The following is a 958,698-nucleotide window of genomic DNA, read 5'->3' as shown; positions in this document are numbered from 1 at the left end:
GTGGCCTTAATTACTACATATTTGCTTATTTGATTACTGTCTCTCTTTGCCTGCCAACCATCGTGTTCAGTTCTCACCTGACATATGGCAGGTCTGAAATAAATATCTGTTGAATGAGTGAATGCTGTCTCCCCTCAAAACTTCAGGAACAGAGGCAGGTCACTGTTTGTTTCCTAACTCGTTGAAATATCGAGCCATTTGCTGTGGCCCCTAATGAGTCCAGCCAACTCTGGGGCTCCCTGACACAGATGCAGGAATTCCTTATTACACTGCAGAAACATTGTTTTTTTTAATTTGGGGGTTTTTTTGTGGGGGGAGGTAATTAGGTTTATATATGTATGTATGCACATATTTATTTATTTAATGGAGGTACTGGGGATTGAACCCAGGACCTCGTGCATGCTAAGCATGTACTCTACTACTGAGCTATACCCTCCCTGCTACAGAAACACTTTACGTCCAGACTTTTGTAGGATTTCTTTGTTTCTTCTTCTTTTTTTTTTTTTAATATCCTACATACCAGGTCCATTAGCTCAAGTTGTTACAAAAGCTGGAAAATCTGAATTAAGTAGCACACATGAACAAAACATTTTTCGGGAAGGGAAAACTAAATCTTGCCTCAAATAAGAAATTCCTTGCCCTAAGTATCAAAGTCTCTTAAAAAAAAATATGGCTAGCATTGTTTCTCCAACAGAAAACTAAATTCACTTCTGCAGCCTCCTCATTTTCCGTGACGTAAGATGACTTCTTTCTGACACACCTCAGTAGCCAGTCTCACCTCACCTCTTCTTCTCTTTGATTTGGGTCTTTTCCCTTAAGTCTAGAAAAGTGATCTGAACATAGCCCTTTCCGCTTGCATTCCTCCCTTATTCTGCCCGTCCACTCACTTTTGCCCCTTTGTCATCCCGGGGACATTCTGGCCACACTGAGCAGCCCTCTCCACCTCTGCCCATCTCTTCTCCTGAATGCCATCCTGGTGTTCCTTGGAACTATGGACTTCTTTTGAATGCCAAATACCAAGCTGCTTCTGAAAAGGAGACCCAGGCTTCTAGGTAACACCTGCAGCTGGGTTTCCAGGGAAGGCAAACTCCTTCCCTTCTCCCAGAAGCCTTTGCTCTGGAGGACATTGTCCGTGGAGCATCAGGGCCATGTGGGGTCATTTAAAGACATTCAGGAAGAGGGGCTAAGAAGTCTGATTTTCTGAAGGTGTTTTTACTAGGGAAGAACTCAATGTCATCCATCGATTATTGATGAGATTCTAGAAAGGTTTCTCAAAGTTTCTTTTAGCCACTCAGGATGCAATTGCTGAAGCCTTAGAGGGCACACAGGAGAGCAGACAGAGGATGCTGATGGGGTGGGCAGCCCTGCAGTGGCCCTGCCCCGAGGATGCCCCAGCCTAATGCACGAGGCAGCGGCGAGCAGCAGGGCCTGGCCCACCAGACCCCCTGTGATGGAAGCGAGGATTGTCCTTGCACAGGTCAGAGGCGTTACCAGTTATGCTGAGTTCCAGCCACTTACACCGCCCAGTCGCCCACAGACAGAAACCCGGCGTGCTGTTAGCTTGTCCTGAAACGTGTCAAATGTTTTCTCTGATTCAACCAACGTTTGCTGAAAATGCTAGCACGTTCCCCAACTAATGAGTTATAATTCACTCAAGGTCACAAGTGTGGCTTCGTGCAGAAGGGATTGCGAGCCTCGTGTAAATGGGACCATATCTCAAAATAACTAAAGGGATGGTATAGGACGTGGTGGCGTGGTGAGCGTCCCAGGGACTGTTTTAGGCAAATTGGAGCTGACCGTGTGGGTTTCAGTTCCTCTATCTAAACAAGGAAAGCCCTGACAAAAGCGGGTACGGGTGCTAATCCTCGCCTCCTGCCCAGGCTGTCCAGTCCCCGGAATGGTCCGCAGTGAAGGTGAGGTCACCGCCGCATTACAGCTAACGGGAGCTGGCTGTCATCTTTGTTACAGCAACTCCCTGACGTGCGGGAGATCTCATCCAATGGGCAAAAACCAAGGTTATAAGAAATGAAGAATGCCACTTTTATTTCGTAAGATAACAAATCATCACAGTTAAGTAGTATTCTGTCTTCTAAATGGTTCTCCAGGACAGGAATGCATCAAAAAGTGGAAGAATCACCAGAATATGTTGCCACAGCTATTTTAGATTTCAAAAGCTACTCTCTGATAAGCCACTGATTTTATATTCGTTGCTCATATCTCAAAGGGATGTACTTATACGTTATCCAATCCATTTTTCCCAAATGTGTATGAAAGAAGGAGGGGGTTTATTAATTCCATTTCACAGAGCAAAAGCTTGAGACGTGACAACTGTTCTCATATATTTTCCATATGGGAGAATTATGTTTTCATTTTGTTTTAATTGAGGTATACTTTTAATTGAGGTAAAAATGCCTTTATCTCACAGATAGTTGAGTTTTGATAAATGTATTTACTTGTATGAAAACCACCAAACTCAAGATGTAAAACATTTCGATCCAACCAATAAGGTATATTGTGCTCCTGTTCCAGTCAATGTCCCACCCTCAACGTCCCCCCCCATACCATCTAAGGCAACCTCTGTTCTGATTTCTTTCACCAGATTAGTTTTGTGTGTTTTTGAATTAAATGGAATCACATACGATGCACTTTTTTGTGTGTCTTGCTTCTTTCCCTCAACATAATGTCTGTGAGATTCATCCATGTCTTTGCCTGTATTAGTAGTCCATCCCTTTTCACTGCTGAATACTATTCCATTGGGTGGATGTACCACAATCATTTCTCCATTCTCCTGTTGATGGCCACTTGGATTGTTTTACCTTTTGGCTATTATAAATACAGCTGCTATTAACATCCTGGTACAAGTTGTTCTGTGCCATATGCTTTCATTTCTCTTAGATAAATACATAGGATCAAATTGCTGGGTCATGGGGGAAATGTATAAATTAATTTTATTAAAAAATGCTAGTTTTCCAAAGTGGTTGTACCATTTTTATCTCGCTAGCAATGTAAAATCGTTCCCATTTCTCTGTATTCTCACCAACATTTGATATTGTCAGTGATGTTAATTTTAGCTGTCTTAGTGGTGAGTGATACTTTAAACTGGTATCTCAATGTGGTTTTAATCTTTGCTTCTCTAATGGCTAATGATGTTGGATAACTTTGAATGTGCTTATTAGTCACTTTTTAATCTTCTTTTGAAAAGTATTTGTTCTAAAGGGTGAAATGGTTAACCTTTAATACACAATCCAGAGAATAATCACTTGTCTATTTTAGAACAAGTTCCTGTTAATGTCAGGTAATTCTATAAGGAAAGGTAAGTTCTAATCATTCTTTCTGCAGGTAGGCTGGTCATTTTTACCCTTATAGTCAAAGCTTCAATATTCCCTAATAAAGTTCCAGAATTCTTGACTGTGCCGTACTGGCAATGCAAACACAATGCCCTGCAGGTTGCATTTAGAGGCCTTGGTCACATAACTCCCTTCTTGTCCATGGGACTTTCCACACCTCACCTCTAAGGCATCCTTGGTGACCCTGACAGTTTTTACCCAGTGGCGCACACCTGGGGTCCAACAACCTGTAAAACAGGCTTCCCCACAGCAGGAGATTTCAGCCTGGCATCTAGCAATCAGATGATGCCTGTGGATCCTGTCTCAGGAGAGTGTTTTTACATGTCCACAATAAAATACATAGAATTACAAGGTAATTGGATATTGAAATAGCTTTATCAAAATATAAAAATCAAAGCGGTAATAAGATCATATACATGTCTCCAGTGGGGGAGTCTCCTTAATGCTGTAATTTTGAAACAGTGACAAGCATAAACAATTTTATAAACTGTCTGCACCGATTGTACTGTGATATGAAATAACTGATTTCTCATGATGACACGGTCATGGGTATGGCGGCACGCATAGTTGAAAGGAATGCTAATTCTGGGTCAAAGATTAGTGAAAATAGAGCATTCCCCCAACCCCTATAAATTCATGGCTTCTGCTGTGAATTGTGTCTCACACAAAGTTCAAAAGATTAAAGCCTAACTCCCAATATGACTGTATTTGGGATATAGAGCTTTTAAGAAGTGATTAATGTTAAATGAGTTTCTAAATCCTAATCCAATAGGATTAGTGGCCTTGTAACCAGAGGAAGAGAAATAGATATTTCTCTCTATTCTTTCTCTCTCTCTCTCTCTCTCTCTCTCTCTCTTTCTCTCTCGATTGTGTGTGCTTTTCCCATCTCTCCTTATGCAAACAAATCAAGGGAAGGCCATGTGAGGACACAGAAGGCAGCCATCAGCAGACCAGGGAGAGAGCTCTCATCACAACCCTACTCAACCAGCACCTCATCTTAGACTTCTCAGCCTCCAAACCTGTGAGAAATAAATTTCTGTTGTTTAAGCCCCTCATCTGTGGAATTTTGTCGTGTGTCCCGAGCAGACTAGGACAGGTAAGGTGGACTAAGATGGTCTAAGATAGGCCTTACCTCCACCACCAGATCTAAAACTAGACTCAAGTCCCAGCAAGCTTCTAACCGTGAGGTACAAGGTGTGACCCATGAGAAAGGGAACCACATTCCAAAAGAACTACCTGAGCTTTCTGATGCACACAGAAGTCTGGGGAACACGTGTGAAAATGGAGACTAAACGTGGAGGGTAATGGTGGAAGGGACATAAAGTTAGGTCAGGATCAATTTGCTGACACGGGCTCACTAAGCAGAGGTCCCGCGTTGGTACTGCAGCTCAGGGAGTCAGCAAGGGCTCTGACTGGTCGGTTGTTCGCTGAATCATCCAGCAAAAGGTGAGTTTTGATAAATGTATTCACTTGTATGAAAACCATCCCCAATGAGTGAATTGGGGATGCAGGGCCTGCCTTGGTTTCAGGGAGATGGAGGGATTCAGATGCTTTGGGAGGCTGGAAGGTTAGAGTGGATATGTCATATGAGATCTGCTTACCCACAGTGGGGAGGGTCCAGAAGACACATCTTTACCACAACTCTGAGAAGTTAATTTGAGAGGAGCCAAAGCAGCACCCAACCACCAATGGCAATGTGGGCGTGGTTACCGTAAGGGACAGCAAAGTCAAAGCAGTAGCCAAAATAGCGTGACTCATGCAGACCTATGGTGTCAGCTGATTGATCATGGCTGTTCCTAGAAGTGAAATAAATGGGAAGCCTACTAAATTCTTACCGAGCAGAAGAGTTTCAGTTCAAGTGAACCGAAGTCTATCCCAAATCATAAAACAGAAAACCGTACCCTTCAATCAATTCCCAGACTTGAGCCAGTTTATAGACCCAGAACTCCTTGAATGAAGGGGAGGCCAGATTCCCTTGAAGAAGGACCCTAGTATATTACCAGAAATTTAAACTGTTACTCTTTCTCCCAGCCGTCCCCAAGGGGACTCATGAATGGCCTTTTAACAGGGTAACTATACATTGGCAATAATTAGATGTCTCGGGAACTACCGGACACTCGCTCTGAACTGACACTAATTCCAGGAGACCCAAAATGTCACTGTGGTCCCCCAGTCAGAGCATGGGCTTACGGAAGTCAGGTGATCAGTGGAGATTTATCTCAGGTCCATCGCATAGTGGGCCTGGTGGTTCTCTAAACTCATTCTGTGGTTATTCCCCTGGTTCTGGAATGCATAATTGGAACAGAAATGCTTAGCCACATACCTGGCAGAATCTTCCCATTGGTCCCCCGAACTTGTGGCATGAGGCCCATTATGGTGGGAAAGCCAAGTCGAAGCCACTTGAACTGCCTTTAACTAGGAAAACAGCAAACCAAACACAGTGCTGCACCCCTGGGGAGACTGTAAGGAGTGGTGCCGTCATCCAGGACCTGAAAGACACAAGGGTGATGACTCCTACCGCGTCCCCATTCAGCTCTCCTATCCGGCCTGTGCAGAAGACGGGTGGATCCCGGAGAATGACGGTGGATTATCATATACTTAACCAGGCGGGGACTTCCACTGCAGTGCTGGACCAGACGTGGTTTTATTGCTTGAGCAAATTAACACATCCCCTGCTACTGGTATGTGGCTATTGGCCAAATGCCTTTTGCTCCATCTCTGTCAATAAGACCAACCAGAAGCAGTTTGTTTTCAGCTGGCAAGGCCAGAAATCTTCTGTCACTGTCCTAGCTCAGGGGTAGATCAGCTCTCAAGCCCTTTGTCATCATTTAGTCTGCCTGGATCCTTGCTGCCTTCTCCTCCACAGTACGGTGGTCCATTACATGGATGATCTTATGCTGATTGGGCCAAGTGAGCAGGAAGTAGCATCCACTCTAGACATATTGGTAAGATATTTATATGTTAGAGGGTGGGGAATTCACTGAGGACTTCCACCTCAGTGGAATTTCTAGGGGACCAACATGGAGCATGTTGAGATACCCCTTCTAAGGTAAGGGATAAGTGGCTGCATATATCCAGAATAGAGATACAGTGCTTCCTGAGTGTCTTTGGATTTTGGAGGCAACATATTCCTCATCTGGATGTGTTACTCCAGCCTGTTTACTGACAGACCCAAAACCCTTCTAGTTTTGGGCAAAGCCCAGAACTGCTCTCCCATCGGGGCCATATCCAGCGGAGCCTGAGCTGGCAGTGGCAGATAAGGATGCTGCCTGAAGCCTTTGGCTGGCTCCTACGGGTGAATCGCAGCACAGGCCCTTAGGATTTGGGAGCAAAGCCCTACTCTCTTTTTGTGAAACGGGTGCTGGGCCTCTACTGGGCCTTAGTAGAGACTGAAGGTTTAACCATGGGTCACCAACTGGACCTGGGCTGTGTCTCACGTACGGGTGTCATCTGACCCACTAAGCCATACATTTGGACATGCACAGCAACACTCCATCATCAAATGGAAGTGTTATGTGCATGACTGGGTCCAAGCAGGCCCTGAAGGCAGAAGTAAGTTACATCGGGAAGTGGCCCAAATACCTGTGGCCCCCACTCCTGCCTTCTCTCTCCCAGCCCACACCTAGGGCCTCTTGGGGAGTTCCCTAAATCAACGGACAGAGAAAGAGAAGACTCAGGCCTGGTCGATAGACGACTCTGTACAGTATGCAGGCAAGTCACCACTGAAAAGAGGCCAGCTCCAGCACTACATCTCCTTTCCAGGCCATCTCTGAAGGAGAGGGGTGAAGGGGAGTCCTCCAGTAGTCAGACCTTAACAGGTTGTTCTCTTTGCTTGAAAGGAGAAATGGCTCGGTGTGTGATGATATTCTGATTCGTGAGCTGTGGCCCATGGTTTGGCAGGGTGATCAGAACTTGGAAGAACCATGATTGAGAAACTGGTGACAAGGGAATTTGGAGAAAAGTATGTGGATGCATCTCTCCTAATGGGCAGAAATTGTGAAGATCTTTGTGTCCCACGTGAATGCTCAGCAAAAGGTGACTTCGGCAGAGGAGGATTTTAATAATCAAGTGGATAATATGACCAGTCAACCTCTTTCCCTAGCCAATGAGCCTGTGAACAAAGTGGCCATGGTGGCAGGGATGGAGGCTATTCCTGGGCTCAGGAACATGGACTTCTATTCAGCAAGGCCAACCTGGCCGAGTGCCCTACTGGCCAGCAGCCAGTCCCAGCACTGGGTTCCTGATATGATGTCATCCTCTGGGGTGGGCAGCCAGCTATCTGGTGGCAGGTTGATTACATTGGGCTGCTTCCATTCACGGAAGGGACAGCATTTTGGTCTTCCTGGAATAGACACCTACTGTGGATACAGGTTTGCCATCCCTGCATGCAATGCTTTTACTAAAGCTGGCGTCCATGGAGGTGCAGAACGCCTTACCCACCATCATGGGATTCCACACAGCGCTGCTTCTGTTCAAGGACCTCACTTCACAGCCAGTGAAGTACAGCTGTGGGCCCGTCCTCATGGAATTCACTGGTATTACCGTGTTCCCTACCATCCAGAGTAGCTGGCTTGATAGGATGGTGGAGGGCCTTTGGAACACTCAGTTACAGCTCCAACTAGGTGACGGTACTTTGCAGGGCTGAGACAAGGTCCTCCAGGAGGCTATGTATGATCTGAATCAAGGTCCAGTATACGATGCTGTTCCCCCAATACCCAGGATTCAAGCGTCCAGGAATCAGGGGGTGGAAATGGGAGCAGAACAACTCATTGTATCCTTGTGACCACCTAGTAAAACTTTTTCTTCCTGTTCTCACCTTATGCTCTACTGGATTAGTGGTCTTAATTCCAGAAGGGGAAATGCCTCCACCAGGAAATACAACGATTCCAGTGAGCTGGGAGCTAAGACTGCCAGTAGCCACTTTGGATTCCTCATAGCCTAAGTCAACAAAGAGAGGAATTATGGTGCTGGTTGGGGTGATCAGTCCTCACCACCAGAGAGAAACTGGACTGTGACTCCACAATGGAGGTAAGGAAGAGCATGTGTGGAGGACAAGGGTACCTTAGGGTGTCCTGTGACTCAGGTCAATAGGAAATTACAACAACCCAATCAAGGAAAAACTAGTAATGGCTTAGACATTTCAGGAATGAAGGTTTGGGTCACCCCTCCGGGTGAAGAACTGTGACCAGTTGAGGTCTTGCTGAAGGCAAAGGGAGTACAAATGGATAGTGGAAGAAAGGAGTTACAAATGCTGGCTGTGGATGACCACGTGGCCAGTTACAGAAATGAGGATGTAATTATCATGGGCACTTTGTCCGTATTTGCTTATGAATACTTGCGTGTGTGTGTGCGTGTGTGTGTGTGTGTGTGTGTGTGGTGTGCATAAAATATCTCTGTTTTTTTTCCCCTCGCTTACTCCCTTATGTATTGACTTTATATCATAGCATTTAAGGATTGTTGATTTTACAACACAGTATTTAAGATACAGGATATCTAGGAGAATAGTATCACCCAAGAATCTCATCTCCTCTTTGGGGGAAGGGATTTAGTGCATTTTTGGTTGTATCAGGATAGGGGTGTCATGTTAGGCAGAATTATGACTACGTTATTCTCTTTTTTTTTTTTTTTGGAGATTAAGTACAGTTTGAGGAGACGTGTAGGCGTGCCAAGTTAACAAGGAGTGGGCTTGTGAAGGTTAATTTTTGGTGTCAACTTGACTGGACCATGGAGTACCTGGACATTTGGTCAAACGCTCTGAGTATGCCTGTGGCAAGGGTGCTTTGGGATGATATTAACAGGTGAATTAATGCACATTAGCCTCCCTAACGTGGGTGGCCTTCATCCCAGCAGCTGAAGGTCTGAAAAGAGCATAAAGGCTGATCGTCCCAGGAGTACGGGGGAGCTCTTCCTGCCCGAGTACCTTCTAACTGGTCTTTCCCTGCCTTTGGACTCCAACTGAAACACTGGCTCCCTTGGGCCTAAGGCCTGTCAGCTTTTGCACTGGACCTTATGTCATCAGCTCTCTGGTTCCCAGCCCTGTTTTTTAGGTCTTCTGAGTTGTACTGAACTCTCCACCTCCATAATCACCTCCACTCCATAAGCCAATTCCTTATAATAAATCTCTTTCTGTGTATATACATCCTGTTGGTTCTGTTTTTCTGGAGAACCTTTAATAAAGCATTCCCAAAGTCTGTCCACAAACCCAAGAGGTCTGTGGAATTCAGATTAAGAAGACCTGCACTTTTCATGCTCAGGATTCACCCACAAGGCATGGAATATACAGACAAATCTGGTCACAAATCTTCAAAGACCAATACTATCTGACTGTCATCTTATTTAGCTACAAAGCCGTCACAAACTTTCCAGTCTTACACTCTTGCCTCATATTCCAGGAAGCACTCCTGGCCCGTTGCACACATTCCGGGTCAAGGCTGCATGACCCCATGCCCCCGAGGCTCGGCTCTGCTAGACAGATGCTTGTGATGCTACAAACCTGCAAGAGAGACTGGCTTTAGGGACCATAATTCCCTGGGCTGCTGCTTTTGCAGCCCTTCTCCTTGACCCAGCTGAATGCCTCCAGCCTCCCTCAGTTCACCAGTCGTCATCTCAAGTATTGGGAAAGAGGACAGAGTCTTGAGCAAATGGCAATGATGCAACATTGCCATGACTCTAATTGCTGCCTGGAATTGTGGAGTTATTGCTCGATAATCTGATTTCTGGACTGAGGTGCTTCTTGATTTTTTTTTTTTTTTTGAATCATGTGACTGGGACATGAGGGAGAAATGACACTGGTTAAAATTTTCTTGAGACTGTTGCAGAATTTTTCTTCATTGAACCTGTAAACAGTAAAATAGAGATAAAGCAGAAGAGGGGAAGAAAATTTGCTTTCTATTTCCTTATCCTGATTTGTACATGACCATCCATGGATCCTCCTCATATGAACCGAGTACCCACTGTGGATCATTACGGAGGGTATGAAACTGTTTTATAACATTAAAGACAAAAGCAACAACTCTTATAATGAATTGATTTTCTACCATAGAGAATGCCCCATAAAAATGTGTATCTGTAAATTCTCAACTAATGCATGCAGCGTTGGCTAATATTAGTAAGGAGGGGAAGATTCACACTGTCTGGGAGAGTCTGAGCTGGCTTAGAGTTTTCAGAGGGCAATTTGTAAATATCTGTAAAATCTGGGGGGCATATTCATTGAGGTAGTAAGTTTCCCAAGAAGCTCAAGGAATAACCACACAGATGTACAAGAATATTTGTACAACATTGTCCACTTTTATCATAGGAAAAAAAATTAATCCAAAGACAGGCCAAATGTCCACCAAGAGATATGTCTCATGTAGGATTTTATGTAACCATTAAAAAGAATGACAGAGAAAATTACACAGTTTAATTTATTCTTTCCTTAGGCGGATAAATTACACAGAAAGAAGATTGAGAAGCACTGTACAGAGTACTTAGTTTTGATTTCCAATAATTCCTCTGCTACTTCAAATAAAGATTTGGTGTCTAAAATCACTTCAACTTCTGTCCTGTTAGGTGAAAGAGAGCAGCCATCCTCACTCCTCAAGCAAAGCAATTCCTCTCTTTAAATATAAACCCAGAAGAGAAGTGTTGTTTGTCCACCCATCCATGTGCAGAAATCGGGAGTCAGCTGTTAGGCACACGTGAGCACTGTCTTGGTCTGTTCTGGCTGCTGCGATGCAGAGAACCACAGACTGGGTGACTTGTAAACAGCAGAAATCTATTTCTCACCGTTCCGGAGGCTGCAAGTCCAAGATCAGGACGCCAGCAAATTCAGAGTCTGATGAGGGCCCATTTCCTGATTCACAGATGGCCATCTTTTCTCGCTGTCTTCACGTGGCAGAGGAGGCAAGGGAGCTGCCGGGCATCTCTTTCACAAGGGCACTAATCCCATACATTAGGGGTCCACCCTCATGACCTAATCACCTCCCAAAGACCCACCTCCTAATACCATCACCTCAGGGGTCAGGATTTCAGTACCTGATTGGGGCGGGAGTGTGGACATAAACATTCAGTCTACAGCAAACACGCAGTGCTCCTCTGCTCTCCATCCACCCCAGTGCAGCATCAGTCACCACCCTCTTTATGTATTTTTTGCGAACTCGCCAAGTGCCAGTGCCAATGCTTCCTATGGATTAGCACATCTTACCTCTCAAAAACAAGTTTCTTCTCATTTCTGTTTTATAGAATAAGAAAACTGGAGCTCAGAGAGGCTCAGTACCATGTTCGAAGTTCCTACACTGGAAAGGAGGCATTCTGCTCCCAGAATCTGCACACTCACCTCCACTCGGCTTCCCTGACCTACCTGGGAAAACACCCGTGGACCTAGGTTTGAGTTTGTGATGATCCCGTCACTGTTTGTGTCACCCAGCTGGTCAAAAGCTCTCAGAAAGAAATTTACTAACTTAAAGCCAGTACAGATCCCGGTGTCCAGGGAGAAACTTACACTCTGGAAAACTGGAGCTCATTTTTTTTTTAAGGAAATAATTTCTTCAGGATATGAAATGATACCCACCGCCACCCAGGATCCTGACAGTGCACTGCAGCTCCCAAAGCACTGACTAAATACAGGCAGGGCTTTACATCCCTACCAAGGGAAGCTTGCTCCTGGAAATATTTCACTGTTCCCGTAGCAGATCGCACTTTCCAGAGATCCATATCAGTGTTTCCAATTCTATGTGCTCTTTTCACCAAATGACCTTGGCATTCCGTCCATTGCATGATGGGGTCTATAGCCCCTCGTCTCGAACCTGGTGGACTCTGGTGATGGCCCCAGCCAGTATGGGGGATATCCTGTGATGTGACTTGTGAAGCTGGAGCATAAAAATGCCACATGCTTCCCCCTTGCTGTGTGGGGACCTGTGCTCTTGGAACTCACCTGCTAGATGGATTCTCACTCAGAAGTATTCATTCATTCCCTACTTTCCTTGCATGAGCTTGTTCCCTGCTTAGTGGGCACTGAGTTTGGCTGTGTGATTTGCTTTGACCAATGTGAACGGGACAGTGTGTCAGTTCTGACCCCAGACCTTAGGAAGCCATCTGCGTTTTTGCTCACCCTCTTGCCACAGGAGGAACATGACTTGGCTAGCTGAAGGAGGATGAGAGAGATGCCTGGAGCAGAGCCAGCTGAACCCTTCCTAGATCAGAAAACCTCCGACTGCACCATGGACCTGTGAGAAATAGTGAATGATTGCCCTTTTCAGGCAGACTTCGTTGTGCTGGGTTACACAGACATCATTAACCAACACAGGGATTTGGGATGTTGTAGCCCTGCTGACATGACAAGCCCAGCAAAAAGGCACTGGTCTCATAGCTGAAAGTTATCTGAACTCTGGCTTTATTTAGAATAAAGGGGAAACAAGAAAGATCTCACTTAGCATTTTACCACATCAAGTTGTAATTGTATATCTAAATAGTGAAAAAAGGCTCAAATATTCTTATAGAATGTGAACTTACATGTGCAGAGATAACCTAGTGAGTCTGTGAGGTTGATGACTTTGTATGAGCAGCCAAAAACAAATACATAAAGCGTGAATGAAACACGTGACAATGAAGCCTGAAAATTGGATTTTGTTGGAACAGTAGTCTACTGGCTCCATGACCCCAGTGCATTTTCTGTTAGAAAACTTTGTTAAATGTTGGCACGAAGCCCCGAAAGTTTTTGCATTGCTTCCAATAAAGCGAAGTGACTTGTTAGTGTCGCCTGAAAAAAAATGCACAACGTGAGAGTTGTGAGTTGTTTTGTTCGGGGATCTGACTAAGGAATAGAGACTGAGAAATAGCCTCTCAGTAGCTCTAAGGGGGCTGCTCTGAGGAGGTAAGGGAAGGGCCATGCTATGAATATTTCAGCTAGGAAATGCATATGGCCAAACACACAGCACACATCTTGGTAAAAAACCACTGCTAATCAATCACAAAGAACAGATATCCCAAGTTAATGATTGTAGTGCTTTTCTATATATGGGAAGATGCAAGAATATGGGGTCATTGAAGTGGGGGTGGGTATAGCTCAGTGGTAGAGTGCATGCTTAGCATGCATGAGGTCCTGGGTTCAATCCCCAGTGCCTCCATTAAATAAATAAATAAACTCAATTACCTCTCCACCAAAACAAACAAACAAACAAAAGAATCCGGGGTCGTTGACATTTTTTTCTGAGATATGCATCTTAACAATCTAGGGGCCCATTTATCCAAAGCACAGCACAGACCTCCTCATCCTGTATTTTCCCTCCTGCGTTGCCCTCAGGATACATTGTGGTTGGGCGACTGCAGTGATGAATGATGACATTCTTTGTTCTTCTTTTTTTTTTTTTTTTTTTTTTTCTGTTCACACTAGTAAAGCAGCTGGGTGTACATTTTTAAAATAACTGCTAATGCGTTTCCATGCAACCCGCGTGCTGTGACTAAATGCAAAGAGCAAAGAACTGCAGAGGGACAGATACAGCCCCTTTACAGCAGAAACCATCACAGTGGACACTCGTTCTGAGAAGCTCTTCAAAGTAGCCACAACTATGATGTTAAGAGAGAAAGAAGAAGATGCTCTGCTGCTTTTGTCTATCAGGTGGCACTGCTGAACATTAAGTATCCTTGGCACATAGTATAATGAGCCAATTTCAGCAGGGGGGCCCTCCATGGAACACTCGCAATGACAGTGGTCATTTTTGTGTGACACTGAATTAGCTCCCGGAGAAGTGCTTGCGCACTTATCTTCACCAAGGAGGATATGCAGATGGCAAATAAGCACATGAACAGACGTTCCACACCATTAGCCATTAGGGAAATGCAAATTAAAGCCATGATGATACATCACTACGCACTATTAGACTGGCTAAAATGAAAAGTAGTAACGGCACCAAATGCTGGGAGGGACATGGAGAGGCTGGTGACAATGTAAAATGGTGCAGCTTTGAAATACAGTTTAGCAATTTCTTTTCTTCCCAGTTTTACTGAGATATAATTGACACATAACATTGTCTTAGTTTAAGGTATACAGCATATTGATTTGATAAATACATATATTGCAAAATGATTACCACAATAAGTTGAGTTATCATGTATCACCTCATATAGTTGTAACTTTTTTCTTATGTTGAGCATGTAAGATTTATTCTCTTAGCAACTTTCAAATATACAGTACAGTATAAAAACTTATATTCACATGTCATCTTGTATACAGATGTTCACAGCAGCTTTACAAATAGCCGAAAACTGAAAACGATCTAAGTGTTTTTTAACAGGTGAATGGTTAAACAAACTATGGTATATCCATACCAAGGAATACTACTTAGCAAAAAAAAAAGGAACAAGTTATTAATATACATAACAATTTAGATGGATTGCAAGGGAATTTTGATGAGTGGAAAAAAAGCAAATTCCAAGAGGATATATACTGTATGATTTTATTTCTAGAAAATTCTTAAAATGACAAAACTATAGAAATGCAGAACAAAATTAGTGGTGTCCAGAGGTTACAAGGGGCAATGGAGGACAGGAAGAGATGTGGGAGGGAGGCGGTGTGGTTATAAAAAGGAAGTGGGAGGGCTCTTTGCAGTGATGAAATTGTTCTATATCTTAGCTGTGGGCATGATTAGATGAACTTACACATGTGATAGAATTGTGTAGAACTATACACACACATACAGACAAATGAGTGTATGTAGAAATGGTGAAATCCGAATAAGATCAATGGTCTGTCAATTTCCTGGTAGCAAAATTGTACTACAGTTATACCAGATGTCACCATTGGGGGAAACTGCATAGAAGGTACGTGGAATTTCTCTGTGTTGTTTCTTTTGAAGGCATGTAAATCTATAGTTATCTCAAAGCAAAAGTTCAATTTGAAAAAAGCTCATGTGGGTGGGAGGCGATAGCTCAGTGGTAGAGCATGCACTTAGCATGAATGAGGTCCTGGGTTCCATCCCCAGTGCCTCTATTTAAAGAAAGAGAGAAATAAACAAACAAATAAAGAAATAAATAACCCCCTCTCTCCCCCCTAAAAAAGCAAAACAAAACGAAACCAAAAAAACTCATCTGTATGTCGGGAAGGTAAAGAAGACTTCTCCGATGAACAACGGCTCTTTCTTACCCACCAGGATCCATTTCCTCCTATCTTGGTAGGAGCAATCTGATGTCCCCTTCCCCATTGTGTGCAGTCTTGGTGGGGCTGTGCCCAAGGTCCGACACCCTCCTCTAGACAAGGGATGAAATATTGCCTTCCAGGGTTTTGAATCTTGAGCAGAGGATTGCAAGGGATGCAAGAAGCAGCTGAACATTTTCATCCCAGCAGCTGAGCCCTGACAACACCACTGAATAGTTTCTGCTGCTTAGATGTCAGCGTTGCCCTGGATTCTGGTTGTTTCAATCCTAATCATTGTTTCTCCAGCCTTGCCATCAACTCTGTGAACATCCTGATTTCTTCCCCCAAACTTCACTTCTGAAAAACAAATTCAGTGGATTTGGGTTATCTGTCATTTGCTATTCAAAGAGATCTTACAGCCACTGGAGCTATTAATTACTGAGATTTCTAGTCTGTTTCTAATTCTGTACATAGATTAAATCAGAATGCTTCAACTCCAATACTAGACCACTGGGAAGGGCGGCAAGTGTTCAGAGGCTCTCTCAAATAGTAGTCACTCCGAAAAGTAAATGCAGCGATATATTTAAATTACTAACAATACTTAACAAACCGTAAGTTGTTGACAAATGCTACCAAGATGAAGATGATAATGAAAATGATGATTTCCTGGATTGTAGAATATCTGAATTGAAAGTCTTGTAAACAGAAAGAAGAAAGAATCTTGCTCATCCAGTTATACAAAGGGTTAAATCGGTCACCTACCGACAGTGCACCCTGAGGGGAATTCCAGAAGGAAAAATACCAAAAGAAGTAGTCTGCATTTTGGAAATGTGGCTCCTAAATCGTCAAGATGCGTATCTAAGGAAGAATTTCAATAATCCTAGATTCTTTCCATACATTTAAGAAGCACTAAAATCATTAACTTGAAGTATCTGTTTTTTAAGATTAGCAGTAACCTTTTACCAAAAGTGATGCTTGACTACCTGTATTTCCCAACCAAAAAAGCTACCTGAGAGGCTGTCTCCTAGGCTATGGTTGTCAGTAAGGTCTTCCCACGCAACTGAAAACTCTTACATTGCGTGTGTGTGTGTTTCAGTTGATAGTTTCAGGTAATTGCTCTTGTTGCTGATAAAGTGAAGCTAAGTAAAGGGATTACTTTAATTAGTAGATGATACACGTGTAATGTTCAGGTCATTTGAATGCAGATAATAATAGTGATAACATGTTAGAAGTGTTTTTTCTTCTCAATAATTTAAAGACATTTCCCAAACTTGTTTGACTTAATTCATTTCTGAAGTGCTTTCTTCACATATAGTACAGGAGAAAATTTCACCTGCCCTGGTTGAATGATCACAGATTACTAGTTTGGGGGGAAAAAAATAGAAAAAATGTAGACATAAATGTGACTATTTCAGCTTCATTTCCTCGTTTTTAAAATGATCAGAATAAGAGCAATTTTATGAACGGATGGACTTTGCAGATCAGAAAAATGTTAAAATCTAAGGCAATTGGAAGTCATCATTTAGTCTGCTGCCCACATTTTCCATGCAGCACGCAATCTTACTTGTTAAGCACCCACCGACCCAGTCATTGGGATAGTGGGTTCGATGGTGCATTAGACATAAACATGACTTTGAGGAGTTTAGCCTAACAAAGACTGCCCCAAAATTCTAAATCACTGTAGCAGGCACTCTGAGAGCTTTGAGTTCCACGGGCTGTGAGTGCAGAATGGAAATCCATTTACCGGCATTTGTTAGGGGGCTTGAGGGAAGAGCATGATTTCACCAGACATTTAAATAGGCAGAATGGGAAAAGGATAAATTTTATGTTATATGTAGTTTACCACAATTTTTAAAAAGAGAGTGAAGAGTCAACTGACAGAGTAGGAAAAAATATTTGCAAGTCATAGCTCATAAGTGTATAGTATCCAGAATATATAAAGAACTCTTACAACACAACAGTAAATGGATAAGTAACCCAAGTTAAAAATGAGCAAATGATTTGAATAGACATTGCTCCAAAGAATGTATACACGTGGCCAGTAAGCACATGAAAAGATATTCAACTTCATCATTCATTAGGGAAATGCAAACCGAAACCACAAGGCATCACTTCTACCTATTAGCATGGATACCATTTCAAAATGGACAAGATGTCTTAGAGAGGATGTGGAGAAATTAGAACTCTCATATGTTGCTGGTGGGGAAACAAAATGATGTAGCCACTGTGGCAAATAGTCTGATATTTCCTAAGAAAATTATACATACTAATTCCCATGTACGTACCCAGGAGAAATAAAAAACATACCTTCATGTGAAAACTTGTACACAAATGATCATAGCAGCATTATTCAAAAAAGTGAAAAAAACCCCACAAACGTCCATCAATTGATGAATGAATTAGAAAAATACGGTGTGTTCGTACACTGAAATATTACTCGGCCATAAAGAGGAATGAAGTACTGATCCATCCTATAATATAAATAAACCTCGAGCACCTTCTGCTAAGTGAAAGAAGCCAGGCACAAAAGGTCACATATTTCATGATTCCATTTCTATGAAACGTCCAGAACAGACCAATCCACGGAGCCACAATGCAGACCGTGGGAACTGGAGTTGGAGGCAATCAGGACTAACTGAGGCTAATGAGAATGAGGTTTCTTTTCAGAGTGATGGGAATATTCTGGAATTAGATGGTCGTCATGGTTGCCTACAGAGTGAATATAATATAAACCACTAAAATATTCACTTTCAAATGGATTTTATGTTAAAATAAGGCTCTCTCTCTCTCTAAGAAAGAAATGGGAAATAAGTAAAAATCAATTCCTGTATCGTTATGACAGGTATTCAAGACAAAGATCTCTGTGTGGTTAAGAGCATCAGCTGTACAGGTACCTGCCGGGGGGGTTGTCCCACAGGAAAGGCATCTCCACCTGTGAGTAGCCGGTGCTCCTGGGAATTACAGCATGATTAGGAAAGATTCCTGCAATGATGATGATGAAGAAAGAGTCTAATCGCTAAATAACACAGATGCCGGGCAACGTTCTGAGCTTTTTGTACACACTCATCATTGACTCTTCACAACAAACTTGAAGGTGCATCCGAATCACCCGGGGCGGGGTGGTGGGGGCATGAGAGGGCTTATGACAGCTCAGATTGCTGATCTCCATTCCCCGAGTGTCTGATTCTGCCGGTCTGCGATGGGGTTCTAGCATTTGCTTTCCTAACAAGTTCCTCGGTGGTGCAGACGCAACCAGTCAGGAGACCCACTTGGAGCCCCAGGAGATGGGTGTTACTTTATGCCCCATTTTACAAATGAAGATGGTCATGGCAGTGGGGTACACAAAGTCAAGGATGGTGCCACATTCCTCTCGAAGGTGAAGAAATAACCTAAAGCTGCTTCAGACTGGCAGAGCTTAGAAAGGGAAGCTGAGCGTTGGAGACTTTGCCCTCGTCCCTCACCCCCAGCCCCCATCACTCCTTTGGCAAACTGGATTCTGGGTGCCAGAGGGCACCAGAAGAATGGAGCGTGAGCACTGAGGACATCGGAGATAAGGAACCAAAGCTCCCCTGGGCCAGGCTCTGGACTTCGATGCGGATGCCGCCTTACCTGGTGTCACCCTGAAAGAAGGAAAAGACAGGTGAGCCACACAGAAGACATGCTGCCTGCACTGGGCTGGGCCCCTTCCCACCCCAGTGGCTTCCCCTAGGGTGTTTTGCCTGGTGCCTCCTGGGTGTTTTGTTTTCTTCCTTGATCATTTGTCAGAAACAAAAGGTCTACATCTTACCTAGGATCAATTCATTGTCAGATTTTTAAGCCTGCCTCTGATGACAATGCTTCAATGACTCATGATTTTGAGAAGCTCAGGTTTTAAAAAAGGGGGGGTTCATTCATTCAATTCTAAAGACACACATAAAATATTCCTTTAAAAAAATTCGAGGCCACATAAAGGAAATAGAAGAATATAATCAAGCATCCCCGATTCCCTAATGATCACCTCAAAAACCAAAACCAACGATATCTTCTCAATAGAAACTTTGGACATTTTACTGAGTTACTGACTCTATTCTGTCGGTCTATGTATTTTCTTGTGTCCTGTGTGTCCCCCTCAAACCCTGGTGGTTGTTGCCTCCCTCTTTTGGTTTCATCATCCTCCAAGCAGACCTGTAGCTATGGTCTCAAGCACATCTAAACTTTATCCTCAAATCCACACAATCCATGAGGAACACAGCTTCTATTTTTGAGAACTAACTTGCGCTCTGAATAAGGAATCTGAGCTTTCTTGGGGATCACTGCTAAGACGGCCAGATGAAGTAGCACAGAAGAGTTCAGTACAGAACACACAGTTCTGGCTGGAGGAAGCAACTACCGCTTCTTTTAAATGCATTTTGGTGTTAACAACACCCTGTGCCCCGGTGGTGTTCTTGAACTCTAGGAGAAGTCAAGCAATGGTAGACTGCGCAGGTTAGATTTGCAGAAGCGACACTCTGGCAACCAAAGGAGAGTTTATGGGTTATAGACTTGGGGGTAGGGATGGGGAGCGTGGGCAGAAGTGCCACGAGGTCAGTTCCCTTGTCACCTAGTGCTCCAAGATCCTTGCCAGCATTTCATTGACATATCTCTATCATACTCTATGCCCATTTGCTGTAGAATCAAGATGATCATGGGAATCTCGGATTTGCAAATGCAAAATCTGAGACTCAGAAAACTGTTAGGAAAGGGACATTAGATTGCTTCTACAAAAATGCTCAAAGTACGCCAAGCAAAGGACAATGAGCACAAGGTCAGAGCTTAACTAATTCCTGTTGATTGATGTACTTAATGAATTGGCTGTCTAACCCTACAGGGAAAGCAAAGTTTCAGCAGCTCAGAAAAGTACGTGATTTCATAACTGACTTCATATGAACATCAACAGCCCATTGTCATAAACAGGTTCTTTTCCATAAAATTGTTTAAGTGATAATAAACCACTTTACAAATGGACAGTTGTCTGGATAATGTTTCCTAAGAGTAATCCTAGGCTCATTGAATTTAAACTAATTGGAGGGGGCTGTTACATTGGGGAGAGGCATTAAGTGGTCTCGGGGTCTTGAATACTGTCTTACGAGATTTGTTCATTCTCCTACAGTTTAAAACTCCCAGAGATGGGGCAAAGAATTGCATCCTGTTTCACTAGTGAGTGAAAAGAAATCTAGACAGGTGCACACAAGAATATACTTTCACAGACGCGGCCTTTTAAATAGGAATCAGGAAGTTCTGCCAACTGCATTTTATCAAAGGCAGAGCTAAGGATTGGTTGCTTGATTAAAATGGGACCATTTTAATAACGAGCACTCATCTAAGTTATCTGGCAAAAAAGTGGAGAAGGAAGAGTAGGCAGAAGAACAAAATGGTTAGGCATTGCTGTCTTCCTGTAAATTAAAGTAGAAACCTTTCAATTAAAAGTCATGGAAGCCAGTGTCTTAAATCTCAAGAAAAGCACGTTGGACACTAAGGAAGAGGTAATAACCCACAATGCAGAGAGAGAGCAGCTTCTACCTTCCACCTTTCCTTTTTCTTTTTTCTTTTACCAAGTGTTTCTGTAAATAACGCGTTTGGGTTGGTTTTGAGAAAAGCTTGAGGCGCGAAGGCCCCCTGACTGGGGAAGACAGGCGAGAGGCCTTACAAAACTCCACGCCTTCTCCTGAGAGCGGTCCAATCGGTCCCCTTTCCCTCCGGGCATCCGGGCCGGGACCAGCGCGTCGCGGGTGTTGAGGAATTGCCCTTCCGCTCGGCTTCTCCGCAAACCCAGCGGGCATCACCCTCCGCCCGGGAGCCAGCGCGTCTGCCCGCGGGCCCCGCGTTCCTCCACCCGCCCCACCTCCGCTGTGGGAGCAACGGGCACCACTAGACAGGATTAGACAGTGCTCAGCCCTCCCGGAGATTTTCACCAAAAACGCTAGGACTAGAGGATGCGCGGGGTTACGGTGAAATTCCACTTGGGCCTCCCAGTGAGCTTTTCGTGAACCACCCGAGTGCATGAATTAGTTGCGTCAGGGGAGCCGTCGGACTTCCCCCTCCCCCTCCCCCCCAGCGCTGACGGGGGCCCCCCCGCTCGCAGCCCTCCGACCCCCTGAGGCTGGCACCGGGGCAAGTTGGGACCAGACTTGTCACGCGCCGGGAGTCCCAACACTCAGGGGCCCCGCCCACAGGCATCTCAGCCAATCGGGGCGCTGGCTGGCCGGGGGGCGGGGCCGGCCGAGCGGACTCCCAGAGCCTTAAATGGGGAGGCCGTGGGCCCCCAGCGCTGTCTCGGACGTCCCGGGATCCGCGGCTGTTAGCAGTGCCTGCACCGCTGCGCCCGCTACAGGTAAGCGCCCCGGGCCGGGCCCTGGCGCGGCGGGGCCATCTGGGAACCAGCCGGAGCGCTAGCCTTGGGAGTCGAGGGCCTGGGGGGCTTGGGAAAGAGGCGTTCCTGGAAGGCGCGGACCAGACACAGCAGGACCCGCGACTCCCAGTGCCGCGTCAACATCCTCTGGGAGCAGCCGGCGTGCGCCGGGGGGGGGGGGGAGGGGGGGGAGGGGCGGGAAGCGGGGCGGCACGCCCCCTGGCCTGGCCCCGCGCGGAAAAGGCGGTGCTCTGGGCAGTTTTTCTCCACCCACATCCTTAGCCTTCTACAACCCTTGTCATAAATACTTAGGAGTATACATTCAATGTTTTTACTCCACCACAGTGTATAACATCTCATTAAAAAGTAAGACGGATTTTCAGAAAGATCGATCCAATTAGATACTCATTTGTTTTTCCTACCTAGGTTTTTGAAACATGAATCCTTCAGTGTTCCTGATTGCCCTTTGCTTGGGAATAGCCTCAGCTATTCCAAAACATGATGACCGATTAAATGCACAGTGGCAACAGTGGAAGGCAACGCACAGAAAACTATATGGCCCGGTTGGTAACATCTGAAACTCTCCATCTGAAACCCCTGCAAAGAATGATCCATGCTCTTGGGAGTTTACAGCAGAGAGTAGCTTCTTGAGGCTGGCTCTTACCAAGGCAATAACTTCGTTGTACCCGTTACTAAGTACAGTATGGGCGTGCGTCCCTGTTGTGTGAGCGCTGGAGAACAGCTCCTGGGAGTAGAAAGTAGATCAGACCATGCTTTCTCTTCCTTTCTGTTTGCAAATCCACTTGGTGAAGGTGAGTTGGTTTTAAGTAGAAATAAAGAGGCTAGGTTACATGTTTGCCTTTAGAATGAAGAACAATGGAGGAGAGCAGTGTGGGAGAAGAATATGAAAATCATTGAACTGCACAATCGAGAATACAGACAAAGGAAACATAGCTTCACCATGGCAATGAATGCATTTGGTGACATGGTGAGTGTGGCATGAGTTGCTTAACTTTTTGTGTCTCCTCTCCTAAGTACTTCAAATCTCTCACTTTTCAACATTCTGTTTCCTTTTCCTTGAAGACCAGGAGAGAATTCAGACAGGCGATGAATAGCTTTCAAAACAAGAAGAGCAAGATGGGGAAAATGTTCCCAGTAGCTGTCGATGCTTCCATCCCTGCTTCTTTGGATTGGAGAGAGAAGGGCTATGTAACTCCTGTGAAGAACCAGGTATGATAGTATTCAGCAGATCTCTCACCAAGAGTAAAGCCATGTAGGAATTGTCATCCTTGCTCCGGCAGACTGTGGAACCGAATGCAGGTCACTAGTTGTTTGTTTGTTTTACTTTTTCTCCTTTTATTGTAGTATAGTCAGTTACAATGTGTCAATTTCTGGTGTATAGCATAATGTTTCAGTCATACATATACATACATAGATTCCTTTTCGTATTCTTTTTCATTATAGCTACTACAAGATATTGAATATAGTTCCCTGTGCCATATAGCAGAAACTTGTTTATCTGCAGTTTGCTAGTTTTTAAGCATTTTCAGAAATACGGGCTATTGTCAAAGTCTTGCTATTTGTTTTGTAGACTAAAAGCTTTAAAATTTTGTTTTCAGGGTCCGTGTGGTTCTTGTTGGGCTTTTAGTGCCACTGGTGCCCTTGAAGGCCAGATGTTCCGGAAAACTGGCAAACTTGTTTCACTGAGTGAGCAGAATCTGGTGGACTGCTCTTGGCCTCAAGGCAATGAGGGCTGCAACGGTGGCCTAATGGATTATGCCTTCCAGTATGTTAAGGACAACGGAGGCCTGGACTCAGAGAAATCCTATCCATATTCTGGAAAGGTAAATGGAGCTCCTTATTCTTGTTATCAAAGTTGAATGCTTTTGGGGAAAACAGATTCCATGTTTAGAATTCACATTTTAGATCGTAGAATCTGTACCTGCACACTGTCAGAACTGTCGTTAAATATGTTAGCAGCATACAGTTGTCTGTTTAGATAGTTACCATAAAGCTCTTAATATTTCTATATATGTAGAAATATACATACATCCTGTATAAGTACAAATTTCTCCAGAGTCAAGTTTCTTACAGACAAGTAGACTCCTTGACAAGACACCAGCTAACTTTTCCCATTTCAAAACAACCGATAGCATTTCATCTCCTGGGATGCTTTATAATGAACTTGACTTGGAAATCATTAAGCTGCAAAACGGTCTGGAACTTATGTACCCCAGGAGGGGGATGGTATTAATCAAGGCTCTTCCCCTTTACCTTTGAAAGGATGAAACCTGCCATTACAGACCCCAGGATTCTGCTGCCAACGACACTGGATTCATGGACATCCCTAAGGAGGAGAAGGCCCTATTGAACGCAGTAGCAAGTGTGGGGCCCATCTCTGTTGGTATAGATGCAAGCCTTACCTCTTTCCAGTTCTATAAAAAAGGTAAACATTTGTTCATGTGGAAATTTAGGCAGAAAAATTGGAGAACCACCATGACATACAGCAAAGACTGACTCTTTGCTGTGTAGAATTCAGTGTACAGTTTTGGGGTGTGTAGATTTAACATAGTTGTTCGTTCTGTGTATGTGGTATTTGTGGTATTTGTGCCTGGTGTGTCCATTTGACATTCCTTAAACCACATCCCCATGATTTTAGGCACTTTGTAAATATATCTAAATAGCCACTTAATTTGATTCATATAACTTAATATACTTTTTTCCAGTTGTTAGACCTTTAAAATTTTCCAAAGAATTTTGGTTTTGTTTTTGTGTTTGGTTTTTTCTCTTTTTTTTGGAGGGCGGTGGTAATTAGGTTCATTTATTTTTTTAATGAAGGTACCAGAGATTGAACCCAGGACCTTGTGCATGCTAAACACATACTCTGCCAATGAGCTATGCCGTCCCCTACTGAAGAATTTTATAACTGTAATTAAAACTGGGAAGAACTTCTTGGCTCAAGTCATTTTGCGTTCTGTGCTGTTTCCTTAGACGACATCCTAAAAGTAAAATGACAAGGCTTTAAGGAGCAGTTTTTTATGCCTCTTAACAAGCTGATGACAAAGGAGATTGTGCCACGTTGTATTTCTGCTAGTATTAGGTGAAGGCCTAAATCCCTGGCCTAGATAAAAAAGATCTTGTTTTTAAATCTTATCTGGATTTATGTCATTTAGCGGAATTTGGGGGTGCCTCCCTTATCCTGGTTTGATAGGCTGGGTTACTGTCACGTGTCTCTTGGAGGTCCTCACCCCAACATTGAATTACATTCCTAGGTATTTATTACGATCCAGACTGCAGCACTGAAAACCTAGATCATGGCGTTCTGCTGGTGGGCTACGGCTTTGAAGGACAAGGCACAAATAATGATAAATATTGGCTCGTCAAGAACAGGTATGAAATGCCCAAAATACTTATATTTGAGATGGAAAAGGACATCAGTGTTTGGATACAGGTCTTCACACCCTTAAGCACACTTCTGAAGTCTCTGCCTGACTCAGGGCGAACACAGACGTGTTCATGTTTGGCTGTGACACTGAGACGCTGTCTGGAGCTTGCCTCGGGTATCAAGGTAGTTTGGATACCAATGCATTTCTAAATTTGAAAATGTTCTTAATTCTGAGCCACATCTGGCCCCAAGAGTTTCCGTTTTCTGTGTCTAATTTTACAGTTCTGTGAAAGGTTTGGGGATAGACGTTATTTGCACGTTCAGAACTCAACCATGAGCAAGAACAGCTGTCTTTCTTGCTTCTTTCTGAATCTGTCTTGGCCTCTGGTGCACTGTTTAAGTCTCCGATGCTGTGACTGGTAAAGATAAATGTGTTTGATTCTTTGTATAAAATGGAAAACCCTCTCTTCTTTCAGCTGGGGTGAAGGCTGGGGCATGAAGGGCTACATAAAGATGGCCAAAGACCGAAACAACCACTGTGGCATTGCCTCCGCGGCCAGTTTTCCTACAGTCTGACCCTCAAGGACTGGATGAGAACAGAGTACCCAGAGAAAGGACGTTACCTTAAAACTGACCAGACCTTATTGTGTGAAATACTTGAATTATTGAAGATCCAAGCTGTGACTTGAGTCCTGTGACATTTTCCAAAATGGTGAACTGTGACCACTTTAATTACTGCTGTAAATAGGTTTGTATGATCGACTTCCCTAATAAATTTTTAATGTTCATGTTTTAAAAGGATGTATGAAGTTTTACTTTTTAAAATAAAACTTAATTTCAGAGTAGAGGTGGGGCTTTTTTCTGTATTTAACACCGTAAGTTAAATAGAGTAAAAAGTATAATTGGGCTCTGAAGACATGACTGACGGGCCAGTGGTCCAATAGGAGAGTGCCTGGGTGGCCTTCTGGTTCTTCTAGCTATAAAGATGCACATCTCATGTCAGCTGCCCTTTGGCTGTGTCTGATCCAACCCTTGAATGGAGCAAAATTTGACAAACAATCTAAAGGACAGAGCTAAATTATTTTAATAAAGAAAAAAGATTCACATTTCAGAAAAGTGAGCATACGTACATATGACTTCCAAATGAGAAAAGGGTGTTCGAGATCATGATCATTTGACCCACAGTGGTTGCAACCCAGCGGAGTTTCAGGATGAATGTCACAGAGCCAGTTTCTAGCATCTGTTAGTGAAGACCCTGGGCTACTTTGCAGTCGAGGAAAGGCAAGAATGTTTGTCTTTCTGTCCGTAAGGGATGAAGGATCAGCTCCTAGACTTCAGGCTGGGCTTCAAAAATAGTCTTGTGGTCTCACAGGTGGACAATAGGGGAAAGCATCAAAAGTGAGAGTCTGACGCCTAATGTATACCTAGCTACAGAATTTCTGAACTTATTAAAAAAAAAAAAAAAAAAACCAAAAACCTCCCAGCATTCTGTAGGCTAAGAAAGTGCAGAGTTTCATTCGCTCTCTTTGGATTTAAAATTCTCATTTTCCTACTCAAGGAAATAAAGAGTAAGTGGAAGTTTTTAGTTAATAGACCCTGTAACTCCTCACGAGGAAATGAGGTGGAGGACAACTCGGGTCTCAGCCCACAAGGCCTCCAGCAGCCTCTGGTCAAGTCCATCTGTACTGGACCACGTGCCATGCTGGACCCTCAATGTCACCTTCCCTCATAAGTGCTTCCATTTCCAACTTTTTGACCTAAAGTGAGAAATGTGTTTGGAGTGAAATCCTATGGGTTTTGTGATAGTACTGTCACGTGTAGCCACAGGAAGATTTGGGAGGCTCCCGGTCTGAATCCTTTCTGCTGGCTGGGACCAATGTTGAAACAACCCAAATTGATGTAACACCCTCTGTGTCCCCATCATCGCCTTGTGGATGAGACATTCCCAACCCTGAGAAGGAACAGGGAGGTGGTTGAGAACACTAGAAGGAAGAGAAATCTGACATGGACCCAGAGGGAGACAATCACTAACACAGGATAAAAGGCTGGGGTCTGAGCAGAGACTTCCCGGACCGGAACCCGTTAAAGACTGCATTTAGAGAAAAGTGGGAAGTGGCTGAGCTGGAGTGTGGGAGATGAGGCTGGGTCCACACGTGGGCTTTTAGGACCCAGGGGAACCATCGAGGGATGCAGTGAAAAGACTGTCCTGGTTATTACTACAAAACAAACTACCGGGAAACAGCAGTTTGAAAAAAAACCATCTTTCCCACTTCCTGACTGAGCTTCACTGCGTTGTGCTCCTTTGGAAGTCTTCCACGTGTGCTGGAGTCATCTGTGGTTCTGACGGGGCTGACGTCCAGGCAGGGTCACTCACATGGCTATGCTCAGTGCTGGTGTGGGCTGGGCCTTCGGCCCTGACTGCTGACCACAGTAACTACATGGGCCCTCCATGGCCTGGGCTCCCATAGCATGAAGGCTGGCTCTGCTGGGGATGTCCCAAGAGAACCTGCCTGAATGTCCAACGAGGAACTGCAGGACTTCTAAGGACCCGGTCATAGTCCCCAGTGAAAGCTCTTGCTGCTGCCTTATGGCTGGAGCATGTCAGCAGGGACGCTCAGGTTCCAGGGGAGGGGCTGACTGTCCGCCTCCTGATGGGGAAAGACAAGGTCACTTAGCAGAAGGGCATGTGGGGTGGAAGATATGGTGGTGGCCATCTTTCGGTCCCTGAAGGTCCATTAGAAAAGACCCCTTAGTGACTGTCACCTGGTGTCACCATGACAGGCTAGCTCACACTGCTGTCCACGCAACCCTGGAAGTACAGCCCAAGACTCTAAAGATCCAAGTGTGTCTTGTCCATCAGCAAACAAACAAAACCCTTCTTCACCCCAGGTTATTCTGGTTACTGCATCACGTTCCTCCTTCTGGTTACAGCTAACCCTCTTGAATAGCTTGTCTGTATTTGCTAGCCTCCACGTCCTCACCTCTATTCACATCCAAACTCAGGCTCCATCCTTAAAACAAGGCTTTCCTTCCAGGCCCTCCCAAATGATCTCATCTAGTCTAATTACTTCAGGTACCACCCCCGTGCTGACAACTTCCAGCCCCTCTCCTAAATTCCCAACCCATGGATGCAACGGTCCACTCGGTAACCCAACCCAGCTAACCCACAGACACTGCACATCTGAATGTACAGAGCTGAACTCATCCTTTTTCCCCAGAACCAGGCCATCTCCAAGTGTTCCTGGCTTTGGGAGGCACGTCCATCCACGTCCTCCATCCCTCTCCTCTCGCGTTCTCTGACATCTGCCATCAGTCACTGAAACATCGTGAACATCCCTCAGACGCCTGCAGTTCTATCCTCCATGCTGATCACCATCACCACCATCAATTTTTCACCAAGATGATGGCATCAACCTTCTTAACTGTGACCTAAGAAGCCTCTAATCTGACTACTTCAAATCCATTCTCCATGTTGCAGGTAACACTTACTAAAAGGCATTTTGGTTGTGTTCTTCCATTGCGTACAACTCATCAGTGGCTCCCTTTGCCCTCAGGATAAATTCCTAACTCCTTAACCAGCTCCAAACCTCTTGCCCGAATTGGGCCTTGCTTGCCCCTCCAGCCTCATCTCCCACTGCCCCTCCTCACACTCTGCCCCTCAGCCACACCGAATTACCAGTTGTGCCCCCAACAAACCAAACTCTACCCAATTTTCAAATCTGTGCTCATCTGTTCCCTCCGCCTCTAGTGCACATCCCCCTCAGTTGCCTTCTCTGTCCCCTAACCTTCTCCTGACTAGCTTCTAGTCCCACCTTCAGGCCTCAGTTCAAATGTCATTTCCACTGGGAGGCCTTGCCTGACCCCCTCAATGCCAGAAGGGCAGCTCCTCCAGAGGGCTCCAAAGCAAACACTGGAACTTATCCCCAGAGCACTTACCCTAGTAATTGGCAGTTACATGTGGGTCCCACCCACCCGGCCTGAGCTCTGGGAGGAGGGGAGGGGGCAGGAGCCTATCTGTCTACTTCATGGCTGAATCCTGGTTTGCTTGTGTGTGTGTGAGACAGAGAGAGAGAGAGAGGTGAAGGGAAGCCAGTGAAGAGATGGATGCAATGAGGACCCTGGGGAAGGAGGGACGGATGATGACAGAAGTAGGTCTTGGCAGACTGCACAGAGGAAGTAGCCACTAGTGAAAGACGGAGGACCGGATCGTGTAGTTTTTTGAGCTTTTTTTTTTTAATTTTATGAAAATGGGACCACGTTATATCGATTTGCAAAATGCCTTTTTCATCTACCATTATAGCTAGGTCATCTTTCCTCATTTGTACTTCAGATTGTGATGGTTACTTTTATGTATCAACTTGGCAAGGCTATGGTGCCCAGTTCTTTGGTCAAACGCTAGTCTGGAGGTTTGCTGTGAAGTTACAGTGTAGACGGGATTAACGTTTACAATCTGTTAACTTTAAGACGATTTCCCTTGATAATGTGAGTGGGCCTGAGGGGGAGGAAAGCATCTCCTCTAGCCCCTTAGGGTCTCTAGCCTGGCCTCAGAATGAAACTGACCTAAGACAGATTTAACAGGTGGAAAGCAGACAGGCCTTACTAAATTTTACATGTGTGTGGGGGCCTTCCCAAGAGAATGAAGCTCCAAGGAAGTGACTGGAGCTGCAGTCTTGTATCCCTTTTAAGCAAAAAAATGATAAATATGTGATGAAATAGCAAGACAAAGGGATTTGGCCCAAGGGCAGTCATTGTGGGGAAGGGACTAGGGGCTGGATGAGGGGGCAGGGGTGCAAACTTAGTGGAAGATCAGGGTTATTTTAGTTAGTATGTTTGAACAGATCCATCTCAGTGTTGACTCCCACTCTCTGGTGACAAGCAAGTTCTCTTCTGGTACAGAGAGAGCACATCTCCCATGGGAAATTTAATGACCTGCTTTTAGGTAAAAGGCGCAGATCAGAAAGCCCATCATGGATCTGTTTCTCCCACTTTTCCTCCATAGTATTGTCATTTTTAATCTCTTCCTCACCAAAAAAAAAAGTAGGTGATTAGATTTCATTCCATGAAAGTGAAGCCAGAGAGTAAAGAATTTAATGGCCATAAGATTTCTAATTCAAAACCTATTGGCAATAAGACCAAAACGTCTATGAAATTAAGCCTGCTATTTAAATATGCAAAATATACACATATATAAAAATGTGTATTAAATACACGTATCTATTTTGTAAGTTAGGAAATTAACCACTATAGGATTGAGACACTAGGTTCAAATTTTAAGCCAACCAAGACAAATTCTTAAGTGCTCTCTGTACTTTCGGCCCACATCCAGATAGCTGCTGATCACTTGGGCAGATAGACTTAGAATTACAACACTCCTCGCCCCTATTCATGACAGAAGACAAATCAAAGTTGTTCTTTTCACATGCGGGTTTTATTTTTAGCCCTTTGCACTGACCGCAGGCTCCCCTCTGGCTTCCTCGCCCGCGGAGAGCAGTTTGCTGCTGCTCTTCCGGCCGTGATTCGGTGAATTTTCCTTCTGTTTCTCACCAACAGTTTCCACTTATCGTTCACTTAGGGTCCTTAACAAGGTACAGGACAAAGAGAAGAGGGCTGGCGGGCTCAGACTCACTACCTGCCTGCCTGGTTCTTCTGGACACAGGTGAGATATTCCTGCACGTCATCCGGGGACCCCAGGATGAGGGGGACTCGCTGGTGAATGGCCTCCGGCTTCACGTCGAGCACGGGCTGGGTGCCGGTGGTGGCCAAGCCTCCAGCCTGCTCGATGATGTAGGCCACGGGATTGCACTCGTACAGGAGCCGCAGCTGCGGGGAAACAGAGTCAGGGGACAAGGGTTGCCAGGGGCCAGAACTCCCGAGCCATGCCCCTAAAGTTCCACGAGTAATTCCAACTGTTGAACTTCTGTCTCGCTGAGATGCCTGAGAACATTTGCGCATCTCAGCGGAGGCGGCTGCCTGAGACCTGGACCCTCCGGCAGGTTCCTGAGACCTGGACCCTCCGGGAGGCTGGGTGCATCAGCTGATAGCTCATCACATATGCCTTCGGGGGCACCTCCGATCAGTGTCTACCTGTCTCGTGACCTTTGTGCTTATGAGAGACGTGCCTCTTCATTTAGGAGTATGAAACCTAGGTACTCATTTCTTCTGTTCAGTCTTTTTTGTTGTTGTTGTCGTCGGGGGGGGGGGAGGTAATTAGGTTTATTTATTTTATTTATTTTAATGGAGGTACTGGGGATTGAACCCAGGACTTCATGCATGCTAAGCATGTGCTCCGCCACTTGATCTATACCCTACCCCCTTAGGTACTCATTTCTTGTTGGTTCAGCAGTGAGGCAGACTGATTCTGATAGTTTAAATAAATTAAATACACACACACACACACACACACACACAGCTTTCTTGCATAAAGCTTGTCTTGGAGCCAAGGTTTGCTCTGACCTTAAGATGCCATCATTGTAGTCAACTCATCTTAAAACACAATGCCCAGACATTCATGGTGCCTTGGCCTGCAGGCCATGCGATCTCTCTGCTCCCTCAACCCCGCTCCCGAAATTAAAATCTATATCACTCTACAGAGACAAGAAGAGGATACACACCTCACCCCCAACACACACACACACACACACACACAGAAATATGGTCACAGAGACCATGAGAGCTAAAACATGCAGATCAGAAACCATTGTGGAGGGAGGGAATAGCTCAGTGGTAGAGTGCGTGCTTAGCACACACAAGGTCCTAGGTTCAATTCCTAGTACCTCCATTAAAAAAAAAAAGTGGAACATTATATCTTAAAAAAAAAAAGTACACACCTTAATTAAAAGTACTTAAAAAAGGAAAAAGAAACCAGTGCTTTCAATATGGATGGTGGTTATGGTGCTATGAATATAAATGGATCTGTGCATGCAATTACACATGCTTGTGGAAATGTTTCTGTAACTATGTGTGGATACCTTCTGACTCATTTTAAATAATTTTAATAATTAGTAATAATTAGTCTTAATGTTCTGCCTGTTGGAACTGAGTAGGTGGCAAGAGTGGTTCCATTTAAGAATCTCCACATCTTCTGTTTGATCTCACTTAATGCTTCGTAACACTTTTCTTCCCTCCAGCACCTCCCGTGCAGACTTTTCTGTGATTCTTAGTTCAACAGACTAATATACATGCGCCAAACACTCACAGGAAGAGAACTGCCTGATACCCCAATCCTCATGTTAAAAATCTGCTCTCTGGTCTCCTGTGCGATGTCCGATTCCCTATCGTGGCTTTGAATCTGGCATTCCTGTAATTCAAAACCCCCAGGCTGAGAGACATACATGCGTGCGGCTAGTTGCTGGTGCATCAGAGAATACAGATCTTTGTCCTGATTTGTCTTCTCACCTAGATTTCTGTGACTGGCTGAAAACCAGACAGCCTTCGGTGGCAGGGTCTGCTCAAGTTAGACGCATTAGGATCATAGCATCCCCAGCTGATAATACAAGAATTTTTGGTTTTGTGTCCTACAGTTGCAGAGAGATCTTCCAAGAGCTACATTTTCAGAAATACTGAATGAGATCTGAGCAGAAATTCTTAGTCTGGACTTCGAGAACACTCTAGGGAATTCTTGGGGAGACCTCAGGTCATCATCAACCCCTGAAAACATGTGTAATGCGTATGTTTATGTGTCATTTTCTTCTGGGAAGTGAGTCTGTAAGTTTCGTTAGATTCTCAGAAGCATCTCTGATCCAAAATCAGAGTTGGTGCCGAAGCTAAAAGACAGACCCAACAGGTGGAAAGGGGGAGATGAACACGGCTGACTCGGAATGAGTAACAAGCATGAGGCCCGCGGAAGTGAAGGCCGGTGACAGTCACCAATAACAACAGCGCCAGCCTGCTTCTCCAGGCCTTCATCACAGCCTCAGAATTCACTCAGAGGACAGCAACCTCGTTTGTCTTCCCCCTGCCCACTCAGACATGCCAAGGTCAGGGCAGTAGCCCAAAAAATGAGCTGTGAAGAGAAAAGGCGCTCTGACCGGCTCTCTGAGTGGACTCAGCCAGCAGATCAAGGAGGATTACCTTGCCCTTCGGACTCTTCTGGTTGGCGGGGTACAGGAAGATCCCGCCGTAGACCAGGGTGCGGTGCACATCGGCCACCATGGAGCCCACGTACCTGGCCGCGTAGGGAGCGCTGCCGTCCTAGGAGGCAGAGAGGGGAGAGACAAGATGCAGTGAGTTCAGCAATTGGCGGGCACCGGCTTCAGGTCCCACGTGCAGCCGGTGGGGCCGCTGCATTCCAGGACTTCTTCCTCCCCCCACTAGCTTAGAACTGAAAACATTGCATAACTGGGCGTTGCACTCATTAGGAGCCTCTGGACCTCAACCAGCGACTGGCCTCATTAAACGCAGGACCACTTAGAGTGAGAGACAGTATTGAGCAGCTACCAAAGAGGAAAAAAGGAAGTAAAGACAGACAACAGCTGATTGGCACCTGCTCAAAGCTCCTCGAGGCATGGCTCCCACAGCTCAGAGCACTTTTCAGCTTTCTGAACACCAGACCTCCTTGAATAATGGTATTTGCCCCCAGTGTAAGCAGTGTTTATCCACCGGCCAAATTCTTCTGAACGGCTTTAGAAATCATTCAAAGAAATAAAACAACCGACTCGTTAAACCTTACTTTCATTAGTCATGTGATGAAAAGGATATTTGTCCAGAGAGAAATAAGTCACAACTCATGATTTTCCTCAAAGTAGGGCATGTCAGGTAAGGCACGACGATCTGATTAAAGCACTCCTTTGGGCAGGTTTGCTTTTTGCCCAGTGACCCACCTGAGATTTCTTTGTCTAATCAAATAATTCTCTGACAGTGCAAGGAAACACAGACATTTCTCAGGGCAGCTCTCCAATGTTCTGTGTGGCGTCAGCTGTAATACAGTGCACTGATGTTTATAAGCATCTATATGCCAGGCCCTCCATCAGTTTGTGATGTCCTTGGGGGAAAGATTATCTGATTGATGTTGGCATTCCTTGGGCCCAGCCTGGTGGGAGACATAAAATAGGTCCTGGAAAAATACTTACTGAATTGGATTTACGTGAGATTTTTCAAAAGCACTACTCAGGTTGTTACCTTAAAAATTGCATGGGAGATTTTGCACGCCTCCCATATTTTATTCCCACAATGATGTTAAGTGTATAAAAACACCTTTAGAGGCAGTTAAGAGATTCCTCAGTAGATAAGAGAATGGAGATCTGAATTAGACCAATGGCTGCAGGGATGAGGGAAAAGGACTTCCTCAAGAGATATTTAGGAAATAGAGTTGGTAACACCCAGTGAATGGTTAGACATGGGCATAAGAAAGAAGTAACCCTCTCAGCTCACCCCCCGAATCTTGTTGGGGATGAGTATGAGGGTAGAGGCAACATGGGTCAAGAGAAAAACAAAAAACAAAAAACAGCAGGCCAGGTGGATGGAAAACCAGACCCAAGGCCAAGGAAGACAAAGTTTCATGAAGGAAGCAGTAAACAGCTTGAAATGCCACGGAGAGGTCAGGAAAGATAAGGTGGAAACATGACCGTTGGATTTGGCCACACTTCCAGAGTGGATTATTATAAAGGGCAGACGGTGGAGCAAAGAGGGTTAAAGAGGAAACGAAAGGAAAGAAAAACTTTTGAAAAATGGAAACATCCTTCTCACTTCTGGGTATTCATCCAAAAGAACTGGAAGCAGAATCTCAAAGAGAGACCTGCACACCCATGTTCATCGCAGCATAATTCACAATAGCCAACAAGTGGAAGCAACTTAAGTGTCCACTGACAGGTGGTATATACACACAGTGGAATATTATTCAGACTTTAGAAAGAAGGAAATTCTGTTACTTGCTACAACATGGATGAACTTTGAGGACAGGGTGCTAAGTGAAACAAGCCGATCACAAAAAAGACAAATATTACATGAGCCCACTCATACAGAGTATCTAAGAAGTCAAACAGACACACACAAAGCAGAATGTGGTTACTGGGGGGAGGGGAAATTGGGGAGTTTTAAAAAAAAAAATCATTAACCTTTTTTTTTTGAGGGGGTGGGTAATTAGGCTTATTTGTTTATTTATTACCAGAGGTACTGGGGATTGAATCCAGGACCTCACGCATGCTAAACATACAATCTACCACTGAGCTACACCCTCCCCCTACCCAGAGGTTTTTAAAATACTTTTTCAAGAGGAAGAAGTAGAGATAGTGTGTAAAAACAATTCATTCAAGAGAACGTGGCTGAGTGTAGGAGAAAGCGGTTAACTACGGTGATACAGGGGAGAAGGGAGGGTTGCTTGTTTCCTGACTGTTCATGAGAGGCACGTAAGTGTATTTGTAAGCCAAGGAAAGGAGACAAAAGGGCAGGATGAGATAGAAAATACGGGGAAGGGATGTTAAAAATTTGAGAGTAGTCCATCCTTATCCCATTGGTTTGGCTCTCTCCTGATCATCAAGAAAATTCTCATGTATGTATTTGGTTCCAGACTTCTGATCCACTGCACTATTTGTGTACCAAGACTGTGATGTTGTTAATTATTGAGGCTTTATAATATATTTTCATATCTGGTAGCAACACTACGTTCACCTTTTTAAGATTTTCTTCCACTGACTATTCTTGTTTGTTCATTTTTTCATATAAACTTTAGAATCAGTTTATCTAGTCCAAAAAAATTTTTTTACGGTATTTTTTATTGAGAAGAATTAACTTTTAATTGGTCAATTCGATTCACACAGTTTCTTCCCTTTCTTTCCAAAACTAAACTACATTTCAAACTTTTAAAGGAATCTTAATAGCAGGCAACTAACAATGAAGAAAGGTGACTGAGATTGGAGGTATAAAAACAGATGTCAGAGAAGAAGAAAGATTCAAGACAGTGGCAGTGATGGGGGTCAGTAATTTCGAACGCGCAGACTGAATGAATGCTACATAGACACGGACTAGGGAAGAACTTCATATGAGATCTGTTCCTGTAGCTCTGACCCTGGGCTCTGTTTCCTGTGCTGACTCATGCCGGTTCTGCAACTTTTATAAAAGAATGTTGCCGAGAGCCTGAAATAGACAGGACAGCCCATTCTCAAGGCTCTGACCATTAAGGGTATAACTCCTTCCTATTCATATAGAGATAAAATGTTGCAGAACAGAGAATAACATTTGTCTTGTTGGAGGTTTACAAGAGCATTGTGACCAGACCTACATGGACAGCTGCAAGAACAAAGGATTTCAACACGAAGCAGCTCACAACACTCAGCCACGTCCCCTCCCCCTTTTTAGTAGAAATTGAGCCTGAATTTTGACTTGGGGAAGATGGTCCTACAGGACATTAATCTGCCATCTTCTTGGTCTGTCGGCTCTCCAAATAACGTCATTATTCCTTGCCCAACACCTCATCTCCCGATTTATTGGCCTGTTGTGCAGCAAGCAGAGCGAGTTTGGGCTCGGTAAGAGACAGAAAAATTTCAGTGGACTAGACAAGAACAGTTCCCATGGTGTCATAGGAGCAAAGGCCCATTTTCAGAGGGCTGAGGAAGGACTGGGAAAAGAGGAAATGGAGACAGAATGAACCCTGTGTCTATGTGTGTGTGTGCTCAGTGCAGTGTGATGGACAGGGAATGGGCACTGGATGGCAGCTTTCAGATGAGGTGGGAGGGCGAGTTTCAAGATGAAAAAAAATGTATTTTCATAGGCTGAAAGGAAAATAACCAATAGAGAGCAAGAATGAAGACACAGGAGAAGGAAGATGGAGCAAGGATGAAGAAGTGGGGCTGAGAGCACAGGTAAGAGGATGAACCTTGAATTGGAGGTCATTTTTAAAAAGAAAGATGTCGTGTGTTTGGAGATGTGGGAGGGAGAGCTGGGGGAGTCTGTTTTCCCATTAGGTAGGACCAAGGTCAAATACCAGATGCCGAGGGGCACTAACAGGCCAGTAAAAATAGTGACTGCATTTGCAGTGCCACCATTTGCTTGGTTAGACTCCTCCACGTGTGTATCAGAGTAGAGGGTCAACTGGAGAGTGACTCAGGTGAGGGGAATGTAGAAGGATCAGGAGGCGAGGGAGCAGAGGATGCAGGTGGAGGAGAAGCTGGTGCCATCAACCATCAGATCTAGGCTGTTGGGGTGGTCAGTGGGGTCAGGAGAGGAACAAAGGACAGGGACAAGAGGACACGGACAACACGCAGGGACTAAGAGGAAGAGTCAAGGGAACTGTGAGCTCCAAATCAAAGCTGGGGACATGGCAGTGTGTCACAGATTGAGTGTTTGTGCCCCCCTCCCCCAAATTCATACACTGAAATAGCCTAACTTTAATGTGATGGCATTAGAAGGTAGGACCTCTGGGCAGGGTTAGGTCATGAGGGTGGTGTCCTCATGAATGGGATTACTGCTCTTATTAAAAAAAAGCCTCAGAGAGTTCCCTTACCCCTTCTACCTTGTGAGGTTTCAGTGTAAAGATATCCCAGGAAGTGGGCCCTCACTAGACACCAAATCTGCCGGCACCCTCAACTTGGACTTCCAGCCTCCAGACCATGAGAAATAAACTTCTGTTGTTTAAAAGCTGCCGGTCTATGCTAGTCCATTATCGCAGCCTAAATGGACATAGATATGGCATAAGAAATATGGAAGAATGGGGGGCCGTTTGAGGAATAAACATGAGCATTTACAGTTTCATGAGTGTGGCAATTCCTAAGACCCACAACCTAGGATTTAGCTATGGGACCAGCTAGATGGGTTGAAATGGAGATGACTATATCTAGGGTTAAGCTATTGAATGGACTCGTGCTCCTTGAAATCATCCAGATGTTGGCAGAAGTCAGAGAAGAGAAAGATCTGAGAGTCACATTTCGTAGCTTTGATGAGGTCAGGAAGGAGCCACATAACATAGTGTTTTTCAAACTTCTTAAACATGGAAACGCAACTACAGTTTATACTGAAACAACTTTTTCCTCTAAAATCACCCTCATTTCAACTAAAGGTAGCCAAATGAAGACTAATTCGATTGTGAAATAAGCTTAGTTTTATTAAAGTTGGCCTGATTGTTTACGTAAGTCCAGCACGAACAGCAATTGACCACACAGGTTCTCTTAAATCTGCTTCGCTGGAACTTTCATAAAAAATCTCCACACTGAACTTTAAAATGCCTCTCAAGACCACAAAGCCACGCCAAAGACTTGCCATCTGATTCGCTTCCAGTACCTATAGAGTGGGGTGAGTGCCTCTCTTTTTGAGGTCCCCAGAGTACCCCAAGGTTCTTGCGCCTGCCAGGCGGTGACGTCCCTTCCTCACCCGGCAAGGCTGCTGGCAACCCTGTAAGTAAGGTACTAGGTTGTTTTTTCCAACGGGCTTTATGGCTCCATAAGTCAACCTTAGTTCCTTAAGGCTGTCTGGTAACATCTGATTCCGCGCATGTGTAGACAGAAAAAAATGTCACCTGCCATTTCACTAAAAGAAGAGTGTTGCCTGCTATCAAGCCGTCAGCCACCGCAGCTTCCCTGTAACATGCTGGGCCCTCAGGAAATTCAGGATGGAGGAAAACAGAGTCCCGGCCCTCCAGAGGTAAGATGCGTATCCAAGGAATGCTTTGAATGAACCCAGACTAAAAAAAATGTAAAAAAAAAAAAAAAAAAAAGTCCCTAAAGTCGTTAACTTGAGATGTCCGTTTTTCTGTGTGTGATTAACTGTAATCTTCTGATATTGAATACAAGGTTAGGTGTTTCTTCCCCCCCAGCAAAAAATCCTAGCTCGCCTCTTACTTCTTTGGAACAGTTCCTCAGGGCTCTCTGAGAGGCTGCCTTCCTGGGCTATAGCTCTCAGGAATGTCCTCGAATAAAACATAATTCTCAACTTTAAAATAAAAAAAGAAATGCATTTGTGCACTCAAAACACACACACATGACTGAAATAAAACAAGAATTTTGCAAAAATGATTCTTTCATTTACTAATTTCTATTTTATTCTATTCATTCCATTCTGTTCTGCTCTTTTTTATTTTTTTAAGCACCTTTATTGTGGGATGGTTCCTGTACAGAAAACTGCACATTGTTCTGTTCATCTAAAAAATAAACGCTGGCCACAACTCCTTGCACTGATCGCATCACCCACGAACGGGTCACACAGCAGCTCTGGGCTCTGGATCCAGATGGCCTAGATTTTAATCCTGCCTCGATCAGTTATTAATAGGGTCGCCTTAGATAAGTTAACTTGATCGTTCTGGGCCTCAGTTTCCTCATCTGTAAGATGGGGATTATGGCATTAACACTTGTCTTGTAGGTCTATCGGAGAACTGAATGAGTTAGTACACGGAAGGAACCTGGAACAGTGCCTGACACGTTGAACACTAGCTGCTCTCACCCTGACCCAGTAGAAGGGTGCCGGCAGGGGGAGGGGCGGCTGCTGCTGTCAGGGGACAGAGATGGCAGAGGAGGACGGCTCTTCCCACAATGGCGGCAGGGAAAGAGAAGTGCCCGAGTCACCTCCCATCTCCCGGGGGTTGTGGCAGGTGGGAGAGTGGCCACCGAACGCGGAGGTCCTGCAGGGAAGCAGAGGGCCTCCAGGAGGCTCAGAAGCGGGAGCAGCAGGTCCCGCTCACCCTGGAGAGCTTCTGAGGGCAAAACTACAGGAGAGCAAGGAGACTTCTTTTTCAAAACAGAATGATCTATCTCCTTTCCTTTTTTTTAGGTGCAAAAGTAAATATTTCTTTTAAATGGAAGAAGAAATCACCACATATTACAAATTTCTAAAAGCTGACTAACATATACTAAACACCGTAAAATCCAGACCAAGAATATACGATTTTTACTAATGAACTATTTGCTGTATTTCTTTCCCTCTACAGCTTCTTGATTGCATGCTCTTCCACTGCCTCTTCAAACGACAAGGGCTTTGTAAGAATTCCTATGAGGAGAATTGGGAAGCCCTGGCTTCAGTAACACGTGATCATTGCACACATTCACACGAGACGAGAAAGTGGAGAGCCCTCTGACCTCAACTTCCAGAAACCACTATTAACAAGATGCTATATTTTTAAAGACATTTGACGGATATATACATACTATATATATGTGTGCAAAAAATACATTCACATAGACATGTTTTTATATATGAGACTATTTTCGTTCTGCACTCTCTCTCTTTCACTGTATATTTTGTGGATGCTTCCCCGCCAATATACAGAGAAGGACTTACCGTTCTAATGGATGGAACAAGATTTCACTCGAATATCGTAGTTGCCTCACAGTATATTAACCAACCCTTCCTGACGAATGTGTCACTTGTTCCCTTGTTGTTATAAACAATGCTGCAGCCACATATCCTTGTTCATTTCTCTCCTTTTTTTTTAATTTGACCTATCAGTTCCTTAAGATCCGTTCCTGGCCTGGTTTTCTGTTTGGGGGTTCACGCTTGTATATATGTCCTTGGGTAGAAAGACTGGTTACCTGTTGTCAGTCGTATGTGCAGTGATTACTTTTCTCTCGGTTTGCTACTTCTCCCTTAAAAACGTCCGTCATGTGTTTGGCACAGGAGTTTGGTTTTTCAGTGGTAAAATAAATGTCTTCCTTTCTGGGTTCTGGAGGGGGCACTTTTTAGCTTCGAATGGGAACTGCTGTGAAATCAGCTCCAAGATTGGGAACTTGCAAATAATTTTGACTTTATCAACCTCACAATTCATATCCTGTTATTAACATTTAACGGGTTTGTGCATGACGGCAAAGGAGAGAGGCAGGAAACTGCACTTCTAAGAATTTTGCTTAAAAAACAAACAGAAGAAAGACAGAAGAAAACTCCCTAAAGCTTCCGTTCGCAGCAGCAGAGACGGGTCCCAGCATCCTGCTGACTGAGCGCCCTGGTCCTGTGGACTCCTGGCCGCTTTCCCCCAAGAGCTCATGATGAGCGTCCAGGGACAGCCAGGCTGGCTCACCCCACCACTGCCCTTCCACCCACGTCCACTGCAGGTCGGACTTCACACTCTTGACCTGGAAATGCTTTGACTCTGTTCCCACACTTGTCTTAAAAGCGCTCTTTGTTTGGCAGACATACCGACTGGATTGTTTGGTCTGTATTAACAGCCACATGAAGTCCAGGACTCGGTGATCACATTGAGAGCTAAAGACTTTCCTAAAACTTGGAGTGAACACCAGGCGCCGATATTAGAGCGTATGAACGAGACTTTCCGCCTAAACATGACTGAGTGACCAGAATCTACACAGGTGGTCACTCAGCAAAAAAAGTGACAGCACAGAGGCACTGGCCTGAAACTCTGGATTTTGAAAAATGGGTCCCTGCCTTCTCCATTAACAATTTCTTCCGGAAAAACTCAACTGGGGAGTATGGTCCTTAGGAGATAAATTTCAAGTATGAAAGATACCAATTGCTAATGAAAGGGTCTGCCATTGTCATAAGGGGCAAAGCCATAGACAGGGAGACCCACGCCTTTACGCCAGGCCCCCGCAGCCGTCCCCGCAGCAGGAGCCCATTGGGACAGCATTCCCCCTGCTCCTGCCTTCGGCTTCCTTCACTCACCTCAGGAAACTTCTTTTTCTGCACATATTCTGTGGTGGCGGCGTCAAAATACTTGGCGTAGCCCTCATTGAGGCTGTAAATCTTTCCTTTCTTTTTAATCTTCACATCTTTTTCCACCAGGATAAATTCACCAAGAGCCTAGAAAGGTGAAGAGAAACACCGGGAGGAAGAGAGACCCCTGGAAACGAGCCAACAGCACACACCCCAACCATCGGAGAACCACGGAAGACGCTGGAGGAGCCCCCAGGGGTTGGCCAGGTCCTCCTGCAGCCCGGCCCGGGATGGTTTTAGGAGTTATAGGAAGGACAGGGACAACGTTTAATAGCGGGTTGTATGTACCTTTTTGAATGAATGTTTTGTTTTTCTAGGATATGTGCCCAGGAACGGATCTGCTGGGCCATGTGGTGGTTGCGTTTTGGGTTTTTGAGAAACCTCCATATTATTTTCCATGGTGGCTGCACCTATTTGCATTCCCACCAACAGTGCACAAGGGTTCCCTTTTCTCCACATCCTTGCCAACATTTGTTATTTGTGTTCTTTTTGATGATGGCCATGCTGACAGGTGTGAGATGATAGCTCATTGTGATTCTGATTTGCATTTCCCTGATATTAGTGATGTTGAGCAACTTTCCACGTTCCTGTTGGCCACCTGCATTTACTCTCTTGGAAAAATGTTTAGTTCTTCTGCCCATATTTTAAATGAGTTGTTTGGTTGGTTGGTTGCTTTTTAATTGAAGTACAGTTGACTTTAAATGTTCTACTAGTAAACACACACACACACACACAAAATGAAGATAACTGAATAAAGTATGAACTTCAGTTAATAATAACGCCTGAACATTGGCTCGTTAGCTATGATACATGTACCACAGTAATGCAAGATGTTAATAATAGGAAACTAAGGTTTATGGAGATGCTACAGTATCTTTGCAATTTTTCTGTAAACCTAAAACTGTTCCAAAAATAAAGTTTGTTATCAATTAAAAAAAAAAAAGAAAGAAAAAGAAAGGGCAGGGACAACATGGAGCCAGCACAGGCAGCTCAAGCAGTAATACAACAGGAGATAAAATAATTCAAAGGAAAAAGAGCGGCAGTTTCCTTTGTCACTTGCACTGAGTGTGGCTACTCATTTATAAGGAACCTGGCTGTATTTCTCCCCCAAGTTCTCATCCCGGGTTAATTCCTAGAGTTTCCAGGAAGATTTGGGCCATCAGCGAGAGGAAGTTACACAGAGGGGATTTGCCATAAGGTGGGGATGCAGTTCGACCACTGATCTGTGGTCCAGTCATTGTGTTTATCTTAGTGACTCAGTCATGGAAACCGTTCAGAGTTCCTTGCATCCCAGCTGCTCCTACGTGGGGCAAAGAGGAAAGCCCTTCGTTCAGAAACTGTATTCACTCATCCTGAGGAATAGTTGATAAAGTTTTCTTTTAAATCCTCAGAATTATTAACAAAAGTGTGCCCAGTCTCCCTGCAGCCACCGTGGCCACTCTGTGCAGGACACCCCGCAGGTACCACTGCATCTGAGTGTCGGTGGCACCTTCCCTGCGGATGCCATCGGCTGGCTGCAGCTTCATGTAGAAAGCCTGGGTGTCTCTCTACGTCACCAGGAAGGAAATCAGGGCCTGGGAGTCAAATCAGGTTTCGTTAAACTTTGAAGACTGAGAAAGTAAAAATCCCCCAAGGTGACAGCTCACAGCAAGAAGGTTCTTAATAAATGTTGACAACACTCCCATAAAGAGACAAGGCCACGCTGATTGTGTCTGAAATGACAGTAACAAGGATACTCAGCTGTAAAAATAACAAAGCAAACCCCCTAAAACAAAAACAAAAGCAAAACAAAACAAAAATCTAAGCATTCCTTTCTTCTTTTGCCCATGAGTGATGACTGCCTCTTACCAGTGAATCTCTACCCTCAACTTTAATCTTCCCACCTCCTAGATAAAACTGAGATACACAATCGTTAATTGTGCCCACTTCTGGACAACACCCAATCCAGAACTGACCCTCTGTTTCTCAAATCCTCCTTAGGATCATCCAGCCCACATGCTATACATACGCCCAGGCCAGCTCCCATTCAGCACGAAGCCTCACGCTTCCTCCAGAGGGCGCTCTCCCTCGCTGAGTAAACCCGACTTCTTTTTGTTACCGGCAAGTTCTTGATGGTCTCAGGATCATGAGCTTTAAAACCGGCTCTGCACGTTTGTTGCTTCAGAGCAGCCCAGCATGGAGTTCCACTTCCTAAGAGCACCCTCACTTCCTTTGAATAATTAACTCTTCTCATTGGATGCCAGTCTAGAATGGCTCTGAGCTGGGTGTCTAGCCCAAGGTCAGGCACTTGAGTCGGCTTGGCAAATTAAATGCTCCTCCCTGGCGTTTGAAACCTGAGCAAGAGACACCGCATCAGAGACGGTGTCCAGACCAGCCTGGCCCTGCCCCCTGGCCTGGGTCTTTCCCATTAACGCAGTAACATCCTTCACTTATTTCAGCCAGGATCCTTTTCTCTTCTGCTCATCAGCAAAGACCCAGAGAGACACACAGCTGTTGTCTAAATAATGTCATGCACTTGTTTATCCACCCTGGATTGCCTCGGTTGATATGGCTGATCCTGCAGGACCCCTCAAGTGCCCTCGCTTGGACAGGGACCCCTCAAGTGCCCTCGCTTGGACAGAGGTCCTTAAATGTTTTTAGATGATGCTGTTGGATCCCCAAACTAGACTTTCTGGCCCCCAAAGCAAGTATTAGGAATGACCAAGAAATTACCCCAGGGGACAGGAATTAAGGCACAGAGGCCGGTGGAGTCCCCAGTGCTGATGCTGCTAGACTGGGCACCTACTGGGTCGAGCATGAAGAGGTCCACTCCTTGCCCCGTGGAAAGAGCCACCAGGGTGGCACTTCCGTACAGCGCATAGCCCGCAGCCACGATGTTTCGACCCGGCTGCAGGGCATCCTTCTCAGAAGGCTCGTCCTCCGAGGTCTGCAGAAGAAAAAAGAGAAATGTTACTGCTCTGGAGAGAACCCTTTGCCAGAGGCCTGAGCTTCAGATCTTCCTGAACCGACAAAAGATGTGCAGTTCTCAGAATGTCAAGCTGCAGCAAATGCATCCGGAGGACACAAGTTGCCATCTTAATAAACGGTTCTAACTGAGCCATTGCAAAGGCCGTTCTTGGACCTCCCTGTTTTCTGAGCATATTTGTCTCCATCCTGCCAAGAACGGCACCTCAAGGTATGAAAATCACAGCCCCTCTTAAAAATCATAAGCCACACTCCTTAACCATCATAACAGCCAAGATCAGTGAGCTCCAATTCCGTGCTGTATCTCATTCTATGTGCTCAACAGTCCTCTGGGGTAGAGGCTTTGATCTCCACAGATCAGATGAAGAATTCAGAGACTGAGCGATTATATAACTCACCCAACATCAAGGGGACCTGGAGTCAACCGAGCCATCCGGGCCCGGAGCTTGTCACCATGCCTGCCTCTTGAAGGCCTCGCCCCTCCCTGTCGCCACCCCCAGGGCCCAAGTCAGCATTTGGGACATTTTCTCGAGGAAGCCTCTCTCTTTGGCTAGCAACACTGACAGTGGGGATCCAGAGAGACAGGACAAGGCAGGCACCCTGAGGAAGGGACAGCAAATGTTCCCGATGGAGGGGCAGAGCTGCAGCTGAGATTCAATTTCTTTTCTTTTTTTTTTTTTTAGATTTAAAAAAATTTCTTTTTTTTTAATGCTTTTTGCTTTATTTATTTAATTTTTTTAAGGAAGGAGGTAATTAGGTTTTTATTTATCTTTTAAAGGAGGTACTGGGGATCGAACCCAGGACCTTATGCATGTGAGGCACACACTCTACCACTGAGCTGTACCCTTCCCCCCTGAGGTTCGACTTCATAGCCTACTTTTCCTGGTATCTCTTGAAGGTCTCCTCCCTGCGTACCTCCTTGTGCTCTAAAAGGCTAAGAATCAAGTCTTAGGAGTTTGGAAAACTGGAGAGCAAACTTCCCGCCTCTACTGGAAGGAGCCAAGTGGGTGGGGCAAGGGGAGGCAGGGGCACCGTCACTGGGCATGCTCAGTTCTTTCTCTACCTGCACTGGGATTCTGACCACACAGCAAACCCTTGCGGGGTGGGTCGGGGGCGACTGTTGCACGCCCACTCGGGCTCTGGTTCTGTATCTTTAACATCCTTATGGATGGCAGACATGAGAGGAGCTCTGAAGGAAAAGTGAATGGGCAGACTTTAATCGACTATTTTCAAATCAGAAGACCCAGAGAGCTTCAACTTCACAGACTAGGGCAAAGGAATATGACCCAGGTGACCAGTTGAGACTCCAAAGTCACTTCCCAAAGCCCACCACACCCAAAGCTTGTGGTGCTCACTGAGCACGGGATAAATTAAAAATGGCTGGCCTTGCTGCTTCTGAGTCATTCAGCCAGCTCAGATATTCAGTTAGATGCTTTAGTCTCTCTAGACACCAACCAGTTTTTGGCTAAAGGACAAGTCTGGAAGTACTACGTAGAGATTTCCTGATGAGCAGAAAATTCCAGAGGATTGGAACGTGAAGGAGGTGGAAGTTATACCTTTAAAATGAGGAGGACCCACTTGGTTCATAGGAAACAGAACAACAATATTGAGCAATGTTACGCACCCGTTGGGAATATGTCCACCCTGCTAATTTACTTTCCTGAGGAATTACTTTTAAGGGTAAAACAATAATTTGTATTTACATGGGACTTTATATCTTTCAAAGTACTGTCAGGGAGGAAGAACCTTTCCTCTACCCTTTTGGGCTCTTCTGGCTCCTCTAAGAATTAGATTGACATGACACAGATTATCAGGAGAAAAAAATGACTGAGGCTCTTATCTTAAATACCATAGTCGGCTAAAGACACACACACAAAATGCTTGGGGTAGGGGCTTGGGATTTCAAAGGGGGAGGAAAGCAATTCACACGGAGATGGAAAAGAAAATGTTTGATAAACAAAGGTTTTCGGGACCTTGCAGAGAAGGTGGGACATAGAGAGGAATTTTAACAAACAGACTTTGTGGTTAAGTATGGTGACCTCTCCGTTCCTGGAACAGGTCCTCTACCTACATTCTTTTAGGCAATTATGGGGAAGGTCAAAGATTCTTTGTGAGTCTTTTGGGCCTTAAAAATAATCAGCCTAAATTAATCCTCATGCCAAAGAGACACTTTTTGGGGTGGCAAATTTTGCCCCCCTTTGGTACTTTCATGTTATGTTATTTGTGAAACAACGGAGAGGCTCTCGTTATAACCCTCATTTGAAAGAGAAGGGATGGAGGTCTCAGAAAGGTACGCGGCATCTTGAAACCAGCGAGTGATAAAGCTGATGCTGGACCCAAGCCTTTTTTGATGCGAAGCCAGCGTCCTTCTCCACACCACACGGAATACGGGGCCAAGTTTGCTTTCTGCTAGTAACACTGTAACGACTTTATTTTTAAACCAAATCTTAACTCTTCTTTAAAAATGGCACATTCCCTTTAATGTTTTCATCATTTTCATGTTTCCCCAGGGCTATGAAAATCAAATAAACAAATAAATATAAAAATGGCATGCTTCCTTTAATATTTTCCCTATTTCTACAATCTTGCATTCTTTGTAATACTTGTCGGGCCAACTGGTGGTACTTCAAAGTCCAACGACCCCCATTCCTGGCCTCTCAATTGTCTCCCTGCGATCCCTCAGCAGATAAAGTACATTCTCCACTGGGCGTGTTTGCCCTGACAAACTAATAGCCCCAGGTAACGCCTAATCTCACAATAACTCAGGCTGGCTTGTTTCAGCCCACCTGATCAGTCATAAACCCCATCGCCCCTTCGCTGACCCTAAACTTCTCACTCACCTACAACCAGAGACGTGTGCATAAGCCGATCAGGCAGCCTGTGACCCAACCTTATAAAAGACCCCAACAACTGGCCCTCGGGGCTCATGAAGACACCTCTCGTCTGTGTGACTGTTGTCTATGGCAGCGTACTGCCAATAAACTCCTTTTCTAGTCTCATACTTATATCTGGTAAATCCTTTTACCAATCCGAGCGTCACCCTGTCATCAACTGGCTGCCCCAATGTGGCCCACAGCAATACTTTTTTTTTCTTTCACAATGAATTACATTTTCATCGAACCTGCACATGTGTTCAATAAATTGGCTTTATTTCCAGATTCCCAGGTCACACACGGATTCTGAGAAGCAGGTCTAGAGCAGTGATTCTCAAAGCGGACCAGCGGCAGCATCTTCACCTGGGATCTTGTTGGAAATGCAAATTCTTGGGCCCCGCCCCAGGCCTACAGAATCCAGAGCTCTGGGGCTTCCAGAATCAGCTTTCCACACTACAGTCCGGGAACCACTGCGCTACACCATGATCTGTTAAGAATCTTTAGAAAAGTGGACGTCAAGGGCAGTTTGAGGATTTTGATTAAAATCTTTAGTCTTCTGCATTGGAGCTTCTGACACACCTCCATCTACCATCAAAACGATCACATTTTCTGTGTGTGTAACCAGAGTTCCGTTCTCTGACTTCTCCCAGACTGGAGCCTCTCCTTTCTCTGAGCTGAGATCCTGCAGCCTCCATTGGGCATCACACCCTCTCCTTGGTCTTCCGGACCCTGTGCTGGGGCTTGAAAAGAACTCCTCCTCCCGCCTTGGTGCCTCTGGCTTTGAGTTACACATAGACCTCACTGGCCTTGAAGCATATCTATTTTCACCAGCATGCTAGGAGAGTATAATGCGTGGGCACCCCAAATTTAATCAATCTCTGTCACTTAAAGTTTAGGTTTTTCCCTAAATTTTAAAATTAATTAATTAATCTATAAATTTATTTAATGGAGGTACTGGGGATTGAACCCAGGACCTCATGCATGCTAAGCACGCACCCTACCACTGAGCTATACCCCCCCAATTTCCATTTTGTATAATTCACAAAGTAAATTTTTTTAATCTTTCTTGATCATTGTTAGTTCTTATTTTTTAAGTAGCCTGTTTCATGTCATTGTTTATTTTCCTATCAGGGTATTCATCTTCTCATTGTTGATTATAATAGCTTTTTACATATGAAAGCTATAAATGCCTTACATGTGTTACAAATATTTTCCTCAATTATTATCTGCCTTTTAATTTGATTCAGTAAGATTTGAGATGCATAAAGAAGGAACAGAGGTGCCTTGAGAGGTCGCCTGGAACTGAACACCAGGTCTGGCATTCGTGTTTCATCCAGACTTTCAAAACAAAGCCCCCATCCATCCTCTCACTTACCCTCCCACCAACAGCCGTAAAGAAGGTGCGGGGAGAATGACCGGTTTGGGTCTCTGGTGAGGAGCCCGAGGTTCATGACTTACCTGCTGAGGCATGTCTGGTTAGTGGGAGGAGAAAGGTGAGACCTCCAGACTCATGACTCCCATCTCAGGAGCCTTCCAGAAACCACCAGAGGAAGGAGGTGTCAAAGAGCAGGCTGTCTACTCACCTTCCTGTAGATGGCAAATATGGTTCCGATGGAAGCCAGGCAGTCGATGTTGGAGGATCCATCCAGCGGGTCAAAGCAGACCACGTATTTCCCCTGTGTGCACAGAGGCAGAACCACCTGATCAGGTCACCTTCCCATCAAAACCCTTTAGGGAAGCGGCCGTGTGTGGCAGATAACACCACATCAAAAGCCATTTAGAGCCAAGGGATATCCTCACCAAAAAGCACAGTTACTTAAGGAGGGCAGTGTATCAGCATACATGAATTGTGCAGCCCAGAGCCTACCTGCCCATAAACAGATGAGCTGACACCTCCACGCAGCGATGGAGGTCCCTCCCACCTCCAAGTGGCTCTCCTCCCACCCGTCCTCCCCTCCGACCTAGGCACCACTGGGGACCTGACTTAGAGCTGCTGGGAGTGTGACAGGAAGCAAATGTGAAATTAACACCTTGCAGAAGCTGAAAATGAACTTGGACAAGTCTACCCACATTCACAGGGAGGTGGGTTATTGATTTAGTGACCATTCTTTCTCAGCCTCTCCTCAGAAGGCTTTTTTTTTTTCATTTTGGCACATTTTTACCAAAAGAAAATCTCAGAACAATGTCCCAGGGCCTCTGGGTCTGTCTTACTAGGATAGCTGGTACGTTTAAACACCTCAGGAGAATAGAAATACTCTTCTGGAGTGCATCCACCCTACCTTTCCCACCCGAAGACCAGAAGACCGAGCAGGCGGGGTCTTGAGATACCATGTCCCTTGGGCCCACCCACGCTGCTGTCACAGGGCAACGCTCAGTGGAAAGAAACCACCAGACATTTTTACAGGCGTCCTATGTCCAAGGTTCTGTGAGAGCCTTAGTGATGGGAGACTGGGGTCTCCTGGCTAATTAAATCCTGGTAATAAAACATCAGGTAAAATGCAAGTCATTTCTTCCACCGTGGAAACTACTTTCCCCTGACTTTCCACTGAGTAATGCTAGGGCTTGAAAGAAAGCTTGAGTTTTCTTTTTCTCCCCCCCCCCACCCCCTTACTCAACAGGAGGTGGGATGGGGGTTGTAGAATAATCCATAAATTTGGAGATTCCTGATTCTCCCTGTGGATAATCCAGTCTAGCCTTTTCCTTCATGCACGCATTCATTTAACAGATATTTGCTGACCACCAAGCATACACTGGAAAACGTTCAGGAGCTGGTGCAGGAGCAAGCGTGGAGTATTCGAGAACTAGCGCCAAAACCTGTGGCGTCAGGCCAACTGGGAAAGAAAATGTGACATTAGATTGGAGAGAGAATTGAGGGTCCTATCAGTGGAAACCGAACATTGAAAAGAATAGGTAGGACTTAGCTTCCATTATGTGAGACAACAAGAATGCACAGTCCCTGGCATACAGTCAGTGCTTAATAAATTCAACTTTACTTCTTCTGTTCTTTCAGCTAATCGTCAAGAAATGGCACCTAGTCCCTGAACTCACTGTATAAAACAAGGGCAAACAGCCCTGGCATTGATTTGGTATTACTGTATCACAGCTGAACATGGGCTGAATTTCTTTGGTCACCTGCTTTTTTTCTAATAAACTGTGAAACACAGTGAACATAGACCCTCCCCAGTCATGCCCGCACTAACCAAGTTTACCACTGTATTAAGGGAAGAGCAAGGATCTTAATGATTTCTTTTCTGTTTTAGTGTAACAGTTTGTCAGGCATGAAGAAGGAAGTCTCCGCTGAACCCACACCCCCTTGGGGAAGGGGCTGGGAGTGCGAGTGCGGGCGGGAGGAGGCTGTGGAGTGCTGCTCTTCCCAGGAGCCCTGCTTTTTACTGGACTTGATTTTCAAGCCCTCTAAAATGCCAGGACATGCTACCAGTACAGTCAGCGAAAACCCATGATGAACCCCATCTGCTGAGCAGATTCGGTAGATCACTGTGATTTATTTCCTGAATGAGTCACTGCCCTTTTACGGAGTCTTTTTGAATAGACAGCATGAGACTTATAGCGAAAGAAGTCTGTAATCCATGGTTTCCGGAAAATAAAAATGAAGCAATGGAGGAAAATCCCAGAAACTAAAAGCAAGCAAGGCAACTAAAGACCACCTCCCCAGTCCAGGGGGTGGGGTATAGCTCAGTGGTAGAGAGCATGCACGAGGTCCTGGATTCAATTCCAGTACCTCCATTTAAAAAAAAAAAAAAAATCCAAAGGGGGGAAAAAAAAAAGAAACAAAACGTCCCACCCAGTAGCGCCCTCTACTGGTGAATAGAGGAACTTCAGCCCGGCTCCCGCACGCACCCTCTTCTCCTTGGAGGTGATAATCGCGTCTTTATTCTCTTCGGAGACCAGGACGCAGGTGCCGTAGGAGGACTGGAGCATGTTGATCACCAGGGAATTGGATAACACGTCCAGCTTCTTCACCTCATCCCCCGTCACGTTCACGCTTCCCGCGATTCCGTACCTAAGAAGACAAAAGGCTGGAGGAAATCACCAAGGGAGCCCCGACCCCAGCGAAGAAGCCGGGTCGCCAAGACCTCGCCTGTGGGTCCCTCTTTCCCTTCGTGGCTCCGGAGGCTCCAAGTGTAAATACGACCAAGTACGTCCTGTCTCACCCTTGCTTCCTTTACACCTCGGGGATACTGTCATGGTCCTCATCATCCCAGTAACACTAACCAGAATTCAGTCTTGCCAACCTACAGCCCTGCCGCCTGGCACTGGGAGACGGAGACAGAGAAAGTTCATTAAGTCAGACACATCGCCATAATGAGTAACTCCAGAAAGTAAATTCCATGGCTTTCCAGCCCCGGAAATCCTAGTATTTGTTGATTATCTTCAAATAGTAGCCTGCTGGGCTGAACCAAAAATTGCCCCGCTGTAGCTTGAGGTTACTTGAATAAGAAGAAGACTGGGGGACAAGCTTAACCAAGACATCCTCTGGAACCCAGCAGGCACACACCAGCCTTACACAGACCCCAGGGTTGGCTGTTCCCCAACCCCCATGCTCTTCTCTCCAGAGCCACGTGGCTCTCACCCTCCTCAAGCCTTTTTTGCATTCCAACAGCTGCAAAGGTCCTGTGGCCACCGGCCCCCAGCAAGCTGCTTCTCTCCTTCCCACCTTCACTCATGGCATCCCCCCTGCGGGTGAGCTTTCTACCCACTGGTAGCTTTCTCCTCCTAGCCTTCCTTCGAGAAGCTTCCCAGGTCCCACCACACACTAGGGACACCCCTCTCATCCTTTCCACAGTGGCTCACAGTCTGTTCATGCGAATGTCTTTCCTCCTGGATTATCCGCTCACCAAAGGCGAGAAATCTGGCTCACTGTGTTTGTTCCCACAGTGCTCAGACGCTCAATGGATGTTCACTGAATATAATTCCCTTCCTCTCCTTTTTGTTAATGCCATTTATTTGCCAAAGGACTCCTCAGGTGGTTCTAAACAGGTAGCCTGGGTTGAGATCCCCTGACTGACCCTAAGCTGGGAGACAACTCATTTCCCACCCTTTTCCCTGACTGCCAGCCTCTCCCCTCCCCCACAGGCCTCCTGCATCACTTGATGTCTGATGTGATGAGATCTACCTTGGAAAACAATAGTTGGTAGTCTGGCCTCAAAGATTGGACCTTCTGGCTGGGGTGGGGGGTGGGAATAGCTCAGTGGTACATTGCTTGCTTGCTTAGCATGCACAAAGTCCTGGGTTCAATCCCCAGTACCTCCATTAAACAAAAAATGGATTGTACCTTTTGGTTCAAAATAAAAGCAAACAAACACAACAGCAACAACAAAACTGGGTTATTCTGCATCAGACTTTAAAGGGCCCACTAATGCAATCTTCATGTTTAATGTGGAATCTTGATGCAGCTGCCATTGGAGAATGAAGAGCTGGGGTCCCCAAAGCCTGTGGGTGGCAGAGCTGAGAGCTAGGCTCTGTCCTGTGCTTTGCAAACTCCTCCCCCCAACACCACCCGAATCCCACTCTTACCCTACCCTTCAACCCACCCTCTACACCCTCCCTCCAGGAGCTGGGCATCCCGCTGTGTCTCTCCCCTCCCACCATCAATACCCCTCCTTCCAGAAAGAATGTGATCTCATTCACAATGAGATCAAATTGCCTGACAATTGCTCCAAGTTAGATCAGGGGCGGAAAATTGTTTTAGAACTCGAAAGACAGTATCTTTTCCTATTTTAACTAGTATTAAAGCCTTCCTGACAATTTTTAAACTGGATATTCTGCCATTTTGGCATTAGAAAGCCATAGAGAGGACTGTAGGCGCAGCATTCTAGCATTCCCTTCTTCCTACAGCGAGGAGCAGAGGAAAAAAGAAGAAAAATATGAGACTTTCTGATCAGTATTGCATTTATTGAGCATGTGCCTAAAAATGTCTTCCCAAAAAGAGGAAGCAAAGGAATGAAGGGCTTGAGGTTCCCTAAATGGCAAAGTGGCAGGAATATGTGAAAGTCATGAACAGAACTGCACTGGGACAGAGTGTAAACTTTTAGCTCTCTGGGATGCAATTCCAGGGTCCTCTTAAAATAACCTCAGCATCTTATCAGAAAGAAGGGATTTCCAGCCAATGGATTTCTCCCGCTGTTACTTTCAGTACCTGTTAACGGAGGCACCAAGGAAAAGATGCCGCCTGAATTGGCACAATATGCGCAGACCGAGGACCCCTTGCTTCAGCCTCCGAGAAAACGAGGAATCCTGACGTCTTGTTTCCACGGGTTGTGCCTGCCACCTCGTGGTCAGTCCGTGGCATCGACCAGTTAGCCAGCAAATTTCCCCAGGTCCAGGCTTGGAACCATGGTCATAAGGAGCATTTACTGAGCATTTATTGTGGGGCTGGCACTGTCTAAATCATCATCACATGGACTCACTAAGCCTTACAACAACCCTACGAGTGAGGAGCTGTTAGTATCCAATCCGTTTTGCAAATGGGGAAACAGGTCCTAGCGAGAGTAGATCATTGCCCGTGATCACAAGGCACAAAATAGTCAGAGGAGCACTTTAATTATCCAGTCCCTGAGTCCACTTCCTCTGGACTCTCCATGGCCGCAAAGTCAGAGTTCTGCAGCAAGCAGCACAACCCCACCACAGCAGCCTCTGCCTAGACGAGCCTCCTGCCCCAGGGAGCCCGTGAAGGTGGGTGAACAGCACAGAGAGGTCAGCACGCGGTCCAGGAAACTGCTGTCCGCGTAGCAGCGCTCACCGCCTGGCAGGAGCGGAACAGAGGCAAACGGCTGTGCCTCACGTTCATGCAGGTTCTTAAAGGCAGAGTTGGCCGTGATTGCCAAATGAGGGCTAACACAGTTACAGCCATACACGGAGGGGAAAACCCATCGCAAGGCTCCTGTAACTTGGGGTCCGTTCCTGGGTCACAAAACTGGATATAAGCCAATTCTGTAATTATCGCTTTTTTTGTGTGTTCAAAGTACTAAGTTGTTAAGAATAAATATTTTAAATTATTAGACTTTGTCATTTCTTTATTTTTGGAATAATAATAATAATAATAATAATAATAATAATAATAATAATAATAATAATAATAATAATAATAATAATAATAATAATAGTGGGTCTCTTCAACTTCTGAGAGGACCTCCACTGCAATTGCTCCCAGGACAATGGAAGCCCAAAGAAGGACTGTTTTTTTCACCAGGCTTAAACTGGACCCTTGGCTGTGAGGATCAGCAGCTGTAGCATGAACTTGGCCTCCTTCTGTGCTTGGATAAAGCACGGGGAAAACACAGCAGCAGGACTCTCTGCAGCCCCTCCTCCCAGCTTCCTGCACACCATGTGGAGAGAAAGTTAAGGGACAGAGAAGAAATGAAAATTTGTTTTCAAAGCAAAAGACTCCTTTTGATGGTGAGAAAGGAGATGGAGGACAGATCCTGGGAAGTTACTTGGTAAGTGATTTCTAGCTCCTAAATGCTACCGGCAAAGGTCATGACAATAAAATGCTCGTATCTGCGAAGGGCAGAAAGAGTTGTCTCAAGTCCCCTGGCGGTGTCTTTGTGCCAGTGAGACTGCAAACACAAGTCAGGAGAACTTGGGCTGGGTTCTAAAGGAACAAGCCCCCAGCTTGTCAATACCATACATGGCAACTGGAAAATTATGTGTTTTTGTCTCCATAGCGTTTCCTTTCTTGAAAGAAGTCCAAGGCCCCTTTATCAAAGCACAGGCGACAGACACTTTAAATGCAGCTCCCCTCCAGGGCACACAGGCTAGTAGCCTCTGACCGGGTTTGGGGCCCAGGCCCCCCTGCCCACCCCCACCTGGCCCCGGGGTCCCTGCGCCGCGGGGTGGGACTCACAGGTGGGCCAGGCCGGCCTTGCGCACCGCCGAGGAGATGGCTTTGATGGCCGTCAGCATGGAGTTGAGCAGCTGCGTGAGCTCCCCGGTCCCTTTGGCCTGACGACCCTTTTCCATCACGTAGCGGGTCAGGGTGAGCATGTCCGTTTCGAAGGGGCTTCTGTCCCCCATGGCGGCGGGTACTTTTTCAAATCTTTGTCTCCCCGCAGAAGAAAGCCTTATCTCTAAGGGCTGGTCAGTGGCTCCGCGGTGTCAGAGCTGATTAGATCTGCCCTGGCCGTGCCAGGACCTTTAAGGGAAAGAGCCCAACCCACGTGGCTGAGATAACTCGGCGAGCCCTCAAGGAAATCTCTCTGGCTCGGCTCATCTGAAGGCTTCCAAGGCACCATAAGCAAGCTCTAAATAGAACCGGGCAGCCCAGAAACACAGACCTACTTTCTCTTGATGAACCTTTTTCTTTAAAGAGTCTGCGAAGCAACAGTTTAGTAACAGATAGATGAGAAGTTCAGCCAGTGAAAAAATGATCCGTTAAGACCCTCTTATTCAAGGACTCAAAAGGATTCTTCACATATATCTACTGCGGAGGACCTGCCCCTTGCCCTGTAGGAGGTGGATTGGCAGATACCTTATCTGGGGAAAAGGTCACATGCAATCCTGGGACCTCTTGGCCAGGGTTCTTTCATATGTTTGAAAGGATGCTTTTTGTTTCTAAAAAGTATATATTACTGGATTGATAGCCATAATAGATATTCAAATCTGGAAGAAAAAAGATTATATTTCTAGCACAGTGCCTAGCTAGGCACTGGGGTTATTTTTTAAATTTCTCTAGTTTTGCATTTTATAACAAAAATAATACTTGCCAATTGAAAAGGGGACACTGCAAAGTATATAAAGAAAAAGTGAAAATTCTCAGCACCAGCCCAGTGCCCAACCCACTCCCTAGAAATGACTGCATCAGAGCTGGGGGTGGGGGGGTGGGGTCATTGGTAATAGGCACCTCCGGGGGTGGGGGTTTGTGTAGGGTGGTCCAGGCACCTTCTCTAGGGGCAGACAGACCTGGCTCTGAGTCCCAAAAATCCACTGCCAGTTGTACGATTTGGAAAAGTTCCCAAAGGCTTTGTTTCCCTACTTGCAAATGGCAGTAACAGTAAAACATCTACCTTATAGAGTAGTCAGAGGATTAAAGTGGTAAGACGTGCCTGTCACACAGTCGGTGCTCAATACTTGTTAGTCGTTATTACCCTCCTAATTTTTTTATGTATATGTAACTATTATGAATACATATATAATTCTGTTTTACAAAGGAGGACAATATGCACATTGTTCTGCAATTTAATCTTTTCCTTTGACAATTATTTCAATCAGAATGTGTTTAGCTGCAAGTAATAGAAAACTTAGAGTGATTTAATTATGCGAGGGTTTATTTTTCTCATATTTTCTCCAAGGAAGATGCTGACATTCATTTAGCCATTCAAAGTTTCCATTAGGACCCTCTCTCTGTCTTTTCTCCTTAATCCTTGGTCAGCTCGCTTTTGTCTCCAAGATTATCATCTCGTGGGCACAAAATGGCTGCCACAGCTCTAAACATCACACTGAAGATCCAAAGAGGGAAGAAGGGCAGCTCCAACCACATCAGTTCCCTTTTATTAGGAAAGAAATAATTCCCCGGAAACATTACCTAGACTCCCAAGAAGACTTCCACCTTTGGAGCACTGGCCAGGCTCATATCATAAGGTGATTCTTTGCTACAGGAGTTGGGCACTAGTATTGAATCAACCAATCTAAAGCATCTGCCACAGCAAAACGCCTTGGAGATACATTCATGTCGATACATAGAAACATACTGCGTTCCAATGTGTGGCCAGTTAGATTTTGCCAGGCTTCAAACAACGCTGCACCAAGCTCCCTTGTCTTTGTGCGTGTGCTTATGTGAGGGCTTCAGTAAGATCCAGCTCTAGGAGAGGAATTGCTATGAGCATTTTAATTTTGCCATGACCAGGATCTAAACCAGAAAACAAACGAAACCCCCCCCCCCTCAAAAAACCTCCCCTTTTCTTCCCTAAGAGCTTCTGGGAATTGTGAGGACTGCAGAATGGAACTTTCTTTGTTCTTGATGTGTCATGGTGCCATCAACAAGTAACCAAGTCTCGTCTTTCACATGGGAGATCAACCAAGATTCTTCAGACGTAATTGTAGAAAGAGCAGTGGCCGGATATTAGGTGTCCTGGGCCAGTAAATGGCTGCAAGATGGTGAGGCTGGCTTGGTTGGTTGGTTTCCAAGTTTCCTTTAAAGTCAAATGTTGTCATCTGATTAAGAGGGTTTCCCCTGTGATGGTACAAAACAAGGCTACTCAAGGCCAGTTGTCACATCTTCCCTAGAGGAATGAATGTGTGTATATTCGCACAAAGACCCATTCATGAATATTTACAGCAGCTCCATTTATAATTGTCAGAACCTGCAAACACCCAGATAATCTTCAACGGTGAATGGGGAAACAAACTGTGGTAGATCCAGAAAATAGGACACTATTCGACAATAAAAAGGAGCGAACTGTTGTTACATGTGGCACTGGGACAAATCTCAAAGGCATTATACTGGGTGAAAGAAGCCAGTCTTAAAAGATTATATGCCAGAGGGGTAGGGTGGGGTGTTATAGCTCAGTGGTAGAGTGTGTGCTTAGCATGCACAAGGTCGTGGGTTCAATCCCCAGCACCTCTATTAATTAAAAAAAAAAAAACCTGTCTGCTGTGTGATTTCATTTATATGATATTCTCAAAAGACAGAATTATAGACCTAGAGAACAACTCCATGGTTGCCCAGGCATAGGGCTGTGGGAAGAGAACAGGACAAAGGAATTTTTTGCCAGATTCTGCTGTTCTGTATCCTGATTTGTTATTGCGAATAATGCTACCATGTGCATAGTAGGCCAGATGTATGTTCAAGTCCCTACTCTCAGTTCTTTGGGGGGACATACCCAGAAGTAGAATGCCTGGATCATATAGTAATTCTGTGTTTAACTTCCTGAGGAATCACTGTGCCATTTTCCACAGTGGCTGCACGGTTTTCTGTTCCCACTAGCAGTGCACAGCGGTCCCAATGTCTCCACATCGCTGCCAACAGCTGTTATTTTCTGGTTTTTTTTTTTCTTTTGATAACAGCCATCCTAATGGGTATGAAATGGTATCTCAGTGTGGCTTTGATTAGCTTTTCCCTAATGATTGGTGATGTTGAGCATTTTTCATGTGTTTATTGGCCTTTTTAGTTCCTTTCTGTTATGTTTTCTACAAGTAACAGTTCATAAGAGATTGGAAGAGAAACAAACAAACAGACTAGTGCCTCAGCACAACTGCCCAGGGAAGCCCTGGTACCCAGCGCGCTGTGGATGTTAAGAATGAGCACGACTCGGTAATCTGGGGATCAGGATGAGGTATTGGCTGGTGTTGTTTATAAACAGTCCACCAGTCCCTCCATAACGGGATCCGAGGGAGGGGCTCCTGTTTCTGCCACCGTCCAGCCCAGGCTGACAGCGGGCGCAGCAACCCCACCCCTTGGCAGCTGCATTTAAATGTCAGAAGTTCGAGTTACCCAGTGGTCTAAAATTGCAGCTGATGACCTTTTGGCAAATGCCAAAGTTCTTTCAGGGCACAAAACAGGGTGGAAACTTATAGAGCAGCTGTGGTGAAAACCCGGAGAAAGGCAGATGAGCATCCAGCTCGCGTTTATTTCAGTGCCGAGGACACACTGGTGACCGCAAAGCCGTCTCTGGCCTTGCTTTGCTTGGCAAAAGATGCTCACAGACCTGAGACTAAATAAATAAGGACAAGGAGACCCTCCTAGTGGCCGAGACCATGCTGCTCACGCCTCAGGGCCCTCGGCCCAGAGACAGGGGTCTGGAATATGACTCTAGAGGACCATTCTTTGTTACCAAAACTCTGCTAAGACACAACATATGGTTTGGTTTGGTTTGAAGTTTTCAATCGAAAAAGGTTTTATTATAAGAAACAATGCCATCAGGTAAAAATGCAAAAAATTACAAGATCATGGCAAAATGTTTTAAAATATCTACACATTTGCCCCCGCAGGACTGCAGGACTTAACCTCATACCCGAGCACTGAACACTGAATGCCATTCTAAACGTCTCCGCCTGGGGACTCTGGCCCCTTGCAGATCACAACTTCCTTTTCTCATGCGCCAATGAAATCAGCTTGATCCTTAAGCAACAGCTTTGCAGGGTAACACCAGACAAAGATGGAAAATAAAGAGCACAATTTCTACTTTCCTGTAACATGGTTACGCCAAGTCTAGTGTTGAGTGTATAAAAATACATACGAGAGTGCTGTATGCAGTCTTCAAATGCAAAAACCAAGTTAAAGCGGGACTGACATGTGTTGGACTTATATTTTTAATTCTTTGGTACCCATTGCACCTTTTACTGTTAGTCTCATCATCCTATGCTTTTTTAAAAAGAGTTTTTAAGACTTTATTTTTTAGAGTAATTTAGGTTGACAACAAAATTGAGAGGAGATACAGAGATTCCTCCGGTACCCACACGTGCGCAGTCTCCCTGTTATCAACATCACTCACTGGAATGGTACATTTTAAACAAAGAATGTGCCTACATTAACACATCATTATCACCCTAAGTCTGTAGTTTACCTTAAGGCTCCCTCTCGGTGCTGTACATCCTGTGGGTTTGGGCATTTTGTTAGCTCTGATTTAATTTTTGTGCTTAGCATGCATGAGGTCCTGGGTTCAATCCTCAATACCCTCATTAAAAAAAAAAATTTGTTAAGATATGTTTTATGGCTCAGAACGTGGTCTATATTGGTGAATGTTCCATGTAAATTTGAGAAAAATGTGTATTCTGCTATTTATTGTGTGAATTAGTCTCTAGATGTCAATTATATCTTGCTGATGAGTGGTGGTGTTAAATTCAACTATGTGCTTACTGGTTTCCATCTGTTGGATCTGTCCTTTTCTGAGAGAAGAGAGTGGAAATCTCCAACCACGATAGTGAATTCATCTCCTTACAGTTTCTCCTCATGCAGTTTGATGCTCTGTTGTTAAGTGTGTTCACTATAATGTCTTCTTGGAGAACTGACTCCTTTATTACTATATACTGAGTTTCTTTATCCCCAATAACTTTCCCTGCTATGAAGTCTGCTCTAAAATTAATAATAGCTACTCCTGTTTTCTTTTCATTAGTGTTAGTGTATTTTTCTCCATCCATTTACTTTTACCCTATATGTGTCTTTCCATTTAAAGTGGGTTTCTAATGGACAGCACAGAGTTGAGTCATGCTTTCATCCACTCTTTTAACTGGTGCGTTCAAGCTTTCAAAGTGATTATTGATCTAGTTGGATTAATAGCAAATAGTAACCACACTTGTTACTCTTTTCTATTCGTTGTCCTTGTTCTATGTTCCCACTGTTGATTTCCACTCTTTTTCTGCCTTTTGTGATTTAATCGATCATTTTATATAATCATTTTCTCTCCTTTCTTTTTTATTCTCTCATTTTTTCTTTTTTCTTTTTTTTTTCAGTTTTTTTCCCCCCTGGGGGGAGGAGGGAGGTAATTAGGTTTATTTATTTATTCACGTTTAGAGGAGGTACTGGGGATTGAACCCAAGACCTCATGCGTGCTAAGCACGTGCTCTACCACTGAGCTGTACCCTCCCCTTTCTCTCCTTTCTTAACATATCAGTTATACTTTTTTTTTAAACATTTTTTTTATCAAGTTATAGTCATTCTACAATGTTGTGTCAAATTCCAGTGTAGAGCACAATTTTTCAGTTATACATGAACATACATACATTGTCACATTCTCTTTCACTGTGAGCTACCACAAAATCCTGTATATATTTCCCTGTGCTACACAGTACAATCTTGTTGATCTGTTCTACATCTTGAAATCCCAGTCTGTCCCTTCCCACCCCCCCGCCCCCTTGGCAAGCACAAGTTTGTATTCTGTGTCTATGAGTCTGTTTCTGTTTTGTATTTATGTTTTTGGTCTTTTTTAGATTCCACATATGAGCGATCTCATATGGTATCTTTTTTTTTTTTTTTAACCTTTTTTATGGCTTATTTCCTCTTCTGGCTTCTTTCATGGTTTTTATTTTATGTTTGATTTTCTGTAGTTTGCTGATGTTATGGTTAGGCGTGGTGGTTTGGGGGTTTTTTTGTTGTTGTTTTGTTTTTTGTTGTTGTTGTTGTTGTTGTTGTTGTTGTTTGGCATTTATCCTGCTGGGTATTCTCTGAACTTCCGGGTCTGTGGATTGATGTCTGACATTAATTTCAAGGAAATTCTCGGTCATTATTATTTCAAATATTTCTTCTGTTTCTTCCTCTTTCTTCCTCCCTTGGTGTTCCCATTATGCATGTCACACCTTTTGGACCACCGTCCTTGGAAACTCTATTCTTTTTTATCCCAGTCTTCGTTCTCTTTGCTTTTCAAGAATTCTATTGATATATTCTATAGCTCAGAGACTCTTTGCTCAGCCATGTCCATCAATGCCCATCAAAAGCATTCTTCATTTCTGTTACAGTGTGTTGGGTTTTTTTAATCTCTAGTATTTCCTTCTGGTTCTTAGGATTTCCATTGTCTCTATTTGCATTGCCCATCTGTTCTTGCATACTGTCTATCAGTTAGAGTCTTCATCATATTAATCATAATTGCTTTAAGTTCCTAGGCTGGTAATTTTTACATCCCTGCCATGTCTGATCCTGATGCTTGCTTTTTCTCTTCAAACTGTGGGGGATTTTTTTGCCTTTTTGTATGCCTCATAATTTTTTTCCTGATAACTGGGCGTGATGTACTGGATAAAAGGAACTGCTCTAAATGGGCTTTTAGTAATGTGGAGGTGAGGTGTGAGGGGAGGAGAAGTATTCTGCAGTCCTATGATCAGGTCTCAGTACTTAGTGAGCCTGTGTTTCTGGAATGTGAACTTCACAAGTGTTTCTCAGTTCTTTTCTCCCCTCTTAGATGGGACAGGGTGGCTAAAGTTGGCTGGAGTTGGGTGTTTCCCTTCCCCAAGTCAGTGGGACTGATAATCCCTTATTGGGTTGGCTCTGGTTAGTTTCCTCTGAGTGCAAGACTTGTTAAGAAGAACAGAGTGCTCTGGTGTATTTCAAAATGCTTCCTTCCCTGCCCCCCCCCCAACAGAAGTCCAGTATTTTCTCTGATATCCACCGTGGGACCCTGGTCAAGCTCCTAGATGTAAAACTCACAATATTGTGGGGGACCCCCTATGGCTAGGTCACCCTGGAGTTTTTAACTCTCAAAGTTGTCCACATTGAGCTTCCAGCAAGTTGTCAGTTACAGTTCAGGTTTTACCAGCCAGCACCGGTTCCTGAGGCAGCTTCCCTTCATGAGTCTCTGCTCTGGTGAGATGTAACTGCCTGTGTTCCTTGTCTGTCTCTCCAATCTTGGGGGCAGTGGTTTACCCTGTGTCCTCCCTTCTCTTATGGACCCAAGAAGAGTCTTTGACTTTTCAGTCTTTATAGCTCTTTATTTGTAGTTAGGATGGAGCAGTGACTTCCAAGCTCCTTACACGCAGAACCAGCCCAACATAATAAGCTTTTTCATGTAAACTCAACATCCCTGTGCGTAGCATGGCAGACATCTTTAAGGTGTCTGCTCAGTCCATGATCCCGTCTTGGAGAAAAGTGCACCCTGCCCATAAGGGGAAGACTCAAGGCATGTTTGCTTGTGTGACCCTGTCTCTGGCTGCAGTTGATTGCATTAGAGGCAGACATTTGACATAATGAGAGCCAATCAGATTTTCTATTCTAGGAACTTATCTTGAGACACAGAGACACCAGTGAGTTGGATGATGAAGCTGGAACTAAGAAGGAGATGGCTTTGATGGGGGTAGAAGCTCCAGGTGAGCAAGACTGGTTCCCAAAATCCCCATCCTGGACCCAAGGGAAGGGCATCCAAGGGTCTCCAAGGATCATCAGAGGAGAATCACTATTTGTGCTCCTGTTTCTCGGGGTCTGTCTATGTCTTTCTTTCTCAGAGAAAGAGGTCAAGAGGTCATAAATGGGTACCACCGCCACTAACTGACCACTCCTCCATTCCCCAGGGGGGCATAAACAGTCTTGCTCACGATGACTCAGCACACCCAGACCTGAACAGACAACACAAAGGAGAAGCGATATGTTAACTCTGAGTTTAGAGGCCAGACTGCCTGGGTTTGTATCCCAGCTCTGTTGCTCATTGGCTGGAGACCTTGGACAGATTACCTCACCTATCTGTCCTCCATTTCGTCATCTGAGTAATGGGTTATTCATAGCACCTAACTCATAAGGTCATTGTGAAGATTAAATGAGTGATCTAATGTTACATGCATTAGCTGTGATTGTTACTATTACTATTACTTGACACAAAGCAATGAAGACTTTTTTTTTTTAGAAAAAGAAAGGGTGTATTTATTTCTCCTCTATCCACTCAAAATATATCTTGACCATCAGTGGCATTGTTGAGACAGCGTTCTGGTTAAGCAGCACAAGGCATTACACAGCCAGCATTTGACCGTGAAAATATCCACCCTTTTTATTTCTATCTCTAGGAATGTTTGATGCACAGTCAGAACAGGGTAACACTGTGTGAGCTAAAAGTTCCAGATAAAAAGCAATTCTGTTTGGGGTGAGCAAGGCCAGCCTCTTCATTTGGTAGCATGCTTCTTGTATATCTCCAGGAACTCAGTCACGTCTTCAGGAGACCCCAGGATGATTGGCGCCCTCTGGTGGATGTCAGTGGGAACGATGTCCAACACGGCTTCCTTCCCCGTCGTGGCCAGCCCTCCGGCCTTCTCCATGACGTAGGCCATTGGGTTGCACTCATACAGTAGCCTCAGCTGGAAGACAAGAGCAGCATCCTCACACCAGCACACAGGACACAGAAAAGAGAGCTGTTCCATAGCAAAGAGCGCAGAGCTGATCCAAGGTAACAGACAATTTCCCTTTCCTTCCATGAGGCTGTAAAAGCTCCGCCACAAGGCTGCATCGAACACCAAAAGATTAATTTAACCATTTGGGTAAATGAAGCCATTCATCCAGCCGGAGCCAGCCACAGATTGCCTGATGCGAATGTGAGGCAGACCACCTGGACTCCGGACCGAATGACGTTTTGGCAGAACCGATGGTTCCCTTCTCCTTAGGGCACAGACACTGGACCTCATGAGTGACTCTCTGTGTGTTTTGGATGGAGCTTTGCCTATTCGGAAAGCCTTTCAGAGTCCATGGTAGTGTCTGGCTGCAGACATCTGGAAAGCAGACTGGCTCCTCCAAACAGTACAATATTGTTTGTAACTCCGTACACATTCCTTTTACAATCCTCCTAAGGCTTGAGGGTTGGGATTTAGCATGTTATACATCTTGGCGTTTACTTTTAAATACTAACTTTTTTTATTGTATGCATTTTCATACAGTCTGCCTACTGAGTAGACAACTTTTTGCAGGTGTTTCCTGACTCTATTTCCATACAGCTGTCATGGCAAGATTTACGAAACTGAAAAAAAAAGGGGGGGGGGATTGGGAGGAACCTCAGTATTTGTGTTAAGGAACAATTTTTTTGAGGTGCTAGAGAGAAGTGCTATCAAGCAAGCTAATCACATAGGTTGGGATGCCTCAAGTTGCAATGGCAGGAGTGGCATTTTAAGTAAATAAGAACATCTTCAGTGCACTGGACGCCACGTGCCATGAACAGAGATGTGACCATTCCGAAATAAATCAATTTCAAACTGTCTTAAGGGGATTATTGTTCCTAGTCCTTCTCTCAGATTAAAAAAATAAGACAATCTACTCATTGGGGAAAATGAAGGAGTAGTGTAGAAAAAAAGTGGGGTGTCCCTTAGCCGGCATAAGCAAGTGCACCCCACTCCATGATTCACGGGAACGCGGCGGGCATGAGACCAGGGCATCACTGATAGTTTACCTGAAAGCTCTAGGTTTCCCCCAGAGGTTCTTTCCTTCCCTAGAAAGGTATCATTTTCCAAGCAGCAAATGTCAGCTCACTAGTTGTTTCAATTTTATGCCTTTTGAAAGCAATCAAAGAAAACCTCTGTTTGGAGTACATCTGTGATTTGCTGCCTTAGTAATGAGGCTGGACAATTTCATTTCACTTTATGAATGGAGTTCATTTTGCCCAAGCCAAACCACGTATTCACTGGAAGCACCAAGCACTTTCAGTCCCCTCTGATCGTAACACTGTGACTTATCTGGAGCAGTGGAAGGGCTCTCAAGAGACCATTTTTTAAGCTGATTTCACCTGGCTTTGTAACCAGGACAGCCTTTAATCTAGATAAGACTGTGCCCCAGACATCCTTGGCACCCTCCTGCGGAGAGCAACCACTATCACGACCTTTCTTTCTTCCTGAGTCAGACCCCCTAGGCTGCAAATGAAATCCACTGCTTCTCAACCACTCTTTGGGGGATTTACTCACCTTCCCATTGGGGCTCTTCTTGTTGGCAGGGTACAGGAAGATCCCTCCGTAGACCAGGGTGCGGTGCACATCGGCCACCATGGAGCCCACGTACCTGGCCCCATAGGGGGCTGAGTTGTCCTGCATGGCGAAGAGCAGCAACAGTTAGGGTTGCAGAAAAGAAAGGGCGTTTTCTTTGTATCCTCTTCGCGTATTTGAGTCAACAATCAAACAGAGCACCTTCGAGGCTTGTCTTTGGGGCTGTGCTAGGCAATGTGATGAAAATCCTGTTCCCAAGAAGCAGAAAATGGAACGGAGGCAGCCTCTTAGACGTCTTACAGAAGCTCAGATCACCCGAGGAGGCCCCAGGAACGGTGTGATGGATTCTGTCTGGGGGGTTGGGGTAGGCATTCAGCAGGACCTCGCAGGATGAGAAGGTCTTTGCTGAACTAAGCAGCTGAGCAAGGGTGGAGTTTTCATCTCGCAGGAGCAGAAGCTACCCACCCCCCATCCCGGCAAAGGTTGGGCAGCAGAGAGAAGCACTGCCATCTGCCTCGGGCCTGGGGAGGAGCCTGGTGCCCTAGGCTAAGCACAGGGCTGGGGCAGGAGGGGATCTTGGGTAAAGCTGCAGGGCAGATCATAAAGCTGGAGAAAGGGACTGGGGCCAGTTTGGAAGACCCTGGATGTTACACTAACAACATTTGGGCTTCCTCTTCAGAATCCAGCAGCTTTCAAAGGTGTTTAAGCAAGGGTAGGAAAAAATTGGATATTCCCACATAGAACCAGCTCTATTGTGAATGAAAAATATTGCCAGTCAATAAACAAAGGATGCTGTGGCCATCAAGTCATCAGCTGCTACCGCCACCCTGGACAGTGAGAGGAGGGAAATCAGGATGCAGACAAGCAGGCAGCCTGGCCTCTGCAGCCACCACCAGCGGTGCCCCTTGAGGGAGCTCAGGATGGGAAAGAACAAGATACTGGCCCTAGATAGCCAGGTGCATATCAAAGGAATGATTTCAATGGGCCCAGACCTTTGTACCTTCCCATACATAGAAAAGCGCTAAATTCCTTAAATTCGAATATCTGGTTTTCTTTAATTAACAGTAATCTTTTGATGTTCTGACTACCTGCTATTTGTGGCAAAACTCCTATATATCCTAGCCCCTTCCCTTCCTCTTTGGAACAGTCTCTTAGAGCAATTTGAGAGGCCGCTTCCCAGGCTGGAGTCCTCAGAAAGTCCACTGAATAAAACATAACTCTCAACTTACAGGTTGTGCATTTTTTAGTCATCACTACAAACAGCCATTTTTTCTCCTGTTCAGTGATTTGTAACCTCTTTAGAGAGAGAGCACGATGGACACTCTCAATCTTGAGACAACCGATAGGAATCCGTCAGATGCCATGAGGCAGGGTCTGGGGATGCAAGAACTAAGTTTTGTACCAACTGGGATCAGGGACCCCAGGAGTGAAACATGTCCTATTGCCATGAACTCATTCACCTGGCTGACTTTGCTGTCCTGACTTTCTTCTGCCAAAGGAAAGTGGCAAGGGGGTTGATGTCTCAGGGCAGGGGTTCCGGTCCCCAGCACCTGGGTGGGAACTTAACTATGGGGTCAGTGCACAGTGGACTCCAAGCCACTTCCCACTGCCACCTTTGGGCTCCAGGGTAAGTCACGAATCACGAATCACACGTTTCTGCACATCTCAGGGGCCCCTGGGAGCCCTCACTTACTGGGGGGAACTTCTTCCTCTGGACGTACTCGGTGACGGCGGGCTCGAAGTCCTTGGCGTAGCCCTCATTCAGGCTGTAGATGCTCCCTTTCTTCTTGATCTTCACATCCCTGTCCACCAAGATGAACTCTCCAATGGCCTGTGAGACAGGAAGGAAAGGTGCAGAGGCGATGAGATACCTCCTCCAGGCCTGGGGTCGGGGTGGGGGGGTGACGGGCTGGGTCGGGGTCGGGGTCGGGGTCGGGAGTGAGGCACAAAGCCTGAGGTCACGCCTGTGCTTCAGCACAAAGAGCTTGCTTTTCGTTTTGCATTTTTTCAACCGAGGTGTAATTGACATGAAACATTTTGTTCATCTCAGGTGTACAACATAGTGATTCAATATTTGTGTATGTTGTGAAATGATTACCCGCAAGGGAATATCTCCTTGGCTGGGACACCCCTGCCTCGGGAAAAAAGTGTTTTTTGGTGCAGATGGGAGCTAGGATATCAGCTGGGTTACACCCAAGTGTTCATGGCTGCTCTCAGCTTTTCATTTTCTATTTCTGTCTTGATGTCATTTTCCCTTTTGTGCGTTGCCATAGAAAAGAGCAGAACCCTGAGTTTCGAGTCACAGCCTATGTAACTTCCGGTGCCTTTGCTCACTGATCTGCAGAGAGTTTCTCAGAACCCAACCTCTTACAAATTCTCAGGGCTAAACTGATGCCTTTAGGGCATAGGTCCTTCAAAGGAGACTCGAATCTGGGAGGATGGTGTCACAGAACTCCTCCAGCTCTGGACTGAGGGTTGTTTGGGGCTCCCCTCTGATATTAGAGTGATTGAGGCTCTGCCCATCTGGGGAGGGAGGCTGCTCCAAGAGGCGAGAGTGAAGAGGAAGGGAACATCTCCCCAGCCATTTACTCCCAGAGCAAAGATTGGTCCCTGCCAATATGGAGCCTGTCGGAACTAGAAAGGAAGGGAGGGAGGGAGAGAGCAGGGTAGGGAGGGGAAAGAGACTAGAATTAACAGTGGTCACTGAAAGGCATCATTATGAGTGATTCTTTTTTTTTTTTTCTTATTTTTTTGGTAGAAGTCTGGAAAATGAAGGCATCACGCAACAGGTGCCCATGAAGCCATGCTTTGCAGACGCCCTGCCCTCCTACTTGGCCAGAGCATCCCAGCCGTGAAGAAGGAAGTCTCCTCATGTAGAGACAAGAGACTGAAAAGCTTTTTGAAAGTAGCACATAAAGCTGTTGTGCTCTTTTCAGCAGAAACTGTCAGCCTGTCCTCCCAGCGAAGCAAAATGAAAAGAAAGCGCTAAGCTGGTCCAAGGTTCGTCCCCCCACCCCCCGCCCCTGCAGGCATGGGGAGCAGAGGGCTCATGAGATCTGGGGAGGGCGGTGGCCAGCGGGGGAGGATTGCCAACGGCCTGCACGGTCCTTCCAAACACTGAGTGGCTATTCTGTGAGGAGGGCAAAAGGCTATCAAACATAGAAACTTACTCCCGGAGACACGGTCTGCAATCTAGAAACAGAAGAAGAGATTTAATGTTTCCTACATGTCTATCAACCCAAAGCTATTAGAGAAGCCACCAGAATAATGTCTGGGGAAGCGGTCAATGCCAGACCAGAGGATAAATCTGCAAACGTCAGTGATTCCAGAAACTGTACCCTGGGCTCAGCATGAACTTCGCTCTGGTTCTGCCATGATTTTCCCCTGAAATCACCTCCTTCAGAGGCTTAAACTAATGCTGCTTCCCTGCCCTTGTTTATTTATTGAGCACTGATACTTCCAAGGAGGCAAAGTCCAGTTGTGTAAGAGTGCAGGGGACCAAGGCAGCCTACGTCCTGATTTATACAACCTGCCACCTACAAACCCCAAGGTCTCACCGCCAGCAACCTGCCTCTCATAGGATTCCAGCGGCTGCTTGTCCTTGGCGTTCAGTTTGTCAGCAAAAAGCACCGAATAAACAAAGTGTTTTATTAATGTCATCTGAGGCCATTTCTAAACCTGAAAGGTATTTACAAACCCAATTCTTTTTCCCTTGGGACACTGGACCAAAGGCATAAGGTACGTGCTGACCTAGTGAAGACAGTTCCATGGCGTCCACATTCAGTGCTGGGTTTCATTGGGCTAAATATTTAATGAAATTTCTTTGCTCATTTTATGTGCTCTGTTGCAACTGTTCTCTAACAGAATAAATAAATAACTCCAGTCAATAGATGTGTAGAAGAAATGACCCACAAATTAAAACTGTTAATGAGGATTTTTTTCATGGTACCTTGGGCTCCTCTCCATAAGGGAGCTTTCCTCTGCAAGGCAGACTCAGGAATTATCTTCACTTTCTTCTTTATTTTCACTTCCTTGAGTTTATCAGAGCTTTATCAAAACCGCAAGGGTTCACTGCAGGTTTGCGTGCATGTGCATAACATCAAAGAAACTGGGGAGCTAATTGTGGAGCAACGATGCTGTCCACTGCTTCAGCTGGGACCCCCGTTCACCTCTGGAGAGTCATGGATACAGTGGGTGGCAAACAGACCATCTCTGGGCCCGCTCTGGCCCACACATGTGTTTTGGTTGGCTAGCACAGTGTTTTACAAATCCAGAAACATTACATTTTCTGCAAATCCAGTTCTTAAAACATTGGCAGCCTTGGCGAGATTGAGCCACTCTTCCTGAGGAGTAACAACAAAGGACTGCTCCTGGTCCCCCAGCCCCGCCATTGCCCCAGACGTCCCTCCCCAGCACACGTCACTCAGTTGTGTGGCCTGTTGGCCTGGTCCAGGGAGCATTTCAGTCAGGAGTAATGTCCTTTCTGAAGAATTCATCTCGGAACAAAGACTCCCCCTTTATGCTCTGGACAGACATCATTTCTCACCTTGATGATCTTCTCATAATATACACATCGTCCCTGCATCTCCCTTTCCCCCTTCCCCACCCCGTCATCTCTGTCCCTCCGTGGGCCTCATCTGCCACCTCTAGGTGCCCCCCCCGCACCCCACTCATACACACAACGGACACTCACTCACAGCCACCAGCCGAGCACCTAACCTCCCACGGGGCCTCTCACCGGGTCCAGCATGAAGCAGTTGACCCCGTTCACCATGGCCAGGACCAGCATGGTGGCACTGCCGTAGAGCGCGTAGCCAGCGGCCACCAGGTTCCGGCCTGGCTGCAGGGCATCCTTCTCAGATGGCTCATCAGTCGAATTCTAGGACAAGGAAGAAAACAAAACACGTTTTTGTTTTGCTTTGTTTTGTGGTTCTTTTTTCCAGTTCATCCTTTAGCAAGATGCATTATCAAGGGATTCCCCTAATGAAATAGGGCATTTTCCCAGAGGGCCGTCCTCCACACATCAGTGACACCCTGATTATACTAGCACAGCGGCCTTCCCACCAAACCCCAAATTTCCTGCGTCTGGATCCTTCTTTCCAATCAGGGCTCTCCCCCCATTTTATTAATTCGATATTCCCTCATTTCTCCATTATCACTTTCCAAAAAGAGCATGCCGCCTTGCCAGCTCGCACTAATTTGATCTCATTACAGGCATCAGTGTCTTTCCCCTGCCTACTCCATCTTTATTTAAACAAATTAAAACTGGGCTGCAGGGCTATGAGTCTGCTGAGGAAATCAATTTCACGAGCTCTTGCCGGTTGCCGCACACACTCCTGTGAGCAGCGTGGTCCACGCCCACACATCAAAGAGAGTCACAGAAATACGGGAACTGAGAATATCTCCTCAGCGTCCTTACGGTGTAGGGCAAATGCTTTCCATTTTTTTGACCATGACCCACAGTAAAAAAAATACACTTTACATCACAAACCAGTACCAACACACACACACGTGCACACACAACGACAAGAATTTAAGAAAACAATACTTAGACTTAGAACATGACATGTACTCCAATCTTTTCTATGTTTTTCACTTAAAACCCAGCCTATTGGATCATGTGACTCACTAAGGAAGGGAACAACACAAGGGCATAGCTCTAATCAATGATCACTAACTGATAATTATCTTCTTTGTTAACACTTGACAATTCTATGGTCCTCAAAACAGCTCCAAACAAATCTTTCAACTTGAAGCCTCTCTATTTGAATTTACACAGAATTGAAAATGGGCAATTTCTGCTAATGTCATATGTTCCTTCCCCCACCAGAGATTCTGGGGCTGAGGAGTAAGTGAAGCCATCTGTATCATCACACTGGACACTGGTCATCTCAGCAAAAACATTCCTGGTAATTTCTTGCTATAACTTTTGAAAGTGTGGTCCAGAGACCGTGCACACTGGAGTCACCTAAGATGCCTATTTAAAGGGCAATTCTGGGGCTGCAGCCTCGACTTACTGATTCAGACTTTCTAAGATGGCCCCGGGAATCTGCATTTTACCATGAACCATAGGTGACTCTTGTACTGACGTTTAAGAGCTACTTACGTAAAAGGAAATGTCATATAAAAAAAAAAAATTTCTCTCCTTTTTTTTTCTCTTTATCTCCAATCCCTGTGTTTAATAGTTTTCATCTAGGTGGTTGGTTGATTGGGTTGGGTCAAATTATTTGATTTAGTTTGGTTTGAATTCACAGGGTCGTGTGTTACAGCTAAACACAGACCAAATACACTAGCGAAAGGGTGAGTTGCTGTCTCAAACTCCAAGGTTTGCCAGTGTCCAACCTTGAAAAAGGAATCAGCTTCCTTCAAAGCCAGTGAAATAGTGGGGGGGAGACAGTCAGGCCTCTGACTTCATAACCACTTAGCACTGCAAGTGAAGCACAAAATAAGACAAAGGTAATAGGTAATAAGACAAATAAATTGACTGGAAGCCACCAGAGGCGTGGGGCAGTCAGCTCTCCACCAAGAAAAGTCTCCCAGAGATTCACCTTGCCTAGAACCATCCATGTCTGCCTGTGGCACAAGAGGGAACAGTCTTCACAAGAGTGAAAAACTGTCACCAAGTAGCCTCAGCCTCCAGCGTCCTCGTGTGGAATAAGAAATGGTGACACTATCTGTGATCCTCATAGATAGACAGAACAATTCCATCTAATCTGGGATTTGGAAGAGTTCTTTTCTAGCCCGATCCCCTTCCTAATGCGTGAATTCCCTTCTCCAAACTCCCAGCAATGAATGCCTTTGTTCCAAGGGAATCCATTACATTCTCACACAGACACTCACAGACCAACGCATGTAAGTGTTTGGCTAAATTAGAAAGCCTTTGGACCCTGCCTTGCTCTGCCTATCCTAGGCCACCACCTGCTGTAGGTATTGTCTTTTTCAATCCATGTCCTTCCATAAGGAGTATGGAAGACGCCATGGATTCTGGAGACTGGAGGTGGTGAAGGACAATGTCGGGCAGAAGTAGGGGGTGCTGTCATGCCATCAGATCTGAGGTCTTCCCTCAGAGGGGCAGCTGACCCTCCTTAGAAGGTCTCACAGGGCATCTGTCAGAGTCTTCAGTAACACAGCCACTATTGTCCACTTACTGTTGCACCAGGCAACAGTGGGCAAGAATTGCATATCAGAGGAGGCCCCCGCTCTTAAGGAGTTTATAAACTGCAGTGAACAGGGTTTGATTTTGCTGGCCAGCACCCGTTACCCTTCTGCTGGTAATTGCACCATAATCTTCCTTAAGAGACTGCCTCCTTTGCCCTCAGCTCCAGGGGTGGGCACATGACCCTGTCCTGGCCAATCAGATCACTGCATGCCTCAAGCCACAGTGATTGGTTGAGAGATGGGTACATGACCTAAGCCTAGCCAATTAGAGCCAGTGAGATGATACTCCTGTTGGAATTGTTAGAAAAGAGGCTTGCATCTTCTACTTGAGTTGCTGAAAGGAATGGATGTGGTCCCAGACCTACCCACAGCCACTTTGCCACCAGAGAAGAGGGAGCAATAGAGAGGGAGAGGAAGTGTGTCTTGTTTATGTGGTCAGAGTCTTTAAATGCAGCTGTCCCTGAAGCAGCCCTACCCACTGGGATTTCTAGTTATGTGAACCAATCATTTTCCTTTCCCTTCTTTCCTTCTTTCCTTCTTTCCTTCCTTCCTTCCTTCCTTCCTTCCTTCCTTCCTTCCTTCCTTCCTTCCTTCCTTCCAAGTTAGTGTGAGTTATGATACTGTCTGTTGAATCTTAATACACAAAACAAGGCAATCAATGTTAGTAGCTACCATTTATTGAGCATTTTTTATATGCCAGGCACTCTTTTCAATGTGTTATGCTGAATTTTCAGTATCTCCCCTTTGTGGATAAGAAAGCGAGAGACAGAGAGGACACCTTGCCCAAGGTCCCACAGAGCTGGTAAGTGTCAACGTAGGGAAGCTACAATCCATATGGGTATTATCACGGCTCCCTCTGCCCAGTTAAGAGAAGTGGATTGGATTCTGAAGCTGCTGGAGCACTTTTGAAGCCCTGCTTTTAGCTGTGGGGACTGGATATTTTTAAAGGACGTTGCAAATTAGAATGTATCCAGTAGAGGGTGATCACACTGGAGAGAGGACTAAAAATCATCTCACATGAAAGATGTTTAACTTAAAAAGAATCTTATTTTCTGATGCTCTAAAAGGCCAAATGAGCAATAAGGAGACAGATTTTGACTCAACATTTGGAACACTTTAACCATGATGATCAATCAACATATCGGGAGAATTCTACGTTTCTGGATGTCTCCAGCCCCAGAGGCTGGGTGACCCTTTCAGAGGTGCTGTGGCAGGAACTTCGTGGAACATAGGACCACATGCCCTAAGGGATCTTGTTGGAACCTATTTCCAGGCAACACGGGGGCAAGCCCAGAGCACTGTTGGCAGTTTCCCGTTACTGACTGATGCTGTGCCACTGAGTGGGTGCGCCAGGGAGCTGAATTCCAGCCCAGAAGCATCGCCGCAGGATGCAGGAAAGGTCTCCTTTAAAGCATCAGCCATTTCAATATTTATGCCCCTTAAGCACTCAAGTGGTTTCAAACAATCAATAAGGCTTTCAAAGACTGAAATGACTTAAAGGCAGTGTCACACTCATCATCTCTTTAAGTCTTTTAAGAGTCACTTCAGGTTTATTAATAAGAGAGTGGGTTCATTATTGAATCTTTGTAGCATTCGTAATTCAAGCTGCTGTTGCAAGCTGGTTTGACTTTTTTAGTTGATAGCCGGTGTCTCTCAGTTTTCTAGGTTTTTTTTTTTTTTAAATTCACCTTAAAAATATTTGGGGGGGGGGTTGATGTGGAAACTGGGGCTGGCAAACATTAGTGCTGCTTCAGCTTTGGTTGAGTCATTAACCAAAGGTCTTCTTCTGCATGAAGAATTGTGCTCCAAGCCTCTCTTGCTATGCTACATAGACCTGACTTCTGCAGGTAGAATTACAGCCTCTGCATCTGTAGCAGGAAGGGGATGGATGTTTCACGGTATGACTTGGAAAATGGATTCATTGCTGCCTCTGCCTTTCTGATAGGAGTATTCGAACCTTCTGTTACTCATATTGATCTGCCTCTCAGCCAAGACAAAAGCAAAATACATTCCAATGATGAAAGAGAACAGTCCCGTGGTGGTCCTGCTTTCCATGTTTGAAAGGAGATTATGCAATGCAATGCTAGACAACAAGTCACTTTGAAAAATAAAACACAAATTGCGGTCTCGCTTCTTAAGTTATGGTCTCTGTATCCCGGAACAGGAGAGTTGGAGGAACCTCGAGGGTCAGCTGAACCAGCCGCCTCGTCCATTAAGATGAAGGAAAGGGCTCAGCCTCAAAGGCGTCTGTGAGGTTTCATTTAAAAAATAAATAAGAAGGCTGAGGCCAAGACGACATATTTTAGATTTCATCATGTTTTATGATGCGCCCAGGGGGATGCATTCTGTTTTTAACTTGTCTGTATATTTGAATGCTCTTCCATCACACCCACCCCATCCCCCCCGCCCCCCCGCCGCCCCCCACACACTTAAAGTAAAAGAAGGAAAGAGAGACTTTGGAGGTAGAGTTACCTGCCCAGGTCACACAGGTGGAAGAGACTCAGGGCAAGAGTCTGGATTCCCAAGCTGCACCAGTGTGCTTTCTATAAATTACAACAGCAAACTCTTTCCAGAAACCATCAGATAGTAAATATTCTAGGCTTTACCGTCATGCAGTTTCTATCACAGCCACTTAACCCTGCCTGGGCAGGGGGAAATCAGCCAAAGGCAACGAGTAAACAAGTGAGTTGACTATAAGCCATTAAAACTTTATTTATGGACAGTGAAAATTAAATCGCACATAAATGGCATGGATCATGAACCATACTCTTTAGATTTTCTTTTAAAGCCATTCAAAAATGCAAAAGAGTTTTCTTTTTGGCCCGCAGGCCGTAAAAATATCAGGCAATGGGCTGGATTTGGCTCAGGGAAATCACAGTTTACAGACCCCTGATTTAGAGGATTTAAAGGACAGTTTTGATATAAATGATCTCTATCGGTGTCACACTCACAATTCTCAGTTCACATAGTTATCATCGCTGTAGGTACCCTACACTGTCTCTTTCATTTTTTAATTTCATTTTCTATCGTGAAAGAAAGAAAGATACAGTTATAAGAGTGAAATATCCTTTGTCTTTCCACCCACCTTTTACTGCATTTTCTTCTAACACCTTAACGGATTTTCACTGTGCAGTTAGTGTTAGGAAAGTCAGAACTTGAAATATAAGCCTATTTCAAGCTTCACAGAGTTCCATGATGTGCCTTCTGGCTGTGCCGCCAATAGCAAAACAGGGCTGACTGTTCAACCTTAACTCTCCTTTTAATCCCAAACCAGGAGCTTGCTACATTACATCTTACCTTTCTGTAGATGCCAAAAATGGTTCCAATGGACACAAGGCAGTCGATGTTGGAAGAGCCGTCAAGGGGATCGAAACAGACCACATATTTACCCTGAGCAGAGAAAAGGACATACAACTCTGCATTAGAAATGAATGCAGTATAATGAAATAGAGAGTATACACTAAGAAGCCAAAAAAGGGAATCTAGGGGAAAGTTCAAGAAATGTGAGTCTCTAAAAAAAAGATTAAATTAAATTAAAAAAAAAAGAAATGTGAGTCTCATTTATATAGTCAGAGAAGATAGGAGGTGGGATATAGAATAAAAACAACATATACATTTGATATACATACATCAAAAGATCACTAGGCAGGGAAAACACAACTTAGACGAGGGGGTATAGATGAACATGAGGAATACGGATAAAGTTACATCATTGATTTGGATGAATTGTAATTTTGGTGTCAGTTTCCTGGCAGCCAAAGGAAGAAGAGAACACCATTAGTCACTTAATTCTCTTTATTCATAAGGGAAAAACATATTTTGGTGAGACAAAGACAACATTGAGATCTATAAGAAAATTCTCATGCAGATTTTTTTTCTAATTAAAATAAAATTTTATTTGTATGTTTTTAAACAGAGGTACTGGGGATTGAACCCAGGACCTCATGCGTGGTAAGCACGCGCTCTACCACTGAGCTACACCCTCCCACCTCATGAAGTCTTATAGATGACACGCGGGGTTGCAGTGCAGAGTTCTCAGCCATGTCCCTACTGTAATTCCCAAAGGAAACAACCCTCAGCTGTACTGGGACAACCAGAGACTCATTCTTTGGACCGGATTTTCAGCAGGAGAAACTGTCGCCTGGGAAACGGAAACATGCTTATCAGTGAAGGCACACTGCACGCAGAGGAGTTGGGCTGACTGACAGAGAATATTAAACAGCAAATTCAATCCACATGCCTATGACCGCCAAGTACCTTCAGAAGCCCCGCAGAGAACATGGACTTTGAATCTGACGGGTAGTAGTATTTCAGGAATGACGTAAAACAAGTTAATCGGATGTGGCTCCCCATCTCGCTTATAAAGATCAGAGGGTATCAGGCAGCCTCTTTAAATTCATCATCCGACTGCTTTTTTCTCATTCTACTCCTTCATGTTCCCAATTCATCTCAAACAGGAAAAGATAGAAGCCCATATAACTGCACTTCTCATCTCAAGAGGGTTTGTTTATTATTATTAAGATTGTTGTTCTATAAAAGCTGGATATACTCTTTCATCCACTTTTTCAGCCGTAATTTTTTGCTGAGCTCCAGCAATGCATGTATTGTGCCAGAAGCTGGGATACAGAGAAGACTGCAATTCTTTCTCTGCCCTCAAGAGCAATCAGATTGATGGGATTCCAATGCGTGAAACGATGCTAGGAATTGGGAGCAGGTGAGATTGGCGGGAGAGTTGGTTGTGGAGGTGGGGAATAGGGTGGATAGAGATGAAACAAGTGGAGTAGTTAACAAAAGTCAGACTCTGAAGCCTTGAACATGACAGTGAAAAGTTACATGTGGAGATGAGTGTATCTGAGTCTCCCCCATAGATGAGGACACTGTGCTGGTTGCGTGAACAGGGGAGAACAGTCTGAGGTATAGCAGTGAGTTGGAATCTGTGAAATGATGACTGATGGTTCAGGAGGGACCTAGGGAGAGTCCCAGGAAGCTTGCTTGGCTGCACAGGTGGCATCATTTACGAAGCTCAGGTGGGGCGGGGAATGGCGACATTAAAACCATCAACAGTGGGGGAGCAGACCCACCCTTTTCTCAGGTTCTACTATTATGGCGTTTTTATCTTCTTCCGTCACAAGAACACAAGTGGCAAAAGAGGACTTTAGCACATTGATAACCAGGTCATTGGAGAGGACATCCAGCTTCTTCACTTGGTCACCCGTCACATTGGTAGAGCCAGCAATGCCATAGCTGGAGGGAAGAAAAGCCATAAAAATATAAGCCGTGATCACTGGGATGTATCGATGCACCTGCAAACCCACTGAAAGAGAGCGTTGGGTAGAACTTAGAAGAAACGAAAGTAGACACATAGTTTGGAGAAACAAAACAAGAATGGTTATCCCTCTGATTGGAAATATTGTCATTCACCTGTCCCGTATCTGTCACGGTAGCCAGCACACCTCTGTGGTTAAATCCATGTATCTAAACCTTTTTTTTTTTTCCATTATAGCCCCTAAGGAGGCTTTTTTTCCTCCTAACACACTCCCCCATGAAATTTTAATATTACAGATAGAGTGTATAGCTGTTAGTGCATTATATGTACATATGTTTTATATAGAAAAAGACTGATTTTTTCACCTCCCCCAAGAACTAATTTTTACCCCCGAATGCCTAAGGCATAATGAGTCAGTTTGGAGGCACAGTAAGCAAGGACACCCGGGTGGGAGGGAGCCTAGGATGGGGACCAAGTCAGAGGAATCTATGGTTTTATCAATGAAAAGAACCTAAAAGACAAGAAATAATGACAGATCCCAGCACTTCATTTTATAGGGAAGGAAGCTCACTCCAAGACACCACCGGGCTTCTCCAAACTGGAGGGCAGAGCAGAGGTGAGAAACCCACTCTGACTCCGGGCCAGGCCTCTCCTGGGGACACCCCACCGCGCTGGCAGGAGTCCTAGAGGCGGGAGGGAGCGGGAAGTCTGCAATCTGCACTTTATTTTCAAGGGACCTGCAAGTCGGTAACTGTGGAATTCCCAGAATCCAAGTGGCTTGTCCAAAAGGGGGCTTAGTTTGTGAGAATGAGGAAAGAGGAGGGTTGTCATAGCCTGGGATTGAGCAGAAACACAGAAAGGAGGGGAAATATTTTGGAGGAAGGATGCACAGAACAAGATAAGAGACTGGATGTGGGAGGGGAAGGAGTGGGAGCCTTGAAGACAGCGCCCAACAGCTAAGAGTGGGTGATAAGGGGGCGCCATTGCCCGCTCGGCTGAGACTGCTAGGAGCACCTGCCTGGGGATGGACCCGTGGCTTCAGCTCTTGAAAATGCATTTTCTCTAAACATAATTTGCGTGTCTCTGGCTGGACAAAACTGAGCCAACACCAGAAACTGTCCAAACCCAAGTGACTCACCTGGCCTGACTCTAGGAGGTAATTCCCGTTACCTCATAAAGCCCATTTTCTCAACTTTTTTCCCCCCAGGCCCCCTTTTTTTTTTTGGAAATCAATTTTATATGACCAGAAATAGACCATCTAGAAATATTTCAGTTTATTTAAATTGTTAAGTGGAATATGAAACCGAATTTGTAACTAGTACCTAGAGAATGGACCTGTTTAGTGTTTAATGAGAACAGCTTCTACAGGGGGTCCCCAGAGATTTACAGAAAAAGGGGCAAAGCCCTAATATTAAGCAGATAAAACTCATGTTTGAAACAGGTTATACAGAAATTGATTTATACTCCGTTTCCCTTTTCTTTGATATTTAGAAAATGTAGATTTAACAAAAGGCGGCCTTTCTATATACAGTGCCGATTATAATGATGAAAACAACAAACTGTCGGTCTGTTATCCTAAAATCTCAGTGTTTAGCTCTCGAACCTAAAAGTCACTCAATTGAAAAAGGAGTAAGAGGGTTAAAAATAAAAAAGCTACTGCCACGTGCCAGATAGTGATGCTAACCTGAGATTTCCACCACTCGTCACTACTAATTCAAGAGGGGTGGCAGTGTGGATGGAGAAGAAACCCGGGCTCGCCCCTCAGCCCTGCAAGCCCCTGCTCTCCCCCAGCCCTCCCCTCTGCCTGTGCCCGTGGAGGGCAACGATGCCTCCAGGGCTGCTGGAGGACGACACGCTTATCCCGCGTCTGCAAAGGGTTTGGCACAGCCCTTGGTGCTGAGTGTTAACTCCCTCATTTGCTCCCTGAGGGGAGCTCTCATTAGGGGGCTGCACACATGTGAGAGGGGAGGGGCTCCCCAGCTCCCTGAGGCTTCACCCACCATCACGTTGGCATGGCTGTTCAGGCTTTAGCGATCAGTTCTAAGGTCTTTCCACACCTTGGAGTGCAGAGAAGGCCACTGGCACGGTCCCCAGAGGGGCTGGCCTATGGGGATAGCTCCAGGGAGGCCTGGGAGGCTGGGGCAGGTGGTCAGGGCACCTGGGGCAGGCAGGGGAAAGGCCTACTTTGCACTTGGTTCCATTTTCCACCTGCTTAAGTATCTCACTCAGCAAGATGGCTGAGGAGCTATCAGGCCATAGTCTCTCTTGCTCAGAAGCTTCCTAGAGGCCTGTGTGAGTGTTCATTTGTTCCACAAATATCTACTGTGCCCACTGGACTGTCTGGAGAACTGAGATCACAGTGCCAAGCAAGACAGATGAGACCCCAGCCCTCATGGAATTTCTAGCCTAGTGAGTGAAGCAAACAAGAAAAACACGTGCTTTTGAATGAATAGGATAATATCCGACACTGACAGGTGCTTTCATACAAGACACAAGATGCAGGGTGGACGGCAGGGCAAGGGTTTAGACCATCAGGTCAAGGAGGTCTCACTGCAGAAAAGCTGTTCCAGCTGAAGGATAATTTGAATGTTTTTAGTAAGAAAGGGAAGGTATGAAAGAGCGCTCAAAGAGCCCAAAAAAGCCAGCCAGTAATAATCATAAAGAACAGCTCCGGGTCAGTGACTTATTCAAAGAAACAAGGAGCCTACTTTTTACATATTTCCACATGGGAAGGGGTACTCTGTGCACATTCATATAAGCAACTTTTTAAACCTCAAAGCCTTTTTTTCCATGATGCCTAGATCCAGGGAGCTCTGAAATGCAGAAAGAGGAGACCCAGAGGAAAGGCTGGCTCTGGTTTGCGGTGCTCCTGGGCCATCCCCACCGGCCAAGGACAGACAGGACCCCCTGTGACTGTGTCACAGTGCGCCTCCCCCAACTTTGTTTAGTGAGACTGAATGGAAGAGTTCCTGATGTACTGGACTGCATTTTCTTTTTTTTTTTTTAATGCTAATAGTTGCAATTTTTAATTTTAAGTTCCTTCATAATATTAAATTAAAAAAATTTAGTTGTGGTAAAATATACAACATAAAATTTACAATTTTAATTGTACAGCTCAGTAGCGTCAAGTATTTACGTTGTTGGGCAACCAGTCTCCAAAACTAAAACTCTATACCCGTTAAATACCAACCCTCCATTTCTTCCCCTGGCAGCCATCATTCTACTCTGTTTCTATGAATTTGACGGAACTCAAAGACTGCATTTTTCTGAGCTTGCAGACTCAGTAACTGGCCAAATAGAACCGAGAAACAACTCTTGTAGCCCCAGATCACGCCATGGGCCACCAGAGGATACAACCAGAGTCAGGGCAGCTGGCTTGTCCACCAGAACCACCAGCCAGTTCCTCACTGCTGTTCCAGGGTTCTAAGGTGCTTCCTGCCCTTGGGCCGCAGAAAGCACAGACTTGTCTGCGATGGGAGTCAGGTAGGGCCATATAACAGCCGCAGGATGAATACTGTAGGGGACACTCCCCACATCAGAACAGAGTGGCCATCTTCACGGCCAGGCCCTCGCAGACCACTGGGACTTCCATCTCTCCACTGCCCTGCAGGGTTGGATGGTCACCCCACCTTCCTTCTCTTTAACTCCATTGAAGGTCCCTTCTCTGTTCTAACCAGAAGGACCCTTCCCCAACTACCCTCCAGTTGCTTGTGAAGCATAAAAAATGGAGTTAGATTACTCTGGTCCCCTTGAAATCAAAATTAAGGCGCTCGGTAAACTTTCCTAGGACACCTTGTGGGCGGGCTTCCTTTGGTGAGATCTGATGTTGGGAAAGTCTTTGAAAGCCCAGGAAAGTGATTCGAAGGTAGAAGCAGCATTCAGGAGGATGAATTCCCAGCCTGCCAGGTCGACAGTGGGATTATCTGAGTTTATCCCACGTCACCGTAGATTCTGCACATTGCATCTTAGCTCATGAAGCTTGCTGCGACTGGGAGGGTTCCTCACACGGCCCTGAGTTATCCTGCTCAGGGAAGATGAAGCAGGACAAGGCAGTCAGGTTTCTCTTAAGACGCCTCAAGGCGAGGGGCGCTCGGGAGGGCAGCAAGGCACGCCCAAGGGAACCCAGCCACAGAAGGGGGCCGGGAAGCTCAGTTGTAGAGTGAATGCTTAGCACTCACTTCCCAGGTTCGATTCCCAGGACCTCCACTAAAACAAACAAACAAACAAACAAACAAATAATAGATAAGCCTAATCAACCCCTCTCCACTCCCCCCAAAAAAGGAGGGAAAATGATTTTCACAGGGACCTATATTTGATATCCTATAGTAACCTATAATGAAAAAGGGTATGAAAATGAATACATGTATGTATATGTACGACTAAAACATTATACAGTGCACCAGAAATTGATACAACATTGTAAACTGACTATACTTCAATAATAATAATAAAAAAAAAAAAGCCAGAAGCAGGCAAGGCTTGCATTCTTGACAGAGGGAAAAAGCCTTAAGAAATATCTGGGAGGAACTGATTAGATGAAGAACACAGAATGTTTATTTTCTTTCGTAAGTTTTCAGAAACACCCTTGGAAACAATACATTTCTGCATTCTGACCAGTCATTGTTCTTGAAAGTTCCCAAAGGTTTGGGGAACAAGTGTTTTCACTAGGTGGGTGGATGTCCACGCAGAGGGGCGGGGCCTGGCTCCCCGGTTGGCCCGCACCTTTGCTCGGCAGGCTGAACTGAGTCTGGAAAAAATGAATCAACTGTGTTCCCCCCACCAGAGCTCTGGGCAGACTCTAGGAGAGCCCAGCCTGGTTTGGAAGGAGCTCCTGTGCCGGCCCTTGTGAACAAGACAGGATGGGCTCACCCATCCTCAGTGGGACTTGAGCAACCTTTATCCCACCACGTCTGACTCTTTTCTTAGGTTACTTTCCAATTTGCCACTCCCTGGGGTCAGAATCAGGCGGCAAATGAGGCTGCAGGGATATGGGGAAATCTTAATATAACCCTGTTTAAAAGAGCCTTGCAGGGGCCAACTGTGCCTTACGGTCAGTGGAGAGAGAGAAGCAAGCTGAACGGGTGAAGCAATGGGTTGATCTGAGCCCCTCCCCTCCCCCACCCAGAAAAGGAGTCAGGAGCATTTGGACACTTGTCATTCAGCGGCAGGGACATCAGTTTTGACTGAGCCCATCGCTTGTTATGCTGCAGAAGCTTTTCCTAAATGGAAGTTACCACAGAGACGAGAGGCAACACCATGGGCTTTGCTCCTTGGGCTGGGATCTAGACCACAGGGATTCAAATCCCAGCTCCGCCACCAGCTAAGCAAGCCTGAGCAAGTCACTTAGCATCTCCGATCTTTGGTAAAATGGGAATTTAGTATATTTATGTCATAGTATGTAGAGACAGGGAGTAAATGAGCGGACGGAGGTAAAGGGCTTAGAACAGACACTGGCACGAAGGAAGAGAGCAAGAAAGAATGTCATTCTGTTCCCATCCCTAACTCCCCTCAGCACCGATACAACCACGCTGAGAAGCAAAGTGGGTCCCGACAGAACACAGCACCGGAGAGAGCTGGGTTCAGTTTTTGCCTTTCTCTCTTAGTGATTCTATGGCTTCCATCAAGTTGTCTCCAACTCTCTGATTGTTGGCTTCCAGGCTTTGCAGGGATGAGGGCTAACCCACGTGCTGCACCTGGTTCCCAGCAGCCACTGGTGGCCACCGTTGTTCTTAATGGAGCCCCACAGGCGACCGCTAAGTGCAGGTTGGCTGGTGAGCGGGTTTGGCGGGGGCGGGGGCGGGAGCGGGGAATGACCTCTAAACCGGTTTCGCAGGCAGCTTCTGGGAAGACAGCCAGCGCAGAACCATGTCACAGGTAACTGACAACAAAAGCAAGCGCTCAAAGTTTGCACTGGACTAAAGTTCCACTGGGAATATGATTTTATATGAGACGCTTGTGAAATGTCCCTTCAGTTTTATTCAAATAAGTTTGCTCTGCCACCCAAGAAACTGGGGGTGAGGGGACAACAGCCTGTTAGGGTTTAAGCCCCTGTGACTGTTCCTTTTTAAACCCCCAGAGACACAAAAATTCTCTTTCTGGAGTTTGGAGAGAAAAGTCGTTTAGAGGCTGCTGTCTGTAATATCTCTTCTTTTGCTTTTACCGTAAGCCTCACTGAAAATTTGAAAAAGCTATGTCATTTTAATTCAAATGACAGGAAACTCCTCAGAAGGATAGTTAATCTGGCCAGTATCTTATAATCCTTAGAAATTTGGATTAAAAATTAACATGGTCTTTAAAATCTTCATAAGGTTTCTGGAGCCATTTCACAGCATCAAGTCTGTGATTTATGACTGTCAAGGGAAAGCCTCCTTTAGCTGTATTTCTGAAGCACAGACCTACACACAAGGCCTGGAGCCAGGGCCGCATTTTGGGAAGAACTTTCCATGACTTCCTCTACTTGCTAACTGACTTCAGATCTTTTCCTCCGACCTCAGCAGGACAGCACGAAGCGGGCAGCACCTCAGCGAGCATGCACAGGGACCAAGGGGGAGAGTTCGTTTTCAGAAGAGAAAGGGAGGCAGATAAGATTGTTATTTAATCCTCATCACTCAAGTTGAAGGTAACACAGACTTGTTATTCATTGATTCTGAGGTAAATGACCAACCATTTACCAAGTCCAAAACGTCCAAGGGTCAGATCAGAAATAGTCTGCCCTCCGTATCCTTGGGTTTTGCATCTGCAAATTTTGACCTGCTGTTAGTTGAATCTGTGGATAGAAGGGGCAGCCTGCACTCCACCATTTTATATGACAGACTTGAGCATCCATGGATTTTGGTATCCGCAGGGGTCCTGGAACCAATCCTTGGTTTAGACAGATGGATGACCGCATGCTGAAAAGGGCCAACCAGAGCAGCTTTCAAACGCCACAAACCCCAAACTTGGCTTGAGCTCATGCCAGCCAAAAATGTGCAAATAGGATGGCGTGTGGCTGGCTGTGCTTCTGGTGTGGAAAGGAGGTTTTTGGTAATATGGAGAGGATAATTCAAGAAATAGAACATACATCTGATGGTTTCCCAAAGTTCAATGTCATAAACTCTGCCAGTTTGAAGGTAAACTTGAGCATGTATTCACTGACTTGTAATTCCAAAATTAAAATTTAAGTTAATTTTTTTTCCATCAAGCAACAGAGACAACTCCGTATTTAAGCGCAACTTTTCTGCACACGATCTGAGCATGTTGGGGAAAGTTTCCCCTAACCAATACAAGGGTGCAAAGTCCTCTTAACAGATAACGTTCTAGCCTGGAATATATCGCTGCTGATACACATGTGGGCAACTACTAAGGAATGAAAAGCAGAATGTAGAAAGATCAGTTCATAAAAAACAAAACAAAATAAAAACAAAACCAAACCAAAACAAAACAAAAAACCCCTTCAGCCTAGAAAAACAGTGACGATGGAACCAGTTTTATGAACTCAGTTCATCCTGAAACAACTCTTTGAGGTTTAAAAAAATCGTTGTCTCTGGAAAGAAAAAATAAATTAAAAAAATTTTAAAGACAAAAAATTATGAAAAAAATATGAAAAAGAATCTTATAAGTGGGGAAACTGAGGCTCAGAGATGTTACGACAATTGCCCAAATCTTCACAGAAATTAAATGGCAAAGACAGGCATTTGAGCCCAGATCCATTTCTCTCCAAACCGTGCTCTCAAAGCCTTGCACGTTCCTGTTCTGCTAAACCGGGCCCTGATTTTCTTCTTCTCTTCCTCTCTGCCTCAGGGTGAATGTGCCAGAATCCAGTGGCCTATGCTTTAGTCAGCAGTTCACGCCCAAATTCCAGACTATCGTGTCCGACTGCAGGCTGGACATCTCCGACTGCATGGTCCTCTCACATCTCAGGTTCAACATCTCCAGAATGTCAGAATCATCTTCCTACTCTTCCCCGCCTCTAAAACCCAGCTCCTCCTTTGGAATTCTGGTTTTGTTGTTTTGTTTTGTAACGATGCAGCCTTGCTCTCAGTAGCTGGGACCCCTCTTTGAGAACCTCCCTCCCTGTCCTTCTCATCCAATTCTGACTCAGATTTCTCCCAGGTCCCCTTCCTCCTCCCCTCTAGTCCTCTAGCCCTGGATGCTGCTTGACTCACCTCTTCCCTTCTCCATTGGTTCTCCACGTTGTCTTAGCTTTCCCTCTTTTAACTCTATACTCACAGCCATACCTGCCCCAGATTAATCCCAGCCACGCCACTGCCCCACTCAAAAGCCTGTACCTCTCCTCTTTGCTTACCACCTAAAATACAAGGTATTCACTCTTGCCATTTGATGTTCCCCCAATGAACCCACAGTTTAACATTCACAAATGCCTCCCACCCCATTACATTACATGAAGTACTCCAGGCTTCAGTCAAATAGAATGAGCAACTTTTCCAGAAACATCTTCCCGCCTCGTACCTTTCCTCACATGACAGTCCAGCCTAAAATGCTCTCCAGCCATCAGGCCTTATGACCATCTTTTCCCGCCCTTTGCAAATGCCCGTCTTGATGCTCCACGGTCCTTTGCTTCCACATGGCATTTCTGGCACCTCTAGGAAAGCATCTTTCAGAATCTCTATTATTTTATGATTCTACACTTGTAATATTTTTCCTACAGCATCAGCTCTGTCATTCTCATCTCACATTCTCTTCTAGAACTACAGAGAGAGAAAGAGGGAGAAAGAAAGAACTTTCCAGGCTCTACGCTTAAACTCCTGATCAGATGCGTCCCTGCTGAGGACTCATGGCTGAGCTCCATAAACTGGTTCTGTGAGATTCCGGCAAATCTGCAGGCATGTCGTCCCTCCAGCTAGATGTCCTTCTTAGGGCAAGACTTTAGCACTAACAAGTTATTTGCAGGCACGCTGGCCTTTTCATCCAGGATATCAAAGCCGATGATGATGAGTGTAATTTGGAGGCCTAAGCTGAGATCTTGTCTTACTGCCCAACTACATATGATTCTGAGACTCTCAAATGCTTACTTTCCCACAGGTGTACGTAAGGGTCCAGGGTCTAGTCCTCCTCTGTCACCACCCCCATGACAACATATCCACACCCTCTTCACAGGCACAATGCTTGTTTGAAACAGTCAAAGGCCAGTGACTTGCCCAAACATACAGGAAATGTCAAACAGCTCCTGATACCTCCATGCAGGGGAACACTCCACAGCAGTTAAAAAGGAGGAGGTGGATTTACACACCCCGACACTGAAGGATGTTCATTATGTGCTGTTGAATAATGGAAGCAAACTGCAGAATATGTTAAGTGTGATCCCATTTTGTTTGCTATTTATAAACAGTCATATGCAAGTATGTATCCATGTATAAATTTATATGACTATAAAGAAATACCCAGTAAAACAACCAGTAAAGTATGAGTAGTGGATACCCCAGGGAGTGGATGGAGGTGGGTTTCACTTTTCCCTTTGTTCTTCTGAGTGGTTTGAATTTTTGTCAAGTGCAACTTATTAAGGAATTTATAATTATAGCAACAACAATATTTTTTAGCCTGGTATTTACAGGTACCTAATGTAAATATATACATAATTTATAATGGCCAAAATGAGGACCCTTTGTCCAGATCCCACTACTAAAATCCCACTACCTAAGGTCCCACTCTCTGAAGTAATTAAAAGATAGGAAAGATACACTGCAAAGTAGATCTTGTGTTTCCAAGTCTCTTTGGGGTTGTAAAAGATGCTGACGTATTTTTAAAATAGCATAAGAAATGACTAGCACTCTTTTTTTTTTAAGCCCCCTGGTCTTAAAGGCAGGTGAAGCTGTGAGGATACTTACTGTAAATTAAATTTGAAATAAGGTTTAATTGTGCATGTTTCCTAAAGCAAAGGCTCCTGAGAAATGTATTAAGGGGGGCTGTAGGTGAAATAGTAATGGAGTCACCCCCTTTCTAACATACCTGTCCCGATCCCTCATCCAGAAAATGTGATCACACATTCCGTCCTTAAGAGTTAGTGCTACCGAGTCATACTGTGGGACCAAAGGCGAACAGCTTAGCAGAAAAGGAATCCAGGTTGCAGGGGTTATATTTTTTCAGATCAACTATGATCTGAACATGCACAATTTTCCTAGCGTTCCTAAGTGTGGGAAATGTTAGGAAGGAGTGTGGGCAATTTGAAAACCCAGTGAGGGTCAGTCTAAACACAAGATACTTGTGCACCCAGAATAAACCAAAGGGTGTTTGTGCTATTTACAAAAAGCCTCACAAGAAGGTGTCTTTTGAATCCCCATGTCCCGGGATTCCTGTGCTACAGAGAATGGGATCTGTGGACCAGAAGCCTCAGCCCCACCTACCACAGAAGAGCTTCTTAGAAATGCAGACTCTCAGGCCCCGCCCCAGACCTACCGCAGCCCTTTGGCAGGAGCATTACTGCCCCTGAGAGCTCTGGATTCCTCCCAGCCTGCCCCCCGGGTTCGCACACTCCTATCAGGATTTGTTCAGGGTCAAGGAGACACTAAATTAGAAATCTGACTTGGGATCCCAGTTCCAAAGGGAGTGAAGGAGGTCAAAGAAGTAAAAGTGAAAGGAAAGCATTTTTCTGTACGAGGCCAGGATGGCTACGGTGGCAGGCCAGGTGCGCACCCCGCCAGCCAGTTTCACCGGGAGGAGGCGGAGAGGAGTGCCAAGGCTGCTGGATGGCAGGTGTGGACTGTGAGCCAGGCCCCCAGAGGGGCACCCGCAAGCTTAAGGGAGAGGGTACTAGGGCTTAAATGTGGCTGCGAGCGTCTGCAGAGGGGCTACCAGAGAGAGAGGGTCCCAGCTGTCAGACAGACAGGCTGACAGCAGGAGAGCTAGAGGACCAGGCATCCGACTGCCCGGCAGATCCCCAGCCAGAGAGAGAGGATGCGGCAGGGGGCCGGAGGCCTGACTCACAGGTGTGCGATGCCCGCCTTGCGCACGGCCGTGGAGATGGCTTTGACCGCGGTGCAGAGCGAGTTGAGCAGCTGGGTCATCTCGCCCGTGCCACGGGCCTTCCTGCCCTCCTCCATGACGAAGCGGGTCAGGGTGACGATATTCGTGTCGAAGGCCGCCTGGTCCGTCATGCTGGGGCCGGGCCGGGGCGCGCTGGGCGGCAGGTGCGGGCGGCGGGACGCGGCAGAACGCGGCTGGAGGACGGACGCACGGACGGCCGCCGAGTGCCAGCACCGCTCGGAGTGGGCCCGGTCCCAACCCGGGTGTCCGGGGACGCCTATAGCCTACAGGGGCAGGCCACCGCCTCCCGCCCCCGGGAACACCCCCGCGCCCCGGCCCCCGCCCCTCCGGCCGCCGCCCCGCCCGCTCCCACCCTGCCCCCCACCCCCGGCCATGCCCCCGCCGACGTGCGGGATCCTCCTCCGGCCTCCGGGCTGCCCCCACCCCCGCGGCCGCCGCCACCTCCACTTCCTCCGCTGTCGCCGCGCCACGCCTCCGCCCCGGCCGCGCACGGCCACGGGCATTGCGGTGCGCTGCTCTGGGCCAGCAGCATGGTCTCGCTCAGTCCCCACAACGACCCTGCCACCAAGATGCAGTCACGATTTCCCCTCCGAAGATTTAAAACGGAAGTTCGGGAGGTTAAGCAAAGTGCAGCGCAGCCAGTGAGCGGACGGGCGCTCCAGCCCCGCTCCTCCCGGGTTCAGGCTCGCGGCTCTAACCGCCGCGGTTCCCTCCGCACTGTGGCCGCCTGCCATCTGCTCCCTGCCCTCTGTCCGTCCCTGCTTGGCCTGCCACCTGCCTCTTCTGACCAACTTCAGGAGACTCGGATTTCCCTGTTCCTCACCTGAGGGCCCATTTTTTGAGATCCTTAACTCAGGCCTCTTCTCAAGATTCCTATAAATTGAGTTACTGGGGACCTTTGTTTCCAATACCTGCGTTTTGCAGAGGAAATAGTCACAGACACAGGGAAGTGTGTCCTGGGTGCCCCACTTGAGGGCAGAGGCTCCGCAGCCCACTCCTGATTGCTTTATAGGCACCTGGCTGCTGTCCTAAGGCAATTCATACTCGGATTCACGGAACTTTTATTGAGCACCTACTGTTCACAGAACATTTATTGAGCACCTGCTGTTAGCGAGACAGGGCTTTGAGAGCTATCTTCCTGTCTCCTTACTTGTCACAAGTAACAAATGCTTCTGCTTTAATCAAAAGTACTTGGTGTGTTCGTTGGCTAAACACCCCTAGAGAAGGACCCACTGAGTCCAGTAGCAATTTCTGGCGGCTCTGGTGGGACATGTGCCCTGACCAGGGGCAAGGGGAGTGGGCCACACTGGAGTGAAGAGGGCTTATTTCCTTCTGGCGTTGGTCAGGTTGTCCTGGTTCTCTTGGTCGCATGCCGTTCTGCTTGGTGTCTACCACCCAAGTGTGGACGAAGGGGCCACTGGACTTCAGAGGGTTAGAAAAATTCAGAACTGATAATAAATGCAAATATCAGTCTCACTTTTGACTAAAGTAGAATCTGAGAAGCACTCAACTGGCCTTGGGTCTCTGGTTTCACTCTAGGTTTGAGTCCCCAGGTTCTGGTTTCTATAACTCTGGAAGTCTGTGTTCCTCCTGGTAAGGAGCCAGAGACCTCTGTGGACGTGAACTTCGTTCCTACCATTCTGGGGAGGCTGCATCCCTTCTGGTGGAAAACTAGAGGCCTCTGGGTTCAGAAGATATGTTTTCTGTGACTGGGGGAGGTTGAGTTCCTTTTTAATAAGAAACGAGATCTCTGGGTGCAAGGAACAGAGGTCTGGAAAGGGTCCCTGAAATCACTTTTCAGAGTGGCGGAAACTGACTGTCAGACGTGGGTTGGCATCCCGAGGCTTTGGTCTCTGGTCTGGTTTCACCCTGGATTCAAGTCCCAGGGTTCTGGTTTATGTTTGAGCCTTATTTGTCTGGTCTGTCTATGTATGATTGTCTTATCTGTTAAAAAAAAAGTTAGCTGTTGAAACTGAGTTCCTTGGCAACTGTAGAAAAACTACGTTCAGGCTCAGGAGGAGCAAACTCCGGTACCTATAACTTACATTAGTTGGCCCTTGAGAATGGCTGTCTCCTTGTGGTATATCAGGATGAGAAATGCCATTTCTTTCCCCAACTGTAGTCCACTGGGATGATTTTAAAACTGGAAATCTTTTAGGTATCAACCCTTGACCAAAAACAGATGATTTGTCTTGGTAATGTTGCCTGGCCCCAAATATTCATTAGAAGATCAAGACAAGTGGCCAGAAAATGAGTCCCTAAGTTATAACACCATCCTGCAATTGGATTTGCTTTACTGCAAAAGCTTAGAAAAATGGGATGAGATCACATATGTACCGTGCCTTTGGTGCTTTACCAAAATAAGGTGTTGCAGCAATACCAAACTCAGCCCAGTCACCAGATCTGGAGACCAGCTGTGGAAGTGGTGCCCACCGTGACAGACAAGACAGGGCCGGCCTGAGCATCATGGAAGTCTTCTCCTTAAGGAGATGAAGGCTGCTGGTCAGAGACCAGGAAACAGGGGAAAAGTCAGAAACATTAAACAGGAGGCAAATGAAAAAACGTCAGCATCTCAGAAAAGATTAGAGAATGCCTCTGAGAGTACACAACTCTTAATTCAGATGCTCCTGAGGGCCTCTCAGTGGTTGCGCTCTATACCTCAGAGGGCCCTCGACATTTGAAGGAAGCTGCAGAAAGTAGCAGTGGGTCCAAATACCCCAACTTCTCAGTTGGTGGGTATTGCTTTGGGGATGTTCAGTAACTGAGATATGGCTGAGGAAGAAAAGGAGGACAAGAAACAAAGAGATGGGCTGCTCCTTCCTGTCTATTGGCCTCCAGTGCATGTCAGGTAACCCATGGGCCCCTGGTGGACCAACAGGGGTGAGTAACCCCAACCCTCCACCAAGGACCAAGGTGCAGCCCTCGGTGAAGCTGGGGCCCAATCGGTGTGCTTTCTGCAAGGAGGGAGGACATTAGACTTGGGATTGTCTTGACAGTCCTCAGAGAAGGAGGGCTACAGAACTCCCATGATGCCCACGATGCCCACGATGCCACATGCAGAAGAGGCCTCACTAGGCCTAGGGGCCCCCAAGTCGGGATATAATCCCAAGCTCCCCAGAGGAGCCCCGGGTTGCCTTAGAAGTGGAAGAGGAGAAAGGAGAATCTTTAATAGATACTGGAGTCACTTGCTCAGTCTTGACCACTCTGAAAGGAAGACTGTCCAAACGGGAGTGTGCTAAGAAAGGGGCACCAGGCAGATCTAATAGGAGGCTCTTTTTAGAACCATCAGCATGGAAACCAGGACCATCCACGCTGTCGTGCTCCTTCCTGTATGTCCTGAGTGTCCATCCGTCTGTTAGGACGGGACCTGCTCTCGAAATTTAAAGTCTGTGTAAGTGTTGAACTGATGGATGGGCATATCTCTCAGGAGTGGGAAATACAGCTTTTACTAGCCCTGGGAGAGGACAAAGGAGAACCTGAAAACTTATGGGCTCAAGGTCTGGCAGGAAGAGCTAAAAGTGGTCCCACTTCAGACCTTAGGGCCCCTTCAGAGACCAGTTGCCTATTTCCAAGCAATTGGACTCTGTTGCAAACAGATGGCCTCCAGGCCTTAGGGCCTAGTTAAGGAATTTCTTAAACCTAGGGAGTTTCCTCAAAAGTTTTTGTAAATGGCTTATCAAGATAAACAGATATTCAGAACCTCATTGGATTTTTTTTGTTTGTTTGTTTTTTTGCCTTCTCTCCTAAGCTAAATGAGGGAAAGAAAAACATTGCAACATGGGTGGATGGGTATGTCAGTCCTTAAATATCATTGAGGTGGCTTCCCGACTCTTTGAGGGGTTAAAAATAGCTCCCTGTGTTTTATAAATCTAGTCTTTACAGGACCACAGGTGTGGCTCCGGAAGCAATCCAAAGCCCGCCAATCTTTTTTACCATTCCCCAAACCTCCCCTGTTTATCTCTAGAAGCTTATAAGTATTGAGAAAAAAATTTTTCTGGTCTTAAGGTGACAGAAGTTTCTCCTCGGAGGCACCTGCATTGCTCCTCCTAGGCCTTCTCCAGGTACTCTTGTCTAAGCCATCTTTGTAAAACTACAAATTTCAGGAAGGTAACCCTTATCAAAAGAAAAAAGAAGAGGTGGGGGTAGGTAATTTGGAACTGGACTCATCTAGGACAAATGCAATCCTTAAGTGTCTCCTCTGTAAATATTAGTAAAAAGTTGATATTCTAAACCGATGACCTGGATATGTTCCATCTGCCAGAAACCTAGTTTGAATCCAACCTCTTTTGTGACTGATGGTTTTGGACTGTTGTACCTGATTCAGGGCTGACCCGTGTGTCAAATGCCGCAGGTGGGCCCAGCAAGACAAGAGCTGAACACTGACTGCTGGATTCAATCGTGGGGACCTGGACGCCGATGCCTGTGCCCAGGCCATCAGGTGGGGGCGCGCTGCACGAGGCATGGTGGTGGTCCCACCAGGAAAGATGGTCACTGTCTCCCTGTGTAGCCTGAGGGGGCACTGATACCACCGCAGACCGCAGGGAGAGCAGACCCTCTGAGGGCCCGCTTAACTCTTTGCTCGTTGGGCAACTTGGCAGGAGAAACACTGCAGAGGGTCAAAAGTGGGGTGGAAGTGGAGAAGGCCTCGGAAGAGAAGTATTTCCTTACATATAAAGTTTTAAGTGTAATGACTGATATTTCTGATCTGGCAACCAGTTACAGCAGCTCTGTTCAAGAGTTTGCCCCCTTACGTGTCAGACGTCAGTCCTGCGGGATCTCAGATTTGCTAGGACTGGAAAGCCAGCTAATCCAGCTCAGTCGTCCTGAAGTTTAATCCCTGGTTATAGGTAAAGAGCTCAGGATTGGGGTTGGGCAGGCCTGCTGCATTCCCAGCTCCAGCTCTCATCAGCCTGGAGACCTCGGCCAGTTACCCAGTTTATCTCAGTTTATTTATCTGTAAAATGGGATGGTTGTTCTAGCTGGCATGAGCACATGTTGGTAGAGTGCTCAGCTCCCAGCCAGACACAGAGGACACACTCAGTACCCTGCAGAGACCTGTCTAGCTCAGCTACTGATGCCTGTCACCCACAATGATGGGAAGCCCACCACTTGCAAGGCAAACCATCCCCCTTAAGAACGGGCCACTTTGCATGGTGGTCAAGTGCACAGACTTTGGAGCTAGATGGCCGGGGTCTGAGCCCCAGTCTTACCCCTTACTGGTGGTATAGGCCTTTGCAAGTTACTGACCTCACTGAGCAACATTTTGTTCATCTATAAATTGGGAGCAATGACTGTGGCCACTTTATAAGATTATACAGTGATGCAGGTATAGTGTTTAAGAACCGTGCTCAGCCTGTAGTCAGTACTTTCTATGTAAGTGTTTCCTTCATTATACAGATAGTGACATAATGTTACAGAACTCAGCAAGCCAATAATCGAGAGACGAGCGTTGGTTGGAAAGGAATAAAATTTGCTTTATTCAGGAGGCCAGTAACCTGGGGAGAAGGAGGGCTCATGTCCATAAACCAACTCTGAAGATTCTGCTTGACCATGAAAGTTTTTAAAGGGAGAATCATTTGTGGGGAACAGGGGAGGTCAGAGTCTTTGTCATCTCCCACGGTGTGCAGACTTTCTCCTGATTGGTTGGTGGGGAGGTAATGGCGGTGTTCCGGGAATCCTGTGCTCAGCTTGAAGTTGCCAGCCTCCACCTGGGTGGGGGCCTCGGTTCCTGCAGAAGAACTCAGAGATATTGTTATGCACACTCCTTGAGGAGGAACCAGGACTCTGCTTTATTGCTGCACAATTGCTTCCTGATGTTCCTCCCTTGTCTCTGCCTTCCCTCTTCCCTGATTAGCAACTGATTGAATCTGTCCTTTGGAACTCAGGGAAGGTCAAGGAGGCTGAATGAAGCCTATTTTCCTACAAACAAGAAATATTCCTACAAACAAGGGGACACGGAAAGGATTTGTACCTGGGAGGGCCGCTCAGGGTTCTACTCTGTTTGAACAACTGTTGTTTTCATCTGATCAGAAGAAAGTTCCCTTGTCATCAAAAGGGAGCTGAAAGGACATGGGAACGGAGACTTAAGACTATACTTGCCTGGGGGGAGGGTGTAGCTCAGTGGTAGAGTGCGTGCTTAGCATGCATGGGTCCTGGGTTCAATCCCCAGTACCTCCATTAAAATAAATACATAAATAAATAAACCTAATTACCTCCGCCCCCCCCCACCCCCGCCAAAGTCTGTAGACTGTCCTTGCCTGTTGCGCAGTTATGTCCCCTCTACCATGTTGGTGACTGTGACTAGCTCTTTTCTGGGTCAAGATGCATAAACCCATCACCTGGGGTTAACCAGAGTCTGAGAAAGGTGCACGTTCGGAGGATGGTGGGCACCCCCACACGTGGGATTTCTCCCTCGTGCCTCCACCTAACCCCCTGGCAGAGCTGCTCCTTACTGGCTGCAATGGTTTCTCCTCCTCTCCCACCACAAACACACTCCACACTCGCAGGTTTGAGCAGTGCGTGTGACAGTGCCAACTTAGTTACAGCTCTAAGTCCTGTGAAGAAAGAGCAATCACCCATTTCCTCACCCGGCTCCAGCCCCAGGAGGTCAGCTCGGCTTTGTGTCAGAGGCAGGAAGTTGAGAAGAACAGCCTGGATGATCACTCACCTCTGCAACCACCCACCCCCTGAACCCAGTGCACTTCTGCTGGCTTCCCCCACACCCCAGGGCGGCCAGTGCAACAGGGGAAAAAATACCAAGTGGTGCTGATGAGAGAGGGATTGCAGCAGCGTGACCCCTCCTTAGGTGAGTCCTCCTGACTCCTGTGACCTCCGTGGCCTCACACAGGTAACGGAGACAGGACCTGTAATCTCTGAAGCAACAGAAACTAAAGAGCCAGACTATGGAGCACTTGCTAAATGCCCAGCACTTGCAGACGCAACCTCTCATCAACCCGGCTCCCCTGTGAGGTGGCTTCTCCTCAGACTCCTGTTACCCTCAAAGGGAAAGGGAAAAAGACCCCAGTTCTTGTCTTACCTGAAAGAGAAGAATTCAGACAGGAGACGAAAGCATTGTGTAGTGAAAAGGTTTTAAAGGTTTTATTAGCAAAGGGAAAGTACACCGCCAAGAACGGGAGGCAGGCTGAGCCAGGGGCAGATAGCGGTGGTCTTTGTTTGGTCCCCTGTCTTATACCCTCGCTTAGAGGTGATCTCTTGATTGATGGACGGCTCTTGCCCCTGGAGTGCTTAGTCATGCTCAGCCCCTTTGCGTATGTCCTTGCCCAGGATGCACACAGAAAACCCATTAGTGGGGTTGCCTAAAACGCAATATTAATTATATTACAATGAGCATTGTGGGTCATGTCCGGTTAGGTCCTTGTCACTACCGCACAAGCTGCCGCCGTTGGGTTCTAACTGGTTTCTTGCGGGCACTCATTTAGAGGAAGTAAAGCCCCTTTATGCTGAAGGCAGGCATACCCCACCATCTTCTAGACCATCTTCCCTCTCCTCCACCTTATCTGCCCAGTACTCGCACTTATCTAACTACCTAACCCTCCTATCTTCCCAGATAAGGGAACTGAGGCTTCTCATGTGGCCATGCAGAAAGAAGCAGGGCAAGACTCAAACCCTGGTCTAACTGATTCCAAACCCCACCTTCCCACTGGCCTGCTGGTTCCCTGCTAAGTGACAGTTGCCTCAGTGGTGAGACTCTAAGCCGGCCAACTACAGCTTCAAAAATCTGCTCTACTAAATGCCCACCCATTAGCTCTAGACCTATTTCTTAGGCCTATGCTTATACATTTGTTCATTCAACAAACAAGTTCTTGTGCACCTGCTGCGTGCCAAAACTGTACCACAGTCTGGCGTCACAGTGGTGAGCCAGACAGACCCATCTCTGCCCATATGATGCTTACATTCTTTGTGGGAAAGGCAGTCAGAAAACTGGATCACAGAGGAAACAATGATATAAAGCCATTTCAGGGAGCAAAGAGTGCTATGAAGCAGGGCAATGGGCGTAGAGACTAATCACAGGGAGACTTTTTTTAAGGAAACTACCTTCAGTTCAAGACTGAACAAAAGGAATGGGGTAAATGAAGAGCTTATGGGAAAACACATGGAAGAACAAGCAAAGAGGGCAGCAGGTGTAAAGGTCCTGAGGTAGAAATGGGCTGGTGTATTCAAGGAACAGCAAGAAGAAGGCTGGTGCAGCTAGAAGGGGTGGGGGTGGGACTGAGGAAGAGCCACAGGAGATAAGGTTGCAAAGGAAAGCAATGGGTGGGTGATGAAAGGCCTAAGAATGAACTCTAGGGGTCAAGGCGGAAGCGAGGAGACCAGCAGAGTGAGTCTGAACCAGCCTCTACTTAATTGCCTGTCAAATGAATGAAGACTGCTGTCATATTCCTCATAAATCTTTACTTCTCCACTAAATATTTTCAGTTCCTTCAACAGTTCCTCAAATTTTCAGTTTCTTCAACTGTTCCTTCTACAGCAAGGTTCTGACAATCTTCCAGTCTTGCCTTGGAACCACTGACTTCCTGAAGCTCCGTCCCACATCTATTTCTGTGATTCCTCTTCTCCGTCTGCTCCACCCACTGGCCATTCTCCTACCTAAAATCTGGCTTTCTTTTCCTACCCCTGCTGATGATAAACAGGCTGATTATTGCAGCAGCAGACTTAGGGTGGAGGAGGAAGCTGAGTCACAGTGCAGTTGCAAGAAAGGGCTCAGCCAGCCCTGGGGGGACCTCTGAGGCTGGGATGACTCTTCAGAGTTGTCCTGAGCTGGGGCAAGGGGACCAAACTTCTGTCCCCATGTCAACCTGCCATTGGCTAGAGGATGCTGGGAAGGGGCCTGATGTGGCTCTTTTCTACCCAGGCAATAGTCCCCGGAGCTGGAGAGCAAGTTCTTTGTCCTCAGTGAGGAGCTGGGTGGCACATCACAGCATCCACTGTAATGACCAAAGCAGACCAGGAACTGGGGCGAGGCCAGGGTCTCTCTCTGCATCTCTAAACTTTCCTCTCCTCTGGGTGTCATCACTCAGACACTCTCTCCCCTTGAAATAGCATGTATGGCCACAGGCATTTCCAGACCTATGTCCTACCAGCCCAGATTTTCCCCCTAGTTCCACCAAAAACCCAATGTTGAACTCTTATCTGTTGGCCCAGATAAGTGCCCATTCCTCGGCCAGTGATTGTCATCATAGGGATAATACTGGATCTGCTTTAATTTACCAAAAAAAAAATGTAAGTAATTATAAACATTAGCACATTGTTACACAGGATCAGTGAAATCAGGAATAAAAGCACAGCACCTGGAAATTAATGGGATGCTCCATTTACTGCTATTGCTAGGATTTAAATGGTATCAAGGGTTGGTATCCAGGATGGAACATTCTGGAGCCAAAAGGAACATGAACTAGCTTGAACGAGTAAGCTGAAGTTGCATCTGAGGGACAGGGAGTCAACCAGGCTGACGACGTGGCGGGTTTTGATGGCAGAAGAATAGGCAGCAAGCGTGGAGAGTAGGTTGGCTAAGACTATAGAGGGTTTGAACGTGAGAGTAGGAGTGTGAACCTAGTTATGAAGGCCATTGCCAGTCCAGGTGGGGTCTGGTCTGCAGGGTTTGACACCTGTACATGAGAAGTATAGAGATCGAGGGTAAAAAGTTATAGCAATTTGACAGAAGAAATGTATGTCTGTTGAATTTATAATAAAAAATTGGGACCTGTATTTTATGTCTCTTTAATCTCATTTTTCTTGAAATTCATTTTTATTGTAACCTACAAAAGCAGTGACCCGTGATGGATTGAAAAAACTTTTTAGATTAAGTCTTTCACCACTGCTAGTTTGAGAAGCACCACGGAGGACAGCAGAAGACTATCAAAGTTTTGTGATAAATGACATGTTACAGGATTCTGCTTCTCCTAGAGGTAGATTAAACACTTGGGGTAGATTGAAGGAGAGAGAAAATGGAAGAAGAGACGCCACGTGGGAGGCTCCCAGGCCCGTCTAGGTGGGAATCAACATAGGTCACTGAGAGAAGTGATCTTGAGAAGGAAGGAACCCAGGTCTCCTTTCACTACCAGGGTCCTGACCACATCAGGGCTTCCACGTGTGAGGGGACTTGTAAGGGATTAGGTACATAGGCGCGGAGCTACTCAGAGCCCCCCACACTTCAGACACCATATGGAATAAATCTGGGACTCTGAGCACCGTATTTGGGCAAGATGACACTGCCACCTTTCTGATCACGCAGACCCGTAATCTCGGGGTAACCTTGGCCCTGCTGCATTCCTGCTGCTAATCATGGCACTGCCGGGCCCCCCGCATCCAAAAGGCCACGTTCCTTCTGCTTCTGAAACAGCCCTTCCATCTTCTCCCTTCTTGCCAGTCCCCGTCCCGTCATCCTCTCGTTTTCCATCTCTGCCCTTAATGCTCTGTTGGTCTTGTAGGCACTCAGATCTTGTCACTCACTCACTCTAAAACCTCTCAGGGCTCCCCATGATCTGGGGGGAGGAAACCAACTCCTGAGCAGGACATTTAAGACCATCACTGCACGTCACCAACCCCACTCCTGAACTCCCCCTTCTCCCTCTCCTGTGCTCCAGCTGCCCCGCTCGCTGTTCCAAAACAGCCCCTTGCACTTCTGTTTGCCTTTCTTCCCACAGCTCACTCTGTGACCATGAATTTGTACCTGCTGAAGTTGGCATACTCTCCAAGAACACTGCCTGAGCCAAAGGCTGAGTAGGGAAGTCCTAAGGGTTTCACTCTTGGGCTCGGCGCTTGTCTGTGACTCAGCTTGTGATGCCTTCATCATTTGAGCAGAAAATAGGCGTAATGAAGCATCCGTAGGCTGGTTTCCTGCATGTGTCCTCGCTGCCTGTCATCTAACTCAATCCCTATGACAGTCTCCTGAGGTTTTTAGCTCCATTTACATACAGGTTTACTCCGGTGCCTAATGCCACACAGTCGTAAGTAGCCAAGTGGGGATTTGAACCCAAGCACTAAACATACTGCTTCTTCATCATAGGATGAGATTGAGAAAGAGACCACTCAGATTCCAGGCCCCGCTCTGCTAGAAACCAGCTCATTTTAGGACTGTCACTTAATCTCTTTGGGCTGAGCTTCCTCATTTGTAAAATAAGGAGGTGAAACTAAATGTTTTTGCAAAATTCCTTCCTTCTCTTACATTCTTTGAGTAATAATAGTAGCTAATGTTTGTTGAGTGCTTATGATACACCTAGCATTGTGCTCAGTGTGGTTTTAAATGAATTATCTCGTTTAATCCCACACACCTTTAGGAGTAAATGCGGCTATGATTCCCCTTTGACACACGAGGAAACTGTGGTTTGGAGACATTAAGCAGCTCTCCCAAGGTCACACAGCTAAGAAGCAGGGAAACCAGGTTCTAACACAGAGACGTGGACGTGGGAGTCCGTGCTTTCAGCCTGCCTGGTTTCCAGGATCTCCGGGTCCAGGTCTTGTGTGAGCCCGAGCTCTCTCCTGCCTCAAGTCTGGGTCACCTGCTGTTTCCTTGCCTCAGACAGTCCACCCTCTTCCTCAGCTCGCTTGTGCCTGGCAATTCTTGGCCACCAGGCAGGTCTCTGAGGTCCTTGGGGCTGGGTCAGCTACCCTCCTGTGAGCCCTCACCGCCCTTTGGACCTCCTCCATCATCTGCTTCTTCCAGTGCTCTGTACCTTCCTGGGGGCTTTTCCACCCTCCACCCTGGGCTCTATGCTCCAAGCAGGGCAGGAACTGCCCTAGCTTCCCCAGGATGTAGAACAACGCGCTGCGCTGTGAAAGGACGATGCTTTCGCTTAGAGAGGCACTTGCTGAGGTGTCAAAGCAGAATGCTGCTTCACCTCCGCTGGTTCTAACTGGTGGAAGTGACCCAGGAAGCTAGACCCACTGCAGAAGTCACTGCAGACTCTTTTGTGACCGATCAACAAGGGACTTTTTCTAAGCCATCCTCTCCAGGGTGCATGCTGTCAATCCTTAGTTAGCATAGTCACCAGAAAACCCATTTTTCCTAATTCCTTAAACAGAAACTCTGAGTTTTCTCCTTCCAGAAAACATGTCTGAATTTCTTCACAAGGCTGGCATGTGAATAAACTCAGAATTATTATTATTAGTAGTAGTAGCAACAGTATATTTATGTATGGCTCTGCATCTGATGGTCTTTGTATTATTCTTTGACAGCACATAGTAGGTACAAATATTGGTTGAGTGTCATAAATGCAAATAACTGTGGCACCAGGTGAGGGATGATATGGACAGGGATGCCTCAGGAACCAGAAAGGACGAATCACCTCTCCCGGAGATAACTGGGGAAGTGGTCACAGAGGAAGGGAGGGGTGAACTCGGGTTAGGGTGTCATCCTCTACTTTGTCCGAATCCACCCACCTCTGTGTTCCAGCCTTCCTTTTCCAGCATAGATCTCATGAGGCATCATTTCAATCACATCCTTGGCAATACTCTCAACTCCTTGCCCTCATGTCTTTCCATCACCTCCACTAGGATAAACCCAGACGTCCGCTCTCTCCACTGGGCACTCTGCTGGAGAAAGTCTTACCCACTGGCTCACCAGAGATTCAGAAAGCCATACTTTGCCCTCCACACTGTTTCTCCAATCAGTTCACTCACCTATTCTGAAGCCTCCAGCCCCTCAACTCCAACTTCACTGATTAAATAAAAGCTTCAGGTAGGAGCTCTTCAACTTCCGCCTAAGTGAGAAATCTAACGCCATCTGCTTCCAGTCTGATCCCCCCTCCCCTCTCCAAAAGCCAATCCTGCATCTGAGCCTTGGAGCCCATCCACTTGCCTTCCCAGCAAACCACATCCTACTGTTTACCTGTCTCCTTCTTCCATATTCAACTACCTCCTCTCAAACGGATCTGTCTCCTTATCAGTGAAAGATGTTTAAATCCCTCACATCTTAAAAGAAAAACAAATCTTTCCTTTGACCCTCTTACTCCTCTCTGGCTACATTTCACAGTCAAATAGCTTGAGAAAAATGAAAAAGGGTCAATGAGTATAAAAACTTGTTCCATTTCCATGCCCTGTTGTGGATTGGCTTTGGCCTCATTTGCCCTTTGATAGACCTCTTGCCAGGGTCACTGATGACTTCTGTGTTGCTAAACCCACAGACAGTTCTCGGTTCTCCTCTTGACTTCTCAGGAACATCAGACATTGTCGACTGCTCCCTTTTACTTGCAACACCCCCTTGTTTCGTTTGTCACACTCCCTCCTGCTTTGTCTTTCACTCCTCTGGAGGTCTTCATGGACCCTCTCAGTAGGAGTCTCCCACCTGTTTTCCCATCTGTTTTAATCACCATCTGTTTTCTAATGGCTGCTGAACTCCAATCTCCATCCCAGATTGCCTCTTGGAATCCAGATTCCTATATCCAATTGCTCCATGTTTTCAAAAAGACTATATTTTTTAGAGTAGTTTAAGCTTCACAACAAAATTGAGAGGAAGGTGTAGAGATTTTCCATACGTCCCCTGCCCCACACACGCATAGCCTCCTCCGTTATCAACATCACTCATTAGAGTGCTACCTTTGTTTTCTTTCATTTAATTTTTTTTCTTATTTGTTTTAGAGGGGTACATTTGTTGTTGAGGATGAACCTACCTTGATACATCACCACTCAAAGTCCATAGTTCACATTAGGATTCACTCTTGGTGTTGTACATTCTATGGGTTTGGACAAATGTATAATGATGTAAATTCATCATTATAATATTATACAGAATATTCTCACTACCCTAAAAATCCTCTGTATTCTGCCTATTTATCCCTCCCACCACCTCACCACGGACAACCACTGATCTTTTTATTGTCTTCATAGTTTTGCCTTTTCCCAAATGTCTTATAGTTGGAATCCTACACTATGTGGCTTTTTCAGATTTGTTTCTTTCACTTACTAATATGCATTCAAGTTTTCTCCATGTCTCTTCACGGCTTGACAGCTCTTTTCTTTTTAGTGCTGAATAATAGCCTATTGTCTGGAAGCACCACAGTTTATTTAACCATTCACCTGCTGAAGGACATCTTGGTGGTTTTCAAGTTTTGACAATTATGAATAAAGCTGCTATAAACATCCTTCTGCAGGTTTTTGTAAGGACATAATTTTCAACTCCTTTAAGTAAATACGAAGGATTGTGATTGCTGGATTATATGGTAAGGGTATGTTTAGTTTTGTATGAAACCACCAAACTACCTTCCCAGAGAGGCTGTACCATCTTGCATTCCCACCAGCAATGTATGAGAGTTTCTGTTGCTTCACATCCTCACCAGTATTTGGTTCTTGACTTCTCCATCTAGATGCCCAAAAAAGCACGTCAAACTCAAGACTGTGCTCGTGGGGGTCTTCCTACACCCTCCACACCAAACCAAGTCTTCATCCAATATTTCATCCTTTGAGTGATAACGTGACCTACCAGACAGAAACCTAGAGTTCTTCTTTGATACCCTCCTCCCTCATCCTCTATATTCAACCCATCCCAAACTTTCCTGTTCATTTTGTCTTCTTAATGTCTTCTGGATTGGGCCAGTCCTCTTCAGCTCCACTGATACCACTTCAGCCCAGGCTATCATCTTTCACTCAGACTATGGCAGAAGGCCCCTAACTGGTCTTCTCATATCTGCCGTATCCTCTTTGTTGCAGCCAGAATGATGTTTTCAATACCTTGAAGTTACCATGAAACCCCATTTTTAAAATATGCCAATGGCTTTGTTTGTTTGTTTTAAATAAAGACCAAAAGGTTAACCCTGGCTTACAGAACCTGGGTCATCTAGTCCCCACCCACCTTTCCGCTGTCATCTCCCATATTCCACCACTAGCCCCTCCTGCCCTCTATCTAGTCCAGACAAATGGTACACCCTCCCTCCACAGGGCCTTTTTATGTGGGATTGCTTCCGAGTGGGACCCTCTTCTCCACCTGCTTTTGGTCTGGCCCAGTCCTACTCATCTTTTATCTCAGCCTACATCACTATATCATGTCATCAGCAAAGCATTCCCTGACATTAGCCCAGGCTTTTTTTTTTTTAAGATAAAAAGTTTTTTATTTAATTAAGTTTAGTTGATTTACAATGTTGTGTTGGTTTCAGGTGTACAGGAAAGTGATTATATATACATTCCTTTTCAGATTCTTTTCCATTATAGGTTATTACAAGATATTAAGTATAGTTGCCTGTGCTATACAGTAAGTCCTAGATCCTGGGGCTAAATAATAAAAATAAATATTGATGTCTCCAAACACAGTGGTAGTAAACGGCAGGTTATTTGAATGAGCGGTGCCGGCTGTTCATTTCCTAATGAAATGGGCTTTAAGATTCTCCAAACACTCAGAAAGTCAAGGTAATCAACAGCTCTCCCAGGCCAAGCTGGTTTGGGAGATCTTCCGCCCCAGTTTGTCTTGTAAAATACTTTATTCACATGCTGCAAGGGACACTACATCCATGTCCCAATGGTTCTAATGGAAATGAACAAACAATCTAGTTGAGCAAGTAATCAAAGAACAATAACAATTGTTCTGGTGATAAAGCCCCCCAGTTAGCAATTACTTAGCACTTAAAGTCACTTCATTTGGAAAATTTTGCCTTTGAGAAAGGCCGAGGTTCTCTTTCAGAGGCCAATTAGATTAAATTAGGAGTGACACATTAGCTGGGGAGACTTAATTCATTTTGGGTTATTTGCAGCTTTAATTATAATTCAGATACAGCCAGAGCCATCATTTGGAACAGTTTCTTGCCTCAGTGCACACTGGAGGTGGTTGGGTCCCTGGGAGATGCTCCTGCTGGTGTGCGCGGCCAGCCAAGTGACCCAAGGCTGCTTCGCCACCAGGTCCTGCTCTAGACCCATTCTCTCTGATGCTATGGAGAGTCACAGGAAGCGAGGACTCCTAATAAGACCTTTGTTTTGCAAAAGCAGCTTTGTTGAGGTATAATTAACAGATGATAAATTGCATATATTTAAAATATGCCATTTGATAAGCTTTGACATGTGATATACCTAGGGAAGTAAGTTCACAATCAAAACAACAAACATATTGCTGCCCCCCCCAATTTCCTCATGCCATTTACAAGCTCTCCCCCCAACCTCCTCCCCGCACCCCACCTCCCGCCCGCACACTGGGGAGCACTCACATGCATTCAGGAAGTCTCTGGTCTGCTTTTCGTCTTTATAGACTAATTAATTTTTATTGTCTAGTATTTCACGTAAATGGAATCATACAACATGCCTTCTTGTTTTGTTCTTTCACACAACATAATTATTTTGAGATTTGTCTACATCGTTGTTGGTATCAATAACCTCTTTTTATTGCTAAGTAGCACTCCATTGTACGGATATACTGCAAACTACTTAGCTGTTGAGCAGTGTGGGCTGTTCCCAGTTTGGGGTTGTTACAAATAAAGGTGCTACAAACATTTGTGTGCATGTATATCTTCATTCCTCTCGGAAAAATACCTAGGGGTGGAATGGCAGGATCATATGGTAGGTGCATGGTTAATTTTTCAGAAATCCCTGAACTGTTTTTCAAAGCCACTGTACCATTTTATGTCCCCATCAGAAATGTATGACAGTCACAGTTGTTGATTTCATCCTCACTGGCCTTTGGTATGGTTGGTTAGTCATTTTAATTTTAGCCATTCTATATGTGTGTATTCGTATCTTGTTGTAATTTTAACTTGCGTGTCTGTAATGACAAGTGATGTTGAGCATCTTCATTCGCTTCTTTGCCAGCTGAATGTCTTTCTCAGTAAAGTATCTCTTCAAATCTTTTGCCAACTTTTAAAATTGGGTTGGTTGTTTTCTCACTGAATTTTGAAAGTTTTTTACACATTTCACATACAAATCTTTTATCCAATGTATAATTTGCAAATATTTTTTCCCAGATTGTGGTTGTCTTTTCCTTCTCTTAATGGCGTCTTTTGAAGAGCTGAAGTTTTTGATTTTGATGAAGTCCTATTATCAATTTTATGTTTTATGGATTGTATTTTGGTGTCATAGCTAAAAAAATCTTTAACTAGCTCAAGCTCACAAAATTTTCTTCTGTGTTTTCTTCTAGAAGTTCTACAGTTTGCCTTTAGGTCTATGATACATTTTGGATTAATTTTTACAAGACATGGATCCAAGGTCAGTTTTTTTACCTACAGACACCCAATTGTCCAGCACCATTCTGTCTCCACTGAACTGCCTTTGCAGCTTTGTCAAAAACCAGTTTCCCATGTGTGTGTGCGCTTAATTTCTGGACTCATTCTGTTCCATTGATGGATTTGTTTATCTTATATCAATACCATATATTTTGATATTTGTAGCTTAAAATTTTTAAAATTGAAGCATAGTTGATTTACAATGTTAGTTTTGGGTGTACAGCAAAGTGATTCAGTTCTACATATACATACATACATATTTTCTCTTTCTAGATTCTTTTCCATTATATGTTATTACAAGAAATTGAATGTAATTCTCTGTGCTGTACAGTAGGTCCTTGTTGTTTATCTATTTTATATATAGTAATGTGTGTCTGCTAATCCCCCATCCCTAGTTTATCCCTCCCCACCATTTCCCCCTTTGGTAACCATAGTTTGTTTTCTACGTCCGTGAGCCTGTTTTTGGCTTGTAAATACAATTTGTACCTTTTTTTTTTTTTTTTAAGATTCCACATATAAGTGATATCATGTGATATTTGGCTTTCTCTGTCTGACTTACTTCACTCAATATGATAATCTCTAGGTCCATGTATGCTGTTGTAAATGGCATTATTTTATTCTTTTTTATGGCTAAGTTATATATAACTTAGCCATTATACACACACACACACACAAAACTTCTTTATTCTGTCCTCTGGATATGTGGTATGGTTCCTATATAGTAAACTACACATATTTCAGATGTACAATTTGATGAATTTTGATAGATGTACACACCCATGAAACCACCACCACAGTCAAGACAGCTAACATTTCCATCCCTCCCCAAGAGGTGCAATTTTCAAATTCCCAATTTATCCCTTCCCACCCCGTTTAACCCCTGGTAACCATAAGTTTGTTCTCTATGTCTGTAAGTCTGTTTCTGCTTTATCGATAAGTTCATTTGTGTCTCAAGGGGTATTCTTATCCACTTGTGAGAGGAAGTCAAATTGTAAGATTGTAGGGTCACCCAGGGTAACTTCCCTTCATGTCTCCACCACCTGAGCTTTATCTTAAAGGAAGTGTGAGTTAGTTATTGTATCATTTTACCATGGAATTATTTATTTAAGTATTTATTTATTTTAGTGGAGGTACTGGGGATTGAACCTCAGACTTTATGCATGTTAAGCACGCACTCTACCACTGAGCTCTTACTGCCCCGCACCATGGAATTATAAAACCATAGGGTTGGCAAAGGCCTCAAGAGAGCATCAAGTCCCTCCTGCAGGCTTCCAGGCAGGTCCATACCTAAGTCATCTGAGAGAGAGAAAATCTGAGCCACATGTCAATGCGGACCCGGAGGCCCAGTTTCCCGTCTTCCCCGGTGAGATGAAGACACTCGCCACCACTCTGGTGAGAGGTCTGAAATAATTCTGGGGTTCCAAAGAAATAAAAAACCGACAAGAAAAACAAGAAACCGAGAAAAACCGTAGGTGCCTTTGGATGCTCAGAATCTAGTCTCCCTAAACCTTCCCCTCTGGCTACTCAAATCTGTTATTTTTCTTCCCCATAAAATGCATCAAGTCCAGTCCACAAATGTTTATGGAGCTCCTAGTAAATGCATGAGGGGAGTTACTGAGACCTAAGACAGGGTCCTAAGATGGAAAATTCGGCCTCTTAACAACCAGGAGATACTTTCAGCATGGAAAAGTGATGGCTGTAGATTGCTGAGTGGAAACAGTGATGCCCTATCTGATACTACTTTGTGTAAAACAAAAGAATAGAGAGGGGATTGGAATCACCTTCAGGTTACAGGTTTAAGTGAAAAAAGCTGAACAAGAATACGTACAGCATTCTTCCATTTGTGTTTAAAAACCAGAGTGGATGAGTGATTGGAAAATCCTATCACAGAGCTTCTAGTTTAATCACTTGCTATTATAAGAAAAGGCAAAATAATAAGGAGAAAGCGAAAAATAAAATGAAATAAGGAAGCCTGTCTGGGGCATGGCAGGAGGGGGAAGAAACACTGGGAAAAAAATCTGCCAAGAGCACATCATCCTGGTCTCTCTCGTTTTCAAATAGCCTCCCAGTAGCTCTGCTGTCTCAGTCCCGCATCGACAACGGCCGGTAATGGGAATGGATTAGGGCAATAGCATTCTGAGGAATCCACCCGGCTTTCAAATGCGGTTCCATTACAGGATTACAGGGCGCCTCCAGGTCCAATACCCGCATCTGGAGGATGGGGTCGTGGCCCAGGGAGCACAGGCAGGAGGATCAAGGAGCCGGGTGGTTCAGGCTCTGGGCAGCAGATACCATTCTCTTCTTCCAAAGAACCACAGAGCCTTTTAAAAAGCAAATGGAATAAAGACGTGAGTGAGACATTCCCCCTCCCTGACATACACAGATCAGGGAGAAAGAAAGTAGAAAGCAGGTGAATGGCCCAAGCAAAGGCAGTCACATGAAAACCATCAACATTTCAGAGTTAATTACACACCACTCTTGGAGAAATGAGAGATAAGAAGCCAGAAAAATACTAATTTAGTGAAGGTTGAACAAACAATTCTTTTCCCAGTGGCAAAGAGGCGGAGAAGCCAGGATCTTTAAACACTGGCAATTATGCAGATGGCAGAGAGAATAAAGACTAAATTTCACTGGCGATGCAAGCCCACATAAGGGAGAGTATTAGGGAGACAAAAAGCGGTCTGAAGTGTTTACAGTTTTGAGCGTGCCAACAGCTCAGCAAGCATTTAGAACGCATTATCTCAGCTGTGAAAAATTACCCTTGGAAATCAAGGAAATTAATCAAGAAGTTAAATATTTATTAAAAACAAGCTTAGAGATTATAGGAGAAAGGTCGAGCCTGAAGTCACCGAAAGCTGAAGCAGCCTATTTCCGCACTGCGGCGTGGGCGGTGCTTGATCGCGAGCACAAGGTCCAGATGTCAGGGTTGCTCCTGGAGGCCCTGTGGGTCCCGGGGACCTTGGGTCTGCACACGGGGAAATAGCTGTTGATGTCAGCTATTCTTGCGAAAAGCTGATGATGCAACAACCATCGTACAGCCTGATACCCCGACCCTTTTGTGACGCTGGGACTCGGGGAAGGGAAGCCAGCATTTGTTTGCAGCCATGTAACTGCTGGGTTGGGGTACTAGGCAACATTTAAAATTAAACCCAGCCCAAGTCTTTCAGCAACCAGGTGAATAGAGCCTTGGCTATGGATGGCAGTCTTGCCTCCCCTCACTCCATTTGTCATAAATGTCCAGCAAACAGGAAAGATTTTTTTCTTTTTTAACAGACAAGGACATCTCTGACCCGCTTCTTAGCACAGCACCGAAAACAAGGGATGTTGCAGGGACGTGCACAGGGACACTTTGAGGGGGGAGGTGAGGAAGAGGGTTTGTCCTGATGTCTCATGAGTTTGCACCGCACACCTCTCTGTGTGTGAGGTCTTTTCACACCAGGAGTGACATCCAGTAAATGTCAAAGCCTGATGAATCTTCGCCAAAACATGGATGGCACAGAATTCTTATGTAGGCAAGAGGGAGGGGAAAAAAAAAAATAAACTTCCTGTCCTCCGACCTTGGTCTGGCTTACCTTTCATGAGTACCTATTACCTATTCCTTTCCCTAGAACTCTATGAACTAAGACATATATAAAAATTTTACATGACCAAATTTTCACCAGGAAAGGAAATGCAATTTTAAAGAAGAAAGCAAGCCATGCCCTTAGCATTCTTTAGTTACGTTAGAATTTACAGCCTCAATGTCCCAATCTCTCATGTGGGTGCTGTTTTGAGAGATGAAGGTTATGAGCCCTTGAATCAAAAAGTCTAGGTTGAAATACCAGCTTTGACAATTACTAGTTGTGTACCATTGTGCAAGATGCTTAATCTCACTAAATCTCAGTTTCATCATCTGTAAACTGGAAACTGTCTCTACCTCATGGGAACATTCAACCCATTAATGCATATGAGATAGAACACATTTAGCACGGTGGTTGGAGTGTAGAAAGATCTCAGTAAATAGCAGCTATTACTACTCTTAAAATAAGCTAGAATTTTGAAATAATTTTTTTTCTCCAAATGATTAATTTCAAATCTTTGTACAGGCTTTAATATGAACCAACTTCTGGGCCAAATGTGCAATATGTAAGCTGTCCTGTGGCAAAATAAGAAAGTACTCAACATTAGAAATGTTGCGTGCAAATGTTCAGAAAAAAATTAAAATTTTCCTATGCCCCAGTAATTCTTGCTGAGTCAGGTGTGTTTGTTATTTCAGCAAACACTCCTATCTCAAATTGAATGAAGTCTCTGACGTTTTCTCTGATACCTAGAGTTCTGAGGTATGACAATCTTTATATTCCAATATCCCCACAGTTCCAGGAAGTTTGAGTGATGACATAATATGAATTCCCAAATAAGAGTATGTTGTGAAAAACGTTTGTGTTTCAAACACTGTGCATTAGTATTCAGAGAGAGGGAAAAAATGGCTCTTCACAGAGCTCTCCTTCCTAATGTAATTTATTGTAAATTTATGCCTTGCACTTAAGAGAGTGAATGTATCCGTCAGAGTTCAGTGGCAGAAAGTAGAAATGCCTCCAGGCACTTTAAGCAAAAAGAGATTTAATACTGTGAGTTATATGCTTACAATATCATCAGAAGGGTTGGAGGAACAGCCCGCCAGGAGCCGCAGCCTCAGAAAGATGGAGAATCAAGAAATTGCTCAGGAACTATTGCCCTGGGGAGTGCCTTTGATACAAGTGGGGGATCAGAAAGCCTCGTGATCTCGGCTGTTCCCTCCGAGCCACGTCTCTTGTCCTAGATCTTTGCTGGCAAAAACAAGTATCCTACCTGCCTCTTGACCCCCCCCCCCCCCGGGCAGCTGTGCTGTGGACACATCACCTCCGTTGCAGAGTTTGCCAGCAGAAAGAACAGAAAGATACCGTGTGCTAATCCACCTTCAGACATCTCGGGAGTGCGCCTAATCCAAGTAACCCAAATCTCAGCCAGAACCCAACGGCAGGGCAGTCTGGGAAGGAGGTTTCTCATGTATGGAGCAGGAGCAGGAAGGCATGCTAGAAGGAGCTGGAAACGGATGTTGAGTACCAGACCATTCTAGCATCACGTGCGGCAGGGAGCAGGGCTGGGCTCCGGAAACTAAAGAACCGAATATGAACTTAGCCCCTTGCTAGTAGCTGCCTGATCCCAGTAAAAGCTCTTGGTTCCTTCACATGTGAAACAAGGAGGTTGGACTACACCCTTTCTAGGGCGCTTGTCAGTCTTGAAACAAAGATTCACTTCTGCACAAAGCGTGAGGAGAGAGCAGCCTCCTTCCCCTCACCTCCCTAGTGTAGCATTGCTTTGTCTTGGTGGTCACTGTCCTTTTTTGGACAGCTTATACTAGTAGCAGCTGGGTCTCAGCTGTTTTCTATTTATAGTGAAACAGACAGGACCCTGTGCAGCCTTCCACACACCCTCTGCCGCAGCTCCTGTCTGAAGTACCCAGGTAAGAGTATCTTGTGTATATTGCCTGAGGTTTTCAGATGCTAAAAATCACCACCGAAGGGAAGAAATTAACTAAAAACCACTATCCAAAGGCAGAAATTAACTACTTGATGATCGAGAGCACATGGCCCCCAGACCTTCAGGTGCCTTGGGGTTGAGAGTGTTGACCGCCCTGTTACCTCAACATCAACCAACCAGAGAGTTGTGCACAGTGGATCATGTAACCCTGCGACCCACCCCCTGCCCCACCCCTGGCCTTTAAATATGCTTTGCTGAAACTCTTCAGAAAGTTCGTGGTTTTCTAGGGCATGAGCCACCCTGCCCTCCTTGCTCAGCCCTGCAATAAATCTTTCTCTGGTCCAAACTCCGACGTTTCAGTTTGTTTGGCCTCAGGGTTCAGTGCGCACATGAACTTGGTATCAACAGGACTCCCCTAGGTGCCCTCCCATCCCTCCCACCTTGGAACTTTAAGATACATTGGAAGTAGCTGCGGTTAGATGTAGGAATAGGGCAGGGAAAAAGTTGGCAGAGCTGAAGTCTCTGAACCCACATCTGTGTTTCCAAGAGTCCCTGGACAGGCTCTGCTGTCGTCCAGTCTTCCTTGAGCCACTCTGTGGGCATACTGAGCTGAAAAACGTGTTTCATGGCTTATAGGTGCTGCATTGGACTCAAACACACACCCTAAGGAAATCCTTAAGGGCCTCTTAGAGCAGTGCTTCTCAGAGTTTGATGTGCACACTGATCCCCTGGGATCTTGTTTCAAATGCCGATCCTGAGTCAGTGGATCTGAGCTGGGATCTGAAATTCCGTGTGTCTGACAAACTCAGGTGCTAGATTTGCATTCACCACTCCCACCCCAGCCTCACCCCCAAGTGAATTGAATTAATGCAGATATGTGTTAGAATGTCATAAATTGAGGATTCCAGTCCTGAAGGGGATTTGTGTGTGTCTGCGTGTGGTTTTCCAGTGAATATTCAGTACAAATCTGGCATAAATGCTCAGAGGCACATACCCCAAGGGGGCCTAGTCTGCACTGTTTCCCTCCTTCCTGTATCACCCCTATTTCCTTGCCCACTCCTTCTGAAGCTAGCTGTCTGGATTTGGGCCTCAGTTTCCCCATCTGTAAAGTGGGGCTAGATATATACTGATGGTACTGGCTAAAACATAAGTGAGAAACAGCATGCCAAGAGCCCTTGCTGTATCACTGGAAGCTCTGAGATGTTACTTGTCTCCTCATCCTTGGTTATTGTTGTCATTGCCTCAGTCCCATTTCACCTTGGAACCTCCCTTCTGTCAGGTATAAAGAGATCACTCAGATCGCTTCCCATTTCCATGGCATGGAAAGTCTGCCATTCACTCTTCAGTGATAAGGGGGCATGTTGAATGGTATAAGATAGATAATTTTAAAAGTTTGCAAATATTTATAGTAAAGGGATACCCGTGAATTTTTAGAACTGCTTGGTGTAGTAAGTCATGGTAAGAAAAGCAGAAAAAAGTAATAGGAAAAAATTGAGCGAATGCTCAAAAAAGTAGACATAAGTTAAGAATGACGATGTTAATGGCAGCTTTGTATATAGTGTCGAAGAAATTGGAAACAACCTAAATGCCCAGCATTGTAGATACAGGTATGTGAAGCGCAGCATGTCTATACACAGAATATCGTGTAGCTTTTAATGCTTTGTTAAGATTTTTAGTGGCGTAAAAAATGCTTATGACATGATGTTTAAAGTAAAAGGAAATCTGGTTACAAACTGATGTATATCAAATTAAAACACACAGGGAAGAAAAAAGCAGGAAGGAAACATGCTACAGTAAAGAACAGTGGTTGCGTCTGACTTTGTTTTGTGTTTCTTCATACCTTCTGTACTTTGCAAGCTCTTTTTTTGGGGGGGGGGTAATTAGGTTTTACTTATGTATTTATTTTTAGAGGAGGTACTGGGGATTGAACCATTGCATTTATGGCCAATTGAGTTTCAACTAGTGACAGTTCAATTCAAATAGGAAAGAGCAGTCTTTTCAACAAATGATGCTCGGGCAACCAGATATCTACTCGTAAACAGATGAAGCTGGACCCTTACCCCACAGCACATACAAAAACATTCAAAATGGATCAAACACCTAAATAGAAGAGCTTAAAAACTGTAAGATTTTCAGAAAATATAGCTGTAAATCATCATGATTTTAAATTAGGCCAAAATACACCAAAATACAATTTTTTTTAAGAAAAGATAAATTAGACTGCATCAAAATTTTAAAACTTTTTTTGCTGTAAAGGACATTATTTAAAAAGTGAAAAGACAATGCACAGAATGGGAGGAAATATTTGCAAGTCATGTATCTGATAAAGGAGTTGTATCAAGAGTTTTTAAGAACGCTTACAACACAGCAGTAAAAAGGGAAATAACCCCAATTTAAAAAAAATAGGCAAAAGAGTTGAAAGACATTTCACCAAAGAAGATATACAAATGGCCAATGAGCACAAGAAAAGATGCTCAACGTCATTACTCGGTAGAGAAACGGCAAATCAAGCCACAACGAAATACCACTTCACACATATTAGGATAATGATAGCTTAAAAATAAAACAGACTGACAATAATAAGTGTTGACAAGGATGTGGAGAAATTGGAACCCTCATGCACTACTGGTGGGTATGTAAAGTGGTGCAGCTACCTTTGAAAACAGTATGGCAGTTACTCAAAAAGTTAAACAGAGTTACCACATGATACAGTAATTCCACCCCCAGGTAGATAGCCAAGAGAACTGAGAACATATGTCTGCCCAAAAACTGGTTCACAAATACTCACTGTAGCGTTATTCTAAAGAGCCAAAGAGTGCTGGAGAGGAGGAAGAAATTTTCCTCTGCCCTTCCAGGTTGAGAACACAACACAAGTTAATGGGAGAAAAATCAAAAGTTTAATGGCATGTATACACGAGAGAGACCCAGGAAAACTGAGTAGCTCCCCCAGGTGGCTGAAACTCTCACCTTAAATACCATCTTTAACTAGAGACAGAAGAAGATGTTGAGGGTAAGGGTTTGGGACTTCAGAGGGGAGGAAGGCAATGCACATGGAGTTGGAAAAGCAAATATTTGGTAAACAAATGTTGGCAGGGCCATGTGGAGACAATGTGACATCGAGGGGACTCTGATCTCTGTTTCCCCTACCACACCCTGTTCACAGTCATTGCAGATCTCTCTGGTGATAACTGTAACAGTCCCTTTATCTATAATCTTCTGGCAGTTGGGGGAAGGTCAAAGATTCTTTCTGAATCTTTTGAGCCTTGATTGTTTTCAGCTAGAAATAATTCACATGCCAGAGACATTTGGGGTGGTATATTTTGTTCCCCTCCAGTGCAAACAATCCAAATGCCCATGAGCTGGAACACGGTTAAACAAATGTGATACATTTACACAATCAAGTATTATTCAGCAATAAAAAGATATGAAGTACTGATTCAAGCAACCATATGAGGAAAGCTTGAAAACACTGTGTTAAGTGGAATAAGCCAGTCACAGAAGGGCACATATTGTATGATTCCGTTTAAATGAAGTTTCCTCTGGATAAAGAAGTTGTGGTGTATTTATAGAATGGAATACTACTCAGCCATAAAAAGAATAAAATAATGCCATTTGCAGCAACATGGATGAAACTGGAAAATGTCATTCTAAGTAAAATAAGCCAGAAAGAGAAAGAAAAATACCACATGATGTCACTTTTATATGGAATCTAAAAAAAAAAAAGAAAAAGAAAAAGAAAAATGAGCCTATTTACAAAACAGTAAGAGACTCACAGACATAGAAAACAAACTTATGGTTAGCAGGAGGGGAGGGGGTGGCAAGGGATAAATTGGGAGTTTGAAATTTGCAGATACTAATATCTATAAAATAGATAAACAACAAGTTTATACTGTACAGCACAGGGAGCCATATTCAATATCTTGTAGTAACCTATGGTGAAGAATATGAGAATGAATGTATGTATGTTCCTATGTGACTGAACTATTATGCTGTACGCCAGAAACTGACACAACATTGTAAACTGACTATACTTCAATAAAAATATATTTTTTTTAAAAAGTGTCCTGAATAGGCAAATCCATAGAGACAGAAAGTAGATTAAGAGTTGCCAGGTACCAAGGGTAGAAGGAATGGAGTGACTGCTAATGGTATGGGATTTCTCTTTGGGGTGAGGAAATGTTCAGGAATTACATATTGGTAATAGTAGCCAACTTTGTGAATATACTAAAAAAAAACCCATGAATTGTACACTTTAACAGGTGAATTTTATTGTACGTGAATCATATTTCAATTATTCTTCCAAAAACAGTTCTCAAATTAACCACTGAGAGCAAATAAATCACAAAAGCCAAAAAATTAATCATGTTGTATTTCTTGCAGACCTGAGTTTGTAGCCTGAATACTATGCTGGCTACAACTCTATTCCATATCTGTCTGCTCTGGTGCATCCTCTCACTTTTAAACTTGCTCTCTCAATGGTCTTAGCAGCCCTGTGCCTCCTCAGGTTTGGGCTGGGCATTGACCACTCTCTCATCACCCACCTCCATCCCTGGGGTTCCCAAGACTGTGCCAAAAGCACTTTTGGGGGTGCCATATGCCTTTGTCTTCCCACCATTCTGAACTCTGTGTATCGTGGTATTTTATACAAATGTAGACTTTCTAGTTTTAACCCTCTTTCTGACAAAGAACAGCCTTGTACTTGCTTATCTCTCTGCTGCTGATTCCTACATCTGTATTTCCATGCTTGGCCTTGAGGTCTTTAACTGCCCTCAGGGGCATTCACAGTTATTCTACTGAAACCAAGCAGGACCCTGTGGGGTCCTCTCTGGTACAAATCCTTTTCGTGTCCCCCGTTTCTTGTTTGTAGGAAATAGGCTTCATTCAGCCTCCTTGACCTTCCCTGAGTCCCAAAGGGCAGATTCAAACAGTTGCTAATCAGGGAAGGGAAGGAAGGCAGAAACAAGGGAGGAATAGTCAAGAAAAAATAGTGCCTGGGGCAGGGTCCTGGTTCCTCCTCAAGGAATATACATAAGAATATCTTCAAGTTCTTCTGCAGGAACTAAGGCTCCTACCCAGGTGGAGGATGGTAACTTCAGGCTGAGCACAAGATTTCTGGGACGCCACCCTGTTACCTCACCACCAACCAGTCAGAAGAAAGTCCTCACCCAAGGGAAGTTAATAAAGCCTCTGACCCCTTCCCAAATAATTAACATCCCTTTCTCCCTTTAAAAACTTTCATGGTCAAGTAAAATCTTTGGAGTTGGTTTTGGGACATGAGTCCACCTTCTCCCTAGGTTGCTGGCTTCCTGAATAAAGCAAACTTTTCTTTCCAACCAACACTCATCTCTTGAGTATTGGCTTTCAAGTGGTGAGCAGCCAAACCTGAGTTGGGTAACAACTAGACTATAAGCCAGAGGACTGGAACTCATCCGTCCTTTTATCCTTTCTGCCTCACACATTACCCCATAAGGCAATGCATGTAAGACTCCTCATAGTCTGACCTGAACTCTTGTCCTGGGTTCAAATCCATACCATCTAGTAACTAACACTTTGCCCTTGGGCCAGCCACTCGGCCTCTCCAAATTCTGTTTCTACCTCTGAAAAATGAGATGATAAGAAGGCCTATTTTGCGGGGCTATTGGGAGAATTAAATGAGAATAATTTTGAAGGGCTTAGCACAACCAAATGGACTGTAGCACTCGATAAATCGTTGCTATTTTTATTTCCCACTCTGCCCCCTGACGATGGTGTGCACATTTCCCTCTATACCTTTATTTATAACTTCCCCCAGCCTAGAATATCAGCTCCCTTCAGCTCCTTCTCTCCAGCCAAGCCCCTTCCATCCTTTAAAATCTGCCTCGAGTCCACATCTCCATTGATTTGTCCAATCTGTGGGGTCCTCTCTCTCTCTCTTAAATTTGGAGTTAGCTGTCTTTATAACTCAGTGGTCCAGAATCTCATACTGCCTTATAACATCCTTCTCACTACGGTATTAGTTGTCACAAAATTTCAACTGAATTGTAGAACGCTCAAGTAATAGGCAATGCTTGCTTATTACTATCCATAGTCCTACCCCAAATCTTAAGGTGTATTTGCTGAATGAAAAAGCATGTCCTTAATGAACTCAGCAGAGAGTTAAGGTATTCAGTTGTATGCTATGTAAAGAAGTTAACAAGCAACACGAGAATATCGATCTTTAAATGTCTTGACTTCAGTGTTTACTTTGGCTGTGTTAGCACAGGATCTGTTTTCAGCGGGGCTTGGAATATTTTTTCTAAGCGTGAGTTTCTTGGCTGAAATGCGGTGAGGTTGCCACTCTGTAGTGAAACCTGTAACTATGCCATTCAAAATAGGTGAATTCTGGGTGGGGAAATCGAGCCAGCTCTGAGAATTTTGATTTTCTTACCTCCCAGATTTAAAGGAGCAACTCTTGCCCCAGTGAGACAACAGATGGAGGTAAACTTTTGCTCTTGGGCAACATGATATCTATTTTACCAAAAATAAAAATTAAAAAAAGAGGCAGGAACAGGGTAAAATAAATGATTTACAGCATTCTCTGAATTCCTGGAACAATGTTGAAATAGACATTTTCCCAAGGAAGCCATTATAAGCTATTGTGTTTGGCGATGGCACAGCAGGACTTTTCCATCCAAAGTTATTTGATTTTTGCTTTTTATTATTCCTGCTGAAACATTTTTGAACCCTATCCTTTCCCTCTGCTTTCATGAATACGGTCAAAAAAGCTGCGCATCGGTGTTGGACCAGGTGCCAAGTCTGTCGCCACACCCAGCCGTCTCCACTGTTCCTTTGCGGCTGGCCGATTGCAAGTTCCTCGTCATTTCATAGATGAATAGGAACTCTGGTCAATGGCTGAGCACCTAGGAGTGCTGTCATTTATTTTAGCAATCATTTATCTGAATACTGGCAGTTGCTAAAGTTCTAAATTTATTAGCCTGTTTAATCCTCAGAACACCTCATAAGGAGGTCGTATAATTGTCTTCATTTGACCAAGGACAAAAATGAGACTTAGAAGGTGCCAAGGGGCTAGATGGCGAACCCAGAGTGACAGGCATTTGGCCACCTTGGGGTGCACATTGACCACCGGGATACGGGATTCGGGAAGGAGTTGGACAGATGGATTTCCCCCTCTCTCATGGAGTTGTAACCCTTCCGGAATAGTCTCCCCTGGGAAGTGGACAGTGTGTCGTTTGCAGGCCAGGGTACTTAAGAGCTGGTGTGCCTCCTCCGTCTCTTCCCGTGCTGCAGTGGTCCAGCCCGCTGCACAGTCAGCTGTTTCTCTTTGTGGCTCACAGTGATGCCGCGGCCAGTGCGGTGCCACATCACGTTGATTTGCATGTGTTCTTGTTCCACAGGCCCCTTTCCCCTCACCCTCACGGCCCTCGGTTTGCATCTCCCAAATAAATTATCAGCACGTTATTCCTCGTCTCAGACTCTGCTTTCTTTCTTTTTCTTTTCTTTCTTTCTTCCTTTTCCTTTCTTTCTTTCTTTAACATTTTTATAAATTGAAGTACAGCTGATTTACAATGTTGTGTTAGTTTCTGGTGCACAGCATAGTGATTCAGTTATTTATATATATATATATATATAATATATATATATTCTTTTTCAGATTCTTTTTCATTACAGGTTACTACAAGCCATTGAGTATATTTCCCTGTGCCATACAGTAGGACCTTGTTGTTTATCTATTCTGTACATAGTAGTTTGGATCTGCCAGGCTCCGCTCTCTTGAGGACCTGGGTTAAGACAATTATTTTATATTCCCAGTTTATGAAATTGGGTTACTGGTTTTAAAATGGCTCACTGAGGCATGAAAAGAATCACGAGCTTGGTAACAGAAGTCACAACTCAGAAAAGCATTCCACATGTAAGCACTGGGTAGGAATTGCCTGTCTATGTGGAATATGAGTCCATGTGGATCAAACAAGTGATCATTTCACCCAAGAAACAGAAAAAGAAAAGTCAAATTGAACCTATACTGTCTTCTATGAAACTTCATCAAATTCTCGCTTTATTTTCACGCAAAACATCCTGAGCTCTCTAGTCGAACGACTAAGTTTTTCTAAGACAAGTACAAGATAATGTTTTGCAATATTCAGTTGTGTCGCTAAGGCCAAAGAAGAGACCTAAACCATAGAGATATTATTCAAACTCCTACTCCTTTCAGTAAAAACAAGTAGTTTACCTTGCTGCCAGGAATCTCATGAAATCAGTCTGAAATTTATAAATATCATGCCAGGAGAAAAAGCAGAGTAATTTATTTACAAAATTCCTGTATAAAACACCTTTGAACATCACATATGAGAAGTCAGTGGCATAAGATGTGGCAAAGCCATTGCTATCACATGTGTTTGAGAAGACGGTTTACTTTGTAGCTGGATAAAAACGTCCACGTGCAAAGTATGAATCACCTTTTGGCCTGTGTAAATTCAAGCCAGGCTGGACTACACAGAACAACAAACCAACCCTGAAACTGTGCCTTTATAAAGTCTGATGCATCTGAGCGACCCCCTTCTGTATTGTCGCTGTGCCGTGAGGAACAAGGGTCTTCCAGGATCACTGCGGCATGGGAAGAGATGGGGGAGCTCCAAAATACCTTGGGCTGGAAATGACACACTGGAAACATCGGGAGGAAACGGTGTGGGGACAACACACCATGACCTCTGCCATAGTATGTGTATGAGGGAGAAGAATGAATGACTTTGTCATTGTTGGTTACCAGTGAGAACCCATGCTGTGGGAAAATCATGTGTGTGGGTGTTTGGTTAAAGAATCTGGGAGCCGCGACATGAACTGAAAAAGCTGTCATGGGGTCGTTGCTGATGAGGTGGGGCGTTGCCAGGGGAAGCGAAGAGGCTGCATGTAAATGTTGACTTACTCTCAGGGTTATCCCTAGAGAACAGCCCGTGGTCAACGGCATGCTTCTGATCCTGAGTCAGTATTTAAGAAAAGCACCTGTAATCCAAATGCACGTACTGGGGAAAAAAAAAAAAGTTGTGGCAAGAAGTGACAGTAAACATGAGACACTGCTTCTCCAGAATGAATTGTAGCAGCTGTCAAGGTAAAGAATGCTCACATGAGGTTTTGAAGAGAAGAAGGATAATTTTAGTAAAGATTATTTCTGTGATTTTAGAAAGCTTGTTCAAGTGACATCTGGCAGTGCCATTTTCAGTATCTTGAAATACCCGAATCAATCACTTCAGACCCAAACGGCAACAATTCTTAGCATTGGGAAGAGGCTCTCTGGACTTCGTAAGATGATAAAGCTGTGTTGCAAGTGCCTCAGTCCCTGAGAGCTGGACTCTTCCCAACTCTCAGTTATTTCCTTCGCTCGTTGGTGAAAAAGACTAATGGCATACTGTTGGGTGTACATGAAAACTCCAGTCCAAATGTTGCAACAGAACATGAAGGAATTATTTCCAGGGATAAGTGCACCCCAAAGGATGGATTAGGCACCCATTCATTCATCACTATGTCCCGGGCTGGAACATTCCCTCTCTCAGCTTTTAGGTGGGACAAGCTCACCCACATCACAATTGCCGAAAGCTGGGAGCATCTTACAGAGAAACTGCCCTGTAATCTCTGAACGGGTTTGACAAAGTCACCAAATACTTGCCATTCGCAATGACCCGTGCCTTTGAGGTAGGAAGTTCTAATTCACTAGGAATAAGGAATAAGGAAAAAAAACAAAACAAAACAAATGGGGAGCCTCACCTATGCATCAATCCATTTACTTTCTAGCCTGATATACATATATGTATTTGGTGAAATATTACAAAACTATTATCCCTGTTAATAATGTGAAATGTATTATTTAAAAGGTTAACAAATATTTTCATTTGAAATTGTGATGAACCTTTTAAGTTTTCCTGACATTGCCTGAGTGTGAACCATGCACCACAAATTGGCTCGTAAGTGAAAAAAATGTCTGAGAACACCCTTCGCGGCTCTTTTGAACAGTCCTTGGAGAGTCAGTCACGTTGAGGAGCTTGTCTTCTGGCTTTGACTAGTTTCCAGGCCCTGGGGAGGCTGGGCCAGGGGTGGGGGGGTCCTGGAACTTAGATGGTCCTTCAGCCCCTTGTGGTCCCTTTATCTGCTTTGAGTTCACTTTGTCTCCTGGTCTGCAGGTCAGAGCAGAAATATCCAAACACTTAGGGTCCAGAATCTGAATTTCCATCCAAATGTGAAGCGGAGAGTCATTAATTAAACGCCTGGCAGCTATCAGCCAGCAGAAAAGGTCTCTACTCAATGACTGAGCCCGGAAGCAGGGGAGGCAGGAAGGACTTGCTGGTGATGCAGGCTGTCTAACATCCTGGCGTTTCTCTCTCTCTGTTTTCTGTCTGTAACTCTCCATAAGAAATAGGTTTTCTAATACAGCCCAATACGTACATACATACATGTAACAGAAGCAAGAGTTCCCCCAAATCATTACTACCCCCCACTTTGAAACACACTCAGAGAACTCCTCTTCTCTTACTTTCCATTCTTATTTCCATTCTTTTCTCTTATTTTCCACTTGTCCTAGTCTATTTCATTGTTTAAAATATTGCTCAGATGGAGAACAGATCAAAGATTTCCAGGGATTATGAACAGGGGAGGGGATGGCTGCAAAGGAGTGGCATGAGCATTCGTGGTGAGGGAGAGTTCCCTATCTTGACTGCAGTGGTGGTGGTTATACAAATCTATACGTGCGACAGAACTGTGCAGCCACAATGGGGTACACCCACAGAGTGGTGAAGTCTGAGTGAGGTTAGCAATCTGTAGCAGTCAATGCATTATGCGAATGTATTATTAAATGGTTCATTTCCTGCTTTGGATAAAGTTCTAGTTATGTAAGATGCTGGGTACATGGGGCCTCTCTGAACTACTTTTGTAACTTCTTGTGCATCTCCAGTTATTCCAAAACCAAAGGTTTAAAAAATGTTGCTCAAGACCCATCAAGTTGATATCATAAGGTCGCAACCAATAATTGAAAAACTAAGCCCTATTTTTCCAAGGGTGGACGTTGGATTAACAGGCAGCTGTGGCTACGTGCGCTGATTTGTCTGAAGAGGTAGGGCCATCAGCCTGGAAATCTACAACTTGAACTCCCATTAGCCACCCAACGCCAGGGACTACATTGAGTAGACAGACTCGTTTCATTTTGTTTGCAAGTCATCCTCTAAATGCCCCTCCCTATCCCACATCCCATTAAAAAAAAAAAAAAGATAATTGCTCCTCATTCTATCACTGAGATATCAGAGCCTTGGATCTCAAAGCCCCTGCCTCGCTCACCACGCTTGCTAAGAATGCAGATTCCCGGCACACACTGGGGATTAATTAATTAGACTTTTTCCGAAGTAAGGTTCAGAAACATGCATTTTTTAAAATTAACTTATTTAATTTTTTCCTTCCAATTTTAATTGAGATATAATTGACATACAGCACAGTGTAAGGTATAGACGTAATTGTTTGACTTACATCATGGAATGATTACCACAGTTATTTCAGTGAACATCCATTGTCTCATGTAGCTACAAAAGAAAAAGAAAAAGGTTTTTTTCCTTGTGATGAGAACTCTCAGGATTTGCTTTCTTAACAGCTTTCACACGCAACACACAACAGTGTTAGTTAGTACGTATATTGCATGAGGGTGGTCAAAAGGGCCACACTTCCAGTTACAAGATAAATAAGTAATAGGAGATGTTATGTGCAACATGACTAATATAATTAACAAAAATATGCATTTTAAACAAGCTCCCCAGAGATTTTTATGCACACCAAATTATTGGCAGGCTTGGAGAAATTTGCTAAAACTGAATATGTGAATACTGCTATGAACACTGGAAGTGAATTTGAGTTTAAAAGTTCCTCTGCTGTGGAAAGAGGAAATCTGAGACTAGTTTGCTTTCCAACCTGTACGTTCCGTAAGCAATAAAGTTTTCAGTGTTGACACAAGCCACATTTCCTGCCTTTTGGAACGAAAACATTCCTGTAGTGACTCAGTTTCTCCAAGTGTGGGGATAAAAATTCCAGTGATCTCCTTAAATCATAGTGCTTCCGCAAACAATGGCCATTTGTGCTCAGATGGAAGTAATTTCATTAGCATAAGTGGATGCATATTTTATAAACACGGGCGCATGTGTTTCATATTCTACTTATATTTATTTACACATTCTGTAAACACATGTATACACAGAGCCACATGGACGTTTTTAGAGGAGCGCGTGGACCATTCTGCACATGTAAATACAGCCGCTGATGCCTCAGGGTCTTTGTTCTCGGTTACCACCTTTCCTCAGGTACACATGAGCCCTGCAGCAAGTCAGCCTCTGGAATTTTCTCAACATTCTCCCTCCCCTCCTAATGTCCTGGCCTCTTGAGCTTTATTGGAAAACGAATGCATCCTAATGTGGTGATGATTTCTAATAACACATCTCTAAATCCCCAATACCCAATCTTAATGAAGAGACATTTAATCAGGTTGACGAGGGGCTCCTTTCTGCAAGTAGACCTTACAGGTCCCTTTTATTAACACCAAAGGTCTTGGACATACTTGGAGTTAAGCTGGGATAAACCTAGTCCTGTAGAATCAGGCTTGCACAGAGCTGGGAGGGGGTGGGAACCGCAAAGGGAGCGACAGGTTTTCTTAGGTTTTAAAATAATCTCTCTCTTCTGAGCCTCTCCCATGACACCAAGACAGGCCCAAATATTATCTGTTGCATGAAAAACAGCAAGTTAACTGCAACCCAGTATCTTCTGAGCTAAATTCAATTTTTTTAAAACTAAGTACTAAATTATAACGTGAGAGAGAAAAGAATGTTAGGTAGAAATTGTCATCCCCAAAGTTCTCTTGATTTAAGCAGTGTGTTTTGGTCCAGAGATTGTGTCCCTTTTTTCCGCTCTCTTTAAATTTGTTCAACATTATTATTATTTTTTCTTCTGATAGTGAAATAGCTGTCTCCTGCGAGGACTTACCTTGCTCCAGGCATATGCTAAATAAACTCCTTATGTTGATCCTTTCAAAAGGCCTGTGGAGTCAGTATTCTTGTCTTTACAGATGAGAAAATGGATGCTCAGAGAGTCGGTAGCTTGTTCAAGGTTAAACAGCTCATTAGTGTCTGAATTGACGTCTGAACCCAACGCCCAGGTGCTGGGTTGGAATAGGGTCCCCCCACATTCCTGTACTTCTCAGAACCTCAGGATGTGACTTTATTTGGAAATAGGATCACCGCAAATTTAATTTATTAAAATGAGGTCGTATCAGGGTGGACACCTAATCCAATATGATTGGTGTCCTTAGAAGAGAAGAGACTTGGAAGCACGGAGGAAATGCCACGTGAAGGGGCAGAGGCTGGGATGATGACGGTTGCCCGTGACACCAGAAGCTGAGAGAAAGTCCTGGAACAGGTTCTCCCCTAGAGCCTGCAGAGAGAGCATGGCCCTGCTGACACCTCACTTCCAGACTTCTGGCCTCCAGAGCTTTGAGACAGTAGATTTCCGTTGTTATAAGTCACCCACTGTAGGGCACTTGGTTACCACAACCCTCGCAAACTAACATGGCCCACGATATATCCTATAAATTATTTGCTGTAGAAATGTGAGAAAACAAAGAAGAGAATCTACAAAGTGCCCATGATCCCATATTCCAGAGCTGGTCACTGTGGATCATATATTTTCAAGTTTTCTTCACTTCCTCCCCCCTGCCATTCCATCCATTTCCACCCTTTAAAAATAGTAGCAACTCTCTTGTGTTTTTCTTCTCTTTTGTTGTTTGATCAGCTGTACTCTATGAGATGAGCTATTGAGACAGCGAGAACAGCTGTAAACCACAGCACCCTCTATATTTTATCATCATTAAGATCACTGTCGTTTCAACTCTTTGGAACAATTCCAGTTGAGATGGTAAGTGGGCCCCTCTTTGATTTGGAACATTGGCACTTAAAGTGGGACAGCTGGCTATGGGGGAGATCCCCAGAAGATGGCAGTGTGGATCATGAAACCTCGCCATCCACATGGACACCGCCTGGGAATCCTTCTGGTACAGTGGCTTGTGCTGGGCTCAGGGACCTTTGTGAAGGATCCTGGAAGCAGCAGTCAGACCACTAACTAGCCTGAGAGGCTGACTTGGAGTGAATATTTTCCAACTTTGCAAGGTTTTTTCTTTTTGTTAAAGAGAGAAAGATTTGAAGTGCAACTCTAAGCCCTTCACTTGAAAATACTTGCAGTTCAGACACTGGAGATTTTTGTCCCTGGTATTTCGCCATATCAACTGTCATCTGTATATTCTGTCCCCTACTGATCTGATGGTATAAGGCAGGCCTCTCAGTTCCAGGAGATACAGATTGTGGATAATCTATAGAATGGAAAGAATGAAATGGAGGGAGCTCAGAAAGAGCAAGGAAACACAACATCAGAACAATACTTCTTCAGTGCTTACTAGCTGTGTGATCCTGGGGTACTCACTTAAACTCTCTGAGCCTAGGGATCCTCATTTCTTCTGTTTTTCTTTTTTTTCATGTGCATAATGTCTGCGATACTGATTCTGCACTGTCATAGCATAGCTCAAATGAGTAAATGGTAATTAAAACTATAAAACATTATGTTACTATCAATTATTTTCCTAAGTCTGGTCTAGCAGTGATTCTCAAACATTATCTTGGATCAGAATTGCCTGGAGGGCTTATTAAATCATGGTTTGCTGGGCCTCACTCCAGAGTTTCTGGTTCAGTAAGTCTGGAGTAGGCCAGAGAATTTGCAGCCCAAATAAATTCCCAGGAGATGCTGGCGCAGCTTCCAAGGAGGACACTCGGAGAGCCAATGGCTAGAGCAGGGTCGGGGAATCTGGTCCTTCTGAGACCTCCTACATTCCTTGGAACTTCCAAGAAATTTTTTCTTTTTTTAATTTTAAAGTAAAATTAAGGATTTTTTTTTCAAAAAATTAGGAAATGCTGTCCTAGTCTTTATCCTGTGTATGTGTGTGCTCAATGCCTAGATGTAGCCAAATACGTAGCTAAATTATGGATCATGTCATTTCCAGTGGGTGTGTAGTTTGCAGGAGTGAATGTTTTCTGCCTTATGAATATATTTCCCCCTATTTATTGGGTTATTTCTTTCTTACCATATATCTTTCTCTCTACCACCCCAAATATAATGATCAGGGAGTCTTGTTCACTTTCCTACACCCCAAGAATGGTGGCTGGCAAATAAAAGGCAGACAAACATTTCATTGAGTGAATGGATAAATGCCAATAGTATCCTGCCTTTCCCAACCACTTATGATTCCACAAAGCTCTTTTGAGCCTACTTGGCACCTTCCACCATGACTATGAGGACTGTTGCATTGTTTAAGCAAAACATATACCACAATGAACTACAAAACTCAGGTATTTGAGGAGAGTCCCCCCCCCAATACTTGGTCATGTCTTAAACCAATCCAAATGCACATAATTCAATCAGAAGTTGACCAATGTCAATGAACATGGAATTATAGAACCAAAAAAGTTAGCGCTGAGAAGGGCCAAGAGAGTCTCTAACTCCCAGTGCTTTACAGATGAGGAATTAGAAGGCCCCCCTCTCAGAGTTGGCCGAGGCGCAGGTGACCAGCGAGGGCTGGGGTCTCCCCTCCTAGGCCAGAGTTCCTGCCTAGGGGTTCTCTCCGACACCCTGGGGAGTGACCCCCGTGATGACACCCTCTGAGTGACTGCATGTGGACAAAATGCAAGCAGGCATGGGTGAGGCCTGGTGAGGGGCTCCCATCTTGCGCAGAAGCCTTTCACTTTGCTGACCGCTGAATAACACAGCCTGCATTCTGCACAGTTAGATGTTTCGGTTCCCACGTGGAACTCGTGGTGGGGTTGACTGTATTTAGATTTCACCCATGCTCCTACAACTTCTATGCTTGACACGTCCAGAGGTCAAGACTGTGTACTACTCTCACTGATGCTAGAACTTGGGCTTTGGGGGGGTTGGAATGAAAGCACTCAGAAGGTTAGAAAAGTTGGCTCAAGATAATGATTCAGGGTCTGCATTGAGAGAGTTAATAGGCTGGGAAGATGGCAAAGTCAGGCTCAGGGAAACCAGAAGCTCAGAGAAGGTATATTGAAGAAAACAGAAATGGACACCGAAATAAATGCTCCCAAAGTCCATGAGGTGAGAAAAGCAGGATGAACAGAATTAGCATGCACTGGACGTGGACAGCATTGCAGGCGGGAGCCGAGTGCTTCACCTTCAGGACTATTTAATTCCGCACCAGCCTGCAGTGTATATGCTAGGCTGAACCACACACAATTATCATTTTTATAAGTCAGAATGGTTGACTAGCAGCAGTTATCATTTGGCTCAAACTAAAAATTATGATTCCCATTTTATAGATAAAGAATTTGAGTGTCAGGGTGGATAAATAACCTGCCATCAGTCATCTGGCTAAAAAAAAATCACGGAGCGGATTATTTTGAACCCAAATCTGGCCGATGCCAAAGCGCATTCTCTTCCCATTATACTATGGGGCTAGAAAGAAGGTTAAGCTTAGGAAAAGCCATAAGCAATCACACTGTTTGTATTGTCCTGGTCAACATTCCTTTTAATAACTTCTAATTCTTTACTCTTCCTCTCTGGTCATAAATAATGCACTTTGAGAGAGCTGCAAGTACTATCTTGAAGGAGGGCTAAGTACTGAAAGAACCACAAATGGCTGTTTTCAGGTTATCAAATTTTAATAACATAATTTTGTTGCAATCCTGCCTCTGACCTTTTGAAGAGAATGTTCCAAGAACTCATTATGTGATTATAAAATAAGATTCTTTATAGTGATGAACAAAAGGCAGTCTCTCCTTGTGGAAACACACAGGATCCCCTAAATTTTCAAAAAAATCCTAAGCAGGCAGCAATGCTTCCTCAAGCGAGAGGAGATAAAGCACAAAATAATTATAAGTGGGGAACCCAACAAAACATGATCAGAATTAATCTGGAACATATTCATGACACCCCCAATAATATCACAGAACAATATGAGTCTTAATGTTTGGTGACTCTCAAGTGACAGTGATCGGAAGGACTTCCACACACAACCAAGCTGAATATTTGGGGTTTCCACTTCTTTTGTGTTCTGGTATTGTTGTTGAAAGTTTTCCTTTATCATGAGTTACTTAATCTTAAGTGCGCCCACTTCCATGGCACCTAGTCAACGCTTAATAAATACGGAAAAAGTAAGTGATATCGAAAGACCAAATTCTTTGTATCATTTTATAGGACAGTTGGGCAACTGCTGTGCGGAGCTGAAACTAAAGCGGTATTTAGACATTTTCCTGGCTGCTCACACTGGACATCTTACCATGAAATTTCTGTGATCTGACACTGATTGGTAGATGATGTATGAACAGAACAGAAGCAGCTTTGTAGTTCATGAGATTTTGACTCTACAGCATTAAGAGGGGTGAAAACATGAGTACGTCAGTTTAGATCTTTCTCATCTACACACGGTGGATGGGAAATACTGCTATTTCCACAGTACAAACAGCCACTCTCTGATAATTCACTTCTTCCAATTGTGACAAGGTGTAGGTGCACAAGAGGCTGTTTAAACTGATAAAGAATGGGGGTAAACTGATTACAAATGGGATTTCTCTTGTCCAACTTCATTTCACAAAGGACCTTGATTAGCATCAAATGCACATGATGCTTCACGATATCTGTGATGCTCAGATGAGAAACTTGAGATAGAAATTTGTTTCCCAGAATCGCCTCCCTGTGTGGTTCCAGGTTAGAGGAATTTGCATGAGGAAGTGAAGCAACAGCCATGGCTTGAATGGTCATCGCAGTAAGACTCAGTGGCAGACGTTCCCAGAGGTGCTGGAGGCTTCCAGCTTGCTCTGACTCCTGTGATAGGTGTCTTGATCTTCTTGACTTCTGGTCCATCACCAGATGCCAGACCGTGGATCCCCAAAGGCAACAGTGTTTCACTTTAAAGTGCTTCTTGGTGATCCCACCTCAGGCACTGGATGTGCTCGGCTTCCAGGATTGTCTGGAAGCTGAGTCCTCTGATCTCCCATCCTCCTTTGAAGTCTTTTCCCCCAGCACCTCCTGCCATGGTGTAAGGTCTACTTTTTGTAATTGATCCCACCTTCCATAACTCATAGTGATTCCGCCTTCCCGGTTGCGCCCTGACAAAGTGGTAACAATTTAATTTGTAATAGCTTTGTTGTTCTGAAATTTAATACTACATACTTATGATTTTAAAAGTCGAGCAATAAAGTGCAAGGAAGAAAGCGGAAAAAAAAAATCACTTACTCAGCCTCACTAACCAGAAATAGATTTAGTACTAATTTTCTACAAATTTATCTTTGGGGTTCAGGGCACATTAAAGCCATTCACAGAAAGGAGGAGAAAATGGTTGTAATGGAGCTGAGTAAATAATTAAATTTTATACCACTGCCACCCGGGGCTCTATTTGTGGATTAATTTTGATTCAAAAATGGGTATGTTTAATTCCCATCTGCAAACCTGATTCATAAGCATATGTATTAAAGAAAACTTTAAGTGGCTTTTCTTTCTCGTTTTAGTTAGGGTCCATGTAAAATACTTTTGCTCCAGTTTTAATCAGAAATACAAATATCTCCCTTCCTCCACCAAAAGAAGCCCAATAAAGAGTAATTTGTGGCCTGCTCCATTTTTAACTTGAGTATCATTGCATTTTTTCCCAGAAGAGCAATCTCCTGGGAGAAGAGTCAGGCTACTTTGGGTAAGATATCATAGCAACAGCTTAAACTGAGAAAGGATTGTGGAAATACATCTTCCTAAATTTTCCAAACCCAGACTTGTGCTCCATTCATGCTTTTAACCATGGAAGACCCAAACACTGCATAAGAAATTGACATCTTTTTTTTTTTCTCTTCAAAAGCACGTTTCAAGATTCCCCTCCTGAAAACATATTGGAAGAGCAGAGTTTTTGCCCTGTGCCCTTTGCCAGAGATAGATTCCCCAGACCTTCCAACCCTACGAACCCTCCACCGTGCACCACGGGCTGGATCAACAGAGCTGCGGTGAGCCGTGGTTGCTGGACAAATGGCCAGGTTCACCCACTAGCTCAGGCCTCCCTCCTGCACGCCAGCCTCCTGAAACAAAGGATTCGAGGCTGTGCCGCAGCAAAAAGTGTCAAGTCGCTGTAGCACTTGAATTACTCAAATAGCTGAAAGCTCAAATATTGGATCTGCAAAAGCCAGGAGTGATGCAGTGATGCAGATGCATTTGACTTCCGGTCCGAAGATCTGAAGTTCATCTCTAGCTCTGACACTCAGGTGGTCGTGGGCAAATTACCCAAACTCTCTGTCATGTAGGCTGGCAATGAAAACGACATAATGTCTGCGAAAACGTTTTGTGAATTATACAGTACCTATGAATGTACTGTACCATGGCAATCTGAGTGACTGCTCTGATAAGTGACTGTCTTCACTCCAAAGCATCTCCCAAAATTTCCACAAGTTCTCGGGGCCCCTTCCTCCCGACGTCACACCTGGCTCCATCCTTCGGCCTCCTCTGAATCCCATTTCTGTATCATCTCAGGTTCTCTGCTTGGGGTCCTTTCTCCATCATATGTCAACCCAGATGTGGAATTCGGGCTCTTTCCTCATTTTCCCCCAAAACTTCACACAAGGCCTGTGCTGGTAGCAGATTTAACTAATGTTTTTAGATGATAGAGTGGGTTTACATGGCACAAACTCCAAATACCATAAAACTGGGTCTGAGACTCACCTGCTCTGAAAAGCCTTTGGCCGCTCTAAGCACTCACTGCCCTGAGCGAAGGCCCCCCCACCCCGTCGCTCTCTTTGAACTATTTCCTTCCCAGAACCAACAATGCCTACTCTCTCCCTTCGCCCTTGCTACACCCCCGTCTAACAACAGGCCTCACCTTGCGTATTTAAAAGCTGTCCCCGCACTCTGTCCAAGCAAGGTGTTAACTCCAGGCGTCTCCCATCTTCATCCCCTCATCTTTGCAGGGGAAAGGAGTGATATAGAAATTTTATTTCTCTTGGACTACTAATTGTGTCACCATTACCACCCTATCCTAGAAGACAGAGGCAGCTATAGACCATTTGTGTTTAATAACGATTTTTGGAACAATTCATTCATCCAAGTATCAACATCCTTCAGTGTGCCAGGTCCTTTTCTGGATGCTGAGACAAAAATCCTACTGTTGTGGTGCTCACATTCTAGTAGAAGGAAACAGACCATAAACAGATGCATAATTAAAATGAATGTATGTCAGAGAGGGATAAATAGAGAGAGAGAAAACAGGTTAGGGCAGTAGGGGGAAATGGTAGCAGGGAGGTAGCTTGCAATTTTAAATTGTCAAGGAAGGCCTCTTTGAAAAGGGGCCAAGTGAACAAAGACTTGCAACATGCCTGGGAGTGGATCCTGTGACTGTGAGGGGAGATGTTGCGGGCAGAGGAAACAGCCTGTGCAAGGGCCCTGAGGCAGGGTGCTTGCGCATCTGTGTTCTATCTGTAGGAAAGATCAGATTTCACCCTTAGCTTAGCTCAATGTTAAGAGTTCCTTTAAGGTCCCAGAAGTTCCTTACATTTATCCTTATCTTACTTTTGTATTTCTTGTTGGTTCTACCTCCTTAATAAATCTTGAATCTCTCCCTTCCTCTCCATCATTGCACTCCTTTGTGCATTCATGAATTTTTCCCCTGGATTACAGATGCAGCTTCTTAACTGGAGAGTCCGGCCCCCTTCAGCTTTAATTTGTTATTCAAATCCAAACACATCGCTCTATTGTGTTAAATAGTTCAACCTCCTCAGCATGGCTGTAGCAAAGGCTGTCAGTGCCCCACTCATATCCCGCAGCCCTGGCTGCTCCAGGCTATGCCCACCGCATCCCATTGGAAGGACCCGCTACTCTTCATTTGACGGATTTCTCTTAGTTGTGAGCAATGGGCCATAAGTGCCAGGAATTTAATACTCCCAGGGAGTGGCCCTCCGCCAGCGATGGATAGGAATTGAAGGATAAATTCTCCATCCTCCTGGCCCCAGGGGCAGTCGGGTGGGGAGAAAGAGAGAGAATAACTTTGAAGTATTTTCCATACTATCTCCCAAATGTTCTCATGGGACTGACTCCAATTGCCCACAGTAGCAATCACTCCATAACGCACATTATTTTGGCTTCCTTTCCTTCTCTGTCTTACTTCCCCAGCCTCCACCAATTCTTCCTAGAATCGTCCCCGAGATAAGCTACTTGTACGTAAATCTTTGTGTTTTGGGTTATTGTTGTAGGTTGAATTGTGATTCCCCCGCCCCAACACAAACACAAAGCTATGCTGAATTCCTAATCCCCGGGTACCTGTGCAGGTGACCTTACCTTGAAAGGTCTTTTTAAAAAATTATTATTATTGAGTATAGTCAGTTACAATGTGTCAATTTCTGGTGCACAGCATAATGTTTCAGTCATACATAGACACACACATATTCTTTTTCAAAAAAGGTTACTACAAGAGATTGAATAGAGTTCCCTGTGCTACACAGAAGAATAGAAAGATCTTTACAGAAGTAATTAAGTTAAGATGAGGTCACGCTCTGTTGGGGTGGGCCCTAATTCAACATGACTTGTGTTCTTATAAGAAGAGGAGAGACACAGGGGGGAGAATGCCACGTGAAGACAGAGACACACAGGGGAGTGTCAGGTGACGACAGAGGCAGAGGCTGGAGTGATGTGTCTGTAAGCCAAGGATTCCAATGATTGCCAGCAACACCAAAAGCCAAGAGAAAAGCAAGGAACAGATTCTCCCCTAGAGCCTTCAGAGAGAGCACGACCCTGCCAACACCTGGGTTTTGGACTTCTGGCCTCTGGAACTGCACGACAATCAATTTTCTGTAGTTTCAAGCCACCCAGTTTGTGGTACTTCATGACGGCGGCTCTAGGAAACTAACCAGTTATCTGTCGCTATGAATACCAGCTGCCTCAAAACTTAGTGACCTGAACAACAACCATTCTCTGATCTCACAACTTTCGGGGTCAGGAATTTGGGCAGGGTTCCACAGGGCACATCTTCTGTCCCAAATGGTGTCAACTGAGGTTACTCATGGGTATGCAGCTGACACCCGGGAAAGTCCAGAGTATCCAAGACAGCTTGGTTCACGTGCCTGGTGCTCCGGCAGGGATTTCAGGGATGGCTAAGAGGCTGGGCTCAGCCGGGGCTGTTGTCCAGGGCCTCCACGTGGTCTTTCTAACGTGGCAGTGTCCGGGTCATCAGCATTCTCACGTGGCAGGCCAGGGCTCCCTGAGAGAGGGTGTTCCAAGAGACCCAGGCAGAAGCTGCAAGGCTGCTTCTTTTTGTGTGTGTCTGTGTGTGTGTATATATATATATATTTATTGATGTATAGTCAGTTTACAATGTTGTGTCACATTCTGGTGTACAGCATAATGCTTCAGTCATACATGAACATACATGTATTCATTTTTATATTCTTTTTCATCGTAAGTTACTACAAGATATTGAATATAGTTTCCTGTGCTGTACAGTGTAAACTTGTTGTTTATCTATTTTATATATATTAGTATCTGCAAACCTCGAACTCCCAGTTTATCTCTGGGCTCAAGCCCTCCGTCGGGCACTTACTATCATGTGACCTTGAACGATTTCATCTCTTGCAGAAGGCCCTGCAGGAGAGTCTACCAACAGTGGAGGCTTCACTTCTGAGGGGATGCGGCAGGGCTGGGGATCCTGGCTAACCTCCTATGTTCCAGGGCCAAAGAGGGGAGCAGCAGAGGAAAGGAACATGCTTAGAGGACGAGACCTCCAGGGAACAGACTGTGAGCTCAAGCCCACCCCACCTGCACATTTACGGATGTGCGATGCTGGGCGCATGATAAAGTGATGGGCCCCAAGCCGATGTAGAAACAGCAGCTCAACCAGAGGACCCAGCATCCCATTCCACATCAGTGCCCATCGTCCGCCTTGGCTCCTCTGACTTGGTAATTAACCAGCACCCAAGCCCCATTGTCCAGGGATACAGTAAACACAAGGGTTCTCACAGGGTCTGTAGTGTGCTCCTGAGGGCATTGGAAAATGCACAAAGGTGTCTCTGGTCAGCCCGGTCACTTTTAGGGAAGGGCATTTGTCGAATGGGACACGTTCTGCAATTCATGGAACAGACATGTACAATGAAGATGTGTCCTGACCAAATGCCATCAGTGTCCCATTGAGAAACCCTGTGACTGGTGTCCCTGGGACATCCTCATTACCTTTAACTCTGATGCACCTCACCTTCCTCGTCTAACCTCTAAAGTGCTTGCAAGAATCCAGAGATATGCATACGAAAGTCTTGTGTAGACCAGAACATTTTATAAATACGTCATTGTCCTCAGGGGGCCTCAGTGTGACATCCTTTTAAAAGAATAAATGAGATATAACTTACATGCAGTGAAGTGCACAAATCTTAAGGTGCAGCTCAGTGACTTTTCCGTATGTGCACACACCTAACTACCACCCAACTCGAGATATAAGATGTTCCCATCAGCTCAGAAAATTCCCTCATGCCCCTTTCTAGTCAATAACCGCTCCCTAGAGGGAGCCACTCTTCTGAACTCTCCATGGATTCCTTTTACCTATTCCTTAACTGCATATAAGTGGAATCCGGTGGGAGGTGCTCTTTTGTCTCTTCTTTTGAGATTCAGCCATTTGTTAACCTGTATCAGTGGTTCCTCTCACACTTCTAGCAGAAGTAACATAGAATCACTCCATCCCTAGCCTGAGTTCAGATCCTGCACTTTCCCAGCCTCACTCCCATGCTTGGGGAATTATAAAGTCAAGCAGCTTTCAGCGGCATTGAGTTAGGACCAGACTGCCATCCCTAACAAGGACAAGGTCTTCGATGGGAAAGGGTTCTGTTAGCTCAACACTGACTAATCGACCTATCTGGTCTTCAAATCAAGACTCTGCTTGTTTCATATTTAACTGTTTTATTTACACAGATGTAGGCAAGACAGACGACCGCTCTCAACTTGTGAGCGTGGCGCTTTAAGACAGAAAAGTACACACTCTGCAAACAAGACGTGAGGAACGGAGTGGAAAACTCCACTGAGTGCTTTCCTGGCTCCTTGCCATTCCGTAAATACTTAACGATATATATTTTTTAAAGCCAACTTTTCTCACATTTAGGCCAGTTTTTCTTTTGCTAATAGTCTTTTCTTGACTCCAGTCCAAAACAGATTGAGAATCGAGAAAGATATATTCTATCTGCAGCTTTATTTCACCAATAGTCTGTTCAATTTCCACTAACAGCAATCATTTATTGATCTTTAAATATTAATGTTGAAGCTAAATAACACAAGACAAATGCAACATTCAGAGCCCACATGGAGGAAGATTTCCTGTGGAGGGGCAGGAGAGGTGGGGTTTCTTCAGACTGGTCGTTTTGGTCTGGTGATGCCCGTTGTTGGAGGGGATGTGCCCACAAGGAAATGAATGAGCTCAGTGAACTCACAGGGAACAGGGTCTGTCACCAATCTGTGGGTCTAGTATGTGGTTAGGTGAGCGTCTGACATGTTTCTGTAGCTATCAGTGATGCTACGTTAGATTAAACCCAGACCCCCTTAGACGCTGAAAAGATTCTCAGCAAGACATGACCGTATATCTCCCCTCTTCTTGTCACTGACATCATGGCACCTTAATCAGCATCCCCAGTGTTAGCCTTTGGATTTCCTAGCGCTCTGTCCCAGAGCTCGCCCCAGTAGGGCTCTTAGATTAATTGTCTCAGGAGATGATTAGGGAGGGCATTATTGCCACCCTGAAGGGCTTAAGAGGTTAAATGAATCCTTCAAGTGATGCAGTTAGTAAGCACAGGAGGCCCTGCCTCTCGTCCTCTTCTCCCTCAGTTCACACAGGATGCTGTCCCAAGAAAAGCTGCAGAACAAGCCCTTCAGAAGATGTTATCAGGGTTAATAATGCACCCCAATGTTCACAGCAGCACTATATACAATACCCAAGACATGGAAACAGCCTAAATGTCCATCGACAGATGACTGGATAAAGAAACTGTGGTATATTTATACAATGGAATACTACTCAGCCATAAAAAAGAATAAAATAATGCCACTTGCAGCAACATGGATGGACCTGGAGATTGCCATTCTAAGAGAAGTAAGCCAGAAAGAGAAAGAAAAATACCACACGGTATGACATATGTGGAATCTGAAAAAAGAAAAAAGACACTAATGAACTTATCTACAAAACAGAAATGGACTCACAGACATAGTAAACAAACTTGTGGGTACCAGGGAGAAAGAGGGTAGGGAAGGATAAACTGGGAGTTTAAAATTTGCAAATATTAACTACTATATATAAAATAGATAAACAACAGGTTTCTTCTGTATAGCACAGGGAACTATATTCAATTCTTGTAGTAACCTATAAAGAAAAAGAATATGAAAACAAATACATGTATGTATACATATGACTGAAACATTATGCTGTACACCAGAAGTTGACACAACATTGTAAACTGACTATACTTCAATTAAAAAACAAAGTTAGTTGAAAGGCAGAGGCCCCATTTTAAAATTAAGTCTTGTCCATAGAATCAGAATAAAGTTGTTTCATTTGTCCCAGCGAACTGACTAAAAACAATCAGGTATTAGGGCTTACTGTCTGTCTTCCCTCTGCCCTCTCCCCATCAGGGTAAAAGCTCGGTGAGGGCGGTGACTCTGCTCAGTTCACCACTGTATCGCTGGTGCCCAGCCAGGGCCTGACACACAGCAAGTAGTCTATAAATACCCGTTGGACGGGTGAGGGGATGACGGAACGAGGGGAGGAAGGAGAGGATAAGGCTCAGAGAGGTTGAAGTGCCTTGCCCAAGGCCACATAACCACAGTGACCTTGATATTCAAGAGGGGTGATCATAAACCCCACCGCTTTGTCCAGCCTTTTCACTTTCTCTGCATTTCCACTGGCAGCATTCACTGTCTTGATGGGGGCTGGGGAGTGAGAGAGGACAGAAGCTGCCATTTTTCTAGACAAACACTTAAAAGAAAAAAAAAAACTTTTATTTTTGTTTGTTTTTTGTGAGGGGAGGTAATTAGGTTCATTTATTTTTTTTAACGGAGGGACTAGGGATTGGACCCAGGACCTCGTGCATGCTAAGCATGCACTCTACCCCTGAGCTGTACCCTCCTTGCTAGACAAACACTTGTAACAAGTCATCAGAGTTACCGCACATCCTGCCTGAGGAAGCGGGCAGTAAAGTCGCTTCGGGGGTGGATGCTGGTGACTAGCTGGGCCCACCAACCAGCAAGTAACTTGCTGACTTACCGCGTATGATGCAAACCCACAGACCACAACACATCAGAGGCCTTGGCCAGGCTGTGAGTGTTCTAACTCCACAGATATCACAGGTTTGAGCAGTTAGTCACTCTGAGGGCCTTCGGTCCAATCTCCTTTTTTTTTTTTTTAAATTGTATCACCTCATATTCTTATGTCTCATGAGACCTGCCCATCGAAAAGTTAGAGTTGATGGTCAATGCTCTTTTTCTTCAGACTTAGCGTGTACTAAAGAAATATATCTGCTCATGCATATGCAAATAATTGATTTAAAGCCTAGCTGACTTGTAAGAAAATTCTTGAGTCACATCTTGGTGTTCTAGGACTTCAATATTTCTCAGTGCAAAAATCAAACGCCTACTCAGATACACCAAACAGAGACTTGGCTGCTTTTGAAGCATCTATTTACTCAGAAGAATAAAACCCCCACTTAGGGGAAAATGTGCCTTATTCTGGCTGATGTTCCAAATGCTTCTTTGCTTAAAGATTACTCCAGAGGGATGCCAACAGAGACAATGCAGCTTTATAGTGAGGGGTGGAGCCAATCCAACTCAAAACTACATATTTGTTTCACCAAATTATAAGGCTCACAGCAAGAGGGAGGAACCAATACAGAGAGAAAGTGCTTATGCTTTCTGGAAAGACTGAGATGCCAAGATGGTGACGGCACCAGAAAGCATACCTTAATGCCTTTTAAAAAATGTATGTGTGTAGCTTTCTTTCTCCCTCCAGCCTGTGTTCTCAAGAGAGAGCGCAAATGCCTGGCTTCGCAACGTTTTCCACCAGCAGAAAAATTATAGTAACCAACCGCACCTGAAAGCTCATAATTTTCCTAGCCAGCCATCTTTAGGTTTAGTCTTCTCATTGCATTAAAAAAAAAAAAAAGGAGGCTAATTAAGGCAACTGTGGCTAGAGCAAGCCAACTTGGATTTTTCTTGTAGTTTTCCCTTCATCTCACAGAGTGACGTCATTAAATGTTCAGGCTATGAAATGCTAAAGACAGCCTGTTTCCACTGCACTGTGGGTCATGCTGGCATGCCAGGGAAACATACCCCAGAATGTCATAAAGCTTTAAAGAGTTCCAATAAAGCCTATGTGGAGGCCAAGCAGAATATGGGCCTTTACCTCGCTTTGTAAACAGACTCCATGAAGCCAGAGGGAACGTAGGTGGGGAAGTGGTCCAGGAAATTATGGAGTAGACACAGGGCCAGTCTGCAGGTTTTGGGGTCTGGGGCCTCTTGAGGTGGCTGGTCATCACACAGAGGCTTTACGCAGAACTGGGAACTGGGACCACCAAATCACACACCTTGGCAGATAGATTTGACCCCAGGCAGCTCTTGAGTTAGAGGGTTGTATTATATGGCCCCCTGATACCTGCTTATAATTAAATGAACTCCAGTGGATTTTCATAACAGAGATGTATTAGTCAAATCGGTTTACTTCATTTGTTTCCATGAGCCCTGTAATTTAAAGAGTTAAGACTTAGGCCATCGTCCATTAACCAAGTTTGTTTCATATAGATGGTGTTCTTAAAATAGAGTAGCCCCATTTTATTACTGAGTGAAAATTGTTTAGCCAGACTCCTCTGGTTTTACTGTTCTCATGTGTCTATGTAGCATTGGAGTCCTTAACCTTAACCAGACATAGCTATTTGTGTTGGTGTTGATCGAAAAATCTGACTGTAACTAACTATCCAGCATGTGTTAGTAATACCTACTGTGTGTAGGGCATGGTTCTAGGTGCGAGGAGATAGACCTTGTTCGGGAAGCTGTAATATCTGCTCTCAAAAAGATTAGCTAAACACATGTTAAAACGACTAACATAATACAGCCTCTGAAAAGGGCAAAGAAAATATAGCAGTTTAAGTAACAAGACCAAGCGAGGTAAGTGTAGCCTGGGAAGATCAAGGGCGATGTTAAATGTAAGGGCAGTGTCCTTTAAAGAGGGCAAAGCCGTGAGAAGGAACACGACAGGTGGGAACTGTTATAAGACTGGTTTGACCAGAACAAAATGGTTGGCTGTGTTCCACTTGTGGACTATCTCAAATGCTGAGCTAAGAAATTTAAGTTTGTTTTTATAGACAATGGGAAGATATAGAGGGTTCTTAACAGAGGACATATCATTTGGAAGTATTTTATCATGAGCAATGGAGAAGCCAACTCGACCTGGTTTAAATGGAAATGTTCACAGGTAACACTGGCCTCAGGTAAGCCTTGATCTAGCAGTCCCAACAAGGACACCATGGGCTGGTTCTTCTCTGTCTCTGCTTCATTCTCAGATACCATATTGTCCCTCCTATCCATCCCCTCCTCCTCATAGGTAGTAGCTCCAGGCTCTCCCCTTGTGGCAGCAAAATTGGCTGCAGCAACTCCATACCTCAGATCTCCTCCCCCTCCTTCCAGAGAAAGAATGAGCATCTTCTCTGGTAGCACCTGTGGAAGAAAGAGGAAGCTTGTCTTTCTTAGAGACCTCAAGTGTCTCCTTGTGTCTGGATAGATCTGATCTGGTTACCGACTTGTCTGGGAACCCGTGGAGGAACTGAGTAGGTAAATGGGAAAAGCTGATTGCATTAAGCCAACCAGCATTCATGCCTAGAGTGGGAGATGGAGTCAACCCCTTCCAAGCCTCAGGGCTGAGAATGAGGAGGGGTTCCCCGAAGGGATCTCCAAATACTGTTAAGAAGGGAGACTGGCCATTGAGTGGCCAAAAAGTGACAAATGTCCACTAGAAGGAAAAACATGACAAAAGAAGGGTTACGTGATAGTCAAAACCAGTTTATCAAGCTATGAAACTGAAGAGATGTGAGCTAACTACCTAGCTGTCTCAGCCACCTCCACCTGGCCCTGGGTGCACACGCCTCGCCCCTCTTACTTTAGCAGGTCTTAGAAAGATGCCATCTTGCTCCAAGTAGACCCAAGGGTGATTTCTCAAATGGAACGAATACTTAAATTTATATGTGGAAATAAAGGGGTTATGTTTTTAGAGACGCCAGCATTTTTAAGAAATCACATCCATAGGTTTATTCTGCACAATGACCAGCCAAGAGGAGGCAGTGGGCGTTCAGAATTCATGAAAAAATGTGGTCAGCCTTGAAAACTGCCTTTTTTTTTTTTTTGTATGAGTGTTCCTTTTTTCTTAAAAACTTGGGCTCTACCCTTTGGCCCTCACAAAAGCAAATTTTGACACTGACTTCAATGGGAAGAAGGAAGCCACACATTTTCAATAGAAAGGCTTTTTTTTTTTTTTTTTTTTGTCTGGCTCCGGTCACTGAGGGCCAGAACCCATTGTGAACTACAAAGCTGTCTTTGCACAAATTGGGAGCACACCAACCAGGCCTCGCTAGCCAGGCCTCCGCAGCTGTTTTGCTTTCTTCAATGAAGTCACAACTGTCGTGGCCACCACAGTTCAATGCCACGGCAACAATTGTGAGGGCTTAGTGTCTGAATTGCTTAAAGTTCCTAAGGCTTGGGAAGAGGGAGACAGGTGTCCCCAGCCTGGCTTCCTACATCAGGAGGTTCACAGTCTCCCCTACCCTTAATTCTCTGTCGCCTTTGTAAATGAATACGGCCAGGGATGGAGTAAAACCAAGCGAAGATGGAAGGAAACCCTTGAATGAGGAGGCTTGGCTGGAAGAAAGACAGTGAATTCAAAAGGAGACGATTTGACAGTGACTAGAGACGTGACCCTTATAAAGTGCATCTGAGCTTGGCATGATGCTCTAACCCTAAGAAGGACTCCTTCATGTTTGGAAGGCTTTTCGTTCACATGAGCCAGTTGGGACATAACAGTGCTTGATTGGGAAGGAAAATGCAAGTTCAAGTCAGAAAAAAAATAAAAGAGCCAAGCAGAAGTCTTCCACTCCCAGCCTGTGTTTATTTGTACTCCACGAACAGCTGGACTGACAGGGATTTACTCTTATCCTCTCTGGCAGTGAACTTGCTCAAAATGAGGAATGTTGATTTGCTGCTAAAACTGAAGGCTCCAGGTTTAAAAAAAAAAAAATCATCTGCCCCGCGCAGATGGCACACCCTTCTCAAATGCAGCCGCTGATAAATGAAGATAATATCGCATGTCTGAAAAAAATCTAATACAGATGGAAAGTGAAGAGAAGTGAAAAATGATAAATTGCTTCTTGCCAAAGGGAGAGAGAGGAGGGGAACCGGAGAGAGGGGATGTGCCAGGAGGACTGGGTTGGGGGAGAGAGGTGATGGCATGTTTTCTCCATATGTAACTGGTACTTAGGGCAGTGCAGTGCGCCCACCCTCTGCGCAGTTGAAAATTAGCATATAATTTATAGTCAGCCCGCTATATGTAGTGCACACAGATCCTCGGTGTCTGGGTTCATCCAACCTCGAGCTGCATAGTACTGTAGTACTTACTATTGGAAAAAAATCCACACATAAGTGGAACCAGGCGGTTCAAACCTGTGCTGTGTAAGAGTCAACTGTACTAAGGGTCCTGGCACTTGAAGCTGGTGAATGCTGTTTCCACTGCCGATGCTGTGAAGGAAGTGATCTTGGACGTCTTTTCCTTTCTTCCCTCTCTTCCCCCAATTCCTGCTTCTAAAATAGCTCTTTGCCGAGTCGTTTCTAAGGCCCTCGTCTCACAAAATTACTGTAAACAAGTCTAATTCGATTTTCTGAAAGCTCACCAAATAATACTGAGAATTTTGCTCACGTTTGCCTAAAGATAACAGTAGGACCACATCTTTGTCCCACAATAGTACCATCCCTTTATTGATGTTTTTTTAATCAAAGTAATCTGTGCACATAATTTTAAGTCAAGCAGAGAAGCTCCTGATGAAATCAGTTACCTTCACCTCTGCTCTCTCTACTCCGTTCTATCACTACAAAAAAAATAAAATAAGATTTCTGTGTTTAGTTCTCCCGGTGGTTTCCAGCTCATCTCTGTATTTTATGCTTGTTTCTCAATTTCTTGACTTACTTCTGGACTATTTACTAACTCCGGTAAGAAAGATGTTTTAGTTTACGTTTGTCTGTCCCATCGCTTCCTCCCACTTCTTCTCATGCTCGAGAGTTAGATGCTAATTCTTAGCTCTTCTATGAGTGATCTTTGTAACTATAAGCAATATCCTATATGCAAATAGTATTATAATATAATAAATAATATACTTGGGTCTCTCGTTTCTCTTCCAGCAACTCTCCTCATTATAAGATGAAGATGTCGCCTGACTGGGGCTTGTCTCCTCCTTCCTCCCTCACTCCCTAGTCCCCACTTTCTGTGGGTAAAGCCCTTACCACTATATCATTAATATGCTGCCTAAACCTCAACCAAATCTTCTGTGCTTTGTCTGCGGAAATTAACTCTAAAAGTGGAAATCCAATACACAGAGGCAATGTAACCACACTGCTACTCTTGGTCACTGCCAAAGGGAGGTGTTCCTCTCCAAATTCAACTACATTATCAAATACCAGCCTACAGAAGCACCTATCTGAGAGACTTAATCATAACACAGGGTTTTAGATAACATCCTAGTCATTTCCTCCGCCTAAGAGGTTTAAGATATAACCTCTTTCAACCTTGCTGCTTCAATCATCATATTTGCATAAATTAGTGCCTTTTCTTCTGTGAAACAAGATGTTTCTTCACAGCCTCTTTTGATGCAGGGAACAAAGGGCTGAACTATAAATGCACAGAACTGTGTAGCAGTCAAATGCCCCATTTTGATTGTTAATGGTTTAGAAGTGTATTAATCAACCTTTAATGGTGCCACTCAAATGGTTTTCTAAATATATGCACAACTCAAACACACCTCTTTCCGGTCATGGAGGTCGGAATGTGACTAGGGTTAAAGGAATAGATTTGCTTTTTGAAATAGAAGTTGGGAAAATTTCCATTGTAACCAGATATTTCTTGATAATGGATAGAAAACAATCCTCAGTTATTACTTAAAGCTTAAAGTAAGTACAGCAGTGTAGCAGGACTGAAATTTTTCTCAGTAGCTACTAAGACAGCCGCTGTCCCAGTTTGCCTGGAACTTCCCCAGTTTTCGCACTGGAAGTCTCACATCCGAGGAAACCCCTCAATCCTGGACAGATCTCAGATGGCTGATCATGTTATGTCTGGTCACAGTGATGACAGTCATATTGTTTGCGATCATCATGGGCCAGGTGCAGTCCTGAGTGATATAGTTTTAAAAGTTAATCTTCACAGTAGCCACAGAAAGGTATTACTATCCTCATCTTAGAGATGAGAAAATTAACGCTTGACAAATTTAAATGACTTCCCCAAGTTCACATACCCAATAGGCGGCTGAGCTAAGATTCAAACTCAGGTCATCTGACTCCATACTTGCTCCTGTATTAAAACAAATTCCACTGCATTTTAGATTAGGGTTGTCAGAGAAAATACAGGGCACCCCGTCAAATTTAAATTTCGGGTAAGCAACTGATCATTTTTCAGTGTATGTCTTAGTTGCGTGGGACATCTGATACTAAAAAATCACTTGCTGTTTATCTGACATTCAAATTTAACTTGACAGCTTGTATTTTTGTTTGCTAAATCTGACAGCCCTAATTCGGAGCAATCACCTTTTCCAGTAAAAACAAAACTTTATTGATGTTTCATGTGACCTAGTATATTCATGGGCTGGTGAAATCTAGGGAAACTCAGGTTTCAAATTAAAGAAAGTTGAATAAATTAGAGCAAAAATGCACCCATGTGTTGCTTTATTTGAGAAACCTGATTGATCGAAATAGCCTCCCTTTGCAATAGTCTCATAATTATGATATGTTTGACTATGAGAGTCAAATGAAAGTATGGGGACTTCTACTCATTCATTCATTTATTCCCTGTGTATTGAGGACCTACTGTATGTTCCAGGCACTACTCCAGATATTGGGTGGCAGCCAAACAAAGCAAAGTCCTAGCCCTCATAGAGCTTTTATTCTCTGGGGGGAAATGGGCACTAAATAGATAAACTAGCAAGTAATATGGTTTCTGGCAGCGGCCAAAGCTATGCAAGAAAATATAGCAAGGTAAGGGGACAAAATGAAGGGAGGTGTACTTGAGATAGATATAGTTAAGGGAAGGTATTCGGTGAAGAATAAAATCTCGAGCGAAGGGAGCAAAGCCGTACGTGTATCTGGGAGGAAAGATGGTAGGCAGAGGGAACAGCAGGTGCACAGGCCCAGAGGTGAGAGCCAGCAGGGCATGTCAGGGGCACAGCACAGAGGCTGGAGGCTACTGAGTAAATGGTACAGTGGGAGGCAGTGAGGCTAGAGAGAAAGAGGCAGGGGTTAGTCACTTAGGGCCAGCTGGCCCTCATCAGAACCTTAGATTTTATTCTAAGTGTGAAGGATGATACATGATCAGATTTATGCTTCAAAGGCTCACCCTAGGTGCCATGGAAACAGATAATGCTGCGGAAGTGAAGGACTGAGATGCTAGGGGCCGTAGACGGAAGCAGTAGAGAAGCGGAGTTATATTTGGGATATATTCAGATTGCGTGGCCCAGGCAAACGGGACATTTACAGTCATCACACGTGACTCAGGTGAATCTTCAAGGTTAAGGAGCACCATTTAAATTATGATCAGCCATTTGGACCCTTAGTTATGTGCCTCTCCAAGTGGGTGCACTTTGTAATCACCCAGGGGACTTAAAAAACACTGACACTTCTGTCCTGCCCTCAGAGATTCCAGGAGCACAAGCCTGGACACTGGGATTTTAAAAATCTCTTTGGATGATTCTTATGCATAGCCGAGTTAAACATTTCTGATCTAGAGAACAGTGGGAACCCTGGGCTGTGAGATAGCTGACGTTTCAGGGCATGAGGTAGGAAAGGAACAAGAGCAGATAAAATGGGATCCAAGAATTCATTGACAATGCTTTGCTTTGAAAATAAATTCTCTTACAAACACTCAAAGATGGCCATAGACATGTCCGAATGCGTCTGGTTCTAGAGTAAAGTGTCCTGCATGACTACCTACTTTGGGGCTGTCATGGTCTGCCCCTGGTTATGCTTCCCTCTCCCATATGCGCTCAGAAGAAGAACTGGTCATGAGTAATTATGTCGCCGTATTGCTGCCTACCCCCAAAGCCTGCACGGCCACGGTGGTGAACTTGAGAGTGTGGTCTCCTTCACCAATTTTTACTTAGACCAATTCAATTTCCAGGGGACCTGAAACTCTTGGAGATTGCAGGATAAATCGGGAGGCGACCAGACAGTGATTGTCTTGTGCACCCTTCCAGGGAAAGCATATGGTGACCATTCTCCTACGCTCTCAGGAGCAGCTCTGAAATTCCCTTGCCATTGATGGGAAAACTCAAACAAAAATCAAAGTAATACTCAGTGTCACTTAGTGAATTAGTGATGGAGACAGGAACAGAATCCAGACTTTCTAACTTGGGGATCCCCTGCTTTTAAGTCTAAATGGTGCTTTTTATTTTAATCCAGCTGTGCTGAGTTAATAAGACTTTGACAAGATCCAGCCCTGTGTTCTGCAGAGTTAACGTATTTGATATTTACCTCGGCTATTTGTTGTCTGTTTAATAAGTTTTGTTTGTCTTCCCAGATGCACATTATTTGGCAGTGTATAATCACATACAATTGTTTATACCATTTACCGTTTGCTTTCAAGTCTCGCCAAGAAGGACTTGGTGTAAACTAGCTGTCTGCAGCAGCCACACTAAGCCTTTGAAAGGGTCTAATCGGGCCTATGTAAATAAACAAAATGATATGGAAAATAACTCCATGTAAGTATACTGCACTGCTGGCCAGCTGGTAAATATGCAGGCCATCTCCTGTGGAAGAGAATAGGATTAAATCTTACTCAGGACAGGGTAGTCCATATAATGATTATGGAGAGCTATTTAAGTTTTAATTTAGAGCCCCATCTGAACCCTAAACACACACACACACACACACACACACACACACACACAATCCTTTCAGTGGCAATAAATTTCAATCATGTGGTTAGTAAAGCTTCATTCTGGCTTTTATTTTCAGAGAAAATTGGTCAGTAAAGCAAATTTCATATCTGCTCATTAGAAGGCTAACGGGCAGGTCATGATAACGGAGGGAACCACAGATGGATCGACCGTCTTCTAAACTAATAAAGGAGATCAGCAAAAATTCACCAACTAAATGCGTGGGCATATGAAAGAAACTGGAGCATGAGGGAAGCAGCATCTTTCTAAAATCTTCAGCCCAATCAATCCCTCGTTTTAAAATAACTCAACTCTTAGCTCTTCCTTGTGGGGGTTGCAGGGGTTCTGCGGCATAATCTTCGTGTATGAAAACAATACAGTCTAACACAGCAGTTTTAGGACTGACTGAGAGTATTAATAATCCCTAGGGTAAAAAGTGAATTTGGGGGAGAGGGTATATAGAGCTCAGTGGCAGAGCGCATGCTTAGCATGCACAAGGTTCTAGGTTCAATCCCCAGCACCTCTGTTAAAAAATAAATAAAAATAAATAAACCTAAGTACCCCTCCCAAAATAAACCAACCAACCCAACCGCAAAACAGTGAATTTTACATTCATTTCTTCAATAACTGTTCATGCGTGTCAGGCACTGTGCTAGGAGTCATAGGCCAGGGCAGGAGATTTGCAGATATGGAAGGCCTCGTCTTTGCTCTCAAAGAATGAGTAATTTAAGAGATATTGTCATCTTTGTGCCTTTGTCCATGCTGCTTTCTCCAGTGAAAAGCCCTCCTCTGCTACTTCGGGATAGGCACACATCCTTTAGCACCCTCTCCAGCTGCTAGTTCTGCCTTGTGTCCTTATTTGTGGCTAATTCCTTCGGCTTGGTATCACATGTACTTGGATATAAACCTGCACATTCCACAGCGCCTCGAAGGCAAAGGTGTTGATCTTTGTATCCTGGGCTTAGCAAGATAGGTATTCAGTAAATATCTATTGGATCAATGACTGAATGAACAATAGTAATATTACTTTGAAACAATGGCAAGCTATTTTAATACCCGATTGGGCTGTTTCAATTTACCTCCTCTGAAGTGGTACCAGAAGGGTATTTAAACTTGTCCACGTTGTTTAATTAATGCCAGAAAGGTTTGTGTTGGCTAAGATCCTGGGAGAGCATTTCTGTTTCATCTAGCAAATTTTATTTAAAATGCCTTTTTTGGGAATTATCGTTGATTTTGGAGTGTGTGATGAGGGTATTGTGGTTACGTTTAAAAGGAAGAGTCCTTGTATGTCAGAAATACATACTGAAATATTTAGAGATGAAATTAGATGATGTCTGGACTTTGCTTCACAATAACTGGGGAGGGATAAAGAATAAGAATTGAGACAAAGAAAAACCAGCCTTGAGTTGATTGTTGTTGGGGTGATGGCTACATGGAGATTCGTTAAACTATTCCCTTTAGTTTGGCAATGTTTAAAATTTTCCATAATACTTTAATTTTTTTTACATTTACAAGAGAGGAAAATCTGGCATAGCGTCACAACTGGACAATAAATGTGAAGTCATACACCTACGTTTCCTTGCTGCAAATGCCCACAACCCTGCACATTTTGGATGAAGTAAATAGTGACAGAAATGTACACTTGCTTCATTTCTGAACACTCTCTTTCTTAGCTCTCAGAAATTGTTATCCTTCTGGGGGCCAAGATTCATTTTCAAGGGTTGCAACTTGACCATTTCCTATTATAAGTGCATGTGCTATAACTGTTTATGGCAAGCTCAGAGGACTAGAGCAGACAAAGGGGGAAAAATACTGTGACACCAGATCTCACCTCAGAAATACCTTAAGATCAACCCTGGGCCACCTCAACCCAGGCTGAATAAATGAAAAAATCTCCCATCTCCCACCCCTACTGTGTTCCATTCTAGCAAGTTTCATGAATCATGGATCTCTTGGAGTTGTCAGATAAAATGCAAGAAGCCAAGTTAAATTTGAATTTCAGATAAATGACAAAAAATACTTTAGATAAGTATGTCTCAAATACTTCATGGGGCATATTTATTTTTATTTGCTAAATCTGGCACCCTTATTTTTGGGACTATGTGGTGCTTATAATTCCAACAGTTAGATTAGTTGATTAATTAGTTAAAGACTGTTTTCCATATATTGAGTTGGTTTAGTTATCCTGAAAAGCCTTTTTCAGCTCTGTCCTTCACTAGAATGTGGAATTAAAAATGACCTAGCTTTATTCGAAACACCAAACTCGGTATAGAATACCTGTTTTTTTGAATTTAATTGATTTTTATTTTACGCAAAATTAACATACTCATTGCTAAAAAACATCAAATAATACTAAAAGGCTGATAATGAAAAAGAGCTGGCTTCTGCCACAGCCTCTCACAAATCCTAGATCTATTCACTTGTTAGAGCCAATAATTAAGTAAAGGCCACCAACCCTGTAGCTACCTTTGTATCACTAAAATGTAGTCTTATACTGTTATTTCTTGAGTTATCAGTTTTTGATATATAACATTTCTTTTGATAGATGGAAATTTAGGTTTTTCCCACTATTCTCATGCTCTCTCTAGTTTTATTATTACTTTTAATGGAATCAATACTCAAGCGCTTGCATCATCATGACCGTTGCTATGGACTGAATTGCATCCCCCCAAAATCATATGTTAAAACGCTAACTCTCAATTTGATGGTATTTGAAATGGGACCTTTGGGAAGTAACTAGGTTTGCCTGAAGTCATGAGGCTGGGGCCCCCATGATGGGATTAGTGCTCTTATAAGAAAAGGGAGAGGCCAGAGTTCTCTTCCTTGCGTTTCTCTATGTGAGGACACAGTGAGAAAAGAGCTGTCTACAAGCCAGGAAGAGAGTCCTCACCAGGAACAATCTGTTGGCACTTTGATCTTAGATGCACCAGCCTCCAGAACTGTTGCTTAAACCACCCAGTAGCATCTGAGCAGACTAATACAACTGTACATATCATCACTGCAGAGCCAAGTAGTATACTATGATTGCAGTAACTTTTTATTATTTTTTTTTAGAGTTAAGAATTTCCTTGTTTTTCACTTGCATATCATTAATTATTTGAAAAAAATGATTACAGTGCAATTCAAAGTATGTCTCCAAAGACCAACAATATCAACATTACCTAGGAACTTAGTTAAAATGCTGGAACAATTGGATATCTACATGCAAAAAAATTCAAATTTCAATTCACAGCTCATACCCTTCACAAAAATTAACTTCAAGTATATCATAGACCCAAATGTAAACCCTAAAACTATAAAGCTTCCAGAAGAAGTCTTTGGAGAAAATCTTTGTGACCATGGATTAAACAAAGATTTCTTAGATACAACCTCAAAAAAATGAGCCATAAAAGAAAAAAATTGACCAATTGGACTTTACCAAAATTAAGAACTTATGCCATTTGAAAAATATTTTAAAATAATGGAATATGAGTCACGTATTTGAGAAATGTTTTCAAAGCATACATGTGATAAAGACTTATGTACAGAATATATAAAAATTTATCAAAACAGTAATAAGAAAACAACCAAATAGAAAATGGGCAAAAGACTGCAACAGACACTTCACCAGTGAAGATATACGGATAGCAAATAAGCATATGAAAAGATGTTCAATGTCATTAGTCATTAAGGACATGCAAATTTAGATCACAACATGATGCTACTACTAATATACTAAAATGGCTAAAATTAGAAGGACTAACCATACCAAATGTTGGCAAAGATGTGGAGGAACTGGAACTCTTATGCATGTTGGTGGTGTTTAAAATGATATAACTACTTTGGACAATAGTTTGGTGATTTATTAAAAAATTAAACATATGATCCTGGCATTCCATTCCTAGATATTTACCCAAGAGAAAAGAAAGCGTATGTCCGCATGAAGACGTGCACATGAATTTTTGTAACAACCTCATTTGTAGTAGCCCAGACTGGAAACAATTCAAATGTTTATCAACAGGTGAATGGATAAACAAATGGTGGTATATCCATACAGTGGAATTCTCCTGAGCAGTGAAAAGGAATGAACTACTGATACACACCACAACATAGGTGAATCACAAAATAATTATGTGATCAAAGAAGCCAGGGCAAGAAAGAGTACATATTGTAGGATTCCACTTAAATGAAATTCTGAAAAATGCACACTAATCTATAGTGACAGAAAAAAGATCAGTGATTGCCTATGGAAGGGGAGGAGTGTCAGAGAAGGATTACAAAGGACAAGAAAAAAGTTTCTGAGGTGATGTTAGGATGTCACAGGTGTACATAAAGTCAAAAAATGCCCATTATTGTACTTCAAATAGGTGCAGCCTATTGTATGTCAATTATCCCTTGATAAATCTGTTAAAAAATAGTGGTTGACAATCATGATGTCATAAGAGTTGAGGGGAAAGGTGGGGGGCTCTTCTCCTGTGCATCTTCACAAGGGAGAGGCAATTTTTCTGTGACTATTTGAAGCATGATGATATTGTCAAAAAATAAAATAAAATACCAAAACAAGTTTATGGAAAGGACAATATAAGTTGAGAAATGTTAGTTGCTGATTTCTTTGGTCTGCAACAATGTGAAAATTGCAATTGTAAACTGACTATAACTCAATTAAAAAAAAAACAACCAATGTAAAAATTGCAAATGTTTCAACAAGATAGAAAAATAATGCTGCCAGCTATTGGTGTGTTCGGTTGGAGGCGAGAGTCTTGCTGCCTGTCTAGGTCCTGCTCCACTCCTCCTTTCATATTAATTTGTTGGTGTATGTTGTCACCTACATAGTTTTTGATTGCCCAGTAGTTTTTCATTCTTCTTCAGTTGTTTTGAAATTCAAACCATGATCAGATATATTTTCTTTCTTGGAAACATTCATCAGTGATTGTAATGTCAACAGAGAACTCTTCACAGTCTCTCAATGCTTCTACTTCCCAAGCGTCTGCATGAATTATCACTGTCTGTCTTCTTTCCTATCGTTACCTCTTGCCTCAAATGTTTTGACCTATCTAGGAGAGGTTAGGTAGATTGGTTCCAAACCACTGAACCTGCGACTTTGGGCCTTTGTCTCACCCCACCTTTCATGCTATGCTTTGGTCATGACTCCGGAATATCTAGTTTAACCCTAAGTCTGTTGCAGTATAAAATGACTGCAGAAAAAAAATCTCCTCAGCATGATTACAAGTAATCCAGGTATCACGGGACACTAAACATTCCAAAGACACTCTTACCGTTGCTATTTTGGGGCAGTTTGAGGTGACAGGTTTTCCTCCACTTCTGGGTGCCTCAAAAAACCTGCCTCACGTCCAGAGAATTCCAAAGAGTTGAACTCCTTGGCTTGCATGTTAACTCCTCAGGACCCCAGGACCTCAGCACACTGGGAATGGTGACAATATGCTGGGACATTCTAGAGTGCCATGTGTTTGTACACAGAATTACACAAATACTCTTCTAATTAAAGCCATAGGGCTTATTTTAACAAAGCTCTGAAATCAGGGGAAATCCAGGACTGGAATAGTCAAAATGTCTTCAATCAACTGTGAAGTCAATTCTACTGCTTTCTAGAAGCTGGCATGGCTAATGCCAAGCCATCTGGTGTTTCCTCTTAGGACAGCTAGAAAAGTAAAGTAGATTTGCAAACCTTATGAAAGATTCATGTAGGATTCTCCATCATGTCACTGGACTTACACTTTTAGAAAAGCCACGAAATGTAGGCTATTTTTAAAGATTAGAGTTCATGCTCAAAATAGAATTTGAGGCATAAAGTCCATTCATGACAAGTTTGCCAATATATGGCCTTTTAAGCAGAAAATGTGAAATAAAAGATGGTGAAATTATTTATGACTGTAGCTAGAGATTTGGCAAGCTTTACTTCGTATCTTGATAAATCATCCAAACACTGCACAGCATTTGTGTTCAACTGAGATAGAACTAGAATTAATAGGGTAATGTCGTCCAAGAGTGTATATTATTAATTCTTAATAGCATGACATTACTTTTCCTGATGGAGACATTTAATATCCTGGAATCAGTGTGTAGAGTAATATATGAGAAAGTAAGTGCCATTGCTCTATCATACCCCGTACAGGGCCACCTACATACACAATTGTCATCTTTCTCTTTCCATCACTTATTCATTTCCCTCTTTGCAGTTGTTACATTCAGCCTAAAGTAATGGACAAAATAGGTGTCATAAATGGCTCCTTTGTACCCACTGGTCCAGGGCCAGGTACCCATTAAATGCTCATCAGATTGATCTAATCACAAAGGAATTTTTGGGAAATTCTCCAACCACTATTGAGAGACGCAGTAGACTATGTTGGTTAAGAGCTGTCTTCGTTTGGTTTCCCCCCCAAAGCAGACCCTGAGACAAGGATTTAGCTGTAAGCGATTTATATAGAATTTGATCCCAGGAAGCACCGAGGGAGAGTTAGGGAAGGGATTTAGGGAAGGAGGGGAGCCAGTAAGTAAATTAATAATCAAGTGACTTCTGTGGGCAGCTGAGACACATTTCTCTGAGAGACTTTGCGGAGCATACTTCAGAATCATTTGAGTGAGGGGCAAAGAACCTGGGTTCTTTTTTTCCCAACTCCTGTCTTCATTGACTGTCCCTTCTGTGAGGTTGAATTCCTGTACACAGGTCCTGTACACAGGGGCCAGAGAAGGCCCTCATGCAGACATACGGAAAAGCCCACGGGCATGTTGGGAAAATAGCTGTAGGTGACCTTCAGGTGAACATGGAGGGGGACATGGAGGGATCTGCAGGTGGCCCCCAGGTGGGCCGAGGGGATGTAGGTGGGGCACTAACCACACCTGTTACAAGAACTTTGGTCACATTGGTTCAAATCCTCACTCTGAAACTTGTTGGCTGCTGGGTCTTGGACAAGTTAGTTAATTTCTCTGTGTTTTGATTTCTTCCTGTGGGAGGATGATAATAACAGCACACACATAGTGATGGTTCCAGATCCAGGGGTGCTGGGAAGGAGTGCTTAAGACTTATCTAGAAGTTGCATTTCCATAGTTAGCACCCTGTTCTTTTTGTCTGGTAAGACTGCATGTTTATTTGGGGTGGCTGATGGAGCGTACAGGGTTGCTAAACTTCCTCTAAGCTAGCTCAATGCGGCTGCCATTGTACATACCTTACAGAACTGCTATAAAGGTAAAATGTAACGCAAATGTGATTGCATCACTCCCCTGCCTTAAAATTATTCAGTGGTTTCCCATTGCTCTCAGGAAAAAGACCACAATTTTTTAACACAAGGTACAAGACCCTGTGAACCTGCCCCCCACCATCACTCCAACCTTCTCTCCTACTTTGCTCTTCCTCTCTTCCGTAAGTTCCTTGGGTGTACTATGTATCCGTCTGCCACAGGATCTTTGCATACACTGTTACTTCTGGAATTTTCCTTGGCCCTCATGTCCGTAGGCTAACCTGACCTACCACCACTGGAATCTCCCGCCTTTAGGGTAAGGCTCCCATTCGTCTCCCTGCTTGGGCCAGCTCTGCCTGCACTCCACTACTACCCCCACTCTCCCATCACCCACTATCCTCCCGATATGGCAGGGAGTTAATTCCCAGGTGCCTTAAGCATCAGCATCCCAACACAAAAGCCATCCCCAGGCTAGGGAGGTAAAACACAGAACACAAAGACTTCTGGAGACGGGAAAAGACAACTCTTCCTCATTCACTCCTATGGTCCTAAGAACAAATCATAAATTCATATGCTGCCATAATTATCTCATCGAAAGTCATTCCATTTCATATCCATGTGCATTCATTACTAACGTAGGAAAAGTTGTTTAATGCTTAAAATTCCTCCTATATATGTTTTATCTTTGCAAAATATTACAATACTTCCCCTCAGTGAAAACCTTTACAGTTCTTTGACCATGGGGCTTTTCTGAGTAATTTCAATTAATGAAACTATTTGCTAATGTCTGTTCTTCTTTCAATTCATCTAGAAAAAAAATTGTTGAACATTGGTTTCTCTGAATGATGGAAATAAATACTGATGGAAAACAGGAGACGTGGCTGATACAATGTTTTTTATGTGTGTTCAAAAGAATCTCCCTAGAGCCTCTGCAGTGAGAGATTAAGTAACTTGTCCAAGACCTTCTTGCTTCCTGCTAAAACTCAGTTGGCAATAAGGAGCCACATGATTTTTTAAAAAATATATAAACACTGTTGATCAAAAAGTTGAGGAATATCCATGGTGTTCCACATGCAACTTTATCACAGGGCTCCTTCGTTGGACAAGGCTAAAGGTAGATATAGAAAGAGAATGGTTACGATTTTCCTCAACTGACTCTATCTTTTCAGTCCTTGGGAATAAAAAAAAAAAAAGCTTTCCCTCAAATTGTGTTTTATTAGCTTAAAGGAGACTGGAGTTCATGAGAAAGAACATCAAAATCACCCAGACTGTATAACAATCTTGATGGATCTCGGTGATGGAATTAATCAGATTAGTTTTCTGGCAACAGTAGTAAAATAGCGCTCAGAGCAAGAAACTTTACTGAAACAATTTTGCTGTAGTCATTCTTACGCCAAACATCACAGCTATTCACAGCCAAGGGGTATGCAGGCATTTAACTTGGGATCTCATCCGGTACTCTGCAGATTTTAATTAAGCTTTCCAGGGATGCCGAAGTAGGTAGGAGGGAGCAATACTGTCAAGCTGCCAAGATTTATCTTTGTCCTCTGTGTAAGCCAACATCCTCATGTTGCCATATGATAGGACAACATGTACCCAGAGCCAGATGTCTAGAAATTTCTCATGATTAGCATAGGAATTTGCTTCACCTGCTGGGTGAAGTATTTTCACACTCCCGGCAATAAAATATTAGATTTGGGACTCACCCTCTCCCACCCACTTCCACAGAAGTTTACTCAGCAGCCTTGTTTGTTTGTTTATTGAAGTATAGTCAGTTACAATGTGTCAATTTCTGGTATATAGTATAATGTTTCAGTCATACATATTCAAACATTTATTCCTTTCCATATTCTTTTTCACTACAGGCCACAGCAAGATATTGAATATAGTTCCCTGTGCTATACAGTAGGACCTTGTTGTTTATCTATTTTGTATATAGTAGTTAGTATCTGCAAATCTCAAACTTCCAGTTTATCCCTTCCCACCCCCTTTCCCCTTAGTAACCGTAAATTTGTTTACTATGTCTGTGAGTTTATTTCTGTTTTGTAGATGAGTTCATTAGTGTCTTCTTTTTTCTTTTCTTTTCTTTAAGATTACACATATGAGTGATATCATGTGGTATTTTTCTTTCTCTTTCTGGCTTACTTCACTTAGAATGACATTCTCCAGGTCCACCCATGTTGCTGCAAATGGCATTATTTTATTCTTTTTTATGGCTGAGTAGTATTCCACTGTATAAACATACCACAGTTTCTTTATCCAGTCATCTGTTGATGGACATTTAGGTTGCTTCCATGTCTTGGCTATTGCAAATAGTGCTGCTATGAACATTGAGGGGTATGTATCTTTTTATATACTTGAGGGAACTTTGAATTAGAGTTCCCTCCAGATACATGACCAGGGATTGCTGGATCATAGGCTAAATCTATTTTTAGTGTTTTGAGGAATCTCCATACTGTTTTCCATAATGGCTGCACCAAGCTGCATTCCCATCAGCAGTGTAGGAGGGCTCCCTTTCCTCCACGCCCTCTCCAACAGTTATCATTTGTGAACTTTTTAATGATCAGCCTTGTTTGTATTATGTAACTTGCCTGCTGGTTGGAGCTGACTGGATTAGGGGTGGACGATTGTCCTAAAATTGTCTTAATCATATTCCTTCTCTTAGTAATTTGGAATTGGAATTAAGAGATCAGGTATCTCTTAGAACGAAGAAATATAAACTTTGGTATTGTGGGATGACCATCTCAGTCCATTGCCTGGCTGGAAAGTGGATCTAGGAAGAGAGAAGATAGTGAAAAAGAAGTGCTTGAAAACAAAAGAGAGTAGGGAGAAGAAGAGAGAGTTCTCCAGGCTTCTCATGCGTCCTCTGACCCAGCTGCATTCCTGCCCTTGGGTTCTGAGTCACTACTGTATTTTTACAATAAATTCCCTTACTGATACTTGAAACCAGAGTCCCAGCTAGTACAAGCATTCAGCCAGTGGTAACCGTCTGTCGAGAGATAAGAGATTAGTGTTTACCAACCCTTTTATGGAAGTGTTTGTGTTTTAAGTGGGTTTTAAAATCAGAATCTTTAAAACATTGTTATAACTGGCAGTGATGGAGTTAGAAAAATTCAGTGATTTGAAAGCCCTTCAATCAAGCTGAATCCCACAAATTCTTAGGAATATATCTCTCTAGGTTGGAATAAATTACAAGTTTTTGCTATTGCTTTAAAAATCATTGTTTTTGTAACCCAATCAAAACAAGCAGTAGCCCTAAACAGACATTTCCTCAATGAAGACATATGGATGGTCAATAGACACATGAAAGAATGCTCAATATTGCTAATTATCAGAGAAATGAATATCAAATCTACAATGAGGTATCATCTCACACTGGTCAGAATGGCCATTATTAAAAAGTCTACAAATGATAACTGCTGGAGAGGATGTGGAGAAAAGGGAACACTCCTACACTGCTGGTGGGAAATGCAGTTTGGTGTAGCCATGATGGAAAACAGTATGGAGATTCCTCAAAAAACTAAAAATAGACTTAGCCTATGACCCAGCAATCCTGCTCCTGGCCATATATCTGGAGGGAGCTCTAATTTGAAAAGACACCTGCACCCCAATGTTCATAGCAGCACTATTTACAATAGCTAACACATGAGAACAACCTAAATGTCCACCGATAGATGATTAGATAAAGAAGATGTGGTACACACACACACACACACACAGCGGGATACTACTCAGCCATAAAAAAGACTAAAATAATGCCATTTGCATTATTTAACATGGATGAACCTGGCAATGGGCTGATGGAGGGGTAAATTGGGAGTTGGGGATTTGCAGATACTAATTACTATGTATAAAATTGATAAACAACAAGGACCTATTGTTATAGCACAGGGAACTATCTATCTTCAATATCTTATAATAACCTATAATGAAAAAGAATATGAAAAGGAATATATATATATGTGTGTATAGATAGATAGATAGATAGATAACTGAATCACTATGCTGTACACCAGAAACTAACACCACATTGTAAATTGACTATACTTTAATTAAAAAAAAAAATGAAATAGTGGGTAAATGGACTCCAATTCTGGCTGTTTCCAACACTGTCACTGGTGATCAGTGCAACTTGCTTCCATCCACATTAACATGATTGGCAGGAGGGGTTCTCCTGTGAGATGACTGGTTGGGTTGTCAGGACCCAGTCCCTCGCGAGGGGGCCTCACGAGGGGGCCCACCAGACAGATTTGCTGGTGTCTTTCCAAAGTTATGCCGTTGCGTTTGTGCTTGGGTGAAGTATTGCTTGTACTGTGTTGGGTCAGTGTCTGGCTGCAGACAGACTATGCTTCCTCTCAGCCCCACTCACAGAGAATGTTTATCTTTTCATGGGCCTGCCTTCCTGCTTCCCAGAAATACGGGCACACAAGTCATCGAAGAGTCTTATCTTTCATTCACCTGTTCTGTCAATAAATAAATAAATATGCTCTGGGCACATTCTTGAGGCCAGTATCACTGAGTGTTGAGACCAGAGGCCCACGTTAGCCTGAGGCTGGAAATCCGCTCGGCCTTTCCCGTTCTGCCAGCAAGCGTAAGCATCCTAGGGCTGTCCCAGGCCATCTCCCTTTGGCCTCTTCTGTTGTACCTTGTCTTCAGCTTTCTTGGTTTCTCAATATTCCACTCCCCTACCCAATTTTATCCCTATTTCTTGGTCTGTCGTTTCTTGCCATAGTGGCTTTACTGTTTGGAACCCAGCCAGGACACAAGTCCAGGGCTCTGGCGTCTAATGTAATAAACCGCTTTTTTCTCTGGAGTAGCCTGGAAGTTCTTTGATGTCAGAGATATATATTTTTCTTTTTTGGATCCTCAGAGCCCCAGAATATATCTAATACATGGCAGAGCTCAGGAAATGTTGCTGAAAGGAAACAAATGAATGCAGCTACATGACACGTTCAGTTAGCAGGAATGTATATCAGTGCTAAGCCTCACACGCCCCCTCTGCCACTGAATGCGCTTCCCCATTAGGGAAGGGAAGGGCGACCAGAGATGCTGCAGCGGGAGTCTCTTTCCTAGAAGTCAGGCACTCTGGGCCATCCACGGCTGAGCCACTTAAGTGTTTACTTTCATTGGAATCCTTTGTAAACCGTTGTCTGCTTCTCCAGTAAAAATGAGTATTCCACCGTGAATGCCACTCTCTTTCTAGGAACCACCAGACTTCACCCTCTTTGGGAACTGTACCTTGATTCCTCCCTGTGCCTCTTATTTTTCATTTCTAGTTCAAAGAGCATCATTTCCCGACTCGTGACCTTGGAAGCAATCCTGTCCCTTCAAGCCACAGACCGTCCTCTCTGTTTACTTCTGGCATCAGCCACCAGTGCTCTCTGCAGTGGTAGGACGTGGGGCCCGGCCTGCTCTATGGCTATATATTAAATCTACAGTAATCGCTCCAACTCACATTGACCAAGTCACTGAAATGACTTGCAGCTCCTGGCTGTCAGGCCAGTCATTTTATGCCACTTTCATTTCCCAACCATCCCACTCTAATACGATTTTTCTCCTGGAAACCTGAAAATATTTCAAATCCTGCATTTATATTTTGACACATTCATCCCACCTGTCTCTCATCAACCCACAATGAGTTTTAGAGAGCTTTTTTTTTTTTTTTTTGCTCCAGCTTCTGCCTTAGGAGACGAGGACATGCTAATTGGAGCTGGGTTTATCATGCACGCTCCCCTTGGTGTGACATGTGGGTGGACGATGGTGACATTAGATGGGCCAGAGACATGGCAGGCAGGCTTTAGGCTAATTTCCTTATTCTTATGGGAACTCTATTAAGAGCTTACAGGCTCATATAACTATATTTGGTATTTAAGTGAAGTTAGAAAAGAAGAAATTCTATAAGAAGAAAATCCATAAAATCATTTAGTGATGCTCTCTCAATATGCAGATGAGAACAATGCAAGCTCAGTGAAGTTGAGTGAGTTGCTGGGCTCAGGTAGATAGTGCCAGAATCAGGAATAATTACGGATTTTCCTTTAGTGAATGGGGATTTAGTGGACCACTAATACCCAGAAATCCTGGGGCTTCTTTTAACAAGGCAAAGCACCGCTATATCTTCTGCTGAACACAAAGGCTCATTTCCTTTCTGTGAACTCTTTACAGTTGAGCCTAGAACAGCAGGAATGGCATACCAAAAACTGGACTGGTATTAGAGCTACGCAAAAAGGCTGTTGAAAAGATAGTTGAAATCCAGTGGACAGGCGAGGAAATCGCATAGAAGGGTTTCTTTAGCACATTCCAAAGAGAAAGGTGGGAGCAGCAACGGAAGCAAGAAGAGCAGGAGTAACAGCAGAAGCAGCAGCCGTGAATTCTGCTTAAGCATGGAAAATGAGGCTTTATGGAGAAGAGTGAAGAGGGAGCTCTGCAACACGGAAAATGCAGGGTTTCTTCCTTTTCCTTTTTAAGTTACAAACAACAAAAATTAATTGCAAGCAGCAACAACAGCACAACCCGTACTAAAGGCTAAAACCAGATGCAGGATTGTTTACTAAGAGACCGGAGAAGATGTCAGGGCTGATCAGCAGGTCAACAGCGTCAGCAGTGACTCAGGCTCCTACCCTCTGTCTCCCCCTCCTTCCTCAGCAGGTTGACTTTTCATCGTGATACTTACCACCTATGATCAAGATGGCTGCTGGGAGCGCCGAGCATCTTTTCCCTTTATGTAGGCATCACAAGTAATAAAGAAAGGAACGGTACCAAGCAGCTAGCTCTCCTTTTATGACTGTCTTTTTATAAGGAGGTAAAATCTGTCCCAGGTGCTCTTAGCAGCCTACTCGTCCATCTGATTGCCCAGACTGGGCAACAAAGCCACTCTTGGCTGTAAGGAAAGCTGGGACCATGAATAAGGGGCAGAAGGGAACGGGGTTCCGTAGCTGGCTTAGATTTCTAATCTTTCATCCATTGGGGTGGTGGAGGGACCTACCTTCTCTGAGGTCAATGGATTTTCTTCCACAAAATCGGGTTCTGTTAGTAGGGGAAAGGTGGGGTATTAGGTAGGCTAAAACAAGCAAGCCCATAAACATGAAGTACTTGCTTTATAAAGAAACTGAATTTAGGTGTTACTGCCTTTAGACCATATCTCTTACAGGTCTCTGTTTTCTGGTCTCCATGGTTTGGGGTAACTGAAATGAGCTTGCATTTCCTCCAAGAGGCTTTTTCTTGTTGCTGTTCAGGTCTGCATGAGATCTGAAAATGCCTTATCTGTGTATTTTTCTTTTGAATCCTAGTCCTTATCTCCTAGTTAGGCATGGTGGAAGAAAAACAGACCCCAAATAAAGTGACTTAATGAAGAAAGTGGCTTATTTCTCTTGGTATAAGTGCAGAGGTAGATAGTTCAGAGGTGGGATAGTGGCTCTGCCTACAAAATCCTCAGGGATACAGATTCCTTCTATCTTGTTGCTTTCTCACAAGTCTCTGAAGGTTGAGTTATAACCCAAGGTGGCTACACTCAGAATAGCCAACACATCTGCATTCCAGTCAACAGGAAGGAGGCCGGGAAGAAGAAATAACTCATATCCTGCATTATAGTTACTCTTACTGCCAATTAACCAGCCCTTAGTCACAGGGCCGTATCTAGCTGCAAGGGATCCTGAAAAATACTGTCTTTATTGTGAGTGGCCATGTGTCCAGCTAAGAGACGATATTCTGTTATCTAAAATGTGAGGGATTCTATTTCTGTGAAGAAACAAGAGACTGGATACTGAGGGACAGTTAAGTGTCTCTGTCTTCCCTCTGCTATTGAACTCTGTCCATCTGAGCTAAGTCAGAAATCCTTTTGAAACTAAATCCAATGCACAAAATCTCAGTGGGGATATGAACAGATTTCATGGAGCTGATAGCATCAGAGGGGAAAATGGTCATTAATAAAAAGCATACCTGAAACCAAGCTGTATGTACTCCAATTATGCAGACCTCAGGGAAATACAGCTGCTTGTGGCATGAATAAAGACTCATAAATATGAGATTTAGAACTGAAAGATTATAAAGATTTTCAGGAGCTATTGGATGAATACAAGATGCTAACTCTGTCACTTTGATTCTGTGAAGCATTGATTTTGTGTATATTAACATGAATATTTAAATCAAAATTATACTTACATCAATAATTTTCATCGAAAAAGTATCTTCTACAAAACCATTTTTTAAATGGATCATGGCAACATTACAAATAAAAGTTCCTGAACACTCTTAGACCCAATCAAAACACTTTTCTTTTGTGAGAAGTTTATGAGAAATTTCTTGAGAGACTTTTGAGATTTAGCTTTAAGAAGTAATACGCAAAGTAAGGTGAGCCAAAGCAGGGCTAGGGGTAGATTTTCCCTTTAGTTTGCTGGCCTGGGTATTTCACATTTACAAGCTGATGGATTCTTTTCCATCTAAAGATAAAAACTGTATTTAAAAATATCTGAAGACTGAAGCTACGAAAGCAGAGCTAGAGACAGAGAGTAAAAACAGGCAGTGAGTTTTGATTCCTTAAATTTTCATTTTAACCTATTTTTCTATGAAGAGTGAAAGTTTGCTGACATTAAACAACTCTTGTTTGAAAATGAAACATTTATGACATGGCCGTATTTATGTATCAGGAGTATAAAATGACTTAAGGTTTACCTTTTTCTATATATTTTGAGATGTAAGAAACTGACATTAAAATATCAGGATTTTTAAAAAATCTTCAAATTAAAACCAAAGCAATTCCTCTTAGGAAAGATGGCACTTATATAAGTATACTTTTAACTGTTGTGCAAAGAACCTTCACAGAACACACACTGTATTTAACATAAACCAGAGTCAAGTCTTAGAAACTGAGATTTTAAAAAATTACATTTTTTCATAATAATTTACTTTGTAAAATCTAACTTCTCCCACATAACCATGAGAAATCGGTAGGAAGAAGGAAAGGCGATGGAAGGGGATCTTCTTTATTCTTAAGAGTACAAACATAACAATATGAAGTGTCAGCAGAAGCATGGTCATGATTGGTACTGTATGAATGACTCAGAAAAGCAAGAGAGCTCATACCAAGTGGTTTGTTGTCGTGGCTCTAGTTACTTGTTTTAACTGCCATATACCGAGTTTTAAGTGCACACTTCTCTAGTTTTCCGAGTTCTTCTTACCCTGACTCATCAAAATGAGAAAAACCCCTGCATCTAAACCAACTTTTTATAACTTGTTAATATCAGAAATGACCATACTCTTGACTCCAATCCAAGTTTTAAAATTCTATTTGAAATCTTTAACATAAAACAGAGTATTTTCTGGAGCAAATTTCATTATGCCAACTTAATGCCATGATCAATTTTATTTTATAGGGAAACTGTCTTGTTTTTCTGTTTCTACTGAAATCATTTTCACTGGACTCAGTTCCAGTTCTTTTACATGTAGACTTTACTCTGAAGTTACAATTCAATATTATTTTTTCTCTTCATGAAAAATAATAGTCATTAGATCTTCTGACATCATGAACTTTCTTTAGTGGCTAATTAACCAAGGCCAATTTAATTTTTCTGCAGAAAATTTGTAGATCTAAATTTTGACAAGAATATTTGATTTTTACATCAACTTATAATAAATGACAAATTTTACCATATATGTTTTCTCCAGTTAACAATCAGTAGTTCTTTTTCAGTGAGTGTTTATTCCATAATCAATCTGTGTCCAGCTTTAGTCCATGTTAATTTCATTTTGTATTGATTTTATTTAATTGATTTTAATCAATTCCAGTTTTCCCTGTCAACCTGATCACAATATCCTTGCTATTAAAATAGCCAGGCTAAAAGAACACACACACACAAAATTATAGGCTACTACTCTGACAAGTTTGACGGCTTTCTGAAATGGAATTTTACAATGGAACAGATCCTAGGAATCTTCACATAGTTCAGTCCTTTCATTAAACAAATGAAAAAACTGAGGGGTAGAGAGATCAAGTGACTTGCCCAGAGACAAATAAAGAAGGCTTGAGGAAAAGTAGAGATGAGTTAGGATGGAGGTGATGGGCAGATGTGATAAATATCGAGGAGATCAAGATGAGGACATGTTTGATTGGCCAGCGGGGTGGAAGAGAGGAGAAGTCTAGGATAACCCTGGATTTCAGGCTTGGGTGACTGGGTGCATATCGGTGTTGCTGACTGAGACAAAGAATAGTTGAGTAGGTTAGGTTTGGGGATGAGGGTAGATAATGAGTTCAGTTTTAAATGTCAAGTTTGGGATGCCAACTGGACATCTCAGTGGAACCTGAGTACTTCAGCAACAAATTTTCAAAAGGTCTGGGTTGTGAGATAGACTTGGGAATTATCAGCTTACAGATGATAGTCACATGAGAGTCGACAAAAATCACCATCCTGGGAAAATATTCATCAAGGGGGCAAAGCTGTAGCTTGTGGGCCTCATCTGGCCTATAGGTGCATTTTGTTTGGTCCAAAATAAAAGTTCAAACAAAATTCAACTTAGTGACCAACATTTGAAATTTCAGCGATTTCATGTATCTGTGTATTGATTTCTCTTTTAAAATGGGGGGATCTGACATCACTAGAGAAAATTCCCGGTTGGCAAAAAACTCAGGTACCAGTGCTGAGTAGGAACCATGAATTCCAGTTCTCCTTTGTGTTCACTGCCTCAGCACTGTAGCTTTCTGTGTTTGCAGATTCTGATGGAGCATAACGAGATCAAGGGGTAAAGAGTTCAGGAAAAGGAAAAGAAAGAGGATCCCCTTGACTGAAACTGAGGGGAGATGGTCAGAAAAGTAAGAGGAGAACGAAGAGGGCTTGGTAACAAAGAAGCAAAGGGGTCAGGGTTCAAAGGAGGAGGAGTAAGCAAATCTTGTGAAGAATTAGAAATTGTCTTAGCTGTATTATCCAGCTATTGGCTTAAGCCCAAAGTTTCGGAGTCATTATTGACAACTTTCTTTTCCTTATGGCCTTATCTAATCTATCTCCAAGTCTGTCATATCTATGTCCAAATTATTTCTCAAGTTTGTTCATTTCTCTCCATTATTTCTTACTTGACTGTTGCAAAGGCAATTGTTCTCTCTGCATCCTTTCTTGCCTCCAAATTGTTTATTGTTATACACATCTTATAAAAACAGATCCTGTTACTCTTACACTTAAAACTCGTCACCGGCTGCCCATTACACTTAAAATAAAATCGATTCCCCTTACCATGACCCAGAAAGGCTCTGCAAGATCAGGATTCTCCTTGCCTTGTTGATCTCATCTTCTACGCTTCCTCTAGCTTACTTTCTCAAGGGCACCACCAGGTTGTTCCCTCCCCATAGTTTTCAAACACATTGGTCCTTCTCTTACTTGCTCTTCCTCCAGATCTTCACAGAGCTGGCTTCTTCCTTTCTCAATTTAATAAGCCTCTTCATAGGGCACTTCCTTGACATCTCACATTAAAGGGGCATCCTCCTTCCTTCAGTTTCTGAGCAATGTGTTCTTTTCCTTCCACGCACTGAAGATCTCTACCAATGCAAATGGGTGTACCTTAGATATTGGGGTAGGGATCCCCATGGCAATAAAGCAAATATTGTAATAAAGTAATTCACACTTTTTTTGGCTTTTCAGTGCATATAAAAGTTATGTTTACACTATATTGTAGTCTATTAAGTGTGCAATAGTATCATATCTAAAAAATATACATACCTTAATTAAAAATACTTTACTGCTAAAAAAAAATGCTAACCATTATCTGACAATGGTAGGGTTATCACAAACTTTCAATTTGTAAACATCGCCGTATCTGTGATGGGCAATAAAACGATGTATGCCTGAAATGTTTGTTGAGTTACTCAAAGTTTGCTTTCTTAATGGAAGTAACCTCCATGAAGGTAGGTAGCATGTTTCCTCATGGCTGTATCCCAGATTTTGTAACAAGTGCTTGCCTGGGATTTAGTAGGACTTTTAATCAAGTGTGATGGAATGAATATGTAACACTCATATACAGTAGAGGCAGAGAAAAATAAGGAATAAAAAGTGTGTGTCTGTATTACAATAACTTTTTTTATTTAAGTGCCTGTAACGTTTTGCAATTAGGAACAGGTGGGTAAGGGGGCAACTCCACAAAATCTAAACCAAGCCTTTCGCGCCTTCCCAAGCCCTTGGCAGCTGCGCGGCTGCGCAGACCTCCATTCACCGCCCCGCCCCCGCTTTTTCCAAGGGGGCGGGGCCAGGCGGACTGCGGCCCAGGCGCGCAAGGATGACGTCACTAGGCGCGTGCCGGGTAGCCCGTGGGAACACCTATTCTGAGGAAGTGGAGACCCGTGGGCAGGCGGCTGAGACAGGTAACCCACGCGCTCCTTGTTGTGTCCCTGTCTTCTTCTCCAACAGCACTGGGATGGCGGTGGGCTTAGCAGCGTCCCGTTTTAAAGGCGACCGGGAGCCCGCCGCTGCCCTCATCTGTCTTGGTCAGCGGGGTCCCCATTCCTTCTCAGTCCTTCCAAACTCCTGAGGCTGAACCCGTTCTGGGGACTGGGCTGAGCGGCCACTTTCTCGGCCTCCGCTTTCGGGGTGGTGATGGGCTCTGAAGCTCCTCTCCCCCGTCGTACAGACCTTTCCTCAGATTGCGGTTGCCGCCTCCTTGCTCTCTTGCCTCCAGGCCCACTTCACCCGCTTCTTTTCTCTCCGCTCCAAGCTCCGTAGGGCTCATCTCCAGTCATGTTTAAGGAGACAGAACGGTTTCCGACTCTTCATTTCTACTTGCAGTGACATCCAGCCACCTCCCGTCCCTAACCCCCCCCCCCCCCCCGCGACGACCCTTACTGAGAACACCAAGTTTTGAGTTTTTGTGTCCCTGAAGAGCATTTGTTCTGTCAGTCTGGAGTTTTGTTCATTAAAGCATGCATTTGTTGGGTAAGGGGATGGTGCAGTAATGTGAAAATCTATTTTGATAATAATGATCCACATGGCATCCAATCAGCTGTTGAGGTTGATGAAACAGTTACAGCATTTCATTAAAATACTCCTGTTCCTGTATTTCTTTTTCAAGTAATGATGACAGTTATCCATCAAAGGTAGCCATAATGAAAAAGAATATGAAAAGGAATATATATATATGTATGTATATGTATGACTAAAACATTATGCTGTACACCAGAAATTGATGCAACATTGTAAACTGACCACAATTTAAAAAAAGAAGGTAGCCATCGAAATAAATAAGCAGCAGAACTCCACTAGGAATGTCTAGCCTGCCAAAAAATAATTGGATTCATATTCTTGATAAAGGAATTACAAAACCAACCAAAATAGATATGGGAGAAGAAGCAGGATTCTGAAATTTTTGATCTCATTGATGGTTTGGTTTTGTATTTTCTTGCACTTTTAGTACGTTTTATTTTTGAATAGGGCTTGTGGTGCTTAATAGAATTCTGAGAACCCTGTGAATGACTTGGTAATTGTTAAGATTAGGTTGTTATATTTGGGGGACAAAGTAGAAAAAGGTTAGGGAATAATAGTAGCCACTCACTATTGACCATTTGCTATATCCCAAGGACTGTGTTCAACATTTTGCATGTTTTCTCCTTACCTCACACAAGGACCTTGTGAGTTAGGAATTAGCATCCTCGGTTTACAGAAAAGGAAACTTTGGCTCAGTTATGTAAAATTAACTTGCCAAAAATTCTTAGTAACTAAACGGTGGAGACAAGCTTGAAGTTCAGGTCTATGAATTGAAACCTATGCTTTTTATGTTTGCAATGTTTAACTAGCTTATGGCCAACACTTTAAAAATATCCTTCTCTGTTAATGTAGTTCTGTATGTGTTCTCCAGGTTTACTTTTTTCTTAAGCATATATCAAAGTCTCAAAGAAACATAAACTGTTTAGCCTTACCTTTAAAACTTCCTAATTTTAACATAGTCCCCAAATTGTCAGTTGTATGTTCAAATTGACAAGATAATTGAGCTTCTGAAGGTCTTCTAAAGATCTTTAGGCTATATCAGATGCATTTTCTTACTTTGCTCCCAAATGCTTTTTAATTTTTAGGAACTTACTGAAATCTTTTCTTGGGAAGGGTGAACTGAATACATACTCAATTCACCACTTAGAACCTGATGTTGGGAATATATTTTAAACCTTCTTGAGATGGATTTGAAAGCCATTTAGTGAGAAGGGGCACCCATTTGTAGTATGTAAATTCTGGACCTACCTCTGACTGGAGAAGTCTGTGTTATATATTTATGCCCATGAAGGACCAGAATGTAAATATTGAGATATATATGTGTTTCTCATATTTCTAGACAATCTTTGAGTTTATACCTGACCTAATTGTGCCTCCAGTTGCTGTAGTCCTTGCTGGTTTCATCTGTACAGCTGTAGCCCTGTGATAATCATCAAATAAATCACTAAATGGAGGGAGCTTGTCTTGATTTCCAGCTAAAGGAAGTGTAGTTCCCTTAGACAGGAACAGACGAACCTCTTATCCTTCCTACAGCTTTCCTGCTGTAGGAAGTATACTTTCAGAGTAGGAAGTGGGGGCTTAAGGGTCAGAAAGAGGCCAGGAATTGGGGGATGGATAGGAAGGGTTTTTATCCCTGGAGCTGCCAAGAAAGGACAAGCTTATTGCTCAACTACAAGTTTTGAGTGATGGGAACTTCCTCAAGATACTGAGCAGCAAGGGTACCTACCCAAGAAGCCCTGCAAGAAATGGTTAGAGCACTTGCCAGATAAAATCTTTTTTTTTTTTAAGCCATCATTGAACCCAGGGGAGGAGACCAGAGTTAGATTAAGCCAGTGGTTCTCAAGTCTGATCTCAGGACCAGCAGCATCAGTATCACTGGGAACTTGTAAATGCAAGCAGTAGTCGGTGGTTTAACAGGATCTTCATGCATGTCAAGTTTGAAAACCACTGGCCCAGGAAATTCACAGAGGTTGAGAACCACTTTGCCTAATTGTGGTGGCAAAGTCACAAGGTTGAGAAAGAATGAATGAAAACTTCATTGCATGCTGAAACATCCTGTGATCGTTATGTAAGGATGGCATTCCTCTTACAGAGTAAGCTGTGTTTCAAGTTGAATGACAGGAAAGATACTGGTGTCTTCACTATAGATCCAAGTAACAAATACACTTGTCTTATAGGTAGAGAATACTGTCTCTGCTCATGGCTGCAGCTTGCACTGCAATCTCAATTCTGCCAGACTGTAGTAGATGAGCTTTTCACCTTGCCTCCTTTTCCATTTAACATATTTATTCCTTGGTTCCTATATTTTATTTATTTATTTATTTATTTATTTATTTATTTATTTATTTATTTATTTATTTATTTATATTTTATGCAATGACTTGTGAGAATCCTGTTTTCATGGTTTTGTGAGAGCAAGAGTTGGTTCAAATAGCTAAGTGGTTCAGAAGTGTTAGGGTACATAAGAATTACCTAGATATCTTACTTCACATGTGGAATATTGTCCCCCATCCCTGGCGATTTAGATTTAATTGATCTGACATAGTGCCTAAGAATGTGTATTTTTAACACGCACCACTCCCACCAGCCTGCCCCTCCTCATTGGATTCTAGTGCGTGTGATTCTCAGTCCACATTTTGAGAAACACTGTGGTAGATCTTTGACAAGAGGTGTGATTTATCTGGCTAGAAAACAAACGTTTTCATGAGTTTCTGAGGATATTTACAGATATGAATCCGAATTGGTAGCTGAAGCTACTTGAATGTTTAATGTTCACTGGAAATTGATTCATGGGATAAAATTCTTTGAGAAATCATAAGTACTCTTCTTGGGTTAAAAATGCCCCTGAAGACCACTTTGACAGTGTAATATTATAACACAAAACCAATCAGACTTAGAGACTTTATAGTTCTATAGTTAATATTTTCTGAATAATCTTTAGGAAACCTACCTTTACAGTTATGGGGCTACATATTAAAGCTTCACACAGTCAAAGAATAAATTAACTTGAGAAAATACCGTGAAAGTATATCTTTTCATTGTCTCCACACCACGTGCTAGAAGTCTTAAAGGCATCAGGAGTGTTAAGAAAATAATATGTCAGTGATCCTGTAGGCTGGTACCCTAAGGCAGTGGTCAGTGGCAGTAGATTTATCTAACATGATTTATGATTTTTTTCCTCCACAGAATTATTTTAAAAAGTTGTTATATCTACTTTCAAGAAAAAATGATTAATGAAAAAGAATGGGACAGGAAGTTTGTTTGTTTTTTCTATTTGAAGAGAGCCTTCAGTTACTATCTTTCTGTAAAACTCATTATTCCCAGATTCAGTCAGGTCTTCTTAAATTGATAAGAACATAATGGCATGTTCTTGTTTTACCTACTTAGGATGGATAACTACCAACGAGGTGGTTGTTCCTTTTGCAGTGGGAAAAGGGAGTGATGAGGGTGATTAAATATTCCAGTGTCTTTAATGTGAGTTTTTTTGAGGAGGGGTTATATGATGACATCCCCCATCAGGAATGGGGATAAGCTCCTCTTAGGAAGCTGTTTCAAACCATCCATGGCCCTAATATTTCAGAATGGGATCTAACCCATGTTTCCTTTAGATAGGAGGAAAAGGTGCAGTAGAGCCCAGACTCCCCCCCCACCCCCCGCCCTGAAGTCACTGCGTTAGTAGTGGGCCCCTCTGCAGGCTTTTAGGACTGGTGTCGACAGGAAGCAGGCAGCATCAGTAAAAAGCCCTGCTCCAGCTGATCATCAGACAGTTGCCTCTCTGCCAAGCTCAGCTCTGTCTGACAAGCCGAACTGGCAGTGGCACCTGGACTGTGTCACACTCTATGGAAGAACTTGTAGGGAAGACCTGACATCCCTCTTCTTTCAGCTGCTTCCTCCGCGGAGGCCTCCTACCTGCCACTGCCCCCTGCCATTCACTCTAACACTGTTTTCAAATACTTTTTCTTGGCTAAGTGCCAGCCCTGTGTCTCCCACTGAACATGTACCTTGCTTTATGGAAAAGAGCAGTCCTAAATTTTGCTGAAAAGTCATTTTCTGGACATTCTAATTTCCCTGTCACTTTTTAAAGTGTAGCTATGTCACCAGGCTAAACTGACTTTTTAAAACCAGTGTTTTCTTGAGTTGTATACAAGATGATTTAAAGTGGTACATGTATAAGCATATTTTGAATGTTAATATATAGTGGAAAAATGTGAATTAGCACTTCAAACCCATGATTTCATGGATATTATAAAAGGTGAGTCAGTGGTGAAGTGGATTGAAGAAAAATACTTAATAAATAATAGCATGTTGTGAGGATGGTAAAAATACTAAGATGGTACATACATAACTGAAGCTTGGGAAGTACTGTGTTAAACAAATACTCAAGGCTAACGCTTTTTGAAACAGTCTTTCAAATAATATATAAAGTAAATTCTAAGATTGAAATGCTATGCCGTGTGGGAAGGAGATGAGTACTTAGCATACCATAGTTCTCCAACTGCAAGTTCCTCTTGAAATTAATATGTATCTTTTTAAAATAGTTCCTTCAAAACACTAAACTTATAATAATTATTGCTAATATAATTACATGTTTTTATTGAGTCTTTTGTTCTAAATTATATAGGATTTTCTATCTTTTGTAGGACACTTATGAGAAAACCACTGAAAAACCTTGTTTAAATGGTTTTCTTTTCTCTTCCCCCCACTTTTAAAAATAATAGCTTTATTGAGATGTAATTCACATGTCATAAAATTCAGCCTTAAAAAGGATATAGTTCAGTGTTTTTAGCATATTCACAGAGTTGTGTGCACATTACCACAGTTTCATTTTAGAATATTGTCATTACTCCAGAAGAATCCCTTTATCCGTTAGTAGTCGCTCCCCATTTCCACCTTTCCCTGGCCCTGGCAGCCACTAATCTACCTTCTCTCCCTGTGGATTTACCTATTTGTACATTTCATATAAATAGAATTATATGATGTATGGCCTTTTGTGTCTTCCTTCACTTAGCATAATTTTTTCAAGCTTCATCCATATTTGGTATGTATCAGTATGTCATTCCTTTTTATGGCTGAGTAATATTCCTTTGTCTGGATATACTGTATTTTGTTTTTCCATTCATCACTTGATGCACATTTGGATTGTTTGGCTGTTTTATTTTTAAACAATATTAAAAATACCTGGGGCTTTTGAAAGAGTTGCTGGATGACTGCATGTGTGTTCTAGAGGGGATTCATGCAGTGAGGGAAACTGGATTTCTAGTCCCTTATGATCATGGATCTTAGGAGTCTGTGTCTGTCATCTCTTTATCCTAGTAAAATATATTCTCCCAGGAGCTGGAGCAGTGACTTTTTCTCCACAGCAGAACAGTGATTGTTACTAAACTACTTGCACGTCATTTCTTTAAGGATGAAATTTCAAAAATAGCTTCTATTAAAAACAGTGTTTTTCAACATTTCTAGAAGAGGAGATCTTACTGAGAAAGCTGATGTTTTTCTCTATATTTTCTTTCCTAATTTCTTTATTTTTATTCTGCTGAACTCTGTAACCCAACTCTATTAATCTAGATCCTATTTCTAGTATGTGAATATTTATAGACATAATAAATTCTATTCCTTCTCCTAATAGAGTTTTAAAAGTTTTGTTACCTTTTATCATAGCATAACAAAAGTTCCTGTGTGGTCTGATAATGCTTTCATCTTTAAATGTTAAATATTAAGCCAGTTCTTTTTATTTTTAAAGGCTGTATTAGTTGAATTATATCCACAAAAGTGTTCAATAGTTATTTATCTTGGGTCTGTGGCATGCAAAACACTTCATGGAGTAATAGCCTTTCCTTTTGCATCTGCTATAGTCATACCTTATTTCAAGAGTTGTACTCAAATTCTGCTTTGAGGACCGTGAGTAAACTGGAGTGTGACATGGGTTTATGAGGATTTTAGAAACTGTCGTGTGAGAATCAGGTGAAAAAACTGATGTTTGGTTTTTGAAGAGAAGATTTAGGCAGTGTCATGGCAGCCCTCCCAGCCATTCAGAGCTCGTCTATAGAAGTCTTGTTCTTCTGGGGAGTGATGGGGAGAAATTTGAGTGAAAGTAGTATATTTCAACAAGGCTGGTACTCCTGCCAGCTTAGAAGTAGACCTAAAACGTGAGTTTGTGTTCTAATTTTCCATCCTTGTATACATTTCCACCACCTTCCAATTCTTAGAATATCTAGGTCAGTGTCTCATGGTAAGAATGGTTTCTGGATAGCATGTCGCCTATTCAGGGACATATAGAATGTTACATAATTGCATCAGCATTAATACATGATTTTAGCTTGACCAAATAGAATGTAAACATGTAAAATGTTTGGTATTTTGCAGTTTTAGGTACTTAAGTTTTATTACATCAGAATTAAAATACACCTTTCATTTGGTGTGTATGTGTAAGATTTTGTCACTCCTTAAAATGCAGGACCTGTGATATTGTATAAATCACAGGACCTATGACAGTATAAATTGCCTTGCCAATAAGCAGCAGAATATGGTGTTTTCTGAGTGGTGGAAAGACTGGTAATGGATATCAATGTTTGGGAATACGGGGGTAGTTTTTGATGTGTTTCAGTGTTGCCTGTCTCTTTCAACTTATAGGTTTAGGATCTAATGCCCTTTTTTTTTTTTTAATATACTTTTATTGAAGTATAGTCAGTTTACAATGTTGTGTCAATGTCTGGTGTACAGCCCAATACTTCAGTTACATAGGAACATACATATATTCGTTCTCATATTCTTTTAACCATAAGTTACTACAATATATTGAATATAGTTCCCTGTGCTGTAGAGTATAAACTTGTTGTAATGCACTTTCTGTGCTTTAAATGGGCATTTTTGATCTAGGCTTGGACTGTGCTTCAGGCAATAAAGTATAGTTTTAAGAGTCCAGAATCTGAAGTCAGACCATGTGAATCCAAATTCCAACTCTGCCATCTAATAACTGTGAACTTAGGGAAGTGTCTTAACCTCTCTGGGCCTGAATTTGCTCATCTGTAGAGTGGAGATGAAAGACCTGCCTCTTCAGGTAGTGAGGAGTAAATGCACTAATGTGCTCACGGTGCCTAGCGATCTCTTAGCAATCTCATAGCAAGGAGTTGTGAGACGCAGTAGCTAATTGTTAAAGCTACGGTACAAAGATCAAATCCCGTCTCAAAGATTTCTGACTAGTCTGGGGGAGTTCTAAACTGACCGAATCCCCGAGCGATCAACATGTTCTAGGGATGTTTTGGTGAATGGGGTTCTCCTGGACTGCCGTAGTCTGGATCTGTTCCCCACCTGGTTTCCTGAACCTCTGAAACGTGGAGCGTTTGTGGGGTGGGAGTTCTCTGGCATTTTCTCAGAGGAGAATGGCTGAATGTGCAGATGTCCCATAGGAACATGGAACATCAGAGCACCGTGGAAAATTGCACCACCTTATGCTGTAGGAGAAAAGAGAACCTTTGTCTCAAGGGAGGGATAGAAAAGGACAAGAAAGATTTTAAATTGATGGGGAGACAAAATGGGCTATATCTAAATATCCATGAGTATCATAAAATTACTCAATTTTACATGATTGATGTATCCATTCAGCAAGTGTCTATTAAGCATTCATTCACACTGGTTAGCTTTATCTAGGAGAGAGAATGTTAGGAAGCCCTTGGATTTCATTACCAAGGCTGCTTCTTAAATCCAGGCTGCTCTTTTCCTGGTGGCAGGCTACAGGGGCTCATCCTGGTTTTCTCTCTTCTCAGAACTGCCTCCACCTACCCCTCTCCTGGGATTTTGGTTTTCCTGAGACTGTCTGCAGATTGGCCACACTTTCCTTAGCTTTTACCTTTTCCTTGTTGCTTCTGAGATTAGGGATTTTCGTGCTAATCCTTATGGAAAAAAATAGAAAAAGAGAAACAAAGGGAGGGTTATTTAAAGATTTGATGTTTTAACAATTACAATGACCGATTCAGTGCTACGATCGTAAACCAAAAGTGGAACTGGAAGACAAGGTGAGCTTCTGTGTTCTTGATGCTAAGCAGGGCACTCAGTAAACCTATTCTGTCCTATGTACTGCTTCTCTCTCTCCTCTGTGCCCACTGAAAATCTTTCTTCCTAGCACTGATGGAGATCGAACCCTCCCTGGTCTCAAGTGTTCAGTTCACATTCCCAAGGACCTCCAGATATGATGATACTCTTTTTTTTTTTTAATAGTTGTCATTCCTCTGTTTATTGCATTTCCCTCCCCCCCTCATCCCCAACCCCTCATGGTTATTTCTCTGAGATCCATCCCTGTCTTACCATGCAAATCCCTCCTTTTTACTCTGTTTTAAAGTATACCCAGAATTTTGTTTTAATCATGTATAAGATGACAGACATAGAAACTACCTTTAAAAGAAAAGTGTATTTACAGTTCCCAAGAAGAGGGGGCCTGCCATGCAGGGCCACACATGGAGGCACTAGGGTTGGTCAGGAGAGTGAGGGGAAACCACGGGCATGAGCCTTCATTGTGGCACCTGGGGAAAGGCAGGGCAGGGCATGGCCAGCAGACAGGGTTGGCTAGTTTGGATCATTTTAGAGGGCTCTGGGCAATAAGGGTGGTCCCTGGTTGTCTGGTATCTCGCCTTGGGTGATTTAGAATAGAGGGAATATTGACTTGGTGTGGGAGAGTTAGGTAAAGGAGGTGGCTGGGGGTGTGGACTCTGGATTGGTTGGTTTGCGTATTAGCTAGCCCCAGAAGGGATTGTCTCTCCAGGATCAGCAGGGCCCCGAGGTCTCAAAGTGTATAAAGTGCAGAAAATCAAAAACATGACTAATACATACCCTTTGCAGTAGAACCGTGCTTATCACGGAGTGGTTCTTTTGGGGGCATTTTCTTATTGAATGATACAAAGAATGGTAAAGTAGCTCCCTGTACCCCAAGAGTTTACAGTCTAGCTCAGTAGATAAAGCCTGTACATGTGAAACAGTGACTAGTCATGCAAGGTGTATTGAAGAGCAATGGTGCAGAACCCAGATAACCACTGGTGAGTGGCAAACTGAGGGTGGTTAAAGCGGAAACATGGGAAACTGCATATCTCAGCAGACTCAAACGGGAAAATCTAAGGTGGGGCGTTACTGGGGTCAAGCATTGATGCGGTAGGTGTGGTCAGAGTTAAATAAGCAGGGACTCAGAACCCTAGTGACAGTATCAATGAAATGGCTTGGAATTGTGACTATGGATTCAGCCTCGGAAATTCAGCCCCTTACTCTGATCAATGCTCAGTAAATATGAGTATTGAGTAATTAAGTAATGTGGGGATGAATGGAGTTGGGGGTTGCTTAATCCCCAGTCATGATTAAAAGAAGAATAAAAATATAGTGCAAGATGGACTTAGGATAAAATTATTTAATTCAACATATCTAATATTTGGAAACACAATCCTTATTCATCAAAAATGTGAAAATAATTAAAGTGTGAAGTTTTAGGTGCATTAAACATTGTAAAATTTGAAAAATGCCACAAAACTCCTACCTGTCAAAGTCATCTCTTACTCCTCTCTCATTTTCATTGAACTCTTTCTTTTAAATATTCGAATGGGGCAAGAGCTGGGCAGAGACTACTGTCTATTGTTTGCGCCTACTCCTCCCTTCCCTGAATTATTCTGCCTTCAGGGTTCTGAACCCAGCCTTCAGGAGTCCCCTCACCCTAGCTGTTATCTGTGATGGACCTCTGTTTTGTTTTCCTAATGACATTGATACAAGGTGGCATGTTTCTCTGTAGGATTGCCCTACAGCAGAGGCCATGGTTACATGGTGATTAAAAACAGTCTGGTCCGACTGCTTGAGTTCTGCTTGGTAATCTTGGCCACTTAGCCTTTCTGAGCATAATTTCCCTCAAAGGGAATAATAAGAATGAAAAAGATTACAAGAGAGTAGGAGAGTGGCAGATACCTAGAAAGCACTCAATAAATACCAATAATTTCTTCTTCTAAGTAGATCCTCTCGAATAGATGTTTTCAGTGCTTTTTGCTAGTTTCAAGTTTTCACAAATGCACTTTAAAAAACAAACTGACAAGTAAACTTATTTGTGCCTGTATAATGGAAAGTTGTCTGGATATGCAAAAATCTTGTTCCCTGAGCAAGATGACAAAGGCCAAGGGAGGAGGGAAGGGTAAAGGATTACAGGAGGACACAGTCCAACTTGATAGCAGAGGTGTCTCTGCCACAGGCCATGCTCTAACCCTTTCATTCTTCATTGTCTTCTATGTTTTTACCAGTTTTGACACAGAAAGGCTATTTTCTAATTTTAAAATGTAGACATTTGATCAAACAAGTCAGTGTTGATTAAGACCCATCTCCTGAGGAGGAATCAGATGTTGAAGTTCAGGAGGTGAAGAAGCTTTCCATGCCTTCCCTGGCCAACCTCCCTGGGCAACTGGACTTCTTGAGGGAGGAGTTGAGGAGTGAACTCTCCTTTTCTTTGTAACTGTAATGAGTTCTCCCAGGAATCCTTTTCCGATCATTCCACTATAATTTAGCTTAAGTGGCACTTTTAAGAAAACTGAAACAAGCTCTACTTTGCAGGCAAGCAGCAATCAAAGGGATAAATTCTTTCCTCTTTGAAAATGGAGTGAAATCACTTCCAATATGATCTTTGCAACCCAATGCCTGCTGGTAATGTGAGCATAAACACATTAGGCACCAAAGAGGAATGGCATCTGGATGCTAAGATGTGATCAGAATAGCCAGAGTAAACACAGGCTGCCGTCAGGGAAGCTGAATTCCATCATACCACATCATGCTGAAGCATAATTCAGTGTAGTCATAGACTGATGTGAGTAAAATCAGTTTTTGTTTTTAGTGTTCACATTTTAGACCTCTCTCCCCCTCCCCCCTTGACTGGTTGGTTATAATATATACATCAAGCCACAGCTGACAGTGATTTACTCTCTTTATCCGGGGAAAGGTCTTTGACTCTGATTCTGACTTGGCTTCACTGCATTGATCTTCATCACAAGCACTTTTTGTAATTCCCACAACAACATTAACTCCAGTTGTTGTTGTGTGGGGTTTTTTTGTTTTTTGGATATACATATCACAATAGGGTCTTTCATTACATGATCACAAATTATATGCAGTCACTCTAATATGCTTCATGAAAGCAGTAAATTTAAAGAAAAGAGAGACTATTTGAAACTTGAGACCAGAGAGCACAGTTTATCTTATTTACAGTTTGGCTTAAAGATTGGTATTTAAGTTAATATCATACCACATGTGGTAATCCTGCAAAGTGCTACATATTTTTATTTATAGTTAAGGGAATAAAGCAAAATCCCCTTTTCATTATGTTATCTTGCATTATTTACTCAGTGATAAACGACGTTGCCTCACGGGTATGAGTTTTGCAATGAAAGACCCTATTGTAGCATATATTTATATGGGGGAAGGGGTAGGTTGTTAGAGTTATGGTTCCAGAGGGAATTTAAACTCTGAATATCCTGGTACTTGTTCAGTTAAAACATATAGCTTAATGTTGTTTTAACACTGTATTTTTAGTTGAAGTAAAAAAATAAATAAATAAAAAGGAATGAACAAAGGGAGAAAGCTTAAAGTTGAAATGCTTGAAACTAAATAAAGTGACTGAAGGCATACCAGCATATCCCGAACTCAAAGATGAAACCCGTACCAGAAATAATGGTGATCCTTTGACTGGCTTGCTTCTGCTATTTAAAAATTACTTCAACTTTAAAGTTTATTAACTGTTTAAGGGCAAATGATTTCTATTAAAGTGGGGACATAGAAAAGTGAGGAGCTGAAAGAAAAGTTCTGAGGGACCGGAGAGTTTAATAGCTGCTCAAACCTTTGAGTAGAAAACCTGTTCCATGCTGTTTAAGTTTGTCTAATATTCATAAAAATTTATACTGAAGAAGGATAGAGCTAGATATTTTGGAGGGAGAGTTAGTCTTTTAGAATGTATTTGTTTTGAAATAGAATTTTTTAAGACAAATGAGAGGAAATACCAATTTAAAATAAAATAGAAATTAGTTCAAGCTTCACTCATTCAGAATTTTGAGTAATTTAACCAGAAATGGGCTGTGATTTTGCTAAGTATGAAAGAAAGATTTCCTAAAAAATTGTAAAATAAGAAGGGAAGGATGTAGCTCAGTGATAGAGTGCATGCTTAGCATGCATGAGGTTCTAGGTTCAATCCCCAGTACCTCTATTTAAATAAATAAGTAAATAAATAGATAAAATAAATAAACCTAATCCCTCCCCAAAGATTATAAAATAAGATAATATTTAGGACTAATATATTTGGGGCTTCCCCCTACCCCCCACCAATTCACTGAGCATTTAAAAGGTATCACTCCATTGTTTTCTGGGCCTCCATTGTTTCTGATGAGAAGTCAAGTGACATTCTGATGAGACGTCAGCAGTCATTTGTGTTATTATCATCCTGCGTGTAATGTCATTTTGTTCTGGATACTTTCAACTTTTTTGTTTGTTTTCAGCAATTTGATTATGATGTGCCTAGATGTGGTTTCCTTTGCATTTATCCTATTTGGGCTTTTTCAGATTCTTGAATCTTTAGATTTATATCACTCAGCAAATTTGGACAATTTTAACTATTCTAAATATAAATGGTTTCTTTTAGAACACTTTTAGATTTACTAAAAAAGTTGCAAAGATAGTATAGAATGAGAATATGCATATCACCCAGCTTCCCCTAATGGTATACATAATATATACATAATAATCATGGTATATTTGTTAAACTATAGAAGTAACATTGGTACAATGCTATTACCCACAAGTAATTTTACAGTTTTTCTATTAATGTTCTCCCCGCCTCCCCTGTTTCAGGATCCAGTCTAGGATACCACATTACATTTTATTTTCATATCCCCAAGCCTCCTCCAATCTGTCACAGTTTTAAAGATTTTACTTGCTTTCCTTTCCATGCCTTGATATTTTTGAAGAGTACTAATCAAGTATTTTTTAGAATGTCCTTCAATGTGGAGTTTGTCTGGGGTTTCTTATGATTAGACTGAGATTATGGATTTTGGGGAGAATTCTGCAGAGGTAAAGTACCCTTCTTATCAAATCAAATCAGGCAATAATGATATTGATATGACTTATGACTGGTGATATTAAACTTGATAATGTGGTTAAGTTTATGTCTGCAGGTTTCTCTGCTGTAAACTTAGTATTTTTCCTTTTCCATTCTCTATTCTTTGGAAGCAAGTCAGTAAATACAGTTTATACTCAAGGGGAGGGAAATTAAGTTCTGCCTCTTGGGAGAGATAATTCCTACATCTAATATTTGAAATTCTTTTGTAAGGAAGTTGTATCTATCCCACTGCCCCCTTGCCTATTTATTAATCTTTTGTTTATATTAGAATAGAGTTATAGGTACTTATTTTATTCTTTGGGTTCTAATCCAATACTATCATTATTTATTTTCTTGCTCAGGTTGTTCCAGCTTTGGCCCTTGGAAACTCAGATGGTTCCTGTGTCCTTTTGAGATGCCCCTTCCTCCTCCTCTTCCTCCTCCTTTTTTTTAAACATCCTTACTTTCTGGGCCTGTATGATGCTCCAGGCTCATCTTGTATTTTCCCTACCCCAGTCCTAGAATCAGCCCTTTCTCCGAGGAGGCCTGGTTCCTATTATTGGAAAAAGTATTTAGAAACCATGATCTGGGTGTTGGTTGTTCTCACCTTACACTATTTTTTATTGAAATAAAATTAATATATAACATTACAGTTGCTCCTTAAAGAACATGAGTTTGAACTGTGCAGATTGAACATGCAGATTTTTTTCAATAAATATGTACCACAGTGCTACATGATCTGCAGTTGGTTGGATCTGCTGATGCAGAACCATGGATACCGAGTGCTGTATTTTCATGGATTTTCATGGATTTTCAACTGCACAGGGGGTTGGCGCCCCAACCCTGCTTTGTTCAAGGATCAACTGTTTCTTAATTTCAGGTGTACAATATAATAATTTGATATTTGTATACATTACAAAGTGATCATCGCAATAAGTCTAGTTACCATCTGTCACTATACAGTTGGCCCCCTTCACCCTTTTTGTCCACCCCAACACACTTCCTCACTGATAACCTGCCAGTCTGTTTTCTGTATCTTTTAGTTTAGTTTATATTTGTTTTGTTTTTAAGATTCCACAAATAAGTGAAATTATACAGTATTGGTCTTTCAGTGACTGACTTACGTTACTTAGCATAATACCTTCAGGGTCCATCCATGTTGTCAAAAATGACAAGATTTCCTTCTTTGTTTATGGCTGAGTAGCATTACATTGTGTATGTATATGTGTATATATATATCCTCTTTATACATTTATCCATCAGTGGATACTTAAGATTGTTTCCATATCTTGGCTAATGTATATAGTGCTGCAAGGAACATAGTGGGTGAATATATCTTTTCAAATTAGTGTTTTCATTTCCTTTGGATAAGCACGCAGAAGTGGAATTGCTGGATCATATGGTAGTTCTATTTTTAATGTTTTCAGGAACCTCCGTACTGTTTTCCATAGTGGTTGTGCTAATTTACATTCCCACCAACAGTGTAGGAAGGTTCCCATCTCTCTACAACCTCTCCAACATTTGTTATTTATTTTCTTTTTTGATAATAGCCATTCTGACAGGTGTAGACCAGCTCATTGTGGTTTTGATTTGAATTTCCCTGATGATTAGTGATGTTGAGCATCTTTTCATGTGCCTGTTGGCTATCTGTATGTCTACTTTGGAAAAATGTCTATTCAGATGCTCTAGCCAATTTTTAGTCAAAACTTTTTGGTTGTTACTGAGTTGGATGAGTTCTTCATATATTTTGAATACTAGCCCTTTATTGGATGTATGATTAGCAAATAACTTCTCCCACTCCGTAGGTTGCTGTTTTGTTTTGCTGATGGTTTCCTTCTCTGTGTGGAGCTTTTTAGTTTGGTATAGTCCTATTTGTTTATTTTTGCTTTTGTCACCAGTATCTTTGGAGTAAGATTCAAAAAAATATTACTTAAAGCGATGTTAAAGATCATACCACCTATGTTTTCTTTTAGGAGTTTTATCATTTCTCACTTTACATTCAAGTCTTTAATCTGTTTTGAGTTAGTTTTTGTGTATGATGTAAGTTAGTGGTCCAGTTTCATTCTTTTGCATGTGGATGTCCAGTTTTCCTAACACCAGTTATTGAAAAATGTTTTCAGTACTTTTATATTGTATGTATGTTGTATATTCTTCTTTGTCAAAAGTTAATTGGCCATATATGTGTGGATTTATTTCTGGGCTCTCTATCCTGTTCCTTTGGTCTATGTGTCTGTTTTTATGCCAGTGTCATACTATTTTGATTACTGTAGCTTTGTAGTGTAGTTTGAAATCAGGGAGTGTGCTACCTCCAGTCTTTTTCTTTTTTCTCAAGATTGCTTTAGCTATTCAGGGCATTTTGTGGTTTCATACAAAGTTTAGAATTATTTACTCTAATTTTGTGAAAAATGTAATTTTGATAGAGATTGCAGTAAATTTGTAGCTTGCTTTGGGTGGTATGCACATTTTAATAATATTATTTATTCTTCTCCATGAGCTTGGAATATCTTTCCATTTGTTTGTGTTGTCTTCAATTTCTTTCATCAGTGTGGTATAGTTTTCATTGTATAGGTTTTTTACCTCCTTGGTTAAAATTTATTTTGAGTTTTTTTTTTTTTCTTTTTGATGCAGTTGTAATGGGATTGTTTTCTTAACTTCTCTTTCTGATAGTTTGTTATTACTATATAGAAATGCAACAGATTTCTGTGTATTGATTTTGTATCCTGCAGCTTTATTGAATTCATTTATTAGTTCGAAGAGTTTTTGGTGGAGTCTTTTGGGTTTTCTCTATATTAAGTATGTCATCTGGAAATAATAACAGTTTTCCTTCTTCCTTTCTTATTTGGATACATTTTATTGCTTTTTCTTACCTAAATACCATGGCTAGAACTTCCAATACTAGGTTGAACTAAAGTAGCAAGAGTAGACATCCTTGTATTGTATTGTTCCTGATCTTTGAGGAAAAGCTTTTAGCATTTCATTGTTAAGTATGATGATAACTGTGATTTTGTCATATATGGCCTTTATCATGTTGAAGTATGTTCTCTCTATCTCTATTTTGTTGAGAGTGTTATCATAAATGGATGTTAAATTTTGTCAGATGCTTTTTCTGTATTTTTTTAGGTGAATGTTGAATTTTTATATTTCATTTTGTTAATGTGGTGTATCACTTTGATTTGTGGATATTGAACCATCCTTGGATCTCTGGAATAAATCCCATTTGATCATGGTGTATGATTCCTTTTAATGTATTGTTGGATTTCGGTTGCTACTATTTTGTTGGGGGTTTTGCTTCTATGTTCATCAGGGATATTGGCTTGTAACTTTTCTTTTTCTGTGGTGTCCTTGTCTGGTTTTGGTATTAGGGTGATGCTGGCATCATAAAATGAACTTGGAAGTGTTCCCTCCTCTTCAGTTTTTTGGAACAGTTTGAGAAGGATATGATTAAATCTTCTTTGAATGTTTGGTAGAATTCACCATTGAAGCCATCTGGTCCTGGACTTTCATTTGTTGGGAGGTTTTTGATTACTGATTCAATCGCCTTACCTATATTAAATTAGTCTGCTCACATTTCGTATTTCTTCATGAGTTAGTGTTGGAAGATTGTTTGTTTCTAGGAATTTATCTATTTTTTCTAAGGTGTCCAGTTTGTTGGCATATAATTGTTCATAGTAGTCTCTTATGATCCTTTTTATTTCTTTGATATCAGTTATAACTTCTCTCTATATGAATATTTTCAAGTTCATTTATTCTGTTTTATAGTCTCTATTCTGCTATTAAACTCCAGTGAATTTTTGTATTTTTTTTAGTAATTTATATTTCTCTGATGAGTTTTCCTTGTAGTTCATTTATTACAGCATTTATGTCCTTAATTTTAATACTAATAGCTGCTTTCAGATTCTTGTCTGATAATACTAATATTTGGGTCCACCTAAGTTGGTTTCCCTTCATTGCTTTTTCTTTGAATATGGACCATGTTTTCTTGTTTCTTTTTATGTCTAATGATTTAGGATTTTATCTTGGACATTGTGTTGATATTTTATAGAAACTCTGGATTCCTTATGGTCCTCTGAGCAGATTAATGTTTTGTTTCAGCAGGCAATTAACTTGATTGAACTCAGGCTTCCAACTTTACCTTCCCTGCAATGGACAGCAGCAGAAATCTCAATTCAGTTCATTTAGCCATAGTGAACTGTTTGGTTTGCCCCTATCATGCAGGGGTTCAAGGGTTAATTAGAAAATTGGGCAGTTTTTATGTAGAATATTGGGTTCTCACCCTTTCTGAAGTTTTCCTTCTTTAGTTTACAGCTGCTGAGTCAGTTCTGAACTCGGCTCTCTGATTCCTCAGCCAGTAAGACTGCTGGCTATAAAATTCAGATTTCAGTCTGAATTTTATAGCTCTTCTGCAGAGCACCTACCAGGGCCTACCCTCAGATGAAAAACAACAAAACCGAAAACTCAGTGCCATTCTCTTCTCCTAGGTGTCAGCTTCCTACAGTTTCTGTCAGCTTTTTGCTCATTCTCATGTGCCTTTGGATTTTTTTTGTCGTTGTCTAGAGTTTATAATTGCTGACCACTGGGAGGATTGGTCTGATGTAAGCTACTCCACTATTACCAGAAGTGACACTCCCTTTCACGTAAGAGGAATAATAATATTAGTTAAATAATCAAACAAACAAATATAAAGCTAAAACTGTATTGTGCTGTGAAGAAGTGCACAGTGGCATAAAACCTAATAGTAGGGGATTTTTACTTAATCTGTGAGGTCAGGAAAGTTTTCCTTGAGGACACGGTGGGGAGAGTAAAGAGTTACTAGACAAAGAAAATTGAAGATGATTGCACATATTTGTTGAATGAGTGAATGAATAATATAATCCAGCTTTCTCTGCATCTTGGCTTCTTTCTTTGCACATATTCTTATCCTCTCAATCTTCAATCATCTCTCCAGCCTTCTGTGATGATGGACAGTCTCCATAGCTGTGGTGCCTATAATGTCATTCAGTGAAGCGTGTCCTTCATGAAAACTTCTTGAGCCAAGGCACTTATGGGTATCAACTGTTTAAGTAGCATAGCAGAGTCCATGGTCTTCTGTTCCGTATGACTGACTGAGTTAAAAGGAAATCCCTTTCCAAATTCAAGCATTTAGAAATGCTGGGTAAAATATAGCCATAAAGAGCTATCCTAGTTGAGCAAAATGTAGAGGGAATGTAAAGTCAGTAAGATAAATAGCTTAACCTGAGAGTCTCTCACAAAGGAATATATAGGCCTTATATATAAATATAGGCCTTAATAGCTGGGCGTAGGGGTAGGGGTAAGGGGAGACCAGATCTCTACCAAGAAAGGGATACCCAACCATGGACCTAGTACATAGGGAGAACTAAAAACTGAGTTATCTGCATAAAGCCAGAAGCCATGAGGGAGTGATCCCTCTGTTCAATGGAGAAAGAAAATCCCATTACATTGTCCAATAGGGAGGCAAGGAAATCTGTTGTCTGCTCAGGGCTATACAGGGAAAGAATTCCTGAGCCCTCAGACTGAAGGAGCACACTGAATCTTGAGCAAGCCAAATAAAAATAAATCCACATTTAGGCACATTTAGTGACACAGTAGAAGCTCAAAGATAATGAAAGAATATGAAAGCTACCAGGGAGAAAAAACAGATACGTATCAAGAAATGCAGATTAATTACAAACTTCTTGTCAACAAAAAAAGATGTCAGAATATAGCAGAGTAATACATTCAAAGTGCTAAGTGAAAGTAACTGCCAGCCTAAAAATCTACACTTTGGTGATCATTTAATAGTGAAGATATATAAAAGATATCTTCAGACATACAAGTATTGAAAGAAGTTACTACTCCTAGACTCCTGAAAGAATGACTAAAGGTATACTTAAGTAAAAAGGAAATTTCAGCAGATTTTACTTTCCAAAAATGATTGTAACAGTATTTACCATCTCATATGCTTTTCACCTGTGTGACCTAATCACTCCCCCATCAAGAGATGAAGTTGAATCCCCTCTTGAATCTTGACTGGCCATATGACTCTTTTCTGAAACCAGTAGCATGTGGTGGAAGTGATACCACTTTGACTTTCCAGGCTAGATCAGAAAAGGTCATTCAGTTTTCAACTCGTTCTTTGGACACTTGCTCTGGAGGCCGCCCGCTGCCGTATAAGCTGTCTGACTAATCTGAGATCTCCATGTTAGAGAGGCTTTGTGTAGCCACTCCGATCATCAGACCCATCGACAAGCCCATTCTCCAGCTAAGTACCATGGAGTGTCATAGTCAAATTCAGAAGATTCAGAATAATGGCCCATCTCAGTGTTACCCAAGTTCCCGACCTAATATATATAAGGTGTATCTATATTACATATAATATGTAATACATATATTTTATATTCATAAAGAATATAATAAAATGGTTGCTGTTTGAAGCCACAGAATTTTGGGTTAATTTGTATAGCAGTAGTAACTGGAATAAAACTGAATCCTGAAAGAAAGAGTGGAGTATATGAATCCATCATGAGTAAGGACATTTGTGAATAAGTAAATTTTGACTTTTTTTTCCTAAGTTGGATGAGAATTGTTAAAACAATATGATACTAAGATAGTAGCAACAATAATATGGAAGCTGGTATAGAGCAGGGAAGATGAAAGACTGATGATAAAATTTTCTAGGATCCTTGTGTTTTTCAGAGATTGACTTTAGGTGTGTTCAAGAAAAGAAATAGATTGTATAACCTATGAAACAGTAGAGGGGAAAAAAGAATTCAGAGAAATTCAACAACAAGCAGAAAAGTAAAAGCTAAGAAGCAAAGAAAATCATGGTAAATAGAAAACACAAAGTGAGTTGACTGAGATCAGTGCTGTTATAATAAATGTAAATAAATTAACTTCAGTTATTTAAAGTGATTATATATTTTTTAAATGCAGTCAAATGTTGCTTTAAAATGATACCCAAAGCAGAATAACCCAGAGCAGTCAAAAATAAAAATAAAGGATGGAGGAGATACATCATTACATCAAGAAAAAACTAACCAAAAGAAAGCAAATGTGACAATATTAATGTCTGACAAAATGGAATTCTATGTATTTTATCCAGGAAACACTTGCAGATGAGTACCAGGAGACATGTACAAGGATGTTCACTGCAACATTGTAATAATGAAAATTTTCAAAGAATGTAAATATCTTTCAGTAGGGAAGTATATGGCTAAATTGTGGAATATTCATATAGGGATACTAAACAGCAGTTAAAAGAAACAAGCTAGATCTGTTTGCATCTACATGGCTATATTTCAAACCACTGAGCGAAAGAAATAAGTTACAGAATAATATGTTAGTGTGACATTTCTAAACATAATACATTTACACTTCTAAGATTCCTTCTAATTCTGAAATTATCGAATTTCACATCAGTAAGCTATGTTCCTATGACTCAGTGCATTTGAGTGTTGGAGGAGCTGTGCCCAGAAACAGTATATACTTCAGTAACTTAATGACTGGCTTTCATCAAGAACAGTCACTGTATCCTAAAGAATGAACACACTTGGAATAGTAGAAAGCTGTCTTCCTCTGAACAAGTAATCTGTGGAATTAAGTATTTGTAACTATTCCCAGTATGCTCAATATTATATAATAAGCATATATGCAAAAATCTCTCCTTTCCCCCTGAGTTGCTTATAAGAAAAGAAATGTTTCAGAAAGAGGCACAGGTGTATTCTGAGAAGCAGCAGTGAGAGCTGTCTTGAGGAAGATGTTTAAGCAATAACTTTCTTGTAGAACCTGTGTAAGCCAGAATCCGTGTTCTGTAAATAACTAGATGTTGAAATCACCAATGCCCTCAGATGTCAAATTCCACAGATATTTATTGAGAACCTACTGTGTACAGGGCACTCTACGTAACATGGTCATGAACACAGAGATCAGTCAAGAGTCCCAAGTTCTTTATAGACTTCTGGAAGATGGAAGTAAGTATAAAATGAAACAGGATAAGTTAAGGGCCATGAGATGATACAAAGAGCTTGAAAGGAGAATATAATTATTATCTTTGGAGGGTTGCAGAATGGCTCTACAGAGGTGGTTGAGCACACTTGCAAGTGTGCTGATTTCTGTTTGGGTGATTAAAAGTGGCAGAGCAGTTTCTTTGCTGTGCCATAGCTGTTTAGTGTGTGAGCCTCTCCCACTTACTACCCCCACCACCTTTCTTAAGAAAAATATTGCTGTACATTAAATCTTTTGAAGCCTGTAATGGTGTTTCTGAGACAATCACTTAAGCATTTAAAATGCACACCACACAGTACACTTACTTTAGAGACAGCAGTGGTTAGCCACTGGAAACTAACCATTGGGTTTGATAAAGGAGGGGAGTTTTATATGTTATGGCTTATGACAGAGAATGGAAAAATGCTTTAGTGAGATGGGCTGGCATTTTAAATCGGAACACAGTAGAAATGTGGTTACTATTTGCTGAGAGAGGCCTTTCAAGGAGGCGTTTGCAACCACAGCCAGTTCAGTTCTTCCCTCAACGAGGGACTGTGACCCTGATTGATGTCAGTGAGAGTTATGTACTTACAGAGAAAGGGGAGTCAGATCATCCATGAATTCAAGGCAAGTAGGAAACAGCTATAATAAGCAAAAAGTTATAATAGACTTACAGTTTATACCTAACTTGGGTTAGAAACTGTGCAAAGGTGACAGTGATCTTCTGAATCTTCTGGGCTGGCTTAAAAATTCTCCTTTTCTCCCCAAAGCTGTTACGCTATGAATTGATTCTAGTCCACACAACTAAAAGAAGATACAAAAAGGTAGAGTGAGGATACGGAAGAGAGTCTTAGAAGGAAACATTTGATGTATAACTTGGACAATATGAGGGAAATGGTCTTGAGAGCTGGAGGATGCGAATGCCAAGGGAAAGTACCAGCGAGTGGAAAAGCATCAGAAATTGACCTTGAGCAAATTGCTTTACCTCTCTGGGCCTCATTGTCCTCTCTTGTAAAACTAGAGCACGGGACTGAGTGAGTCCTGAGGAAGTTTTCAGCTCCAGAATTTGGTGAGGTAGACTAGTTAGAAAGTGCAGTGGGGCCAAATGTAGTTCTTGCTTGTTTTTATTTTCTTTGCAGTTTCATTGAGATAAAACTGAAATACAGTGTTCTGATAGTTTAAGGTGTACAACATAATGCTTATATATATATATATATATATATACACACACACATACACACGTAATGCTTTAATATATAGTATATATATTTAATATACATTTAATATTAATATATATTTAATATATATAATTGATTTATACATATCAATTGCAGTGTTTGTTTTTAAAGATAGCAGCCTTAGGGGTGTTTCAAACATTGGGAATCGGATGGAGACTTGGAGAAGGACAAAGTGTTGGCAAGAAAAAAAATGTCAGATGGAACAAGATTCCAAATTAGTGTGAGCATATGGTGTTGGGGGGAATGCGTCCTTCCCATTTCTGATGTTTCCTTTCTTGTGGAGGAGCTTAATCACTGTAAAACTCCTGATCATTTTACTTCTTCTCACATAAGGGAGGTGGAGTGATTTATTCTGGTAAATTTGGAAAGAAGAAACGGGGTGTGTGCTCTGCTTGCTCAGGTCCTCCCTTTTGCTTTTGGGCAGCAGCCCTGACCACAGAGGGCTATTCTCCTTACTTCTCCAGGCACTAAGTCTTACCTGTGGAGGGGACCTCCTCTTCTGGGAGCTCTGACCTGATCCAGTATTGCCTGTGACCCTGTGGGTAAATCTGTCTAATATGGGGATTTTGTTTTCAGGTACCTTTGGCTGCCACACTAAGCCATGTTCTCCAATTTGGCCTTCATCAATGATAATCGTGATATTTTGGTCTCCCTCTGCCCTATCTTCATCTTATTTCTCAGTATCTTCAGAACTTGGATGGGCAAGAACAGTGCTGTTTATTTGGCTCTTCCAGACCCCAAAAGGGGTGCAGGGAGAAGGAATTGGCTTTAACAAGAAGGAATTCTTGTTTCCTCTGAATGAGGAGAAGGCACTAGTTGTGAAGAACTAGAGATCCTTGAGGTATGATGGAGTTCCAGAGATTCAAAGTCATCTCAGTCAAGTAGGAGGCCAAATAATCAGCTGAAATGAGTCATCAGGCATGGAATTGGAAAGTTAAAAGAGGAAAAGATTTAGAATTGCTTCTATGTGGAGTTTACTCAAGAATCTACTGAAGGATGTTTAGGGGTGGGGCCAAGTTGGCGGAGTAGAAAGACCCTGAGCTCACCTCCACTCATGATCACACCAAAATTACAACTGTCTGCAGAACAATGATGGATGAAAAAGACTGGAACCTACCAGAAAAGATTCTCTATTACTAAAGACATAAAGAAGGAACAAGGAGACTGGCAAGTGGGGAGGACTCACTGTATTATCACATCCAGCACCCCTGTGTGAGCAACCCATGAACTGGAGAATAAGTTATTGCAGAAGTTCTCCCACAGGAGTGAGAATTCTAAGCGCTGTGTTGGGGTCCCCAGCCTGGGGGTCCTGTACTGGGAAGATGAGCCCCCAGAGCATTTGGCTTTGAAGACTAGTAGGGCTTAATTTCAGGAGCCCCAAAGGACTGGGGGAAATAGAGATCACTCTTAAAGAGTGCCCTCAAAATCTCACATGCTCCAGGACCCAGAGCAAAAGCAGTAATTTGATAGGAGCTCTGGGCAGATCTATCTGCTGGTCTTGGAGAGTCTCCCAGAGAGGTGACAGGTAGGGGATGGCTGCAGCTCACCCTGGGGGCAAAGACACTGGCGGCAGCCATTCTGGGGAAGCTCCTTCTACACGGGGGCTGGCAGTGCCATCGTGGAACACGCCCGCTACCTCATTAGCTCCAGTTAGGCTAGTGCCAGGATGCCTCAGGCCATGCAGCTAACTAGGCAGGCACACAGCCCCAGCCCTCAGCAGACAGGCTGCCTAAAGACTTCCTGTGCCCACAGCTGCCTCTCAACATGGCTCTAGACACGGCCTCACCCAATAGAGGGTCAAGACCCAGCTCCACCCAGCTCCACCCACCATTGGGCATCAGCCCTACCCTTCCGGAAGCCTGCTCTACCCTAACTGGGCCAGCCTCATCCACCAGGGGGCAGACACCAGATGCATGTAAACCACAGTTCTGCAGCCTGCCAGTCTGCCCACAGTAGGCCAGACCCTACTCTGAGACCAGCGGGGGCTCAGCTCTGCACACTAGCAGGTGAACACAGTTTTGGAATACCCCAGACACTGTACCCAACTGTGTCAGCAACTAACCCCCCTACCCACCATCTCTGGGATTCCTGGGCCCTGCAGCCCGAGTCTGGGACCTGGCTCTGTCAGCCAGTAGTCTGGCACTAACCCCAGGACCTGGCTTCACTCTCCATTGGGCAGGCAACAGCCCTGGAGTCTTATGAACCATGACTTTACCCACCAGTGAGCCAGCACTAGCCCTGGGGTACTCTGGGGAACCAGAAGCAGTCAGCTGGCTCGTGACTAGTCCCCGCCAACCAGCAGCCAGCAGCCTCTGCACAAGGCATGGCCTGGTAACCAACTGAACTAGGGGCCACCCAAGCCTACCAGACCTCCCACATGGCATGCCACAACAGAAGGACCTCTGTAGCCCTCATAGGGGAACATCTAGAGCATATAGCTTGGGTGACTAGAAGGGAGTGTGCTGCTGGGATGCATAGGGCATCCCCTACAGAAGGCCACTTCTCCAGGGTTGAGAAATGTAACTAACCTACTGGATACATAAAATACAAACTGCAACTTAGGCAAAAGGAGACAGAAGAGGAACATGTTCCAGGTGAAGGAATAAGATAAAATCCCAAAGAACTAAGTGAAGTGGAGATAGACAGTCTACCTGAGAAAGAGTGCAGGGTAATGATAGTAAAAATGATCAAAGAACTTCAGAGAAAAATGAATGCACAGAGTGAGAAGTTAGAAATTTTTAACAAAGGGTTAGGAAATATAAAGAACAGAGATGAAGAATACAATAACAGAAATGAAAAATACCCTAGAAGGAATCAACAGTAGACTAAATGATACAGGGGAAATGGATCAGCAAGCTGCAAGACAGAGTAGTATAAATCACTGATGCTGAACAGAAAAAAAGGAAAAAGAATGAAGAGAAATGAGGACAGTTTAAGAGACCTGTGGGACAGCATCAAGTGTGCTAATATTAACATATGGTGTCCCAGAGGGAGAAGAGAGAGAAAGGGGCTGAGAATATATCTGAAGACGTAATAGCTGAGAATTTTCCTAACCTGAGAAAGGAAGCAGTCACCAGGTCCAGGAAGTGCAGAAAATCCTGTATAAGATTGACCCAAAGAGGAACACACCCAAGACACATTGTAATTAAAATGACAAAAATTAAAGAGAGACTGCTAAAAAGCAGCAAGGGAAAACAACAAATAACACACATGGGAACTCCCATAAGGCTGTCAGCTGATTTTTCAGTGGAGACTGCAGGCCGGAAGGGAGTGGCATGATGTATCTAAAGTGGTAAAAGGGAAGAACCTACAACCAAGAATACTCTATGCAGCAAAGCTCTTGTTCGGGTTTGGTGGAGAGATTAAAAGCTTTACGGACAAGCAAAAGCTAAAAGAGTTCATTCAGCATCACCAAAACAGCTTTACAACAAATGTTAAAGGAACTTCTCTAGGTGAAAACGAAAAGGCAAAAAATACAGAAACAAGTAAAATTACAAAATGGAAAAGCTCATCAGTACAGGCAAACATACGGTAAAGGTAGGAAATCATCCATGCAGAGCTAGTAGGGCGGTTAAAAGACAAAAGTAGTAAAATCATCTGTATCCACAATAAGCTTTTAAGAGATTAGATATAGAATATGAAATCAAAACAATTAGATACAGAATATGAAATCAAAAACAGTAATTGTGAGGGGAATAGAGTACAAATGCAAGGTTTGTTAAAATGCATTTAAAATTATGAAATCAGCAACTGAAAACAGTCATAGATAGAAAGATAGATTGCTATATAAAAGCCTCATGGAAACCACAAACCAAAAGTCTATAATAGATATACATACAAAAAGGAAAAAGGAATCCAAACATAAGACAAAAGATAGTCATTAAATCACAAGAGACGAGAGCAAAAGAGGAAGAAAGGGAGGTGGGGGAAAGACACACAAAAACAACCCCCAACAGTTAATGACATGGCAGTAAGAACACACGCATGTCTATACACTGACAATGAAGTATCAGGAAGAGAAACTAAGGAAACAATCCCATTTATCATCTCGTTAAAGAGAGTAAAATACATAGGAGTAAACCTGCCTAAAGATGTAAATGACCTGTATTTGAAAAACTGTAAGACGTTGATGAAGGAAATTAAAGATGGCACAAACAGATGGAAAGATACACTCTGTTCTTGGATTGGAAGAAATAATATTGTTAAAATGACCATACTACCTAAGGCAATCTACAGGTTCAATGCAATCCCTATCAAGATACCAATAAATTTTTCACAGAACTGGAACAAAAAATGTTAATGTTTGTATGGAAACACAAAAGACCCTGAAGAGCCAAAATAATCTTGAGAAAGAAGAACACAGCTGGAGGATCATGCTCCCTAACTTCAGACTATACTACAAAGCTACAGTAATCAAAACAGTATGGTAATAACACAAAAATAGACCAGATCAGTGGAGAATAGAAGGCTCAGAAGTAAACCCACACATCTATGGTCAATTAATCTATGACAAAAAAGGCAAAAGTATACAATGGGGAAACAAGTGGTGCTGGGAAAACTGGACAGCTACATGTAAAGGAAGGAAATTAGAACATTCTGTAACACCATACAGAAAAATAAGCTCAAAATGGATTAAAGACCTAAATGCAAGACTGGAAACCATAAAGCTCCTAGAGTAAAACACAGGCAGAACACTCTTTGACATAAATTGTAGCAATATTTTTTTTGGATCTGTCTCTAACATAGAGGACATAAAAGCAAAAATAAACAAATGGGACCTTAAAAAGATTTTGCACAGCAAAGAAAATCATTGACAAAGTGAAAAGACAGCCTACAATGGAAGAACATATTTGCAAGTGATATGACTGATAAGGGGTTAATATTCAACATATATAAATAGCTCATACAACTCAACATAAAAAAAAAACCTGATTTTAATATAAGAGCAGAAGACCTTAATAGACATTTAAAGGCACATAAAAAGATGTTCAACATAACTAATCATTAGGGAAATGCAAATCAAAGCCACAATGAAATACCATCTCACACCTATCAGAATGGCTATCACCAAAAAGAACACAAATAAAAAATATTAGTGACTATGAGAAGAAAAGAGAACCTTTGTACACTGTTGGTGGGAATGTGGAAAACAGTATGGAAATTTCTTAAACAATTAAAAATAGAATTACCATATAACCCAGCAATTCCACTTGGATATATATCTATATATCTATATCTATATCTATATCTATATCTATATCTATATCTATATCTATATCTATATCTATACAAAAAAATGAAAACGCTAATTTGAAAAGATACATGAACCCCAGTATTCATAGCAGCATTACTTAACAGTTGCTAAAATACAGAAGTAACCTGTGTCCATCAATAGATGAGTGGATAAAGAAGATGTGGTATATATACATACAATGCAATACTACTCAGCCATAAAAAAGGGTGAAAATTTGCCATTTGCAGCAATATGGATGGACTTGGAGGGTATTAAGTGAAATAAGTCAGAGAAAGACAAATACTGAATGATACCATATATATGGAATATAAAAAATATTAAAAATGAGTGAATATAAGAAGAAAGAAGCAGACTCAGATATAGAGAACAAACTAGTGGTTACCAGTGGGGAGGGGAAATGTAGGGGTAGGTAATTAAGAGGTACAAACTATTCTGTATAAAATAAGCTACAATGATACATTTTACAATACAGGGAATATTGCCATTATTATATAATAACTCTAAATGGAGTATAACCTTTAAAAATTGTTAATCACTATATTGTACACCTCTTACTTAAATAATATTGTGTATCAGTTATACTTCAATTTTAAAAAAGAGAACCTACTGAAGGGGGCCAAAGAATTTTCATTTAGGTTTACAAATAAAGTCTCATTAACTGGCTTGGATGGCCAGGGCTCTAAGGCAGCTTCATTCCTTGCCACCAGGAACAAAAATGGAGAAAACTGGTTTATGGAATATATTTCATCCTTATATTACCTTTCACGAGTAGATAAAGGCATCTATTAGGGTTAGACAATAATTAGTTATATCTATATTGTTACAAATGTAAACTATTCTTTTTCAAATGTAATAGTTGAGACAGCCACAAAGTTTACCCTTGTTCCAGTTGATTCTGATTCTTCTCTTGACTCTGTGTGTGTGTCCAGTTTTTGTAAATTACACAAGTTTTTTTTTTTTTTTTAAGTGCCCAATCAACACAGTACTGCATGATAGCTTTCCCAAACACCAGCAGGGTGAAGTTTTAGCATTCATTGTTTCTCCTTACATATAGCCAATAGCTTTATTGAAGGTTATTATTCATTACATGACAAGTTCAACTGCTCTCATACAGAAAAAGAGAATACCCTGGCTTACTCCCTTTGTCCATTGACTTCTTTTTTTTTTCTTAATAAGTAGGCTGAGTATTTTTCTTGTTTCTTTTTATTAATAGCTCTGGAGGTCTTAATCAACCTTAAAAATTCTGCCTGAAAGATGCTTGCAAGAATCTTTTTTTACCTAATTATTTACCCAAGACCTACATTCCAGTCTTCTACTAGAGAAGTTGAACTACATTTTATTGTTTAAATACAAATATTGTGGGGGGTTTTTTTTTCCTATTAACTTTTATAAGGCCAAAGGGAGTGCCAGCTTCTCTGTAAAGTCATCTCAGACTCTTCTTTGCATCCCCACTACCTCTCAATTCCTATTATTCTTAAAGACATAGTGTATATTACCACATACAGTTTGGTGGGGCTAGGGGAGGGAGAGCAGAGGGCAGAGAAGGATTTTGGGAAGCAGTTGCACTTGAACTGAGTGTGGAAGAACAGAATTTGGCAGGTGGTTGGGGAAGGTGCGAGCCAGGAGCAGTCCAGATTTGGAACACCGTTTAGTCCAAAAAGCCTGGAGGTGCAGAGTCAGGTCATCTTTAGGGAGCAGTGTGTTCAGCAAGCCCTTTGTCTAGGGGACAAGGATTCATTCAAAGGGCATGTGGCCTCCATGACTGGGAAAATAGCATGAAACCAAATTGTACAGTGCCGCAGGGAAGCCAGCATTTTTTTTTTTTCCGAGGTTAGGTTAGATTTTTATGGGGAAGTAGTCTGTGGAGGTATAGGAAATGAAAACTCAATAGATTTGGTTGCTAGAATGAGAACCTAGAAGGAAAGGAAATAAGAGTCTAGTGGATTGGCAGGTAAAGTCAGAAGAAAAATGAGGAGGAGTTAAACAGAAAGAGAGAGGGCTCCATTTTACTTGAAATTAAGTAATGTTGTACTTGATAAAAATACCTCTTGATATTTAGAAATACAAAAATGATTTAAAATATATCTGCTTAGCCAGAGTGTTTATTTCTTTTCCCCTGCCATTTTTGTTTTCATTTTTGATTAAAAAAAAAAAAAAACAAAACAGCATATGCTGGAAGAAATTAGGTACACGACAGGGACTGAGAAAATTTCAAGAAATTTTTCTTCTAGCTAGATTGCTGTTATAAAATAAGACTACATTTTGATTCAGAACTTTTATGAAGTACTTGGACATTTTATTACAACATCTGTTTCTACGTTTTAATTTCTCTCCTTCCTTTTATAGGTATTTGCATACTTCTTTTTTTTTCAAATGAGAAGACCTTTTTGTTTGCCACAAGAAGGCCATTATCCAGAATGTTAATGGGTTTTCAGCTATTAAGATGTAATGATATACCTTGAGTATTTAACTATAAATTTGAAAAATCTCCATGAACAATCTCAAAGGAATACTTAGAATGCACTCCTGGTAAATTGGCTCATTTTCCTGTAATTTACTGGAAGTGCTGATATGAGAGCAGTCCTAATGTGAAAAGTACATTAATCCCTGGAGTTACATTGTATGTATTAAATTATTACTCTCAAAGAATAAAACGTATGAGGCCATTTAGCCTTCATTCACATTTGTTACTTAGAATCACAGTAGAGAAGCAATCACTTATCTTTTGATGCACAAAATTAGAAACGATACATTTAATATCTTTTAAAACAAGAGGCATAGTGATGCTCAGTTACACTTTTGCCTAACAATTGCCTTTTTCCAAAACAAAGACTGTTCTAGTTGGGAGCATGATTCTTCTGGTTTTGTGGGGGTCCCTTTTATGCCATTGATAACTGAAATATTTTTAGAAACCCGTAATGCAGCTTTCTTTGATGTCAGTCAAAAAGCTTAGTCGGCCTTCTAGCCATGAGCTTCTGCTACGTTGGGAGATTACTGAAGGAGGTAGCCAACTCGCAGGCGCAGTGGTTACAGGAGCATGGGGGTCTAATTTGGAATTCTGTCTAATTGTGTTTTTCTTCTTTACCAGGGCACTGAAAGTTGTGGAACCATAATTTGTGACATGATGTGCTTTTTGGTAAGCAGACATTTATGATTCCAGAAGATTGGGACTAACAGGAGGAAGCCCCTTCTGAGATTTTTAACAAAGTTCTCAAACAGCAACCTACACCATGGACATGAAGCTGGACCCTTCCCGAGATGACCTGCCTCTCCTGGCCAACACCAGCCACATACTTGTGAAGCACTATGTACTGGATTTGGATGTGGATTTCGAAAGTCAGGTCATTGAGGGCACCATTGTGCTTTTCTTTGAGCCTGGAAACAGATTCGAGAAAGAAGGTGGTTCCACTGAGGAAACGTGCCAATCAGAGGCTAACGAAGCCTGCAAATTTAGGATGCCTGAACCCTGCCATATTCCTGTGACAGATACAAGGACCTTCTCATCTAAAGTGGGATGTCATGATTTTGTAATCTGTGGTAAAGGTGAAAAAGATACTTCTGGTAAAGATGGTAACCATGACAACCGGGAGCAGGCTTCTGGGATTTCTAGCTCAGAGTACTGCTGTGACACGGGGAATGCTGGGAGTGAGGATTTTTTGCTAGTGTTGGACTGCTGTGATTTATCTGTGGTAAAGGTTGAGGAGGTGGATGTTGCTGCTGTGCCAGGTATTGAAAAATTTACAAGGCCTCCCAAGCTCAGGAATCAGATTGTACGTGAACTTGTGGCTCTGCCTGCAGATCGTTGGAGGGAGCAGTTAGACTGCTACGCTCGCTGCAGCCAGGCTCCTGGCTGTGGGGAGCTCCTGTTTGACACTGACACTTGGAGCTTACAGATCAGGAAGACAGGGGCTCAGACAGCTACTGACTTTCCTCACGCCATAAGGATACGGTACAGGACCAAACCCCAGGGGCGATCAGTTACGTGGACCTCAGACCAGAGTGGCAGGTAGGTTATCTGGGCACTCCGCAGCCCCCTGCCCGTTCATCTCACACACTGGGAGGTGAACCTCTGCAAGGATGCGCCGCTTTACTCTGTGGCATTATCCATCTGGCCTTAAATCCTTTGACCCACAGTGAAGCAGGTAAATTCCCAGGCGTGCTGAACTCTGTTAATAGGATTACTTCCCTTAAGTCAGGATGAAAAGATTACTTTGTTAAGTCCCCATATTTCTGAGTTAGGAGACTGAAAGTCAGGCTTAATGATTAAGTCCTGAGCGTAGCTCTCCATTGCAGTCTCTGCTGGCGACTTCCAGTGCTGTAGATGCAAGTGATATGTGTCTTTGAGCAAATACCTTCTCCAGGTTCCTTCACATCCCCAGAGGGAGTAGATAGCCGCCAAGTTGGGCTGGTCTGCAGCCTGGCAAAGTGCTTCCAAATAAAGCCAGCTCTGCTTTGTGGCTCTTACTGTCCCTGTCTCCCTGGACTCTTTGTCAGATGTCATATAATGTGAACCCCCAAAGCGAGGGAAAGATCTGTTTCTGAGGAGTGCAGCAGTCAGTCCTGCTGAGTCCACACTTGCTTCTTTGGCCATGATTCCGGATATTTGACACCAGGGAGACTCCTGGTTTTTTGTCGGGGGGGGGGGGAATGGATGAGGCATTGATTTCAGGGGCTGTGTTTAGGCAGCCATTTGATCTTTCCTTTTGCCCTTCCCCCAGCAGTTCAGGGTTTTTAGGATTTGAGAATTTTCGAATACAAACTTTATTGATTCCTCTTTATTTTACTATTTCTTTGTGCTAATGTACTGCAAATCAATATGATAATTACTGCAGAGCTTGGCTGAAGGAACGTTCATCTCTGTGAGCTTGTTTTGAATAGCATTGGATTCCCTTAATGGAGGCGGTGGTCTCAGTAAATTACTTACATCTCTCCTCCAACCTACCCTCCAAAAAACCTTTTAGATTTTTTTTTTTTTAACATCACTTCAACTTTGAGTCCTCATTAGCCTGTTCCTTGCCTCTCATCTTACCTCCTGCCCTGGTCTCCCTCCCCATTCGGAATGAGTTCACTTCCTGTCTTATTTCTGCTAGTCTGAGGCAGCCTTTGAGAAATTGGAGGGTTGGTGCAAATTTACATCAGTACAAAAGCATAGTGATTTATTTATAGAATGACTTATTGGATATTCTTGGGAGACTATGAGGGAAAGAAACAGGTGTTCTTATTGTATTTTGAGATTTTTTTTGTGGAAATTATTAAAGATGGGCTTTTCAATAAGATTTAACCATATACTGTCTCTGAGAACTTAACTAGGAAATTGTAGTTTTTATACTCCCAGATATTTCATTTTTGAATTAGAATAATGGGGAAGAAGAAACTATTGACAGTATTTAGAAGAAATACTCATTAATGGCCTCAAACATGGCTTTCTGCTAAGTGCTCACTGCGGAGAAAGACTGGACTTGTGAATTACATTGCATGTAAAGTATCGAGTAGAAATGAATTATGGATAAATGCTGGTTTCCTTAAACTCAAAAGGCCCTTGGGCACATTTTGCTGCTGCAAAGGTTGACTTGAATTTACCTTTGATATCTTCTTTTCTGATAATTTAGTAAAGTGCATGATCACAGCAGGATCTTAAACTGTATCCTTGGAGGTTTGTGATTGTGTGTTAGTAAATCAACGGCATTGCTGCAGTCTTACAAGGATAATAAATGTTTTTTAAAAATCCTCGAAAGATGTTTTTTCTCCCTTTTTTTCTTTTTTCGGGGGAACTTTATTATAGTCAAGATAATCTTCCATGAATGGCTACCAGATCTCTGTAAATTCTTCCACGTGCTTAAGAATAACTCTAGGTATATACTGGTAACTGGTAACTGTAAGGACTTTAAAATGCCCAAGGGTCCCTGATTGCTAGACATAGATAATTCCTTAGTGATATGAATAAATAGTGATCATCAGGGTTATAATGCTTTATGAATATAATTGTGTGAAAATATAAAATTTCACAATTGTGTGAAAAAATGTAACTGGGTAGAGCTTATTTCTTCTAAGGCATAGAGTCTACATTTATTAAAACTGAAATAGTTGTTACATTTTTACCCTTGAATGGCAGAATACCTACTATAAATTCTTGGTCTGAATGAGAAACATTTATTCTCATTTTACAAGTAGGAAAATTGAATAAAGTTACTGAAAGCGCCTAGAAAAATCCATGTCTTAATTGTGAAAGGGAGCTATGTTTCTTACTTTTGATTTTTACCATGTCCCTTACTGTATGCAAAGATTTTAATATATTTTAAAAGAAAATGAATTATATTAGCTTTCAATAAATTTCTATTTTTAAGCAGATCCTAGACAAATCAAAGAAAAGCTCTAAACTGGTACCTTTCTTTTCAAGTTCCGTCAGTGGCTTCCCCCCTTCCCACTTTCAACCTGCCCCTTATTGAGAGTAAAACTTAAGTTATTTTGTTTGACAATAGAGAAATAACCACTTAAGAGGTCAGAGGATCCCAGAATGGAATACAAAATGTGACAAAACAATCCAGCTACATTAAAAATGTATGAAAACCTCATAGAAGGGAGTAGGGGTGGAAAGGTGCTAACTAAGTAACTTTGGAAATGAGTTGAATCTGTAAGACTAGAGGCAAAAGAAACTGTACATGAGTACTGTACTGTAGTTGATAAAGTTGTTTCCCATAGGGGTGTGGGTTGACAATTCTGGTACCACTATACATGTATGCTGGAATGAAGCAATTTAGTACATGGACGGCAGGTGATGGGAGCCAGCTTTCTCACTGTTGAAGTGGTAGATTACAGATAAGCAAGGGGAAGAGCCTAGAATGATCCATGTGGAAATGGATTAGGACTGGAGACATCACTGTGAATTCATGTTTAGCATAATATGGATACAGATGGTTGCATATAGAAAGAATTATAGATCTGGGTGCTTGCAAGGGTTAGCATACGTATATGTGTGTTTCCTTGTTTGTCAGCTGAGTGAGTTTGGAAGCAGTGAGTACACCCTAGTGTGCAAGATGATCCTGGAGCATTTCTAGTGCCAGAAAATAAGGAAATGCTCAAACAACAGCAACAAGAACTGGCAGTTGCTGGTGTGTGTCAAAGGTCAAGGAGCTGTCTGAAAGAACACCTAGTGGCCAAGGCTGAGCAACAAAATAAAGAAAACAGGTTTGGATGATAACCCAAGTATAAAATAAATATCCATGAGTCCACTAATGCAAAAAAAATTGACTTAAATAAACAAATGGGGGAGAATGGCCAAAGCCATGGTGCAGAAGTTGTCCAAGTTGTATAGATACTCCACCCTCAAGGAGGTAGAGCAAAACTCCTCGCTCCTTAAGTGTGAACTACACACATGACTTCCTTCGCCAAAGAGGACAGAATGGAAAAGGGGAAAAAGAGTAAATTTTCATTGGAGTAACCTGACAAACATGACCACAGCAAGGAGATCAAAGTTAACATTAACAGCGGATGAGTCACATTGGTTGTATTTAGCCTTAGTAATATGTGATGAAAATGGGATCTTTGAGATCTTCCTCCCCAAAACCCATAACCCCAATCTAGCCAAGAGAAAAACATCAGATAAATCAGACTTTCAACAAAGTATCTCTCAAGGTCAACATAAATAATGTCTTAAGAAACTGTCTTAGTCAAGAGAAGCCTAAGGAGACATGATGATTAAAATTGAAGTAATATCCTGGGATAGAAAAGGAACATTAGAGGAAAACCAAGGAAATCTGAGTAAAATCTGGACGTTAGTTAATAATAATGTATCATCTGTGACAAATATGACTTACTAATGTAAGTTGTTAATAATAGGGGAAACTGGGTACGGGATATATGGTAACTCTCTGTGTATAATCTTTGTACTTTTAAAAATAAATCTAAGACTGATAAAAAAAATTCATTAAAAAACTAAACATCAGATTTGAACAGAAACCATCTTTCCATTCTGAAATCCCCCTTTCGTAAGGGCTGTCATCCCACTTTTACCAAGTAGCAGTATTCTCTGGGCGAGAACTGAAGATATATTTGCAGCTATAAAAGAATATTTCTTTCAATCATTGTCAATAGTTTCTCCTTCCTCATTATTATTCCAGTTCTAAAATGAAATATCTGGAAATACAAAAACTACATTTTTCCACTTTGGTTTAGCCATCGTGGGGCTGTGGCAACTCTTGAAACTAAATGCTCTTTCTTGCCTCCATCATTCAGATACTGGATTTCAGGTGACATTTTAAAATGATGACACACACACATGGGTAACAATATGATACATACTTCTTGGGAAAAGCTGTTTACTTTTGGGTGGTGTGTGAGTGTGTGTGACCTTTAAAAATATTTTGATGAGAACTGGGACAGTCAAGAATGTGTAACAGGTTTCTTGCTAACCTAGACAGAAAGGGGACTTAATGTCTTTTTGATTCTAGAGCTTAACATACTTTAAGGAAAAAAAAGATGGAAATCCTTATTCAAAGTTTATATACTTTCTGCATTTTCCTGCATTTTTACATTCCACTGAATAAAATGTTATTTAAAACCAAAGCATTCTCTCTGGTAACCCATTCCCATTGCCATTTGGATCTTTTTTTTTTTTTTTTTTCCTTTACTTTTTTCTGGAACAGGGTGGTAATTAGGTTTGTTTGTTTGTTTAATGGAGGTACTGGGGATTGAACCCAGGACCTCATGCATGCTAGGCATTTACTCTACCACTGAGCTATACCCTCCCCAGTCCTGGATCTTTATAATAGTTTTAGAACCAACCAAGTGGACTAGGAGATCTTGCTTAAGCTGGTGACATCACTGAACATAAGTTGAATGGAGGGGAAATTCAGTTAAATATAGGAAACTTATTTTAAAAACTGCAATTATTTGGATCGTTGTTAAAGATAAGGAAACTGACTAAGAAAATACATTATAATTTAAGGTAATTTTAAAATTTAAAATTTCTTAAGTCACTCTGATGTTTCTTTGTTTTAGACAAAGCCAGAATGAAGTTGGCAAAATACTAAGGGAACGATTTTTTAAAATTATATTTATTGTTCAGCTGTTGGACAAAGGAAGGTAGACTTTCGGAGTATTTTCAGTTTGACATCAAAACCAGATGTTAAAACATGTTCTCCTCGCCCACCCCTGCCAGTAAAATAGTGTCATTGTTTTATATCTTACTATAAAGTTTTAAAATTAAGAGAATGGGCAGAAGAGCTTTGAGAAGAGATTTCAGGTCTAAAAGGAACATTTCTATAATAAATTCAGTCTCCCCCTCCCCCACCCTACTTGCTTTCAAAAACCAATATAATATTCATGACAACTGAAAAAGAAATACACGTTAATTCTGTAATATCGTTGTGGAGCTGCAAAGGAGGATTTCATAATCCCGAACTTGAACATGTGTGTTCTTTTTTCGCTTCTTTCTCCCCTTGCCGCACATACTAGATTGTCTCAGTCTCTCAGAATCCCCGTTGAGTCATAGGAGAAAAGACAATGATGGACTGTCGTAATTTAAACAAGTGGCCAAAATGACCAATCAAACAACAACAAAAGCCCATGAATAACCAGACATCAACAGAAAATAACAAATCAAAATGACCTATAACCAGCATGATGTGTTGAAAAGAATCTAGGAGGTTGAGCCAAGAGACTAGGGTCCTCATCAGAGCTGTGCTGCCAACGAGCTGTGTGACTTCAAATAAGTCATTTTACATCTCTGGAGCTTAATTTCCTCATGTGTGAAATGAAAATGTTCCATGAGAGGCTCTCCAAATGTTTTCCACACATAAAATCCTATACTCACAGGAGACTTCCAGGTTAGAAATACTGTCTTTGCCTTTACAGAGAGCTTACTGGTTTTGTACCCAAAGCACCTCTGTTGAAAAAGAGGTGAGTTTCTGGCTCAAAGCCACTTTCAGTCCAGTCCGTTTTGATTGTACACAAAATCTACCCAAGTCAGAGCATCATTCTCCTTAGACTTGCCATACGTGTTCATTATGATTGAGGAGTCCTGGTTTTGGTAATTGTGCCATGAAGAAGAATGATAATAAAGGGGTGTGTGTGTGTGTGTGTGTGTGTGTGTGTGTGTGTGTGTGTGTGTGTGTGTTTGTGTGTGTGTGTGTGTTTGTAGGGGGGGAGAGAGAGTCGTGGTTGACACTTCCTGTTTTAGTAGTCTGGCCCTTGGTGTTTGTGGCATAAGTTAGCGAGAGGGTTGCTTACCTACAATGGAGACTGTAACTTAGGTTTAATGAGAACATGGCGTCATAAAAAAACCTGGGTGCAGGAAGGAGGAGAGATGGGAAGGAATTAGAGGAGGTCTGAAGACTTTGGAACTCTGGGAAGCTTATAAAATAAGCTGACTGACCTACGGAACTGTGACATCTGTGGCCCCTTGGCCTCCAGTGACCAGATCAGTGCCTCGATGTGGCGAACACCCCGCCAGACCACATTCACAGCAGCTGCGGGCCCGTCCCCTCTTCCCTGCCTCTGTTGAAGCAGCCCTGTCTCCGGTTGTTGGACTGTGATAAGCATGTCTCTGAGAATGGGTGATTTTTATGGAAAGTAGTAAAACTTGAAACCTTTTTTTAAACTAAAAATAAGCCCCTTTCACTCCGACTGCAAAAAGACAAAGGCATATAGTAGTCAGCTAAAAAGAAAGAAAAATACATGGTTTGAATCAGCTCCCTACAAATTTTCCTTTATAGTTGGCTCCTGCTTAAGAAGCCGAGTGAGCACGGTGGCTCAGCTGACGTCTTGGTCTGTTCAGGCCACTATACGAAAATACCACAGACTGAATGGCTTATAAACAACAGAAATTTATTTCTCACAGTTCCGGAGGCTAGAAGTCTGAGGTCGCAGTGCCAGCATGGTCGGGTTCTGGCAGAGGCCCTCCTGTGTTGCAGACTGCCGGCTTCTGGCTGTGTTCACACATGGTGGAAGGGCTCGGAAGCTGTCGGCCTCGTTTACAAGGGCATTAATCTTATTCGTGAAGGCTCTGCCCTCATGACCTAAGTACCTCCCAAAGACTCCACCTCCTAATACTGTTACCGAGTCCAAACTCGTTCTGCTCGCCGCACGACAGGCCAATAAATCGGGAGACGAGGTGTTGAGCAAGGAATAGCAACTTTATTCGGAAAGCTGGCAGACCGAGAGGATGGCAGACTAAATGTCTTGGAGAACCATCCTCCTCAAGTTAGAATTCAGGCTCCTTTTATATTAAAAGGGGGAGGGGTGTGGTTGGTTGTTGCCAACTTCTTGGTGTAGGAATTCTTTGTTCTTGTAGCTGTCAGGTCATAGTGCCCCCGTAAAACCTCCAACAAAACAAATGTCACCGTCCATTCTGCAACTTGTCATCTCCATACCAGTGCAAAAGTGCCAAGATCCCTGAAGTTCAGAGCCCCAAGAACAGGCTCTCCTGTATATCTCAGGCTAAAGGCAACACTCTTTTACAAAAAGTACAGAGCCACCAAGACTAAGCCTAGAAAACAGGGCACAGGGTTAAAGCCAAAGAAACAGATCTAATATGGAGTCACATTTGTTCTTTTCTGTTACAATACCATCACACGAGCATTAGGATTTCAACGTATGAATTTGGAGGGACACATTCAGACCCTAGCAGTGTAGTGTATCTCATCCTTGGCTGACTACTCCATGAACACACAAACATGGAACAAGAAGCTAATGTAACTGTCGTTCTGACAGGTTCTTCCTCAATTTAGAAGTTCTTTAATGGCAGCAAGCCATGGGCCTGCCTCTCCCTTGCTGTCTTACCCTGTTTCCTTTCTGATTTTCAGTGGCCTCCTCCCATTCCCATTCCTGCGCAGTTAATCTGGGCTCACCAATGAGTCTCCCATGTGGGTGGGTGTCCCAGGGCGTGTGGGGCAAGCCCTGGTGTGAGAGCGTTTTCCTTTGTGTGTTGGAAGGAATTATTCAGTCTGGAAATAAGTTATAAACATCAGAGAATTGCAGGCTGGCGCCTAAGCATCTATCCCATCAGCATCTGAGCAACATGGCTGAGGTGCAAGGCTGTGCGTGTTGAATAAACACAGCTGCATTTGTTTCAGTGATTACACATCCAGATAACTGCAGAGCATGTTTATAAATGCACACAGATTTCCCTCCCCATCTTGGGACCAGGGGGAATGTGTGCATGTTAGGAGTCACCACTTAGTATGATTTTCAAGACTCCGTGAGCACCTCCTGTTCACCCATTCTCCGCTTTCTGTCAGCTGCCCCAGATTCCACCACCAGACCTTTATCCAGGTGTTAAAGCTTTCATCCCTGTTAAAAGGTAGTTACTTAACTTTAAATCGTGTTAGACACTTGCACCGTGACATGTTACACACATAAGGATCTCGGATTGTAAAAGCTCAAAAGGCCATTGGCCATAAAGTCCCTGGCACTTGGTTTGGGGAGGGTGGAATGAAGCTGCTGCTGAGAAAGAAGAAAAGGCCAAGAAAGGAGTAGGCTCGGAGCACAAAGAGAATCTGCGTTTTCAAGAAAATTTGCCTGGGATTGTTTTCCTATCTATGAAAACATTCCAGTAAGAAAGTGATTGCGTCTCATAGCAGACATGGGTGTATTTCTGGGTGTGCCTCTTATTATTTATTTATTTAATTTTTTATGTTTGAATAAAATAAATGTTTTTATTTTTGGACATTTCCTTGGAGTCCTTGTCCATAGGCAAATATTTTGTGAAGTGTGATTTTAATGGTAATAATTAGGTTTCACTTTGTAATCATACTGCTCATTTTGCCAGCATTTACTGAGTCTCTGTTACATACATAGCATCAACTAAGATGAAGAGAAATGCGTTACATCTCCGCGTAATTCCACTTAAGCAGGAAGAAAGATACAGAGGCAAACCACGTGTGTGTCTTTTGGCAACTCTTGTTGATGCATTTTTCACTTGATTGTTTCTCTGGTGCTAGATTCAAAGCTTAACCTCCTTGGAATATTTTATTTGCATAGAATCCCAGTTGACTTGGCTCTGTCAGACATTCTTTTTTTTTTTTTTAACACCTGTATTGTGGTGTGATTCCTGTACAGTAAACTACACATATTTCAGATGTACAATTTGATGAATTCCGGTTGATGTATACACCCATGAAACCACCACCACAGTCAAGACAGCTAGCATTTCCAACACTCCCCAAGAGGTGCGAATTTCAAATTCCCGACTTATCTCTTCCCACCCCCTTTTTAGGCAGATGGCTTATCTCTACTTTCAGAGTTACAGCTGGAGACCAAGCGGAAAGCTAGAAAGAAAATACATAGACTTTAGCAGAAAGGAGGCCCCAGCCGGGTAAAGAGAAGGGGAGAAAAAGAGGCTCGTGGGGACAGTGGGGAGGGTGGAGGTGAGAGCTTTCTAGGGGCCTGACCAGGTAACTGATCCCCTTGGTGAGAGACTTCAGGTGCCGAGGCAGAAAGAGCCTTTGAGAGGATGATGGGGGATCAGGACCAAACTCTAGAACAAAACACCTAGAACTAGACTATTTAGAGTGGGAAACAATAGAGAATTGGGGAGGAAATGATGGTGATACCATGCTTTTTCCTCAGTGGAAGGTTTCCCTCCTCACCTCCCTATTTGTGTGTGGTACTCAGACTCAGATCTGCTTACAGCATCAATACTTACTACATAAAATCACTTTTAAATTTTCAAGCTAGGTCTGATTTCAGACACTCAGTCCCATTGTTGGACACCATACTGTCTGTGGTTAGGAAGTCAAGGTCTCTGTGTCCATACAAGTGTCCTCGGCCATATGGTAAGTAAAGCCCTTTATATACAAATCAAACAGGTAGCAACTCTCCTTCTCTTCAAGGTCCCTCACTGTGACCTTGCTAGCCATCCCAAATTTCTTCTCGTAGTTAATAGCTTCATGATCCATCTTATCACTTGAGCCAAAAACCTCAGAAAATTCTGTTATTTATCTATTGCTTCATAACAAATTACCCCCAAACTTAACAGCTTAAAACAACAAAACTTATCTCACACAGTTCCTGAGGGTCAGGAATCCAGGAGCAGCTTAACTGGGTTGTTCTTGCTCAGGATCTCTTACAGCCTTGCAGGCAACTGTCTGCCGGGGCCACAGGCATCTCAAGGCTTGGCTGGAGCCAGAAGATCTTCTTTCAAAGTCACATGCAAGGCTGTTGACAGGCCACAAGTCCTCACTGACCAGAGGCCTCCATTCCTACCACGTGGGCTCCTCCATAGGCTGCCTGAGTGTCCTCATGACAGGGCAGCCGGAGACCCCCACAGAGCAAGTGACAAGGCAGAGAGAGAGAGGAGAACCCCTAAAATGAAAGCCACAGATTTTTCAATAATCTCATCTCAGAAGTGACTTATCCTGTTGGTCACACAGACCAACCCCGATGCAGTGTGGGAGGGGACTACACAGGGGTGTCAATACCAGGGTCGGGGGTCTTTGGGGTCCATCTTGCAAGCTGGCTGACCCAGCGAGGTCTTCCTTTCCTTTTCCCTCTCCTTCAGCAGATCACTACATCCTTCTGATCCTTCCTCTGCAGTGTTTCTCACATATGACCTCACCTCAAATCTGATTTTTTCTCTTGGAAAGAGGTGTGGAGGCTGATGGAGGAAGCCTTGGGGACCACGTACCTAACGGCACAGGTGGAATGGATAATAATATGCCCACATGGCCTCAAACCCAACTTTACAGGGAGAAGGAGAGCAAACATCTTGGCAAGCCAGTCTTTTGGGGAGGATTTGTTCCCTTTGCAGGGAAGGATGCCCTGTAACACCAGTGTCATCCTAGGGAAATGAGGTGCTGCATGCAAAGGCAAGAGAGCACAGATACTTTCAGACGTGGCCTAAGCACCCTAAGACTTAAGACCATAATATGGGTCAGCTCCCCTTCAAAAGAGGCAGAGAAAGTCTTAGGAGATCTCTAGGCAGGGGCCTCCCATTTCCCTTTAAGCATCACAAATAGATTTAACTCCATAAGTCTCCTTAGATTTGAAGTGGGTTCCTAGAGCTGATGAACTGAGAAAAATTATGAGTTCATCCTGCTCCAGTGAGAAAGAAAGCCTTGGTTCTCCACGCCTGCCATTTTCAGAGGAAGAGGAGTTACACCTGTCATTTGACCAGTGGCAAAAAACTCTGTCTACACTGACGATACTTTTCTTCTGTGAACCCTTCCCTAAGATGGGCCTTTTGGGGGGGAAAAAAAAAGCAGGTGGGATTTTGAGAACTAGCTTGCCTTGACCTCACCTACCTGAGCTGCTGAAGCGTCACTCCCACCAGACACCCACCACCAGCAGCCCCCTGGGAGGAGGTGCTTGAGGGGACCTCCTCTGTAGGTTCTCAAACCTGAGGCTGGACAGTTAACTAAGGTTAAGTCGGTTAACCAAGGATCCGAGGGGAGCAGGGTGGGAGCACAACTCTCATTGAAATTGATGAGAGATTCTGGGCTATCTATCGAAAATTTATCTTTATTCTTGGATCTATGATTCTGGAACACAGAATTATATGTTTACGGACCAGAACAAAGAATAGAAGTCACCTATCCTCATTTTGCATGGGACTCAGAAAAGTCAAAGGAAAATTTTCCAAAGCCATTTAATAAGTTGGTAACCCAGCCAGACTAGTCTTGAATTTCTAACCTTTTTTTCCCTGCCTCATGTCAAACCTCTGTGGTATCATAACCTAAACACTTCTAGGATATACAGACTGCAGCCGCCTGTTTGCTCTAAGGTCCATTTTCTGCTCTGATTGTGATCATCTCTGAATGACAAGGAAAACTCGTCTCCAGGGCTCCCTTGTCTTCCGGCCTCTTGCCAGGTTTGGCCAGTGCGAGGCACTGGTAGAACATTTGAGAGCAGGAGTTGGTGAGAAACCAGGTGTTTCCTCTCCTCTCTCTGCTGCTTTTGGCATTTCCAGCAATGACTGAGTCTCCTCCAGTCCCAGCACCCATCGTGACTCTGGCTTCTGCCAAATGACCTCTGCTGCTGTAACCCTGTAACACCCAGTGACGCCAGCTCCTCCAAACCAAGTCACAGCTACTTCCCACTGCAGCTGATCTCTGCCTGCCTCACTGTCCCGTCTGGTTCCTCAGCTCTTCAATTACTTATGTAACCAATTCCCTGTATTAAATTACCGTGTTTATTAAGACCTAGACTGGTTTCTCTTTTCCTTCCTAGACCCTGCTGATGGAGTAGGACCATCATTCTGTGTCACTGCACATTGCAAGAACACAATAAATGCTCAGTCATAACAATGTTAACTAAAAAGGAAAACCAGTTTATGCAAGAGAGGTTGTGCTCTGCTCTATTATTTACGCTGTAAATCAAGCTGATTAAAACTATATCATATTTGTCATAACTCTTGAAAAGCAGAAAGTGGAGACATTTTCCTAAGACATCTTCCTGAGCATCAATCTGTGCCTTCTACTCTGTGGTGTCAAAAGAATAGCTTTCTTTGATCTCATAGGTTTTTTTTTCCATCTCTGTTGGTGACTTAATCCTGGAAGGGATTGTTCTTGGTACGGGTGGGTTTGTATTTTTTTTAACTATAGCAGAATGAGCCCTAACGTCATGCCATTGGCTTCCCACACTTGCTTTGGTAACAACTGTACACTTGGCCTCCCGTCAAGCCTGGTTGTTGTGACCTGCGGTCCTGTTTATATGCCAACCCCTGTTCTTGGCCTTCACACAAGGATCCCCACAAGGGTTCCATTTGAGATGGTGGTTTCCAAGATCGAGGGTATCTGCCTGCCAGCACTGGATCTGAGACCACCAGCTTGTTTTTCCAAGCATTAATGTCTTAGTGATCTCTAAACCTGTATTCTTCTTCAGAATATTTTCCAAAAGGTTTGTGAGAATGTCTCTAAGACTTTTTTTCTTCTGAAGTCCTAAGGGCCTAAGGGGAGGGGCAAGGGTAATATAAATGTTAACTTGGCAGACTAGTATTTAAAACTTTATTAAAAAAATTTTTCCCCCTTTTTAAAAAAAAGCAACTCTCTTTACATATTAGATTAATTTATTTGGGAGAAATTACCACTTGACCATTCACATAGCCAGCCCTTGGCAGTTTCAGTTCAAGATGCTTTGAAACCAGTCAACTACAAAGCCTCAGATGTTTGCTCTTTAAAAGCTCAACTTAACCTTCACTACCATGGTGGTGAGAAAACTGACAACTCATTTTAAGATTCTTGTCCTTTGTTTTCTTTGTCTTCCTTCTGCAGGCCATGTGTTTATACTATGGGATCTCCCATAAACAACAGGGCCCTTTTTCCATGCCAGGAGCCACCCGTTGCCATGTCAACATGGCAGGCTACAGTTCGAGCAGCTGCATCTTTTGTTGTTTTAATGAGTGGAGAAAATTCTGCCAAGCCAACACAGCTTCGGGAAGGTACTGTCCATGTGTTCTGTGCTTCTTTATGTATTGCACACATGCTGGACCCAGGAACCCAATACCCAGGGTTTTCTCAACTTTAAAAGAGCTCCTTTATTAGTCGGGTTGGACTGAACATACTATAAAAACATCCTGCCAGAGAAAACAGCAGGGGGTGGGGAGGGGCACTTGGGAGCCAAGGCGTGGCGTGTGGGGCTCTTCATGCCAGTTATCAATTGCTGGATTATTTTGGCAGTTGCTTTCACCTGATGGTTTGTGGGCTCCAAGTGGGTGGTCTTGGTTGAAGACTTTCTAGGCAGGCAAGTGTGTCATGGAAACACCATTACAGCTGAGTTGTTTGTGGTTTGGTCATGGAGCCTGTACAGGGTTAGTCATTATGCTGAGCGACAGTGCCCCTGTGGTGGGCCCATTGGAGTTGCCCTGGTGTTGCATCTGCTCTGTACGCTATTTGGTCATGAAGTTCTGAACCAGCGGTGTGTGAGAACATGGAGGGCAAACGCTAACGCATCATCAAAGTTTTGTCTGCCAATTTCTTGCTTATTGCAGTAATTAACTCTTACAGTCAAGATCCTGAGCATGTTGATGCCAGGTAAAATTTTTATAATTGTAGTATTTCCTAATTTAAAATTTGGTGTCTCCTTCCACTACTTATTGTAGAAACATTGCAGAAAAGTAAATTATTAAATTTAATTAAAAATTAAATAATTGTCAAGAAAATGGTTGCTAACATCTTGTTGCATTTCCCTCCAGTATTTAAAATCTCTCTACATAGTACTGATTATCAGTTCCAAGTTGTCATCATAGCATGTAATAGTTTTGTACTCTGATTTTTTTCACTTATAGTATATATCTTGCATGTTTTTCAGGTCATTAAGTATTTTTCAAAAATATGACTTTAATGTCTCCATGATTTTTACTGTATGAACATACCAGATTTTATTTATAATTTTCAGATTATTAGACATTTTTATTGTTTCCAGTGTTTTTTTTTTCTTATTATAAATAAAGCTGCACTAAATTCCTGAGGAGCTGGTTTGTATAAAATTAGAATTATTGAGTCAAAAGTTTTGAATGTATTGAAGGCTGTTGGTACACATCTCAGGTTGTTTTCCAGAAAGGCTGTACCAGTTTACACAGCCATTAGTAGTGATGAGATTCCCTTTTCCCTGAAGTTTCATCCATCTGATAGGCAAGAGAAGGCCTCTCTTTAATTTGGATTACTTTGATTATTCATGAGGTTTCATGTGTCCTTATATGTTTCTTAACTGTTTTCATTTCCTATATGTTCATTTCCTTTGACCATTTTTATATTGAAGCCTTAGAGAGGTTTCCAAAAGTTTGTTTTGTCTTCTAATTTGATTGGCTCTGTAAAAAAGAAAGATATTGGCGCTTCCAGATTGGTGAACACGTGGAGATGTGTGCCTGGTGAGGGCATGGAAGCTTGGTGCCCCTTCCCGCTTACCTTGCCCTGTGTATTTCTTTCATCTGGCTGTTCCTGAGATGACTGTGCACTTTTCATCAAACCCAGCAGAAAAGTATGCAGGTCTGTTCTTTTGGGTCTTCACTTCCTTATGGAGGCCTTCGTGTCACATAAGACTTACATTAAATAACTCTGTGAGCTATTCTCCTGTTTAAATGAAATAAAGAGATTAAACTCCTATTTATGAAAAGTATTTTTCTCAGTTTTTAGTATACCTTTTAATCTGATGTAACATTTCTGATCTATAGGAGATTTTAATTTTTATATATTCAATTCTGTTAGATTTCTCCTGGAAAGTCTTTCTTTGCTCTAAGATTCACCTGTTTTGTTCTAATATTTTTATTTAATTAAAATTTTTTTTTTGTAATTTAACTCAATCTGTTTGTAGTTTATTCTGGTCAGGGTTATGAAATGAGGACTAAACATTTTTGTTTTCAAGTAGGAAACCAATTATCCAAGATCGTTTCTGGTATTTTTTTCTGATTTGTGATGTCTCCTTCATCCTAAACTAGATGTACATGTACTAAAGTCTTCAGTGAGTGTTCACTTGATTTTCAAAGTCGAAACAAAATAAATAATACACTTTAAAATTTCGTTTTTAAAAATAAGTCACATTTACCTGGTTCATTTACAAATCAGCAAGGGACAAAACCATTTATAATGTCTCCTTTTTACTCCTAATTCGCAGCTACCCAATAACACTTCCCCAGTGCAACCAGGTCACTGGTTTTCATTGTATAGTATATTTTCCCCTCTTTTATTGCACAAATCATAGCATGCTATACACATTTTTGTACTGTGCTTCCCCCTTTAGCATAAATTTATCTTATAAGCTCATATCTAACCATAAAGAGCTTCTTCATTATCCTTATGACTACAGAGTATTCCAGAAATAGATGTTTCACAATTTAGTTAACCAATAGCTCTTGATTCACTGTGTATCAAATAAAGAATTTAATGGGCATTGACTTCTATCTTCTTCCCTCACCCACGTTCTCCAGTTTTAATTAGTGCAATTTGGGGTTTGAGACTCATATTATCACTGTATTTTATTTTTGTATTCTATCTTCTCTTCTAGGAATTACAATTATTGTTTTACATTTTCATCCAGTTCCAAATTATATTTGCAATAAATATTTCGACTTTCTTTACTCTTGAACTCTTAAGTTTGAATCATCTCTTAGTCAGCTGGGAAATGGCTTCAGTATTTTTTTTTCTAAAAGGGTAGACATGTGGTATATTTTCTGAGCCCTCCCACATGTAGGTGGACTTTCTGTTGTGTTCACTTATGAACAATCCTTGACTAGGTATAAAATTCTTAGGACCTCTTTTCCCTCTTAAATGCCTGTAAATGTTTTCATTATCATATCTTACTTCATATTTCTGAGGAGAAATCTGATACCATTTAAAAAAATTCTTTGAAAGTAATCTGATTTTCTTGCCTACAGGCTCACAGGATTTTTAAAATTGATTTATGTGATTCAAAACTTTCTAGAATAAAGCTAGTTTTGGGTACCTTTGTTTTTAATCAAGTTAATAACAGTATAATTTACGTATAATAAAACGCACCCAGTTTAAGTCAATGCCATTTGACAAATACATACACTTATGTAATTAATCAGCACCCTATGAAGATATAGAACATTTCCATTACTCTGGAAATTCTCTTGTGCCTTTGCCATCTTCCTTAAGTGATTCTCCCTAACCCAACTCTGGTCAACCACTAATCTGAGTTCCATATCTATAAATTGGTTTCACTGCTCCTAAAAATTCATATAAATGAAGTCATTCATGTGTACTCTTTGTGTCTGGCTTCCTTGCTCAGCATGTCTGTGAGATGCATCCATACTGTTGTGGATGTCAATAATTTATTCTTTTTTAAAAAGTTAACAAATAGCAGTCTGTTATATAACTAAACTACAGTTTATTTACCAACTCACTTATTGATGGATATTTGAATTTTTGAGGGGGCATTATGAAAAATATGCTGTGAACGTAAGCCTTTTTGTGGACAAAGGTTTTGATTTCTCTTGGGTAAATACCCAAGAGTGGAATTGTTGGATCATATAAGTGTATTTTAACTTTGTGTCTGCCAAACTGGTTCCAAAGTGATTCAATCATTTTGTGTTCCAGCAGCAGTGTGTGAGAGTCCAGTAGCTGTGCATCCCTGCAAACACTTGATGTTGTCAGTCCTTTTAATTTTAGCCCTCCAAGTGGAGTGAAATAGTGTCTTGTTGTGGTTTTAATTTTCATTTCTCTGATGACTAACGATGGTGAGCAACTTTTCATGCACTTAGTGTACATTCTTATATCTGTCTTTGAAAAGCATCTCTTCATTTGCCCATCTATTTAATATGGGTTTTTTTGGGTTGTTTTATTATTAGATTGTAAGAATACTTTATATACTCTAGATTCTAGCCTTTTGTCTGATACATGTATCTCAAGTATATTCTCCCAGACTGCATGGCTTGCCTTTTCATTTTTTATTTACACTCATACCACTGATTTTCCATAGAGACATTTTGTTCTTTAGTAATTCCATTACAGATTTAAACTGTTATTGTAACAATCCTTGCAGTCCTTCCTTATCTTTTTTAGTTTGTTACTTTGTTGTCTTTTGATCTCAGTCTGTTACACTATTTCAGCCTGGTATCTTCTCATGGCTTTTTACCATTTTTTCATAGAAGTTATATCTTCTCATTTCATAATGGGAATGCCAGTTCTCTAAACTGGTTTTGGTTTTTGTAGTAAATTCATTTCTGAGGCTTGTTCTTCCTCTGAGTCCTCAGAGCAATATGCTCTTTTATCTTTATTCTCATGACTCATTGTGCTCATGACTTTCCTCTCTGGTGTGTTTCAACAGACAGGATGACTTCTCTGCATTTCCCTTCGCTCCATTCACTGTCCACTTGTGTGCTGTCTGGAATCCCATCTCTGTTCAACACATGAGAGGTTACTGATGCACACGGCTTCTCTACCCAGGTTCTAGTGTCTTGTGAATTTTCTAGTGAAGTTCTTTGGAACTCACACAGGGTCTTTTTCTCCTCCCCTGCTTGTTTCCCCAACATGCTGAATTGACTGAATACATGAAATGCTGCGATCTTGAGCAGGCACTGATACTGGACTCCTCCAGCCTTCATTTCTGGTTTACTTGTAATGATAACTACACCTCGCAAGATGTGGTGTGGCTCTCCCTTCCCCCACCTCACCAAGCCTACATACTTCCTCATTCATGGTTTAGCCCCACAGTTCAGATGTAAAAGCTGGTATTTGGCAGTGTTTCTCAAACTTGAGCATTCTTTTTCTTTTTAGAGGGGGAAAAAAAAATCTCATGATTCACCAGGGTTGACTTAAGTTATCTGTATTAGAATGATAGTTTAAAAACTATAAATGTATGCTTATAACCCTTACACATCTATAACACCAATATAAAAGTGTAAATTAAACACAGACCAAATGATTAAATCAATAAAACTCAAACGAGCAACTTCAACCCAATGTAAAGATGATTATTTTGCTGAAATGAAACTGCCCCTTCCAGCATGAATATGGTACTGACAGCTCCATGAAGGTTCTTTTTTTTTTTTTTTTTTAACATTTTTTCTTATTGAGTTCTAGTCATTTTACAATGTTGTGTCAAATTCCAGTGTAGAGCACAATTTTTCAGTTATACATGAACATACATATATTCGTCACATTTTTTTCACTGTAATCTACCACAAGATCTTGTATATATTTCCCTGTGCTATACAGTATAATCTTGTTTATCTAGTCTACATTTTGAAATCCCAGTCTGTCCCTTTCCACCCCCCGCCCCCTTGGCAACCACAAGTTTGTATTCTGTGTCTGTGAGCTGCTTCTGTTTTGTATTTATGTTTTGTTTTTTGTTTTTTAGATTCCACATATGAGTGATCTCATATGTTATTTTTCTTTCTCTTTCTGGCTTACTTCACTTAGCATGACATTCTCCAGGGACATCCATGTTGCTACAAATGGCGTTATGTTGTCGGTTTTTATGGCTGAATAGTATTCCATTGTATAAATATACCACATCTTCTTTATCCAGTCATCTGCTGATGGACATTTAGGCTGTTTCCATGTCTTGGCTATTGTAAATAGTGCTGCTATGAACATTGGCGTGCAGGTGTCATTTTGAAGTAGGGTTCCTTCTGGATATATGCCTAGGAGTGGGATTCCTGGGTCATATGGTAAGTCTAGTCCTAGTCTTTTGAGGAATCTCCATACTGTTTTCCACAGTGGCTGCACCAAACTGCATTCCCACCAGCAGTTAAGGAGGGTTCCCTTTTCTCCACAGCCTCTCCAGCATTTGTCATTTGTGGACTTTTGAATGAGGGCCATTCTGACTGGTGTGAGGTGATACCTCATTGTAGTTTTGATTTGCATTTCTCTGATAATTAGTGATAGTGAGCATTTTTTCATGTGCCTGTTGATCATTTGTATGTCTTCCTTGGAGAATTGCTTGTTTAGGTCTTCTGCCCATTTTTGGATTCGGTTGCATGTTTTTTTCTTACTAAGTCGTATGAGCTGCTTATATATTCTGCAGATCAAGCCTTTGTCAGTTTCATTTGCAAAAATGTTCTCCCATTCTGTAGGTTGTCGTTTTGTTTTACTTGGGGTTTCCTTTGCTGTGCAGAAGCTTGTAAGTTTCATTAGGTCCCATTTATTTATTCTTGCTTTTATTTCTATTGCTTGGGTAGACTGCCCTAGGAGAACATTTTTGAGATATATGTTAGATAATGTTTTGCCTATATTTTCTCCATGAAGGTTCTTTTGAGATTGTTGTGCCTGTTTTCTGTGTGAGCCACGCGATGATCTTAGTCTCCACCACTTCTCTTCCATGTGCTGTAAAGCTTTTGCTTACACAGCATGCTGTGATATCATTTAGCTTTGACTCACCAAAAGCATCCTTTTTTTTGTTCTTTTCTCATTATCTCTCAATAATTAAAGCAGGGCTATGTGTCCCTGTGCAATCATATACACTCCTGCAGATGTGAACTCTGAAATTGTTTGGCAGTCCTCATTTATGTATATGGATAATCTAGCCTGCTGGCCAAATCCAGCCCACTGCCTGTGTTTGTAAATAAAGTTTTATTGGAATACGGCCGTTGTCTGTGGCTGCTTTGCTGCGGCAATGGCAGAGTTGAACATTTGCAACAGACTGTATAGCCTGCAAATCTAAAATAATTACTAAGTGGCCCTTTACAGAAAAAAGTCTTCCGACCCCTTCAGTATCTGTCTGTCTGTCGCTATCTATCTATTTGAAAACTGTCATCAAATATTAGAACAAGAATTGACTTTGAAATTTTCATGGAAAACGTTCATACCTCTGAGAATATATCTGTAGATTTTTCCCCCCAGAATTACCAATTCAGGGCATAATTATAAAAAAGTAGATGCTAGTTGGGATTTGCTTATATGCAACTTACGCCTTATATGATATCACAGAGCAGCCTTCACCAGTTCAGACGGAGAGAGGCCCAAGCTAGGCAAGCAGAGAGGACTTCGGGCCAAACGCAGCATCCCTGCGGCAGCCCACAGCTGGGGTTCATCGAGGACAACCAGGCGAGAGTACTAACAGCGCTCTTTGCCAGACCCAAAATGGCTGTTCTGTGGGTGGAATAATGCCTCCAAATGTGTCTGCACTCCTTAGAGGAAAAGGGTATGTGGATGCAAGATGCTGCCGCTTCCTTTCCAAGTCATGTTTCCTGGATTGGTAGATCGGCGGTCTCCTAGGACCTCCACCCTGCCGTGCACAAGGCCCTTTAACACGATGAGCTAGCCTCGAAAGCACGAGAGCCGCAAAACCCAACCCGCAAAGTCAAAGTTTCCATCGGAGCGACACGTCAGCCTGATTAGTGCATTTGCCAGGCACCAGCTGACTTCCCGAAAGAAGCAAAGCACCTGGGAGCAGCGTAATGTAATGAGGCAGATAACAGTGACAGGAATGACAGGAGCCTTTGGGCAGGGGACGGAAATCAGCAGACGGACCTCCCAGCTCTTGCCGCATGAGGGAAATCATTGCTCCCGGCTATGTTTTAAAAGAAGGCTAATGGTTTAGACTGTAGTGTGATGACCATCGTAAGAATTTAAGTAGCTGAGACATCACCATCCTTTTTTTCAACAATGCTAAGTCAAGGCCATAGATTTAGACTGACATATTTGGCTCCTTTATTATTTAACTTCCTCGGCATAATGTCCTTTGGGCAGACAGAAATGTTAGCCTGTGTGTTGTTGTCAGCCTGTATTCCCTGACAGGATGTAGCTAAACTATTAGACACAGAGACCCAGTGTCCAGTGTTTAGTATATAATAGGTACATAATATCTATTTGTTGAATAAATGTGTTCTGTGCAATCAGACAGAAGTAACATGCTCATGGAAGAAGCACGTGAAATCACTACTGATAGTGACAAAAGTGATTTCAGGGTCATTCCTTTAGTTTTGCTTCTGATTGGAGTTTATGCCTTTTCTCCAGGCTCAATCGATTTTAAAAGGAAAAAGAAAATGGTGTAGTACATTCTTATTTCCTCTGTTTGGTAACTTTTTGTTTGTTTGTTTTTGTAGAGTCTAATTTAGTATCTACTTCCTAGAAAACTAAAACGTTCCACTTATATTTTTCCTGGGAAGCCTCAAGTAAATGAACAAGACTGACTAATTTAAGCTCCTTCCAAATGTAGGAGAAAAAGCACATGGACAAGTGAAAGGTGTTGAACTATATGTGCCCATGAAAAGGATCTGATTTCATTTTTCTGTGCAAGAGACTGTAGACATTACTTCATCCTGGGCAGAATGCTACTCTCTGGCCTGCCCAGTAGACCAGCTCTCTGACACTCTCCTGATTTTGTGTGGGAAATTCCAGGGAAAAGCCAAGATTTCAGGGTCCAGACCCTCCTGCGTGCAATTGAAGGCCAGCTTTTCTTCCCTCTTGATGACTCAAAATGAGCAATACTATTTAGACCGCTCCCACAGTATGCAACCAGGAATCACGTATAAGGAAATGGTAAATTAAAAGACATTTAGGAGTGGTTATGATTAAGTGTTTTCACAAAGAAAGAAGGCAACGTAGAGAAAGGTCCTTGTTTCTCGAACTGAGGAACTTTATTCTGGGCTGGTACACACACGTGTATTTCAAGGGGCAGGAATCCAGAGTGAATGCATTCATCTTTTCTCTTTAGAAAGCTGCTGGTGACCGAAGACCGTCCCGCTCTGTTACATCCCTCGTAAGGTTTCACATACTGCCTTGACTTTCTAAATCTTTGTCAGTTCATTCTTTTGTTTGTGATTTACTTTTGACTAGTCCTTGCTTGCCCTCCCAGCGTTGCTCTTACCACGTTTGACATACAGGGAAGCCATCACGATTCCTCTTGGATAATGATGATTCTGGCAGGCACGTGCATACCAGTTCTTGTTGCTAAAGATTTTTGTCTTAGGCTTGATATTCATGAATTTTCTCACGTGAGTAAAGTGCTGAAGCATACTTGTGACCATCTGGCACGGAATGATCTGGTGTCCAGTTTGCTGATCCATTTGGTATTTAAGTTTTACGGGAACTAGATTTTCCGCAGCATAGATCAGAATGCGGGTGAGGCTTGGTCTCACAAGCCTGGGACGTGTTCCTTTCGCTATTCCATTAGCCGCAAGGAGGTGCTTGTGTTCTGGGTTCAGCAGGTGGCGCTCTTCTACCTGGTTCACAAGCGTGATCTTGAAGGTCATTCTCTCATGGGTCTCCTATGCTGTAGGCGGTACCATGTTGCTGGGAAGGAAACCCAAAGCCTTGCCGGGTGGCATCAGTGCTTGAGGAGCGGTGGCACGATCTGGCACCTGGCCCCCGTCAGGCAGGGCTGGCGCATACCAGCCCGGGGCGTCTTACTGTCTCCTTTGTTCCGGTGCCAGTTCCCGCCCTTGAGCAACAGCGGCAAAGAACTAATGAAAGACAGTCACGCCATGGGTATTCAGGAGGGTGGCACTAGCTCATAAAACCAGAACGTGTAGACTCAGCATCCAGAAAGTCGTGAAAGAAAAAAAGCTGGGGTTTGCTGAAAGACCCAAACACTCGAGAAAGAAGCCAAGAGGGGAAGAGCAACCGAAACTGGGCGCTATTCCTACCTTTTTATGTATCTGTTACATTTATTATAAGAAATATGTTAAAAAATATAATATATACATTATATATAGTGTGTCTATATACACCTATAAATTCATATTCCTATACATACTGTTAAGCCTTTTAAATTTGTCATACAAAGGTGTTCCAAAATAATGGAGTAGCTTAACATATGGACTAGTTTGGGCAGGAATTTTTGAAATTAAGAGTAGTGGCTAGAGAAAGAAACAAACTTGTGGTAGGAAAGAATCAGGTGCTACAGAAGAATTGAGTAAAGAAATATGATATGTAAATAAAAGCATGTATCAATTTGATGTTTCCAAATGCTTCATGGTATTTGCCTAAACTACAGTGGAGAAGTTTAAAAGATAAAACAGATGCTTTTAATAGGAAGGATTTAAGCACCTGTTTTAATTTTCATTGAAACAATAACTCTTTAAAAGCAAGAAATTGTGTAAGATGCTTAACTTTGCAGAGATAAATCATCTGCTTTTGCCTTTGTGGAAACAGAGTGTTTGCCTGGTGTGGCTGTGCCTCTGGTGTGTGCTGAGTGAGTTTATCCAAGACTCCCCTAAGAATAGGACAATGATGTTCCATTAATTTTGTACTTAATTTACTATTAGTAGGCATGATTGATGTGTAAAAATAACTACAGTATCTTGATATTTTTCTCTTAAAATTTTTTCTTTTTGTAAAAATGATTTTCTCAAATAATTAGCAAGGTTTTTCCACAGGTTTAGCATACAAGGTTCTCTTTCCTCCTATAAATGGGCTACTCTCACATTCTTCCTTTTTTTCTCTCCACTTTTCCTCCCTTTAAAGATAGAATCTTCAAAACTACTCATAGGACAGTTTTTTAAAATAGTATATGAAGAAAATAATTAAAGTAATTGTTTTAACACTCTCTAGTTATAAGTATTTGCAACATTTGCAATCTAAAAAGTTACCCATTTCAAATCCTTATCATACCTACAAAAAACCCAGGCAGTCAGTCACCTTTAAGGAAAACTTTAGCCCTGTTTCGGAGATGAAAGTGTCTATTTGGATCTTACAGCAGCTGCTCTCGTATTTATGAGAACAATCTGTGATACAGCTGTCTTACTAGTGAGACAATTAAAGGGTAAGAATTTTCTCCCCCAAGTAAGTTCCAGTTTGAGAAGGTGGCGCGGAGGCTTTCGGGAAGTTTTCGAGGAGGCCCAGGAGGGAGGCGAGCCGGGTGGCTGCTCGAGCCTGCACACTTAGGGAGCGCCACTTCCTGGGGCCCCTTCCTACCGCCCCCCTCCCCGTGCGCCTTGCTAATGAATCCCGGCCTGGCCATGAAATCAGCCAGTGCTGTGATGGGCTCCTGGACCCTGCAGAGGAAAAACTCTGGGTTAATTCAAGTACAGCGTGTTCTCTTTGTTTTGCAGCTGGTGTAGCGAGGGAGTCTAGGGCAAGTGGATTGAATCAAAAAGCAAAATGAAGGCATTCACTGTCTATTTCACCGAGGATGGCTCATTTAAAGTAAACACTATTTAAATAGTCTCCAAATGGCCCATTCTATATGAAGTCATACAGGATGCCCCCTTTGGGCTGTCATTCTCCTTTAAATGGATTGCTTTGTGTGCACAGTGTTTTAATGCCATTCAACCTGAAACCCCATATGTGGGCCTCATCAGGCCACAGGCTTCAGTGCACATGTGGCAGCCATACCTTCGGCATTCTTTGTCTCTGCCTCCAGAAAGTCAGCCCAAGCAACAGGGGGAGGCAGCTGTAAAGATGACAGCAGTTAACATTTCTTCAGCACTTACTATGTGCCAGTTTCGCTATGCCTGGTGATTTCTCTATGTATTATCTGTCTTAATCCTCACATAATCCTATGAGGTAGAGACTATGATTATGCCCGTGTTATAGATGAGGAAACTGATGCATGGAGAGATTAAGCGATGTGCTCAAACTGGTAAATGTGAATCAGGGAATTGAACCCTAGCAATCAGATTCCAGAGCTGGAACTCAATCAATGGGCATATTCAAAAGGAACAAACTCCCGTCAGTTTTCCTTGCAAGGTAGGCTTATCCCAAACAATAGATAATCCAGACATCAGTTTCTCTTTGTCTTTGGAATTGTGCTCTGCTTTCTGGGGCAGTGTTCCCACCTTGTTCTTTGCACTTTTTTTTGACAGTCTGGTTTGAAGACGAGGTTAGGTATTCCCTGAGCAGCTACCTCCCTATGGCAGTGGGCAGTGTTCAGGCAAGACTGGGCTCAGTGGAATAATCCATGAACAGACAACCCAAAAGAGAATTCCCTACCAAGTGAGGAGACTAGACACGGCCTCATAGTAATGAGGTAGTGAGGGGGCCCCCCAGAGCCCTGGAAACATTCAATTGTCTCAGCACGGGCTCCAGATTTACCCAGGGTCGGGCAGGAAGGCCATGACTGGACCTTTGAGAAGCTTCTGAGAAGAGTCCAACTGGGGTCTTCAGGAAGGGAGCTCCTGGCCAGTTCTTAATGTGGCCCAGCCTAGTGATATGCCCCTGTTAACTGTCACTTGGCAGTCTAGAAAACTTGTTTTGCTTTAAAAGCTTGAAGTATTAAACAGTGCCTTCCAAATGAGCTCCAAGAAGTAGAAGAATCTTAAAAAAATAAAAAGCCTAGAAGCTGTAGAGGAGAAAATCATCTGGAACATTTAAAATATGGGTTAGGGGATATTTTCAATGCATTTCCCCCAAATCCTTTTCTATTGTTTAACTTCCCAGGAAGACTGTGCAGGGAGCATGGCAATTGTAAACTATGGTTGTTGGACTTGACTTGGCTTCCGTTTTCACCTTTGCTATCTCACTCCCAAACTCAAGCATTCTGACTGTTTTTTTATTCGTTGCTAATCTCATTCCAGTCCCCTGCCACGTTGCTTTGTCGCTTTGTGGCTCCCAGTGCCAGCCCCACATCACCTTGAGGGTACAGACGTTCTGATAAAGGCGCTGAGGGGGCTCTCCGTGCGGATTCTCCACAACCTGGAGCAGGAGTCTAACAGACACCTCTGAGAACATCAGCAGTGTTCTCTCTTGAAAGCAGTTTCAGTCCCTGCTGTTTCCACAAGTCTCATCTTGCCCATGTGCTAGATGGATGGTACAAGACCCAGAGGGGCAGCAAAAAATCAGCTGAAAAGTTCAATGCAGAACATGAGGAGAAAGCCTATTGTGCATAATGTTTCATTCTTTTGTTCCCCAAGCTTTATGATTAACATGTAACATTTTGTAAGTTCAAGGTGTTCACTGTGATAATTTGATATGTGTATATATTGTGAAATGAGTACCTCCTAAGGCTAGTTAACACATCCATCACCTCATATAGTTACTTAATTTTGTTGTGTGGTGGGGAGGGCTTTTAAGGTCTACTCTCTTAGCAACTTTCAAATACACGGTATTGTTGACTGTAGTCACCATGCTATACATTACATCCTCAGAACTTATTCATCTTATAACTGGCGGCTTGTACCCTTTGAAACCTTCACCCATTTCCCCCCAACTGCCCCCTACCCACCACCCCTGTCAGCTACCAATCTACTTTCTATTTCTATGTATTTTTTTTTTAAGATTCCACATATAAGTGAGATCATGCTGTATTTGTTTCTGTCTGACTTATTTTACTTGGTATAATGCCCTCAAGTTACATCCATGTTGTTGCAAATGGCAGGATTTCCTTCTTTTTAATGGCTGAATAATATTCCTCTGTGTCCATCTGTCTGTATGTGTGTGTGTGTATCACATTTTCTCTGTCCGTTCATCTGTCGTTGGGGGCTAAGGCTGTTTCCATGTTTTGGCTATTATGAATAATTCTGCAGTGAACATGGGGTGCAGACATCTTTGAAGTAGTGATTTCATTTCCTTCAAGTATATATCCAGAGGTGGAATTGCTTGATCATATGTAGTTCTATTTAAAAAAAAAATTTTAGGAACCTCCGTAATGTTTTCCATAGTGGCTGCACAAATTTACCTTCCCATCAACAGTACACAGGGATTCCCTTTTTCTCCACATCCTCACCAGCACTTATCTCTTGGCTTTTTGATAATAGTCATTCTAATAGGTGAGGTGATAGGTCATTGTGGTTTTGATCTGTGTTTCCCTGATAATTAGAGATGTTGAATACCTTTTCATGTGCCTGTTGGCCATTTGAGTATCTCCTTTAGAGAAATATCTACATGTCATTCAATAAGATGCTTGATTGTTCAGGGTCAATCTTCCTACTATGACAGATAAGGATTTAGCTCTCTTCCCCTCCCACCCCAAAACCTCATCTTCCCAATGTAATTAATATCATAACTTTGATTAGATCAATGGCTTCCATTTATATTATTGTCTCTTTGTTATTAAGAACTGAGTCTTGTAGTGAAATTTTGATTACATTATTATTTCTGTACACCATGTGAGTTTTTCATGGAGTTAATAATTGTCCTATTGTTTGCTCTTCTCGTTTGCGTGGTTTTACATGTTATTTACCAGCCCCAGACTTTTTGAAAGTTGCTTAAATCTTTGAAGATGCTCAGGTCCATCAAGCTTTCCCTCAATTTCATCTCCCTGAGGCAGTCCGTCTGGGGCCCTATAGCCTGCCCTGCAGGGCGTGGGTCACCCTCTCTGGTGGGCGCACAGCTGGCTCCTGGGACGGCCCTTCCCTGTCATTCTCTGGGTGCCCTTTGTGTCTCTCTTGCATTGGACCGTCTGTCTTCCTCTTACTTGGTTTACTGCCTCCTTTTGAAGCATATCTTATACACTCTAGTAGCTTCCAGAGAATAGGATGTGTGGGAGGTGAATTCGTTTTTGAAACTTTGCATGTCTGAAAGTGTCCCTATTGTGTATAATTTTTGTCTTCTCTCTCTTTTTGGAAGCTTGTAGGAGCTTGTCTTTATCCCCAGGATTCTAAATCTCACAATGATGTGTCATGATTTGGGTGATTTATACCCAGTGTCCTGGGTATTGTGTGCCCTTTCAGTCTGGAAACTCATGGTCCCTTAAATTTGGGGAAATTTTCTTGAATTGTTTAACTGACAGTTTTCGCCCTTCTGTTTTCTCTGTTGTCTTTTCCTGGGGCTTCTGTTGCTTGGACATTGAGCCTCATGAACTGGGCTTCTATTTTTCCTTCATCTTTTTGGCTTTTTTTCTTTTCTTTCTTTCTTTCTTTCCTTCTTGGGAGATTTCCTCAGCCTTATATTCCATCTTGCTCCTGTTAGTGAGTTTTTCTTTTCTTCTATCATGTTTTTAATTCTCTTTACTTTGGAATGCTCTTTTTAAATCTTACACTGTTCTTGTTTCAACACTGCAATAAATTCTCTTAACTCTTGGTGTGTATCTGTTTGGTGTTTTCTGAAGTTTTCTTCTCCTTGTATGGTCACTGTCCTCCAAGTTGCTTGTTTCTGTTTGTTTTGGTCTCTTTTGAGTTTTGCATTAGGGGCTTTCTAAAGATGCCTGGAGGTCCTTAATTGTCTGTAGGCATTTAGGAGTAAGGGAATAAAGTGCCAGTTGGAACTCTGAGTGAATGCATAGGGCTTGCCAACTGTTAAGTTTCATCATAGGCTGATCGTAGTGTATTTCCAATGTCAGTATCCTTAGCTGTCTTCTCCTGGGGTGGTCAGCTTTTTTTCATTCTTCTGTCTGGAGGGTAAAAGCCTGGTTGTCAGTGTTCTGGGAGCCCAATAAGGGAGGATGGCTGGCGGTCTTAGCATCTGATATGCATATGTTCATTTAATCTGATTTATTTGCCTTCAACTGTGCTATTCTCCCCTAGAGGTCCTCTCTTTTATTCTCTAGAAAATAAGCCTCCAGTTATTTGCTGGTCTCTGTGGGAAGTGGTTGGAAAGCCCCAGTGTGGGGAGTAGGGGAGGCCCTCTGGGGATCTAAGCCCTTCTTAGTCATTCAGCCAGTCCTGCTTAGTTTGGTACCTCTTCTACCTCCAGCCTTTTTGGGGCTTCTTAGGGGTACAATGAGGTCTTCTCTTTCTCACTGCTCACTTAGGGTTCTGCTCTGCCGCGTCAGTCGCTGCTTTTCCGTCTCTGTTCTAGCTCCCAGTATTTCGCAGTTATTATCTCTTATTTTATTCTCCCTGTTCTTTTTGGTTTATACCTTTAAAAAATTCCTTTTACTGTCCTTTAATTGGGTTTTGGGAGAAAGCAATTTAGGTCTTTACCCATTCTTTAAATAGGATTATGTTTTCTTGCTTATTGAGTTGTGTGAGTTTCTTATATATTTTGGATCTTAAGTGCTTATTAGATATGTGTTCAATCTTACATTTTTACCTGAAAGCCTCACTGTTGCTGTCTATTTACTGAACTCCCAAGGGTCTAAAGTTTTTATTGGTTTATGTATTTATTTATTTACATTTATTTTAATGGAGGTACTGGGGATTGAACCCAGGACCTCACGCACCATCCCACTGAGCTGTATCCTCCCCGCTGAAGTTTTTAAAAGGAAAGTTCAGTGACCGATGGTAAACACTCCAAGACATGTTATAGAGAAAGAAAGACCAGACCACAGCCCTTTGATGAACAGAGTCTCGTTATTAGAGATTTCTCTTTTAAGCCAAGGCAATTCAGAGGATTTAGTTCCTTAATCACACTTGCTGTCCTCTTCTTCCATCTCCATCTCCCCTCAACTAGTGCCAGCTCTCACTGTGTTGTCCAGTCCAAACTGAAGTTATTCATGGGGCAACCATGGGGAGGCATGAGGTTGCAGAGAATGAGGCAGTTTGGGAAGACAGAAGAATGAGGGAGGTGGGCCAGTGAGGCAGCATGTCACGTCAGATCCATGTCAGGCTTTTATCAAGAATGCTAGGACTGGCTCTACCTTCTTCCTGGCTTGGGATCACAGCAGCGATTCTCTCTAAAGTTCTGGTTTTCCTTCAAGCCCAGTAGAAGGAAGCCAAGCACATCACCAGACTGTCTCCAGCATCACTGGATTTGATTGTCTCTTTAAAGAGGAGCATGCCTTCAGCTTCTTAGTCAGCTATGGAGAAAGTGACCTCAGGAGTGTCCATTCTGATTCCAGAAGCAGCAGCAAACTTACCAGCCACTTGGAGAGAATGGTACCTCTGTGATGGGTTTCCAGCAGCATGCCCTTCTTCAAGTGTCTCCTCTAATGACTTCCAAACTTAAGATCATAGCATATTTATTCAAACCTGACATCATATTTATTCTTGGCTTAAGTTTAAGTCTTTGTTTCCTATTGAAAATTTTGTTTTTCATTAGAGGAGTTCTATAATACATTTCGGATCTAAGTTGGTAGAATTTCAGAGGTTAATGAATAATGACCCCTTCTAACCTTCCTAGTTCAGAATTAGTTGAGAGATAGAAAGCTAAGCATAAGGGGGGCGGGGGTCAAAATCTAATCTATTATTGATTTTTATGGGTAAAGCTCTTTGTTCTGCTGGCCAATATAGGCATGTTGATATTTCGACCCTGAATCTGACTTCTTCTTCACTCACTGATCGAATTGGACAAACATAGGCTACTCCGTAAGTAGCTCCTCCAGAGGAGTCAGAAGGGGCTGAGAGAGAGGCTGGCGTGGTACCCTAGCGGAAGTCCTCCCCATGGGAACATGAGGGGTGGAGGACTGTGTTCATAATGTGAGGTGATGCCGGCTGCCCTGAAGATGCAAAATCAATTTATAGCAGATGCTCAGAAAAAATACTTTGTTAAATCATGTTGAATGACACATTCAGATTTCAGTAACATTAAAATCATTTTCCCATCTTAGAAGAAAGGAAGCATGGTGTTATGAGTTATCAGTTATTTGTTCCTTTGGGAAAACTCTTCTCCACAGCTTGGACTAAATGGAGACACACCTTTGACTGTGGTAGGGAGCCCCAGCTACAAATTCCAGTCCTGTTACAAACCAGCTGGGAGTGCTTGGCTCCACTGAACCTCTCTAGGCCTGTTTTTCATCTGCTTAATGAGGAATGGGGACCACCCCTGGTACATTTACAGATAAAAAGGATGAAGGATAAGACCTGAACTTCCACAGATAAGTCGTTTCAGGGTTGGGACTAAAAGCCAGCTACTTTCTTTCCTTAGTCTCACTGTTTTTATTTTATTTTTTTAACTATATCCATTTTGGATTGACTTGAATTGAATTTAGATAAAGTAGTTTAGCAGCACAGAAGTAATCATTCATTTGTTCATTCACTCATTCATTCATTCATTTAACAGAGCATCTTTTTTTTCTTTTTTTTTTAAATGCCAAGTACTGTGCTAGGAAATAGGATAAGACATGTTCTTGACTCCATAGCAGCAGTCTGTGCCCTTATGTGTTTGTGGCTATTAGTGACCACTTCAACCACCACCCTTTATTTATAGCTTCACTTGAAAGGCTTCAAACTGATCCCTGGAAGAGGTCCAGACCTCTTGGATCTGCTCTGAATTCATCGTCTCTCTTCTGCTTTCCCTGAGACCTCGAGCAGTGCCCCTTCAGTTGACATGACCCACCTCCAAGAATTAGCTCATACCAACTTAGCACACAAGCTCTTCAAGTGCCTGAAGAGAAATGAGAGAGTAAGGTCCGAAACCATACATTGGCCTCATTATATTTTTCTCCTCCTGTTTCCAGGATGCTCAAGCTGGCATTACTACGTAACCATGCCGATGCCAGCCTCCACCTTCACAATTGCAGTGGGGTCCTGGACAGAAATGAAGCCAGAGACCTGCTCATCAAATGATCTGGCAACAGAGAGATCCTTCTCACCTTCCGAGGCTGATTTCAGGTCTGTATTTGGGAACTTGCTGAAAAACAAACACTTGAGGGAGCAGTATGATGCATTTATTCCAAGCACTGGGAATGTGAGTCATCCCTGCTGAGAAACTAAACCAAAATATGATTAATCAAAGCAGGAAAAGCCCTCCTGGGAGGGAAAGAAGAGAGTCAAGAGGCAGAAATGTGGGCATGTTGTTTATGCAGATAGAAAGAGAAAAGAAAAGAAATATGCATGACATCCTCTGTGGAGACAGGTGAAATACTTTTATGCATTTGGTCAAGTCAACAGAACCCTCAGGTTCAATACTTTCTCTGCTCCTACGCCTTTTGACTTTGGCTTTCAGTGCTTATTTGTTCAAAAATACAACTTAATAAAAAGAAGTTGCTTGTCTGGTGAGTTGCTCTGCGGCCACTCTGCTCTTTTGGCTCCAGTGACTGCTGTTGGCAGTGCATTTGGAGGGGCAGCCCCCCCTCAGTGGGGGGAGTCAGCCTCCTTAGGAGCACACGACACAGGGGAGCTGTCAGGAGGCCACTGGATTCTGAGAATCTTGCTGGGTCAGGGCTCTGTCAACTCCAGTAGCAATTTCTTCTTTTTCAGGGTAGATCAGAGAAAATCAGTTTAAGGTTTTTAAAAGTTAGTATTGGCTTTTGAATGTTCACTTACAGCCTCCCCGGACGTTCAACTATTCCTAGTTTTCAGAGCCGCAAGGGGGGAGAGTGCATTTAAGAGGCGCAGAAGTGCGCTAACTGCATTGCTGCTTCATGCTTGACTCCAGGACTTTGACACCCACCTCAGTTTACAGAAAGTCACTGGGTCGGTGCCTTGTGGTGGGGAACACCCAGAGCAATGGTACAGATGCCTAGTTCATCCTTGAAAACCAACTAAGGTACGCTCTTAGTGCAGACTCCTTTTGTGTTGGCTTTATTTTGCTATGTGCTGTCACTCTGACCACAGTGACAACAGTGGTTGGTTATCCTTAGGAGATGAAGCCATTGAGGCCTCTCGTAACATAGGCACGTCTCACTGCCTGCATTTGCTTTTCACAAGCAGGGAGGTAATTTCTACTTCCTGCTCAGAACTTGCCCTATTTTGGACTATTTGCCCTGAGCTATACAGAGGATCCTAGGTTGCATGTTGGATTTTATTTACGCACTCTTGAGGGAAGAAGAGGATTGTGGACATTAGTGGCATATGTTACTTTCACGGGAGAACATTTAATTGCTTGTGAGATGCTCTGGCCCTCTCTTCCCCGGCACCGAGATCACAGAGTAGGCCTCCTTTTACAGTTGCAGGCAGCCCAGATTTCTGAGGAGGGGAGGGCAGGTGCCCTGGAGAGTCACTTGGATCCACTGTGGGCTGGATATGTGTGAGAAATACACCTTTTTGTGTTAAGCCCCTGAGACCCGGATTATTTATTACTGCAGCATATCCTAGCCTACGCTGAATTGATACAGAAGCCATTGGATGTCTGCCATCAGGGAAAGTCTTGATCTAAATGTGATCTTAGTCCTGAGTGATAAGCTTCTAAGATAGACAGGTTTTATTATCTCCATTTTTCAGGTAAAGATACTGACACTTCAGGCAGCCTCTCAGTCCTTTTCCTACCCCTACTGAGCTCAGATACCTGGATTCACACCTGGGTTTGACCTTCTAGAGACGTGGCTTAGAATCTTGCCTGGGGACTTTTCAAAACTATATGTAGCATCCACGCCTCACCTGGAGTCTGATGTACCTTCTCACCTGAGAGTCAGCGCCGTGATTGAGCGGCCGGTATCGACTGGAGTGTGTGTCACGTGGGCACAGGAAACGGAAGTTGTGATCTCGGCCTTTGAGGCTGAAGGTGCCATTCCTGCCGACTGGGTATGTGCATCTGGGCAAGCCGTATCCCCCTGTTCTGTAGGATAAAGGCTCTGTTTGAGGTTCTCAGGTTCTTTGTGGTAAAGGGGCACTGAGCTCTTCTTTGGCACCCTCAGGGCTGATGGAGTGTTAGGGGAGGTGTGCATGGAAAAATGTGTGCCTTAGGAAGGCCAGGAGAAGGCAAAGGCAGAAATCGGTTATTTGTCCCTCTCGCCATATTCCCGGAGATACGAGGAGGGGAGGGGGCAGGGGCCATTCCTCGTGTGCTCTGTGTGCTGCCCAGGAATAACTGCATTGGCTTTTCCCTTTTCCCGTATCCATGATTGTGAAGGGAGAAGGATCTGGCCAGATCAAGTGGGGATTCTGGGCAGAGATGGTGTCTGAAATTCCTGTTGAGGTTTAGGGGAAGGGGTAAATCTGACTCCTCTTTTGGTCTTCTGAGTTCAATTTGAGAAACCAGTTGAGAAACTGACAGGAGAGCAAAATAAAAGTTTTATTATTGACAGAAGCTGGACTGAGGGAATGCTCAGGTGCACAGTTGCAAAGGGCTTTCTAATGTTTCATTTCCAAATTGAACAGACTTACCCACCCAGTTACCGACCAAGCTGGACCTCCGCCAGCCTCCACAACACAGATGCACACAGGCTGCCTAACAGCCAAAAAGTAAGCCCTCTGTGGGCAAGCCAGTTAAGAAAGAGAAAGCCCAGAGTAGCAAGCCAATCCGCTTGGTGGTGGAGAGAGGTCAAAGTGCCACTCCAGGGAAGCACGTCCTTGAATGGCCACGTGAGGCGGGGCCTGGGGGATGGGGTCCTTCCCACACTCCCTTCCATGTCTGACATGCTATGACTAAGTTTTCCCTTCATTTATCACTGTGCTTGTCCATCAGAAATGTACTGCTGATAAAATAATAGCTTACATTTGCTTAATCCTTCCTGGCTGCGTGCTTCCTGTGTGCTGTCTTTAGTCATCAGAGGGTGGCTTTGTGCTTTTAGCCATTAAATCTTTGGCTCCATGCTAAGGTTGCCAACAAAGGTGCTCTGAGGTGCCAACTGCAGTGGTGTTTTTGGTTATGTTCACATCTGGTCCCCTTGCCTCCCCCAACCCCCCCACCCCAACACCAACCCTTTTCTACTTCAAACCTTCCTGAGACCACCAGTTCAATTCATGTACATGTAGCTTTTACAGGGGCCTTGTAATACCACAGGCTTGCATTTGCCTGAAGTGTTCATCTGGGTCCCAGAAATTTGGCCAGAGTATTGGTCACTAAACTTTTGATCAGTGTCCATGTGAGTTAAATTATGGGCAGAGCAGTCCCTCTTCCCGCGCCAGTTCCACACACGCTCTAGCCCATTCCGGGTGAGCGTGCTAGTAAATATGTCAGCAGAAAGGCACTTAGGTAAACTTCTGAAAGTTTATCACTTTTATTTGTCTGCAGTATGACCTTCTCCAGCCACAGGGGAATCTTTGTATTATGTTTAACCTCTCAAGGCCTTTGTAAAAGTGTTGTCTTCATTTGGGGGCTGTCCAGTTTACAGAAACTTGGAAAAGGCCAGAGGACTCAGCAAAAAAATGATGAAAAGCACGGAAAGCAGGCACCCTGAAGAAGAAAAGGCATTGAGGCTGCTCATCCTAAAGAAGGGGAGGACTGGTGGGGGAAGAGGTCTTCTTTAGAGCTGTGAAGTGGATGAAAATTTCCCTTGCGGACTTTGGAGGATGAGCCCTGTTTCTAGTTCTTTGAGACTCTAGAAAAGAAGGAATGATACATATAAATCATGGGGAAAATGCCAATTTCCAGCACACCCGTCAGTGTGAGGGAAGCCTTTCCTCACCTTCCTGGCCTGGTTTAATTTCTCCAGCCCTTGCTCCCCCAGGGGTTTTTGGCTTTCTGTCTCTGATTGCACATATCTGCTTTTGCTTGGCAGTATACTGAGTGCCCCCCAAGAAAACACATCCAGCTTCCAGACACTACCACATCCTTGTGTTTCTCGACATCATTGTCAACAATTCATTGGAGGCTGGTGGTGGCATTTTGAACACTTGTGATTTTTACAGTAAGCAGGCGTCTACTCTGCTTGCTAAACTATGTTAATAAATTGTGGAAACTGTGTCACTGTCCTTTTCAGAATTTAAAATTTTTTTCTCCCGAGGAAACTGTAAGCTCCTCAAAGGTAGGGTTGGAGATTCATTCATATGTGTGTACACTGCAGCACCCTGTGAGGTGCCTGTAATGCCAGAAACAGTTACACTAAGTTGTCAGGTTGAACTGAGGGAGGGGCTGTGAGCAAAGACTTCGCATTCCCAACGGAGACTTCTCTAGTGACTCCTTTGGAACCTGTGACAGGGAAACATTTGTGGCAGATGGTTCCAGGACAGCCCCTTCTTGAAACAAGAGGATGGCTGAAGGGGAACCCCTTGACAATTTTCAATTTTCTGATTCTGAGTGAAACATGGTCACTCTTACTCCTTAGAAAGAACTCCTGCTCAATAATTTCAGCCCAGCAATTGTGTAAGAGGGAACGAATGATCTGGTTCCCGTCCTTTACCAGCCTAACAGATATGTCACCAGTCTTTCCCACTCTTGACAATATCGATGGGCAACAACTCCGAGGAAGAGCAGGAAGCCAGAGAACCACAGAGCAGCAGACCTCAGCTTCGAGAAGAATCCAGCATCCCAAGTTGCTCAGGAAGCATAATGAAGTCTGTGCAGAAGGAGGGGCAGCAGGGGGGAGCCTGTGATGACTCACGATGTGGTGAAAAGACCAGTTCTTACTCCTTAGGAATGTCCTGTGGACTCATTGAGATAATGCGTATGAAGTGTTCAGAATGGTGCTTGGCACACAGTAAAAGTTCAGTAGCAGTTGTGTTGGGTTATTATTATTATTCTTATTATCATTAGTGCTACAGATTATTTATTAATTAACTGTGGACTTCGGCTGATAATAATGTGCCCATGTTGGTTGACCGATTGTACCAAATAAGCCACACTGATGAGGGATGTTGAGGGCAGGGGAGTATATGTGTGTGGGAAGGGAGGGCTATGTGCCAACTCTCTGTATTTGCTGCTCAATTCTGCTGTGAACCTGAAACTGCTCTAAAAGAATAAAGTCTATTAATTTAAAAAAATCAAATACTATTGATACCATTTCCTATTAAAATATTTAATTGGATTATGAGTCTGGGCAGAAGGAATAGGTATTTACAAATTCTTGATTTGCTGATGATGTTGTGAGGTTATTGGAGCAGGCACATATAGAAAGAGGAATAACTGGAGGTTAGTGTGGAAGGAAGATATAGCACCTTTGAGTTAATGCTAGTGCCGTGAAAGACTGCTTATGACTTTAGGAAAGTACGATACTGCCTCACCACTTCAGGACCATGGCTATTGCGTGAAGAGGAACTCATGAGGTGGGTCGTCATAGAATCATAGTGCCAGAAGGAACCTTAGAAACCATTTTAGGGTTTTTGTTTGTTTGTTTTTAATTAAAGTATAATTGACATACAGCAAAACGCCCAGATCTTAAGTGTTTGGCTTGATGAAGTTTTGATGGTTGTATACACCCTAAACCAGGTAAGAGGGTGTCCCGTCACCCCAACACATTCCCTCAAACCCCTTTCCACCCAGCTCCCCCCCTCCCCCAGCAGGCACTGCTGTGAGACCACGTTACAGATGAGGAAAAAGAGGCCCCAGACGCTGAGTTGCTTGCCTCAGGTCACAGTTAGGCCATCTGAGCAGCCTCTGAATCCTAGGTTCCCTGATCTCCCTGTAGGAACCCATGTGTGGCTTCCCTGGTGCCATTTCCATTTTAATTGAGAGCCTTAGTGGTCACACTTAGCCTGATTATAGCTGCATTGCCTTGAAGTCCTGCATTTTCTCCCAGGCTTCAGTTGTGACCAACAGTGCTAATTCCCACAACTGGAACAGCCTTCGTCTCCCCGGCTAGTGCCGTTCGCCTCCAGAGGGAATTTAACTCACCTTCCCTTTTGAACAAAGTGGCTTTTGGGGGTGTATCTTTGGCTACCCCAAGCTGTTCTCAAACCTTTTGGGTTCTTGGCTGCAAGAAATAGTCTTGCCCCATGGTATATTTCCACGCAGGCCAGTGGAATGCCTCTTTGAAAAATGGTGCTTCGATAGATAGCATTTACACTTACATCCCAACTTCGTCCTGAAGATGCTCTGCATGGCGATCTGTCATTTAATGTGCTCCGATAGCTTTTCAACAGAGAGCGCAAGCTTAAATTACAATAGCACATTATATACCTACGTAAATACATTAGGGAAAGGGATTGTGGTGGTTAGTCCAATAAATGACTTTTTCCACTTCACAAAATCTTTGATTGGATTGATGCACCAGCACAGTACTGGGCATTGGGTGGACAATTGCGGCCTTTTCAGTTAAATGTTTACCAACAGGCTCCTTAACTCTCTTTCTCCATAAAACACGGTTATCAGTCCAGGGACTTCGGCTAGCATCTAACGTCAGCAATGATATTCCTCCTGTCACTTTATCCTGGCAGACGTGTTTAGGGGTCTCCACCCACTTTTCTTCCCCTAAACTGTGGTGAAATGCCAGTGGGGCTGGAAGCTGTATTCTGTGTACCAGGCTGGTGGAGGGTGAGGCTTATCTCCACAGCTGCGTGGATCTCCTTGGGCAGTGCTGGCCTTGGGTGGGTGAAAGACACTTCAGAAATCTGGAGAGGAATTATTGTTGCAGTCTGCCCATATTGGGGCAGGCTGGCCTTTTAAGGTTTTTCAGTGTTCGTTATGAATCTGGTAAGTGCCTATAGTTAGAATTACAATTTGTAAATTAAAATTAGGGGGATTTTCCATTCTGTTTGAATAAAGGATGTGTTAACAGGTGAAAAAAATAGAGTTTTCTTTGATGTTGGTTTCTTTGGGTAGCTCAGTTCTCTTGAGGCCTCTGAGTCAGGTTCTAGGAATTTTTTCAGCTCCACCTTTGACAGAGTAACTGGCAGTAGTCAAATGGTGTGGGCTGGGCTCTGATCTGTTTCCTTAAAAGGTTAATTCAGTTAAATTTGTATTGAAAGTGGATGGGGGAAAATATTGTATCCAAGTGCTTCTGTATTCCTTAACAGCACAATGCTGAACGGCCTTTGTAAAGAACACCGAGGTTACTTTTCAGTAAAACAGATTGAGTTCTTTTGAAAAGTTGGAACCTGTATTGTCATTTGGTTCACATGACTCATCACTGAGTCCACATCTTTTATTCTAGGACATTTCAGAATGGAATTCTTTAATTTGGTTGCACTGTCCCTTCTTTTCCGAGTTACAAACTGTCCCTGAATTGGAGATTTTTTTTCAACGGAGCATTGGAAATGCACATCTCTGAGGGCAGGAATTGCTTTTTATTGTGATGGGGGTTGTTTTGTTGTTTTGGGTCTTGGAGGTTTTCGCCCCCTGTTTATTCTAAAACAAGATATTACCACTTTCACTTAGGTTAGAAGATAGTCAATTCAGAATTGGTAAGTATTTTGAAAGGTAATTTTTTACTACCATACAGAAGCGGACAAGCCTAGGTCTCAAATGGACTCCTTTGCTTTTAAGTCGATCAGACCCACTGCGTCTTAGAAGTTGTCTCTATCCGTGAGAGTTCCTCATCTCCGTGGCAAGAAGAATAAAACTGATTTACCATAAAGCACATCTGTTTATTTTGCATTGTTCCCAGGTACGCTGGCATTTGTGGTCACATGGAATACCCGTGCCGCTTCCAGAATGCTTCTGCCACCACCCAGGAGATCATCCCTCATCGGGTCTTTGCCCCGCTGTGCCTCCAGGGTGCCTGCCAGGAGACCCTCCTGCCGCTGGTCCCTGCTTGCCTCGCGGCCGCGCACTCCGTCCTGGGAACACACCCGTTCTCCAGGCTGGATGTACTCATCGTCCCTGCCAACTTTCCAAGCCTGGGGATGGCCAGGTACGTTGTTCCGCTGTGGCACCTGGAGGGCATGCTTTGGAAATTCTTTGCTGATTTCTTGCTTTCCCAAAGCTCTGTCAGCGCTGTCACTTGATTAGGTGGGAAGGGCCAGGATTGCTCATGCTTGGACATGTCTCATTGCTGCCTTGAGGGACAGCGTGTGTGCACTCCACCACGTGTGAGCCTTTGGCTGTCATAGGCTCAATTCAATTGCCCTGAAAATAGAAAGCGCCCATCATTGCTGGGATTGAGAACGCACTGTGCCCCTAGAGTGATGTATGTTGGATGGTGGCTGATCAGCGGCTGGTTAGCTTAGGTGGTAAGAGTGTGATGCTTATGGGCCCAAGGTCAGAGTGCTGGGCAGGGTAACACAACGTGGTTCTGAGGCACAGGCTGCTCGCGTAATCCTGACCAGCTGTCTCATCCATTCTCCCCACTGGTCACAAGGGCAACAACTTGAGAGCGCCTGTGTCAGAGAGACTATGGATGGATCAGCGTAAATCTATCACCACTGCTGGAAAAACAGCTCAAAGCAGATGGCTCGCTAGGGGGAGTTGGGGGTGGGGGTCACTTGTCTGGTTACTATTTTTTAATATAATAAATGTATTATTCTTATTGTTGTCTCCATTCAGCTCCTATAGAAACTCAGGTCCTGCAAGTTGGCCTTTTCCGTGTATGTTATTTATGCCTAAAATTCATTCATTAACGCCACTGTTCATTCAGTAAGAGGTAGCTCGTTCCGCTCGGCGTTTTACCTGGTTATGCACTCAGGATTTTACTTGCTTCTATTTCTGTTTGAAAACCTTAATCATTAACAGTGAATGTGCTTGACTAAGGATGGGAAAAATAAGCTCATCAAAACATGTGACTTTAAGTTTTTCCCTATTAGTCAAGGAAATTCCTGCTGCCAGTTAATTTCCATGCTTTTGAGCAGCTGTCATTTGTGGTGTTTTCCCTGAAAGCTGCACACATTCTTAGTAAAACCCATGAGTAGAAAAGAACTGACCAGAACATTTGCTTTTGATCTTTACTACATACGTATACTTTTTAAAAGCTGGCTGGCTGGTCTTAATCCTTGAGGAGGTCTGAGAAGGTCATTTAGACCGATTTTTATCCTATGGTCATAAAGACAATGGGAATGTAAAAACTCAGATAATTATATGTATTTGGTGATGTGCATCATGTAATTGTCTTGACTGTCTATATATAGAATTTGTCTTAACAAGGGGGCTTCTTTGGTCCCTTTGAAGAGTCTGCTGGACTTAATTTGAGCAGAATTATTGGCGAAGGAAGGGCTGTTCGTTAAATGTTTCTCATTTGTATACCGTTTGGAGGGGCCGTGTTTATTTGGGAGTTTTTAGCACTTTATGAGAGTTGCAGTTTTTCGGGGCATGTCTGCTCACAGTTCCAAGTTCTGACCTGAGGGAACCAGAAGCAGATCATCTTTCATGCAGAGAAACGTACTTATTTTCTATAGCTCCTTCCTGACACCAGTCTGCCAAAATCAGAATTTGTTGCCCTGAAGGCTGGTCTGTAAAGCGTCCTTTTTAGGTTTGCGTGCCTGAGCAGGTAGGCCGTGTGTTTGCTGCTTTTTGAGATATTTAAATTGATTTAAACATGCTTAACTCTGGTTTTTTTTTTTTTTTTTTAAGTAATAAGCCTAAGTACCCTACAGCCAAATAGTACTGGGCACAAATGTCAAAAAATGTGATGGTGATAATAACTTAGCAACAACAAGACTGCTTTTATGCTTGAAAACAGGAGAACCGTACATTTAAAAATTCGTGGCTGGTTGTCAAATACCATTTTCCCCCCCCTTCTTTTTAGACTGTGGAAATAGTCTGTCCTGGTCTAGATGTTTTCCTGGGCTGAGTTACTGTTCCCTGTATTTGAACAGTGGAGCAGGGATTGTGGCGTCTTCCACTGCCAGCTGGGGGCGGGGAGACACTCTGTTTTTCCTAACTCCGACCTAAATTGATTCCACTTGCTTGGCTTGACTCTCTCGGGATCCCAACACCTTGAGCCACATGTGACTGAGCGGGGTTTATGACTCGGCTGGCTCCTGGGGCCCTGTTGCCTTATTTATGGTCAAGGCTTTGCTTGGGGCTCTATAAAGCAAATGAGGGCAAAAATGGCAGTCTTGTAGGTCAATTTTTTACCCTAAACAGGAATAGAAAAATCCCAAGTCTAGTAGGAGCTGTTCAAAAATTCCTCCACACTGAAACTATCCATTGCCTATTCGTTGTTGTAATGCACTAGAGATCAAAGGATTTCTTGGTAAATTAAATGTTTTTTTCCTGAGTCCATATTTTATAAACATGTATGTAAGATCATAAATTCCATACCTCTGGACTTCTTTTGTGACTAGGTCTTAATCATAATGAATAACATTTTATACCAATTTAGTGTTCCTTTTTTGTAGATGACATTAAACATTCCCACATGAACTCAAATGGGTAGATTATTAATAACCATTTTAAGGAGTTTAAAATATTCTGGGATGATATCCATAATGATTTCACTGTATTTTAAATATTACATATCATAGTTCGTATGAATAATCTTAAAACTCTCCTCTGAGTCTGTTTTTGAGCCTGATTCTGATATTTCAGTAAAGTGAGAAAAAAACACATTTGTACAATTTGAATGTATAATGGTGACAAATCAATTTATAAGGCTGTAAATACACAACATTTTAGAACTTGGGGTGCTTTTCAAACATAGCAGTAACTAGAACATTTATCAATACTGCACTTCATGATTTTTGTCACCTTTAATATAATAGGAGTTACTACTTCCCACCCCCTGCCCCCTTTTCTGAATCACCATTCCAGGGGGGAGATACTTTCATTCCAAGCTGATTTTGAGCAAAATGACTAGTTTGCCTCTAAGACACTATCGACAGTTCCATCCCCATCCTTCTCTCATTCAGTAAGTGTGGGCTTTCTGTTTTTGTTTCACTTTGCTTTTGCCTTCCATGAATCTGCCATCTGAGGAGCCACAGAGTGTACCTTTCTGGGATTGAGCTCTCTGGTGTCTACACGCAGATAAGAATGCATTTTAAATGACTCTCCAATGTATAGAACAGCTCTCTTCCTTCGTGTTGGTGTAATTAACATTCCGCCATTTTCATTGTGTCCTCCTGTTTTCTCAGACGTCCCAGCCAGGGGTTGACTAGTGAGTCTGATTTCCTAGGTATTAAGAAATACATGAAAGGAGTTCACCATCATGTTTACTACTCTTTGTTCTAATAATAATAATGTTAATGGAATAATATCCTGGAACCAGATTTACGACAGTTGCCTCAAAATTAACACCTCAGTCTTACCTCTGTATGTTTATAGTAAATGCTTTGCATCACCATTTGTCTTTCAGCAGTTCACAATTACATGTCACGGGGCATAATTAGCTTGGCAGAACTACCTTGCTGACAGCCAAATACTTTCTTTTTTTTTTTTTTTTCCTCTTCTATTTAAATTTGAAGAACCTCCTGCAAATCATTTCAGAAGGGCTTTAAGTTTAAAGCACCATAAAATTGCTGTGTCTTCTGTAGTTGTGCTTCCCGAAACTCTACCATTCACATATAGCCTCACCCCCTGTCCCTCGTGGGAAATTGAAAAAAAAAAAGGCAGCAGTGTGGTTGATAATAGGTGACGAATTCTGCTTTGACCTTTTCCCCAGTGGTTCTTTACCAGATTGTATTGTCTTGTTCATCTGTTCATTGTCTGTTTATTTATTCACTTATTCATTCTTAAAAATAAATCTCTATTAAGCACGTACTGTGTGCCAGGTAGGATTTAAGATGCCAAGACACAGGGGTGAACAAGACTGCTGAGACCTCTGTCCTCATGGAACTTACATTCTAGCCAGGGAGAACAGACATAAAACAAATACATAAAAACAGATGATTAAGATGTTAACTATGAGGAAAACAGAGTGAAGGTGGTGGCAGAGTGACTGGGGACCAGTAGCATCGTTAGGGTGAGGAGGGAAAGGCTTCTTTAGAGTGACATTTGCAGAAAGGCTGAAGCGGCAAGGGAGCCAGCCTGGTGATAATCTGGTGGAAAAGCATCTCAGGCTGAGGGAAGTTCAAGTCCAGAGGCCCTAAGGCGGGAACCACTGCAATGGACTAGAGAAGCAGAAAGAAGGCCAGTGTGGCTGGAGGGCAGTGAGCTTTGAGAATGGTTTTCCTTAACTCATTTTGGGCACCAGGAAATGACTGATGGTCCACGCAGTCCGGTGTATGCAATGAGAGTTGCAAGAGAGGTCAGATCTTTTCTCAGTTTTCTGGGGACCAGCGGTACATATCCATCTTGTGACCGGCTGGTGGGAACCTGACTTGGCTTAGCATCTGCTGTCCTTGAGGAGAATTCTCCACTGAGGGGGCATCAGAGCACTGGGCGCCCAGACTGGCAACTCCCTGTGTGGAGAAGGGAGACGGGTCAGATTACTACGAATTCTTCCCCCGTGGCTGCTGATTGAGCCCTTGTAAGCTTTTTTGACACAACAGGTCACAGGGAGGGAGGCATCGCTTGTACGTTTGCTCATCCTAATTTTTAAGTTTTTCAAAGATTGAACAAAAATAGGACTGATAAGTAAAGCGTACAGAGAAATAATGATCAATTACTGAAATACCTTCAACGTAATTTACAGCAGAGAAAAACCGTGAAACTCCCTATTACACGTGGCTCGTTCTTAAAAGATTTGATTGTGCAATAAAAGGCTCTCTGAATGCTCATACTAGTCCCTGACTGTTGCGCGCCCAGTTTTCTTAAGTACCTCAATTTGCGAATAAACGGTGTGCACATACATGCCCAAGAATGAGCGTAACTGGCTCCCTCTCCGCTCCCTCCTCTTGGGGGTAGACAGGGTGTTGTCCTGTTTATTCCTACCTCCCAGCCAATGTGCAGTAGGATCAGCAAAACATAACGTGCTTGCACAAAGGGCCTGTTGTTTTCAGCCTTCTAGTTGTGCTCCTTTCTGCCGGGGAAGGAAGCAGTCATAAATTTCTGTCATTATCTTAAGTAGCAAGGTTTCACGGCTTTGGGAATTCTGCGTTACTCGTTCTTTGTGAGCTTCCACTTGAATTTCTGGATCCCCTAAACCCCAAACTGCCAGACTTTTAAGCAGTCCTCCTTCAAATTTCAGGGGCTGTGACCCCTGGATTTCAAGGCAAGGCAGGATGCAACCGTAGTGATTCTTTCCTTGAGGAAACTGATTTTGAGCTGGAAATCAGTGCACCTTTCGATTCGCCAAGGCTGTCAGCTCCTCTGCTCTTCTTGATGTGCTGTGGATGTTGAGGGTCTGCGTGAGAGTTTTATTTCTGTGTTGTTGTTGTTTGTTTTCCAGACTTAAATAAATTCGCAAATTTCCTTTGGCATGGGCTGTTTTAAGAAATATTTTGAAGGAGGATTTCATTCCCCCATTTCCCAGTATAACTCTTTTCTGCTTTTATGAACACGTGGGTGTGAATGATAGAAAGCAGCTCATACCTTGTTTTTTTCCTGTAAAATGTTAATCCTTTGTTTACTGGCGTCCCTGCCGTTGCTGTAGTGCTGAGGAAGTAGAATGTGTGGTGAGTAGCAGTTCCCAGGTCCACCCGAGGTGGCTTACGCCCCCTCAGGTGCATCCCCTTTGTTGCCTTCCTTGTGCTCATTTCTCCACTGTTTTCTATTTCTCTTCTTCTTCCTGAGAAATTGACTTGACTTGATTTTCATTCTCTCTTATAGAAAGGGGCTTTCCCCTTCCAATCTCTTCTGGTTCTTTCATCTTTCCTTCTCGAAATAGAAACTAGTATTCGTTAGGGGATGCTCTTCTGGGACTCCGGAAGCCCTGGGCTGTGGTGATTTGATCAGCTTTGGTGACCCCCGTTTGTACTGAGCAAGGCGGTAGAGAGAGGTGTGCGAATGCTCTGTGGACTCTTTACAGGGCAGATGCAGGAGAGTCACTGATGTCCCCAGGCCACTTAGAGCTGGGAGGTCAGAGACAGAAGTAAAAGGGCCTCATCCTGGGATGGCTTTCAGAGCCTGGGGTTCAGACTTAGGAAAGACTTACTGTAACCCTCTCCAAGGTGTATATATTTGCTTCAAGATCTCCCTGTGGAAGCCGTGGTGGCAGGGGTCTCCTGGAAGATCAGCGTTCACTCTGGGCTGGTTGTGAAGCAGCTGTAGGATCTGGGTACCAGGCCAGTTCCTGGATCACCTGTGTATGTTGGGCCCAGTTCCCCTCTCTCTCTGGAAGAAAGGCAGGCAGAGTGAACGCACAGATTTTGGCTTAGCCAGAATCTTCTTGCCGTCACACAGCTGTGCTGCATGTCAGATCCAGAAGTAGCGTTTTATCATCATTATGCCACGATTCCTCACCCTCTGAAAGATTACGCTTAAGTGTTTTGTTTTCTTTGAACTGTTCTCCACACGCACAGACTGACAGTCCTACCTTTAGAGAGCACTGCTGGGGCCATCCTTCAAGAGAAGTTGTCAGGCCTTTGAAAGGCCTTGCTGAAGCAATCATCCCTCCACCGACATTGGTAATCTCTCTCTATTGATGTCGTCAGAGGCCCCTAATCTCTTCCAGCCCTTGCGCCTCAGCTGGCCAGTCGGCACTACCTTCCATTTTTCCATTGCAAAAAAAGGCTTGTGTCTTTTCCTTCTCTCATTTATTTCTCTGTAGAGATATCATTCCTGAATAGAGCATAGGACCTGGGGTGAAAAAGAACAATGGAATTGAATGCACAAAGTTGTCTGAGTTGGAATATCCCCAGTCTTGTGGGTTCTCCCTGCTAGGACCGCTATACAGAGTGAGCAAATGCTGCTGGCTTCTGGGCCGTGTTATGTCTGTATGCGGGCACGGATCTGTGTGTGTATTTCTTTTAAGGCTAGGCTCCTTTTGGGTAAAACACCAACTCCAGAAGTAGTTCTCAAGCAAGGCACGATGTATGACTAGGTCTGCTTGGAGGGAACATGCCCCTGTTGTATTACAGCCAATAAGCAGCTGGAACCACCGACATCTGAGCTACCGAGACCTGTTTGCATAAAGTAGATAAGAAGCTGCCTTGCTGCTTTACCCGACCCCTAACATGTAATTGGAAGAGTATCCCGGCTACCTGTTCTTATAAAGAAGCCTTAACTTTAAAAGGCCAAAGATGTGAGGAAATGCTCCTTTAAAAGTGGATCACTTCTTTAAAAATTGATTACTTTGTACGCTGTATGGGTACGTTGCAAATGTCCACCCTGATTTAACCCCAGGAGTGGAGCTTGAAGTAGAATATGTTATATTTCTTAGTTAACTAACCATGCTCTTTATAGAAGTGACTCCTCAGAAAGTCTAGACATTGTTCTGGGAAGACAGAACGCCAAATCTGCCCTTCACGGTCCCAGTGAACTTGCTGAAAATAACCACCTCCCCTTTCACTATGAAATGGCAATCTTGGGATCCCATTTCAGAAGAGTGTGGATGATACTTGGGCTCCCCGGCCAAAACTTAGGATGGACAAGGAGGCAGGGGGTGCTCTTGTGAGCCTGAAGACCACCACCCCGCCTTTGGTCCTTAGAGGCCAGCTTGCTGAGATATGGGGACTGTGGCTGGAGGATCCTAGTTTTTGAGTTGATCTCCTCTAAGGAGACCCTGAGAACCTTCTTGGAGAGTAAGTCAGCTGCACTTTCTGGCTTTTATCCTACGTGTGCAATTTTTGAACATCCTATTGAAAGCTGGCAGTTGGAAAGTGATGGAAAGGCAAAGCCAAGAATTCATTCAGCAGACACGTATCAATGGACAGGTGTGATAAATACTGATGATTCTCTGGCTACGAGGAAATGTGAGACCTTTAGCTGAAATCAGATCCTTTCTACATTGGTTCCAAGGAAGACTAGTTTTGTGGAATGTGAATGATGTGGGAAAAGGAACTGTGGGTTAATTAGTTTAGGAAATGAACAGATTACACAAAGTTAAAAGGGAGTCTTTACTGGAGGGCTCCTAAGAAAGCCTTGAATATCCTTATTATCCTGATTTAATACCCCATGCCTCTTGAACACAGGACCAGGGTATATAGTATTCCCCTAAATGTTGTGCCCAGGGGTCCCCCTTCACAGTGTGCATTTTGTGTGGCCGTTGTGGTCTCAGGAAAACCACCTCCTCAAAATACACTTTGGGAAATGACTCTTGGAGAAGAAATATCTTCAGTCCCTCGCACAGCTGGCTGCAGAATTCAACTTTGATTCTGTCAGTGGTGGTGAAGGACTTGCCATGTGTCAGGCAGCGGGCAAGGGCCTTGCTGAATGTCAGTGAGGAAGATGGGCTCGCCATTTAGTGCAGGAGGCCTGACACATTTCCAATTATCCATCGATTTAAAAAAAAATTTATTGTTTGCTTTTTTGTTTTGGGGGAGGTAATTAGGTTTATTTATTTACGTATTTATTTTAATGGAGGTCCTGGGGATTGAACCCAGCACCTTGTGCATGCTAAGCACACGCTCACCACTGAGCTGTCCCCTCCCTATACATGGAGTTTTGAACAGTCACCCCTCCCATATATTTATATTTAGTTATAAGTTGTATACATTTAGTAGAGTGTTAATATATTAGGTATACTATAAAATACATGCAAAAATAGAAATTAAAAAGAATGGGAAAAAAGATAGTTTTTTCAGTCTGGGCCCCACCACAGAGACTCTGATTCAGTGAGTTTGAGGTGCTGTCTTGGCACCTGGAATGTGAACACGTCCGCCCGGGCGATTCTGCCGCAGGTGTTATTTTGTGGGGATCATGCGGGCAGGTGTCTCTGGACAGGTGAGCGGGAAGCTTTCACAGACTCTGCACCCTGCCATCTTCTCTCGGGTGGGAATGTCAGGCTGAGGGAGGAGGAAGGTAGGGAAGCTCCTTGGTGATGCTCGCTGCTTCTCTGTTACTTGTAAGGATGATGTGTCCCCGGGGCTGGGCCTAGTGACAGGCTGGAATCCTGGGCAAGTCACCAGGTCCCTGGATTGTGTTTTCATCCGTGGAAGGTTGATGCACGCAGGGCAGGACTTTACTCCCTGGCCTACTTTTCTTCTCTGGAAAAGTAAGGGGCTGATTTTGAATTGCCTGCAGAGTGTCTTAGAGCCCGAACGTTCTTTGATTTGATTAGGTTTGAGTTTTATTTTGAACAGGAGTGGGGGTGATCCCATTTCATTCAGTAATTTACATCCATGTATATTTTCTTTTTGATCTAAGAACTAGTTAGATCATAAGCCTGTGATTTTCTTGTACTCAGGCACCTGGGCAGCAGTAGGCATTTAAATTTTAGGCCCGCAAGCAGAAGGCTCAGAAGGGACCTCTCTTACTCCTAGTTAATTGCAAAATAAACAGATCTCAAGGGCAGGGGCCCCTTCGTTTCATAATCGCCGCCTCTGCTCTGTGCACCATCAATGCAAAACAGCATTTCCAAATACTGCATGAGGAGCGTGCTCCATCATCGAACAAGGCTTTTTGCCTTCAGCCCGGCAACTGACCGCTCAGACCCCCTCCCCTCGTCCCCTCAGAGTTAGCAGCTAACTTGTTCCCCCCACCCCTTGTTTTTAGCCTCCAGATATCTCCATTTGCAAGCTAATAAGTTGCACGTACATATGTTTGAACAGTTGTCAGGCTTGTCTGCTGCTCAAACTGTGCTTTGGTTTAAAACAAACAACAACAGAGAACCCGGGGGTGGGTGGGGGGATGGATGAAGACATTTCAGTTGTACCTGCAGGTGGTGTTGTTTTGACCTTGACAGTCGGCTTTAAACGACCTGTCAAGCACCTTTGTGTGCTTCTGGGCACACCCACCTGGAAGATATTATATCCCCTCAGCTTTCTGTGCCCCAGCAGGCAGGCACCAGGTCCCTGGATTTTGTTTTCATCCATGGAAGGTTAATACATGCAGGGCAGGACTTTGCTGAGAGGGGCCCAGCTACAAATGCTGTTTTCATTTAATTCTGATTTCTCTTCTCCCTTAGCCTAACCCTCCTCGCCCCTAGGCTTCCCCCCTCCACCCTCTGCAGACCCCCTCCACCCCAATCAGCCTTCTCTGCTCTTTCCCCCCCCTCTGCTTGGCTTCAAACCATTTCTTCCTGGCTTTGAAATCTCCTTGCAGAGCTGCAAGCAATCAGGAGATTATGGACCCCAGAACTCAGCAGGGCACACTGCCTGGTAGGGGGCTCGGGCCCTAGTCCCCAGGCCACTGCAGGAAATGGGACCCAGAAAGCCTGCCAGCCTTCGCCACCCTGGCCGCTTTGCTGTTTTGGTAACCAGATCCCCTGGGTGAGGGGAGGGGTTACTTCCTCAACTTAAGTGCTGTCTGGGGAGACAGACTTCTTCAGAAATGATTCTGACCTTCCCCATGGGGTTCAGGGTCATCTCTGTTGAATCTGTTTGAATTTTGTCTTTTTAAACTTTGAGTCTCTCCCCTGCCTTCTGAAGCCATACAAACTGGTGTCCGGAAGCTGGGGTGAGGAGACTGAAAGGACAGATAAGAGAAGCCCCTTGGATTCAGCCTCCATGCTTGGCTAGTTTCAAGTTACCTGAGGCTGCAGATGATGGCTCCTTATTCAGGGAACCCCTCTTCCTTAGCTTCCATGGCTAAGGCCCCAAGCTGTTGAAGGCAATCTACACTGTATTTCTAAAGGCAGGGATGAGTGAGAGGGGGGGTGCTTGTTCTCAAGACCAAACAAATGCACATCTTCTCATTCTGTAATACTTCCTCCAACGTATGAAAGGAAATAGGCCCAGATCCAGAAACTTACCTTTCTGATGCTGCCACCACCAGGAGCATGTCCCTCCGTTCAGTCATTTACAGAGGTACCTGGAGGAGATAGTCTCTGCTGTTCCCCTAGATTCCTCCATGATCTATGAGATCGGACTTGGGATCTGGGTGGAGGATCAGTGCTAGTCAACCCGTCCTCAGACCCCAGGAACCTCCCAAGCCATGGCGGTTCATCATACTGTCTCCTTCCGGGCTGCAGACTACTTATGTTTCATACCCTCTGCCCCAGGGGCACCTCTGTATCAGAATCTTACTGCGTAACTTTGGGCACAAGTCCTGCCCTGGGATTTCCCGGTTGACATTGTTGCAGCAAAGTGTGTTACAGCTCGGTGTTACAGCTCAGTTGTGAAAGCAACCTGGATCTGGGCAAGAGACCAAGCAGCACTCGGAAAGTTGGAGAACTCAGGTTTATTACGCCTGCGGCCCCAAAGGAGTTAATACTCCAAACTCTGGACCCCGTCTGTAGGTTTACACAGGCTTTTATAGGCTGCCAGTCTATACTTTGCAGCATCAGATGCAAATAAGGTGTAACAAAGGTGACTAATTAGGAATGAGCTTTGTAGAAATGGACTAATCAGGATTGATAGAAATGGACCAATCAGGAGTGAGCTCCATGCAAATGAGGCACTACAAATGGACCAATCAAGAGTTAGCTCAGGGAACCAACAGACTCTTAGGGGTAAGTTCCGCTTTCCTAGAAGTAAGGTATTTCAGAGTAAAAAAGTGAGACAATGCCACTGGGCCAGGGAACTGAATGATGCTGGCAGGAGAGTAGTGGCCCTGCCTGCGGGTCCTGCCATCTTTTTCATAGGGCTTCCCACCTCAGCATGAAGATTAGAGGAGTCTGAGACATATGTGCATGAGAGTGACTGGACTATGTTTCCCATGACCAGGGACCCTGGTCTCAGAGAATGTAAGAGAAGCAGAAATATGAGTGAGAAGTGGCAGTCATTCGTGTGTCCCTGCCCTTACCGTGGGTCTGTGGTCCTTTTATTTGGCCCAAGCTAGCTGAGCTGGGTTTCTGTCATTTACAACCTAGGGCCCTGACTAATTTATAAGGGCTACTTCTTTGCTGCTACAAACAAAAGCATCTTTAGACCTTAGGACTGAAAAAAGGAGTCAAAGCTTGAGCAACTCTGGATCCTTTCCCTTCCAGCCTTCAGATTCTTTAACGATGATACCACCAAACTCTTTGTTGCTGGTAGAGTGTCTCCATGTATATATGTTTGTGAAGATCAAATGAGAGAATATATATAGAGAAAGAGTGTGGAGTTCTCTCTCTCTCTCTCTCTATGTATATATATATTTTCTCATTTGATCCTCGCAAAAAAGCTCTCATTCCCCTTCCATGGCCCAGCTGTCACAGATTCCCCACAGCTTCCCTCAAGACCAGCCCTGCTGGGGCGGCTCTCCCCAGCCTGTCTGAGACCTGGCATTCCTGTTACTGAGCGAGGCCTCTCTGCCCAGCCCCTCCCATGATTTGCCTACTTTCTGCTCAGCCCAGCAGTTTATCTTGTGAGGTGATGAGTCCCAGCAGGTGCTGACAGCGGGGATTAGGGCCTAGGCTTCTGTGACTCTTGGCCTCCGAGGCTCAGGGCAAGTGGCTCCTAATGATGGGTTGTTTGCTTGAGCTGAATGGTGCAAAGCTATAGGCCCATGCATGGGTTGTGAGCTAAGCAAGAGCAAGCCCCAGGCAACCAAGTACACTTAATACCTTCTCAATGCATTTATTTTTCCTTGGTTAGCCTTTTGAACTGCCATGCTCTGTTACTGCTTGCTTCTTCCGACCCTTAGGACGCCATGTGAGATGGTGGAAGGAGAGCCCTGACTTTGAGTCAGAAAGACGAGGTGCCAGTGTGACTGTGCCACCGACTGCCACAAAACCTAGCCCACTTACTCGTTTGTGAAATTCCTGCTCACTTCCAGGACTCTTGTGCACATTAGATAAGATCATGGGTAAAATGCCTGTTACATCGTAGGCTCTTGGCAAATATTGGTCCCTTGTTTCAGCAGGCTTGGAAAACCTTGGTAGTTTTCTGGATCAAAAAAAAAAAAAAAAAAAAAGTTAAGATTTGTTGCTTATTAGTGTGCCTCGGAGACTTTAAGGTCCCTACCAACCCAGGATGTCCGAGACTCTCTGAAATCATAGCTGCAGGAAGAAGATAAAAGTAGGTATGATAAGTTACCATAGTCGTATGGAAACATGAAAGGTTTTCTTCAAAGAGTTACTGAGTCCAGATTACTCAAATAGTACAAACGGGATTTCTCAGTTCACTGAAGGAGCATTTTAGAGTAGTACCTACATTCACCTACCTTCTTGTTAGGTCTTCCTTCAAGGATGTAGCTTGAATTTTAGTAGTTTAAATATACATACTAACTTTTCTCCCCTCACCCGAAGAAAGTTGAAGAAAGCAGCAGAGTAAAACCACTGGACATTTTTGGTTTAGGTCAAATGCGTTTCTTAGTTCACTTTGCATATCTAATAACGAATTAAAAGAAATTCTGCTCTTCTGGGGATTTGGGATCCCACCTGAATTCAACTGAACTAAGCTCCGCTGGGGCTTTGCGTCCACCAGTTGGACAAAGCTCTGCGTCCCTGACCTCTTTTCCCATCACTTTTGGACCAGAGATCAAGCCCTATCCATTCCTGAAGCAGCTGTCTCTGATCTGTCTCTGGTCTGTTCTTGGTATCAGAGGCATTATCTGACCTGTGCTTGAAAGGACCACATGATGGAAACTTCCAAAAGAACTCTCTATTGCCACATCTGCTGCTTCCAAATGGAGCCAGAGAGGCTTAGAGTCAGAAATAAGGCCAGAGCGGAGTGGGTGAACAGCAGCAGGGCGGGGTGACCTGTGACGCTCCCCTTTGAATACCAGCCCTGCTCTATTGCCTTTCCAAGGTCCCTCTCCCAGAAGCACACACAGCATTTTGTAAATAGCGCTGCCTCTGTTGGTGGAGATAATCCTGTCAACCAGATTGGGAATGGCTGAAGACACTTTTCCAAAGGAGTCAACCTGAAAAGGCCTTTGAATAGGAAGTTTCTTCAGTGAAATTGTTTTCTATTTTCGTTCCCCACCTCTGTTCCCATCTACCCCTTTCCTCTCATTCTTATTATCAGCTTTTTGTATAACCTTCTGTGTCTTGTTTAAAAAAAAAAATTCAACTGAGTACATTTGAAGATCTAATTGGCTTTATTCAGTGATTCATGAATCAGGCAGCATCCTACCTAGCAAGCAGAAAGGTGCTCTGGGGAGCTGTACAAAATGGGAGATTTTTAAAGGCAGAAAGTGGGTGGGACTAGTAAGTCAAAAACAACAAATAGATGTATGTATATATGCATGACTGGGACATTGTGCTCTACACCAGAAATTGGCACATCGTAACTGATTTCAATTTTTAAAATTTAAACAATTATAAAAAAATTTTTTTAAAGGAAAATAAAGAAAGGGTTGTTTCAGGCAAAGTCACTTTCCTTTGGAGGAAGTGGGGCCTCTGTCATGCAGATTACCTCACTAATGTTGATCAGGAAATTCCAGCTTGGTTGAGAATTCCACTCCTGGGAGAGGCTGAAACTGCAGTTAGGTTTGATGTTAAGTTTTGGTTTGCTAATGAGGGACTTAGCACAAGTGACTCCATTTTGGGCCTGTTTCTTTTCTTTCTTTCTTTTTTTTTTTTTTTTTTTTTTAGCAGTCTCTTCATGCGGATACATTAATGAATGGCCAATAAAACTATATAGATTATTATCCCTCCTCCTTTCTCTTATGCAAAAGGAGGCAGAGCACACATTCTGCTTCTGCTCTGCTTTTATTACTTCACATTGTATCCTGGATTTCTTTCTATTATTAGCCCTTAGAGAGTTTTCTCATTTTTTTAAATTTAGCTGCATGGTATTCTATTCTATGGATTTTCTCAGATTCTTTTTTCAGGTTAGGGATCTTTGAGTTTTTCTCAGTGTTTCACTGTTGTAAATATGCTACACTGAGCATTTGGTGCATTTTAAAGAGTCAGTAAATTGCACAAAGACTCTGTTACTCTGTTAATATACCTGCCATCTTGTGGGCAGTAAGGATGTGCCTGCATCTTATTTATCCCCTGCTAGTGCTATGACTACAGATGGAACCACGTGAAATTTCTGTTTGGGGAAATTTCCCAAGCAATCGAATATCAGCACTTTTTTGCGTGGCTCACTAAGACTTAAAGGAACCAGTAAAGCAAGGATGAAAATAAGATGAATAAACCTAACGTATCATTGTGAAGCTCTTGCTTATTTAGGCCCAAGTCCTCATCTAATAAACCAGGTAGAAGCCATGATGTTCCCCTTTTCCGTAGTTCTGTAATGATCTTATTCTTCAGATTTCATTAATTTTAGCAGCTGTAAAAGTGTGTGCATCCTCGCCTTGTAATCTTGAAAGTTTAAAGAGAGCTTCTTTTTAAGAAATGAACCCGTATATTTTATCTTTCTAAAGAGCATTAAGAAGTGCCATTTATCTTTCTGGTTAAGGGAACTGGATATTATTTACACAATCTGAGCTGTTGGTTTTATTTATTTGGGTTGCGCCCTGGTGTTGAGTGAGTGGTACTAGCTGGTCCGGGGACCTGCAGCTGGGCTTCTAGGAACAGAGCGTTTACTGCAGACGTGGGCAGGCAAGAGGCTGTGCTGAGCTCAGACCGAAAGGCCAGCCACCGGTCTTGTAAAATAATGCCTCTGTGTAGGTTTTAAATCAGAAGATTTGAAGGAGGAAAAGGGAAAATATTCTTTAACCACACTGAGAGACAAATGAAGGGGCAGGCCAATGCTATCTCTTTTTTAAATAGGACCATGTTGAGAAGACAGAAATTTGTAATGGTTTTAATCTTCAGACTTAGGCAGAAGGCCAAGCATGACCTGAATACAGAAAACAGAGTAACATGTCAGAAGGAGAAATGGAAAGTAGTGGGTTATGGAAACAACCAAACTTGTTCCAGTTTCCAGGCTCTTCCAGGAACTGGTTGAATTGTGGCAGAACAGCTGGAATGTTTTTTAAGGCTCAGCTGAATATCCATATGCCACCCCCCACATAATTCTAGAGCATTTCACCCAAAACTCAATTTTTCAATAGTAGGCAGGGCCTAGCCCGCTACTCCATTATGGTTTCACGTTGGCCAGAATAATCTAATTTTTTTTCAGGAACATCAGTGGGAGGCAAGCAAGGGACATGATTTATCTCAACCCTAATAAGGCATGACACTAAGGAACAAATTTGGAAAATGTTTTACCAGCATGGCAAATTATTTTTTTAAATCTCTAAAGGGCAACCACTTTAGTGGATATAAAATTAATATAAACCATAGACCTCTGCCTATGTGTGTGCAAACACACACCACAAACATTCAGCCTGTTGACCTCCCTGGCAGTTATTTCCTGTAGACACACACACAGAATACAGTGGTCGCCACACTGGTTTGGCAGGACAGTCCTCACTGAGCGGGGACAGACAAAGAGAACCATCACGGAAGGGCTGAGAGCCTCAGTGCAGTGACTGGAGCTGCTGGTCATTTGTGTCACCACCCCCACCCACCCCGGCAGGACCCTGGACACCTTTAGGGATGTGATGATCTTGTTAGATGCTGAAGCAGCAGCTGGAGGGTCATTTTTCTTGTACTTTCAAATGGATGCCTGATCTGATGGGATAAAGACTTGTGCTTGTCTGGTCTCTAAGGCCATGGGAAACAACTCTTCTTAAGAAAATCCTGAGGAAGTCCTTTTTTATAGCTAACCCTCGCTCCGCTTGCTGCAACCACACACGTTCCCTTACAGCCTACCTGATTCCAGCAGCAGAGGAGCTGGTCACCCCATCCTGAATAAGGAGCCGCTTTATGGCTTATTTGCTTTGTTACTAAACCTTCCAGCTTTTGCTTTTCTAAACTAGATAATCCCAACAATTTTGGGTTCCTTTTCATAGTTTCTATTTTCCTTTTCTTTAACCGTCTCATTTGCTTTCTTCTGGATCACCTTCTAGTTCTCTTCATTACTCAGAAGTTGAAAAGTCTAAAAGCAGGCACAGGAAGCTGCCAAGGTGTCTCCATGGTGAACATAGGACCCAGTGACGGAGCTCTTAACTCCAGGCCCAGCATCGTGCTGAGGACCACTCACTTTAAGCCTTACAGCCTCCACGGGGTCGAGGCGATTATTACTGGTGTTTTGTAGATGAGGAAACTGAGAAAAGTCGTTCTCTGTCTTTCCCATCACTCAAGTGACAGCTGAAACTCAACCCCTGTCTCTGACTGTGGAGCCGGCAATCTGAACCTTTTCTCCCAGGTGCCATGATTTCATTCACCAATCCCGGCATCTTATATTTAACTCTAATAACTGTGCTGGGCAGCTGGCTCGCTTTCCACTTATATCATTATAGCTCCCTTTTACTACTTTATTAACACCTGGTTCGTCATCCCTTACTTCAGACTGGTCTGCATGTATTCCTGGAAATTCATTTTATTTAAACACTCTTCCAAGTTCCTTGATTCCCACTGGATTCTAATTCAGCCTTTCCCTTCAGGAGGCTGTTAACCCCTCTAAGCTTGATCCCCTGGAGGATCTAATGAGGGTTCTTAACTGCTGAGCCCCCTAGGGAGTCTTGGGTATCCAGTGTCCTCTCCTGTGTTGTTCCCTGCACTTACCCTGGCCCTCCCCGGGCTTCCATGGCAGACTGAACAGAAGTGGGTGCAGAGTGAGCAACGGTGTTGGCCGAACAGTGGCAGTGAATTTTTAAGTACTACCTATTCAAATCTGGAGCGTTCACCAGGATGTCACAACTTCAGAAAGGAGGGAAATCGAACTTGGATTTTGCTTCAAGGCCAGGGTTATTGTGTACTCATTTCTCTTACTGAGAATCTGGGGCACTGCCAAGATGCCCGTTTGTGGAAGCCATGCCTTTGAAATGAAAAAACACTATCTGTGAAAAATATTCACCTGACGTGGAATGGTATTGCAGCCAGCATACTACACAATACCACGCATGCAGATGACACTCGGTTACTATTTATAAAGTGAAGGAAAGAACTCACGTAGGAGTCGCAGTGGTGATGAAAGTAATTTTACTTTTTGTCAGGGATGTCTGGTTGTGACTTCCCCAGTGTATGGACAGCAGTTTATACAGGGGAGGGTAAGACCGGAATCACCATTACAGTTATCCCTGAAATTAAAGTAAAAAATATGCTCTCATGACCTAGTTTTTAGGAATTACAACAACAACAAAATCAATGTTCCAGAATGTCTTCAAACCCCTAAAAAGAGGATTTCAGGAGCCTTTGGTCTTTAGCATTTCTTCGTTTCACCCCTTTTCTGGTTTCTTGCCTAGAGCTGTTTAAATCAGCCAGGGATGGTCTCCTGCAAATCCTTTGTGATTATACCCATCATTACAAGTGTAGCTTGCTGTCTGCTGTATTTAAGGACTCAGAGGTATTTGGAAACACTGCGGGGAATAGTTCCTAACTTTCAGGCAGAACCAGGAAAGAAATATCTTCTACCTCTACAGTGATGCTCTCCTAACCACTTGTCAATTTCAGCTCAAAACAGGATCTTGAGTCCAGAATATTTTTTTCTGGTTGCTGCGTAGCTCAGTTAATCTGTAAACCGCAGGAGTGTGTTACTGAGCGCCTTCACAGAAGGGTGGAACCAGAGCTCAAGGCTGAGCGAGAAAATGGTTCCTTATTTACAGCACAAGGGATTGAGACCCTTGAGGCTTGAATTCCGTGTCTCCTCGAGGGAATTATGGACGCATTCCTTGGTCTTGATGGTGGAAAGAATTAAGTAGAGAAAACCACCATTCTTTTACATTTCAATTTTGCTCTCTAGTTTTTGTAATACCCTTCTCAGGCCTTGAAAATACAAGTGCTTCCCATTTGGTAAGCTATTTTTTTCCCCTTTTCCATTTGGCAACAGCATTTTCCTGTGTTTTCAATGGCACCGAAATTAACATAGCTGTTTTTATTTAACAGGAACAACTTCAAGTTTTATATTACACGCCCAGCCAAAGAATCTTTGATTTTTGCCCTGGTGTTTCCCAAGATGTTAGCCTAGCTTTGAAAACAGAGCTGTTTAACTGCTGTTGCAAAGACAGCAGGGGGAGCATGGCAGATTGGGGGGGGGGGGCAGACTGAGAGAATGGAGGAGATGAGGGAAACTGGCCTCCCCCGAGTTACTATTTTTAAAGTTTGCTTGCCTACTGAATAGCTCAATTTACGGATCCTACTGGATATGGTTTGACCTTCCCCACTTTTCTTTCCTGTTGAAAGCGTGATGGATGCGTTGGTGGGAGACAAACCATTTGTTCTGTAGTTTTAGCCACGTGCACGCTCCCTTATGAGCAGCAGACCCTCCACTCCCCTCAGTATGGGATACCCACATTATCAAAGGCATCCCGGGGGAGGTCTCCAAGCCCAGATTTCTTAGGAGGTGGGATCTCAGATCCCAATTAGAGACACTCCAGGAAACACACATCTTTATTTGTTAAACAAATAGTCTTATGTGAGCCTTGGCAAGGACACACACTTATTTTAAATAAATGAAGTAAACATTAACGTGCAGGGGAGTGCCTTCGTATGCAGACTGTAACTTTGAAGCCCAGTTTTAAGGTTTTAAGTTGGAACATGCCGCACTTCCCTGCCCCCCCCCCTTGGCTTGGGTTCTAGAAAATGTTGTTTCCTCATTTAGTAATTGGAGAGTTAATGGGGTTCTTTGTGATGCTACTGTAGAAGAGAGACTGGGTTTTATTCGATTCCGGGACTGTAATTAAAGCGGCGCCCATCGGCGTGGTTAGAGTTAAGATTGCTTTAGCTTTTCCAATATAAACTCATATTCAGGGGTTTATAACCAGCTATAAAAATTTGCTTGTAGCTACAGACCTGGCATTTTCAGTGTCACCCTAGGAATAACCTCTACTTTAAGAAAAAAGTCTTTAAAAGGATAATTAAAAATTCAGTTTAGCTGTTTATTAAGTTACAAGGATGCAAGGAAATAAAAATAGCTTTTTTTTTTTTTAGCAAAAAGTTGTGACCTATTTTTTTTTTAATGTGGATAGGGTTGCTACGTATTTTTTATGTCTTCAAAGGAAAATACAGCCAAATCTCTGTGAAAGGTATTTTAAAAGGATATTGTTTCAGTTTTCCTTGTGGTGACAGCCAGGGCGTTAGTAAATGCCCCCTTGTTCTCCCAAGAAATGAGCCTCCCATAGGAATCCTGGCAAAGCTGTTTTGTCAGTGGGCTTCAAGTTCATTGTAACAAAACTCCTGGCAAAGGGGCGCACATCAGCCTCTTCCTGGCAGATGGAAATACGGCCAGCCCTTCCGGTTATGCGGCCGTGGCTGCTCACTTACTCCACTCAGCCCTAACTCTGGGCTCTGCATGTTGGGACACAGTGCGTGGGACACAGGTGCAAAGCCGTGTTAGAAACCCACTCGGGGGCTGGTGAGCCTTCTCCCAGCCCTTGCTTTGCGTCCTGTTGTGGGACAAGGAGGGCTCGTGTCGCGGGTGGTAAAAGAATTTACCAAAGGCAAGGGATGAGAATAGAAAAGGAGTTTATTAGGTTACACTGTGTGCATGACAGACGAGAGGCGCCTGTGGGAGGTTACTGAGGTCTTTTGTTAGGGAGGGTTACATCCGGTACTGCACACGTTTTTGAATGGTTGTAGGGGAGGTAAGACGTTTAGGGTCCGTGAAGGGGCGGTGGGGTTTATGACTGATCAGCCAGCCTGAGCTCTTGCGGGATGAGGTATTACCTAAGGGCTACTTGTTTGTCAGGGCAAACATGCCCAGTGAAGAATGTACTTTATGTGTCGAGGGATGCAGGCAGACATCTGAGGGCCCAGGAATGGGGGTCGTTGGACTTGGAAGGATGCCAGTCGGCCTCACATGTCCCAGAAGGGTAGGGAAGGGGAAGAGGGAATTTTCCTCTCCAGGAGTCTCTCTTCAACTTAGTGGCATTTGTTGTAGCAAGTGGCGTTAGGGGGGGCCATTTTTGTACATGCTGAGTGATGGTTGTGGCACAGTTTGCCCAGGTGATTCAAAAGTTCTCCCAACAGAACCACCATTAATGCTTCATGCTGGCCGTTCCTTTTCTAGCAGCGAGGGTCTTGATTGATGCCGTGTGATGGTGATGATGGTAGTGCTGGCTGTGATGTGGGGAGGAGCAAAGGTATCATTGATCATGGTGATGGTGCTGCTAACGTTACTAGTGGAGGTGGCGAAGGCCACGGTGGTTGTCAGTGGCAACAGCCACAGTGGAAATGGGGGAAGTAGCAGTGGTGATGGGTAGAGATGGTGGTGCTGGCAGCACTGGGTCTATAGACTCTGCCTGCAGAAGCCATTCTTCATCTTGGGAATCTGCTTGGTGCCTTTACCTACTACACCATACACCCAGTGGACCTAACAACGGGCTTTTGGTAGACCTTGCCTTCCATTGAACAGTGAGATTGGTGTATGGGAGACATTTTTCAGAGGCAGGTCTCCATTTTAGAGCCAGAGAACAGCCCATCTGCTTTTCTATGGCTTCCAGTTTAGGATCAAGGAACATGGTGACCTGAAGGTCTGGAACCAGAGCTATTAGTGGAGAGTGGGACATAGCCAGTATTTCTGCCAAAACTGAACGGCTTCTGTGTCCTAGGAACCATGCCCTGTGCTTTACAAACACGATTATCTATAAATCCTTTCAACAGCTCTGTAAAGTAGGTTTTTAGTATTTTGGTTTTACAGATTTAAGAAAGTGAGGTTTGCCTCATAGGTAGCAAAACTAGGATTTGAAAACCATGGTCTGTGTGACCCCCCAAGCCCTTTACTTCTTCCTCCATTGCAGCCACCAGAGAGCTAGTTCAGCCCTCCTAGAACATTCTAGAATGTTTCTCATCTTTGCTTAGGTAAGGGTATGAGAAGAAATTCGTAAGAGAATATTCTATATTTGGTTCTCTTCTCTAACTTAGCATGAGGGCAGAGAATGTCTTTTCTCCCTACGTATTTCCTTACGCTCATAGTGTACTCAGATGACCCTTTTAAAATTCATATGGGAACTGTTTGGAGGCTCTTCCCGTATGTTTTCAAGGCTGGAACTGTGGAGTGATCTTTTCCTGACCTGGCTGGTCTTTGGCCAAATAGGACATTGAGCAAGCCAGAACCCAGGCCCCAACAGAAAAAAGCAAATAGAGATAAATATTTATCTTCATCCCAGTGGGATCCCTAGGTTTTCAGGATCAAAAGCCTACTTTGTGTGTGTGTCTGTTCGTGAGCCTTGCATAAGTATACGGAAGCAGGCAACTGGCAGTGTAGTAGAGACAACGTGGTACCCAGGTTCTTTAACTCTCAAACAGATTCCCTGGTGATGTTGGAAAAAAAAGAAAGAAAGAGAGAAAGAGAGAAAGAGAGAAAGAGAAAGAAAGAAAGAAAGAAAGAAAGAAAGAAAGAAAGAAAGAAAGAAAGAAAGAAAGAAAGAAAGAAAGAAAGAAAGAAAGAAAGAAAGAAAGAAAGAAAGAAAGAAAGAGAGAGAAAGAAAGAAAGAGAGAAAGAAAGAAAGAAAAAAAGAAAGAAAGAAAGGAAAGAAAGAAAGAAAGAGAGAAAGAGAGAGAAAGAAAGAAAGAGAGAGAAAGAAAGAAAGAAAGAAAGAAAGAAAGAAAGAGAGAAAGAGAGAGAAAGAAAGAAAGAGAGAGAAAGAAAGAAAGAAAGAAAGAAAGAAAGAAAGAAAGAAAGAAAGAAAGAAAGGAAGGAAAGAAAGAAAGGAAAGAAAGGAAAGAAAGAGCAAAACAAAAAACCAGAATCCCATTTAATAAAATAAAAATTTAAATGGCATTCCCTAAGCACAGAATAAGAAAAAGAAGGAGAAACAGAGTGGGAACAAGAAAAAATGGAAGAAGATGAGAAGTCAAAAAGAAAGGACCAGAGACAGATAGCAAGAAAAAGAGGGATGGGGAGCAATGGTTCTAGATTTGGTGCAGAGGAACAGTTCTATAGGAAGCATGGAGGCGGACACTGTGACAGACATTTATTCTTCTGTGCTGTGCTTTGTTGCCTCACTTTCTTGGTAGTGTCCTTTGTTGTTGTTTTTTTTTTTTTTTTTTTCTTGGTAGTGTCCTTTGAAGTACAAAAGTTATTTTTGATGAGGTCTAATTTATCTGTTTTTTCTTTGGTTGCTTGTGCTTTTGGTGTCATATCTAAGAATACATTGCCTGATCCAAGGTCATGAAGGCGTAGACCTATGTTTTCTTCTGAGAGTTTTATAGTGTTAGCTCTTGTATTTAGTTTTTAATCCATTTTCAGTTGATTTTTGTTTACAATATGAGAACTTTATCCTTTTGCATGTAGATATGTAGTTGCCTCAGATTTTTATTTGTTAATTCAACAAATATGTATGATGTATACCTTGTGTGCCAGGCCCTGTGTTGGAGTTCAGGGATAAAACTGTCAACGAAGTAGTGGTATCAGAGTTTTTCAGTAGCTGGGGACAAAAAAAGCAATTCAAGAAATGTGGTATATATGCATGACAGGGACATTATGCTGTACACCAGAAATTGACACATTGTAACTGACTATAGTTCAATTAAAAGAAAAAAAAGAAATTTGGGAGATAAGGTAGACTTTTAGAGAATTTAGATTTTTGAACAGAGTTTTTTTTTTTAAAGTATAATACAAGAAAACCTGCATTAGAATTACCTGGATTGTTAAGAAAACAAACAGACTAAATATATATATAAATATAACAATTCTTCTGTAACTCAAGTGGAAGAATCACTGCTTTATTTATTGAAAGCTAACTAGGCCCAGTTATTATTTCCTCTTAGGTTGTTACCAAATATCTGAATATCATGGATTTACAGTTTTTGACATGAAAAAAGGCAGACTTTTCTGTGGCCTTATTTTGAGACGCAAAGAAGTGAGGCCATTGTCTGACCACATACCAGACTGCAGTTGTGGAAGTCATTCTTCCAAAAGCCTATTGATGAAGAAATGTTTTAGATGGGAAACATGATATATCTCTGGAAAGAGAAGTAAGAAACTACTCCCCAATCCGAAATTGGATGCGCTTCACATAACAGGCTGTACCCATGATGCCAGGGCACTGGGCAGAGTTTCCCTGAGCAGCCGGCTGCAGCTGCTCTTTCTACCAAAACTCTTCTCTCTTCCGTAAAAACCCCTACAAAACATCTGTGTGAATACCCGCTACTCGCCCTGGCCACTTGGCAGATGGTGACTGGCCCGAGGGAGACTCAGTCTTCCCCTTACACCCAGATTTCCTTTGCTGTTCATTCCCTCAATGGAGAGGGAACAAAATGCCTTGATGCTAGCTCTCCCTTGGCATCTGGGGCATTTGGTGGTTTGGATACCACCTGACTTCATGACTGCAGGTGGCACAGGGGAGTTCAGTAAAGGGGAAACACAATGACACATTCACACACGTCTCTTCATTCTGCACAATCTTGAAGGTTAACGTGTGCGTGTGACAACAGTGTTAGGAATGTGACTGCATGAACCACATCAAGTGTTTGACTTTTTAAATGGGAAATGAATGACTTCAAACATGTGCATTGACTGGATATAAGACTGCTTTTGTACATTTCCTAAGGAACAGAAGGAGGAAAGATGATGATCATTAAAAGTGTTATGTTGAGTCCTAGAGGAAAACATGAATGAATTTCTTTTTAACCTGAAAGTGGAAAAAAAACATCCTGGTTCCAAAATCCAGAATCAATAAAACAAAAGACTGAGAAATTAAACCACATGAAAACAAAATACATTTGCATGTTTAAAAAAAAAAAGCAAAGCAAATGACTCATTGGGAAAAAATATCTGTAGCTATGCCACGGAGAAATAAATAATGAACTTCTAAAAACAGAATAGAAAAAAACCCACAATGATACAAAATGAGCTAGAGATATAAACAAACAGCTTACAGAAAAGAAATGCAAATATCTCTGAAACCTGTAAGAAGATGCTCAACTTTGCTCATTGTAGGAGAAATGCAAATTAAAACTGCACCGGGATGTCATTTCTTACCTATTAGATTGGCAAAGAGCTAAGAATTTGACAACATACTTTGTTGGGGGAGCTCAGGGAAACAGGCAGTTTACTTTTCTGACAGAAATGCAAAATAGTTTAACCTCCATAGAGGGGAACTGACAATGTCTAGCAAAATTAGATATGTCTGTGATTCAACAGTCCAACTTTTAAGAAATTATACAAAAGATGCACTGGCAAAAATATGAAAATGTCTGTGCATATGGTTATTTATTGGCACAGCAGAAGACTGAAAACAACCCAAATGCCCATCAGTTTGGACCTGTTTAAAGAAACTGTGGTACAGTCCACACAAGGGAGCACCATATGGCTATAAAAAGGAATGAGGACTGTCTCTAAAGCCATACAGTAATCTTTTGGTATATTGTTAAGTGGAAAGAGCAAGGTGGAGAATGTGTGTATGGTATGATAAATATCAATTCTATTGACTTTTAACAACAATAATGGAAATATAAGTGATACTTTTAAAAAAGTGGTTATTGACAGTAGAAGGAAGAGCGCAGGGTGGCAGGGACAAGGACAGGAGCTAGACTTCTACTTGCTTTGTAGATTTGACTTTGGAACCAAGTAAATACTGTGTCTAATAATAAAACTAGTTATTTTTAAGCAATCTCTAAAACTTTAAAAGCAAAGCAAAACAAGTGAAATTATCTATGTTTTTGGATTGGTAGTGTAACTACACACAATAATTATTCCAAGTGACTTTAAAGTATAGTAATTTAATTGTGTCCTCTTCTGGTCTATGTAACTTGATTTGTGGTGGATGGTGTTGTTTCCTGAAACTGTTGTCTGTTGTAGAGTAAAGGATATGAGTAATGTTGGTGTCTTTGATAACTTTGATTTAAGACATGGGAGAAAGAAGATTCAGATGTAAAATTGATCAGGTTAAGTAAAAACTTTATGTCATGAATTTGAATTGGAAGTGTTTGTATGAACTCATCATGAGAAAAAAAAAATTTCTTAGCTCTGTCAATTAAAAGGCTGAGGAATAGAGACCGACCCTGTAGCAGTGAGCGTCCCTAATATACAGTTTATGGATTCTAAGTACCTTCTCTTGTTTACAAGAGCTGGAATTCTTTATAGAAATGATTGTTTCCTAATTGGGGGCAGGACATGTATAACATGTGCCTGGGGCTTCTTGTCATGCCACAAAGCGAAGAAACTATCAAAGACTACTAGAGATATCACCGCGAGATTCAGGAACCAAACTGAAGAGGTTCCCACCTGTCCCAGTGGGAACATCAACAGGGTAATAACTGCAATCGTTTAAAACACAGCGAACATATTTAAACACCCAAGTTCATAATAATAAAAATAAACTCACACTACTGATTCCTTTTTTAAGGATGCCAGAGAATTAACTCATTTTGAATATAGATAAAGAAAAAGAATTGAGCATTTATCCTGTCTTTATTGCATACACTGCATCTCAGCATAATCAAATTGTTGAGAAAGTGAGTTTTTCTCTATAGCAGAATTTCAGCAATAAATTAAGGAGTAATGGTTTCCTTTGCTGTGCAAAAGCTTTTAAGTTTAATTAGGTCCCATTTGTTTATTTCTACTTTTATTTCTTTTGCTGTAGGAGACAGATCCAAAAAATACTGCTATAATTTATGTCAAAGAGTGTTCTACCTAAGTTCTCTTCTAAGAGTTTTATGGTTTTGGGCCTTACATTTAGCTCTTTAATCTATTTTGAGTTTATTTTTGTATATGGTGTGAGGAAATATTCTAATCTCATTGTTTAAATCAACAAAATGAAAAGACAACTGACAGAATGGGAGAAAATATTTGCAAATGATATGACTAAAATGGGTTAATGTCCAAAATATACAAACAGCTCATATAACTCAATATTAAAAAAACAAACTTATCAAAAAATGAGCGGAAGACCTGAATAGACATTTTCCAAAGAATATATACAGATGGATAACAGGCACATGAAAAAATGCTCAACGTCACTAATTATTAGAGAAATACAAGTCAAAACTACAATGAAGTATCACCTGACACCAGTCAGAATGGCCAACATCAAAAAGTCTACAAATAATAAATGCTAGAGAGGGTGTGGAAGAAAAGGAGCCCTCCTGCACTGCTGGTGGGAATGTAAATTGGTGCAGCCAGTATGGAGGTTCCTTAAAAAACTAAACATAGACTTAACATATAATCCAGCAATTCCACTCCTGGTCATATATCTGGAGAAAACTCTAACTCGAAAAGATACATGCACCCCAGTATTCATAGCAGCACTGTTTACAGTAGCCAGACATGGAAGAAACCTAAATGTCCATCGACAGATGAATGGATAAAGAAGATGTGGACTACTACTCAGCTATTGAAAAGAATGAAATAAGGCCATTTGCAGCAACCTGGATGGAACCAGAGATATCATATTAAGTCAGACAGAGAAAGACAAATATCATATGATACTGCATGTATGTGGAATCTAAAAAAATGATACAAATGAACTTATTTACAAAACAGAAGTAGACTCAGAGACATAGAGAACAAACTTACAGTTACCAAAGGGGAAGGAGCAGGAAGGGATAAATTAGGAGTTTGGGATTAGCAGATATAAACTACTGTATATAAAGAAGACAACCTTGTTGGAACAAGGACCTACTGTATAGCATAGGGAACTATATTCAGTATCTTGTAATATCCTATAATAGAAAAAGAATCTGAAGAAGATAGATTTATATATGTATAACTGAATCACTTTGCTATTCACCTGACAGTAACACAACATTGTAGATCAACTATACTTTTTTTAAAGTGAAAAAGTCACCTGATTTATGCAAAAGCAGAAAATAAACTATTCAATATTTTAGTCAAAAATAAAAACTCCAAGTAGAATGTACTACTGTTTACAACCCCTAGTAAATTAATGAATCTAGGCGATGATCATTTGTGCCTTCTCATGGGGGTATACAACACACCTCCAGTGAAATATTCCTGCCAGCTGAAAGCAGCCTGAATTTGATCAAGCCTGTAGATCTGATCACCAATTACAGGAAATACAGATGACAGAGTAACAATTTAAATGACACCACAGGAATACAATAAGCAAAGTTTAGGCATCTTAAACTCTTATAAGACAAGCATCCTGGTTTATTCAATAAATAAATTGCAAGGAGAGAGAGAAGGAGAGAGAGAGAAGAGGAGCTGAAAGAAACTTAGAGAAATACCAACGAATTCCAACATATGGACCTTATTTGGATTCCAGTTTGGGCAAACCTGCTGTAAACAAACATCAGACAATCAAGGAGATTTGAAAACTGACTGGATAATTGATATTAAGGAATTGTTACAATATTTAAGGTATAATAATGGTATTGCTGTTTTGTTTTAAAAAGAGTCCTTTTAGAGCTACATAGTGAAATACTTATTTGACAGATATAAGATGTACATCATGAAACAGTTAAAACATGATATTCTGAACAGCGTAAGAGAATATATTGAATTATTCTTGTCTGTTTACTTGATTCTTTCCTCACTAGTCCGGAAATCTCTGTGCAATTACCCTTTATTTTCATTTCTATATCCCCAGTGCCTACCAGTAACTCTTTGTAGAATGAATATTGAGTCACATTTAGGATGAAAGTGTATGATATTGGCATGTATGGCAAATATTCTAGATCTATAGGCAGTGAGAGAGGAGATCTTGGTCACATACAATTATCAAGGAATGCAGAAGGATACGAAACGTTTTAAGAATGGTAGGAAGAGCATCTCAAGATAAGGAAAATGGCATGAGTGGTGTGACAGGACAGCGGTGATTAGTGATGTCCTCAGGAAATGGGGGCAGAGGTTGAGGCTGATCTAGCTGAACCAGAAAGCTGTTGGATTTAAACACTTTGATGTCAGATTGAGAAATTTATACTTGATATGATGGACAGCGAGGAATCATTATAAATTCTTGAGAAAGAAAGAGGCATAATACAGGATAGGGAGTCTAGAAGTAGACTCATACATATATGGTCAATTCATTTTCAGCAGAGATGCCGAGTTAGTTTATGGTGGGGCAAGAACAGTCTTTTCAACAAATAGTTCTGGAACAACTAGATAGCCGTATTACAAGTGAATATTGACTCTCACCTTATGTAATACACAAAAGTTTACTGAAAATTGATTGTAAGCTGAAAGTAAAAGGTAACATAAAACTGTAAGAAAGCACAACAGAAAAATCTTCAGAACCTTAGGATAAGAAAAGATTTCTTACGATGCAAAATACAAGAATCATAGAAGAAAAACACTGGCAAATTGGACTTCATCAATATTTTAAATTTCTGCTATTTGGAAGACATAGTTAAGAAATTGAAAAGGCAAGCCAACAGATTGGGAGAAAATATTCACAATATATGTATCTGACAAAAGACTTTTATCCATAATAAACAAATAACTCTTACAAGCCAATAATAAGCAGACAACCCAGTAAACAACTGATGAAAGATTTTTTAGGTTCACTATGTTGTATATCTGAAACTAATAGAGTATTATAAATCAACTATATTTTAATTTTAAAGAAAGCTTCTTTAACAGATACTTTAGAAAAGTAGAAATAGAGATTGTTAACTAACACTTGAAAAGGTGTCCAATGTTATTGGTGATCAGAGAAATGCAAATTGAGCCTCAGCAACACCTCAGTTGATCTTTCCGCACTAGAATGGATAAAATTTAAAAGACTGGCTGACAGTATCCAGTGTTAACAAGGATGTGGAGCAACTGAAGCACTTACACATTTCTGGTGGGAATGCAAAATGGTACAAATGCTGTGGAAAACAGTCCTGCAATTTATAAGTTAAGCATACACTTACCAAATGACTTAACAATTTCACTTCTAAGTCATTCCCCATGGGAAATTAAAGCTAAATTAAAGCTGTGTGTGTGTCCACTCGAAGACTTATACACCAATGTTCATTGCCACTTAAACTGGAAACAGCCAAATGTCCACCATTAGGTGAATGGATAAACAAACTGGTCTGTTCGTACCCTCCATCTGGTAGAATCCTGCTCACCATGACAGGAGACCCTGGAGATATTGTGGGTGTGGTTCCAGACCACTGCAATAAAAGCAAATATCACAATAAAGCAAGTCACACGAATTTTTTGGTTTCCCAGTACATATAAAAATTAGGTTTACACTATATTGTACTCTATTCAGTGTATAATAGCATTATATCTTTTAAAAAAAAAGTGCATACCTTAATTTAAAAATGCTTTATTGCTAAAAAATGCTAGCCATTATCTGACAATGAAGGGTTGCCACAAACCTTCAATTTGTTTAAAAAAAAAACAAAAACAAAACACAAAAAAACAAACAAAAAACCCCCAATACCCACAAAGCACAATAAAGTGAAGTGCAATAAAATGAGATCTGCCTGTAAAAAGAAGTGGTACACCTAGCCTCACAGTTGAATTTCAAAAGCATTATGCTACAAGAAGCCAGAAATGAAAGAGTGCACATGATATAATTCCATTCGTATGAAACCCTAGAAAAGATCAATCTTTAGTGACATACCGCTGATCAGATCAGCCGGGATGGGGCACAAGTGGCAAGATGGAAAATTTTCTACATTTTGACTGTTGTGGTGGTTACTTGGGTGTACGTATTTTTTAAAACTCACCAAAATATATTCTTTAAACTAGTGCATGTTACGGTACATAAATGAGGGAGCAGAATACATTAGATGGACAAGAGTCCCAGCTAGGGGAATGCCACCATAGGACATACAGGAGTGATTTCTCCTCCCAGCAATATAGACTTTAACTCTTTACTAAGAGTTGCTGTAGTCAGGGTTTTGCTTTGGCTCAACTGTTTCCTGCTCTGTGATCACCCTTGGTCTGTTCCTTTCTAACCCTGATCACTGTTTTCCTTCAGTCTGTACATCACTAGAAACAACCAAGGCACTAGGGAGATTTTGGTGATTGATGGAAGAAGGTATGAAAAACTTCCTATCATCAACTAAGCCTTTTTTCCTCCTTTAAAGTAAGTCTCCCTTGCTGTCACGGTCTCTAACTTGGTTTCCTACATTTCCCAGTGACTTAAGTTAGAGGTTCAAGACTTCTCTGGGAAATGCATTGAGACTCTTGTTTACATTGTAAGTTTGCTCTATTTCTCTTTAAACCAGACAAGAGCAAAGACTGTAACACAAAGTTTACAGGTGAGTGCTTGAAGTTATTTTCCTTTTGGCTTCAGTTGAAATAGTATCTATGTAAAATTCCAAGGAGTAGGTGAGTGAACAGCAGGCCAAGGCAATTCTTTCTTTATGGCTACTCCCAGTGTCTCTTCCAGGCAGGGAGTTCAAAGGCTCCTTTGATCAACTGATTGATGTTTCGGTGGGGTTTTTTCCCTCAATTCTTCTACCATTCTTTGTCTATCTCTTTTCCCTCAGAAAATCAGTCAGTCCCAGAACAGGGATCTTGAGGTCAGAGATGTAGTAGTGCAGGACCAGGGTGTAGAACTGGGTGTGTTTACAGGAGAAAGAGCCTTGATGAGATTGTGTGCGTTTGGTTAACTTTTCTTCCCGCTAGCTTGATGTGTGCGTGTGTGTATACACTTGCACAAATGCACATAGGCACACAGACCTTTTTCAAGGAAAATGTAATTGTTATATAACATAAGACAAGCACAGAAATTCATATACAGGTTTTTGTGTGAACACTGGTTTTCATTTCTCTGTGCTAATTATCTAAGAGGATTGCTGGGTCATGTGTTAAGTATATGTTTAATTTTATTTAAAAAAAATCTTCCTGATTATTTTGCAAAGTGGCTTTTTTCCAATATTACATTGTGATAAATGATAAACAAGACAGCTCTTGCTCTGCATCCTGGGAAACATGTGATATTGTCAGTTTTTAAAATTTTAGTTCTATTAGCATGTAGTGGTTTAACCTCATTTCATTTCTCTAAAGTTCATGATGTTAAATCTTTTTTCATATGCCTATTTTCTTTGGTGTAGCATCTATTTAGATATTTTGCCCATTATTAATTGGGTTGTTTGTTTTCTTACTATTGAGTTTTGAATGTTTGTTATTTAGTTTGGATAGTTATTTATCAGATATGTGATTTGCAAATATTTTCTCCCAGTCTGTAGCTTATCTTTTAATTCAACAGTATCTTTCACAGAACAAATGATTTTAATTTTGATGGTGTACAATTTATCAATTGTTTTCTTTTATAGATTTTGTTTTTGATGTCATGTCTAAGACTCCTTTGCTGAGTTCCAGGTTATGGAGATTATTTATGGTTTTTTTTAAGTTATAATTTTATGCTTTATATTTTGATCTAAGATTAATTTGAGATAAGTTTTTGATTAAATGTGAGGTTTAGATCAAGGTTCAGTTTTTTATCTTTGTATGTCCAATGATGTTTTAACATTATTTGTTGTAATACTACTGTTTTTTCATTGAATTGCCTTTGCACCTTTGCCAAAAATTAGTGTGGGTTTATTTGTGGACTTTCTAATATTTTCCATTGATCTATGTGTGTCTCTTTTCTCTAATAGTCTCTCCTGTCTTGATTACTGAAAATTTATAAGAATTCTTAAAATTAGATGGTATGCTTTAATGAAAAATAATATGAAAATAAATATATGTATTTATATGCATGACCGGGACATTGTGCTGTATACCAGAAATTGACACATTATAATTGACTGTACTTCAATTTTAAAAAGTAGGTGGTATGATTCCTTCAGCTTTCTTTTGTAAAAAATTGTTTTGGCTAGTCTAGTTCTTTTACCTTTCTGTATAAATTTTAGAATTATCTATATCTACAAAAAAAATGCTGGGAATTGGATCATATTTTCATTAAATCTAGAGATAAATTTGGAAAGAGTTGATCTTTACTGTGAGTCCTTTCTTTGAGTTTTCCAATCCATGAACATGGTACATCTCTCCATTTTTTTATGTCTTTGATTTCTTTCATCAGTGTTTTGTAATTTGCAGTATAAAAACCCTATACATGTCTTATTAGATAAGGACCTAATTGTTTCACTTTTTTGGAGTTATTATAACTGGTATTCTGTTTAAATTTTGGTTTCCGGTTTTCATAGCTAGTATATAGACATATGATTCATTTTTGTGGGTTGACTTTCTATGTTATGATCTTATTTCTTATTTCTTACTTCTAGGAGTCAACAAATGGGACAGTTTTATTTCCTTTTTTCTAATTTGTATGGCTTTTCTTTCTTTTTGTTGCCTTATTGCACTCTTAGGACTTCCAGAATGATATTGAATAGGAGTGGTAAAAGTAGACATCCTTGCCTTGTTCTTGATCTTAAGGAAAAAGCATTCAATCTTTCACCATTAGGGATGATGTTAGATGTAGCTTTCTGTGTCACTTCCAGGATGAGTACACTCTCTTCTATTCCTAGTTTACTGAGAAGTTTTAATATGAATGGATGTTAGACTTTGTCAGATGCTTTTTCTGTATAAATTGGTATGATTATGTGGGTTTTCTTTTTTAGATTGTCAGTATGATGAATTACATTGATTCATTTTCAAACACTGACTCAAATTTGCATTTCCAGGATAAACCATGTTTGGTTTTGGTGTATTATTCTTTTTATATATTGCTGGGTTCAATTTGCTAATATTTTGTTCAGAATTTTTGTTTCTATGTTTATGATGGATATTGGCCTACAGGTTTTTTTTGGTTTTTTTTTTTTTTACAGTTTTCTTTTTTTGTACTGTCTCTGACTTTGATATTAGGGTAAGTCTGGCTTCATAAACTGAGTTGGCAAGTATTACATCCTCTTCTGTTTTCTGGAAGAGATTGTATAGAATTGGTGTTATGTATTGTTTAAATGTGTGGTAGAAATCACCAGTGAAACCATCTGGGCCTGGAGAATTTCCTTATCAGAAGGTTTCTAACTACAAATTCAATTTCATTAAAGTTGTAGTACTTTTAAGGTTATCTGTTTCATCTTGGCTGAGTTTTGGTAGTGTGTAGTTTTCATGCAATTGTTTTCTTTTACCTAAGTTGTTGGATTTACATGCACAGAGTTTTTTTATCATATTACCTTATTATCCTTGTAATTGTCTTTGGAGTCTGAAGAGATGATTTCATTCCAGATATTGGTAATTTGCTTCTTTTCTTTGTTTGTCATATGGCTACAGGTTTCCAAGAATCAACTTTTGGTTTCTTTGATTTTTCTCTGTTGTCTGTTTTTTCTGTTGAGAATTTAATAGATTTCTGCTCTTATTTTTATTATTTACTTCCTCTGCTTACTTTGGATTTATTTTGCTCTTCTTTTTTTTTTTTCCCCTAGTTTCTTAAGGTAAAAGCTTAGCTTATTGATTTGAGACCTTTCTTATATAAGCATTTAATAGCATAAATTTCCCTTTAGCAGTATTTTAGCTGTATTCCATACATCTTGCTATATATATATTTTTTCATTTTTGTTCACTTCAGTATTTTCTAATGACTTCCTCTTTGACCAAGGAATTGTTTAGAAGTATGCTATTTGATGTCCAATTGTTTTGAGATTCTCCTATTATCTTTCTATTGTTGACTTCCAGTTAATTCTGCTATTGTCAGAGATCACATCTTTTGTCGTATCAGTTCTTTTTTTTAAGGTTTTTAATCTCATCAGACAATGTTATATTTACTTTCAATTATTAAACATATTTTTAAGAATTCAATGATGGAAGGTCAAACTACTATATTTACACAGATATGTAACCTTTCTCTTGCTCTTCCTTCATTCCTGATGTTCCAGGTTTCCTTCTGGTTTTATTTTCCCTGTGTTTGAAGAATTTCCTTTAGCAATTGTTTTAGAGCAGATCTTCTGACAAGAAATTATCTTAATTTACTTTCATTTGAGAATGTCATTTTACCTTCATTCTTGAAGGATATTTTGACATAGAATTCTGGGTAGATGGTTCTTTTCTTTTAACACTTTAAAAATGTTATTACTTTCTTCTGTCTTCCATAGTTTCTGATGAGAATTACACAATCATTCAAATCATTATTTCCTTTATAAGTGATTTCTCTGGCTACTTTCAGTTTTTTGTCTTTAGTTTTTATTTTCTTTTGATTTGTCTTAGAATTGATTTCTATTTTGTTTAAGCTTTGCTCATCTTTTTGAATCTGTAGGTTTATGTCTTTTGGCAAATTTGTGGAGTTGTCAGACATTATATCTTCAAATATTATTTCTACACTATGGTTTTCCTCTTCTCTCTGGAACTTTTTTTAAAATTGAAGTATAGTTGATTTACAATATTATGTTAGTTTCAGATACAGTGGGGTTTTTTTTTTTTACAGATTATATTCCATTATAGGTTATTACAAGATAGTGAATGTAATTCCTTGTACTATACAGTAAATCTTTGTTATTTATCTATTTTATGTGTAGTAGTTTGTTTCTGTTAATTCCATACTCCTAATTTGCCCCTCCCCCTCCTTTGATAATCATAATTTTGTTTTCTATGTCTGTAATTCTGTTTCTATTTTGTATATAGATTCATTTGTATTAGTTTTTTTTATTTGCCACATATAAGTGATATAGTGTTTGTCTTTCTCTGTCTGACTTGTTTCACTAAGTGTAATATTCTCTAGGTCTATTCATGTTGCTACTAATGGCAATATTTCATTCTTTTAATGGCTGAGTAGTAATCCTCTCTGAGACTTTCATGAAACAAATATTAACCCTTTTAGTGGCTACAGGTACCTTAGGCTTTGAACATTGAAATAATTTTTTTTTCTCTCTGTTATTCAGCTTGCATTCTATCACTGTATCTTCAAGTTTACTTCTAATCCACTATTAAAGCTATCTGATGAACTAGGGTTTGGTTTTTTTTTTTTTTGATTCATTTATTTATTTGCTTTTTATTGAAGTATAGTCAGTTTACAATGTTGTGTCAATTTGTGGTGTACAGCATAATGTTTTATTTATATATATATATGCATACATATATTCCTTTTCCTATTTTTTTTCATTATAGGGTACTACAAGATATTGAATATAGTTTCCTGTGCTATACAGTAGGAACTTATTTATGAACTGTTTTGTTTTTAAATATTTGTTATTATGCTTTTCAGTTTTAAAATTTTCATTTGGTTCTCTTTTATATCTTCTATTTCTTTCTCTTTTAAAGTGGGTTATAATTGACATGTAACATTGTATTAATTTCAGACATATGACATAATGATTAGATATCTCTGAAATGATCACCATGATGAGTCTAGTGAACATCCCTCATTACACATAGTTACTATTTTTTTGTGATAAGAACTTCTGAGATCTCTCTTAGCAACTTCCAAATATACAACACAGTATTATTAACTATAGTCGCTATGCTGAACATTACATCCTAGGATTTACTTATTTTATAACTGGAAGTTTGTACTTTTTGACTTTCTTCACTCCCCACCTCTGGCAACTGTCAGCTTATTCTCTGTGTCTATGAGTTTTTTTTTTCCCCAAGATTCCATATATAAGTGAGATTTTAAGTTTGTCTTTTTGTCTTTGTCTGACTTAGCATAATGGCCTCAAGTTCCATCCATATTGTTGCAAATGGCAGGATTTCCCTTTTTCATAGCTGAATAATATTTCATTGTGGTGTGTGTGACTGTGTCACATTTTCTCTATTTATTCATCCATCGATGGACACTTAATGTTGTTTCCATAATTTGCCTATTGTAAATAATGCTACACATGACTTCTTTATTTGCTGAGAATTTCTACTTTTTTAATTCATTTAAAGAGCATTCACTCGTACTTCTTTGAGCATTTTTATAATAACTATTTGAAAGTTTTTACTGGGTAATTTCAACATTTCTGTCATCTCCACATTGTTATCTGTTAACTGTCTTTTCCCAGGTGAAGAGATTTTCTTGATTCTTCATATGCAAAGTAATTTTGGATTGTATCTTGGACATTTTGAATATTATGAGATTTGGAGTCTTGTTTAAATCTATGGATAATGTTGATTTCTTTTTTTAGAGCAGATAATTGATGCAGTTGTGTTTAGCTAGAAGTTCTGACCAGCCTTGTATAGGTTACGTTCTCAATATCTGCTCTGTTGTAAAAGTCTTTGCAGTGCTCTTTGGATCTGCCCCTCATGCATACCACCCGGTGGGAAGTAGGAGATGGTCTTTCCTTTAGAGCAGTTCTCAAAGTCTTTGGTATGCTGTTTATGATCAGATCCCCACATGCACAGCTTGGGAGTAAGCTTAGGAGTTCATAAACAGTATTTTGGGGTCCTGAGCCCCTTCCTCTCTGCATTCTCCCTGGTACTTTCTGGTTCCCTGGGCCTCCTTTTTTTGGTCTTCTGGCCAGAAAGCTGGGCCTTTAGTTACCCCTCTCCATCACAAACTGCCCACGACTCTGCCCTTGTTCCAGGACCAAGTAGCAAGTGTAGTGACATTAAAAAAAAAAAAAAAAAAAGGCAATGGGTATTTTCCCCAGTCTCTTGGGATCACAGCTTCTCCAAAAGTAAAGTTCCCACCGTCCATTTTAGGTGCTTTCCATCCCAAAGTCTCTACTGCCTGTCACCACAGCCACTTTGGAATTTTGGATTGCCTGGAGCTATGGTGTGAGCAAACAGAGGAAAGAAAAGAAGAGGAAGTAGGGGATTTCTTTCCCTGTCTCTCCACCCTCTACTCTGAGCTTCAGGTGTTCTTTCTTTCCATCCTGTTCCCCCTTCGAATTAGAGGGTTTCTCCTGAAGCTCTCTCTGTCCTTGCCTTGGTGTGTATCATTGGTTTTCAGATTGCATTGAATTTAGTCTGGGGAATGCTGCAGGGTAAAAAACAAAGAACAAAAAAACAGGTATTTCCCCACTGGTTCAATAGTGTTTTGAATTCTGGTTTTCATGCACAAATCTCCAGCTACAATGTATTTTTCAGAGTCTTCCGGTAGTTGTTCCATGCATTCTGTCAGTGTTTTGGATTTGAATTCATTGGGAGAGAGAGGGTGAAGTGAGCTTATTCATAACATTTTACTTGAAACTGGAACTCCCTTGGACCTACATTCTTTTAATTAACATTTGGGAACCCTGCATGAGCCAAGAGTTTTCCTCATAGGATTTTGTGGTACTATTTTTTTTTGTAGTCTGCATTATATTCAAACTAATAAGAGCTATTGAAATGGATTGTGGTAGTAGTAGTTTAGAAAATAAAAACTTATTAATCCATTTTTATTTACCAAAACTGAATAAAATTCAAAAATATTTTCATACTATAACTGGAATGTTTATCTTACATGGAAGCAATAATAGTTGAGAAGAAACCAACATACAAGAAAATGTTGAATTCTTCAGAAATTCCATGCTTACCCTCTAAAACCTTACTCACATGTCAGGAAACTTATTGTATTGTTTGAAGGCTGTGGGGTGCCAAGTCCTATGGTTTTTCAGTCTCTGTTGGCAGATGGGGTTGACTGTGTCACCACTGCTTTATTTAATGTGGCCTTTGTGGGGTGCGACAAGTGTGGGGGCACAGTGCCTGGGAAGCCACGTCCCCGACCCTGTGACACCACGTCTCTTCAGAGAGGCCAGAGGCCAGGGCACTCGCACCAGTTTTCTTCTCAGGCCAGCTTCTCAAGAAGCTCCAGAGTGCAGCCTGAAAATAGTGGAGGCCCCCCTGCCACACCGGGGCCGAGGTGAGCAGGCACAGACTCGGCCATCTCTTTAACAGCTGTCACCTTCCTCCCCCCGCCCCCTTCCATCTTCTTCTACCATCTGTGCAGTGACTTCAGACACTAACCTCCAAGTCAGCCTGAACTCTTGCTGACCTCACATTTGCTACACCTAAACATCTAAAAACAAGCACTGCCCATTTTTCCTCCAAAGCATCTTTGAAATCGGCCCTCTCCTCTCCCTTCTGCAGGTGCTTCCTGACTAGAGCCCCTGTCATCTCAGTTGGGCTTTTGAGGAAGCCTCCGCCTGGGCTTGTGCCTCTGACGCTGCGCCCCTCAGGTTCATTCTCCACACTGCTGTTAGAATCGTCCTTCTAAAATGCAAACCTGAGGCGAAGAAGGTACAGCTCAGTGGTAGAGCGCGTGCTTAGCATGCACAAGGTCCTGGGTTCAATCCCCAGTGTCTCCATTTAAAAAATAAACAAACAAACAAATAAATAAATAAATAAATAAATAAATAAAATGCAAACCTGGTTATTCAGCCTGCCTGAAGAGCAGCTGGGATTGACTGCTTATCCCCTTAGCATATCACCCAGAGCCCTTCGCTACCTGCCTCTGCCCGGGGAGCAGCACAGCACTCAGCAGAACCCTGGATCTCTACTGTCCAGAGTCCTTCACAGTCCGAGGTTCTTGCGCCTCTGCACCTTTGCACCTCTTGTTCCTTTGCCTAACTTGCCCTCCCTGTTTTCCCCACTCTACTCCCTTGCTGCCTGGCAAGCTTCTACTCATCCTTGAAAACCCATTTCAGGACTTTCATCCTCAGTGATCCATCTTTGATCCCCCAGCGTGGGTTCATTTCAGCTTTCCCCTTTCCCATTGTACATTCCATGTGCTTTTGTTATTACTCTCTTCCTGCCTCTCATGATGGTCTCTGTCTGTCTCTCAGTTCTCACGGAGCTCACGGTCTACCGTGTCTTATTCATGCTTATGTCTCCGGTGCCTGGCACAGTGTCTGGCATCTAGAAGAGGCTCAGCAAGTAGGAACGGATGGTTAGTTTGTTATCATCATTCTGACTCCTTCAGCCTACTGGGTAGGTTGGGTACCAGGCATAGAATGCCCATGAGCCTGTGAAATCATGTTTTTTTTTAAATGAAAATTACAGACAAAACTCATTCATTTTGACCAGGACTCTCTTTTTGTCTTGTCCTGTATTACTGTAATGATTATGGCTCTTCAACACTCTTTTCTCTTAGTTTTTTTCTCTTATAACCTGAACCATACTATTTGCACTTGGCTTTTTGTTTCCCTCCAGTGTACCTTTTTGTCTTTTTATATATGTCTCAGTGTTATTTTTTTCAATTGCTGTTATCTCACTGCTGGGATCTATGCTATGGGAAACATGTATGCTATGAAAATAATGCTTGGATAAACCTAGGTGCAGTGGTTGCTTCATCTGACTGTGTCTGGGCTGTTTATTTTTCTCCATGGCATTGCTCAGTCATACCTAGCATATTATTTAAATCCAGAAACACATGGTCAACAGCCGCTTTGTGCCAGAAACCCTTAGCACTAGGTATAGAAGATAAATCCAAAATCTCTGCCCTGGAAGAGCTTCTTGTCTCAGGGGACACATGAGCCTGCTCTGAGGGCTACCTGTGAGGCCAAAGCAGGCCAGGTTGGGGCTGCCTATGGGAGTGGAGTTCAGGTGAGACAGTAGGAAGCCTATTAGGCCAGGGCATAAGTTACCTGAACCAGTCCATGTGGAAATTTAAAAAAAAAAAAAAAAGTGTCCACTTCAGGAAAAAGTGAAGAAGCCTAAGAATTTAACCATTCACTCAGTGCCAGTGAACAAATATTTACTGAGCACTCGCTGTGTGCCAAGTACTATTCCAGGTGCTCCAAACAAAGTCCATTCCATCATGGAGCTTATGTTCTGGGCGGGGGATGTAATAAACAAACAAGTGAATATGTAATGTGTAGTCAGGTAATGAAAGTGCTGAGAGTAAGAAAACTTGCAATTTTTTGTGGTGAGTTCAGGTGGGGCTTTCTGATCATGTGATATCTGAACATAGACCTGGATGAAGCGAGGGAGAAGACCAGGCAAGGCAGAGCCACTTAGGTTGGAATATACTCAGCAAGTTGAAAGAAGGCCAGGCTGTGGTGTTGAATGAACAACAGAAAGTGACAGGAAGTGCTTGCTGCTGGAGAAGTTGCTGAGGACCCAGTTTTGTTAGGCCTTCTCGGTCTTTTATTCTGAGTCATATGCGGGAACCACCTGAAGGTTTTGTGTAATGAGTAACATAACTTGATTTATGCCTTGAAAATGTGACTCTGGATGGATGCCTGATATTTGGGGTTGGAGATAGGGGCAGGTGAGAGCAGAAGCAAGAATACAAATTAGAAAGCTGATAGAGAAATCTATGTGAGAGATAGTGGTACCTGGGTCTAGGATGGTACTGAAGTAAGACATGTTTGAATTTGGGATATTTTGAAGATAGAGTTGATGAGATTTTGGAGTGGATTGTACATAAGATGTGAGAGAAAGTGGTGTCAGGGACCACTTCAAGATTTAGGATCTGAACAAAATGGTAGTGCTATTTTATTGAGATAGAAACAGCAGGGAGAGAGTAAGATTGTGGAGGGAAACCAAGATTGGCTTTAAATTTGCTGAGCTTGAAATGCCTAAGTGGAAATGTAGCTGGGATTCAACAGGAAGCTCACACCTGGAGATGTAAATTTGGAGGGGGTCTTTAGGATACACATGGTACTTAAAGTCATAGGGCCGAGGAGCACATCATGGAAGGAGGCAGAAAGAGAAGAGAAGAGGTGTGAGGACTGAGGTGTGGTGGCCAAGTGTGTTGGCCCCTGGAAGTGAAATATATCTGACCTGAGTTTGGAGTATGGGATTTGGTCCAGTGGAGGTCACTGATGACCTTAAAAAGAGCAACGGTGATAGAATGGTGGGAAAGAAAGCTTAACTGGAGTGAATTAAGGAGAGAATGGTAGCGGGGCAAGAAAGTTGGGATATATCTGGTACAGGAAGCTGTTTGAAGGAGTCCTACTGTGAAGGAGAGCAGAGAAATAGAGAAGTTGCTGCATAAGGATGTGAGGTTAAGTGAGGATGTCTTAAGGACAGACTACATCAGAGCACATGTGTATGCTGATGAGAATGATCTGAGGGAAGAGGAGGAAATTGATGAGAAGGGAGGGACTAAGAGGACCGGTGATGATGGTACAGCCATATGCATCACTGTGGCAAGAGGAAGGGGTTCTAGAAGAAGAGCAGAGTGGGTCTTCGATGGGCACACAGGTGGTTCCCCCACCATCAGAGAAGGGGGCCACATATGGAGGTGGGTGCAGGTGGGGTGGTAGATTTGGGAGTGGAAGAGTTAGGGAATTCCGTGTTGATTGCTTCCGTTTCCTGCAGACACCATGGTCAGAGGCTGTTGCCATGGACCAGGTGACATCTCTCTTTGGTTCTTCATACTGTCGATTTCTTGTTAACACCTACCTTTTTGAAATTGAACAGATTATAGAAGATTGAAGAAAATGAAATTCATTCAAGAAGTAATGAAGCAGAACTATGTTATTAGCTGCAGGCGAGTAGCTGATTTCCTTAATAGGTTGAATCATTCATGGGGTGGGAGATTGGGGCCTTCGTGTGCGGTTAACAGAGGAAACAGATATGAGTGGGAGAAAATTTGAGTTATGTTGGAACCAGAACAATCTCATTAGTTACTCTTAATATCCTTAGACATTCTGTAGGGACAGTTGATATCCTTTAACAGATGAAGAACGAGAGCCCAGGGTGTTTCAGCAACTGCCCACAGCACCCAGCAAATTAATGAGAGATCCAGAATTCAAATGGTGTCCTTGAACTTCCAGTTCTTTGCTAGGTGCCTGGACTGATGCAAAGTGGTAAATCTCGACTCTGAACCACCTGTGGAATTGGGGACATATGGCTTAGTCTTTAACGTCCAGGCTTCAACCACTTCACGTAATTTCTACAATTTAAAAGTGGGGATTTCTTGGCTCCCGGCTCCAGGGGAAATGTAATACTGCAATTAGTCATTGAGTTCCCACTTTAAGGCCATTTGCGGGGGAGAGCGTCTAAGCAGCATGTATTTGTTTAATGAGGGTTAATGAGTAAAACATGGAGCCTGACTCCCCGATGGCTGGAACTGCTGAGCTTCCTCCCTTTTGTGACTGCGTCACCAAGTAAATAACAATGGGACACACACACACACACACACACACAATTACAGTAAGCGTGAACACTGAATGTAAGATGCAACTTGATTTCAGCAATGTTAAAATAGTGATAGGAGTGATAGGAAAGGGAGAAGACATAGCTGAGAACTAGAAATTAGGCTGGTCAAATTCATTTGACATTATACTGTGGAAAAGTTTATACTTAAAGACAAACCTATACTTTGTTTGTGGTTAGTTTTTAAGAATATTTTACTGATAAACCTGACTCCATAGAGTGGTTTTCAGATTAAATGAGATAAGGCATGCATGGCATTTATAGCAGTCTCCAGCACATAGTAAAGGCTCAACAAATATTCATTGTAAATGACAATAATTATTATTATATTTCTCTTAATATATTTTCCAGGGAGCAATAGGTTTTTTGAAGTATTTGCAATTGTGATTGCTTTTAGTCTGTAACATCTTTTTGCTAGCAATAAGAAGAAATGGTTTTTTAAATTCAATTATTAATATGCAGAAAAACCAATGAACTTCTTGAGTGCCTTATGGAGCATGACACTGCTCAGTGCTAATCAGAGAGAACCCTTCTCCCCTACCAGTCTGGTCCCTGCTTCTTAGCTGTTATAACCTGTGACAGACTCTGTGGAGATGACCACTGAGCCCTAATATGTGCCAGAGTCTATTGTAAGCACTGTAGATTTAATCTCAGCAACCCTCAGAGTTAGAAACTCTTATGATTCCTTTTTTTCAGAAAGAAGAAAGCTGAAGCTCACAGAACCAATTAGTAATTAGTGCAGTGGGATTTGAACCCATTGCCTGGGTCCAGAGTGCATGCTCTTAACCACTATGCTCTACAGCCTGTTTCTAATATGATATAAACTGAAGCTGATCCTATTTGTTGCCTGCTCACAGCCTAGTCCCACTTTCTACCTTGCTGGAAGAGCCTTGATTTTGTTTGATGGCTTACTCGTCCCTATATGTCTCAGAGAAGAGGAATCCTGTCCACGTTTCCATTAGTTAATCTTGGCTCATCTAAGTCCATCGTGGTGTCCCACTTCCCCTTGCCAAGAACCTGGTTAAGCAAGGGTATTTGATAATTCTGGCTGAGGGAATATGCGGGGTAACTTTCCAAGGGCTTCTGAGAAAGTTTCCTTCACTGAGAGACACAGACACATAAGGAAGGACACCTCTCTTCTTTCCCTGATCTTACTGCATCTGGATGTGATGCCTACCATGTGGCCACCGTCTTGCACCATGCAGCCTAAAGAGGAAGCCAACGCCCAGAATGAGGCACAGCAAGGAAAATGGCAGAGCAGCAGAGCAGGACCTGACGTTCTGTGTCTGGAGGTGGTCAGCCCCTCCACTTCTTGTTACATGAGAGAGTAGGACCCGTCATTGTGTAGGCCAGTTTGAATTGGGCTTTCTGTTACTGGTAGTTAAAAATATTCTAATTTGGAGCATCCTCACAGTTGTGCTTTGGCATGCTGGTGTTTTGCAGATGTGTTCCAGATACATATCTCAGATATAGATGCCCTCAGCTCTCAAGTAGCCAGGAGGGACCAGGGGTAACCAGAGTCCCAGGCCTGTTATCTCTAGCCACAAGTAGCTTTGCTGTTTATTCCAGAGAGTTTAGATATTTTCTATGCATATCATGACATTCAAAAGGTTGGGAGGATGAAAAGATGCTCCACATCATATGCCATCAGGGAAATGCATGCAAATTAAAACAACAATGAGGTACCACTATACATCTATTAGATTGGCCAAAATCCAGAACATTCACAATGCTAAGTGCTGGTGCGGATGTGGAGAAACAGGAACTCTCACTCATTGCTGGTGCGAATGATACAGCCACTTTGCAAGACAGTTTGGTGGTTTTTTTAAATAAAACTAAACATACTCTTACCATATGATCCAGCAGTCACTCTCTGTGATATTTACCCAAAGAAATTGACAGCTTACATCCACACAAAAACCTGCTTTGGTTATTTATAGCAGCTTTATTCATAACTGCCAAAACTTGGAAGCAACCAAAATGTCCTTCAGTAGGTGAGTGGATAAATAAGTTGTGGTACATCCAGACAATAAAATGTTATTCAACATTAAAAAGAAATGAACTATCAAGCCATGAAAAGACAGGGAGGAACTTTAAATGCATGTTACTGAGTAAAAGAAAGGAATCGGAAAAAGCTACATACTGTATGACTTCAACTACCTGGCATACCTTGGAGATACTGCAGATTTAGTTCCAGAGCACTGCAATAAAGTGAATATCACAATAAAATGAGTCACACGAATATTTTGATTTCCTATATGAAAATTATGTTTATACTAAAATGGAGTCTGGTAAGTGTGCAATGGCATTCTGCCTAAAAAAAAAGGTACCTACTTTAATTAAAAAATACTTTATTGCTGAAAAATGCTAACCATCATCTGACAATGCACAAACCTTTAATTTATTAAAAAAAATTATCTGGCATGTGCAATAAAATGAAGCTCAATAAAATGAGGTATGCCTGTATATGACATTCTGGAAAAAGCAGAATTCTGAAGGCAGTGAAAAGATCAGTGGTTGCCAGGGGTCAAGAGGGTGAGGAAATATACATAGGCAGAGCACAGAGGATTTTTAGGGCAGTGAAATTACTGTGTGTGATACTGTCATGGTGAATACATGTCATTATTCTTTGTCCAAGTTCATAGGAGGTACACCGCCAAGAGTGAATTTTGATGTGAACTACGGACTTTGGGAGATAATGATGTATTTACGTAGACTCATCAGTTGTAACAAATGTACCACTGCGGTGTGGGGGAGGTTGATTGTGGGGGAGGCTGTGCACGTGTAGGGGCAGGAGGTATATAGAGAATCTCTGTACCTTCTGTTCAGTCTTGCTCTGGACCTAAAACTTCTCTTAAAAATAAAGTCTATTAAAAAAAACAAAGTAAGCTCATAAAAAAATACAAGTAAGATGAAAATATACCTGTGGCTGTGACAACTAAATATATTGATTAAAAAAAAGATTGGCAAACACTATTCTAACTGGATCAAAAACACGTAATAGAAAAGTTCAATGTCAGTGTGTGTCAATAATAAAAATATTTAATAAAAATATTCAAAAGGGTGAATGTATGTTTCTAAGAAAACATCTGTTGCCCCATTCGCTTTGGGCCAGGTGACCCTCAAGAATCTGTTCAAGTACAATTTCCTCAGAGAAGACTTTCCCAGCTTCATAGGTCGTTAATTGCTCCCTCCTCTGTGTCCTATAGAAGATTTTTAATATTTCTATTATAGCACCTACATCACTGTGATTTAAAGATTGGCTTTTCAGGTTTATCTCTGCTAGTGGACTGTAAGTGACTGTTGAGCGAAAAAAGTTCCTTGTTGAGAAGCTTGTCAGGAAGCTCAGAACCAAGCTCGATAGCGGTACCTACATTAACCTAGATGTGGTGGTCGTAGAGCGATACTGCAGTCTTAAGAGTATTGATTTTCAATCTTGGCTGATTTTTAGCAACACTCACACCATCCTGAGAGGTAATGATTGATTTAGTGTGGGGTGCAGCCTGGATGTTGATATTTTGAAGGCCCCAGTGGATTCCAGAGTGCAGTGAAGTTGAAAACCATAGCCCTGGAGGGAGAGAGTAAGACAGCCCAAGGGCAAGGTGATGAAGACTGTTTTGAGAACTGTGATGACAGTAGATGTAAAAGGCACCGGCATCAGTAGATCCTCTAGATCCAGAGAAGCCACCAGGGAGCTTGTCACAGTAGCCCTGATGAGAGAGAATGATATCAGCAGGTGGGTGAGGTCAGCAGGCATAATAACTGAGGGGCTTCTATGGCAGGTACCTTATGGCAGGGATTCTCATACCGCTTAAACTTTAGAACCACTGGGGAAGCTTTAAAAAAAAAAAATCCCAGAGATTCTGATTAAATTGGTAATTTGTAAGTTTTAAAAAGCTCTCCAGGTAATCCTAATGAATTGCCAAGGTTGAGAACTACTGCCTTATAAGAATAGCAGTAAAATTTGACCCTACTTTAATATTAGAAATCGAACAGAGATTATCCCAAGCTTCCTGACTTGAGATGTTGAGAAGTTTGCATAGACCAGGGGTGGTGAGAGGGCGGCTGGATGTTGGGCATAGAGTAAGGAATGAGAGAAGACGAGGCTCAGTTTGTGTTGACAGTGGAGTCTGAAATTCATGACAGTTATTTGACCGAGTGCCACACAAACCCAAGTGAAGCTGGAGAGCTAAGAGCAACTTCTCAGTGTGGCCCCAGTGGATTTCCTCTTACCTCGCCCCCTGCTGTCAGGTGGGGTGGCAGCTTCGGAGAATAGGTCATTGAAGTCATTTTATTCACATACATTTTACTAATTAGAAATAACATTAATATTAATTATTATTTTCACAGTAATCCTGTTCTTAATAATCCTTATACTCTGAAAGATTGTGTTTGTGCTAGAAAGACCATCAGTCACTTTGTCTTGCCTACTGTTTGGTCAGCTCAGTGAAGTTCATCTCAGCTGACATATTTTTACATTATCTGCTATTGTTGTTCCCATACATTTTAATTTTTTTTATTGTTATTAGATGACAATTTTAAAAATGGCTCAATGCTGAAGGGCAAAAGCAGAATGAATGAGTCAGGTAAATACTAGCACTCGTAGTAATCTTAGAACTGTAAACAGTGAACAGGATACCAGCACAAAGATAGGATATGTATTTGTAAGCTGATGGGACAAATAACTACTTGAGTAGGATGATTTAAAATAAGCAGCCCGAAAAGGAAGAAAGAATAATGGCAGATATCTGAAATTAGATTTTATTGAACCGGTAGTCCATTCAACCCCATTTCACTGTGTCCTTTTTTCAAATAAGTGGCATGAAGTCATTGAAGCTTTTCTGTTACTTTTAAACACAATAGCGGTAAATCTATTAAGTTTTTCCAGAACATATCCAAAATGGTGCTTTCCAAAATGAGATTGGGGTGGGTATAGCTCAGAGGTAGAGTCCATGCTTAGCATGCATGGGGGTCTAGGTTCAATCCCCAGTACCTCCATTTAAAAAAACTAAAAAAACCCACAACCACCCCCCCAAACCAAACCAAAACAAACAAAGAAACAAACAAATAAATAAATAAGATTGATGAATTCTGTAATGAAATCCAGGAAGTTAAAATGACTGAGACAACTTGGAGTGCTATACGCCACATAGAGAAAACCAGGCACGGGTCACACTATGTTGAAAAGCTCATTCAGATTGTCTCCAAAGTAAATGACAAGTGTAATTCTCAGAGAAAGCTGAATATCAGGGCATTTGGCAAAATTCTTTTTATCAAATGGGTATTGCAGTATGGATTTTTCAAGTATGCGAAAGCAGTTACTATCGTGTGTACATGCTAACGGATCTCATACTTCACATTTGGGCAAAACCATTGATGTGAGATTATGAATCTAATCTTGGCCTTTGTGCAGTACTTACATGAAAGAATTACTTGATGAGTTTTTGTTCAGTGGAAACCCTTGTCATAGAGAAGCATGTTTTGTTTTGGTTTGGTTAATGATTATATTGTGAGCCATGAAAGAGAGTGAAAAAGGTAAGTTGCAATCAGTAATGACAGGTCAGGAAGGAGACAGAACATGAATAAAAGAACTTGCACTAGAATGTGAATGACAACATTATTTTATTCTCAGAGAACAGTTGGTGATCGGCACTGTGCCTCTTAATCTTGATTGTGGTTGAAAGAAATAGTGAAAAGTATATCAGTTTCTCACTGAAATGAAAAAAATGAGCAGCAAGTAGCATAGTGGAGGCGAAGGTGCCTCACTAGAGATTTTGGAACATGCTATGAGTTAAAAATATGTCTTTGTGACTCTGATTAGTGTCTCTAAGGGCCTTTTCTATTATTAAGGTGGCTTTTTCAAGTGATGTGCTATTTATCAAAGATATTTAATGCTTATGTACAAGAAATTCTGTTATCTTGTGGGTCTGTGAGGACAGAGACCCTGTCTTGTTTCTTACTGCATACCTTGTGCCAAGTGGTGTCTACGGGAGGTTAGTAGATGTTTACGGAATGAATGGATCTTCAGTTATTAGTCAGAGAAAGAACTGGTGGTAATATAGGTTATGTTTTTAAACCACATCCAAATGCTGCAACATGCTTGCCAAATGCAACCAAAAAGTAGTTAGACATCTGTTTGTTGCTTTAACCCTAATGGAACATTCAGCCCCGTCTTCCAGCTCTTGAATCTAATGTGCTCGTCAGTTTTTGTTTGCCAGCACTGAAAGAGGGCCTTGGTGAGAAAGCATCCCATAGTTTCTAGGATTATGTTGAATGCGAACATCCAGATACTGACAGACCCGCTAAATGCTTGTAGCCCTTTCTAACAATCTCTACATGTAAGGAGTTTAGTTTAGTAGAAATAAAAAGTAAGAAAAGAAGCTACCTAGAAGACAGCTCAAACTATTTGTCACTATATGTTTAGTATAGTGTCATTATAGATATGATATCAGATATACATTAGCTAAATACTATAAACCATATCATCCCTTTCGCTGATACAAACTCATTTAAAATAGTAATTTTGTAATATCATATTTTAATGTGCCATTTAAAAATTATGAGGAACCTTATTTTTAATTTGCCGAGAACTCGTGGTTGGCATGTGGGTCAAATGCCCACTAGGTCTGATAAATAATAGCATAGAGGTAGACAAAATACATTTGCAAATTATTCTTATAAAAACTACATGATACAAAGCCACAGGTGTCCTCTTCTTGGATTCTGAGGTGAGACTCAAAGAATACATGACGAAAAGAGGTGGTGTACTTCTGCCGTCAGACGTGCATGAGTCGCCACTGAAGAAGCATTAGAAGAAGAAGCTGGCAAAGGGATATATACGTGGGGTTCATGCCTGAGGGTTACTCACATCCTGAGCTGTGTCTATCAAAGGCCAGGAAGCAAGCTCTCGCTGGGGGACCAACACCCCTGGGCACCAGCTGGGGGCTGGGGGTACAGCATCAGAGAGCTTAAAGCCCCTGAGCATGGTGGCTGGGCACGTGCCGCACCGGGTGCATGTGGCGTAGGCCCCCTACCCACGGACCCGCGTGCACACACACACTCACCCCACACCTGCGCTCAGCAAAGGTGCAGTGTCAACAGAATCTGCGGTCTTCAGGGTGACTGGTAATGACTCAGCTGTAGAAGTGGAGTAGTCTGAATGAAAACAAGTTATTTGACTAAGTAGCTGTCCACCACCAAGGAGGTTAAGGGGAGGCAAAGGGCAAAGCAGGGGTGCTACATCTCTTTGAATGTCCTACTGAAAACAATTGGTAAAAAGCAATCAGATTGAAATACCTCATTAAAGAATAAATTAACAGTCTTAAAACTGATTTGCCTCTAAGAAATAAAAGGTCATCTGTCATGATTTAAGCTGGTAGACACATCTCTAAATTCTGAAATAAACGTGGAGAGGCAGAGCACCCAGAGTGCTAGAGGAGGGTCCTGCTGACCAGAGGATGCATCCCAGCCTGGCCACTTGACAGCTGCTTTTCCTTGGGAAAGGGACCTAATCCGTGTTGGCCTCGGTTTCTCATCTATAAAATGAGACAGTTGAGCTAAATTCTCCAAAGATCTTTCCTACTCCCTAAATATTATGACAAGTGAAGTGCTTTTAAATATTTTTAACTGCTTCCTGATTATATACTGGACTGTCTGAGAAGCATCTTTGCTCAGAAGATTTTCTTACATTGAAATATCCTCTCCTTACTGCCTGGCCTCTGTCAAGACTTAGCAGCCCTGAGTTACCTCACCGAATTCCCTCAACCGTATTTTCTCTCTCCTTCCTATCGTCTAGAGTTCTCTTTATGTGCTCTTATGGCAGCTCTTATGATAGCCATTTCTTCAATCAGATTTTAACTGCTGTGAATTCATCTCATGGATGTTCATCTCCAAGTGAAGAGCCATATTGACAACAGCTTTGAAAATTTCCGATTTCCTCTGGCAAGATTAATTTCCAGCAACTTAATTTCCTTTTCCCATCTGGAAGCTCTGAAAAGAATAATAGCAAGATGGCTGCTCTGGCAAGAGGGCCAGTACCCTGGTCCTCTGGGTGGGAGTATTGAAAGTATGTTAAAATGCATTTCTTCACGGTATGTCTCACCTCATAAATATTATTTGGCTTCTTATGATGTTAAAATAAGTCATTGAAAACTTACATTTCTTAGGATCTTGTCTTACAAAATTATAGATTGTCTTCAAGCAGAGTATGTCATCACTCTGCCAAATCCAAATCCTTAACACATGGGGCAAAACTATGACCCAAAGGTAGGCTGAAAGATGAACTTGAAAGTCCAAGGCCTTTAATTTCATGGAATATGATTCTTTAGCTATTTGAAAGCAGTTGTTTATCTATTATAAATTATTTACTGTATTGTATAAGTGAAAACAGAAGATCCCTGTTGATCCAAAAAACATTTAGGGGGCAATATTAAGGCATTGTTTACTTGGGTTTGGACATAAGTCCTCAGCTTTGAAGCATTTTTACCCTTGGGGGTTAGTTTTTTCTTTTGTTGTCTCCTTCCACATTGTTAATTCTTGACTGGGGGAATGTATAGTAGATGGTGCAGAGAATGGAGGCACCATGTTTATCGTGGTGAACAGTGCATGGCACGGTGCGGGTGGGGGACTTGGGGAGGGAGTAAAACTCTTCCAGATATAACCACTGTGTGGTAGCAGAATAATGTGTTGGGCTCTGTACTAGTTTCCTACATCTGCTGTGACAAATTACCACAAACTTGTTGGCTTAAAACAGTGGAAATTGATTCTCTCACTGTTCTGGATGCCGGAAGTCTGAAATCAGAGAGAGTGGGCTGAAATCAAGGTGTTGGCAGGGCTCTCCTGAGGCTATAGGAGACAGTCTGTTCCTTGCCTCTTCCAGCTTGTGTTGGTGGCTGACATTCCTTGACTTGTGGCTGCATCACTCCAGCCTTCAAGGCCAGCAACTTCAACCCCTCTCTGCTCTGTTCCCATATTCCCATTTCTTCCGTGTGTCAAATCTCCCTCTGCCTCTCTCTTCTAAGGACATTTGTGATTGCATTTAGGGCCTGAGTGGATAATCCAGGCTTATCTCCTCATCTCAGGATCCTTAACTTAATCACCTCTAATAAGGTCTTCCTTTCTTCCTTATTTATTTATTTATTGCCATTTAAGGTAACATTCTCAGGTTTCAGGAATTAGGATGCAGCTGTCTTTTGGGGGGAGCATTTTTCAGCCTATCACAGACTCCATCTGTTCCAAATGAAATCAACTAAACTTCATGGCTCCTGTATCTTCCATATCTCCTATATCTTCTTTCTCTCCTGATGTATTCTGATAAGAGTATAAATATATTAATTCAACATATATTTATTTAGGACCTGCTATGTGCCTACCACTAAATTCTGTAGCTGCAGTGATCAATGAATAGATATGGTCTCTGTCCTCACAGGGTTTTTAGTCTTGTTGGAGAAGTAGATGTTTAAAACATACTCTTAAAAATATAATACCACAAACTGTTAAATGTTATGCAGAACAAATGGCTCCTGATAAGGACCTAGGGACAGCCCCTGTGAGGAAGTAATGTTCAAGCTGAGACCTGAAGGGCGATGAGAAGTGAGCCAGGCTGGGAGTAGAAAGAAGGGTATTTCATGCAGAGGGACAGCCTATGGTTGCAAAGAAATTGGAATTTCGGAGGAACTGAAGGAAGGGTTGGTAGGACTTAGGGAGCTGTGGGAAGAGTAGGGTGAGGCGAGACTGGAGATGCCATCAGGGGTCAGACTGGGCAGGGCCTTAGAGAAATCTGAGCTTCATCCTAGGTGTACTGGGAAGACCATGGGTTTAAGGCAGTGACCTGGTGGGAGTAGGGGTGAGCGTGACACAGTCTGGTTTGTGTTTTTACAGAATTTCTGTGGCTTCTGGTTGGAGAATGGATTGACAGGGACAGGAGTGGTGGCAGTGGGATGGTGAGATCAGAGGTTTGGCCATAGTCCAGGCAAGAGGCGAAGGTGGCTTGGTACACAGTGGAAATAATGATGGTGGAGAAAATTGGAAATTCAAGATCTGCTCTAGAGAAATGACAGAACTTGAAAGTTTTATGTGGGGGAGTTGTAAGGAAGAGGGAGGTGTCAAGGATGACTCCCAAGTTCCTGGCATCAGTGGCTAGGTGGGTGGGGGTGCCACTGATGAACGTGGGAGGACAGGAGGAACAAATTTGGAGAAAAGATCCTGAGTTCTAGTTTGTATATGTTAACCTTTAAGATGTCACTTGGCCCAGTGCCTGGCACGGAGCACACCATAAATAGTAGCTTCTGTTTCAGTCATTTTGAAATCATAACTGGCCTCTGAGTCAGTACACTTAAGTTCTAGCTCTGACTAGGCCACTTCAGATAACTAAACCTCTCTGGGCATTGGTGTCCTCATCTATATATAAATAGGAGGCAGTTGAACTGGATGCGTTTTGTGCTTCCTTTCAGCTTTAACATGCCTGCAATGCTATGAAATTCTTTGGTCTTGACCACCTGGAATGCCACTCTGGCCAGCTGGGTCCGCTTCAGAGAGGCTGATGAACTAGAACTCTGCATATGGGCGGCAGTTTCTGGTGGAGGCTGACGCAGAGGGAGCTCTGGCCAAGGCAAACTGTGGCTCGCGAGAAGGCCTCATGACGAAGGGGAAGGATGTGGTTTGAGCAGAGCAGCAGCTGCTGCTGTCACTGATTAAGCATGAGATTCGCCAGACTTCAGTGGAGATTGCAACCCAGGGTGGCTGTCTATTAATTGGCAAATTAGTGTGATTTGGAGAGGTGGTGATGGGCCGAGAATAGGAGGAGGAGAGAAAGTCATATTTTCTTCTCTCGTGTGCTGTCCTCTGCTGTTAGCATAGAGTCATTGTGGGAGCCAGAGTGGGCATCATGGGCAGAGCGTCTTGAGTCCCACTGCCTTCATTTACAAAGAAACCAAGGTCAACCACAGCTTCCACGGTGGTGGAGCCGAACTGAGTCACCTCAAGTCTCCTCCCACCTGGTCCGTGCTTCCCTGCGCCACCAGGCTGCCTGGGATGGTTCCTGGGGACCATTCTAGGCCCAGTTTTGGAAAAGGGGTCAAGTTTGGTCTCATTAGCCTTCGAGCAGACCCCAGAGAGATTATCCACACCTCCTAGCCCCCAGATAGAAAAGCACTTCATGTAATGTGTTACACTTTGGGCCCCCTCTTCAGTCAGCCCATTTGTAGTCACCAGTAGACCTGGCAGGGCCTTGATCCTGTAGGGATTTTACTGACCTCCCCGGGGCTCCTCAGTGGCCAGAGCAGGGCTTGCTCTTCCAAAACAGGTTCTGCGATTGAAGGCTGGGCCGGAGACTTCCGTTAGATTAGACAGTGCCCTTCTTTTCCTCAAAGGTGCTGGTTGATTTAAGAAAAAGCAAACCAAAAAAACAAACCAAAACTGAACAATGGCTTTGTTTATGAGAAGTAGCCGAAAGGGAACTTATTAGGAAAGTTGCTGCTTCATCCTGTGATTGTGGTTAGCTTGTGAGTAATCGAATTCCCTGGCTGCTGCTTTGGAAGCGATGACTGGTCAGTCTGTGGCTTTACTGTTATTTCAGCAACATTGGAGGCAGAGCGCGCTACCTCTCCCTGACAGTTTGATTTAAAACACCTCATCGGAGGATGTCAGCAAGACCTGCTGGGTAGGGAGCACATTTCTCTAGTCTCACGACTGGGCTGAGGTCTGAGCAGGGTCTCTAAAGAAAAGCCAGGGTCTTGGGCCCAAGGCCGACTACGTAGGCCCCGGGGGAGTCATAAGCAACATTGGGTGTGTATTACGTGCAGGATAGGGAGAATCTGGAGCAGAGATTCATCTCCTAAACATGGGGTGATCGATGAGGTAAGCCATGCTTTACAAGGACCCTCCTCAAGGCCAAGAGACCACATTCTGAGAAAAGGGAAGGCCACACATCTGGTCGACCTCCTTCCAGTCTCCTCGAACATGCTGTGTTCATTACTGAAGCCGTGGTTTCCCTGCTGTTGAGCCCCACCCTGGGGACACCCAGCCAGTTTCCGAGGCCTCTCCAGGTTCCGCCTCTCCTGCAAAGCTCACCTCAAGGGCCAGCACCTCACAGGAACCTTCCCTGAGAACCCCAGTCCTCACTGGCCCTTTGGTTTCTGACTTCCTTCCATCACTGCCATCTCATAGCACAGTTTCGCTCTTTGTTCCCTGCTGCCGTGTGCTGTTTCCTTGTTGTTTCCTCTGGGTGGGTGTGTTAGGGAGGAGAGCGTTGGCAGTTCACGCATGTTCTTTTTCACTGGCTAAATCACTAACTTTTTAAGGATAAAAACCCAGCCTTGAATCTCTTTATATTCTCTTGTAGTATCAGATTTAATTCTGAGGACAAAATATGTCCTCACAAATACAGCTGTCCATCCGTATCTCTGGATTTGGAGGGCCAACCATACTACACCAGTTTATATAGGGGACTTGAGCATCCCTGGATTTTGGTATCCATGAGCATCGTAGAACCAGTTGCCCCCAGATACTGAGGGATGATTGTACTTGCGTACTCATTGGGAGGAGTTCTCAGTATGTTTATCAAATAATAGATTTCAAAAGGGCATACATAAAGTCTATCTGTACCTGTTTTTTAGATTATTTTCAAAATCATATCACTGTTTGATTTGGCTACATGTGACAGGAAACTCAAAATAATAATGACTTGATTATGATAGAAGTTTATTTCTTTCTCCATGTAAAAAGAAGGCAGAAATAGAGTCCAGGGTGAAGTCAGACTCCACAGGGCAGGAACCCAGCCTTCTCTCTTGCTGCCCTGCCATCCTAACATATGATTTTCATTCTCAAGTTCATCCTAAATTCTCAAGGTCAACTCATTGTCCACAATGACTGTTTGAGCTCCAGCCATTACACACACATTCTAGGCAGCAAGAAGGATAGAGGAAGGAAGAAAAAGGGGCAAAGGAGCACCTCACACCAGCTGCCTTTCAAGGAGCTTTCCCAGAAGCTGCTGTGGAATGCTTTTGTTTATGTCTCTTGTTAGTTCATACCTAGTACACCTAGCTGCAAGGGAAGCTGGAAAATGTAGTCTTTATTCCAGGTGATCATTTGTTTAGTGGAAACTTAGGGATACTAAGGAAAAAGGGAAAGCAGCCAGAGACTCCAACACAGAGGATCAGTTGGATAAAATGAGGTACATTGAAATAACTGAGTTTTTTTGGGTTTCCCTCATCAAACCATTCATGAATTTTTCAATGAGTCACTCTTTGCACCTATTATGTGCCTGATACTATGCCAAATGTTAAAGCAGAGAACAGGACAGATGTGATCTTTACTCTCAGAAAGCTTACAATTCAAGTGAGGGAGACAACAATAAACAGCAGAACAAACAAGTGAGTAAGATAATGTGGGCTAATATTGAGTACTAAAAGGAAAATACCATCACAGGGCCTCAGTTGGTTTCAAGAGCTATCCATCTATTGAATATACTTAGAGTTGTTTATTACATGAGTGAAACATTCAGTCTTCTTCAAAGCTATTTTGGTTTCTCTTTTGAATTGTGCCTGTAAATCTCTATGAGCTTTTTAGGGGGCAAACTGCGTTAAAAATTGCTTTGCTGGACCATTTATAAGAGGATTTATTTAGACTGGAAAGTTTTAAGCTGACATTTCTAAAAAGTTTATATCTGGGGTATGTTTATATTAATTAAGGTTTTATTTATATAGTATAAATGCACATTTTCAGGAGCCATTTATCAAAACATGTAAAGACCATTAAGAAAAGTGTTGTCAGTAGTAGAAGAGACTTCTAATGGTATGTGTTTAATAAAGCTGCATAATTTATAAAATACTCTGAAAAATGTTAATGTTTTATACACTTTTCCCAAGGGAGGAATTTTTATTTCTCTACATCTCGCACACAATGGTATGATTCAGGTTTTAAAATTTTATAACAGATTGCCATTAGAGTCAGATATGTCTTTGCCAAGGAGTTTTTTTTTTTAAGTAAAAAAAACAAAAAACAAATCAAAGAGCCATCAGTGACACTTGTGTGGCTTTGATTTGATGTGCTTTGTAGCAATCCAAGATGATTCTGGAATCTTGTAGTAAAATTGCTTTGAGAGAAAGATATATTATGAAACTTTCATCTTCTGACTCTTTCATTAACCCATGCTTTGAGTAACTTTCTAGTTTCTGATACTAATTTTCAGCTATTTTGATCCATGGCTTATTATCTCTTAATTATGGTGAAGACCACAATCTGAAGAAGAAAGAGAAAATCCATGTTGTTTAGAGTATCTTTAAATAAGAAGTCCTGGAGAACAGTTCTTGATTTTACATGTAGAAACGTTAATCTACAGCCATAAACTGTGCACGGACGACATGTTTAAAACAAACCAGAACTTAGGGAAAAACAGGAAATTTGACCAAACAGCTCTTCCTAGTAACAGGTTTTGTGTGTCTTTGTTAAGATCATCACAGCTTGTTTTAATTCTTTTTCAGCTTCCTTTCCAAAATTTGACGTTGTATTTCTTTGCAGTTTTATATACAGCTTTCATTGGATAAGCACTTTCCACTTCAGACTGGATTCTCGTAATAGAGGAATCACAAATGAAAGGAATCTATAAAGACACTGTAATGCTGCAAATTGGTCCATAGGCAGATTGGTGTTCTAAGCTGCTAATTATTGAGTCTTGCTAGGATAGTGCTTAAACAGCCTTCCAGCCCAACTCTTAATTGGTAACGTTATCTGGCATTTTGTGGAATGAGAATACATTTTGCTTACCGTTCTTAGGCTTATTCTTATGTTCTTAATTTTAAACTTGACCCTTTGTTGTCATCGTCGTGCAAGAAACCGTTCCCATTTAATCTGGGACAGCTGCATATGTTTAGATACTATATGCATACGTTCTCACAGAAATCTGACCTAAAACAGACAGATGTTTGAACTCCTATGTAAAAATCTATTCTAAACATTCTGGGCTACTGCTAGACAGGAATGCCAAACATTTCCAGCCACAAATTATACTTGATAATAACCACCTTGATAGCAGAAAGCAGCAGATCCCCAGTTCCATTACATGATCTGGAGGAAGATAGCAGGTCTTTGGCATTTTAGCATAGATTTGCTATGTATGCAGATGATTAAGGCCAGTGCAAATTGCACCATTGTGAAAATTAGAAAATACTAAGTCATATACAGAAGTTCTCTGAGCACACAAATTTGTTTTCTTCTCCATGTGCCCGGACCATAGCAAAAGAATTGCTAACTGTGAGGCAGGAAGAAGCCAAAAACCGGGCAGGCTGAGTACACAAAAAGCCATATGGCTGAAGGAAATGGACACACGCTTCCTTTTAAAGTTTCTGAAATCAACATATTCCTCAAGAACCATTTAAACAAGCTCACCAGCATGTTTCATTTTATGAAATGTGCGGCATGCTGGTTATGAAATGGGAACCTTGAAATGTGATACATCCATCTTAACCAGCTCAGGGTTTTATTCAATTCTTCAAGCTTTAATCCTATTAACTCTGGTGCACAAAGGAAATGCAGGACTCCTCTCTGATGATTCTGCCCAGGCCTCATGGCATTTGTAAACTAAGTCTTGAATTTTGCAAATGAAGCTTATTGGTTGATTAAAAATATAACAAGCATCAGCGAAGCCACTTTTCAAAAAGAATATTTCAAATTGCTTACTTTAAGAAAAGCCTTTAGAAGAGATTAATGACTTCAATCGGTTTTTAGAATTTAAGGTGTTTTTTTTTTTAAGCAACTCACTTGAATATGCAGATTTTTGGTGTGAAGCACATCAAATATATGGCTTTTGAAAACCAATTCTTTGGTTTTACAAATAAAATTCGTTGGTTGATTAAAAATAGAAGCAGCATTAATGTTAACCATGTTCAAAAGGACTTTTTGGACTGCTTAGGTAAGGGGTTTTGAACGGCCTAATGAGTCACAATCAGTTTATGAAATGTGAAGATTTTTTTAAAGCAACTTTACTTAAATAAGTCAGAATTTTAATGTGAAATGCATCAAACTCATTTCTGGCCATATGTCCTCTGAACTTGGATCTAGCCCAGCAAAGTACCAAGATCTGATTATAATGCTATTGAGAGTTAATCTCATTGTAGTGAGCATGAGCTAATAACACATTAGTCCATATTATATTATCTACTTTTCAGTCTGCAGCCTGCTGTTTTGATTAAATTTAGTTCCTACCATTCAAATTTGAAACAGCAAAGTCTTCCTATTCCGACCTATCAAGTCGATAAAGCCTTTCTCTAAAATTTTGAATTATTTAAGATCTCCATTATGTACAAAACTTTATCCAATGTAAAATTTTCCCTCTAGTGTAAAATCAGAGAGGATATTTGCACCCACCCATTTCTGTTCAGAAATACTTGCTATTTACAGGTGGCAAGCTGTCATTAGCACAGCCTGCCCTATGCTGTGGTGGCCTGGAATGTCTAGTCCCTTCAGTTTATATAACAGTTTCACTGGGGTGTTTGCTTTCAGAGGTCACTTCAATGTCAACCTCAGCAGTCCACACATAAGTCTGCCTGTTCCATGGGGCTGGCGAAGGAAAAGAAAATATTTTATCCAGGGCATCCTCCCTGCTTTTTTTTCTTAGCCCCAATTCTTTGAATATACATTAAAAGAGTGATAAAATTCACCTCTGATTCTAAAGAAAGGGTTTATTTTTCTATCTATCTAGTTTCCTATTCTGTTTGACTCTTTTCTTGCCATGGGAGGCACCTGGCCTTTTAATCAGAACGGGTGAATGCTCCCCTCACCGCCACCTTGGCCCGAAGTAAGGAATGACACTAAGTCGGTACCCCTTACCATCCTCACCAGAGTCTTCCCAGCTCTGAGGGGGTCTGTTCTGACTCAAAACATCAAGGAACATTTTCTCGATGAATGAACCTTGCTCCTTACGTGCTCATGCGTTGGCTTCCCTGGAGCTGGGTAATTTAAGCCAGTTGCCTTTCATTTCAACCATGTCAAAGTATCAAATAAAGCTATAACATCAGACCAGCCAGGAAAATGAGAGGCTGGACAGTAACATGTTTATAATATAAATCCTTCCTGTTTTCTCAACCCTTGCCCCATGGCTGTTTTACATTCTGACAGTCAGAAGACTGGAGATTTGCCTACAGACAGTGGCCACTAATTTAAGGATTTGTTGGTTATTTATTAAGGAAAATTGCAAAGCTCAAGTAAACGAGCCCGCTGCTGGTAAAACAGTGGACCACAATTAGTACTTCCCAAGATCCATTAGCCTTAATTATTATATAACAACCAGGAAAGGCAGGCCTTAGGTCACTCATTTCCCAGGAAAGCAGTTTAGAGGCTGCAGATTACTTCTTTCCAGGTCCAGATAGCCCAGATGTGCCTCAATTCACCAGTGTGGGGAGGACAATTAGTCGGGACCAAGAGTACCTGTGAGTCCCTTGATCTTGAGGAATGGCTTTCTGACCTTGGAGAAAATCTGTTTGAAAACGTTGATTTTTTTTTTCATTTGTTATAGTTACACATCACATGTCTCTTAAGCTTTTGAGCCATTTGAGGAATGTTTGTGAAGTGCTTTAAGTATGATAAATAAAGGGTGAAACCAGTTCCTAACTGGGAATTTGAGAAGGCGCCCTAGGGGGTTACCCATATCCCACAACGAGGCTTCTATGCTCCCCTGTGTTGAGTGAACACTGCTCAGCACACACACACACACACACACACACACACACACACACACACACACACACACACACACTTGTGCTCTTTCTCACAAAGGTGTTCAGGGTACCTTCACCAAGAAGTGTAACCATATCTACCTATTCATATTTGGGGAAAAGGTGGTTTCAGGAGAGAATGTAATTAACATCGCCAAATAACAGTAGGAAGTATATATCCCAATTGGAGTTCTTTCTTCTCTTCAAAATGGCACAGATTCAGCCATTTTTCTTTCTCTCAAAGCATGTATTCGAAACTTACACTGTTCAGGAGATGCACCTAAATACAAATACTGTCAATTAATTGAATACTCATTTCAACTGTTAGAAGCCATGCTTCCTTTGGGAGAGAACTTGGTAGTTAAATATTCTCTGGACTGGCTGCATAATTGGTGGGGCTCAGTGCAAAATGGGAATGTGGGACCCCCAGTTCAAAGGCAGACAAAAAGATACAGAGAGAATTTTTTTCTTTCTTCCTCAGTCTCTCTCTCAACTTGTTTTGGTGTGTTTTATTTACCATTTGTCATTTTTAAGTGAAGAAAAAATTTTAAAATTAAATTATTAGCATGAAGTTTACAACTCAGCTAGCTGTACATTACGAAAGCCAATCTTAAGTGCAAATGTGAAAACATTTAACTTGTCTGCAGAGTCATTGAAATGAGACACTTCTTCATAGCTTGTACATAGATGTATCCTTTTTTTCTGATCTGTACAGTGGAAAGGCTACACAAAAGGAACTCACTGTTTTCCCCTCACTTCTTGATACGTGCCCATTCTGCCAGCACTTTTGACTTTTGTCTTACTGATGAGTAAAGAAAAACCAAAAGGAAATGAACTACAGGCTGCCCTATCTTTCCTTTTCCTTCATGCCATCATTTTCAGCATGAGTGGTTAGCCAGTACAGAGAAGTAACAGGAATAAGAAATAATGTGAGTGGGGAGGGTATAGCTCAGTGGTAGAGCACATGCTTAGCATGCACAAGGTACTGGGTTCAATCCCCAGTGCCTCCACTAAAAATAAATAAATAAACCTAATTACCTCCCCCCAAAAAGTAAAATAAAATAAAGGGATTGTCTCAGTCCCTTTAAAATAAAAAAAAATTAAAATTAAAATTCAAAAAAAATAGATTTCCTTAGTTGTTAGTGTTTCTTAGAACACTTTTGCCTTCTTTCTGCATTCAAAGAAAATTCTGGTTCAAATGGAAAGCAGAGCCCCTCGACTGCTCAGCCATCCCACTTACTCAGTCTTGGACATGACACAGCTACCTTGTACTCGATTTAAGTCTCCCTGAACGTCCCACCCATTGTGGGTCCACCAGAGTTCTTTGTGCACAGGTGTTGCAACTGCTGTATGTGGGCGGAGTGGCAAGAAACAGGGGCAGACACACGTCATGCACGTAGCTCCTCTGCTCATGCCCATACTCCACTGTTCCATCAGTCCTCACACAATTTCAAAGACAACACTATTAAGAATTTCAAGACAGCGACATGAAACCAAGCACGGTGAACACTTATGTGACTACATGGGTCACATGCTCGTGAGCACTGCTGTACCTCGAGCTGTAGGGCTTCATGCTTCACCTTCCTCATCCAGTTTTACCTGCTGGGAAGGTCTTGAGAGCAGGAATGAGCCAGAGGCGTCCACCCTGACCCAGGTTGCCTTTGCTAGATCCCCCAGCCCCTATCGAAGAGTGGTCTCAAGTGGGCCTTTCTCCCCTTTAGCTCAGCTCCCTCTTACCTAGCCCTCTCCTAAGCTCTCCCCACTCAGTCCAGTGAGATGAAAATAAGGGTTGCTGGGATCCATTTTATTATTACTAACAGCGCAAACAGACTTGACTTCTTTCTCATCTGTCAACAATTTTCAGCCATAGAACTGTTTTTCTTTATTGTTTATATTTTTAGTATGAAATGTCACAGAAAAATGGAAGGATTTAGAGAATTACATGTTATCTGGGTACCTGTCATCCAATTGACACCCAAAGCGTTATGAATACAATGGAAGTTTCCTCTGTCACCGTCCCCAATTTCATTTGTCTTCCTGCCCCTCCCTCCAGTAACTACTATTATCTTTTATTCTCTTGCATATCTTTATTATTTTACTTTGTATGTATGTACTCTTAAAACATGTATTTGTATAGCTTGTCATTTTTTTAAAACTTAATTTGAACGGTAACATTCAGCACATATCCAGCAGCTTGTTTTTAACTCTCAACTATATGTTTTGGAAATTTGTCTGTGTTGTCGTGGCAGTAGCCTTTGTGTCCAGCTTAATTTTACGTTTTCAAAGCTCCAAGTTTTTGATCTTGTAGAGCATTATTTTTTTGTTTTTGTTTTTGTTTTAATTTTTTATTGAAGTATAGTCAGTTACAATGTGTCAGTTTCTGGTGTTCAGCATGTTTGTCATGCATATACAGATGTATATTCCTTTTCGTATTCTTTTCCTGTATGGGTTACTACAAGATATTGAATATAGTTTCCTGTGCTATACAGAAGAAATCTGGGTTTTTATCTGTTTTACATATAGCGGTTAATATTTGCAAATCTCAAATTCCCAATCTATTCCTTCCCACCCCTTTCCCCCCTGGTAACCGTCAGTTTGTTTATTGTAGAGCATTGTTGATTGTTAACGAATGTCCTCTTTCTAGCTTGGGTGGGGTGATTAGCCTCTGAGGCTTTATTTAACTGAAAATTTGTTTGGAGACTTGAGTCATCAACCCTTATCTGTTTCATTGGGTTTCCATTCAGCCATTGTCTGGGCAAAATATGTGTTGGAAAAGCTTACTAGTGTCTCTTGGCAATCGTTTGCTGTGGGATGGCACAGCCACGTAGAATGAAATGGGTAATTCTGGTTTTGTTTTTTCTTTTCTGGTTACACCATTTACCTTCAAATTAGATTAAATCCATATAAAATGCTGCATGTAGAGACGTAGAATCCAAGCCAGATACGGCTTATTTTACCCAGAGCAGAATGCATGATTATTCAGCTGTAGAAATGTCATCTGGGGACAGCCTATCTGCTGTGAATATCTCTCCACAGATTACTTTTTATATAATGATTGCCCAATCCCATTATATGTATTGCTTTTTAGAGTCACCCTTTGATATGAGTGACATGATCAAATTGATTCCTCTAATAGGAAAGATGAGGCAAGATAAGGGCAGTTGGCACTTGGGCAGGAGAAGGGATTAAGGCCATGAATTTTTTTTTTTTTTAAGGGAGAAGGAATGATCAAAACATGATTTTTTTTTTAAAGGAGGAGAGTACAGAGAATTGATAATAATCCCTTCCTTTTCTAGAATACCAATCCCACGCTCAGCACATGCCAAGTGCTTTACGTACATTCAAATCCCAGTCAGTCCTCACAACAACCCTGCAAAATAGATGTTTGTTTTATCATTTTGTAGTTGAGAAAAGTTCAAAGACATTAAGACAGTTCTCTCAAGGTCCCAGAATTGGCAGTGGGAGGGCTGAGACTGGACCCCCGTGTGGCCACAGAGACAGGGTTCTTTACACACTCCAGTAACCCAGGCTTGCTGATGGCACAGTTAACCGCAGCCCCACCTTGCTTTAGGCAGGAATCATCACTGATCCTGGCCCAGGGTGACGACTGCATGCATGCTGTGACTTCTGTGACTAGGGAATCTATAAACTGGATGTGGGTCAGCTCAGTGGGAAAAGAAGTAGAATGTTAGTGGTTATGCGGTTTCTAAGGAAGAGCCAAAAAAACTAAAAAGTCACCATGATTTGGGTTTTTACAGACCTGCCTTTGGCCTCAAAGGATCACTGCCCTCCTTGAGGTCTGTCTGTGGCTGGCTGGCCTTCTGAAGGGTGGTCGGGCCATCACCCGACCCACTGGGCTAGGCCAGAGTCCACTCCTCCAGGAGCTAAGTAGTGTCCTTTCTCAGTGCACGTGGTCAGTCATTCCGCTTTCTCTCCATCCCTCCCTTTACCTTCCCCACCTCGTCTTCTGAAACATGGGCGTAACTCCCAATTCCATTCTCGAAAAAGGTCTGTGCCCTGGAGTGCATTCTGATGCCGCGCCCTGACACCATGTTTTTGAGCCTGTGTCAGCAGCCTTTCTGCTCACTCTCATTGTAGTCCTTTCCTATGACCTTGATCCATCTTGCTCTCTAGCGCTGCTCGCTTAACCATAGGCACAGGTGATGCCTCGACTCAGGTGATCACTTTATCGTCCGGCCTTGGCTGCTCTTCAGCCTTTCTGTTTTAAGTGTGTCCTTTATTTATCATCAACCCAGGAACCTCTTTGGGTTGATGGCATAATTTTTAGGCTTCCTGACATCTGAATGCAGCACATACACACCCTCCTTAATGCTGGCTGATTTTAATCTTCTCAGCCACAATAAATCTGACACATACCTCAAGCCAATGGCATGCTTGCCTTGATATTTTGATCCATTTTCCTTTACCACAGAGATTGCTTGATTTCAGAAAATAGCTCTGGCCGTCTACTGTTTTTACTGACATTGGAGTGTCAGGTTGGCATTCCAGCACACTTGAATTTCTGCAACCTTTTATTAACCCAGATTTAAACTCCAGATTTAAAAGCGTTTTACCTATCTGATATTTGCTGGTGCTGAAGATCAGTTAGGTTTTTTTTCCTGGTCTTGTATCTCATAGAGTCATAAGAAATATGACAGGTAGAAGACTTTTCCTACCAGTTTTTCATTGGTCAGTCAGATATCTATAGGAAGTAAATGGTTCTGGTGACAATAAAAGTAGTACCTAGAATTTCCATTTCACTTTTCTTCTTTTCTTTGGGTCTCATTTGGATGACATTTCTCTGGATATTTGAATGAGTGATCCACCAAGTGGGCCATGTGTTTAAAATAGATTTATGGCAGGGTGAAAATCACAGCTCCTGGTAAAGATCTAAATGACGATACTACTCATTCTTTAGTCTTGTTTTTGTTTTGCTTATTTGGTTTTTAAAGGTCATTCCTCCAGCTCTCTTATTTAACAGAGAAGGAAACTGAAGCCAAGAAAGATTGACCTACTCATGGTTACTCAGATAATTTATGGCAGAAACGGTCTCAAACCCACAGCTCATATACTCAGAACCTCTAGGAAGAATTTTGAAATCTTCCACATAATACTGGGTCACTAACTGATAGAGCAACAGAAATGCCTCTTTGAGGCAAAAGTTCTATATTCCATTAGTTTTCGCTTCTTATACCTGTGTGTCTCCTATATCCTCGAGTGCTAGACCTTAAATATCTAAAACTCATTTAACCTCAGATCCTATTATCCCCAAGTGAGACTTTACCTTATTTCCATGAGATATGTCCACCATCCTGCTCAAACAGTAACTATATGTTAAGTTTATAGGTATGTTTTTCAAGACTTAGATATAATGTTCCATGTCCTTGAATAACTGCCCACTCAATTGGAAAGAAAAGACATGAAAGATTAGCAAACAGCAGTAAAGTGCTAATTGTGTGGTACCAATCATCGGTGTCACAGAACTTCAAGGGAAATAAAAATCACTAGAAGCTGGAGCAACCCAGGGAGCCTTCCAGAGGGGCTTCTCACTTGCAACATGGTTCTGGTTTTTCACAGGGAGGTTGAGTAGCAAGACGGGAGGATTTGTCAAAGAGGTACCCAGAGGCCAGGAGAGGCAATAAGAACAGGAAATACATCCAGGGGCAGTGAGTTATAACACAAATAAATAAAGGAGAATAGCAGAGGTATAGATAATCCGAAGAAAAACCAACAAGGAAAGGGTGGGAAAAGGAAACGGGGGGCGGGGGAAATGAGGAGGGAAAAAAGATGAAAATGATTCACCTAATTAATGGGTGGGAATGCTGGCTGATGGTTTCCAAGAGCAGTACTTCTAGTCCAATTATCTGTCAAAGTCGCTTTGGCTTGGCGGCCCAAGGAAACTTAGGGGAAAACTCCCTGCTAAAATTCTTGAATGCTTTCCCCAAGCCTCTACTTTGATTTCTCTTATTTGAAAGAACATGAAAGAAAGCGTTATACCTTTTGACCAAGAAAATAATTTTAAAGCTCTGATTCTAGAATTTTTTGGAATTCACATATGTGAGGTGTGGTCTTTATCACATCACTTTGGGAAGCACCTGACATCTTTGGGGTCAAACTTAATAAATGACAGTTGTCTGGGTGGTTAGGAGATGACGCTGAAAAGGAGCTCAGACTTGGGCCAAGTTAAAGAAGGAACCAAGAGGGGAAATCACTGCTCTGCATTTCACTTTGTGCTCTCTCTGTGTCTGGTTTGTTCACAAGAATTCAGCCACCTGGAGAATCTGAGCAGTTATCTGTGGACCATAAGGGAAAAAAATTCATTTTCTTTTCTATTTATTCTACTCGCATATTTAATACATATTTATTGACTTAATAAATAGTGAGAAAATGTTTAGTGTAATTGTTTCCAAACAACTTCTTTGAAACAGTAGTATCTTACTCTCTGTTTCATCAGCATGCTAGAAAAAGCTTTAGGTAGTATATGACATATTCCCAACGTAACTCAGTCTGGTCACAGCCACAGTGCTCAGTGAAGTGAGAAGATTCTGTGTCCTGCTCTCAGTGGAGGATGAGTAAACTGTGAGTTGACTTACTACCTTCCTTCTTGTGTGGAATCCAGCTTCTCTTCAAAAAAGAAGGACTAGGCATGTAAAGAGTATGAAAGAATTATATTTTGTTTTGTGACCATGGGAAACCAGGTAGAAAACAGTAAAAATGGTGACTAGAAATTTTCTTGTTATAGTTCATTAAATATGATTGTAAAAAAATTTTTTACTGTGTTTAAATACAGTTCTCCAATATCCAGCACTACCTTGTGCATTCTGAAAGGCATTGCTCAGCTACCTCCTCCCTTTTTCGATCCCAGAAAAGTACTGATGATTTACTGTTCTTCTACGAGAATATCCTAACTTCTGGTGGTTTTTATTTTTTAAAAAATTGGTTACAAACAGCAACCAAAAGAACATTCCTTTAAAAAAAAAATAACCAGAGGAAAATTGAGTTATTTTTATAATGATAATATTTTATACAGATCTGTGGTCATTCATCTAAGAACTTTCAAGCACTTTTCAAATGTTGACTCATCAATCCATGGCGCACTTAGAAGATGGGGCAGGAATTCTGCTTCTGTTTGATTTCAAAGAGCTCCCTGTGTCCTAAGGTCCAAAGATATGTGGACCCGCTTTTTTTCTTTCTTTCTTTTTTTCTACATCTTTCTCCTTTTTCTATTTTTCTTTCTTTCTTTCTTTTCTTTTTTCTTTGTTAAAGGCCGGAAGAAATATGGCTTGGTCCCAACCCACTAGGAACTCAGTGTGATGAGGGAAGAAGCCATGGAAAAGCTCTTCAAATTCCCAAGGACACATGCTACAACTTAAAAACCAGAGGCGGAAATCTCTACATATTTTGAAGGGTCCAGAAAGGCATTCAGAAGACTCTTGAGCCCTAAATTGTTCCAAGATACAGAAGGCAGACTTGCTTTGCTGAACTGACATTTTAATCAGTATTTTTCTTCATTTTTAAAAGAGTAACTATGTTATTTATAATATTTCTGCCAAAGGTGAATTTATGCCTTTCACCTGTGTAGAGAAAGAGGCTCAAAGATGGGATCTTGGCTGAAGAATTAATCTGTAAATATTTCCCAAGCCAAGGACTGGAAAATAGTCTGCCAGTAATTAGAAGTTCTATGAAGTATCCATTAAGATTTTGTTAATTAATAGTCTCAAGATTTAGCCTTTGTTGTCTCACTGATCTCCTTTGGTAGGCACAGTTCAGTGGCCTTTCTTCCCGCCCTTCAAGTTGTTAAAGTGAAGAGCTATGCTGGAGGATATTTTTCAACTCAAGAGCCATCTTTTCTCACCCACATACTTTTTAGTTACTCTATTTCCAGTTCAAGAACGGTGCGAAAACCCTGTTAATGAGTATGAGAATAATAAAGTTAGAGGGGTAAGATACTTCAAAGTATCAGAAAGAGGTTTCTTTCATCTATCTATCTGAAACAGTTTGAGATGATAGCAGAAGACCGTTTAAAATGTTAAACATGAGTTAAGGGCCAAGACAGAGATCAGAGACATACTAAAGACCATGTGGAGGCAGTGAGAGAGGAGACCCCATAGAATGATGGCATTGTGGGGCCCCGTCCCAGATGGAGGTTCTGAAAGCTGGGACCTCGGGCAGACTTCCGGTCACTTCATTCCTCAGGACTGCCCTCCGAGATGGAGTCACTTCATGGAGTGTCTCCACTTTGGAATTTCATGAGGGGAATCCCTGGCTCCTGCTCATCTGCTTCGGAATGCAAAGAGTGGCCTGGATCTTCCCTGTGGGTCTCTGTCTTTGTCAGGCACCACGCAGACCACAAGTCTAGGGAAGAGTCTTTCTCCTCTTGGTCCAGAGAGAGATGGGGAGAGGAAGCAACCATGGAATACCTTTTAATAATGCTGTTTACTTCCTCCTTTGGCTCAGATTGCCCCAAACATTAGCAGGTAAAATTGTTAATGAAAAACAATTAAGCATGCTTAAGTGAGGCTTTGAAATCCAAACCCAAGATAACTGTTCCACCAGCTATAGAATGAAAGTATAAGGAATCAGTGTGGTACCTCAGCTCAACTGCTAGGAAAGCCAAAGATGAGATTCTGTTGGCCAGTGCGGACTTTCTGACTGAACACATATTTAGGCTAACTTAGAGTTATCACAAAATATGAAACACATGTTACCAATCCTCAATGAATGAGAGTCATGGAGGCTGTCTAGCACAGAGCACAGATGCTGGAGTTGGGACTGCAGGGAGCCAACCCCAGCCCTGCCACTTGCTAGCTGTGTGATCCTGGGGAAGTTACTTAACATCCATACACTGCAGTTTCCTCACCTGAAAAGTGGGAGCAAGATTGCTGTGGTAGACATCTCACAGGGTTGTTACGATGAAAGGAGTTAATGCATGGATAGCTCTGAAGTCAGAGGCTGGCACAGAGTGGATGCTGTATTAATATTTGCTGTAATGGTGATGATGATGACGATGATGTTGTACTGAAAAATGAAAGTATTTTGGATTAGTTATCTACTGACATTAAGATGATTAAAGGGGAAAAGCACGGAGGGGTACACATAGGAAGTTTTCATGAGAGGGGCCTGGTTGTGGCTAACATCACTCCTACTCACATTCCATTGGCTATGTAACTCAGTCACATGGCCACACCTAACTGCAAAGGCAGCTGGAAAATACAGCCTAACACAACGAGTCCGGCAACAGGAGGAGAAAGTGGATTTTGTTGAGCAAAACTCTCCATTACAACCCTAAAACCCATCAGTAATCTCCTAGCTGTTTCTTTCAAGAGATCAGGGGGATAAAATACATGTGAGTGATCCTGTTTTTGCTAACTGAACATTTACTATGTGGCCTGAAAAAATTTTTTTTCTGATATGTGAAAGCTTTCTATATGAAAAGTCTCACAAAATCATAAACATTAAATTAATTTGGTTGTGTATTTATCGAGTTACTTTTATTTAAAAGGATATCATTGTGGGAAATCAGGACAGCCAGAAGATCTGAAACACATTCTCTGTTCAGCAACAAACAACTGACCCATCATTATGAAATCCACATTTACTCTATTGGCTGGGCAGCCAGGGTCAGTGTCAGTACAACCTGAGGTTAGTACAGTTGAAACTCAAAAGTGTTGCTGAAAATTAAAACCACAAAGCACTGGGGGAAATTGAGAGGTCTGGATGGAATGCAAGGGTCAGAGCAATAGAAGATTGTCTGATGAAAAAGCCACCCCAAAGGAGAGGTAGAAGTAATGTGCATTTGACAGGTGGTGGGCAATGGAATTTCCTTGGCACTTTTTAAAGTACACAAATAAAATACAGCCAAGAGCCAGATGTGCTTTGCTGGGTGTGTAAACACTTCTGAGAAGATGTCTACAAACTGAATTTGTAAAAATCCAATTTTAATGCTTTAGAGTAGAAACCTATGTAACTGAGCCCTACAGAAAAGACTAAAATTCCATTATATTTGTGTGGTCTGTAAGGATTTACTAATTTTCTTGATGTAAATTAGCCTACCAGTTCATGTTACTAATTTAAGAAAGCAAACTTGTGATAATTTTAAAAAATCCAGAGTAGACATTTTTTTCTTTTCAAATGTTCTATAATAAATGTACTACTTTTAGAATTAAGAAAAATAAAAAGAAGATGATATCATGTAAAATTTTTCTCAGGAAATGGATTTAGGCTGATTTCCTATAGTTGAATTGTGCTTGGTTGTGGGACAGTGGAGACAGTTTTACACAGGGTTTATATAACATTTTAAACTGAGTTCCTAAGTCTAAAATTCCAATAGTTGCAATTATCTTTAAAACCCCTTATTGTAGAATAGACTACACTGTATAGCACAGGGAAATATACACAAAATGTTATGATAACTCACAGAGAAAAAAATGTGACAATGAGTGTGTATATGTCCATGAATAACTGAAAAATTGTGCTGAACACTGGAATTTGACACAACATTGTAAAATGATTATAAATCAATAAAAAATGTAAAAAAAAAAACCCTTAAAGCACTCACAAAATGTACTGTATGTGGATTTATTTATATAAATCTATTGTGTAATATGCAAATGTAACAGATTAATGTATAGTCATTGGTGAAATATACATGCAAATGTCTCATGGTACTACTTAAATTATCAGTCTCTTCTTTTTTTTATCACGAGTGGGTATGGTTTAATCCATGTAAGTTAAATCCACACAAGATGAAATTCCATGGTATGGAAGATCAAGCACTGGACCTGATTGAGTTGGAAGTCTTGGCATTTATGATCTTGGGCAAGTCATTTGATCTTTCCAGGCCTTTCCTCTGTTGCCTCTAAGATGAGGCTTATTACTACTTGCTTCATAAGTTGTATTGAAGATCAAATGAAATGATGTAACCTCGAATGTGCTAGACATACCAAGAATTCCCCACTAGATTGAGAGGGTCAGGAGGGCAGGCACCATGGCAGTCTTATTGCTTTTGAATTTTCATGAGTGTCTGCTGGAAGTTACATTGGATGACCAAAGCAGTGAGGTAGCTCAGTCCTAAGTTTCCTACCCTAGGGGCAAACACTCTCATGTGGACCTATGCACAGGGCTGTTAATGTAACCGAAGTAATGAAGGCAAAGTTTGCTCTTTTCTTGAACTTCAGCCTGTACTGACTGAAGCTACGCTGTGCATGTTTAAGGGAAATAAGCCGATGGAGAAATCCAGTGTAAACACTGGAAATTTCCCTCATTAGGCAATGAGCAGTGGGTTTTATTGGGAACGGATTTGTCATGCTGTAAATTTTCTAATTATAAGACCATTGCTTGCTTTAACTGACTATTGAAAATATCTCTGTTTACCCAACTTTCACCTTCTTTCTAATATTATATCTTAGAAAGAGCATTATTTTAATTACAGTAGCACATAACTAATTTAATGACAAAGAAAGGAGTAAAAATGAAAATGAACAAGAAAATCTGTCCATAACATCTGAAGTGACGTGTCATTCAATTAGAATTTTATTCCCTTTCTCCATAAAATGAGACTTTAAACATTTTTGGCTGTAGTGCTCATATGATGTGAATCCATCATAGAATAAATTGAGACCATGCATGTGTGTGTATATGTGTGTTCACTTTTTATTTCAAAATAATTAGAGTCCCAGGAGGTTGCAAAGAAATGTACAGAGAGGTCCCATGTGCCCATCATCCAGCCTCCCCTAATGTTAACATCTTGCATAATTATAATATGATGTCAAAACCAGGAAATTGACATTGGTACCATTGACAGAGCTTTTTCAGTTTTCACCAGTTATACATGCATTCATTTCTGTGTGTGTGTGTATGTGTATGTAGCTCAATGCAATTTTATCACGTGTGTATCATGGTACACTACATGTAACCAGCACCACGATCAAGATACTTAAGTATACCGTCACCACAGGGTTCCCTCACACTACCCCTTTACAGTTATACCCACCCCTGCCCCCATCCTGAACCTCTGGCAACTTACTAATCTGTTCTCTTTTCCTGTAATTATGTTATTTCACAAATGTTTTAGAAATTGTATTGTAAAACATGTATCCTTTTGAAATTAGTTTTTTACACTCAACATAATTTCCTTGAGGTTCATCCAAGTTGTTGTGTGTATCAGTAGTTTGTTCCTTTTTATGGTTGAGTAGAATTCCATGGTATGGATATACCGCAGTTTGTTTAACCATTCACCACTGAAGGACATTTGGATAGTTTCCACTATTTGGCTATTACAAATAAAACTGAAGTGAACATTCATGTCAAGTTTCTGTATGAAAATAAGTTTTCATTTCTCTGGATAAATGTACAAGGAAGTGTAATTGCTAGATTATATGATAAGTCCATTTTTAGTTTTAAAAGGAACTGCCAAACTAGTTCCCAGAGAGGCTGTACCATTTTACATTCCTGCCAGCAATGTATAAGTGATCAGATTTTTCCACATTGTCTTCAACATTGAGTATTATCAGTGTTTTTCTGTTTTAGCCCATCGGATAGATATGTAGTTATATTGCATTGTGGTTTTAATTTGCATTTCTCTGATGCTTAAGGATATTTTTTCATATGCTTGTTTGCCATCTGTATATCCTCTTCAGTGAGATGTCTGTGCATGTCTTTTGCCCATTTTCTAGTTGGATTATTTGATTTTTATGTTGTGTTTTGACCACTTTCAGTTTCATTGATTTATGATCTTATCTTTGATTTTTTTTTCTTTCTGCTTGTAATGAGTTTACTTTGCTCTTCTTTTTCTAGTTTCTTGAGGTAGGAGTTTAGATCATTGATTTGAGATCTTTCCTCTTTTCTAATGCAAACAGTGTTATAAATTTACCTCAGCTGCATCCCACAAACTTTGATATAGTAATTTTCACTCAGTTCTTCTTATTTTTTAAAATTTCCTTTGAGACTTACTTTTTTTTTTACTGTGGATTATTTAGAAGGATGGTGTATAATTTCTAAGTGTTTGGAGATTTTTCTCTTATAAATTTCTAGTTTTATTCCGTTATGGTCAGAGGATATACTCTGTATGATTTCAGTTCTTCTAAATGTGTTAATATTTGTTTTGTGACTCAGGATCCATTGTGGTAAATGTTCCATGGGTGCTTGAAAAGAGTATGAATTCTGCTTTTATTAGGTGAAATGTTCTATAAATGTCAGATTAGATCGTGTTGATGGTACTGTTCAGTTTTTCTAGATCCTTGCTGATTTTCTAACTGGTAGTTCTATCAATTACTGAAAGTGGGATGTTCAAGTAACCAACTACAATTGTGGATTTGCCTATTTATCCTTTGTCAGATTTTGCTTCATGTGCTTTTAAGTTTAAGCTCTGTTGTTTGGTGCATACACATTTAAGATGGCTATAGCTTCTTGGTAAAGTAAAACTCTTTGTCCCTTGTATTTTTCTTTGCTCTGAAGTCTACTTTATTTGATATTAATATAGTCACCCCTGCTTTTTAAATTCATGTTTGCATGATGTATCTTTTTTGTACTCTTACTTTCAACTTACCAATGTTATATTTAAAGTGAGTTTTTGTAAACAGCTGCTTTTGTAATTGAGTTGTGTTTTTGTCTTTTAATTGGTGTGTTTAGACCACTTACAGCTAATATAATTATTGACAAGTCAGAACTTAAATCTGAAATTTTATTTGTTTTGTTTATTCCTCTTTGTCATTCTTCTGTATTTTTCTTTCCATTTTGATTATTTATAATGTTTTTGAGTATATCTTTTTTCTGTGCTTCTTTCCTTTAAAAGTGTCCCAACCTTCTGTTACAATTTTCTTTTTGTTACAAGAGTTTCCTTTAGCCATCATTTAAGAGTAGATCTGCTAGCAACAAATTCTCTTAATTTTTCTTCACCTGAGACTGTCTTTGTATTCTCTTTACTCTCCTGAAAGAGAGTTTCTCTGTTAATAGTGAATAGGATTCAGAGTTGACATCCCTTTCAACACTTGAAAAATATTGTGCCTCTTCCTTTTGGTCTCCATGTTTCCAGATGAAAAAACCACTGTCATTTGAATTGGTCCCTTTATAGATAATGTAACATTCCTTTCTGACTGTTTTCAAGACTTTCTTCTCCTTGATTTTTAGAAGTTTAATTATGATGGATCTTAGTGTGGATTTCTTTGGATATTTCCTATTTGGGATTTGCTCAACTTCTTGAAACTGTAGGTTTATATCTTTTCCCAAATTTGGGGAGTGTTCAGTAATGATTTCTTTGAATATTTTTTCAGTCTACACTCTTCCTCCTTTCCTTCTGAGATTTTGATTATGTAAATGCTAGATCTTTTGTTATTTTGCCACAGAGCTCTGATACTCTGTTTATTTTTTCCAGTGTATTTTCTTGCTGTTGTTTAAATTGAGTTAAGTTTATTGATCTGCCTTCAAGTTCACTGGTTCTGTTCTGCAATATCTGTACTCTACTTATCAAGTCCATCCTCTGAGTTTTTATTTTAATTATTGTATTTTTCAGCTCTATAATTTCCATTTGGGTCTCTTGTATAACTTCTTTTTCTTTGCCCCAATTTTCTAATTTGTTTAAAGATAATTTTAATTGATTGTTTAAGCATTTTTTGATGACAGCTGCTTTAAAGTATTTGTGAAGTAATTCCAGTATCTGATTCTTCTTGAAATTGGCTCTTCTGAAGGATAATTAATGATTCAACCTTAAAATTTTTGAAGCCAGTGGTGAACTGATTGAACTAAAACTGTGACAAAACCAAGCCACAGTTTGATTACAGATTATTTTGGCTTGGTCTGACAAAGGGAGGTGCATGCCTTTTCCTGGGGTAAATATTATCTGCTTTAGTCTTTCCTTTTACCCTCAGCTGAGAACACAGAAAAATAAAAATGAAAGAAAGAAAGAAAAGTGAAGAAATAGGAACGGTGAACTGAAATCGAGAAAAAAATCAGTCACTAGAAGCAGACCACAGAAAACCCAGATGTTGAAATTAGCAGACAAGGACTTTAAAATAACTATGATAAGTATATTAAAGATCTAATAGAAAAAGTAGACAATAGGTGGAGGTTATCAGGGGGGAAAGGGAAACTCTAAGAAAGAACTAAATGGAAAGTCCAAAAAATAATTAAATGACACATTTATATAATGGGATGAAGAACAGACTAGACACAGAGAAGAAAGGATCAGTGAACTTGAAGACAAGTTAATAGAATTTATCTGAACTAAAATGAAGCATATCTATCTGAAATAAAATAAAGATGAACAGAAAAAAAGGACAAAAATACTGACCAGAGCATCTTAGAACTATGGGATGTTATCAAGTGGTCTGACATATAAGTAGTTGTGGTCCCAGAAGGAGAAGAGAGAGAATGCAGAAACAAAATATTTGAAAAGATAATGGCCAAGAATTTTGCAAAATTTGTCAAAGAAATTGACCCCACAAATCTAAGATACTCAGCAAACCCCAAGCAGGATAACAAAAATAAACAAAACCCAAGTATGTCATATCAGATGCTAAATATCAAAGATAAATTAAAAAATCTAAAATGCAGCCAAATTAAAGACACATTACATTCAGGGGAACAACATTAGAAATGATGGCAGACATCTCCTCAGAAACAGTGGAAGCTGAACACCGGTTGCTATTGCCATAGGATGACAAATAGATCACTGCAGCCGAGTATGGTATCTAGAAATTGACCCCCACACACATGGTCAATTGGTTTTTCACACAGATTTCAAGGGAAATCAGTGGGGGAAATGGGACTGAAAAAACTATGAAAAAACTGAGAAACTATGAAAAAAACTATGAAAGCAAGTGAACCTTAATCCCTACCTTACGTCATAATAATTTGAGACGAATTGTAGATCTAGACATGAAAACGAGAACTGTAACTCTTCTAGGAGAAAATATAAAATGTTTTCATGTGTACTTTGGAGTACACATAGATTTCTTAGGACATAAAAAGCACTAACCATAAATGATAAGGTTAATAAATTTAAAAGTTCTGATTATAAATTTTGACAAGTGAATAGGTTAACCATCGACTGGGACAAAATACTCGCATTATCAAGGGCTTATATTTAGAATGCATAAAAGAGACTACCCAATCTAAGATATGGTAAAAGGCTTGGCTAATCACCTCACACACATGTGAAGAAAGACTTACAAATGGTCGATAAGTACTTGAAAAGGTATACAAAATCGTCAGTCATTAGGAAAATGCAAATATTCAAACCGCTTTGAGATACCATCTATACCTGCAGGAATGGCTAATGGGTGGATAAATGAGCGAAAATAAAATAAATATTTCATTTTACCAAATGTTAACAAGTATTTGGAGCATCTGGAGCTCTCATCTGTTGCTGGTGGAAGTGTGAAGTGATACAGGCACTTTGAAAACCTTTTTGTAGTTTCTTATAAAGTTAAAAATACACTTACCATGTGACCTAGCAATCTCACTTTGAAGAATTTATCCAAAAGAAATTATCCACAAAAAGACCTGTACAAAAATGCGTGTGGCAGGCTAATTCTTAATATCCCAGAACTGGAAGCAAACCCAAATGCCTACTAACGGGAGAATAAAGCAATTGTGGTGTATTTGTGTAATGAAATACTACCCAACAATAAAAAGGAATAAACTACTTAGTGATACAGGAACATAGATGTCAAAAACATTGTGTTGAACGAAAGAAGCCAAGTACAAAAGAATACATACTATATGATTAATTTATATGAAATTCAAGAATAGGCAAAATTCATCTATGTACTAGAAGTCAGAAAAGTAGTTGTCTTTGCGGTGGGGATAGGGGTTGACTGGAATAAGGCATGAAGAAACTTTCTGGTTAATGGAAAAATTCTATATCTTGATTTCAGTGGTGGTTACTTGTGCGCATTCAAGTGTCAAAACCCCTTAAGATCTGTTGATTCTATCGTAGGTAAAATTTAATTCAATTTAAAAAAACTTTGCCAGGTACCTCTGGTGTCAGAGAGACCTGAGTTCTGGATCTCAACTTCACTATTTACTAGCAGCGCTACCGTGGGCAAGGTATTTAACCTCTCTGAGCCTTGGTTCACTCATCTCAAAAATGACGATCAGGGTAATAGCTACCCCATAGGGATGTACTGTATCTGGCATGTGATAAACATTCATTAAGTGTTAACCATTATTATCATTGTCCCTTTTTTCCCACTTCAGTTGAAGAAACTGAGAATGGTTAAGTAATTCGCCCAAGGACACTGGTAGTACATTGCAGAGGTAGAAAATGAATCTGGTTTCACTCCAGAGCAGTTCTGAAGGCTGCTGTTTCTAATGAATTTAAGTCCTATATTAAATTGTTTTTGGTAAGCACGTGGAGAATTACTTGTGATTGATTGGTTGGCTGGCTGGTTGGTTGGTTAATTAAGCCAATACAAAGACATGGCTGGTAGTTAATCGATCTTGTAATATCGAACTGTATGGGAGGAAGAGTAATCTGGCAGTGTTGTATAGGATAAATTGTGTCATAAAGAAAATGTTTAGTTATTAGGCAATTAGAATGCATGGTCCTAAGGGGATGCTACAAGCCTCCGTAGGGTGGCAACAATAGGAAAAGAAAGGAAAGAATGGGTTTCAGGTGCTGGATAGGTAGATCCTTGATGACTTGACAGCTGATTGAATTGGGAGTTCAGGAGAGGGTGGGCCCAAAGACGACTCTGAGGAGAATGGCAGGGCCGTTAATACAAGTAGGAATGTCAGGGAAAGGAGTTGGTTGTGGAGTCAGCCGGGAGGGGAGTCAAAATATGCGTTTAAGTAGATTGAATGTTAACAACCAGCACAACACCCAGAAGTGCAGTTCTGACAGATGGTTGTATCTAGCTCCGCGGGAGAGGTGGGCCTGGAGGGGCAGATCTGAGACACATGTTAGTGACAGTTGACATTCTGAGTAAGAAGAGCAAGAAAGAGAAGTGAGAGCTGATGATGGCCGCACTTACGGGTGGAGGGAAAAGGAGCCGTGGAGCAGGGCAGCTGCCTACTTCTGTGTAGAGTGACAGTGCAGTGGGCCAGCTCGATGTAGGCTGCACGCTACTTTCTTAATATGATTGCCTCTCTCTTTCCACTGTAGAATCAGATGTATGACAAAACCCATTGTACTTCTTAAGCTCTGAAGGGGCTTAGGGTGGCCTTTTAGAAAACTGAGGCCCAGAGATGTGCAATTACATAGCTCAAGTCACAAGACCGTGATGCGGTAGAATGTCAACCAAGGCATTAGTCTCTCTTAACTTTTTTCTTGTGGATACAATGGCATTATGAGACACTCTTCTGAGTACATTATAAGGAAGAACATATGATAGTCTCAAGGAGCTTACAGTTTTACTAGGAAGACAAGAGACCCATAAGACAGCAAGATAACAGTGCAAGGCCCTTAGACCACATGCCAACATGGGTCTAGTCAATGAAAGTCACAAGAGTAGAGGAGGAAGAAAGTCAATGAACTCAGTCTGATTTCAAGGATGAGTCAGGACTTCAGCCTTAAAAAAGTGAGTGTAAAATGAGCACATGAGGAGACATTTAAGAAAAAAGAAGAGCGTAAATGAGGATTTTAAGAACCTACATACAAAGTCCTGTTTTAACTTTTTCATCGACCCGTTTTACTATAGACTATGAAGCAAATGGCTGAAGAGGCTATCAGTCTTGTGCTGATGTGAGGAGAGGCTGTACAGAGCCAGCTGAGCCTTGAAAAATACATTCATTGAACAGAGGCAGCATTTGCTCATTCATTTGTTCATCGGCCACTTTAGTGAACAGCAGTTGTGCGCCAAGCACAGTACCAGGTATGAGAGATACAACCGTGAATAACATAGGTCTCCTGCTCTTAAGAAAACAGGAATGCAGAAACAACTTTACAGGTTTCTTAGAAAGAAAAATATAAATTGTTTAATTGCTTTCAAAAATACAGTTCATGGAACATTTATAGAAATTAATCATATCTGAGGATCTTCTAAAAATGTCACTCAGTTCCTCGAAAGTAGAAATAAGACTATCCGTGATCCTAGTGCAATACAATAATAAAGTTAAGAAATAATAAAAGGGAAACAATAACCCACCCTCCTCCCCCAAAATCTCTTCTCTCTTAACCTTTGTGTTAAAGGAGAAATTGAACCTAAATTGCAGCATATCTAGAAAAAAACATAAATGAGAACCCCGTGCAGCTCAGCCCATGGATGACACTAAAATTGTTCTTAATGGAAAGTTCATGGCCCAACATCGCTTCTCAAGAGGGTAGAAAACAGTGAGGAAATTAACCTAAAGAACATAGAAGAGGTAGAAATTAAAGTAAACGTGACAGAAAACATGAAAAAGAAAGCTGGAATTGATAATCCAAAAGTTGACTTTCTGCCAAAACCAATTAAACAGAGATGACACTGGCTAGCTTAATTAAAAGAGGGAAGGGAAGAACTCACTAATATAGAAGACTAGAAATGAAAAATGGCAAACAACTACAGATGCGGAGGAAATTAAAAGAATCATAAATAGTACTTTGTGAACTTTTCAGCAAATAATTTTTTTTTGGAGGGAGAGGGGAGGTAATTAGATGTATGTATGTATGTATGTATGTATGTATGTATGTATTTTACAAGATAAGCTTATAGACTCCTGTAATGCTAGAAAGTTAAGTCCTAAAAGCAACAAAACCCCTGACAATGACGTTGACATGTCAAAGGGATGCGGGAGCCAACTAGAAGAGTTCCCAATGGCCAAACCTGGAACAGTCTGAGCAATAAACAACTAATGCAGTATTAGGTTATAACCCAAAGTATAAAACAAATACCTAGGAATTTATACTGTTATAAATAAATGATTGAATAAATAAAGAAATATGCTGAATTCCAAGTACTCCAATGTAGAGACTCTCCTGCTTGAGATGGATCATAACGGCACACACTTTAAGTGTGGGCTGTGCAGAATGACTTCCTTCTAAAGGGAAAGGGAGAAAAAGAGTAACTTTACAGCAGAGAACCTGACAAACACTACTGCCACCTCAGCCCCATGGTCAAGGTCGACATCAACAGTAATAAGCCATGTGGGTAGCATGTCCTTTGATGTGATGTGATGAGAATGGCCCTTTATGTCTGTGGTCTTCCTCCCCAAAACCTGTAGCCCCTGTCTAACTATGAGGAAAACACCACACAAACCCAAATGGAAAGCCATTCTGTAAAACACCTGGCCAGTGGTTGGCAAATCTTTCGAGTTCATCGAAAACAAGGAATATCTGAGAAACTGTCACAACAAAGAGGAGGCTGAGACATGAGACTAAATATAATATGGTTCTGGATAGGATTCTGGGACAGAAAAGGGACAGTTGGTCAAAACTAAGGAAATCTGAATACACTATGGACTTTAACAATGTATTAATATTGGTTCATTGTGTTACTAGTATGGTAACTTTTGACAAAGTATCATAACTAATGGAAGATATTAACAATAGGGGAAACTGGATGTGGGATACACTACCTTCACAACTTTTTCATAAATCTAAAACTATTCTAAAGTAAAAGGTTTATTTAAATTGAAAAGAATCAAAATTTGAATGTAAAATATAAGTTATATAGACTGGCCTCAATGTATTTCCCACATCATAAACTTATAAATACATATTTTAGTAAAATTTTTAAAAAAGAAAGAAAAAAGATATTAAAGGTCACCTGAAAAAAATAAATGTGAGAACAAATGGAAAAAAAAAATCCAAAGATTACTAAAGGGTTCTAGTTCTATTGAACATTATAAATGTTACAAAGATATATTAGAATAATTTTTTATTAGAAAGGAACTAAGCACTTGAAAAGTGACAGAATAGAATTCAGAAATGGATTCAGATGCCTTTAGGATTATTTTACATGATAAAGGTGGCACTTCACATCAGTGAGGAAATGGCTTAATCAATAAGTATTATTGAAGCAATTGATACGCAGTTTGGAAATTCAGCTGCACGCCAGTTTTTTTTTCCACAAAAATTCAGATCAAACATTAAATGTTAAAAAAATCAAACCATAGTATTAAACAAACATGAATAAATTCATTTATATTCTTAAAATGTAGGATACCTTTTATAGTCAGATAATAAAACCCAAAGCCATAAAAAGAAATGGTAATAAACATGTTCACATCAAAATTTTAAACTTCTTTGTTAAAGAAATACCGCAAACAAGATGAAAAGAAATAAAACAAATGGAAAAGAGAGAGAATATTTACAACACACAACAAATATGGAGCTAAATTAATTATTTTATAAAGTGTTCTAACAAATTTTTTAAAAATCTCTCCTCAAAATGAAAATTTAATATAACCCAAAAGAAAAGTGGGCGTTCTCACATTTTTGGTGCGTGTGTGGGAGAACTTTTTTGAGGCAATTTGGCAATATTCACCAAAGTTTCAAAAGCAGAGCACAGTCTCTTTGACTCAGCACTTCCCACTATGAGGAATTTCACCAAAGTAGAGGTGGGTAACTGGGCAAGGATGTTCACTTCAGCATTGTTGGTAAAAGGAAAGCTCTGGAAACCTCCTGTATCTGTTACCAAGGGCCAGTAGAAATTCATTCTGCTGCAATCCACCTTTCAGTGATTTCTTTCAAAGGAATGAGCAACGTGGGGGAGAAGCTCTAAGATACAGTTATCAACTTAAGAAGAAAGATGCAGTGTCCATCATGCATTTGTCCTATAGACCTGAAGTTACTTTCTAGAAAGATTCATAGTAAACTTTTAACAGTATTAATCTTGGAGAAGAAAGACTTGAAGTGGAGGACTGATGAGAAGAGAATTTTCGTCTTCATGTGCTAATTTTTTACACGAAGACTCTTTTACTACGTACATGTTACTTTATTAATCATTACGATTATAACAACAGAAGATCGGAACAAAGGACAGACAACCTTTGCAACAAGCATTACAAAATTTGAAGACTTTTCATTGCTTCAATCCCAGATTACTGGCTCTCTAACTAGAATTAACATACTGAGTTAAAGTAAATTTAACCAAAAGCAGAGACTTGGCCCTTTCGTCTGTGTTGCCTTTTTTCCTCAACAAATACATAGATTCCATTGAACTTTTGGAAATACTGAACATAGTTCATGGATTCCCATGGATTTAGAGGACTTGAAGGGACCAGGGGAACGCAGGTCAGGAACCTGTCATAATAAGAAGAGCACTGGATGGGGAGTTAGGGCATGAGTGCCACTGCTAACAACTTGCTTGCTGTGGGACTTGAGCAAGTCCCTCACCTCTTTTGAGCCTGAGTTTTCTTCTCTATGAAATGAAACAACTGGGTCAAAACTGGTGGCAAAGACCCTTCTAGCTGTCAGATTCTGTGATTTATGAACATTCTACTCCGTAAACTTTTAATGCCACCAAAGCGATTGTGAGGACCATCGTAGCCAGCTAATGTAAACATTTTCCTTCAAATTGCACTTTTAAGGTCCGAAACAGTATTATCGCCAGGTCCTAATGAGACGGTTCTTCACCCACCATAGGGTGAGCGCAGAGCTGCTTTTTGTCACCACTTCTAAGCCTTTCAGGTCTTCTCTGTGCTGCTCTCTCTCTCAGGAGAATCTCTTACGTTATTATCATCTTCTTCCCCATTTCTCAAGGCTCTTGCCCACATTGCATTAGGAAGGTGTTTTATAGTCGTAGGGTGGAAGAGATCACGGAAAACAATCATCTCCGGAATAGTAGTCAATACGAATAACTCTGTGAAACGTTTTTCTCTGCATATCTGTATCTTAGTAAACTTTCAGGTTTCCCCCTAACGAGGAGAGTGGGGAGTGTAGATAATCCAAATGTCATCTATATTTGTCTTTGGAGTGTATTTCCTTCTTAGCTTTAAATTCTAGCTGTATCTGAGATTCTGGGAACTGAGTTTAGACAAAGTCACGAAGTTTGCAGTGAGGATATATCTGACTCACGAGTAGAGTGGGACACTTTCCCATGTTTTGGACCTTGCCCAAGTCTTTCGTACAATGACCATGCTTGGATTAGCCCACTTTCTCTCAGATTTTGGCAAAACTGACCTTTGCAGTGTTCTCTTGTTCAGGAGATGGTTACCATTTGGGTTTCTATTGCTAATTCATGCAAAGTTGAACAAATAGTATGAAACATCACTTCAGTAAGTGGTTAGGTGGGAGACATTATCAAAACAATCAAGTGGAATATGGTACTCCTGTCAATAAACAGGAAATCAAAATTTCATAATCTTCCCTGTCTTGTGTAGAGTTGGCATATTTGTGGCACCTTCCACCTTTTAATGAGGGATGATAAAGAAGAGAGAATTCAGATTTGGTCAGATTACAGAACAGTTGATTGCTTCCGTCTCTGTGCCCCATACCCCTCAATACATTCTTTCACTGTAGCAAGTTTAATAACCTAACCTAGTATTAAGCAGTATACTATACAATAGTCAATGTTTTATTTTTTATTTTAAAAAATGAGATATAATTGACATGTAACATTATATTAATTTCAGGTGTACAGGAAAGTGAATGGTTGTATGTGTATACAGTATTTATGGAATGATCGCTGCAGTAAGTTTAGTTAACATCTGTCACCACACACAGTTACATTTTTTTCTTGTGGTGAGAACTTTTAAGATTTACTCTCACCACAGCTCTGAAATACACAATACAGTGTTATTAACTGTAGTCACCATGCTGTACATTTCATCTCTAGGACTTATTTTATTACTGGAAGCTTGTACCTTTCTATCCACTGCACCCATTTTTGTCCACCCACCACCCTCTTCCTCTGACAGCCACCAATCTGTTCTCTGTATGTATGAGTTCAGGTTTTTTTAGAGTGCACATATAAGTGAGATCATACAATATTTGTCTTTCTCTGTCTGGCTTATTTCACTTAGCACGATGTCCTCATGATCCATTCATGTTGTTGCAAATGGCACATTCTGTCTTTCTATGGCTGAATAATATTCCATTGAGTATACATACCATATGTTCTTTATCCATCCATCCATCAGTGGTCAGTTAGGTTGTTTCTGTGTCTTGGCTAATATAGATAATGCTGTAGTGAACATGGGAGTGCAGATATCTTTTTGAGTTAGTGTTTTTATTTCCTCTGGATAAATACCCAAAATGGGATTGCTGGATCATATGTAGTTCTATTTTTAATTTTGGGGGGAACCTCCATGCTGTTTTCTGTAGTGGCTGTGCAAATTTACATTCCCACCAACCATGCAAAAGGGTTCCCTTTTCTCTACATTTTCTACATTCTCACCAATACTTGTTATCTCTTGTCTTTTTAATAACAGCCACACTAATGGGTGTGAGGTGATACCCTGTGGGTTTGGTTTGCATTTCCCTGATGATTAGTGATGTTTGAGCACCTTTTCATCTATCTATTGACCGTCTGTATGTCTTCTTTGGAAAAATGTCTATTCAGATCCTCAGCCCATTTTTCAATCAGATTGTTTTTCTAATCAGATTTGTTTTCTTAATCTTTTTTTGCTGTTGGATTGTATGAACACATTTTATATTTTAGACATTAACTCCTTATCAATCATATGATTTGCAAATATTTTCTCTCATTCGGTAGGCTGCCTTTTTTGTTTTGTGGATGATTCCTTTACTTTGCAGAAGCTTTTTAGTTTGATGTAGTTCCACTTGTTTATTTTTGCTTTTGTTGTCTTTGCTCTTGGTGTCAAATCGAGAAAATCATCACCAAGACTGATGTCAAGGAGCTTACTGCCTATGTTTTCTTCTAGGAGTTTTATGGTTTTAGATCTTACACTAGAGTCTTTAATCCATTTTGAGTTAATGTTTTGTATAGTGTAAGATAGTGATCCAGTTTCCTTTTTTTGGATGTAGCTATCCAGTTTTCTCAACAACATTTATTGAACAGACTGTCCTTTCCCGATTGTATATTCTTGGCTCCTTTATTGTAAGTTAATTGGCTGTCTGTACCAGGCTCTCTATTCTATTCCATTGATCTATGTGTTTGTTTTGATGCCAGTACCATGCTGTTTTGATTACTATAGCTTAGGAACATAGTTTGAAATCAGGAAGCATGATGTCTCCAGCTTTGTTTTTCCTTTTCAAGATTGCTGCGACTATTCAGGGTCTTTAGTGTTTTCATACAAATTTTGGGATTGTTTGTTTTTATTTCTGTGAAAAATGCTATTGGAACTTTGATAGGGATTACATTGTTTCTGTGGATCACTTTGGGTAGTATGAATATTTTAACAATATTAATTCTTCCAATCCATGAGCATGTGTTTCTGTTTATTTGTCTTCTTCAATTTCTTTCATCAGTGTCTTACAGTTTTAAGTATAGAGATCTTTCATCTCCTAAATTTATTCATAGACTTTTTCTTATTCAGTTGTAAATGGAATTGCTTTCTTAATTTCTCTTCCTGATAGTTCATTATTAATATATAGAAATGCAGCTGATTTTTGAATATTGATTTTTGTGCCTTGCAACTTTACTGAATTCATTTATTAGTTCTAATGGATTTTTTGTTAGAGTCCTTAGGGTTTTTTTATATATAATATCATGTCATCTGCAAATAATGACAGTTTTACTTCTTCCTTTCTAATTTGGGTCACTTTTTTACTTTTTCTTGCCTAATTGCTGAGGCTAGGAGTTCCAATTCTCTGTTGAATAAAAGTGGTGATAATGGACATCCTCGTCTTTTTCCTGACCTTAGAGGAGGTTTTCAGCTTCTCACTATAGAGTATGAGGTTATCTCTTCATATATGAACTTTATTATGTTGAGGGAATAGTGAATTTTTAAAAGGCAGGACAGGCCCCGTAATATTCATCCTTAAACCCCCTCCACTTGGCCCAATGTCCCACACTGTTCATCTGATAGTTGTTAAATGTGGGGTTTATCTCCTGAATGTGGGATTAGCTTTGAGTTCTTAGGATTACCCCCTGCTTCTCAGTGTCCTGCACTCCTTTTGCTGCCCACGAGGGGAAAGGAAAACAAAAGAAAAACTACTTTCTTCAAACACTTTCACTTACAATGCATATGCTTCTAAAACTTTAATGTACATTTGAATCAACAGAGAAGCTTGTTAAAATGCAGATTCTGATTGGCAATTCTGAGATGGGGCCAAGAGTCTTCATTTCTAATAAATAAGCTCCCACGAGATGCTTATGGTCTTGGTCCCAGACCACAGTTTGAGTACTGAGAACTTAGAGCTGACTTATGTGTGCTATTGACAGAGTGTTTACATAGAAAAGACACGTTTTAGCTTCCCAGTGATCTGTCATTTAATATTTCTTGCACCATATATATGGAAAGGGGTGAAGAAGGGTTAATAGGGTTCAGTGTAAATGATGCTCACTGATGAGAAAGAAAATGATGAAGGTGGCTGGACCTTACCTTGTGTGCTGTGCTTCAGCTCAGCAAACAGATCCAGAGTTGGGGTAGGGGCAGCTGCTAAAACGTAGGTTACTGTGGCGGTGAAACACATCATCTGTTTAATGTCTCCCCCCAACAGCACATCCCCATTTACGACTGGAAGCATAGGAATCGTAGGAATATTGTTTCCAATAGAAATTACAAGGACAGCATTTTAGACAGGCAAGTGGCAACTGCCCAACTGGGAATTTACCAGCTTATCAGCCATGTGATTTATGTGCCTTATCTTCTACAAAGATGTCTTTTACCTCTTTTACCACAATTTAGGTACATTTTCTGGCCCTCAGTTTTCCATTATTTTCTTAGAAATATATTTTGCATGTATGTCATTTAAAGAGGAAACTTGGAAGCTCATCTTTATCTTCCTGTGATGATTTTTTTTTGAGTTTCAGTTTCCTTGCAGCAGCTCTGCTTCTTGTTTCTGTTTTAAAGGTTGTAAGAAGGTGCAGCCCCCACCTTCTTCCCTCAGCACCAGGGAAACAGTAGCAAATGGATCTGTGGTGTACACAGCACATACCAGCCTCACCTTCTGTTTATAGTAATTGAATTGATTGAAGATACATGGAAATCCAAACTAGTTACACTTTTAAAAATATCACTAAAAACTTTTGATTGCTATTTGATGCCCTCTGACTGCACACCGTAATTACTCAATTTAATCTTTTTTTTTTGTCTGAAATGTTGAATCTTCAGTTGAGCTGTTGATAAGCCCAACTTAATTAATCTCTCCAAAAGTAAAGGAGGTGAAATCAAATGATCTGAGAGAAATGTGGCCAAGACATTACGTATCAAAAATGTCCCTGGCACTGGAAATCCTTCTATCTTTCCTGCAAAGCCGTTGCGATGCTCATTTTAGCTATGGGAAACTGAGACCCAGAGGGGTAGAGAGCTTGGCTCAAAGTCACCCTTGAGTCATGCACTGGAGCCAGGATTTGAACTCAAGTTTGTCTGGCCTCAAAGCCTATGCCAGACCCACTAGGTCTCTGACAATGTGCTTTGAGTTCTCTAGGGCACTGGGTGCCATTTGAAACTGTTGTGTGTGTGTGTTTTGTTTTTTTTTTAATCACAGTGAAACATTATTCAGAGACTCTCCTCTCACACTGCAGGTGGAGTCCTATGCCTCAACATCCCCCACCCTCTTGTTTCCTGCAGGCTTTTTTTTTTTTAAATGTCTGCTATCATGTAGAATGTGACCGTCCCAGTAAAAATAGCCTTTTTATCATGATCAACCATAAAAATCAGGAAGACCCTCTCATTTTGTATTTCTTTCATACCATTATGAATTTTATTTTCCTATTTCCGGTCAAGATAGCAGAGTGGTAGGACCACGAGCTTGCCTCTTCTTGTGACTACAACGAAACTACAACTTAATGCTAAACAACCATCAAAAAAGGACTGGAACCTAGCAAATAAGATCTTCTGCAATTGGAAACATAAAGAGGGAACCACAGCAGGACAGTAGGAGGGACAGGCTCACAATATAATTGGGCCCCATACCCCTCGGGAGGGTGACCCACAAGCTGAAGATTTGTTAAGTTGCAGAGGCCCTCCCACAGGAGTGAGAGCTCTAAGCCCCATGTCAGACTCCCCAGTTCGGGTCCTGGCATTGGGAAGAGAAAGAGACCCCAGAATATCTGGTTTTGAAGGCCGGGGGGCTGGACTCTGGAAGCCTCATGGGACTGAGGGAAACGGAGACTCCAGTCGTGGCATACGGAAACTCACATGCACCAGGTCCAAGGGCAGAGGCAGTGATTTCATAGGAACCTGGGCCAGACCTGCCTGCTGGATTTGGAGGGTCTCCTGGGGATGTGGGGGACAGCTGCAGCTCGCTCAGGGGACATAAAAGCTGGTGGCAGACATTCCAGAAGTGTTAATCTACATGAGCTTTCCTGGAGGCTGACATCCGGATTGGATCATTAACATCAAGACCTCGCCCCACCCAGCAGTCTGCAGGGAAGCCTCAGGCCAAACAGCATACAGGTGGAAACACAGCCGCACCCATCAGCAGACTTCCTAAGCCACAGAGGCCTCTAGGCACAGCCCTACCCACCCACCAGAGGTCCAGGACCAAGCTTCACCCAGCAGTGGGCAGGCACTGGCCCCTCCTGCCAGGAAACCTGCATAAGCCTCTAGTCCAGCCTCATCCACCAGGGGCAGGTACTAGAAATAAGAAAACAATAATCCCAAAGCCTGTGGAAGGAATCCACAAACACACAGAAAGATAGGTGATATGAGGCGGCAAAGGAATAACTCCCAGGCCAAGACACAAGATAAAGCCCAGAAGAAGAAATAAGTGATGAGGAGATAGGTAATTTATCTGAGAAAGAGTTTAAAGTAATGATGGCCAAGATGTTCAGAGAACTCAAGAGGAGCATAGATGCACAGAGTGAAGTTTTTAGCAAAGAGTTGGAAAATCTAAAGAATACCCAAAAGGAGTTAAAGAATAAAATCACTGAGATGAATAACACACTAGAAGGAACCAAAAGTAGACTAAATGAGGCAGAAGAACAGATCAGTGAGCTACAAGACAGATTAGTGGAAATCACTACTTCAGAACAGAAAAAAGAAAAAAAGAATAAAAAGAAATGAGGATAGTTTAAGAGAACTCTGGGACAACATGAAGAGCTCTAATATTCGCATTATAGGGTCCCAGAAAGAGAAGAGAGAGAGAAAGGACTTGAGAAAATTTTTGGAGAGATAATAACCGAAAAATTCTCCAACTTGGGAAAGGAAACAGTCACCCGAGTCCTGGAAGCATAGAGCGTACCACACAGAATCAACCCAAAGAGGAGCACACCAAGGCACATAGTCATCAAATTGACAACAATTAAAGATAAGGAGAAAATATGAAAATTAGCAGGAGAAAATCAACGAATAACATACAAGAGAACTCCCATAAGGTTATCAGCTGATTTTTCAGCAGAAACTCTACAGGCCAGAAGGGAGTGGCACGATATATTTAAAGTGATGCAAGGGGGAAACTTACAACCAAGAATACTCTATACAGCAAGGCTCTCGTTCAAACTTGGTGGAGAAATCAAAAGTTTCACAGATAAACAAAAGCTAAAATATTTCAGCACCACCAAACCAGCTTTACAACAAATGTTAAATGACCTTCTCTAGTCATCAAACCATAAGAGAACAAAAAGAAAAAAAAAAGAGAGATGTACAAAAGATTGCTTTGGCTGTTTGGGGTCTTTTGTGGTTCCTATATCGTGGAATTGTTTGTTCTAGTTCTGTGAGGAATGTCACTAGTATTTTGATGAGGGTTGCATTGGATCTGTGAGCTGCTTTGGGTAGTGTGGCCATTTTGACAGTGTTGATTCTTCCAATCCAAGAGCATAAGAAATCTTTCCATTTCTTTGTGTCATTTCAGTTTTCAGAGTATAGGTAACTTTCTTGGTTAAGTTTATTTCTAGGTATTTTGTTGTTTTTGAGGTAATGGAAATGTTTCTGCCAGTTATAAAATTCTGGTTTTTGAAATGAAAAAAAAAAAAAGTGAATGAAGGGCCTCAAATGGCAAAATATCCTTTCTTATGGGTGAGTTGTATTATATTACACATATATATATATGCTGCATCTCCATGATCTGTTCAACTATTGACGTGCACTTAGGATGCTTCCATATCTTGGCAATTATAAATAATGTTGTTAATAGCAGGGTGTATGTATCTTTTTGAGTGAATTCTTATTTTGTGGTTGGCTTTATTCCTTTGATAACTATGTAAATTTAAAAAGCTAAATCTCTAAACGTTCTTTAAAACAATAACAGTACATATATGTAAATTAAAAGATATATGTGCAGTAAAAAAAAGAAAAAAGATCTATCAAGCCATGAAAGACACAGAAGAAACTTGAAAAGACATATTACTAAATGAAAGAAGCCAGTCTGAAAAGGCTTCAAACTGTATGATTCCAACCAAATGACATTCTGGAAAAGGCACAGCTACAGAAACAATAAAAAGATTGTGGTTTCCAAGGGGTTGGGGAGAGGGAGGGAGGGAGGGATGAAGAGACGGAGCACAAGGGATTTTTAGGGCAATGAAATTATTCTGTATGATACTATAGTGGCGAGTGGCTACATGTCATTATGCATTTGTCAAAACCCATAGGATGTACAACATCAAGAGTGAACCCTAATGTAAACTATGAAAGAAAAAAAGAAAAGAACTAATTCCTGAGTCAAACTAGTGCTACAGGGTTTGGAAGAAAAGTGGAAACCATCAGTGAAGTCACAGAAGGAAAAGGCCAGTGAGTTATAAAAAACCAGAAACCAACAGCAAAAACAATTATAAAAATGGTAGAATGTATTGAACTGCAGTCTATATCATGGAAGCATTTCAAAGAGAAAGAGAGGCTGTGTCGAATGAAGCCGATAAAGAAAAGTGTGGATTGAGAAATCTTTTTTTTCCTGTGATAGAATTGTTCTAAAATGGGATTGTGAGGGAGACACAACTCTGCACATTTACACACACACAAACCAAAGAATTCTGTATTTAAATGAGTGAATTTATGGCATGTAAATTATACCTCAAGAAATCTTTTTCAAAATGAAGGCGTATTTAGCACATATCTACTCAGCAGAGCTGCTCCCAGGTATTCGTCTCACAGGGTAAATGAGAACAGATATTTACAAAAAAGATGCATCTGTATATATACAAAAATATTTATTCATAATAACCCACACTTGAACTAACCCAAATGTCCATTATTAAGAGAATGGATTAATATTTTGTGATATGATCTTACAAGGTCAAATTATTCAGCCCTACAAACAGAAAGAATGGCATATTCAAATGAAAACATGTAGCTCTAAAAACATTACTTAGAAACAAGAGACAGACATCAAAGTATACACTGTGATTTTTTTCATTTTTATCAAGTTCAACTACCATCGAACTGATAGATATATGTTGAGAGAGTGTATGTATTTCAACTGAAATGTGACAGAGGGCATATATTCTGTGTTAATGGATGTGATTCAGGCATATGGTTCATGCACTGACTTCTCCGATACTGTTGAGGGTTAGGAATTTGAAAGATTTGTGAAATCATAAACTTTACATTGACACATTTCACTATATTTTTATTGTATACAGATATAAACACAAAAAGAAAGAGGTCAGAAAAAATTACCATTAGGCAAGAAAGGAGAAAATGACATTTTGGTTACAACCCTCTCCTCTGACAACCCCCCCCCCCCACCACACTGACCGGATGACTGACCAATCCGGGATGTCAGTTGCTGGCTGGGTTCCAGGTGGAATGTTGGGGTGTCCGCTGGGGCTTGTTGTGGCTGGTGGCTCCACAGTAACTGGGCAGAGCCCTGCAGTTGGTCAGTGCCATGGAGGGGCTGCTGTCCTCCATGGAGCTTGGCTTTGGGCTGATCCTTAGGAAGCTGAGTGCAGTCCTGATTCTTCTCCTGCCCGATGGCCTGTGTCAGTTCATGTTCCAGAGCCTCCACGGGGATACAGTGTTGAGTCTGCCTGTCCTCACCTTGTTGGTGGGCGTGTTATTTATTTTCAGACTTATTCAGTCTGTTAAAAGTCAACTTACTGGAAGACATGAAAAGCAACTGGCAAAAACATTGGCTGCAAAAATCGAACAGAAGTGCCACCTCATCGACAAGATTTATATGGCTAAAAAGGAGTGTGCCAAGATGGAGACAACTGTAAAGAAGGCCAGGCTGCCAGAGAAGGAGCCAGTGAATATACCCAGCCTCGCCAACGCTTACACAAAGTTGATGATGGTCAACCTGAATTTGAGGAAGGAAATCGATTTTCTCATCCAAGAACTGAAGCAAGAGAGATGCCTGCAGTCCATACGAGAAGAGATGGTGGAGATGCTAAAGGTGCTCAAGTCCCTGGAGGAGGTCACGAGAATCAGCACATCACAAGGGGCTTTTACCAACCAGCCAGGGGACCGAGCACCAAGTCCTGATGGTCCCTTTCCCAGGAGTGGGAGCTCGTATTAAAGCCGTGCTGCTCCCTCCCCTCCACTCAGGCCTCCCAAGCAGCCAGGCTGCATTCGCTCACTCAGTCAGATCTCCACCTGAGCTGCACTGAGGCCAGTGGTTGGAGGGCAATCCCCTCCTTTGGACCAGAGTTCCTCCAACTTTACCAGTGAGCACAGCAGTGAACTCCTACATGGTCAACATCTCTCATCTAAAATATATCGGAATTCCCAGAACACACCACGAAGCATGGGGCTTTTTTAACATTCAGCAAATGTTTGGATTATCTCTTATTAGTTGTGAAAGAAATGTTGTAATTGAGACTGATCTTCTACTTAGTTTGTACCTGTATTAAACTTCATTTCTCAAGTTTGGGTAACTTTTATGTAACAGCAATGTAAGTGAAGTGTACATATGGTTATTCTGTGTACAAATATTGCATTATAATTTGAAAATGTATGCAGTTTATCAATATAAACTTTTAGATGGCCATAGCATTTATTTCTAGAGTTTAATTCTGAAGTCATAAGTTTAAGTTAAAGAGCCTTTTTTAACCTGAGTATGTATATTTTAAAAAAAATAGGTGAACTTTTTAAAGTAGAAGTTAAATTGTACTGTTAGAAGAAAGTTTTATCATTTAATTTTTATGTTCTGCTATAACAATATCCATAATAAAAACATAAATTTGATAAATTTTAAAAAAAGAATTTCATTTTCCTCTAATTGGTCTTGTTGGACTGAGTTTTAAGGTCTTCTCTAGGACTTCAATTTTATTTCTCGAGTTTCTTTTCTCATCTACCTGAAACCCATCTATTTGGGTTATACCAAATATATTTTTGGTAAATGTGTATTTCTCTTTATTAGAAATAGTTGTCTTCATAGAATTTCTAGTAGTTTGGAAGAAGGTGAATGTGCTAGAATCACAGCCTGTGTGTCAGCTGCACTATTAGCATTCTAGCTAAGGGGAGTTTATTGTTCCAGTTTTAGTCATTGTAACACAGTCCTGTTTAATACTGCATGATCCGTGGGTTGCCATAAACTTGGTACAAATTGGAGTGCTGATATAACGTGAAATGAAGCGTCTTGTCTGAATGTTGCTTTTGTTTTGCATTTAACAAATTAGTATGTTGACATTTGTCACTGGTGGATTTCATTATTTGCTGAAAGGGTTTTAAGGGGTTTGACAGCATGAATGGTTTGTCCTACAGACTTTTGAGAATTGATAAAAGCATCTTTGTTCTTTGTACAAAAGCACCACAGATATCTTATTGATGGACACACAAAAAGGGATGGCTTGTGTAGCTGCAACATAAAATAAACCAAGAAAATAATTTTTGAGTTGCTACTTCTGCTTTTATGTGATTTCTTCCTCTCTTCCTTTTTTTTTCCTGATTAAAGAGTGTGTTTCATTCATCTCAGTAACACGCTCAAGAGCAATCAATGATCTTTTAGTAAACTTAAAATATTGGTTCCTCTATACTCCATTTACATATTTAAGAAAAGTGGTTTTAAAACATTATAAAAGCAGTTATTGTGTAGGGATTGCACTGAATAACTGTCCTGAATCCCCAGATAACAGAGACGGAAGACGGGCGAGTCAGCCTGTGGATCAAGAAATGAAGAGTTGCATATAGACAAGAAACGAAGATAAAAATTTGATTTAAAATGCTAGTTTAATCAAAAGAGTAAAAATGCATGTTCTCCTGTCATTGCTTTTCTGTAGTTATATTTAGGGGAGCAGCCTTGTCACTCAAATGTACCTTCCCTGGGCATACCATTGGGCCTTGTTGGAAAGCGACTCACCTCACACTTTTGCCCCAAGGCTTTTAAAACCCGTCATAAAACACACACATACACATTCACACACACACTCTCTTTCCGTAAAAGCCATGATAGAAAGCTACAAACAATGAAATCTATCAATGATCAGATAATAACACCCATCACTAACAACTGCCAACACTCAGACTAAAGCAGTCAGTGTGTGGAGCCATCCATCACGCCTGTCATTTTGGCGGCGGCCAGTGCGGAGCAGGGCCTGGAGGGGGAGGGGCTGCAGAGGCCAGAGGTGAGCAGAACATAAACCAGGAGGGTGCCATCCAGACCCAACCCGAAGTTTCTACGTGACAACACAGGTACTAAGAGAAGAGAAGCGAACGACTCGACAAAGAATTTCATTTATGGAACGCCCCCCCCCCCACCATAGACTGTGATCTCCATGAGACCCCAGTCCCTGTCCCTTTTGTTTTTTAATGTATCCCATGCACCAAGCACAGGCAGTTAGTAGACACTCAGTAAATATTTGCCAAATGAATGGATAGTTGGGTCAACATCAGCGTCTGCCTTTCTGTGTCCTGTTCATCCAACCCGGTCTTGGACCAAGAGTTTCTACTCCCTGAATGAAATCACTTTGTGAACCAGGAGCCAGAGCTGGTCCCACTGTGCGTGCGTTCAGAGTGGTATTAGAAAGGAGAGCCGCATAGGCCTGCTGCTCCAGCTCAGTCTTTTCCACATTGTGAGCCTGCGTTTCCTCACCTGAAGGGAAAAGAATCCACAACCCTCACAAAGCTGTCGACGTGCAGTAACAAAGAGGAAGAAAAGATGGATGCGAAGGGACTTCAAAAATTATAAGGCTGTTACTCTTCACTTTATTAATTAAGGGGTTTTTCTTCTGGGACGTCGCTGATGGAAGAGTTAATTTACTACGGAAAAGAATAAATAATAAATGCATAATAATAATATAATAAATAATGAGTGACAGTGGTATTTTAATACCAGGCTTGATTGATTTCCCAAAGACACAGGGAAGAGCTGAGCCTGCAGCCATGTGTGGAGGTGTGGACAGCCCTGCTTTGTGACATCTGCGTACGGCTTCTCAGTTGTCCCTCGGCTGTCACTGCGTAGTCCCTTCTGTAGAGGAAAGGACTGAAGAACTGAGAGATCCAGTGGTTGAGCCCGGCCTGGGCAGTGGGGCTCCCCAGAGTGCCAGGGTGCAGGGTCCCCTGCAAAGTGTGCTCAACCCTACACATCCTCTCCTGAGCTGTTTCTCAGGCAAGATCTCTGGCCTCAGGGAGTCAGTGGGACGGGGCAGTTCAGCCACCCCTGAACTTCTGCCAAAGCAACCTCTCTGTAAACTGAATGCAAGGTACCTCCTCTGAGCAGCTCTCTGGAAGTGAAGGTGACATCAAATGACCATCAAGTGCCTTTCCAGCTCTAAGATACTTTGCACTTCAGGTTTCTTCCTTTCCAGCTTAGGGAAATTATTTTCCCCACTTTTCCTGAGAGGGGAAGTAGAAGACCCCGGGCCGTCTGTGACAGCTGCCAACGCGGCTGTCTCTTAATGGAAAGTCAGCTTCCTTCTGAGGTTGCTTAACATAGCAGAAGCTTCTCCAGAACAGAGAAGCCCAATGTTTCCCTTTAGCTTTTTGACGTCATTCGCCCGTGGGTGGGTTCCCGTCGGCCGCCTCTTCAACCACACTAGATTTTATTGCATGGATCTGAAAAACACACGTCGGTGTGGCTGGCCACCTAAAGAAGCAGCTGAGCCCAGGAGCCCTGCCGCTAAGCTGTGGCCAGGAGAGCCAGTTTCGGTCCAGCCTCGGACGGTGCCAGGATCCCATCTCCAGGAGTAAATTAGCCGTCCTCCCCCTCCCAGCCTCCCGCCAATAAAAGCGGAATGTTCACTTTACACTATCTCATGAGGGATTTGAAGAATCAATTCTGAACACAGACTTGAAAGCACTTAGCTGTCTGAGAGAGAACGTAAGAGGGAGGGACGGACATTGGTGGCGTGTTTACTGTGCGCTGGGTACGGGGGTGGGCACTTGACTTTCATTCTTTATTTAACTCAGCTGTATAATCATCAGACACAAATTGTCAAACAGTAGGTTTTTCAGGCCACTAAGACCCCACAGCTTATTGAGAAGACAATGGACGAGCAGAGAGAGAGAGAAGGGGAAAGCAGACCTACCCCCGGAGAGCTGAATGTCTTTAGCATTCTTAACACCATCCCCGCAAAGTTTAAAACCCTGATTGCAATGCACAAATACGAGGCATTGGAAGTACATCCATTAACGCAAGTATTTTGCCCTCTGGTTGCTTTCGCATGTCAAAGAATTCAGCTGAGTGATTGCAAATCTAACTGCTGATAAATAACAAGAGATGTTAATCTGACTCCAGTATTTTCCTTCCTAAGTTAAAAATAATGGTGCCAACCCTCCTGGTACGTGTTTAGGTGATTGGTCTCATTATGTGTAATAGGTGGTAAATTCAGGAGAACCGAACTTGGTCGCCAAAATAAGCAACATTGCCCATGACATTATGGAATAAAAACACACACTCGTCTTGGTCTCGGCTGCTTTGAGGCTTCCATCGCCTGGTAACGTGAGCTGTGCTCACGGTGAGGCGCATGTGTGGAAATCACGCCACACAAAAACTGTGACTCAGGTCTGTTCTCAGAAGAACTGAGGTAATGGCTATTAATATTTTATTTCATACATTATAGTGTTTGCAGAGGCAAACACTGTAGTTAAGGTTACATGCACTGACCCTCCAGCCTAACCCAGTTTTCCTTTAGGCCAGACTTTCTTTCCACAGATGTGTTCAACCCAAAGGTGTATTTTCAGAGCCTTAAAAAAGTAGATGAAAGAACAAGAAAGAAAATCTGAAAACCATTCGATAAATCATTATAGTTACACGACTGAAAAATATGGTGCTTGTTATCCTTGGAAAAGAGTCAGACATGTTTCCCTTCTCGTTTGTGGTTATTTTCCTCCCAAGTGAAACTGGTGAACAACCGACTGAGGTTGAAACTTTCCTGAAAGGTAGCCCTTTGTCAGCAGAAGAAAGGCCAAGTCTTCCCCAGGGAAGCATCTTAGCAGCTGCTGGTCTGTGGCATCAGGGCCATCTCAGATGTGTTTTATGAAAGTGGCCACAGAGGGTGGTGTACACAGGTGTCTGCCCTCAGTTGCCGTGAGCTTCTAGCTCTGAATGAGTCATCAGTTTCAGGCCAGGGGCCTCCTTTGGTTCTGCAGAGACGAGGATCTTGTAAGACAGTTCGCCGTCTTGCAGACTTCGGGCCGGCGTGACTCAGCTGTGGCGCGCGGGCCGCTCCCACCGTGTGGCATGAGAGTGCTGCCTCTCTGCACCTTTGTCTTCTTGTACGTCAGATGGGGCGGGGCAGGCCTCTATGATCCCTTTTGGATTGAGTGCCCAGGGATTCCTGAAGCAGTCTCCCCCCTTCCCCAACTTTACTGTCAGCTCATCTCTCCACCCCAGACCACATCCCGCCCGTGAGCCAGACTCTGTGCCGGCCTTTGGATCTGCGTGCCCCTGCCCCAGATTGGCTCATCTCTCTGCTCCAGCCCCGCCCAACCCCAGCCCCTTACGGACCGATTTCTTACCCCACTGGTGCTCCCTGTACTCTCACCCTTCCTCCTCAACCTTAGTCCTCCATCAAAATGAGCCTGTGCTCTTTCCCAGAGCCCTTCCCGGCGGCTGGAACCGAATATGGCCTGCGTGCTCACCTTGGGGGTAGTGGCTGTGAAGCTGTGCCTTCTCCCACTGGGCCCTGGGGCCACGTGGTGCCTTCATCCACCAGGCGTGACTCCATTAGGGGAGGCGCAGGCATCTGCGGCAGGCTGGCCGGCTGAGATCACGCCGTCCAGCTGGGACACCAGCTCTGCTACAGTGATGCCCCAGCCTCGCTCCCCCTGGCTCGCAGGTGTGGGCGTGGGGCTTGTGTGTAGCACACCAGCGGCAGATCCCCTCAGCCTCCCTCAGGGCTCGGGGGTGACTGCTGGTCCCGTCTCCCCGCTCCAACCACTCCTGCTTCTGCTGTTGACTTGAGATTTCTCGTATATAAGCCCTTAGGCACCCAGCTTCCCGCTGAGCCAGCGAAGGACAGAGGTGGCACTGATCTTGGGCGCTGACAGGGTCCAGCTCTCTCTGAGGACAGCACAGTGTCGTTTGCCAGGGACCCATCATCTATGCTTTTCCACAATGGGATGCAGTGGCTTTTCTAACTTTGTTGCTTGAAAAGTATGAGAATTTCCTTAAATCGCGTGGCAACGCTTGACTTTTCTGCCAAGAAGGGTCTTGGGTCGGGGAGGGAGAGTCCGTAAAATAAGCCATGTGAAGCTGCTGATTTCAGAAGCTTGAAAGCGGTCAGGTACCAGCAATTTCACATGGTTCATCCTGAAAGTTGAGAAGATGGCAGGTCAAGGCCTTGTCCTGATGTGTCATTTGCCTAGAATATTATGTTACAGAAGAACATCAGTATTCGATTTCAAAGAATATAATTGTAGGCACTGTCATTACCACTACTACTTGTCACCTTAGAAACAATTGACAGAGAAAGAGGGACCACTAAACCACCCCTGGGAGCCGAGAGCCTCAGCCCCGGCCCCTGGTCTCCCACCTGTGCGTCTAGTTATTCAGAATTGCTCTCCTGTTACCCCCATGGTTGTCTTGTTTGGGCCAGCGTGGTTAGTTTCAGAGATAAGGGATCTTGGGTGATCAGTGGCCTCAGACGAGGTAGCTGCCGCGGCTTCATTTTTCATTTTCAAGATGTCACGGCAATCAGAAAGCCATTTGCTAATAAAACGGGTGGGATTCATTGCCGAGTGTGTTCCCATCCATGCTGTCACTGCCTCACCCAGATTTCTCAGAGCAGGCGCTGGCTCCGTGTCGTAGCCGAATGATGTCATCTCAGTTGTAACGTAATTTTCCAGCTGGCCAGGATGGAAAAGGGGTTTATTATTGTGGCATGTTTTCCACCGTGTCTGAAAGAAAATGAAGCAGACACGGATATATGACAGCATCAGTTCTGTTTTTACAGGTGGGTCTCGAGTATACAAGGTGCCTTTCACTTGCAGTAGAAATGTGACTCTATGGCAAAAGCACATTAAGAAAAAAACTTTTCCTCAAGAGATTTAAAATATATATGTAATTAGTGTTGGGAGCTGGCCTGGAGTACATTTACCTAGAAGGACTAGGGGCAGACTGCCCAGTCTCTGGTCTCATTTCTGCCCCTATTGACAAGACTATGGGTTAATCTTTGCCTAGATTTTTCCAAGGAGAAAATGGAGACCTCCCAAGATATTTGTATCTATGTTTGTGTGTTTGGTTTTAGCTTTTCATTGAAGTACGATACTTGCAGAAAAGTGAACCTCATAAGTGTACAGCTCATCAAATGCTCACAAACTGAACACACCTCTATAACTAGCACCCTGATCAAGAAACCAAATGTGAGCAATGCCCCAGAAGACCCTGGTGGCCTCTTCCAGTCACCTCCCGCCTGACACACACAAGGATCAGTGTCCTGACTTCTAATAGCATAGATTTTTGCCCAGTGCCACCCATATCAGACTTCTGACCTGCAGACCTGTAAAATGATAAATCTGTGTTCTATTAAGCCACTAAATTTGTGGTTATTTGTTACAGCAGCAGCAGCAGACTGATACAGTGATGCAGCTGGCAGGTGGGAGAGCCGCAAGTCAAAGCCAGAGCTTTGTCCCCATAGCCCGAGTTCTTAAAAACCACCATAACATATAGGACTGCCTTTAGCTTTTTAGTACGTTTTTGGTCTTCTGTGGAGGATAAGAAGGTAAAATAAAAGTCCAATGTCAGCCAGCATCAGGCTAAGTTGGGAACAGTTAGGGTGTGTCTTTGAAGTATGCTGACCTGCCCATCCCACAGTCCCCATGTTCAGAATGCCTCCTGTCTAGAAAAATGTAATATGGTATGTTACTGACACTTCAGTGTGAATTATTTTACTGTATTAGCCCTTCCTAAAGTATTTGCATTCTAAAAGACTCAAGAAATGGCTCTCTAATATTTACGAAAAAGAGGGCTACCCTAGGGTACTGCCGCCAACCTTGTTGGTTGAGGAACCCAGCACCCCATAAGCACCCCCCTTCTTCCTGCCTGCCTCTATCATGGAGTCAGAAGAAGCCGAAGACCCTCGTTCCCATGCAGCCTTATAGGCTGGATAACTAACGAGTGGAAATCTGTTACGGGCTTTCCAGAAGTTTTGCTTTCCTGGTGAAAGTTTTGCTTTTCCCGTTGCTGGCACAGCTCCCCTCTGCTGCCTCTGCTCCTTTTCCCCTTTGTTGAATATGAAAGTGATGCCTGGAGCTGTGGGGGTCAGCTGTGGCCAGGAGGTAACAAGCACGAAGAGGAAAGTGAACATGGTGAGGGTGGCAGAGGGGGCAGGTAGACCTAGAGCTCTGACCACATTGCTGGGTCACTGAGCCAACCCCAGCAGCCGTCCTCCTCCAGGCGTCTTGTTGCAGGAAAGAAAACACCTCCTGTGTCTGCTGGTGTTAGCTGTCTTTTCTGGTACTTGCAGCTGAGTATATTCCAAATGGGCTGAGATGCCTTTCAGATCACAAGAGGGCAACTACCCAGGAATGGGGACACGGGCACTAAGAATTATTTATTATTTAGAAGGAGAGAAATTCCTGTGATCCCCCCTCCGCCCCCACTTTCCCCATGGTGAGCACCTCCAAGGGAACCATTCCAGAAAAATGGATTTAACTGTAGATCTCCAGTAAACCTGATGCATTCCATTTGGAGGGAAGAAGTGGAGAGCTTGTAATTTTAAATGCAAAGGTTAGTTAAAGCCTGGAGACTTTGGAGAGCAAACCCTTTTATTTTGTTTATTTTTGTTGCTGGTGAGGTTTATTACCTTTTAAAGGGAAATGCTGTTAAGTTCAGTACCTCTGAGAATGACCATCTGTCCCAGACCTTCTAGGACCACCCTGGAAAATATGAGGCATGCTGTCCCTTTATCTCCTCAAGCAGGCCGCGTGGGTCTATTTGTAGAGTCACAAACTGAGATTCGGAAATATGGCTATTGTTCTTAAAAGCTCAGTTATTTATGAAGACCCCAAAGCCAGGTGATCCCTTATCCTTAATGGCACTTGCTGATGTGAATGGGTACTTTCAAAAATTCAGAGAGACATTTACTTTATAAGCAACCGCTAAGAAGATCTCTGACTGGATAAAGATAACTCCAGCAGGCTAGTCCTTTTAACAAAGGTGGTGATATATATTGTGGCAGCTGAATGGTCCTTTACAGCCTGGGGAGAACAATCAGGGAATTCATTCATTTAATTCATGAATTTTCCTTCTATTTACACTTTAAACAAACATGCCAGTTGTTTGCTTAGCTGACAAGCTCTGCCTTCATTATGAGCCATTAGTGGCTAGTCATAATTGAAACTGTGTTTGGAGTTAAAAAATACAATTAACCTAATTAATTCCACTCTTAGTAATATGGAATTTCTAGTGACTGACTTGAACTGGGCTGAAGTTTGTGTCTTTGCCCTCTCCGCCAGGCAAGAGTTCACTGAACCGTTTTATGGCCGTAGATTGATAGTAAAATTTTTCATAGGAAAAGCTAAACAAGAGGTGAAATCCACATGCTTGTAAGAAGTCAGGCAGCAAATATAAATAAGTGTCTGGGCAGAGCATCCTGTAAGAAATACTTGGTCCTCTCTGCGTACTTTTTTTTTAAATGGGAGTACTGGGGGGTTTAATGGGAGTACCAGGACCTCGTGCGTGCTAAGTACCAGCTATACCACTGAGCTGTCCCACCCACCCTCCTCTGCTTACTTTTGATGGAGACGTGGATAGAAAGGATATTTCATTGTTCTCTAAATCCTGCTATAAGAAAGGAGTGGAGTGAAGCACATATGTGGTTATAAATGACAGTGGAGTCAGCCAGTGGCGGGGAGGCTGAGAGGAGTGATGAGGAGCTGGGGTGCCAGAACCCCCTCTGAAAGATTCAGTTGCTATTCAACTGCAGTCACTACATAGGAATGTGGGCCTCGTGTGATTGGATCTTTCAAATTTTAAATAAAATGAGAAAATCTGGATTTCTAGGTGAAATCTTCCCATTTATAAATTTTGGCAGCGGATTTTTTTCTTTTTTTTGAGTTAATGCTGTGCAGCTTCTGCAGTGTTGATCAGTGGCTCTCGAGTGTGGTCCCTAGATCAACAACGTCATTGTCACCTGGAAACATCATAGCAAATGCAGATTCTGAGGCCCTGCCCAGACCTGTGAATCAGACTCTTTGGAGGTGTGGGTTCATCGTTCTGTTTTAACAAGCCCTCCAGGTAGGGGTGCCATGTTTAGCCATATTGCATGGGACATATGCTGAAAAAATCGTTCGTTGTTTATCTGGAATCCCGACTTAACTGACTGTCTTGTATTTATCTAGCAACCCTATCCCTGGGTGATTCTGAAACACGCTGATGTCGATCAAGCAAAACATGCAAACGAGCCAGGCTGCCTGTATTTGAATCAGCTTTAACACATACTGACCGTGGGGTCTCGGACAGGCGGTGTAACTGCTCTGTGCCTTAGTTTACTTAAATGGGGATAAAATATCCCCCTGCCAGCGCTGTTGTTAGAACTGAATGAGTTAGAACTGTGCCGGGGAGCGAGAAAGCCATGTCTGCGAGTTTACCATCATCCGTATTTTATTTTTCCCTTCTTTTTTCTCCACTACCATCATCCCAACTGTCAGGGAATACTTGAACTCCGCTTCCTTCAATCTCTCGTCCTAGATCTAACTTTGATTTCGGTATAGAACTGATTCTGGCACTTTACGTCCTATGGTAACTCTCTCTGGTGCTTGTTCTACCCAGAGTATCTCCTGCTTTGAAAGCGAGTTGACAGTGTGGCCATCTGGCTGGGGAAACTGCTTCCTACTCTCATCCTGTCAGTGTGCAGGGCCCCGCTGGGACCAGCCTTTCTGCTTCGTGTGTGCCTTCCCCAGCCCCCAGCCCAGCACTTGAACATTTCTGACTCCACCTTGAGATTTCAGATTCCCAGATTGCCTGATGGAGATGTGGGTACTTGCTCTGAGTTGTGGAAGTTACTGATGGCCCCCTCACCAATTAAATTTCCGAGTACAATTTGGGAAATCCCCACAGTTTCTTTCTATAGACGAGGAACAAGGGGAGACTTGATTTGTGGGTCCCGAGAGCGCCTGCACTATATTTCAAAGGAAACTCGTAACCACACCGCCCTTACTGAGCATGGTACGAGCTGCCCGAACGTGTCCCTTCACGAAGCAGCTTTCCAAGCTCCCGGGCCACAAATGACTGACTTGTACACACAGCGAAAACCAACTGGATGAGCTATTATGGTTCTCAGTTGCACCATTTTGTTGCTGTTCTGGGAACGAAACAAAATACATCATTTTATTAAATAAAGATTTCCCCTGTATCGCAGTAGAGGTTAATTTTATTAGCTCCCTTTATGGGAACAAACATCAGCACCCCGGTTGGGGAGGATGGGAGTAGGGGAGAGGGAGCGGAGAGAATCGCATTTTGTCATCCATGTGCGCCAGTGGAGGCTGCCAACATGTTTTAATTGGTAATTACTTACCAGAAGAGTGCTCCAGATCCTGCAGAAAATGCACAGCTCTCGGTTCAAAACTAATTTAGAGATGATTCAAAGGACATCTTCAGCTACAACAAATACTGTTCATATAGTTTGGGTATGGGTGTGTGCCTGGTGTCCAAAACACCCGAGTGTTCAGTAACTCCAACAACAGAAAGTTAATTCTTTGTTCTCATCTATGACAATCCAGAAACCCCTTAGGTTGAAAATGTACCTTAAGATTCAGAAAGAAAGGAGTCCAAATCTCTTTAGAAAATTCAAATACTGGTTTTTGTCTTTGATTCTTTAGCTTGAAAACCAGAGGCATCCACTTGCAGCATTATTTCTTTCATCAAAAATGTTTTATTAGTGTAGAAAAGTTATTTATGATGTAAATGATATGCACATAGCTTGCACATGTATTTTAACTTGATACTTGCAGCTTTCTTTAGCTTTTTAGCTGAGCATCACCACGAGATGCCAGCCCCCGCCACCTTCCTCAGGTAGGTGGCCCGAGTTAGGTGCAGCAGCTCCTAATGGCTGAGTGCTAGTGCTGCCTCCTCTCGGCTCGAGGGCCAGGTCTCGGAAAGCAGCTCTGGGGACGATGCCCGCACGCAGAAGTCAAGTGTCTGCTGCTCTGCTCATGACTCAGCTGAGCAACCCACCAAAGGCGCTCTCTGCTCTCTAGAGTCAAAGGTGGTCTCTGTGTTTTCAAGAGTCAGAGTGATCTCCGTGTTTTGTCATAGCCATGCCATTATTTTTCCTGTTAGCAGTGGGCCAGGGCCAACACTAAACAAAATAATGAAGCTGGCAAAAATGTTTTGGTGTCCCCACTGCCACCCCTTTTCCCTCCTCGTGCCTCTAGGAGCCCCCCCTCCTCCCAGCTGTCAGCCTTTCCCTGTTTCATGAGCACCCACACGGAACCCTGGTGGGATCTGAGCACGACACCTCAGTGTGCAATGAAGCCCTGTGCTGCTGCTTCTAAGAGAACTGCCTTCAACCAGAGATGAGAAACTTGTAGCCCCTGCCTGTAAGCTGTCTGTAAGCATGTTTGCTTTGGCATAGTGCTTTTTAAAGGGTTGGTTTTTTTTTAATGGATGTGCTGGGAATTGAACTCAGGACCTCGTGCATGCTAAGCATGCGCTCTACCGCTGAGCTATTTCCCTCCGTGCAACTTCTCCCTATTATTTTCTGCTTTCTTCCTGTGGTTACCTGTTTCCCTATATTGTTACCACTCTCCTCATCTCGTTATTTACTTCCTTCATCTTGTGATCCACTCCACCTCCTGTCTACTTCCTGCCTTTAGTTATCTGCTTTCCTCCTTTTATCTGTTTCCCACCTCCCATTCTCTGCTTCCCCATCTCCTTGTCTACTTCCTTCATCTCATTATCTACCTCCCTCATCTTTTTATCTGCTTCTTTCATCACTTATCCACTTCCCTCATTGTGTTATCTTCTTGGCTCCTATAGCCCTTTGAGTTTGTCATCTGCTTTAAACCATCTCTTCCTGAAAAAAAAATTGGAGGATTTTTAAGGCAGTGACGCTACTCTGTATGATACCGTCATGGTGAATACATGTCATTATACATGTGTCCAAACCCATCGAGTGGAATGCACCAGGAGTGAGCCCTGATGTAACTACGGACCCTGGGTGATGCTGCATCAGCGCGGATCCATCCTTTGTGGTACCGAATGCACGGTTCTGACGGGGAATGTTGATAGTGGGAAAGCTGTGCGTGTGTGGAGGCAGGGGCATGTGGGAAAGCTCTGTACTTTCTGCTCAATTTTACTGTGAACCTAAAACTGCTCTAAAATATAATGTCTATTTAGGAAAAAGAAAAGTCAGGCTTTAGTGAAAGGGAGTGGGAGGTAGAGGGTGGGGAGGGGCAGCAGGCAGTCTGGCATGTTGCCCTTCCCAGGTTCCTGGAATCGTACACTAGGGACTGCCCTCAGCACCCTGGCGTCTGCTTGTCTAATTGTCCCCTTGCAGTTGCCCATGAGGGACCTGGTAAAGGATGGGATCAGGAAGATCCGGGTGTTGCGTTCAGGAATTTAGCCTCTTCGTGGGCACCAGCCGTGGAGTAGTGATGCTCCACTTGCTTCCGCTCCCCCCCGTCACCACTGCCTGTGCTTCCTTCCCTACCCTCCTGCTCACCAGGAAGAGGCTGAAGCTTTGATCAGATTGCTGATCACAAAGGTCTGGTAACCTCCGCCAGTTCTAGCTGTGATATAGATTTATGGAACAGAGGTCTCAGGGCATGGCTGGTGGCTCCCCTTGGGTGGACTCTGACGCTGGAGCTCCAGGGAGAGCAGTGAGCATTGTACCACTGGGCTTGAGCTGGCACAGAGGGATGGGGCCCTGAAGTCACAGGTCTAAACCCAGTGACCCTGGGCAGACTGGATAAGGCCTCAGGGTCAAGACTCTGAGTAGACATACCAGCTCCATGACTTACCAGCTGTGTCCCCTTGAGCTAATCATTTACCTCTCTGTGCCTCACTCTTATCATCTGTAAAACGGGGGTGATTATAAAATCTATCTCCTGAGGTCGTAGGGTAGATTAAATGAGATGATGTAGATAAAATACAACACCTAGCACGTAGCAGACACTCAGGCAACGTGAGTCTTTAGAAGGATCTGTTTCTGGTGGAAGTCTCTGGAATGTCACCCTGGGGCTTCCCCTCAGTCACTGTCTGCTTTAGTCCTGTTGGCAGTGTTCTTTTAGACTAAGTGAGTAGATATTTTATTGCCAATTTGCCATTTGGAATTTTTAAAAGAAAACATATAATAACTAGTATTTGCCCCTTCTCTCAAACCTAAATCCCTATGCTGATCAGATATTGTAGGTTTTCTTCAAGTTTTTAGACCTGGTTTCCACCACAGGCTACTGAAATTCCCATATGCCCATATCTCCTAAGGCTCCAGTTTAAGACTATACTGTGTGGCCACAGCAGGATGCCCGATGGAGCAGAGAGAATTACTAGTCCCCACTGAGCAGTCTCAGTGCCAGAGAAGAGCTGGGGCCCTCCAGGTCATCTGGGGTCCCTTTGCCTTTGGGACAAAAGTCACATCCCCTATGTTAGATTGCATCCCGGAGTGGGACTAAGGGATTTCATGGGAGAGACGAAGGTGCTGGGGCTGAGCATTTGATTGGTAAAGTGAGGTACTGGCACCTTACAGAGGGAGAGAAAGCATGTTCTGAGCCTCAAGATGGCTAACTAGGATTTGTCCTCCCTTTCAGCTATCCAAATTAAGTGTGCAAGTAGTTAAGTCACGCCAGCAAATGTCGCTCTCAGGTGATCATGAGACCCTCGGAACTACCCAGATTGCCTTTGGGAGGAGAGGAGCCAGAGTGTCCCTCTTTCTCGGCTCTTCTTTCCTCCCTCTACTGGGATATTGGGCTCCACACGTTGAGATTGAGAAAAACTTATCACCCAAAAGACGTTCAAGCTTGATGAATATAAGTCTGTTTTCTGGACGCTCATCCCAAGGATCTGAGTAAAAAGTGAATCTGCTCCCTCCCCCTGAGGGGAGTTGGGATCTGCTCCAGGATAATGGAGGAGTGGCCGGGGGCTCTTCTTGTCCTTCACCAAAAGCAGTTTCCTGTCCTCTTGGTCTTGCCCGCCCGCAGCCAGCTCTGACCCGCTGGGGCAGTAGGTCAGGGCTGGAGCCGCTGAGGATGCAGCCCTCCCTGCTGCGCAGCAAGATGGGCCGCGCTGGCCACGTCTCCTTGGACAAAGCAGAAATAAATCACACACCAGCCTCTGCTTAAGATCTGATGAAATTCTCCATTTCCGCTCCAAATTGAATTCCTCCCAGAGGATTGGAGCAGCTCCTGAGAGTAATGAAGGCACTCCTTCCTCCTCTGCTGGAAGCATGTTTTAAATTAACGGACACAGCCTTCTAATCTGGATGGGGAGGTAGCTTTTAGGAACAGTCTTGAGAAACTGTTTTCAGACCAGAAATGATATTTTTAATCTTGAGGGGCAGGGTGGCAGACATATGATACCACGTGGCCTTTGTCGGGAGGCAGCCCTGCTGGTGGTCTCCTGGGAAACAATGAGAACACGTGTCCTGCTGTCCCTCTGCCCGCCCCCCTGCGCTGCCCTGCTGGCCTCCTAGACCCCTTGTAGCAAAAGAGAATTGAAGTTTTTTGAGAGCTGAAAATACTACTTTCCTGCCCATCTCTTCTCTGGGAAAAATGATCAATTCTGTGATTTAAAAAAAATTTTTTTTGCTTTAGGATGAAGATGTCATTGAGGTGATTATCCTCCATCCTCTGTAATGATGATGAATAAACAGTTTGGCGTTTGTAGAGGCAGTTGTCCCAGGCCCTTTCAGGGGCGGGGGGAAGAAAAAAGAAACCCCGTTTTCAAATGGGTCTTGTCAGAGTGAAGACTGATGACCTGCTGGCTGATTGGGACCATGAATAAGATTCTGAGAAGTCAGAATATGTGAGGAGCCCAGGGGTGAAACTTGTCAGTCAAGGTTAAGGTAGACGGAAATTCTGAACAGCCATTCTGTTTGGAAGGCGGGCATGAAGCATGATGATCTATTGGTAGAGGAATATTTAATATTGCTCCTTGAAGTGAGTTTAAGAGCATGATACCCTTCCTCATTCGCTGTTGGAAAAAAGCAGTTGAAAAATTCTACTTAACATGAGAAATCCTGACATTCAGTTCAAAAGGAGAGGAGGAAATTCTCATTGAAAGAAAATTCTATTGGTCGTTTTATGTCAGAATTTTGTTTGCAACCCTTGAGAAAGGTTATCAAAATCTCACTCTATGTTTTTCATTTAGTTTAAGAAAGAAGCTATTTCCCTCATAGGGAGATATGATCCCAGGGTAGCCCACAGGTAAAAGCCAGCCTTAGATGGCAACCTCTGCTGCAGGAGGGTATGGGGTCTGGTTCTCGACTGGAAAATTGCTTTTCAGGGAGAAGGTCATGTTTTCCACTGATAACAGGGTCATTTATATCAAGTAAAACGCCCATCCTTCCGATTCCAGAGGAAGTTTAAGCTTTGCAGCCTTTCTCAGAGGACAGTAGGAAATACACTTCTCCGTGGTTAGGAAGAAAGGATTGAGGATGGACAGTGGGAATTTAGGCACAATTCCAGTAATGCCAGGGTCTGTCCTGAACCCATCCAAGGCCAGGCTGGTGTCTTCAAAGTACTGGCAGGTGGAGAAGGAGTTCTGCTGAGACAACAAAGGCTGTTGAAGGGGAAAAAATTACAGGGCAGGAGAACGAAGTGCCACCCCCACACGGCTGCTTTTGTGCATTCCATCAGGCCCTCGCAGACAGCCTTTGAAATTTGCATAAACGGGGCCGGGCCGGATTCCACACTGGGACAAAGCAGCGAGCGGGCGCGGTGGACAGGGCAGGCTTTTTCTTCACGGGTTGCTGCGATTTCATTTCGCAGTTGTCAGCTTGTGTCCCCTTCCTGGGCCGAGGGAACAGCCCCGCTGTCTCTGTAACCACGCATGCACTGTCTGGGTCTCTGGAAAGCAGACCTTTCCAATGCAGGCTTGTCTTTGAGCCTGTTTACAAAGCCTGAAGTTACTTCTGTTTTGTTTTAGCCAAAAGGGTGAAGTGCTGCCAGCAGTATGTCTGGAATGTTATTTACTTGGTACATTTCTGTGGCTTTTCTTTGTAGCGCTGCACATGCCAGAGCAAAGGGTCATTTACTTGAAAATGCCAGGTTTCGCAGTTTGTCTTCTCCATGGGATGACTCTCTCAGTAAGAGGACATTTAGCTCCTGTGCCTCTCGGTTCCCTCCCTCCCTCCCTTCCTCCCTTCCTTCCTTCCTTTTTTTTTTTTTTTTTTTTTCCAAGTTAGTGTCTGAACTACGGTTGGTGCCAGCTGTGTTGCACCCCTGTGTCCTAAATGCCCCAGCGACACTTTTAATTCCTGGGTTTTCTGGTAAACTCCGCCGAGAGCCTAGCAGACACTTTCTCATTTGTGTGCCTGCCCTGTTATTATTTCACATGAAAGCTGTCTACTTTGGCACGCACGGCTCCTGTGATTTCACTTGAGCTCTCGGAACTGAATGGGCCTTGTTGTGCAAGGGAAATACAGGTGGGGTTTTCTCTACTGGTGGCTGTGGTGGAGGACAAGGCTGCAAGCAGTCCTGGCTTGTGCAGAGCCCACACGATGGCAAATGAAGGGCTTTTGAAGGAAGGAACCAGTGTTTATACAGTTTCTTAATATGGAAGCTTTCACACTGCCTTTGTTCAACTGATGGAGGAGAGATTTTTTTTTTTAAGAGCAAATTCTCATTCATAAGACTGTAAACACGTCCTGGATAAATGAGAAATACCGAAGGTGGAAGCACAGGAGATGTTCCATTTGCCTCTTCGCTCATCAACCTCCCTTCCTCCCATTTCATAAGTGCAATTCTAATCATAGTATTTGGGGTTTTAAAACAGGGTATGGAAAATGAGATTAGCTAAATCTCCCTGGCTGGTGCCAGCCCTGAGACCATGTGCACACCTGGGAGGGTTAACTCTCTTCTCTGTCTCTCTGCTAATTTCATGTCATGTGAACGTATAAGCATCCACAGATAGCAGAGGATGCCTTTGGAAATCTGTGCCTTCAGGGGCTCAGCCTTTATCAGAGTGTCTTGGATACCTCACCCATCCACGGCCTCTGTGAGTCTGTCCCCTCCGTAGCCAGCCCCAGTCTGAAATAGAACGTGTTGGGCTCCATTCTTCTCGGCTTCTCCCGTCCTTCTGCATGACTTCTCACTTTGTTTGTCAGCTGCTCGGATTTTTGGCTGAAGGGTCTTCTTTGATCACTGTCCTGACAGCATGGGCTTCACATTCTCACACCTGCTCTTCTTTTACAGTCCAGATTGCCGAGTAAATGCTTCCATTGCCTTGTAATTTCTCCAGTGTAAAACCTTGGTGCAGGTTACTTATTACAGGTAATAGCTGTTTGATGACGGGGACAACTGCTTGGCAGAAATGGCAACCTGAACCACTGCCAGAAACGTAAACTGCCACTTTATTTATTTCTAGAAGCGTCTAAGCTGCAAGCCTGCCGGTCATGATCTAGCATGCATGCGGTAATAACAGGCTCCCCAGGCTGAGAAAGCCGCCCCAGGGGGCAGCCACGAGGATGGGTCCTAACAAGACTCCGTGTGTTTTCTCCCCCATTATCCACAGCCCACACATCATCTTCCTCTCTCAGAGCACCTTGCCTGGAAGGAGCCATCTCTGTGGGACCCGTCTCTGCCATGAGATTGCTCACGCCTGGTTTGGCCTGGCTCTCGGGGCCCGTGACTGGACGGAGGAGTGGCTGAGTGAAGGGTTCGCCACTCACTTGGAAGATGTGTTCTGGGCCAGAGCACAGCAGGTAGGTTCAAAGTGCTCTAAGCATTTCCCTACCCAGAGCCAAGTTCTGCTCAAAGTCCTTTGTTCATTCAACAGTTATGTTTTGAGTGTTCATTGTGCACCAGGCACCGTTCTGTTTGCTGGGGAGAGAGCTGTATAAATGAGAGGGAAGTCTGACCTCCCCGTGTGGTTCAGGATCGAGGGATGAGAGAGAGCATAGACAAACAAGTGCATCTGTAACACGGCAGGTGGGGACGAGTGCCGTCAAGAAAATGAAGCCGGATAGAGAGAGGTGGGGGAAGTGCTGTTTTAGGTGCTAGGAGAAGGCCTCTCTGGTAGGGGGACATTTGAGCAGAGACTTGAAGGAAAGGTCTCACTGTGACGTCCTCGGGCACTCCTTTGTGGTTATGGTAGTGGTGATGTGGACTCTCTTTTGTTTTGTTAAATCATGAGATTAAATTTTAAATCAAGACTCATGATTTCAGATGTCTGCTGGCCAAAAATGAAGAGGGAAGCAGTTGGTGGTATAGATTAGGGAATGGTGAGGTCTGTGGCCAACCAGCAGCTCTAACCAATTGCTGTCATGTTGAAACGAGGGCTCAATACACCTGAGACTTCTAGTTTTTTAAAGGAAGTTAAAATCTGGACTTTTATGGGAAATTTACTAATTTCAAAAACATGCCAACCAGACATATGTAGAGGCCAGACCTGGTCAACACCCTCCCAGTTTACAACCTGTACTTGAAGGAACTGGTCACCAGTCCTAATGAAGATGTGGCCGCTAACCTGCTTCCTGCTGATTTTCCAGGGTCTAACATTTGATCACCTCTTTTCCCTGCATTCCCACCCCTTACACACTGGGCTATTTGCCATTTTGTGAAATTCCCAAGTTTGTGCATATTTGCATGATTTTGTTCAACTTCCTTCTGCCTGTTGAAATCCTGTTTATTTTTCACTCACCAGCTCAGATCACCTCACTCACAATTCAATGCTACTCTGCTAGAAACGTTGAATTCCCACAGTAATTGGTACTTCCTCACCTTTTTTTTTTTTTTTTCTCACATTTTTCTTCTTCTTTCTATCCTCACGACTGGGCTGTAACCTCTTTCAAAGTGGAGCTGTGTCTTACTCATCCTCCCACCCACTCCGCATCTTGGCTGCAGAGTTTACAGCATGTTTATCTGTGTTGCCCTCCACGCAGAGTTCTGTAAAGAGAGACCACGTGGCAGATTTGGGAGAGGGGGCTGGGTTTGGAGTCAGACCAGGCTCGGAATCCCAACTTTGCTGTTTACCAGCTTTTTGAGTGTCATGTCAGTAGGTTATGTAGCCTCCCTGAGCCTCAGTTTCCTCATTTATTAAATGGGCATAGGAATGCATAGCCTTGCGGGGTGAACAGGATAATCTGTGCCTGACACATGGAGTACAGGGAATACCAGTTCCCCTTTCCTGTTCCCTTCCTCTTTGTATTTCCTATCACCTTGCACATAGTAGGTGTGCATTCATCCAGGATTAAATAGGTTTAATATAAATGTGCCTCTCTCACCATCCCTTCCCTGAGGTGCTTCCATCCTGAGACAATCAGATTTGTGTTATTCTTTGTAATCTCGAGTGTATGTCAGGCATCTGATGACCATCTCTGCCCTTTATCTCCTGCATCCGCAAAGTACTCCTCCTTTACCCTTCTCCCTGCCTGTACCTCCTGGAGTCTTTTTGCTTGGGTCCTGCCTCTAGCTGCCCTGAATACATCCATCTCCACCGACAGAGGCACGAAGCTGGCCTGGCTGCATCTCATAGCTGCACAATTTCCATGTGTCCATTCTGCACTAAATCTGTAAGGATAAAAGGAGAAGACCACAGCCCTGCTCTGAAAGAGGTCAGAATCTAATTTGAAGCTAAGGAAAGCACACAGGGGAAGGAAGAAGAAAATAAGTTAGAAAAGAGAGATATTGTGGGAGTTCAAAAGTGGAGGAGGCTGGGTCTGGGAAAATCCAGAAAGCCTTCTTGGAGGAGGTAACTTCCTGTGGGCCTCAAAGGGAAGGTAAGAGTTGAAGTTTCTCTATCCCTCCTTTTCCCTTAACCTGGCATAGGGAGCAACTCACGTCATCATCCTTTAAGGTATGTGCAGTAAGTCGTCAATATGTGAACACATGGACGCCCCTGAAATTAAGTGGCCATTCTAGAACCAGTGCAAAATTAGGAGACATTTCCAGCATACATCCATTGCTCTGGCCCCTTCCTTGAAGGTTGAGTGAGACTGAGCTGCTGGTGGTCCCTGACAGGTGTCCAGAGCAGACCTTCCAAGTAGGAGTGGAGTGCTTCTTGGGGCACGAAAGGGTGGGCTGTCTCAGAGGACTCCCAGGCAACAGCTCACTCCATCCCTGAACATCCATCACTGAACAGGGCGTGAGGCCACATGTGTCGCTTTGCTGCCGGGAGACTGCACCCTGCAGCACCGACATTAGCAAGTACAGCAAAGGGGAGTGGGGAGTCTTTGAACAAGGAGCTAGAAACCCGAATTCCTCTCAGAGTGACATTCCGCAGGGAGAAGTGAATGATTTAGCTGCAAGATTGAATCGTATAACTTGTCATCGACTTGGATAAAGTCAACCCCTTCGCCAGTGTCTTAGTCAGCTCGGGCTGCCATAACAAAATACCACCGACCGGGAGACTTAAACAACAGAAACTTGTTTTCCTTACAGTTTGGGAGTCTGGAAGTCCAAGATCAAGGTGCTGACAGGCGGGTTTCTGGTGAGGCCGCTCTTCCCTGGCGTGGTGAGGGCCGTCTCCTCAGTGTGTCCTCACGTGGCCTTTCCTCAGTGCACACGAGGGGAGGGACTCTGAGTGTCTCCTCCCCTTCTGATAAAGACACCAGCCTTACCGGATTAAGGCCCCACCCTTTTGACCTCATTTAACCTTCATTACCTCCTTAAAGGCCCTGTCGCCAAATATAGTCACATTGGGGTTTAGGGCTTCCCCATGGGATTTTTGTTGGGGGACACACTTCAGACTGTAACAGGGCCCACAGAGTTTGTTGACCTGGCCCCTACTGGCTACATGGCACCCCTGGCCCTCCCTGGATGGCAGCCTGCTCCTCGCCTGACATGTCCCTCACCGTTCTCTGCACATTTCACGATCTTTCCAGGCCCCATGAGCCTTGTACATGCCTTTCCCTCTTTCTGAAATTTCTCCTCCCCTGGCTGACTCCTGCTTTCCCTGGGGACCAGTTCGGACCTCATTACCTCCTAGGAAAGCCTTCTGACCACCGTGATTGGCCAGGAGGCATCTGGATTCTTCTTCAACCCCTACCATCACCGCCTTCTGGTGATCAGTGTTCTTACCTGTCTCCCCGGACTCCTCAGGCTAGGACCTGTGTCCATCCTGTCCCCAGTGCCTAGCAGAGAATCAGTAAATATCTGTTGAGTGAACTATTAGGGATCTTTAATTTCCAGAAACAGAAGTCAGTGCAGACATTGACTTTTCCCTCACAGAGATTCTAGCCCTGGGGCCTCGTGAGCTCACTGAGTGACAGCAGCCTGTTCTGAGCAGCAGGGCAGGGTGTGATGGCCTTCCCCCTCCCCGAGAGTGAGTCCAGCCAGGGGCTCTTTCTGCTTGTATGCAAACAAAGTCATCTGGGTTACATTAGCAGGCTCCACTGTAAACAGCCCTTAACAAAACTGGGGCTGGGAAAAATAGGAGGTGAATGAAGGGGACCTTTCCCACCCTGTGCAGAAAGACAAAGCGGGAAAGGGCTGGATGGAATCGGAGTAGAAACAGCCCCTAGGGGAAGCCTGCTCTCTCCAGGCCACGGGTGGGGGTGAGGGTGGGGGAGGCTCCGGGGCCAAGGAGTACCTCCCAAACAGGCAGCGGGGGAGTGAGCACTGGTCCTTGGCCTGGGACCTAAGAAGCCCTTTCGGCCACTGACTTTTCTGATGGGGCACAAGCACAGCAGGGGACCATCTGTGCCCACCCCTGGCACAGAGCCAGCCCGTGGGCGGCTCCGACTCTGCATGAGGACAACGGTGACTGTGTTTTGTGTATGTGTGTTTGTGTGTCTGTGGTCCAAGCAGCTGGCCCCCCACGAGGCCCAGGAGCAGCAGGAGCTGAGGGCCGGCCTGCGCTGGCGTCGCCTGCAGGACGAGGTGCAGAACTCCCCGAAGGAGATGCAGGTGTTGAGGTAAAGCACCGCGTGATCCGTTACCTTCCGTCCTCCCTCTCACGCTCCTCCTTTCCTTCAAGGCGCATCCAGGCCTCCTCTGGCATCTGCCGTGTTTCCTTTTTAAATTAAACTGGGCTGGATTACTCATCCTCCCAAGGATGTGATTGTTAGGTTTTAAGTCTTCCAGGGTGTGGGTTTGGATTTGCCTTCTGACATTTTTCTGGTGTTTCTGAGCAGGAAAAAAAAAAACTAGCACAAGGCCATTTTGGGGACCAAATTCTTCGTCTGAAGTTCTAATAGTCGACTATTTTACGTGGTGGACGCGAACTTGGAGAAGGTTGGGGCCTGGTAGCCTGGCAGACAGTAACCCTTTACAACCAAAAGGAAAAAAAAAAAAAAAAAAAACCTTAAGGAAAATATTGATTTCTAAGTGTTTAGTAGTAACAGATGTTTGTGTCAGTGGGGCCTTTTGTTCCGGATACGTCCCCGCAGGAGGCCACGCCTGTGCCGGGGGAGGACTCTACCCTCAGCTCCTGTGTTTTATTTTCAGAGTGTGTCTTGCAGCTCTTGTAGGATAACTTCTGGCCATCTTCCCATTTTTTGGGTCCCTCTCTGTTTGCCCGTTTTCTTCACTTCTCTAAATAGTTGTTTATCAGAAACCTGGAACCTCGGCCCCAGGAGCCCTGTGGTTGCTATGGCAACAGAAGCTTTCATCCTGCCCCCTCTTGCCTAGAGCCAAGCCTTTGGAATCCGCAGTCAGACAGGTGGGAAGGCGGCCTTCCAGGAAACACCCCTCATTTTAGATGGCAGCCCTGAAGGCCAGTCTACCTCCTGGGCAGAAGCCTGCCTGGACCGGTTCTGTTGTTGCTGTTTGTTTTTAAATGAGCTCTCCACTCGGCAGTGACTGCCCACTGAGGGAAATGCCAAGCCCACCCTGACCCCTGGGAGGCAGCCTGGCAGCCTGGCAGCCTGGGAGCCTGGGGTGTGGCCCCTCTTCCCACGGAGAAGTCCCTCCTCGCAGGCTAACCGCTGCCATCCGTCTGCTGACTCATCCATTGTCTGGGAGAGCCAGAACCCCAACCCCGCATCCCCCACCCAGCACCACTGTTCGTGCATCCCCTCACTCAGCCAGTGGGACGGCTACGCCCCCGGCCGACGCGGGCAGGGTCCCTGCTCTCACGGAATTTCCACTTAGCGAGGACCCTCTTGTGTGCATACCTAGTTACAGGTGGTGAGAAGTGGCTGAAGGGAACGCGGAGATTTATAGTAAGGAGGTTGGGGAATGCCTCTCTAAGGAGCACAAAGTCCTTGAGGCAGGAAAGGGCTTGGCAAGCTGGTGCTTGAGGGACAGAAAGGAGGGCAGGTGGTTGGAAGGGCGAGGAGAGGTAGGCAGGAGCCAGGTCCCCCAGCCTTAGCCCAAGTGTGATGGAAGCTGCCGCAGGGCCTTCAGTAGGGAGGGATCATGATCCGTCTTGTGGTTTTACTGCGCTGCCCTGGCTGCTGTGTGGGATGGACTGCAGGCAACAGACCAAAAGCAAGGAGAAGGGTTAGAACATTGCAGTCATCCATGCTGTAGAGGTCCTTCTGGCGGCAGGGCAGGCACAAGACGCAGACCTGGTTAAGACATGTTTGGGTAGTGGAACTGGCAGGGCTTTGGTCTACTGACCGTGAAGAAGAGGAGAATGAAAGTGTCCAGAACAACTTCTAGGCTTTTGACTTGAGCAGCTGGGTAGGCAGATGGTGATGCCATTTGGTGAGATGGTGAAGACGTTGGGAGGAAGCTGGCCTTGGAGGAAAGAAGAAAGATTCCAGTTTTGCATGGGTTAAGTTCTATGTGCCAAATAGATATTGGATATTGAGAACTCAGTGGGGTTTACAAGTCAGGAGCCCATTGGAGAGACTGGAACATTCAGCCTATGAAAACTTGAAATTCTGAGCACCTTGAGATGGCCAGGCAGAGAGAAAGTGAGAGAAGAGGTTGGGAGGAAGATGAGGAGTCAGCAGAGGATCTAGGGGAATCAGTGTAGAGAAAACCCAGATGTCAGGAGTCATCGGAGTCAGGAAAAAAGTAAATCAAGAAGGTGGAAGTGGGGTGTTGGATGCTGCTGAGGGGGTGTGTAAAAGCGAGGGAGAGAAATGACCTTGGGGTTGGACCATGTGCAAGATGGAGCAGAGACACTGAGTGTGGTGGACTTTGTGAGAGAAGTTGTGCGGGAAGGGGAGGTAGATGAGGGTCATCTGAGAGGCTTGTTTTAGGGTGGCTGCTGCGGGAGCCAGCTCGTGTGTGAGCTGTATAAGTAAGCCCATCCTGTCAGTTCTCAAGACTCAGTTTTTCCATTCTCCAAGTCCCCAGGTCCCTCTGATGCCTCCCGTTCTGTGTGACCGCAGTCCTTTATTGAGGGTAAGGGCATTATAATTAACATTAGTATGTGAGCAGTCAGATGGACACTGGGAAGTCAGTACACATGTGAGGAGAGCCTTACCTCTGCACTTGGTGGTGCTGCGATCGACCCAGCTTCTGATGTCCAAGAGCATTTCCTTTGTGTGTGGAGCTGGGAGAAGGAATACTCTATTTTTAGATCTTTGTGCAAGAAGGCTTATTATGGCATTTGTTTTTCTTTTTCTTAGTATTCAGAAATTGTGTTTGCCTAAATTTAGGCTAACCATGAAATGACTGCATTTGAAAGATTTGTTGTACATCAGTATGGAAAATATTGTTATCAGATGCACTTACAATGAAGAGGAAATGTTTCTGAACCTTCCCCAAATTACAGAGGCTACATTTAGTTTACTCCCATCCCTTAGAATTCTCCCTTAAATGGGCACAGAGAACCTAGAAATTACCAAGAGTGGAAGGAAGAACCAGAGTTGTCAAAATTTGTCCTCAGGTTTTTGTTTTAATATACAAGTAAGACCTTGGGCGAGAAGTCTTTTAAAACAATACAGTAATCAAAGATGCTGTCTTTTTTTTTTTTCTTTTTTTTTTTTTACTGGAGGTGCTGAGGATTGAACCCAGGACCTCGTGTATGCGAGGCATGCACTCTACCACTGAGTTATACCCTCCCCCTCTTCTTTCTTTTAAGATACCCCATGGTCTTGAAATGATGGGCCAAGAACAATATAGAAGTCTTGGTTTCACGTTGCCAGATGCAGTGGAAGCTTCTCCTACCCACCTTTGTAGCAACTTTCAACATGGTTGACCACTCCTCTTTCTAGAAACACCTTCTTCCCTTGGCTTCTGTGTGTCACACTCTCCTTGACGTCCTTCTGCCTCACTGCCAGTCCTTCCCCACCTCTCCTGCTGGCTATTTAACGTCTTCACTTATGACTCGCGGCTCTGAAAGACTGGTTAAGGTGTCCAACGTCATGCAGCCAATAAAGAGCAGAGTCATGGTTGAAACAATCCTCTTTTCCCTATGCCATCTTCCTGCCTCCAAAGAACTTGGTACAGAGTTTAGTTGCGTTAAAACAAAACAAAACAAAACAAAACAAAACAACTCCAGGTTTCTTCAGGACAGGAAGGTCATGGTGAAAAAAGTACCCTTGGACCAAGCTTCTCTGTCTTTTGACACATGACAGTGTGTGTCTGATTATTTCAGTCAATGTTGGGAAAAAGGAGAACTCAATATTGTGTTGATTATAGATACTGGATGAATATTAACCAAGTGAAAAGAGAAAAACTAGACTTACGTTTGTCTCTGACTTGCTAATTTCAGTAATTTTTAAGAGTTATTCTCCATCTGTGCCTTGTGCCTTCTGCCTTCCTGATATCCAGTGTTGAGTCTTGGCTCTTGTCAAACGTGCCTTAAATCTACCTGGTTGTCAGTTTCCTTTGGTGACAACAGTTCCTTGTGTTTTCCTAGCCTTCTCAGCCTTCACTGGCTACGAAGCCTGTCACGAGGCATGGTTTCAAGATCCTAGGGTCACATTAATGCCTCCATGCCTGTTCTCACTTGTTAATTATTAAAATGCCTTTCCTGCAGATGAGACCCCAGTGGCTCTCTCCAGACTCTCCCTCACCTCTGCACCAGCCCTGGGCAGAGCTGTTTGCCGGGCAGAGCCTGATCTCACTGCTGCTCCACTCAGTCCTGCCCGGCTGCCGCCACTTCGATGTCTGCTATCCATCCCCACGACTGCCGGCCTAAACACTGCCCCATCGTCCGGTGCAGCAGTCATGACTCCTGACAAGGAAGATGCAAGGGGCCTTTGAGCGGCTCCCATGCCTTTGGTCTCTCGGGTGTAGCTGGATCCGGCATCTTCTTTCTAAGTGCTTCTAGTTAGCAGATCCTGACAGGCCCGGGGATGGAAGAGCTATGGTGGCGGGGTCAGAAGAAATCTCTGTTGGTTTTTATTGTTTGTGATTTATTATCACTTCCCCCCTTTTCTGGCTTCACTGTTAAAGTCAAGCTCGTGCTGAGAAAAACGTTAAAATATATCACGTTGAGGAGGTGCTGACAAGCCCGGAGTCCGATGCAGCTCTTTCTAGCCGCTGCCTCCACAGTTGATACGGTTCTAGAGAAACACAGACTCTCTACCTATCTACCTCACCTCCTGGCCACAAAGACATCCCACAGCGACAGGGGAAGACACCCACGTATGTAAGCGCCTCTGTCTGTACCCAAAATGAACGTGCATGCCGTGAGTCCTGTGGGCTTGCGGGATGCCCGCGCTCTGCGTGTTCCACGTAAGCACTGAGACTTCTTTCCATTGAAAGTCTGTGTGTAAACCTTCTCTAGTATGCACGAAGTTTTCACCTTTAAAGCCTTTCTCAAAATTTGTATTTCTGATCCTTGAAGAACATAGCAGTCTTTTCCCACCCACACGTAGGAACGTTGCTATTCACAGCCACACAAGCCTGCCTCGTGGAAAAGCTCCAGCCCGGAGTTCAATCCTCTCCGCTGCTCCTTCGTCCTGGGCCTGAACTCTGCCCAGAATTCTTCTTCAATCTCTGCTGGTCCCACAGGCCACGAAGAAATCCTTCCATTCCTCCTTGGGCGGCTCCCTTTTCCGCTGCTTTCCCTCGCCTCCTGCCCCACAGGGAAAACTGAGGCCATCAGCCTGTTCTCCCTTTGATTCTAGAAGCACATCCACGTCCACGTCTCCCCTGGCCTCTCAGATGCCTGAGTGCCAACCTGTCAGTCTTAACACGGCTCCAGACAAATTTCTGGTTCCAGGAACAGAACTAGGAATAAGTGTGTCTTGATGCAGATCGTAGAGCTACATATACGAGTGAGCTTTAAAACCCTCTGCCCTCCAGGAGGAAGGGAAGGCGGAGTGTCTGTACACCCAGGGAGGATGATGCGCTCATGGCTTTGGACATGAACTGGGGCCACTAGTCTAGGGAAACTCTTTGGTAAGGTCATTGTGCTCTTTTGATCTCCAGATTTTGTTAACATGTTTCAAGTCTCACGTTTATTGGGCTCCTCTGCTTTGTTTAGTACTGTTGGTAACTTCCCTTCTGGAAATTTCCATCACCTAACTTTCATGGCAACCCCTCTTCTGGTTCTTCTTGTCCTCTTCTGCAGTCCCTCCTCCAGCTCCTTCACAGTTTTCTCTTCATCTTCCTGCTCTCAGAGTTGGTGTTCCCCTGGGGGCTCCCTCTCAGCTGCACATCCTCCTGGGGTGGTCTCATCTCAGCACCCTGTCTTAGGTGGGGTTCCCCAGAGGCAGATGAAATTCATGTGAAAGAGATCTGTTGGGAGGAACTCCCAGGAGGAGAGAGTGGACAGCCAAGCCGTGATATCAAGTTGAGTGACACAGGATCGCTCTGGAGGTGGGGTGGGTCAGCCTCGGAGTTGTCCTCCTCAGGGGCAAGGGGCCCAGAGTGTGTGTATCCCTGTGCTGGCATCATTGCTTGGAGAGATGTACATTCTAGGTTCCTCTGGTTCTTGTGTTCACAGGCAAAACAGGCTCAGGCAACCTGAGGGTCACATCTGACCAAGAGTCACAGAGAAGATACCAAGAGCTGATGCGAACACAAACGATAAAAGGGCCTCATGGGATGTGAAGGGGGCGTGCGCACTGCTGGCCACACCTCCCATATGTGCCGGAGGCTCCCAGCTCTCTCTTAAGATCAGATGTGAATGCGTAACTGTCCATTTTACGTCCTGGTTGCCCTCCGTCTCACCCTGATGATCCCTCCCCCACTCCCACTGCTCTCCTCCTGAAGCGCTGAACTCACCCCTCGGAGCCCAGGTTCACACGCTTATCCGAGGTGGACACCTAGGAGTCGTCCAACTCCTCCCCTTCCTCACTCCCCCCACCCCCAGGGGGGGTCAAGCCTTCACCAGGAACTTACCTCTTAAGTCTTTCTCAGTCTGGCCCTTCTCCACCCCTAATACCACTGTCTCTCTATTTAGAACTTAATGGCTTGCGCATCAATCTAATAGCCTCCGAATTGTTTTTTCTGCCTCTAGTCTTGCCCTGTCAAATCCATCCTTCCTCACTGCCGCTGAGGAGGTGTACTTAAATTACCTTGTGATTCTGCCACCTCCCCTCCTTGCTTAAAACTCTCCAAAAGCTTCCCCTCACCTCCAGGAAAAACTTCAAGCTCCTTAATACCGTAGGCAAGGTCCTGCACACCGTCACTCCTGTTTTTCCAGTCTCTTCTCTTACCATTCTTTGCTTCACCCTCTACCCACCCCAAATAGTTCATAGAACCCTGCTGTATTAGTTTGCCCTGGCTGCCGTAACAAAATACCACAGACTTGTATGTGACTTAAACAACAGAAGTTTATTTTCATACAGTTGTAGAGGCTAGAAGTCCAAGATCAAGGTGTCAGCAGGTTTGGTTTCTTCTGAGGCCATTCCCCTCGGCTGGCAGACGGTCACCTTCTCACTGGTGACCCAGTGAGAAGGTGACCGTCTTTTCTCTGTGTGCCTACACTGCTATTGTCTCTTTGTAGGTCCTAATCTCTTCTTAGGATACCAGCCAGACTGGATTAAGGTCCAACGTGATGGCCTCATTTTAGCTTAACTACTTCTTAAAGAAGGCCTTATCTCTGAATGCAGTCACACTTTGAGATACTGGGGGTTAGAACTCCAACATAAAAATTTTGGAGAGACATAATTCAACCCATAACACCTAACGTCTGCCTGTTCTTTCTTACCTCCTTGCCTGTTTTTCGTGTTGTCTTTATTTAGAACATCTTTCCCTTGTTGCATGACTCCAAATCATTCTGACTCAGCACAGGTATCACGGCCCACAGGTATTCCAGAGGTCCCAGGCCCTACCCTGACAAGGTAAGCTCCCTCCTCTCTACCCACTAAAGGCTCTGATTGTATCACCTTCCCTGGTCTTACTACATTATTTGATAATTATATTTAGAATGAGCTATATTAAATTGCCAATATTTGGCCATTTTTACCTCAAAACCAGCAATTTCATATGGTCCAACCTGAAACATCTCTCTTCTGACCCATCAACCTTTTGAACCTAGGGACTCTGTCTTCTCTACCTGTATACACCACAGTGCTTGCCACTGAGTGGCTACTGAATAAATACCGAAGAAATGAATGCCACAGACAACATGATCTCTGCCCCGGAATTTCCTTATGTAGTGTTTGGAGAGTTGAAATATTCGTCACAAGACCAATAGACAAATCCACAGAATTCGAAGAGTTTCATGTTGGTAAGCTTAGTTAGAAAGGGCCGCTGGGAAGATGTGAGGCTAGGGGGAAAGATAGAAAGGATGGTATTGAGGCTGGTAAAGAGGTGATGGGAGGGGAACTCAGTGAGGGAAGCCTGGCAGGCATGAACAGTGAACTGACTGTGGAAATGGCCCTTAGGTGAAAATGGGTTTATCTGTGAGGCTGAAGGTAGACCAGGGAAGGTCAGGCTAAGGGATGGAGTTCCTGAGATGCCAAAGTCAAGAGTTTGTATGTGACCATCCAGGCAGTCGGGAGCTATTTTCAGTTCCAAGAATGACATAATGACAGTGGAGCTCTGGGAAAATTACCCAGCCTTTGGGATAACACACGATCAGAGAGCCAGAGTCTAGAGACCAGGTAGAACGAGATGGCTGTGTCAGGACCCCAGGCCTGAGCTGACAGCTTGGGACCCCCTTCTCGGCTGCCTAAGGCTCTGAATGAGTCCTCACTTGGGGGTTTTCAAAACAGATTGAAATGTCAGTGCAGCTTCAAAGAAGGCTTCTAATAGTGTGATGTAACTCTCTCCCTGACTGCAGATAAGGATGGACCCACTGAAGGGACTGGTTGGCTATGTGAGCTTTGTGAAGTTTGTTTCGACTTTGAACAGAGTGAAAGGCAACAGTCCCAGTCCCTTCTTGGCCAGGACCTAGTCTGTCCTGCCTTATGTCAGAGAAATGTCACCTGAGGATGCAGACCTGAACTCCGTCCAAACCCTGTCAGTGTTCAGGTCGCGGCCCAGGAGAGCAGCATAGGGTTTATAAGAATAAACCTGGAAGCCAGGCTGCCTGGGTCTGGGTCCAGTGCTGAGTCCGCTGAGAGAGCCACACAGCCAGGCTGGGCTCTAGTCCCCTCACCGCAGAATGGGAATAATAACAGCGTAGTTTCTACTTTATAGGTGAGTGTGAGGAATAAACGCAGTGTGTACCTGCAGATCTTTAGAACACACGCGTTAGGCTGAATCACAGGAAATTGCCACTTTGATGGCTCTAAAATGACTATTGTCGATTTCCTGTGGTTTAACGTATACTAAAAACTCAACACGCATTGTCATCTAGACATTCTGGCACCTGGTCAGTGTTTGCCCAGCAAGTGACAGAGGATGCAAGGCCTGGGCCCCCACAGCCAGCCTCGCTCTCCCTCCTGGTTTATTCTCCCTCCTCTTCTTTCACTGCTGCCAGTGTCAGGCGGCCGACCACAGAGGCACCCTGCTCCTGTCTCTACCAGCCGGAGCCTGGAAATCCCGACCTGTCCTCCTTACCAACTTACAGTTGGCTAGAATGTTCAAAAAGTTAATTTTGCTGAGAAGTTAAGACAACATTAAAAAAGAAAAAAAAAAAGAGTGCAAGAATGCCTGGTTACAAATGAATAGGATAGGATTAAAAGCAAAAACAAACAAAAAAATAAAAATCTGAACATTAAACAAAGAAGCTCAAACAAACAGCTTGAGGAAAGAACTTGGCAATGCTTCTAAGACTAATGGGATCCTCATACCCTGCCCAAACTACTTCTGGTCTAATCTCTACATAGGGGCCACCCTGGTGTCCCCTCTGGCCTCTGCTCTGTACAGCTCCCCTGGCCTCTGTGCAGAGCCTGACTACGGCCCTGAGAAGGAAAAACTTCTTCCCTCCACGGCCTTCAGGAGCTCTGACCTGAGCTCCGACCACTGGCACTGGCTTGTGAGGTTCTCAAAGCCTCTCTGTATCTGTGTCTTGTATCTCCTGCCCTCCACCCTCCATCACTCAGGCTTGGGGTCCCCGCCACCCCACTCTCCCTGTCCGTTTTTTTGTTTTGTTTTGTTTTGTTTTAATTTGAACCGAACACACTAGGCAGCAGCTATGTAGACCGTTTCTCCCCTTTCACGACAGAAGGCTGCTACACCTATGCCAGAATTTTCTGAAAAACTCTAGGGCTCTCAGCCAGCCAGAAGCAGACTCTGCCCTTTCCTGTTTCAAAGGCCAGCTCCGCCCACTTGCGTGCCCACTCACTTCCTGTTTCCTGTTGAAGGCACACCCTCGGCTCTCACTTTTTTCACTCAGCAAAGATGACAGATGTGTCCTGAATAGCTGAACTCAAATAACCCCTCCTTCATTTTTCTAGACCATTCCCTGGTTACTCATCACTCAGGTATTTCTAAGGGAGGGACGGAATTCTCTTTGATAGGCCCCTAATTACACACTTACCGTACATGGTGTTTGGTTTTTGCAATAACATTTAGTAGAGTTTTTTTTCAATATAGAAAAACATAAAGAAGAAGTAAAGCAGTTGATAATCACGGCTTAGTTAACCATGTTTTTTTTAATAAAACCACGTACCAGGAAAATTCAGTTTAGAAAAGTTTAAATTCCACCGCCCCACTATACTCCTCGCCCTAAGCTAATCACTGCTAGCATTTGCTTATGACTCCTGCAGAAAATAAGTCTTATAATTATATATGCATGCTTTTTCTGTATTGCTGCCCTGTGTTGCACTGATTCATTATAACACGATTTGCCCATGAAGTATTTTCCTAAGAAATAACTCATATACGTAAACTAGTGAACTGTGATACTCTGCTCATCCTCTGAGGCTGTCTCATGTACTCAGCCAATCCTAGCACTTGTTGTATTACATTCTTGGCTAACGAGCGTTAGTCTCCCGTTCAGAAAAACTCTCAACTAATGAGTCCTTTCTCATGTAATCCTAAATTGACTCCGTTCAACCAATTATTGGCTTACTCCCTATAGGCATGCCCCCCCCCCATTTAGTTTGTGTTTTGGCCAATAATTTTGACCAAGAACGGCTGACAAAAACTGAACAAGTATTTGACTGAACTTGCTGCAAATACACAAAAGAAGTGTATCTTGAACATAGTACATATTAAAATCCAGTTTCACAGGGGCTTCTACCCCTTTCAAGTCAATGGTTGAGTAGAGAAAAGATAAAAAAGGGGGGTTGTACTTCCGCTCAACATTGTACTGGAAGTTCTAGAGAAGGTAATTAGGCAAGAAAGTGAAATAAAAGACATCCAGGAATGAAAGGAAGAAGTAAAACTATCTTTTTGCAGATGACATAATCTTATAGATAGAAAATCCGAAGGAATCCCCCCTCAAACACTGTTAAAACTAATAAACAAGTTCAGCAAGGTTGCAGGATACAAGATCAACATACAAAAGTCAATTGTATTTCTATACACTATCAGTATATAATCTGAAAAGGAAATTTAAAAAACAAATTCATTTATAATAACATCAAAAATGATTAAATATTTAGGAATAAATTTAACAAAAGAAGTATGAAACATATACTGGAAACTACAAAACACTATTAAAGGAAATTAAAGAAGAGCTGAATAAATGGAAAAACATCTTGTATTCATGAATTGGAAGACTTAAGGTTGTTAAGATGCAATGGTCTCTACACCAATTCACGAATCCAGTGTAATCCCTGTCAAAATTTCAGCTGTCTTTTTTTTTTTTTTTTGCAAAAATGGACAAACTGATCCTAAAATTCATACGGAAATTTAAGGGACCCAGAATAGCCAAAACAAAGCTGAAGAAGAAGACCAAAGGTAGAGTACTCACACTTCTGAATTTCGATACTTACTACAAAGCAACAGTAATCAGACAGTGTGGTACTGGCATATGGACAGACTTATAGATCAATGGAATAAAATTGACAGTCTAGACAAAGACCATTTCACTTATGGTCAGTTGGGTTTTGACAAGGGTGCTACTTCCCTCATACTTTCAATGAGGGAAAGAATATTCTTTTCAACAAATGGTCACGGGACAGTTGGTTATCCACAAGCAGAAGAATGAAATTAGACCGTCTGCTTCATACCACATACAAAAACTGACTCAAAGGCCTAAGTGTAAGAGCTAAAAATGTAGAACTATTAGAAAAAAAGCCATAGATATAAGTCAGTATGATCTTTGAATAAGTAAAAGCTTCTTAGCTACCTCAGCTAAAGAGGGTCAAAAATCAAAGAGGGGGTAAAATCAATAAATTGGACTTTATCAAAACTTCAAACTTTTGTGTTTCAAAGGACTCTATCTAAAAAGTGAAAAGACACCCCACAGAATGGGAGAAAATATTTGCAAATCGTATATCTGAGGGACTTGTATCCAGAATATATAAAGAACTTTTACAGCTCAACAATCAAAAGACAAACAACCCAATTAAAAATGGTTAAAGGATCTGAACAGACATTTCTCCAAAGAAGAAATACAGATAGCCAATAAGCACATAAAATGCTTGACATGATTAGCCATCGAGGGGAGTGCATCAAACCCTCAATGAGATACCACTTCATACCTGCCAGGACAGCTGTAATGGAAAACACAAGAACAAGTGTCAGTGAGGATTTGGATAATTAGAACCCTCGTACACTGTTGGTGGGAATGTAAGATGGTGCAGCTCCCCTGGAAAGCAGGCCAGCAGATCCTCAGAAGGTTAAACATAGAGTTACCATATAAATCAGCAATTTCACTCCAAAGTACATACAAGAAATGAAAACACAAGTCCACACAGAAACGTGAACATGAATGTTCATAGAAGCATTATTTTTAACAGCCAAAAAGTGGAAGCAACCCTAATGTCTGTCAATAGATGAATGGATAAATAAAACGTTATATCCATGCAATGGGATATTAGTCAGCCATTAAAAGCAATGAAGGACTGATAATGTGCTACAAAAGTGGACAAATCTTGAAAACACTATGTTAACTGAAAGAAGCTGTACACAAAAGGCCACATATTGTATAATCCCATTTATCTGAAATATCCAGAATAGGCAAGACTTTGGAGACAAGAAGTAGATGAGTGGTTGTTGTCTGGGGCTGCAGGGGAAAAAATGGAATGTGACTGCCAGTGGTTATGGGGTTTCTTTTGGGGGTGATGAAAATGTTCTGGAATTAGTAGAACCAGTACGTGATGGTTGCACAACCTTCTGAATGTACTAAAAACCACTGAACTGTACATTTTTTAAATGGTGAATTTTATGATATGTGAATTATAATCTCGATTTTTAAAAGAGAGGAATTGATAGAAATCATTGGATGTTCTATAACATAAGATGATTGTAGCTTCAGCAGGGTTGACCAGCAAGTGTTTGAAGGAGAGATGAAAGAAGAAATTATGGCAGGAGGCAGCCAGTGTCCTCAGGGCATTGGATGAGACCTGAGGAGCCATTTCTAGTGCTGGATGCCAGGAAGAAGTCTCCTTAGTGTCTGTGGTGCAACAAGCCCCACACAGAGATGATTCACTTGCAGGAAAGCATCCCTCAAGTACAAGTGTGTGTGTGAATTTTTTCCACCCTCTATGATCCTTACCATTGTTCTGTTATTGACACATGTGGGTCTTTTTGGTTTTTTTTTTTAAACTGCTGCAGAATATTCCAGGATATGAACATTCCATGACTAACTAACCATTGGTTAACCATTGGACACTTTGGTAATTTCCAGTATTTTTGATTTCACAAACAATACTGTGGTAAACAGTCTTACACTTACTATTAATGCACCGCATGTTACATGTAAGACCCAGAGAGTACGCAGTTGCCCGCAAGACTGAGGAGAGAGCTGGTCTCCCAACTAGTCGTCCTGTTTTACATCCTGGTTGGGCTTCAGACTCAGGCAAGCCCTCCGTCACCGCTGCCTCTCATCCCCAGCACCGTGCAGCCTCCACCGAGGAGGGAAAAGTCCTTCTCCGGCTCCCACAGACCATCTGCTCCTCTTTGAGTCATAAGACGAGCCGATCCTTCCCATTATCTCGGCACACATGCTGTTGGTGTTCAAAACGTGCTTCCAGCCTCCCCTTGTAAAATGAAGTCAGTGTTTGTCTCATTTGCCTCTTTCCGAGATAGAGTCATGGGGTTTTTTGGGGTTTTTCTGACACATTACAGAAAAAGTTTTCCATTTTTACCCTTTCTACTTTGGCTTCCTGTGATTTTTCAGGTTCTCTGTATTCCTGTGTGCTGAATGTGTAGAGCAGACTGACAGCCTGTGTTTCATTATGATCACTTCAGCCCTGAATAGCAGGCGGTCCCTTTTACCCTGGCTCATGAGGACAGGCTTTCAGATGTGGTGCACATGCACCCTGGAACACAACACTGCAAAAAACATAATGAGAGCCTTGTAGTGCATGAATCCTATACTCGTTAGCTAAGTCTATCCCCAAATATATGTGGATGAGTAAAATTCAGTTATGGTGCCTCTAATTCATTTAGGTTTTTTTTAAATCAAAATCACCTTTGGTGGATTTAGCGAGGCCAAGACTGCATAGCAAACCTACTGACTCCACTGCAGTGGATGAATAAAGTTTTACTTCTAAGTGCTGCAGCTTAAATATATTCTGGGCTATTTTAGCTCATAAAGTCATAGAATATTAGGGTCAGAAAGGACCTTAAAAGTGATTTTGCCTAACCTTGCATATCCCTGACAGCCACCCAGCTTCTAACAGAGTATTCCCAGGATCCAGATTTCACCGCTCCAGCAAGCAACAGCTTCCCTGTGGGAGCAGCTTGTCTTAGAATGGACTTCCTTAGATTGGACTGGAACCTGTCTGCCTGGAAAGTGTGCCCCGTCCTCTTAGCCCTTACCTCCAGAGTTGCACAGGACTCACCTTCTCATCTGAACAGTCCACATCTCTGAAGACCATTGTCTTTCGTTTTCTAGTCGCTAGGTCACAGGCTTTGGTAAATTTGTTCCATATACTACAGGGCTGGGAGAACAGTTCCCTTCTTGGGCTTGGGTCTTTGTGATCCTCTCCGTTGACAAGGGCTGCGTTCTCCAGGTGTGTCACCCAAACGCAGCACTTTGTTTGAGGTTATACCCATAAAGAATGCACTGGAACAATATAGTTTCTTCCCTCGAACTGGATAGTCCAGAAAAGAAAAGACAAGCATTAATAGAGTTAGTTGAATGCACTCAACTACATACCATACTTCATTTTTAAACTCAGTGTCATACACCTTCTCATGGCAGTCTTCCCTAACTCCTGTTCTAACTCCTGTGTATTTTTTTCTCCTTAGTAACATAACATTCATTGAGTGTTTCCGATATGCCAAGCACTATTCTAAGCACTCTGCATACATTACCTCTTTTAATCCTCAAAATGGCTCTGTGGGATATGTACTAGTACCGTCTTCCTCCCCGTTTGATAGAAGAGGAAACAGGCGTATAGCAGTTGACCCACCTTTCTCCTGCTAGTGAGTGACAAGAGGCAGGATGAAAGCAGAGGTAAGTCTGGCTCCGGAGCCCAGCTCTCCACATCAGTCACCCATTGCTGCCTGTTGAATTTACAGACAATTTAATATACTAACTCTTTTTCAGAGGTGAATGCTTCCTTTTTGAAAACCTTTTTGTCCTTATTAACAATTGTTTTATTAATTCTGGATCCTCATTCCATCTATGGTTGCTGTTCTTGACTGTGGATGCTGTCAGTCAACCAGTTAGACTTCCAGACTCGACTCATTTGCAAATTTGTTAAGCCAGATAAGTCATCATTCCTTGGGGACAGCCCTAAGTTTCATCTTTCATCTTCCTACCCTGCTTATCAAAATTTGTGGGGTTTTTTTGTTTTTCCACAGTTCTGCTAACTACAGGGTCCTATCATCCTCTTCAGCAGCTGACCTCTTCTCCCGTTGGTACCGACCACTGGCTCCTTTCACCATCAGGGGACAGAATATTCCTTCTTCACTTTCCTCTGGCTCCTTGGAGAAATGCCTCTTTCTGTCTTAAATCATTTTAGCGATTGCCTTTTCAACACCAGAGTGATATCCTGCTGTGTCTGCTATAGGATAATGGTCCCTGATGGGGAAAAAAGCCTTCATTCTGGGCAGCTGTTAAATCCATTGTGAAAAGCACACAGACGCGCAAACTTGCCAAACACCAGCAGCCTCGACACAGCACAGTTTCATTAGTTAAAGGTGCGCGCAACATTTGGCGTAGTTCTCTTTGGAAGTGCCATCCAAAGGCAAGGTGGTGTTAAGGGCTCACTACGAACATCTTGTAGATGGAAAACCTGTTGCAGAAGCAAATGGAGGGTGTAAAATTCCTGTACTTTCCATCACTCTGCCGCCATTTTTTTCACCCAGAATTTTAGTAACCTTTTCACACAGTGGTATAAACTGGGCAGGAGGAGACGGGGTGGGGGTGGGGATGTGTGTCAGGAGTATGCCCAGACCTAGCTTACCAGAATTTCAGCAACACCTGAAATTTGTTATTTCTTTTTATTTGTTTTCTGATGACAGTGCAGCCAGGAGCAGGCTTACAGACCAGCCCCTGAAGGGTTTACACTCAAAATCAGGGCTCCCGCAGAGGGAAGATACAAGGCTACATTTATGTGCCTGGTCTTTTTTTTTTTTTTTTTTTTTAATTCTTTTATTTTGGAATAATTTTAGACTCGCAAGCAGTCACCAAAGTAATAGAATTCCTGTGTACCATTTCCCCTGCTTTGTGCATATTGTAACTATAGGGTGATCTTTCTTTCTTTCTTTCTTTTTTAAATTATTTATTTATTTTGTGGGAAGAAGTAATTAGGTTTATTTATTTATTTTTATTTTTTAGTGGAGGTACTGGGGATTGAGCCCAGGACCTTGTGCATGCTAAGCAGACATTCCACCACTGAGCTATACCCTCTCTGCTAGGGGTGACATCTTTCCAATGTCTTTGCCTGTCAGAGGAAGGTTTAGCTGGCACTCCCTGACCCCAACCAGTATTCATCATGATGAGAATACCATCACTTTTATTGTGCTTACAAAATGCCAACAGGCACTCTGGCTAAGCGCTTTCAGACGCTGCCACAGTCTAATGAGGTGCCACGGTCACTCTCGTCCCCTTCTTAGATATGAAAGAACTGGGCTCCGTGAGACTGTGAGACTCACTCAAGATTATGTGGCACTTGGGTGGCAAGGTCAAGGTTTACACCCAAACTGTCAACCAGTCTGTTAGGCTGCTTCCCCAGGAGATCTCGCTTATGTGTTCGGGGCTCCGATTGGTACCGTGAGGCCAGAGCCTCCACAAAGGTAGTATTTAACTTCCTCTGTCACTGCGGGGTGAGTGAGGCCCTGCTCCCGGCCCGTCAGACCCTGTAGGGCAGCTGCAGCTGATAGACAAGGATGCTGGAATGCTGATTAATCCCTTTCTGTCTCGTTTCTGGGCTGCTTATCCCAAGCTCAGTAGCGAGTTTGTAGATGAAGATATCTCGTGGCTCTCACTTTTACTGCCAAGGAGTACAAGACAGAGAATGCTGGCAGACGGCCCGTCTGAGCTGTGGCAGGGCAGGAGGTGTTCAGACCCAGGCTGACACGCCTGAGCACCTTTCAGTGGCATTTTCGCAAATCCCACCCTTGGCGATAGTCCTGCAGAATCAGTTCTTTCTTCAGGAGGTTTGATTCCAAATCACATCGCTGTGTATCAAATCTCACTGCCATCAGACAGCTTTTTAAATGTCCGTACTGCTGCTGTGAATGCAGCGGGAAAGGAAGGAGGTAGGCAGGGAAAGGTCATGCTAATCTCAGTTGTTACATTTGGTGCCAGGTACAACAGAAACCAAGGGCAGTTAAGCCCAAACGACCTTGGTAACTTGATCTCTCGCATTCCATGTATTCCAGCCAAGGAAATAAACACTGGCGTATAGTGTGGAAGAGATGCTTAACACTTTTACGTTTACAAAGTGCTTTCATATTATCTTGGCCTCATCACACTCTTTACAGTGAGGAAATTGAGCTGCAGGGAGAGTAAACAAGTCGTCTCAGGTTCTCCCCGTCATATTTGGCACAACCAAGACAGGGCCCTGGATCTTGGGGAGGCCCCAGAATGCAGCAAGGACTTTGATGTTTCATGGACCCCGGATCCAGCCTCAGCTCTGCCACTAACTAGCTTTTTGGTCATCACCAGGCCTCACATTCCTCCACTTTTAAATGGGCCTAATCACAGTACCTGCTCCATCAGGTTCTTGTGAGAGTAGAGCTTGGCAGAGTACCTGGCACAGGGAGGTAACAGGGGTGGTAACTATTAGTATTAGTTCAATTCTCCATCCATTAGATAGGAATCTAGCTTCAATTAATAGAACAGTAAAGCAATGTTGACTTATACAAACGAGGGTTATTTTTCTCATACTATAAGAAGTGTGAAGGCAGGAAGTCTTGGGCTGGCCAGCAGCTGAATGGTACTGTCAAAAACTGTTTACCTTCTTTCATACCATCCTGGTCTCCATAGCATGTTGATTTGCTGCCTCGTGGTTGCAAGGTGGCTGCTGCAGCTCCATCCACCATGTTTGGGGACAACAGGAATACTCCAGTCATATTTCCCCTTTTGTAAGGAAAGCAAAAACTGTCCCAGAACCCCACTCCTAACCACAGCAGACACTGCTTTTGTCTCCATAGCCTGGACTATGCCTTCAGACTGACTGTAGCTGCAAGGACCCTTGGAAAGTAAGCATTTAACTTTTCAGACTTAATTATTCAAGTGTCAGGGAAGAAGGTGGGTGAGAATGGGAATAGACTGAGCCAACTGTATTTTCTACAGTTCCTCCTGCCTTTCACAATGTCATTAAATTTTTTTTATTTAATTGGTCCCCAGGTGTAGAGGGTGTGGTTAACCCTAGTCAGGTGCTCATGGCCCACAATCAGCAAAGCCCCCTTTCTCGGCTGATTCCATTTTATTCTCACAAAATGTACTGTTTCATGTGCATCTATTTTTTCTTCACTTTCTGATTGAAATATACATCCATGGTAATGAAATATACATCCAATGTAAAGCACTATTTGTCATCATGAAAGCACCACTCAGGTTAATATACAGAACATTCCCACCATCCCAGAAACCTTCCTTCCTTCTCCTCCACTCCATCAGTACTCCCTCCCAAAGGTAACCGTTATTCCATTCTGTATCCCCATAGGTCTGTTTTGCCTGTTCTTTGATTCATTTAAACGCAATCGTACATTTGTATGTAGTCTTTGGGGTGCGACTTCTTTCACTCACCTGTGAGAGTCCTCTGCTGTTGCGTGTAGTGGTAGTTCCTCTGTCCCCTGCTTTTTTCTCGGTGCATTGTCTCCCCGAGCAGACTTGGAGAAGGGGTATTATGAGCACCAGAAATGGAAGCCACCCCTTTTCCACTTGTGGAGTATCTTTTCCTCGTAAAACCCATCCCCTCTGATTTCTCGCAAAGCTTGCCTGGGCACTGCTCTCTCCAGCACCACGTCTCCTTTAAGAGGAGTCTCTTGGGGACTTGTACATTTGCCTTGGATGCTGTCAGCATGAAAGAATTTTCCTGAATGCCTCTTCTTTTGGAGATGGGGGAAGAGGAGAGTAAAAGAGGGATGCTTTCTGGAAGGATATTTTTAGTCAAAGGAGAAAAGCACTGACCAAAGTCATCATTAGGAACTTGAGTCTGGAAGCCAGCTTTTGGAGCAGAGATTTTTAGGTTGCTTTCCTGTGTTCCTCTCCTGCTAACAATCTCCATTCAGAGTTCAAGGGCATAAGAAACTCACAGCAACTCTGTCCCTCTTGGGGCTGGGGAAACTGGTTTGAATTTAGGCTGTCGCTGGGAAGTCTTCCTCCCCCCAAGGCTGTGGGTGGTGGACTTTGCTATCAAAGCCAGCATGGCTTTCTTTATAAAAACACTCAACTCCAGGACAACTTGCGAGCAGGAATAAAGCTCATGCTTTTCAATGGAGTCTTAAATGAAGATGAAAGGGACTAGTTATTCCTGCAAGTATGGTCACGTAGGTAAGTCAGGGATCAACTAGAAAAATTCAGACTATGCGGTTGGTTCTAATGGTTGGTTGCCGTTGTCCCTCCTTTGGGGGTCTGCTGGTTCTGTGCCTTGTGTCTGCTGGGACAGTGTGCTGGAAGAGTCGGCAGAGACTTAATTGGGAGCTCTCTGCTTGGCAGCTAGAGCAGATTGCAAGGGGGCTGATTTGGTCCTCCTCAGGTGCTTCCATTCAGTCCAGCACCCTTACATGTTTTGTCTGTGGGCATTTAGGACTAAGTGGATGAACCCCTGAAATCCATTGCCTCTAACATCAGATGAACAACCTTGAATTTAGCAATATTTATTGCTAACAACTTTAGAAAATGTTACTAAGTTTACTGAGGAATTTCTATATCCCCAGCCTTCACAGGAGGCTTTGAGTGTATTATTTCAATTATTCTCCACAGGACCTGGGGAGATAGGTAAGGTTATGCCCATTTTGCGGATGAGTAAATTGAGGATTAGAGAATTTCAATAACCTGCTACTAAGTAACAGGTAGTAAGTAGTAGGGCTGAGATTGAACACTAGGTCTCCCAGATTCCAAAGGCTGTGTAACACTAGCTACCTTTTAAAGATAACCTGTCGCCTGTCCATGTCAGCCCTCTTGTCAGCCCTTGCCTTCCCCTTACCCCAGCACATGCTCTTCAGTGTTTGTCCAATCAATGACTGGGTTTTGAACAGCTGAAATCTGCAAATAGCTTGTCACTTATTTTGATCTTAGCTAGTTGTTGAAGTGTCACTGTTACATGATTATATTTTATTAAAGGAATTTTTAAAAACATTTATAACCATAGAGCATAATGGAGAACATTTTGATAGACAATAAGGAAACGTTGGTTTCAACCTTAATGTCCCCATGAATCAAAACAAGCTGTGAGACCTTGAATACAGACTTAATTTCTGTGTGCCTGTTGCCCTCATTTGTGAAATGAGGACGTTGAAGTATGTGATTACTGATGTCTCTACCTTTTGCAAAAACATGGGCCTCTGTGACTTTTTCGGTTTTGTTTTTGTGATTCTGAAATGGCTTCAGAGTACAAATATTTCTTAAAGGAGCCTTAATTACTAAGTGTAAATCAAGAGAAATGGATAACATTGGGGCTTTCAGAATTTTTGGAAAAGATGTAAGTTCTTTACTCTTCCAAGTAAAGCTGCATTTTCCATTGCACTTCCCAATCCATCATTCCCACCAAAAGAAAAGTGTATAGTTTCTTTAATAATTTCACGTTGGAGCTTAGATTCCTTGCGGGTCTGGCAAGCTTTAATCCTGGATGTAAAATATTGCCAACGGCCAACCTCAGGTGGCCAACCTAAATATAAATCTCTCCTTGTTCAGTGTATGAATGTATAATGTAAACTGTTTTATTAAATTATACCTGGTACTACTAAATAGAATTAAAACGCTGTTGAGCAACTCTGAAAGTAAGAAATAAGACGATATTATGGTCTAATTAGTTAAGAAGATGCTTAAAGAAAATTTTATTGCATCCTTTTAGACCTAATAAAGAGAAAACGGGCCACGTGAGTGACTCAGGATCATCTGTCATCAAACATGGGCTCAATCCGGAGAAGGTCTTCATGCAGGTTCATTACCTGAAGGTAAGCACACCTGAGTGGCAGAAGGCAGTTACCACGATGCAGCACTTTTTAGCTTTTACGTGTAAAAATAGTGAAGGTGAGTAACGAGGTTGGGGCCAAACAAAAAACCCGTCAACATTGTAGTGACATTTGACTTAGATACCTGACTGTCCAATCATTAAAGCATTTTGTACCCAAAAAATGAGGCATGAGTCAAAGGAAGCTGAACGATTCCCCTCGGTACCTCCCGTCTCCCTGCTTCACGTCGGCTTTGAAGGGCAGAATCTTAAAACTGCTGTCAGGTTCCAACGGGAAGATGGGAGTAATAAGGAAGTATTTTAAGCTGTAAAGGCCTTTCCTGACAGCTGAGGGGGAGAGGAGCTGGACCCCGCTTCCCTTGTGGTCCATGATGGACATCGGGCTTCACGTAAACCAAGGAACGACGAGCTGGTGAGACCATTAACAGATGGGTTGAAAGCAAAGTAGCTGATCCTGAAGTTCCAGCCCAGCCTTACTACTAAGAATGTAACGGGCTGCCTGGGACGAGTCAGGTAGAGCATCCTAGATGTGCATAAAGCTCTGGTGGGTAAGTTAGTGTTGGCTTTGTGAGCATTTTTCTGATGAACCCACAATAGGCATCTCTTTAAATTCTTCTTCCTTTCTTCAGGGCTACTTCCTTCTCCGGTTCCTCGCCCAGAGACTTGGAGATGACACCTATTTTTCATTTTTAAGAAAGTTTGTGCACACATATCACGGGCAGCTGATTCTTTCCCAGGTAATTTATGAGTCCTCACGAGTCCATGATACACACCTGGAGGGGGTGTGGCATGTGGCAGCTAGATTATGTGAGTATGAAAAAGGAGGGGAAAGATTTACGATTTAATACGATAGGAAAAATAGGAAGTTAATGGAGTGGACACAAGGCAGTGTTGTTTCTGGGAGGGCAATCTCCCTGTGGTTTAGGACAGACTGTAACCCAGGGCTGTCCTGTGCGCAGTGATGTGGGGAGTTGCACCTTAAGGGACCTTGAAAACAAAAACAAAACAATCATGCCGTCCCCTCTGCCTGGAATGAGCTTTGCAAGGCTGGCTCCTCCTCATCCTTGGTCTCAGCTTCAGTGTTTCCATCTCAGAGACACTTCAGCTAAAGAGATGTGCATCCACCCTCTTCTCCTCCGTCCTTTGTCCTTTTAGTTACCTTCATTGCTGTCACCACTGTTTTAATTACATTTTCCTTTATGGGTCCATTTGTTTCTTTTCTGTCTCTTCCATTCTATGGATACTCTCAGCAGGGCCAGACCACACTCTCTGTTTCACCAGTACTTAGTAATGATTCACACGCAGTGCACCCACCGTATGTATTTGATAAACAAATAGATTAAAGACAAGATACACTGAAGTAGTCAGACAGCCCGGCCACAAAAGTGCCGGAGGAAGACTCTGTTTACACGGGTGTGGGGCCGAGCTGCACTCAGTGAGAAAGTTAACAGAGAGGCGGAGGCTCTGAAAACAGTGCTCGTAGCTGTCGGAGAATAAAGGATGTGCGGTCTCAGCACAGAATGGACGGATGTGTGTTTTTGATATTTGACTCTTGTGCTCATATGCAGTTTTAAAGTCACGTTGCCCACAACGTTCAGCGTACAGGATGTGCGTGTATGATCTGAGCACGTATGCAGGGAATAGCGTGCGTGTAACAAGACTGGATGGCCATTATTCCTCATCTCCACGTTCTTTTTATTCTTTCGCTTGAGGGGAGAGGAGGTCTTCCTAAACAGTGTTTGGAAGGGCAGCTTGAAAGCTGGCTCAGGAGTCTTCTAGGACTGGCTGGCTGAACAGCCCAAATGCCTACGACTAAAAACCACTTCTCACCAATATACTGTAGCGTTAAAGGAGCTCGTTGCGTTTCCCGTGACTTCTGAGGTTCTGCTGTCAATTTCCCATGGAACACTCCGTGCTCCCTCCTCCAGATCATTCCATTTTCCTTCTGTTTACTTCTTTTGAATTACAGTTTTGCTGTTTTTCGAAAAAACAGCTTTACTGAGGTATAACTCACATACCATAAAATTCGCCCTTTTCAAGTGTACAAGTCAGTGGTTTTGGGTGTATTCCCAAAGTTGGGCAACCATCACCACTCTAATTCCAGAACATTTTCATCACCCCCAGAAGAAACCCCAAATCCGTTAGCAGTCACTGCCTCATATCCACCTCCCCTCAGTCGTAGGCAACCACTAACCCACTTTCTGTCTCTACGCATTTGCCTATTCTGGACATTCCGTATAAATGGAGACGTTTATACAAATGGAGGCCAATAAGATGTGGCCTTTTGTGACTGGCTTGTTTCACTGAGCATAATGTTTTCAACGTTCATGTTGTAGTGTGTATCAGTACTTCATTCCTCTCTTTTTATTTCACTTTTTACCTGTTAAATTGTGATAAAGTACACATAAGAAAATACACCATTTTCACCATTTTTAAGTGTACAGTTAGTGCATTAAGTACGCTCACATTGTTGTGCAATTCTCACCACCATGCATCCCCAGAACATTATCATCTTCCCCAAATGAAACGTGTATCCATTAAACAATAACTCCACATTCTTCCCTCCCCCAAGCCCCTGGCAACCACCATTCTATTTTCTGTCTCTGACTTCGACATGGGTACCTTAATGCAAATGGAATAATACAATATTTGCCCTTTTGTATTGGCTTCTTTCACTTAGCAAAATGTCTTCAAGGTCCGTCCATGTTATAGCATGAGTCAGAATTTTCTTCCTTTTTAAGACAGCGTTCCACCGTGTGTGTATATACCACACTTGGTTTACCTAGTCATCTGTTAATGGACACTTGGGTTATCTACACCTCTTGGCTCTTGTGAGTAGTGTTGCTGTGAATATCAGTGTACAAATATCTGTTTGAATCACTGCTTTCAATTCTTTTGTGTATATACGTCGAAGTGGAATTGCTAGGTTATATGCTAATTCAGTTTTTTGAGCAACTGCCATACTGTTTTCCACAAGGGTTGCACCATTTTACATTCTCACCAGCAATGCACAAGGGTTCCATTTTCTCCACATCCTCACCAACATTTATTGTTCTACTTTTTTTTTTTTTTATAATAGCCATTATGGTGGGTGTGATGGATGTGAAGTGGTATCTCTTTGTGGTTTTAATTGCATTTTTCTGGTAGCTAATCATGTTGAGCATTTTTTCATGGACTTACTGGCTATTTGTATATCTTTTGGGGGGACATGTCTATTTAGGCCCCTCGCTGATTTTTTTATTTGGGCTGTCTTTTATTATTGAGTTGTAAGGGTACTTTATATATTCTAGATTCAAGTCCTTTATCAGATTTATGATTTGTAAATTTTTTTTCCTGATTAAAATTACTCCTATGTTTTGTTCTAAGAGCTTTGTAGTGTTAGCTCTTATATTTAGGCCTCATCCATTTTGAATTAATTTTTGTGTAGGGTGTGAGGTAGATGGTCCGACTTCCTTCTTTTGCATGTGAATATCCAGTTGTCTCATGACCATCTGTCAAAAAGACTATATTCTCTCCCTCCATTATAGTGTCTTGGCACCCTTGTTGGAAATCAGTTGACCATAAACATAAGAGTTTTTTGTGGACTTTCAATTCTATTCTATTGATCTCTAGTTTTGTCCTTTTGCCAGTCTCATAGTTTCAAAATTGTTGCTTTTTCACCTGACACTCATAAAAAAAAATTTAAACACTATCAAAGGATACAAAGAGAATGTAAAATATCATTCTAAATCTCACAATCCATGAATATCTACAATTAAGATTAGGTGACTGTCATTTGAGAAATTGCACTGTTTCTTTCTTTCTATATATTATGTATGATACATACCTGTGTGTATATGGGTATATAGTACATATAGATGTCTGTGTATGTTTATAAACATGTATAGATACAGAGATGTATTTAGAAATAATGCTATAAAAATAGAATTATATGTGCTTTTTAATGAAATGTTTTAAATTTTATTTTACTTGATTTTAGCAAGTGAAAGAGAAACTAAGGTGAATATAAAAGACTTTCTTGAACTTCAGGTAAATGTAAGAAAGATCATTTCCTAAAAGATTCTTCTCTGGTTAAGAATCACAATTACCAAAAAAAAAATCTCTTTTACTTTTTTTTTTTAATTGAAGTATAGTTGATTTACCATGTTGTGTTAATTTCAGGTGTACAGCATAGTGATTCAGTTATTCATATATATATATACTCTTTTTTCAGATTCTTTTCTGCTATATGTTATTATAAGACATTGAGTATAATTCCCTGTGCTATACAGTAGGTCCTTGTCTGTATAAAAACTCTTTCAGAGGAGGTTGAAATTATTACCTTTTTCTCTTTAGGTATATATTTCATTTTTAGAAAGCTTCAGTTTATTCACTGATGTAAAAGATCAGGAAATCAGTAGTTAAGTATTTCTCCTACTTTTCACCCAATTCTAGATTTTTCTTAATTAATATTTTTACACAGTTAAGGTTTATATCATTAAAATGTGTGTTGTAGCTATAATTTTCACAGTTGTAAAGTCCTCGCTCTGTATTTAAAGGATTTCGGTATTCACCTCCAGTCATGTCACCATGCTTCCATATTCATGAGTGCTTTATTTTGATTCAGTTCTTTGTTGGTTAAATTTAATTATGAAGCTGATGTTCAAGGTGCTTGAAAATGTTTGTCTGTTACCTTTATATTTGAATTACAAACTGGCTGGATATAATATTCTTGGGCCGTATTTTCATTGCCCCAGAACTTTGTGGCTATGGCTCAACTGCCTCCTGGCATTAAATACTGCTGTTGAAACTTTTGAAGTCAGCCAGTTTTTCCCTCTTTCTACCACTCAGGTAACAGAAGAATTCTTTCTTTACCTTTGATGTTTAGAAATTTAATCAAAAAATGGCTTGTTGTCCGTGAGTCTGCAAATTTTTTTTTCCTGGAAAACAGTGTGCATTTTCAGTCTTAGTGTCTATTCTTTTTTCTTTCCATAAAATTGTCTTAATTGTATCTTTGAACACATTCCTTTTTTTCCCTTGCAGGGTTCTGAATTTCAAGGTTACCAGTTATCCTTATGTTATGTCCTGTTTGTCCTCCATACTTGTTATTTTCTAGTTGCTTTTGTCATTTTGTTCTTCATGACGTATGTTTATCTCAAGCAATATTATTATCTTTATTATTATTAATGTTATGATTATAACATTATTGTCAATTTTTTTTCTCTAATGTCTGTTCTTTTCCTTGATGTTTCTATTTAATTAATACTCCGATAGTGGTAGTCCTTTTTTAAGGACCCAAATAATGCTTTGCTTTGAAATATCTCTTTTCATCTCATTTTATTGTTTTGTCATCTTGTCTTTGAGCTTTCATTTGCCTGAATTTATTTTCCCATTATTTTCTTTTAATTTATATTTTAGTGTAAAACATTTGTGGAGAATTTTCTTCTGTTCCTTAGATTAAGTTTTCTTCAAGACTGAATTCTTTGTCTCTTAGGTTATGCTTCTTATTTCTGTCTCTCTCTTTATATGAGTTTCTGTTGTGTTAGTTTGCATAGTTACCATACTTCTTTTCTTGCTCATTCTCAGCATGAGATGCACTGTCCTGACCTTATATTTATTCTCATTGTATTGGAACATTATCCTTAATTTCTTTCCCTACTTGTCTCAGACATGTTTTTCTTCCTCTCTGAGCTATGGTTTGAAACTTGGATATTATGCATGGAAGGAGTGGAGGGGAGGAGCTCCAGTGGATCTGTGTACAGCCTTTGTTGCAAGAATTTAGCTCCACCAACTCTTGAAATTTTGTTAAATGTCCCCAGCCAAGATCCTCTTCATCTAACTCAGGTGCATTTTTTTTCCATTGCAAGTACTCTCTCAATTAATATTGTTCCTCCAATTCATCTTGAAGCCCTAGAACCTAAATAGTTCATGAGAGTGTCATCCTTGGTTGTTCATTTCTTCAGTTTTATTCATCTCACTTGAGCAAACATTTTCACAGTCAAAAAAAAAAAAAAGAGGAAAAATTAAGATATTCCAGTTTCTTTCCAAAAGTGTGGGTATTTGGGAGAATTTGTGGGGTTTGGGCAACTCACCAGTCCCACTACCACTAAGCGTGAAGGAGGGGGCGACAGAGAGGGAAGGTTGGAGGCTGTGTTGGAATCTTACGTTTCTTTCTTTAGTTGTCTCTTTGAAGTTTATGCCACAGGCTTTGCTTCTTTTCTTGTTTGGATGCTGTTAGTGGAGTTTTGGCTGACTTTTTTTTTTAATGGATTGTGTTTTTGTTTATATTGCTAGTTAGTTATTGATGAGGAAGTCCATGATTCAGTTTCTTTATTAAGAAGTTCTTCAATTTCTTCTTCTTTCAACCGACTTTTGAATTCTTTCCTTTCTGAACACCCCATCTGCCCAGCATTTCAGAAGTTATCATCTTTCTACTTCCCAACTAAAACTTCTTTCTTGAGCTTAACAATGACTTGTTCCTGACCATTTCATTTCTTCTTAGTTCTTATCCTGCCAACATTGTCCTTATTTCAACATTTTGATTTTTGTTTTGCCTCACCTACTTCCTCTTCCCCATGACCATGGTGATTGTTCATAAAACATCTGACAGAAATTCCTAATCCATGTAATTATCAAGCCAGAGTCACAGTCAGGTTATCCAGTAGAATCTATATGCACCTGCTTTTTACTGAATACTACAAAATAATTACCAGTACTACAAAATAATTACCAAATTAGCCATGTGCCAAAATCAGTGTAGTTTTTTTTTTTTAATCTTAATCCTTAATTTAGTGTTGTTAGGTGATAATCAAAATAAGCTGTCTGGGACTGACCTAATTAGCATATAGATTATTAGGAGAATAGAAAATGAAAAAAAATTCCCAAGGAATGTATTTTTTTAACTAGGCATGAGCTTGTAACAATTGTCAAGGATCCAGATAAATTTTCACCCCACCCCCACGTCGAAATTATTGTTTCTGCTTTTGGGTTAAATTTGTTTTTTCAGGCTCTAGTGGTGACAAACTGGGAACCCTAGTATTTGTTGCTAAATGACGTTGTCAGTGATCCTAGATCAACGTCAATGCCCTAAGTCCTGCCATTGATGCTAGCATCATCCTTGAAGGAAAGCCCTCCTTGTCCAATTGAGATTTGTAAGTTGCTTTTATAAAAGTGCCAGCACACTGAAGGGAAGAGTGAAGACAGAGGAAAGAACTCAAAACGGGCAGTAAGGAAAGGAATAATCTTAAGACATATCTTTCTCTTTATGTCACTCTGTTGTGGAGAATGAGGAAAAGCTTCTATGATGAGTCCATTCAAGGGACATATGCCAATTTATGAGTAGAACCAGGAAAACTAGCATTTTGTGGTTAAGATTATATCTATGAAAGGAATAAGAAGGGCCAGTTGATTGATTCCACTGATGGGACAAAGACTGCCTGGATGAGACCAAGTGTCTTCGTGATTGAATGGAGCACAGGGCAGAAGAATATCTAGCCCTGTAGACAAGGATTCCCACAGCCTCTAAGGCATCATGTCTTAGAGATGCTTGAAGCACTGAGTTTTTGTGATCGATTTGCTCCCCTAGCCCCACCATCCCCAGCACTGGTTGGCAGCCTCCAGCTGGCTGTTGTGTGCCTCCAGTTCTCAGCTCCAGGCAAGAAGAGGCAGATGCCCCCTGCTAAGAAATGGAACAGTTATCTTTCTTAAAAAATGAAGCAGGGTTTCTTGGGGACCTCCTGCACTTGTATTCACACAAAATTCTGAAATATTTGTGCTCTGCGTTTCTGTAAAGAAAGATCCAATTGTAATTGGAAAATGCAAAAGGGCAGAATTAAGGTTAACGCTGGATTTCCTGCTTCTCATGCAATTAAATTCTCCCCCTTGCCACTGAGTTAATGTAATTTCCCCCCCACATAATTGAACATAAATTACTGGACAAATATGGGGTAAGTTGATATGGACTATAAGGAGATAATAAAGTAAAATTAGTAAGAAATTACAATTACAGTACGCGGATTTTTAAAAAGCAAGAATTCTGTCATTATGCCAATGAAATATCTGCACAGTAATCTAATAATATATCAGATTGTGAAAAGTTAATTTCTAATTCAGCTTTTTTTTTTTTTTACAAAATAACTATTAAATTAATAAAAATAATGACTCTAAGAACCTCAATCAAAAAATAATTCTTTGGAGTCTAAATATTACTCTGTTTCCTTTGGTATTTTCCCTCCATATAGCCACTACAGGTGCAAGGAAGGACTTCAGATGTGAGGCATTATTCTATTTGGATTTGCCCCCTTGCATTTTGACTGATATATGTTTTTAATATTAATTTTGTTACATTTCAATCATTTATTTTGGGTGAAGCAGCAATAGGCAAGTAAGGTCTTAGAAGGAGAAGAGAGGTTGCAAGAAATAAATCTTTCATTCGCGCTCTTAATAGGGAGACTTTGCCTCTGGAAGAAGTGGACCTAACCACCCAGAAACACAGAGAAAGGGACGGCTGTAGGGACGGCTACACTTCGTGCCAGGATAGAGAAAGAACACCTTGTCATACAAATTGTTTGCAGATTTCTCTTCCTCTGTAATTCCATCTGTTTGTAATACGGGGATCTGCACTGCTGCTTCCATCTCACACTCTGAGTTAAATGGATCTCATCAGAGCTCTGGTCTGGCCTGCAGACTTGGTGTGCTGGGGGCTTCAGTCTGCAGGGACACTCATTTGGCAGTGTCCTATTTGATCGTCTGTGCTTATACGTGTGCCCTCTTACAAGGACCAATTTAAAAGTTTATTTTATTGGGAGTTCGAGATTTGTAGATACTAACTACTATATATAAAATAGGTAAACAACAAGTTTCTTCTGTAGAGCACAGGGAACTATATTTCAGTGTCTTGTAGTGACCTATAATGAAAACGAATATGAAAATGAACATATGTATGTATATGTAAGACTGAAGCATTATGCTGAACACTAGAAATTGACACAACATTGTAACTGGCTATACTTCAATTAAAAAGTTAAAAAACAATAACAATAAAAAAGGTTATTTTCCATTTATTAAAAGAAAACCTTCAAATGTAGATCTTTTTTATTGTTCAATATCAAGGCCCTAGAAAGTTAAATATTGTTCTTGTTTGTTTCATGTTCTATATTTATCCAAAATGTATCTTATCCAACCTTCAGATGAGGGAGAGTTGACACTAGGCTTGTTTACTCATTTGGCAAATAAAAATGCACAGCCCCATTTAACTTAGAATTTCAGATAAACAGCAAATAATTTTTTAGTGTAGGTATGCCCCCAGTTACATTGAGGGCATACTTACACTATAAAAATCCTATATTTTATCTGACAAACCTAGTTGGGACCAAATCAAGATTCCAGAATTATATGGGGTGAAAAGATTGGACACAATATTCAAGGTGCAAATTAAATATAAATGTGATTTTTGAACATTTAAGTGTGAATATTTTTTAGGTCTTACGGAATTGTGGCTATGTTTTAAGAGTGCTTATCTTTTAGCGACGTTCACTGAAACATTGTTGAAATTATATAATGTTCGGGATTTACTTCTAAATAATACAGGAGGCAGGTAAGTGGATAGAGTAGAGTGGCTGTGAGTTAATGGTTACATGAAGGTTAATTATATTTTTTTGCTACTTTTAAATGTGTTTGAAATTTTCCGTTTTCCATAGTAAAAGTGGGTGTGTATGCAAGTCATGCCTTTAGATTAGAAACAAAATCTATTTTGGAAACATCATAAACGTCAAACAATTGAGGACTTGCGCAGTGACTCTGGAAGAGGCTGCAGATAGAGGCAGGGGCCCGTGAACTATTTTTGGAATTGTGAGATCTTTGTTCCTCCATCGGGATATTAATTGTCTTGATTTTTGTCTTTATCTTTTCGTAGAGCAATGCAAAAAAAGCCGCTAGTTATGTTAGCCTCTCAGAGTTGAGATTATTCCGTGTGTTATAGGATCTCTAGGGAAAGCTCATGTAGGGGAGAACATGGTTACATAGAGACGGATGGTGCTTTAATGCTATGGCCAGCGTTTTGAAAATAGTCAAACGTGAAATGAAATAAACTGTTGGGTTAGGTCAAAATAACAAACATTACTCTTTTTTCAATTTGTTTGTGGTTTTCACAAAAATAAATCTCTTTAACTGATTGGACTGAAGCCCTGGTAAATTAATAAATTGAGTATATAGCCTAATAATTCAGCGTCGGCCTATCTTCCCTAGCAGGTGATCTGTCAGCAGCTGGGAACGCTCAGTCTCTGGCACGACTCCGGGCAGGGTTATTTATTGATGGACATCTTTAATGATTTGCTTTTTTCTTATTCCAGGATTTCCTTCAAATGCTGTTGGAGAACATCCCAGAAGAAAAAAGGTGAGGACCAATTTAGGAATTAAGGGCCCAGTTTTACTTGTAATGTTAAAAATGACTCTGCTATTGTTCGGCTTGTTACAGCCTAGAAAGTTTCACCTTCCTCTCTTAATAGAGGACTGAGCACAGCCAACAGGAGTCATGGGATGATCCACCAGACCCAGGGGTGGGCCCAGGTGGGTAGTGGGAGCCGGCACACACACGGGGAGCCCCAGAGTCAGGGGCCTGGAAAGTCATACAGGACGCAAGACAAGGGCACTCTGTGGCCTCAGCTGCTGTGGAAAAGAATGGAGGAGAGGAAAGTTCTAAAAGTTACAGTGTCTTGTTTTGGAAGGTCTGAAATGTTTCAGATGTACCATCTTTTTTTTTTTTTTTTTTTTTGTAAGTAGATGTATGGGTTTTCTTCATGTAAAAAAATCACATTAGATGTGGCCATTTCCTAAAGTCAAGAACAACCATTTCCCTGTGAGAATTTTTCTTTTCTTTCATCCCTGCCTTGGACTAACTTTTTAGGTCCTTCAACAGAATGGAGCAATTTCCTTAGGAACTAGTGCAGAAAAAGGAGAAAGAAAATTAATAGAAATGGTGTATTACCTCTTTAGGCTGTTGCCAAAGTCTGTTTCTGAGTGATGACTAAGCATTCTTTCAGAAGTACTTTTTAGGGCACAAATACAGCAATTTTCATGGGAGCAACAAAGTGCATTTTTAGTTTTGGAGGTCATCTTTCTTTTCATCCTCTTCCTAATAAAGTTATGGAGTTCATTTGGATGGCCCCAAGCCCTCTGGCTTTGGGGGACCTGGATTTTTATCATTGCAGATGTTTTTTGAGGGACACACTGTGGGTCCATAAAGAGACTTTTGTTGTGATTGTGGGAGTTAAAGCAGTGTCTCCATTAAATGGTGGCCACCGGCCACCAACCTTCGCCCTTCGAAATTTGCCTTTCCCAGTTAGGATCATGATTTGGCTAGCAGGCTTAAACTTCTTTTTAAAGATCTCCTTAAAAGTTAAGGCAATTTCATTCCAACAATCAATGTGTTTTAGCAAGTAGACTAGAATATACTCTGGAACTGAAACACCTTCTCTGCTAACTAATCTCAGAATCTAAGCTAGCTATTAAGTCAGACTGCGAACCCTTTCACCTGCGTAGCATGCCGCACCAATTTTACCCAGGTCTCCGAAGGCCCCTCACCTGCCCCCGCTAATCTTTGGCCCCATTGCGAACTGATCCTCAGACACGTCTGTTAGACACGTGAGCTGTTCTGAACAGGGCCAAGATTTTCAGACTGGACCAGCCAGTTAGCATCCCGGAGCCAGCACATTGGCGTCACACTGCCTCTCCGTGGTTCTTTTGCTTGATTAATTTAGCGTTCTCTGTTGAGCACCTCCCTACCCAGGCTTTAGGCTGGACACTGGGTAACAGAAAGGTATCAATTCTATGCCTCGCTCTCAGAGAGCCCCTGGTCGATTGCTGAAGACATACATGAAACAGGTCGTGACTCAGGGTAGGAAGTGCTCTGGGGAGCGTGAGTCCTGGGTGCACGGAGATCAGGCAGAGAGGTACCACTGAAGGTTTTAAGTAGAGGAGTGCTATCAGCAGATTAGGAGTCGGCGTGAAAGACGGATGGGGGTGAGGAGAACTACAGTTCAGGAGGCTGGTTAGAAGCTGATACAGCAGTTCACTCAAGACACGTAGAGCTGGAACCGTGGGTGGGGCGGTGGCAGTGGGCTTCGAGAGCAATGAACAGATCTGAGGGATATTCCAGAGTTAAGACTTGGTTGATTGGTTATGTAAGCTGAATAGAGTCCAGCACGACCTGACCTTTCTTTCTTGGCTCTGGAAGTCCGGGCGGCGGGTATTCTGTCTTGGGAATCAGTACGAGGCAGAGGGAGTGAAAAGGAGAGTATTTGAAGGTAGAAGAGGGGAGACGGGGAGTGATGTTTTAGACACCTCCTGTGTGAGGTTTCTGTCAAATGCTGTTTTATGAGACCAAGGGAAGAAAAAGCTAAAAGTGCTTAGAAGGAAATCCAGACAGATCCTGGATGCCAGCCTGCCCTGGCAGAAAAGCACCCCAGGGAGTGCCTTATCCCATGTGCCTTTCTTCCCACCCGATATCCTGGTATCAGCAGGTATGAACAGCTGCTGGTTCTGTCGTTGCTCATCGGTCATGACGTCTGTGTGTGCACATTCTTGTGTTTGTTTTAATTCAAGATTCTTCCTCCCCCACGGGGCTCAGGAGCGCTCTGTCGGTGTTATTACCTCAGCAGCCGTCATTCCTGACCCAAGCACAGTGACTTGGTTTTGCTCAAGAAAAGAGGTAACTGTGCGCAAAGCCATGAGGGGTACGCTGTTTGTATCCACATATAGGGAGGGAACTTAAAAAAGTCAATTAGTAAAATTTAAAAATCCATACAGAATGTAAGTTGCAGTTCAGAATAGGAGCATTTTCCGTTTCAGACCCTGAGCACTGGTGCTCCCAAAGCTTGCACCCGTCTGGAACTGCATTTCCCAAATTCTGCCCATCTTCACTTACTTCCTGTGGATGTTACTGGGGCCTTGTGCTTTCCTTTAGAGGCGCAGATAGAATGTGATCTTTAGAATCTTGAGATGCCAAAGACAGAGCCAAGAGTGATAAGGGCATCTCTCCTGACCAGCAGCAAGTTGATAGGCACAGGCAGCAGATATGGCTAATGGTCAGCTCCCCGTCCGGCACTCCGCCCTCAGAAACCCACCGAACAAGCCACACAGCGCACGCAGCACCGTTTCCATGCAGGCCTGGGTCTGTTTCTATGCACTGTAACATCACAGAGAGGACCACTGGTCACTTTGCATCATGCAGGTTGTCCAGCATCTTCTCTGCCTTGTAGCGTTAACCACACGTGACCACGGCTGTAGCCCACAGCGTCTGGAGACCCACTCCTAAACTTCGAGCTGCCTCATACAGGATGTGGGAGGTCAGCAGAGGGAACTCTCCAGCCAGAGGGTGAAACAACCCGCTGTCTCGGACACCCATGGGGCTTCAGTAATGACGCAGGAGTGCTGCTCACTAGTACAGATACGGGGAGCGTGCGGTTGTGGGGCTGTGTACTCTGAGCTATCTGTAGAAAATCAATTTCCATAGTGATCAGACATGCAGAAGAGTAATTTCCTGTGAGTCCTGGGTCCCAGCGAAGTGGAAATGCTTCTGCCTGTCTGTTGTGATTATTTAAGCCACATGATCTCAGAGGGGAAACATTCAGCGCTGGCTTTGACTCTCAGTGTCTTGGTTTGAAAAAGTCAGCTCTCTGCTTTACCACTGCTGTAGATCCAAGTCCGGAACTCAGAATTCACCTGTATGGTCATCTCAGTAATTATGATCAAAACAGCAAAAATTATGTACATGTTTGTTTATTTGTTTTTCCTGAAACATACAGCCCATTTCTTCCTTGAAAATTAAGCTTTTTCACATGGCCTCATAATTTTCTTGGGAGGTAAGGCCACTTATACTACCTTCAAAATTCTCTTTAGTCAATGCTTTTATCTTCCTCTCCTGGTTGAACATCTGATTCCACGTTAGGAATCTGCAAACAGGCATCCATCGGTGTGATTTGATGCCTGCTCTGATCCTGGGAGTCTTGAAACCTGTGTCTTTTCTTTAACCCTTTTCTACAGCCTGGACTGACTGTGACCAGTCTTCTTAGGCTGCAGTTTCTCCATCTGCTAAAAAGGCGCACGACCATTGATGCCCACTTCACGAGGATATTTTGAGGAGTGAAGTGATAACGGTTATAAGATGCTCTGAACCTTTCCAGAGGACAGTGATCTGAAAACACAGGTCCTCTTCATTGAGGGGAGAGTGTCTTTTGCTCCTGGATGCAGCTGAACAATGAACTCTCCTGCCCTCACACCTCTGCCCCTCCCAAGGCTGTCCCCATCTCTTCAGACCTGTAATCGAAGGGCAGACAATCAGGGCAACCGCAGCAGAGCAGATGTGAGCAAGAAGGAGAGGTCAGTGCTGTTCAGAGCCAGCGCAGGCTCGGAGCCCTTCTGCAGGCTGGTCATCCACCAATGTATTGTGAAGCCAGAATTCAGCACAGAAAGCAAAGCGGGGGCTTTGTAGCCAGGCAACATAGGTTTGCATTCCAGCTCTTCAAGCACCAACTGTGAGGCCTTGGATAAGTCCCTTCACCTCTTGGGCCTTTATTTGCTCATCTCTAAAATGGGGAGAATAATACTGGCTTCACACTGACACTGTAAAGTTTAAATGAGATTTTGTCTGTGGTTTCTGGTACATTGCAGGTGTTTAATAAGCAAAGCTACCACTTTATTGCTTTTATCCCTTTGCTTGTCAGTGGATAGAGGAGTTTTTGTTTGTTTTTTTTTTTTCAGTGCCACTGTATAATATGTGTGTGCCTATACTAAAGGCCAAGAGATATTTGCGTGAGTACTTTCTGGTGAACTCACCCTCCCAGTTGGCCTGGCCAGTTGTCCAGGTCGTAGACTGTAGCACAGATTGTACACGGGCATATACCTTACACGAAAAGTCATCCCACAGAGGACAAGGGGGCACGTTGTCCACACACCACCCCTCACTTCCCCAGCGGGACTCGTCCAGCGCCACTCCCCACATCCCTCCTGAGCATCCCACATCTGTTTAGGCCTCCTCTCATTGCATCTCATCGGAACACACTCACAGCATCCCACATCTGTTTAGGCCTCCTCTCATTGCATCTCATCGGAACACACTCACAGCCTCCTCTCTGGTCTCCCTGCCTCCAGCCCCTTCTCCCGTGGTGACTCTTCCTCGGTTCCACTCTGTTTGTACCATTCTACGGCCCTGAGTCAGAGCCTCCTTGATGAAGCCAGGGCTCAATGGCAGGACGTGAGGGTTCTCACAGGACACCCCATTTCCTTTCTCACCTCATTCTGTGTGCCGGCCAAGCTGACCACAGCTCTGGGCGTTCCTGCCTCTGCTCTCTGTGCCCTGCGTGCACTTTCTTCATTTTTACTGGTTCTGCTGCATCATTTGGGACAGCACAGCCTTCGCCCAGGGCATAGTTCAAGCCTTGCCTCCTTTAAGAAGACCCCCCAGTGCACCTCCCATTGTGCCCCTTCCAGCTGTCCCACCCGAAGCAGTCAGTGCCTCTTCCCCATGCCTGGGGTCCCACGTCTGTCCACAAGCACAGTAGCATACTGACTCGTGTCTGTCACATGTCCCTATCAGATACCCACGCCCTCGGCTTTCCCACCTCAGCCTTCCGCAGACCATCGGATGGTCTCAAAGAAGCTTTTTCCTGTTCTCAGTCCTCTCTGGTGAAGACCTGGACCTCACCCTGTAACATTCCAGGACTCAACTCCCCAGCACCCCCCGCCATGCCACCCCTGAAGAAGTGTCTTTAAGCTAAAATTCCCCGAAGGAAATTTATCTCCATGTCCTCTTACTCCTCCACAGGGATGCACAACAGCTGTTCACCATCTTTTGTAAAATCACTTGAAAATGGCTCTGCAGTCACTCCCCAGACTTCTCTTCTTCAGGATATTTAATCCCAGTTCCCTTGACCTCCCTTGTGGATCCAATGTGCTCACCCCTTTGATCATCACTACTGCTCTTTCCTAAATCCGTTCTAAATTCTCCATCCTCCTCTTAAGTTGTGGACGGTGTAAGGATGCCCGTTTTCCTAGATGCCCCAGCGCAGGGAAGCTCAGTTCCGAGTCAGCCTCTTGCTGCTTTCCTGGGTGTCGCTTGAAGTTTGGGCTCTAGACACAGGAGTGTCCCTCTTTGGCTGGAAAGGAAGCAAATGAATGGGCTGCTTCCTACTATTGAAGGAAGGACAGGGAAGAAAATGGACCTTTGCTTCTAAATCAGGGCAAACAACTTCAGGGCGCCAGCAGGGCTTCTGCAGCCCCACTCAGGTCCTGGGGCAGGAACTCGACCCCACCACGTGCACTGCCCACCCAGGAGCCGGGCAAGGTGGGGATGTTTTGCATTCACTCCAAACAAGACCAGCCCTTCCACTGAGCATCATCTTCAATGGAAAGACAAAAATCTATCTTACCTTCCAGCCTCAGACATCTCACTAGAAAATAAAACAACGTCAAGTCTCCGTGGACACTTACTCTAAGTGTCTTCAGCCCCACGTTCCTCCTCCTGGCAGATCAGCTATGCCACTTACGGGCCTTTGCTGCTCCCCTTTCTGTGGTCTAGACAATAAATCACACCCAAGAAAGGACAATGAGCTTGATTTGAGGTGGTGCTCTGGGAGATACTTCTCTCTTCTGGTGGCCCCACCCCACGTGCGTGCACAGACACTCCCACACGGGTGTCTGAGTGCACACTTGCATGCACGCCCATGAGCATACACACACACTCCCACACTCTCACAGTCTATGCAGGGGACTTGGCCATTGGCACTGACATTGGTGACGTTAGAGGACAACAAAGAAATAGTGGGGACGAGCCCAGGGATGGTGGCACCTGATCTTCCATCCAAGGCACAGCCAGTAATTCCACTGACCCGGGGCTGGACAGGCAGCCTAGGGAGGTATCACCCTCCCCATGCTCACTTCTGGCCTCTTTCCCGCCTGGTCATCCCACAGGTGGGCACCATCTTGAAAATGTCCAAACCACTTTCTCTGTGTGGTCCCGCTTTCCCTCTGTGTCTTTTCTCTTTGGAAATAGCAATAGTTGCCTCCTTCCACATCCTTTGGGTTTGCTCTGGCACCAGGGAAGACCAGGGCACGGGTGACTTGCTTCTCACTGGAGAAGACAAAGAAGGGACAAATCAGTCGGCGCCGTCTTCCCCACGCCCACCCAGGCCCTTTCTCACTGCAGCCCAGCCCTCGAGCTGTGTGGGGAGCACTCAGCCCTCAGACAGCACCGTAGCCTTCCGCAGCGTCTTTACAATTCCAAAGGGAGGGAGGAGGGAACAATGCGTGTGTATCACGTGTATCACGTAGTATGTAATACATAAAGTAAAAAAAGATACAGAGTGTAACAACTTGGATATGTCTTACTAAGAAGGGTGAGTATTGAGTTAAAAGAGAATACTTTTTACTGAGTCTACAATGAAATGTATTTTCATTCATTCAAATGGGAAATATCTATGGGGATCCCGTTTTATACCGAGAATTGTCCTAAGTGCTGGGTTTAGGGAAGTGAGTAAAGCAGACATGGACTGTGATCTCAGGGCGCTTCGATCCAGCGAGGAGACAGTGAAAAGTCAAGTAATCAAATAAGTCGCACTCACAGACTGTGACGGATGCCGTGGCACAGGGGACAGGCAGCGTGCTGGGTGTAACACACACAGCCTGGGAGAGGGCTCAAGGAAGGCTTCTGTGGCCAGAGATACCAGGCATGAGCAGGAGTCATCCAGAAGCCAGGGAGGGATTCCTTAAACTCCAGGAAACAGGAAGATATAACCCAAAGTCTACTGACCCTCAATATATTGGATTCTTTGTAAATTTAAGGAGTATTTAAATCAGCAGGGCATGAAACCGAAAGGATTTCAGCTGGCTTTGGATCAGACACAACAAGCAATCACAATATTTCAAATAAAGCAGAATGAGGGCCTGCTTGAAAACAGGCAGCAGCCAGCCACGCGTGCTCCGTGCGTCCGAGCCTCTCGGGGCCCCAGTATGACTTGTATCATTTTTGCTTGTTGTAACCCATCTCCGCTATGAAGTTCGAATTTCATTTTGATGCACTGGGTGCCGTAATGTTGAGACTTCTCTTCACTCCATCTGCCTCCAGGAAGCAGGCAAGCCTGATGTGTCCCATGCACATGCCCCGTCCTCCCTGACTGGCACTCCCAACCAAAAAGTTCCTCTCAGGGCATGAAAAGCATGTATTGTGCCTGGCCTTTGGTCTTTAGATTTCACCATGTGCTCTCATTGACTGAAGAGAAGCTGTACTGAATGTGGCCGGGTCTCCCTCCTCCCTTGGACCTGGAATTTTGCACTTTCTCCAGATTTCTCTGGAAAATCGATGCTGTGATGTGCCCGGATAGTTAGAACTGTTCCGTGCAGTAAGTGCTCGGTGATTTTTTAACCCTTTCCCTTTTGTTGTTGTTTTATTTTTAAAGGCTTGAGTTGTCTGTTGAAAACATCTTCCGAGACTGGCTTGAGAGTTCCGGAATACCACAGGTGCGCTTAAGATAACTGCCTCTGGGAAGCTTGTCCCTTAGCATGTCAGCCGGGACAGGGATGTATTTATATATACACTGATATAAGTGGAGTGCCCGGAGGTCAGGAAAACGATGGGCTTCCCCTCTTTTCGTCCCCGATGGCGATGTGTGCCCCAGGCCTCTGCCTCACGTGACCCTGGTGCTGGAGGTGGACGTGCTGGTCGACCCTTTAAGTGACGTCTTGCAAAGCGGGGTGTGTACTTTGGGCGGCTCACCAGGTATCAGTTCATACCTAGAGTTTCTCCATCATGGCCCCCGTGCGGCGGCCCCTCGACTTCCCCCTCCAGTTCTGCATCCCTGCCTCAGGCTGCCCTTCCCACCTGAATGAGCAGTTTAGATTTATTTCTCTGTCCTGCAGACTGGGACCCACCCGACTGCAGGGTTTTTTCTCTCCCTCCCTCTCAGCCCATGGGCAGCTCTGGGGGAGAGGTGGTTCCCGGTCAGCCCAAGCTCCGTGGGAATCACCTGACCTGGAGCCTCCTCGCCCCGTCACCCTCCCCGGGGCTGGTCTTCCTAGAGCCTGAAGGGCGGCCCCACGTGCTGACCCTAGCTAGAGCCTGGGCCCTGGGGGTCCGAGGGTGGCATCCTGGATGCGGTTGGTCAAAGGAACCTGTAGGCCTGGAGCTTTCCCAGCCTGGGCTGGCCCCCAGAGCAGCTGCGGACCCATCACAGTGGGCCCTCGTGTCCGGGACTAGACGCCCGCGGTGGTGAGAAACCCTGCCCTGGGCCCAGGCAAGCCGCCCTGTTAGCCTGCCCGTTTCTGGTTTCACGGCTGGTTATATGAGCTTCCCCTTGGGAGTGTCTGAATGTCAATGAATGTCTGTGAACCATGAAATTAAGGAACAGGAGGGGCTGTTCTCCATTACCTTTTCATTCTTCTACCTACATCTTTCTCCTGTTCTGCCACACAGGGGGGAATGCCGGCCACCAGGGGCTCTTTCCTAAAAAGGACACATTGCCTTTGGTTCAGGAATGCGTGTCACCTGGTAAAAGTTATTTGTTTGGCTCAATCCTTCTGGGAGCAAAAAAGAGTAAAATCCTGCGTCCTAAAAGCGCAAAACAGAACTGGGTGGAGTGAGGCAGCGCCGGTCCTGGGAGGCAGTGCTTTCAACTTGTGTATATGATCACGAGCTCCTATGATTTCTAAGACGGTGGCTTCCAAAGCAGGCCACTCACTGAGTACAGAAGTCCGAGGAAACAAAGTTAAGATCTGTCTGATCTGAAATAGCCCGAGCTTGCTCTTGTTTCAGATGGGGTTGGGGAGCGGGGATCCCCCGAAGCCATCTGCCTTGAGTTCCTAGGCCTGGCGGCTGCCAGGCTCCCAGACGTTCTGAGCGTGGCCTGGAAGCCGGGAAGCGTCGGGAGCTCAAAGAGCACAATCCCGAATGTCCTGGCCCCGAACAACAAGGCCGCTGTGTTCAGCAGTCTGCCCTGAGGGAAGAGAAAAGAAAGCGTTCCTTAATCCAGTGCCCAGAAGCAGGCGCGCCCCGCTCGCTTGGGTTGTAGCCCTGGGGCTGACCCCCTGGCTCCCAGGAGCCTCTGTCATTTCCCCTGAAGAAGAGGAGGCTTTGCCACCAGCAGGAGGCTTTTGCTTTTCATTAAAAGGGGGAGGCGTGCATGGCGGGGAGAGGTCTGCCCCTGAGCAGTGCATTTTTTCCAAAGGTCCAGTTGCATTCGTGACAGCTTATAGCGTAGACAAGAATCTCCGCTATAAACTGGCGAAACCTGCTGTCAAAACACAGCCAGGTGCACAGAGGCCAGCCCGGCCATAAATTGTCTTTAAGACCCAACTGGTATTTCCTTGGGTGCTTAACCGTTCGGGTAAAAACAACAGTGGAAGACAGAAAAGACCCTGATTTAGTGCACATCTTTCCATTGGTGAATGATTGGACGGCGTCTTTTCATCTCTTCACCCGTTTTCTGCCCTTATTAATGTGGGCGATGCTGGTTTACCTGCTCGCGGCCCTTTCCACGCTCCTTGAGAGTTCCTGCTCATTTCCACTTCAGTGAGAGACTCCGCACCCTCTGGTCGCAGGAGCCTCACAGTGAATGGGACACCTTGTTCTTGGTCCCCATCATTATAATATAAAGTTACTGGTGTGTTTGGCCTGGAATGACAAGCAGAGCTCTGAAATCGCTCCTATGCTCTTTGTTCTCCTTAAAAATTTCTGTCCACCGGCGATTGAAGTCTTTCACGACGAAAGAGTCACATTCTACTGGCGAAGTTTTCATTCCACAGGTTACAGAGGCCTTTTTGTCTTTTCTCACGAAGGCTTGCCTTGGGCTTGGCCTCCATTTTCCTTTTTGGCCACGTTGAATGGAAATCAGTTTTGTTTTTTTTTTTAATGTGGAAATAGCTTCAGGAGCAATCAACGTAAGCATGAGCCCCAAAGAAGTAAAAGAAACTGGATCCAAATCTCTGTAAGGAACACCCAACCCTATAACCTTTGGCTTTGCAGACAGACTTAAAAATTGATTGTGCCATTGATATTATAGACGATTTCCTTCTTTGGCTTTTTTGATTATAGAAATATTACATATTGAAATAGACAAATTTTATAATAAGAAAATTAAAGTGGTCCAGAGATAATTTTTTGATAGAAATCCTTTCAGTCATTTTCCTGGACGTGTGAATACATAGTTTACCCCTTTTTTTGGCCTCCTTTTTTAAAAATAAAAATAATATGTTCTCCCTAGCAAACTCAAGAAACAGCAAAATAGAAGAACCCTTGCCCCTTTTAATTTTACCCTGCAGAGATAATCTATGCCTGGCATGTGTCCTTCCACACATTTTCTGTGCTATCTGCTATATAGTGCATACCCTTTTAAAACAAAATTGTAATCTTACTATCCAAACTTAATGTTTTCATTTAAAAATATATCTTAAGCAGTTTCCCATATCCCTTGATATAATTCAAGAGCAATAATTTTTAACAGCCGCATAGCTTTCTAATGAGTGGTCATAACTTAATTTACTCTGACCCTCCCAACTGTTAGAATAGCATACATTAGTTCTAAGAAAGTTGCCCATTCTGCTAATTTGGCAATTCTATTAGTAGATTTTGATTTCCTTTCATGCTGGCCCAAAGATCACCTCCCACTCACCAGCCCATGTGTTCATACACTCCAATCTTTTAGAAAAACATTAATATGCAAATACATTAGAACTAACTTTCCCCTTCCAGCCTTTCTCCTGTACTTCCTTATTTCAGTTGTTACAGAACTCTGACCCTTCCCTTTCCTTGATTTCCTGCCCACGTTACCAAGTCCTGATATTACGATGTACATATTTATTACATTCATAATTTTCTTTCCTTTCCTAGCACCTCCTCCATTTTTTCATTATCTTTTGCTTGGACTAGTGCAGCAGCTAATTGCTCTTCTAGCCACCAAGCTGCCCCTCTTTCCATCCACCATCCACATCAAGGCTAAGTGACTCCTCCCAAAACACAGCTCACATCTGCCCTCACCGGAAACTTTTCCCCCATTTAGAAAAAATTCTTTGGCCTGCTACTTGAGGCTATCAGCAGAACTGCCCCCCAGCTGTCTTCTTAAACTTTGTTTTTCACCACTCTTAGGCATATACCCAAACATAATTATCAGTCTCCAATATTTATGTACTTTACCACTAGCCTTCCTTTAGGGATACCCTTTTCTCTTCTTGGAATGCTTTCCTGTCTCTAGTTAGCAAGTATCATCACCTGCCTTACAGCGTTGCTGTTTGTGCATGAATCTCATACATCCACCCCCACGTTCCATAGAAACAGGGGTCGTGTCTGACTCACCCTTGCCTCACCTACGGGGATGCACACAGTAGACGCTCAGGGGCTCCCTGTCCAATACGGGAGTCACTGGGCACAGGTGGTTATTAAGCACTTGAAAAATATCTAGTGTACCTGAAGCACTGAATATTTATTTTAATGTAATCTCAATTTAAATTTAAATTCTAATAATACAGTCATGGTTTGGAACAACTTGAGTATGTGAATGGATCTACTTTTTCATCTGTACATTCCACGAACTCTAAATTCAGACCAAGCATTACTGATTAAAATTGAGCATCCAATTAAGCTGAATGGTGAAAACACAGCAGATTTAGAAGGCTTAGTACAAAAAAGTGAAGGTAAAAGAGCTCATGAAAAGTTTTAAAAAATACTGGTTATGTGTTGAAACGGTTACATTTTGGATACATGGTAATCCTACATATATATATATATGTATATATATATATATATATATATATATATATACCCAATAAAATGTATTATTAAAATTATAAAATATAACAGCTAAAATGCTGTTACGGCTTCCTTTTTATACATGGCAACTAGAACATTTTAAATGACAAATGTGGCTTGCAGGTCTTCATATTGAATAGTGCTGCTTTAAAGCAAATTAAAATCTAAGTGCATAATGCCTTAAAATCCCCCACTGAAGAGACGTTATTGAAATCATCCGGATTTTTGTTAAACGTAATTATGAAGATAGAGGTGGCGGGTCCACAGACGCCCTTCAGCCTGCGGTGCCAGCCCCGGTGATCAGGGCGAGGGGCCGGAGCGCCCCTCACAGGAGGCGTTCACAGGGGTGTGAGCTAAGTACCAGCCTCTCTTCAGCTCTTAATGCCAACTCCCCGGCGGCGCGCCGTTTCCCAAGGTCCTAGCGAGCACCGTGGTGGCACCGGTGAGCCGCACAGCCCTTCTCTGGCTCGGCAGCCCTCCGCGGCAGGATCACGGGCAGCAGTGGCAGCGGTGAGGCTGGAGAAGATGGCTAATGGCCCGTCACCTACGTAGGCGGGAATCAAGCGCCCAGAATTAAGAACATCAGGTTATCGTGTCATCTTGGAAAATGCCTCTCCTTTCCAAACGAACACCTGCACGTTGCCAAAGGCCGCACAAGCAAATGATGGAAAACTTAAGTCTTGTAGGGAAAAGTGCTGCGGTCACAAAACTGAGGAAACTTGGTAAGACACGATGCAAGGCACTCTGTGTCGCTTGCGCCGTGACGCGCTTTTAGCACGGAGAAAGCCCGGTGGTTTATCAGGGGGCTAACCGTAGGCTTCTTTTAGCGCCGGTTGTGTGATACTACCAACATAAGCTAAAGGCCCATTAGGGTGCTTCATCTCAGTGGGGTCCAGAAGAATTCTACATTTAATGGTCAGTCAAGAGGGCTGAGACTGGTTGTTTTGCAAATTCCAGAGAAGTGATATTTCTCAAATTATATGTGCTGTGAGATCCTTGGGGTTTTTTTTTATATCAATCATAGCAGTTGCCATAATGTGGTGTGGTTTGGGCCCCTAATAATTTTGCTGTCATTCTTGCCTAGTAGTTAGACTCACACTTCCTAAGTGACTAAACCTCTTGTCAGGGATCCTCAGAGCTGTGTTCTCTGGCCCCGCTTGGGACAGGGCCTGCCTTGCCACTGAGCCACCACTGTCACTTACTGTTCATCGCAGCGGTGGCCCTTCTTCTCACAGACCTCAGTGATACACTGCTTGGCAATCACAAGGGATGGGGAGACATTTTATTAAAATACTTTCATTTTTAGCCCAGTTTTCCTTATTTTTGGCACCTGTGGCCTCATGCTCATATCAGTTAGTTCAGGCTCCCATAACAAAATACTAGACTAGGTGACTTAAACAGTAGGCATTTATTGTCTGACAGGTGTGGAGGAAGGAAGTCCAAGATCAAGGCGTGGGCAGGCGTGGTTTCTCCTGAGGCCTCTCTTCTTGGCTGGCCGATGGCCACCCTCTTGCTGTGGCCTCACGTGGTCTTTCTTCGGTGTGTGTAGAGATCTCTGTCATCTCCTGTTCTTATACAGACACGGGTCGTACTGGATGAGATCCCACCGTGTGCCCTCGTCTTACCTTAATCACCTCTTTAAAGGCCCCATCTCTAACACAGTCACATTCTGTGGTGCTGGGGGGTAGGATTTCAACATGTGAATTTGGGGGGAACAAATTCAGCCCATAAGAATGCTTATTCCCAATATCTATCTGATTAGTTCCACTTTTCTTGTGAATCTCTTCAAAATGGCCAATAAAAATCACTCAAGTTGGTCATACTATATTTTATTGAATGAATATGAATATGTTTTGGGTATAATTTTTTGGTTCCAAATGATGCTGTATATCCAGTCCAAAAATTTTTGAAGTCTCTGATGGAATGAGGGGGAAAGAAATGTGGGAAGGAAGGATCCATCCTCCCAGAGAGAAGTAGGTAATTGAAGGTCTGTGCCCGGCGTTGTGTATTACTGGGGGCATGTGATTTGATACTGTTCAAATGTATTAACCTCTTCACAGCATAAGACACTACAATGAAACAGGAGATGTTTTCCTTTGATGCCCCAAATGAAAGCTCTGTATCCTTCCTTCTTTTCTCTCCCTTTCAAAACCTGATTTCCAGAAAGAATTTGACTCTCATTCACGGTAATCTAAGGCTAGACACCAAGTGAATAATTAAGGATTAAAACTGTTTCCTCCCCCTTGAAGATTTCCTTTGTGACTGTGTCAGATCTTAGGCTTCGACAGGACTGCCAAGCGTCCCAGACCAGGTGGGTGAGATTTGCAAGAGGAAGCTTCTTCCAGGATGTGAAATCATACCTCTTAGTCAGGTGCCTTCCTTCCCTGCCCTTCTCTTCTCTCCATGAATACAGCCCATACATCTGTCCTCTGAGAGGGACTGTGGATGACTCAAAGGTGAGAGAAACACAGGCTTTACCCTCAAGATGCTTAATAGCTCAGTAGGAAAAAAATGCACAAACAACTGACCTAAGGCACAAGGCAGTAAGCGGTGTAAAACGAACTCACTTTTCGAGTTCGGAAGAAAGAGGTCATTTCCAATTTCTGGAAGCAAAAAAGGTTGAGGTACCATTTGAAGCCAGTCTTGAAGGACAGACAGATGGGAAGAAGGCCATCCTAGGGAAGGGGAGTGACATACTCAACGTCTAATGGTGGAAAACTTAGTGTGTGTGTTTGAGAAGCATGGGGTAATGTCAGATCTCAGTGATGGGGACTGGGGAGAGGTGTTGACTAACTGGTTTGTCACAGCATGATTAAGGCTCAGTGGGTCATGCCCCAGGACCAGGGGAATGGAGGCAACTTCCTCAGGGGGAGGGGTGGAGGAAATGAACCCCCTCCCAAGTCAGCCTCACCCTCGCTCTCAGCCCCCTCCCCCTGGCCCCTACCACACTCTGACCAAGGCCATTTGGCCCCCCAAAAATAGACAGGTGAGTGCGTTTTTACAGTGATAAAATGCACCTGGTGAATGCGTTTTGACCACGATTTGGAGCAGTGATCTCCCCCCTCCATTTTCCTTGTTAGGAACAAGTTTACCGTTACCTTTTGCATGGAGACCAGGGTCTGCAAAGGGGATTGGTAGTGAAGCAGGACACAGCCAGCCTGCACAGGGGCTTGAACGTGATGATGAAGTTTGCACAAAATGCAGGAGGCACAGGGAGCCCCTGAAGGCTGTAGAAAGAGTGCTGGTACTTGAGTGGCCATCAGGCACCGGGGCCCAGCGGCCAGCAGCCTCGCTAGGAAGCAGTCTCCCTGGATGAAACGCCAAGCCTTTCCCCTCCGCACAGGGACTAGGGCGTCTCCTGGAGTGAGGGGAACTGTTAGAGAGACTTTTGCTCCTTGGTTTTCGACTCTTGAACTTTCATGTCCACAAGGTATTCATGGACACCTTTTGAAAGCATCATTAAATACCTGCATGACCAGCAGCGTCTCCCTGACTCTGGAGAGAAATCCAGGGCTTGCTTGGTGGGCTGAGGATAAACCTGCTGTTCTGCGTTTTGAACCAGAAGGAAAAGGAAGCAGGAGCTACTAGCTTTGGAAAACCTATCTGGCTCAGGTCAGCTGGTGGAGTCAGTCTGTAGTGGCCTGTGCACGTGGGTTTTAATAAAGAGATCATGCAGGCTTGGGTTGGAGGGCCTCAGGGCCTCCTAGCCTAGTTATATTGAGACCGCGATCTACAATAATCCAGGAAGCTGTTTAAAACTACAGATCCCAGGCTCAGGCCACACCCACTAAATGAGGACCTCCATAAACAGGGCTGGGACCAACTGGTACAATCCATAATTATGTCATATTCTGGAATATATTCTTTCAAAAGAATTTTCCTTCTTTGCTGAGTGTGATCTAAACTCCTCGAGTCCTTCAGTTTTGCAGTCTTCCTGAGCAATCCAAGTATTTGGCTTTGTGGTCTAATTTATTCATTCAGTGCATACGCCCAGCCTTGTGCTGAGCAGTGGGCATACAACGCTGAAAGGGGACAGCCCCGTCCCACGCGCCCACGATCTGTGTGGACTTCTGCAAACCATCCAGCATTCAAGACTTGCACAAGGGGCCTCTGCTCTGAGTTTGAGATCTAGGGGGAACCGCAGAGGCTGACTTCAGTATTTGCCAAGTTCAGTCAGAAGGCTAAGTCTGTGAGAAGACAGCATGCTTGGAGACTGGAGACTTGGCTGTCCCCACCCTCCCCAACCTCGATCACAAGTCGGCCAGCTCATTGTGCAGGGGAGCCTATGTGGTCGTCCTCAAGGGGCAGGGTCTGGCGGGCCACGTTCGGATGCACAGGCATTACCTGTTCTTCCGGTTTGTACACATTGTGTGCCCACAGAGAAACCCCCTTAAGGGCACTGTAGCTCTTGTAAAGTGGTTCCATTTAATTGGATTTCCTCGTAGTGGTGCTTTGTCTACTTCATAGAGATCTTTAGAAAGAAGGAACAAGGTAAACTCAAAGAATTATGACAAAGATATCAGCTTCGGATTGTAAACCTTTTGTCAATAGAAAAACACCTGATTCCACTTTTTAAGAGGAACTGCCCCCATTCTCTCTAGTAGGCAAAAGACATACTGTGGTGGACTCTTCATCAAAGGCACATTTTATGTGTTTTCATCGTGCGGCTCCCACGCCCGGGGGCAAGCCCTGAGACAGGCAGTGCGGTGAGTCATGAACACGGCTGCACATACGTGCACGCCCGCTTCACGCTGACGTCGCACAGCTTCGCCGCACGCACTGCTGTTCAGGTCTGCATCCCAGGTCTCTGGGCTCTCGCGGTGGCCGGCCACGGTGCTCACGGGGACTTCCGCCAGCTTCTGCCACTGGGACACCTGCTGACAAGGAAAGCTATTAGGAACATTTCGCTGCTTCTGGAACAGAGGGCTTCTTTTCTTCTCTTTTGTGGAGAGCCATTATGTCATATAAATAGGTGTACACTTAGCATCTGCATGGCATATCTCTTAGGTGCGGCTTCTATTGCTTTGTGGTTAAATTTTAGTCTTTTCTGGCGTTGCGTGACTTTTGGTCTGCTTTAGAACCCTAGCGAGGAACAGGTCTTGGAGGAGAGTTCATCTTTTCGCCCATGGGGAAACCGTTGGGGAGGTACATCCATGCGCCTACGTTCGTGGCCCTCGTCAATGTCAGAGCCAGGATCTAGGACCCTTGGTCCTCAGTCTACTCGACTAAACCATTTTATATTTTTAGCAGCTATTTTTAATCCAAATTAGCTTGGTCTCATCCTTGCCTTAGTTTTTGCAAGACCTATGAAAAGATAATACTTGAATATAGCAGAGAACCTGAGCAGGAGTGATTTTTAATTTAATTAATGACTGCTCTTTTTCCTGAATATGTTCTTTTCTATTCTTGAGTGGGCCAAAAAAGCATACTTTGTGTGTGCAGTAATGTGAACTCACTTTCCAGGGGTTTTCATAAGTATGTGTCATAGGTATACGTGACCCTCTTCCAACCATTTAGACTTCTCTAAATAGTAGCCCTGTGTGTCTGACTGAATGTTTTGCATAGGAAATATGGGGCTTTTCAGCATCAAAGAGCTGGTATCTTTTTTGGTGTAGATGAATGTGAGTGTGTGTAAAGATTAGTTTAGGTCTTTGCCTTTGAAAAGATACAACTATTCCTCTCTTGAGATGAAAAATAAATTAGATTATAAATACCAGGTCATCAAAACAACAAATGAGAAAAAGCAATTGGTTGAACGAAAAAGTGTCTTGATGTACCTTCTAAAGCATTTAAGGGATGATTCCGTATCTGCTTCTTCTCTTTCAAAAGCAAACTCCAACTAGAGTCCCTGGCTTTTGCCCCTATTTGTCCCCTCTGCTGACCCAGAGCAGGAGAGTGTCGGGAGCACAGCCCGGTGGCAGCCAGCAAGTGTATCACAGGTCAGGGTGACAGTCAGTGATTGTCAAACTGTCCAGGTCCGAGCGTGTATTTAAAAAAGGGCGGCGTTCATGTCACACACACATCTCTGTCTGGGTGACGTCCATGATTCATTGGTGCCCGAAAATGATGAGCGTGTTCAGCTCCTTCAGCAGAAAGCCCCGTCCTTCCAGGCCAGTCCTCCTCGTGGGGCCTTCACAGGTTCCATGTTTTCTGCTCCTGATCCTGTTGAGTTATAATTGCCACCATCACACTCTTGAGTGGGATTCAGACAGTCTGATGCATAGAATGCAAGGCTGCGTTATCTTTAGGTTAGTGAACAAGAGTGGAGGTGAGTCAGTTGCGTTGTATGCGATTTGCTGTTTTCACGGAGCGTGCTGTGGTGAAGTTTTGTTCTGCTCTATCCTGTGCTGGTGGATGAATGGGACAACTGATAGCTTAGACACAGCTTTGGAGACAGCCCTCCACCATCAGGCTGTGTGGCTGTGGGCGAAGCACTCACCTTCTCTGAGCCCTCACTGCTTCTTTGGGGAGTGAGGGCACTGGCCTGGGTGAGGGCCAGAGTCGCTTTGCACCTCATGTCACCACATGTCACCTCGCTGAGGCCTGAGCCCCAGTTGTACCTGTCACTTCTGAAAGAAGGAAGTTGGAATTTACTTTCCTCTCAGTGTCTTCCTTTTGTCCCTGGGAATCTGCTGAATTGCCCTCCGACTGACTGAAAACTTGCCCTTAGTTTGGCGTGGCGTTGGGACAGTTTTCATGTGTTTTGTCCCGAGCGGTGTTTTACAAACATTCGCTACCAAGTAACGCTGTTTGTGCATTTCTTTTTCCTTCCACTGGAAAATTGCTGTTTGAAAGATTATTAGGAGAAATCTTAAGTAATAATCAATCTGCCAGAGCATTTATGCCACTCGATCATTGAAGGTTAGGCACTCGCTTCTAATTAAATCAATTATTCACAGGTATTAACCTGTTAGACTTGCAAGAGATGAAAAAAATTTTGCTGAGGTCGTTAATGTCTTGAAATTCCTGCAGATCAGTAAAACCTGCAGGTGAGTTTTACCTTGGACAGCGGCAACTCTTTCTAGTCTATATTTTGAGTGAGACATAAAAGTAAATACTGGTATATGTCTGCTGCCCTAATGACCTTGGGGAAAATGGTCCAGTCAGTTCTAGGTTGCTTTTTGAAGGAGGGGAAAACATTGGGGCCAAATGTTCCAGAAGGACCGCCCCATTTTTTAATGCAGCTTTGATATTTAAATCATTAGAGTATTTGCCACTTAAAAAAATGAAAACAGAGCCAGTAATGAGATGTTTATGAGAAATTGCTACAGTGATTGCTGCATAGTTTGTAGCAGAATGTTGCAGGGTTCCTTATATTGAGAAAGTAGAACCTATTTGGCGTTGAGGTATAACAAGAAATGATCAAACCCAGATGCTTTCTGAAAATTATATTTTCAGTGCATTTATATGTCTGTTACAAACTGTGCTACATGCTAAAAATATTTTCCTTTGTAGGCCAAGGGAAATTTCAAACCACATTGAGAGCTGCAGAGATCAGATGGTTTTTCTTAAGAGCGTTAAGGGCATCCTGGTTGCTATTAGCCCTGACTTTACAGTATGACATTATTTATGCCCCAAAGCTTCACAATTCAGCTCTTAATTTCAGCAACCTTACTGGCATGAAAATGCATGGGAGGGAGGCCAGAGTCAACACGTCAGAATGGGGGACTGAGACTCCAGGGCAACAAGTGACAGTGGGACTGGACTGGGGAGAGCCCTTCACCCCTGCCGCCCGTGTCCCTGGGGAGAGGTCGTCCCCCACATCCGCCCCTTCCTCCCAGTACCCCATCTCCTTTTCTCTCTGTGCCCTCTTCCTCTTCCCTCAGCCATGGGACGTCGCATTCCACGTGGCCAACCAAGGACACGTTCTCTTTAAGACTCTTCTTGGTTCTTACTTATTACAAAGTTTGGCTTCTCCCGAGTTCTCACTGGTTCTTTCTTCCTCATACTGTCTTTCTTCGTCCCTGTCATTGATTCTGTAACTGAGGGATGTCTACCTGGGTTTGGCATAAACACTTCCAGTGAATTAAGCTGCAGATGGGTAAATCCAAGAATATATAGGCTGTGTGACTCCCTAAAGAATTGTATTTTTTATTTAACCCTTTCCTCCCTTCCTTCCCAGTATACTAGGGTACACTATTTTACATATTAGACTATCCAGAATGGGAAAAGGGCTGTAAGTTATTGAGTAGGTGCGTTTTATTGAGTATGATGCTCAGTGCATTATACGTAATAGCACTGTACTTCTTGTAGTCACGGCTAAGATTCACAGTCTTATACCCATTTTACAGATGAAGAAACTGAAAAGAAAATCTGTCTAACTGAAAGGCCCAGGTTCTTAATGATTACATTGGTTTTAAGTGAACGTAGCTACTTTTAGGATTTTAGATGTTTTTGCTCTTATGCTCCTGGCCATGCTCGTACCTTCAGAGGAGAATGTAGAAATATAAGATTTCATTTTATGATCTTCTTGAAGCAATGGTGGGCTTACTGTTTTGAGTGAGATGGGACCAGAAACAGAATGGTCTCCGTGCTGGTGAGGCGTACAAGAAAGAGATTGTGCACCATTGTGTCTACCAGTCCTTTGGGAGGGGGCAGGTATGGCTGCGGTGGCCCGGATCTGTCACTTCTCTGCAGGCTCCATCCAGTGGCATTGCGTCTTGTGTGGTGGTCAGGTGAGACTTTTTATTAGGATGTCACAACTCAGTTATCTTGAGACCTTTGAAAGTTTACTTAGGTTCAAAATACCAGACCAGCTTTTGTTTCTGAAGGGCACGAGGAAGGGAATTAGCATTTACTGGTCTGCTCGGTGCCTCTCCCTTTATGTGCCGTCTCCTCTGGTCCTCACCACAGCTCTCCATCATCTCCGTTTCATAGGCTCATAGGCTCCAGGGGCCGTGTGCCATGCCCAAGGTCACAGAGCTTCTAGGTGGCAAGGATGGGGGGTGCCTCGGTCTGCATTCTTAACTGTGTGCTTCCCATTACACACGGCTCTTTGTACAGAGACTTGAGCCACAGTCACAGACCAGCGCCGAAAAACAGCAACCGCGTGTTTGGTTTGCACGTTAGCATGATTTCCAGTGCCCTTGAACCTGAGAGCAAGGCAGTGAAATCAGAAGTGCTCAGATTGAAGGCCAGGCTAAAACAGACCATTATTTAAACTGTAGATTGAAGTTCATAATTATAAAAACAATCAAATGACCAGAAAACTGTTAGGTGGAAGCGAGTCTAACATACCTCATACTGATATGAATATAAATTGGGTGGATTCTTGAATTCTACCCATTAGGAGGTGTTTCTGATGAGCCTAATAGAGCTTCAATGTTCTTTGTGGTTCTTTTCCATCTCATACGGCCGAGCACAAAAGCTGTGTTGTGTGCAGAATGGCTGGGCTTATCCCTACCAGAAAGGAGTTATGTTTGGAGTCTGAAGGACAATGGGAGTTTGCTGCTTGGCTGATCAATGCTGGGTCAAGTTCACATTCCCCGGCTCCTACTCTCCCACCTACACATGCAGGGCGTGGAAGCGGAGCAAAGGGAGGGAGGACAGATCCCTTTTTCACAGAGAGAGAGAGAGAGAGAGATGTGAGCTCGGGCTTTCCTAATATGGACACAGCTGGGCCTGTGTCGCATTAAACATTGATTTAATCCACCGCTGGAGGAAACATCCTACGAAAAGTACAGAGATTAGCAGCCAATTAATTCTGGCCCTTCCCACTGCTTTTCTGGAACATCTCTTACGTGGATCTTAATGTTTGATGAACTAACATTCTGGAAAATAGCTTTTTCTCATATATTATTTATATTTGGGACAGCCACCCATCCCCCAAATTATAATGGATTATACTTTCCTTACTGTGTGTGTGTGTGTGTGTGTGTGTCTATGTGTGTGTGTGTGTGTGTGTGTGTGGCGGTGGGATGATTTAGGCCCATTCCTCTTGTTTGCAAATTGTGACTTCACTGGGTTCCTTTTGGGGCCAGATGATAGACAAGGCAGTGTGAGTGCCAAGGTTTTTAAAAATAGACATGCTGGGAAAAGAAGAATGGACCAGCCCAGGGCCACCAACTCTGGGGAGCATGGACGCTCCTTGTGCACACGGTTACAGACGCCACACCCACTCCGTTTTAGAGAATAAACGTAGGGACCTAGACGTGTTTGCTCGTCAAGCTAGTGAAATGTTAACGTGTACATCTGTGGTTTAAATTAGTAACTCATATCTTGTAAGGCATTTTGCCAGAGTAGTTTTCCTATAGCATCAGTGTAGTGTGTCTTTTCTAAACAAGGAAGCCCATGTGGTTAGAACACGCGCCTAAGACTTAAGGAAGTCTCCCTGGGTGGCTTCCTATGTGCAGCCGGAGCCTCTGCACACAGCTAAGGGGCTTTTGCATGGATCCCCACTGTCCCCTAATCCTAGCTAGCAATCTTCCAAATACAAAATGCTTTTCCCCAGGGAATGGGCGGCAGCCATCAACATAATTAGAACATTGTTCACAGGGCATGAATGGGAGATATCCCCTCATGTGTACAGAATTCTAGATCAGCGCTAAAATTAGGTTCCCTGAAGACAAGGATCTATGCTCTTTTTACTCAGGATCTAGAATTGTAGTAACCAGGAACCTGGGAAAAACTCTAAAAAGTCAAATATTCACCCATTCTTACCTCCCTTCTGGGTGGTGTTGGTGTCTTCCATTTCCACTTCCCTTTTTCAGTCTTTTCTGTGTGTGTGTGCTGAACTAACCTTGCCCAGAAGTTTATTCCTAAGAGTAAGCTCCAGGAAATGCTACCCAGGGTCGGCCCGACAGCCCATCCTGTCCAGCTTTGTGTCTGCCGTCTGCCCAAAGGGACTTATTGTAAAAGAACACAATAGGTGGCTGTCCTCTGTGGCACTGACCTTGAAATTCAGATGTCTCCTAAACACCTGGACTTTCTTTAGAGTAACCTGTCAGAGATGGGTCATCATTAAAATGATCCAAACCAGCGGTTCTCAACCCTGGCTGCACACTGGAATTCCTGGTGGGAGATTCTGAAAAGGACTGATGCCTGGGGCCCCCTCTCAGACATGTGAATCTGAGTGGTCTGGAGCCCCTCCTGGGCATTAGGATGTGTAAAGCCCCTGTTGATTCTCATAAGCAGTCAGGGGTTAGCAACCGCTGACCCAAAGCCACCCCTACATAATTTTATATTCCGCCTGTGAAACTCTTTAAGGTTACAGTGTCCAAGAACGTTAAGCACCTGTAAGGAATTGCAGTCACACAGGTGTTGAAGGGGATATACTGGTAACTTTTTTTTCTGAAGTATCTGTTTTAATGGATTTTTATGGCATGGGATTATATGTAACAAGCTTTGTCTTAATCCAAGGTTGATCTGATCCACATAATAAGCAAATATTCTAAAGTGAGACAGGCGGGCTAGATGTTCCTTAAGCTCTCATGCTGGAGGCCACGCAGTGTGAAATACTGAAGGTACTAAACTTTCCTGAGACTCAGTTTCTTCATCTTGAAGATGGGCCTGTGGGGGAAACAAACAGAACAGTCTGTGTGTGGAAGCCCTTTGTAAACTGTTCAGTCCTGTACAAAACTGGCCACTCTGGTTCTTTCTGCCAGTTCCATGGTCTCTGATATGTGTAGTTTTCTGCCTTCAGGTCACTTCCCTCCAGCTTTTAGCGATGTGATGTCGCTTCTTAGTTCCAACAGTCTAGACTTTGATAAATAACAACTTTCTCCTCTTGTAAGCACATCACATATCTCATCTGATCTGCACAAGTCTATGAGAAAGAGGCCCAGAGAGGTCGCACAGCTCATATGTGACGGAGCCTGGATTCAAACCCAGGCAGGCCGTCTACACGCTCCTTGTACCGTGCCGCCTTACCGCCTGGTCACGCTGGTCTCCCGATGGCAGGGATGGTGTCTTATGCATCTTGGTGTTCACAAAGTCTAGCGCTCTGTTTTGCAGGAGGCGAACTCAATATGTTTGTTAAGTGAGTAACTCATCCATATGCCCAATTTACATTCTTCTTCCTGCACCTGAAGCACATTTCCTCTGCTTTTGATATCAAAAGTGATAAAACACTGGCTTGGTTGACGTTTTTATATCAGTCCTGTGTGATGTTTATATAGTATTATATTTACTTGGGGGTTTATTTTTTTAATAGTTCTTTTCCTTGAATTTTATAAGTAGGGTATAATCATGTCCTTACCTTCTATACTTCACTTCTGAGTGTTGTTAATGGAGAGAAATATTAGAACCATACAATTTTTTCAGACCCCCCCCTTCCAAAAAAGAAAAGGAAAATTAAAGAAAGGAAAAATGAACCCAGAGTATTTTATTTATTTATACTCCTCCTGTCCAAAACAGAGTTAAGCAAATTCTTCCAAAGCAAAATATGGCATGATAAAAGTAAACTAAAATAAGAAAACTGAAGCAAGGTGAAAATACTCACAGGGAAGTAAGATGCAGCCAGGAATTTAGTTCGCATCAGTACACACCCCTGAAGCTCCTATGCCTGACTTACAGTGGGTCATAGGGCTTTCTAGAAGAGGGGGAGGAGTCAATTTGCAGTGTTGATGAGGTAAAACAAACCAGTTGCCTAAGTCCAACTGTTCCTGATGTTGATATGAGGGAGTTTTCCCTGTGGGTCCTCTCAGAAAATTACTATTTAATGTAATAAACAACCCTCTAAAACCATCCTTACGGTAAACATTGTGATGGATTTTATGGGCTGTTTTTTTTTTTTTTTTATAATGCACCTCAATAAAGGTTGATGGCTTCTTCCCAGAACATAATGCGATAAAAGGAATTTCACAGAGCACCAGTACGATGCAGTCCAGCGCCAGCTGTGTGGTGGTCAGGGACCATCCAGGGTAGAAGTCTGGGTATCAGCAAACCCTGTGAACCTTCTGACAGTTGGCATGGGGGAGGTGAGGGGGGACGGGGCTGTGCACTTCGGTGTATTTTTCTTTAGGGAGCCAGTAGCTGAGAGCTTAATGCTTCATCAGATTTTCAGAGAGGGTCAGGAAATGGAAGAACTGAGCATGCTCCCTCAGGCAAGCTCTGTGAAAGTTTTTGAGCGATGGTGAGTGCAGGGTTATGGTTACTAAGAGGAAGAGATCCTGTTAGCCAGATCACTCACTGCAAAGCAAACGTGAGATGGATTTCCTTTTCTGAAAACTATGCTTTATAAGGTATTCCACTGAGAGGTCCATTTGGCAGGGCCCAAATCCTCTTCAGAAAGAAGTCAGGCATTCATTCTAACACAGAGACAAAATGGGCAATAATACAAATGATAATTTTTCTAAAGTAAAAAAGTCAAATAAAAAGCAGTCATAAAAGAATGTTACATTCTTAAGTGATAGAGCAAAATTTAAAGATACAAATGTTTGATAACTTTGCCCCTAATCCTTGCTGGTTATTATTTGCAACTTAAAATCACCTTGATTTTATTTCCAGACATGTGCGGACTCTTAACTTTTAATTTACCCTGAATATATGTTGGCTGTAGAGCACTTCCGAAGCCAACGAATGTTTCTGGAACCCCCCCCCCCCAACCCCGCCACCTTGTTTGGTATTAAGAGGTCTTTTGACTTCTTTTAGTGGATAGTCTTCGTGTTGCTGTGCCTGAGGGAGTGTAATTTGCTGTCTGAGCTGTTTTGGGCTAATTAAAGGGCTCCCCTCCTTGGCCCTTTCAGCCTTCTGGTGGCCTGGGGGAGGGGTGTCCTGCTGGTTCTCGTTCCTCTGGACTGCACCTCATCACAAAGCAGAAGCACACATCCATAGCAACGATACGAAACTGACATCACTGTCATTTTCCAGTGAAAGGAGTCATTTCCTCTCACCTAAAAAAAAGGAGAAAACAGAAAAAGGTTTTCCCTCCAAAAGTAATCTCCAGCCACTAGGTTAAGTAATGCTTTTATTTTAAAGCAATGACATTTCCCTCCGCTTCTGAAATTGTCTTCAGTTATTATAAACTGCTTTGACAAGAAAGTTTCTTAACACAATTTCCTTTCAAAACTTGCATCTCTACCAGACGAGGCATTTTTAAAGATATACTTCAAATAGAAAACATCTGTTTTTAAAAGATAGCTTTAAAGTGCTTTCACCACATTCTCAAAGATAGTTATTAAAGCGTTCATCCCCAAGTGTAGAATCCTCATTTAAAAAAAGTAGTCTTCCTCAGGTTTCTCCACACCCTACCTTCCCTGGGGTCTCCTGATGAAGAAAGGTAGGTTTAGGTAGACAAAAGGGGAAATGTGGTGAAGTTACATTGAACATAATCGAAAAGAATACTTTTCCAGTGTCATGAAATATGTTAATATTTCATTCTAGATTAAATTCAGCTCCTGCCACAATTTTGGAATACAATTTTCATGACTAATATATGAGGAAATCAGGAAACTTTATTTCCCATTTCTATTTTTATTTTCTAAAAAAGATCATTTTGGAAGTTCCCTGGTAATGTAACTAATGTCCCATGGTCTCTCTTTAAAAAATGCACAATTTTATGCTCTTTATAAATGAAGGTATTTTAGTCGATAAACAAACAGGAGGTAATTAGAAGAATCTTCACCTTAAGAATCCCCCCGTCAAATTTCATATGCCATTCATTCAGTGTTTGTTCCTTTATCCACCCATTCACTTACTTAACACATTTATTGAGCATCTACTATGTGCCAGGCAGTGTTTTCAGTGACTGAACCAAAATGTACTGAATATTGGTTCATTAATTATAACAAATGGCCCACACCAGTGCAAGATTTTGATAATAAAGGAAACTGTGGGTTATGTTGGGGTACAGGGAACTCCTGCTATATGCACAAATTTTTCTGAAAAATAAAGTCTCAATTAAAAATTAAACATTGAAATATCTATAAAAGGTAATTACTTTAAAGGAAATAAACAAGATGCTGTTAGAAAGAATAATGGGGTGACATAATTTGGATTGGGGAGTGAGGAAAGGCTTTTCTAGAGAAGTGCTGTTTAAGCCCAGAACTAGAGAATAAGTAGGAGCCAGGCAGGCAAGAAAGAGAAGGAAATGCATTCTCAGAAAAGCAAAGTGATATCATTTGAACTACCTTTGTAAATGCCATTCTGCTTTCTCCGTGGAGGATGGACTGGCAGGGGTGGGGATTGGGGGGCAAGAGGACAAAGAAGAAGACAAGTTAGTAGGCACTAGAATAAACCACAGCTCTTGCTACCCACTCAAAAATCCTAGAAGAGCAGAGTGACAGTAAGGATGTCTTCTTTGCTCAGCTTGTGCCAGAAACCATTAGGGTCTCTGTGAACCGGGCACTGGGAAGAAATGAGACTGTCAATGGCAGCAAGATGGTGTTCCTGGGACTCAGTTCCTAAGATCTTTCCAGTGGCTCAACGGGATTTATAGAATGAGGAGCGATTGCGTGGGAGTGAGTGAGCGTGCGTGTGTGTGTGTGTGTGTGTGTGTATTTGAGACTACAACCCAATGAAAATTATAAAGGGAAAATAGCCTTTAAGTACTATCTACTCAGCCATAGCTGCAGATTTTCATAGAAGTCTGTGTAAGGTTTAATTTGTAATAGTTATCTTTCTTCCTGCTGCTGGATTGTTAGAATTTATTTTGGCTTTTGTTTCTTCTAAGACTGCATGTTTTTATTTTTTAATTTATTTTTTATTTTATTAAACATTTTTTTAATTGAGTTATAGTCATTTTACAATGTTGTGTCAAACTCCAGCGTAGAGCATAATTTTTCAGTTATACATGAACATACATATATTTATTGTCACATTAAGACTGCATGTTTTTAAATTGTTGCTAAATCAACAAAGAGGACGCTTAAGAAAGGTCCATTTAGGCAGGCACTGTTTCAGTACCTCTGTATTGAACTGCATCTATCAGGGTTCTGAGGGATGCTGAATTCCCAAGGAAAAAACTTCTGGTGAGTAAAGGGAAATGTCAGTGAGTGATGGATTTCTATTGATTCTGGAACTGTTAATAGTAGCATGGAAGCTTAAATAGTTTTCCATTTAAAATTAAGCAGCTCTGCGATTACATAATTCACTTCATCTTTTGTAATTTTTACCTGCCTGTGTGTACGTTTATTTGAGATTTGCAACCATTATCTATTGCTATGCATTTCTTTTACAGTAGAAAAATTGTATGTGATAGTTGTACATTATATATAAAAAGATTCGATAACACTTTGAAAAAATCTTTAGCAAATGAGCATGAACTTCATAGCTCTTAGCTAATAATGGTTAATATGTCGATCCAACTCTCTAAAGGTTTTTTGATTTTTTTTGTATTCCTGGAAACACAAACTCTAAGTCAAGAGTCTCCCATTTCAGCAGACCTGCTTGTTTTAGGAAGCAGAAGTGCATCATCGATGTAATTTTAAGTAGTCCTGTTATGAATATGGGATGAAGGGATAAAATAAAGTTTTCCAGCCTGATGTCTCCATTAAGAAGCTCCCCTTTGTGTAAAATACTCCATGGCAAAGTTGCTTCTATTTAAAGTAGTGAGTTTGATCTTGGCTTTGATCTAAAGCTTTTGATCTTGAAAGAAGGATGGAGTAGCAATAAAGAGAGGGCAAGACAGATTTTCTTTAAAGAAATGCGATAAAATTAAAGGAATGGTCAAGATCAGCAAACACGAGTGCGACCCGACTCTTCTCCCCAAGCGCTCACCCCCCAGGCTGATTCAGCCAACTTCTGATGAGGATGGAAAGAAAGCCTTCTGGGGTCTGGCGGAAAAACCTGGGGGGGTATCGCACACTTTTGTAAACTAAGTGGAAACTTTCTCCTATTTATGAAGACATACTGTCCCCTTTGCAAATTCTACCAGTCGCTTTGGCGGGGGGCGGGTGTCCTCGGGCCGCGAGCGCGGCGCCGGCCACGCTTAGCCCGAGCGCCTTAGCTCCCGCGACGCGCGGCCGGAGCTCGGGATTCGCCTTTAACGCGCTCCCAGCTTCTCCTCCGGGAGGTCACCTGCCACCGCCCCAGAGTCCGGAGGGGCCACTGAAAAACGTCTACTTAATGGCGTCTAATCCATTCCCGGGGAAAACTCCATTAGGAAAGTTCCTTTGCCTCTGCGAAGGCCATCTGGACGCTCAGGTTCCTGACCCGAGGAGCGAGTTAAGGCTGGCCGCGGGGGTGACGGCGCTTCTCCCGCTAAGCCTTTTTGCCCGCCGGCGGGCATCACTTCTCCCACCGCGGCCGAGAAACCCTTCCGCGGATACCCAGGGGTGGGGGCTGGCAAGGTGAGCGTGCGCGCCCGGGGTCGGTCCACGCGTGGGAGGGCGCGGGAGCGCGGGCGCGGGCCGGACGCGGAGAGAGGAAGAAAGATGTTTGCGAAGAGAACAATAAAATAGCCGGCGCGCCGGCGGGGGCGGGGGCGGAGGCGACCTGCGGGGAGGGCGGCGCGGCCGCCTATACCTTTAAGGCAGGCCCCGCCCCCGCCCCAGCCCCCGCCCGCCGCCCGCGCCGCCGCCCCGGCCCCGCGCCGCCCGCCGCCCGCGCTGCGCCTTAGGTGTTGCGGGCCCGAGCGCCCGCTGCTCTCCGCCGGGCCGGCGGGGCGGACGGCCCTGGGCGCGGGCTCCGGCGCCCCGCTCCCACCCTCACCTTCCGCGGGCGAGGTACGGGGTCAGCGCGCCGAGTTGGTGGAGTGCAGGGGAGGGAGGCTGGGGCGGCTCCCAGGATAAACTTGACTCTGTCCCCTTCCCCCGCAGCCGCTGCAGAGGGAGCGCCAGGCCGGGGCGGAGTGCGGGCTCGCCCGGCAAGTGAGCGCGGAGGTGAGTGCGGGCGGCGCGGTCCCAGCGTTCCTCTCCCTCCCGGGGCGGTGGGTCCCGCGTCGCATCCCCGCCGCGGAGCCCCGGGCGTCCGGTCGGCGCGACGGCGGTGGGTAAGATGGCCCTGGTTCGGGGGCTCCGGCGCGGGGGCGGCAGAGCAGGCCCGTGGCGGAGGGAACGGCCGGGGCGAAGGTCACGGCCTGGGCTCGCCGCAGACCCGAGGGCCCCCCGGTGCCCGTGCGGCCCCCGGGCCCCGAAAGGTGCCCGAGGCTTCCCCAGGTGAAGCCGAGGAGGGCTGCGTCGCGAGGCCGTCCGTCGTGTCTTTCCCACGCGGGGGGCGGCCCTCAGGACCCGTCGTCCTGTTTGAAATGCCCTGTGGTTTTTGAACTTCAGGTCGCGAAATGGGTTCGAGTGAACCGGAGACCCCGAAAGCGGAAACGAAGGGAGACCGAAGAAGTGTTTGAAGAGGTAGGGGTCCCCGAAAGAAAGCACTGTGTGGAGCTCTTGATAAATCTCCCCGTCTGCCCCTGAGTACTTGGTCACACAATAGAGTAGCATTTAAAAAAAAAAGTTTTAATTAAATTTACAGGAAACCGTAGGTGTGCGTGGATAGTTATATAGAAAATACTCGTTTAGTACTCCTGATTATCAACGTATTGTGGTCTCATGAAGTAAGAATGACCAGGATGGAAATTTCTTTCATGCTCATTAAATAGAGCATTAAGACGTTAAGTGAGTTCCATTATTGCATTAGACCTGTACTATTTATTATGACGTTACATTATATTATTATTATAGGTACCTCTAAAGGCGGGGGGTGTTCTGAATCAATCACCCACAATATCAGGTTTCTCTGGTTGTGACAGAGACAACACACTCATTCATTTAGACCTTAAATCAGAGCAATCTCAAAAATGGAGAGAGGAGGTGAAAGAAGTGTATTACTTTTGAAACCGTAGGAGGGATTTTATTTACTAAAGCAAATGAGAAATGTGTTCTTCTAAATGTAGAACTTCCATATGCTACTTTGCAGAAGTTTGGACTACCTGCTTTCTCCTGAAATTGTGTTAAGTTAAATTTTGATTTGTCATTGTAATGAATATTATGAAACAAGGTAAGTAGTCTGTTGTTTTCTAAGTGATTTCGTTGAAAACTCTCAAAAGTGAATAATATTTCCACAAGGGTTACAGCAGATAAGATTTTTGTTGCTTTTGCTTAATTATTTTACTGTTTTTCGATTCTTGAAAGCACCGAGGGATTAAAATAGCCGTGTGTTGTTTTTCTGCTTCGAGAATGTATGATGAATCACTTCTGATTCTGAAGCCAAATTCTTACTGATAGCATTGCTGCCAACTTCTGTGATGTGTTGCCTGAGTATGGGCATTGCAGCGTCGGAGAATGTGCACAAAGCACATCATAATGAAGGTGATACCAAAGTTTCAGAGTGCATTTAAGGATACCAAGGGCAGCTTCTAAGAGAATTGGAAAAAGAACTGACCTGGGAGTACAGTCATCTGCAGGGCGACATTCAGTGTGTGAAAAGCCCTTCCCTTTTTAAACAAAGAGTCATATACGTCACTTCAGTTAAATAGTAATAGAAAAAGTTATCATTTTGAACCGGCTTGAGTTTTCTGACCAGACCTCAGCATGCTGTGGTAGGTTGTGTTTGTTTAACTTTCAAGGTCTAGATGTTTTTAAAAACGTTGGTGAGGTGATGGATGAGATCACAGAATGTCCAAAGAAGGGAAAAGAATTATGGCTTGCTTAGTATTTAAGAAAAAAAATATTTCCTAGGGATTATTTTTTTAAACCAAAAGTAAGATTGCCCAAGAGCACAGTGTACCATGCATAAAAGAAGGGGAAGGCGTTATCTTTGTGGGTTACCAGGTTCCATCACTACCAGAATCTGGATTGAAAGTGACCATATCTGTGACACCCATGACCTGACCACTGCCTTCTGAGAATGAGAAGGGTCGGGACTGAGGATTTTGCCTTCCAAGAAAACTGGAGTTGCTGGCTGTGCTATTTCTCCTTGAGAGAGGCTATTGTGTTAGGGCCTTGACTTTTCTTAGAAATTGTGGGCAGCAGTTTTTTAAAGAGGACATGAAAATGAAGTGGGTTGAGACCAACGTGCCGAACTTCCTTTCAAGGAATGAAGCTTAAAGCTGACTAGCTTTGAGGGTGGAGGTGCAGAGAGCGAGAAGATGGGAAATTTCAGAATTGTGTCAGAGAGTATTAATGATCAGTGTCTCCAGTCTTTCCTTCTGGTTCTGCACATGGCCTGCTGTTTGGCCTCTGCCATTCCTGGGAGAGGGTTTGGAGCTCTCTGAGGCAAAGCAGGCGATATTTTCAAGGGCAAGGAGAAAGAATGTGTAATCAGCCGCCAAGGGCATTGGAACAAGTTCTGAAAGGCACCGAAGCCGTCCTGCAGCTGGTAGCCGAGCGTGTCCCCTGATTGCCCGAGTGTCTATTCCAAAACACAGATCCAGTCCTGTGATAACTAGTCTTCAGACCCAGGTCATTGGTTAACCTTCTGCTGAGACTTGAACATGTTATTCCTCGGAATCCAGGTAGTTAACTTACTGCTGAGCTTAGCAAGTTTTTAAAAACGTCTGTCATGCCACAAGCAGGAGCAAATTAAGTTTCTCCTTTTTCATGCATCCACTGTTTTTCTACAACATTAAAATAAAAATGTGGTGTTTTCTGCTCCTATTCATTTTCTGTAACTGTGAAATAAGAAAATGAGTTCTAGACGTTTCTGGTAGGTTGTACCTTTTAAATCTAGGCATTGTTTTCATTTGCCTGCTTAGCTGTCTTTGCCCGTCTCTCCCCTTCATGCTGCCCTTTCCTCCACCCCCCAAGTCTCTTTTCAGGCCTCAGGCAGGGTTCAGCCCAGAGGAGTGAACTTGGGGGATAACTAGTCTGTATTTAAGTACCCTAAGGCCATAACGTTTTCCCTCTGATTTTTACTGACTCGTGGAAAGCAGTCTTCTGACCTGCCTGAGGAAGAAAAACAGGAGTGGTGTAAGGCCAGGGTCTGGAACTGGTCCTTGGGCGAGGAGTTTTACATTAAAGAATGTAATCTTACAGGAATAATTATTTCCTCTCCCTTAAAACCTCACAAGTGCTAAGTGGAAGGCATAGCCTAGTGTAACTTAAAACACTAGTTGGGTTTTTCAGTGAACTCAGAAGCAAAACAAACTTATCCTGTGCTCAGCTGTGGGTTAAAATAACGAATAATGAAATAAAGTAAACTGGGGGAGTGAGAGGTACCACCCAGAAAGGTGATTGAGGGTGCTCTCCTGGCCTCTGCTGGCCTGTGTCCTGTCATTCCCACCCACCCACCGGATAGCTCAGCTGTCTCCCTGCTGTCTTGCAGGCTTTCCTTTCTCAGCTTTCTGAAGATGCATCATTCTCTTGGATGCAGCTTCTCCTATCCTCTCTTGACATTTATTTCCATTTTATCTTATCTTTATGTTTTAGCCCCTTCTCCAATGGCATAACGGAATTCCTTTATACTGTTTTTTTGTTTTCTTTATTTTAAATTACAAGGCTCACCTCTCTTTTGCTTCTGGTCCTCAGGTATTTTTTTCCCTGCTTTCTGATAGTCTCCCCTTTTCACTATTTTGAGTTTTTTTTTTTTTTTTTTTTTAATTCGAGTAATTTGTGCAACAGAATGGCAAGGGGAACACAAACAATTAGACAAAGGACGATTGGGATGAATCGATCAGGCTGCTCTGCAAGGGGTGGGTTAACAATGGTGGTTGTGACACTGAATTGTACAATGTGCGTTTAAGAAAACATTCATAGATTTTACTAAATGGCTATTGGTTTGGAAGAACACACTTTTTTTTCCTGCTTTTATCTAACTGATTCAAAGATAAATACAAATTATCCATTATATTCAAAGATTAATATAACTTCTTATAAATATAATACATGTAAAATAATATGTCTTTGATAATTTTATCAGTGTTGTAAGGATTAGGACCAATGGGAGAATAATAATTTATGAACTGTATATATGAAGAGAATATCTGAATGGCATTATGATTTCTTTAGAAGAAGAAAATTCCAATTTTCATATTCTAGAGAAGCACCCTTTCTACTTTATACATATCTGATAATATACAGAGAACAAATTTTAAAGTGCTCATTTCTGGTCGTCAGTAAGTACATGATGATGTCAGAAGGATTCACTGGCATGCTTTCAGAACACTGAAAATTCAACAAAACTCAGGTTTGCTCTTATTATCAACAGGCAATCTTTCATGTGCGTTAGTTTGTTTCTAAGCAAGTGGTCCCGGCGAGGCTGAGGTTGGCCTCTGTTACGGTTAGTCATGAGGAACACTAGGTGCAAATGGTTTCCAACAAAAGCACCCTTTAAGGTTACCTTAATTATTCTTTTCTGCCACAACTTGATAAACAATACCCTTGAGAATAAAATTGTTTAAAATTTGGTGAAATTTTCCTTTGCAATGTCGAATAAAATGTAAAAATCTACAAAGATGTTTGTGAAAATGTGGACTTTGTATTTAGTGGCCATTTTAGTGGGAGCCAAATAATGAATTCTGTTTTCTAATCTTTGAGAGGGAAATGCTGGAACGATTTTCTTTGTGATAATATCCTTCCTAAATTCTGAAGCGTTTTCACTCTGCTTTTATTTCATTTGTTCTTTCCACACACTTGATTCTGACCTGAAATCAGTGGTAACCTTGGTATGAATAATAATTCACAGGAAATTTTAAAAAATTGTATGTAAAACCCAACTTGGTTATGCATTTTGCCACATTTATTGCTCTTTTTAAAATTTCACACATTCTAGGAGAATATTTTTATTACACTTCTAATATTGAAATACGAACGTGATAAAGGTAGGTACAAACTTTAAACTATTTAACAAAATGCTCTACTGCTGTTTGTCTTTTGTGACAGAGGTCTGTTTTCTATTTGGTTTATGATTTCTGGAAAACAACGTTTAAGACTAATAAAAATGATCTGGCTTGCTCTTGGACCTGTAACCGCAGACGGCAACTATGTTAGGCTTGAGTCTGGAGCCGTCACGATAGAAAGCTTGGCAAACTGGCACAAGATGGATTTAGGGAGTGCCGAACCCAGGGGTCCCTTCTCCTCCCCTTTATAGGAACTACCCGCATTTAGCAAAATGGTAGGTGTGGGCAGCCACTCTGAGGCAACTGAGGTAGCGTTCGTGTTGAGTGCTTTCCCAGGCATTGGTGTCCTTTCCTCTTTTGAAAGTGCTCTTGCCCTGTGAGAATTCATAACTAGCCTACATTTATATAGCTGTAATCTCTTACAATAGTTTCATTGATACTTGATCTCCATAGAAAAGCTTTATGGATTCTAATGAGTCACAGCTCTTGAGGCCCCAGCCGCCCTCCTCCCTGTCTGTGAGTGGCTTTGTGTCCCGTGTTGTGCTCAAGTCCCGTGTTGTACTGACTGTGCCTTTGGATGACAGCTTACTTGAGTGATGGTGGGGGAGACGGAGTAATTTATTAAAAATAATTACAAAGAAACCAAACAAAAGGAGTAATTACAGCACTGTTAATATGCAATTTGCTATTTTATTGCTGAAGTATTTGGAACTCGGCCTTTTCTGTGGGTCTCCCTTTTTTTCCTTGTACATCCCTAACAGATACATAATTTATTAAATTTTCTGTACCCAGGTCTCAGGTTAGATCTGGTGTCATAAGATCTTGGCTATTTTTTCTTTCTTTTGCCTTTTTTATAGAAAGCTGAACCAAGGAAGAGTTGCTGATAAAGTGTATTTTTGGTAGCCTCAGGAAGGAAGTCTGATCTCTCTAATTTTATGCCATTAAATTTTCATCTGTTTTGTAGATTTATTTTTTTAAGAGTCTGCCGTTTAAAAAATAATGTCTGAATTCTGAGTGTACTGAAATTCCTTCCCACTTTCAACTGGCATAATGGGGAAAATTTAAAGTATAGTCATCCACTCACCCTCACGTGCTTATTCACAGATTTTAAAAAGAATCTTTGAATGGAACTATTGATATAATAATAGCTGACACTCATCATGTGTCATGCGCTGTTCTAAGTGCATCGCCTGTGTCAGCTCCTGTCTGTGCGCCATTAAAGCAGCAGTACGATGGGGGGGGTGCTGCAGACTGCGTCAGACGCTTTGGGAAGGTGGGTGAGTTACCAACAATTCGAATAATTGCCGTAGAAAAGAATGCTCTGGGCAAGAATTAAAAATTCTTTTTAACCCAGTCCTAGACCACCAGCATAAAGCATACGTTTCTAAATTAGGAAAATCCCAACCAGCATGTATTTTGAAAACACTTGAAAGTGTGCAGATAATTACACTATTGTTGATTTTAGCAGATTTGATGCCAGGAGCCATCAACTCTTATGTGCCGTGAAAGATGAAAGCCGTTTTAATATAAAACATTAGAGTTTGGCTGGGAAAGGGAGGCGGGCAGAGAGATTTCGTGACTTTTAGTTAGTTTTGTGGGAAGCATTAGTTACATTCCTGTGACAGAATGCTTTACTTGGCGATCATTCTCATCTTAGGCATTTTAATGAGCTGCTGTTTTGTGCCTGGTATCATGTGGCACTAATAAGATGCATTATTTTAGTGGCACCTACTGGTGTCAGTATAGTTTAGGGTTTGTCATTATTTCATACTCTTCTGTTTTAGGAGGCCAGCACTAGCATGTATCTTTAAGTCTGGCCAACATGTAATTCATAAGTCTTTCTGGATCTCTACACAAAGCAAAAATGACACTCAAGCCTCATATCTCCAGCAGTCGCAAAACGATCTGATTACTTGCAACCTCGATAAATATTTGTTCAATGAGTTAGATAAATGAATCCCACAGACGGCACCTGTCTTACGAAGTCATACCTGGCTGTTGCATTTTTAAAAAATTTTAATGTCCAGGTTTTTGTTTATTTTGTTTCGTAATGACAAGTTTTCATTAAAGCACATCTGGTGGAGCTTCCCTGGCTTTGTCGTGGGTCATCTTTTTCATCTCTTTCACCAAGAGAGCTCAGAGCTGGGAAGACTGACATCAGTTCCAGCTCTGTCACCTAATTATTTGGATGTATTTATGCTCCTTGAGTTTGTCACTTGACTTTTGCTTTCCTCTGAGAATCCTTTTACTTAACAGGCCAGTTAAACCAACTTACATTAATTATAAAATTAATATTTACATAGTTTTAGGATATATTTTTCCTTCCATCCACTTTTTGGTATTTAGGAAGGCTTGTGTTTTTGTTCTGATGGTTACTTTGACGTAGTAACACATTCTTGCCTCTGCCCACTTTTTTTGGCTCTTGCTTACTGATTTTGTGCTGTGAGCAATAGTAAAGTTAGATATTAACCTTTTCTTGCCCCTCCCCTCTTTATCTTCCATCCCATGACTTGAACTGTGTGTTATCTTTTAACTTCTAGATAAGCACCTACAACAAAATCATTATGCTGATAGTGTTTTTCATATAGTTTTCCCATCCCTCCTCCCCTTTTTGGTAGTTGTACCCTGTCTACAATGTGAGAGTGTGTAGCTGTTACATGTTATACTGTACTCTTTATAAAATCACTTAGTTTTAGTTCTGCAAGTAAGCTTATCTTTAATGCTCATCATTCACCCTTATATTGATCGTCGGTCATTTTGATTTTTTGAAGCTAGTTGTTCTGTAGTGGATTTCTCAGGAAGAGCTCGGGGCAGCAGTATTTCCTGAGTTCTTGTATGTTTATAAGTTTGCTCTTTATACACGAAGGTCAATTCAACAAGACAAAATCCTTGGCTCAGATCTTTTAAGTATCTTAATTATGTTGCTCCATTGTCTTGCTTTCAGTCTGATGCTGGTCTTGTTTCTTTCCCTCCGAGTGCCCTGTGTTTTTCCTCTGGATGCCTAGTTTTTTTTTGTTTTTTTTTTTTTTAATTCCACAGATTTTTCTTTGACGTATCGCATTGTGGTTCCATTTTACCAGTTGTCACTTGCTTTTGAGCTTTATTTTCTTCATTCGTAAAATGAGAATAATGATAACTTTTTTTTTGCCTGTGCAGAGTGGATTTGAAGACCAAATGAGGTACTGTATGTAAAGAGTTTTAACTTTGTTTTCCTGTCTTGTTACCTTTTGAAAGTAGTTGGGAACTTTAAACTTTAGAGTACTTCATAGTGTAGGCAGTGGAACTTGAGTTGGCTTTATGTTTGCGAGAAATGTCAAGTGGGTGCTCTGCAGTCTTGTGTCCACGCTCTGTCAGTGACGAGGCTCCCCCGACCCCCTCGGGGAGAGCTCCTGGCCTGAAAGCACTGGCGCTTTTGGAAAGTATCTCACTGAGAAAACGCTCTCTCCATTGTATCCTCACTCTCTTACCTGCCTTATGTTAGTTTCCCACGCAAAACTCGGGGTTTACATGATTTTAGCTTATATGTGCATAAAAACAACACGGAAAAAAAAATTAAAGGACTCTTTTTCAGATAATGAGGAGAGCCAAGTCAGCCTAATCAGCCAACATGTTTTCTTGGATCTGTTGTACATGCGGCCCTGGGTAAGAGGCGGCTGGAAAATACCAAAGAAACAGGAGATGTCATTTCTGGCCATGGGAGATAAAACACAACATATCAAAGGTCATTTACAAAATGGCATGTGCTAAATAAATCCAAACCAGTGTAGCACAAGCTAAGGACGTGAGTATATGATGCGTTTTACCGGAGGCTACCCTGGACTAGGGTTTCCATGCTGGGGCCTTGTTTTGATAAAGCAACCCTTTGCACATGCAGGCTGGAAGTTATGGTGGGAAATTGGGTAATTGAATTAGCTGAATCCATTTTAATGCTTTTACCTGATTTGTAAGCACAGATAGGGGTTTGATTGACATTCATATAAATAGTGTTAGTGTCTTTATTTGAATATGTGATTTTTAAAAATGAACTCATTCATGTTTTGTAAGTAAGGCTGGAACCCATCATAGAAATTCTGTTGACACTTAGGAACCAGGATGATTTGGAAACTCAAGGCTAGAAATATAATACTGTCTATGATTCTGTGGTAATGCATTCCTTATTAAATCCTGTGTTTATTTAACCAACTTATTTACTAACTTCATTGCAATCCACAACATACGAAACCCAGAGGAAAGGGTAGAAAATACAGAGATGAATGGAAAACAGTCCTCAGAGAGTTTACAGCTGAAATGGAAAAAGCTAAAAAGAGAGGAAAACAGAACTGAATCAGACCTATTTCGGAGGTACGTGAGTTATGTACACAGAGCAGTTTGGATCTCATGAGGAAAGGAAGTCATATCTCTCTGGCTATTTGCGTTATCCACTAGCCTTGTCCCGGCTACAAGTAAGATACAGATAACTTGTTGCAGTTCATTCAACTTCTGTTGTTTTGTGAAACTGAGGATGCCATAATTTCTGTTCTCAAAGTTAAGATTCTCTTCATGAGAACATACTGAAACCGTGAAATCAGCGCAGTTGACCCTTGAACAACTTGGAGGTGAATCCACGTATAACTTACCATCAGCCCTCCATGTCTGAGGTTCCTCCCCATCCTTGGATTCAGCCAACTGTGGACCATGTCGTACTTAGTATTTCCTAATGAAAAATGTCCACATGTGAGTGGACCCGCACAGTTGAAACTCAGCATTGTTCGAGGGTCAGCTGTATTTCTCCTTGGCTCGCTGATGGGAAATCAAAGTGCTATAGCGAGTTTAGGCTGCCTGCGAACTTGAGAATGTAAATTTCTCAATCTGTTTCTCTATTTTTTTTCCCCTTTTATTTGCATCTTTCAGTTTTGTGTTTTACCCCCTTCCCTCTAAATGTTTGGTTTCAAGGCAAAATGAGAAACGAAAATGTTTCAGAATGAGGAATGGTGCCTTCCAAGTTCCAGAGCTCTTCAGCCTTCCCCCTCTTGTGATTTTTTGGATGTTGTGTTCTGTCGTTCAAGAAGTATCCTGTATATTTTCAGCACCACAGGTGACCTTTTTTTTTTTAAAGGTATTTTTAAAGATAATTATATACGCCTTTTGTTTTTGATGATGAGAACAAATGGACTTGTCAAATGGGCCACAAAAATGCCATTGAGTGTATATCCAAATCATTTACCATTTTATATATCTTTCTACAAATCCAACAAACACTGGTTTTTCAGAGTGTTAAATTCCAAATCATCCATCTTTGGAGATTCAGATCTTACATATATGAAAGCAGGAAAACAAAACTGAGTTGCAATAATTAATACCAAGGAAACCATGTAAAATGGGGCAAATGGTCTCAGGATCTATGTTTTCACTTCTGCGGTGTTTTCATAGAAAAGGCACCCGTAGTCATTTTATGTGGCCTCATTTGTAGCAGAAAGTAATAGTGCTCATGCTGTTAGTTTTCTGTGACCATTTTCATTTGGGGTCGAAAAATTCATAATATTCACAAAGGGCATGAGGCAGAAGAGGAGTAGTGGAAAGGATCTAGGAGTGAAACAGGCCGTACCTCTGGGCCATGCTCATGTGCAGTTTGGTTCTGATCTTTCCCCCTTAACCGTCACACACACAGGCTTTAGTTTTCAGTGTTGAAGGTACACTTTTAGGTTCATTCCTGACAGTGAAGGTAAAGGGTGCCGAGTGCCCCTGTAGACAGCAGAAGGTAGTGATTCCAATTCTCCCTTAACAACTTAACAACTTTATTCAGTTATATGTCATATATTTTATTTGCCATAAAACTCACCCATATACAGTTTGTTGTTAAGAAACTTACACAGTTGTGCAACCACCACCACAACCCAGTTTTAGAACATTCCCATCCCCCAGGAGTTCCCTTGTATCCGTTTGTGGTCCATCCCCATCCCCACTCCTAGGTCCAGGCAGCTACTAATCTGCTTTCTGTCTTTACACTTTTGCCTTTTCTAGAAATTTCATGTTAATGGAATCATACACACTGGAGTCTTTTGGATCTGGCTTCTTTCATTTATCATAGCATTTTGAGGACCAGCAATGTTCTGTGTATCAGTAGGTTGTTCCTTTTTATTATACAGTGTCCCGTTGCGTGGATGTGCTGCGTTTTGTTTACCTATTTACTTTGGATTGAGACATGTTTGGATTTTTTGCAGTTTTTGGCTGTTAGAATAGTGGTTTATCTATCTTTGTGTCAACATATGTCTCGGTTAGATACCTAGGACTGGCGTGGGTGGCCATATGGTAGGTGTTTGTTTAATTTTTTAATAAACTACTTAAAATTCCACACGCAGTGTTAGTTTCCCAGTTTCTCTGCCTCCTCATCTGCACTTAGTGTTGTCAGACTGCTGTGTTTCAGCCCCTCTCGTGGTCGTTGAACCCTGCTGTTTCTGTGTAGGGCTTTTATTTCTCGTGAGGATCTGTCCGTGACTGGGTGACCCTGGGATGCTTTTGTCCTCCATGTCACCGACCATTAGGCAGTAATGCGTTAACTGGAAAATCTGAATGTCTCACCCAGGGTCCCCGAGTGAGTCACTGAGTCTGGAGTCCTCACGTGTCATTTGGCATCGTAGTGACCTACTTTTGTCCAGCCTCTTCGCTCCCTGTGACTTGAGGCCCTCTTTGTCCTGTAGCCTTGTTAGGTGTGGCTTCCTTTTGATCTTTGTAGAATGATCTGGATCCATTCTTACCGTCCGTCTCTGGAGTTCCATCTGATGAGATCCAGCTGTTTTCTGCAGAGGGGTGCTGGTGTCTTTGGAGAGGCGGCCCTCTCTGCTCCTTAGTTGCAGTGAGCAGGCCTTGGGTGACTCGGGCCTGACACCACGTGCCCTCCTGTCAAAGGGGGTGGACACTCGTCTTCGCAGAGCCATATGGGAGTTCAGTGAGGTGTCTTGTCTGAAACAGCTGGCACTTACTGAGTATTTAGCACGCTTTAGAGCGCCTCTTCAAATAAGATGGGCAGAGGCTGACTACCTGATGGCATGTGGAGAGACACCATTCATTTGGTTTTTTTCTCCTCCACGGTAGTGAGACAGGAAAACATTCTTAAATTTATTTACAGGCTGAAAAACAAAACAAAAAACCAAACCCCAGCCTTGGTTTCTTCCTGTAATTGTTCTCTGTCCGCAGCAAACACAGCAAGCAGCAGCGCTCGCATAAGTGTGTGCGTCTGTCTCTGTCTTCTGACTCGACTCAGGAAGGCCAGCCCGGCTTCCCAGCCAGGCTCTTGGTGCATCTGCACCCGTCTGCAGTGTGCCCCCCACACCGGACGCCACTGGCCCTGTTCCTGCTCCGGCCTGGCAGCTCTCAGAGCACTCCTCAGGCTTCCCATAAGATTTCTGTTCCAGCAAAGCTCCATTTTAGATCAGTCTAATTTTTTATACTCAAGTCATTGCTTTTGTTTCTTTTGCCCAAACTACTTTGATTCGAAGTTCACTTGAAGGCTGGCGGGGCTTATACAAATAGCAGCCAGCGAAAGGCACTTCAGAGGGGGCACGTTGCCTCCTCTGCTGTCCTGTTACAGGACGTGTCTGGTCCAAGGGAGCAGTGCCTCTGCCACCTTCCGTGAGGCAGGGAAAGCGAATTCTAGTACAGGTGGTTGTCTTGAGATGATCGTGTTCTCTGAAATGACTCTTGGTTAAGTTTGTAAACGCTAAGGAGAACGTAGGCCTTGAATCCGTGGGAAGCTCATCTTTGTGCCGTGCTGTCACGTGGGGCATCAGGAAGAACTGAAAAGCTGAGGTAACTTCAGAAGAGAAAATCACCACCAGCAAGGAGCTGTCTGCAGTAACTGGAAAAATTAGAGCTCAAGCCACTGGAGGACTGTGCCAGTGAATACAGTGTCACGGACATAACGTTAGCCCGTCGCGTGTGCCGGGCGCAGGAGAGGACGTGGACACGGACGGGGAGGCCAATGTGTGGAAAGCTTGGCAACTCAGGCTCCACGTGAGCACTTTGTTTGGGACGCTGAACAGGGCTGGAGTTGTCCGATGGGGAGGGACCTTCAGCCTCTCTGTCTCAGCCCCTGTTTTACCTGTGAGAACACGGAGGCCCTGGGGAGCAGGCCCGGGCCTGCTGCCTTGGTGCTCTTTCCAGCCATCTGCCTGGGCAGCCCCTCCAACCGGGGCATGGGGGCCGAGCAGCCTTGGGGTCCGGGTGAGGAGAAGCGTGCACGCGGGTCCTTGTCGTGTTGTGGGGGCACGGACACCTGAGGGTGGCAGGAAGGAAGCTCTGGGAGACCCGGGCCCCGCCGAGGCCGTCCCTTGTGGCCTAGAAACATGTCCAGGGTGAGGGTCTTTGCACGGGTTATGGGGGACCCTCCCGCCCTGGCTTGGTCAGGCGTGGACTGGATCAGATTCTGAGAGCTCCGTCCTTCCAGTGAGCGGGCAAGACTCTGTAGTGAGACAACGGGGTGTCTGCAAGGGTTGGTGTGGAATTTTGCTTTCCATATTAAATTAGTGACCTTTACAAGGCACAGATTATTTGAAGTGTCTGTGATGTTTGTCATGGACCAAGCAACTGCGATGTCAAACGTGAAAATGTTGTTGCTGTTTTTAATCAGACAATAGTGTAACCAGATTTTATTTTTGGAATAAAGATACTCTCATAAATGCCTTTTCTTCAGTCTGTACGCATGTTTTAATATATGTTGCGATTTTTTCCCCTATAATACAGGGCTCCTTTCCTTGTTCAAACATGTTCAAACCTTGATCTATTTCAAATTTACAGTTAAGTGAAGTTTTTCTACAGTCTTTCTGACTTGGTTGTTTCCTTACAGGCCAAATCAAACCACCTCCACCCCCAAAACAGTCCTCATGAAACTAATGCTGGACTTGGATTATGAAAGGTTGAGCTCCCCGGAACTCTGTGCGGTTGGGAGGGCAAAGTGAGTAGGAATATTGTGGTTTAGGAAAGAAGCTGCTTGTGTTTGGTTTTTTTTTTTTTTTTTTGGCAACACAGCTGTCAGACAGTGCTCCAAACGGACAGGTGGAAAGAAAGGCAGGTCCTGAGCTGCTTCAGCCTTGGTGAAGGCGCCGCCCCCTACCTTCTCAGCAGAATGAAAGGTGCTGGAGAGCAAGCACTGGGTGCTGCTCCTGCGTTGCTAATCCTGGCAAACCGTGAGGCTGTGTTAGGCTGGCTTGGTCTACAACAGCATTACCTAATCACAGAGCGCCAGATTATCATAAGACAAATCTACATGATGCTGAACTGTCTCCCAGCAAAAGATTGCCGATGCTCAGTGTGCGCGTGCAGCTTGGGTGCGCGTGCACTTGCACACGCTTCGCTGTCTCGTTGGTCTTTGACCTCTCTGCGGGGGGGGTTCGGGCTGGGGCCCGCCGTGGGACCATGGCCTCCCATCTTGGAGGAAAGCAGCCGCCGCTGTTTCCGGAGCTGGCGCTGTTTGCGTCTGACTCTGACTCATGCTCCCCGAGAACTGCCCTGTGCATAATGCAAAGTCATTGTCATCATGAGCCATCCCAGGGAGAGGCTCAGTGGAAAAAGTGAAGGTAGAGCGAACCTGGCTCCAGAACGGAAGGTGAAAGGTACATTTTTTGTTGTTTAGTTCTGCTTAACTTCACATTGGATCTTTTTGGAAACTGCTCTAATGCTGATGGGGTTCAAAGTAAAAGAAGAGAGGGAAATATGACTTGTTGTTACAGGACTCCTTGCTCTGGTGTTCAAATTCTTAAACAGGAGTTAGAGAAGAGAGTGAAGAAGCCAGAAGTGATGGCAGTAGATTTCGAACATGTATTCGTCATTTTTTGGTTTTTAAATTTTTTTTGTAGCAGACCTCTTTTGCAATCATGCACTGTTACAAAGAAGAAAGGAGGATGTATTGTAAATAAATGTGACCTTCAGTGTTTTTATCACTCGTCTTCAAAATGATCTTCCAATAATGTTGGAGGGTGAAACATCATTTAAATGAGGGTTAAAAATTAAAAAAATGTATTTCTGTAGTTTGGTGGGACTTTTTTCTGTGAAAAACTGTTAGCAGCATATTTGAAAATACTTCCTTTTTTAAAGACAGTTTATTACAGTAAATCTAAATATCAGAAGTAATTCAAATTAAAATAAACAATTGAATATAGTTTTCACAATAGCTCAGTGTTAACAGTAATCCGGTAGAAAGAGTTCATTTGTCAAGATCATTTACTTCCCAGGCAGTTTCCCAACTCTAGTTTTCTTAGCAAGAGAAATGTTAATCTGCTGTGGGTGCGACACTTTTTTTTTTTTTTTTTTTTTATTCTCCATTTCCCAGAACCTGTGTGGTTTCCATTAACTTCTCTTTCCACAGAACTTTGGACATGGCTGCGGCTAATGCCTTGTGGGTCATCTGTGCTGTTAGAATGAAACTGAAATCGTGAAGTGCATTTTCTCCCCCTTGTAGTCTTTCATGATACGGAATTCACGGTCAGACAAGGGGTTGAAATCCCATCTTCACTCCTTAGCTTTTTTGTCTGGAATAAACTAGCCTGTGTAAGCCTCAGTTTCCTCATCTGTAAAATAGTTACTGTAAAGCATTTAGCAAAGAGCTGCCACTTCATCATTGCTCACTGACAGTAGTTATTAATGTTACTGGTGATCAGTACGGTTATCAGGGTTTAAAGTCATCTGTCATCTGCAGTGTATTATGAGAACAGAAGGAGCCCTTAGAACCAGCAGGATAACCAAGAATTGTAGCCGCAGAAAGAACGGCCTTAGGGCCAGTAGAGTTTGGAACAGCAGCTGGCATCTGTGGGCCAGCTGAATGTCCCCAGAGTTAAGACCAGGGAGGCAGCCCCATCACTTCTCTGTCGCGTCCCAGCCATGCCTCGAGGTACACCTGTCTCCCAAGCCAACCCAGGAATGGGCTGTGTGGGGCCGCTTTGCCTCAGGGAAAAGCTGCCTCTTATCTGTTGGAAGTTTCCACTAGGGTCCTCCAAAGAGAAGTTTAGTTGCAGTCATCAGAGCTGTTTTATTGATTTTGGGTTCAGGTCTTAAAGTGATCTCAATTTGCAAAAGGTCTAGTCATCCAGAAATACAATGCTTGCTGGTGTCCTGAGTGCTGTGCAATTCCAGGAAGCTTTTGAAAACAAGCATTGAGATATCCACACACACCCCTCTCGTCACTATAGAGGTCTGAGTTGACAACAACTGTGATTCATGTGTAGAATTGGCTGAGAATAGTCAGTAAGTTTCCTTAGGTGCTGACTAATAGAAACCCACCTAGACACGAAGAAATGGGCCCGGCGTTTATCTCAGCTATGAATAATGTTACACATGCTATGAATGATTTTAAAAGGGCTTCTCAGAATGTTCTTATGTAAATCAAGGATCAATATTTTTTAGAAAGAAGTTTTTATAGGTGAGCCATAACATTTGATAATGAGACATCATTTTCAAGTAGTTAAAAGGGTCATTGGACAGAACCCTGTGGACTGACTCTGGCTTCCTAATTGCTAAGCATTGAAACGCCACATGCCCTCTAAATTACGAGCGTGCTTGAATTTTTTATGGGAAAGATATTTTTTTTATGTAGGATAATTTTCGTGTCTGATGTTACATTAGCCAGCCAGCTCTATCAGATTATGCAGGTTGGCACTTTTACTCACCTGATCCCTACTTCTCCCCTGCAAAGTTTATTTTAAATAGAGATTTAGGAATGAGAGAGACGGGGTGGGGATGAGGGGAATGGGTGGTGAGAAAACACTGCTGGTCATTTTCATCAGCCCTTGGCATTCTTAGCATAGTCTCAGCTCTGTTGACAGAGAGCGGTGGTTCAGCTGCAGGCCCTCGGGAGTCGGGGAGTTGGGGTTGGGCGCTGTGGGCCCCAGGAGCCCGCTGGAGCAGTCTCCCCATTTCCTCCCTGGCAGGGCTCTACCTTTCCCTGAGCAGTGGGAGCCCCTGGAAGGATTTCATAGGCCAAGGGGGCGCCCTCAGCAGAGAGCCACGGTGGTGTGTGGCTGTGTGTGTGTGTGTGTGTGTGTGTGTGTGTGACCTGCGAGATGGTGTGTTTCTGTACTCCGGGCCTAAGGCTGGGGCCCCCACACCAGCTGCGCGTGTGGGGCAGTTTGTGGGCCAGTTTGTCCTCCAGTGTGTCTCTGAGTGGACGGGGAATGTTGGAGGGAGAACCATTTTATTGCTTTCTTCTCAAAATAGAGGAAATGCCCCAGGGTGGTGGGAGAGACGGGGACAAATATAGTATTTCCCTTTTCCTGCCTGAATACCCTTTTCCCACTGGGTTTCATTTTCATAAGATCCTATCAACTTCAACTAAAAATAACTCCATGCCATTTCTATCAGATTGGTCCTCTTATCATTTACGTACTGTTTTTTTTTTTTTTTCCTGTTCAGAAACTTTTGTGCAAGGGCATAGGAGGTGGTACTAAAATGCTTGTCTTTTGGACACGGCACGTGCGCCACAGTTTCCGGCTGGGACCCCCTGTGAGTAGGTGGCGGAGGCAGTCTTGGTGTCCTGGCTGAGGGTGGTCAGGAACCTCCCGAGACTCAGACGAGCTTATCCCTGCACTTCCTTCTTCCATGACCCTTCTTTTAGGAGGGGCCATCCCATGTGCTTGTCCCCCTGCCCCTCCCCGCCTCCCATCAATGAGTACGGTCCGTGCACAGTGCTCAGACGTGGCCCCAGAGCCCAGTCATTGTCCACAGCAGTGGTGCCAGATGCCGTCAGCCCCTGTCCTGCTGCGAGGAGGCCCGTGATGAGTCCGCAGAGCCGAGCCAGCGCTTTGGCTGTAAGGCCGAGTCGAGCAGTGAGTCTCTTTAGTAGGTGCTTGGCCGAAGTTGGGAGATGGGACATTGTTGTTGTCTTAGGGTATCATACACAGAGTGCCCGTTTTACCAGATTAAGGTTTTTGATTATATAAAATTATTAGGTTGATAACTGATTTTAACTGATAAAACCTAACTTTGAGGTTTGGGAAATGAGTGGCTTGTATTAAATTTTAGTACATGAACCAAACACAAGAATTCCCATAGTCCCTCCTTTCCTAGTCGTCTAGAGTGTCCATTGCCGTGCGTAGCCTAGTGCCTGGTCTGGGTTTGCCCACTGCGAAGGTCTACATTCCCAGGGTGGCCTCTGTTCCCAGGCCCCGGCACTGCCCCTGCCGGCAGCGTGCAGTAACAAGTAAGCCACTCGTGGTTACCGGCTAATAGGGCCATGACCTGATTTGAACTCCGTAATGAGGAAAGAGCAGATTTATTTGCTCCTCCTGCACGCTTTCCTCCCCTTATGCTCCTTTATTATCTTTAAGAGGAAATTGAATAGCAAAATTCTGCGTTCTCATAATGTTAATAGCCTGATGTCATCTTTTCCACTCTGGAGTTAAAGTAAGAGAGACAACGAAAAATGTTTTACAGTTTGGATCTGCCCAAGGCTTCAGCTGTAGGCTCTCTGTGTGTGCTTGAGTGAGGTGTAATGTACGTACCATAAAATTCAGTGTGTAATTCACTAGTTTTTGTGAATTATATGTGAATCATGTTACAGTCTTTTGTTTGTTTGTTTTCCAAGTTGTGCAGTCATCACCAAAATCCAGTTTTAGAACATTCCCATCGTCCCAGAACGACCCCTGTGGCATTTAGCAGTCGCTGCGTGTTTCCGCCCTCTCCCCAGCCCTTGGTAGCCAGTGGGCTACTTTCTGTTTCTGTTGTGTAGATTTGCTTTCTCTGAATTTCGTAACAGCATGTGGTTCTATGCATTTGCCTTCTTTCACTTAGCTTAATGTTTCTGAGATTTATCCACTTTGCAGCCGGCATTAGTAGCTTGTTCCTTTTTACTCCTGAATAATATGCTGTTGTGTGATGTACCACATTTTGTCTGTCTGTTCACCAGCTGCCGGACATTTGGGTTGTCTCCAGCTTGGAGCTGTCTTGAATGACGCTGCTGTAGAGACTCACACAAGATTTGGTGTGGACGTGTGTGGGGCTTTTTTGTTTGTTTTGTTGTTTGGGGGGTTTTTTGGAGTTTTTTTTATTTGGTGGACATATGCTTTTAGTTCTCTTGGGTAGATACCTAGAAGTCATATAGTAAATTTATGTTTAGCTTTTTAAGAACCTGCCAGATTATTTTCCAGAATGGCTACACCGTATTACATTCCCATCACTGGTGTTTGAGGCTTCCAGTTTCTCCACATCTTTACCGCAGGCCATATTTAAGGAATAACCTTAACCTTTGACTTGTTTTTTTTAATATTCTTATGCGCAGAAGAAAGCTAGGAACAAAAATTTTTAAGCATCATTAACACGTTAGTTAAATAAATTATAGTCCTTGGTACTCTGTTTTCTCCAATCTCTGGATTCTGCCACCAGGCATGCTTGCAATAGTTTGACAACTTTCCATTTAATTACATTTTTTTCCCTTGTAGACTTGATATAAAGTATGGAGGGGGTGTGTGTGTGTGTGTGTGTGTGTGTGTAGGTAGGTAGGTATGTGTACAAGTGTATGTGTGTATATATGACGTTAATTGTTTAAACGTTAGTTTACTTTGAGAAGGGATTTTATTTTTTTTTGGCTTTTCTTTTTTTAGTTTCTCTTGTTGAAACCAAAGGTTATAAGTTTATATTTCTGATCACATACATTGTTTTAATATAGACTAGACATGTGTATCTATAAAACCATGTTTTATGGTGCTTTAAATAATTAAATGGTGAAGTTTCTGGCTTACAGAATTAGGTAGCTTTGAGGAATTCTTTATTAAAAATGCAACTAGGGGTGTCTGTATGAATCTGGGCTATTTCCAAAGGCCTCGTAAAAGTTATACAGGAAGAATTTTTATATCACTTGACATGGCAGGGATTACTGTGCACTCTCAAGACCAAGTGGTGAAAGTTTTGCTCATTATTTTGTTTATTCTAGGGTTTGCAGGTATGTTTTACTTTGGCAGTGAACTTATCAAATAAACTTATTTTTCTAAATAAGTCATTCTGATAAAGCATTCTGCTAAAATATCCCAGTCATCCTGGGTGAGGTTCACAACCACTCCTTGGATATGAGCAGAAGCGTGAGCCCCAGAACATGCTTTGCAGGCCCGTGTATCTTTTGAATTTGTGCTTGTTCAAGGCAGGTTTTAGCAGTGGCCAGGTAAGGATTATAGTCTTCAGGGAGGGGAGCATGTGACCTAACAAGGGGACAGGATGAGAGGCACCCAGGCGCCAAGTGAAGGAATCTGTGGGAGGGAGGTAGTGGCAGAGCTGATTTCCTCCTGGTGTGACAGCTGAGGAAACGGCCTCAGCTGAATACAGTTTGCTGAATCAGTCTGGCCTCCATAAGCACCGTGGGGGCAGTTTGGTGTAAAGGAGTGGTTCTCACAGGGCAGAGTCCCCGCCATGGCGGTGATGCGGGTGTCACGGTGGCTGGGGTGCTCCTGGCCTGCAGTGGGCTCAGTCCAGGAGCATTGTGCCTGCAGCGCACAGCGCTCTCCAGCATGGTGGGGGATTATGTCAGCCCCTGCACAGCCTTCAGTGCCTGCTAGCGAGTTGCACGCGTGAAAAACCTGTTCTAGTATTTCAGCTGGAAACCTCTTTCATATGCATGGTTTTAATATTTACCGAATTTTCTAGGAATGCAAGTGCCAGGTGAATCTAGGAAGATTGTATTTTGTTGAGTTTTCCTAAGGGTTGTTTGCCATCTTGGAAAATCTCGTCATCAGGGGAATGCTTTTGTGTCTAGCTACACCTCACGCCTGCTTCGCTTTGTGTTAATAGCTGTGTGCTTATGGGGAGTCCCCAGGCCTCTCATTGCTTCGTTATGTGTTACAGGGTACTGAGGCTTGGAAGTACTGAAATCCGTAGTAATGCATTCTCACCCGCTTTCCTTCCAATTCTCCTTTATGTTCAAGATGAGGCATTGTATTAAGGTCCCCCCGTTATATGTACTATGCGTGTTAAGGTATCTAAGAGTTTCATTTCAAGGTAGTTTTAAAAGTAAGGAGGCCTTGCTGCTGATGTCACGAGAGCCATCGGTTCAAGTTACGACAGGCTTTGGCCGTGTTACTGACATCCTAAATTTGTGTGTGTGTGGAGGGAAGTGGCAGAGGTGACGGGAGGCATTAGCCGCTCTCAGAGGATGCAGGTGGAGCCACGCATCCAGGTAACTGTGGGGGCGGGTGCTGCGTGTCATGGAGCCGCGTTGTTTCCTGTAAAGTGACTCTCTCGTGGGCTGTGCAGCTTCCCCAGGTCGCAGCCTCTGCCCTCTGCCTTCACCCACGCGGAATCCTCCCAGTCACAGGCACCCTCGCGGCCGGGAAGCAGTGGTGCTACGAGGCCAGCCACGTACTTCTGAGAAGAGGTGTGGTTGAGAGGCGTAGAGCAGAGATGAGGGTGAAGGATGCAGCTGTTGGGCCTCCTGAGGACATTACTGACTTCCGTAGGGGTGCTGCACGTTCGCAGACGTTTAATCATCTCGCCAGTCTCCGTTTTCCTGGCCTTTGTCCTTCCGTCGGTGTGTGTTCCTGACAAGGAGCCGTGCCCCTGTTATGCACCAGAGCTGGCGCTCCCCAAGCCCGTGTCTTCTCAGCAGGGCAGGGTTCCTGGGAGCCGGTCGGCGTGAGTGCTCTTCTCCCCGTGTGCTGTGTTCCTTCTGGGCTCCCAGCGCCCTCCTGCCTTCTGCCTGCCCAGATGCTGGTCCCGCCTTCACCCCAGGGCTTGAGCGGCCAGCAGGTTAGCCGGGACACAGTGATGAGGAAGAAAGTTAGTTCAGCCATATCATGGAAGCTCCTGAGAAAGCTTTATTCAAGGGCAGGAGGTTGGAATTAGTTTTAATTTGGTTTCATTTGTAATAACCAGGCCACTGTTAATATTAAAACTTGAGTTTCCACCAAGCCTTAGCACATGCCTTTGAGAGTCCCTTGGTGAAATCTGAGTGACAGCACAGGGTGGCCCGGGCTGCAGGACGGCCAGCAGGGCTGGCTGGGCAGGCTCCCTGGGCGCTCCAGGTCACATTGCTCAAAGTGTTGAAATCTGGATTGAATGCCAGGCTGACTGTTGCAGCCATGGTATGTTCTCCCAGTTTCTGCACAGAGTAACTAAGTTTTGTTTTCTGATGTGGCACCTTTCTTGTATTTTTATTTTAATTCAGCATAGTTAGGCCCTGCCTTCTAGTTTCAAACAAACCTTGAGCCAAGAAAATTAACATTTTCTTCTCATTATAAATGTACTACTGTCTATTAAAGAAGATTTAGAAAATATAAGAAGGTATAAAGAAAAAAAGTGAAAATTACCAGTAATCCAGTCATCCAGAGAGCTACTGACTCTTTTTTGGAAGGGGAGGAAGGAAATTAGGTTGATTTATTTATTTTTATTTTAACGGAGGTGCTGGACCTCGCACATGCTAAGCACGCGCTCCCCCTCAGAGAGGTACTTTTAATGTTTTTTGTCCTTTAAGTCTTTTGGTGAAAATAATTACGGATAAAGAATGAGAGCGTGTGTTTTTGTCAGTTCTACTTTGTAACTTCAAAGGTGGTTCATTCAGATTGCTTAAAAAAAATGAATTCAGTGATCCTGAAATTCTGCCTTTTTTGGACAGATCTGTACTTTCATAAAAAGTACCTTGATGGACAGTGAGTGCTGGAATTCAGCTTTTAACTGTAGCTGCAGTCCTGACTTTCCCTGAGACTTGTATACCTTGGCTAAATCCATTTGGAAACAATCCCCCATGTACTGGCGTTCACGTCTGTAAATACAGAATGTGCCTGCGTCTCTGTCTCGTGAGTGGATGGTCGGATTGGGCCACGGGGGCTCATGGCTGACACGCCTTTTCCCTTGACTCTCCATGTGTGACAGTTGAGGTAAACGCGGCAGCAGCCGAGCTGTGTTTGCTCCTCCTCTCTCAGTATGAATCAAACTGACATCCATCTCCAGATCTGAGGGCGTGCTGCCAGTTCATCTCGGCACTTGCGTGTAGTCACAAGATGGAAATTATGGACGATGAGCCTCTGATCAGCAGTTAACTATGGGGCTGTTTCTGTTCTTTTTAAGAGTTTTGCTGAACCTGATACTCAACTTATTTCTAAAAACTATGCAGTTATACAACCATCTCTGGCTTTCTGGCTTTTATTAAAATGCAAATAGTTTTAACTTCAAAGTAGCATAATCGAATCCTGAAAGGGGTTGTTGCTCTGATGCTTTGGTATTTTTGTTTTATCGTCCGGCCTGGCTGACTTTTCCGACCGTCTTGCTCTCTACATCAGCGAAAAGCCCTCCTGGCGAGGATGGATCCCAGGCTAGTGGAAGGTCTGGCGTTTGCAGCGTCCAGCTCATTTCTGGGGTGTGCAGGCACCCCGTCCCTGGCCTGTAGCATTACTGCACGGAGGTGCGTGTCAAATGCAAATTTGTGTGGGTGAAGAGCATTAATTATTTTGGTGATTAATAGATTCTGTGCATTCACCTGAATTCACTTAACTGAAATGGAGTCATTGCATCTCTCTGCATTTGTTCTTCATGCATCTGCTCTTTTTAGTTTAAAAGGAATGTCATGAAACTTACGTGGGCTGCCTTTTCTCACAACAGCCAGTAGCAGAACACATTGGGCCTGCGCCACGTGTTTGTTCTCAGAGCACCAGAATGTCAATGTCACGTAGGCTGTCATTTTCAGTCCCTCAGAGCAACTTTTATAGAAACTGATACCTGATTGAAGCCTGGCCATCCATCAGAGGCCGGGGGCACGGTCCTGTGCCGATGCCCTGATAGTGGCCAGCAGGTGGAGCGTGAGGTCAGAACCACATGCCCCTGAAGGTGAAGAGGGGCTGGTGGGTTTCACTCCCACGGCGAACCAGTTGTTGCTAAAGCTCACCTGTGCGTCCTCTTCCAGCCCACATCCTGAGGGCGGGAGAATGAAAATATGAACTTCCTCAGCGCTTGCTGGATCCTGTCATTTTAGGTTCACTCTTCGAAATGTATCTCAGCTGAGACAAGTGAATGCCGTCTGCTCCCCCGTCTCTCAGCTTGCCCCAGGTGTCTGGAGAATTCTCCCATTTGTGGACTGTGCACCACAGCTCAGGGGCTTTTGATGTTCCACAGACCCCACCCCTTCTTTTGATTACATGTGTTTCTGCTAAAGACGTGTTTTTGCAGTGCTTACAAAGGGCATAAGTAAGTTGCTCAGTCCTCTATGGCTTTTTGTACTTCGTGGTTTCTCTCATCCTGTTGTATTAACCACAACACGGAGAGGTGCCTGATCAGAAGGCACACGTCCCAGGATATCCAGCTCACGCGTGGTGGCCCAGAAACCCTCCGGTATGACTCCGGGCAGGCCGAACAGGCGAGAAATCCCACTGGCCCTGACTAGCTGGGGCCAAGTGCTGGAGGTGTGCTTTCCTCTTCAGTTCACCCCTCCTGGAGCTGTAGGTACCCCTTCTGGCCCTCTTGGGGTGCTGGGGCCGGGCAGGTGTTCTGCAGGTGCAGGGGAGCCATTGTGGGTCCAGCGCAGCCCATCAGAGGGCCTGTCCCTTCAGGACCAGAGCAGGCTTCACCTCTAGGGAAACAGGGCAGGCCCTGCAGCAGTGTTTTTGAAACGGGCCTCTGAGATATTCTCACTTAAGTAAGTTCTGTTGTTCAAAGGTGTTTCTATTGACACGGAAGCCACAGGGTCCAATCAGGAGATGTTTCCCTCTGTCTTGTGGGGGTCGGGCTGGGGGAGATGGCGACCTTCACCTTCACCTTGCGTGTGCAGTGGGACTAGTCAGAACTGACCTCCCAGCGTTTCTCTGCTCTGTGGGGCGCCCTGAGGCCCAAGGCTTCATTTTGGCACAAGTCAGTAGTACCAGAGGTCGTTATTTATAGTGAGTAAATGACAGGCGTTAGGTAGGAATAACTGCGTCTTCCCTGAAGCAGATCAGTGAACGCACAGCTGAAGTCAGGGCAGGGCGATTTGTAGCTGTGACCACTTTTGTTCCTTTATTCTATGGTAAAATAGCCTTATCGCTGATGTAATAGGATGTTCTGCGCTGTAAGATTCCCAGCGGCCTTGACCGAGTAGGGGTATGCGTGTGTGAGTAGGGGTATGCGTGTGCTCGTGTGTGTGATGGGGGAAAGGGTTTTCTAATCCTGGGCCAAGTGCTGGAACACTGGAGTTCATTTTAAATGGCTATTTTTAGGACACCCATGTAACTTCCAAGGAGATTTCAATTGGAAACAGTGTAGCTAGAGGCACACCTGACATGGTTGACTTCAGACAACACAGGCAGCTAAGAATAGCCCCATGCCCGGTGCTGTTAATCTCTGAGGCAGTTCTTTACTCCTGGGTCATGGAGGCTAGAGGTTGGCACAGCTGACGTGCCAGCCTAGTGTGGCCTCATTTCACCTCTCTTTCTGAGACCTTTGTTCTTCCCTCTGGGGCTAGTCTCTCCTCCCCTGTCAGTTCAGGTGCCTCAGTCCCTCCGGGTGCCCAGCCCGTGTCTCCATCTCATCTCTCACAGCACCCTGCGCGCTGGCTCCTTCCCCCTGCAGAGCCCCCTCATCAGTCTTGCTCTCCTCCCACCCCATCCCACCTCCTTTCTTCCGTAGGTGCCATGATAAACCAGGAGAACCGATGGGCTTACATCTGTGCGGTCCTCTGCCCGTCAGCGATTCTTCATGTTAAGAGATTTACTGAAGGTACAGTTGCATAACTCAGAGTGTCCCCTTTCTTGAAAATGAAGTATTAGATTAATTATATGACACTATAATAATAAATTTAACCTACTTAATATGCCTTTCCCCAAAAAGATCACATGGGAAATTTTTGACATTTAGAGATACAAGCTTTACATTGAGTCTTTGGCAAGATTCAGCAAGTCACAGTACTGTTTTTTGGTATTTATTTTGTGACATTTCAGAAATGGGAATATTGTATAGCCAGAAGTTAAATGCCCCAAATCCCATGTGTGAGCAGTTAAATTTGGTATGCTGTAAATAAGAGTTTGTAATATCAGAGCGCGTTATGTGCCCAACCAAATAGGGACTTGAAGGTTGTGTCAGCTGTGTTAGTGCAGTGAAGCCATCAAAAGTGAGAGAATTACTTCCTCAGTGGCACGTTGAGGACACGTCCCCACTTTGTCCTCTGTTAGAAGTTTGGTCTAGAGTCTTGACATTCATGGTACTTTGTTATTGGGGTACAGATTTGAAAGCTGTATTTTCAGCTTTATTTGAAACATAATCAGTATTCTTATTCCATGCTCAGAGCCAAGAGGTAGGTAGCGATTATTTTAACTTTATTCTCCCTGCACTTTTGGATGAGAGCTTAGGTGTCTTCATAAAGGGGATCCGTGATGAGAAAAAGTAGACCCAGACGCCCGCTAAAATACTTACCCCCCGTTTTCTCCTTCCTTGCCACGGGAGTCTATTTGATAGAACAGCGTCAGGTACCGAAGGACAGAAGTGCTACGTGCACATTGTGTTCTCTGACACAGAACATGGAGACGAGAGGCTCTGAGGCCGTGTTCCTTGTAGTTTGGGGATCATAAATGGGGCAGAAATGACATAAGGGGCGAGGTTGAAACAGTTTGAAGGTTAAAACGAGCCAGTCTTCACAGTCTCCTTGGGTATTAATTTTCCCCAGAGCCACACACTGTGGCCTGTGAGGCCCCCTTGGCTCATCAGTGTTCATGTGGGCTAAAGGCGCTTGGATGGAGATGTAAAAATCCTCATGTTCTTAACGGGAAAGGGTTGGAATAGTCATGCTTTCAGTTCTAATCAGCTGACAGTCTTTGATTAGGCATGAGCCACACGGAGATAAAGCAGATCCTGTTTCAGTGACGTAAGGTGGGCCTCTGAAAAGAGAAGCTTGACAGGCAGGCCTTGCTCTGGACTCTCTCTATGGGCTGGGTTGGGTTGATTGATACAATTCCTGCTTTTGTGACAAACCTGAGATTCAAGTGGGAAGACGTCCCATACACACAGCATTTCGTTGAATAATTTGGAAAGAAAACATTTTTAACGATAATCACACACCAATTTTCTCCTGAAACTGGACATTGATTGTTGGCATAGTTGAAAAATCTGTCCCTGTTATGTGTCCCATGGGAGCAGTCAGTTACCAGAGCTAACAGTCCGCCTCACGTTGAGGAGACAGGTGAAACACCTTGAATACCTGAGCAGTAGTAAGTCTCAGGAATTTCCTTTGTACTGGTGATCTGCTGGCTTTTTTTTTTTTTAAACAAATCCCTTTGACACCAGATTCAGATAATATTTTTAAAAGAAGTTGCTTGTTGCATAGTTTGTCTGTCAGTAGAAGCAGGCATCCATCCACCCTTCATTCATTCTCCCTGTTGCCTTAATTCATAAAGATGGAATTTATGTGGTATAAATTATCTGGTAGGTCCAACTTGCTTTTAATCTTTGCCTATGGAAGAAAATCCTAAATTTTAAATAAATTCTGAAGAGTAGCAACCCTTAAAATGACAAGGATCATAGTGGGGGGTGAGGGAAGGTCTTTCATTCCTTAGAAATGTTTGATACTTTTTAAAAAAGCTTTCCTGGGGGGAGGGTCGAGCTCCTGCTTAGCATGCTCAAGGTCCTGGGCTCAATCCCAGTACCTCCATTTAAAAAAAAAAAAGCTTTCCTTATTTCCTAATTATCTTAAATAAACATTGGCCGTAAAATATGTATTTACTTGCTCTTAAAAAACAAAAGTGTAGCATTGTATTCCTTTCAGCAGATGTCAGAATGGTGGGGAGTTTTGTTTTTCTTTTTTAACGTGGGGAGAACACTAGTTCCGAGCGTCACCGGGTGTGGTGTAACTGAGAGGAGGAGGGGAGCTGTCGCCCTGAGCTCCCGTCTGCCCTGGAGATGCCGGGCTGAGTCGGCCGGGGGCTGCGGGCGGCCGAGCCCTGTGGTCCCCCTCTCCTGGCTGGGCCGCACGCGTGCCCGAGCACGCGGTACCCTGAGTGGCATCTCTTGCCTGTTCAGCTCCTAGAGGATCAGACGCTCACTGCGACTTGACAAGAGACACATTCTGAATGTGTCACTTGCAGAAAGTGGTTAACACCTATTTTCATTCAAAGCAGATATGCGTCTGTTCAGTTTGAACATCACAGATGTGTGTCTTCCGCCTAAGCGTGGGCATGAAAACTGTGGAGAGCCCAGAGAGGCTTCTGGAGTTTTTTACCTAAAAGACCTCAGAACATAGTTGGTATTTGGTTAGAAGTAACTGTTTTCTGAAGTTTCAGGAGTGACATTTTTTGGGTTCACCTTTTAGCCTTATTGTGACTTTTTTTAAAAATGAAGGATTTTAGAAACCTCTAACCATTTTATCTTAAGAATTCTTTCGGGAATCATCCTTGGTTTATTTTAACCAGAAAGCTGATTAGAGTTCACGGATAGAAAATGATAGGCTGTACAAATAACCACGAAAAATGTTTTTGTCCTTGGCACCTAAAGTCATTGTCAAAGTATTGCCTCATTTTGTCATGAAGGGCGTGCAGGGTTTTTATTGTTTGAGACAATGATATAGAAAGCACAGTGTTCAGGCACCAGAGCTTGATAAATTCAGGTGCTTTCCAAGAAGTTTAATTTTTAATTTGCATTTCCCCCCCGGGATAGTCACATTGCCCCTCCACCCGTGATTTTGTGGAGTAAATAAAGCATAATCCTTGTTCTGGGTACAGTTTCTTCTGGGAGATGGCTGGAGGACGAGGGGAGGATGCTGTAGGAGGAGTTAACTGTCCAGTTTGCTGAGCTGAGAAGGGAAGCCCGTGAGCGCTGTTCCTCCCTCCTAGCTGCTCTGTGGGCCCTCGGCAGCCTGGGAGAAGGGAAGTGCTTGGTCCTGAGACAATGGCTACGTCATAAGGGATTTATCTAAATAGTGCGGCCTATTACCTGGCAGGGCAAGCTAAGAAATTCCTATGGGTGTATCTGGCTTCACTTTCTCATGTGCAGTGATCTTGACCAGCTTTCTGACTGAGCCCGCGTTTACAGAATGTGACCCTGAGTGTGACGACAGTGTGGGGAGTGTCGGCACCTCAGACGTGTACGAGACGCATGGAGCTCTTTGCATGAAAGTTGCTCCGTGTGGGAGATGCTTTTCGATGTGAGAAGGCTTCTATCCATCTGTCCATCCATGCTCCATGCAAAGCAAGTTCTCTGCCATTTAGGCCTGTATCTCCCAAATCTAAAGCCCTACATACTGTCCTGATACAGGAGGAGGGGCACAGGTTTCCTGAAGAAGAAAGTACATTCAAGCAGGGCCAAAACCCCACTGATTTCTCTCCGGTTATACCCAAGGCGGTGGTATAACTAAACCAAACTCCCTGGCAAACTAGATACCATCCACTCTGAATGACAGGCTCGACGGGGATGAGCTCTGCCCAGAGTGTAGTTGGGGAGACATATTGTTTCCAGCAGTTTCAGTTTGGCACACGTCAGGCTGTGAATTCTTCTGTGCTTTTGGTTTCTAGGCAACTTGTACAAATTTTAAATCTGAATGTAAAGACATATACGCCCCCCCCAAACAAAACTGAATAAAGTTATAGAAAGCTTAATGACATAATCTCTTCTGCCACAACCCTCAGCGGACAAACCCGGGCCGCTGTCTGTTTAGAGATTCTGGTAGTTAAACCGAGGAAGCGAAGACAAAGCAGCTGTAAATAACTCAGTTTGTTGCCAAACGCCATTTTTACAATGCAAGCAAATCATGGGTGCTTGACCTCCGAGGGCCCCTGCAAGAGAAGGGCTCACCCCATGAGGCTAAGTTCTATTGTTGGAGAGATTTCTTCTCCTGTACTTCTAATTAGTCCTGCATTAAAACTCTTAGAATTTGCAGATCTTGTTACTGCCAGCAGCAAGCTCAGTCCATGAGGGGCGCTGCCTGTTTCCTGGACGCCGGCTTTGTTGGTCTCCCCCAGTCATTTTATCCTGTGGAAGCTCTTTGGGCTCCAGTAAGTGCCCAGGTTCCTTCCTGGCGGGCAGGTACTCATCCGTGCCCGCCACCACCAGAAGGAAGGTGACATGATCGGTCCCACAGTCAGGGCGGCTTAATATTGCTGTGAGAGGTTTGGACTTGAAGAGACCTTAGTGAGTTTATAGACAAGACAGGTTTAGTGTGGTTGGCTGACCAGCTCTAGGTTTGAAAGCAAGGTGATTGTGGTCCCACTGGATGGACAGAAGTCAGAAGGAGGCCTGTGGGTATGTGTTCAGTGCCTTTAAGTATTTAATAGTGTGATGGCAGGCAGGGTTAGGAGGGGTCAGCCAGGCCACTTCATATACATTTGGAGTCTGCATCTTGAGCAGTGTGGATCAGTTGAAATAGAAGTCATACTATGGGGATAAAAAAAGTAAGACTTGCGAGAAAAGTTTTTAAAAATTGGATTTGTTCCGTCTAGTGGCAGCAATGTTCAGTGCTCTGGGGATGAGCTGGCACCAGGATTCTAGCCGTTGTGCCTCCAGACCGGCCACTGAGTGACTCTTGCCTTAAAACTCTCCTGTAATTAGGAAGCCATACATCTTGCCATCTTTACCTTTATTCCTGTTTTCAGAGGAGGCTATCACAAGTTACTCTTTATTTTCATAGCACAAAAGTTAAGTGACTTAAATTACATTGGCAAGGTTAAGAATATTTTTGTGAATAATAACTCAATAATAAATATATTCTACTACTAACAAACAGTTAACAAATTCATGTATTTTTACGTGGTTATCTTCAATTCTAGTTTTTCATGGCTTCGCTAAAAACTGGATCACGGTTTAAAACAAGTCCTGTCTATCCGACCAGCAAGACATTTTACTTGAGTAATATTTCAAAAGCTTTAGGGCAAGCTATGCAAACAGACAATTTATGAGTTTGCTAGCTTGTTTATCCCTGCTGTGGGCATTATGTTCGTTTATTTATACATTCATTCGTTTCTTATGTTATTAATTTTAAGAAATTTTTAAAATAGCCACTGGCATTCACTGTTAAGGACAATGATTTGTGATGGCAGACTAAATAAGATTGCTTGACACTTTTTTATTCAGAATTTATAAAAACAGGTTTCAGGATGTTAATTTTTTATGTTATTGCATGAATGATATATTTCCTTTTCCCACAGAACTGAAGCATATTAAAGATGCTATTTTAATTTAATTTAATTTAATTCTGGGAATATAATAAGAATAGCATTAGGGGCGTGTAAGAGGGACTAGAAGAGGGGAGAGCATAGGCTTGTTAGCCCTGCCTCATACAGAACAGCAAGAAGTTGCTGGGTCATTTCTCCTCAGTCCCAGACCTCAGTAGCAGGGAGAGGAGCATGGGGTCAGGTGACTCTGAGGCCACCGCTTCCCCAGAGGGCTCTGCTTCCCCAAGCCCCTTCCCACAGGCTTGCAGCTACATTGATAGGAACATACACAATCAAACAGCCATGACTTTCCTGTCCTTTGTAAAATTTAATGCCCAGCCTCTTCTGCATTTTATTTTCCCCCTTTAGAATTGTATTGCTACCAGGAGTGGTTTTCCAAGAAATAGAGACTAAGGAGGGCTGTATATCATTGTGTGCAATTCTGCTAATAAAATGTGCGATCAAAGCCGAGTTTAGTGTCTAGCCTGAGACCACTGTGAAGCCACATGATAAGTACCTTTTGTTAAAGGAAAAAGGTCAGAGACCTAGGACCAGGTGTGTTTCATCTTGAGCTGCTTCCCGTAGCCTGAAGCTCCACGTTTCCCAGTTCTTCCCCAGATCCTGTCTCCATCCCTGAGATTAAAGGAGAGAGCAGGGAGACTGGTCTTCTTCCCTCTCCTCTCCTTCACCTACTTATGACCCTGTACTCCTAGAGACGCCTGCTTGTGCCGCAGGCGTTCCTGTCCCCGCCCTGTTGCATGCTTATGGAGGTGGGGCCCCTGCACAACACAGCCTCCCCTAGTTCAGCCTCTGTCTCTTGCAGGGGTGCCGGGCCTTAATTTTGAGTGGTCCCGCCTCCTCGCCTGCCACTTCAGCTCCACGGACAGTAATGCCAAATGAGAGCCAAAGGTATAAAAACACGGCTGCGTGAGGGATGATTGGGAAAAACCACTTTTCTAATGAAAGACATGGTAAAGAATTGTACTTCATTCCTCAAGGAAGAATTGACTGGGAGAGAGATGGCTGTTTTAATTGTTTCCCCCGGAAGATACCAGTGTGAACTTTGGAAAACATCTTAATCAGGCAGTTCCCTGACAGTCTTTACAGAATGAAGGAAGAAAGTAATGTTGCTGATCCTGTGGACATGTGGGTTGTTCCAGCCTCTTCCATTCCTTTTACTACTTAGACATTTTGTCAAGCTTCTCAAAACAGAGGCCCTGTGACGTTCAGGACCTTAGCCAGGTTTGACATATGTGAGTGAAACATTTGAGGGGCAGAGGAAGACCCCATTAGCAGCAGTAACATGCTCTTTGAACAGTGTAGGAAATGGCCTCATGAAAAGATTGATTCGTGCCAGAAAAGAAGAAAATAAGGGAAACTTCAGAAATAAGATTGTCTTTTAAACCAGTTATGTAATGATGTAAAATCTGATACAGCCGGATTGTAATTGCAGTGTTGTGTATTCAGGGAGTGTGTATGTCTGTGGTGTGTGTGTGTGTGCGTGTTTGGGGGAAGGGAGAGAGATACTTTAAAAATTACAGTAAACTGGGCTGCAGTCTCACCATATGTGTTGAATTGAACACAACTCTTCTGCATTTAATGAAGACTTTAGCCTTTAGGGGTAAATAAAACGTCCTTAAACGGGGATGGCCTGAATATTTTTTATTGGCTGTAATAATTAAAGCCATGAAAAAGGTGGTGGGGTTATGTTACTTATTAACTTGAATCGCTCTTAGATTTGATCAAGACGTGGTTGCTCATGGCGTTTTGTTTCATGTTTGTCCTTTGTTTCATTGACATGCTCTGCCCTGGCCTCTGTGGCACTGTAAAAGCAGCCAGGCAGCTAGGAACCTGACCCAGAAGGGCTTTTAGACCTCCTACCCAGCTTCCTTCTCATCCCACCGCACCGACCCCAATGAACTTTTCAGCCGCTAGAAATGAGCCTGAAATCCCCCTATAAAGCTGTGAACTTGGGAGGAGGTGAGAGGAGGGACCTGAGAGAAATCTTCCCCTCTTAGAAGGAAATGATCAGAGTTCAGGTGTAGCTGAGAGCTTTTAAAGAGTGCTTTTTATTTTGCTCACTTGTTGAGCCAAACATTAAGAAGCAGTGAGGCTGATTCTAAGAGGAACTTGGAACCCAGATGTATTCGTTTCCTACTGCTGCTGTAACAAATCATCACAAATCCAGTGACTTAAAACAACACAGATTTTTATATCTTATAGTATCTGGAGGTCAAATATCCAAAATCAGTCTCATTGGGCTAATGTCAGGATGTCAGCAAGCCTGTGTTCCTTTCTGGAGACACTAGAAGAAAATCCGTTTACTTGCCTATGCCAGCTTTCAGAGGCCCCTGCCTGCCTTGGCTCAAGACCCCTTCCTCCATCTTCAAAGCCGGCAAGGTTGGGCAGAGCCCGTCTCACATTGCTGTGTCTCTGATTCTCTCTTTCCTGCCCACCTTCCTCACTTACAAGGACCTTGTGATTGTATTGGCCCCTCCTGGATGATCCAGGATCATCTGTCTCCCCATATTTAGGTCAGTTGATTAAAAACCTTAATTCCCCTTTGCCGTATAACCTAACATAGTCACAGGTTCCAGAGATTAGGATGTGGCCATTATCCTGCTTATCCCACTAGAGAATGTTGATAACGTAAAGGGTAAGTGAATTGGGGAGTTCAGAGGATTGGATAGCAGGCAGATACAGGGTGTGGTATTAGAAGTGGGTCCTCATAGCTTTTTACAGTTTCTTATAACTGCCACCAGGAGAAACACATACAGGTACATGTGCAGACACACAGATACGCTGTAACATGGTGGGGAAATTCATATTTTTAGCTTAAAAGGAGTTTTTATTTTACCTTAATATCTAATGTCAACTGCTGAATATAAAGAAAATTTAAGTGTGACATTCAGATAATTTATAATTTTAGTTTGGGGGACATTGGCGTTTCTTTATTCAAAAAGAGGATCCAATTACTAGTTTTAGTGACTTAAGAATTGAATTAATCACGTTTTGTCTAGCACTATAAACGTCCTTTTTGGTGTGCACATCTGTAAAATTTTTACATAGTTTTAAGTGCTCTGTACGTGTTCTTGTGTGTTCAGTGGCTTTTCTGTGGCCCTTTTCCACAGTCATCTCTGAAGATTGTGGGTAACGTGGTGTCCCCCCATCCCCCGCCCCAGGCCATGGCGAAGTCAACTGAGTTAATAGATGTTGTGAAGTTCTGTGGGAGAAGAGCACCACCTGCATTTGCATAAAGCAGAGCTGCCGTAGTTAAGCTGTCAACAGCTTCCTAGTAGAAAATGTCCCTGAAATAGATATGACATTTACCTGTAATGGCTTTCTTTGCCTGTGAAATTAATGGCATAAGGCTTAAAAAAAAGTTATTATCTTTAAAATTGACTTCTAAGGTTGATCCTATTTTAACAAATTTTCATCATTTAGTTGCTAAAAATTAGTGCTAATGGGCACAAGATTGAAACTTTGATCTTGCTACAAGACAGGTTACATTCATCCAAAATTGACTGTGCTGGGTCCTGGTGGGCAGAGGTGGGGGGATGTACAAAGAAGACACCGCAGGCCTGCAGGGAGCTCAGAAATTTGAGCATATGCACGGGAGCACTGTAATCATTGTTACATGGCAGAATAGAGCAGTCTACATGGGAGTGAATGAGAGGACGAAACCCAGAAAGCAAAAATTGTTACTTGAAGCATTCGTGAAAAAGGTAGCCCTTGAAAGGTGATTCAGAGAGAGGGAGAGAGAGAACTCCAGGCGGGGCTACACTGTCATTGCGTATCGAGATTGGAGCTGGAGATGAGCATGTTGAACGACACACGTTGGGGCATACGTGTCACTGTTTCAGTCAGAGGACAGAGGGAAGGCTGGCATCAAGAGTTGTGCATTAGGGAAACTTGCCTGGCCTGGCGGTGGTAGGCCAAGTGGGTTTATAGTCCAGGCCCTGCAGCTACGCAGGCCTGACGAGGCCCTAGGGCAGCACTGAAGAGGGCTCTGGGAATCTGGGGGAGAGGAGAATGGAGAGCTTCTTGGGCAGCTGGTTAACATTTGGTAGTCATTTTGGTAGGGTCACCGGTTGCATTTTCTCACCCTACACTATATCCGCAAGGTTGTCTTTTAAGGAGCTTTGGGGAGAAGGGTGAGCTATTGTAAATTCGCCCCCAGGAGCAAAGTGGGTCTTTATAAAGACAAAAAGGGCGCAACGGCGTTTCCTGACACCCTTTACAGTTGGGTCGAGTTTTTAACTGGTGAGAGAAGGAATGTCGCAGAGTTTGTGCGCAAGGTCGCCAAGTGAGTAGCGAGCGGGCTTAGACCGGGATTGTAGGTGGCTCGCCAGCCGCAAGTGCCCCTAGCGCCTGCTCTTTATGTGTTCAGAGGAAAGGAAGCCAGTGCTTAATTAGGGGTAGTTTCATCGCCTGCACCGGGAAGGACCCGCATCCAAGCGATGCAGCGCGTTGTGCGGGGCGGGGGGCCCCAGCTCTTGGATGACGGGGGCGGGGCCCGGGGCCGGGACGCCCCCCTCCGTGGGTGCCCCTGCGTCCCCGCCCTCCGCCCAGCTTTCTCCCGCGGGCAGTGCGAGCTGACGCTGGGACCACGAGGCCGCCCCGGACACTGGTGCGGGCGGCGGACTTCAGCAGAGGCTTCAGGGCTGGTGTCGGGTGAGAGTCCAGAGCGTGAGGGAAGAACCTATTGCTTGGTTCAGATCTTCTTGTTTAGGTGTGCTCCCGGCTTTGGAGTCGGGCTTTTGGGCTGGGCACACATGAGATTTCCCAAGCCTCCCCCCCCCCCCCAGCCCCATCTTCCCTGCAGGGACCGACTGCGTCTTCCTGGTGGACGCCGGTGGCTCGGTCCTTTAGCGAAAGGCTTCTGTCCGTAGTGAGGGATCCTGCGCACTCACCAGGGCCTCGGCTTTGGAACCGAGAGAGTTGCTCGGGTCAGGGATCGCTGCACCACAGCCGCAGCTGCCCTAAGAGCTGAATACTTTAATTTTGGTTTCTCCCTTTCATAGTCCATTGTCCTCGTGCTTCTAATTTGGGTCATTATTTGCTTTCAGGGAGGAGCAGGCAGATGTCAGTGTAGTTCGCCCCGTCGTTAAACTTAGGTGAAGTTAGCTGAGAGCGAGGAGCAAGACATGCAAGGATTTAGGGGCGGCATCGCCTAGTGGGCCCTGCGGAGTTGGTAGTGGCGTTTGGGGACCTGCTTTGGAAAGATGCCACCCTCCCTGCTTGGAAGAGAGATGGGAGCAGGGCGATGCGCAGGTGGCTCCAGCACTGCTGGCCAGCCGAGGACGGCGCTCTGCTTAAAAAAAAAAGAGGGGCAAACGCTTCCCAGGTATGGTTTCTTTCAAAAACTAATAATTTCACGGGGTGGGGCTACTGATTTGACTTCCTGAAGGGGAAATGGTAAATTATAAAAAGATCTGGAACCAGTGCAAACTGGAATTTGTGATGATGGTGAGAACTCTCTCTTAAGTGGAGATACTCTCAGGACTGTGTGCTATGTGGTTTTTAAGTCTGCTCTCTGCCTTTCAATTTAAAGCAGAATTGCAGACTTGACCAGCAGCTTTAATCAGCAACAGCTTTTTGCTTTTAAAAGTAAATGCAAAAATAAGTAAAATAAGCGTCAGGCTTGGGTGCTTGACTGTTAGATGTTCACTTTTACGAGAACATTTTGGTATATTTTGTTAAAAGATTTCTGTATTCTTGTCTGTCTCTCTTTACAGAATATTTATATTGATTGATGGTAGATATGCATTTTTCAAACTGAAAAAATGTTTTTTTAAAAAGTTTGACTAATTTTAATGTTCTGATACATTTGAAAATAATGTTCTTAGTACTTAGAGGGTGGTGTCCTGTCTTGCATAATCTCTTGTTAGAGATTGAGCTAGCTAAGTAAAACTTTAAAGCCATTTAAAGATTTAGATCTTGACTCAGCGGGAATTTTGGAAAAATAAGTTTGAGGGAGAATATATTTTCTCTGAAGAAACTTTTCTCACTGTGTCCTCAGTTGCTCATCATGTTTATAACCAAGTGCTTGGGAGTCATAAGTTTTAATTTCCTAGGCACCTGATTTTCTTAGTTTAAACATTTAAGAATGTCATCTTACTTTCAGGGCATGAAAGTTTTAAGCAAGGTAGACTCATTAGCATTTTAAAGTGTTTGCATTTGTTTTTATTTTCTACTTTTTCTAACTTGAAATTAGTTGGTTTTTTGTTAAAAGAGATTAACTTTTAAAGTGCTTACTGCAGTGAAACTCTACATTATGTTCAGATATCTCTCATTAATATTTAGAGAGGCAAATTTAGCTGCTAAACAAAAATAGCATTTTGTAGGAAAATAAAGTACAAAGTTAGTTTTCCATAATGTGAGCAGTTAGGATTACCTTCATTTAAAAATGGTAAAATTTTAGATCATAATTCTAGTAAATGCATGTATGGAGTGGGACTGAAAACATAATTATCTGAAATTTTGAAAAAATTAAAATCTAATTTTGAAAAATATATATTGAAAGGGGAAGACATATGAGTCATATCACCTTTTTAGTGTAACATTTCTGTAGTGGGTTTTATTTTTCTACTCCAGTAGTTCATTGCCTATGTTTTGTTTTTTATCTTTCACATAAACTTAATTTCTGAGTTGTTCAGAGTAATTCTTCTAAAATGGATGCAGATTGCTTTAAAGATCAAACCAGTACTGGAAAATAAAGTATATAAAAAGGCTTTTTGTTTTTGGTGTTCTATTTTTCTAGGCACATGTTTTATGGTTGTAATATTACTCATCCTGAAATAGCTCCTGTACATTTAAAACTAGAATGAAGACATTAATATTCAGAACCAGGTGACCCAGGAACATTTGTAAATCTTCCTCAGGTGGGACTAAACTTAGAAGTTTAACACTCATTTTTTGGAAACTTTTTTTCTTTTGTAGCAGTTATAGTCTCGTGTTTTTCCATAGAAATGCTAATACCCTTGTGAAAAGGCATGTAGACTAGAGGTTAAACTTTTTTTTTTTAAGTATGGTGTACAACGAGAGAAAGTCTCCACATTCTATAAATTAGAGGAAAAATTGCTACAGCTATGATTGTCTTTGTTCTCAAAGCCATTTGAATTGCAGGCTGTGTTGGGACTGGTTCGTACATTGTTTAACTGCTGAGACTAAAACTTCTAATTAGAGTAATTACTGGGTGGGAGCTGCCTGGCGGGGAGGGGCGGGGCGGGGGCCGGGGTGTGGCCGCGAAGGGGCGCCGCGCGGTGGGAACCCGGCCGGGCCGGGCGCGCGGGGCGGGGCGGGGCGCGGCGGTGGCGGCGGCGGCGGCCGCCTCTGCGGGGATTGGCCCGGGAGCAGGAGGCGGCGCGCGCGGCGGCCGCTGCGGATATGAGTCGGCGCCCGGGACGGAGCCCAGAGGAGTCCAGGCTCCGGCCCGCGCCCCAGCGGGAGCCCCAGTAAGTAAGGCGTTTCCCTCCCTTCGGGCCGGGCGCGCCCGCGGCGGCCCGGCGGGTTTGACAGCTGCGCGGGCCTGCGGCCGTCAGCTGTTGCTGGTTAGGAGACCTCAGGTGGTTTCTTCTCCGTCTACAAAATCCTTTCTCATTCCCGTCCTTCTAACCTCAGCCTCTCCACCGAAGGAGCTGTACCGGGAAGGAAAGCCAGGTTTGGTTCCCTCTTACTCATTCTGCTTCCTAGTCCTGTTCTTATCTGCTCACAGCTGACAGCCCGGTCTGTGGAGTTTGCATTCCCACTACCATGGTGGTATCTTCTGATGGGAATGGGAGTTCTGGTTGCCTTCAGAAATGCTGTAGGGTGCTTCTGACGGGCTGTTGCCTTTGTTTTCACGCCTTTGTACTTGTAAACATTTTAAACTTTGAGTGCATTCAAGGGCATGGGCATCTGTATTGTAGTTTTTTGAGCCTTCAAGGAAGAGGGAGCGGGTAAACAAATTGATGTGCTCAAGAAAGTTATATAGAGGACAGATCGAGCAGGAAAAGAGTAACAAATTACTGCTTCAGACTGGAGCCTTTAGAAGTGTTCTTCAGGTTAACTTTAGTCTCTGGAGAAGTGTCCTCTTTCCTTTTTGTCAAGGGGTGTGTACTGATTGATCTAGAGGGGTTCTGGTCTTTGGTCTCAATTCCTAGCAAGCGTTCTTAGGTAGAACCGTAGGCCAAGTGCTGGAGAGCTAACCAGAGACAATAAAAGAGCCGCGTTTTATACTTTGACTCGAAAGAGAAGTTTGCTTGAATTTCCCTGGAGGGAGCAGACCTGTTCATGTTTTATTTCTGCGTCAAAGGTAACTATTACTTGTAAAGTTTTGAGATGAGACCCTGCGTTGTGAAATCAGGAAAGTGCTTCTCAACCTGTGAAATTGTATTTAGTGATTTAAAAATCTGTGTCCACTTTTTATTTGGGGGGAGATCTGTGATCACTGGTTTTTCAAGTTAACTTGTAAAGAAGTCAAGCTTCACTTCGAAATAGAATTTGTAGATTATAGTTGATATGTTGTAACTGGTAAAAGCAAAGTAGCAGAAATTCTGTTAAAGTGTGAAGACTAAACATTTTTAAAGTTTCTCTTTTTAGTTTTAATTATATAAGAAAAGTTTCTAAAAACCTACATAAAGAAAACTACATTTCATTGTAACCTTTTTTTTAAAAACATAAATTCCAAGTTAATTTTTAAAACAGATAAGCTGGGATACTTACTGAGGGGAGGGAAAGTTTGATTTTCCACAGATTATTTTCCATGAAAATTGAATAAACAATCTGAATACTTAGAAATGTCTTAACGTTTCCTGTAATTTCCAAAATTTCTGTGCTGTTAAAATGTATTATGCTTATAAAACTGAATTTTTATTATGAGTAGGTTATACATACATAAAGGCAGATATAAAAACATAGAAATACTAAAACTTCCTATTGTTTGAGATTTCTTAGAAGTCTGTTAGGAGTAACTTGGAATACTTAAGATTTTAGATTCTGCTAGAAAACATATCTTAGGTTTAATCATGTTCATGCCAACCACCTATGAAAGGTTTTGGTAGGTCTTAGACCTGCTAGGATTTTAGAGCTATCAATTTCAGGTCTGTTCATGGTTAATATGTATCTGTTTTGCATCTTCGAAGACCTGTTTCTCTTGATTAACTTTCAAGTATTTGAACTCACGTGAGAAACTTTCCACTGCAGCAAACAAGGCCCAGTCTCAGATTTCCTGCTCTCCTGCATCCACTGCAGGCTGCTCGGGGCCCGTGAGTCCCAAGTTGGAGCTGAAAGCAGGCGTAAGATTATAATGTCTGCATTCTCATAGCGGTAAAGAGCATGTCTGGAACTGGAAGAACATTTTTATAACAGTCTCAGTCTGCATGTTAAGTTGGAAATAGTTCTATCATGATGGGAAGTACATAAATTTTTGAATTATTCAGCCATTTGTACATAGCCTGCAATTTGGGGGTAAACAAACCTGGCATTGTCCGAGTCCATGTGGTTTAGTGTTCTGTTTCCCATTCACCTGTTTATTTCACCTTCTCACGTGGCAGGCTTCCACAAGACAGCTGTTTCTCTTTCATACAAAATGCTGGCCCATTAAGAGCTTTTATTCCCTTCAGATGCGCTGATATTGAGCTGGAAGAGAGAAAAAGAAGAGTTAAAATGAAGTAAACATTTCTTGAAAGTATGTGAAACTTCGCTGCCTTTCTTTTTCCTGAAATTCTTAAGTCGGTTTTTTTCAGTATGAATTTCTGTAAGTATTTAAGTGACCCTTGAGAAGATAATTCTTTGCTAGATCTATTCCTCATAAAACTTTTCAAAGTTAATCCAGGATATAAAACGTCTGGACTAGAATCCAAAAGTGTACAGAATTTGAGTGAAATCTGACTCCTGGGCTTCATGTGCCTTAAATCATTCTGTGAAAGAAAACTGAGACATTGGATAGTAAATTGTACAGTACTCTCAACACATTTTTATTGAGTAAAAACAACTTTATTCCTGTATTTTTCCAGCAGTAATTCTTGTGTTTGGACTCCTCACCCTCCTTCACCTCACCCCCGATTCCTCTTTAGCTGTGGTTGGTGAATGCCTTTCAGGATACTCTGCTTTGTCAACTTTATGATAGAAACCACAACAAATTGTAGACAGATGGCCAAAATTTATGCTTAGTTTGGATTTGGTAGAAAATGTAAGAAGAATATTAGAAATTAAAGCCTAACCGAAAAGTTATTTGTTTAGACTGTGCCTCTGTAAAGGAGAAAGGACAGGCACTAGGAGGAATGGAATGTTAGTATTTTACACCAGAATGAATACCGAAGAGTGAAATTTGCTTATAAACTAGGTTCTTGGTTTAAAAATATGTTGAGTGTACACGTGTCTGTTCCCGAGCTGTTCCCATAAGCCGAGCACCAGAGTATGGCTTGGTTTCTCCCTTCTGTTTCTTGTTTTTTTTCTCACCTTGCAACTCTTGTTAGTATCATCATCTGTAAAATGCTTTTGTGGCTTACATTTTTTTAAATGTTAATTTTGAAAATTTTAAAAAATGTAATGTGTAATGGCAAGTTTGAACAAGGAGATATGGAAAGCAAAGGGACGTGTCTCTGTAATAGAGAACTTCTGAGTTTGCACTTAGAGGGAACGGGGTTGTTCCACACGGAGTCTTAGTCATTAGTTCTTTAAAGACATTGCGGAGCCATTGATTACAACTGATGAGAGATTTCAGTTATTTTACCATTAGCTTTTAAAGTAAGAATCATTCACCACATCCGTTACTATATAAGTTTGTCAAACTTTCAAAATTGATATTTTAAGTGTATTTTTAAATTTTGTTTTCGTTTAGAAGTGAGAATCACTTCTGCCTTGAATTTTCAGGTATAGCCATACACGTTTTCTTTGAATAGTTTTACTTAAATCACTGAATTTTTGATTGACATTCGTTCTTGCAGTCAGTGTTCTGTTTTTTACTGTATCATACTCTGTGGGACATTAAGTTCTTAATTTAAATTTGATCAACATTGGAGTATCTGGCATGGGGTAGATGGCACATGAAATGAGCAAGATTGAGTTCCATTCCTTACAGAGTTGCCTTAAATATGTACAGTCTTTTTATAGAAGTTAAAATACGGTTTTGTTTGCAGTCAGTTATTCCTCATTTAAACTTAAAAGAGGAGGGTCCTGGTTTTGTCCATAGTTTTAAAAGAGCATAATTTCAGTAAGTGCTTAGCTCTTTTTCCCATTTGCCAATCACCTGCAATTTAGAGGAAACCTGTTTTCAGACAGAATATTCCTAAGGGTTGCATATTTGTGCATTTGAACACCTTAATTTTGTGCGTATCATCACTTTTTACCAGGAACATAGGGCTATGGAAAGTAAATTCAACCAGAAGTTACACAGAGGAATCTAATGTTGATGCAGTTGTTTTGTAGAAGTTAACAAATTTGTAATAAATAATCCCACACAGACTATCTGATTTTGACATATTGGGGGTAATACAGGAAATTAGAGAAAGATAGGAAGAAATTCTGGATTTGAATGAAATTATAGCTACTGACTTTTCCCTTGGAAAAACCTGAAAATATTTCATAGTTCATTTATATTGTAAATGACAACATAAAAATCTGAGCATGTGACTGATTGAGTGCTTCATGTATAATATGCAAAGCACTTGGAAAATTTAAAAGTCTTTCAGTGTTTGGGCATTGCTCGCCCAAAACTTTTGTTTTACATTTAATGGTATTAGCATTCATCTCTGTGTAGAAATATTGACATCAGAACTTTTGAGATCTACATTACTTTCAAATACTGTTTTGACTAAGAATAGAGAGGCTAATAGGTTTCTTGGTGCACACTCCTGTTAGGGGATCTGTCTGTCACTAACTGCTTTACAGAAGCCCCTGGTTTCCAGGTTGCCAACTCAGTACTTCATTAGAGCATTGGCTTTAATCATTCATGCATTTCAGTACTTAGATTGCAATATTGAAGTACTTCATAAAGTGGATCTTCTCTCCTTTAAGTGAATTTTTGGGAAAAATTTTAATGTGATTTAGGAAGAATAGTTCAGCTCGATCTGGAGGCAAGAAAAAAGACCAGGCAGCTCACATAGGTTACTCAGAGAAAGAGTTGATGTGAAGAGTTACTTAATTTCTTTTTATGTATCTTTAGAAAGTTATTCACACAAATTTAACCATAGCCTGCATTCTATTCTCAACTCCCCCCTCCGCCCCCGACTTAATAACATTTCTGTCTTGGCACATTACAGAAACTGTTATATCTCATTCCTTTTACTAGCTGCATCATATTCCGCTGTGTGATGGTTATATGCCATAGCCAAGATGTTGACACAGATTTTTGACTGGCAGTTTTCATAATAAAGATATATTCATCTGCTGGATTTGGGGGGATCATAAGTTAGTATGCAACCAGAATTTTGAATTAGAAAATACTATTGTTTATAGCTTATAGCTCAGATCCATAAAATATATACACTCTTATTCAAGATAAATATATCAACTATTAAATACAGAATTATTAAGAGCATTAATTCTAAGGAAAGGAAAAGCAGATTTCTATTAAAAAAAAAAACAAAACCCTGAAAAACCAAAACATGTGAATACAAGAAAGGTTAGAACTATTCTCTGCTATTTTAAGGTGTTCCAAATTCTTTTTTATGTTTTTCAGTTGAAGTATGGTCAGTTTACAATGATGTGTCAATTTCTGGTGTACAGCACAATGCTTCAGTCATACATATGCATACATATAATTGTTTTCATTCCAGATTCTTTAGAAAGCCTTAAACAAGTCCTACATTGAGCACACCAGTGTCATCATAGCAGGGTGAATGGACTGCCTCACTTAGGAATTTATAGTTTCTTCTTCATGAGCGATAGTTTTCTTGAGAAGCATAAAATTCAGATCAGGAATGGTCTCCCTGTGGCCCCTTTGGTTATTGGTCTGGCAGGTTCCTGAGTTGGGAAGGCAGACACAAGGATTCCAAGCATCTCTTGTGAAATACTTGGGAATTTTCAATTTGAGTGTTTACAAAGGTTTATTTTCCAGACTGTGCTATAACCTAAACCATTAGCGTACACGTGATTAGAAGAGTTGACAGGAGGATTGCATTTTACGTAGTTTAAATAATACGTTTTGTATCAGATAGCGTATAGTTTGGGTAATACTTTTACAGAAGTCAGGGGAAGTGTGAGCACGTGAAAATTTGACCCTTACAATCTGATGCGAGTGAGACATGAGAATGATCATGCCGGTGAATTACTTCAGGTACTGTTTGCTAACGCTGGTGTCTGTCGCAGTCCCTGTGGTGTCACTTTTGGAAGCACCACTACCAAGACCGTGGCTGAAAACGAAAAGTGTGGTAGTCTTTTTCAGCTGTAGCTGTTAAAGTTGTTTTCCCCAAAATGTAGTAAATACGCTTTTTTTTCCTATGTGAAATGAATTATATATTTGCTTCTGCTTGAATTTTTCTACAACTTGACTGCAGACATAATCCCTAAAGATGTTTGATAACCAGAAATAACTGTACTGGATGAATGTATCTAATGATTGATTTCTTTATTCTGAAGAAAATTAATTTCATTATGGTGTTATTGGTTGGCAGATCAAATTTGTGTCCCCAAAATAATATGAACCAGACTTCTATTCTAAATTTGGCCATTTAAAAAAATGCATTGTTTCTCTTCAACATGTGAAGTATAGTTTTTCTTTTGTAAGTTTTGTTTTCGGTTAGTTTTCAGTAGCAGTTCAAATCGATTATGTTTTTCCCCTATATACAAGTTACAGTTTTAGTCTAAAAATATTTTAATTATGTCACAATATCCTAGTTGACTACTGCTCTTGGGCAGACACATGCCTGTGCATTTTTGTCACTTAAAAATGTTTATCATTATGTGGCAGATGAAAGGTCATGTAGTGACAGTGATGTGAAGACCACCCTCCTGGCCAGTATTTGGGGTGGGCAGAGTCAGCTGTGCCAGAGTTCTGATACTCTTTAAGATTTTGTGTTTCTTTTTGGATTGTGAGGAAGGAGAACGCATTTGTTTTGATGATGAACTTTGTGGATTATATCTTAATTTTACCCCACTTTCAAAAATCACTGTATGAAAATTTACACAACTTAGAGATTTTTACTTTATTTTGATTCAGAGCAGCATCTGAAAGGTAACTTGGTTTAAAGTTCTGTCTTGTGTCCTGTGGTCAGAATTCCTTGTTGCCTGTAAGGAAGAAGCTGTGTGAACAGGGGCAGTTTACGTCCACACCTGCGGACTGTGGGGGCACATGAGGGTGTGTGGTGCAGTGGGTGTGTTTTCTGGGAAGAGTAGAAAGGAATTTGTTAGGCTTTGCGGGGGGCGGGGGTCCTAGTAAAAAGACATTAAGTCTCTGGGATTACCTTTCTAATCCAAGGGGCAAAGGAGAACTGCTGTGTTTTGTGCCTTTGTGCCAGGAAATGTGTGACTTTCAAAGGTCAGCCACCCTAGTTCTGGTTTGGACCCTGCTTGTGTTGAATTTTAGCCAGCAAATGGGAGAATTTGAGATTTTCCTCCCTCCCCCATTTCTTCTGTTTTTGTTCAGAGTAAACAGTTCCTGCCGTAGTAACATAGACAAATATAGCAGAGAATGCTTTTCTGGAAGAAGAATGCTCCCTAAGCATTTTTTAACCATTTTTGGGAAGAATTGATCTTTCTGTGTGTTTCAGACTGACTGAAAGAGAGGGAGGCCGCCGCTGTAAATTGAAGTGACATCATATGCATTGCCCCCATTGATCTGCTTTTAGTCTCCAGCCAGGATGAAAGGAAATGGCACCAGGGAGGAAGCACGCTCCATTTAGGCCCAGATCCCAGAGTGATAATGGGGTAATAATAGAACTCAAGCCACTGCCAGTGGGTCCCAGGCTCGTTCTGTCCGGGAGCCTCTCAGACGTCCTCCTGTGCGGCCGGCAGCCGGCAGCCGGGCTGCGAGGGGAGGCGCCCTCCGTGGCTGTTGGAGGGGCGCGGAGGATGCGGGGGTTGGCTGGCCCCGTCCCTTGCGCTGCTCCTACCGGTGGAAGGTCAGTGGTGAGACGTGTTGGGGACCTTTGCTGCTCTAGGAGGTCTGCCGGGGGAAGGCATGGTGCAGGGCCTCCGGGGCGTGGGTGGTCCTCAGGGAGCCAGGAGTGAGTGATGCCCCCGTGACAGCAGTCAAAGGCTTCTGGAAGAGTCAGGGTTTGTTTTCTTTGTGCTGCTTGTAGACCGGGAGGGTAGGTTTGGAAAATTCCTATTTTCTTTACAAGAGCCTGTGTAGAAACTCTTCAGAGCTGTTGAAACTTGTGCGGCTTACCTCAACTCTTAGGTTGACCGGGAGAAATTACGAGGTAGGCTGTTTTTCTCTTTGTGCATTTCTGGGTAGTGAGCAGCCGCGGACTCCTCCATGTTTAGAGCAAGAACACGGACTTCCAAATTCTTAACAGATCTGATTGTATTGACTTGGCCTCCTTTGGTATTCTGTTTTTTGCATTTGAGTAAGTCTTCCAGCGTTGTGAAGTTCTCTATTTCAAGTACCCGCATGACTTTGGCACTCCATTCTTATTTTGTCTAAGTTTCTGAGGCAGATGCATTTTAAAAATACCAAACTGGTTTCCATATGGAAAAAATAATAACCCCGTCATGAATTCCTTGTTTGTGCAAAGGGAAAGAACTTTCTATTCCTGTCACTGTTGAGCTGTGGATGTGAGCGCTACTAGACCCTCAGAAGTAAAGGCAGGTTCTTTCTGATACTGTTTAAAGGAGCTGTTTCTCAGGAGATAATGCTCCGAAGCACGGGCTTTATTTTTCTTAAATCAGGCCATAGTGTGGCTAAGCCATGTCTGTCTCCCACAGTACTGCTGTACTAAAACACAGTTGGCGTAGAAGTCATGTGAAATTTAATTTGATTTCTACGTGGGTGGGACTGGAGTGACCCACACAGCATTGCCCATGGCCGCCGTGCCAGCTGCCAGGGCGGGTGGCACCCAGCACCGCATCACAGCACACTTGCCAGTGTAGGATGGCTCTCCGTGGCTTTGCAAACGTTTTGGTTTATTGCTTAGTGCTTCTTTCTCATCATAGGGCAGCTTTGTAGGGAGGAGATGTTTATTTCACAAAGAAAAATGTACAGTATTAAAGCGAGCTACGTAACCATGGTTTTGCTTCAATATTCCTTTTTCAGGGTCTGGAATCTCATGTGAAAATTATGTAATGTTTACTTAGTCCTTCGTGAGTGAAAAGATACTGAATTAGTTTTATTATCTGCGTACTGAAATAGCATTTGATCGCTGGTTTTTCTCCAGTTTTTTCATTGTTTAGAAACTGCATTTTCCACCGTGAAGTGGGAGGGTGACAGTTGAAAGCCAGATGGCTACAGGTTGTTTACTAAGAGTCATTTACACAAGTCCATTCTCAAGAACTCTCAGCTCGGTCGTGGAAGAATGTTCTCACGTCTGTGCTGGTCTGGGTGCCTCTGCTACAGGCCGGTCGTGGAAGAATGTTCTCACGTCTGTGCTGGTCTCGGTGCCTCTGCTACAGGCCAGCTCTTGCTCCTTTAGTGAAGGGGGAGGGAGCGCTGGTGGGGAGTGTGGGAGCTCGTGCCTTACCTCCTCCAGTTAAAGTAAATGAGACTTAATAAAGAACCGCAAAGGTTTGACTCTCCCTTCCATCGTGGCCGTCCCTCCTGTCACAGGGCTTGGCTTTAGGTATTTTCCCATTGTGTGAAACTAGAAGAGGACAAAAACGTTCAATGATCCTTTGGTTCTGTTTCTCTTCGTGACTATATGAGCTTTCTGTTTGGAAGATGTAGAAGTGTGAATCCAGACTCTTTGATAGATTCGCATATTAGTAATTATCTGGCTTTAAACAGGACTTATTTATTGGTTAAGCCCAGTTGGGTAAGTTGGAGGACCAAGCTGGTCATCTTGCTCGTCTGTTTCTTTCCTCCGTGGGTCTCACTAGATTAAACCAAATCCTAAACTCAAGTTCTAACAATAGGCTTTTTTTCTAAGTGCGGGCACATCATAGGGAGATGCTTTTCTTTCTACTCTTTCCTTCCCTGTAATTCTTCAGATTGGCTGGGCTTGTTCCTGCTGTATTTAGTTAGTGAGTGAGGCCCACTCCCTCGGCGGATGGGTGTTCTGTGCTGTGTCAGGCTGAGCCCTTCCCCAGAAGCCGTCTTCCTGGGTGGCTGCTGCCGCCCTGGATGGGCTGAGGATAGAAGTGCTGCTGACTGGTTTTGAGAGTGCCCCTAGGGGTGCAGGACTGCTTGGCCCTGCAGCCCAGCCTGGGGCCCTCCGCTCCCCAGCCCTTGTGTAGGCACCCAGGCCAGGCCGCTGCGTGTTGGAGCCACATGGAGCACACTCTGGAAGGGGGTGCAGCGGGGTGGATGGGTGCGGAAAGGCCGTGCTGGGAGAAAGCGCAGGCTCCATGGGGAGGGTTCAGGAACCGGAGCGCAATCAGGGGTACCCTTAGCAGGGGAATGAGGGCTGCACTCAGGGCTGAGGCTGAAGGCTTAGCCTCCACCAGGGCAGGGCCCCTCTTGAAACGTAGGGAGGAGGATCCAGAGTGGGAGGCCGCAGGGCGAGTGGACGGGAAGGAGGGCCGAGGAAGCCCCAGGCGCTGGGCCGAGCCTAGGAGATGGAGCTGCAACAGGAGGGGCCGCGGGAAAGTCTGAGAGCAAAGTCTCAGCTCTGCTGCCCGCTCAGGAGCGCCCAAGGCGGGGCGAGACTCCCCCTCTGTCTGTGGCCGGCCTGCCTGCCGAGTGCTCTCGGTGTGGATGGTGGGCGTGGACGCACCCCAGAAGCTGGTGGTCCTGGATTTGGCCTGTTTTATGACATAGCTGATTTCTTTTAATGTAAAAGTAGCCTCACATGTGCGAAACTGTAGAAAATAGAAAATGGCATTTTTGTAATAGGCAATAAGTAATCATTTGATGTCGCTGAAGCATATTAACAGGCATGAGGGTTCTCACAGGAGGAACTTGTGTTGTTGTGGAGAAGCTCACGGGTCAGTGCTGAGCCTAGCCCTCTGTTTTTGCTGAAGTGCCTCGTTTCTCCCTTCAGCCTGAGAGGACCCACAGCGTGACTCTCAAGTGGGTGGACTGATGCTGTGAAATGAAAATACCCAGGAATCAAGTGTGATGCGTTTGTGTCTGTCTGTCTGTCTGTCTACAGGGAAGTGAGGTTTTATTAGAACTTAGAAAGATGAGATGAGAAAATAGAAGAAACACTTTCTTTGTGGAATTAGCGTGGTAAATGTCATGCACACAGTCTCTACTGGGTTTTCCTACAGGTGTGTGTGTGTGTGTGTCCGAATGGAGGGAGGAGGCGGAGGCAGAGTGCACACTTGGGGCTGAAAGGCAGAGAGGTAGGGGGAGAAGTCAGTCATCTAAAAATTTCTTTCAGAGCAACAAAGTGGGGATTAAAATCCAGGTGCTCTCATGAACATTCTGTTGCTCTGGTGTTAGCTTCCAGAGATGGAAATTTGGGTTAGTTGACAAGGATCATCTGGGCTTAAGCAGGGATGGAGAAAAGGTAAGTGTAGACAAGAGTGAAATTCATAGTAATGATTTTAAAACTTTCATTTCAGAGTGAGTGTTTCTTGGTTCCTGTAAGATGTGTCTTTGATTGATTTTTTTCCCCCTTCTACCAGCAGTTTATTTCAGCGCTGCCCTGTGCTGGAGGTGCAGTACAATAGAGAGTAAGATTTATTTTAAGTTCTTGGATTTCACAAGTATTCCTTGCTCACATATTAGTTTGTGTTATTTCTGAACCAAATAAAAACACCGTCTTCTCTTTGCTCTTAGCTGGTAACACCACTTTTATTTACCCTGTATGAAAACTCAGGAATATGAGTCACCGTGTGTGTGTGTGTGTGTGTGTGTGTGTGTGTGTGTGTGTGATCGTACCCATGTATGATCATAAAATAACTGTTTTTAAACTTTTCAGTTTTTACAATGGAGGGATTGTGAGATACGGTTCTGGTTTCATTACACACTCTTTATTTCTTGATGTACCTCTGCAAGATTTACATCCTAAAGAAGGAAATCTGAAAGTTGCTTATTCCTGTTAAATTTCTACCTGTTTACCTAAGACCAGCTAGCTTCTTGAGTATTTGTCGAGGCTAAATGATGTTTTTTGGCATATGCATGCCATAAAGTAAAAGATCTGATAAAACCATGATAATGTTTTATTAAGGTAGGTTTTATCATTCACAATGTATATGTACATTAAATCATCACGTTGTACACCTTAAAAAAATTCACACTGTACAACCTAAAAAAAAGTGAAGTTTTATCTGCTCTTAAGTATAGAACTGGCATCAACAGACGTGGAAAACAGAGCTTAATCAGGCCCCAGAATGCAGTGTCTTCAGGGATACAGTGTAAACCTTGAGGTTTTACCAAAATAAAGTCTACAGTCTTCCGGTGTTTCGGACAGCTGCTGGAAGTGCCCGGGTTACCCTGGATTTGCTGTCTTGGGTTTAAATGTTTGGATTTGTTTCTCATATGCTGAATGGCATTTTCACGGGGTGTTTGGCTTTGTCCTCAGCTTCTTCCAGACCAGCTGGTCTTGCTTCTGGAGCATCTCTTAGAGCAGAAGACCCTGAGCCCCCGAACTCTGCAAAGCCTGGAGAGAACGTACCGCCTCCCAGAGCAGGATGCAGAGGTAACGGGACGTCCGCGGAGTGATGTGGCGGGCCCTCCCTGTTGGTGAGGAATGACTGTCCCACTGCGTCCCAGACTGTTGGAAGTGCTGTTTCCAGTAGCAGCGTCCTGTGCTGCGTGCTTGTGAGTGTGGAGCAGGACTTCAAGCAAAGGGTAAACCGCTTCCCTGGCTGCACTTGCTCCAGCAGGGGGCTTTTGATCCTGGTCATTTACCGGGGTATTTTGAGGTCCCAAGTTTTCCCCTCTTCTTAAATCGTAAGTCTCCAGAAGGAATGAGCAGGTGGGTGGAGTGTTTCTGAGTTGTGAACTCGGGTGAGTCATCTTGTGCACGACTGTGGCGCCGTCCTGTTGTGCATTAAGGAGACTTGGCTTAGATGTGCCAGAGCTGCTTGGTTGCATTCAGTTAGGACCGGAAAGCAGCCGTGTATAAAGGAAATGAAAACTAAATCTCACAGCCGCGGTCTGAAAAGCAGAATTGGATGCTTGTGGAAACAGTACGATGCAGTCCTTAGTGTCTTTCAGCTTATTGTGAAGAATGCAGCGTGAATCCTGAGATGAAGTGCTAGGGTTTTTCTTTTTAATACATAAAATAATGACTATTTAATGTATTTTGTTGTCCTAAGTAAGAAATAAGCACACGGTCAAAAAGAGAAAAGCTCTTTTATGTAAAACTCCTGAAATGCAGGTAAGTTTGATTTGTGTTTGTTGAGAATAAATGAACATTTAAAACGGAGCCGTCCAGCATGGCAGCCACCAGGCACGTGTGGCTGTTGAGCACGTGGTACGTGGCCGTTTTGAATTGAGATGCGCTGCGAGTGTGAGATGCAGAGTGGGTATCGAAGATGTAGTATCAAAAGAAAAAGCAAAATATCTCGTTAATAATTTCTTCTTACTGATTACAATGTCACAGTGGTATTTAGGATACGTCGGGTTAAATAAAATATTATTAAAATTAATTTCACAATTGTTAAAATGGAGTAAATTGATAAAAACCAGCTCATTACTAGATGAAAAGGTGAAACGGACATCATCATAGATGTTAAAGCCCTTCCATCGATTCAGGAGTTAATTGAAAAACTCCAGAGAGGACACATGGAGCTTTTTACCCATCTCAGCAGAGCTCAGAGGAGATCAGACATGCAACGGTTGCTGTTTATTTCAGCCCTTAGGTTTTTGTTTATAGGCCTTCCCAAATGCCAGCCTGTTATTTTTAATTAGTCTTTAGAAGAGGTTTCTATTTATAGGCATGAGGTTATGCTTTAATCAGAGCTGAATACCACCGAAGTGCCAGGCCCCTGTGACTGATGAAGGCAGGGGGATGGGAGCAGGTGCCGGGCACCTGTCGCTCCTCCCCAGAAAGCTGGGAGGTGGTGGGCCCTGCTTCCTCGCCTTTCCTGTTGGCATGAACATAAAGCACACCGTGTTCTCAGCCCGCGGCTCGGCCTAGCTGTTATATATAACTTCTTGAATCTTTGGGGAATATAACAGGTTTTATGTGGTTGCTTGTTTTACGCCTCACAAGCTTCACCGTCGATGCCTAAGGCCGGAGTGGTCTCTTCAGGCTTGGCTTCTCGGTGGTGAGAGACTGGGGCCCGGGGAGGGCTCGACTTGCTTCCTGTGACTGGCATGGTCAGCGTCATGCAGCGGCACCAGTGCCGGGCACGGGGATTCAGCGGTGGCCAGGCTCACCCTGAGGAGGTCTGTGTTCTTCTGGAAGGACAGCTCCTAAGCAAATGAACAGGACAGTTGCAGATAAGAGCTACAAAGGATAAGTGTTTCTAGGTAGAGTTCAGGAAGGGTCATGCAGAGAAAGTGACATTCGAGCCAGGACCTAAGGGTCAGAAGGAGTTGGCCATGCAAAGCCAAGGGCCAGTGGGGATTTCCATGCGGAGGTGACAGCAGGTGCACAGGGGTGAGCTTGGCACATGCTGGGGTGGAAGTCAGCATACATTTTCTGTAAAGGAGCAGATTTTAATGTTTCAGGCCCCGTGGTTTCTGTCACAGCTACCCATTCAGCTTTGCTGCCATAGACGGTGTGAAAACGAGCAGGCGTGCCCGTGTTCCGGTGGAGCTGCTGATGGACCCTGAAACTTGAACTTCATGCAGTTATCGCGTCTCAGAATAATTCTTCTGTTGTTCATTTTTAAAACTCTTCTAAAACGTCCGCATGACTCCTAGCTGTGGGCTGGTTTGGCCTGCCCCGTCCCCAGTCTGCTGACCCCTGCTCTGGGGCCTGCACGGGTGGGCAGGGCCCAGACCAGGAAGGACCTGGGCCTCGCTGTGTGCCACCCCTTCCCCCCTTCCCGGGCCTCTGCGGCCCCGTCTGTCATCAGCCACACTGGCAGCTTAGCTTATGGTGAGGTTCCCTTGACATGCCACTCAGCACCAGAAAGGCAACAGGATTTTGGCCAACCAGGGTGTTTTCTAGAAACTTCATTGGTTAAGTGATTTATTGTGACACTGATTAGCAGGAATTTAGTTGACTTAACCATCTGCTTCTAAGTGACAGAACATTTCATGGGAGAAAGAATTATTATTTGATGGGAAAAGTCTTGAGGCTTCTGACTTCATTCTTGGTACTTCATCTTGACCAAACAAATAAGCACTGTCCCATTTACTTGTTCTCAGGGTGTTTAAATATGTAATAAATAGCCGGCATTCGAAAACCGGCCGAAGATACTGGAGTGTGGCCGGTTGTGAATGAAGCGTCCCCGTGGGACACGGCTCCAGAGGTGTCTTCCCAGCATGGAGCAGTGGGGTGGTGGCCCTGCTGCGCTTTGATCAGGATGATCAGGATGCCGCCAAGGCGCTGGGACTGGTGTCACATTAGGTGTCTGTGTGGAAAGACTTCAGCCCCATATGAGGGTGGAGGGTGGTCTCCAGTACAGAGTCAGGAGTGCTTGAGACAGTGGGGTTTATTCCTCCTGTCTGGGAGGTACAGGAAGCGCCCCCACATTCCTCCTTAGACTGTGTTTTTCCTGAAAGCATGGGTGGAGGTCACTTTCTGAGAGGTGAGCCTGCTATTTCCGTGGCTCGCTTGGCCCCCTTGTTGCCCAGTGTGCTGGGGACTCCTGGCAGAGCATGTTCCGATGCTCCGGGAGCCACACCTGAGCAAGAAGCCTGTGCTGCCACGGAGTAGGGCCCTCTGTTCTGTAGTCACTCGAGTGTCTTTGCCGTCACGTCCCCTTGTCCCTTCCCGCCTTCCTGCTCGGCGAGTGGGTGGGCTGGTGCGGTCTCCCTGGGAAGTGGATTTTAATGATCCTCTTTGTGTAGCTCAACTTCTGTATCAGTCGTGTTGCCTCTGCGTTTCGGTTGCATTCACGGGATGTTTGGTCTGTGGGTCAGGATTTCCGAGTGTGGCGCTCAGGGTGACAGTGGTGTTTGCCAGCTGTTCACATGTCGGGCACACTGGCCCCGGTTCTGCGTCCCTTGTCCTGCGTGTTCTCCGTCACGTGTGGTGCGGATACACTGGTCTGCCCTGGGGGGGGTACCATGTGTTCAAGTCTTAAGGGAAACGTGCACAAGGACAAACGGAGTAAGCTGGGTCCAGTAACACGTGTCACCCTGGGCCACCTTGTGCCTTGCCTGCCCAGTCTCAAGGCCACCATCTGAAAAGTGAGGCGCTGGAGGGGGACTTCGTGTTCCTCAGCCTGAAAAGTAACACTTACTTGCAGGAGTCGGTCACCTTTTACCTCCTGAATCAAACAGTCCTCTAGCCATGTGCTGGGCTGCTTCACCCAGGTCAGAAGATGAACTGAAGGAAACCTAGTTTGTAGAAATGTGTTGTCTACAGTTTCTGAGCGTGTTGGCTCAAAGAGCCATAAAGGTTTTTAAAATATATTGGACACCTGATTCTTGGAACAGAAGGCGTTTTCTGAGATCCCTTTTAAAAAGAATGAATTTCCTGCCCTCTTAAGCTGTGAGAATAGCCATCCCCTAGCAGTGAGGCGAGGCTCCGTGCAATCTGGTTCTGAGGCCTTTTTCCCCAAGAGCCCCCGGCTGACCTCGGAGCAGCCTTATTTCTACAGATCACAGTTGAGCGCTTCAAAACCAGGGACATGTGCCGTCGCAGGTGAATTTTCAGAAAATTCAGAAACAGCAGCTCGCTGTCCCATCTGCCTCAGATGGGAGTGGCAGGGGCTGGGGAGGTCCCCGCAGCACCACACCCTGCTCTGATGTTTCAGTTGGTAGGTTGAGCCAGAAGTTTAAGTTTGTGGGGGAGGCCGTTACCAGCATCAGGTCCTCCGCTCACTGTACTTGCAGGAATACTGCTGGTTGAAAGGGAGGGGCCTCCCGGCTTAGGTGGGGGTGGGAAAGTGCAGGGGCCACGTCTCCGGTCCTTGTTCGGGGGAACCGCCCTTCCCTGTGTCGACCTCGTCTAAACCCCGCGGCCGTGCACCTGGTCCTGGCCGAGGCATCAGCTCAGCAGCAAGCCGGCCTTAGTCCCAGGTCTTCAAATGGCGGGTGACCACAGGCAAGCCGCCCACCCTCCCCGGCCCCGCTTTCCTCGTCTGCGCGGCTGTGCCTGGGCTACACTGCTCGCTCTCGGCTTTTTTGACCACAGCCAGCTGGCAGAAGGAGCTCCACAAAACCATCTTTACTCTTACACTTGCTATTATTTTCTATTTCTTTAAAAGTGTGCGTTGTGATGCAGTAAATTTGATTTTCTGACCCACCAAAGAGTTGAAGCGCACAGTTTGGAAAATGCAGGACAGGACGAGCTCACGGTCCTCACCAGTGTCCCTGCTGCCTCCCCCCCGGACTGAGGCCGAGGCTCCTTGAGCCTCCGTCTCCCCAGGTTTAAAACGGAGCCATAAGCCCCCTCTTTGTGGGATTGTTAGCAGCGTGATGAGAAAATGTCTGTGAGCGTCCAGGGTTTTAGTGTAATTTCTGGTCATGTACGATTCACATTCTCCCTTTTGGTATGAAATGGTCAAGTTTTGTTACTTAGCTCAACAGCCTTTGTATTCTCTCTTTCCTTGAATCTGTCAGGACGGGCAGGGACAGAGTAAAGAAGGGACAAGCTGCCCAACTTAGGCACCCCGAGCATCGATGGGGTCACAGGGTTCTTGATCTGGGGGCTTGGTGGGTTTTTTCTTTGGGTGGGGGGTTTGCTCTAAATCCAGGTTTCTCAGCCTTAGCAACACAGATGTTTTGGACTGGACGGTGCTCTGTGGTGGGGGTGTCGTGTGCTTTGTAGGGTGTGTAGCATCCCCAGCCTTATCCGTGGACGCCAGTCTTCTCCCTTCCCCCACCACCCCAGTTTTGGCGATCTGAAACGTCTGCAGACACTGCCCAGTGTCTCCTGGGGGCAGAGTCATCCCGGGTAAGAACCACTGCTCTAAAGCAGCAGCTGACCACAAAAAGCAATTTTTTCATCATTAACGATGTGCACAATGGTTACAACACAGAGTGGGGTATCTAGAGCACAGTTAACTACATTTCGGGGCCACCCTGAGCCAGCTGCACTCCCTCAAGGCTCCAAAGAATGTAGCCATGGGGGAGGTGAAAACAAAATGTTTCACATGGAAGAAAAGGAACTGCCAAGTAAAGTAATAGTAGCAAGTAGATGTGAGGAAATAGGTTAGTTAAGGAAGGACAAACCTGTTTTACCACTGGTACACCAAGGAAGCTACGCCAGCATCTGTCTGCACTCTGCTCTGAAAAGGACACTCTCAAGGTTGATTGCAAATGGAAAAACATCCAGCCTTGCATGCCTTCCCCCTCCTCCCCGCCTTTCCTCTGGCCCAGGCGGGAGAGCCCTTGAAAACCGTGTAAACTGGCCACCTCCTTTGGTGGATTTTAATACACTGTCAGTAAGAGAACTCAGTGTTTGTTTGAAAAGAAAATACCGCACATATTTGAAGTCCACAGGTGGAAGGCGTGATTCTCGGAGCACAGCTCTGATGCTCACCTCTGAATCTCATTTGGGCTAAAAGCATAGTTTCTGTGAATCGGGAACATCTCATGATTAACAGACCTCTGGAGAGACGCATTACAAGGGCAGAGAATGAAGGTTTAGTCAGGTAGCGTGTGTTCCAAATCTAAAATTGATCCGTAGCTGTGGGTCTGCCCATCCTCAGTGCTGGAACTCCTCTGGTCACGGTGACCGTCGTCCTCTGTGCAGTGTTCAGGGTCTGTTCCTTGCCACGTGGGCCCAGCACTCCCCCTTTCCCCCGGTCGCTTCTCCGTAGTAGTCTGGCTACAAAATAAAACATTTCTCTTTTGTTCTTCTCACAGAAGAGTTTAAAGAGGTTAGATGTAATCTCTTTGGGCTCCCTTACCACTTCAGGGTCTCGACAGTTTACATTTAGTAAAATGCAATGCGCTGAACTTGGTGCCTCCTTCCCCTCTGGTCCACCTCCATGCAGAATCTAAGAAGCACAAAGGCAGGAGCCGCCTGCTGACATCAGGTCCTGTAGTCAGGGCCCCGCACCCCCTCAGGGCTGTGCAAGGGCACTGGGGCCCCAGCCCCGTGGTACCTCCTCTCCCCCTTCCCTTTGGGAGGCTTGCTGGGGGCCCACATGCCCCCAGGCCACCTCCTCACTGCCCAGCCGTGTCAGGAGGCAGGTTTTCAGATTGAACATAAGAAACAGACTGGTTGTGGAGGGTCAGAGTGGTGTGTGGCAGTGAGCACAGTGGTTTTCCAGGGTAGGATACAAGGGGCCAGATGGACCGGGAGCCTCCGGAAGCAGGTGGACACCTGCCGTCTCCAGCACTGAGCCGTTTGTCTGCTTCTTCCCAGGGATGAGAGGTGGTCTGGCTCACTGGCCCCTTGACAGGGTCAAGCTCACGTTGCAGATCAAGAGGTCAAATGTTGATGGATCTGACCTACAAGTAGTGACTTCATATCCATTTAAAAAAAAACTAAGACCGTGCTGGTGCCGGGCACAGCTGTCCTTTTGACACAGCATAGTGACTTGCCGAGTCTGGAAAGCGGGCGGCGTACGGATTGATAAAAGGCATTGGGGTGATTTCCTTCAGTTGCTTTGGGCGTAATCTGCCTTTTTAAACCACGTGCCTTTTATGATGTGGGAAAAAACGGAGCTCTTATATAATTCTTTAGTTATATTTGTGTATGTTTTTGGTTGTATTTGGTTTATGGACATTTAATGTTTCAGAATATTCCTTCAAGATCAGGAAAATATCTCGAGGTATTTCTTTTTTGGAGTTTTCTTTCTTTATCATTCAATTCAGTGTTGAATCCTAGAATGTTTCTGTGGAAACCTTGTCTCAAATAGTCTCCATTGCTGTACTGTGATAAAAGAATTTTTAAAAATTGATCTAAAATAACACAGAACTTTGATTTTTCAGATTAGTGTTCCTCTCTTGTTCCCGAGGCCAGGGCCTGCGTTTTATTTACCCTGAACTGTTAACAAACAGTACATTGTGGCCGGTCAGATGCTCATTTAAAGAAAAAAATGAGCCACTAGTGGCATAATCTGTCTAATTTTTCTTAAGACCTTTTTTTTTAAACTTTTTTTAAAAAGAACTTTTAAATAAATAATCATCAGTCATATTTAGAATTTATATCTGTAAATAAAAGAATGGGAAAGAGCATTTAAAACAGGCGAACTTTTAGGTCCAGGTTCAGCGAGATTATTGGAAAAGTCAGCCTTGGCCAGCGCTGCTTCCGCGGTGCTTGGCAGCAGGTCCTGTCGTAAAGGTGTCTGAAGGTTTGAGGGGCGTTACCTACTCTTGCCGTCCCCCAGGCTGTACGGGGTTTCTCAGAAAGATGCGGAGACGCACACGTTTTCTGGGTCATAGGTAACACTGCCCTGAGGCTCTTTAAATAGAGCCTCAGGTCCAGTCACATCTCATTCATGTTCCTTCTGCCGTTAACGGTCTCACGAGTGAAATCCACGTGTGGGGTTTTACTGGTGCTTCTGGGTTCTCTGTACCTTCATCAGAAGTTCACATGTCTTCGTGTTAGGTATACGTTTTTGTATTGGGTTTCTGTACCGAAGTCCACACCCAAAAAAGCCCACGGCTGCCCTCCGGTTTTCTCTTACCAGTTGTAAACCGAGCTGTACTCCCGTGTACAGTGTGCCTGACGAGCCCTAAGACAGAGGGCTCGCTTTTCTTCCCTCTGGCGCCGTTCCTGCCGCCCTCCTTAGCCCTCCAGTTCCGCGGTCACCGGGGCGTGGGAGCTGGGTCTCTGGCCTTCACGCCGTGAGCCCTGCAGGCTGCAGACGGCGTGGGTGCCGCCTGCCCGGCCCCGTGCCCGCCCCGCAGGGAGGGCCGTGCTCCCTAGGTTCCCCGGCAGCTCGCACCTCCTAGAGTGAACGCTTGTGTACCTGACGGCAAAGAGGGAACAGTTACATTGAATTCAAATTGTTTAAAAAAAAAAAATGAAAGGACTTCCATTTACTGCAAATAATGGTATTTTGTGTGCTTGTCAGGGCATGAGATTTAAAGATGAACCAAACTTGATGAGGTGGCACTAAAAAAAGGGTTTAAAGCTGCTTGGTCTGCGTGTTGCTTTGCTGCAGTCTTGAACCACAGGGGTTGTGTTCCGTGGGGCAACCGATCGTGCCCACGTGTGGGGAGAAGCAGGTGCCCAGGCTGAGCGTGGGAGAGCAGCCAGCCAGCCGCCCAGAGCCAGACCTGCCCCCTGGCTCCGCGGGCGGGACACCAGGTGGCTTCCTCAGGAACCCACTGCGTCCAGTCGTACCTTTCGGGGAAACAGCCTTCCCCAGCTTGACTCGGGTTGTTCTCAGTGACAGCTTTTCTGGAGAAATAATTCGTACACCATACAGGTGACCTGTTTTTAAAGTGTGCAGTGCACTGGTTTTCAGTGTGGCCAGGTGCGGTGCACACTCAGCACCCCCCAGAGAAGCCCGTGCCCTTCAGCTGCCACTCCTCCTCCCCGGGCCCCCCCCCCCCCCCAGGCCTGGGCAGCCAGACTGCTCTCTGTCTGTAGACGTACCGCTCTGGGCTTCCATGTAAATGCTTTTCGCTCGGCATGCCGCGTTTAGGAGTCACCCTCGCTTCGGCACATGTCAGTACTTCATTCCTTTGTATCGCCAAACATTTTTGATTGTATGGATTAACCACATTTGTTTAACCATCAGTTGACAGACGTGAGTGTTTTGGCTCTTCCAGGTGATGCTGCTGCGAACATTTGGGAACTAGGTTTTGTGTGGACTTAAGTTTTCATTGTCTGTTGGGTCTGTCCCTAAGGAGTGGAATTGCTGGTTCGTGTGGTACGTTTGTTTATTAACCTTTTGAGGCGTTGCCAGACTGTTCTCCAGAGCACCATGTTTACGCCCTCACCAGCCGTATACACCGGTTCAAGTGTTTATTCATCCTTGCCAATTCTTGGTTTTTTTCCTTTTATTTTAGCCATCCTGTCGAGGGTGAAGAGGTATCTCATTGTGGTTTTGACTGGTCATTTCCCTCATAACTCATCATGTTGAGCATCTTTTCATGTGCTTATTGGCCATTTGTACATCTTTGGGAAAATGTCAGCTCTTTTGCTCATTTTTAAACTGGTTTGTCTTTTAATTATTAAGTTATAACAGTTCTTTGGCAGGGGAGGTAATTAGGTTTATCTGTTTATTTTGGTGGCAGTACTGGGGATTGCATGCTAAGCACACACTCTAGTTCTTCATACATTTTAGATACAAGCCTGTTACCAAGTATATGATTTGCAAAAATATTCTCTTATCTCTTGGGTTGTCTTCTCATGTTCTTGATAGTGTCCTTTGAAGCACAGAAGTTTTAATTTTGAAGACGTCTAAGTCATCTATTTTTTTTTTTTCTTTTTCGCTTGTGCTTTTGGTATCAAATCTAGGAAACCAGTCTTTAATCCAAAGTCTGAAAGATTTATGCCTATGTTGTCTTCTAAGAGTTTTATTGTTTTAGTTCTTACATGTAAGTCTTGGGGCTTATTTTTTAAAGTCCATTTAGCTCCAGTAGGGAAGGTATTGGAAGAAATAGCCACTAAGAGGAAACAGGGAAAGAAGCGTTGAATTTTCTTCATGAAACACGCGGTATGGCTGGAAATCGAGCGTAGGATGCCCTGTTCAACGACTGGTGTCTTTCCCTCCGTGGACTCGGGGTTGGAGTGGCCCCTTCTCAGGAAGTCCCCTGACCACACCCCTGGGCCGCTCCCCCGCCCTCCGTGCACCCTGTTGGCCTTCCGTGCATGTGTCACTGACCGGAGTCTGTTCTCGCCGTTTTCCGGACCTTCCTTAGACTTTCTCCTGAACTGTAAGCTCAAAGAGTGCAGGGTCTTGTCTGTTTTATTCACCACTTTAATCCCTAACACCCAATACTTACTTTCTGGAGCATGGCGTTCCCTGGATCTCCAGGTGTCCTGGGCGAGCAGTGACCGGCACCGACAGGGGAAGGTGACTGGATGGTTAGGGCCCCAGGGAGACCCCTCAGGAGAGAGCGAACCTTGCTGGCCAACCCGGCTGGCCCCCGGAGGCGGTGCGGTCTGCCCGGGGAAGTGAGGAGGAGGCAGCGGCGATGCTTCAGAGCTTCTCCGAGGAAGTGACCTGTGGTCACTTTTATGCCAAGAGTAAAAGTCCTTTTATCAGCAAAGGCCATGTGTCGTGTGTTAATGAGATGAAGAGAGGAGGTGGCATGTGTTATTTCCTAACTAAACTCCATCCTGGAATGCTTTGCCATTCCGAGTGCTGCGTTGATAGGGAAGGAGGCCTCACTGTGCCAGATTTCAGGGTGGACTCAACGTGGGCTCCCCTGAGTTCTGCGCTTTGGAGTCAGCTGCCTTTAATAGCATCCACGTGTTAAGTGGGCTGGCATAGACATAGGAGGAGGAGAGGGTTGGGGTTTGCTTGAGGGAGCATAAAATACGTGAGGCTGGTCGTCACCTTTGACCCTCGCCATCTCTCCACGTGCGTGTCAAGTGTGATGATCCTGATAGCAGTTTTGGACTGTCCCTGTTCTGCACGCTGCCGCAGCTCTAGTTGTAGCCGGTTGAAACCCATTATAACCGGCTAAAACCAGTTAACTTGGAGCTGAGAGCTGCAGGGACCGACTCAGGCAGGGTTAGTGAGAGCCCTTGAAAAGAGCTGAGAGCCTCCGTGCCTCTTCTGTTGTTTTAACTCGGGGCACAGGGATTTAGTAACCTGGCTTTGTGACAGCAAATCGAGTAACTTTTAATTCTCTCTAGTTTTAAAAAAAATGCATGTGAAGATCGCAGTCTTGGAGGGTGAGGAGCTATGCGGTGAGGGAAAAGAAGTGTTTGAATCAAAGTGCAGGTGTTGGAAATTTTGCGACAGCCACACATCCAGCTGTGCCCTTGCCTCTTCTCAGGAGAACGAACAGATGAGATGCCCTGGACCTAAGAAAACAAACACAAAACTTGTGGGAAGACGGTCTGTCCTGGAGCTGCTCTGGGGAGGCCTTTCCACCACGCCTGGGCTGCTGGGCAGGCTTCCCTCCCCAGCAGTAAACCCACTTTAAAGCAAAATTAAATCTAATTTAAGGTCACAAATTGAAAAAGCAGGTTTGTTTATTGCAGTGTTAGACTTATTAACTCACAAAAGCCATGAGCCTTGGTCTTTCTGTTTACAGATATGAAATGGAACTCAGAATGAGGTTTAATGGGCTTCCCCCGATCATATTCCCTGGACGGATTTTTTTCTTCTCTTGGGCAGTAAATTTTGAAATCAAAAGGCCTGAAGGAGCGGAGTGCTTCCTGTCATAAATAGGATGGGTGGCATTCTTCAAAGCATTTTACAGCTTCCAACTGTGCATTATAATTTCAAAGCAGCTGAAAAGCATTCTGAGTTTTTAAAAGTGGTATGTTCATTCAGAAACATTTATCAAGCACGTGCTTACGTGCCAGCCATTGGTACGGGGCCTGGAGATAGTGTAGAGAGAGGTGCCCAGGGCCCTGCCTCACCGACCTTGCATTTTGGTGCGGGTAAAGACAAACAGGCGGACAAGGAAGCAGCAGTTTGAGACAGTGCTGGGCTGGAGGCGGCGTAAGACACGGCCCTGGGAGCACGACCGATGGGGGAGCATGTGGGGGCTGATGAATTCTGGGCCCAAGAGGTGAGTTAAGGGACGTGGACATACCAGTAGGAGGTCATTCGACTAGACTAGGGTGTGCTGGGTGCGGGAGGGCCCCGCGGTGCCATCTGGTGTCCTTGTCCCCTCTGTCAACCTGGCCCCTCACCGCCTTCCTTTGAAAAGCTAAAGGGCTGTCAACACACCTTGAGCCTTTCTGGGACACACTTGAGATGAAACTTTCTGGCATCATCAGAGGATTGAAAGACCAGTGGAGCTGTCGTGTGTTGGCAGAAGGGAAACCCCGCGGTCGTCGTGGGCCACAAGACGCTGGGCAGTCCAGCAGTGGCAAATGGAGTCAGGAAAAGCGCAGATAACACCCATGGCGTGTGCTGCTATGTAAAGGGCGGAAGTGAGTTTGGCCAGGTGGCTGGGACGTCACGCCCATTGGTTGTCCATATGTGTGAAGTTACCTGTTCATAATTTTTAAGTGTTCAGAAATGAAGCGAGGGTGGCAGCTCTGCACGGGGGCCACGGCGCTGTTTTGAGCGTGGCGGCGAGCGCAGGACAGACCCCTGTGGGCTTGCGGCGGCGGCGGCACAGCTGGTGTTCTGACTCCGGCCTGGACTGTCTGATGCGCTTTGTTGATGGCACACTGGCTGCCAGACAGACCCACGTGTAGGGGTCTCAGCCAAGTTGTTGGGCCTGAGCTGTTGCGTCTTACCCTGCAGCAGTGTCTGCGCCGTCTCCGTGACTCCTTCCCTCTCCAGGCACAGGGACTCTTCTGTAAGACACTGGTTTTCAAACCCCGCCTCTAAGGAACCCAGCCACCCCTCCCTCCCCAGGAGTTTACTGTTTAATTTTAGGATGCTTTGTACTTGACTGAATTAAAGTAATTTTGGAACCCACTTATATTTTTCTCCCTAATCTGTCTATATATGCCAGGGTTCCAGATAACATTTTTTTGAAAATTTTTTGGGGGGGTAATTAGGTTTGCGTATTTATTTTTAGGGGAGGTACCGGGGATTGTGTGCTAAGCATGCGCTCTACCAGTTGAGCTATACCCTCCCCCCCACCGATTACTTTTTAATTAAAAGTTTGAAGAATAATGTTTAAGGAAAGTTTGAAAACCTTTGGAAAATTTGTCTATTACAGAAGTAAACTAGGGGGAGCATTTTTATGTACTGTAAGAATTTTTATTTCTTTGAAGTAGTGTCATGGAAAACCCACTAAAATTGAAGTTTAAAAAAAAAACGAGATAAAAGGTGTAAGAGAGCATTGGGAACTGTGAAATGTTAAGGAACACGGGCTCAGCGAGGGAGACGGGGGGACCTGGGCGGGGGGTTCCTCTCCCTAACGCCGCACCTCCTCAGTGCTGGGCCCCCACCACGCGTGGCACCTTGCGTTCGCGCGGGGCCCCGGGCCCCAGGGGGGCTCTGTTTTCAAAGGGATGCCAGAGCAGGCTTCCTTGTGCAGAAGGAGTTCAGGCCACGCAGAAAAGGCCCCGCGTTCAAGAACACCCTAGATTTCCTGGCAGGACGAGTGGAAGCCGGCTTGAGCCAGCTCTGCGTTCTGGGGCTTCCTGCTGTTGGATTTGGGGGGTTAAACATTTCCCGGCACGTCACTCGGATGCCTGAGGCACGGGCTTGGGTTGCAGAGTAGGGGACAGCAAACTGGGAGGCCCAGTCCAGCGCGCTGCCAGCTTTTGTAAAGTTTTATCTGAAGGCGGCTTCCCCTGCCCCTCGTCCCTCCACCCCACCTACATCTCGCCACACGGGGGCAGATGGGCTGAGAAGCCAGAAATGCTTATTGTCTGGCCCTTGCTGGAAAAAAATCTGCCAGCCCCTGTTCTGGAGTTTAATACGAGCTGGTTCTGGATACATTTAAATTCTCAGGCTGAAAAGAGGTTTTGGGGCTGAGGAGGGGGTAGGCTTGTCCTTCAGCAGTTTCTTTCCTGTCTCAGGAGGGAACATTTAAATAAGAGGGAGCCCCAGCATTTCTTAATTAAGGTTGTGGTCACATCACAGAGGTGCCCTTTGGGTCAGTGACTTGTCCGCTGATCCGAGACATGGTTTGGGAATACAGCTGACCCTCCAAGGCAGGCGCTGCTGGAGACCAGAGGGCCTGGCCCTGGGGCCTCAGCCCGGCAGGGCCTCCTGGGTGGCGATAATGTCCTTGAGACGAGGGACAGGCCATGTGTGTGACGGGCTGATGTGAGGCAAGGCTGACTTTCAGGCAGTTTGGAAAACTCCCAGGTGCCTGGCCCTGGGGTGGCGTGAGAAGTACCAGCTCCCCCCAGCCCCTCGGCCCCTCCCCGTGACGCCGCTGCTTCCTCCGCCTTCTCCGCCTGGTGGTCTCGGCCCTCCTGAGCCCGTCCTGGGGCAGGCCTGGCTCTGCGTCCCCGGCTGTGCTGTGTTGCAGCCTCAGGAATGGGCGCAGCAGCCACCTCCAGGCACCTTGCTCCGCTGGTTCTCACCAGCTAACAGACATTTCCTTGGTGTTAATACTCCCAAGTTCTTACACATTCAGTAAGTAGAACTTTCGAAGTCAAAACGAAAGGCAGAAGCATGCTGCTCCTGCTGAGAGGACAGCCACTGACTGGGAGTTGCTATCCTGACATTTGCCACGGGCGACCCAGGGGGCTCATGCCACCCCACCCTGGGGGGACAGCCAGCTGACAAACCGGGGCATCGGGCTCTGGATCAGGACCCTGTGGGTCGTGAGATCCGTTCAGTAGATCATCAACCAGCATAAAGAGAAGAGAAACTCTCAGAGTGGTTGCGTACAGTGAGGGAAAGTGTTAGGAAAAAAAACTTGTTTCTGTGTGTGTGTGTGTATATACACGTGTACATACCATGTGCAGAATGTGTTTTGGATACCCAGGCCACGTGCCTGCTCGGGTCTCCCAGGTGGCTCCGGCCTGTTACTGCGGACATTCCCCATAGTCCTGGTGGAGCCCCTGCTGTGGGTCGGGGGTCCAGTCTCCTGGAGCAGCTGCGTGGATTGCTGGAGGGTTTTAACGCCCTGCCACCAAACGTGGGTCTGACACACATGGGCTTCTGCAGGCTCCCCCTTCCTACTTCCCACCCCATATTCTAAGACCCTCTCATCTGCACACAGCCCAAGGAACCATCGCATTATTGGGCATTCTGGGAGAGCACTGATATCTGAGCTTTCCTCACCCTTTGTTCATGGAACCTTTGGGAACCTGGAAACTTCTGGAATTCATTTCTAGTGGTGTAAATTAGCACTTCTCTGTTAAAACCCACCCGTGCACTGAGGGCAGAACCCGCATCATTTCTCTGTTCAGAGTGTCCTTTGAGCAGAGCAATTTGAAAAGTGGGTTTACAAAACTGATTTTTGTTGGACCAAAGTATTCTGGTTGCACACCTGTGTCTGCATATCTGTGTATGACAGCGTTTTTGTGGCAAGAATCAAGGACCTACATACGGTTTCTTCCTCACCCCCCGCCCCCACAGTCGGTGTGCCAGGGGCTGCGCTGAACTCTTTGCGTGTGTTGTGGGACGTTCGGTGTGGCCACCAGTGGGGTGTGCGCTGTTGTCCTGGCACTGGCTGGCGGGAGGCGGGCCCACCAGCCACTGTTGCACCGAGACTTGGTGAGGAAGGATGGGCACATCCCGGGGCAGTGGGGCTTCCTCTGGAGTGGCCGGAACAAGGGTGCTGGTCCCCAGGGCCCTTCACCGCCACGGGCAGGGCTGTCTCCTCCCACTCCTAAAATGGCCCTTTTCTGATTTTCTTGAGGTTTCTTACTCTCTTCCTGCACCGCCCCCCTCCCCATCTGCAGCCTGACCTGTTGCTGGAATTCAGGGCTAAGGTGTCTGCTGGCTCGAGGCTTTCAGGTGATTCCTGGTCTGAGTTTGGATCGACTGAATGAGTCTGAGTCACAGCTGAAAAAGTCGTTAAATTCTTTAATCTCTGTTGAGACGTACTTGCGGTATAATAAAATGTGAAGACTTAAAGTGTCGATACTGATCGGTTTGGGCTCACTTGTACACCCGTGAATGGGCATTGCTGCGTGAACGGAACCAGGGAGCCACAGGCGCTGTGGAAGCCCCGCTGGGCGCCAGGTGCTCTCAGAGATGCAGGTCGTGTCCCTGTTTATTTTTCACGTCACCGAGGAAGTTAAAAGAAGGTGACTGCTACCCCCATTAATTAATTAGAAAACGAAGAATTGCGAACCTACAGAAGGGACGGCTTTCTTCTTACGACCTGCTTCTGAATTCCCTGGTTCGGGCTGCCCAGCACTGAGAACTGTGCTTCCCTCCTTTAGCAGCAGAGGAAGGAGGTGGGTGACGGAAAGTATGAGCTGTGCCAAGGGTTTTTTTTTAAGTTTCAGTGATCTGGAGGAAGGAGTCAATTCCATCAGTGCCCACTGTGGAAATATTGCTGGGAGAACTTGAGACAAGTGTTGCTTTGCTGCCAGCTTTTCAGGAAGACCCCATTCCATGTGTGACAAGTGGCCCTGCAAATTGTGGGTCCTAGAGAGTTTAGGGGATAAAAGATAAGGATTTTCTTTGTTTCTCAATGAAGTACAAAGAGAAATAAAACCCTGTGCACAAGCAAAGAAGTATCTGTTGGGCCCTCAGCCTCACACAGCATCTCTGTGATGTCTTTTAAACATCCTGTCATTGGAATTTTGAAATATGTTTAATTGTTTTGTCATGAAAAGACTTGTTGTTTTTTCGGTTCCTTGTGGGGTGGGGAGAGGGGTTGGTCTGTACTTCCTGGATGCCATATTCGCCTTCGGGGGTCGGAAGACTAGATCTCTTATTAATCGTGACAATAAAGCATCTTTACCAGCAAGAGCGGTGGAAATGCTGACTTCATATTGGTCGTGAAAGAGCCTTTCACTCAGCCCGGCTCCTGGATCTTCTTCCAGTGGTGGTGGGACCGCTGCCCCTGCCTTTCGCCCCCGCCCCCACCCCGCTGCCCGCAGGGGCTTTATCCTGCTAGAAAAGAGACTGGAATTCAGGCTTTGTTTCTGTGTGTGCAACTAAGGAGAGCACAGGGAGAAAGGTGGGAGGCTAGTATACGCCCGTCCTCAAAGTCACATCTAAAAAATAGTGTGTCCGCAAGTTGTGCAAAGACAGAATGTCACTGTCAAAGGCCTGGTGGGATCAGGTCACACGTATCTGTCACTAGGACACTGTGAAGCTGGCAGAGTTCTCCTCTGCTGGTACAGCTATCCCCGTGTGCAGTTGTGAGAAGTGAGGCTCCTTCCCGAGGTCCCAGGGCGGGCAGCCCCAGTCCCGCGACCCTCATCCACTGGGGCGTGGGTGGGGCTGGTGGTGTCCGAGGCATCTGGGTTTGCATGAGGCGGGAGAGAAACGAGAGATGGAGGCGCCTAGGGGGGCTGTTTGGGTTCTGTCCAGTGCTCGGCCTTCAGTACTCAAGGCAGAGCACAAGAACGGGGGTCTGGTTGTTGCGGTGGCTTCCTCTGATGGGCGCAGTATCTGAGCTCTGTTCACTTGTTCTTCTGCTCAGAATATTTCAGGGGCCGCCCTTTCCCTTTTATGGTGTGAATTTCTGTTGGCAGTATAGGAAAGAACATTTTGTTGAAGACAGAAAGATTTCCAAGACCCGTCCAGTCTGACCTGCTTCCCTTTTGTTGTGATGCTCCGAGGCTGTTAGCTCATTTCCATGCGCCTCTGAAACTCCTTCGTGGATGTGAAGTTCGCTGGCGTCCTGTTCTTAGAAGTTCAAAGGGCCCGGCTGCCTGTAAGCAGAGGGCAGCACCCCCAGCGTCCCCGCATGTCTGAGTGCAGTGTAGCCGAGGGGAAGGGCTCTTTCCAAAAGATGTCTCTTTACTTCATTCCTCATTGTTTGTGTGTAGATCTGTTTATAGCCGATTAAAGGAGAGATCTGGCCAGCAGCGGGTAATGGTTTAATTCACAGGGACCCCAGTCAAAATGTTGAGATTGCTTGCACTTTACTATTGCCACAGATGGATTACCATAAAGGGCCTCCCTCTTTCAAAGGCAGTACAGACGAGAGTGTGATGGGAGGAGGCCTTTTTAAAAGCATGTAATCACTTCCATGTATAGCTAATGCTGAACCAAGAATGGGACAGAAAACGGTGGACTGCTCACTGGGGGTAACTGAGAGGGCTTTGATGCAGCAGAAAATGGCCTAGACTGGATGCCGAGGCCAAATTTAGGTAGAATCTCCACGTAAAAGAGTGTGCCTGAAGGGTCCAGAGAGATGGCGGGGGGTGTGTGTGTGTGTGCATGTGTGTGTTTGCGTGTGTGTGTGTTTGCGTGTGTCTGCCTCTTACCAGCAGAGACAACCAGTGCTGGGATCATACTTGCATCCTGTCTGCAGGGTTTGGAGGAGGAGGGGTTTCCTGGCAGGTCTCTGCTGGTAAACCTTTAGTAAAGGACCTTTACTGCAGGGCACCCACATCGAGCGGGTCTGCTCTCTGTAGGCTGTGCGCACCTGCAGCACCCGCGGGGGGCGGGGAGGGGGCGTGGTGCAGGGGCGGCTGCTTCAGGCGCTCTGCTGCCTCCCTTCCCCTCCGGCAGGCGCCCTCCAGGAATGCGGAGAGCGGTGTCTTCCTCCTTTTACTGTGTTTATTGTTACAGTTAGCAGCACTGAACCAAATCAGTTATTGCGGGAAGCTAAGTAGTTGTGGTTTATAAAGGAAGCCTTCGCTGACGGCACACCGCAGGGCAGCGCAGTAGCCTGCCTGGCCGGGGATGTGCGTTTAGCTTCCCGGTTACATTTTGCATTTATCTGTTATCTTGCAAAATTGTGCTTAAACACATAAAAACACCTAACTGAAACATGCATTTTCTTCCCCTAAAGTTGACTGACACCCCTCTTAATGAAGAATAATGTGGTTCCTTTCTTTGTAAAAGAAATTAAATTTAAATTAAAAGTGTCAACAATATTAATGCACTTCAGAGAGTCACTTTTTCTAACATTAAACTTGTTAGGCCAGGGAAACCTGCCAGCTTGTTGCTTACTGGATTTTCTCTGGTTTCTTAAGGTTCGCCATCGATGGTGCGAGCTGGTTGTGAAGCACAGACACACAGGAGCGTACAGACACGTGGAGCGATTCCTCCAGGAGGACCAGGTGAGCTTCGCCTTTAGCAGGTGGAGACTCCCTCAGCGCTGTCCTCTCACTCTGCGGGGCACTTAACACAGGGACTCAAGGAGACGCCTCTCTCATAACAAATATTTAAACATTTCCCAGGGATTTTAAAGAGTTGGTAGGAGCTTACCTGTCACGCTTTTGAGCTGATTTTTTCCTTCTCTCTTGGTGTCCCTTTGAATCATCTCCCCTTGTAAAAACTCCCTCGCTGCAGCCCACTGCCGCTGCCAAATGAAGCATGCACAGACCTCGCTGCATCCCAGACCTCAAGTTCGTCAGGTCACGGTTCTGGCCTAGTGATGCCATGGCGAGTGTCTGTGTCTTCAGTGGCCCTGACTTAAAGTGTGTGCGAGATGAGACGGGGAGAGCCGCCACTGGCGGGAGGAGCCTGGCCTGTCTCTGCACCTACATGGCAGGCGGATCCCTGTGCTGAGTCTCCTTCCTGTGAGAACCTTCCTCACTGCTCACCAGTGAAAGGGACCCCTCGCTAGGAGCGTGCAGAAACCTGTTGGAAGGTGTGGTCCTCGCCCCCTCTGCTGGGTCACCACCCACCCGCCGTGCCCCCGGCCTGGCTGTCCATGGCGGTGCATGTGCCATGGCTTCTGTCGGCTGTGGGAAGTCGGCTGCAGCCTGCTCCTGCTGGCGTGACCAGTGTGTGCCTCTCAGTGAGCTCTCTGCCCAGCACCGTGGGCTGACGGAATGGAGCCACATTTGAGTTGGGGTGGCGAGTGGGGGTGGGGCAAACAAAGGGGCTTTTGAGAGCGCCTGAGTACGGGGGGCAGCCAGCAAGTAAGGGCTCGCTATTCCCACAAAGAAAAATACACGACTTTGTTCCAGAAGAAATGTCACATTTGCACAGTGAAGCAAGAGGTGTTTGGAAACACGGTCGGGGGGTGGAATCAGGACAAAATGGAGGCGCAACTTCAGGTCTGTTCTGAAAACCAGAATTAACTGCAGTATGTTTGGAACCACAATCTTTGCCAAGTAAGGATTACCATCAGTTTATTCAAGCAAGAATTTTTGAACCCCTAACCACCACACCACGTTTTTATTTTGCTCTATCTTTGAGGTCCTCCTTTTAATTTGCTCCAGCAGAATGAAATCTGTAGCATAAGCTTAGAACAAGAGAGGAGGCAGAGCCAGAGGGGTCTTTTGGTCTTGCAGAGCACAGCTGGCTGCTTGCAACCCTCCAGGGGAATGCACATGTGAGTCTCTGCAGCACGGTTTTGGAAACAGAAGGGCCAGTGTTGGCGGCCGTGGTGGGGAAGTTGGAGGAAAGCGGCGGGCAGGCAGGGATGAACAAGCAGGCGTCCTTCCCCGGGTGGCCTGATGGTCTCCCACCCCTGGCCGCCATGTGACATGCTAGGGACACACTTTCCTGGGAAGAAGGCTTGTGCCTGTGTGACATGGCACCTGGGGTGCACCTTTCAGCTGCAGGGCTCTCCGCGGGTACCTCCCGGTCCCTGTGTCCCCGACAGTCATCACTAGAGAAAGGCTTACTCAGCACTCTGCGGTCGGTCAGTTCAACCACCAGAGTCTGTAGATGGAACTGATGGGCAAGAATTCCTTGGGGTTTCAATGAGAAAGAGAAGGGACTGAAAGCTGCAGGTCCCCAAAGAACAGCCATGCAGCTGCCGGTCTTTCCAGGGTCTCGGTAACCTCCAGACCAGTGCGCCTGCACGGAGCCAGCACAGCCTGCGCCCGAGCGCGTGGGGACACATGGGGGACACGTGGTTTCTTTTTCTTAAACTCTCTGGCCTCTGTGCCCCCACAGGCCATGGGCATCTACCTCTACGGGGAGCTGATGGTGAGTGAGGATGCCCGGCAGCAGCGCCTCGCCCGCAGGTGCTTCGAGCTGAGCAGGGAGCACATGGACAGGTCCTCCGCCCAGGTGGTGGCCGAGATGTTATTTTAAAGAGGTGATTCTCTTGCTTTCCTTTCCCCATTGTTTGGCCTTAACCGAGATTCTTCTTAGGAGCCAAGTAAGTCAATGAGCCACAAATGGTGAGCCAGGAGCCCCGGCAGCATCAGGGCTGTGCTCTGCCGGGGGGCAGGTGGTGCCTGTCTCTAAGCTGTTCACGCCCACACGGCAGCTCCCTTGGCACTGTCTGGTCCGCTTTGGTTTTGTGATTTGTGGGAACAGTTTGTGGGAGAACATCTTGGGTCGGTTTCGGAGGTGAGCTGGAGAGGCCAGTGGACGTGTGGGCCCTGTCTTCAAGGTGAAGGCAGATGGGGGTGGGGGTGCTGCCGGGTCGTCCCCCCGAGCTGCCCACGGCACGTGAGAACTCGAGGTTCCACGGGTTGTCTCTGCCTGGCTGGGGAGGAGGCAGGAGGTCCTGCGTGTCTCCAGACCGGCGGTTACCTGGTCTTGGAGCAGAGTTTCTCCCTGGCTTACGTTGGGAGTAAGTGGGAGTCCTGAATTACCCAGATTGCTTCCTCTGTTAATTGTGCTTGGAATTGGCCTGTTAGATTTATATATCCTAGCAATTTTTAACTGTGGATTTCTGCATTTTAAAAGTAATTTAGCAATGGTACATAAAGTTTTATAAGTAGAACTGTGAGATTACAAGTGTGATTTTTTTTCTCTCTAACATTCTTTATCATTTCTGTGCGTGTTTCTCTTTAAGGGTTACATGATATAATAGGGTATGTCTGATTTTGTCTCTTTTAATGTAGCATCAAACCTCAAGCATTTTTCATGTTATATAGCTTCTCTATAAACAATTTTAATGAATATTTAATATATTAACTTGATATTTTTAACCTATTGTTGGATATTTAGTTTCTGATGTTTTCCTCTTATAAAGACCATTTTTGTCTAGTATGTTTAACTATCTTATTTATGTGAAAGAACTCTGATACCGAAGGGAGCGGTTTTCTAAAGTATGATTCCGTTCTTCCAGAAGAGCCAGGGAACTGTGTTGGCTTGGAAATAGTAGAATTGCCACGACTGTGCGTCTTGCAGTGAAACAGCTGTGTGCAGGCACTCCCCAGAACTCCCCCGGGCAGCTTCAGACCCTATTCAGAGACGGGCCAGTTTGAAAAACAGAACAGTTGCACAGTTATCCTGTTGCCAGCCTCATACAGGAATCAGTATAAGTCATCCTTCTCTTTAGATTTTTTTAATTTCACGGAGAGCTTGTGTTTCTTGAAGTGTGTGAAACTACAGTGGGGCAGACCGCCTTTGATGTTCCCTGGGTTCCAAGCTGTGGAGAAGCCACCGCGGGCTACACAGCTCTGGCATTCGTCATTGTGACTTCTGCCCCAAGCAGACAGAGGCCCAGTCCGGGCCCCGAGCCTGCTGTTTTCCCACCACCCCGTCCCTGCCCTTCTGGGATGAGCGCAAGGTCAGTGCGTGCCCTCTGGCCCCCACCCCAGCTTTCTCAGTGAGGGACAGTAACGGGGGCTCCCTGAGTTGCACCTTCCAGCAGCCAGGAATCCTTCCCACCCTGAGAGGGGCCCCAAAGACGTCCCAGAGCATTTAGAGCCTGTGCCCCAAGTAAAGACGGGAAACGGAGCAGACCCAGAACGGCTGATTGGGGTGTTTTTCATTTCATCTTCCAAAGCCGCACTGACATTTGTGTGATGAGTCCTTTGATTTAAAAAAATTACACCCCTAGGATGGCAAGTAAGTGAACAAACAGAAATAAAACCCATTTGGTAGTGTAGCAGGCCTGGAGGTGGTGTCATCGCCTCGTGTCCGAGAAACCCAGTGCGTGCGATGTGGGCGCGGCTCGGTGGCGCCCTGAGTGCTCTGGCTGCTTGGGTTCCTGGCATGCTGATTTGTGACTTAAGATTAAAATCACATTGCCAGGGATTACCACGCAACCATGACCCTGGCTGCTCCTCCAGAAGCCATAGTTACCCTCTCTCTGCAGTTTGGGAGACAGATGCATCTCATAGCTCCTCTCTGGAAACAGAAGAAGCCGACGGCCCTGGAAGATGCTCGCCGGCCCTTTCATTATGCCCAGCCGACGACCTCTCTGACGAGGTGCAGAGCTTAGCTGATTGGTGAACAGTGACTGGTTTCCGCTTTGTTCACAGTGGCTAAGTTCTGCACCTGAAGAGAAGGTGAGATGGGGACAGTTAAGTTGGAGCCGCTGGGGCAGAGGCCACTGCTGAGCGGTCAGCTTGGGGCCGAGCACGATTCTGGAGGACGAGAGCCCGCCTGGCCCCAAGGATGCACTTTGTCCTGTTACAAATGCAAAGAACGTACTAAAAGTCCACGGAAGTATAAATCCACTAATTAGACATCTGTCTGAAAGCTCAAATGTATTGAAAGCTTCAAGAAATATTCTTTTAAAAATCTAAAACCATGAGAATCACAAAAGTCGAATCAAACTATGTCAGCGGTCGGTGGCCTGTGAGCAGGTCTGGGGCTTTTGGAGGAGGCTCCTTGCTGTGATTTGCGAGCGCGGTGAACTGTCTCTTGTATTTGCAGTCCAGGTTCTGTTTCCTGCAGCCGCCCCCGGGACGAGGCCGAGCCAGCCCCCAGCTGAGGCACTGCTTCTCCGGCTGTCGATTGGACCCGCCCTCCGGTGCCTACTGAGCTGATATCAGTTCTCATTTTACACACTGGCTCAGTTCAGCAGGAACAGGAGTCGAGCCCTAGAGCAAAAGCCTTCCTGTCTGTAAGTGCCCAGAGGCTCGGGAGCCGGGACTACAGCCACGCGAGGACGGGCCGAGAGTGCGCTGCGGAGCCGACCGGCGGCGGCGGGGGCGCCCCTCCACGTGTGTCCTGTGTGCGGGGGACGTGGAGTCACAGAGCTGTTCTGACACGAGAGGAGGGAGCTTCCGCCCGCCGAGGCGGAGTGCGTGTGTGGCGCGGGCAGTGCACGCCCCTGTCACGGTGCAGTGTGGCCCGAAAGCAGTCCACGTGAACGCGGATGTGAAACGGGCTGCCTTCCTAGCGCCTGTCCTGTGAACGAAGACCACGTTACAGCCGCCGGCTTTCACAGCCGTGTGCGAGTGAAGCCGGTGGCACATGGTCCAGCTGTAAAGCCCGTTCTCGGGGCTATGAGATGTGGCCGGTCCCCTCCTGTCCTCCACTCGCAGTCCTCTCTCCAGAGCTGAGAGCACCAGGCACGCAGAGGTACTTGTTTACAAGAATTCCTCTGTTGTGACCGGGCAGTAAATTTTATTGCTGTTTCCTTTGCAGGAAAGATCACAGAGAGATTCTTTTTCATACATCTCCTCCTTGCCCTAGTGGGACCAGGATCGCATTGACCCTGGACATCAAAGGAAAGATTATGGGGCTGCTAAAGCCATCAGCCGACAGCCGTGTGCATGCCGTGGAGTGACTTCCCCAGAGGCTCTCACAGTGGAGCTCGTGTAAAAGGCACGTCCTGGTAAACGGTCTCCTCAGGGCTGTGTGACACCTGTGTCCCCACCCTGGAGATGCCACCTCAAGATCCTGAGTCTCAGTGGAATCTCCTCTATGAGTTAAGGCAATTCTTACACACAGATGATGGCGTATACACCTGAGACCTGTCAGAAAACCTGCTGAACCTTTTCCTTCCATCCCCTCAGCATATGGACATTTGTGCAATTCCAGGAGAGCATCTGTATACTGGGACCAGTGAGCACCACATGCTGTCCTCCTCTGGGTCATTTCAGAAACATTTTGTACAATTATTTTGACTGATGTGTCCATTATTTAGATTTTTTTCCGAAATTTTTTGTACCTTTTGTTCAAAGTGCAGATGTATTAATAAAATGTAAAGGATTAGTCTTTTTGTATTTGTGTTTGCTTCTGAATTTAATACTGTTTTAAAGGGGGGGAAGTGTGTAAGGAAAGGTCACACTCTGCGTTCTGTGTCCTTCCTCACACCAGTTTCTGTGTAGTTCTCAGGGTGGCGGTGGTGCTCCCCAGAGGCCGCGGGCGCCTGCTCCCGACTGAGGCGGGCCCAGCACTGTCAGTCTGTGGTGGTGTCACCTTCCTCTCCGACGAATGTTTGAAGTTTAAAAGACAAACTAAGCTTCCAGCACTGTCTAAAGGGAAAGGTGGCTTTAAAAGGCCCCACAAGCCACAGCGCCGGGTGTGGTCGCGGCCACGCCCCTTGGGGGAGCGCGGCCCCCGTTCTGCCCTTCAGGAGCTCTTGATTTCCGAAAGTAGCTAAGTGACTCATTCTAGAAGGTCTTGTAGGGGCTTGGTCGTGGCTGTTCGTGTGCTCTGCATGTGATGGCATGTGCTTTGTGTACCATATTGATAGAATAAGTGATGTGTAAGTGTAAGTGTGAGCGCGCTGCCTTCTGCGGAGGCCAGGGATGCACGACGCGGCCTCCCCTGCGCGCGGTCGGCCCAGCACGTCCTGGGGCTGCGGGCCGGCGGTGGTTTGGCTCCGTGCCGTTGTTCTGCAAGTTAAAACCGCTGAGGCAGAGCCAAGCTGCTGCAGGAGCCGTGTCGCACAAGGACAGCTGCTACCCGTGTCCCCGGGCCCGCCGGTCCGCGCTGGAACTCGAACTCGGTGTGACCTGCAGGTGGTGGTAGTCGTGGGAGGGCCCTTGTGCCCCGGCTTGTCCCTGTGGTGAGGGAGGGACAGACGGCTCCACCCAGCCTTCCTGCCTCCCTCCAGCCGCATGGAGACCCACTTCCTCCCCAGTCCTGTGACCCCTGGACCGGCCCCCGGAGCTTGTCCCTCCAGGAGGAGAGCGCGCTGTGGAGGAGCCGTGGCCAGGGCCTGGCAGGCGCTGCAGGATTCCGGGCTGACCACCAGTCAACAAGGAGGCAGAGAGTGGAACCAGCACTCTGCATGTGCAGTAGGGACCTGTGCGGACACGCAGCAAAGCCCGGTGCAGGGCAGTCTGCTTGCACAGGGTCCCCTGGGCCACAGTTGGCCTCACCAAAGGCAACTGTAACCCACTGGGCAGCTGAAAAGCAGAAGCTGAGTGACTCATCAAGGGCCAGTGTTTTCAGAGCTTTATGTTCTAGGCCAACCACCTCATCCTATGGATGGAGCCAGCCGCGTGGGAGGACGTGGCACGTGGGAGGGAATCTGCCCAGGACTTCTGTTCAGCAGACCTGCCCTGCAAGTGAGTAGTCTGTTCCAGCATCTTCTGCCAAACAGAACTCTGGGTGTCCCAGGCCTGGGGCCTCACACGCCTTCCCAAGAAGTCAGGGAGGGAGATGCTCCCCCGGCACTTTGCCGGCAAGTGACAAGTGTGGTGGCTTAGGGGCATCCCCTCCCCAGGGCATCTTTGACTGCACCATCTCAGGGTACAGGGGTGGGGGGGCCCTCTGTGTAGGGCCCAGTTGTGGCAAAGACTCCATACAAGGTGCCCAGACTGGGGTGAACCCAGGTGTAGACTCAGCCCCGGGTGGGGGCTGGGGAGCTAGGGGGTCTAAAGCAGAAGGGCCCAGGGGTTTAAAGGGCTGCCTAGACCTTCCAGGGCAGTGCCCAGCGGCCAGACTCAGTGAGGAGGGCTCTCAGCCCCCCAGGCTGCTGTCTTGAGGACAATGACCTCGCCCTCGCTGGCTGGGCCCTGAGGGTTTACAAGGTGGAAGGGAGGAGAAGCTGGCGGAGCTATTCAAGGGTGAGGTTTTATAGATCTTTTCCCACCCTTTGGTGCTGTCTGGGAGATTGATTGGCTAATAAGGTATTTCTGTTCCAGATGACTAGAGGGTGTGAAAAAAGAGGGAGGAAGCCATCAGCCAAGCCTGGGGGCGGAGAAGCCACCATAAAACTACAGACATTCCCAGGCCCAGAGCCAGCGGCTGAGCCTCCTGCCTGGACAGTGGGTGGCAGCCGGGCTCCCTGGCATCCGAGCAGAGGCAAGCCTGGCAAACCTGGCCCTGGTGGGAGGACCAGCCACGGGAGCCCACTCTTGAGGGCTGGGCCTGAGAAAGGGGGCTGGTGATGGTACCAGAAACGTGTGTGTGTGTGTCTGTCTGTCTGTCCGTCCATCTGGGAATGTGAGTCAGAATGCAGAAATGCAAATGAAGGCCTCTGACCACACATTTTCAGCTACTCTAGGCAACTCCCATAAAGCTAATCTGGGCAAGTGCCATTTGAGAAAAAAAAAAATTCAGGGGTTTGGCTTCTCAGCCCCAAGGACTGAGATGGGACAGACTGCTCCAAAGACCCGTCCGAGGCCCCTCCGTCACCTGCCTGGGCCCTCAGCCTTTTCTAGGGGCTCAGCAGCTCCTGCTCGGCTGAGGGGGACAGGCTGGGGCTCCCTCAGCTGGGTGCCTGCCTCGGGGGGACAGAGCTCGGGCCCTGAGGGGGAGCCTGGTGGCTGATGCCCAGACAGCTCCTCTGGGGGGCACGGTGTGATTTCTGTTTCTTAAACCTTATTTGTGTTCCTTCTTGCAATTTCCTCCAGCTCAGGCCTTTGGGGATCGCCCCACCACTGAGAGCCCAGCCCAGGAGGTGTTGCGAGTGCGGTGGAGCGGGCCCGCAGCGGGGCCCTCACTGCCTGCCTAGGGTCCCAAGGTCCAGAAAGTTCTTCTCCGCTCTGTGGGGTCTGGCAGAACAGGACTTGGAAGCAGAAGTGTGTGTCCTAAGACCGATGAGGACACTGTTGTTAAGATTTGAAAGGCAGGAGTGAAGGAAGTCTCCCGGGTTAAGCCCTCTGACGCCTTGGGTTCTCACGATCCGACTGTGTGATTTACGTCTCCCAAGACACTGACGTCAGTTACGTCTAAGGAGGGAGGCTTGAGAAAATGCCAGTTACAGAGATAAATAAGCAACTGGATAGGAACCATTTTTAGTGTTCGTCGTTGCTCGTGGTACAGCTATAAGGGTGCGTTCATGACGGGTGGTAAAGAAAAGGCTGGACAGACGGACAGACTGACGTCAGGAGGGTTGGGTCACGGCCCCGCACAGGCTGCTCCACCTGGGGGAGCGGGGCTCGAAGCCACAGTCCTCAGGCCATCGTCTATGTCGGGGAACCTCTTTCTCTAGGAAACTCTGTCCAATACTAGAACGTAAGTCCTGTGAATAAAATGCCACCGTGCTGGTGGAGGAGCAGGGCCTTCTCAAGTTTCAGGTGCGCTGGGGGCCCCCTTGCCCTCGCAGCATCATTTTAACAGTGAGCCTCTTGGAGCAAACACGCATCTTCTTTACAGCTTCTTTCTGCATTCGTCCAACACGCAAACAAACAGAAAGCCAATGTTCTTCCAGGTCCCTTCTCCGAAGCCATCACTGTGAGGAGACTGACAGCAGGGACTATGAGGATGTGTCCCGGCCAGTTCCTGTCTGCGGCCTGGCTTGTGCGCAGATGGGAGCAGGGCGCACACTTACCTTCCCACGTAACGGGCTGTTTCAGGCTTGGCGTACACATGGAGCCTGACCTCCATTTTGGTGGTTCCGTGGTCTGAATGTCACACAGCTCGAGTGGCAGTGGTCACTGTCTCCTCAGGTTCCTTCATTCAGATCCCAGCCCTGGAGATGTCATCTGGGTAACCTTTCCGGGCTTCTGTTTCCTCATCTGTAAACCACCAGCAACTTGGTGAGGTGGTTGTGAGAATTAAATGAATGAGTTTATGTAAAACCCTGGTAAGGGGCCCTGGCGTCCACTCTCAAGGTACGTGCTACCCTCTGATTGTCGCTTTGATTTACTTAAGCAGCCCTCTGCCGGTGAGCCTGTGGGTCGCTTCTGGGGGGCAGCTGTTTGAGGCTGCCCTGCAGTAGAAAGCCCTGGGCGTTGTGCACCTGTGCAGGTACCGGCATATCTGTGGGGTTGTTTCTAGATTTGTTCACGGTGGGATCCACGCAGCCTTCAGTGGGCTGGGGGAGGGGGGAGCATCTCTGAAGAACTGGCTTTTTGTTGCTAAAGAAAAGGATATATAGTTTAAAAACTAGTATGTATGTATGTATGTATTTTTACTATTTGCTGAACCCTGCTCTATTTTGGGGTGGAGGAGGAGGTAATCAGGTTTATTTAATTACTGTTATTACTTATTTTAATGGAAGTACTGGGGATTGAACCCAGGACCTCGTGCATGCTGAGCAGCTGCTCTCCCACTGAGCTATACCCCCCCCATGTTTAATTTTATTGTAGTAACATATACATGAAAGTTACCCTTTTCACTGTTTTTCAGTGTACAGCTCAGTGGCATTAGGTATGTTGTAGGGGAGCCATCACCACCCTCCAACCATCTCCAGAACTTTTTCACCCCAAAGTGAACCTTCCACCCTGCCTCCCCAGCCCATGGCACCCGCCATTCTACTTGTCTCTACGAATTTGACGACTCTAGGTGCCTCATGTGAGCAGAGTCGTACAACAGTGTCTTTTTGTGACTGGCTTGTTTCACTTGGCAAAATATCCCCAGGGTTCATCCCTGCTGCAGCGTGTGTGAGAACGTCATCCCTCTTCACGGCTGTGGATAGGCCACATTTTGTTTACCTGTTCCCCTGCTGATGGCGTTTGGGTTGTTTCTACTTTTCGGCTGCTGTGAACAATCCTGAATAATGTGGACATTGTTGGACCAATTATCTCTTCGAGTCTCTGCTTTCCGTTGTTTCGGGGATGATACGTCTAAAATGGAACTGAGCATGTGGTGATTCCGTTACCATATTGCTCCCAGGATGTGTACATTTTAAATGTTACTTTTTTTGTCTTTTCCAATGCGGTATGGAAGAATAATTAATTGCATTCCTCTTAAGCTGTTACGTGTTTTCTTTTTCTTTTTCTTTTTTTTTTTTTTTTAAAGATTTTCAAAGACATTTGCGTTTCTCCTTCTGTTCATCGTGCGTGGTGTCTGCATCCCTGGCACGTAAGTCTCTGGGTTGATGGTCTTTTTCTTACTGATTCTCAGAAGAGCCACAGAAGTTAGGAAACTAGCTCTTTGCCAGGTGTTGCAGAGACTTTTCCCCAGTGTGTTATTTGTATTTAGGTTTTGCTTATTTGGTTCTTATTCCCGGCTGGTCAGTCTGTGGGGGTCTGAGTTTATATTTGCATAGAAAGGGCTCCCTTCCTGGCCTGAGGGCTGCAAACAGGATTCCTGGACCCTGCCTCAGGCCCCTTCCTGAGAAGCACCTCAGTCCCTGTAAAGGGCTAAGAAATCTTTCCGGAGCAGTGACCCAGAGGCTTTGAACTTGCGGACCCGGCAGGGACTTGGGTGTGGGGGAGGGGGAGGCCAGGGTCTGAAAACAGAGTTTATGTGAAAGTCTGCAAACCACAGGTGGGCAAGAAATTCTAAATGAAATATAAGGACATTCTCTCTACATTTTGGGAGTAAGAGTCCTGATTTTATAAACTGATTTGTGCTGACCCGAGTGACAGACTGTCTTCCCAGGGTGGCAGCAGCCTCCCCAGCCAGCTCCGTCCCTCCTGTCTGTCCACGCAGAGCTGCGGGGGCCTCCTCTGGAGAAAACCCTCAGCCCTCCGGTTGCTGACAACATTCAGTAAGGGACGAGGACTTCCTGTGGATGTATTTGCTTTCTCAGCACCACCTCTCCCTGTTGATGGAAATGCCTTTATCATGTACTAAATCCCTGTGCAGATTAATTCAACAAATATTTCTCTGGCACCTATTTTACGCCTGGAACTATTCTGGGTGCTCGTAGTGGAGATGGTCAAAAATACAAAACCTGGAAGAAAGAAAGAGGAAACATAATACATGAATAGATAACCTGGGGTCTAGAATTGTTACATATTAGGGGCAGGAGCCGAGGCGTTGCAGGGTGAGGGGTGGAGAGCGGGGTGCCACTGTCGCCAGGGTGATGGGGGAGGCTTCGTGGAAGAGCTGACACGGGAGCAGTGAGGGAACGAGCTGTGCACGTCTGGGGACAGTGTGTGCAGGACAGCTCACACAAAGGCCCTGGGCTGGAGCGTCTGAGTAACTGCCAGGGGCCCGCGTGGCTGGAGCAGGTGGGTGCGTGGAGGGGTCGGGGGGGGTCTCAGGAGATGAGGTCAGAGAGTACCAAGGGGTCTGTACTGTGTAGGGCCTTGAAAACCATTTTATGAATGTTGGGTTTTACGGAGTGAAGAGGGCGCTTCTGCAGTGACAGTGGCGCGACATCACGGCACCGGAAAGGGATGGCCCAGGCTCGCGGCCAGGCCGGTGACGGCGTCTGTCTGAGAGTGGAGGGCGAGAAACGGTCGGACTCGGGGACGGCGTAGTGGATCGGACGTGGGGTGGGGGGACCCAAGAGCGCCTGCAGAGCTGGGCCTGAGCCACTGGGATGCTGGAGTTACCAGTGACCGACGTGGGGACTGTGCGGTCTGGGGGAGCCGGTGGAATCAGCTTTGGCCGCTAGTTCAGTTTGGCACGGTCGCCTGACCTCCAAGTTGAAACACCCGGGGCTTTCAGGTCTGTGTTCCGGGGAGGGGTGGGCCCCTCTGCACACAGGGCGCATGCAGAACCTCGGGGAGTGAGGGCGCGTGGGGGGAGGGGCCCAAGGACGGAGGGGCTGAGCACGGCCCAGCGCTCTCGGACTGAGGAGAGGCCCTGGAATGTTCCACCAGCCAAGGGCAACTGTCAGGGGTCGGGCGCTGCGCAGAGTGGGGCGAGGGGGCCTGAACTGGGGGCTGGGGTGCCGAGGAGGGCACGCGCGGCCCTGACGGGGACGCCTCCGTGGGCGCCCTCTCCGGGTGCCCCCGAGGTGCTGCAGGACTCGAGCTTTGAACACGTGTCCGTACGCACCACTTTCAGAACTTCCTGGCTCTCCTTTAATGTTCGCTTTTCCATACGAATTTTGGAGTCAGGTTATCTAGTTCTCCTTTTAGGATCCTATTAAGTCTAATTTATCTAAGACACTTATTGCCTATATCCAGGATGCCTTTCCAGAAGGAAAGAACCACCAGTTAGAATAGTGGCTCTGAAATTAAACGTCTGGAGAAAGTCCCCTTTGTCGTCGCTGGGCTGGCACCTAGCGGGGAGAGGCGGGGGAGGAAGCCCCCGCTGCAGAGACGTGCCTGGTCCCCAGGGTTAACAGCACCGCACTGGAGAAACCCAGGCGCCTGCAAACTGGCTTTCCGCCAGGGCCCTCTCCTTCCTTTTCTTGCTGAGTGTTGGGCTGTTACATGGCACTCAACTGTCTGAAATGCTCTAGGAGTTTGTTTTCTATGTGAGTCCGTTTTCTGTTTTGTAAATGAGTTCATTTGTGTCATTTTAAAAGATTCCACATAGAAGTGATATCATGTGGTATTTTTGTTTCTCTCTCTGGCTTACTTCACTTAGAATGACAGTCTCCAGGCCCATCCATGTTGCTGCAGATGGCATTATTTTATTCTTCTTATGGCTGAGTAGTATTCTATTATATAAATATACCACAACTTTTCTATCTAGTCACCTGTCAGTGGACATTTAGGTTGCTTCCACGTCTTGGCTGTTGTATCCAGTGCTGCTGTGAACATCAGGGTGCAAGTTATCTCTTCAAATCAGAGCTTCCTCCAGATATATGCCCAGGAGTGGGAGTGCTGGATCATAGGGTAAGTCTATTTTTAGTTTTTTAAGGAACCTCCCTACTGTTTCTCTTAATGGCTGCACCAAATTGCATTCCCACCAGCAGTGTAGGAGGGTTCCCTTTTCTCCATACCCCCTCCAGCATTTATTGTTTGTGGACTTTTCAATGATGGTCATTGTGACTGGTGTGAGGTGATACCTCACTTGATTTGCATTTCTCTGATAATTAGTGATATATGGAACATTTTTTCAGGTGCCTATTGGCTATTTATATGTCTTCACTGGAGAATTGCTTTTTTTAGGTCTTCTACCCATTTCTGGATTGGGTTGTTTGTTTTTTTGTAATTAAGTTATATGAGCTGTTTATATATTCTGGAAATTAAGCCCTTGTCAGTCGCATCATTTGCAAATATTTTCACCCATTCCATAAGTTGTTTTTTTGTTTTGTTTATGGTTTTCTTTGTTGTGCAAAAGCTTGTAAGTTTAATTCAGTCTTACTTGTTTTTGCTTTTATTTCTATTGCCTCAGTAGACTGCCCTAGAAGAACACTGCTACGATTTACGTCAGAGAATGTTTTGCCTATGTTTTCTTCTAGGAGATTTATAGTGTCTTGCCTTACGTTTAAGTCTTTAAGCCATTTTGAGTTTATTTTTGTGTATGGCGTGAGGGAGGGAGTGCTCTAACTTCATTGATTTACATGCTGCTGCCCAACTTTCCCAGCACCACTTGCTGAAGAGGCTTGCTTTCTCCATTGTGTATTCTTGCCTCCTTTGTTAAAGATTAATTGCCTGCGGGGGTGTGGGTTGTTTCTGGGCCCTCTTCTCCTCCGTGGACCCATGCGTCTGTCTCTGTGCCAGTGCCTTGCTGTTGTGATGGCCGTTGCTCTGGCGGGCTGTCTGAAGTCTGGGAGGGTTATTCCTCCAGCTGCGTTCTTTTTCCTCAGTGATGCTCTGGCGATTCTGGGTCTTCTGTGATTCTGTATAAATTTTAGGATTATTTGTACTAGTTCTGTGAAAAACGTCAAGGTAATCTGATAGGGAACTCTTTAAATTTGTAGATTGCTTTGGGTAGTGTGGCCATTTTAACAGTATTAATTCTTCCAATCCAAGAGCATGGGCTATCTTCCCATTTGTTTAAATCATTTTAATTTCCTTAATCAAATCAATTTCCTTTTATACACAAAGAACTATGAGTCTTTCCTTCCTTGGTCAGGTTTATTCCTAAGTTGTTTTTTTTTTTTAATTCAATTTTAAAAGGAATTAAAAAAATTTTTCCTTTTCTCTTATTTCATCATTAGTGTAAGAAATGCGAGACTTCTGTATTTTAATTTTGTATCCTGCTGCCTTGCCAAATACATTTCTCAGCTCTAGCAGTTTTTGTGTGGAGGCTCTAGGGTTTTCTGTATGTAGTGTCACAAGCACACAGGGCCAACTGTACGTCGTCTCTTCCCATTTGGATCCCTTTTATTGCTTTTTCTTGTCTGAGTGCTGCGGCTAGGACTCCAATACTGTGTTTACTAGAAGCGGTGAGAGTGGGCATCCTTGTCTTGTTTCAGATTTTAGTGAGAAGGCTTTTAACTTTTCACCATTGAGTATTATGCTGGGTTTGGGTTTGTCATAAATAGCTTTTACTTTGTTGAGGGAACCATTTTGGTAAGAGTTTTTATCATGAATGGTTGTTGAATTTTGTCAGATTCTTTTTCTGCATCTACTGAGATGATCGTGTGATTTTTTTTTTTTTTCCTTTCTTTTGTTGATGTGGTGTGTATCATGTTGACTGATTTGCGTATGTTGAACCATCCTTGTGTCCCTGGGATGAATCCAACTTGATTCATAAATCATGAATTTTAAAAAGCAAACTAATCCTACAAATGTTATGAAGTCCTGATGAATAACAACCTGTGTATGGATGGGGCCATTAATGCCTTTTCTCCCTACAGTTTTGGGCTCTGTCCTCTTTGATCCAAGTACAAGGCTTTGGAGAACGCAGAGGCTCTGTGACGGAATTGGGAAGTACTACAAACAGGCTGAGGTAAATCAGGACAAACTCAGCCCCCTTCTTCATGTCCACAGAAGTTGGTGACAGCTTCCATGACAAAAGTCAACACAGGGGACGCTTCCTCTACTCCAAGGGAAGCAAATGAAAGTAATGATGATGGCAGTTGTGATCAAAGTATTTTACCAGTACAGCTTTTGTAGTGTAACATTTCTCAAAAGGAAGGCTCAGGTCAACAGGTTTTGGAATTTTCCAGATCTTTAGGTGGATCCATATACCAAAGCAAGTAATTCCCCTAAAAGCACAACCTCCAGTACAACAAAACTTTATTCATATCGCAGACGGGAGCCAGGAATGAGGGAGATTCAGAGACTATTAACACATAAATCCAGTGGACATAAAAGAAAGTCTTGACTCACTCAACAAACAGGTAATAGACAAAAGAGCACAAGAATAAACCTGAAAGGAAAAAAATATCTTCAACTGATATGAAACAAATATTGTTGTTGGGGTCACCAATTAATTCTTCATTAGAAATCTCCAGTGCCCCTTGAGTTACCAAGACAACCGATACATCATCTCCGTTTCTAGAACATACCCTATACCTCAGATATGAGCTCTTATGGTAACAGCGGTGCTCAGCCAGATAAAGCGAAAAGAGCCCCAGGACCGGCTTTACTGCATCACCGAGCCATGCGGCTCTCCGCAGCAGGGCCCACGCCTGTGCCCGCCAGTCAGGAGGTGGCCCCGTTGCCACTCCGGCCACTGGGCTTCAGAGGGCCTTGCTTCTCCTGGGCCTGCTCAGAGGGCACCCAAAGGAAACCTGAGGGACCTGACTCTCCTGGATGAAGAATGTCTTAGGGGAGCAAGAGAGTGTGGCTTTTTCTCAAATCCCTGTGGATTGAAAGAAGCACCTGTAACAATTATCTGACTTCTTAAAAAAAGAGATCTGTAGAAAAGGGCTAAGTTACTTTCTAAATTGATCGGTGATTCATGACCAATTTCTTGGTCCGAAGACTTTGAAAAATCCAAATAATATAGTTGTGCATCTTGGTTTGCTGTGGAGAAAAAAAAAAAAGGAAAGAAAAATCTGTTCTCCCATCTAAGCCTTTTCTTTAGTGATTGACTGACATCCAGGCTGACCGGGCACAGGGAGCTTTGAAACCATAATCCAGTCATGAGTTAGTAAATCTGACTGAGTTTGGGCTGCAGCACCTGTCTTCTCATCTTGTAAAATACGCGCTACCAGAGCTGGCCAGATGTTTATGGCATACCCTCACAACTCACAAGAAGTACCCAGTCTGTAAACTTGGGGCCAAGAAGTGGCCGCACCAGCCCACGGCGTGGCAGCTCGCTGGCTAACCGTCCTGCGCTAGGCTTGCCCCCGCAGCTCTGCGAGGAGCTCTCTGGCCAGTTTTCTCGACCCAGGGGCATCCACGCCAAGATGATCCCATCTGTACAAGGTCTGATCCAGAAAACCAACAATCTCGTGCATTATCTCATCAGTCCGCGCCATCTGCAATGTGGACAGAAGAGAAGGCAAATTAAACCCCTTTCCAGACAGATTTCATCTCTCCGTCCACTGGACCAACCGTAACCATCCTGCCCCTGAAATGCAGCCACAATCCTATCAGCTCTGAAGGGCTCTTGCTTTGTTCTCAAGGTGATGAGCAAAGAAATCTGTTCTCAGAGGTTAGCCACCGAGTGAGCAGTCGCCTCCCCATGTTCGCCCTCTCCTGACTGACTGGCCTTCGACTCACAAGGGGTACAGACAAATGCTGCGTTTCCTGGAACGCCCAGCATGAGCTTTGGGATTATTCGCTGTGGGGAGCAGAGGCACGTGTACGTGCTGTGGCTTGACTTTCTGCAAAAGATCACGCTCACATTAGAACTGGAAAATGCCCCCTATTTTCAGTTTTTATAAATTGCATTCCTGGGCTGGTGACCTGGGCACACTGGTTTTTTAATAGGCACCTGAGGTTTTTACACTTGATTCTTAAGGGAAGCAGGAAACAGGAATTGTCAGTTCTGCAAAATACAGCCTTGGCTGTTGCTGCCTGAAAGTGCCATTTTCCTAAGAATTTCAGTTCTGCAAAAAGGGAAGGGTGAGAATCTCAGTTTATCTGTGTGAAGAATTTACTGTGATTTTTAGACACAAGGGCATTAAGAAGCTGTTTTTGAGAGTAATCCACATTCATTTTTTTTCTTTTAAACAGGGAACACGCCATGAATTTGCATGGCATCCTCGCGCAGGGGCCGTGCTGGTTCCTCTGTGTTGGTCCAGCTGTAGCCCACGTGCTGCTGAAGTGAGCACCACATACTCACTCTCGTCGGTGAGTCAAATGTTTAAAGTAGCCTGCGCAGCCCAAGGTCAGCTCCCTCTCCACGTCCGCACATGATCCAGCCGCCCTGTTCATCCAGGACTGTCCCAAAGCCCAGGCCGTGGGGCAAGGCACCCTGTCTCCGCTGCACGTGTACCGAGTGAGTGGCAGTCCCGGGCGCCCTGGACAGCGTCAGGCTCCTGGCTGCCGCGCAGGACGAGGGGCTGAGTAGGAGGCAGGCTGCCAGACTGGGCGGGGCTCACTGAAGCTCCTGGTGTCTGTGTCACCATCTCTTGGTTTTTACTCAGAAATCCCAGATGCTATAGACGATCTTTGTGAATGAAACAACGTGAGTGTCCCTGGGCTGCTTTAAAAGAGTTAATTTACTACCTTGAACCCAGGTGAGGGAAGGTGGCTTCCAGCTGCAGGGCCCAGCGATCACAGGGGCTCCCCGGAGCCGGAAGCAGGGTGGCGCGCCATCACGGACGGCTGTGCAGGTGGCTCGGTGGACCCTCCCATCATCTTCGTGAGTAGCTCAACCCCCACGTTCCATTCTGGTCTCCAGTCAAACGCAAAACCCACCTCACTGCCGCTGAGGGAAGGGAGCTGCACCCCCGCAGAGCTCAGCCGAAGCACGTCTGGGTGGGGACTAGACTGATTTTGAGCTCAACAGCTGTAGATCTGAACTTTGTTTCAGATTCTGGCTCACTTTTGGCTGCTATTTCTGTGGTCCAGCGACAGGACAGAAGGAGAGGGAGAGATGTGAAGTCAGGGCAGGACGGGAGGCAGGAGAGGACAGGCCTCGGTGGGGTGGGGAGGGATCCAGACACCACTGGGCTGCATGTGCCCCCCGTCAGACAGGCTCCAAGGAGAGGAGAGGGAGGGGGGCCAAGAGGCGTCGCAGCCAGAGAAGCGGGAGAACAAGGGCAGGGGTTCTCAGGAAAGAATTAAGTGGCACCTGAAAAGCTGAGCGGGGGTTGTGCAGGCAGTTGGCTGGGAGCGTCCTGCAGCAGGGGTTGGGATGTGGCACCACGTGATGAGGCCAGGAGACAGGGCCCCTTTAAGGTGAAGGCAGAACCTAGGCCGCAGGGGTCAGCTCCGGGATGGCGGGATGGCGCGGAAGACCACCAAGTGACAGGGCTCAGACGCCCCGCCCCCAATGCCCCAGCCTAGAGCGAGCTCGGCTCTCCAGAGCAGAGGCCCAGCAAGAGGACTGAGGCCAGGCCCTGGCTCTGCTCAGGACTCAGGGTGGTGACACCAAAGCCGCTGTAAGAGAAAGGCTGTCACCCCCGCCCCCTGCTCCCCCTCTAGTCCCCCACCCGCGCCCCGCTGAGCAGACCCGGCCCAGGCTCCCCCGGGGGCTCCCGGGGGAGGCACCGCAGCCCCAGGGCCTGCGCGGACCCCCTCTGCCCTGCGCGCAGCTGCACCGGCTGGAAGGCCTGCAACCTATCACGCGGCCGAGGCAGGAGGCCTTCGAGGTGGGAAGGCTGGTGTCTGAGGAAAAACTGGTCCTGGAGCGTCAGCCGGGACAGCGCCTGGGAGGCGCGCTCAGCTGCGCGGAGGGGCAGCGCATAGAGAGGTGCACTGGCTTCTCACCCTGGAATGAATTTTTTGCAGCTGAGCTGACTCGTGAACTTGAACGAAGCCGCGCAGGGTTCTCCGAGGCCGCGCCAGCTCGGGTGGAGCTCCGCAGCGTTAACGGACAGCGGGGGCTGAGCTGTTCCGTGGGGACCGGTCGCCCGGCCTCAGCAGCAAGCCTGACCTGGGGGCGCGATCCAGGTCCTTCCGCCCAGCAGCCACCCTCGGGGTGGGACGTGAGGGTGGTGCGCTGCGAATGCCGCCTGTTTCCCGGAATGGGGCGCAATGTGGCTGGAATGACGGAAGCAGAGACCTGGGTGTCTCCGGGGAGCTTTCTCTGCGTTTTCTATCTCTTGCTAGTAACCTTTGATACACAAAGGTTTTGATCTTGAAGTCCAGTTTATCTGTTTTTTCTTTTGTTGCCTGTGCTTTTAGTGTCATTATTCAAGAAATCCTCGCCACGCCCAGTGCCATGAATGGCGCGCACGTTTGACTTGGACGGCTCTTTACCCCGCACATCAGTTGGGCTTCAGGAAAGATTTCTCTGTAATTAGCAAACTTCTAAAAAATTAACAAGCAAAATTCTGTGAGCCGCCGCAGTGGGCACAGTCTCACCTAAGTCTTTGTTTCTCTTCATGAGGAGGAAGAGGAGAGCCCAGGACACAGGAGGCCAAGCCTCACCTGGGGGCCCTGCAGCACACCCTGCGACCTAGGGGACGTCCCTTCCTTTTCCTGAGCCTCCCTTTCCCCTTCTGCGCTCTGCGGTCTGTCCCCGCTGTCTCCTCCCTGCCTCTCCACCCAAGCGGGCAGCATCCTGGTACACAAACTCTTCAAAGGCCTGGCCTCTGGGTGGAGAGCCTACCTTCCACCTGGGCCGTGAGTGAGAGGCAGGATGCCGGAAAGGGGAGACTCACGAGGGTGATGACGTCCCGGGCCATCGCGCGGCCCCCCGGAGCCCAGAGCAGGAAGTTGAGCAGGAGGCGCCTGGTCAGCTGTTGACAGGCAGGCGGCCTGGGGTCTCCCTCTCGACTCTCTTCAGCTGCCGCCAGCAAATTCCCGGCCGAGAGGGTTGGACTTCGGAGCAGCCTCCCGAGGTGGCTGAGCACCGCCTTCACCTCCACCTGGGAAGTGTAATTCAGAGGGAAGAGGTGTGGGAGGAGTCGGGCAGGCAGGGCTCTAGGATGACTTGGTGCTGTGAAGCAAGCCTCGGGAGAGGACCGGCGCCCGGGGAGGGCGGGCGGAGGCCGACCAGGTCTGAGCTTACACACGGCTCCCCACAAACCCAAACGGGCGTAATAGAAGTTTCTTGACTTTCTTTCGTCTTGCTCACTAAGCAGCCAGGGCACCATGCCAGGAATTGACTTTTTTTTGTATGAACGGAAATGGGTAAAAGTCCTCAGCAGAATGTAGTCAGATTTTTACATTGTGGGGAAAAGAACAAAAGACTCCTTGGAGGCTCACTCACTATCACGGCCCAAATCAGTGACAGCCGGGGGCACGCGGACCTCCCCCGGCCGGTGTTCCGGTAAGAACGGGCGCGCGCACCTGTTTTGTTTTAGACACTGGGACAGTCTGTTTATACATAGTCAAAGCTCAAGCAGAGGTCACAAGTCACATATTAATGGTGATTACAGGTCTGTGGATTTTTTTTTTTGCATAAAACATTTATTTCGTGCTGAGACCTCTGTCTGCTATAAGAATGTACACTGAGTGGTGACTTGGAAAACAAAACCAAACCTGAAAGCCATAGATCCCAAATGCCACATGGAACTCATGAATAGCTGTGTTCTGTCCTTTTCGAAAGAATACTTGAGCCCACTCAGAAAATTCCCATGACCAATTTTATGGATTTTGTGTGAGTCGTTTTTTTCCTGGAAGTTAAGGCCTCATTCAATGAAGTCTGTCATAAACTCCAGGACACTAGGAGTACTGTGTGAGCTATTCTGACCACAATACGAGACCGTGAGAAACTGCACCATGGGGCTCTTCCATGGAGGACGGCAGCGTCCCCTCCGCCTCCTTCCCCTGCCGGCATCTATGGGGGCCCAAGGCCACCCTGCCGGGGACCCGGGTCTACAGCAACGTCAGGGCGGCGCCTCCATATGCATCTTCCTGACTGGTGTTTGACACTGCCTTCCTCCCCTCTCTCTCATTCCAGACCGTCTCTCCCTTCGAATGCCTTCCTCACATGCAAGTCACTTGAGTGCTTCCTAATCTTTTCAGAAGAAAAATATAAGCTTTCTGTTCTAAGTATTACTTTCTATCCTGCATTATGAAACTTCATACACACAAGTAAAAAGGAAATAAAATGACTAACTCCACGATTCAAAGAGACTTGTTAAAAGTGAGGCTTAGTCCCTGTCCTCTGCTTTCTGTGCACTGTGAACACATCATCCCTGTCCACAACGTACTGTGTTTCAGAGTTTTCTCTTCACAGCGCCCTGGAAGCAGTTCACCATTACCTGTAGTATGTGTTCTGTGATAACAGAATGCTATTCTCTGGTTATAACGCACCACAATCCATTTAGCCAACATCCGTAGTATCGAAAATGCAGGCCATTTCCAATTACTGCCATTACAAACAATGCTGTAACGACCTTCTAGTAACATAAATCCTTTTCTGGCTCTAATTACTTCCTTAGGATAATTTCTAGAAGCAGAATGACAGAGTTAAACAGTATGAACCCTCACCTAATTCTTAAGGGTATACAGTTTTTTTTTGTTTTTATCATGGCTCAATTCAAAGTTAGCAAAAGAAGGTGAACACCGGGTGGTGGAGAACGTGGTTTGCAGAGCAAGGAGGGGCGTCTGCAGGCCGTGCACATCCCAGGCAGGGACAGCTGCTCCTTGCCCCCACCCCGATCCTGAACCTCAACGACGCTGGCCAAGCAGAGGTGACGGTTCCAGCCAAAGTATACTATGTGTGCAGTCCAGCGCCGCGATTTAATTATGCCTTTTAAGGCAAAGGCACAGATACTGTCAAACTCAAATCTTACAATAATCATGCTTTCAAAGGCAGTTCAGTTAGTTCAGTTTGTCAAGTCACCCAACAGACCATCAAAGGCATTCAAGCTCACAAAACCCAGGGGAGTGACCAGTTAAACGAGGGGAGCCCCCTTGCCCCCCAGGATGCCACACAAACCGGTGCCTCAGGTTGAGCACCGAGAAGATGCTCTGGGGTCATAAATGGATGCGCAGCGGCAGTCACAGGCAGATGGCTACCTCGGGTGAACGGCCAGGAAGGAGGCAGGCGTGCTGGCACTAAGCTACCCTGAGTAAGAATGATGCGTATGTTTTACCAAAACAACAACAAAAAGACCAGCTTCACTAGCAGAAAGATGTGCCAATGCAGAACCATCTAGAAAGTCACTCTTGTTGGACACTTCACTTCCCTGTACTTCAAAAGTCACCCTCTGTCATCTTCTAGGATGGATGTGGAATTTAACATACAACCTAGCAATTTAGCTTATACAGAATTAAATATAGAATGTATATCAAAAGGCTCTAGAAATCATCAGTGCTTCACCTATTTTAAATATTATTAAAAAATAAGACGAAAAATTAGGATTCTCCTTAGTTTAATGTGATATTTTAACAGGGAAGTTATAGCAGGCTTTCTTTTTAATCAGCTAGCAGTCCTTAAATACATGTTAATTTCTAAAAAGTTATTTTTGGTCCAAAATAATCACTAAATTTCAAATTCTTAAAGTCCCAAATTCTTTTCTTTCCTACCATGTAACATGCCTTTAAACAAGTAAACTATACAGATGTATCTGATTTGGTCTGCCTTTTTCAACCAACAGAAAACATCAAGCAAATAGAACTGCCCTCCACATAAAGAAACCTGCTCCCTTTAATTATTAAAATCGACACACAGCGCCGGTAGTTGAACTTTTAAAAACCAGCAGATAAATGTTTGCAAGGAAGGCGCCAATGCCTTTAATCAAAGCCCTGCTGCTGTTAATGACTATATGCCACACAAAGGAACAGCGGTCTTTGCCGCAGACGGTTAGCCGCTCCTGTACTTTGCTGCTCTGTTATTTAGGAAATGGCCAAGGCCTTTTTCAGAAGCTAAGTGGTTAATATCATGTGATTACTTTGGTAAGAGTTCTACACAAAGCCGGTAATGTGAGGATCTACTGACCCATCCAAGAAAGGATTAAGTTAAGACAGAGGCCGACACAGCCCGGCGGCTGATCGGAAAGAGGACGGTGCGCAGACCCCCGCACAGCGCCCCCTGCAGGGCGCGGCCCCGGGACAGGTGCGCCTGAAAATGGGTACGGACGGCAGCGGACAGAGAGAGAAAATGACCCAGGGGACAGAAGGGCTGACCCCCATCTCCTCAATGCCCCCCGGGAGAGCGGAGCGGTAGCACCCACCCCCAGCCCACCCATAAGCGCGGGAGCACCCCCCGACCACGGGCCCAGCACGCACGCGCTCGTCCAGGCGGGCGTCCACACGTGCACGCCGCGGGGCCTGCGGTTCAGTGAAGCCAAACCCTCTCTGCAGGGCCTCTTCCTGCAGGGTCCTTTCTGCCCCGAGAGATCCACCCTGAAGGGCACACGCCGTGGGCCCTGCCACTCACCATGGTCTGTGCTCTCTGCTGAGGCCCGTCGCCTGGGCTGGAGCTGAAGGCCAGGAGCCACAGCAGGGCCTCCGGGGGTTCCGCGTCGCCCACCGATGTCAGTAACTGCTCAGCCGCGATGTCAGCCCATCCTCCAAAGTGAGCCAACAGAAACCAGTTCTCAAAGGGGCCTCCGGAGGACCTGGAGCAGAACCAAGACACATGGCGGCTGGGCGGCTTCCTTTTTTTTTTTAGGTTCTTAAAGCAACTAACACTTGCAAATGGTTGGCTTCAATTGTTCTTATCTGCTGAAGTACAACTTGCAAAGGAATAAAAGTTAGATTCAGAGAAAGCTCACAGTGCCACCCTGAACTCATCAGAGGGCTTTCAAAGGCCTGCCTCTCAAAACCCCATGTTCCCTGAGGACCTAAGATATTTAAATCTTTACCTCCAGGGACCATGAGTGAGTGCAGGCCTCTGAGAAAGGAAGCTTCTGGCCCATGACCAGCAAGAATGATGCAAGATGAGAACCTGCAGGCTCGCAGCTCTGCCTTCTGCATGGCGGGCACAGCTGGGCTGCTGTGCAGAGTAGGGCCACCCATCCGCAGGGCAGCCACCCAGGGAGCCCAGAGCAAGAAAGGAGGGGCTCCCTGGGGTCCAGCTGGAGACCAGAGAAAGGATGCAGGCAGAAACACGCTCTGTTTCTTCTCTCACGGAACACAAGGTTCTGCTGTGTATTTTGGCGATCATGAATTTTTAATGAGCTGTATATTGTATTCTTTCCTGTCATCACTAATACATCAATGTTGAAAAGTTAAAGCTTTTGTGAAGCTATCCTGTCACTCGGGGAACCGGGAGATGCAAGAAAGAGTAGAATCTATCTGCTTAAGGTAAGGTACCCATTAATCTGCACGGTGACAGGCCTGGCAGTTTGACATCTCCCCTGGGAAAACAGAGCAGGAGCGGCCTGAGATTAAGTTAGAGCAGACTTTTCCTTCTGAACCGAGAAAGCTCCCGAAACAAGGAGAGCTCTGGGCCCCTGTGCAGTGCTCAGTCTTTGCTGAATGTGGGCGTGTATTCCTCTACTTGGCCTGTGGAATCCCCAAGCTCTAAGCACTGGCCCATCTCCCCTCGTCACTGCGTTCCTCCTGTCTGAGTCCTCCTTGAGAACAAGTGATGAAACGTTCTGAAATCTGGGCTGCAGAACAATGGAGAGAAAGGAAGGGGAGTATTATATTAGTCCTCCTCACTTGTCCCCACAAGGGGGGGCTGATGCCCCACCAGCCACGTGAGTGGTGGGCGGGGTTATGTCTCAAAAGCAAGGATCGGGGTCCATGGGGCGTCTTCCCTGTAGACCCCACAGACGAGTAAGCTGAGCAGCGGGGCTCACTCGTGCTCCCTGCTCCCAGGTGGGCATCACATCTGGATCAGGCAGGGCCCAAAGCTTGCCTGCAGAGATGGGCCCCGGTCACTCTTGTTTTTCTTAGAAGCTAAGTGTGCAAGGCAGTCCCATGTGGCTGGTGACACAGCGGCCTAAAGCTGCTCACAGACCCTTCCCTGCCGGTGGCCCCTGAAGTCTAGTTAGGGCAGAGCTAGGTCAGGCGGGAACCCATGAGGCTTTGGGTCTAGGTCCTGTTCTTCTCCAGAGACAGGCAGAGAGCGTGCACGGGGCGGCCAGGGTATGGCAGGTCGTTCACAGGGTTGGTGCTCTCATCCCCACTTAGCTGCCAGTTCTTCCTGTCTCTCCTACTGGTGAGAGTCTCGGTGTGGGGAGGAGTGAGTAGCTGACACTCAAAACTGCATCAGCAATGACACCGGCTACAGTCTGTGGCTCAGCAATACAGAGAATTTTAAGAAGGAAAAGCAGCCAAAGGAGCAGACATCCTAGTAGGCTAGATAGACAATGAGTAAAAGACTTGTACTCTAAAAGCAAGGAAATTAAGAGGAATGCAAAGGGCATTATGTTCCAGAGAACTTTGCAAAGTCTAAATGTGGAAGCTTCTAGAGAAATAATGCATATAACAGGGACCTGCTATCATAATGTTAGAAATTAATTTATGTTAGAATGGATTTTCTAATTTTAGACAAATTCTTATTACTAAGAGAAGGAAAAGAAGCGTTTCATCCTGCTGTGCAGGGGAGCTTGGAATGTCCTTCCCCAGAGAGGCAGAGAAGGCCGCAGGACCCAGAGGGGGGCCCTTCTCACCGTGCCGGGGGGCGCCGCTCTTCCTTAGTGTCTGTTCCTTTATTGTTTACGGTTGCATATGGCAAAGGCTAACACCAGCCCTCACGCGGAACAGCTTCTACACAAGTGTTTACACGAGCAGCCCATCGATCCTGAGCTGCCAGGAGCGGTCTGTGCAGCTCTGGGCCCCCTGCTTCTTACTCAGCAGTGTGCTCACCTGTGTGGGGACAGCCACAGACCAGGACGGGCAGACCTCCTTTTACTGCACTTCACAGAATACTGTGTGTTGTTTTTTTTAAACTGAAAGTTTGTGGCAACCCTGTGTTGAGCAAGTCTACCAGCGTCATTTTTCCAATAGCATTTGTTCGCTTCCTGTCTCTGTGTCACATTTTGGTAATTCTCACAGTATTTCAACTTTTCCATTATTATCATAGTTCTTATAAGGTGATATGTGGTCAGTGATCTTAGATGTCACTATTGTAATTGTTTTGGGGCACCACGAGCCGTGCCCATCTAAGACAGTGAACGTAACTGATGACCGCGTGTGTCCTGACTGCTGCGCCAGCCGGCCTTCCCCATCTCCCCCACTCTCCTCGGGTCTCCCTATTCCCTAAGACACAGCAACACCGAAATCGGGCCAATTAATAACCCCCAATAGCCTCTTACGTGTTCAAGTGAAAGGAGGAGTCACACATCTCTCACTTTAAATCAAAAGCTAGAAGCGATTAAGCCTCGTGAGAAAGAAAGCTGAGACAGGCCGAAAGCCAGGCCTCTTGCGCTAAACAGTCAGCCAAGCTGTGAATGCAAAGGAGAAGTTCCTGAAGGAAATGAAAAGCACTGCTCCAGTGAACACATAAATGATAAGAAAGCCAAACAGCCTTATTGCTGATGAGAAAGTTTTATCAGTTTGAATGGAAGATCAAACCAGCCACAACATTCCCTTAAACCAAAGCCTACTCCAGGGCAAGGCCCTGACTCTCTTCAATTCTACGAGGGCTGGGAGAGGTGAGGAGGCTGCAGAAGAAAAGTCTGAAGCTAGCAGAGGTTGGTCCATGAGGTTTAAGGAAAGAAGCCATCTCCGTAACATAAACGTACAAAGGGGAGGCAGCAGGTGCTGGCATAGAGGCTGCAGCCAGTCAGGGGAAGCCCTCACTCAGACACTACTGAAGACGGCCACACGAAACAGGTCTTCCATGCAGACAATATACTGTAAGAAGATGCCATCTAGGACTTCCATAGCTAGAGAGGAGAAATCAACACCTGCCTTCCAGGGACAGACCAGCTCTCTCGTTAGGGGCTAATGCAGCTGGTAACTTTAAGCTGAAGTCAGTGCTCATCTGTCATCCTAAAACCCCAGGGGTCTTAAGAGTTTTGCTCAATCTGCTCTGCCTGTGCTCTGTATACGCCAACAACAGAGCCTGGATGACAGCACATCTGTTTACAACATGTTTTACTGAATATTTCAAGCCCACATTGAGACCTACTGCTCAGAAAAAAAAGATTCTTTTCAAAATATTACTGCTTATTGACAACGTGCGTGGTCACCCCAGAGCTCTGATGGAGGGATGCAACGACACTAATGTTCTCCTGCCCGCCGATGCGACGTCCAGCCTGCAGCCCCTGGATCAAGGAGTTACTGTGATTCTCGAGTCTGACTATGTAAGAAATACATCTCATAGGGCTAGAGCTGCCTTAGACGTGGCTGCTCTGATGGATCTGGGCAAAGTCAGTTAAAACCTTCTGGAAAAGATTCACCATTCTAGATGCCATTAAGAACATTCGTGATTCATGAGAAGAGGTCAAAACAGTAGCATTAACAAGTGTTTGGAAGAAGGAGATTCCAGTCCCTCTGGATAACCTAGAAGGATTCAAGGACTTCAGTGGAAGTAACTGCAGATGTGGTGGAAACGGCAAGAGAACGATACGTGGAGCCTGAAGACGGGACCGAGCTGCTGCAGCGTCAGGACAAAGCTCTCAGGGACGAGGTGAAGAAAGTGCTTTCCTAAGATGGGCTCTACTCCTGGTGAAGGTGCTGTGTAGACTGTTGAAATGACAACACGGGATTTAGAATATGACGCAGACTGAGCTGAGAAAGCAGTGGCAGGATTTGTAAGGACTGACTCCAATCCTGGAAGTAGTTCTGCTGTGGGTAAAATGCTACTGAACTGCACTGCAAGCTAGAGAGAAACTGCAGCATTTGTGATAGGAGAGTCGACTGACGTGGCTGACTTCATGCTGCCTTTGTTTTTTGGTAGAGGTAAGGATTTGTTACTTGCAGCAAGTAAGGAGAACAGCAGGGATCCTTCCCAAAGCAGTGTCTCCGCAAACAGCAAAGCCGGGCAACGTTTAAACTAAGGGTACGTGCACGTTCGTGCTGTCTTGTTTTAAGAATTGCCGCAGCCACCCCGACCTTCAGCCACCAACACCCTGTCAGTCAGCGGCCATCAACGTCCAGGAAAGACCCTCCACAGCAAAAAGATTATGACTCACTGAAGGCTCAGAGGATGGGGAGTGTTTTTTATCAGTAAAGTATTCTTAAATTAAGTATATTGCGTTTTGCTTTTTTAGACATAACGCTATTGCACACTAAACAGACTACAGGGTAGTGTAAACATAACTTTCACATGCACTGGGAAAGCCAAACAGTCATGTGACTCGCTTCACTGCTGTGGTCTGGAACCAAACCTGAGCGATCTGGGAGGTGTGCTTGTAATGCCTTCAAAGGGAAGATAAGGATCCAGAGAAAGCATGTGTGAAACAGACCTGGGGGTCATCAGTGTTTGCTTACCCTTGAGTTTCGTCTTCAACTATTTCTTTGAGCATTTCGGAAATACGTTTCAGTGGCCGATGCCACAGTCCCTGTGGGATATCTGTGGGTGGAGAGAGTGATCAGAGAGGAGCTGAAGAAAACTCAAACCTATTAGAAATATCTGCAGCTGAGATCAGAAGACGTCTTTTCAGGGGAAAGCACTTAATTTTCCTGGTCCGTGGAACCCACTCCACCACTCCCAGGCCTGGAAAGAAAGACCTTCCAGCGATACACAGAGCTAAACTTCAAAGGCTCTCTAACTCAGGCACACGGGAGTAGACGAAGACTGCGCACAGGCGGCCCGCCCAAGGACTCAGAGCTGCTATGCTGCAGATGCCCAAGGTTTTTTTCTTTTCTACTCACCCACCCCTCGCTTCTGTCACTGATAATCTGTGATTTCAAAATACATGGGAGACTATAATTAAATAGTCAACAAGGAATTAGAAATGAGCTGACCAACTGTTTTTCTATGATTGTGATGAATTTAGAACATAATTTCAGGTTTACAGTTAAAAAAAGGCCAGAAAAAAAAAATAACACGGGTACCATACAGACAAATGTCTTTTCCTAAGGTTTGCTGGTTTCACAATTATCCCATGGTTTTAAACACTTCTGAGCATGTATGTATCTGTAGTTCTAAACAACATCTGACAAAGGTTATCACATTTCATGCGTGATAGTCTGTAATTAAACACACAAGAAAGATAACGTAAGTGGAGTAACCACTGCCAGATTAAAGATTAAAGAATCATGAATTCTCTCTGTCCCTCTTCTGAATTCCTGTAACTCCTGATCTGCAGCCTTCGAAGGCATTTTCGTTTTCTTCTTTTCATTAGTTGTTCACATACTTACTTGATGTCTCCGTCACTGTAGCTCCTGGATAGCCAGGGCTCGGAAGTGATTCGTCCTTTATGCCGCTGACTTCACAGCAGGCACAAAGTCAATTTCTGAACAGGATACCCCGCTGTTAAGCACACCTCAACTCTGGGAACGTGACGTTATTGTTTGCAGAAGTAACATGCAGAAAACTCTTCCGGGAACCCGCACAGGAGGGCCCTGTACTTGTGCTTGAATTTAACTTACTGATTTATTTGTGGACGTAAACCTCAGAGAGTCACACAAGGGAAAGGTACCTAGGCTGAGTTCATGCCCACACGCCACCTTAGCCTTTTGTTTAGATTTCCAAACTTAAAAAATAACAACTCTAGTACTTTCTCTGGAGCTCATGCAGCCGCTCACACAGGCTGACCGCAGGCTTTGCTGACCCGACTTAGGCTGTGAGGCGTGCTCCTGGAAAGTGAATGACTGACCTTCCCATCTTGTTATTAAAGTTTTTCCACCATATTCCCACAGGTTAAGTTTCACGAAACTGCTGACCAGAGACCCCAGCAGGCCTGTCACCACCCCCACCTCCAGTGCCTGAGAGGACAGGGTCAAGTGGGTCACTCTGGGAGAGAAGCTGCATCTTTTAGAAAAAGGAAGAGGAATTTAGATTTTGTAAAATGCCCTGAAACTTTTTGAATCATCTACTTTCCTCAAAAGAATCTACTTACACAAGCCTTAGAAAAAAGGCAGGCAAAGAAAGGCATAAAAAGAAAATACTATGGGTCCTTTTGCTCTTTCCTTCCATGGTCAGATAAAATGCCTCCTTCCACGGCAGAGTCTGGGCTTGTGTTAGTGTTGCCTTTCCTTCCGATTTCAGGTTTTAGAGGGGAAGGATGTCTGCAGTCTCTGTTTCTCAAATATTTCCTGAACACGAGCTCACAGGCATGTTAACAAATCAGCACCTGCTGAATCAGGGCAGAAGCATCCCTGCCCCAGCGTCCCCACACCCACGTCTGGAGATGGCCTCTGGAAAGCTGGCGAGTGCAGTCAGAGAGGCTGTGGTCCAGTACACTTACTGAACTCTTTCAAAGGCCTTCCCTTGGCCTGGCTGGGAGAAATTTCCCGTTCACTCATCATTTTATCTTTTCTTTTGCAACAAGGGACATGGAGTAGAAAGAATGAAATACAAATAGACGTACTGTGAATTCCAAGTCAGCCAAGTCTCAGCCTGCCCCTGGCGTCCCGGTGGATCTGGCTAGCACCAGCAGAGGCCTGTGTTTTCCGGAACACAAGCCTATCACAACCCAGCGAGGGGCTGTGTTTTTTCCTTTTTTCTTTCTTTCCATAAATGAGCATAACTGGGAAGAGTCAAGCAAATTCTCATCAAAATCCACAGAATGTGAGCCCCTGAGAGCTCAAAGGGATATTGGAGATGACCGATTTCATCTCCCTTGTTCTGGAGGTAAGGAGCTGGGGGGGAAGGGTTGTGGTTTATCAGTGTATTTTCCCAGAAGTTACTTTAATATGGGCAGAATCAACCTTCACGTACCTTTCGGGCGTTGGAGTAACACCATGACAAGAGATGGAGAAGCATAAGGAAAGTAGGTCTTGAGTGCAAACTTCGGCTACGAGAGAATCAAAAATTCAAAACTGCATGAACATTAGGATTGGAAGAGGTGTTAAGAAAATACAAAATCTTGCATCCTCTGCCCCCAAACGACCGACTGGTACTTATGTGATCAGAATGTTTTCTTAAACGTTAAAGAAAAAAGATGCTTCTAATAATCCTGTAAACATGTGACAGAAAAATAAGGCTTTTAAAGTCACCTTCTGGGACTTAAGAAAAACGAAGTTATGCTCCCGATGTCTTTATATCAGCTCTTTACCTCACATGAACCCAGTTATACACATAAATCCTCTATTTAAGTCAGTGTTTCCAAGGCAGTTGTGAGATGGTTTTTTGACAACCAAAAAAAACACTAAAACAACAATGGTGCCCACAGTACTCTGACAGCCAAGGTGCTTTCGCCATCCATACCCTCAGAAGGCGCAGAAGCTTTGAAGTACTTTTGTAAAAAGTTGAGGTAAAACTGATAAGCAGTGGAGTGCTAGGGCTTTGAGCGTACAATCTGATGAGTTCTGGTAAATGTGTAAATCCCACGTGACCAGCGGTTCAGTCAAGACCCAGAGCCTTTTGGTCACCCTACAAGGGTCCCTGGTGGGTGTTAGTCAACCCCTCCACCTCGACCTTGCAACCAATATTTTTATTTTGCCGAGAGAGATTAGTTTTGCATATTCTTGAATTTCACAGAAATAGAATCATAAGAGTATGTACTTCTTGCTTCTTTGGCTCCACATGTTCTTTTGAGATTTATCCATGTTACTGTGTATAAGCAGTTATTTTCTTTTTGATTGCTTAGAAGTAGTCATTGTATGAATACACCATAATCTATTCATTCTCCCACTGATGGGCGTTTGGGTTGTTTCCAGTTTGGGGAGAACTATGAATAAAGCTGCAATTAACATTCATATTTATGTCTTTCTGTGGACATGTGCTTTCATTTTTCTTGAGTAAATACTATAGGAATGGAATCACTAGGTTGTAGAGTAAATGCTTGTTTAACTTTATAAAAAACTGCTCCCATCAGCAATTTATGAGAATTCCAGTTGCTTCACATACTTGCCAACATTTGATATGTCAATCTTACTAATTTTAGCCATACTCATGGGTGTGAAATGTTACCTTATGGCTTTCCTGTTCATCTGCCTGACACAAGTGATGTTGAAAAATTTTCACATGTTAACTGCCAACTTACACATATTTTTTGATGTGTGTATTCAAGGCTTTTGCCCATTTTTAAAAACTGAGTTGTTTCTTATGTTCTCGAGTTTCAAGAGATCTTTATATATTCTGGACCAGTCCCCAGTTAGATATATATTGAAAATAATTTCCACCTGCTGTTGGATTGTTTTTGCATTTTCTTAAGGACATCTATCAAAGAACAGAAGTTTAAAGTTCTGATGAAGTCTAATTTACCCATTTTTCTCATATGTTAGTGCTTTTCTGCATTTCTTCTAAGAAATCTTAAGATTATCCCAACATCAAAAAAGAGATTCTCCTTGTTTACTTTTATGGGCTTTATAGTTTGAACATTTATTTTGAAGTCTATGATCCATCTCTAACCAATTTTTGTGTATTGTGAGGTAGAGGTTCATTTTTGACCACTTGGATAACCAGTCGTTCCAGTACCATTTGTTAAAAATTTTCCTTTCCCCATTGAATTGCGTTGGCATCTCTGTCAAAAATCAGTTGACCGCATATGTATGGGGTCTACTTCTGGACACTGTTCTGTCCCACCAATATATGTCTGTCCTACCAATATATGTCTGTCCTTTTGCCAATACCTCACTGTCTTGGTCTTGATGACTGCAGTTTAAAGTCTTGAAATCAGGTAGTGTGAATCCTGTGGGGATTTCTGTTTGTTTGTTTGTTTGCTTGGTTTTTCAAAATTGGCTACTGTCGGTCCTTTGCATTTCCAGGTAAGTTTTATAATCAGCTTGTCGATCCCTGTTTTGCATCTGTCTACTTCTCTTTTCACTTCTGTCAGTTCTCGCTTTGTGTGTTTCAGAACCCTGTCATTGGGCACATACCCACTTGTAGTTGCTATTTCTCCGGATGAACTGACTACTTCACCATTATAAAACGTCCCTCTTCTTCTCCGGTCACACTCCTGATCTTGAAACCTAATCCAGGAGCCACACCAGCTTTCTTGTGCTCATTTACATAGCACAACTCTTCCCTTCTTCTTACTTTAATCTACCTGGGTCTTTATTATTAGAATGTGTCTCTTGAAAACAACATATAATTGGATTTTCATCCAGTGTGATGTATTTGCTTTTTACTAGTATATTCAGTTAATTTCCACTTAGTTTTTGTAATTAATGTACTTGTAGGCATATTTAAGTTCATCTTTTGATATCAGTTTCTTTTGTTCCTCTGGCAGCCCACAGCTCTGTCTTTTGACATTTCAAGTCAATCAAGATTGTGCCTTGAGTTCTGGCCCCTTGACCCCACTCAGACCCCCTCCTACCCCTCACGTGAGAGCCCTCAGGGAAAAGTCAGAATACCCAACATGGTTTCCTTTTTCAAGGGCTGAATCCCCTCCAGTTTTTATCTGCTTTTTGGGTTGCTCTCCAATAACTTCAAATAGTTTTTTAAAATATTTTCCCCAGAGTTTATAATTTTTATCCGTGGGAGATTCAGGCTGGTACATTCCACTACTGGAACCAGAACATGCACTGATTTGCTGTTTGCACTGACCACTGTGTGAGCTCAGGGAAAGCAGCTTGTCATGACAACCTCAAGTTTTTGCCTCCTAGTCCAGTTGGGCACATTGATGGGGCCGCACTGTGCTCTCCAAATAAAACAAGGGTGAGGGAAAGGATAAAAGGAGAATGAAAAGCACTGAAGATAAACATTTCTGACAATGGGAAAGAATGTGGATTAATGGGATTCCTCATAAAGTGCTGGGGGGAACGTAGATTGGCACAACCACGTATGAAAACAAGTTGGCAGTTATCTGCCGAAGCTGAACCTCTGCGTGCCTAATAACCAGCACGTCCACGCCCAAGTATATATCCCAGGATGTTTGGAGCAACGCTGTTTATAGAAGGAAACAGAGTCTGGAAGTAGCCCAAATGCCCACCACCAGGAAGATGGCTACATGGCGGTGCACTTTGCGAACAGAGAACAGAGTGGCAGCAACGCGCACCTCAGCCACACAGCACAGAGCGATCCTGGGCACGTGCTGCTGGAAAGGCTGCACAGCGTGCGACTCTGGTTTGCTGTGTTTTATAGAGCGCAACAACAATCACTAGAAAACCTGGTTTAACAAATCATATGTATGTGATCAAACTATTTTCAAAAAAAGCAAAGGGATGATAAACATAAAATTAAGACAGAGGTTACCTGGGGGGAGAAAGTCAGGGCGAATGGGTACAAGGCAGTTACCAGGAGAGTTATCCATGTACCCTGCATACGTGGAAGTAGGCCAGCTTTTGCTTGGATGTTGGGTTAGTAGATGTTCATCTGATTAATGATGAATCCACGGATAAACAAATAAAACAAAGAAAGAAAAGACACGCATGGACCCAAAAAGAAAAGAGAGTCAGGCATGGACCAAACAGGACAGAGCGGGTCATGCATCAGGGATTATGATTAACCTAAAAAGGCGCACTCAAGACGGCAGGGGGCTGATGAAGAGAATGGCTGTCAATTAGGAAGTCAGGCAACCAGGAACAGCCCCAGGAAGTGACATAATACACATGCACGAAGGCACCTGCAAAGGTGAGAGCTGCCGCTCTCGCACCCTGAGCCCAAGGTGGGAGTGATGAATTCCTGCTTCTCTCTGGACCCTTGCCCTGCCTCCACCAGACCCAGTCTGTGCTCCCCAGACACATGTAGCCCGGGCAGGGTACTGTTCTAAATTAAAAGTGACTGTAACTCCTGTACAACCAGTCCAAGTCTCAAATGCCAAACCCAACAACGCGACTCGGAGCAAAGCTGACAGGGAAACAGCCTCAAGTGAAGGGCATGGAGCAGCTCATCTCTCACCCGCGTCCACCACCCACCCCAGGTGTGTTCCAGGAGCCAGAGACAGGTTCTCCAGAGGTCAGCTCCTAATTAGGAATACAAGAATGTTCAGGGAGGATAAAAGATATTTATAGTTATGCCTCAAAATAGGTGTGAGGGCCAGCCAGTGCCTTTCAGCAGAGCTCTCCTCCCGAATTCCAGGCTGGTTCCATTGATAATGTTGTTTGCTACAGTCTAGCGAACTTCCCTAGGGAGAGAGAGGATGGAAAAACTACACCATAAATATTTATCGTTGCCTTAAAAAACAGAAAAAGCTGCTAAAACCTGGGAGGTTTCTCAGCGTAGAGGTATGTGGGATTTTATTAGAGCCAAGCACCAGAGCACTGCTCTCCTAAGTCAAACCGCAGGAAGCATCACAAGGGGCCATGACAGCCCGCACAGGAAGCTGCAGGGGACCCAGGCACTTGAACAGGCAAGGCACCACAGAGCCATTAGGTAGGTCTGTGGCCATCAGAAGTACAGGCCAGTTAAAATGCCCAAAGGTGAAAGCTCTCTGGCAGGAAAGGCTCCCGTTCCGCACACAGTCACGCTAACTGGTCAGCTGCCTCTGCAGACGGGCCCCAGGGTGCAAGTCTTCCCGCAGGTCCCCAGGCCCGGCGTCTCGCTTACTGATTGGTCCCACTCACACCTATTCCCAGCTCCTCCTCTACAATTACTCAAATCCTTCCTTGTCACTCACTACCTCCTTCTCTTCTGGAATCCGACTGACGTTTAGGTCTCTGATATGAATAGAAACTGATGGTTAAGAACGCCCAGTACTGCTCTGTAATAAGTGAGATTTCCTTCCTAGCACACGGCATACAGACACACGGCGTACAACACAGGGCCCAGGAGACGCATCCCCTGGGGCGGCGCCCGCTGCCCTGACAGAGTTCCCTGCACGACAGCAGACAAATGCTTCTGGGTACCAGGACATGGGACGGATGGGGACCATCTTGATTTTTTTCAATTAAAATGATTTTACCTTTGGTGGGGCATTCATTTGGAAGCTTTCTTCATGAACAAAGCAGTCTATCAAAATCACTGGAAATAAAGTGCCCCTTTCTGGTGATGAGTCAAATGCTCTTAACAGGCTCTTTCTCTTTGGGGGAATGAATATTACCTGCAGCATAACAAACCTGCTGGTTTTCTTTTTCCAGAGCTTCTACAAAGCATCGTGTGAACACCTGCATCGCGGCCAGTACTTCTGGGGCTCCCTCGGTTTCCAGGAGTGCGTACCTGAGCAATGCAAAGCCAGATCACAGCACATTTAGTGATTAATCTGGCAACCATGTGAACCTGAACACATAAAAGGGAAAAATGGTAACATTCTTTCTGTGCCAGAAGCTTCAGCGGTACCTCAAGTCATCAGATTTCAGTCCTTGCATGAGAGCAAGAGAAAACTGTCATTCCTTTTTCTAAAGACTTTGTTTAAAATTGTAACGTGCAGAGCGCTCTTTCTTGGTCTTTAAATTATTAAGCACTTGGTACCCCTTCCCCGCGGGCCTGGAATGCTCTTTATAAACATTTGTGCACCGTATGCATGGAAATGCAACATCCACAGAACTTTTGCTCTTGCAAATGGAGAAACAGGTGCCCAAAGGGTTAAAACGGCTCAGTCAAATCCACCCAGCAAAGTGGTGGAAGAATCTGTGTGTTTCTGGTTTGATTTCCATGCACTTTCATACTAACTTTTCTTTATGTGTGTTAAACAAGCAAACAAACATCAATTCAAACTTTGCTAGCTTTAAACTAAAAACAGCATTTTGACTTACTTCTATGCTCATTTGGCTTAAAGTTAGTATGTTTCAAGATCAACCCAAGGGCTGGGTTATTTGCTATTGTAAAAATTCCTTTCCCCAGTGTCTGCTGTCTGCCCTGGGGCCTCTGCTTCCTGAGTGCAAGGGGGATGGGACAGAGGGCAGATATCATGGCAGCACCAGGACCCAAGAAAGAGGCTGGAAACCCCGCCCCACGGCAAGCTCCCTGGGAGGGGTCCGGCCCCCCACTGACTGTCAGCCATAACCCGACCTGGTGTCCAGGGGTCTCCTCATCTCTCACCCTTGTAGATCCAGTGCACTTACCAAGAAGTACTGGTATTTGCAGAATAGAAATGAGTGTGTTGTAACATGCATAGCTGATTTTGCCTTTCAGAAGAGCTCTGTTAAGAATGGCATTATATACTTTTATTTTTGGTTTTCCTTAGCTTGAAAATCCTTTAAAAAGATTGGTCAGCCCTCCTGTGGTGAAGGGAGTACACTGCTACCCTTTATTCTGAGTTGAGAAAAATCCCACATGAATATTCAATAATTTAAAATTGAATTAAATTCTGCTTTTCCACCATTATTATTAGAACTTTGAAAGATTTTAAAAAGATAGTCACCTTAATTCTTAGGCATTGGCTTTTAAATATACACTGACATTTAGTTTTACCAAAAAGCTCAGAGGGGTTAGATGGAATCAGAAACAATCTCCCCATGCACACCCAGAGACTAGCACAGAAGTTTATATTCATATTTGGAAACTGAACTTACTTAGACCAACTATGAGCAGAAACAGCACAATATTTACCTGAACATTTCATCTACGACTCTGAATATGGCAGGGTGGCAGGCTGCTTCAGGCTGTAAAGGAAAAGACCATGAGAAAGTAAAATATCAGAAGCATTTCATTAATAATGACTTGCTTGCGTCAGGTAAATGAGCCGTCCAGAACAGCTGGTGTCTAGAAAATGGGTATAGATTCCTTTGGGTTAGAAAAAGGAACCACCAGCTCATGGCAAACGCCCTGCATGTAGTTCTCTTGGGGCAAGGGGATTACAGGCAACCTTAGTTTCTTCTTTACCCTCCTATATGTTCCACAGTTTCTACAATAAGCCCATATAATTGGGAAAAAAGAGTCAATAAATATCATGGAAAATTAAAAATGCCTTCTACCGGTGTGCTGGAACACAGACATACAGCCTGCCTGTGTTGCTACTTTTACATAATATCCCTCGTGGGTCTGACCGCCTCACATGACTTACAAGTGCCTCAGAATCAGATGTGGGCCTGGTATCTGTTCATTCCTGCTTGTTAGGAAATGAGTATACAATTATTTAGAATTATCATTGAGGGAGGCAGTGACCACCATCGTGCCGGACTAAATAATGCCGTATCGTAGTGCATTATGAATTTGGCAGCTTAAATTATTTAGGGTAAAAAGAGAGTTAACGAAAATAAAGATACCATCATCTTGCACAATGACAGCAATCTGATTTAACCCACGGATATTTCTGTGACAGGTTTTGGTGGTTTAGATTTGCAGAAGCTGACCTACTGTGGCCTGGGTGGGGCGGCAGTGGGCCTGACCCAGGTTCCATAGCCTTTAGGCCCATAGCTTAAAGCTCAAAGCACGGGGACTAAGCCAGAGGAAAATGACACTTGTGGTCTAAAACGGACATTCTACAGTCGCATCCAAATGTCAGCGAATTAGGCTCTAAAGGGAATTTCTTCAAGTCATATTGAGCTTGATATAACTAGCTTTGGGAAACATTTTTTTCATACCACCTCATCAAGGAAGAGAGAAAAGAGAATACGCTTTGCCTCTCAAGTTTTCTAGACCAAGCCGAAGAAAGAATGGTGCCTGTCTGCCCAGACTTTCTTATCCACACCCTTCGGTGCTGGTGGCTCGAGTTGTAACACTGAACGTGTGCCATCTAGTGCTCACGTGCCGCCACTGCAGGCTGTCACAGAAGGCTCCAGGCAAGGGCACGGCCACTTGTTAAACTGATGGGATAATTTCCTTTCATTTGAAGAGACAGATTTGTGATTTGAAAGTCACAAATCTCTACTCTTTAAGTAGAGTAATCCACACTCCCTAATCCTTCACTGATGGCCATTTTTGTCTTAAAAAACCCCAACAACAACTAAAAATTCTTATAAGTTATGTACTCGAGAAAGTAACTCAGCAGAGCCATGGTTCAACAGAAGAGGGGCAGAATATTTCTTGGCTTTAATTTCCCTGCTTCTCAGCCTCACTATAAATAATAACAATTATTAATATATCACTAGATATATGCCCAGAAAACATCATCAAAGTTTGTATGTATTCATAACGGAAAAAATCAAACCAGAAGGGAAAAGCAAACTGTACACCTTGAAGAAATGTGATTCATCAAATTTGCCAGACCAATTTTTCAGTTTCATATACAGACAATACGGCTCTGGTATGAGAGTGTGTAAGACCAAAGAACACTGTCATGTGCCCACAGACAGATACCCAGAGCCTGAAAATGCAGGCAGAAAATAAGACTAATATTGAAAATGGTACAACAGAACAATTCCTTTTGTTCTAAAGTCTTAACTACTCCAGAGCCACTCTATGAATTTGATGCTAGTAGAAAACCATTCAATACTGATTATAGGGATTTCCAAATGGCAAAAAAGAAGTCTGATCCAACGTGTAGAACAGGGCTACCGTGGAAAGCAAAGGGAAAGCAACGGAGTTCTAACTCAGTCTGTTGAAAAAGGACTGGAGCCTGGACATACTTTTCTTTGACGCAGTGTTTTCTAGCAGAACAGCGCAATCAGATGTCGTAAACGTCTCCAGACTGTGTGGAATCTGCCTGTTCCCTACATGCTGACGGCCTTTCCTCTTATTCTGTCCAAATATTTCAGACCTTTGGTTGCTCTCAACCTGTTTCCACATCCTGTTTTCGCTTTTAAAACGGGTAAGATGCCGGGAGGAAGGGGAACCCCACTGAAGCAGCAACGGCGGAGATCTGATTTAAAACCAGTCTCCCCGGCCACTCCCGAGCCGTGAGCAGCTCTTTCGCGTCGGCAGCCTTCACTGACGGTTTCAGACTGAGACTCTTTGCACTTCCCCAGCACGTAATTCAGGGTCAGTGAGCCCCCTCATGAAGCCCGGAGCGCTCACAGGCCAGGCGTGCGCCCCGCTGACGGCAAATCGCAAAAGCCGACTTAAGCTGCTTTTCTTATCAAGGGACTCCTCCAAATAGAATTAAAGTCTTAATGTATGCTTCTTTGGAAGCCATAAATTCCTCCCCTAAATCTTTACAGCATCCACGTGAGGGAAGAGGCAAACATTTAACCCCTCTGTGTCCTGTTTTACTTGTAAAACGGAACCCTACAGGAACGCAACAGGCCACTCTGCAACCCAGAACTCTGGAGAAGCCCCACAATGCAGGCAGTTATCTTTTCTATTAAAACGAGGACAGAAAAGAAAACCTTTCTTGGGTTCCATCTGTTTGTCTGTTTTTCTCCATCCTACTAAAAGCTGTTCCTTCTCAAGCTCTGCTCCCCTCCGTCTGGCCTAATGACTTCCAACTACAGAGTACTTCAAGTCGAGGGAAACTATGTCAGTCACCAGGAGCCCATCGGTAACAAGAGTCTGCCCTTCTTCCCTCCCCTCCCGCTGCCTTCACTAAATGTCAGAGGATGAACAGAAGATGATGGCGCACTGCGGACCCCGGCTTCCTTTCCTTATGGGCCAGACTGTTCTGGGGTGTGCATCCCTTCCCATCTCTCACAGCTACCCAGAACTGCACTGCTTTACCTTCTCTCTGCCTAGGACAGCCCCTTCCCATCCCTCAAAAACACAAAGGAGGACTAAGTCAGCACCAAGAAGTACGCAGCAGCTGGGCTCTCTAGGCCTGCGTCGTGCGGGAGGTGAGGGAGAGGCCGGCTTGTCACACTGTTCCGTGAACTGTACATATGACATTGACGCTCGCTCTCTGTCCTTGGTGTCTAACCTGTGATTTTCCTCCTAATGCATCAACAATCATTACAAGGCCACCTGCCACTTGAAAGAGGCCTGAGAGCACAGATGAACAGAATTCGCAGGAAGAAATCTTTCCTTTTTTGTATCATTTTCTAATTCTCTGTATGTGTGTGAGACAGAGAATGGGGAGAGGGGAAGAACAGAGAGTACAAACCAAAAAGGGAAATTATACATAATATGAAGTAGTTTACAGACAAATGTGAATGTCTCTTACAGAAAACAAAAAGGCAGTGAAGACACAAAAAATTCAAGCCTTCTTCATTTATCACCCTTCATAGGTATTTTTCCTAAAAATGGAGAAGGAAGCTTTAGGTGAGAGACAAACTGCAATTCAGGAAGCCTTCGATAGATTCTCTTTCATAATCTACTTTTATGCACGTTTATGTAGTTTATTCAGGAATGGTCATTAAAAAAGAATAAATAAATGGCTGATGAGTTTACCCAATAGCCGGCAACCCCATTCCCACTGCACAGCCAACTCTTCCAAACTCTTGACAAGCAGGAGCCCTTGTGTTAATATATGTATATAAATTAAAAGGTGACTGTATTCATCAAAAATAAATTTCTTCTTAAAAAAGATTCTTCATAAGTTTCATTTCAATAAACTCCTTTATTGAGTTAAAAAACAATTTGGTTTAAAAAAATCTGCTTACATAAAAAATCTTCACATCTGTCATGTAAAATAAGGTACCTTTATAAATACGTACTTTTTTATTATATCATTTTCTTTTCTGTTTTCAAAATACTAAGCTTAAGACTTTAAATATCCCTTTTACATTTTAGGGTCTATTTTGTTTCAAAACATTCAGGTTTCTTTCAACAAATTTGAGCTTGGAAAAATTATTCTTTCTTTTCAATCTTTACCAGATGTTGTTTATACTACAAGCAGGGTTTTCTTCAGTACTCCATAATGCAATTATTGTTTAATTAGTGATAAATCTGTCATTTCTGGACTTAAAAAAAAAAACTTAACAAGTACCAAATGTACTTTTGTTTTAAATTTACCTGCGCGCTCTGAGAACGTTAGACACTGGGATGTCAGTTCAGGATGCTGAGCAAAATCTCCCCAAATCTGAAGTTCCTCTTTTTTAGCCTTGCTCAGTGGCCTCTACCCTGCTGGCTTGTGCAGCCTGAGCAGGAAGATAGCTCCTCAGCCCCCTGCTGCTTCTTGGCTCAGCCTCTGAGTGGCAGTGACCTCCCAGGTCAATTACTGCCCTGCTTTGTTTTTGGTTTTTGTTTTTTTGTTTCTCTCCCTTCATCTCCGACTGGTTGTCCTGCATCCTCAACAGTGAACACAGAACTTGCAATCTGGGCCTCTTTCTTTAGAGAGACAACGCTGGGGGATCTGGTGCCCCCCTGAGGTCAATGCTGGAAAGTGCAATTACTGTCCGAGATTTATTTTACCTTTAGCCACAAGCCTAAACCATCTCCACACGTTTCTATTCGACCACTGCGAAACTGTCTACTTCAGCTTTTGTTAAATTACATGCATCACATTAAAGAGCTCAAAAAGAAAGAAAGGAATGCTTAAAGGGCTGCTAACGAGATAGCAGGAAAAGAAAACCCTAGTACATGAGTAAGAAGTTATTCAAGCAGAGAAAACTGACATCATCCAGGATGTGTAGTTAATTCTTTGGTATAATCTTCTATTAAAGGGGAATTGTGTTTGGAATTTTGTGTAAAAGAAGTTTCTTTTTCTTTTGGAAGTGGCTGTGACTGCCAAGTGGAGAATGAAAACAAGAATGCATCTTATCTCATACCAGGGAGGTCAAGGAGGACGCTGCGGTATCTGCATGTTTGTTATTTTTAAGCTTTTATTAGATCAAGAACTAATTTTCCCCCTATCTTTACTGAGGTATACCTGACAAGAGAAAGAACTAATTTTAACTGAGCTATAAAGAGAATACCAGGAGTGTTTTCTGAGTTAAAATCTGAATAAACAAAACCACAACTCAGCTCTTGCCCCACTCCCCTGCTCTTTCACGGGCAAGTCTGTGAAAGCAAGGGAGCCGCTCCCCTGGACCCGGCTGGAGGGCCAGGCGGCATGTGGGGCCGGCCAGCAAAGGAGCACCGGGGAGGGCATGGGAACCAGGGCCTATCCCAGCCCTGGCATGCAGCAGGGCAGCTGAGCACAGTGCCACCCAGCCAGCACTTCTCATTCAAACGTGGAATATAAACAATAGCTTTTTGGGCTCCACAACCACAATTGTAACTGGAAAACATAACACCCTTCTGAGGAGGGGCCAGCCTTGGGAAACCAAACGGTGCCAAGAAAGCTGCGTAATTAACAAGTGGCTTTCACTGCTTTTTGGTGACATCACTTTTTAAGGTCAGGCCTGAAGCGTCGGATTATGGTCTTCCATTGCCTGCTCTGTCAAGGGAAACCCGAGACTGCCTGCTTTTGAAAAGTGTCAGTCTGTTCAGTAGATGACAAACTGAGGTTAACGCCTTGATTTATTTAGGAGCCACCAAATATGGCATGTAGCCATGTACTTGAGGGGAGGTGCAGTCCATAGAAGCCAAAGGGCGAATCCCTAAAGTAAACTTACTTTTATTTTAGAACTCAAAATGCATTTAGAATTCAGGTGATTATTAGATTAGTGCCTTAGAATTCATACATAGTCTTAATGGAAAATACCAGGCCTTGCGTCCCTCAGAGGCCAAAGAACATTTGGGGAGATCATTTCACTCTGCTCAACCTGTGCCACACTTTTATCTTTTGTTTTTTGCAACATCCTGGTAACTATAGAATTTCCAGGGCTACTTCTGGGTAGTCCCAAGAGATGGGAACATAATTAACAGTGCTCCATATAAAACACAGGTTACGTAGACCATCGCATTTTAACTACTCTCAGAATCCAGCTCTACTGTAATAGGTATCAAGTTTCTTCTGGAGGAAAACACAGCAGCCCTGTGCTATCTGAGTCTTCAAGGTCTCTCTGACAGCTCTGCGTGGCCCTGTCCCTGCACAAGATGCTGTGCTGTGATAAGTGAGTCAGATGATGCAATTAGGAAGCAGGCTCTCCAGGCCACCCTTCTAATCACTCAGCCACGTCACAAGCTTATTCCAGCCCGCCTGGTTTTCTGGCACCGCAGGCCCACGCCAATCAAGGACTTGCAGCTCTGTGTTATAATTAACCTCCCTGAACTGCAAGGCGCAGAGAGGTCACATCCTGCCAGTGCCACAATAAATTAAACCAAATAACACCCTCAGGAGTCCCCTTTTAACCATAATGGAAGCTCTGAATCTCTACACACAGGATCTTGACAAACGCTTTTGTAAATCAACAGACTTCAAAACTATTTGGGGGAGATCATTTTAAACCATAAACTGGAGACTGAAGGTTACACAGTGCAGTGTTTAAAGCGAATGCCTTCTTTCTCTCTCTCTCCTACCCAACAACATTCTGTGTTTACTGATGTGCCGCGCAAGCCCGAGGGCCATAGGTACAAAGGACGCAAAGGAGGTTCAGAGAAGAATCACGCCAACTGAGAGGTCAGTGAAACTGGAATTTTTCTATAGGTTAGAGATTTAAGGAAAATTTAATAAGAACCCTGAAAGCAAGGAAATAGCTCAGTTACTATATTTTGCCATTGAAAGAGGACCAGAGAAAATTAAATTACAGCATAATTTAGTTATCAGTTAGAAAAAAAGATTTAACAAATTTACCTGATAAATTTATTGCATTTATTACCAGTTAAAGGTAATGTTTTGAATGGGCTGGCAGGGGCTTCTAAAAGATCTTTATTTTGAATTTTATTACAATTATTTTTACATAAGGGACATTCTTATTTCTCACCTTACTATGCAACTCTTGTAAATGGTGAAGTGCTAATTTTCCTGTAAATATCTCTTTGGGCTCTCCCTGGCTTTCTGTTTATTTCCTTTCCTTTTTTCTCTATCAAACACGGTCAACTTCTCAATCAGTCGGGTCCGGCTTGTGCCAGCCCACATGCACATGAAAGCAGCAGGGCTGCTGGCCAATGCAGCACCGTCGGTAGGCACCTGCGAGGCCCCAGGATGGGAAGGGAAGAGGAGCCGAAAAACAAGGGAGAGGGCAACCAGGGGAGTGGACGGTCACATGCGTGAGCCTCCGGGGAATGATCAGGACCCCGAAAGAGAACCGGGATGCAGGAAGAAGGCAACGGACTCATTCAGGATTCCCTTACACAGCCTCAAACGTGAAAGAGGAAAAAAGCAAGGAAACAGGAAGTTCTAACTGAATTAAACAAACAGAAGGTTTCAGGGAGGTGGGGGCTGTGTATACTCAAAGCACAGACTCAGCCCGCCCCGACCCGGCGCTCAGCTCGGCGGGGAGGGCCGGCACCCTCCCCTGCCCGGCATCCGGGCCACCAGCATCGGATCGGGCTGTCCCCCATCTCTCTCTGATCTAACTTTCTCCACCGGTGCAACGGGAAGAAAATCTGTGCCACGCCTCCCCTAGGTTAGGAAAGCCAGTGAGGGAACTTGTTAGAGCCCACGGAGGTTCCCGTGGTCCCGACAGTCGCCCCAGGCGCAGGACACCTCTGGTAGCTTTAAAACCATTTTTTCAGAGTGCACTGGTCTTTATTCCCGGTCTTACAAAAATGCACATAAATTCCAGAGCTGCCTCCTACAGAGAGAAACCACCCCAAATGCTCCGATTCTGAGGATGGCCCCCAGACACTGGATCAGGCAGCAAGCCGGTTTGCCCGGCCAGCCCCCAGGCCTGAGAGGTCCTGAGGAGAGGGGGCGGGCAGCCACTGCGTGCAGGGGGCCTCGAGGCCGACGGAATTCTTAGCTGTTTTTGTTGTTTTAACCATTTTTCAGGTATTTTGTTTTGTTTCCTTTAAGTATTTTATTTTTCCTCTAGTGAAGGGCTTTTTGAATGCTTTTCTTTGTTAATAGGGTCCTCCTATTAATAAGATCTTTGTTTTTTAAAACTTACTTTTCATGTGGAAGGCAAAATACTGTTTTAGAAGGTCTGTTGTCCAAATGTCAACTCTTGTGATTACGGTATATCTTAAATCTCTCCCTATTTCCAGCACATTTCCAAGGATGCAGAAAAGCCCCTACGTTAGGTATTTGAAAAATAAAATGTAGATAGAAGACTATTCTAAAAGGTGCCAATTGCTCTTTGGTTTACATTTTTCCCCCTTGAGCTGACTAAAGAAATGATACCTAGCAATTTTTTAAAGGATTTTTCTCCATCAAAGCCCAGCACATACCAGCAATGAATCTTTCATAAAGCACTCGATTCTTCTCAGACAATTTCTCTCACTGGAGACCAGCTTTTCAAAAAGATGCAGCACTGCTTTTTCAAGGCTGGGAAGGTGCCGAAGCCAGAGGCAGAGTACAGCTGACACGGGGAGACAAATCTTCTTCCTTTCAGTAAGAAATGAACACAAATTTAAATAGAAATGAGTTACTGAAAAAAGATTAGGAAAGTTCTGAATGCAATAACAAACCCAATCTGTGACCTTTTTTTCCATCATGGTCATAAGCAGTTAATATTTATAGTATCAATGAATATTTTACCAAGTACCCATTTGCAAAATGTGAATATGCTTGTACTTCAACTCTAGAAAAAAAAATGCTTTCATAAAGGACAAACAAACATACAGTGATGGAAGAAAGAGAGAGATTAAAAACAGTAATGATATTGAGATAGCCAGGTATATGCAGTCCCTAATTTAAGAAATAGTTATGTTTGAAAGTATATCATGATGGTTTAAAATATGGAATCAGACCTGGGTTTGAGTCCCAGGGCCCCCACTTACTAACTACATGACCTTGGGAAAGTTACTTAACCTCTAAACCTCAGTTTACTCATCTGTAAAATGGGCCTCTCTCCCTCAGTGTTGCCAGAAGGATCAAATGCAATAACAACACGTGTACAGTGATTAGCACAGTTCATGACACATGGTAAATATTTAATAGCTGTACTCGTTAAGTCTGTTGCAAATTTTCTGCAGTATCAATTTCATAAAAGGTGGTTATGGCCTGGTTGATTCATAGTTGATCCACAGCGTGATACTCTATAACTCTAATTTTGTGCAGCTACATTTCTACAGGAAAATGTATTTGGAGGTTCCTCCTGTGCCAGGTCAGTCAACCAGGGGTTCTGCTTCTCCTGGGAGGGAGCATGAGGCGGATGTCTGTCGAACTCTGAGCCACCAGTGGGAGGGCAGCGGGGCTGCCCCCACGGGGCCTGCCCTGCAAGCACTGGGCCTAGTCTGGCCTGGTGACACTTGCCTTTCTGCTCTCGGCCCTGCTTTTCCAAGGCCGCTTGCCCCTTCATCCATGGCATCACAGGCAGCAGAGTGCTTTCCAGGTTCTGCCAAAGATGTTTACTGCTTTTAATAAGAAAAACAAAAGCTGGAGGCACAAAGGTCCCCCATTACCCCATAACCCCTTCAATGTCTTTCCCTGCACCATCACTTCAGGGCCATTTCTCTGCAGGAGCTGGCACAGAGCCCAGGGAATGGGTACAGGGGCAGGAAATGAACAGGCGAGACCCAGGGTAGCAATTTCTAGTGGTTTCTCTTTTTCTTCTCCCTCAGCATAACTCCTGTAGACCTTGTCCTGGATTAACTCTGGGATAAGACTAGAAGAAGCTGAAGCGTTGTGAGGTCTGTCACAGGAGCAGGCAGAAGGGCAGGAGAAAGGGAGGAAAGGATGGCTTGCATCTGACCCTCTTTCTGCTCTCCCATTCTTACCCTGAGCGTCACCTCTTCTGAGAAGTCATGCTGGACCCTCTTCCCTCCCTTCCCCACACCTGGCAGGGAAGAACTGCCATGGTGCCCCAACCTCGTGTCACCCAGCACGTCCTGGGGCCACACTATGGATGCCCTCTATTGTGGCATGAGTGCTTTGGGCTGCCACTCCCATGCCACCTCCCCTGTCATACTCAATAGCTAGGAGCTGCAGTCACGCATTCAAGGAAGATGACCAAGCACTTACCATGTGGCACTCAGTGTGCCAGGTGCAGGCCGAACAACTGGGAACAAAGCAGACCTAATCTATGCCCTTGGCAGTTCAGGGCCCAGTGGTAGGTGTACACACAGACATACACCAAATTATGATAAAGGCAATGAAGGAAAAGGACAGGCTGAGGTAAAAGCGAGTAACAGGGGGGCCAATTTAGATCGGGTGGCCAGAGACAGTCTCTCCAGCTGAGTTTAGCTAGAGATTAGCTAGGTGGCAGGAAGGGCCCTCTAGCAGAGGGGAGGAAGCCGTGATGGGAAGAGCAAGATCAGAGGGAGAGAAGCCCCGGAGAGCAAAGGAGAGGTACTTGCGATGAGGCTGTGCAGTACCGGAGGCGAAGTACAGCTTTGGAATTTTATTCTGGGATTCTTTTGGCCCAGAAGGTTTTAAACAGCAGACTGCCAGGATCTGATTTACATTTCAAAGATCACCCTGACTGCTGCATGGAGAGCTGAGGGCAGAGACTAGAGCGGGTACAGGATCCCGGGGGAGCGGGTGCTAGCTTGGACCTGGGCGGCCTTGGAGGACAGAGAGAGAATGTATTTCAGCAGTAATATCAAGACACTGGCAATGAGTTTGATGAGAGGTGGTGAAGTGGAGGGAGGAATCAAGGCTGTCCCACGTTTCCTGAGCTCCAAGATGGATGGACTGAGCGTTTACTGTGCTAGGAAGAAGGGAAGAAAAGATTTGTGAAGGACTTACTAAGAGCTCAGTTTGGGGTATGTGAATTTAGAATGTCTAAGGCACAATCCAACAGCGATACGAAATAGGTCCTTGATTATCCAAGTTGGAAATTCTGGGGAGAGGTCTGGGCTAAAGAGATGTGTTAGGGAGCTGTCAGCTGGCATGGAGGGGCAGGGGAATGGAGAATTCCGAGGGAGAGAAGTCTGGACGGGGAGAGAAGAGGGCCCAGGTCTGTGTCCTGAGGAGTTTCCACAAGTAGAGGAGGAGGCCGAGGAGTTGCACACAGAAGGAGTGCTGGACACACAGGAGACACAGAAGCAGAGAACAGTGTCACCAAGGAGGAGGAGGCAGGCCCGGCTTGACCAACTCTGCTGAGAGGCTGAGGACACGGGGAGGGCATCAGGAGCCCTTTGTGACCTCCCCAAGAACAGAGCGTAGGTGGGGCGATGGACGCTTAAGGCAGAGCCCATGAGAAGAGGTGGAAGTGCAGCCAGCACTGCAGACAGGCTTTCAGGGGGATGGCTGCGCTGGGAGTGACACCAAGAAGCCACCACACAGGGGTGGTGGCCTGTGTGCTCCTCAAGGCTGACTGCTGATGGGCCAGATGCAGAGGACTGGGAGAGGCTGAAGGACCAGCAGCGGCCATTTGTTAAGGGATGACCAAAGCGCTAAGCACTTCACTTGTATTTTCATCCTCACAACAACCCTACAAAGCAGGTACCAGTATTACCCTTATTTTATAGACAAGGCAGTTGAGGTCAGAGAGGAACCAAGGGCTCGCAGCTATGACTGGAACCCAGGAGGTCCGATGCCGGAGCTGGTCCTCAGCCCCAGGTCACAGAGAAGCCTCTCCACTCTGTGGGCAGGAGAGTGGGCAGTGCGGCTCAGAAGTTGGGGGCCTGGCCTGGGGTGAGAGCAGACAGTCTTCTTGGGGGAGCCAGATGCCTGGACTCTGTGTTTGCTCTCTTCAGTGCCTAGGGAAGGCTTTTCAAAGTCCAGGCTGTCCGCTGATCTCAGCCACATTAACAGACCTCTGGGGAAGGATTTCTGTCCAGCTTTCTTGAGGAAGAACATCCTCTGGGAGTGAGGGAGGGTGTCTGTAGCCTCTGTCTCAGAGCCAGAAAGCCCCCGAGGCAGGAAAGCTCTGAGGTGCAGAGGGAAGAACCAGACCGCAGAGGCTCCTCCCTTCCCAAACAGGGATGTCTTCTGACCTGCTCTCATCACACCTGATCTTTTTTCAGGATCCATACGACATAAAGACGTACATCATTAGAAAAGTTTCTCACTTCAGTTAGAGTTCAGAGGCGGCCCCCTTCCCGCGCCCTCTGAGCAGCAGTGTGCATGAAGTGTGATGTCTCCCATCAGGTCACAGTGGCTGAGCGATGCCCAGCAGCACAGAGGTACTAGCTGTTGAGAATGGACAGCAGGTAAGTATGAATAAATGTAAGTAAAAGGAAGCTGGTGTAAAAAGGTAGTTCCATCGAATATCCGAGTTAAAAGATACTGCTTAGTTATAAATTTATGTAAGAGTTACATAAGTTCTATACTAAAGTCAGGAAGTACATTATATTTTTGTTCTAGTCTCAAAGTTTAAAAAACTGAGTGTGTTAACAATTGTCTTTTCATTTCCCTTGATTCAGAGCACACTCTACTAATTGTTGTGAATGATTAAATTTATAGACCCCATGTTTAGTATTTGAATCATCTATTAACAAAAAACTGATTTTGCTCTAAAACATCAAAGACTTAACTCTTAATAGTTAATCTTGGATGAAGGAATCACCAAAGCAATATGATCTTAATATACTTGCATAACAAAATTTGGTTGGACCAACACATTGGTATTCTACACAATATTCTAAATTTGCACCAGTTTGGTTTTGAAATAAAAAATTACATTACAGTGAATGTAAATTATATCTCAATAAAACCAGGAAAAAAGGAGGCAAATAATAAAAGCAGAAATATAAATGACCAATAAAAATATGCAGACTTTCAACCTTATTAATAGTAAAGACAGGTAAACTAACACTCCAAGGAGGTATCATTTTTCACGTTCACATCAGCAAATGTTCAGGTGAATGACAGCACCCAGCACTGAGGCAGGCACAGGGGACGGCTGTCCTCGGGGGGGGGGGGGGGGGGGGGCAGGGAGTGGCTCTGCCCTTCTGGTTAAGTCATGTGACACCACCTAGTAAACTATAAAATACATATCCCTGGCCATCATAACTATGCTTTTGTGAATCTGAATGGCAGAAATGAAGGCATTACTTGCAGGATATTGACTGCAGCAATGTTTTAAAGACAAAATTAGAAACAACTTGAATGCAAAATAGCTAAATAAATTAAGGTCCATTCATATCAGGGAATATGTTCCTATTTTATAAGAATGAGCTGGATCTATATCTCTTGAGGAATACCCAAGACATGCTAGTTAAAAAGCAGGTTCCAGAGTCATGTGTATGGTGTGATGCTGTTTTTGTTTTTGTTTTTGTTTTTTTATAAAAAAGCTACTTAAAAAAGAGAGAAAATTGTTTTATATAGATTTCTATATGTTTGCAAGAGCATAAGGCATGGTTACCAGAAGTACTGGAGGGTGATAAGGAGGGGATAATTGACATTTTCTGTATGTACTTCTGTATTGTATTGTTTGACCTGATAAAATGAATATGTATATTTCTGTGGGGATTTTAAAGAGCCAATAAAGCAAAATAAAGAAAAAAATGTCTTTAGGAACAGCGAGAAGTTTCATTCTCTTCAACATGTAGAGTCACAGACGCTCTAAGGCTGGCCTTTCCTTACTTTATCTATACTTCTTCTGTCTACCCAGCCTGGACACTGATCAAAATGATGAATTCAAGAAAAACAGGTTGAGATAAAAACCTGGCACTCCAAAACTGCTACCTAATAATCACAGGACATTTTCCACATTACAGCTGTTTTAGGAAAATGATAGGGTGTTTGGGACTTACGAGTAATACGTTATAATTTTCTCCTTTAATATACTGAGGACTAGGCTCCTGGTCTGTTCTTTCATGTAGAACATCTTAAGAGTCTCAGTAACAATTTCTGACCCAAAGCAGGAGAAGCCTGGACAGGACACTGCTTTGTCCAACATCTCCCACTATTAGGTTCTTTTAAACAGATGTCTCCTTGACATTTAAAGAAAACATACTTTGTTTCCCCAACCACTCAATGTAGTGAGTTAGTCGTGTGCTCCATCATCTACAAAAAGAGGAAGGATGTAAAGAAACTGGTCCAGCTGCTTATTAATAATTTTGGCTCCATTTTTTTTATAGCTGTAATACAAAACCAGAATGTGGAATTCAATTCTTTGCAAGAAAGTTCTTGATGAGGGTGGTGCCCATCAGCGAGGAATGTATTCTAACGCTGTCTGAGATGCAGAGGAGAGAGCAAAGAGCTTCCTCACTTGAGACAAATGCAGGCAGTGTTCCAACCAGAAAGAGATCAAGGCTGCTTGGGCTGCCGGAGAAGCCCCCCAAAATCAGGACCAACTTTTCTGGAGAACTATTTAATTCCAAGGAGCTGGAAAGAATAGTCTCTACTACATCTCAAAGGTGTATTCCCATGAAAACTCGATCTAAGAAGTACATCAAACTCGAGGAAACCGTGCCATCGTTATCATGGCTAAGTGCAGAGAAGTCACTTCTCAAAGCAAAGAGCAGCAACACCAGGCAAGGAAATGTCCAAACCCAAACGTACTGGAATGTCTATTTCAAATCAACACCAGCAGGGTTTTTACTTGAAAAGTAATTTTTTTAGTGACTAATTTTGTGACCGTATCTTATTAAGAAAAAAAAAAAAGAAAGAAAGAAAAAAACGGTGACGTTAGGAAGTCTCAATAAATGGCTAGAGATGGGAGTTGTGGTTGCTCCTAGTGCTTTGCTGGTTTTCTGTCCTTGGTGTTACACTAGCCTTTCCTCGTTTAGACGTTCACCTATCCTGACAACAATGAAAGCCTGATCTTTCTTATCTGAGCTGAAAAAAACACAAAACATGAAGCTTGGTTGAAGGTCAGATTTTTCTTGTAATTTTTTTTTCTTATTAAGCATCGTTGAAGGCTGTATTAGTTTTTTCAGCAATGGGAATTTAGCTGATATCTGGCCTTAGTTCAGTCGTAATTTCATTAGGAGAAGAGACAAGCCTAAGAAAACCTAATAAAACATTATCAAAAATAATACAATAATTATTAAAGTCAACAACAATGATAGCAGCAGCGTTGTGCTTACAGTGACTGAGTGTTTATCCTGGTGCCAGGCACCGTGCTAAACATACCGTAGGCACTGCACTTATTTAAATACGTTGGTGTGCCGAGGACAAGTCTGTGTCTGCTTCCCACCATAATGGTAACAGGCACCTCTTTTAACTCTGAAAAGTGTTATGGTCTGCAAGTTATAACTGTATGCTCAGCGTGTTTTAACACTCCCAGCCAGCCTGTGAGGTCAGTTGGTCAGTCAGTCACGCACCCATTCCTTCTTTCATTTGTTCATTAGCTCATTCATTCCAGCGTGCAGAAAAAATTCTCCATCCAGTCATCAAACTTCCCAATATTTTTGAAGCAATGGATTTAGATTTACCTTAGAGGACATGTCAAGCAGAAGTACTTGTACTCCATATACTTATGAAGGAATTGCAGGAGCCCTCCCAGACAGGTTTTACGCAATCTGTTGCCTGCAGGTGGCAATGCCAGGGATAGACTTGAGAAGTCAGGCTTGACTTTTAGGCCAAGAAATTATAAGGTTCCTCTGGGTTACCTAAACTGCAGAGATGGGTAAGCATATGCTGTTTAAAAGAAGACACGCTGCCCATTTCTGAAAATACATGACTGTATTTGGAAGCTAAAGCCAAAGACACCCAGCCAATTGTAAACCAGATGAAATTCCGCTGGTAACTGTGGTAAGCAAATAGTTGGAAGGCTAAACACAGGGCAGGGCACATCGGTCACAGAAAGTATGTGGTTTCTAAATGACCACGCAGCACATCTGGGGAACTGTTCAAGGGGCCGGGGGTAAGGGGGTGCTGGTGTCGGGGTGGTAATTTGCACTGACTGATCGAATCAACCTCCCCGTGTCAACATGTGGCTGGGATGCTCTGTCCATGGGAAAGTGTCCATGGAAAGCCTCCAGCCCTTACGCCACTGTTTGGGGAACTTGCTGAGCTGAAGCCATAGGAATTGGACAAGTTGAAGACCACCCAGCATTTCTGGACAGTCTGTTCCCTACGGATTAGCAGACATAATTTTCCAAACCAAATAAATTTTATTAGTTGCTGAGGGAGAACATGCTATCACAAGTAAAATAAATAGCAAAGGACTTCAGGCCTACTCATGGAGCTGCAGCCCTCGGCTGTCCGTCTGAGCACTGCGGGTGGAATAAGGGTGGCTATTCTCTAAGTGCATCTCCTTCTCGCCAATAATTTCTGCAACAGCTTTGTGGGGTTTCACAGAGGATGCCGAGGGGCGTTCCCCTTCTCTTTCTCTTTAATTCAACCCTTGTTGAGAAAGCAAGACTGGAAATACAGGTTGCTAAGACCATATTCTTTGATAAAAAATGTATTGCTAAATAAACCAGAACAGAGCTACCAAGGTGAACGCCAAAGAGCAGTTTTACTTAAAAATAAATACTCCGAAGAAATGCTTTGGAGTGTGAAACACCTGCAGCCTGTACTTGGGTAAATGATGTGAAGGGCACACGTGTGTGAGGCACACTCACCAAATTCTACAGACTTTCAGACTGATTATTACTCAGTATCTTCCTTAAGTAGCAATAATAAATGATCAGACTTCTTAGAAAATTCAGACTCTTGGATAAATTTTGACGTAAGTTTGGAGTAGACAGAAAAAAAGACTTTGTATTTTTAACCATGAAAATTATGCCCTCATCTTTTTTAAAAAAAATCTAAGAATCTAACTTTCTTTCTTTCTAAATCTTACCTTCACAAATTCCTAGATAACATTTTATAAAAAGTGAAATTAAAATATACATTCTAGTTTTTAAGAGTTATGTATGGAAAATGACAAATACTCTACTGGTAACTACTTCCTCTGAAAGAATGATGGCAGTTTTGAGGTTATTCATTTTCCAAATGTAATGATATAATAAAAGACAATTTGAAGATGGGAAGCAGTTCCACTTATTATGGAATGAATGAATGAATAAATAAACCCACAGGAATAAGAAATATCTAAAATCTTTATGTGGAAAATATGTAAGACTCCTTAAGATCATAAAAGTAAACCTGAACAAAATGGAAAGATGTAAGTGCTCTTGGGTAGGTGGAGAGGAACCCTTAACATCATAAAGCTGCCTGTTTCCCTCAGTTAATCTATATATTTAACACGAGCCTCCCTGCAAATAACATGGCCTGACTTTTCTGGAAATTGACAAATTGGTTTCAAAGTTTACTTGAAAGATAAAATAATCAGGAATTGCCAGGAAAACCCTGAAAAAGAAGAGAAATAAGGGGGAATAATCCTATTGTATACTAAGTATATTAGAAAGACACTGTCACTGTAACAAAGTCGTACTTGTGAGTGACTATACAATAGGCCAAAGAAGGAACAGGAAATAAGAAGACAGGCAGAAATGCACACAGAAGGTAAGTGCAGTCGGCTCTCTGTACCCATGGGCTCTGCACCCGTGGAGAAGGAGGGCGGACTGTACCACCAACTATACTCTGCCATTTTATATGAGAGACTTGGGCATCCATAGATTTTGGTATCCATGGGAGTCCTGGAGCCAATCCCCTGTGGATACTGAGGGATGACGGTTTGATTAAGGGAGCATCTTAAGTCAGTGGAGGGTTGAGGAGGTGACTGCACCCTTTATCACACTCAAGATGGTAGAATGCTCTATAACATGAAAATGAGGAAAAGCAACAAAATTACTTCAACAAATACTTTGCAAAACAAAACCAAAAAGGGACTGGGAACCTACAGATTGAAAGAGACTTCCAAACCTTCCAACCAAATGCAATGTGTAGACTTTGTACTCGTCATTCCAGAAAAACCACCAGGAGAATTTACTCTGCTCTCTGCCTAAATTTGTGGTGTTGCTAAGGAATCAGTGTCAATTTTTTGATATAATAACAGTAATGTAGTTACGTATTAAAAAATGCACCATATAGAGACTTCTTATTTCCTGTTCTGTATGTAAGGAGCTTGCCAGTCACGACTGTGTACTAACAAAAGTAAGAAAAAACAAAAAACATAAAAAAGACTGAAAAATCAACAACTCTTCTCGCATTCTTAAGAGGGGGAAGACACAGGGCAAACCCTGGCCCCCAAGACTGGAGATAACAGGTAAGTGAATACAGGGAATCATGGCTTACTGGAGCAGGGACCCACAAGTAGAAACCACCACAGGAACCAGTGCTGGGTAGGAAAACTGAACTGTGCTTAGCGAATGGCTAGAGGCTCGGTGCGAACGGCTCAGAGAGTTAAAACCTCCAGGTGGACTCTGTCAGAGAGAAGGCCCCCACAGGACTGTGAGACTGACCTCCAGGAGCCCCAACCAGGTTCTCACAGTAAATACTGGAGAAAAAGCCACTCCTGCTTTAGGTAGGAAGAGGGGAAAAGGAATCATTTAAAAATACAACAAAGTACTCTGTTCTTAGTAAGGCCTGTCCTCGGGGGAAGCTAGTCAGCCACAGCCTAACTTGCTGGGATATGATCAGAGTCTGACCTGCAGGAAGGCAAATAACCACTTCCAGCCAGCTCTAGGCATCCTAAAGGAATGTAAAAGGAAGAAAAAACTGAGAAACACTTGGGAAGTTCATAGCCCAGAGGCACAAGCTCACTAAAAGACTGAGACCTAATGATAAGACTACAGAACACTTTCCCTCCCCTCACACCTCAACACATTACCAAAAGCCTATTTATAGCAGTTGTTTTTACTTAATACATCTTGTCTGGTTATTAAGAAAAAAATGACTAGATATAACAAAAGGGAAAAAAACACAATTTGAAGAGACAGAGCAAGAATCAGAACCAGACATGGCAGAGATGTTGGAATTATCAGGCCAGAAATTAAAAACAATTGTGATGAATATACTAAGGCCTCTAATGGATAAAGTGGACAACATGCAAGAACAGATGAGCAGTGTAAGCAGAGAGATGGAAATCCTAAGGAAGAACCGAAAATAAATGCTGGATAAAAAACACTGCAGCAGAAAGGAAGAATGCTTTTGATGGGCTTAGTAACTCGTTAAGGAAAGAACTTCTGATCTAGAGGATATATCAATGGAAACCTTGAAAACTGAAAGCAGAGATAACAAAGACTGAAAAGAACAGAACAGAATTTCTAAGGGATGTGGGACAGCTACAAAAGCTGTAACATATGTGTAATGAGTGTAACAGAAGAAGAAAGAGAGAAAGGAACAGAAGAAATACATGAAACAATAATGACTGAGAATTTCCCCAAATTAACGTCAGACACCAAATTACAATTCCAGGAAGCTCAGAGAACACACAGAGGATAAATGCCAAACCCTATGCCTAGGCATATCATTTTGAAACTACCAAAAAAAGAAAAAAAGTCAAAGATAAAGAAAAATCCTGAAAGAAGTCAGAGGGGGGGAAATATCTTACTTACAGAGGAACAAAAATAAGATTATTTCCAATTTCTCAGAAACCATGCATGCAAGAAGAGAGTAAAATGAAATATATTAAAGTACTGAGAGAGAAAGACTCACCATCTAGAATTCTGTACCTATGAAATTATCCTTCTAAAGTGGAGAAGAAAAAAGGCTTTCTCAGACAAATGAAAATTGAGATTTGTTGCCAGTAGACATGCTTTGAAGGAATGTTGAGAGAAGTTCTTAAGAGAGAAGGAAAATAATATAGGTCAGAAACTCAGGACAACATGAAGAGCTGTGAGGAAGGAACAACTGAAGACAAAATAAAAACCTTAATTTTTACTATTCTTAGTTGATGTAAGAGATAACAGTTTGTTCAAAACAATGATAGGAAAAAATACACATATTCAATTATGTATATTTATGTGTATATATATGCTTAAGCATGCTCACATACATGTGAAATGAATGGCAGCAAAGACATAAGGGACAAGTGGGAGGAATCAGGATTACTTTATTATGATGAGGTATTCACACTCCCTGTGAAGTGGTATAGTGTTATCTGAAAGTGGATTTGGATTTGCTGTAGATGCATACTGCAAACTCTACAGCAATCAAAAAAATTTTTTAAACATGTAACAAATACACTAAGAAAGGAGATAAAATGAGATCATATAAAATGCTCAGTTAGAACCAAGAAAGGCAGAAAAAAGAGTGGAAGACAAAAAGAGGAACAAATAACAAGGGTTAACAAATATAAAGCAGTAATACATATAACAGATATTAGTCCAACGATAACAATAATCACTTTGAACCTCAATGGTCTAAATGCACAATTAAAAGACTGAGATTGACGGAGTGGATCAAAACAAAAGACCCAAATACACCCTGTCTACAAGAAACCAATGTTAAATATAAAGACACGTGTGGATTAAAACTAAATGGATGGAGAAAAATATACCATACTAACACTAATCAAAAGGAAGCAGGAATAGCTGTATTAATTTCAAACAGAGCAGACTTCAAAGCAAGGAAGCTTATCAGAAATAAAGAAGCTCATTACAAAATGATAAAGGGGTCAATTCTCCAAGAAGATACAACAATCCTTAACTTGTATGTGCCTAACAACAGAATGTCAAATTACGTCAAAAATGTAAAATTAATAGAACTGCAAAGAGAAACAGATTAATTCATTACCATAGTTGGAGACTTCAACATCCATCTATCAGAAATGGACTGATCCAGCAGGCAGAAAATCCATAAGGACACAGTTGAATGCAACAAACTGTTAATCAGCTGGATATAACTGCCATCTATAGACTACTTCATCCAATCCCAGCAGAATATATATTCTTTTTAAGTTCACATGGAACATTCATCAAAACAGACCATATTCTGGGCTATAAAACATACCTTAACAAATTTAAAAGAATAGAAATCATACAATGTCTGTCGTCAGACACTGTGGAATTAAATTAAAAATCAACAACAAAAGGATAACTTGAAAATCCCCAATTATGTGGAGATTTAACAACACACTTCCAAGAAACATATGAATCAAAGAAGAAACCTTCAGAGAAATTTAAAATTATTTTGAGCTAAATGAAAATGAAAACATAACTTATCAAAATTGTGGAATGCAGTGAAAGCATTGCTTAGAGGAAAATTTATAGCACTGAATACATATTGAGAAAATAAGAAATATCTAAAATGAATAATCTAAGTTTCTAATTCAGGTAACTAGAAAAAGAAGAAATTCAATACACAGTAAATAAGAAAAAACAGGAATCAGAGCTGAAATAAAACCACAAACAGGAGATCAATAAAGAAAATCAGTGAAACCAAAAGCTGGTTGCCAAAAAACCAATAAAATAAATAAGCGACTAGCCAGGCTAACTGGAAAGTAGGAAAAAAAAAAGAGAGGACACAGATTATTAATGCTAGAAATGAAAGAGGAGACATCACTACAGATCTTATAGGTATCAAAAGAATAATAAAGGAGTACTCTAACAACTCTATGCCAACAAATTTGATAACCTAAACGAAATGGACCAATTTCTTGAAAGACACAACCTGCCAAAACTCACACAAGAAGAAACAGACTAAATAAGTAGTCCTATATCTCTCAAAAGAAATTAAATAAACAATTAATAATCCTTTGAAACAGACAGCACCAAACTTAGATGAATTCACTGGTGAATTCTACTAAACATTTAAGGAAGAAATTGTATCAATTCTCTACAATCTTTTGTGGAGAATAGAAGCTGAGAGAATACTTCCTAACTCATTCCATGAGGCCAGAATTACACTAATACCAAAAGCAAAGACATTACAAGAAAAGAAAACTCAGAGACCAATATCTGACAAACACAGATCAAAAAATCTCAACAAAATACTAGCAAACAAAATCCAACAATCTACAAAAAGAATTAAACATCACAATCAAGTAGAATTTGCCCCACGTATGCATGGCTGGTACAACTTCTGAAAAGCAATCAATGTAATTTATCACATCAACAGCCTAAAAAGGAAAACTCACATGATCACATCAATAGATGCAGAAAAAGCACCTGATAAAATCCAAACCCATTCAATATAAAAATTCTCAGTAAACTAGGAATGGAGAGGCACTTCCTCAAATTGACAGAATATCTACCAAATCTTTATAATATCTTACTTCATAGTAAGAAACTCAAAACTTTGCCCACTAAGGCAAAGATGTCCCCTTGCTCCATGCTTTTTGAATTTCATACTAGAAAGTCCATCTAATGCAGTAAGAACAGAAAAGAAATACACATAACAATACCCTTGAGTTCTGCTGCAGGAACTAAGGCTCCCACCCAGGAGGAGGACGGTAGCTTCAGGACGAGCCCAAGAACCCTGGAGCATCACCCTGTTACCTCACCACCAACCAGTCAGAAGGAAGGCACACCCTGCAGCCCTCACTCCAAATTTTGCCTATAAAAACTCTCCCCTGAAAACCACTGGAGAGTTTGGGTGTTTTCGGCCCAAGCCACCTGTTCTTGCTTGGTCCGGCAATAAATCTCTCTCTGATCCAAATTCCGAAGTTTCAGTTTGTTTGGCCTCACTAGGCACATGAACTTTTGTTCAGTAACTGTGTGTGTGTGTGTGTGTGTGTATGTGCATGTGTGTGTGTCTGTGTGTGTAACACGCACACAATGGGCTACTATTCAGCCATGAGAATGAAGGAAATCCTTGCTGTGACAGGTTGTGACAACATGGATGGGTCTTGAGGGTATTAGGTTAAATGAAGTCAGTCAGACAGAGGAGCACAGATACGATATTACTTTATGTGGAATCTAAAAAAGTTGAACTCATAGAAAGAGACTAGACTGATGGCTCCCAGGGACTGGGGGATGCAGAAAATGGTAAGCTGTTGAGCAGAAAGTACAAACTTCTACTTACAGTTTTACCAAACAAAAGATTTTCTTCATATACCTCAACCTAAACAACATATGGTACCAGACTGAATGCAGAAACATATATTAGAACCCAGCTGTATTAAGTCAGATAATACAGAGATTTGCAAAAATGTGAAAACAATGCCACTCTTGTTAGACAGTTTTTTCTTGGAAAAGGTCATTATTTTGTTCATTGAAAAATGCTATTTATATTAACATGTAATCAATTTATTATTACTTTAAAATGAAGTAATATTTTATAAACTTTTGTTTTCATTTCAAATATGGTAAATATTGATAGATAGAACCCATATTTTTAAAAAAGCTCATTGGGATCCTCAATATTTAGGAGTGCAAAGTGGTACTGAGACCAGAATGTTTGAAAGCTGTGTCTCCAACACAGTGACATATTCTAAGAAAAGGAAAAGCAAAGTTGGATGATGAAGTAAATGGTCATCACTCACAGCAAAAAGGCCTCATTCACAGCACCAAAGAACTCAGGCCAGAGCACTTCCTGAGGTTCCTGTCCATGGTAGGTGAGCAGAGCCTCCACCAGTGGTTCAAAATCTGGCAGAGTAACAAGTGGGACACAAACTCGTGACAGGGACCTTACTCGTTCAGGAGCCATTCTGTGGAATAAATAAAATGAGAAATAATTACCCAAATCTTAGAACCACATATACTTAAACGCTTGTAAAATCTTTATGCTGAAAAGGTTCATGACAGGTCACTTGCTTTGCCCCTCACATAAAGAGGGCTACCCTAACTCCATCTTTGAATTCTTACACAGCTCTCTAGGAAGAAAGCCTCTGGCTGCGGTTCTCATTTTAACATCACTCACTGCCAGGACTGGCTTAACTATTTACAGGTACCTCCAGCTCACCATGCCCAACAGAACATTTGAATTCCTTCCCCAAATGTTCTCTTCCCTCTGTGCTCCCAAACTTTGAGGTCCATCCTAGATTCCTCCTTTTCTCTCATGTCCCTGTCTTATCCAGCAGTTAATATCATCAGTTCATCTGACTACTACTCTACACTCCAACACTACCCCCTTATTCACCATCACCTCCAGCCCGGGCTAGTTAGGAACCTCCTAACTTAGTCCCTGCTTTTGCCCTCACCCCCACTGTTTATCAACAGAACAGTTCCAGCAACTCTTTAAAAATCCAGATCACTACACTCATCTGCTCAAAGCTTTGAAATGGCTTCCCACCTCACACAGAAAACAAGCAAAGCCTTGTATTAGCTGCCAAGGCACTCCATCCATAGTGGTGCCCCTCCTGTTTCTCTGGCTTCATCTCCTTCAACTCTTACCACTGCCCGTTCTGCTCTGGCCTTACCGGCCTCCGACTACTCCAGAAAAGGTCCTATTGTTCATTCTGCCTGGAACACACGGCTAGCGCCTTCATTTCATAAAAGTCTCAGCTCAAATGTTGCTTTACATAAAGGGGAGAGGGGAGGTTCCCTGACCATTCCATATAAACGTGCTGAGAAATCCAGCAGCAATCAGCTACATGTAGCAATTTAAATTTACATTAATTTGAATGAAATGAATTTTAAATTCCATTCCTCAGTTGCACTAGCTACATATCAAGAGTTCCAACAGCTGCATGAGACTAGTGGTTTACTGTATTGAACAATGCAAATTCACAGGATTTGTCCATTACTGCGGAAAGCTCCAGCAGAGCTTAACATAGCATAAATCCTCTCATCTTGCTGTGTACTTCCTATCTCTCTTCCCCTGTTTCACGTTCCTTCAGAGAACTTTTCATCACCTGACCTATGATGCATCTGCTTGTTTATTATTCGTGGTCTGTTTCTTCCTGCAAGGATACCAGCTCTGGAAGGGCAGGCGCTTTTTCCTCACTCCTCTGTTCCTGGCATGTAGGCACAACTCCTTACTTATAGTTCAAGGAACAGATATTAAATGAATAAATTAATAACTAGAAATCAAGGAAATGGAAGTCTAGGATGTATGCTATTAGCTCTTTCTCTAGCATTTTCTCTTTAAATCTCATATATAATCGTAAGTCTAGAAATTTAGCCTTTGCTTTTTTTTGGTGAAACACAAATGAAACCATGATAAAGAACATACAGCTGTTCCTCTTTTTTTTTTTATACTTGCTGTCTATTATTAAAAAATACGTGTCTTCTGTAATTTAACAATGCCTCCGTTTAGAGGCACGTAGGCTGTTTCTAATTTTTCACTATCATCAGTACTGCTGCAGCAGTATCCTTGCACCTGCCTCTCAAGCCCCCATGTGAGTATCTGCATATTGAGTTGCTTTCCAAAAGACTACCAGTTTACTTTTCTACTCTTGCCACTGATATTATTCTGGGTATTTTTATTTCTTATTAATCTAGACAAAAAGTATCCCATTCCTTTCATTTGTATTTTTCTGATAACTTTTGAGACTGATGACTTATGTTTGTTACCCACTTGTATTTCCTTTTCAGTGAATTTATTTTAAAATAGTGCACACTGTCCTATTCATTCATTTAATAAATATTTTTTGAAACCCTTCCTATATTCGAGGCTGTTTGCGATGGTCATGATACAAAAGCAAAGACAAAGCGTAGTAATGGAAAGAATGAAATGCCAGATGACACCAAGTGCGATGCTGAAAGTTCAGTGCATTAAGGGGTTAAGGAGGGCAGGAATTTACTGAGGGGAGTGTGAAGGCAGAGATCTAAAGGAGGAGTATAAACAAACCATATTTGTATCCTGGAGAAAAATGTTGTAGACAGACGTAAAGCAAACACAGAGGCCTGGAGTAGCTGAGTACAACCCAGAGGCCAAGGCAGCAAGACCAGAGGGAATGTTGGAGGGGAGAAGGAAGTCGGGCGTTTTTTTTTGTTGTTTAACTTTCTTTACTTTTATCAAATTTACAGATACAACTATCTTACATATCTTTGAAGAGTTAAATAACTCTTCAAAGTGCATGAAAAACAGTAGCTTTTGAAAAAGCACTCCCACTCCCATTTTCTGATTTCAGAGGCAACCACTCTGAAGCCTAATTCATTCTTTAGATACTCAGTACGTTGTTTTGCCTGGGTTTAATGACTATTATTTGGCTTGTCTGCTTCTTTTTTATTTTTTTGCACTGATTATTACTTTAACTCCAAACTCTTATCCATGTATGTAATCTCCTCATAATACATTCAAACATATCTGATATTCTACCATTTCATCTTCTTAAGGAAATTTCTCCTAGAACCTTCTGACCTGTTCCAACCTGGACAGGTTGTTTTTCACTTCCTCTGTTGAGTAATCTTGGGAGCTCCACCCTGGGGATTTCCTTCACTTCTCTCCTGGATCCCATATCTTCTTATTCCTTGGTTCATTCTTCGTATGTGAGAAAAGGTACATGATGGGTAAAGTACCTGACACTTTTGCATGTCTGGAAATACCTTTATTTTATTCTCACACTTGATTGATGGTTTGGCCGAGTACGGAATTCTGGTAATTTTCCTAGCGAATTGTGACAGTGTGGGTCTACTGTCTTTTACCTTCTTGAAAAATCCCATGCTATTATGAATCCTGATTCTTTATAGAAGTCTTTTTTTTTTTTTTTAACTTCCTGGAAGCTTTTGGATATTCCTTCTGAAATTTCACATTGATGTGCGTTGGTATGCATTCATTGCTATGCATCGTGATGGACGCTCAGTGGACCTTAAATCAGGAAAGATCTTTTAAATTATTTCTTTGATGATTTTCTACCATTCTTTTCTCTGTTCTCTTTCTGGGAACTCTGATTTTTGGATACTGAACTACAGTTCTCTCTTCTCTTTTCTTTTTTTCATCTCTTGGTCTTTTTGCTCTAGATTTTGAAAGAATTGTCCAATTTTATCTTCCAATCTTTTATTATGTTTTCCATTATCACTCTCTATTAATTTCCAAAAACTGTTTTTTTCACTCTCTGGATATTCTTCTTTTTTAAAAAAATAGCATCCTGTTCTTGCTTAATGGATATATTACCCTTTATTTTAATAGGGACACTGATATTAATTTATTCTAGATGTTCCTTTCTATAAATAATCTTTTTCTCTATTATTATTGGTTTTTACTTTTCATGCTATATGCTTAGTCTGATTTCCTTCAATATCTAGTGAGCTCTGCCTGTCAGCATATACTTCAGAGTCAGGCACTAAAAAGCTAGTAGTAACGTACATAAATGGGGAATGCTTACTGTGATCTTCAGTATAGTACAGTAGTTTTCAGACTTTTTGAGTTTCAAACAGCATTAAACTCTTAAAAATTACTGGGAACACCAAATAGCTTTTGTTTCTGAGGTTATCAATATCGGTATTTATCAAGTTTGAAATTAAAACAGGTATCTAAAATATTTATTAACTCACTAGAAGTAATAATAATAAATCCATTTGATGTTAACATGAATAACCTTTTTTGTTAAATAATACATTTTATAAAACAAATAAATATTTAATGAAAAGAGTGGCACTCTTTTACATGTTTGCAAATCTCTTTCCTATATGGCCTGAAAGAAAAGTTGGATTCTTGTATTTACTTCTGCATTCAACTTGTTGCAATACATTATTTTGACTGAACTATATGGACAGTCTAACTCCACATAGATATGTAGTTTAAAATGGCAGGAATATTTTAATAGCCTCTTCACATAATTGCACATATTCCCCTTCGATACTACACACCAAAATTCATCAAGTACTACTCACCCTGCTCCTGGCATGCCTATCTAGGAATGCTGGTAGAGCTGCCTGCCACAGGTCTTGCGGGTTGATGATGGGTAACCTCCACCGTGATAATGGCTGAAATTAGCCACGATATACTGGCCAAGCATTACCCTGAAAGCTGCAAATCTTCAAATAGACTACAGAGTCTTAAAATAATTACATCAGACAGATTCTGTCCCTAAAATTTTTGTCTAGGTGAAGCAATGGATTTCTGGTACTTCCTAATCCACTATCTTCCCTGACATCCCGCTTTGATCACTGTATAAAAAAGTTAAAAACTTTTCTTACTTTCCTTTTCTTTGTCCTTTCATACTGTATGCTAGGAGAACTACTCAGCTCAATCTTTGAAGTCAGTGTCCGTTATTCAGCTGTATCTCCTATTCAGCCTGTTTACTGAATTTTCTCCCCCTCCCCCATAAGTCCCCTCTTTAGGGAAAAACAGCTTACTTGTATTTCAAGGATATGATCGTTTCTCTTACTATTCTTAATACAATTCATTATTCCTTTTTAAAAAAAAATCCATTTACTCATCCTAGGGAAGGCATATAGTTGGTAAATTTGCATTTTCTATTTGTTACATTTGGTTCATTTTTCCTTATGGTGTCAACTTTCTGCAACTATCTGGTGATTTTTGTTCATTTGCTCTTTCTGGAATTTGGGATTCCACATTAGCCTCTCCAAGAAAGCTCTGTTCCATGCAGCCCCCCTCCAGTACTTGTTGGGAGGGTCAGGATGTAGTGCTGGTTGGCGTTGCCAATAAACTCGGGGCATTAGAGCACCCCCAAACTGCTGGCAGGTGATAGCCACTTGGTGCTTGTTATCCTCCAAAGGTTTCTCCCTCCTTCTTGTTGGAAACAGGACACCTCTGCTGTCTCTTGTTTGGGGACAGTGGATAAAGAGGAGGAGTGTATGAGGGACTAGCCAGTTGGCTACTATTACTGCAGTAGTCCAACAAGCATCTTGCTGGCTTCCAGGTACCCCCTATTCCTTTAATCCACTTGCAAAGTAACCCTTACTGTTTGAAGTAGTCTGTCTTGCAAGCCTTTTTGGGCTGTGATATTTGCCTTAAAAAAATATCCCACTACCTATTATTTTAAGCCCTTCTCATAATTTGTGGGTCATCAAAAGCCTCCTTTGCTTTACAGTATTATAATATTTAATTGCTAAAATTCCCCTGTCATTTCTAGAAGTTAGGAGCTTAGTGAATGCCAGGACATTCGGGTGCTCAGTTCATCATTTGATTTAGTTTTTTACATCACATTTTCATTTTAATCTCCTAACTAACTATGGGAGCTGCTATGCCTCATAGGTCTTATACTTTAGTCTTCAGAATCTGTTCATGTTCTCCACATCGGAGCTACTAAACGTGTGGTGCTTGGAATCAGCAGCATCCGCATCCCTGGGAGTGAGGCCAAGGAATCTGTTTACATTCTTCCAGGGGATTCTTATGCACACTGAAGTCTGAGAAACACTGCTCTACCCTTTAATAGCAGTCCCCGCAACTAGGTATCAATCTCTAATGATAATCTGAATAGTTTATGGAAGCATGATAGAACTGCATTTAAGGTTTACATTTTTATTAATTCCTATGAATTATTAGTTGAGCTGTATTATTTTCTTGATAATCAACAGTAAAGTTTTCAAAAAGATAATTTTTTTTTGTTGAACTACACAATGATTTCTTATGTGTGAACACTGTCTTTTCTCCTCAAATATTCACCCCTTCTAAAACTAACTTATTCTTTACCACTTTCCAAAATGATTGAGGTCTCTTCAATAGCATTTATCTTCCACAGTGCTCTATCATCTTTCTCTAACTCACCATCTAGGTGGTTTTAGACCTAAAATTAATTCATGTGTTTTTGAGTGCATCTTCTAAGTTAACAAAAAGATATATTTAGCCTGAGTTGTAAAAAAAAAAAAATACAAAAAACACAAAACCTTACATTTTGGGGATATACAAGCTCAGTGGGTAGGATAAGGGAGGAGAAAGTTGTTGTGCTTGTGTGTAATGTAGAATGCTTTTCTGTTTGTATACTTTGGGGGCTGGTATAGCTCAGTGGTAGAGCACATGCTTAGCAAGCATGAGGTCCTGGGTTCAATCCCCAGTACGTCTGTTAAAAAAAGAAAAAAGGAGCTTGTTTATATATTTTGCAAAGAGTAAGGACTCTATGAATGTTTGAGAAGTTAAAAAAATACACCTGGGAGTTACATGCATTCCTAATAAATTCAGAACTCTGAAATATAGGAGGAGATCTTGCCCTCTTACAGCCTAGACTCATCAGTCCTCCTCTGTAAAAGACCTGTAAGTACAACTTTCCTCTCATTATCTTAAGAGAAAGGCTGATGGGTCAGAGACTATCACTGGTGACTGGGTGGATGAAAGAGATGACCACAGCATGAAGGGCATTTATCAAGTACTGGCACTTATGGGCTGCAGACTGTATCTCAACCAGGCTGAAAAAAGTCCAAGATTACTTTCCTGAAACATTCTAAAGTTTCATTTAAACAGGTAGCTCTTGGTTCTACCAAAATGCAAGCAGGCCAAGTGAGTCTTCCGAAAAGCTTCAAAGTGCTCGCAGCCTTCAAGGCTCCCTCTTTTGGCCAAAGACTGCCAGAGTGTGAAAATCCAACTTCGGTCGGAGTTACGCAATACTTTCCAGACTGCATTACACTAAGCATTAGGTCTTGACTGATTGCCAGGGCAGCCCTTCCAAATGATTTTTGCACAAGAACTCAGCTGCAGGAGGCTCAATGGCAACCACATACTGCTGGAGACATCCTTCCATGTGGTTGTACTGTAGTTTCCAAACCATCTGCAGCAAACCATGGAACTACAAGATAAACTGATGATGCTCACAAAGTCCAGAATGTCACTCCTTCTAGACAGTTTGTAGCAAAGAGCAAGAGATTTTAAACATTCTGTCACTAAACTGTTGATTTTACTTGGTGGCAAGTGAAACTCTATTTAAAGTACCGTGACAAGACCATTTATCAGGCCTCTAAAAATAATGCAAAAGGGAACCAAACAGATTTTCCTATTTTATTTCCTTTTGTTCCTCTGACAATTTATACATTGAGGTTATTAGATTAATTTCTATATCTTCTATGAGGCTTTTGAACCTTTTGAAATGAACTTGAAACATTCAAGTGGCAAAAAGGAAGAAAAATGTAGAAACCCTCTATAAAAAAACCAAACCACAGAGAAAAGCAGTAGAGCAAGTCTGAGAGGCTTTGGGTTGTTTGAACATTTTAAGTCCTACTAGAGAAGGAAAATAATGATAAAATCCAAATTTCATAAATAATAGGAATATCTGGATTCAAGTGTACCTGAAAGTATCTCGCCTATTATGCTGTATTCAACTTCTTTTTACCGTTAAATCTTACAAATGGATAGATAACTTCAGATATACTGTAGGAAAAACTTGCATATTACTATGATACACATTTTGAGTATTATAATAACTTATGACAGCAACATCTATAATGGCTCCAGCATGTTTGGCAGCTCTTTCAAATGTTATCATAATGCCATTCCACTACCTGATTCTGTGAAATCAGTTTCTACTCAAGAGAACACACTTGTTTGAATTTATAATTCACTAGAAAATTGTGGACTTAAGAGTTCTGAGTCTCACACAAGCTTTTAGGGACCCAGGTTCTTTAATGGATGAAGAACAGAACTTCCTGCTATTAGGTCTTAAAAGCAGAATTTTCAAAGCTCATAAAGAGACTCAAAAAGTATGCTGGTATCAAATTCCTTTTTAAATTCAATCTTCTGGTAAGTATAAATGAACCTAATCCAACAGACTGAATTTCCCTAAAAACTCAACACATTCAGAAAAATATCCACAAGAAATTTCTCTGGTTGAATTCTAACTTTCTGAAAAGGAAAAAACAAAAAACAAAACTCCGTAGAAAATATCATTCAGCAGAGCAAATTAGGAATGTATCAGACGTGTCAGTGTCCAGAGGACATTCTATTAAGCACAGGCATCTCATATTCTCAGTAAATTCAGTTAAGGATTTTACTCTTTAAATCATAGGTTTGCCTTGACTAAGAATGCCCTAAACTACTAACTAAATTAACCACCATTTATCCTTGCTGCTACTGCCAGCTGGGGTACCAGCATGACATCCTTCAGTGGACTTTGCTTTGCACAGGCAATTTGTCCACATTATTAAAAAAAAAATCCTTAATGAAGAAATAGTCATGAATTTAGAAATGAACCTACCCACAAAATGGCTCAATCTGATACAAATGGAAGTTTCTGAGCTATAAAGTGAAGATCTGCTAACGTCTTCCAGCAGGACCTCCTGACTGTGGTCAGCAGAGTTTAGATACTTTTCTGAACTACTGTCTTCTCCTGTCCAAGGGTGAGAAAATAAAAAGCACAAATAATTCTGAGAAAAAAGTCTAAAGAGATCAGTATAATTAAGAATAAGTAGACTTCAAAAAGACGTAAATAAAGGGAAAAAATACTGCAGAGAGGAACACATACTAAGCAGCCTAAGGCTGGTTAAAGAGAGTTTTGTATGCTCTTGTGTTGCTGCCTACAGTCCTTCTGTTTCAACTTGAAAAATTCCCTTTAACAATTCCTAAGACAAGTCTAGTGGTGATGAACTCCCTCAGCTTTTGTTTATCCAGGAAGGTCTTAATTTCTCCTTCACTTTTGGAGGACATCTGGCAGAACATAATCATATTGTTTGGCAGGTTTTTACTTTTAGCACTTTGAATATGTCATCCCACTCCCTTCTGGCCTTAATGTGTCCGCTGAGTAATCCACTGATGATCTTTTGGGAGCTTCCTTGTGATGAGTTGTTTTTTTCTTGCTGCTGTCAACATTCTCTGTCTTTCACTTCTTTGCCAGCAACTCCCTGTCTTTGACTTTTGACAGTTTGATTACAAGAAGATTTGGTGTGGGCCTTTTTGGTTCATCTTAAAGTTATTTAAGCTTCTTGAATTTGGATGCCCAATTCCTTCCTCAGATTGAGTAAGCTGTCTGCGCTTTTCTTTCTCTCTTCTACTTCTGGGACTCCCACAATGCATATAATTGTTCTACTTGACGATGCACCATAAGTTCTTAGGCTTAATTTTCTTTTCTTTATTCATTTTTCTTTTTATTCCCCTAATTTAGTAATTTCAAAGAACACATCTTCAAGTTAAGTGCTTGATAAAATCTACTGCTGAACCCTTCCTTTGTTTTTCTCAAGTCAATTATTGTATTCTTCAGCTCCAGAATATGTTTGGTTGTATTTCAATGATTTCTCTTTGTTGATATTCCTATTTTGTTCTTGCATCATTTTTCTGATTTTGTTTAGTTGTTTATCGGTATTCTATTGCAGTGCACTGAGCTCCTTTAGAATGATTATTCTGAATTCTTTGCCAAGGAATTCATAGACCTCTGTTTCTCTAGGGTGGTTTATGGAGATTATTTTTGTTCCTTTGATTGGGCCATGTTTTTCTGTTTCCTTGTGTGCCGCCTTATTTTTTGTTGTGTTTTGTGGATTTGAAGAAAGTCACCTCTCCCAGTCTTCATGGACTGGCTCTGTACAGAGGAAGACTTTCACTAATCAACCTGGCTAGGGAGTCTGGGGATCCTTCAAACATTTTCTGGGGATGCCTCTTCTCTGGGCTTGTGCACAAAATTTCCCAATTAGACAACTTTGCCAGTTTCTTTTTCAGGAGCGTATGATCTCCTCCCTCTAGTGTTTAACTGTGGTACTGCAGGTTCTCCGATGCTGCAACAAACCACTAAGCTCTCTTGTTCTGTGTAGCCTCCCACACATCCAAAGTATGCTGGTTCTGTTATTGTTTTCAAGTCAGGGAAGACTGAAACCAATCTCTAGGGTAGCCCATTTAAAAGTTAGAACATTGCAAGCACATTCCACTCTTCTCTTCCCACCCTCCCACCCTAAAAGAGAAGTTGTGAGTTGGGTACTGTATAATAATCACGTTGACCTGAGTCAACCTGTCTGTGGCACTGACAGTTCTCTGGTGCTGTAAAAAGCAGCTGAGCTCTCTTCAACACTCCACAAGTCCCAGTCACTGAAAATGTGCAGACTCCCTGTCAGTGGTCAGAGTCAAGCAAGACAGATGGCAATCTCTCAGGTAACCCTCCAAAAGCCAGAACACTGGACACATTCCACTCTCTGCTTGACTTTGAACTTGCCAGGGGTATTGTGACTCTGTAATTGGTTTCTGAAATTCTCATAAGGGCTCTTTGGGTCATACACTACTGTTAAGTCACCATCTCTGTGAGGGAACACTTGTTCCTTGGCTGGGAATTTCCTACTCTGCCATTTTGCTGACATCACTCCTGAAGAATTTTTTTTAATGTTTATTATTTATTTAGTCTTCCTCTTTTGGTAGTGACTAGCTTATATTTCTTGTCCACTTCCATACTGGAGTGCTTGCCACTTTATGACTGATTTGTAGGAGGTGTCTGTATAGTTTACATGCAAATCATTTGCTGTTTTATAAGTTGCAAATATCTTCTAAGTCTGGCTGGTCTTTTCCATTTGTTAATAGCCTTTTTGTTTGTTTTTGTTTATTCTTAGCTGCATTTTAAAAAAATCATCAACTTCACAAATGTTGGGAGTTTGGTGTAGGGCATCCTATGGCATCCTATTGGTGTAGGGCATATACACTGCATCCTATTGATTTTTTAAGTCCCTTTCAATAATTTTTAATTCTATCATTTAAAATATCCATTATTCAACATTCACCTTAAGGCTAAATCAAAGTCTTTCCCTGATGTGTAAATGATTGTAAATGCTTTCCATGCACTCTAGGGGTTCTTATTACTTTTTAAGGCATACTTTATACGCCACAAAATGCACCTATTTGAAATGTACTATTCAAAGATTTTGAACAAATTACTGAGTTGGACAACTACCATTATTATCCACTTTCAGGACATTTCTATCACCTCAAGATCTTTTGTGCTAATTTGGACACAAAATTATCTGTTCTTACCTCTAGCTTCAGGAAACAACTAATCTACTTTCTGTCTTTATAGTGTAATGTGTCTACTCTGAACATTCGATAAAAATGGAATCATACAATATGTAGTCTTTCATGACTGGCTTTTTTCACTAAGCATAATACTTTTGAGGTTCACACATGTTATAGCATAAATCAGTTGTTCCTTTTTTACTGAGGAACAGTATTATTCTATTGTATGAGCATACCATATTTTGTTCTTCCTTTCATGAGCTGATGGATATTTGGGTTGCTTCCATTTTTTGTCCATTATGAATAATGCCACTATGAACATTCCTATACAAGTATTTATGTGCTTCTTAGCCATTGTATATATATATATATTTGATGACCTGTATTCCAATCTTTTGCCTATTTTTTAACCAGGTTATTTGTCTTCTTATTACTGGGTCCTGTGTATATTCTAGATATAAGCCCCTTATCAGATAGATGATTTGAAAATATTTTCTCACAGTCTATGACCTGTCTTTTCATTTTTTTTTAATAGTGATAAAAGATGAATTTTTATTTGTTTATGCATTCACTTGTAGATGGTTCTTTGGATTGTTTCTGGTTTTGAACACTCAAGCAGCTATGAATATTTATATAGAAATAATTATGAATATCTATTTTTTCATTTGTCATGAGTTAATATTCAACAGTGGAACTGGTGGGTTGAATGGTAAGTGTATGTTTAACTTTATAATAAACCACACTGTTTACCAGAGTGGTCATACCACTCATACTCTTAAAAACAGTGTCTGAAAAATCAGGTAGTTCCATATCCTCTCCAACACATGCTAATGTGAGTGTTTTCAATTTTAGTCATTTAAGGGGGGTGTACAGTGGTATCACATTTTTTTCTTCTTCTTTTTTTTTCACTGTGGTAAAACATACATAATAGTTATCATTTAAACCATTTATAAGTGGTAACCACTCCATGGCTATACATTCACCCACTGTGTAACCATCACCATAGTCCATACCCAAAGCTTTTTTTAATTACTCCTAACATAAACTATGTACCCATTAAATAATAACTCCATTCCCTCAGGCCCCCGATAACCTCTATTCTGTTTTCTGTCTCTATGAATTTGCCTATTCTAGGTACCTCATATAAGTGAAATCATACAGTATTTGTCCTTCTCTGTCTGGTCTATTTCACTGAGCATGTTTTCAAGGTTCATCCATGTTCTTGCATATACAAAAATTTTATTCCTTTTTATGGCTAAATTGTATTCTTTTGTCTTTATAAACCACATTTTGTTTATCCAATTCTGCTGATGGACACTGGGTTCTTTCCACCTTTTAGCTATTGTGAATAATATTGCTATGAACATTGGTTTACAGATATCTTTTCTAATCCTTGCTTTCAGTTTTTTTGTTTGCTTGTTTGTTTTTTTAAATATATACCAAGGAGTGGAATTGCTAGGCCTTACGGTAATTCTATGTTTAACTTTTTGAGGAACTGCCAAACTGTTTTCCAAGGGGCTGCACCATTTTACATTCTCATTAGCAATGTAAAATGGTTCATTTTCCACTTTTGCGTGTTCATTTTTAAAATGATAGCCATCCTGCTAAGGGTGATGCAGCACCTCACCGTGATTTTAATTTGCATTCCCATAATAATTAGTAATTGTAAGCATCTTTTTATGTGCTTACTCACCAGTTGTATATCTTTCGGAGTAATGTCTAATCAAGTCTCTTGCTCATTTTTGAACTGAGTTTTTTGTTGTTGTTGAGTTTTAGGAGTTCTTCATATATTCTGGATGTTAATCCCTTATCAGATATATCATTTCCAAATGTGTCCATTCAAATAGCAGGCACTGTATTTTGCTTTCTTAATAATAGTCAATGATTCATAAACTTCTTAATTTTAATGAAATCCAGTTTATCTACTTTTTCTATGCTGCTTGTGCTCTTGGTGTCACATTCAGAATATCCCTGCCAAATCGAATGTCATGAAGATTCTCTCCAGTGTTGTCATCTAAGAGTTTCATAGTTTACTTTAAGGAATGAAATGCAAAGTACGCCTAAAGGCTGAGGGCAAAGACCATTTCTGACAGAGCTTTTACTGGCAATCGCTTTATCAAAAAAAAAAAAAAAAATCACAAATTCCCTCAGTCTCCAGCTTCTCTTAACGATTTGTTAAAAATGAAATGCTCACCAACAGAAACAAGTTTGAATTCCTTCACGCAGTGAAGAAACATTCTGTAACGTGATAAACTGCCTTTTAATTAGTCAGAATCTATTTGATTTGTTTAGTCTAGATTTTGGAATATTATGGTTCTTAAAACAGGTCATTTGTGCACATCAAATATCTGTTGCCTTCTAAATATTTTGATACTGTGTGATATACCCTCACATGAGCTGTGCACCTCTTTCTTTTGTGTTCCATACTGAATATGTGGGGCTTTTTACTCAATGGGTGCACAAGAGACACTGCATGAGCTACTGACCTATCGGAGTTCAGACAAGAGTAATTTTTTAAAGTTTGATAAAACTCACCAACTTGCCATGTATCCCATGAAAACAATCCCTCCACACAGAACGTAACCATAACTATGAACATGCATTTCCTAAGAATTATAAAATTTTTCTCTCATAACCAAACCGATACATTGTGAAACCTGAGAAGGGGGATGTTTAGTTTAACACCTACCGACTTTGAGTGTTAAATCCATTAAGATGATTCTCTCTGAGTTCAGACACTAACGATAAAACCATCTGTAAAACAAAATCAGTTGCAGGTTAGCTCACACTGCAAACAGGATTACATCAGTTCTGTTTTTCTTGGTGTGAGTGATATTTCCGCTGAGATTCCCTACTCTCCTCCCCCACCAATCGTCTCCTTGTTTTACTTTGTCAAAGTAAAAAGAGAGCAGTGCCAAGTCACATTTACTAATAATCTGGATTTTATGTTTAATGTCTGTTACTCTCTATTCCTATCTAAGCAAATAAGTAATAGACAAGTCATTAATTTCCCCCAAATTAAAACCAAATCTGTTCAAAATAAAACCACATTAAAGTTGGTTTACTTTTTTCTTTCTTAACTTAGTTCCTTATTTTAAAAACGCTATTTATGTATAAAGCTTCCAAAAGACAAGAATAGTTACCAAATATTAAAAATCTCATGACATTTTTAGAATAGCTACGTTAAGATCATAAATTAAAATTTCTTGAATTTGGCTAAATTTAAGGCAAAAGAAAACACAGCTTTAACACAAGGATGTAAATATAAATACTATTTACAAGGTTGTTACTTATTGAATATTTTGCTTTAACATAAAATTCCTTTCAGGTTATTTTTAAATACAAAATTTGTCCAACAGTAAAAGGCTGTGTTTATATTGGTTAAGGAAATCTCTTCTCCCCAAAATCTCTGAGAGAATAAATGAGATATGTTAGGAGGCAGAAGTTGGTTGATTTAGAATAACATCTCCTGGTTTCCTTCTTCTTTCTCATAATCTCCCATCTCACATTTTTTCCTTACATGGCCATAAGTCCATCCAAGGTAAGAAGAGATAAACACAGAAAAGTTAAACATCTCTCCTGGAGGAGTGAAATATTTCCATTTACCTTTTTGGCTGATGGTACATTAAGCAATGAAAATTTCAATACTAATAAATTTAAAATACTCACATTTTTAAGTAAACCAGGATAGTAATCTGCGGGTGCATACCCAAGACCTTGAGTAAAAAGATCAACTTCTTTTATATCAGATCTGAATGCCGCAAGTATACGAGATAACAGCCCCTAAAAAACATAACAGAGAAAAAGGTCTCAAGAACGAATGTTAGTGCCCATTATGTACAATGCCTAGAATCTGAGTAATATGTAAATGGGGTAGTCTCTATGAAACGAATAATCTTAACTTGTCCAAATACCCAGTTCACTTTGATTCAGTTACATAGAAGAAATAAGTCAGTGATAAACTTAATAAAAATAAGTAAATTTAAACAAACATTAAAGGTAAAAAAGATATATAACAAATGATTAACCATATTAAGAATGTGATCTTTACTGTTTTTAAACTCAATAAAATATTTTTATCAGAGTAGAAATGATAATTTAATACATAATAAGGAATACACCATAAATCACTAAGGAAAGGAAAGGAAAGCTTATGCAATAAATGGTGTTAGGAAAATTAGTTTAAAAAATTAGATTCTTATCTTATGTTTCTTACCAAAATGTACTTGAATTTACTGTAAATTGAAGAGATCATTGTAAAAATAAAATAATAAGAAAGAAGAAAATACAAATACTTTTCACATGTCTGGATGGGGAAGAACTTTGTAAACTAAAAATCAAGGAAGCAAACAAATCATCGTTTGTTCAAAAACAAAAACAATAAAAAAAAACTTGTGTTATTCAGAAAATAATATAAGCAAAAATAGGGAGAATATTTACAACAGATAATACAGACACCTGGAAACAAATTAGTGTGCAAAATATCATATGACAAATACTAAGAGAATAAAAAGGGGTATGAACAGATAATTCATAAAACCAAATACAGATGCCCAAGACATACATGGATAGATGCTCATCCTCATAATCAAAAAGGGTAAATTTAAACATCAACATATCATTTTTCACTCAATGAATTAAAGATTTTTACAGACATGATTACTTAATCTGTAATCTGGGTTCTCTGAAACAGGCACTCTGTGTGAGCTACTGGAAAAATACAAATGGGTGTCCATACATTGGTGCTGTTGTGAACTGCACTAAGGCACCCACAGAGAGTGAGTGAGTGTAACACAGCCTGTAACCCACCCCTACCAAGCTTGACCGCCAGCGCTATGTCTGTCTGGAGGTTTGTAACCTGAAGACACCATACAGAAAACAACTTGAGAATGTACAGTGAAGGTTTTAAAAAGCATTCAGAACTTTGAACAGATCTGGCATACATTTAAGGAAATAACTCAAATATGAAGTTGGGGATTATGGTCCAAGATGTTCACTACAGTGTTATTATTTCTCATAGTGAAAAATGTGTAATATCAGAGAGTGATTAATTTATAATACCCTCCAAACAGTGGTTCATTATAAGCCATTAAAATGCTTGTAAAGAATTTGATGGCATTTTAAATGGTTATATTATAACATTAAATGAAGATGCAAAACTGTATACAAAGAAATGATCTCATCAATATAAAAGTAATTCAAACACGGGAATGAAAAAATAATGAAAGAAAATATCACCGAATGTTAACAGTCTCTGGGATGGTGCTATTATTGGTACATATACTTTTGTTTCTTTCTACTTCAGTACATTTTCCAGTTTTCTATATGTGTATGCACTACTTTTTAATCAGGAAAAAAACCTTTACTTTTTGAAAGTGTTATTTGGAAATACTTTACATTTTAATAACAGATTTATTGAGATATAATCATATACCATAAAATTGATCCTTCTAAAGTGTAAAACCCATTGGTTTTTAGTATACTAAAGGCGAGAGTCATTTTACCTTTTTCTTTTTTAAAGTCTTGCACTGTATTTTGTGAGTACACACTACAAGATAAAATGAATTTGTATAAATGTATGTGAGTTCGTATACAAATACCTAGGGCAGTCAGATCTAGGGAGGAGACCGCATCATCTCGGTCAAGGGTTGGCCCCACTAGACTGGGGCAACAAACACACCAGGAATAACGAGGGCGCACAGCACTAATCCATCATGGCTTCGTGGCATTCATTTAAATTTTATCATAAACTATTTCACATATTCAAAAGATATAAAATAATACGACAAGTTTTGCCCACCATGGAATTTAATGAAGCATTAGAAACACGGAGGAAGACTTCTGCGCCGTCCCTCCTCTTCCTTGCTACAGTTCACAGCGGTCCTTCTTCGGGGGTAAACTCTACCTCTGTCTGGCCTGCACCCCTCCGTGTAGATCACGCTGCCTTCTCCCTGTGAGCTCAGACTTGCCTCATACCCTCAAAACAGAACTCCAGGCAACAATACTAAGCAATATAGGTTGAAACCAGCTGTCCCAACGTGAGATTCTATCTATTGTTCTCAGAGTAGATTTCATAGCAAGTTAACAAAGTAACTTGGAAACACTACTACTCAGTAGAAGATAGTCATGATTTAAAAAAAAAAAAAATCCAGCAACAGGCATGATATGATTTACAAAAATGAAACCACTAGAGAGGGAGAAAAACAGGAAGTTTACAGAGTTAAAGAGAACTTTTTTTTAAATAAGGTACAAGATAATGAAAAAGCTCCTTGTAGAGAGAAGAAAAGTCTGGGTGGAAGCCACCTGCATATATTTGCCCTTTTTCCCTTTCAGGTCAAAGCCGTCCTTTATAAATGCAGAAAGCAAACTGGAGCTAACAAGAGCCCCTGGAGAGTTCATGTCCCAGTTATTTTCAAACACCAAGTGCAATCTGGGGGATCAAGCAGTCACGGCAGAGCCAGGGGAGGTAAGTAACAGCCAGTGTGCGTCCTTTGAGGGGTGGGGTTTACTGGTGGATTCTGCTTAGTTCACCACAGCAAGCAGCACACGCGGTGCCCTCAGCAAGCGGAGAGTGGGACCCGACTGCCTGTGTAGGTGCAATGCAGGTGATCTGGTGAAGGAAGGCCCGGCCACATCCATGCCAGACCAGGCGGGGGAGGGAAGAGGCCTAGGTTCCTTATTTGGAAACTAGGCGACCAACGGCTCAGCCAGGAGCAGTCTGGGTTTTTCACAGAGGTCAGTCTGATGCTAGATGGAGGGAGGGCAGCACTGCAAGTGCTTGACTTTGTCACCAGACTTCTGGTATTCCACCTGACAAACACTTAGAGCTCGGACATGCACATGCCGGGAGCTGTTCTAATGATTTACAAGTAGCAACTCATTTAATCCCCACGGCCTGTGGGGTAAGTTTTATTACTGAATCTGTGTCATAGGTCAGGAAACTGAGATGCACCAAGTAAGTAATATTCCGAAGGCTGGTTACCTGCTCTATGGCCAACCCTTCTAAGGAATCTCCCTGTTATGTGCTCTCCACTGAAGCAGCTGGAATAGTTTAGCAATGCAAATCTGACTGGTATTCAGCTTAAGACCTTCTATGGCTCCCAATAACTCTTAACACGGTGAAGCCCAAACTTCCCCCCAAAGCAATGAAGCTTGGCCCCACCGGCTTTGCAGCCGTGCCTAGGGCTGACTTCCTCTCACTAGCCTGTCTGGGGCTCCCAAGGCTCTCTGACCCCTTTAGTGTGTTCTAGCCCCTCTGCCAAGAAGGCTCTTCTAGCCCATTTACCTGGTTAAGTGTTCGCTTCCTGAGGGAATTCTAACAAGCATGACTGCTAGAGTTTTCTGAGTGCTTAGCATGTGTGAAGCACTGGGCTAAGTTCTGTAAGCATGGCATCTGACTTAAAATCCCATAAATTCAGTTACTGATAAAATTCAATTAAGCAAAGTTTCAATGAAGCCACCTATAAAACTGCTATCATAATTCACATAATTGACTCTTCAAAAATTACAGCCTGAAGTACTGCAGACCCAGTTGGGATGGAAAATATCGCAGTGTATGGACGATAGAAGAGAATCAGCTTTAAGGCAGTCAGTTAAGGGTCAGTTAAAACTGCAGGCCTTAAGAAAAACCATGTAAAGGCTTTCCCCTGCAATCCAGTGCCACCCAGAAGCACTCACGTCCTGGGTGTTGGACCAGTGCATGGAGGCTAGCTTCCCAAAACTGCATGAGTCTCCCTGGTAGTTTGAGTCAATGGAAGTGTAAAAAAAAAAAAAAAAAAATCTAGGATATTCAATAGATTCAGAGTGTGTGATTGAGGACTATTAAAAAAAAAAACAAACTCGAGTAACTGTTAAAATAACCATAAACAGGTCCCTAGAGAGTATTTATGACGCCTGTCTTACACAAGCTGACTCTTAACACTTAAGGTCTTGAAAACATGAAAATAACTTACCTGGCAGACCTGTCCTGGCCTAGATTTCTATATGATATGCTTAAAACTGGTTTTTTAAAACTTAGATGCTATAAAGATTAGTTCACCACCCCACCTCCCACTCTGTTTAAAGAAAGGAAAAAGAAAACCCGCCCTATACCTTAATACTCAGCACTGGCAAGGATGTGGTCAGAGGGGCGCCCATTGCTGCTGGGAGCACAGATTTGTAAAGCCTTTCTGGGAAGTCACTTGATGATATATAACCAAAGCATTAAAGTTCATATCCTTTTACCCAGTAATTTAATTTCCAAGAATATATCCTAAGGAAAGATTTAGGTTCATAGCAGGATTTCTTATAACAGTGAAAAACTAGAAGCAACCAAAGTACCCAGCAGCACTGAACTGGCTGCACTCATCATGGCTTATCCAACAGCATGAATCATATTTAAAAAGATACTTAATGACAGAGGAAAAGACAATGTAACATTAACTAGAAGGTTCATGTGTAAAAATTGAATGTTCAATGAAATATTAACTTTATAAGCAAAAAAATACTGGGAAGAAACATGACAAACAGTTAACATATATTATTTCTAGGAAAATTTCTTCTTTATATTACCTGTATTTCCAAAGTTTCCACAATTACCACATTACCACATCTTACTTTTTAATCATAAAAAATATTTTGTAAAATGAAATTACATGCCTTAACTTATGTCTGTTTTTTTCCCCATAGTTCCCTAATACAAGTTGCTATGGAGGGCCGCAAGAGTTCCATCCCTGGATGAAAATAAGTGTTAAGTCCTACAAACAACATACTAAGGCCTGGCTTTGGTTGTATAACCTCGAAACAGACACCTCAAACTTTAGACCTTCAAGTCTCTCATAAAGTAAACCTAAAAATTGATAAGCACTTCTCATTGCTAAGGACAATTTTTCTTACTGCCACCTAGTGGCAAACAGTCTAAAGACAAAACTGTTAATAAAAGATTTTGTAGGCACTGGCCCTTGGACAAAAATTAATTCCTATTAATAAAATAGAATAATTGATTGTTTCAAAATGCTGACAAAGCAGTCTTAGAGATCTACTCCAACCTCATCATTTTACTGATGGGGAACTTGGCTTCTCAATACAAATCATTATCTACAAAAAGATGTGCATGAAAATGAACAGACTGATTTGAAGGGGATGAAGAAAATGTGCAAATGCATCACCCTGACTTGTGATCTAAAATACTTCCAGGGTGGAAAGTGCAGGAACCAACACAGCTGTGCATAGAACATTTTAAGCCCAATGTTGATTCACGTAGAAGTTTGAAGAACTCTGCTAATGTTTGAAAAGCCATTTAAAAATGCTTATACCATGAAAGTGAACTTTCAAGGAGAAAAGTTTTAAATAAATCAGGGGAAAATCCATTTCCCTTGTTTTCAGGTGTTCTTTTTCATCCTAGCTTCACTGTATCTGCTCCATCTCGTAACAGGCAGCACATTCACAGGCGGGTTAGGAAAGTTGGAGCAGTGAGGCTGTGGTTTGGCGCCTGGTGTGGGTATGGAAGAAGGCCTGTGGTTTTTGCTCAGGCAAAGGGTTAGGAGAGCCAAATTGTGGTCAATATTCTTGAACTGAGACAGAGTACATATTTTGTACTTCTCCAAACAATTTCTTCATCCGATCATTAAAGTCTTTTAGAATTTCCACCACCTTGGTCTCTATCTCTTTCTACATAATATAAATAAAGAAAAGGACCCCTTATTCATATATAAACATATATTGAGTATGATCCATATTCAAGCCACTCTACTGGGGCTATGGGGATGAGGAGCCCCTACAGTCTGACGAAGGGAGACAGGGATGGAAAGAAACATCCATAATATAAGACAGAATGCTATAGTGTAAGTGCTATAGTGGGGGGTGGTTAGACCATCACTGTGGGGACAGAGGAGGTAACGATTAATTCCAACTGCGGGGCTTCACAGTGCTCCCAAGGATGATGACTTCTTTTTTTTTTCTTGGAAAATGAAAATACTACTACTACTATATAAAACTGTGGACAGAGTAAGCAAATACATTTGAAATAGGCTTCAGGAAGCAGACAGTTCTCAACAGATATTAGTTATCTTCATGTTAGAGATGATGCCTTCTGAGATGATTCTGACAGCCAAGGAAGGAGAGGAAGAGGGAGGGGAAAGAGGCAAAGGAAGGAGAGAGAGGAGAAGGTGTGTAATGTTGGCTGGGATGGACAGAGAAAAACGACTAGAGGGATAAGAGAAGGGCAGTGGAAAGGGGGCCACAGTGGTTGGGCAAAGACATGGCAAATGCTCCGGTCACCCCTACTGCTCCAAGCCTTCCCTGGACTCCTAAGTGCAGCCTTCCTCCACAGGGCCTCAGCCCACCTGCTCAAACTTATTTCTCCCAATCTTTCTCTTTGATCCCTGTGATTCGGTAACATCAGACTCTCTGCTGGTCACCAAATCCATCCAGCCCTTTCCCATCGCCATACCATTTCTTTCTCCTGAGAAACCTAACAATCCTCACCCATTGCCAGCTGCCAAAGTTACACCTATCTTTGAAAATCCATCTTTCTCCAAGATTCCTGCTCCAGGAATAGGCTAGATCATATTCTTCTGAAATCTCCATGGTGTCCTGTTTGTATTTCTCTCACAATGCCTCCCAAGTTCTCCCTTGCACTGTAGTTATGAATTTCCTCAGCCTACTCAGTAGCGCACAGGCTCTCTAAGGAAGGAATTGTCTTACTGGTCCTTATGTTCCTTACAGCAACTGTTCACTAGCCCTCTGCATTTCACACACTAGGTGTTCGATAAACACTAGCTGAATCAAACTCAGTAGAATGGACTGCTCATTTATAGTCACTGAACAGTAAAATTACTGCAGGCTTCCTTTGTGGCCTCATTACAGCACAAAATGACAGTTTCCTTTTCACAACTTACTTTCCTGAGTTTCAGTCCACAGAATACTAGAAAAAACATGACATTGCTAAGTACTTCTACTTCAAAAAGGTTTACTTAATTTGGTGACACTGACTGGAATCCAGCACACTGGTGTGGATGTAATTTCTTCGAATAATACTCTGCTTTGGTGCTCCTCAGCCTGTGGCAAACTATGAGCACGTCACAGCATGAGAGCACCCAGAGGGACAAGGGAAGCGGTAGCAAGGACCATCTTTGCTGAAAGGTGCCCTGGAAAATGACAAAATAGTCTCCGCTATTCTTAAACAAAAATTATAACGCATATTTACACACTGAAAAACATTTTTTCCTGCAAACCTAAGTAAGAAAACAAAGCTTTTGCTAGTTCAATCGAATTTATTCAATTATTTTTGGCCCCAAAATTTGATCCCCAAGGTATAGCACAACACGGTTGTTCTTCCCTTTTCTCAAGCCCTCACAGAAGCACCTGGTATATTCAGCCCTCGGCCAGCAGAAGCGCTGCCATTCTGAAGGCCTGGCAAGCTCTCTTACTGTATAAAATACCTGCACGCAAACACCGAATTAGTCACTTCCTTTTTTATGTTCCCATGATATTTTATGTAAACATCTAGTAAAACATTTATATTATTACCCTGAATTGTCTGTTTACTTGAGCAATATTAAAATTTCCAAATTAATTAAATCACTGGCAAGTGATTCGTATTTTCCTAAATTAGATACCATAGAGAAAATTGTCTAACTTTCTTAATAACACAACTTTAAATTATGATTTCCCACTGGCAACAAAGACAATCTAGAAACCAGACCACGTATAAGCATCAACTAAATACATTACTTCACTGAAAAAAACGACAAGTTGCCCTCTACAGAGTGCTAGGATTGGACCAGAAATGCTCTGTGCATAGCACTATACGACAAAGCGACAAAGAAGATAAGCGTTACAAAACTTAAAAAAACCCACATATTAAAGACCTGCATAAATGGAAAAATACACTATGGACGTAGCAACAAAAATTCAATGTCATAAAGATGTCAATTTTCTGTCACAGAGACTCAAGGTAGTACCACCACCAACACTAAATATGTTTTTTTGGTGGAACCTCAGAAGCTTTTCTAAAACTTACACAGGAAAGCAAGGGGCCGAGCACAACACACGCTAAGAGAAAGAAGGAAATTATGGGAGTAAACATACAGCGTGAATCCCTGTCTGTGAAGCTCAAAACCAGTCACACCAAACAAGACGTTGATCAGGGATACATACACAAGGGGCAGAATTACATAGTCCTCAAATGCCTTCTGGATAAAGGTTCCAGGAGACAAAGTGGAATAAATCAAATTAAAGATTTCACACCATCACAGTAGTTACTCTGTTCCTGTCAGTCTGAAGCACTCGTAATTCTGAGATTTCTCAGGAAGGAAATATCATTACTGTGATGTAGTTTTACTTCTAATTCTTCTAAAACATGAAATCTTTAATACCTGAAATTATAAGGAAGACTGCTTTCATATTATGAAACAGAATGCATACCCATTGCTGGTGACAAACCTATAAAATAAACAAGACAAAAATTGCTTGAAAAGTTATTTCGAACTCTGTGAGTTAAAATTTTTTTCAGCTTCCATATACTTGTTATTTCTATAAATTCAGAATTAAAAGATAGTTCAACATGTAACTGACACAACTGATACTAGAATAATCTACGATTCAAATCGAGAACAAATGAGTCCTAAATTAAAGGTATGGCTTTATTTCTAATGCACTTTTTCTAAAAATCAGACATGTCTAAAGTAGTTTAAAATCATTTTGAGTTAAAAAAAAAACCCTCATTATTTTCATTACAAACATTGGTGATAATGTGTCTTTTAACAAAGTAATTATGAATGGTTAGAATTTTTAAGGAATAAAAACAGGCTAAGCTTAGGATTTGTACATTATTTCCTTCAAACACAAAATGGCACTCTGAATAAATTAATGTAAACAATGCCACAGAAAACAAACAGCGCCCAGTTCCTAACTTGGAATCCAACAACCTGTTTCCAACAGTTAACGGTCTTGCTTATTAGTCGCATTAGGGCATCATAGGTTCAAACTAATAAATCTGCAATTACAAGAGTTCCTTTTATTTCGATCCAATATTTACACCGTTAAACGACTTCCAATTTTACAGAGTCTATAGATATATATATATATATATATCTTCTTAACCATAAGTGGACAAGGTTTAATTCAGCGAAAATTTACTACCAAAGGAAAACTAACCATATAAAATATGCGTTGAGAAACACTTTTCCCCATTACATGGCTGGGAAGCAAAATTCAGTAAGTAGTCAGTCATTGATTATTTTGCCTCTTTCATAAACCGCACTCTGAGATGGGTAAATTTCAAATATGATTTCAAATCAGGGACAAGGGTAGAGTATATAAAAGGTTTTCTCCCCTCTCAGAAAACCTGAAAGCCCACCATTTAAAAAAAATGGATTTATTACTCTGCACTCTTTTAAGTAAAGGTTAATCCTGAAAAACTATGTGTTGATCAATATCCTTCATGGGGCTGCTGAAAGACCCTTAAGATGAGCAGGTTTTCTCAATTTTGGCATTATTGACATTTTTAGGCCTGATAATCTTTGCTGTGGGGGGAGGAGAGCGTGGGGTGGGGGGTGGGTCTGTCCTGGGCATTTCTGGCCTCTATCTAATAGACGCCAAGAGCAACTTCCTTTCCAGCTGTGATAACCAAAACTGTCTCCAGACTTTGCCAAATCCCCTCATGGGCAAAACAGTCCTGGCTAAGAAACTCTGGTTACACACAAACAGCTGGCCCTCCATATCCATGGGCGCTGCGTCTGCAGATTCAACCAAGTGTGGACCAAAAACAGTCACGAAAAAAAGTTCCAGAAAGTTTCAAAAAGCAGAAGTTGAATCTGTGGTGTACAGGCAGCTAATTACATAGTATTTACATTGTATTAGGTATTATAAGCAATCTAGAGGTGATTTAAAGCATACAGGAGGATATGTGTATATTATATGCAAATAATACACCCTTTTCACATAAAGAACTTGCATATTTGAGGGTTTTGGGTATCCTGGGAGTGAGAGGGTGGGGGTGGGGTGTGTGGTGTTGGGGGTCCTGGAAGCAATTCCCCCAGGATAGTGAGGGATGACTGCCTGCTTTTTAAAATCGGTTTGAATTATAGTTTTTGAATATTCCTTTGTCTCTGGTATAAAGATGAATACTGGCAATATAAAGGAGACTTTGTGACTGATTCAGAAATAACTCCAGGAGTTAGTATTGTGTGAAGAAAGTAAGCTGCAGAAAAATACATCCAGTATATTCCATTTATGTGAAAAGAAACAGAAAACAAATCAATGCATTTTCATCTATAAATGTAAAGATGACTAGAATGATCTACAGTCAATTGACATGAGAGATTACTTCTGTGGAGGGATATAAGGTTGGGGAAGGCTACTATGTTTGTATTATATGATTTTCTTATGAGACTATATTAACGAATTATTTGTGTAATTTAAGAAATAAGGGAAAGGAAAAAAAAAAAAAGGCCATGGGACGGTAAAGTGAAACAGATGGTGATTTATTTGAGTCCTAGCTACATGATCTTGGGGTAATTAGGTTAGGTCTCCTCGGTTCCTTCTTCTATAAAATGTAGGTTATAAACTGACTTCATAGATTTGTTATAAAATTAAGTGAGGTAACTTCTTGAGCAGTAGCTAGTGTGGTGTGTCAGCTCGCAGTGCATCCTTGATCATCAGTAGCTGCTCTATCTTAAGTCTCCGTCTGGGTGAGAATGGAACATAATCTGACAGCCAAACAAGCCCTGTTCCTGGGTTCCAAGTACCTTTAATCTTCTCTCTTCATTTTCATGGTCAAGGTCTGCCTCCCCTCTGGCTCATCATAAATGCATGGTCTCACACGTATTTACCTAGCAGCATGGGCATCATCTCCAGGTGTGCCACACCCAAGTCAGAAATGTATGAAGAGACCCAGGGTGAGCTATACGTGAACACTGGGCTGCCCACCTCAGTGTCTCTCTTGGTGTCATGTACAGATACCTCAATCTGAATCATCTTGGTTCTTACTACCATGCAGACAGTCCACTGAATCAAAACCTCAGGCGGTGGGCCTAGAATCTGCTTTTCCAGCAGGACCACCACCCTCCTCACTGCACTGTGACCCTGACCCCTAACCACAGCCTGAACACTATGTCCCTAAACACTCCAAATATTTATCTCCTACGCACTGGGGAGAAAATCTAGAGAACAGAGAGAATCCCAGGGCACCCTACCACCTCCCTACCTTTGCTGGAGCTATTGTTTCAAAATCTACAACAGCAGTAGTCCAGACAAGCCTTGACCGTCCTGTGTAACAAGATCACTTGAGAAGCTGAATTAGAATACTTTCAGAGTGGAAACAGCCCAGGACTGGGAGTCAGACACACTTAGGTTCAACCAGCAGTTCTGCTGCTCAGTGGAAGAAATCACTTATTGTCACAAAACTTCAGTTTCCAAATTATCTTTGAAATGGAGAAAATAATACCAATCAAGGTTAGAAGGACTGAAAGAAACCACGTATGTAAATTACCTGGCTAGAGATCTGGCTCATAGTAAACAAATGTTAATTCTCATGGTTCAGTGCCAGTCTGACCCAATTCCTCTGAGACAGGCCAATTGTGTAGAAGTTACTCTTGTTAAGAGAGGGAGAGGTCTTTGATGCATTCTGTTTGCCTACAAATCACCCACTAACAAGTGTTTGTACCAAACTTAAACATTTTCAATTCCCCCAAATTAGAGACATGGTCTCCACCTTCTCTCCCTAAGGTCCCTCTTCCAGGGCTCCTAGGAAGGCAGGTGTTGCGTCATTGTGGTCACAGCTTCCGGATGCATGCAAGGTGCTATTTTTCATGCAGTCCTCTCCATAAGAAACTCCCCTTGGCTCTTGCCCCTGCCTCTTACCATGAGACCATACTCAAGCCTACCCACCCCTTCCTCATGCTATCTTTGCTTCTGGGCAGAGGACATCATCAGGAGGAACCCCAGGTCCCAGACCCTCACAGCTCAGTATCATGTGGGTCAGGGGTTCCTGCGAAGGCAGAAATTCCTACCCGCTGAAAAGCAAAACATGATTTTTCTTTGTACTTACTATTCCTGTCCACATTTTTGAATCTTCATTGTCAATAAACCTTATATCCCTAAAATTATTGTTACCTGGCAGTTGAAACAATTAAGTATTTGGGTCTGCTTTCTCTATAGACGGTCTTGTTTGTTTCCTACCAATTTCTACTCCCTGCCGTTGCCCATGCTCTCATTTTTTTAAAGTCCACCTCACATTCCCAAACTAATACTCCTTCCCTGCATGACCTGTGGGCATGATCTTGACTTTTGTTTTAAAGCCTAATCTACCTTAATTCCTTTCTCATTTCACTCTGGATACTCAAAATCATGGTATAATATAATTTTTAAAAATAATATGACACATAAAAAGGTTATGAATGTTTAAAATCAGATTCAAAAAGAGAATTTCTTTTAATTTAAAACTCAGTGTATGTAATATTTTCATGAAGGTATACTGTGCTTTCTGCTAGGCTATTATTTAAATCCTTTGAACATCAATTAAATGTACCAATTGCTCTCACTTAAAATATAGTAAAAGGTATTCTTACTCCTTTTGCACTTTTATATCCATAGCCAAAACAAATTACTGTAGACAGATTTCTGTACCTTTTCCTTCAAAATCCTGCTTTCAATGTTTTTTTTTCTTTTTAAATTTTGTATGTCCCATTGCAGTTTAAATGAAATGGTCTACAATAAAAACTTAACTGGCCTGGTATTTTTAGAGCCTTTTTTTTTTTTTTTTTTACTATGAAATAAACACTCAGAAGTCTGGAGAAATGCAGTGGTTAAGTCTGTAAGCAAGAAGGAAGGCTGCTCATTCACAGAACCACCCAGCACCCATTGTTTACATAGCCTACGCCAGGAGCAGGATGCTGACATGACACAATTCACAGAATTTCCAAATACAGCTCCAATCATAACAAAGTCTGCAATTTTTACTTTTGCTTACAGAGCCCCTTGCTTGCTCACACATTAGTTCCGGGGTGGGGGTTGGTGGTGGATAGTTGGTTTGCTAAAAACCAAAATCAAAAGGCTTTAGAAAATAAGCTTGAACTAAGTAACAGCATGAATCATTCAAACAACGGCATGGAAACGTAACTGTAATCAGGTAATAGAGAAAGACTGTAAGTGTACCTGAAACGCACACTACATACACTTACTACAAGCAGGTCACGTGTTTGACAGACACTTCGCCAAGCTTAAATATCACACCCTCAACCTCCTGCTTGCCCGTCTGCCCCACCCCAACTTTTCCACAGTACTGAGGCCCTTGCCTTGTAACACCCTGACCCTGTGGATCCAACTCTGTACTTTCCCTTCACCAGTGTGCTCACAGCTGAACTGCTAACATCAGACACCTGAGCCAATGGCTTTGGCTCTGACTTCGCGACCACAATCCTCGACGGGCTCAGCGCTGCCTCCCAACCCTCCTATGCTTCCCCAGTCAATCTGCCTGGCAACTTCCTGAGCAAGTATTTCATGCCTTCTCTCTCATCACACCACTGCCCCTTCCCCACTGAGGACCTTGCCCCATATACAGTTGAAAAAACAGCAACTAGCAAGAACCTCTCATCTCGTCACCAACCAGTTTACCCTCTCACCTACACACACACCCCTGTTTTCTGTCTCCCCTCCTATTCTGAAGGAAGAACGGTCTGCATTCCTGCAAAGTGGAGGTGGCCACCTGGTCTCTGACCCCCTGATTCCTGTCGTGGCCAGGACTCCACAGCAGGGATGCCTGCTCTCTCTGGGATCATCAGTGGATCGCTCATGTTAGTTTTACAAACATGCTCTGAGATCTCCATAACTTAAAAAATAAAAATAGCTCTCCTTGCTCCTACATCTCCCTCCTCCTCACGGCTGCCCATTTTTTCGCTCTTCATTTAACAAAGTTTCCTGAGAAAGATGTCTAAACTTGCCACCTCTACTTGCCACCTGGCATTCATGCTTCAGTCTTCTCTGATCTAGCATCTCTCCTACCAATTCACTCGTCAGAACTCCATGACACAAACCAATGGATCCACCTCTTCCCCATCCTTGCTCACATGCTCTGCAGTTTCCCAGTGTAGACTCTTCTCCCAGGGCCGATGCCCTGCACACCTCCAGCTCACACACAGACTGCATGTCACGGTGCTGCGTGGCACACAACCAGGGTGGATACATGCGGCGTCCCTAGCGTCTTAGCTGGTGGCATACTCCACCATTCACGTTTCTCTCCTCATCTTGTCTAATTAGCTGGTGCTTTCTCCTCAACCTGACTGTTAAACACTGGAGTGCTCAGAGCTCAGTGGTCCCCCAGGAAATCTTACCTAGCTCCATGATTTTAGATACCATCTATTACTGATATCTTCTCTCATAAATAGTTCAGATCCATTTTGGATGTCTGACTGCTGACAACTTTCAAGTTCCACTGGCCCCCTTTCCCCTTCTGTCCCACACCTGGGTAAGCTGATAAAGAAGCTGATAAGAAGGCCTGGGTGCTCCCTCCTAAGGCATCGGGGGAAGCTCAAACCTTGTAAGGCCCAGCTCACACAGGGCAACTCTTGCCCCAAGCCCCATCCTCTAACCACCATAAAACCTAAACCAGTCTCCTTCCCTGCTCTCTCAAGCCACCACTGGAACAGCAGGGAAACCAGCCCTCCTCTCCCCAGAAAGCCCCATTATGTGAGTAATAAACCTTTTCATACCCTCTTGACTTGAGTGTAAGACCATCAGTCTCTGTATCAGAACCAAATTGGGAGGTGGGTGGTAGGAGGTCCATCCTCTCCTATAGGGTGATTGCAACACATTCCAAAATTCTAGCTCCAGCCCTGCCCCCCTCTTATGCTCCAAATTCATATTTGTAATTGGCTTACTTGATATCTTTGGATGTGTAATAGAGATCTCAAATCTTACAATCTAAGATTCTAATTTCAACCCCCTCAAACCACTTTTTCATCTTTGTCACCTGAGTAAATGCCATCATCCACAGGGTTCTAAAGTCAACATTTTAGATGTTACTTTTGAGGCACCCCTCATACTCTTTCCCTCAGAGTCCATATTCAGCCCACCAGCAAAGCCTGTTGATTACACCTCAGATGCACTCTGCCCCAGTGTACTTCTCTCCCCTGCCATCACTTCCACTCTGATCCCAGCCACTGTTCCCTCTCACCTAGATGCTGCCACAGATTCCTACCTGCCTGTCCTCTTTTTGTTCTTTCCTCCTCTCCACAGGTCCACTTTTCATATGGCAGCAAGAAGGAATATCAGAATGTAGCTGTCTCATGGGCAAAAAAAAAATCTGTATGGTGAGGAATTCTGTGAGTTCTGAATACAATAATACTTCGATGAGACTGGTTTTCTATTCAAGAATGGAGAGCCAGGGGACAGTGGGATGAGTACCCAGGACGTGAAAATCTGAAGCTCAGTTACCACTGGTGGTTCAGCTGAACTGTGCAGGACAAGTGCATTTCCTGGAGCTAATATCAGGAGGGGCAGAGAAGACCAAGGAAATCGCTAGGTAGACAGCGCATAGTACAGGCTACCGACTTGGCAGCTATTACCCAGACTTGAGAACAAGCAAGTCTGTTCACTCCCCAGTTCCTGCCGTAGATATTTTTTTTTGAAACTTGACACCCCTGTAATGGGAAATCCAGTAATGAAACAGAAACGAGACTGGAAATTCAAAGACATATGTCCTGGTTTTCCAACTTAGCTTTCTAAATGTTCCTTGACTTTCAGAGCCTCACCTTTTTCATTTACAAAGTAAAGATACGATATTTTTCACAAGGGGTTGTTAAATGCAATTACATGTGAACAAACTACAAAACAACATCCAAATATGAATTGTGAATATTATCCCCTTTGACATGCCCTTTGAACAAAAAGCACTTTTAATCTGTTTTTTTAATTACTAAAAATTATAGAAGCAACAGATAAATATTACGTAAATTTAAGAGAAATAAAGCTATACTCGTAAAGATTCTTGGATCTTGCAGTAATTACAGAATTCTATTTCTAGCTTATTTTCCCCCTAGATATCAGTCCTTTCCTATAGTTTCATTTCTCACCACACTCCTGGCCTCTGTGTACCCAAAGGTTACCTGTGAGTATGGGAGTAGGCAGAATTCCATTAAACAACCATAAATTAATATATTGCTTAGAATCAATGGAAAACCAAGATCTTCTTGTCAAACAGTTGCTTTACTATAAAAACTTTACCATAATGTATCTATATTCAAAATAAATCAGGGGATGTTTATTGAGCACCTACTTTGTACCTCGCTTGGGAGATTCAGTAGAAAATAAGACAGTTTAGGTTGCTGCACTCATGGAGTTTATGCTCCAGGAAGGGAAGGGAATGAACAAATAAAGAAGTAAACAACATAATGACAGTGAGAAGTGCTGTAGAGGAAATAATCAGGATGCTCTGATTAGAAAGAAAAAGGAAGAATAAGGAATGGATTTCCTTTAGATAAGTAAGGGAAGGCAACTCTGAAGACTGAGCATGGGACCAAGAGCTTGTGGAAGGAGCAGCATCCCAGGCCAAGTAATCAGCAGGCTCAGATCAAATGCAAGAAAGAAGAGCTGCTGCTGGAACCCCAGAACCCCAGTGTGGCTGGGCCTGCCGAGCGAAAGGAGGAATGGCATCAGATGAGGATGGAGAGGAAACAGGGTTCCAAACGTACAGCGTCTTCTAGGCTGTGGTAACAGGGACAATGGATGGTATTTCCAGAGCAACAGAATGACACTAGAGGGTACTCAGTAGAAATGTAACTTGTTTTGATATTTTTAAAGGTGCTAAGTTTGAATTTTACCTTGTAGATAGTGAGGAATAACGAAAATGAGGAGGGCAGGGCATGAGCTGTGCTTTACAAAGACTGGGTTGGCAACACTGTACAAGATAGACTGGAAGAAGAGGAAGATACTGGAGGCTGACAGACTAAAAGCCCACTATCGTGTAAAGTCATACTGTAGTAAGTGCTTGAATGGCAGCGAGAGCAAAGAAATGAAAAGGAAGGATGAAAGGGAGATACACTACCCAGGCGGAATGGATGGGGTTTGGTTCAACTGGGGCAAAAGAGGAGTCAGGATCGTGGAGGGAGTTTTCAACCCAGAGGCTAAATAGTGCTGCCGTAAGGAAGACACACCAAGTATAAAGGCACAGGTGTGGCAAAGTGAAGACAACGCATTCAATTTTGGCCAAGACATCACCTTCTCATTCTGCAGTTACCACCTTGCTACCTTACTGCGTTATTCTGGTCCAGCATTCCAGTATTTTTCATCCAATGCTGGGCACCAGTGTCATTAGGGATCCCAAGCCACACACTAACCCTACAGAAGAACACGGAGGTAATTTTCTTTTTAATTCCATTGGTGATTCTGATGTGCGGCCAGGGCTGAAACTTATGGCTCAGGTGGAGTTCAAAAAAAAAAATCTTTTATTAGACATGGCCAGGCAGAAGGGACCACTGGAGTTCCCAGAGGGACCCCAGCCTCCAGTAGGATGAAGGGGAGAGGCTAAATGGTTAAAAGTGCCGAGCCTGGTCCCCCGGGGCTCAGGTTGGGCCCAGCGAGTCCTCAAACGTGCTGAGGAGGATTGATTTCTTGTATTCTTCAGTGTGGGATTATTTTGGTCATTTTCTTTCTGCTTGAAGAAAGCTTCTAGAATTTCCTCTAGTGTGGTTTGCTGCTGATAAACTCTCTCACTTTTAATCTATCTTAAAATGTCTCACTCTTGAAAGAATGAGTCTTTTTTTCCTCCTAGTGTTTGAAGATACCATTACACTGTCTTCTGATTTTCATTATTCCTGTGAGAAGTCAGCTGCCGTCTAATTATCAATGCTGGTACGTGAGTGACGCAAGTAAGGTACTTGCCTTGGATGCAAAACTGTATCCACGGTCACGTCCCTACCAGAAATGAGAGTGATCCAGCTCCTCCATGTCCTCACCAGCATTTGGAGCTATATTTTTTATTTGGGCCAAGGACGGGTATGTAGTGATATCTCATTGTCATTTTATCTTTTGTACTCCCTGATGGCTAATGAGATTGAACATCTTTTCTTGTACTTATTTGCAATCTGTACATATTTTTGGTGAAATGTTTGCTCGTGTCTTTTGTCCATTTTCCAATTGGACTGTTTGTGTTTTACTGTTGAGTTTTGAGATTTTATACAGTCCTGATACTAGTCCTTTGTTAGATAAGTGGTTTGTAAATATTTTCCTCCAGTCTGTAGCAAGTCTTTTCATTTTCATGTGGGCCTTAACAAAACAAAAGCTTATAATTTTGATGAGGTCCAAATGTCCTTTTTTTTTTCTTTATGTACTATGCTTTTGGTATCAAGCCTAAAAACTCTTTGCCTAGCTTTAGGTTCTAAAGATTTCCTATATTTTCCCCCAGTTTATAGCTTTACATTTTATATTTAATTCCCTGATCCATTTCAGTTATATTCTGTATCAGTTATGAGGTTTAGATAGATGTCCAATTGCTTCAGCACCATTTACTGAAATTCCTCCACTGAATTACTTCTGTACCTTTGTCAAAATCACTTGAGCATATTTATCTGGGTCTACTTCTAGGGTCTCTACTCTGTTCCATTCATCTGTGTGTCCATGCCTCTGCCAATGTCACCCTATCTAATCTCACGGTAAGCCTTAATATTGAATAGAATGAATTCCTCCCGTTTTATTCTTTTTTGGTAAGATCATTACAACTATTCTAGGGCCTCTGCACCACAGGGCAGGGCCTGGGTCAGGGTGACTGTTTCACTTTCATAGAAGAGCAGCAAGTTCAATGAAGTATCTTCATTTGACAAATGGGTTGGTTCCAGGCAAATTCCTTTCAGGTCTCATCTCATCTACAATACTGATACCTGCCCTGAGGTATCATGAGGTGGTTGTGAGAATTAAGTGAGGTAACATACGGATTTGCCTTGAAAGCTACAAAACAGAATCAAGTCTAAAGTATTAATATAGTTTTATTTTCCTTAGAAATTCATTATTCCTTGAATAACTGACACGTACATAAGCAGATCACATATAAATGGCAGATCATTTTTTTTTCTTGAAAAATATAACCACCTATGGAATAAAAGGCACCTATTTTAACTTCAAGATATTTGTTTGAACTAGGAATAAGCCTTTTTCAAACATGAACATAGTCAAGTGTTCCTTTAGATTCAGACAATCAAAACATACTCTCTAGAACAAGTCAACTAAGATTATGCTGGACGGTAAACTGAAGCACATCTCCCAACAAGAAAGCAAACCCACACAATACAATCTGGCACTAAGCAATATAAAATAAAAATACAGTTAACAAAAGAGAGATCATTTTTGAAAGCTTTCAACAATGTAATATTAAACAGTTTAGAATAATTTGATTTACTTCCTTTTTAAGCAATTGGCAGATGTTAATTCTGCTAAAGCTTTTTTTTTTTTAACACAAATACAAAAAGAAAAAGGCTACACACAACACACACACATACTCCCTCACACTGCTAGTCTCTCATCAATTCCAGCTCAGTTAACCTCTGTGAAACTAGCACAGGAAAAATAAACTGTGCTGCTGCTGTGGCTAAGGCCACACAACTTTTTAATGGGCCTGATCCAAGATTTAAAGTTCCATTTGGAAGTCACTAACAAAACCTTTGGAAATGTTAAGAAAAAGAAAAAAAAAAAAAAAAAAGCCAAAGAACTGAAGCCCTGGCAAGGCCTGACGCCTCTGCTTATCCACACTCATGAAAATAATCACAGGCCCAGTCCAGTTCTCTCATTCCCTCTGCGTTTTCTTCAAAGAAATCCACAAACAAAATTGCTGCTGTTTTTTTTTTTTTCAGTGAAAAAATAAAAGGATGAAAAAATGCAGACAGATTCTACATAAATGATATGTGGAAAAAAACCATTTATGCCACCACATAACAAGAACTACAATAGTTCTTAACTAATCCACAATGAAATCTGTTGGTTTAGCACCCAGTGATTTAAATTTGTTCCTTTGTGCGTAAGAAACACCACACTCTCGTACTAGCCAAGACACAGAAGGCCACCTACTTAGACAGTAGGAGAGATTCATTTTTAAGTGATAGGTAATAGCAGATTCAAAAGGTTTCCAAGTTTAAAAAAGACTTCCAGAACCCAATTCCTTTAATATACTCCAAACCTCATATTAGGATATTGCATTACTTTCTATAATAAGATACACACCTACATTTTGCTTACTTAAAGAAAGCATTTGCAGCTGTACCCACGTAATACAGAAGGCAGATGGTTCTCAACTGCTATAATCTTAGAAGAAAACTGAAAAAATCAATTAAGTATGTACTTGGTAAAGCTAAACAAACAGCATAATAAGCTAATTATCATGCAAATCACCTACAATGCCAAATATACAACACTGCTGTGTTAAGCTCAGAAGAGGAAAACTACCTCCCCTCCATGTGACTGGAAACTGTAGGGAAGACTTCGGAGGTGCTGCTGGCCGTGAGGAGGACTGGGGAAACTCCCAGCGGAGGTCAGAGGACCGGGTGTGAAAGAAGAGAAAGAGCCAGCTCTCCCAGCACGAGTCAGAAGGTAGACAACTTCCTACGTAGATCAGTGAATCAATCCAGCCATAAGATGCCAAGGAATACTCTTTTTTCTGGAGATACTTAGAATATACGCTATCACTTGTTCTGAAGATTTAAGATAATTCCAAATAGAGGCAAAGGAACTGGATCAGATCTTACATGACTCCATTTCCAGTACAGGAGTTTGCCCCTTTCAAGTCAGAGGTAACCATATTCTAAAAGGTTAGTTACAAAGCAAGATAAACTAAAAATAGAAGATTTAAGGTAAGAATAAAGGCAAAGGCATAGTTATTTTGCCAGTTTCTTCTTCATCATCCCCAAATTAGAAATCAATTGAAAAATAAAAAATATTAGTAACTGACACAAATGTGGTTAGAAACATCCCAAGTACACATAAGAACAAGGTGTCCTATGTGTAATAAAATTGCTGTGGATTCTATGATTGCCAAGAAGTCATACGTGAAAGACGGCAATCTACAATGCTTATTAAAAGTCAAGTAATAAAATGCAGATTGGTGCAGATTACGTCAAAGTACAAAGAGTATCAGTTAAATAAGTAAAAGGGATCATAACTACATAAACTATGGCTTCTTCTTAAATTTACAAGAGGACACTGGTAGCTTTGCTTTACAGCTACTTCATTTATAAAAATACACATCATGAAAACATACTGAAAATGTAAAGGAGACAGTCAAAACCTCAGACCTGTGGGCTAATTTCATACGTGTTGTAGGCTCACTTGGATCACACTCTCAGAGAAGCCGGTGGAAGACTGATTTGAGAACCACTGAGATAGTCCCAGTATCTATGGTAGTTCTTAAGTTTTCTGGTTTTAGGGCCCCAAAGAGATTTTGTTTATATATGTCTTATATATCAATATTTACTATACTAATAAGTCTCATAAAATTTACAATATTATCTATTAACTTGTTAGAGATAATAATAAACCCTTTACGTGTTAACAGAAATCATTTATGAAAAAAACTGTATTTTCCAAAATAAAAAAATTTTGAGTTAGAGTGGCATGGTTTTTACTTTTTTTTTTTTTTTTTTGCAAATCTCTTTAATGCTTTGCTTAATAGAAGGCAACTGTGTTCTCATAACTGTTGCTGTATTCAATTTGCTGTGATAATGTTGCTTTGGTTCAATTTATGAAAAAAATCCAGCATCACAAAGATACATAGTTGGGAAGTGAAGGACTTGGCAGGCCTCTTGAAAGGGTCTTAGAGACCCCAGTGTCCTTGAACCACACGTGAGAGCTGGTAATTAATAACACAAAACATAAGGATGAATATTTGCACTTAGGCTGGAGTGAGGGGAATACAGGACTGTTACTACTACCAGAAGCACCTAAATACCACATTGGCATATGCTAATGTGCTCTTTAAAAACCAAACGCCAGGAAAGGAAATTAATTTTAAGAATAGTAATCTAAATTCTTGTTACATACTTGTGCTTTCATTTCATTCAAGAAACCACAAGAAATAATATACAGAATATTCAGTCTTCTAGTCTTCCCATTACTTATCTCTTGTATTGCTAGATAGTTTTTTATGAAGAAGTTCAAGGGGCTACATCTAAATAAACCCATATATCTCCATTATCAGGGCAAAAGCATAATTATGGGTTGGTAGGGAAATGTTCTGAAAGCAGGACTGTGACTAGAAGCCTGCTGAGCCTCCACTGGGTCTTAGGCAGCCCTCTCTGCAGGAACCACAAAAGGAGCCTGAAACGAGGCATTAAAGACTCTAAGCACATTCTGGGCCCTGTCAGGAAGCTCCAGGAAAGGGGGATGGAACACTCAGCCATAAGTCTGTATTAACCAGTATCATTAAATTAAAAATGTCAACATCCTTGCTTTTGATATTGTTACCAACCTCCAAGTGGTAATTTCTAAAACCAAAACCAACCTGCCTCACCCCTACTCCATTTAAACTTAAATGTAATCCTTCAATTTATAGATGAAAGACAATTCCGAAAGAAAGTTAAATTCAGCATCCTTAACTTGTCCCAGTTGCACCCAGACTCTTAAGTTCCAACCCCCTCTGCCAGAGGGTCCCACATCAAACACACAATGGCTCCCCATAAACAGACTGTAATGTACCATAGAACAAAGGGTGCCCAAAATAGCTTCAAAATACCAAAGGGGATTAGCCAGCAATTTTTTTTTCTCTTAAATTAAGCCGTTGTGATCTAAAGCTTGGCAAGTAGCATTAGAACAGAGAATTAGATTAGCTTTATCATAAATGAAAATGACTAAAGTATTTTTTAAATGCTTTCATGAAGAATAATAAAATTCTCTAAAAATCTATGTAGAGCACTGGATTTTTTTTTATAGGTATGACTTTAAAAGGACCTTATTTCTTCTAAAATATATAGTCATCCTACTTCCTCTTTAAGCTGGTTTTGACAATGTCATTATAAATTATTAATTGTAGGCAATTCATTAATAATCAGTTTATGGGAAAAAACTACAGTTTAATGGGACTTTATTAGTGACTATATTTGATGATACACAAGCCTGCAAATTATTTTCTTCCTTTTACACACCTTCTTTATATTATGTTTGCTAATATAAAATATCAACTAAAATGTCATGTTTTATTTTAAAAAGTTGATGACTAGAAACAATCTGATTATAATTTTAAGCAATAAGTCAGTATACCTCTCAGGAAATCAACAGGGGTGAGAGGAGGTCAGGGCACATATTTATAACACTGACTGCTCTGTTATCAACATATCCATATTTTCCAAGTCTTTTAAAAATCATTCTTCCAGAGAGAAAATGTTAAAGCTTCAGATAATACATTACCACTCATACACATTTATCATATAAAATAAATATAAATATAAAATAACTCCTCCGTAGAGAAACTGTCCAAGAGATTTCATAAACTCCATAATTCTCATGAATGGACAAAGAGTAGTGACTGCATTTCCATCACTTGCTCCTTTTATCAATATTCATAAACATTAAGGACTAGGACAACAAAAGCTTATAAAAAGGGAAAATAGATTACCAAGGAACAAAATAGGCTAGCAAGGACAGTATTTTTGAATGAGGAAGAAAACTCTTTGCAAATGATTCAAATTTTCTTTCAGTCAAACAACACCAATGGAAACAAAGGACAGAAGTTGGATGTTCGGAAAAATGAAATAAGAAAATAAACTGATTAAATTCAGCTTTCCAGGGCTTACGACAAGAAGTTGCTAACTTGTGATGATTACAACATCACAGTGATCAGTTTCAGCTTGTGTGCTGAAATAGAACTTTGAAGTGTTAGACATGTTTTGTTGCGAAAAAAAAAAAAAAAGGCTGGACAAAGAAAGCAAAAGCATACTCAATAAGGCTTCATCTGATAAAAGCAAACAATCAAAGCAACAAAATTTAGAGGAGGAGGCTGGAGGAGAGAAAGTGGAAAAGCAACCTAAAAGAAATGGAAATCCTGAAAAGCATGTGTAATGCTGTTTACTTGTGCTCTGCTTCCCAACCCCTCTCACAAGGGGATTGGACTGTGCCTGAAACGTCCGCGGACCATGACCACCCACACGATGGGAAGCCCCGTGATTAAAGAGACTGTACTCCAGTATCTGCCAGAGCAGACTGGGCCATGTTGTAATTATTAAATTTGCAGTCTTTTTGTAATCTGTTGCATGTGTTGTGGCAAGTCCCCTACATTGTCTAACAAGAAAACCACGGAACATGCATAGCAAGTTATTTTTAATGTGCACAAATGGCTAGAAAACTGGATACTTTTAATATTACACTTTCAACTTTCATAAAATGGCTTAACTTACCATGCATCTAACGCTACAATGAAAACAGATATGCAACTCCAAATTCCCTTCAGTCTTCTTAAGGAAGATGTATGGCCCAAGTTAAACCATTTAATAAGTAGCTAGGGTGTAGGTTAAACATATACCAAGGAACAGTTCATCCTTGCGTCTGTCCAGTGATTAAATACACAGGAGAATACCAAGGAATACAGCAGTTGTAAAATCCTGCAGGTCTATTTACTCCCAAACTTCTGTTTTCTATAAAAAAAATTTGCTTCCATTCTAATTTTTCCCCTCACAGTACCATAACTTTAAAGACATACTCTTCAAGGAGCATCATCCCAGGTAGTACAAAAATGTCAGTCAGAACTCCCACAGCAGGCATTCAAAAAAGGATGTGAACTAAACGGGTGGGAGTGCTACCAAATCCTGGCTGGACAACTTCCCCCAACCCTACCCTCCCACCTCACTGCAGAAACTGTCACCCCGACATCACAGGCTTTCCCTGTAAGAGCCAGGATAATATAACGTTTGGGGGTCTGGAGTTTTTTTAAGTCTTTTTGAAAAAGAACATGGCAGCTCAACCAGAAGTTGGCAGGCAGGCCCGGCCCAAAGGCAGGTGAGGAAGACCTCCAAGCTTCCACCTACACCCATCACTTCAGAGACCCTGCCTTGGGAAAGGTGCATGAGCGAGCTCACACAGACAGTTGGCCATGGCTTTTATCACTAAATAGGAAAGAAACCAAAAGAATAAAAGGAAACAAAATAAGAATTCTTAAAAAGATCCTTTATATAAGCATAAAATCAAAACAACCAAAAAAATTGTGACCCATCTCTGTAATGCTCCTGCCGAGATGAGCCTTTCATCTGGAGGACAGATGACAGACTCGTTTTCCTCTTCCCAACGATCAAAGTCCTTGAAGATTATTTGCATAGGTGAAGCAAGGAATGAGGCTCCTTCTTCCCCAAACGTACCTCACAAAGCCACGAAGTCCCCCAAACCACAAGACCAAGACTGAGAAAACCAATTCTGAACTGTGCTAGCCCCCAGGAGACAACGTCTCCCATCCCTCCCCTGGATGCATGCTCCCGTGAACAGCGGATGGTGCCACTACGCAGTGACAGGGCAGAGGGAAGGACAACCCCAAATCTCTTCTCTCACACCGTCTTCCCAGACCCACTCCAAACTGTCTCATTATGTATATACTCTACCTGTGGCAAAATGCTACCAAAGATTAAAAATGATACAAAGCTGTGTGAGCATGAACTGAACTTACAATCATAAAGCAGTTTATATTTAGAGGCTTAATTTAACTTAAAATGTACTGTTCCAAGAAAGGGGAAAACAAAAAATAAATACATATATTTAAGTTTTTAAAGTTATTTATTGGGCGGGGGCAGGGTATAGCTCAAGCAGTAGACTGCATGCTTAGCATGCACAAGGTCCTGGGTTCAATCCCCAGTACTTCCTCTAAAAATAAATAAACAAATAAACCTAATTACCTCCCCCTACCAAAAAAAAAAAAAGTTCTGTATTTAAATTAAAGGCCTCAGATTGTTTGAGAGCTTCTTTTTGATGTTTATTTAAAAATTTTACTAATACAGATTAGACCATGTTTATGACTATGACACAAATGGCTCTGACAGTATTTTGGTCTGCCTCTTAATCTCCATCTTCTAACAAACTTTTTAGGGAGGAGGCAAGGGATTTAGGGAGGAGGCAAAAGACAGGAAAGTGAAAACTCTTTAAATGACTTCTGCTGATCCACAAGACTTCTAAGAGAAAGGTCACCTACGTCTATCCTTTACTAGCTCACTGCCATCTTACATGGAGGCTGTTTCCTTTTCTTTTTATAAATCGGATACATTTGAAGTTAAGGAGTTTTCAATAGAGCCAGGGGTCTTGGTCCCATAAAGGTACGGTGCCTGACCTAGTTAGCTTAAACAGGAAATGGGGATTACAGCCTGTGTAATGCGTATTTTCAATATCTAATTTATATGCATTATACAGAATACACTAAAATTCATACAAATCTTCTGAATTTTAAAGTGCCTGATATACGGACACACAGATAAAAGGATTAAAATGGATTATGAGTTTTTAGGTGCCCTCTTGTATTACATATTGGCTTCAGTATAAATTGTAACAAAAGTAACACCTGCAACATTTGCAAATTGTTCATTTTTTAAAGTCCTTCCAAAAAACCCTGTCCAAATTTGGAGGTGGGTGATGGCATTGATATTAGTTCCACTGATAAGAAAGCCGCTAAGCTGCCCATGTGACTGGTCTGTGAACACCAAGTTTATGGGTAGGTGTGCACATGCACACACAAACGTCCTATTCTCTGTAAATTGTAAATATGTTGCTTTACATGACAAAAGAGAATTACAGTTGCAGATGGTATTTAAGTTGCTAATCAGCTGACTTTAAAAAGGGGATATTATCCTAGGCTCAGTTCAATCATAAAGGGCCTTAAACGTAGAAACAGGCAGGAGAGGAAGAACCAGAGAGATGGCAGTCTGAGAAGGACGTGTTGGCTCCTGAAGGTGGAGGAAGGGGCCACAAGCCAAGGAATGTGGAGAGGCCTCTAGAAGCTGGAGAAGGCAAGGAAATGTATCCTCCCCTAGAGTCTCCAAAAGGAATGCAGCTCTGTCAAAATCCATTTTAGCCCAGTGAGACACGTCTGGACTTCTGACTTCCAGAATGGCAAGACAAAAATGTATTGCTTAAGCTACTAAATCTGTGGTAATTTGTTAAAGAAGCAATAGTTAACGAATACACAGCTCACCAGTAACAGGGCCAAGGCTCAAACCCAGAGCTTCAGACTTCATCTCATTTGCCAGGTCCCTTACTTTCCACTGTCCTTTAACATGTAAGTCATAATCTTTTACCTCCAAATGTCACTGCATTAGAATTACTTAAACATGAACAAAAGGCTTTAATAGGATCATACCTTACCTATGGGAAAGTTAGCTAACAGCTCAGAACTATGCTTAATCAAGAGACAGCAAGTCCAAATCTCAGAATATTCCTAAGGGAGCCTCTTGTGTCCTTATTCAATGTCATTACACATAATCCCAAACAATTCAGTTCTTATTTATGTTTAGAGCAGATCTTAGAGTAGCATACTGGGAACAAAATAGTACATTCTATAGGCAAACACACTGACATTAGAAATAGTAGCTAATGAGACATTAAAACTTAAAAATAAAGGAATACGCCTATATGAAATGAAAAATAAAATAAATATTCGAGTAGTATGAGCTTGGACTTGGTAACAATACCACGCTAATAAGTGGCAGACCTAGCACTGGAACCCAGGCAGTTATGCTGCAGCGTGCCTGTGCATAACCATTCCAAAACATTCAGTCTTCAATTGGAATATTTCCTACTAGATCTGACATAGATGTACAACCATTTCTTAAAAATTAAAAATCTTAATAATAATTATTAGAGAACAAAGACTCTTAAAACATTTCAAGCATATTCTGTAAACTCTTATTTATATGCTTATAGGACAGGTTATAATAAAGCTTTGTAGTCTTAAAAATGTTAATTATACAGAGGGCAACTAGTATGTTAACGTATGTGCTAATACATAAAAAAATCAAATCAATATGTAAAATGGAAATTAAAACCACAATGAGAAATCACTTTATTCCCATTAGGATGGCTAATATTAATAAACAAACAAATAGACAAGCAAACAAAAGATAATATGCGTTGGGAGGATTTTGGAGAAAGTGGAAACCTCACACACTGCTAGTAGGAAAATAAAATGCCCCAGTCACTATGGAAACAGTCTGGTGGTACCTCAAAAAAAATTAAACAGACTATTATCACATGATCCAGCAATTCCACTTTTGGGTATACGCCCAGAACACCTGAAAGCAGAGATTCACACAGGCATTTCTACACCCAAATTCTTATTAAAACCACAAAAAGGAGACCTCTATACAGCCATGAGAATGACTAAAACAACAACAGATGAATATGTGGAGGTACTGGAAATCTCATACACTGCTGGTGTGAATGTAAACCATTTGACAGTTTCTTAACATTAAGCGTATACTTATTACACAACCCAGCAATTTCAATATTAAGCAGTTATCCAAGAGAAATAAAAACATGCCTACACAAAACGTGTACAAGTATGTTCACAGCAACTTATTCATAATAGCCAAAAGTTAGAAACAATCTAAACCAATATCAACAGATAAATGGATAAACAAATTGGTCCATCAATACAAGGGACTATATACCTCAATAATAAAAAGGAATCAATTACTCAGATAAACCACAACATGGATAAATCTAAAAAACATTATGCAGAATGAAAGATGCTAGACAAAAGAGCATATACTATATTACTCTGTTTACATGGAATCATAGAAAAGAAAAAGCCAAGCTCTGGTGAGAGAAAACAGATCAGCAGTTGACCAAGACCAGGGCTGAGAGAGTGACGGACTGTAAAAGGGCAATAGAGAACACTGTGACACTAGAAATGTTTTATTTCTTGACTGTAATGGTAGTTATAAGGATGCATACATTAAAAGTATCCAACTGTATGCTTTAAAAGGGTAAATTTTATTCTATGTAACATTTGCTTCAATAAAGTTGATTTTTAAAAGATACTATTATAACCACAATAGTACATTATCATAATTATACGTAATAAAGTAACAAATTAAAAGAAACATTAAAAGGAAAAATCCACACAGATTCCACTATCCTCAGAAAGCTTTTTCATTTCTGTATTCCCTTCTGACCTTAGTGAATGCATATATACTTTGCACAGCTGTTATCATTTTGTATAAACCATTTTGCATTCAACTTTTTAATATATTTACATTATACACATTTTCACATTATTTCATAGGCTATACAAAATGACAACACAATATTTCATCAAGTAGATGAATTTGGTTATTCACTAATGCTTAGACATTTGGGTTGCTTCCCATTCTTTCTAATCACAAAAAATTATTATAATAAACATCATGTATTAAGAGCCTTTCTTAATTTGAATATTGCTTGGGATAAACTCTCAGGAATTATATAGCTAACTTTTTTTCCTTTTGCTTGTTTTGTTTTTTTTTAAATTTTAGAAGAGTGCTAGGGCTGCTATAAAAAAGTACCACAAACTGAGTGACTTAAACTCACATCACAAAAATTTACCGTCTCACAGTTCTAGATGCTAGAGATGAAAGCAAGGTGTCATCAGGGTTTGTTCCTTCTGAGACCATGAGGAGGAATCTGCTCCTTGCCTCTCCCATGGCTTCTGGTGGTTTCTTGGCAATCTTCAGCATTCCTTGGAGCGCAGAGGTATCACCCAAACTCTACTTTTATCTTCACATGTCATTCTCCCTGTGTGCCTGTCTCTGTGTTCACATTTTCCTTTTTCATAAGGACATCACTCTTTTGGGTAAGGGGCCTACCCTATTCCAGCTGACCTCATCTTAACTAATTACATCTGCAATGATCCTATTTACACATAAGGTCACATTGTAGGATACTAGGATTTATGGTTTGTTTTTTTTTTTTAACTTGTTTGGTTTTGTTTTTTATTGTTTCTGTGTTTTTTATTTATTTTTTTGTTGGGGGGAGAATAAGGTTTATTCAGTTATTTGCTTTCTAATGGAGGTACTGGGGATTGAACCCAAGACCTCGTGCATGCTAAGCACACACTCTACCACTGATATATATATATATTAATATATATGTATGCGTGTGTGTGTGTATGTGTATATATATACACACCCTCCCAGGATTTTGGACTTTCAACACATGAATTTGGGGGGAACACAATTCAATCCAAAATCTCTGGGGACGTCTCAGAATCCTAGAATCACAGATTTCAGAGCTAAAAAGATAGGGATCACCTGGCTTAGGTTTGGCACTCTATTTTTTAAATGGCTTTACAGTCACATCTAGGTCCGAAACGGTCTGCAGCTTACTAGCTAGTAAATTACTTCTCTAAATCTGAATTTTCTCATCTATAAAACAGGGTAACAATACCTACCTTCATGGAGTTGTGAATATTTATTGAGATAATACATCCAAGGCACATGCTAAGCACTCAATTAACAGTAACAGTAACAGTAACACTAGTCATTCGAAATATAAAATTTCTTTAAAATGTGATTAATAAACATAACATAAAATTTATCACCTTAATCATTTTTAAGTGAACAGTAATGTTAAGTATATTCACATTGTTGAATAACAGATCTCCAGACCTTTTCTTCTTACAAAATTGAAACTATGCCCTTTAGAACAAATTCCCTTTTTCTCCTCCAGCCTCTGTACTTTTCTTCTTTTTATGAATCTGAATCTGCCTACTCCTAGACTCCTCATGTGAGTGGAATCATGTAGTATTTGTTATCTTTCACTTAAGATATGGAAATAAGGGTATGTGGTTCATACAAGGTCCCACTGGCAGAGCCAGAGCAGATTTGGATCTTCTGATTCTTAAAAGAGTGACTCACTTGAGGTCATTTTTTATTTCCAGTTGAACTATGAAAGCCTTCTTATAGCTAGAATTTTTATAAGCACTGCTATATCTACCACAGAGTAAAGAACTATTCAGATCACAAAGCTTTTAAAAGATCTGGGAATCAAGATTTACGGGCTTAAATATGCCTGGTTCTTCTGCTACGCTGCTAATTTACAGAAACTCCAATGCTGTCAATACTAACCAGAACCAGATCTGATAGGAACAATAGCCAAACTAAGACAAAGTATACAATCTCTAGGTCAAAAATGAGCCAGTTATAGTTATCAGCTTACAGTGCCTGGATCCTGGGAAGGATGTCAGCCCCCTAAAGAAACACACATGTGGTCTGCGAAGCAACTGAACTTCAAAACAGATGTAGAGATCATGCCACCACATGTAGTGCAGACATCCACAAAGCCCTTCCTCAGCAGCTATTCACTAAGAAAAGCCCCCCACCAGAGATATTACTGTTTCAATTTGCTTTTCACGGGGATTTATCCCTAAACAGCCCAAGGAGCACTATCCAAGCAATTTAGATTGAAACACAGTGAGCCTATGTCTTAGAAACATGTATTTATCTGTAATACACAGATCTAAAAATTCCACTCACTCCAGACTCAGGTTGGGGCACAGTAAGAGAACTGGGGTGAGTGGGGGGGGAGTCGTGGAATGAGAAAGGAGCTGCACATTGGAGAAGGGATCTGGTCAATATTCTAGTTACCAAGCCAACTCAATTAAAGCTACAGTTTAATGCAAAAGCCAACATGATCATGAAACAAAAATAAAACAAAACAAACAGAAAACATAAAACAGGTCATCCGGAGAACATCACTAAACATCTCAAACATCCTGTTCCTAATTGGCAATAAATGTCTTAATCTGGCTTATTTGAGCGGTGGCAACTTACTAAAACACAACCTGATAGGATTTAGAGTTATAATAAGCAGAACTCCACCTAAATGAAATGAAAAACAGAAAAACCCAGCCAAGAATACAAATGGTATCTCATTTTGCCCCTTCAGAGGTAGCAGATTTTCAATCTAGGAAGTTTAATAATAAGTTCAGCGTATTTCCACCCCCTCAAAACACGCACATATAAAGACATAAAAAACACTCACAATTAGACTTCATATATGCAATGAACTGCTGATCACATCAAATAGACTTAAAATACTTGCAAATGAGGATAACAGTGATTTTCATTTTCCAGAGCCCTGCAAAATGCTAAATATCATGTTTATACTGCAAAACTATGAAATGTTGAGAAAACTTTATCAGACTAAACAAAAACATGATATTTAGTAGGGCAAATGTCATTTTGCGGACTTACTTATGTATTTGCTGAATTGAGCCTACTACCAGACTCCACCACCCTAACACAGTATGGCAAACAGCTTTGGTAGTTTCCAAAGCCCCAGGAAAATACATTGGCAAGATTATAAAAAAAGTTTTCCACACTTTTCCTTTCTCAGTGGCCTGTTCCCAGCCAGTTCTACTCAATAACAGATAGGAAGAGAAATGGAAGAAGACTCAACTAGTATTATACTCCCTACACTGTGGTCCCAAGGATGTATATATAGGGACAACAAAAAGCAGTGGGGAAGGCAGGAGAGAGACAGGTCTCTACATGGCACTGTTCCGGGACAAGGCAGAGAAGAGGAACATGGAGCAGCTGCCAGGATGACCTGATCTCCTCCTCCCTCTTGTACGTCCTTTCTTGGCTTATGTCAGGGATCCTGCCATCTCTTCCCCTTACATTTCTCAGTGAATGGTACTACCAACCACCACGATACCCAAGTCCGAAACCTACGAGTCTTTCTTAGAGGGAAACAAATTTTCCCTCCTCAAGTTTCCAGAGAAGACAGAATGTTCCCCCACTCCCCAGGAGGGAAAAGCAGGGAAGGGACAGTTTTGGTATCTGGAAGGATGTTGTGATGTCACGTCTATACCATCCTCAGCATCTCTGCCTTGCCTAAAATCACACCCCCTTCCCAGGGTAGTCATAGCCCATTGACTGATGGACACAGAATAAAGGCCCAGTCCTCTTCCCCAAAGCAGGAGAGCTTTGTAGGGTCTCCCATCTCTACCCCTGCAGGCACAGCAGAGCTTTCTGTGGAGATGACATGCAGATAGTTTTCCCTCTGCACAATCCTGCCTCCTTCCTTTTCCTTACACAGCTGTCACTCCCCCAGAACACACCCACCCTGCACACCAATCTCCATCTCAAAGTCAGATTTCCAAACAGCCCAACCTATAGCATCATCTCTCAATCCCCTCACTCTGGCCTCTCCAGGAGAACTGACCTAGTTGGTCAATTTGGAAGAAGAAACTAAAAGTGTCCAGCACCACACGCTCCTCTCCCTGCACCCTTCGGACCTGCCTTGCCCACAGAAAGGGTGCGTTCTGATCTGCTGCTACACAGTGCTTAGCCAGGAAGGCTTATTCCCTATGGTGGTTCATCTCAGCTGCAACTGGCTGATTGGTCTACCAAATCCAGAGTAGCCCAACTGAACCTTAAGCTACATTTTTTAATCTGTTTTAAGAGTTAAGAATCTAACGTGATTTCCAACTGCCTACCTCTCATAGCCTGTATCTCAAGTGGTTTCTAACAGGTGTTACTAGTTCCCCCAAACCTCAACATTTTTCTTAACTACTCCTCTCTCCTTTCCTAACAACTAATCAGTACTAAGTCCTGCCCTAACATACTCTCAAATGTATTTTCAATACTAAAGCCACTACCTTATTTATATTTACTTAGGGAAAAAAATAGACTTACTTAGAAAAAATACGTATTTAGGAAAATTCACTTTTAGATGTTTCCATTTTTTTCTTGGCCATGTCCAACCTTCTGTCTATTCATTCTCTTCTTTCCAAGTAGAAACCCCCTCCCCCCACCCAACACCACCACCAGATTTTACTATTTAAAATCATACTCATTTATTTATTCATTCAGCAAATATTACTGAATGCTTTCTATGTACCAGGCACTGTTCTAGGCTTTAGAACAAAATCTCTGCTTTCATGGAACTTGTAACCTAGTTGGGAGGTAACAGGAAGATTAAAAAAAAAAAATCAGTATGCCAGGGGATGATCAGCACTAAGAAGAAAAACAACTCAAAATAAGGACAGAGAGGACTTGAGACAGAATGATGAGGAAGGCCTCCCAGATAAGGCAACACACGAGCTGTGGCCAGAAGAACCATGTGGCTCTCTGGCAAAGAGCTGTGGAAACACTTGCATCAACCCCAGGGAGGAGGTTGCTGGGTACACGTGAAGGACAACCAGGCCAGCATGGCCGGGGTGAAGAGAGAAAAAGGGAGAGAAGATCAGTGAGGTCATTAGGGCCAGATCATGGACAGCCTCGTAAGCCAAACACACAATGCATTTCACTCTAAACAATACAGGAAATCACTGAAAGGTTTTGAGCAGAGGTGCTTTTAATAAGATCATCTGGACTGAGACTCTAGGGGAGCAAGAGGCAAGCAGGAAGACAGATGAGGTATACGGCAGTGGTCCTGATGAGAGGTATGGTGGCTTGGATGGTGGCAGAAGCAGTGAGGCCGGTGAGAAGCAGTAAGATCCTGGATGTATTTCACAGATGGAATCAACAGAATTGTTGATAGATTAGATGTGGAAAGAGTAGCTACAGATGATTCCAGACTTTTTGATCTGAGAAACAGGAAGGATAAAAGTTGCTTTTACCTCCATTAAGGAGGCCTGTAGGAGAAATAAATTTGGGAGAAAAGATAGGAATTCATTTTGGACATGTTTAGTTTAAGACGCTCTTGGACATCCAAGTGGAGACATGAGACAAGCAGTTATGAGTCTGGAGCTGAGAGGAGAGGTCTGACCTGAAGATGTAAGCTTAGGACTTAGTGCATATGCACATACACATCTCTCTGCCTTCCCTCAACGACACAATAATTTATACCTCTATCATGGCTCTTTCTATATTTGATCTTGTAACAGCTTCATCTCAAAATATAATATCAAAGTCTGGTAATCTATACTTTAGGAAAAAGAATGAACAAAATTCTGAATGATTAAAATTTGCTTAATTTTAATCCATTCAGCAGTTTTAAATTTTGTGCCTGCTATAAGTTAGAAATATAATGCTAAACAAAACAGACACAATCCAATTCTGTGGAATTTAACATCTGGTTAAGCTGACTGCTTAAACAGTTGATTTCTTAATTTTTTTTTTTTAGTAAAAGAAATTTTTTTTAAGTTTTCAATTCAGGAAAAAAATGGAGATATATTTTCAAGGCCACATGAAGAAAATTCTGCCCTCTGCTGTCCCCAGCAGTGTGAAGGACAGCGAAGGAGCTCTCTGTCCAGTGACCAGTGTTCCATTCCAGATAGCGTGGACACTGCAAGCAAACATATTACATGAGCTTTGAGTCCCTGGTCGGAGGAGGCCAACGTCACCTAGAACAGAGTCTAAATGCTTTTCATGCAAGTGAGCAGCTTTACCAGGTCAAGACTGCTTTCATGTGTAAGAAGTCCAGAGAAGCACAAAGCTTGCTTTCTACATTGTATCTGGCCCATGGATGAAAAAAGGACCATCATCTCCAATGCAGGACTGTTTCACCTTAGTAGGAGAATTCTTCTGTGCGTAACTTCACTCCATTTTAATAATCTGACTTTTTGTTATATTCAATTTTAAGCCTGTACCTTTGAATCATGCAAGTCTTAACAAACACTATTTTTAGAACATTAGTTTATACTTGTGCTTTATTCTTCGGAGATGATCTACATGTAATATTTGCAGAAAGTAAAAATCAAGTCCATAAAGTATCTGAGTTATGTCAGTTTTCCAAAGGAGGCTGCAAACAAGCTTTTTAAAAATAATGATTCATCAAGGTCACACTATATTTGAAAATTCCAAACGTGGAGAAAAAAAGAGGCATACAGCTCATAATTGACTTAAAGAGGAATTTTTATGGGGATGCAAATCAAAGGAAAGGATATTTTTAAAAGAAACTTACATCGGCCAATCCTTCCTTATATGCTAAGCTATAAATGGGATACAAGTGTCACTTGCAGGCCAGTCTCTCTTTTGGCAAGATCCTGTGATGAATCTCATTTTTTTAGTTTATGCCATTTCAATCTGCTACTATGGAAATGAGTATGAGGTGACAAATATATTAAAATCTCACTTCAGGGTTCTGCGAAAAAGTGAAATAAACTGAGGCTGGGAAGGATTCCTTTTCTCTTTCTCTGTCTTTTCCTTCCTTCCTTCCTTCCTCCCTTCCTCCCTCCGTTCTTCCCTTCCCCCTCCTCTTCCTCTTTCCTTCCTTCCTTCCCTCCTTTCTCTATCTTTTAAGGGCTTTACATAGATTATTTCATTTAATCTTAAAAATTTATGAGGTAGAAACTGTTACAATCTCCATTTTCAGGAAAAGTCAGTAAGGTTCAAATAAGAAGTTGAAAAAGACAATGGAAGATAAAAAAAAAAAAGACAATGGAAGATAATAAATACTCAAACCAGATCAAATTGAGTCTCTTTCCCTCTCAAGTCTCCAAATATTAAGTTTAGTGGCATGCCTATACATTATACATATATGATATCAAGAATATTTCAACTTGTCTATAAATAAGAATGCTCAAAGTTTCCCAGTTTTATAACAAAAATAATATACTTTACACTTAAAGAGAACTACATAACCTATAAGTTTTAACATTTTTGTCTAATTCTCTTCCTATAAAATCTGCAGGCTTTGGTCCTATTGACTGATTGAAAATCCAGTCGTTTCCTGTTACTCCAAACTTCAAATGCCTGAAATCATGGTCCATACCAACATGAAGTCAGAATTCATCGTGGCGGCTGGGGCTGACTCATTTGCCTTAGAGAGCTCCACTCTCACCTTGTTCTTTCTCACAGAAGCCAAAAAGGGAACAGCCCCACTCCACCGTGCCCAAACTTCCAAACTTGAATTTTTTCTCTAAAGGAGTACTACAATTTCTCCTCTAGAAACCTAGACTTCCACAAGGCTCTTGAATCCATCGGTATCTGCCCATATTAGTGTTTTCCAGGTGCCCCAGCAAAGCAGCAGGTTCACAAGCTCCTGCCAATTCCACACCCAAACCGGAAGTTTTTCTGCCTCTTACCCAATGCACAGGAAGGCGAGTATATGGTTGTCAGCATAACTGATGCCACCTTAGGGCCTTACAGTTTCTCCTGTCCTTTCACAGGACTATGCTGAGCAGTGAATCACTTCCCTGTGGTCAAGGCTCTGTAGTTAATAGACAATGTTTAGTAATCATTAGGACCAGGTAGATTCAACACTCTGTTAGTCCTCAGTGATGAAAACCTTCTCTGATGTATTCCTGGGACCCATTATACGAGTTACTTACTCATAAATCTTAACTTAGGACTGCATGTCCAGTTTCCAAGCACTTACCCCCATACCCTAGATTAACAGTAAAATTGTCCCACTGGCCCCTCAGCAGTGCAGAGTGCAGCTGTGAATGCTCCCTGATCACTGTCTGCCTGATCTAGATCCCACCATGTGAGTAAAAGTTACCCTGTGATAAACTGATCCATTGGTAACAGAGAGCTGCCTGCCTCATTTTTTGGTCTCAAGGTGCCTTCTCAGTTCAGTGGGCATTTTTCATTCCCTCTGCTCTCCAACAGTGAGACTCGGGGGCCCCTGGTGTATGTATGGTGCTAGATCCCACAGAGGCACTTCTGTTCATTGATAGTTGCCTAATTACAGATATTACAGGGAGACTAAACTGAGGGAAGTCCTGTGTCACCATGATGCTGCCTTCACTCTTTAAAGATATCGTCTTCAAAATGTGTCTTCCGTAATGAGTGGTGGCAAAAAAAACAACTATGAGTCAAGTACGAATTAAAGCAACTTGTAAGAAATTTTAAGTATTTTCTTAAATTCGCTATTTATTCATAGCATCCTTTGGACAAATAAAACTTTATCCCAGCTTTGACCCTGAATTTCATCTTGCCTCTGCTATGTTTCACTAATCACTCCCAGGAAAATGCTATTTTGCCTTTTAAAGTACCATTCAAATGTGGGCAATAATTCTTTCCCTAAGTTTCTATATCTCAGTCACATTAGGCTAGCATTTTCAAATCCCAACCAACACAACAACAAATAACAAATTACCAATAGCTTAGACATAATCATGTTTCCAAAGTATTGGTGTCTGCCCCCTTGGCTGACCAATGCCTAATGCACTTGTGCTGCATCAAACCTACTGCCTGTTTCTTCTGAGTCCCCTGCTTGTCTACACAACACCATCATCTCTGGGAACACTGGTTTTCTGACAATGTGAGATGCTCTCGGTAGGATGCCCGGACAATGTGTTACACTAAAGATAAAACATACAATTGGGGGGTTCACTCAAGAACCACATTTTTTGTCTAAGTGCACAACATAATGATTCCATATTTTTATATATTGGGAAATGATCACCACAATAAGTCTAGTTACCATGTCACTATACATACTTATATTTTTTTTTTCTTGTGATAAGGACTTTGAAGATTTACTCTCTTAGCAACTCTCAAACATGCAATATAGTCACCATACTATACATTACATCTCTATGGTTTATTTTATAACTGGAGATTTGTCCCTTTTAACCCTCTTCACCTATTTACCCACCCCTCAAAATCCCTCCCCTTTGGCAAGCATAAGTGTTCTCTGTATCTATGAGCCTGGGTTTTTTTGTTTGTTTATTTTTTAGATTCCACATATAAGTGAGATCATATGGTATTTGTCTTTCTCTGACATATTTCACTTAGCACAATGCCCTCAAGGTCCATCCATGTTGTCACAAATGGCAAGATTCCACTCTTTTATGGCTGAATAGTATTCCATTGTATATATTCACCACATTTTCTTCATCCTTCATCCACTGATGGACATTTAGGTTGTTTCCACATCTGGGCTACTATAAATAATGCTGCAATAAATATGAGGATGCAATTATCTTTTTAAGTTAGTGTTTTTATTTTCCTCAAATACCCAGAAGTAGAATTGTTGGGTCATATAGTAGCTCTATTTTTAACTTTTTGAGGACCCTCCATACTGTTTTCCCAGTGGCTACACCAATTCACATTCCCACTAACAGTGTAGGAGGGTTCCCATCTCTCTACAACCTCTTCAACACTTGTTATTTCTTGTGTTTCTGATATCAGCCATTCTGACAGGTGTGAAGTGATATTCATTGCGATTTTGATTTGAGTTTATCTGATGATTAGTGACACTGAGCCTGCACATGCCTGTTGGCCATCTGTATGTCTTCTTTGGAAAAATGTCTATTCAAGTCCTCTGCTGGTTTTTTTTTTTTTTTTTTTTTTTGCAGTTGAGTTGTATGTTTATATATTTTAGATATTAGCCCCTTATATGATTTGTAATATTTTCTTCTAGTCAGTAAACTGCCTTTCCATTTTGTTGATGATCTCCTTTGCTGTGCAGAAGTTTTCGGTTTGATGTAGTCCTCATTTAGTTTTGCTTTTCTTCCCTTTGCTTTTGAGGTCAGATCCAAAAAAAATCACTGCTCAGACTGATGTCAAGGAGCTTACTACCTATATTTCTTCTAGGAGTTTTATAGATTCAGGTCTTATACTAAAGTCTTTAATCCATTTCAAGTTACTTTTTCTGTATGCTGTGAAACAGTCTAGTTTTATTCTTTTACATGTGGCTGTCCAGTTTCCCCAAGACCATTTACTGAAGAGACATTCCATACTCTTGGCTTCTTTGGCCTAAATTAATTGACCATATATGTGTGGGTCTATTTCAGAGCTCCTTATTCGGTTCCACTGATCCATGTATCTGTTTTTATGGCAATCCCACACTATTTTAATTACTATTAGCTTTGTAATATAGTTTGAATCAAGGAGTATGTGCCTCCAGCTTTGTTCTTTCTCCAGAGAGCTCTGGCTATCCAGGGTCTTCTGTGATTCCACATTCATTCTGTGATTGTTTGTTCTATTTCTGTGAAAAATGCCATTGGAATTTTGATAGGGATCACACTGAATCTGTAGGTTGCTTTGGGTATTATGTTCATTCTAACAATACGAATTCTTCCAACCCATAAGTACAGTACATCTTTCCATTTATTTCCGCCTTCTTCAATTTCGTTCATTAGTGTCTCACCGTTTTCAGTACAGGTCTTTCAGTGCCTTGGTTATATTTATTCCTAGGTATTTTTATCATTTTTGATGCAATTATAAATAGGATTATTTTCCTAATCTGCCTTTCTGATAGTTCATTATTAGTGTACAGAGACACAACAGATTTCTGTTTGCTGATTTTGTGTTCTACAACTCTACTGGATTTGTTTATTTCTAACAGTTTTTGGTGGGGTCTTTAGGGTTTTCTCTATACATCTGCCAACAGTCATAGTTTTACTTCTTTCTTTCCAATTTGGATGCCATTTATTTCTTCTTCTTGCCTAATTCCTCTGTTAGGACTTCCAACACTATGTTGAATAAAAGTGACAAGAATGGGCATCCTTCTTTGTTCCTTATCTCAGAGAAAAAGCTTTCAGCTGTTCACCACTGAGTATGATGTTTGATGGGAGCTTGTCATATGGCCTTTATTATGTTGAGGCACATTCCCTCTATACCCACCATGTTGAGTTTTTATTACAAATGGATGTTGAACTTGACAAATGTTTTTCCTGTATCTATTGAAAGGATCGTATGATTTTTATCCTTCACTTTGTTAATGTGGTGTATCATACTTACTGATTTGCAGATGTTGAACCATTCTGGAATAAATACCACTTGATCATGGTATATGATCCTTTTAATGTATTCTTGAATTTGGTTTGCTAATATTTTCTTGAGGGCTTTTACATCTCATCTTCATCAGGGATATCGACCTGTAATTTTCTTTTCTTGTGCTGTTTTTGTCTGGATTTGGTATCAGGGTAATGCTGGTCTCATAAAATGAGTTATGAAGCATTCCCTCCTCTTCAATTTTTTTGGAAGAGTTTGTGAAGGATTGGCATCAATTCTTCTTTGAATGTTTGGTAGAATTCACCAGTGAAGCCATCTTGCTCCAGAATTTTGGAATTTTGTTTGTTGGGAAGATTTTGATTACTGATTCAACCTTCTTCCTAGTAATCAGTCTATCTATTCAGATTTTCCAGTGCTTCATGATTCAGTCATGGTAGGTGGTACGTTCCTAGGAATTTATCCATTTCTTCAAGATTGTCCATTTTATTGGCATATAATCGTTCATGGTCCCTTATGATCCTTTGCGCACGTCTCCTCTCTCATTTCTGGTTTTATTCCTTTGAGCCCTCTCTTTGGTGAGTCTAGCTAAAGGTGTGTTTATCTTTTCAAAGCAGCAGCTCTTACTTTCATTGGTCTCCTCTGTTGCCTTGTTAGTTTCCAGTTCGCTTATTCCCACTTTGATCTTTGTTATTTCCATCCTTCTACTGGCTCTGGGCTTTGTTTATTCTTCTTTTTCCTAGTTATTTGAGGTGAAAAGTTATTGACTGTTTATTGGAGATTTTTCTTGATTCTTAAGATAGGCATGAATCACTATGAACTTCCCTCTTAGAGCTGCTTTTGCTATATCCCGTAAGTTTTGGTATGTGGTATTTCCATTTTTCTCAAGGCATTTTTTTTATTTCTCTTTTTATTTCTTTGCCACTTCTTTGGTTGTTCAGCAGTGTGTTGTCAATTTTTCCAGTTTTATGTTTGTAATTGATTACCAGTTTAATACTATTATGGTCCAAGAAATCCTTGATATGATTTCCATTTTCCTAAATCTTTTAAGACTTCGTTTTTGGCCTAACATATAATCTATCCTGTAAAAAGTTCCAGATGTACCTGAGAATATCCGCTGCTTTTGAATGGAATGTTCTGTACGTATCTATTGAGTCCATCTGGTCTAATGTGTCATTTAAGGCTGAGGCTTCCGTACTGATTTTCTGTCTAGATGATCTATCCATTGATATGAGTAGGGTGTTGAAGTCCCCTACTTTGCTGTCTATTTCTCCCTTTAGGTCTGTTAATATTTGCTTTACATATTTAGGTGTTCCTATGTTGGGTGAATACATATTTACAACTGATATATCCTCTTGTTGGACTGACCCCTTTGTCACTATGTAATGCTCTTGCTTTTTACTATAGTCTTTATTTTAAAGTCTATTTTGTCTGACTGATACAGCTATTATTTAATTATTATTTATCAGGAGCTACTGATAATTACTTATCTATGTTTCATTATTTGGTCCTTTCATTTAGAACATATTCCTCTGCTTCCTCATTTTGCATGACTCTGTGTTTGTTTCTGTGTATTAGATGAGACAGCTACCTTCTCATTGAAGGGGTAGACTTGTGTAGGAAGTTCACCTTTATTCAACCTTGCCCTATCCCTTGGTTGTCTCTTGTACCTTTATGATTGCCCAAGCAGCCTATTTTATTTTTAATAGCTCCTAGGGTTTGAGCATGTGCCAACACCTGCCAGTGTCCCAAAGGGAGGGATCTCAGTTAGCATCTAGTTTAAGGCAGGAGGCAAGGCCTGCAAGCAGCAGCTTTTAAAGTATGCAAATATATGCAGTCATGTGGGACTATGGGTCAGAAACCCTGATGGTCTCTAGACAAGGCGACCTGGAAATGTCCAACTGTAAAAGTCTGTGAGACCCAGGAATACAAGCCCCCACGGCCACCACAGCCAGGTGATTAAGGAGTGTTCCCCTGTGTGGCAGCTGTAAAAATCAGGGAACCAGTTGGCTTGAAGGTAGTGCCCACCTTCTGAGGTCTCTGGAAAGGTTAACAGTCATTCTTGAGATGCATGTTTAACTAGAAGCCTGCCCCTCCGGCTGCAGCTACGACGACGAGGTTACAGGCCTCGTTCACAGAAAGACTGATCTCCTGGGTCTGCTGCCTCTTGCTAGTGGAGGACAGTGGTTGTTTAAGAACCCTTTCTCTGTTGATTATAGTCGTGTGGGACCTGTAAGTCTAAGTCCTGATGGCCTCCAGAGCCAGGTGATACAGAGCTGTCCCCTGGCAGCAGCTACCAAAATAAGGGTGCTAGACCAAGAAATAGGCTCCTTTCTGGGAGATACTGGCAAGCTGTAGTGAGGCAGAGGGAGAGCGTAGTGACTGCTTCACCAGCCTCCGTCTCCTGAAAGTATTTCCAAAAGCCTCCAGGAGTGTGTCAGCCCAGAAGCCGGCGCCTCAAGCCAAAGCTCCCAGACATGCAAATAGGCTTCTTTATCAGAAAGACTGGAGGTGTGTTTCTGTCGCCATTTGTGCAGTGCCCTGGGGGTGGAAGACTGCCAAGAACTGTCTTTCCAATTGTTATATTCCTATGGGACCTAGAAATGCAGGCCCCTTGCCCTGGTCCTCTAGAGCAAGGCACTCCAGGGGTGTCCCCTGGGCTGCAGCTGCAAAACCTGGGGCACTAGATGCAAATAATCCAGGACACCAGATGTGCATAAAAGCTCCTCTCCTGGAGATACTAGCACAGTGAAGCATGGCAGGGGGAAAGCACAAAGACGGCCCCCACTGAGGATAAAAGAAAAAAGGAAAAAACAAAGCAAAACTACAAAACTACTCTTTATTAGATTCCAACAGAGAGAAAAGTAGGGGAAAAGTAATAAAAGGAAATTGTACCTCTTAATTTATTTTTCTTTGCCTAAATACTGGGATTAGACTATCATATGCATTTAGAGGCAAAAAGCCTTTATAAAGCTGAGGGACAGCAAAGTTTAACATACAGTGTTATACAATATAACCAAAACTCAGAATATTTGATATATCTACCAGACAAAATGTTTGAAGTGATAACTTTTCTCTAAAACCTGAGCCATTCAATTCCATACCTTTGTACCAACATAATATGGTCCAAGAGGCCTGAGCTTCAAAGTCACATAGATCTGGATTTGAACTGCAAACCCACCATTTATTTGCTATGTATGTTTGAACAAGCTACTTAATCTCTGTCTCCATTTTCTCATCCATTAAAATGGGGCCAATAATACCTCCCTGTCAGGGCTGCTGTGAGGCTTACATGAGATCATCTATGAGAAGCACCCAGTTCAAGGCCTTGCCTACAAGAGATGCTCACTCCTGCACCTCTGTTTAAATGCAGCATTGACAGACACGTAAAACATAACACTAAAATCCCAGGAAGGCTCTTTATGAAAAAAAAAAAGTATCATAAAAACTGAAAAAGAATTAGTGAAGTAAATATAGAAGTAAAATATTTAATATTAAATAAAGTGCACAAAGGGCATAGAAAAATCAACAGGTCAGTATATAACACAGGTAAAGAGAAGCAGGAAAAACGTTCTGATGGAGAAATCAAGTCACAAGGTAAAGAGTGTCTTCAGTGGATGGAAGTCTATAAAATGAGAGGAAGAAAGAGAAGCAAATTCAAGGACAGATGTTCAGGTCCCAGGTACCACACTCCAAAACAGATTGAAAAAAAAAAAAAAACAAACCCAAAAACTATATAAATGATAAGTTCTACTACTGTTCAGAGGAATGAAACAGAGCCAGTGCAAAGGAAGGCCCTTCCAATAGTTCCCCCAGGGACCCTTCAGTGCAGCAGTCCTGAGTGCACTCCTTGGCAGGGCTAGGAGGCTGAGAGGCAGCACATTCAACACAGAACAGCTTCACACAACTGACCCATGCCAGCTGGGTCAGGAAACGATGTATAATTCAGACCAGTAATTTACTGATTATTAGCAAGAAATACATTTTTCCACTGAAGAGAATACTCATGGTTTACACTTCAGGGTATGAGGAATGTTGATTTTAAAAACTAGGGAAAATTAAGATTGGTAAAAATTAAAATATCATTGGTCATTCGACAACAATCATGTATCCAACAAACATTTATTGAGCATTGACAGTATATGGTAGACACAAAACCAGATAAGCTTCAGCTACAAGGATAACCATGACGCTGCCCCTGCCCTTGAACATGGTAAAAGATACCTGTAACGCAATTACTTTCAACATGAAGACTAAGAAATAACAGCTAATGTGCAAACAGAGCAACTCTACTTAGGGAGAACAAGAGAAACGAGAGTGACAAATGAGCTGGATTTTGAAATTATCTTTCAAACAAGAGATTTTTAGAAAAAACAGGGTAGATATCCATCCCAAACAGAGGAAAGGAACATGCAAAGTACAAATCTGAAAATGTTTGCTGCAAATGGAGCCAGTGTGGTAGATTCTGGGATGTAGTAAGAGCCTGGAATGGCCTTCATTGTGTGTGGGGTACAGAGAAAGGGAAATGGCAGGATGTAAGGCCTGAGAAAAGGCTGGGAGAAGGTGCATGTACCAAGGTAGCATGTGAATTTTATCAATTAAACTAGTAGTTACTGAAGTTGGGGATGTGCATTCCAATTTGTACACAAGACAATCCACTGAGATGTGGAAAAAATATTAGAACTCGTATATAAGAAGAAATTAACTTTTAGTAATAGTTCGTAAATAGATAAACACTGAAGCCTCATTCCGTCTACAAGTAAGTGTCACACACTGTCCACATGGCATCATGAGGACAGAGCAGAGGCTCCACCATATGCAGGGAACCCTCAGACTTTCATTCACTCTCAGGATGTGCATTACAGTTCCTGTGGGGCCAGCAAGTAAGACGTACTGATTATATTGTCTAACTAAAGTCACCATCAAATGGACACATTGCTTAAAACAAACCTTGCAAAGAAATCAGAGACTAAAGATGTTACCATGAAGGCAACATAAGTGAGCAACTAGGAAATGGTAGAGCTGACACTACTAACTCCCACTGTGAGCTACTCATCAGCCTCATTAAGAGGATAAGCTAGGGGGAGGTTACAGCTCAGTGGCAGACTGTGTCTCTAGCACGCACAAGGTCCTGGGTCCAATCCCAAGTACCTCCATTAAATATGAACAAACAAATAAATAAACAAATCTAATTACCCCTCCAATCAATCAATCAATGGGTTAAGCTAATGAATGTAGCAAAAAAATTTCAAAATTATCAAGAAAACCATTTGAAGTAACGAATTTATAGACCTTATCAATAATTCATTCACCCATTCAAAATTTTACTATGCCAGGCACTGTTCAATTTGCTGACAGTTAACAAAACTGACAATAATCAATTCTGCCCTAAGGGTACAGTGGCCACTGAGAGTCTCACCTTGTAATCAAGGCCAGGCAAAATCCCAACAAGTTATTTGTTCTTGGGTGAACTTGACAAACAGATTCTAAAATTTATATATATAATGGTAATGCACTGTTCCATTATCAGCCAAGACTGTCCTGATACAAAACAAAAACAAAAACAAAATAGAAGGACTGCCTCCTGGAGAGTAAGACACGTTTAGGGCCACATTAATGAAGACTGTATGGCCCTGGTTTAAAGATAGTGTTTAGTCGGGAATCGCCAGAGAAATAGAATAGATTATGCATACACACATATAAAGAGATTATACGGAATTGGCTTGCATAATTACAGAGGCCAACAAATCCCAAGATCGAGAGCAAGCTGGAGACCCAAGAGAGATGATTATTTAGTACTAGTCCAACCCTGAAGGCCTGAAACAAGGAGAGCCAATGGTGTCTGAAGGCCGGCAGTCTCAACACCCAGAAAGATCCAATGTTTCAGTTTGAGACTAAAGGCAGAGAAAAAACTAATGTCCCAGCACAAAGGCTGTCGAGCAGAAGGAATTCTCTCACTCATGGTTCAGCCTTTTTCTTCTATTCAGCCCCTCAACTGCTTAGATGAAGCCCATACACATTAAGCTGCTTTATTCGGTCTACTAATTTATATAATAACCTCAATCAAAAACACCCTCACAGAAACACCAGAATAATACTTGACTAAATATCCGGGCACCCTATGGTCTACTCATGTTAACACATAAAATTAAGCATCACAGATAGACAATAAGACCAATGGACAGATTTAGGATCATACATGCACATAAAAAGACACTTGGTTTTTGATAAAGGTATCACTGTAGATCAGCGAAGAAAAGACTTCAATGATGGCGCTGGGACAATGGGGTATCCATGTGGAAGCAAAGTGAAAATGGACTTCTACCTTAGACTACAATGAAACAGTTACAGGTAGATAGATCAGAGACCTAAATGGGAAAGAAAGGCAAACCAATATACTTTTAGAAGACGATGTGGAAGGTCTTCATGCCCCCGAAGTGGGGTAAATTTTCTCAAATAAGGTACAAAGTTATTAACCACAAAGGAAAAGACTAATACATTTGACAATAAAATTTGAAATGTCTTCCTTGAAAGAAGCTAAGACTGGTACTTCAGAGGACAGTCCATGTTGTTACCTGTGCCTCAACTGATCAGCTACAAACTGGAGGTTCCAATGATCCCCTCCAACTCACGATGCCAATCCCAAGTCCAGGTTATCACCTGTACGTCTGACCAGCGAGGTATAAATCAGCTTCCCATGACCCCTCATTGTGTTTGATTAATTTGTTTGAGTAGTCTCACAGAACTCAAGTACCCATTTACACACCAGATTACCAATGTATTATAACAGGACAGTAAAAGATATAAATCAACAGTCAGATGAAGAGATGCATAGGACGAGGTCCCAAACAAAGGAGTTTCTGTCCTTGTAGGGCTTGGGGCTCAACAAGGTGGCATGTAGAAACATTTCAGCTCCCCCATGTGGACGCTCTCTAAAAAGGGGTCAAAAGGCTGCCCTTTGGGTTTTTAATGGAGGCTTCATTATATAGCTTTGAATGATTAAATCACTGGCTGATCGCAACTGATTCAACCTCAAGCCTTGTCTTGCTTCCCAGGAACCCAGAATATAGGACTGAAAGTTCCAACCCTCTAGTTACAAAGGTTCTTCTGGCATCCAGCTCCCATCCTTAGGTGCTTTCCAAAAGCCACCTCATTAACATAACAAAGCTACCTTTTTATCACTCTCAACACTTAGGGAGCTCTGAGCCAGGAGCTGCAGACAAAGACCGAATGAATATAAATAAAAAAAATATACATTGACCAAATACATACTTCTTATAAATCACAATATCACAAATACATACTTCATTATTCCATTTATGCCAAGTTAAAATACAGGCCAAACTGCATAATTAAGTGGTAAAACCATAAAGCGATGTAAATAAAAGTCAGGCTAGTAGTTACTGCTAGAGGGAGACAAAAGGGCATATAAGCAGGAAGGGTCACCTGGGGGACAGGGAGCTTCTAGGAGCCAGGCAATGTTCTGTTCTGTTCTATTTCTGAACCCCGGTGCTAGTCGCAAGGGTACTTATTTGCAACAACTTGTTTAGCCTGCCATTTATGCTTCATGTACTTTTCAATATGTTTGTTAGATTTTTCTAATTTAAAAGTTTTTTTTTTTTAAAGAATGAATTGGAGGCAATCCAGAGAACACTGGATATTGCTTAGTACTACATTTTAAAATTTATTCACTTGAGTAAAACCCCTTTGACTGATCTCTACTCTTGGCATTCTGCCATTTTATTCTCATCAGAATAAAAAATAATAGTGGTATGGTCTTGCCCAAAGAAGACAGATAGCCCCTAAATTTGGCAGGCCTGAAGACCTTCCCTTTGGATTAAACACTCTGAGAGCAGACTGTCTTCAGATCCACTGCTGTATCCTTGGCACTTTTCATAGCGTCTGGCAAACAGCAGGTGCTCAAAAAGTATCTGTTCCATGGATTCACTGGTAAAATTAAGTTTTTCAAGAATCAAATATTCCAAAAAGATGTGAAAGAGTCCTGTGACTTCAAACAATTTTCTAAACTGTAAGAACAGCCACTGAGGTTATTTGATGGTATATTTGAGGTTACCACTAAAACTCCAAAAAAATTAATGTATTTCCAACATATATTAACAAAGGCTAACATATGGCAAACATCAAACAGAACTCCTATTTCATCTCTGTTCTAAAAATACAACTCACTGACTCAGTCTAACATTTTCAAATTTAATAATTAACATGGATTTTTGCTGAATTCTAGAATTTACAGAAGAAATTCTTGGTTTTTGACTCAGTCTGTTTGAATCACATTTGTGATGCTCCAGGAGCACAGAATGACCCAAGACTTTATTACCACAATTACAACAGCCTAGCACATATCAGGCACCAAATAAATGCTCACTGAACGAAACTAACAAGTATTATTAAAATACGGCTCATTATATAATTTTCAGAAGGATGCCAGATGACAAGTTATACATCCTTAAAGTGTAATAAGTCACTCTAAAACTTCACTTTCAAGATAAAAGAAAGTATACCCAAGGCATATACGACTGATTCATAAATCAACACCCTTCTTCTGTCTTGCATTTATGGCCAACATTATACGATTATGAAGGTACCGACTTGTGATAGGTATATGTACTTAGCTTTAGACAGCTAAAAGTTAAATAATTAACATTATTTCTATACATCTTCTTCCTAATCACTTAGTATTACAGGCTTGCCTAGTACAATAAGGAGGGAAACTTTCCCCAGTCTCTTAAGTCCTCAAGTCCTCTCTGCTAGTAAGCACTGTCTTCTCACAGTAAAGCATATTCAGAACTTCCTCAGTTTCAATCAACTTTCTCTCCTTCCTTCACTGCCAAGTTTCTTCAAAGAGTAACCAAAGTCTATCATCTCTGCTTCCTCATCATCATTCCTTAAGTCTATAGCAAACTGGCTACTTCCCGCCACCTCCCACTAAACCTGTTCTCACCAAGGTCATTCCTCCTTAGTGGCTAAATCCAAGTAGAATTTTTCAATCCTTATCTTGCTTTATGTTCTACAGATTCCCTGTCCAATACAGTGACCACTAGCCACATCTGGGTACTGAGAATTTTCGAATGTAGTTGGCACAGTGAAGAAAAAATTAATTTTTAATTTTTAAAATTTTAATAAAATTTAAATTTGAAAACAGACACTTGATTCAGTTTTAAGTTTCTTTAAAACAATTTGGGTATGTGAACCTACTTTTCAACTGTGTATTTTATGAAACAGCTCAAACAGTTCCGATGACAATTTAGCAACTGAACTAAGCGTAACATATATACTGGTTCACAATGACTTAGTATGAAAAAGAGATTATAAAGTAATCTCATTAATAATTTTTACATTGTTATACATTGAAATAATAGTATTTTGGATATACTGGGTTAAATAAATTATTAATAGTTGTTTCACCTATTTCTTTTTACAGTTCTTAAAGCAGCTACTGGAAAATCGAAAATTATCTATGCAGAATGGATTTTGTTACTATTGGACAGTGCTGCACTACAGTATTAGATATGAATGACCACTCATTCCTTCTTGAAACACTGCTGCCTTTTTCCTTCTACTTCTTTGACTCTTCCATTTTAGTCTACACTGTAGCTTTTTCTTCCGCTCACTCCGTAAGTGCCAGTGTCTTCCACGGTTGTCCCCAGACCCTTTCCCCTCCTCTCACTAGGTACTCTCCCTGGGTGATCCACCCTCACCCACGGCCTCCACTGTTCCCATACCCTGAGACTACCAACCCTCTGTGCAAACCAGCTCGCTTTCCTGGAAACACTATGTTTAAATTCACCTACACCTAACTACATCTGTGTTTAATCTGTCGTTACATCTTTGGGATTTTTACCATGTTAATATCATAAATCTGACCCCTCTTCTCCACTTCATTCAGGCCTTCATGATTTCTCACCTTTATCACTACAAGTTTCCAAAGTGCTATCCTTGGCCCCTTCTAGATCAACTTCCTTTAGCTGTTAAGTTTCTAAAACTCACACCTGGCCATATGACTTCTCTAATTAAAATACGTTGGTGGTTTCCCCATAGCCTTCAAGATAAAATAAAAACTTCTTATAATCATACATAAGGCTTTACACTTCATCATCAATCCTACAGCATCCCAAGCTCAAGCGGGTCTAAGCACCCGCAGTTCTGTGAACACAGCATTTGCTTCCTCACCACCACTCTTTGCACATGCTTTCTGCCGACAGGAATATCCTTCCTAAAACTCCATCCTTGCTCTCTTAGTCATCCTTCAAAACTTCAAAGGTGCTATATCATCTCCCCTAGGAAATGTCTCCAAACCCCCAAGACTGAAGAAGTGTCCCTTGTCTGTTCACCATCACCCCTGTACACAGCTCAACCAATAACCCAATCATACTGCCCTAGAGTGACCTGGGTACCAGTCTGTAAATTCCCTGAAGGTAGGAATTAAGTGTTTAGCTTTACCTCTCTGTGCTATACTTAATTAGTACCTATCTATTATATGAACATGGTATCAAAAAAAGAGAAATCCACACAATAAACTGCAAGGCTAGAAACTGAAAACTACGCTAATATAGTCATGAGTTAAATGAAGAAAGTTAACCTAATTACTCTAAAAACACTTTGTTAGATGACCTATTTCAGGACCTAATGAGCTAGTCAATAAAAAAAAATCCTAAATAATCATTAAAATAGCAAAAACTTAACAAAAGCAACAATTTAAAAACTTTAAAACTAAATATGTTGTTCTATTTCTACAGCCTTGTTTTTCATACCTTTCCTTCCCTAATCCTATGTATCAGTTCCTTTCTCCAGTCTTTACATTAACTTTCCTTCCAATTACATGTTGCATTCTTTCCTTCCCTCGATCCTTTTCACTTCTATTGTCCCTTCAATTCTTCTTTTAAAACAGAAAAATACAAATACTGTCTTTGTCATCTCCGTCAGCAATTTTGTGTAAAACAAAGGAAATGTAAAAAGCAGTGAATGATATTCCAGTCAGATTGATAGAAAAAAACCACACGCATGAATCTGGATGGGTGAGTTCCTCACACCAAGCAGCTAATCTGAACCGTGTGCATACTAAGTGGAGTCGGACAGGCATCAGCGAGTCCTTGGGGTTACTGCAGCATGACAGTGGAGCGTCGGAGAAGAGAAGAGCCCACTTGCTGGTGGTGAGGGCAGCCACCACCCAGCCCTACAACAGTCTCCAACGTGTGCCTGCCCTTCAAGAGGAAGCAGAAACAGACAGGAGAATTCAGGAAGTCCTAAGCTATCCGGACTAGCACAGGGGGGTAACCGATTTGATGGTGTTTGCAACAGGAGCCAACGGGCACCAGATGCTAGTCTGAGCACACTGGCCAGGGTACAAACTTTAGGACACGAAATAAAGACTGCTGCTCCCAGGGCACTTCTGAATTTTCAGCACAGATTCTGAGAGAGGGAGAGAAGCACTTGGAGATGAATTATATAAGTATTTAAACTAGATTGGTAGGGAGAAATAATTTTTTAAAGGATGGCGATTGCTAGAAGGAAAGAGAGTACATTCGTTTCTAAATCCACTCAGTATTAGTTCTTGTAGGCAGGGGAAAGCTCACCCTGAGGATCTATGTCTTACGGAATTCACAATCGAACAAAAATGAAATCTCTTGAACAACTTTACACCCAGCAAGGTAATATAACAGCAAAGGATGTGTTTGAAAAAGTTTCTGGACTGTCAAAGCAGCACCTTTAAACAACCAATTTAACTCGAAGCAGTAAGATTTACTCTTACCCGTGTCCAGGAGTTAAGTTGTGATTCTCCAGAATTCTGTGGATCTTTGTTAATCAGACAACACAAGCACCATATCAGAATTTTTTGGCTTTCATCTGAAAAAATGAAAGCTAAAATCAGTAGGTTTTATCAGTAGAAAGTATAATCAGTATAAAAATCTGTAAACATTATACTTAAAGGAAATATACTTATTATATTTTAGAAAAATCACAAACTATTAAGTTCACAGAAGCAGCATCCAGGACCACGTGCAAAACGAACTGTGTGGGGCTTTTTCCTTCTTGTGGGTTCAGGATCATTTACGCGAAGCCTTTGTGTGGTCAATGCTCTTTCTGTCACAGCAGCAATTTTTAAAGCCAACCGAAAATTACAGAAAGAACTTAAAAAAAAAAAAAAAACCAAAAACAAAAACACAAACAAAAACTGGCTTTTCTCAAGATCAGTTCTTTCATATTCAAACCATCAGTAATTTCAACCTTTTTAAGGCAACATCACTGCTATAGGCAGTAGTCATTATTTCTGATTTAATCTTTTTATTACCTAATTGTCTAAGATACCCTCAACTTGTTACAAATAAATTTAACAAAAAAGATTTTAAAACGTATTCTTTTTAGTACCAAATGGTTTGGAGAAAATAGAAGCCTTTTACATGCTCCTAATTCTTTACTCTACAATGTAAAACTTTACTAAATACGTGATATTGTTATGTTATGTTATGCTAGCCTTTGAAATCTTCTATTTGCCTAGAGCACCTGGGAAAGCCATTTTCTTTTTCCTCCTTTGGTAACTAAGTCTATCCAAGATGGAGACTTTGTAACACAACTGAGAAGCCAAACTGAGGCCTAACAACTGAAGATATCAACACCTGAACCAGAGCCAAGCACCCATGGACGTTACCACAAGGCCATCGGGGTGAGGCTGAGGAAACCCAGCACCTGCAGTCCCTCCCCTGCAGAACCACCTGATGTCTTTTACTTTATCTTCTGCAATTTCATAAGCATAGCATTTCTAAGGGCTTCACTAACAAGAAATAAGGAAAATACAAACTACAATAAGCTACCTCTGCATCTTCAAGCACACACCAAAGGACTCTGACAGTAATTTTAAGCCCATTCCCCCCACCACAAACATCCATAAGTTTATGCTCTCCTAATAGCTAACATTTCTGAACAAACTTTATCAGGAGTTATTCTGAGGTTTATGAACTTAAAAAAACATCACTGGCTTGCCTGAAATCAGTTCACTGCAAGAATCACGTAACTTAATCTCTGAAGATCCTAGGCTTCTTCAGGTTGAACCAATACCACCAATTAAAAATGTGACTCTTGTACTTCCTATGTTTTAAATATCAGAAGAAATTATAGCTACCTACATGTCACAAGCGCGACAAACACATCCAATGACATGCTTTCACAAGCAGCTTCCCGTGTTAAAGAGAATACAACCTGATGAGGAGCATTTCCCAAAATCAGACACTCCCCAATAAAGAAAATGTCAGTTTATGGAGTGTAACTCTAAAAGAATCCAAAAGATGGGAGTTTTCCCCAGGTGTTGAGTGATTATACACATGTAGTTCAACAAGTGTATTATTTTTCACTTTTCTCTCTAAAAGAAAAAGAAGAGCCAGAGAAACTTTTGCCCAGCCTTTAGGAGGTGGCTTTCTTTGCCCAGAGTCAATGCACTGAAATGTGCTGCTAATGAGCTTACTTCGCTTCAGGGATTTAAAGATGCAAGCCATCACCTGTTACTCATGAGGGCCACCAGCACTGTCTTCGGGGGACAGCGTCTGCCAGAGTCCTCCCGGGAAGCCCAGACATCAGGACTGGAGCACTGGGGGATAGAAAACTGCCTGGGATTCATCATGGAGGCAGTTACTGACAGCAGATCTTAGTGCAAACTGGGATCCTGAAAATGGGGGGAAGGGAGTGGGGGAGGAATATACCAACATACATTTGCCACCTAATATTTTTTTTGATATCTTGAACTAGAATTCCAAATGAAAGCTATAGTAATTCTACAGTTTAAAAGTGTGAAGGCAACATTTTTTTAGACAATATTTATTGTTTTAAGCTGCCAAAGTTTGGGGCAAATTGTTACACAGTAATGGACAGCATGAGGAGAAGAGGTTATAGCTATAATATGTTAATCATGAGGGCAGAGCAAGAACCCACCAGCGAGAATTCCAAGGAGACGCAGGCAGTAATTTTACACAGAGAACAGTACTGAATAAAAGGTGTTTTCTCCCTTTCTATTATTATCTGTTTTTCCTCTTTTCTTTGTAGTGTCTTTTAATTTCCAAATCCTTCCTCCTTCCTCCTTCCTTATTATCCTGATTTCTGACCCTATCCTCACTTAATGTTAAGGAAGACTTACTTCTTTCCTTGATGGACATTGCCTACTTTTACTGTATTTAAAAAGTAATTTTGATATAATAAAACCTTGAGAAAAGATCCTTTCCTGGAAAAAAGTGCCCAACTAGTGAAACTACAGTGGCAACACAGGCAAGATCTGATTACTCATGGAGTTCTGTGTCTGTCAATCTTTTCTACGAGCTCAAAACCAAAGGAATACCTCAAACAGGAAACCCGTTTAATGGGCAGTTCAAAAGGTAACACAAGCATTTAAACAGAAAGGGAAGGACAATTTGTTTCTGGTTGTCAGAAGGGGCCAAAGTAATGGAGATTAGGTGCTAACGAAAGGTCACAGAGATACAAGTTTAAGGCTATAGGGATAAATCAGTTCAGCCTCTCATTTTAACAAAGAATCAGACTCAGTGAGTTCAGTGGTTTGCCTTAGAAAATTCCACCTCGAATGTAAATTGGTGCAGCCACTATGGAAAACAATGTAGAGATTCCTTAAAAAACTAAAAATAGAGTTACCATATGACCCAGCAATCTCGTTCCTGGGCATAGACCCAGAGAAAACTCTAATTCGGAAAGATACCTGCACCCCAATGTTCACAGCAGCACTATTTACAACAGCCAAGACATGGAAACAACCCAATGCCCATCAACAGATGAATAAAGAAAATGTGGTGTGCGTGTGTGTGTGTGTGTGTGTGTAATGGATATATATATATATATATATATATATACATATATATATATACACACATATATATATAATGGAATATTACTCAGCCATAAAAAGAATAAAATAATGCCATTTGCAGCAACGTGGATGGACCCAGAAATTATTATACTAAATGAAGTAAGTCAGAAAGAGGAAGACAAATATCATATATCACTTATATGTGTAATCTAAAAAAAAAATGATACAAGTGAACTTATTTACAAAATAGAAAGACTCACAGACATACAAAACAAACGTATGCTTACCAAAGGGGAAAGGAAAGGGATAAATTCGGAGTTTGGGATTAGCAGATACGAATTACTATACATAAAATAGATAAACAGCAAGGTCCTACTTTATAGCACAGGGAACTATATTCAATATCCTGTAATAAACTATAATGGAAAAGAATCTGAAAAAGAATATACCTATCTGAATCACTTTGCTGTATACCAGAAACCAACACAACACTGTAAATCAACTATACTTCAATGAAAAAAGAAAGATAATCCCATCTCATCTACTGTCCTCCAAGTGTCAGCCCCAGAAAAACCTTCCCTGTGAAACTCTCCTTCCCTCAGCTCCGTGTCCAAAGCTCCACGACGCTAACCATCACCCTGAGTCTGGCCAATCTGTCAGGATCTCTCTTCTCCCTGACCAGAAGCTCTGAGAGGGCAGAAATTGTGACTCATGTTTTCCTAGGGCCTGGCATACAGAAAAAAAAAAAAATTAGTGAATATCTGTGCAGTGAATATATACATTCACATGAAACTGGCTGGTGGTAAAGCTGGGACTGGAACACTTCAGCCACAGTGATGTGATCCACAGGGGCAGATCATTACAACAATGTGGGCTTTAGAGGAACAGGATCCTGGATTTTACTAGTTTTGTATTCTGAAAAAAGTGATATGTTTACTCTAACCCATAATTATTACCCTGCAAGACTATCAGGAACTCAGACGCACTATGCAGTCCACAGGGAGCATTGCCCAGCGCAAAGCAAGCAAAGCCTCTCCTTCCACTTCTCCGGTTCTACCACCCAAACTTTCCCACATCTTAACATTTCTAAATTAGGGATGTGTCTTACATCCACCAGGTACACTTAAAGGGCACTGTATTTCTTTTTTCTAAAAAGTGGTTATTCAACCCATGAAGTATCTAACAATGAGCAGTGCCTTTAAATGGAGGGAATTCAACAGTTTCTTTTCTTTTCACCTGCCATCAATACCACTGGCCTAGGTCAATGTTTTTCACACTTTTGGTCATGACCCATCAGTGGACTGTAAAGTCAGTTTGGGGTCATAAAGACCATTAACAAAGTGGCAGAGTGGATATGAAATGCACATAATAAAAGGAAGAATTTTTTCATGGACTGTGTGTGTGTGCATATGTGTATGCATGCATATATACAGATGTACAGAAAATGTATTTCTGGTCAAATGGGTATTGAAAAGCACTGGCCTAACTGAAATACATAAATTTAAAGCAGGTAAGTGTGGTCCTGGTAGGCAAACACCGTGTTGGCTTTACCATTTTAGATCAAGAACTTGAAGAAGCTAAGTGGGTAGGGGAGGAAGGGTCAACTCAAGGGGGAAAGGAAGCATGAGGCATAAGTGAAGAGGAAAAGGCACAGATAAGGATGGGGGCAGAGTGAGTGAGTCTGAGCACATGCAACGCACCCACACATGCATGCTCATGGGACCAAATGTGGATGTAGTCCCTTCCCCCGCTAGTCCAAGCTCTTTATAAGGACTTACAACAGGCTAGGAAAGAGAAATTGTACAATTCTCTAAAACATCAAAGAGGAACATTCATTTTATTTTTGACTCTACCATCATTAATCTTTGACTTTAAAAAGTATGAAAAGTAAATATTTCATTAGTTAGCAATATAGTCAAATCAAGGCAATAAAACTCGACCATGCACCTTCAGATATGCCTGCTCCACCCTAGGACAACAAACGGAACTACAATCACAATTACTGCTCTTGAGAGACACTGAGCCTTCCAAGGCACCACACAGGCAAACTAACAATTACAAACCAGTGTAGTGAGGGTTATAATCAAGAGAGATGCTGGCAGCTATGGAGACCCTAAGGAAGGTTCCTAACTTAGCCCTAGCAAGGTTTGAGGACAGGAGACAGGAACACAGTTCCAGGCAAAAGGAATCACACGTCACAGGCCCAGACATCATGTGCCCTTAGGCACTGCTGGTAATTTAACCTGACTATAATGCACACGGGTTAGTTGTGGAAGATTAAACAGGAAACGAGGCTAGACAGGTAAACAGGAGGTCAGCGAAGGGACACCTCCCTCAAAGTGTCCCCAGATTTTGCTTAACCTTGGGTAAAACCAAAATGTCACCCCTAAAGACTCGCAGAGCCATAGCAGGATTCAGACAATGAAGAATTTTACACACAAAAAATAGTATGTGAGTTGCTATGAAATTATAAAACAATGAAATTACTTATTATAACCACTTCACACTGAATTAAAAACAAGGTTGCAACCATCATCTGGGAATTTTTACCCTCTAATTCAAGGAGTTCTATTCTCCTATATAGCTGCATGTGTGTGTGTTTGTGTGTGTATATGTGTGTATCTATATACACATACACAAACATATGAACAACAATAAAGGATGTCATCTTTGTAATGGAACGAAGAATACATTTGATATAACTTGTTTCATGAAAAATAAGAGAAAGGTTTATAATCAAAAGCTCTGTATTTTGTTAAACAATGCAAAGATGAACATTATCATTAGAAATTTGTATTCTGAGAGGCCACGCTTTGGATTCTTACCATATGCTAAGATAAAGGGATTCCGACAAGTTTTCGCCAACAGTTGCCCAATTGTGGGGAATCTTTCAATGACTGTATTTGAATCCTGTAAAAGAAAATTACGTTTCGGTCAGTAAAAAGACACTATTCAACTCAGCAAGACTGAACTGACACTACAGGCTGAGGGTGCTCAAATGCTTCTTGTTTAGTATGTATTTTAGAAAAGTAGGGGAGAAAAAGATCAGAGAAGATCTTCAGGTAAGTAATTCTAACAAAGTTTAACAAGCAATCACCTTATTTCATCCTTAAACCAGGTCACCAAAACTAAGAAGGACAGCAAGTTTCAGTAAAATCAATTTTGCTGCAAAATTAATTTTATTTTACTGATACTTAACAATCAAGAAAGGCCACTTTATTCAAAAATAACAAAGACTGCATAATAGTGAAAAAACATTATGGGTGATTAATATCTATATAACTCCATATCTGCATCCTGGTTTTTTTAATCTAACATAATAAGAGAGGTTCCTAGGTCAGCTCCAGTGCAGCTATCTCAAAGTAGGTTTAGAAGGCAAGAACTCTGGAAGTTGTAAAAAGAAATAAAAGCAGCCAAAGCACACAGATAGCTATCTGTTTATTACTATTCTGATTACTATATGTTAAATGACATCATACTCAGTCTGTAACAACCTAAACCGAAGACCAAAAAAAGATGAACCAAACAGAAAACAGCTTAAAATTAACAGTGCACATGCTGCTGTACAACCGGCCCTTTCCTCACTTCTTTAACCTTTCAAGAAAGTTGCAAGGAAGACCTAACTGAGATAATGCGCATATAAACTGAAATGATAAGCACTTCCTACTGCTCAAGCAATAAATTCCTCATAGTTGTTTCAACATCAAGGCCAGTCCCGGACTCTCTGGACTCTCTCGCTTTAAGGTTAAGTTACAAAAAAAGAATTTTAACTTAGCACTGGTTGTTCATTCAGACTGTATCTTTCTTTCTAGTTTCTAAAGACAAGTGAACTCCTTATCATCATCATGAATTATTCTTCAAATTTCCTACCTGTTCTTTGATTAAGGAAAGAAAAGTATAACACAAGAATGCCTACATTAAATGACAATTTTGCTTTTCATTTTGAAATGAGAAAATAAGTATAAACAAATAATATTTTCATAATATGAAACCGTGTTATTTCATAAAAATATCTGCTGCAGTAAAAATAAGAAATCTTACATCAAAATGAAAATATATCAAATTTTGAACACAATAACATATAACAATAGTGAAGATACTCAGAATCTTAATATGCACAAGAAAAGTCCACTTAAAATATACATAAGAAGAGATCTTAGTATTTATCATCTCTTAGTAGAGCTCACTTTAGAACAGGGTTGGAAAAAAAGGTAAGCATTTCAGCAAACTCTTCAACAGTTAAGAGATGCAAAGGCCTTTAAAAGAATCCCAATTATTGCTTGACAAGTGTCAAAGTCTTGATTATTTAAAAACAACCTCATTGGTCAGGAAGTCTCATATGACAACATAACTAGTCAAGAAAGAAAAGACTTAAGTCATAATAAATCAGAAAGTAGGAAACCACATCTTGTCTCCATTATTTACAGGTTATTTTTCTGTCTAATCCTTCAATACGTTAGGGCAATACTACAAGTCTCTGACTGCATTCAGACTGGATAAAATCTGGTGAAGAGTTCCTGATGTCACAGAATAACTCCATTATTTTGGTCCACTACATACCATCTCTTTCAAGGCTTCATACATCTGCCTCAGGAACTCCTGGAACTGAGGCAGGTAAAGGCAGGTGTCTTGCTGGGTTTCCAAAGTGGAGGCCTGTTTCCATACAGAAAGCTTCTGGATCCAAAACTGATAATCAGAAGAAAGGCCTACTGAATCTTGAGCCATCTCAGAAAACGGGAAAAGGTGATGTACCTTTCACAGCGGTCTGCCAAGCACTGAAGGAACAGTGAACACACATCAAATCTGTAAGAAAGAAGGAAAAAATGAAACATTTAAAAAAGGATCCTTTACCAGTGCCTTTACAACCACTGATGAATGAAAGGAAGATTACAAGGGACCAAAACAGCATGCCTTCTGTGACGTCATCTTTTAAATCTTTTAAAATGTGTCGCCCATCTGTATCCCTGATTTTTACCATTGGAACTTTTTATCGTGAGTAGTATTACACCAAAAGTCATTATACCTCTAAAGGCATATGCTAATTATGTACAAAAAGCACAGCTGATAATACTTTATACCTTCTTTTTATGACTGAGCTATTTTTAAATATTCTGAATATGAAGTTCATTTGAGTATTTTAATGGAATGGGAAATCAAAAACATCCATGGGCATTTAACAACAGTCTGTGTCTAAGAAATGTTTTTGAAGTTCTTATGTTTTATATGCATTTCTGGCTTCTCATTTAGGTGTAAAAAAAAAAAAAACTTTATGCATTACTGTCTAAAGAATTTTCTTCCCAGTTTCTCTTTTTAGAAAAAAATAAAATAATCCATTCCATATGCACTGATTTGAACAATCTGCTTAATTTAATTAAAGACTAGTGTATACACTTGAACTCCATTCACAAGAAGAAATCATATTTTAGTAAAAATGTGATAAACTCCAATTATTTAGAAGGTATAACTAGTCCTAAGTGACAGAAAATAAAAACTCATAAACTTGATTTGCCACATCTAAAGTGCACATTAACAAGAATAGTGGGTTACAGACACAGCCAGCGTGTGCCTCAGGCAGGGCTAGGTAAATACACCTCAGCGCCATCCTCGCTCCTGGGCAGAGAAGGAAAGCTGCTTCTCAACAGGCGCAGGCTTTTACAGACTCAGACTTTCCTGAGGCAGGGATGACACTCAGCTATCTAATTTCAAAAGACTACTCTGTAAGTGGTAAATAAGCAATAAGAAACAGATAAAATGCTCCCAATTAAATGACAAAAACATCAACAAAGGAGGTTTTCATTACTAAATAGGAAAATAAGAAAAACAATTAGGAAGGCTGTACAATTTGGCTGTTGTACAAAAAATTCTAGACCAGGAAGATGTAAGTTTTTAAATGGTACTAAAATTTTAGTCTTGAAAAGTACTATGTATTTTTTTAAGTTTAATAATAAAGGGAGTATATATGCAACTGTCAAATGGCACCTAAAAGCCCCAAATCAGACGTTGTCTCTGATTCCTCTCTCTGTCTGTCTCATCCAAGCCCCAACATGTGTCAACTCTACCTCTAAAATAAATATATGTGATTTCATTTGACTTCACCCATTTCTTTCCATTTCCACTGCTGCTCTCCCATCCCATTCCTGTCCATTTCTTCCTAGAGTCTTCCCTCTGGTCCCACCTGTTCCTCTCCAATTAATTTTCTGTACTGTTGACAAAAACAACTTTCCCAAATGCGAATCAGACCCAGTACACTCCTGCTTAAAACCCCGCGTCAATATCTTCCTTGGAAAGAAATCCCAGCCCACTGCAGAAAAGATCCTAGCTCCTTACCAGCGTCTCCAAGGCCCTGAACAATGTAGCTCCAACACATCCTCCCACCTCCTGTGTTGCCTCTCCCCAGCTGACCACAGTCCAGTCCAGGTCTCTCATCTGCTCTACCAACACCCCAACCCCTTCCCTACTTCCAGGCCTTTCTGCTGATTCCTCCACAGCTCTTAGCACATTGGTTAATTACCTTGGGCATTTATTTGTTCACTCAGTTACTGCTGCCTTCACTGGTGTGTACATTCTCTGTCTTCCTTGAATTTAGCCCATGCCTGGTAAATACTCAATAAATATTGAATGAGGGAATAAATAATTCACTGGTATTTTTCAAAATATGGTTCTAAGCTAAATGCTATAAAATGCCTTATCAGATAAAGCAATTTAAATTTTAAAAGGTAACCCCCCCCCAAAAAAGAAATTTTGAAGGTATTTTTGTTATCTATGTAAAACTTAATTATTATCCCATTTTATAAATACAATAATAATAGCTTGCATATATACATACACACACACACTCTTACTGTGCTCTTGGCAATATATTAAATACTTTATGCATACTAGCTAATTTAATCTTCACAACAATCCTATGAAATGGGTACTACTGTTCTCATTTGACACAGGCATGGAGAGATTATGTAATTGCCCCCGAAAAAGATTATGTAAAAGCCAAAGGAAGCAACTACTAGTAAATAGCAGAGCTATTACTGTGGGATTTGAATTCAAAGAGTTTAGTTCTAAAGTCTGTGCCCTTAAACAAAGAAATGAATTAAAGAGACAAATCAATGAATTTCTTACATATTTCATATGGTACTAGATGCAAGTCAGTTTATATACTTGGGGACACTTAATTGAAGAACTTTTTCATAGAAGATACAAGAAACAAACATTTTATTACAACAAAATTACAAACAACTTTTGCTTTAGCAACAGAAATGTATCTAATTGTTCTAAATGGAAAAAGCTTTAGGGATCATGCAATGCAGTGATCGGGGATGCTCTATTTCACAGCCTATCTGGGGACGGGGAGGTGCGAGCAGGAAGAAGGTAGTGGTTATGAAATGAGTGGTGCCTTGGTGGTGATGATAGCACTGGGGGTGCTGCCTGCATTTGGTGCCTAGAAGCCAGGGATGCCGAACACACTGCAATGCACTGGGACAGCAGCTCAAAAAGGAAAATGGTCCTTCCTAAAGGCCAGTGATGCCCCTACTGAGAAATGCTGATCTAATCTGAACACTCTAGAATGGGCATTTGTTGGTTTTGCCTGTTTAGCATTCCTCCTCCATTTCTGGTTATAACACCCTACTTTTGCTTTAGGAAAGTCTCTCTCGTCCATTCCCCAAGTTTTGGTGGGTCCATTTAATAAGGTACCTATGCCATCAGCCAAGGGGTGGGATGATGATTCAAGTTAGGCAAGCTAGACTCTCTGCTGGGAATCTGAATCTTGAGTAGATTGCCATAAAGGTGGAAATAAGTCATTCAAAGGCCCTGGAGCTACCCTAAGTCCTTAACAAAGAATGGTTTTTCAGCGTTCTCTTTAATTTTGTCAGCTACCGAGGGGCCTTGCAATAAATACTTTTTAAATTTTTTCTTAAATTAACCACTGTTGGTTTTTGTGATCTTCAATAAAGAAACACAAACTGCTGTAGTCTGATGTTATACAGTATCTGATACAAACTGATACCTTTGGAGAAAGCAGGGGAATTTGGAACTGCTACTAAGCCAAGTCAGAGAAAATGGCAGTGAACCTTCTGTTCATACAGAGAACTGGAAACCAGACGTCCATGGAAGGAGAAGGTACTACAGATCAGCGAGGAAGCACCCTCACACAGGGCCCTAACTCACTACACTCCTCTAGCAGGCACAGCCAAGGGAAAGTCGCTGGACTATCAAAAAAGCAGTCGCAAATCTGGTGACCTGCAGAGAACCCCGCTTCCCCAGCTGAGGGACATTAGGCTGTCATAAACGTAATCAAATAGTGACTCCAGCGCCTGCTGCACTTCCAGATATGGGTCCTAACTGGGGCAAATTACTGCCACCTCTGGCACCTAGAATACAGTTATGAAGCCGGTAAATGCATTTCTCCATGGGGATAAACCTTCACCTGCCTCAGAGACATCAAGGCAGGTCACGGCACATTACACTGGCCTACCATATTGAAGGTATCAGGCTGGCAGAACCAGGAGAGCTGGAAGATACAGCTGCCTTATTTGCACTCCAGATGGTGGGATATAAACCCAGTGAACACACAGGGCCTGCCACTTTAGGAAGTTTCTTATAATCCAGTGGTCTCTGTTGAGTCAGGATATGCCCTTTAAAATGAGGATACACAAAAATCTAGTACCGGTGGTTGCTTCCACGATGGATGATAAGTATAGGAAAGGAACTGTCCTTTTCTGTCCTTTTACTGTATACCTTTTTGCACCTTTTCAATTTAATGCCAAGAGTACTAATGGACTAACTCAAAATTATTAATAATAAATGAACAAAAAATAAAGTGAATGATAACTGCTGTACCTTAAACCTGCTAAGAGGCAAAAAATGCTTGGCTGAGACCTCTGGGATCCTGAAGACAACATACACAGTGTGGATTATAGGCCATTTATCTGCTTCTACCCATATGCCTGGCAATGAGAAAATATGGGAAGGACCCAAAGCAACAATCTCAGCACAGCTGTCTGCTCATGCTGAAGCGCTCTGCCACTCAGCTCATATGACCCTGCAGATCCAACACTTTTCCAAGCTTCTGTGGAAGATCTGGATTCTAGAAAAAGCCAATGCCAGGCCTCAGTAACTGGACTGATCGTCCAAACCACAAAGCTGGGTGTACCCAGCAGCTGTCTATCATCATGTGTGAAGTATGCCTGCTTGGTCAAAATGCAAGAGTGAGGTTTCTGGATGCTATCTGGATGCTATCTGTATATGTTTTGCTTGCTATGTCATGTAATTTTTAAAAATCCCCTCTTTCATTTTTCCATTCCTACTACTGCATGTATAAAGTATATTACTAGTAGATAAATTTTCTAAAATCTGTACATTACAGAATACAACAAAGATGGGAAGAGGAACTGACATTATCCAGAACTCCTAGACTTGAAGCTAGACGCATTAACCAAGTACTACTTTGAATTAGCTCCTTTTTTGAAAAGAAGATAGAGCTAAATTATGTTACCTGAGAGTGTTTAAAAAGTTCTGTATGTGGAAAGCAGTAGTTTTGAATGTCCTGAGTAACCAACAAGCGAAAGGTAGTGAATATATCTGTTGTTTTTGTCCACCTAGCACCCTCTTCCTGTTCTTTTAATACACAGTCAACCCTCCCTATTCACAGGTTCTGCATCTGTGGATGGAAAATATTAAAAAAAAATTTTTTTTTCAGAAAGTTCCAAAAAACAAAACTTGAATTTGCCACGTACCTGCTAGCATTTATGCTATATTTACAACTATTTACATAGTATTTACATTGCATTAGGTATTATAAGTACTCTAGAAATGATTTAAAGTATATGGAAGAATGTGTGTAGGTTATATGCAAAATAGTAGCCCACATTATATAAGGGAGTTGAGCACTGTGGATTCTGGTACCTACGGGGGTCCTGGAACCAATCCCCTGCAGATGTCAGGGGAAGACTGCAAATGCACCCCACTTTTGTCCTTCTTCCTTTCCATATAGTCATAATGAGACTGTGAATCAAGGTTTGCCTTGAGAGTTACACAGGTCTAACAGATAAAACTAAGTGCTAGGAAATACACTATGCAAATAAAATGAAGTTTATGCCATTTATCTGACACCACTTATAAACTGTAGACTTTCACCCAATAAGGACAGTACTTTATGATGGCCTCACTTAAAACACAAACTATGCAGTATATGATGTTTTTTTTTTTTGGGAGTGATTGTTGAATGGATTTTTTTTTTAAATACAAAAAAAGTAGAGAAAACAGTCAAATGAACACTTATGTACCCTTTAACCAGTATAAACAATTATCAAGATTTTCCATTTTTAAAGCAAATCACAGATATCATATCTCTTTACCCCAAATACTTTGATTTGTATCTCTTTTTTATAAGCACTTAAAAAAAGAAAAAGCTTAACTATAATATCTCTTTCATAGCCGATAAAGCTAACAATAACATCATCTAATACCCCATCTATGTTCAAATTTCTTAAAAATTTCCTTTTATATTTGGGTTGTTTATATTAGGAACCAAAAAAGAGCTACACATTGCACGTAGTCAATACTGACATTTCTCCTTTAACCTGTAACAAAATAATGTAAAAATGGAGAGATATCCAACGCGCCACTCAAGGGAGGGTAAGTGGTGACAGCACGAGATGGTCTGTGCTCACGTATGAGGCAGTGTCCATGTATCTCTCAACAGCAACAATAAAATGCATGCCTCGCAAAATGAAGATGATTTTTCAGATTCACTGTGATTTCAACTTTTTTCACAAATGCTCTGATTTTTTATCCCAGTTAATCTGCACACTTATTAGAAAATGGAGAACTGTCTATACTTTTGATTGATACCAAAATCCTTGCTATTGCCCCAAATGTAAATTCTTGGCTTTCTTATGATTCTACTTAGGCTGTCTGCCCTCACATGGATGTCTGTGCCTATATTCACTTCATACAAACAACTAAAGAAATACTGTTTGGCATCTTTTATTTAAGAGCATAAAAGAAAAGCGGATGTTCAATGATACATTTCCTCAAAATTCAGGATTTTAACAAGTATTTTACATACACACACATATATATACTACACTATATACTCATGTAGTAAAAGCATAGGGCTGCAAAGTTAGAAGGAAATCACTTTCTTCATTTCTTGAATATTTCTCTTTTAGCACACTTACCCAGGTTCTTAAGGAACCAAATCATTTCACCTTCTCCACATAGAGACTAAAAATAACAGAAACCGTTAGTCCCCTCAGTAAATATTTCCAGGAAAAAATAAAATGACCTTCAGAAATTCTTATGTGGAGTGAACAAAAGGGAAGTCCTATGAGCACAGAGACCCAGACACCAGAACATAAATGACTTGACCAATGAAGGATTCCTATGTGCTTGTTCATGTGCCTGATCAAAAGAAAGCAGCAGGTGGGAGGGGGAGAAATAAAGTGACAAAGGAAACCAGCCACAGGGCCCAGCAAACATCTGAGCTACTGAAAAGGGACAAGTTCAAAATGGTGTTAGACTGAGATCACTGCATTTACCTTTCCCCTCTCATTTATAAATTGGTCAAGTTATTTTATTGCTTGCTAAGTATCATTTTATGAACTAAAATCACCACAAAGATATACACTGTAGTCAACAAAGATACACAAAGGTACACTGTAGTCAACCACTGTCTATGAGCATTCATAGTCTGAGTTGCCAAAATGACCTGGCTCAGATTCAAAGTATAGCAGGTGAGAAAGAGGTGATAGATACTTCAGGGCTAAAAGGTCCTCCATTTTGGTTGAGTTCCCCTCTTCAGGAAAAGGATATATTCAAAATCTTCATGGAAATGTTTGTCAAAAGCAACATGGAATTCACTGAGAACAATTCATTAGCGTAGAAGAAGGAAATAAAAGCATCGAAACATTTGAGCACTGTCTGAAGGTAACACAAAGAGAAGATACAACTGGGTGATGGGCTGAGGCAAAGTATCCTAATTCAGTTAAAACAAACAAAAACATCTCCCTGGATTTATAAATCAAGAGTGTAAAACCTAGCAAGAGACAGCCCTAGACCAGTGGTTCTCAAACTATCTTTCAGAAAGCAAAGTGGGTTCAAAAAGTGACACCTGAGCATCTAAGCAGCCCTTACTTCAAAGAGCCACAGGACCGGGCTAGGCAGGATGTCCAGTCTCCCAGTGCTGGGATCACTGACCAGCAATGCCATGGGCAATTTCAGCCTCATGTTTAACATTATGTGACTTTATTTCCCTCTCCTAATTTACTAAGATTCAGGATGGAAAAGTGCATTCTGTGATTTAACCTGTGATTTTCTGGTCCTCCATTCTGGTCAACTGCTGATGAAAGACATTTTCACATCTCAAATGGTGGTCTCACTTAAAGACACCTTAGAACTCAATCTTTTTTAGATGTTCTGACAAGTCTAAAAAGAATCCCTACTCAGCTGATATGATGAAGAATCTGGTACCTTTAAAGTTCTGTCAAAGGCTACAATTATCATGGATGTAAAGGAAAAATATTTTTTAAAGTCGTTTACTCTTAATCACTGTTTTCTTTCATGGCAAATAGGTAATCTATAGCAATTATGGAAAACAATATGGAGATTCCTTAAAAAACTAAAAATAGACTTACCCTATGATCCAATAATCCCACTCTTGGACATATATCCAGAGGAAATTCTAATTTGAAAAGATACATGCACCCCAATGTTCACAGCAGCACTATTTACAACAGCCAAGACATGAAAGTAACCTAAATGTCCATCAACAGATGACTGGATAAAGATGTGGTAGATATACAGAATGGAATACTACTCAGCCATAAAAAAGAATAAAATAATGCCATCTGCAGCAAGATGGATGGACCTAGAAATTGTTATACTAGGTGAAGCCAGAAAGAAAAATATCCTAAGATATCAATTATATGTGGAATCTAAAAAAAATGACACAAATAAACTTATTTACAAAACAGAAACAGAGTCACAGACCTAGAAAACAAACTTATGGATACCAGGGGGTAGGAAAGGGGGAGGGATAAATTGGGAGTTCAAGATTTGCAGATATTAACTATCATATAAAAAAACAGATAAACAACAAGGTTCTACTGTATAGCACAGGAAACTATATTCAATACCTTCTAGCAACCTATAATGAAAAATAATATGAAAAAGAATATATATATTATACACATATATGTATAACTGAAACACTATGCTGACACCAGAAATTAACACAACATTGTAAACCAACTATACTTCAATTTAAAAACAAATTTTTAATGATTATGCAAAAACAAACAAACAAACAAACCCAGACCTGGAGTGACTTCAGTTGAAGCAGAGGCAGTAGCTGGAGCACACCCTGCATTCCCACCATGCCCCCCACCTGACCACCCCCTCCGCAGAATAGGCCTTCACACTGCTGGTTGCTCACTCAACAGTCCTAATATCTCTACTGCTTCTTCTTAACAGAACCAGTTTTGTCCAGGAATCTAACAGCCACAAGGCTTAGGGGCAGGCTGGGATCTTCCCAAAGGCCAGGGGTGGATCCTGATTACTGAAGACCAGTAGATCTCAAACATTTGTTTTCAGGACCCCTTTACACTCGTACACATTACTGAGGACGTTACTGACAGCTTTTGTTTATACAGGTTATATTTATTGGTATTTACCATATTAGAAATTAAAACCGAGAAAAACTTAAAACCCAAGAACATAAATGCACACATCCCATAAGCTGTCAGAGCGATGACATCATCATAAACCATGTGATCTCTAAACAACTCCACTGGAGACTCGTGAGAAAATCAAAGTACAAAACACAATGTTTTAGCATTACTAAAAAAAATAGCTTTGCCCTGTGAATCTCCTAAAAGGGTCTTGGAGATACCCAATGATCCCTGAACCACTTTCTAAGAATGGTTGGTGTAACACCAGTTATGCTATTTCCACTTGTCTTCCAACTAACTGTAGGAATGGGCAGTGTTATAGAACTCTGCACAATAAGACCTGAGCTTCAGCTGGAGGATTTTGAAGAGTCTTTCTCAATCTTAAATAAATTCACTTTTTTTCCCTATTAGATACTGTAGTCTTCATGTGACACTTAAACAGGAGTAGTTACCTTGGGACACAGGAGTAAGCAAGCCTGAGAGGACTGGCCAACATGCTGCAAACAGCAGAGCAGAAAGATGGACCTGGGTCTTCTCACTAGCATCGTCGAGGGATGAAGTACTCAATCTTGGAATTTTACTTTTGGCTTAAGCCACTTTTCCTTGGGTTTTCTTAGAGTCAAACATCTCCTCAGAGACTAATTGGCTGAACACATTCTGAAAACCACTGCTGTGCACAACAGCTGGCACACAGAAGCAGCTCAATGAATATTTGTTGAACAAATGTGTGAATAAACAAACAAACAAACAAATCCACGAAGGCTGTTGTAGTATCCACTAATGTGTAGTATCTAATAAGACAGATAAAATCCTGACTGATTTTGTGTTGACAGAATGCTGTGTAGCTCCCAGAATGTCAACGTCTAAAACAAAGCTCATTATAAACATCACAGTATCAAAAATGGCTGCATATTTTATCTGAAATTGTTTTCCTTTGGTCTTTTCTATCTCCAGCCAGAGGTATGAGAGGTAAGTCTACACAAGACAAACATGGACCATAACCTACTCAAAGCGGCAACCTAATAATGAGCACTGTGGGTTTTTTTTCCCATTTCCCCTGAGAATGAGTCAACCGAAGTCGCTTCTCCCATGAAATAAGCACCAAGCAGAGATTTATGGACAGAAAGTTAAAAAAAACCAAACCAAACCAACCAAACAAACAAAAAAACACACACTGTTTATGGAAGAAGAAAAAGAGACCTAGTCTCCAATCAATGTCATGGACTAGGGACACAAGGGCCTTGTCAGAAAATACTTAAAACCTCCAGAAATACAATTAAAGTTAAGACATTTATGTTGAACTATGCTTAAGCTTGACAATATTCCACCTCTTCCTTATTGAAAACCTGATAGCAGTATTTTCAATTTACTTTAATGTTTCTTTGCTTCATTATTTTAAGTCAGATTGGCCAATGTATCCTTGTATTTGTAGCCTTTTTTTTTTTTGAAAGTCACAATAAAATATTCTTGTTCCCATAAAATGCTTATGAAAGAAACAAATGGTATTTTTTCCCCCTTAAAAACAATGAGGTTTTAAGAAAAGTTCCACTAGGAGGAGCTGGCTTTTTCTCTGTTGAGTCAGAAGCGTTCTGCCTCTGAGATATTCTAATCAAAAACACAGACCTGAAATTTGCAGATAATTTCAAACAAACCTCAATCACAAACAAAATCTGGGACTACGGAATTAGAGGAGACAACTGTAATCCAGGTGCAGAGTGTATACATTCTTCACTCAACTTTGCAAAGAATTAAAGAAATTTAATCTAGCAGACAAACTCTCTGGGGAGTTACTGGCCTCCATTCTCCCACCCACATCCTTAGCAATGTGGGGAAGAGGCTGCTCCCGGGATCTGGCTTCCATGCAGACGTATCCCTTCTTGAGTGCTTACCTTTGGGAGCTGCTCAGACACATACCTGACCTTAAATCTCCACCAGAGCACCAAAGACCTATCACTGGGATTTGAAAGACAAGTCTTCCTGCACACATCCTGTTAGAAATAGTAGTTACTTACTTTTCTTGCATTCTTGTCCTCAAGGCACTTATCTGACAGTAAGACTGTGAGGTTTTGGTGAGACTATAATGAGCCTGAGGAGCACATTATATGTTAAAATATTAGAAGTCTTGCCTTTGTCACTGATGACTTGGCTCCAAGTTACTTCTGCCTCTTTCCACCCTTGGTTCTACTTGTAATTTATTATTAAATAAACAAAAACAAATAAAAATCTCACACATTTGTTGAAAACCTACCATATGACAGGAACTCTCAAAAACTGCAAAAAAGAAGACAGCTTAAGTAAACTGTGGCTAAAGGGGAAATCAGGGCCTGTAAACAGATAAAACATCCCTTCTGGGAAGAGCTGGGAGAGAAGGAAACAAGGGATGCTACAGGAAGCATCAAGAAGGGGTACCTCATTCAGTAAGAAATAGCAACCTCTCACTCACTCAAACCCATTATTTACATTTTCACCCGTGTTCGGTTTTCAGCAACTAAAAACAGTGCCACTTGATGCCAAGACAAATCCAACTGCAGGCACTGACATATTAAGACGCTAGTTAGAATTGTGGGCATTTAGGTATTTGGAAACAAGTGAATTTTTAAAATTACCATCAAAATGAAAAATAAAAGGTGAAATCCTTATAGAGAACCAAGCCATACAAATAAACCCCACCTGCTTAACCCCACTCAACTTTTTGGGGCTGCAAGCCTCTGAAGGAAGCGCTTAAATAACTATATCTATGGGTCACCAAACTCACGCAGAAAAGCATTTGTGGTTAGCTTTTAGTACTATGTAAAACCAAGTATCTCACTTTGTTTCCTTTAAACCCTCAGCCCACGTGACCTCCAGTTAAGATGGCAAGTAAACTCACTCTGTGATGGATCTCCTCGACTCCAAACACAATGCAAACGAGAGAGGAAACAAGAAGGGAAAACCAAAAGGATGCAGTCAAGCTGAAAAATAACACAGAAATTTCTGTGAAATAGATATGGGGCAGGAACACACTGAGGTGAATCCTCAAAGTTAAAGCCTTTGGCCTCCTAAGCTCAGGCTCCAGAAATAGGCACGGAAACTGGAAGTATGAGACCTACAAAATTTGGGGACTAAACATAAACCACAAAAGACAGAGTCAGATCTAGGATCATACTTGAAGTCAGGGTCAAAGATGAGAATGGAGGAGGGCTCCCTCCTGAAGGAAGGCTGGTAGCTCCTGATCTCCTATGCAGTTGTGGCTAGGGAGAAGGGAGAACTCAGACCAGCCAGTAACCAGGAACTCAATGAAGCAGCCTGTGATTGCCCACGGGACTGAAACACCACTGCAGTTCTGGACTGAGGCTCCATGGAAGCGAGACAGAGACAACTATAAATTAACTAAGCAACTAAGCAAGGAAGCCTGAGCAGAAAGAGAGAAAGGGAGGTGGAGAGTAAGTGAATGAAAACAATTAAAAAATATACCTCATTCAAAACATGCCATTCAATCAAACTTCTGAAGTACATTTAGAAATCTAATGCCAATAAAGGCAACAAACAAAATCAGCCATCAAACCACTACTTCATTTCAGATGAAATTAATATATAAAACAGTCCAACAAAATAAGTATATTTAACTGAATTAAAGACTTAAATTTAAAGCCTGAAACCATAAAACTCCTAGAAGAAAACAAGCAGTAAGTTCGTTGACATTAGTCTTTAGGGAGGTTTTGCTTTTTTGCTTTTTTTTTTTTTTTTTCCTGTCTCCTCAGGCAAGTTCAACAAAAGCAAAAATAACCAAATGAGACCACATCAAACTAAAAAGCCTTTGCACAGCAAAGGAAATTATCAACGAAATGAAAAGGCAACCTACTGAATGAGAGAAGACATTTGCAAATGATATATCCAAAAAGGGGTTCATATCTAAAACATATAAGGAATATACACAACTCATTATTTATAAAAAAAAATACAATCTAATTTTAAAAATGGACAGTGGAACTGAACACTTTTCCAAAGAACACATACCGATGGTAAACAGGCACATGAAAAGATGCTCAATATCACTAACAATCAGGGAAATGCAAGTCAAAAATCTCTCAGGATGGCTATCATAAAAAAGATAATAAATAATAAATGTTGGCAAGGATGTGGGGGAAAAGGAAGCCTAATACACTGTTTGTGGGAATGTAATCTGGTACAGCCACTGTGGAAAATAGTATGGAGGTTCCTTAGAAAATAAAAACTAGAACTACCATATGATCCTTTAATTCCACTTCTGGGTATTTATCCAAAGAAAAACACTAACTCAACAAGTTATATGCAAACTAATGTTCACTGCAGCATTATTTACAACAGCTAACATATGGAGGCAATCCAAGAGTCCACTGACAGATAAATGGATAAAAATGTGGTCTATATATACAATGGACTATTACTTAGCCATAAAAAAGAATGAAATCTTGCCATTTACAACAATGTAGATGGCCCTCAAGGGTATCAGGCTAGACGAAATAAGTCAGGCAGAGAAAGACAAATACCATATGATTTCACTTGTATGTGGAATTGTTTTAAAAACAAAACAAATGAACAAACAAAACAGAAATAGACTCAGTTTCAGAGAATAAATTAGTGGTCATCAGAGGGGAGGAGGGTAAGTGGTTTGGGAAGGGGATTAAGAAGTACTACAAACTTCCATTTATAAGATAAATAAGTCATGGGAATGTGATGTACAGCATAGCGAGTATAGTGAAAAATACTGTAGTAACTCTGGATGGTGATGGGTGGTAACTAGACTTACTGTGGTTATCATTTTGTAATGTACAAAAATAACACGTTCACTATGTTGTACACCTGAAACTAATATAACATTGTAAGTCAATTATACTTCAACTAAAAAATCAAACTATATTTAAAGATATTTAAGATGAAACAAAGCCAAATAAAAAATAAGAAATTATACAGCAAAAAGCAGAACTAAAACAATAGATGGTTAAAAAAAGAATCGAGTGAAAATTATGTAAGCAATGAATACAGTCATTACAATGAAAAACTCAGTATACAAGACACTTTAGACTAGACAGAACCGAGGAAAGAACTGGTAAATTTGAAGATAATACCAAAGAATTCCCTCAGAATGCAGCCCAGAAAAAGAAGATTACGAGAAAGCAGTCAAGAAACATGAAGGACAGTTCCACTACCATCTAGGAGGTGACACAGCAAATGAAAGTGAAGAGAACGGAAGAGAAGCAATATTTAAAGAGATGATAAAAGCTAGGAATGTTCAAGAAATACATAAGTTCTCATATTAAGAGTACATTCTAAATACTGAAAAAGATAATTGAAATAAATCGATAAGTAAAATCAATTTTTAAATCCACACGGACTGAAATATTAATTGTAAAAAGAAAATCTCAAAAGCTACAAGGAGCACCCCGAACATCACTGGGTCTGACAGGTCGCAGGCTCAAGAGGCCAGCCACCAGCCCTGCAGCAGGACCCAGCCGAGCTCTCTGAGACCTGACGGGCCGTGGCGACAGCAGGGAACGAAGCAGCTCAGACCGGCACACCAGGCTGATGCAGAAGTCCACGGGCATGCTGCCGCTTCCTTAACAGTTGGTGGAGACAAGGGGAAGCGACTGTTTTTCATTTTAGAGACAGCCCCAAGAAACTTCCTGAAAAAGCAGAACCCCAAATGTTCCCAGCAACCTCAAGCAACAAGAGATTTGTCCTCCCTGGAATGATACTTGGTCTGGATTTAAATTTCTCTTCCGTGCCCACCACACTTCTGCCAGCAGCACCAAACATGGACTTTCTTGGACACCGTGTTCACCATCATGGTACAGCTAACTTTGGACCAACGGCTCATTATACAGCAGAAGAAGTGAGGCGAGGAGCTGATGCCAACAGGGTTCACTGTCAGCTACAGTTATTATTAGCTGCTATTTGAACTCGATTGTTTTTCATCCGTATTCCTTCATCACTTACTTATTTTTCTATCACATATTATTTCATCCTATTGCATCCTGCCTGAAAACACAAAGAAATAAGAATGATAGCCCGAGGTATCTACAAAGGAACTTCATTTTGGAGGATCACAGATGATTTCCAATAGAAAAAAAAAACGGCCTCAGAAAATTGATAACATACAACACACATCGTAATTGTCTGGATAAAGACTAGAGCCATACATTTTTTTTTTTAAGTTAGCAAACTTCTCATGTAGGTTCCCCTGGAAAGTAGAGCTCAGGCAAGCTAGAGAAGGTAAAGACCTGAATTTGCCTTCTTTCCAGACAAAAAAAACCTCTCACCAAAACCACCCACACGATGCTACCCAAGTGGTACAGATGGCAGTCCCTCAAGGGGGTCAACAGGGACACAGGCGCTAGAACTAGTCACCACGGTCTTAGAAACTTTCTAAAAACTTTGTCATATTATGGCACAAGAGCACCACCTACTGAAATAGTTCCAAGGGACAATTTGGTCTGTTTACTGAAAAAAGGCTAGCTGTATACCCACCTCCAGCCGTTTACTTTGGCTTCAGAAAAATGTAACTGCGGAGGGATGGACTTCAAATCATTTCAGTCTAACTGGCTGTGTCTCTTTCTTGTTTAAAACTAAGGCCCTTGCCAAGACCTCCTGAAAAAGAAACAGCTCCCCGCATTTTCGCTTTAATAACCAGTAAAATGAATCTTGGTACCGTCAGTATCGTCTCACCCGCCTATCCGGCTTCAGTTACCTCGGTGAATACTGCTATTTCTAGGTATCTCCCCTACCTGCGTTCCACGAAGCAGAGAAAAACTCGAGGGGAGAACCTGCAGTAGTTCTAAGAGGTCTGGAAAGGATATATGCAGTGTCAAGTCATTCAGTAAAATTTTTAAGCACACAAGGCACAATACTAAGGTTGGGGAATTTATTTCAAATTCATTTAAAGATGATGACAGCAGTCCCACTCCCCTCAAGGAGCTTAAAATGAATATAGACGTTCTAGACCGGCAAAGCTGGAGGCCAAACGATCTACCTGTAAAACAGAATAAAGCAGAAAATACATAGGGAAAGACAACTTGCAGGATATTATAACCAACGTCAGGGTGGAACTGACTGTGTCTGCTACGATGTACGCACACACAATACAACTAAAGCCATGGCAAAAATAGGGTTCTTTCTGGAGCCCTTCGAGGCTTTCATGTAGCTCTTAGGTAATGCCAGTTACAAAAACCCTGACACAGACTCACTTGGACAATTCACAGAAATTCTAGTCTGTATGTCATTTAGTTTTGTTGTATTTCATTGGTCTCATGGGGGTCCTCTACTTATGAGCCGTTGTACGTGTAACCTCTACTGCGCCTTAGTTGTGATGAAAAAGCAGCAGCTTGTATTTACTGCCAGTATCTCTGCACATGCTCACCCAGTACTAGCCAGTTTCTATTACAGCCAGAGCACTCACACAAAAACAAAGAAGAGATCCTCTACATGGCACAGTCAAGGATGAAATAACACATAGCCCCCAAATATCAATCATCTGATGCCTATAAAATTGCAGCTTTAATTTGGAAATCATAAAAACATCAAGTGTGTCTGTATTCTATTTCAACTGCTTCATAGAAAAAAAAACGATGCTTTAGGGAAACTCCAATTCTAGTTCTCCAGTGTACACATGGCTATGCTAAGTGCACAGTGTGCACTACATGGTGGCCTTGCTAATGCCCCATGGCAAGGGCACCCAGGGCAGTGTCACAGGAAAGTAAATCCAACTGAATGTGAAAACCTCAGGGAACAGTTGTGTTGAAAAAGAATGAGGTTATACAGGGACAAATTCTAAGATAAAGAGCAACTGACTAGTTGACATAAGTGAAGCAGAAAAAAAAAAAATTAACATGTGATTCACAGGCCCATAGAATTAAAAATAACAAAAGCATAAAATTGGGTTTTAAGCTGTGAGTATAAAAGACCATAATGTTAAAATATACCAACAGGGGTCTAGAAACAATTTCATAGGCTTGTTACATCGGACCAATTTTGAGCCTCATTAGAATTTCAGACGGGGTGAACAGCTGCAGCGACTTCCCCAGCACTCACTTTCTACATCCCTCCTTCCTAACAAGACCTGAAATTTCCTAGCCAGGAGATTCTGGTGAGACAAGAATGAGCTCTGACTGGGTTAAGCGGTGCTTCTCAATCAGGGACAATCTTGACCCACTGGGACCTCTGACAATGTTTGAAAACATTTTTGGTTGTCAGGAGTATGCTACGGACATCCAGGAGAGACCAGGGATGCTGCTAAACATCCTATGATTCCCAGGGTAGTCCCCAAGGACAAATGATTATCTACCCCCAAACGTCACTCCCTCACCCATGTTAGAACACTCTCTCTCACCCAGGAGCTACAAGAAAAAGATTCTCCTGTCAGATGTGAAGAAGGACACAGGAGCTCTAGTTGTTGCTGGAAGCCACCCCACAACAAGGAAGCCAGCCTTAGGACGAAGTGGGGCAGGCAAACACGAAGTTCAGGGGATGACTTCTTGCCATGAGGGCTCTTAAAAAGATACACGACTTTTTGGACAATGACTCCCTTTTGTTCCCTCTCATCATATGGCCTTTTCAGCCCACAGCACACAAGTCAATCACTGTAAGATAGTATTTTGACATTCTGATTTCAGATGAAGAACATTAAGTTACTCAACATAGCAGTCTCTTGTCAAGAATATCACAGAATAAGAAGATTTAAGAAGTAGTTCCAACATGCCACTTCATCTGTAGTAGGCTAAGTGATGGCCCCTCAAATGTATGTCCACGTCCCAATCCCTGGGACCTGTGATTATTACCTTGAGTGAATGAATTCATATTCATCTTCTATGTCAAAACACGTGATTACATTAAGGATCATGAAAGAAAGTGCTTATAATGGATTATCAAAGTAAGCCATAGAAGTAATCAGATGGGCCCTCATGAGACAGGGAAAGGGAGTCTGAGGCAAGCACACAGCAGAGGCCACGTGAAGGCAGGCAGAGAGTGGAGTGACGCAGCCACTAGAAGCCAGGACCAGACTTTCCCCCGGTGTCCCCAGAGGGAAAGCAGCCCTGCCATATTTCAGACTTCCACCAAGGCCTGTCAAGCCTTCTCTTTCTTCTTTATCGAGGTAACAAAAGACCATTTTTTTATATTTTATGTACAAACTGTAGTTATTTATTTTCAGATTATTATTTACCTCATAAGAAATGTTTTCATTGCTCAATGATGCCCTTTTCTATTTGTGGAAAATGTCTGGGTATCTTGGGTTAGGCTGGAACACATCATAAAACTTCCCATTAAAATTAACAGAAATGTTTTTTCTTCACTAGCTTCTCACTTAGTGACAGGGTTTGTAGAAATGAATTAGGTAAAGGTATATTTATTTCCTCTATGGCCAATGCCTGGTAAGTAGTTTGATCTCTTGACCCTCTTCATTAATGCCTTGTCAAGTATATCATATGGAACAAAAAGTTTTTAAAATGGTTCAAATATGTCATCTCATCTATAGTAGGTATATGGTGCCCCCTGCCATCCCAAAATGTATGCCCACATCCTAATCCCCGGAACCTGTTGATGTTACCTTTAAGGAATGCAAGAGCTTTAAGTTGGAAATCAGTGATCCAGCCCAACCCTTTCACTTCAGTGAAGAGGTAACAGGGGCAAGAGGGACGAAGTACCTTCCTTAGATCATCCATCTGCTTGGAGTCCCAGCTAGAGCAGAATCCAGGTCTCCTGGCACCCAGTCCAGTATTCTACCTAAGGTTATATGAATTGAAGAAGAATGTGATGAATAAGGATGAAAACTTTTTTTTTTCTTTTTTGAGATATAATATAGGCACTCTTTAGCCAAGAAAAGGGAAGGGTGGTGAATTAATTAATAAATACCTGCAGGCGAAGAAAACATTGACTGACTAAGGGCTACCTACACCTATTTGGCACTGATAACAAGACCTTGATTATCTTTCTGTGAGTCTTACAACCCAAAGAGTCTTCAAGACTTTACCCAAGATTCTCTTACACTAGATTACTGGCACTATATCTCAGTTGTAGAACAGAAACTTACAACTAGCTCAAGTCAAATAGAGGAGGAATGGGGGTGTTGCGAAAAGGCTGCAAGACAAAAGATCTCATGGATACCCAAGGAAAGAAAACAAAGTTTAGGTGCACCAAATGAGAACCACAACTAGAAGCTCCCCCCACCGTTTCTCATGGGTCGCCACAACCTGCTCCACCCTACAGCTTCTTGCTGTAGACTAGCTTCCACTGCTTTCTTGTTCCCTCTGACTTGCATGTGACTCTTTTGGTGTAGTTCGGATCAACTCTATATGATCCTTCAGCCCAAGGATTCATCATCATCTAATTTCCTCAGAATCTCAAGGTCCCCATTCTCAGGAGAATTTAATTGGCTCAATCTAGCCAATGGAGTCTCTACATTGTTTTCTATTGGGTCAGCTGCTCATCCCACAAAAATTGCTGTTTGACAGGGACTCAAGTCTGCAGATTCTTCAAAGAGGGGTGCAGCAAAGAGGAAATGATCAGCATACGTATTAAGGTACTCAAGAATTATATAGCTCTTTTATTTAGTTCAGGCTACCCAGGAAGATTATGTCATTTCTGTATCTGAGATCTGTGGAAGAGATCACCACAAACTGTAAACAGAGCAGGCATCATTTAAAAATTTCCTTTAGCACTATGGGTCTAAAGCAAAACCTTACTACTTAGGGCTGTATTATCAGATTTTATCATTTGTCCAGAAATACCTCCAATTAGCAGACCATGAAGGAAGCCTCAGGAAATGAAAGAATATCTCTGTTATACAATATGGTCACTGACTTGTCATTATTTGGGGAAAGGAAGGGAGAAAAGGAGTAAAGGGAAGATATTAGCAGTCTTTACGTAAGTAAAAATTCTATGAACTAATTATGGTCAAAGCACAGTGCAACAGTTCGACACAGCAGTGGAAATTATAACAGCACTGGTTCCCCTTGGGTAGTTAAAAAAAAAAAAAGCTCACAGGGATTAAAGAGAGGGAGGATGAATAGGCAGGGCAGAGAAAATTTTTAGTACAGTGAAACCACTCTGTATGATACTCTAATGGTGGACATATGTCATTATATGTTTTTCCAAACCCACAGAATGTACCACACCAGGAGTGCACTCTAAAGTAAATGATGGACTTCAGATGATGATGAGGTGCCAATGTTTGCTAATTCTAACAAATATACTACTGTGGTATGGGATGTTGATAATGGGGGAGGTTGTGTATATGTAAGGGAAGGAAACATATGGGAAGTCTGTACTTTCCACTCAATTTTGCTGTGAACCTAAAACTGTTCTTAAAAAAAAAAAGTCTATTCAAAAAGGCCATGGTGACAGAACAACTTTGGCTCAACAAAACTCAAACCTACTCTAGACACTCTTGAGCACAAGGGTCAGAAACAGCAGGAGTAGAGTGAAAAACGGCAGGAATGGATCTTAACTATTATCTGGCAGCAGCTGCAGCCCTCACACCCTGTATAATAAAATTAATCAGTTCCCTGAGCTACAATTTCATAAATTCAGACAGCCAGATGCTTGCTTCCTCTGGACACAGAGGATAATTCCTGTTGGTTGTATTATGAGGTATTATCTGCTTCAAAGTCTAGTATATGAACTCCTCAACCACCAGGAAATTAAATGCGAAAGTTTTTGTTGAGTCTCCCCCTAACTCTACCCTCAAGATATTATGCATTTCCAATGTCAACTAAAAATTTCATAGGGGAGATCTCCTCTCGCATGTAAGATATGAAGGTTTTTTGGTTGCTGGGTTTGTTTGTTCTTAAAGAAGTTTTCATCCCAACTTAGACTGCAGGATATTCTAACAGTACCATACAGCCTCTGGCATTAATTTCATGGGCCAATTTTTCTTTAAACCCTTCCTTTAACAGATGTTCCTTTTCCTGTCACAGGGATCCTGGTCTTTGTCTTAATCTCCCCTACCTCATCTTCAAGACCACTCATTTTAGGGGCAAGGTAATCTCAAGTAACAGCTTGATTATGTATATAGGTACCCAGCCTAAATACTAATAAAGTGCTACTGATCATTCCTTGTCACACCCCAAGTACTGTATTTGGTCTGGCAATCCTCAGAAGGTTTAATTACATTTTTTTGGATAAGATCTCAAAAAAAAAAAAATCAAAGAAAGAGTATGAGTCCTTTTGCTTACTAACTGTGGGTGAAGACCTCGAAAATTTTCCACTAGTTTAAAAAGCATAATTGTAACCCTTGGCTAATTAAAGTTAAGACTTGAGAATAAATAGTTCCACATAATTACTTTTGCCTACATTTTCCTCTGCTTCTGTGCCTCCTTCCTTATAGTATAGATTTCCTCCTCTAAGCATTTGGTGAGGAAGATCCTACGAAAGTATAAAACGTTTACATGGGTTTTACCCATCATTTTCAATGGAAAAAGAAATTTACAAGCCATAAACTTAATCATTTAAAACAACATTTCCCAGTAGTTTTGAGATATCTGTAGGGACTTTACAATCAAAGGGTTCAGGGGTCAAGTAAGGTTTCTAATTGTATGCTATAACCTCTCCTACAGCAATTCAGTGCACAGTGACTTGTTAAAGACTCTGGTAAGTATGGCATTCACATGATCATTCAATAAACATTCATTAAACGCCTACTGTGTGCTGGGCACTGTGCCAGAAATTAGTGATAAAATGTCAATCCCAAGCAGAGGCCCTTCTCTCAAGGAGTGTTAGAGTGTTTTTCAAACTACAAATGGTAAAATCAATTAAACAGATAGCAATTAAGCATTTTTAATACTTAAGTAAGTAAGATAGAATAGAAAATATCATAATACATCATACATAGAAAGAGTAGGTGCTGTTAGGTGAAACTATTTAAAACTATTTATATATATACACACACACATAATATATATATGTGTATGTGTGTCCTAAATAGGATATAAAGTGTATTTCTTATTGTGGAACATAGTGAAAAAGTTTTAGAAGACCCTACTCTAGCAGAAGAAATACATCACAATAGAAATTACAATAAAATATAATGGGTGATTAAAAAAAAGAATAAGTAGATGATCCTATGGGAACATCAAAGAGCATTCTCAAACCTTTTTTTGAGCCTAAACCCGTTATCACTTAACACTTGTTAAAAACCCATGGAAGAGAGGATTGAATTCCAGCATTAACAGTGTGAGGAGCTCTGCTGATCTGCTCTCCAGTGAAAGTGGTGAAAATTATTAAAACAAGCATTTAAAGCCTCTGGAAGTGGTCCCAAGGGTAGACAGCAAATGAAAAAAATTCAAGAAAATCTATGAAAATTTGTTAACAGAGAGTCTGTGGTATTTAAACAGACCACTATGTACCCACTTCCTCTCAACTCAGCAAGACCCCACTCCACACTGCTTCAGCCAGAAAAGTTCACGCTCCCTCCAGCTACTAGCCAAAGGGCTTCCTTTCCAGAAGGAGCAGGACTTTAGCTTTTCTCATCTTGCCTCCAGTTGCCTGTTACTAAAGCTAAATCCGGGAGGAGTAAGACTAAAAGGTGGGGCCCCTTTCTTCCACCCAACCCCCACTTGCAGAATGACAGCTCTACGTTGTGTGTAGCACATTGAGAATAATGGGCCCTGAACACTCCTGTCCTAGTGGTTCCACCCCAGATGTGGCAAGCTAAGAAGGCCTAAGGCTGCTGCTCTCCCACCAAGTGCTCACGTCCTGGAGCAAGAATGTCACTCAAGGAAGCTTGCCATTGTCACCAACTCAGCTCAAGAGCCCTGACTCAGAGGTTTTGCCTGAAGAGGAAAGCAGGTCATAACAGATAGCTTCTAATCTCTACCCAAAGGAACTGACTTCAGTTGCAGCAGAGTTTGGAGACGTTCAAACCTAAGCGTGCTTCTCAAAGTAGTAAATGATGTAGGAAAAGGCAACTGAGGGGAGAGCTGAGATACAGGCTGAAGTGCAGGCCAGCGAGTTTGCAGGAGAGAGCTGTGAATAACTCAGGAGAAGCCCTGCTGGGCTGGGAACAAATATCAGACACTGCCCTCATAAACTATTCCTTCAAGGGAGAGAACAATTTGTAGGATTTGTTCCAGGGATGAAAGGCTGGTTCAATATTTGCAAATCAATCAATGTGATAAACCATATTAAAAAACTAAAGAAAAAAAATCATCTCAATGGATGCAGAAAAAGCTTTTGACAAAATTCAATATTCATTCATGATAAAAACTCTCAACAAAAGATAGAGGGGATGTACATAACAAAGGCCATATGTGACAAACCTACAGCCAGCATTATTGAAAAACTGAAAGCATTTCCCCTAAGATCAGGAACAAGATAAGGGTGCCTACTCTTGCCACTTTTATTCAATATAGTATTGGAAGTCCTAGCTACAGCAATTAGACGAGAAAAATAAATAAAAGCTACCCGAATTGGAAAGGAAGTCGCTGTTTGCAGACATTGTTGAAAGAAGTTGAAGATAATTCAAAGAAATGGAAAGAGATACCATGCTCATGGGCTGGAAGAATTAATATTGTTAAAACGACCACACTATCAAAAGTATACAGATTCAATGCAATCCCTGTCAAAACACCAATGGCATTTTTTCACAGAACTGGTACAAATAATTACAAAATTTGTATAGAAACGCAGAAGACTCACACAGTCAAAACAATCTTTAGAAAGAAGAATAAAGCTGGAGGTATCACACCCTCTGTCTTCAAACTATACTACAAAGCTACCATAATCAAAACAGTATGGTACTGGCACAAAAACAGACACATAGCTCAGTGGAACAGAATAGAAATCCCAGAAATAAACCCACATTTATATGGTCCATTACGACAAAGGAAGCAAAAATATACAATGGGCAGAAGACAGCCTCTTCAATAGTGTTGGAAAACCTGGACAGCTACACAGAAAAGAGTCAAACTGGACTACTTTCTCACACATTATACAAGAATCACCTCAAAATGGACTCAAGATTTAAATACAAGATCTGAAACCATAAAATTCCTAGAAGAAAACATACAGTGTGCTCTTTGACATTGATTTTTAGGAATATTTTTAAATACATCTCCTCAGACAAGGCAAACAAAGGCAAAAATAAACAATTGGGACTACATCATATTAAAAAGCTTTGCACAGCAAAACAAAGAGACCATTCAAAAGATGAGCACTGATAACAGTTCTCAAGGCAGCCACCAACAATATCACCACCACCCCAAGCTCTCCTAGAAGCTGTGCTACATATAAAATTTTACTTTTATTTTTACTAGATAATTTTCAAAAATTTATAAAATGTTTCCATCATTTAAATAAATTGTGCATTGGGAATAATTTAAAAGATGATTCAGGAAAAAAAGTTAAATGCATAATCTTAAATTATATGTATTCTTGGTTTTGTTTTTTTGTTTTTGGGGGGGAGGTAATGAGACTTATTTAATTTGTTTTATTTTAATGGAGGTACTGGGGTTTGAACCCAGGACCTTGTGCATGCTAAGCATGCACTCTACCACTAGCCATCCTCCCCTCTTTAAATTATATGTATTCTTATTAAGAATATTTTGAAGCTCTATTATATACATGTATTCTTGTTTCCCTGTATTCCACTCAGTCAGAAGTAGTTTCTTCATCTTCGAACTATTTGTCCTGAATGTTCTCAACTTCCCAGACTCGTCTCCTTTCCAAATGAAACTTCATCCTTCCCTGAGGCCTCTGGGATCCCTCTCTTTTCCCATTCATGATCCACTCCTATCCCTTCTCATATCACTTAAGACTTTTCTCCATCCATTGTTCTCCCTGTCTACCACCTCCCTCTTGAGGCCTAGACCTGACAGCAAAACAGACAGATGACTGGAAGAGAGATGAGCATGAAAAGGAGAAATCTCCTGAGCCTCATGAAGGAGTGAGGCAAATCTCAAAAGTAATTCTGCAGCCTGGTCTTTAATTTTTTATTAAATGCAAATACCCTGAGAGGATGAACCATACTTTTAAACATTAATATGAATATCTTAGAAGGGACTTGCTGACAGTGAGTGAAGGTGATTAGGTACCACACCCAACCTAGTAATAGGGAAAGGCAGAAGAGACCGAGGTGCCAATGACGAGTGAATGAGAAATGTCAAAGACAAATTCTGCCCACAGCCAGACCAGGCAATTCCAAAATATTTAGCCTGCCATTTCTGGAATATTCAGTTATAAAGGATGGAGTACAGGACCAATAAGGCATGATCTATATACTATTTACTACAGAGCATTAACAAGATCACTTGATCATTCTGTGACTGTTACTTTGATTCTAAACCCATTCTTCAAATGCTTGTTTTAAACACCATCTTTCTTGGAAATCATTTTGTTAACAGAAAAAAAAAAAAAGCTTACCTAAATTTTTATAAACACATAAGAATATGCTTTACTCAGTGTGTTCACCATAATATTAAGTACAAGACAACTTATTTTATATGAACTAAGAATTTAATGAATGGCAATAGCTTAACTATTTTCAGCTGCCACTAGACATAAAGTTAAATCTTTTCCAAAAACATGAACAGCTAATTATTAGTCATCTATCCCTCTCTCTTTACATCCAATAAATGTCAATATAACAGAGTAATTATGAAGGCTGCTTCTGAAGGTAGACTGCCAAGGTTTGGAATCCCCACTATGCCCCGTGACCTTGGGAAATTATTTAACTTCTCTATGCCTCAGTATCTGCATCTGTAAAATGGGAAAAACTTAGGAGGGTTACTGTGAGTAATAAAATGTATTAAAATACATAGAAAGCACCTAGGCCTGTGCCTGGTTCACTGTAAGCACTCAAAAAAATGTTAGCTATTATCGTCAGTTATTGCATTTCTAATAAAAAGATGATGATTTCTGCTAGGTAGAAATAATCTCTCTTGGGGAATCTAAATTGCCTGTCAGCAAAAGTGCACAGGAAAGCAAGGGAGTCAACAGTGAGAATAAGCAGCAATGCCCTGGACAGGCTGCACCACACAAACCTGAAAGCTACAAAGTTGTTTACTTTACTATACCACAAATATTAGAGTCAGAGGTTTCAAGATATTGCTAAGCCAGTTCGGCTACATTCAAAATGTGGTAATACAAGATGGTTTGGTCAGCTGTCAAGTCATGGGTTGTATAAACACTAGTTTACAACAAAAATGACTATAAAAGTGGTATGGTTCTTACTGGCTATATTAAATTATACTTGAGGTCTTTTATTTTTCTAGCTGCAAATAATAGGGAGAAGAGTCTACTTGAGAGCAAGAACCAAATTTAAATAAACTGATTTCTCAACATAACTTGGAAACTTCAGTTCAGTCTCTCTTTATGTGCAAGACCAAACACAGTACAGTTTATAATTCAAAATCCAAACATCTCTAGCAAACTAGGTTCCAATCCTAGCTCTACCACTATTACCTGTGCTGCTCAAAATATTTTCATCTCTCTAAAAGAAAAGGGCAATGATACCCATCTCCTAGGACCAAAAAGAAGACTAAATGAGACAAATGTTAACAATAAGCAGTAACTGTAAACTGTTAATAAGTAACACAGGAAAATATCATTTGCTTGCACTCTGAGATTCTTCCTCCACAAACATAACGCTCATACAATAAAAAAAGAAAAGAAGAAAGAATCTGAGCCAAGAAATAAAGGGAAAACATAAAAAGAACATAATTTAAAATTCCTCCTATATAGCAGAAAAAAGGTTTTTATACCTGGGAGAAAGTGAAGATAAAATGCTATGTTACCAAAGCAAAGGAGAGTGGGTAAGAGTCATAGATATTTACTAAATAACACAAAGGAATCTGAAAAGAAACCAATTACTTCTCAGTCAGTATCAAAGATGAAGTTTATATGTAATTAGGAGCTCCAAGAAGGATGTGTCTATGATGGAATAACTCACAAACACAGAATTGGCTCTGATAAACTATAATTTAAAATTAGTACAATGTTAGGGGGGCGGGTATAGCTCAAGTGGTAGAGTGCATGCTTAGCATTAGGTCCTGGGTTCAATCCCCAGTACCTCCTCTAAAAATAAATAAACTTAATTGCCTACCCCCAACCAAAATACAATAATTAAATAATATAATAAGTAAAATATTTTAAATAAATTAATAATATAATGAGTACAATATTATAAATTAAATACTTTAAGTAAACTTAAAATAGACATCATAAATTCTATGAAGTTTTACACTTACCATTAATATTATGTTTTTTATACAATGATAAAAAAGTAAAAATAATGATGCCATGTAATAATAACGCCATGTAAAGGAGATCACATTGAGACCTTTACATATTTATTGTGAGATCTACACACATTTATTCTTTCATTCAACTGATATATAATTGCTGACTAAATGAAAAAGTATTCAATAACATTATTAATAAAAAAAAGAGTAAAACAAAAGAATACCACTTTTGCCTATAAAATTAGCAATTAAAAAATAATTCCTAGTGCTGGCAAGAACACAACTAAATAGCCACTCATACAGGTTTGTGGGAGTGTAACTGGTCAAGTTTTCTGACGGTAACTGGGAAAGTGTGTTAAAAGCTTTGGAAGTGTTTACGCCATTTCACCCATTAATCCACTTCTAGAAACTTCGCCTAAGGAAATAACCAGAGATGTACACACCGGCTGATATAAAAGGATGTTCACTGCATATTTACCTTGGTGAAAAACTGCTAACTATCTACATTTCCAACGGGAGATTAAATAATTTGTAATATAGCCATATGAAGGAATCAGTGAACTCCTGTCCCATTTTAGAAGAATATGATTTACAATTTTCTGTTATACACACAAATATATCCATATACAACCAAAAACTGGAAAGCTAAACACTGAAATGTTAACAATAGTCATCTCTGCGTGATACTGTTTTTAATTTTCTTATACTTTCCATTATTTTCCAAATTTCCTATGATAATCGTGTATTTTAGAACCAGTGCAGTCACCTTTGTGGTTTACCCAAAACACCGATTCCATTGAAGTCTATCAGGATAATTATCAGGGTAATCCCTCTCCCCTTGTCAGTGACTGTGTCCCGGCCAGGGAGGCACAAGGAGACATCTGGGGGATGAGGCTTCCAGGGCAAGGTTTCCTTGCTCCTGAGAAGAAAAGTGGAAGAGGTACTGCTTTCTTCTGATCACGGTCACATCCATATGTGATTCATTTATTTATCATTCAATACATGTTTATCTGAACACCTACTGTGCAGTTCTTGAGCCATCTCTAAATAGGGAGATTATTTTGCTATTATTTCTAGGAGTCCTAACTTAATAACTTTACCAGTTAAATACAAAAATCTTAATTATCATCCATCTTCCACTTTGTTCTTCACAGGTAAGAGAATTTGTTGGCTAAATGGCAGTATTATCCAAGAAAACAAAACCAAACAAATTTACCACCACCACAATAAAACAGATCAACTGCACAGGTTAAACAAAACAAAACAAAAACAAACAAAAAAAGACAAGACAGCTTCAAGCCATCATTACCCTATGACACATTATGGACAATATTACAAAAGACAAGAAGAGTATGAAAGTCTGGAAGAAAGATTAAGAGCTTCGTTTCTCTCCTGCTAATTTTAACGCTGTGAAAAAAATACATGAATTTTTCATTTCAATGCACCTAAGAATATACTAAATCTAATAAGAGGTTATTAAAGTCACAGAGGAATTTTAAGTGCCAAAACTTGCTATATGTATTCATGCTGGAGATCTTTTACAGAAGCAAATACACACTGCCCTTGTCTTTTTAAAAGCACTTCCTAAAATCCAGATGACTTGGGGGCTGGCTACCATTAAGAACTGCTGTATAGCTTTGTAATATATAACAACGTCCTTACGGACCACTGGGGTGTGTATAGTTCTTTGCCCCTACACTAAATGGCCCCACATGACCATATTTTTTTAATGTGACATTTACTGGCTCATGTTTTAACCAGGAAAAATGCTAAGAAAATACTCATGATATTTTTCAAAAGTTAATTTTTCAAAGGTAATATGGACATATCATTATAAATCCACTTAAACACTGAACAAGTTACTCGTGGTTCATTTCTACAGAAATACATCAAATATACTGAGGTTATTAGAGGAAGCAAATATCTTCCCTCTCAAGAGACTTTCTCAATCTATCAGTATAAAAATGATGATGATGATAGTAACAATTATCACTATGGTAGCTAACACTTAAACAGTGCTTATTCTACACCAAGGACAACTATAAACTCTTCAAACATATTAATTTCCACAATCCCAATTAATTAGGCAATTAATCAATCAGGCAATTTCCACAATCCCATGTTATAGTTGAGGAAACTGAAGCAGAGAGATTAAATTTCTCGCCTAAGGTCATGTATCTTGTGAGACAGAGCCATTCACTGAGACACACATCACATATTCACACATATCACAAATCATTGATAACACGTCACAAAAGGAAACGAAGGTTGAATATAAAAAAAGTAACTTTAGTTTGTTTTTACCTGTAACAAAAAAGCAAAATTTTTCAGGGGCCTCAACCTAAAACTTTTGGTTTATTTTCTTATGGGGGAATTATCATTTTATTCTGAGCATCTGCATTCCTCACTTACATTCAAACTGCTTAATTGTTCTCTCAAATCTCTAATAACCCCACTTCATCCCACATCATCAGTCAACAGTCTCATTCTAAAATTCTCAGTGGGTCCTTCCAGCTATCAGAGGCAACTCTGTCTGCTTTTCCTATTTACACATCCCAACTCTACCCACCCAAACTTGTGGGGGAACCGCAGTCCACGTCTGCCTCTGCCAAAGGATAATGTGAGCAAAATGTTTTCCGTACAGTTAAAAGAATTCCTTTTGTCAGATCAATGTGATGATGCTGGATGAACTGAACACTTCCCTCTGACCACCTCACCACCAAATGTTTAAGATGAAATTGCATAATTTCCAAAATGGAAACTATTCAAATTGCCCTCAAGGAGTTAAACTAGAAATTTTTCTTTTTTGTCTATAACAGAAAGGCAGGCAGTTGTAGACAGAAGCTGCATACCTGCAATACACTTTTTCCCTGAATAAAGATATATTTATATTCTCTTATGTAAAGATTCAACATAGATATCCAAGATAAATGATTTGATATAATATATATATTTTTTTTTTTCTTTTTTTACCATTGCTATAAAGTAGTAAAATCAGTTTCTCCAATTGATAAGGTTCCCCTATCTTCCCAAGTTCAATTCACAATTTCTCTCAGGAGCTCTGAAATTTAATTTCTCAGCTATACAGATTCATGTTCCCAGTTCCTGATAATCTGATAATCCTGATAGTATTAGGACAGGGTATCTGACATAAAAGTAAAATGTTGGTCATTTAACATTAACGAATGGGATATAGAATTATTTCATTTTTTTTACCTAAAAACATCCTTGCTTTCCCTAAAACAAAGTCTAATGTTTGGGCAAGGAAGAACAATTTTCAAAGTAGCATTTTATTTACAATTTCATTGTCCAAGTGATAATGTTTTGTTTATATAAGATGATGTCTTTACTATGATCATATACAGCAGAACATTAAACCTGCTATAGCTACCGTAATAACTATTTGCTCCAGCAGATCTTAATAGTCATACATAACATATTGATATGTTTTATTTCTCTCTCCATGTACTTGAAAACCACTGGACCATTTCAAGGTCATCACTCAATCTTAGCATGCCCTGATACAAACTCCACTGGCAAGTTGCACTCTCATGCAGGAGTTTGTGGCTTTGTGTTTTACATACATTTCCTTTTACATGTTCTCAGAACAGGTAATAGGCCTCACTGTCTAGAAAATAGGAAAGACATAGAGGCCCCAAATGACATGTGTTCTGATGTCAAAGAAGACTATGTGACAAAGAAAAACACAACATATTTGAAAAGAAATACTCTTTTTTCATTGCTCCTTTCGATTTCACATCAAATCCATATATCTTTGTTAATATATTTTTTCCTTATCCAAAGGTTAAATTGAAACTTTCCAACAGAGTTTCAGTAAAGCATAAATTAGGAAACTACATATCCTGAGTGCATTACAGTAAGTCAAGCATATTAAACTCCTCTGAGCATAGCAAAGTGCTCTCAGAAACAACAGTTCTAGGAACAGGAGAAACACATGGCTAATGAACGTAAATATCCATTCTAACAGGAGGGGCTTTAGAGGCTAAGTGCTAAAGAGGGCAAAGAGAACTTTTTGGCTGAAAGTGGAGAAAACACAGGTAGGGTATACTGAGTTAGCCAAACAAGCATAGGTCATGTGTTGGGACAAGACTGGGCTGGTTTTATAGCCAGAGCATATACCAAAATAAAGAACATCAAACATGAACACCAGCATTCACATTCAAGACATTCACAACTGGACGGGGGCAGGCTAGCTGTCATCCACAGAATACCTTATGGTATGTTATATCTGAAATATTTCAAAATTATAATTAGGTTCAAAGGCAACTTATGGCTTTACTGGTTTCAGGAGTGGAGAAATGCTTCATGACTCTAGTCGATTCTCTTTTTAAAAAACTCCTAAAATTCCTTTCATTTCAAGTGGCAAAATTAGTCATAGTCACTGAACTTAAATTAAAGCTAAAGTGTGAGAAGTATTGTGTGGTATGGGAGACTCAGCAGAGCACTTAACCCAGACTTGGGGTGTCAAGGAAGGTTTCCAGAGAAAGGGCCTGAACACTATGTGGGAGCTTATCAAGTGAACAGCAGGCAGAATGTTACAGGCAGAGGGAACAGCATGTGCAAAAGACTGAGGCCAGAGGACTTGTCAGTAGACAAAACACAGACTAACAAGACATAAGGAAACTGTTTAAGCATCTTGCCAAAATCAGGCATTACTCCTTTTTCTGGGCAAAATTTACATTGAGTTCTTTTTTAAACAATAAAAACAAACATTTTAGGGCATCTAGAGAGAGAGGCCAGCCAAAGGACTACACTACTGGTGCTTTTGTAGTTTGACCTCACCATTTATATCCTTCCAATGGAGATATTCTTTTCTTTGTTCCTTCCTTCCTTTCTTCCTAAGATTTTCAGGAATCCCACTCTCTTAGAGAGAGACAATGTCCACATCCTACAGCCAAACTCTGTTGGCATGTTTGGGGAACTGCCTCAAAGGGAGCTGATGTTAACTCTTTATTACCTTGTCTGGAGAAAAATGACAGACTGTGGTGACATCTAATCACCTCCATTACTTTATTTGAGTCGGGCTCAATAGAGTAGATAACTTCTCTATAATTTGTAATAGAAACATTAAAATAACATCAAGCATTAACTTCTAGATAGATTTCTCAAAGGAATTTGCCAACTATTACAACTGTCTGCTGTAATATGTAAAATGTATCTTTAGGAAGAAGGGTACACAGCTCTGACTGGGGTTTATAAATGGACAACAGACCACAATAAAATTCCTGGATTCTCATAAGAAAAGAAAGCATCGTGAATGATAAGTGATAGGGGGACTTCAGGCTAAAAAAGTAAATTTGACCAACGTTGTCACCTTGTTTAGGCAATCAGTGGATGGATCTGGAAGAAGCTTTCAATACTGGTAAGGAAGTTGGACTTTATTCTAAGAGCAATGGGAAGCCACTGAAGAATTTTTAGCACAAAAGTGATATAATTTTGCAAAGATCACATAGAAGCAGTGTAGAAAACAGCTAGAAGAGAAACAGGAAGACCATACTATAAGATAGAAGACCACCTTTTTAGTAATTGAGGCCTAATCCAAATGTATGGAAGAATGGAGAAGAGTGCCTAGATATGAGAGATACTTAAGAGGTAGAGTATATGATATTTAGTGTCTGACTGAAGATGGCAAAAAGGAATAGAGAAGAATTAAGGATTATTAGGGAATGACATGCATGGTACCACCATGTACTAAAAGAGGGAACAGAAAAGTCAGGACATACTTGGATAGAAAGATGAGTTCAGTGTAGGGCATGCTGAGCACAAGATTCTTGAGGCATCCACATGAAAATGTGCAATGAGCAAAGGGCTATATGAGAATGTAGCCTAGGAGACAGATCTGAGCTAAAGATACAGATGTGGGAACTATCAACACATAGAAGGTATTTAAAGCCATGGAAATGGAGCAGATAACCCAGGGAGAATGAAAGAAAAAGAAGGACTGGGCCAAGGACATAGGGATGTGAGAGCCATGGAGGATTTAACTGATATTTAATTTAAAAAATGAGGAGGGGTATTTAATTTAAAAAATGAGGAGGGGAGGGAAGTTAATCATGACAATACTCATGTTAAGCGAGCAGAGTCTTGCATTCAGGGGGAACTTGCACTGATTCTCCTGGGGAAAATTCGCAGACCTTTAGCAGGAAACAGGAGGACTGCCCACCCATTATGTTCCTGGCTCTAGTTTCCAGGTTCAGTCTGCCACCTTCACAAGAACTGTGGTCATCCAAAACAAATAATCAGTAAAAACAAACTGGCAAAATCATTGTTGTTCTAGTTCTCTTTTACTTACTAGATTCAAAACTAATACCATCTGTGCAGTGAAGCAATGTATGTTCCTTAAATATAAGAATCATTTTTGTACCACTAATGCAATCCAAAAGCCAAATCAGGGCAGCAAAGACATACAAGTAATATCAGATGTAGTTTCAACTGCTATAAAACACAGTGATTCTACATTTTAGTTCCAGGCTTTAAAAATAATGTAGTATATGTGGTTTTGAATAAGATTCTAAACTGCAGTCATGTACTTAGACTAGTTTTTTTCTATTCAAGTGTTGACAGGAAAAAATATAGATTTAGTCTGATCTTACAGGCACACACCATTTACCCAACTTTTAACTTGATTTGAACCTTAAGGGTCCTCTTGCAAAGCAACAAAAGTGTGCATAACTAAGGTCAATTAATAACTCGTTTCTAAAATCTACTGAATTTTTAACTGGACAGTATCAAATCCCTATAATTTGCAATGAGCAATAATGAAATTAAAATTTTTCCAGTTTCAACTAGGATTTTCCCAAAGATCATAAACAGTGCATTTTAGGAAATTCTGATTCATCTGTATATCCTTTTAAGTGCTTCATTAACAATGACTTTCTTGCTAGATATAAGATTAGATATAATAAATAACCACATTCAGACCACAGTTTAGTAAAAAGCTGTCTAATTCAGTACTGAAATTATTATTCAAATTTAACTGTCTTCTAGGAACAAAACTCTGTTTTCTGGGCCCAGAATAGGTTCTATCTCTCAGTCCCTACTTAACCTTTCTTCAAATAAAGGTTACCAACAATATAGCCTTGTTCATCACCAACATAAAAGATCTCTGTATACTCAAAACTCAGCTCCTTCTGAGAGTCTCTCCATTTTCAACCCATCATCCATTTACAATTTACATCCACTACAATGTTTGTGTCACTGATACTACAGCTTCTCACTGTCGTGTTGGATTACCTCTGCTGGCATATTTTTCTTGCATCTTCTACACAGGAAGGTACCTTTTCCCAGAATGCATCGTGAACTCACGGGGGCTCATCATCTCTCTGTAAGGCTTTGTACGCAAAAGCCATTTGATATGAGTGTCCAGTTGATTCTATGATCTCCCAAACAGAAGGAATCAAAAAGAAATTAGGTTCTCTAATATCTGGTTCTATATTAAACAATTAGCAGGTGACATAATTACCTCCACCTTCCTTATCTCACCCTCCTGTCCCCATCCATTGAAAACTAGATGACTAGATTCAAGCAGAAAGAAAACTGATTATCATAAGGCCGATTAAGAAAAGGGAAAGTCTGAAGAAACAGAATTAGGAAGATAAGAAAAAAAAATGATCAAAGTGAAATGAATAAGAGGAAATTCTAAGCCAAAAAATAAAAAGTAATAAGATAGGTAATAATAAGGCAAGAATTTCAGACAAGAAACCACGAAAAAGAAGCCTGTAGGAAATAAATTTAGTCTCTTGCTTAAATTGATCACTAAACCACAGCTCACAGGACAACTAACAACTTTAAAATCCCAGTCCAGAGACCTGTGGTTATCCCACCCTGGTACTTGTTAGGCCAAATATTACTGCTGACTTGGGGTGCTCCCGAGTCAATTGAGAGGACCACCATCATTTCCATTCCCTGCCAAGAGACACATCAGTGACTGGGGGCTGGAGCGAGAGCCAGTGGCAAATATACCACAGCAGCCGGCCAAGGACTGCTCAAAAGAAGTCTGGTATTGAGGTTAAAATTAAATGAAATGGAAGGGAAATAAAGACAAGGGAGGATGAGAAGAACAAACACAGCATCAGAGTGGGCTCCTTCTACACGCAGGGGGAAGCAAACATCTGGAATCATTTGGTGCTGAGTGCCACCAAATTTAAGACTTTGTTCCTCTCTTGCAATTACTTTAGTAACACCATACAAAGAAAAAATAGACCTAAAGGCTAAAATGAAGGGGAGTGGTTACAGTGGGTATAACAATAACCATTAAAAACACATATACACACATTTTAAAAGTAACAAAGCAGTTAACTGCACAAAGAATCCTGATTGACTTGGAGATGTTCATCCTAAATTCTGAAGTCAAATGAGGAAGGTGCAGACAAATATGTATCAGAGCATGATAACATTTTTGTAAGAACATGTCTGTATAAGCACAGGATAAGTCTTTATATGATTCCAAAATAAGTGATGGTATTATGAGTGAGTTTTACCTCTATTTAATTTTTCCTGTGTTTTTCAATGTAATTAAAATAACAACAATCCCTTAAAACAAAAGAAAAAATATCCCTTTCCAGGTCATTCAGTCTTTACCTTGAACTAAATGTGTATCCAATTTACAAAGAACCCCTTTCACACAGAACACAGCTTTGGGAGAGCTGTTCCTACCCCATGGAGAGGAGGGGCCACAGGCCAAGCCCAGTTGCATTACAGTGGAAAAAACACAAGCTGTGGATACCAATGGAAAGGTCTGAATCCAGCATCTCTTGCCACTAGTTCAGTGACCCAGGGCAAACTATATGAAATTTCTGAGTGTTCCCTTCACTTGGCTTCAGGAGTGGAATAATATTTACCTCACAGGGTTGTTTTGAGGATTCTCAAGAATAGCTCCCACACACGATGACACAGACTGGTGGGGTAGGTATCAGGGAGACTATGAGGCTTCTGAACAATGTTACACCTTTTATTATCTCATGAAACATTCTGTTCTGAATACTGCCAGATTGTTTCTCACTTTTACTGACCAACCCTCAGCCTATCATTCCTCAGACTAATTAGTGCTCAGCAGAGCAGCCTGGTTACTGATGCTTCCTTCTGAAGCATCTGACCCTACTACCTCCGGGAGAGAGCAGAGCAAACATCCAGCAGAGTGAAACAGGGAAGCAGGTGTCAGGGAACAAATGTGTGCTTATCCAAGTTCTCTGTCCTACAAATATATAAGCAAGCCCAGGAGGAGGAGAAAACAGCTCTTCTAGGGGCACACACTGCAGAAGCATGACCAAGTGAACAGCTTGAAATCCCAGATACTGTTACAGACTCAGCTTGACATATTGAACTTCAGCAGAGTTTGCAATGTAATTGGTGTTCACTTTTCAGTGTTATTGTTTTAAAACCTTTAAGGACGCCCACCAAAAACTTTAGTATTCGTAAGTGTGCCTTGAACCTGGAAAAGTCTGGAACCACTCAGATAGAAAATAAACAGCGAGAAGTTTGAGGCAACTATCTATAAAGTGTTGCTCAGAAAGACTTTTTGCAATGATGGAAAATCTTTCTCTGTATCATGCCATCCAATACCACGGCCACTACCCACAGGTGGCTACTGAACACATGAAATGTGGCTAATACAACTGCGGAACTTAATTTTTAATCTTATTTAATTTTAATTTACATCATCAAATGTGGCTGCTTACTGTTACTGGATGGTACAGATCTAGAACACTGGTGTAATGACTTGTGTAGCTCAAAAAGAGTAGTATGTGGATGAGTTAGCTAAGTATAAAAGCTAACAGATAAGAAGAGAAACAAACACACACACACACACACACACACACACACACACACAAACCCCAAGAAACAAAAAGCCAGCACCATGTTAATATTTTGTTGCTTCATACAGAATTTACCTCGATGAAGCTGAGGTACTATCTCAACTGAGTTGAGATCTGATCTCAACTTGTCTTAGCTCAGGCTGCCTTAACTAAAACACCATACACTGCGTGGCCTAAACAACACAAATTTATTTCCTCACTGTTTTGGAAACTAAAAAGCCAAAGATCAAGGCTCTGGACATTTTGGTTCCTGGAGAGAGCCTCTTTCTAGCTTGCAGATAGATGCCATCTCTCTGTGTGCTACCTGACTTCTTTGGTGTGTGCACCAAGAGAAGGAGGTCTCTTTTCCTCTTTTTATAAGGCTGCCAAATCTATCCGGTTAGGACTCTACCCCTACCTCACTTAACCTTAGTTACGGATCCAAAGGCCCTATCTCCAAATACAGTCACACTGGGGGTTAGGGCTTCAACATATGAATCTGGACAGAGGCAAAATTCAGTCTATAGAACCTTTCATTCTCCCATAACTAGCTCTTTTATCATGAGTTCCAATATTCCATGAACCATATTTCTCGCCCTTTTATTCACAATCTTCAAGAGGTTTAGTTTTCTGCCTTTTCTTACCACTCTACCAGTTTACACTTGAGTAAAATTTTAACCCTGTCATCACACAACTTGAAATTTACCAAGATTAAAACTTAGATTTGGCCCTCAAAAATGGCTTCTTACCTCTTAAACTGATTGTGCAGAAAAGAGTTAACATAGCAGGCCTGAGACTGCTCTCCTTAGAAAGAACTGCTTATAAGGCTGGCCCTTGCCTAGGGTCTGGGAACTTGGATACTGGAAGAGTTCCCACCTCCCTAACTGCTAAGAGGGACTTTCTCAGCCCAAACTGTTTGTACAAACAATGTGATTTATGCTGAACATCTGCTTTCCTTCTGAGGGTATGGAACTCTGGTACCTGCTAGCCAAAGGATGACTATGTGACCAGACCCCAAAATAAACTTTGGGTATTGAATCTCTCATGAGCTTCCCTGATGGGTAACATTTCACATGTGTTGTCACAGTTCTGCTGGAGGAATTACACGTGTCTTGTGTGACTCCATAAGGAAAAGACTCTTAGAAGCCTGGTTTCACCCAGACTTTATCTGATGTACCTTTTCCCTTGGTTGACTATGCTTTGTATTCTCTCCCTGTAATAAATCATAAGCATGAGGATAACTGTATGCTGAATTCTGTGAGTTTTCCTAGTGAATCATCAAACCTGGGGTTGTCCTGACGACCCCAAACATATTAACCCACTTTCTTAATTCACATCACCAAACATCTATCCCTAGTAAAAAGAACCCCATATTCCTACATTTTAATCTTCCCAGGTTCCACTCCAACCCATAATTCTCCCAGCCCTGGCTTTACCCAGTCTATTTTCTACAATTATCACAAGTAGTCAGGCTAAGATGACCATCAACTCTCTCTCTCTCTGGACCAGGAGTCAACAGATGCAGGTAAGAGCAGGTATTCAGTTCCACAAATTGGGGGTGAGGGCAGGGAGTTAGAGGAGTGGTTAAGGGTTAAATAAAAATGTGTAGACTGGAATAATGAATGCTGAAACCCAATCCCATCCCCAGAGTTTTCTATCCCACTCAGGCCCTAGAACAATGTTACAAATGACAAGCAACTCTATCAGCCTAAGAATAAAGATATAAAGATACTTACATGAGAGGTTCCCCCAACACTTGGCCCAACCAGTTCATCTTAACAGCAATCTAAATATCAGTTAAGTGTCTCCATGCCTTTGGAGCTTCCAATCACCTTTTCAGTTCTGTTCTAAATATAAGCAGACAACCAAGGACTAATTACTAGACATCTGAAGAAACCTCTAACATAAAAGATCAAAACCAAAATGTATCATAAAAAGCAACATGGAAGTCATATAGTGGAGGAAAAAACTTTAAAAACTTTCTTGAAAGTCCTAATATTAATATCTTTAAAGCAGATTGGAAAAAATACTATATCCATAGAAACAAGGAGAGAATATTAATTTTAAAAATTTTGAGAACAGCCTTGAAAATTAAAAATATAATAACAACTCAATAAAAAAGAATTTAAAATTGAAAAAATGTCTCAAAAGTTAAGCAAAAAAGACAATGTGATGGAAAATAGAACATAAGAAAAATCAGAAGATCAGTTTTGAAGGTCAAATTCCAACTAAAGGAACTCCAAAGAAAATGAAGATGAAGATATAAGTAATCAGACTTTTCTTAGAACTAAAAGACAAGCATTTCCAGCTTGGAAGGGCTGACCAAGTACACAACACAATGGATGAAAAGAGGACCACATGGAGTATATCATGAAACTGTAAAACACTTAAAGTCAGCAGGAAATGGAACAATGCCTTCACAATTATGAAGAAAAATAATTTCCAACCTGGAATTCTATACCCAAACTATCTATCAAATATGACTGCTATAATGACATATTCAACAGGCAGTGACCAGAAATAACTTACCTCCCACACATCATTTTAAGAAGATACTTGAGGATGTGCTCCACCAAAAGCAAGGAGTAAACCAATAAAGAGGATATAATAAAAAGAAGATACAGTATCAGAGAAAGGATAGAAGAATGAATGATAATAAAAGAAAATCCTAGGATGGCCGCAAAGAAGTTTTTAAACAAAGAGGGAGGGGTTATTTATATCTGTCCAGATTTCCATCTCAAAATTGAGAATTTTATGTAAATATTAAAAGAGTTAGAGGAAACCTCCACAAACTCTTAAATTTAAAAAAGAGAAAAGAAAAAAGAGGGAAGCAAAACCAACAGCAGTAGTCATTGCAGTATACTAATCTTTCATGTGGATGGAAATATCCAAAGTTCTTCTGAACAAAGGATTACCAGATCAGCTATGTGCTTTCAGAATTACCAACTTTAGGTAACAACGTGGTGCTTGACAATGATTGGTTTCAATTCCCCTGATCAGAAAAAAGTGTTCAATAGAAATTAAAGAACAAATGTAAATGAGAGAGATTTCACTGGCTTCTTTGGATAAATGTTGCCTCTTTTTAATCAAGGACTAAGGATTGTTTATCAACAGTCACTTAACTGCTCTACTACCTAACTGAGATGCTCCCTCAAAACTCCAGTTAAGAAATTCAGTAAAGACAAATAAAATTTAAAATTTGGTCAACAATTAGCTAGCAAACCAAACCAAAACAAACACCTGCCTCCCCCCTCAGCCCAGAACTATTTGGCCCAGTTCATTCAAAGAGGTGCCAGTGGACCTTCTTAAATTATATTCTATTATATTTTTAAATTTGAACAAAAAAACATACAAGATTTCATAGGAAATCAAAGCACAGAACGTAACTCTAGAAAATACTATATTGCTGAATTGATACTTCACCAGTCATACCACTGAGTGGAAAATGAGGAGAAAAACAAATTAGAGTGGTGCACATTTTGAATGCTTGTTCCACCCTGGTCTAGCTGAAAGACAAAACCACAAGAAACATGCTCAGAATCATTTAAATAAAATTCTTTCCTTAAATACAGCATTTTAAAATGTCAAACTAACGCAATCCTAAAATAGCAACTATTTTTAGTGTTTCTTTAAGTTTTTTAATTGACCAATGCAATTGGATTCCATTAACAGCTAATTTTTGCCAAATTTAACTCTAACAAATTCATTTAAGTTAAAAGAGCATAAAGAAAGAACAAAATACTTATACCATATTTTTGCATTCCTACTATTCAAAAGCAGCAGGACCAAATTTTTTCAGGCTGTGAATAAACACGTCATACTTCAGGCTAAAAGCATATTTTATTCCAAAATTAGGAGTGAAAATGAAGCTCAAAAGAAATGACTTCCCAGCCTTGAATTCAGTGGCATTAATATTAATGACAAACCCACTCATTTCAAAGGCATGTCCCAGAGTGTTTATATTATGAAAAATGGGTCTGGAATGTCATCTTCAGTAAATTTTAAATTGTTTAATCTGAGGTTTTGCTAGATTTGTAACAGCTGCACTTGTGTTTACAACTATAATAAGGCCTTTACAGCATGGCACTCCTTTACACATTTTTTAGATCTGGTTGGTACAAACATGTTGTACCGATCAATGGAAATGAGTTTAGTATCTCTCTACAGCTGTAAGTTTAGGCAGAGTAAAGTTTTGTTTTGGATTAACATTGTACAACAAATGCATCATGGACCTTCAGAAGTTTTATGATATTGGTTACAGAAGGATAGGACAAAAACTCCCATTCAGATACAAACATTTGGAAAATGACTCAATTTGTGTTTGTGGAATTCAAATTTTGTTTGGGGAAAAGATATGCATATCAAATACACTGTGGGTCTAATTTGTTTGCTGGCATCTGTTGAGGGTCTCAGGGCATGTTACCAAGCAGAAACTGGTGAGGCAGTATTCAAAAATTACATTTCTTCTAATGCCTCTATTAACACAGTAGAAAGATGCAACAAAGAAGCCTGCCAAAGACTTGCTTAAGAGTGCATCAATAGGAAGCATCAACAACCCCTGACATGGGGCTGCTGGTGCAATGAAAAGAGCACCAGAAAAGGGTTAGTTTCCCAGGGTTACAGTCAACAGCTCCACCACTACCTCAGTTTCCTCCTCTGCAAACATTTCAAAGAGAAGTTATTATGGAAGGTAAATGTTTTCTGCTAAAATCAGTTGAGTCTGGATAACCAGAAATGCTTGGCTCTTTTAGTAACTGAAAAGGTTATCACGCCATAAGAATTAGGCACATGTAAAAGCTGCACAACAGAAATAACCCCAGCAATTCTTCAGTAGCTATCCTCTTTTGGGCGATCTCTGGGGAATCCCTAATCCTGGTCCAAATTAACTTTTTTGAAAAGGCTCCACTCTAGTTTCCTTTTTGTTTTAATGTCTGTCTTGCCTTAGCATGTATGGTTACTGTAAAAATCACACACAATCTATGTGAAAATAACTGGAAAGAGTGAAATACATTTCATAGGGCTTATACCAAGTAATGTTAGAAATGAACCAAGAACTCAAAAAAAGTGGGAGGGAAAGTGCTTATAAAATCAATGAACTTTAAAAAAAAAATCAATAGAACAGAAGGTGTGATTTCTAAATTGCTTATGATATATTATTGTGTAGGATAATAATAATAAGCTTTTTTCTACAAATATGAAATTTTGAACTCTGACAGAGAACACAAACTATTGTAGTAATTTCCCCAGTAGGTATGATAAATTTGTACTGAACTATCTATTTTTTCTAAGTGTTAGTTTGACATTTCAAAATGATTCAAAAGTTAGTAAATCACTTTCAACAAAGCTCATAAATTCAAATGTCCACAACAGGTAAGTAAAATGAATGAAGCAATCAGATGAGCTTGAGGCAACTGGAAGACAAAGCAGTATCCACAGAAGACAGCCAGCACTTAGCTCCTGCCAGCTGCTGCCAAAAAAGACGTCAGATTTAGTGTTGCCAAACAGCTTTTCATCTAAAAGAAAAGCTGAAAATATGGACTTTTTAAAGGTAAAATAATTTAGTGTTTAAATGTTAGTGAATGACTCAACATATTTTAAACATCATGCAAGCCACAAAAACATATCTGCAAAGCAGATCTGGTCTCAGCTTTACCATCTCCATCATATTTGTTCTATACAGATCTATTTAAAATATCATTACAAGATTAAAAAGAACTTTGGTGATTTTTTTTAATGCTTCAATTATACTATGATTCATGTTAATATATTCAATGGAGTTTGTTTTTTCTTATAAAAATTACCTTAATTTCATCAAGCAAGAGAAGTCATCTGGCCAACTGCAAACGGGAGACAGGAAACAATTCTTCTTTTACCAAATACCCAAGTATGCCACGACAACCCCTTCCCCCAGTGCATTCTGGAAGACAGCCTCAGCTAGAACAGGAATCAAGTCTGTTTTGTTCACTATTATATCCCCAGTATATAGCACAGTGCCTAACTCATAAGAGCTGGGTGTACAGAGTTTAACAGCACTCCTCACATCTGGGGCAGATGAATACTTCTCAGCTCCTTGACTAGGCTGTTTATTAGTCCATATGACTAGGTTCTGTCCAAAGGAATGAAGGCATAAATGAAATACCCTACTTCCAGGCCTGGCCTCTAAAATATCCCACACAGGCTTACACCTTCTCGCTCGATACACAGGGCTGGAAGCAAAGGACTGAGTCAGTGCAACTGGAAAATGGAAGGAGCCTAGAGACATCAGCGAATCTACAGAAAATCTGTACCACAGAAAACTGCACAAAAGGGACAAACAAGGGCCTGTGACATCGGCAAAAACTAGCACTTGTATTATGTTAAGCCACTGAGATTTACTAGCATTTACTTTGACTACTACTGTGTTCAGTATCTGTTAAATGAATGCCTAAGTAAATAAATAAATGCCTCAGCCAAGAAAAAGCCTAGGCAGCAAAAGTACAAAGATGCCTGTCCCTCACAGTTGGTTGACAAATGCTAAAGTAATGATCTTCAACCCTATTAAAGATATTATGGCTTTCAAAACATATGAGATTGTGGAAAACAATCACAAAACTACCACAAAGGCAATCAGAACAGTTAAATGAGACTAGAATCTCCAAGAATTTATGTGAACCTCAAGAGAGGCAAAAAAAAGCATGTAACAAAAACTAATATCCATTTGCAATTAAAAAAAAAAAAAAAACCACAACTCACCCAACTAGGAATAGAAACTTCCTCAGCCTGAGAAGGGGCACCTACAAAAAACTTACAGCTAACATTATACTTAATGATGAAAGAAAGAATACTTGGAAAATTCAATATTATTAAGCCATCAATTCTAATGTGATCCACAGATTCAATGCAATTCCAATCAAAATCTCAGGAGGGTTTGCTTTTTTTTTTCTGAGATATGGACAAGCTAATTCTAACACACATATGTAAATAACGTAGAATAGCCAAATAACTTGGAAAAGAACAAAGCTGGCGGACTTATACTACTTGATTTCAAGACTTATGAAATGGCTGTAGTAATCAAGGTATTATTGACATGTACGTAAAGAAATGCAACAGAAAAAAAGAGTTCAGAAATACAGCCAATACAGCCACACATATATCGTGTGATTTTTCACAAGCTCCAAGGCAATTCAATGGAGAAAGAATAATCTTTGCTAGTGCTGGAACAATCAGAAAGGTGTATGAACCTGAACCCCTTCCTTATACAATACATAAAAACGAAGTAAAATGGATCACACACCTACAACATAAGAGCTAAAATTATTTAAAACATCTTAGCAACCTTGGCTTAGGCAAAGATTTCTTAAATAGGACACAAAAGACACAAACTTAAAGTAAAATAATCAATAAACTGGACTTCATCAAAAATTAAGACTTCTTGCTCTTCAAAAGATACCATTACAAAAAATAAAAAGAGATGCCATAAACTGGGAAGAAAAACTTGCAAATTATGTATCTGACAAAGGACTTGTATTATAGAAACGCAATTTAAAATGACTGTGGGATATCACTACATACCCACTAGAATGGCTAAAATTATAAAGACTGACCGTACCAAGTACTGATCAGGATGTGGAGCAATGGAAAACTCTCATATATTGCAGGTAGGAATATAAAATGGCATAATCACCCTTAAAAATAACTTAGCAATTTCTTAAAAAGTTGAACTTTCACCTACCCTGCAGTCCAGCCCTTCCACTCCTAGATTTTTACCCAGGAGAAATAAAAGCTACATCCATAGAACGACTTGTACACAAATATTCATAACACCAACCCTGGGATCCCTTGGACCACTGCCCCAGCCGCTAGCAGGCTGACACTAGCTCTGGGACCCCCCCAGGGCTCTGTAGCCAGCCACTTCATGACTTGACAGACTGGCACCAGGACTGGGGCTCCTCTGGCCATGCAGCCAACCATGCCAGGGCTCAGTCTCACTCACCAGAGGCTGACAGCCTCCACACAAAGCCAGGCCTGGCAACCAACTGGACTGGGGCCAGCCACTCCTACCAGCATGCCCACGTAAGTCAGCCCACTACAACAGAAGGGCCCACACAGTCCACACAGAGGGCATCCCTAGAGCATATAGTTCTGGTGACATGAGGGGAGTGCACTGCTGGATGCACAGGACGTCTCCAACAAAAGGCCACTTCTCCAAGGTTAAAAAATGTAACCAACCTACCAAATAAAAGCAACAATTTAGGCAAAATGGGGCAACAGAGGAATATGTTCAAAATGAAGGAACAAGATAAAACCCAAGAAGAACTAAGTGAAGTGGAGACAGACAATCTACCCAATTAAAAGTTCAAGGTAATGACTGTAAAGATGTTAACAACCCAGGAGAAAACTGGATGAACAAAGTGAGAAGTTAGACATTTTTAACAGATTTGGGAAATACAAACAACCAAGCATAAATGAAGAATACAATAACTGAAATGAAAAATACACTAGGAGGAATCAATAGTAGATTAGATGATACACCGGAATGGATCAGTGAGCTAAAAGAGTAGTGGCAATCACTGAAGCTGAACAGAAAAAAGAAAAATAGAATAAAAAGAAATGAGGATAGCTTAAGAGACCTCTGGGACAATACCAAACACACTAACTGTTGCATTACAGGGGTTCCAGAAGGAGAAGAGAGAAAGGGGCAGAGAACATATTTGAAGACATAATAGCTGAAAACTTCTCTGTCCTGGGAAAGAAAACAGAAATCCAGGTCCAGGAAGCACAGAGAGTCCCAAACAGGATCAACCCAACGACACTTGCAATTAAAATGGCAAAAATTAAAGACAGACTATTAAAAGCAGCAAGTTAATTACAAAAAAATGTTAAAGGACCTTCTCTAGTCATCAAACATAAGAAAAGAGAACAAAAAGAAGAGGGAAAAAAAAAAGATCTATAAGATTGCTCTGGCTGTTCTGGGTCTTTTGTGGTTCCTTATAAATTTTGGAATTTGTTCTAGTTCTGTGAAGATTGTCTAGAGTATTTTGACAGGGGTTGCATCGGATCTGTGCATTGCTTTGGAACTGTGGCCGTTTTGATAGTGTTGATTCTTCCAGTCCAAGAGCCCAAGAAATTTTTCCATTTCTTTATATCATTTTGATTTTCAGAGTATAGGTAACCTCCTTGGTTAGGTTTATTTCTAGGTATTTTGATGTTTTTGATCTAATGGAAATGTTTGTGGTTATAAAATTCTGGGTTTTGAAGTGAAAAATAAAGTGAATGAAGGGCCGCAAATACCAAATTAGCCTTCTTTCTTATCGGTGAGTTGTATTCCATTACATATATATATGCTGCATCTTCATTCTCTATTCAACTATTGATGTGTTCCTAGGATACTTCCATATCTTGGCAATCATAAATAATATTGCTGTTAATAGCAGGGTGTATGTATCTTTTTGAATTAATTCTTATTTTGTGGTTGGCTTTATTCCTTTGGTAACTATGTAAGTTTAAAAAGCTAAAGCTCTAAGCATTCTTAGGAAAAATGAACAGTACATATATGTAAATTAAAAAATATATGTGCAATTAAAAAAAAGAAAAAAAAATCTATCGAGCCATGAAAGACGTAGAAGAAACTTTTTAAAAGACACATTACTAAATGAAAGAAGCCAGTCTGAAAAGGCTACAAACTACAATTCCAACCAAATGACATTCTGGAAAAGGCACAGCTACAGAAACAATAAAAAGATTGTGGTTTCCAAGGGTTTGGGGAGAGGGAGGGAGAGAGGAATGAATAGATGGAGCACAAGGGATTTTTAGGGCAATGAAGTTATTCTGCATGATACTATAGTAGTGGCTACATGGCATTATGCATTTGTCAAAACCCACAGAGTGTACATCAAGAGTGAACCCTAATGTTAACTATGGACTTTGATTAATAATGATGTGTCCATGTTGGCTCATTGATTGTACCAAATATGCCACACTGATGAGGGATGTTGAGAGTAGAGGAGTATATATGTGTGGGTGGGGAGGGCTATGTGCAAACTCTCTATCTATATCTTCTGCTCAATTCTGCTGTGAACCTGAAACTGCTCTTTAAAAAAAAAAGAGCAAGGGAAAAAAAAAAAAACCAGTTAATTAAGTAGAAGGGAACTCCCAAGGCTATCAGTTAACTTTTCAGTAAAAACTCTTGCAGGCCAGAAGAGAGTGACACAGTATATTTAAAGTGATGGAAGGGAAAAATCTACAAGCAAGAATACTCTACCTGGCAAAGCTTTCATTCAGATTTAAAGGAGAGATCAAAAGTTTTACAGACAAGCAAAAGCAAAAGATTTCAGCACCACCACACCAGCTTTACAATAAATGTTAAAGGGACTTCTCCATGCAAAAAAGAAAAGGCCACAACTAGAAATACGAAAATTACAAAAGGAAAAATCTCACTGGTAAAGGCAAATACCTAGTAAAAGTAGTAAATCAGCCCTGTATAAAGACAGTAGGAAGGTTAAAAGACAAAAGTAGTAAAATCATCTGTATCCACGGCAAGTAATTAAGGGATACACAAAACAAAAAGATGTAAAATGCGATTTCAAAAATAGTAAACATGGCAGGGGGTAGTAAAAATGCAAGGCTTCTAAAATGCTTTTGAACTTAAAAGATTAGCAACTTAAAATAATCATATATATATGATTATTAATCATAATATATATATATATATATATTGCTTTGTACAGTGTGGGGAATACAGTCAATAACTATGTACTATCTTTGTAGGGTGATATTTTGTCACTATACTTAACGTAGTGATCATTTGAAACGTAGAGAAATACCAAATCACTGTGTTGTGTAACAGGAACTAACATAGAACTGCAGGTCAATTAAACTTCCAAAACAAACACAGAAAGAGAGGTCAGGTTTGTGGTTACCAGAGGTGGGGGACAGGGGAAAGGGGAACTGGATGAAGGCAATCAAAAGGTACAAACTACCAGTTATAGGATAAATAAGTGCTAGGAACAACACAGGGAATAGAGCTAATAGTTCATATAACTATAAATGGAGTATAACTTCTAAAAATTGCAAATCACTATGCTGTACACCTGAAACTTACATAATATTGTACATCAACTGTACCTCAATTTTTTTAAGTTAAAAAAATAAAATAGATAAATAAGTACTAGGAATGTAACATACAACATAATAAATATAATTAACACTGCTGTATATTATACATGAAAGCTATTAAGAGAGTAAGTTGTAAGCATTCTCATCACAAGAAAAACACTTTTTTTCTATTTTTAAAATTTTGTATCCAAATTAGAAGTTGGATGTTCACTAAACTTACTGTGATAACCATTTCATGATGTATGTAAGTCAAATCATTATGCTGTACATTCTAAACTTACAGAGCATTGTACATCAATTATAGCTCAATAAAACTGTAAAGGGAAAAGAAAGACTTGAATGTGGAAAAAAAGACCTGAAACCATAAAATTCCTAGAAGAAAATGTACGCAGTAACTCCATTTACAACACTCTTAGTGATTTTTTTTTTTTTTTTTTGTGGATTGGACTCCAAAGACAACGGAAACAAAAGCAAAAATAAACAAATGGGGTGATATCAAACTAAAGCTTTTCCACGACAAAGGAAACCAACATCACAATGAAAAGGCAACCTACTGATTGGGAGAAGATATATGCAAATCATGTATCTGATAAGGAGTTAATAACTAAAATACATAAAGAACTCATGTAACTCAACATCAAAAAAACAAACAACCCAACTAAAAAATGGGCAAAGGACCTGAATACACATTTCCAAAGATAACATACAGATGGCCAAGGGCATATGAAGTCCTCAACATAAGTAATCATCAGGGAAATCACTACCACATGATACATCATCTCACACCTGTTAGAATGGCTATTATTAATAGACAAGAAATAAGAAGTGTTGATGAGAATGTGGAGAAAAAGGTACCCTTATGCACTGTTAGTAGGAATGCAAATTGGTACAGCCACCTTGGAAAGCAGTATGGAGATTCCTCAAAAAATTAAAAATAGAACTATCATATGATGGGTATTTATCCAAAGAAATTAAAAACATTAACTTGAAAAGATATATGCACCCCTATGTTCATTGCAGCATTATTTACAGTAGCCAAGATATGGAAACAACCTAAGGGTCCACTGATAGATGAATGGATAGAGAACACGTGGTATGTATATACAATGGAATATTATTCAATCATAAGAAAGTATGGAATCTCATCATTTGAGACAACATAGATGGACCTTGAGGGCATTATGCTAAGTGAAATAAGTCAGACAAGGAAAGACAAATACCATTTGGTCTCACTTATATGTGAAATCTTAAAAAAAATTAAAAACAAAAAACTGAACTTGTTGTTACAGAGATAAGATTGGTGGTTGCCAGAGGCGGGCCAGAGAAGGGGACTGCAATAGGCCAAATGGGTGAATGCTGTCAAAAGGTACAAGCTTCTAGTTGTAAAATAAATAAGTCATGGGAGTATAATGTACAGCAAGGTGACTATAGTTCATAACACTGCTTTGAACATTTGAAAGTTCCTAAGAGAACAGATCTGAAGATCTTATCACTAGAAAAAAAATTTTGTAACCATGTATAGTGATGAATGTTAACTAGACTTGATATGATGATCAGTCACTAATACATACAAATACTGAATCATTATGTTGTATACCTGAAACTAATTATGTTAAATGTCATTTATACCTCAATAAAAAGCAATAAAAAATTCACATATACTTTGATTTGGCAATTCTATTTCTAGAAATATATAGTACAATTATAGATACATATGCACAAAATGATATATACAGGAATACTTTTGGTAGCATTATTTGCAATGAAAAAAATTAACCTAAATCTCCATTAACAAGAGATTGGTTAAATCCATTGTGTTGCATTCACAAATTGAATAAAACATAGCTATTTAAAAGAATGAGGCAACATTCTGTGTACCATCAGGAGAGACTGCCAAGGTATATTGTTAAGGAAATCGATCCTCATTATTCACAGATTCTGCATTTGCGAATTCATCTACTCAGTAAAAATTCTTTGTAACCCCAAAATCAATATTTGTAGAACTTCTGTGTTCAATTTTGGATATGCACAGAGTAGCAAAAAATTTGAGTCACCCAGTACACACAATCCTAGCTGACTGAGGTGGAACAAGGTGACTCTCTGCCTTCTAGCTCATTGGTCACATCGGTCATACTGTAAACAAGTGTTATTTTGGGGTCTGTTTAGTGCCACATTTTTCACATTTTTGTGCTTTCTGTGGGTTATTTTGCTATTTAAAATGGCCCCCAAGCATAGCACTCAAGTGATAGCTAGTATTACTAAACACAAGAAGGCTTTGATATGCCTTATGGAGAAAACACATGCTTTATGGTTACAGTGGCAAGCTCTGTGGAAGGAAACTAGGTGATTGGATAACAGGTTTTTGTACTTCTGGGAATTTTATATCAATTGCATGTATTACTAAATCAAAAGATAAATAATTTTATAAAAGAAAAAAAAGGAAACTGGCCAGTCTGGAGATAGGGCAGGCTTCAAGGCTGATCCACCTCCATCCCATTCCCCTCATGACAACAGAATGGCTCAGTCATTACAGGAGTCCCATTACACACTATACCAACCAGAAAAGAGTATACACTTCTGTCCCAGCGTCCCAAGTAAAAGTCCTCGAATGTATTCAGCCTGTACTTGCTTAAGCTTCACGCATCCCTAACCAATGACTGTGATCATGTGAATTTTACTGCTTATTTTAAGGCAGATTGTTTTAAACCGACTTAAGTCCACCCCAGGAGCTAGAAGCAAGATCAGTGTTCCCCGAAGTCTATATAATCGTGACTTCTGAAAGAAAATCCAGGCCCTACTGGGAAGGAAAGAAGCAGGAAAGGTACCCAACAAAGGTCTGCCATCCTGAAGAAGCTGGCCAAGAGTTGTGGAAATAAAGCATACACACGTTAGACAATAGCATGAATAGCATAAGGACCAGAAACGATCACCAATCAATCAGAGCTTGGCAAGGAAATCTGTGAGTACGGCACATCAATGCACAAACAGAGTAAGAGAGATAGGTTAAGTACAAGGAGAACCTACAATGTGATTGCTTTAAATAAGTAACAACAACAAAAAGGAACCAGCCCCAGGAGAATGCTGGAAGTCACTAAGGTAATAGCACCTCTAAATTCCTATGAGAGAAGCAAAACAGTTTAGCAAGTCTGCACCTTCAAACCTGACCAGGTAAAGGATCACAAAGCCAAACTCAAACTCTTAAATAAGGCCTACCCTGAATAACTGTGTGTGTGTGTGTGTGAAAAACTTGACTTGACACAGTCTCAAACTGTCTTATGGGTAATCACCAGAGTATCAGACCTCAGATCTCAGATTATGCTAAAGTAGATTAAATTTACATAAAATGTTCATATAACATATATATTCTGTATTACAAAATCAGCACTGGGCCCCTAAAGGAAAATGAAAAAACAGTCCTAGAAATCTGAAAAATGAAAACCATGACATAAAAGATAAGAAGTAGCACCATCAGACAGATGTAAAGCCAGGCCATCTGGGGGTCCTATCCACTGGATGCCATAACACTGACCACAGTACCAATTCCTTTCCTCTTCCCTCCTCTTCCCTAACCCCACTTCCTGTGGTACATGTACTGTTTCTAATTTTCAAAGACCTGGAAGGAGCAAGGGAAATATAAAGCCCAACTCATCACTATACATATTATAACACATTCTCACCAAAACATACCGTTTGTGACATGGAAGTGTTAGTAACCCTAGGTTTTATTTCACTATTCAAGAAAATGAACAGGCTAAATACTCTCACCACTCACTGTTTCTTGAGGAAGTTGGAAGCAAAGGTGATAGATTAGTCTGGGTCCAATTAGGAGAGAAAAACTACTTTTTCCTATTTGAATAGGAAAATGAAATATAAAGAATTACTTACTGTAACAGGAGACTGGAGTAACCAGAGATTGTCTAGTCAAAGTGAAAAAAGAATATAGGAATAGCAGATATAAAGAGTACCCACTACTTCTAGTGCTAGGATACAGCACCCAAGGAAGAGCACCCCCTTTGACCCCACCCACCATGAACCCAATGAGACGTAGATCTTGTTGGAGAGGGCATAACCATGGCTTGCTGAATGGCAGTGAAGTCTCTGTGGGTGATGTGCCATCAGAACTTGCTAGAAATCCACCTTTTGTAACTTGACAGACAGAAGGCCCTGTAGAGTGCCATGAAAAGCTGGTCACACGGAGGTGTCTCACTGGAGGTGCTCTGTGACAAAATCACCTGAGGGGAATCATGGGGTAAGCTGCTGGCAGTCGGGTGCTGCTGGCCACAGCACACCACTGGACCCTAGAGGAGCACGCAAGCGCAGGAGCCTGTTGCTGGAGAAGCTGCAAGCCCCAGAAGCTGGGCAGTGGGGGAGCCGAGCTCGGGAGGAACCACTCAGGCGACAGGAGCTGTGCACTGGGGAAGCCATGTCAGCTGCAGGAGCCAGAGGTCCTTGTCTTGACGTTACATAAAATATTTCACACTGGTCTCCTACATGGACAACACTACACTGACTGATCTAATTAGCAGGAATTAATAAGTACTTTAGATGCCTTATTAATATACATGTCAACAAGTGAGTGAGAGATAAACCCCACAAAATTAGCCAACTTCTTCTGTGAAGATCCACATAGCAAATATTTCAGGCTTTAGGGATTGTCACATATTCTTTTCTTTTCTCCAAACACTTAAAAATACAAAAAACATTCTTAGGTCACAGGTCATATAAGAACAGGTGGCAGGCCAATTCGCATCCATAGGCCACAGTTTGCTGATTCTTGACCTGGAGCACACTGAGACATCCCCTATAAAGTGAGATATAAGTTGCTCTGCTCTGCATCACCTACCATGAAAAGAAGAACAATGGTGGGGTAATTTTTTTGAATTTTGGAGGCAACATATATCACATTTGCATGCACTGTTTTGTCCCATCTGTAGAGTCATGCATAAGGCTGCCTGCTTTGAGTGGTATCAGAGCAAGAAAAGCATCTGCAGCTCACGATCCTTCAGGAATCAAGGTTTGTTTATTTATTAGGTAAAAAACTCGAACCATCTATGGTTCTAGCTGACTGCAAAGGAAATAAGGACTAAGTCATGGAAACAAGACACAGATATCAATTATGACCTTGTGGTCAACTGCAGGAACAAAGATTATAACAGTTTTGTATATTATTTATTTGCTTATTTATGTGCACATGTATACTTACATATATACATATGTGTTAATGTATGTATATATGTATATAATTTTCTTCTCTTTCCTTCGAATTTTTACTTTATGTATACGTTGTTAGAAATTAACTTTACAATTTTGGCTTTAGAAAACAGAACATTCAGTTGGTCTACAGCTGATTTTGAAATGTAATATAGTCAGCAATTAATACACTGAACTTTAGGATTGGTCATTTGCTCATTCCAGGAAAGAGTAAAACTTGTTCACTTTTAAAGCATAGCTTTATCTTGTTTTGTTGCTGGACAGCCAAAATAGGCCTTAATAAATTTTAAAAACTCACATCCTGACCATAATGGAGTTAAATTTAGAAATCAACAACAAAAATGTATGAAATTCCAAAATATTTGGAAACTAAGCACCACACTTCTAAATAACCAATGGGTCAAAAACTAAATCACAAAGGAAATCAGAAAATATCCTGAACTAAATGAAGACAAAAACATAACATATCAAAATTTTGGAGAAGCAGCTTAAGCAATGTTTAAAGAAATTTTTAACTTCGAATGGTTGTATTAGAAAAGAATAAAGGTCTCAAATCAGTAAGTTACGCCTCTACCTTAAGAAACTATAAAGAACAGCAAACTAAACCCAAAGCAAGCAGAATGAAAGATGTAATAAAAAATATAGTAGAAATCAATGAAATAGAACACAGAAAAACAACAGATGATAATCAATGAAATGAAAAGTTGATTCTTTGAAAAGATCAAAACTGACAGACTTTCAGCTATACTGATCAAGAAAAAAAGAAAAAGAATACAAATTACCAAAATCAGAAATGAAACAGGGGCAGTCATTACTAACTCTACAGACATAAGGATTTTAAGAAAAAGTTAAACCACTTTTACATCAACAAGTGCATAACTTAGTGAAGAAAAAAAAAATCCTAGAGAGAGACAATTTACCAAAAGAAAGAAAAAATCAAAATTGACTTATAACTGACCTATAAATGCAGTGTAAAAAAACTGAATTTGTCATTTAAAATTTTCCCGTAAAGAAAAATCCAGGAACAGATAACTTCATGGGTGAATTTTATGAAATATTTAAAGAAGAAAAATTACTAATCCTTCCCAAACTCTTCCAGAAGATGTAAGAGGAAGGAACACTTCTCAACTCATTCTAAAATGCCAGTATTACCATAAAATCAACGCCAGACAAAGACAGCACAAGAAAATTATCCACCAACATTCCTCAAGAATATAGACACAAATATACTAAACAAAATATTACTAAACCAAATCCAGTAACATAAAAAAAGGATTATATACCCTGAACAAATGGGACTTATCCTAGGAATGAAAGATTAGTGTATCATTAAAAAAATCAATAAACATAACAAGTTATGTTAATAGAATAAAGACACAAAACCACATGGTTATCTCAATAGATGCAGAAGAGCATCTGACAAAAATACACCATTTATTCATGATAACAACAAACTAGGAATGAAGGAAAGTTCCTCAACCCGATAAAGAGCATTTCTGAAAAAGTTACAGCTACAATCACTCTTACTGGTAAAGATTAAATGCTTTCCCCCTAAGATCAGGGACAAGCCAAGAATGTCCACTCTCCTCACATCTACTCAGCAATGTACTGGAGGTTTGAGGCCAAAAAGGAAAAAAATTAAAGGCATCCAGATAAAAAGGGAGAAGTAAAATTGTTTTCATTTACTGATGACACAATACTATATGTAGAAAATTCTAATTCACACACACACACACAAACCTGCTTAAAGTAACAATCAAGCAAGGCTGCACAAGATAAATATACAAAAATCAACTGTAATTTTTACATACTGGCAATGAACAATCCAAAACTGAAAACTGAAATACAATTCTATTCACAGTAGTAGGGAGTAAAAAGTGTAGACCTTTTAGAATATGTTTGAACTTAAATGACTAACAGTTTAAAGCAAGTAGATATAATTATGGGTCAACATATAAGAACCCCATAGTAACAACAAATCAAAAAACTATGATAGATATACAAAAAATAAAAAGAAAAGAGTGCAAGCATACTAGAAAAGAAGATCATCAAACCACAACAAAAGAAAGAGAGAAAAAGAAATGAACACAGAAAACTACAAAAACAACTAGAAAACAAGAAATGAAATGGAAATAAGTATATACCTATCAATAATTACTTTAAATGTCAATGGACTAAATGCTCCAATCTAAAGACATACGATAACTAACTGGATTTTTTTAAAAAAAATGTATGTACCACTTACAAGAGATTCACTTCAGAGTCAGACACAGACTGAAAGTGAGGGGATGGAAAAAGCTATTTCATGCAAACAGAAACAATAAAGCAGGGGTAGCAATAGTCATATCAGACAAAATAGACTTTAAAACAAAGGCTATAGTGAAAGACAAAGAAGGGAATTCTATAACGATAAAAGGATCAATACGAGAAGAGGATATTACACTTATTAACATATGCACACAACAAGCAGCATCTAAATATATAAAGCAAATACTAACAAACATCAGGGAAGAAATTGGCAATAAGACAGTAATAGTAGGAGAATTTAACACCCCACTGACATCAATGGACAGATCATCCAGGCAGAAAAAAAAAACAGTAAGACAACAGTGGTCTTAAAATACAATAGACCAGTTGGATTTAATTAATATCTATAGGAAATTACATCCCAAAAAAGCACAAAGCACATTCTTTTCAAACGCTCATTGAAAGTTCTCCAGTAGAACACGTACTAGGTCACAAAACAAGCCTCAACAAGTTTAAGAGGACAGAAATTATATCAAGTATTTTTTCTGACAATGGTATGAAACTAGAAATCAACTACAGAAAGAAAGATGGGAAAAGAACAAACATGGGGAGACTAAACAACATGCTACTAAAAAACCAATGGGTCATGGGTCAATCATGAAATCAAAGAGGAAATCAGAAAATACTTGAGACAAATTAAATCAGAAACAACTTTCCAATATCTATGAAATGCATTTAAAGTTCTAAGAGGGAAGTTCATAGAAACACAGGTTTTCCTCATAAAAAAAAAATTCTCAAATAAACAACCATATCTATCACACAAAAAAATTTAAAAAAGAAAAAGCACAAAGAAGGAAATGATAAAGATCACAGAGGAAATAAATAAAACAGAGTTTAAAAAAATTAAAAAGATCAATGAAACCAAGAGTTGGTTTTTGAAAATATTTTAAAAAAATTAATAAACCTTTAGCCAGACTCACCAAGAGAGGATTCAAATAAAATAAGAAATAAAAGAGGAGAAATAACAGCCAATACCACAGAGATACCAAAAAACACGAGAATACTATAAACAGTTATATGCCAACAAATTGGGCGACCTAGAAGAAATGCACAAATTTTTAGAAACATACAGCCTGCCAAGATGGAGCTAAGAAGAAACAGACAATTCAAATAGACTGATCACTAGAAGTGAAACTGAATCCGTAATTTTAAAAAATTTCCAGCAAACAAAAGTCCAGGACTGAACTTCCTCACAGGGAATTCTACCAAACATATAAAGAAGAACTAATATCTATCTTTCTCAAACTATTCCAAAAAACTGAAGAGACGATCCCAAATTCATTCTATGAGGCCCCCAGTATCCTGATACCAAAACCAGACAGAGACACTACAAAAAAAAAAAAAAAAAATTACAGGCTAATACCTTTGGATAATACACATGCAAAAATCCTCAACAAAATATTTTCAAACCAAATCTAACAAAACATAAAAAGAATCACACACCATGATCAAGTTGGATTTATTTCAGGGTCACAAGGATGGCTCAACATATACAAATCAATCAATACGATACACCACATTAGCAAAAGGAAAGATAAAAATCACATGATCATCTCAATAAATACAGAAAAAGCCTTTGACAAAATCTACCACCCACTCATGATAAAACTCTCATTAAAGTAGGTATGGAGGGAACATATCTCAACATAATAAAGGCCATTTATGACAAATCCATAGCCAACATAATACTCAACAATGACAGCTGAAAGCTTTCCTGCTAAATTCAGAAACAAGCCAAGGATGTCCACTCTTGATGCTTCTATTAACATGGTATCAGATGGTATCAGATGTTCTAGCCACAGCAATCAGGTAAGAAAAAGGAGAAAAAAAAAAAAAAAGGTATGCAAATTGTAAGGGAAGAGGTAAAACTGTCACTATTTGCAGATGACATGATACTTTATAAAGAGAACTCTTAAGTCTCCACCCAACAACTGTTAGAATAAATTAATTCAGCAGGGTTTCAGAATGCAAGATTAATATGCAGAAATGTTGTACTTCTATATACTAATAATGAAATACCAGAAAGAGAAAGTAAAATAATAATAATAATATAATGATAATAATAATAATAAATAATAATCCTATTTAAAATTGCATCCAAAGAAATATCTAGGAATAAACTTACCCAAGGTGAAAGACCTATACTCTGAAAACTATAAAACAATGATGAAGGAAACTGAAGATTCAAAAAAATGGAAAGATATTCCATGCTTTTGAATTGGAAGAATTATTATTATTAAAGTGGGCATACTATCCAAAGCAACAGATTTAATGCAATCTCTATCAAAATACCCTTGACATTTTTCACCGAACTAGAACAAATAATCCTAAAGTTTATATGGAACTACAAAAGACCCAAAATTGCCAAAGCAATCCTGAGAAAAAACAATAAAACTGGAGGTATAACCCTCCCAGAGTTCAGACTATATTACGAAGCTACAGTAATCAAAAGAGCATGATAATGTCACAAAGAACAGACACACAGATCAATGGAACACAATAGAGAGCACAGAAATAAACCCGTGCACCAATGGTGAATCAATCTATGGCAAAGGAGGCAAGACTATACAACGGAGAAAACACAGTCTCTTCAACAGTGGTGCTGGGAAAACTTGGGAACCACATGTAAATCAATGAGATTAGAACACTCCTTCAGACAACATACAAAAATAAACTCAAAATTGTTTAAAGAGCTAAATCTAAGACATGAAACCATAAAACTCCTAGAAAAGAACATAGGCAGAACACTCTTTGACATAAATCATAGCAGTATCTTCTTGGATCAGTCTCTTAAGGCAAAAGAAATAAACGCAAAAATAAACAAATGGGACCTAAGAACATTTAAAAGCTTTTGCACAGCAAAGAAAACCATCAACAAAACAAAAAGACAACCTATGTAATGGGAAAAAAATACTTGCAAATGACACAATGGGTTAATATCCAAAATATACAAAGAGCTCATACCACTCAACATCAAAAACTAGACAACCCAAACAAAAAACGGGCAGAAGACCTGAACAGACATTTTCCAAAGAAGACATACAGATGGCTAACAGACACATGAAAAGATGCTCAGTATCACTAATCATTAGAGAAATTCAAATCAAAACCACAATGAGGTATCACTTCACACCTGTCAGAATGGCTAGCATCAAAAAATCTACAAATAATAAATGGTGGTATGGATGTGGAGAAAAGGGAACCCTCATGCACTGCTGGTGGGAATGTAAACTGGTGCAACCATTACAGAAAACAGTATGGAGGTTCCTCAAAAAATTAAAATAGAACTACCATATGATCCAGCAATTCCACCCCTAGGTACATATTTGGGGATAAAAAAGACAAAAACATTAATTTAAAGAGATACATGCACCCCAATGTTCATAGCAGCATTATTTACAACAGACAAGACATGGAAGCAACCCAAATGCCTATCAACCAACAATTGGTTAAAAAGATGAGGTATATGATCAGAATGGCCTTCATTAAAAAGCCCACTAACAATAAATGCTGGAGAGGGTGTGGCAAAAAGGGAACCCTCCTACACTGTTGGTGGGATGTAATTTGGTACAGCCACTATGGAAAACAGTATGGAGATGCCTTTAAACACTAAAAACCGTTACCATATGATCCAGCAATCCCACTCCTGGGCATATATCTGGAGAAAACTATAATTTGAAAAAAATACATGCACCCCAATGTTCATAGCAGCACTATTTACAATAGCTAAGACATGGAAGCAACTTACACATCCATTGACAGATGACTGGATAAAGAAAATGTGATATATACATGTATATATGTAATAAACACACACAATGGAATATTACTCAGCAATAAAAATAAATGAAATAATGCCACTTGCGACAACATGGATTGACCTAGAGATTATCACACTAAGTGAAGTAGGTTAGAGAGAGAAAGACAAATACTGTATGATGTCACTTACATGTTGAATCTGAAAAACAATACAAATGAACGTATATGTAAAACAGAAAAAGACTCACAGATGTGGAAAACAAATCTGTGGTTACCACAGGGGAGAGGGAAGGGTGGGAAGGGACAAAGTAGGGGTATGGGATTAATAGATACAAACTACTGCATATAAAATAGATAAGCAACAAGGATATACTGTATAGCACAGAGAACTATACCCATTATCTTATAATAACTTAAAATGGAGTATAACCTACAAAAATACTGAATCACTGTGCTGTAAACCTGAGACTAACACAATATTGTAAATCAACTAAACTTCAATTAAAAAATAATAATGATTCATTTGGAGCTGATTTCCAGCCTGACTTGAGGCTCCACAACTATCAACCTGAAACTGCCACACATGTGGAATTCCCTGGCTCTCTCTGTGGCCTGGATAATCAATCCAACTTTCTACTGGCCAGGCTGGCCTCCCTGTAGCTGGCTTTCATAAATACAAAATTTGTATAACTGTCGCTGGAACTACTTGCTGAAATATGGAACTGGTTAAAAATATCATTTATTTAAAAATGTACATGCACAGTTTCACATACACACAGCAACACATCTTCCACATCCAGTCAATCAATCAAGTTAATGCTTTTTATTACAGAACAGAAAAAATACGACATTCCAACCTACACAGTTTGCCTTTTTTCTGGAGCCTTAATGTTTTTCAATAAATCAAGAGGAATATGACTGAACAATGAAAAAAATGAATTAAAACATATAATACACCAAGGTATAATTAGCCCAATTCTAAAGAAGCAGGGTATAACTTTGACTCTGAAGGAAAGAGGCCTTGGATATAACTAGGAAAAGCAAATTCTTTTTTGATGCAGTCTTTCTTGTACATGTATGTAATGTATAGGACGGTTTATTTCCTTGTGAATCTGGCACAATATATTAAATTAAAACATCAATTTGATTCAAGTTTAATGTATAAAGTCACAATGAATATGTTTTCTAAGTTTCTGTAATAAGTGATCCAACACATGGTATGAATTTCATCATTTATAACAATCTTTCCTCCATCTTAAGGGGATTAATGAGAAAACGTTCTGAGCTGCACAACACTAAAGGTGAGCGACAGCCACAAAGAACTAAAGTTGGGTGGTCCAAAAGTGCCCTGCTCATCGGATGAATCAGTCAATCACATCACAGTTCAGATGCATTCAATGGAACACAGGTTAGAATGAAACCAGGAGCCCAGCTTTTCAAAAGCTTCAGAGTAGGACAAAATTAGAAGCACATACAAGTCTTTGCTGGAAAATTCCTTGGCCTTTCCTTGACAGGTCCCAAATTTCTCATGTTTCAAAAACTCGAAACCGTTTTCCCCCTCCAGACCGCTCTAGCCCATATAACATGACCATAGAGAGTTCATGGTTTGTATACACGCCCACGTAAAAAACACGAAAAAAAGCAAGCTAAACAAACAACACACTCCCCCCCCACCCCCCGCAACACCTCTCCGTTTGGCCTGCCAATCAAAAAAAGAGAGCTACGGGGAGATGATGGCCCCTCAGAACCCGCCCGCCCTTCTAGGACGAAAGGCCTGGAGAGCAGGAAGAGTAAAAGCCGCGCCCGGGACTCCTCTAATTGGACCTCTCCCTCTCCCAGCGCCCAGGGGGCGGGGGACCATGCCGCGAGCAGGCGGCCAGCTGTAAAGAATGATGAATTAAAAGACGCGAGCTTTTCCAGCTCCCACAGATCCAGGGAGAAGAAAGTCACCTTTCCACCTCCCCTTTTAAGAAGACATAGCTGCCTCTGCTCAATGCACAAAAAGAGCCAAAACGCAACTCCCGGCTCCCAGCGCTCTGGGGGCTCCCTTCCAAGTGACCCTCTGACGGCTCCATCCCCTGGGCCTGCCGCGCGCTCTGACCACGCCCCTCGCCTGCGGCCCCGCCCCTCGGGCTGGCGCCACCTCAAGCCCCTACCCACCTCCCCGTCTCAGCCCCTGCACGCGGCGGGAGCCCCTGCACGCGGCGGGAGCCCCCCGCTCGCCCACCTAGAGGCGAGGAGCGCAGCGGACGTTCTCGCGAGTCTTCCCTCCCTACTCTCCCACCCTTCAAAGCTGACGTGTCGGCAGACCCCCGAGGGAGGCAGCTGCCTTCGCTCCCGTTCTGCGGCCTCTCTCTTACCGGGTGGTCCGCGCCAGAGCTGCTTCAGCAGTTTAGGCCTTGGCGGAAAGGCTGCCACCGCCCGGGTTTTGCGGCTTGAAACTGTGGCTTTGCCTCGTACTGCCTTTTTGTTTTGTTTAGACTTTTTTGGAATTTTCCCGCGGTCGCTCGGCAGTGGAGCGGCGCACACGTATCCGCAGTGCATTCTGGGGCCTGGCGAGCACCCCGCGTCCTCGCGGCATCGCGGGAAATTCGGACGAATCTCGTCCTCGTGGGGGCGGGGCGGGGCGGGGCGGGGCCGGGTCTGGGCCGGAAGTCGGCCCGGCCAGGGGGCCCCTGGGCAGGTGGAGCTGCTGAGGCTGCCTAAGGTGTCCGCAGGGTCACAGCTGCACCCCAGGAAGGACCCGGAAGGAAAAACTCCGGGGCTTTTAATGGGCTGTGGCCCAGTTGTTTCAAGATTCTGCTCACGATGCAGAGAAGGTAAGATGAAAGTTAGTTTTTTAAAAGAAAAATTGAGTCTTTGTCAAGAACACCTCTAAACAAGGCCTAGAATAGATTTTCTTGGTGTGGTCACGCACAAAAAAGGAATCTTTCTTGAGTTAATATCCCTCACCATCGCCACCACCAAAATCAGTTCCGTACTGCCTAGTCAGGCCACTCAAGGTGGCTGTTCTCTTGCTATGTGTGCATCCATGCTGGACCCGTGCCCCCTTCACCCACATCCTACTGAGGACAGACCCTACATGCTTGTCCCAGGCTCCAGCTAGTGGTTATTCTTATCAAAGGGGCGGCGAGGGCCGTGCCCCTCTGCTGGTAGTGGGCTCTGCTACACACACAGTGGGGAGTTGCTGGAGGACCTGGTATCAGACACGCATGATCTCTCCATCCGTTAAACCATTTATATCTCTGTTGCTGACTCCAGGTTCTTTGGTCTTGAAGCTGAGTGAGTACAGGCCTTGGAGGCCTGCAGGGTGCCGCCCAACACATACAGTGTTTGGTTGGGGTTCACATCAGTTCAGTGCTGAGTTTAAATCACTTAAATGGAAAGCAGCATTTTCTATAAAATTCCATGCGTGTCTTGGTGGATTTTTTTTTAATTCTTGAACTGAGTTAATGCATGAAAGTTTTTCATAGATATTTAAATTGGAAAAAAAAGTCTGAGGAAACTAACCTTTAGCTTCAATTTAAAAAAAAAATCAATGCCTTATAATTATAAAACTACAACTTCACAGGCGCTTTCAGAAAATCTTATTACCAGGCAATGTACACATGTAATAAAAATATTTAAATACACCCACCCTTCTATAATGAAGGAAGACCCCTTTTACCAATGAATGTTGAATTCAGAGATTAGATAACTTATTAAGTTTATGCAGCTTGTAAGTGACAACGTTGGTATGTAACTTTTTTTTAATTAAAGGGAAATAAAAAGGAACCCAATCCAGAATTTGAGACAAATTTGTCAGGATCTGCAACTGTATTAAAAAATGAGATGTTAAATCCATTCTTGAAAATATTTCCTGCCAGCTGAAGAGGTCTGTGCTTTTTTGATGTGTGCGTGGTTCAGTGTGGGTAAATCCAAAGAAGACTTTGTGTACAGAGATACATTCTTGAGTGATACACATCATGGCACCTTGGCGGTAAGAAGAAAGTCTTTGTGGTAAAAAATATGAGCAAGTTTAAATTTTGTGTTTATCAGCAAAGGAAGCAATTAAACCATGTATTTCTTTAGAGAAAATAATCTGTTTTGGTATTTAGGTCTTTATAAATGTTTGCTGAAAAATCATTTCTAGTGTTTGTAGCATTAATTATTGGGGTCTTGCCATATTGTGGTTTTATGTCTTTTTAATTCAGTAGTTAATAAAGAGTTGCTAGGCTTATTCAATGTTACAATATGTGAAAGGACATCATATTTAAGCCTAATTTAGACCTAAGTGGGAAAATGTATAGTATAAATTTCCAAATACATATTTACAGGACATTCATTTTATCTGGAATCCATATGTATGGAGCTATCCTAATATGTAAGCAGTAATGAGACGATCACTTTATAAAATGTTTGAAAAGTTTCCTGAGACAAATACTTAGATATGAATCCTATTTTTAACTGCCTCATAAAACTGAGTATGTGTGTTTCTAGAAACAATTTTGGTTATTCTGTAGAGTCAAATCACACTTAAATAATATGGCAAAAATGAAAAATGGCATGTGTAGGTGAAATTTTTTTCATCCTTAGACATAATTAAATCCATTCTAATGGAACCCATCCTTTAGGATCTTTACATTCTAGAGGGAAAAACAGCACAGCTGAGTGCTGCAAAGTTCGTCAAATCAAATGTTCCTTCCAAAATTTAATAAATAGAGTCAGCTGTCTTGCATTATAGCCATTATAGTAAGACTCATGTTTCCAGAATTAGTCCAGACACCTACCTAGTTTCCATCTCCCATATGGCACCCCAGCACGTAACATTATCTTGCCATGGCTCTGATATTTGCCTCTAGTGCCTTAATGGTGAATATTTAACGAGTGTTTATTAAATCCCAGGCACTAGGCTGATTCCTTGGCCTGATTATTTTTTTTTTAATTCTCACAGTGATCTTATGTGGTAGGCAGCATTCCAATTTCACAGGTAGAGAAACTGATGCACAATCTCTGTTGCACCTTCAGATACAAAGAGATTGACTCTGGTGCTGGTGTTTCTTATCACTTGCTGTTCTCTTGCTCATGCCCCAGACTAGGTACCAGACCACTTCCCAAGTTTTTAGTGGGGCAGAAATAGGGGAGGGGCGATGTGACCCCAGAGGCTTGTGCATGTTAGTCACCACATTGCTTTCCTCTGAAAACATTCTGACTGAGGAAATGAATGTTGAATTGGAGATGAAAACAGTAAGAATAATGTTTGTGCATAAATCCTTCAAGAAATGGTGCAGGTAATAGTGAAGATCTTAGATCTGCCACCCTGATGGGGGAAACGCAGCCGAGGAAACAGGGCTGCCAGGAAATAGAGGTGGAAAGTAATGGAAAAGGGAAATGTATTATAACTGTTGCATGGTACCACCACCCTCCCCACTCACACTCATTCCCTAGGCTCTGCTGAAAGAATGCACCTTAGCAAGGCGTGTTTGTACTGATTGCCCAGCTCCCTGCCACAGATACTTGAACTAGGAATGCTAACCTGACCCTCACTGAGCCAATCAAGCTATTGCAGGGGAATTTGAAACTTCAGCACTAAGATTGATTGTACCACTCCTACATCACAGAAGCCAAATCCCATGCCAACCAAAGTTACTGGGAGAAGAAAAAATGCATATGTAGCAAAGAAAGCTGATTGTCTGAAAAAAGCAAAAAAGTTGCAAGATCATGTTATTCCATGAGAGATAGGGGATAGTTGCCATTCCCAACTTTCTATTTTTAAGCCCAATTTTAAGGCAAACTGACTATTTTTCTGTTCTTAATTGTGTATAAGATTCCCCTGTATTCTCACAATAATCACCCCTTCACTTATTCTGACTTTGGTGAGTTTCCTCTACTGCAAAGCAAGCCCTGACTAAGGACCTCGAAATGGCAGTTCTTTGTGTCACTGGGCATTAGCACTTCGGCTGAACTTACTTGATAAATTGATCAATTGACACCTCCTGAGAACTTCCCAAACAGAAGGCATAAAGCATATAGGCTGTGTTCCGGATACCAAAACACCTGGAGTTGGGAGAAATCTCACAGCTCACCTATGTAATCCAGGAGTTCCCAGTTGGACCAATTTATACTTCCATCAGCAGTATATGAGAGATAAAAGAAGTTTCTTCGTGTTTTTTTTTTTTTAGGGTTTTTTTTTTTTTTAGCTAGGTTTATTTTATTTTTAGAGGAGGCACTGGGGATTGAACCCAGGACCTCGTGCGTGCTAAGCATAAGCTCAACCACTGAGCCATACCCTCCCCCATCCAGGAGTTCCCTAGACGTGGGCCAGTGAAATGTCTTTAATATTAGAGGGCTAATAAAGTTAACATATGTTTGGTCAAATAACGACTTTAGGGGATGAGGGGGAATCTACCATAATTTCAATTTTAAAAAAAAAACATTTTTAACTTTAAGATGGGAGGGAGTCTCAAAGAAATCGTATAAATTGAATAAATTTTGCTTCATGAAAAGCTCATTAGATTGTCCTTATTAATCTCATTTTACTACTTCCTCTCCCCTTGTTAGTAAGAGAACACTGCTTTTACTTAGCATGCAGTGTGCCCAATTAAAAAAAGACTACATTTCCCAGACTCCCTTGCTTTAGGGGTGTCCATGTAACTAAGTAAGAGAGAAGTGGAAGCTAAAGAGAAGGTGGGACCTTAAGAAAGACTTCTTGAAAGGTACAAAGACAATAGGCAACAACCTTTTTAGCCCTTTCCTCTTTTTCTTGCTTCCTACTGGAGGTCCAGTCATCTCTGACCGTAAGGTACCTCAGGACAATGATCCTGGAATAAGGATGCAGAACAAAAGAAATAGAAGGACCCTGGGTCCCCAGTAATCATGGGCATTACCTGGTTTGCCTAACCCTGGACTTATTTTAGAATAGAGAAAAGTAAAGAAAAGAAAGGAAAAAAATACATATTCTCTGCTCTTGTGAAGCTTAGTCTAGTGAAGGGAATCTTCCTTTAATTAATCAACGTCTCTTCCAGCAGCATAGCTCAATAGATACACAGTTGTCAAAATGAGACAACTCAAGGCAGCAGCAAGTTTCATTCAAAAAAGGGAGGGGGAGGAGGGGTCTAATAACCTCAAAAGACAGGAAGGTGGGAGGCTCTTATCCACATACTAAAATTCTGTGAATATTGTAGAAAGGATAAACAACTCTATCATTGTGCAAACTCTGACATAGAATTCCCAGAAAACAAAAATTGTCCTTTTTCCATTAAGGAATAATATACTCTATTTGGAAAAAAAAACATATATAAAAGCAGTTTTAGTCAGATTTTCTTTAGTTCAGTAAAAAGTGCATTCCTATTTAGAGCATGCATTCCCACCAATCATGTTGTGTTATAACTAACATGGCACATTTTTATTGCCTGCAAAAAATAATGAATTACATTTTAAAATGAGCACATGGCTTAAAAATGATTTTCCTCATAAGTATTTCATAATGATTCATTTAGCATGAAATTAATATTAAAGAACTGCTAAGAATAAGTACTTTTAAAATAGCAAATGAAAAAAAAATTATGCATATTTATGACTTGACTAATTCTGACAACTATTAAATCAAAAATAAGTAAGTTTTATCCCATTTTTGTGTCTGTTTCAGATTGCCTACCATTTTCTAGTAAGACTAATTAACTGCGTTTGTTCGTGTGCTGCATTAAGGTTTCATTACACTCAAGTCATACAATAAAGCAACTGCTGAGGGGGTGGAGGAAATGGGGAGACGTAGGTCAAAGGGTACAAACTTCCAGTTACAAGACGAGTAAATTCTGAGAATCTAAGGTACAGCACAGTGACTGTAGTTAACAATTCTGTAAACTTCTTAAAAGTTGCTAAGAGAGTAAATCTTAAATGTTCTCTTCCCCCAAAAAAGATAATGGAGATGTTAACTAACTCTATTTTGGTAATCACTTCACAATATGTATGTGTATCAAATCACATTGTACACTTTAACTTACACAATGTTATGTCAGTTATAACTTAATGAAGCTAGAAAGAAAATGGCTGCTTGATAAAGGAACAAACTCCAGACATGATACCAATGTATATATGTGTGTATGTGTGTGTGTGTGTATGTTAGAGAGACAGAGTGATTATACTTCCATTCCTCGAGATCCAAGATCTAGAAGGGCAGGTGGGAGAAACTAAATTTAACGAGCACCTATGAAGCCAAGCATCTTGCTGAACGTTGCATTTATTGTCTCATTTAATTAGTCTCTCCGGCGTAATCTCATCACATAGAAGTGTGATAAAAAATGTCACTCCCATTTTGCATGTAAGTCAATAGAGAATGTATCAGGAGTAATTTTAACTGTAAAAAATTGCGGGACAGCAAGTGACAGAGCATCATCTCCACTTTCACAGGGGCCTGATTTCACAGCTTCCTGTAATGGCTTGGATCTCTTTTCTTCTCACACTTGCAGGCACGTCTTCGCATTGCTCCCTGGCTATTTCATGTGCATATATCCTTGCTCCCAACAAGGCCATACTCACCTTAAGAGCTGAAACTATGTCTTCTTCTTCTGTATCTTTTGAGGATCTAGCAAAACGCTGAGCCAGAAAGAATAAGCAAGCACCCTGAACTTTGTTTGCATCTGCCCAACAGGCTTGTTTTGTTTAGCTTGAAGGATGTTTGAGGAAAAAAATTAATTGAAAACATTTAGAAATCAGAGGATTTCACCAAAAATTCTCTGCATCCCACTTTTCTTTTTTTAAAAAATGGACTATGTGGGTGCCCTGGGCCAGCATTTCTATCTGGGAACCGTCAGCTGTAGGTCAAGAGCAGTGCTCCCTGTAGACAAGCAGAGGATCTCCAGCTGGGTGGTCTCCATCCAGCCCCAGACTGACCCCTGTAAGCACTTGAGTTTGGGATTCCTGTGCGAGGCACTCTGTAGAAATCTTTGGTGATGTCCTAATAGTATCCTTCTGTTTTTCAAGTGTGGAAGCTGCTTGCTAAACCGATATCGGGCCCAGGAACCATTTGGGGGAATATTCACAAACTGTTTTTAATGTGTAAATTGTCCTCTGAGACCTGGCTAATCAAAGTGTAACCCGTGAACCTACAGCGTTAGCATCAGCTGGGAGCTTGTTTAAAGCTCGGCGGAACCAGGATCTGCAGTTCAGCAACATACTCAGGTGATCTGGATATGTAAAAAAATGAATCAATTCTCTAGGCTGAGGCTAGGAAAACCCAGCTCATAGAATTTACCTATTATTCTTGATGACAGAAGGAGGGTACATTGTAGGAAAGGTAAAAGAAAAGCACCACTTTTTTTAGCACTGAGAATTCAAGGAAGAATATAAAGGCATAAGAGACCTTCAGTCCAGGATACGAGCATGTCCTACAGGTCCTCCCTTCTTCAGAGAGATTCTGTAGATTCTGTAAAGCCTACAGGAACGTACAGGGGTCCTTTGTCCTTGTACTTCTCTTAAAATCCACCTCTGACAAAAGAACAGACAGCACAGTTTAAAAATGGGCAAAGGACTTGAGTAGACATTTCTTCAAAGGTCTCCAAGTGGCCAGTAAGCACAGGAAAAGATGTTCAATATCATCAGTCAGCAGAAATGCAAATCAAAACCATTTCATACACCTGCTAGAATGGCTGTTATCAAACAAAACAAAACAGAAAATAGCAAGTGTTGGTGAGGGATGTAGAGAAACTGGAACTCTCATACATTGTTAGTAAGAGTATAAAATGTTTATCTGCTATGGAAAACAGTTTGGCAGTTCCTCAAAAAGCTAAACATAGAATGACTACATGACCCAGCAATTCCACTACTAGGTATAGACCCAAAAGAATTGAAAATAGGGACTCAAGTAGATACTTGTACACCAATGGTCACTGCACCATTAATCTCAATTGCCAAAAGGTGGGAACAACCCAAGTGTCTGTCAGCAGATGAATGGTTAAACAAAATGAGGTATATACCTACAATGGAAGATAATCCAGCCATAAAAAAAGGATGAAGTTCTGATACGTGCTATAACATGGGTACATTTTTTTTATTTTATTGACGTGTAGTTGATTTACAATGTTAGTTTCAAGTGTATAGCAAGGTGATTCATTTATACATTTACATACATATATGTTTTTTTCTTTTCAGATTCATTTCCGGTATATGTTATTACAAGAAATTGAATGTAATTCCCTGTGCTATATACAGTAAGTCCTTGTTGTTTATCTATTTTAGAGGTAGTAATGTGTATCTGTTAGTCTCAACCCCTAATTTATCCCTCCCCACCCTTTCCCCTTTTGTAACCAGTTTGTTTTCTATGTCCATGAATCTGTGTTTAGTTTGTAAATAGAATTTGTATAATTTTTTTAGATTCCACATGTAAGTTATATCATATGATACTTGTCTTCCTTTGACTTACTTCACTCAATATGATAATCTCTAGGTCCATCCATGTTGTTGCAAATGGCACTGTTTCATTCTTTATAGCTGAGTAATATTCCATTGTATAAACATACCACAACTTCTTTATCAAGTCATCTGTCAATGGAGATTTAGGTTGTTTCCATGTCTTAACTATTGTAAATAATGCTGCTATGAACACTGGGGTACATGTGTCTTTTTGAATTATAGTTTCCTCCAGATACATGCCCAGGAGTGGGATTGCTGGATCATATAGTAAGTTTATTTTTAGTTTTTTTAAGGGACTTCCATACTGTCCTCCGTAGTGGCTGCACCAGTTTACATTCCCATCAGCAGTGTAGGAGGTGTAACGTGGATACATCTTGAAAGCACTCTGATAAGTGAAATAAGCCAGACACACAGGAGGACAAATATTCCATGATTACACTTATATGAAATGTTTAGAATAGGCAGATTTACAGAGATAGTAGATTAGAGATGACCAGGGCTGGGAAAAGGGTGTAGTGAAGAGAATTTGTTTCAGATGTTGAAAAAGTTTTAGAAATCATGGTGATGATTGTACAATACTGTGAATCAAATTAATGCTACTGAATTGTACACTTAAAATGGTTAAAATGACAAGTTTTATGTTATATATTCTTTGCCACAATAAAAAATTTTTTTGCCCCTGGGGCTCCCCATACCAGTGTCGGTGAGTTGGAAGTTGATGGTCAGAGTAAGTAGACAGGAAATGAACCTCTGACTGCTGAGCCCAAAGGCTGGAGGGAAAAATGTGGCACAGACCCAGGAGTCTACAGTTCGTGAAGGTCAATGTGATGCCAAGTCAGGAGGGGATCACCCCAGACTGTGACCTGTCTGACAAAGAGAACAAATCAGAAGGGAATGACATCCAGGCAACCTGCTAACAGGACCAGGGTCATCGTTCCAGAGGCCAGAGACGTCAAAGGACACCTCAACAGGACACACTGGCCCTTCTCTGTCACCATAGGAGTGTATAAGACACTCTACCCCCCATACCTCAAGATACAATCTTAAGAGAAGGAAGGAGGGGAGGAGTAACTGAGAAACATTTCTATCTGAGAGAGCTGAGCACCAACTAAAGACACAGTTAAATTAAGTGAACAGACTACAATCTTTAAGCCAGACAGAACTAACAGTTAAATTTTTACCTCCGCCTCTGCTCCCCACCCCCACCATAAACCAAAGGGAGAGGGGTCATAAGGTAGATCGTATTGAGTAGAGTCAACATAAAGAAATCTTGCAAGAATGGCAGTGCATCCCCCAGCTCCTGTTAAACCTCTTACACTGATTCTGGTGCCACTGTATTGGCTTCTATGTGCTTCTGTGCTAAGGGCCAGGCCCTGCAGGGACTCGTTTTGAAAAACTAGACTTGGGGCTCCAGGAGAAATTGAACGCTTGCTTGGTTTCTTCCCCTTCCCTGTCCTTCTTCTCCATCCTTTTCCTGGCTTCTTCAGGAGGCCCTCCTTAATAAATCACTTGTACACAAAAGCTCATCTCATGGCCTGCTCCTGGGGAGCAAACCTAAGACCCGCATTTTCTCTGCACTCCCAATTTGTAATATAATGAAACATTTACAACCTTGTCACATCTCCTACCTGATGGACCCCAAAAGTACTTGAGTTTGTGGCCCCTGTTCTAGGCAGTCTGCCTGGTTTGTAGGAAGCACTGAGCCAGTCCTAGGGCAGGAGTACCTTGGGTAGAGAAATTTTGAGCAAAGTCAGAAGGACCAGTTAAGGAGCAAGATCAAAGAGGTGGGCCCCTACCTCCTTCCTCCTTACTTTAGCCATCCCTTCCTCCTAACCCCGATTCTGCTTCTAGATGTTAGACTCCAGGCTGATGAAGTGGCTCCAGGAGCCCAAGTCGAGTTTTCTGAAGTGAGACATAGGAGGGCCTGACCCTTAGAACAAAAGCTAAATCTTCACAATTTAAAAAGTAATATGGGTTTATTTCAGAATATAGAAACTAGTAGCAAGTAAATAAAAATGAAATCAACTAACTCATTTTCTGGTTTAAAAATCTTTTTAATTTAATTTTTTTTTTTTTTGGAGGGAGGAAGGTAATTAGGTTTATTCACTTATTTAGTTTTAGAGGAGGTACTGGGGATTGAACCCAGGACCTCGTGCATGCTAAGCATGTGCTCTACCACTAAGCTATCCCCTCTCCCTCATTTTCTGTTTTATATCCCTGGATCCATTAATTTTTTTCTCTTTTCCTCTTTTCCACTGGGTACTTGAGATTTCTTCTGCTAGTTTAAGTTACACAGTTTTTTAAATTTTATTTTTTATCGACGTGTCATTAATTTACAATGTTTCAGGTGTACAGCAAAGTGATTCAGTTATATGTATACACACATATATATATATACACATATATTTTCAGATTCTTTTCCATTAAAGCTTATTACAAGAAATTGCATATAGTTCCCTGTGCTGTAAAATCAGTCCTTGTTGATCTATTTTATACGTAGTAGTGTGAACTTATACAATATTTTTGTTCAGCAGTGGCCGTACACATGTTTATTTACCACTGCTGATTTCTTAAATTTATCAACATCTGCATCCTCCCTTGAAAGAACTATTCAACTGCTACTACTCTGGTCCCAGGTATCACCATCTCTCACCTGGATCACTGCACAGCTTTGCTCTTAGATTTCTCTGCTTCCATCTTGCAGCCATTTACTCCTTTTAAAAGCCAGAGTTGGCACTTCTCTATGGAACATCCTCCAGGGGCACCATATTTGACTCAAAAAAAAAGTCAAAGTCCATAGAGCTTAGCCTGCAAAGGCTCACTGCCTCTGAAGTCTTGCAGTTGCTCTGGCATCATCCCCTTATTAATCCTCCTTAGCTCACCTGGCTTCAGCACAGTGGCCCTTTTGCTCTGCCTCGAACATGCCTTGGAAGGTCTCACCTCTGGGCCTTTGCACTAGCTGTTGCTTCTTGCTTCTCTCACCTCCTTCATGTCTTTGCCCCAAGTATTCCTTCTTAATGAGGTATACCCTGATCGTCCTACTTAAAATGGAAACAAAAACCAGAACAAAAAGCCCTCCTAACCCTCCTAATCCCCTTATTCTGCTCAATTTTTATTCTTTTCGACCAAAGCACCTCCTGACATATTATGTAATTGACTTAATTATTATGTTTATTGTTTATTTTCAGGCTCCTTCAACTAACATACGAAGTCCTGGAGGGCAGGGGTATTCAGCTGGCTTGCTCACTGAGTCCTGGGTACCCTGAATACCCAGGCCAGTGTCTGGCACAAAGCAGGCGTTCAATGAAGATTAGTTGAATGACTACTTTTCTTATAATTTATCTTGCATTTTTCTGTCTAATTGCCTTTTCCCTCTTAATTACTGGGATATTTCATCTTTATTTTCTGAATCTTGAGTTGAATTTTGCACTTCTGCAATTGTGTTCTACTTTCAAAGGCTCTGTCTTGTTTTCTAGATGTTCCATATTTATAATCTCCTATTTGTTTCATGGATACAACATGTCCTCTAATTTTGATGTTTTTCTTGAATGGTCTCTGAGTTTCCTTTTTGTGTTTTTGTTTTTGTTTTCCATCCTGAAAGGTTTCTTCAGATTTATGATGAACTTGGTCTACTCATGTTTAAGATTGAGGCACTAAAGGCCCATTGGAAATTCCACATACCTGGTTGGATCTTGTCAGTGGGTGGTCCTCACTAAGTGCTGAAGGTGTCAGCCTGTCCTTTTTGTAGGGTAACCCTAAATATCAGTATCTAGTAATTTGGGGGGAGGAGATGGTTAGTTTTCCAGCAGAGAAGAGTCCTCTTAACTCCTTCCTGGGACCATACTCCTGGCTGTCTATGTTAGGGGACCTGGGCAGAATACAGGGGCTGCATTTCTCCCAGTTCAGCGTATGGACTTTCACTTGAGTTTTTCAGTACAGCACTTTATCCCCGCCATAAGTTGGCGTGTATCCACAAGGTCAGAGTCCTATGGTTCAATCCCTCCTGCCTTCAGCTAGTGTAGGGGCAGGGTAATTCTCTGGCTGTGTGGTGAGGAAGGAGCAGAATGCAGCTTGGGGGTCTGTTTCTTACAAACACCACCAGTTTGCCTCCTGCTGTTAGCTCTGCTCTGCACCCACGCTTCTGAAGTACCCAGCACCTCCAATTCCTGAGCCATCCCACGGTTTACTAGTGCAAATCTGCTCACTTCTGATCTTCCCGGCAGCTGGAGATTTTAGCTTCCAGTCTGCCAAGACACACACCATCCATTGATTTGCTTGCCGACTTCCAGTTTTGTTGAGCTCTGGCCTCTGCTGTTGTCTATTCTGCTTTCTTTATTCTTATGAGTTTATGCCTATTTAATTTATTTTGCCCTATTTTAGTGTTTTGGGAGGGAGCAAAAATTAAATTCTTTGGAAGTGATTTGTGTTATGCCCAATATACATAATATCTATGTAAAAAGAAAAGGAAAACACTTCCATTTTTCTTTTGAGGATCATTTCTTGGATTTTCCCACACTCTTTCAGAACGAATTAAAATTTACAGTTCACGCTACTTATAGAAACTAGATATAGCTTTGGGTATTACAAATAATTGTAAGATTTCTTTCCATGTGAATTTCAGTTTGCTGAAAGTAAGAATTAGCCATAGGACAAAGTTAAAGTAGAACCATTAGTAATAGTAATTATATATATATTGTAAAAACCCTACTTGTTATATGAAGATAAATCACTGATTTAATTAAGATTAATGCATGTGTTTAAAGTATTTGTAATTTTTAGTGCATAGGTAGATATAATGACCCAAGGATTATGGAATTGAGTTTACATCAGGACACTGATTATCAAATGAAATGAAGTTTTACTCTGTATTTGCTTATTTGCGTATGTGCAATACTAGTGTTTAAAGACATTAAACATTTTAAAATGATGGGCAGAAACATTGTGATTTGATCCTCTATATAACATTAATCATTTATTCCACTGGGACAGTGTTTCCCAACATTTTTTAAACTCATGTCACTTTTAAACAAATACAAAACTCATCATTTCCCCCAGTCTTTGCCATTTCTGATAAACTTCTCTTAAGGACCTAGGAGTCATTTAATAAGCTTTATATTCTATAGAAAAGTAATGTTTTATTTATATTTTCAAGTATAAAGTATTGAATATATATATTTTTTTCAAATCACATTTTCTCATTTCTCCAGATTCTGATTAGTTCCTCCAGTTCCCTCTTTAGGGGTAGGAGGGAGGACAGGTGACCTTCCCAAGTTGGTAATACTATGTTGAGGATGATTTTAGAAGAAATAATGTTTTTTCGCCCTTATTCATGAGCATGACTGTTCTGTGAATTTTGGGACAAGGGAGAGCATTTTCAAATGATGTATTTTTTTATAACTTTATTTATTTATTTATGAAGTATAGTTGATGTACAATATTACATGTTACAGGTATACAATATAATGATTCACAGTTTTTAAAGGTTATATTCCATTTATAGTTATTATAAAATATTGGTTATATTCCCCATGTTGTACAGCACATCCTTGTAGCTTATTTTATACCTGATAGTTTGTACCTCTTAATCCTCCACCTCCATCTTGTCCCTCCCCCTTGCCTCTCCCCACTGGTCACCACTAGTTCCTTCTGTACCTCTGCAATGCTATTCTTTTCTGTTATACTCACTAGTTTGTTGTATTTTTTTAGATTCCACATGTAAGTGATTATCTTACAGTATCTGTCTTTCTTTGTCTGACTTACTTCACTTAGCGTAATGCCCTCCAAGTCTATCCATGCTGTACACCAGAAAATAACACATTTTAAATCAACTGTACTTCAATTAAAAAGCAAACAAACAACCCATTTAAAATATAGGCAGAAGAACTAAATAGACATTTTTCCAAAAGAGGAAATACAGGTGGCCAACAGGAAAATGGAACGTTGCTCAACATCACTAGTATCACGGAAACGCAAATCAGAATCACAATGGACACCACCTCACATCTGTCAGCATGGCCATCCTCAAAAAGAACACAAATAGCAAATGTTAGCAAGGATGTGGAGAAAAGGGAACGCTTGTGCACTGTTGGTGGGAATGCGAATTGTTGCAGCCACCATGGAAAACAATATGGAGGTTTCTCAAAAACCCAAAAACAGAACTACCATATGGCCGAGCAGTTCCACTCCTGGGCATATACCTGAGAAAAACAAAAGCATTAATTTAAAAAGATACATACGCCCTGCTATTGACAGCAGCTTCATTTATAATTGACAAGACATGGAAGCATCCCAAGTGCACATCAACAGATGAATGGATAAAAAAGATGTAGCATGTATATGCAATGGAATACAACTCACCCATGAAAAAGGATATTTTACTGTTTGTGGCCTTTCATTCACTCTTTTTTTGCACCTCAAAAACCAGAATTTTATAAACATTTCCATTGCATCAAAAACAACAAAATATCTAGAAATAAACTTAACCAAGGAGGTTAACAGTACTCTGAAAACTGTAAAACATTGATGAAGAAAATTGAAGATGATACAAAGAAATGGAAAGATATCTTACGTTCTTGGATTGGAAGAATCAACATTATCAAAATGGCCATACTACCCAAAGCAACCTACAGATGAAATGCAACCCTGTCAAAATATTCATGACATTTTTCACAGAACTAGAATGAACAATTCCAAAATTTATATGGAACCATAAAAGACCCTGAATTGCCAAAGGAATCTTTTGTAGGTCTTTTTTTTTTTTTCTCTTTCTTCTTTTTGTTCTCTTTTCTTGCGGTTTGATGACTAGAGTAGTTCCTTTCACATTTGTTGTGAAGCTGGTTAGGTGGTGCTGAAGTCTTTTAGCTTTTGTTTATCTGTGATGCTTTTGATTTCTCCTCCAAGTCTGAACGAGAGCCTTGCTGGATAGAGTATTCTTGGTTGTAAGTTTCCCCATTGCATCACTTTAAATACATCGTGCCACTCCCTTCTGGCCTGTAGAGTTTCTGCTGAAAAATCAGCTGATAACCTTATGGGAGTTCTCTTGTATGTTAGTTGTTGATTTTTCTCCTGCTAATTTTAATATTTTCTCCTTATCCTTAATTGTTGTCAATTTGATGACTATGTGCTTTGGTGTGCTCCTCTTTGGGTTGATCCTGTGCGGACCTCTTTGCACTTCCTGGACGTGGGTGACTGCTTCCTTTCCCAAGTTAGGGAAGTTTTCAGTTGTTATCTCTTCATAAATTTTCTCAGGGCTTTTCTCGCTCTCCTCTCTTTCTGGGACTCCTATAATGCAAATATTAGTGTGCTTCATGTTGTCCCAGAGGTCTCTTAAACTATCCTCATTTCATTCTTTTTTCTTTTGTCTGTTCTGCAGTGATTTCCACTAATCTGTCTTCTAGCTCACTAATCCATTCTTCTGCCTCATTTAGTCTATTCTTGGCTCTTTCTAGTGTGTTATTCATTTCAGTAATTTTATTTTTCAACTCTGGGTATTTATATTTTCCAACTCTGCTAAAAACTTCAGTCTGCATCTATACTCCTCTTGGGTTCTCTGAACATCTTTGTCATCGTTACTCTAAACTCTTTCTTGGATAAATTGCCAATCTCCTCATTACTTATTTCTTCTGGGATGTTATCTTGTGCCTTGGCCTGGAAGATATTCCTCTGCCGCCTCATATCGTCTATCTTTCTATCTGTATTATTATGTAGGTTAGTTACATTTCTCGACCTTGCGGAAGTAGCCCTCTGTGGTAGATGTCCTATGCTTCCCAGCAGTACACTCCCCTCTTGTCACCCAAGGGCCAGGGTCTAGCCGGTCCCAGCATAGAGTCTGGCCTGTGTTTGTGGACTCCTTCCACAGGCTTTGGGATTATTGTTTTCTTATTTCTGGTATCTGCCCCCTGATGAATGAGGCTGGACTAGAGGCTTGTGCAGGTTTCTTGGCAGGAGTCAGTGCCTACCCACTGCTGCGTGAAGCTTGGTCCTGGGCCTCTGGTGGGTAGGACGTTTGTGGCTCAGGAGGTCTGCTGATTGATGGGGCTGTGTTCCCACCCAGTATGTTGTTTGGCCTGCGGCTTCCCAGCCCTTAAGCCTACAGGCTGTTAGGTGGGGCTAGGTCTTGGTGACAATGATCCAATCAAGGTGTCAGCCTCCAGGAAAACTCATGTAGATGAACATTCCCAAAATGTCTGTGACCAGCTTTTTTGCCCCCTGGTTGAGCTGCAGCTGTCCCCTACCTCCCCAGGAGACCTTCCAAAACCAGCAGTCAGGTCTGGCCCAGGTTCCTATGAAATCACTGCCTCTGCCCTTGGACCTGGGACATGCAAGATTCTGTGTGTGCTTCCCAAGAGAATGATGTCTCTGTTTCCCCCAGTCCTGTGGGGCTCCTGGAGCTAAGCCCCTCTGGCCTTCAAAACCAGTTGTCCTGGGGTCTCCTCCCAATGCTGGAACCCTGGGCTGGGAAACCTGATGTGGGGCTCAGGACTCTCACTCCTGTGGGAGGGCCTCTGTGACTTAATTATTCTTTAGCTTGTGGGTCACCCACCCAGTGGGTAATGGGGCACCTGCCTCCTACCTTCCCGCTATGATTCCCTCTTTATGTTTCCAGTTGAAGAAGATCTTTTTTGCTGGGTTCCAGTCTTTTTTTTACCCCCTGATGGTTGTTTAGCAGTCAGTTGTGGTTTTATTGTAGTCATGAGGAGAGGTGAGCTCATGGCCCTACTCACTTCACCATTTTGACCCTCAAACGATGTATGTATTAAAATAATGATTTGCATAGGAATTTATTCTCTTCCAGACTTAACTAAATCATTGTGATAATTAAACTGCTGATATAATGTGGATTTAAAACCTGAGGCTGGCTGGTTTACATCTTTATCATGGGAAGCAGTCCCAGACACCTTAATAAAATTAAATGTACTGTATTTAACATCTACAGAACCACGACACAGTGTTTATTTCACCATTTAAATAGTGTATTTAACCACATTAAAATTGTTGGTGGAATAGTTATTTTTAACATCCAACTAAAGAAATATTCAGAAAAGCACAAGTGAAAAAAGAAAAATTAGATAAAATACACTTTATTGCAATTTAAAACTTAGTGCTTCAAATGATAACCATCAAGAAAGTGCAAAATAACCCACAGAATAGGGGAAAATATTTCCAAATCATGTATCTGATAGGGAACTTATATCTATAACATATAAAGAATTCTTACAACTCAATAATTAAAAAGATAAATAAGCCAATATAAAATCATAAATTATTTTAATAGACATTTCTCTAAAGAAGATATACAGATGTCCAATAAGTACATTAAAAGATTATCATCATCAATCAATAGGGAAATGCAAGTCAAAACAACAATAAGTTACAACTTATGCTGTAATGAAAAAGGCATAATATCAAGTATGTGGAGAAATTTAAACCCTCACACATCACTGGTGGGGATGTAATATGTACAGCCACTTTGGGAAAAGATTTTGGTAGTTCCTCAAAGTGTTAAAGTGGAGTTACTGGATGACCCAGCAATTCCACTTCTAGGTTTATATCCCAAAGGACTGAAAACATATGTGCACACAAAACCTTGTACGTGAACGTTCATAACAGTATTATTATCATCAAAAAGTAGAAACAATTTAAATGTCTATCAACTGATGAATGGATAAACAGATGTGGCACATCCCTACAAAGGAATATTATTCAGTCATAAAAAGGAATGAAGTACTGATACGATGCTACAGTGTGAGTTAACCTGGAAAGTGTTATGCTGAATGAAAGAAACCAGACACAGGAGAACGCATATTGTATGATTCCCTTCATACGAAATGTCCAGAAAAGGCAAATCCACAGAGACAGAAAATAGATTAACGCTTACTAAGAGCTAGGGTGAGGGGGAATGGGCGTGACAGTCAATGTCAATGGAGTGTCTTTTGGGGATGATAAAAATGTTCTGAAATTAAATAGTGGTGAGTGGTGTATAATATTGTGACTGTACTAAAAATCACTGAGTTATACACTTTGCAAGGGTGAATTTTATGGTATGGGAGTTGTATAGTTCAATAAAGCTATTATTGAAAATAATATCCTCAACTATCTAAAAAAATCTTTGCTTTACCAGGCAGTTGTTGGAATCAAGATACAAGATCCAAACAATTCGTTTGGTTTATAAATCTCTTAAGTAAAGCTCTTTTAAAAGCCATCTATCTGCCTTCTGTTTTTCATGCCACTGATTTGTTGAAGAAGTTCTTTAATTACTACATCAGATTACTGTTTCACTTGGGTTGGAGTTGTAGGACTGCATAATAGTGAATTTCTTTTATTTTAAATTTTCTCTCGGCCCCTTTAACGTTCCACTTTCATTCTGGAAGAAATAAGCCTGGTCCCCGTTACAAGAAACTCCCAAGATTTCAAAGACTTAGATTCTCATTAGCCTGCTTCTCTCAGCATCCCCCCCAATCATCCCCTCGACCTCCCTCGTTGCTGACCTCTGCCTGTTCTCCATTACCCTTCGGCCCAGCCTGGCCTCCCCAGGGTGGCACACAGAATTGCAACTCCAGATGTGGACAGACCAGGGACGCGCCTGTTGGGACGGTTATTTCCCTTGATCTGGACGCCATCCTTCGGTTAATAAAAATTAAGGTTTCGTAAGTTGGTTCATCACCAGCTCCCACTCTTGGCTCATTTTCCCCATGTACTCAGCTAAGACACCTAACGTGTGTCTGTATGTGTGTGTTTGTTATGTCATATTAATTTCTTATGCCAGGTTATGTACTTTGAAGTGGGATATTTGAGCCTAAACGCAGGTTTTTATTTTCAGTTGTTTGCATTAAATTTCGTTTTGTAGATTTTTGTCCATCTGTACAATCTTTACAGATCTTTTTGAATCATGAATTTTACGTACTTTACAAATCTGAGAAGCACACTTCTCTGTTGCAAGGTCAAATACAGAGCCCTAGAGCTCTCCTTTAAAGACCTTCCTTCGCATGTAACATTGATACATAGCCTCTTTGACCTCTTTGGTTTAATCAACTATAAATCCACTGAACTGTACCGTTACCCAGGCCTTCATTCTCCACGTGCTCTACAAAAGAATCATGAAAGACTTTGAGAAATGCCTATCTGAAACCAAGAAACTGTTCATTAATTTCCAGACTCATTTCATTTTTCCTCACCTTTCATTGCAGCTCACTAAACAATAAAGAATGTTCCTTGATCTCGAGAATGAGATGAGTCCCCAGATTTCAAAACTCGATTGTCTTGCTGAAAATTTTGATATCTACATTACTCTGCTCACAAATCCATAATTTCTAATCTTTGAAACATGGTCTTTTAAAAAACAACCATTAAGTTATTTTAAGAGACCTGTGCCTTTATTGATATTTCCCTCTTTTACCTTGTCTGTCTGAATTTTGTCTTAGCCAGGTGACATTTTGGACAAAATATTCATCAACTTCAACATTTTCTTTTCAGAAAAATATCTTCTAATTTTTAAAAATTCGTTGAGACTATATTTAGTTAAGCTCTCCTAACTGTGTCTTATGGTAAATATCATGTATATAGTATAGATCTTAAGTGCTTATTTATTTTTACGTTCTTTGTAGGAAACAGCCTGCTTAAATCTATACACTACTCTGCAGAAAATCAGAATGCAAAAAGTAGCTGCTGAATACAGCCATGAAGGCAGTGAATTCAATAAGGTAAGCTGAGAGACCGAGAGACCTCTTTCTGTCAGGTTCTGGAAGAAAATCCCACACTCCCATAGCTTATAAAATGATAGGCATTTATGAGAGATCCGCAGACTGTGTGGATGTCTGGGGAGTCATTCCTTTCCATGACTGTGCCCTTGAGGACCACATTAGGCTCTGAATCTGAACAGGCCACATTCAGTGATATGGATGTGGACAGGTGAACTTGATGCTCTGCCGTTTTCACTGTCACTCATCCAAGGAACATTTGTGCTCAGGAAAACACCAGCCGGTTTAGTAATGCGAGGAGACGGCAGCACCACCTCTGCTTGATGAGGTGATCACACTGTAGGAAGATCTCACATTCTCCTCCAACCATTCCGAATGGAAAGCAGCCAAGCTCTGGACAACAACACGTGGTTTGGTGTCTGCTAGACGCAAACATGATCCTGCTTGGAGAATTTTTCTCCTGCTAAAATAGTAAACAAAGCAGTAAATAAAGCAAACATTCTGCAGGACTCCTACGTGGAGAGTGTGGGGAAGGCCGCTCTGTCGGCTGACATTTCAGAAACATCTTCAGCCCGAAGGAAACTTAACAGCTTTTGCATTATTCCGCCCAGTAATGGGTGTCCTGTGCTTCGGGGAGACATTCTAACTGTAACCATATTAATGGAGCTCATAACTTTACCAGTAGATTAATGAGGATCTGAAAGATAGGGTAAGTCTGATCTGTTACTGGATAATGTGATGATTAATGTTTGTGATGTAATAAGGAAGCCCTAATTAGGAAACTACAGGGGACAAACCCCAACAGGCTTTTTCACTTAACCAAAGCTTCCACCATCTAAGGAAATTTTGAAGTGTCATTTAATAAGCTTTATGGACTCAGGACATAAAAATCAGAGGAAAGCCTATTGAATGTTGAATAGAGAGTATGCAACATGGCAATCCACCAAGACTTCATAGCTTTCCTTAAGAAAATTCCTCCATCAGAACACATTACTGCGATTTGAGGTTATAATAATAAACTGGCCTATGTTTGTAATGTTTCCAGTGTACTTTATGCTCGGTCCTTTTAGGCATATGGGAAACATACGGCACCATTTTCAAGGGAGTGTTCACCTGCAATCCAATTTTCGCTCTCCTTATAACTTTAAATAAATTCATCCAAAGTGTTAAGGACAGAAACAAACACTCCGCATTCTTTAAAGTGAATTTTCCACCCCCTTTTCTTTGGGCCAATAAAAACATTTCTAAGGTACCAGATCTTAGTAATAGTTTTCCCTAAATACATAGCATAATTATGTCAAGTTATTCTTTTGTATTGGAAGAAAATGCTAGAAATAAAAACCTAAAGAGACTTTAAAGCACTATGCACATACATATACAATAAGAGAGACATTTTCTTACATTTAAAAAATACATATGAAACAGTCATACGACCTTTTCAATGATGCTGGTAAAAATGCTTTTTTTGCATCCTACTTAGTGGTTTCTGGGGGTTAATGACCAGATTCTAGAGGTTAATGACCATCTGAGGAGGATCAGTGAACCAAGGCTTTGTCAGGACTATTAACCTGAACCAATCATTAATTGCTAGAAATGTCTTGGGTCTGGGAGGCCAGCTGTAGTACAAGATTAAGGGTAAGGAAATATGAACTCTTACTACTGTCTTTGTGGGCTTCGCCCTTTAATTTGGAATGTACATGGCAATTATTGTTTTGTCCGTTGGCCAATCAAATGATTTAAATTACCATTCAGTATTCTGCCCAACAGTGCCGTAATGAAAGGCCTTGGATTTAAAAAGCAAATAAAGGCTATTAATTTCTGTCTACTTCTGTTGTTCATGATTTTTATATCCCTTGCCAGAGATGGTCTTGTATTTTCTCTTAGCATCTTTGTATAGGGGTTATTAATCTCTTTAAAAAGTCTACCCATTTATCAATAAGTACACTGAAGTACTCAAAATGGTCCAGGACGAAGTCAAGAAGTCTTCTCAAACCACTGCGGTCTGAGTAACCACCTGTATTTTTCAGATCCCAGAGAACTCTGTCTGAATCTTTCAATTTCACATTTATCATTGAAGGCTTTGTATTGAGCAGGGAAGACAGGTGTCTATGAAGTGTCTATTTTGTTGTTAGCATATGGAAGTCTCTCGAAAACATATATTGATTTGACTGTATAAATGTGAACCGTCTCTTTACTGATATATCTTTACACACAGTAGCTATTCTTACTTTCAAATACTCATGGTTAAACATGTTCAGAACAGTGATGCTTATAACATATTACTAAGTGAAAGAAGGAAGTATATAAAATAGAAAGGAAAATATTATCAAATTATTTGGATTATTAAACAGTCATACAGCTGTGAAGTTACGCAGTTAGGTGTCTCTCTTTTTGAAAAAACTCCCAGGTTCCTTGAAGCACAGATGAGTTGGGAAGCTTTAGGCAAACAAATTAGATACCCTCAAAGCATTCTAGTCTTGCCTCCCACCAGTCACGCTTTCTTATTAACCTCTCACCCTTAAAAGGTGCTGCAGTGGGGGGGGAAGTGTGTGGTAGGCTTGGGGGTAAGGAGAGAGTTATAAAACCCAAGTTATATGGAAGAAGGCTGCAGCTGTAACAACCACTTATGTTTATTGTGAGCCTTCCTCAAAGTGTTTTGTAAGCATGGTCTGCTTAATCCTCTAAGATGAGTAGGTGGCAAGACTCTTGATCTTTACTTGACAGATACCTATGATATAAAAAAATTAAATGCCAGCATAGGATCTTCACAGAAAGCAGTTGGATGATGAGAAGGATTAATTGTAATGTATGCCCTCGAGTGCAGTTCACAGCAATCTACACTCCACTCTTGATTTTCAGATGCATTTTTTAGCATCTTCCGACATGCGAGGGTCCCATGTGGTAGGATTCCCAGGAAACTGGTCGTAGTGGTTGTGTTGAAGGGAGAGAAATCTGGCAGCTGAAGGAGGGGTTAGGAGGGGGTAGATTTTTTCCTTATACTCTTTTGTACCTTTTGGATTTACCTATTCAAAAATTAACTTAAAATTTAAAAAACCCTGCAAAACCTCCTAAAAGCATTTTCAAGAGGGCAAATTCAGTTCGAAGATCTGCTCCCTCGGTGTTTCCCCTCCGTTCTCCAGGAAATTTGGTGGCTGTGCTTTGTCATCCATGTTTCTTTGTAATACTCTGGTAGAAATCATTGCAAGGAAATTAGCCTGAAATTTACAGTACATATTAAATGTATAAATTCAGAGCTTTAATAGAAATGAGAAATGCAGTGTGTTGAAAGATCCTCTGGCTCTCCTTCCCTGTGGATTTATATATTTACTGCACTTTCTTCATCTGGTTGGTGGGTCACACCAAAGACATTTCAGGTCTGTTTACAAACCGCCAAGAGTTTTTAAAAGAGGAAGTAATCTTCCTCCTTTTCCTGATTTCACTTCAACTCCTTATCAATTTGATCTCAATTGAATAAAATAGGCATGAGGTCTTAGGCTGACTAGCAATGAAATACACTTGCTCTAAGCAGAAACAAGAAAAGATCTAAGGCAGGGTAAACGATGGGGGAGAGGGAGCGAGAAACATACTTAATGATTGTTCGTGTACAATTTTGCACCCACTTCCCGATGTTTGCAATTTATCCCAGTAAATCCCAAGAGTGGCGTTGCTTCCAGACAGACCGTATTTTTCAACCTAGGAAAGAAGAACTCAGGGCAGTGTCCCTCCTGGCCTGAGTGAGCTCCAAAGCAGTCCTTCTCCAACTCTGAAATGCACACAGATCAACCCCAGCCAATGAAAGTGAATAATTTTCTTCTTAAAATGCAGATTCTGGTTCAGCTGATCTGGGGAAAGGCCGCAGATTTTGCATTTTAACACATATCCTTGCTGCTGGTCCAGGAAGCACACTCTGAGTAGTGAAAGTTTAGACAGAATCTGGGTCTCCTAGAACTGGATTCAGTTGCATGAATTGATTACCCTGGCACCAACAACTAAGGATGTCTTTTTCTTAGGTGACAAGTCTGGGGACTGGCAGACGAAGGCTGACCAGGCATTTCCATAATGCCATCAGGGATCTCAGATCCTCTGACTGTTTCTGCCTTGCCATCTTTCATGGGTGATTTTCATTCTCATGCTCGCAACAGAGTGGCTGCCCTTCTGGGTATCACATTCACTTTTTTATGCAGGATGTAGAGTTAATGGAAGAGGACAAAGTGCATATGACATCTGAGTCTGGCTCTTTCAATCAGGAAAACAGCAGCTTTCTTGGAAGCTGGAATTCTACTTCTCATTGGCCAGACATGTCACATGACTACATGTAGCTTCAAGGGAGCTCTGTAAATAAATTTTTTCAGCCAATCTTATTGTCACCCTGAACAAAATGTTAAGAAAGGAAGAAGGGGCAAATGGATACTGGGTAGGTGTGCTAGACAGAATAATGGCTCCCCAAAGATGTCCCTGTCCTAATACTGAACCCGTGATTATGTGACCTTACATGGAGAACAGTACTTTTCTGCATATGTGATTAACTTAAGGCTCTTCAAATGGGGAGATTATCTTGGATTATTTGGGTGACCCAGTGCAATCACAAGGGTCCTTAAAAGAGGGAGGCAGAAGGGTCAGAGTCAGAGAGGGAGATGTGATGATGGAGGTAGGAGTTGAAGTGTTGTGGGGCCATGAGCCAAGGAAAGTGGGCAACATCTTGAAGTTGAAAAAGGCAAGGAAATGGATTGTCTAGGGTGTCCCGGAGTGCAGCCCTGTGACTGCATTTTGTGTGACTTTGTGCGACCGTGACTTTGATTTTAACCCAGTGAAACCTACTTTGAAATCCTGACCGTCAGAACCGTAAGATAAATTTGTGTTGTTTTAAGCCACTAAGTTTAGAGTAATTTGTTACAGCAGCCGTAGGATACCCATACAGTGGCCAACCAGCATTGTCTGTCCCGGAGCCTGAGCCAGGAGAAGGGGTGAAGAGGCCTGTAGTGAGGAGAGGGAAGGAAATATGAGAGCACAGTGCCATGGCAGGGCCATGCCTTGTCATCTGACAGACACACAGATGAAAGAACAAAGGGTCATCCAGATTGGGGTGAGGAGCTAAAGGAGAGCTACCGAAAAGATAGAACACAAACATACAACCACTCGGCAAATGAAAGCAATTATCCTGAACTACGAACGTTTTAAAATTCATATGTGTGTTTTACTTTGTTTTGGCAAGAAGTGTTTCTTTAATGCAGTCATGGACCCCAAGGGACCCATGGTGGTCATCCAGGCCATGCCCCTCATTTTGCATCTGAGGAATCAGACCTGAAGGAGAAATAGTCCTCTCCTGTCTCCCATGTAAGGGTGCTTTCTACCGCAGCCCACTGCTTCATGCTTAGTTTAAGTAGGGTTGCCAGATAAAATATAGGATACTTTTAAATGTGAATGTTAGATGAACAACAAATAGTTTTTTGTGTAAGATCTGTATGAGTTTCCTGTTGCTCCTCTAACAAACTACCACAAACCTAGTGGCTTAAGACAACACGAATTTATTATTTTACAGTTCTGTGTGCCAGAAATCCCACTGGGTCTCACTGGCCTAAAATCAAGGTGTCAGCAGGGCTGCATTCCTTCTGAACACTCTAAAGGAGAATTTGTTTCCTTGCCTGTTCCAGCTTCTAGAGGCCACTTGCAATTCTTTGGCTCATGGACCCTTCTTGCATCTTCAAAGCCAGGATTTTAGCATCTTCTTATCTCTCTCTGTCTCTGATCCACCTTTCTTATAAGGACCCTTGTGATTACAGAGAATCCAGGATACTCTTCCCATCTGAAGAGTCTTAACCTAATTGCATGTGCAAAGTCCCTTTTGCCATGCAAGGTACACAGCTTCAGAAATTAGAATGTGGATATCTTGGTGGACCATCTTCCTTCCACAAGTATGTCCCAGATACTGCATGAGACATACTTACTCTAAAAAAAAATACTCATTGTTTTTCTGACATTCAGATTTAACTGGGGGTTTTGTGTTTTTATTTGCTAAGTGCGGTAACCCTAGTTCAAGGGGGTGTGGATGGGGTATATTCTCTATAGCATGATAGCCATTATACCCAAGACTCTAACAAGGAACAAAAAATTGTCTTTGGAGTGGTGAGCTGCTTTTGAAATAAATGCTTTCCATTTTGTGAAAATGGATGTTAGCCTTTTACTATTTTGTACCATATTCTTAGTGAAAAGCTGCTAAGCAATTTCTATCAAATTAATTTTTAATGTGGACATTTTACCCCTAAGAATAAATGAACATATCACAGCAGTCAGAGAGAAGGGATGTCAAGTATTTATTTTAAACATTTCCAATTTTCCTGAACACCAAATGGTTCAATTCTCTCAACCAGCCCATTAATAAACCTGTTATCCAAAAATGTGAACCTAAAACATAGCTTAGCTTGGCTGTACTTAACTACTGAGTGTATAGAATGTCTTTCCCTTTTAACCAAAACATTTCATGGGCAAGAGAGGGGCCAGGAAGTCAGATGGTCACAGGACGGTCTAGGATGGGTTCAGATGGATGTCTCTCTGACTGCCGTCCTGAAACACCTGTGATTTCCACTCCTGCTGCTTTCTGAGCAGCCCCTGGAACAGTCATCCCATGGGCACTGGCGGCCCCAGGCCCTCTCATTTCCGCCGGCTTCACTTACTTGACTCTTTTCTGGTCTGATGGTAGCGGGACGCCTCTCCTCCTAGTGAAGGGTGGCTGGCTTCAGCTACTTCCCACTCAAGGAATCAGCCAAAATGTCTCTTTCTTTGAGCTGATCTCCTCAAGCCTCCTTTAATGACCATATGAAAACTGATTACAATTAGCAGTATTTACTGACATGTAACTGCTGTAAGACTGAAGTCCATTAAAAAAAAAAAACTGCCTTAAATAGATTGCTCTGGTGGTGGTGTATAATAACAAAAATTACGCAGAACCTAGAAATAAAGTCAAGAAGATGTCTGTCTTTTTAATGTCATGTTAGAGCATTGTTTAACAGGCCCATCTAAGGGTTATTTCATTCTCTGCGTCTAGGAAGTTGTACTACTATTTTACTTTGTTTATTACTACTAAAAGCCTAGACTTTATGCAATTAATTATTAACTTGTAGACTTGTGTCCTGTCCAACAGAAATGCAAGTAATTTCTTTCAGGTAGAAAACATATCCCCAGATGTTATGATTTCATTGCTCTGAAGCATATTAACCAGTTTTGTCTCTAACTTAGTAATGTTATTCTAACCTTGTTTCTAAAAAGTGCCTTTCCTGATGAGCGATAAAAACCCTTGTCCCTGAGATGCTCTTCAAACCAGCTTTTGGATCTTATCAGACCCCTTATTAATTATTGAGCTGAATAAAATCTTTGGCACGCATCATCCTAGTTTTGCATGAGTCACGTTTTAACTTTTTGAAAATTATACTCTGCCCCTAGTAAGTCCACTTGGCTTATGCTATGGATTTGCCTTAACATCTTTCTTCATAGTTTGAATGTCCAAGTTTATTAGCATTCAAGCGGCTGCTTTCTGTTCTGGTCCCAGCTGACATGGCTTCTTCTGCGGGAGCATTCCTCAGCCTCTTCTTTCCCACCCACACCATCCCTTCCTCTGGCAGTCAGATGTCCCCTCATCTTTTGTGCCATGTTTATTGATAAACTGAACTCTTTTCTACCCTCGTGATTGACGTGTAACGTAGAGGTTAATTCAGACGATGTGTTCCATCTCCCGGCCACAGTGACCCCTCCACGTGGAGTCATATGACCCATACTGGTTCAATAAGCATGTTCTCAGGACATTTATGAGAATGGTGTGACAAAATCACTCTTCTCTGCTGGATGTGGGCAAAAGCCTGCGGCCCTGGAATCTGGTGGCAGCCCTCTTGGGACCATGGGAGGAGCCAACCTCAGGAAGAAGCAGAAAGCGGCTCTAAGAACTGGGAAGAAACTGAGATCAAGACTTAAAATAGCCCTGTTTCTAGACTTTTTAGTTTAATGAACCAGTAGATCTCTTTGATCATTTAAGCCTGTTTGAATCAGGCTTTTGATTATTTCCAGCCAGAAACATCCTAGCTGATACATATACCTGTATCGCTCATTTGTATGTTCATCAGTGTTTCCTGAATAATTTTGTATCTGCCTAACTTCTGCCCAAAGAGAAACATCTTTATGTTCTCAGCAACTTACACAGTTTTTCAATCAGACTTTATAAATGTGGCCTGAATTACACACAAGGAAACCCTTATGAGGAGGCTACAGTCTTGATATTTCTATAAGTAATGAAATAAAAACCTACTTTTCCTACCTCCTGCAGTCCCCAGTGTCTCCAGAATTCCGAGTCTTGGTCATCTTTTCTGGCATCCTTCTTATCACATCTGGAGCCACGGGAGTCTCTCCAAGCTCATACCCTCCTATGCCCACCCCTGCCCACTTCCTCTGGAAATTTTCGGAGAGGGAGTGCCTGGGCAGATAGCTGGTCTGGCAGACTGGGGCTCACGGAGCCCTATGTAAATACGCCTGTGTCATATGTCGACAAGATGCACTTGTCACCTGCTACTTCAGATTTTGAAGGTGATAGTGGAAACTCAGCGTTCATTGTGGAGGTCTGATCTGAAAGTTATGGGCCCTGCCCTCTGAGCAGCCCCGCTTCAGGACCAGGCTGAGAAATCACCTGGGAAAGAGATTTTGCTGCCAGATTCAGAGGACCTGGGTGAATCTCTTCTTAATGATCAGGCACAGATTCTGGGAAGCACTTTGGAATCACCTCTCTCAGCTGACACTCACAACATCTCCATCTGAGCGCACGTGTCCTGGCTGAATACGCACCTGTTGACAATCATGCCAATTGTGTTTATTGGCCCTCTTGTTTCTCTCTTGTATGGAAAGTGAAAACTCAAAATTATCCATGGGAAGAACAAGCCCGGAGAGTCATTTTGTGCTTAATATATTTGCATACCTTGACAGTAAGTAGCAAGGGAAAAACATTCCTCTGAACTGGTTCGAGTAGATGGGAGCCAGATAGATTTGGTGATTTAAAATTGAAATTCAAACACCAAGGGAGGAAATTTGCTTCAATTCTTAAGTAAAGTTGATATCGATGCTAAAAAAAATTGACTTCAAAGTGGTCCCTGCCAGTTCCACATTTCAGATATTATTTACTGTTGTGTTAGTTTCCTAGAACCCACTTCATCGGGGACAAACTGTTGCTAATAATTTATATATGATTTGCCACCTCTGTATATTAAAATAGAGTGAAATAACCGGTATTAACCTGGTTTTTACACGGCAGGCCAGAAATTTCTTTTCTTCTCACCATCTCGGGTCACTTAGGAGTGTGGTATTACCGTCTAAACATGAAACACCCTCAATCCCTGTATTTCTTTCTCTCTCTTTTGACTCATGGAACACTCAAGAGTTAAAAACAAGAAGTAGGTGTGTGAGGCAGACACTCACACAAGGAAGCAGAACTTCTGAGCTGTGTCTTGCACATTTAACAGATTTGCTCACACTGCTGTCTTTCATTGACTTTCATAGTATCTTGATGCTGTCAAAAGCACGTAGTATTAAACTCACAGTGTTCCCAGTTGAGGAGTGCGTGTGAGGATACAGCAGATGGACGCCTGTAAGTTATTTTTAGCAACAATGATCTGCCCCACAGGTCACTGTGGACTTTCTTTCTGAAAGGTGAGCCTGGAGTATTTCACATCTTAGGGACATGTGACCACGTCCACATTAAAATAAATGTTTCTGCTCCCAAATAGAAAATGTTTAAAGGACGCAAGATTAGCACTTTTACATAACAGATGGGCAGCTGTGTATGTTCTCTGTCCCTTTCTTGCTCTCTTCTCCTTCGGGAACCCATGTAATGTGAATGTTAGTACACTTGATGTTGTCTCAGAAGTTTCTTAAACTGTCCTCATTTAAACAATTTTTTTTTCTTGTTTCTGGTCAGCCTGAGTGATCTCCACTACTCTGTCTTCCGGTTTACTGATCCATGCTTCTGTACCATTTAATCTGCTGTTGATTCCTTCTACTGTATTTTTTATTTCAGTGATTGTATTCTTCAACTCTGCTTGCTTCTTCTTTATATTTTCTAATTCTTTGTTAAAAAATCCTAACTTCTCACTTTTTTTTTTGCCTTCTCTCAGTATGATTTTTTTTTTAATTGCAGTACAGTCGGTTACAATGTGTCAATTTCTGGTCCCCATCATGCATATACACACATTTATTTGTTTTCATATTCTTTTTCATTAAAGGTTATTACAAGATATTGAACACAGTTCCCTGTGCTATATAGCAGAAACTTTTTTTTAGATCTATTTTTATATATAGTGGCTAACATTTGTAAATCTCTTAACTCCCAAATTTATCCCTTCCCAGCCCTTTCCCCAGTAACCATAGATTGTTTACTATGTCTGCAAGTCTGTTTCTGTTTTGTAGATGAGTTCAGAGTCCTTTTTTTTCCTTCTTTCTTTCTTTTTTTTTTTTTTTTTTAGATTCCACATATGAGTGACAGCATATGGTATTTTTCTTTCTCTTTCTGGCTTACTTCACTTAGAATGATGATCTCCGGGTCCATCCATGTTGCTGCAACTGACATTCTTTTATTTTTTATGGCTGAGTAGTATCACTTTGCTTATTGATTCTTCTCTCGAGTTCACTGAGCATCTTTATGATCATTGCCCTGAACCCTTTATTGGATATATTGCTTGTCTCCATTTCACGTCTTGAAGAACTCCACAATTTCTTCTGCTGGGGTTTTATCTTGTTCCTTCATTTGGAACATGTTTCTCTGTCACCTCATTTTGCCTAATTGCTGTTTTTATTTCTATGTATTTGGTAGGTTGGTTATGTTTCTTGATCTTGGAGAAATAGCTCCATGTAGGAAGCATCCTGTGGGGCTCAGCAGTGCCCTCCCCTCTTGTTACCTGAACTATGTGCTCCGGGGGCCTCCTCTATGTGGGCTGAGTGGTTCCTTCTGTTGTGGTGGGCTGACTTCTGTGGGCACACTGGTAGGAGTGGCTGAGCAGAGCTAGTGTTAGCCTACTGGTGGGTGCGGCCATGGCCCAGGGGGTCCAGAGGCTGCTGTCTGTCCACTGATGGGTAAGGCTGTGTCTCAGGGCTAGTGCCAGCCTCTGGTGGGTAGAGCTTGTCTCCAGATGACTGAAGCTCCAGCCAACATCTTCACTGCAACCTCAGGGCAGACCCTGGGCCAGAACCACCAGCTACATTGTTCTTGAGTTCCTGACTCACAGTAACTATGTGAGGTAATAAGTGTATATTGTTGTTTAGAGTCACTGATTTTTGAGGTAATTTGTTATGCAGCATTAGGTAACTACTACACAGTCCAATGAAACTCAGTCAGGTTTGCCCCAACTTAGAGATAATTGTTTTTTTCCTGACTCTTCTCATTTTTATTTTCCTTATAGGTCAGCTCCTTCTGGACCGTGGTCCTTGGAGTGATTTTTCCTTAATAATTTACTGTGCTTCTTTCCCAGTCAGAGTCCTGTTGCCCAAAGTCTGCACTGACCCTGGTGATGAACCTAACTTCATTCCTCACAACCACCAGACCTCCAACTCTGTAGTCTCTGGAATATTCCCATGCACTCATTAAAAAAACCTCTTTTCTCCTTGTCTGGTTCCTCTCTTTCCTCACATCATGTTTTCCTTATATTCTCCTTTTTTTGTCATTGTTCTAACCATCTCTCTCTTTTCTCTTTTATAATTATATGATTTTCCAAATATAATCATTCCCTAAATGTGCCTCCTTTTTCATAATACTGGCGGCTTTGTATATGCTGTGACTTACAGTCCTCTATCCATTCATTCACTCATTATTCATTCCTTCAATAAATACATCTTGTGTTCCTACCATGTGCTGGGCATTATGTACGCCAAGTGCTGCTGATACTTCTACCTGGAACATCCTTGCCTTCAGAGGCCCTCTGCTCCACCTGAACTTCCACTTAATTGAATTAACTAACTTTTATTGTGTGCTCATTCAAGGTCAGACACCGTGCTAGACATGCCTTAAGCCTCAGCTCAAATTACCATCTCTTATGAGACTTCCTTTTTCCACCAGAGTTAATTGCTTCTTCCCACACTCTGTATTGGAAATTCGGTAATGTTTTGCTCGTTCATTTGTTTATTCACTCAGTCTTTCATCAGGTATTTGAGAATCTGCTATATACCTGGCACTGTATTAGAAGCTGGGGAAACCAAGGTGTGAGGTAAGTGCCAACAGTTATTGGTGCCTAATGCAAAGGAAATTATCAGGTGGAGCAGCTAATTGTGTACTGTAATTATTTCCCTTGGTCCCCGTGCTCTTCATAGATCTTGAGCTACCTGACGGCATAGGTTGCATCTTCTTGTTATCCCCAGTACTAACACAGCCTCTGGGACATGGAAGGAACTTCCTAAAGATCTGCTGTGTGTCTGAAGCCCACCACTATGCTATTTGACAATTGAGAACCAACTCGCATTGGATCATCATACAGTCATCCAATTAATGATCTCTCCAGGCCCACACATTTTGGCTTACGTCTTTTCTCAAAGTTGATTTCAAATAAAAGCTCACCTGCAACTCCGCTGCATTTCAGATGCTCTGCCTTGCTCAGACTGGTAACATGCCAAATCCGCTTACATTTCTAGGAGAAGGTTTGTAGATTGTGAGGGGTGGCTTGTGAACATTGGGTGCTTAGAGAGAGGTGAAGGAGGAGAATAAGCTGTTGGAAGATGAGATGAAAGCCAGATACAAGCTTGGTCTCCATCTTCATTTTTCTAGGGCCAGTCAGCCCTAATAAAAGCTCCTTAAGTTAGCTTTAGCCTGGGGTCTGAAAATAAATGAAACATCCTAGATGAACCAAAGACTGAAAACAAAAAAACAATTGAATAGCATTTAAAAATATGCCCCAAGAGCTGTGTAAAATATCGCAGTTGCTGACCTACTGATGTCAGCATTCTTGCCAACTTCAGATTTTTGTAGCTGGTAGATACAGTCAAAGTTGATGAAACAATTTGCAGATTTTATACCTAACAATGAAAATGTACCTTTTGTTCCTAGAAAATAGGACATACTCAGGGGAGTCTCATGAATTAGTTTTGGAGTGACACCAGGTTTTGTGGCTTGAAATCTACCTCCAGGTAGCCTGGTAGTTGGTGGGGTTTTTCTCTAGGCAGATTAATTCATTCTAGAAAATGAATTGATGAGATAAGAGTAAGCATGGAAATACTCCAGGGTTTGGAAGACTTGCATTCCAATGTGGATAGTAAGCTAATTTGTTTATCTTAATCCCATCTTTGTGTTGAACTGCATTTCAAAATAATGACGCATTCCGGAATCTCAGAGCTCTCCATGGAAGGGTACAGGCAGAGTACAGTAGTTAGATTCCCTTAAATTCACTGCTGCTTTGCTAAAAAAAAAACAAAAAAATCATCCTGTAATAAATACACTATTATAGAAATTTCTTTTCTCACAGAGTCCCAGATGAAAGCATTGACTCATTTATTTTACCTAATTATATTTAAGAAAAAATAATTTTATCAACAAAATAATTACATTGATTATAATTCAGAAGTTATCTCTGAATTTTTTAATTCTATACCACTAAGTTAATTTACTTTACTAAAGTGGATAGCAACAGAAGGAATTTTATTTAAGCTAAATTGACCTTCTGATTACCCCTAATTTTGGATGATTCTTTTTTGGGGATAGTAGACTTAGGCACCCCTGAGAATGCCCCTTAAAGTGATGATACATTCTGAACTTCTTTTTTTCTCCTCTTTTCCCCTCTCTGGACAGATTTGTCTACCCATCTTGGAGGAATATTTTCTCTAATTTCAGTGCCTTTTCTCTCTTTTTTTGTCTGGAGAAATTCACTTAACTGTGCAGGAATCAGGTCAATGGCCATATTATCCATGAAAACTTAACCTACCTTCCTCCTTAATTCTGGCAGAACTACATTCCTCCTTATGTGAACATTTCTGACCCCTATTACTGTGTGTGTGCACAAATATTTTTAAATTAAATTAAGCTTTTAGCTTCATGATAGCTTTAAATTCACATATAGTTGTAAGGGAGCTCTGTATACCATTTATCCCAGTCCCTTCTACCCCTGTGGTAACATCTTTCAAAACTATGTGCAATATCACAACCAGAATATGGACACTGATACAGTCAAAATACAGACAATTCCATCACCACAAGGGTCTCTCTTGTTGCTCTTTCATAACCACACCCCTTTCTCCCTGGGTGACTGTTAACCTGTTTTTTATTTATATAATTTTGTCATTTCAAGAATGTAAATGGACCAATACCTTTTGGGATTCGCTTTTTTTTTTCCACTCAGCATAATTCCCTGGAGACTAATCCAAGTTGTTGCATGTTGCATGTACCACTATTTCCTTTTTATTGCTGAGTAGTATTCTATGACATGGATGTAGCAACGTTTGTTTAACCATTCACACATTGGATATTACGTATAAAGGTACTATGAACATTTATGTTCAGATTTAAGAGTACAGTTGCTAGGTGATATGGTAGTGGCGTGATCAGTGTCATAAGAAACTACCAACCCGTTTTCTGGAGTGGCTGTACAATTTTACATTCCTATCAGAAATGTATGAATAATTGAGTTTCTCCACGTCCTTGCCAGCATTTTTTGTTCTCACTATTTTTTATTTTTGCCATGCTGATAAATGTGTAATGATATTTCACTGTGATTTTAATTTGTGTTTTTCCCCGATGGCTCATAATGTTGAACATCTTTTCAGGTGCATAATTGCCATCTGTGCATCTTTGTTGGCAAAATATATGTCCCTTTCCTTCTTTCTTTTTCTTTCTTTGTGCCAGGGATTGAACCTATGACCTCATGCATATGAGACGTGCACTCTACCACTAAGCTACACACTCCACCTCCTCCCCATTTTCTATTGGATTGTCTTTTTACTGTTGAGTTTTGAGACTTCTTTCTATGGTTTAGATACTAGTCTTTCATCAGATTTGTAGTTTGAAAATATTCTCTCCAAGTCTGTAGTCTTGTTGTCTTTTCATCTCTTCACATGGGCTGTCACAGAAAAAAAGTTTTAAACTTTGATGAGGTCCAGATAATCCATTTTTTTCTTTTATGTACTGTGCATTTGATGTCGAGTCTAAGAACTCTAACCTAGCTCCAGGTCCTAAAGATGTTCTGCATTTACCCAGAAGTTTCATAGCTTTACATTTTATAATTTCTTGATCCATTTTGGGTTCATTTTTGTGTCAGTTATGAGGTTGAAGTTGATGTCCACTTGCTTCAGCACTGTTTGTTGAAAAAGCTATCCTTCCTCCATTGAATTACTTCCATACCTTTGTCAAAAATCAGCTCAGAATATTTGTGTGGGCCTATTTCTGGGTTCTCTGTTTTGTTTCATTCATCTATGTGTTTATGCCTCTGCCAGTATCTCATGGTGTTACTGTAGCTGTGATAGTTAACCTCAGATGGAGTGATTCCACCCATTTTATTCTTCTTTCTCAAGATTATTTTATTTATTCTAGGGTCTGTGTCTTTCCATATAATTTTTACAATAAACTTGTCTATGTCTTTAAAAAAACTTGCAGAGATTTTGATAGAAACTACATTAATCCTATAGATCAATTCAGGGAGATATGACATCTTTACTATATAGAGCCTTCCAATTCATGAATACATTATGTTTCTCCTTTTATTTTGGTCTTCTTTGATTTATTTCATCAGCATTTTGTAATTTTCAGCATACAAATCCTGTATACGTTTTATTAAGCATATATGCAAGTATTTCATTTAACTGAGAGCAATTGTAAATGATACTGCACTTTAAATATCATTTTCCATATGTTAATTATTAGCAATATAGAAATATGACTAATATGACTCTTAACATCTTGCAGCTTTGCTAAACTCACCAGTTCTAAGTGTTCTTTTGTTCTTTCAAAATTTTCTACATAGGTAATCATGTCAGCCGTCATTGGCACAGTTTATTTCTTCCTTTCCAATCTGTATGCCTTCCTTTCCATTTCCTTGTCTTAGAGCATTGGCTGGAACTTACAGCACCACACTGAATAAGAGGGGTGAGAACTGACGTCTTTGCCCTGTTCCTGATCTTAGACGGAGACTGGTATGTACTTCACTACTGAATATGTTAGCTGCAGCTTTTTGGTAGATGTTCTTTACCGAGTCATGGAAATTCCCTCTATTCTTAACTTGCTGAGAGTTTTTGTCATGAATAATATTGTTGGATTTTTTCAAACGCATTTTCTGCATCACTTGATATAATCCTGATTAGTTATTCTTTAGTCTGTTGTTTAATAGATTACATTGATTCACTTAAACATGTTGAATCAGCCTTGTGTACCTAGAATAAATCCCTGTTAGTCATGGTATAATTCTTTTTATTCATTACTGGATTTGATTTGCAAGTATCTTGTTGAGGACTTCCGTGTATAAGTTCATGAGAGATGCGGGGACGTAGCTTTGTTTTTTGGGTGCCTTTGTATGTTTTGGTATTAAGCTAGTCTCACAAAATGAGTTCAAGAGTGTTCTCTCCTCCTCTATTTTCTGAAAGCATTTGTGTAAATTGGTATTAATTCTTCTTTAAATGTGTGGTAGAATTCTCCTGTGAAACCAGGACTGGCCAGGGGATATCCCTGCAGATCTTGAAGCCATTAAAAAATACTGAAAGAAGCAGACGATGTAAATATGGAGACAGAGATTGGAGTGATGTGTCCACAAGCTAAGAAACGCCAGAGTCTGCTGGCAAGCGCCAGAGTTCAGGAGAGGCCTGGGACAGACGCTCGCTCCAAGCCCCAAGAAGGAACCAACCCTCCTGACACCTTTGGGCTTCTGGCCTCCTGAACTCTGAGACAGTGGGTTTCTGTTGCAAACCACACAGTTTGTGGTAACTGGTTACAGCAGCCCTAGAAAACTAATATGTCAGTCTTACCAAAAGTTCATACATTTTATGGATTTTTTTCTTTTTGAGGAACCAGCTTTTGTTTCATTAGTTTTCCCTAACGCTTTTCTGATTTCAGTTTCATTGATTACCGCTCTTGTCTTTTTTACTTTCTTCCTTCTGCTGATTCTGTTTAGTTTGTGAGAAACTGTCTTCCGAAGTGGCCGTATTGAGTTCCCAGCAGCAATGAAGGAGAGTGCCTGTTGTTCCACATCCCCAGCGGCATCTGGCGTTGCCAGTGTTCTCTGCATTTTGGCTGTTTTAATAGGTACGTAGTAGTATCTCATTGCTTCAGTTTGCACTTCCCTTAAGACATTGATGTGGAACATTTTTCATATGCTTATTTGTCATCTGTTATCTTCAGTGAGGTGTCTGTTAAGGTCGTTGGCCCATTTAAAAAATTTGGTTGTTCATTTTCGTTGTTGTTGTTGAGTTTTAAGAGTTCTTTGTATATTTTGGATAACAGTCCTTTATCAGACACGTCTTTTGCAAATATTTTCTCCAAGTCTGTAGTTTATCTTTTCATTCTCTTGATCATGTCTTACGTAGAACAGAAGATTTAATTTTAGTGAAGTCTAGCTCATTAATCCTTTCATGGGTTGTGCTTTTGGTGCTCTATCTAAAAGGTCATTGCCAAACTCAAGGTCATCTAGGTTTTCTCCTATGTTACCCCTAGGAGTTTTATAGTTTCGTATTTTAAATTTAGGTCTACAATCCATTTTGAATTAATCTTTGTCAAGGGCATACGATCTGTGTCTAGATTCTTTTTGTTTTTTTTGCGTGTGGATGTCCAATTTTTCCAACACTGCTTGTTGAAAAGATTATCTTTTTTCCATTATAATACCTTTGCTCCTTTGTCAGGGGCTAGTTGACTATATTTATTTGGGATTATTTCTGGGCTCTCTTTTCTGTTCCCTTGGTATATTTATCTTCTTTCACCAATACCACACTGTCCTGACTACGTAGCTTCATAGTAAGTCCTGAAAGTTGAGTATTGTCAGTCCTCCAACTTTGTTCTTCAATATTATGTTGGTTCTTCTGGGTCTTTTTCCTCTCCATATAAATTTTAGAATTAGTTTGTTGATACCAGCAAAATAATTTGGTTTCTTACAAAACTAAACATACTTCTACATAAAACCAGCTTCTCACAAAACTTAACATACTTTTACATAAAATCCAGTGATTGTGCTTACTCAAAGGAGTTGAAAAACTTACCTCCCTGCAAAAACCTGCACACAGATGCTTATAGAAGCTTTATTCATAATTGCCAAAACTTGGAAGCAACTAAGATGCCCTTCAGTGGATGAATGAATAAATAACTGTGGTACATCCAGACAAAAGGACAGGGAGAATACATGGTTAAAAAGAAATGAGCCACCAAGACATGAAAAGACATAAAGAATCCTTTTTTTTTTTTGCTCGATCTTTTGTCACTTTATCATTAACACATAGAGAATCCTTTAGTGCGTATTACTAAGTGAAAAGAAGCCACTCTGAAAAGGCTACATAATGTATGATTCCAACTGTATGACATTCTGAAAAAGTGAAAACATTGGAGAAAGTAAAAAGATACGTGGTTGCTGGGGAAGGAGGGGTGAATGCATGGAGCACAGAGGAATTTTAGGGCAGTGAAATTACTTGGTATGATACTATAATGGTGGATACATGTCATTATACGTTTATCCAAAACCATAGCGTGTACACCATCAGGCGTGAACCATAATGTAAGCTGTGCCCTTTGGGTGATAATGATGTGCCAGTGTAGGTTCAGCAGTTGTAACAAACACCCCACTCTGGTGAGGGATATTGACCACGGGGGAGGCTATGCATGTGGAGTGGCGGGGAGCAGAGGATATATGGGCTTTCCCAGTACCTTCCTCTCAATTTTGCTGGGAATCTAAAACTGCTGTTAAAAAAAAAAAAAGTCAAAAAATAGTTGCAGAGTCACCTTTCAAGATTTTTATAAGTTAAATGATATAATATATCAAAAGTACTTTGCTCTGCACTTGGCATATGAGAAACCCTCAATAACTGGTAGCCAGTAAAGATAAATAACATGATAAGGCAGATGACAGCACAAGTACATGGCAGCTGGGTAATGCAAAACACAACAGGAAGGGTCGCAGGAAGTAGTGAGGAGAGGCTTCGTGGGGGAAGTGGGCCTCCTCTGGCAATGCTAAGGCAAGCCTCAAGGTGGAGGTGGTTACAGCGTTCTAAACAGACAAGAGCTAATGTGCTGCGGTGAGGAGTCGGCCATGTGCCCGGCAGGCTAGAAAAACAAAAAGATTATCTGGAGGATCCAAGAGGTCTTGTATAGAAGTCATAGTAATGTCTTGAGAATCACTCCCTTATGAAGTCCCTAAAAATTCTGGATTATTTTTTTGTCTTTTTAAATGTATAGCTGAATTTTCAAAAAATAAGGGAAATCTTTAAATTCTAAAACATCTAAAAAGATGGATGCAGGCAAGTAATGAGCACTGAAGCCAGCTGCTACTCTGTGAGCAGTGTCAGCCCCTGACTGCCTGGAGCATTGCTTTTAAAGGGCTGCCCAAGGGTGATGAGGACAAGGGAGGTCTCATCAGAGACCAGGTAAACCTGAAACTACTTCAGTGGGTTACCTGTACAAAAAAAATCTAACCCCCTAAAGGGACATGAGAAAAAAATTTGTCCTCTTTTGGTTTTAGCTCAGGGGTAAAAACATCCCTAAGAATTCAGAACCACAGCTCCTTATGGAGGAGTGTGACCTAAATTCACACTGCCCATATGTTTTGATCAACCTTGAACCAAGAATTTAGTTCAAGAGAACCAAGGTTAATAGGGCCTGAAATACATGGCTTATGCAAACTAAAATCCTGTCTGGAGGAATGTTCCTTTAACCAGGCTTCAAAGAATTTCTTTGGAGAAAATTATAAAGAACATGAGTCAATTTTTTTTTTCCAAATCAGAGAAGAAGTGAGAAAACTAGGTACTATGAGGAAGAATCAGCAAAACAACAAATGGTAGAATAAAATCAGCAAAGACACCAAACATTAGTGTGATCACACACAGAATGTAAAATTATTATGTTGAATGTATTTAAAGAAATAAAAAAGGCTGTTAAAAGTACAAGTAAGGAAGAAGAGACTTCAAAATGACCAGGCAGGTTTAAAGAGGGAATTGATAACGAAATGAGCCTGCAAAGCAGACAGTGACATCCCTGTGGGGAGCCGCAAATGCCAGTTGAGGAACGTGAGACTTCGTGTGTAGACACAAGGGAACCACTGAAATCTTCAAACAGTGAGATGGACATATGTTAAATGGAGTTTAACTAGGGCTGATCTGGTAGCTGCCTGCGGAAGGGATTAGAGGGGAGAAGATGCCATAAAGATCAGTTGAATTCCACGGCAGGAGAGCCAGCGTGTTCTCCTGAGAAAGATGAGAATGAAGAGAATCTGTGGAAGTGGGGAAGACATGGCGATGGAGAAACGGACAGTATTTGGTGCCTGGTTGTCGAGAGAGTGGGGAGGATTCCAGCCTAAGCCTTAGAGCCTCTCAGTGGCATCTTGTAGTCCCTCCTCCTAGAACCTCCCCCAAGTCCACATCCCTGGGTTCATCCTCAGCTTCCACTTGGTCCTCACGACCTGGACATGAGCAGTGTGTGAGCAGAGGGGAGCACGTGACCCTTCCTGAGGCGTCAGGACGCGGTAAGCCTCCTACTAACCAAACCCACGTGGACCTGACACAACTCTGCTGACACTGGGTAATGATAATTGTGCATCAGATACTACAGAGCCCTTTCATACACCCTGACTCACTTTATCCTTGAAGCGATCCTTGAAGTGGGTTGACGAGACCTTATTACTTACCACTATTTTATGAGTTTATGAGCTGAGGCTCAGCGGTAGGAGGGAATGTTCCCCCAAAATCCCATAAGTTGTTCTGTGGTGAAGCCAGCACTAGATTCTCCCAGGCTAGAACTCTTTTAATTCTTCCACATCTTGGATGGGGCGATCTCAAGATGGAACCTACTGGGTTTTGTTATGTCCCATTGTGTTTGGGTCCTCGCATTGATGCAGGGCATAAAAAGAAGAGAAGTTGCTGGAAACTTCAGTCCTAACTAGTTCACAGCTATAAAGAGGAAACTGTCATGCAATGCATTTTGCAGTTTCTCTGATGCTTTTGATCATAAGCTAGTAGAATATTGGGGAGGGGGCTCCAGTGTGGGGCAAGGGTTGAAAGAGAGGAATGGAGTTGCTTAGAGAGATACAGTTGTAAAGGGGGATAGCAGCTGAGTTTCTGACACTAAATTTTTTGGTGCCCTATGGTGTTAATTAGACATTTCTTTTCAACCTGATTGACAGTGCATTTTAATGAAGAAATAACAGAGCCCAGCAGAGCCTGGCAGTATGCTCTTTTCTTAGAATTTACAAGCTGGACTTCCCTTGGCAACCTACATCTGGTTTACTCTGCTAGTAAGTCTGTCAGTAGAACAATGCATAGGCGCTCTCGTTTCAATAGGTTTGCTGTTATTAAAGCCTTCTGCATTTTCCTCAGCTTCATTCATTAGGGCTGTTAAATTTCATCAAATTACTTTCCTCAAATTAAAAAAAAAAAAAGCACAGTTTTGACCTGCCTGAATGAAAGTGGAATAGTGTGGAACTGTGCAAGCTTTTAAAGGAAGAGGCTGTATGTTAAGGGTTGTGTAGTGGAGGTTTCATGGAATTTGTTTCAAGTGTTTTTTCCCTCCCTTTAAATGGGATGTTTCCCAGAAAATTAGAACAAATCCTAAAGGATCCCCTAAGCCTCCTGTGACCACTTGGAAGCAGAAGGTCCCCACACATTAAATGCCTTGACCACCTCAGAGTGCTGATACTTGGCAAGTATTTTGGAACGCTTATTTTTTTTAAGATTTTACTTTTGTTTTATATTTTCAAACAGACGTAAAAAAAAAATAAGTACATCTTTATTTTTGACTTCTACCCAGGAGCAAATGTCCATCTCTACCAGAGACTAACAGGGATCCTTTGCTTTTCGTAGATGAGCCAGGTGACCGGGGAAGACAGACAGGAGAGACTGGGCTGACATGCCTCCCCACTGCCTGGGGACAGGGTTGGGAGCAGGGGTGAACCTACAAATTGGGGGTTAAGTGACTCCAGTAGAGGCTGTAAAGGCAGAGAGCCAAGCAGATCATTACAAGCTTCTCCTCCAGGAAAATGGAAGCCATTTAAAAAATTCCGGGAATTGCTTGGAACATGCAGTATTCTTAAACAAAGGACCTTTGTGACATTCAGAATTACCGAATTTAGAAGAGGAAAAGACTCACACCTCACCTGCCTCCCTTCCCTTGGTCCACTGCCACTGCTTTGTCTAGATCAGTTTGAAAAGGCCCCCAGATTTGGAGTCTAACCACAGTCCTACATTTTTGTGAGAAGGGCAAATGGGTGTTGTGCCCTATTAAGTATTCTGCCCCTGTGCTATTTCCAGGTGTTTGCCCACCTGGCTTTCACAATCTTCAATTCTGTATTAAAGTTTCCTGAGATTGGAAAAAAATGCTTGAATTCATACTTCACACAGACTTCTCCTATGGCTGCAGGCATATGATAGAAGAAAACCATAGCAAGAATAAAGTTAAAGCCTGGCTCAGTGACTTCTGCTCACATCTTATCGATTAGAACTGGGTTGCATGAACTGGCTTGGCTGCGAAACAAAGTGAGTGATTTCTGGGCCCAGTGCTGCCCTAGACAAAGTCATGGATTGGTGGCAAGGAACAAGGGAAGAATGGATATTGGATGGACACTGGCAGGTTCTGCCAACTCACCATCTTTTGGAAACTGGGGCATTTCTAATGTTAGTTTCTCGGAACCAGTTACGACAGCCCTAGGCTGTTGTAAAGCTCTTTTTATTTTTGAGGAGGGAAGTTAATTAGGTTTCTCTATTCATTTATAGAGGAGGTACTGGGGATTGAACCCAGGACCTCATGCGTGTTAATCATGCGCTCTACCACTGAGCTATACCACCGCACCTCCCCAACTTGGAGCGTTTTCGATGTTAAAACGCTAGTGTCATCTGCTTTGAAATTACTTTAGCAGTACTGTTATGGGCACTTCCTAGTGTTTTCACGGAACTTTCACATGCTTACACATCTGATTCATGAACTGCCTGATCCAGGAAGGGTCTTTTTCTCTGCTAAGGAAACTGATGTGCGTGGAAGTTGAATCACTTGCTCAAGGGTCCCCTGCCGCCCAGTCTGGGGGCTCTTCTTTCTCAAGAAATGAGCATAACAACACATAGTAATCTAGTTAACACTTAGAGATATGGGTTCTGTTATTATTATTATTCCATGTTTACAGATGAAGGTACAGCTTTCCCAAGGTCACAGCTGGTAGGTTACAGAGCAGGGACTGTAACCCAGTTCCGTCTAACCCAGAACCCTGTTCTCCTAGCTGCTCTAGGTATGATAATCTGTACGGTTTCCCGATTTTTCATCATTCAGATTGTCCTCTTTGGACGCTTTCTTATTTACTAATAGAAATTTTAGAATTCACCACCTATAACTGAAAAAGAATTCTGAGTATGACCTGATGGTGAAAGAATACAACGAGACCATCACTTTCTCTGTTTGAGATATGACACTTTTATTAACGCATCCCAACGTTTTATTGGCATTTTGGACAACTTGGTCCCCCTGATGGATATTCTGAGTTTGAAGTCTTCTAAATCCCCTAAGTCCTTGTCTCTTGAACAGTTGTTAAACTCGGCCTCCCCCATTCCAGAGTCCTACAAATGAGGTTGGATGTTAGTCTTTAATACGTTGCCTTGTTTGAGGTCCCAGCCAGGGTGTGGAAACGCGTAAGGAATCAATAAAATATTCTGCTGGGTGTCCCAAGCAAGAGTCCCAAATGCTAATTATTATTGTTAAATGAGTGACTCATCTGAAAGAGTTTCCTTTTCAAGTTGCATCGCATCCTGTGGGAACTGTTTTAAGCAGACCACCCTGGACACAAACATTTTCATCTTCAAGCAGTCAGGCACCACTGCTGCGTAGTGAGAGATTAATTGTCTTCTCCACCCCACGGACGGGCGGCGTCACACCCAGCACGACGTGAGGGCTTCCGCGAGGCCCAGGGCTCCTGGGCCTCCTCCCGGTTCATTTCCAGAGGGGGCGAGATTGTATCTCTTCATAAAAGGGAAAGTTGAGCAGAAGAGAGAAACAGGGCTGAGCCACCCAACCAGTTTTCCAGCCGAATCAAAAACAGGCCGTTCATAAACAAAAAAGGATTCTTTCAAATGGACTTTAAAAAGAGGGACACAGGGGATAAGACTTTGAATTAAAATGTTTTCAGTGCTGCTCTTAACGAGGCAGGATGACAATGAGACGAATTTCAAACAGCGCTAGAGGAGGACACATCGAGAGCCTGGAATATGTGTGGCACGAGATTGGGAGAAAGGGCGTGAGACATGAGACACGCAGGAATTCAAGTTAACTGGTCAATTTGCAGACAAATTGGGACAATGTAAATTTCACTGCTTGGAGGAGGGAGAAATCTCTTACTAGAAAAACAAACAAAAAACCCCAAAGCAGATCTTCACCTCTCTGTGTGTGTTTCCCTCTCTGCAGTGATGAAACTGCTGGCACTAATTTTCCAGGGAGACCAGAAAATATGTGTGGTGTGTTTTGTCTCCAGTGGCATCCTGGGTCACTGAGCACCGGCATTCAATGCGATTTGTTGATGGATAGAAGGAAGAATCGAACCTTTCAGCATCAGGGGGAGAAAGGAACCAGAACTCAGTGTCTACAGGAGCCCCCATGAACAATAATGTAGAAGGTTCAATCTTAAAGTTGCAGAAAACACCGCACCACAGGAGGAAGCGCCAGCACTCACTGGGAGAGAACTGGCCAGTTCGATTTTGCCTCTGGTGCATAAGCTCATGTTTGTAGAAGCTGAGTAACAAAAACAGTGTTCCATGTGGTGTTTGAATGGACCAGACCCGGGCTCTCCATGTCAATTGTGTGCAGAAAGAAAGGCCCAAACTGCAAACCAGGGTTGCCCAGAGAACTGGTGGGCTGGGGCGGAGGTGGGGGGGAATGGGGGCGGGAGAGGGGAAGCGCATTCTCTCTCTGCTTGGAGGGGAAACTCCACCAGCTCATTCCCAGCTGAGCGCAGAAAGGGGATGCATCCTGACACCCCCCTCTAGTTCCCAAGGGAACGGGAGGCAGCTTGAGCCCTCCCCCTTGGGGCCTCTGGGTTCACTGAATGCAGTGGCCTCTTCCCCGGGGCTGGGGTGAGAGTCAGGCTGCACCCTGCCTGGCCTGGCACACCTGGAAAAGCTGGTCTCGCCCTGTCCTTCCCGAGGCCGCAGGTGGAGTCCACACAGCACGTGCGCTGAGCCCATCTTCCTGGTCTTGTATAGGATGTTCAGAGGGAAGGAGTGAGTGGGATATGGTGCAACCCAGAGTCGGGCACAGGAGACAGGAATGGGAAGGGAAGATCCCCGAGCCCCTGCACTGTGCCAGGCCCAGGCTAAATACTTCCCAGCATTCTCTCCTTTATCCTCATTTGACGTGGAGGACAAGGAGGCTGGGGGACAGTAAGCAATTCATGGAAGGGAGGTGTCTGCTCAGGAGGAAAGCAAGATTGCAGCCTGCGTCTGAGTCGTGTGGTCAAAAAGCCTTGCTGTGGGCTTTGACCTGGAAAAGCACCAGCCCTTGGCCTTAGGAAGTAAGTCAAGACTTCGTGTGTGATGGTGTCATTTCCACACACACAGGGGTGATCCTATCAGGCTTAAAAACCTTTAATACGAGAATATCCATTCTGAAGACCTTAAGAAGACTGATACGGTTCTCTTATGGATCCACATTCAAGAGAATGGACTTGTGATCTAAGCAGAAGAAATACAAGAGCATAAATCCTACATGACAACGTTGGAGCTGAATTATAATCCCCGGGACTTGGATTAATGCTGACTTCTAACTGGGCTTTTATTTTATTTCACTCACCTGGAAACAAACCAACCATCAAAAAAACAAAAAACAAAAACAAAACAAAACAAAAAACAAACAAACAAAAAACACAGAAACTTAAATACCAGAATTCTTATCTTTAGCATGAAAGGAAAGGCCAAAGTCTGAAATTAAACATTGTCCCAGGTTGGGATCCCTGGAGGCTGGCTCTGGGGAGATTTGCATCCTGGGGTTCTGTTGGAGAGGTTTCTCAGGATCTGCATCCTTGGAGGGAAGGGAAGCAAGCAGGACTGGGCAGAGGGAGAGGCTGAGCTGCAGGGCAGTCTCAAAAACGGCCTCAGCCAACCTCACCGCAGCTCTGGGGCTGGAAGTGCCCTCAAAGGGTTGGCGTTCCTCCCCCTGCCCCACCGCTCATTGGGTGTGAGCTGTTCGGAGAAGAGGTGTGAACTCGGGAAAGGAGGCTCTTCTGAACCAAAGGCAAATCATAGGGAGGGACTCAGTTAAAAGCTCTTGGCAGCCAACACTCAGGACAGCTAGGGGAACCAGGGCCTCAGTCCTGGAGGGGACTCTGGGTGGTGTATTCACTGTACAGACTTACATAAATACCAAAGCCATCAGGCCAAGGTGGGACGTGTGGAACAAGACCAGAAAACAGGGCATTTCAAAATATCCCTCAGTTGACGATGCATGGTCTTCCCATGTTAATATTTCTGTAATTGGGATGCTATTTGCAATTTGGGTCAAAGTAGGCTTGCCAATCCTTCCCCACCCTCCTACCTCAAAGCTGTTATGCAGTTGATGGTGGATATTAGAACAGAGGATCTTAGGAAATACTGTAATTAATTGACTGGCTGATAGCTAGGACTGTGAGGGTAAAGGGTACCACATTCTGCAAATTACTTAAGGGCTCTGGCTCCTTTCATAGCCAGATGGTAAATGCTCCTATCTCTTCTTTGCTGCTAAGCAGCGTGCAATTTTTTAAATTTGTTTTTAGTCTGAACCTCAGAAAATAAGGAAACAACTAGATAAAGACACATTGTTTCTGTAGGGCCTCTTGAACTAATAAACCACCTTATCGAATTTCTTCAGAATTTTTTCCAAATTGCTCCAGAAATCTCCCTAGAAAGTTGAACTCCATTGTTGGAAAAGAATAGTGTTGCCTTGTAAATAGAATTTAGAATCCACAACAGTTTTTAGGTAATTTTTATTTTATCAATGCAGGACACACATAATATTCATAAAGAGTGAAATAGTATTCAGCGGCCTGTGCCAAAACACAGTGGTTTCTACTCTCCTCATCCTCCATTCCTTTCCTAGGGGCAACTACTTTTTTTAAACTATTTTTTCTGACATTTACATGTCTATGATTCTAACTAATATGTGTATGAAATGAATTATTTTGATTCTTCTGGTTCATCTACTGATTTCACACTACAGTAGAGGAACCATCCCCTCAGCCTTCCTTCCTGTGTCCCCCCATATAATGATGTCACAAATTTTAGAATTAGTATTTAGTGTTTATGTTGTTATAAATATTACTAATAATATATAAATATTACATAATACATAAATATTACATTATTATAATATTACTATACTAGTATTCCCAGCTGAGCATTGTAGAGTATTCTGATTTTTTCTTCCTTACATTTTCCCTCTTGGAAGTTAATGATTGCCTTTCTTTTTTTTTTCATTGTATTATATTTCAAGTCTTTTTCTTCCCCTCCTCTTAACGGAGGTACTGGGGATTGAACCCAGGACCTTGTGCATGCTGAGCATGCACTCTACCACTGAGCTATACCCTAACCCCCTCTTTTGTTTGGTGTTCACTCCTATACCTTTTAATAACCTCCTGGTCTTCCAACTTCCTCATGAAAGGATCTATCCATTCCGTTAATTTTCTTGGCGGTCCTACAGATCTCCATTCTCCCTTTATCTGGACCTATGTTACAGCTGTCATCCTGAGACTTCTTTTCTCTCATCTTTGTAATTGCTTTGCCTTTACCTGACATTGTATTCCTTAGTTCCTAGTTCTTACATCTTCTCAAGGGAGGAAAGGAAAGGGGTGGGGCAAAGAACAGATACGCACACATATTTATATACACACACATATCACATGTTGTTTATCAAAGTATCATTTACACTCAGTAAAATGCACAGATCTGAATTGTATAGTTTAGTGAGGTTTGACAAATGAACATCCCTGTGTAAGATACAGAACGTTTGTATCCCCCAGAAAGTTTCCTTGTGCCACTTCTCACGCCACACGCCCCAAACAATCATTGATCTGATTTCCGTCACAATAAATTAGATTTGTTTTGCCAATTTTAGAACTTTATATAAAAAAGTATTTTTGAGGATCTGGCTTCTTTCACTCAGCATAATGTTTCTGAGATTTATCGATGTTGCATGTAGTTTGTTCCCTTTAATTGCCAGAACTGTATTTTTTTAATTGAAGTACAGTCAGTTACAATGTGTCAATTTCTGGTGTACAGCACAATGTTTCAGTCATACATAGACATACATAGATTCCTTTTCATATTCTTTTTCATTATAGGTTACTACAAGATATTTTGTTAATGCCGTCCAGTACTGTTTGGCTTTTAAAGCGATGTGCATGTGTTAGTTTGAGGACAATAAGCAGGTGGTACAATGGCAGAGGGCGTGGTGACAAGCATGCTCCCCGTGCCTGTCCCTGAGCCCTGCTGTCTCTGTCGGGATTGGCTGCGCTTGGCTGGGCTCGCTCTTCACAAGCATCCTAGATGCTCCCTTCAACTCTATGCTATGCAGAAGTTCCTGTTTTCTATATCCCACGCCTTCCTCTTTCTTGGTTTACTTCCTCATTTTGGTGAAGCTTCTTGAGACGTGTTGTGTGTAGGAAATACACTTTTTGAAACCTGGAACATCTGACCTTGTCTTTTACTGTCATTTTTAATTGATAGTTTGTTGTACGTAAACTCTAGATTGGAGATTATTTTCCTTCAGATTTTCCTTGAGGCATTGCTCCATTATTTTTAGTTTCCAGCGTTATTTTTGAGAAGTCTAAAGGCATTTTCACGTCTATCAGATTGTGACCTTAAAAACCAATCTCTGGAATATTGGAGGTTCTTTTTGGTTCACTGTGTTCTGAATTTCACAATGTTGGGATTTGGTGTGGGTTAATTTTCATCTGTGGGGCCAAGCCTTTTCCATCTAGAAACTTGTATCCTTCGGTTCTGGGAACGTTTGTCATGTTATTTTTACTGTTAATTCCCTCTCTTCTATTTTCTCTATTCTTATTCTCTGGAAGAGCAATTATTTGGATGTTGGTTAACCTGAACTTTTCAAGATCTTTTACCAAGGAATCCAGACTCAATAGAATGGCCTGCTCAATTGGAAGTGGTCCTGATGGACTTCTCGGGTGGTTTCCTGAACTGAGTACTCAGTGGGTCAGCAGGGAATAGGTGAGGAAAATCCTCCTGGTTTTCAGAACTTTAATTGACACAGCTCATGTCACCTTTCCCTGAAAGGTGACGTTGCCTGGAGGAAGGATCTTTGTTGTTTCATAGGCAGTGGCTGTTCATTTGGACAAATGGTCAGAGACTTGGAAGGACCTGGTAACAAGGAGGCTTGGGGAAGAAGACTGGAAATGGACTTCTTTGCAGTAGTATGTGAGAATATTTATATCCCATGTGACTGGCCACCCCAAAACCCCCATCACAGAAGAGGCTACAGATATGTAGGTGGACAGATGACCCACCCTGCGGACATTAGCTTCTTTCCATAGCCTCTCAGTTGCTTACTCAATGGGCTTTTTAAAGAACTGGCCCCAGTAGCAAGAAAGAAGAATGAACTAAACCATGTCACTTCTCCACACCAAGGCCGATCACGTGATTCCTGAGTGCCTAACCTGCCAGCAGCAGTGGCCATTCCTGAAACCCTGCCAGGGTATCAAGCCACCAGTGAGGCTTAAAACAGCAACAGAAATTTATTCTTTCACATTTCTGCAGAATAGAAGTCTGAGATCAGGGTGAGGCACAGCTGTACCCCCTCTGGAAGCTCTGGGGAAGAATCTGTTTCTTGCCTTGCCTAGCTTCTGATGGTTGCCAACATTCCTTGGCTTATGGATGCATCATTTCAGTCTCTGCCTCTGTAGTCACATTGCCTCCTCATCTGTGTGTGTGTGTCAAATCTCTCTTTGCCTACTTCTCATGAGGGAATCTGTGGTGGCATATAGCGCCCACCTATATAATCCTCTCACCTCAAAATCCTTCATTTAACAGTATATGCAAATATTCTTTTTCCAAATTGTGGAAATTATTTCTGTACTTACCACTTTTTACAGTACTTTCAACACATTGGACTGCTTTAAAATGCTTATTGACTTTCATAAAGGGAATAATTTTTTATTAGTAGCTCATGGGCTATTTTTTGTGCTAAATTGTTCTTATTTCCAAAATAATATTTGGAAAACACTACAAGTATGAAGAATACAAAAATCACTCTAACTCCGATAACTATACTTCTGGTGTATTTCCTTTCAGTTTTGTATCTGTGTGTGTGTTTCAAATAAATTTTGATCATGTGGTTTTGAGAAAAGTAATACACATGCATTGAAAAAAATTTGGAAAAGTTAGAGAAGAAATTTTAAAAATCCATAATCTCAGTAGCTAGTGGAACCCTTCCTGCTTTAATCATCTTGCATCTTTATAAACTTCTTTATAAACTTCTTTATACACCCCAAGCGAGGCAGCTTTGTAGCTGTACATTTAAAACAAGAGTTACTGAGGCATTTCTCCACTTCAGTGAAGCTGGGAAATCAGACAGGGTCTCCCTCACTCAGTCACTGAAGGAAGCTGGAGCCGCATAATAAGGGTCTGCAGTGGCATGTATAATTAAGGGGGTATGTTGGTAAATGTATCATGAGCAAAGAAAAAGTAGAAGATCTAAGGAGCCAGGCAAGATGGATTGCTTCAAAGCAGACTGCTTACCAAGTGGGGCCTATATCATGTTGTGCAAAAGAACCTTAGCAAAGAAGATCATATTGTTGAGGACCCAAAGGGTGTATTTACATGTATACATTTATTTAAAATCCCTTGAATGGACATCTGATTTGTGTTACCCTCTTTCAGTTTCAAAATTTCCATCTGGAATGTTACCTCAGCAAACCAAACCAAACCATGCTAGGTCCAGTTAGTTTGAAGTCTAATTAATTTTTTTTCCCATTTCCAGAAGGCAATCTTGGACTAAGATCTTTAAAAATATTATAATCTTTCCGTAGGTATATGTATCTTTTTCAATCAAAACAACGTACTTTACGACAAAACAACGTAGTTTACGACAGACTCTTTAAATGAAATTCAAACTTCCGTGAGCGTTTATGTAGTAGGTGGCAGATGTTCCGTTCTAAGTTAGTTAGAAAACTGAGTATTTTCTCCAGTCCATTAAACTGCATTTGGTGCCTATGATGCATCAAAACAGAGAAATGAAAAGTGAAAATAAATTCAGATTGAGCATTTACCATCCCAGTGACAAATACATAAAAATAGTTAGGTGCTTCAATGTCTGAATCAAAAATCCAAAGGTATAGACAAAAGATATAGATACAGACAGTACACTGGACTGACTTTCAACTTTTCATTAAATTGTTTGTTATATAGACCAGTAGATGCCCCAAATTGAGATTGGAGACAGAATGCAGCAAGGAACTGAGTCCAGCTACTTCAGGGCAGATTGATTTCTTCTTTCCGTAATTCTCAAAACCGTCCCTCGAGCTTGTGCTCAAAATGTTTTTTGACTGAATGATGAGTGAATGAATGAGTACATGTGAGCATATGGAGCCGTAGCCTGTGCTGTAGGTTGTAAGTTGTAGCCTCTGTGCTTTGCTGAGTCACTGATTTTAGGACTGTGTTGACGACAAAAAAAAAAAAAAAAAAGCTTTTAAAATATAAAATTACAATCAAATCAATAAATCAACAGCTTTACTCAGGAATCTGTGCTAGGTGTTGTGGCAAACATAAAGATGATGAATCTTCACATGGGGGACATGTTGGGATGAGATTAAGTCACAAGCAAACATTAAGTGCGTTTGTGAATACTGAGAGCCATAGGAACATTGAACAGCTTTTAATTGAGAACTTGCCCTACACTGTTGTATCAAAATAAAAGCAGCTTCCAGTTGCTATTATTTTGACACATTTCCCTCCCTTTCCCTCCACCGTCGCCAAGCATTTCTGCCTAATTGCTATACATTGAGGTCAGGCTTACATGAACAGCTGGATGAGACCTAACCTAAAGTTTTGGTTGGATCAATCCACCAGCTCTACTGACCCCAAATTATAGAGATGATATTTACCATTCACCATATTAATCGTTCTGGCTAGATGTTAAAATCATGCTTTATTTACTGGAGCACACACATTTAGCCCAAGGGGTAAGTCTCACCTAAAGTGGGGTAAAGTAAAAGTTTCACATTCTCCATCAGTGTGACTCTGAAATAATAAACAATTGTGATAATAAAATGTCAAGCCAGAAGCATCTTCATGTCTGGGGTGATGGTGGCTGCCTGAATCCAAATCTCTCTCCACGTATCCTCATACATCTGTTTCCCAAACACAAAATCACCAAGTAGTGCAAATAAAACCACACGTGGCCCATGCCTTCAGCATTACTAGTATGCGGAGAATACCATGACCTTCAAATTACCTGTACATAGAGAAATAAACACCAGTTGCAGGACAGTCCCACCACCACTGCAAGCGTGTGGATGCTGAGCATAGAGAGAGGGAGACTTAAGTGACCCACAAAAAATAAGAGAGGAAAGTGAAAGACAGACGAAGCACAGGCAAAAATCACCCCAGAAAAACCTAACAGTAAGTGTCAAAATACTGAACACACGCCTGGACTGAGTCATTCAGAGCACTAGCTACAGCAGAGGGGCTTAAAACAAACAGCCCTGGAAGTGGAAAACTTGAAGAAGCACTGCTGCTTCAGTGGAAAAGTCAGATAGAGAAGTGGTGTGGCCTTGAGGTTGCTGCCATGAAGAACAAGAAGAAAATAAGAGAGAGAATTAAAGATCATGCAAAAACAAAAGAGAAACATGATGTTTAGGGGACATAATGGCTCATAGGACTGATAGCATCTCTTCCTAACCCTGTGTTCAGTGACATGCCATTGGTAGCTTGAAATTCGCCATAGAGGGAGTATATATGCCACAGAAACTCTCAAATGCTACAGATCAGGATAGTTTCTTCCCCTGGGGATCTGATTGTTAAACATTTATCAGCACACTGTTGCACCAGTCAGTACCCCACCACCACCACCACCATAACTGCCAACAATGTCATCCGTTTAAGAAACTATACTTCAGTAATCTAGCATAAGAAGGCACTCTAGGAACACTGCCTACAAAATGCCTAGAAATTGAAAAAAATCAAGCTGACTTCCTATAAAACAATTACAAGAAGAAAACAGAAAATGTTAATCATAACATTTGAGCTGATGAAAATTCCCTCCTCCCCGCAAAAAACACTATTGGCAGAGCAGAAGAAAACTTAACACAACCCTCCAAACTGAATTAAGTACCCAAAAGCAAATATATGAAGATAGATTTTTTTTAAATATTTGAAATCATAAATTGAAAAAATCCTAAGGACAGAAATAGATGCAAAACAGGAAGAAACGCAATATGAACTGACTGAACTCAAGAAAGATGTTAAGAAAAAATAACACATCTCAGAAATTAAGAATAAATTACAAGTCCCAATGGAGAATATATTTCAACATAAATTTAACAAGAGACATTGAAGAAGGAGGCAAACAACCAAGAGACTCAAAATAAGATAAAGAAGTTAAAAGGGTCCAAGAGAAAGTGGCTGAAATGGAAGGTCCAACACATGAATAATTGTAGTCCCTCAAGAAGCAGACAAAATACTGGAATGGAACTAGTATTTAAATTTATAATCCAAGGCAACTTTCTGGAAATAAAAGAAAAATTCAGTCTATATATAGAATAGGCCTACTGTGTAACTGAAAATTGACGTGAGACAGGGATTCCCAAGATATATCCTAGTAAAACTATCGGACTTTAGGACAAAGGAGAGAAATCCTTAGAGCCCCCAGGCAAAAAGACCCAGTTACTTGTAGGAAAAAAAAAAGTCAGGCATGGCATGAGCTTCTCCTGAGCCCTACACAAAGTAAGGCAACAGTGAAGCAGCATTTTCATGATCCTCAAGGGAAGTGCTAGTTGAGAGTTTTATACCCATCTGAGCTATCCAAGCCGTGGTATACTGGACAGAGGCTCTTCCTGAAGAGTATACGAGAGAATGAGCTTCATTCCACTAAGTGATAATAGGAGAAACTTCAGCGAGATAACCAATGGTGACCACTTAATGTAGCTAATTGTTGAGCTAGGAGTCAAAAAAAGGAGGGAATATAGGTGATGAGCATATAAAAATTGTATTTTCTGACAAAGATAAAAAAACACAACTAGAAAATGGAAGACACAGGACAAAGATAGGGGAAAAGCAGAAGAAGATTGTTGCCTGTTGTAGTATAAGTCGGAGTCAGATGATACCACTGATGGTTCAGATAATAAAAGGGTAAGTAAGGAAAAAGGAGTAGGGGGAACTACAAAATACATAAATACAAAGGCAATAATTAGAACAAAAAAATTCTTAAATACCAAAAGAAACTTATAATAAATATAGGTGATACTCTAAATAAGGAAAGAAGCACAGTAAATATGATACATTACACATGGTAATTATAACATAAAATTGAGACCTAACATATGTCAGATGGTTGATGTGAATAGCTCTAACTCACGTATATTTGAAAAGTTCTTCAAATTGGCTTATGCAGCACAACCAACTCTTTGCTGTGATCAAAAGACACACCTGATCAAAACACAGTGATTCAAAGAGTAAAAATAAAAAGATGGGCAAAGATTTACCAGGCTAATGGAAACAGTAAGAATTCAAGGGTTGTTATGGTGACTTAAGATGATGGAATTTAAATCAAAAGTCATTAAACCAGAGAAAGAAAGATGCTTATAAAAGTGAAAACCACAATTCACAAAGGACTGGAACCTGTTATAAAGAAAATTACTGGGATAATTGTCAAAATTGCAATATGGACAACTGTAGTTTAGATAAAAGTATCCTATCAAAGACATATTTCCTGAATAAGAGAATGCTCTTATTCTCAGGAAATACACACAGAATTATTAAGATGTAAAGGTACATGATGTATGCAACTTACTTGCAAATAGCTAAAAATAAGTAGTGAATCTGGGTAGAGAGCAAAAGGGAGAGCTTCACATGATTCTTTTACAAGTTTTTGTTAAATTTGAAAGTACTTTTCTAAGAAGGCAAATTGTATGCATTCGTTAAAACTCATCAAATGGGTCAACTTTATATTTGTGCATTTTACTGTATGTAAATTTTACCTTAAAAATTCCACAAACCATGAATGAATGTTGAACTCTAATTAATAGATGTATGCTGAAGTGTTTAAAGGTGAGATGTACTGATGTCAGCCAGTTAAAAACACTTGAAGAATAAGATGACTCGATGGACAGGTAGGAGCAACAGATAGATGGTTACCAATGTGAAAAAAGCAAATACGGCAAAATGTTAGTTACAGAATGTAGGTGATGGGCATATGAGCGTAACTTTATGCCATGCAGACTTTATAAATCGCTAGAGGGCGGATTAGATTTTCCACTTCCCAGCACTTTCTCTTCTTTCTTAGCCTCTGTTAGACTCTAACATCCGGTCCAGTCACATAAAGTCTTGGAAACACCAGGAACCGCCACCATTGTCTCACCTGAGTCCTGACGCTCTATGGATGAGCAAGTTTGTTCACTAATCGGACCAGCTCTCACAAATCTAACTCCGATTTCCTTTTTCTCTACTTGTAATAAACTAGGCAGAGGCTCCTCATACCTTGAATTTGCTTCCTTTGCAGACACAAGTGCATCACACACACACACACACACACACACACACACACACACACACACACACACACACACACCTGTCTTCGCTGGGTGAGGCAAAGCCAGTTTCCACTGCGGTGAAAGTCTGGTTCTGGTTTATTTTTTAGGGTAAGAAAAAAGCCATTAAAATTCTCTCTGATGGTTGAATCAGTCCTTGTGGGGGGAGGGGAGGGACAGAGCCAAGGGAAGAAATTTCCTGGTAAGCAAAGCCCCACTTAAAAATTTTCCCTTTCTTTCTTTTTGTTTCTCCTTTTTTCCCTCTTGAAGCGGCTCTCTCTGGAGTCAAAGCATTTTACAAAAACAAACCACTCCAAAGCTTTCAAGTCCAGGGAAAGCTCGAGCAAAGTTAATTAACATGAAGGTTCTCACAAAAGTTAATTAACATGAAGGGACTCACAAAAGCTGTCTGTTGGCATCTGCTCGCCTCCCATGTGCAGTGGTCCCTTTGTCTGACGGCAGACTCCAGCCCAGCCCTGCCTGCCTTGCAGCATCTCCCAGAGCCCAGGCTGCCTTCGTTTCTCCCAGCGCGCACGTCTGCATCCTCTGCAAAGTTATACGACGTTGCAGGAGGCTCCTTGCTTCCGTGGTGAATGAAGGCTGCTTGCAAGAAATCCCTGAAGAAACTAGTTTTTAGAACACTAGTTTGAAAAGGAAGAAGGGGAGAGGGAAAGCGGAGAGAAAGCAAATGGGGAAGGAAGATAATACATCTCTTTTTTAAAAAGTCCTTCCTAATAGAAAGATGGTTTTTTTGCAGAGTAATTAAAAAATCCAGGTACGCACAAAGTATAAATTACTCTAAACAATAGTAAAATAAAATAAAATAATAATATAATGCAACATATTCAGTTGTAATATATAATAATTATCAAATAATATTACATTAATATCAATACGTAACATTGAATACTATTTGTATGAATAATATAATGAAAATGGCTCACTCTCTCTGACTTGGCCTCTGTACTATATAAAGATACTTTTTTTCAGAAATATATAATATACCCCTTTTTGTAATCTGCTTTTTAATTAATCAGTAGATCAGGGACTTTTTCCAATGTCAGTAAACACTGGTCTCTGCAGACTCACAAGGGTTTTTCTGATCGCCCAGATAGTCACATTGTCTGAAATAAATATGTATATAGGTTTTGCTCTGTCATTTATCAGGCCTCTTATATGTATACAGCCAAATATACTGTATGCGTGGTATTTGTTGAGTAAACCACCTAAGAAAGGTTATTTCTCTTAAAGGCTTACTGTGAGGGTTCTCCCCTAGGAAGAAGTATACAGTTGTGTCACAAAATCCTTTTGTTTAGATTTACCAATTTTGAAGTTCTGCCTCATTTATTTAGAACTTTGATATTGGGACTGTTTGCTGGGAATGGTGATTTGATTCCCCTTAGAGACTCTAAAATGTCTGTTTCCAAGTTCCTAATGGTTATGAAGGAGTCATACTGACACAGGTGTAAATCTGCCTTTGTTCAGGAACTGCCCACAGTGGACGGTCATGGTCCTTTGACAGCTTCGCACTGCTGCATTGGTGTGTCTGCCCAGAAGTTGGCCCACGTGTGCTCACTGAGATTTCTGTAGGAATTCTGATGTCTAGGGCTGATGTAATAGGACATAAAGACCCGAGGAAGGCTTGATTGTCATTGCAGATATTTTCAATTATCATTGCCAGAAGTTTGGGGGTTTTTTTCTCCAAATGCTTCTTTTTGCATTCTGTTAAATTCCAAGTGTCGCTAAGATCACTGGGTTTAATTGTCCAGTAACTGCTTTGCTAGCTTCCATAGACAGAAGCGTTTTGAAGTGACTGGCTCAGGCAGAAAGGAGGGCTGTCCATACTACAGCCTCCCCAATGCCCGGAGTGATGTGGACAGACTAGAAACAGAGCTGGTTGTTTTTATTTTCTCCTGTATAGGCTGTATCAGAAAATCCTGCAGCTGATGACAACAATGGAAACTGTGGATATAATAGGTAAATGCAAATTTAGAGACCAGAAATATTGCTAGACAAGTCCCAGACAGAAAAGAACCCCCAATCTGAAAAGATAAGAAAGACCATTTTGGATCATGTGAGGAAGTGTGCCGGGGGGTGAAAAGTGTGAACTGACTTTGAATCCTGGCTTTGCTCCCCAATGGCTGAAGGCTGTGGTACCTGTAACAGCTGTATATTACTGTGGTGGACTGGTGCCCAACAGCCATTCCACCCGTCTTATATTTCAGAGGTGAAGAAATAAAAACTGCCCAGACTCCCTTGCAGCTAGAGATTAGAACGTGGTTTGGTCCCACCCATTCAGTGCAGTCAGAGAAAGTAGAAAGTGGAAGTGAGTTTTGGGGCCATATTTGGGTTGTTTCTGCTGTTTCTCCTGGGAAGTGTGGTTGTGGTGGTGTGGTTCAGAAGTTTTCCAGAACCTTCTAGCTTGACTGGTGGCTTCTTGATCTTAAAAGAGGTGAAATTCTCTTGGTAAAATATTCCTATGGCATTGGCATTGCTCCTCAAAACTCAGCCCAGTTTTTTTCTCCAGTCTTCTCAAGAATTCTGTTACTATTCTCATTCACTCATTGCCTTTGAATCTCTCTTTGCTAAACCAGCAAGAATGGATTCTGTTCTTTGTAATGGAGCCCGCAGAGCTGCTTAACCTCTCTGTGATGGCTTCTGCTGTGTCTCTTCATCTAGGCTCAACTGCAGTCCCCAGCGTTCTCTTTCCAGTGTGTTTCCAGTTAGGGTCATTTTCTCTCCAGACTCGGAGGGTGGAAGGGAAGCAGGCCATTTTGTAACCTGCACACACCTTCTCCCAGGTGTTCAACCAAACACTAGCATAGGTGCTGCTGCGAAGGAATTTTGCAGATGTGATTAAAATCCCTATTCAATCACCTTTAAGTTGATTAAAAAGAAGATTATCATGGGTGGGCCTGGCTTAATCAGTTAGAAGACCTTTTTAGCGCTGCGTTTTAGCGCTCTGTCCTGCTCATTTTGAGTCTCTATCAAAGTCATATTTGTTGGGTTTGTTTGGTGAGATAACTTAGGGCTTGACAGATATTGAGCAAGAAACTGTGGTTTTCCAGCTAGTATTACTGCTACCCAGGGTGGAGCTCCACCACTGGCACACGTCTTTTGGAAGGACTTCCATTGACATTGATGCTGAGAGGGTCTGATTCCAGTGAGGATGAGAGAGGACAAGCCTTCTTATGGGAGGGAGAATGAGAACAAAGAGGAGGAAACTCAGGAAGGGGTCAAAGTTGACCGGCCAGGACTTCCTAGGCAGGGGGGTTTGTTAGGGCAAGCACACGCATGCATGATGGGTGTCTTCCAGTCCAGGGTGGATGCAGGTTACGTCCTCAGCAGTGGAAGAATAATTCATAAATACAAGGATCCTCCCTTACTTACACTTTGAAAATCCCACCTTAATTGTGTGCACCTTATGATTACAGGCCATTAGAGACCATTACATTAGTAAACGAACTAGGAGATTTCAATCGTGCAGTGCAAACTCTTGTGAAATGCAAACATGGTTTCACATATTAATTGCTTCTAATTAAGGAGGAACATTTTAGCCAATTAGCTTTTGGAATTTAAGTGTAAGCAGAAGGCTAATTCAGAGATTTGCTAATCGCTTCCCCCACGGCAGCTGTTTGCCGTTAGTGCAGACATATACTCTGTGTGCATAATTATGCATACACCTGCGGTGGCCGAGAGGCCCAGAACTCTCTTGTTAGAGGAGTTGTGTAGACAGCAGTCACCCATTCTTTTGAAATTATCATGTAAAACAACTGGGGAGGAAATGAGGACAGTAAGAGAGTAAGAACATCAGACCGAACCAGATCCCTGTTCTGCATCTCACTTGACTGCTGGAGGTGCTGGCTGGTGTTGGGCATGCCATGCCTTCTCCAGATTTCCTGGGTATAAGAGGACAGCAGTCTCATACAGCTCTAGTCTCCCGTGATTCATAACCAACTCCTGTGATCCATGAAAACCTCCCATGATTCCACGCAAGGTGGGCGCTGTAGACACAAAGATAAAGCATCCGTTGATATTAGGGCCAAGCGAGCTTCCTGACACTTCAGCTGTCAACATACAAGTATTCTGGGCTGGCAGCTGCTCTGCAGCCCATGGGTGTCCTGAAGGAGAAGGTCTTTGACCAACTCTTGGCGATCTGTTCCGTGCTGTCTTTTTCAGACCTCTTCCTCATTTTATTCTTTTCTGTGGTATCGGCATCACTTTCTGGACCCCTGGCCATGTCTCCTCTGGCGGGCTGCTGTTCCCCTCAGTCCACAGCAGGGAGCCTCCTGCTCTTCTCTGTTCCTGCCTCATCTTGCTTCTCCTCTTGCTCAGAAGAGGCTCTCAACAGGAATCCACCTACTGCTGCTGCTGATTGAACTTCGTAATTATGAAGATTATTCTTTTGGCATCTTGACTTGGGCTTTAAGCTGCAATCCTCATTCTTATATAATAACTCACCAGTCAGAACTTGCTCATCAACTTCTCCTCATCTACGTGATTTTTTTTCTTTATAAAAATAAAACAGGTTCTTATCCACCAGCCCCCATTCCACAAAAATACAAGCTGGTGTCCATTGTGTACAAAGATGGTGCTTTGGGACAGAGGCATTTCCTGGGCTAGCTTTAGTGTGAGCTCTTACCTGACTTGACTTTTTTGCCTTGTTGGGAGCTTACATCACACTCCTGTACCCTCAAGTCCCGTGGGTAGGAAGCAGCTGAAGGAGGAGAACACTCTCCAGGAAAAAGAGGGATGTAAAGGGGTTTAACTGACTTTGAGAAGGACATGGCTGCGGATGCCTCTTCTGATGGACACGGCTCACCGGGGTGTGTCTCATTCTCAGAGCAAGAGCTACCTCTGCAAGGCTGGCTCCCTTCACAGCATCTCAGCTGAAAGGGCTCGTTCCCTTTGCCCCAAGAAAGGAAATCCCTAAGGAGTGCGGGCAAGCCAATGATAATAAATACGCCCTGCCATGTCGGTCGTGTTGCTTCGGCCACGCCAAGCTGATTTGGGGTTATCTCTATAGCTCATTTCTTTTTGTAACACTGCCGCGGGTCCCTCTGTTTTCCTGAGGTCCACTATGTTCCTAACAGATCACAATGTCCTTTCAAGATCCTCCTGATGGCAGTTGTTGGGATTTCCTGGCAGGGAACCTACGCAGAAAATGGCGTCCAGCACGCCTTCCATCATGACAATGTGAACAATTGAACAGATTCGTGTTCGAGCTGTGTTCTCATTAGGTGCAGCCTTCATTAAAAGCAATTAAAACTTGGCAAATAGTCTTTTTTGGATGACTAATAGGCCATCTCCACTTCTCCTTTTGGGAGGTCAGTTGCCAGTTACCAAAAATGAAACACCTGCCTTTACATCAACGTGGCTGCTGCCCGAAATTTAGCAGCATTCCCGAAGCTGTTAAGTATGTCCGTCGTGCCAAAAAAAATGGCGCCTTGTGTTTACCTAAGTCCTGAATAAATATGGTGGATCTGGGGACAAAAATCTGATGAAAAACTTCTCCATAGGCCAGTGTGAAAAACGAAGTTAGCTTACAGAGGTATATGTAATTTATAAAGAACATAAAATTGGATGGCAATGAATGGTCATTTGGGGAAACACATTTAAAGGAAAGTGTCTCTCAATTTGAATTCCAATTAATGCAATTAAAGTTTTACATGTACAGTTTCAGGGAGTGCATATTCCCTATGACTTTTGAATGAACCAAGTGAAAGTTATGTATAAAATCCACCACTGAAGGGCTGAGGAAGGGTGGCTGATCATGCCAGGAGGTGGGAAGATGAGGTTAGAGAAGAGAGAAACCCCTGCTTGACACTTCATGATTGGTTTTCCCAGGTAGAGTATCCACGAAGGAGGCCACTGCATGACCCGAGCAGCTTACTGCTTGGTCGGTCTGCTGCGCCCGGACGCCTCGCAGGAGGGGCTCAGCAAGGACACCACCTTCTCGCAGCAGCCCTCGCGTTCCTGCACGAGGGCCCGTGTCGCTGTGCAGGTGAGGGGCTGGGAGGTGAGGCTGAGCCGGGGGGTGGGGGGGGGGATTGAACTGAACTCAGTGCGGGGTCCAGAGCTTGTTCTGATTCTTTCGGTGGACTCTGTCGCCTCTGGTCCAGATCTCTTCGCCACCACCAGGGCTCTCAACCCTCAGAAGTCAGCGAGGGCCACACGTCATCTCTGATTTATATACAGATGAGGAGGATAGGGGCCCTGAGAGATCAGGAGCCTTGCCCAGGTCAGAGTTGGTCAGCTGGAGCCCCCTCGGTGGGAGGGATGGAAGAGGGTCTGAATCAGCCCCCTCAACTCTCTCCCCGCCCACCTGTTCTGTCATCAGCCCACACCCTCGACGGAGGCCCGCCCCAAGGCGGTGCAGAGCACTAAAAAGGGAATTCCTTTCTCATATCCCAGGCACGGAGTTCACGGATCGCCACTCTCCCGCAGATGAACATGTGTTTTTTGTGGAAAGACCACACAGAGGAGTTGGGATCTCTATGTTGTTTCCAGATCTGGCCCGCGTTGGCCGTGGCCCGAGTCAAATTATAGAACCATGGCCACATTCAGCTGGAAGGAATTTAGGGATTGCCTCTGCTGGTGCATCAGAACCACCAGGACAGCTCATTAAAGACAGATTCCTGGGCTTCAGGCCCAGGGTTCTGACTCAGTGGGTCTGGGGTGGCACTGAAGAGCCTGCTTTTCTAGTAAATTCCCAAAGCGTGCCAACGCCACCAATCCACGCAGCCCGCTTGTGTATCACTGGCCTCCGATAACCTTGTCTTAAGGTGGGCCAGCAAACTTTTTGTTAACAGCCAGCTAGTAAGCATTTTAGGTTCTGCAGCACGACTCAGCTCTGCCGGTGGAGCTGGACAGCAGCTGTAGGAATGGGTCTACAGGAATGAGCGTGTCTGTCTTCTGATTAAACCTTTATAAACACAGGAGGCCAGTGGGCTGCAGTCCGCTGACGCCTCACCTCAGGCTTACAGCAGTTGGAGTCCTTCCCCACCACGCCTCGCTGCCAGCTGTGAAATGGGGAAGCTATTCCTGGTCTCAGTTCTCTCCTTAGCTACGATGAAGACAAGGTACAACCAGATGGTACAAATTCAGAAAAAACATTTTCTGTCCGTTTCCATCAGTCCCATATTATCAGCTATACTGTTTTTCAGTATGGCACCTTCATTTATTGTAATAATCATTGGATTGGCTCTATAAATATCCCCTCTAATTATTAGGCACCCCATACAAAAAATAACAAGGCTGCGAGATGACAGAAGAGATCATTCCGAAGGGTAATGAAGGAACTTGGTGTCAGAAAATAAACAGAACCCTTCCAATATCAGTAATGCCATCATAGACGAGAGCAAAAAAATGAGTATTTAACACAGACAAAAAACAACAGAGTTTATGATGGCCTGACACGCTCACTGCCTTCATAAAGTATTTTAATTAAAAAACATTCTATAAACAAAGACATAACCAACAAGTTATATTATTTTTTATTCATGTTAGAATTTCTATCAGTGTTTGAACATTAATATTTAGAAAGTTTGTACATTTTTGCCTTCCGAGGTTTAAAATGAGAACCACACTAGGTCACAAATGGTAACTAATACACATTTCACAATTGCATGAATATTCACTCAATCTCACTCTCTTAACACTGTTAAACATTTTCTTTTCCTTGCTGTCCTTTACAGTGAAAAGTGTGTCCCACTCGTGTCTCAGCAAAGTTCCAGACGTTATGGATTCATCACATATAAATTCTTTAAAAATATACTTCTGTCAAAAGACTTGAGGACTACTATGTACACTACAAAAATAAATTTTCATATAAATAAATTATATGGCATACTTTTATCTTTGTAATTGAAATGACACAAACCCATTTCTGCCAAAACTGGCAGACAATGAGACCCAGTTTGAATATTTATTTCCTTTAAACTCCTTACGCTAAAACCTACCATGAGTCCTTAATGAAAATGTTATATACTCTGAACTATTTAACATTAGTAAGCACTCTATACAAATAAAAATTCTGTTCAAAAGTAAAACATAGCTGTAATAGTGTTTCCAATAGAAATAAAATCCCTGCATTTTTCTGTTATAAACTGGCATGACAAATACTGTAGGAAAACATTCTTATGATACAAAATTATAAATATCAGCAAAGATTTTTAAAAAAAAAAAATTAAAACATCCAAATGAACAAACAAGACAGACAAAGTAAAAAAACGATCTTAAAAGAGAGAGAAATTCTGGTTGCCTGCCAGCCCCCGAGTTCTCCCTTTGCCAATGTGACTATCGGAGAAAGTTCTATGCTGTGCAGAAAGCAGGGGCCGGGCAAACGGTCACGCACCACACAAGCTGGGCTCAGGAAAGGGGCGAGGGCACGCCTTGAGCCAGAGGGAAGCAGACCTCCGAGTTTTGCATCGTCTCTCTCCTGAACGCAGGATATAAGTTCTCTGAGCAGAGCTGAGTGTTAGGTAGACAGTGTGGCTGACAGAGGCACCAAACAGTAGCGGTGGGGCCATCGGGGGGGCCCCTGGCAGAGGAACACACACATCTAGCAGCCACAGGTAGCTTCCGGTTAGCATCTGACAGCCTCGCAGCGAGTTCTAGGGTCTGAGGTCACTATACTGCTGGTACTACTGGGGGCCTGTTGCCTTTCGATGAAGATTTTCCATGTGAAACAGGAGGCATAGTGGGAGCTGCCATTTGTGCTCCGACAGCAGCTTAGTCTGGGTACCGAGGGCTTTCTTGACACCTGCTGGTCTCCAGCTAACAGCCTAGGAAGACCACGCCCCAGAGCCAGGTAACAGAACTGGCAAGGAAGCCAGTCTTAAAAAGATCTCCCTGGTTGGGAGGTCTGTCTGCTTACACGTTCTCCAGTGGGCTGTGGGCAATTAGCATCTTCCTCCTCTTCAAAAAAGCGTCACACTGAAGGAACACTGAGACTGGTGAGAGGAGGCAATGGGTTGCTTAGGAAGTGTGCACCCATGATGTCACTGTGAACACACTGAGAACCACCCTCCTGAAGCTCATATCCTCTAGAACCTCCATCTCTGTCACCGTAGGGGATGCTCACTATTTAAAGAAGACGCAAACAAATCCGAAAGCCCCAACCAGCTGTGCAATTTAGCAAGAGAGGGAGTTTAAATTCTACGGACTCAAAATATCACCTCTGGGTTTATTGTGGACCCAGAATTAAGAGGTTTTTCTACCTGTAGCAGGGTCACTGGCTCCAAAAGATTTCCAATCCACTCTGAAATGTATGTGTGTGTGTGTGTGTGTGTGTGTGTGTGTGTGTGTGTATGTGTGTGTGCGCGTGCGTGCGTGCTGGTTACTAGAGAGGTATGGAAGGCTGCGTTCTTTAGAGAATGTGCTCATGGCCCAGCTGAGGCTCCCCACTGGGCATGCTAATTTTTAATACCAATGAGGATGAAGAGATGTGAGCTCTGTACCCTGAGGTTCCAACGTCCACCACAACGATCCACGCGGGGGATCTCATCTCCTCTGAGGCACAAGCTGGGGTGTCTGGAATGGCAGCCAATGATCTTAAGAGATGCCCTGGACTTGAAGTGAGTCTGGCAAAAGGACAAGGCGACATTTACAGCTAGCCCTCGAGATACCTTGACTCTTCCAGCCTGACTCAGGCAGAGCCCGTGAGGGGTTACAGACAGTAAAAAGAAACAAAGAAAAAAAAAAAATCACAGTACAGTACACCGGGAACTCACACACGTGTTCACACACACAGCCCAACAGGAGAATCGCTCCCACTACACCTAGAGAAGCCACCAGGGTTAACGTGCTTTCTTCATATCTGCTCATTAAACAACAACAAAATTATCACGCATAGCGTGTTTGAAAGTTAACAGTAACATTTCATACTACCACAGGGTTGTGATATGCAAATTTAAAATATTTTAAACAGAAACCTTTACAAAATAATCCTATTACATAAGCAATATTTGCATAGAATTATACAGGTAAATTATACAATATTTAAGCAGCAGCAACATATGCTGAAATTTAAGACTAAGTTAAGCTTGGTTGTGGCACAGAGACCAATGTACAAACAAGGAAGGGCCCCGCTGTGGCCTCCCCACTGCCCATGCTGGGGGCAGGCGTGGAGAGACCCCAGATCACACTACTTTACATCCATTCCTTCTTGTATATTACATATGTGTACACCTCTTAAATATTCATAGAAATATTTCACAAAATAGTACAGTTGGTTACAGTAACAACGAACGGCTCTCCTGGCACAGAACATCTTTCTACCTCCAAGCAGTTCTCTTCAAGCAGTCCTGGTGGGGCGGGGTAGGGGTAGGGGTAGGGAGGGGCTTCCAATCTTTGGCCTCTTTGCTTCAGATTTTACTCTCCCTTTAAAAGAAAAAGAAAAGAAAAAAAAAAAAAAAAAGGAAGTCAAACAAAGTGAACAGGTCTATGAGTCCATATTTATGAAGTACAGAAACAGGCAGAATGGATCTGTGGTTCAGAAACCAGGAGGGTGGGGGTTGGATGAGGATGGCTTCTGGGGGGGGGGTCCAGGATCCCTCCCTTGATCTGGGGGCTGGTGACGGGTGTGTTCACCTTGTGACCATTTGCTGAACTGTGTGTTCATCACACACAACCGTATGGCTTTAAAGGACCAAAAAATAGGTGAAAGGAGCAGCTGTCAGCATCTTTCTTAAGATGCACTAACCCCCACCAGGTTAACAGCAAGGGGTGAGACCCAGACGGGCACTCAGCGGGTTCTCCAGGGATGACAGAGCTCAGACAGGCGGCCCTGCCCTTTGGGGAAGAAGAGGTCACTGGGGTTTAGGCTCGGGACACATCGACTGACGCCCAGGGAGTCCAGGGGGACGCGGCCCCCAGCTGCCCGCCCACCGCACACACCTCAGTTGGAGCTGTGGCCCCGGGGCCTCTCCTCACATTCCACGTCCTGTAGCTCTATGACCTCCACCTTGGAATCCCTCCTCTCGCACCGGACGTTAAAAGGCACATGGGGGTCCTCAAAGAGCCCGTGGTCAGTCTCGGGGTAGTCCTCATAGCCCGGGCAGGGCCCCCCTCGCGGGTTCTGGCTGGGCCCGGGCCCGGGGGCGGGCGGGGGGTGCACGGCAACAGTCACAGAGGCCGAGGCCGTCACGGTGGTGATGGGCTGGCAGTAGCTGGGCACGGAGCCGCCCGTGGCAGTGAACGCTGGGTGCCGAGGGTTGTGAGAGCGGGCTCCCCGGGGGCCCGTGCGGTCCCTATTGCTAGGGCCAGAATGCCCTTCAGTAGAAATTTCAAAAGCGTCTCTGCGCGGTCTGTAAGGGGGCGGCCTCAGGCCCTCTCTGGGGGGTTCTCTTCGGGGCTGCTGGCCTGGCCGTCCAGGTGGCAGGGACCCTGAGTCCAGGTGGGGCTGCTGTCGAGGGTTTGAGGGTGGGTGATGTCTCGTTTCAGGATGGACCACCTGCGGAGGGCAAGGGCGGGTCAACACAGGCCAGGCGCCAGCCCCCGGCGCGGCATCACCCCCTGCTGCTCCGGCCCTCCCTTCCTGGCTCCGGCTCCAGCCTGGCCACCCACAGGCAGCTCTTCCGAACCAAGAGCTCAGTCAACCCCACAAATGGCTGGGAGTGGCCCTGGGGAGCCAGCGGGGGCCCTCCACCCACAAAAGAAAAACCCGTTCTCTTAGAACCTCCACGACGTGGCAGACAAATGCCCTATTTGGACCCCGTGTCTAGGTTTTCTCCCAACACAGCTGGCCGGGTGCAATGGCTGCTGCCCATAAATGCAGGGCTGTGGTCTAAGTTTCCACACGCACAGTCCGCCACCCCTCCCTGCTCAGCAGAGTCAGATCCCAAGCTCCTCTTCTAAAATTGCTAAGTGTCCGGCCCTGGCTCGCCCAAATGCGGGTCGTTGCCAGGACTGACTGTCTATACTTACACCGCTGAATGTGGTAGCCATTAGGGACGTGTGGCCATTTACATTTAAATTAACTAAAATTTAAAACTCAGCCCCTCAGTCGCACTAGCCACGTTCCAAGCGCCCAACAGCCACATGCGGGCAGCAGCTACTGCGCTGGAGCGCGCAGAGAGCATCTGCATTGTCCCAGAGAGTTCCACGGGGCAGCGCTGCTCCGTCCCGTTGTTAGGAATCTGGTTTCTGGGTCTCTGTACAAAGCACGGAGCAACACAGTGGCCACATCAATCAAAAGGACCGTGACCAACTTCAAAGTCATTCAGCTTGTACCTATTTTTAGGCTCCCGCTGAACAAAACCAGATTCACACTGCAGCTCAGCAGGCGTCGTCACGGGGGGTAAGAGGAGGAAAATTTGGGTTATTTGGTTGGCCTCCCTCCCTTTCACGGAAGGGCTGCTCTGGCCTGGGACTGGAATACCCATTTCCTGGAGGGACAGCAGGAGGCCCTCCGTCGGAGCAGCACAGGGCTTAGAACCTTCCTTGGGTTTTGTGTGCTGTGCTCCGGGCCTGGGGGGGGCGAGGCCACCCCGGGGAGCACGGTGGCGGCGCGTGGGGGGGACGCAGTTGGGGCTCTCATGGCCTCTAAGAAGAGGCTCCCAGGCCGCGCATGAATTTTCCTGAATTACCAAAGGCTGGCTCGCAGCTTCTCTGCTCCTTCCGGCCACCCAGAGCATGAGCCTGGAGCCACAGAAGCTTCTGGTGAAGTTTTAGACAGTAACAATTGAAATACTTTTGTACCAAGGGCAACTGAAGGTAACAGAAGTGGGAGGGAGGAAAAAAATCACTTCTGCTGGCAGTAATAACAGCACTGCCCTCTTAAATAAGTATCATCCTCGAACGATGTGTAGCTTTAAAAAAAGGCTGGCGGGGGGTGGAGGGGAGGGAAGGCACCTTTATCTCTGGCCCTGAGCTCAGATGCTACTCAGCTTGAACAAGCTACATGCCGGCGCTTTGTGCAGACACTGCTACCTGCCCCTGCCCATTTCCATCCATGAGATACGACCAGATGAAATTCACATTTCTATATCTTAAGAAGAGTCAAAGAGGGGCAATTTCATTCCACTGAACCTGTAGTTTTTTTTTTTTTTTTTTTTGCATCCTGTGATTTGCTGTTCAAAGCAGGCAGGGGCTGCTCCCTAGGGTGACGTGACTTACAGTGGAGCGGGCGAAGACAGGGTTTTCGGTGGCTTCCACGATCACTTGGTGGGCAGGGCCCCCGGCTCCCTGCTGGCTCTCGTAGTGCCGAAGCTCCTCGCTGATGCCCGACACTGTCGTCTGAGAACTGTACTCCGAGTCGGAGGAATCAGACCCGTTGTTCGCGTGACTGGGGGGCACAGCAAATCGGACCACGCTGGGGGGCGGCTCAGGGGAAGGGGTGGGCAGCCGGTTCAGCCCGTTGGCTGGAGACACCTATTTAAGGGGATACCACATTACAAGCGTGATCGTCCATCTACCTGGTGGCTACACTCAGAGTTCAAAACACAATATTATTCAGGGGTCTCTGTGCCCACTTGTCACCCCTGGCCATCCACACTACCCTGTATTCACTGCCCCCCCAAATCCCTGCCACTTTGAGGACCCTCGAGTCTGACAGCCTGAGCAAAAGAACTACCCTCTGCTTTCGCACACTGGAAAGGCAGGCTGTGCCCTTTTCACTCTTGTTCAAGCCCAGAAATTCATCTTGAGTGGAAAACGCTTCATTGATAGGACCTAAAAGACTCCAGCTGCCAATCACTAGGTTTCAAAAAAACAAAAAACCCCAAACCAAACCAGCACTACATCCCCCAAACTATTAAACTGAAGAGAAAAAAGCCATAGTTACTGAGTTGTTTACTGAAAAAGTGAACCACCAGCAAATGTGGATACACCTAACGACCAGATTAAGAGTGACCCCAGGAAAGTCGGCACTCAGGTGGCCTGTGGGCTGCACACCACGCCGGCGCGGTCACTGACCTCGGGATAGGGTCCGAAGAAGGACAAAAGGACTGGCAGCAAAACCAGTCCATTGAGAACACCCAGGACCGTGAGGATTGCCAGGACGGCAAAGAAATACCTGGAAGACAAAAGGGAAGCAGGAACATTTACCACGGTGAAGTAAATTAAGCTACCCTTCACGTGCCCAAACGGCAGAGCCAAAAATTAACGAAACCCACACAGGTGAAAAGGCTGTTACAAAACTGCAGTCCAAATTCAGCACAAGATTAGTGGGTTCTTTTTTTTTTTTTTTTTTTGTAACCTCATGACTTTAGGGACTACATTCCACAACCCAAAGTGTTCATTCATGAAGGGAAGAAAAAAAAAATTAGTTTGTTAATTTGCCGAAATCTCATGGCATGTAATGTTATTTATGAATGTGTTACACAAACACAAAAATATGGAATGTCAATTGAATGGCTGAGCAGACTGAAAGCACAAATACAATGCAGAGGGGCCCCGTTCATGAAAACCCAGCAGAAGCAAACAAATGAAGTGAAGGGTGTAGAATTTAAACAATTTAGCCCAGGAGAAAAAGCAGCCCCTTCTGCAGGCAGCTAATCCACTGTGAAATGCTTCTGCATCTCAGAGCAGAATCTCTAATTAACTCTCCAGCGTATCAGGTAAGGCTTTCCCTGCGCTTTCATTAACCACAACTTTCTGCCCAGAATTCTGTGAGTTCCAGTTTTTAACCAAATAGCTCCATTTGCAACCTTTTTTAGAACACTGGAAGCAGCTTTCCGAAAAGAAAACACTGCCCATTCTGTGGTTGCTGGGGCGTTTTCGGGGGCGGGCGGTCCACAATGACGGTTTGCTCTGCCAGCCAATCTTTTGTTGAACAATTTAGCATCTCTGAATACTCTTGTTTTGCGTCAGCCAATTCAAACATAAAGGCCGCAGCACCATGAAGGAGAGGAGAGCGCACAAGCGGCCCTGCTTTCCCACCGTCCAGGGCTAAGGTCTGGGATCCTTCATGAACACCGAGGTGAACCTGTCGGCCAGGGGGAGCCGCTGGCGGAGGCTCCACGCAGCTGGACGCAGCGGGCTGCGCACAGGCGTGCGTTTCTGTAACTAACGGTTTCTAGGGCAAGTTTGCTGGAAGTGCGGCTGGGGTCGCGAGGAGCTCGGGATGTTCTGGGCAGAGGGAGGGTGAGATCTCTCTCTGTTAATGGTCCTCTTGATCATAAAACGGAACAGGCACCCAACTCTGCCGTGTCTATGTACGTTTCGACGTTAGATGAAAGGAGAGAGAATCCCTATAAAAATACAAAAACCTCGCAGCTATTGTAAACACCAGAACCTCCGGAGCTGCATTAGCGAGAAGCAAGCAGCCCACGGCCTGCGCTAATGTAAACGGCCCCGACTTCAGGCGGAGGCATTCATCACCAGCAGGCATTAAGACATTTGCATCCCATCCATCTAACTGTAGAATAAACAGACCAATTAGATTCCTGACGGCTTAGTGTATACAGTGTCTGCTCATTTAGTCGACCTCAGTGAGGGCTTTATCAGGTTAATCCATCCAGTTCGAGAAAATGGGAAGCCCTTTTAAGTGCTTGAAACAAGAACCCTGATATCTCTGGGGGAGAACAAGGAGCCATGGGTTAGATGAGAGAGCTGCCCTCCAGCCGGGTCCCAGCTGGATGCTCTAACTCAGGCTTAGTTTCCTCTCTGGGGCTCACCTGGCATCCCCCACGAGGCTGAGTTAGAGCCTCTGGGATCCCATCACACCCTGCGTTTCCCATGGTTTTGAATTGCCCGTGACCTTGTCTTTCCCCCCAACAGACCGTAAGCTCTGGGAGGGGGACGGGGTCCACGTCACTAGCTGTTGTGTGAAATGGCACTTACGAGGTGCTCGTTATAGTGTGTTGAATGAGAAATTACACAAAAGAAACTCTGTTTGACACTGGGCTTTTGCACCACAGAGAAGTTACAACTGCTAATGCCTGAGAAAGTGTAGGCTAAGGAAATAAAGGGAAACTCAAAGTCAAATTAAAGCTAAAAAGCAAACCCAGACCAGAACTGTGATCTAGCCCAGGCATGTGTCCATCTTATACTGGCAAACAGGGGTGCCAACTGGCTTGTTAGCTGATCAGCAGTCTGTGCTGAGAGGTCCAGCAGCCTGGGCATCCCCAGGGAGCCGGCTAGAAATGCACTCTGCTCCCCACCCCAGTGACATCTGATCTGCATTTACTGAGAGCACAGCAGAGTCTGAGGGGCACTGTCTACACCTCTCCATTCACTCTGCACCCAAACGACAGTGAGCCAAGCCGGGCACCCACCCGAGGGAGGCTGAACCTCCATGACGCTGCCCCGCCCAGAGGGTGTACCACGACCAACAGGCTGGTCTGTCTTCGGGAGGAAGAAACTCTGCCTACAACTTACAGCCCTCTTCAAGGCCCCCCCCCCCCACACACACACCAGGAATGCCTGTTTGGATTTTGTCTCCAGATTATCGAAGTGTCCCTAACAAACCAGTCATTTCTCACATTTGGTTCTGCTTTACCAGGGTCCTAACTCTGGAGCATCTTTCTGAATGAGAGAGGAAAATGGTCCCCCCTCCTGCAGTTCTCAAATTCTGCTCCGAAGGAAAACTCGCTCTCCTTTTATGCTTCACAAAGTCACATCCTTATTTAGATCCTGAACCAGAAGCTGCTTGCCATGAGATCCAAACAGAAAAAGATGTATCCAAACTAGGCTTCGATTTCAAAGATTTCACCCCGAAGTCCTATATGAAATGCTTCTTAAATCTTAATGGGAACTTGAATATGAATTCGGGGCACATTACGTTCACTTCTTAAAAGAAATAAAATCTTGGTGACAATTTGAGGTGTCTGTAAGTGTATCTGTAAGTGCTCCTTTCTACAGTTTGGAAGGAGAAGTGACGGTCAGATTCAGTCAATTAATGGGAACCAGGTCGTCTCCTGTTGCTACTTCTAACCTGGGACACCAGTAACTGGGATGTCAGATGGTCCTTCAGGTTCAAGCTGTAGAGTTGCCTTTGCTGCTGACCCCAAACGCTCCATCTTTTCTCCCAAAGATATTCATCAAGACAGCTCTAGAAGAGAGCTTGTTTTTGCACCTCTCAGCCTATCTCTGGGTTAATAAACTCAAGAGAAAGCAGAGTCGCAGACGGCAGCAAGGGTTTCACAACGCATACGTGTATCAAAACATCATGTTGCGTCCCTTACGTGTATACAATTTTTCTTTGTCGATTATACCTCGATAAAGCTGGAGGCAGATAAAGTAGAACCACAATGAAGACGTGCCACAATCTCCCAGAGACAGAAGGAAATAAGCAACAGAGATCGAATTAGCAAATAATAGTGATCAACTCGAACAAGTCTTCCCTCTCACCCCTGCTTACCTGACAATGAAGTCGAACTCGGACCCTGCGAGCATCAGCACTCCCAGCAGCGTGGAGACGGCGCCGTCCAGAACGGGCGCAAACATGTGCTGGAGGGCCAGCACCGCCCTGTGGTTCTTGTCGCCAATGGCTGTTAGGAAGGCCTGGGCAGCGAGAAAAGTTTGAACGGTCAGATTCCTGGACTTAGTCAACGGCCAGCTTCGTCTTAAATGCCGTAAGCCGCTGTCACCTGCCTGCGCTGAACCTCTCAGATCTGACCGTCTGGCTACTGCAATGTTTCATGGAGGCCGTCCAGCGGGCCAAGTCTAGGCTCACGCTCAGTCGACATGTTCGTGACAATGGTGTTTTGAGGCTGATGTAAGTCTTGAGCACATAGCAAATAAAGAAGGTAGGCACCTTTACCTTAAATTATGAAACCCTGCCGAAACCATACGGAAATGAGCAAAACGCTCCCTTCTTTTCACCGTGACTCGCCCTTGCGTTTACATCCTCACGCTAATGATCTCACCTCATTCCCAGGGGAGGCCTCCAGTCGTGACAGCGACGACATTTTGCCTGACTTTTTGGAAGGTCAAGATCTCACTTCCAGATGGGCTTAGCTGGTGTCACGTGCACCTGGGTGCTAAATACGTTATTTCTTCATGATGCTGCTTAGGTTAGAATTTCTGTCTCTGTGTTCAAACTAACGTGTTTATAGTAGATCTAAGCACCGTGACAGCATCACAAGAAAAATACAGGACTGTAAATTCAATCAAACCTGTTCTGTGTGTGGACCTATCCCCTCTTCTGTATCCACTAAAGTTCTAGGTCAAGGACACTGCTGATACCAAATGAGAACTTTATGGAATAGGTCTCAGTATATTAGACCATTGGCTTGAGCATCTGATCCGGGACCATCTGAATGTGGGGCAGTCACAGTTACACTCTGCCTGGTCTTCCAGTGGGACCCAACAGGGAGGGCTGAGCCCAGCACAAGCTCGCTCTCTCTGCCTGAAAGTTCAGGCTGCTGTGGGATAAGCTGAGAAGAGGACCCGGGGCCCTTGTGGGTGATGTTATGTGCCCTGGGGAAGGACAGGAGGTTATTAACAGATAACAAAATAAAAGTGTACAGAAGTATATGAAGGTGCGCTGTGAGTTTTCACATTTTTCTCTAAAGTGGCGTCTATGTACATGATGCTCTGTCAGAGCTGGAAGACTTTAGGGTCACGATAGCCGCCTTTTCCTCTTGAGAGGAACGCACCAAGATGTTCTGGAACCATGTCGTTCTGTGCTGTATTTGGGCCACGGGGCCGTAAGGGTCAAAACTGGGTCGACCTTCTAGTTCCAGCTTATGCCACCCAAACACGCACCCAGCGATTCCTGGACAACCTTCACGTCCCGGGTGGGGTCAGAACACCGTGTCCTGCGTGTGGATGGTCTGATGGAGACTTGGACAAGCAGCACAAAGCCAGGCTGGCTCTTGAGATTTCTTAAATTCTCAGAATTAAATCTCGACCGTGTTGTAGAGGCATTCCCTCCTTGTTTATTCAACAGCAGTATGGGTACGTTGCTCATGCTACCTCAAGCGCAGAGACCCAGGGTACCACTACGGTTTAAAGACCGTCATTAGCGGCCCCATTGCAAAAACCTGTTCTAGGACTGCCCTGGTCTGTAATGCTGGCTACCAAAAAGAATGGTTTTCCCTCACATCAGAGTAAAGTGACTTGTGGATTTTTTAACTCACATGCAAATTTTTCTTTTCAAAATACATGATATTATAATTATGTGTTTTCTAAGCTGTAGGCTGGTGGGTTCTTCTTAATAAAAACCCTCCCACCTTCTTCCCAGCTCAATGTAGGAAAATAATTTGGGCAGGCTCAACATTTAGAGAACTGTTTCTATAACATCAGCTTTTTATTATACACTGGGCGGACAAATAGGTTAACCGTAAGAAAACATTCCTTCTGAAATATAAAAGTTGACAACCTATGGAGCATAAACATGACCCTGAAAACCCCTGGTGGAAGGACACTGAAGGTACAAGGCAGCAGAGTAGGTGGAGACATGCATACGTCTACCTGTGTTGAGCCCCAAAACAGGCAAGGCTAGAGACTGCAAAAGCCAGGCTGAAAAAATCTGACCCAAGTCCAGTGCTAGGTTTCCTAGCTAGGGCATTCCAAACACCCGTATTCATTCAGTCAGTAAGTATTTACTGAATGCCCACATAACCCCAAGGACTCAGGCTATAATACAAGTGTGGAGGGAACCGAATTTACACACTGCTCTGAGGCCTCGGAATAACTCTCTGGTAAGTGTACGCAATGGGCTCGTCTCTGGGATTGAAGACAGGACCGGGCACAGGAAAGAGGGGGGGCAATTCCTGTTGAGAGCAACGCTAGTGACATTACTTTTGCTGTCACGAGTCTGGAGGCCGCGAGGTGGAAGGAGCTGGCTGGGCTCAGGTGGGAGCGCCAGGTCCTCCGCGCTAAGCTCCGGCCCCTCTGCCCACCAGCCCCAGGGTGTCTCCTCGGCTGCCAACTTGCCTCACCTCAAGTCCGCCATCCCCACCAAGCCTGTGAGTGCGGTCTCATTTTATCCCCGCTTTATTCCTGTGGTCTTAGAGATTGTGTGTATTCGTGCACGTGCGTGCACACGCACACATTCACACACCATCTGTCTGAGGAACAGCTGGCAACTTCAAGACCTGGGGTGACACAGTTGCCAACACCAGGTAAGCACACCGAGGTGCCAATACACCAAGCCACCAACACACCCAGGCCACACTGCCCACTGCGGACAGCCCGGCTCTCCCTCGCCTTTGAGGCCCTTCTTCTTAGATGCCCCTGGAGGGAAAGGAGTGCCAGACTGCAGCCACTCCCGGGGGTGCCTGTGACCTTCAGCCTTGTCACTGTGATGCGTGTCGGGGGTGTTCCTTGCTGCAGGACAACATGAAAAGGTCCCCAACTTGGAAAGTGAAACACCTAGAGGAGCTACGTGGCCTCCTCACGGTTTTAGCTGAGGACGTCTCCCATACCAGAGCGACGTGAACAGTGAATTCCACTCCAATGCCGACGGAAGCGATCAAGATGACCACAGGCACGGCGCTCAGCTTGATTCCAATGAGGCCCATCATGCCAAAGAGCTCGACTGTCATCAAAGCCAAGACTGTCACCTTTAAAAAGACACACGGTGAGTGGCGCGGCTCAGACACACCGAGGTATCGGAAAGAATTTTTCAAAGCAATTCCACCAGAGCAATCTACAAAGAATTATACAAACACGCACCCACTGTTGGCCACCTGTTTACTATAGTTCATATACAACAAGGTGTTTGCCTGTTTTGATTTGGACCCTCAGAGACCATCCTTCAACTTATGACTGAGTTGAAACTAGAGCTTTTGGTTGGCTCCTCCTGCAGCCTAAAGGAAGCTGATAGGATGGGTGAACAAAAGTCCTTTTGCGTAAAAGTAGCTTTGCTTTTGTGTGGAGAGCCCACAGGCTAGGCGAGGATGACTCTGGGAGAAAGGGGACGTGTGGTCAGCTGATGTGGGTCAGGTTACAGCCCTCTCACTTGGAAGAAATGTGGAGTTGCCGGGGTGGACAAAGCAAACGGTTAAACCAAGGAAAAGCTTTTATTTGCCTTTCTTTCATCTGCCTTGTGAAAATGTGTGGGGAGATGGGAAGAAAATCTGTGAGATAGATTTTGGAGTTCTGGGGGCCAGAGGGGAGAAAAATGCAAATAAAACGAGGGCAAGAAGGAGGAGAGAATAATGGTTCCTTGTCGGGGGTGGGGGAACAGGCCGTGTGTGTGTGGGGGAACCAAGCACAATAAAAGTTCCCTTTGCTTTCTTTTATAAGCGAGTGAAAGATGGATAACATCAATTGCTTAAGTACCATGAAAACTCCTGCAGACTAAACATTTACCTTTAAACATACCTGCTGCACAGACTTATGGTGCAGAAATAAGACCTGGTCTCTGTTTGTATAATTTTGGCATTTTGAAGGCTATACCACAGTTCATGGAATTTAAACACTGCCATGATTTTATTAGACTCTGCATGAAACTTACTCCAAATCTGAGAGTATTATACTTGGAGGGAAAAAAAAAATGCAAAAAATCGTTTGGGAATACTCATTTATCATTTCTCCCCAAGAGTTAAAACAAACATACCACACAAAACCGTCTCTAAAAGCATTTATCCATGTACCACCATCCTAACTTCTCTAATTACCCCTCCATTTAGAAGAAACTTCTCTGTATTAGGGTCTGGGTTGTAGTCCCAAAATGACCACTTGAATTCAAAAACCATTTATGCTTTTGAGTGTCTACATTTAATAAACGCTCAATGCTATTGTGGAAAGTGCACTAAAAAACGCCTCTATCTTTACATAAAAAGAGTTTAAAGCTGTAGGAGAGGGGACACAAGATTAAGGCCATTAAAGGCGCCACCTAGCCATGAACCTCACCACCTCCAGTAGAATAAATACAGTATGGATGATGCAATCTGGACCCTCCTCCAGAGGCCCAGACACAAACAAGACTTCCCGGCTGCAGCAAGAGCTATGCTGAAAGGAATGTGACTTCCACAAAGACCCTCAGAAGAAACTCACAATGATCCCGGCCGTCCAGGGGTTCAGGAGGAAGACGGCGCACACGAGGAACGTGCAGGCCAGCACCACGCTGATGGACAGCAGGAGCCAGTGGCGGAGGCCGATGTACTGCTCCCAGAAGAGGAAGGGGTAGCCGTTGGGGTAGCTGGAGAGCCCCAGGCTCGTGTAGTTGTTGCAGATGGTGCGGACTTTTTCGATCGCTTCCACGAAGTCTGAGGTGTCCCGCAAGCCGTTGAGGTAGAAAGGGAACTGAGCGTATTCGATGGGCTCTGCTGCTGGGACTGGACGGAGAGGGCAGAGGGGGAGAGAGAGGGCGCGGGGGTCAGTCAGCGACCCCCTTGCGGCTCCGAGAAAGGCAGACGGGCGCCGTCCCGGCGCGGAGGCGAGGCGGCCAGCGCCCACCGCTGGCCACACCAGACGTGCGCCCCCGGGTTCTCCGTAATGGCAACGAGTGGAGAAAGAACTCGGCTGGAAAGCCCGCTTACGGCACCACTTTCCCCACAGAGGACAGCCTCCAGGGCTTCACAACTTCAGTCTTCGGTTTAGAAAACTTTAAACAATAGTCAACCTTTGATTTTTCTTTTTCTTTCTTTTTTTTTTTTTTTTTTTTTAGGGGAAGAGGAGCCTGTGATCTTTGTATTTATTTAACCTTAGATTTTAATCTTCTAAAAGCAGTCACTCTCTGTCACGGGTCTAAACAATTTAGGGATTCAACTGTGGGAACGTTTGTTTTGTTCCGCCGACACAAGTGAACATACTACGTTCAAACTGTTCTACTCAGTCACTGATGAGAACAGAGTAACTCGAAAGTCATGCTTTCCTGAGAAAAACGCTTAACTTTCTTATCCTTTGAGTGATCTAACACACTTAAACCTTCCATGCTTCTTTTTTAATGCAATGCTAAGTCTTCAGCAGCAGGGGAAGAAATCCTTACACAACAAGCATTTAGTTACTGCCGTTGTGTGTTCCAGACCCTTTGGGGTCATTCAGCTGACTTGCTAAACATGATTTGCCCTATTATAATCTCAACTATAAATTTTCATTAAGACAAGCCTTGGCTGCTTGCCACAGGGCTCTGAGGTTTACATACAGGGAAGCACAACCCGCCTGCTCTCCGGCCATGTTCGCAAAGGGACCTGTCTTCTCTCTCACGTCCTCCCTCGGCCTCGTGGCCAGGGTATAAGCTACTAATATCTCTAATGTAAATGCAAATTAAATCCATCCAGAACCACCTTTCAAAGTCGGGGCTGAGAGGTGAAAAGGAAGAGGACGCTGTTGTATACAGACTTTTTCTGCTCTGGTTTAAACAGCCTTGACAGAGTACAGGTGCTTGGTGGCTTATAGGAATGACCCAACTTGCCAAAAATCCCTTCAACACCAGAGTTGACAAAGTTAAGATAAACATAAAATCCCCGGCGATAAAACTTTGCAATAGTAAAATAACACTCAACCTGGAGGCGTCCCCAGCTTTCACATGGAACAGCTGGCATGAGAGAGAGAGATGCCTGGTGGACGTATTAGAGTTAAAGCCACAGAGGGAGATTAGAGACTCTGATTTCTCAACGTGATCGAGTAGGAGCTGTATTCGATTTCACATCCTCATCTGTCTCCCAGAGTTTTAAACTAAAAGAAATATATTGTTCTGTTTACACTTTTGAACCCCGGGGAGTGTCAACGGACCAGGGCTGTGACTGAGCCGGACGGACAGGGTGGAGGGAGCCTCCATCGAGTCCCGGGCCCAGCAGAGGGCTACTTACTTCTCAGCCTGGTCTCTGGCATGTAGTCGGCTTTGTCGTGGACCCACTCAGGACGGTGAGGCCGGAGGTTGGCTTGCGAGGCGGCGTAAGCCACGGGGTCGTTGCTGACCCACGCGGTCAGGTAGATGTAGAAAGCGCTGGGGTTAATGATGCCGTCTGCGTCCACCAGGCGCCGCTTGGTCAGCTGCAATGTGGGGAGAGCAGAGGCCTTTGAGAATGGGGCTTGGGGTGAACACACTCCCGCCTAGAGAGAGCAGAAGCGGAGCTCCGCACCAGCATTTGCAACAAAGAAGAGAATGCCTGCTGCTTGAAAACGTAGAAAATCCATCAGAACACCTTTGGTGTTTTTCAAAACGTGCTTATCAGACAATGCAGTAATCAGCATGTTTATAACACACACACACACACACACACACGCACGCACACACAGAGTCCTGCAGATGGCCCAGGAATTGACTGAACCAATTAAATCTGAACGCTAGAAGACTGTCTGCAGCCAAGGCGGAGAATGAACAATCTGGAGAAACATATTTATAGGAGGGGAAGGGGGAAAAAAAAACCTGGCAAGAATCCCCATACACGTCTGTGTGCAGTTAACCTCTGCTGTTAACACTGAAGGAAATGCCACCCAGTAAATGGAGGAGAGCTATAAAAATAAAACAACATCTGTATAAATTTTGCTAACACTAGCCTCCTATGACCTGTGTAGTCAAAGAATGCCCATCGCCCCAGAAGGTGGAAGGGACGGTGCACGACCACGGTCTTTCTGGGACTCCCATTCTGAGAGGGGTGGGCACGCTTAGCACACCACATCCTGTGAGGAGCTAAAGTGGGCCTGTGGGCTCTGCTTAGGTGAAGACGCCGTGAGACAGACACACAGACACGTGCACACACGTACATGTGTGTTTTTTCCTGTTTCCTTTAGATTCAGGCCTGGTTCCACTACTTTTGGTCTTTTTTTTTTTTTTTTTAAACAAAATGAAAAACATCAGAAGTTAATGGAGAAGGAGTGAAGGAAGGAAGAAAGTGGAAGAGAGTGAGAGAACTAAATTTCAGGGATCTGGATTCAATTAATGCACAGGATATAGAACAACTGTATGTCTTCAAGCAGTCTCTGGAATTACATGGTGCAGCTCATGGCCTCCGTGCACGCAGCACGCTTTTCTCCCTCCCAGGCAAAGGGAGTGATGTCCGGGCGCCCGGCCCAATCACATTTGTTCCACGGTGTCCCTGGTCCCCAAAGCCCCACCCAGCCCCTGGGCATCCCCCTGCTATCTCTCAGACAGGCCCCTCTGCCCACATCCTTGTCAAACCTGACAGCATGCTGCATGCGGCCATAAAGCACTGAGTTCACACTCCATAGTAACTCTGAACAATGTACTTTGTAAATCTGTCACCTTTAATGCCAGCAAAAAAGGGGAGACAATACACAGAGCTGCTGGGAAGATCATTAGCATGACGGTTTTCTGCCTGAAGGTGAGGCCAGTAAGCTACAAAGAGCAGAGGGAGCGGGATCCGGGGAAGCCAGCAGTGGGGCTGGACTCATCTGAGATCTGAAGGGGCCAAACACCCTCCCCAGCGTGCCTGGGGAACCAAAAGGGATACGCTGGAATCCAAGTGTCACAGCAAAGAGGCACATGTGGTTGGAGAATGTGATCAGCGAACAGAAACAGCTCTTCTTCCTTCGAGGAGTGAGAACCACGAGTCCACTCAGAGTCCCGGGACCTGCATTTCCACCGCCCCGCCCCATGGGAGCAATCTGTCTGTCCTCCTCCACCCCTCAGGCCAGAGTGGCCCAAAGGAGTCAAACGTAACCAATCTCCTCTTCCTTCTAGTAGGCGTTCCTCACCCACCTGTTCGCCCCAAATCCTATTCATTCAAATTCTGCTACCCAACAGATCCATCTTTCCAAGTTTGAATATAACCAAGAACCAGCACGGTGACAAGGACCGGAATTCGAAAGAGAACAATACGACACGGCGTGTCTAACACCTGGAAGAGTCTGCTCCGCCTATGCTTTGCTCTGACAACTGGTCTGGAGGCAGGTGACGCCCTTGTCCCCACTTGACAGATGAGCAGGGTGAGGCTCCCTGGCTTGCCTGCGGTCACACAATTAGCCGCTGGGATGAAGAGAATTAGAGCCAGCTCAAAACTCTTTCTTCCAGCCCCGAAGCCTCAGGTCTGCAAAGAGCACGGGCTGGGACCGCAGACTGTCAGCCAGGCTTCAATTCGGGGTGGCAGCGGCCTCCAAGCTCTGCTCAACAGCGCCCCCTGACGCTCCCAGGGTGTGCGGCGGTGAGAGTACCTGACTGATGTCGATGGGTTTATCGCGGCTGCCGGTTTGCACGAGGAGTTTGTAGGCAAGGACCCCATCGTCTGATCCATTTTTGTAATTGTTTGGCATGATTTTCCCAGTCTCCCAGTCACTGTCAAATGCGTCCTGAAGTCCTAGAAAAGGCAAATGTGTGTGACACATTATAACTCTGCATCAGCGTGACCCTGGTCCCGGGGGGCGGGCGGAGGGCAGCGAGCAGGACAGCGGAGTGTCTGCCGTCTACCCCTAACACCCTGTATTCCACGTGCACTTGACCTCACGTCGTATCATTAGATTTCTCGTGAATGAACTTCAGGTTGCTAATAATGACTGCTCCAAGGCAGAAGGGGGGGATATTCATTTCTAGGAAACAAATATACATGTTTCACCGCAACCCTGCGTCCCCAGCACTCCCCTTCTCCTCCCCCACGACAAGAGGAAGCCAGCGAGCCCGGGAGGGCGGGCGGAGTGTGGAAGACACAGCAGGCTGGGGAGCTGTTCCATGCCCCCGGTCAGGTGCCAGGCCGCGGGTTCTCCCACACAACCAGAAACTCCACCCGGAGCAGGGAAAACACATTTGCGCGCCCAACTTCCAACAGCAACTCAGCTGCTTCTCCAGCCCGGGGTGAGTGAACAGGCTTCTGTCAATTTGTTCCATCTGTTCGACTTGTGGAGCTAACACAAGCTCTGGGATCGGCTGTCAGGTTGTGTAAAGATCACAGCCAACACCTATTCACTCTCAGGGCTCTCTTCCCCTCTGCCACCCTTCCTCGGAGGGAGTGCGCCGGCGGGCCGCGGGGGAGAGGGGAGGGAAGGGAGGGACCCCGAGCGCGTGTGTGCGGGGAAGTACCTCACAGGGTAAATGCGGATCAGATTGAGAACAGGAAGCCACAGGCCAATACAAGGGGGCTCTGTGAGAACAGATGACAAACCGCAAGGCCGGGGAGGGGAAGGAAAGAGCTCTCTGGGCTTGGGGGATGGGCGAGCCCACCGGCCCACCACACACAGCTGCGCTCGGCCTCTGTAATCAAAACCATCATTACAGACCTGACGGTTTGGCTACAGCTGTAAAGAGATAAGCGTGTTGGAAGAGAAAACAGGGCCCTGGTGACCCGGCCTTAGGGTCTGAGCGATCCAGGCATTCACGCTCTCCTCTGACACCCCCACCCGCTTCCGTCGCCTGGCTCCCCCCAGACCACCTCCCAAGTAGAACTCCCTTGCCCCAGCAGCGCAGGAAACCACATTTTTGAACAAGCTGCACATGCGTGGGTTAGACACGGCCAGCAAGAAGGGAGGTTTGATTTCATTTCACGACCGGCCCCGAGGGACTTCCAAGACCCCCCCCCCGCCCCCCACTCCCTGAAAAACACACACCCAAGACTGGTTCCGTTGGCACTCAGGATGGTTAAGCTCTTGGGCTGTGAAGTTGGGGGACAGGGGCGCACAGGACTCTGCTCCTCCTTCTCTAAACTAAACCCTCCTTCAACTTTGCTGTGGGCACTGTGTTTGGAGGAGCAGTTTGGGGGTGAGACCGGTGGGCTGGGTGGTGAAAGCAGGCCCTGTGAGGGTGAGTGTGGAGGGGCGGGGAGACCACCGGGAGGGCCCCGCTCCCGACTCTCACAGCCTGGCTTTCGGAGCGAGGCCTGCACACAACAAGCCGTACTGAACAGATGTTATTTTATTACCTAGAGCCTTTTTTTTTCTGTTTTTGAGAAAAATAAACAGGAGAGAAAAAACAACCCTTGCCCCCACCCCCAGCCCCCCACCAAAAGAGGCCTGTTCTGCTTTCCTCGCCATAATAGAATTTTCATCACTCCATGGCTTGCACGACACTTTAACCCCTTCCTCTTGACCCATTAATTCTGAGGAGCAGCACGTGCTCCTAGGGAGCACTGGGCTGTCTCAGCATTTTACAGTGATGGCTCCTCATTTAATTTTTAAAACAACCTCAAGAGGTAGCCTATTTTTATCATGGTCCCCTCTCTATAGATGAGGAAACTGAGGCCTGGAAAGGTGAAGTAACTTGAGGAAGGTCACCTAGCAGGTAAGCGGTGGAGCCAAGCTTTGAACCCAGGCAGGCTCTTCCAGAGTCAGCCTGAACCACTGCTGCGCTAAACTGCCCTGAGTGCGCTCTGGTGCCCAGGAGGCACCCGCTGAAGGCACCACGGGGAAGGTGAGCAGAGTTAACTCGGGTGCCAATGACATCTGGTGGCAAACAGGAGGTCGTAAAAATCTGAGTGCAGTTTTAAGATATTTATACTCGAAGACTTTTGGGACACCCTGGAGTGAAACAAAGAAAGAAAGATCTGATTTGGGAAGGTCACCGCTGCTGGCAATTCAGTTCAACTCATCATCTACGCTGCTGACCACCCCCCCACCCCCCGACTCGCTATTCACGCTACTGGGGATTCAAAGATGGATGAGAAACAATCACCGACTTCATGGAAAAGTTAAGTCCTTTCGTAATTAGTTTAACATTTTCTAATTATCAAAAAGCTCAACCAACAATGGTGTGGCCTCACTGCACACACATCAGCCAATCTTGACACAAAACCAGAACAAGGACTGGCTCCCACTCCCCTGGGCCCACGTCTTATATTCCGACACACACACACTGTACGAGGCAACTGCGATGTGTTACTTTACAGCAAAACATGGAAGTTTTAGCTAGAACTTTTTCATTTAAAGTATTTTATACTAGAAATTATTTTCTAGTGTGAAGCTCTGAGTTAATTATCCCAACTGCCAACTTTTCTTTCACAGGGGACCCTCAAAGGAAAATGTGAATCTAAACTTTATTTGCACAATTCAGTGTGAAATTTAAACAAACACCATTTGTACGTGATTCAGTGTGGCTTTGTATCTCCAGCTTCACCTTAGTTGCATGTGTTTACAGGTGACCCATGAGATAATTTCCATATTACCACTACGTATTTTTATAAGTAAACCTCTCCCCCAGCCAGAAAAACTCCTGGAACGTTGCTCAAGACCAATGGGATGACATGGTTTGTTTGTAATCGTAACTCCATTAAAAACCAATGAGGTTTTTAAAACTAACCATCAACTTAACAACCAAACAAAATGTTTTGAAGGAAAGCTGATTCAAGGATCAGGAGGAAATGTTCGAACACCAACTCAGCCACTCTATTAGGCCTGAAAAACGTCTGGGCGGCCAGCGGTCCCACTCCTTGGCCACTCTGGGCGCAGTGCTCTGCTGGACCTGGCAGAGTCAGATGCGGAGGTCTAGGGCTGGCTGGGATCCCGACCTGGGGACGTGAGTAGATCTGACTTGGTCTAGGTGAGGGCTGTCCACTTAGCAATCACAACCCGATTCAGATGCACCTTTTAAAGAGATTCTCAAGTCCGACCGCTTTAGGACTTTACAGGGATGAAATCGTGGGGATAATTTACAATACGCTGTAAAGGTTACCCCTCTGCACTCCCTGGAGACAACACGCTTCTGCCCCCTTCCCAAGCTCTGCCTAACACGCCATACTGAGCATCCAAAGGAATGGCCCAAGACACCGAAGCTACTTCCACAGCGACCCTCCTCTGCACAGACACTGGCAGCGCACTGCCGCTCCCTTTGTCACTTGTGGTAAGTTATTTGCATGTCTTTGGCCAATGGAGGAAAAATGAACAGCAGTGAATCTCCCAACTGTCTGGTCCTCTTTTGACTCACTATCCGAAAAGCAGCGCTTCCCAAAGTACTGTAAAAAATAAGACTCGGAACAAGTTAACGTCATGAGCGTGTTAAAAAATAATGTTAATATCATGTAGCTCTCTCTGCCCCCACCCAAAAAAAAAAGAGGTGAAATCTGGTACACATGCATGAAGAACATTCTAGGAACACGCGTCAAGGCCAGAAATGGGACTGAATAATTTTCAGTCAAACTCCAGTTGTTTACCATTTCATGCAAACTCACAGGGAAACTGGCTGCTTAATCTTTGTGTACACATGTACTGACTTAAGACCAAAAAAGGCACTTAAATCTGTGTTTAAACAAGCCAAATTAAGTGGGAAATTAAGACAATCATTTGGACAACTGAAGCCAAAAACTGTTGGGGGGGTGTCCATAATTATTTGGGTATTTCAGTAAGAGTATTTTTGCTTGAGTTGTGTGGGTAATTATCCCGCGTCCTCACTTCACTCTGCGTGTGTCAACACAGAGTAAACGAACAGATGTTCTTGGAATCCCCGCGTACATTCATGCTCAGTCAGCAGTCAGAAGCAGACTGAGGCCGGTTTTCTCTTCAGTTCACTCCACCTCCTAGAAGTGTCTCTGAAGACGAGGTAAGAAGCTCAGGCATTTCACAGCAGGACTGGATTATTTATGAAATACTGTGAGATGTGGTGAAGCATTTATGTTCGCTTCATAGGCCAAATCAAAAGATCAAAATATGGGATTTTAAATTACATTCACCAATGATGCAAAGTCGTTTAACGGTATACTAAGCTATCATTTGGCAGCGAATCTGCACAGAAATCCCATCAACACTTGGACTTCACTTGGTCACCAAATAGCCACCCAAAACCAAAACAAAAAGACTAAAGGAAGCAGCCAACTGCTTATTTTATAACATACTTTTCCATCTCCTACTGTGTCCTCATAAACTCTTTTTTAAAATTTTCTGAATAGACTATTTTTTGCAGCAGTTTCAGGTTCACAGCAGAACTGAGCAGAAACTAGAGAGTTTGCACACAGCCCTCCCCACCCACACACACTCCCCTACCTGCCCTCAGCATCCCTCACCAGTGCGGCACGGCTGGCCCACTGGATGAACCAACATGGCTGTGTCCACATCGCCCATTTGAATTGTCTGTATCGTTTGATAGGCAAAACCCAGATTTGGGAGCTGCCCCAGAAACATTCTATGTAAGAATTTTAAGCGACGCTTAGAAGTCAATGAAACGTGTCAGTGTCACACTGTGACCCGACACCTTAACAGAGTGAACCAGGGGACCCTGCGGACACTGAAGGTACCAGAGGCCAAATAAACGGTGAGCGTGTGCAAAGGACGAGGGCCCTCCCGCAGCGTCTTACCTTGGAGCCAGTCTCTGAAGTAGTGCAGCCACATCTTGGGGAGCTGTCTGTTTTCTTCCAACATGACATACTTCACATTACTGAAACTCTTATGAAGGTCGTAAAGTAAGTGCTGGATGTTCGGGTAGTCCGCTTTCTGAGTGACTATATACATGTTGTAGAAAGAAAAGTATTTGAACTGTGCAGCAATGAAGTCGTACTCTCTGGTTTCCCGAGGCACAATGTCCGTGAGGTCCAGCCCGTCGCGCACTCGGGTGGTCCCGTAAAGGCTGACCCCGAGCAGGCCCAGGAAAAGGAAGATCACCACGACCTGCAACAGAGTAAGAGGCAGGAGCTCAGACTTGAAGGAACGGGTCCGACTCGTCCTTGACAAAGGTGAGCTGTGTGGTCTGTGCCTTTTACCATCACACGGCCCTGGAGGGGCACGTACGGGTGGTTCTCCCAGAAGGAAAAGCATAAAATCATAGACACTTCACTCTTACACACGCTCATGAAGAGTAGTGTTTAGAATGTAAGGGGTTGATCTAAATTCAGAGAAACACTCGCCCCAGAGAGACTCACTCCTGTAGAAGACGGGCTCATGAAACGTTCCCCACTCTACCTGGACTGACTCCTCGGGGGGGCCTGAAATCTGTCACACCCCAAGAAGCAATGGGATGAACCCCAAAGGAGCCTGCTCTGGTATGCTGTGAAGACCAGGAGGCGTCTTCTGTGTCGGTCGTTACCTTGGCTTTTGGTTTCAAGAGGAATGGAGCATAGTGCTTCTCGGCAAAAGATGAGAGTGTCCACTTGGTGCAGGGGGGCTCGAGGCAGTGGAGGCTGGAGTCGGAGAACTGGGAGAGAAGGTCCCTGGTGGAGCTGGTGCTCTCGGGGCTCTGGCCGCTGAGGGCGTCCTGGGCCAGGGCGACGGGCTGCACGGAGATCTCGGAGCGCGGCTCGGCGGTGGTGTAGTACACGTGCGTGTGCGGGTCGTACTCCGTGCGGAGCTGCACCGTGGACTGCATGGTGATCTGCGTCTCGTGGGCGAAGCTGTGGCTGCTGTAGGGAGGCGGGGGGCTGTAGCGGGTGCCGTCGTGAGCCTCCGTGTAGGCCTGGGGTTCAACCTGAATCACTCTGCTCACACAGGGGCTGAAAAGAGGGGGAGATGGGTTGCGATGCTGTCCCAAAACGGGCAAAATGTGCTTTCATTTTTGCCAACGACTGATCGTATCCGTTTTACACCGCTCTGGTGTAGGAGCAAAGCATAGGATGGACTTCCACAAACATCATCTGGTCTGTCTGTCTGGACACAGACACAGGTGAGCCAAAGGAGGCCAGATGGATGGCTGGTCCTGGATTTGGCTGACAAAAATCAAGTTACCTGCTGACGAAACTCTTTAACGCATAATGCCTTAAAAAAACAGCCCCAAACCAAACCACCCACGGGGCTGTGTTCTTCCCAGATGGTGGTTTTCAATCTTTGTTCCGCCCTAATCCACAGAGGTAAGACACACTCCCAGCAATGAGCAATGTTGATGCGTGCCTCATTGATCTTGTGTATCAAAAACTCAAGGCTGTGAGAACGTCCAGCCAGGGGAGGGGAGAACCCCGGGTTCCCCCCAGGAAGCATGTCCCCTGCCTCCGTCACACTGTTCACTACATTTCCTTCCAAGTTCACAGACTAGAAGGTTCTCGAAACATTACCACTCTTTTCCCCCACAAATAAAGGCCATGGCCGACAGAAAATGTACCTTGTGAAACAGCAGAAAATATCCAATCTCCTGTCCTCACGTCGATACAAATCCATGCTGAGAATTGCAGGAAAAATGAGCAGAACCATAGCAAAATTGAACACCACTACTACGGCCGCCTGAGAGCAGAAAAAAAACATAGAGGTCACCAATACATCTCCTCCTGGTCAGAGGACTGCTTTGAAAATAAAGCAGTTTTGCACAACGTCTGCCATTCACTCTCCTGTTGCCGGGCTTAGATCTGAAATAGATGCTGGAGTTTCTCACCCCATTGCTTCTCTTCCATCTTTAAGAGACTACCTGGCTGGGACAGGAGGGCCCCCACCAGTCTGACCCTTTCCATCTCTGGTCACTCCATGAGCCCGCAGGGTACAAACAGAGGAACTAAATCAGCATTTCTCGCAACCAAACCAGGTCTACAAAGGCAGAGCAGGGAATATGCTTGAGACATTTTCATTGAAAACAAAAAGAAAAAAAATTTCCTTCTTAGAATGTTTCTAAGCGTTCCCGCAGCCCTGCTCTTACACTTAGCAAATTTACGTATAAAGTGGATTGAGTATATCAAAATGGTACCTTGAAAACACGAAATAAAATTTCAAACACGTCCCCCCACCCCAGCTTTTTAATAGGCACATTCCAAATAGCCCCCGGAGTCGCCTGGTTGGGGGAGGGGGCGGGGGTGTGAGCGGAGCGACGTAAAAGGTCAAGGAGAGTTAAAGCAGAAATTCCTGTGTGTGATTCCAGTGTGCAGAATAAGCAAGTACAGATTCAAAAGTCACTCCATAACCTAGAATAAACACGGGCCTACATTCTGTGTTGCTTTGGCAAGTCTCCTGCTGACCTAGTAAAAATTACACAATTGGGCTGTTAACAGGGGAAAGTCAACAGAGGACAGCTGAAAAGGCTCTCCCCTCCAGAAAGGCACAGAAAGAAGCCGCAGGAGGAACAGTGCAACTGGATGCTAAGGAACTAAGAAAACACCAGAATTTTTTTTTATTTTTTTTGAAAAATAAAAGCTTTTAGGAGGTTTTTCAAAAAAACTGCTTAGTTTTAAAAAAAAACCTTCTCAAAATGGGTAAACGTCTCAGGGTGAGGAATAAAACCTGAGGACAGCTGGTACCTAACCCTATCAGAGGAGAACCTCGCCAGGGGCTTTTGATAGTAATTGTGAATTCATGCCCAAGCGGAACTACCAAGCCCACCTTTTAGAAAGATGCTTTTCAGTAACTGATTTTCTATCAAGTCTACAAAACCAAAAAGTAACCAAGAGTCTCCTAAAAATGACCTCACCCTTCTCTTCTTAGCCTGCCTTGAAAACCTCATCAATTCAAAATATATGAAACATGTTAATGACCACACAAACATATGTAAGGGACTTCAGAGGCCTGCCTAACAGGCTTATAAACAGATCACTACTTTGACTAGAGGGTTTTTCTAAGAGACAAATACTTGGAAAAGTCAGGGCGCTGTCCTGGGCATGGAAGACACAGAGACAGTTAAGACAAAATCCTGCTCTCAAGGACAGGCACAATCATGGACAAATTACAATTCGTGCTGATAAATGAAAAGTCGTTAAGAGCATGCCAGGGTTGCAGAGGAGGGGGAGCACGCGGTGGGGGGAGTATGTAGGGTGGGAGGGTGGTCGAGGAAGGTTTCTCAGGGGATGGAGCAGACAAAAAAGGACTTTGGGGGGCACGGGGAGGAAGGACGCAACACACAGAGGGAATCTGATAGGTGGTTCCGAGAGGGACACACCCAGCACAGGCCAGGCAGCGCTGCTGGGTTTAAAATTCTGTTGGGGGATGAGAAAGGAGACGGAGTGACGGGAGGTCAGGCAGTTAAATCACACACGATTCACCTGAGTCCTACAGCATCCGGGAGGCAGACGCTAGTGTGCTATTGAGGCTGTTACCTAATAAAGACCCTGCGGTGCAGAGGAAGGTCACCCAGTAAATCAGATTCAACTAGTCCCCAGCCCCACAGGGACCTGGGCCTTCCTGTTAGATCCGGTCACCTCCTGAGGGGACAGACATGGGACACTGGGGCAGGGCTAGGACTTCTGACCAACCAGACCACAGGGAAGAACAGGTCTGATCCTCGAGGATTTTTCCAGGAAAATTTAACCTGGAGGTAGCATCCTTTTGTCTTTCCTTTTTATTACAGTCATGTTTGGAATTCAGGAGTGCCATGCAGACAAGAAACGCTGGGTATCCCGTTTTAAACAGAAGTTCCTGAGGGCGAAGGCAGAGACTATGAAAAGACAAGCCGTGCAGGTGTGTGCAGGCAGCCCAGGTGTTCTGGCCGGAGCAACACTGATGCTCCCTGCAGTGGCAGCTGAAGGTATCTGAGACCAGCCTCGTCCATCAGACAAGGGCGATCGATGGGCCTCCTTCTCGGTCTCTCTGCAGTGGAAACGGAGCAATGAAAGGAGAAACCCAAGGTAGCTTCCCATCAAAACTGACCATCCAACGACTTACTGCATACGCAGGGAGAACATTTTCTGATAACACAGTGGAACTTCAACCTCCCCTAAAATGCACCGAAATGGTAAGAACAAACAGCGAGGATTTCTCAGTAAGGGAGAAATGTCACTGCTAGAGGAAAGAAGGGTTTAAGAAATTGTAAGTAAATCTGAAAAGATGATGGGGATGATCTGGCACCATCAATCAACCCTAAATGCGGTGCTTAAAGGAATGCCCCATTCTCCAGCAAAGCACCTATGCGTGGCCCCATGGAGACACCTGCAGGGCAGAGGGGAACCGGCCCCGGCCAGAGGGGCCCTCGTCTAAACCCTCTCGCCATCTGTAACAATAAAGCATTCTGTTCTGGGAGTTTCTATTGACGAACAAGTACCATTCAGTTACCAGCAAAGCCTCAGTGCAGGGCACTGGTTCTCCAAGAATCACAGACAGTGCCACTGCTTTCTGGTATAGAGTGGCATTTGGACAGAGGGATGAAGATCGACAAGGAGGTCTAAGACAGTTTCTCTGGGGAAAAAAATTTCTAATTATTTTGGTAAGGGTACAAAATTGGAAAAGCTCCCCAGGGGAAAATTCTAAAGTCACGTGGGTTTATTACTGGACAGAACAACTTTGGACATGTCCATTTTTATGCTTAATCTGTAACATCCTGAAAAGCGCAAACACAAATGACTACTCGAAGCTACCACTTAACACAGTTCACCAAAGGGAAGAGAAGCTACGAAACGGTCAATTTCGAATGTCAATACATTTAAAAGGGAACCAAGTGTCAAATTTCTGATGGCTGCTGCAAAAATCATGGCATGCCCTTTAAAAAAAAACCAAAACAACTTCCTTTCATTTTTTGGTTTTGTTTATTTGATAGAGTTGAGCCAGTGTCATGGGAAGCCATTCTTTCATAAATGAGGACTCCTAGAAGCTGTTGATGCAATGTTCTAAAGTGATAACTCTAGTGCTTTAGGATAGAAATGCAAAACCAATAATATTCATCTCATCTCAGTCAGATGCTTACCTTGGGAGAATTTAGTGTCCTGGATTTTCTAAAAGGCGTAAGGAAAACTCATGGAGCTTTTCAGACCACCACACCGTGGGATATCATTAAAGGGGGGTATGCCTTGATGCCTCACCAGAGTGTACTGAGAGGGGAGGGGAGAAAATGAGAGAGAGGGGCAAGAAGAAAAGAAGGGGCGTGAGGCAGAGCAGGTGAAGAACAGCGAGGGGAACGGCAGGCAGAGAAGGAGACAGGCAGGAGGGAGGGTCCCGCTGTTAAAAGGCAACTTCCCGACACCGGACTCTGCCGTGCGTGAGGCAAGAGCAGGTACCCAAGGCTGCCGCGCACACGCCAGCCTGTGCAGAAGGCGCTGTAAGACGGTAGCTGTGGCCACAAACTAGTGAGCATCTTTATCTTCCACGTTACTGAGCCGTTACGATACATTTTCATTTTCTTTGAACTTCGGCCCCACTTTCAGATTTAAAATTATTTATTTATCCCCTCACTATTTCTATTTCTATTATATACATATTTGCAATAAAATGAGAAAATCTTCTTCTAGTATTTTTCTTTTCGGGGGGGACGACTGGTGGTTGTAGCGATGCACACAAAATCTAAACAGCAAACAAGTCTGGTGTCCCAAACACAGCAGGATCAGTAGTTACTCAGGGTTTTATCGGTAATTAGTGAAACGAGATTCATCTATGAAGGCTGAAAAGGAGCTGAACATATATTGACAAAAATATAAATAGAAACCTAATCTATGATTAGTCAGTTTCTCTTCCTGGTCATAACCCTTAGCACGTTTTGGTGATCAAAGGGAGTAAAGCATATGAAAAAGCTGAATGTAGTAACTGTTTAAAAAATGGTTTCCTTTAAAAAGGAATTGGCCATCTCATGAATTACCATGACACCGTCAGAGAGGAAGGAAGAAAACGGGAAGCCTTCCTCTTTCTTGGAAAACAGCTGAAGCTTCAAAATTTGAATTTAATTCATAAAACCTCAATAATAATATCCTTGAGATATCCAAACCCTAAACCATTGCAGGCTTAGGAAGGCCACGCCTTTAACTGGTCAAGCAGCCTTCTCCATCTGCGGCGACGACCAATGTCAGGATTCCTGTGAGTTTCAAGCATCGGGACAGCAATGCCAGGACTTCACACCAAGCGCAGGACGGACCCCGGCTGCATCCCCAGTTTAGGGAGCTCGCCATGACTATGTTCACATAAGCCGGCTCTTTGTTTGGAAAAATGTCTCCGTGGCCTCTAGGTGTGAAAGGGCCCGGTTTGCAAGGAGACAGCAGAGCAATGAGGAACCGCATTGCTCTGAGTAAGAAACAGAAAGGAATTCTTGAGTTTTCCTGGGCAGCTTCAGAGTGGAGTTGGGAACCAAAAGGAAAGAGAGGAGGGGACAGGAGAGACGGACCAAGGAAGGAGAGGTGACAAGCCAGGGCAGCCAAGGGACCACTGTGGGCAGAGGTTGGCCAACAGCTCCTCACACAGTGGTGCCCAACGCTCAGTTTAAGTTATCGCCCAGCTGGGGCTACACTGCAACTGCATCCTGCTGTCAGAGAAGCCTGCTCGCTCTCTCCACAAATGCCTTGTGCAGGGGCTGCTTTAGGGGAGTCAAGAGAGGGTGGCCAGCAGGGGAGGGGAGGAGAGGGGAGGAGACACAGAAACAGAGTGGGGTTTGGAAGCAGGATGGCCAAGCGCTGGCCGCACCATGGACCAACCCAAAGGCCTCGTGATTACCTGGGGCCGGTGCTGACTAGCATCCCACATGGAATGGCCCTGGTACCACCTCAGTTTAACTATAAAGGAGAGCGCCATGCCCGCAGGCACGGGGCCATGAGGACACCCAGGCCACAGGCTTCCGGGCTAGAGGGCTTGAAAGGAAACAAAGAGCCCTAGAACTTTTTCAGAGGAAGTATCAGGGTTATTGCTTAAAGCAGCCCCATCCAGAAGAGAGAGTCCCAAATGCGGGCGTGCGGTGGGCCCGTGCGCACAGCAGAGGAGGGAAGCAGACCCGGGGGGCCCGCTGTCAGTGCAGGGCTCACAGGTCCCCTCCGACTCAGTCACCCACCTGGAGGGAGAAGGCCCGCAGGGCGGGGATCGGGATCAGCGCGGCCATAAAGAAGGCTGTGACGTTGCTGATGGATGTGAGCGCCACGCTGGCCCCCGTGCGCTTGAGACACTCTCCGGTCCTGTCCTGAGGACGAGAAACCACAGTGCTGAGAGCTACAGAGCACGGAGCGCGGGGACAGTGCACGGACGCGGCGGTGCACAGTGCTGCCGTCGGGGAACAAGCAAGGACCACCTCTGGCTTTCCCGCCAGCACCAACGTGGAAAACGTTCTCAGTGCTATCTACACAGTCACGTGTGGTTCACGGTTATTAGTATCCAAAGCACAAAGCTGCACAGTGATGATTTAAGTAAAAAAAAAATTTTTTTAATTTTCTTTTATTTGGACTAGGGATTGAACCTAGGACCTCGTGCATGCTAAGCACGTGCTCTACCACTGAGCTCTACCCACACCCCATAAGTAAAGGTTTAATATGATTAAAAAGGGGCAATGGGAAATGAAGACAAAGTGTTTAAAAAAAAAAAAAAACCCCAAAGAAACAAATACGAACTTTGGAGAAAGTGTCCTGAGATGCTTCTTACTTACTTTACTTGTTCAGAGCTAGTAACCTGTCATCTAACTTGGGACTGAAATATTGACTTGGGCCAGACTGAGGAAAATGGAAGGCCAAACACTCAGGAGCAAAAGGGGCTTCTGCTGTCCCCAAAGCTTCCCTCTTCTGTCTTTCTATTACCTCAAAAGGGATTCTTTTATTCTGTCCTGTTTCACTGAATGCGTGTGCCAGAAGGAAAACATCGTCCACACCAACGCCAAGAGCAAGAAATGGCAAAACCTGCAGTGAAAACAGGGGACAGTGAGCGGTGATGTTAGACCCACGAGGGCCAACTCTGATCATTCTAAAGCTATTTACAACGTTGCCGCCAGCACCCCCGGTAGCCACCCGAAGGACAGCTTACATGAACTCATGAGAAGAGCTTAGTTTTATCTGACAGTTAAATCCCCAGAGCCTAGCAGTTTTAGCTCACAGTAGATCTAGTATGTTGCTATGTCTAAGCTCCATGCGCAATAATTTTTTTTTTAAGTTAATACATATAAGGAATCTAACTCATCTACAAGCAGTGGTTCTCAGAGCGTGATTCTTAGAGCAGCATTGCTGGGAGCTGGCTAGAAATGCAGATTCTCCACCCCGACCCCAGATGGACTGCTGCAGAAGCTCTGGGGATGGGGCCCAGCAATTAAAAAGTTTGCAGAAGCCCTCCAAGTGATGCTCAGGGTTGAGAACCACCGCTCTCCTAAATCGTCTAAACGCCACTGATAAATGGAGCATCTCTGCCTAGTCAACAGGCCCATTCAGACCTGCCCACCGTCCAGTGGTCCATTTAGAGACAGCACTCCCCTGAGGAATGCGGTATCCTAGTGGAAAGGACTGGAAGACCCTTTGGGAGACATGGACACACAGGAGGCTGGTGGGGCCGAGCCTCGGAGAGGGGTGTTTGTCAACGAACAGGGGACGGGTGGCTCCTTTAGTACCTGAGTTGTTGCAGCGTTAAAGGAAATCCCGATCAACGAGCACAGGCCCAATCCTGCAGCCACTGACAGTGCAACCAACAGGACGCCCGCCAGCCCCACGGCGCCCTGGGACCTGGAGCAGTCCCAGCGCAGCATGGTTAAACAGGCATAGGCAAGCTGCAAGCAGAACAGTGGGGGGGGGCGGGGGGTGACGGGGAATTGGAGGAGGGGGTGGGGGAGGGGAGACACAAAACAAAAGCCAAACATTAGAATGTGTAAGGATTCTAATGTTTTCCCCCACCCATCACCCCAGATCAAAGGGTAGAACTTATTAAATCCAACAACAACAAAAATTTACACTACAAGACATCACACGAGATGATACGAGTCAAAGGTGGGCGAACCGCAAATGGGAATCAATGCTTTCACACGACCACTTTTTAAACCGTTATGAAGCCGAGCTCTCTCTGTCTTGGATGCACGTGTGCGTTAAGAGCAGTTAAAAAGCAGGAGCGGTCATGGAAAGGCAAAAACCGAAAAAAACGAAACGAAACACCCCGAGGAGAACCGAACGGACTGTTACCATCAGCAAGTAGCCGCTGGCCACGCGGATGACGCTGACGTCGGAGAAGGACTTGAGGATGTCGTCCAGGGTCGTCGTGGTAAAGGAAAGCACCTTCTGAGTGGAGTTCTGAGCGACGCTCTGGTGGACCACCTGCGGTCACAGCGCACAGACAGATCCCAGGTGGGATTAAAGCTACAAGGAGCTTCGCTATCCCAGCCCGGGGTGGCGTGTCCCCTCTGCCCACCCCCACTTTTCTCCCCTACACGATTCAGGTCTGAACTTGGACCAACACTGAACTACCCTGGGCCTGGGACGATGACGTCTACTGCTAACCAAGCGAGACTGCGGCGCGGCGCTGCGCTGCCCTGGGGTAACTGAAGTTTGCTCCAAAGACGGCTACTCCCGTCTCCGAAACTCCACGACTGGTTTGCAGGCCATCAGTTCCCCCCCAGTCCCAAACAACCCATGCTTACGGCATGCCTCCCCCCTTCATTTGCTGCCACTTTTAAAAGGTCGCAGGCAGCTCAGCAGAGGTCACTGCTTGGGAAACAAAGGCCAGCTTCTGTCACATGACCTAACCGAGGGGACTGCAGCTGTGAGCAGACTCCAGGCCTTGCTAATGTTTTCCAGACACCTTTTCTTGCTAACCAAGTGTTTTTTTGTTTTTTTTTTTCCCCCAAACACTATTATGCCTTAGTGCTGGAGTTCACAACTGGTGACTCAAAACGTTTTAGGCCATCCCAATTAGAATTAGCATCACCCAGATAGTATGATTTTCAAGAGGAGAAAGTTTTCATGCCACCAAGTTCCCAGAATTATGATCCATTCTAAAATAAGTTCTAATGAGAAGAAAAAGTTTTAATTAAAACGTGAAAATGACGCATTTAGTGACTAAGGGGTTTGGACCCACATTCAGAGGGCATCAAGACACTGGCCATTTACCTCCACGTATGTCCTCTGCCAGGCCTCCAGGATGGCTGCAGCCTTGTCCTCGTTCCAGGTGATGTGCGAGACATACTCATACCCCTTGAAGTGTTCGTACATTTGCTTGGGAGTCATTAACTGAAACATGGTCTGCAAGGCGTGGGCACTGTGATGGGGCGGAAAAGGCACCCCATTCAGCATCCCCAGGAAGCAGCTCTCACCGCGCGACACCCCCACCGAGCGCCCCGGCTCACCCGCAGCCATTCTGCCCTCTGCGCGCACAGGTTTCCATTAAAATGAGACCTGGATGGCTATTTTATTTAATAGATTGATGTACCATATTAAAGGTGTAACCTTACAAACCTTTTACAGATATACCCCCAAATTAAATTAATAGGCAATTTCCTTTCTCAGCTTCCATTCAACAAAACAGGAAGGGGAGAGAAGCAGATAGCTTGACCAGATACGCCGGGCTCAGCACCGCACACTGGCTAGTGCAGAAATCCCAGACGACGGCCCTCCCGAGGGAGCAACCGCAGACGGAGTGCCTGACACTTGACAGAGCGGAGTCCGCAAGCGCACAGAGGAGAATTCTTGTTTAGCCATCAGTCGTTGGTCTTTTTCCTTTAACAGGCTGTGGCGGAGTTGGGCTCACGATCATTTAACTCCACAGGGTATGACCAATGCCTCTTGCCTACTTTATACCTGCCCCGATTTTCTGCACCATGGGCAGATCTTCTAACACCCCAGGGTCACTATCTACAGTCTTGATGAAAATGACTCATCTGCTCTTGAAAAATTCCCCACAAGGTGCTTTTTTGGGGGCTGGTCTGGTCCACTGATATTTTCTAATGTTCCGTGACACCAGACAGCTAGCTTGGAGAACAGTTAAGTATTGACACAAATGCACTTGTAGGTGGATTCTGAGGAAAGCACGGGAACTAGCTGGCTCGCCTCTCCCCCCGCGCGCTGCGTTACCTGACGAGCTTCCCTGTGCTGTTCTTCACCGTGCCACCCACAATCAGCTCCTCCTGCCAGTGCATGTACTTTCTGGATAAGCCATGACATCCACCATTCAAAACAAGGGCCATATCAAGAGGCTGAAATAAAAAGACAGCCACATAATTATAGGAATTAGTAGGCAGGTCACATGCCTTGTTAAAATCCAGTGCATTTAGGGCTTGTTTGTTTCAGGGAGAACATTAATAACAAGGCTAATGAGAGGCGTGCGGCAAATCTTACAGCAAAATTTCGCTCTACGAACACACTTGGTTGCATAGATAAAAAGCGTCACTGAGAATGAAATCTTAAATATGAAAATAACAGAGCTACAAATGGGGGAGAGGGGAGACATCCAGTCCTTCCCGCTGCCCCTCCTGGGGGCACTGAGGGCCGTGCTTACTTTGGTGGCGTTTTTGTTCGGGGCTGTGGCAGGGCAGTCTGGGTCAGCCGGGTTGAGGCAGGGCCGGTCCATGTAGCCATGGCCAACCTCAGCCTTACTCAGCATTTCCTCCCAGCTGTCCACTTGATAGTTTATTTTCTTTAACTCTTCCAGGAATTCCAAAGGGTCAAAGTTTGTCCACTGCAAAGGAGGCTTACCTCTGTGAAAGAAATTAGGAGGCAAGACAATGAAAAAGAGAGGCTCCCAAGCCCTCAGTCAAATAACAAGACTGCACCTCCTGCATCTGGACTGCGTGAGGCTCTCTGGTCATAGCTCTAATTCTGGGATCCTGGCACAAAACAACAAGTGCTCCTTCCCAGGGTCCCTATATGCAAACTAAATCAGCAAAGTAACCCATGAACGAAGATGGCAAGCAGAGAGCTTACAGAGCTTAGAAATTGACAAAGGCACTGAAGAATCTTCACTTGCTGATGGAATGTGTTTAATAGCTAAAAACAAAATTAGCCAATGGGTGCTTCCAAGCAGAAGACTGAGACCCCAAATTAAGTTGTGGGGGGAGAGGAAATCACAATGTCAAATTAGCACTTGCCAGCCTAATAAATGTTTTGTAAATGTCATCAATCAAAATATTTGATCTCCATTACCTTTAATAATCCCATACTTATGAGCTCTCTCTGACAGCCTGGCAGTCAACCCCGCAGGCCCCCTGCTGCCTCTGCCATCACCGCCGTCAAGGCCACTTCCCCCCACACTCACTTTTGAATTTGTGCTGTTGACAGACCAGAAAGGCTTTTGGCTGCCTGTTATGTGGTTCAAACCACACTGTAGCTGCTTAACCAGGCTGAAGTCATTATTCAGAATCTCCCAACCAGAAAACACAAAACCCCTTATTTCCCATCTAAAACTGTACACTGAAGGTCAGGGTATGGCCACCACAAATTGCTTTTGCAGATATGTGCAAGCTAGGACACAAACAATAACCTAAGCACTAACTCTTGCATAATTAACTGAAAACGTCTACACTGATTAACAATTATTCCTTAAATGGTGCAGTGTATATAATATTCAACTGCTAAACAGTGAAGCATCCCCTACCATGGCCTTCAAAGAGAGCGAATTTCCCCTTTAAATGTCATTAATGTGATCCAAAGAAAGGTTTAGCATTTTACTTAACAGGAAGATCTTAAACTCAAAATCTTAGTTTTGACATGTACCCACTAATAAATTCTCTCCTAAAAAAAAAAAAAAAAAAAGCTACGCCTACCTAAGTGCTTGGTCTGCAAAACTGCAAACAGTTTTAAAGAGTTAAAAATCACACATACTCTGAAGTAATTTGCATTTATTTGCATATAAATAGGCTGGTAAAAGTGAATGAAATCTAATGATGCCTACAGAACTTTTTTTTGAAAAGAGGAAAAACAGTCTGCTGAAGTGCCCTCTCCTCCAACTATTCACTCAAAAAATGCACATGGAATTTCAATGTTTTTATTTCTTGTTCAAAACTAAAGCAGAATAAACAATGATAAAGTAACATCAGAACCATCCTAGAGTTTAGAAAGCACAGACATCAGAAAACAAGATCACACACTTACAGTAGGTACGCTGTCCCAGATTGTAACTTCGCCCCTTCCCAGAAGCAGTCCAAAGGTGTAATAATTAAACAAGGGTAAAGATATTCTATTATCTGTCAAAAGTTGAAAAGGACAGGCCGTGCATTAGGCTAACGTATACCACAGAGGTGTCTGAAGATTTCTGAAATCTTTTTTGCAAACAGAAAGAAACCATACCTGATCCATGTAACCTGTTTCTGTGATAAGTTCGCCAGATTTATAACACAAATGTTCCAATTTCCACTGCCTGTAGAATAAAGAGCAGAGACAAACATTTCTTATTGTAATAAAGTTGGGAAAGCCGTGCAAAACCAGAGCTACAGAACATATAGAAAGAACTGCAATTTTATCACTTTTAAGTACCTGTCAAGACGCGCAGAGCTCTGCCAAACAGCCTCAACAAGCTTGCTTTAATGAATAGATAATACTCAACTGCAATTAACATGTGGGGTGTTTATGTAAATGAATGCTACCAAAGTACTTGAAAAGTCTTGTTTTCTTAAGTGTTCTCCCAATAATCTTGTTTACACCATTAATCTGCTTTTCTACATACATTAAAGCAACTTCAGGGCAGATCGTTCAGAGCTGAATTATCACAAATTCAGAACAGGTTGGGGCTAAATCAGTAAAGTTTATAATGTAGTAACATATACTCAGGCGGGAAAATGTCACTTTTTTTTTTTTCTGGCAGAAAACGTCCTTTTTAACAGATAGTGTTCCAAATGAACCTTCCCGCTCTTAACCACAAATGCTGCCAACAACACTGCCAGGTAGACTGCTTTCTCAGTTTACAGTCGTCTCTTCTTGTCCTTGAGAAATTCTATGAAATATGCTGATCAACAATTACCCTGTTATCTATCATTTATTATTACGGAGTTCTGCTATCTCTAGAAGAGGGCTACAGATAAGCCCATGCCTCTGAATGCATTAGAGGTGAGTCTAACTCGAAAAAAGAGGACATTAGGAAAGCGTGGGGATGGGAAACCCAAGAAAACAAAAATTAAAAATTAAAAAATGTCTAAACTGCTCTATTTCATTAGTCTCTTTCTCACTTTTATTAGTCACCCAAAAGAACGTCCTGGACGTTGCCCGCTTCCCTGTGGCACCTTCCGTCCATCCATCCCTCGGCGCCCGGCTGAAATGCTCCCTTTCTGCTAAGCTGCTTCCATCAGTGCTATTGAAAACGCCCCCTTTCTCCGGACCTCTAGAGCACTGCTGGTCTGCTCTCCCTCCCGACCCCGGAGCACCTGCAAGAGGGACCACCTGTGTTTGGTTTTATACACACTTCTCCGTATTGGTGTCTCTCCTCTCCCTAACTAGTCCATCCTGAGAGGAGGCTTCACTTACCACCCACCCATCCGCGCAGCCTTTTAATTCCGTGCAGCACAACACGTACTGTCTAGCAAGGGTAGGTTCTCAGTATGACTTGATCAATTAACTCTTTTTCACACTTGCTTGAGAAGGGCAGGGCTGTGCTTCAGAGAAACCACCGGGCGTGGAGCCAGAAGAGGGCTGGAAACCCGGCTCTACTGTTTAATAACTGGATGAACTTGGACAAATGCCTTAATTAATCTAATTCTCAGTTTTCTCACCTAAAAAAATGAGATGGGTTGAACTCAGGTGTTCTTTCAAGTTCACGCCAATGCATAAAAGTTCTCTGGTCCCATCGCAGTGTTAAGAGTGTGATTTCACTGCACAGATTTTCTCTGTAAGTGTGCAATGACCAGCTAGCCCCCTCAAGGGAGGGTCCCATTCTGTTAAGACTGTGTCAGGCATGCGTACAGTGGCCCAGGGACACCCACTTCCAAGTTCTGTACGGGCCTCCACTTGCAAATTTTGCACAACTGCACTGGGTAGCTGCTCCCCCTACAGAGCTCTTTACGGACTGGGAAGGGAGCGCTGTGCTGGGAAACGCAGAGCTGGGCCCTCCTGCCGTGTTTGCCCGACCAAAGCACACCACCTCGCCTTACGTTTTCCATAGCCCTTTCAGACATACTTATATCCGATCTTATATCTGATCTTGCTCTGGTCACCTCCTGAGGATTACAGCACACACATGATCAGAAACTCGGCTTACTGATGAAGAAACAAGAGTATGTCAAAGATAGGTGACTTGTCGCAGGTCATGCGGGGGCCCTAGGGCTTCTGTCTCCAGCTGGATGGGTCTTAGAGCCAATCCAGTGAAGACCATGCAGAGCGGAGGTGATATTTGCAGGAACAAGTACTGATTTTTGTTTTATTCTCCTCCCTTCATTCTCCCTGACCACTGGATATGTCTACCCTGCCGCTTCCTCACTTCTGTGAAAAAACAATACTCACCGGCCACCCAGTTAAGACGTGTTTGAAAGTCTAGGTTAACGCCAACCCAATGGTCCCCTGAAAATAGGGTTTAGTGATAGTCACCTCAACAGTTCAGGGAGATGACCCAGTTTAAACTCATCAAACCAGAGTCAGTCAGTCAACAAACTCTCTGAGTACCTGCTTGATCTAAGTGCTGGGGTTCAAGAATGGACAAGATGTGGTCCCTGCCCTGAGTAACTGTTTTGGACAGGCAGGGAAAAGGGGCCGATGGGTTCACTGCAGGCCTCCTCCTACGCTTTTACTATACCCGCAGCAGTGCTAAGTTAGCTACGAAGCCAAAGGGTAATATTTTGTCAAAGTGTGTGAATCCACCTTACTCTGCCTACCTGCCCCCAGGAATTCAGCATATTTTGTTGCGTAGCCCCTTATTTTGTTGTGACACACAACCAACTGTCAACACCTATAGTGAATACAAAGTAACAAGAAGTAAGTTTTCCTTATTTTGAGTGAGTTGACTAAAGGCAATTTAAAATGTAACTGTTCCAAAACTCTGGGTTTTTTTTGTGAGTTGACTAAAGGCAATTTAAAATGTAACTGTTCCAAAAGTCTCTTAAGCAATAAAACATCTTCAGAATGGGTGGACAGCCACCCAAATGGCTGCTGGAAGGCTGATACTCATTTGGCTACAGTGCCAAGATAAGTACCAAGAATACATTACAAAGTAATGTAATTCATTTGTTATCAAACTCGAGGACAAATCAACATTTTAAAAAAAAGTCATTTCAGGGGGCAGGGGGCGGGAAAGGACAGACTGGGAGTTCAAAATGTAGAATAGATAAACAAGATTACACTGTATAGCACAGGGAAATATATACAAGATCTTGTGGTAGCTCACAGTGAAAAAAATGTGACAATGAATATATGTATGTTTATGTATAACTGAAAAATTGTGCTCTACACTGGAATCTGACACATTGTAAAATGACTATAACTCAATAAAAAAAATGTTTAAAAAATCATTTCACTAGAAAACACTCTGAACTAACGTGCCAGGTGTATTTCCAGGGCAACCTTATTTACTAAATCAAGAGGGCCTGACCCAGCGGGCTCTTCCCCCCACTCACCTGTTGTACATGTACACGTGGACCCGGCTGGCCTGGAGCGCCGAGTCCAGGTGCTGCCGGAGCGCTTCTGTGGTCAGGACATTGGCACCTTCTTCCTTGGGAGTCTGAATCATGAGCTGAGGATTAAACATAGCCTCTTCTCCAATCTTCTGGCGGGTATAATTTAATTCACGACTTACTCGTCCACCAACTGACAAACATGTATAGATTTCATTTAGAACAGCAAGATCCCCACAAATTCATGTTCTGTTATCTCGCTAAAAGGGGCAGGATACTCGATACATAAACTCTGGTCATGCAAACGTTATGGCTGACGTTTGAGGGGTAATGTTCACTTTATTATGATTGGCAATGCAGGCATTTCCAATAATAAACATGTAAAAAATACTCACTAAACCCATTAACAATGGTCTTGCCTGTCACACACGCAAACCTAATGCATACGTGCTTCGTGCACCTTCTAACTAACACACCATGTGTACAAAGGGGGAGGGGGAAGGAAAACTTGAGACACCTTTTCCTTGCAGACCAGACCAAATACCCCGCGCTGCTACAATTTCTTTCACTTGTATAAACAATGTGCCCCTGCAGCACATTTCAAGATAAATGGCTTCAATTTACACTCTTCTCCTAAATAATCTGGCTAAGGTAACAAGGAAATGTTTCTCCTTGTTGGAAAAAGAAACAAGGAAAGGTGGCAAATGTGTATTTAGCACAAAACCTGCCAGGAGAAGACAGATAATGTGATTCGTGTCAGATGTGCACCGGGAAAGCCCACTTGAGAGGAAGGAACTCAGCAGCCGTGGCCGTCCTGGGCAGGCCCTGGGACCCGGCTCTCTCAGGCTCACCTGGGCAGCATCCAGGAAACACAGGTGCCAGGTTCTGAGTCGCCTGGGGGCGGCTGCCTGGAAGCTCCCGGGGTTGACCGTGAACCCCCGCCCCAGCTGCTCCAGCAGGCGTGCTGGAAGCCAGCACAGCGAGGCACAAGAGGAGTTAGTAAACACTGCCTTTCTGTCCTCTTCCTCGGGTCCTCAGTTGCATCTCAGTGAGGGTTTTAGAACACGCCAAGCACAGGGTGCTGCGGCTGGCTGGGAGGCAGGGCGGGATGAGCTTCACTTCTCAAGGGGCCAGTGTGGGGATGCGAACTGTGGCACGAGGCCCTGGAGAGGGGGCTCCGATCCAACACGGGGAAAGGGAAGGGCTTCGAGGGAAGGTCTGGAGGGGTAGCAAACAGAGGCTCCTCGAGCACCCTCACAACCCTCCCTCACCACCTCCCTCTACACACACACACACACACACACACACACACACACACACGCCACTTCCTAAGGCACCATAAGTTGAATGTTTACTGAAAAGCAGGCCTTCAGCTATCTTCCAGAAAGAACCGTCAGTGATCATCTTAGCTTTCCCACGAGGAGAAAGCCTTTTTCTTCAAGTTTAGTATTCAAGGACATAAACATTTGGTTTGAGCAAGTAAATAAGTACTGGGAACGGCGGGTTGTTTAGTTCTCTTGGCATATTTTATAAACAAGGGGGCAGGCTAAAAAGCAAATCATGCCCTCATTAGGAAAACTAGCCCAGAATCACAGACTGGCAGGATCATGGGTGCAAGTTCACGCAGATGGCCAAGGCCACTGTGGAACTCTGTGAGGTGAGGTGGAACGTGTGTGTCTAAGAGAGAAGAGGAAGGGGGAGGGGAGGGGGAGAGGGAAGGGAAGAGGGAGGGAAATGATCAGTTGGCTATAAAAAGTATTCAGACGCTGCAGAAAACTGTGACAAATGCCCCAGACAATTGCTGAGGAACTTGCAATCAATTTAAAGAAAGACCACAGGAACACAGAGGAAACAACTTGCAACAGCGGATGAATTTACATTATTATAATGCACAGGCCTGCTCAGGACCCTCCACCAAAGCTGCCTGCAGGCAGGGTCTGGCTCCTTCTGGCAGGAATCACAATGCATTATTTCCACCAATCAACTAGTGAACTGAATTATACTCAATGCATATTCTCAAGAGATAGAAAAACTGTTACAGGCAAAAAAAAAAAAAAAAAAAAAAAAAAGAGGGGGGCAATTATTAGGCCACAGGTCACTTCTGAAAAGCTTTTCTCTGGCTATGTGACATCAGTGGCCCACACCTATAAATCATTTTGTATTTCTACCTGCTTCCTGCAGCATTGGCACGGCAAGTGACTTCTCATTCTAACAAAAGCGTACTTCCTTTTACCTTTACTGCAGCTGAAAACTTCAGGTGAATGAAAACCATGAGGTCAAAACCAATACCACCAAAGCGGGACCACAGACCCAACCCTGCCCCACCCTTCCTGCAGAAGCTGCCTGTAACTGCAACCGCTGAAGTGATGACCCGAGACAAGAGTCCACACAAACCCAAAAATCAAATGCAAGGTTCGTGCTCCCGAGAACTTAAAATTACACTCTTCTAGACCAGTCTCAGAACGAGTCGGGTAATTTATCACACGGGTTTCAGAAAGGACACCACTTTCCTACCAGGTATACAACGTACCTCAGGGATTCCACGTCACCTTTAGAATTTTCAAGATGTCTATTTAAATAAATGCATATATCTTAATAAAGCGGTGTATTTGTCATGTCTCAGGAATTGAAAACCTTTTCACTCTCCCATCTCTTTCCTCTAGTGATAAATATGCGTGTTCGGCTAATGTGGCAACCAGTTTCGACCAAGACGACTATCACCACAGGCAGATCTCGCAGCCAGACTTGAAGGACGCTGAATTCTACAGTTTCCTCAACCAGCTCTACTGTAGCCTACTTTGGAGTACTGTTATATTAGACTTACTTTTCCGTATTATGTGGCCATATTTTACTTAATATTTCACCTTTATATAACCAAATATGAATGCTTTTGCAAAACTATTCAGCAGCTTAAAAAAGGTTTGGTTGATATCCACTTTCCTTGACAATGGTTGGGACAGGGCTCACTCGGCCAGCAAGCGGGGGGAGGGGGGCGGGTGCCACGAGCCACGCGATGGGGGATGGGGCCCCGCCGTGGACCAGACAGCTCCCAGAGCCCCGCCGGCCAGTGAAGCAGGTAGGCAATACCCAAGCAGACCTCTCCGGGGCGCCAAAGGCCACGGAGGACATCAAGGTGGTGGTGATGTCACGCAAGTTACCAGCGGTGGGGGTGGGGGTGGAGCACTTCAAATGAAGTTGCCCGGGGAGACCTAAAAGGAAGAAATGTTTATGCTAACTTTGAAGAGCTGAGGGAACAGCATTCTGAGCAGAGGAACCAGCAATGCAGAGCCCTCGGTTTGGCGTGCTGCAGGGAGAGAAGGAAAGCAAGCTCGGCTGGAGCGTGGTGAGACCATAATTATGTCATTCCCTCGGCTGCTCTGGTAGACTCAGCTCCTTCTCAGGTGCGCTTGGGCCACAAACTGCACAGGGTTCACACGGTCTTACCTCAGTATCCACCCAAGGCACACAGGAACAAGCTACCAGAAACACACAGAGCAATTTTATAGACTCACCCGACTTCTGCTACCCTGGCAAAGGCCCATCCTAAGCCACAGCTGAGTGATGGCCCCGAGCTGTTCCTTATCTTGGTGGCTTTCTTACGCGCCAGGGGGAGCCAGGGGGACACGGTGCTCTCAGGAAGCCCCACGGAACCCATTTCAAGTGACTGAAGTTACATGTGTGGTTTGCGGCAATGGTTTGCTCCCTTCCCTTTACCATTTGAGGTCAAAGTCCTTTATTATTTTAAAACCAATCTTATATTCGTGAAATGCTGCACAGTCATTTTTGACTACTGAGCAGAACGACCCATACGATGCAGCATTTGTGATACGGAGGCAGGTATACTGACAGCCACGTGAACAGTCGTGAAGCTGGGTGGGGGTTTATGAACGACCCGCTTCCCTTTTGGGGGGTTTATCTCCATTTCTTGATCTTTCTGCAATGAACATGTATAAAGACTCCCATGTGACAAAAAGAAAAATAGGTAAGCTACTTGATAATCAAGGCATCTGAACTGAAAGCAAATTCAATGCAAAAACATGTATCTCTATCATATCCTGAAGTCCTCTCTTATTTTCTTCCCTCTTCCCAACTCAACAACTTTAACAAAAAAATAACAACCAAGCTTTCTGAACAAGGCTCAGGAAAATTGTTACTCAGGATCCTGGGACACAAAACCACCTTTTACATTTGTGCGGTGCCTCCCATTTGCAAAGCCTGTCACGCTCATTATTCACCTTTTATAAATGTTGTGCTACTTCCCGATTAAGCTGGGGCAGGTTGGACCGAAGGCAATGCGAAAGAAGATCCGAAGACCTGGGTTCTGAGTTCCAGCCTTGCCACTTGAGGCACTGAGATGTGGGATACAGCTGCGCCTCAAGTAACCTTCCCTGTAAAGAGGATTAAAAATCCTACTACTAACCTCATGGGACGGTGTGGGAACTGACAATTATGTGAAATTTCCCAAGCCCTTAACCAGGAGCTGGGCAGGTGTCCATTCATTTATTTGTTTATTCCAGGGCATATATCATCACTCTTACTTTACAGAGCAGGAAACACAGCTGCAGAATTTGGGTGACTTGCCAGTTGATGGAGGCGGAACCAGCCTTTAACCCTGAGTCCAACTGCCTTGCGAGCCTCAGGGGACTCTGAGCATCAGCTGAGAATGAGTCCAGGAGCGCCAAATTCCACACCCCAGACTAGCGTAAGCTCACAGACAGAGCTTTTAGAATGTGCTGAAGTATTACACAGGACAAATAACTGATGGCTTTATTTAAAGGACAACAACCTTGCCTCCCAGATGTTTCACCACCACTGAGGAGACAGCTTTTTTCATAGGACCCCCCCCCCCCCGGCCCCAGGCAGCAGTGGATGGGCCCCATTTTCTTCTGGTCCCCACAGGTACCTGTCTTGGAGGGGGCAGAGAGGTGAGGGCACACAGAGAACAAGCAGCCCTAAGCCTCTTTACCTGCAAATTCTGCCATCTTGTTCTCCAGAAAATGAGGCTTAAACCAATTCTCTGAAAGAGGTGGCGTACGAAGCATCACTTCTGCAAAGAGGTTCTTGATCAAGTTCTGCAGATCCTTTCCTCCCCAAATCAAACCGAGCATAGTTTTCCAAGGTGAAGAGGGGCCATCAGAGGTGGGAAGCCATTCCACTCAGGGGTCCATACCTCTGGGCCAAGGCTATTTCCGTCCACAGCAGACACAAGACATTCCCCTCATGGTGTTCTCCCGCTGTACGGTCCCTCCGCACAGCCTTTCGCACAGAGCTGAATAAACATCTGTGGCATTCATGCAAAAGGCTTTCAGCAAAAGCTTATTGTGGTCCACATCAAGATAATCTGAGGGACCAACCAAAGTTGTTTTTCCCAATAAATTCCCAGTCCTTTCAGGGAGGCACTTACCGCTGCCCACTCACCTCGGCGCACACTCAGTGTGTCAGATGAATAAATGAATGAACAGCCTCCATACAGAGCCTTGGGAACAGGCAGTCATCTGTATAAGATATTAATTCTCCTCAAAGCCTCAAAAAGTCAATCAGTCAAAACAAATGACCCTTTCAGCCTGAAAAGTACCCACTCAGAGTCCAATTAGGAAAATGGGGTCTGTGTATATGCAAGTGGAGCATTTGCATTTGATTAATCCCATGAATTATCTAACAGCCTCTAGAGAGATTTCTTTTCCCCCCTTAGATGCTTCAGGTCTTTCTTTCAATCTTGTGATTAGTTGTGAGGGTGAAAAAGCACAAATCTCTAAAAGGGTGTAACTGCAAAATTATTAGCACCAACTCATTTTCTAAATTGAAAAAAAAAGGAAGATTCAGTAATTCGGGCAATTGGCTGAAAACTCCTGGGCTGTGAGTTTTAGTCAGTCTTCCACTCATCTCTTTTATTCATGACTAGCCAACTGCTGCCTAAGCTTCTGGGCTGTTTTTCCCCTGGTGGGATTGTGCCCTTGGGTGTTGCCATGGGAAAATGCTAGAATCAGACAGCCCAAGGAGAATTTGTCTTCATGAAGTGAACCCAGTGAGATGAAAACCGCAAAAAACAAGAGAAGAGCAGGACAGACACCTCGTGACGCCTCCCCGGGGACCGCGAGGGGAGGGGACCAGGAGGGCCCAGGGCGGCGGAGCAGTGGCTCCGAGCATGCGCCTGCTGGCCCCCACACCAGCTGTTTGTGGTGCCATCTGTTCCCACCCGGGCTGCTTCCTCTGAATGGCTTTCCCTGAAGCCGCCCGCTCGCCCTGTCGGGCACCATCAGGTCAGCCCAGCGCTCTGCCCACACTGGACCTGCTGCCAGCCACAGCTCCCCCGACCTGGTGTTTCTCACAGGGCTACCAGCTCCCAAGATGACACTGCATCTGTCAGGAAGCCCTGTGACCCACCTACGCAAAGCTGACGAGTGAAGTCAGGCCTGCAGACCCCAGGATGTTCCTGGCTTCCAGCAGGACGTGGCAGAGTGGCGCTCGGCCTTACCCCTAACTGCATGCTTGCCCACTGTGAACTGTCCCAGGTCCTACCATAACTTCACCTGATTGCTCGAGTGCTACCAGCAAGCAGCTGCAAACCCCAGTTCTGTCCTCCTGCAGGGCCTGAGCGAGCCCAGGAGGGCCTGACACAGAGCAGCCTGCTCCTCCAGAGGCAACACCAGACCAGGAAGCAGAACCCAGGGACCAGAGACAGCATGTTGTCGTCAGGGTCTAGGTTCCCAGGTAAGGCCTCCTGATGGCTTCATTTAAAAAATAAAAACAGAAAGCAACCCAACAGCAACAAAGTCAAACGCCCGCAAGGCTGCACAGGCTGCGGGCTCGGGCTGCGGGCTCTGGCTGCGGGCTCTCCATCGAGGCATTCAGGCTGCTGCATAACATTAACCCCAGTTCCCTTCTCCCAGCTTCCGTGGAGCTGACATCACCCCTCCACTCTGCACAGTTCTTGCCATTATCTGGCCTGGGCCTCCCCTCACTGGCCTCCGACTTGAGCAGGCCCAGGGAAGGAGACAATGTGGTCCCCGCCTTCGCACGCAGGCTCCCTGGCCCCGGCCCCTGCCCCTGCGGAACTCCATGCTGGCCCGATTTCCCTCCCGCACCGGCCCTTCCCTCTGCCTCCGCGCGGGGAGACGCACGTCACTGGGGGCCACATTCACAATTGTGTGGCCACCAGGATTAGCTGGATTAGGGGCCGACGCATAAGGACCCCCTGGTGCAGTGAGGAAGTTCCATCACCAGGTCAGCGTGGTGTGAACTATATTCTGTCACCATCACCACTCCTCACAGCCACCAACCGAAAAAGTGGGGGTGGGTGGGAGGTGGCAGAAAAAAATGCTTCCAGAGCAAAAGTGCATGAATCCCTTCTAGCAATGGCCACACCCCCATTATGCATTTTGAAGGATGTGAGCCACTGAAGACTGTCCCCTTTCCAAACAAGAATGTGGCACGACTCTTTCCTTATCTCTAAAGAATTTCATGGGTTTGATAGTGGCCATCCATGGAGAGGTAGGCACAGCTGTCACCAAACACAAGGAAACTTCTATTCCAGCCCTTTGCTAAAACCAGTCAAGAAGTTTGGGAAGAGGGTCCAAGTGCCGGAATCCTACTATGGTCCAGGCAAGCTAACAGCTCCACGATGGTCAATTCCCATTCTTCTGACGGACAAGCGGGGGCTCACCCAGGGGAGATTGTCCTGGTGAGCCTGGAGGAAAACAGTGTGGGCAGGAGTCGTGCAGGGAATGAGGAGGCAGGGGGCAGGCAAGAGGATGGGGCGAAAACCAGAAGCACAAACTCCTAACTCCTTTTAAAAATTCACTGACTGCAAGTTTTCCTCCCAGGAAATCCTTTGGCCCATTCACCTCCCCACACCTCCCATCCTGGCCGCCACTCGTGTGGACCCTGCATGAAGGGGAAACACAATCTGTAGAGAGTGTGTGTGAGTGTGTGCAACGTGTGTGTGTTTTACAGAACAGTCCCTCTTGCACAGAACCGGGCTGTTCCATCAAAGCCGTATCTGTTATATTTCTGTCTTTCTCTTCTGTTTGGCGTATTCACCAACAAGAGAAAAGGAGGTAAGCTTTGGCGGCCCTGACCTGCAGCTGGAACACAATACTTTCGCACAGCCCTGCCGACCCCTGACATAAATTTTACACCGCAGCTGGCATTTACACACTCAGCATTACCATATGTATAGCTGCTCGGTGCTAATTATGCTAATCACCTGTCTAACTCGCTGCTGCGAAAAATGGTTGTATTTAGCAGTCCAGTGCCTACCAATGCAGCTTACTGTGTGGCTGAAATGTACATTCAGGCGGCCCTGAATGGCAAGATTTTTCCACGTTGCTGGCTACATTCAGGCCTCAGAAAAATTTATTCAAGTCAACTGGTTTCGGTCCGCAACAAAAAAGTTACGAGAAAAAAGTGAGTGTGTTCTTGCCCTAACATTCTGGATCTGCTTGCAAGCAAAATGATAAATCAATTGGTGTGGGAAACAAAAAGGGAGAGAGATTTCTTTTGGGAGCCATGTGAAACTGTAGCCTATTTAAAAAAAAAAGGGGGGGGGGAAGGGTCATCCTATTCCCCAAATCTCTAGAAAGAGCAGTTAATAGATATTTAGCCCTAATCCCAATTCTCTCAAATTGCAAGCTTTGTTTGCAATTAAGCAAAGTATTAAACATGTGCAATTTTTTTTCTGGATTATGTGTGAACTGAAATGATGGTGTCACTTTTTAACTTCTTACAATGCTGTATGAACCTTACGAGGAAAACACCAGGTAAGAGGAAAAAGCATGATTTCTTAGGTAGCTAGGGAGAATTCTGGGTTATTTTACCTTTGAGAAAGCTTCTGTTTAAAAAGACACTGTGATATTTATGTCTAATTTGTGAAGTTTTCTGGTTTCCCCAATAAAGGAGCAAAGGAAATAAGGGAATGGGGGTGGGGAAGATGGGAGAATTCAAAAAAGAAGAAGTTGGGGGGGAGGGGGAGACAGTCAAAAAGCTTACATTTTCCTTAATCTCAGAACTCCTGTTTTTATCATCACTGTTTCTTAAAGTAATTTTCTCAGATCACTGCACAGAATGGATTTGCAAAATCAAGATAATATTATTCCAGGTTGTTTCAACAATTCCCTAAATCCAAACTGAAACTCCATTTCCTCCTAACTCACAAGATACCTCCATATTAATTTTTTAAAACCCCTGAAGCTAGTCATTCTAAGGACTGCTTAATAGTCGATTATTTGGGTGTACAGCAAACTTCCAGGCATTCCAATTGCCTAGAAGTGCCCCCAGCTGGGTCACACACAGCCTCCTGGAGGGGCAGCCCAAAGTGCTTAGTTACTGTCTCACCTCCAAAGGACTATCATTAGTGGAATCTTTATTTAAACTGAGAAACTAGGAGCAAACTGGAAGGCCATTTATTTGGCAACAAAATGTGGGCTCCCCTCCAGTGCTACAGAACACCAGCGCAGCTTCGCGATAAATCTGAGGTGTACACACAGAAGGTGTGCTGACTGACCCAGCAGGCTTCCTCAGACACACGAGGGGGCTGTGAAAGATGCTGGCCTCTTCTGGCCTTGCTCCACTCACCTTTCATCTAACTCACAGCGGATGCAAAGGGTGATGCTCACAGTAACTTGAAGATGCCGCTCCCCCCCCCCATTCTGTTCAACATTTTATAAACTTATCTGACCCAATGAAGCAACATTATCCAAGCCACATCTTGCTCTCTTTGGCACGCCAATCCGAGTTACTGCTCTTCGCCAGTCCAAAGTATTAATTCATCTGGGTTTGCGTAGTTCCAAATCTTGACTATGCAGCCAAAAACACAAATGGCAGGACCACTACTGTGCTCGCTGCAGAGCAGAGGGCTTACCCTCCTCACTCCCTCTCAATCGCCCGCTCTTCTTAAATAGGAGATGGACCACCCTGCCTCATGGCACAGAGCAGTGTTTACATTGCATTACTTGACTGTGTAATACATCTGGCATTTTTGGGCAGGATTCCTGAGCTAGGGGCCAGAAGCCCTTAAGCAATGATTTAAGGGGAAAAAAAAATCACGCATATCGACTTAACAAAGCCCACTCCCAGTGTGTTTTGCTTACTTTCACACATGTTTCATCAACAGCTCAAGACTAGCATGGATGATGAATTGGGGAAGTCTATTGTTTTTCATTTTCTCTCATAATAATAATAATAAAGGTCGTGCTGCAGTGTGGAGACTTCCTTCTCACCAGCCCTGCCTCCAAGGCCAGGGGTAACGTGTTGGGACCCACAGGCAGTGTGGACCGTTTGGGCCAACTCACACCTGGGTTTCTGGATTAGCCTCCACATTATAAATTTCTCCAACAACAAACTTGTCGCTCATTAGCAGGTACCTGACTGCCCACCAACGATAGTTCCCTTAACACATGACAGCTGTTTTTCCAGCCATGCTCTAAACCCCCAACGCCACAGAATGGTCTCGGTCTTGAAGGGGCTGAGGACAGGATGCACCTCTCTGTACACACGACTCCTAAAAATCTCCACCACGGGCAAGTCGTTTCTCAGTGGCAGCTGCTTCAGAAGGCTAATGATTTCTGCCAAACCCAAAGATATATGTAGAAAAACTGAGACGTTACAGTGTACTGGGAGGAACAACACCACATCCAATTGAAGAGAGAAAAAAAGACCCTGAGAAGTATGACTATAAAGCACCTAAATGCAGAATTTAGAACGAAGGAATGAGTAATAGAAGCGTTCATGTTTTGATGCCTGATGACATCTGTGAAGTCGAGGAAGGCTCCTCCTGAGGAGATCCAAGGAGCTTCCTGCTCCGAGACTACCGCAAAATCAGCAAAGCTGCCTGCTTTCCGGGACGTCAACCAAGATTTCTCATGTGGATGGCCCGTCTAAATGCTGCGGAGAAGGCCAAAGTCTGGATGTGGAAACCTGTTCTCTTCCATCTTTATCCAAGCTCCAAGTTCCCTTTGGTTCTGGTGGGCATCCCACCCAGGGAGAGCCTGAGGTAGAGCACCTGGGCTGGAATGTCACGGTGCACATTCACTGACCATCTCAGAAACGCTATGGGGCCAATTCCCTCCCATATTTCTTATGGCACATTAAGCACAAGGGACTGAGACTGGTTTCGCAGCCCACGTGTCAATGGATTCTAAAGTTACCTCAAAAGCTCATTAAAATGCCATGCTTCTTCAACAGGGGCAGCACACCTTCTGCTGGTAAGAGCCAGCCCGTACCAATCTGAGAACCCCAAGGAGGCAAATGGCACTAGTGCCTTCCCACAGCTGGTTTGAAATAACACATTTTCTAATGCCCTCCTGCCACTTTGTGACTGACCAGATTTACTACCATTTTAGATTTCACATGAGTAACTGCAGAGATCCACTGGGAGCAAATGATCTGGGCAGTTTACAAATAGGTGGGAAGGAAGAAGGGTGACATGAGCAAAGGTAAGGGAGGAGGGAGGAGGAAGAAGAGGTTCTGGGAGCCAATGAGGAGCAAAGGAGATGCCAGTATTAAATTAGAAGCACACAGGTATGGTGATTACTTAGGGATGTCTCACATGGCTGGAATTCCCTTACTTTTTCCCCCCCAGAATAGTGTCAAAATAATGTATTTCTGCAAAATGGCTTCTATTAGATCTAGTCTCCTTTCAAATAATTGTAAACATTCCATATTTGTTCTAAAAGCCAAAAAACTTTTAAAATCCACCCCTGGCCCCCATCCCATGCCCCAAACACCAGTAGAACAGACCACTCTTCAGGGGCTAAATCTGTGCAGATGGCTGGCAGGGACAAAGTCGGGGGCAGCCATATAAGCAGCCCCTGCCGCTGCATAATTGTGACCCCAATAGGAGCAGGAGGGCAAGCAAGTTACAGCTCAGCCCGAGTGGACAGAGCGCTGGGGGTCACGGGGAGGTCAGCTTTGAAGGAGAAATCCCAATGAAATATAAACATGGCATTGTGGAAACCAGACAAATCTCCCATAGCTTGTCCAGCCAGCGTTAATCTCGCCATCAGCTGTGGCGCGTAATCCAAACAAACCGATCCGGCGGTTCATACATCTGGAAGCTGTCATCTCCTGGAGCCTCCAAGAGGCATTCCGTGTATCTGAAACACCCCATCACCCAGCCTGGCCTCTAAACTTGTCAGAGAGTCAAGAGCAGCAAACAGCAGACAGATATGAAGGACTCACAGGGTCAGCTGCCCTGGGGAGAAGGCACCTGAGGCTATTTGTTATTTTTAAAGCAATTATTGCTGGGCATTAATTTTTCGATCGTTTTTCTCCAGACATGAAAGCTACGCCACAATGGCTTCCACCCGTATGTACGTGTCCACTGTCAGAATCTAATCAACACCTACCTGAAACATACTCTTCATTTTTAGAAGTGCACAGGGGACCAAGAAGCAGAAAGGAGCTGCTGCGTTTTGTTCTTTCTGGCCCTCATGAAATGGCCAAAGCCCAAACTGACAGCCCCAGAAAGCAGAAACTGGCCGATAACCTTGGAAAGGGCAGAAAGAGCAGAGCCCACACGGCTCTTCTGGCCGGCACGCCTCAGCCCCTCACTGTCTCCTTGGCTCCCTGCGTCAGAGCACCTGGGGAGGAGCGGTTTGTGATGGGAACACCTGGAGAACCAGACCACCAAGGAGCCAGTGTGCTCCACGGGCTTCTGAGAGGCGCTGTTACTGCAGTAGGAACAAAATCCGGTGGTGTCTTTTATTACAAAGCCACCTTCATGCTAAAAACCTTCATCCCGCTGTGCTTGAAATGCAATGAGATCTACCTGCAAAATTAAGGAAAAAGGGGGAACAAAGTATTCGAATATAAAGCTTTTCCTTTTTCCTATGGCCTGCCTCCACCCACTCTCTCTCTCAGCTTGTTATTTAGTTTTTCATTTGCTATTTAATGTAGTTCTAAGAAAAATCCAAAATTTAAATCACTAGCATGAAAAAAAAATAAGTTACCTGGGTCAGGAAATGTGGGGATGGGGAGGGAGCATTATCTTAAAGAATAAAACTTCTGCATTTATAGCAGTGCGTCTGCAGCCACAACTCCATCCTAATACAAGCCTTCCACCTGCACAGCGTGAGTCTTCCAATCGGAATCCATTATCTAGCCCAGTGGTTCTCACGTGAGGTGATTTTCCACCCCAGACACACACAAACATTTGACAATGACTAGAAAGGGTTGTCTCAACTGGGAGAGTGCCACTGGCATCCAGCAGGCAGAGTCCAGGGATGCTGTGAAACATCCCGCAGTGCCCAGGACAGCTCCCACGACAGACAATCATCCAGCCAAACTGTCAACGGTGAGAAACCTTGCTCTAGCCTGAAAAGGGTGGGGAAGCTCAATTACCTCCTCTAACTGCCTGAGTTAGAGCCAAGGAGAGCCAGGAACCCTGAAGGCATAATGCTAGCAAGGTATAAACCTGAGGGCACTTAGAAACATCCAACAGGCATTTTTAAAAAAATTTTCATTTCCCTTAAAAAAAAAAAAATCAGTTACACCTTGTGTTCTCCTCCCTTGATGCTGGCCTCCAGAGACGTTAATAAGCAAACATAAGGCAATGTGGACTCATTTCAAGGCTGTTACCCTTTGCAGTAAAGGAGGCCAGGGGCTGGGCAAGCTTGGAGAAGAAAATGAAAAGCTTAAAGAGATATGAACGTTCTGTCACCAGAGAATCATGACAACAAAATCGTGTCTGAGAGAGGGCTGGAGTAGGGGGGATATTAAGTAAGACAGGAGGATAAAAATGCTAAGCAAGCAGGAAAAACCAATAGAGAAATAGGCATGATTAAAAAGAATGTGTTTTCCTTCTGCGCTGGGAAGGGTAAGATCCAGACCCTGGTACGAGGGAGGGTACTCAAGGCCGGGTGTCCTAGGGCAAATCATGAGACAGGCAAAGAATAGCTAAAAGGAAGAGCTGACAGCCCTCCACCCAAACACCAGACACACTGGGAGATCTTGCTGCTATGGGGCTGGACCATCCGAGTCTCATGACTCTCCACCTCAAACCTGATGTCCCAACCAAAAGCAAGCATTGGGGGTTCTCCCAGAGGCCACACCCCTGTCCTCTGAGCCTCTGCCCATGCTGTTCCTTTGACCTGGAATGCCCCATCACCTCCACCTCTCCAGCCCCTGGTCCTGGCTCAGGCACCCTCCCTCGGGGCTCTCCTGGAAGGCATCCCTGCCATCCTGACACTGGCCTGCGTGCTTGCTGGGTATAAGTCCCCTGAGGGCAGGGACTGTGGCCTCCGACCAACATCTCTCTGGAGCTTCTACAGTGCCTGGCACAGGGCAGGCACTGAGAACATGTGCTGAATGAATATGTTTATTTTTAAATAACAATGAATCTCTCCCTGACCTTCCTGCTATGGGTATATGTTTCAGTAACAGCAGATGGCCACAATATCATTCCACATATTCTTTCACCAAACCTCATGACTTCCATTCACAAGGAGGCTAGATTTGACACTTTTTACTTGCAAATATAATCCTAAGACCCAAGCTACACCTAATGTATACTGACAGTTTCTTAAAAGGCAATCATTGTACGAACACTGTAACCACAGAATCAAAGAATTCTTATCACCAATGTCATAAAAAACATGTAAGAGACTCTTCCTTCTCTAGCTTATATTTGTGGCCAATGTATTCAAACTGTCTTTATACAGCCACATTTCCCCAGCATGTTAAACAAAGCATGAAAGTCAAATCAAAGATACAGCTTATCAAGAGGATCCCTTTAATCTGAGGCTAATTTAAAAAATGGTGGGAGGAGGGTAGAGCTCAGTGGTAGAGTGCATGCTTAGCATGCACAAAGTCCTGGGTTCAATCCCCAGCACCTCCATTTAAAAATAAATAAATAAATAAACCGAATCCCCACACCCCCCAAAAAAGGTAACATTATTTTGGCAGATACAAGGATACTTGTGGTAAGTCTATGTATATACATAAAAACAAAAGTAAGTGGAAATACATTATCTATCTATCTATCTAGATAATTGAGTATACATGTTAAGTATACATATCTCCAGTTACCTTTGTGTTTGTGTATGCCATTTTTAAAATCACAGGACAAACAGCATTTTTCCAAACTGTGCCTCAGCATTCCCCCTGAAATCTCTTACACTTTCCTGTCTTACATTGCTTCTTCACTAGGGGAACATGTAACCTCTGTTCATTTGGCTTCCTTAGTGCAGCAAGCACCCTTGTTTATGTCCACACAATCTTTACTCTGCAAACACCATGTGACAGACTTCTTTGCTGATAGTGACAAGGAATTTATTTTAGACACTGAAGTGCAAGATTAACCTAAATTCTGAACTGCTACTCATTTTACAGTCTAGGACAGCAGGGAATTCTTACTCTTAAAAGCAAATGCTTACACTGTTTACTGTTGACATGGTCACCGAGCTCACTATATCATGAATGAGACCTCCTCGGTGTTACCTCTGTTTTGAATTTGATTAAAATTACAAAATGGTAATGGGCTTACTTACATTTATGAAGCTGCTGCTTCTTCTACAAGGGAAGAATCTAGCATGCGATGGATGAATGAATGACCAATCAAGGTCAAGGCTATAGGAGACCAGGCTGACTTAAGTCATCAGTAGGCAGAGTGGACATGGGGACAGAGAGCATCTGCAGTTTCTCATTTGTAAAATGGGATGATAAATTCAAGTCTATATGGAAAACATTACATAAGCTATGAGGTTATAAAAATAAAGATAATAATAGATAGCTACTTTCTTGAGTTTAAGGCACTTGACAATATATAATAAATGTTAACAGTAGTTGCTTAACAAATAATAGTATTTGGCCAAAGAACCAGGGAGCCACACTGAAACTGCTAAAACTGAATGAGAAGGAAAATGGTTCGGAGGCCCAAAGTAAACAAAACGAGTCTCATCTCAGGTGTGTCCCTCCCTAACACCCTGTCACAAGCTGGAGACCCAGTGACACTGCTACTAAGCATGTTTCTCCTTCCAGGATTTGAAATGAGCTGTGTAATGCAGAAACATAGTTACTTCTGGAAATATAAATTACATTACGCCTCTTTCAACTTGTTAAAGGTTTACTGGAAAGTCTTGCTCAAAACAACAAAAAATTATCTTTCATCATCAACACCCAACAAATTTGCTGGCCCACGTGGTAGGAAGGGAACATTCAGACAGAGCTGGGAGCCCCCTGTGCTCACCCCTTGGTCTGTCCCAGAACCTGCGTAGCTCCCCACAGTCGAGCCAATCACATCATTTCCAAACTGCAGCCCCGCTGCCCAGGGCCCATCTGAGATAGTGTACCCCACTCCCGCCTCACCAGGGGCCTCCCCCTGCCAGCTGTCCACTCAGCTTGGGCCTCTGTTTGACCCCCTTTCCCAGGTCCTGTCTAGAACGTCCTCCTTCCTCCGCTCTCTCTAGGTTGCCCTAATTTCCATTTCCACCTCCATGGAAGTTTTCTTTCTTTCTTTTTTTTTTCCCTCCATTTAACTTTCACGGCCCACTTCAACTGTGAGCTCAAATTCAGTGCACGTCCATTCAACCCTAGAAATTTTAAGTGCATAAATTTGTGCACAGGGAGTGTCTCACATACTTCAGTGTCCCTTACAGTCCCTAGCACAGTGCTAGGCCTTTACAGATGCTCAGTAAACTTGTTGCTAGGACATCATAGGTGCTTAATAAAACGCCTTCTTTTATCTACCAATGACACTGAAGCGCTGAGTTGAGGTAAACTGCCCCATGGCTTCAATCCAAAGAACACTTCTGTATTAATTACCAAGCTACTTAAGGCAAGAATGTTTTGGGGGTCTTAATTATACGGACTATTATTTTAATTGTCACTTCTCAACTAAAGACTCCACCATATGCTTGCAAAACACTGAAGGCTGAATCTTCACAAACAAGGCAAGATTAACAAAATATTCTCCAAGGATAGTTCTCCAACAGCATTCTGAAAGGGATCAATTATGCAATTATGCCTGTAACTCTAAGGCTTCCAAATTTTGTCTTTGGTAGCCTTCACTACGAATGCCTCAGATATTCTGGTTTGAAATATCTACGTTATTACCACAATCCTTCCCTCCCATCTCATTGTAAGAGATCCCCAAGGCAGTATTTAGGGGTTAAAATGTTTTCAAACAGCAAGACTGATACTTTACAAAAAGAAAGAAAGGAAAAATAAATAAATAAATAAAACAAAATAAAAAACCAAAAACAACCCCCCCCCCAAAAAAACCCCTGTATCACCAAAAGAATGTAAAATGTTTCCGTCTGGGGTGGCGGGGGTAATCTATTTTAAATTTACAACCGCTTTAAAAAAGAAAGGCTTCAAGAACCCCCCAAATTGAGGAATGTGGATAAAAGACCGGCAAAACCCCTTGGAGAGCGCCTGCGCCCCCCCCCTCCAAACCCGCGTTCTTAAAACACATTTATTCTTTCAGCCAGCAAAACGCAGCCTTCCCCCAGAATAATTCCATTTAAAAAGCCCCCACCCGCGAGGAAACATTAATCTACTTTGCAAACATGCGTTCCAGTCTGTGCTTTACTGTTTTTTTTTTCAACTCCTTCCCCCCAGCCCCCCTTTTTTGTACCTTGAGACAAATGTTTTTTTCCCCCAGAGTTGAAAGCTGTCCAAAAACAGGACCACACACGCTGCCGCCTCCGCAGGCCCGCGCAGCGCCCGCCCCCCGCCCTCCACGCTGCGGCCGCGGCCGCCGGGGGCGCGCGCACTCCCTCCAGGCGGAGGGGTGGCCTCTCTCAGCATCTCCCCCCTCCTTTCTCTTTGGACGCGGTGGGTGGGGGTGGGGGAGGGAAGGAAGCCGAGGACCAGAGCCAGCAGCGGAGAGGCCTTCCTCTGGCCGCGTCTCGGGGCGCGGCGGCGGCGAGCGGCGGCGGCGGCAGGCCCCGGGGCCCCCGGCCGCGCCGAGTGGTCCGTCCCGCGGAGGGGCCCCCGCGCCCCCGCCGGCCCGCCCTCGCCACTCTCTCCCACAACACCTCGCAAAGCGCAGCGCCCCGAGTAGATTACAGCGCGGCCTTTGTCGGGAGGGCCTGGCTCCTGGCCAGGCGCCCAAACAATAAACAATTCCCCCTGGTGCGGGCAGGGGGTTTTCGCTCGCCACAGAAAGGCTCTAGGTGTATGCCGGCAAATATCTTTATCAATTGGAAGGAAGGGAAGGGAAGGGGGCCTGGGGTGTGGGACGAGAGGGCGCCACGGCAGGCGCTGGGTCTCTTACCTTCCACCCACAGCTCCTCCACGTTGGTCTCGAGATTAGCTGCCTTTAATCCCACAGCGAAGGCCCCAAATATGAGGAGACCCACAACCAAGAACTTGCCGCAGTTTTTTTGAATGTAACAACCCAGTTTAAATAAGAGTCTCTGAAACTTCGCTCTCAGCCACAGCGGCGCTTTCCGGCCAGTAGCTTTCCCCTGAGGATGAAGCAGAAGGGAGGAGTGAGCGCCGGGGAGTCGCGGCCCGCGCGCCCACGCCCGCTTGCGCGCACCCGCTCGCGAATCCCGCGACAGCCGTGGGGGGATGCCCTCCGGGCGGGAACTCAGGCCGGCCCGAGGGAACGCGAGCGGAGTAGGGTGGAGGGGAGGTTGGTCATAAATCACAGTCAGGCTGTTGTGTGGGGCTGCACCTCGGCCACATCAGGGGCGCTTCCACGCGCCGCCTGCGTAGCATCCCCAAGTGTGACTTGGGGGGTTGGGAGGAGGGGCTGCAAGAACAAGGGGAAGCCGAGGGAAAGAGAAGAGACATTACTCATCACAGGCAATATTCACAGCGGACCTGGGAAGAGGAGGGGCTTCGTAATCCCTGCGATGGAGCACAACATTTAAGAACCAGCAAACCACGGCTCCCTTCCCCGCAAGTCCTACCCCATCCTTCACCCTTCTCGGGGTGCTGCTGCGGGGACGGAGACTGGAGGACGAGGGAGCTTTGTAAACAATGTATGACGGGCTCCCCCATCCTGACCCCCTGCCCGGCGTGGTAGTAAGTGGTGATCCACGTGGTGAGCGCGGGCGCCGGACGGGGCTCACTCGCGACGCATTTCCATAGCGTTGGGAGACGCTGTGTGAGCTGAATTAGGAAGTGGGGCAGCCATCTGCAACTTACAATATTTGTGATCGGAAGAGGGCAGCCACATGGATCTTTCCCTCCTTTCCCTTCCCTTCTGGTTAAACGTAAAAAGCAGCCGAGTGCACAGGGGAAGGGCCCAGGCCGACGCAGGCGGGGGTCCTGGCTAGGCGCTGGCAGCTCCCGGTGGCGGCGTTTCCCCGGCGCTGGCCACGGCCCCGGCGGGCCCCCGTCTGGGTGCTCGCCTTCCCCGGATTCCACACATTTCAGTGAGCCTCGTAAACACAATGAACACGGCCGCTCGGCCGACCCGCACCGCGGATTTAAGGTGGCAATTTGTTTACTACTTTCCCTTTCCCCCAGGCTCGAGAATAAGGAGCTCAAAAACTGGAAAAGAAGAAGGAAGATGCCCTCTTCCGCGGATAATTTTTAAGAAAGCAGAGATTTCAGGCTCAACAAAAGCAAAACCGGCTGCCAAAAAAGGAAACCACCTTTATTTTGGCTCCCTCCCCCCCCTCCTCTCTCCGCCTCTCTCCACTCCGCCTCCCCCTCCAAGATGTTAAGAAATGTGGCAGTATTACAGGGGTAGAGGCTGCAAATAGGGATAGGGGCGCGGGAGGAGGGGGCTCTGGGGCAGGGAGCACGGAGCAGTGCCGCGCTGTGGAGGCCCTCGAGGTGGTCCACTGTGGACCGCTTTCCAGTGCTCCGGAAAAGGCACGCCAGGGAGGGCGCGTGTACACACACACACACACACACACACACCACCCCCTGCGGACCTCAGACAGCCCTTTCCTCCCAGGACCGGAGGGAGGGTTTGAATTTTTCAATCCCCACTTGTCTGCTTCTTTTCCTGGAGAGGTGTGTGTATGTGTATATGTGTGTGTGTGTGTGTGTGTGTGTGTGTGTGTGTGTGTGTGTGTGTGTGTGTGTGTGTGTGTCTCGGGGACGATCCCAAAGAGGAAGAGGAGGGAAGAGAGAGTGGGAGGAGAGGAAAGAGTCTGAAATGCACCTTGGAAATCTGCTCCAGAGCGAAGGCGGCGTCGCAATAGCTGGGCCGGTGCAGATAGTCCCGGTCCGGCGCGGCGGTGCGGCGCAGCCCCCCGGTCCGTCTGCGTCTCCCGCCGCCGGCCGGCCGGCCCCGGGCCCCGCTGCAGCTGCCTCCGCCACCGCGGTCCTGAGGCTCGGCGGCGTTACCAGCCGAGGCCATGTTGCCGCCGCCGCCGCGGGAACCGAGGCTTCCCGGGCGGCCCGGCGCGTTGCTGCCGCCTCTGTGGGCTCCCGGCGCGCCCGGGCGCTCGGCTCGCGAGGACGCTGCTGGCCGCCGGCTGTTCGGACTGGGGCTCTGGTTGACAGACCTGCTGCTGCTGCTGCTGCTGCTGCTGCTGCTGCTGCTGCTGCTGCTGCTGCTGCTGCCGCCGCCGCCGCCGCTGCTCACACGGCGGGCGCTGCTGCCGCTGCGGCCGCGGCCGCTGCCGGGGAGTCAGACCCTGCGCCTTCCATTGCCACATTGCGCGGGGGTCCCGAGGTCTCTGCGGCCGCCGCTGCCCACATCCAGTTCTCCGGAGGGCGAGAGCCGGCGCGCGGAGCCAGCCTGTCCTTCGGGCGCTCGCGCGGCTCTCCTGGCTGTCCTCAACTCCCCCTACCCGCCCCCCACCCCGCGCCGCGACCCCTTCACTGCAGAAAGCGCCAGCAAATCCTCGCCGCTCCTGCCGGCCTCGCTGGCTCCCTCGGAGCCTCCCGGGTCGCCCGAGCGGCCGCGGAGGGTAAGCGCAGAGCCGCCGCCGCGGGGTCCGTGGGCGCCCGGTGGGTCTCAGCGCTGCCGGGCCGGGGCAGCCGCCGCCGCTGCTCCCGCGGCGGCTGCTGCTGGCGGTGGCGGCTCCTGAAGCTGCTGCTCGGGCTGCTCGGGCTGCTCGGGCTCTGGCTGCTGGGTTCGCGGTGGCTGCTCGGTCCCGGACTCTGCTTTCTTGTGCTCCTCGCCGACCCGCTGGACCATTCTGCCCCCGTGCAGCGCGCCTCTCTCGCTCCCGGGACCTGGGGACTCCGCTGTGTGTGTGTGCAGCGGGCAGCGGCCGCAGCAGCTCCTTGATTCAATAGATGAGATGGAAGAAGAAAAAAAAGAACTCTCTCCATTTGGAGAAAGAGGAGGAGGAGGGGAGGGGGTGGAGGGGGAAAGAGCGAGCGAAAGAGAAAAAGGCTGGAGCTCCCGCCCCCGGGGCTGTCAGATGGCTTGGGTTTCTGCAACGCGATTGGCTCGCGGAGGGCAGAAATTACTCAGCAAACATGACTATTATTAGCTGCTTAGCAACAGCTCACCAAAGTAGAGAGACCACCCAGGTAGGCAACCCCAGTGTGTGCATCCCAGGCTTCGGGGGGAGCCTCCGAGAGCGCCAACCTTCTCGCATGCAATACTTCCATTAAGGAATGCCCCCCCCCTTTCTTCGTTACTCCTTTTCTTTTCAACAGTGTCTTCTTTTTGTAAGACGCCTTTTGCGCGCGGGCACACACACACATATTATACACACACACTCACACACAAGACACCCACGAGCATTTGCCTCGCGATAGACACGGGGGAAAATGTAATATTTTTTTAAGCGCTTAAACAATTTCTGAAATTCCTCAAAGAAAACCCTTTCAGAGGCACCTTGGACTCAAGCTGCAGCAAATACTGGGAGGTCCGGCTTGAATTCCCAGGCCTGCACCAATAATGACAGGGTGGTGGATAGTGCGCCAGTGTGTGCCAGATTTTTTTTTCCCTTCTCTTTTCTTTTATAACCAAAGAGAAGACTTAGGCTCTCGCAGGGAACAACGCCTCGCATTAAGATAAACAAAATGGAAAGTTAAAGAGGAAAGTAGGGACGTTGGGAAAAGCCACCCCTTCTTAAAATCTGCCCCCCTCCCTCTCAAAACCTCAGGGCAACACAGTCCTGGTTTGAAGTAGTCGGTGTTTTATAAACGTGGAATCCAGACACGGAAGCAGTCTCGTGGATGTAGAGGGGTTTTTATTTGAATCTTTAATGTGACATAAGGATAAATAACAGTCTTTAGCAAGCCAAAGAAACAGAACTGTTTTCTTTAAAAAGAAAGATTTTCCTATTTGGGGTTCATTTGAACTCCCCTCTTTTTAAGTAACCAAAAGCCCCTGTTTATTTAAAACCTGTTTTAAACGCCCCCCCATGGTACGCATCCTGTTATATTTAATAATAGCGTGACATAAAGGAGAATAAAGGCTTTGATGTTGGACTCATTTGAAACAAATTGTGCGCCGATTGCGAGGACTCGTCTGGACACTGCAGCCAGTGTCATCGAGACGTCCCGGGGATTCTCTTCCCGTTGGGGAAGAAAACACGCGACTCTGAGGTGGATCCTAGGGTCAGAGACAAATTAAAACTATCTACACAGATTCAATTTCTATTTAAAAATAATTTTTGGAGAGTAACTGTTTTTCTTACTTTTGCGGGTTAAGTTCCTCCCTGAGATAGGGACCAGACCCAGAAACCCTTGATTCTGTCTCATTTTGGTATTTGTGGGTTTTTTTTTTTCTTTTTAAAAAACGGGGTTGAACTGCCGAGAGACTCACGGCAGCAAGAAGCCGACTGAAGCCGTGAAATGGGGGCAGTGTGGCTTTAAGATGCACACGGTGTGTGTTCATTGAAAAAAAAAGAAGAAAGAAAGGAAAGGAAAGGAAAGGAAAGAAAGAAACCCAGATGGAGGGAAAGGGGGAGGAGCGGGGAGAAGGCGGAGCCCACGCGACCACGTGACTCAGGGCCCGGCCGGCGCGCGCTCGGCGGCCGGGACGCCTATTACGCGCGCGTCTGAGGGTGCGCCCGCTCTCGCGCGCGCCCGGGCTCCGGGACTCCCCACGCCCGCGCAGCCCCGGTCAAGCAGGTAGGGAAGTCGGTGCGCTCGGCTCGCGCCAGGCGGGCTCCGCGTCTCCAGCGCTGGGTCCCGGGAGCCCAGGCGAGGCGCGCGCCCCGCCGGCGCGGACGGACGTGCCGGACGCGCCGTAGTACATTCCTGAAGGCGGTCCGGCCCCCTTACGTTGCCCAATGCCTGCGCGGCCTCCCCGCGGCCGGCCAATCGCAGAGCGCACGGATCCCTTCCCATTCAGCGGCCCCGGCCCGAAAGGGACTGCAGCGGGGCGCGCCGGCCACCCGGGCGGGGCGCGCCGGCCACCCGGGCAGCCCACGCGGCTCCCGCGGGGGGCCTGTCCGCCAGCCCTCCCCGCCGTCTTACTTCCTCTTCGGCGGTTTCTCCCTCTCTCTTTTCTCTCTCCCCTTTTCTCTCCCCTTTTTTCATCCCTTTCTTCTCCCTACGCAGCCTCACCACCTTCCCTCTAGCTTTTTCTCCTTCCTGGTTTCACTTGAGAGGCCCTGCCCCCTCAATCCCAAATCTGCAAAACGTGTGCGGTACCCCGGGCAGGGTGGAGTGTCCTGTAGAATAAAGAGACAAAGAGAGTAAAAATGTCTGGGGGGTGTCCACGAGATCAGGAGGAGGACCAGAGTACCCGGCCAGCGCGGAAATTCAAAACTCCAGACTCCAAAGGAGCACGTGATTTTGTGCGCCGCTCTGGGAAGGGCTGCGAAAATCCAGAAGGCAAGACAAGCACCGTACAATTAAAATGATACATTAATAAATAATGTCTCAGGACCATTGGGCTCGATATGTAGCAAGCTTAATCTTTGAGCAATGTCTTGATCTTTATTTTGTCTGATAAATAGCTTAAAGAGGGAAACGTGATACATTATTCTGGATTTTCTTACTGAATGGTTCTGCAGACTTTTCAAGTCTAATCATTTTGTGCTTGCCGCCGGAAATTAGTTTTTAAAGACTTGGGGATGGTACCCCCTAGTTTTACACGCCAGTCTTTTTATGTTTGAGGCGTGCTGTGTGGCAAAGGCAACCATGTAGCTCTAGACAGGGTGCTGTGTTTTGTCTCTTCAATTTCTTTACAACGTTTTAGACCAAAATATTAGTTTTTCCTCCCAACCTTTTATTTATAGCAACTTCAGTACAGCTACTTAGATTAAGGAATTCTAAAATGAAATTATAGGCTATGTACACATAATGGTCCCCTATTAGTCTCCACATGCAGCTGCATATCCTCTCGTTCTGGCTGCTGCTAACATGTGCACCATTTCAATGGCAAAGCCTCTTCCACTCGGGCTCATTTCCCTGGGTTTGACTTAATTCCTAAACGTTTTGAACATTGATCTCTGGGGTTTTCAGCTCCCTGAGCCCCCTCACCCGCTGTTTGATAGGTTAACTTTTCAGCATCTCAGACAATGGTCCCGGCCTGTAAATTCTACCCATCGGTTCCAGGACGCAGTCCCCAGCCTGGGCTCTAACAAGCGCTATCTTAATCTCCCCACCCCCACCCCCACCCGCCGCTTCCCCTGTGGTCTGCTTTTTTCATACACAGAGATGAATTACTTTGAGGATCTAATTGGCCTTGTTTCTGTAACGTTTTAAGAAAGGGAAGAGGAGCCAGTGTAAAAGCCTGCTCGACTTGGGTGGTCAGGGCTGAGGCTGCCCCCAATTTGCCTCATTGCTGATGCCTGTGAGTTCCACATTCCCAGCGATAACGTTGTTCCTAATCAATCTGCCCTTATTTACATTTGTAAGCATTGTCGGCTTTAATATGCATGCCCTGTGCAGGGGACTGCTGTGCCACACCGGGTGTGTTAACTTCAGCTAATCACAAGGATTCTCCAGACCTGAGATGAGGCTGATAGGAGGAGCCAGGCCTGCAAAGGTGTCTGCTGGGAAAACTCCCTTGAGTGGCCTTTCTGCAGCATGGCTCCCCTTGTGAGAGTTACAAACAAGTGAGAGCTTGGTGCCTTTCCAACCAGCAGGAGTTGCTGGCCCTCTTTGTTGAGTGTCCCATTTCCCCTTTCCAAGTAAAGTCCATCTCAACACATCAGTTGTTGGCATTTGGGTCTCCCCATCATGATCCAAGACTTCATTGTCGTCTGTAGTTTTCAAAACAGATTCCTTAAACTCTTAAACTATGACCCCCTCATATCTTCTCTCTTCTCTGCTCCAATATTCAAACAGCCATGGCCATGCCACACACATCTCAAAAGTGACATCTGATGACACTGAAATAAAACATCCACCCTTTGTGTTTGGACATTCCAATGATAAGCAACTGTGGGAGCTGCACTTGGTGGAATAATGAGAAAGCACGATGAGACTTGACTTTTCACTGGTTTCTCAAATCCAACTATATGGGTCTTTAAAACCTAATGTAATTTAGCTATTTTTGGCAGAGTTTAAATGAATGAAGGAGTAAACATATTCTAGTAATCTGACCCTTGGGCCATATCATCATTTTGTTTACTGAGTTTAATACTTTTCTTCACAAATGCAGAGATTTGCAAACATTACATTAAGTCCCACAGGTATTCCTGTTGAAAGGATGCTATGGGGAGAGGAATTGGGGATTTGATGTAATATTCTGTTTCCGGAAGGAGAGCCCAGGGTACAGAATGTGACTGATGGGCCAGAGCCTGAGTAGTTTAAAGCAGGTACCTTGGATAAGAGTTGACTTGACTTGATTCAAGCCATTTCTTGGCTCCCTAAGAATTCCTTATTATTTTCTCATTGGCAGCTTTTGTATTTGCTTAAAGGTGATGGTAAAAAATGAGTCTAAAAGGGGGAGAAAAAAAAAAAAACCAATTCAGCAGCCACAGAATGTAAACCCCTTAAGCATGACTCCCCTCCCCTTCTCCCTTCCACCTTCTGTTTCCTCCCCTATCCCCCCTCCCCAGGACTGGAGGAAAGGGAACAGCTCTAGCCAACTTGTCAAAATAATGCTGCTAATTACCCCTGATCTCCTTTAATGGGAAGCTGCTCCCAATTCTACAAAAGAGTAAATGAGGGGTCTACAGCACAAACCCGGGAGCACTGGCATTTTCTGAGCTTATAGTGAGCTTGCTAGGAGGTGAGGGTGGCAGAGGAAAGATGTCCTGAGAAGGTCCCCCAAATCGCCACATTTATCACTTCAGGTTCACATACTAGTTTGAACAAGGGAATAAGACTTTAGGCAGTGCCAAAGCTATTGGTATTCCCTTGCTGGGAATGTCACCAACTGCAGAGAAAATGTTCAGAGTCTACAATGAACTTGAAAGAAAACAACATTGACCCTTATCTTGATTTCCTCCCTTGTCTATATATCTTCTTAGCCACATTACTTTACTCTAATTGATAGAGATGTCTTCTGGAAAGACCCAGCCTTTGAACATTTTCTCCTCCATCTCTCTCGTCGTCTGTCTCCCCATCTAATATATCCATATCAAGCTTTGCTTTTGGCAGAAGGCACACCATTCATTTCAGTGATCTCTGCCATCATGTCTTGCATGAAAAAGAAGCTGAGCAACATGATCTCTTTGACCCACTGCTGGAGCAACAAATTTATTAGAGATATAGGCATGAGAAATGAAAGGGAAGTAAAACAATTCCAGCTTATTGTGTGTCTTTCTTTCATACTGCTAATCCGGTTTACACATCACGCCTACACGTCTCAATAGGGCTTTATACACTGTGGCAGAGGCGGGAGAAAATAAAAGGTGTGTGTGTGTGTGTGAGACAGAGAGAGAGAGAGAGGACGAGAGGAGGAGGATAAAACAGGGAAGACAGATATTTTAATCCATATTGATTTGCCTCATCAGTTTTTCTAGCTGTGGAAAGTTGAAGATAATTTGTAAAAAAAAAAAAAAAAAGAAAGAAAAAGCCTTTTTTTCCCACAAAATAATTCCAAATGGTGCTAACTCCTATTCAAATAGTTTGTTACTTTATGACTAGATTATAACCAGAAATTAGATACACTTCGCAGTGGGTTTGAAATGAAGCTAATATCCCAAATTGAGAATGGGCCCATTGGTGTCCACCTTGAATCAACATTTTCATATAAAATGATCTTGGACTCAAAGGCATTTTACAGCCTTGTGGAAGGAAGCTGGATGACAACTGGAACACACACAAACTCACAATTGAAAGCCCTTGTTTTACAACATGGGGACACAATGCACCTGAGGCAACAATTTATCCTGAGGTACCACCCAGAAATAATAAGTTACAGTAACAAAGGATGACACCAAAAAGCATTGTCTTTCTTTGTGGAGGCAGTTAATTGCATGTTGAACGACTGGAGCCACACACACACACACACACACACAATGCTGAAAAAGGACTATTGTAGAAGTTCAAGACCTCAGTTATCTAATTATCAAATATTTATAGCCACCCATAGTGGGTCTTTATTATTTAGATCTAGTTCTTTTTTCTATTTCCTCTCCCTAGGGAGGAAGGAAGGATAAAAAGAGAAGAATATGGTCTTCTCTCCCAGGTCTAGAAAGATAGAGGTCTCTGGGTGTCTTCCATAGACCACAATCCATATGGTTCTTCTTAGATGATGGAAGTTGAGATCTGAAAACTTTGGACTTATGGCCCATCCACAAAATAGGAGTCATCTGTAATATGAACTTAAAAACGTGGAAACACAGTACATGTCACCCCTGAGGTCCTGAGGTCTTGTGGCCCCAGTGTTGGCACCGGGTCTAAAGGGGGTTGGATCGGTCTGGCCCACCTGAGGACTCCGCTCAGGCCACACTCAGCCCTCTCAGCACTGGGCTAGCCGCCCACCTCTTTAATGGTTAGCAGGCACCAAGATGCCCAATGCCGTGGGTGCAAGAGTCAACACATACCTCTCTTCCACCCGTGGCCCCTTCCTGAACTCAGAAAAGCCCCTCTGGCCCTTCTTCCCACCAACCGCGGCGGCGAGACGGATGCTTGCGCTCCAGGTTTGGGTAAGGTACTTCTCTCCTGGCCCTGGGGGTCCCACTCAGTCAGGCGTCCAGGTGTGGGTTCTAGCGCGTGCGCCCAGCCCGGACCTCCCCGAGCTCCCCGGAGACGAGAGAGCTCGCCCCGGTGCGCGCGCGCTCTCGGCCGGCGCCCTCCCCCCGGCGCTGTCACTCTCCGCACCAGACCTCCGGCCCCAGCCCTGCCTCCGCTGGCAGTCAGTAGCCACCACCAGGCTGATGAGCGGAAGCCAAGGTGGCGACCCTTTCAAGCGTGAAAATGGGATCCCAGGCGACCCCCTCCGTGAGAATTCCCCTCGGAGCCGTTCCCCGGCCGGGCCCGCCGCAGCCAGCCCCCTCCCCGACCCCGCGGGGCCGGCCTCGGGGGGCGGGGGCGCCGAGCGTGCGAGCGAGCGAGCGAGCGAGTCTGGAGACGAGGGCCGGCGCCCCCCGCGCCCCGCCGTCGCAGCCCACCCAGCCCCGCGGCCCCTGCGCGCCGCCGGCCCCGCCCGGCCGGCCGGCCCTGCGGCCGCGGAGCGGGGCGCCGCGGCTCCGCACCCGCGCGTCCCCGGGGCGCACGCCGCGCGAGGGCGAGGTGGCGGCGGCGGCCGCGCCGGCTGCACTCACCATAGCCGGCCGTCAAGCCCTGCCCGGAGCGCGGGTGCCGATAGCGCGGACGCTGCGCTTGGGTTTCACATCAATTCCTTTTTCCCCCGTGCCCCCCTTTCCTGGTCCTCTGCTCCTCCGTCTTCTCTCCGTCTTCCCTCGTCTCCCCCTAGCCTGGTCGCCGCGGGTCTCTTTGTCTTCCCTGTCGTCGTCTTTTTCTTCGTCTTCGTCTTCTCCTCCTCCTCCTCCGTCTTTACAAAAGGAACGGAAAGTGTAAAAACCCCGGCGCGCTGGGCCGCCGGAGGCTTTCGGCGGAGTGCAGCGCGGACTCACAATTACAAGCCTGTTTCTATTAAGCAGTTCCATGGCCCTCGGCGTGGGTGGTCTGCCGCGCCATAGGCAGGACCTGTCAGGGTCACGTGACAGATCCGAAAACTTTACCCCTTTACAATAAACTCAAGGAAAGCAAAGTAAACTCGAGGAACGTGCTATCAGCACAGCCCTCCTGGGTAAACAGGCGCTCCCCTCCCCGCCTTCCTGGGAGGCGCCCCGCCGAGCGAGCTCCGGCGAGCCCCCGCCGCCCCTCCCCGCCCCCCGCGGCCCTGTCTGCGGGGGGCCGCTGGGCGGGGGGGGGGCTCCCCGCACCACCTCGCCTTCCCCAGCTAGCGCTCTCCCACCCTGCACACGTTATTTGCTGACCTTCAGCCACTTGCCCGAGCCCCCCGGGGGCGGGGTGGTGCTGGGGGAGCAGGGAAGCTTATTTTCAGGGGCCCCAGCACTCCGAGAAACGCGGGGTGCCCAGGGCGCTGCACAACGCCACCTTTCCTGCCCTCGGTCCTCAGAGCCCTTTCCTGCTCGCATTCCCACGGAAGCCCTGAGAAGCTGGGAGCATTCTGGTTGACAGGCCCACAGGCTGACAGGGAGGCAGAGAGCCAGGGAAGCCGGGCAGATAACAAGAACCTCCCCGGGGAAACGTTCAATGCACGAAGACTTATGTGGATTCGTGCAGCTTCTGTCGGAGGTCCCTGGGAAGCCGCCACTTCTGAAGGGACCAAGGTGGAGTCCCTTGGAAACCAAGATTGGTAGCTGGCTGAGGAATCACTAATTGATATTTGCTTTTTTTCCTTCCAATTACTGTGGTTTTTGGGGTATGCCACCCAAATGCTCCCACCCACGCTGCCTTCCCAAACGAGGCCAGCTTGGGTGACTGGGTTAGACGGAAGTGCTGTGGGTCCGTGCAGAATGGCTCTCAGCCTCTTACCCTAAATGGAAAGTCCTGTTCAGGAGAGACCCTGCTGCAATGTTTTAACATTTTATCTGTTCAAACCTGCAGGGTAGACTTTTACATGCTGCTGAAAGGTGCTATTTCACACGGACCCCGTTTTGAGTAAAGACGAATTATAGCTGCAGGGGGAAGAAGGAAGATAATTTATTGAAACTATCAAGAGTTAACTAGCTGGTCCTCAAGTAAAACCAGCAATTTCCCACCTCATTCTCGGCTGGGCTGACCCTGTGATTCAGCGTGTGTGTGTGTGTGTGTGTGTGTGTGTGTGTGTGTGTGTGTGGTGTGTGTTGTGCACTTGGTTAGTAAAACAAAACCTAGGAGTTACAATTCATCTTCCAGTCCCAAAGATGATATTCTGTTTTTTAGTCGGGTCATTTGAGTTTACAGAGTGTTTGTGTTTGAGACACATTAAGTAATTATTGGAATGCTGGGCAGCCCTATGTATTAGGCTGGTCCAGAAAGTCATTTCACACCAGTTGATTTTAGTATAAAACGATCTCAGACGGATATTAGCTGAGCGTGGATCCTAAGAGTCATAATTGGAAAATCAAACTCACCAATATTTCCCACCAAAAAACTACATTTTGGTGTCGTTACAAAGGACTCTGTTCATACCCTGTGATAAACTTTGGTGGGGTGAGGAAGAGGAAGGTATAAATACACCTAGAGTGGTCTAGAAGATGAAAGAGAAAGGGGGATAAGAAAAAAAAGAGGAAACAGCTTAGCAAAGGACATTTAAAATGGCCCATAATAGAAAGTTGCTAGGTCAGCTAGTTTTGCAGGGAAATTCCAGCAGAACTTGTGGAGTTCAGTTTTTCCACTTAAAATGAAGACCCTCATGCAAGCACTCTTGGCGACATGCTCTTTAACTGTGGGCTGCTAAGCAGGATGGACCTAGGTTTGGTTGGGCCTGAGCCATATGCAGTTTGGGGGAGGAGGGCGTGTTTAGGGAAGTCAAAATTACAGAAAACAAAACAAAACAAAACAAAAAAACCCATCAAGTACAAGGCCTTGGAAGGGGGTCTGCATGGTGAGGCGTCCCGAAGCTGTATGAGCTTCCTGTCAAATTGCCCCCGTTTATAGTACAGAACAGGGAACTTTCACAGCTGCCCAGATTTTGTGGTCTTGTCTCCATTAGGTCAGACTGAATGTGCTACTATTACATACTACATATTTCAGTCAAATGCTTTACAATTGGGTGCAAAGATGAATTGAGTTTGAGTGTGAGTTGTGGAGTTGGGCAGTGGGGGGTTAGCTAACCAGGGAGAGAAAACCTTTGGTGTTGGAATCTAAAAGATTAGGAAGGAGAGGAACTCACTGGAAATGCTCTCTCCCAATAGTATCGGTCTTTCTTTTCCTTCCTCTGAAATCAGGCTTTGAAAATTATCTCAGTACTGCGCCTCTCTTCCCTCTGTTCCTAGATGTTAGAAACATTAAACCATCAATTTCAAGAGATGCATTCTCCAGGGCCCCGTGCCCTGTATGTTGTTACCTTCTGGCATTTCTCTGAGACTCTCCGCCAGGGTGGGCAGACTCTTTCTCATCAAGCAGATGCCTCCACTATTCTAAATGTGCTTGTGTCTCATCCCTTCCTGCAAAACCAGCTCCAGTGCTGTCCAGTCTGATAACCCACTTGGCCTGGGAGTGTCAATGACTGACAAGGTTTCCAGGAGGCAACAGAGCTCAGTTCTGATAAGCCAATTGGCATCCAATTGTTAATGGCTGAAGAGGCTACTAGACAATACTTTTGCAAGTCAACTTGGACTTTTAGAGCCGTAGCCAGTGGAATAATTCCCAAGCTGGAGATTCCAGGGCATTAAGGCAGGACCAGATGGAGGCATATGGGGCATCAGAAGAGGGGACAATGAAGGGACCTTTTAAAACAGGTCTGAAAACAGACTACATGGGGATGATCAGATCTGGAGGAGGTGCAAGACTGTCCCTGGCTCTGTTTGTCATCTCAGGTTGAATGCTCCCCTCACAGTCAGTCACCTTAGCTTCAGCCATCCTTAAATACTGGATCCAATGGACCACGCTTTCTTGGGAAGCCATTTTGCTCAATGTAAGGATTCCCCATTTAAAAATGACTACCCTCCACCCCTTCCTATCAGGAAGATACTCCAAGCCAAACCAGCTTGTAGAATCGGGGCTTTGAGGACTGGAGGGTAAGAAGTGTTTAAAGGTGGTTGGCTAGAGCTAGGAGACTGAAAGAACAATGGAGTTACCATGGTAATTGCAATTACCATTGTTTATTGCCGAAACAATAAAAGGAGCATTGTTTAAACAATAAGACATAAAACAGGATTGAGGAGCAGAAAAAGCTGCACGAACAAAAGGGGTGGAGTGAGTCCTGGAAGGTTGTAAACCAAAGGCTTCAAGGGACCCCATTACCGAGTAGGGAGGTACACAGAGGTGTAATATTCAAAGATAGGGCGATATTCTCAGGATAAGAAGAAGCAAGGAGAGAAATACCTCAAAAAATGAAACTGACCCAAGTTGCTTACTCTTGCAACTGATGTCCACGTAGGCCCCCCTCTGATGAGACTCCCCTATGGAGACCTGCAGGAGCAGCCTTGCTAATGAAGAATGTGGTAAGAAATGAAATGCCAAAGGAGATTTTTAAACTGTGGGAGGCAGGTGTGCCCAGGCTGGCTGGTGGTGATGGTGAATGGCGATGGTGACAGGTCAGGGCCAGGAGAGACAGCTTATTGTAATCAAGAAGGTCAGAAAAATTATCAAAAGATTCTAATTATGTCTAAGCGGGCTGAAAAGATATTAAATGTAGTAAATATAAAACATAGCTTCTGTCTGGAAGAAGAACAAAGCTGCGGCATAACCCTTCCAGACTTCAGACCATACTACAAAGCTATAGTAATCAAAACAGCATGGTATCGGCACAAAAACAGGCATACAGCTCAATGGGACAGAATAGAGAGTCCTAAAATAAACCACACACCTACAGTCAATTAACCTATGACAAAGGAGACAAGAATATACAATGGAGAAAAGACAGTCTCTTCAACAAGTGGTGTTGGGAAAGCTGGACAGCTATATGTAAATCCATGAAATTTGATTGCTCCCTCTTATCATGTACAAAACTAAACACAAAATGGTTTAAAGACCTAAATATAAGACATGACAAAACTCCTAGAGGAGAACATAAGCAGACATTCACTGACATAAATTGTAGCAATATTCTCTTAGATCAGTCTCCCAAGACAAAAAAAAAAAAAAAAAAAAAGAAAGCAAAAATAAACAAAAGGGACCTAATTAATTTAAAAATATTTGCACAGCAAAGGAAACCATCAACAAAATGAAAAGACAACTTATGGAATGGGAGAAAATATTTGCAAACAATGCCACTGACAAGGGCTTAATTTCCAAAATATGCAAACAGCTCATACAACTCAATATCAAAAAAACGAGCAGCCCAGTCAAAAATTGGGCAGAAGACCTAAACAGACATTTTCCCAAAGAAGATGTACAGATAGCCAACAGGCACATGAAAAGATGCTCAGTATCTTTCACTAATTATTAGAGAAATACAAATCAAGACGACAATGAAGTATTGCCTCACACCAGTCAGAATGGCCAGTATCAAAAAGTCTACAAATAATAAATGCTGGAGAGGATGTTGAGAAAAGGGAACCCTCCTACACTGCTGGTAGGAATGTAAATTGTGCAGCCACTATGGAAAACAGTATGGAGGCTCCCCCAAAAACTAAATATAAGCTTACCATATGATGCAGCATTCCCATTCCTGGGCATATATCTGGGAAAAAAAGGAAACTCTAGTTAAAAAAAAAAAATACATGCACCCCAGTGCTTATAGCAGCACTATTTACAATAGCCAAGACATGGAAACAACTCAAGTGCCCATCAACAGACAATTGGCTTAAGAAGATGTGGCATATATACAATGGACTATAAAAATGAATGAAATATTTCCATTTGCAGCAACATGGATGCACCTAGAAAATATTATGCTTAGTCGAGTTAGTCAGACAGAGAAAGACAAATGCTATATGCTATAACTTATATGTAGAATATAAAAAATAATACAAATGAATTTATATGCAAAACAGAAACAGACTCACAGACATAGAAAACAAAATTGTGGTTGCCAAAGGAAAGAAAGAGACAGGGAGGGGCAAATTAGGGGTATGGGATTAACAGATACAAACTACCATACATAAAATAGATAAGCAATAGGATTTACTGTAGAGCACAGGGAATTATATTCAACATCTTGCAATAACCTATAATGTAATGTAATCTGAACAAAAAAATAACTGAATCACTACACCATAAACTTGAACCTAACAATATTATATCAATTCTACGTCAATTTAAAAAAATGCAGTGCTTACAATTCCAATTTTGTGTCTGGCGGCAATGGCACTGTCGCCACAGGGATACAAAACAAAGCTATGTCCTGGGAAAATATATATATTCATATATATTTATATAATTCATACTTTTATTTAAATATGAAGATACGAAAATTGGCCATTTTTAAAATGATGGCCTCTGTCTGACAAAAAGCGCTCTTTTACACTAGTAACATTGTTACTGCTCAGAATTCATCAGGCGTCTTCAGATTGGTGGGAAAAGGCACAGAACTGAACTTCACTTACTTGAGCTTCATGATTCAAAATTTGGAGGAGGAGGGAGCCAAATTTCGTTTCCACTCTGTGAGTGAAAGAGATCCTGTAAAGCGAAGGCGGGTGAGATTGGAGGGGAAGGTTTGAGGTGTGAAGGGGAAGCTGAAGCCTCCTTCAGTCCTGTCATTATGTTGTGTCCTGAGGCCGCTCGGCTGCAGAAGGGGCCCTCCGAGGGCTCCGAAGACCCCATGCATACGCGGACAGCCACACTCCTCGTGCTTATGAAATGGACCCTCTGATAAGCAAGTGCCTGGAAAGGATGCGTGCCTCTGCTTCCTGGCAGCCCCATGGGGAGGGCACCAGGTGGTGGCACCTTCTCCAGCAACTCCAACCAGTTGTGGCTGAAGGCCCATTCTGTGGGGAATCGGGAGCCTGGGTCCGCCTGCCCCGCTGTCCCACCCCACACCCGTGTGAGTTTGCCAGGGCAACCATCACAAAGTTCTTACCAACACGGTGGCTTAAACAGCAGGAATTAATTTCCTCACAGCCCTGGAGGCTAGAAGTCCAAGATCAAGGTGTTGTCAGGGTTGGTTTCTTCTGGACTCTCTCTCCTTGGCTTTGGGGTGGCCACCTTCTCCTTGGTCTTCACGTGGTCTTCCCTCTGTGTGTGTCTGTGTCCAAATTTCCTGTTCTTATAAGGACCCCAGGCATCTTGGATGGAGGCCCATCGTATAACCTCATTTTAACTTACCCCTTTAAAGACCTTATCTCCAACCACAGTCATGTTCTGAGATCCTAAAGCTTCAACATACGAATTTTGGGGGGAATACAGTTTAGCCCATAACAACACCAAAATGTTGAAAGGAACGGGCTTGCGTCTGCAGGGAGAGTTCCTTTTTCTGCCTGTGATATTCAGAGAGAGGAGTCCAGATCACTGGATCCGGGTCCTTATTGTTTTCTAGCACTGAGAGGACTTGGCCTGCCACCTCCCAGGAACCTGTCCACAGCTCTGCAAAACTGACGCTGGGTGACACATTTCCTAGGAATGACAGTAGGCTGAGAAAATGGCTTTAAGCACCCAGCAGAACGGCCCCCTCCCCCACAAAGAATGAACCCTGCTGGGCTAATTATAAATGTCTTCTTTTATTTATTGCTGTGAGTTCCTTCAGGCAGTGGTTTCCAGGGCTGGCAGCTCATCAAAATCACCTGGGGAGTTTAAAAACAAAAACAAAGAAACAAACATAGATTCTCTGCTTTCCATTCTAAATCAGCATCCCCACTTTGGGCCATGACATGTTTCAAAAGAATCCCCCTAGAGCAAGTATAATAAAATGCTAAAGGTAGGATGTAGGCTGGGGTAGTCACTGTAAAATGCACCCAGCTTTACTGTCTGTTGAAAGATTTTTCACAATAAACTGTCAGTGATAAAAATTAAAGGATACAGGGTGATTTTGTTGTGCAGGTGGATTTGAAGACCTAAAGGACGCATGGTTAATTCACAAATATGTTCTTAATATTCTTCTCTCTAATTGGTACTTGACACACTGCACTGTTCATTCACATATTTACTATTGATTCACCAAATAAAAGATTTGTGAGTTTCTACAACATAGTCTTCCATTAGGTGCTGGGAACTGGGGAATGAAAAAGGTCTTCCTCAAAAACACCATGAAATACCATTCCGAACCCATCAGATTGGCAAAGTTTAAAAGTCTGACCACAGCAAGTATGAACAAGACGGTGAAACAGTGGGAACTCTGGGGGCACTGCTGGTTGGAGTGTAGATTGGGTTCATTGATCTCGGAAAGTAATTTGGCATTATCTGGAAAGGTTGAATCCAATTTCTAGATACATCTCGAAGAGAAACACGAGGCCCAGGAGGTGCATTCAAGAATGTGCTCATCAACTTTGTGATGGTATAACACTGAACGTGACCAAAACGTCAATCGAAGTAGAAAGATAAACCGCGGAGAATTCACACAACAGAATTCTACCAAGAAGTGCAAGTCAGCGAGCCCTATCTACCTTATAGCAACATGGATAAATCTTACACACGTTATCCTGGGACACAGTTACCTCTAGGGGTGTAGGAGGTGAGGGGATTGGGGAACTTCAGAAGAATCCATTTTATTATTGCTCTTTGAAATGTACAAACAGGTGATAAATACACTTTTGAACATATGATCTATTTCATAGGAGAAACATTTCTTTGAGAGGCACCATCCTAGCCCTAGACAAACTTGTGGCCTGGTGGGGTGTGAAGAAGAGAAAATAGTTGTAGAAGAATGTGGCAGGTGCAGGAGCCACGGAGTACCGGGAGAGGGTACCTGAGCCCAGTCTCCAGAGAGGGAGCGAGATGCTGAGAAAGGAAGCGGGGCTGGGGACCGGGACAAAGGGAGAGAGAACGGGCACTCCTTGGGAAGGGGGTGGGGGCCAGAGGCACCCAAGAGCAGATCCTGTTCTTGGAACCTGAGCCCCTAATTCTGGACCTGATCTGGTCCAACTTCTGAGTTACTGCCTTCCTGCTTTCTCTGTATCAACACAACACCCTACGTACAGGCTAGAAACCCATGCAATTCTTTCCTGGGGAAAGGGGACATACAAGCTTAAAGTCAGAAAATGTTGTCAGAAAATGCACTACTACTTAATGGGCCCAAACCTGGGTTTAAAAAAATCTGTATTATATGAGTCAGCCCTCTCATGGGGTCATCATATAATGACATTTCTTTGTGTATGAGGCAATAATATTTATTTACTATAAACACTATTAAGAGTTATAAATGTAAGAGTAAAAATCCACAAAGTAGTGAATTTGCATGTTGATAGGATGCTTTATCATGAAGTCACTTAGCTTTGGGTAAAGTGGCAGGTGACTGCCTAAGGAATATTCCATGACAAACAAGCACTGGACTGGAGGAAGGAGAAGACAGCTTATAAACTGCAGCTCATTATTTATTAATACAGATGAACACGTCTGCTTGACCTTCTTGATTTGAAACAGGCTACCAGCCTACTCTCCATTGTGTGGCCCCCTCATTGTCTTGCCTCCACTTCTGCAGACATACGATTAGTTCTATTTGACTCCACTAATCACTTCTTCAAACCCTCTCTTCTTGTGTTTCTAGCGCTTTCCAAATTGTTACATCATGGTACACACAGAAAAGATACTGTTGGTGCAACACAATGGGATAAACTGGAGTAGATCTGAAGGCACCTATCTGTGGAGGGAATTCATGGAAATGTTACATCTTTTTATATTATAAAAATTATGAGATAAATAAATAAATGGAATATTACAATGGAATATTATTCAGCCTTAAACAAAGAAGGAAAGGGTGAACCTGGATGGCATTATGCTAAGTGAGATAAGCCAGATAGAGAAAGACAAATACGTCATAGTATCACTTACGTAGAGAATTTTTTTAAAAAAGTCAAGCTCATAGACTGAGAAACTGAAAAAGTGGTTGCCAGAGGTTTGGAGTTGGGGAAACAGGGAGAGGCTGGCAAGAGGGTATAAACTTTCAATAATAAGATGAATAGGGTCTGGAGACTCTAATGTATAGTGTGATAACCATAGTTGATAACAGTGTGTTGTATAATTGACGTTTGTTAAGAGAGTAGAACTTAGTCTCACACACACACAAAAAAAACGGGAAATATGTGAGCAGATGGATGTGGTAATAAATACGTGGGGGAGTGTCTTCACAATGTGTATGTATTTCAAAACATCATTTTGTACACTTTAAATATCTTATGATTTTCTTCATCAATTATACCTTAATAAAACTGAAAAAAAATCCCCAAATTTACACCTGTTGAAATTATATTCAAAGGAGCTAACAAATCCTTGGTTAGACGAACTTTTCTTGCTTCAACAAATTTCCTATTGAAATGTCTTATGATAATACAAACGGGTTTCTTGTTTTCCGTGTGTTTGTTTCCCAGGGCTGTTAGGGCAAAGTATCGCACAGGAGGTGGCTTAACATTACAGCAATGTATTCTCTCCCAGTTCTGGAGGCTAGAAATCCAAAGTCAAGGTGATGGCAGGGTTGGTTCCCTCGGAGAGCTCTGAGGGAGAATCTGTTTCAAGTCTGTCTCCTGGCTTCTGGTGACGGCTGGCCGCCTTGGCATCCATCGGGTCGTGGACGCATCCCTCCCGTCTCTGTCTCCGTTCTCATGGGGCATTCTCCTGGCATGTCTGCTTCTGTGTCTCTTGTCCTCTTACAAGGACACCAGTCTTACTGGATTAGGGGCCTACGCTACGCCAGTACGACCTCATCTCAACTAATTACACCTGCAACAACCCTATTTCCAAATAAGGATACATTCTGAGGTACGGGGGGTTAGGACTTCAACATACCTTTTTTGGGGGAGGGTGCAATTCAACCTATAACATCATGGAACTTTTTCAAAGCCAGCATTCTCAAATAATAGTGAAGGTCTAATTTTCAGAGAATGCACACGTGGTTAGAGCAGGCACCCTAAGCCAACTTGGACATCATTAAAATAGCGCACCGGCTGCAAAAAGGAGAGAGACGTTCAATGTACGTGAGGACCGAGATTTGGGATTCCTGAAGTCCGTTTTCTACCTCCCATTCTCAACACCATCCAGCTCCACTTTGAGCATCTGAAATATGACCTCTCCCCTCCGACTCATGGAGCTTCCCTCACGGTGTGCACTGCAGCTGGCCACCGACTTGGGGCATCCGGAGTCTCCACTGCATCGTCACCACGGAGCAGCAAGTGATGGAGGCCGATGGGGCCCTCAGTGGTCTGCCCCCATTCCATTCCTCTCCGCTCCCAACTAAGGCTGCTTGGTGGCTAGAGAGATTGTCCTGGGGCTCCAGCCTCCAGAAGGGCTGCCCTGAAGAAGGATGGATTCTTGCCTTGAGGCACTCCTGTCGGCGTGTTCACGTCTGAACCGCAGCGCCTGGTGGTGAAGCTCTGTTCTCCTGCCTTGGCCTCTGTTCTGCTTCTACTTCTCCGATTGTTCCTCCCCAGCTTCCTTTGCTAGTTCCTGTTTTCCCATCTACTCCTGAAAATTTGATGATCTCAGTTCCTCTTGCTGGGTTACTCTTTGACCCCTGTAGGTTGGACAGTGAGTCCCTTGGTTCCCAAATCTTTTCCCTGAGCTTCAGAATCTACGTGCAGCTGCCTCCTGGACGTAGATGCTTCACAGGTGCCTAAAACTGCACATATCCCTGCCACCTCCTCCGGGTGACTTCTTTGACCTCAAAAGATGAGACCTGCAGCGGGTGTTGTCAGTCAGTGTGTCCTTACCTCTCAGAGTCCTCCTAGAGTAGGGCGTGCTTGTCAGGTTTCCAGCTCCTAAAATCTGCGTCTGTGTGTGGGGTTATGATATAATAAGAGATCTATATTTGGTCTTTGTCCCTGGTTCCTTGCACACGAGCTTCTAAGACCCTTGGAATTTCCTGAGTGATGGGGTGAGAGGAATGTTTTATAATAAGTCCCTTTCATTCATACCTAAATTTGTGCTAATGAGGTGACTCTTGGTGAGCCCCAGAGAACTTTAGGATGGGAGCTGGGTGGCAGAGGAACCAACCATATGATTATAGGGTTGGAACTTCCAGACCCAACTCCTCCCTCCCGACCCACTTCCCCTCCACCCCCACCCGCCCCTGCCCTGATCGCTCCCCTGAGTTCAATCACCAATGGTCAATGATTCAATCACTCGTTGGCCACATGACGGAATTTGCACAAAATCCCTAAATGCCAGGGTTTGGGAGCTTCTGGGTTGGTGAACACATCTGTGTGCTAGGAGAGCGGTGTACCCCAACTCCACGGGGGCAGAAGTTCCTGCCCTTGGGACCCTTCTGGGCCTCTCATTTGATTCCTTTACCATAAACTGGAAATAGCAGGTGAAGCAGTTTCTGTGAGCCGTTATAACAAAGCATCACACGCGAGGAAGGGGTTGTGGGAACATCCGGCTTGTAATCACTCACACAGAAGTGGGGTAGCCTGGGGACCCACTGCTTGTGGTTGGCTCCTGAAGTGGAGGGGGCAGCCTGAGCATTTAGCCTGTGGTGTCTGTGTTAACTCTGGGTGGTTAGTAGCAAAACTGAATTAAACTGTAGGACACCCAGTGGGTGTCCATAGGGAATTGGAGGACTGCCTGGTGTGTGGAGAACCCACACACTTAATGTCAGACGTGTTGTGAGCAGAAACAGATCACAGTGCTGTGCCTGAGGATTCCTGTCCCTCCCAGCAGCCACATCCACACTGCTCTTCAGTGCCCAGGATTCAACAACCTCTCCCACCCCCGCCCCTGGCATCTCACAGTGGAGCCCAGCTGCCACAGACGGTGGACTCTCAGAGCCTGGTGCATCAATACCCCAGCTCCCTCGGCCTGGGTTGGATGCTTCTGAAGCTTGTGTTGTACCCAGAGTTTCCCTGCAGGATCAAGCTTCATTCTCTCATCAGTGTCACTCCTCACTGCTGGTGACTACACATTTGGATTTTCTGTTTCTTTGCTTCTGCTTTCTAAGCAGGACATACATTTCCAGATATTCAGTACTTGAGAAGAAATACACGTTCATAATAAGAAGCCAAGCAGTGCAAAAGGGCATAGAAGGAAGAGTGTGTCCTACTTCTATACATGTAAAAGGTAGCATACCAAACTGCTGCTCTACGTTCTACTTAAAACCGCAGCTGAACCCACACCCCCTTATATTTAAACTCAGAGTCTCATTTCTTAGCATCCTTTTGGCACAGCCTAGTGCTTTTTCACCAAATCTGTGCTGATCTGAGCAGGTGATGCAATTCGGTAGGCACAATTCATAATCAAATGATAACACTGATGATGGTGATGGCAGTACAGTCAGTTTTTCCTCCCCACACATTCATTTAGTCTGACCGAGTCTTCACGAGTCTTACTGTTTAACCAAACTACCTAGTTCATCTCACAATTATAGCTACTCCATTGCTTTCTGGATGAGAACGCTTTCGTAGAGAAAGGGCATCCTATAAAAATGAGCACGAACCACAGTGCACTTTCGGCAGACTTCAGAAGAGCATGTTTCTAAAGGAAGCCCACTGTGACCTGGAGAAAAGGAGATGGTGGTCGTTTAAGTGGGGGCAGGGCACTGCAGAACCCTCAGTGGTCCCCGTTGCTGCGATAACCAAACCAGCACTCCCAGGACCACTTTTTGGTGGTTTCCTGTCAGGGATACCTTCAATGTTCTGTCATCTACTATACATTGGCTTTTTTTTTTTTTTTAAACAATGTCTATGTTTAAGGAACAAAATTTCCTCTAGAAGAGATTATATCAGGGGACTTCTTATCAGCTGGAATAGAGAAGATGCTAATGTTTCAAGTTCTAATTTGATTTTCAAGTTATTCCAGATGCCTTTCTGCAGCAACACTCTTTTAAATTAATTATTGCAGACACTGGCGTCTGCGCACACTTCTTTTTTTTTAACCTTCGGAGTACGCAAACCCTGGCAGATGACTTTGCATGACAGAGATCACCGGAGATGTCAGGCATAACCCTGGAAAGTTAGTGTCAGCTGAGCTCTTGGCTTCTGCTTCCCCTCCTGAGCATCTGATCTTGTATTTGGTATGACTGTCTCTTGAATATCTTTGAATAATTTTGTAGTTTTAAAATGGATTAGGGACAAATGGTATTTTTTTCCCTTAACAGTGGGCTTTCCATAGAATCAAAGAACTTAGGCAGGTTCTTTGAACAATTATAAAAGAAAAAAATGAGGACTCTGAGAAGTTGGACTGTACCCTTTAAAGAATTCAGGTTTTTTTTCAAGACAAAATGAAAGTGCTGTGACTTGAATGAATGAATACATAGGAAGTCATTGCTAGTCTTTCTCAGAAGGATGGGAATTTGCTTCAAGTTCACTTTGAGTTTACATAGCAAGTTCCATCAAATAAACCCCTTCATTACTGCACCAGTCTGTTAAAGTGCTGGTATTTCAGGCAGGTAGGTTTTTCTCAGAGGGAAATTCTCTGAAAATAATTTCATGGTCTAGATCAGTGCTCTAACTGGTCCAGTTTTGTCCTCCTGATCAGGAACTGGGAGAGAGCACGCTTTTAATGGTGTGCTTCATTGTACAATCACCAGTTAATTCAGGAAATTCCTTTCCAACTTGAGATAACAGTTACTTTGTGCCCCGGAGCACTGGGACAACCCCCTTATAATTGTGCTCAAGCTCGGGTGGTTCAGGCTCTGCTTTTAGTCCTACACCATGGAGATTCATTAGACCTTCTTTCTCACCGAGCACTTGGCCACACGGAATGTTCATTTGGAAGTTTCAGTCAAAGGCCCATAGAGCTGCGCTACCCTGCACAAAGTTGTCCTGTATTTGGTCAACTGACTGTTGAATAATTGGCACAGTGCTCGATGTGCGATGTGCGATAATTGGCAAAGGGTGCGATGCCCGACAGTTAGGAAGGATACCCTGGTCTTGCGTGAATCCCACTGTGTATGGAGTTGGTGGTGCGTGTGTGTTTATGGAGGTGCAGGGACAGTCCTTCCAAGGATAGGGTGGTGGTTCAGAACTTAGACTTTGGAGGGGATACAGCATTCACAGCCTTGGAAAAGTTAACTACCCTCTCTCTTCAGCTGTAAAATCTTAAAGATGTTGCCTACCTCCCAGAGCTGTTATGAGTTGAAAAATGAAGTTGTAAATGTAGAGGGCTCTGTACAGAGCAAGCGTTCAATAAGTGGGAATTATTTCTCTGCAGTTTATCACTGTGGCAGATGCTATGGGTGCCCCTGCTACATCCCTTGTCCCCACCACTACAGCACACGTCAGCCCAACTTCCAACTCTCATGGCGGCATTCCTTTACCAGAGGGCTTTCTCTGGCCACCAGACCTGCCTGCTGCCCTCACACAGCAGGCTGGAGGAGCTGAGGAATGAATACCTCCGGAGATAGCCTTTGAGCAAGCATTGACTGGTGTATAAATACCCCAGCTCTCCTGCCTCTTGGTTGGAATAAATCTGACTCCTGCCGTTACCCTGGCTCTGGAATTCCCTATGGGATCGAGTTCCAGTTATCCACAGGGGTGGCTTTCATAAGAATGTATCTTTTATTGGCTGCCTTCCCTTCCCTTTCTCCCTGCTACCTTTCCCTACTTGCCACTCCCACATAAACAACTTGCACTTGAATCCTTCCTCAGAGTCGTTCTTGGGGAAACACACATCAAGGTAATCACCTTGAACAAGAGGAAAGAACTTTCAGTTCGACTCAGTCATGCCTATTCGTACAGGTCCAGGTCTTAAAATTCCTATGGGGAGTAAGATTTGAGGTCTTTTAACCAACTGAATCATAGTTTTTTTTTGTTTTTTGTTTTTTTTTTCTTAATTGCCAAAATTGATCCAAAGGGCAACTGTCTAGGAGCTGCTACAATAAAAAGGCTAACCATCTTTCACACAGACTTGTTTCTTTTGCAGTAGTAATTTCTCATATTCCATTCGCCATTCTTTTCACCTTTCAACAGAGGTGTCCATTGTCTTGCAGATTCAGTTTTAGAATGTTGTGCAAAAACATGAAAACATCTCTTTGACTAAACATGGTATCTCTTTTTGAGGCAAAAAAGAACAATAATGCCTGTAAACACTGGAGATTCAAACTCTGGGCATTGTTTTGAACTGGATGCCTTGTAGTTAGTTTTGAAAAAAGAGGAAACATTTCATGAAAGCTTCGAAGTTCGCAGTTATTTATCTCGGGAGTACTGATTGCTAATGGGGGGTAAGCATGTGGGCCTGAGCAATAAAACATCAGTTAAGTCTGGCTCCTGCTCAGGGAAACACTAACTGAAATAGAGGTATGAGTTATTTAAAATGTATTTACAAAGCTTGTCCCACACTTCTGAAATTCTATACTATTTCACTAGCAATATCCTGATGAAATTTCCATGATGTTATACAGAGTGTTCAAAGTAATAGTTAAAAAATATTTTTGTTTTATTTTAATTTCAGAAAGGGTCCATGCTATGCGTTATGGTAAAGGGTAAAATGAAGTAGCTTTTGATTTACCATCTTTAGTTGACTTCTTTCTTTCTTTCTTTTTTTTTTTTTTAGTGGAAGTATGTCTAAGAAAAGGGATGCTGAAATGTTTGCATGAGTTTTGTTCTCATTTTCCAGTTCAACTTGTGTAGTTAAATCAGATGAGCCAGCAACAAATAAACATTTCTGTCAAGGAGAACATATACACATATGTTGTTTAATCTTGTGTATATAACTAAGAGGTGGGAGAAAATACATGGAGTACTTATGTTTTGGGAGACATTTTTTTTTTGTAAATAATTCTAAAGCCTTCCAAACATCCAAAATAGATATTTTAGAGAAAAATGCATACACAAACTCATTCATGCATTCATTACTTCAGCAGATATTTTCTGACTACCTACTGTGTGCCCAGGCACAGATTTAGGTGCCCTGGATATAACAGTGATCAAAAAGCAGAGATAGGACTTCGAGTTCAGCCAACAGATATTTGTTTAATTACATAAATGAGTGTATAATTATGCAGTGAAGAATGTGTATAATTACCAAGTGAGATTGTGCTCTGAAGGATAGCAGTGGAGTTCCATGAAATCACCTAACAGTGGAATCTGACCTAAGCTGAGGAAGGAATGTCTGTGCTGTGATATGAAGGGTGAGTGGGGTTACCTAGGCCAGACGGGTTGGATTGGAGAGTGGGGAGCTCTGATGTTCAGCATGTTCCAGGTGGAGGTGACAGCATGTGCAAAGACCCTGGGGTGGGAACGAAAGAGCCCATGTGAGGGTCTAAAGGGAGGTCTGAGCACAGAGAGATCAGGGGACAGTGGGCCAGATAAGGCTGGAGAGAGAGGCTGAGGGCATGTCGTGAAGGCTTTCAAGGTCATTTGAGGAGGTCTGTCTTTGCCCTGTGAGTCACAGGAAGCCAACGAAGGGCTTCACATAGGAAGGAAATGTGATCAGGTTTGTGCTTTGAAAGAACAAAAATGCTCAGGTTGGCATCAAATGCATTGAGTGTAGGGCCAGAGAGGACAAGGGGAGGGATGGATAATTGGTAGGCTGTAGCAGAAGTCCAGGGGAGGGATGGCCGTGCCTTGGAGTAGAGTGGGGTGATGGGGAGAGAAAGTGACCAGATTCTAGAGGCATGCAGAATGTGAAGTTGACAGGACTTGGGGATGGTGTGGCTATGGAAAGCAAGAGAGAGGCAAGTGTCAGAAATGACTCCTAGTTTTCTCACTTGTGTCTCTGCATGGAAAGTCACACCGTTCACCAAGAGTTGGGGGAAGAAAATAAGTTTGCTCTTCAACATAATGATTTTGAAGTGCCTTTGAGCCCTCCGAATGATGTTGAGTTGGCATTGGATATCGATTGGGACACGTTGTTTTCTTTATTATTATATAATTTGTTCTTTCCAAGAGTTAAAAAATTACACAATATATGCTGGGTTTGTGTTTGCAAGTGCATGTGTGTTTCTCATCCATTTACAATATTCCCTTTAGCTCATACAAATCCATTGAAAATACATAAAATGAACATTTCTCCCCACCACAGGAGGTTAAGAAAATGTTCTGATCTCCTGTTACTTTGGAGATAATTGCATGAAGTTAAGTACTGAAACTCTGATGTGTAACCTTAACTGAGAATTATTCTGTAACGTCTATTAAACTTGGACTCCGGAGAGCTGGTGTTTGGTACCAGCAGTGAGAGCAGTGCCGAAGCCCAACAAGTTACCTCCTTTTATGTGACCGCGTGTCCTCTGACCACTTCTCCTTCTTATCCTACACTTTTACCTGGACCATTCCTCCACTCCCATGAGTTTAACTGCTCTTCATCCAAGAGATACTTATGGTGTGTTCCTGGTGCTTCTTGAGGTGCTGGATATACAGCAGTGAATAAAACACATTAAAAAAACAACAGCAAATCCATACCTTACAATGCTGGAATACGCTCAACGTTCCCAAGTCCACATTTAGCTCAGCCCTCTCTTCAGAGATTTGGACACATCTACATTTAACTATTCCATGGGTCCCTCACACTCAAGCTATCTAAAACCACACTCCTTATCCTTTTGTCCTGTACCTGCTGTTCTGAATTCCCCGTTTGTCCAACAGACTGTGTATCCATCCATCTACCCAATGGCCCAATCCAAAGAACTGGGAATCATACTTAATTTCTCCTTCTCCTTCACTACTGAGTCCTATCAGTAGCCCAGTCCTCCTTATTGTTTCTAAAATAGTTCTCACACTTTCCCCCCGATCTAGCTCCCAAGTGCTCCTGCCCAGTGAAGTTGGCTCTCACCATCTCTTGCCTGGACCACTGTAGCGTGGTCTCCCCAATCCTATACTGTTTCCTTCAAACCCTCCTCCGTGCAGCTGCCAGAATGACTGGTCTAAAAGAAAACCTGGACTTGTTCCTCTTTAATGACTTGAAACTCCTGAACACACCATTCAAAGCCTTCTGCTCACCACAGTCTTCTGCCTGCCTCTCTTGTGCATCCCCTCCCACCCTGTCCTTTCTTTCATACACAACAACACCAAGTCATAGCTACCATTCCCTGAACCTGGAACGTCCTTCCCTGGGCTCTTCACCCATCCACTGCTGCTCATCTTCCAAGTCTAGGCTCATGGGCTGTTTCTTCCCTGAAACTCTCTGATTCCCTCCCAAGGACTAGGAGCGTGGTTTCAAAGGCATCGTGTGATCATTCCTTTACATGCTGTATTTTTTAAAAGATTTTTAATTAATTAATTAATTAATGTTTTGTTTGGCGGGGGTGGTAATTAGGTCTGTTTATCTATTAGAGGAAGTACTGGGGATTGAACCCAGGACCTTGTGCATGCTAGGCATGTGCTCTACCACTTGAGCTATGCCCTCCCTGCCTTTTCATGCTGTCTTGATATTTCCTGCTCAGAACTGCTTGTCTTCCTCACATTTTGAAAGTAAGAACTGTGTCTTAGTTGTGAGTGTAGCCTCAGTGTCTGCCCCAATTTCTGGCACACAGAAGGCCAACAATCAATATGTTGAACTGCATTCCTTAATATGTACTATTTAGAGAACTTTCCTACTGGGGTAATTTCAAGAACACGGTGTGTGATGTTTCTTTTCTTAGAAGCACCAGGATAATTTCATAGGACTCCTTTAATCTAAAGTATACTTGACATGGCAGGGAAGTATGACTTTCTGCAGAGAAAAGCTCTTTTCTGCAGAAAAAAAGAAATAGTGAGGCTCACTATGGAAATGCGTTGGTGTCTATAAGTCTTAATATACTGTAGTTTGTCTTTAAAAGAAAATTATCTTTTACAAATGTGTCAAGTGTAATAATAGCGAAAGATATACCAAGCAAGGGAGTCACTGACTCTTAAATTCTAAGAGCTTCAGCTCACAGACAGGCTAGCACGGTATTGAACTTGGCATCCTCCCTAGACAATGCTATGTACACAATTGAGTCTATCACCTAAGTTCTTTCCTGTCTTCAACTTATTTTCCTGCAACAAAGGATGGAAAATATTCACAACTCAGAACATATGTATATTTGGAATAGTTAGTTCTCTTTGCTTTTTTTTTTTTTTTTGATTCACTGAAAAAAAATGTACTTTGATCGTCAGTGTACCACATGAAGGTCCTTTGAATGCAGTACCTAATGGGGAAAATAAATATGCCAAGAGCTGCTGTAACTGAAGATGTTTTCCTTGAGAACTGTTGGCTTTTCTGTCAGTCTGTCAGTCTGCCTGTCTACGTGTATGAGACTCTCCATTTTGAATGCCAGTGTTTTGTGTAAGTGCTTTAGAGGTTTTGTTTTAATATCTAAACACTAGCTCCTCAGTGTTCTTGCCAGTTGCTATAGAATTCTTTCATCACCTAGCGAGGGCAAATTTTCTTTTTTGTTTCTTACTCAGCTTTGCTTGCCAAAGCTCTGAAACAGCTAAAGAAGTTCTCTCCACAAAACAAAAGGATGATTTTGTCTCTTGATTGATTTTGTAAAAAAAAAAAAAATTACAAATTGATTTGGTGAAAATGGAAACATGCAAGGCGTAGTGGATGCTGTAGTGTGCTGCCCAAGTTCCCTCTTCAAGACGGGGACACTCATTTGCTAGGCTGCTGGGAGCGTCAGCTGACAACAAGTCACAGCTAAGTCTCTCTTTGGGAACTGACTTCAGACCAAGAACGCTGCCTGACACAAAGCACGTTGCTTTCTTGCTCCATGGCAAGATGGGGCAGTTTACAAAAGAACTGGCCTGCTAGCCTGAATTTGGGACAACTCTCAAGGGCCATGTCAGCTCCAGGACTCCCCCCAGTCCAACTCCTCGCTCTGCCGCCCTCACCAGAGTATTACTCTTGTGAGCACTACTGCATAAATCTCTTCCCCACGTATTTCAGAGTCCTAGAAATCTTTCCCAGGAAATCCAGCCTAAGACATAAGACACTCAACAATGTATCAGTTCAAGGAAAAGACTGGCGTATTAGAATTCTTTAGAGAAACGACCAATATGTGACAAATAGGACACATATATAGCATAATATATATCATATAATATATATATCATATAATATATATCCATATATATATACTATTGCCCCCTGAACAACATGGGAGTCAGAGGTGCCAACCCCTTGTGCGATCAAAAATCCATGTATAATTTTTGACTCCCCCAAAACTTAACTACTAATAACCTGCATGGACCGGAAGCCCTACCAGTAGCATAAACAGTCAATTAATACATATTCTGTATGTTGTATGTATATATTATGCATTATATTATACATTCATGATGTACCTAATTTTATGCATTCATATATTATGTATTCATGCATTCATGATGTACCTAATTTTTTATATATTATGCATTCATGATGCATTCATGAATGCACCTCTATATATTATGTATTCTCTATATATTATTATGCATTCTCTCTATATATTATGCATTCATGATGTACCTAATTTTTTCTTTTCTTGATATTTCTAGGCTGCATTGTTCATCGTGAGTTTTTTCAAATTGATGTAAATCTCCAGGAAAAATTCCAACATTTTTATTTTAAAAAACCTGCATGTAAGTGGGCCTTCACAGTTCAAACCCGTGTTGTTGAAGGGTCAACTGTTTATCTATCGCTATATATCTCAAACATGTTACATATATGTAATAGAAATCTATGTATCTGTGTATCTACGATCTATACATACTCCATGCTTGGAATGGAGGATGGAGAAGCAGGAACCAGGAAGGCTGCTAATGTGAACTGGGTTCCTTTTGGGGACACCGAAAACGTTCTAAAATTAGATCGTGGTGATCTAATTGAGTGTAACTGAATCAGTTTAAGTGTCGTGTCAAGTACAATTGCCTTTTTCAGCTGGGATTTTTGGAATGTCTGACCACGAACATTGCCTTGGAGATCATCTGGTAGCTTTCTGACTGGGAGGCCACGGGCTGAGAGAGCTGGCAACTCCGATGCTTGGCTCAGAAGATGAGGACGGAGGAGAGAAGCACTGGAGTTGGGAGAGCTAATCAGTTTTCAGGTTGTTCCCTCACAAAAGCAATTTAAACTCTGCATTTTCTCCAGCGTTGTCACTTCTCTGTATAGGCACGTGGATCAGAGGCGGACAAGGCCTTGCAGAAACAGCCACATAGCACGGTGAACAGCACCCAGCCTGCTGTTTACTAGGAATATGCTACCTTTGCTCTGGTTCCCAGTATCCTTCTAGATCGAACGCTTGAGCTGGTTGGTCCTCTTCGCTGTGTCAGCATGTTGGACTTAACATGATCAGGGAGCAGTCTGCTGTAACAAATATTTACTGAGCACCTACTATGTGTCAGATCCCACTCCAGGTACTGTGGATTGGTGGTGAACCGGTTTGATAATGCATTTTAAGGTCTTTAAAATTTTTTTTATTATTATTATTTTTTATATTTAGTTTATTTTATTTTGTGGTGGGGGGGATAGTTAAGTTTACTTGTTTATTTATTTTTAGAGGAGGTACTGGGGATGGAACCCAGGACCTTGTGTATGCTAAGCATGCGCTCTCCCACTCGAGCTACACCCTCCCCCTTGATAATGCATTTTAGATTCAACATTCACTCATCCAAAAACCATGTTTTGAGCACCCACTGTTTTTCATGGATTATGCTAGGTTCCAACTAGTGATGAAAACGCAAACATAAAATTGCAAGGATAGAGGAATCATGTTTTAATGGACTGTGGAGTTAAGGAAACCCAGGTGAGCAATCCCACCTTCACCCCCTACTAGTTGTTTGACTTTGGAAACAAATGTTTAAGCCAAGGAACCTCGGTTTTCTCAGCTATGGAAGGGGTAGAGAGAGTGGGGGAACTATCCAAGACATTATAGCTTGTAAGAATTTATTGAGATAACATACCTCATTGAACACCCAGCTCAATGTCTGGCTCTTCTTAGTATATAAAAATAAATATTAATTCCTTTCTAATTTTTAGCTCACTTCCATGGATTTGAATTATGATTTATGTAGAAAGCCATCTTCACAATCCTGTAATTCAACTTCCTCATCTGTAGGTGAAAAAACCCGGACCTTGGAGATGCTACATATCTTACCAGGTTTGTGTAACTAGTTAAATGTGAACTCAGCACTGAAAGCCAACTACCTCAATTCCACGTTCAGTGCTTTTCTACCATATCATAGCAACTTAAGAGATTTGTTTGATTTCTGTTTCTTTTATTTGCATTCTCAGTAGGGCTTTCGTGATCTTTAAAGCTTACACTGTGGAGTCTCCGAACATTTTAAGAAATGTCAGCCAAATCTTACCCAGAAATACCAATCCCAGAAAACCCCCAACTCTACCACTTCTCTGTCCCAAGAAGTGTTCATTTATTCTTCCTTTTCAGTCTTCAGTCAATTCTCAATCCCTGACAGATTATCCTATTTCCAAAAGAGGTTAATTTTTCAGTTGAAGTTTGGTGTTGAGAATGTCTAAACAAGATGGCAGGGCCACTTTCCAATAAAATACTTCCTTGGCTGCACTCAGTAGGTCACTTTGGAGCAGAGGATGCTGGATGTCACACATGGTGCTTACTTCTCGTGGGGGACAGAGGGCATCCTCCAGACTATGCCACATTTAAGTTGCCCTCGGAGGAGCCAGGACATATCTGTGATGATGAATGCAGAACTGGCTACCTGCTAGAGGTGGGGAAGAGAATTTAAAAATTGCACTTGACTTAGTCTCTCAGGATATTACACAGCTACCTATAACATTTTAGGTAGGTTAAAAAAAAAGGCTCTAAGGCCTAGGGATGAGTAACGACTGTAACACAAAAAGCGGTGCTGAGTTTGTGTCTTCTTCCTTTCCAAAAATGAGAAGAGCATGAAAGAGTTTCTCTCATTGCAGCAGGTGTTCAGGCCCTAGAGGAGCGAGGGCTCAGTGGCGGCAGAGGATAAGGTAGAGGACCATGGTCCCCAGGCATGGATGGAGTAGTGGTTTTAAATATACTTTTAGCAATAAAAATATACCTTACAAAAAAAAAATACCTTTAGCAGGCACCTGGAGAGTGCTTGGAGAGGACACAGGTCTCCTTGGATACGCGCACCAAATGGGTTCATGGCTCTGCTGAAGACCCAACACAAGTTGCTTCAATTGTTAAGACCTCGTAATAATTTGAACAACCGGTCACGCCCAAGACTGAGGCATAAGCAGGCTCACTCTAGCTGTGCAGAAGCAGATGGAAAGCCAAGTCGGAGCAGTGTGTATTCACGGAAGTTCTCAGAACTGGCCTGGCAGGAGTAGTAAGGCTAAAATGATCGTGCAAAAGAGGTGTTTAACTGGCTCAGTAAAAGGAAACCTTGGCTATGATGTCTGAGCCCACGCCCACATCCCCACAGGAGATGTGAACTTACTTGTCCAACGTGAGCATCAGAGCCTGGAGGAGAACCCAGGTCTCTGACTTCTCCGCTCAGCACTCTTGCAGCCACCAGTATTTCTCCACCTTCGCTGCACATTACAATCCCCTGGGGACCTTTAAAACAATGCTAGTGCCCTGGCACCCACCCAAACCCATCAGATCAAAATCTCCGAGGGAGTGGCTGGGGGGGTTAATATTTTTTTTTTAAAGTTCCCAGGTGATTCTAATGTGTAGCCAAGGTCCCAAACTGCTGTGCCACATGGAGCCATTGCCTCCCCTCTGCCAGCTACGTCCTTGACCTGCTGGTGATGTCACAGCTGCTCCCACAGCTTCATGAGCCCCCATCTAGCTGCTTGCTTTCTGGCTTGATGTCCCTTCTTGTTTCTGAATGACTGCACCCCTGCTTCTCCCCAGGGGTGGAGGCCAAACACCCACCATTCATTGTGGGCTGTTACTGCCCCCAGAAGTGCTCCTTGGGTGGTTTGAATGGCCCCCGACCCCCCCTACCCAATATGTCATGTCCCGGAAGGTGACCTTACTTGTAAACAGAGTCTTTGCAGATGTAATGAAGTGAGGGTTCTCCAGAGGAGATCATCCTGGATTTAGGGTGGGCCCTGGGTCCATCCACAAGTGATCCTTCTAAGAGATACACAGGGAGAAGGAGGGGAAGGTCACACGAGGACGGAGGGAGAGCCTGGAACCACTAGACCTGGGTTCTCCTCCAGGTACCAGAAGCTGGAAAAGGATGGTCCCCGTGATCCTCCAGAGGGAGTATGGCCCTCCTGATACGTTGATTTCAGACCCCACAACTGTAAGAGAATACATCTCTTTTGTTTTCATCCACCCAGTTTGTGGCAATTTGCCACGGCAGCTCGAGAAGACTAATAGAGATGCCATCTCAATACCTTGCTTTTTATTTATTTATTTACTTATAATTTTTAAAAATTGAAGTATAGTCAGCGTACAATGTTGTATCAGTGTCTGGTGTACAGCATAATGTTCTATATTTTTAAATTTTCTTTTTTTTTATTAAAGTGTATTCAGTTTACAATGTTGTGTGAATTTCTGGTGTACAACATAATGTTTCAGTCATACATATAAATACATAGAATCCTTTTCATATTCTTTTTCATTATAGGTTACTATAATATATTGAATATAGTTCCCTGTGCTATACAGTATTAACTTGTTGTTTATCCATTTTATATATATAGTAGTTAGTATCTGCAAATCTCGAACTTCCAATTTATCCCTTCCCACACTCTTCCCCCTGGTAACCATGAGTTTGTTCTCTATGTCTGTGAGTCTGTTTCTGTTTTGTAAAGATGTTAATTTGTCTTTTTTTTAATTCCACATATAAGTAATATCATATGGTATTTTTCTTTCTCTTTCTGGTTTACTTCACTTAGAATGACAATCTCCAGGTCCATCCATGTTGCTGCAAATGGCATTATTTTAATTTTTTTTATGGCTGAGTAGTATTCCACTGTATAAATATACCACAACTTCTTTATCCAGTCATCTGTTGATGGACATTTATGTTGTTTCCATGTTTTGGCTTTTTGCTTGGTTATATTTATAGGAGACAAGCATCCAGTTCAGTGTGATTCCTCTGGGCTTGCTTAACAAACTCACCAAGATTTACCTTATTACTGCACCTAGAAAGTTTTGGGGTATCCACTAGGGCAAAGCACCCCTCTTCCCCTCTCCCTTCCAGCTTTCTCCTTTCTGTGCAGACTAAACAGAACCTACCAAAAGCCATCTCAGAATGGTTACATCCCTGCATCTTCTAATAATTTTACAGGTTTTAATTTTTTCATATCATATTTCTTTTAAAATGAACATAATTTATGCCTGGTTATTGTGCACAATTGAAACAATTTAGAAGACTAAGTTCTGCCTTCACTGGTTATTCTCCTCCATCCAACTTCCATATGTACCCACGATAACCACTGATAACCAGGAATGGTCTGCTGAATATGTCCCCAGTCCTTTTTTCCAGGCAGATCTTTTTCAAGTGATGACTGACTCAGACAGAAAATATAAGCTATGACACAGTTGCAAACAGCACTGCATTTGTTGAAGCAGGCAGGGATGGGGTTGTTTAAAGCCCACCGACTATTCCTCTTAGAATCCCTTTGAAGAACCCACAGACTGCAAGGAACAAAGACACATTGAAACTACTATCTTAGCCCTCTTGGGGTTCTGGCCTCAGAGCCAAGGTGGGGACCAGAGCGAGGCAAGCGTGGCAGAATTGAAGGAGACACTCACTCTCCGGGCTATGCGCACCTCATGAAAGCTTCTGGTTGGGTGGTGAAGACCCCATCAGTGGATGAGGGGTCCTGGCTCTCTCTCCTTGTGGCTTCTGGGTGTTTCCGAAGGAGGAAGGAGCTGCAGTACTTACTTCTGGCGACATCCATCAGTAAGTTAGATCAGGTCTCCCTCTACTTGAAAGCCTCCCATGTCTTCCCATCTCACCTACGGAGAAAGTCAAAGTCCTTGCTGGCCGCACGCAGTCCGCCCCCGACCCTGCCCTAGAGGCGGGTCCTCTCTGCTCACATCTCCCCATCAGAATTCCCTGCACTTACCCTATCCCAGTCACAACGGGCCTCCCGCCTTTTCTTCAAACACACCGAGCGTGGTCCGCGTCAGGGCCTTTGCAAACATGCCGTTCTCTCGGCCTGCAAGGCTCTTACCCCCGGGATGCAGGAGGCACAGTCCCTCACTTCCCCCACATCTCCGCTCCAGGCCAGCCCATCAGAAAGGACCCCCCCCAACCATTCCACAGTAACAGCGCCCCACCAACCCTACCACTCGCCGTCCCCCTGGCGCCGCTTCCCTTCCCTCTGGTTGAGAAAAGGCACCAAAGGAAGCCAGATGCTTTGTCCCACTGACTTCACCGTGGGACGCCTGCTGAGTGCAGGAGCCACCCTGCAGTTTTTGTTCCCACAGGATGAGGTCCCCAGAGGTGCCTTTGGGAAGTCGGGCCCAGGCAACCACACAACCCTGAGACCACTGGCTTGTGTCTCTGTGAACTTTCCATCCCAAGGTGCTGATTGAGTATCTGCAGGGCTCCCTTTTTCCCTTTGGTTTCCAGGAACTTTGGGCCCAAATTTGAGACTGAACTCTAACAACTCCGTGAGACTTGAATGTGTTTCTCTCCTTTTGGGATTTTTCCAGACTTATTTACATTTCCCCACCCCTGACAGCTTGTTCCTGTTAAGCTATGTTATATGATAGAGTTTGGGCCTTCTTCTAATCCAGGGATGGAGTGGGAGAGACATAAGCTAATCATTGAGGGCACAGATGATTATACCAGTGTCACTGAGTTCAAACTCGTTCTGTTCGCCGCACAACAGGCCAATAAATGGGGAGATGAGGTGTCAGGGCAAGAACTAACAACTGTACTCGGAAAGCAGGCAGACCGAGAAGATGGCAGATTAATGTCCTGGAGAACCATCTTCCCCAAGTCAGAATTCAGGCTCCTTTTTATACTAAAAAGGGGAAGGGGCGTGGTTGGTTGTTGCAAACTTCTTGGTGTCAAAATCCTTTGTTCTTGCCACTGTCCACATAGGTCAGGTCATGGTGTCCCTACAAACCTCCAACAAGACAAATGTAATTTTTCATTCTACAACTTTTAATCTTTATATGAATGGGAAAGAGTTATACCCTTAAAGGTCAGAGCCTTGAGAATGGGCTCTCCTGTCTATTTCAGGCTCTCGGCAGCATTCTTTTACAAAAGGTGCAGAACTGGCATGACTGAGCACTGGAAACAGAGCCCAGGGTTAGAGCCAAAGGAACCGATCTAACATGGAGTCAGATGTGTTCTTCCCTATTACACAAGCACGTTGAAGGCGAGACTCCTGGATTGACTGCACCACTGGGATGAGCGAGTGGGACTCTGGCCCAGCAGGCACTGTTGGAAATTTAATACTGCCTGGACAGAAAGGAAAAAGATGGGTGGAGACCGAGAGCACAGTCAAGTCCTGAGGTCAAGTTTTTGCTCACATAATCGTTACGTATAATAGAATGTGAATAATATGCATCCACAAGTTTATAGAATTTTTGAGCGGAGAGAAGTTGTTGGTAAATTCAAATATTTTCTTGTAGAAATGAGGAAACCAAAGACCAAACAATTTGCTGAAAACTCCAAACTATTTATTGGCAGAGACGAGATGAGAATCCTTTTCTTTTTCCTCCTGGCCCAGAGCTTTTTCCACGATACCACCCACAAAGTTACAGTTCTTCCCATTTTGTGTATTAAGAAATTTTCATCTGAGATCCTTAGAAAATGTGTTAAGAGGTGATGCCTGCATACGTGTAATTCTTTTTCCTCCATGGACTTTCCAAATTCAATAAAGCAATGGAAGGGAAGTGCCCCCTGATGGTTTTCCTCAAAGCCCACCCTGATTTTAATGCTCAGGCTCAGGAACACACTCGGTCCAGTGGTCTCCCTCCCTTTGCTTATGGGGCTGTGGATGGAGGGTGAAGGTTAAAACACAGAAGGAGCTGGTGGGAAACAGTAGCAGAAACAACAGGACTTGGGCAGGTCGGGGCTGCGGATTGGCGGTGGGTCGCTTGCAGGGGGCAGGTGGGATCAGCAGAGTAAGGGGTTGTTAGGGAAAGCTGCCTGCTGGGTCCAGGAAAAGAAAGATAGAAATTCCAGATGTGGCCCTAAGCAGTCTGGTTTCAGTCAACATTGGAGGAATCCTCAGTGTAGTGTCTCAAAAATTGCGGAGAGCAGGTTAAAAACGAGAGAAAGAGAAGGCCCTGCTGCCTGCAGAATCCCAAGTCTCCAGGAGAATCTGAACAACAGAACACAACACAGCCTTCCCCGGCGAGCAGCGTGAGGGATGGGGACCTAACTTGGAGAGGAAAATCGTTCTGAATGGGTCTATTTGGCTGGTTCCGGCTAAGTGGTTTTCAATGGTGACTTCAGCCTAGAGCGCTGCAAAGCTGAGCGGTAGCCTCCTGGTGTCCCAGCTGCGTTTTTACCGTCAGCCAAGCACAGAGCTCTGGAGGTGGGTGGAGGTGCGGGGGGCACCTGGGGGAAGTTTGGGGCCAGGGAGTTGCTGCTGCCCGGGAGAGAAATCTCTGCAAAGTTTACCGTTGAAAAGGCAAGAAACTATTGGGTCTGCTCATTCCATTCTCTTGCATCACGTGGGTGTGTCTCCCTAAAAAACCAGAGCCTTTTCAGCGCTTGCAGATTTAATGCCCGAGTCTGCACGGGGTCTAGTTTTCTATACTGTACGTTGCAGAATGATGCCTTTTAGGGCAGCAAATAACCAACAGTGATTCCCAACCATGACCAGAGATCTACTCTTTAAAAAGCTAGGAAAAGTGATCAAAGGTAGTTAAGAAACTTTGCAATGTTCAGTCTTCTCAAGAGACACACAGCTGTGAGCTCAGAGACACCGGAATGCAATTCTGAGCTTCCCCCTCAGTTTGCTTCCCCCTACCTACACTGTTGCTGGTTTTTGAGCTGTCTTGGCATCTCTGTTCCCTACAATGGGCACCATGTTTGGGTCAAAAGAGGGCTGGAAGGAATGAACCTCAGGACCCTCAGCTGATCATTCTAACGCACTCAACTGGGAATCAGGGTAAGCTTTCCCACCATCCCTTGAAACTTTCCAGCTAAGAGGTTGTCAATCTTATTCCCCCAAGCTGGGCCTGAGGACCACCATTAGAATCTCTCAAATTCTTTATTAAAAGCATAGATTCCTGGGCCTGAGTCATACTCACTGGATCAGATTATCTGGAATGTGGGCCCAAGAACTGGTACTTTCAATACATAATTCTTATGCATATTTAGTTTTCTAAAAAACAGTTTGATATTTACCTGAAGGTGAACACTTAGGTAGCTGTCACCCTGTGACAAGAAATAGAACTTTATCGGCAGAGACCCCCTTATGTTTCCTTCTTTCCCCAAAGGTACCTATTACCCCGATTTTATGACAATCACATTCTTGCTGTCCCTGAGGATGGATGCATTTACACTGAAGAATACATTGGTTTTTCAAGTTCTATACAAATGAAATCATACAATGTATCGCTTTGGCATCTACTTTTTTTTTTTTTTTTTTTTGCCTTCTCCCCGTTATGTTTGTGAAATTCATCCATGTTATGGCCTGTGGTTGTAGTCATGTTATATTGTATGTCTAAACCACAATTTATTTACCTTGTCAACTGGCTGGTGGACACGGGGTTGTTGCCAGTTTGGGGCTGTTATGAATGACGCTGCTAGTACACACTTCTGTTGTTTACACAGTAAGAGTGGGGTTGCTGGATATGCTTATCTCCAAAGTGAGCAGCTAATGCAAGCTGTTGTCCAAACTGCTTACTGCAAGTCCAATTTGAAGAACCTTTATCTACATTTTTGCAGACTGGTTGGTGGAAACAACCACAGAGTGAGCTTTATATGTAATTAGTTGTCCTTTCCTCCTTCCCAATTTTTGGACGTACTGCCTGGATTTGTTTTCAGCTGGAGTTCTGTGGGTGAATTGAATTTCTCCTTTGTGGATTACTGCTAAATCTTCCTGAATTAACTTATATCCTCAGCGAGATCTGGATCTGTCCAGAAATTAAAACAGATATGCATAAGAACCTGCTGCGTGCCAGGCATAGGGTTAGGTCCTAGAAACTCAATGGTAAACAAAGTAGGAAAGGGCTTGGCCTCTGAGAAGCTTACAGTCTAGTGGGTGTGAGACATAAACAAGAAAAGACACACATAAATATATGTGAGATGTTCTGTAGATGAAGAGTAGGGTGCTGGGTGAGAAGGAGGGACCGTGGGGAGTGGGGGATGGCACCGTCTAGATACGAAGGTGCAGGCAGGGAGTGGGAGAGACCCTGGCCTGAAAAATGACAGCTCAGAATGAGTGAATCTGAGAAGAGTCAGTGGAGGATGTTCCAGGCAGATAAGCGGTTCTCTTGTGAGGGCTCTTAGGGACAGAGGAGCTTGATGCACTGAAGGACTGGAAGGATTATGATGGATTACTGTGGAGGAGGGTCGGCTGAGATGAGGCGAGTGAGGCAGGCAGGACCCAGGCGAGGGTGTGGGAGGCGAGGGTGTGGTCTACTGAGTGGTGGGGAAGGTTGGCTCCGGCTCCGGAGAGGAGAATGGGTTATAGGAGGCCATGCGAGGCAGCAAGGAGGCCGGTTAGGAGGCTACCGCAGTCCTCCAAGCCAGAGATGATGTTTAGCTGGACTAGGACGCTGCCAGGAGACTTGGAAGATGAGGATGGAATCAAGAAACACGCTAGAGCTGGAACTGAGAGGTCTGGCGATCAGCTATGAGGACCGAGGGAGGGATAAGGGTGATGGATGACTCCCAGGTCTGCCCTGTGGAACTGGGTGAGAGCAGTTTCCTAAGGTGGGGAAATCTCTTCCATGGACATCAAATTCCTTTTACAGCTCTTAAAACCTACCCCCATCCTCCTGGCGTCCTAATGTCTTTCTACGTTCAGTGTCAAAATGAAAGAACTCTTCTAGGTTTTGTTTTTTTAATGGAAGTATAGTCAGTTTACAGTGTGTCAATTTCTGATGTACAGCCTAATGCTTCAGTCACACAGATACATACATGTATTCCTTTTCATATTGTCTTCCATTATAGGTTACTACAAGATATTGAATATAGTTCCCTGTGCTGTACGGTAGGACCTTGTTGTTTATCTATTTTATATATAGTAGTTAGTATCTGCAAATCTCGAACTCCCAATTTATCCCTTCCCATCTCCTTTCCCCACTGGGTAACCATAAGTTTGTTTTCTATGTCTGTGAGTCTGTTTCTGTTTTGTAAATAAGTTCATTTGTGTATTTTTTTTTTAAGATTCCATATATAACCTAAAAAAAAAACCCTTTTATTTGCTTTTATTTTATGCTGAATTTACTCCGGCTGTAAGTTTTTGTTTCTTCTGGGATATCTGTGCAAACTCCTCTACTGGTTTAGGAACAAGGAGCATCTCAACGTGACAGGAGGAGCTCATGTCGGGGTTAATCTGACCAAGAGATCTGTAATTTCAGCAGAGCACCCTGGGGCCTTTGTTCACCTGGATGTGCTCAATGACCAGAGAATCTACACCTAAACCCTCTCTGCACTTTTAAGCATGCGCAGCAAAAATTCCACAGCCTTTTTGGGTCACTGGTCCCCAGTGTTGGACCTGGCACACCGACCAACTCCACCATCGTAAGGAAGGACTGACACACATTGATTCTGTAAAGCGACATCTTTCAGATACTTGGTGACTTTGCAGGTACGCATAGCCTTGATGGCTTGGGCAGTTTCTTGAGTGTTCTTAAAGTGAACATAAAGGTTTGAACCTCTTGATTTGCGTGATTTGGTGGGGTTTTCTGAGTCAAGTGAATAGCAAACCATTTTCAGAGATTTTTGCTTATGGGAAGAGCTTAACAGGATTCCTTCTACCCTCTTCTGCCATTATGACTTATTTACTGAGTGTTTATTTGTATGCGCTCTGCTTAAAGCTTCTGGGCCATAGTTTTAATCTGTGAATTTGTAAATGAGTTCTTTTTTATTACATAAACCTATAGATCCAGGTCAACCTCCAGATTTAAAATACAGGCACGCTGCTCTGATAGGGAAAAAAACAGATCTAGACATGGTTCTCAGAACAAGTGGAATTACTTAAAAATTATCTCTTGAGGACTACCATTATGAAACATTGAAATGTGATGTAAAAACCCAATAAAGAGGTCTGAATTCAGAAATGTAAAAGAAGTGACAAGAAAAAAAAAAACCAACTTCAAACTCTTCTTTTCGCTAATGAATTGGACTAATAACAGTTACTGTTTCTTAAAAGAATTTTAACTATACTGAGGCCGTTGGAAGTGGGCTTCCTGTATAAAATACAAGATATAATCAGTTTCTTTGAGATCCGTTCTTTTGAACATAAAGATAGCAGAAGTGCTTTTGGTACAGAGTTTGTGGGGAAATTCCTAACTTTTCATCTAGTTGCTTTTCACTAGATTTGATCATCTAGTGTATTTTAAAAATTAGCTTTTTAGCTGGTCCGTCAGAATCATCTTTCGTGCCCTGGAGTCTGATTGCCCGGGAGCACTGGGGAAGACAGAAGAGCGCGCACTGGCTGCGTGGCCATCCACCTGCTACTCTGTATTCTGCAAACCATGCAGGGGCCAGCTTTTCTCAGTTATAAACCACAGAATCCAGCTAGTTTAAGCACAGTGAGTACAGAACTTCCATGAGTACCAGGGAACTAAACTTGGATACTTGTCAGGAATAAGCAACCAGAAGAAACACCAACCACACAATGAAATGTTTTTTAGCAGAAACCTCACTGTCCCCACTGCCAAGTACGCAGATCGTATGCTGCGGGGACCAGAGAAAGAAACTTGGCCGTGGCTGCCCCAGAAAAACTGCTTCCATCTCCAGGCTTCAGAAAATCCCACTTCCCCTCACTCCTCCACCTTCCGTTGCTCACTGCTGCCTCCCAAGTCTCTCACGAATGTATCCGTTGGTACAATCTAGGGCACTTGCCTACTCCCTTGGTTCCAACTGAGTCCAATAAGTGTTTCTTAAGACAGCCTGGGAAGGGAGGTGGTTCTCGTTTTAGACTCTACAGAGCAGGGATGCATTCTAGACAATGATGTTGAAATATTTTGCAGTACCTGCCCCAGATAATTAACAAAATCACCAAAAGAAACGAACTTCCCCAATCCCTGGTCTCCTCTTCCCAGCTCTAAGTGAGCATCTGTCTAAAGCCGGTGGACTTGAGAACCCTCCTTTCCCATGGAAGGCCATTGGACGCCAAACAGTCAAGCAGTCAGCTTCAGGTCAATGGCCTCACTTCCCCCTGATTTCTGTTAGGTTTTTTGAGTTAGGTCAAATCATGGATTAGAGGGGCTGTTCGGATTTTTAGAGTGTACTGTAAGAAACATAAAATGTGAATAGCAGTGACACTATTCACTTCCTTGTTTCATGGGATAATGGTGGGCACAAAAATGGTTTTAAAAAAATTCTTGGGACTTTCTGCTTCCAGTTCCACATGGAAGGAGCTTGGAAGTCGCCACTTTGTCCTGATAACAGGTGAAAAGCTGAACAGACTGAAAAATCAACAACTCTTCTAGGATCCGTAGAAGAAGTGAAGTCATAGGGGAAACTGCTGCCCTTAATACTGAAGAGACAGACAGATGGACGCAGGGAGCTGTGGCTTACAGGAGCGGAGATCCACAGGTGGCAACCACAGTGGGAAACAGTGGGGCAGGAAAACAGAGATGGTGACTGATGAACTGCAATTGATGAATTGCAATTGATGAACTGCAGTTGAGGAACTGCTGGAGGCTTAGTGTGGGTGAGTGCGAGAGTTAAAAACTCCAGGGGTACCTAGTCATAGGGGTGCCCCCACGTAGCAGCTCTAGCCATCCTGTCCCACCTAATGGTGGGTGGGGGAGAAAAAAACCTGAGAAACACTTGTAAAGTTCATAGGCAGAGGCTCCTTAAATACTGAGACCTAATCACAGGACTGTAGAAGGCTTTTGTTCCTCACCACCTCCTTACAAAAGGTCTATTTACAGCGGTTCCTTTTACCCAGTACATTATGTCGAGCTATGAAGAAAAAATTACAAGGCAAACCAAAGGGCAAAAATCCCACAATTTGAAGAGACAGAGCAACCATCAGAGCCAGACATGGCAGGGATGTTGGAATTAGCAGCCTGGGGTTTAAAACAATTATGATTAATATACTGAGGTCTCCCATGGATAAAGTAGACAGCATGCAAAAACAGATGGGCAATGTAAGCAGAGAGATGGAAACCCTAAGAACCAAAAAGAAATGCTTAACAGATGCATTTCTTAATGTTAACAGAAATAAAAATAGTTCTTGGATCCAAGATGGTGGCTGAGGGAACAGTTCTTTGTTTCAGAGACCCCGGGGCTGCAGCTGTGGATAGAGTGGTTAAGAAGGGCTAGTATTTCCTCATCTGACAAGAAGAGAACAACATTATGTGGCTAATGATTGGTTTTAACTGGAGCCCAACTGGGAGCGAACTTGATGGTTGAAAATCGTAATACTTCCATGACTTCCTCAAGGATGAGTCTGACGTCTGGGAAGCAGCAGAGATACTTGGCTGGTTCTACCAACAAAAAGTGGTGGTAATTGGGCAGGAAGGATTTAGGAAAGCAGACAAATCACATATTATTGTTGGAGAAAGTTAAATTTGAAGGGGACAGTCTCACCATATATCCTCACACTGCACCAGACACTGCATTCTCGGAGGTTCATGGGACGACAGCAAATGTCTAACTGACCACTTCAAGCTTTTGAACCAGGAACCGGCTCAAGTTCACTGGCTCATCTCAAGGCTCTGGGGCTGGCAGTGGAAATCCTGGATCTGATTTAGAAGCATAAAGAGTAAAGAAACCAGTGATGACCCAAGCTGTTGAGACAGAAAACAGAAAGCTTTGCTAAGTCCAGGTCCCTGTCTTTCTATGTCTTCCTCATCATTCAGCTTCGAATAAAGCCTGGGCTCTGACACACTCCCTCCCACCCTAGAGCTGTTTCACTGAAGAGCTGCAGCAGGTGCCGATGGGAAAAACAGAACTGCTGGTGGGATGTGCATGGAGGACACGGAGGGACACGATGGGGCTTCCTGGAAGTTGGAAGGCAACTTGCAGCCTCTCTCTGCTTGGGGGATGGGGAATTCTGGGGATACAGGATAGTTAAAAGTTTATGTGTAGCTCTTTTGGCTTCTAGAAATAGACTGTGGATGAAAGCTGCTTCCTATTAAGAAGAAGAAAGAGGGAGAGTGAGGCAGTCACAGGATGGCTTCCCTGATGCTAAGACGGCTTACAGCATTCGCTGTGATGGATTAGCTTGTTTTCTCGGAGTTCTTTCTGACTAACCTGTTTCACTCCTTGCTACGGCTGAATGATTACGTGTTCAGCCACCCCAACCCTATGATTTACGCCTTACCCGAAATAACCTGTATCCAAAATCCAGAAGCTGTTTTCCAGAAAGAAGGTCACAGAACTGTAACATTGAAGGAACGGCCAGATTCCTCCGAGAGCCCCCATGACACTGGAGGGATCAGACCTGGTAACACCAAGGCTGCGGGCAACCACCTACTTAACAGGCCACCAGAAGTTCCCGTGACACAAAGTAAACTTTTGTAGAACACTCGATTGTTCATTATCACTGGTATGCTCCGGCCCATTTGCCTATATAATCACCAAGCCCCGACCCCAAAATGGATGCACAGTTTCCAAGGCATTAGCCTGCCGTGACTCCCTTTGCCAGGCAAAGCAATAGATCAGCTCTCTTCTTTGCTCCCAAAACTCTGCCTCCGAGTTTGAATTCACTTTTTGGGGTGCAAAGGCTGATTTTTCGGCAACAAGAGGAAGAGGAAACAGAGAATGAAGAGGATGTCCTTAAGCAAACTATTAACACAATTACAGCCGCCTGGGAGAGACACTTGGCTGGTTCTACCAACAAAAAGTGGTGGTAATTGGGCAGGAAGAATTTAGGAAAGCAGACAAATCACACATTATTGTTGGAGAAAGTTAAATTTGAAGGGGACGATGCTCGAGGACCGAGGAGAAGGTTTATTTCTAGGTGCCTAATCCACCAACTTGATTGATGTGTTTGACTTTGAAGTCTTTCAAAGAACGGTTTTCACGTTGCGGCAACGGTGAAGAAAGTCAACTCTTATAAAAACATATTCTACCAGGAGCTCTTTGAATCTCCATGCCATTTTTAGAGAAGCCAATGGGCTTAATCTGCCACAAATGATTCTTCATAAGACATTCCTGGCTCTTACGACCACTTCCTTTCGTCTGATTTTTCTATCCTGGAATCCTGCACGACATCGAGTTAAAGTTCACAATGTGGTGGAACCCACCACCTGCCCACTTGCAGAAAACTCAGACAAAAATTTCCCACATCCATCTTTTTTGTCCCACACCTGTGATTCTCAGTTCCTCAGAAACCAGTAGCAGAGATTTGGTGAAAAATAGCCGCTTTCTTCCAGTCCCCTGGATGTGTGTTTTCCTCCAAGGGTCCCATATAGTCTTTGTGTTTCCCAGGCTCTTTGGATCCCAAGAATGGAGGCGCTCTCGGGCTGGCTCAGGAGGTGACGGGCAGTGAGCCCACCTCATCAGGTCAAGAGCCAGCCTCTCTGGGGGTGAAAGATTAGGAGCGGGGATACCTGGGGCCCCTTCCCTGATGCTACACAGCTCCTGAGAGCACCAACATCTTCTCTCCAATGTCCCACCCTCACCGTGGCTTTGCCTTTCTCCCAGCCTCACCCTCTTTTGTCTGTGTCCTCTTGCTTCTCTTGCTTTTACTAATCTGCTCCTCTCCATCCCGCTCAGAGCATCTTCTTCCTCATAACGTGGCTTCCTTACCTCTTCAGCTTGTTCACAGCCTCCTGTAGCTTCTACTGTACTTCACATGTCTCCTCTTTCTGCATCTCTCCAGCTTGTGTTCCCACAGCCTGATTCTCTCCTTTCTCAAGTCAAGTTCCAGAGAGCAAGAATCCCACTGGCCCAGCTCATTCCCGTCTGGCTAGTCCACGGAGTGGCTATACCTCGTCTAACCATTTAGGCGGAGTGGGGTCCCGCCACAGAACACAGAGCTGCCTAGGTGTGCAAAGACAGTGGGCCCCGAGGGAGCGCTGGTCTCTGGGATGCCTTAATCCATTGTCCCTTTCGAGCTGAATCTCTAACAATCCATGGATCATTCTTTGCGACAGAAAGGCAAACTAGATGGCAAGCAATAACTTTCCCACCTAATCAAAAAGGAAACAAGTGGTAAAGTATGAACATTGATCACCTTATTCTCTATTCCTGGAGACTTTCAGATAACATCTACCTCTTCCCTTTACCAGGCCTTGTAATCGAGCAGGACCCTATTGTCATCAGTGACCATAGGGTATTTGTAACTGTTTAACTATATAATGAGGGTTTTCTCATGCTTTTGGGGACCAGGATTGGGCTAGAGGGGAGGCGGGGAACTTGGGTGATCTGCCCGTCTCTCTCGTTTTGCTTCCAACACCTTAGAGACAGCAGTTGGGTGTTTTGTGCATCTTGTTCATAACTCACCCCAAATGCATCTGTCTGCAGTTACTTTTAGCCCCTTATGGTTTCTTTGTGTTCTGTTGTCCCCGCCTGGGCAGACACTGCAGCAAGAGGTCTCTGGTCTCAGCCTGCCTAAAATGCCAGAAGAATCTATCAGCCTGACTTTAAATTGCATGAGTTTTTCTCTGGAGCACTTTTCTGCAGACCCCTTTCCTGAGCACAGGAATATTAGAAGACTTCCAAGGCTGGAGGTGAACATCAGACCCAGCAGAAGAAAAGGGACTGCTGACACTGCCTCTTCTACTTCATCTAAAACCCTGTCCCCTAGTCTCAATTTGGTAACTGGGGTAGGGGGGCAAAGTTTTGGCAACAGCTTTGTTCTAGTACCAGGAATTCACCCACCTCCTTGTCCATCTGGCCAAGCTCAAAGCATAGGTCTATTTTTGCCCCAATGAAGAGCCTGGCAGATCCACTGTGGAAAGGAGCTGGAAGCTTTCCTTGTGAAAGTGTCACCTTGGCACTTGGCTACTGCATCGGCCCAGCTGAGGACACTGCATCAGAAAACCCCTTGACTTGCAAGTGTCTATAAAGGGAGAGCATCATGGGAGTTGTTGTTACCTTCTCCGGCCTGGGGCTTGTGCAGTGAGGTTCATGAACACTTGGTGGTGTTTAGCTGTGGGCATTAACTTTGCCCCACTACCCCCCAGCTCTGGCCTGCCCTTTTGGTGTCCTAAAGTACCCCCAACCTGACGGTGCGATGAGCCAGGCTGCTGTGTTCAGCACAGCTGGGGCAAGCTATTATGGGGTGTGTGATGTGACAGGGGAGGATGATTTTTAGGCACTGCTGGGCACTGCCTTTTGTCTGGGATACGTCCTAATTCTTCTTGCCTTTTCCGGTCTGAGATGCTGCTTCCTCCGAGAAGCCTGACCGGATTCCCTCTCCCCACGATGGGACTGGACTCTCTGACACCCACACCCACACCCACGTGCTCCCAGGGCAACTAGTTCTTTTCTTCTTTGTTGTAATTGCTGCCAACTTGTTTGAGTGGAGACTCCTGGAGTGCAGTGCCCTCCGTGTTTGGCACATAGAAATTGCTTAGTAACTTCTTGTCCATTGTTGAATGTGTGAGCTTAAGACTCGATGCCAGCAGGTGGGATCTTCTCCCGCACTGTGGATTTAGGGTGATGCTGTGCATTCTGCTCAGAATTCCTAGTGGTGTTTCATTAATAACAAAAGCCAATATTTCTACAGCAATGATTGTCTCTCAGTGCCCGTTAAGTGCTTAAGTACATCACTTTTTTCCAACAGTGAGGTAGATAATACTTTTAATTCTGTTCTACAGACCAGGAAACTGAGGCTTAGTGAGGCCAAGGGAATGGCCTAGACCCCCGGCAGGTAAGTGGCCAGGGCAGAGTTGGAACGTGGACAATCTGGTCCCACCCGTTCTGCCTGCTCTGCACAGGAGCCCATGAGGGGCCTGCAAGAGACTTAAAATGCAGCTCTCAGAGTCTTCAACAGTGTTTTCTACTAGTAATCTTGAAAGTGTCTTCAGCTTAAAAAAAAACCAAACCCCAAAACCAAGGTGCCCGGCCAGCTGAGGCATGGCATTGAAAAAAAATTGCAATTCTTACTTACGAGTGTAAATCCAATCTCTTTTTTCCCCTCTTCTGTTATTTTCTATTGCTTTTTTCATTATGTGAGGCATACCAAAGTGTGTTCTTGTGTCTCAGAGATTCAGATGACCGAGGAGGACACAGAGTGAAATGTGGACGGCCTCTTCACCGCCTGCGTCTCCTCGCTGGGCAAGTCGGCTTTCTCAGAGATGACAATTGTTAACAGTTTGGAGTGGACCCTTCAAGTCCCTTTTCTAAGCATTCACCCACAGGTATGTGGCCGGGCAATAAAGTTCTCTTTCCACCTAAGTGGCGTCATCCTCTGGTTCTTTCATGTGATTTTTTTTCTACTGGACACTCCATCTCGGAGACCAGCCTCGCTCCATTTAAGAGCTGTCCAGTCGTTACCATCCTGTGACCCTTCTGGTACTGATGGGGCTGTGGGGCGCACCCAGAAAAATGCCAGGTCACAGCTGGCTTCTGCTTTTAAAAAAATGTTTATTTATTTTCTTTAAAAAAATGCCCAAGGGTGCTTAGGTCACGCTGAGGTTCACCGTTCCTCTTCACAAACTCATACAGTCAGTGCCGCTCACACTTTCTAGAATGTGGAACGTGGTCCATTTTGTTCTGGCAAAATCAGTGACTCCCAGGGTCCCCCTCCCTGCAACCCCCCCTCCCCCCCACGCTGAGAGAGGCCCGGCCTATTGTGCATTTGGAAGGGGCACAGGGCGCTGTTACACTTGGCTACCCACTCACACAGTGGCCTCGGAAATTAGGCCCGGCGCTGGTTAAGCCCTTGTTTGCCCCTCAGACACTGACCGCGGACGGGCTCAGTGGGATGGCTACCTGCGCGGCCCAGGCTTAGTGTTGTGTGTGTGTGTGTGTGTGTGTCTGTGATCGATCTGTGTGTATTGTTGTGTGGGTGGTGTGTATGTGTTGCATGGTCTGTGTGTGTGTTGGCAGTGTGTGGGATGCGTTTTGTATGTGTGGTGTGTGTGTGGAGAGTGTGTTGTGTGTGTTGTGTGTATATGTGTAGTGTGTGTGGTGTGTTGTGTGTGTGTATGTGTGTTGTGTGTGGTATGTGTGTATGTGTGTGGTGTTTGTGTATGTGTAGGGTGTGTGTGTAGTGTGTGCGTTGTGTTGCGTGTGTGTGTGTTGTGTGTATGTGTGGAATGTGTTGTGTATGGTGTGTGGTGTCTTGTGTGTGTATGTGTGGGGTGTGTTGTGTGTATGTGTAGGGTGTGTGTATGATGTGTGGTGTGTTGTGTGTGTATGTGTGGGGTGTGAGTGGAGAGTGTATTGTGTGTGTTGTGTGTGTGTATGTGTGGTGTGTGTGTGGAGGGTGTTGTGTGTTGTGTATGGTGTGTGTATGGTGTGTGTATGTGTTGCGTGTGTATGTGTGGGGGGTGTGTGGAGAGTGTATTGTGTGCGTGTTGTGTGTGTGTGATGTGTGTGTTGAGTGTGTGTGTGCGGGATGTGCCGGTGTACCTGTGTGTAGACACCAGCCTGCTCCCGTGCGCTGGCCCGCTCATGCGATGGTAGGATTTCCAGGAGAAGGAGGTTTAGCCAAGGCGTGACTCTGCTCCTTGACTCACTCCATTTCATCGCTCTCGTACCAAATATTTCCAAGTCCGGAATGTACACAGAACTTAATGAACAAGGGCAGGGCGTTCTGCAAGGACAATGAGTATCACCTGGCAAATCTGCAAATACAGACTCTCCCCGCGGGGGAAGCTTGGGAGAAACGTCTTGCCAGGAGTTATCCTTTGAGGAAATGCTACTTCACACGTAGTTTGTGAATGAGTCTTAGTGATTGGTTTTACTCCAACCTATTGCTTGGACATTAGGCTTCAAAGTCTACTGCACAGCACAGGGCATTATAGTCCATATCTTGTAGTAAGCTATAATGAAAAAATATGAAAAGGAATATATGTATGTTCATGTAAGACTGAAGCATTGTGCTGTGCACCAGAAATTGACACAGCATTGCAAACAGACTATAATTAAAAACCAAAGTCGTCTTGGCTGCACTATTTCCTTTAAAATTTTTTTAAACTTTATTTTTTGTTAGTTTGCATGCTTTTTAAACAATCTTTAAATAGATTTATTTACTTTATTTTTAAACTTAATTTATTTTTGAAGAGGGGGAAGTAATTAGGTTTCTTTCTTTCTTTACTTATTTTTTTAATGGAGACACTGGGGATTGAACCCAGGACCTCATGTGTGCTAAGCATGCATTCTGCCACTGAGCTATGCCCTCTTCCTGGCTGCACTGTTTTCTGTGATCCAAGGGATCTATTCCATGGATGGAACTAGTACAATGTTGATTTTTTTTTTTTCCACTTTGGTTCAGAGTTACAATATTCTTTTCTGTTAGCACCTTGAGTTTTCTATTAGGTAATTTTCTCTCCACTGGTTTCCAGAGATGTCCACATGCTCGTTCCACTAACATTTAGTGTGTGAGGCTGTGGCTAAGTCCACGGCTGTGGCAGAGCAGTAACTTAAAGATGCTACCATCTTGGGCTCTTAGGATTGTGACTATGGGGTCGTGTCCACTATGATACCAGAATGATCTGTCTTTACAGTGAAAAACTATTAAGAATTGTACTTTGGGATTATGGTCATGCAATTTTTAAACTTTCAGTTCTTCCTTCCTCCCTAACTTTGGAATAGTCTTTCTTTCCCCTGAGAATTTAATTTTTTAAAAGTTCATGTACTGCCTTTTCCCTTTCTTTAAAACAATTTTCTTTCCTATTACATAAATTCAACTTACTGTTTTAAAAAAAATTGTAGACACACATACTAGAGAAAGTGAAAATGCCTGTATCTTTCAGGTACGAGTTTGTCGTTCCTGGGTCCTTCTCTACTTTGATTTCTCTCAGAAAATGAAATTTGAAAATAACCCATAAAAGTACAGAGATAAATTCATGTATGAATTTAAATATTCACAACCTTCAGTGCAAGTGAAGCAATTATTGAGAGAAAAAAATTGCATAATGAGGTTAATTTCAATTTTCAGTAAAGAAGGACGTAAGATTCCCTTGATCATGAATTGAGGAAATTCAAATCTTTTATTCTGTTTTCCCTTTGGGGGTGGTGATCGAGTGACAATAGACACCAGAAATCAGCTGAAGATGAAAGGACGGTGTTAGCTTTAGTCCTCAAAACACAGGGCTTCCAGATCCCTCTCTTCCTTCTCCAAAATGTGGATCTTGGTGGGGAATCTCCATCTGCAGGGCAGACCCCGGCCACGGTAACCCTGCCTCCGTAGTGGAGGATCTCTGCCCGCGTCCAGCCTGTCCCATCAAGACCCAGCGATCTGCCAGGGCCTCGGCTCCGCCCAGCTTCCTTCCCACCTGGGAGCACACAGCCGGGTCTACTGACTCCTCTGCTGTCACCAGTCATGCAAGCCAGGTCTTCGGGATGGGTGCTTCCAATGGCCTTTTCCAGAGAGCTGTGCCCTCCCTGGAACGGCCCCAGGAGCCGGGCACGCCCGAGCCCCCAGAGGTATGGTCTAGGTTATCGGCTGAGTCAGAAGCAATCAACTTTTATAACCCAGGATCTGATGCCAGTCTCAGGTTCCTCCAGCTTGGCTGCGGGGCTGAGAGGGTAGCTCGCTCCTCCCAGAGCGCCTGCATTTTTTGAGGATGGAGTGAATGTTTGTGTTTTCATGAGGCCATGCGAAAGGAATGTGAATATTAGAAAAGAGCCCTATTTGTTAAAATGATAATTGCTAGAAGGCTCTGCAGCCATCCATATTTGCTTTTCTACTTCTCAGGAAAGCCTGCAGAACGGGGCAACGTCGGACCCTGACGACTTGGACTCACCAGGGCCCTTCCAGATGACAGACATTTGCTGTCATTTTGGTTATAATTTTCACTAACGACTTGGATTTCCCTTTGGCCACCAAATGTTTCAAAGCAACTGGTTTTTTACAGCATCCAAGAGCTGACTAGCCCCGTGGCAGCTGCCCAGGCTAACTTCATGGAGCGAGCGTGTGAATAAAATAATAAACGAGTATATAAACATGCATAATTTATTTGAATCAATATTCATGCCTGATTGCCCCGTGGGCTGTTTCAGATGTTTGAAAGTCAGGCCTGGTCGGACCCCGCAGACACCCCCTGCAGTAATTCCCTCAGGAAGTGAGCTCACCTCCCCTCCTGGAAGACGGTTTATAAAATGCTTGTGTTCCTCCTGGTGCCAACTCTGCCGGGCTGGGGTCAACTAACGCGAGTTGCAATTACTCCATGTAACAACTGGGAGAGTCCTTGGAAACAAGCTCGCCCTCTCGTACCTTTCCATCTGCTTCCTCCCGTGCAGTGCCTGGGTTTTCCAGTTCAGAGGTGCGGTGGGAAAAGGGAAGAGGGAAAAGGAAGGAAGGAGGAACCGCAGCCCATGAGAACTTGGTCTCTTTTTGCGCTCTCTGCAGCCAAGCGAAGGGTCAGTGCCATGGTTTAAGGGAGATGCCCAGCGGACGCAAGCACCTGCACGAATCCACCTTAACCATCTAAAGGTGTCAGCCTCCGTGAACCGAGGTCCCCGTGCTGAGCAGCTCATGGCCTGGTGGCCAAGTGTCAAGGCAGGTCAGGTCAGACAGACCTGATGTGACTCCTGCTTCTGCACGTCACCAGCTGTAAAGCCACTGGCTATTTACTCAGCCTCTCGGTGCTTTACACGTCTCGCCTGTAAAACAAAGATGGCAGCAGAACCTTCCCCGCTGTGTGCTGAAAAAATCTTAGAAGTCCTGCTCCTAGAAGAGTAAAGGGGAAATGATCAGGGAATCCGTGAATTCTTGGCTCCACAAGGCTGTTGCGGACATTTTGTGCAAATCCACCCCTGGAGGAGAAGTCAAACCCCTTATTTTCACTGGGACTTGTTCAGAGGTTTAGAAAAAGCTGTCTTCTTTTATGCCCTGGCCACCCCTTCACCCCCAGTTTTGCATTTCTTCAGGTGGCACTTCAGGGATGCAGACAAGCTCTCATCTTTCAACAAGTCATGGATTCTGGCAAGGCTTGGCACCCAGACAATCAGGGGCGTGGATTTTGCTGCCTCTCCCAAGTCGTCCTGATCATCCAGCCCTTCACCTTATTGCAACAATATAATAAAAAGATCTCCCAAAAATTCAAGTGGGGATTATGTGTCCAGTCACAGACTGCTTTCTCCTAGTTGTCCAACAGGCTTCTAGACTGCCTCATCTTTCACTCCTATCTCTTCTGCCTTCAGGCCTCCCCTGTCCCAGCACCAGTGGAAAAAGAAATTCTCTAAGCTCAGAGTGTCTCAACCTGGGCACTGTTGACATTTTGCATCAGATAACTCCTTGCTATGGGGGCTGACCTGTGCGTTACAGGATGGTCAGCAGAGTGCCCGGTCTACTCCCTAGGTGCTAGTGGCATGCTTAGCCCCGCTGTGACAACTGAAAATGTCCCCAGTTGTTGCAAATATCCTCTTGGGAGGAGGAAGCAAAATCATTCCTGGTTGAGAACCACTGTCCTAAAGGAATGCGACCTGCTTTGGTGGTGGTGTGTGTGTGTGTGCGCGTGCAGAGGGACGGGTACCACACAAACACCCGTGTATGATGCCATCCAATGCCAGCCGGTTAGAAGTTCTCTGATTTCTAGGGTGAGCCCAAGGCCCCCTTCTCTTCCCTCCTTCCATCTAGCTCCACATTCAAGTAAGAGGCGTTCTGAACACAGGTCAAGGGCAAAGTAGAGTCCGTGAAAAATGGGACCGCGGTAGCGGAAGTGGAGTTTTGAGTTGCAACTTTGGAAAGATTAAGATGGTGGTTTCTTTGTTCTCTTACTTCCCTCTTCTGTCTTTCCTCTCAGTGTGGCTGGCGAGGTAAGACTCTGGAGAGAGTTTCAGCCTAAAAAGCCATTAGGGGCTGGGGTGGGGCTCTGCGGAGGCGGGTCCCTCGCTTCTTTCTCCTGCCTGGCGCTGGTTCTGACAAGGGGACCCCCCCACCCCCTACGGTGCTGGAGAGAAGGCTCCACCTCAAAGAGGTGCCGTATACTGGGGCCACTTGGTCTGATCCCATCACCTGGGGCCTGGGGTGGGAAAAAGCAGCTGGTGGAGAGTTGCAGAAGCAGACACACACCTGGAAAGAAGACAAGAAGAAGCCACGTGGCAGCAGAAGCCATGAGGTACAGGGGTGGAGAAGAGGGTAGAAGGAAGCAGGGACTCAGGAGCTGAGTAAGGTGACCAGGAGCCTTGAGAGGCCCCCTTGACCGCTAGGGCTACTGTGAATGCTGACTGGCCAGGAAGAGCATTCTGTTTCTCAACGAGCTTTGATGAGATAGGTTCTCCTCCCTCCCTTCCCTGTTTATCCTTACAGCAAACTCCCATCAGACACACAATCTGATAACGTGGGAAATGCCTAACTCGGTGCTTCTCCAGTTTTAATCTACAGATCTCTGTGGGTCCACAAACATAATCTCTGCTGTTTGCGAGCCGTCTGAGCCCAGCTTTTAGGTAGGCTAAAACGATTACTAGAGTCATATTCTGGATCATTTTGGGTCTACTGAGTTAAATAAAATATGTTTTGAAAATTTTGCTTATCTCTTTTTACTTTTTTAATGTGGCTACTAGAAAATTCAAAACTATTTATGTGGCTTGCATTATATTTCTATTGGGCGGCACTGATCTAAAGAATGCATTCTCAAAGGGGGTGAAGTTGGTCCTTATGGGGCAAAAATTGGTTTTGGGGGGAAATGTGGTAAAAAATTTTAATATTTAATGTATATCACATATACACGTATCTATATACATATAGTAATAATCACAAATATACATATAGCATATAAAGAGATACACAGTATGCCTATGGTCTTAAAATTTCATGGTGTGGGGATTTGTTAAAAAAAAATCTTAAAAAACTCCTCAAGTGGATAATCATCAAAAACAATTGAGGAACACTGATCTAGACGAACCCATGTGCTGGCCCATGTCTTTCTTTCTTTTTAGGATCATATTAGTACCAGCTAGAAATATTTCAATTATCTTGAGTCAACGGTGGAAGAATTGAGGCAACCTTCTTATGTAATAATGGATTTGTAGTCAATGAAGACAAAACCACATCAAAGTGCTCCTTTAAAGGAAAGTTTCAAATCAGTATGAAAGAGAAGAAAGGGGGTGGGTGGAAACGAGCAGTCGCAAGGCTGGCTGGGGTGGGGCCACCCTCAGGAGATCCCCAGCAGCTTAGTATCTGGGAAACAACAGACTCTGTCCATCACATCAACTGCGTAGTGTTACTTCCTTGCATTCTATTATTTCTGCAGATTTTAAAATGTATAATTTATTAACTTGGGGTTTCTGTAGCATCAAGTTAATTTATACTTGGGTTTCGGTGGTGTTAATCACACTTCTTTTCCTCCACTGAATTTGGAATCAGAGATGCACGAATCAGACAGATGATCAAAATGTCAACTCTGTAACTGATAAAAGGTAGATTGGAGGTCATGGCTTAGATGTCCTCTGTGTCACCCGAGAATGAAACCTGGCCACCCGGCCTTGGACTGAGCTGGACAGCTTCACAGCTGCGGGACAGAGAACAGGGCAGCATCCAGACCCCCGGGAAGGGCGGCGCCCAGCAGGGGCGGGGGAGGGAGGGGCGCACTGGGCATGCCCGGTGTTCTTTCCCGGCGCACCAATCAGATGAGCGCTTCTCCTCAGGGAGGACGGGCATCCAGGGGATGCGAGTGTTAGGCTGAGGACTGGTCCTCCACGTGGAATCATGGGAAGAGGGGAATAAATGCCCCCCCTCAATCCCTGGTTTTATGCTTGTACTTATATATGTAATGCAATGAAAGTAATTCAAGTTAGCGTTTTGGTTTGTAAGACCTTTTTAGAGCATTTGTTGGGAACCACTGACATGTCACCGGGAAGTCTGGGCGTATCTCACGCTGTGTGAACTTGAGCTGACGTACGTTTCTGTAGGACAAGCCCTGCCTGTCTTGCTCTCCGTCCTGGCCCTGCTGGGTCTGCTCTTTCTCTCCACTTCTAGGTTTTTCTGTGGCTGCACTCCTTGAAGCCGTTAACTGTACAGTAGATGGGGAGGTGTAGGGAGAAAAACACGGGGGGTTGGAATTGACAGCTCCCTGTTCAAGTCTGGCTTCAAGCCACTTCCAAGCCGTGTGACTCCGGGCAAGTTACCTGACCCCTCCCGTCCTCACTTTTCTCACCTGGAAAATGGGGTGATGCCTCTCTCCCAGTGCTGTTATGTGGATGAAAGGAGGTGACCCACGTAAACTCATTCAGTGTTCAAAACTCTTCCCTTCTCTCCCTGCTTGGCTGAGATTGCGGGCCTTTACTAGTGTTGCATCTACTCAGTTTTCAATTCTTTGAATGCCCATTTGCTTTACATAGTTATAAAACTCAAATGGTGGGGACGGTATAGCTCAGTGGTAGAGCACATGCTTAGCATGCGCAAGGTCTTGGGTTCTTTAAAAAAAAAACTAATTACACCCTCATCTCCAAAAAAAAAAAAAAAAAAAAAAAAGGAAGAAAAGAAAAGAAAAACTCAAACCAACAGCAGTAGGAAGAAAGACTTGGGACTTGTTCAATTTCAAAGCATAATTTTCAAAAACTGAAATGACTCTCAAACACATATTTAGTGATTGTGTATTAAAGACTTATTTAATGTGTTAATGAGAGAACCAATGGATGGTAACGCAGGTTTGAGTGAGGACTGGGAAGACTGGTATATACAGCCAATCAAAAAAAAAAAAAAAATGCTGAAGTAACATTGCTAGTTTAGATACAAAACTGGTTAATGTCCTACAGCACACACACACACACACACACAAAATCTGTAACCTTCAGAATTATCTTTTCTCCTGGATAGAAATAATTTGCTTTTCTAGTGAACAAAAATAATTTTTAATTTTACAATTTAATATCTTACTTTCTAAAGTCTTGGCCCAAAAGAGTAGTAAATAGGGAGTCAAACAGAGGTCACAAACTTTAGAAATCAGGTGACTTCTGGGTGGGATTTTTAGACAAGGCTCTAGTATGACACTGAAAGAACAGGACTTTTGCTCTAAGTCCAAGTTATGGGTAATTTTTTTAGGCCTAGGTAGGATCTGATAATGAAAATAAATGGCATGGAGTCTACTTATTCTGGGTGACGGTTGGCAGGAAGCCTTCAGTTGTAAATCCTAGTCATGTCTAATGAAAACTCTTTTTTAAAAATAAAAAAAAAAAAAAATTTGGGAAAAGACACCCAATTGTCATTTAAACTAAAATTTCCTGTTGGGTCTGGTGATTCTAGCATAAAATGTTTTTCTCTAATAAGTTGTTTTCTACTCTTCTGAACAGTGAGTATCTTTGGATAGTAACTGAAGATTCAAAGTCACACCCCACACTTGACAGTGATGCTTTAGGACAATTCCTAACCACTAGAATCTCCGGGGAGTGGGATCTTGTCTTGAACCATATTTGAACCTTTTGGTATGAAAACCCTGCTCGTTGGCTGGCACTCCACAGCTTCCTGGTTTTCAGATTAAAAAAAAAAAAAAAAAGGCTCAAGAGAGGCGCCTTGGACTTCAAATGGCGATTACAAAACAACATTTTGATGAGTTAAGTGTAAATGAATCAGAAGCATATGGATTTAATTAGCCTCCGAACACAGCCATTTCAAAATGCAGGGAAGGAAAAAAGCATGCTTGTGTCAAAACACATCTTGAGGTTTTCCTGCTAAATTCAAAATGATGGAAAAACAGATGGGACCATCTGCCAAGCGTTCAGGTTGTCCTCTCCACATGCACTGTCTTATCAGGAACACAGAGCCATGGGAAACTTCTGCCCCAGAAATCGACAGCGTGTCGGCATGGTGTTTGGCAGCCCATTTGTGGCCTACATTTAATTAAACCAGGCCTACGCATGGCTGCGGAGAATACGACTTCCATGTTTTTGAAGATGGTCCAGGGTGCAATCCTCCTGGGGCCATGTGTGTGGTCTCATTTTACAGTCGAAAACCCCCATATTTTTCTTCTCAGGCCCCTATAAGGTTTTCCACGTTACCTCTCAAGCTGGCCATGACGATGTCCAATTGCTGAACACCATTTACTCCTGTTGCTTGTCCTTGGGGCAACTGGGTGGCGTCAGGCAGAGAGTCAAGGAGCCCTCATGCGTTTTCACTTAAATGTGGAACTGTTCTTTCTCCCCAGTGAGAAAAGTGCTGAAAGGCCAGGGGTCCAAAGCTGCCTTCAAGTTGAAGGGAAAGGAAGGGCCGGTGGGCTGAAATAGGACATGCTTCGATATGAAATAAACAGAATTTATTCATATTGAGGCCAGGATGCAAACACAGGGCAAGTTCTTTCATCGCTTTTCAAGAAATCGTACATCAGGTCTAAGCTTTTTTTATGCACTGAGATTTTTCAGATTTATGCTGAATGGACAAAGGATTCCACACCTTTGTTGCACAAAGAACCTGCAAAGTGGCTTTTCATGTGTTAGTCTTCAATGTTCACAACCACCAGTGAGTGGGGTGGAGTCCTCCCCATTTTATGGAAGAAGAAATTCGGCTGATTGAGTGTAAGACGTCTGCTCAAGTTCTCTTAGGGAAGGGATTGAGCTGGATTGGAATCCAAGTCTTTTAGTTCTAAGCCTAGGGCATTTTCCACTGTTGCATGTCCACCAAGGAGGAATATGGGAAATAAAAGTTTTATTTAGGTGCCTATCATTGGCTTTCACTCACTAGCCAGAGATGCTTCTCAATAGGGAAGGACAGAACGTGCCCTGGGGCTCCTGAACGCATATCGCGGTTTGCCTGGGACCTCCTGGTTCGTGCCTGTGGTCCTGGCTTCATTACGAACAGGGCTCCATATCACTGTCACAAGGGTTCACAGTTTGGATGGTAAATTATCTGGATCATCTACTATGAACCCAGTCTAAAAGGGTCAAATTTTGCTGGTTTTGTTTGCCTAAGTCGCTGAACCTTTTCATACTGGCTGTTTTCTGTGTTTTCTGAATCACTGTTTTCCTGGACGGGAGAGGAACGTCTGTTTGCAGAGAGTTTTCAGGTCCTCAGATACAAAGACCCAATGTAGAATGAAAGCATTGGTTAGATAGTCAGACAATTCTTTATCCTTTAGTTCTGACCAGAAACCCTACAAATTGCGTCTTACTCCCAAGTTGAGAACGGTTTTCTCAGCCCTCTCAAGGAAGGGTAGGGGGTGCTGCTTGACCCCAACTCCCTGAGCAGGGAAGCTGGTCTTTGGCACATTTACACTTCCCTCCCTCTGCCCCCTCCTTCCCTCAGGTACTGTCACTACTTGTCCCCAAGTGTCCCATGCCCTCAGGTTGTCTTCTGGGTTCCTCCAGTCTCTGGCATCAGCCCTCACTAAATCTCTCACTACATCCCATCAAAGTTCAAATTTTCTCAATTTTATTGTCCTCAGATGCTTTTCAGGAAAGCAAGAAGGCCCTCATTTCCATTAATCCTCGTAAGCCTTGTTAATGGGGATCTTCAGGGCAAGAGGACATCTCTGGCGCTCTGTTTGAATCACAGGGAAGGCCAGCCCCTGCGGGGGGCGGGGGTGAGAGGGAAGAGGCAGGGGAGGCAGGGGGAGATTTCTGAGGGAACCACTGACCGCTGAGGGGAGTTGTCTCCAGAGGAGAGCTGGCGGAAGGAAGGTGGCCACGGCAGGTGTAACAAGAAGCAGGTTTCCACTCTGGGCAACCCCAGGGCTCAAGCACTTTGGGGACCTCTGGGAAACCATGTAGATTCCACCTGTGATTTAAGCCCCCGAGACTCGAGGGAGCTGGGGCATTTATACTTCTGTTTATCTGTAGTTAAGAACTGCTCCCGGGGGTGTTAACTCGCTGGAATTCGGTCTGTCACAGGCAGGCACCGTACATGTCCAGCCAGAGAATGTCCTCAGGCAGACTTACTCTGCTTGAAGTAAAGAGTCACTGGCTATTGGCTCTGGCCCCGAGATGCCTACCATCCGTCAAGTCCTTCCTTCCTTGTTTGCACAAGCTACCCCCCTGTTGAGAAAGTCTATTCCTCTGCTCCCTGGAATCTAGGTGGGCTGGTGACTGTGGAGAAAATACGATGAGTGCAATGCCTTGCAGCTTATGGGAGTCCCTTTGGGTACCCACTCGGGGCGAACCCAATGCCCATAGGAGAAGTGCAGCCACTCCAAGACCACCATGCTGTGAGGAAGCCAAAGCTGGCCACATGAAGACTCCACATGCGGGGAAAACGAGAGATGCCCTGCCAGCCCCAAGCTGTTCCAGGCATCTTGGGCCAGGCAGCACACAGGTGAGTGAAAAACCTTCAGGTGAACTTGGCCTCAGCCTCAGACTGGCTGCAAGGATCTGAGAGAATCGCTCAGATGATCCCATCAACCCTGCAGCCGTGACCAGTGGTACTAAGTTGTTGTCTTACTCTGCTAAGTTTTGGGGTGCTGTGTTAGCCCACACCAGATAACGGGGACAGTGAGTAAGGGAACAGTGGGTGCTGGGCGGGGGGTAGAGGCAGAGCACCGACAGCGTGGCTGAAGGGCAGGCACACGGAGTGGAAGGAAAAGCTGATGTCTAGGTTTCAGACAGGTCACTCCGTGGATCTAGGTGGCAGGAAAGCGCCGGCAATCGCTTCAGAGCTCTGAGCTCACCTGCTTTTTATCCTAGAGTCACTTGATGTAAGAGTCAAGTTCCCTGGAGGGAAGGAGTCCCGTTATTCTAGAAGGGGTCAGTGGCATCTTGGGCCAGAGATGACAGGGTGTCCTGACACCATCACTGCGTGATAGACAAGGCAGCTCTTAAAATGAGAAAAAGGAAGTGAAGAAGTGAGGAGACCAGAAGAAAGGGGAATGACCCCTGGGAAGGCAAAAACAAGGACTGTCCACTCTGTGTGTGACTCCACCGCACTCACCTCCGAGTTCACTTTGCCAGCTGCTCTGTCTCCAGTTACCGATTCCAGATCCCAACAGGAATCTGATTTATTTAGTTCATCTTTTCAAGTCTGGCCATCCCGGGGCCTGGGTTGTCAAATGGGCAGCTTCCCACCTGTCGGTCCAAAAAGCCGTGGCAAGATGGGAGGGCTCAACCACGTGCTTCAGAAACCACACCGTGCCTCCTGGAGAGGCATTGGGGGGGGCAGCAGCCTGCAGAAGGGGGTGTGCCTGGACAGGAATTCTGCACTGACCACATAGGCAGAGGTTACGATCATGGACTCTAGGTTGAAATCCCAGCCTTACCCCTGGTAAGACTCTACAGAAGCTACTCAACCTCTGTTGGCCAATTACCTTCTCTGTGATCACAGTATCCACCCACAGGCTTGTTGGGAGGAGCGAATAAGAAGCATCTAGCACACGGCCTGATAGAGAAGCTTTTAGTGGTGGTAGCACATCAGTTTTTTTAAGTTGAAAATTTTTTTTTAAATTGAAGTCTAGTCAGTTTACAATGTTATGTCAATTTCTGGTTACAGCATAACGTCTCAGTCATTCATATACATACATATATTCCATTTCATATTCTTTTTCATTAGAGGTTACTACACGATATGAGTATAGTTTCCTGTGCTATACAGAAGAAATTTGTTTATCTGTTTTATATATATTAGTTAGTATCTGCAAATCTTGAAATCCCAATTTATCCCTTCCCACCCCCTTTCTCCCTGGTAACCATAACTTTGTTTACTATGTCTGTGAGTCTGTTTCTGTTTTGTAGATAAGTTCATGAGTTCATTAGTATCTTCTTTTTTCTTTTTTTTAGATTTCACATATGATATCATGTGATATTTTTCTTTCTCTTTCTGGCTTACTTCACTTAGAATGATGATCTCTAGGTCCATCCATGTTGCTGCAAATAGCATTATTTTATCCTTTTTTAGGGCTGAGTAGTATTCCATTGTATAAATATCCCACAGCTTCTTTATCCAATCCTCTGTCTGTGGACATTTATGTTATTTCCTTCTCTTGGCATATATTATACATAGGGCTGCTATGGGGTAGCACATCATTTTTATCTAAAGCTTAGGATCAGCCACCATGTCTGATGCTTACCCCCCAGTGAAGAGGACCAGAGCATTTGGTGCAGAAGGTACAGCAGTTGCTGCTTGCACCTCGTCAGCACCCCCACCCTGGTCCTTTGACTGTGTGCTGAATTTCAGCTGCTAGCCCCTGCATCTCTTTACCTGAGGGCTTTATTTGTCTAGAGTGAGCTCTACTCAAGGCAGAAGCGTGGGGGAATTCATGACCTCTCCCCTCCCCCAGGAGGACCCAACCAGTGCTGGAGGGAGTTGGCATATGAGTAGCCCAGCACCCTTGCCCATGGGGTGGGATGCTTCTGAGGCACATGTTTGATGGTGTCTTCCAGAATTGCCCACAGGGATTAGGCTCCAGTCATCCACAGTGGTAGCCTGCTTGATAATGCATCCCTCACTGAGGTCTACCCTACCGCATCTCACTTCCCCACTCCCACTGGGGGTTCCTAGGATCCCGTACTAAATAAGCTAATTCTTGTCTAAGGGTCTGCTTCTTGGGGAACTCAAACTAAAAGAGAGAGGGAGGTTCCCTGGTCTATGACAGGAGGGTCCCAACTTCCAATATCTGTCTTGTCCTGGTTCCTGAACCTCACAGGGGTGGTCCCTGGGACACCTGGGCTCCAATCCTAGACCCTGTGGTCCTCTGAGCAGCATCCCATTCTGTTTCCCACCTGGGCTTCTGCAATATTGCCATCAATTCCATTCTTTGGGTCCTCCTCCCTTCCAGCTCTGTGTTCTTAGGAGATGGGCTCTGGCCCACTAAGGTGCTTTTCAAACTTGACTTGCAGAAGTGGGAGGAGACCTTATGGGACCTCCGAAGGGGCTTGTCACAAGCTCAGAATTCATTACATTGCTCCCTCTCTCCCTACCTCTTTATGTGAGTTTTGCATTTAACAGAAATAAATGTGCTATTTGAAAAGAATACGTGTGTCTTAATATACACATTAATATTTTAAATTACTTATCATCGGATAAAATTGATGGCTCAATAAGATGGTCCACGCTTATTCTTGGAATTGATTCTCTGTTAGTTCTCCAGCTTCTTACCTTGGCCTGTTGGAGAAGCATGGATCACAGGGTAATTTGGGACTTAGGTCTTTCCTAGGCTACTTACTGCCCAAGATGAGGGAGGGCCAGAGAGGACCCAACCTGAGGAACAGCGGGGTTTCTCAGTTCTAGTCTGGTCCCATCTGGGGAGAGCTGAGCCAGGTGACTTGCTTCTTGGGCACTGGTGTCGGGCCATAACTGTTCCCAAGTCTCAAACAGCTCTTTGCTCCAGGGCAGACGTTTAAAGCATGAGAAGTAACAAAATGTCTCAGTATTTCCTCTTCCCAGCATTTCCTGCCCCTCGGGACCACTCTCCTTTTTGGAAGGCAATTGGGAGAAGGGAGGGACAAAAGGAAGAGTTTGGTTTCCCGGGTGACCCAAGGGATGCTCTCAGTGCACCTGCCTTCCTTAAAGCCCTTATTAACATCCCCGGAATGCGCTGTGAGAGATTTAGCCCGCTGCTGCTCTTCTTAAAAGGTGTTAAAAAAAAAAAAAAAAAAAAAAAGCTTTTTCTTTGGCTTTCTGAAAACAGAACACTATAAAAATTTAGTATTTGTTGAAAAAGACATTAATAAGTTCATGGCGTCCTTGTCAATGCCTGGGGTGTTTGGGAGGAAGAGGTGAGCGGGCAGCCCACCTCAATATGCCAAGGTGGGGAGTCAGAGGGTGGGGGTTAAATCAGATAGGGGCCGGGGAATGCATCCTATTACTTAACAAAATGCACACAGACAACATGTTTAACTTTTGCCTTTTAAAATTGATGCAAGAAGCTAACAGGATTGAATTCCACATGTTACCTGGCAAAGCCAGTGCTGGGGACTTCTTTTTCCAATTTCCACCTGAAATTTTATTCAAACCTAATGTGCCAATGGAGACAAAGGATGGGGAGGGGGATGGTTGATGCGCATATTAAATGGCCTTTATCCCTTTAGCAAGCTGACTAACTTACAGTTGAAACTTCACAACGGGCGCATTCTTGTTAACAACATCTGCATTTTATAACGCGCCTTGTGACAGCATTCTGCCATTATCTGCTGTGTGTTTTATAATATGCGCTGTGCAGAGCGCCCGAGGCATGGTCAGGGAAGGCCTTCTTTCCACGGTGATTAGATTTATGGCCACGGTCTCCATCTGAGGAGAGATTAGCGGGACTAAGGCTGTTTAGTTTGGCAAAGGCGAGAGGAGCAGGGGATGTGATAGGTACATTATAGAAAATGATAAATGAAGAAAGGGAAGGCTTTGGGGGCCCTCATTCGCCATGGCAAAGACACTTAACACACTCCGGTCCCCACCCCGAGCATGTCATTAACCCGGGTGGTTTGAGCCGGTGGAGGGGGCGGGCAGAGGCGGGCGGAGAGCTGGCCTCAGGGAAAGGCATGGTACTGATGGGAAATGTCTGGGTCCGTGTATTTATATGAAATAGCGCCTATGGTTATATTAGCGGGGATCGGTTTACCGGGGCCATCCATCCTACTTTAGGGCATGGTGACAAGGCTGGCTGTGCTTCCTGCTTCCCGGGGGAGGGGGCCCCAGACGACTTGGCACCAGTCCTCTCCACGGGGTGTCTGGGTTTCCAGCAGTCTTTTCTCCAAAGAAGCCGGAAAGGGAATCCAAGCACGGAAAGGATGCAGATATCTGGGGGGGGGGGGTGCTGTGGGGAGGGCCTGCGGGGATGCTGCCAGGCCTGGGGAATTTAGGAAGGACCAGGATCAGCGTGGGCCACTGAGACAGCTGGCCTTGAATGGAAGGGACCTGGAAACTGCCGGCTTTTATTATTCACCTGGGACTTCCTGTATCTCTGGCTCCAACAGAACTGGATCCTTTAAACACTGAGGCATGCAGCCCAACCGTCTCCTGAGGAGGGCGATACCCTTGATGGCCATGTTAGCAGGGGGTCTTGGTGGCAGAGTCTTGGGGGGGCATTCCCACTTTCTTCCCTGGCTCCTTTTTTCAACCTCAGTTTCCCCGTTGATGACGGCTGTCCGCTGCCCTAACCCCAGGCTCCCCCAGGTTGGGGGTGGGAATGGTGGAGGGTCAGGCTGTGAAGGTCTGACCAGCTCTTTGAAGTCTGCTTTGTGTAAGCAAAGCCCCCTCAGGGCACTCTTGCTGTAAACAATTCCAAACTGACCCCAGCGAGTGAATTCTTTTTTGCCTTCCACCCTTTCCGTCCCAACAGCTCCTGGAGCAGCGACAAGGCAACCTCTGGCAAAACAGACTTTATCTTTCCTTCCCTCTTTCCCCGTTTTTCTTTTCTGTCATCCTCTCTTACTGGTTGATGGGTTGTTTTTTGGGTTTCCTATTTTGTGTAGGAATCGTAAGTCAGAACTTCCTCTTGTCTGTGAATAAGGAGCATGTCCTGTAGCAACCAACTGGGTCGATGAATCTCTCTTTCCCTGAGATGGAAGTGAGCGGGGCTCCGCAGACCTCCAGCATCCTGGGGCAGCAGAAAGAACAGGAGGGAGAAAGCATTTGATATTTTGTGTGTTCGATCCTTTGTTCTATGGCTTTGTGCAAGTAACCTAAAGCTCTGGGTCATTTTCTTCACAAGGAAGCAGAGACCCACGCCCGATCTGAAAGACACACACACACACACACACACACACACACACGGCCACCCAGAGCCACCTTTTCTGGAGATGCTGAAAGGGACACATGTAGGGAGTTAGGATGATCCGTGGAGGGGCTGGCGGACCCCAGCTCAGAGCAGATAAGACAGAACATCTGGACAGCTTGCCACGGATAGGTGCTCCGCGGTTTGGGGAATATTATTTTAATGTTTGACCCACATGTGCTACTTCTACTAATTAACCACAAAATCATATGCTGCTGAGCTTTTGTACATAGAAGAATTGATCAAGGCAGCAGTAAAACAGATTTTATGGGTACTGATAGCCAAATTTAAAAAGCTGAAGGAAACACATTATGGAAGGACGAAGTCATGAAATCCACATGTGATGTACAGAACCCAGACTGCACTGCATCATCCCAGGCTCTCAGCATTTAACATCTCTTCATGCTGGTCATGTCGTGTCTAAATGTGGTGTTTAAGGCTTCTGATCATAGAGGGAAATAACGAAAAAGCCTCTGCTTAAGGGACCTGCTGAGAAAAAATGGACTATGTCACTCATGATGTCTTGGTCCTTGTGAAGGTGTGCATGAGAGGTGAGCCCGGAGTCTCATTTCAAAAAACATGATGCTGTATGCCAGGAATCGACACATTGTAACTGATCATACTTCAGTTAAAAAGAAAAAAGTCCAGGATGGTGTCCTGAGTAAGATTTCAATAGGTCTTTGCTTTTTGACACTATATAGTTTGACATTTTCCAGAGGCTCAGAATATGCATGTGTTTTGAAGATCCGTTATAAATGCTCATTCAAAGTCACGATCAAGATCGTGGTTCAGTCTCACATCAAATCCCGAGCTCCATTCACGTAAGATGACACGTGGCGCTAACCCTGCCGTCCTCTGCAGGGGTTGGGGTCCTCAAATAGAGACGAACAGTATTTTTAGAGGCAAATACCTATCTCCTTGTCAGGGCATTTCTACGTTCCCCTTCTCAGTTCCTTGAGTCTGCCTTCTTCTCGTCCATCTCCGGGGCCTGAACCAGGAGCCCGAGCTGGGCTGGGGTGACCAAAGGTGTGACAGGGACTGTGAACCAGCTGCACAGGGGTGCAGGCGTCCCGGGCCACCCACCGGGGTTTTGTTTACTTCCCAGCCGCAGTGAGGGCAGGGAGTCACTCCCAGGCGGGGCCCTTCTCCCTGGCGAGCTGGTCCTCTCAGGGGGCGGGCATGGCCCGGGGCAGTGCCTTTGAGAGATGTGGCTGACTGTCTCAGTTCTCCCGGGTGGTCAGCCTGTAATTTCAAGATTTACTGGCCTCATGGAGATAGCCGCAAATGGGGCAACAACGGTAATTACAAGAGGCTGCTCTGCTAATCCTGGGTTACAAATGTTAGTTAAAAGCTAAAGAAGCTTCGCGCAAGCATTTCCTGGAGTTGCTTGGGCCCGCGTCCTTTTTGCATTTATTTTCTTCTCCTTAAAAAGGGAGAAAAATGAGAGAGAGGGAGAGGGGTGGGAGAGGAGAGAGAGAGGGACAGACAGAAAGGGAGAGAGAGAGAGAGAGAGAGACTGATTCTTATTTAATTTCATTGTGGCCACTAGGAATTAAAAAGAGTCTTTGAAGCTCAAATTATTTTAATGCTTTTTGGGGTTTGTTTTATATTTGGAATTGGAAAATATTAGGAAGCTGGATTCCCAAAGCTCATGAGAACCAGTGTTGCAGCTTCTGCCAGTTTGTGGCTGAAGATGAGCTGAACAGAATGATTTGGAGGAAAGTGTCTCCAAGCTGAGCACAAGAAATAAAGCTTCTGGGCCTCTTGCCCTCCTCAGAGAGGCCTGGGCTGCGTGCGTCCTGCTTGCCATCTCCCACTCGGAGCGCAGTTGGAGGGAGCTGCTTCACACGGGGCTCCTCATCCTCAGAGACTCCCCCCCGACCAAAGAGCAGCGTTAACCCCACGTGCTGCGTGCAAGTGACAAGAGATGGCCCGGGCCTCCCGGAGACGGTTCGTGGCCCTTGGTGGACCACTTGCCCTCCTGGTCTTGGCTTCTCTGGAGGCAGTTAGAGGTCATTGACTTGGCCCAGAAGGGCTCTGAAAATAGAACTGACCCCAGAGGAAGAGAACAGCCTTGGCTGTTGGCCTCCAGTTCTTATCTTAGTTTCCAAATGTTTGACCCCCCTGCAGGCTCTTTGGATGCGCTCCTGAGGGCTGTGCAGACCCCGCTCTGAGACCTCTTCACGCCGCAGGGAGGAGCAGGAGGAAGCTCTTGCCTCTCTCATAGGTCAAGCCATCCTGCACTCCCTTCCCTTGAAAGGCCCATGTCTTTATAAGGCCTTGTGATTTTAAGACTCCCCCCAAAAGAGACCCGTTCTGCCTGAGAACGGGCCGTTTCCACCTCCCTGTCTATGGAGGTCTGTCTCTGCCAGGCAGCATCCTGCCTCCTGCCGAGGGCAGCCTCCCAGGGATGCTCTGAGCCCAGATTTTCTTCCAGAGAGCTCTTCCATGGAGCAAGGCAGGGCAGTGACCATTGCTAACAGATGCTGTGACAATCAACTTCTCCAACACAGCCATCTGACCCTGGGGTAGAGCAACTGCACAGGAGGGGCTGGAACTGCTCCGAGAGCTTTCGTCCCCCGATAACTTCAGAGGACACACGGATGGACTACGACCAGAGAAATGGTTCTTCCTGAAATAACTGATGTTTCCTCTTTGCTTGAGTAAGCAGGTTCCAAAGTGGCAATTTCCAAAACTTGAGCCCAAGCATACTTCTTCTGTCTTGATCGAAGTAAGTATGTGAATGGCCTCTTAGGACAAGACAACATATCCCTGATGTGGGGTGCGGTCCCCAAACCCTTGGAAACCAGGGGGCATCTGAGGCAGAGAAGCGAGGGCACCTGTTTTGAGGCAAGCAGATCTGAATTCTGACATTGACTCTATCACTTGTCAGCTGAGAGCCAGCTCTCTGTGCCCCAGTTTTTGCGTGTGCCACGTGGGGATGGTGCCAACTTGTGCAAAGGGTCCTGTGAGGACCACAGATGACGAGCATCCAGCAGGTTGCCTGGCAGGTAGCGAGTGCTTAACAAGTGTCAGCTGAACTGGGTTAGTATAAGTGGATGCCCTTTCTAGTACTAATACTGGCAGTCCAATGTCCCCTGCCTGGATTTCTCTGGTCCAGAAGGGCTCCCCAAACTGTACGTTTAGCAACAAGTGAATTGAGTGAAAGTTTCTACCAAAAGCCATGCCAACCCTTAACCCCAAAGCCACTTACTAGCAACTGAAGCTGAGTCATCGCTTCTTAATTTTCTTCTCTTCCTTTTGAGCTACCATTTATTGATCACTGTTTGCCAGATCTTCTTTTTTTTTTTTTTTTTTTAACTTTTATATAGAGTGGCTCATTTAATTCTCAAGTAACACTTGTGAAGGGTAGTGGTTAATTTTATGTGTCAACTAGACTGGATAATGGGTGCTTAGATATAAGGTCAAAGGTTATTCTGGGCACATCTATGAGGGTGTTTTGGGGTGAGATGAACATTTAAATTGGTGTTCTGAGTAAAGCAGGTCACCCTCCCTCATATGGGTGGGCCTTACCCAATCAGTTGAAGGCATGACTAGAACAAAAAAGGCTGCCAGTCCCCAGAGTAAGGAAGGATTCTTTTTCCTGGATAGACTCCAAACTGGGATATCAGCTTTTTCCTTCCTTCAGACCAGAACCACACTATCAGCTCTCCCAGGTCTCTAGCTGCTGATTTACCATGCAGGTTGTGGGTCTTATCAGCCTCCCTGACTGCATGAGCTGATTTCTTATAATAAACCCCTTATTACATATCCTGCTGGTTCTGTTTCTCTGGAGAACCCTAACTAACTTACAAGATTAGGACCATGGTGGGTGTAAGTGTGTTATGGATTCAAATTCTGCCTACACCACATTTGAGCTATTTGAACTTGGGTAAGTTTCTCCATGCCCCGTGCCTCAGTTTCCTCATTAGTAAAATAGATACAATAATAGCACCTGCTGGATAGGTGATTGTGATATTAAATAATATATGCCAAGAACAATGCTTAGTACACAGGAGGTGCTCAGTAAATGTTAGCTGTTATGACAACTGAGAAGCTCAGAGAAGTTATCTGTCTGAGGTCACACAGCTGACTGACTCAACATCTTTCTCTATCCTTTGGGCCAACATTATCCTGCCCTCACCATGGCGTGGCCACAACTCCCGGTGTGGCCTGACTGGGGCAGAGCCACGTTGAAATCCCCATCATTCAGCTGCGTGGCTGTGTGGGTGGCCTTGGAGTGGGAGCAGCTGTTACCCGCTGCCCCCACCGCTCTCTGCAAGATTGTATGAGACTCTGCAGCTTGCCTTTGCCCTTCCGGTGGTACGCTTTGTTTCTTCCTCCTCTTTCTGCCCTCCCTCGCAGCCCCCTGGCCAGCCAGCTAGAGTGATTTCCCAGCTGTATTAGCAGGCAGTGCTCCCGAGCTGTTGTGTCTGGGTTGGATGGCCCGTGGATCAGGTGGAGCAGGACAGGGTAGAGGACACACTGCCAGGTCCCTGGGGGGCGCTGAGGGTGGAAGGAGGAAAACCCACAGCCTGGCTCTTGAGGTGCCACAATCAAATGGGGGAAACAGGACACGCCACAAAAAAGCCGTAGAATAGAACTTAGCAATCTGGGACACACAGGCACGTAGCATGACAAATTCTGCTTTAAACCAGATAAACCCAGGTAAAGCTTTATTTAAGACACTGAAACTGGATATGGCCAGTCCAGAAGGATAGCAGGAGGAGGGGTGCTGAGGACTGTTTTGAAGAATGGATATGATTTAACAGAGTAAGTGAGAATCAAATTCCTTCAGTAATTATGACTTGCACCATAAAATTAATAGTCATGATAATATCCATTTATTGAACACATACTAGAAGCCAAGTGTAAAGTGTACACATGTATAGAAACTTTCATGCATTAGTTCATTTAATATCCCCATTCCACAGACGCCTTCAGTTATTATAATTTATGTTCACAAAGAGAGCAGTAATGATGGTGACCTCCTTTTTCAACTGATCACCTCCTTTGATTGAGCACTTACAATGGGCCAAATACCCAAATACTGTGGTCAATATCTTTGCATACAGTTTTACATTTCACCAGCCCAGCAGTCTGGGAGGGTGGGTTTTAAAATCTGCATTCTAAATATGTAGCACCTAAGGCACAGAGAGGTTGAGTGACTTGCCCCAGATCACACAGCAGAGCCCAAATGTTGAATCATAGAACTGAATCACAGAGATGGCAAACCTAACTCTTCTCTTATAATCAGCCCCTCTATTTTTTTTTGGAGAATTATCACGTTGCAAAATGTGTCATTCACATACGCCAAGTGTGTGCTAGACAGTATGCTGGTGCTGAGTGTAAGAAGATTAAGTCCTTGGACTCCCAGAACTTTCAATTTTAGTTGTGATGCTCACGGCCAAACAAGCTCCGGAAGGTGAATAAAACAATCAGTAGGTTAGGGTCTCTTCTGGCAAGTGTTTTTTTGGTGTACCCAGCCTGGCTTTACATAACAAGTATTGACAGAGAGCCTCGCAGATAAGTTTATTTCCTGAGCAGAATTCTTTTACTGTTTTTTCACTGTGAATATGCATTGGTGACATGCCAGTTGATGGAGTGTTAGCTTTTTTCCCACCCATTTTACAGTCCTGGACCTGCCTGGTGGGCAGCTTCTGTCACGGTCCCCACTGAGACCTGCCTCTTGGTACTCATCGCCCTGTGTGATCCCTCCCGAGTGTGGGCTAAACCTCGCGACTTTCTTCTTTTGAACAGATTGTGGCAGTAGCGCTGGCATGTCACTTTCATGATTAAATAACAAAATCTTGACTTCTGTCTTGCGGGCTATCTGCCTCCTGCGGGTGTTATCTCTGGCCCTCTTCCTTGCTCACCCTAAAGAAACCAGCTTCCGTATTAGGAGCCGCCTTATGGGGAGGCTTATGTGCTGAGGGACCGAGGGTCCCCTCGGCCAACAGCCAGTGGGGAGCTGAGTCCTGCCAACAGCCACCCGAGTGAGCGTGGAAGCAGACCCCTCGCCAGGCGAGCCTTGAGATAAGACTGCAGCTCTTGCTTGTAGCCTGGGGAGATCTGCAGCCAAGCCATGCCCAGATTTGTGACCTTTAGAAACTGGGAGGATAAACGTTGTTGTTCCAGGCCACTTGGTTTGGGGTAATTTGTTATGCAGCAAATAGAGCCTAGAGAGTCAGGGAGCATCTCTGGTCCTCTGTATGCCCTTACCTTGCCGTGTAGCCCTGTCCACCTGCGTCCCTCCCCGACAAAAAGGACTGTAGAAAACAAATGCTCTCTCTTTGGCCAGTTTGCCGGTGGTCAGCCCTCAGCCCGCATGTTTCTGGACCATCAGAAGCGGTTGATACAGTCAATCATCCTTCCTCCTTGACGCACGCACCTTCCTCACTTGTCTTCAGGTCCTCGCACTCTCCCCGCTTGCCTCCTACCTCTCTGGTGGCTCCGTCTCAGCCTTGTCTCCTGGTACATTCTCTTCTTCCCAACCTGTCAGCCCTGGAAGCCTCCGCATCTCACACCTGGATATAAATAGCTCTATTTTTTTTTTTAAAGGAAAATAACAGGTGTTGGTGAGCATGTGGAGAAATATAGAAACCTTTATACATTGCTGGGGGGAATGCAAAATGGTGCAATCACTGGAGAACAGTTTGGTGGTGCCCCACAAAGGTGAACCTAGGATTACCAATTCTACACCTAGGTATTTGATACTCAAACAAATACTCGTACACAAATTTTCATAGCAGCACTCTTTGTGACGATCAAAATGTCCATCAACTGATGAGTGAATAAATAAAATGTGGTATATCCATACAACGGAATATTATTTTGCCATAAAAGGAACTAATGAGACGTACTACAGTATAGATGGACATGGAAAACATTACGCTAAGTGAAGGAGGCCAGTCACATATGGTATGATGTCACTTACATGAAATGTCCAGAATAGGCAAATCTGTAGAGACAGAAAGCAGATTAGCGGTTGCCAGAGGCTGACGGGTGGGGGAAAATGGAATGAGGGGTGACGGCTAGTGAGTATGTGGTTTCTTTTTTTGGGTGATGAAACTGTGTTTGCACAACGTTGAAAAACCATTGAATTGTACACTTTAAATGGGTGAGTTTTCTGGTCTGTGAGTTACATCTCAATAAAGCTGTTTAAAATACATTATGCTTTTGTGCAATGTGCATTATGACTGCCTCCCCTACCTAGCGTGGGAGTGAGACGGGGGCAGAGGTCCTCGTCTGTTTTGCTCACTCGTGTGTTACCAAACATGTAGCACAGTGACTGGTGGTCAATAAATATTTACTGTGTGAATGAATATAGGAACATTTTGTATTGACTTTTTGATTAAAAAAAAAAAAGTACCCCTGCTTTGGGCAATACTTTTTACCTATGGTCCATGAGCTAATCTACAGGTGAAGGAATGAACTTGCTCCCTTCCTTAGCTGGAATCTTGATCCGAGACAGTGAAGAAAATCAGAGAATTCTGGAAGAAGACTGGCCTTAGTGGGACAGGAGGCAGGATGCCTGGTGGCGGTGAGGGTTGGGTCTGTTTCTATGGGGACGGCAGCCTCTGCCAGCTTCTAAATCAGCAGATACAAATTGGTGACCTAGGAGCCAAGTCTGGCCTCAGATGTGTTTTCAAGGCTCCTGGCAGTACATTTGCCATCTCTGTGTGAATTCCAGAACGGTGCCCTGTCTTCCAGCCGACACCATTCTCACTCAGCCTGGTACTAAGGTACATGGTAGGAGAAGCTTGGCTGGATTTTCCTCTCCTTGTACCCCCTCCTGGCTGTCCTTGAAAAGCAGATAAGACGTACAACCTTATACAGGAGTCCTGTGTATTAAAAAAAAAAATCTTGAATTGATTTCAAGATCCAAGTGCACTCAGCTTTTATGAGAGGTGACCCCCAGGAAATGCCAGTGGAGGAGTAGGATGAGAGAGGGTAAGGATGGAAGGTAATTAAGGACCAAGGATCAAACTTGTCACTTACTCCTGGTGGAAAGTCCGGGAGGCATTGCGGGATGCGGGCTTCAGAGTTATCCCAGCCTTGGGTGAGGGAGCTGGGCCTTTATATACCACGTCCTGTCTGTGCTGAGGGCTGCTCCTGGGGGCATTAATTCCCTGACAATTCCAGTCTCTGCCCTAGGCAGAGGGGCTTTCTGATGCTTCAAGAAGCCCCCAGGCCCAAAGATGTGATTACCGGATGCTGGAAATCAGCCTGCACACACTGAAGTGATAAGGGCCCAGGATTTGGGCATGGTACCCATTGTATCTTTTTGATGGCCAACATTTTAAAAGCAAGGAGCTTTGACAAAAAAAATGTGATTTGCTGGCTCCTTGAGGAAAAGAACATGAAGACCTGGCAAAAGTGGACTGACATTCCCACTTGGCAGCTCCCGGCCGGCCATGCCCGCTTTGGAAGGAGCCCGTGTTCCAATCCACTGCGCCGTCTTCCAGACTGCTGCACTGGCTCACATCTCCTACGCTGCCCCCTGGGGCGCTTGCATTTGTAACTCTTGCCCAGGGCCACATAACTCCTGGCCCAAAGTGCATCTGGTGATGGCTGAGCTAATGTGCCCTATGAAAAGTGGCATGAAGAGAAACAAGATATAGATATTTTCCCCCCATTTTCCCCCAAAGCGCTGTGAGCTGCATGCGCTTGGCTTGTGGTGAGAGTGCTGAAAGCTCTTGCCGGTAGTTTCACATACGCAGCTCCTGCTGCACAACTACGCCCCCTCCCCACCCCGCAATCTAGGAGGGGTCAGGGCTTTGATCCGGGGCCCCTTCGCGCATGACCGGCCCTCGGACTCGCATGACCAAGCCCGAGACGCTGGAGGACTCAACAGGCCAGCCCTTGTGTACCGCCTCTGGCCCGGGCCTGGCCTGGGGCCAAGGCTTGGTGGTGCTCGCCGGCTGGAGAAATCTGCTGACGCTGCGTGACCTGGGGGCCCACTCAGTGCAGAGCAGGAGCCAAGCAGGGGTCCTTGTACCAGAATCGTGGAGAGCGGTGCCTATCAGTGGCCAATTGCGCATCACAATAACTGGTTGCCATGGAAAGCAGTGAGAACGGATCGATCTCGTAGACACTACCTGCCCCCACCGCACGCGGAGCCGGCTGCCATGAAGAAGGGTCAAACAATTGTCTCAGAGCCAGTCTTTTACCTGAGGATCTGCAAACACAGAGAGTGTGACCGTGGGCCTTTACCTCTGCGGCCCTCTCTTAGGTCAGGCTGAGTCTTTTTCTTGGGCACCTCTGTCTTTACCTGGTCTCTTTGCATGGTCTCTCTAGCACATCAGTTTCAGAGTAACAGGCCTTCTTACACAGCAGTGCATCCCCAGAAGGAGAGAGCCTGGCAGGGGCTCTGTCACCGTTTACGATCTGGCCTGGGGGATCACGTGGCATCACTTTCCAGTCATCAAGGCTGGCCAGGTTCAAGGGGAGGAGACACGGACTCCACCTCTTGATGGGGGAGTGGCAAGGTCCTGGCAGAGCGTGCAGGGAGGGGAAACAGTGTTGCAGTGATCCTTGGAAAGTGTGATCTGTCACAGTCTCCTAACCCCGCCCCGGTCTATGGGGGTGGGATGCAAACCTAGAGGGTCTGGAAACTCTCGGGTTCTTGTGGGCCTTTTGGCATCATGTGCCACTGGAATTAGTAAGCCGAAATGAGGCCACTGTTTGTGGCTGCTCCCCGTGTATCTGGGCCGTGGTGTGGCGGTGCTGGGGTTTGGGTGAGCTAGCCATGAGTTCTGTCCCCAGAGATTTTTAAGTAAATTAGATGGGAGGAATGTCAGACTCCAGTCAATATTCACTGAATTTCTTGGGTTTACTAGGTGACAGGCCAGCCTCTAACATTTGTAGGACTGGAAACCAGAGTATACACACGGAGATCTACCTACCAGATATCTTAAATATTTACACTTTACAAATATATACATTGTTTTCATGAAATGTGAAAAACTAATTGTTAAATAAATAGCTTATCCTGCCATCTTGCAAATACCTTCTATAACAACGTGGAAAGTTAGATGTGAGTTGAGATTTCTTGGACTCTCTTGGGAATTCCCAAGTCGGGGGAGCCAGTCCTCAGCACTCAGCCCATGTCTGCCCCCATCATCCCCCAGCTCTGTTCCACACTGCAAGAGCTTTGACTGCGTGAGTGCAAACACTCCACTCAGCACATCCAAGCTCCATCAGCAGGCTTTGGGGAACTTTGGGCAGGGAAACCTGGATCCCAGGTACTGAAAGTGTGGTTTGGGTGGGTCACATGGGCTGGTTTTTCTCTTCCTCTTTACCACAACCTTAAGAGGCAGGTAACATTATTTTCTGCACTGTGCAGATGAGAAAACTGGGGCTCAGAGAGGTTAAGTAATATGCCCAAGGTCACACAGCTAGTGAGTAACAGTTTCAGGATGTGGACTCAGGTTTCTCTAACTCCAAAGCACATGCTCTTAACCGTGACACTTGAGGAGACCTTGATATGAACAACGGTTGTTTTCCTTGGCGTTATGGACTGGTGGGTTCCTGGGAGCCGCTTTATCTAGGTACAGGATATTCTTGGATTCAGGAAGCAAGCCACCAGCTAGTTCTCCTGCCTACTCTGTCTGACACTTGCATCCAGACCTTCCCTGAGGCTGGGCCTTTCGTGACAAGAAGCTGAACCAGTCCGCACGATGCTTTTGTGATGTGGAACTATGCCAGCTCAAGAGCGGAAGGAATTTTTTCTGTTTGGTTCCCTGCCAAACCACTTCGAGACATACATAAAATTTAAGTCTTTGATTCCCTTTACTTTTGTTTCCCCTCTGCATTTGGCTTTCCCATGAGCAACCTCTCATTCCATTACTATTATCTTTGATTGAATTATGAAACCGGAAGAATTTGCAGAACCAAGCCAGAATCAATGGGTCTTGCTAATCCTGTGGTTGCAAGGTCAAATCAGCAAACACTTGGGTGTGAGGTGTCCAGGGCCGATTTCATTCTGGCCCCGATTTGTAAAATCTGGGTGAGGAAAATTACATTAATAACCAGAAAAGAATACCTGGGGTGGTTTTCCAGTTTCACGTATCCCAGCCTACTCGACAGCACGCTGCAGAAATCCAACCCTCTCGTAAGAAAGCCTTCCACCTCTAGGATCCAGCTTTCTCATCTGGAAACATTATTCCTTATTCAGTATCACAAATGCTCTTGGTGCATTAGCAAGTCAAGTTCAAGGCAGAAGCTCTGCCTCCAAAGAACAGAGATCCCAGGCCATAGTCTATCTCACTGTTAAGTCCATGGACACATGGCTGGGAAATATTTGATACCATATGGCATTGCTGTAAGGAGCAAACTCAAAGAAAAGTCTAAATAGTAGACTGCAGAATTGTTCCCAAGTTTTTACACCTTTTCCCCCCATGTTTTTATCTTTTTCCTTCCACTTAGATGTGTGGAACATCTTGCTGCCACAGCGATGTTGGGTTTGGCCGTGTGTCTCACATGGGCAGTGGGATTTTTAGTGACTGTGATGCAAACAGCAACTTGAAATGTGCGTGTGTGATCAGGTCCGTCCTCTTGTGCTTCTGTTGTCACAATGAGAATGTATCCTCACTGCCCATTCATCCCAAAAGAAAAGGACGTGTAAGGAGCAGACCCAAACCAAACCCGCAGCCTGGAGTCAGGCTCAGCCCAAAGCCCAGCTGACCACAGACGTGCGAGCTGGAAGGTACACTAAATGCCTACAGGTGAAGCCCCTGGTTTGGAGTGTTTTGGTTTGCAACAACAGTATTGCAAAAGCTAACAGATACAGTTATTAGTCAGGGTTCTCAAGAGAAACAGAATCAATAGGACGTAGGGAGAGAGACATACATAGGAGATTTATTGGCTCAGGTCATTATGGAGACTGAGACTGGCTACTGTGATCTGCTGTCTGCAATCTGGAGACCTAGGAAAGCTGGGGGATGTCACTCCAGCCTGAACCCGAGGGTCTGAGAACCAGGAGCGCCCAGGGCAGAAGATGGATGTCCCAGCTAAAGCAGAGAGCAAATTCCTCCTTCCTCAGCCTTTTTGTTCTGTTTGGACCAATGCATTGGATGCTGCCCACCTGCATTGGTGAGGGCAATCTTGTTTACTCAGCCTATGGACTCAAATACTAATCTCTTCTGGAAACACCCTCCCAGACACACCCAGAAATGTTTTCCCAGCTATCTGGGAATTCCTTAACCCAGGCAAGGTGACTCATAAAATTAACCACCACGCCATTAGAGACTAGTTAAATTCCCATTCTTTATTCTGTTAACACAACTCAGGAAAGCAAGGATGCCCACACCCCTGCGGGGCTTGGGGAGTCTCCAGCTGACCCAGTAGACCTGCAATAGGCCTCTTCTTGCAGAAACTCGGATGCTGAGATCTGACAATGGGGACTTGATGGATCACTTCTAAGGCTGAACAATGGCCATCTGAGAACGTTCGCCTGGCAGGGAGGGGAGGGGTTGAAACATAGCGGTCACGAACAGGGCTGCGAAGTTCACGGCTGAGGCAACTTCGTGAAATAAATGCGGAGGGAAAAAAAGGAACATTGTATGTATCGTCTTCAGGACTAAACTTCATCGCGGGGTGAGTGAGGGGTTTGAGTGTGTGCCCACGCGGGGCTGTTTCTCCTGATGCTTTCCCTCTCTGGCTGCGGATTTGTTAGGATTTGTGAACTGGTGTTTGACTGACCTCCTGAAGCCACCCCGCGACGATACGGTGGGTCTCTGAGCCTGGGTCTCTATTTCCTCTTTCCAGATTCACTCTCTGGGTGATTGCATCAGTCCCGTGGCTGTAGATCGGGGCTCTCCCCTCAACTCCAGGCTCTTATCTACGACTGTCACCTCGAGGGCTTCCCTGACGACAGATATCACTCAAAACACATCCGACACTGAACTAGTATTCACGCCCCTCTTTCCATCCTCATGAATAGAAATTCCATCCTTCTGACTCATCAAGCCAAAACCAAGGAGTCATTTTGATGTCTGCATTCTTTCATTCCCTCTGCTTAATCCTCTAGCAAATCGTGCGGACCCTGTTCAGTATGTGTCCAGAAAGCAGCCACTTCTCTGGCCACCGAGGCCACTTCATTGGCCCAGGCCACCACATCTCCCCTGGAATTTTCAGCAGCTTCCAAACAGATCTTCCTGCTTAAACCCTGAGCCTTTTTAGTCTACTCTCAACATAGAGGCTAGAATGATTCTGTCAGGATGTAGGTCAGATATGTTATGCCTCTGCTCCCCGTCTCACTCACCATGTAAGGCAGAGTGCTGGCTCTGAGTGCACAAGGCACCCGCATCCCCTCTGCCTTCCGCTCCTTCTGCTCCCCGCCTTGCTCATGTCCCTTGGTCTGCTGAGCTCCTCATTTTCCTCAGGCATGTCAAGCTTGCTCCCGCCTGAGTGGCTTCACATCTGCTGTTCCTGCTGCCCGAAACACCCTTCCTTCCCCGAGACTCAGCGTGGCTCCCTTTCTTCTTTTAGGTCTTCACTCAAATATCATATTCTCGGTTTTAAAATGGGCAGAAGACCTACCTGAACAGGTATTTTTCCCAAGAAGATATACTGATGGCCAACAGGCACACAAAAAGATGCTCGACATGGTTAATCATAAGCAAAATGCAAATCAAAAGCACAACAAGAGATCATCACCTCACACCTGTCAAAATGGCTGTCATCAAAAAGTCTACACATAAGTGTTGGCAAGGATGTGGAGACAAGGGAACTTTTGTATGCTGTTGGTGGGAATGTAAATTGGTGCAACCACTATGGAAAACAGCATGGAGTTTCCTCAAACACCTGAAAACAAAACTACTGTATGATCCAGCAATTCCACTCCTGGAATTTCCAAAGAAAGTGAAAATGCTAATTCGAAAAGATACCTGCACCCCAATGTTCATAGCAGCATTATTTACAATAGCTAAGATATGGAAGCAACCTAAAAGTGTCCATCAGCAGATGACTGGATAAAGATGATGTAGAATATATATACAATGGAATACTACTCAGCCATAAAAAAGAATGAAAATTTGTCATTTGCAATAACATGGATGAACTTGGAGGGTATTATGCTTAATGAAATGTCAGGGAAAGACAAATACTGTATGATATCACTTACACATGGAAACTAAAAAAATACAACAAACTAATGAATATAACAAAAGAGAAACAGACTCACAGATGTAGAGAACAAACTAGTGGTTACCAGTGGGGAGAGGGAAACGGGGAGGGGCAAGATAGGGGTGTGGATTAAGAGGTACAAACTACTATGTAGAGAATAAGCTACAAGGATATATTGTACAACACAGGGAATATCGTCACTATTTTATATTAAATATAAATGGAATATAACCTTTAAAAATGGTGAATCTCTATGTTGTACACCAGAAAGTTACATAATATCATAAGTCAACTATAACTTAATAAAAAAATTTTTAAAAGAATTGTATTCTCAGTGAGGAAGATATTCAATGAACACTTTTCAAATGAATGAGCTGGATTGCTCAGGGTAAGGGTATTCTGGTTGACGTCCCCCTTGTTTGTTGCGCTCTGCTCCGGGCATGAATCCAGCCTGCCCACACCACCACTGTCAGGGTCAAGTCTGAGGATGGCACTCCACTGACCACGCGCTAGGTCACACGCCCTGAGCTTCCTCTGCTCCATCTCATTTATTTCTCCAGCCACACCAGGAGCCAGCTGCTGTCACCCCCAATGTTGGGGTGCCCCTGTGCTACGTCCTGGGCTCCTCCGAGGCCATCTGCTGGATTTGTCTAGGCTTGGAGAGTTTTTCCTCTGCACTCTGGCTCCAGCTTAGGGGAACTGAGGGTTGTCCCCCTAATCTGACCCTCCAAGGATCCTGGGCAATTTGAAGTCCCAGGACGGCTTGGGGAAGATGGGCCCAGGGCTGGAAGGGGACACCAAGAGGCCCTGCGAGCCTAGTTAGCTCCTGGCTCCGTGTTTGCTGACTGAATCAGTGAAGGGCCTCCAGCTGGTGTTTCCCAAGGCCACCTGGCACATGAGAGCAGAAAATGAAACGAGTTACAGAGACAAATATGTTCCGATCACTTTTACAGTGACAATGTTTGGTCAAAGCTGGGCCCGAATAAAGCTAGCACAAATAACTGGAGGGTCGTGGGTGGTCTCTGAACCCTGAGAGATGTAACTACGTGTAATGGGCTGAAATTGAGCAAAGGAAAATGCTCTCGCAGGAAAGCTGATTACATGGTGCCGCTGACTCCTGAGGAAGTGGTAAGCCCCTCCCTGAAGTCATGTCGGACTGCTTTGGGCCAAGTTTTCATCAGGCACACGGTGGGGGCAGCGTAGGGACTTCCTCCCTCTGCACAGAGTCCCTAGAAGGCCACTGAGCCTTTTTCATGAAAGAACCCTCATTTTAGACCAGGGTTGGGAAGTTTGATCTGAAAACGCATTTTAAGGCGATTGTGTGGGAACTCCTTCACATTCCTTGACTTTATAATCAAGAAATAGGAATGTTTGTGTCCCTTCCCTGAGAACCGCCTAGAAACCTCTCAGTGTAGGTGAGGAGACACATCGTGGTTTAAAAAACAGCAGGCCTTCTGGAGGCCAGGAGACCTGCCCCCCAGAGTCAGCCCAGAACCTCGGATGGAGCTTGTGTTTTGAACTCCTCTTATGTGGCTCCGGGTCTCATGCGGTTCCTTGTCAGGGGATTCTAGCCAGGTTGGGGTAAGCACAGGAGACAATGACAGAGAAATGTCCCCTTTAGCAGCATGCCTGTGGAGGTAAGCGGTGGAGACAATTGTTTTCCTTTTCCCAACTTGTTCAAGAAAACAAAGGACTTGAAATGACAGCCCTCAAGCCAAATTTCGTCGCAGTGTGTTTTGCTTGGCCTATAAGGGGTTTTTAGAAATCTCAAAGCCAACAGTTAAAAATCAGGAGATCGCACATAAATATCTGAAATTCTGCAGTGTCCTAACACTTTGGAAGGCCTGGGAGCTCCAGTCCGCACCCCACGCTCAGTGTGGCACCCACGCCCCCTTCCCGAGGCCACAGCCCCCCAGGTGACCTGAGACGCACCAGGCGGGCCTCAGACATTGCCATTTGTGGCCTGATCCCAGGAGAACGGGCATTTGCCGCTCCTGAAATAAACTCATCTTTCATTTCAAGAACGAAGCCTGGAAATTTGTAGATTAAAACGGTTGCTTCATAGCACAAGTAAAATGCACAGAAGACCAAAGATTTTACAGTGTAAACCTGAGTGTAATGTCTTGGTAGAGTCCGTGCAAGGATTAAAACAAATAATTCCTTGTCCTAGGCTGGGTTTCCTAGAGGCAGAGCCCGAGCCAAAGATTCCTGTGCAGGGGACCTGCTGGGCTGGGGGTCTCAGGAGAAGGGGAGTCAGGGAAGCAGGAAAGGGCGGGGAAGGGGCTCCCCGCGATGGGGATGTGGTCCCAGCCCGACCTTAGCTGTACCACAGTGCCGGTCCCAGCCAGGCTGAGGACAACCTGTAATGCGTTCTTACTATAAGAGAATTAAAAGATACAGAAAAGGTTCAGGGAATCTCATTACTTATCCTACAACTTAGAGATAATGATGGTTCGTATTTGCGGGGAGGGGACAGCTCCGTGGTACAGCGCATGCCTAGCATGCACAAAGTCCTGGGTTCGACCCCCAGCACCTCTGTTAAAAACAAATAAATAAATAAACAAGTAAATAAATAAACTAATTACCTCTCCTCCCCCCCAAAACAAAACAAAACAAAACAAAAGATAATGGTCTTATTTGTACATTGAATTATTCTTTCCTTTTTCCTTTAACCTCTGAATTAAAATAACTTGGACCCTCATCCCCCTCAGTTGTGGGGAACCTATTGCCCCCAGAGTGGAAGCCTTCCTCAGAGTGGAAAAGGGGGCAGGCAGGTCAATGACAAAGGCCTCCTCTGCTGGGTTCTTTGTGTCCCGACTCCTTGTTCTCCGCCTTGTGCTGCTAAGACTTGATAACATGGCCAGTTTCTTCTTCTCTGTCCCCTATGGTGAGCTCCTTACCCAGCCTTCCGGTTTTGGCACTGATGTTTTGGTTTCCTCTTAGAGCAGCTGCACTGTGGGTGGGGCACCCACATCCTTGTGACGTTTACCTCCATGCACCCAAGGCCGCTCCTTGCAGATACCTGTGAGAGCTATTCTGGTCATGGGAGATGCTTGGTTTGAGCTCAGGGCCAGCCAGGAGTGCTGTGAAGTTCATGTCCTGGAAGCAGCTCTGACCAATGATGGATAAGGCATTGGATCAAAGCCCTAGCTTCTTGCCTCTCAGTTGGGATAACTCCGAGGGTGCTCTGTGCTGCCTCCAGAGTTCCTCCCAGGATTGCTGTCCGGAGTAACTGGCTTGGAAACACATCCTGTATCATCTTCCTTTCTGTCTTCCCACTCCCCTACCAGTGTTTCTTGGAATTACCTCCCAAATAAAGCACTAGGCTTGGAATCCTGATCTTGATTGATTGATTCATTGATTGAAGGATACTCAGTTACAATGTGTCAATTTCTGCTGTACAGCATGTTTCAGCCATACATCTACATACATATATTCGTTTTCATATTCTTTTTCATTATAAATACAAGATACTGAGTACAGTTCCCTGTGCTATGCAGAAGAAATTTGTTTTTTACTCAATTTTATATATAGTAGTTAATATTTGAAATATTTGAAAATCGCAAACTCCCAATTTTTGCAAATCTCAAACTCCCAATCTGGAATCCTGATCTTGAGGTCTGTTTTTGGGCACCAGAGCAAGCTATTTCCCCTTGCTCACTGCTGCTCTGGGTTAAATCTCTGGATGGTGAGAACCCCATGGGGCAGGGGTGGGAGACACGTGAGGACATTGGCGCCGCCCTGCAGGTCATGCTGTCACGGCTGAAAACAGTGAAGACGAACCCACTCCTTCAGAGGCCAAAGGGGCAGGAGGCTCAGCCTAAGGATTCTCATGCGGGGGTTGCAGAATAGGACTCTTGGATTGGATTGGATTTGGCCCATGAGATGATTTGGTTTGAATTGCACGTTTTCAAACTTGAATTAGTTGCCCAAACCAGAAGAGTTCACATAAAAATCCACATTTGAGGTATGTCTGGACGAATTAGAAGATGTAGTTGATATAGCTGGCCAGCATCGCCTCCCCATGCCCAGGATGGTCCTCGCCGAGCACCCCCGTTAACCTAACTACTTTAGACAGGGCTCGTGTGTTCCAGGTGTCCACTGCCTCCACCCACCGGGCTTCATGTGTTTTCTCAGCTTGCTGGGGATCCAGTAGGCTTCTGGGCTTGTGGTCCCGTGCTAGGGTCGCAGGGACCCTAGAAGTGGGCAGAGGCATATGGCGCTGTGCTAGCTGACGGGGTGGCGATGGTATGTGGGGCCAAGCCCTGGGTTTGCTGTCAGGTGATTGATGGACTATGCTTATTTCCGGAGCCCGGTACCTTCTTAAGAGGACAAAACCAAAAAGGCCAAGTGGCCCCTGAATATGAAGCCTCTAGCCCAGTGGTCCTCACCTCCTGGTCTTGTTAAAAATACCAGGATTGGGGCCCCATCCTCAGGGGTTCTCATTTGACGGGTGTGGGGTCGGTCTGGAGTACTGATATTTTTGGGAGCGCCAGCATGACCCAGAGCAGGCTGGTAGAGCTCAGGAGAGCCCCCAGTTGGAGTGCTCACACCATGGTGACCAGAGTGCAACTGTCCTTCTGGAGAGCCTGTTGTTGGACCTTCCCCAGCACGCCACGGAAGAGCCCGTGTCATTCCAGCGGGGACCACAACCCGGGCTGTGTCTTTAGCTGGGATCAGTAACCCTGATGCAGGATCTGTTGCCCCCTCGGGGACAGAAGTCTCTACCTGCAGAGAGAGCTGGTGGGTGCCACACTGAGTCTTTACTTCAACTTCAGACCTGGGATCTCTGTTCTGCTCATTAACTGTGTGGCCTTGGATGAAGTGTCTTCACCCTCTGGGCCTCCAGCTTCCCATCGGTTCCAGAGGAAGAGTGCTGTTCACCTCTCAGGACAGTCGTGGGAATGAAATGAGATTTATACCCACAGGGCCATCCTCCATAAACGCCACTTGTCTTTTTCTTTCTCTGAAAGGGACCCGAAATACACAGTGTTGTTCCAGAGTCTCTTGTGAGGAGCTGTTTCATGAATGGCCACTGATCACTGGTCCGAGTGCGTGTGGACGAGGGTCCATGTGGGATGAACCACAACTGTTTCTTCCGGGGCTGGACCTGGGCCCCAGGGGTGGGGGAGTTCATTTTTCAGTCGGAAATGACTCTTCCAACTACGGCTGCTTTCCTGGATACAGGAAACTCAGGGGCTGTTGTCCATTGAAAGGAAAAAAGAGCTACCTTAATTACAGTCTCACCCATGACAATTTACTCCGACTAAAATCTTGCCACTCACCGTTCATCTGATCCCTTTTAACCTGAAAAGCAGCTCTTTCTGTCCCTTTCTAACTCAGCCCCAGTATTTAGCAGGGTAATGGGATTTATGATTTTGTTTACATCAGTCTCCGTGGCGATCCACCATCCCAGATCAGTTGCTTGGCAACTTGGCATTTTGGGCGCTGCAGTGAAGGGGAATTTTTGTCTCTCTGAAGCGAGGGCTTAAGGCATAATGAAAACTTCTGCTCATACTTCTCATGCATGCTTTTATTTTCGGGGTCAACCAAATGTGTTTTTTTTTTTTTTTCCAGGAAAGACTAATGCACTTTTCTTCAAGTGATACACCGTAAAATGTTCCTCCAAGATTATCCTGTCTCTGAGCGGAGGCCGACTGCCTCTGGAGGTTTTTTATTCTCTACTTGCTGTTGCAAAATTCCGTTTGAGCAACCCTGGGACCATCATAATGGAGTGGGTCTCTCTCATTTACTGGCATTTTCTGCTCTCATTAGCGAATGTCTTTTCTTTTTTTTTTTTTAATGAGCTGCTATACACTCTGAATCACTTTGCATCTGAGAAACCGGTTTCGTTTGGTCTGCAGTCGGGCTGACCACGATCACTTTGATGATGGGGTCACTGTTAGCAGAGACCTGGAGGGCACAAAACAGGACCCCAGTTTTCCTCTGAGGTTCTTATTCACTCTAGGCGTTTCTAAGAATGATCAAAGGGCCTGTTTAGAAACATGCAAGTGTGCTTTCCTGACCTCTTTCTCAACGAGGGTACACATGAAGGGGAGAAGGTGACTCACACAGATCTGCATGGACTCAGCCCGGGCTGGAGGTATCGAGGCTGTGGTGAGGATCACGGCGAAGACGACAGTGGCTCACCAGACACTTGCCATGTGCTTTACATATAATGTCTCACTTGATTCTTGCAACAACACTTGGCCGCATGTAACCAGCTGGTGGGCCAGTGAGAGCTGCCCTAGCAATGGAGCCTCCCCCACCCCCACCTCCTGCCACTAATTAATCAATACCCCCAGTTTGGCTCAAGTTCCCCACCCTTGACTGATTTCTCTTTACTGTAATTCTCTCAAGCTAAACTCAGAGCTCAGCTTCCCAGACATCCTCACCCACAGCCAAGTTTAAACCTAAAGACTCTTTTGCATCCATATTAAGTGTGCTAATAATCTGCTTTTTTTAAAAAAAAAGTTGACTTTAATTTCTTAGTTGACTTGAATGTAATTTTTTTTGAGGGGGGAGGCAATTAGGTTTATTTTAATTTATTTATTTTAATGCAAGTACCAGGGATTGAACCGAGGACCTCATGCATACTAGGCATGCGCTCTACCACTGAGCTGTGCCCTCCCCCACTGTGAATAACCTACTTGATTGTGACTAACTTAGAGAATGCGAGGCTGTGACACTGTGAACCAGCGCTTCTCAAACTTGGAAGTTGTGTGAGAATCTCTGGCAGGTCCCGTTAGTGGCCAGATTCCTGAGTCTCACCCTCCGAGACGGTGATGCAGCAGGTCTAGGGTGACGCTCAGGGATTTTCATTTCAAACAAGCACCCTGCAGACCCTGTGGACCCCCCGGACCCCCTGGGCCCCCTCTGTGAGCAGCACTTTCCTTGGGATTTTTGCCTGACCCCTACCTTGAAGTCTGTAAGCATGGCAGCCTCTGACACGAGACTTTACGTGGATTCAGTAAACGTTTGAATGTTCACGGTACCCAATTTCCATCCCACTCTTACTAGGATTCCCAGGGAAGAGAAGACACTGGAAGTGATGGGACAGCGAGGCTGCTACTCATGGTGATGCTACAAGTTTCACAGGCAAAGCCACATTCTCGGGGTTTTTGTTTCAGTCTGAAACGTTCAGACAATCCGCAGAACATCATTTTTGATGGAATTGGCAGTCTTGGTTCCGAGGCAGTCCTTCTCATTTTGGAACATGGAAACCTCAGGATGTAGGTCATTTTGTTTCTTTTCTTCCTTTGACTCAAATGAAAGCATTTGAAAAGGGGTTTAAGAAACTGGTTGTTCAACCAATTTGCCAACTCCTGGGTAAGCACGTTACTGAAGACTCAGGGATCGCTAGAGAAACATAATAGCGTCTATTTTTCAAGCACTTACTCTGTGCCAGTTACAGCCATGGCGCGAGGGGCTGTGAGATATAAGGAGGCTCGGGGTGGTGGGGGGCCAGGGGTCCCCTGCCCAAGCTTGCTTTTGGGTTCACTCATCTCCACTTCTTAACCACTGCGATGTATCACCATGCCCCTCAATCAAAATCCCCAATCTACCACTAATTAAAAATACCCTAGGGGGTGGGTATAGCTCAGTGGTAGAGCACGTGCTTAGTTTAGCATGCACGAGGTCCTGGGTTCAATTCCTGGTACCTTCGTCAAAAAAAAAAAAATCTAAATTTGGGAAGAGAGTCTTCTCCATCCTCTTGTAGCCAAGCTTGAGCTGTTTTCTAAACTGGCAAGTCTGAGTGCACATTTCATCTCCTCTCAAGTTTTCTGCCCCCAACACCCAGTAGTTAAGACATATTTAAAGACTAAGGAAGGAGAGGGGACCCTGGAGGCAGAAGGAGGCACAAGGCATAGAGCCTGATCAACTGATGCTCAGAAGAGGTGCCAAGCCTGTGGCCCTGGTGGTCAGCCGGCGGTGGCTGGGGGTGGCGGTGCTGGGTGCTGTGTGCTGTGTACCCAGCGGGCCTGGGCTGCCCTGCTGGTAGCTGGGATTCACTGCGCTGCCCCAGTGAACTCTCCAGCCTTCTGTAACCTCGGAGCGTCTGTGACCCTGCTTGCAAAGTTCCCTCTGTCTGGGTCTAAAAACTCCCCGAGGTGACCCCTAAACTGAGTAACTTGAACCTCCCTGCTGATGCATCAGGGCTGACGTCAGCATAAGAGCAGCCACTCATCTTAGTACTGGGAATAAGGAAGCACCCTGCAAGCTCGCCAGAATTAACTGCTTTCCAGACATGGAACCCAGAGCTTAAAGAGGCTCAGGAAGGTGCCCAGCAACACAGAGCTGGTAAGTAAGTGGTCCGGGCGAAAGCTTCCCAAACGTAAGTCCGCCAGCTCTAAATACACGCCCCTTACCCCTTTCTGAGCTGCCTGTCACGGGAAGGCCCAGCCCCAGCGAATCTTCTCTATTAGGAGCGGGCCCTGGGGATGCGAAGGCTCTTGCGGAGGGGCCGCGTCCTCCCCAAGCTCACCTGCACCCCGGGCCACCTGGCAGAGGGGCTGGCAGGTCTCGGCGGATGTGGGAGGGCGCGGGAGGATGCTCACTGGCCAGTGGTCGTGTCCCTTCACCTCCCCCTCAGCGCGGCACCTCCTTGAGGCTCAAGCAGCGCTGGTGAAGGGATGCTGACCCAGCCTGAGAGAGAAGAAAGGGCAGGAACTAAGTGAATGCATGAGCTAATGCAGTTCAAGTTCACTGGTACTTGGCTCTGCCTCAAAAAGTCCAGGTGGAAGGTATAAGAGGTTCTCAACCTGGTTGCATCCCCAAGACGCTCTTCTGAGTGAAAAAGGCAAATCATAGATGGATAGATAGCATACCACTTATGTAAACGCACATATTGACGCAGAAACGCCGCAGGCAGACCTCGGAGACGTTGTAGGGTCAGTTCCAGACCACTGCAATAAAGCCAATATTGCAAAAAAGCAAGTCACACTTTTTTTTTTTGGTTTCTCAGTGCATAGACTGTAGTCCATTAAGTGTGCAATAACATTATGTCAAAAAAAATGTACATACCTTAATTTAAAAATATGTTACTGCTAAAAAATGCTAAGCGTCACCTGAGTCTTCAGTGAGCCGTGATCTTGTTGCAAAACTAACATCAAAGATCACTGATCACAGATCACCACGACAAAGATGATACTAATGAAAAGTTTGAAATATTGGGAGACGTACCAAAAGGGGACACAAAGGCACAAAGTGAGCAAATGCTGTTGGAAAAATGATACAGATAGACTTCCTTGTTGCAAGGTTGCCACAAACCTTCAGTGTGTAAAAAACACCATAAAGCAAAGCTCAATAAAGCGAGGTGTGCCCACATGTAATTTCCAGGGGCAATGATGTGCACGCACACACATGCACACACACATCTTAAGTTACTCCTAACTTTGGCTGCCTTCAGCCTCATCCGAATGTTTTAATTTTTCAATGCAGAATGCCATTGGGTGTTATTTTTGCAATTAGATCCTAAAAGAAAAATGAGAGTTAAGAAAAGAAAAAGCAGCCCATGGCTACACCCACCACCTGACAGATGCCTTTGGGACAACTCTGCATCGACTGTCCCCCGATGTCCCTTCTCACTGCAGTGCAGTCACTTCAGGCTTTGAGTTGGAAGCAAAACAAATGGAGGGTCTGCGGTGTTCTCAGGGCCCTTTGGGTTGGGGTCAGGCAGCAGCCTAAGTGAAGTGGGGCATCCTTCCCCCAGGGCTGGTGGCCCCTCTTTCCTCACAGGCCTTTCACTTCTTTCATTCCCTCCCTTTTAAGTGTCTTTGATCCATCAGTTTTGCCACAGGAAGGGCAAGCGGTGAAGGCTTCAAGGGTCTTTTCTCCTGGACACATCTGCACTTCCCTTGGGGGTCAAGAGAGGGCTTTCTGAGGGAAGGGCTGGCCAGGTCTGGGGTGGCAGCCACCAGGTTTGAGGCAGGTGCTTCCATTGCTCACCTGGAAGTCTGGTTATGCCTCAGGTCACAGGGAAACAGGAGACGTGTGGTCTGCAAAGGCGTGTGGTTCTTTCTAACAGGGAATTCCTGCTCAACTCATTAGCCACAGGATTAAACAGATACTGCTTTCCCCCTTCACCTAATCTCTGATAATCCCAGATAATCTTCCCCCTGAAGATGACAGAGTCAGTGGGGTTGGCTCATGAGCTCCTCAGGCTTGGGCAGCCGGGGGGCTCCTGCAAGGCAAACCGTCTCCCTCCGTTCCAGCTCCTGTGTCTGGACAGAACCCGGGAGTTGGTGAGTTGACCTGGAGTCAGAGTAAAATTTCCACCTCCCCTTTGACCCTGTAATAGAGCTCCAGTCCTCATCTTCCAAGATTCCAAACCACACAGCCTCACAGAGGATGCTGGAGCCTGGATATCTTATACTTTTCCTTCCTTCCATCCCGCTGGAGTGGCCAGAGTGGTCAGACTTTCGCATTGGGGAGTGAAGTCACACGATGTAACAAAGGATTTGGTGATAAAAGGACCTGCCTGGTTGAGTTTGAGGAGGGTTTGGAAGACCAAGGAGATAGTTTAATATAAAATAGTTACATTTTGTTTTGATAAAGCTGATGAGAAGCAGTCATGCCTGAGAAGAACCATCATTCCCTGCTGCCAGTATGTCGTAGACGGCCTTGCCCCCACGAGGCAGCCTGGAGTAGGGACAAGAATGCGGACTCTGGAGGCAGGAAGACCTGAATTCCAAGCCTACTTCTGCCACTTACTAATGGTATGACCTGGGACAATCCACTCTCTGAGTCTCAATTTCCTCACCAAGAAAATCAGTCATAATGACCAGCGTCCATGGTTGTAAAGCTTGGAGACAATCTATATCTAATCTGCCTGGCACACACAAGGTGCTCAATAAATGGTGGCTACTATTACCATAGTATCATCCATGGCGCATTACTCAGGAATCATAGTAGCCAGTGTCATCAGCCTAGTCACAAGAAGACATAAGCAAAAAAGGAATGTGTTGGTTTATCTAACTGAGAAGTGTGGGACTTCAGACATGGCTTACTCTAGGCGCTCAAACTGACTCACGAGAAATCAGTCTTTCTCTTTCTCCACCTCTTAGGCTACTTCCTTGTGACCTGGCTTCATTCAGGTGATGGCAAAGATGGACACCAGTAGATCTAGATTTATATTCTACCAGTCGAGCAACCCTTGGAGAAAAAAGACGTGTTTTGCGATTGTTTAAGCCACTTCCCACCATTATTCTAATGGTTTAGGTAGATCATCTTCCCCCCCTAAGCTAATTACCACGTCCAGAAGATTGGAATATGCTGGTCATGCCGTGATCACGTGTCTGATCTTGCAGCCAGGGACTGGGATAAACCCCACATGAAGCAGAGGAAGTGCTGGGGAAAGAACCCCAAGGAAACCCGGGATGGGTGCCATTATCCGAAGAAGGGATAACAGACCTTGGGCAAGCGCAAACAAAAGACCCCCCACTACCAGGGCATGTTTGTAGTGGATTTTCTAATTATGAGGCTGACAGCCTTGGAAGATTACTGTTCAGTGGCGGATTGCCATTAATTTCCTTTGCTGTTTGTAAGTTTCCTGGTTCTGTATTTTATCAGGAATGCAAATGAGTGAGTGAACTTGTACTTGTTAAGTACTCATTAAAAGCACTTTTTAATATAGTCCAATACAAAAATACCATTTGACATTGCCACTGTGCCGAATTTCCATGAGAGTAATCATGCTGGGGTTTTAAAAGTAATTGGAATGGATTTCTAGCAAATGCTTTATAGATCTTACCATCATCATGCAGGGAAAGTCGGGCATGGCTACCACCCCGGCCTTGGCGGCCACCTCTCCATGTCTGAACAGAGACCTTGATCTGGAAACAAGCTCATTCTCAGAACAGGGGTACTTTCTTGCTCTCAGCTTCATCTTTCAAGGGCATTGAGTTTGAGTCACATCTCTTGGATGCTGTCAAGGGATGAGTTTCGGAAGAGGACAAGAAGAAATCCCCAGCAGGGCAGTGAGTGAGCCAGGCCCCCCAGCCAGTGTCTTTCCTTGGGACCAGGTCCTGACATCGGTGGTTGACGAGTCTCCCCTCTTCCGTCCGTTCTGGCCAGGCCTTGGCTCTGAGAGGCACCTCCTTCTCTGTTCAGCCTGTTAGTGTTTACTGAGGGGGAGACACCCACATGAAAGGGGAGGTGTTTATTGCCTCCCATCTAGAATTAATGGGAAGGGAGCCATGGAGGCTTCTGGCCTCTCATGGAGGGTCTGAATTCATGGATCCCGTTGCCACCTAAAAGGGGAGAACTGGTTTTAGAATTGAAATTGTTGGCCTGCCATTTGCGACTGTGCCAACCTAAATACCTTTCCTATAGAAACCCGCAAACAGTCTACCCGTGAAAGCCACCGGCCAAAATGAGAAGGATTAGAGACCTCCTGATATTTGGATATGTTTAAAAAGAGAGAAAAGTGAAAGCTATGTGCTCAGTGGGTGTGGGCCCCTCAAAAGCTGTAGCCACAATAAGGTGCCAGGGTGAGAGGATTACAGCCAGGAAGAGGGAAATATCTGTAGCCACAGCCCAGCCGGGAAGACCGTGGAAGGGAAAGAGGAGGTTCGCAGTTGAAGGGGTCTAGCCAAGTGGGGGCTGAAATCTACAGCCGTGCTTGGCTCTTGTGTATTTCTCCTGTTGGCAGAGTTTGAGAGTTGGGTGAGCGGGCTGGGCGGTGTGGGGAAGGGGGTTCAGGGGCTCCCAAGGAAGCAACATCGTTGCAGACTGGCCGGCTCTTAGCTGCTGTGCCAACAGCCCTGTATGAGTGGAGAGTTGAGCGGTGGTGGGCTTCCCTGGGAGATCTTCCCTCTGATCCACGAGGAAACTTCTGCAGGAGTTGTTAGAAGGATAGACTATTGGGAGAGAAATCAAGAATATAGACAGTCTCTTCAGCAAGTGGTGCTGGGAAAACTGGACAGCTGCAATGTAAATCAATGAAGTTAGACTACTCCCTCACACTATACACAAAAATAAACTCAAAATGGCTTAAAGACTTAAACATAAGGCAAGACGTCATAAACTTCTTAGAAGAAAACATAGGCAAAACATTATCCGACATACATCTCAGCAATGTTCTCCTAGGGCAGTCTACCCAGGCAATAGAAATAAAAGCAAAAATAAACAAATGGGACCTAATTAAACTTATAAGCTTTTGCACAGCAAAGGAAACCATAAGCAAAACAAAAAGACAATCTATGGAATGGGAGAAAATGTTTGCAAAAGAGGAGACAGACAAGGGCATAATTTCTGGAATATCTAAACAGTTCATACAACTTAATAAGAAAAAAATGAAAACCCAATCTAAAAATGGGCAGAAGATCTAAACAAGCAACTCTCCAATGAAGACATACAAATGGCCAATAGGCACATGAAAAAATGCTCAATAGCGCCAATTATCAGAGAAATGCAAATCAGAACTACAATGAGGTATCACCTCACACCAGTCAGAATGGCCGTCATTCAGAAATCCACAAATGACAAATGCTGGAGAGGCTGTGGAGAAAAGGGAACCCTCCTACACTGTTGGTGGGAATGTGGTTTGGTGTAGCCACTGTGGAAAACAGTATGGAGAGTCCTCAAAAGACTAAAAATAGACTTAACCCTATGATCCAGCAATCCCGCTCCTGGGCATATATCCAGAGGGAACTCTGATTCAAAAAGATACATGCACCCCAATGTTCATAGCAGCAGTGTATACAATAGTCAAGACATGGAAACAACATAAATGTCCATTAACAGATGACTGGATGAAGAAGTTTTGGTATATTTATACAATGGAATATTACTCAGTCATAAACAAGAATAAAATAATGCCATTTGCAGCAACATGAATGGACCTGGAGAATGTCATTCTAAGTGAAGTAAGCCAGGAAGAGAAAGAAAAATATCATATGATATCACTTATATGTGGAATCTGAAAAATAAAAAAAAAAAGGCCAAACAAACTTACTTACAGAACAGATGCAGACTCACAGACATAGAGAACAAACTTATGGTTACAGTGGGGGAAGGCAGTGGGAAGGGATAAATTGGGAGTTCAAGATTTGCACTTGATTCCAGTTGATCCCACGAAACCTCCTGCAGTGGACAAAGCAGGCATTTTTCCATTTTTTTTTCCATTTTTTGTTTTCTCCCCGTGGATGGGGATTCTGAGGGGCAGAGAGTTTGGGTCTCAAGCTAAGGGTCTGCTTGCCCTTTGGCAGAATCCTGTCCTCATCCCCTTTACATGTGAACCCATAAAATGGTTTTGCCAGGAAATTGGGGCTACTTGAAAGGTGGTGTCTCCTCTAGGGGAGCAGTTGTGATTCCAGTGGGCCGGTCCTGAAGGCAAGGAATTGACTGGCCCACCTCTTGGGGAAGGGCCAACTCAACAGACACAAAGCTTCGACTTAAGGTGTGCTGGCTTTAAGGAAACAAACCCCAAACCTTGGGCTGCAGGGAATGACTTTCTCACTGGGTCAGGCAGCCCCTCTGAGCTCTCCTGTAACGTGACTAGGTACTCACTCAGGCCCGATGGGGTCCGATCTGCTGTGTGCCAGGCACCAGAAAGAGAGTGGTGCCCAAAGCAGACAAAAACTCTCCATCCTCAGAGTTGGCATCAGAATGGCAGAGAACCCAGGGTCGTTAAGCGAAAGTGTGGACAGTTACACAGTGGTAAGTGATGTGGAGGGAAATGGAGCCAGGGAGAGGGGCAGGAAAGAGCAGGAGTGACCAGAGAGGGTGTTGGCGAGGGGATGCCTGCAGTAAAGAAGAACCATCAAGGAGTGGTGAGCCAGGCAGGTGCCTGGGGGAGAAGCTTCCAGGCAGAGGCTGGGACACAGGGCAGGGAGGGGAGGGGAGGGCGGAGGGGGCAGAGCGGGGCAGCGGGGCTGCTCAGGGCCCAGGGCCCAGTGACCCGCTGTGGGGAGCCTGGCTTTTCCTCTCAGTGCAATGGGAAGCCATTAAGGGTTTGAACAGAGGAGTCGCGTTCTGACTCCTGGTTTAATGCGCCCACTGGCTGGTGTGGGGAATAGAAGAGAGACCAGGACAGAAATAGGGTGACAGTTTGGGAGCCATTGCAATAACGGAAGGAGAGACGGTGGTGGCTTGGGCTGGGGCGGCAGCCATGACTGGATCCTGGGACACTTGATCGGCTTGGTTTAGGCTGGGAGAGAAAGCGAGTCGAGAGGTCTCTAATTTTTTTCTTCCGAGAGATTATAAAGATGAAGTTACCATGAACTGACTGTGGGAGCGCGAGGCTTTTCAGGGGACTCTTGGAACCCCCTTTTTGGACATGTTAAGTGTGAGAAGCCTTTTAAACACCCAAGAAGGGACGTAGAAAGTGGCCAAGTGGATACACCCCACCGGAGTCCGGGAGCGAGGGCCAGGCTGGAGGTGGAACGGTGTGAGCCCCTGTCACATGCACGGCTAGCGCTCAGAGGTCACAGAGAAGAGGGGCCCTTGGGGAGCACTTTCTGCTGTTCTGGAAACGAGTTTGTCTAGAGCAACCCAGCTGACGCTTAACTGGCCACTGAAGACTTCACTTCTAATCACTTGCCTGGGGATCAGGTCACTTTCCAGCCTGGGACGTGGCAGGTGACACTGGCCTGCACCTTTTCAGTCTGTTGAGCTTCAGAGCCCGAGGGGGACCCTGGGCACCTGCGACCTGCGCGGAGCATCGCGGTCCCCATCTGGTGAGACACACGGCTGGGTGGGGCTGGACCTCCCTCTCGTCCCTCCCTGCTGGCAGAGTGCCCTCAGGCAGCTTCTGGAACTCTCCAAGCTTGGGTTCCTCAACTGCGAAGTCGAGATAGTGACAGTATCTGAGTCATAGGATTATTTCACGGAGCCAATAATAATAAAAGTTAAAAGCACTCAGCTGAATGTCTGAACATAGTAAGTTCTCAATAAATGTTAGTTTTTTTTTCTGTTGTTATTTTATATTATCTTTATTTAAGAGTACTTTGAGATTTGGGGTGAAAACTAGCAAAAAAGAATCATTAAGTACTAGGAGTTTGAGAGAAAGTTAATTTTAATTTAGGCCATATTTTCACTAACTCTTAAAATAAAAACCAAAGCTTTTGAAGATTCATGTAAATAACCTATTTACTAAAATCTGCACTTGAAAATACCCAAATTAATGGGGGAAATTTTACTTTTTAAAATTTTAATTTTTAACTTTTTATTTTTTCTTTTAATGGAGGTACTGGGGATTGAACCCAAGACCGCATGCATTGGGAGAAATTTTAAGTGTGCCAATATTTCTCCATTTTTTACTTTGGTTAAATAAAATTTTATTTGATAGCCAGCTGACGACTGTTACTTCAAGTAAAGCAACATTGAAATTTCAAGAGAGTTAAAATGATAAAAATAGATATTTTCCTTTTTCAGTGTGACTGAGAATAGGTCTGTTTTGGTTCTCACTGTCTCTGGGATTATCTGCTTCTTTTTAATCCATTCACTTTTTCCTGCTTCTCTTAGGAAACTACAAGTTCCTTGAAGGCTTCCCAAGGTACATAGCCTGGGGTGGGTTTTAAGGGAATCAACTTCAGATGCTCAAAGTCCACACTGAGTGAAAAATGGGTGTGATGGGGTTGGTCCAACATGTTCCCCCAACTCCCCATTCACTTCTCCAAAGAAAGGCGAGGACCTCTCAGTCATTCTGGGTCTCAGCATGGGGTCTCGTGCAAGAGTGTGAAAGTCTTTGGGGGCAGTAAAGAAATGATTCAACATATTGGTGTTGGCAAACTTTTTGTAACTGGACACCACTGACCTGCAGAGAACCTAGTGTCTCTCTGTCGCAGGCTGAGTTCTCCAGGAGCAGGAGCTGAGACCGACTTTGCGGTGCCATGGGAAAGCAGAAGGAGGAGGATTGGGCAAAAGAAGTCAAACTGAGATGCAGGCCCACCTGAGGCTTGGTGAACCCTTGGAGAGCTCTGGGGTGAGGGCTGCCCACAAGGGTGGCCCCCACTGGGCAGAAAAGGCCGAACAGACTGGCCTCCCTGAAGCTGAGGCTGGTCTTGAAGGAGCTGACAGTTGAAGGCCATCTGCTGTCCTCTCACCCACAGCTGGGAGGCTAGGTTCCCAGCAGGAGATCTTCACGGTGCATCTCTGCGTCTACACACTTTCCCTGCGCTGCGTGCAGTTCTGCTAAGGGTTAAATGAAGTGCTCAGAAGGGAAGTATTTGGCCTGCGCTGGTGTGTTCTGAATTCAGATATTTTGCAGAGGGAGGCAGCAGGAGTGGTGAGGACTTCTGTTCCACAACTTCTCCTCTTCCATCCTCTAAATGATGTCAAAGAATATGAACCTCCTAGAATAAGATTCCCAAACATATAGTAAAGAGGGCACCGATAAGCAATGGCAAAGGCTTATTTCAAGGAGGCAAGTAATTCATGGCATCATGCAGTGCCCTCTTGATTTCTTAGATGGACAGCTGGTCTACCAACTACTTGCCTATATCTTGACCTCTTAGCTCAGAACTAGAATCCAGAAGCAAGGTGGTTGGACAAGGATGCATATTAACACACTTGTTTGACACTGAACTCGATTTTTTCCTAACTGAAGCTGAATCCATATTGGTTGCCTGGCTTGACAATTTCAACTGCTTTGCCAAACAGGTTGCACGGCAGACATTTTTATGAGCTGAATGAGCTAAATCTGAAAACCCAAGCTTCTGATGAAAACATATTTACATCATACTATGAGATAAGAGAATTTTATTGGAAATTGTATTGGCTGGTGTTGGTCAGGGAATGAGAAGTAGACGCTAATGGGTGTGGGATTTCTTAATTGGATGTTCTGGAATTAGATAGTAGTGATGTTTGCATAATTTTGTGAAGATGCTAAAACCCACTAAATGGTACAATTTAAAGGGGTGAATTTGATGATATGTGAATTATATTTCAATTTTTAAAACAAAACTATTATATTGGAAAAGTTGCATTAAAAATAACGAATGTTTTAATTTCCCCAACCTTTGCAGTTTAAACAAGGACCTCTAAGTAAATGAGTAGCAGGTATACTTAGCCGTCATCTGAGAAGTTCTGGTGCAGTCTTTTTGGTATATTTCCCAGAATTAGGAAAGTGAATGACTAATGACTGGGTAACAAATAGGTTTTCAGGTCTCATGGTTTCAAATTCGTTTCTTTCAACAAATTTGAAGGAGACCCAAACTGATTTGACAGCTGATAGACCACTACGAGCTTTTGATAAGAGATTGTTATGTAATTCTTGGCATCATTAAAGTCTTTTCATTCATATCGTGTTTGTGGGAGAACAAGGTTTCTCAGAGTTTTCGCTCTAAAAATGTAACGTAGGAAGAGAAGTTATTCTGAGCCCTAGATCATTCTAGCAACGTGTAATTTTCATCTGTGGAAATATCAGCTAATTGGAAAAAATGTCACTTCAATTCTTTAAGAGGTGATTTTTTAATAAAACTTACCCTTATATTTAATGATTATTTATGAAGATCTGTAATGTGTTGTATGGTCTTGATTAGTTGTATTCTGGTGGTTGTTGAAATTATAACTTGGTCTAGAAAAACTCAGTCTGCTGAAAACTCACAGACTTACGGTGATAACAAAATTAAAATTTCAGTGAGTTTACACTTCGTTGTTGTTGCAAAAAGGAATACTACGATGCTCATGTATGGAAAGCCTTTCAAACGTGAAAGCGTCTGACAATTGCTAAAAAGCACAAAGAGTAAATAGAGTGGAAATAGGAATCTGCTTTCTCAGTGGAACAGTAAGCTGGTAGAGAAGATGTGTCATCTATTTTAAAAATTGATACTGGTGAGTACAGAATTGCTCCAATGCTTAGATTCCATTGGCAACGTTCAAAAAAGTGATGTAATAGTTTTATTTTAAAATGCTACAATATTTACAATACTAAGGAAATGAGAACCCCTGCAGCTATTTAAACTCACAGTCAAAGGGTTTTTTTTTTTTTTTTTTTTTTAATGTCATCTTAAAACAGTATGAGAGGGTATACGGATTTTCAAACAGCTTTTAGGGAACATGCAAACCCCCAAAACTTAAGAGGCCACTGCTGCTGGGGGCTAGAGAAGGGATAACAGGGTCTGCTCAGATGGGTGGAGTTTTATGGAGGAGGTGATGTGTGAGCTGGACCTTGACAGATGGAGAAAGGTGTCTGCCAGGCGGAGGAGGACCCTTGGCAGCTGCCAGCCTGGGGAGGCTGATGTTTAAGGGGCACGACGCCAGCCCCTGGCATTCTCACTAGTATGCCCATTACCATAACCTTGAGCTTCATGAATGTGGCAACGAAAACCTTGGCCATTTTATAGAGACCTGAGTGAGAGAAGCTAAGTGATGGGTCAGTAATTTAGCCTCTAGGTGACCTGGCCATTTGCTGGCTCCCTGGCAAAGGCGCTGAGTAGGACCCTCTGCTTTCTCTTCCCATTGGCCAAGTTGTCGTAGGTTTGTCATCGTTCAGCCACACCCCAAATTAGCTTGGCTTCAAACCCCGCTCCTTTCCTTGCCCCCAAGTGCAGTCTCAGAGCCCACAATGTGCCAAGAGGGCAGCCTACTCATCCTCCATCTTCCAGAACTCAGCCTGGCATTTTCCATCCCCATAATCCACGGGGTCAGTCCAGTGAGACCGGATTTGGAAAATGGACAAGAATAAGCTTGCAAAGAGCAGAAACAGTCTTTGACTTTTCCTGTCTTCACGGGAAGGAAAGTCTTTAGTAAAGTTGGGGGGTGGGGATGGGTCTTGGGTTGGAGGGTTTCCAATGAACTTGAAAAGAAACTCAGGCATTTTCACCCTCTGCGCTGAGTTCAGAAGTTTGTAGATGTCTTTGGGGGAAGAAAATTTGTGCTGCAGACCTCAAAATTGTGTTTGTGTTGAATAATGGGGAGCCACAGAGCAGGTAGGATATTCTAACGCCTTCTCACACTTCTGGAAATGCTACAGTTAGAGCCTGTGCAGGGCGGCTCTCCCGGGGGAGGGGAGCAGCTCTGGGGCGGGGTCCATCCAGAGAGGAACCTCAGAGGCCCTTCCCACCTCCCACCCTCAGCTTGGAGTCTGCCTTCATGCATATTTATTTTAAAGTGTGTACACAGATGTGTGGGTTTTCTGTGAGGGATCTGAGAGCTGGGAGGCAAATGTGGCTGTGCAGAATGTTTTGAGACCCAGAGGAAGCGAGTTTGCTTTTCCAAGCTTGCCCAGATGGGCTGTGCGTGCCGGTTGTTGGCTCTGGCACCGCCGCCAGTCTCTGCAAACACTGCCTGGCCTCCCCCAGGATGCTGTTGACTGTCATGCCTTACTGCCTAATTGGCTCTCGCCGAGGAGAGACCAGGCTGCTTCTTCCTGGTCTCTGTTGTCCCCTGGGGAAGCCTTCCTCGGGGATGGCGATGGGTGTCAAGTTATTTGATTCCGTCCCTCAATGTGCATTTGTTCATTTCTCAGTGGGTCTAATCTAACTCCTAAAAGGGACTTGCCTTCTCTTCAGAAGACCTTACAGCATCTGTCTTACCTGCTTTCGGGAGGGCAGGGCACGTCTGATTGGCTGTTTTCAGTCAGATCCTGGACAGACCATGGGAGGCCCCCTACCCTCCAGACATCTCCTCCAGTTCCCTGTCCTCACAATCACTGCTTTTGTTCCCTTCTGGGTCCCGTTTTTTTATTTCCCCTCTGGATGAGCACCTTTTCTGTCTGCTCTTTCATTGCCACTGCCCAGGCTCGGCTGTGTGCAGGGGCGACACACGTGCACCCTGAGTTAAGTCAGCATGGACCGCCGCCAGGTGCCAGGCTCCACAACCAACAAATCACACCCTCTCCACAGCCCGGCTACAGCCCTTTGGAGACTTGTGTCTATAAATCGCGCCACGACAAGTCGCCTGGAAACTTCCTTTGCTGCTGGCAGCTCCACACCCATGCATTTCCTTTTTCCTGTAAAAAATCCATCCCCAGCTCCAACTCAAGACAGAAGGTCAGTTATATCGACACCTCCTGCACACAGACGCTGTATTTTCAGGAAAATGGTTTCACCTTTGAAACTTTTCACTGTTGGTCCCTTCCCCTCCCCCACCCCTTGCCCAGCCCCATCCGCCCAACAGTCCACCTAAGGGCCTGTCCTTCGGCTACACACCCCAGCCCCAGGAGTGTGTGCTTTGAGAAAATTTTTCTAGTGGTAGCACGGAGCTCCCCAGAGGACCCCATGAATTTTCCTGTCAGCAGGGGAAGGTCATTGAGAGAGATGCCTGGGGTCAAGAGATGGAACCTTGAAACGGATTTCCTTGGCCCACGGCAGGCTTTCTGCTTAGCTGACGGTCTTGGGCCGCGCTTCTCTCTTCCCTGCCTGCCTTTCCTCATTTGTGAAATAGGAGGCTAGTAATTTCCCAGGGGGAAATATACATACAGGCACCTTGTAAGTTTCTGGTGTCGGGATGTTTTATGGGACGGGGCTCTCTTCTTTATGATCCGGCCAAGGGACCCCTTTCTGCCTTTCTGTGGATGTCAATCTGTCTCCAGAAGCCTTGGGTTAAACTCAAGTATATTAATTTAGGGAGGAGATGAAGTGGACATTTGTTGTTTTTGCTGCTCCCCATTCATGCTAATAGCCCCCCGTTTCCTTTCCAGGAAATGACCTCATCCCCATTCTGTGCATTCCAGGGAATTAGCTCACCCGCGTTGGTAGGCTGTCAATCAAGGCGCCCCACTCTTCCCAGCCAGGCGGTGGGCTTGTTATCCACGCAGGGCCGACCGATTCTCGCTTTCAGACATCGAATCTGGAGCAGAGTCACAAGTGAAGAGAGGTGTTGGAGTTGACATGAGCCTGGGGGCATGCGCCTTAACCCAGCAGCTGTGGCTCTCACCTTGAAGACCCCAGGAGAGGCCCCGGTTCCTGTTCATTCTGCCCCGGAGCAGTAGTGGCCCAAGCAAGACTGAAGTTAACGTTTCCTACCAGCCTGGAGCTAAATTAGCAGGAAGTAGAGCTCTGCTTACCTAGTGAAATGGTGAACTGAGGGGTCAAACCATGGAGTGTCTAGCATCATGCTGAGGATAGCAAGGTACTCCACAAATAGTGATGGATTGATGGAGAGTGTGAAGGCTTTCTAGTTCCCACATCACTAAACATGCCTGTCCTTCTGCATTCGTGTCTAATAAAGAAGGGCATCTCTTCTTTCTGCTCCTCTTCCTTTTTCTGATTCTTTTTGGTATCTGGGCAAAGATGGACCTTTTTTGATTGAACCCAGTTCAATCTCTATCTTTTGCGGTATCTCACTAGCTGAGTTGAGGGGCTCTTTTTTTATTTGGATGAGGAGTGGAGTTCAGTTTCTGTAGCTGAAGTCTGAAAATCAAAATTGTCATTCTGGAGCAGCTCCTCTGGGAACTGAAGCTATTGCTAAAACTATGTGAAACCAGTTGAACAAAGCAAGCCGAAGGACCAGCCATTGCTCCTTTTCCTCTCCTCTGTCACCTGTGGCAGAGACAGTGCGGTTTTCTTGCAGTCAGGCATGACTCTTCCTTGGTTCCTCAGTAGCCTTTACAGAGACACTTGTTCTGTCAAGACAGTTTTTCACTGCCAAAGCTCGCAGGCCACCTGATGTGAGTTGCACTTTCCTCAGCAGAATTGCTCAGGGCTTACCTGTTAAGGTGCCGACATTGAAAAGGAACTGTGGGGACCATGTGAGTTTTTTCAGTGGAAGGAGCCACATTCCAGATGGGTTTCAAAGACTCAGAAATCTGGGTCCCACAATCCCAGAGAAAAGGTGGACCTTGTCTCAGGATGTGGGAATAACATTTATAGTTGACCTTCCCCCTGTGGGGGTGGAATTGTAATAGCTTCTCCTTCCTGGAGCTCAGCCTGGTGGCTACTGAAAGATCTGTGGGTACATTTTTACCGGTCTTTCCAAATTCTCTTTCTTTTTGTATTAGTCACAGTAGTTAATGCTAGCTACTGTAACAAGTAGCCCCCAAATTCCAGTGATTTAACAGAACTTTATTCATGTGTCAGTGATCTCACAATAAAAGTGGAAAAGAGAAACATTCAGGTTTACTTCTCACTTATGCCAAGCGCACTGAGAGTTGGCTGGCTCCCCCGCCAGCGCTCCTCTCAGCAGGGGCTCTGGGGTCATGGTGTGCGGCTTCACCACCTGAGCCAAATGCTTCTGGCCATGTGGACCGAAGAGAGATGGTAAAATGAGCGCCAGGTACTTAACCACTTCAATCAGCAGTGCTGCTCCATTGGCCCAAACCAGTCACGTGGTCGACTTACCTGCAGAGGGATCTGGGCAATAGGGAGGCACAGCTGGATGTGCAGCAGGAGCCCACCCTGCGATGCCTTAAAGTCCCAACTCCCGGTGAAACCTCTCCCCTGCGAAGGAGGCTCTCAGGAATGGTTGAAACCTTCTCGACAGTATGGTAAGTGGGTGAAATGCCTTCTTCCTCAGGAATATGGTATTTAAGCAGGTTGAACTTGTTAACCAAAAGGAGTGTAAGCGTGAGACCTTTTGCTAGCTTTATCTGGGTGACATTGGAGTTTTCCTGACTTCCAGGCCCCTGAAATTTGGGTGAAAGTGTGTCAGGATGGTCTTGCTGACGGCTTAATGGCTTAACAGTCCCCAGGCTCAACACTTGCTTGAGCAGCCATCGCTCTTAGAAGAAATAAACATGGAAGGAATTTTCACTGGCGATACCCATGTTAAATGAGGGAAGAACTGTTAGGCCTTCATTCCCTTTTGGCCCAGTGTTTGTCTCATTTGCCTTTTAATTTTCTGGTCAGACTCATGCTTGGGGCCTTTCAGCTCACAAACAATAGGAGTGATTTCCATTGGGTGGCTCTGTCATCGGGTGGGTCATCCTGGAACTTTATTCTTCGTGCTCTGATTTAGAACAGAAACAAGCCAAAGAAAGAAGAAGGGATAAAAAAAAAATCTTCTTGACTCACAGTTATAATGTGATTCAGTTATGAAGCTCTAAGTTCAGTGTGTGGGAAAAAAATCATTGCTCTCTGTCCATCCATCTCCTGGTTCTAATTTGCAAGAACCAAGAAAAGAGCTTGCGAGAATAAGGAGGAAATAATAAAATCATGGGGAACTTGGGAGACATAACTAAAGGGAGGTTGAACTCAGGATGACAACATCCAGCCGAGGTGACAAACAGAATGCCCAGGGCCCAGCTCCAGTCCTCGTGTGTCCTCTGATTGGCTTCTGGTTGACTGGGCCACACAGCACTGGGGAGAAAATCCGAATTAGTGGCCATTATTTAAACACTTGGGAAGTTCTCATAAAAATCCAGATTTATGCTTTCTCTTGAAAAACTGGAATTGGGGGCAACGTTATGCCCACATCCCAGCAGAGCAGCAGTTGGCCTGAACCAGGCTGTCCCCTTCAGATAGGACCGTGGCTGTGTCCTTTCAGTTGACCGCGGTGCCACCACTCCCCGTTACACCCCTCACTCTAAGCCCAAGCGTTACTCCCCCTTGTCTCTGACTCACTTCTTCCTAGACTCTCTCACTCACTCACTCACACCAGCTACCTGGGCACTGTTGGTATTTTGGTCCATAAGCCAAGCCCTAAGGGAGCTCTGTGCCTTCAAAGTTGTTGAAAGGCATTTAAGACAATGAATGAAGTGGTGACAGACATTTGGACATAAAGAATGAAAAAGAGAATAAGGACCTTGAAGGCAATAAGAAAAAACTCAGGGAGTCTAGCTGCCCCTTCAGAATTAGTGTTTCTAGATAGTCATGCATCCTAATGACAAAATGGGACTCTTTCTGTGCCCTTTGTGACTGAAGGCCAAAGGCCAAGGGTAGCTGATACATTCAGTGCCAAGTACCACCCCTGATGTAAGTGAGGGTCTGGGCCAGCCTTGCGAAGGGGGCGGACAATCAGAAGACAGGAGGGGGAATGGAGCTGGTGAGTCGAGATAACTTTTTTGAGGAGTTCTGCTGAGACGGGGAGCAGAGAAAGTTGGGACAGTAGTTGGAAAGGATGAGAGGAAAGTTTGTGTTTTAAGGTGAGAGACAGTCCAGCATTTGTTCATTTTGGGGGATGATTCAATAGAAAGAGGAGACTGATGATGCTGTAAGGAGGGGCCAGCTGCAAGTGTGAGGTCTTGGAGTCAGTGATGGGGAGTGGGATTGGGGGGGGGGGGGAAGACGGAAGCGCAGGTGACCCATTCGTTAAAACAAGAAAAAGGCAAAATATAAAGAACAGATTCCGTGAGGCTTGTACATTTAGATGTGAGCGTGGGGGATGTTCTTTAACCCTAGCTGTCCTCTTTTCAGATGTTGGTAATGAGCTTACTACAATTTGATTAAATTTAATTTATTGGGTCTTAATTTTTACCTAAGGTTGTGTGAGTTGTTCATTGCATAAAGGCACCAAGCCAAGGGGATGGAATGGGTTGAAAATCCAGCCTAGGCTGTCTGCTCACAAGCAGTGTGCCCTGGCGTGGGGCTAAATCACCCCGGAGTAAGAACTATCCTGTGTGTGTGTGCGTGTGTGCGCGCGTGTGCATGTGTTTGATTCGCACCTTATTTTGTTCTCTAGTTGTCTGATGTGGGTTACTCTTGTCTCAGAAATGGGGGTGTGAGATTCCTAAAGGAAGAGTCTGTCTCATATTTGTTATCACCAACAGCCAGAGTGTGATTTCCAGACCAGCGTGTGGTTTCCTCTAGAATGGTCCATGGAAGAGTTGTACGATAAAAATTGATGTTGTGTAAAAGGAACTCTGTGCAAATTTTTTAGAGAAAGAGAGAGAGGGGGAAGAAACAGCACACTGAAGACGGTCGGTCCGCATCACAGAATGACACTGGGCAAAGGAGCATGCACCCTCTTTGATGACGTGTAATTGGGCTGAAATGTGCACGGTCACATTCGGGTGGAAGTTCAGGCCACTGTGGTCATCCTGCTGAGTGAGGGTTTTGTATGAAAAACTTCTCCTGGAGGTCTGTTGTGATGTCTCAGACACACAGGCCCGCAGGGAAAAGACGTTCCACTGGCCAGTCTGAGTAGCCCCAAAAGGGTTTGCATTATTTCTAAGAGTGAGGTTTAGGCCTGGAGCAATCTGACTCAATATTTTCCTTTACCAGGAAGACGGTACCTGTAAGATTTCTCCGTCATTCTTGCTCCTTAGAATTATCTAAGAGTTCTTGCACTGTGCTTTCTTTAGGCTTTAAACTCCACCCAGATTTCCCTGAAAACCATCCTAACACATTTGATTTTTATCCTTTTTCTCTAGGAAAGAGCAAAACTGAAAAGCAAGGGACTGTCTATCACATGGATAGAATGGTGGTGAATCATGGGTGCAGGGATGAGGCTGGCTTGAGTTCCAATTCTTAGTTGTGTGGCCTTGGACAAATAACTCAACCTCTCTGGGCCTCAGTTTCCTTATCAGAAAAGTGATGGTGATACCAGGATTGTTGTAAGGATAAATGAAGTAAATATATGTATGAAGTTCTTAGCGGTTGCCCACAGGAACTGCTCTGAAAATAGTGGCGGTGTCACTGTCACCATGACCATCAGTCTCATCTCGATGCATTGGTAATACCCTTGGCACAAAATTCTAATTGCAGCCATACTGCAATTGTATAAATCCTGAAGGTTTCTGCTTGGACTGGCTGAGTTGGTGGTATTGTTGCCCTTTCCTTCTATCTTAAACATTTTTACCTGCCCCTCCCTCCAAATGGTAGGTATTAACCTCAAAGATTTTTCTCTCATCGTCTGGACCACTTTTTCCACAGAGAGGCCTCTCCCAGCAGATAGTGAAAGCTCATGAACAACCCGTGCCAAAGATGGATTTAGATTACACTTAGAGCCAAAGATGTTTCTGAATATGATTTGAGGCCACCTGTGTTCTAGGTCTAAGCTTTTCTCTGTGCCCCCTTACCTGCTGTTCATGCTCAAGAGGAGTGTAGACACAAAGGGATGCATTGAGGACCCCAGTTTGACAGCTTGGGCTGCATCCTGCTTCTTGGAGGCAAGAGGGCAGTCAGAGCTCCCGGACACAGGCAGCTTTGTCTTGTCTGGAGGCCAGGCGACAGCCTCATTCTGGCCATTTTTATAATTCCTCTCAGTCTTGGTTCTGGACACAGAGCTGTCGGCCTCCCTTGCTGAGAGTGCCCCAGGGAGGCCAAGGCCGGCACTTGCCTTTGGAGAGAACCACATTCCCTCCGCAGGCCTTTGAACCTCCCTGGAGCGTTGCTCTGGCCTGTAGATCTTATCTGAAATGTTTCCTTCAGCGGGCCCATTCCATTCCATCACTCGCAGCAGCAGCAGCAGCAGTGTGACACAGGCCACTCTCTCATCTGGTTCCCAGCAGCTGGAAACGTGGAGGTCTGCCTCTGGCCAGCACGCGCGCACACACACACACACACACACACACACACACACACACACAGACGGGGTCTGCCCCCCACATGTTCTTGGAGAACTGGCACTCAGTCCCCCTTTCTTGATGCTTTGTTAACACACACACTTCAGATGAGTAGTCAGGGCTTGATCTTAATCAAATGTCTTGTTGATATCTGCCCTTGGTCCAGCTCCAACCCCTGAGTGCTGCCTGTGAGAGGCATTTGCATAACACGCGCATACACTCACATCTGGCCATACCACCCACCATCACCACAGCAAGGCCCCCGAGCTTCTGATGAGCCGATTGTTTGAGCAGAGATGGTTTAAATAGTAGATAAAATAAATACTGCCTTTCCCAGCAGTACGTGCTCAAGGCCACTCAACAAGGAGGAAACGGGATTCAAGTTCTTGAGCTGAAAGTTAAGTCCAAGGCAAACCCTACTCCTTATCTTTGGTTGTTGTTTACTTATGATTATAGATGCAATCGACAAGGGTTTGCTTGGGAAGTGTCTAAATATTCGGGCCCAGATCCCCACGTAAAGTTCATCCTGCCCACCAAGTGAGATAGCTGTGTGCCAAAAGGGCCTCATGCAGATGTGGCTTGAGGTTAATGCACGCTTCAGAGCCTGAAGCTAGTCTTTTCACAGCTGAGTTCTCGGGACTGGCTGCATCCAAATCACTCCAGACCTCACAAGTCAGAAGTCAGAGAAACTTCGGCATTTTCATTCTTATAAGGCTTCCCAGGAGATTTTCCACCACACAGAAGTTTGAGAACCATCGATTCAAAGGTTCACAACTAGAGAAACACAACAGGATCACATTCAAAACTCTAAAAAATAAATGTGGAGGCAAAACAAAATTCTCTGGTCTCTGCTCTGTCGATACTGATTCAATATATTTGGGGTGGATCCCACACATTTATATTTGGAAAAATTTCACAGTAATTCTAATTAAGATGAAGGCACGTGGGTCCCAATGTTTCTTTAATTTTGGTTGGTGTGCATTGGACGATTAGGGTTCCTTTGACAACGTAGATCTCTGGACCGCACCTCCAGAGGTGTCAATCCAGCACATCCAGGGTGGGGCCCAAGCCAGTACTTTGGCAGCCTGCTCCCCAAATTCTGATGTAGCTGGTTCTTGAAGATAGAAACCCACTGGGGACACTTGTGGGCCTTCCCTAGGCTCCTGCCCTCATGAGGTCACCTGAACGCCTGGGAACTTTGCCGACACTTTGCCCTTCCCACTCTTGGCAGCCTTGATACAGTCAGCACCGGGGATAGGCCCTGCCTGTCAAGGTATGGACATGCTCTGTAAAGGGTCCTCCAGGAGATTCTTCCAAAGCATTTCCTGCCCTTTCTTTCATTTGAATTTCTTTTCTCAGGGACAATGATGAAAAGTGCCAAAGAAATGTCTAGACTCTGAATTTAAACGTGCCTTAAAACACAAACAGATTTTCTGCAGTTTGAAGTCCAGAGATTTTTGCTGTTGCTATTGCATTAAAACAGCACTGTAAGACCAGGTGGGGGACGGGGCAGAGGGAGGCAACCTCTCTGATGGCTTTGTAGCCTCTGATCTTTTCATATTTACTAGGTACTAGCAACCGACATGTGGTTGTCAAGAACGGCTCATAATCCCATTCCCCATAACTCCCGTCCTCAGACACCTAAAAAAAAAATCAAATTACTTCTTTTTTACTTTCTATTTATTATTATTTTTTCATTTTTATCAAAGTAATATACACACATACTTTTGAAAGTCAAATAGTATAAGAAAGCTTATAACAGAAAGAGTAATTCTTCCTGGGACATTTTTCTCATAGCATTTCCTTGTGGATTTCTTGTCAACGTCTCCTTTATTCTCTTGTTCTTGAACTCCTTCGCATATTGAATCTCCTGATTGATCCCCTGATTGTCTTTTCTCTTCCATTGTTCAATTCTTTATCTTTACCCCTGTCAGAGGGGTTATTTTGTCTTCATTATCCAGCCCTCTGTTGACATTTCAACCTAGCTTTCATATTTCCAAAATGTCTTTTTTTTTCATTTGTAGAGTATCCAACATATGAATTCTTCCACACCAAAGTCATTTGCTTTATGAATGCAACATAGTCTATTGGTTCCCTGAAGTTTGTGATTTCTGAAGTTTTTATTTTGCCCTCTAAATTGCTTTTCTTTCTTCCAAGGTCCTGAGAAAGGCCCAGTCTCCTGAGATCAATTGCATGTATTCTGATTTTTGAATGAGAGGAGGCTGAAGGTTTCACTGTTCAGAATGCAGACTTTTAGTTAAAACTCTTATTTTCAGTTCCGCTCAGGGCCCCGACCCTTCACTGTGCCTGTGTCTTTGTGTTCAGGGCCTCTTTGGTTTCGTTACTCTAGACCCACGCTGCCCAGTATTAACACCTTGCCACATGTGGCCATCGAGAACTTGCGATGTGGCTGGTCAGACTGGAGATGCGCTGTGGGTGTAAAATACATACCAGATTTTGAAGACATTATGAAAAGGAAAAGTAAAATATCTCATTACCATTAAAAATGATTCCATGTTGAAATGACAATATATTGGATATATTGGGGTAAGTAAAATGTAATGTTAAAATTAACTCTGCCTCCCTTATTGTGGCTATGGGAAAACTGGAAATCACCCCCACGGGTTGTGATAAATCCCTGTTTACAGTGCTGCTTTTCTGTGGTTGTAGGTTGCGGGGGGGGGGGGTCCATGGATGCTCTGCTCCTGTTTCAGCCCCTCGTGTCTGTGGGAGCTGTTGCCTCTGGTTTCTATAGTTTCTTATCTTTTCTGGGCTCAGCACGACAAACTGCTTTCTCTTCCCTGGTGTCCTCTGCAGGCTCTCGGTTTCAACTTCCTCTGCTCTGTTTAGGTCAGTTATCACCTCCACCCCCCATCTGCCTCAGAAAGCTGACTGACATTTCTCCTCTTCTGTCCTCAGAATTTATGGGCTTGATATTTTCCTTTACTGTCATTTTAGTAGGGTTTTGAAAGGGAACGGTGATAAATGAGCACAGTCTGTCATTTGTACATTCTAATGGCCCCTTGAATCAAAATCAACTGTTGGGTTTAAGGCTCATGGAATTTCTCATTTATACCTGAGATCTCTGTGCTGGTCAGCTGGGGCTGCCAGAACAAAATCCCATAGACTGAGTGGCTTCAACAACAGGAACTCGTTTCTCACAGTTCTGGAGGCTGGGAAATCCAAGATGAGGGGCTGGCGGATACGTTTCCCTGCTGAGGGCTCTCTTCCTGGTTTGCAGATGGCTGCCTTCTCGCTGCGTCCTCACGTGGCACAGAAAGAGAGGGAGCAAACTCTCTGGCATCTCTTCTCTTAAGGATACTAATCCCATCATGAGGCCCCTACCCCCGTGACCTCGTGCAGACCTAATCATCTCCCAAAGGCCCCATCTCCAGACACCATCACATTGCGGGGCTGGGCTTCAGCATACAAGTCTTTTCACACCAGTGTCATTTGCTCCTCCCACCTCTGCCCCACATGCTTGCCATCGGGACGTTCAGCTCAAAGTTTCTTTCATCTTTTTCATTGTAAAGCCTTTGTCTGTCACCTTCAATATATTTTATTCAGAAAAAGATAAGACATTTAAAATTTTACTTTACCAAGAGTAGCCTTAACAATCTTGAAGAAGAAGAACAAAGTTGGTAGACGAATCTTACTTGAATTCTAGGTTACTGAGATTCATCAGGTTAGTGTGGTACTGGTCAAAGGCTAGCTAGGTGGCAGAGGGGGCAGAATAAGAGCGTCCAGAGCTAAACTCACAGATAGGTCGCTGACTCATTTTTGATAAGAGTGCTAAAGCAATTTAATAGAGAAAAGAAAGTCTGTTCCATAAATGGTACTGGAACAATGAGATATTCATATGTACGTGAATATACATATGTGTCACGCACAAATACACACATAAGAATATATTATACATAAAATATATATACACACACATATCCCATTATATATATGTATTTATACATATATACATATATATGAAAAGCCTCAAGCCTTATTTCACACTATATAGGAAAATAAATTTGAGATAGGTACAATATTTAAATGTAGTATCTAAAACAAAGATACGGAAGAAAACATAGAGGAACACCTTCATGGCCTCAGCATAGGCAAAAATTTATCAAAGGGGACAAGTTGTAAAAAAGGTAAGTTAGATTTTATCAAAATTTAAAATTTCTGCCTGTTGAAAATCAAATCAAGAAAAATAAATGGACAAGTCAGACTGGGAATAAATAGTCACAACACATACATCTGACAGAGGATTTGTAACAAGAATATATAAAGAACTGCAACTCAATAATAAAAAGAGAAACAACTCAAATTTTTCAAAAGTAGACAAAAGACATAAACAGGCATTTTAACAAAAGAACATATACAAATGGCCAATAATCACATAACGATGTGTTCAATACTGTCATTAATGAATAAGGAAATGCAAAATAAAAACCATGATGAGAAACTATTACACACCCACTAGAATGGCTGAAATGAAAAGGATCAACCCCACCAAATATTAGAGAGAAGATGGAGCCACTGGAACTCTCACACATCGCTGAGGGGAGTGTACAATGTTACAACGAAAATGTCAATTTCTTACGCAGTTAAACATACATCTGCTCTAAGACTCTGCAGCTCCACTCTTAGGTATTTGTTCAAGAGAAATGAAAATATGCATTCACACAAAAAAGGCTTGTACAAGAAAGTTCATAGCAGTTTTACTCATAACAGCTCCAGCTAGAAGTCGCCTAGGTAGACACTGACAGAAGAATGGGCAAACAAGGGGTGACGTAGCCACGTATGGAACACTCCCAAAGCAGCTAACTATGGGTACAAGCACCAGCACACATGAGTCTCAAAACTAGCACGCTGAGTGGAAGAAGTCTTCTACACACACAACAAATGTACTGCACGATTTATGTGAAAATCCAGAGTAGGCAAATTTAGCCATCGATAATAGAAATAAGATCATCGGTTGCTTCGTGGGCTGTGAAGATTGGGAAGAGGCATGAGGAAACATTGTGGGGTGATGGAAATGTTCTGTGTGCTGATAAACATTTCTTAAAACTAATTGAACCCCTAAGATCTGTACATTCATTGTATATAAATTATACTTTGAAACTAATTAAAACAAAATGCTGCTTAAAATTTATTTTACTGGGATCCGTTTTGTCAGGTGAACCTTAAGAAGTTACACATCTTACTTCACCTACTTCCCTAATTTACACATTCTTAGAAGTGATGTAAGTTGAAATGTTTTTCAGTTTATTTTTTTCTGGAATGTATTTCTCCAAGGATATATCTTTCTAGATAAGATGCTTGACCTATTCATAGCCCAATCTCATTCCAGAAAAAAGTTAATTCTGCTCAGAAGGCACTCAACAAATGTTTTGTGATCGCAAAATGTTCTAACTGATGGCACAAGTTTAAGAATACAATTGGAATGATATATAAAATAATATATTTTAAGCAGAATGAGGGGGAGGGTATAGCTCAGTGGTAGAGTGTGTGCTTAGCATGCATGAGGTCCTGGGTTCAATCCCTAGTACTTCTATTTAAAAAAAAAAAAAGGAAATAAACCTAATTACCCACACCCCTCAAAAAAAAAAAAAAAAGAATGAGTAGATTTTATTTTACAATCAACTGGAGTAACATGTTTTGGCTGGGGTGGGGGCTGTGGATTTTCCTTGTTTCCCAGGTTATCTTGCTTATTCTGGTCCTCAGGGTGACCATCAAAAATAGGAAGGAGTCAGGGGAAGTCTGACTTTTTAAGGGCTTTCATTTATGGTTAATGTTCTTGCTTAAAAGGAGACTTGTGGAGTGGCCTTCATCAGTACTATTGCCTGTCCCCTAGGATGGGCAGACTCCAGGGGTTCCTCCGTGATGGCTTCGCCATGGGACTAGACATTATTTGAGGGGGGCACTGGTTCATCCCTGGAGGCCGGGGGAGGCGGCAGCTTTCGGGGATGCCCAGAATACCTGGGGCCCAGTTTACAAAGTGCTTTACGACAGCAGAGGGCAATACAGTGAGCAGGGGATTCCAGAGTGGTTCGATGTCAGCACCCCTGCAAGGGGAAGGGGGGCTTGTTGGTTGACCTAAGAGATTCCATTCTAATGTGCTGAAGATGGATTTTAGGCCTGGACTTTGCTAAGGCTAAGAAAGATTCATTGCAAATTTCTGTTTACTTGTCTGGCTTTCGTGGGATAGCCAGTGTTTCCCTTGTCTTAGGTTATCTTTGGCTGGAGGGCAAGAAAATAGTCAATGATGTCTTGGAAGTTGAAGTCTCTACTATACGGCTCTTTTAAAAAAATATTTGGTTATCCAGCAAGATATTTCTTGTGTTTCTACATCTAAAATTTCTCTGTGGTTTGGCAGTACCAAAGCTTTTCATGGCTGCCAGTCATATCTTAATTGGATCACCTTGTGGAAACTTCAGAGACGTTTCCTAGAATTTGCTTCCAGTTTCTGATGCCGACCCAGCGTTTATTATCTAAGGTGAGACAGACATGACAATCTCTTCATTTCCTTTCTCTTTAAAAGGACTTGCTGCACTTCCCAAAATACCACCCAGAGAGTGCTCCCTGGGGAAAACAGTCTCCTTTATGTGGCAAAAAATATTCTTGTTAGTTCTATTATCCCTCGAATGATGGTAATTTTTCCCCCCCCAAATCTGATTGAGAAAATAGGCAACAGAAATTTCAAAAAGAGAGAAAACTCCATTTTTACTCATCCCTGAGCTCATTGTATTATTATTTTTTAAAATTATGCTTCTCTGAGTCTACCTTGCATTATGAATTGCAAAATGTGATTGCCTTTTTTTGGGGGGTGGGTACAAAACTATAAGCTCCTCGAGGGTAAGGAAAATGTCTAATTCCTCTTTCAACATCAGCCAGAATTTCTGACATGTAAGAGGTGCCTGGGACATATTTATTGAATTAAAATGCTTCAGATATATCCATGGAAAACACATGAGTGGGCAGTAAACTTTTTTCCAAAAATAGTTAATGGCAGGCATGAGAAAAATGGTGTTAATGAAAAAAGCAAGGCACAAATTTTACATATAATAGGATTCAACTTTTGTTATAAATGGGCACAGATAAATGGACACAGAAGGAAATATGACAAAAGAGTAAACATGGAACAAATTTCTTCTGTATAGCACGGGGAACTATATTCAATATCTTGTAATAACCTTTAATGAAAAAGAATATGAAAATAAATATATGTGTGTATATGCATGACGGGGACATTGGGCTGTACACCAGAAATTGATGCCTTGTAACTGACTTACTTCAATTGAAAAAAAAGAGTAAACGTAGTAATTTGAAGGTGGTGAGATCAGGAGGTAATTTTAATTTTTTTATGATTTCTGTGATATTCAAATTATCTGCAATAACTATTTTATAATTAGAAAAAAACTAAACTTTAAAATTGGTGTTCAGTTATGTTTTAAAAGATCATTTTCCTTGGGCATTTTAAACCAAGACATTGCAATATCTATTAAAAATTACGGTAGCGGGGAGGGCTCAGTGGTAGAGCGCATGCCTAGCAAGCATGAGGTCCTGGGTTCAACCCCCAGTACCTTCATCAAAAAAAAAAAAAAAAGTAAATAAATAAAAACCTATACCTTCCCCAAAATAAAAAAATAATAAATATTTAAAAAAAATGACAGTAACCATTTTTATGTAGTCTGACTGTGTGCTAGGCACTACGTGGAGAGCGTCCCATTATTATCTCTGTAGTTGTTACCTAATGACTGCTTCAGGTGTCTTATTGTCTCCTTTGTACAGACGAGGAAGTTGATGCACAGAGAGGCTGAGGGGCAGCCACACGGTAGAAGAGAGAAGAGTCAGGACCTGGCCCAGCAGATGCTGACTCTTGAGCCACAACCACTCACCCCGCTTGCTCCCAATTAGACTCGACACGTGGATTCTCCATATGGACCTTCAGGACCTCTCTGCCCTTGGCTCCCGAATTGAAAAGTGTCACAATTGTATCATCATCTTCACGAAGTATTTAGTTCTTTGTAATTTGTCAATATCTAACAACTTAAACTCTGATCATAGCCATTGTAATCGTAAAGATTATCTCATGTGTAGATAAAAAGAGCAAAGAGGGAACATGTCCCCAGACTCTCGATGATGGCTGTCAGCAGACATTTACTTGCTTGGTAATGTAGTTTTGGAACGTTTTAACTTTGTATAACGAACACATATAATGCTAGTCCAAAAGGACAAGGAAGACATGAGAAAAGGTAGAATGAATTCATGGCTAAGAGCAGAGTCAGCAAAACACTCTCTGTAAAGGGCCAGATTATAAATAGCTTTGGCTTTGCAGCCTCTGTTGCACGCGGCCTCTGTTAGTGTAGCAAGATATTCTGCTACTCAGCTCTGCTAGGGCAACACCAAGACAGTCACATGGATGTTACATAGAGGAATGGCCAGGCTCTGTTCCAATAAAACTTTATTTACAAAAACTGAGACTGGGCCAGATTTGGTCCACAGGGCATAGTTTGCCAATACTTGTGTATTAGTCTTCTGTCAACACTGTAACAAATTAACACAAATCCATTGTTTATACTGAAAATAGGCTTACCATGTGATCCAGTGATCCCACTCCTGGGCATATATCCGGGGAAAAATAAAATTCAGAAAGACACGTGCACCCCAGTGTTCATAGCAGCACTATTTACAATAGCCAAGACATGGAAACAACCCAAATATCCATCAACAGATGGCTGGATAAAGAAGATGTGGTATATTTATACAACGGAATACTATTTAGCCATAAAAAAAGAATGAAATAATGCCATTTGCCGCAATATGGATGCTAAGTGAAGTGGGCCAGAAAGAGAAAGAAAAATGCCATATGACATCATTTATATGAGGAATCTAAAAAATATTAGAAATAATAATAATGACACAAATGGACTAATTATTATTTATAACTAAGATGATTGATTTCTTGAATACGTGTAAGCACATCTGACTGTCCTTTATGACTGGATTACCACATTCTGTTGATTCTTATTTTGTGGTTGGCTCTATTCCTTTGATAACTATGTAAGTTTAAAAAGATAAAGCTCTAATCTGCTCTTAGAAACAATGATCAGTACATATATGTAAACTAAAAAAATGTGCAGTAAACTGTATATTCATATTTACATGCAATATAATGTGTATGTGCAGTCGAACTATAACAATCCCACTTAGTAAAGCTGAAAAAGGAGAAAAAAATCATGGCTTACAACAACACAAATTTATTCTTTAACAGTGTAAGAGGACAGAAGTCTGCAATCACTATCATTGGGCCAAAATTCAGGTTCTGGCGTGGCTGCACTCACCGTGGAAGCTCCAGGAAAGAATCCATTCCTCGGTCTCTTCAGGATGGTAAGGTTGTAGTCTGAGCTTGTGGCCACATCACTTCCATCTCTGCTTCTGTCATCACGTTGCCTTCTCCTCTTCTGTAGTCAACTCTCCCTCGGCCTCTCTCTTTTAAGGACACTGTGACTGGCATCCGTGCCCACCTGGGTAATTGATACTTGGGGCTAATCTTCCCATCTCAAGGTCCTTAATTTAGTAACACCTGCAGAGTTCCTTAAAATGCCCTATAAGGTGCATTTACAGGTTTGGGGGCCTAGAATGTGAATATCTTGGGGGGCCGTCATTCGTGTGACCACACACACTTTGGCTTAAAGTAACAAAGGGTTGGGGCTGCCGTAACATTAACTTAGGAGCAAGCTCCTCTGAGTTGGGGATCCCAGCTCCAGCACTAACTGTATGTAATGGCCTTTGGAGGTTCATTTTTACCTCTCTGGCTTTTAGCTTTTCTTGTTTATGGTGTGAGGGAATTAGGCTTTATGATCCCTAAATCTCTTTTCAACTCTGTCATCTTTAGATTTTATGATTTTGATAAGGAGTATTTTTTTTTTAAACATCTGCCTTCTGTCATAATGACGTTTATCGTAAGTAATGTAAATCCATTCTAAGCAGCTTTGTGCCAAATGGTATCAGGGAAGATTCCATAATTATAAGCAAAATAAAGGAAGAGATAAAATTTAACTATTCCTAAGTTAGCATAAGCATGGAGGAATTACAGACCAGTTCTCTCACTAAGAATGATACTTAAGGCAGGGGAGGTAGAGCTCAGGGGCAGAGCACGTGCTTAGCATGCACAAGGTTCTGAGTTCAATCCCCAGTACCTCCATTAAATAAATAAATAAATAGACCTAATTACCTCCCCTCTCCCTCCAAAAACTAAATAAACAGTTTTTAAAAAAGAAGAATCTAGCTCTGAAAAGTTTACATGCCACTCTGTCCAGAAAAGCATTTGAAGAGTCCACAAAAGTACTTCCAGAACTCACAGGAAAGGAATAATAAAGTCAGGATGATGAGAGAGGGAGGGTTGAATCACTACATGGAGCTAGAACAAGAGAATTTATAGAAAGGCATGCACTTAGGCTTTATGCAATTTTAAAGGTAGGTATATTTCTGTCTGTGAGTTTCCTAGTGGCAAGAGCAAAGAGAGAAAGATGATCATATAAGAATAACATTGTTGAAAGAACTTTTAAAAATTGCTAGAAGTTCCTTCAACATGAGTGATGTTTCCCATGAGTGTCCTCAAACGGGGACACTAAAACTGTTCTAACACTATTAGTTCATTCATTCCACATTCCACAGATATTCATCAATTGCCCACTACCTATTTAGCACTGTAGTAGTCAATAGGGAAGTACGTAGCTATGAACCAGATAGAAATGCCTCTGTTGTACTGGAGCTTACGGTCTGGCAGGGAGTGCAAATATTGTGCAGACAGTGCAATGAGTAATACCAAAGGGGAAGAACAGAGAGGTATAGGGGTATATCTAAGGGAGGATTTATCTGTAGGCTAGACAGGGAAGTAACATTCTACATGCCAATGGGATAACAGTAAATAGCCAGGCAAAGAGTAGGGGAGGATGTTTCTAGGCAACGAGAAGAGAACGGTCTGTTTGAAGACCTGGAAGCAATTGATTGACATATAGTTATCTAGTACTGTCCAGTATTGTTGGCATGAAGAGAGAATGGAGCATAGGCTAGTGCCAGAGTGTGGTGATTCACAGTAAGGATTCTGGACTTTATTTCATGGTCAATGCAAAGTGTATCAGTCAGAGTAATCTTAGCTGCTGTGACAAATAATCCTCAAGTGAATGGCCTCCAAAACTGAAAAGTATTTGCCCCAGCCAGCTGGCAGCTAATCATATGATCTTACTTCTATTCCTCCCTCTTTATATCTTCACCCAGGTGCATTCTAGCATATTCAATCCTTGACTCACAAACATCCAGAGGAGATAATTTTCTCAGCACCCAGTCACCACTTGGCTTAAAGACAATCGCATCCAAGGCAGAGTTAACACATTTTTGTCCCACTGGAAGTCTGATACCATTCAATTGGACATTAATAAGTTTGTGTTGTTCAAGATTTCTGTTCAGTTTGTGCTTCCCCGTCCTTTTATCCAACGGCCCAATAATCCTTAGGGCAGGATTGGCTCCTCTCTAAGCCTCTGGTGGGCCAACGGCAGCATTTTATTGGGTTTTAGTTTTCATTTTCAGCCTAATGCCACTATCTAGAGAAAACAGTTCCATCTGTATTTGCAGCTCTATGGCACCTCCTTGCCATCGAAAACACTTTTCTTAAACTGCACAGGGGAGTTTAAACAATTGTGAAATTCCTAAAACTGCCCACTTTATTGCCAAGAAGTCTTCTTCTGGCCAGGGTCCAGGGTTGTGGCCTCAGCTACCTTTCTGGAGCCCGGTTTCCGACAAGGCACTCTCTCATTCTTCTTAATAAATGGTTTGAACATCTAAAGTAGCCACAAGGATTCCTGGCATTTGTCAGAGGCGGAAATCCGCATGGCAGACTAAGAGAGTCATAAAATCTTTGTTTTAGTTTAGACTCGTTTAAAAACTGGAATGAAATTAAAAACTTATTTTTTTTTCTTATGTGGTCACAGAGGTTTCCTCTTAAGAGATGGGAATGGTACCAGAATATGATGTATAGGGAAAATGACACTTGGAGTTTTGTTTTTACGTTTTGTTTTGCTTATCCATGGAACTGTGAATCTTCTAACCTTTTTTTTGAGTCCTTTCCTATAGTCAAAGCCCTGTGTCTGACCTGTATCTTTGGTGGTAAGTTTGAAACGATTTTGCACCACGGTCTGCAAAGGTGCTTTCAGAACGTGCCTTCCTTTGCCTGCAAACATCCATTCCCACATTCTCATGTTTGCGGATTCTCTTTGTCTTCCAGAAACACTAGTGTCTGTCCAAACCTTTCAGACCAAAAGGGTGTAACTTTTGGTTTGTGGTCTCATCTCCCAGAGTCTCTTGTTACAATAATACACAGAAGCTCAGAAAGCTCTGCTAAAAAGGGAAGAAAATTTCCCTCATCCCTGTTCCCCGAGTCGCTCTGTTTTAGACATATTTGAAGGCAAGAGGTGGAAGGTGTCTGGACATGTGGTCTCCTGGTTGCTGGGCAACACTAATTGACTGATTAGAACCCTGGACACTATGTATAAGACCATAGTGTAAGGTGGGAAATATGCTCGCAGATACAGCTTCATGCCTTGAAAGAAATCTGACCCAGACAGTTAAATGAGAGGTGATTCCTGTAATCAAATAAATTCAGTTCTTTGAGCTTTAATACAATCAAAACCAGTTAAGAGCCACGATTAAGATTCTTTCATCCATGAAACACTTCCTGCATGTCTCTGCCTTGAGCCAGGCTCTGTGTTTGGTTCCAGGGACACAGTCCTGGCGGCTAGCACTCAAGAAGCTCCCAGCCCAGGGGGACAGGCAGGGCAGGCACCTAATAGATGTCTGTGTGTGGAGGGTCTTGAGCAGAGATGCCCCAGGATGGGTACAGACAAGAGGCTGTGAAAGCTATTTCCAAGGTGAGAGGTGTGGGTAGCGCTCGGTGGTAGAGCACATGCTTAGCATGTCCAACGTCCTGGGTTCAATCCTCAGCACCTCTGTTATTTATTTTTTTTTTTTTAAAGATGAGGTAGGGCACTGTCTGAATTTTGAAGGCCAAGGAGAAGTTAGCCTTCTGGGCACAGATAAGGATGGTCAAAGGAGCAGGGAGAGTGAGCATAAAGCACTCAGATGTGTGAGAGGAGCAGTGGGGCTGAGGAGAGAAGGGGCTGGCAGGCTGGGGGCTTCCTCTTGAAGAGCCAGCCTAAGGAGGTTTAATCTGTATTGTTTTGGGGGGTGTAAAGGATTAGGTTTTTTTTATTTATCAATGCTTTTTAAATTTTTAAATTATTTTTTTATTGAAATGAAGTCAGTACAATGTGTCCATTTCTGGTGTACAGCATAATGTTTCAGTCATACACACACATACATGTATTTGTTTCGGTATTTTTTTCCTCATAGGTTACCACAAAATATTGAATACAGCTCCCTGCGCACAGAAGAAATTTGTTTTTTTTTTTAAATCTATTTTATATATAGTAGTTCATATTTGCAAATCTCAAACTCCCAATTTATTATTGTTTTTTAATGACGTCCTGAGGACGGAACCGAGGACCTCATGCATGCATGCTAAGCATGCACCCTACCACTGAGCTACACCCTCCCCACTTCGGAGGCTTAACCTTTTTTTCCTGTAAGCAATGCAGAGCTCCTAAAAACGTTGAAGCCAGGTATGATACGGGCCAATTTTTAGTTTAGAATTATCTGCTTGTGCCTTATTCATCTCAAATAACAAAGCTAATCCATTATGATGCAACAATCAGAAGTCGGGTAGGACAGCCTGGCCCCATTGTTGAAAACTCATCAGTCAAAGCCGTTTGACAGTCTTAAGTGGTCCATTCTTTCCAGGAAGGAATTACAAATTGAGATGTGGTTCCAGAAAAAAGTTTCTGTTACGTTCGCTTGTGCTACAGTGAGTCACTCCGCTCGCTCTCCGCCTGTTACTGTCCCTTTTCTACGGTGTCAATCAGTAAAACTTACACCTGCTCAACATTTGCGGATGAATTTTCAGGAAGCGCCTCACCTTCCAGTTTATTGTGGATTCTAAGTTAGATCTGTACCTATCATCTTTGGGGACACGGGTTGTCTGTAACATATTTATTTTCTTGGTGTTATGGCCATTATAACACGAATTACTTACTGAGACGTTATTGGCTCAGATTCAATAGAAGCCCCCCCCCCCCTTCTGTCTTGTCCATCCTGTGTTTGGATGCGGTACCCGCTGGCCATGTGTGGTGGCTCCAGCCCCAGCCCTCTCAGGAAATTGCAGTCGGCTGGAAGGAAAGAAGCGGGGAAAGATGGACGGGCACTAAGGGACACGTGCCAACTGTCTTTGAAGACATTTTCCAGAAATTGCTTCCTCAGACTTCAGCTTACAACACCTTGGCCGGAATTTAGTCATGGGGCCACCCTAAGCTGCAAGGGAGGCTGGGAAATCCAGACTTGGTCACGGCTAGTGAGGGACCAAGGTTAACATAAAGGATTTTACTCTGAAAGGAGGACAGTACAGACGAGCAGTGCCTGCCCCACACTCTCCCTGCTAGTGCTTGCCACCCTCGGCCAGGCCCATGGGCTGACTGGCTAGCTGACAGGAAATGCCCTGCCTGCTTCTTAAGCATCCCAAAGGAGGGTCCTTAATAACCGAGAATTGACTTAGCATCCCTTATAACATTTCCTTCAGTCTCTCTTTTCACTTGAAGATTCATGAGAATTTTGAAATTATTCTATATTTTTATATTTGGGTTAAAATACAAATCGTGTTAAAGTCAGTGTAGGAAAAAATACAGATGCTCTTGGAAAAGGCACCTGTTTTGCCTGTGCCTGTGCCTAACTGTGACTTGAGGATAAATTCTCTAAGTTTGGATGGCTCAGCTAACACATTTCCAGCTGCTACACTTCTTCCGGTGGCGTTCAGATGACCCGGAACGCATCATGGATGTGGCATTGCCCAGCTCTCCACTCATACCTCCTGGATAGACACCTGTTGGCCGTGAATTTTGTCTGTGTCTGGGACGGGTCCTGATTTTGAAAGACAAGGAATCTACTTCTTTAATTCATTGTTAAAAAAAAAAAAAGGCAGAAGCAAACCGAAGTTCTGAGGGAGGAGGCCTGGAAACCACGTGTTGTTTGTGTCAATATTTAGAATTCCAATGTCAATTAGTTGGAACTTCAACATACGAGCCATACGCCTCCTGCATCCATCCATTAATGGTTATCATATTTATTATACACGGCAGGCACAGCCTTCCTAGCAAGGAAGTTGTGCCAATAGTTATAAGACAATATGAGACTGTTAGGCACTTACAAGAGGCCAGTGTCAAATCTTTAACTAGGACTTTACTTCCCATTGGAACCTAATAGATGCAACGTAGAGATATCTATTAGGAATTCTGCATGTAGGTGGGAAATATTTACTCACTCAAAGAATCTTAACTGTGGCCCAAATATGCCATTTCTATGCTGGACACTGAGGATTGATTGAGGACTCAGTGTGAGCGTAGATGCCAGCCCAGTCATAAAGCAGGTACTCCCATGAGATTTAAATAATTAATTGTCAAAAATTCTACGAAGGGAAAAATACTGCTTGCTGAAAAACTGCGTAGTAAAGATACTTAACTCACTCTGAGGGCCAGGGAAGACTTTCCCAAGGCAAGCCACAGCCATGGGTAGCAAAGTTGGGGTACAGTGTTTTCAGGCCTGGAATTTTTTAAGAACTGGAAGCAGGCTGCCTTAAGGAATCGTTGAAGGCTTAAAGCAGAGAAATGATGCAGTTGGACTTACAGGTCATAGGGGTTTGGATGGATTGGAGGCCACCGGAAGTAGAGGTGAAGAGAGGTGGGTGGGGGTGTGAGTGGCTGGGATGTAACAGTGACAGGCCTTGCAAACGGATCTGAGGTGGGGGTGCTGGAGGGAGAGGCTGAGAGAGGGCCACTGGCAAACTTTTACAGGAAAATGGGGGTGAGTGGTGGTGCCAAATACTGCATTGGGGAACCCAGAAGAGGAGGAAGGGAGACAGTCATGAGTCATCTTGTTAAAGTCACAGAATTTAAGAGGCCAATGAACCCAACTCTTGACTTTACAGTTCCAGACACTCATGCCTGGACATATGGAGTAAATCCACCTGAGGCCTTGCTCCCCGAAGTCTGGTCCAGGGACCAGCAGCGTCGTTGTCAACTAGAAGCTTGTTAGAAATGCAAAATCTCAGGCCCTCCCAGACCTACTGAGTCAGAGCCTACATTTTCACAAGAATCCCAGATGATCTGTATACATAAAACTTGAGAAGCCCTGTTCTAAGGACCTTTTGCAGAGCTGGGTTAGTATTAAGTTAAAGGTATGCTTTAGAATAAGTTTCCTTGCTTGCATTAAACATTTCCTATTTGTTTATACGTGTGGGTTAGGAGTGATGGCCAAGTCAAAAACGTAGGATGTGGTCTGGTGTGATTTAAGGATGCTTTCTTTACTCAATGGACAAAGAGCTAATAATGTGTCACCTTTAATATTAAGGAAGGAAGACGGGAAAAGGAAGGGGAGGAAGGGAGGGGGGAAGGATGAAGGAAGGAAAGTAGGAAGAAGGGAGGGAGAGAGAGAGAGAGCAAGCAGGCAAGCTCTTCAAAGGCCATGTATGCGATGGATTATTGACAACTCGTGAATATGAGATGAGAAAGAATGGGCCAAGCTGACTTGCCATTACATATTGTGGACACATGTTTCAATATATCCTTAAAAAAGGAATCAAAACTCCTAAATTCCTTTCTTTCATGAGTTTCTTTTTAAGGAAGGGATATTGGTAATGATTATGACTTTCTAAATGTTGCTCAAATAACCAGTGCTATAACAATGTCCCAGCAAGACATTTCTTTTTGTTTTTGTTTTTCATTAAGCCCCACCGGGCAGGAATTCCACCTAACACTGTGCCGTGTGCCAGAATGTCCGGCACACTGCTGGCGCTACAGTATCCAACCTCCCCACAGGTGTAGAGCTGAGAAATGATGCATTAACAGGGAATATTATCCAGTGTTGTGTAACCAATTTCTCCCACATTTAATGGTTTAACACAACCAACATTTCTTGTCTCGTGGTTTCTGTGGGTCAGGAATCCAGGTTTGATTTAGTGGGGCACCTCTGGTTCAAATCTCTTGTGAGGTCGCGAACAAGCTGTTGGCCGGGGCTGAGGTGTCATCTGAAGGCTCGACGGGTGGTGGCCATCTGCTTCTAGGCCCACTCCTGTGGTTGCTGGCAGGCCTCAGTCCCTCCCTGTGGCACTGCTGCCTCATGACACGGCCGCTGGCTTCCCCTGGGGTGAGCAATCCGTGAGAGAACGAGAAAGAGGGTGCCTAAGGCAAGAGCCACAATCTTTTTATAACCTAATCCTGACGAGGTCATCTGATCACTTCTGTTGTATTCTCGTTTTTGGAAGCAAGTCAGTAAGTCCAGGCCGCACTCAAGGGGAGGGGACTGCATGAGGGTGTGATACACAGAGGTGGGGGATTCTGAAGTCCATCTTAGAGGCTGCCTGCCACACAATGGTATTTTCTTCGTTTACGCTCTCATCAGAGTGATATGATGCTTACAGGCAATTTTCCTACGAACCTCTTTCAGACTAGCCCAGGGCATTGTTCAGAGTAGAGGCTTGGTTAACTGGTGTTTGGAGGGGTGAATGGGATAATACAAGAACGCCCACTGAGGTGATCTGAAAGGGCTGGGGCAGAGGGGATGCAGGCAAGAGGGAAGGGGTGAGTGATGGTCCCAAGCTGTCACCCCATCAGCACCTCCTCACTGCAGGCCTTGCATACAATACGCAGGATCTCCTGTTTATTTCCTACCCCCTGTCTGCCTTCATACTTGGGTCAAATCCACTCTTAAGCGGTCTTCTTCTTTCCTCACACCATCCCTTGCATTGCAGAAGGTCCAGCTCATCCTCCTCCCCTCGGTGCTGCCCTAGCCCTTTGTGACTGAGGGTCCGCACTGACCCTCCCTGTGCAGGGCACCTGAGGGTGCCACTGTAGGCAGTAAAGACCTGTCCCCTGTGCTCAGGGACTCCCTAGTCCCCTTGGAGAGACAGGTGCCAATCAGATGGCCACACAGAGAAATGTACAATTGCTACAAAAGAAGTGAGCCAACAATGGAGAGACCTAAACTGGTTCGGGGTTTGCACAAGGCTCCAAAGAGACATTATGTAGAATCTTGGGAGGGGGGCCGGGTTGGGTGGGTGTGGCAGATAGGAGTCATGAGGCAGAGGCAAGTCCAGGATGAGGCTGAGAGTGGCCGGTCTGAGAAGGGAAAAAGGACCTACGAGCCTGGAATGAAGACCCTGGGTGAGCCACGCACCTAACAAACCCTGACACAGAACTGGCACACCCTTTTGTGTGTACAGTGGAGTGACAGTGTGGAAGACAGAGAAACCCACAGCTCAAGGGGGCTGGGGGGTAGCATATGGAGTCCCCAGGGGCCAGAGCTGGGCTGGAAGGTGTTGAATCTGGGACGTTTGGGTCCTCCAGGCCTTTGCAGGCAAAGCTGGGAAGTGAAGTGGCAGTCGACGGCACCTGAGTTTCCCCCACTCCCGCTGCCATTTCCCCTTCTTTTCCAGGGCTTGTTCTCTGCTTTCCACACAGGCACCATCACTCAGATCACAATGTGCTGAAAACTGGTCCTGGGTTTCCCAGTGGGCCTCCCTCAGCTGCTCCTTCCTGTACCTCATTCCAGTCTCTGCCCTGTTTGGGAGGTTGCTGCTGCTGTTGGCTTTTGGGTCTGTGAACATGCTGAGCTTATGTTGACCTCAGGGCCTTTGCACTTGCAGTTCACCCTGCCTGGAATGCTCCCGCCTCTGCTCCAAATGCCCCTTCTCAGGGGAGGACTGGGGCGTAAGTTGTGAGTCTCCTGGTTTTAAAAGCAGGGAAGAAGCTTGCTTCTTTTCTGCAGTCTCTCACTGGACTGTCTTGGTATTTTTGAGCTGCTATTCATGTCCCTTGGGCATGTAGCACGAACTCGCAGGCTCCTGTGGCTCACGCTCACCCCCGAGCTTTCCTGCGGTCCTGGGTGCATGCTCCATTGGCCCTTCAGCCATCACTTGCGAAACACAAATTCACAGATAAAATCATTACAAATTTCAATACAGAATACTGATGTCCGAGTTTGGGCCCCCTTTGAGACACCGTCTCAGGGGTCTGCTTGGATCCCTTATCTAAAATCAGCCCCTCCTGTACGCACTGTGCGAGTCACAGCCCATCACATCACTCTGTTTTATGTCCCTTAGAGCAATATTATGTTCTGAAATTATCCCTTTAATCTGTTTTCTCTTTTTGTTGCCTGCCTCTACCGTAAGAATGTAAACTCTGAGAAAGCTTGTCCTAATCATCTCCATGCCTAGCGTGGGAGCTGGCATGTGTAGACCTTCAATAAATATTTGTTGATTGAAGAAATAAATGTAAAAGGGAATTTATTGTGCACAGCTTTAAATAAACTTGCTGTTTCTCCTAGCTCATGCACACTGGCAGTGTGACAAAACCTTCCGGCTTATCACCTCTCGGTCCCCTATTTGGAGTGACTGGCCCCTAATGAGTCCATCTAAAGGCCAGCTCCAGTCCCCCTTTGCCTTGACACTAATTCCGGAATTCCTGCGGCCCCTGGATGTGTTTTCTCTCCACCGCCTTCTAACATGGGCCCTGTGTGTGTTCCCTGCTCGGCGATTGGAGCCCAGAGGAAGGAGCGCGGTGGGGCCCAGGGCTTTGGAGGGACCAGCCCACCCACGGGTCATCACAGCTCATCAGTGCCATGGCTGGCCATCCAGGCGCTCCTGGCCTGCCCCCTCTCCATGCTCCTGCCCACGCTCCAGGAGGCTCTGCCTGCCTAGGGCACCCTCCAGTCACCAACGACAGTCACGTTGTGGAGGAACTGCCACTCTGCTATGATGAGGCTGGATTTCTGCAAAAACCCCCGCTTGTACCACGATCTCATGTTCCCAGGAATGATTTCAGGCAGTGTCCTAGCGGGCTGAGTTCTGAGGAGCTTAAACATTCTAGATTTCCAAAACTATGTATATACTGAATACACTACTATGGCAAATACGCCATTAATGGAGACTTGGGGGCTGTTCTACTTGTGCAGAGAGTTTTATACCAAAAAATAGTGCAGCATGAGAACTATAAACAGGGTGGACAGAAAAGTGACTAACTAGTTATAAATTATTCCAAACAACTCTGTTTCATAGATGCAATGAGGAAACACAGAAATGAAACAACGATCTTATTTTTTTTCTAATAAAAATAGCAATATTTTTGGCAAATTCCCACATATTGTGTGTATGTGTGTGTTTCAGTTTAAAATATGGTTTAGGTCTTTTTCTGTGACTACTTCCATTTGACTAGACATATGAAGCCAAACTGTTTATTGCACGTATAAATATGACCGTTCCTGACTTTCTAATGGAGTAAGTATTAATGGCTTTTAATCTTCCCAAAGCAATTTTTTTTTCCCAGACAAACCACAGAGTGGACATGTGCTATATGTGTATTGCAGCATTTTTTTTTTCTAAAGTAAGCCTTTCAAAGAACCAACATCTGGCTTTGTTGATCCTAAACTGTTTGCCTATTTCTTTGATTTCTGTTTCTATCTCTATTTTTTCTTTTATTTTGGGTTTAATTTGTTCTTCATGTGCTAGCTTCTCATGGTGAAAGCTTAGATCACTGATTTTAAACATTTTTCTTTTTTAATCCAGGCATTTAAAAGAACAAATTTCTCTCTAAGGATTGTTTTAACATGCTGAGTTTTAATTTTTACTCAGTTTGAAATATTTTCTAATTCTAATGAGTTCTTCCCTTTTTAAAAGCTATGTGTTATTAAAAACATGTGATTAATCTCCAAATAGTTGGAGGTTTTCTAGAAATCTTCTCTACAAGCATCTTATAATTGATTTCTAATTCAATTCCATTGTGGTTAGATTTCACTCAGGTGAAATTTATTGGCTTGTTTTCTGACCTAGCATGAAATACGCATTTTTAATGGATTGTCTCATCACTTGGTTTTCAAATTTAACTTCAAGCCTCTTTCTCCTCTTTAAACTCAGCGTGGAAACTAGAGTGAATGTGCAAACTCAGAATATGAACCAAAAAGGCCAATGAAGGCCCTTCCTCTGTTGGAAAGATCTGTTTATTCTGCATTTACTGAAATTGACAGGCCTCTTCTAAAATGTTTACTGCAAGACACAGATTTAAAATATTCTCCCTGAAATCAAAGGACAGATACAAGAAAACCATGCCTCGTCTCTGTCTGTGGTTTGAGAGGCAAGAGGCGTCTGATGAGTTTCAGCCTAGTCTGAAATGCGGGATCTGTTGCTCTCAATCATTAGATGCCTCTGTCATTCTCCCATCATGGTTTCCAGTCCTTTGACAGTCCCACGGTGTCCCACAGCCTTGAACATGGCAAACACTCCAGAAATTCTATTTAACTGGATGATGAACAGGGAACGAGGATTCTCCAGCAGTGAAATCAGAAATGGTGGCATTGAGAAGACAAATGTATGAAAACAAACATCCCGCATCAAGTACAGCATTGCTATTTTTAACAGCATTGATGCATTTAATGAAATGGATGTATTGGATGTTGCCAAGTCACTCAACTGGTCATCAATAAATTCCACAGCTTCTGTGAAAAGATATAGTCCTCATTAAGAAATACAATCATTTGACTCTAAAATCAAGTCCCCAAATTTTAACATGAACACAGTGAGAAGCTTTATTAATAAATTAAGAAGAAAAGCATTGAACAGCGTGATGTATAAAAACGGGTACATTTGATGGGAGGTGGAAGGGAGTGGAGAGAGGCAGTTTTCTCTTATGCAGGATGTCTGGTATATTTACACTTGTTGGTGGATTAAAGGAAATGCCTGCAAGACAGCTTTATCCTTGTGATTAAATTTAATCTGGTATGAAGAATGGTGTGCCAATTACATTTTAATGGCTTTGTTTACCAGATTCCAGAAGAATGCGTTGATTCAGTAAATTTAATTTTCAAATCAATCAGCTTCTTGTTGCCAAAATTCTTTGCTGGAGGTTTGAGTTGTTCTGTTATTTGTTGGTTTTCGAGGTGTTGTGCTGTTCCTAGCATCTTATCTTTTACATAGTAGATGCTCAGTATATAAGTCTTGGATTGATTTGATTTTTTTGTACAGCTGGGATGTACAAGGTAAAACACTGCTGTCACGAATGCTCATTTTTTATAGGATTGACTTAATCTTAGAATTCACAGCTAAAGAACTAAAGAATATTCTTTCTTCTATGCCAACCACATGACCATTCACTCCCTGCTCACTTCACCAACCCTCATTGTTCCATTCGGTCTGCTCACAACTTTGTGTACTGTTCTTTCAGTGAGCTGTCTTGGGTAAGCCCTTGGACGGTGCCTTCTGTTTCTGCGACCCTGGCTGATAAGGCAGAGTTGGGGTTTTTCCAGCTTGTTAAGTTGCTTTTCTGGAAGATTTGCAAGCAGGAGGCTTACTGGGGAGTCGTCTTGTAAAGCAGTGAGGGAAGCAGAAGCGGGCAGAGGAGGAAGCTGCACTGTGCTGCAGCCACAGCCAAGGCTTCAGCTGATCTGACCAGACTCTGGAGCTGGGAGGGCCGTTTAGAATTACCTAGAATCAAGGTGAGGGGGCCGGGCTTTTGTACCCCCATCACAGATACAGGCTGCCTTTAGAGATGGGGCATAACTTCCTTTCCTTTTCTTTTTTTGATTATTTTTGATGGCGGAGGTAATTACTTTTTATTTATTTATTGAATTTACTTATTTGATGGAGATTGATCTCTGGACCTCATCCATGCTAAGGAAGCGCTCTAACACTGAGCTATACACCCCCACCCCCACCCCCGGGCTTAAGTTTGGATGGGGCAGCTCCTTTTAGCCAAGAGTAACTGAGTGTGAGTCTTCAGTCACCGATGTTTCTGGCGGCTGGAGAATGAGCATCTCCACTCTGAAGGGTGGCCCAGCACAGCGCCCCGGTGCCAGGGGGGTACAGGGGAGGAGGGGCAAGAGTGATGAGGAGGGACTCAAGGTGTTACCCCAAAAGGGTAAGGGAAGGACCCCAGTTCTTGTCATACCTGAAAGATACGAATTCAGGCGGGAGACGAAGCGTTGTATAGCAAAAGATTTGAAAGGATTCATTAGCAAAGGGAAAGTACTGATCTAAGGGTGGATGGCAGGGCTGGTCTTTGGTCCCTCGTATACCCTTGCTTAGATGTGGTCTCTTGATTGATCGATGGCTTTTGCCCCTGGAGCGCTTAGTCATGTTTGTCCCCTTTGCCCATGTCCTTACCCACGACGCACACAGAAAAGCCCATGGCGGGGCCTGAACCTCAGTGCTGATTATATTGCAATAAGCACTGGGTCACGCTCGGTTAGGTCTTTGTCGCTACCGCCCAGTTGTGGCTGTTGGGTTCTAACTGGTTTCTCGCTGGCGCTCATTTAGAGGAAGTAAAGCCCCTTTATGCTGGAGGCGGGCATCAGGCCATCTTCTGGACCCTCCTCCCTCTCCTCCACCGAGCTGCCCGGTGCCCCCACTTATCTAACTACCTAACCAAGGGAACCATCATAGCGACACATCCTAGACTCTATGCTCTGAAGCTGGGGTGTGAGTCGGGACAGGGTGAAGGCTGATCAAAGGCTCCTGGCCTCCATGGAGGACCGGAGAAATAGGCGTATGGCAGCTACCACTGAGTCTTTCAGAAAGCGGGGCACCAGGAGCAGACTGTGAGGGAGTTTGGGGGCTGGTAGCAGAGGGTGCCCTGGGCCTGGGGCTGAGGAAGCTGCTAGGGGCCGTCAGCCCTGCAGGAGACGTGAGCGTGGGGAGGATCATTTACAATGACAGTAAAATCACCCCAAATGATGATTTGAAAAAATTATTAAAATACTTTAAAAAAATGATTCTAATGCTTTTTATGGTTCTTACTTGGTATTTGCAAAAAAAAAAAAAAGGTGATTAAAAAAGTCTATGGAGGAAGATGATGAATACAGGTTTTGTTGACAACAAGGGCACCAGTTTAGTCAGATTTTAGGTCTTAAATGAGATTTCTCAGAGAAGAGCAGCTCTTTTCCATTTGGAGGCCGTGGCCCTTTGCTTTCTGGGAGAGCGGCAGCTACCTCGGGACCCTCTGCGAGCCGTAAACCAGTGTGTCCAGATACGCAGCTCTGCCCCGTCCCACTGCCCTCTCCTCGGGAGGTTCGCCTGGAACCCTCTGCACGTGGCTCCGCCGTTCCCAGCCGCCTCGCTCCGGGGCCAGCGTGGCTGCCAGATGTCTGCGCTCCTCCCTGGGAGGGAGCTGGGGACCACCTCTTCTGCCCAGAGGCTTTCAGCTTTGTGTGTCATTTTCAGAACCTGCTTTTGGCTTCCAGCTACCAGGAGAGAGCCAACTTTGATCACGCTTGGCCTCAGGAACACCATTAAAAGTTGGCAAGTGCAGTAAATTTTATTTTGGACAGAGCATTTTAAAGGCTCAGGAATGAAACCGAATGCATAGAATTTGATTCTGGTTTTTTTTTGTTGTTGTTGTTGTTGATTTCTGAAAAAATTCCATGCCTCTGTCAAACTTCTGTCTAATGATCTAGATTCCCTGGTCCCCTGGCTGTTACAGGTAGCTATTTCTGTCATTTTCATTTTTCGCTCCAACTCTTAAAATTTTTTTTCCTCCTTTGTTGATTTTTGTTCACTGTGCAAAATAATCACGATTTTGGGTAATGAACAATCTTTTCTCCTTCTCACTTCTCCCTCTTCTTCCTCCTTTTTCTAATTCCCTTTCCTGAACAATTCCCAACTTAGAGATGGTTCCCTCTGTGGCATTTCATTTGTTTTTAGCTCCAAAGTCAGGGTTTTCTTTGTCAAATTCGTCTTAGAATGTACTTGTGGCCTTCCCCCAAATTACCAAAGCAGTTTTGCCATTGCTACAGGTGGTCTGAAGCCACCTCCTGAGTTGTGCAGGACTGTTTTTAGTCCATTAAATGGAAATGTTTTTCATCAGTTTGTAGGGGGAAATTCATGTCACTTGGTCTGATTGTAACGGTCCTCCCGTGACTCGAGGAACAGGTTGGTGGACCCTCATCCATCTCATCTTCATCTCCTCATTGTCTATCACAAATAAGCTGTTTCCTCAGCACGTGAGAAGAGGAAGATCTTTCTCCTGATGGCGTGTACCATGCCCTAACCAGTGCTAGTGTCAAAACCTAGTATGGAGGCTGCAAAACTCCCGAAAATGAACGTGTGTCCCTGGAGTTCCAGGGTTCTTTTGCAAGTAGAGCTTTGAACACACATATTTTCGTTAATTATTATCCAGTTAATTTTTCGGTTAATTACAAATGGAAAGCATTTCTCTGATTGTGAAGTAAGTGTTAATCACAGAAAAATTAAATGATGAAAGGAAAGTATATATAAGGACGAAAATAAAATTCACCCATAATTGCACTGATTAGAGAGAATCGTTGTTGGCCATGGGGCTGTTGCTTTTGATATTACAAAAGTGGGACCAAAAGATGTGTATAGTCCGTAAGCTTCTGTTCCCTTCACATTATGGACAATTTCTCATATATTTAAATGTAAGATAATTTTTAAATGACGACATACTATCTGATCAAACGGCTAGCCAAAATTTAATTAAACATTTCTCATTTGTCCTCTATCTTGGCTGTTTTGACTACTTTAGCATCATAAATAATGTTGCCATAAACTCTGAACACCCTAGTAGAAATGGAATTATTGAGTCATATTAGGTGTTTTGTATTTTGACAGAAGCTTGCGAGATGAAAGCAAAATTTCAAAACCAAATTTATGGAGAATTTACAACCTTAAAAGGGATGTCATTCTCATTCTGGACACTGTGTGAAAGGTCTCTTTCATTTCTTCTTGTTTAATAGCTAAGATAATTGTTACAAAGGTCTACATGTGGAATATGTATCCTGAATATTTTATTGATGCCAAAGATCTAAGGGCCACATCTAAGGGCTGCCAAGCTAAAATCTCAGTCAGTGTGTCTCCGTGGTCATGCACTTTACTGAAGGGAAAAGAAGACTGTCATCCTCAACTCTGTCTGGACTTATATCGCCCGACTCCACAGTCCATAACCCTGTCATCCAAGTCCCCAGCCATCGCTCTTCTCTCACGTCCATAAATCTATTTGTCACCACCATTTCTCAGCACTGCGTTTGCCCTTGACTAGGACGTAAAGACAGAGTTCCTCATTTCCTGTGGCCATTAAGATCCCTCTGCTCTTCACTTAAGGGCTGACCCCAGGGTGATAATTTTTTATTTCCTTCTTTAATGCATCCTCATCCGTGTCCAACGCAGTTCATTTCTCCTCTGACGCCATCTCTTCATCCCAGAGTGAGCTATCTTCTCTTTCCTCTCTCATTTCTCAGGGTACAGTAAATTATCACGTCGTGTGATGATTATGAATTTATCTGCCGGGCATCCCTTAAGAAAAACTCCCTATTTATTCCTGCATTCCCTTTATCAGAGTGTACATAATACGAGGTGCCCAAATATTTGCTGAAAGTACGAGTGCTAAGCTCTACTCAGCGCTCATTTGTGTATAACTTGTGGGATGTTTGAAGGGGAAATAGATTATACGAATGAAAGACTATTATGCGTATGGTGATCATAATATTTTTTCCCTCAGATAACTTATAACTTCCTCTCACTTGTTGTTTTAAACTTTTCACACATGGGCTGTTTTACTTTTGCAAGATTTTTTTTCTCATGCAACTTGGGCTTATTTTCCATCGTGGATGCACCCAAAACTGGACCATTCTGCTCTCGAATTCATGAGAGTTGAAGCGAACACTTAAAGTTGGATTCATTCCATTTGGTTATCTCTTGATTGCCTCTCCACTCGCCTTGATTTTTGAACTCCGTAAATGTACAGTATTGTGTAAATGTGTCCGTGGATAGAATATATATATAGGCGGGGCTCTCGTGGTTTGGAAAAGACAAACCAAGAACAGACTCCAATAATTAGTATTAATCTTTTACATTAGCTGAGACTTCAAAGTCCAGGACAAAAATACTGCTTCCTCTCTAAGCACAGAAAATACTGCCCCCCTACAAAGGGCCTCTTCTGAATGGAATTTTAGTGAAGCTTTGTGTCTTTGAGATACTTTTAAAAATAAATACAAGAGTATATTTCAGATACATTAAATCTGCTAGGGAGGAACTTAGCACATGGAAACATTTAAGGTAAATTAATTGGTTTTCTAACGGAAAAATAATTTCACTCCGTATTAGACTATAATTAATTGATGGAGAGTTCTTGAAGTATTTACTTTATTTTGCAACATCCAGTTCTCAAAATTAAAAAAAAAAATTGCTTCTGGGGACGTTTTATACATGTAAGTATATTTTAATTAAATTGGCTAAATAAAAGCACATAGGAGTTTAAGGATTCATTTTTATGAATCCATGCCTTTTTAGAGCTGTAATATTGCTAAGCGAAAACACTTGGGTCATGCAGTTTAAAATGGCGTCTGCAATTTTGACCCAACTAACCAAATATCTGAGGATACACACAAGAGTTAGTGACTGAAATGCACCAGCTGGTACAGGCATGCTGCCACATGGGTTGGTCCAAAATTCTACATAGTGCCCAAACTCACTAAAGAACCCTCATTTTTACATATAAAAAGATTATATGTGAAAAAAATAAAGCATAAGGTGAAGTAAATCTTGTATTTCAGCTGGACTCCACAAAAGTAATAGTCTTGAACTATGAGAGTGAAGGTTCTTTGCTTAGTTTTTCTTTCTTTCTCTTTTCTTTCTTTCTTTCTTTCTTTCTTTCTTTCTTTCTTTCTTTCTTTCTTTCTTTCTTTCTTTCTTTCTTTCTTTCTTTCTTTGAATCATGTTTTACTCAGCAGACTTTCTGAGGACTTAAGCCTGGGAGGCAGCCTCTCAGGTCACTCTGAGGGATTCCTCCCTGCTTAGTTTTAAGTTTTGAAAATCCCGCTGTATTTAGAAAATAAAGAATTTAATTTTTGTAAAACGTTGATCATTAGCACAACAATTAGCTACTGATAATCAACTTCCTTTCTGCAGGTCTCAGAAACACCTGGAGAGTTTTCTTGTTCAGCATTTTGAAATAAAAGTTACAGATCAGGTAGACCTTTCTGGGTGACTGTATTTCTTCTGTGACTTCGGGAAGGAGGAGAAGAGGTGCAAAAACACTGCTTATTTGATTCTTAATGCTCTTCCCAGTTATTCAGCACCCTGATGAGCTAAGGAGATCCCCAAAGGCAGCTTGGGCTTCAGCTCAAGTCTTGTCCGGAGCGGCCACCCTGTCCATTCCCCGCACCCCTCGGAAAGACAGCACAAGGATGTGTTCCGTCTTTAACTTCAGCGTAAAGCATCTGTGCATGAGACCGTGCTCTCTTAATTCTTCCAGCCCAGCAGCCACGTCCGCATGTGGACAGGCATCGGTGTCCTTAAAACCGGCTTTGTGCACGTACCCCTGGGGACTGGCTCGTGACTCTGCTGCACGGTTGCTATTGTGACGATGGGGCACCTGCCCTTGTTTCGTGGCTGGGTGAAGCGTGATCTGAGCGGAGCTGGATAGTAGGGGCTGTCGCCACTCCCCGTTAGAGAAGAAAGGTTGTCACTGCCATTCTCACTACTGCCCAAGATTTTAGATTTCAGGGACCATGACTGTGGAGGGTGCTGGTGTGCCCTCTAATAAGAAATGACCCACCCTATGGCCTGATTAAGGCTTCATCAACCCATGAAATAGGAAAGAGAGCCTTCTGGTTATGGCTATTAGACTTTGGCCTGACCCAACTGTCATTGACCATTGAGTTGCTTAGCGGTAGAGCTGGGTGTCTACAGACAGGTGGCTGTGATGGGGAGGGCTGAGCACGGTTGCTGCCTGTTATTTCCATACAGACAAAATGTCTACACATGTCAGTTATATAAAGTATCTGCCCCTTTATATTTGGTTAAAAGTGAACCTAAGACATCTTATTTGTTCTCTCGTTTTAGAGCACGTGTACTCAACTTAACAAATACTTGAGGATGAGCTGTGCAAGGTAGGATGTGGTGCGAGGCACTGAATAGCAGGGTCATGCATTTCCCCCTTTAATTTATTAGAAATGGCTACTGAGTTTTATAAAACGTCTGTTTAGGAGGCTGACATTATCACGTGCTTTTTCTACTCTAATTTTTTGCTATAATATATTATGTTGAGAGAGTTCCTTCTGTTGAACCATCCTTGAATTCTCCGAATATGCCCTAGGGAGTCATGGCTTGTAATAATTTTATATCCTGCTGGATTCTACTTGCAAATACTTTATTTAGAATCACTGCATTTATACCAGTTCAGAGATATTGTATTTAGAATTTATCAGTGAAATTAGTCTATAATATTCATCTGTCTGTCTTTATTGGATTTTATAGCTATCTTTGATTTGAAAATGAACTGAGAAGTTCTTTATGTTTTCTGCTGGTCTGGAGAAGCAGAGAGATGATCTGTTTTTACAAACCATTTCCTGAGCCTTTGCCTCTATGTACTGAGAATCACCTCTATAAATGAGAGTCACAGATTTTTTTTCTGCTTTCCATAACTTCCGTGAAGATCAAACGTATATGAAAATGTTTTGCAAATTCTAACTTGCTGTACAAATGTTAATTATTGCTATTCTAAATCCAGCAGTTCAGTTTGCATATTTGTAGTTGTGCTGCCTTCAAATATCTTTCCTTCATTTTCTCTCTTTTATGTACTTTGCAGGTTTTGTCTCATTGACTTGGAGATTCAGTAGGAGTCAGTATGATTAACTCATTTTAGCCTTTGGATCTACCATGTACTAAATTTATGACCATTGAATATTTTAAGTCTTGGTTTCTTTATCTCTGAAATGGGGACAATAGAACTTACCTCATGGAGTTGTGAGAGTGAAGATACTTTAACCACCCTTTAAAGAGTACTTGTAAAAAGTATAGCCTAGTGCCTGGCACGAAAGAAGCCTGAAATAAAAGTTATTATTCCAATTAATAATAATAATACTTTGGGAGATTGAATTCTCTGGGAGAGCTGAGATGGTTGTATTAGATAGTTTGACTTATTGAGAAGCTTATTGATATCCTGCCTTTAGTAGGTAAAAAGGATTTCAATTCAAGTCCTTCCCCAAGATGGCATTTTGATATAAACTAAATATTTCTCTTTTTTTTTTTTCAGTAAATCTGCAGCTTAGCTACTGTAAGTTGTGTGACTCCTTAGCTATTTGAGGAAGAATAGGGTGATTTTTCAGTGTTTTGAAGCTCTGGGATTTGAAATGCAAAAGCATACATTTGGCTGTGTGTTTGGACAACACACCAAATTGTATGCTTCTTTGTTGAAAGAAGAGGGGTAAAGTCATGAAAAAAATTTTTTTTTCCAATGATGTATTCTTTCTGTCAATCAGTCTTGACTGATTTGTGTTTATGACCCAGATGTCCCCAACACAGGTCCCAACAGGACAGAAGAAGAAGCAGTCTGAGGGAAGTTGCTTTTTTCCAGTGGTCAGCCCTACCCCTAAGTCCAGTGGGCGAGATCTGGACACACATCGTGCCACAGCAAGTTGGTTTTCCAGAGAAATTTGAAAGGGGAATTTATGCTTATTCCCAAAATAAACCTGAGGGCCTGTCATACCATTTCTACTTGGTGTGCAGTTGGAGCAGCTGACTGCCAAGAGCAAACCTAAACGTTTGAGATTTTTTTTCTTAGTGAGAGTTTTACCTTAGTCTCAGCCATTGTGGTTATTTCCTCGTTCACAAGTCACCAGTGTTCTGAGTTGCAACGTCAACTGTGAACCTTGTTTTTGTTCATTCACCAGAGTGGAAAATCATAGGGTTCGTGTAATTAGCAGTCTAGAAAAATATCAACAAACAGACGTTTCTTCTGTGGCCAGAAAAAATTTTGAGCCTAGGAGACCACCCTGAGGAGTAAGTGACATCTCGGGGGACATGTGAGCAGAAATGCTCGACTGAGCAGCAGTTCAGGGGGACAGAAGGGATTGTGGCTACATAATTGCTGTTTTTCTCCGAAATTTTATTTAGAGTGAAGAAGGCTATTTTAATGTGGCTATATGACCAACCAATGATGAATCCACATGGTTTCCTTCAAAAGTAGCTAAAAATACATATAGTTTTGACCAAGTGACAAAGCTCTCTCTTATAACGTCCCCTCTCCCCATCCAAACTTTCATATCTGCCTTAATTTACTAAGTTTTGAGGGATTTTGCCCATCACTTTGGTGGCATAAGTAAGATACTAAGTTTGCAGAAACTCTTGTGAACATCCCTTCGTCTCAGTGGTGTGCTAGAGTCAGCTTGAATGTATTCGTGCCTTCTCATACCAGCTCATGAGGACTGACTGTGTGCGTCTTTTCCCAAATCCACAGTCAATGGCACCATACTGGTAGCTTGAAATTGGCCATGGTGGGAGTATTGGAAATCATGGAAATCAGTAGATTTTTCCCACCAAGATTGCTGGCTGTCAGACGCTTCCTGGTGCTTGGGTCCTGTCACTGTTTTCTTCACACCTGATCATCTGAGGCAGGGCTGGTGTTTTACAACATAAACTTCATAGATGCTCCGGTCCGTGATGGTATCTTCCACGACATGCTCTTCCTTGGAAAAGATGAGTTTTGTTTTGAAGCGGATCTTGGCTTCCTGCCACCGTTTATCCTTCCTTGAATAACCATACGTCAACTTCCATCCCCTGTTTGTGTAGTATTTACCGTTCGCCATCAACCCAGCACTTTGGGGAGGGCCAGTCCTGGCTCAGAGCTGGAGCACGTTACCTAGGCCAAAGCCCACCAGAGCAATGCCTTTCTCTGGCCAGAGTAATTGGCTCGGGTATGGGCACGTGATCCATTTGGCACTGATGGAGCATGAGAGTCTTTTGCTGAGACTTTCTGCTTTTTTGTGTGCTGGAATTGAACTACACAGAAGGCTACCTGGAGTTGCTGCTGCCATCTTGCAGAGCATAGATGTTGAGGGGTACAGCAGCCCCGAGGGAGTGAAATCGAGGGATGGGGGAAGACAGGTGGATCCTGGTGGCACTGTGTCTCGCCTGAAGCCTGCTCTTTCCATTGACTTTTCAGCTGTGTGACCAGATACGTTACCTTTTTACTTGAGTCATTCAGGTTGGGGTTTCCTATCGCTACAATCCAAACAAGCTTCGCTAGTACAGCTGGAAAGTATCCAAGTACTTTCCTCTTGATACCGTGAAGAGTGTTATATTAACCCAGCTGCTAGTTTAAGAAAGCCAATTCTAGGTCCCCATGATCTGCTATAACGGCGTCTACTTCATTTACTTTACAAGGGGTTAAAGGTAATTCTTAGATGATACCATTTATTCTTAAATCCCTATTTCTTTTAATGTGAACACATGCAAAAAAGCCTGGAGCATCTTAAATTATGAGCTCTCCATTGAATTTGCTGCCTCAATCTTGAGAAACAGGATGTGGCTCCAAGAAAGAAAGAACATTTGGACAATCTTACAATTCATCAGTTGTGCTCACTCATGACAAGCACTCATGATACTTGGACAGATCCCTCTACGCCAAGGAGGAACATAGCCTTTCTGCCATAGCCCAATCCGCGTGTCATTCGGCCTCGTGGGGAAAATGGCCTTCCCTGATCTGCAGGGGGTACTGTGTAAGTCACCACAGTGTAATTCCCTACATTCTCGTTACTGGCAAGAAAGATGAGGCTAATCCATTTGGAGTCATGCTTTTCCCCAAAACCCAGATTTGCCCGCATGCAGTGTGGCCTTGAGCAGTGCCTGGAATATGGCAGGTTTGCAATAAATATGTTGAATGGAAGACTGACTATGATTCTAATGAACAACTAAATCGCTCCATATAGTGGGGCACCCCAGGGTGCAAAATGATATATTTATATTAACCGGACTACTTAGGTGCATTCTGAAAAATTATTGAATATGTCTTTCAGTTTTAAAAGCTGTCAGAGCACAGATTCTTCAGTTGCAAATTGTATTTGTGTATTGGTAAAAAAAGATTTTTGACTGCATCAGGAAACTTTTTTTGAGTCAGCTATCTTGTTGAAGTTGCAATTTTGCCTTTTTTGACTTTTATAGGAAAAAAAAGGTAGTGTTCTTAACTCACTGTTGCTGAGATAAATGCTCTTAGCACTGTCTCCTCCTTCTCCTCCATCCCCATTGTGGATTCTTTCCTGGGGCTAACGAGGCTCACTCACGACTTAATCGGCGGGTTTAATTGCACAGCAGAGGTAGCTTTAAAGAAGAGCTGGCAGCTTTATCTGGTTAAGATCGCAGTAATCACAGTGATCATAGTGCTAATGAGGTCAAGGTGGTGAGTTTGAACCTGAACGCGGCAAGTCATTTCATGCCAAGAACAATTAGAAAAATAAATCCACTGTATCATAATCAGCGACAGAAAGCAACCTCAAACCCGCCTGCCCAACTGGCCCGCCTATTTGTTTTGCCACAAATAGAGCAAAGTAGTCCAATCCATTGTCACGTCCTCCTGATAAGCCTCTTAGGTGGCATCTGAATCTGTAGAATGGGCACATTTTATGTTGCAAGGACCCACCAGTGAAGCCCAAACTCCTGAAACAGGTCCTCTCCATGGCCTTTAGTAACACAAGGACTTTCTTCTGTTAGGTCTTTTTGTTTCTGTCTTTACACTTGAAGGTCCACGAAGTCCTCAGAATCCAAAATATTCAGGGGCCTGCATACGAAGCAGCTATAAAAAGAGCGACATTACTCTCAACTCAGTGACACCGTAGACCAGAAGTTCCCAGACTTTCTCAGTTCCCGACTCCCTTAATTTCCCAGTAATTTTTTTAACTGCTCTCTAGACCAAAAGAAATATCCAGTAGTTCCTTTTATGAAGTGAGTCCAAACACCTTGACCATATTTATGTCCTAGCAACTTAGTAGCTATTTGAAAAAAATAAAACACATACATGGAAAGAAGAAAATAATTTTATTTCATTCTTTAATAACCACAGTTACCACCGGGATGTGTGTGCCTGTTGGCACTGTGTAACTTCTCAGATCTTCGAATCAGATTGGCCACCGCCCCCTCATCTCTTCATCCACATTTGTTTTCATGCAGTACTGTTTTTTTTTTCTTTTAAGTCACAGAAACCATTGAAAACCCAGTTTTGCAAAGATATGGAATCATCAAGAGGAATGTAATACAATTTGATGTTGAAACTGTGAATTCCCTTAAGCTAGCAGTTCGTTCTATGTCTGACAGATGTCAAGCAGCTCTGCATTTCCCTCAAAAATTACAGTATTCTGTCATGTTCTTGGTGTTGACTGTAGCACCCTTGGGTGCTTTGACACACAGTTTGAGAACCATGGGAGTAAGCACAATTAATAAAAACTCTCGGTTCAACATTAACACTAACAAGTTTTTTAAAAATCATCCTTAGGTAGTTATTTTGAAAATTGTGAAGTCTATTTCATTGCAACTTTCTTTGAAGTCTAAATGTTTTGATCATCTGTAACACTTGCTTTGAAAAGAATTTCCAACCTATTGGTAACTAAAGTCAAGACAAGTAGTTATCTGTCTCCTATACTTTTGAGGACACCACACATATTTAAGCATGAATGGGTCAACTTTTATCATGAATGCTCATGCTTTTCCTAAAAGACTGCATAGGGAAGTCGTTGAATTGTGTTGAACTGGTAATTGAACTCGATGGCTCAGATAGACCTTGAATAGATGGAGAAGCAGAGCAGTAAGATGTGGAAAGAACTGCCCTTTCAATGGAAAGTTGGGAGTCCTCATTCATCCTTTAAGATCCAACTCATGAATAATCTCCCCTGATTTCCTCTGACTAAAAAAAAACTACTGTGTTGACTTCTCTTGTAAGTGGATCACACTGTTGGCTCACTCACCCCAGAAGGAGCTTCTAAGAAGCAGAGGTTCTGTCCTTTGTCTTGCTCTCCAAGAACCAAGCACGATATCTGACCATGAAGGTAGATGAATCACAGTATCAATAACGAGAGCGATTAGAGTTGAAAAAACCAGGGTTGCTGGGAAACAATACTGCTACAATGATAGATGGTGTTGGAAGGGAGGTCATGTTTAGGCTGAGTCTTTAAAGAAACATAGGAATTCACCAGCAAGCAAAGGAGGCACTCCAGGTAGTCAGAACAGTAAGTGTGAATTCCAGGAGATGGGGTTAGAAATGGAATATTTGAAAATATGTGAGAAGTGCTGTGGGGTGTGAGTGGAGAATGAATGCTTGGAAGTGGCAGGAGTTGAGGATGGAGAAGCAGGTTTGGGCTAGATGATTCAGGGCTTGTAGACTGCTGTAAAGGGGGTGGGTTTAATCCACCAGGCAATGGGAAACTGATGCTGGGTTCCAAGTGGGGCAACGGGATAATCAGACCTGGAGTTGAGGAGCAAATAAAGGCATGGAGATGTGGGAAATGGCTTTAGAATAGTCCAGAAAGGAGAAGAGATGGCTGGTCTTCTCACTCCATGCCCTTCATCAGCCTTGCAGGTGAGATGTGTTGCTATAACCACAACAGAGACTTTTTTTTTTTAAACTTTCCATTTTGAAATAATTTTAGACTAATAGAAAATTTACACAAATAGTAACATGTTCCCACATAGTATTCACCCAGTTCTCCTTAAACATCTGTGTATCCACAGCCCAGCTAGCAACACCAGGAAATGAATGTTGATAAAACACCAGTCACTAATCTACACACCTCATTTGATTTCAGTTTTTCCCACTAATTTCCTTTTTCTGGTCCTCAGTCCCACATTTGTTCTGTCTCCTTATCTCCTCCAATCTGGGCCAGTTCCTCAGTCTTTCCTTCTCTTTTGTGATCTTGGCACTTTTGAAGAGTCTTGGCCAGCTAGTGTGTAAATTGTCCTCACTCTGGGCTTATGTAATATTTTCTCATGACTAGAGTGATGTTACGCATTTTGGGTAAGGATAAAAGGTGATGGTGCGCCTTCTTGGGGCATCATATCAGGAGGTGCACGTGGTTGATATGTCCTATTACTGGTGTTAGCAAAGGGGAAATTCTAGGAAATGTTATATTTTAGGCTCTCTCCTGTCTTTTCTACCAGTTTAGGTCCTTTATTGCTATTACCATTCCTTCTTTCGGGAAGAGGTTCCCTGAATTCTGCAGTGTAAATTGGTCTCTCCCTTCTCCTATAGAAATGATGGAGGCTGCTGACTCCTCCCAGTATACATTCTCCTTTCTTCCTTTTAGTAATTGAACTCCCCGAGGTGAAGTTGAGCACATGGCTGCCTAGCTAAAAATTACAGTTTCCAGATTCCCTTGAATCCAGTTACGATCATAGACCAAGCTGGGGCCAATGGACTATGAGTGGAGATGATCTTTGCTCATTAGCGATCATCTCTTTTCCTAGACCAGTGGCTCATGGACTGTTTTGTAAAAGAGAAATAATGCCACTGTATTTGGGGTCTTTTGTTACAGCGGCTTAGCCTATTCTCAACCACAGGTACTTAGCATTAAGACAGGACAACCAAGGTGGTGTATGTTTTTCTTCTTCACACGTGTTACCTTATTTACTATTATGTTGCACTTTGAGGGGTGGATAGCTCTGTTATTCCCCAGGTGCATATGCCATGGTTTGTAGATGTCAGTTTTCCAGGCCATTCCATTCTTTTTTGGGTGGGAAGTCATGATAAGCTGTTCAATAATTCTTCCATTTCAGCTAGGTAAGGAAGTTGGGAAGTGGTACTTTTTTTTTTTTTTTTTTTTTTATGAACTCCCCTCTCCTAAACACAAGACAGGCATTGCTAACTGATCACATCACTCTGCTCTCAAGCTGGGATGCAGGATCTTTCTCAAATAAAATGCCAGGCAGCCACGACTTATCTATTGGAGTTGATTCAAAACACGACTCCTGTTTGCCATCCTGAAACTGGAGTTTTCACAGAAATGCTTAAATATATCCAGTAAAATATCAAGCATATAATCAATTCCATCCATTCACTGTAAATAGCGAAGACCATAGTTAAGTACAGGTCAGATTGTAACTGATGATGTAAGAGAGGTTTTTCTGTCTTTTCCCTTCATGTGTTACAGGAAAGAAGCATCTCTCACCACTTTTCCTTTGCTCTGGAGTTCCCCTGAGGTTGGATTTACCATCCAGCTGTGGCTATCTGCTACCTCATAATTGTTTTCCCGTCTCTCTTTCTCCCCCGGGGTGGGAGTTTCTGGGGAGGGAGCATTCTTTCCAGCCACCATCTTGCCGCGCTCCATGCTGGTGACATCGTGGACAGCTGTCAGTCGGCAGAGGCCCTCTACACTAGAATCACAAACAACTCCCAGGTCGAACACAACAACTTTAGCTCTTCCTGAAAGGATCTCCTCGTGGAATGAGCTCGGTCGCAGAGGCATCTTGCCGCCTGCCTCCACGGGGCATATGCGGCTGTGTGGGGATGCGAACGTGGTGGGTCACACACTAGCTCTTGGAGTTCCACATTTCATTGGCCAAAGCAAGTCCCCCGGCCACACCTCACTTCACAGAGGCTTTCCAACGTGCCCTGAGCTCAGAAAGAAAGGCGGAAGATTTGTGAAGAATTCTAATGACTACCACAGGATCCGGGAAGTCTTTGTGACTCAATGCAGTCATGTCTGTGTCTTTGGCTTTATAACTGGGATGAGAACCTCAAAGACCCACTCTTTCCCCATCCCCAAAGCTTGAAAAAAGCCACAACAGAGGGGCCCTTATGCCAAAGAGTACATTTCCAGGCAAACAACACGGATTCCCATTGTTATCTTTGTGTCCCAAATCAGAAGGGAATAAGTTTTCTCTTTTTTAAAGAAAGATTCTACCCCTTGAAAAATGTTGAAATTTACACAAAGACTTACACTCATAAAAGGCTTACGCAATACATTCCCCACTATTGTTTCAGATTTACTTATTCAGTGAAGAGCGTCCCTTTTCCTCTTACAAAAAGCTAAACGGACTGGAACTTTACTTTTAAGAACATATTTAATTTGAGTGTAATAAAATTTTATCCATTAAACTTAAAAAATTAAATATTAATTAAAGAGACAATTTACTTTTCTCACAGGCTGTAGCACCAAGCCTAAAGTATACAGATGTCCAATAAAATCAGTGTTTCCCTCTTTAAATTTCTCCAATAAACTCTCTTCCAGAGCAATCGAAACATTTTTGGAGCTTAAGAAAAGGGAAAAAATTGCAGAATCCTGGAAGTTAGAAGTTTGCTCAGATCTTGGGAATCAATTATAAACTCCATCCTTATTTGTTTCTTTCTTTCTCTGTTGGCCAGGAAGACACTCCGAGACTTTATTTTAATTCTTATGGTACTTTCAAAAGATTTCCTCAAATATTCACATACTGTATTTCAGTGTTAAGAGTAATAATGGTACAAATGCTTGTTTTAATTTTGGTTTATTTTTCACTAGTGTTTTCAGTAATCATCATTATGGCTTGACTTGGGGGAAAAAAGATGAAAACACTCCTTGTATTTCTGGCACATGACAGGCTGTTGCTTTGTTGCACACCCTGTTTGCCATCACCATGAGCAGGGTCACTGGAGCCTGAGGGGGCGTGTGGTCATTCCCAGCACAAGCCCGTTTCTGTGGCATCAAGTGGGCAATAATGAACTGGGAACAGGCTTTGGGAAACTCCAACCTCCATGGCACGATGCACAAGACCTTCCATGATCTGGCCTCTGCCCACCTTTCCAGTCTTGCTTCCCTCTACTGTCTCTTTTATAGAGTGGGACAACAGATTTCCCTCGGGCAGGGACTGCACCTGTCCCCTTCAACATCGAATCCCTGAAAGCGACGGCAGGAATGCCTGACACTGTGGAAGGAGGGAGCCTACTGTAGTCTGGGCACATGACTTGCTCTCTCCTACTTCCATGCCTTCCTACAGCTGTTCCCCAACTTGGAAAATGCACACTCTTCTTTCAAGACTTGACTCAGCCCTCACCGCCCCTGGGCCCTTTCTCTCACCCCTGATTGCCTCTTTACTTTTGTGAAGCTGTGGTCAAGCCTCCAGCATATACTATGGCTCTCTGCTTGTCTGTCTCACTCACAGACAGTACATAGCTCTTTAACGGTAGGTCCTACTCATCTCCTTTTTCCAGAACCTGGTTACAGTGTCTGGCCTCGAGCTTGTGTATGAAGGGCTTTGGGTTACAACAGCTTACCCTGTACCCCCAGGACTGCAGGTCCGTCCAGTTAGTATCATCATCCAAGGGTCATGTTGATAGCAGGCGTCTAATAAATGCTTGCTGACATGAAATGAGATGCAAGCACAAGATCTGGTGGACCTGTATTTCAGGTCTCAAGACCAACGTGATGGCTTCGGCTCTGTGTTGCTAGGGGCAAAGGCCTGTACCCACCGTGAAGGCGACCACCTACTCCACCAACCGGGGGAGATTCTCCTTCCCCATTCTTACTGTTTTCTTCCTCATGGAGGGCGCTCAGTTAGTATAATTCTTCTGGTCTCTCTCTGCCTTTTTGTTTACTCCACCCAGGGATGTAGAAGTGTTAGGTAGTTAGATAAGTGGGGGCACTGGGCAGGTAGGTGGAGGAGAGGGAAGATGGTCTCGAAGATGGCAGTATTCCCGCTTTGAGCATTAAGGGGCTTTACTTCCTCTAAATGAGTGTCCGCCAGAAACCAGTTAGGACCCAATGGCTGCACCTGCGCGGCAGCGACAAGGACCTAACCAGACATGACCCGGTGCTCATTGTAATATAATTAGCATTGTGGTTTAGGCCTCACCGTGGATCTCTCTGTGTGCATCGTGGGTAAGGACATGCGCAAAAGGGGACGAGCATGACTAAGCCTTCCAGGGGCTAGAGCCGTCCATCAATCAAGAGATCACCTTGAATAGAGGGCATAAGAGAAGGGGGCAAAGACCACTGCTATCCTTTGGATCAGCCTGCCTCCCGTTCTTGGAGGTGTACTTTCCCTTTGCTAATAAAACCTTTAAAATCTTTCACTGCACAACGATTTCGTCTCCCCTCTGCGTTCTTCCCTTTCAGGTAGGACAAGGACTGAGGTCTTTTTCCCTTGCCTTTTTAGGGTGACGGGAGAACTTAGCTTTTGGGTAAACTGGGGAGAAATACATTGGGCTTACTCATTTCAGTCGCTCTCTCTTTTCTTTCAAATGTCCACAGGAAGTATGTGTTTTCCTGTGCTTCTCCATATTTTGGTTTTGTCTACAGTTGGGGTCCCACCAGCTTCCAATACTCTCTGTGACTAGGTGAGAAATTCTGCCTAATTCTGGGATCCATAGAGTAAGTCTGCGAGGCCACAAAATGTGAAGCTGCATCCTCCATCATCAGCTTTATCAGAACAAACGTGAAGTTCCAGTCCCCAGTTCCCCCACATTTGGGGAGATTTTTTTTTTTCTTCTCAATTTGTTGACAGCTTGGGTCGGGAAGAAGGTTGCTATGTACTATTTCTCCTTGAAAGACCCCAACAGCTTTCACAGGGTGACTGGGGGTTTCCAGAAGACAAGGCTGAATCTATGATCCATCTTGAATCTGCTCAGAGCCCACCCTGCTGCCAGCTCAGGGTGGTCCTACGCACGGGGTGGCAGGGGGAAGGTGGGAGGTCCTCCGGGGACCTTACTCTTAGGCGGGCTTCATTCTTATGCCAATTACTGGCTCCTACCACACAAAAACATCCCACCCCAGGCAATAACTCAGGCTTCAAAACTATTTCTCACTTCTCCCTGCCCTTGGAGAACCAAGACTTCTATTCCTCCCAGATCCACTCGTTCACTCTCAGGAATTAGAGCCTGAAGAACTCAGTTAGATGTATTATTCCTCCCAGGGATACTTACAACTCCACGCAACATTTAGAAGGCAGAAATACATTTCTCCAAAGATTCAAACCACAGGAGTAACCAGCTGGGAGCATTTCTTTCTTGGGTAGTCTCTGGGCCTCTCCATGTGGTCCCCCCATGTGGACTGCCCAGCATGGTGACTTCAAGGTAATTGGACTGGTTACATGGCAGCTCAGGGCTCCAAGGGAAAAATCCTCCTGCTTTATGTGCACCCCAAGTTGGCCCGGGCACTGCCCATCACAGGACCTGGGTGAGCTGCAGACATCTTGAGCCTTAACCTCAGAAGCCCCAGAACATTACTTCTGCCATGTTCTGTTGGTCAAGCAGTTTACTAAAACCAGCCTAGATTCAAGGGGAGGGTAATTAGACTCCACTTCTCTGTGCAGTAATCAAGTGCCTGGTTAAGACAATGAAAGTGTTGGGAAAGATCTGCTAAAAATGAAAACATACGGACCATTAAAGGTAGCTGAACTAGATTTCCAGTTCTTAAAAATATCGTTCTGAAGGATTATCATTTTTTATGAAGTCAGTCTTTGGGCTAGTATGGCATTCTTTCATTCTTAAATTAGGTGTAGCCATGTGACTTACATTGGCCAAAAAAAAAAAAAAAAAAAAAGCAAAAATGACATGCGTCTTTTTCAGGCAGAAGCTTTAGTGGTTCACCGTTTCACCTTTTCCTGTCTGTGGAAATGTGTGCAACCTCCGTCAACCTGGGTCCTTGAGGGCCCCTGCCAACTAGGGATGCACATGTAGCACGAGTAAAAAAAAAACCCATTGATGTTTAAGCCACTGGGATTTTCAGGCTCATTGTTGCCACAGCAAAACCTAGACCTATCCTGACTGATGTAGTTGTTCTTTAGAATCTAAGACTCCTTTAAAAGTACTTATTTTCTTTAAGCTTTTAATCTTGTATAGGCATACCTCGGAGACATTGTGGGTTCAGTCCCAGACCACTGCAAAAAAGTAAATATTGTAATAAAGTGAGTTACACAAATTTTTGGATTCCCAGTGCATGTTAAAATTATGTTTGCACTATGCTGTAGTTTATTAAGTGTGCAACCGCACTACATCTAAAAAAGTAATGTACATACCTTAACTAAAACAATACTTTATTGCTAAAAAATGCTAACTATTGGTGGATGAGTATAGCTGAGTGGTAGAGCACATGCTTAGCATGTCCTGGGTTCAATTCCCAGCGCCTCTATTAAAAAAAATGCTAACCATCATCTGAGCCCTCAGTGAGTCATCTTAGTAACATTAGTCACCGATCACAGATCACTATAACAATGTAACAATAATGAAAAAGTGAAATATTGTGAGAATTACTAAAATGCAACACAGAGACACAAAGTGAGCAAATGCTGTTGGAAAAATGGCATGCCTAGACTTCTCAATGCAGGGTGGCAACAAAAACTTCAATTTGTAAAATACAGTATCTGTGATGTACAATAAAGCTAAGTACAATAAAAAGAGGTCTGCCTGTATTTGTGAAAACATCTCAAACTTCCATGTCGGCCACATTTTCCTAAGTGGTCTTCTAGACAATTCTGTTCTTATTTGTTTGTTTACAATTTGCATTTTTTTTTTTTTATCTTGAGTTCAAAAGGGGACAAACAGCTTGCTCACCTGAATCCAAGAGAGAAGAGCGTTCTTCTGTTTCTCCCCCAGGGTGTCAGTGAGTTGAATGCATCTACCACTTAAAGGCATTTTTGTTGCCAGTAGATGAAAACTCCCCAATCTATGTTTAACCAGCAGTTTGGGGAACTGAGAGATACAGGGAGCCACAGGGACAAATCCCCGTCCAGCCCCTCCAATTGCTATTTTATTTGGTCTGTGTGTGCCTGGAGGTTTCCTGTCTCTGAGAATACGTCACCTTAATAACACAATAGCCAGTTACTTCATCCCCAAATGCAAGTTTGCTCCGGAATAGTCAGAGGAATTGCAATTTGAGGCATTTGAGCTATGGTGGGCCATAGGCAAAACTAAAGAACAAGGAAGGAGAGTTTGCTTTTAAAGGGAAAGGGCGGAGTTGGGAGGGGCTGTAAGAACCAAAGAGTCCACTGCAGGAAGCTGGGAATTCAAGTGTGGAGGCTTCTCATCGGTTGGGCTGCTGCAGTCTCTGATAGGCTGGGCTGCCCCAAGGCAGAGAGGTTTTCTCTCTCCAGCTGGATTCCTTCCTGTCAGAGATGCAGGTATATGTCTATTCCTGTTTGGAGTAATTGATGATACACGGCAGGGCAGGAGCGTTCTCCCTACATGCCTGTTCAGTTTTAGCTGCGATTTCTTCAGTTAATTCCACAGAGGGCAGGTTACAGCTGTGTAATCTGGACCCGGGCAGGCTTGGGGTTTGCTTCTATGGTATTGATCCCTCTTGTATGTGCTGATAGGTTTACCCATTTGAAATGTTCATGGTTCTCTGAAATTTTTCTCCTTAAGAAAATGTCTGCAATACTTGATGACAGTTGTAGTCCCATTAGGATGCAAAGTCCCTGAGGGCAGGGACCTTTTTTTCCTCGCACTTAGCATAGTCCTGGCCCAGAAGATGGACAAATTATACTGTTGTCAAATGAGTGACTGAAGCTGCCATCTTTTTAGCAACAAGGTCTTGTGAAACCTGGCAGAGCTGCAGACGATCACAGAGAAACCATGACACCATGGACTGAGAACTATTACAGAGTATTAAAAATTTTGTTAACTACTCAAAATGCTTTTACTGTAGAGGAGTCTTTAAAATGAGTTCACTACTATATTTTTATTGTTTGGTGCATATACATTTATTTTATACTATGTCTGTGTGTGTATACTGTTTCATCATAGAACAAATCATAGCATTTTCTTATATTCTTAGAAACACTTCACAAATGTCATTTTTAATTGCTGCATAGTTGGCATCCTGTGGCTATACAGAGTTGACTTAACCAATCCCCTATTGTTGGCCCTTTGAGTTGTTTCCAGGATTTTTTTTTTTTTTTTTGCAATTATAAATCCCATGCCTACTTTTAACCGCTTGCAAGTTGCCAACCCCTTAGCATGCTGTTGTGTGGAAGGAATGCAGGATGATTTATAATCCAAACAGCAGAGCAATGTTTAGATTATGGATTTACCCCTCCCCCCCAAAAAAAGGCAGGGAATAAATGGCTTTAAAAGACCCCAACCATTCTTATGATGGTTGACCCAGAAGATGAAATCTTCTAGGTGGTAGAACAAAAAACCGAGTCAGTGAGGCAGATAGAAATGAGAGGCATAAATGGGACATTCAGTGCAAACTTTTCAAAGCAATTAACGCTGTGCCAGCAGAGCTGAAACTGGTTGTTGAACAGACTCTTAAAGCAAATTAAGTAATCACATCTCATAAGCACAGACCACAGGAACATCCGCAGGAAGTTTCATACGAGAGAGACTGAGGAGCGGTTTCAGCTCTCAGTAGCATTCTTACAGAAGACGGCTGCCTGAGAGCAGTCAGGACCCTCATCCCTTTAACATCACATCTGCCACCCGAGGAGTGCCAGCATGCCAGGGGCCCATAGCAGGCTTCCACAGTCCACCCAGCAGCCCCAGGAGCGTTCCTTCTCTGTTTTACAGACAAGAAAACTGGGCTTAAAGAAATGCAACAACCCGCCTAGAGGGTAAGTGGCTAGTAGGTAACAGAGCGGAGCCTCGTCTGATTTAAAGCACCTGCTGCTCCCAAGGTGGGTGTCTCTTCCCAGCAGCCTCTGGCCCGGGAGTTCATGCTGGTGGCATGACATTGGCCACAGCAGGGGATTTACGTCATGGGAGGCAAGTGCCACAACTCAGGGCTGCTTCTGTTTGTTGAGAGCTGACTGTTCACCACTACACTCTCCTGCCATCCTACTAATTCGGTGTGTCCATCAAGTAAAGGCATGCTTTCCTGTTGACGAGGAAAAGAAATAAGACAAATGGACATAGAGGCTTTGTCTATCCAGTGACACCAACCTGATTACATGAAATCAAACAACTGATCAACTCGATTCTGGATCATTAAGATCACTGACTGGTTGCATTCACTATCCAGGTCAGTGGTTCCCAAAGTGTGTGGTCTCTGGACCATCACCAGCAACATCATTGTCACACGGGAATTTGCTAGATCTGGGGCTTCTCAGATCCTGTCCAGCCACCTGTGTTTTAACAAGGCCTTCAGGTGATTCTGAGGTTTGCTACAGTTTGTGAACCTCTGATGTAGACTAGCCCCGCATT

The 958,698-nt window shown here is 43.2% G+C and overlaps 6 protein-coding genes, 3 long non-coding RNA genes and 4 other non-coding genes across 39 annotated transcripts; 5 read left to right on the top strand and 8 right to left on the bottom strand.

Moving 5' to 3' along the window:
• The first annotated feature begins 21,662 nt into the window (after positions 1 to 21,662).
• CTSL (cathepsin L) lies at positions 21,663 to 26,056 on the top strand. The gene is made up of 8 exons (XM_074363069.1): positions 21,663 to 21,808; positions 22,253 to 22,389; positions 22,692 to 22,814; positions 22,910 to 23,056; positions 23,446 to 23,670; positions 24,110 to 24,272; positions 25,099 to 25,216; positions 25,688 to 26,056. Exons 2-8 carry the CDS (start codon positions 22,264 to 22,266, stop codon positions 25,785 to 25,787), a joined length of 1,002 nt encoding a protein of 333 aa, XP_074219170.1. The 5' UTR covers positions 21,663 to 21,808; positions 22,253 to 22,263; the 3' UTR covers positions 25,788 to 26,056.
• A 4,560-nt stretch (positions 26,057 to 30,616) lies between these two features.
• Positions 30,617 to 55,790, bottom strand: FBP2 (fructose-bisphosphatase 2). The gene is made up of 7 exons (XM_010967447.3): positions 55,497 to 55,790; positions 51,491 to 51,653; positions 49,216 to 49,308; positions 44,581 to 44,721; positions 41,745 to 41,882; positions 33,282 to 33,401; positions 30,617 to 31,031 (listed from the first exon to the last, which is right to left on the bottom strand). The coding sequence occupies exons 1-7, from the start codon at positions 55,664 to 55,666 to the stop codon at positions 30,837 to 30,839; spliced, it is 1,020 nt and encodes a 339-aa protein (XP_010965749.1). The 5' UTR covers positions 55,667 to 55,790; the 3' UTR covers positions 30,617 to 30,836.
• Positions 45,536 to 45,609, bottom strand: TRNAV-CAC (transfer RNA valine (anticodon CAC)). Its single transcript has one exon. It is a non-coding gene; the product is annotated as a tRNA-Val (tRNA).
• LOC141577546 (uncharacterized) lies at positions 54,938 to 68,784 on the top strand. Its single transcript, XR_012506728.1, has 2 exons — positions 54,938 to 55,089; positions 68,718 to 68,784. It is a non-coding gene; the product is annotated as an uncharacterized LOC141577546 (long non-coding RNA).
• On the bottom strand, positions 63,897 to 89,624 carry FBP1 (fructose-bisphosphatase 1). The gene is made up of 7 exons (XM_010967448.3): positions 89,304 to 89,624; positions 78,199 to 78,361; positions 76,415 to 76,507; positions 70,698 to 70,838; positions 67,653 to 67,790; positions 65,942 to 66,061; positions 63,897 to 64,354 (listed from the first exon to the last, which is right to left on the bottom strand). Exons 1-7 carry the CDS (start codon positions 89,471 to 89,473, stop codon positions 64,163 to 64,165), a joined length of 1,017 nt encoding a protein of 338 aa, XP_010965750.2. The 5' UTR covers positions 89,474 to 89,624; the 3' UTR covers positions 63,897 to 64,162.
• TRNAG-ACC (transfer RNA glycine (anticodon ACC)) lies at positions 77,031 to 77,103 on the bottom strand. The gene has a single exon. It is a non-coding gene; the product is annotated as a tRNA-Gly (tRNA).
• Positions 89,625 to 166,641: 77,017 nt separating the features above from the next.
• On the top strand, positions 166,642 to 490,958 carry AOPEP (aminopeptidase O (putative)). 13 transcript variants are annotated; one of them, XR_012506720.1, is made up of 18 exons: positions 166,642 to 166,734; positions 198,004 to 198,921; positions 212,123 to 212,289; positions 230,469 to 230,622; positions 238,155 to 238,400; positions 349,681 to 349,870; positions 353,916 to 354,022; positions 374,888 to 374,990; positions 375,637 to 375,744; positions 385,336 to 385,379; positions 393,436 to 393,496; positions 415,472 to 415,534; positions 415,925 to 415,999; positions 466,016 to 466,132; positions 485,126 to 485,212; positions 487,005 to 487,149; positions 489,672 to 490,322; positions 490,437 to 490,958. XR_012506720.1 is itself a non-coding variant. In XM_074363054.1 (17 exons), exons 2-16 carry the CDS (start codon positions 198,146 to 198,148, stop codon positions 487,143 to 487,145), a joined length of 2,439 nt encoding a protein of 812 aa, XP_074219155.1. In that variant the 5' UTR covers positions 166,642 to 166,734; positions 198,004 to 198,145; the 3' UTR covers positions 487,146 to 487,149; positions 490,389 to 490,958. The 13 variants fall into 13 exon arrangements, 5 of the variants coding, with proteins under 5 accessions (XP_074219155.1, XP_074219156.1, XP_074219159.1 ...); XR_012506719.1 differs by adding an exon at positions 489,109 to 489,301 and having other exon boundaries at positions 489,672 to 490,958; XM_074363054.1 differs by lacking the exon at positions 489,672 to 490,322 and having other exon boundaries at positions 490,389 to 490,958.
• Positions 490,959 to 500,885: 9,927 nt separating this feature from the next.
• FANCC (FA complementation group C) lies at positions 500,886 to 683,608 on the bottom strand. 7 transcript variants are annotated; one of them, XM_074363063.1, is made up of 17 exons: positions 683,367 to 683,607; positions 660,372 to 660,482; positions 640,192 to 640,367; positions 621,526 to 621,768; positions 619,791 to 619,875; positions 613,915 to 614,009; positions 561,283 to 561,396; positions 560,303 to 560,367; positions 546,404 to 546,568; positions 531,480 to 531,636; positions 523,062 to 523,114; positions 521,630 to 521,729; positions 516,408 to 516,483; positions 514,013 to 514,094; positions 509,061 to 509,241; positions 505,390 to 505,596; positions 500,886 to 502,092 (listed from the first exon to the last, which is right to left on the bottom strand). In XM_074363063.1, the coding sequence occupies exons 4-17, from the start codon at positions 621,688 to 621,690 to the stop codon at positions 501,949 to 501,951; spliced, it is 1,689 nt and encodes a 562-aa protein (XP_074219164.1). In that variant the 5' UTR covers positions 621,691 to 621,768; positions 640,192 to 640,367; positions 660,372 to 660,482; positions 683,367 to 683,607; the 3' UTR covers positions 500,886 to 501,948. The 7 variants fall into 7 exon arrangements, with proteins under 7 accessions (XP_074219164.1, XP_074219162.1, XP_074219166.1 ...); XM_074363061.1 differs by having other exon boundaries at positions 640,289 to 640,367; XM_074363065.1 differs by lacking the exon at positions 640,192 to 640,367.
• LOC123611986 (U6 spliceosomal RNA) lies at positions 502,785 to 502,890 on the bottom strand. The gene has a single exon (XR_006719134.1). It is a non-coding gene; the product is annotated as a U6 spliceosomal RNA (small nuclear RNA).
• LOC141577545 (uncharacterized) lies at positions 528,128 to 537,823 on the top strand. Its single transcript, XR_012506727.1, has 3 exons — positions 528,128 to 529,767; positions 535,164 to 535,349; positions 537,222 to 537,823. It is a non-coding gene; the product is annotated as an uncharacterized LOC141577545 (long non-coding RNA).
• A 41-nt stretch (positions 683,609 to 683,649) lies between the features above and the next one.
• On the top strand, positions 683,650 to 755,510 carry LOC123611956 (uncharacterized). 5 transcript variants are annotated; one of them, XR_006719071.2, is made up of 9 exons: positions 683,650 to 683,825; positions 691,135 to 691,193; positions 702,999 to 703,094; positions 719,135 to 719,222; positions 720,194 to 720,324; positions 744,821 to 744,977; positions 745,096 to 745,214; positions 745,913 to 746,055; positions 746,671 to 746,815. It is a non-coding gene; the product is annotated as an uncharacterized LOC123611956 (long non-coding RNA). The 5 variants fall into 5 exon arrangements; XR_006719070.2 differs by lacking the exon at positions 745,096 to 745,214; XR_012506717.1 differs by lacking the exon at positions 745,913 to 746,055.
• Positions 725,982 to 726,053, bottom strand: TRNAV-AAC (transfer RNA valine (anticodon AAC)). Its single transcript has one exon. It is a non-coding gene; the product is annotated as a tRNA-Val (tRNA).
• Positions 746,447 to 815,319, bottom strand: PTCH1 (patched 1). 5 transcript variants are annotated; one of them, XM_074363051.1, is made up of 24 exons: positions 815,183 to 815,319; positions 804,913 to 805,105; positions 786,702 to 786,891; positions 783,454 to 783,523; positions 783,259 to 783,350; positions 781,667 to 781,865; positions 781,243 to 781,364; positions 780,283 to 780,430; positions 779,359 to 779,490; positions 778,797 to 778,952; positions 778,000 to 778,098; positions 777,267 to 777,392; positions 771,714 to 771,832; positions 770,709 to 771,111; positions 769,984 to 770,293; positions 764,930 to 765,072; positions 762,625 to 762,808; positions 760,868 to 761,148; positions 759,292 to 759,429; positions 756,279 to 756,421; positions 752,891 to 752,990; positions 752,093 to 752,347; positions 749,873 to 750,428; positions 746,447 to 749,356 (listed from the first exon to the last, which is right to left on the bottom strand). In XM_074363051.1, exons 1-23 carry the CDS (start codon positions 815,183 to 815,185, stop codon positions 749,874 to 749,876), a joined length of 4,161 nt encoding a protein of 1,386 aa, XP_074219152.1. In that variant the 5' UTR covers positions 815,186 to 815,319; the 3' UTR covers positions 746,447 to 749,356; position 749,873. The 5 variants fall into 5 exon arrangements, with proteins under 5 accessions (XP_074219152.1, XP_074219150.1, XP_074219153.1 ...); XM_074363049.1 differs by lacking the exon at positions 815,183 to 815,319 and adding an exon at positions 806,764 to 806,973; XM_074363052.1 differs by lacking the exon at positions 815,183 to 815,319 and adding an exon at positions 805,794 to 806,099.
• Between the last annotated feature and the right edge of the window lie 143,379 nt (positions 815,320 to 958,698).

The sequence above is a fragment of the Camelus bactrianus genome, chromosome 4 (genome assembly GCF_048773025.1).
Source record: "Camelus bactrianus isolate YW-2024 breed Bactrian camel chromosome 4, ASM4877302v1, whole genome shotgun sequence".
Classification (NCBI taxonomy): domain Eukaryota; kingdom Metazoa; phylum Chordata; class Mammalia; order Artiodactyla; family Camelidae; genus Camelus; species Camelus bactrianus.
Note: the sequence above shows the minus strand (reverse complement) of the source record. Positions and strands in the feature narration are given on the sequence as shown.

Coding starts and splice junctions, on each gene's coding strand:
- CTSL (XM_074363069.1), top strand. CDS start 22,264: ATGAATCCTTCAGTGTTCCTGATTGCCCTTTGCTTGGGAATAGCCTCA. Junction 22,390..22,691: donor ACAGAAAACTATATGGCCCG/GTTGGTAACATC, acceptor GTTTGCCTTTAG/AATGAAGAACAATGGAGGAG. Junction 23,057..23,445: donor TAACTCCTGTGAAGAACCAG/GTATGATAGTAT, acceptor TTTTGTTTTCAG/GGTCCGTGTGGTTCTTGTTG.
- FBP2 (XM_010967447.3), bottom strand. CDS start 55,666: ATGGGGGACAGAAGCCCCTTCGAAACGGACATGCTCACCCTGACCCGC. Junction 51,654..55,496: donor AAGGCCGGCCTGGCCCACCT/GTGAGTCCCACC, acceptor TTGTCTTCTTAG/GTACGGAATCGCGGGAAGCG. Junction 44,722..49,215: donor TATTTGCCATCTACAGGAAG/GTGAGTAGACAG, acceptor TTTCTTCTGCAG/ACCTCGGAGGACGAGCCTTC.
- FBP1 (XM_010967448.3), bottom strand. CDS start 89,473: ATGACGGACCAGGCGGCCTTCGACACGAATATCGTCACCCTGACCCGC. Junction 78,362..89,303: donor AAGGCGGGCATCGCACACCT/GTGAGTCAGGCC, acceptor TCTTCCCTCCAG/CTATGGCATTGCTGGCTCTA. Junction 66,062..67,652: donor AGAGGAAGAAGTTCCCCCCA/GTAAGTGAGGGC, acceptor TTCGCCATGCAG/GACAACTCAGCCCCCTATGG.
- AOPEP (XM_074363054.1), top strand. CDS start 198,146: ATGGACATGAAGCTGGACCCTTCCCGAGATGACCTGCCTCTCCTGGCC. Junction 230,623..238,154: donor CCTTCCGAGGCTGATTTCAG/GTCTGTATTTGG, acceptor CATTGTTCCCAG/GTACGCTGGCATTTGTGGTC. Junction 385,380..393,435: donor AACATCCCAGAAGAAAAAAG/GTGAGGACCAAT, acceptor TTATTTTTAAAG/GCTTGAGTTGTCTGTTGAAA.
- FANCC (XM_074363063.1), bottom strand. CDS start 621,690: ATGGCTCAAGATTCAGTAGGCCTTTCTTCTGATTATCAGTTTTGGATC. Junction 546,569..560,302: donor GGATTTAACACTCAAAGTCG/GTAGGTGTTAAA, acceptor TTTATTCCACAG/AATGGCTCCTGAACGAGTAA. Junction 505,597..509,060: donor AGCAGAGAGCACAGACCATG/GTGAGTGGCAGG, acceptor TACACTTCCCAG/GTGGAGGTGAAGGCGGTGCT.
- PTCH1 (XM_074363049.1), bottom strand. CDS start 806,961: ATGGCCTCGGCTGGTAACGCCGCCGAGCCTCAGGACCGCGGTGGCGGA. Junction 781,866..783,258: donor TCTGGGACAGCGTACCTACT/GTAAGTGTGTGA, acceptor TTTCTTTCACAG/AGGTAAGCCTCCTTTGCAGT. Junction 765,073..769,983: donor CTTCAGAGACTGGCTCCAAG/GTAAGACGCTGC, acceptor TGCCTTTTCTAG/GACTTCAGGACGCATTTGAC.